The sequence below is a fragment of the Passer domesticus genome, chromosome 2 (assembly GCF_036417665.1).
Source record: "Passer domesticus isolate bPasDom1 chromosome 2, bPasDom1.hap1, whole genome shotgun sequence".
Taxonomy (NCBI): Eukaryota; Metazoa; Chordata; class Aves; order Passeriformes; family Passeridae; genus Passer; species Passer domesticus.
In genome coordinates this window covers 11,796,582-12,950,014 of record NC_087475.1, presented here as the reverse complement: position 1 = coordinate 12,950,014, position 1,153,433 = coordinate 11,796,582, and the positions used below count along the sequence as shown (strand labels likewise).

At 36.5% G+C, this 1,153,433-nt stretch overlaps 5 protein-coding genes and 13 long non-coding RNA genes across 37 annotated transcripts; 7 read left to right on the top strand and 11 right to left on the bottom strand.

The window, feature by feature from the left end:
* Nucleotides 1-42,548: 42,548 nt before the first annotated feature.
* Nucleotides 42,549-53,564, top strand: LOC135295197 (uncharacterized). The gene is made up of 3 exons (XR_010357222.1): nucleotides 42,549-42,638; nucleotides 50,832-50,871; nucleotides 53,257-53,564. It is a non-coding gene; the product is annotated as an uncharacterized LOC135295197 (long non-coding RNA).
* An 89,023-nt stretch (nucleotides 53,565-142,587) lies between these two features.
* On the bottom strand, nucleotides 142,588-154,542 carry LOC135295196 (uncharacterized). The gene is made up of 3 exons (XR_010357221.1): nucleotides 154,426-154,542; nucleotides 144,953-145,001; nucleotides 142,588-143,713 (listed from the first exon to the last, which is right to left on the bottom strand). It is a non-coding gene; the product is annotated as an uncharacterized LOC135295196 (long non-coding RNA).
* A 38,366-nt stretch (nucleotides 154,543-192,908) lies between these two features.
* IL1RAPL1 (interleukin 1 receptor accessory protein like 1) lies at nucleotides 192,909-857,170 on the top strand. Of its 4 annotated transcripts, none has more exons than XM_064407415.1 (11): nucleotides 192,912-194,005; nucleotides 277,460-277,565; nucleotides 550,773-551,052; nucleotides 598,076-598,262; nucleotides 599,360-599,513; nucleotides 699,282-699,356; nucleotides 830,260-830,392; nucleotides 832,397-832,542; nucleotides 844,029-844,172; nucleotides 854,199-854,369; nucleotides 855,668-857,170. In XM_064407415.1, the coding sequence occupies exons 2-11, from the start codon at nucleotides 277,484-277,486 to the stop codon at nucleotides 856,384-856,386; spliced, it is 2,091 nt and encodes a 696-aa protein (XP_064263485.1). In that variant the 5' UTR covers nucleotides 192,912-194,005; nucleotides 277,460-277,483; the 3' UTR covers nucleotides 856,387-857,170. The 4 variants fall into 4 exon arrangements, with proteins under 4 accessions (XP_064263488.1, XP_064263485.1, XP_064263486.1 ...); XM_064407416.1 differs by lacking the exon at nucleotides 192,912-194,005 and adding an exon at nucleotides 194,020-194,157; XM_064407419.1 differs by lacking the exon at nucleotides 192,912-194,005 and adding an exon at nucleotides 451,043-451,084.
* Nucleotides 210,033-214,755, bottom strand: LOC135293361 (uncharacterized). Its single transcript, XR_010355449.1, has 2 exons — nucleotides 213,822-214,755; nucleotides 210,033-212,932 (listed from the first exon to the last, which is right to left on the bottom strand). It is a non-coding gene; the product is annotated as an uncharacterized LOC135293361 (long non-coding RNA).
* Nucleotides 319,627-322,259, bottom strand: LOC135295195 (uncharacterized). Its single transcript, XR_010357220.1, has 3 exons — nucleotides 322,190-322,259; nucleotides 320,098-320,232; nucleotides 319,627-319,662 (listed from the first exon to the last, which is right to left on the bottom strand). It is a non-coding gene; the product is annotated as an uncharacterized LOC135295195 (long non-coding RNA).
* Nucleotides 558,266-564,692, top strand: LOC135295194 (uncharacterized). 2 transcript variants are annotated; one of them, XR_010357218.1, is made up of 3 exons: nucleotides 558,266-558,288; nucleotides 560,430-560,537; nucleotides 560,621-564,692. It is a non-coding gene; the product is annotated as an uncharacterized LOC135295194 (long non-coding RNA). The 2 variants fall into 2 exon arrangements; XR_010357219.1 differs by lacking the exon at nucleotides 558,266-558,288 and adding an exon at nucleotides 558,311-558,502.
* On the bottom strand, nucleotides 590,814-591,542 carry LOC135293359 (uncharacterized). The gene is made up of 2 exons (XR_010355447.1): nucleotides 591,280-591,542; nucleotides 590,814-591,151 (listed from the first exon to the last, which is right to left on the bottom strand). It is a non-coding gene; the product is annotated as an uncharacterized LOC135293359 (long non-coding RNA).
* On the bottom strand, nucleotides 666,268-685,628 carry LOC135293360 (uncharacterized). Its single transcript, XR_010355448.1, has 3 exons — nucleotides 685,510-685,628; nucleotides 669,806-669,874; nucleotides 666,268-668,902 (listed from the first exon to the last, which is right to left on the bottom strand). It is a non-coding gene; the product is annotated as an uncharacterized LOC135293360 (long non-coding RNA).
* Nucleotides 767,679-767,998, top strand: LOC135295193 (uncharacterized). Its single transcript, XR_010357217.1, has 2 exons — nucleotides 767,679-767,818; nucleotides 767,892-767,998. It is a non-coding gene; the product is annotated as an uncharacterized LOC135295193 (long non-coding RNA).
* On the top strand, nucleotides 775,828-780,604 carry LOC135293362 (uncharacterized). The gene is made up of 3 exons (XR_010355450.1): nucleotides 775,828-775,975; nucleotides 777,326-777,406; nucleotides 779,337-780,604. It is a non-coding gene; the product is annotated as an uncharacterized LOC135293362 (long non-coding RNA).
* Nucleotides 821,750-824,052, bottom strand: LOC135295192 (uncharacterized). 2 transcript variants are annotated; one of them, XR_010357216.1, is made up of 4 exons: nucleotides 823,896-824,052; nucleotides 823,671-823,794; nucleotides 823,468-823,570; nucleotides 821,750-822,563 (listed from the first exon to the last, which is right to left on the bottom strand). It is a non-coding gene; the product is annotated as an uncharacterized LOC135295192 (long non-coding RNA). The 2 variants fall into 2 exon arrangements; XR_010357215.1 differs by having other exon boundaries at nucleotides 823,468-823,590; nucleotides 823,896-824,050.
* An 85,666-nt stretch (nucleotides 857,171-942,836) lies between the features above and the next one.
* LOC135295191 (uncharacterized) lies at nucleotides 942,837-943,626 on the bottom strand. Of its 2 annotated transcripts, none has more exons than XR_010357213.1 (3): nucleotides 943,591-943,626; nucleotides 943,367-943,412; nucleotides 942,837-943,167 (listed from the first exon to the last, which is right to left on the bottom strand). It is a non-coding gene; the product is annotated as an uncharacterized LOC135295191 (long non-coding RNA). The 2 variants fall into 2 exon arrangements; XR_010357214.1 differs by having other exon boundaries at nucleotides 943,554-943,613.
* A 41,866-nt stretch (nucleotides 943,627-985,492) lies between these two features.
* NR0B1 (nuclear receptor subfamily 0 group B member 1) lies at nucleotides 985,493-988,282 on the bottom strand. Its single transcript, XM_064407414.1, has 2 exons — nucleotides 987,522-988,282; nucleotides 985,493-985,898 (listed from the first exon to the last, which is right to left on the bottom strand). Exons 1-2 carry the CDS (start codon nucleotides 988,087-988,089, stop codon nucleotides 985,654-985,656), a joined length of 813 nt encoding a protein of 270 aa, XP_064263484.1. The 5' UTR covers nucleotides 988,090-988,282; the 3' UTR covers nucleotides 985,493-985,653.
* A 33-nt stretch (nucleotides 988,283-988,315) lies between these two features.
* Nucleotides 988,316-1,020,052, top strand: LOC135293357 (uncharacterized). 8 transcript variants are annotated; one of them, XR_010355442.1, is made up of 7 exons: nucleotides 988,316-989,426; nucleotides 989,894-989,984; nucleotides 997,769-997,851; nucleotides 999,702-999,829; nucleotides 1,005,610-1,005,826; nucleotides 1,006,463-1,006,620; nucleotides 1,007,170-1,009,845. It is a non-coding gene; the product is annotated as an uncharacterized LOC135293357 (long non-coding RNA). The 8 variants fall into 8 exon arrangements; XR_010355446.1 differs by lacking the exons at nucleotides 988,316-989,426; nucleotides 989,894-989,984; nucleotides 1,007,170-1,009,845 and adding exons at nucleotides 995,036-995,286; nucleotides 1,012,924-1,013,146; nucleotides 1,014,057-1,020,052; XR_010355445.1 differs by having other exon boundaries at nucleotides 988,316-989,984; nucleotides 999,705-999,829.
* Nucleotides 1,020,053-1,071,888: 51,836 nt separating this feature from the next.
* Nucleotides 1,071,889-1,093,576, bottom strand: LOC135293355 (pre-mRNA-splicing factor ISY1 homolog). Of its 2 annotated transcripts, XM_064407411.1 has the most exons (3): nucleotides 1,075,607-1,075,953; nucleotides 1,075,066-1,075,157; nucleotides 1,071,889-1,073,942 (listed from the first exon to the last, which is right to left on the bottom strand). In XM_064407411.1, exon 3 carries the CDS (start codon nucleotides 1,073,382-1,073,384, stop codon nucleotides 1,072,539-1,072,541), a length of 846 nt encoding a protein of 281 aa, XP_064263481.1. In that variant the 5' UTR covers nucleotides 1,073,385-1,073,942; nucleotides 1,075,066-1,075,157; nucleotides 1,075,607-1,075,953; the 3' UTR covers nucleotides 1,071,889-1,072,538. The 2 variants fall into 2 exon arrangements, with proteins under 2 accessions (XP_064263481.1, XP_064263483.1); XM_064407413.1 differs by lacking the exons at nucleotides 1,075,066-1,075,157; nucleotides 1,075,607-1,075,953 and adding an exon at nucleotides 1,093,445-1,093,576.
* On the bottom strand, nucleotides 1,084,376-1,093,581 carry TASL (TLR adaptor interacting with endolysosomal SLC15A4). The gene is made up of 2 exons (XM_064407410.1): nucleotides 1,093,445-1,093,581; nucleotides 1,084,376-1,086,587 (listed from the first exon to the last, which is right to left on the bottom strand). Exon 2 carries the CDS (start codon nucleotides 1,086,584-1,086,586, stop codon nucleotides 1,085,711-1,085,713), a length of 876 nt encoding a protein of 291 aa, XP_064263480.1. The 5' UTR covers nucleotide 1,086,587; nucleotides 1,093,445-1,093,581; the 3' UTR covers nucleotides 1,084,376-1,085,710.
* Nucleotides 1,093,582-1,097,947: 4,366 nt separating this feature from the next.
* Nucleotides 1,097,948-1,113,289, bottom strand: LOC135293353 (uncharacterized). 4 transcript variants are annotated; one of them, XR_010355437.1, is made up of 3 exons: nucleotides 1,105,465-1,113,289; nucleotides 1,100,282-1,101,801; nucleotides 1,097,948-1,100,197 (listed from the first exon to the last, which is right to left on the bottom strand). It is a non-coding gene; the product is annotated as an uncharacterized LOC135293353 (long non-coding RNA). The 4 variants fall into 4 exon arrangements; XR_010355435.1 differs by having other exon boundaries at nucleotides 1,097,948-1,101,801; nucleotides 1,105,465-1,106,130; nucleotides 1,106,245-1,113,289; XR_010355436.1 differs by having other exon boundaries at nucleotides 1,097,948-1,101,801; nucleotides 1,105,465-1,105,680; nucleotides 1,106,245-1,113,289.
* Nucleotides 1,113,290-1,113,854: 565 nt separating this feature from the next.
* GK (glycerol kinase) lies at nucleotides 1,113,855-1,148,679 on the top strand. 3 transcript variants are annotated; one of them, XM_064407407.1, is made up of 21 exons: nucleotides 1,113,855-1,114,007; nucleotides 1,121,504-1,121,577; nucleotides 1,122,178-1,122,284; nucleotides 1,122,807-1,122,884; nucleotides 1,123,858-1,123,937; nucleotides 1,124,939-1,125,076; nucleotides 1,125,491-1,125,600; nucleotides 1,126,298-1,126,364; nucleotides 1,126,968-1,126,985; nucleotides 1,128,838-1,128,873; nucleotides 1,129,482-1,129,549; nucleotides 1,130,902-1,130,944; nucleotides 1,131,627-1,131,707; nucleotides 1,133,577-1,133,655; nucleotides 1,135,493-1,135,589; nucleotides 1,137,119-1,137,203; nucleotides 1,140,442-1,140,562; nucleotides 1,140,785-1,140,928; nucleotides 1,141,528-1,141,608; nucleotides 1,143,033-1,143,119; nucleotides 1,146,262-1,148,679. In XM_064407407.1, the coding sequence occupies exons 1-21, from the start codon at nucleotides 1,113,942-1,113,944 to the stop codon at nucleotides 1,146,267-1,146,269; spliced, it is 1,668 nt and encodes a 555-aa protein (XP_064263477.1). In that variant the 5' UTR covers nucleotides 1,113,855-1,113,941; the 3' UTR covers nucleotides 1,146,270-1,148,679. The 3 variants fall into 3 exon arrangements, with proteins under 3 accessions (XP_064263477.1, XP_064263478.1, XP_064263479.1); XM_064407408.1 differs by lacking the exon at nucleotides 1,126,968-1,126,985; XM_064407409.1 differs by lacking the exon at nucleotides 1,143,033-1,143,119.
* The last annotated feature ends 4,754 nt before the right edge of the window (nucleotides 1,148,680-1,153,433 follow it).

The window sequence follows — 1,153,433 nt, the reverse complement described above, 5'->3', positions numbered from 1 at the left end:
TTTCAACACTATTAATAGGTCCTGATCTAATTATTAACCTATTTCTAAGTGCTGTATTGCCAGTACCTGTTGCAGGTATCAGAATTACTTATGAATTCTGTTTTCAAGGGAAACACCTTATTGGTCAATATTACCTAAATGGCTTGCTATCTCTAGGTCTTAATCTCTTTTTTTTTTGGTAAGGGGCACTGTGTAAGTAAGAGGACCTTTAATATAAAGGCACCATTAGGTGGAGGTGCTGCTCACAGTGTGCTGAGGAAGTCTGTTAGTTGGAGTGCATCTTAGAAAGGAAACAAATAACTTGACCTGAATATTCTGACCAATTTCCTGCCTGACAGTCTTGACATCTGGGGAAGGTTTCTGTTTCTGAATAAGACTGCTAACAAAACACTACAAAACACAATCTGTCTGTTGGAAATATTCCAATCTCCTTGACTTTTGTCTGTCTACGTTGACCCAGAAACTCTTCAATCATTCTGATTTTCCTCAAAATAAACATCGAACATAAGTTAGAATGTAATTTGATCTACTGAGAAACTTTGATGTCAATGACTCTCTGGCACTGCTGATAATCTTTAGTGCTTTAGTATGAGTAACAGCTGTGTTACCAAGACTTTGTCTTTTCTTGGTCTCTTGAAGAGGCTGGGAAATAATCAGAACAGATTCTTTTCCACAAGGCAGAGCAGCTTCTTTAAAAAAAAAAAAATCAGCCTTTTTGTACAATGTTTTTAGGCAGAATAGCTCACAGGAATAGTGTTAAACATGAGTTTATTCTACAGTGCTACTGTTTCATCTATTGTTTCCTCTGACTTTAATGTCTAGGGATGGCACAGCTGTCAAAAAACGGCTGTGAAAGAAAAGCTATTAACAAGGAGATCAATAGGAAAAGTAATGGTGATCATTTCAACTAAATGGCAATTGTTGACAATTAGTTAACAAAGTCTACAGTGAAAGGATAATATTGTTTTAAAACGTATTAAATTAAAGGAGTTCAAAATGTTTCTTTTCATGTCTGCACTTTGTTTTCCTTGATGTTCTTTGCTCTCTATTATTATTTTTCCCTTAAGAAAATCTGAGCTGCCTTTTCACAGAAAGAATGGTAGGGATGGACATAGCAGATCCAGTTAATGAGGTAGGTGTTATAGTACATGACATAGTGAGTGTGTGAACACTGGAATGCTGTGAATTGTATTTGCTTTTTCTCATTTTCCACACAGATATCAAACTGAGAAACTTTGATGTCTCAAAGTTTATTCTTTTCCAGTCTGATATAATTAGAGATCCAATTGTTGGAGGTGTAGGGGGAGAAATCTTTCCAGGAGAGTCATCCTCTGCAATTTGCTTCCATATTTTTATTGTGATTTTGCTGATATTTGGGTTCCTGTCTATTTGGGAAGAGGAGTACTCAAGTGCAGGCACTTGAATTTTCCTGCACCAGGACATTTATAAGGCAGACAACTGTGGCACTCCATGACTTTGATTCCATTATCTGGGATATTACAATTCAAAAAGCTCATAATGTAGCAGTCCATTTTTAAGGTGTGCTGGTTCTTTGGATCCCATGGTGCTGCCTGAAATAGATGGACTCTCCTTTCACTGCAATTCCCATACAGACAGATCCCATCAAGTAGTCTGGCCCCTTTTACCTCCAGTTTATTCCCTCTTGTGCTAAATAAAACGGATGCTAGTAGACAAATCAATGTAGTTTTGAGGAAAACCTATTTATCAGGAGAACTTTCTTTTCCTTAGCTTTATTTGGTCAAAAGTTTTATTATATTTAAATATATCTCTCTATTGCCCAAAATCTGAGAAACAGCAGGACAATAAACTGAAAAAGTATGGTTCAGCAATTTACGAAAAAAAAGTACGAAGTAAAAAGCAAAGTTTTTTTCTATAAATCAAACATATTACAAAGAATTTAATTAGTTAATCTGGCATCTTTAAGCTTTCACATATTTCTCTATATTTATTATGACTTTTACATGCTTATTTTCTGCCAAATGATTCATACTAGGTTTAGAGAACAAGTTCTGTCATTTTAATATAAAATGTTTAGAGAGAAAGTACTGAAGAAATACTAAGGGAATATAAAGATACCTGCTTGTTTGGAGATTTATTTAACTAATGCATGAATCATGTTATAAATTGGTAGTTGAAAGAGGCACAAAACATATTGCAGATCTTCACTGTTCCCAGACATTTGTATTTCCAAGGTAAAACCTTTACATCTACTTTACTTCTTGCCCTACATTTGAAACCCACACAGACATATTAGTGGTGACCTCAAGAGACTCCAGTTATGCTGCAGGCCAGAAGATCCTTGCTAATGCCACATCATAAGGGTTTGGCACTGTCTGACAACTCAGCCAAGCAATATCTGCCTCCCAAGTGGGCAGCCACTATAAAGGATGACATCCTTACCTGGTTTACTGAAATCTGGGAGTTCATTTCTAATTAGAGCTGACAAAAGCTTGACACAATCAGCGGCACTGGGAACTGAAATACAGTTTTCTTGAGCATAACAAAGCCTCCAGTTCTTTCCTTTTAACATCATTAAGAGCCCTGAGGATAAAAACAGAATGTGAGGGAAGGATAATATGATCAAAAAGATAGAATCCTCTGCCATCTTTTTCTCTGGCATGAACCAGGTTTTAACAAAAATAAATTTCAGTCACTGATACAGTAACGGTAGAAATGAGTACACTTCCATAAAACTGAGAAAATTAACTAAACAGAATGTTCCAAATGCAAACTTCTATTTTAAATGGACTAATTTTTAAATATTTTAGAAACATAATGGGGAGAAATCAATGCATAGTTGCAGTTTGGATGAAGCAAATACATAATTTCTTTAGAATTATTCATAAAAACATGCAAAATATACAGTCATGTATTTATGGTAGGTGTAAATTTTCAGTCAACTTTTCCAAGATTTTGGCTTAGTGCTGCAAAACTAAATACTTTTTAATCAGTATTTTTTAAATGAAAACTACTGCGCTAACAACGTCCTTGTCAGTAGGCACTGGCTGACCCTGCTTGAGCAGAAGATTGCAGCAGATGATCTCAAAAGATGCCTTCCAGCCTCAGTAATTCTGCAAATAAATTAACAAGTGCAGTGAAATGAGATCAGGGAGTTAAAGAACTAATCCTTAAACTCAGCATTATGCCTCTGGATTTGATCTAAAATGAAGATGCATTTGATGTTCACGTACTTGTACTGCTGCCCGTGAAGTAAAACCAACAGACACAGCTGGATGCATAATGAGCATGTGGTATTTTCTTCTCCTGACAGGAGGAGATGCAGTCAATGGTTGAAGCTTTCTGGAGTGCTCTATGTGGATTGATAAGAAAGCTCAAGGAAAGGTCAGGACACGTCATGGGCTCGCTGCCATGAGTATGCAAATGGACGTGTTTGTTACTAGTGGTGTTTTAGTACTGGCGCCCAAAGATTTCAAGATATCAGTAATAATCTGAAAAAGCACTTCAGTCAAGTTTATTGTCAGTAAGGATATGATGGAGTAGAGAAGAAATGGCTGGAAGACATTGTCAAGCTCTACTCTCCAGTACTTGTGTCAAGGTACAGGTGATTGAACTTGGTTTTATCTCTAAGTGCACAGATAGAAGCTTAAGATAAACCTGTTTGATAAATGCTACAGGGCACTCTTGCTGAGTAAGAGTGAGAACATACCAAAATTAATGTGCATTGGTTTTGGAAAATTATGCAATTTAAGAAAGAAGTGTCATTAGTAATCTTAAAAATAAGCAGTTTTAATTTATATGGGTGTGACATGACCAAAAGTCAGATATGAGGCTTCTAATCACATTGTATATGTAGTTCAATACAGGATTAGAGAATCAAACACAGGCCAGAAGAAACTCTTAAACATTAAAGTTAAGCCTCTGTAATAGCAAGCATCTATAAAATATACATCAATTCAGAATGGTCCATGGTACTATATTACTTGTGGGGTTTTTTTCAGACATGTCTTCTGTATTATTCACAGACCAGAACAATTAGTTCAGTGTTTGGATTGATGCAGTGAGAAATAATGTTTTTGACATCTTCAGTGGAAGACTTTTACCTCTGGAGTCCTTTGCTGAAGGAAAACAGAAGCTATTCTCCAAGTACAACTCTAAATAATCTTTTCTTTCAGCAGGCAAAACTACAACCATTTAACAGATGGATATAGTAACCATAATAGGATTTACTCCATGGAGAAAGCAGAATGTCCTAGTCTGCGAGCCAATTAGTCTATCTTCACTTATTCTGTGTCTCAGAGGAAGACTGTTGATTCAGGAATCCAGTCCTCACTTGAGTTTATTTAACTTCAGGCAATTTTCTAAGGTCTGACCATTCCATCCTTTAAGACTAACTGATATCATAGGATTATATACCATTGTGGGAAATTTATTATTTCTCTCTGTGCACAACTGTTCTATTCCAATCGTAAATGTACTTCATGACAGTAAAAAAAAAAAACAAAAAAACCCCTTCAAAAAAACAACAATAAAAACGAAACCCAAAGCATTTTGCAATGCATGGAAAGTGAATATATTGTTTCACTAACCAGCTGGAGGAAAAAAAAACCCCTCACTTTGTTATGGTTTTGATTTTGTGAAAACGGAGGAAATACCTTGGGAGAGGGGGTGGGAACAGGAGGGAGTTTACAATAGTAGCATAAAGGCACTTCACCAAAATACTCCACCCCTCACCACCCTGCTTCACTTTCCAGCTTGGCATCTTAGCACTGGCTCTTGCTAAGTTTCTCTTTTCCTGCTAGATTTTAATCCTTTATCTGGAAGCTCTAGGCTTGCCTAGGATGTAACCTTGTTAATATCTTTGATACATGCATTTAGGGGGGACAAATCTTTGCAGAACCTTCATATTGACAACTTAGATTTTCAGATTGTGGCTTTTTTTCACAAGTAAATGGGATATTTTTTTCTCCCAGAAAATAAATTTGCAAGGTCAAAATATGAATGCAGAACTATATATATTCTAAAAAAAAAAAAACAACAAAATAAACAAACCACAAATGAAAAATATGTGGCAACTCTAAGGGTAGTGTTTTTATTAATAAGAAATAGTGTGACGCCATTCAAATGAGGGCGTGATATTTTTTTAATATCCTTTAATTGGAAAATATTTGGGACTTCTTCAGTACACTAAATATTTTGTCATTCCATAAAATTAAATTCTTCATCATAATAAGTTATTAATTATTTTTCCAACATACAAGCTGCTAAGAAATGTAGTCACTTAGAAGATAAAAGGAGAGATTAACTATTAATACAATATGTCATCAATATTTGACACTCTACTTAGCATGACTATTATCTACTACAATCTACAGAAAATATTCTCCATGCTCCCACTGCATTGCTCGAGTGCCATATGGCCATGCTTGTTTTTCTTCAAATAATTTTTACATAAACAGCTGGTGAGCTGTTTTCTTTGTAACATGGTACATATTTTTCAAGACAGTTAGGAAGGACTGATGTAACACCAGTGTCTGCAGTGCTTTTTGTGTCAGAGTTGTAAGGAGCCTCTTATTTATTATTCAGATATTCCTAGCTCATTCTGTGTTTTGGTTGTTTTGGGGGGAGCCTTTTTTTTAAGTGACTGCTGAGCAATAGGACTACATATTCCCAATTTCTGCTGATATAATCTTTGAAATAAGACTGAGTGTAAATGAATGCTTAATCGCACAACAGACAGTCAAATGATAAAGTCTTGTGGAAGCTCTTTAATATCCATTTAATTAAAAGTGGTGTTCATCTAGCCTAGATTTTAACCTCTGTCACCTTAGATAAAGGTAAATCTGAGCTGACTGGCAGCACTGGGATTATTTCATTTACATGGTACTCAATTTACTCAATTTACTCAATTTACTGTTTTATCCTATGCAATTCTGAGGGAACAGTACCATATAAACAATAATAAAAACTGAGTAAAAGATGCATTTTAAATCTTTTCCTTAGATATCAGTGATGAATTTTCAAGATTATGCACCAAAGTCTGTTTCATCCGGTGATATTATTTTGCAACAAGCTTTATGTGAAATTTAATTTTCCCAACGTATTCTCTTGAAAAGCTTTTCAGTAATCCTTCCTTTCACTTGTAAAGACAAAGTAAAAGAGTTTTTATTGTATAAGAACACATATATATAAAAGGAAAATCAAAACTTTTAGAGGCAGGACTAAAGGATAAGAAAACACCTTACAGATTTTCTTCTAGAGCCTTTCTGTTGTTTTCACAAATATGAGGAGTGATAAACATTTTATATGTTTCACTAGTGGCCAAAGCCACCATTTGTGAAGAAAATACCATGTGGTATTTGACAACTGTTGAAAATACTTTATTGAGATTTGTGGAGAATATAAAATTTCAGGTGAGTCAACTGCTGTCAGAAATGAACAGTTTTTTTCCCTGACTCCTGCCATAATGTCACAGTGGCTCACACATCACCAGAAAGATTTCTGGAGGATTACAGAGGGGTAAAACTATACTGAAATGGTTACTCGATAGCAGGGGAGCAAATTAGTTCCTGACAGCAAGAACCTGCAATAAATTCTTCAGTTTAAGAATCTGGTACTTGATTTAGCACTTGATGTAGGTTTTCCTGTATGTTTATGCAGGAAACATTATCTGTAGATTACCTGCAGATTAAAGCAGTAAACTGATGGATAAATTTGCATGCTCACAAATTTTACAGGGAATTGTAAATGCTCCGGAAAATAAAATAAAATGCTTACCAATAGCAAACAGTTAAAATTAAAAAAGGATACATTTTGTGAGATGCTCAGAAACTCCTGTTGGGTTTATCTTTGGGTTTTTTGGGGGTTTTTTTTGTTTGTTTTCTTTGCTGGTAGATTATTTGGGATTTTTTAGGTGGTTGGTTTGGCTGGGCTTGGTTTTGGTTTGGGTGGATTTTTTTCCCTATGGACTAGCTGCAGCTCTTACTTGAAGCAATTCGCCATTGTAAATTTATTTCAAGAATTAAAAGTTAACTAGTTAATTTTACCTAAATTTAATAATTTTTAGGTATCATCAGTGACAGATTAAGAATGTGTCAGACCTGTTTAGGCAGATATTCAATAGATATAAGTTATTATTAAGCAGAAGTTATTCAACAGATAGCTAAAATGAATGAAAGAGGGACGATTTATCAATTCCAGAGAGGAAAAATAAATGTCCCCACTGCTATTCTTTTTCATCCTGCTCCGAATCCAACATTCCCTGGTAAGTGCTGCTGCACTGAAACCTATATCACTTCTTGCTTATCAAAGAAACTGATTTTCTCTAGACTGGGGCCTGAAGCAGTCTACTATCTCTGCCACCAGATGCTGAACAGCTAGTAGACAAAAAGAAGAAAATCTCATGGATTTCTGTCAAAAAAAATCTACCAAATAAAAGGAGAAACTGAGTCTATAAATGGCTCATCTCTCCAACTGCACATATTCCCAAGCAAGTAGAGGAATACCAAAGAGAGGCATGAAGACCAGGAAAGACAGGGAATGTCACCATCAGGCTGTGACACAGACCCAAACAGACCTTCTGCTCAATGGGTTAGTGTTTGCAAGTTCAGAGCATAAGGGGGTCGAAGATGCCAACTGCATACACTACACACATGTTCCAATTTTCTGTGTTGGTGCAGAGCATTGTCATAACCACTCAATGTAATTATTTTGTCCCATAAAACCAAATATATTTGATAATCTGTTGGCCTATTTCCTTTTTTTCCTCCAAATTACTTATTACATATTTGCTATATTTTCTTATTGAAATTGTGTAGTAATACTGCCTTAGAGAAGTAATAATGTTTATATGGGAGACTACTTTGCATTGTTGAAATTGCTTTTTATGAGACTGTAACTGTTTTAATCTGGTATTTATATTCTGCTGTTTAACTTGTGTTTGTAAAACATAGCAGTTTATACCATACCAGTTATAAAAGACTTAGCACTCAAGGGATCAAGAGTCTGTCAAACTCTTTATTATAGCAGTAATAATAATAATAACAATAATGATAATAATAAACAAACTTACAATATTTCTTAAATAATGGAAAATTATGACAAGAAATGTTTGTTGAGGGAATTGGTGAATACAGGAACACTGAAGAAGTCTTTAAATGCTGATGTTTAGCTGGATGTGATTTACATCTCCACAAACAAATTTATTTTTGGAAAAGAAATTTATTTTGGAAAATAAGGATACTTGAACTTTGAATATCTGCTGCATCTATACATGGTATTATATTTTAACAGTTAAATATTTTGTTTCCTTGAGTATTTTAGTGAAAACCTAGTTACTCCTGTAAAAAGTAGAAAAAAAATGGGGAGGTGATCCTTTAGCTTCAGTTTTATTCAGGGAATATATATTTTAAATGAACCTTTAAATGTACTACTCTTACAAGCCTGTAAACATTCACCTTTTAAACAAGATGTATTCACTTGAATAAATATTTTGACACATCAGTCAGACATTGATTAAATTAGTTCTCTAAATCATCATCTAAATACTTCACTGAAACAGGGTAAAGTGATTACATCTTCCACACAGTAAATTCACATTTAGTTTCAATACTAAAGGGGAAAAAAAAGTCTTTGAGCTGCAGAATTTGAAGTTAAGGTAAAGATTAAAGGACTGATCACTGAGCTAATCTTCTCTAACCTCACACTGGGAGGCATTGGAATTGCCACTATTTAATATTTGTTTGAAAAGAGCCCTGACTTTGATAAGGAACAGCCTATGGTTGTGAGAAAAAAAACATATATTTTCAGAATCAAATAAAAAGGTTCCCTCAATATATCGAGACATTTATTTGAATTTTGTGTTGTGTGACAAAACTTCAGGACAAGTAGAAATGCATGTGGACACAAACAGACACAGAGGTATGTATACTTTCCTCTCTTATTATATGATTTAAATCATAATATTAAATCACATGACTCAAGACATCTCATCATTTTGTTTCTAAGAGTCTTTCATGAAGGTAATTTACAGTTTCCTTGATATTCATGGAACAGCTTTTTGTCACAGGCCCTTACACTTGGTCAAAGGTCAGAACAAGTCTCTGAAGGAACATGTCCCATGTCCCTAAGACATTTGAGGACATCTAAGACACATGATTCCATCTAAGATGGCTTTTTAGATCTGATCTTGATAGAAGAATTGTCCTGTCCAGTGGTTTTGAAAATTAATTAATAAATATATAAAATAAATGAATGTCTATTGTAAAGAAAACTGAAGTTAAAAATGGTCCAATGATCTTATTAAAAAAAGTTAAAATAATTTTTATTCTGAAAAATTATACTACATTTAATAATTTAAATCCAAATTTAAATTTGCTGATATTAAAATAATGAGTTAACGAATTTTGCCTCAGAAATGTTTCAATCTGTGCATGTTTTACTTACACCATATGTTTTTATAGCTGAGAGACATTCAAAATTTAATCAATGTTATAACAGAAAATGAAGTTCTACTAGCTTATTAGGCAGTAGGAAGTGGAATTTCTAAAATCTACTCAAAGAAAAGTTTCATATTAAAAAGGTCATATCATGCTATTTGGGTACATGAAATACAAAGTAACTTGTGTGATATAGGGAAAGTCATTGGGTATTCTAAACTTTGTACAAGTGGGAATTTGATAAAGTAATTGAAGTAATAGCACAGGAAGATTCTCTGATCTGTTGTGCAAGATATGATGCTCCTTTTTTCATACCCCTTGAGCAAAACATTTTTTTATCCACAATTTCTACTGCAGCAGAGGGTGTTTTGCTGTCTTTTGTGCAGACCACACTGAACAGGCCCAGGTGACACCTTCAGCACTGGTACCTGTGACTGCCACTTGGGCTCTCAGTGCTCTTCACACGAGCTGCCCAGTGAGCTGGAGGAGCACCTCTGAGTGCAAGGGCTCTGTGCACTCTGCAGCCTGCACCAGCAGTGAACATCCCCAGGCTTCCTGAAGGAAAAAAAAAAAAAGACAAAACACATATGGAAATGCTAGACTGTTCTTTTCTACAAATGTTTGACTCTTGCAAGGGGTTTATGAGCACACACATTTTTGACATAGGTGGCAGAAGTAGGCAGCTCTCTCTACCTCAAGATAAAGAGAGGATCTTTGAAAATTAAATTAAATAGGCGAGAAATATCTTGTGATAGGCTCATGAAAACCAAGAGAAGAGAGGCACTTACTTTTTCTGAATAGCAGTCCTCCTCAGTCACTTTGTGAGCAAGATATGTGGGAAGAAAGGCTTGATGGATCAGCTTAGGGTGCCATTATGTGGAGACAGGCAGAACTGGCCTATCTATCCTTCTATGGCTTTCACAGATTCCTGGAAAATCTTATTTTTAATTTACTCTGTTAGTACATGTGTATAAAACAGTTTAGGGAATCAGTCTCTGAATTTAGGGATTTTATGTTTGTAAGGTCATCTCGTCAGTGTTTTCAAGAGTCAAAACAGCTGGATAAGCTTTTCTTTATGAGTATTGATCCAACTGAATTAAACAGGTAAAGAAGATGGAAACCACTACAGCAGAAACCAGCAGAAATTATATGATTAGTGCCATTTTGGACACAAATTATTCCCTTTTCACAGACCTGCAATACTTCTAGATAGTGTTTTGGGACAATTCCATAGGGTTTACTGTAGAAAAAGCAACATCAAACTATATTTCATTTATTTGCACAGTTTTAAGTCTAGAGCAATATATCAATTGATTTAAGTCTATTTGAGAATCTAGAAAAATGCTGTGGTTTTATATTGGGCAAAGAAGCTATTTAATTTAAAAAATCATCTCAGAATTAGCATATCAAAACAACAACAACAACAAAAAAAGACCAGGAATTAAATTAATAAAAATTAAAATACAAGACAATATAAATTGTCTAAGAATAGAAATTACAGAATCAACTAGGTTGGAAAAGAGCTTTGAGATCACTGAGTACAACCTGTGAATTCATTTAGCTGTTTTAGAAGGAGAAATAAAGTTTTGAACTAAAATGTCAAATTTATTTTTATTGTTATTATCACTTTATATTTTGTAAGTAGTGGAATTTTTTATTTCTGTCTCCAAATATTTTGAGTTCATTCCTAGACAATAAAAATAACAAAAGTTAAGCACCAGGTTTTTACAAAAAAACAAGATGCCATATAGTAATATATTTTTAGGGGAATCCTTCTTATTCAGAATAAAACAGACCTCAATTGATTGTCATCTATTCTTTTTGAAGTAATCAGGAATTTGATGGCTTTTCTTCTGGCCAAAACCTTGCCAATAGCTGCTCTTCTTGTGCAGAAAGATGATTAGAGGGATGGACCACCTTTCTTATGAGGAAAGGCCAAGAGAGTTGAGGGGTTGTTCAACCTGGAACACAAAGGAGAGTCACTTCAAGGAGGCTTTAGCTTCTTCCTGTACCTAAAGGGGATCCACAAGTGAGCTGGAGAGGGATTTCTTACAAGGGCATTGGTGACGGGACAAAGGACAATGGCTTTAAACTGAAAGAAGGCAGGCTTAGATTAGATGTAAGGAAGAAGTTTTTACAGTGAGGGTGGTAAAACATTGTAAGAGGTTGTCCAGAGAGTTGAGGGATGCCATGTGCCATGAAACATACAAGGTCAGGCTGGATGGGGCTCCAAGCAATCTGACCTAGCTGAAGATGCAGTGATGTTCATTGTGGCGGTCAGTGACCCTTGAATATCCCTTCCAACCCAAACTATTCCATGAGTCTATGATTGATGGAAGCACTCTCAAGGGTAATAAGTTAAATATAGAAAAACTGTTTTTGTTGTGGCTGAAAGGGAAGCTTTATCTTCTTCCTCTTTTCTCTTTTTGAAATGTGACAGATGGAAATAATTAATCTAATTGTGAATGTCTACAGAGAGATGCTCAGTTTTGAACCAGACACCTCAGCTCTGTTATCCATCCTTTTAAAGTCAATGGAGAGACACGGTGCTTTTACAGCACAAAACACACAGAGTAATTTAAATACCTATTTTAGATTAAAATGGTCATTCATTATGTCTTTCCACTGCTTACAAAGGGAACCTGAGGAGATTCTTATAGGTCTTAGCCCCACTTATTCAAATTAGAACAATTTAATTATGTTCTTGGTGTGTGCACATGTAATAACATCTTCATGAAGAAGCTTTATGGGTAAAAATAAAACACCAAGTTATTTCCTTTGAAAAATTCAAACTACTCAGTGGTGTGTGTAAGTTATGACATCAAGAAAGAACTTTTATTAACTGGAATTGTCTTCACTCATGGATGAATATAAATCTTCTTAGACACTGAAGTTGAAATATCACTGTTACTTGCTGGGGCAGTAGGAAGAGATGGTGTAACATGAAATGGGATGTCCTATTGAGGTAACAGAAAAGAATGTGTTCCCTACTGATGTCACAGACAAGGATGGGTATGTCCATAACAGATACAAGGGGAACAGGAGAGACTCCAGCCAAGTGCTTCTTGTTTCTCTTTTAAAACAATATTTTTTCTATTTTCCCTATATCCTTTTCTTTTTTTTTTTTCATGAGTACATAAATAATTTTAGCTCAAGGTTAAAAGCAGCTGCCACGAAGCTGTTGGAGGGCTCTATAAAAAAATGAAGAGAACTGTAGTCATATGGCAAGAGTTCCTGCTGAAATAGGGGGATCATCATTTTGGGGTATGTGCTGAAACCCTCACAGAAACAAGACAAACATAAAAATATCTTCATTCTGACTTTAGCTTGTGGGTCATGGGCACAAACTACCTAACAACTGCTCTAGGGAAAAAGAATACTCTAACTGCAGCAGAATGTCATGCAATACATATGCAAATACTTAATGCTTCCAAAAAACATCATCATCTGTGCCAGTTTCTGTCACTATTCAATATTACATGCATTTATATTGCCAACACTGCCCCAGGCATCAATGAAAAAACCTTTATTTTGTATGGATGTATTAGGGCAAGCTTACCTAAATATAGCTAACTTATAATTGCAGAGAATGCATACATCAGTAATTCTAAGATTTAGATAGTTTTTAGGGTTTTTTAAAAAATCTGAGTAATTTCTTTCAAAATAAATAGTGTATATCTTTAACATAAACATATATACAGAGACTGACAGGTGCCCTTTAATTCAGGTTGTATTTTCCACCAGGGAGAAAGTTTAAAGTTCAGGATGGGTTTTGAACCACCACCCACTCAGAGTAGCAAAAAAACATGTAGACTTGTAGAAAACATGTAGAATAATAGGATCTACATAGAACAAATATTTTGCCATGAACCAGGGAGGTGGGACTGTATGATGAATAATTAACTTATTCATAGTTTTTTATCAAATATGAACACTTTATTATAATTAGAAGAGTAGAAGGCAAGAGAAAGAGTTTTCAGCACATTTTTCAAGTTGGATGGGAATTGAATGAGTAGAATTTGACAGCAAAGGGAACAGCAAAAAAGAAATATCAGAGTTATAACTAAAACTGTGTGAATTGTTTTCTTAAGACAATAAACAACTTCCCCTACAGGTGTGGGAAAGGAGAATATATCATATTGAGGCTTAACAATGACAGACTCCACAAAGCTCAAGGAAATCTTGACTGGGAGAAATGTGTCTGAAATAAAGGTTTTGGTGTTTCAGGAGGACAAAATTACTCTTTAGGGGAAAGAAATTTCAGGCAGGATTTCCTATAGAGTTGCTTCTTTGCCAAAGGTGGGATATTGGTTTTGTCGCTCAAATTGCAGGGTGACTTGTTGTTGCTTACAACATCCTTTAAAAATCCATCTTCTCCTTTCAAGTGTTGAATCTGGAAAAATCTGCAGAAGTAAGCCACAAGACATGTTGGATTTGGCTGAAGATACCATGGAGATGTCAGTGGTGATCTTTTCAGGTCCACTGCAGTTGGCACACAGGGCCCTTTACTATTAAGGGAATTAAGACAAATCAGTGCCTAGAAATGGTGCCAGTGAAATTGCAAAAGAAGAGGAAAAGCTTAGATCCAGAAAACCTTACAGAGAGGTGGAGTGTTATGTACCACACACAAATCTGGTAATGCTCCAGGAGAAAAGGCTAAGCCACCATTTAAAACTGACATTTGTAGTTAGTTTATATAGTCTGAAGGAAGAGAGGGGTGGCCAGCACTTTGCATAATTAGATGTATTTCAAATAGCCCATCTGCACTCTTTTAAAACTGTGAGAAATATTTGTGCACACAGTGAGATTCTGACGAATTTCAAATTGAAATATTTGTTCTTGGGAAAACCACTGTGCTCCTATCTTGGCAATTTATCTGATACAGGCTCTTTGCAATTCATCCATGTAATCACAGTATAACAGGTGAGAATTAGTGGATCAAAGTGAAACATTCAAAAGCACACAACCTATCTTTTGAGAGAAATAAAAACAAATTGCCTCTCAGCTTACCACTAGCAGAGATAGCTGTTCTTTATTTTCTGCCCAGTGAACCACATGCAGTATTTAGTAAAGAAAATAAGTTTTTAAAAAATCTCATTTTTTGAAGCATTAATTGACTATTGTTTGATTTTAATTTCCTGAAATAAATAGAAATTACAAATTGAAAAAAATCTTACCAGTGTCTGCTGATGTCTTTGTAGTGCTAGCTTAAAAAAAAAAAAAAAAAAAAAGCTTTCCTGGAGTGAATTTTGTGTCAAATTTACTATTGAGAGAAGGACTTTCTCTATGCAAAAAAAAAAAAACCCAAATACCAAACAAAGAGCAAAAGAAATCTACATACAAAAACCCAAACCAAACCAAAATAACCAACCCTCATTTTAATTAGAGACAGGAAAGGAAAGCAATCCTAAGGCATATGTCTGTTGATGAAAAGGGAGAAAGGGAGAAAAAATAATTCCAAATATAATTTAGAATTTCCAGTATATGTTCAGTATGTATTCAGTGCGTGATTTCTCATTTAAATGTTTAATGTGATATAGTAAGAGGTGAGAATAAGGTGTGACAACTTGCACATATTTTCGGAGTCTCTGCAGGTATATAAAATCGTATGCACATTCATGCAAAAATATTTTGCATTTTCTATTAATTACTTCGATAACTAAGTGTGGTATATATTCCTGGGAACAGAAGTTTTAAATCTCTGTCCTTTCAGCTTCAAACCAGCTCTTTATGTTAACAAATACTAGTGGCTTTTAAAAGTGTAAGCTGCAACACTGGATAGAAAATATGTATTTGAAAATTCTCTGGTAGAAAATACCCAGCTTGAAAACTGAAATATTTCAGAGAAAAGAAAAAAAAAATGTATCAATTTGGAATAAGAAGTATTTTGAGAATTATAACACTTCCTTTAAGTAGTATATTTTTTGGCCTATTAAATAATATAATAAAAGCATGTAACTGCACAAATGAAGCATAGAAATAATCCCTCTCCTGCCCACAGTCTTCCCCAGAAGCAGACCTCCTTTTCCTAATATTTGAAATTCAAATCAGAAAAAATAGATTTCTAAGTCCATCAAGAAGGTCTTTGCCAAACCACACTAAGTTAACCATCATAGACGTGATTTTTAATGTTACCGATATCCTTCTTTGCTTTTCTTTAATTCTTTTGTGCTGAAATTAAGAAAAGAATAATTCTTAATGCTATCTTGAAATAAAAGCCCAAACAGCAATATTTTTTTTTTTAAGTTACAAAATTATCTCAGTAACCCCCTTTTTTTTAATGGAGTCAGTAATTGTGTCAACTCATGTTCACATTTCCTATTCTTTCTCCTTCTCATCATTCCTCTTCCCTGCTGTGCAGCCTCACAGATACATTTCATCACCTGCTGTTTATACCCAAGGTTCTTTCAGAATGCTTCTTTGGATACATGTAAATCAGAAAGATGAGGAAAAATATATGCACAGGGCTTCATGGCATAAATGGTAATGCTGGAGCCATGCTCAATACCCAGCATAAGAAGGGGTCGGGGAATTCTCTTCTTCCTTCATAGCTGTCACTGGAGGTGAGGTTATCTCCTATAAAGATATTTCCTCTCTGATTTAAACACTTGAGAAAGTGAGGGTCTGTTCAACTAGCCAGCATTCCAATCTCACATTGCTAGATTTAAGGTTAAACTCAAGTTTTCCTGCACATCTCATCCTATACTCAATATACACAATCCTGTTATTTTTCTACTTGTATAAGATTGTGTCAAACCATCAGCCATAAGTGCAAAATACTGGAGAGGAGAATATAATTTTAAGAGGAGATTGATCTTTAGAGTCTTTTGGGTTTTTTTCTTCTATCAAAGTATCAGAAAGAGCCTGATGGCTTTGCCCTAGAAAGAAATAGTCTCATACCGGTATCATGGCTAGAAGACCATCACCGCCAAATTTTATATACATAAAATGTATTCAGGCTTTACTAACCTCACCCTGCATCTCCCCAGTACCTATTTTCTAAATTTCTTCTGAAATTGCCTGGTTTTGCCTCTCCACAGTACTGAGGGGTGGAGGAAGGAATACTTATTATTTCAATGGACTGCAACTATTATCATGTGCTATTGCAAGGTATACAATAAAATCCTATTTTGGTAGAGCCCATGGATGTTGTTATGATATAATGGAAGGGTGCCAAACGTCTATCTTTAATCCTGATAACTTCTATTCTTGGTAAAGAACTAAACACTTGTTAAGAGATATTAGAATTTTACATGAAAAGAAACAGAAGAACTAAAAAGGCTTGGTGTAACTTTGCATTAAGATTCAATGAAGAAGTAGATTATAAAAAAAATCAGAACAAATTAAGATTATTTAGTTACTTCCAAAATTTAAGAAATCTTTAGATATTGAGAAAAATTTTGCAGTATCTTCAGCTGGGACTTAAGAAACTACAGGACATCTAAAATCAATGAACTGTTTAAATTTTCTGTACATTCATGTGGAAATCATTACAGTGCTATTTTTGTAATGCAAGACAGTGGAAAATAAGGAAAAGAATTTAAATACAGAAAGACAATTCAACCAATGCAATTAAACATAAAAGAGAGTTAAAGAGAACATCCCACATTAGTGGAAAATCGAAGTATGTTTGCTAATTACTAGAAATATAAAGAAGGTGGGGTTTGTTTATATCTTGGTTTATATCTTGGTTTTATTTGTGCTTCTTACACTCTACACTGAGCTAGCAATTAGTACCAGAAGTCATACAAGTGCTTGAAAACCTACTCATGTTAACTAAAAATAGAAAATTCAACTTTACGTCTTTAGTGATATTTAGAAGTTTCTGGTAATAATGCTAGCAGCTGGGATAGATAATGAATATTCATAGGGGAAAAAGGTAACTTGAGAAGAAAATAGGAAGGACACAATTAATCTTCAAAGGATGCTGTAACGATGATGATGTGAAGTGTGAGTTTGTTTGTTTTCTTTTATTGCTTTTTCCATGCAAAAAAATCTAGACTTACCCCTTCTAAGTAACTGATATAAATCATCAGTCTCTGCTGTTAATTCAAATTAATTCTGAAGTCAAAACTTTGTCACTGCCTGTTATTAAAAATCTGGGTAGATTTTTGCTGAATTAGGGTTTTTCTAGTCCTTGCTACACCTACAAGAAGCTGAGTGCATGAAATCCGCAGTGCATCATCGCTTACTCATTCTGAATTGATGTTACTTTCTTTTTACTCAGGACGGATAGATAGATAGATAGATAGATAGATAGATAGATAGATAGATAGATAGATGGATGGATGTATATCTCAGGTATAAAAATTCCACAGGTTTCAGTTGTTTTCTGTCTTCTGAGATAGCCTAGCATCAGGAATTTCAGTGCCTGTATTTGACAAAACAGTTCAATGGCTATTTTAAATTAGGTTTTATATCTCATTAATCTTGGGAAAATGAGTTTCTGCCTTCCTCATTCCTAAAATCTGACCAAATCTCCATGCTTGTCTTCCGAGGTAGCATTCATAGTTTCCTAAGGAAGCTGAAGAGGTCTGTCAAAAAAAGGAGATTTCAAACAGAATATAAAGGAGTCTGACTATCCCAGCTCTCACCATAATTACTTATGCTGAGTTCTGCATCTATGCTAATAGGTAGATAGTTACATGTGGTTTAAATGTTTTTTTTTTCTTAAAGAAAAAAATCTCTTATCCTGTGTTTTAATTCAAATATGAGCAGAATTATGTAAGTCAGGTGAGTGGGGAGAAATATTTCCCAGGACAGAATGGGTTTTATGAGTGTAGTTTCCGATTTACGCAAATGTAGGATGCAAGAGTTTCCACCCCATAGATTTTAGTGAGTGATTTGAGCCTTACTATCTTTTTTTTTTAGCCTTATTGCCTAAAAATTAATAACCACTTTTCTAAAAAAAATTCATTATTTACAAATGTAAGGAATTAAAGAGCTTATCTTATGTTTTGCTGTTTCAGGTTATGTATATTTTATGTTGAAAAAAGGTGAGTTAAAAATGCTATTAAAAATATTTTTTCTATGATTTGTATCAATTTATTTCTGAAATGAAACAGTATTTTAATTAACATTGTGAAAAAAATCTAATATCTGATTGCTGATTTTTTTCAATAGAATTTAAAAATACTTTATATAAATGAAATGTAAAATACATGTTTTAAAAAAACCTGGAGTACTTAAAATATTAAGGAACTAATTTCTTTTTGAGGTAACTGGGTTATTTCCAGTTTTATCAACACATAATTCTACAAACATCATGTCTCAGCATTTCTAACATATTTTTTATTCATGGATCAGGAAAGGAAAGCAAGCTTTCAGATTTTGTCTCTTAACAAGATGGTTTAAAGCTAAAAAGAAGCAAAGATCACATCTTTATCTGAAGTGCAGTCTACAGCTTTCAAAGAATGTGTTGTGTACTCAATGATATTCTTGATTTACACAGTTTATTTTTTCAAAACTACATTGGCTTAAATGCATTTCTTGAATATTATTTTTGTTCAATTTAAAATTTTACCAAGGACATTAGAATAATTTTATACCAAAATACATTTGGCTTGTCATTTCCTTTTTATCTTGACATTTTTGGGGTTTTTTAAACAAGAAAGTGTGTGTTTAATCAAATTTATAAAAAAGAAATTCAGAGGGTTTACTTTGTATTTCTCTCCACCATGTATATTTCAAACTTTTAATTAGTAACATTTGCATTGATGAACATGCTACTTTTTATATTCTGTTTATACTCCACTTTTCTATTCTGAAACCATTCTTTGAACAATTTTCTATTGAATGGAAATTATAGGAAAAAATCCAGAGAAAAAACCATGAATTTAACTCCTTGTGTAATAAAGAAAATACCTTGAATTTGCAGAAATACTTTTCCTATTTTGTCACATTTTCTCCAGAAATATGGTGTCTGTATCAAAACAAATGAATGTAGGCTAAGAAAAAATAGTATAAAATTATAGTCACCATGTAAATCCATATTGCATCTGAGTGCCAGTCTGGCTATAAATGTGGAGATGGGTAACACTGGAGAACTTCAGGTTTGAGCCCTGCTGTTCACTACCAAGTCCTGCCATCTGCGCTGCAAATGTTGGAATGAAGTGTGTACGACTCCTCCTGGATGTGCAAAGATGCAGCTGACTGTGGGAGCAGCACACGGAGATGTGGCCCAACTCTGTGACATGATGTGTGCCAAAGCAATCCCCACACCACAGAAAAGCAAGCCACACATTTGAGGGCTGGAACAGCTTCAGAGCTACATGCAGGTTTTATCAACTCGGTTCTGCATGTTGGAGTTTTCTAACATTTTGAAATGCTTTTGACCACTTACATATCTTCAGCTTTTAGACAGAACACACATCATCACCAGCAGCTCCAGAAACAAATCTACTTCTACATGTTGTGAAACAGAAGAATCAGAAATGTACATTTCTGTTTCCCTTTGCATACCTTTGTGATATCACAGATGAATTATCAGCTAAGCCTGAGTCCTGTGTCTGACTAACATTAAAATGTCAGGGATTCATGGAAATGCCAGTGTTCTTTGCTCTGTTCTTCAGTGTCACTGTGGTTTAAACATCCTTCTTGCTTTCACACAAAGGATCATGTACCTTGAGAACAAGAAGATGTAGAAAGGTGGTGAGGTCCTGGAACAGGCATTCCAGAGTCCATCCAGGTCAGGGTACAGGACTAATAAAATCTTGGTGGTTTTGCTCTGTCATATCCATATGTAGGCCCCACAACTGTACTCATGAAAATACTGGTCGTGTTCAAGGAGAAAGACAGGACAGTGTAGACCCTCATGTAATTAGTCTTCAAAAGTAGAATGTTATATTTACAGAATGGTATAAAATCACTGCAATTTTTGCATCCTACTCTTTTTAATTTGCAGAACTGTCATTTAAATGAAGGTTGATTAGTCCTGGCAAATTAATTGCAGCAATGTCTTTGGCCAGATTAAAAATTAGGCAAATACTTACTCGTTTGGCTTTGTTTTTTACCTCCTGCAAATCCTGTAATGTCTTTAATGGGTGAAAATATAAAACACAGGTATGCAATGAATAGTTCTAATAAATCTCATCAGTGAGTAACAGGGATTTAATGTCTTATAGTGGAATTATTTTTTTCTACTATTATAATAAATCAATTGGAATTGTAATCATAGCTTCATTAGCATGACTATAGTTTAGATCTGTCAGTTTTTCCATTTAATAAATAAGTATATATTCATACACATACCCCTGTTTTTACCAGGGTCTACAATTAAGCCCATGAAAATAACTTCAGACAGAAATTTCAGCTGAGTTTTTTCCTCTGTCTTTTATTGTTGTTCTTGAAATTTCATCATTTTGACCTTACTTTCAGGCATTCTGGCCATTTCTATTATGAATAATATGACCTTTAAAACTAAATTAAATCCTTCACATTTTCATTCTTTTCAAGTGATTGTGTCATTCCAGAATAGTTTTTTAAGCTAATTAATAGCAAGTAATTTTTATTGAAAAACTATTTTCTCGTTCTATTAAAGACCTTGTAACAAAAAGTAAATTCACTCCAAGCAATCAACACATTACTTCATTTTGAAAAGTTTGGCATGATTATTAGTGAATCAGATGACTGACTGTTTGTGGGTAACACTGACATTGACAGGGTGTCATTACAGGACCATAAAGAATAGAAAAAAAGTCACTTATTTGGAAAAACTTCCAAAGAGACTTTGTGGTTTTTGCATCAGAAAGAAAAAGCCCAAATAATGAACCAAGATTTTAAAAAACATCCCAAATAAAAAACGTTATTAAGAGCATGCTTGGAATCATTGTTGTTCACTAGTAGTGTCAGTCAACACTGTCAGTGAATGTACAAGATGTTCTCAGATTATATCATCAGGCAAAATTATTTGCTAATTAGAAGTAAATATGATGGAGTCTGAAAGGGGATTCCTTCTTAAATCTAAGGTAAAAATAAATCTGATAACAAAAATGCCTTTTTTTTTAAATTAGGAAACTGGGAAGAGTCTTGAGAAAATGTTATATTCAGCACTTCTCTGATATATATTATGAAAGGTGACAACCTCAAAAGCTGTAGGTGGAATGTAATTAGGCTTTATTATCCCCATTTTACAGATGGCAATCTGAGACATATAGCAATCAAAAGCTACATAAAGAAGAGATTATAACACAGAACACTTTTTTTTTTTTTCTGGCATAAAAGAACTTCCAGTGATTTAATTAAGCATTATTTGTATCTCACAGGGAAAAAAAAACCAAAAACCCCAACAAACCGAAAAATAAAACAACAAAAACAAACAAAAAAAGAGAACTCTCAATTTCCCCAGTCTTCAATCCTACACTAAATCCTCCAGCAGTTTACACTGCCTTCAGGTAAGTCGCCTTGTTGCAACCAAACCAGTGTTAAAGACATTTTACATGAGTTTTATGTGTTACACCGTAAATGAGGTGATCAATGGGGGTTCCCTCTGGGGTCTGGGTGTCCCACAGAGCTGAATTCCTAAGGAGTGAGTAATTGCAAGCTCTTTTCTGTCTGGAGAATCTAGGTGTGAGAAAAGGCAGCTGAAGTGCTTTGTGCATCAGTCAGTGCAGGCAGATGTGTTCTGCAGCATTAATGAGCCGATTGAGGAGGTCTGAAAAGGACCAGGGGGTATTTCCAGCTGCATTTTTAAGGGAAGAGGGTGCTAGAGAACACATTGTACACGAAGTACTAAACGGCTATATATAGAAAGATTTTGGTTTGTACAGGGTCTACTTGTTTAAAAAATCCCAACAAATTAAAACACCTTTGAAATTCTGGAGGATGTATCTGTGATTATTAACACCTAAATCTGGCATTCTGAATGGGGAAGAAAGAACTCTAAAAACACTGCGATTATCTTTCTTAGAATGTCACTGGTTAAGACTTGTGTGGTCCACCCACAGTTTTTCTGGCTGTCCAAAATACATGTTTTTAGGGTCTTTACAGGAAGAAGGAGAAAAAAAAGGATAAACAAACGCTAAATCTGGTATACAGAAATTATGAATACTTCTGTGAAGCTGCAGGAGACATTAAGTGTTGCAGATGCTGCTCAAAAGTTTATTTCTATATTCTTCTGACATTCAATCTCTCTAGGTTTTGGATGTTTTTTGGTTTTATAAGGAAATGTTTCCCAGTTTATACAATATTTTGTGGGCAGACAGTTACTCTTCTTTGCTCTGTTTCACTCAGAAATATAAGTTTGTGCTTGAGCTGTTATCAGAAAGTGTTGCACCCATTGAAAAACTCACTTCAAACCCTGTAGTAAATATGTTTTTGCTTAGTTCTTTAGTTACAGTCCCCATAAATGTAATTTCTTATGTACATTAAGTATAATAACAAGATCTCTTCATTCACTGCTGAAATGCTTAGAAGGGAGGTGTGGTTCAGCAGTGCACAGCAGAACAGTTCCTGTCAGCTGGAATTCAAGGTGGGCTGTGTGTAATGATTTGCATCGAAATTTGGTAGACACTACAGACCTCCTACAACTCTTGTTTTGTAGGACCCACGTTATTAAGAGCACCTGAAAATGATATTAGCACTTTCTTCTTATTACTAAAAAATAACCCCAAACAAACAAAAACAAACAAACAAAAAAAAAAACAAACCAAACCAACCCAAACCCAAAAGGTACTAAACTCTTACTTATAGCATAAACTGCCCAATGCAAGACAAAGCATACTTCTGGCTGCAGCAGGTCCTATGTTCTGCTGAACTGCCACAGAAATTCTTGTATTAACACTGCTCAGTCATAACACTTACGGGAAGAAATAATTTGCTACCATTGGATTATTCTTGAGAAAGTTTTGAGAAGATGAGCAGCATTTAATGGCAGTTATCTAAAAATGCCTTTATTTGCGCAGACATACTCAAATCAGCCTGGATCAAGTAAAAAAAAAATAACAGAAGTTTTAAAGTCATATCAAAAAGTTTCCTTTCCTTCCAGATTTACTTGAACCTTCACTAGGTATTTAATTTAAATGACATTAATTCAGTCTTCTTACAGTTTGACTGGTGAGCCTACATGTATGAAAAGGATTGTTCAATTCCTAACTCAAAGATTTAGGAGTGCTCCTACATTTTGGGGGTGCTCAGACAGGAGGTCTAATCCACTATTCCAGGTTTTTTTCTCTTTTGCTCCCAAAGTGGTTTTCCCCTCTTTCTTCCTAATTCATCTTTATATATACCCTTTCTAACTTATCCAGCAGAACCTTTGGGCTGACATGGCCCTTACAGTTTTCTTTCAGGCTCAACATCCCACTAAATTATGGCAATCTGAATGTCAAATCTGAACATGTTTTGGCTATTTTGGGTCCTCCCATTAAAATTTTAGATGATGACAAGTATATGTCCACAGTCATCCACAGTGATTGTCCCTTAAACTGGTATTTGTTGTTTCGAAGACTATTGCCTTTTATGCTGAAGAAAAAATACTTCTCTCTTTTCCCCTGCCCAATTTATGCGTGAACATAATTTATTCTTCCATCCCAAAAAAAGAAAAAAACAAACAAACTTTGCTTAGATCAGTGTTTTTCTTGATTTCTTATAGTCATTTGTATGCACATTATATTGCACAGTATTAGCTGAAATTAAATTTTAGTATTGGTAGTAAATTCCCACAAAGAAAAATGTGTAGATACACATTTCTGCTTAGGGGTGTTTATAAATAAAGTTTATTATCTTTTTCTGTGTATGTGCATTATTGTAAAGTCATCAATGGCACCACAACTCAGAACCATCACTGCCAAAATCTGGTGCTATCCTGCACAGATGATCAGTCTTCTGTAAGAATTAAACATTTTATGGAAAATACAGGTAAGTAAAGAAATTTTAGAAAGTTCCAGCAGCTTTTGTGATTCATAATGGAAGTTTATATAATTTGAATTCTAATTTTCAATTTCAAAAGTTTGTCTTTTTTTGAGTTTTTGATTGGTTTGATATTTTGTTGGTTTTCTTTTATTGGTATTTTTAATGGATTAGTTTGAAACATATTTCAGTATGTGGATATAAAATTCAATTAACTTTTGGTAAACATCCATTTTCTACCAATGGTAATAAACTGTTTTTCATTCTTTTATATATTTGTTCAGTTTCTATTTTAAATTTGGTCTTCACAGTTTCCAGCTGGCTTAATCCAGGACCTTAAATAGATCACAGATTAAACTATGCAACTTCAAAAATTACCATTGTTTACTCCATGAATATCTCTGTGACTAATCAAACACTTGATTAAGCTTGATTCAAAACTAACTGTGTTCTGCAGTCCCTGGACAGGGAATGCTATATCTGTCTTGTACATTCCTTGCTTTCAGAATTGTCTTTTTTCCCATTTGAAACCCTACAGGTTTTATGTATTTAAGTTTCCTGTCACAGTTATTCTTCAAAAACAAATAGAAAGAAAATATATATGTAATTAGCACATGGTAATAATATTAATAAGTTCTTGTTTACCAATTTTAACAAATGTTGAGTTTCCAATATGAATTGTGGTTACATATATGATTTTGGGAAATAGAACAGACAATATCCCATTATTAGATTATGTTAATAGTGTCCAGAGGAATATGTTCTACCAAAATTTCTTTCTTTCAGTGGTTTTTTAGCTCAGTAGAATTAAAGATATTAGTCAATTATATCCAACAATTCCTTCAAAGCTTTTTTTCTTTTCCTAATGCATGTATAAACTGAGACTGTCAGGATATATAAATACTGAAATATAAGAAAGGTGCCCAAATATATCAGTTTGATGTTAAAAGTATGTAGCTTTTGTTTGGGTTTTGATGGGGTCAGGAAGTTTCTTCAAATATTCTTATGATAAGAAATTGATAAATAAAGTAATTGATGAACACTACAATGTCAATGATCATGGCAACAGTTATTTTTCGTGAAGTGTCTAAGTCCATAAATTATATGTTAGATACTTGAACTGGGGCTAAAGACGGAGAGAGAAACCTGCACAGTATTTTCCCTCCTTTGTAATACATTTTAGATCAAGAGCACAGCTGACTGGCATCAGATTTTGGAGAGCAGGGTAGTCCTCGAGGAGTGTCTGCAGCATTCATCACAGAGTCCTTGAGACACTCCTCCAAGTATTTTGTTACAATACTTTGCCTTGAACAGCTTATCTACTCTTTTTTTTTGGTGATGCCTCTTCCACACTGAATTCTTTTTTCTCTGGAAGTAATTTATAACATTCTGTCAATTTACTGTCAGGCATGATGAAAATGTATTTATTGAGCGTGAACCAAGCTCTACAGACACCACTCTTCAGCAGTCATGTTCATAGTGCTCTGAGGTCTTTGACTGGAATACAAATTGCAGCTATGAAATCCAAATAGATATATGGGAAAAAGCATACTACTGCAACACAGATATTTAGATTAATTTTTGTAGCATTTTAAAAATAAAAATCAGTTTGCTGATACAATATTGAGTAAAGATTTTTTAAACTTCTGGTTAATGGAGAATCATAAATAAAGAGGTGCTTACATTTTAATTTGAGATGAAGCAAAATTTCAAATTACATTATCATATTTCTGATATGCTTGCAAAATTAATATAGGGTAATTTGGCACAGAAGTAAACAGATTTAGAATAAAACTCTGATGAGTTTGAGAGGTTGTTGTATTGACTTGATTACCAGAGAATTTTTTTCAGATTCAACAACAATAAATCACAATCCATATATTAAAACAAACAAAGAAACAAAGAGACCAACAATCCAGTTGAAAAGGTAATAATTCCTCGATTCCTTTGTACAGGATACATAAAAATGAATGAAGCTGCATTCTGTGACTTCAGACATCTTACTTTTACTTCTTTAGACATTCTTCCTTTAATCTGTAGCCCAGTGTAACAAGACTGCAATGGAAAAAAAGGTGCTTTATGCCCATTATCATTTATGGATATAGAAAACTAAAGTGTGTGAATGTTAATGATTATGTATTGCTTAAATATGAAATAGCTATACTAAAAACTCACTGTATTGATGTATGCAATGCTTATATAAGCATTAAGGACTATTTACTCAAACTAATGGCAGATAACCTTTGTCATCAAGGACATACAGGAATTTTTAGCCATTGCAAAACTAAAAAGATCAAGTATGGAAACATTTTCAAGAGAGTTCCGGTAATCCTGTGTAAGAATTTCCAAAGAATGATTTTTATATTAATAGGAAAATTAATATTGAGTATTGAGAGACACTTTGTCCTTTCATTGGAGCAGTTAATTAGGCAATTAGAGCTGTTAAAAAACTACATAAGACTAACCTCAGAGTAACAACATCCCAAATCTCACATTAAAAAAATAGAAAACATAAGGTATTCTTAAGAACCAATTTTAGTTACCTCTTTGCATATCAGATTAGGTCTTGTGTCACCATAGTTCCTGCATTAACTGCTACTTAGTGAGCACATCAATAATTGAACCAACAGTTTAAAATTCTGAAATACTACATAAATGTTATCAATATGCTTTTATGATATATATTTTTTCTGGAGAAATACTTAATTTGCTTATCTTAGATTTCCAAAACACCATGAATACATGGATTTTCTCTTGGTTCCTTTTTCATTTTGTTGATTTTTTTGTACTGCAGAGAAATTTTTCTTCACTAGAACTAAAGGTCTTTATAATCATACCTGAAGTATAGACTACAGAAAAGAATGATGGACTATGTAGTATGTCTTACTCAGTACATTTGCACAATTTTTGGCTCTGATACTGGGATTACTGGCCCTGATGTTTAGGATTACATTTTAGCACCTTGTCTGGAACTGAATTTTTGTTTTGTTTTGGATTGGTTTGGTTTGGGTTTTTTTTTTTTTTTTTTTTTTTTTTGGTGTGTTTTTTTTGTTTTGGTTTGGTTTGGTTTTTGGGGTTTTTTTGTGTTTGTTTTGTTTTGGTTTGGTTTTTTTTTTGGGTGCTTTTTTGGTTTTTTTTTTTTTTTTGTTTGGTTTTGGTTTTGGTTATGTTTTTTTTTATTTGAAAAACATCTATAGTTAAGCATCTATTTACCCTGTCTCAACCCACATAGTCATTTTGTATTAGGACATTTCATCTTCTGGCCAGACGAGCATTATGGGGTTTTTTTCAGTGAAATCTGGGGTAAATGCTTCATGTTGGGAAGCATTGGAGGTTGTCCGCCCCACGTGACAAGGGGAGATGGGTACCAGGCAAGACGTCCAGCAGCAGCAGCAGGGGCTCAAGGTACCCCCATGAGGTGAGAGAACACGTTCATGATGGCAAACTCATGCAAGTTTGAGTCAGAACATTCAGGCAACTCCTGTATGATGACATCAGGCCAAGGACCATCTGAAAAGTCAGCCTGTGGCCTGGGTCCTATCACATTGTGTTTCAGGTACTGTATTTCCAACTCTGTGTGAGCCATCACAGTTGCTGACTTTTCTTTTGCAAGAGTTATACAGAGGGCATTTACCAGGCAAACCTGAAGGAAAATGTTTACTTAGCAATGAGTTGTGGAAAAAGGGTAGATACACACAGAAATAAATATTTTCTGTAAAAATAGTCAATATGCTGATTTCATGTTTAATATCTACTCTTCCTTTCATTATTAAAAAAAAATTCTTTGCTTTCAGGACTCTTTCATCCCATTCCAATTATTTTAGAATCTCTAAATGCAAGACTGATGACTTCCTACTCCTTATGGGTGAAGAGGATGCTCTCAAAGAGGATATTTCTAATGATTGTTGCTCCTACTAGTTTTTTAAGAATTGTGTCCCATATTCTGATGTTTCTGATCTGTCAAGGATTCTCAATGCAGATGAATAAATGCGATTAACTGCCTTTATTATTATTTTAAAATCAAGTTCATATTTGTGCTAACACCTCCAAGCATCCAATCAAAAGTGACATTCATAAGATATCATATCTAGAGCTACCTATTATATATTCTTACCTATTTTAAGACAGATCCACTTTAAAGTAAGCACCAAGTACTCACCTTACACTCACTTAGCAAAAATGAGTTCTTGCAGTGAGCATACTGTGTAGTTTGTAAAATTTTGGTGTAAAAAGTCCTAATTTGTGGTTTTGTTGTAGAAATTCAGTCATTTTCTCAGTTTGAGCATAGTAGATATGTAATGTATGTATCAGCTGTATAATGCTAACAAATGAACTAATAATCACTTTGGCTAGAACTTAAAACTGAATATAATATTTTTTATGTACATTTATTTTTCCTCCTAAATGTAGGCTATTACTGTAACAGTAATGACAATCTTTTTAGCATTCTGTTATCAATGTAAGCTAATTGATAAGTACAGATTTACTAATCATGATACATTAAATGGAGACTGTGACTTCATAGCTTCTAAGAATACACAAATAATTCAATGGAAAATCAAAATATGAACCTGATTTTTAAGCTCCTGGAAATTTGAGGTTTTTAATAAAATCCTAAATAAGGACAGCACACAAAAGGCAGAGAAAAGTGTTGGACAGGTGCCACTAAATATCCAGAGCTACTACACTACCTAATTAAAGAACAAGAGTTTACAACCAGAAGTTTAAACAAGGTCTAGTCTGCATACATTTGAGAAGGTGTACCCAGATGCTGCTTGGAGTACAGAGCACACTATTAACAGAGTGTGTTCCAGCTACAGAACTTAGAAGCATGCTTATCAGTTTGAAACAGACACTTTTGTAGAAAAGTGAATGCACAAACGTTTCTGGTGCCTAGCTTATTAGAATTATAATAAAACTACTCTGTCAGTATTTAGTAAGAAAGTGTTTATTTAAAATTCCCATCTTCAAATGCTACAAGTACAATCCAGTGAATCTTCATGAATCCTATGATACAGCTAGTTAAGCATGACTACTATCTTTTATGCCTCAAGTAATGCTGCTGGTGAAATTCAGTGTCTTGACAAGGGCTACCCCAAAAGAATCAGTATTGGAGCTGATGAGATTAAAAATGGTCTCTTGGCTTTGTTCATGCTTCAGAACAATTTTGTGCTTCCCTTGTCATTGTTTTTAAACATTTTTTTACCGGTGTCTAGCTGAAAGCATGACTTTCTGTATAGCTGCTGCTTGACTTGCAGTGTTCTATATCCAAATACCATGCTGAATGAAGAGAGAAAGGCAAAGTCTCTGCATGGGAGCACTATCACAAAAACACTATATTTTCCTTTTGTAGTGGTCTAGGACTGAGTTCTATAAACATGGCTTTTCTCTTTGTCATGAGAAACTATAAGTCTCTGAAAGATTTTTTATTCTTTAGTGGCTGAGGGTTGTTTCATGTATCACAGCCAAAGGGAAAGAGCTTGCACAATCCTTTATTAAACTGGGAATGCAAAATTTTCAAAAGTACACAGAAGCAAAATACAGTTTTCTTGCGTAAATTTTTATTTGGTTTGGAATAGATATCTTTCAGCATCCAATAAAGAAGCGCATTCTGGAAAATACAATAGTTTGCTTGTATTGATTTATTTCATTAAATGAGAGCAGACTTAAAAATGACTTGATGCTGTTGACTGAAATAAGTAAGTTGCAACTGGTATTACAAATACTAGTAGAACTCAGAAAAATAAAATCACACTGAGGAATCATAAATATGTCATTCAGCCAAGGATGGATATTTCTGGAATTGTGTTGAGTGGGGATTGCTTCATCGTAAAGCAAAATGGTTCCTTTTGGAACACTGCCCAGACTTACCTAACTCTATTAACTCCAAGCAGATATTGCTGCATAAATGTCAAGGCAAAATGAGCAATGGTAGACTAGACAGGCCTCTGAGACAACTGTTTTAAATATGAAGTGTTTCCACACCACCACCAAATCTGACTTAAGAGAGAAAATTAGATAGTAGGATATCACAAGAAAAAATTTTCATAAATAAAAGTTTGATCAGAAGCATTATCTTGTTGATTTATAAAAAGGAGCAAGATTGTTTTCCCAAAAATGGATGTTTCAATGGGTTTTCTAAAACCTGCAAATGCAATTTAAAATATTATAAATGTTTTGGAATTTGAATGACTTCTTTTAAAGTAACTTATGATATATTTTTGAAAGAGACCAGAAAGAATATAGAATAAATATGGTTTTCATTTGGGATTTTTTTTTTGTGTTAAATCTGTTGGAAAGTAACATTCAATTGCAAGGTACTGAGGATAGAACTCCCTGCAAAAATCTTTATTCTAACACATACCTTCTAATAATGGAAATCTTTCACACCAATTCCTTCTACAGGGTTTTCCTCAGGTGATGTTTAATGTAGTTTAAGTTATCATAAGAAAAACAGTTTTCTAGCTGGATTCATCTCTGTTCCACTCTATATCCAGGACTGATACAAATATACAATGTAAGTTACTCTTGCTTCAGATACTTCCATTGATGCAAAACTACACTTTGACAGGTACAGGAATACAAATCTAAGCTTTTCAAGACATTTTGGTTTAGTAAGGATTTTAACATAAGTTCTCATATTTATCATTTTTTGTCATGGTTTAACACCATCCAGCCACAAAATACCATACAGCCACTTGTTCACTCCCTCACCAGCAGTATCAGGGAAACAACTGAAAGAGTAAAAGCTGGAAAACTTGTGGGTTGAGATAAAGACAGCTCAATAAGCACAGAAATAGCTGCACACACAAGCAAAGCAAAACAAGAAATTCAGTCACTGCTTCCTGTGGGCAGGCAGGTGTTCAGGAAAGCCAGGGTCCAACTGTGTAACAGTGACTTGGAAAGAAAAAACACCACCCACTACTAAAGTGCTCCCTTTCCTCCTTCTTTCCCCACGTTATACACTGAGCATGATGGTGTGGAATATCCCTTTGCTCATTGGGGTCACCTGTCCCAGCTGTGTCTCCTCCCAGTTTCCCACCAGGTGGGCTGTAGGAAAATCAGGAAAGGCCTTGGCTCAGTATGAACCTTACTCGACAGCAACAAAACCATCTCAAATTATCAACCCTATGTATTGTGTGTATTAGCACAAACCCAAAACACACCCCCTTTTCTGAGAAGAAAATTGAGTCTACCCCAGCCAAAACCAGCACCCTTGTCACATAGAAAAAACAGTTCCATAAAAAGACTGAATAGTAAGAGTAAACAAACAAAAAATCTTGTTCAATTAATCTTAGCTATGTTTTATTTTCACTTTTCTTTTCCTAATTTCAAATGAAGGTTGAAATACACACAGGCAAAAAAAACCAACAAACCGCAAACCAAAAAAAAAAAAAAAAAAAAAAAAAAAAACCAAAAGCCAATAACAAACAAAATCAAATATTTCTATTTGTGTGCATGTATACCTAATTTATATCTTTTGTCAGTGAGATACATACTCTATTACTATGAGAGACAGAAACCTCCTTCAACCTTTATAAACTTTAGTAAAGTAGCAGATCTATATTTTTATATCACTCTACACCTATTGCAATATGAAAAATTAACCACTTAAATTTATTTAAATTATTTAAAATATTATTAAAAATAATATTCTGAAGTTTGGAGAATACTGAGATGGCTATTTTTAGGATTGATTTATTAAACATGTCATATGTTTCCATGATACATAGACTGAATCTTTAGCACCTTAATCTAAAATACAAAGGACACATCAAAAAGAAAGAACATAATATATAACTATTCATGTGTGTGAAGAAAAATTATTTGTGAAAATATTTCTTCATGTCACAGGAGACTGTTCTAAGAAAAAAAGCAAAAGGTTTATCAGAGCAGAAGCAAAGATCTTAATGTGAAAGTTGAAAACTACCATAAAACTTCTGAGAATTAGAAAAAAAATAAAAGATGTGGGAAAACATTGCACACAGGGGAAATAAATGCAAAAAGAATGGAGGGACAGTTTGATTTATGTGCCTGATGATCAAAAACCTTGCAAGGCAAGAGACCGATTTTATGAATGATGTAGGACTGACAAAGAGCAAATTCACATATAACAGTAACTAATGATAAAAACCTTCTGAAAGAGGAAAAGTTAGTATTCAAGTGGAAACTGAAGGCAACATTGTTTTCTTTTCAATTGGATCTTAAACTAAAGCCATTCTCCAGCAGCAATCCCTAACTTACGTTTCAGTTTAGCTATAAACTACAGCATTTCTGTCCAATTTGTTTGGTAATCAATAAATACAAACCACAAATAAGTAAATCCACTGAACTGCCAGACATTGTTGGTACTAACCACTACTTTCACACTGTGTTTTGCCGTATACCCACAGGTCATTGACTCAAATAGGAGCTTTCATCAAAACTTGGACACTCCAGTCATGCTGAAGAATTTCCAAGTATTTTACCATTGCTGAAACATTTCCCAAAACCCCACTTCAAATAGTCTTGCTTAAAACTACTTACAACTCATTCTCCAAAATATAGAAAGGAGTTTTGTGGATCTCTGGGAATAGAACTCTTCTGCAAGCATAGAAAACAAGGCCTTTTTTCCTGACTAGTAGCTCTGTCGGGTTTCACCAAGAGCTTTACATGACTAATTATCTCATCACCAGTCATTCCTGTGTCCAGGAACACAAACCAATGAAAAGAACTCTGTAATATTATGTTTTTTGTCAGATAGTGCATACCAGGGTGCATGCACTATGACAAAAAATTAGATACAGACAAATAATAAGATACTGACATAATATAATTATGATATTAGATACTGACAAATAATAAGATACAGTGAGAAGTTACACCACTTAGATAACAATTAAATCATATATCTGCAACTTAGGAAAAAAAGGAATATAAATTAAAATAAAATAAATAAGTAATGAAAGTAAGCAGTTTGTAACTACAATATACGACCTCAAAGCTGAGGAGGAGCCATATGTGGGTTCCAGTGAGGCATCTGGATCAAGTGACCCTAACTCGTGGTACTCCATCAGCAGTAAAAGGTGAGGGGTGATAGTGGGTGACTCCCTGCTGCAAGGCACAGAGGAACCTGTCTGCCAGCCTGACCTGTTGACTAAAGAAGTTTTGCTGCTTATGTGTGCCTGGATCCAAGATATTGCAGAGAGACTGCTCAAGTGTGTCCAACCCTCTGAATATTATCCCCAAAAGTTTTCTCTTGTGGGCAACAACCAAAAATCTGGAGAGTATCTGTACTGACTGCAGAGCATTAGGGGTGTTCTCAGTTCTGAGGCTAAAGGGGCAAAGCTGATACATGCCAACAACTGTTTGCGGAGCTGATGTCAGAAGCAGGGTTTAGTTTTTATGACTCCAGAAATTATTTATGAATGAGCATCTGCTTAAGATAAAAAAAATCACTTTTTGGTACATGAAGCACAGGAAGGTCATCAGAGTGGTCATCTCAGCATCATGGAGGGAAGTCATGACTGACCAGCCTGAGAAACTTCAGCAATGAAATGCCTTTGCAAATATCAGGAGAGCGGTGGATTTGTTTATCTTGATTTCAGAAGATAAACAAATTTGGTACTGTCTCCAAGAAGATCCTCATAGACAGCCTGTTGACATATGGACTGGCCAAGAAGACAGTGAGGTGGATTGGAAATCAATGGTAGGCCCTAGAGGGTGATGTTCAGTGGCATTGAGTACAGTAGGAGGCCAGAAATTACCAATATAGACCAGAGTTCATTCTGGTTCAACATCTTCCTGAATGATCTGGGTGAGGGCCAGAGTGCACCTGCAGTACATTTACTGCAGACACTAAAGTGGGAGGAGTAGCTGATATGTCAGAGGGTTGTGCTGCCATCCAGAGGGACCTTGACAGACTGGAGAAGTGAGCTGGGCTGTTGGGAGCCTCATGCCTTTCAACATGGGGAAGTGCAGAGTCCCAAACCTGGGAAGAAAAGAACCCATACACCAGTACATGCCAGAGGCCAACAAGCTCCAAAGCAATTTTGCACTCCTTTTAACTCTCCTGACTGCTGTATTTTGTATATCAGAAAAAAGATAATCTAGTAAATTTTAGATGTACCAAACCCAATACACATATTGAGTTCTAAATATCGTGTGTGGGTCTTTCAATGACAGCTATAGTGTCACAGTAGATCTGTGATTATTTGTAATGCAAAATATTATTATTGTTCAGTGTTTGAGAAACAAGATTGTAGGCTTGAGAAGTGACTTGCAGAATTTCTATAGAACTATACACAATACTTTATTCTATATTTGTCCTGTCAGCATTCAGTTGTCATGCTTGGATAACCCAAATCTAAATGAGAAGGTCCTTCAATGATCTTGAAAGTGTGTCCTGCCAGGCTCTCTTCTGCCTGTTCTACCTCTGTTAGTAAGAGAGGAGCATGAAGACAGACAGGAAATATTACTGTATCTCTGTTTCTTTGACCTAAGAAAGAGATCTGATACCCTTTGAACCTTGTTTCTATGTCTGAGTAAGTAAATCTTTATCACTGTGGGCTGTGTCTGCAGTACAGCACTTGCACATGTAGTATCTGACTGCCGAATTTCTCTGCAGAAATCTCATTCAGATCCTTCTCTATGATTCATTTCTGCATACTCACAGTTATAGACTTGCTGCAATTATTCAGGGTGGGCTCTGGGATTTCTGGGGACAGGTGTCACCGTTCAACTACCCTCATCCACTCTAGTGGTTACATTGTGAAGAACCGTGGGAAAAACGTGCCAGTTATTCCAGAGCTCGGCACAGACCCACAGACAAATCTTCACTGAAATGCTCTCACTGCCTCTGTGTGCAACCTCCCCCAAGTTTCCAGTTTTCAAAAGCTGAGTTTTTGATAACTGCTATTTCCAAGAAATTTTATCACAATCATCCTCTTCAGTTAAGCTTTGCACTTAACAACTTTCATGTAACTGAAATCTGAAAATTGTAACACATCTACTCTAATTCAATTTATGAATGTGTTTTCAATGCTTGGCATAACTTATGTCTTCCTTTTTTATTTTATTTTTTTTAAAATCTAAACTAGGATTTTTACCCTAGAACTAAGACATTTTACTACAAGAGAGAAAAAGCACTGTCTTTTTTCCTCCCTTTCCCCTCAGTCTAGCTATGGTGTCACTTGTGTCTGTCTAGAGTGACAACAAATTCACTTCATTATACAGCAAGGGTAGCTGCCTTTCTCTATATTGTGCTATCAGTTTGTTTCTGTTAGAGACATGGAATTAGATTGTTTCCTAACCAAAAGCACCAGGTGCCATTTTAGGTGTCCTATGACCCTCATTTACTGGTCTAGAAATATTATGCTATCTAGAAAATAGTATTTTGTGGGTGTTCTGTGTCACAAACAGCAGCTACATGCACATGTCCCAGGCATTTTGTAGTTTTCAAAATATCAATTCATATGTGTATTTAGGGAACAAGATATTGCCCAATGAGTCATACTCATGATCTGACTCATGGAATTTGCCTTTATGGGACTCCTTGAAATTCCCAATTTCTTTTCAGGTACAGTTACACACCACTTCATTCAGTAAGACAATATTTAAAATTACTAGCCTTGCTTTGCTGGTATTAGTGTGTAATTCTAAGAAATGTATACCTAATTCCACAGTTTTAATTAATTGTTTTAAAAAATGTAACTCATTGAATTGTATATGACAGTGACAAGTTGGTACATGTAACTTTTCTGTTATTTTCAGCTATTATCTTCTTCAGTATAGCACTTCTAGGAAAAAAAAAAAAAAAACCACCCAAAAACAAGCAATAATAGAAAACCCCAAATAAATGCACAATCTCCCCTGTTTTCTATGTACAGTATTATGTTTAGTACTAGTATCATTCAGTACAGATCTTTTTGGAAGGTGAAAATGAAATTGGAAAGTAGCATGCCTCCCTTGCAGTTAACAAAAACAAAACTACCCTATTCTGCTACAGGCTGACATCTTTGACTTGTTGCTCATTGACTGCATGTATACAATCTCATTCCAGTACCACTCAAAATATCTCTACCATTCACTTGATCTTTTTAATTGCTAAAATGACCTTCATTTTGCTGGTTTTATATACATTATCCACTTCAGCTTGTCTCCTCATTTGAGTTAGTTTTGAAGGTAGGAAACATGTTCTCTCTCTCATGCAGCTGGCTCCCACAGTGCTTAAGCAGGAGAAGTTTATTCTTGAAAATAGTATAAATATACACAATAATTTTTAAAATATTTTTCTTTACTGCATATTTTTTCACTGTTTTATGAGGTTGTTCAAAGTCACGCTGTCTTCCCTAAATTTTTATGACATTTGTCATATGAAACAAATATCTTGATATTCAGTAGATTAATGAAATCTAGTTTTCTATTAACTTTTCTTTGATTCTCTGCCTGCTCTTTCTGTGCACAGCCACGACACTCAGCACAAGACAACATGAGTCAAAGCTAATCCAGGCTGCAACTCTATGGCTGACAAACATTGAAAATGAACTGGTCTTTCACCTGTTGGTTTTCTTGTTTCACAGCTGAAGAGTTTTGCACTAATTCTTACTCACAGATGTCTGTCAGTCTAAAATATATATTAGCAGATTTTCAATCAGATTAGCAGAAATTTTAGGCTGAGCAAGACCTTTATTAGTCATGTCTTTCAAATCTTCCTTTGAGGGCTAAGAAATACCAATAATGTCAGCTTTCTCCAAACACCAGCAGATATTGATGCAAAGGCATTCACAGTATTTCTGAACCACCTCCTCCAACTTCATGTCACCTAAATATTGCAAGGTTCTTTTGTGACATAGGTGGTAAAAAAAGTCAATTCCCTTATTTCCATGATAAATCACAGTTATTTAAACAACAATTTCATCTAGCTTTAAAGACTGTAAAAGTTAACTTTTGGCATTTTTAAACAAGGCTTGGTCAATCAAGAACTGGCTTAGGTGAGAACTCTTACATGCAAAACAAATCTATAATAATAATAATCATCATCATCATCAAGCCAGCTGTTTAAATCTTTCCTGGATATCAGTCTTTTAACCATAACTATTCTTATCCGAGCTATCTGTCTATCTGCTCTAAGTGTCTAGTCCCTCAAGAACAAAGCATCCATAGTTCTTCCTTGATACGGGAGCTCTCCCACAGTTATCACCAGAGGGCAATACTGTCTTGGTTTGAAAAGACAGGAGCCTGTGAAGGAAGGCAAAAGCCTCCTGTGAAATGGAGAAGGTAAACCCCCTCCCTCCGAATTATCACAACTTCAGAATTAAAAAAGGCTCTCAGGCAAAGATATGGGAAACGGGAATAACAGTTCTTTACTGGAAGAAAAAAACAACAACTAAATAACAATGTAATTTAACACAAGCAAAACAACCACTGGCAGAGTGAGAAAAAACCTGGCACCCTGAGAAGTCAGGGTGCTGATAGCAGTCCAGCCAAATGGTGGCTGCTCCTCCTGGAGCGGCGATCTGCAGAAGGGTGTAGATCCCTTCCGAAAATGCAGCGAAGGAGCAGCTGGGCCTCGGTTCCTGATTCCTCTCGGAAATCCAGCGAAGAAGGCTGTCTGTGGTCTCAGAAGTGCTTGTTTTATGGTGGCAGGGATGCTTGGCTCCTCCCTCTGGGTGGAGCATCTCTCAATGGGATGATGTAACTAATCTTACCAGCCACAGTGAGTGATTCAATAGCCCATTAGCAGGACATTGTCTTCCTGGCAGTGTCATTGTTCTTGAAAGAGATAAGAAAAACTGCCTAACCCCCAACAGATGGCAAAAAAGAATACATGCCTATTTTACAAGCCAGGACATTATATAGCCCATTAGCAGGACATTGTCTTCCGGGCAGTGTCATTGTTCCTGAAAGAGATAAGAAAAAACTGCCTAACCCCCAACAGATGGCAAAATAGAATACATGCTTATTTTACAAGCCAGGACAAATACCCATCAAAGCTTTCACATATAGGCTGAATGAGGGACCCTTCTGTATGTTGCCTGTGATGTCTGAGTCCACCAGCATGTATATATATAAATATATATCTCTTCTTCCTCAGCTGTATGGCCCGGGACATTGAAGCCACACTGTGTCCTGTGAACTTACAGGAGGTAATTTCCAGGCTGTCTCAACAGGAGTTTGGTCAGTAGTTGGAAGTTCTAACTGAAAGGGATGACATACAGTGGCTGAAAACCTTTATGCTTGAATTGAACAAATGCAAATAACAGTGGATCGGGAAAGAGCCCTCACTAGTTTTGGAGCTCCATAGGACATCTGAGGGCAGTGCATGTGGGGTTTTTTATCCCTCCACTACAGAATTACCTTATAGCTTTTCTATATTTGCCCATGGAGGATGACAATGATGAAATCATACCACTGAGATGCTGGCCTGGAGCCAGTGAGACTTATAACTAAAATCCAGAAAATAATAGGAGCAGGAAGTACAAAGGGGAAATGTTTCGTAGAATATAAAAAGTAGATAATAGTGTTATTGTCAGTTGAGCACTAGATTGGCTCTCCCAGTTCTTAAGTAGGACAAAAACTGAACCTGCAGTATGTGGAAGCGGAATAGGCACCTTGTTTGAGTGTAAAGATGATTGGAGAAATTTGCAGATCTTTTTCTATAAAGATCTTTGTAAAGAGCTCTACCCAAGATATAAGGAAATTTTAATCAGAACACAATGTCCCAGACACCATGGTGGAGAAATTTCCATCAATATGATGGAGAGAAATCCCTCTATCTGCAAGAAGGCAGTGAGAGATGAAAAAATGTATTTTGAAAGGGAAAGGGGCCTTGTGGGCAGAGGTTCATGGAGAGCTGTGCGTGGAATGAAATGAAGACAAAAGTGTGAAAAAACCAAGTGGGATGGACTTCACAGTGTGTATGTGGACGGTGTCACTTCATAGAAGTCACAGTAACACTCCCAGCAACTTTATTTTGGGAGTGTTCAGGGGTCCTTTCTTGCATAGCTTCATGTAGTGATTCTGCACATTATGTACATTTATGTTGATAAGAAAACTGGTGCCTAGGTGCTAGGTTATGTGATAAAAGTCTGATCCCTGTGCACATTGGGACAAAATCCCAGTCACATGTGGGATTATGGATCCTCAGCAATCTCACCTCAGCTAGGTTACCAGATCTGGCAGTTCCTAACACTGAGAATCTGCATCTGACTCTTATATGTCCAATTATTAATTTAATTTCAGCAACTGATCTACTTCTAGGAATAGTAAGGATGATAGGATAAAGCATTATCACCAATACTGCAAGTAATTCGACACCTCCTAATCTCAGATTTTGATAAAAGTTTGTAGAATATTGACCTCAAACATTAACACTGTATCTTTGAAACCACTGTGAATCCAAAAGACATTTTAGCCAGCACCGGAAAGAACAAATGGATGCTACTGACTGACAAAATACTGAAGCTCAGTAGAGTACAGCCTATAAAGCCATTTAAAATAAAAGAATTGCTGTCCTGCTCCTGTATATAATGTATTGACGGTTTTAAAGTGGATTTACTGAGACTAAACCATTGTCTCACAAACCTGTAAATGTCTAATGAATCTGGCTTTCAGAAGGCACTAACTGCTCTTTCCAAGGCTACAATAAGGTATCAGAAAGAAGTGTACTGCCCTGCTTGAGCCAGTTCTACCTCTGACACCTGACTTCATCTGTCTTTCAGCACCCTGAAATTAGTTGTAAGCTGTTGCTCATCTCACCTTGGTCAAAAACAAGTAGAAGCTGTGATGCATGACCTGAACTGAAGGCATGTCAGTCCAAGCTGAGTATCAGAATCATCCCACATCTTGGCAAAGAACCTGCTAAAAAGTTGAGGATCTGCTTTTTATTATGGCAGTACTAATGACAATTGGTAGAAGAGCATGATGAGCAAGACAAAAAATTAATTAGAAGGTGCTATTTGCCAGATTTACTTTCTTCTCTAGAGTTCCCTTTTCCCATCTTCCTATTTTCTCAACCTTGAGAGCTTTTGCAAGGGCACTGACGTATGGGGCCCATTTTGAAGGACTGCATGTCAAAGCTAAAGGCATAAATGAAGTAAGGATTCTGTCAAGTAAATCTTCCAGCTCAGCTAAGGCAGTGAGAAAGCCTCTTGTGGACATCACTGAATGCTCCAGCATGAGGAAGCAGTTTTGTGGAGCACACAGATAAGATCATGAGATTTCTAATCCTATAGTCTGTGATATTAGGCAATTAAATTTGCTAAAAGCTGACAGTATCACAAGCTATGAATAAGAAATTCCACTTGCCCACACTGCCACAATATCTGAACAGCCTGTTCTATATATTTCTTGAGTCCTTTGCACTACCAGATGCCATACATATATTATTTTTGAAAAAAATGTATTCTTTTTATAGAGGTGTTTCCCATATTCTGAGTTAATTGCAACACAGCATTCATCATTTATTTAGAACTTGGTTTAATGTGTTTCCATGCTTTTTATGTATATTGGTTGCTGATTTTTTTAAGGCGTGATAAAGTCTGGGGATATTATCTTTCTTCATCATGTTAGTTTAAGTACTTTTATTTCTGTATGTATGCAATTAACATGAGATTTAACGTATTTTCTTATGCAATGGTTGTAACAGACAATGCATGTATCAGCAGAACTAAAATAAGTTTCTGTGAAAAGATCTCATAGAATAAGAGATTTCATAGCATGATATGGTAAAAAATATTCAAAGGTAGTAGAAATAGGATGTACTTACCAACATTTTATTTAAATGCTCCACAAAGGAGGATCCTGTAGCTTAAGAGATGATATATTTTTTAATATCTTCCCTTGACTAATTTAACCAGATTTTTTGCTCTTATTAAAAGGTTTAATTTTACTCTTCCTGTGTTGATGTAGATATACATTTTCCACCATGCCGCCTAAATTGAGTCAATAGAAATTTTATTAATCTCTTTTAAGTATAACACTTTTGCCTTTCAGCAGCTTTTCCTACAAAAGTATTTATTTTGCCATATAGCACAATTTCATAATTTGATATATGTTAATTGTAGCTTCTCCAATTAATTTCTTGGCAGGAATGTGATTTAAGCAAGCAGCATCCTTTTTCACTTCATATCTGTGCCATTAGTATAGAACTAACTCAAGAAAAAGCCGCAGACAATGCACAAGTATTTGTATAAAAACAATTACAATTTTCTAACATTCAAACTCACAGATCTATTTCGATGTAATTTTCCTGGAATACTAAAAATAATACTGATAACTTAAATAACATCATAAATTTAAGTTTTATAAGGACAGTAGTTTAATATAAAATATTAGTATATTATTTAGTATACTATTTATTAATTTGCAGTTAAAGATTTGATAAATCGTCAAATAGGAGACTTTTTTCCTTATTTATGTGATTATATATTTTTACATTTGAGAAACTAAAATTATAGTATTTATATAATTCTGTAACTTATTTATAAAGTTAAGGCCTTGAAAGCTTTTAATTTGACGTAGTCTTTTGCCTATTTTTTCCCATGGCTTTGACACACAGTCTGAGTTTCTAATAAGGCAATATTATCCAATCAGTAGAACAGAAATACTAAATACAAATATTGCTGAGGTCTGGTGACTGAACCAACCATTATTTTTGGAGAATGGAGCCAGGTTCAGTGTTGCTCAGTGACAGAATGAGAGGAAAGAGATTGAAACCAAAATAAATAAACTGAATATAAGTAAAATAAATAAACTGAAACACTGGAGGCTCTGCCTGAATGTCAGGAAACCCTTTTTGACTGTGGGGGTGATCAAGCCATGGCACAGGTTGCCCAAGGCTCTGAAAGTTGTAGATACCCAAAGATTTTGGGATATCAAAAGACATCTGGACATGACTGTGACTTGTGTTAGGTAGCCTTGCTTGGGCAGGGTGGTTGCACAACACAACCTCCAGGGATGCCTTCAAATTCAGCTGTTTTGTGAATCTGTTCAAAGGACATTTTCTTCAAGTGAGAGGCAGCATTAATTTGGAGATCAGTGCCCTCAGACCCTGCTTTTCTTTCTGTAAAACTGCCACAAATGTTTTTCTAAAGAAGACAAACTGAATAGAAGTAATTTGTAATGGACAAGTCTAATTTAAGTCATTGTCTGTAGGGGGATAGAATGCAAGAGGATAGAGATAGTGCAGAAGGTGCTCTCACCCCTGATGAGTTGCAGCTGTACTAATTACCAAAGATTAGGAACAGCCCTGCCCTTAGTGGGCCACAGCTGTGTCCAATGAGGATGAGTGCTGTAAAAGAGTGGGTTAGGTAGGTAAGAAGAGAGTTGGAGTTTTAGTTGTGCCGTGGAGAAGATGTCAGTGCTGTGAGGAGCTACCAATGAGCAATCACCAAGAAGGTATGGAACTTTTGTGATAAGATAATAACAATTGTTATCTGTTTTGAGAACAGAAAAGGGTAATGTAAGAACCAGGTGGCTTCTTCTACCTGCAGAGTGCTACATCTTGCTAAAACCTGCATTTTGAAAAGACTAAACCAGTATTGCTAAAAAAAACACTTAATACCAGTATTAAAGTGACAGATTTTGAGTAGCTTTGCTATCTTTTTTGTTTCTTCTTCTTTCTCCTATGGTAAAGCTCAAGGTTTTAATATTTTGTTGCATAGTCAAGGGAATTTGAGTTTGTTTTTTTTCTAAAGGTATAGAATGCTTCATAAATTCTTAGCTCAAAAATCTGTTCTATGTTTCTGTGAGCAACACAGTAAGGAGAGGGCTAGGATGAAGTGGTCACAGCCACTTATGTGACTTTCTGTCCTTCAGCACTTTGTAACTGAAGTAGGTCTTTAACCATCCATCAGCTGCCATATCCCAAATGTCTTAGTGTTTCCAGGTACTTATCCACTTGCCTTTGCTTTATTATTCATCATCCTAGCTTTACTTCTTCATCTTGCTCTCTTTCCATGTCAGAAATTTTCTGCTAAAAATGCAAATGTTTTGCTGTAGTATCTTGCCTTTCTCCAAAACATTTAATGATTATTTATATATTTGAAAGTTTTAAAGAATCATTTATAAAACCTTCTGTTTAGCTGAAATTAATTTCATTTGGTCTACTTTATTTATGTCAAACTCATAGCATTTACATTTGTTGTGCAAAAGTCATACTTTGGCTTTTTTTTTTTTTTTTTACATAGTCAAAAACCTTCAAAAGGAATGAAGTTTTCCTAAAAAGTTTTCAGGAAAAAGATGATGATGTGGGGTCCACCATGCCTGCCAGACAATGAATCTGGTGTCAGTCTGTAGAGGTTCAATTCTACACATTTGTGCACATCTTCAGCTTTTTCTTATACTAAGGACTGGGTGACCCAGTAAGCTGTTAAGTTGGCCTTTTCATTCTCATATGAGATGTGAAAAAAAATCTCTCTAAATAGCTGCAAGAAAAGCTAAGAAATTAAATAAAAGTTCCAGTGCATGACAGAGGACAACAAGCTTTTTTTGAGGCATTGAGGGGAGACAATGTTATTAACAGAATTCTGTGTAAATAAAAGGCATTGACAAAGATGGAGTCTCTATCAGTGGAAACAATGGGAAATCTCCACAAGGGGAGAAACTAATCAGAATTCCCTGCTAATCATAGATTCCATGAAAAAAAAAAGTAGCACAGACAACTATTTCAGATGATGTGCTGATGTTGAATAATATTAAAACCATAGATTTAAAGGAAGAAAGAGATATTGAATAAGCAGGTAGTGATCCTCTAGAGCTGAGTGAAATGACAGTGAGTGAAACCTCTGAATTGGGTTTTATCCAACTTGAAACTTAGACCACCCCACTTTCATTTACTCCCTTGGAGCCTTTATACCTTATAAGTCAGGCACATCACTGAAGACAAGAGCTGTAGCACTATTAGCTCCCTTTTTCCCTGCTTATAATGACAAGAATATGTGTTAATTGGTGTTAGAGTTTTATTTAAGCTTCACATATTTTAAAATGTCAGTAGAGCCAGTCGTTTTCAAACAAACCTATTATTTTAGAATAATTACCTTCTGTGGTCTCTTATTCGAGATAAAACAGAGGAGAGCACAGCGGGTTATTTTGGGTTTTCAGTGCTTATGCTAAACAATTAGCTGTTGTTGTTGGTTGCCCCCTTAGAAATAGTCAGGTACTGTTATCTTATGACACAATTCTACTGTTGTTTTCATGTAGAATATACCCCCATGGCTTTACACCTTGGATAGAGAACCTGTTTTTCTACCTGCTCAAATAGCATTCCTATTTCAGACAGTAATAGAGCTGCAATGTGTGCCAGTTCTTGATGTTGTGATGAGCTCTGGAGCACAGTTTGTGCATGCCTTCAGGAGCTGGAAGATGCAGACTTGTAGAGTCAAGAGCCAAAAAGTCTCTCCACGAAAGCTCCTGTATGACTGAGGCTTCTGGTGCCATAAGGTACCACGTACTTGAAATGGTGGAAATGCTTTCCAAGCCTCTTTTGTTACCACTGAAGAGCAGTAAATCTTCACTAAATCATCACAAAATCCTATGGCTCTGTCTAGAAGCTCTTAAATGGGAAAAAAGAAAAGCCATATATTCACTGAAATTGTGGTTATATATTCAAATAACAAGACAGATCAGAATGCCTTGCACATAAAACCAAGAATTATGTTTATTTGAGGTGGAAAAGGGGAATGTGAAGATTCCTTTGAAAATTTCGGTATGCTAAAGATTTTTCCTCCTTCTGTGATAAATTTGGGCTGCCTGTGAGGGCACCTGTCCCCCATAAAATAACAGACTGTATTGTCCTTAAATATATGGAGACACGATTGGATGTATAGTTACAGAATTACCAAATAATGAAATAATAGACTTTTACCTTAATCAGTTCCTGCCTCTAATGTGGCCACCGGAATTGTTTTTAATGCAGAAAGCTTTATGCTTTTGCATATAAATATATAAATATTTTTTCCTTACTGATTCATATCTCTACAGGAATCTCTGTGTCAGTAACTACCACAGTATCTAGCTCTATCACATTTAATAACAGATATACAATTTACTAATTTCAATAAAAATCCTGAAACTAAAGAAAATTTCCCATTAAAATTATTTTTTGTAAAATCTAAATATATTTTGAACAAAGTAATTGCTTATGAAAAACAACTGGTAAGTCTTATTTCCTGAAAATAAATGCTAAAAAAAGAAAATACTTTCAGACTCCTGATTCTTGACACATATCCTTAAAAAAAAAAATCAAATTAAAAAAATAAAATCTCAATTGGTTCTCCTTTCACTTTTGCTCATATTCACAGAACTAGGTCTGGCAATAGTTAAATTGATTTCCAGGTAAATCTGAATGTGGACTTTATTTTTCTACTGTTTTTAATTCTGAATGCTGACCTCAAAGTGAATAACAGTTACTCTTAGCAGCAGTTTCAAGTGGTACTTTCCAGAAGTGAAAGCTTTACACTCTTAACCAATGACATGTGACATACCTTATTGAAAGATGTTTCTTTTTTTGTTTGCTTTCAGCATTTTAACACTCCACATCTCTGACTGTTTATGTTGACTTTAGTCCTGCCATGTACTGTCAGAGGAAGACAAACTGTTAGAAGTAGAATATAGATTTCTTCCTCAGATAAGAAGCAAGTAAGAGAAGAAAGATGAAATGTAGAATTTGCATTTGAATGTTTAATATTTGACAAATCAAAACACCTTTTTCTTGACTTCTGCCATTTCCCTTCAGATAAGGTTGAAAGATTTCCTCTTATTCCCTGCCTCAGGTCACCTGTATACATTTTCTTTGAAATGATTGGTAGAATCATTTAATACTACTTAATTTATTTGCTCTGGGGGAAAAAAAACCAAACCAAATCAAAGAACCAAAAAGGAATAAAACTCATTATTTTACTAAGAAAGCAAGCCATTCCAATCTTATGTGACTTAATTATGTTTTTTTTTACTTTCCCAACATTTTAATCTGTTATGCTTTATGAAAACTAGCACATCTCCACATTTCCTTCTGAGTGACTGAGTAAATTGCAATCTCTGCTGACCTCACTTGTGAAAACTGTAATGTTCTTTCCCAGTGATCACCTTTATGGGATAAAGAACTTCAATTAAAAATTAAGAGCGGAGGGACAAAATAGCAAACACAAACTTTGATTACTAAAGAATTCATGCTGAAAGGTTTAGAATTTCACGGTCATTTAGAACAGTTTTGGTTCTGTCATAAAACAATTGCTCAGTAAATTTGAAACTATTTTTCTTAATATGGATCACATAATAGGTTAGTTGTGGTTTATTTCCTCTTTCTATTTCAAAATGACATTTAAAAAAATTTGCATATTTTGAAAACAAATGTCATGCTCCCTCTCTGTCACTTTCTCTATTTTTCTGTCACAATAAATATTTTATAATCACACCAGATATTATTGTATTTCCTGGTGTGTTACTGTCACTGCTGGAGTTATTCTCATTTGTCCTTATAAACTCTGTTTGCAAAGTCAAAGCAACTGAGAAAAACTCTTATTAAAACTGCATCATCTTTTCCAATTTTAGTATGAAACTAGTTTTAAAATTTGATTAAGAATCAATTTAATTACTCATGGTAGGATTGTTCACTTAAAGTGGTTACTTTTGAGCCAATGTGTGAAAGTTCTATTTTCTAGCCTAGGGCTGCCATATCTATCTGGCTGAAGCTAGGAAGCAGGTCACTTACATATGCCTTTAGTTATTCCAAGACTGATAATTCATCCATTTATGCAAAAACTAGAATGAAGAAAAATCTGTTTTCATTTTAGGTTGGTCTTACCAAGAAGTGACTTCTGAGAAATCAAAATGCCACCAAGTAACATAATGGTGTTACAGCTGACTAGTATGAATAATAGCATTTTCAAAACGTTATTTCCAGAATGCTAATATTTCACAAGTAATTTCCACAGGAGTTCATGTTGTCACATAGTGAACTCTAAAATCCATTATACAAGTGGAAACATACCAGTGATTTCCAGATGTGGTAGTCATCCACCAACCTTCATGAGAATTCTTTGATCAAGTAATGACTTGTGTACACATTCTTCTTGCACATAAAAACTAACAGTTTAAATTTCTAAACAACAGCAGGACTATCCTCTAGCCTTGTTCCATATTTCCATGTCAAGAAAATCTCTTTTTTTCCATATTCAAATTTAATTTGGGATACTATTGAGCATTAAAGTCCTCTCTGTACTGTGAAAATGTTATCCTTTTTTCTTTCTAACAGGCATACAAAAAACTGAAATGCGAGCATTATTGTTACTGTAGCCAACATGCACCTCATCTGTTTCCCTAAAATTTCTCTAGTTTGAGTAGTTGAAAGACTTAATTTTGTTTAATTGTTACCTTGGAATGGCTGCCTAGAACAGAGGCTAGATATAGAATAAAGTAGATCTTTATTAAAGGCCCTCACCTTGATCAGTACAAAAGCCTTGCCAGGGCTACACCCCAAGTGGGTGATGGTTGAGAGTTTTTCAGACAGATACAAGTGTGGTCTATTTGCATATCAGGGGTTAATTGTCCAATTACAGCTTCAGGTAACGAAGTGATATTCCCACAGTTTGCTCTTCACTCCCACACACTTTTGTTTATACTTTTTGGGGCCTGAGGCCAAGGATGTCCTTGGTTCTCAGGCTTAGATGGGTCGTTTAGTCTGACCAAACTGAAGAGAGCTTACTAACGCTCTGGAGTTCCGAGCTATACACTAATGCAGTACAGGAACTGAAAAATGCTCAAGACTTAAGGCATCATTTTCAAATTTTAAGTTTGTAGTAAAATCTCAGAACACCTGGATTCCACATTTGTGGTTTCTTGTCCCTCCAATTCTTTTAAACACAGGAAAATTGTAAAATAGCTTGTATGTGTTTGTCGTGAACTTTAGCAAGTGGGCTACCACAAAACCACCACTAACAAGTACTTCTGTAATTATATTGATCTATATCAAGGTGTTACAAATGAATATGGCAATCAATTATATAGTCTCAATCAATATTATCCAGTAATAACATCAAAGCCAAAGAGGTGTAGATATTTCTATGACAGCAAAACCCAGAAAGTATATTAGAGGCTACTAGGAACTTAACATTTGTGAATCAACCTTATCACCAATATAACAGCACATATCCTCATATGTGTGCAGCATGAGAAGTTCTCAGAGACAGAGGCTCAACTTGGGATAAAAATTTAGTCTTTTTCAAATCATTGATCTACAACATGACATAGGACATCACCACTTTGAACAGTCAATATATGCTGTTAAGTTTTATTTTACACCTGTCATGATGTCTTTTATTCTTTCAGGCCCATTTTATATTCCCAGATTATTTCAGCCTTTTCAGAAAACAAGTTGTCATTTCAATTCCTTGATTTTGCACTTTAGTCGTATCTGAGGGTATCTCTGGTTTCTAGGTTACCCAGCTGTACTTCAGAGAGGTCAGCTGTACTTTTCAAGTTTCTGGCTCTCAGGCCTAGTCCTGGGCTCACATCTTCCAGGTTGGGAAATTACTTCTCTGTCACCATTTCTCAGTTTACAGTTCCCTCTGTCCAGTATATTTGTCCTTCTAAAAGGCCAAATTTAAGGCTCTTTACATCAATCTTATTTTACACATATAGTGACACCTTCCTATAAGTACATCACTGACCTTCAGTTCAACATTTTAATTAGCATTTTTCACTTCCATGGGCTAACATGCAATCTCAGAAAGACTTGGTAAATAGTGCAAAAATCTATAATTTGAAGATGTAGACCCAAATTTGGTTTCTAAACACTACAGTTTGTCTTTTTTCATACTGAAATCTAATTTTTGAAATAGAGCATTTCAAAACATATTCTATGAGTTTATAATACCTTCTTGTGCAAAAGAGGAGTGTGATTTGTCATTCAGTGTATTCCTTCCTGGTTTTTGAAGGGTAGGAGGTTGATTACTTGTTTAATGGGTCTTCAATCATTCTGCATGGAAAACTTGAAGACCTGTTCAGTTTGTTGCTATATTAATGTCTTTCAAATGCATTTACTGCTTGTTCTGCATACACCTCCTCCCCATTCCTTTCAAAAAAATTCTGGGTAAACAACAATTGTGTTGAGTATATAAAGCCTGTAGCATATTAACAGTAAAATATCTTGCACTGGATGTGAATGAAAAGGTTCCTCAGAGTACCTGAATAAGTTTGCAATATTCTCTTATATGTGCATGACAGCTTATAACTTCAAATTTTGGTGGAACAATGACTCATGGCAATGATTGTTCTATATTCTCCTCTAACATGTGTTAATGATGAGAAATGTGATAAGTGCCAACACAAAATGTTACTCTTCTCTTTCTAATTTCATGACAGAAAAACTAGGTTTGGATTATAGTCAGAGCCAGAAAAATAATTGCATTTGGGACAGGGAGAAAAAGCTGTCTGGATTAGCAGCAGGGTTAGGATGAGGGAAAGCTTCTACTTTTAAATCTCAACACCTTTCAGCAGGTGAGGTTTTACAAGGACTGTTTGTACCAGTAAGTGGTAGCTTGTCTCCAAACAGCATGAATAGTTGAAATGTTTTTGTTATGAACAGAGCTCAGAGAAGTAGGCTTCCAGGGTATCCATGCTCGAGGGTTTTGAATTATCAAGTGAAGAAAGGTGCTGAAATGTCCACTGATATCTGCTGATACACCTGCACCAGGTTCACCTCAAAGACCATGAAGCTGGGAGAATGTAAAATCATACATGGACAGGAGGAAGAAGACACCACAATTAGTGACAATGAATCAATCCTGTGAATTAGAACAAGAACTTGAATTTAGCTCTCATAAGGGAGTGATCTTACCATTTTAAACTATTGCCCTGTAGAATTCCTATCCAGGTTTGAACAGAAATCCTATTTCTGTAAAGGAAACCTATTAGAAGTGTCAAGCAGACATACTTGTCAGTGGCTTCTCTTTTGAAAAGACAACACAATCTTAACAAGAGACATTTCTGTTTTCAAATACCAATAATCTCCCTGCACCTTTTCCCCAAACAAAAAGCAGAATGCAAAATTACAGGGAATGAATGCTCAAGATGGCAGTGTGGTTTTCTTTTCTGGAGAATTTTTCCCCTAGTAGTCACAGAGAATGATGTGGAACATATTTCTCACAAGGTCTACCTGATAATTATACTGCATCCATAACAGTACACACAAATGGTATTGCATTATTCATGTGAAAAGCACATTTCTTGTCTTGCAGAGTACTAGCATTTATTTAAAAATACTATTCTTTCAATTATTTATCTCCTGTTGTTATGCTTCATCCTTATTAGTCCACAGAAATAAATCCAAGGACTGTCAGTGACAGTAGCAACACAGCAGCTGAAGAACCAGGAGGTTCATTTTTGATTCAAAAGTATCATGTCAAACTACTGAATCAACGGGGGAAAAAAGGCCATGTTTTTATTAATGTTCCTGTTGAACAGAAGGTACCTTGGAACTGAAATTATCTGGCTAGAATTTGACATAAACTTGTGAGTAGACATTTCATTCAGGATTTAAGATCACTAACTAATCTTTTTCCTGCTGAGTCTGGCCCTAATCTTGTATTCTAGGGATGGAGAAGAAGACTGTTACTCTGCATGTCCTCTCTGGGTAAGTTTTCTTATACTTTGTAGTTGCCTAAAAAGTTAATAACATGATGTGCTCTGTCCCAGAGCTGATGTGAAATTTAACTCTTCAATTTAATTATTTAAGATTAATTATTAATTTAACCCTTAGTTGCTTGGATCAGAATCCTCTCTGCAGTAATTCAGCACATTTTAATTGCACTGAGGCAACATTTTATGAGCTATTGATCCAGCATGGTGTAACTAGGTGTCAAGAAAGTGTTCACACAGAATGAGCCTCTTTAAGGTACACGTTGGTGATCTGGGCTAAACAGATTTATTTATTCTTTTCTATAGTGCATTTTGCACTCTGACATTTTCACATGTGGACTTTACACTGAGAAACTTCAGCTAGCCCCCTGATGGAAAACATTGTGAACTTTGATTCCTGCCTGCTATGAACTAAATAAGAGACTGATTCTTATCAGTCTCTTTCTTTTCTTAAGAGATAAAAATCCCACACATTTCCTATCTCATTCATAAAAATATATATTGGAAATTTCCATAAAAATTATCAAAAATATTATTGCATTTGCAAAAAGAAAAATATAAAGAAAGCAAAAACTAGCAATGCAAGTACTACAAAATACCAATGAACACTTTCTCTGATATTTTGCCTTTTAGAGTTACCTGAGTAAAGGCTAAGCAAAACTTTAAAGTTTTATTTCTGTAGCTGATCCTTGTTTAATTAGAATATGAATTCCAAAATGGCTGAAGATGACAGCGAGACCATAAGATGTGTTATTTCATTATATTGTTAGGGATAATTACAAATTTTGTTTCCTTTAAGTTGATTCTACCCTGGAAGAAGACTGAGAATGGCATATTTGTTGCATCTGCCATGTAATTATGGCTGCAAGAAATTTCTTGTTTTATTGGTGATATTTTTAAAAGCTATTTCTACCTATTTAGACACCATTTCTGAAAACTAGATGTTTTTAATAAGAGCTGGAAATGCTCTAAATAAGAAAGGTTAATATACATTAGTATTTTTTCTTGTATCAGATCAATGTAAAGTAAATCACTTGGATTTTACACACATCTTATTTTAGTACATACCACAGAGTAGTCTCAGAATGCACTATTTGGAATTCATTGGGATGCAAGTAAATCAGATGTTTTCCAACAGCTCATATAGAGCAATTCCACTAGTCATATCTATCAAAAGAAGACTAGAAACAGCAGTAGTAAAACTCTCTGTAAATCTGGTAACATGAATGTCATGTCATTAACATTTTGTTCTCCAGACTGTTTTATTGGTTAGCACTAATTTTCCTCATTGCCAGTTCAGAAGTAAAGTAGACATGCAATTTCTTAATGGACCAGTCTAACTTCAAGGGAAAAATAATTGTCTTTTATATGAATACATGCAAGTTTAGCTCTGGCCATCTCCCAGTAACACAATGGGAAATGCTGGTCACTTTTCTTTCTCTTCATCAGAAATTTGTACATTTCAATAATAGAGTACTTTGAAATAACTCCCCAGGTTCACGCTAGTGAACTAACTGCCTTTCATATAATGAAGCAAAATTATTTCCCATAAAAACCCCTAAAAACCTAAAACAAAACCAACAAGAATAGCGGTGTTGCTATTGCTGGAAGAAATTATTCTTACTTCTGTATTCATTGTTCAAACATGTTTATGTACTGGCCAAATTCCTGGAATGTTCCATGATGATTATCTGTATAAACATTTCTCTTTATTATTCTTTTTTTTTTTTTTTTTTTGAGAAGGGAAAGGGTTGTATTGGGTTGAGTTGGTCTGGGTTTTGTTTGCCTTTCTCTTTTTTTGGTAATTTCTATTTTCCTGATTTTTATTCTGATTGCTCCATGAATATTCTTTTCGCTCTGTCATTATGAAAATATACTTGAAGTCACCAGTCACTGCCAAAAGCTGGCACGTCTTTATTTTTTAAAATACTATTGCTGTCTTTTATACTGCTGAGCACAAATGCATCCATCCTTTTGTGCAAACCTTTTATCACTTACACAGTTTCAGACAAAGCCTGGCTAATCCTATAATGTATCTTCTAGTGCTAAACCTAACCTTCTCAGGTTGCAAAAATAATAGTGTTTACTTCTTTTGTAGAATGACACTTGAAACAGTTTGTTATCCTTAAGAAATTAGGTTTTCCAAAATACCTATTTTGTTATTACTTACAAGAACTATAGGTCTATTTTTCAGTAATCAAATGCTATTTACACAGAACTAACTGACTTTGAAGTATTTGACAGAAAGATAATTGTAAGGGTTTGGCCCACTTGACACCTTGCAGTAATCTGGGCCTTTTTTGAGGCTGTACTTAATCCAGTCACAATCCTCTTTGTGTTTTTCAAAATCAAGAAAGATTTCCCCATGTTTTTTTCTCAGGTTTTTAGTCACTCAGAGAACGAGGTTTTTCTTCTCAGGAGAAAAGAAGCAATCGCAGATTACTAGCACAAATGGAAGAATGCTTGAAGAAATGCCTTTTCAGCAAAATATGCTGAGGATAAAATAGTGAGCTTTGAAAACATGATCCTCAACAGTGTATAAGAGAGAAAGTGTCTGAGGCACAAATCAAAACCCCTATGTCCCTTCTCGTGAGAACTCTGAGCGAAAACACTGGGTTTTCGTTGTTTTTTATTATCTTGAAGTGTACTCTTCAAATATATTCTGTTTTATGAAATGTAGCAAAGTTAGTTTGTGTTGGCTTGGTTTATTTTGGGGAGGGAGGTGTGGGGAGGGAACAAAACAAAATATAAAAAAGCTTCAAAACACAAAAGCTTCACCTTTTCTTGAAAGAGTGAAAGGAAACAGTTTTCATTCTTTTGCCAGTTCTAATATATGTAATTTATTTAGTGATGTTTTTGATCCACATTTGAAATTTTCATATAAGGATTAGACCATTGGATCAATTTAGATTGCTATCATTTGTTGCTCTGCTTCTTAAAAAAATAAGCCATCCTACAGGAAAAAAAAACCCACAAAGTTTTAGGAGAAAACCAGAGCCAACAGCTGTCCAAGAAAGTACAGCAGAAAAAAGCTGAATAATAGACTAAACACAAAGGATGGTTAGATTCCTCTCTTTCTTTCAGACTTTCAGAAATAAACAAGCATAGTACTAGAGACAATTGCACGGTGATGATTTCATCTGTGTAGCAGACATTTAAGGTTGATATTGCAACAGTAACTCATAAGATTTAACTCTAACATGATATTGCTGATATGTTATTGCTTTCTCTAAGAAAAGGAAAAATGGTATTGCTTGCTAATAAATATACTTAACAATCGCTGCAATAGAAATGGTCAGAGTAAATAAAAGTGTGATTATCTTTCAACAGATGTAACAACAGACAAACACATAAAACACAGTTCATTGGAGAAAATTACATTTTCATCATTGCCAAATCACCTGCAAAACAACAACACACATTATAAAACATGGGGGTTTTTTTCCCTGAGAAAATTATGACAGCTCCTTCTGCACCAGCTGTTTGTTACCTTCCCTTCTTGCAAATTGATTTAACTACTCATATGGCTGAAGCCTTCCCTTTCCCAAATTTACATATGTAAATGATGAACTTCCCACCCTCAAGTGGCATCTCTATTTACTTATTATTGTCATTATAGCATCTGGAGATTGACACAAAAGTGAAGGCTTCTGGATTTGGTTTTGTAGCAATAAAAAAGAAAATACTTTTTCTGCTTCAAAGAGCACAGCAACACATGTTGGAAGAACAGAAGAAAGTAATAAAATTAGAGCAGCTATGAACAGGGAATTGCATTGCCTGTGTAATCATGTGCATTTTGTTGGCTACTTATACATACGTATAGGTATATGTACATATTTCACTCTTTTTTTGTGGTAACTATAATTATATATAATTCATAAGGATTAAACATGAGCAGAATAACGAGTGGAGATCTCTCTGCAAACAGGATTTCATGCAAAATTCACTTTGGACTGAGGAGGTAAGATCGAGTGATTCAGGCTGACAACGTTCACCAGAACATCAATTGTAATAAACATATTTAGTTGACCACAAAAACTAGCGTTAAAAATAGAGTTATGATAGAGAATACTAGACAACAAAATAATAGAAGCCAAGTTTGTGTAATCCTGTATCTAAGTTTAGCAGGAAAGTGGAAGATATAAGATAAAGAGTACTGTGTCCAGTTCTGTGCACCTCCCTAGAAGAAAGGAATTGAGGGGCTGGAGTGTGTCCAGGGAAGGGTAACAGAGCTGGGGCAGGGTCTGGAGCACAGGTCTGATGAGGAGTAGCTGAGGGGGCTGGGGGTGTTCATCCTGGAGAAAAGGAGACTCAGGGGAAACCTCATTGCTTTCTACAGCTGCCTGAAAAGAGGCTGTCTGGAGATTGGCCTCTCCTTCCAGACAAACAGAGACAGAACAAGGGGAAACACCCTCATGGTAAGCCAGTGGAGATATAGGTTGGATAGATGGAAAAAATTCTACCCTGAAAGAGTGGTTAAGTTTTGGAACAGGCTGCCCATGGTGGTGGTGGAGCCACCATGGCTGGAAGTATTAAAAAATGAGTAGATGTGACACTTCATGATATGGTTTAATGAGTATAGTGGTATTCAATCCAAAGTTTGACTTGATGATCTTGGAGGTCTTTTCCAGCCTCAATGATTCTATGTGGACAGTTGTGAATTATTCACGTGGCTGTTATTCTTAATTCCAAATAAAAAAATTCAATCTGTAGAATTACTGTCTTCATAGTGTTCAGGACTTCTGAAGAGTGTGTGTGAACCAATGGAGCAGGAGCCAGAAAGATGGATTATCAGGGAAAATTATGGTGTCAATAAAGACAAAAGGTGCCCTACAGAAATATAAACTGGTAACTGTTTTTAATAAACACCATCAGTGGTTTCTTTTTTATAATGTTAAATTTAAATTCCTGAAGAAGTCTTCAGAAGTAGATATGAAAAGTGAGGAGATGGTTGGGAGGCTTCAAACAGCTGTAGAAACAATATTGGAAAAAAAGATCACAACAATATCAGCATTCTCCTAACATCAGAGAGAAAGACTGGAGGGAGGACTTATATCAGACATGCATATGAGCTATATATTAATTAATGAGGCCTTTGCTTTTATTTATGAAATAAATTTATGCTATATAGTTGCATTAAGGCAGAAACTACTTCTGATGCAGACTATGTGAGATTCTCTGTTGTAAAACCAAAGATTAAGGCTACCTTGTGTGTGTGTCCAAGAATGCACACAGGCATGTGTACCTCTTTAGTGATCCCATAAATGTTTTTCATCTCAAATTTAAGAGTTAGAAGACATGTATTAGCTTTTACAGCTGACTGATTGAAATTTACTGAGATAACTCTAATTTTATTTTGTTTGACACTTCAGACATGACCGAGGTGTAAAAAAATTAGTTTGATTGCTTTTACATCTGCATATCCTAATCCAAAACTGAACAAATGAAAAACCTGTAATTGGTAGTTTCCCATGCCAGTTGGCATAAAAATCTTCTGACAGTTGTATCAGTCAAAAATGCTTTGTGGAAGATGTCATTTATTGCCAGTTAAATAGTCTAGACTTTGTAAAATATTTAGAAGAGCACTGTAGATGCACTGCAGCATTCACCCACCAGGTCCCTTTTGTTCAGGCATGCAGAGAGAAACTTCACAAACAAAATATACTTAAAGTAAGAGCACACAAAAATGCACAGAGCTAACGAGACAGTAAGCGAGGGGTTAATATTGTGTCCTACTGCCAGTGAGATTGCCATGGAGCCTTTGAGAGCCAGGAAATCAGCTGGGAAAGAATTCCCCCTGAGTGCAGAGACTTGCTGATGCTACACTGCCAACTTTGTATTCTACCTATTTTTTTCACAATATATTTCAGGTCTGTATTTTTCCCCTTGAATCTGTAAGGATCTAAATACCCTCTCAGCAGCTTTATGTATTTATATTTCTGTGTTTTTCTGTTGTGCCAGGCTGCGCATCTCACACTGCAACTATAATTTTATTACCAAAACTGAGCTGCAGTCAAGGAGCTGTGTGGCACCAAACAAAACCTGTGATCTCCAGGACCTGAGTTATGAGGATAAAGACTGCATCAAGGTTTTTTAGACATCCAGAAAATAGATTTGTTGCTGAAAACAATATTTTCTTTAAAAAAGAAATCTCCTTTTCTGATACACTTTGTTGTTATTTAATTCAAACAAAAACTCACTAATTTTCTACTCTTCTCTCTAAGCAGAAGGTTCTCCATCTCTCAAAAGCCTAACATGTAAATTTGAAGCCCGTAAGCAAGAAACAAGTGAAAAAAGTCAATGTTTTTCTGTAGCTGCAAGTGCATTCTGCCTGATATAAAACTTTACAATTTCCAATCTTTTCCTCAATATTTAAATTTTGCTGCTGACGTATTTTCCTTAAATCCATCACATTCTGTATTATGAATAGATTTATGATCTCTTCTACTTTTAATTATGATTGATTAATTTCTAAGCAGCACATGATGAAAAACATTTTGACAAACCTGTTCACAGTCACAGTTTCCTATACAGGTCAAATTAACTTATGGAGTACTTCTTATTATTTAATCACTTATCTAGACACTTCTGGTCTCTTCTAGCAAAGTTGTTCTACTTCATTACAATTTACTTTGCTTTATTTCAAATGCTCTTCCCTGGAGTTTGGTGTTCTGCTCTTCAAAAAAACCTCACTCCCCCTAGAAAACCCCAACAAGCCAAAACCAAGAAAACAAAAAAAGACAAGGAAAAAAAAAAATCACTTCTATGTTACATGTTACCTAAATGAAAATACAAATTTATGTGCACTTCTGGGTAAATAAATAAACAAACAAACAGGAAAACCATTTTGATAAAGTAATTTTGGGATATCTAGGTGGAATTATGCCAAAGTAGAAATTGTTCTTCACTAAAAAAAGGAGAAAAAAGTATAAAAAGTAATAGAAAAAGTATATTTACTGCTTTATCAGTAGCAAGTGGTGAGATAAGAGTGTTAGCATTCAGGAACACAATCATAGAATGTAGGTGCTTTTATTGAAGAGCTCTGGGTGTCAGGGGTACAGACCCAAATCTGACTCCACCATGGGTTCGGGATGAAGATGTTTTTATATTCTATTGTTATATAACTTACATATTATTTATTAAACTTACATTAAACTTACATTTAACTTACATTTCATCCAAGCATGGGTTTCTTGTGATGCCCGCTCAAATCCTTGAACATAGTCTCTCATGATTCTTATGATTAAACAATAATTATATTTAATTACTAAACAATCATCACATCTAACAATTATATCATTTATCATATACTGGTTACACAGGTGCAATTTCACATCATCTGGCAAACACAAGGCCTAACATTTCCCAGGGCCTACTAAGCCTAGCTTTCTTTCTAACTCCCTGAATTTTCTATGATTTCAAAATCTTTTACTATCAAGAGAAACAGGGAAATAGTTACCATGTGGGCCTGTGCGTTGTTCCTTCCAGGTGATGTGAGTAAGTGATATGAAGGAGCAGTTTGATCTCTCCTCTTTCCCTCCTGCATAGAATGGCATTTCAGCAACAAGTGGACAGTCACAAAGACAAGTCATTGAAATATTCCAGGGGATTTTTAAAACTATGATTTCCACAATGACAGGGGTGAGAAGCAGTAGAGAAGGAAATGGGACTCCTGAAAGTTACAATAAAGCAACCAGATTTGATTTGTCAAAGTAAGGATGAATAATGAACTGCTCTCCATCACTTTTCTAGAAATGTTCTTTCAAATGCATAGAGTTTCATAGTAAAAGCATTTGTTCTTTGCTTTAGTAATTTATTTTAATACCAGTTGTTTGAGGGGTTTTTTTAACCAGCCATGAGATACCATCCTCTATCCCAAAAGGAGATTGAAAACAAACAGAACATTATATAATGCAAAGAGCTTCACTACCTATGCCAGCTGGAAATATACCACTTTCTCTTAAGAAGCTATTCTTCCATCAATTTCTGTTTCAAAACTAATCTACAGGATGCCTTGAGCTATGCTATTAAAATAGTATAAATTATGTCTTATATGAAGACATACACTTTAGGAGTAAAAATGAAATTATACAAATAGAGCACTTCAGAATATTCAAAATATTTCTAGACTGAGACTTTGAGGGATAATTAGGAATGCCTTCATACTGCTTTGTGACCACAAACAGGGATGGAGTGAATTATGACAGTTAAATCTCAGTGCCAAATGCCCCAGTGACTTCTGGCTATCTTACAGACAGGCATGAGCATGCATGAAAAGTGTTTTGCATATACCCTGCATGTCTGCTGCCTTATTTAAACTTAATTCAGTTCCATTAAATTGAATTAAACACAAATTTCTTGCATTATAGCTGCTAATTTATAAGTTGGCTTAAGGATGGGATGAGATGGAAGAGGATTAGCAGGAGAATAGAAACAGGAGGAAAATCAGAACATTCTACAGGTTTTTTGCTGTTCAAAAATTGGCTGTTGGAGACATAATTGTATTCTTTTTTGTATCCTACCTGCAAGAAGACAAGAAAATATGTTTTATTCAAAGTAATTTCCTCAATGATTTCTAAAAAAGTATTTTATCATGAGTGTATTTTACAGGTAGGTGTGAGTTAGAATGTATTTCATTCAGCAAAAATAAATCTCAAGGGAATATACTTACCCACTTTATTCTTGTTTAAAAGTTTTATTGTTTTTTTGGGTTGTATTTGTTGGTGGTGTGTTTGTTTGAGGGGTTTTTGTTTCTTTTTATATTATTTAGGCATGGTTTGTATTGTAAAAACAACAATTAATTAAAATTTATCTTATATTCCCTCAATTATTTTTCTTGCACAAAATGCATAATTAGCACTGTGTAAACTGAGTGCTTCCAGCTCTGTCAGTTATGTGAAGAATGCAGGTGCCTGTAAACAACTCCAAGCTCACTGAAGAGTCAGTGCCTCTCTTCACCTGTCTGTTGGACTGCAGGCTCAATAATGAATGTGCTGTGTTTTATTGCTGTTCCAAAAATGGAGTTTGTTAGAGAACTACAAAGGAATTCCAGAGACACCACATATCTTTGTTACAAGACTTACTAAGTCCATTGATTGCTTAAGTTTGATTGTATGTATGCTGCTTAAATTTTTAAATATATTGTTGAGCAGAACAGCAGTTCAGAGACATTACATATCATACATTTCAGTTTGAAAATGATTTAGTGCTTGCAGGTCTTGTAAGAGGCAGCCAATGCACTTGAACTCTGCTTGGAAGGGGAGAAAACAAAAGACCTTAATTCAATTTTGTTATATTTCGACATCAACTCAAGAAGAGTATCTCCCAAAAGACTCTCTTAATGTCTGTGTCCAGGTAGCCCTTGCAGAGAAAATTGCATTGAGAGAGATGTAGTCATTTGAACATTGTCTTAAAGGTTATTCCTGCTGTTTACAGAGTCTCATGGTACCTCTGAGTCTTCAAAAATGTTCCATTCCCTTATTAATGCAATTAAACAGCAAATGGTACATTTTACATTTAGGCACTAAATTTGGAGAAAAAGGTAAAATTGTTTTTCTGTATAGAAATGTGAGCAGGAGGAGCACAGGCTGTCATGGGTACCTGCCAGTTGCAGCTGTCCAACATCTGCTCACACCATCCAGCCTGCACTCCTAGTGGCACACTCACATACTGTCTTCTAAACACACATCTGCAGGTAATTCAAAGAAACAAGGTTCATTATGACAGATTTCTTGTTCTGGTTTGTCACTGGATCTCATGAAATCAGGTATTTCCATGTGTCAGAATTAATTTTCAGTACAGATAGAGAGTTTGAATATTGATATTTTCAAATGCTTATAAAAGATATTTGGGGGGGAAATTGTTTCATTTTCAGCAATATTTAGCTTTAGAAAAGCAAAATTGTATTGCTCATTTCAAAGCAATTCTCCAAGACCCAGCATAAGAACAGAATTTTCCTGTCTTTTCCTCTGCTTCATATAATTTATATCAACTAATATTTCATAGTAAAAATTGCTTAACTTAGTCACTTTTGATAGAGACAAAATTTGAAGACAGTTCTTACCACATGGAGCAAAATAAATCAGTATTAACCTATTGGCATATGACTTATTAATGATGGCAGAAAGATTTTGCAACAATTTATTACTTAGAAAGATTGAATCGTTAATAAGAAATAATTTTCCAATACAGATATGTGTATTTACATTCCTAAAAGCAGTCCTACTAGGGTATTTTCAAATTTTCACTACTTTAAATATGCCTTTTCTATGAGATGGCCAGTTTTTTAAAAGATAGCATAGATAATGAACACTATCTTTGTAAACCTGATTGAAAAGTTGAACAACATTCATAACTTGTTTCCAATATTTCACATTTATAGAAACAAAGCAATTTGCCAAACTTACTTCTTAACACCTGTCTTCTAAATTACTCCTGTAGTTGAGTCAGTCACATTTTGTCTTCTATGGGAAAGCATTATGGGAGAGAAAAAAATCATCAGGATTACATTGGAATAAGAGCAGGATAAGATAAAAGACTCCTTTTCAAATGCTGTGAGGCTTCCAGTAGCATACGTCATTAGATTAAAATATTTTTTAGAAGACAATAATTACTTCTGGAAACCTGATTACCTATTATGTGTTATGAGCTTTACATTTTTCTGCCCAGTGTCCAATCACTAAAATTTGGGGATATTTTCTGTGACTTGCTACTCCTGGCAGTATAAGGGACCATATAAACCTATAAAGGACCACATAAATCAAAAGGTGTTTTAACATCAGGCCATTAAATAATAAATTCCCTTTTTTCCTTGTGTATTCTTATGTAGCTTGTAAGAGAAATAATCAGCTGTTAGAGTATTACTTTGTTGAAGCTAGCTCTGAATTTTTTGCCTTATTTGTTTAATTAGAGCATGGTTAAAATAACATCATTTAAAAATTAGGATCCAGTATACACAGATTTATAGCTGTCTTCTAATAAATGCACAATTTGCATACAAGATTGTGTATTCTCTAAGCAACTGAGATTCATATTCACTCAGACAAGAACTAAAATACCAGCCTGTTTAAATATGCCACATTAAAAGAAAATGCTGTTGACAGCAATTCCTCCTGTAGCTCAATATATGAGATTGTGAAGAGTGACAAGGAAATATCTCTATAGTGCAAAAAAATTAAATAAAAATGAAATTACATTCAAAAAAAGAAATCCAAGGGAATATTTTCATGAAAATCCTATGAAAACACCAGATTTCTATTCCTTCAATTACATAAAAGGTTTATCTATTTATGTCTGAGCAATTCTGCAATCACTGAAAACAAATTATTTGGCTAATAAAACAGTCACCCTTTCCAGATGAGATTTATTCAGCAGTTGTCACTAAATCTACAAATAAAGCCCCTAGATAGTTATGACATGTTGTATGCAGTGATATTGAATTACTTCAATAATGATTTTTATCTCCTGATCCTTACAGATATTAAATCTCTTCTCTTTAAACCTTCTCTCCATTATTAGGGGAATAACACTGTGTCTGTGATAGTGCACTTTTCAAACTGGGAGCTAGCCATTCAACTACTATTTTTTTCAAAATTGTTCAACATTCTGGTTTAGATAGCAATAGATTTTTTTAAAGTGGCTCTTTTCTAAAGTGTAGTTTGGTGATGAGAATCCAACAAACTCATGGTCACACTATGACTTGGAACAAGGTAGTGAAGGACAGTTAATTTATTTTCAGATTATCTGCTTTGATGCTGGGACCAGGTGCATTTTATTGACATAAAGAGTCATATTTGGTGGATTTGGGGTTTTTTTTGTTTTTGGTTTGGTTTGGTTTTGGTTTTTGAGTTTTTGGGTTTTTTGAGGTTTTTTTGGGTTTTTTTCAGGAAGGAGGTTAATAAACATTGTACAGCCATGGTTGAGGGGGACTACAATTTTCTTCTCAATCAGTTTTACTGAGCTTCTGCACCCTGAGTTTAGGTTTCTGGGTGGAAATATTCTGCATATGTAGCCTCTCCTTACTCCTATTGGAGATTTAATCATGATTGTCAATAGACCCTAGAGGAAAATATTGATCTATATACAGGTGCATACCTGAAAAAGCACTTAACCAAATGCCTTTTGGATAAACTGAGTACCTCTTTCACTGGGTATCAGAGGCATAAAGAGTGTATCCACTTGTACCCAGACCCACAGTGATGGTACCTAAATCCAACTTTCCACATGTGAAGGTGAAAGTCAAAGATGAAAGAAGTCTGTAATCAGATAAAGCCTTCCTCATCAGAATACCTGAATATCCAGAATGTTTAATCCTCACTATTCTAGTGATGGTGCCAGTTAGGATAATACTTCAGTTTTCAGTGGCATTTACACCATTAAACCCTGTAGAAGCAATTTAAAACAAAATTTCATTTACTAAATGTGTCCAGAATGTATGATTATGCAATAAGTTATTATATTCAACACAAAGCAAATTATTTAAAACATTTAGCAGTGTGTCATTCACTGTTAAACAGACTAAAAGTATTTGAATATGTAAGCACTTATTATACGATCCATGTTTCATATTTGTCATAGTCAATGATCTTTTATTTCAGTTAAAAAAGATGTATTTCTTTTTTATGTTTTAATACATGGTAGTAATTACCTTTATAATCTAGGTAGTTAAATCCCATATATATTTTCATTCAAATGAATTATGTTGATTTACATTTAGATAATTTCTTTACTTTGGCTGCAATAAACTTTCAATCTAAATTTCAGCATTCTAAATTTTGTTTTGGCAAGTGATAATGATCTAGCATACAGTTTAGTCTGATATTTTTAATCAAGTAATTTAGGACTAAAACTGTACATATTTATAGATAAACTGCTAGTTAATATGTGTTCTTCACAGATATAACTTCAACAGATATTTAGTACTAAAGTTTTTTTCCAGCATTTCAGAGAAAATACTAGAGATTGTTTTTATTATGCAACTGCATCTATTGCTTTGATACAAGTGTAAGCATTTTAATGAAAATTGATATAGCTTTACCTAGAATATCTTTGTTATTCTTAATAAGAAATAGAAAAGATATTGGAAAGGCTGCAGTCAAAGAAAAAGTCATCGATTTTTTGATGCTGGTGTGGAATAAATAAACCTTTCTTTTAATTTCTTCAAAGAAAATCTTCAATGTGATGTCAAAATGAGGCCGTTATAAAATTTCTTGAGAATCTGTTTTAAGACTTGAAAACTTCTGTCTAGAAAAAAAAAATTTCTGTTCATATAAATTTTGTAGATCTGTATGTATAATCCTGGAATAGTAGAGGAGATCATACAAGTAATTTATGTTAACTTGACTCTGCATTTGATGTGTATATGAGAAAAGGAAAAAAATTCATTTTTAATAATTTCATAAAGCTATTATAGAGGATTTTCTTGACTATATTTATTAACAGTTTTGAATAACCAAGGTTTTTCTTAAAATACGGTTTCAAGAAGTTTTTAAAAGTAGATATTAAAATAGTCTGCTGGCTTCACTTTAAAATTTACATTAATGAATTCCTTTCAATATCTAATCAATTTAATTTTCATATGTCAGGATGCCCACCTCTGTAATTCTCTGAGAACCTCATTATTTTCAAATTAAGCACACAAAAGAAATGGAGGATTGCTAAGTTAGCAATTATTTGGGGAAAATCTTGCTTTGAGACCTTATATAGTCAATACATGAGTTACACTTTTTAGTAGCAATGCCTGTCTATCTTAAAAAATAAAGGAAATGTATTCTCACGTACATATGCCAATATTTACTTTTAAGCATTCAAAGTATAATCTTTGACCACATTCTGAAAATGCCATTTCTGATCAGCCTTCCTTAGCCATGAAGATGTGAAAATTTTGGCAATAATTTATAGCTGGTTTTGTCAGATATCTTATTTGTTTGTTTTTCACTTGTTTGTGCATTGCGAGAATCCATTGTTCAGACAAAGGTGCTTTAAGTCTGTTTTGCTTCATTTCACATTTGCCTTATGAAAACCATAAGCTTATGTCTCCATGTGCATGGGCCAGAAGAATATGTAATCTGTAGTCATGCAAATAATTTAATCTCATGACCAGTATTAGAAGAAAATGTAGTATTTACCTGAAAGTACTATGAATCTTGTGTGTGTGTGTATGTATGAGTGTGTGTGTGAGATTATTTTAATATCCTACTTAAAAACTAACAGTAAGTTTTAATAGACTTAAAATATGTTGGGATTTTCAATTAATTTTTGAGCTAGTACATGGTAGAAAGGGCTTCTGTTAATACTTAAAATGAAAAGACATCACCTTGAGATGTCTATCTTTTCAGTAAGTACCCAATTGCAGAAAATTATAAGTAATATACTTATATATTAGAAGAAATATACATTTCTATTTCTACTTTTATTAAACAGAATGCATGTCAGTTTTTGCTCTTGAATACCTCATATTTATGTATAAGTCTACTGGATTTTTGCAATTTCTCTATTACATATTCTTATTCTAATATGGCTTCAGATTGAGGACGATATGATACATTTCTTTTCCCTGATTACATACTCCACCCAGATGACCCAGCTCTTCAGGAAATATTTGGTTGCCTGACTGAAGTTAACACCTTTTCTTATTCACCACTGGAAGAGATTCAGATGCAATACAGACTGCTTTGGTTATACTTCATTGACTATATTGACTTTTTCTTCACCATCCTGAGCAAATGAGAGTTTAATTTCTAAAGAGGAATGTTAAATTTGCATTGTAAAATTCTCTTTTTAACAAAAAAATCACGTGTTTCCTTCTTAATCAACAGATTAATACCATAAATCTTCTTTATAAACTACTTCTTAACTATTTATGTTTCTGCTGGAGTTAACTGTTTTCATTTACCTGTCTCAATATTTTCTTAAACCTAAATTCCAAAGACATAGGTATAAAGTCAATATTTTAAATCCTAAATACCAATTGTATCTTGTTTAAACTACATGTTTTTCTCCTTTTTTAGCAAGCTGTTGCAGATTACCAAGCACTTTGAAAATAGCCTATTGCCCTTTGTACTGATCACAGATACGAAAGAAAAAAATAAAACCTAAACTCCCTCAGTTAGTTATGTAAATTCGGATCCCTAGACATGTCAAGTTGATTTAGATAATTATGAAAGTTGATCCCACTTGAGTCACTCAAATATGGTGTAACATTTCAAATTATAAAGCATATGTGAAATATAGTTTATTAAAACAAGAGCTATACTGTATCTTTCTTCCTAATTATGTTTTCCCTGAGATAAAAATATGACTGCAAGTTTAAATCAAGTATTTGCTCTTGGTTTTACAAAGCCATAAGATTCTGTTTCAAACTTACATCACTTTTCTGTACTTCCATCCAATTATACTTCTAAAATAAATGCATAAGGCAGTAGGTTACTTTTTCACACAGCTCGAGCTGTTCAGCTCTGAGAATAGGAATAGACTTGATGTTAGGAAGATTTTCTTACTGTGAGGTTGGTGAGGCTCTGGAACCATTTTCCCAGAGAAGCTGTGAACGCCCCATTCCTGGAAGTGTTTGAGGCCAGGTTGGATGGAGTTCTGAGCAAGCTTGACTAAAGGAAAGTTTCTCTGTCCATGTCAGGGCAGTTGAAATTAGATGATCTTGAAGGTCCCTTTCAACCCAAACCATTCTGTGATTCTAACCCAGTGGAATTTTTTATAGTCTTTGTTCAGCACTGAACTAATTTGAACAGAAAGCGATGCAAGGAGTGAGGGAGCTGAGGCTCTCTCAGCTGGGTGCATCCAGCTCTTACCACATCCAGCAGGTCTGAGTTGATTTGTCTCTGTTTTAAGCATCTTACACTGATGAGAAGCACTTTCATCTGTGAAACTTCCTTTCATCAGGATGCTCCTAGTCCCTTTCCTCCCAATGACCTCCTTCTGGGAAAGAGTCGGTATAATCATAGAACCATTAAGGTTTGAAAATCCCTCTAGGAACATCAAGTCCAGCCATCAATGTAATATCACTGACGTCTTCACCACTAAATCATGTTCCCAAGTGCCATACTCAAGCATCTTTTGAACACTTTCAGGAATGGTGACCCAACCACTTCTCTGGGGAGTCTGTTCCCATGGTTAACTACTCTTTTAGTGAAGAAATTGTCCCTGATATCAAACCTGAATCTCCTGTAGCACTCCTTGACAACCATTTGGCTTACTTACAGTTAAGAGATTTGCACATGGTTTAGTTATTGAATCTAAATTTTATAAGGCTCACCTTAATGACAAAACCATCCTCCTCTCCACAATAATAACCACATTTTCTTAGCTCTAATTTCTTCTCTATCAGCTTATGCAGGGGGCAAAAGGTGATGGTTTATCACACAATATCCAGCTGGCAAAAGTCAATTATGCTGTAGTCAAAACAAATGTGAGTGCTGCAATTGAGACTGAGAAGCACTGAATGGCAGTAAAATTGTTGAGTCCTGTTCTAAAAGGCTACCAACAGGAAAATCCTGTTAAACCTCACTGTAGCAGATAGTCCTTACTCTTCTGACTGTGGCAGTTATGGGACTCAGAAATCAGCATTCCACTGGGAACTCACAGATGACTGGTAGCCAGACTGCCTGTCTTTGTAAGGACAGTGGCAGGCTGTGTTCTGGACAGCTTGAACCTTCGTTCTGTGGATTAAATGTTGCTTCAAGACACTCAGAGAAAATTAGCCATACTTACTAGTGAAAATATTGCTGTGACAGTTACTGGTGGAGATATGAAATAAGGTAGGGCAAGGTACATAATCTGAATATTCCCAAAACTAGCATTTCAGCGTCTCTCTTCAGTCATTTTCCATATAACTCCTCAGAATATGTTTTCCTTTTTGCTTGCTCAGCATAGCATTTATTGCTCTCCTTCCTAACTTTCAGTCATATGCATATATCAACTAATTGATAGTTAGTAATTTTCAAAATGGCTTTATTTGGTAAATAATAGTCCTAGATTGGAAAAGAAATAAAATTATTCATTTTGTATAGAATAAGTTGGTGTCAATGGAGATGAGTAGTAAATGATATGTGGCTTGTTTGACTATTACAGCTCTTGAGCTTTAAGAATGAAAGGTTTCGTATTTTAATTTTATAAGACCTATCCCTCCATATAGAAATGTATTAATTTATGTATGTATTGCATTTCTGTAATATTCACTCAACACAATTTTTATCTATTTTCTACATCTCCCCTCTCTTTGCGCTAAAAAAATTCTATTAATTATTTGTTCATTATTTGTTATATATACTAAACAAGGTACTATTATTAGCATTACTAGTACTATAAACGACTGAAATATATAAACTTATTGAAAGATACTTTTTAACTATGGCATTAAATTTTATCTACTAAATAGATTATTTAGTTAAGTTCTATTATTTATTCTTATTTTTGATATATCTTCTTTGAGTTGTTGTATGCTTTTATAAATAGATTTTGAGTGATTAGATTGTTTAGTGATTAGTTGGCTGACTTCTTTCAGAAACCTAAACAAAATCAGGTCTAGAGGAAAGATTTTGTTGAAGTGAAAAGGGAGGTCAACTGAAAGAGGAACGGCAGATTGGTGAACTCAAGATAACCTTGATAGCATTTGTATGTCTCCTTTATCAAGTAACCGCATTGTAGCAGCTAAATGAAACACAATTTTTCAAAGTAATGCCAGCTGTAAGAAAGACCTCTCTAGGCAGTGTAAGTTTCCATACACACATCTCTCAAAACAGTGTTGTTGCTAAGCTCTTCACATATATTACAGATTTTTTGTTCTCGGTAAATATGCTTAAGGACACAGTGAAGTGTTTTCATTCCTTGATAATATATAATACAGAAAATCTGTTAAGAAAGAAAAAAGGAGAGGAGAGGAGAGGAGAGGAGAGGAGAGGAGAGGAGAGGAGAGGAGAGGAGAGGAGAGGAGAGGAGAGGAGAGGAGAGGAGAGGAGAGGAGAGGAGAGGAGAGGAGAGGAGAGGAGAGGAGAGGAGAGGAGAGGAGAGGAGAGGAGAGGAGAGGAGAGGAGAGGAGAGGAGAGGAGAGGAGAGGAGAGGAGAGACTTAAATTTAGATGTTGCAAGAAGTAGACAAAAAGTTTAAACTAAATGTCTTGAAAATGCCTTGGGTTCTATCTTCCACTTCAGGAGAGCCTGAAAGCCACATTTTTTCACCTTAATACTCTCCAAAAAAAAAAGAAAAAAATTTGGTTTTGTTTTTCAGTGAGGATAAAAGACTTCAGATTTGATAAATTATAGCTAACACACAGATCCTCAAGGATGTTTCGGGGTGCGTGATTAGAAATTGGTGGATTTCAATCTTTTTATACTTTCAATTAAATTCAAGCATCTTGACAGCCACATTCATCATCCTGCACTGTTAGTCTGAAAATGAAGTACATGGGAATGCTTTGTGCTAAAGTTCCAGTGGTAGATAGGCACACATTTTTGTAGGCCAGAAATCATATGCACACATTTGTGTGTGCTGCCAAATAATAATGCCCTGCTTTTTTCTACTGCAAAATTTTCAAACCAAATCCAGTTTGGATCCAGGCAGAGCAATCTCAGATATTTGCACCAGTTCTATATGGAAGAAACTAAGACAATGCTTATATACAAATGTCCCTAGTAGAACACATTCCCAACATAAAAGAGCCCTTACATTCCGTATTAAAGAAATACAAAACTCTGAGGAGCAAACCATGGCATCCCTCAATATTAAACTTGAAGCTGAAAGATGTGTATGTGAAACATTTCAGCTGTTCCCCAGATTGACTGTGAATTATGGGCTAATATTTTAGCCATTACACTGTTTTCAAAGGTTATCTCTGATTTCTTTTTCTTCCAGAAATATCTTAAATAGACTGAAATCTCAGGCTGCTGGAAAGAAACTGCGCAGGCGTTTTTCAAAGGATGCACCTTGAACTACACAAGCAAGAGTTGGCTGAGGAAGAATAAGATTTAGGTCTAAGTTTGCCCACTGTCTGTTATTCTGCTGCCTTTCAGTCTTGATGCTCTTTTGGACTGATTTAGCAATTGGGTAACTGAGTTTATGTTCCAGTTCTGTTATTCTGTCACCTGATTTTATGTTTGTCCTCTGTTTCTTGATCTTTTTTCCCTGTGTAATCATCTTTGCAAACTTGTGAGCAATCCTTTCCTGCACGACTCCAATATTTTGACAATATTTGTTTCCTCTGAGGATTTCTTGATGGTTTCAATATAGCAAGGAAAAAAAGCAGCCTATGTTACCACACCAGTAGTCTTGCAATCTGCACCATAAAGCTCCTGCAACAATTGCACAGTTAGAAAACTCAAATGTGAAGCCCTAAGTTTTTCTTCTAAATAATCAAAGTATATAGACACTAAGTGAAAGAATGATGACCAATTTATTTTTGGATGTAGCATTCTAGTTCTGGTCAGAATTCTGAAGTAGAAAGAAAAGAGGATAAAAAAAGATATAATAAATAGAGGAATCCTTTCTTGATTTGAACTTCCACTCACCATAAATATTTTCTGCAATAATTACTAGTTGATCTTTGTGAGGTTTTCTCCAAGGTCATTAAAACACTGACCAAAATAATTTACATGTGTGCTTATGTGCTCATTGCTCATACCATTATTAGATTAATGCTCTTTATCTCATATTAAACCCAAGAAACAGAAAAAGATTTTCCAGCTTACTAATTTTTTCATGTAAAGGAACTTATATTTGTGATTTTATGGGGAAATACATCAGCTGACCCCTACATGGCTCTTGTGGAAAGAGGGTATTACTTACCATCTATATGACTACTACTGTTAATGTCTGAGACTCTTCCAGCCTTAAAAATGCACAGTTCATTCTGCAGATGGTGATAGCTCTACTAACACTTCTATTGTTAGTTTGAAAGTCAAGTGATGATATGTGTAGGCGTATGTGTGGGAGCAGTGCAAAGAATTACAAGGATTTTCTCCCACACTGACGATCCACATGGAAAAGAGGGCCTTATGAAACAATGTTCTGTTCCCCTGGTATTTTTAATCAGTCTGATATTTTGTTAGAATAGCATTTTATTACACAGCTTGTCATTTTTCTATCTATGGACTATCTTTTTAAATTAAAAAAAAATCCTTTATGTTTTTTTCTTCACACTTTCATATGTCACGATTTTAAAAAAATAAGCTGTGTCAAAGCAGAAAAAATAGCTGCAAAATTAATGATTTATTCTGACACACATGTAATTTACTCTTCTAGTTTTTTTTTCATAATTATGCATTTGTTGTACCTGCTAGTAATTGGAATTTCCTTAAAAGACAGTGCCTGTCAGTTTTGCCATCTCTGCAAATTCAGTGGTGGCTGCAAAAGAGGAAATACATCAGTATTTGATTGTAAACACATCCTTCATGGTGCAGTCAGATGAGGATAAGGCAGTTGACCTGGATAACCCAGATACATACTTTAGCCCCCACAGCTTGATTCCTACAGCTCATCCAGGACATTTTAGTATCCTGTTTAGATTTTTATTGTTTCTGGTTACACACTCAAACTACCTGTTCACTCTTAGGAAAAATTATTTTCTTCTTAGTAGGGTATTAATTGCTTCTGCACCATTGTCTTTTTTGTTTTGGTTTTGGGTTTTGTTTTGTTTTGTTTTCTTTTGGTTTTTGTTTCTTTGTTTTGAGTTTTTGTTTGTTTTATACACATGCAGATAGACATATATGTATGAGTATGTATTTATATAGGCATAAACAAATATTTTGTACACAGACACCACATCTATGCACATTCATATATATGTCTAAATTTTGCATAGTTTTTGGCTCTTCAGATATTATATAAACTCAGGTAACAGAAAAAACTACTCCAGCCAAATATTTCCTTGTCCTCCTCCTCTACTTCCTTCTTCTACTTTTGTTCCTGGGTCAGGCCATTTTTCCCTCAATGCTCAGAACAAGAAACACCTTATCTGTGCATTTTGAATAATAAGAGTTCAGAAAATCAGCCTTGGCTTATCTGTAGTACTCTAATTATTTTGTTCTTTTGATGGCAACTGTGATTATACCTGCTGATAAATGTCCAACAAAAACTTATGCTCTATTAGAATTAGATAATCCAAATACATACCCCCATGTAACTATATCTGTTTTAGATTTATTGAGTCTTTGGTTGAAAGGTTTAATTCAAGTTCATTCAAAATAGTCTTGTCCATTCCCCTTAATCTGACATGAAATATGTGCTTTACTGTTTAATATGGGAATGTATTTTGGTTTTATTTTTTTCTGAAATTAGCATTCTGTCATTAAAAAAAATAAAAGATAGTTTTCTTTGCTGTTTCTTTTGGAAAACTTTCTTTAGCAAACATATTGTTCTTTTAACCACAAACTTTAAAAATGCAGACGACTTGCAAGTTATCTTTTGCTTGAATGGCCAGAACCTGAACAGGGTAGGGATCCTCTCCTGGTGCACACATTGTTAAGTGGCACAAAGTAACACAGTACTTAAAAATGATGATACACATCTGAATAATTGACTGTATATTGCATATCCACCCATTTTGTAGACTTGGCTGAATCAGGTTTCTGCTGGTGCATAGGGATTCTTGGGAATTTTGAATGTGATAAGGGAATTGCTTCTCATAAGGGAATTATTTCATTTATTCTATATACTTTTTATTCCTCTACTTGTCTCGTGCAGTAGAAATCAATGTCTTTGCATTTTCATAATTAATTAACTACACAATAAAATATATCTACAAGGTTCTATATCTTTTCTGACTGAAAGAATTAAACATAATTTTAATTTGATCTTACGAACTATAACTTCCAACTTTGCATTTAAATTCACAGTTTGAGTCTTATTTTACATCATTATTTTTTTGTACTGCTATTGACTTTGTACATGGATTTAGGAAGGGCTTAGGAAGAAAAGAAAAACTGATAGGAAAGCATTTTGGGTAGTAGGTTAATAATGTGTGATTAGGTAGTAGGTTAATAACAAAAATGAAGTGTAGGAGGTATGTGGAGTCAAGTTAATATAGTCCTATCTGACTACGAGATTTGAATTATATCTAGGCATATGGTTTGTGGCTTCAAGAGTTTTTTGTGTATGGTTTATTGGATTTTTAAAAATTATTATTGGGAAGGGGATTATTTGTGTTTGGGGGGGGTTGTTCATTTGTTTTTTGGTTTTTTTGTTAGTATTTCATTGTAAGGAAAGGAATGTAGTAGAAAAAAACCAGTAGAGTTAAATCTGAGTTAAATAATATTTATCAGTTAAATCTGTATTAAAAAGAGTTTCTAAGAGTCCTCATCCTGCAACAATATTCTTGTCAGCAATGTGAAATCAACCCAACCTGCATGCTTTGTCTCCTACTGCACAGTGCTGTATTTTTACAGAGGGTTACCAGTTACCAGAGAATAATAACTATTGTGTTTTCTAATCACTTATGAAGTTTTGATTGACTTTCTCTGTTTTCCCTTTTTGTTGATCTGAAAGTAAAGGCCTTCAGGGAAAGAGGATCAAAGGAGAATGGTATATGTTCTGAGACATAGACAAAATGAGAATAATTTTATAATTGTCTTCAATCTCCCAATAGTCCACAACTCAAGTGATGTAAATAAAACATTTTAATTTGTATTGGGTTATATTTTAGTGTTAAGTTTTAAGGAGAAATAAAACTAAGGAAATGAAAATCAAATAAGAAATAGTTTTAAGAAATGGAAAAGAGAAGTCATCTGACAAAAAAGATCAATTTCAGAAATATGATATCTTAATAGATCAGAATCCTCTTACAATTAGCATCTTGATTTCTTATTCATTATACATGTACTTCAGAGGTCCTACTGAGATTCTGTCTCCTGGCATTAAGTACTATGTAAATGCACAGTAATATTAAATTGATTTCTCAGTCTGAAGGTGAGAGTCTAGTCCTCTACATGTACCTGGCTAGAGAGGTGAGAGATGGAAAACATCATCCCCTTCTGCCCCTTGCCAGATGCATCCCAGACTGAAGTGGGAGAGAAACCAGTCACAGACAGTAAATAAAGAAAGGGAAGACCAGGCAATAACCCAGTGAAGGCTCAGAAACTTTGTTTGAAGGCCTAACCTACATCAGGTAATGCTCTCAGACAGATAATTCAGAATAACAGAGAGGAATGTGACTTAGTAAAACTGTTGTTTATTCCTCTGTCTGGCCTAGTACAAAAGCTAGAATAAGAACACTGAAAGATGATCCAGACAAAAATTGGGGAAATATAGCTGTCTTCTCCTATCTTCTCTGCAGTGGAACAAGGCTTCCTGAGTGTGGGGAATTGAGTAAAAGAAGCCTGTGACATGTCTGAAAAAGTTCAACTACCAGACATTCAATTATTTTTATTCCTGAACTTTGAAGTATTTTACATCTCCTCTGGTTTCAGATGTTTGTCACCTTGTCAAAAATCACAGAACCTTGCAGATAAGCAAAAAGTGTATAATGTTCATCACATTTTTCTTTATCCTATCTAAGTTTTTCTGAATTATTTCCACCTAATATCATACAATTTCTGCCAAAATTTTTATTGATATGTATTTTTGCAACTTATAAATGGTAGGAAATTACCTCAGAAAGAAATTACAGGATTCAGAAAAGTGGCTCAGAAATTCTCGCCAGAAGCATCTGGGCTATATGTTGTTTTGCCTTGGTTTGATATTGGCATGTTCTGCAGGTAAAGTAAAACCTAGTTTCATCTCCATTCTTGTGTTTTATGTTTCTTTGCATTGGTTACAATTGTTACTTGCTGCTCCTTTGTGAAATGAAAGGGAGTTCTAATACAACAACTCACAGATGTTAAACTGTAAAGGCTTAGAAAATCAGTTACAGAATACTGCCCTTGATCACAGTTCATTGAAGTTGTCTGATTTTTGATTCTTAGGAAAAAAATATTGAAGAAATTTCACTATTGAATTCTCGGTGAGTTTTATGATCTGAATAAGATGGAGTTCTGTTGCTGATCCCGTTTCCTTCATTTTTGCTCTGAAAATTAGAGTCTCATTACATCCTTCTACATTATTCAGTATGATAAGACAATTTTAATGCTTACACCACCCCATGACTCTGCATGTAACCTTTTGAAATCCTGCTCTTGGCTGCAATGCAGAGAAGTAAGCTGGGAGAAGTTTGCATGATTTAATAATTCTGCTACTGGCAAATGAGTTACACAGAGACTTGGTTATTCTGTGAGAGTTGTTTTGTTTCTACAGTTCTAAGAGGAGAGAGAAGATTAAAACACTTTTATTTATTCTGTCAGTTGTGAAAAAGTTGGATCTTTTGATAATAAAATAATGTGGTGTTTCCATGATTTAGTAAGAACTGCCTTTTGAGATTTAATGCAGAATGCATGTTGGAGAGAAACGTGCAGATGTTCCTATGCTTTTATTTGGTGTTTGTGTCAGGTTTAGGGATTACTTTGGTGAGAGAGGACCTTCAGCAACAAAAAAATTACAGCAAATTATTAAAATATGAACAATCTAGAAGTGCAGTGAACAGAGTGAGGGTGCAGATAATGAAGCTTGGATTCTTCCAGCATTTGATCTCCAGATGAATTCTGTTTTCTTTTCATAAGAGATACAGACAACTTTCATTTCTTCATAAATTTTAATAATTTTTGTACTGTATGTCCACATTATAATACTTTCAGGACTTAACAGGTAGATACTATGATACAGTTTGATTTTATTTAAATAACTTTAACCTGCTCAAGATAACCATCAGTCAAAGCAAAACTTTCATGAATGGTTCCATTTAGACATGCTGTGAATAGACTGAAAATATTAGGGTTGCAAATCATAGTCATGCATATGTATTTGATATCTTTGTGCCAATAGCTACATATTGAAATAATTATAGCAAGTCATAAAAGGTAAAAAAGATAACAAAGATCACTTTTTGGTCTTTTTCTTGAATAATAATTACATATTCCAACAAAGTTCTATATTTTCTTCCAACTTTCAGAACAAGTTAAATAAGAGAGTTACCCTGATAAAATACTGGAAAATTTTCTGTCTACTTGAATATCTAGACTACTACTTGCTACTGAAGGTACTACATGTTTTGTTTTTTTTTAATTTATACTTTTATATTGATTCAATTTATGTATTTAAAAAGTAAATATTTGACAATTATACACATATCCTGTTTACTACTAATATTCTCCAGAATCCACATCCAGAAAGTCAAGAAGTAAGGTTTGAGATTTTTTTCTAAGTTGAAATCTATACAGAAATTCCTTTTGTTAAGATCCAAAACTATAAATAATATTCAGGACATTCTAGGTAATAGGCACAGAGCCAACCTTATTCCCTGTGGCATATTAAATTGCAAATCTATTAAACTGCAAACTGCCTCCCAAATTCATAGCAAATTAACTCTCAATGATATGTCCAGTTGCCAACATGAAGGGCATATTTTGCAAGTGATATGATACTTTCAAAATATGTTTTTATTTTTTTGTGATATAGCTTATCTTATAGATAAGATTGGTGTAATTTAGCAAAAACATATTGCATAGTCAGTTCAGGAAAGAAAATAGGATGTTGAGATGTTAAGTGGGAATAGGTCAGCAGATTCTGTTAGAAATTAAACCAAAAAAAAAAATAGTACTTTTTACCACTACATATTTTGCAATTTCTTGTGATTTTTCCCATTTCCCTGAAGTTTCCATCAAAGCTTCAACCGGATAAGAAAAACAAAAAAAACCCCAAAACCAAACAAATTATAATTTTTAAAAAAACCCTGACCCTGAGTTTATTTTGAAATGAGAAAATAAAGTATAATTTTAAATTAGTTCTAATGCTTAAGAGAACACTACAATTGTTGACAAGATCAAAAGCCTATTTTCTGTCTTCCTTAGGCAAGGATAATTCCACAAGTGTTAACCAGCATGTGCATAGTGTGAGAGAAAAGCATGTCCCTAATCTCCTAAATGTTCCTGTGAGATTATGAATATAATTTTCTTTAGCCATTACATTTTGTCCCACCCACTAGCTGAGTTCTCTGTGGAACAGAGTATGAGGTCCATTTACTCCCCAGTGTATAATTTTAGATGATTAGTTACTCAGGAAAAATATTCACAAGAAATCTCAATTGATTTTAGGCAATCAAAGGGGGAAAAAAAAGACCAGACAGAATATGAGATATTAGCAGTTGATATAATCAGGTCATTTTCCCCAAGTTATGGAAATGTTTCTTGAAGCTAATTTTGATTGTAGACACCTTTTTTCCAGAACTCTGCTCTTACTGAAATTCAACAGGCCTTTTCCTTAGTGGCTGACATAAACATGGATTTCTGTCTGATTGGCACAAGCACTGTCTGCCCTTTGCTGCATTGAACACATGCATGTTCTTCCTAAGAATACATGCTGCACACAACATTTGCATACTGCCTTGCTTCACATGTCTTATAAATACTATTATTTTTGTACATTACTACTAATTTAATCTAACAGTGCATTTTAAAAATCTTGGTTGTTTATTTAAATTGTATGGCTACAGTTCTGGTGTTCATTAAAACACCCCTGTTCTCAAAAAAAGGCAGAGAATTGTAATTACATTTTTCATTGGAAAGCCTCATTTAAGCCTCACCAAACAAGCCTAGAAGGGAGATTATGCTGTGTTTTACATCCTTTTAACAAAAAAGGTGTAGAAGTATTTTGGCATTAGAAAAATGGGATTTTAATCATTCAAGTAGTGAAATAATATTTTAATTAAAATGGTAGGAGCAAGGCATTAAATACATTTTAAGATGTAACTTGGTGAATTCAGGGGGAACAGTGAGCATACTTTACTTTTAAAGAGATTGTCTGAAGGTGGAATATTTCTACTGTGTTGGTACCTGGACTGGTCCTTAAGTGGTCTCCATTGCATTCATAAACTATTCAATCTGCTCATCAGAGTTTTTATGTTTTTATTGGTTGCCTTCTGATAAAGAAGGAATCCTCCTATTCTTGATACATGGTGAGGTTTCTCTTTTTCTTATTTTTTTTTCTTTTTTTTAACTCTTCTTAGGCCTTCAGTATTGACTACATGTATATAAGCTGTGAACGGCTGCTTCTAAAGGGGGTAATTCTTACTAGATCACTTCCATTTAGCTCACAAATTTGAATTGGAAGCTAATAGAAGCTAATAGAGTTGAGGTGGACTTTTTTCCTCTTCTCATATTCTTGTCATAGATCAGGTTTTTTCTATCCTTTGGGCATTAAAAATTGCCCTTCTCCTAGAAAATATTCATGTGGAAATGTTTGGGTTTTCACTTTTCCACACTTGTGCCTTTTATAGGTGTGGGGTTTTTTGTCTTATATTGGCTATTTTACCAAACTGCTCGTTCTAGAATTTAGTTGTGCATGTTTTAGTTATTTTTACTGCCAAGAACGTTGTATCAAAATCATACTATGAGCTATACAATAAAAAGAAACAAAACATTCATTTTTGAACCTATCATCTTCCTTCATTTTTTCCTCCTAATTCCATACTTAAGAACAAAAGCTTTTTCTTTTCCAAGAAAGTTAGTAATATGGCTGAGAATGTAAACCTTCACAGAGTGCTGAGACCCTACCACATTAACGTCAATAGTTATTGTATAAAAGCTTTCAATTTAATTTGAAATTGCATTGCAAAGTGGCTCATATGCTGACATATCCAAATGAATAATTTATTTCTCAGTAAGAAAAAGTATTCAATGGTAGGATGACAACATTCTGGTATTCACCCAGGAGATCTTTAGCTTAAATGGTAGATATGTTTAGGCAGGTAAAAAATTATTAATGCAGTTCTAGGAGAAAGAATCCTAGAAATTCTTCTTACATTATGCATTTACTCCCAATGGAAGAAATATAAAGGTTTTTTCAGACCTCAGATAAAGACAGTGAACAAAGAGCATCAGAAATTCAATTGTATTCCTCTACAAAATCAATATTTCCTTCATAAAATCTTCTATGCTTTCTTCCATTTGCAGTGCCTTGAATGACACAACCAAACAGAATGATTTCAAAACATATCCAAAATTTAGAAAGCTTTTTTTCCATTGGTGTTAATTAGAAATATTATAGACACACCTGCATTTAGAATGGAGTGGAAAGGAATGGATTGGAATAGAATAGAATAGAATAGAATAGAATAGAATAGAATAGAATAGAATAGAATAGAATAGAATAGAATAGAATAGAATAGAATAGAATAGAATAGAATAGAATATCTCAGCTGGAAGGGGCCTGACAGGAACATCTATTCTAACTGTCCAACCACTCCAGGGCTGACCAAAAGTTAATGCATGTTGATGAAGGCATTGCCCAAATGTTTCTTAATCACTGAGAACCATGGAGCATCAAACAACTTCACTAGGAAGCCTGTCACTATTTGACCACTCTCTTCTTGGTAAAGAAATGCTTCCTAATGTCCTGTCTAAACAACCTGTGATGATACAGCTTTGAATTTTTCCCACAGATTCCATCTCTGGAACCCAAGGGGAAGAAATCAGCATCTCACTCTCCACTTCTCCTCCTCAGAAAACTGTAGAGAGCAATGAGGTTACCTCTCAGCCTCCTTTTTCCCAAACTAGGCAACCCCAAAGTCCTTAGACATGTCTTCTAAGTCCTTCGACAAGCCTTCTAAGTCTTCACCAGCTTCATTCTTTCTCTCCCTGGCAGGGGAGGACCTTTACATCCTTCTTAAGTGGTGGAGCCTGCACACAACACTCAAGGTGAGGCCACACCAATGCTGAATACAGCAGAATGATCCCCTCTTTTGAGCCAGCTATCAATCAGCACCCACAGATCCCTTTTGCAAACTGGAAAAAAAAAATTAGTTCTTCTTATCTTAATAGGTTTGTATCTTCTTGACCTGTATGTGATAAAAGTAAGCAAATAAGCTAATTCCAGTTATCTAACATCACTTTTGGTTAATAATTCAATCTGTTTGTTGTCAGGATAGAAAGTTCAGATGGGGTTTGCATTTAAAGTTCTGTTAGCTTTTTTCCCTTCATGTTGCTTAATAAGCTCCAAATTCAAAAAGAAGCCTTATCTGGAATTAGTGGCCTTTGTGGTTTAAAAATAATCCCACTGCACTGAGGGTAGTATATTGATTGCCTTAAGGGAAGATGGAGTGTATGTGCACAATATAGTCAGATCATTGTACCAAAAGGCATGGTTCTTCAGGTCAGGCATACTAGACTGGGAAAGCTTAGAAAGATATGGAATTAAAACCAGGAAATCCTTCAGAAACTATAAAGCAGTCTGAAATCAAACAGTACCTTCATCTTGTCAGATCCTCATATCTCAACACAAAAACTGCCATACTAAACTGGTCAGAAAGTTCATTTAAAACTACAAGCTGAAGCAGCTGTTTAGAAAAAAAAGATGGAAATGTTACTGTCCTTCTTGTGTACTACAGCATAATAAAGCCTGACTACATTTTCCCTGGTTTTCATGATTTTATATGCAGCTCTATCCTGTGATAGTCCTTTATTTTGTAAACTGGAGAGCTCTTATCTTTTTTGTTTCTTCTCAGGCAAAACCCATTTCACACTTGATTCTCTTGCCCGTACTGTGTCTAGCTGTACTATATCCTTCCTGATATAGAATAATAATAAATGCCTGGAGAAGAACTGCACAAGGAATGTGGTGAATAGATTTATACAGTGACACATATCATAGTGGCTATTTCTTTCTTTCCTATTAATTTTTGAGCATCTGTCTGTTATTTTGCAAATCTAAGCACAACTGTTCAAATCTTTCCCAATGCAAATAGCCAGTATAGAACCTCTGATTTCATATTACTTTGTTTTAATTACTTCAGGCATTTCATCCCTCACTCAATCACTATTACAATATCTTTCATAAACTTTCATACTGAATTATTGTTCCTGCTTCCTTGAAAAACACTGTGTCAATTAACTGGGCAACCATCATACTTTTTCCCAGATTGCTCAGGGATATGTTGAATAGCATCAACTCCCAAGAATCTCTCCATAATGGTAAAGGAACCATATTTTTCTTCTTTAACCACATATTAATGACTACAGGAAGACTTTATCCCTTCTACCAAAGCACCTTCTTTTACAGAGGTGCTTTTTCAAAATTATTTTTGAAAACCAAGTAGATATATCAACAGTTATCTCTATCTACTTTATCACTTTCTTTATCCAAATTTGCACTATATTTGTGCAGCATAATTACAGAATTTGTGTTGATTTTCTGCTACATTATATTTAGTAATTTATTCTCTATTATAAGTTCAACAGTTTGCTGAGCGCAGATATAGACTTTCCATTTTACAGTTCTCCAAAGCCCTTTTAAAAAATTTGTATCACATTTGCCATTTTCTACTCCTCCAGTACAAAGGACATTTTAAGTGATAAATTACACACTATAGTTAATAACTCAGCACTTTCATATTTCATTTTCCTTAGAACTTTATGTGAATACCATCTGTTTCTGGAAGTTTGCTGGTATTAATTGTATTAATTTTTTTGAAAAATTTTTTTATTAGCATTTCATATGAGAGTTCCTGAGCAGTGACTTCTGCTACAATAAACTTTAATGTGTGATGCTCCTAAACTTTTGTACAGTCAAGTGATTAATTCATTTGAGTTTTGTCCTACAGCTTCTTTTTACTCAAACATCCTTTACATCAATCTTTGGTCATACAAAATCTTGGAAGACTTCTTGGTTTTGGTATTAGAATTTCTTTGAATAAATATTTTCCTATCACAGAATGTTTCTCAAAGACTCATTTTCCCTGTTTTAATAAAAGGCAATTTAGAGTTAAGTTACAGTTGCAATATTTGTATCCAATTTCTTTTGTTTAAATAAGCCTTTGTATTTTGAAATGGTCTTTGTCAAATTTGTTTAGGCATGACATCTTTTTGATGTCATTCATAAAAGATTTTTTTTAAGAACAACAATTTTAGAATAAAATTCTTATAAAGGATTAGTATTTTCAATACAAGAATTTTACTTCACTAGAATTTCTTCTTTCTGGCTGCTTGTTCTATTTTCTTCAGCTTTATATGCCTATTGTTTTTAACATGTTCTTGCATTTCATTTTTTTGCCCCTACTTTTTACTTCTTTATTCACATATATATATATATATATATATATATATATACTGAAGACATGAAGGTATTGTCTCAGGTTAGCTTTTTGCTAATTATTAATTTCCAAGGCATATAAGTAAGTAAAAAAAAAGTAAAAATTGAATGTTGATTCAATACAAATAAAACAAATAAGGGAGAATAAAAGCTTACAGAAAGCAAAGAACAGACATGTTAGAAAAGACAAACACCCACAAGGATGAAAACAAAGCCAAAATAGAAAGAGATAAACTGCTCCCACACCATAGTGCCAGCCCACACAGGATGCTGTGTCTCATAAATTCTTCAATTTAGTGCTTGTTATGCCACATCTGGAATGCTGTGTTCAGTTTTGGTCCCCACTACACAAAAGAGTTGTGGACAGGCTGCAGAAGGTTCAGAGAAGAGCCACAAAGATTCTTGTAACAATATTATACATATTTTCTAATATCCACTTGTATACTGCCATTGTGAGAGCTTAATTTACATGTCAATTATGTTTTTTCAGGAAAAAATATTATATTTTTCATGTAAATATGGCAACGAATGATTCATCTGGGAAGCATCCTAGTCTTGCTTGTAATTCAATAAATCCAGAACAGTAACTGCAACATAGGCCAAGAACAAACAGCAATCAATAAACATTGTCACAAAAGTAATAAAATCAGTAAGCTGCTGCTTTTCCTAGACTTTTTCTGCAACTTTATTTATCACATTCCCTGAGAAGATCATAAGTAATAATATGTATTATGCACACAAAATTTGGAGACAATGTGAAATAATATTTTAATTTCAACAAAATTAACATAAAATAAAACACAACATAGCTGTAAGATTAAGCACTCACATATTCAGATCTGAAAGACTCCTAAACTGAGATTGATTTTTGTGCCTTAGCTCCTACTTATGTATACATAAAAAAAATATAGGAAGTGTAATGTATTTCAGGCCTCTGTGAATATGACACTTAGAGTGTCTTATCTTACAAGTAATTTGGCATTTTCAAAATTAGAAATGTGAAACATGAGTTTTACAGGATTTTATCATTGTTTGTATTGGTACTTATTTAAAAATCTTCAGCAATTTTATTAGACTGTGCTTTCAAGAGTTAGAAAAAGCATTAAATTAAAAGTCTTTCTTTCTGTATTCTTTACTTTTTCATTATATTCTTTGAATTATATTTATTTATTTCAATTACATTATTTTTGCTGGGGTACATGGTGCAGGATAAAATGTTTGACCATACTGTTTCATGTACTTGCATAGAAAAGTATTTGGATTGCTGATTAAAAAAAGTGACAAAGTCTGAATCACGAGTAGTTTATAGAGCAGCTGATGCTGGCCTGTCTTTATCTCATCAGTCTTTGTGACACTTGGTTAGCTTCTTCTCTTTCATACCAAGATATATTTAAATATCACAATGTAAATACTGCACTATTAGAACCTCCAGTCTCAAGCATTCAGTCTTCTGAGACTTCTTGCCATTCATGTTTCCAAGGCTGCATCTGTGTCAAAGTTTTCATCCTCTATGAGAAAAACAGGTATATCTTTTGCAATGTCATGGAGTTCAAGTGCCTTCAGAGACTGTTCATGAAGATCTACAGTTTAGTACATTACAATAGCATTCTTCTTCCCTTTCTTTCTAAACACCTACAAAAAGATCCATATGTTCCAAAATATACATTGCCAAGTATACATTTTCAAAAGAGAACTGCTGTACACATTGTTTCTGTAAGGTAAAGAAATACATTTTGTTTGCAAAATGTCATCCCTTTAGAGTATTGCAACTGTACTTGTAGGCAAAACAAATGTATCACTGTCCCTACAAGATTCTTGAATTTGAAAGAGGAAAAATATGCTATTTTTAGGGCAAAGAAATTACATTGCACCATGAAATGTACTATTCTGCTTGCTACCTAGTGGGGTGCCTTTGTAAATGCTGATAAAATGTATATATTCCAAACATTACTGTTAACAGCTCATTGCCTAACTGAAAATAGTTTTCCTCAATAGGTGTCTTTCTGCCTGAATTAAATTCAAGCAATCCATCTGATAAACTTGAAGATAGCACTCCAACCACCTAATGCTAAATTGTATATCAAAGCTATAAGTAGTCTGAATCCATAATGTGCAAGCTGTGAATACTTAATAAAATTATTAGAAGTGTTGAAAGCAACTGCCTTTAACTCATCACGTGATAACATATTTGCTATTTAAAAAAAACTTATTTACATAATTACAAGCTAATTCTTCTTAAATCTGAATGGCCATTGACACATCACAATAATATTTTGGTGGCAGCAGTAGGAATCCAAAATTGTGCACGTTGTTATACTGATTATATTATTATATGAAGGACTCTGTTCTGCAATCTAATTATTTTCAACTAAATTTATCTATTATGAATGAAATAGACAAAATCAACCTCATGATTTTTTCATCAGTACCACTAGGTTTTAAATTTTTATTCCTTTTTTAAATTTTTTTTTTTTAAAGAAAAAAAAAGTTATTTTATAAAGCCACAGACTAGTTTCTTCTACTAAAAACTTACAGTTCTATGGCATGTAAGGCAGTAGCTAAGTACATATTCCTTACTAGGCTATGTGATTGAAATATATTTAGTTTTCTTTTCTGTAAAATTTATCTGCCCAAAAAAATGCTGAATGAAATGTCACATGCTCCAAAGGATGAAGGGTGATAGATTTTCCTGGAAATATATATGGTATATGGAAGACATGTACAAGTCTTAAAAGATAAAAGTGAGTTACAGTTTTGACACTGTCATGTCTATGAGAGTGAATTCTTTGTTAGACTTCTGACAAGCAGAGATGTCCTTTCTTGAAAATACAGATTGAGAAGCAGTTACCACATCAAGTCCCATGGTGCTAATTTTTGTAAGTAGAAAATGTCTGGGAACATTTGATCTTTGGTGTTCTCTTTGATCTTTGGTCTTTTTTTTTTTTTTAATTGTCATTATTACTTATTAACTTTGTCACCATTTCACAAGTATATGAAGTTGGCAAAAAATATGAGACTTCATTTTAGAGTCATACATACCTTCACAGTTCTGATCTCTTGATAAAGTCGTGAAGAGCTACTTAATGAATTTATAGTCTGTAGCATATTTCAGCTCAAACTAAAGGACATATCTGGGTCTAGTATACAATAAAATAATCTGTTTATTGCATCAACAACATCTGCATTGAACTCTGTAGGACCTAGACCACTTGAAGACTCTCAGATTGCAAATTAGCTGCCTAGAGGAATTTAATGTTTTCTGAAAGATGTTTGGGAATCAAAGACCTTAAGTGACCCTGACTGGTATGACTCAGAATCTGAATGAATTGTACTCTGCTCTGGGGGTAGCTGAACTAAGAAAGGTGTGAAAAAGGGCACCAGGCACATGAAGTCCACACATGCATGGAAGCACATCAGACACCTTGATTTGAGATCTGCTAAACCTAAGCTGTGCCTTCCAGTACCACCCTAGATGCCTTAGATTCTCCCACCTTATTTTCACAGGTGTAGCCATGATATTTTATGAAAAATCCTCTGCTAGGATTTTTCCTGTCCTGAGGAGCTGAGAGTCTCCGGAAAGAAATGGAAACAATAACTATCTGCTGCTGTGGAATGCAACAGGTGCATCTTCCATTGGTCCATGTGGATTGTTTTCAATTAGTGACCAATCACAGCCACCTGTGCCAAGGCTGTGAGCAGTCACAGGATTTTTGTTATGCATTCCTATTCTATTCTTGTCTTTGTAGCCTTCTGATCTTCTTCTCTCTCTGTTCTTTTAGTATAGTTTTAATGTAGTATTTTAATATAATATATAACATAATAAATCAGCCTTCTGAGCAAAATGGAGTCAAGCCTCATGTCCTCACACTTGGGGTGTCAGCCAAGACAAGACACATGCAACTCCAAAACCAGGTGAAACACTCAGTGATCTGCTAGTGACTCTATTATCTCCATGAAAATGCCTTGCACACGCTGGACTGGGAGGATCAGATCATAGGTGTCCATGCCTGTGTGCACATACAGCGTGGGCTGATTCCCTCTCTACATTCTAGCACCAAGTTCTCTCTATTTTCTCCTTTCTGATAAAATGGTCAAGCAGCTTCTGAAAGTATAACTTGTTGGGGAATCTCCTTCACATTAAATATGTATACCAAAAAAAGAAAAAATCTTTGCTTTTTAATTCTTCCTGTTATCTAGCTCTGTTTTTCTTCAAAAATGACCAAAGTGACATTTAGAACTATTTTCTCAGTTTTTCAGAAGAAGTCAATAACTGCAGTGTGTAAACACCCTTCATGTATGCATTTACAGCAGAAGTCCCTTCAAGTACATAACCCTATACTTTTTCAAGTTTTTTTTAAACAAAATAGACTGGCTCATTCCCAAGCTGTTGATTTCTCTGTCCTGCAGGTTCCTGGCTGCATAATTGCAGCTGACAGCAGCTGACCTCTCTGCAGAGTCTGAGCTCTAGAGATAGAAACCTGAACACTTTTTTGAATCTCATCTTGGTTTCTATGCTGAACTGAAATGTTCATCTTCCATACATTTGCAGCCAAAATCGGTGCATTAACTAATAATAAACAACTTGAATGGTAAGACTCTCAGACATGTTTGAGAGACTTCCATGAAAGTGTAAAAGATTAAATTTTATATTTTCAATAATAGATTTATAGAATAATATTACGTTCTCCTTTTAGAAATCAAGTGAAAACATTTGTGTGATCCTTTCCTACAAGAAGAAGAGGATAAATGCTTTTGAGATAATCTGTGAGAGGGACAGTCCATTATACAGAAAATTCTGCTGTGAAACAGAAGGTCTCTGTACTACTCACTAAGTGGCAGACAGAATTCTACTGGTTTTGAGTTACATTTTTCCATTTAGCTACTTAAGAGAGAAACAAATAAGCACAAATCCAAAAGGCAACCAAAATAAAATACTGACTTCATTTCAATTCTCTAGCTAAGAAAAGAAAAATAAAGTGTTATCCAAATCCATGAAGCTGCACTGCATATATTTGGACATGTCTTGCATGATGTGCAGAAGTGGCTCTGCAACAGTGAAAACTCCTGGAGTCTTTCCTATTTATTCTGCCAACACTCCTCTAGGATTAATGAGGTAGGACACAGCAGAGCATGGAAGGCTAAGCAGTCTGAGGTATCCATTCATAAGAGAAATACTAAGACAAATACTTAGACTTTGCAGGCTACATAAACTAGCTCTGCTTCTAGATAATGTGTAAACTTCATAAATAATTGAGACTGCTCTGAAGAACTCTGTGCAATGCAGGACAGCAGCTACACATATATATATTTTTAAAAAAAAATAAGTCTCCTTGTCTCATGTATTTCATAGTCTTGGTAAAGATAATTGGGATGGGCAAGGGCGACATGAGCAATACACATATCTGGCAGGACATGAAGCACGGAGAATTAAAAAGACCAGGCCAAAATCCATTACATAGACCAAATGTACTACAAAGTAGCTAAATCCCATCCTAAAATTTTGTTTTCCCTCAATGACGAAAAATATTCTCCCTCACCCTTTTTCTCATCAGGACTTTTATTACCCTTAGAATTGCTATAAGGAAGCCTTTGATGCGGTATTTTAGGCATCTTTGTATTTTGGGGAAGGTTTGGGATTTGGTGATTTTGATAGTTTTGGGAGATTTTTTTTTAACTTCTCTTGAAGCCTGTCTTATATATTACCATTAACTAAATCAAAGAGTATCTGGCTTTCAATGTGAGCTTTGTTTTGGGTGGCCAGAGCAACAGGGAACACTGTGAGGCTAAATAAATACCTTTTAGGCCATACTACTTTCATTCATCTGTCTGTAAGTGCTGTGCATCCATTGTTAATGTAGGTGATCATGTTAAATGCAACAAGAGGCTTTTTCAGAGTATGAACTGATCTTCTGCATAAAAAAAATGCCATTCTTTTGATGGCCATTGCCACCAAAAATTTCCTTTTACATAATCCTCTAGAAAGAATAAAACCTCCTAGCATTTTATTTTACAGAATAAGTTTGACAACAGTTTTGCTGTGCAGTAACTTGCAGTGACCTTGGCTCTAATCAAGCTTAAAAATGTATAACAGAGTTGTGACAAACACTGAAACATTTTATAAATGCCCCATGCATGAGTTTGAGTGAATAGAATTATTCAAGACTCCTGCTTAGAAGCTTTCAATCTCTAATTACTTCCTAATTTACCCTATCACAGGAAAACAATATTTTACTATTCATTCCATTGAATAATTATTAATTAACCGCTCTAATATTTCAGCTAATCCACAAAACAGCTTATACTGTGTCTGTGCTTTTACCAGAGAAGAACTGGGAATGACAGTTAAGTTTAGAAAAACCTACAAAGCTGAATAAGCTGCAACAACTCCTTATTTTTCATATTTAATATAATGTAGGCAACATTCTTTTGGAAGATGTTCTCTACTCAAAGATTGACTACAGCCTAAGTGCAGCACTGTAAGAAATCTGCAGAGGATTGTCCATCTATGTTAAAACTCTGACACCATAAAGTAGAATGGCTGGAATCTACATTCTGTTCTAAGTGTATAGTTGAATACTATAGTATTCCTTTATTTTTAGTATCATTTTATAATGATATCTTTAGCAACATGTAATAGAAAAAGGAAATAAATTGTTCCTTATGAATGGTTCCAAACCAAATTACTCTGGGAATTCAATGGCACGCAAATATTCAGATCCAAGAGAACACATTTCTCTGGGTGTTTTACTGCTTTCATCTTCCTATCCCTTGAAAATATCAGACTCTTATCAGACAAGGATCTTACCTTCATCACCTTCTTCCTGAGAAGGTTATGGTTTTTCATCTCAAGAATAGAGGAACTGACCTCTTCTTTATGAAAAAAAAAAGAAAAAGAAAAAAGAAAAAGAAAAAAAGGAGTTGTGAGAATCCATCTCTTGAAAGACACATTTAAAGACTCATTTATTCTTACTAGGGCTAGTTATCTTGTCTCAGTCTGCAACTCTCCTTGAAACTTGAAACATTTTATTGCTGTAAGAGCTGTTAGCATAGGTCAGTGGAATTGAAAGGTTCCTTCCTGAAAACACAAATTAAGTTATTAATTAACTTCACACAGAACTGTGGAATCCTTGGAAAATACTTTTGAGAACATTGAATCCAGCCTATGACCAGACAGCAACCTGTCAACTAGACCATGGCTCTGAGTGCTGGATCCAACCTTTCCTTAAACACCTCCAGGGATGGTGACTCCATCACCTCCCTGGCAGCCCAATCTATAGTGTCTAAATCACCCTTTCTGTGAAGGAAATTTTTCTAACATCCAACCTAAACCTCCCCTGGTCCACTTGGGGGTTGTGTTCTGTTGCTGCTTGTGTGGGAGTACAAACCAACCCCCACCTGGCTAGAACCTCCTCTTAGGGAGCTGCAGAGAGTGATAAGGTCTCCCTGGAGATGTCTTTTTTCCTGGCTAAACAAACCCAGTCTCCACAGCCACTCCTCACAGGACTTGTGCTCAAGAGTCTTCACCAGCTTCATCATCTTTCTTTGGACTCACTCCAGCCCTTCAATATCCTTCCAGAATTCAGGGCCCAGAACTGAATACAGGACTCCAGGTGTGGCCTCAGCAGTACCAAGAACAGCGGGGTGAATAACTTCCCTGGTCCTGCTGGCAACACAATTACTGATACACAGCCCAGGATATCAAACATGCTACAATTAGAAGAATAGCATGTCTTAAAGGAGAAAAAAAAAAAATAGATTACTATAAGCATGATCAGATTTTTCTTTTAGCATTACTTAATTTTCTACTTTAGTTAAACAAGAATCACTATGTTGCAGACAATGATGAAAATTTCCACCCCAAATTACTGAAAAATTAAGAATTGAATTGTATGCTAAATATGCACACAGACTAAGAATAAAATTTAGAATAGAACACAATTCAGTTTTGTTCTATTTATTTTGTGATTCTCAGGTGATCCATTAACTTGTTTGCTCTCCTTCAGCAGTGTTTCTCCTAACATAAATTCCCAGCTAACAAAAGGTGATTGGAGTTGGCACCATGGCACAGAATCTTCTGGAAGATATGTGCTGTAAATCAAGATGGGTGTCACTGGCTCCCCACTGAACTTATTTTCAGTTGCAAAGATGGTCCCATTTCCTCTAATAAACCAGAAATATGCTAAAACTTGATTGAGGACACCTCATCTCAAGCTGCACACCACAGACATTGTCTGCAGTTATGCATCTGGACATTTGTCTCAATACTTACAGCCCCAGGGAAATGTAAATTTAAAATGCACTCTTGAAGGTGAAAATGTTAAATGTCCTGCGGGAAATTGTTACCAGTTCTACAGATATTGCAATGTATTTTGCAAGGGAAGACATGCCAGGTTAAATAAATGGGAAGGCAATATGGTAGAATATGATCAGAGAAATATGATGAAAGTATAATTGTCAAAATCCACAGGATTTGTTTTGGTTTTCTTTTCATTTATCTGAACGTTATGGTTGAACGCCATTTGCTTGCATGTTTGTTTCCTACCATCCTCCAACATTTGAGATGTGACTATCCGCAAATTATAAGTTCAAAACTGTTTCTTTATGCACAACTGTGTATTTTGGATACATTTCATTAAAGGTACTGTTCTTAGTTTATTGTATTCAAGTGTCATTTTTTATTACATTTCACTGTCTTTAGAATAGGTTTTATAGCATGACTTTATTCCAAATATGCCACAGATTCTACAATCATTTATGTTTGGCCAAATGCTCTTCTGCCATATGAATTTTGATGTTTTTGCTCAAGCATATTTGACACAAGAACATTTTTTACGTAGTAGAGGAAAATGGTTTAAGGCACCTTCTGAAGTAAGAGATAAATTAAACTATTCAAATGCTCCAGAATTAAAATAAGTATGGAAATTTAGTAACCCAGGGTCAACTGATCCATTGTTTTATCAGACAGAAAGAGGGTAAATCATTTGTTAGGAAGAAAAATTAAATGTACATACAGTTGACAAAAATGATAGTGAGATGGATTGTTATTAGAGTGATCCCTTTTAGCCCAATGACATCTTCTAAGGTATTAAATAGTTTAGAACTCCTTCTGAGATCGGGCTGATATAAAATATTCAACATCTGTCCACTTCATGCCAAAAATATTTCACTATAATTAGAGTCAGACATATTTAAAATAATTGGTAATATCAGCTTTGTACAGGAAGGCAAGAAGGCTGGGAGATTTAATAATACTTTCATTGATCTTTGCATATGAGAGTAATCCTCTTTGGAAATGAGGTTGCTAATGCAGGAATGAGCCTTCCTTTTTTCTGGCTGTACACAGATTAACGATCAAATGCTTCTTCACAAAGTACTTCTGGTAAAAAAGAAACTTATGCACTGTGTATGACTGAGGTAAAAAGAAGCTATCTAGTTAAAAAAAAAAAAAACAAAACAGGTATATCTGAATATTCATGGGAAAATGCCTATTCCATATGCTCTTATAATTTTTTTTTTATTTAATGGTACAGGAAAGTTCATTCTGACAATGTTAGAATTCAAGTAAGAGCTGAAAACTGTAATTTCTGAATGAACAAACTATTCTGAAAAACAACTGAAATTAAATCAAAACTTTATTTAAGATAAAATGCCATTGAAAATTTGATATGCTATTTATTCATTCATTTGATAAAGTTCTGGGTACTTCCTACATGAATCTTAAAACTGTCAGCGATTGACATTGGCTTTTTTAGACAATTAAAACTCATGAGATTCTAAGCAGTGTTTGAGAGATATCAGACATTCAGTATTTCTTCAAGAAGTATTTCTAAACCCTGCCAACATGGTGTCTGACTATTTAAAATATTATGTTTGTAAGAGTAAGTGTAATTTATGAACAAACAACACATCTTGATCTGAGAAATGACAGCACTTCATACACTCACACAAAGACTTGCAGAAAAGCAATTTCAGAATCCAAATGGTGCTGTTGAATAATCACAGACTTATTAAATGGTTTGGGCTGAATGGAGCCTTAAAGATCATTTATTCCAACCTCCTGCTATGGGCAGGGACACCTTTCAGTAGACCAGGTTGCTCAAACCCCTGTAACCTGGCCTTGAACAGTCCCAGGCACGAGGCATCGAACACTTCTCTGGGCAACCTGTGCCAGTGTCTCACCACCCTTATAAACTAAGATTTCCTTTCTAACCTCTCCCCTCTCAGTTCAGAGCCATTCCCCCTTGTCCTATCACTACATGCTCTTGGCAACAATCCCTCTCCAGTCTTTTTGGAAGATCCCTTGTTACTGGAAGGCTGCTAAGTCTCCTTGGAGCCTTCTCTTTTCCAGACTGAACAAGTCCAAGTGTCCCAGACTCAGCAGAGGTGCTCCAACCCCCAGATTGTCTTCAGGCCCTTCTCTGGACCTGCTGCAGGAAGTCCATATTGTTATGTTGGTAATTCCAGTCAAATTAGCCAAATATAGCAAGGGATCAAGAGGACAGAGTTTTCAGGAGTCCAACTAGATATGTGAACTCCCATGTATTTACTGCACTTTTTTTAATCTACTGGCAAACACAGTACAGCATAGCAACATATGTATTTTGGAATGGTGTCTAAATGATGTTTTAGTCTTAACTCCTTGAGAGCTGTAGTTTCCTATCTGTACTTAAACCAATAGTATTTCAGTAGGCTGAATAAAGGAAGAAGTGGTAATTTTGGTGCGAAACTTTTGGCTAGCAAAGTGAGAAATTGAAATTAAAAGAAAACCAACCAGCTAACCAAGACAAAAACAACAGCAACAACAACAACAACAAACAACCCAAAACTAAACAACTAAGAAAACCTTAAGTGCAGAGGTGAAAAGATAAAAATAGTCCTCATTTCAGAAGACACAGACTTCAGAAGAGATGTCAAGATGACCTGAAATTTGACTAAAATAATAAGACTTTGGAGCGGGAGAAGTATGAAAGAAGAGAAAAAGGAACTTCCCACAGTGGTGAATTCTTATACTGGCTACGGTTTAGTCATACTGACTTGGATCTAAAGTTCATTACACTCATTGAATATATATTTTCTGAACTTTAAACACTTTAATAGATTTTAAAGTAACTCTTGGCTTAAATAAATGGAATTTAAAGAAACAAGCAAGCGCTGACATATTCAAGCAATGTTCAGCAAACTCAAAAAAATCAATAAAAATAAGGTAAAAATTCCTAAGGCAGGGAAGGGGGGAAAAACAAAAGTGAAAGAAAACCAATGCCTAATGGAGTTAGGGAATGCCAAAATGCATTTTCAGAGGGAGTAGAACCAAATGGAGATTTGGTTCTGTTAGAGAACTAGAAAATTGTAGAACATAAAACTGAAAGAACTAAGACAAAAATCCCTCACTTGAATTTGAATGAAAATGTGAGTATTCATCCATTGTGGTTGACATTATGAGTTAAATAAGAAGCTCAGAGTACATATGATGGAAATCCCCTTAGGAAAATGTTAAACCTCCCTTCTCCATTCAGATTAAGAAATAGGCTCTGTCCCAAATGAGGCAGTATTGTTCCAAAATTCATTACAATAATTTTTAAAGATTTTATATTATAATTATTTTAAATATTTAGAATTAATATTAATTACTTCCAATTTAAACATAAGCAAAACAATAAAGTATTGTATTATCTAAACCAGTACAGGTATGTTGCACAGTTTGGGGGTTTTTACCTTTTGTAATTGCAGACCTGTACAACTATATGTCGGTTGTTTTAAAGGTATACGAAAAATTTTGTAAAACAATCAGAAAAGTTTGAAAATAATGGTTGAAAGCCTAAGAATATAAAGCTTGGGATGTCAGATTTAAGAAAATCAACTTATTCTGACGATTTGAGAGAATATTTGAAGGTGACTTCTTTGTGAAAATTATATCTACTTATGAGAAAAATATTCATCCTTTCTGACAAATGCATAGAAATATCTGGACACTGAAATTAGATTAATTCGTCTTGAAAATAAGGCTTATTATCTTCTTAGCATGGGAAATTTTCTTTACAACTGTGTTATTGGTGTATCTGCTATTTATGACAATTTAAGTTGGCAAGACTTTTTAAACTATATCTTTCTAGTATGTACATATATGGTGCAGCCCAGCAGTGAGATATTTATCTTTAGTTCACTATCAGCAATATCTTGATCTTTAGCACATGTACTAATTTTCTTAATTCTATATTTTTATATGCAATAAATTACTACAAATAAAGCTGCTCTGTCACTGCCTTCTTCAGCTGGACATGGATAAGAAAATATGTTGAAAGAATCATATGTCAAGATAAGGACAGGGAGAGATCACTCACCAGTTAGTCACAGGTAGAACAAGCCTGACTTAGAGAAATAAAATGAGTTTATTACCAACCTAAGTCAGAGCAAGACAATGAGAATTAAAACTGTAGGAATACAAAAAGGTAAAAGATATTAGAAAGTGCAAAAAAGCCTCAGAAAGTAGTCACAAAGCTAAGAAAGGCTGGGAAATTTCTAAACCTTCTCAAAGACAATTATTGTGTATTTTTTGAGGTTTGTAGAAGTCTTTTAGTTAATGTTAAACCCATGTGGGTCTTTTTCTTATTGGTTAGAGTAGAATGACTTTACAGCTTTTATGCTATTGGTTTAAAGAATATGTAGAAAAAGCCTTTGCATAAGCTGCCATCTTGTCTTTGATCTGGATTTGTGTGGACATTATTATTTTCCTGTGTCTCTTGCTTTTTGCTTGTATGATACAGACAGATAATAAATCCTAAGTCTGCAACCAGTCAGAGTCCCACCCCGTTTGTGAGGCATGGACCAGTCTGGCAATTTTATAACAATTTCCCCCCACCTCTCCCAGTTCTAACTCCTCCCCCAGCAGTACAGGGAGATGGGAATGGGGGTTATGGTTGGTTCATCACAGGTTGTTCCTGTTCAAGGACAGGGGTTCTTCTTCTTCCCCTGCGTGGGGTCCCTCCCACAGTTCTCCGTGAACTTCTCCAGCATGAATCCTTCCCATGGGCTACAGTTCCTCAAGAGCAGCTCCAGCTTGGGTGCTTTCCACAGGGTCACAAGTCCTACCAGGAAACCTGCTCCAGTGCAGCCTTCTCTCTCCACAGGTCTGCTGATCCCTCTCAGGAGCCTGCTCCAGCATGAATTTCCCTTGGATTCATAGCCCTCCTTCGAGCACTTGTGTGGTCCTGCATGGATCTCCTCCATGGGTTGCCTGTGGATATCTGCTTCCTTGTGGAACTCCATGGGCTACAGGGACAGCTGCTTCACCCTATCCTGCACCACAGCCTGCAGGGGAATCTCCCCCCTGGGCCTGGGCCCCTCCTTGGTGACTGACCTTGGTGTCTGCAGAGTTGATTCTCTCTTATATTCTCACTCCATTCTTCTCTGGATGCAATTATTTCTGGACAATTTTTTTCCCCCTTCTTAAATATATTACTTCAGAGGTGTTACCAGCATTTCTGATTGATCCAGCATTGGCAGCAGCAGGTTGGTCCATCCTGGATTCATCTGGCATTGGCTTTGTCCAACATAGAGGAAACTTTTGGCTGCTGCTTACAGAAGCCACCCCTGTAGTCCCCCTCCTGCTACCAAAAACCTGCCACACAAATCCAATGCCACAGAAATCCAAAACTGATGCTTGGATTAGAAGAAGATAATAGTTTTGTTGCTAGCTACCTTGGAAGGCTTTCTCTCCATGAGCAGCACAGATGTGATCTGTGCAGATCACCAACTGGAATAATCCGTGCACATTTTATCTCATTTCTTCCTTCTCTGCTCTGGTGCCTTTTAAGATTGCAACACTTTATTCGCCTCTGTGCTTCAGAAGATAATATTTTTATCTTCTCAAAAGCTTTGATTTACCCTAAATTATCATTGATAGCACAGAAGCATAGAAGAATCCATTGTCATACAAAGCAGGGCAGAGGTTTGAGGGTAACCTGTCTCAGCTACAGGAAGTTATCAGCCCCATGGCCAGGGGAGATACACTCATTACCATGGGGCCAGAGGAAGACTTGCAGGTACACTTGGGATTTAGAGTTGCTGGAGAAGGAACAAGGGAAATAGAAAGATAAGGGGGTGAAAGAGGTTAGCTTTGTAAGCAGGGCTGGTTACAGTGCTTGAATGGCTGTGCTCTGTGCCTGATCTGTCATTTCTTCCATTAAACATTAAAAAAGGTCTCCTTCTGACATTTCAGTCTGTCATTTCTTCTCATTAAACTTAATTTCTGACTATTTTTCTGGGTGCACACAGGCTCTCTAGCTGTGTGCACAAGCCCATGGGAATTTCTGAGTGAAAGCAGCCAGAGTAGTGCCCGAGCTCACAAGGGCTGTGTGTGGTGGGCCACCACTGCATTGTGTGAAGGTGCAAGATCTAGCTAGTCTCATTCCTAGATAGGAACATTTCCCCAAAGAAACTGAGGTAATTTGTCATCAGTCATTCAGTTTGATGAAGAATGGTTGATTGTTATAGGTTCTGTATTTTGCTGAATTAGGACCTGCAAGAGAAATGGCTCATGTTAAAAAAAATGCCCTTGATGGAAACAAGAGACAAGTATTTGTATTGCCTGCATAAGTTATCAGGCATGGTACAGATGGTGAGGGACTTTGCACTGCAGATGGGAATGATTCAGAAGATGATAAAAGTGCTAAATCCAAACCCTTACTCCATCACGGTCTAGGGATAGACATTGTTACAGGAAAGTTTACATATAAAGTTTACTTTCAGCAAATATGCATACTTGTGGGAGTGAAAGTTAGAGGACAAGAAAATGAAAGCTTTTCCAATGGTAATGGGAATCTTTCTGGTACTAAAATAATAAGTAAGTTATACATAGTATACAGTTCTTGAGATGCTGTGAAGATGATAATATCAGCAAATGAAACTGCTTTGGGGAACTGTAACCTCAGCAGTGAGTACTTTAAGGACATCAGGATGAAACTCTACTCAGATCACTAACATGTAAAATCTTCACAGCCTGTACTGAGCTGGACAAATCTGCAAGTTAAACACACAGGTTAAAGCACAGGCGTTTCTGTGGTAACAGTTATAGCATGTAAAATAATCCTCAAGACAACTAGCAAACTAACACCATCACTTACCTGCAGTTTATCAAGTGTTTGATTTCTATGGCAGTTTATATGAAGGAAAACAACCACGCATATTTCATGCCAGGGATGTCTTCTAAGAAGGCATACTATTGAAAAAAGCAATACAGCTAGCCAATGTATCTTTTCTTTTCTAAAATCATAATAAGATTCTTATACAGAAAAGGAAAATTTTGTTCTTTCTTAGGTATTTTTTTAGTCAAAATATACAGCTGCTCTAAGAGAAACTAGAAACTTGTAGTTACAAAAATTCTTTCCTAAATTTATTTCCTTTTCTAAACTTTTTTTCCCAGATGTATTGTATTACTAAATTTTGGAAAGTTGTGATGACCATTTTGAATAGTGAAGATGAAAAATAGGCCAAATATCTCATTCTGATAAATTTAGTTTTCTTTGGGATGCTCTAAAAAGTCAAGAAGTAAATATGGCAGATTTTTAATAGCAATATAGTCTGCATGGGGATAATGAGTATATTTTAACTATTTTTCTTGAATTTAGAATGGTGATGTATCAGATTTTCTGGTTTATGTACAATTTAAAATTTCCTTGTGTTCTAGTTGATATTTTATTTTGTGCACACATCGACAATCAGAAAAGGGGATGCATTTAATTTTCTGGAAATAAGCTTGCAGGTTTTTCTAAATGGTATTCATGTCTAGACCAGGATTTTTCCAAGTTTGTCATGGGGTTAAAGATTCAGCACTGCGCTGCTTTTGGCTGGTAAACTTAATTCTCTTTCCAGTGGCTGGTATGAGGCTGTGGATTGGATTTGTGTTGAACACAGGGTTGATAATATAGAAATGTTTTTGTTATTGCTGAGCAGAGCTTACACAGAGCCAAAGCTTTCTCTGCTTTTCATACAGCCGCGCTGGTGAGGAGACTGGGGGTGCCTGGGAGGCTGTGAGGAGAGAGAGCTGGGACAGGTGACCCCCAAGTGGTCACAGGGATATTCCACACCATGTGACATCATGCTCAATATTTAAAGTGGTGAGAAGAAGGAAGAAGGGAGTAATGTTTGGAGTGATGGTGCTTGCCTTCCCAGGTAACTGTCAGATGTGATGGGGCCCTCTCTCCCAGGATGACTGAACCCTTGCCTGCCCTTGGGAAGCAGTGAAGGAATTCCTTGTTTTGCTTTGCTGGTGAGCACAGGTGTTTCTTTCCCTATTAAACTGTCTTTATCTCAACTCACAAGTTTTCCAGCTTTTACCCTTCTGATTCTCTTCCTGATCCTGATGCAGGGGAATGAGTGAGCAGCTGCCTGGGACTTGGCTGCTGGCTGGGGTTAAACTACAACAAACACTACAAAGTGGTTCTTATAAAACCTCTCTGCTATTATGGATAAAAATGTTCTGCAGTCAAAATTATCAGTACTTACAGCAGAATGTCTCCTAGTTTTGATTTTTTTGGCAAGTAGTATTTTCTCTGTCAAGTTGTTTAGAACTTCTGGTGCACAAATGTCTACTTCCTTCTGGGGACAAGGAGCTATCTCTAAACTTTATTAGCTCCGGCTCATGTAATTCATCTCATTTTGAATTATTGAGAAGTGAAAACTAGATATGCAAGCAGACAATTAAGATAACGAGTAACATTCAACTACAGCATTCCAGGGACTTAAATAAAATGTTTTTTCTTAGAAGCAAATTGTTTTCTATTTATGGAGATACTTAGAAATCTCTTAAGACAGGAGTTTACATAATCAAAGTGGCTACTTACACAGGCTTAAAGTGTATTTACCACTTACTCATATTCAAAGTGCTTTGAAACATCAAGTAAAAAGCATAGAAAATAGTCCCATGAAATAAAGACACCATTTACAGTACAGAACTGTAAAAAAGTGGTATGTAAGGTCAGTTGATGGGCAGAAATTTAACAAAGTCTTTGAAACCTTTTGTTTGGGTATCCTGCCCATGCAGACTCTGTACAAAGCTTGACATAGTCAAGATACAGAGAGAAATTTGAGAATCACATTTTTTCAGAAAGAGTTCAAATACCTTTTAGTTTCATGCTCTTGAAACTTACAAGCTTCTTACAAGGGTATAGGTGAAAGCCAAAGATTTTGTTAGATTCTTACTCTGTTCTTGTAACCCCCTGGAAACCCATGACTGCATAATGCAGAACTGAGAATGGCTGTTTTGTGTTCCTACCCATAAACACCTTATGAGAAGGCACTGAGGAGCAGAATAAATGAGCTTGCACCGATTTGTGCCAGGCAGGTCTACAGGATTGCCTTGCTGGAGACATTCAATAACCATTGATAATTCATTGGTGGTTTAGCAGTTCTTAGAGCCTCTATAAGCCAAGGAGTTCTCCATGCCTCGTGCTCAGCCAGTGAGGGGTTGCATGAGCAGCTGGGGGGAAGGAGCACAGGCAGGGCAGCTGACCCAAACTGGCCAAAGGAATATTCCACACCACAGAACATGATGCCAAATCAATAGACAGGGGGAAGCTGGCTGGGAGGGGTTGATTGCTGCTGGGGAATTGTCTGAGCATCAGTCAGTGGGTGGTGAGCAATTGCATTGTTCACCACATGTTTTCCATGGGTTTTATATGGGGTTTATTCCTTTCTCTTTCTCCTTTCCATTACAATTATAACTTAACATAAAATAATAATTATAATTATTATATTTTAGTTCATTTCAACTATTAAACTGTTTTTAATTTAAGCCATGATTATTTACTTTTATTTCCACTCAGGACTGGGAATGACTAAGTGGTATCTTGTTGGGGATAAACAAACAATGAAGTTGGCCCTCCTTGGTGTGGGTTCACACTGCCAGGTCATGATCAGCTTTGATGTTTACCTGGTCTTTTTTTGTCAAAACTAATTCTTAGTCACTCTGCCTAGGCTTGTACTGGTGAATGAGGCTATTTGTCCTTTTGAGCTTTGCATTCCCCTTTGCTTGTACTTTTTTTTACGCCTTTTTATTTCTCTTTTTTTTTTTTTTTTTTTTTTTTTTTTTAATTTTGTTGAGGTCACTTCAGGTAGCAATGAGCCACCTCCCCCATTCTGATATGATCTGTGAGCTGGATGAGGGTGCACACCGTTCTATCACCTAGGTTGTAAACAGTATTTGGTGCAATACATACCCATGAATGGCTGCCATTTGGACATTGAACCAATGATGAAAATAAGCTTTCAACCTGAGAGTTTAGCCAGTTTTCACCCATTATTAGTCTATATTTTACTGAATTGGCTTTGCGAATGCTAGTGAAGACCATGTTGAAAGCCTAACTAAAGACCTTTTGGTACAGAGTTCTCAGGCAGTTTCTTTGGAGAAAAAGCTTATTGAGATAATAGTGACCCTGACAGTCTTTTACTGGAATTGATCTTTATAAAATTATGTATATATATTGTGGATGGACCATTTTCATTCTGGAAAATAAATAGGAAATGGTTATAAGGATGCTTGCAATGACAAAAATAAATATTTCCAGTATTGCAAACTGCACAAGAACCTCCTGTTCATAGCTATGCCAAATTACTATCTAAGAAACAATATACTTGACCGTACAAAGCAAAACTAGAAGTCTTATTATGCTACTTTTCTTCTAGTAGTGATGCAAAGCTAGAATATATGTTGATAATCTGCCATTAGAAATGTCAGTCAAAAATATTCTCAAAGGGTTAAAGACAAAAATTTGTAGCTATTCTGCAATGCTACAGTCCTAAAGAGGAGAGAAAGCAGAACAGAATATATATTTCCATAAAAAATGTTTAAGACATTAAGTGTTAAGTATGTAGCCCACATCTTTTCTCTGTAATCACACTGTATTTTATGTGCGCTACATGAAAAACACAGAGGCAAATGTACAAAATGTCTATATATTCCAAGTAGGTAAATGGTCTGCTGAGTGAAAATCAGTGTTCATGCTTCATTTACTACAAAATACTATGCCAGTAGAAAATGAAAGAGGAAACAAAAGAGTAAAGAAATAAAAAATACAGAGAAAAATCATAGAGCTTATGTTGATGAAATAGTCCTGCTAGTTCAAGTTAACACTATCTTTATCACAGGCAACTTAATAGAAGCAATCAACTTGTTAAATAGCATTTAATTGTGTATAACTCATTATCAATGAAACTTCCAATTTTCATTTAAAAAAAAATTGGGGCCCCTCCTTGGACGACTGCAAACACTACATTTTTATTTAAGTAGCACATATACATGGAAATAGGTCAGTTTATCTCAGTTAAAAATTTCTCTCACATATCTTTAGATTGTTTTGTTCTCCCCCCCAAAAAAAGACAAAATGGTTGGACCTGAGGTCAGAATAAATAGGAAACAAAATATGTTTTGTTTTTTTTCAAAAATTGAATTTTCCATGGTTTCATTAATTATAGAGAGTAAATATGAATAACAATTACAGGTAATCTTTGCATTATTTCTCATTGAAAAATAAATTAATACTTTGCAATAAAACACCTAGTGAGAATTTTGTCATAAATGACTCAAATAGCCTGACTCAAGACCAGAAAGATTACACTGGCATGAAAAGGTTGGGTAATGCCTGACATTTTCCCTAAAATGGGGTTTGTGACAGCCAAAGAAAGATAAACCACTAGAGCAAGCAAAAAGACCTCCACAACATCACATGAGAGCAAATAAATTCAGGACATATAAATAGAATTTTCTAAATTGTCTAATAAATAAATTGTCTAAATTGTCTAATAAATAGAATTTTTCTGATAAATCTGAAAAAGAATAAAAACAACAAACCAAGAAACTACAACCATCAGGTTATAGTCAGACTGAAATTTGATTATGGCATATATGAAGTAAGACTGCCCATAATAATCTGTATCTAGAACCCAAATTAAAAGCTTGCATGAAATCAAACTTAGAAAAAATATAGTATCTTTGTATCTTCTTATTTGAAAATATCTTCAGTATCTTCTTATCTGAAAGTCTCTTAAGGTTTTTCTTTTTTTAATATAAAGAGCAATCAATGAGATAGGAAACGAAGCAGCTGAAAGAGTAAAATGCATTTGTTTATGTTCCAGACTATCACTGAGAAAACAGAATCAACAAACTTTATCCCAGATCTATGTGTGTGTGACTCAAATAATATCACAAATTCTTCAGAAGAACTTTTCAGATCTTAAAATAGGATATATAGAATGGAGACAGATTAGAAACCTCGTAAAAGACAGCTGCTGCAAGGCATTAGACAAAAACTAATGGAAAACAATTTTTCTGCCTGCCAAGTGAACATTAAATAAGGCAAGTTTTGAAATGTCACTTTTGCAATGGACTGGAAACCATTTGCATTGATTCTGCTATAGACTGGGAGTATCTAAAAGCTTGCAGTGTTTTGATGATTGTCAGATGGTTTTATAGAAAAATGTTTTATCACGTGTTTGATCAATGGATAGGCCCCTCAAATTCACAATTGCAAGTAGCCATAATTGGCAAATTCAAAACAGAGTTTATAAAAACAACCAAGTTCAACTGAACTAAGGAAAATCAAAGCATTTTTGTCTTTGGGTCACTAGTCTAGGAGTGGAAAGAATTCCTGACTTGCTTGGCTTCCTTCTGTGACCTTACCAAATTCACTCAGACCAAATCCATGCAAGGCTATGGGTAGAACTCAAGCATCAAAAGTTTAAATTCCCAAAAATTCTGCTTATTTGATAGCCAAAGACACAAGAATTTAACATAAAACACACTTGAATATCAAAGGTGATACCACACTTGAATATCAAAGTTTATCCCTTTACCTGTGGATACACTCCAAAGTGTCTTAGCTTGGAGAACGTTTGGCCTATTTTAGGTATTTAATTTATTTCCTGCTGGAATTAAAAAAAAATAAAAATCTAAGGATGACAATACAAACAAAACACAGGGGGCTTATGAAGTGTTAGGAATAAGCAATACTGCAATATGACAGATAGAGAGACATGTTAAAAAAGGATTATGTTACATGAAATTCATGCTTGTGCAATGTAACCTTTCACTTATGTTACCCATTCAGCAGATAAACATCAGTATGCACAATAGCATTAAATAGTTAATATTTGTCTAGAAAAATAAATGAGGTACCCATGCTGTACCTCACCTCTCACCTCTGAAGACAATTAGGAAATTCACATACAGCACAGAAAAATGGTCTGGTGTTAGCGGGCTTTATGCCAACACATTACCAGAAATAACATCAAAAGTTAAAAGCATTTCCAAAGAGAAATTGTAGAGAAGTAGGAAGAAAGACTAAGTTATCCAGACTGCTTCTGTTTCAGAACCTTGAATTCCCCAACTTTGTTTTACCTTCAAAAGGCATCTGGTGCTGGTATGACACATTTATAATAGCAAGGACTTAGCATATCTATTAATCAGTGTCAGTTTTTACTGAGAAAACTTATCAATGTGTACCATGAATCATCGTGATCAGAAACTATTCTAAAAACCATCAGCTATTAAGCAAGATTTAAAGTTATATATATATGTGTGTGTGTATATATAAATATATATCTCTCATATATATATATATATATATCTTGCATATATATGCACATATATAGAGATAGGCATAGAATGTCAGGCAGATCAATGATAATTAATTTGTAGTCTAGGAAATTATATATATCTACCTCAGGCAATCAAAGATTTCTTTAATAATTGGACTGGAACCTGTTTTTCAAGCAATTAGAATTTAGTTGCCAGCAAACATCTTAGATTAAAAGAAATGGCATTTTAAAATTACATGAATAGAAATTAAATGGAAATTAAGACTACCGTACTCTAATAGGCAATCAGAAACACAGGAAGATACAAATTCCCAGGACTACTAGAATAAGTTTAGTTCTGTGTTTCCCAAGTTTTTCAGTAATTTGAACAGATATCATGGGAGTGATCTTGTATGTACTGATTACGAGGAATTCCAGTGCCTTCAGTAGGGATTCTGCATGTCCTGTACCTAGGGAGGTGAGTCTATGGGACAAAAAGTTTCCTGTCAATTCTTAGAAGTGTACAAACCAGAGAACAGACACAAAACATTTTTCATTCTGATGTTATTTGCTGCTGGGGACTTGCAATCCTAGTAGTCAGTGCTGGCAATCTATAATGTGCTGCAATATGTTATCAACGGGTAATTGATCTTGAATATAATTTATTGATATTAAACTTGACAGTCAAAAGGATAAGCCTCAGATATTATGTTTAATACATTGTCCCATAAGATGCCTTGAATATTTTTTTAATTTAATGTGCTGTTATTATCAATGCAGCAGACATAAAATTAATAAAAAATCCTAATGAGAATTGGGTTGGTTTAGATAATTCTCCAGTGCATTTATGATCTAAGAAAAGTGGTGGTCTAAGGCATTTTGATGACTCAAGGGATCATCAACAAAACAGAGTTTCTCTCGTATCTTGGTTTCCAAACCATTTCATGTTAGTGCCTGAAGTTAGCATACAATGACTATTTAAGGCACATAAGAATTGAGCAGTAGTATCCTTGACCCCATTTGAAAAAAAAAATCCTCTGAAAAAATGAGAGATATTAGAAATTTAAGAGTTAGTCTGAGCTCTAAATGAACTATAGTGTTCTGAGGAGAAATCTGACTGACAAAAAACAGTCAAGTGACAAGGCAGTTTGATTTTCCCAGGCTTTAGTTCCTCTAAATAGCAATTGTTCTGCCACAGAATTTTATTATGAATTAAATTAATTCTGATATTGGATGGACTGGTACTCATTAAGCTTTTATATTTCTATAATCCCCAGTTACAGATTAGAATCTGTATGGAAAAAAGGCAAAACACTACACATGTTGTAGAAACAAGAAAATTTTATTTCCTGCTTTTAGAAGAACTAAAGATTTTACATCATGCTGAACACTTATGCATGTGGCTAACTGCAAACACAAAAGAATTAGTCACACGCTTTAAAGTTAAGCTGTGAGAAAAAATTTCCATTGGTGTAAAGAGAAAAATAAGTAATTCACTACGATTTAAAGGAGAAAAAATTCAAAGTCCTTTGTAGATAAGATTGGGACTTTCTTACAGATATAGATATTATAAGCATTTTTATAATAAAGGTCAAGTAACAATCCATCAGTCCCAGCTACTGGTACTGCTCAGAGAGCTGGTTATAAAGCACTTAACATAGAATAAGGGTTACACATTGATTATAGCTGTGTATGATGAGTCAAAGTCTTCAGACTATTATAGATGTATTTCGTTTGTCAACTCAAAGTGTCTAACTGCATTTTTGGGGAACAAGACAGGAAGTGAAAGAAGGAAATGCAGGAGGATGCATTTGCAGGGATATGAATAGTAATAGAAGATAAATAATAATTTGTCAAATAAGGCCATATACAAAATGAAATTGTAGATCAGGTTAAGCCATTAGACATTAGGTCAGCAATATGAGAGAAACCACAGGGTTTCTTATAATGAGATTAAATGGAGTTTGTTTTGTGTACATTTCTAGGACATACTACTTCACATAAAGGTGTTACAGCTCAGGAAAAGCAAGAAATTAATTCAAAAGATTATAAATAACACTAATAAATATTTCATTATATCCATAGTTTTTCTGGTCAGTCATAAATTGTCAGAAAGCAAATTTTGTTTCTTCTCTATTAGCAGAATGATTAGTGTTGGATGCTCATGTCCCATCCCAGCTGATTCAGAATACCTTTTGCTATGAGTTTAATAAATAACACTGAGTTACTTAAAATTTTAATTGTGATTTATACAAACCACCACCAAATCCCTGATTTTTTTTTATTAAATTATTTCTGAGTATATCCTTTCTGATAATATGTAAAAAATGCAGATATAATCTGTAGATGATCTGTGTCTTGCACCTTAGAAAAAGAAGCTTTTTTTACTAACAGTTTAGAGGACAAACATTGACTTAGAAAGAGTTAATTACACAACATCCTTCCTGTTGGGCAAAAAAACCTTTCTTTCAAAATGCCAGTAAGACTTTTCTCAAACAGGTGCATCAACATAACTCTCTGAAAGCGACTGACAAATCTGATTTCAGGAAAAGATTTTGAGGCAGTTTTTGAGAACATAAAAACAATCCACAAGCAAACCAATCAACCAAAACCAACCCAGAAACTATAACTCACATGTTTATGAATCATCTGAAGCATTCTGTTCACCTGTTCAATTTATTTATTTAATTTTTTAACTCTCAGAAAACAAGTATGCCTCAACAGCTGCTAAAATGTTCTAGCAGCTTAGCATTGACACTGCTTGAGCACTGATGGAAGAGATTTGTGCCGTGATAAACTTAAATATCAAATAAAATTTAAAAGTCTGCCTCAGCATGGAAGGAAATAGACCAAGTGGCGGTTGTGATTAGATGGTTTGAGAGCAATAGTTAACTTGAAATCTGCTCAGGGATCAAAAGCAAAATCTAACTGCTTATGAATTTAGAATGCAACTTGAAGAGATAGGAGACTGTTGGTACTAGTCTTAAGCAACAAAGTTATAAAAGCTAGTGGAACGCATTTTTTCCAAAGGGTTCATTTTTGAGGACTTTTGTCACATGGTTTAATATTGGGAAAATGGAAGGTTTTAATATTCTACTTATCTTGATGGAGAATGGGGGCACTAACAAGGAATGGGAAAGTGTTCTAAGATGATCACTGCTCAAATATCATGCTATCAAATTTCATGGTGCTCTTCATTTGCTTCACATGTGATAAGCAGAAGAATTGACAAGAAAAAATGAAGACACCCACAAAACTGCTGCTCAGAGATACATTGTGGAATTGTTAATATAACACTAAAACCAGAGAGAAATCAAAGAGAAATCAGAAAGAAACATTTTCTCAGGAATATGTGCAATAAAATATTCAATATATTTACTGTGTCACCATAATACTTCCTCTAGGACTCTGAGTTGCTCCCTCAGAACAATTAATTTTTGTCAAAACTACAACACAAATAATGAGCTAAATCAAGGTTTTAAAACCCCTCTTTAATTTGGTGACGCACAACAGCAAATGCTGAATACATGTATTGATAATGTTCATGCTTTGCTTCTTTACAGCTACCTTAGATGTGTGAAAGATATTTATAACCATAAAAATGAAAACATTTATTGTAAGGGGTGAGGTCAAAGTGATTGCACAGGAGTCCAGAAAACACCCCAGGGGAGAGTTCCAGGGGAAACCAGGAGCGGGGACAGCATCACTTTCCTTGGTTTCACTTCCCTTGACTGACTGATGTCCCAACCATTCCTGGAATTGTCACAAGAGAAGACCCCTGAAGTCTGAGTCCTTCATCATGAAGTGCTAATTTCTTTATGTCCTCTCTTGCAACTCCAGTCAGAGTCAGGATTCCTCTCTTCATATTCTGCTGACTGGGATTTATGTGCCCTGGTAACCCTTGAAAGCTTTTTTTGCTTTCTTTGGTTTTGTTTTTTCAGGACAAATACATAAAAGCAGCTGTCTCAATAGCAAGATATTTTCAAAATACAGGCTAAATGAGAATATCTTTTTTAGGCTGTTGGTAACATTTTGTGATTTACTCTGCACCCAGCCTGCCAGTGCTCTCTTAGCTTTATTACAGAATGACAAGTGATTACACCATTACATTTCTGAAAACAATATCCCACTTTGTTTCTCTCTGAACAGCATAATGCCTTACCTGATGGGAAGGGAAAGTTTAAATTAAGGTACTGGTCCTAATTTGAAGGTTTAGAGAGTCTGGATTCATAACTGGTAATATATCCCCACACAGATAGGGCACACTGCCAACATCTCTTTTGACAGCCTTCAGACTTTGTTCAGTCCAGTGTAGACATTTATTTCCATCTTCTTATCTTCAAATACTGTCAAAACCATACATGTTTCTGGCTATAACAGGCAGTCTTATGAATCAGATTGACAAAATTCAGGCATGCACCTTCCTTATTAGTCATGAGATCATTGGCCCAGCTGTTTCCAGGTACCAGGTTCAATTCTTAGAGGCAGAATGAAAAATTCAGTATAAATTATTCAAGTTCTTTTTTTAAAAATATAAAGTACTGATTGATTACTGACAGATCGCAGACCCCTTTCACACCTGTATACTGACAATATCTCCAAACGAAGCTGAGGTAAGCTTTGCATTTCTAAGTAGCCATTTCTTTTTATGAATTATTGACATCCTGTCTTATATTTAATCATGCTTCAGGGTATCATTTTCACCTCTTACTGCTTTCTCTATTGTTCTATTTTTTCATGTCACTCTCTCTCTTGTTCTTCCATTTTCCTTCCATTTAGTTTTTTTGCTACACTGTATATTATTAGCTTGAAGAACTTTAACAAAATTTATTTCTCCCCCCTTCTCATATAGTCTCATTTCCTTGCATTGTTTCTTGTTTGCAATAGTCTAGATGGTGACAGACAAACAAATGTGATTAGCATTATATTAATGGCTGGCCAGAAGTGTGCTAATATAAAATTTGTGGTGTCCAGAGTATAGATTATTTCATTAGAAAGGACAGCATTTAAAGAAGGTATTTATTAGAAGATTTGTTTTTACTCTTCCTATTGTCAATAGCATGATACAGGAATTCAGGGCACATCATCTTACTGATGCCATGAACGACCAAGTACTTTTCATTAGCCAGAAATGGCCTGAATTCAAATCATAGTCCTGAAACATGAAATGATCCCACTTAGAAGTCCACTGTGCCTGCTGCCTTCATGGAAACAGTGCTGCTGGCTGATGCAAATGTTCAGCAAGATTCCTGGACTGGCTATTGAAAATCTGATATTGCACATTAGATCCTCTTTGCCCAAAGTGTTCCTACTGCAAACACAGAAAATATAGCTCTACAGGTTATTTATAGAAATGTCTCATATCCTGTTAAAGATACTGGTATAGACCATGCAGAACTCTTCAAAATTGTTCTTATTTTCTCATTTCTGTTTCTATTTATTTTCTTGTTTCTTGCCCTTTTCTGTTTCTCCAGCAAACCTTCTTTCTGGTTCTTCATTGTCCTATTGTTTCTTTCTCTCATTGTCTCCATGTCTGAACTCAAATTGTGGGGTTTTTTTTAACAATCATTGCACAGATTTTTAGAAGAATGAGATTTTACAGACATATCACTGTAAACGTAATATTAGTTTCTCTCATGTCATCATCTGTCTATGTCCTTTTTTTTCCAAAGTCAGCCAGAAAACAGCCTGATGAAAAGAGGGGGCAAGAAATAAATGAGATTTTTAAGCAAGAAGCACCATCATATTTAGAAAGAATTTGCCTAGCTCCTGGGATAAATACCAATGTTACTCTAAATACTTTTATTTTTCTCATGGGAAATAATTCTAAAATTACCAAATTAAACTTAATGTAATTCTGTTTTGCATTACAAAAAATTTCCCTCCCTCCCTTTCCCCTTTCCCTTTTCCCCTTCCCCCTTTCCTTTTTCCCCTTTCCCATTTCTCCTTTCCCCTACATTTTTCCCTATTTCTGCTTCTCTTCCCCTCCCTTCTCTTCTTTTCCACATTGTTCCAAATCCAGTTGGTTCCATTTTTATACTTTTACCCTTATGCAAAGTTTACAGTGTTGCTCTGTGAGCAGCAGAGCTAATATACTCACTTTTTATCTGGCATTTCCTTTAGCTCTGTGCTAACCTTCCAGTGGGCTAGTTGTGCATCTGATCTAGTAAGTGCTCCACACTATTGATGTCTTTCCTTTGTTGTCCTCATGCCCTGTTTGATATCATGGTTTCATGGGGAGTGCAGCTCTGCTTGAATCTTTGCATTTTTCTGCTGGTGATATTTTGTTAAATGTTGTTCAATGATTTTTAGAATTGCCTTGACTTTGATGATATTCTGAGTATATTCCTCTCCTTGACATAGCTGAAAGTTTAGCTGCTTTTTCACCTAAACTTATCACAAGGATCTGTTTTACTGTTCATCTTTCTTCCTAGTTTTTCCTTTTTCTACTTAGTACTGTTGTCAAACATTTTGTCTAAATTGTTGAGGTTTCTGCCAGTTGATCTGTGGCCCTCATATGCTCAGTGTTAGCTTGGACTCTGTGGCCTGCAGCATTTGTCAGTGGGTATATTTTTGGTTCTTTATTCTCTACCTTTTATTGTGTGATTGTGTGTTCACTTGGCAAGCTGAGATGCTTTTAGGCAAAGTCTGAGGAGAGGTTTTAGTCCCAGAGAATGCATCCCGGAAGCAGAAGAATGAATTAACAGATTCTGACTATTCTAAACAAATTAAGTGCAGGGAAATACTATGATGATGATGATGATGATGGTTGTGGTGGTGATAGGTAAATAGACACTAGGAAGTCAAGCAAAACCCTAGTCTGATAAAGTAATTGTGATAAATATATATGTCTAAGGAACAAGAAAAATATTTTATGAGGTTCCGAGGGTGGAGATGTGGGGTGGAATAAATATGGAATTAAAGTGTAATTCCTGCTACTTTTGGTATCATCTCTGCTGCAGCACCTGAATTAATCTTTTGTGGGTTACTGGGCAACAACTTGGCTTCTTCAGTACTAAGACACCCCAAAGCACCAATGTTGCAGTGTATTTTCTCATCAGACTAGATTCACTGGGCAAAAGATTTTGGACAGGTCCATTCTATTTTCTGCCCAGGAACAGATTCTACCATGAGTATTATAAATTTCTGACCTCACCAGGACCTTGTATAAAATTGACAGAACTCTGTCAATTTATTGAATTCCACCATGTGTTCAAAATATTTTCCCTTTTTACCCCCTTTAAAAATGTGGAAATATTCTACAGCCATCAGTTGCTGTGGAAATAGATTTTTTTCCCACAGAATTTGTACACACCAAAAAATATTGTCTTGATGATTTATCAGGAGCTGCTGGGTGACTACACAGGAGGTTTTAAGTTACACTTTACACTTTACACAGTTTACTGTTACACTTCACAGAACCACTGCACTTTTTATCATGGGTTGTATCTATTAGCCATTACATATTATTCAGTCTTTCAGTGATTATCTCTCAAGATATCAGAAAAATAATTTTTTCCAGGTGCCCACAACCACTACTTTTTAAAATAAAACAATCACAGTACCTGTATTTTGTAGCTTTCTTTTACTGCCTGTGCCATTAAATCACCTTTCAGTAGTTCCTTCTGTTTCACAATTCTGGTGAAGGTCTTATGCTCCTATCTTACTTTTTCATGCCCTTTGGAGAAAAAAAATTATGCTAATAGCCCTATTTAGGATGAGGCAGAGTGGAACTTAACCCATTAAAAACCTCACTGACCATCTCTCTCAGAACTTAGAGAACAAAACAGGAATCACAATTTCATAAAGAGAGGCTAAAAATGTCATCAATAGTCCATGAAAGTACGTATTTTCCAAAGTTACTGTGCTTTGATTTGAAAGAGGTGTTTAAAGCATTAGGTTACATATGTTATATAACTGCACTGTAGGCACAAATTCATAACATTCTTTTTTTAAAATCTGCTTACCAGAACAAAAAGAAAAACTATCAAATAGAAATGAACCAGTCATTGATGCACCTCATTATGATGGTGCTGGCAATTAGTGAACTTACAAGTAACCTTAGTGGTCACCATGTTCTACAGATAAACGCAAAGTAATCACATCCATTGGCTGCCAGTCAGGTGAGATGACAGAGAGTTTGTTAGGGGAAGAAATACTCTGGGAGCAGTATGGAAGTGAAAAGTCTTCAGCACCAAATGGGTCAGCAGTTCTCTCAAGATCACCCCTCTTTTGTATTCATCCCTCTACAAGACAAGGTGAACACTGTCAGTGCTCTGGAATCTTGACAGTTAACTAAGACTAGGCACTACAAGAAGGGTACAAATTGTTCAGAAATAGGCCAAGAATTCAACTAAATGTTGGTGGTTTATTATGTATATGAGTCTGAATCATCCGTACAGTGCAAGTAAATGAAACAATATGCCACACCCTTTAGTCTGAGTCTAAACTGTTATGCAGTTGATGGGTCACAAAGGCAAGAACCAGACAATATTTCTTGAAAAGCTAATGCTTAGAAAATGGGGAAATTTGCATCAATGATGCAAATGTAACTCCAGACATCAGAATATAATGGCACTATTAATAAGAAGATTTACGTGGAAAGAATATCTTTAAGAATCTGATTGGAGGGTGATTTATTTGATCTCACCTTTTTAAGAAATTCTATCTATTCATTAGTTTAGTTATTTTGTGTATTTATTTATTGGTTCTGTAGAGAGTGTTTTGGGACTTTTTTCATTGGTTTTGTATTATCTTGGGCTGCTGCTTGCAGATGTTTCAACATAAAGGCTGGATGGATTTTGCTTTATGGGTTGGGAGGAAATTGATGTTGGTTAGCTAAATCATGCTATAGTACTTGTTAGTGTGCAACATCACTCCATAGCCATTTCATTTTAAATTTCTAGATATAAAGTTACTGTATGAATGTTTAGTAAAGAGCTGTTATCACAAAGACAGCATTATAATGAAAGTCAGATACTATCATTCCTCTCATCTTTCACTGGCAGTGTAGTGTAACTACTACATTTTTTACTTTGGGAAGAAGTATGAAGACATTTAATCTTCCTCAATATGTAAAACTGACATGAGTTCAAATGCAACTGCAACTGAGAAAAACCACAGCAATGATAACAGGGTAATCTCTCTTCGCTTATTTTTTTTCTTTAAATTGTTTTCTTTTAGGTTTAGTTTTCATCTTTTTTTAAAGCTGATGCTAACAGGTCTTCCAAAAATGAGTTCACTGAACTTATTTTACATGCTTACTTTATTACTTACTTTAAGTATAGGCCCAAGTTTGTAAAATGTTTCAGCTTCTTAATAGCTATTTATTTAAAGCACTACAGAGAAGGTTCTCAATTTTAAAAAGAAATCATAGCTTTGCATATCACATTGGAAAGCTGAACCTGATTTTATTATTATTGAACAACCCATTAGGCATGCAGTATGCTAGCTAGCTAGTAATCCAAAAAGAAACTGAATATTTGTACATGCTTCATTAAGAAATTTTTATTGCAATTTTTTTTGATTTTTAAGGGAGAAAGGAATTTTAGGAAGCAATGTTTACTTAGAATGTATATAGTTATGTCATGTAAAATAGCACTGTGTAATGTTATTATGTTTTTAAATCAATAACATTTATTAATTGACTAATCATATTTGCTCAGCATTTTAGTCTGCAATTTATTATTTAAGGCCATGAAAAATGGCAAGCCTTATAAACTGTTTTTCAAGTGATAGGTGTAACAAGTATAATAATCAACCTTCTATTTTTTTCTTTTAACTTTTCCTTTTTCTTTCCCTTTCTTTTAGTTGAAATTGCATTCTATAGTTTACATAGCAGTAAAGTTATAAGACAGAAGACATTTTGAAACAAGAGAGAAATATTACACCTCTCATATTTAATGCTTAATCATTCCTCAATGGCAATTTGATGGACAGTAGTTTGAGTCTCCAAATTATTGCTGTCTTATTAATAACAGAGGATCAGTTTGTATTCTTTCTTTCACTGAATTTTGAAAATTCGATCTTTTTAATCAAACCTCTTTTTACAGTTGGTGGGAGAAGATAATGAATCAATGACTTTTCATTTTCTTTATTATTTTTAATTGCAAACAATGTTTCTATAATCTTTTTAAAATTACCTGATGAAAAGTGATACCCCATAGTACTTCCTTTTCTTCCTGCCTGTTTTTTTAACCAGGTTCCCACTGGTTAATAATAGATCTATGTACTAAATGCAGTAACCATTTCACTAATTTTGTAAATATTAAATTTTTATTAGGAAATGTCCCCAAATCTGACAGAAAAGACAAATCTTCCTTTGCTGGAGGAAAGTAACTTTTAGAGTTAAACATAAATTCAAGTTTCTTCCATAATGATTTTTGTATGTGCTTCTTGACAGCTTGCTTCTAATTTTGCTGGCAACATTATCATTGCTAGTTTTGATTGATGATCATGCTTTGGGAAGACATTTACAATTTATGTAATGTCCCGTAAGAGAGTACCTCACTGCCAGCACAAAATTGCTATAATTTAAGCCATATCACTTTCAGCAACTACATAAGGGTTAAGTACATATAATAAATACTTAGATACCACCTCAGTCACACTATTATAAATGCTTTAAACTGCGTTAATCTGACATTTACATTAAACATGCAAAAGCATGAATCCAGATTGGTACCTGACTACAGATTATGTCTAAAAGAAAGATTTTTCAATACACTTACAAGAAATGGTTGTGACTTCTGAATCTCGCTAATGGCATCTGAAAAGACAGAACTCTTAAGAGGTTAGGTTAGTCGAGCTTCTGTGAAAAGGTGGGAATTCAACTGAAGCCCTCCACAGAGTATAAAAAAGGGGAAAAAATAGTGGGATAGAATGTAGTCTTTTATGGAAATAAAATAAGGTTTTGAACCAGCAGTATTTGATAAATCACTCGAGAGTGCTCAGAAAAGGTGACAGTTCCGTTTTTTTTTTGACTTTGACTTTGACTTTGATATAGTGCAAAATAATATATTAAGGAAAATAAAATGCAATGCAGTACAATGTGGAGGTATAAGATGCAATTGTAGCAGAAAATAAAGAAAAAGAACCATTCTACCTGTGAGAAATGAAACATACCTCTTGATTCCATAGTAGTAAAACTGTTTGTCATATGTGAGTAATGTGCAAAAGTTAGTGACCACTGACACAATCAATGAAACAAAGGAAACATCAGGCTGGATGAGTAACCACTGTGGTTTAACACCAGCTGCCAACCAGCACACCCACAGGATGAAGGAGAGAACCAGAGCACTAAAAGTGAGGAAACATGTGGGTTGTGGTAAGGGCAGTTTAATGGGAAAAGCAAAAGCTGAGCACATGAACAAAGAAAAACATGGAGCTCATTCACCTCTTCCCAAGTGCAGGCAGGTGCCCAGCCATTGCCAGGAGAGCAGGGCCCTGCCTGGTAATGGTGATGGGAAGAAGAACACCAAAGTCTGAATATTTGCCCTCCCTCCTTCTTCTCTCCACAAACTGAGCATGGTGTCACATGTTCTGGGATATCCCCTTTGCCGCTTGGGGTCACTGGTCCTGTGTCCTCTCCCAGCTTTTTGGGCACCTCCAGCCTCCCCACCAGTGGTGTGGCAAAAGGAGCAGAAGAAGCCTTACTTCTGTGCTAGCAGTGCCCAGCAAGAACAAAAATACACCTGTCATCAACACTATTTTCAGAAAAAATCCAAACTGCTACCCCATACTGGACACTGTGAAAAAAACCCACTAATCCAAGTCACCACTACTCAAAGTCATAATCAGGACATATCTGAGTGGCCCACACAAATTACATGAATATCATCATGGCATGTAAAAGTGGCTTAGACATGCTAGATGATTCATATTGGAAAGAATACTTTACAGTAAACTGTCAGTTAACATAAGCTGGAGAAATACAAGAGTCTTCAGCATAATTCTACGTGTTGGTTTCAAATGAGTCTGCATATCTAGAAGCAAATATGACAGTGCTGTCATAATAGAAAAGACAGATGTGGAACAAAATATAAACTAATAGTAATAATAGTACAAGTTTTTTCTGCTATGAGACATCTGCATCTGAAATTGATTGCTTGGCTCTCATTCTGTTTATGGAAAAGTGGTAGATGAAATTAAAATGTTTTAGAATTGTGTGGCATGAATGAAGGCACAGAGGATCTCCAGAAAATGGGAAGATTGACATTTTTGCCACAAAGACAGAGAGGTGCTCATGCAGGTTACGTTTGAATTAGCTGTTCACTAAAATCTTTTCCTCCTGATTAAACAGGAGCAGAACAATAGGTAAAATAGACGGTTCTGTTTTTCCTTATATTTCTGTTGTATGTGGTTCATAGAGTTTACATTAGAAAAAGCTGGATACTTGGGCCAAATGTCCCTATAAATATACAGTTTCAAGTTCTCTGATGAAAACGTATTCAGTAAATCTTTTTTTCTTTGACTACACACACTTCCAGATATCTGCTTAGGAATCAGAGTTTCATTTCATCTATTTTATGTGGATAACTAGCACATTATTGCATTTGTATGTTCCTACCACATTTACCTTTGTAATCCATATAAGAATGAAATATAATTTATATTCATGATGTTGCTACTGCTAAACCATATTTCAAAATTGCTTTGTGTGGTGGCTGCTGCCCAACAAACTATCCTTTTTGTTTTCTCAATGTCCACAGAAAGCGTCAGAGTGGAGTGTTCATTCTTTGACTGCAGCAACTAATGCAGAACACTGGATTGCCAGTTCTGTTATGCTTCCAGTTTGAAAAGTAAAACAGTATTTTCTAGTTCTTCCCTTCTACTGACTTTTCTGAAGAACTGTCCCAGTTTATGCAGAAATGTTTGGTGGTGAGGGAACAGCTCACGTGCCCTGCCATGGGCTGGTTTTTGGCATCCTCCCTTCCAAATTTCAGAACCTTAATTCATCTTCTAATTGAGAGTAGGGGACAGCTCCTCGTCAGGTGAATTTTGCAGCCCATGACTTATCACTAAGTGGCAAACCAGATCGGAGTGGGCAAATCTATCTTAGTTCAAGTGATGACCAAGGTCTCTGAGATGGAAGAGCAGCTCCAGGCTTATGAGCAGAAGGCTAGAAGATGCTGAGTGCAGTGCTTGCCCCTTTTATGACACACAAGGACCACTTCAGGTGGTCAGAGTAGCTCAAGAGCCTTGTTATTGGCATGTGAACAGTCTGTGTCATGGTACTCAGTGGTTGTGTGACCATGACCCAGTTCAAGATTTGATGTCCCTATGGAACAGGAGAGAATATTTGGGTCTTGTGGTGAGATTCCTGTTTAGCTTCTTCACAAGGGAATATGTGTAAAAGAGAAAAGCTGCTCTGCAAATCAAGTGCAGAAAATGGGCATAAGGGCAGGATTCTTTTCAAAACCATAACATTGCCTCATTTTAAATTGTTAATGTAGAGATGTCTATAAAGCTATAGGGATTCAGAAATTGCAGGTAAATCTTAATCTAGTTCTTTTAACCTTTTTCATTATACAGTGAAAAAAATAGTGTAAATGGAAATGGATACATTAAAAACTCATTGTCTTGAGATATAATTGACGCCAAGAGCTTAGCAAGATTCAGTGAAGGATTAGACACATGTGGATAATAAGAATATTCACTGTTATTTCACATATATTAATTTTCTTTTTCTTTAGACAGGATTTATACTTTAGAAATTCTATTAATTGATAGGGATTATGAAACATAACCTCTAGGAAGATTATTACATTCCTGGGCACTACAGTTTATTTTTTCTCATTCCTTTTATGATTGACAGACAGAATTTGGGGTTTACCTGGTTACACATGCAGCGCAGTAAGAGAGTTGATATGCTAACATGCACTTTACTATGCCAAGGTAATTGTGTCAAGTTCATCAGTACTGAAAACTTTGATTGCAAATTGTAACTAAGTTTTGAGACATACAGAATAAGATGTGAACCTTGCTCTTAATGTTCTGAAACAATTTTTGTATTATTCCTCTTTCTTCCTCACCAGCTCACTAACATACAAATTACCTCTGTGGACAAACCAAAAAAGGATGAAAATGTTGCAGTTTCTAACCCTGCAGATATTGCATTACTTTTTTTATTTTTTTTAATTTTGGTGTGTATAGTTCTTTACCTGAGAATTCTAGATACTTTTAAATCATCTCCCTGAAAGCTATACTGCTGGTATATTTATATAAATATATTTTATATCCACAGATTGGTTTAATCTATGTAAAAAAATTGGAAACTTAACATTGTAATGAAATGGGTTCAAAGAACAGCAAATTAACGTAGTTAAATGGGTTTAAATTGGTCATAATTTGGGATTTTTTCTTTAAAATGATTGGTCAGGCATATTCTAATTAATTAAATGGTATTCTACAAGTGTGTAGTCTCTTGTGTATACCTTTTTCAGCTTTTTAGTTCTGAATGAAAGAGCATAACAGTATTAGCATGATGTTTCATCATGACTATCAAAGGAGTAAGCTATAAAGAAAGGTTAGAAGGGAAGAACTTGATACTCACTAAAAATTAAAGAGTGCAGGGAGAGAAAATCAGTCTATTTTTTCCTTCTTTTGTGGGGATATGAAACAATAAGCTAAGTTTTTTGGATTTCTTTTTTTTCTTTTTTTTGTTTGTTTTTTTGGTGTGGTTTTTTTGTTTGGCTTTTGGTTTAGTGGGTTTTTTTTTCCCTGAGTGGAAAAAAAAACCCAACCAAATACATCATGTTGTATTTTAGGTGGTAATCTGAAGGGATTTTTTTTCTCTCAGTTTTCATCACGAATGTTCTAGTTTTACCAATGCCTGCTTCAGGATAATGACTATCTGGAGAGTGGGAACATGTTTTATGAAAGTCAGGTTTTGGAGGTTGGAACATGAAGACAATTTCAAGGATTTACACACTAATATAATTCTATATATACTTCTTGGTGAATCTTGATTTTTGAGAACTTGGGAATAAAAACAATAAATAGATGTCTGGTGAGTTTCTTGTACTTTTCTTTGATGTTCACTCAGTCTTTTTTATGCTACATCATCACTGCAAAGCATTTTCATTCAAAGTGTATACTTTAGTGCAAATGAATATACATTTTTGGAAAGGACAATGCACAGATGAAAATTCTACTGTTTAATTTTTCCGTTAACCCAGGGATGTGAGAAGTTGGTTGCACAAAATGTCAGAAAACAAAAGCTTATTATGTGATGAAAAACTGGAACACACAGTGAACCTATTTTTATTAAACAATTATCTACAAATATATCAGCAACTTATACTAGGTTTTGTGTGTGAATTTGCTTGGGAACTACCTTAATTTAAAAACATGTGTGAAATCAATTGTAGAATGAAAGATTAAAATTCATAATTTTGGCTTAAGGAATGGGGAGAGCAGACAAGTTTTGGGGGTTGTTTGTGGTTTTCAAATTAAATGTTCAGATTTTATTACATAAACCTAAATAACCATTCACAGTTATGCTAAAAGTCACATCTGTCTGTAAACCTTTAAATCAGACAAGATGTTTTTGCCTATAACATTAAGATTGTAATGTTAAGGATCTCTAAAAAAATACTTTCATTTTCAGGTTAGATTAATAAATTGTGAACATTAACTCTGGAACTCAACTGTTGATTAATCCTGAATGCAAACTCGTTTAATCCAGCTTTTTAAAGGTTGTCCATCTGGTCTAAGTTTTTTAATCAGTGCAAAGAATTGTTCTCTCAAAGGCTAGTATTATCCTCCTAAACCAGTTTAAATGAAGTACTGACTGGGTTACCTAGGTAGGGTCTTAATCCTAAAGAACTTGCCTAGCATCACCCAATAAACTCATGACAAAGTAAGGATTTCAAGAGATTCACTAAATTTTAGACTGTTCTTATACATTTAATGTGAACTTTTCTTTTTTGCTTTTTAATTTTTTAAAATTCTGCTAGCTGTATAATTACATGCTTAGATACACATACATCTTTCTGAAATTGGACTTAAATTAGAAAGAATTTGTCACCTTTTTTCCCTCATCCAGTGTTATTGTGATTTTTTTAATGTATTTTAGTTGAGCAATTGGAATTTGGTGATATTTATGGGTGCTTTTATAGGAGTTGGAAGAATGTAAAGTAAATTTATGATTATTGTTATAGGTTTTGAGGTATTGTCCAACAATGCAGTGCATTTGTTTTGCCATAGATAGAAAGTAATTTAGAGTTTTTAGGTATTGCTTGGGGTTTATATTTGGGTCTTTTTTTTTTTTTTTTTTTTTACTTTTTTTAATGTTTATTTGCTTGCTTGCTATTTTTAATTATACCAAAAAATTGAAAAAATTTGAAAATTATACCAAATTTTTAGATTGGTTTGGTGCAGCTACTATGTTATCTATATCCATGTATACTATGTCCTTCAAGACTTCATCATTAAGAAAAAAATTCTTAATTAAAACCTATGTTTCTGGCATTTGTCTTACTTGACCTTGTGGGCCACAGCTTATCCATCTTTCACCAACCAAAAAAAAAAAAAAAAAAAAAAAAAAAATCAAGATTTTTGTAACAAAATTTCATTTAGTAGGCAAAACCATGTCTGATTTAGAAAATATGCATAGTCATAGATGCTTCTTTCATAAAGATTTCTCAAAATTGAATGAAACATATGCAATGAGATTTCCTGAAATTTTTCAATATTTTGTTACCACGTGTTTGGACTTTTACTTTAATTGCCCTTTTGCTACAGTACTTTTAAGATAATTATTTTCCTTGACACAGGGAAATATTGAATCTTAGACTACTCTCATTGTTTATTTACATACAAAACCATCAGTATATCTTATGCTTTAGAGAAGATATATAAAATCTAAATCCCTTCCCCTAAAGGTGTATAATCTATGGAACAATGTAAAGCTACAATTGATTTTTATGAGGATCTTTAGGTGCTTTTGAGAATATCATCCAATAGCTGCAGTTTCAAGGTACTGGATATTTAGTTGACTAAAAGCAAAGTTTTGTATCTCTGGTTTGTATCATTAATTTTATACTATCTTATTTTCAATCATCTATTCCTCTTTCTGCAGGAACTTTCATAATGATTAAATATCCCAAGTAAAACATGTCATATCTTATTATAGGAGAAGAATTTATGGTGAGGGAAATAAAATTAGAGTGTGTAAGAAAATAACATAAATTATGCCAGTGGACTTAAATAATCAAATTATTGAATACTTGGTGTTGCCTCTTGATCAAGACACTAATCTGTAACCAGTTTCCACCATCATCACTATCAAAAGGCACTAGAGTTTATTATTATTATTGCTATTTCTGTGTTATGATCACTGTAAAAAATGGAACTGATGCAATTGTTCCTCTGATGTAATTGTGGCCTACACTTGGGTAAAAAACCAGAGAAACTGCTAAACAGCATATCAATAAATGAATCCATCAACAAAAATAACAACCTTGCTAACTACAGATTTGTTTGGCCAAAAAAAGCACGCAAAATGAGATGGAAAAAAAAGAGTTTGTTGTACCCATCTGTGAATCTTTAATTTCTTGTTCCTATTTCATAAAAAACTTCTCAGAATGTAACTGCAAAACTGAAGACTTAAACTGCTTAAATGTTTGGGAAACTGCTTTCTATCATTCAGGGCTCCTTTATAGTTCTTTTTGTAGTATAATCCATATTTAATTGCAGCACTAAATGTGATGTAGGTATTTTAGAAGGAGTGCACAGCACAAAGAAACAGAGAAAATTAGTGAGGCAAAATGCATCAGTGTAAAGAGGGAAAAGCTCAGAGATGTCAGAATGTGATCATCAAAGGGCCTCTAGCTGAGAACTTATTTAAGAGAGAGGCCAATTTGTAAATGCAATCAACATTACTAATGACGATGATTATAATAATAATAGTAGCAATAAAAAGCGTTATCCCTGAATGCATAACTGCAATTTTTATTTATAGTCTATATAATACATTTAAAGGAAATAGAATACATGACAACATGAAAAAGACTTTTGGAAGCATATTACTGAAAAATATCCTTTAATTATAAATAAAACATAATTTCCTGAAGAATTGCATAATCATTAGCACCTCTTTTATGCTCAAAAACCCTGGGTAGTAATTTTGTATTTCTGCAGTTGCATTTGGAAAAAAGAAGATATTGGAAAACTTTTCAAAATGCAGTGAAAACATGGCTTTGATACACTCATGTAGGTCTGCATGCATTGAATGTACAGAATCTCTTGTTTTGCTCTTTGCTGCAATGTTGTGACTTACAGTTGCTAGGGAATAGAAAGCTCAAAATCAAAACAAGATTGGCACAGACTGCTTTGCAAACACATTATTCAGATCTTAGTTTCTGATTTGTCTCTCTTTAATGATTGACAAAGACTTCTTTCAAATGTGGAATGCACTAGCTGTCATGTGTACAAACCATTCATTATAGGAAATATAAAATAAAGAATGCATCCATGTATTGTTTACTCAATGCTATTTTACATGTTGGTTTGTTTTCCCCTGATTCAGTGGTCAAAGAAAACGAACATATTAAACTGTGCCAAAGAGCATCACGCAAAGAATAGTTGTCTTGTGTCAGCTTGATGAAAGTCCATCATAGTGATATCAAGTCAAGATATGGATTAGAGTAAAATCAAAAACCTAGCATGTTGCAGAATACCAGTAAGAAAAAAAACCCACAACGTTCTATAAAAATTGAATTAGAGTTGAAATATACATATCTGAATTCTAATATGGCTGTGCCTTTCTACATTGCTTTTGTTTAGGATATGCTACTGGAAAAGGGTCATGTAAATGAAAATAGTTGCAAAGCTGGGAATCCTAATCATTCAGTGTGGTCTCATTAGTGAAGGATCTAAAAAAAAAAAAAAAAAAAGAAAAAAAAAAATCTGTAAAGAAAGAAACTGTGTAGTTTAGTCTGGAGAAGAGGAATTACAACATGGATATGATAAAAACAGACGTAAAGACAAAAGAAAAAAACCACTGCCCATGAGCTCTTCTGAGCAATCAATAGCATATTTAAGTCAAGAAATGACAATAAAATTTTTGAATATAGCACAACAAAATGCTTTTAAGAGTAAGAAGTTAAGCACTTTAATATACTGGCCAAGGCAGTCCACAGAATTTCTTTCAGAAGCTCCAAACAGAAAATTAGTCAAGTGCCAGATCTGCCCATATGTCTCAATGATGCCTTGATACAGTTCTTAAACACAAATTTTGATTTTTATCTCATTATATTATGTATTATAAGCTTGAGTTATTTCACCATAGATGGGTGTTGGTATCAAATAAGTAGTTTCTAGCCATCTGCAATGTTGGTGACTGTTACTTGTGACCAGTTTAGGCAAAACCAGAAATGATTGGCTGTCATAAATGTAGTACAATGACACATTTTATTCTGCTCTAAATTTATCTTAGAATTCCATTTATCTGACATCCTTCTGTTTACTTAGGCTCAGTAGAAACTAGCTTTTTGGAATAAAATTGTACATGATTTCTATGACTAGTAAAGTGTGTGAATAAACAGCAGTACGAGTTCCACTGAAATTCTGTACAAATTCAGCAAATTGTTGGAACTGACCTTTTCTCCCCTTGCAAAAGTAAATTGTTCAACTAGATTAGAATCAGACTGGCAAATCCTCAAAGTCAAAGTATATATCTGGTGTGTGTCTTTGACAGATAAAATATCTCAGGCAAGGGAATCATAGACTCATAGAATATGCTGAGTGGGAGGGGCCCCAAGGGGTCATTGAGCCCAACTCCTGGCCCTGCACAGGACATCACAAGAGTCACACCATGTGCACAAGAGCACTGTCCAAACACTTCTTGAACTCAGACTTGGTGCTGTGACCGCTGCACTGGGGAGCCACTTCCAGTGCCTGATCCTTATTTGTGTGAAAAACTTTTCCTGATATTCAATCTAAACCTGCCCTGACACGACTTTAGGCCACTGCCTTGAGTCCTGTCACTGACCATGAGAGTGATTAGATCAGTACCTGCCCTTCTGCATCTCCTCATGAGGATGTTGAAGACCACAGTGAGGTCTCCCCTAAGTCTCCTCTTCTCCAGGCTGAAAAAGCCAAGTGACCTCAGATGCTCCTCATAAGAAGGACACAGTTGGCCTTCCTGGCTGCTGGGCATTGCTGACTCATGTTTAGCTTGCCATCAACCAGAATCCCTTGGTGCCTTTCCACTTCCTAGCCTCTCATTCCCCATCCTCATACACACATCCAGGGCTGCCTCATCCCAGGCACAAAATTCAGTGCTTGCCCCTGTTAAACTTCACACGGTTGCTGATTGCCCATCCCTCTTACTTGCCAAGGTCTCTCTGCAGGGCCTCCCTGCCCTCAAGGGCAGCTTCTCCCAGTTTAGTGTTGTTGGCAAATTATTTTTTCAAGTCATGTTTCCAGGTCATTAATGAAACTATTGAAGTGAAATGGGCCAAGTATAGAGCCCCACAAATGGCTGGACACCAGCCTGATGTCATTCACTGCCACTCTCTGTGCCTGGCCCATGATCCAGTTGCTCACCCATCACATAACACAGTTATCCAGCTGTGTGCTGGACATTTCGTCCAGAAGGATCCTGTGAGAGACATTACCAAAAGCTTTCCTGAAGTCAAAAAAGATCACATCTACTGGCCTTCCTAGATCAGCTAGGTGGGTTATGGTGCTGGAGAAGGAAATCAGGTTCAACAAGCAGGACTCCACTCTCAGGAAGTTGTTCTGGTTGTAATCAGTGACAGCTTTTTTTTTTAATTTTTTTTTTGTTTGTTTCTTTGTGGTTTTTTTTTTGTTTTTGTTTTTGTTTTGTTGTTGTTTTTTTTTGTAACATTTACCAGAGATAAACTAGCATGAAATGAATAAAAGATAATAAAGATAATTAATGAAATGCTTATTTCATAGAGGAGGGGAAGGACTTTTATGTTCTTTTTTGTATTTAGTGAAAACTCTCCCAAAATAACACTGAAATTCTAAATAACTCTGCTATTATAAATACATTTCTGTCTTCTTAGGTTAATTTTTAAGCCTTTTTTCAGGCAGTGTCCAGCTTTGAAAGGGAAACTAACTGTAGGTGAGTTTGGGATGCCAGCAATCATGTAAATAATCTGTCAATATTCTGAGTGAACTTTACTCAGTTGCCAGAACAACATTGTCTCCTGTCCCCTGTGGTGGGGACCTGGCAGGCAGAAGACATTTCAGCCTGTGCAGGCTGGTTGCCTTCTTGGGCAGCCCCCACAGGAGTGCTCTGTAGGTGGTGTCACTGACTGGGTCTAAGGGCTGGTCTGCATGGAGAAAGACACTCATAAAAATCATTCTGAATTAGTTATTTAAGTCATATGACTAATTTGTGTTGAACCCCTAATTGGACTGTCTCACAGAAAACTGTAATGACCTTAATTTGATTTGGCTTGATTTACTTTGGAAGCAATTTGAACTCATTGAATTAAACCCTAGTTAATTTTCATTATAGCTTTCACACAGGGATTTTATGCAGTTTAACTAAACCACCTGTTATTTACTCAGTATGTTAACTGGAAATAACTATCTTGAATTACCTTGTGTAGGAGATATGTAAGTGAAACCAGAAAAAAATTATTAGAATTATTTTATTCATTATTTCAGATACTGATTTTATATATGACCTTCCCACCTCCCCCTGTCAAATCATCACACATATTTACTTGCTTAGAGTTAACTAAAAACTGTTGGGTTGCTTTTGGATTGACAGCTTTATTAAAGGAATTCTTCAGAATTTTACAAAACATCTCAATTAGAAATATTTCCAAATATGGTGAAAATATTGTTTTTGTTTAAACTTAATTCACAAATTCCTGCTATTGAGAAAGTTTGATCTCATGTCTAAATGTGATATTGATTATGATACTCAGTTTTAATTGCTAGGCATGAAAGTAATGCAAGTTAATAATACATTCAGCATATGCATGTTTTTACTCAACCTTCTTTTTGACTCTCTCCTCTCCTCTCCTCTCCTCTCCTCTCCTCTCCTCTCCTCTCCTCTCCTCTCCTCTCCTCTCCTCTCCTCTCCTCTCCTCTCCTCTCCTCTCCTCTCCTCTCCTCTCCTCTCCTCTCCTCTCCTCTCCTCTCCTCTCCTCTCCTCTCCTCTCCTCTCCTCTCCTCTCCTCTCCTCTCCTCTCCTCTCCTCTCCTCTCCTCTCCTCTCCTCTCCTCTCCTCTCCTCTCCTCTCCTCTCCTCTCCTCTCCTCTCCTCTCCTCTCCTCTCCTCTTTCATACATCAATCTCATATCCTTCAGTTTTTATTTTTCTGGAAGCTCTCTTGTTGTTTTTCTTGTCATAGCCAAATTTTGTGTGTTTTTTCTCCTTCCAGAACAAGCCAGTGCCTGGAATCACACCATCCAGTATTGTCTCTGGATGGACAATAGGAAAGGAGCTTCCTGGCTCAAGCATCTCCAGATATTGAAGGATCCAGAGGAGTCAGGGTGATGCATGAACCAGGTTTCTGAGGATTTGGCACGTGGCTTTCCTGAAAACCTGGAGCTCTGAATCAGTGAAAACTGCCGAAAATGAGCTCTAACACAAAAGGCAGAGTGCTGGCTTTCTAAAACTATCCCTCAAAGGAAGATCTGGAATCTGGTCTTAGGTCTCAGATCACATTTGCAAGTTTGTGTGCATGCTTATGCATTACTAAATCTATAATATATAGGCCGGGCAGAGTTATTGCACTTTCTACTGGAATCTTATAGATCTATATAATGGATAAATATTTCTCAGAAATTCTGCTTTGTGCCCATGTCATTACTTGCATCATCAGATCATGCTTAAAAAGAAAGTGTTTTAAACCCATGTATTTGTTATAATCTGGGTTACTTTGTGAGCTTTGGGGATGTTTCTCCACTTAAATAAGGCTTTTGTTAAGTGGCAAAATTATTGATCCTGAAATCGTGCATGGCAGCGTCTGAAAAGACTTCATGAAATTGAGGTGTTCTGAGGTGTTGTTAACCACAGCAAAGCACTATTATTGTATGATTTGTGACCATCACTTTCACATGAAGTTCTGACTTTAATGTAGAACACATTCAAATCTACTATGCAAAGGATGACTTAAACACTGGTTTGTGGAAAAATGCAAGGAAGTCTGCCCAAGGTATCAATACTCTCTGCTGACTGTATTTTTACTCATAAGCGCGCACTTGATAATGACCATCCCTCACATCACTCAAGCACTGTTTACACAAAGATTTAACATTGAAAACCATTCCAGTAGTATCATAGCCAGCTAAAACTGCACAAGCAACACACATTTGGGCAGCTAATTTCTTTTTGGATTCGAAAATATTTTTGCCAGGACATCAGGTTTAGTCAAGCAGACAAGACTTCCTGATGCTTGCAGACCTACACCCTCACTGGTGAAGGGCTGATAAAGATTTTCTGTCACTTGCACTTCCACTCATGAAGAAAGAGAGGAACTTTCACACCCAGTCATTGTAGGAAGACTTCAACTCCCACAGTGGAAGAATCTATTTATGTAGCAAGAAACATAATGCTTATGGATATCCCTGCCAGATGATCCGTTCCAGGGGTTAGAAATAGACAAAGCAATTCAGGTTCCTACAGAAAATATAAGAATGTAGGAATATAGTATAGTATGTAGTTTATAGGAAGTTTCCATGGCATCAGGAAGAAGGTCCTAAGTAGAAAATACAGTATAATTGAATATTGAAATAAAAGAATATGTTGTTGCAACAGTTTTGCTCTTTTTTTTTTCTTTTTTTTTTTCAGTTAGGCAATTGAAATTAACTGACACAGGAAAACGTAAGCTATGTTCACCTCTGAAGTGTTAATTTGTTGAAGCACATCTGCCCCAGGATTCTGTGATTTTATTCAGCAGAATACAGAGGAACCAGACCTATCACACAGAAAAAACAGTACGACTAAGTTGAGGTTTATGATCCTTTATGGGTCAGGAATATAGTTTAGTTTTCTTGACCATTTGTGCTAGGTTGACCCTGGCCAGATGCAGCCAGGTGCCCACCAAAGCCACTCTGTCACTCTGTCTCTGTAGCTGGATGGGGAAGAGAAACCAGAACAACAGGTTTGGGGGTCAACATAAGAACAGGGAGAGATCACCCACCACATACCATCATAGGCAAAACAGACCCAGCTTGGGGAAATTAATTTAATTTATCCCAAATTAAATCAGAGTAGGATAATGAGAAGTAAACCCAAATCTTAAAAACACCTTCCTCCCATCCCTTCCCTCCCCCTTTCCCAGGTTTAACTTTATTCCCTACTTCTTTGGTCAGTTCATCATACATTGTCCCTGTCTCTTCTTCCTCCTCAGGGGGAGAGCTCCTCACACTCTCCCCCTGTTCCCACCCACAACCAAACTCCAAAGCCTTACCACATCAACATAATACATCACTTTCTATAAAATGTAGTTGTTTGGAAATGGAAGATACTTTGCTTCTGCATCAGTCTCTGAGCACATTATTGGTAGAGAGAGTCCTTCTAGCCTGGGGACCTCAGAGTTGCTCATCACACACTCAGCTATTTCGGTTCTCAAGATGGGAAATGGGTTTGTAAAAAGAGGTAGCTGCTTTTTGGGAATAAATCTTACCAGCGTTTCAACTTGAACTCTTTTAACAACCCTCTTTACCTAGAAAGATGATTTCATGTTTGGTTTTTTGACTACCTCATATTGCCTATTTAAAACAAAATGTGATCGTTTATTATATTATACTGTGTAATATTATGTAGGAAAGATAACAATATAACAGTTGAACTCATGGGAAAATGGAACATTACAATGAATTGTGATCTTGAACTGTATTATGATTTTATTTTTAAGAGTTGACGAATATCAAAATACCTAATTTATCTGAAATGAAGTATATGCTAATGTACCAAAACATTCATGAGAACATCTGTAACAACATCTCTGCTAGGTATATTGTTCTTGATGACTAGCAAATGAAGATTGTAAAGAGTTGAGATCAAAAAGAAAAGTTATTTCTGTGATATAACTTCCCCTTTCATTAAACCATTCCAAATGTAATGCTTCTAATTATATTTGCATATTATGACTAAAGAGCAAGATTCATAAATACAATGAGTCAGAGAAAGTTCCTGAAGTGAAGAAGTTATTTTGATTTACACCAGCTTAAGTTGGGCCAGAGGTGCAATTTACAAAAATCGTTGATTACTTTCATCCTACCATCCTAACTGTTGCATATTTTATTGTACTAATACTTCCTACTGTAACTAGAGTGTTAAATTAGAATTTCAACATTATGATCCATGAAATTTTGTGTATATAAATCAGGAAACTAAACTGAAAGTTTAATAGAAAAATTTATATACTCACATACTAAATCAGAACTCTAAAATTTAAGATTTTAAAATGAGTTTTATATGCAGCCTACATAAATGAGCACAATATACTTGATTCTGAAAGTAAATGTGCATAAATCAAAATTCTGACAGTATATATTAATGAATCATGGTAAATATGTTATACTTAGAAAACCAATTTACAACTTTATTTCACAGCAGATAACCTTGCTTGAAGCAGACCTTTCTCTTGTACATTTTTGATGCAACAAAAATACTAACTGTGCTCATCATTCAAGAAAAGATACTAGCAGCCAAAAAATTAAAACACCAGACTTGGATCTGTATTAAGTGTTTAATACACCTAGATTATCAACTAACATAAAATCAAGGATGTGTAGCAACTGGAGGTCAAATATCTAGTCCAGCTTAGCACAGTTTAAACTGTTTAAAGTGTTTAAACAGTTTAAACACTACTTTTGGTAGTGTTTCCTGTTAGCTATGTAATTTTAAAGGCTTGGAAACACCCAGTTAGAAAATTAGATGACTGAGTCTCAGTCAATATTCAGTTCTGTGTTTAGTGTTTTGTTTATTGTTGCCACTCCCAAGCTTTTCCCACAGCATGAGTCAAGGAGTAAAACTGTGATAATTTCCCTGTCCACTGAGAATCGATGTCAGTACAATCTGTTTTGGTGAAATAATGAACCTGCACCTAAGTTAGAAGACAGCTGAATATTTATTTCAAAGATAACATCCTTTAGGACAACATATTATTGCTTTTATTATAGATTTATACTAACAGACCAGACAGAAGAGAACCTGGCAATGATTAGCTATGCAGCCTTGTCACTGGGCTGGCTGCTGCTTCACCATCACCAAATCCAAGGACAATCTCCTTCCATGCATTGTTTTAACTTCTTTGCTCTGACATTCATATATGCATCCTTTCACTATCAATTTCCCCATCTCAATCCAGTCAAACAGTACAAGTTAGATAACTCTACAGTCCTGTTTCCTTTTATTATTTTTAAAATTATTATTGACACTCATGTATCACCAAAAATTGTTGAACCCAGTTTAGGATTTGAAACAGGAATTGTATATCATTCAAAAAGTCTATGAGGGAAATGAGGATCCTGCTCATTGTGATTTTTGGTAGAATTTTGTCCTCACTGGGAATGTAGCAAGCATCACAAAAAAGTTTTGCATTCACTCTACCCTGTGAGAACAAGGTCATAGAAAGTGTAACAAAGCTTCTTGTCAAGAAAATTCAGTCCCTATGGAAACTTTGCTCACCTTAACACTACTCAAGACAAATATAGAACCTGAGCCTTGTTTTGAAAATCATGGATTTACTTCAGAGCTACTTACACTCTGTGACCATCAACACATGGTAGTTGTCACGAGTGTCAGTTCTTATCAGATATGTTCTTTCACCCTTTCTGCATCCCTTCCTCTGTTTTCTTCTTTGGCATGGAGAAATACAAATCCTGCAATATTTACACAGCAGTGTCAGTAGAAATCTAAGTAGTGATCAAGTATAAACTGAAGAGATCTGGGGTAGTTATTTGTAACCCCAAAAATAGTTGATTACCGTGGGAATTAGATGCCCACATAACTTTGTAAATCTGGGCCTTTGGCCCATGGTGGAAAGCAGATACCACACAGTACTTTTTACAGATGGATCATATAAACTGTCCATCTGTGAATAAGTGTCACAGAGGTATTTCAGCTTTCTTTTGCCAGATGACAAATAGAAATCCAACGCAGATGTTTCAGCAGGAAGAGAGAAAGAGAGGGAGAGAAGTCAATTCTCAAGGAATACATGGAGCCAGCCTAACCCTCTGGTGCATGAGTTAGAAAAGCAGACATATGTGTAACTGGGGAATTATTCCAGACTCATTTAAAAAGACATGATGAGCTCAATATTGTCAGCAGGAAGTTGAATCCTTCTGTGTATAACATTGGAGCTTGCAGCATCGGAGGTGAATTCACAGAGCACTGTGAATATGAATAACATACACAAGAGATTTTTATCATACATAATTTCATATTTTCTCTAAACCTTCAAGGTAGTAGAGTATTGCTAAAAAGCAGGGGAAATTTGCAGCATTACATTACTTGTTTTAATTTGTTGCTCTTCAGTCTTTCCACTATATGAAATCAAATTGGAAAACAGCAAAAGAAAACCATTAAAGAGGAGGTTGAGTTCATGAAAGGGTGATTCACCTGTGTTAATGACTAGAGATAAACATGTCATGTTTGCATGAATATTCCTATATATGTAAAATCTTGGAAAAAACCACAGTAAAATGTGTTAAATAAATATATTCAACAGGGAGAGTCAAGAATTTTGGTATCTTTTTAAAGAAGAAACAGTGGAAGGTGTCTTCATATATTTTTGCCTCCGGCAAGAAAAATAGGAAGCATATTCTAGGTCATATAGTCCTTCATCTTACATGTGGGGAAATCATTCTTTTTACATTGCTGTTTCATATTCAGTGCAGCAATACAATTCCTTTTGAGAGTGAGCACAAAGAAAATGAGACAGACGGGGAGACAGAGGGGAAGGCCATAATTTCTTTACTGGGAGCACATGAGACTGCTGAACTGACTGATATTTCCTAGGACATCTTAAGTGCCTTCTTACAGCACAAAAATTATTTCTCCCTTACTAAGGGGAAAAGTAGGTACACACTCATGAAGGAGTGATAAAAATGTTAAAGCTATATCCTTTAATTTTTATGGCATCTTTGTGTTTGGATCTACTAAATTCCCAACCCTGTTGTACTGCCTTTCAGATCTCAGTGACTCAGAACAGGGTATGCCATGACTCTACTCTGACACTGCCTTTCCTTTGTTACCAAAAGCTGTGTGACTTCCACGCCAGATCTTGGGAATCCACGTGCACTGGTATATTGTAATCAAAGAGCCTTGACAAAGGCAGGAATGATGCATCTGACTCCATGTTCTCAGAAGGCTAATTTGTTACTTTATTATACTATATTATATTCAAGAATACCATACTATACTATACTATACTAAAGAATACAGAAAAGATACTTACTGAATGCTATAAAGATAATAATGAAAACTCATGACTCTTTCCAGAGTCCCGAGACAGCTTGGCCCCAGTTGGCTGATGAGTCAAAACAATTCACATTGGAGTCCAATCAAGCAATCACCTTGGGTAAACAATCTCCAAACAAATTCCACATGAGCACAAGACAGGAGAAGCAAATGAGATAAGGATTGTTTTCCTTTTCTCTGAGGCCTCTGTCGCTGCCTTTCAGCTTCCCAGGAGAAAAACCCTGGGCGAAGGAATCATGCTCAGAGAATGTGAATGCCACACTCGTACATTCCTTTTCCATACTTAGCCCTCTAACAGTAACTGTGGAACACTGAAGGGTGTTTGGGAAACCATCTCTACACTCCCATTCTGAGAAAAAATTGTCCTTGATTAAGTTGAAGGCATCTACTGCTGAAATCAAAGCACATCTGGGTTAATAAGATAAATTTCTAGCAACTTCTGGTCAAAAAGAACAGTTGATACATTTACCCTGTAAACCAAGTCATCATGACAAAAGTTACAATCTTGCAATGGAGAGATTAGTACATGAGACACATGTAATGCACACAAGGAAAAAAAAGGAAAAAAATAGCTACTGTGTTGTGGGAAATATGTACATGGGCCATACAAAAATCTGTCTCTTCAACTTTTGCCTGAATTTCCTGTAAAATTCTAATTGCTGTACAAATATGGAATGTCATATCTGCTATTAATTTCTCTTCTGAAAAAATGTATGTAAATTCTATTCTTTTCCCCAGCTATTTCCAAGGTAAGGCCAAGGCAAATGAATTAACCTGTATTATCACACAACTACTTGTATCATAACTTTCTTTGGCTTATTTGCTTTCTTTGATAATTCCAACAAAGTAGCTCTTACATTTTGATTAAATTAATGTGAATATGAGAGAAGCAATGTAAGAGCAGCATGTGCAACACAGTATTGCTTTACAAGAGGGTATTATGGACTAGGCCATAGCCCACTAATTTAGATCTTTGATATTTCTAAGCTAGTGTGATAATAAAGTTTGCTTCTTTGTTTGCATAAAATAAATTGAATGGGACTGACACAGCTGCATTTTCTTTTACATAGCAAAATAGTATTCATCGTGTTTTTTGTGGATATTAACCACAATGAAAATCAAAATGAATGGATGATAAAATATGTTCTGTATTACAATAAGCATAAGGTGTTTAAGTTTTATGCACAAGAATGTTCTTTTCTTGAACACAGCTGAGTGATCAAATGTTTGCTGCAACTTTTTATGCCTTTTATTAATTTTTAACCTTTTTTTTTGCTTGTATTCTACCCAAGAGATTTTGTAATTAAAAAAAAAAAAAAAAACAAACAAAACCAAACCAAACCAAACCAAACAAAAAAAAAAAAAAAAAAAAAACAAACCAAAAAAAAAACCAAAAAAAAATACAAAACCCCAATATTACCTCACACCAGTACGTCTCTCTCTTGTTCTGGAGAGCCCAGCACTGAATACAGATCTCCAGATTTGTCTCACCAGGGCTGATCTCAGGACAAGGACCACTCCCTCAGCCTGCTGATGATGCACTGCCTCCCTGGCCACAAGTTGAGCACAACAGCTCAGACACTCCCTGCAAGGCCACTGTGACACAGCTTCAGCCCCTGGATTCTGCCTCTACTGTCCCCATTTCCGAGGTTCAGACTAGTGGAGAAATTAAAGCAGCATGTCCAGAGCAGTTTGTGCGTTTGTAGAAATTTCAGAAATGCTGCATCAAATGGCAGTGTAATGCTAAGCAAAGCTTGATGGGGGACACAGTCTGTTGCAAGATCCAGCCGTGTTCACTAAAAATCTAGGAGCACCCTGATCCCTGCTGAGAATAAAGCCTGCTACTACAGATGAAACAGCACAGATTCAACAGTATGTATGGCAATTAGCAGGTGCAGCAAACATCAGCTGGTATTTCAACCAGTCCCCTGTGGCTTCAGATTTGGAAGCAACCAGACAAATCTTATTTGTACATTAGTGTTTTGCTCTTTGGGGCACTAAGTTTGATTTTATATTCTTGTGATGTTTGTACTGTGGAATCATTTGTTTTTTACTCTTGTGAAGAATGGTGGCTCTGATATTTTGTCAAATTTTAGTAATACTTTTATAAACATCAAAATATTATGAGATTTAAGCCTCGGGAAATTAAATTTGTTTTGAATCTGGCTACTGCAATGAAAATTAATGAAAAATATGATTCCAGAGAATAGTTATTTACTAAAAGAAAAACAAAGTAGCTGCATATCTTTCACTTTAATCAGCACATGTTATCTAATTAACATATTCCTTTGTTCTTTAGTCTCTGTAATTGTAAAAGCAGATTTAGATGTACAATCAAGCCCTGTAAAATGCACACCACTGTTTATGCCCTACTTTCTCAATGTGTTTCCTCCACTTCAACCCCAGTCTCCATACTGCAGTATGGCAACTAATGGCAATTAATATACAGAGTAAGACTCAAACCACCTTCTTGTATCTCAGTCAAACTCCCTTCTCCCCTGGAATAAATGAGAAAGTGGAAGTGTCAAAACAGATGACAGACTGTAACCTTTAGATCAAACCTTGAGAAGCTTGAGATGTGGGCCCATGAAGGTCAAACTCAAGGTCCTGCTTGTGGGTCAGGGCAGCCCCTGATATCAATACAGACTGGCGTAAAAATGGGTTTAGAGTAGCCCTGCAGAGAAGAACTTGGGGGATGCTGCTGGGTGAAAAACTGAATATGAACTAGCAGTATGTGCTGGCAGCCCATCCCAGGCTGCATAAAAAGAAGTGTGGCCAGCAGTCAAAAGAAATTATTTACCCTCTCTGCTTTCAAAACCCATATCTAGATTACTGAGTCCAGTCCAGGGGCTCCCAGTAAAAGAATATCACTAATCTGTAAGGGGGAGGCTAGAGGAGGGGCACAAAATTAATTTTGGAAATTGATTTTTGACTGGAATGTCTCTTTTGGAGATGGGTGGAGAGAGCTGTGTCTGTTCAGCATGGAGAAGGCTTTGGGGACATCTTATAATGGCCTTTCCTCATAAGAAAGGTGGAGAAAAGCTTTTTACCAAGGCCTGTAGTAACAGTACAGGGATTAATGGGATTAGACTAAGAAAGAGTAGCTAAAAAGGTATAAGACAGTGGATATAAGGAAGAAATTTTTTTCTGTGGGGAAGGTGAGATCCTGGCACAGGTTAGCAAGAGAAGTTGTAAGTGCCTCATCCCTGGAAATGTTCAAGGCTAGGTGGGGCTTTGAGCAACCTGGTCTAGTGGAATGTGTCCATGCCCATGGCAGGGAGATTGGAACTAAATGATTTTTAAGGTCCTTTTCAACCCAAACCATTCTATGATTCAGCGACACAAGGCTCTTGCTCTGATATAGAGGTGGATAGTTACCCATTACTATGAACAGGGAATTTTCTAGGATGAAACACAGATGACCTTGAGAAAAATAGATATAAAACACCATGATACATCTTAAACCAGAATAAGGAAAGCACTAGTTCACAACTGGTCCTGATTCTAGTTGAATTACAAAAGACAATGGGTAAATGTGTTAATACTCAAGGTTTACCTCTGGCATCTCTAAAAATCCAAAGAGGGAAGTGGACTACCATATTTTGGAATAAGTTAGATGGAGCAAATAGAACTAGGATTTAAAGGTAAAATACAGTGTCAAATTTAAGCTAAACATGAAGAAAATAATCTTCTTAACAATAAGAACTTTAAGACAGTGGAATGTTCTCTTGGGGAAAGCGATGGAAAGCCTCTAACTTTGGCAATGCATAAGGAAAGGGATTTTAAATGTTGTTTGATCTGTGATAGAAAGAAATTGGTGAGTCATTACAATGTACTTTGAAGTCCTACAGAAGAAGATTTTTAAAAAATCAATGCCTTCCAGTCAAGTGTTGTAGCTGCCTCACTGCTCAAGTTCTTGATATGGAGATAACCACAAGAATTTTAAGAACTTATTTTTATGTGATGCCAGTTACCACTAGGATCTGAAACAAAATGTTATGGACAGATGAACAGATTCATGTGGTTTTCCTACCAGCTACCTAAAGAGCCCATCAGGCAGTATAAATTACTCCATCCCACAGCTGCATTTGACCTCCTTTCTGCAATGAAATTGCCCTGGATGTGTCTGTTCTGAATGCAGGAAAAGAGCAGCAAGTCAGGTATATATCAAATACCCACACTGGTTATTTAAATAACCTGGCCTAGAACTGCTGGGGTGAGCACAAACCAACACAAGTTCTGATAGCAGCTGAGGCATTCAGACTCCACACAGTCTTTTCAGCCCCTTTAGGAGTCTCAGCTGCCCCTGTCCCCACCCTGTGGAACACATGCTGACCAGACTGCAACAAGGTATTACTGGTCTTCACGCAAGCTCTTGTTCTGGCTTCATGGTAAAATTGACTCCAGAGCCAGTCATGAAATTCTTTTCCCATACATTTTCTTGAAAATAAATTTAAAAAAATTATTACTTATTTTGCTGAAATTTGGGGTGATTTACTGAAAAGAAGAGAAACAGCCTTGGGTAAAAATATTCTTTTTATCCTGAGAAGAATAAGGGAAATTAAAATTCTGGTTTCAAAAGAAATATTTTAACTTATTCACAATTTTAGCTATTTTACTTATGGCCACAAGTAATGCCCATAAGTAATATGGTCCATGCTAGTAACCTCAGCACAGAGTGAGAAGTCACACCCTGTTCCTGTGGTGATTAATGCAGGGGTGCCTGCACGACCCACTTTTGGCAAATTGTCTATTTTGGTGAGAACATAAGAGTATGAGTACTGGGCATGTATGAGTATGTGTGTTTTTGTGTGTGTGTTGAATACAGAAACCTGGTATTTAGTATAACCCCAAACTGATCATTCTCAAATAGAAAATGATTGGCAGCTGGATTAAATAGTAATGGGGGAATTATAAAGAGGATTTGATACAAAGAAGCAGTCACTGGGAATAGTATAAAAGAAACCTGAAAATTCATAACCAGAGGGAAAGACTGCAGTGGAAGGACAGAAATGAAACCTGATTTGGCAGTGACAGAAGTTGCCCTGGGGCATCACAGCCCCTGTCCAGCCCAGAGGGATGTCCCTGTCCCTGTCCCTGTCCCTGTCCCTGTCCCTGTCCCTACCTGATGCTGGGAGGGTCCTGGCTTGGCAAGCAGCTGTTCTTTCATGTGGGACTCATTGCAGGTGTGTGCAAACAACCTCTTTGAGCCTTTTCCGTCAGTGTCAGGCTCCTGGCGCTTCCACCTCTCCACAGGAGGAGAATGCAGGCAGGGCAGCCCCCACGCCTGGGTGGGTGTGGGTTAGTGGTTACACCCCTGTCTTGGCAGGGGATGTGAACATAATTGCATGTGTGCATACGTGGTATGAAGATTTTGGGACTAGTTACAGAAGAATGTTTAGGATGTTTGTTTTATTATTATTATCATTATTGGCGTTATTGTCAGTATTTTTTTTTTTGTTATTTCTTTTGAAAGTGCATAATATTGCAGATTATCTACTCTATTAGATATGAGTCCTGGATGTATTGTGTGTCGATTGACAATTATTTACATGTTTTTCAGAAATTAACAAAATGCTTTGATTCTTTGATTTAATTTGGACTTTTTGAAATGAACACTATCAGAAAGCATTCAAAGAATTTCTACTGACCAAAGGAAAACCTGCAAAAAAAACCTTGCGAAACCTGCCAGAAGGAGGATCTAGAGAACATACGTGCCAGTCAGCCTGACCTCAGTGTCCAGCAAGTTTATGGATCAGATCATCTTGAGTGTGATCACGTGGCACATACAGGGCCACCAAGAGATCAGGCCCAGTCAGCATGGATTTAGGAAAGGCAAGTCCTGCCTGAACAGCCTGATCTCCTTTTATGACCAGATGACCTGCCTGGTGGATGAAAGGCTGTGGGTTTTGTCTACCTGGGCTTCAGCAAAGCCTTTGGTGCTGTCTCCCACAGCACTGTCCTGAAAAAGCTAGCAGCCCACAGCTTGGACAGGTGAACTCATCACTGGGATGAGAGCTGTCTGAATGACCAGATCCAGAGAGCAGTGGGAATTTGTGTTGCATCCAGTCAGTGGCCACTCACTAGTGGTGGTTCCCAGGGCTCAGTATGGGGTCCAGTGCTGCTCAGTCACCAATCATCATTTTATTGATGATCTGGATAAGGGGATTGGTTATACCCTCAGCTAAACTCACAGATGACACACAGATGGGTGGGAGCGGTGATTTGCTGAAGGCTCTGCAGAGGAACTTGGACAGGCTAAACAGAGGAAATGAGACCTCTATGGAGTTCAAGAGGTGCTGAGTCCTACACTTTGGCCAAAATAAACCCCAGTGCTATAGCCTGGGGGAAGAGTGGCTGGAAAACTGCAAAGAGGAAAAGGAGCTGGGGATGCTAGGTGACAGCTGAACATGATCCAGGTGTGACAAGGGGCCCAGGAAGGCCAAAGGCACCTGGCCTGGATCAGCAATAGTGTGACAGCAGGACCAGGGCAGGGATTGTCCCCTGTGCTCAGCACTGGTGAGGCCACACCTCAAATTCTGTGTCCAGTTTTGGGTCTCTCAGAACTAGAAAGCCATTGAGGGGTTGGAGTGAGTCCAGAGAAGGGCAGCAGAGCTGGGGAAGGGTCTGGAGCACTGAAGTTCCAGCCTGCTGATGAGGAACAGCTGAGGAGCTGGACGTGTTTGGCCTGGAGAAAAGGAGGCTCTGGAGGGACCTTTTTGCTCTCTACAACTGCCTCAAGCTATGCTAGGGGTGGTTCAGGCTGAACATCAGGAGGAATTGCTTCATGGAAATGCCTGTTAAACACTGGAATGGGCTTCTCAGGGAGGTGGGGGAGTCACTACCCCTGGAGGTATTCAAGAAATTGCTGGATGAGGTACTTGGTGTCATGGTCTGGTTGACAAGTCCAAAGGATGGACTTGATGATCTCAAAGGTGTTTTCCAATCTAAATGATTCTGTGATTCTATGAAAAACTGAAGATTTAAAAAATATTTTCTTAATGGCACAAATATTTGTTTATATATCTTTATTTCTTCTATCAATCTCAAAACATGGTGTTGGATGCATAAGATAATTTTACATTATCCTCAAAAATTTTACAATTACAAGATAATTTTACAAATCCTCAAAAACCTCTTTAAAGGTGTTTGAGGATTTTTCATAGGAAATACTGACTTTTGTGAAGGTAAAAACAATCCAACAGATTTTGGCAAAGATATATGTTTACAGTATCTTTGTAATACTGACAAAACATGAGGCATGTGGTGTTAAAAAACTTCAATATTCAATTTTATGCATTAAGATCAATTCCTCCCTAAATCAAATGCTAGAGCTGGAAAATTAATTTAAATTCTATCCTCACAAAAAAAAAATTCTTTCAAAATATAAATCAATACTTACAAAAGGATGCATGAATTTACAAGAAGTCTCTGGACAGTTTCAATAAGTCTAAATTGGCCTTTATTAAATGAAATCTAGTGTCAGTTCACATCATCCTGTGAAATTTTTATGCCAAGATTTTGTATGATAAATTGCAACAATATGAAATCATACATCTAAGTAATTCCACTGGGAAATTCACTTTTTCATTTTCTCTGGCTTTTGATTGTATATAGTGATTTTAGAAGATTCTTGTTTGCAAATGATATAGAATAGGATATATGTTTGGAAGACATTCTCATATGAAAGAAAAGAAGAAGGAGCTCAAATATCTATAGAAGTCTGTGTGAAATCCCTGCAGAAACTGGAAGCACTGTCACATCTTCAGGCAATTGTCTTAGGAGCACCACACTTCTGGTGTGGAAATTAGATATTTATTGCAAATGACTCAGTAAGGGAGGTTTCCATAAAAATCATGCTCTGTAAAAAAAACCCACCAAACCAACCCTCCCAAAAAACCTCAACAGACTTGAAATTTCTAAAAAACTTGTTAGAAGTAATCATCAAGATATCATTTGAATGCCTTCTAGCTTTCCAATACCTGATGCATGCCTGGTATGAATGGGCTCAGTGGAATGAGCTCAAGGTTTATCACCCAAAAACTGTGAGCATTTTCTACAACTTTTGTTCAATTTGATTTTTTTTTTTTTTTTTTGTTTTGCAGCTGCGACAAAGTCTATGAAATTTATCAAATAGTTTTAAATATTATCAATTTCTACTGGGCAGCTGAATGCTGTCACTCAAACAAACAAGTAAACAAAAAAGATTAAAAGAATAGCCACTTATCTTCATTCAAAGATTCAGTATGCTTATTTTGGAAAGCTGAGGCTTGTTCCACTTCACTAAGAATATTTGGTTCACTGAGATTTATGAATTCAGCTGCGTAAAAAAAAAAAAAAAAAAGAAAATTTCATTTTGTGTAAATGCATATGTTGCAGTATAAATTCTCAATGAAGCCACTTATATTTTTAGGGAAATAAGAACCTGGTAAACAGCCAGAATATGCAGAGGCACCAAATTGTAAGGGTCTGATCCTGTCTCTGGTTATTCATGATCAGCTCAGTGTGTATTAATCTAACTTCAAAACAATAATCCAATAAGATGTTCAGTGGTTTTAATAAGCACTCAGAAACTATAACTAAACAGAACCATTTTTTTCTCCAGGAATTGTTTTAATTTTAAAAAATTGCAAAATTTTGTTCCATCTTTTATTAGAATATGAAGCTTTGTTGAAGTTTTTTAAAAATTAAAGCAGAAATTAATTTATATTTCCTTTATGGGATGGGAACTTATGTACACATAAGTATGTTTTAAATTCACTTATCTTCCACTTTTTCACTTTTAATGTGGTCCCTTTTTAGTGCATATTTTAAAATTACATAATTAATCAAATGGGAAGAGGCTTCAAGAGCTTTCTGTTCAGACCCATGTTCACAGCACTGTTAGGCACGTGATCAGACCAGGCTTCTTGGGCATTTTCTTGAAAGACCTATAAGAATGGTGACTGCCCAAACTCCCTGGACCACATTTCACTTAACTACTTGGGCCAACCTGGACCTCCAGTGTTTCCTGCCCACTGCTCCTGATGAGAAATGCTGATGTCCTTGGCCTGGATAGAGGTAGGTGGCTCTTGGGACCCTGCAACAAGCCCAGCTTCCCTGGCACCTTCTCACACAGCCACTGCTCCCATCCTGACCCTCCTGAGGGTCCTCCTAGACTTGGCTTGGGTGATCAAAGTCTGGTTTTTACTGGCAGAGCCAACAGGATGCAGGACTGCAGGTGGAGGGATGGTCCCTTGCCTCAGTCAGAGGTGGCAGTGCTGCCAATGCAGCCCAGGGAGCTGCCAGGTCCTTCCCTGGCTCGTGTCCCACTGGTGCCAGCTGGAACCCCAGAGCCTTTCCCACAGAACAGCTCCCCAGCCTGCAGGTCTTTCACCCCTGGGCCAGGACTTGGCATTCCTGGTTGAATTGCATAAGGCCTTTGTGTACTCATCCCTCTGACTTGGAGTTTTCTCTGAACAGAAATCCTGCCCTTGAATTTATCCACTCTTCCTACTGCTCCCCCCTGTTTGATGCTATCTGCAAATCTGACGTTTGTCCTTTATGTCACCATCAAGGTTGTTGACAGAATTATTAAGCCAGACAGATCCATTCTTTTTCCCTCTTGTTCCACTTTTTTAAAAGAGTTTCTTTGAATATTAAGGTGAGGAAAAAAATATTAGTTTCCACTTTTATAACACTTACGGGATTTTAGCCTTTTTTGTTAATTCCTTTTTTTCCTTCTTTTTTTTTTTTTTCATTTGTAGTAAAAGGTGAAAAGTAGAATACATGTAAAATGGAAAAAAAAAACCCCTGAAAATAAAACCTTGACTTGAAAAATCAAGGCTCTTTTCCAAAATATTTACAATGTGAAATACAAGTTGATAGGAGAAGAACCTTGTAAAATAGAAGAGATTTTGCCTTTTTAAAATAATTTTTAATTACTATTTTTATTTCTTCCAAAATAACATCCCACTCTGAAAACTACATTTAAATTACACAATTCAAAGAATTCTAGGTTTACTCTTACACAGAGTTGATTAAATCGAGCAAGGAACCAGCCACATCCAGAAGAACTGAATACCATTACTCTGAATCAATGATTATGATAAAGACATAAAATCATAATCCAACTAATGAAACACCCTTGATATATTTGTTGGATGAAAATTGCTTTACATACTGTACAGATTGAAGATACGGTCCTGTTGTCATTGCCAAAGAATTAGCACAGAATCAAACAATTAGCCAGGCAAGAATGTTACTAAACCTTTTGCAACCAGGGAATGTGCAAGCAATTATTTTATCTCAGTGTGACAAGAGAAAATTACATTTAAACTGTGCTGCCAATAAACACAGCAACCTTTGCTTTTCCAGTATTGGTGCCTCAAGCAAGACCCGAGTGATTCAGACTGCAAAAGTTTCTAAGCATTTAAAAAATTCATTAATCCTGATTATCTGACATCTCTCCTGATAGATAAAAGCCTTAAAAGGATTCTTTAAACTTCTTCTCTGCCACAGCTTTACTTTGAGCTCTGGAATCACAGAACAGGACGGAGGGGATACCTGAAAAACACCTGGTCTGATCATTTAGTGTCTTAGATCAGATTACCTGTGACCCTGGCAAGACAAGTATTTCTGGTGAAGGAGACTACACCAGTTCTCTGTGTAATTTATTCCAATGCTTAATTGTTCCCACCATGAAGGTTTATTTCATGTACCTAGACAGAATTTGCCCCTGTGTCCACAGCATCTTGTCCCATGCTTCCTTGTGCAGGAAGTAGCTTCTCCTTCTTTGTTGCTACCTTTGAGGTATTGAAAGGCTGTGATTAGATCCCCCTCCTGAGTTTTCTCTTCCCTAGGCTGAATGGTCACAACCTTTTCAAATTTTTCTCATATGTGTGCTTCGCCCATCTTGGGGACCCTGGTTTTTGTCTCTTGAATGGAGGGTGGACCAAAACTGAGCACTCTATTTCATGTCTGGCCTAAGTAATGACACTTTATCACCTGCTGCATATATTCTTACTGATCCCTGTATCAAACACAGAGTTTGCTGCAAGAGTTCACAGCTGACCCAGGCTCATCTTGCTCCTCACAGCCCCCTAGGTCTTTTCCAAAATATCTACATCCCAGACATCCATCCCCCAGCTGTTACTGCTGCTTGGGATTATTTCAACCCAGGTTGGCATTTCTCTTTGTTTAACATCATGCATTGTATGGTTTGCAGATCTTTTCAGCCTGTTAATGTATCCCTGCATGCCAGCTCTTCCATCTGAAATATCTGCTTCCAATCCCAGTTTGCTACCAACTTACCCAGTAACTGAAGTCAAGCATTTCCCCTACCCAACACAGTTCAGATTAGAAAATCTAAAGAAAAAATACAATACATTTTTTCAATCAGAAAAATACAAATAAAAAGAATAAATAACAACTGTACAATTTGTTTGAAGACACAGCATGAAAGTATATGAAGACTATTTGGAAGGATCAGACAATTTTAGAGCTATGCAATCCATTCTTCTATGTAAACAATAATACAAAAAAATTAATAAACACACTGTTGACATATAAAATTCATATTTGTATTCAGCTATAACTGCTGTGGTAATTAGCCTACCTCAGAAAAATGTACTTACAGAAAACAGGTAATAAATAAATAGGTCATTAAATCAAAGGGAAGGAGAAATGGAGATGCCATGTTTCCTCCAGTTGGTGAAGAAATGGCTGTAAAAATGTCTCTGGCCTTGGGTATGACTGAAATGTTAATGAGAGTTGGTTGCATTAACTGTGCAAGGCTACCACGCATAACTTTGCTGAGGGAAGATGAAGGAATTCACACCAAAGCAAAGCTCTGAGCTCCTGCCTCTGAGCTGGAGAAGTTCATGGTGCCTGGATCAAATGGATGCTCAACAGATGCTGTAGCATATTCTGTTTGGAATCAGGGGCTTCAGCACTGCCCTTGGTATGCCCCACAGCCAAAACAGGGTGTTTTTAAAAATTATTTACAACTTTATCTTTCAATAAATTGGATTCTATGACCTTTATAAGCCAAGAGTATTGTCTCACTGAAATATGGCAGCTAAGAATATAGTCCAGCACACAGGAATTAGAAGTCTAAAATTTAGATCATCTGTTTCTGCTCAAAAAATCCTTCATTCCTTCATCTTTGAAAGTTTCTACCTTCTTTCTGAAATGGCTTTATGAGCTTCCTTTTTTTTTCCCCTCCAAAAAATTAGATAATAAGCTCAGAAATATATTTATATTATATAAAAGCTACAAATTTAAGCAAAAAAAATTGCTTCTCATGAAACATTCAGACATAAAAGTCATTCAATTTCTTAGACACTTGCATCTCTTCACTAAATTTCTGCAGGTGTGTCTGGATTTTTTTCTTTATTTGAACATTTTCTCTACACCTCTAGTACTGTTACAACTCTGCTGAGAAATGTATTTGGAATGACAAGTGTATACACAGCCAAATTTTTTATAAATTTTACTTCTTAATTCTCTTCATCATACATTTCCATTCACTTGGCATTTAATTTCCAGTCAGAGAAAACTTTAATAAGATTAATTAATTTCTCAGTCTGTCACTGCCTCACTTTGCCTGGCCTCTCAGACACATAAAAAATATTAACAAGAATTTGCTGATTATACAATAAAAGTATTGGTCAATTAATTTGCCAGTAGTAACCATACCAGAGTTTACTTCTCAAAATTGCAATTTTTCATTGGGACAGAGTTACTACTTCCAGGTTCCTTGTATACAGGTAACTGAATACCTAACAATTTTCTATGTCAATATAAAAAAATAGATGTACTTCTAAATGTTGTCTTTTTCAGAAAGGTGTATTACCAACTGGGAACTGCTTCGGCTGGGCATACAGCTGGTCAAACACAATTTCTAGTTTATTAACAGTACTTCATAATTCATCATGGTAGTGTAAGACAATCCAGAAAAAAAAAAAAAAAAGAATGCTTAGAATTACTCACCTTAATATCTTTTCTCTCTTTCCTGACAGATATTAAGAAAAAGGGAACTCTAGAACCAAGAAAACAATTTGATAAATATCCTGTACTAATTGATTTCAAGATTTCATGTTACTGCTGCTCTTCTTTTTAATCAGTAAAGAAAGAATGTTTTATGGATAATTATCTCTGGGGGAAATTTTGTTATATGATCCAATAAAGAAAGAAAACTACACCACTACAGAAAATATTGTTTGGTTGTCATCAGTAAACATTCTAAAAAACCTTTGCCATATCTTTATATTTTCTCATATCATATGGCTATAATTTTTATCTTCAGAGAAATACATAAGAGGGCTATGTTAGCACAGAATGACAGCTATCCTGGGACTTAGGAAACAAAGATTATGCTCAACTAAGCCAAAAATATTATTCACATGAAAAAATTCCCAAAGCAATGAAGACAAATCTTTGTCTGGGGACAGTGTGTATCTCAACAACAGCATACTTTGTGATGAAAAAAGACAAAGTGTTGATCCTCTAAAAATTCCTGCTCAGCAGTTGTAGAGTCAGAACTATGCTTAAGCTGTCTTTGGTGAAATGAAATTATGGAGAAACCTAAAAGTTCAAAATGTTCTACAATTTAGTAAATAAGCTTTTCTGAAAGTATGCACTTGCAGTTAAGCACTGATGACAATTCACCTAGAAAGAATGGTTTGGTGCAGGAAAAGGCTGCTCTCAAGGATGTGTCCCTGAGCACCTGAGAGGAGTCACATGCCAGTGGTGTCCGAGTTGCTGGTGTCAGAGGTGGGGAGGGTGCTCACTTGTTTGCAGCAAAAAAAATAATTATTTCAACAAATGTGAAAGAAATTGAAACATAGACGCAGGGATGGATTTAAAAGTGAGATGTTTTAGTATTTTAAAATTTCATTTTGTTAGAGAAAATCGGAGTGGTCCATCCTGCCAAGACTTATATAGAACCTTGTGGCATTTATAGTTAGACTAAGCACACAGAACAACCTGTGGATAGATAATTTTAATAACTTTTGAAACTTTAAGGCTTTTGATAACACACCTTTTAGCAACTTACAGAGACTTACTGATGTTATAGCTAATGCTGCAACTCAGAAGATCTCTGAGGATTTTCACACTTTGTGTCACAGGTGTGAATAGCAATAAATGAATAATGCAACATTGTTCAGTGGAAAGACTCTGAAGTAATGAGTCAGCTTAATCTAGGAGATGCTGTTCCCTGGTTTCTCTATAGGGAAAGGAAATGACACTAGAAAATGCAAAAGGGCAAAAAAAGGAAACAAATGTTCATGACAGGTCAGAGACCCAAGGGCCTGGCAGAGTAAGACAGGAAGCTTTGGGCAATGAAGGAGTCTGCACAAGTTTACAGTGATTAACTGCGACAGTGCCTTCACTTCTGGGCTTGGGTGTGTTTTTCTGCTGTTGGTTCTAGGGACATACCCTGTCTGTGTCTGCTCCCATGGCAGGGAAAAAGTCTAGCACCTTCACTCCTCTCTTCACACTGTTCTGCAAAAGGGAGCTCCACTCTTCCTCCAGGCATGCAGGGGCCACAATGTGCTGTCAGGGGCAGTGGGAAGCCCAGGATCCCAGGCTGAGCAGTGGCTCACACATTCAGATGCCTGAGGAGCTACCTGCCGTCAGAAGATGGTGCAGCACTGAGGCAGGTCACAGGCTCAGTGGTTACATTGGAAACAAAACCAAGCTGAATGCCATGGGCTGATCATCCCTACAGCCTAATTTCTAACACATTCACAAGGCACAATTGTGGCTGAAGCAAACTAGATTTCTGCTGGACAGTTCCTGGCCATGATCCACACAAGAGCATGCACCATTAGGGGCTAATGAACTCCACAGGCATAGGGGGAAAATGTGCACCAGCTTTGTTTCACTTTTCTGTATGAGGTCCTCTAATAGTATCTGGTATCTTAGTACATGACTAAATGCCCTCCTTTTGTTTCAACACTCTGCTAAGTTGTGACATTATGCTCACATTATTGCAGTCATTTTGGACTGAACAAACAACTCACAGAAATTACTTATATATTAGAGCCATGCAGCAGCATGTGGGGCACTGACTTACAGTTGAACACTATGTACTGTGGACATGTATTACTGTGTGCTATCATTCATCTCAGAAAAGAGCAGAATCCCTTAATTTAGGAGTACAACTCAAACCAATGATTCAGATGTAAAATCTCTTATAGCTCTCAGCAGAGTTTCTGCTGGGAAAATGATTATGATTGAGGATTTTTTTTAGGTTGGGAGTCTGCTCCTAAACCATAAATCAGAACATCCTCATGGATGGAATCTACATAAGCAACATTAACTACAGTGAGTTGAGGAAAGCAAGGCAGCATGCTCCACAAAAGCCTGAGGAGTCAGCCCTGGAGTCTCATTGTCATAAAGGGATCAGAAAAATAAAGTTCACATCTAGGAATGGAGCCAGAGGAACTGCTTACTGATATAGGCAAACACACTGAGAGATTCAGGGTTTAAGGACCTGATTCACCAGCTTGTTAAAAATCCAACAGCTTTTACCAGATTGCAAACTTTCAGTTCAATTCCTGCTGCTGAATAACTTGGCATAGGCTTTGAGGAGAGCAGAAAATACAAATAAATAATTAAATAAAATCACTGGAAATTTTATGCATACTGCTTTCATAGAATTCTTTCCTGAGTCTGGAATCTCAGTGTTGGCCAGTACTGTCACATACCAAAAATGTCACAGCATTTTCCAAAAGAAGGGCAGTAAGGCAGCTCCTTAGCTTAAGAGAGCTTCCTACTCAGAAAGGCAGATGTTTAAGGGTTGTACAGCTTTCTCCCAGCAGAACTAGTGGCAACAGAGAAAGGTAAAAAAATCTTTCCCCTCATCATCTGATATTCAAATATGTTCTTCAGTATTTTATATGGAATGGAGGCTGAGGTATAAGGAAAACTCTGAGAGGCCATTTCCTTTAACACACACAAAAGTCTCAAGTTCCTTTTTCTTACTGGCATATCTCTCCTGAAAATATAGCAATTGTGTTCATTTTCATGGTTAGACAAAAGCCTGGGAAAATAAACTAATTATTTTACTTTACTCTATATATCATATATATATATATATATATATATATATATATATGGCCAGTATACTGGATATACTTTCAAAATATAAAAATCTTTGCACAAGCTTGACATTACACCTATGTCAGCACACTCCATCTTTTAAATCCCAATACAGGAAAAAAGATCAGTTATTCATGCACTACCTTCAGCATTCAGAAGCTAAGAAATTTTTCTTGAAGTCAGCCATTATATGGCTCTTCTTTATTCAGTTCTCAAGAGGAAAAGAAAGGCCTGTGAGGACAGCAACAATATGTGTTATGCTGTGTTGAAATTTGGAATTCCTTTGTCATGCTGTATTAAGTGCAACCATGAGGAAAGATGAGGTCAAGGGGAAAAAAATCATGTAGGATTCCACAAGGCCACAGCTTCCACTGCAGTGCTGAAGCTCAAATTGTCATTGTGAAAAAGCTGTTAGACAAATACACAAAGGGCATTTTAAAATCATTTTAATAATAAAATATATGTCAGAACCATACTGAAAACTAGACTTCAGCTCAGTGAACTGTGTTTTCATGCCTTATACTATGCCAATTGCCATGCAAATAGCTATGAAATAGAGTTAAATATAATTTAGGAGTTCTATGTTTCACCAAGTAAGCATCAGAAAGCACTTGGTGCATTACATTAAAAAAAAAATCCTATGACAATTAAGGTGAACAAGTACAGAAAGTCTGGGGAACAGAAGAGATCACTGAAAGACCATTTTGAATTATGGGGCAGAGACTGCCTTCAACTCAAATATTGCTTTCAATTTCAAAAAATTCTCTGAGAATAAGGACACACTTGAATCTTTAAGAACTCCTTAAGAATCTAAGGAGTGAAACACACTAAAGATTTGAAGAATCTTAGCCATAACAACATAATATTGAAGCTTATGTTTTTAGGTACAAAGTACTTTCTTATCTGGTTAAATGCAATACAGATTTAGTCTTTCAGGATAAGAAGTATAGTATGACTTTTCTCCTCAAAGCATGGTTGTCATGGTTGTCCAGTCATGCACACTATCTGTCTGACATTGTGCTTGGCCTCTGCTTTAACTCACACTAGATACTTCTTGTGGTAGAGGAACCTACCTGGTGGAGGGACTAATTCACTACCCCTTTGGGTGGCATGACCCTGACTAAAGCAGGCCTGGCACCAGCTTTGCTGTGCCCAAGTTTTTCTAAAGACATTTCAGCACAACTTTGCCCTTAGATATGCCTCAAAGATCAACGTTTCTGCTCTACACCTCTGTGTCACTAAAAACACAAAAAGAGCAATGCACATGCATCTACTAAGTGTGAAGATGCTGGAAAGAAATTTCCTGTCAGATAGTTCCAGTGATATAAACCTGCCTAATGCCCTCTGTTAGCAAGAAAACCAGTTATTCCAGGTGCCAAGACTTCTTTCTCATTTGTTCCAAGAAGCAGAAACTTGTTGCAAGTATTTTATGAAATAGCAAAAGAATGCTGCCAGTGCAGTGCTCAGAGAGTGAGAGAACATGCTGAATTAGAAGGGAACCACCAGGATCATTGAGTCCAACTCTTGGCCCTGCACAGAACACCCCAAGAATCATACCATGTGGCCAAGAGTGTTCTCCAAATGCTTGCTGAACTCAGCCAGGCTTGGTGCTGTGACCACTTCCCTAGGGAGCCTGTTCCAGTGCCCAGCCACACTCTGGGTGATGAACCTTTTCCTGATATCCAGCCTGAACCTCCCTGACTCAGCTTCAGGCAATTCCCTTGGGTCCTGTCACTGTCACCACAGAGCAGAGATCAGTGCCTGCCCCTCATGAGGAAGTTGTACCTGCAGTGAGGTCTCCCCTCAGTCTCCTCCAGGCTGAACAGACCAAGTGTCCTCAGCCCCTCCTTGTACAGCTTCCTCTCCAGAGCTTCACCATCCTCGTTGCCCTCCTTTGGATGTTCTCTGACAGCTTAATGCATTTTTTATGTTGTCCTAACCAAAACTACACACGGGACTTGAGGTGAGCCACACCAGTGCAGAGTAGACTGGGACACGATGTGTTAATAAAATAATAACTGGGTGCATACACACTTGCAGTTCTTCCCCTCCTTCCTTGAAAGAGGTTTCTACAGCACTAACTTTATCTCTAAGGATAATTGCACAGTTTTTGCTGTTTGGTTTGAGGATTTGTTTGTTTGTTTGTTTTTGTTTGTTTGGGTTTTTTTTGTTTTGTTTTTTTGGGGGTTTTTTTGGTTTTGTTTTTTTTTTTTTTTTTGTTTTTTTTATTATATTATCCACAGAGTTTATCTAAAAGAAGAGAGACAGAACTAAAGGTCACAACTGAATAGGAAAAAACAAAAGCAATTATACAACTCCTCTCCTTCCTTAATCTCATGTGTCCTCGCAGTCATTAATGGAAAAAACACATTTTTGTCTTTTCAGATGCCTTTAGAGGCAAATCATTAGTCAGGATTGTAGCAAGGTAAAGTGAGTGACAGGGTGTGTCTCCTGGTACTTGACAAAGGCTGATGTGGCACATGTCAGCCCTGAAAAGAACTGCAGCTTTGGGCTGCTTTTTGGGGTACAATGGGCAAACAGTGTGTTAGGAAAGTTCCTGCTTGCCTGTAATTTAGGCAAAATTCAGTCTCAGCTGAATACTGAGTAAAGCCAGAAACATCTGCTAAAGCTGCCATGGGAACTCTAGTTTGAGAGCAATGTGTGCTGAGACAGGAGAGAAATGGATGTTCAACAGGTGCCTCATGGAGGCTTTTTCAACATCTTATTAAAAAAAACTTCCTAAAGACAAGTTAAGGACTGGAGATTGTGTGATCCCAGAAACACTTACTTAAAACAGTTCTAATAGAGCAAAAGTTATTACATAACGAAGAAATTCCATATGTTGGAAGTCTTAGGGGAAATGGATGAAAAATACTTAAGGATCACACAGATGTATTTCAAAGACAAAGTTCAGGTAAAAACAAAGTCAATTACAGGCTTGAATGACACAAAGGATGGTGTTAGAAACACCCAAAGTTTTCAGAGTTCAGATCATAAAGATGACAGAAATATTTTGACATACAGGAAGGCTAAGAACCATCAACATGTTGGTAAATGTTATAGAATAGGGTCAGTCAAATATCTCAATCAGATAACAAGCTATGCAAGAGCTATTGGAGCTTCTTGTGCCCAAGAAACAAAGAAATTAAATTCAACAGAACAAGATCTAAAATGGTATTAGAAAGATACATAGTGCTGAGTATAGCTTTATTTTTAAGAATAGAATATTGTAAAAATTCAGCTTTTTTAAGTTTAAAGGAACACAACTAAAATAAATAACCTGGGAATGTAATTAAATTGTTAAATGTGGAAACTGTCACAAGCAAAATGAGGAACTGGAACAAAAATCCCTGAAGTGTTGATGAGTGTTCATGTGGAGTTGTATTTGCAGAGACTAGATCTCCAAATTTAATTGAAAATTTTACAGTAAAGAAGTATATGTCTTGACCTAAATACAATCTGTAAATATACTTGGTTTTGACTTCCAACATCCTTTAAGATTTAATTTTAACTAAGCCATTAACTGGTGTGACAGTTTCTGTCAGACAAAATTGTTTCTTCGGTCTTCATTGCTACATAGCATCAGTACTACATAACAAAGAATAGTAATGTTACAGATTAATAACTATGAAATTATTTAAAGATAACAATTTTTAATGCCAGATATTACTACTGTAAGCAAAGGGTAGGAGATATCTAACAGAAAAGTGGGTTGGTAAGTCACAAACCCTGTGGTTTCACCCTCTGATAACAAGATAGCTGCACAGCCTGATTTAAAGAAAGCAAATTCCTTCTCACCTACTTTTTATGTGAAGAAAATTAAGAAAAAAAAAAGTTTGTGCTACTTCTTTCTCTATTCACACTCAAGTTGAAAATAAGCAGCATTTTTTATTTCTGTTCAGCAGATAAGCCATTCTGTGTGAAAGTTTCACTCTGGAAATTGTTATTGCATTCTGCATATGTTACTCTACAATTTCAGAGGAAAAGATAAACTTATCACCTTAGTTTTTGCTCAGTTTTTTCCTACATTAGGAAGTCTATATGTCTCCATCCTGCTTCTTCTCTGTAAACAGTTTCACTGCATTAAGTAAGACAGGACAGGGGAATAAATAAATTTTTCTCTGCCCTTGAAATCACATTGCTTTTAACCTAAAGTAATCTGGGTGTTTCCACTCTGCCCTGAACAGCTTTAAAAGTGACAGTGGAAGGTGACAACATAAACTGTTACAATAATTCTCCTAGGAGCTGCCTTGTTGCAGCTGGATTTGATAGTAATGTGTTTGTCAGGCTCTAGCACATCAGCTAAGGACAGTCCTGGGTGAGTGTCCTGAGTGCTGATCATAGCAATTGCACCAGTGAACTGTTTCTCATCTTACCAAATGGCTGTGAATAGGTTTTATTGCTTAATGAAGAGATTATGTTATTAAATACTCTGGCAAATTTTATTTTTTTTCTTTCTTTTCTTTTATGAAACACTATATTAGTGTGAATGGCAAGTATTCACTGTGTCTGAAAAAAGGAGGTAATTGCAAAAGGCCAAGGCCCTATCATAATCTCAAATTGAACAATTCTGTTACTACAGATTAGATGCCTTGAAATTATTTGATGTTGAGTAAGAAACAATATCTTTTTCCTCCTGCCCCCTAGTACAAAATATTGAATAAAAAACATTTAATTAAGGCTATCCTCCAGGCTACTGAATTGTTTCCATTAAATGTCCACCTCTCCTGACTTCTGCTCATTTTGGGAAATTAATTGAAAGCAATTATGTCTTAGAACTGTTTTGTCTTTTTGCTTTAATCAGTCGACTCCTATGCAGGTCTCCTACCTCTTAATGATGGTATTTTATCTTGTAATCAGTGTATGAGATGTGCTTTATATTGATATGTACTTCAAGCTGTGTCTATTTGTTAGCTTTTTGCAAAGTTAAGGAGCATCCTGTTTCAATCTGAACAGACTCTACATAAAATATAGAAATGTAATGTGAGCATTTTGCAGAAAATCTAGCAGAGATATTATTTTTCTTCATTTAAACATAGTCCAATTTTAGTTTGTGTGTGTGTGTGTGTACATATATACATACATATAAAAATATGTGTGCAGGTAGAGAGGAGTTGAGTGAAAACAACGTGGTTAACCTCTGTCATCCAGGAAAGGACACAACACACTGGTAGTATGTTATGTTTTGGAGAGGGGTAATACCTACACTTTAGATCTGTTAATTGAAAAATGACAGAGATCTTACTTCTAGTTTCAGATGGCAATTTTCCCCTCCAAACCGAATAACAACCACATCAGCACTGGATTTTAATAACTTTATATATTAACATATTGTATCTCAAAACCAAGATTCCTTTCACAGAAGGGTCCTTGGAGAAAAGGAATATTTCCCTTGGCAATGTATTAAGTGTCACATCTTTAAGAACATATAGTCTTAATGACTGCATTGGAATCTCTGAGTTGTACATTTAGATTCAAACTCAAAAATGCTCTGAAAATAAGTAATCTTATCAGCCTAGTTCTTGAAAGCCCCAGGTGCTCTACCAAGCCTTACATGTACTTATATTATAGTATCTTTTAGTTGTAAGAACTGCAAAAAATCCCTTTTAAAATATAAAATATCAGAAAAATTCTAAAGCACAGCAAGACAGGACAATAGACCTGACAGTTGAGAGCTGTCTCAGATGTTTTAACTGTAATGCCTAATAATCACTAAGGTGCAATACACTATTTTTTGTAATGAAAAGAGATAACTACACTGTGAAAAATAGCTCAGATTAAACACCCTAAAGAATTTAAGGATAGATAACACACCAGATGAAGGTTTACTGGAGGCAAGGTGAATGTCCATCCCAAGTACAAAAGTATGCATAAACCATTATAAGATTAATATTTCCTTTGTGATTCGATGCACATCCCAGCTTAACCTTTGCTTAATTTTTGCAGTGTATTTAAGTACATTGCTGAATCAGTGCCTCAAGTAGAATAATTACATTGATGGCATTGTATCAGCTGGAAGCCTGGAGGTTCAGTTTTCCCATATACTACCCTTTGAAGCAATTGTACAGGCTTGTTACTGCTAGAGGTGCTCAGACCCAGGGGATTTCAGGACATAGCAGGTATTTTCCCTGCCTGTCTGATTGTTCATATAAGATTCTCAAAAGAGTAGCTGAGAGAAAAAGCCCCTTCTAGCAGTTTTGATGGACGCGTAGCCTCTAAGAGTAAATTTGGCTGCTGGATCTGATACCAAATGACTGCATTTAACTGTTACTCTGAGAGGAACTGAAGTCTTTGAAGCCTTCTGCTTCATTTTAAATCAAGTGCACACTCACAAGGAGGACTCTGTGATCTCTCACCTGCACTATAGCCAGCTGGTCTCCCTGGAGTTGCACATCTGCAGCAGCAGGCCTGGCCCCCACAGTCCCTTCAGCCTCGTGCCTCTCTTGTAGACTGTCACTCGGCATAACCTCAGACCCCTCAGCCAAGCTGTCTGTGGTCTTGCACACAGATCACTAGAGTGCACACGCAGTTAAAACAATTAGAAATTGGATTCAGTGAGAGGATAGGATAAACTGTGCTGTCAGTAACCTGTTTGGGCATCACTAGCTCCTTTAATCTCCTTTTCCATTTATTTTTTCATATTTGTGCCTCTTGTACCTACTTAGCTCCTTCCCCCAAACAATCCTTAAAACCCTCCATAAAAGGTTTTACACGATGCCAAAATGCTCTTCCATCCTGGATCCCACAGGCAGAAGTCTACTTTAGTTTACATGGTGGTGCAAAGAGAGTTTCCGTCTCTGATTCATATTTTTAGGTTATAAACCAGGGTCAGCAGTCCTGTCCTTTTTCTTTGATAGTTTTAAGGACAGCTGATTCAGTGTTCTGCAATTTTCACTGGTTAGATTTTCACTGATGAGGCTACTACAAGTCCTCCAACTGTCACTGTTCCCCCGGTCATTGTGGGGTCTCTCTGATCTGCACAGTTTTCCCTTAGAAAACCTAGGAGTCATGCTCCTTCCCTTCAGTTTCCATTCTTTCAGTTTTGGGCCTGGTGGTGGAAGGACTCTTGTGCCACAGGCCAACTTTTGCACTTCCTATTTTTGCCCATGTGTTACAGTCAGGAACACAATTTCTAAAACATTTTATGGAGTCAGTGGAAGGAGTGATCTCAGAAGATACCTCCATGCTGCTTAAAGGTGAAGATACTACTTAGCTGATCTTTGTGTTCTGTCTTTTGTAGCTGGGGGCATGCTTTGCTCTGTCCACTGTATATAGGAGGTGTTTTAGGAACCTGTGTTAGGAAACAGTTAGAAGTGCACATGTACTTACTCCCAGTCTACACCAGTAAATTATCACCATAGAAGAGTTCAGCAAAACATACTAGAATCTGAGGAAAGCAAATAGTTGCACAATAACACCACTTTTTGGTCACTGGCCTTGCCTAATATCAGGTATGTTGCCATGTTGCCTTCTGTCTGACATCAGTTACATTTCCTAAATACCTTCATTCTGGGCACACATACTGTGAGCACCACTCGTGAACTTCAGGAAGGATTTAGGTCAGAGATTAATGTACTTTTGGGAGAAAAGTCATGTTAATCCTTGTGGTATTGTCTATTGATAATATGTTAATCCTTGCAGTATTGTCTGTGGATAATTTAAAGCAGCCAAGAAAAATGAATAAATGTTGCTCTAGGGAGAAAAGCAAATAACGACAGTTTCTTTTGTCAGCCACCAACCTACTGGGCTGATGCTGCAACTGTAGAAAATAAAAAATATTCTCACTGACCTAGAATGTGAAGACAAGTTTGCTAGTTAAGACAAAGAACCATAGGGAAAAAAAAAAGTCGAGCAAGATGTGGTTTAGTGATATGCTATTGGATGTGCATGCATGTGTTTAATGCTCTCCAGCAGAGGAGGGAAAGCATACATTCCATTTCACTTTTGAGATGGTAACAGCATCACAGTGCTACCAATGAACGAAATGCTCTAAGGGTATTTAAGGGGAATAATTCTATAGAGCTAATAATTCTAATTCTATGGAGAATTAAATTCAATTATTTTAGATTTTATTTTTTTAAGCAATAGAGAATGTGCTGCATAGACATGTAAGGGAAAAGCACTGGGTCTGCACTGTTTTGTTTTCCACATTTTCATGGGTAAGTCCTTAGAAACTGGGAGCTGTTGGACTGCAGTAGAAATCAGATCTACAAAAGAAAACCGTAGCTTTTTAAGCACTTTTTAAACACAGCCTGAAAGTCACAGACTACAATGCTAATGATATTCCAGTGCAATTCAAATGATAACTAATGCTGTGGTGGCTCTTATTGAGTACTCCTTTCCCCTGCAGTTACTAATATAACAGGAAGATATTTGAGAAACTAAGGCAACAGAATCACTGTGAGCTACTGTGATGCAGAGAGCAGCTGAAAGCCACCAAAAAACCATCAGCAATAACACCTTCAGCTTCTAGAGATGAGGGTTGACAGTACAGCATTAAGCAAGGTGATAGCTATTCTCTCATGTAATAGTCCTTTGAAGTTGCTAGCATTAGAACATCAAGTTTACCTTTATAAACTTAAATGTTCATCCGTACAAGGGCTAGGTTTTCAGCTTCAACCTGAAACTTCATAGACAGACTCAAAGAACCTGACTTGGGCTTACTGAGAACTACTGTAAGTTGTGGCAATCTATCCTAGAAGTAAACTCTTTTTTCTTGCAGCAGTTTGTTAGTTGAAAAAAAAAATACATGTTTTGAACATTTACCTGTACTGATAATTTATAATTTTTTCAATAGTCTGTGTGTGCACATGTACAAGTTTACCCCAGTAAACTTGTTTAAGCATTTTTATTATTAATAAATTCTATTAGCACAGTTTTTCCTGGTTTGCATACCTACATTGCATTGTTTTTAAAACTATACTTACCATTAAATGTAAACAATACTCTTTTAAAAAAATTTGAGCTTTAAAAAAGTGAGTGATTCCTCCATCTCATAAATCTCTACATTGTAACCCAAACAGATGTAGGGCTTAGATGTTTGCTTTAAGAATGAACACGGGATATCTATGATAATTTTTTATAGTTATAATCAACACTGATTCAATGTGAAGCAGAAATTTTCAGACGTCAGTTGCTCTCAGTGTAATAGTTAAATACAATTATTTTCCATTAGATGTAAGATAACAAGTTCACTCTTAAGAGGCTATGTACGTCCCAAATAAAAGCTGCTAAAAGGACCCTTTCCTCTGCTGCTGCCCTGTTCTGAGAGTCCTAAATGAACCAATACATGACAAAAGGTTGTTCAGTCAGTGTTAGCACATGTAGCCCAGTGCACCCAAAAGGCAGTAGATTCATTCTTAGAATTCCAGTCAGAAGTCAAAAACAGCTGAAGACTACTTTAACTTTGAAACTCATTATGTATGATCTTTCAAGCAGCTGTCTGTAGTGAGGAGGGTTTCCTAGTCTCAGCCACTACCACAGCTGATGGAAACAAAAGGAACAATATCTGACCTGAACTGCATTCTTTCACACAGAGCCGGCAGTGGAGCTGCTGCTCTGCCACCTCTTGTAAACGTAACTGTGAGCACCATCAAAAGTGATCAATGGCATGAATACAGAGTAATAAAAAGACAGAAAGAAGAAGCAGTACAAAACCTCATCCGTTTTATAACAATTTAACATTTCTGAGTGCCAGGGATTGATTCTTTGTTGTCACATTAACACAGGACAACATGTATTAGCTAACTCATTTCCAGTTTTCTGCTATTAAGACCCGGAATGCTTCCTTGGAATCTATTAGTAAATCTGGCTTCAGTGAGCCAAAAAGGCTCAGCTGAAGAATTTTACTGGAATTAGATTTTTGAAACTGTGGGTCATAAGGTATTCTCTTCCTCTTGAATTCCCAGTTTAATTACATTATACTAGGCATGCTGACAACAGAAAAAGCATCTTTTCAATAAACGCTTTAAATCTGTACAAAAAAGAGTAGCTGTGGAAAGCTCTGTGGGGCCATAGCCTTTTACATAGTCTTTTAAGGTTACTCCTGTTCATTAGAAAAAAAGCACACATGAATAATTAAGGAAAAATTGAAAGAAAATCTACCCTTCCTGTATCCTAGCTGAACATACTAATGCTTTTTGTTGGCGTGTAGTAACCACTGCCTACTGCAATGGATATTTTAGAAATCTGAGTATGTACTTCTGTCATTTGTTGAGTCAGACAGCCAGAATAGATTTTGGAGTTTAGTTTTGACAAAAACTAAACTAACTTCATCAGTTTGTCAGGCAACTATACTTATTCAGTCTTATTTAGGCTGATTTTCATCAGGAGAGCTCTCTGTGCTTTGCTAAAATGAGAAAGCAAATCATCAAGTGCCAAAATGAATATGGAAAATGGGATTTTTTTTCCTCTATATGCAGGGGCATTAGACATTAAGACTGGTGTAGGGAAAGTATAGATTATAACATCTCCTCTGTACTAAGTCATAGTTACTCCTGAGTGCAGGGGACAAGGACCCTTCCTCTCTTTAAGTAGCAAATTCACTTAATCAAAGCTCCACGGAGGCAGACCAGAGCAACACAATTTAGCAAATCTATCACTCAGAAGGTAGACTATATTGCCCCAAACTGTTTCTTTTGCTTGCAAAAGGACTACATTTGCTAGACTATGCTATCAGAAATCTGTGGTGTAGAAGCTGTTGCAGAACAGAGGAAATTGCTCATGCTAGTTAGGCTGAATTTACAGATCCTTTACATCTGGAGAACAGAAACGTGAATCTGTGGCACCAACAGGCATCAATCAGTGTGACGTGCAACACTTTGGTACCACAAGGGAGGAAGTGACTTTTGGCAGTCATCCTGATGCATTCAAGTTTTCTACAAAATTTCTAGATATATCAGTTTCTGCTTCTGCACGAGCCGGGAAATATGATTCAGCCTTTACAGATGATGACATGTCCCAGTCTAGTTCATTCTCAATTCATTTTGGGTTTGCTAAATTAAGTTTTCCCTCTGCAGCCCCTTCAGAGCTCAGTTCAGGAAGATTCTTCTACTTTCTCCTCTTACAAAAGCAGAAAAAGCAGAAAGTATGTCTATTTGCCTGGCTGTTAAGCTTCATTTGATCACCTCTCTGTTACAGAAAGCAAATTCTTGACATTACATACATATTAATGGCAGAACAGATAGTGATGTGAGATATATAGGAACTTTGTTCTGTTATTTTTTATTTTCCTTTTTTTCAATTTGAATAAATATTTTAGTCCTCAGTCAGAACCTTTTTGTGCTGACAGATGGACCTGATTTTTCCCCAGTTCACAGTAGGTTAAATGAGGTGATAAAATTATTATACCCTGAGTGAGAAGACTGCCGATTAGATGGAAAGGAGACTTAATCACATAATTTTTTGAAGAGGTAGTTCCCTTGATGTAGCACCTGTGGAGGGGGTCTCCTTTCCTCTTTTTCTCTCTTTATAGGCTTCAGATTTTTGCCTATTGGTTTAATATCAAGATTTTAAAATCAAGTAATTTGAGATTTTTTTCCTCTTCGCCTGAGCTCATATTTAATTAATGCCTGCTCAAAAACTAAGACTTTGCATGATTTACCCTCACTGAATGCTAGCTCAGACTTTCTTAAAGCAGCAGGCATTGCTTAAAAGTGTAATTTAGTTTTGCCCTTTTTTTGTCAGAAAGGAGTATAGAATACTTCCTTGACTTAGAGAGATGGATTAAAAAATAGGTGCATCTTACTGTGATTCTGAAACAAAAGTCTGCTTTGCTGCAGGATACTAGAATACATATGAGAGAGCACTTTCTCATAATAAAAGCTGGCAGCTGAGCTTTCATTACCTAGTCACAAAAAATAGAATCTAGACTGAAAAAAAGTCAGATGCATAGATGAAGAGAAGTTAAAAATTACTAGATCAGAGATAAAAATTGAGGCAAAACCATGACCAAGAGGTGACAAATGCCAAAGACAAGGAGAGTAAATTTCCCTGCCAGGGATATAACCCTGAATAACAAAGAATTCAGAATTCTAAGGCCTACAGATAATCTGTTTTCTGTATGAGACTAATCATAAATTTATCTGTGTCAAAAGGGATAAAAATATGTGCATCCAAGTCTCAGAGCTCCTACAGTTACACAATGGAGTTCTGCAGGACCCATGGGGAACTTTCAGGCCAATATTGCTCGAGGCTAAAATGAAATTAGCAGCATGGGCCTGATAGCTCTACTCCTAAAATAAAGTGGAAGCTTTCCATTCACATTTATGAGAGCTAGATTAGGTCTGATATTTATTTCTGAGATACAGCACACTGACCACCCTCAATATAGCCCTTTTGGTACAAATCCAATTCATACCTGAGCTTTTAATTTACAGATAGCATGACTCCCAAAACTACCATTTTCTATCCAGTCTCATGGGTCCTAGGTACAAATTGCTTGAAGTAATTCAGACATTAATATTCTGTGTCTTCTTTTTCTCTGTCAAATATTGTAGAAATTTATTTTGCAAAGAGGTGCATAATAATAAATTTAAACATTGCACCTTTTAAACTGAATCACACAGTGAGTAATGTGGTTTGAGATAAAATACAAAGGAGGTTGGCGATTAGAGAGAATGATTTTGGATTTTTAAGTACACATTTTAGCATGTAACTATAAGTATCAGACCACCCCACAGTTGTATTTATTGCTGGATTTTTTAATCTAAGTATGAAAACACATTAATATTGACACTTTATGGACAGAAGAGGCTCCTGTTCTTGCCAAATATTGCACAAATTATTAATGTTTGTGAGGGGTGGTATTGTACCAAGACCCTGTGTGTATTGCCTCTATTCACATGAATTAGCATTTTACATACAATAGTAGCCTCTTAACATCTGACCCAATGAATGCCGGAAAGAGAGCAGATTGCAGCTCTTGAGTTTAATGTTTTATTTTAAGGTCTAGTAAAACATTTCTAATGTATTTTTAAAACTCATTGGTATTCTCCTCCTCACAATCAGTGAAAGAGTCTGTTGCTAATGTGGAATGAAGTACTGTTTTACCTGCAAAAAAGATGTCATTGTTTTAAACAGGCTTGGCCAAATCAGCTTCTTAAATCTTAACTGTGCAAGGCAAAAGGCTGAAAGATAGTTTATCACTGTCTGCAACAGGTGTGCTACCAGCCAATTTCATTCGTGTTGAGCTGGCATTCACAAATTATCTGCAATAACAGAAAGAGAGTCTTACTTAATTTGTAGTCCAACTAATTGTTTCATGGTTTATGAGCTCAGCATTTCAACAAACAGGAACAAAGCCAAATTCTGTTCAGAAACTACCTGCCTGAAAATAGATATCGTAAGGGATTCAACATTCAGTTTTCTGTTTAATTAAAAACAGGACTATTATTTCTAACATCCCAATTAAACCTTTTTCTGCCTTAAAATCTTGGGGTGGAAAAAAGTTGCAAAAATAATGTTTTAAAAACATTAGCAAGTAACTGCAAATCTTAGTGTGAAAATGTCTGCTTTCTACAAAGAACTAAAGATGATGCTTTTCAGAGGATCAGAAAGGAGGTGTTCTTAAAATAAAATTGGGCCAGTTTCATTGACTTATTCACCCAAAGCCTTCAGTGATTGTTTCTAATATCATGTTGCAGTGTCTTTCATCTGCCAGTGAATGCTCTGCTGCATTCAATCACCATAATTCAGGTTGACTCAAATGCAGTTGCCAGGTTCAGAACCTGGAACATCCTCTTGAAAGGCAGGGGTTTATTTTTCTTCCATTTTTAAATGCCATCCAAAAATGGATCAAGGTAGCTATTTCTCTTAAATTCTTGTCCAGAAATGTAAGGATAAACACAGTAAGGGAGGGATCAGGAGGTACATGTGTGATCAGTATAGAATGATCCACTTTTGTTTGCTATAGAAAGAATGAACCTGAAAGAGGTTTACAAATGTCTCTGGAAATATTAGGATAACAAGAGGCCAAAGCACAGAAATAAGGAAGGGTGTGTGCAGTTATGATTGCCATTTGTGAAAGTCTTTAAGCAAAGCTAATGGCACAAGAAAAGAGTAACTGCAAGTGTAACTACAAGTGTAACTGCAATTTGTGATTCAGGGTTCACCTCCTGTGGAAAGAGAACATTCCTGACTCAGACTTTCTTTAAAACACAAGTAAATAAGACTATAAAATATATTAATGAGGATTACAACACAGGCTTGTGTCTCATACTTTCAACAAGTGAAAGTCTTTTAAAAGACAATAAATACAAGTTTATTAAGGAAAATCCTCTGGGGGAAAAAAGTTATTGTGGCTGTTTGAAAGCTAAACACAAAACCCATATTTCAATATTGCAAAGGTGATTAGGTTAATGACATTTAGAAGGAATATAGCTAATATTATTCCATAGCTTAGGAAATTGTGACACAGATGATTTGCTTATTTGCATATAAATTACATTAAAAATTGTTTAACCAAGACTTTTGGCCCCATAGAACATAAAATTGAATTAAAGGGGTTTTTTGTGGGTTTGGGGGTTTTTAAACATAGAGGAAAAAAATCTATGGGGGTTTTGTTGTTGTATTTGTTTCTAGATGACAATTTGGACTTCATTAGATGTCTGAAGGTTCAATATCAGTAAGACACAAAATGATGTGAATTATTAATTCAGGTCCTCTGTCTCTGAGTTATTCCCTTTGGATGTCTGTATCTTTCCACAAGTATTCTTTGCTGCTTAAGCCACACAAAGGTGGATGAGAGAAACTGTGAATTAAAGGCAGATTTCCCTATGAGAGGATGAGAACCCCTAAATGTGGAGGTGGTCCTTATTAAATAAGCTCAAATCAAACTCTAAAGGACTGAGTGTACAAAATGGAATAAATGGGGCTCTTAATTTGCCTTTCATCTGGGAGTTAGCCAATGGCAATGGTAAATGTCTACGCACATCTGTCTAGGGAGGGTGTAACATCTTTGCTTACCATTGCTGTATGCCTGTGTACCTGCTCAGCAGAGACACAGCAGCCTTGGACTCTGTGAACATATCTTGACTTAGTTTGAGTGGATATAACATTTCAATTAGATTATGATTTTATACTTTAAATTATTTGCTTCAATCAAACTATTTGCAATTTTGGTGTGTGGCTTTTGGAGCATTGATACACGGTGTCAATAATGGATTCAAAAAGAAATATTGATATTAGAAATAGCATCCTGTTACAGCTATGATGGCATGGATTTAAAAAAGCATTTAGCATCTTTGCCAACCATTATGAAAATTCAGCAAAACATTTTCAAGCATAAGACTGCTTTCTCAAAATTGTGTAGTTAGTGCTTTGTAATCTCTTATGTGAATATTTCTCTACACAGCTCTCTTCCTCTTAGTTTCACGTCATTTTCTAATCTATTCCCAGTGAATGTGCTTTCTTAGTCAAGTAATAGTCTGCATTATTGTATACCAGTGTGTACTAGAGATGCAGAATAGAGCCACAGAGAGCCACACAAAATTTCTTCCCAATGCAGTTCTGCATCCTTTACCCGCAGAATTACACATTGTTATAACAAAGACCTCCTGGGCAGTGAAGCAGAATTGCCCAAATCTGAACTCTGTTAAAAACCAAAAATAAATTTCTAGTAACTTTAATGATTGCCAACCTGGGGGGAAAAGTAATTTTGCTAGAGCATTCAAAAACTTGTATTTTTTTATTTTAATTTTACTTCTTTGTATTAGTCTCTGCAGTTCCATGGCACAGAATTTGAAGTGGTTCTTTGAAATGCATTTAAAACTATTTTGTATGCTGGCCCCTTGCTTGCATATTAGGTTTTAATCTAGAAAATATTTAAGTGTCCTCACCCCGATTAACTGTACCTAGTGTCAAGGGAACTCATTAAAATCAACACTGAAATGTTAGTAATGTTTTTTTATAAGTTTAGCTGAGACAATTGTAAAAGAAACCCCAAACCCCTCCTCTTGGAAAGAAAGCCCTATTTTCCATGTCTACTAAATATGTGTGCAAGGCTTTTTAGCATTATAATTATTTGTCATTTAGTCAATTCTCACTCTTTTGAAATTAGAATAGTTTTTTCTGTTTACAGTAATTAAGTCTCTCTCTGACTTAGCACTTCAGATTTTTTTGCTTATACCATCAAAACAGATATTTCAGATTGTTTGGAATATTGAGCACTAACAAGGGAAATTTCTTCATTTGCTCTTCATCTGTGTTCCCAAGGCTTTTTCTCTCTTTTAATTTTTGTTTGTTTGTTTCAGTATTGTTTCCCGGTCCTTGATATTTTCACAATTTTCCAATATGCTGCTTCCAAGGGAAATGCAATAGGTATGGTCCTAATATGCTGGAGTTTTTTTATTATTATTTTTTTCAAATATTAGCACTGTACCATTTCAACTATGCTAAATAGCCTACACAATACATCCCTCAAAAACTATATCACACACTAGAAGGATTAATTCCATGAAACATACTCAAATAGAACAAGTATTAGTTTTCTTCTCATCTGTAATAAAAAATAATTGTTTTATGTAGACCTACATACAAACATGACAAGTGGGTTTTTGGAGATATTTAGGTAGAAAATGACATCATTATTATTTCTAATTGGTTAAAAAATTGACAACACTTCATGTTCTTCCTCCCTTTAGAAAAACTTCAATCACCTTCAAATAACATGAAGAAAAATACTTTAAAGAAATGTTTTAAGTTTTGTATTCGCCTTCACTCTCAAGGACTTGTTTTCCCCAAAGACAAAAGGTTTATATAAAAGTAAGGTTGTTTGGATTCACTGGAAACAGATTTCTCATTCCGAATGAAGTCTTGAAAGAAGTAAGAAATGGCTAATAAAGAGGTGATTTTTTTTCATTTCTTTCTCTTTTGAGATACCCTGAAAACTTTTTGCAAGAACAATGTCTACTAAAAATCAAGTAAAGCAAAATTATGCAAACTACCCATTTATTGTATTTGCAGGGCTCCCAGAGGAGAGAAGGAATGATGGATGTTCTCAGAAGGCTAATTTATTATTTTATGATACTACATTATATTAAAGAATACTATACTAAACTATACTAAAGAATACACTAAAGAATACAGAAAGGATGCGTACAGAAGGCAAAAAGATAACAATGAAAACTCGTGACTGTTTCCAGAGTACCGACACAGCTCAGCACTGATTGGCCATTGAGTCAAAACTATTCACAGCACAGCAGAAACCAATGAAACAATCACCTGTTGGATAAACAATCTCCAACCACATTCCAAAGGAGCAAAACACAGGAGAAGCAAATGAGATAAGAATTGTTTTCCTTGTTCTCTGAAGCTTCTCAGCTTCCCAGGAGCAAAATCCTGGGCAAAGGGATTTTTCAGAAAATATGAATGTGACACCCATTCACTCATGTACTGGGGATGTTATTAGAACTAAAGAGAATGATTTTTTTTCCCATTCTCACATTTACAGCTTCCTGAAAATGTGCACATGCTACAGGCAAAATATTAACCTTAAGAAGGTATTGAGACAACAGGAGAGTTATAAAAGATGATTCTGCAGCTAGTCTGGTATGACCCTGATGCACCTTTCTTTCTCCCATGTAAAAACCAATGAGATTGGGAAGATGCCATGAAAACTCTGAATTTAACAAGAAGCCTCATTTCTTCTTCAATTTTTTCAAAACTCATTGTATTCACTGGTCAGCAAGAAACAGGGTTGTCATGGTTTGGCACTGGCACAATGCCAGTGCCCCCATGAAAATATACTTTCTTTAGTGGCTGCTGTGGGTTGTGATCAGGAACAGAGCAAAGCAGGCTCCAACTTAGGAACAAAGGAAAAAAACTTTATTAACTACAATATCTAAAAAGGAACAGACACAGAACTAAGAATGAAAACCCTCCAAGTACATTTCTCCTTCTCCCCTCCATTTCCTCCACAGCATGAAATAACACCTTAGATTTCTCACCAGTCATTATCTTTTAGATAATCGACTTTCAGTCCATCACTACCCCTCAAATAATCAACTCTCAAGTCCATCAGGGAGAGAGCAGTCCCTCCTTGCACCATAGGCTTCTCTTGGAAACACAATTAAAACCTCTTGTGTTTCCATGTCACTCGTGGCACTGCCTGGAGAACATCTGCCTTTGTGACTTCTTCCCTCCATGTCCAGTGCTCTCACCATGCACATGGATCAGAACTGTTTTTAGGGTCCTCCTTTTAAGGATGCTCCCCCCAGTTCTAAAAAAGCATCAGTCTCTCAACTTTGGGACACCAGTCACCCCCAAATTTACCCCCTGGGGCCGAGGGGCCTCGTGAACAGAGATCTTCTTCTTCACTGAAGACAGAGGGTATCTCACACCCTTCTCAGCCATCTCTGTTCACGCCACTGCTTCACCACACTCTCTTGGCTTCAAGGCATTGCTTCCTCCTAAATGCAGTCTCTGGGTCACAGGAAAAACATGGGTCTGTCCACGGCCAGAAAGAGTCCAGCCCAAGGCCACTTCATTATCTCCTCCCATCTAGGATTATTCTCACCTCTTTGGACATCTCTCACTTGCACTAACTTTCTTCACACTTGCCTATTTCTTCTTGCTTCATCTCTCTCTCTCCTCATTCAAATTCAGGAGGATCAGTATTTGTAAGGTTCCCATTGTTCCAGAAAGGGGATAAAATTTTTGCCCCTGTCTGCCCAGAACTCCTATGGCGGCCAGTTTTCCGTGCCGCATCTCCCACTTCTGGCCGGCCGTGCTGCCAGCATGATATCAAATTCCAAGGCAGCACAGGCACTGGCTCTCTCTCTCTCTCCATCTCTCCCGGGAGGTAGGAGGGGGGCCTGATGCTTCTCAGGGCTCCTCCACCCTTCCATCTTTCAGAGCTTTCACCCCCCTCCTCTGCCTGAGGCTCCGGCCTACCTCACCCGGCCGCATGGCTTCCCTCCCCCAGGCAGCCCTGGCTGGGCAGGGGAGCTCTGAGCTCCTTCACGGACCACAGCCAAGAGAGAGTTCTCCTGGGAGTTCTCTGATTTTACCCCTCTGTGTTCTCAGAGGCGGTCCATACCTTCAGTGGCCAAACCAGGTGCTAATACTCAAATCTAAGCACTGATTGGTTTGACCACAACCTCCCAAAAAAAAACCTCACCTCCTTCTCACTCTAAGACAAAGGTAAAAGGAGAGAATAAAACAGGCACATTGCAGCATCAAAGGGAAAGCATCTTCCTGATTCTGAGCATTACTGGGACTTCAGATGTGTTGCTTAAGTTGAGGCTGCACTGCATTTCCATAGGACCTCTTTTTCTTGTCTACAATAATCAATTAAATACAGAAATCCTGTATTTAATATTATTATATAATTATATATATATATAAATTTAATAGAGCAGATTTTAATATTTCAAGAAACAAATTTCTTTATATTTTGTAATAACAGAGAAGGTATATGAAGAACATTTGGAAGATTGTGTAATTCTGAAAAGAATGGTAGGATTTTAATTAGAAAATATTTCTTCTATTTTATAGTCTCAAAAAAGTGTTTTATGTGACTTATTCACACAAACAGTGAAGGTGTATAAATTTTCATGAGGTTCCAAACTGAGTTGCAATAAGAATACTTAAGGGCTATAGGTTTTCAGCTTCCTGCAGATAGTCCAAGACATTCTTCAGTGACATGTTCAAACTTGATATTTGCACATAAGTTTATTTCAATATGTTATGAGTTGAATTACAGCCTGCTAAACTTGTCAATGAGGTAGGCTTCCTGGACACATATACAAAGATATTGTGCTAATTTTATTATTTTTCCTTTCACTTTTTTTTTTTCTTAACTTATTCAATGTATTAGGGCAAATATGGTTACTTTTGCACAGTGCTATCTATGACATAAGCACTCAATGAGATCCCAGTGATGACTGATCTTGAATAAAGTTTAATTTCTTTAAGTATGTATTAGATTGGCTGCTCTATTATTATTATTATTATTGGTTTTGTTTTTGTTATTATTCCATTCTATGTGTCTTTATTAATTGATCACACTCTCCATACATTTTTAATAGGTAACATTTAAATCTTCAGCATTCTAAACATGTAGTAATCATCCTGTCACCCTGTGAGTGTGACTAGCCCCTGGAACAGGTTGCTCCAGAGAGTTTGTGGATTCTCTATCATTGGAGATCTTCAAAATTCTCTCTGCACTGTTCTGGACACCCAGATCTACGTGGCCCTGCTCGAGCAGGTGGATGACAAGGTAACATCCAGGAGCCCTTTCTGTACTTAGATTTGCTCAGGATTTAACAAATAAAGTTCTTAAACTGACTGTTTTTTTTTAAAGAGTTAAAGAATTTGAAGTTTACGTATTTGACCTGAGGGAATTATGAATGGATAATGCACAATGAAAGAAGTTCAAGTTAGTTAATGGATTTTCGTAGCAGTGCACTTCTTGCTCCCTTACAGGCAGAAACTCTGTTGTGGTGAAAAATGGGGAAAGATGAGCAGAGTAGATACAGCACATATTATAAAAGGGAGAAGAAAAATCATGAAGGCAAAGTAATTTACAGAAAGAATCTTCACTATCACAAAGCAGCAGAGATACTGTATACCCACAATAATGCTTTTGTAATAAATCTGGAACTCCTCAGACTAGACTGACAAATTTTACAGCTATTATGCAATGGTAGAGTCATAGAATGGTTTGGGTTGGAAGGAACTTTAAAGATCGTATACCTCCAACCTCCCTGCCATAAACAGGAAGAACTGTCACTAGACCAGGCTACTCTGAGTCCCATCTGACCTGGCCTTGAGCATTTCAATAGTATTACTTAATGTACTACTAATTCTTGGGTTTAGTGTTGGTCTGGCAAGAATTTCTAATGAAACAAAGAAGTGAAACATAACACAAGAAAAATGTAGAAATGAGTAAAAGGTTCTTAGGATCATGGAGGCAACATTGAGATTTTTTCAAGGAAAATCATTTAGAAGTGTTTTTTTCCTTTATCAGAGGGGGCAGAATGTCCAAAGAAACTGAATACCAAAGTCTAAACTAATGACCTTAGATTGCCTTTGGAGATACAGGGGAAATGCATGTCCAGGAAAGAAGCATTTATGAATTTCGGTGAATTTCTGTATTCAGAAATAAAATTTAAGTATATGAACAGATGGTTTAAAATTAAACAAATCACAGAATTTGCGGAGTTGGAATTGATCAAAGTCTAACTCCTGGCCCTGCACAGGACACCCCAAGAGTCACACCCTGTGTCCAAACACTTGAACTTTGTGCTGTGACCACTTTCTTGGGGAGCCTGTTCCAGTGCCCAAACACCCACCCAGGGGAAGAACCTTTTCCTGATACCCAACCTAAACCTCCCCTGACACAACTTCATTCTGTAAAAATCTACCAGTTAGACTAAAAACATGGTCTTAAAGCACACCTTCTTTGTCCAAGGTGGACTTCAAGTTATTTTGGATATTCAGTAAAATACTTGAGAATGAAAGGAACAGAAAAGAGCATTAATAAGCTCACACATCAAAAATATGTTTATGTACTGAGCAGAAATAATATTTTAAGCACATGGTCTGTTAAAAAAGTTTTAGTCATTATATTTTTTTCCCTTTTTTCCACAATTCCCCACATAAATCACAATGTTCCAATAGAAACACACGGAAAAGCAACAGAGCAATATTCTTGCTAGCATGTCACAATCCACTAACTGCAAGATTTTCTGCATTTTATCTGACAACAATATGCATTCTCTTTCTTTTATTTTCAGCTCTACTAAATCAAGAGTCTTTTTAGAATAAAGAACATGGAATGAGAATTATAAACAGAAGCTGATATTAGATTCTGGCCAGAGTTGGATGGTTATACAACATGACTTGCAGACTAACACACACCTAATATTTCACACTGAGGTGGAATGTAGAAGATGTTTCTTTTTTCCCGCTTTATTTCCTGTTATATTTCTGGGGGTTTTTTTGTTTTTTTGGTTTTTTTTTTTGTTAATTTGTTTGTTTTCCAGTAGAAATAGTTTCTAGAAACGTATTGTTGATGCATTAGGCCAGACTTTTTTTCCACTGGAATATACCCTCATCAGATAAATATTCATATGACTCAATTAAAGCTAATTTCAGTTTGCTCTATGCACAGCCCAAAATGAGCTTTCTTAAAAAAATTTAATTTAAAACCTAACAGTAGACATCCTAAAGTATCTATGTGTAGTTTTAATATTCTCCTCCATCTGTCACAATGGCATGAAAAAAACAATACCAAATATCCCCCTTTTTGCTTTTCTCATTTTTTCATTCAAGGATAGCTGAATAAGGAAATATGAAAAGTTGACTACAAATTTACAATTCTTTGGGCTACCATGTAAAGACTTACAGAATTTTCCATCTGTCCTAACAGCTGGAGACTTAGTCAGATCCCTGGCAGGAACTGTAATCTTTTCTTTCTAATTTTTTTTCCTCTGGTGGAAGATTGAAGAGGTCCATAATTTACCATGATTGCTTTAAGAAATGATGCTGTGTAATGAAACATTCTGGCATATTATTCTTTAAACATGGAAGAAATGGGAAGTATGGAGGGCTAACTTGACTTAATGAGAAATAGTATGTAATGACAGATCTGAAAATTGCTCAAAGAAATCTTTTGGAAAAACAGAATTATCATATTTTTATGCTAAACATATGTATATAAGGAAATAACTATATTTCTCTTTTCTCTTGTTCATTTATGCCTTGATATGAACAAAAAGCACAGGAATTTCATTAACTTTGAGCTGGAAGCAGAATGTTTTTTATGGGGTCAGGGGGTAGAAGATCAGGCCACAGCAAATATTGCATTTCTGAAAAATGAAAATATATCACAATTGCCTTTGATTTTTTACATTGTAAATGTATAATTAAGTAATCAAAACTTTCTTTCTATATTTCTATGGAATTATTTTATGTTTTCTCTCTTTAAAATTAAATAAGAGGAAAAAGGCCACTTGTGAACACTGTGATATTTTGTAGCTAAAGTTGCATATGCCTCTTGTGCAGTTTGAGTTTCTACAACCTCTATTCCCTGAAATAATTCTGGCCTTTATATCATTTCACCAAATTTACAAAAATGGTTTAGAGAGTAAATACTCAATCACATGAAGGCAGCCAAATCTTGCCTTTTGTAGCTTCCTTTCAGCACATATATTTGAGAGGCTACATTGAACATTAGCAATATAAATGTTTTATGGAAATTTTGAGAAATAGGGGTCCCAGGCATTCTCAAAGAAACAATCTGATGAATAAAGAACCAGAGATTAAATTTCTTTTCATAACCAGAGCAGCATTGTTTTCAAGTTGATAAAAGCACTGGAATGCCTAAATGATCTATTGCTAGGATACTTTGTAATATATACTTCTACTAAACATAGTTAAACATACCAATTAAAAATCTATGTTAGTGAGGGCAAAGTTTAATTACCTTTCTGCTACAAACTATTTATCTTATATTCATTAAATGATATATTTTATTTTTCTTCCTAAAAGCTTGAGAATGTTATTTATCATATTTAAAAATGTACAGAAAATACAGGAAGGATCATACTACTTTAGCTGGGAGAAAAGATGACATGACAGGCAAGCAACACTTCTCTTTCCCCCCCCCCCTTTTTTCTTTTCCTTTCCTTGCTTACAAAAGGAGGGGATACGAGGATTGTGCATATATACAAACATATATATACATATAACCTTAAAAAGACAATTTTTTAAAATCTTTAGTGCTTATGTAATAATATTTTTTGTAAAGAATATATTTTTGTGACTATTTCTGAAAACCTTCCAAAATGTTTTAAGAAATTTTCTTCCTCATGTGAATGAGGAAAAACCTTTGTATCCATGGATTAAATATCAGTGATTTAGTATCTCCAGTCAGATTGCAGCTTAATTTTATTTAGACTATAACTTCAAGTATCTTTATGAAAGATGGTGCAGAAATACAAAAATATATTTTACTATGTTCTTAAGAAAAAAACCAAACAAAACAGTTAAATATTTACCACATATGAACAAATTTAATGGTATTTCCCCAAACACAAACATTTTTCCCTCAATACTGTTTGCTTCTCTTATAAGCAAAAATAAACTTACATTTTTTGTAGAGGAAACCACTAAAACCACTGGTGTACACTGGATAGCCAGGGTCTCATGGTACTGAATTTAAAAGGACCACAGCCATGATTTGTAATCATGCATAATTCCCAACATTGCATTGTACAAGGTGTGTGTATATTGATGTAGTGCCAAACAGACATTTTAATTGGGCTAATTCTTGTTAATTTAACCAGTCAGAAAAAAAAGGTATTTCTTGCTTACTTGTTCATCTTGCTGGCAAGAAGCACAACTGACACTCATAAATTAAATGATATGTTGTTTTGAAAAACAGCTCAATGTCTAACAGTAGACAAATTTTTTTTAAAAAGTATCTATTATTTCATTCTATGCATTTTTTTTCACTCTTCAGACTTTATTTCAGCCCTTTAACATTAAGCCCATATACTTTCATTTCAAGAAGCATTAGAACCAGTTTTGCCCTTGGAAATTAGGTGTCCTGCAACTTCAAGGATTCAATATTTGATTTAAAAATCCCAACAAAACAACAAATACATATGTGAGAAAAAATTCCCCATAAAATCAAACCAAAACCCAAAGCAAGAAAACCTTTAAAAGAACAGCTAAGTCTGTATAGACTTGCTTTGAAGTTTCCTTTATCTTGAATACTTTTCTAAAACTGGGGGAAGACGTGTTATCATAGAAGAGCCCTGAGATAATGGGTAGAGAGTCCAGCATACCAAACTTCCATTGTTACATAAAAGTTTATTTACAGTACTTAAAAATTGTTAAAATTTCTCCATTAAAAAAAATTAAAATCATTAGATATTACAACAGAGTAATGAATTAAAACCCAAGCAAAGGTCTTTTCTGACAATTTCATATAGATTAAAGCACTGTATTCACATTTCTTAACATTTACTTAATACCTTACACTGAAGTAAAAATTTCAATTTTTCAGTCAAGATACGTTGTTACTTTCCCTATTTGCAGTCAGATGAATAATAACAATGGAAAAATAATTCAGCAAACAGATATTTTACTGAAGGTATAGAGCTGAGTAAAGCAATTACTTTGATTTGTGTACACCATGGACTACAGAATGTTGTTCTTCTATACCTTTGGCAGCATAAAAACTTTTGTTAGTAGTTCAGACAAAATCAAACAAAATAATCAAATTAGCTATTTAGTATAAAAATTTAGCTGGCTGGTTTCATGTAAATGAGGTTACAAACAGCTCCTGTGATCCTTCTCCCATCACAGCTGAGGATGATAGGCATATGGATGGTGTTAAAGACTTTAACTGAAGCAGCTGTTTGCAAAATGAGCACCTGTTAATGGCAAAAGGGTAGGTTCTCACCTTCATTATTTTGAAATGTAGAGAGACATGGCTAAACATTTTCAGTGCGCAATGAAAGCCATAAATCTTTAAGTTCTACATTTGCCTCAAACTTGGAAACAGTACCACAGCTTTTTGACTTCATGCACAGACTCGTGGTGGAATAAAAACATTTAAAAGTAAACCAAGTCATTAATTCTATCACAGGTTTTATGGTTCTTCATGTATTTGTATCACAAGTAACAATGTAGTATGAGGAAAGCCAAGTGCAAAAATGCCACTGGACTTGGGATGTCTTTCAGCTTCTTATTCACTCCAAGTACAGGGCCCAGTTAATTTTTGCTGTCCTATCCCATTTTCCTCTGAAGCTGAACTTGTAGCTTTCTCTGTGTGTTGAAAAGAGATGTTCCAGGTACTTTGTTTCAATCAGATGACAATGCTCAGTCCATGAACTCTCCAGTGTAATTGACAGCCCCACAAAGTTAAAAAGGCCAAAATGAACCCAAAGGAACATTAAAGTATGATGCTGTGTGCCATGCAATGTCCTAGATGCAAACAGACTGTGTTGCAGAGCAGGATAAGAGGTAATTATGGAAGACAAATTATTGAAAAACATTCTTCACACAGAAGCACAGCACTAGAATTTACCAGAAGACTCAGGATCTCCTGTCTTTTGCATTCACAGGTAAAGGTCCAAGATTTAGTCAAAAAGCCCCTCCACTTCTCCACTTCCACTGAATTTTGAACTTAAGACAGCTGTCAATTTCAGCATTTATAGCAAAAGACAGCAAGTGAGCTCTCCTTCTCAGTCTTGGATAAAACTGCTCAGTAGATACCTAGGGTCTCAAACATAGATTTAAAGTTCAAGTGATATCAAATTCTACTTAACATCTTAGAGAGGGCACTCCAGGCTTTCTTGTTATAAGGAATAACAGATAAGGAAAGAAGAGCCATGTAGACCTGGATCTGCCTTCATTCCTGGCCTTGCTACAAACTATCTGATTAACCACTGGTAAAATGCTTAAACATTCTGCAACATGGGGATAATCTGTTTTACCTCTTAAGGACTAGGAGAAGATAGGTTCTTGCATTCCTTATGCTTTAAAATATGCCATACTGAAAGAAAATTTTGACCCACAGTAATTGATTTGCTCAGTACATATATTTGTGTATAGAGAAAAATGCATGCACAAGGGTATTAAACGAACCTCTGAAATATATTCAACTTTTTGGTTTTCAAATATCTTTAAGCTTTTTTTTCTTTGTTTTTTTTTTTTTTTTTTTTTTTTTTTGTGGGAGGGTATTCTTGCTTGTTTATAACAAGAGAAATTGAACATGCAACGTCACAGTAGGCATACGTAACAATTGATACTTAGGCTTTAAGGTACAGCCATGCTTTTTTACACTCCCTATGTTATGTGTTTGTTACATGATGACCTGTGGCATCCCCAAGAGCTGAGGCCAGAACAATAAGTCTAAACATAGAGAACCTTTCTAATTGAATATGGTGAAGTTTTTGTGACAAACAACATTACTTTTTTCAAAATTTGTTTGCACATTTTTAATGACTACAGATCCCAATAATCTCAGTTTCTGTATCTTAGCAGTTTTAAAACAATGGCTGCTCCAAAACCAGCCTTTATTTTCTGCTCTTCTGGTTCCAGTGCTAAGCCAGAGGGAAGACTGCCATCTAATGATCTGCAGGTTACAGCTGGTACCTTTTGGTTCCAAGTTTTTGCATCCTCCACTGCTGGTAGGCTTAATAGACATCCAGGGGTGGACAGTCACTTTTATGGTTGGTTAAATTTACAAATGCAACTGTGGAGCTACTTGAATTAAAAAACTGAATGGGGAACAGTGAGCAGCTTTCCATTTGGCTTTCTAACAATAAAGAAGCTTGAAAGCATCTCAGCCTGCCTTTGAAAGGTTTTTGAGTGCAGCAGTGAGGCAAAGTCATCATGGGGAAAAAAATGAAAATCCTGAAGTATCCTAGTTTGCTTTGCTAAATTCATGAAGTTAGGCAAGAAAATTATGACAGAAAGGAAGAGCAAATGATCTAGGGAAATATTGCAATCTAATATTAGGTTTATAGAGAAAACTTCTTCTCCCATCACATACCTGAGAATTACTTGGTGGAATGAAAAGATAAATACTTTCATGGTACATTTGAAAAATTGCATGTAAATTGCAAAGTTGTATTCAGTAGGAGTCTTATTTCAATGTATTGAGACATTGCAGGGGGTGTCAGTCACATTAATACATGCCTCGGGTGGTTGAACGTTCAAGCATCCCTTGTCTCCCATTGCACCAGAGGAATGTGTTAATGAGTCCATAGAACATAATCCTGTCATATTTTAATGCTATGTTAATTTGAATGGCTGAGGAACAAATCCTGGGGCTAGGAAGATCCATAGCATGGAGCCAAATGAAGCCATGCATTTTGTCTTCATCCTCTGGTCACACAGACCTGGTTCTTGTGAGTGAGAAATTTCTAAAGACACATTGAGGGAGGGGGAGCTTCTGTGTAACTGCCTTACTCTCAGCTCCGTTGTCCTCAGGGATCAGTGATAATAAGACTTCTCTACTGAGGATTATTTGGGGGTGGATTGAGCATGAATTTTTGGAAACCCCGCTGCTTCACAGAAAAGTTGAAGGATTTTTATATCTCCTCTTTGTTGTGTGTTCTTAGCTAACAATTCCAAGGGAAAAATGAGGAAAAAAGTATTAAAAGGCCTTTGCTGCTCAGCAGTTCAAGTACAGCCTTTTAACAAATGTTACAACTCCTCTTTTCAAAATGTATTTTATTTTAAATATTGCAAGAATGAGAAGACCCATTCTGGCTTCAGCCTTCCCACAGATCTAGGGCAGGCATGGCTGCTTATCTGGGCCAAGAATATCCTAAGTTACCCTGTGCTGTCTGAAGAGTGATAAGGATTTGGCTGAATCCTTTTCTTGTAAGAAGAGATTGCCTACTCAGAGCTTACCTGACATGGGGAATACTTGGTTCTACATTGGTGGCATCAAATTCTTTCATTATTTTGGGTGTACAAACAAGGATACTGGTGTCATCCCCCAGCCCTCCTCCTATTCAGAAGCTCCCAAGGCAGTTGTAAGCAAATTCAGTGAACCACAAGAGGTCTCAACAAATTTCAGCTCCATTTTAAATACAGAGAGCCAAACATGGGAGTTTCTGAACAACACACAGTAATTATGAAAAAATACCAGAGCAGGAGAGGTGCAAATCATATGATATGTCCTTAAGGATATGAAAGAAAAGTTTCAGCATTTTCAGGACTCTCAAAGTCAGCTGGAAATATAGATATCATAGCAATTTGAAGGTTCAGCAGCCTGAGAAGGGAATGGACACATTCTAAATACAATTAATGGGGAAGAGCAAATTGCAAAATTGTTGTCTCTTTGTCTCAGTTATCATGTCACTTCTGCATTCAGTAAGTTGGAAGAAGACCTTACAAACCATTTTCTGAAATAGACCTTGTACTTTATTCAATATGATTCCTGTTAACTTTCTTTTTGAACAGCTGTTCTAAGAAATAATTGATAGACATTGCAAGCAGATGACTTGCACCCTCACCATACCTCTGTCTCATAGTCCTGTCTCACCTGTTATTTTCTATCAGCTTCTCCCACAAAAAAAAACAAAACCAAAACCAACCAACCAAACAAAAAACCCCAAAACAAACAAACAAACAAACAAAAACAATTGCAGGGCAGGTCCTCCTAAAAGTGTCCTCTCTACCACTAATTGGTGAAAATCAGATTAGATTAATATGGAGAAAGAATGTTTGTGTGTATATGTGTGTGTGTTTGTTTGTTCAGAGTCCCAACTATAAGGAGGAATTCCTAATTTATAAAAATTTAAATGTGAACTGGAAATTTCCTTAATTTCTTTTTCTCTTTCTAGACTCCTTCTCCTGATGATAAGCACACTTCTTTTCCAAAAAGTCATTGTTTCTCTTTTGATTCCTGTATAACTGAAGTTTCTCTCCATCTTAGGCTAAACTTGCTCCATTTACAGTCAAATTATAATTAACCAACCTTTAAAAAAAATCAATTAATGACCAAATAGTTGTAACCACAAGAAAAAAAAAAAATGAAGTGTATTTGCAAGAGGAAAGGGCATTGATTACAATTCAAAGATATCTTAAGCACTTTCAACCACTGCTTGACAAAACAAATGAGCTACAACCTTAGCTTTGATGTCTTTTTGCTTTGGTGTCCATTAAATTGGAATTTTATTGGCAGACTACAGCTTAGTTAAGAATTTATTCATGCTATGTCAGGCTGTCCTTTTGGCAAGGAGAGAAATTTGAGGAAAGATTTTTAATTAAGCTTGGGTTTTTTTCTTTTTGGCTTTAATGGACAAAGGTGACATTCCCCCTAAAAACTGTTCTTTTCTCTTATATTTACCTGTAAAAACATCTGAAAATATGGCTGCAGGGAAAAATTACAGGTACAGGTGTCAAAATTAATAACCTCAAGCAACAAAACTGCTCCAAAGATTGCTGCTTTCTTCACAATTAAACAATAGCCATAGATGTCTTTAGATGTCATCTTATGGAAGTATAATCTCCAATATCATTTCTTGTATATAGGGGTCAATTTTTATAAGCCAGTCACATCCGTATTGCCTGATACCATTAATCTTTGAAGCTAAATAAATGTTATAAGTGCAAACTAAAGTCCAGTCTGCAAGAGAGGGAAACGAAAATGTGACTTGATAATTATTCCTAATTGTTGAAACTTTCCAATTTTGTTGTTTTGAGCAATTGAAAACCGCTGCACCTTGCCAATTGGAAGACAGAAAGAAATTGAATATGGTTATGAGTGATTAAAAAAAAAAAAAACAACTATCTGAAGTGTCATAAACCTGGGGAAAAGTAATATTTGTTGGGTTTTTTTGGATTATATCCTGGGAAGCAAGAACAAGAAATGCATAAGTCTTTCTCCAGTTCTGGGTCTATTTTCTATCCTCTCTGTCTTAAAATCGCTCATAAAAGTTAAAACAACTTAAGTCACAAATTTAGAGGAAATGAGTTGAAGTCCCCAAGGAATAAACCCATGCAAAACCAGAAACATGTAATATTTAATACCTACTTTCTGATGTAAACCATCCATTATGCGCTTTATCATCCTTGGCCACAGGTAACTAGAAGAAACCAGTGAAACTATATCAAACAGCTTGTTCTTGAAAAGAGAGGGACTTCACTTGTTTCTCTCTGTTTGGAGACGCAGTATTCACTGAAAAAGAAAAGTGACATTGTTTACCTGAGTTTTACTGATGATCACTGACAGAACACAATAGATGCTGGAGCACATTTCAACAGTGACTTTCCTATAAACTTTATTATAATCTTCACTTTACTCTCATTTTAAAATAAATAAATAGGTTCTTTCTCTAAGACTTTGATCATCATATCAGATGCAAGCAGAACGTATAAGAAGGGATATATTTGTGGGTTACAAAGAAGTGCCTTTAGGTTTATTTTTAGAGGTGATGGCTATTAGTCACAATTCCATAATTGCTCTGAAGGTGTTTAGAGATTTCAGGAAATTAGTACTGAGTTCCTATTTTGAAAGAGTCATTGAGTGTGTACATAAGTATGCCATTATGAAGCATCACAAAAACCCAACAAAAATACGTTTTTTCTATTCTTTTACAATGTATGTAAAAAGCTATTCCTGCAAGTGAGCAGGACTTTCTAGCAACTCCTTGGAATCCTTCATGTTTGCATTCATGGCAACAAAGATAAGGCATTTTTTAATAATATGCATACATTTTTACTAAAATTTTACTTGCAAAGACTATTGTAACCATTGAATTTTTTTTTCTTGTGCAATGTTGTACTTTCTAAATTTAGAAAATCACTTCTGCTTATTATTTTATATCCTCTTTACATATTAATGACAGGAATAACCTCATGCAGACTTAGGCATCTGTCACATACCTTCTATTTCCAAGCTTTTAATCCACTTTCCTATCTAGTTTACAGAGTGAAATAGATCCTTCAAAGGTGAGATTAACTTAAGATGTCTGCACTAGAATGGGCTGAATCATTCTAATGCAGTTTCTGTTTGCCCCCCATGCCTATAAAGGTAGTCTGGAGCTCAGGATGATGATGATACTCTGATGATGATGATGAGAGTTATCGAAGTTATGGAAGATTAGTTCTGCCCTAATTACTAGAGTTACCATCACAAATTGCTGTGGCAGCAAATTTGTTTTAGTTTGTTAAAATACATTGCAAAATTGCCTTGGTATTGATTCAGACAAATCTTTGAAACCCAATATAAGTATTTAATTTGTGATCCTCTGACAAAGATCAATGTTTTCACAGTCATTAATGAGAGTCAGACCTCTATTTAAAATTAAAGACTAGCTTAAGAATGTTTTACTTTTTCTCTTAAGGGACTCTCTCATATATTACATACACACACACACACACACATATATATATATATATATATATATATGCCCTTGTGGAAACACCTGAAACTGTTTCAATCATTGCTAACAGGAGGTTTTATGGCTTTTTTTACAATCTTTTTCTGGGGATTTTACTATAACTATTTCCATTTTAAAAAATCATAAATATGCAGTCAGACATAAGCCATGGATCTAGAATAATCTGACAGTTACATATTGGTCATTTATTTCAGTTGGAGTTTTTAAATTTAATGTCAAGCCATACAAAATAAATATGTGAGAGATAGGCCATTGTAGAGAAGAACTGCAGGGAAATTAAACAGGAGAGAGGAAACAAATTACCTGAAAAAACCCTCTTAATCTATAATCCTTCAATTAACTTTAAATCATTCACTGTTGTATCTGTCTGTATCAGCATGAAGTTGCCCCTACTACAAAATGTGAAAATGTGTGTGATATAGTGTAAAACTAGTGACCAGTGATAGTAAAATTACTGGAAATTTACAGAGTGTTCATTGACCCATGAATTCCAAACCCCTGTCTCCTGAGAAAATACATTGCTTATGAACAGCTTGTAACACCAAACCCTAATAATACATGCAGTTATAAAAGAGATGTACATTTTTTCATATACAATTTATGCACTATTTTTTTTAACGGGGTATTGCTAGTAAGTGTTTTCAGCCTGGTTTGGAATTTTAATTTTCCATAAAATAACTTGATGTAGAAAATATAACAGCAAATAATTCAAAGACATTCTGCTTTTGAACACTAATATTTGAATTTGTCCTTCTATCTGTCAGGTATTCTGTTCAGAACTGAAGATGTGAATTTTCAAAGAAACTTGGTCTAACTTACGATTTTGCTTGTTTTTGCTCTGTATTTTCCCTATCTTCATAGAATGGTTGGCAACAAAGACTGGAATTTCCTAATTATCCTATTAGATTAGTGTTGAATTTCAAATACAGCTTCTTTTGCAACTTTTGCCTTTTGCTCAGCCTGAGTTTGATCACATTAAGATGTGGTAGCAGTGACAGTTCCGTGACATGCTGATCTTTGCACAGAAGCAGATGAAGGTGAGGTTGGGCAGTTATCATTTACTTCTAGAGCAAATTTGTGCTTCTCAGTGGAATACTTAGTTTTGAATTTTATTCCTCAGAAGATGAGGAGCCCAAAGTCAATGCATTTCCACAAATCCATGTTACCACATGGTCACTATCAGCAGCAAACCTGGATTTCTGAGGCTCTAACATGGCAAAGCAGGAAGCAATGCTACAGCCATTTTATAGTACCCACAAGTCTGATATTCCTGGCAACTGCCTACCAGCTAACAATTTCAGTTGAGATGTCCCAGCAATTTTGCATCCTCTGCAGTCATATTTATTTTCTGTAACTGCACATGGGCAAATTTAAACAACCTTTTCTTTTTAGTGGTGAAATAACAGTATACACACAGATATACATCAAGGTAACAAACCTGCTTTGATTCAAGCACCTCAGTAAATCACACTGGATTCAAGACCTGCTGAATTTCAAGGAAGCCTTCCAGGAGTACCTTAAAAATTCTAATAAAACTGTTCTGCATACTACTTGATGTTAAATATTCAACAATAATAAAATGTGCTTTACCTTTATGAAGAGCTACAGAAGTATTAACTAACTAAACCTCATGACTCCTATATATAATTCAGATAAATGTATAATTTATTTTACTCTTCTTAGTCAAATTAACTACAATAGTGAACAAGCCTTTTACTAAAGAGTGAACTATTTGAGAAAGGACATAGGCTTCCTTGATTTTCTTCAATGATCCTAGAAAAATCATAATTTTTATAGTACATCCCTCCAGATGTACTATAAAGAGGGAAAAACTAAAAAGCTTCTTATGCACTGGTTTTAAAAAGTCATTATACAGAAGGACAATAAAGCTAATACTACCTCAGATGCAACATAAAATTTAGGAACTTTTTTCTTTAATCTCAAGGTACAATTTTTTTGTCTTTATATTGCATACTTCACAATATGACAACACATTTAGGTCCATGTTATACACATACTGATATCTGCCACTATAGGCTGTTTTACACTGCGAAAAAGTATTTTCTGGGAGATTACACACTGTTCTGAACACCCTGCAAGAGCTGATTCTTTGAAAGGAACTGCCATCAAAACCAATGGCTTGAGGGCTGGAGAGTGATACTTTCCCAATGCACGTTTTGAAGCAAGAACTTAAGTTGACCTCAGTGTATCTATGTCTTAGGTTGGAAATGCAAGATTTGGTTGGCGGTGTGTATTCTATTGCCACCTGTTAGAGGTGGGGCAGTTTTCTTCTGTTAATTGAGCCACCTGTTAAAACCCGGTGGGGCAGTTTTCTTTATCTCTTCCACAAACCAATCCTCCCTCCAGGAAATATCTTCTGTTAATGGGCCATTGAGTCTCACTGCATGACTGATAAAATTCCATCATCCCATTGGGAGATGCTCCACCCTGTGGGAGGAGCCAAGCGTTCCTACCTGGATAGAATCTGAGAATTGAAACACCACAGCCAACCTTTTCCCACTGGATTCCCAGAGGACTACCAGGCCCATCTGCATCACCACTGGACCTTCAGAGGAAAACTGCCCCCTTCTACAGGAGCCCTGCTCCAACTGAACCACACCTGTCACTGCAAGAGGACGGCAGCCAGCATTTAATGGGACTGCTGCAAACCCCCTTACCAATAGGGTGTCAGGTCCTATTCTGACTCTGTCAGTGTTGTTTTATATTACTGCATTTTTATTTTTCCTAATAAAGAACTGTTATTCCTGCTCCCCTGTCTTTGCCTGAGAGGCCTTTATTTCAAATTTTGAAGTTATAAAAATTCAGAGGGAGGGATTTTACATTTTCCTGCCATCCTCAGCTGACACGTCTTTTCAAACCAAGACAGTCTACTACTAAAAGTGGGGTTTTTTTGATTTTTAAAGTTTGGCAAACTTCTATTTTCAAACATAATGTGTCTGCTTATTATTGTTGCTTTGCTTTGAAAAACAGGATTTCCTGTGAGTAGTTCTGACATCCAACACAGAACTATGTTACACTATGAATACACTTAAATTACATATAAGTAAAATACCTAAATATTTAACTATACTGTATGCCCTGGAGAGTGGGTGTGAATTGTGAGTACCTCAAGGACCTTCTGTATTTGTAATCAGCCTAAATTACTGAGAGAAGCATCCTCAAACCTTTTCATAGTCCAGTTATATGGACTGAAGGGTTGCAAAAAGTGGGGGAGAATGTTGAGCCCTTCCCTTAGCAACTATATTTTACAGGGGCTGTGTCACCACCACTGATTGTGAATCCTGTTTGTTCCAGTTTTGTGATATAAAGAGAGTGCAGAAGCGTGTCAACAGGACAGATTTTGCACACTGGAAATGAGAGAGCGAGAGCGCGACAGAGAGAGATCTTTCATCTTGTCAATGCCTCTTCATCAACATTCAGATCACATTGCCTTCATTTCAGACCTCGCCACTATCCTCTGCCTTCATTCTTTTTTCTTATTCGGATTCATCTCTCTTCATGGCTGAAAACAAAACTTTCTCCTTTGCTTTGACAGTTGTCTCTCTTCATTTATAAAATGCTACACCCTCACAGTTGATCTCAAAAGGAACAGCTTGTTGTCCCGTTAAAAGAATCCAAGCCTTAGGAAAAAAATGACATTTTAAGATCAAGAAAGGCAAAACTAAATACTGAAATGGAAGTTACAGTTTTTCCAGGTCCCTTGAAAAAAGTTATACAGGAGTGTTCTTTTAAATCTTAGTAATTGCTGATCCTTCATTTTTCATAGTCTGCAGCTTGCTTTCTGTGCTGTCACAGACCTTCTGTAACAATCATGCTAACACTGTAGCATTTATTTTTGCTGTTTATTTCAAGAGAATATTTAATGTAACAAATAAAGCCAGGTGATGAAAATGTTGGATGTGGGAAATTTGAATTTTACACTATGGATAACAAAAGTTAGACAGACTTGTTTACAGATCCACATCAGGAAAAGCTGGCACTCGTACTGAGCTGTGTGAGGCCTCAAATCTGTTTGTTTTCCTTAAAAAAAAAAAAAAAAGCTACACAGTGTTTCAGGAGAGTAAAATACTCTCTTACCAAGGCTCTCTTCTTCTTTTCTTCAAGCTTTCTTCAAGTCTATACTTGAAGAAAGATTCATAGAGAAACAGAACCCCCACAGCCATAATAAAGCTCATTTCCTTTAACCCCTTTGTTGCCAATAATACAAAGGTCCTGCCATGCTGTCATCACCCATAAACACATTTTTTAGTCACTCCAGATCTGAGGCGATGTTAGGAAGATTTCTGTCCTATGAACAGATTTTTTTAACCTTCCTCCAATACTAGAAGCTCTGTTAGTAAGGTTACAGGTTGTAGGTCATGAATAAATTGATTTTAAAAAAACCCAAACAAAATATGTAAAAGTGAGAGGGTTTGTACCATTTTGAAAGGAGTGATATGATAAATATGGCTCAATATCTTTATTAACTGTGCCTTACAGGCAAAAGTAAAATTGAGCCTGAATTTCCTGCTCTTTCAGGATCTCTCATCTTTTTTGCTACTGCATTCATAATGCCTGCTTACATTACCTGCAACATGAGCATTGAATAAATTTGGGAATTCTTACCTGGTAGCAGTTTTTTACTCCCTTTTTATGTAGAAGTAAACACCAATGGAAAATGACATTTCTGTACATTAACCCAGGCAAATGACATCCCTTTTCATTTGCTTCCAGATCTGTGTTGCATTAACCATGCATTGACTGTTTCAATAATGAAAACTTTCAAGTTCCATATACCATAAAAGAAAAAACAAAAAATGAAAAAACGTATCCATGGAGATTCAGCACAAAGACCCAGCTAGCCCAATGTGTCATCCCCAAGAATGACTGGTAGAAGAAACCTAAGCAAAGGGTGAAAGAAACAAATGAAGCAGACTATCTCTCTGGTGTGTCCTTCTGCCTTGGCTGCATACAGTTTAGGCATTTTCTGGCTGGGAAGTTGTAGTCAGATTATTGTTTAATAAAAAAGAGAGGCCTCTCCAACAAGAATGTACTTAATCTTTCATAAATGATTTATACTTTGGCCTTCAACATGTCCTGAGGCAATGAATGAATTATACAATTTACTTATTTGTTATGCATCTGTTTTGAAAATGTCATAGCATAATTTCACTGGCTCCCCCTTGTTCTGGTGTACTGAAAACAGTAGTCCTTACACTGTAAATTTACAGATCTCACATATTTCTCTTTGTATCATCTTTTGCAAACCAAATAGGCCTGCTCTGTTCAGCCATCCTCCACTTCTCTGAGCAAACATGTTCTATTTGACTACTCCCTTGCTAGTTACTTTGCTTAATACTAATGACCAATTAAGACTTTTTTTTTGAGACAGGGTGACCCAATCCTGCAGCATATTACAGAAAAAAGTTCACTATGGATTTATACTGTGGTATAATGTTTCTTTGCAGTTTTGTTTTAATTTCTTGTCCCAATCATTCTTGATGTTTTGATTGATTATTGGAAATTGTTTAATATTAATCTGACATTTTTGAGAAACTTTGATAGTGATATTGATAGTTTCCTTTGTGAGTACTACAAGATTTTTCTGAAACCAAAAATACTTTAAACTATGGTAGCAATAATCATTTTAACACCTTTAGATGCTAAAACATCTCATATATACTAGAACAATATCTACAAACTGACTATTTTTCAACTTGTTACTGCTCTATTGACTGGAGGTTTTTTCCTGTAATTCTCATCCTACTGAATCATCTGTTATTATCAATGATGGCAAACTTCATCTTCTAATGAGTTTGAAAATATTTTTTTCTATGTTATATGCTGTTAGTGGGTTGATTCTCAACATTTTTGTCAGGGCTGAGTTGCTATAGCTTTACATTTAATTTACTATATATAATTTCCAATTATTTGGCTGTGATTTTCATGTTGGAAAGAAGGGGTTTATTTTAATCTCTAAAAGACCTTTTACTATTTTTCAGGATCAAGCTAGCCCTTTTACAAGGATCTGATGGGCTGTTTCACCAAGCCTGTAACATGATGTCTTTGAACAGCATCCTTTGTACCAACTCATAATATTTTGCTGTTTGAAGTGTATTTTTTAAAGTTAATTTTAACTAACATCCATTATATTTACGTATGGTGTCTCTTTACAGTAAATCAATATTTCAGTAAGAGAAGATGACATTGTTTTGATATCTATTTGGAGGGATCTGGTGAGATTTGCTTCAGGAATGTGCATACCTCACAATGATTATTGTACAGTGGTACTTAAATAATTGGCTCTTCAACTGGGTCTTGTGCACTGTTAAAAAGTAAAGAGCTGCTTTTCTTGTGAGTTCTCTGCTTAGTTGTCCCAAAGATCAAGTGTCTATTATGTCCTAAATTTAATCACCATATTCCACCATAATACCCAAGGTAAGGTTTTGTATCACTATCATCTTGAATTTTTTTTTTTTCTTGCCTGCAAAATCTTTCTAATCTCCTTTACAGTCATTGTCCTCACCTTAGATGGGGTTCCATAGTACACCTGTATTAATACATCCTTCTCAGGCAGGTTTTGCAATCAAGACCTGTCAAACATGTAATAAAGATGTTGATTTTTCCCTCCCCCTTTCCCCTGCATGCCCCCACGTGCAGCCCAGGTCTATATGTAGAGGCCTTGATCTCCCCACGGCATCCAAACAGCAAAATGAAGCTACGAAACATTGACTGCAGATGACTCTAATCACTTATATTAATAACTGGGACAAACCTCTGCAGCTGCTAAATTGATGCATTGGTAAGCACAAAATCAAGTTCCTTGCTATGCACACGTGTGCATGTATAGTGGGGAGGCAGAAAATCAACAACACTGAATAATAAACATTTCTTAGGTTAATTCATTTTGACATGTATAGCTTTATATGTAATTGATTCACGAGCTCTGTGAGGTAGATAATTCACACATCTTTGATTTTAGCAATCTCTTATTCTGCTTCATAACTTACCAAAGGATATTTTTACTAAGGAACATTAAACCAGTTAAATTTTAGTCTGTTCCTGTCAAAGTGGTTTACATCTACACAGGCAATTTCTGGATTTCATTTTGTTTTTGTCAGTCACGCTCTTTGATATATGAAAGTTTAGCACTTAATGTACATCAGGATGAAAGTAGCCGTGGTTGTTTGGGAACTTGCTCATATGGAGCTGCATCTGCGTGAGCACCTTACTGCTCTTGGCAGTCCCACCACTTGCCTGGCCTGCTTGACTCCACATTTTGGTTGGTCAACCTGCACCATGGCTGCAGAAGTAATTTCAGCAGTGAGGGAGTGAATGAGTCAACAGATGACTCTGAAGTCAAAGGCACAAAATTTGTATTATGCACCCATTAATGACATGATGACCACATACACCCCATTTATGAAAACAGGACTGACATCACATCTCAGAGCAAGAATGGGCAGGTGCTGACAGACGTCCAGGAGTGCACAGAAATTATATTTATTAAATTGTGTATAATATCCATATGGATGGGTCGGACGGGGCTGCTGGAGAAGGTCCTTGACACCTGGTCCTGCCACTGCCAGCCATGGACATCCCACAGGGAGCCAGGAGGCCATGGAAATATCCCTGTGCTGCTGAGAAAAGCTTTCAGCAACAGAAGGGCTCAGTGGCCAGAGTGGGCTGGGAAGGAGGTGCTGGGCAGTGTGCTGGGCAGGGGGAGCAGCACAGCAGGGAGAGAGCAGCAGCCCAGGGAGCTGCTCATCTGGCACATTTTCCACCTTCTGGAAATTTTTGGAATGAGAAAAAAAATGTATATAAAGACTATTTTTTTAAATTTATTTATATATTTTTTTTTCACAAAGCAGCTGGATGACTTAAAGTTTTGCTTGTGGTCTTGCTTTTTCCTTTAGGATTTGGGTGTTGGGTTGTTTGGAGTTTTTTCCAGATCAATTTGTCTCTTAAATTCTAACACTTTTCACATTCGTGACTAGCATTTTCCCATGATGAAAAGTGAAAATCCCTGTACTCGAAGCTGTCAGAAGTTGGGAGGGGCAGTACATGAGAATTGCTTTTGGTTGTCACCAGCCCTGCCTTTTTCACCTGCAGCCATCCAGCCCTGGCCACTGCTGGGACACATCACTGGCTAAAGAAATACTCAGATAACTTGGGTCACTTGTTCTTGTGCAACTTTTTTCCAAATTATGTTTGTATTTAAAATCTCCAGTTTATGATTTTGGTTAGACAAACAGTAGTGCAAGGCTGCTGTAACACCTACTGAAGCAACAGGAGTCTTTCTATAGACTTTACAGGAATTGGATGAGATTTATATTACTGAATACTTTAAAACTAAACAGACCTGCAAAGGAAAATAATCCCTTATTGCTGCCTTCTCTGAGTTCTTTGGGGGAAAAAATAAAGCAACTCTGAACTGAAACATACAGAATTTTTTAAATGCATGAATGCACCCTATCATTTTACTTTTCTCATCTTGTGATAGAGTACTGTTTAATTAAATAGATGAGGTATATGTTCTAAGCAGCTTATGGATGGGTATTATCTTCATTTGAGATACTCTAATGAGAGACTAGGGGAACAACAAGTAACCATTTATTCTACAAAATTAAAAATGGGAAAGAGATGAACATTTAATTACCTTGACATTATCCTTTGCTATATTAGGTTAAAGCAATAAATTGAAGGACAACAAAGCTAATATATTTATATTTATATACATATATATATATATGACTTTTGTTTTGTTTAATAATTAAAAGTCAATGAAATGTATGTGTTAAAGTAGTAACAAGATATTTAGCTTTTATGTAACGCCACTTTTCTTCCATAGGTTCTGTAATGCTTTGCTCAGGCCACCTACAGCTGATGAGTACCTGACACAGAAGGTTTGTCTCAGCAGTGAGGCCCTGGCAGAGCCGGGTACCAGATAGCCTGGGCTGTCTGACACGCTCTGCACAAAGCTGCCAAATCAGTCACACTAAAATGGTACCAACAAGAAAAGCACAGTACAGCTGTAGCATTTGGGACAACACAGCTCAGCAATGAGCACAGCACGCTGGACTTGGGGAAAGGTGTATGTGGTTGGGTTGACACTGTCTGCATGCCACCTACTCACCAAAGCCTCTCTACTGCTCCCCTCCACTCACCTTGGTGTCGGCAGAGCTGTTCCTCTCACATGCTCTCACCCTCCTCTTTGGCTGTGATTACAACTGCATAGTAACTTGGTTTTTCTTCTTCTCAAATATGTTATCACAGAGGTGTTCCCACCATTCCTGATGGGATCAGCCTTGGCCAGCAGCGGGTCAATCCTGGAGCTAGCATTGGCTCTGCTGGACATAGAGGGAGCTTCCAGCAGCTTCTCACAGAAGTCACCCTCGTAGCTCTTTCCCCTGCTACCAAAATCTGGCCATGCAAACCCAACAGTGGGTCAGGAAAAGAAAAATATAATTGCAATTAAAACTATAAACAAGAATTTTTGTGATTAAATCTCTTCATTATTAGATGAGTATTATTCCCTGACTAGATATGTACTCATTAGAGTCAGGCTCCTCTGTAAGTGAAATTGCTTTTGAAATTTTCACATGACACAGAATTAGGGATTATTCTTTCTAAAATATCTTCTTTCTTGAACACTCTTGCCTAGACTTATGAAAAGGATATGTATGGTAATATGTAAGGTACAATATATAAAGTACTTAGCAAATAAAATACAATTATATATAACGTAAAATGTTTACAATTTAAAAATATAAAATATCCACAAGAACTGAAGAACTAGGAAGTTAATCACATAGCATATTTCAGGTTTTCCTTTGTTCTCTCAGAAGCATTCAAGTCTACATAGTCTGCCAGAAGTGGACAAAAAGGGAACCTGTTTCTAATAAGATCAATGCAATTGTATTTTGAAAAGGGGAAAAGAAAAAAACTAGACAAAATGCTGATCTTTTTTCTTTACTGGAACTGTTTAGTAATTAGATTGAGAATGCAGTTTTCATGATCAAAGGGTTTGGAAGTAGATTTTTACATGAGCAGGGGTTCTGTTTGGTGTTTTTAGTGGGGAAGTGAAGGCACAGTTTGGAAACTGTGATTTCATTACTTTTTAAATCTAAAAATCCATGCTTGTTTTCCATGCTGTCAGTTTCATATCATGTCATAGTTCTATTGTATATGCACACTCAGCAAGAGAATGTGCAAGTGCTGGTATTTTGTGTTACCCTGTTTCTCCCTGCATTTGCTAAGAAGTGGAAAATAAATGGAAACAATATTTACTACCTAAGATCCACAGGCAGGTAGCAAGAAATCAAGACCTGTCAGTCTTTGGACCCTCTGGACAGATTTGCTGGCAGGGTAGGCATGAGGCCATGAAGTTTTGTAGAACTCCCGGCATCTGGGGGCATTGTGGATATCAGCTCTTGGGCAGCACCCATTCAAGCAGATTGGATTTACTAACCAAGAGCATTCTGCATGAATTTAACGTTCTTCAGACCCATACACTCCATCAGCCCTTTCATTTTAAATATGTAATACTTTTAGAAAAGGAAGCTTACTTTGATTGCACTGTTTCACTTAATACACACTAAAAGTGATGATCCTTTTAAGGACACACACTGAGGTATATATGAGGATGTGGTTTGTGCCTCTTCCTTTTTTCAAGGGACACAAGGCATCAAGGTCACACACATGGCTCAGGTACAAGATACACTACTCATTCATATTAAACATTTCAGCATGCACTGAATGCCATGGAATTAAAACAGACAAGATTATGCCCTTCTCTTTGGTGAAATTTCTTGAAAACACAAGTCATGATGAGGACAAAGGAGATCCCCTTCTACATTATAAAAAACATGCTTATTAAGGGGAGGATGAAGCCAATTAGAGATTGTGTGGATGAGAAAAAAATTAAATTTAAAATCTCTTATGCTTGTGTCCATACAACTGCACTGCTATATATAGCAATTCAGTAACTGAGAAATGAATAGAATCTAGTTTCTTTAACCCTGGGATAAATTTAACTCAAGAACACAGGTGGTTTGTATTCTGCACATGTGAATGGTCTACGGCTTTTCTGTGTTATTAGTCTGGTTTCAGCCATTTTAGCAATTCCATTGTATTTTGTTCACAGCTTTTGGCTTCCACCCTTTTTCATTTTCCGTTTCTTCTGCCAGACAGTTAATCAGCCTCTCTGGGAACTTATATAGCTCCCATGACCACTGTGTAAGAACACCTAACAAACATTAATGCCTTTTTATCTTCACTGCATCCTTATGAGTAAGAACGGTGTTAATTCACATTATACAGAGAAGGAACAAAAGGACGGAGACATTAAATGACTTGGCTATCAGTGGAAGAGAAATCTGTAAAGCATCAGGAACTGAAGGCAAATGATTAGGGTTAGCCCAAGCACCTCCTTCCTACTCTCTGCCCTTTGCAGACTATGAGCAGCCTCAAGCATCTGTCGCTCTGTCAAGGCACAAGGAAGACTCTTGGAATTCCCGTAATGGAGGTTCCTGTGCTGGGAGTCTGTTGTCACATCTCCATGGTGAGAAAGCAGCTCTCCCAAAGGATAATGGTGAGAATCAAAGTTGGGAACCCCTCTGTCTTTCCCTCTCTCACTCTGTCAAACAGCTAGGATGCCCAGGCTTCTAAATCAAGCACCCAAACCTGCTCTCTAAAGTATATGGTATGAGTCACTTAGCTAACATAAAATGCCCTATACTGATCCACAAAGAGAATCCCATAAAGTTTTTCATGTCTCTTTTACCTGCCCACGCATATGGATCACTCATCATAGTAGTATCTGAATGCCTGGTTTAACCAGTCACATTCATTTTTTTGTTTTAACATTGGATTTTGACTGCTGGTTGCGGCACTAATTTCTAGTTTCTTCTATTTTTTTTGTCTGACATGAAGATCGCCATTCTGTTACAAGGCGAGGTGGGGCGGGGTGTGAGCAAGTTTCACAAATTCTGCAATAGCTCCCACCCCTCCTGCAACTCACTGACTCTGCATGGCACGTTATCCGCCTATCGATAATCCTTTATCATGTTCCGTAGTAAAGTCACATTCTACCATGGGCTGCTATTTCTTTTCTCCCTTCTCTTGTAAGATATTGGGGGTTTAATAACTGTAGCAGTTTGGATTCCTCTCTGTGGCCCTACAAGGAGCCAGGATGGACGAAGAGGCAAGTGAACGTCGCCTAGTCTCTTTGTCCTGGTTTTGGAGAGTGTTATTTACAAAGACATAAACACATACGTTAACTGTACACATTTACCTCACATTGCTCAGCTATTTCCTGCTCCTCCACACTTCCATCCCATACAATGGGTTGTAAGATTTCAAAATGCCTCCGATACAACCCTGTACCTATGCACAGGCAACTCTATCTCTTCCCGGTGTGCGTGCACCTGGAGGGTAAATGCAATGGAAGAAGGGGGGCCTACTCCTCTGCACCTTTGTGCAGGAATAGGAACAAATGTATTGAGGGGAGTGTCAGAAATTTGAGTTATGTTTTATAGAACATTTGTTTAGTATAATAAACATCCGCAAATGACTATTTATTTCATGAAGTAATTAACATTCCTAATTAGATGCACCTTGCAGCTGCTGTTAATCTTAATTGGCAATAATGCAGTTACATTTTGATACATATCTTCAGAAGAGTTGCAGAAGAGAAGGGAAAAAAAAAATAAAGACAAAAATCTGAAGGGAAGGAAATAAAACTGTTCCCACACAGTTCAGAGAGTTCGCACAAAGAAGATCCCATGGCAACAGCGAGGCCCACAGTTTGCCTTATAAAAATCCAAGAATAGATAATGTATCATCTCTCCTAAAACACTTCGCTTGGGAAACCGGAGGGGAAGGAGGGGAGAAAAATAAAATAAAGCACAAGAGGTGAAGCGAAGCAGGCTGACCCCCGCGCGTGTTGCGCGGTCCCCTCGCGGCCGTGCCCCGCCGCTGCCCCGGCGGAGCGGAGCGGAGCGGAGCGGAGCGGGCCCGGCGCTGCGGACCGAGGCGGCGGCGCGGGGAGGCGGGCGGCGCCGGGGCGGAGGGAGAGAAGGAGGGAGGCCCCGCTCGCTCCGCAGGAGTTTCTCCAGGATCCCTTCGGAAGGGCCCTCCCCGCGGCTCCCCCCGCAGAGCGGCGAGTGCGGCGGTGTCCATCGGGGGGCAGTGCCGGCCCCTTCCTGCCGGCCCGGCGGAGGGCGCGTTCAGCCGAGCGAGCGAGCGAGCGAGCGAGCCAGCCCGTCTCGTAGGAACACTGGGATCGTTTATGCACTGCAGTTTCTCTCGCCTCTCTCCCTCCCTCTCTTCCTCTGCTCCCGAGGATATTTTGGGTGGATTGTGGTTATCAATCAAGACCTCCTCTTCTTTGCTGATCACTTGTCATTTTCACCGGGGATTAGTATCGTTCGGGGCAAGCGGACAACTGATTTTTTTTTTCTTTCTTCTTTTCCATTTGGAGAATTTCCCCCCAAACCTCCCCCCTCCTTTTTTTTTTTTTTCTTTTTTTTTTTTTTTTTGGCGCTGCGGTGCGGGTGCTAGGACCCGTCAGGCACCCTCCCCCGGCCCCCCCCCCCCCCCACGGAGCGTTTTCCCCACATTCGCCCGGCACCAGGAAAGGAACCCCCTCCGGGCCGTCGCTCGCCGGATACTTGTGCGGGCAGCCGGGATCCGGCGCGCTGGGCGCGGAGCCGCCCGCGGGCGGCGCGGGGGCCCCAGGCCGGCCGCCCCCTTCCCCCCGCCCCCCCCCCCTCGCCGCACCTGGATGGTACCTCCCGCCGGCGACGCGGGCACTTTCTGAACTAGGAAGGAAGGGGCGACTCGGGGGGGTGGGGGGCGCCGAAGTCTGTATGGAATTACCTGCGCCCCCGGCGGAGCTGGCAGCGGTGGATGGATGGGCGCCGCGTCCGCGGCACTCGCGGCCAGCTGAGCCCCAGGAGTAAACACGGGGCTCCTCCGGCCGAGTGCGCAGTGTGGTGACCGGCACTCGCCTCGCTGACTGATCGCACCGGAGGAATATTTCGGGAGACTCCTGTGGGTAAGGTCATTTTATCCAGGCAAAAGCCCGGCATTGCTAAACTTGGTGGCGGGTGACTGAAATGGGCACTTTCGGGATTGCTGCATTACCCTGATGCGAGGGGCTCCAGCCGCTATTGGCAGTTGAGTGGAATAACTGCAGTAGGTCTTCTGGTGAGTGCTCTTTTGCGATAAATTAAAAAAAAAAAAAAATCTCCTCCCTTTGTATTTATGCATCCTCTGGATTTGGGAGAGTACTGTAAGAGCAAGGAGTCTTTAATTTTACCTCCTTTTATTTTTTATTTCCCTGGTTGTAATATATTTGACTGGAAAGGGTATGTGACAGCAAAGAAGCTCTCTGTGATGGAATCTAATTAATAGGAGATCGGATCCCATCCTCTGGTTAAATAGATGTTTCCAACTCTGTGCAGCGTTCTGCTGCATTTCATAGCTGCAATGGAGGCAGAGAAAATCTGCTTTTCAAGTTGTTAAACTTTAAGGTGGTGATCCTTATTGATCGTGGTACGGTACACTGGTGCTAAAGGGGTTAAATGCCATTGGTAATTTGGGATTACAACTGTTCCTGTAAATCCTGCAAGGAAATTGTGAACTGACGGGTGCTATGGACAAAATCCCCTCAGCTTCATAGTAGAGAGAGACCATAAATGTCACTAGCCTGAAAATATCTCATCCAGCTGCTCTTGCAAAATATCTTTTTTACCCAATAACTTACCTACTGAAACCTCGGACCACGTGTATGGGAGTTGGAAGATGTGCAAACAGAGATGCTATCTTCGGTATTTCATACATACATGCATCTGGCTGAGGGACTGTGTGGGAATTCATTCCTGTTACTTGTGGTGTGAAGCGAGACGAGAGAAAAAGGAAAGATCATCTTCTTAAGAACAGAAGCGAGTGAGGGAAGCACTTCAGCCTTTAAAGATTTAAAGGGATGCGAGCAATGCACATTGGTAATCTCTCTCTGCAAAATCAGTTCTGATAAGAGGGAATGGGGGAAGGTTGAGGGAATCGATAGTGATGACGTTGTGCAGTGCAATGCACTGCAATGCTAAAGTTACATAGTGTGTGCGAAAATATGTACCCTTATGTACTGCTGGTGAGTTCATGCATAATGGATGCAAGAAGATATGCAGATCTGTCTGTAGGAAGATGGATGTATTTGTGCAAAGACGGTGATTATGTAACTTGATTACATCAGTGGCATCACTCGCCGATAGTGGAATAATATTCTCCTATAGCGGATCGATCACTTGGCTTAACTTTGTAGCGCTCCCGGCAGCGAGGGATGGAGACCTGGGCAGAGGAGGGGAGATCCTTGCTCAGCTCCTGACGAGGGGTTTGCCTCTTGCAGGCTGCCTTTTGCATCAGCGTGCTGCTGGCGGAGTTTCCCCGGGACAGGGAGTTCACGGAGGACGAGGAGAGGAGGAGGAGGCTGCCGAGGCGCCGGTTCAGCCACACCCGGGGAGAGGCTCCCGAAGAGCCCCGGCAGGGCTGCACAGTGGTCCCGCTGAGCGGCCCCGGCTGCGCGCTCCTTCGCAAGGTCACACCGCAACCTGCGGCTTGGGTGCATGGCAACAGCTGAGCGGAGGAGGAACAAAACCGAAATTAAAATTGATCCTCCTCCTCTCCCCTCGCCGTCGCCTAGCTCCGAGCACGGCGTTCTGCTGACCTGTCTCTGTGCCCGGGCTCAAGGCGGAGCTGGTGCCGCGGCGCGCAGCGCACACCGCCCTGGGTGCTGTGACTCTCGGTGTGAGCAGCGACTGCTCACGGCTTCGGCAGGGTGCTGCTTCAGTGTGATACAATACTGACGTGAGGGGAAAAAAGTGCTGTCAGGTACAACAGCTTCGTACACCTGTTACATTTCCAGGAAGAGAAAGGGTGGTCTTTCAACGCGTTTCAAGCGTCTTAGAAGTGAGTGGGTGAAGAGCAAAGGTGTAACAGGAGTCCCATTGGTTTAACTCAGACTGTTTTAGCAAATTGTCCTCAAAGATAGCAGTATCAGGATATGCCTTAATGCCCCTTTTAGTATCCTGAATCACTTTTCCTATCTGTTCAGGGGGAGGAGGGGGAAGAGCACTCCTTGAAGATAGATAAGCTCACAAAGGCTCTGCTGAGGGCCCATACCTCTAACACATGCATTTTCTGAAAAATGTAAGCCTGATGAAATCTTAACTCAGCTGAAATGAGTGATCTTATCGTCACTGACCTGTGTCCTTCCCCACTTCAACTCTGAATCCATTCTAGCAAAATGTCACTAAAATACTTTTCTGTTAAGAAGAGGTGAGGGCAGAGTGGGTTTTACATCTCTTGATAAACATGATCTTCACACACCTACTAGATTTAATGCACTATCAAACTCACAGTAATTTTACCCTACAGCAGCCTGAAAAATAATTTTTCCTGCTTCCCTGAAAACATCAGTATTTGAAAGTTGATTCACCATTAGTTCATGACTATATTCTTATTTCTGGAGGATAGGTCTGGGCAAGCACTAAAATATCCTGCTAATGCAGTTTAGAGTTTGACATTCATAGAGTATACTGAGTAAATTGGGAAAAAAAGGATATGAAGTTAACTCTGTTTCCATCCTTCAGGGGTCAGAATAACACTATGGCAACTCCTATGCATTGCTACAGCTCTTATAATTTTCAGAAATGTCCATTGCATAGTCTCCCCACACAAAATTACAGGCATGCTCTTTCCATTGATTGCTTACAGGACCTCTTGTGACACACAGGCTACATACCTGTACCACCCATCTCAAAGGAGAGCACAATTGTCTCCAGAAGGTGTTATAAAACTGGTGCTGTAGGCACTGACAGTGTGGGAATGTATCACGTGATACGTGTAAAGTGGCATGCAGCATACAAGGATTTGCAAATTCAGGACAATAGAGAATGGTAAGCAACCAGGTTTTATTTATAGATTAGTTTTATTGTTGTAGTTAGCAATGCCCACTTGGTAAAAAAAGGAGGGTTTCAGCTCCAATGCAGTATCTCTTCAGTTTGCACCAAATGTAGCTTTTTTGAGAGGAAACTTTCCTTACTGAAGTAAAGCTGTAAATCACTCGGACAAATGAAGAGAAAATGTGAAGAGAAATATTTACATAAAACATTCCCAGGCTCCAAATCTCAGACCACTGAAAGAAGTGAGAGTTTGGCCACCCACTCCTCGCTATTGCTGGAGAGCTAGCTTTTAAAGAAAACAGCAGTGCATGAAGAAGAATCTCAGTGCCTTTCTCTGAAAGAGCAGGCTTCTGGCTGTCATTGTCATAGAAAACAGTAGACTTGTTTTAGTGCTGATAGGAAAATTTGAAACAGGGCAGATCTTAATGAAACTTTTTTACTGTTCAGTGATATTGTAATGCATTCAGAGTACTTTCTGTGGCCATTATGTTAAACCCATGTATTAGGAAAAAAACCCAAAAAAATGGATAATCAACTGAGGTTTTCCTTAGTGTATTTGCACTTACAGAAAAGTGTTTGAATATACTTCTGTGTTTCATAACAGCTGTGATATTTAGCGGCTGGGAATCTTTTTATTTTTATAGTTCACACTGCATGATAATATATGGCAATTGAAACATGAAGCTCTGATTAATATGATTAAAAAGTAGCAACTTATCTGGTGGTGCTGAAGTTGTAAAGTTTAATTATAGAAGCACCATTTGCACAGCTATAGGTAAGGTTGTGTCAGGATTTCCATTATAAACCTCTATCCTGTTTCCATTCGTTGTGTCAGGGGTCCATGAAATAAAAAGAATTCATAGTAGAGACCATGATGGCTATTTTAGATTACTGTCGTGGCCTGTCAGGTCAGTAATCCATGGGCTTCTTTAAGTCTTTATATAAGTATCTACAGCAGTACCAAAACAGCCATTATGCTTTATCAATTCAGGTATATTCTTTTATTTTAAAATGTAATTAAATATGCAGTGATGGACCACAGTGACTTAGTGACTCAGGAGGGATCATTTAACATACCATTTTTTAATGAACTTTCATATAGTTTTCATACTCCTAAAACAAAAACAGATTAAATGCAGCAATTAATTATTTTTTGTGACAGCATAAAATTAATTTGCATTTAGGTGAAAACTCTTTTGGAGGGGTGGGGAGGAAAGGGAGAATAATAAAAATGAAAATTTGTGAGTTTTGAATGTTAGTATTCAAGCTTTGCATATTCCCCTGAGATAGTCACATATGGAACTCCATCCTGCAGGAGGGGAAAGTACTGTGTCATTTGTCAAAGCTCTGTAAGACCAGGGCAAGGAAATCAGGTAGTGCTGGCTCTCTGATTTGCCATTGAGTACTCAGTTTTTCTAGGTCTCACTGTACCTGTGTATTATAGGTACTCCTGGGTCAGTTCATGGTGTTACACAGCACACTATTTATGCCTCAATAACTGGGTCTGAGCAAAGGAACCAAGGGCATCAGTCAGTCTTACTGCTTTATGTGCTTTAATGTTTCATGATTGGAGGAACAGCACACAGACATAATGATAATCCTTAAACAGTTGAAGCATCAACTGCAGCATTTACTCACAAAGATTTTCAAATTGGAAATGAAGTAAAAGAAAGGGAGAACATGAAAATGTTTAGATTTTTGCCAATGCTGTAGATATTGTTTCCATTTTATTTTTTACTTCTGTGTATAATTTAGGAAATGCTTACTGTAGCTTACGAAAAGAAATACAGAAAGTTAATCCATGTGTTGAGAAGACTAATACCATCTATAGAAATCTATACAATCAGCAGGCAGACAAGGGATAGTGGTGTCAGAAAGTTTTCTGTTCTCTGGTCCTTTACAGCTGACCATGGTGAATAGAGCATTGTGAAAGAGGAGGAAGATGGAGACTGCAGAATGGGCTAGAATGGGGGCAGAAAAGCTTGTAAATGTCCAGACAGTGATGAAGTATCTTCTCTGTCTTCTAAGATGGAATATATTTTTCTTGTATTTCTTCTTGTCTGTTCTTTACTAGGGATACCCAGATGCTTAAAGTTGTTTCAGTTCCCAGCTCCCACTGTTCTACTGTACAAACCTTTGAATTTCCAACTAGGATTTCACAATACTCTTGCAAGACTGACACCAAGGTGGTGCAACTGCTGTGCTTGGAGTGTCAGTAGCAATTTCTTCTCAATCCCAACCAAAAGTTTAGACTGTTTCAGGGAAAATGAAGTCATAGTAATGTGCATCCGTTGTCGTGTGCAGGGAAAGGCTTCTGCTGCTGGTTAGGAGTGGGCTTAACCACTCTGAGTTCCCAGTGGGCTTAACCCACTCTGACCTGTCTGAGTTCCCAGACCATTTGCATCTGACTGAGAATTGCTGTGTCTGAATGGTGTAAGGAACCTGCAAGTACATCTGTGCCCTGCCTACATCCATTTGACAGTGCACCTTTACTGGATTTGACTCTGAGCTCAGATCATATGCCTCAGGGATAATTCCTACACCAAGATCTGTTGGTATGATGGAAACCTTGGGATAGAGCCACAATGTCTGCACAGGAATGTGTTTGGCCAGGATGCTTTGTGTGGCACTGATCCCTGGCAGCAATTTTAGCCCTGTGTCTGTCAGGTTGCTGCTCAGTACACAGAATTTCAGGATGGCAGCAGAGCACAGCTGTTATCATACAGCACCTTGGCATTCTGCATCTTTGACTTTCCTTTAATGCTTTCTGTCTCTTCCCACATTAAAACTTTTTTCCCTCCCCCCCCAACTCTTTTGCTCATTTTAGAATAACATAGTTGGAAATGCATGGCATTTCCTTTTTAGCAAGCTGTGACTGTGATGGAGATATGTATGCTTGTGTACCTATTTGTCAATAAGATCTGCATGTTCAGTATACACAGAGTTTTTTTTTTAATTTAACATCTCTTACAGAACAAAGACAAGGCCTGTGAACTTTCTCCTAGACATTTCTTTGGGGGATCCCATAGCTGAAAGTGGTGTGTTTACACCAATGTTAAATCAGGCTGGCTGATTGCACTGTCTCTCTGCACATACATATATATTTATTTATCATAGAATCAATAGAACATGCTGAGTTGAAAGAGACCCATCAGGATCATTGAATCCAACTCATCAGGCCTGCACAGGACACCCCAAGAGTCATACCATGTGTCTGAGAACAATGTCCAAATCCTTTTTGGTCTCAGTCAGGCTTGGTGCTGTTACCACTTCCCTGAGGAGCCTGACCACCCTCTGGGTGAAAAATGTTTTCCTGATATCCAACCTAAACTTCCCTTTACACAACTTCAGCCATTTCCTTGAGTCTGTCACTGGTCATGAGAGTAAGCAGATCATCACTGTCACCTCCACTTCCCCTCAGGAGGAAGTTGTCACTGCAGTGAGATCTCCCCTCAGTCTCCTCCAGGAGAACAGACCCAGTGACCTCAGCCCCTCCTCATAAGGTTTCCCCTCCTGATTCTTCACCATCCTGATAGCCCTACTTTGGATGCTCTCTAATACCTTCATGTACAATTTCAGAGATCATTTCCATAGCTGGTCACTAGAGGAGAGTTGTGTACATGTACACATGCACAAATACAGGTACCTGTGGAGGCCTGTGCATACCTATGCCTTTACCTGTGCACTCACTCATATACCCAAAGGAAGACTGACAGCAAGCCACAAAGAGGAAATACTCTAGTTATTCTTTATGCTAAATGGAGGAAACCAAGCATCATTCAAAAAAGACAGTAGCTGTTTTAGGTTTGATTTAGTATTTACGTTTTAGTGATCTGTAAATGCAGCATATTTGAAGACAACACAAATGTATTTTGGAATATCAAAGCAGAAACATACTTTGAAAGGACCGTTGAAGGGCTGTATGGTATCAAAGGTAATTTTAGAAATCTACATGGTAAAACTTTGAAAGATACAATCTAAGTGTTTCCTCCATATCTCTCCTAACAGAACAAGATACTATCAAAAATCTTACCTGTTGTTGTGAAGAAGCTCAGCCAGGGTATTTTTTTCAGTTCATAGTAGAAGAAAGTTTTATATGTAATATAAAAGAAACGTAAGACTTTGTGTAGTATTTCTTGTATAACACTTAGAAACTCTTCACTGTCATACTCACTATGAATAATCCATCTGCCTTTGGTAACTTCTTATCCAGAAACCATTAAGAAAGAAGAAAAGACCAGAGAATGACAGCCAAAAAAAAAAAAAAAAAAGTCTTCCAAATGAAAAGATTCCCACATGAAGAAAGAGGTGAAGGTTTTATTTATTCAGAAAAAAGAAGATACAGTATGGAAGAACAGATGATGCAGGAAATTGAAGGCTATGGAAAGATACTTTGGCTTATCTTAGATATTGTTTTCTTGATGGCCGGTAAAATTTAATTGTGGAAAGTAAAATGAGTAAAGGAAAGCACTTCTTTATGTAGTTCATTCAAATCCTTTGTCTCTTATGGACAAGGATACAGTGAAGAGAAAGCTCTAGTAGAACAGAATAGCTTGATAAAGACAAAATTTTGAAATGTTGCATTGTAATATATACCTAGGTAAGAAGATTATCAGGCTGTGTAAGAGAGGGCGCTCACCTTGTGTACCCCAGTTGTTGTGTAATCAGTGGATATATGTGTCTGTGATACTGAAGTGTGAAAGGATGCTTCTTCCAAAGGATTTCTTACTGGCTTCCCTTGGAGGTCTCCTGTCTGACTAGATGGACTGTGTGCTCTTGAGACTACAGTTCTTCACTTTCTGTTCATTTTACAAAACCAGCAATTGTAGTACTGCTTAATAAAGTTTTATTAATGTTGAGTGAAAAGCCTATTTTTTCTGTTTAAGTCCTCATTACTAAAGTCCTGGTCCAAAACACAGTGATGCAAATGGAACGAGGCCTACTACACTGTGTAGGTATTGGATCAGTCCCCAGTTTTATCATCTAATTTCCTAATTTTGGTATTTTCTGTGGAAAAAAACCCGTCATACTGCTTATGTTTAATAGGTTAACATTGATTGCAAAAAAAAAAAAACTTGTAAACTTTAACAGAATCCAATAAAGCTTACTGTATTATTGACAGTATAAACATCTCAGTAATTTCCATCATTAAGGGATATGAAACCCCCATATTTTGCTAAGTTCATCAACGCTGAAAGGAATGTCTCATTTCTTAAAAGGTTGTTACACCATCCCTGGTCTCTGCTACTTTCAGTTGCTGTGATAGAAAACTCAGAAAGATCTTTAAAATCAATCACTAAAAATATATGCTGTGTTAGTGTACATCCTGAGCTGGTTCTTTCTAAAAAATTGTCAGGTTAATCAAAATACAGATAGGTTTGTCTTTAGTTAGTTTAAATTATCCTCCTTCATATTGCTTCTTCAGTACTTTATATGTATAATGATGTACAATACATTTCTTATATATAATATTGTATATTCTGTCAAAGGGCAGTCACATGGCTCAATGGACAGACACTCTACTTCTGGCTGTTCAATTACAAGGGAACTTCCTTAATTACTTTTTTTCTCTGGATTTTTCCATTTGTAGTATCACTTAATGCTTAAGACTTCCGTATTCAGTAATGCAATGTATGTCTTTTATTTCTTTGGTGTCTGAAATCAGGCCCTTTAATTAGTTACAAATATTGCTTCTCTGTAAATTTTTGGTAAATTTGTGCATACTTCAATTTCTTGTCTCTAAACGCTGAAAGACATAAACATATTCTGCCTTCATGTCTTTCTAAGTGCTTCATCTATTTATAATATAAACTCTTCGCTTAATATTTCTATTTTATTATCTATGAAGTAGGGCTAGAGAAAACGTTAATGTCAATTTCTTCTTCCTACCTCAGTGGAAATTAAATTTTTTGCCAGCCCTTGGAAATCATAGAAAGTATTTCCATTCTTCCGGCCTCCAGAAAAGAAGTGATTTCTATGTTGGTTGGAGGGTGGATTTTTTAATATTTTTTTATTTATTTAGCAATTAGATTTTGGGAGGATTGAATCAAAAGATGCCATTTTGGACATAACATTTTAATGAAAACATTTTTTGCTCAGTAGAAAATTAATCAGGGAAGACATTTTCAGAGTACTTAATGCAAGTTCTTAGCAGAACAGGACTCTCAGCTAAGGTCTTTACATGCTAAATAATACAAATATGAAAATAGTATTGTGAGTCATACTGCTGGGGGTGGCTGGGTCAGCTGCCTGTTTCCTAAATACTAATCAGTCTTTTTAATTTGAGATTACTTCACTATTCATCTTCTAATTTTTCCCTGTTTCCTGAATTAATTATATATAAAATATGGATGGTCACGAATCAAAGGTAGCTTGTGCTTTTCCTTTCTGCCGAGGTTCAGGTGTAACCCACCTGGTTAACAGAACAAAAATGTTAATAGTGATGGGGCTTTCTGGTTTTGATGCTGAACTTCAACTCTGTGTTGGCTCTTACTCATCAAGTCTTAATCCAGTGCCCGGGGTGTTGTGGGAAGGGCTGCTGTTGGTCTCAGTGAGGAGTGAATTAGATTTGGGAATTTTAAAATCTTAGCAGCGAGGTTCTCTTCTTCCCTGCAGTGCGTTTGCCTGTGGGCAGAGCCATCACCTGCTGCATGCTCGCAGGTACTGCCTGCCTTCCGGAGAGCAGCTTTCCCACCGGGAAAGCCGGGGCAGGGCAGCTCCTGTTTCTCTGGGAGATAATCCCAGAGGTGAAGGGATCTCGGGTTTCGTACATGAAACCTTTGCTGTTTTTTTCAGGTCTTGTTACTGGAATTGACAAGGCGTGCTCAGTGCCATCCTTTGGGCTAATTCCAGCTGACGGCTCTGGACCAGGGCTGGACCGCAGAGCTCCGCGGTGACGCCGGCGGCATTTCCCCATCACAGCAGGAATGCCCCAGCCAGCGGGCTCCGTGCCCGGCACAACCTGTCGCCTGGAGACTTGTGGTTTCCATAGCTTTGTTTAATAGAAGGCATTTTTGTCTGCTCTGAAGATACTCGTGCTCGCTGATTTGGAATAATATTAAGTGAAGCAAGGGTAAACCGATTTCACACAGAATCGCCTGTCAGAGCTCTGTTTTGTCAAGAATAATGTTAGAGTAACTCCAGTGAAGCTGTTTCATTCGGCTTGCCAGATTGAGTCCAATGTGAACCTTCAACATAGATATTATTGCATTAATTTTAATGAATAAAGATCACAGACTTATTTAATTAACATAGCAAAAACCATTGTCAACAAGCAAAGAAGTTATATTGCACAGCCACTCTAATGCAATCACAAGAGTGTACTTTATGGCTATGAGAATATAATTTTCTTGTTAAAAAGCTTTGATGTTTCTTTATATATATAAAAATACAGGAAATATATAAATAAGGCTTGCCAGCCATCTCAAATGTCTCGTGTTAAAATTAATCTTTTAGCTTTAATTTGTGTTCATTTAGATGAGTTTCAGATAATACTGATGTACATATACAAGCATTTATATAAATATAAGTAGAGGTATGCATGTATAGACATAACTTTTGTTAGAAAATCACAGGTGTTAATATTGAAAACACAACTATTATGTCAATTTTCATATGTTATTTTTACCATTATTTTTATCATTTTATTTGCATGGTTGAGGAGTGTTTAACTACTAGAGTTTTACTTTTATTGTGCTTTCCTGCCTGGTCCAATTACATAGAAAATGCTCCTTTAATTAATTGTTCTTAGGGAATTCAGGAGCACTCTCTTGGAGGTTTGCCTCCTCCACCAAGACCCACTGCACAGTCTCACCTGCATGTCTGGCTTAGACCTACACATTTTTCTGTCCAAGCTCCCTCATGCATTGCTACAGGAGCTGGTTCAATGTTTCTGGAAGTCAAGGAGCCACCAGTCACCTGAATGGCAGTATCTTGTCATGTGCAAGACAGGCTGCTGTCTCTGTGCTAGTCCTGAATTCATAACTCAGAGGGAGTCTGTGTTTCGTAATAGGGGAAGCTGTGGGCAGTACATCTGTAGTTTGGCAGGAGCTGCTTGCTGTGTAGATGGCTTTAGATTACTGTTGGTGTCAAGATTCCAGCATATACTTTGGTATGTTTAATCCCACACTGATACAGAGTATGAAAACCATTGCTTGAAAGCAATATATATGTGTATAAATATAAGCCAGTCTCTAGTTTATCTAATAAGGAAACCTGAATGCAGGAATGCAAATGTGTAGTGTAGCCCAAAGTGTATCAGGCTGTATAAGTGCCACCTGAAATATGTAAGTAAGAGACTTTATTGCTTATTTGGCAGGGACTGTGGTTCTGCAGTCCTTACTTTTACTGTTATTTTTATTGACCTCTCAGAATGCTCTCAAAAAAGCTTTCAACCTTGTGCTTTGTTTTGATGAATGAATTTTCAACTAGAGACAGTTTACTATAGAATTATCTTGTATTTTTTCTACCAAGATTGGCACAATATTCTTAGCATAAAAAAGGTTTTTTTCTTTATTATTCTTTTACTGGAAATTTATACTATAAAGGTTATTGTAGGATAGAGGGAAAATACAGTAAAAATATAATACAGTAAGACTGTGTTGATATAATAGCAATTTTTTGCACCCATAAACTTTATCGTTTGTTTTGAGGATTATCTATTAAGGCTCTAATTCAAAAGAAAAAAATAACTCACATAACTTCCTCCCCCAAAAAAGGGAAAGGACACACCAGAAAGAAAAGTAAATGTTTGTAATTAAATTTAGATATCCATTTATTTAAGTCCATAATTTGTTTTAAAGTACAGATTGTCTTTCTGCTTATCTTAGAGAACAGACAGACCCTCTTACTATTTAAAGCTTATTTTAAAAATGGCTTCATTATGAAGGGGCACAATTTTTGCTTAGTCCTTATCAAAGAATAAAATTAATCAAAATATGTTGTCAATCAACACTCACTTTCCTGTAGATGGTCAGAAATAAAGCAGAGAACCATCACTGAACTCAGTAGCAAAACAGTATATGCTTTGAGGGGTTTCCATAAAATTTAGTTAACAGAACTCGGAAGTTTTATAACAAGAGTTATGGAAATTTTACATATGGGCCATAACTGATTTTAGCAGGAGGTTGTGTTTTGTTGATGTCAGGATATCTAGCTTACTTTTTCTGTTACATGGTGTGTGTGTGGTGCATGGCTTTCATGGTGAATACACGCATGAAACAGGAACTAATTTATCAGTTCCCATGAGTAAATGGCTCTGCACACCTCTTTTATTAGTGAAAACTAAATTTTATTTGAAAACAAAGACATAGAGGAGAAAATATCCTTAAATGTTCCTTTATTTTATGTGCTGTGATACACAAAAAAATCCATGAATTACCTTCAGCAATGTGGAATTTATTTATCAGATGAGACGTTCTAGCTGTCACCAGTCACTGACAGTGATTGTGACACCCTGCTGCACACATTGCTTGCATTGTACAAAAATTCTCTATTTATGTAGCACGTTGTTCCTGAGATTTCATACCACAGGTGAACAATTAGCTGCATACCTGCCAGTTAAGATAACTGAGCTGTGCAATTAGATTGTGTGACAGGTTTTGATGAAATTCAGCCTCCTTCTAGAGGCAGATTGTGAGCTGGCAGGGAGCGTGTCGGGTGCCCCAGGTGGGTGGGCACAGGATGTGCAAGCAGAGCAGCAGGAAGGGTGCTTGGAAAGGCACAGGCAGTGGTCAGCAGAGCGCTGCCTTCCCATCTTGTGCAGCCCTGCAGTTGCCACATGTCCTATGCAGCAGCTGACAGGCATGGGGAAGGCTGCTTCTAGGCTGGGTATTAAAGAAAAGCTGTGAATAGTGAAGACAGAGAAATGCTTGGTGTTGGGCAGTGTCCTCTGGCATGACTTTGGTTTGATCACATCTTTTCTGTTGCATACATCATCCCTAAGGAGAGGTTCCTGCCTCCTTGGCCAGTGTCATGCCTTGGTTTAACATCAGCTCCCAAGTGAAGGAGAGCTTGGCTGGGAGGCTGTCACCTCACTGCTGTACTCTGGGGCCAGCTGGCTAGGTGGCAGGAAGGGGGACCAGCTTGTGCTGTTTTTGGCTGCAATACAGTTCATGTTCTGCAAGTGGTGGAGAGCAGTTCATAGCCATACTGCCTGATGTGGCCTGGGACTGCAGTATTTATCATTTGGCTTTGGGCTCCTTCTCAGCCACCTGTGATGGACTCTTAGTCGTAGTTATTGCTCTTACAGTTGTTGGCGTTTTTTTATGTAGGTTTATGGTGCTATTTTTAGTTTTGTTTGTGTGAAGTACTCCCCTGCATTGTAGTGTTTTCAGACACAGAACTGGTAGATGTGTGTCCTAAGTTACGTGCTAAGGACACATAAGCTTAGGGATAGGATGGTATCAGAGGACTGTTCAGCACAGACCAAAACAATTTGTTACCTTGGCGTTACAGGCAATCTGTGGAGTGAACTGCCTTCCCTCACCTGTTGACTCCAGAGACCAGCAGTGAACTCACACCGTGCAGTGTAGATGATCCCTGTGAGTAAACTCAAGGGCTGAGCTGCTTGGCAGTGCAGACGTGTTGCCTGACGTGGATTCCCAGGAGCAGGATGGGGTGATAGCATTTCTCACCTCCCTGGCACACTTAAGGGAACAGACACATTAGAGACTGTGAGATGTGAAGATATGGTAAGATGTGGTGTTCTGTGGTGTGATGAGAGTGCAAATGACAGACTCCTGTCTGAGAAGATGGATGAGTTCCCTTCAGTAAAGCATTGATATGTTCTGTATCCTTTGAAATGCGAGCTGGTTGTCACAGGCTCTGCAGTTGTTCCTGGGGATTTTGTTATGCAGATGGTACTTTCTGATTATCACATTTTAAGACTCACGAACACATGAAAGGGAGTAGTGAAGTGGAGAGGGGTAATCTTACTGAATAAGAAAAGCATATTTATAAACAGATTTATTTTTTCTCTGAGATAAATTAGCTCACTCTGGGCCTTACATATTGAAGCTTGGTCTGGCTGTATCTGAGTTTATGAGATAACTATGCATCTTTTTTTTAACTGCCCTTTGAAAAGCCCCGGAACATGACTGTCATCACTGACATGCTGTGGAGACAGGTCTATGTGGACCTGAGTTGTGGATGGAGAGAATGTAGGAAAATAGAGATAGTGATGAAGGTAATCTCACCCCTAAGGAGTTAACAGCTGAATTAGGAACAGGCCTGCCCTTAATAGGCCACAGCTAGATCCAGTTAGGATGGGTATTGTAAAAGAGTAGGTTAGCTGGTTCAGAAATTAGTTAGAGTTTGTTGGCTGTGCTGTGAGGAAGAAGGAGTCAGTACTACGAGGAGCTGCCCATGAGAAATCACCAAGAAGGTATGAAGCTTTTGCAATAAGGTGACAGCACTGAGTACCATTCCTCCTGCCTGTTTCTTTCCGTCAGCCTTGTCAGGTGTGTGCCTGCTGCTCTCTTGAGTCAGAACTGGGAAGGCAAATGGATCTCCAATGCAGGTCCCATTCAGGGCATTGCCCTGTAACACAGATACTCTTCAGAAGTAAGCTACAAAGCTTCTTGGTCTTGCACGCTCCTTTCCACAAATTGCTCTGCCAAAAAAGGGCTGGTGAAACAAAGGTTTGGTGAAATAATTCCATTTGACACAGCCATACTTTCCTTTTGTAGGAGAACTGCACGATCGTGTTTGTTCAGCAGATTTCAATTGAAGGTGTTACTGCTTTTAGAGGCCAAGGTGGACTTCTTCCAGATGAGATTTTTTAGTTTCCACTCCATACATAGCTCCATAAAATGTCTTTGTACAGACAAAATGTGCATCTGCCTATACCTTTAGAAAGCTTTTGTGATTAAATTGTGGAAGGAATTCTTTTACCTTGCCCTGTCTGAATTGGAAATAGTGTCTGCATGTGGGAGGAAGCAGACATTGTGGTTCAGGTTTGGATGGCAATAGGGATTTCAATGTTGGTGAAGGAATTACTGTGATTTCTTTCTATTAAATAATTGTCCATAATCAGCTAGTTTCCTTCTCTCTGTGTGTTGTGCATGCTCAGAACCCATGCCACAGGGCTTAAAAGGGAAAGAAATTGGATTGGGGCAGCTGGAGAGCACGAGGTAATAACAAAACCATATTGGCAACACTCTTGACAGTAGCCATCAGCTACCGCTTCCTTCTCAATTTTTCGTAGACATCACAGTGGAGAAGGGATTTGAAGGAACAGAGAATGGAGTTCATTGTCTTTTTAGTCTGCTCAAATGATTGAGGAAGGCTATAAAAAGCCACCTCAGGCCTAATTTTGTAGAAGCCAATTCTCACAAATTGTCTGTCTGTAGGAAGAGTACAAGGCTTCAGCAATGCCAGGCCACCTGCAGATTTCACTTAAGAAGAATACAGCCCCGTTTTCATTGGACTATCAAAACAATTAACTTGCTCAAAATCAAAATGGTTCTGTAAGTTGATTTTAGCTACGGAAGAATAAATTTCTGCCAAAATATCTATGAACCTTTCAGAATTCTGTATCATAAATTACACCCTCATTGGTGAAATCTCAGTTTAGAAAATAGAAAACTAAGCTATTACTAATGAGGAGTTAAAATTTTATATGTCACAGTATTGAGCGTATTTAAAATATTTGGGTTCTTAGTTTGAATTTGGACTTCTGACCTCATATTAATAAGCAAGATTTAATTTGAAGGGGTTTTAATTTTTAATGTAGTTTGTGTCATTTTACTTCCTTAATAATCAGAAGGTCACATGGTATCAAATGAAATACCTTATGACAATCTAAATTGAGTAGATCATCATTATTACCTTTATCAGTCAGAAATAATTAATTGAATAGTGTGTATTGCTCATAGATCATGATGTCTGCTTCTGAAAAATGCATTGACCTATAAATTGTCCTCCAGTAGCCATCCCTAGACTAGACAGGAGTTGCCAGAAGAAATTTGTAGAAAGATGTCTTCTGAATGATGGGTGTTTGCACAGTAAAGCTGAGTAAGAAGGCGGCTATTCAAAGCCTCTTTTTAAGGTTTCCTGTTAGATCCTTTTAAAAAAATACAGTTTTCTATTTCTAGCATGAATTAACATAAATCACATATGAGATATATTTAATTTCTTTATTTCTGTCTAGTTATTTCCATGTAAGACAGGACACTGTTGGAACATAATACTGAACACCATATAAATTTATAGTTACATGTTCCTGGTGCCACTTTAAGTTTTACCTAAATACAGTAAAATTTTTCAGCAGATAATTCCTGAAACAGCTTATCTTTGTATTTATTTTTAAAGGTTTGTTTTACAGTGATTCATAAACTTTAATTTCCAACTGTTTATCAACTGGATATACTCCAGTTTTTAATACATACACCCATTCTTAGGAATAGAGGACAGGGCCTTATTGTTATGCAGTGCCTACTCTCCCTTAAAACAGTTTCCTTTTAGGCTTGTCCTTCTAATCTGTGTTCTGCTTTCAAGGCCAAAATAGTTGCTGGACAGCTCAGATTCAGTGCCCTTTAATTGACATGACTTTGCCTCATGTCTGTTCTCTGATGGTATACAGAAAGAAACCATAACTTCTCTGATATTTATCACAATAAGCAAGCTAAAATATTCTATTCCAATTAGACTTCTGTTCCCCTGGTGTGCTTTAACAGCTGCTTTTACACTTATCATCTGAGTTCTTTCAGAGAATACTGACCAGAAGCCTCTACATTATGCTAGGCGAGGTCTTGCTGGTGCTGTTTGCAGTAGCTCTCCCACACACCTGCCTTCAAAGGCAGATGCTAAATTTGCAGCTTTTCAGTAATATGTCATTCTGATTTGTCACTTAGGATACTGTACTGACTGCATGCACGTTTCTTGTCAGCCGTGCTTTGCTCTCAGTCTGTGGCTACCCCAGCTTCTGATGCTTTACCACTCTAACTAGAGTGTGTATTTAGTTCTGAGAATCTTAACTAGAATCTGAACGGTAACAAAAAGTATTGCCCTCTCTGCTCTGGTAAGCATCCTTAAGGGTAGGCTTTCTTCTGGCAGTGTGGGGAATGGAATTAATTGTTCATAAGTTGGCTTAAAAATTCATTCTGGTACCAGAAGGATAGAATATTTCAGTGCTACTTCATAGCATATATTGTGCAGGATGTCATGGTAGCTACTAGCATATAGGTATGTAAGACTGAACAGGTCATTCTTGCTCATGGAATCTGAGTACATTCACTGGATCACCAGAAATAGTGGTATGTGTGAAGCTCAGACCTCACTGAATATATCTTATCTTCCCATAACATGACACTGTATTTCTCATTGGCTCCTATAGTTATCAGATACTATTTAAAAATCCCTTCCTCTCAGCTCTAAAATCATGCCAGAAAATCTGTCACTTTAATGCAAGTCACAAATTCAGCTAAGAAAAATGTTATTATTTTTTTTTTATTTCAGACCTACAGAAACTTCACATGGCATATGTTTAGCCATGCAATACTCCATTATTAAGAAGTCAAGAAAAGTAAGAACAATCCACTTGGCACAGGAGAAGTACTGGCCTCCAAAAAAAAAAAAAGGGGGGTTCTAGGAAAGTAAAGTGGTGGTAAATTGTAATATCAGCATAATTTTAGGTAATAAACCCCCAGGATTTGGCTAAGTTTAGCTAGGAGTAATGTAAATGAGTCTTTGTAGAGCAATTGCATGTTTAGAGCAAGTGTAGAACAAACCCTGTGTTTAATGTCCTAAATACTTTGTTTGTGGCTCCTCAGCCTTATGGCCTCATCATATACCAAATTTTTGTGAAAAACCACTTCAACTTACATGCAATTAAGCTTTACTGAGGATGTAAAATTACAGTATAGCCAGTGTGAAATAGGATCATCAATGATGGTGACATCTGTCAGACACAAGAATAAAACTACATTATGAACCCCCAGCCATGATTGTATTATCTCATTTGCATAACCAGTGTTAAAAAATCCAGTTATGTTAGGCACTTAGCATTTCAGAATGGCCTTTAAGCACAGGAGTGAGGCTAGGAGGGGGCACCAGATAATTTTAAATTGTAGGATTAAGATGCCAGATACCATCTGGATAAGCAGCCGTGCCTGCAGTGGTGAATACAGCAGACCCATGGACCACTTCAGTCCCCCCCCAAAACATAGCTATGCCAGGGAGAGTGCTAGCAGGGGAGCAGTGGGAATGGCTGCAGATCCAGCATTTGAGCTTTCTTCCTGGCTTTATTTCCTTTTGTACTGGTGTGGCCACGGAGTCTAGCTGACTGCAAAAATGTAATATATAGTTAGTTTAAAAAGGACTTCAGAGCACCAGCCTCACACCACTTACACACCAGAAGTTCCAAGCTAATAACTCCCAACATCCTATAATTAATTAGAATAAAAAAAAGCCCTAGAAATTATGATGTGCCACAGAAAGAGAGCAGGAGAAATCAAGGGCACTAAGGGTGTCCTAGTATATATATGGTGCAATGGTGACAGTACGGACATAAAATCCTTTAATAAAGTAAATTAAGAAGTTTAAAAGAAGAAATTACTAAAGCTATAATATAGGAACAAGTCCCATGTTGCATAAAAATGGTATAATTTTTCTTCATTACTGTGTAAGATGGGAAAGGACAGATAGGAAAAAGCAGCCCAGAAACAATATGTTATTAGCTGCATCAGACAAAGGAGAGCCAAATGAGACACATCTAGGTGAGGAGCAGCTTCACAGGCTCTTCTGTCTCACCACTGGGCATGTAGGGAAAAGTGGTTTTCTTACTAATCTCAGGCATATTTAGTCAGCTAGGCAAAGGTGTATTCATTCTGGCACAAGATGTAATAATTGCCCAAGGAGGCAGCAGGAGGAGGAAGGATTGCTTTAAGGCAGTTGCAGAAGTCTGGAAGAGCAAGGCCACTGATTGTTCAGGCTTATGTCTTCTCCCCATCACCTTAGGTAAAACTGCTTGGCAATTGCTAGTAGTAATACACCCACATCAAATGAGTCTCCTCAGATACCATCTGAAGAAAAATGAGAGGAAAGAAATAGATGCTTGTTAAATTTTATTTTGGTTTCATTTTACTTTGCATTGCAGAAATTAGTATTGTGCATTTAGTGAAGTTAATAAATATGAGGTTAATGTATTCAAAACATTTACACATAATTTTGAATATTTTCAAGGTAAACAGAATGCACATTTCTGTATCACTAGAGGAAACAAACTACACATAGAACACAGGAAATTTGTATGTTTCCCCAGGCAGTAATTTTACAATATTTCTTCTCCAGTTTCTAAAAAAGAGAGGATTTATATTGCTCCATGAAGTAAAGTTTAAACCACTCTTGTATACAAAAAAAAGTTAAATGTTATATTTTTCATGAAGTATGATGTTCTTTGTACACAAGATTCCAAAGAGAATTCATGCACTTTTCTCTCAAATAATTTCTCCAAAATTCATAAAACCAAAGAACAGAGGAACAACTGAAAAACATCTGAAGAATAGCCAAAAAAACCTGACAAAAAAACCCCAAACTCATTTAGTTTTGTGCTGGGTTGGCCCTGGCTTGATGCCAAAGCTGTTCTGTCACTGCCCTCCTGAGCTGGACAGGGAAGAGAAATTAAAATGAAAGGCACATGGCTTGAGAGATAAGGACAGGGAGAGATCACTCACATGTTACTGTCAGGGGCAAAACAGACTCAACTTGTGGAAATTAATTGGATTTATTACTAGGTGAATTGCAATAGGATGTTGAGCAATAAACCCAAATCCTAGAAACACTGTCCCCTCACCCCTCTCTTCTTCCAGGGCTCAACTTCATTCCTGACTTCTCTGCCTCCTTCCTGCCAGTGGCAGGAGGGGGTGAGTGGGAGCCGTGGTCTCTGTTGGTCCTTCCTCCTCAAACTCTTACCCTATTCCAGCGTGGAGTCCCTCCCACAAGAGGCAGTCCTCAATAAGTTTCTCCAATGTGAGTCCTTCCCATGGGCTGTAGTTCTTCACAAACCACTCCACTGTTGGTCTGTTCCAAGGGGTGCATTCCTTGAGGAAAAGCCTGCTCCAGTGTGGGCTTTTCTCTCCATGGGTCCACCAGTCCTGCCAGGAGCCTGCTGCAGTGTGGGCTTCCCACAGGGTCACAGTCTCCCGGGGCATCCACTTGCCCCAGTGTGGGGTCCCTCTGTGGGCTGCAGGTGGGTCTTGGCTCCATCCTGGACCTGCATGGGCTGCAGGGGCACAGCTGCCTCACAGCTGCCTTCTTTTCCCCACAGGCTGCAGGGAAATCACTGCTCCAGCACCTGGAGCACTTCCTCCCCCTTCTTCACTGACCTTGGTGCCTGCAGGGATATTGCTCTCACATATTCTCATTCCTCTCCTTGGCTGTTGCCCTGATTTTTTAAGATTTTCTAAGCCTTCTGATGTTTGCATTCTTGTAGCAAACTTTCTCACACACTTTCTGTAAGCAATTTATTGTTTTGCATTCTTTTATGGAGGAGGAGAAATTTGATAGACTGTTGGTTTGTCCAGTGTCATTGGAGAGGTGGCACTTTCACCCTCCAATCCACTGTCACCTTTGGAAGTCTGTAAATGTTGGAGTCAGAAAATAAACTTCCCTTTTCTACCTTGAGAGCAGCAGCGCGTCCATGTCGTGTTGTTTCGTGTCCTATATAGAGACACTTGGCTGTTGTTGCACAGCATATTTTTTCTTTTTCTTAAATATGTTATCCCAGAGGTCCTGCTGCTGTCACTGATTGGCTTGGCCGTCAGTCTGTCTGTCTTGTAGCTGGCTGGCCTTGTCTCTGTCATACAAGGGGGATGCTTCTGGCAGCTTGTCAGAGAAGCCACCCCTGTCTCCCCTCCACCACCAAAACCATGCCACGTAAACCCAATACATCTGTGTCAGAGTGAATGTTGCTCTGGGCTGGATGGTAATTCAGCTGAGTGTTGGAGAATGTTCTCAGTTACAGGGGTTGCAGTGGGCTCTGTCTGCCTTAGCACTTTGTTTTGAAGCAGTAGCAAAATCTTGAAGGAAATCCCTTGGTTGTTCCCACTTCCCACGTGTCAGTTCAGTTTCCAGGGCAGCTTTTGTATGATGTGAAACAGGTGCCCCTGTAGAACAGGGCACTGCTGGCAGCTCCCTTCCCCTCTGCAGCAGCAGAGTTCAGATTCCCATCAGGCATGTGTTGGTAGAAGCCCCAGACTGAACTTCCAGCCATCCTGGAGCTGGTTCCAAGGACAAGATAAAACCTATTCTGAAGTGCAGTCTACTACACAGTGCAGAAATCAGGGCATACATGCCACATGAACTGATATAATTGTTGTTTCACTCTCTTCGCCAGGAACTGAATTAGCAGATAATATGGAAGGCATTTGGTTTGTTTTTTTTGTTTTTGGGTTATTTTTAGTTGTTGCTGTTAAAAAGGAGGGGAAAGCCCAATGATATGAAACCAGAATAAGTGAAGAGAAGGTAATTTATGTGGATAGTGGTAAATGCATGAAGGGTATTACATGCAGACCGGTAAAATAAAGTGAACTGAGTTGAATAAGAAGCACCTTTACCTTTATGGAAGAAGTTAGCTTCCTAGTAAAAAATGAGGAAATCAGCAAATTTCAACAAGATACTGCCATGTAGGCTGATCTTTTTTAAGTTCTGAGCCCTTTTTTTTTTTTTTTTAGAGCTGCCATTGCTCCTGTTAAAACAGGAACATCATCTGTGGGTATGCAGGTTCCAGCCTCCCCATCCAGCCCTTCTAGGTTAAATGAGGTTTCTGCTTCCTCAGATGATTTGTAAATCTGACAACCAAATTTTCTTAAGCAGAATTTGATTAAGGAATTTGACCCAGTTTTGCAAATAGTTTTAAAAGAGCTGAAATGACACTTTGGCTGAAGAAGAAAAGAAAAAAAAAAAAAACCCTGAAAATAAGAAGAGGAGATTTACACTTTTCATAGCACTATTTTGTCAGGTTTTGTAAGAAATGCATTATATAATTCAGCCCTTTAATCCATAACAAGATTAAAAGTAATTGTTTTCCCATGTTCTGCTTTCCTCTGAGGCTGGTTCAGTACATATCCTATTGTTTGTGTAGTATTGCATTATTTAGTAAAATCCTCAGATATTGAACAGCTGTTTGTTGGATTTGACCTGCAACATTGGAGTTATGGCACTACAAAGACAACAGATTTTGGCACTGTAATTTCTGTATAACTGAACTATGATATTTACAATAGTATGTTGCTTGCAAAATTGTCTCTGCTTGTTTTTGTTTCTGGCTGTTTTTAAAATAGCACCATTTATTAGACCAAAGAAATTTTGGAGATGTGTACACCATTATTATAATGAATTCAGATTTATTGCATTATACATTTTATATCCAAATCTAAATTTGGAGTTCTAAATTGGTCTGTAGAATTTAAGAACTAGTTGGTAGTCAATGCTGTCTTAATAGCAAATGGTATCTTAATAGTAAAAAATATAATACAGATGTTAAATTTTACATTTTCTTCTGTAAATGTATATTACATTACTTTTTCAAGTGGCACTTGTCCCTGTTATTTTAATTGCAGTAATTGCAAAGTAGAGTCCAGATGGAGTTACTATAATTTAATGCTAAGAATTTATTGACATAAATTCTGTTCACTGCTTAACTCTAAACTGTTATTTGTCTTAATAAGGTTAGTTGATGGTCATTCCTTTCCTGAAGGGAGGAGATGTTAGATTAGGAGCTGGAAGATAGAGACTTGAGGAGACTTCACCAGCTGCACAGACAAACAAGGCTTACTTTATTTATTATTGCTTTAATAACAGTTATTGAGCCCTGAGTCCAGAGCAGCTCCTTGGCACCTCGTTCCCAGTGTGCAAGGCTCCTCTTAAGTTGTCTGCTCAGTTACCTTTCATTTCTCTGCCCTGTTTTCCAGTGCTTTCCAGCCATCCTCTACTCTCACTAAACAAGTTCCTAAGCAACTACTATAAAACTCTTCCGAAATATAAAAACCATCCCGGAGGAGGGTGCTGCTCCATTGGATTGGCTTCAGTGCAGCAGGAAAGGGGTGCACCCAGCCTGGTGAGGGAACTGGCAGGAGCTTGTGTGAGTAGGCCTGGCTTTAACACCCCGTGGCCTCTTGCTGAAAGTGAAATTTGCACCCCCATGGAATAACTCCAGGAGCTAAAACGTCTGCAAGATTAGTTCTCAGTGTCTTTCTGTTTCGTTTCTAAAGATTTTGCATTAGCCAAACTGTGTTTATGTTAGCCAAAAATAAGTAAATTTACCTGTATCATAAATGCTTGACCTTTTTTATATTGTCTTGATATACTGCTTAATACTGTCAGTCTTGACACCCTGGTATGATATATTTCCAAAGAGGAGTTTTAACCTTGACAAGCATTTTAATTACTTAAAGAATGCTAATTCATGGTAACAAAAAAGAAATATTTTTAAAAAACCATATTTTGTACGAAAGTAAGGAACAAAATTTAACTTAATTAAAGTCTTGTAGAATAAGAGTGAAAACATGTTTGAGTATTACACAGAATACACAAAATAGTTCTAATGAATAGGTTTTTTTGGTCTTGTTCACAAATAAAAAAGTATATAATCTATGCTTAATTATTTAATAGCCATTCAGAGAAATCTGTACTTGATCAATATTCTAGACAAAGGTTGATTAATATTCATTGTGCTTCACAATGAGCAATCTAGAAAGAGGTGATGAATCAGTTTGCAGTCCTGGAACAAAAGATAACACTGTAGTAGTCTGAATTTAGCCAGCCTGTCTCGGTTCATAATTCCTAGTTAACTCCTTTTGATTTTTAGCTGTAAGTGAGGTTGATTGTAACTGTTGAGTAGAACAAGGGATTTTGTTGTTGTTCTTACACATGAAAGAGTGATTCAACAGGTTGCCAAGTGCTCTGGCATTCGTGCAACAAAGCACATGCTCAAGTCCTTAAATGCCTTCATTCAAGCCTTCAGTTGTTCTTGCTGGTTTGAGTTAGGCAGATGAAAAGCATTTTTGCTGGAGATATAAATAAATCATCCTAGCATGTTTCTCTGTAAATTAGTATACTGGATTAAGCTTGTTTTATTTACTTTGCTGCCTTAGGGTGAGCCATTTGGCAGAATCACTGTAGCTTCTTTGATTTTGATTAATCAAGGATGGGGATATTTTTGGTGGTTCCTTATCAGAAAACAGAGCAAGTGACTTGCAATATCTGATCCTGAAGAACATTATTTTTTTTCGGCATTCAGATTGGAAAGATCTTGTAGAAGACTTTCTTAAGTAGTTCTTACTGAAGTTGCATTTTATGTTTAAGGTGGTCTGTTTATCCTCTCAAAAATTATTCAAATATATTATTTTACAAGTTGGGTTTTTTTAAATTTGTATAGCTAATAAGAAATGCAATACATCTTCCTTAATGATAGATATGAAAACTAGTGTACACTTAAGTTCTACAAAACTACAAAGTGTATTTTAAATTTTGTTTCCAGACCTCAAAAAGGTACCATTTTTCTGATTTAATCTGCTATGATTATTTTTTAATCTGTGTCTTGAAATAGCCCCCATTATCCTGTTATTAAAAATCTTGAATAACACCTGCAATTAGTTGTTCTTGCTGATTTTGTCATCTCTATGTTGTAATAGTTTGCCATACGTTTAAGTCTGACAGACATAAGTATCTATGTTTGCTATTGCTTTTTCAGTGTAGATCTATCTCTTTCCAGAGATAGGGAGGCAGTGAAACAAGGTAATGGAAAGCAAAACAGGAGGTGAAGAAGTAAGGACCGTGCTGTGTGTGCCTCCTTCACTCCACTTGACAGTGTGAGAGAGGAAGGGCTAAGGGCAAACAGGGCTGTGATCTGAGCTGGAAGGAGACCAGGCTCACTCCTCCTCCCACCCATGCAGGAGCATCCCCAAGAATCCCTGGAGCTTGCTTGTAGCATGACAGATGATGTAGGAAAAGACAGTTTTAATTAAAACAAAAGACAGTGTCTGTCAGATGCATCTATTTATAGATCAGGTAAATATGTTCATCTTTTCATTGATGTAGCTGAAGAACCATGAGGATCATTGCTATTAACATATGAATATCAGCTTGGCTTTCATGTGTTGGCTTGGAGCCAGTTCTGTGAGTTTTTAATGATGCTGCCAAGTTTATAAGGTTCTCTCATGTAACTGAGGTTATTCATGTGGATAAGTGGTTATAGGGCCAAGGCCTGGTATCTTTGTAAACACCCAAGGCCTTCAAAAGAGGTTTAATGACAGAACTCACAGACAGTGCCTCCAGCCTGACTGCTTTAAGTTATTGGTGTACTGATAGTATTTGATAATTAATGGCACTTAGTAAGTGAGAGATTCCTTTTTTCATGCAGAAAGTATATAACATACAATTTTTGTATTCAGTGAGTTTCTGTTTATCGTTCATCAAGAAAAACATGAGGACAAGAAACAAAAAAGATAGCTGTTCCTTCCTCCCAGTAATTTAACTGGGTTACAAGCATTAGTTGAACAGTATGGCAGAGAGTTTGTTTGTTTGTTTGTTTTTATTGTAGGCTAGGTTCACAAAACAGCTTAATTGAAATTCAGTGCAAGTTAGGATTCTTTTGTGTGAGCCTAAGTTGGTAATGTTCAGACTGAAAGATATCTGAGGATGAGGACAAACTCTTTGTAGAGAGCCTGTCATGACAGTGCAGCCTATGCACCAACAATGCAAATAATAATATTTGAAGAAAGAGGATGTTTTAATGTATATTTTTACTAATGTTTCATTATTGCTACTTTGGAAAATAGGAAAATATATTTTTAAAAAAATCAAACATTTAATTGAGATGCCCAAGCACTCAAATATGCTCATTTAAAATTTCAAACAAGAAGATGGAAGGGGTCTTCAAAATTTTCTCCACATTATTTTTATTCTACATCATATGTTTACAGTTTTTTAATGAAAAATTATAGCAAAAAAAAGGCAGAACAAGTCAAGATATCTATGCTGCACCTGAGAAATTCCAGTAACATGCACTAAAATAATAATAAACCATTATGCTTCGTTGGTTCCAAATTTATTGTAAAGCTGCTAAGTAGCTTTTGCTGTCTGGAATATGCATATTTATCCTACCTTATCTACAAGTTCCTGTAAAATTTGATCAATATTTAGCAACTGATTTAAAATATGTACAGGATTTCATGGACAACAAGGGGCTTCAGCTTTAAAAGGCATGCAATCATGTAGCTTCTACAAGGTACCATACAATTTTGAAGTAAGCGATCTCATAATATTTTTCTTGATGTTCACTGATGTTTAGATAAACCTCTATATTATTCCCATACTTCGATATTAATGCTTAAGTTTTCAAAGCATCCAGTGTAAAATTTAGGAAAGTTTATGAAAGGCAGGTCCTTCATGTCTAACAGGTCTCTTATGATATGGTGACACTTGGAGAACAAGGAAAAGGCTACAGATGTTGCCCAACTAGAATTCAGTAAAGCTTTTAAAAGTGTGTCCCACAGCATTCTCCTGGAGAATCTGGCTGTTCATGGCTTGGTTGTGATCACTGTTCACTGAGTAAGAAAATAGTTGGATGGCAGATCCCAGAGATTGGTGGAGAATGGAATTGCATTCAGCTGGGGTCGGTTTCCCAGGGCTCAGCACTGGGGCCACTCCTGTTTAACATCTTTTTGAATGATCAGGACAAGGGAATTGGGACCACCCTCAGTCAGTTTGCAGATAACCCCACACTGGGCAGGAGTGGGGATCTGTGGAGGGCAGGAAGGCTCTAAAGAGGGATCTGCACAGGCTGGACGGATGTTGTGTGAGGTTCAACACTTGGACCTGTGCTTGGATCACAAACCCATGAAATATTCCAGGCTTGGGGAAGAGTGGCTGACAAGCTGCCCAGTGGAAAATGGCCTGGGGAGGCTGGTCAGCACTGACTGATTATGAGTTGAAGGCTGCCCAGGGGGCCAAGAAGGCCAATGGCATCCTGGCCTGAAACAGTCTGGCCAGCAGCACCAGGGCAGAGTGCCTGAGGCTGCACATAAAATCCTGTGTTTAGTTTTGGGTCCTTCCCTACAAGGAAGATATGGAGGTGCTGGAGTGAGTCCAGACAAGGGCAGCAGAGCTGGGGAAGGGTCTGGAACATAGGTCTGATGAGGAGCAGCTGAAGGACTTGGAGGGGTTTAGCCAGGAGAAAAGGAGGCTCAGGGGGGACCTTGTCACTCTGTACAACTACCTGAAAGGAGGGTGTAGTGAGGCAGGGGTTGTCTCTTCTCCCACATAACAAGGGACAGAACAAGAGGAAATGGCCTCAAACTGCACCAGTGAATTTTAGATTGGGCTATAGGAAATCTTCTCTGAAAGGGTTGTCAAGCATTGGAACAGGAGTCCGCGGAAGTGGCTGAGATACTTCAAGAGTGTGTTCAAGAGGTATCTGCATGTGGCACTCAGGAACATCATTTAGTGATGGGTTTGGCAGTACTGAGTTAACAATTTGGCTTGACAGATCTTAAGTCTTTTCCAACCTAAATGATTCTGTGAAATATTACAGGCTAGAGTTTGTTTTGCTGTAAAGGAATTTTGTATACCAAGCCTAAGTATCATGAAATTGATGATGCAAATGTTTGGAAAGAGGGAGATGAGTCTCCTGTTAGTGACCTGGGCTCTAGAGTGGTACTTAGCTGGAACATATGGCATGTAATTTATCAGAATTTAGATATCTTCTGCTGTTCTTTTAACATGATGTACATTTTTGAACAGGCGTCAAAGAGTGTTTCCCACATCTTCCTAGAAAGTGCCAGAAAATTAAGCTGGCACTCCTAGGTACTGATTGATATTATATTTCTAGAAAATAGTATAAGTAATAGCAGGGATTTGTTCCCCACAGTAGCAATATAAGACTTTCTTCCAGGTTTGAGGAATTTTAGAAAGAAAAGTGGATTCTCAAAGTGCTATAGTTACACAGATCACATCAAATTCAAAATAACACAAAACACTGAGATGTTTTAACCTGTGCTGAGAGATGCTTAGGTAAGGTGGGAATTAACCTCTCCCAAATGCAAACATTTGTAGACTGTTTTTTTTAGGAGATAATGTAAATTTTATTATTTGCTTACACCTTTTGCATATAGGGGTGGATTTTTGATGTTTGATGTTTGTCTCCATCTCTCACCACTTTTTTAATCAGCTTGCTGTTTATTTTGGGCTTTCTAATTATTTTCCTTATGAAAAATATGCACTTTTCCATGCCAGAACATGACAATTGCAAATATTGAATTATCTTCTACCAGATAAAACATTTCAGCATATGTTAACATTTTCCTGTCTGCTGTACTCTATAGCTCATTTCTCATTTTGGTTTCAACATATTAAAATGCCCTACTTGATGTTTTACACAGGGCAAATACGATTTTTAATGTGTGCACATCAAGCTTTCAGTACAGTTTCTGTTGTTTGCTTTGAGGTCTAAGGCTTCATAGAAGTATCAGCCCTGACTTTGGGTGTGGAAGAGCCAGTGGACCACCCACTCCTGTGGGGAACAGCAGCTCTCCAAGGACAGGGTCCCCCGAGTTTGGTAAATATCTTAGAGTATCCTTACAGCTGTCATCCTCACAACCTTTAGGGCTTGAAATTATAAACATAAAAAAAAAAAAATTGTTACAACTGTAGGTAAAAACTCCACTTTGAGAGTTGGCAAGGAGAACATTTTTTTCTCTCTATTGGTCAAAGAAAGGCTTATTTCCACGTAGTCATCTAAAAGAGTTATGGCTAGGATCCAGAACAGTTTATGCTCAGCTTTCTTTGCATTCTGAATCAACATTGGCATATATGTGAAAGTAAATGTGGGTATAGATGTGAAAGTAAATGTGGATATAGTTTTAGGTAAAATTATATAGAAATCAGTATATGTACATTGTGTTTGCAGAGACAACATTTGGGAGATGGGTAAGATCCTTGCAAACCCCATTTTAGCACAGAATTGTAGAGTGGTTTGTGTTGTAAGAGAACTTCTGGGGTTGTCTAGGGCAACATCATAGGCAGGGGCGTCTTTAACCTGACTAGGTTGCTCAAAGCCCACCCAACCTCATTTCAAGTCATAGAGTATCCACAATTCCTCTGGGAAAACTGTCAGTGTCTCACTACTCTCATTGTAAAAAACCCAAAAATCATCCTTGCAATCTAAATGTGCTCACTTTTAGTTTAAATTTTTTGCCCTTTGTATCTTTTGTTCCAAGAAACACAGAATGGTTGCGGTTGGTAGGGAGTTCTGGAGGTCATCTGGTCCAAGCTCTTGCTAAAGCAGACCTGCTTCCTTACACACTACAGAAAAGTGAATCTTCTGCAACAGGCCTGACCTTTGTGTTTATGTATGTCACCTCTGATGAGTTTTCTGAGATAATATTGGCTACTTACCACTTCTGCTGGCACTAAAGATTCAATACAGTTCAGGAAAAGCCACATGGTTCCATTTTAAGCCCCTCAAATTAACTTCAGGATAAGGTACTGTTACTGCAAAAGATAGTAAGTAAGGGAAGGAAAACTATAGATTAAAGAGATGAGGAGGAGAGGAGCAGACTGACTTGCATATTCAGGAATGTATCTCCATACCTGGAAATTCAAAAACTCTTATTTCTAGTTTAAATCCAAGAGGTTTTGACCTGAAAATAATTGGTAAGAAAATTATAATAATGTCACAATATTTAAATTACTTCTCAGGCTAGAAGTTATCTTTTAAGTCGTGAATATCTTTTAAATCGTAAATACAAGCATCTAATACCTAGTTACACAAAATTAAAAAAAAGGTAAACTACATCTCAGCTGACAGGGATGTTCATCTATTCCCATGGCTACACCTTTATATACAGAGTACCAAGGTTTGGGTTAAAGGTGATTCATCTGACTTGTGCCCTTCATTATTTTACTTTTCCATGCATTAGTTGACTTGTCTCTAAAACATTCAAAGCTCAACTTCTCTGTTTTCTCTCAGTAGGAATAGTAGTGATGATATCAGTTATTCCCACTTGCAAAGTTTTTTAGAACCTGAGTTTTAGAGAAGTTTGCTCGCCAGGGTTCCAGTATTTTCTCATAACATTTACCTTTTATTGAATAAAATACAGATTTTGAGTGGAAAAATTGTCATTGCATCCCCAGGTACTTCCTGCAGTGATTTCCATTGACTGGAGTACATGAGCTTGTGAAAACAGAAATGATCGACTGCACTGTGTCAACAACATACTCATTATACTACCAGATGCTTTTATTTTCACATAGCAAGAGGAGCATTATGGACCTTTTTCTTTTTCTCCCAGAAGGATTTTTCACTGTACTTATAATTCTAGAAATGAATGCTCTATTGCATATTTAAAGAAATTCCTGTCAAGACCTTCAGAAACACAGGCTGTGCTACACCGACATGTTCTTTATGAAGGTACCAAACTCTCAGCATTTGTTTTAAGAGGTAATTCTGGGGAAAACCAACAACAGAAGCAACAAACAAACAACACCACCCGCTCCACACCCTCTTCTCTCATGACAATAATATATTACCTGATTACTGCTTTTTGTAATCCATCATCCCTCATGTTTCTCTGTAGGAACACAAATAACACTACCTGAACATCACCCCTGAGAGGTGATTTCTGTGCTTTCTCTGTGTTTACAAACAAAGTGTATTGTTTTCCCTCACACATATGTTATTATCCTTCTCTAAGTACCTGTTACAAATCAACTGTAATTTATCAAGTGCCTGTAATGGATGTTGTGTATTTGGGTATAGTTGGATTTCTAAAGGTCATGTTTATTACATCTTTGGGAAGCCTATTGTAAAAGTTTATCAAAGCCTCTCAGACCTGCTGATGGGTGTGGGAATATCACCAGATTACAAATTCATTCTGCTCCTGCTGGTCTAGTCAGCAAATGAGAAATATTAGAAACCTCTGGTACTTTGTACTTCAGCTTGAAGCTAAAGCAAGAAGCAGAGAACGAAAATGTTCTAAAAAAATAGTCTGTGTTCTGCTGAATGCTAAGAAGCAAACACATGGATTGAAAAGTTATTGTTTGAATAAGGATATAATATTTTCTTTTTTTTTTATTCAATCGAAATTTTTTTGTGTTGTCACACATAAACTTTTAAATGTTTACTCATTATTCTTACTATCCTGGATTAAATTCAGCTTTAGTACAAGAAGTGCCATCACATCATACTAAGGAAGACAGGGAGAAATATAGATTTCCACATCTGTTAGAGAATTTATAGAAGTCATTAGAGCTGTAATAACGTATAATTATATAGTTCTGACTGCAGTCAGAATCAAGACAAGTAAATGCTGGTATGCTAATAGCATTTCCAAAAAAAAAAAGAAAAAAGAATCCTAGTCTTTTATTCCTTCCTTCACGCTCATCAGACAGGTCAGACAGTCACGGATGGATGCAACAACAGATGAATGTGTGAAAGGTCCCTTTTTGCAGAGTTGCCAACCAACTTGTCTGTGTCACTGTTCAGTTGGAAGGGAGTGTGAATGTTTCTAGTATTTGCTAGGAATGGAACCAAATTCAAAACATGAGCATGAATAGTACTTTTTAAAATGTTAAACCAGAGAGAAAGAAGTGTCACTGCCTTCTTTACCTGTAGAAGGGTCTCAGATTTACGTACTTACTCCCACCAAACTGGAGACATTTTGGTCTTACACACTGCTGCGTTGCTTGGAGTGCTTCAGAATGGGCTCTGAGATTGGCTGCTTGTGATAGAGGATAAAATATTTACAGTTATGATCTTTCTGCTTGGATCTGAGCTTAATATTGAGATACGCACATGAAGTGGTGTGAGAACGAAGAGCACTAAGAGCAGAGCAGTGATTGCACAGAAGACAAGATATTTTAATCTCTTTTTCATGCATCATTTAGTGCTCAAGTCTTTCATTTTGCATATCTCTTAAGTAATCAAGGTGTAAGATAGAAGGGAAATAAGAAATAAGTAAAAGGAGGCAATGAAAGAAGGAATGAAAAGCAAGCATGAAGGAAAACATAAGTGAAGTACTAATTGGAATATTGTCACTCTCCTGCCCTCATGTCATGTATCCTTGAGTTTCAGACATAATTTGTGTATCTTGTAATGAGAAAGGAGCAGAAAACAACAGCAGGCAATTACATTCAATCCTTGGGAATTCCAGCTTCTGCCAGTTAACTTGTATGTGATAGGATTTCTAAGACTGAAAATCTAACTTGGGGCAAAGATCACCATCAGATCTGCAGCAGCCTTGCATGCCCCTGGGAGTGCCATGCCCTGTCATTGCCTGGGGAATGACCAGAACAATAGTGCCTTTATTCCTTACAGTAGTCTTGCTAAAAAAAACCCCTTGTCTTAAATCTCCATTGTAAATTTAAGGTACTGTTTAATACAGAAATGTAATACTCTAGTATGACATCATTAGCACTGGCTGTTGTCATCAAACACAAATCTCTTCTGGACTGAGCACATCAGAACAGAAAATAGATAAATGTAATAGGGACATCATGTCTCTGACCACTGCAATATGTTTAATAGTACTTTGTTTTGTGTTATGTCTCAGAAAGGATCTTTGAAGGTAAAATCCATTTTATGTCTCCATCAAAGTCTTTTACAAATTTTCTCATCTGTACTTCAATTGTGTAGACTGAGTTCTAATAAATATTTCTGATTTCTGTGTCATTCATTTTGGAATAAATGCACTAAAAAACATGTATGTAACTACCATATTAAACCTCTTATTGCAACATTGCATATTTCTAAGATTTTTCAAAACATTGACCTAGTGGTGAGAAATTGAAAATAGCACAATACTTTAGAAGAAACAAATGATCTTGAATCTTACGTTAGTGCCACAGAAGCCTGGTGTCAAAATTTACAAGATAGGCACTTCACCTCAGCTGTAGAGAAAGCAAATTTGATGGTAAGAAATCACAGAAGCACAGAATGCTGTTTGGGAGAGACTGGTGGATGTCAACTGCTGGAGCTTTCCTCCAGCACGGTGAGTTGGAGCCATGTCAAGATGGCTTTTTAGTACCTCCAAGGCTGAAGATACCACAGCCTCCCTGGGGACCCTGTGCCAGAGCTTAGTCACCCTCAGAGTGAAAGGGTTTGGGAGAACCACCTGTGTTTCATCTTGCTCCTGTTGCATGCCCCTTAAGGAGAACATGACTCACCCAGACAACAACATTCAGGAGGTGTATATGAGTTTCTTCATGCTGTGCTTCAGGCATTCATATAGAACTAACATTTCATGTCCCTTCTGCACAGATAAAGGAGCAGGTACTGTGAAGCAAGTGGCTGAACTTGATCACTCATGTCCTGAATGGTTTCCTGCATTGCAGGGTATTCCGAGTAATAGTTCCTTAGTGGTACCTCTTGAATTTAGTCTCCACTGGATAATACACTGAAGTATTGCTTGTAACAAAGCTGAAATTCTGGTAGATGTGCAGTAGATGTTAAAAGTATTATCCATCCTGCCCAGTGTGTTGAATATGGTATATTTTAAATGATATGAGAATATTGTAGGGGAAAATGGTCAAGAAACAGCACAGTTTGGTGATAAAACAAATCATCTAGCAGGACATGGATGTAAATTCAGTCTGTTCTCCAGCTTAAGCAGAGATGGGATCAAAGCCTAGTTCTTGCCAGTTTTTAACTGCAGCTTCCATATTTCAACTTTAAAATCTTATCTTAATTGTGGTCCCTAAATCCAAGAGCAGATTAAGAGTAATATCTTCCTCTTACCTTACGCTGCATGCAAGGCTTAAGATTAAGAAAGTATCTTCTTGCATTCAGGAGGAACTGGTTCATTTAAATCAGGCATGCAGACACTGCTAGGCCAGAGGTGGCCAGTTGAGAAACAATATAAAACTTAATTTGCAGTGACTGAATAGGCTTTTTTATCCTATTTGGTTCTGCATTTTGGTATGGCACCATCTACCTTCTCTCCAAATACACAGCGTTAAAAGCCTTTCCAGCTCTTAACACCTTCCAGGTCTTACCAGCCAGTCTCCAGATACCAGCTCCAACCTCCTGAACAAAGCATTTGCCAACAATACAGCGTGTACCTTGCTTAGTCCCCCTTTAGATGTAGAGTTTGATAAGACTGGGACAATGTTCATGAGCTGATCACATATATAGTACAGAGTTGCTTGTAGGATCTTGTTTCTACTTTATATTACCTTTATGGCCTTTTCTCAGGGTTGACACAGTTATTGGTGATATGTTGATGTAGCTATGTAGAAGTATGTACTAGATCTATCAATTTATAGAAACACATTCTTTTATCTACAAATCATCTACAGTATTGCAATGTAAAATTTTAGAGACACCTACATTTAAATTTATATTTTAGAGGTACAAGTCTTTTGGGTTTAAACAACTTGTATTATTATGGCAGGAAATATTTATTAATAGGCTAACTTTTTGAAAAGGTTCAAAAAAGTCTTGTGACCTTCATGGTGACAGGTATGTTGCTAGTCAGAGTCCTTCCCTTTCCCTCCTTACACCCCCCACATCAATATAAGACCTGTTAGAAGCAGCTAAAAAAAGGCAGTGGATATGGGATTCAACTCCAGACTTAGATTAGGTACTACATAAAAAGCTCTTCTCCAGTGAATGTCCCAGTAGAAATGCTGCTAGACCATTACTGAATCTAGAAACTATGTGGAGCATTGTCATCTCTGGTCTTCCATACTTCGTAATTCTTAAAACTTTCTTTGGGAACGCTGTCTACCCTTTCCTTGACACTATTTAACATTTGGAAGAGAACATTTTCCTAATGACAAAAATGAAAATTGTCTTACCATCTATTCAGGAGATGTAACTTCCATAGAAAATGATGGTATCTTTTTTCTGTATAGACATTGCCTCATGCAGCCTATACTTAAGTAAAGGAGCTATGCAATCATGAGAAATATAAGTACAAGGTGAAACAAAAAAGTAGGACTAGTTTTCATTATTCCTCGGCTATGAAGCTTACTCTGTGGTCTTCTCATTAATGTCAAGGCTGCAAACTGGAGAAAAGCCGAGTAACAAAAAAGCTATTTAATTTGTTTTGACTGAAAACAGTTCTTTAAATTATTTAATTTCATCCAAGCTGTTTAAGCACTAGTGGAAACAAGACATGCTAAGAAAAGCTTCATAATGTTTCAGTTCAGATTAGACAGTAAGGAAATATCTTCATCCTTTAAATATGGATATATCAGAGATAGAACAGAGGGGGTGGAAACAAAGATCCTGCATTAGAAATTTGTTGGGATTAATGATGCCTCTTCTGTGAAAATGTTTTAATATAGTTAAATGTGAACCAGTTTCAAGCAATTTTGTAGCTATGTGGTTTATGTTAGATAATAAATAAATGATTGTAATTAATGGAGGTCTGAACATTTCAGCACACCTGGGGGATAAGAGACTGAAATATAAAAATACTTCCCCAGTTTTGTAGGTCAAGGTGTATTCAACCAACACAGTAACAGCCCTGGGTATTTTTTATAAGTGTATAATCCTGAGAAATGATCAGTAATCTATAGGTTGAGAGCATTATCTAACATCTTACAAGCATATAATGCATTTATAATGTACTTTCAATTGCCTTTGATAAGCACTATTTATGTAGTGGCAAAAATAAATAGTGGCACTATTTATGTAGTGGCTTCTGATGATCTTGCTGTTGTCTTTACTGCTAAGGAGCCATAATGTAATAATTTCTATTGGAACTATGAGGGTTCTTTTAAGAATTTAAAGTGAAGACTATTCCAAGCCACTGTTGAAAAAATGTCCCTGGCCTAATTTTGGAAACCTGGAAAACAAAAAATACAGATTCTAAATGAGATTTTTTGTAAGGTAGTCTTTGAAGTTACTGTAGAATTGCTATGGTTTTGAAAGGCTTTTTTTAGCTTCAAATAACTAAGAGTACATATGGTTAGCACATAGTGTATCTACATCCTGAAGTAGTGTTTTTTTTAAAGAGAAGAAATCATGAAAGAGAAACTGATTGAAAACCAAGGTCACATGCCCAATATTTAAATTTGAGTACTATAGAAGTTTCATTACGATAAAATTTTTTTTTTTATTTTTCTGTTGTTATTATCTTACTGGGTGAATAAGTTTAGCAATGGAAAGATTGTACTTTCCAGTGCTTGAAGGATGGGTAAGGTTCTTGGGGCTTAGAGGAATAGGGACAGAAAGATTCAGTAGGTGGCACTCTTTCCTTTGAATATTTTCTGCACCAAAATCTCTTAAGTTGCTTTTTAAAGCTGATGCCGTTTAAAATGACCTTACGATAAGGAGGTGCCCTAAAATGGTTATTCTAGATTGGATGGGAGGCTTTAGACAAACCATGCTTGCCCTAACCAATTATTATATAAAGAATTATACTCTATTGACTTCCATTTCCTCAGTTGTGTCAGTTGGTTATCATTCCTTTTCCAAAATCTGGAGAATTCGTTGTTCTCCTTGAAACAATGGCATTATCTCAACAGTTATTGCAAGGAATTTAAGAAAATGCAGGTTGTTGTAACACTATAGTTATGATACCATGTATTGGTTGTTCTTTGGGAATCACTGAATGATGACTGGATTACAAAAGCTCAGTGGTATTTTTATCTGGATAGGACTTGTACAACCTAGATTCACCCTTTCTTATGACAAAAAAAAAAATCACATTTTCTTAGGAAAACAGTGTGTTTGCCTTAAAGTAATCAAAATGATCTGACATTTTAAGAGCTGGCAGACACTTCTCAAAACTAACAAAAAATCAGGCCTTTTTCACAGACCTGAACACTTGGTAGACAGCTGTATTCTTATTTAACTAGACAAGCTGTAAAAGACAGTATGGGTATAAACAGAGGATGCTTGGGACTGGTCAAATCAAAGCCACAAAACTTTAGTGCTGATGCATGTGTTCTCAGAAATTAATGCACATTTATTCACATAAAGCTTTGAAATACTGCCCATTACATTTTGTTTTCTCTTGTCTGTTCATCTCAATTATTTTACTTGTCATGTATTTACCAGTGCTAAAGAAGCAAGAAACATACAGCTTTCCTGCACTGGTGCACACTGGGATAAGGTGTGACCCAGTGGAGTGCTCCAGGAGGAGCCCAGAAAGAGGTCCCAAGGCACATGAAATGTCAGTACAAACCATTATCAAGTTCCCAGCGTGGCTCTTGTGTATCTCCCAGTCTAACTCTTCTGGTAGTTGGTAGCATTCACAGACTAAACGTGGCTGTTTGGCTTATTCATCCATGACAAATCTTTTGCAGATTTGCCATTTCATTCCCTTTTGGTGTTCTTGTGGCTTAACTGAATTACAACTCCAATACTAATAGTGCTGAAGTGAGAATGAGATTTATTATACAGACACTTCTCTTTTACTCCTCTAGGCATTGACATAATTTCTCTATTGAAGAGCACTTTTTCTTTAAAATTCATATTTGGAAGATGTCGTCTCATTACTATGATTTGCGGTCTTATAGTTTTATTTCAAGGACAAATGCACACTTTTGTTCAGGCTAATTTTCCAGAGACAATGTGCTTCAAAGTGAGATTTATTCCTTCTCTTATACAATTAGTCTTACTTAACTAAGTTTCCATTTTAAGACCTATTTTCTTCCCTTCATATGAACGTTTAAGAGAAGTGAAGGATTAATGAATTGAATAAATGTAGGAGCTGGGCTAGTCTGTTCTTCCTCCTAGCAGTTGTTTTACTAGCAGAAAATACCTACTATATGGTCTTTGAGGTACTGAAGGAAAATAGTTTCTTTCATGCTGGAAGAATTCAGTTCAATATACTTGTAGTGCCTTTCTCTCTTCTCTGTACAAAGTGATTAGATACCATCTTAGCACTGTCTGGGAAATAGAAAAAGTCAAGGATACAACTGGCCAGTTTCTAAGGTCTACTTCATACAATGCTGTGGAGCTTTCTCTGATGGATGATTACATTTTGGATAGAGGCTGGGGTGCTAACCTTGGCCTACAGAACCTGATATGATTTAGGGCCTGGATTGGAGGTACAATTGCAGCTGAAATTATTTCCCATTCTTAAGAAAGGGTAAATTGGTGTCAAGTTATCTTTATTGTTAATCATTCTTTTTGAGGGTAAGGAAGAAAAATTGGGCAAGTTGACGTGTTGATTATCACTCATCTGTTATGAGTTTTGAAATACAAAAAAGATGGGCAAAAATACAGATAGCACATTTATTTGTTTGGAAAAAAAATTTACTTCTGTGCTATGTTTGATACTGTCCAGTCACTGAATATTCAGACAGATGATTTACTCATATAGAAAGAAATGTTGAGTTCAAAATGGTTCAGTAAGAAATAAGAATCTCTATAAAGTTTTGCACCACAGGACACTTTGCTTTCTGTTCTCATAAATACTGCTTTTTCTGGCAGTCTCAACCTTCAAATCCATAAGCAGAAAAACATAAGGCTAAACAGTAATAGTACTAATTACTAAAGTAATAGTTATCTAGAATTCTAACAGATAGTATCACACTTCCCAAGTTAAAATATATTCCTATAAAATGTTTAGATTCCAATTTTCAATGTATTAAAAATATGATGGTGTTTCCTTTACCCCACCTTTTTTTAATATATGATTAAAATATTTCTTTTACCCAGGAGTTTCATAAATAGGACTTAACCAAAATCAAGCATCAGAACACTTGTCTGTGTTTGCTCTTAAAGGAGACTTCAAAACATTGCCTTCAAAACATTGGTCTTTTGAGTTTGTCATGAGGAATAGCTGGGTTTTTGTTAAATCCTTCTGTTTGTCACAATAAAAAGAAAGCTGGACTTACCTCAGTCTTTCTGTACATCTTTCAAAAGTTTAAAATTGTAGATTCCTTGGGAATGAAGTGGTGTTTGAAGCATTTCAAACTTCTTGAAACTGCCCCCAGTGGTACGGAGAAGCTGGTTATAGTCAAGTCTGCTTTCCTTGCATTCACTGTGCATTAATTTAACACTCAGTGTTTTTACAGTCTACCTGCACAGCACCACAGTGCCAGGATTGAATTGTTATCTTATGTTAGATTTGACAGAAACTTAACATGAATGTCTGCTTTACCCCTGGTGCCTAAAATGAGCACTGGCTTGAATCTGTTTGATCTGAACTGGTATTCAAGGGTGCATGTATTTGAACTCGGAGAAAATAGATAAATTATTATGAAATTAAGATCAATTAATGTGTGTGTCAAACATCTAACATATCATGCCACCAGCTGGAAAGAAAAAAAAAAACTTGGTCTGTGTCTGAGGTATTTTACTTCACAACAGTCAAACAGACACCAAAGAAAACAACCTTTCATTTGGAATCAGCAAAGTTCTGTGTCATCACTAAGATTTCCAGGCTCACTGAGGAGCTGATCAGCAGTGTAGCCAAGTCACTGAGAAGCCTTCTTGACTATCTGGCACTAGACCAAAAGAAACAGAGAGTTTGGGGAGTTCTAGTTTTTTTTTTAACTAGGAAAACAAAACAACAAAAAGGCCAAAGCTGAAAATCAGAATCCAGACTACTGCTTAAAGTGCACTAATCCATATTTTGTTCATGCTTCAAGTTATCCAGAGGAAAAAAATCTATATGAGAGCTAGTTAAGATATGCCTTTCTGCAGATACTTATTTCAGGAAGTAAATATTGTTGAAAACTTAAGAATATAACTTACTTTAAATTCAGAATTTTCAATATTCCTTCTTGAAAGAGTGAATTATTCTGGTTTATATGAATTGAGATATTGTGCAAGAAGTGCCAAACTATTCCAGGTGTGATACTTCATAGGAAGGGACACTTAGTATTCTTTTTATTTAACCCTTATAATATCTGAGTGTGGCATTTACATTCTCTGAAAAAATCCCGTTGCCCAGGATTTTTCTGCTCAGAAGCTGAGAAGCCTCCAAGAAAAGGAAAACAATTCTTATCTCATTTGCTTCTCCTGTGATGCGCTCATGTGTGGAATGTTCTTGGAGATTTTTTTACCCAAAAGTAATTGCCTTATTAGATTCTGGTGTGAGTTGTTTTGAGTCTTTGGCCAATCAGTGCCAAGCTGTGTTGGGACTCTGGAAAGAGTCACGCGTTTTCATGATTATTTTTTTAGCATTCAGTAAGTATCCTTTCTGTATTCTTTAGTATAGTATAGTATTCTTTAATATAATATAATATTGTAATGTAATAAATTAGCCTTCTGAGAACATGGAGTCAGATGCATAATTTCTCCCTGCCACGGGGGTCCTTGCAAATACAATATCTGAATATCCTTAGTCAATTGATTTTGAAGTTAAATGTAGAAATTAGCACACAGAGGTTCCATTTCAGAAAACACATTCAGCTTTTAATTTAGGTCACTTTATCTCTGCTTCCTTCCTGTGCACTCACTTTCAGAAGACTGGAACATAATGTGACTCAGCTTGACTCTCCTGGCAGTATCTCCTCAACAGAGGTTCAGTGTTAAGAGTGTTAAGACATTAGCAGGTCAGAGCTGATGAGCACTGATGGAGCATGGCAAGCATTAGTGTGTCTATCTGCTTAAAGTCAGAATTATTAGTGCTTTGCTTTTTATTAGGATAAGTTCATTCTTTTTCCTGTTTATCTGTTGTTCCAATAATTAACTCATAGTGACACTTCTATTTGCTTAATGGCCCTTTTTTGACCTAATTCTAAGTATTTCTGCAAACATTGCCCCTTAGCCTGTGTTCCAGATTAGCATGTACAAGACTTTTTGCAACTTTTTGCTTTAACACTTTACCAGTCAAATTATTATTTCTGCTTTTAACTGGATTTTTATCCTCAAAGTGGGTCAGTGTCATCCACCAACCCAAACTGATTATATGCAAACATGCATGCACAAATGCAGGTGCATTTCCATGCCTCTGACTTACCTGTGGAGCAAAGCATTTGGATAATAAAATTGATTCAGAGAGCATGCTCTTCAGTAGCAGGGATTTAAGCAAATATGCAGCATGTCACTTCTCACAGGCCTTCTCTTCTTCACTCTTCTGACATGTGCCTAAAGGAGTGATCAAGAGACAAGTGTCTCTTTGAGGAGAATAGTAGTAAAATGACATAAGTGAGAAGAGGAAAAAGAGACATCAGATAATTCTTCAAATAGAAGCTGAAAAGCTACACGGACTGCAGCAGCACGAAGCAACGTTAGTACATGGTCGCCCTATGCTGAAAAAAAGAAAGCTTCAATAGAACAGAGTCAGCATGAAGTAACAAAACAGAGTTTGCCCAGTAAAGATTTTTTGATTTCTTTTTGCCTGGTCTCAGGGACAGGAGAGACCACTCTCCAGCTTTTCAAAACTGAGGCTTTGCATCACAAAGAACACTTTTTTTTTTTTTTCTTCTATTAGTTAATTTTCTCATTCTGGAAGATAATGTCAACTAGATTTGTATTTTTTTAATCTTTATTGTCTTTTTCTGTTATATTTTTATTACATTTTTTAAAAAAACTTGATTGTAAAGCTGAAACTCATCTTGCCTAAAGGCCAAAACTTCCTCAATAAAAGCATGTTCATACCAGCACATGTAAAATAATTCAAATTTTTCTGAGTAAAGCTTAGAACATTACTTATCTGTTCTTAGTTTTAAAATCATCAAGTTATAGTACTTTGTTTTTCCCTTGGGATTGATTTTTTATATTTCCTGTGTTGTTACATATTATCAGATCTACCCAGTTACATATTGCATATTACATGGATTATCTGCATTTTCCTTTACATGTGGGCAGCAGGGACACAATGTAAAGAATAATACATGGCTTAAAATACCTTGCTGTATCAATTAATCAGATTTCTGTAAAGTACCTGTGGAGTTCTAACAGCTGAGAGACAGGGAACCTACTCACTGAAAGCTGGTGCCCTGGGCTCTTATAGCACTGCCTCTCTTCATTGACAATTCCCTTTTCTAGATCTCACTAGGTCCACACTGTTGCTCAATGTTATCACTAGGATGTCACTGTTACCTGAAAGCTATCCTTCCTATATTTATAAAGCAAATTATATTTTCTACAGGTTTTATTCTTGATTTAGTTATTCACTTTATAATTCTACATTATTAGGATTACTGTGTTTTTAGAATGCTATATAAACTGTTTTCATTAAGCCTCTTGTTTTGAAACCAAAATGGGCTATGGTTGACTCAAAATATATTTATTAGAGTGTGCTAATTAAAACAGTTGAAATGCAATGTTCTGAAGTCATAGAATAATAGAATAGTTTGGGTTGGAACGGACCTGTAAAGATCATCTGGTTCAACCCCCCTAACTTCCATACACTTTCACTAGACCAGGTTGCTCTAAGCCCATCCAGTCTGGCCTGGGCTGCAAGGGCACACTGCTGGCTCATGTTGAACTTCTTGTCTAGATCAGAAGAAACACATTACCAAAGATTCCCTGTGTAATATTTTAAGTTCATTTACTAACATCAATAAATTGAAGGTGTATTTTGACAACCTCCCCCCTTCAGACTGTGGGTACATCCATGTAACCACAGTGCTGCTAAAGGGTACTTCAAAAACTGCAGTACAAAACCAGCATCACACAAAGCATTTTGTTTCAAAGAGAAGAAAATTCTAAAACATACATGCAGCGTTATTTCAACTGCTTAAGCTTTATTGTGTACTTGCTTCCATGTTCAATCAATTTTATTCCAGCAGAGAGTCTGAGGTGAGAAAAGCACAGAGAGAAGCTTCTTCACAATCCCTCCTTTAGCAATAGTAGCCTGAAATCAGGCTGGAAAAAATGAAAAAAAGTTGTCCTTAATCCTTGAGCTATGAACATAAATTAAAGAGGAGCTAAGGAGGAAAAGGTATTTTTTTACATCCTTTCTTTCCTTTATACTTAGGAAACTCATTTTTGGAAATAGGCCTTCAAAGACTTTGTTTGCAAGAACAGTAACTGTACTTTTTAAGGATTTTTTAACTTTTTAAATAGGCAAGGTATATCTCGTTTCTTTTGTGCTCAAAGTACTGCTTGCAGAGGTCTTTGTGAAAACTTAGTCTCAATTTCTTCATGAACAATTTGCAGCTGTTAGTTTTCTGAAAGACTTAATTTGGCGAAGGTATTTCTCTATCACTTTGTGCTTGCAAGTGCTTAAACCTTGTTAATTTCAAGATGTTTAAAATGCTGGCATAGAAACAGCTGAACTTTTAAGTGTTTCACTGAAACTTACTCCACACCCCTTATTGCCTGGAGGATGTTGTTCAAGTTCAAATTCATTATACTTTAATGTTAAAATAGCTCCTACTCCTACTCTACTTTCCCCCAAGCTGACTTAAAGATAATTTGCATATGAAGATTTTATAGACAACATAGTAAGATTTTCATCCTGGTAAGAGGTTGTATTTATTGATGGTTGTGCTCAATATGTTTGGTATATTCTCTTCGGGATTTTTTTTACATATGTGATAGGTATATATTGGTGTTGGTTTTCCCGTGTTTTTTTTCTTGTGCAGCTGCAATGGAAGCCCATAATTTTCACACTGAATTTTAGCTTTTTAAGCAGAAGTAAAGATGAAGGATCTGATTGCTTCAGCACTGTAATTAAGTCTTTTTGGTAGGCATGGATACCTCTTAATAGTAATTCATTGTAAATACATGGATTTATGTTTGATTTTTTGTTTGTTTGTTTTTCCTGGTCAGTTAATATATGTAATAAAGAGGAACAGTTTCAAAATATTTAGTTTAGCCAGTCTGAAAGGACAAGCAAATAAAAATCTCATTAGAAGATTGAGGAAAATCCACATTTCTATATGACTAGCTTTAAGTCTTCACAGCCATTGACTCAGACAATCAAACATTGAATGACACATGCTAAGGTGTGACTCTCTTGCAGTCAGCAGCTTTATGTTCATGTAGCCAAGCAGTCATGTGTCTTGTGGAATGGCCATAAACAATTAATAGAGATGAAAAGAGGGGCCACGTGTCTCCTCAGATTTCTTTCCTCTCTCTACTTTCAGAAAAAAAAAAGTCCACTGCTCAATTTCTCAACATTTTATTCCATTGTGTCTCAGCTCATAAATCTGTCACTGGATCTGTTACTTGTGAGAGCTGAGCATTTGTTATTTATTTGAAATGTAGTGTATGCATAGACAGACATTATGCTTGAACAACATTAATTTTTTATTTCCTTGCATTCAGTAAGTTCAATTGTTCAATACACACTTGAAGAGTTGGTTTTCCTTTTTTTTTTTTTCTTAATCTATATCTGATAGATAAAGTCCATTCACTAAATTTACTCAGCCACAGTATTTTCCAACGCACGCTTCCAGACATATTTACAATCTATTCATTGAGTGTTTGGCACATTCTGATGATGAATCCTTGTCATGAAGCACAGTACCTACCTCCCTCAGCTGGATTGCTGACTAGGTTAGATGCTATGGCACCAATATAATCAATCCAGAGCAATGCAGAAACTTTCTTTTCTATTCCACTTAATTCCAAATTCTTCCCTGTGAGGGTGGGGAGGCCCTGGCACAGGCTGCCCAGAGAAGCTGTGGCTGCTCCAGCCCTGGAAGTGTCCAAGGCCAGGATGGATGGGGCTTGGAGCAACGTGGTCAAGTGAAAGGTGTCCCTGCCTGTGTCAGGGGGTGGATGATCTTTAAGATCCATTCCAACCCAAACCATCCTGGGATTTCATTACTCTATCAGATGGCAGACCCAGGGATGCCTCAAGGATGCCATCAGAGCCACATGTGTGCTTGAACTTCCAACCCCAGGGGACCCAGCCCTTGGGTGGGCTCCCTGTGGGAGAGAGCACCCAGCCCTGATCCCTGCCTCAGCCTCACCCCAATGCAGCTGGAAAAAGCAGACATTTAAATCTTGAAATTGTTATTGTTTCTGTCAAAGAATTTGGAATTCCAGTAAGCCCTGTGAAGTTTTCCTCAATCCATTGAATATCTGTGACAATTATAGGCAGCAAATACTGGTATTGGTCCTGTCATCCCATGAAGGATGATCCCACCAGCCACGTAGCCACATCACAACTTATGTTAATAGAAAAAGAGGGTGTGGGGATTGCTTGGTTTGCTTGTTTGTTTTCTGTTTTCAGTTCAGTTCTCCATACCAAGGTAACCCTTCTGTTAAATGGAGAAAAACATCTCTGATTCACTTTGCTTACTGTGTTGGCCTTTTATGAAGACATCATTGATTATTGGAAATTTAGTGCAGCATGACCTGAAATTCCACATTCTTAACTCAACTCTGACTTCTATTACACAAAATACTATTATTTTATGACAACACTACTATATTGGCTCATGTTTTCTTGTTATCATCATTCATAGCTCTGGTCACTCTGAGGTGACAGTGTATGTTTGTGCAAGAGCTGCATTCTGCAGGGACTGCCCTAATGAGGTGACACTATCAGCCACTAGTGTGGCTGGTGAAAAGTTTCCTAACTGCTTTCCACCTTGAAAATCAGGTTTTTAATTTGCATCATGGAGGAGGTGGAGTTTGTACACTGTGCAGTGTGAGTCTGTTCCTGCATTAGTGCTTCTGTGCTGGCTCCTCAAAGTTGCCTTCCTCTTTCTACTTTGCTTCTCCTCCTCCAGAATTACTCTGACTGCAGCAAGCCCAGCCTTTCCCCCAGGATGCTTACTGGAGATCTGAGATACAAACAGATTAGAGGATAGAACTGTGTTTGAGTTCTGTAGGAAGCAGAACAGAACATCAGTGCTCTGGGGTCACCAAAACCCAATTCCTGATTGTAACTGCAGCCAAGTCAGTGAAGATGAGCAATAGTCTAAAGCAGTTTTGAATCATTGCCATAATTTACTGAAGATCTATAGAAGTAAGAAGTGGATGTGGACTCCCCTGACAGTATTATTCTGCAAAACAGAGCCTTGTAACTTTAAAACATTGGCCAATTTCCTCTTCCTCTTCCAACTTTCCCCATTCTCTCTCTGTGACCTATTTATTTTTAGCCCTTCCGTTGACTGTAAATCTCTAACCATAATATGACGTCTGGTCTCTTCATGTTACACTATATAAGAATGTCTCAAAGCCTGCCAGTAGAGAGAAGATTCATGTGTCTGGTTTTATGGCAAATTTTAAATAGATTTCTGTCAACACTTCTTGCAACACATTGGTGTTTTTGTCTTTTATTCTTCTGGCTGTTTTCCTTTTCAAACCCTAAGCAACTGCCATTCACCCTGACTCTCCCACATGCTTGGCTAGTCACTTTTTTTTCTTCTTGGTGATTGTCATCCTGCCAGTGCCCAGGGAGAGCTCTGAACCAGATCCCTACCTGCATTTGCTCAGCACCTTATTCCCCATCTGGTGTTGTGAATTCCTGTTTATTTTCTGGCCTGCTGGTTGGGACAGAAAACTGTACCTTCACACCCTGAGGAGGCGTGATTTGACTGCTTGACAAATAGCCATCCCAGTACAGGTTTGGAAACATGGGTGAGGCAATTATGATGGGTTGTACATTATGTGATTTCACTGTGCTAAATTCCAACTGTTGTTAACAAAAATTGCAATGACAACTTCTAAATTGCCATTGAAAGAATATCCTTCTAGTATCCTGGTCAGCTGAATCTCAGTTACTGTGCTGACCAAGCCAGAGAGATTTGAAAGTCTTGCTCCCATGATCTTAACAGTGTCAAATGAAAATGGTCCTACTGATGGTCATGATCTCCATATTCCTCAAGGCACTGTTGTGTCAGCTGCTTTGACAGGGCTGACCCTGACATTAACCCCAGTGAAATACTGCTACATACCAGCAGTTTACTTATCCTCATACAATTATCACTACAGAGGATTACATCTGTAATGTCTCCTAAAGAAATAAAAGTAGCATTAGTAGCTGTGCTGCAAACATATGGTGCCTCAGAGCAGCTGGGAAAACACGGTGCTCCAGCTTTCTTGATGGAAAGCACTTTTCCTCTGCCAACTGCATTTTGTAAAACAGTTCAAAGCCTTTTACCAGCTTTCAGGGAGCTGCTTGCCACAGGGAAACGCTTGTGAAAGGAGTGGGCAGGCAGGCACCCAAACAGCAGAAGTCATGAGCTATCTTACTACCTCTCCCCATCTTCCAGTTTCTGCACAGAGTGCTGGGATTATCTGCTGAGAGGAAAAGTTACTAAAGGTGTATGGATACAAGTAAGCCCCCCACATTTACAGGATGGCCAATTCATATAATCAGATTAACTGAGCATTGGCCTTTTAAACATGCATTCTCTAGGAATGGTATTGCTAAATCAGTGTCTTCCTGCCTTACATTTCTTTTGCTGTGCCCCATTGAAATTCTGTGTCTTTTTGGCCCACCTTTCTTCTCTGTGGTCTCCTGATCCAGTATCTTGACCAATCTGTTTTCATACTGCTAACTTCAGATCTAACACTTAAGCAAATGCAACCCCATGGTAGGTCCTAAAGATCAGCTGATTGACTTTTCACCTTCTCCTCCAAGGGCATTTCTGTACTAGGTTCTATTGAATACTGCATCTGATTGTCAGGTAGTAGTACTGTCTGTTCAGCTTCTGTTCAGGTTATTCTACTTCTCCTTCAGGCCTAGAACCTCAAAACCATAGATCAGCCCAGGTTAGAAAGTCCTCAAAAGTTCATCTGTTCACCTTCTGTGGGAAAGAAAGTCTACAAAGAAAGGAAGGATATTATGAATATGAAGTCCATCTGTAGAAGACATCCTACAGTAGATATGGAAAACAGGAAAAATTGTAAAAATATTTTCTTATGTCTACTCAATATAAATACCTCTCATGGGACAGCCACAACACATTTTATTTTCCCAGCTCAGAACATTAGCATCATATGACAGCTGCTCCTCAAAGAGTAGAATAACCAGAGGAAATATAAGATTACCCATAGGAATGATATGTTCTTTGTGTGTCCTTAGTTACTATGTTCCCATTTAGGATGGAGATCCATATTACATATTCTGAATTCTTTCTGAACAGTTTTCCCTCAAATTAAATGAATATATCTCATGACAGTAAAGCATCATTCTAAAGCATTGCAGTGAGAACAGCATCTTTGATAAAAAATTTCTCTCTCAAAATGTTAAAAAAATAAAATAAAGGAAAAGGTACAGCAACAGGTTCTAAGAAATTAAAGGAAAGAAAGCTTTCTTTGTTAAAGCAACAAAAATCTGTGATGTAACCTAATGACTAATTTCCAAATAATTACATGAACCATTGGGTGTGCCTTCTACATCTCTCCTTTCAAGATATTAATAAATGTTTATTATATATTCTCCACATCCCATAGCTGAAGTTTAATTATCACAAAGTGTACTCAAGGTATTTGGTGCATATAATCTTTATAATATATGCCTTATAGACTTCTGTAAAACAGACATCCTCCCTGGATAGAAACGTTTAAAAAATTTCTTTAATGTGCTATTCAACTCAAGAATAAGTAAGAGTAATTGAAAGTAGACCTCTGTCAGTGTTTCAGAGCAGAAAATGTTAACAGATGAAGAATTTGAATAACAGTGAGGATCCTGTTAGTACCTGTGGACCTGGGGAGAAAGAAACTCATGCTGGAGCAGGTTTGCTAGCAGGGCTTGTGACCTGGCAGGAGACCCACATCCTCTGCCTGAAGGACTGTGTCCTGTGTTAGAGCAGTTTTTGAAGAACTGCAGCCTGTGGGATGGACCCACCTTGGGGCAGTGCCAGAAGATCTGCCCACAGTGGAACCCCTGCTGGAGCAGGGACGAGTGTGAGGAGGAGGGAGCAGCAGAGACAATGTATAATGGGCTGAGCTCAGCCTCCATTCCCTTTGCCCCAGCACTCTCCTTGGGCAAGGAGATAAAGACATTGGGAGTGAAACTGAGCCCTAGAAAAAAGGAGGTGGTTTTAGTTTTGGTCTTGATTCTCATTATCCTACTCCCTTATTAATCAGTAATTCATTCTATTAATTTCTTCCAGCTGAGTTTTGCCCATGATGGTGCTTGATAAGTAATACCCCAGTGTCTGTATCAAATCATAAGCTTACTCTTGAATTTTCTCCTTGTAGTTCAATTGGGTGTGGTGTGATGCTGTGGCTTGGAGGACCCTTGTGAGTTAGCCAAGGTTAACCTGCCATGCCAGGAAAGAGTGACTTCACCAGAAGTAGGCAAATGTAGGGAGTTTGGACCCCTGTTGTTGTCGATTTCAAGTAATTCATCTTTCAGAGTCAGTCGAAGTAAAGTGTATATAACTTATTACAGAGTATCAAACTTAACTTTTGCATGTCCAAAAAAAGATAGACCCTTACTTCAATTCCCATGACTGTCATGCAAGAGATGGAAGGGAAAATACTGTTTGAAACTGCAGTTCAAAGTAGTCAGTGTTTAACATGCATTAAAGCAAGTGAGTTAAGAAAAACATGTTCAACTATAATAATTTAGAGCTATTCAAATTCTAAAGCTTATATTACTGCAGTAAGTCAGTGGGATTCCCAACAGAAATAGTATTCATGGTTAATACAGCATAATGAGGAAAAGGTTATTTGACACAAACTAGTAGACATCTCCAGGCAGTTTTCAAAGAAGTTCCTAGTCACCCTGTTAATTACATTCAGCCTTGCTAAATTGTCTCCCCGTTTCAATCATTTAGTGTTTTTTCTCTTGATGAAGTTAATTCCTTTCGTATGTTCCTTAAAACACATATCAACTAAGTACCACTGATTGAGTTAAATTGCATTCTCACAAAAAAACAAGCCTGAAAAATGGTCTTCAGAATTCTGGTGAATTTCTGATATCATACATTGTAAAACTACTGGAAAATTTGAATTCAGGTTTTCAGTTTTCAAATTTTATCAGAAATATATGATCAGAATGATATCAGAATGACGATATTTCACCGAGCTGTTATACTTGTGAACTAAATGGTACTCATGTGGATCTTAATTCAGGTTTTTAAATTAAGCACATGGAGCAAGTATAGTAGATCTGGATGAAGCATAGAAAGGAAAAAAGAAAAAGCAAGTGTCTTAGGTAGATGCTTATAAAAATATTACTGTATAGGAATCATGTCGTAGAGTAAGGGTCATGACTATGCAGTGATCTTATGTTAAAGTAACTTATTTTTGCAATAAAAGTGAATCTTTGAGGAAAAGGAGAATGAACAGCAGATTAATAGTTTTCGCTGGATGTTTTGTCCACTGTGAAAAGAATTCTTGCCCATTTACAGACTTATGGTTTGTTTTATAGATTAGTTGCTTTGGGATTCTTTTCATGTAAACATAACAACTACTTTTTGAAATAAAAATAGAAAGTTATTTGCTGTGGTATTTGGAAGATTTGGTGATGAATGACATATACTGAAAGAGATAATACCTGACTTGAGAAAAGTATAGGGAAATAATTATAGCAGTCAGATTCATGGAAGAAAAATGGTGATCAAGAAATGTCTAATGATTGACAAAGATAGATGAGGCACATTCAGAATGCGAAAAAAGCTGCAGAAACTGCTTTGGGAGTTACCCATATATGCAGAATGTCACTGGAATTAAACATTTACAGGGTTACCTTTAAGTGCAGTAGAGTGGAAAGAATAACTATTCATGCACCACAGTGTTCCACTCCTCTCTGGAGCAGTTTTGTCATAGACTGTTCAAAAAAGCAATGTATGCAGAAGGAGAAGTAGGAGGGAAAGCGATAGGTATGTCACAGGGCAAGGAGGTGGTAAAAGAGGTGTATGAATCTTATATGATCAAGAATAATTAATATAATAAGTCTACATGGGGAGAGAAAGGGAGTGAACTGTTGTGAACAGCACATTTCAACAGCAAGATGAACTGCAGCATTTCTAACCATAGAGTTAGATTAAAATGAAAGCTACAGTGATTAGTTTGCTTTATGGTTTTTGTGTTTGTTTTTTTTTTTTTTTTTTTTGTTTGGTTCACTGAGGTTTTGTTTGTTTGTTTTACATAAGCAAAACATTAAAAAAATATTTGAAGGAATGAGTGAAGATTTATAGAAATGTACAGCTGTAGACAAGAAAAAAAATAAACCTAAAGTTCATAGATCTCCTGTTGGTAGAAATTTTAGACAAGAAATTTTTGCATAGGAAGAAAAAGCCCATTAATATCTACATGTGGCTCAAAAGTTGTTCTATGATAAAACCAAAGATGTCTACTGCTACAGCTGACTGGCTGTGAATAATTCCCTCATACTTTGGTTTCAGCTGATGGCTCCCTGGCAATTCCATGTTTATGAAATCAGATACATAATAATTATTAAAAGATTTTGACATTTGTATGCAAGCATAAAACACATCACTGATGAATGTGCTGTTTATTGTAGAAACAGCATAATAATGGTTTTGGACTGGCATGATGCTATTTGGAGAACACTTCTCAGCAAAAAAATTTTCCAGTCCTTAAGCTTTTGGGAGGTTCTGAGAATTCAATATTAACAGTAGCTCCAGTCAAGAGAGAGATGAGCTCAGTACCTGTCACGATTAAGCCTGGTCTGCCTTTCAAAATTCAAGGTTGGACAAGGTTACTTTTTGTTTTTCTTTTCTTTTCCCTATAACAATAGGGAATAACAATGTAGCACTTGCGAAAGTGTCTCCAAGAAATACGAATTAATCTGTTCTGCCTCTGTGAAGACTTTCTCTACATGTGTCGTATACTGATAACATTACTCAAGTAATTATCATTATCTCTGAGCAAGTGTTTTCAAACATTTGATATCTTTTAATAAGGAAAACACAGTGCATTTTGCAGAGAAGAGCTGGCAAGATCCAGGTGATATGGTTACCCAGAAAGAGAACTAGGGGAACAGGAGATGTATTGGGGATTAAAAGAAAAAAGAAAAAAGGGGAAAAAAAAAAGAAAAAAATGCAGAAATTGAATATATAAAAGAATACTGCTCCAGCACAGCATTATTGGTTAATAAACATCATCATGTCTCACAGGGGTGCTGAAGGGATTTAGCAGTGAGCTGTAGTTGCCCATTGGATGTAACTGTAAAACAGTTCACAGAACTGTAAACCACAGCTCACAGAGTGGAACACATCACTGAATTAACAAAATACCCAATTCACTGTATATATGCATAGCACCTTTTAAAACTTGTTTACTTCACAAAAGCACTGCAACTGTTGACTTTAATTACTTCATTTTCACTTTTGGCATAATTTAAGTTCAACACTCCAGCTGCAAGAATGATTAATGAACCTGCAATTAATTAACATAATGGTATAAAATAATAATGTATAAAATAGTGTGAAAGCACCACAGTGCTTTTTACCATGTCTCACTTTTCTGGGAAACATTTTGCATCATTGAGAGTTAAATTTGAATTAATTTGTTTTCCTTTGCCTTTTTCCGAAGCCACCTAAAAAGTTGGATGTGCAGTTACAGAACTGTGATTTAGACTTATATAAAGGAATGCAGCAGTCTTCTGATCTCTCTTTTTCTTCAAAACTATTAGCTGAAATAGCTGCAATTTAATTAGAAGGAGATAATAGTTTAGGTTTTTTACCTGTTTATAATCAGGACACAGTGAAAATTTTACTGTCATTAACAAAAAACAATGATCTTTTTTCACCACTATGAGTCATCCTGTCACTTTCATAATTAAATGATTTTTTTTTTTCAGTCTCTGGGAAGAAAAATACGGTATTGTTTCTATTTCTTCAATTCTTTGCATGGCCTGAACTTTAGAGTGAATCAGAAAAGGTTTTCTTCCAGCACTGTTGCTACCTAAATAGCAGTGGGGTGGATGGTACCCCAGCAATGCACATATTCCATTCACTTTAGCTTTAAAATTTTGGTTGAGCAATGAGTCCATTGAAGGATCTCTTTCTCCTTTTGTTGTGTATAATAATAGCAAGTTTGTAAACAAGTATGTCCCATGCCAGCTTTGTCATTGCAAGGAAAATCCATTCCTTCAGGCTGGGTGTCAGCCTGAAAACCTGCTGTGAATTTCTAGTTTCATCAAACGCTGGTGAAATCCATAAGGGTCCTGCAATCTTTCCATTGCCTCTGAAAATTTGCTGTGGACTTGCTCCCATCTGCAAGCAGTACTCTGTTTCCCTCAAAAGTGTCCCAGTTCCTTGCAGCAGCAGGGAAAGGGAAGCAGCAGTGCACACATGGTTTTGCTTTAGATCCCAAAGCACTTCAGTACTGTCTGAATCTTCAGTACAGGCCAACTGCTCATTGTACCTTCCAAGCAGATTTCTCCAAAGGGAGGAGGCAAAGTTGCTCTCAGTGAAGCACACTCTCCTCTCTGGTGCTGGAGCAGAGTAGAAGGAGCAAACCAACAGCCAGTCCTTGGCTGTGCTGCTATTTGCATCTTTCTGTGTAGAATTAAACATGCAGTAGAGGTACAATGAGCTGTGAGCAAGCAGGTTGTTGCAGCAGTTGCTATACCAGCTGATCTAGATTAAATGACCAGCTCCATAATGCTGGTTGATAAAAACTTCTGAATTTAACCTTCTCACTGCATCTTACAAGACCTGAAATGTCCATGACACTGTGCAGGTCTGACTTCACCTTTCTAAGAGTGGGCAGGTCTAGAAGCTGACAGCACTGCAGCATTTGTCAGGCTCCATTGTGAGCTCACCATGTTTCCCTGCATAATTGCTTGGAGAATGTGTGGAACTTAATTTTTTATATTCCTACTGGAGTGTGTGTCTTAAATTATGAGAAGGTACTTAAAAAATTAGTGTTTCAGTGGGAATTGTGTGCTCTGCTCATGTTCTATTATGTTGAATAATATGTTTAGAGACTTTCTGTGCTCCTGCTCTTCTTTCTAAACATCAGAACCAAGGAGGATTTCAAGACAGTGGAAGTAACTGGGAGACAAGGGGTAAAGGTTTAGAAGTGCAATGACTCAGGCCTTTCAGAGGCAGAGGGAGGAAAGAATGCATTTCCTCACCTTTATGAATATTTGTTGAATGAAAAAAACCTGACAGATAATAACAATCCCTCTCCTTGCTTGTCTTTAGCATATCTCTGCGTAAGCTCCCCCTCTCATAACCATTTTGTATTCAATCACAGGAATGACTTTAGTAATGAACAAAGGCTGCACCGCTCCTGTCACTGTCTACTGATCCTTGTCATCCTCCTGCAGTGTGTGCTGAGCTGCCACGGTTTAGATAAAGCTCTATTATTCTAAATCACTGAAATGAGAGTGACACTGTACAGCAAGAAAATGCACAGGAAGAAATTGTTTTAAACAAGCCTTATCTGTAAGAATTGAGGTTGCAAATCTGTCTGGTTGTGTGTTAATATCAGTGTGAGTTAGTGAACAGTGAAAAGGGCCTGACTTGAAGCCTTGTGGTTGGCCTTATCCCCGTGTGTTGTCAGTAAGGAGCAGGGCAGACTTTAATAACCTTCAGGCTTCGTTTAAAAAAAAAGGCATTGAAATAGCAGTAAAAATGAGGAGACAATATGCTCTCCTTCAGGGAATAAAGCTGTCTAGAAAACCATCGGTGAATTATGTGCTGATGACTGAGTAAAACTCATGATTCCTGACTGACCTGGACAAAAGGCGTTGCTTTTAAATTATCTGCTTTATTCCTTCTTCCTTCTTCTTCTCTTCTCTTCTTCTCCCCATCCAGCTCTTACACTCCCAGCCAAGTATGTGGAATTGGAAAGAAAGGTAAAATAGCCTAAATGTAATTTCAGATTTCACTGATTTAGCTTCAGTTGCGCCTCTGACTCGAAATGTTTTGAGGCTCTGAAGGGAGAAAAAAGTATGGAGAGAGCAGACATACTCAAAGGGACAGGATTTGTAAAGTCTAAATGGAAGTCAAACAATGTGTATGAAAATATGATAATAGCTCTTAAGCTGTAAGGAAAGAAACCTCATTTTCTTTTCAATAAACTTATTTTTAAAGTGTTGCCAGTCTGTGTGTGGATGGCTTCTTATATAGAAAACAGATTATATATACGTAAGAAATGTGTTTTGTGTATACATGAATTCAATTATTTCTGTTTCCATCAAACACTGCAGGTCAATGCTTTCAGATTCTATGATTCTATATTTTGAGCTGTGGCATGAAATATGCTAAAGAAAATGCTTAGAGCTCATGCGCCTCTACCTCTACAAAAGTTGGTTTTGCTTCCAGAAACTGAGTAAAATCATAATACTTTTTATTGCTTTGATCTCTCTGATGCTGCTCATTCTCATATTAAAGGAGAGGAAACTCTGTAGATTTACTATCTATTAAAAGACTGTGTTTGGAAATAGTGGACAATGTAAAACATTAAGGAATTGCTGATATTATTTGCATGTAGCTGCTTAATTGATTGCTTAATTAATTAGTGAAACTTTTATCTCCAATTTGTCCTAGAGAGTCATATCTGAGAGCCTGGATTCAAGTAGTTATAAAATTATTTAGATTATCTTGACAATGAACATCACCTTTAGTAAAGTTATGCAACAGTCAGTTAAAAGAAAAGAGCTAAGCATTGCCTATGTTTTTAAATTTTATAGTATCTCCATGCTTTGGAAGATGAATCTGTAGTTCAGTGAGTGTGCTTTTTCTTATATATAGCATATCCTATGTGAAAATGCATATTAGGTTTAATCAGTCTGCATATGCTGCAAAGCTGCTCATGTTTATAGAGGATTTTTATTCTGACCTCACATGGCTTATGACTGCAGGAATTGAACAGGAATTCCTTGCAGTTGTTCCCCTCAGGAGGTCCTGCATTGCTTGAAGATATAGGCAAAGACATTTATGGTCAGACAGAACTCCTTTAATTGTGTAGTGCTAGAGGGAAGGGAAGAGATATGAACAGTATGGTGGATGGAGAAGAAATAAGATCTGCAGCAAGTGGTTTTGGAAAGATGGTGAAAAGTAAAGAAGACTGAGGAGCACAGATGGCACAGACTAAGCAGGAACTATGGATGTCAGAAAAGGTTAGAGGAGAAGGAAACTATTCTATAAATAATAAAGCACTGATGCTTGCAAGTAATGGAAATGTGGAGTTGTGAATAGTTTCATTAAAGAGCTGTCATATATACTGGTAAAACTCATGTTGCCACTCCAGTAAATCTCTATTAGAGAAGTCAGCAACTCTGTACTGCTACCTACTATTGCCTTTTTGACATAAAGTCCACTGACCTGATTATTCAAGGTTAGGATGTTTCTGTGTTAACAAAGTCAACATTTCTTCTTCATTTCACCTAAAATGGAGAAAAAGGAATGTAAGTTCCATGTCCCTGAGTCTTTTTAAACAACATTAGGGTTTTTTTTTTACCATGAATAACTAAAATCTTACACTGCTCAAGAGTACAGCCAAATGTTGAATCTTCCCTTGTACCTAATACCTGTATTCATCATGAAAAAATAGTTCTATTACATGTTTCCAAATTATTTTTGGATAAGAGCTAGCATTGCAAGTTCCATTTACACGGATTTGGAGAGCCTCAGTGCTGAGGTAAGAAGGGCAGGTGTTGTGTGGAGTCACTAACCTGCCTTCCTGCTCGAGAGCTCCGCAGGGAGTAACTCGCAGGGAACTCTGGTGGGAGCTGGAAGGGAACTGTAGGGAGGCCAGAGAGCTGCAAATGGTGCTGCTGAAGATGTATCCTTAGGACACAGAAAATATAATTAGGCTTTTCTTGATTTGTCAGACACCCATAGATCATCTCTGGAAAATTTAGAGAGTGTTAAGTTTGAACTGAGGTCCACCCATCACACACACTCACCTGCAGGATTAAGGGACATCACAACACTGTGGGTGGTTTTGTTTCTCAGCTTCTCCAAGCTGTTACAGGAGGTGCTGTGGAGGCATGTTTTCCAAGGGGATATGAGAGTGGAGGAGGTCTTGGGAAATGATGGATCATACAGTCTGTATGAAGCATAGAATATGAATCTTAAACTCTTGTAGTTGTCTGGAGATAGATTTTCTCCAGTGTTTGTCAGAATTCATGCAGGAGATATTTTTTATTTACTTTTTGTGCCTGTCAGGGAGAATTGGGGTAAGTGCTTCTGTTCTTTGTGATATTCCTGGTCACAGGAAGAACAGTTGTCATGAATAAAAAAATATTTTTCTTCCTTTGCCTTTGTAGAATTGCTTCATGAAAAAATATTTACCTCTGAGGAAAGATGCAAATTTTTCATCATGAATCTTAAAAAGAAGCAAAGGCAAACTTTATTTCTCAACAAATCAGGAAGAAAAAGAATTTTGGGAAAACACTGGAAAATATGAGGGTTCTACCACAATGCATGCTACCTTTTAGTTCTCATTCTTCTGTCTCACTTTATTGATTCTTATTTTTCACCTTTCTGTATACTCACCTTGTATTGCTGCTTCAAGGTGAGGGATTCACTTTCTGTTGAATGCTATATAGCTTTTCCCAGTGAAGGCATTAATTTATTCCACACTAGGGAGACATTGTCTCTTTAGTTTAATTTTCATTGAAATCTTTCGCTGTGTTATCTACACTAATCTGAAAGCTGAGTAAAATCAATGTACACAGAAAATGAAATGATTCATTCTGTGCTTGTTAAATCTTATCAGTCATGTAAAGATTCTAACATACAAAGCAGATCTATATCTATTTCTTTCTCCTGTTTCCTTTCAAAAACTTTATTCCTGTCTCCTTGATACTATCATTTCATGCCTACAGAATGCAGAAAAACATGTTTTGTGCTGGTTTATATACTCTGCATTCTCACTGAAATAGGTGTAATTCTGGAGATATTAAATTTGTATCAATAATTTTTGTAATACTGAAGTGTTAGAGAATATTTATAACATGCTTGAAAATAATTCTCAGTGATAACAGTTTTTGATAACATGATAATTTAATATAATTTCATGATAATGTCATTTTGTCTGTAGCACACCCTCAGCTTTGCAAAATAAAAACCTATAGTCTACTTGTGTATGCAAGAGGCATATTCCCAGTTCTATTCTAGAAATGTGTACACTTCAAAGAATGCACATACTGGGACTGACTTTCTCATGCTTATCCACTTGTATAATCTTTACTTGCACAAACAGTCCTGTTGAAGCTAAAACTCCCAGATACAACACAATTACTCACATGCTTTAAGGTTGCGTGGATCTTGACAATTGTATTCTGCCCTCCAGCTAAAGGTTTGCCTTAGCTTCATCTGATAAAACCTTCTAGCTGAGTGCTCCCTGCTGTGAATATACATTTTGAAAGCTGACAACTGTATGGCTTAAGAAGTAGAGAGCCAATTATTAACTGCCCCACATTTTTTATGAAAAAACAAATCTATCTAGCTTTTAATATTATAACTCTTTTTTCAGTGCTATTGAGCTTTGCTGTTTACCTCACTTTACAGCATTTGTTCTCAAGGAAGAAATGTTTGATTATAGATTTCTTGCTGATGGCAGAAGAAAGAAGATGTGAACATTTTCAATAACAGTCTTAACAATGACTTTCGTTGTTGGGGCAAAAACTGAGGTCATATTTGGCACTCAGCCCCAGACTGTTCTGCAACAGTGCTCTGTCCCAGAGTAGACCTTACCAAAGAATTCTGCTCTCAAAACTGGAGGCAACTATTTGCAAAACAGCAGTGCCAAAGCTGAATTTTCTGGTCTCTCAAGGACAATAGGAGGCTGGCTGCATTCTAGGTTATATTGTGTCATGACTGCTGGGTGCCCACTGTACACATACAAACAGGCTGTACACAGAATTCATCTTCCCTATGATACTAATAATGATAAAACTTTCAAAGTGAATGGTGCACAATCTAGTGCATTATCTGGCTTGGCTTTGCTATGATAGCTATCATAAATTGATTTTACATGTCAATAGTGGCTATTAGCTAATTGCATAATCTGGCTTTTGGATGTGCTTCACATGCAGCCATACATTTAAACAAAGCTGCCTGTTGAAGAAGGAATGTAATTTCCTTTTTTAGTTCTCCTCCTTTGAATTACTTAACTACATAACCATATCCTTATCTTCCACTGAATGTAATTAAATCATTCTTAGAAAATTATTAAGTCAAGGATTCTTTGGAAAACAGTTGCACTTGTGAATGGGTAGTGCATGTGTGTGTGTAAAGCAAAAAGGGAGTGATGCTGGGAGTGGGGGTGTCTTCGTTGTTATTTGAACAAACTGAGTTAATGAGTGTTTTCCTGCAAATACCCAACTCTACAAAGCATTTCCCCTCAGAGTATTCTTGTAATAAGCATTGTCCTTCGGGAGCTCCAATTCTCCATGCTGAATTTCTCTCCACGGTACAGTGGGATTTTTGGCAGGAGCTACAAGGAGCATATGGGATCGCAGTATTAGACAGAGATCTACTGCTGATGGAGAAAACCATTGTGCCCTTACCTTGCAAAGATATGTTATCATGCATGGGAATTATGGTGGGGTATCTGAGCATCATTCTTGGTTTAGTCAATTCCAATAGAAGAATACAGAAGTACATCAGTCAAAATGTTGTGGAAGCAGAATAATTAGGTCTACTATCTATTTATATTCTGTAAAGTCAGCTTGTAAAACATTTGCATGGCCATTTGAATCAAATGTGCATTTCTTCACTGTAAAATGAGCATGTACCTCTGCTCACACTCTGCCACAGGAATTTCCAGAGCTCCATGGAAGTGAGCAAAATAGGGCAAATTTATAGCAGTAACACTATGACCCAAATACTAGCTAAGCTTGTACATATCACCTCATTAGATGCAAACTTGCTACTGCGGATTTTTAATATCAGCTGGCTGTAGCATATTTTCAGCTGTTTAGCCCATGTGTCTGTTTAGCAGGCTGTATAATTACTGCTGTATGTGTCAAGGCTATCCTAAGGTGATAAGATCTTGTTCCCCTACTCCATTTCCCATACAAGGAAAACAAAACAACTTGGTTTTACTTCTCTTACACCGGTGCACATTTGCAGCAGCCTTCCTAAGGTGAAATTGCCAGTTTACAAATAAGGACACTGGTGAAAAAATTGCACTCCTCTGCCCCATGTCACATGTAACACTACCAACCTTCTCTTCTCTTTTGCAGTTCTGCTACCCACAAAACTAACTTAGTTTTCTTGGTGTGATAGAGCCCATCTGAATTACTATACTTGCAATGTACTTTCCTCTGTAATTTAGACATCTTCTATTGCCTCAAACACTTTTTTTGAAAATAAATTGACAAATAAATGAAAACCTTCTAGCTGCTTATTTACTTCATTAAGAGTTTATTATAATAGTCAAAAAATTTATTATAACATGGGAAGAAATACTGTATGAGGGTAGTTCAACTACATTGTTTACACACATCAGGTCTCATTCACTTGGATTAATTTATTATTTGTTCAATATGAATCCTTTATATGCATTAAAACTAATTTGATACAGCTTTTTCTGTCTCATCTGCATTAGATAGCTTGTAAAATGTAATTTGCAGAGCACTGTGGCCAGCAGAAATTCTTAAGCAGTCTTAGCATATTTGTTTTAAAATAAAAGCCAGCCACAAACTTATCCTAAATAGTAGTGCTGTCTTAGTAGTGTTTATGAGATTGAGCTCTCCTTGCCTTTAAAACTTCAGTAAATGCCATAGGCCTACAAGAATAAATTGAGAAAGATAATTTACCTTTACCCTATTATTCTTTCTATATTTTTATTTTGTAAAATAAGATAGGTGTGGTACTAAATAGTTCTTCTCAGTGCTTTTAGAAGGAATGGACAGAAAATAAAGTAATGTAACTTTTAAAATAATGTAATTTTCCATATTTCTACTAAAAAAATAGCATCACATTATGTATCTCAGAATATCAGCCTAATTGATGAGAAGCAAAGGAAAGAAAATGTTACATTTTTCAGACTGGGCTTCTGTAGGGACAGAATGTCAACTTGTGAATATCTGACATGTTGGACAGAGAGACGTGGCACTGGGCAAAGGGCTGAAATAGCTTAATACTTGATTCTGTTCCTGATGAAGCTTTTCTCAACTAAATACCAGACAGTTAAATATAATTTATAAGCCTCCTACCTCTATGACAAGTATATCCCTTCTGAAGAGATGTTACTCTTTTGGTCCATCAGTATTTCATGGAGCAGCATGATTATTTTGCACTAGCCTATGGGACATGCACTACCAGGGATGTCAGTCTGGGAATGGAAATATTTGGGGAGTACAGGGACAACTGTATTTCATAGAAACAAGTTCTAAGTAAGATAGCCAGAAATCAAGAAGACAACTGCGAGCCCAGGAACTGGGAAGCATCTCTTCATTTGCAAAGATCCACTGGAAATGTGTGTGTTTTATTCCTCTAGGTTAGGAACCAACAAAGTTACTGGAGAATCTCATATTCTATTGACCTTCAAAAATACTCAACCCCCATCAAAAGGTTTTTTTAAAATGGGCAGGGAGGTCTAACTATTTCAATGTTATTTTAGTTTTCTTGTCTCCTTGGTACAATACACAGAGAGAGGAAAAAGCAAATCGTACTCATTGAATTCCTATGTAAATGAAGGAAATAGGAAAACACTCAAAAAATTTGCTCTATGGCGTTCTGTAGAGGAATATATTTGTATTTGTGCTTCACCTAGAAGAATGTATTATCCAGAGGCCACCAAAGAGGTGTCAATTGGTGAAACATCGCAACTGCTGTGCCACGCCAACCTCAGTATACTAAGGACATGGCTTTTTACTACTTTTAATCTGCTGCAGGGGTGTAAAGACATAATGATCTTCTGTGGGAAAGAAAAAAAGAAGAATTTAAAAAATCAGATTGCCTAGAAACTATTTGTTCTCTGAAATGAACAGCTATTGTTACTGCTGCCATAGAGATTATACTTTAAAAAGACTAGTGTTTCCTCTCTGCATTGCATTTATTTTATTTTCTTTTATAATCCTGTGAAAAGAAGCATTTTGAAAAAGTCTGTGGAATGTCATGATTCTGTCTGATCTCCTTTGTTTCTGTTATTAGATTAGATTTCTCCAGTCTCAACCTTCTGCAATAGCCCTTGAAAGAGTATGCAGCTGCTAGTATAAAAGTCAGCCATTTTCTGTGTTAGGAGATTATTCTCTGCTTTTATGAGAAGATGTGTATCTTTTAAACATTTGAAATCTGCTGCCAAGTACAGTTCATAGTGTGAAAATAAATAATGTCATTAAACTAAAAAAAACCAATCTTTAATGATTTGTGGCTATTCAGTGGGCTTAGCAATTTAACTAACACTTCCTTAGAAAAATCACCAAAGTTACTCAAAGTTCTAAGTCCAACAATCATTTCAAGGCAATGTGGCAGCATTCTTTTGTAAAGTGGGTCACTTGTGATTTCCTGAAAGCTTAGCCCAATAATTTTCATATTCTTTTCATTGCTATGTCGGAGAAGAAATACAAAATGTGATTTGGGTTGTTAAAACCCAAATGGCATAACATTATTTCAATTTAGCAGGGACTGTCTAAGAATAAGGCATACTTTGGAGGTCATTCTTAATTCCCTTGATTCCCAGTTGCTGTAAGCTGAGAGATTTATACTTTGCCAGCCCATCGTTTTGCCCTTTGTAATGGTGAAGGAAGAGATCAAGCAAATTCTGACTACAAAGTTCTTCTGTTCACTCCAGTTTTTATTGTTTACTGCATCTTTTACTGCTGAGTATCAGCAAATTAAAGAGACTAGCACTTAGCTCATGTACTTTTTTTATTTTACACATGCATAGTAAATATTTTCTTTCTAGAAATATCCAGAATATATATAATTCGTAATTTTTAATTGATGAGATATTCAATAAATCCTAAAGCACAGGAAAACAGGGAAACACTCAATGCTAAAATGAATAAGTGATGAGTGTATAGGAACAATTTTACCAATAATTAAAACTAAATCTTTCTGTCATCGTAAACATGAAACAATTCAGCATTTATTCATGTTCATTTTAATAAGCAGAAATAGGGAATAAAAGGTTAAGATGTTAAGAAATTAATAAGGTAATAAAAAGAAAATAAGCTTGCTTTTTTATTGTTATTATTCTAAATGTAAACATCTTTCCTAAATTCAGGTCAAAATTTGTCAATCAAACATGAATCTAAAAATCCTCTTCCATTTGTAGCAGAGAAGGTGTACTCAGAATTATGCCACACATTAAAGATAAGATCAGAGTGTATTCTTGCTGATTCCATAGCACAGCCTGCAAGGAATGATGTACTGTAATGGATATTCCCTGCAAGGCTCAGCATATCACTCTTGATATTTCTTTCCACACATACTTTCTGACTTCTAGGATCTTAAAACACATTAGTGTTTAATTACAATTTTGGGGAGTTTATTCTCTTGTCCACTCTGCTGCATCACTCAAAATTTATTAGGCTGGTATTAAACACCACAATTATGTTTACAGTAGCACTTCCTAAAAATATAGATGCAATTGTAAACAAAGCATTCACACTTTTATAACTAATTGATTTGTTTGAAAGGTCAGAGATTGTTCAAAACAGCATTTTAGCAGAATTTTTCAGGATTTTCCAAGTTTACCTTCCTAGAAGTCATATGCCCAAACACTGAAACTTGCGAGAGCTTGAAAAGATTTTATTACTGTGATCTTTTCTGGTTCAGATTCCTAAGTGACTCATTATTCTTTGCTTATATTAAGTGACTCATTATTCTTTGAAAATAAGTGATGCTGTTTGACAAATGTGTTTTTTCTATTAAAATGGAATCTCTAGACAGGTTCTCAGAGAGATCAGTACCTTCTTTTGATTTTTTGCCTAAACTGTAAAAATCTATAGACATGGTGTCACATTCCTTGTGAAGGTTAATTATTAAATTTCATGAACTCCTTTCAGAAAGCCCTGTTATTTCAGAATATATTCAAATAAGCCTTGATTATATTTTTCAACCTTTGAATAGGCATGACACTGGCAAATATTTTTGTTCAGGGTTTTTTGTTAGTGGGGTTTTTTTTAAATTTTTTTCGTTCTTTTTTGGTTTTAATTCACCTTTTTTTGTTTAGCTGTCAAAGAGTATTTCCACTCTCTTTCCAAGTCTGCCCTTCATGTTCTGGATAGGGTCTGCCCATATATAAATCAAAAAATTATTTTTTTTTATTTATTTGTTAAATAACAAACATTATGTTATATTTATCTAGAGCAGTACTCAGCAACAGACTTATGAGCTAATGGCTTGAGAGTACATCTTTGGATCTATATAAGCTGTAATGAGTGAAGGAAATAGATTTCCAGAAAAAAAAAAAAAGGCAAAAACTTTAATATGTACTGTTAATATGTTGAAAGTTTTGGTTCTTTATCAGATTCCTGATTTTAGTGAAGGGTAGCAAACCTGGAAAACAAATGCTTTTGAGGACAATTACTTCCAAAAGGTCATCATGACAAGAAAATAAATTATGAAGAAGTCCTTGAGTTTTTATGTCTATGCTCTCATCCAAAGTGAGAGTTTATTTTGGTGGAGTTTATACAGATGATTATCTGTATATTTCTCTTCAGAGACTTTGGTCAGTACTTCAGCTTCTAGGAACAAAACAGGAATTCTCATCTTCTTGTAAACAATTTGCCTTTTAAAAAAGGGCAAGGGAAAACAAGAGAGATCTATTAATCCCAAAACTGATTTCTTCTGAGAGTTCTTCTAAGATACTCGGATTTGGTTTCGGAGTGGTGGTGAGACAATAACTCTTTTCAGTAATCTGGCTCCTTGTCTTGCCTGTTTTGGTAATCAAACTGTGCTGAGAGTAGGATTACAAACTGAAGCCCTTTTGTTTCAGACAATATCACACAAGCATCATCTGTTGTTAGGGAGATAGTCATCCAGGGAACAGTCATCAAAGATAGCATGATGTCTCTACCAAATTCAAGCCCATAAAGACTGTTCTATTGAAAGCACAATGGTCCCTTCCCATTTTATTTTAAGCTACACTAGCAGCTGCTGTAATACATAAAACAGCTAAATTATTTCAAAACAGCATTAATGAATTTAAATGAGACCTGCAATCTGCTCTTCTTCAGTCCAAACTTCCAACTACTTGGGATGAACAGGGGCTACAATTTGAAGGATGTCATTCCTGTTATCTAAAAAAACTCCCATTGGGAATTACATATGTTCACGAATAGTGGAGAATTAGCCTTGTTAAGAAAACTGTAAACCAAATAATTCTAAACTAGCAACAGTCAGAAGAAGAACTTTCTTGGCTGTAATACTGATACTGTAATACTGATATTTTCCACAATGGGGAGACAAAATTATTAGCAAATTGGTGTGGATGATGAAGCAGAGAAGATAATATGTGGACATCATTGCAAAGCTGCCATTCAATGTACAGTTTAGATGAAAAGATGCATGAAACATTCTAGCTAAGGTAAACCCAACAAATAAAATCTTGTCTACTTAATTTTGACAATACATTTTTTAATAATAATTCAGTAGGGAACACATTGGAAAGGGATTACTTATTTATTACAGTAAAGTTTTTGTAGCTTATTTTCATTGTTAGTTTTGACATGTACCAATACTTCTTATAACAGCAACAGCTTTAGGTACGTCACAATCTCTGTTCCCTGTCTAAATACGTGTTTATATTGAGAGACATGGATTTGATGGATGGACCACTTGGTGAATAAGGACTTGACTGGATGGCCACACTCAAAGGGTTGTGGTTGGCAGCTTGATGTCCAAGTGTAAACCAGTAAAAGTGATGTCCTCAGGGGTCGGAACTGGGACTGACCGAGCTGTTCAACACCTTAGTCAGACACAGACAGTGGGATTGAAGGCACCCTCAGCAAGTTTGTCAGCCAATGACACCAAACTGTGTTGTGTGGTCCGAGTGCTGAAGGGCAGGGATGCCATCCAGAGAGACCCTGACAGGCTCCAGGGGTGGGTTTGTGCAAACCTACTGAAGTCCAACAAGGCCAAGCACAAAGTCCTGCCCCTGGGCCACAGCAGCACAAATACATCCCAAGCACAGATACAGGCTGGGCAGAGAATGAATGAAAAGCTTCCCTGAAGAGAAGGATTTGGGGTTGTTGCTTGTTGAGAAGCTCAACATGAGCTGTTGCTGTGTGCTTGCAGCCCAGAAAGCCAAGTGTCCTGGGCTGTATCAAGAAAAAGTGTGACCAGCAGGTCAGAGAAGGTGTTTCTATCTCTTTATTTTTACTTTTTAAAAGAAAAAAAACCCATGAATTTGACAGAATTCTGATTTGGTCAGGTTCATGCTACTACAAAATTTCTTTAGGCCATGTTTATTGAAAAATATTTTCCCTCATCTGCTTACAAAATGAAAATACTGTGGACTAATCAAACTAGGTTTTAGTTTATTTAGTAAAAGTCTTATTAAGCATATCCTTAAATTCAAGGTCTTTTCTCTATTGGTTCAAATGCAGTCTTTTAAATTCAGAAACTGCTTCACAAGTACTGGATATTTGAGGAGAGCTCTTTTAGTATGTATGGATTCAGGACCTCTCAGCAAGTTAAAAATGTAATTCTCTTCTGGGGTGACTGATTTATCTGAAGAGAAATACTTACAGACAGTTCGTTGTTGCCAGGATATTAATGCAGAATTAACAAATGCATTGCCCAGTCCCCTAACTTGCTTTGCTGATGCAAAGCTACACTCAGACCTTGTAGTAAGGCAGGTTAGTCAGCAGGAGGATGGCATCATGAACTTCGTAAGCAAGTTAAACCAAAGGTTCAGTGAGTCCTAGCAGACCTAAGTGATGATGTCTGTAGCTCTGCTACCTACTTTCATCTCTTCTTTCTCTCCCACATCATCTGATGCTTCCTTGAAGATTCCTCGTTTACAGCAAAAGCAAATAGCACGCCCACACAGTTCAGGGAAATAAATGTATGCTCAGTGCTGGCCCGAAGTCAGGTAGAGGCAAAAGTGGAAGTAGAACAACTCAGCAGATATTTTTCAACTGTAGAATCAAACCAAGAAAACATTAGGAGATAAAATCTAGGGAAGATTTATGTTCCTTCCATGTGTTTAAAAGACAAATATTTAATAAAGTAAGCATAAGGATGTACCTACATTATAATCTTCATGTTGGATCTGATTTGTTTTACTTTAACAAATCAATCTTTTTATCTACCTGTGACAACTGAAGTTAAATTTCTTTCAGTGGACACCTGTCAAACTGCTGTAGAGTTTGATTATTTTAAGTCTCTTTGTTTAAAACTTGAAGAGTCTGAATGGCGTCTTGCATTGACTTCTGCCATACCTTCTCTTTCATGCACTGCTAATTAGCCACTTCATTTATAGTGAGGTATTATAACCTGTCTTTCCTGCCTTTCACCCTCTCTTTAGAACTCTCTGCAAAGCTTCTAAATTACCACACCACATTGATCACAGCTGTCCTGTCTTGGGAGATGCAACAGCAAAGAAAGTACAACCTTTAGAATTTCTTAACTAGCCCAAATGCATATACAAGATGAAGGGAGCCATAGGCAGGGCATGATGGTGCAATATAATGTTTTAAGACTCCTGTTTGACTGTGCAGTGTCTGCAGCAGTGCCTCAAGCCTCCATCTGCTCCTCCTCTGATTCTCCCATATTTGTCCCTGTGCTGTTAGAGTTCTGTCAGCCTTTGCAGGTCCTATAGTTTGTGGGGTTTTGTGTGGAGGGTGTGTATTTGTCTTTTTCTTCAAACAAGTGGGTTTTTTAAACTCTGCTTTGGGAACTGCTGTCCTTGGAGCAGTTCCCTGTACTTCCAGACATAGGGTGGAAAAAATATGTTTTTTCTCGAATGTGATACTTTAGTTCCCCTAGCTCCTGAGCAGTGCTTCAGGTCTCCAGTGTATGAGAATATACTGGTATTTCTGTCAGGGTAGTCCTTCAGAAAGACCCTCAGTCTTGTCTCAGCTTATGAAGCATGATGGAGGACAGAGTAAAAACAGTGTTAGAAATAAAGACCCTCTTGATTCAGTAGACCAAACTGAAATTTGGAAATAGATTTTCCTCAGTACATACAATCATCTACCTTTTATATTGGATTTCTATCAGAAATAATGAAAAAATCATGTTTTTATGTGGTTTGAAAAGATTAAGCCTGTAGAAGAGTGTAGTGGATTGTAAACTTCCATGATATTTTGGTGTTGTTGTAAAGAGCCTTCATTAACTCATGTGCAGCTACTCTATACACAGGCCTGTGCAGCGCCATGTGTGCAGGTTGTGGAGGAATTGAGCCGTGGGTTCAGGTTCCACTGCCTGGCCCTGAGAGTGGCCCCATGGGAGGTGCCCAGTGCCTGGGGCTGGGGCTGCCCTGGTGCCACAGCTGCTCCTGGCTGGGACATGGGACATGGGGAGCCCTGCAACAGCCCCAGCCCATGGGAACCTGCAGCCCTCATGGTGTCCCCAGTGATTCTGCTCAGAGCAGAAGACACTGCTTCACACAATTTGTTTACTGTTTGTAAAGAAAGAAATAAATGCAGTGCAGTAAGACATTTAAAGATTATTTTGATATTCCTTAGCTCTATACTGTCATATATGTTCCTCTAGGCTTTGTGTCATAAAACTGAGAAGGAGGCAGTGAGGATTTCTGTCAATGCAAGCTGAGCTGTTCTGTTCATCATTGAAACCATAGTTTCACCCTACATTAGCTATATAATTAACAATTTCTCCTAAAAAAAAGTAAAATGAATCCTGTGGCAACAGCTCTCTGGACACAGAGAGCAAGGCACAACTTTCCTAGGCATTGTCCTGGGAAAGGCTGTGAGAAGATCAGAGAAAAGAATGATAAACAGTTCTTATCTTCACTTGCTGCTCCTGTTGCTGTGAACATGTGGAATGTGTTATGGAGATTTGTTTACCAAAGGGTGATTTCTTAATTAACCAATAATGATGGTGTTTAGACTGAAGGACCAGTTGGGTCCACCTGCCAGTAAGGACCATGAGTTTCTTAATAAGTGTAGTACAATAAAGTAATTGATCAGCCTTCTAGAATCATAGAGAATCATCATTACTACCCTTCTGGGGTCTACGATGACAGAATCCTGTTTTCAAAAAAAAATGGTGTGGTGTTGTTTTTGCAGGAAGCAGCCTTTTTACTAGTTGCCTGTCCTGCAATTGCGAACCCTTGATAGTTAATATCTCGTTAAATTGCTTTCATGAGTCTGTGTGGGCATAAGACTTAGTGGCAGTGCTAAGAATAAGCTTTCCTCTCTCTTGGTAAGTAGGAGTCATAAGCTCCTCATCTACCTCTGCACTCTCTGGACAAAGTAGTTAGCATTGACAAGCTCTCAGATCAGTAGTATTGAAGGGATGTGTTCTGCCCTGGTAAGGCTGAACATGCATAGACTTAACGATTGCTTAAAAGTAACCTTACCATTAGGGTCTTTTGTCAGGGTAGACAGCATCTCCATTTCTCTGGGAATCGACCTCTGCTTAACCTACTATATGTTTCATCAAAGTTTTTTGATATTCTGTTCTTTAAGTTTGCAAGAAAGACTAAAAATTGCATACATAGTTAAACTAAGGGAATTACCTTGCCTGTCATATCTAAAAAGAACCCCTATCCTTGTAACAAATTAGTTTTTAGATATTGTAGACTGAAATGTCTTGAAATACTGCATATGCTTGTAAGATTCCATAAAAAATAAAAAGTTTCAGTGACTATCTGACAGCAGATGCAAAACCCGGAGTACGCCAGAGAATGCTAAATACTTATCATGATTTCTACTTTAAAAGCTGGAAATTGATTGACATGGGACAAAAGTACATTTTAAAAAATATTTATATTACAAATTGAAGTTCATAGAGTCATTGAATGGTTTGTGTTGGAAAGGACCTTAAAGTTCATCCAGCCCTACTTGGGCAAGGACCAGGATGTTCCTGTCCAACCTGGCCTGCAACCAGTTCCAGGGATGGGCACTGACAGCTTCTCTGGGCAACCTGCTCCAGTGCCTCAGCACTCTTACAGTGAAGTTCAAGTCAGTTGATTGAGACAAGATAATAGTCAAAACTCAGTCAGTATCTAATGTCTTGTATATAATAGAGCTAAAAGCTTCTTGGTGAATAGCTAATACTTGTTCCATTAGAGCTGTGCTAAGATCCTCAATTGCTAAAACCTCACAATTTTCTTACTACACTTGTTTTCATTAACTGTTCATTTGCACATAATTACTGACAATGCATGCACATTAAACAGAAAATAAGCTTCTGTCCTAAATGGACAAACCACAGTAAAGAATGTCTTGTCTCCTTTAGCTGGGGCCCCATTGTATGCAATGATTGCAGCTATTAGGCATCACAAAACAGCAAAGTGTGCACAACTGTGAGCAGGATGTGTAAGGCAATGAATAATGGTCAATGGCTGGAGCAAGGATGTTATACCTGTATCTTCTGTTTAAATTGGATCTAACACAGATCTCTGAGGCACCTCCCTCTGAATTTTTACATTCTTACTATATTCTCTCCAGTGAGACTAAGAATGGTAGTTACTATGGGGGCATTTCAAGAATGACTGTCTCTTCTTGACACAATACCAGTAACTAAAAATCTTTAATTTAACAGATCATTTATTTCTGATTCTTTTTCACTCTCCTAAATCACATTTTATCATAAACCAATGACAACACTGATGTAATGAGTGTGTTTTCATCTCTAAACCCTTCCCTTCCCTTCCCTTCCCTTCCCTTCCCTTCCCTTCCCTTCCCTTCCCTTCCCTTCCCTTCCCTTCCCTTCCCTTCCCTTCCCTTCCCTTCCCTTCCCTTCCCTTCCCTTCCCTTCCCTTCCCTTCCCTTCCCTTCCCTTCCCTTCCCTTCCCTTCCCTTCCCTTCCCTTCCCTTCCCTTCCCTTCCCTTCCCTTCCCTTCCCTTCCCTTCCCTTCCCTTCCCTTCCTTTCCCTTCCCTTCCCTTCCTTTTTAAGCTCTACACACCATCATGAGCCACAATGCCATAGCAAATGAACCACGTGTCATTTAAATCCACCTCAGAATTTCTTATCCCAAAATGGTGGGCAAATGTCAGCAATGGCAGTATTTATTTTAAGAATGCTTATTGCCTCCAAATAATGTTGAACAGGTGAAACAAAATCAGTATTTTTACCCGTTATGACTGCACTGGCTGCTGAATGAATCCTCATAGTATCATCATTTGTTTCAAAATGACACATTCTGGGCAGTGGCTGCTGCCAGTACTGGTGAACTGATCCCTGTCTATGCTTTACACTCTTGCTCTCTCTCTTAAACAAATTTTCTATTCCTTGTTTGTTTGCTTATTTTGAAGAAGTGTTTTTCAGAATTGTGGACTTCATAGATCTCCAGCTCTTATTTTCAGAGGAAGTTTCATACAGTCAAAAGTATGGAATGAAACTATTTCACTGCCCAGTGTCAAGGTCAGCTGTACTCAGTAATTGTGTATAAATGTTAAATGTACTTTTAAAAAGATTTCTAGAGCCTAAAGATAAAGGTTTTACAATTACTCTGCTCTGTGCACATCTCAGGATGTCAACTTTATTTTAGGAAGTGTAGGCTGACTGGTATTCAGCTTCTAATCTACTCTAATTGATAGATCTTTTCCTAGAGAACCAATACCTAGCCAGCTGTTATTCATCCTCCCTGCATTTGGTTGATTAGATCTTCTTAATTTGACAATTTACATTTGTTGCTCTGGAGTTTTATTATTTTTTTTCATATGATTTCTGTAGTCTGTCAGCATAATTTTCAATGCTGTCACTAACCTCAAACAGTTATGCAATTCATCCCACCTTGTTTAATCTGGAAATGTGACAATCAAAATATTTTTCCCGTCATGTAAACAGTCAATAAATAATTCTGAGCTAACAACAGGAAGTGTAGAAGTCCATTTGGTATCTAGCCCCCTACTGGCCTTTGGTCATCCTGATGAAACAATAGGAGACTTTCATTACAGAATTGATTTTGGAAGCTCTAGTTCACCATTCTTCATAAGAATAATCTCCTTTAACTAAATGTAAAAAGAAAATAAAAAAAAAAAGATAAAATAATGCAACCCCATAAATTGTTTTACTTTGGTTTACTTAATACCTCTTATAGCTCTTATTAATCTCCTGGTGTTATAATCAATGAAGAATTAATAAGATTTGTGTGTGTGGTATGAAATTCACTGCCTGTGAAATAAATTTACCTTGCATCTGCATCCACTTCTAGTCCCCCAATCGATGTGTGAGCACAACAGCCCCAAACAACTGAGAGGCAGAAACAGACAGGTGACTGTCACTTCTTGTGGGTCAGAAGTAATCCAAAAAATACTGTGTTCCCAGTTCATTTACAGAGGCTGGGCTGGCTGCTGTTGGGGAGGGAGTGATCATGTTCTTTCTCAGTGTGCCGTTGGGGAGTATGTACTAGAATCCAAAACCCTGTGTAAATAATATAAGCACCAACTGTTGTTGCATGTGTTTTTAGAATGTACCAAAAATCTTTTATTTTAGACATCATTTCTCAAGGAAGTAAAACCTCAGCAGTGTTATTCTAATATAGATTTTGTATTTATGTTTTACTGGCATAATAGTAGTCATGTAGAGTCAGTAGAATAGATTCATGAGAAAATACACTTATGCTGAGTTTTGAATTCTGCGGAAACTAGATGCATTTCTGGTGAGCTTTTAAAGCTTCCTGGGGGCTTTCACAATAGGAGCTGATAAAATTTTATGGAATGCTCTACTTTTATGTTTAGAGTATGATGGGAATCATTCTACCCAGTACAACAGGGCAGAAATTAACTGAATAGTTTTGAATGAGCTACCCATAAACATTTGCTGCATTTATTTTACAAGTTAACATTTTGCTCATCACAAACTGTTCCTTTGAAAGCACACAATATCTGTATGTGTTATGGAAGTACACCACATGCCCAGGAAATAGAAGCATTATTTTGTAAGTCTTCTTGATTTGAAGGAGTTGAACCTACATGTCTCAAATGCCTTATCCAATTATTTTGATGACAGCAATCTCTATAATTTCTGGAGAAAACAAGGTGCTGTGCAGCTGTGCATGCTAAATCCAGGGGCCTGGAAAAAGAAGCAAAAGGAGAGAAGTTCTGGCTTAATAGTTTTAACACTTTCATAGGTCAGAAAGAGTCCCAGGTTAAAGTATTTTCTCCTGTTATTTCTGATGTGCGTTTCATCCATTTTAAAATAGAAGATTTTGAATTATCAGCTTGGAATCCCAAGCTTGATCTACCACAGGTAAGACCAGAGTGACTCTCAGTCCATGAGTATTTGAAATTCCAGTTTTGAAAGGCTACATAAATATTTGTCGTAGTGGAAGAAAATATTACTATTTTCCAGAGAAGTTATTTTTGAGAAGGTTTTTTATTTTTGATCATTATTTTCAAATCAAGATTTTGAAGAATGTCATTATATCTCCCAGCTATGAAAATTGCTAGTAGCATACTAAATATACTGCAATTTAGTTTGTGATTTGATAGTTGTGATACTTAGCTTGTGACCTGAATATATGTAAATCTTTACTTGATTAATATGTTCCACTGTTAGAGTTTGAAATTTTAATTTTGGAACAGCTATTGTTAATTATCAGGATGTTGCAGCATTAAGGTCAGATATTATGTATTTCATGAATTCTTATTAGTAATACATAATTGGTAAATTGGATGCTCTGCCTTTTCTATAACCATCTAAGAGCTTCCTCTTAGTGTCAAAATATAAAATGCAGCTTTTAATAAACAGTACTGTTCAACAGCTTAAAACTGTAAATGTCTGTTTGTGAGGAAGTTAAATGCAGTAGTTATTTAGGCTAGCCACACTGCTTTGTGACCTTGGATCTCAGTACAGGCTGAGATTACAGCTGGAGGTAAGCAATAGCCATAGATCTGCTGCTTTCCACTGAAGCAGTGAAAGTTTCTCCTGTGTTGGGATTATTAGGAAGCTGGTTGGTGCTAGGGCAGTGAAATTGCAAGCAGAGTTTGGCTGGAAATTAAAGGCATTAAGATATGCTTATCAAAAACTAGCTAAACAAAGCAACATGATCAAATGAGATGAAAATGAAGCAGGGCTAAGGAATGCCATCCTAGATGGAATGATAGGTCTGGTCAGTTTCAAAGTAATCTTGTTCAGTGCAGCTAAATGCTCTACAGTTTTAACAGGGATAAGTTTTAGTCTTATTTGCAATCCTTTCTTCTTTTTGCGCTTCTACTCTTCTTAATAATAATAGAACAGGACTTAGGAAATTGTGATGTGATTGTCAGTATTGCAGAAAAGCTGACTCACATTGATGGGGTGCAGAACAGATCAGAAAGAGCGGGTATAGTTGCATATCATCAATGCTTGAATTCTTTGCAAACCAATTAAATGGTGATAATATTGTAGAAGTTGCTCTGCTTTAAATTATGGTATGCAGGGTGGTGTATCAAAATGGTAAAGCTGCCTTATTCTTTGTATGTGTATTTCTTTTCAGGTCCTTGTTCATATTCAAAAGGCAGATTCATCATGTGAACTTGTCTTTGTCAGGCAGTAACTTTCCTGTGAAATCTCACTCACATACTGAATTGCTGCTACTCAAATGTTTTTATATGTGATCTTGCTTGTAGTCTGCTGACATCTTAAAAGAGTTATATCATAGATAATTGATAAAATACTGAACATCTAAAGTGTTTTATCATTATTTCTGTAAACACAAAACTGTTTTCAGTCTATGTATTTTCAAAGGGAAGCAGCAACTCTTCTCAGGTTATTTATAGTATTAAATTGGAGAAATTTTCTCCCATTTGAAATGAGCAGGTTTGAGACAGACATTGGTGAATAGTTGTTCTGGATTTCAGACTCTTTTGAGGAGCAAGGTGTCAGGGTGTGGTGAAGGTGGACTGTCCAGCCCCAAGAGTGACACTGGCGCAGCTGGTGCCCTCACCCATGGGGTGCAGTGTCCCAGTCTCTGAACGTGGTGGGTGGTAATGGGGTCTGTGAACAGCCTGTGGCATGGCAGTGGTGAGCCATGGCCAGGGACTCTAGCCAGGAGCAGAAGATGACATGAGAGAGGGTTGGAGATAGCATGTGTGCAAGGAATCCATGCTGGGATGGGCTGCCCGAGTGTCGGCAGCATCCAGGTGGGGCCAGAGGTGGAGCTGGAGCCCAGCAGTCCTGCAGTGTCACAGAGGCAGGGACTGACATCCCCAAATGAGCTTGTCCCTGGCCCAGTGGGGGAGGTCTCAGGATAGGCTGGGCAGGGACACTCAGGCCCACTCCTGATCTCAGGACCTGACAGCAGGTTGTCAAAATCTGGTTTGAAGAAGTGTAAAGGGCTTGTCAGTTAGTCTGAGAGAGAAGGGATAAATGAAACACTTGTTTCTCCCTTTTCACAGCTCTAAAGTGCAGAGGGAGCTCATATAGTATGAAGTGTAATGTAAAATTACAGAGAACTTCCTTAACATCTCAAATGGCAGTATAGGGCAAGCATTAAATTAGAAACAGGTCATGTGTAAGGCTCTCAGATTACCTTGTGTTAGCAAAATTGTGTTTCAAGTATCAGCTGTGGAAAACCATTGATGTTGGTGTGATGTAAACTGATAACCTGTGTGATGGTAAGGGGAGGTTATTACTTTGTGTATAAACATTCTGTCAGAATATCCACAGTGGAGCTTCATCCTCCACATCCTTCTGTCCTTCATCTTGAGTGAAAATATCTTCCTCATTAGTAACTCAGATGGATACTGATAGATACTGATGCCTGAAGTTGTAGCTTTCATATTTTCTAGATTCTGTACTGCATTAGTGTGCAACCTGGGGCTTCATATAAAGTTTAGCAAGTTCTCTTCACAGTTTAGTCAGACAAAAACAATCCTTTTCCAGCCTGAAAACCAAGGAAACCATTGTAGCTTTGAGCCCAAAAGGTAGAAACAACAGAGAATTGAAGAGAACAATCTGTAAGGATGGGACTTAATAACCTGAAGCTGTAATTGGACAATTGGCCCCAATATGTAAATGGACCAAAATTTATAAAAGTGTGAAAACTCATGACCTGGAGTCCATCTTGGGTCCATCTTGGGTGGAGCTGTGGCCAGGCTCTGCTACTGCCCCAGGTGTATCCTTTGAAGGCCTTTTAATCAATACCTACTTTAATCCTTTAACACTGTCTAGCCTCTGCTCTAGGTAACCTCTTTAGGCATCAATACTATTAAGGGAATTTTTGGAAATAAGTTATTCTTGTAATGTTTCTTGATAGGCAAAATACTTAAAAACTTATGTTATTGTCTGGAAAAGAACTTGCTTATTTTATCAAGTAACTATTCAGAAAACTTTATGAAGACTGACCATTTTCAAAAATGCTTTTATTGTAATATAAGCTCGAAATTAGAGTTAGTTTAAGTTACATCTTGCAAAATTATTTTTCAAACATATTACGTTGTTATATAACTGCTACTATTCATAAATTAGAAAATGCAAGTAAAGTACTGATATAGGAAACTAGAGAATCCAGCTGTTCTGCCATGGTTTTGCTACAAATGGCTAGTCTGAAAACTTGCCATAAGAAGGAGTTTGAATTCCACAAACCCATAAAGTGAATATACTTAGATTGGAATAAAAGTATACTTTTAAATATTTTTAAATATTTTTAATATTTATTATACAATATATAAATATTTTTATATATTTTAAATATTTTTAAAAAGGGAAATAGAGAAGACCTTAGAAACTATACGGTTTCTCACCCTGGTGCCTGGCAAGATCATGGAGTAGATCCATCTGGAATCTATGCTAAGGCACATGGAAAATAAGGAGGTGATTGCTGACAGCTAACATGGCTTCACTAAGGGAATATCATGCCTAAAAAATGTGAGGGTCTTCTGTGGCAGGTTTACAGTGGTGGTGGATGGGGGCAGAGCAGTTGGATGTCCTCTACCTGGACCTGTGCAAAGCATTTGACACTGTCCCACGTGACATCCTTGTCTCTAAAGTGGAGAGACATTAATTTGATGGGTGGACCAGTCAGTGGATAAAGAATTGTCTGCATGGTCTCACTGAAAGATCTGTGATCAATGGCTTGATGTCCAAGTGGGGACAGTGACAAGTGGCATTCCCTGGGGGGTTGGTACTGGGACCAGCATTGTTTAACATCTTCATCACTGACATGGACATGTCAGCGAGTTTTAGGTCCCTTTCAACCCAAACCATTCTGTAAGTTTATGTTTCTGTTATTCTACTGCTGTTGTAAATATTTCAGGAGCTCATTTAGTTGCCTGAAAACATAAACATAATTATCCAACAAAATTATACTTGCAGTATTAAAACCTTGTCAGTTTAGGCAGAGGTGGAATTTCATCTCTACTCAAGGAAAAGGCCACTAACCTTCAAAAAGCAAAGATACAGAGTGGTCAAGGAACCAACACAAGAGCTGATAAGTGGTGTTAGATATCTTGCATCCCAAAATCAGGCCATAAGTTGAGTGATGGTCACCAATGCACACAGATTTGAAAGGAAGGCCTTTTTCTTTATTTGGAAGGGAAACATTCCAAAATCACAGTAATATATTTGAATTTGTTTCCCTTTACCTGACTTTATGTGTTTAAGACTATAAAAAGGGATAACTGTTTTATTTATTATCTTCTACATCTCCCTTTAGAAGTTATATAACCCAGCAATCATCTTCCAACTATCTTTGCTTAAACGTTGCTGTTGAGCTAAACTTTCTGATTATTGCCTGTAAGTTTGCTGCCAGGTTGCTATAATGTTTTTTCTTTGCTGTCCAGAAAAAGAAATCATGTTTTCAAATTTTTCATTAATCCATTGACCTAATTTGCATCATGGGAACACATTTCTTATGTATCCTACTAGATATGTTAGAAACATCAAGTATGTTAGTCCAGTTTGGTTATATTTTTTGTTGAAAAAAACCTTTCCTTAGATTCAGATTCTTATTTCTTTATGATCATGAGTTGTGAACTATTATCTACTTCTAATAACAGTACAAGATTGTTTTAAACTTACACTGATGTATTTTTTATCTCAAGTAAAGGCTCCTAGTAATGAACAGAGGCTTCTCTCTATCCTTTGTTCCCTTACCCTGATTGTAAATTACTCAGTGCCTCACTATCCAAGGATTTTCTTTCCTGCTCTATTTGCATCAGTACTCCTGACTGGCTGAGCCACCTTGGTGAATTATCTGGGACTGTCAAGGGCACTTTGCTGACCTGGATCCCACAAGATCCTATGAGACCATTGGAAAGAGACCATCATCTCCCTTTTGTATGTCTTTGCTGAGTCAGTACTTTCGCTTTTTATCCCTTGCAGTTCTCCAAAATATGTGTTGTATAGTTTTCAGCTATGTTCAGATATTATTTCAGTCTGTGGTTCAGAAGGACAAGACATCCAACTGTCTCTTCAAAAGAAGTTCCTCAATTACAACAAGAAAATGGCATGTTAAATTCAGGTATCTGCAATCTGACACAATTTATTTGTCTCATAATAGAAAAAACACAATCCAGAAATCTTATTCATTACATAGTACAAAAAAAAATACACTTAGTGAAATATTTAGAAACACAATCTAAAGATCTAGCAATCTAAACAGTATGCAAACTATGAATGTTTCCTAGTCCATGTTCTGTTCAAATACTATTGTTGACATTACTTTTTTACATAAGACTAAGAAAATAAATATTCAGCCCATATCAGGATTTTTTTTTTCATTGTAGAATAATTTTAAATTCCTTTATATGTTTAAGTGATGTGTGTTTCTTAATGGAAACTTTTGGGAAAAGTAGATTATATTTTCATATACAGAGATACATGGAATAATCTTAAATTTTTCCAGATAGATTGCCTTGTTTACTATACCTTGTATGATGGATAGAGTCAATAAAAAGTATCTTTAAAGGAAGACCATAAAGAGTACCTGGTTTGATAGGGAAAGTCATAATGCAGTTGGAACCCTCTCCAAAGGCTCCATTGAGTTCCTATTCACAAGGACAAGTGGCATATTGGGTTTTTCTTATCTCAGTTTAAAATACTGTCACCATTCCTTCAACCTTAATCTTCTTGAACTTAGGAATGCTGCTTAGCGTGCAGGAACAGGGATGATTTGGAAGGAAAATGCAGTAGCTTATTGGCTTCCTGTTGCTTTTGGCTGGTTTTTTGCGAGTCCTTCATAATTTGATTGCTGAATCCTTTTGATTATTTGGTCTCTGGAAAGGACTAATTTTATGGAGTTTTGTGTTTGAAACAGGTACATTTCTTTTTGTTACCATTTTAGGAATTGCTAGGGTTGTCTTGATGTTCTAGGTCAGTCCATGACAATGAATTGACACATTTATGAAATCACATTGATTCTAATTTTAGTTTTTCCTTGCATTTTAGGAATTTAAAGCTTTTTTTCTTTTCCCCCAAGATGTTTGAATTGTGTTCTGGACATACCAACTGTCCTTTATGCCTTGTGAGATCTAATATCATTCTGTTCAGGGATTTGTAAAGAACTGCCACATAAAAGGAGAATATTACTGAACAGGCATTTTTGTCATTACTGCAGAACTCTCATGAAATATCTTGCAGATTATTGCAATATTCTTTTGCTTTTTTCTTTTTCTTTGAAGGGCATATGATGGAGAAAAATAATGCAGCAGTTTTTAACATGTGTTAAAAAAAATTCTTCAAAGCTAGAATAGCAGTATGAAAAGAAAAAATATTTTCCATTAATTAGTCTACAGATATCAGCTAGCAGTTCAAGGCTAACTGAGAATCATCCCCTTAAAGTTATTTTGAGGGACTGAGCCCATGAAAAATTCCTTACTTCAGTTAAGTTTGATTCAAGTATTGGGAAAGGCCCATAATAAGTACAATAGGAAATCAAAATTTTCTTTTCTATTTTCCTGTCTTATCAGGAACTACCTTACTGTAGTTAATTTAATGTCTGCTGAGCTGTTTTGGGAAGCATGTGCCTATGTGTATGCATTTTCCTCACAGTGAGTATTTATGACAATTGAAGAGAAAAAAGCAGTCTTGGCATTTCCCCAAAGAATGTTAGTCTTGATATACAGCTGTATTTCTATTTCTGTCTCAGCTGGAAAATTAGATACTTTCTGATGCAAATGCTATGCTATGGCATTTTTGTGTCAAGCAGTGACACCTTCTACAGAAAAGAATTTTTTAAAAAAATTATTCATATGCCCAATTAAAATTTGAGTGCAATATATTTCTGCAGAAATATTTAACATTTTTTCAGTGCTTTACTTCACACAAACAACCCACTACTGAAAATTTGAAGTTGTAAATACTGCTTAAAGATGAAAAAACATTTAATCTTTGGTATTGTATAAAGAAAAAGCTGCCAAAAATCCCTGGTTCTAAAAGACTTTCTTAGTCTAATGTTTAGCCTTGGAGTATAGCAGTCTTATACCCAAAGGGTATGTAAAACATGTTAAAATAGATTCAGCTTAAAAAACAGCAATTAAATTTATAACTACCATACATTGTCTGAGCTTTTTAGTGGAAGTAACTGAAAATCAGAAAAAAGAACAACCATAAAAATGACTTTTGTAGATGTATATGTAAACTGTCTATCTAACTATTGCTTAAAGAAACAGCAGACTTGTTCTGCTTGTTAAAATCAGAATTTCTTAATGTTATTTTAAAAAAGAAATAAATTCCAGCTAAGCGACTAGTAAAATAATGTCTTCCTTAAAAAATTCATTGCTGAAAGAAGGCTATTTCCAATGCATGAAATATCACACTCTACTTAGTGTTAAGAATTTGACTTCTCAGAATGATGCCTTTTATTTTGTTTTCTATTTAAAACTACCTGAATATGTTACAGTGTCTAGGCCTCGGGCATACTCATTGCAGTAGTGAAGGCATTTCCTGTTGACTTTGTTGGCTTGTTGTGAGATTCCCCTTGGGAAGTTCCTTTTATATTTTCTTCTGACTTGCTTATTTTGTTTTCACAACCAATTTCACAAGGGTGACATTTTCTAGAATAGTCAATTTCTGAAGCATTCACCCGGAACAAGGGACAAGAGATGTTAAATATCTGTTTTGAATCACTCATATGAATAACCTGAGGCAGATTTCCCAACCGCCCAGACAACTTCCAGAGCTGTGAGGCACCAGCTCCAGTAAACTGATCTTTACTTTTTTGCATTTTCTTTGGTTGAGTGTTCGGTTTTTAAAATGTAGAGAAGACCAGAAATAGTTCTCCTCCTTCAGGAAAGGGAGTGTAAACAGAAAAGAAGGGTTGGAAGGCTCTGGGGACAGCCTATGTAAGATCTGATTTGCTGCTTATATTGCTGTAAGGAGGCAGTGGCTGCTGTTGGGAGTCACCCCTCCCTTCTTTTTCCCTTTGGCAGTAAGTTCTTTCTGGTATTTCCAAAGACAGCAGCAGACTTTACTTTCTAGGGATTTATCACAAATCATCTAGGCAGCAGCCAGTTTAGCTTATGCCTTTAAATGAGACCTGAATCTCTGAGAATAAATGCACATGATAATGTCTTCCATGGTGATATGTTTAAAATACAATTCCTGCTATATTATTATAATAATTGTTCTCCTTGTTGACTTGACAACTTAAATTAGTGATATATGCATGGACCAAGAGAAGATTTTCATTTACTGTTTCTTATTGATATTATTGCATTTACTGAGGCTTGCTTTGATAGAATCAATCTTTACAGCTGCTCCACAGCTTCCCTACACAAACATCTATAAATACAAATAAATACATGCATACACATACGTATGCAAATATATGTATATATTTGCATTTATTCACAGTGATCAGCAATATTATCTTTTGATGTGTGGTCAAAAAGGATGTGTTTGGATATGCTTTCACAGTCAGAGCCTATTTACTGGATTTGTAATTGCGTAGTAAGATCCTGTGGTTCTTTGGGCAATATTTATTAGGCTCACACAGAGCGAGGAGCTGACTCTTGCTAGTTCCCTGGAGGCTGAAGATATCAGCTTCAGGATTTCCTGCGGCATCAGTTAGTGCAGTGACTGAGAAATGAGATTTTGATTTCAGAAAGCTTGACTAAGGTCTGCAGTAAAATGTGGCATAACACATTGTGGTATCTACTCACTGTGCTCCTGGAAAATTAACCTTTATTGCTAGCTTCTAAATTCCTTAAGACCTGTATTATTTATATCTGCCAGTGGTCATGCTACTTTGTTAAATTTTAAAGTTAACTAAAAATGTTAGTATTACACATAATTTACCTCTTAGGAATCTCATATTTAATATTTAATTTCTAAGTTGCCTAAATTTTCTGAAGTAGCACGTGAATGTAGGCAAGTGAGTCTTTCACTGTGATTCTAGAATGCTGAACCTTCTTAAAGACTATGAATGAACAAACATTTGTGTATTTCTCTGTGAGTACAAATATTGTTATAAAAAATAAGATATTCAAACTTGTCAAAATATATTATCTCACTTCCTCATCTTTATTAAATACATAGTAATGAATGTAGATGATTTTTGCTTAGTTGTGAAATGTCATGAAATGTAAAGCTTTAATACTTATTATACATGAAGTCATGATTTTTTAAGCAATTCTTCCCATAATGTTCTTTTTTAAACCCCTGATGTTTCTTATTTCTAACCTGTTCTCTTCTAAGATGAAGATATTTTAAGATGCCACTTTCAAAAATGTCTTGGGTACTCAGTAACCTGATTATCAATGAAAGTGCAAAAGATTCACGGTCACTTTAGAAATCAAAACTTGTACTACATGGCACCTTCTGAGAATTTTTAAGTTGCTGTCCAGTGCTATGATTAATGGAGATGAATACCAAAACTGCATTGGTTTAGTCTGGGTCTTAGTAATAACATTAAAGAACCATTGATCCCAGCCCTTTCTCGTCCCCATTAGACAAGAATATTTTTGTGTAAGCTACTCTAATGAATATAGATAGCATAGATAGGCTGCTGTCTAGCTTGAATAGGTAGATTTGTCCTCCTTTCCTCTTTCAATACACTGAAATATGAGATATTAGCCCTATCAACCTATCCTGAAGAAAGTTGATAATCATCATGCGTAGATGACATTAATTCTTCTTATTTAGATGAGGAATTAACAAAATGTTTAGTCACTGCTTTCACCAGCAGTTCATACCCAGCGCAAATAAATAGAAATGCAAATCTTTTATTCACATGTTGGAGGTGAAGGCTAAAGCACAGTCAGTGCTCTGCTTATCTCCATTCAAATTAACATTTGCTTCTGATTTAGTGCAGTGAATATGTTAGTTTGAACTTGCTTGGGAACTTGCTAGCCTAAAAGGAAGTCGCAAGTGTCTTATGCTGGTTACCTCAATGTTCTCTTATTTCTCCCCTTTCTCTGTTCCCAAGAAGATGATCAGACTTTTTTTTAATCAAATGGTCATTTTATTTTGAATCTTCTGCTCAATTTGTGGTATTAATAAATGAGAGCAAAACTAATGAAGAAGGGTATTATTTTCTTTTTCATGTTGGTGGGTGGAAAAGGTTGTATGATAAAAAGAAATAAATAGATGTTTCATGAGATCTGTTATAAAGTTTTAATAGGGACTCCTTTAATTTTCAATATGTGACAAAGTTGTAGCTTAAGTTCCAGGGTTAAATGTAGTTTGTGCATGTGTTTTTTTAATAATGATTTTGTTTTCCATACTATTTAAAAGAAAGAATAAAACATTTTTAGTGCTTTAAATTCCTCACAAAACCTGTATTTAGCTTTTCCACAATGTCAGTATTATGATTATTTACTTCGAGGTTGTTTCAGCACCAATATACAACCAGTGTTTCCTTCTATTTTTTTTTTTTTTTTTGGTACTCCAGGAAGCAGCCACGGAAAGACAGAAGATGAAAGCTCCTATTCCCAACTTGATTCTCTTGTATGCTACTCTGACTCAGAGCTTGAAGGTTGTAACCAAAAGGGGATCAGGTAAGTAAAACTTTATCTCTGTGGTTACAATGTGGCTTGGAAAGAAGTGCTTAATGTTTGCAAGCATAAACCAGGATGTTGTTATGGCGGTTTGGAATACAGTTAAGAGGATTTCAAATTCTGGAGCAAGAAGAGTTGGCAGCTTCTATACATTTTTTCACTATTGTTTTATGTGGACTTAATGAAAAAAATCAGACGTGTAATGTGAAATGAGTATAATGTTTCACCTGCTGAAGGGAAGTTATTCCCAGAACTTTTTAAGTTACTTAAAAGACTACATTGCAATCAGTGCTGTTGAGTTACTGGATTTATCTGTTTTACTATATACTTTCAAAAATTAAGATCATAGAGTTTGGGTTTAAGCAACAACAAATAGATCAAACACATAAAATTTAATAACCATGAAAAGTGAACAGCAAGATGTGTTTTTGAAAGGGATCCCTAATATGTGGTTGAAGAGTTTAATTCAGCAAAGAAAAATAGTCAGTATTCAGACAGTTTGGTAGTTTTGGATTAATTTTTTTCTCTTTCACCCTAAAATTTTAATTTTATTCTCTTTGGCTTTTTACTGGGTAATGAAAAAAATAGGATTCTATGTCTGCAACCTATCTTGCTATACTCCACTAAAGCAAGCTAAATCCTTAATGAAAACCTTAATTCCTTGTTCGTGGATTAATGAAAATTTTAATCCCGTGTTGATTAAATTAGTTAATCTGGTTTGTTGTTAGTTGTACATTTCCTTTTGGCATTGGAGTGTTTTAGGTAGCTTTTGTTCTGCTGTTCCAGAAGTCTGTCTCTGATTTATTTTTGTCTTTTGGTTGGTAGTAGTTGTAAACTGGTTTTTGGGGAGAACACAGCTCTTTATAAATTTTTGGCAACATCTTAAATTGTACCTTGCATTTTCGATGGATTATCTTTGTAACAACAGAATGAAACAGATTATGTCTCCAATATTTTAGTAGCTGGAAATGATGTAGGGAAGGCAAACAGGGAGTACTACTACAAAGTAAGGTATTCCTTAATGAAAATTTGAGATTAAAGTATATTTGGGGTTATTTCAACTCAAGAAAATTGAAATACACAGACTGTGTGCAGAGCAAAGGATCTGGAGATAGGTTGAAGTGTTTATAAACTGCTGTGGCTTTGATAGATAATGTAGATATCCTGTGATTATGTCTGGCTAAGATTGTCCTGTTTGATTAAGATTTAATACTTTTAAGCTTGAAGTCAAGGCCTCTTAATTCAAATATGGTAAAAACATTATTGATCTTAGAGTAAATTTTACAAAGACATCCATTTTTAAGGATCTAAAAAAAAGTCCAGCTATCACCTGTTACTTGAAAGTGACAATGATAACTTGGGTTGTTTTTGCATTTTATTTTATAACTTTTTGCCTGTATCACCTTCATCTGATTAACCAATGCAAGGAAAAAGTGGTAAATGCACAATGAAATTTATTTTTGGGAAAGTAATATAATTGCTGTCCAGCAAAAGAAAAAACATACAGAATTTTTCAATATATATAAAATTTGTTCTCATCCTGATGCTGTAATAAAAAGGAAGAACTATAATGGATATCTTTGTATCATGTTTTAGTGTAATATGGGGTCTTGAGGTTTTTGCATGCTCATTCTGTGTAAAGCTTCAATTAGATGCATCACCAAGGGGGCAGTTTGTCATATGATGTGTGCAAAGGAAAAAATCTCTGATTTACTGAATCTCAGATCCTTCTGCCTTTGGCCATGCTGGTTTGCGATTTAAGATTTGAAGAACTTCCTCAGTGCTAGGTGGAATGTAGTAGTGTGTGATGGGTCTTGGTTTGCTTTTGTTGTTTGGTTTGATTTGGTTTGGCTTGGTTTAGTTTTTTTACATCCCTTGGGTGCTCAGGAGGGTTATTTTTTGCAATCCGAATTGTTTCTACAAGGAAAACCTTATTTAAGAGAAGTTTTAACAAAATAACATTGACTTGTGTGTACTGTGAAAATATAAATGGTTTCACAACATTAATGAAAATCATAATTGTGAGTAGGAAAAAAATATTGAAAAACTATTGAAGTAGGAAAAAATATTGAAAAATATTATACTGTTGGAAAGTAGAACTTGGATTTTATGTGAACAGGTTAGCCAGAGGCAGAGTGTGGTGAGTGCATGGTTTAAATCTCTTCAGTCAGTTCCACTTGTGAGTGCATTTTGTTCTTGAAATGTCACCATGAAAGCTAAAAAAAAAATTAAAAAGTAGTATTTTATATTTACAAGTTGTTATAAATATGGAGTTGCAGCATCCACCCAGAATATCTTTTTGAGATGTACTGCTTTTCTTTTTTTCCTTCTCTATAATAAATTGCAGGAATGCAATAAAGTTAAAGAAGTTTACATTAGTATGCTAAATGGTTGCTCTAATTGGGATTTATTCCTTCTAATTGACTTGTTGAGCCTGTTTCTGATGACCAAACCTAAAACCACAGAACTTGTGCTATTTATGTATTTTTTATTTATTTATTCAGTGTATACATTTTCATATATATTAGATGTTTAAATATATTTATTAAATATATAATATAATTTATTTTATGTTCATTTTATATATTCAGTATTTAATATTAAAAATAGATCTGTCCTTGAAAATATGTCAATATGGTCGGAGTACTTGACCTCTCTTCTGTTTATTTATCAGCTCTGCTAAAAAGATAGCAATTAATAAAATAAAGAATTTGTCAGTCCGGTGGAGATAAATTTCCAACAACTTCTCTGATTGTTCAAGAACTTCAGAAAGTCATTTTCTAAAAATCCATAGCAATTCAGGCCACTTATTGGCTTTTAGGACTGAAGTTATATCAAGTAATTAGCTATATGTGGAAACAATTAAAATCAATATAGTATTCTTGCTTTTGTTTGTTTGAGAAGAGGGTTAAAAAGACTTTACAACAGAAGAAATCTTAGGTTGTGCTGCATTGGATTTGATCTCTCATCATAAGCATGGTCCTTATACAAAGCACTTAAACTACTTCAGGATGGTCTTTGAATCTTTCTACCACTGTATGCTATGAATCAAATTAATGTAATAATATAGGGCATAAAGGGAACAATGTTAACCAAATATTTATTACATTATCTGGAAAACGTACTTTAAATTTGTTTGGTCACAGCTTTTCAATTTACCCGTTTAACACTTTATCTTGTATGATTGTCTCTGTCTGACAGAAGAGACTTTCTTTTCCAGCTAATATTTTAAATAAGTTCAGAAGAGTTTCAGGTTACTCTTTAATATATGTCAGATTTCTTTTACGTTAAGAACATGTGATGACTGTGCTTGTTACAGGAGAATGGATGGGTGAGCAGTTGTAATAAAAATTCCATTACTAAATACGGATGATACAAGAAACTTCTTCCTAATCCATGTATGCAAAAGACTTATAAGCACACCTTAACTTTTCCTGCCAAGTAGAGTTGACCGTACAAAACCTACAGGTTGTAATGCCTTCTTAGGAAAGAAAAAAATGATTCTTTGCTGTAAGCCTTCCTGTTCCAACCACTAACTTCACAGTGGACATCATGGTTATTAATTGGGCATTTCAGGTACTCAGTGAAGTCTCCCTGAACTGTAAAGGCTTCAGAGCCTACAACAGTAACTGCAAAGAGGAACCTTCTTTTGTCAAATAATGGATCTCAGACAAGATTTGCTAAATGGGAAGCTGACTTTTCCACTACTTCTCTGCTCCTTTAAATATCTTAAAGCATCTTCCTTCATGAAACAGTTCCTGTCTGATCACAGTGATCTGCTTGGTGCAGAGGAAGAATAAATACTTAAAGCCTACATATTATGATTCAATAAGCACATAGTTTTACAGAAACTGAGTTTTAAAGGATTTGAATTAAACTTCAAAAATGTAGAAGATAATGCCTGTTTCTTAGCATGAAACCAAACTACATATAAATTTGTGATGTGCCTAAAATGTGTGTAGATTTACTTTTTGTGCAATTCAGTCCTTGATAGTATTTTGAGAATTACTTTATGGTAATGAATTTCTAAATGTTTTCCTTTCAGTGACTTTTCCTGAAATTATCCAGTTTCATAGTTTGAACTAAATTGTTGTGGGGGGTTTTTTGTGGGTTTTTTTTTTGTTGTTTTTTTGGGTTTTTTTTTGTTTTTTTTTTTTAAGTCATATGGTTTTACATTCATGGAACTTAGATTTCTAAAAGTCTCTTCTTTACAGGTTGAATGGTATTTGATCACTTACTTGTGCTGAACAGAGCTTTGGCTTATGAATTATTTAATATTCATCAAAGAGGAAGTAGGTTAGGAAAGAGAACCTCATGCTGATGCATATAGACTTTTTTCTCTGTAATATATATGTTAAATGGAATACTTGAACACTGCATTGCCATCTGGTGGTTTTTTCCAAGGATGCTGAATAGACAAAAGAAAGAAAGGTTTGGGAATTTTTTGCTTTAAAAAAAACCCAAAAACCCACAAATGTGGTAAAAGGGAAAATGTGGGATATGAGTATGAAAAGAGATCTCATTACATAAAATAATTATGAGCCGATCAGTATATTCAGACAGTATTATTGTATTCTCTTTTTCACGCTCAGATTGCCTAATAACAATCTGGCTGCCTTGTATTAAAGAGGTGAAAGTTGCTATTACTGCCTCTAGTTTTCTGCTTTTCTACAGATTATTCTGCATTATGGGTTAATTAATATTCTGTGTTCAGTTCTGCTATTGTGAATAGAAATTTTGTTTTCTAGATCAAATTTATTCTACGATGGAATGATTTAACTGGAAGGAAAATCTTTCCAGTGATGGGTTTTTGGGATTTGCATGCAATCCTTCACATCATTATGATGAGATTAATGTCTAGATATGTATTTTGTTGTGTAGCAGTAGATTGCTTCTCTTTTTAATGTCTAGTACTTTTTTGCCTTATCTATTATTACTCAATATGGGTGGTTCTTGTCGTACTTGGATGAAAGATAATATTATGAAAATAAGGTAGTAAAGACTTTGACACTGAGATGCTATTTTTGAATTTTATTTTTGTATGAGCAAAATATTAATTTTAATGAGGTAAAAATTATTCCAGCTTTTTATTTTTTCTAAAAATAGTGGAACTCTGAGGAACTGACTGGAAATGCGTAATAAAATTCAAGTCATTATGCTTTAAGAAATATAAGGTTATATTTTTCCCAAATTATTGCCATCCACGATTTTTTAGGATTTATTGCTCATGAAATAATAAGTATATTTTAGATAATTATAACAGTTATATATAAGAATATCTCTGAATAAAAAGACAGTTGCTGTTTTCTGACTTTTTTTTTGCTGGAAAAGGAAAATATCTGTGCAATACCATCCTTAACAGCAACAAAGCCAAGATTTCACACCTAATGAGGAATGTCATAATGAGAACTCAGCAATGTAGTTAAAAAAAAGTAAAGAATATAAGTAAGTCAAGACAGTATGAGAACACTTTGCATCTAGGAAGAGTTTTTGAATTGACTTTACTTATCTGTACTTAATAATTGAACTGTCAGTCTTTTATAGAACATATATATATATAATCCAGCATATAAAAACACTTTGAGAAATTAAGTGCTGAGCCTTAGCAGAGATCTGGTACCCAGTATTTGAGTATTTGTATTTTTAATTTATTTTTTGTAACCTTCCCAGGTGAGATTTGGTGTCCTAATTGCGTAGTACTACATGAATAGTCCTATTCTTCTTAGTATCTCCCTTTCAGTAATTCCATTCTGTTTTTAATTCTGCTTGTGTTTTGGCTGCCTAAGTATTTTCCTTTTGGCTTCTTGTCAAAAGGTAATTAGTTGATGGATGTCATATTGGATCTGGTATTCACTGAATAGTGATAAGAAGGTTAAAAATAAATTAATATACCCGTTGTTCTTTTTCTTACACAATTTATGAGCAGAACACTCACATATGCCGTACTCCAGGTACTATGAGATTGGAGCAAAGCAATATGTGTATAAATAAAGGATATGCTTCTTGTAAACCATAGGAGTTTATGTCAATTGATATTAATGGTTCCTAGCTGTTGTTTTCACTCCATTACAGAATGTTAATTTCCCATTATTAATTGATGAAACTTGTGGCTTGTTGTGTGGTTATGTAGAAAGTGAAATAATATTTAGAGTCTGTGTCTATATGATGTACAAGATTAACTTCCACAAGCAATGACTTTTGCAACTGGAACAATCAAGACTACTGTTATGACTAAGAAAATGTTTTTTCTATATCTCCGGAAGAAAAAGTATAGTGAATATCAGTCCTAAGCAAATATCTGTGTACCTTTCTTATTGCACTGGGGAACGGAATTATTTTTGCATCATGACCTGATTAAGAAGTGAACCTTGCTTCTTATGAGGATTGTTTCAAAAAACTCATTTTGAATCGGCATATAAATATGCAACCTAATTTATGATTGTAGCTGTGGGGCTGAGTGGGGAAAACTCTGTGAAATATTTTTCTTTTTGAGGGAGAAGAGACAAAAAGATGAGAGTGATTCTTTACAGTTAACATGGAGATAAACAGAAATCCTTGTTTCATTCTTAGGCAACTTTCTTATATTGTGATCTATTAATTAATTCCATATTGATTTTATTAACACTAATATTCTTCAGGCTTTCATCCTCAGAATAAAATATGTTTTAGTTTTCTTTTTGCAGCTGTTCTGTTTTATTTAAAGATGGTTATTCCTCCCTATTTAAATGTGTAGTAGAAATCACTGTGTAATTTTTAATGTTACAACTTCCTCTTCATAGTTGAAGAATTAATTAACTGAGTGTATCCACTTTCTTGGATTTTTTCTAATTACTCTGCAAGATATAGTTGTATGTCAGTGGAGGAGGGAGTTTCATGCTTTCATACTTGCACATTTCTTTTAATGATAAAAACCTTCAAAAGCAATACAATAATGGGGTCAGCTGAGATGAATGATTTCTTGTGCCTGCTGGGAGGGAAGCCTAGATCATCTAGAGAGGCAAAGACTGTGTAAATGCTCTGCTTCCTTCTTCAACACTTGCACTCTTTGTCCTGAACTTCTGCTATCTGTCTAATTCTGGAGGGAAATGTGAAGCCTTCCATAATTAATATAACCCACAGAAAATGTTTTCATCCTGCTATTACTACATGGTACCAGGATGCCAGAAGAGCAATTAATGTCCTTTAGCACCTTACTTAGACATCAAAAGTATCCATATCCCCATCCTGCAGCAATTCTGACAAAGCTATTTACACCAGTTTTGGTATGATCCTCAACTTCTTTCTTAGTTTATGAAGGTAATCCTCCATTTTATTATTGGTAGGTGAAGAGGCATGACTTGCTGTTTCTGAATCAAGAGATACTGGAAGAAAGTAGGAGTGAGGAATCAGCTTATTTAGTAAATTTCTGCGTCTTCAAGAAGTTAGAGGGTTCCTTTAGAATAAGGTTTTGAAACTGGGATTTGTTTTTTTTTTTTTTCTGTTTGCTTGTTTATGCCAACAGTATATGGGAAACATTAGATTTTTTAAAAGAATAATCTTTTACAGTACATATTTATTTAACTACGGAATCTTGTATCTGTTGCACTACTATGAAGTATTTTTCAATGTACAGTTTTAATTTGAAAAATGCTGAATAATAATGTTGGTAGAAAGAACACCAAGTTTTGCTAATTACCTATGCTTGGGGAAGGAGATGATTAGGCTCCAATGGTCTTTGCTTTTATAAGTGAAGGATGCTATTCAATATGTCAGATGAATGGCAGATGTGAGGATTGTATACCAAGGGGTGGCAAGTGACTGTGCTGTAAAGGGAGGGAGGGAGGGAGGGAGGGAGGGAGGGAGGGAGGGAAGGAAGGAAGGAAGGAAGGAAGGAAGGAAGGAAGGAAGGAAGGAAGGAAGGAAGGAAGGAAGGAAGGAAGGAAGGAAGGAAGGAAGGAAGGAAGGAAGGAAGGAAGGAAGGAAGGAAGGAAGGAAGGAAGGAAGGAAGGAAGGAAGGAAGGAAGGAAGGAAGGAAGGAAGGAAGGAAGGAAGGAAGGAAGGAAGGAAGGAAGGAAGGAAGGAAGGAAGGAAGGAAGGAAGGAAGGAAGGAAGGAAGGAAGGAAGGAAGGAAGGAAGGAATAATTCTGTTCCACTGGAGGATTTGGGCAGTAAGGAATGATTGCATCTCAAGCATAAATCCTTTGTGACACATTACTTATTTTGGAGACACTATAGTAACTGTTACTTGCCCTGTGAGCATTTATGAACAGGATGGCTGGCATTTTAAAAATAGTTCTATGACCTTTTGTTGGTTCTAGGATCCATCCTGATACTTTTCAGAGTCCTGGGAGATTGTGAATAATACCACAGCATGTGAAAGGACTGTCTGTGTTTTGGCAAAGAGTCAATGTTTTAGAGTGTGCAATATATATTAAGAAATGACTAATGATAGGAAAGGAGACAAAACAAAATTGGAAGCCAAAAGGACAGTAATAGATATTCTTACATAGCTTGGTCATTGAGTTTTAGTAGCTGTTTAGGATGACTTTTCTTCCAGTCCCTATGTTCCCCGGGGAGCCATCAGGGATTGTTTTACTGATTGGCATCTATTGGTAAACAGCCTAAAAGATTTAAAAGAGCCAGTGACCTTTGATCAGGAATCACTGTTGTAGAAGATTTATTTATTTGAATATTATCTTGTCAATTTTATGTAGAATAATGACTATGGAAAATAAGAAGAAAAAAGCCCCTCAAGGCCAAGTAATGGCCATCTGATATATTTCTCTTTTTTACTTAAGTGTAATCAGTAGTGAAAAATATTAAAATATAAAAATAATAGCCATGAAAATAAATCCTGCCCATCAAAATATAATTTGTTTTTATACTTAAAGGAAATTAAAATGGATTAAATCTGTCCTATTAAAATACTTCCTGACTTGCTCTTCCTGAAGGCTAGAGGGAGAAAGTGCTGTACGTGCTGTATACACAGATACATAAGAACCAACTTAGCATGAAGAGTTTGTCCTTGAAATTGCAACCCTGAATTCTTCAGACATTCTTGCTCAGACTTGTTTCAGCTGTTATGGTCTTTACTTCAAAAGCAGAATACACAAGGTCTTGTAAGACTTCTGTTTTTAATTTTTTCTTTTTCAAAGCATTTTTTTGCAATTATAAGGAGAATTATCAGAGTGCTGTAATGGTAAATTACAAGACAGTTATGTTAGTTGAGAGGTGAGTACTGTAATTTCATCACCTTGTTCTGAAGGCATAACTCATTTCAGGAAACTGTTGTACAGATGCAAAGTAGACAATTGTGCTGAAGTGATCTGAAAATTCATTTAGTGGATTAGCCCACTTCCACAAATGACTCTTTTTCATCCTTTACTAAAAGGAGCAGTTTTTACTCTCTTGAAAATAACAGCAATATACATGGCTTAGTCAGACCAAAAGAGAGCAGCCAGCAGTAAAGCTGTTGTTAATACTATTTATTTTTTTAAGTACAAGGTAGACTTGTCTTAAATTCTAAAATTTCTGCTGAATGCCATTGGTGGTATAACCCACAGTGAACTCTGAGGCAAAACCAGAGAAACAGGAGAAAATAATGCAAAATCCCTGTACATGTATGCAGAGATATCTGTGTGGTGAGGGAAGGCTCAGCTCCTTCCTGTGGATCATGGAGCTACAGAGATGCTGTTAAGCTCTCACAGACATCATTGCTGGGGAGCAGCACAGCAAAGGAGGAGGGAAAACATGGAACAATAGTGTTAACCTCTGAGCTCTTTCTAATCAAATAGTCTGAGCCAGGTATGAGAAGGAGTCAAGCTGCCTTTTCTAGAAGTGACTAATGCATAGCTCATGGGTTCACAAGGGTCAGGCCAGCATGGATGGTAGTCAGTTCATTGTTTGCCTTCTGATGATTGTACCAGGCACTTCACACACTCTGAAAAAAAATTACTTTTTTGTATCATACATTTACTTTTGCCATTGGCAGTGTTTTAAATGCTATTTTTTAAATGTTTTAAATGCTTATCTTTTTGTTATTTGAGAGAAAAAACAATATTTTAAACTTTGTATTTTTTCTAGGAAATTTAATGAGTCAGTAGCAAGGCATTCTAGTTCAGTTATAAACATTTTTTGAAATATTTATTCAGCAGAAATGCTAGCTGATATAAATTTACAAATATGCATGCTTTCATTTTTTTGTGTACTACTTGCTGTGAATTTTTAGCAAAATGGGACTATTAATGGATGAAGCAGGAAGCATAAGATTAGAGAAAATCTAAAAAAAGCCCATGGCAAACCATGTTTATCAGAAAATACATTTTTATTGTGAGAAGTAGCTCTCATGTCAAGGAGAGAAGGAACAAATCACTTCTGATGATTAGGAATGGTAAAATAGTTGGTTTAGTTTTTTGAAATTATAATATTTTTTCTCTATACATTTGAAATATATAGCATAAAACCCACTTAAAAGTAATATGTAAGATTTGAGATTAAGGAAAACACTACTTATTTTTTTTTTTGTCAAATCTTCAAAGTAAACATTTATGACAAACATATTAATAAAGTAATACATTTTATTGGTTTGCTTGAAATTACCACTGTTACTGTTATCTGAACTTTTTTGTTATAATTCATAGTTAAATTATTATGAGTGCAATGAAGTAATGAGATGGTGCAACAAAAAACCGTTTGGACAGGATGTTATTTAACAACCTAAAAATTTATCATTAAGAGTTTACACAACAGTATGCCAAAATGAAAGGTCATTGCCCACAAATTGGACCAAAAAAACCCCCCAAAAAATCCTACTGGACAATTTTCAGGATGTAAGTTACTGAATCTTAGTGTGATTACATTTTTACAATGCCTAGAGAAACTGATGACCCTCCTTCACAATAAGGCTCCATGAAAAAGCAGCTGTCCTTATCATCTGACTAGTATCGTGCTATCTGCAATTCAGGGAAACTGGAAAGAAATGAAATTTTATGCATATTTAAGTAGGTGGACTCTTTTATTCATTCATGACTGTGTTTCACTTTGTCACTGCAAAGTAATGCACATGTAATAAACCTTTGCATTTCAAAGTAGCTGATACTTAGCCATGTACAAAGCAAGAATATTTTGTGTGTGTCTGGTATTGAAGACAGTTATGTTAAAATGTGGCTGTTAATTCCACCTCTGCAGTAGGTGCTGCATGTAGCATTGCTCACCATTGCTATTGAGGATTTTGTGCCCAAGTTCTGAATTACTTTTCCTGATAGAGACAGATGCAAATGTTAGTAAACTGTAGGAACTCTTGGAAGTGAATTACTTCGACAAGCTGTGTCATGTGGCAGAGGAATCTGGATAGGTTGGATTCATGGGCTGAGGGCAGTTGGATGAGATTCAAAGTCAAAGTGCCAGCTCCTGCACTTGGGGAAGAGTAGCTGGAAAGGTGCCTGAGGGAAAAGGACCTGGGGATGCTGGTCAACAGCAGCTGGACATGAGCCAGGTGTGCCCAGGGGCCAGGGAGGCCAATGGCACCTGGCCTGGATCAGCAATAGTGTGACAGCAGGACCAGGACAGGGTTTGTCCCCCTGTACTCAGCACTGGTGAGGCCACACCTCAAATCCTGTGTCCAGTTTTGGGCCTCTCACTACAAGAAAGACATTGAGGGGCTGGAGTGAGTCCAGAGAAGGGGAACAGAGCTGGGGAAGGGTCTGGAGCACAGGAATAGTGAGGAGCAGCTGAGGGAGCTGGGGGTGTTTGGCCTGGAGAAAAGGAGGTTCAGTGGAGACCTTACTGTTCTCTACAACCACCTGAAAGCAGGTGTTGACATGTGGGGGTCAAGGTGCACCAGGGTTCAGGATGGACATAAGGAGCAATTTCTTCATTGAAAGGACGGTGGAGTATTGGGACGGGCTCCCCAGGAAAGTGATAGAATCACCAGCTCTGGAGGTGTTCAAGAAGTGACTGGAGGTGGCACTTAGTGTGAAGGTTTAGGGTGACATAATGTTCAGGCCAGGGTTGGACCCAGTGTTCTTAGGGTTTTTTTCCAACTTTAATGATTCTATGTAATTTTAAAAGTATCTTATTCTCTAATTATTTACTTGCACCAAAGATGCTTTGTTATACTCTGAGAACCTCCCAGTTCTTTTGCATTTCTACCTGCAGCTATTAAAAATAATTTAATTTAATTTAGTTTATGTTTTATTAGGTTGATTTAATTAATATGCTCAGTGAAAAAGCTCTTTATTTTCTCTCCCATTAGCCTGATCCTAATTTCCATGCCAAATTTAATGTGAAGGCCTTAAATCTTGTCTCTTGCTTAGGGAAAAGGTCAGGCATCAAGCTCCATCACACTCTAGAGAGAAGAATAATGTGTTATGTTATGCTCTGATCACAGTCCTTCACTGCTTTACGCAATTCGCAGTCATATATAAGACTAGTTTTTGTTTACATCTACAGTCAAAGAAAACTTCTTGCCTTTCTCCCCCCTTCTTGAAGACCTCTCTTGCTGAGTTTTATTGTGTTTGTTGATTGGTTTTGGATTTTTTACTGTAGTTAGTTTTGGTATAAGTAGTACAGTGCTGTATATTTTCTTAAATTTTTGGGGTGAAATTAGAATACCTGCTGAATAAGTCTCTGTTTGACTTGCAGGAGCATAATGACATAACCTGAATACGAATAATTAAAGTTGTCTGTATATATGAAATATAAACAAATACAGAGGCAAATTCCATTACCTGGAATCTACTATTCCAGTAAATGGTGTGGACTACCTTTGCTACAGTTGTTAGTAGAGTTATATTGAAGAGCTTTTTGACCACAACTGCAGAGGTTTTTTGTATTTATGTTGTTTTGTTGATACAAAGATTTAGAAATGAACTGAAGATGGCTGAGCCAAGTAGTAGTTTTGATTTTTTTTCAGCTTTCTTTTGTTGAATAATTCAGGTTGGAAGAGATCCTTGGATGTCTCAGGTTTAAAGTAGGGTCAGCTCTGACATCAGGCTGGATTGCTCAGGACTTTATCCATGTGAGTCTTTTAAAACCTCCAGGGACGGAACTTGCACAAATTCTCTGGGAAATTAACAGACTCTTGCCTTCTGCTAGGGGTCTCAAAATACTCTTACAGTTCAGAATGACCTAATGCATGAATTAAAAACCGAGTCTGGTAGACCCAATATCCTAAGACATTCCAAACAAGGAGAAGAAAAGACAAAATCAGCTAGTTGATAACAGGCTTGGTTAATAATAATAATTCATCTAAATAAAAATAAAATCCTTCAAAAATCTTAGAAAAAACTTTATCATGAAATAAAAAGAGATAATTTAATATTCAATTAATTCAACTTTCTGCATAACTTATTTCCATATGTATGCTTTTCTTTAATCTAAGGGGTTTTTTTTCTTTTTCCTTAAGGCAATTTACTGCTCCTTGTAAAGGCTAGTGGAGATTAAGTTTCTGATGTAAATAGAAATGTGATAGACCCATCCATTTTTTATTTTCTTTACATATAAAGTTATTTAAATTCATTGCAATAACTCCAGAATTTGTTATATGAAATGAAGGGGTTTTAAAATAAATTGCAACTCTGATTTCTGTTATGTATCAGTGGTTAGAGTAACATCTTTGAACAAACTGTCTAATTGGAAAGAATTCTACAAAGAGTAGCTAACCCTGTCAATAAAACTTCTACTATCAGAAAACTGTTCAATTGATATATATTGAGTCTACTGGAATACACCACTGAAACAATGAATGACACTAATTATTGAGCACGAAGCTTAGGTTTTCGTTAGCTAGCTTTTGACTTTCTGAAAGAGGGCAATAATACTTGTTATACTTTGCTCCTTAGGGAAAAAAAAAAAAAAAAAAAAAAAAACCTATTCAAAATAACCACAAAATCAAAACAACTTTTTGTATGGTTTTAATTCATATTACTTCTTTTAACTGGGATATAGGCACAACAATTCTAACTCACACAATTTTAAGCATTCAAGAACTTCCAGCATGGCTAATCACAATGTCTGTTTCCGGTTGCATCAATGGATAATGTTTTCATGATAAACACTAAAACATTTGCAGATGAATCTCCTTGACTACAACTGACTTTTCAATACTGTTTTAGTCTGTAGTTTAATTTTTTTTTTCCTAAGGTGAAAAGGACATTTTTTAAATCTTCTGAATTGGATATTACAGGATCTAGTACTTTCCTCAGGATCCTGCTGGGTATCTATCATCCTCAAGGATGAACCCTTCAAACAGTGGTCAGATTATGTAGGACTTTCTTTGTTTGCTTTCTTTTCCTTCTGATTTTGGCATCCAAATCCAAATCTGTTGGCATTAGATTATTGGATGCTAATGTGTCATATTGGATGCTAATCACAGGTAATTAAATGGATTCGTATGCCGTGGCCAGAGGTAGGAGAAGGGGCAATTTAATAACAAAAAATCCCAAACAAAATGAAAAAAAAAAAACAAACAAGAAGTTCTGAGGAAGTACTAATGTTTTATGTAACATTCTATTTTCTTCAGTTCTCAACACAATTATATAGCTGTGCCTGAAAGAATAATTAAAATAAAATGCAAATATAATTCTAAATCAGTGTGGTTCATGTTTAATACTGAGACTTCAAACTGGTTTTCAGCAGTGTTCAGTTACTGATTTTCTCTTAGTCTTGTCTGCCTGCTGCTAACATGGGATTTTGAAGAGGTGAAGCACTCTGAGATGAAGGGAGAGCTAATTTGTTTAAAACAAAATCTGGATGAGGAACTTCAAATTTACCTTGAAATGAATTGCAAGTCCTACCAAGCAGATTCATGCCTTCAAGTGGCATGAATCTGCTTCATGTATGTGAAAGACCTACACAATGAACTAGCTGCAACTGGAGAAATGAAAGTGCAGCAACAATCTGAAGAGATCTCAAAATGTGATAATTTGAATCTTCCAGTCAGTTGCATATAACAGTCAAATCCTCTTCTTTAAAGCCAACTATGTTAGTTTATTTCAAATGTTGGAAGAACTGGGAAACATATTTACCTTGTACAAGTAAAAGATATAACTTAAATATTGAATTTAATATAGTTAAGCATTGCAAATATATTCCCACATGAAATATTTTATAAGAAAAATGTTAACTTCCATGAGAACGGTGTTTTTATAAAACCATAAATAAAACTATAAAATTTTCAGTCTTTAGTCTAGCTAAAGATAATTTATAGTTTTTAACTAAATGCTACCTTGTGTTCTTTACGTTTTTGAGTGCATTATTTCCTCCTTTCTGGATACCCTCCCTTGTTTCTACCCAACAATCAAATTCTTTGGCAAGTTTCCATCTTCACTTTTGAGCTGTTATTGAGCTTCTCACATTAACAGCCTCTGTGATTAAACAGTTCTTCCTCTAGATGCATTTCAAGATCACTGCTCTTGACAATCAAACTCCTCAAAAATCTTCAGAATATGTTCAGAACAGATGTAAAACTTTTCAGCTTATAAAAACTCAGTGGGTTTCTGGTGAATTGTACATAACTTTGATCTTTAACACCAGCAGAAGAAATGAAATGGCAAATCACTCAATTATAGTTATTAGGGATCACAGAATCATAGAATGGAACAGGTTGGAAGGGACCATATCTGGCCATCTGGTCTACCTCCCTGCTCAAGCAGGGCCATCCCAGAGCACAGGATTGCATTCAGCTGGCTCTTGAATATCTCCAGTGAGGGAGACTCCACAACCTCTCTTCAGAGTGAGTGCCCAGTGAAGAACTTCTTCCTCATGTTCAGGTGGAACTTCCTGTGCATCAGTTTCTGCCTGCTGCCTCTTGTTCTGCGCTTGGCACCACTGAGAAGAGCTGTTTTCTTCAAAAGAATCTTTTTACCAAGGGTTTGCATTTTGCTGGCTGAGGCCTGATGGGCTTCAGTCAACACAAAGATTCCTAGACTCTGGAAGTTCAGCATTTACAGGTTGGGAATAGCCAGAAGATACAGAGAACATAAATGGATAATAGCAAACATTAAACCCTGGTGCAACTGGAGGCACCTGGTTGGAAACACAGATTTGTGTCAGTAGCAAACTCCCTGAAGGCACACTCTGCCCTACCACCCAGAATGGGCAGACCAGGGCCAGGAGAGTGCTGCCAAGGATGGGCAAAAAGGGGAACTTTCCGTAGGGAGATTGGAGCAGGAGAGGTGTTCTTCAGCCCACCAAAGACACCAGTGCCCAACTCAGAGGTTTTGTTGGTTTCAGAGGTTTTGTTGGTTTTCATAGAACAAAAGGTTTCCCCTTCTCTCAGTCTGACACAGTAGTGCTGTTTGTACCCCGAGCAGCAGCTGCAAAGAGTTATGTGAACAGCCCCATGTCTTTTCAAGTGATAAATAACCCTATTATTGTCACCTGTGGGCACTTGGCTTTGGTTACTGATGGGCCAGTATTTCTTCTCCAAGAATGAAAGATCATAGAATCTGTGTGTCCAGGAGGCCGAGGCCCACTCACCCGACTTGTGGTAGAATTGCCTTCAGATACTCACATTGATATGGTCCCCTATATATTTTAAAATAACCTGAGCTTTTTTATAGCTTCTCCCAATAACTGATTCTAGCATTGTATTGCCTTTATTAAGCATAGAAAGTGCAGCAGTTAAACGACATTATTTCATGAGATGCCCTAAAGCCATCAAAATTCAGACACCTGTCTGAGTCACGGTGTCATTTTTGCTCTGGGTAAGGAGGTAGCAATTTGCTGCTGGCCTAATTTTACTAGCTCAAAGTTTCCAGTTTCTCCCCTACCTTCTCTTCCTATCTGTGTAGCTTCACTTCTCTGGCCAGGAAAGGCTCACTGATCCAAGTTTATGACAGACTGAACTAGGAATGAAGGGAGATGTTACATTGCATTACTGGTGAGAAAGTGTCTTGTTCAGGAGGAGCTGAGCCCTTCAACTTTCAACTCTCCTGTAGGAGCTCTGTTGTGTTTTGACATTTATCAGTACATATTAGAAACCAACAAACAATAGACCAGTGATGTTAAATGAGTTTTGCTGGTAGTTCAACTTTTTATGTGTTTACTTAATGTTTTAAAGATAATTTCTAATCTTTTGGTGTCAGCCAGCTTTCCTTCAGTGTCTTCAAAACAACAACAACAAAAAAAAAAAAAAACAGTGACACTATGGACTGCTTTTAAAAAAAATAAAATTAAATATCAAATGCCAGAAGTCAGAATTTGACTTCCAGAATTCTCTTTTTGAGAATCAAAAATCCATCAAAGAGGATTTTTCTAATTGTTTGTTTCTCTATGCATGGCTATACACCTTGTAATTTATTTTATTGTGTTGTACTGCACATCCCTGATATGCTTACTGAGAACTTTTTGTAAAATAATATAACATTTCCTGAAATATTTTGGATCTAGGAGAGATTCTGTTATGCAACATCACATTTATTTCTGTTCTGTAGAGTGTATACTTGTGCAATCTAGTCTGAAATAGGTTAGTAGATCAAAAATAACACAATGGGATAACCTGTGTGATTGATGATGGAGGCAGCAGTCAGGCAGACTGCATGGTATATTTGGCATTTCTACAAAATCACTGTGTTAAATTAATGGCCACATTATTTTCAATCCCATAAAATTTGGCTCCACTTTTAAATTTATGTTATGATCACAGGGAGGACTAATTTTCTTTTCTGATGTTTGACTTTTATAAATGTATTATAATTCCAAAGCTGTGACAGTGTAGCATTATATTACTAAGGAATGAAGTTAAGCAAAGCACCCTCAGGTCCCTTTCTGCCTGGGCACATCCCCAGTCTGTAACATTGCAGCGGCTATTGTGGCCAAAATGCAGGACTGGGCACTTGGACTTATTAAACTTCATCTTACTGGACTCTGCCCATCCATCCAACTGTTCCAGGTCTCTCTGCAGAGCCCTCCAACCTCCCAGCAGATGGACACACACTCCCAGCTTAGAGTCATCTGCAAATTTACTGATGGAAGGCTCAATACCCCCATCCATGTCATCAGTAAAGACATTGAACAGATCTAGCCCCAGCATAAAGCCCTGAGGGACACCCCTGGTGCCTGGCCCCAGCTGGGTGCAGCACTGTTCACCAGCACTCTCTGGGCCCGGCCATCCAGCCAGTTCTGAACCCAGCATAGAGTGCTCCTGTCCCAGCCTGGGCTGCAGCTTTTCCAGGAGTGTGCTGTGGGAGACAGTGTCAAAGGCCTTGCTGAAGTCCAGCTACACAACCTCCACAGCCTTTCCTGCATCCACCAGGCAGGTCACTTGGTCATAAAAGGAGACCAGGTGGGTCAAACATGACCTACCCCTCCTAAACCCAAGCTGGCTGGGTCTGATACCCATCCTGTAAGTGCTGTGTGGTGACACTCAGTTTAAACTGTTCATTGCCTTACCACGTACTGAGGTCAAGCTAACTGGCCTATAATTACCAGGATCCTCCTTCCTACTCTTGTTGTTAATGGGTGTCACATTGGCCAGCTTCCAGTCATCTGGAACCTCACCAATGAGCCAGGACTGCTGGGAAATGATGGAGAGAGGCTTCCCAAGCTCATCTGCCAGCTCCTTCATCACTCTGGGATGGATCCCATCTGGCCCCATAAATTTATGGACATCCAGCAGCCCAGCTGTTCTCTGACTGCCTCCTCCTGGATAAAAGGGACTATTCTGCTCTCTGACACCATCTGCCAACCCAAAAGGACAGTTGTCCAGAGGACAAGCCATCTTCCCACTAAAGACTTGAGGCAAAGAAGACTTTAAGCACTTCCACCTTCTCCTCATCTTCAGACACTGAGTTCCCTCCTGCATCCAACAGAGAGCAAAATTTGGTCTTACCCTTCCTTTTGCTGTTAATATATTTATAAAAACATTTTTTATTATCCTTTACAAAAGTTGCCAAATTAAGTTTGAACTGAGCTTTGGCCTCTCTCATTTTTTCCCTACATGCCCTAGCAACCCCCTTAAATATTTCCTGGGAGACCTGACCCTCCTTCCAAAGATGATGCATCCTCCTTTTATTCCTAAGTTGCTTCATTACCCATTGCCCATCCAGACTTAATGTTTGCCTCATCGACTCATCTTTTGGCACGCAGGGACAGTCTGTTCCTGTGCCCTCCAGATCTCTGTTTTGAAGCACGTCCACCTTTCCTGGACTCCTTTGTTTTTAAGGGCTGCTTCCTGAGGAACTCTCTGAAAAAGTCTCCTGAATAGGCCAAAGTCTGCCCTCTGGAAGTCCAATATAAGAGTCTTATTGATGTTCCTCCTCATTTTACCAAATATTGAGAACTCTGTAATTTCATGATCACTATGCTCCAAAAGCAGCCTCCAATCACCACATCTCACACCAACCCACCTCTGTTTTCAAACAACAGCTCTAACATAGTCCCTCCCCTTTTGGGCTCACCCACCAGCTGCGACAAAAAGTTGTCCTTCACCTATTCTAAGAACTTCCTGGACTGCCTCTTTTCTGCTGTATTAAGTTGCCAGCAAATGTCTGTTAGGTTAAAGTCACAATTACAAGGGCTGGTGATCCTAAAACATTCTCCAGCTACTTATGGAATAAGTTGTCCACCTCTTCTCCCTGGTTGGGTGGACAATAACAGACTCCCAGTAGGATGTCAGCCTTGTTGGCTTTCCCCTTAATTCCTACCCATAGCATTCAACTTCGTTGTCATTAGTTTCAATACCCACGGCATCAAAAGCCTCCCTAATATAAAGGGCCACTCCTCCACCTCTTCTCCCTTTCCCATCTCTTCTGAAGAGCTTGTAGCCATCCAATGCATCACTACTGACCATGTGAGTCATCCCACCACGTTTCTGGGGTGGCAATTACATCATAGCTCTTCTGTTGGACCGTGGCCTCAAGCTCTTCGTGTTTGGTACCTATGCTGCATGCATAACCATACATGCACTTCACCTGGGCTAGTGATTTCACCCCTAACTCAGGCTTACCACCCTTGGCTATACTTCCAGAGCTCAGCTGCATCCTCTTCCCCCTTCAAACCTAGTTTAAAGCCCTCTAAATGAGTTCTGCCAGTTCATGAGCTAAAACTCTTCTGCTCTTAACAGAGAGATGGTACTCATCCAGTTCCAGGCCAGGTGCCAGAAAAGTTGCCCCATGACCAAAAAACCCAAAATTCTGCCCATGACAACAACCCTTGAGTCACTTGTAAAGTGGGGTCTCCTATTCCTTTCACCATTTTTCTCTGCCACCAAAGAGACTGAGCAGGACACTACATGCATTCCTGCCCTATCAACCACTTGACCCAGTGCCCTAAAGTCCCTTTTAATTGCCGTGACGCTCCTCTTTTCAATCTCAACCCCGCCAGCCTGGAGTATCAGCAGTGGGTAATAATTGGAGGGCTGAACCAGCCCAGGGAGTCTTTTGGAACATCTTTCTATCAATGTCAATTTTAAATTCCACGTATGAAATAGAAAACAAAACACCTACAAAAGGTATATTTTCTTTTTCTGAAAAATTGGTGCTTATAGTCCTTTGTCTACTTCCAAACACTGTCAGTAGCTTCTTAAAGTGCTACTGTAGATAAAATTCCAATAGGTATACAGTCCATCCATATTTCTGTCTCTTTTTCATCTTTAGTATTATATTGCCCGATCATGTATATTTTGGTGTATTCTGGGAGTAACTGCCCAGTCTTTTCTCCCTTCTTTGTGAAGAACAAGGATGCCTTTAGTTTAGCCCTGTCCTTTAGAAAGGGAAGCATGGGTTTATGTTTCCATCACGAGTCTTGATGGCATCTCAAGGTAATCAAATTCTGGAAAAAAAAAAGTTTTAGTTTTTATTTAACCATTCTAATTTAGGCATTTACGTTGAAGTTTCCAGAAGAATGTATCTGTCTGTGGTTGTATATTTACCCATATATATGAATGAAAGCAACAGGCTTATTTTCAATAGGATGATGCATATTTTACCTGCAAGAATGGAGCATACACTTGACTATTCACAGGCATTTTGTATCTTGCCCAAAGAATTTGGTGGAAGTTAGACCAAAGACAAAAATCAACATCTGAGCATTTATGTAAATAAAATATACAAATACTTGAAGACACATAGGGATTCATCAGAGAACCACTTGACACATTATTTTAGTTAGAACCTACAATTTATTCAATTTTGACACATTCTGTCACATCCTCTATAGAAAGCTATTTAGTGGTTGAATGCAGGACATTACCACTCTAGTTTCCATTAATTTATTGTGAATCTTATTTAATTCTTTAAAATTCTTTTTAGCCAATTTAGCTTCATCACAAGAGCAATGTTGATCTGAATCAGTCCTGTGGGGATGATTTTTTATGGTTAATTAGGCATTCATTAGCTGCTAGCCCATAGAAAGCAGGATGTTTCTTGGTTTAACTCTTAATCAATCAATTAACCCTGTTCTTCCTGTTTAATTTAGTAGACACTGAAAAAATCATGGAAATATCCTTTCAGTCTTCTTGGAAGAATAACTGTTCTAAAATAAATGCTGAAGAGGATATGATAAACATTTTTTCTCACTGATGTCAAAATAAGTATACAAAAAATCACAGAATTATGACATCTTTAGATTTTTTTCTCTTGACTATGCTGACATTATGGAAATTGAGTTTTACTTTATGTGATGTCTGAGTCTACAAGCTAAAGCATTTGATTCATATTCTGGAATGAGTCAGTATTAGCATACTCTTTCACATAGGTACATTTCCTTAAAATAATGGAACACGTTTTCAGCTACACAGAGTACTTATCCTTCTAAATACACTCAAGTAACTTGCAATAATTTCAGCTCTTTTTTTCTGGCAATTTTTGATTTCCAATATTTTCTTTTCATTCAACACATGGATATTTTTCATGTTTATTATGCTATGATGGAAACCAAACTTAGCCTTCTGATTTCTGCTTTCCTTGGAGCTTCAAAGAATTGAAAAGAAAAATAAATCAAGCTTGTTTTAAAGACCAGTCTAGTGTAGATTGATTCGTCTCATTTGAACAAATTTAACAAGGTCTTTCTGACTCTCAAAGAGTTATTATCTGATTACTTGTGAGTCAGACCCTCAGACAAAGGTCTGACATGGCAATGCTAATCGGAAACTAAATTGTTATATTATGTATTTTAATAAGTTCTAGAGACAAGTCAATGGAAATGACTGTGATAGAGTGATTCAGTAAAAAAAAAAAAATAGTCTCACCAGAACCCGTAGAGTTTTTAAATGAATTAGAATGGCTTGAAATCCAATGGTGTTCAAGCAGCTGTAATTTCAGCATTCCATAGGGCATTTCAGGGGTTTGTCTGGGATTCACAGGAACAAATGATGCATAACATAGAACAGTGAAATGGAATATGCATATTTTTCATTTTTCTTTTTCCTTTTAAAGTGCTTTTGATATGAGCATTGAGGTGTTCATAAACATTTACAAAAGCTACATTCCAGTGTCATTTTTGTCCACACATTAATGATAAAAGTAATCTGTGTATCCGTTAGAGTGGTTAGAAAAGAAAAAAAAAAAAAAGAAGGAAATTCTGTAAAGGATACTTTAATATAAATACTTCCTTAATCTTCAAGCAAAGAAGTCTTTCAGTGTGATGTTTGTTGTTTCTAACAGATTTAAGTAATGTAAGATCCCTGTATAGCTCTTTAGCTGTTCACATTGTAGTGAAATAAGAGAGTCTACAGGACGCACAAATAACTTTCTTTTTTAACAATAGAACTACTTATTTTTTAAAAGTCTTTCAAAGCCAATAGAAATTGGAAAACAGAATACTGTAGCACCTCTGCATGTTATTCATTAAGGCAAAGACTAATTCAAATTTACAGGAAGAAAAACAATCACATTTTGCTCTAATTTTTTCTTCATTTATTTTATTTTTCTGAGGTTAATATGTGTTAAGATTATTCATCTTATTTCAAATTCTTCTTCTAGAAATGCAGTTAGTCACACAACTGGAACTATGTAAGCTGTCCACTAATGTGTGCATCAGATTTAACTTTTTGTGACAATTAATTGTGATTTTGGTCTTCACAATTGAATCTTCATATACCTGTTAACATGAAAGGTGCAGGAATCACCTGAGAGAAGCAGAAGAGTTTGCATAATTTAAAGAATCTGAGGACAAATCAAGACTCTGTGTCTGGAGCGTTTGTAAATGCTTTTAGAGATCAATAAAGTTGAGCTTGTCACTCTTCTATTTGTCTAAATGAAGGATTGTTTCATAGGAGTGCTTCCTCTCAAGGATTAAATTTAAAAAAAATTAAGGGGAACAGGACAGTAAAGCAATTCCTAGTTTGTTTGGTTTTTTTTCAGCAATACTGTTTTCACAGGGAATTCCTAGAAACAAATAAAGCAATGCTGTACCTGTAAAAGAGCATATTAATGATTTTGTGTCAAAATAATAATTTGGTTTTTTTAGAATTAGAATTTTATATTTTCTTGCCTACAAATATAAAACTTTGCTATAGTAGTAGGGCAATTCAGGACTTGGCTGAATATGTTTGAATGGAAACATGTCTTTGGTTTTGTCAGCAAAGAGTGTTTCTATTTCAAAGACAAATTTGTCTTTTTGTCTCTGTGAAAATGAAAGCATTTGAAAAAAGGAAGGAAACTGAACATTACAGTAAATACAGTTTAATATGAGCCTTGTACCTGACCTGGAGGTGCCATTTAGCCAGCACAAAGCTAGGAGGACTTACAGATGCAGGTTTATCTTTTTAATGACTAAAATCAAGGGAAGGGAAGGGAAGGGAAGGGAAGGGAAGGGAAGGGAAGGGAAGGGAAGGGAAGGGAAGGGAAGGGAAGGGAAGGGAAGGGAAGGGAAGGGAAGGGAAGGGAAGGGAAGGGAAGGGAAGGGAAGGGAAGGGAAGGGAAGGGAAGGGAAGGGAAGGGAAGGGAAGGGAAGGGAAGGGAAGGGAAGGGAAGGGAAGGGAAGGGAAGGTGTGTTAGAAGCTGAAGGATTTCTATTAAGGTAGAGAAGATTTAGTGAGCCAGAAAAAACACATACATGAATACGGAGGATAAAACCCCCACAACAGATTGAATGAGTTGTATCAAAGTCATTAAAAGTAGTGACTAAATGAGGATGTATGAGTTATCAATGTTCTCCTGTCTTTCAGGCTGTGAAGCAAAACACCAGAGTGGGTTTACATGAGTATCTATCATAACTGTAAAACAAAATCAGATTATTTGGGATATGAATGCATAATTAAATTTTTGTTTCATTTAACTGATTTATTGTGTTTTTGAGATTAATTTTTGGTAGATGGCAGTGCTCTCTGGTTTAGGGTAAAATTAAATACCAGAAAGTAAGACTGGATTTTGGATTGTTCTGATTTCCAAATTCTATTCTAGCTGTTATAATTAAAAAACATGTCAATCTTTGCTTATTACAAAATTTATCGTAGTTTTCTTTATAAAATTTGTAAATAGATGCAGAATGCATTTTTTATAGGTCACAAAATTCCTCCTTTACTGTTCCATTGTTTTGATCAAGGGCACAGTGTGGTCACAAACTCAGTTCTCCTGGTTATATCATAATAGCGTACCTGCACTTTCCAAGAGCCTGGTAAGATAAATCTGTGGAAAATTAACTGGAGGATTTTTTTATTATTATTTTATTTTTTAATGTGCTATATCAATTTTCATCAGGTCACAGTAAAGCACAGTGAAAATGCAATTATAGCAAAGACAGATATTTCACAAAGTATCCTCAAACTCCTAAGGAGCCGCTGGAGGTGTTGCAATAAAAATATTTATACTCTGTGATCTTATTAGACCCTAGTTTTCTGAGATTTATGAACATCAGTAATCAGGAAATAATTTCTTGTAAAAAAGTGAGACTTGGGCTTTTTTTTTCAGCTTTAGGACAAGTAGAACAACAGTGTGAAGTCTGGTTACCAGGGAGTCTTTACGGATCTCAGCACTTCACATGAGAGAGGAAAAAGTGCAATACAAACAACTTGTGGCAGTACTGTTTGTTTTGTAGATTTTTGGGGGCAGTTAAGAAGCTTCTTTTCATTAGTGACCCCAGGACAAAATGATACAGAAGATTTTCAGATGGGTCATATGGTATTCTTTAGCTGATTCTCAAGAAAAAAGATTATTTTAACTTACAGTGTCGACTATATAGATGTTATCCATAGTGTTGTTGTATAAATTACTTGGTACACACTTTACTGAGAGTGGAAATATTTAAAACATTTCTAGTAATATTCAATGGAATTAAAAATGAAAAGTTCCTGGTTTATCATGTTTTAAAATATTTTATACTTTTATGCTTAATGAATAGTGTCAGAGTAATTCAAAATGTTGGGTAACTTGAAGGTAGAGGAAACAAAGAAAGTATTTATTGGAAAAATTGAAATTTGCATCCTCTTTAGCAGCATCTCAAATGATATGTAGCCAAATTGGTGTTGCTACATATTCCTCAGAATCTCTCCAGAGGTTTAAAGAATATATCTTAGGAGTTTTTCACTGCAAACCCTCACTAATGTAAAAGGCTCTTTGTTCTGCCAGGAAACAGACAATGCATTTTAGCTCAGTTGGAAAATTAATAGCTCAGCAAGATTTGCTTTAAGAAGGTCAAGTATTGTCTAAGATTATACCTCTCATTCTATGAATACATTTTGCCATGGACTGAAAATCATTCCTATGTACAGCCTGATACCCTGAGCTAGTTTATAAATAAAGTTACAGCCAATACTTGTTGAAATCCAGAGTTTTAAATGCAGTCAGTTCATTCAGGAGATAAACAAGTTTGTCCAGAAATACTTCAGGACTATATCACATAATGAAAATTATTCTAGTACAAACTGAATCTTATACATAATAACATAATGCAATTTTTAACATTTACTTTTGACTTTTTGTCAGGATCAGCATCAGAATCAGTTTTTAGACTGCTCATTAAGACTGAATTCAGAATTTGGCAGTCTCTAAGTACCTTGGATTGCGTGAGATCTGTGCAGTAATAAATTAGCCTTTCCTGTTCTTTCAGACCTTGCTACTACAATATAAAATTGACTGCCCACATGCAATTAATAAATAAAGAGTGTTTACTTATATTTTAAGAGCTCTGTTTCAGAATTTAATGTGTAGTAAGACCAGTCTCAATACAGCACGTAGAGAGCTCGAGTGACCTAATTAAATTATTCAAACATTTGTTAAAATCAAAGGATATGAAGATGTCTTCATCTTTTTTCATCACTTCCCTGAAATCTGGGGGAAAAAAATCCCATCACTTTACATTTACTGGCAAGGACTTTGAAAACATTTTATATTATGCCCTAGTAATACATACATTTAATTAAATATATCTGTCAGCAGTATTGAAAAGACTTACTTATTGATAAGTGCAGCTAGGATAAAGTTAGAAAAGTGAGTACAATGCAGACTCTGTCATCTCCTACTATGATTATTAAATCAAGTTAGCATTCTCTCTCTTTTTTCCTAGTTTAAATAAGAGCAACTTGCTTAATCACTGTTTGTCAGATGCAGTAATTAACATTTCATTAAGTATTAATAAATCGAGTAATGACCATGGGGTGGTTTCTTTTTTTAAATGTAAAAAAATTATTCTTATGTTGTCACCTTTTCCCATCTTTTCATTCTAATTAGGGTGCTGTCATCTTTCATGACAATCAAAATACTTTTACTGATTTTTTTTCATCTACTAGAGCAGAGGCAATAGGTTCAGACCAACCTAGAAGTCCTGAATTGATGCTTTTATTTTAATAATAAATTTCTAAATGGAATAATTTAAGAACAACCTGCTCTAGATAACTGTGTGAAATCCCAGTAATCACTGGGAGACCAGACAAAATTTTGTAGTAAAAGATTTGTTGTAATAAAATCTATTAAATTAAAGCTTGAAGGGGAATATTGAATTATCTGATCTTTTATGGTGCAAACTGCAAAATTCCATGTAGTCACTTTCTGCACTCGGTCGCGTACTTGCATAAAGAGAATAGATTTTTCAGAATTATAATTGCTGTTCTTTCATCTTCTGGTTCTGAAGTTTCAGATTTCGATGTTTAAGATTAGACAAGTAGATGTTCAGGTTGCTTTGTTTGCTTGCTTTTGTGGTTTCTTTTATTTTAAGGAAAGAAAAAAGACAAAAGTATTATATCTTAAAATTGCTGAGCTTTGAGGAAAAGAAAAAAGAATGAACTGATGAATCAAGGGACAAAGAAAGTATGGTTTTTATCTTCTAATGCTCCACTAACAAGTTAAAAAGGAGTAAAATAATTTAGAAAGTCACGGCACATGAAAACAAAAAGGGGTTTAAGTTTGGTTTATTTTCTTGAGAGGACACATCTGCAGATCTTGGTGCAGTACTGTATAAATAATAGCAGAAAGTTAAAGTACATTATGTTGCTTCTTTATGAATACTTTAGTCAGTAAGCTTTTCAACTAATAAGTTTTTCACATTTGAAAAACAAAAGCATTGTATTTTAAATTGGAATATGTCTATACATAGGTCAATAGGTGAGGATTTGATTTATTGTAGAGCTGTTAATGGGTCTATTTAGGCACTTCTATCATTTTGCCCTATTTTTCCTATAAGCAAAAAACCAAAACCACAACCTTTGTGTAAGTTCAGTAGGGTTTTCATACTTGTCACTTAAGAAATCTAAAAAAACACCCCTACTTGTTCGTTACCATCACATTGTAACCAGTGATACATCTGCAACTCCAAACCATTTCCTTTAATTATGAAATCAAATAGAGCAATATACTCAGCAGTTTCTCAAATCCAAAATTTTTAGCAGTAGCAGTTAATTTTTTTTTTTTTCAGACATAGAAAGGGTCAAAATATGTTCTAAACACACATGTAGGATTGCCTTTTAGTCTAATTATTTAAACTTAAAAAACCTCCAAAGCATGTAGCTGGGACCAAGACACTGCTTTAGTGGTCCAGGTTTAATTACTTAAAGGTAGAGTCTGCCTTTCTTTGTGTTTTCTGTTGGTGTGAACACCGCTTTATAGAACAGTGTACGATGCTATTATACACTGAAATAATTCTATCAATAGACTTTAACCAATTTAATTTAGCTAAGGAGCTGAAGTTTACTATTTTTAAATCTCCCAAATTCACTGGTTCACAAACCCTTACCACATGAGAGACAAAGAGAATTGTTTAACTTCTCTGCAATTACTCAAGACCATTCTGTAAATATGACAGTCCAGCTGATTTGGGTGCACTGTCAGAGGGTATCTGTGTTAGGATGTGACTTCTGGAGCCAAATCACATGCATACATGCTTGTACCACCAAAGAAGAAGGAGTTGTTACAGAAAACAAGTAACCTGAAACATTCCCCAAAATCTACTGAGCTTTCTGCAGCAGTCACCTTTGCATCATTCTCATTCTCTTCAGCAAGACTAAATGATTTCTCTCTCACTCCAATTAGACAACATTGTATTAGTATGTTTCATGTTTAATTCCAGATTGTGCTTTCCTCCAGGACTTGTATTTTGAAAGAACTGCTGAGAATAGATGAAGTATCCTTTACCTGGGTCTTTGCCCCCATGTGATTATACTTCTTGTAGTGCTTGGAAGCTGTGGGATATCCTCCATGCTCCCTTTCTGAGGCTCTCAAAACTTTTAAAATCTGCCATGTGATGATATTTCGAGTTGAGTTAAATCAGATAATGTTTGAACTTGTTTAATTTATGTACTCTTTTTCATGAAACGTGCGTTACTTCACTCACGAAGATTGTAATGAATTATTTTTATTATAGCTTCTTGAAGTAACAAGCTGTGAGTGTAACTGAGGTGCCATAAGAGGACAAAGTAAATAAACAGTAGTTTTTGTGAAAGAATACAGACTGAATTTTGTTCAGAACTGACTTCTACAAATAATTCTTATAGTTAAGAGCTGATATTTTTTTCTGTCCTTAGTATGTGCTGCAATTGCGGTCTTGGTTAGGTAATAATTATTTGTTTTTTGTGAAACAGAACAACTCAATTATGATAGTATTTGAATCAAGACAGAAAGCATAAAATATGCTGGCTAATTATGCTCTGGGTTTTTTTGTTTGTTTGTTTGTTTCGTTGTTTCTTTGTTTTTTTTTGTTTTTTAATGGAAAATGACAAAATTATAAGCCCTATGTTCAGCAGAAGTGGTCTTACTTAAAAGTTGCACAAGGTGAAAGCTTTTCTGTGAAGAAAAGATATTAAAGATAGTTTGATTAATTTTATGTCTACTGTGTCTGAGATTAAACTGCTCATTAAACTGTACATTTATTGTACTCTTAAAGGTATTTGAGGGCTGCCTGGGCCAAATGATTGTGCTGTTACTCAAAAATTTTTGGGCTCCTGTGGATGTTTTGCAGCATGTTTTGTGAAAATTTTCATCTAAAAGGTTGCCAGTGCCATAAGGAGGAATAAATTCTGAATGTTTGAAGAAGTTCTGGGAATTTAATAGCCTACCTAACTCAGTACCAAATGCATACATATTGACATTATTTGTGAATATATTGCTATAAGAATTTTTTTCTAATTTTTTTTCCAATTTTTCTTAGGGTCCTCAAAACTAAATTTGATTTCTTACTTTTTCTGCCATGAGGATTAGGTGGGTTAGGTCAATGAGATGTTGCCCTCTGTGAATATAACTCAATGACTGGAAGGATTAACAATATTAACAATCATTTTGAGGATATTTTAAATAATCTTTGTAAAATTGTAGAGCTGAATTAACCTCTGCCTTCAACAGATTTACCATAGCCAAAAAAGAATTGTTTATATCTTATAATTTTTTTTCCCCCAAAGCCTCAATATTACTTTTCACTAAGGAAGGATATTTTATGTATTTCTTAAAATAGAAATCAAAGATTTATTGTTTAATTTTTTATTTATGGTGGGTCTCGGTTAATAGAATTACACATTTATGAAGATAATATAATTTGATAATCAAATGACCTCATAAAAATTTCTTACTCTCCCATAGGTCCTATTAACAAACTCAGTGCTTAGTTCACTTACCAACTTGTCTCCCTTTCCTTTTCTTGTGCTAAATTAAGTGTCTATACTTGAAGTGCTGCTGTTTAATTTAAACTGAGGTGCAATTTATTTTTCCTTCATGCTGAAAGGGCCTCAATATGGAAAGATTTTCCTAAGTTAAATGTTGTTGTGTACCAGTGTAATTCCTGGTCCTACATGAAAATACTTGTGCTTCCATAAGGCACTATTTAATAAAATTAATTAATCCCACCCCTAGGAAGTGTAACTGGCAAAGGCAAAGCAATGAGAGATTTTAGTGTACAAAGCCATAGCAGAGATGGACACACACCTGTGTTTCTTTCAGCCTTCTCCTTGTGCTGAGCTGGTGAAAGAATGTTTTGCCAAAGGCCTGTGCTGCCTGATTTCCATCCTGCTGATTCTCCATGCTGCCTGAATCTCTTTTTTGCTCCCTCATTCACACAGTTAAATGGCAGAGCCAGAGCAGGGGGGCACTGGGATGACAGAACACCCCAGGCAGGAGCCAGAGGTGTTGGCCCTGGAGCTAACAAACAGAGCAGGGACCCTGTCATCTCAGACAGGGCACAAATAAGAGCTTCTGAAACACACAAACAAAACCCAAATAGAAGTCACTGGCAAATAAAATAAAAGGAAGTAATCAAAATTTTGCAGGCTGAAGAAAATAAATTATTCTGGTGATTACCTGTACATACTACCATCTGATTTTATATGTAACTTTTTCCCCCTTATGTTTAACTATTTGATCTTGATTCATGAAAAAACTTACTGTAGGTTGGCATACTGAAAATTCTAACTTTAAGGTATGTTGTACAAGAGTTTTGTAGAGAAACAAAAAGAGCTGCCATGCATATTAAATGCCTTGCAAGAATTCCAGGCTTAGGGTTTTTTTTGTTTTTTTTTTTTTTTTTTGTCTAAGTTGGCAGTGTATACATTTAAACATTATTTTGAGTAATAACAGCGAGCAAGAACAATCCTAAGTTTTAACAAAAGGCATGAATATGCTCCATATGGCCTATCTAGAAAAAAACCCAACACATTATAGGCAGGTATTTTATCATAAATATTGTCTTTACCCAGCAACCATTTTTTCAAAAAATATTTTTAACTTAGTGTTTGCATTGTAATTTTACAGCAAAAAACTCTCAGGTTACTAAAGTGGTTGTTTTAGACATGTTTTCATCTCCTATCAATAGTCATAGCAAATATAACTGTTGGATAATTTAATAGAAAAGGCTGTTTATGCAGATTCTGTCTTACATACATTTTTCTGCTTTTCAGTGTATTGTTCCTTAATAGCTCATTGCTACTATCATCTATTGAGGTCTTTTGTGTCATAGAGGAATCCCATGGGATTGGAGTCAGTTCAGGAGAACAATGACAAATGGTGCACTGGCTGTGAAAAGATCCTAGGTAAAATATGAGTTTCATGTCATCCAGTTTAATAACTCTTTAGTTAAACATGTCAAGTATTGTCTTGACCTTTCACAACCTAATTTTGAACATTATATAATGATGTAACAAGGTAAAAATTGGGAAAATACTATTAGCAGCAGAACTTTCAGATAAAGAAGTCTTTTAAGAAAACCCTGAAACAAATAGCTTTCTTCTAGAAATGTTACTGTGAAGACAACAAATACAAGCACACACATTATTTCAGATTGATTATAGGGAATCCAGGAATCTCAATGTATGCCTCACATGAGTGTGGGGAAGGCAATTCAGAATGATTATAGTCATTACTAGAGGCTGCCAGAAAGTATGCCAAAAGGGTAGAACTTTCTTCTGGTTCTCTAGTATTTAGCCCCTTCTCTTCCAGTGGAGATGGTATAGCACTTGTGGATGTTTCTTATTATTCAGTATTTCTATTAATGTGTGTGTACATTTTTAATTATTAGTATTAGTTGGAATTTAAGTACATAGGCTGAATAATTCACTGCTGTAAACACTGTATACAAATGCATATCTGAATTTATTAGCAGGGAAATGAATAATTTAAAAAATACAATATGGAAAAAAAAACTGGCAAACTTCTGAAGCTGTATGTGTAACTGGAGAAATACTAAGATAGGGAGAAGGATAAACTGAAATTTACCTAGTGTGGCATAGAAGTGACTCATAGTTCTGCACATACTATTTTTATACCTCCTGATATTAAAGGTGACAAGAATGTTCTCCTGAGGAAATTCTCTTCTTAAACAAAACAAACAACTTAATTGTCAGCCACTTGCCAAAAGAGAAGTTGTTAGGGATCGGTTTCCTTTTCTGACATTTTTGCTGTCACCCTTTGGTCACTGCTAGAGGAGGGCCAAGATGATTAGAGATGGAGAACCTCTCCTGTGAAAAAAGGCTGAGAGAATTGGAATTATTCAGATTGGAGAAGGCTTCAAGGGGACATAATTGTAGCATTCGAGTACCTGAAGGGAGACTAAAAGAGACATGGAGAGAGACTTTTTACAAGAGTGTGTAGTGACAGGACAAGGGGGAAGTGGCTTCAAACTGAAACAGAGTAGGTTTAGATGAGCTGTTGGGAAGAAATTCTTGACTGTGGCTATGCTGAGGCACTGGCACAGGTTGCCCAGAGAACTTGTGTCTGTCTCATCCCTGTTCAAGACCAGGCTGGGAGAGACTGAGCAGCCTTGTCTTGTCCACAGCAGGGGTTTGGAGCTAGGTGATCTCATGGGTCCTTTCCACCCAAGACACTCTTAAGATTCTATGATTCTCTGAACCAGCACTGCAGAGTTGAGAGTGACAATTTATTGCAATAATTGTTGGAATGGAATGAGGAAATCAGTATCTGAGAATCAGCCTGGGATATAAGGAGACTTGGAGCTGATTGCCTCCTCCTTTTGCTAGGCTGCTTTTGTGAATTATGGCATATCGGGCAATCTAAATGCCATTTTTCAAAGCTGTTTAAACACCTCAAGCTAGTTGTAATTAGTGGTGGTAAAATATCTTTTAGAAGAATGAGTTGTTAATTTCCATTTTTCCCATGGGTGTTATGATATTAGGGATAATAGTGCTCAAAAAAAAATCAGTTTCAGTGTTTAAACTGGTGAACCAAAAGGTGAGACCTTCCTTATTTGTATACAGGTAAGAGCTTATTTTCTTTTGGTGTTAGTGATGGAACAGTTTTTCAGGGCTGTACTCAGGTGCCTAAATATGAGTGTGTAAAGTGAGCAGTGTTTAAGATGCTGTGGGGATCCAGCTTGGCCTCTAGCTGCCCATGCAGAGCCTTCCTTCACTCCAGCATCACATCTGTCAGCCACATGTGAGTGGGAAATTTTGAGTCTCTGAATGTATGAGCTTCTGCCTGACCATCTGGCATGATGTACTAGAGAAAAAAAATGTTTGAAACGAGGATAAGTCTGATATTTTCTGTATTATATTGTATTAAAATTTTAACTAGCCTCCAATAATCAAATACATGTGGTAGGAAAGTTACCATTGTATTTGTATAAGGAGCTGGCAGCTGGCATACTTGTGTGTGTGTGTAACTTTACTTTTATATTTTTGTGTATATATAAACTTTTCAGAGTTTAGGATTATGCAATGATTTGTTTGCAATACAGTAGTTTATAAAAATATTTTTTTTGTGAATCATGCCTCTTTTTAATGCAGAAAATAGAACCTGTAGATTGATTCATTATTTTGTTGTGTAGCAAACACATTTTATAATGGCCATAAGTCATACTACCCTGAGGGAGATTTTACAAACGCCCTAGAGAATTCAATGTTTCTTCTGCCTTATGTTTTGCCCCTGATGCCACAGCTAAAGCTGGAGTGGCTCTGGTGATGTAAAACTTCTGGTGACAAAGGACATTCTGCCCCACCTGACAGCTCTGGTATCAGCCCTGGCAATTACATGTCCGTGCAGAGAGTCACGCAGGGTGACAAATCTGACAGAAGGGAAACGTCCAAAATGAGTTGAAGTTGAATAAATTGACCAGGACTGACAATAGGGAGAAGAAAGATTGCAGGTAGTTAATATCAAGCCATTTGTGAAACTTTGTCTCAAAATACACAGAAACAAAAATTATCTTCTTAGTACCTACCATACTTTAGTAAAACAGCATTTTTACATGTAACATCACAGACTAATATTGCTGTACTTTTCTGTTGTCTGAAAGCTTGCATCTTTGGTTAAATGATAGGAGACATAAGGTTAGAGCAAGGCACATCTCAAAAATGTGCTTCTACAAATCAGAATGAAGAGTATGTACTTTGTTCTAATTATTTCTATATCTTACAAGTGAAACTGGAAATTAATCTAAGTACAGATAGAATGTTTGAAACTCAGGCTGTATTTCCAATAGGACTTTTTTGTAGTTTTATAGCACAAAAATGAATACTTAAAAGATGTAACAATTCTGATATTTTCCATTCTATTAAAAAATCTTGATGCAAGTAATTAAAAAAGGAAAAATATTTGGCTTTTCATCTTACACACTATTCATGAGAAAGTCCAGATGAAGGCTACCAAGATGACTAGAAAAATGAAGCACCTCTCCTATGAGGAAAGGCTGAGAATGATTAGGATTTTTCAGTCATGGGAAAAGAAGGCTTTAGGGTGACCTCAGAGCACCTTCCAGTACCTGCAAGGAGCCTACAAGAAAGGCGGAGTGAGACTTTTTACAAGTGCAAGTAGTCACAAGACAGGAGATAATGGCTTGAATTGAAAGAGGGTAGGTTTAGATTAAATATTAGGAAGAAATTCTTTACTGCAAGGGTTTTGAGGCACTGGAAGATGTTGCCAGAGAATTTGTGGATGCTGCAGCCCTGGAAATATTCAAGGCCAAGTTGAATGAGCAACCTGATCTAATAAAAGGTGCCCCTGTCCATGGCAGGGTCATTGTATCTATAAGGTCTTTAAGGTCCCTTCCAACCCAAACTGTTCTATAATCCTGTGATTCTATGATTCTGAGTAACTGTGGTGGTTGACCCTGGCTGGATGGCAGACACTGACCAAAGCTGCTCTGTCCCTCTGCACCTCAGCTGGATGGGGGAGAGAAAATGTAGCAAAAGGCTTGTGAGTCGACATAAAGACGCTGAGATCACTCACCAGTTGCCATCGCAGGCAGAACAGACTCAGGGCTTGCAGTCAGTTCATCCTACGTTTGTCTGTGCCATTTCTGCCTCTGCAGGGGGAGGAATCCTCCCACTCTTGACCTGCTCAAGTGCCGGGTCTTTCCCACAGGAGTGAGTTCTCCATTTCTCCTACAGAGTTCTTGGCAGCCTCTCAGGGAAGCCACCATGCCTCCCCCACTACCAAACCTCACCATGCAAACCCAGTACAGCAGTCTCTGCAGAGAATGTGACTAAACCATTTAGTCGTTCTTGTGGTTGTACAATACTCTTAAATCAGAACATATTTCCCAATTAATTTACTTAATGATAATTTAAGTGTATTTCTGTTGAATAATTGTCACTAGAAGTCTACAGTCCTGTCATTTACTCTAATACTCATTTAGCCTTTTCATCCATAGGTATACTCACATCATCAAGACATTATCCAGCTACATTATTCTAAATTTGTGTATATTTTTGATTCCCTTAGTTAACTTTTCTTATATATGAAAAACAGGAAGGAAGACAATATTTTCACTGAAGAGCTATGATCTTTAAAAGAAATTATTCATAAAAGTATTTATTTATTACTTTTATGTATGGATTCAAAGTTCAAGTTCAACACCTTGAATTTAAAACAGAAATGCAGAACACACATTCTTAAAAGTAATGTTGTAGGAAGGATGAAAGATGTAAAGGTCTTTGAAAATATGAAGTGTTAGAGAAGAGTACTATTGTGAAGGAGAGCAAGTAGACATCAAAGAATAATCCATTGCCCTCTAATATTAGTATAATTTAATCCAGTTTATTAATAATTGGATTAACTTTTCCTAAACAAATGAGAAATATGTAAGTAAATATCTGCATAAGTCTAGGTCCATGTAACTTACTAGGGAAAGAAATGATATTAGGTACATGAAGTTCTGCATCCTCTGGTCTCTACTTGCAAATTCCATTGCAAAAAGCAATAATTTATATACACTAACGATGCATTTAAGACACAATAGTTACAAAATCTTGGGTATCCCTTTTTAAAAATTGGTAAATAGATAACCAAATTACATGTAATTGAACATGATATGCAAAATAACTTTCTCAGATAACATAATTATTAAAAAATTATTGAAAAAAAGAAAGAAGAAAACCACTTAAAATTAGCACTGTACTGTTCAGTTACAATACAGAAACAAATCCCCACTGGGTGTCCTTTATATCAGAAAGAGGCAATCAGAAGAAAAAAATCAAGCATTAAATTACCGTGAAACCTGCATCACCATAAGTATGATGCATATTAATACATTGTCTGATTTCAGATTAAGTTCGTTGAACAGAATCATGGAAGTCAGGAATACTTTGTCTCTTTATCTGGATGATTTTTAATTTTTTTTAGCTGAGTCTCTTATGTTTGATGTACAGGTTTGAGGTAGTTGGCAATAGTCATTCTACAGAAGGACATATCCATCTACAGAAGGATAAATTCAAATCAAAACCTTGTTTTCTCTTATTTACACTTCATAACAAATTATGAAGTTTTGATATTTGACAGAATTTTGATTCTATTTTTTTTAAATTTGCATATTCTTTGTAAAGCTTGTGAGATCTGTTTCTGCTGAACCGTGTATCTGTACATCTGCATAAATAGACATATTTGGTTTCAAATGTTCCTTCCCTAGAATATGACAGTCAAAGCATAAAAAAATTTCCTTGTTGATGTTTGCCAGTTTATAGGATCTGTGCTTCTATATTCATCATGCACACAGTCCCTGTACTTTACTCTGAATCCAATCATCTTCTTTCTTCAAAATGTCAAACTGTACATCTCCAGAATTCATGGAGTGATAAAATGTAGAATACCTGGAAAGCATACTGTATAAAACAGAACATAAGAGTGGAACAGCAAATATATGGCTGTCTGAAACTCTACAGCAAAGTATTAAACCAGAAACAAAATATCTTGGATATTTTTACCTTAACTAAATACTTTTCCCATTAAAGGAAATAATTAGAAAATTAGTGGGGAAGAGATTAGCCAATTATTTTATTTGTAATCATATCTGTTTAGAAGTCCCTATTCAGAGAATTTTTTACTTCCCAGGGTAGAAGAAGTAGCCAGAGGATTCTGGCTGGATAGGACACACATTATGTAAAATAACTGCACCATATTCTTTTACCATGAAAGGAAACTACTCTGTAACAAATGGATAAAATTTCAGTTCTACTAGAAATTGGCACAAAAACATTTAAAAATAGAAGGCATAAGTAGAATTTGTTGTTCTTCATTCCAATTAAAAAGATGAAATTAATTTTCTTACAGTAAAGAGCCCTTCATGCATGATTTATTCATAGCCACCACTTATCCAGCAATAATGCTGCCATTATTAAAAGGAATATTGATGAGTTAAATGAAACTGCCTACATGTGCAAACAAATGTGATTCATTCCCTTTTTTATTGAATGTTATTTATGCACTTTGTGTCAGAGGCTTGTGTATTTCAGGCATGTTTTCATGTTGCATATGCTGTCATATTGTTTGACCAAATGATCTTTTTCCATTGTGGTTTTTTTTTATGTTGTTTGTGACATATGAGAAACTAATTAGAAATATTTATGGAAAGGACAACTTTTCAGAAAAATAGTGTTAGGAGTCTTGTCTGAAATGTGATGATTTGAATATTTTTGGTGCTTCAAGCTTCTCAGTAGAAGGACCTTTATTTTTTCCCTATATTTTTTTTAACCCCCAAAGCCTCCTTTTTTTTCAGCATCTGTTTTATCTGATGCTTCATATTCCAGTAGACTACAAAGCCAACACATTTACTGTTACTCAAGTCACTCTTGGGCATTTTTTGAAATTGATGTCTGAGGAAGCTTTATTACTACTCTGCTGTACTGTAGGATTTAAGCACTAAGCATATTTTACCTTGAGAACAAATGCTTGATGCAGTTCCCGATTTCAGAAGCAAATTCTGACCCTGGATTTTACCAACCTCAGAGGAAGATTGGAGCTGCCCCGACCACTGGTTAATGGGGGAAGGAGGCTCCAGACTGGGAGTTCAAGAGAAGAATAAACAAGGATGGAGTAAATGAAGTAAAACAACTGTTTTCCTTCTGCATCACTTAGGATGGTTATGAGTTGCAGTGAACCATTCATCCATGCTTTGTCTTCTGAAGGATGTGTGGAGTTAAAATCAATTTTAACTTCGCTTCTGGGTGTGACCCTGCAGTGGTGTAGCATGTAATGCTTCCCTCAGTCCAGCACTATCCTATGGACATCTATCTGCTATTTCTTTTGCCAAAAATTATTGGGGATTTTTTATGTCAGTTCTTTACAGTAAGATCTAAAGTACAGGTATTCCATCCATATATATTTACAGAGCAGCCTCTGTAAAACCCAGTTAACTTTCTTAGAAGGCAAACTGAAAAAGTCACAGTTAGCTTGTAACAACGTTTAATGGGAGCTTGAGGAAATAATGAAAAATTTAATGTGAACATGAATCACTCCAGAGAATACCAATCTGCAATCAGTAATTTTACTGTCAGAACCTAGAGATTACACCAACAGGTACTGTGCAGGCATTAAAATTAGAAAAAAATATTATGCCATTTGAAAAGACACATCAGATCCATAGATTACTCATGGCTGTATTATACAAAATTTACTTGCAGTTTTCTTCAGGGTAATAGAACTGCTGACTCCATATGAAGGCAGTGATTTATTCTTACTCAGACATCCCTAATGTTGACTAAATATTATTTTAGTATTATTAATTATTTTTTAAATCCACAAACTAAAATAATGTAGAATGATTGAAATTCTAAGTTCAGGTAAATTATTGCTGCTGTACATAAAGATAAGCTGCAGAGCCAGTGACTAAGGCAAGGAATGAAATTGGGAAGCCTTGAAAGTCTTCATCAGGAACAGTTTGAATCTCTTTTGCATGATAATTCACTATTCATGATGCTGTATACTATTACTTTTTTTGGATTTGCAACCTTTAAAAAAGAAAAAAGATATAAAAATGAAGTATGCTTTCAACTTCTGTCATGTTTACACTTATTCATTGCATTTTGATGATTTAGCTATACTTTATTTTGAATATAATATAGATATTTAATACATTAATTATATACATTGAAAATATGATGACATTCATTCTCTCTGGATATTTTGTATGACATCAATGTTGCAACCTCTGTGTGACTTATATTAACTCACTTTATGCCTGAAAGCAAACTGGGTTTTTAAAGAAAATATCCATCTACCCAAACCATTGGGTTATTCCCTGTGGTGTCTCTGTGTTGGTGTAGGTCAGCAGAAATGAATATAAATGAAACAGTGGACAGTCATATGTTGAGTGATTAGGATCATGCTAAGTGACAGTTGATATTTATGTATATTTGTGGTTTATTTGTGATTTTAGAATTTTTTTTAGCAATTTTAGAAACAAACATTACAAGAAAACTTCCTATATTACAAAATTCTTGTAACAAAGTAAGTTATTTTATTTCAATCAATTTATTAATATTGAAACAAAGTGAAGATTCACTGATGTTATTAGGAGACCTGTTTGAAATTCTGTGTGAAAGACTGAGTTTTTAAATTTTATAAGTGATGTTCTATGAAAATTGTTGGTATTTGAGACAGACAATATGTTCTTACTCTTAGGACTGTGGAAATTAGAATTTATTTTTTTACAAGAAAATATTTAAACTTCTCTCCTTAATCTTGGTAACTCTTACTGACATAGATAGTTCCAGCAAATATTATGGAGTTTAGTTCTCACATTTTTCACTGGTTTCATTCAAAAGGACCTCCAAGGATAGTGAAAAGCTACATATATGCAGAATTCCAGTCTCAGTGGTTTGTATTTACTTTTTCCCATTACCCATTCTTGCATTAGGGGAACGAGGAGTTGAAGGGAGCAGTGAAAAAAAACCAAAACAAAACAAACTTAGTTGTGTTCTGAAATGTGTGATAAGAGAGATCTTGGGATTTGCTAATTTATGTCTAATTTACATAAAATATTTGAATCATAGGCATGCTATTCAAATAGAGAAGATTTTCAAAACTGTTGTAAATAAGGTCATGAGAGGAATTACTGCACCCTGAGTGTTTCCAAGTGGTTTTTCTATTGCTGTAGAGACTAAATAATGATTTATTTGTTTGACTTTTGTTTGAAAAAGACAGGAAATGCTGTATAGTTTCAGACAAAGCAGTGAAATAAAGAACCAATGATTATCAGAGAAATTCTAATAATTTAGCTGTGTGATATGAGTATGCCATCTTTGGTGGTGTCTGTGAATTACAAATCCCTTTTGTTTTGTCTTTGTGAAAGGTCTTGCTAGATTAAAAAGAAAAAAACAGGAAAAGGAAGGATGCTGAAGATATACACACTCTGAGAATATGCTGTTTTTATTTCTTTTCAGTGGAATAACTGTGCACATAGAAACTCCATGATTCTTTCAAGAGCAGTAGAGGGTGTAATTTAAAACAATTAGGTTTTTCCTTGAACATTTTTTTTTCCATTCCTTTAGGTCACAGGTCTCTAGAATGTTCACAAACCCTTCATTAATAGGCTGTCTTTTCCAAAAAATTGGTTTAAGGGGACACCTGTTTAACTTCTACTGGACTATCTTTCCTGAAAGGAAGTAAATGTTAATTGCTGAATATTTTCCTGCATGCATTGCTAAGTTCTAACTGGGAATCTGAAATGTGTGCCCACAATTTCTGACTGTTCAGCTACACTAGTGCTCTACCTAACAGATATGGCTGGCAAGCTCTCCCACAAAACAGGAAAGAGCACTTCAGTACAAGAACACAAAACCTACTTTCTGATACTATGTATTCTGAATTAACTTGAGCATATGTTGTACATCTGTGTGACAAGTAGTGAAATATCATGCTGATAATTCCATGCTTTGAAAAGATGATGATGATGATGACGATGATAATCATTATTATTGTTGTTGTCATTGTTATAATTTTTATCATTATTATCTAGGACACTTCAGTAGTCATTGACCCAAGAGGTTAAGATACTAAAAATAACGTACAAAAAGAACTTCCACTTCAATTAAACTCTCCTACTGATTACCTGAAGTCATTATACGTATTTTTAATATTTGGTTGAATCGATGAGTAACACTTTTGACTATAATGTAAGTTATATAAGCTACAATTTGGCTGTGAATTTTTTTAACTTTTCCAGTTTAAGTCTTTTCTTATGGCAAAAAAAGGTAGCAAAACCAATTTCCCATGAGAGTAAAGGATAAATTAATGAGCATATGGTGCCTTTTGTTTCCTCAAAGCAGCTGTAGTTTTACTTTCAGTTTTACAATTATCTTGACATCATTCTTGATTACTCATTTTACCTTTGCTGTGATCATGTTGGGAATAAAGAAAGCAAGGCCATGTTCATGATGTTTCAAGAGAGAAGAAAATATTGGTTGTTTTACATTAAAAAAGAGAACATTGTCAAACTTATGACTTGTGTAACAGCCTTGTAGATAGGAAAAAAACCCACCAATGTCTTCACACCAAAATCTTAAATAAGCATGCCCTCAGATGCTTATCCTTTCATTTTGGGAAGATTGCATAAAATGATTTAAATTAAAATTGTTACTCTTGCTGGCATATATTTTTGTTTCAGTAAAATTATCAACTTTTTTGGTCCTCCTTTCACCTGCACCAGAACGGTATAATCATTCCCAGAAACAGATATTAAGATTTTTAACTCAGAGAAGTGCTTTAAAATCCCATTTAACTTGTAGTTTACTAAGACCTAAGCTATTTAAATAGATGTTTTAGAATTTACATATCATTAATTGAAAACAAGTCTGTACATATTTGGGCCAAATGAATAGCGTTTGTATATTTAAAAAAAAAATTATGTTGATAATAGGACACTCAATAACTTGGCAATGGTTTGGTTTTCATGTTAAAAATGGGATTGCCAGAGCATTCTGTAAGAGCTCAGGAAATATCCCTGAAGAAATCAGTAACATGTGAAGTTCTCAAAAAAAGAAGATAAGAAGGATAATCTAATTACTTGCAACAGAGCTGGTGAGTCAGTATTTCCAGTCCTGAAAAATTTGTTGAATTGAAATCATGGATTGTTCACAAAGCAAACAAATCTGGATAAGTTTGAGGTTGTTGATGAACTCATCCAAAAGCAGGGGTTTTCTGCTAAAATCAAAATTGTAACCAGAATACCTGATAATGTGTTTGCCAACTTTGATTAACAAAAAGTGTGCAAATTAATTTTGTTTATTTTGCAAGTGTGGCAGGTTGTTAAATCTAGGCGTGTGTCTAATTATATTTAAAAAGAAAAGAAACTCAGCTATCCAAACACTGACCTCTAATGAAATACCAAACTAAAGATTAGGAAAACGTACTAAACATGATAATGTTATCTTAGCACATCTGATAAAGGCAAAACATTGAAGTGTTGATAGGCCTTTCATGTCCTGTTAAACTGTTAAGTTGTTAAACTGAAACTTATACCAAATTAAACTTACTTTTATTGACTTTCCTTTAAATTCTTTGTGAGGCAAGGATCCTTTGAACATCTCACTTGCTTTGTTGATTTCTTCTGTGTTGTCTGTCTGCTGTGGTTGTAGGTGTTGCTCCTAACAATTTAATGTCAAATTTGTCTAAAAATAGAACATAATTTCCTAAATATTCTTGTATATTTTTTCCCTTCTTCTTGATGAAAACTGAGACTTTATAATATTGTTGGGGAAGGGGTTGGGAATGTGTGGTTTTCCTGTCATCATAAGAATAAGCACAATCCAATGGGCAAAAAATGAGGTCTTTCAGTTAGATAAAAATGCAGCATTTGGACTATTGAAGTAATTTAAACATTGGGGGGGGGGGAATAGTGTGAAATAGCTACATATTCTGTTGGATAATTTTACAGTTTTGCATCATAGCAACATTCTCAAATTTCTAACATGTTGAAGTAAAAAGCATTCTGGAAATTTCCATTCCTTCATGTTCTTTTGAGTAAACGGTTTTGACACTACGTCAATTCCTCTTCTGGTCCATATATCAAATGGGCAAGCTCTCCAGGAAACCTTACTAAAATAACCATCTGATTTTATACACATTATGCACCTTAAAAACTTACTTATTGATTGATGTCTCTCACTTATTTAATACTCTTTCTTCAACTTCATTTAAATACCAAGATTTTTTTCCTCCCTTTCTACTTCTTGCCATAAGTTTCCTTCTCATTGCCTTGATTTTTGACTCTAATTTATCTTGCCTCTCTTTTCTTTGGTAGATTGTGTAATATGAATCCAGTAGAAAACATTCTCCTTCCTTTCTTAAAATACTACAAAGTATTTGTGAGTACCTCTATTATTTGCAACTCCATGTAACTGTGACCCTTGATGGAAACATTAATATTAAAAGCTCCTGCATTGTAATTTCACTGTGTATTCTCAGCAGAAATTAAATTAACATGTCACATTATCAAGAAATGGCTGAGAATGAAGGAATAAAATACAGTTCTGATATCAATAATATGTTTCCTGTGAGGAAGCAACACATTACATGTGGAATGCACGCTTGGTAATTCAGCTGTCAGGTAATGGTTTTGTTGAGTAACTAGGGAAGAACTGGGGAATGTGAGGCAGGGGCAAACTTCACGTGATACTGTCCTAAGATCCTAATCCAAGCAGTTAAAAAATCACTTATGGCCACTAGACTGAATCTGCTACATTCTGATTCTCTAGATAACTGTTTTGTAGGCAGAGTTGAGCTCTTCAAACTTGGTGTATGAGGAAAAATTACTCCAATAAAAATTCTATTAAAGCTACAGAAATTTATCTCTAAGATTCTGACACATTTGAGTGGAAGAGTGAATATATGTAATCTAGTAATTCCTACTTTAATGAACAACAATAGAAGTTTAGGAGCCTTCTTTTTGGTCCAGATGACTTAGGTGCAAAGAATTACATTTAAAAGAGCAATAAAATTGTTCACAGCTGCTAATACTTGCTGTCTTACATTAATTTAGGTTGCTGTATAAGCCTTTTCTTTAGAGCTAGGGGAAGATATTTCTTGTGCTGGTTTACCTTTATCCCTAAGCATAAGAAATTTCTGTCTTAAGTAGAATAATGTAGTGATTAAAATGTTATCTGATTAATGTAGATTAATTAATTAATATCACTAGATCACTCCCTTATGATCACTCCCATATGTTATTTCTCTCATTATAAAAAACAAATTCAGAATAGTTTTCCCCCACAAAACAAGGTTGCATTTAGTACATTACTACCTCCCTTTTCTTCCTTTGAGAAAGGGAACAGCAGTGCATGGCCCTGTGGTCAGCCCATAAATAACACACTGAAGTTTAGAAGCCTCAAGGTCTCCCCTTTGACCTGAAGTTCTGGCACCTAAATCTAAATAAGTCAATATAGGAAGGTAGACATGCCAGACTGGTAACATTTGGTGACTGGTGACATTTTCTTTCTGAAGAATGTCATACTTAGCTTTACTGTAGATCATAGCAGCAATATTTATATATATGAGAAGAAAATAAAAAACAACTCAACAAGAAAATATCAGCAAGTAAATGCAAGATTTATTTGCTGAAACAAGTACCTGAATACTGGCAATGCATTTTCCTGTGGCAGTATCCTTTAAAGATGACTGACTATTTAACTCTTTTAGGATGCCACCTGTTGGAAGCAAGTAAAGCAATGCATTTTTAAGGATAAGTGATAATTGTTAGCTTCTTATGTAAGACCTATGGTGCAAATTACATCAAATTAGTCAAATCCTGTTTCTTCTCTGTGACGCCATTTTAACAGCTCTGAGTATGTATTGCAAAAGTTAAGAGACTGATGAAAGTAAGGATATCATTTATATGAATGCTGGAGGAAAAAAAAAAATCTTAATTATATTTAGCCAACAAAAGATTTTGGGAGGAAAGTCTGTGAAGACTACTGAGAAAAACTAAGATGACTTAATTAGATATTAAGAAGTATAGTCCCAAAATCCCTATCATTCATGATAATTAGTTGATGATTGCTGTTCAGTTCTTGACCACTCTCAGATTGTGATCTTATTTTCATTTTTCAGAAGACTATTTAATGTTTCTGAATTTATTTTCATTACACCTTAACTTTTAGGTTTTTGTTAATTTTTTAATACTTGCTGGTATCCTATGTGCATACATGCTTTATAGATCAGTCATGATAGAATGAGCACAAGAAATTGTTCATAAGAGAACATTCAGAGTTGCCAGACTGTCTGGCAGTCCCTAGAGTGAATGTGGTCACAGCAGAATTTCCCATGAAGTCAGGAATTTAGGGATTTCTTTTATGTTGATCATTAAGGAGGCTGCTATAAATTCCATTGTCCAATGAAATAACTGCTGAAGAAATTATTAGGAGAAAAAAATCTAAATGAATTATATATAAGAGCATATAATGTATATAATAAAATATCCAATATCATGTTCATAATACTTTTATGTTTTAACACAGAATATTGCTATAATAGAATATTTTACAAGAAATAGAATTTAATCATTTAATAGACATATTTTCACTGAAGTATAGCAGTTTAATATATTTCTTGTTCAAGCCTAATAATTAAGATTTTCTAATTGTCTAATTTAGATTTTTTTCTAATTGAATACCCTGAATGATGATTAAAGAACTTCCTGATATTTACATGCCTTGAATTATTTAAGACAAATATTAAAATCTATCTATTGGAAATATTTCTTTCACTATTCTCTGGGGTCAATAAAAAGATGCTCCTGGACTTTATTGAGCTACCTATGGAACTGGATTACATAGGTTAACTCAATTTTTTAAACAACAAAGATCCTGAGTTTGGAAAGAATTCTATCATGATACTTTTACATCATTTTGTATCTGTTCCCGTGTCATGACATTCCTTCTGGTTTCAGCTATTCCTACAATTTGTCTCCTAAATTAGGATTGAGCTACCCCTGTACTACATTGTTTACTTCTCAGAGTTAAGGCATGTTCCAAGAGGTTTTACATTTGTCACCTGTTGCCTGCTCCACATTGGCCACTGACATCACAGGGCCACTATCTCCTGATTGCTTTTGGGCAACACAACAATGTTGGTGTGAACTTGTATGTTGAGAAGTGCAGCAGCCTCTAATGTAATTTCAACCATTCACTCATTTTTCTGAGTAAAAGCTGACAATTTTCTAAAGGCTAAATTCAAGTCCCTTGAACATCAGTGTAGTATATTTCAGTGGGTGCTTGTTCAAAGCCTTCAAAATCAGATGTGGTAAATATAAGCAGTAATTTTACTGGTGAAAAGATCTCAATGAAAATAAATTTCCTATCTTTATTCATCTTTATAGATATTTGTGAAAGAATTAACATTTTTTATTGATTTCAGTCATAATAACACCATCTAACCCATGAAAGAATCATTCAAGATCAATAAGAAAAAAAAGGAAAAAAATACCAGGCACTGATGGGTCTGCCGACAGTTAAAATATCCAGGCTTTGTGTCACTTCTTTTCCTTTGTAAGTTGTTTTCTGCATCCTGCTTTGATGTCGATATTGAAATTCACTGTAATTGAAACTAATATTGACATAGACTTGTACAAAATCAGTATGTCTAACATGACTATTTAATGGTAATTCAAGGTTCAGGATTACCAGCTAAATGATGTCCTGTGGAGTGTATTCATTAAACAAGTAGAGATTTTTTTTCCTACAGATTTGCTTGGGCGTTTTTTATTTTGTTTGATTGCAGGTTTTTTGTATTTTTAAAACCCAAGTATTTAAATTGTTATTTTTTTCTTAGTTGTATTGGTTTTCACCATCTGGGTATTGGCAGCTGGCAGTCACTGTTCCAGAAAGCATTTAGCTATGGATACAAAATATAATAAAGGCCTCTTGGAAGATTTCTAGACTTTAAAGAGCCTCCAAGATTTTGTAATACTTCTGAAGGCTGTATTTAGTGATGCCTGTCAAAATGTTTCCTCTAGTGTCTTTACCAATATTGATGAAAATACAGTATTTAACAAAATAATTGGATATTTCATGGAATTTTACCATCAGATGGTATCTGTTTCCATACATAAAGGTATCCCTGGTAAGCAGCTTCTTACTTTGTTATATTGATGAGTAAATACAACATTTTTGTCTTCTTTTATTAAGTTACAATGCAGCTTTGCAGCATGAAATTGGCAAGTATGGCTCCTTGTGCCAAAATGATTTTTAAGAGGAAACTTGTGTTGTACTTGTGAACATTTTACCATCTCAGGAAGATTGTGTAGATGGGCAATGAGGTGTGTGAAAATGTTGGAGGAAGAAAAATAACACTACTTCTATTTACCAAAGGGAGCTCTGTTAGCAACAATAGTGAATAAACATCTTGTGTTAGTCTCTTCAGCTTAAATTCCTAAGTGTAATTTAATTATTTTTATTTCTGACAGACCATTCATTTAATATCAATAACAGCTTTAAGAGTGTCTTGTGCAGCCTTTTATGACAAGTAAATACTGAGAGAACACATGTAAATAATATCTATTGTATTTATTTTTTATATGCTGGACATGATGCAAATGTCTCAGCAAACTTGCTGAGATCAAATATCTGCATGGCTGAAGAAAGAAAATAAAGCAAACTATTTAGTTTTTCAATAATGCACACTGCTTAGGTTGCTTATTTGTGGGATCTTATTGTTTCAGGGACTTTTTATTCATTATGTACTATGAAAGGTGCAAAGATGTGTATCTGTTGAAAAGGTAATGAGATAATAGTGCTTGAAGTGTTATCTTAATTCTCAGCATCTTTTTATATGTTATATTTTCTTCTTCATTCATCCATGACTCAATTCTCAAACAATCCTACTGAGGCAGTAATGTGTTGTCTTGGTTTGAAAATACAGGTTTCTGCTAAGGAAGACAGGAGCCTGTCTTGAAATGGAAAATAAAAACCCCTCCCTCTGAATTAGTATCATTTTGAAATTAAGGGGCTCTCAGGCAAAGACAGGGGAGTAGGAATAACAGTTCTTTATTAGGAAAAATAAAAATGCAGTAATACAAAACAACACTGGCAGGGTCAGAATAGGACCTGACACCCTGTGGATCAGGGTGTTGGTAGCAGTCCCATTAAATGGTGGTGGCTGCAGTCCTCCTGCAGTGACAGATGTGGTTCTGTTGGAGCAGTGATCCTGTAGAAGGGTGCAGTTTTCCTCTGAAGGTCCAGTGGTGATGTAGATGAGCCTGATCTTCTTCTGGGAATCCAGTGGAAAAGAAAGCTGCTCCTCTGGGAATCCAGTGGAGAAGGCTGCTTGTGGTGTTCCTAATGTCAGATTATATCCAGGTAGGAATACTTGGCTCCAGCCTCTGGGTGGAGCATCTCCCAATGGGATGATGGAATTTTATCAGTCATGCAGCGACACTCAATGGCCCATTAACAGAAGATATCTCCTGGAAGGAAGATTGGTTGTGGAAGAGTTAAAGAACATTGCCCCACCTGGTTTTAACAGGTGGCTCAATTAACAGAAGAAAACTGCCCCACCTCTAACAGGTGGCAATAGAATACACACCCCCAGCCACATCTTACAACCTAAGATCTGTACATATATTTTTTTCTCACTGTCTTGGCATAAAGAATATGTGGGAGTTAGCCATGAATATTTACTTCCCAATAGGTTTGTCTGTATCGGTTAGAAGCATGGTATAATGCTCAAATTATTTTTTTTTTCCTTCCACGTTGCCTAAAAATATTTAAAGTATTGTTGATTAACCTAAATATCATAATCATATACTGCATCTTTCACAGCAAAATTGAACTTCCTACATTGCTGGGTTATTGATGACTCAGAGCTGGCAGTTGTTTACTGTCATGCACAGATGAGAGCCCACTGCCCAGCAAAGAGGGACTCTAAAAATAGCCTTTAAAAGGTGCCAGGAATCTTCCACCCAGTGCACTGATGCACCCATCCCCTTCAGATACAGCTAATATAAATGAACTCTAAGGCCTATGAGTAAGGCAGAGAAACAATTTTTTTTAAATTTTTTTCTTTTTCAGGAAAAGTTTAGTAAGGGGAGACTTTGCTCAGGAAGGTTCTTTTGCAGACATCCCAGAATAGCCTGAAATGAAAATAAAAATGTAAAGGAAATATTCCAGTTACAGAGGCAACATGTCTAAAGCGTGCATTTGAAATTGTGTACATTTATTTGAAACCATACCTTAATCAGGATGTCTTATGACTGACTTGTTCTGTCCATGTAAATAGGTGTTTCTGAGTGGTGATACCCATCCCAGGAAATGTTCAAAATGTGATTGTGGGCTTGGAGATGTGGTTTGGTGGTAAATGCAAATGGTCCTGAGTTAATGGTTATACTGGATGATCTTGGAGGTCTTTTCCAACCTTAATGATCTATGATTCTGTGATTTGGTATTGATCTCTCCTGATTTTGGTTTCATCTAGTCCTTCCATGTTTGAAGTCTGGGGAGAGAGAATTCTATCCAGAGGTGGAAGCTCTCAGGATGAAGTGAGTCTTTCATTAGAGCCTTTTTCCTTATGCTACTTTCAGGTCACATTAGATACAGATGAATACATGGAAAATACAGACTAGAAAAAAAGGAGTCCCAACAAAAGTGGAAAGAGTCAAATCCTGTTAACACAGAAGTAGATTGCTGCTTGTAAGGCTTGCATGTGAACTACTATGCCCATATAATAAACTTCAGCCTGAGGCTTTTAGGTTGGATGCCAGGTTGAAGAATACAACCAGTGGTGATCATTTCTGTCAACTGTTTCTCTGTTCATGTTGTTAATTTCATGATCTTCCAGTACAGATCACAGTGTCTGCTAATATATTATGTGTCAGCTACAACATTGGTGTCTAAGAAGGTTCAAGATCTTGCCCATGTTTGGCTTCAGCTGATACATATTGCAGCATTGATGCTTCATGGATGTGAACATTTTTATAATGTGCAACACTTGTATGAAAAACTTAATACAGAACATTATTTTGTGAGAAAATTTAAACCCATTGAAAGAAATATGTTCTATAAATTAATCTATTTTCTTTATTGCAGAGAAGGTCAATGTGGTAGATTTGTGTGGTAGTACAAAGAGGTACCGACTTGCTGTTCCTCCCTGTTTGATGACAGTGTCTGGCTTTCTCATGACTGCTATGGACAAACAAATGTAATGATATAAAAGTGTGTCTGCCTCATGAGAACCTTTGACTTGTTCTCCATACAATTTTGAAATGGTAGAATCTCTATGGAAAGAATTACTTTTGGCTTTAGATTAGGAAAAAGTCAGCATTCCGTACTTGCATATGCAGAAGGTCTCTTACTGAGCAGTGTTTCAGGTTGTTTTCATATTGATATGGAATAGGACTTAGTTTAATAAAGTTACAGAGATGTTTAGTAAAAAGAGTTACATAAGTACTGTGTTGAAGCAAATAATAAGAGAGAGCCTTCACCAACTGCTGTATTCATAGAGGTTATTGCTTTCCCTAACTTTCCCTTCTCAATCAATTTTCTACTTTCCTTCTGTGAGTTCCCCGCTTTCAAACTGATTACCCTTTGACGTGGCACCCTGTAATTTTGACACATTTTCCTTATTGTCCTCAGCTTGACATCAAAACTCTCTGCAACTCCTTCATTACAAAGTAAAGTGTAAGGCATAAACTGATGTTATTTTTCATGGAAAAAAACCCAAAAACATTTAATTTTGTTTAACTAAGGAAATAAAAAATGAGGACAATAGAGGGAAAAATTCTGTTTTCGGAAGTACAGATTCTTCCACTTAATTTCTCACAGCCATTTTCTGGACAGGTTTCTTTTGCCAGCGTGAGCACCTGTTAACTGTTACCAAATTTTCCAGTTCGTTAAGAAAGTTCTTGTCCTACTAATATTAATGTGGATGGAATAGTGAATCACCAGTGAGAGGGAAGAGCCCCATCCAATAACACTCTGAAAGGAGCTAATGGCCAAAGGTACATCTACGTACCTATTCAACTTCTGAAGGCAATTTTGTCCATCAACAAATACTAGATAATCTGGATCTGGCAGATTAATACAAAATGTTTGAAAGTACATCTTCCCAGTCTGCTGTGTCCTGTCAGGATAGGTCCTCATTCCAGTAATATGGAATTCCAGCCATTTTCTCTGGCTCCTTGGTTTGCAAAAATTGTGTAGTCTACTCTGTATCTCTAAGAAAATTTTGCACTCTTGATATACTTTTGAAACTTCTCGCCTTCACTGTCAGCTGCACAGCTCTATTGATCCCATGGTTTTCTTATTCTGAGCTGTGCATTTGCACTCAGAGATTATTTCTGAGCACACACCATTACTCTCAAGATGAGAGCTATGCCCTTTTACTCCAGAGGCATCCCCATTTTACCCAAAGTGCAGCAGTCAGGATAAAGGAGTTGACTTTTCTTGGTATCCTGTCTCACACCTAAAAGTCATGCCAAATCAGCACTTATATGCATGCTAAATAAACAAACAAAGATCCATGTTTCAGCTCAATGACCTGGCAGTGAGATAAATTTCCACTCAAGAGTGTTTCACTAATGCAAAACGGTGGGTGATTCATCCATAATGTGGAAATTTTGCATTTTGTGTTTTAGAGTTTGATCTGTGTAAATTTGTTGACTTTTCAAAAAATCAAAATCATCAATGCCTGCTGTGGGTTTGACTTTTATATAATTTGATGGACTGAAGAAATGTTATTCTGGCTTTTCTATCCACCATTCCTTCCCTGCTGATCAGGGAGGCAAGATGACTTCTTTACATATTTTATTCTCACTATTTTATGCAGAAAGGCGGTGAACATTTCTCAGTCACTGCAGTTCTGAAGCTAAGAAGGCATCCTAGGATTTTATCATAAATATTACCTAGGGAAGGAAAGGGTGATTCTTGTTCTTTTCCTATCTTACTCAATATGTGCAAATGGTTTATAAAATACATTGAGAGATTGGTGGTGAGAAAAGCATTACTTTCCATTTCATTTGGTTCTGGAAAAGCAGAGGAATGTAAGCCAAGTTTTTTTCTACTGCCAAGAAAATTCAGTCTTATTAATAGTCTTTCCAAGTGTTTAGGGAATTCATCTTGGTGGCACTACTTATTAACTAAGGCCCAGTGCAGCATGAGCTGAAATAGAATAATTGGTAATTCATTGTAAACATGACTAGTTCTATGTCCATTTTTCATTTCTTCTTGACTGGTGTTTAGTATTTATACTCCAAAGCAATTGGCTTCCTTCCCATCTTTCAGCTGTGGGGCTTGAGGAATTTCTTTTCCAGGGTGAGGTCTATGTCCTGTATTTACAATGTTCACTTTGAGGTTTGTGGAAAACTCCTCTTTGTTTCAAAAAAAAAAAAAAAAAAAAAAAAAGGCAATTAAAACTCAGGGTACCAGAGACAGAATCAGACTTTTCAATGCTTTCTCAGAGATGATAGCTTGCATGGTAGTGATAAAGGAATGTGTGTTTAATGTGAAAAGCATCTCATAGCAACAGATAAAATAATTGAACACAGAACAGGAACATGGCAAAGATTAATATGGTGTTGTAGTGGTTTAACCTTGACTGGATGCCAGGTGCCCACTAAGCTGCTCTACCACTCCCCCTCCTCAACTGGACAGGATGAGAAAATATGACAAAAAAGCTCATGAATCAGGATAAAGGACTGAAAGAGATCACTTGTCAGTGACTGTCATAGGTAAAACAGACTCGAAGTTAGAAAATTAATGGAATTTATTGATAATTAGTAAGAGAATAGGATAATAAAAACCAATCTTCCTCTCTCCTTCCCTTCTTACCAGACTCAACTTCACTCTTGATTCCTCCACCTCCTCTGCCAGGCAGTGCAGGTGCACAGGGAATTGTAGTCAGTTCATCACACATTGCCACTCTTTCCTCCTCAAACTGCTCACTCCAGTGTAGTGTCCTTCCCATGGGACACAGTCCTTCACAAACTGCCCCAACAGGAATACTTTCCACAGGGTGAATTCCTTCAGGAAGAGGCTGCTTTAGACTGGCTCTCCCATGGGTCACAAGCCCTGTCAGCAAACCTGTTCCAGTGTGGGGCCCTCTCTACAGGGCCACAGGTACTCCCAGGAAAACTGCTCCAGTGTGGGCTCTCCATAGGGCCACAGCTTCCTGCAGGATACATCTCCCTGCTGTGTCATGGGAGTCTCCCTAGGCTGCGTGTGGATGACTCCTCCACTGAGTACTCCTGTGGGCTGCAGGAGAGCATCCTTCCTCACCATGGCTGCAGGGGAATCTCTGCTCCTGGGTGCCTGTGGCACCTCCTGCCCCTCCTTCTTCACTGGTCTCTGCAGGACTACTTCTCTCACGTGTTTTCACACCTCTTTCCCAGATGCATTTGTGTATCATTGTTTTCCCTTCTTAAATATGTTATCCCATGGGCACTATCAGGGTAGCCCATCAGCTTGGTCATGGCCAGTGATGGATCAGTCCTGGAGCTGTGTGGAATGGCTTTGTTGGACGTAGGGGAAGCTTCTGCCATCTTCTCACAGAATCCAGCCTTGTGGCTCTCCCACTCCCAAAAATTTGTGAAGTGCACCCCATACACATATGAAAAAATACCCTTCAGAGAAAACCCCCAGCCTAGGTTATGCATTCCCCCCTTTCCACCCTCCTGTGTGCCACAAAAGCTTTCTGTATGGTGAAGCAAATTATTTCTAGAGGTCAAAATTTCTGTTTCTTTCATATTTTTTTTTCTGCTTGAAAGCTAAGAAAAGGTCAGAGAAGGAGAAAGAGCTTGCAAGGTTTAATGGCTGGGTTAAGTATGAACATGATCAGAATGTTTGGTTTTTAAGGCTTCTCTATGGTAATGATCAAAGAAAACATGTTTTATTTAAATAATAATGCATACAATGTACTGTTGTAATGTCATTAAAAGCTAGTGTTAAAACCTTCTTCTTAATGCAGCAAAATGTTTCCCATAATTTAAACCTTTAAATAAAGGGTTTTTTAAATTAAACCAAGGTCTTATAGTATCCACTTTTCATATGCATAATATTTTCTCTTTTCTAAAGAAATTTATCAGTGCACAAGCTTTACAGAAACTTACTTAAAATATACCATTTCCTACATGGTAGTAGAGGATGTTTTTTTGAAATGAATATATTCAAGTTGATTGTTTCTCTTCATTTTGCAAAATAGAAAAAGAAAAGGCTTGCAGACAGTATCTAAGATACTAGCTCATCTACAATGTATTATTGAAGCAAGGAGAGCTTAGGAAACAAGAGTAACTGGTGAAAACTATGTTTCTTTGCCTTCATCTGTTTCAAAGGAAACTATTTACTAAAACCTTCTATTCCCAAAATGGTACCTGAGTTTCACTGTATTATGGTTCAGCTGATGAAGTGCATCACTAGTTGCATTTGTGTTTTCTGGTAATTTTCACTACTCTTCTCACAGAGGAGCCTAGTGTATTTTTAAAACATTAAACAAAGTTTACAACTAGCTTACCTTCATTCCTTTATGCATTACAAGTCACCCTTTAAAAAAGGTAGAATGCATCTTTAGTTGGTATAAATTCACTGTTTTTATTGACTGCAATGAACGTTTGCAATTTATATCACTAAATGTCTGAACAGTGAGCTTTCCTTCAGTTGTAAATATAGGAAATACACTGTAATAATAAAAGAGATTGTAAATACAATCAACACTTCCTTTTACTTGTTCAGAAAGAAATATAATCATGAGTTTAAGAGTACATGGTATAACTTACACTTGAAGAACTTAATGTCCAATGTGTTCCCATAGAAAGCTCAATGATTACAGTTTATTCACTGAAGTAATTGTGAACATGTAATTATTTCTTCCATTACTAATAATTACCTACCCATTTTACTTAGACATAAAAACCAAGACAAAAAAATTAAATTAAGGCAGACTGAAAAAGAGGAAAAATTTATGTTCTTTAGTTGTGAACTCTAAAATAAAATATACAGAGCCAATGGGCCAAAAAATTGCTTTTGCTAAGCAGTTACATAACCCTCATTTCTTATTTCGACTTTCTGTAGAACTCCAGTCAAACGGAAATCTGCATCTTTAGCTTTTTTTTTTTTTTTTTCTCCTGGTGATGACTTTTTGCCTAGTATCTCATTATGTTTTGCAAAAGAATGTGTGTCTGTATAGAGTGCTGGTTTTTGTATGAGTGATTTTCTCTTGTGAATATTGATACCATTATCCATGCATCAAATTGCAGCTGTGAAGATGGAACTTCTAAAGGTAGCTATATAAATGAAAAAACAATTCCTACTGAAAACCTTAGTCTTTGAAGAGAACTATTATAAGATTGTAACAAATGCCATTGTAGGGAAATATAAAACAGTGCTATAAAAAACACTGATTGGAGTGTAGGTTTTTTGGAAAATAGACTCTTCTTTGGACTACAAAGTTGGGAAGGAAGTTAGGATCCACAGCCTGTAGTTTCTCTAGATGAGAATTAATAACTCCTCTTACATAGGAACCATTTTCCCTTCCTGAATAGTGTTTGTTTTCAGACTTGATGCTGTGTATTGGGTGTCTAGGTACTCTCAGAAATAATAGGTAATTGACCCTCCCAAAAGACCATAAGGCATATTCATGCCACAATCCCTTCTCTTTATTTTGAGTTTAAAGGATTGAGGAATAGAGAAGTCTTCAGTACACTAAAATGTTTAGCCTCTAACTCTCACTGCTTTCTAACAAAGTTGTCTTCCAAATCCTTGTTGTAAGAGAACTGGCAGACTCTCTGGGTATATTTGCTGGATCAGGCCACAGAAGTGATTACTTTAATACAAACAGTAGTGGAGCAGAGACCCCTTCTAACCCTCCAACCCCCTCACCTCGTCCCATGGCAATAGGACATTGAACAGTTTTATTTGTTTTTCAAATAAGCATGAAAAAAAAAAAAAGAAATCACTATCCGCTCTAAAGCTTTCTTCACAGGAACACCTGAACTGAAAGCAAGATTGTGTGTTAGTTAGTCTGATTTTTGGATTACCTAGTTCCAAGCAATAGCTGCATAGAATTTATCTATGCAATGACTGTTTACAGTGAAGTATTCATCCTGAAAAGTTTAACAAATCATAGACAAATTTTTATCCTCTGAAATATACTGAAACCTGTAAAGTACAGGACTGATTCTGTAATTTGATAGCAGTATAGCTGTTCAGAGTAAATAAAAAACAATTATGGGAACCTTTTCAGAAGGTTCACAGAAACTTTTCGGCATGTTTGCTAACTTAATGAGTATTTCTCAGTATAACTCATGCTAAATGCCATGGGAGGAATCAATTGTGACAAGCAGGATAACTAGTTATTGAGATGTCATCAGACTGCTCATAATCACATATTTTCCCTGTGGATTTGCGCTTCAGTTCACACTCTTAAAGTCCATTCACATTTTAATGTAATTAAACCTTTTCTGTATCTGTTTGGTAGGTTGTATTTGATTATAACAACTATGCATAATTTTAAATAAATCTAGTGTGATAAACCATATCCAGATCTGTTTCTTTCATCCATTCTTCTCATTCTTCAAAGTAAGAATCCTTAAGACAGACTAGATACTTTTCCCAGGCCCCAGATTTCTCTCGTTTATTCTTGTTTACCTGTTAAAATCCCACAGCTTCTCCAGTTATTTGAGTAGTGCCAACAAACCTGGTGGTTAGGTCATGCCTTCCTCTTTTATTGGACTTCCTCTCCAAAGTTAAGGAGAAAATCCTAAATGGAACTACAGCTTTCTCCCTCCAACATACTCTTAGCTTGTTTAGGTTTGGTTTCTTTAATTCCTTTTATTGTCATCACTGAGGTGGTGAAAAGGCATTTTACAAAAAACACCTGATGAGAGACAGAACACCTTCAGCAGCAGTAAAAATTATAGAAGGAAAAATAGTAAAAATCCATTTTGAGGCATGTCACCTCACTGGAGACAGCATTTCTGTGGTTCATTTTTCACTAGAACGTGATAGTTCTCTATCAAATGTTAACTTCCATTGGAGGAGAAGCAGACAAAGAGAAAATGTGCTCAGATTCCAATTTTTTAACTTTTCCTTCAATATTTTTACGGATCACTATAAGGTCTTAGTTATGAAGCCAAATCATGCAGTATATCTGACAAATGCATCAAGGCTTGACACGTCTTCTGGTCAGGTTTCATTTGTGTGTGATGAAATTTCTTCACTTATTCAGGCAAACTGAAAAGATCACTGTTGATTAGGGATTTTTAAGCAGAAGGCTTTCATACTGAAACTGTGTGTATGTGAATTTAAGTGAGGCTTTTGTCACCTGTGAAAGACACCTTGGCTTACAAAAATTGAATGTGTCATGGAAATTAATTTTTATCAGATAAGAAACAAAATACAAGGATAAAGATAAATAAAAACTAGATAGATTTGTTGAAACTATCGTGTATTCAAATAATTATTTGTCACTTTATCTGTAATAAGTTCTAATAAGTTCTCCTTCAGTCCTTCATTCCTAAATAAAACTAGGCAAACATCAACACCTCCATTTGTCTTTAACACTAGAATTCCTTTCAAAAAAAGAGAAGGATATATAAATTTAAGGGGTTTTGGCTTAGTTTTCCTCGAGGGAGAGTTATGTATGGAATTTGATAGGTTTCTTTGCAGAAATTACAAGAGACAGTGATCAAAATGGACAGTTTATACAGTATATTCTGGCTTCTTTGTTCCTTGTTTGTCATGATACAACAGAAATTATGCTACTTAGAGTTCTACTGAAAATCTGAAATGCCTGTATATGTCAATTAGATTGTCTTCCCATAAAATTATATTGTGACCCAATAGCATTTATCTTCATCAAAGGTAATATATTTTATATTCTCTATGTACTTTTCATAATGACGTACAGAGTCCTAACAAATCTAAAACAGGAGTACCATAAATTTATTTACAATTTTTTATTGTTTAATGTCTTGCCTATTACTGCTACTAATGTAGTCTGGTTTCAGTATTTTGTGCTAAGCCAGTAGTATTTTAATTTGCTATTATTTTTCATTTTACAGAAACTCTGGCATCTGTCCTGTCCAAGTCCTTTTTCCTTGCACATCTTAGCAGTTTGGCATTAAATCTTACATACCATGAAGGAGAAAGTTTCTCTATGTCCAGGTGACTACTTATGGAAAGTAAAAACCACAAACAAACAAACAAAGAAAAACAAAACCAAAAAAACCACCAAAACCAAACAAACAAACAAAAAAAACAAACCCACAAACCATTTTATAAGATTCACCTCTAAAAATAGGTAATCAATTCAAAGTTGTGACTCAAAGTCTTGAGCTCTTGCAATAAGCATACCATGACTTTTAAAAAGATGTTTCTGAGGGGTGACAGTACTGCTGTGTGGTCTCTGGGACATGGAGGATGTCAGTATTCAGAACATCTTATCATTTGTCATGCCCTGGCAGAGAATAGAGTGCTGAGTGTGGGAATTCTGATGCTTTTACCTCTAACAGAAACACTAAACCATCAGAATGTCTGAGAAAAAACTATTTAGTCTGATCACTCAGTTCTAGATTTCAGCCTTTCAGCAGCTAATAGATTTCTTAGAAAACTATGGACTGGCAATGCACAGCTAAGACACTAGAACAGTGGACACTTAATATTAAAATTATGAAACCCAAATTTTAGACATTTAAGTTCATTTGCTATTAAAAACTTCAGGCACACAAGCAGTATTAAATCTGAATTTTGTAATTACACATGGTGTTCCTGAGACACAGTCAAGTTGCTTGGCTAGCAAAGTCTTTAGTTAACCCTGTATATTTCCATTAATTGAAAGGGGAAAAAATAAATCCTCAAAGATGCAGACGTTCAGTCAATCAAAAATATTCACAGAAAATTGGAGTAAAAGAAGGTTCCTGGAGGCTGTTGAATAAGTCTCTGCTTCCATCTTATTGTAGTAGATTTCCTGTTCAGTGGAGACAGCCTCATCTTTGGAAACATTCCAGGAAAGCAGATCCACAACCTCACCGTTGTAAAAATTCACTTCTACTCACATTGTGAATGTGAGAGTTTTTTGGTTGTTGCTCTATTCCTTCTCCTACCCCCAAGAGCTGATCTCCATGAGTGTTGGGGTCCCTGAGGTACATTAGGGTTTTTCTGCTGGGCTTGTTCTCGCATGGACATGCAGAACTGATCTGTCCTTTTGTGAAGTTAGTGCCACTTCCTGTCGGTCTTAATCATGCATAATGTTTATATATTTTTGTGTCCTAATGATCACTGTGGTAAAGAGACAACTTATCCTTCTAAAAGCTGTCATTCAGGTTCTACTGTTAGACTCTTCAGAGAGACTAATTAACCTGAGCAATCTGGCATGAAATTCCAGTTTACTCTGTTTTTTAAAACCTTTAATCAGTGAATCACCAAAACAGCTGTTGGAGGGCAGTTTTGTCCTCATTTATTTTGCAAACTGATTCCTCCTTCACTTATAGTGTGTTGGTGAAAGAGTTTGTTGAAACAAATATGACACTGACATTTAAATAATTCTGAAGAACTGATAATTATATATTAAAAAAAAAACACAACAAAAAACCAAGCCAACAAACAAAACCTTCTATTCTGCTGACATTTAGTCATTCCTAACTTTTTTTTTTAATGACAAAGTTTAAGAGTTTTAATGACAAAGTTGAAATACTGTGAGAAATTTCAAGATTGGAAAGTCTCCAAAAATGAATGTCAGAGATCTGTCAGCACATTTCTATTATATTTTAAAAAATCCTATACAACGAGAGGCATAGTTATCCTTACTCCTTCATTTTCAATAACTTTTTTCTTAAACAAATTTTATTTTAGTTTTCTACCTGATTGTTTTGTTGTGCTTTAAACAACATAAACAAAAACAAAAAGGGTTTTTTTGTGGCAAAAGAGTTCTTTTTCCATTGTAGAGGATAGGATTGCTGTGAGAAGGGATCCTTGGTGTTCATTACATCCTCAGAGGAAAGGGTGTCCTGCATTTTAGTATTTCAAAACTGACCAACTGATAATTCTATATGTAGTTAGAGATCTGTTAGACAGAAGCTGAACAGTCAGGGATGGATTTTTGAGTGCTGCAGTTTATTTATTTATTACAGGATATTATTACAGAATTTAATCAGTTAAATTCCTGATGGTGAGTTTTGGGATGATCTACACAGCCTTTATGGAGTCGTTTTTTAATGAATAATCAAGCAATTATTTGTTAAGCTTGTCTACATGTCTACAATACAAATCTTTAATGAATTGTCTGGTTGCACTTAATATTAATAGTAAACCAGTGTAGATTAGAACAAAGTTTTTTCAGAACCAGGTATGGCATCCGCATTACTACAAAACAATTTTTTTTCCAACTACTATTATTGCAGTGAATAGCAAATGAAATTATGCAGATGAATGTTTAAAGTCATCATTCTTTCTAATACCCGCTGACATTAATGCAAATATCCATGATGTAGGAGGAAAAATCATGAATACTGGAAGTTCCAACATGGCTGGAAGTGGGAGCTAGAAAAGTGGATTAGCTGTCAGGCAAACATTTTTATAGAGTGATTGTTTAACCTTTGGAAGAATGATTTTGGTGGGTTCTCTTTTCTAACAAAGATTGCTGCGTGGGTTTCAGGCAGCCAAGGTGAACCCACCACAAGGAGCTTTTTCCTCTTGAAAATATTTTCCAGTTTGAATAAAAATAATTTTAAAACTGTCTTCTAACTACTTTTACATATGTGTTGTGATATTAATGGACCTTTTTTTGTTTTGGGATTTTTGAACTGTTGATAAACACAGAACAAAAGTACACTGATAAATTTCGGTTCTTCTTAAAGCTGAAGAAAGTACTGCACAGTATTACAAAACTACATTTATGCATATCTTCCCATTGAATATTTTTAACACCATGTTAGTTTTTTAAAGATAAAATTAATATGATATTGTTTTGTCTGCTCTGTCTGAGATGCATAGAAGAGTTCCAGCTGATCTGACAAAACAGTTATTCTATTTCTGAATTTTCAGTGTGAATATTTTTCATTGTCAAAGAACATTTCTTATTTCTCAATTCAGTCTTTTAATCTTTTTAAAAAGCATACTTATATTTAAGATACATAAGAAATGTTACCCTGATAGTACTTTTTCAAAGCTCTGTGATTATCTTATGGACCTTTGGAAATTAAAGTTTTGATTAGAAATATTAGGCTTAAAAGAAATCTGCCTTATGCTATTTATTCTTTTGGATTTTTTATCTGGATTCATTTGATCTGTCTCTCCTTTTTTTTTTATTTTAATCCCTACATTCCTCTGTATTTCCAAATACAAGAGACTAAATGCATTGTTAGATTTGGGCTAAGAATTTATCCTCTTCCCTGTAACTCCCTTCTTTCTCTCTATCTCAGATTAAAGATCTGTCTTCAAAACATTTGACTTCAGGAATTCGGGGTCTGAGATTCATATAAAACCCTAATGGTTCAAGTTTTTGGTATTTTCCATTTTAGCTTTGCTACAGTGCTGCAAAGAACATTGGCAAAATGTTTCAGTGCTGAATATAGGACATGCAATCAATTTCTGTAAAACAAATAGATATTTTGGGGGAAAAACTGTGAGTAACTGGCTCAAATCTAGCCCTAAATTTAGGTAACATCTGCAAGCCTGAAACACACCCTTTCTTCTCTCCTACTCTTATTTATGATTATTTGCTTGGTGATTGTTCCAATGGATATGTAATCACAAGTTGTGTACCTTTTCTCTGAGTAGAGAATTTAAGTGTCTGAGGAATTGGACCTTATCTATATCATATATAAACAGCCATGTGTCTATTAAGCCAAAAGAATTTTACAAAGTGCTAATCCCAAAGGTGTCTTTCATGCGTGCAGGCAACTGTTTGTGGTTTTTATTTGATGGTTGTAAATAGAAGTCTATCCATTCAGTGCTCCTGATTATTTCTTTGTCTTTGGGCAAGGACAAAGAAAAATAATTCACTCTTATAATTCCTTTATGATAGGAAATATGAATTAATTTAAAAATTGAAGTATATTCAAATTTTTCATGGGTTACAATTACATGGGCATACAGTTAAAATATACCTCTAAGATCTTTGTATGAATGTAAAAACTTTCTGTTGGATATATTTTGCACATTGAAGTTTGCAGTTGATCTGAACAGTAAAAAAGCCCCTTTAATATAAGATTATAGCAGTATACCAGCAGTGCATGTTAATTGGTAATCTTTCAATCTCAATCACCTTTTATCACATACCTGACAGTTTATTTTTTTCTGTATGGGCACTGTTTACATAAACTAAAGATTCAGTTTTCTTTTAGTCCTCTGACATTTTGAGTTTATTGACTGGATTAACATTTCTAAAGATGAGGTGGCACTTCCTCAGATATCTAGGAAAATATATGCCTTTATCACTGTATGTTCTCACATAAAACCTAACATTTAAATGGAGAAAACAATAAGTGATATCTTTGGTGCACAGCACTGTATATAACCTCAGTTTATTTTTTATTGTGAAGTGGCAATATGGCTTATGAAGCACAGCTTGAGCATGGGAAAGAAGTGTGGCCATGTTTGTCTGATGTGCCAGCAGCCTGCTGAATCTCTCAGGAAAAAACACCAGACTGGTGGTATCTGTGAGTTTTTGTAGGATTAACACCCCATGTTAATTCCAGCTGTTGCTCAAGCCATTGTGTTCTGGGTAGCAAAATGAGTGCTTCCTATGCCCAGCTTGGGCCACTGTGTGTCAACCTGGCATTTGAAAAGTTCTTCCTGAATTATTCAGAAATATTCTCTCTCTGGGTATCAGAAGTCCCTTTCCTATGTAATTAAAAGAGTAGTACAAATAGTACAAATAGCTGATACATTATGGTTTGTGATAGCTGATATATTATGTTACATTAGTAGATATGTTGCTTACTGTGATTTAATTCTTCATGTTAAAAGTACTCCTGCTTTTCATTTGCTTGTCCAGGACATTTTCTGGCTTTTCCTGCCTAGGAGCATAGTGTGTGCAGTGAGACATGAGGAGGATTCTAGTACAAACACTTTTCATTCTTTCCATTTTGCATCAGTCTGGAGGACTGATCTCATCTGGACGGCAAAGAGTCGTGGCATCATCAGCACTGCTGATTTTTGAGTGCCAGAGGCATTCTGAGTGACTCAGAGCTGAGACAGTAGGGCTTTTGAGAGCTGCCTCTGGGGCAGAGCCACATGGAGTCTCACAATCACTGTGCTATCAAACACAACAATAAAGCTTCACAATGCCTGTGTGTGAAAATACCAAACTCTGAGGGGGCTGCTTTCTCATACTGATAAGAGTTGTGAATGGTGCAAAAGTTCAAACTCACATAGTTGGATTTATTTTCCTCATGACTGAAATCATAATAACAGATTTCAAATCTCTGATATAATTCCCAAACCTGGCTGTTTCAATGATTTCTTCCAGATCTCCCTGTCTTTATCACAGTTGCCTCCAGCAACAGAGGTGCACCTGCCAGCATGAGTCAGAAAAAGTTAGCAGTCCAATGCTAATAAGAAGCACTCAATTAATCACCATCTTGCTGACAAGCTTGTGTGTGATGCATATGTGTGGGCTGCCAGCAGATTAGTACCTTGTGTAAGTATATACATAACACACAAGCCTGGGATTTCATTAATATCTCTAAAATTTCTGTTACAGTAAGGAGTCTCTTCAGTGCAGCTTATTATACCAGACACAGATGTCCTAAACAAAAAACAAGCTAATGAACAAAAAATGCTCTGTTCATCCTTGTATTCTCTTGGTGTCAAGAGATTCTACGTTTTTTACAAACTCTTTTTTGTTTGCTTTTGAAAGCCTTTTTGCAGAGCAATTGTTAGTCCTCTAAACAGATAATTGAAAATTTCATGTGGTGTTTAGGCTTTTTTGTTAATTGAAATGTTTAATTCTATGTATTCTGCAAAGAATTTGGGGTAAGGAATACCTTTTCCTTTTTTTCCTCCATAATATTATAATTCGCTTAATAGTGGAAATCTAGAAGCTTCTTTTCCACATTTTTCCTGAGTGATCTGAAAATGTCCTTAGGTCCTGCACTTTTATTTCTTTTTATTCAGCCTCTCCTTTCTTCCTTGCCAGTAGGCCTTTTGGCTTTATCTCTTCTCTAATGACAGACATTTTTTATTTCTCTGGCTATCATCCTTTCCTGAAATTAAACTCTTACTCATTTTGTAGAAGGAAAAATATCAAAAAGAAAGTTCCAGAGATATAGGACAGGGCTAAAGAGCTGCTGAGATTCACTGAGTGCAGAATGCCTACCCTAGTATATCACCAAGAGGCCAAATGAATTGCCTTAATCTGGAAAATGAAATACAAAATTTCCAAAACTGGAATACCACAGTGCTGCATTCTGCTGTGTAGCAAAGCACCCCAACATGCAGAAGAAGGTAATTATTATTTATGCAAGATTCTCTGTGACAAGATTGTGTTTTTCTGTTGGTCCAGAATATTGGTTTAATTATCATGATTTGGGTTACTTCAGTTTCTTAAAATTCCTGTATTTAACGTGTGATTTTAAATTTTTTTAAATGAAATCCCAGGGTTCACCTTATGGTGTAGCTGAGGAAAACAATGAGGCAGATTCAGCTGCTTTTTAAATTTTTTTTCTGACATTTAATGTCAAGAATACAACAAAATATTCTCTTGTTTTTTGTGTATTTTGGACTACAAAGCTACATAATGGAACCATTCTTATACCTGTATCCAAGCATCTACAGTTGCTGATAAGGACCCTAGAAGTATATCAGATTACAATGTTATTAGTATTTTCCTACAGTAATTAAATATTATTCTAAGTATATTTTGAATTAAAGGAAATAACAAGAGAGAAAAACGTATGACATTCAAACAGACATGAAAGGAAAGGCTTTCATAGGAACAAATAAAATGCTTAAATTGTTAATGGATTTTACAAATTTACTTTGATTTTGCAGTTCTCTGATGGAATAATATATATTAGGGAAATTACATTATTGTAGTGCTCTCAAGTGTATGAACTTCATTTTGCTAAGGTATACATATATATATATGTATAAAGAAACAAATAATCTTATGTGCAACTATGCTAGTAGAAATTATCTGCAGGAAAAAATTCTATTTCAGGTTTATATTGGGGAAAAAAGCTATTGAGAGGACTACATTGTGAAGAGAATGGGATGTACAGTAGTCCCTTGATGTGGGGAAATGATTTCTATAGTCAGTTACACCTGCACAGAAGAACTGATGGCTTGACTTTTGATACAGGAATCAGAGCTCTGGGGATCCATCACTGCTGTTGATATTCCACCTGAAGTGATTTCTATTCAGGCACTTATGGGCTGAGATACACTGACAAAAGAACATCTGATGTGAATTCTATTTTAGGGAGCAGGCTTATCAAACACCAATAATTTCTTACCCTGTAGTAAATCACAGCAAGATAATCTTCCATTGTGGCCACCTTTGCTGCTTTGTGCAGGTTAGATGATATGTCTGACATTGTGGTATATGAATTCACAATGTTAGGACGAAACAAATAGCTTAGGAACAGGTTTAGAATGAATTTTATATTCCTCCAAGATATTGGTAGATGGTTTTCTCCTCTTCTAAGTTGTCTATTATCAGCCAGGAAAGCAAACAAACAAAATCTCAGTTTTCAGTGATCAGTAAACTTTAGTTGCCCCTTGTCATTTTGCTTCTATTCATTTTTTTTCATGCACAATCAACAAAATCCTTTCCAGGAATGTTATTGAGGATGTTCTATGGCAGTCTCCTGCAATGGCAGCAGCAGTTCAGCAAAATGTTTGGTGGGCTGCCTCTGCGGAAGACGCTTCAAATCAGCTTTATTACTTATGATAAGCATGTTTTATTCCAAATAGTTTAGGACAACAAAGAATATCTCCCTGAACATTTGTGAAGATAAAATTGGCTTTCGGATCTTTGCTAATACTTATTTTTTTATATAAGTTAGTAATTCCAATTGTTCGAGGTAAAAAGGACAGATTAATTCAGAACTTTGGTGTGCTCATATGTCAAAGTCATGTCATAATGTTATTCCACAATATTTTAAAGAAAAACAAAATAAAAAACCAACCAACAACAAAAAACACAACAACAACAACAACAACAACAACAACAACAACAACAACAACAACAAAAAGTTTGGAAGTTTTCCTCACTGGAAATTAATAAAATAAAATAAAATAAAATAAAATAAAATAAAATAAAATAAAATAAAATAAAATAAAATAAAATAAAATAAAATAAATTTTGTTTTTAAATAAAATAAATGTCCTTTTTAAAAAGAATAAAGGAATGTGATACACTTTCATTTGTCCACACCTTTTCCATTTCAATCATATGTAGCACAGGTACATATTCTTTCTGAATCTATGAAAATCAGACTATTGGTCTTTTTGTTTATGTGCTGTTATTCCATATTTTCACTAAATCTACCATTTCTGCCATCTCATTTCTCTATTATGTTCCCATCCTTCCTCAAATAATCACTTTACAGTGAAAAAATTCTTCTTCATAGAAATACTGGCTACTCTTTGGCCTGTGTTTAGCATACTCAATGTCCATTGTCCAATAGAGAAATTATTACTGAATTTTATAAATGTTCTGAAGAGAAATAGACACAAATTTATAAGAAAGTGTTTGGTTATTAGATTTGCCTTCTAAAAATTAGAAGTTTATTTGTTACATGACAATGAGTAATTGCATTCTGAAAGACACATATTATGAAATGTTTTAACTCAAAATCACATTTATTAGTCTACTATTTATTGCTTATAGAATATGGTAAGATTGAGGGGTTTTTTCCCTCCATCTTTTATTGCAGAATCCCCTTTTAATGGGCTGTGTTAATCTTCACATATAGTATAAAAGGACACAGGTGCAGTGGTTTGCTCTGACTATCCAAAAAAATGTACCAGATAAAATACTTTTTGTATTGTAGTGCACCTATGCCTGATATCTCTTATTATTATTTAGTTTCAGTAACTGATGTAGAATGTTGCTTTATTGACCAGCTTCTGTAGGGAAGTTTTGCTTTTCCTGATAATTCATATAGGAATGCACACATTTTGAACAAATACTTAACAGTGGTTGGAAGCTGAAGGCTAAACAAATAAAAGCACAGGCTGAAATGAAACAAAATAAACACATAGTCCATTAAAACTATAGTTTTAAACATAGTCCAATGATTATAAGTTTCACCTGCAATGGCAGGATTTCAGATAGAAATCCACTTTTATCTTGCTTTATACACGCCTAAAACTCAGCCTATGACATCGTGTTTTGAGTTTTTCTTCTCCCCACAGGCGCAGCAGTGTTTTGCTGACATGAGTGTTTATGTTGTTAGTATGTAATAGGATACACACATACTGAAGTTTGAAAGACCTTAAGTCTTAAGTGTTATGCCAGTGTTCATCTACAGTTGGCGCAAGTCGAGGCAGCTGACTTGTGGCACAGCTGGGACCTGGCTGTGCAGAGCCAGGCAGGCACTCCTCTGGCTGTGCTCTGAGCAAGACATTCCTTCCGAAGATAAAGCTCCTTCCTTTTTCCTGCCTACTTTTCTATTGAATTTACTTTACCTTTTTACATTGTAGGCTTCCTTTTAAAAAAATGCATCCCACAGATTCTTCCTAGCTCCTGTGGAAGCAATTCAGTGAAGGAAAATACCTCAAAGAAAGCAGAATTTTTCCAATCACACATGCCCAAGGCTGTTAAGTAAATCTATTATATAACTAGAAGTACAAAGTCCTCTAATTCTTTTAGGGGTGCCTTTGAAAACTACCTCTGGCATTTACTTTCTGTCATTTAACTGATATTCTCCTGGACCAGAGGAAATCCTTTAATAACCTGCATAGCGCTAAAGGCCTCTCTCTGTGTGGAGTGCTAACTAATGTATCAAAGAGATTACTTATCTTGCTTGAACTGAAATTGTATGTCAGAGCATAGTTATTAAGAAAAAGAAAATAAAATTATTTTATTTCTGATTTTAATATTATATAAATCCAGTTGGTAATTTCAGATGGTCCCTGGAGAAAACAGGGGCAAACAGAAAAACTTAAGATTCAGGGCTCTACTTTATATTCAGTCAAGTAAAATGTATGTTATTTAAATGATTACTCACCCATGCTTTTCCCACTTTCATAATCTCCAAATGCAGGTGATTATAAATCAGGGAAATCTATCTTTCATATGCAATTAAATTTGTTATGAATTTTGGTTTTCAAAAAAAATTCCTCACTATACATGCAAAGTTATATTTGTTTTCTCTTATTCTATAAAGGGAGCAGCATTCTCCTTCCTCCAGTTGTCTTAAAGGAAAATATGTATGTATACTTATAAGTATACAGTACTTATATATATATATGTATATATATGTATGCATATTTGTATTTGTTTTCTGTTAGTCTGTTAGTGTCATTATAATTTCTGCATTGTTTCACGTAATAACATTATCAGAGCTTGAATATGTAGACAGTTCTTACTGATTGGTTCTTTGGAGATCCAAAGCAAAGTTGTGCTTTTATGCATTCATACTTTTATCCTCCATTTCCTGGTTTTAGCCGATATTTTCCTGACTTGGATACTTTAAATTTTTATCAAGTACCATCCTACCAGTCTTTCACTTTCTGTTGACAGCATTCATTGTCATCACATTTTCAAACTTGTAAAATTTCAATTTCGTTTCTGTTCATAGACCTTGAAAAGAATAATTAATTAATTAAGGGAACATATGGAGAGAGATTTTTTTTTTATGCTGTGGTAGAATTTCAACCATCATTTTCCAATTGAATAGTCTGTTAGTATAAAAGAAATCTTAGCAATCTTTTGCACACAAAGACAAAAAGTGACAAATTGCAATTCAGACTTGGGTCTCTGCTAGTATATCTATTTTTGTGTCAATCTAATATACAAAGCTCTGTGGGTGTGGTAAGTATTTCACATCTTCATATACATCAAGATCACTTATGATACTTTAAGCAGTCTTTTTGTTGGTGGAATAGACTTTGGAGCTGAATCAGAGTTCAGAATAAAAGACATCTTTTGAAAATATCTTATATATGGTAATGAACCATGATATAGCAATTTATTTGACTTATTTATACGTGAAATTGCTGGGACTGGAATTCTCTTAAATTACAACCTCTGTTCTGTTAAGGTGTCAGGGTGTCTTGGAACATGTGGTTTCATTGTTTCTCTTGAGAATTTCTGAGTATAAGAGGAAGTACCTGAAATAAACCACTTTTGTCACTATATGATTTAAAACTTCAGATAACTCAGGGATTTTTCTTTTTTAAGCCTATGAGTACAACCTCCTTTCCTAACTGGAAAACATGAATAAAACCACAGATCCCTGTTATCCATGCATTTTAGAGGGTATAGAAAATAATTAATCTTACAGATTTCTTTCTGTTACAAATTGACATGAAATAGAACCACTATAAATTCCAGACTGGTACAGCTTTCAGAAACAAATTTAGCAGCATGTAGCACCTTTTAGGTGATTGATAGGTGTTTCTTTTTTAATTTCCCTCTTATGGAAGTTATGTAATAAATTATATTTCATAACTCAGGATGACTGAAAGATAATTTTAGCTCTAAAGTGTTTTTACATCTAAATTGATCAATAAATTAGATGAATTAATTAATTTCTGCTATCAGAGCCAAGGACTATCAGTGCATGTAACCTTGTGGATGTATAATTTATTAATTTTTCAAACAATAACTTGCCTAACTCTCTGAATATCCCTTGCATTTTTATGTCTGTGAAAAGGCTATTGCAAAGAATAAAATTTCATCTTATTAGTAAAATGTGGAAGTTCTGTCAGTAATACAGAGCAGCACTAACCTGCAAAAAGATAAAAAAAACTCAGCCTAAATGCAATTTTTTTTGCCAGCTGCATAAATTAGAAAGAAGTTTCCTGAAAAAAAAACATAATTACATTTTTTTCCATATAGTCAAGGTTTTATCTGATCAGAATGAAATGTTGTGGGTGAAAATAGTAGAATTATTGACTCATGAACAAATATACAGGAATTCCCATTCACTGAATGAGAAATCTTTTATGTTTGGTGAAGCTTTTTGAAAATATTTAGCTTAAAAGAAGGTGTCATTCTCCTGTTCAGAATATTCATAAGTCAGAATTAATTCTGAATTTAAAAAACCCAACAAACCATTACCTAAGGAGCACCTGAGCTCTTTCCACACATATCAAATCCTGGAATATGCTAAACCATCAGAACTCTTAGGAATCATACCAAGGATTGTACTACAAGTTCTAGGATTCTGTCTCTGAGGAATAATTCCTTTAAAGAACAAACATATCTTCTAAAATGTCATGTTCTAATGACAAATATATACAAGAGAAATTAGCCATAGATTACTTGGTAAAAGTCTGAAACAATTCTAGAAAAATCCTCCAGAAATAAAGTATAGTTCTTCCAATTTCTTCTCTATACCTCCTCATCTTCAGTTATGTTTCTTTTAAATTCCTCTACATTTGAAATTTAATTAAGTAAATGAAAAAAAATGCATGAGAAACCATGTAAAAATTACTTACTATATATACATTCCAGACTGTAGTTTGAGAAATAAAATGAACGCTTTAGCAAGAAAGCAGAATAAAATGCATTATACAGATTTTTTTTTATTTTAAAACAAAAACTAAACTCATATAAGAGTAATACCCAATGTCTATTTTCTATATAATGTACCATTTCAGAGTAGTCTTTTATATAATATTTGTGTCATATTTATGCTTCTTCATTTTGCCCCAATGTTTCCATCACTGACTGTTGAATAAGCAAATTGCAATGTTTCTGAATAAATTACTTTGATTTGGGATTATTACTGAAAACAGCCCAACTTCACCTGAATCTTCAGTATTTGTTTCTATTAAGCAAACCCATGTATCTTGAGTTGATAACCCTTCATTCTGCTGATCTGTAAAACCTTTTAGTTAAGTTGATTTATGATTAGTAGTCAGTCTGTAAGATAAAAGCCCTGGTTTGTGTGTTTGCATATCTGTTTTTTCACAGCTGATACAGGGCTTGTATTTCCATCAGGACAGTTTGGAGTATTGAAAACTGACCTCTTCTTACATACCCAATCTTGTCTTTCTCACAAATAAGACATTAAAATGTGAATAACCTTTATTTCTTTCAATTTACTCTTATAAAAGCTCCAACTTGAAATTGCTACAAGATTTATGGGGTTCTGGTTATGATTTCTGTAAAGTGTAACTGGTGTCAGTAGAGATAGGTAGATTTTTTTTTTCTTTTTAAGGGATGTGTTTTGGTCAGCTTAATCAAATGGACACATACAGAATTTAAAAAAAAATAAAAATGAACCGGCTGTTAACAAAATATGATTCTTACCAATTTCCTCTTTTCATTATTCTTTCTTTTATCCTACCCTCACTTACTGTGCTTTATTATTATTAGTGAATTTTTGCTCTTCAATCTCTGGTTAAGAAACCATTTGAAGGATATCAGTATAAAATTAATTCACTAAATATTTGCAAAATACTTCATTTTTATTCTTAATTTTAAGACTGTAGGAAGTAGAAAATATATGCATGATGACAGATCTTCCTTTGGCCAAATCTTAGTGAGCAGTTGTGAACTTCTAGGAATCAGTGAATGTCAGTAGACTCCATTACACCCCATTCAACCAAAAACCTTGCCCCACCTGAGGATTTTTTCACCATATTTTGTTTCATTTGTTCTTTAGTTATGACAATAGGGTGTCCAGATCATCAATTTCAGTGCAATTATCTATTTACATCTCAGAGAAACTTCTACTATCTACATGTAGCTATGGGCAGTTTCTCTTGTGTTCTATCAGCATTTCTTTTCGTTTCTGTCAACTTCTTCAACTTTCTTGTAAAAAGTTTGTGTTTGGGTTAGACCTTCATATTCAGGTAATATCTGGCTCAAGCTTATGATGCCTCTACAACAAGAGTTAGCAAGGGATGAGCTGCATCATGAAATACCTAAATGTCTTTAATGATCTTGTTCTTGTTATTACAGAATTTATCTAGTGAAATAAATAGCTGTAATGAAAAGACTCAAGAAATATGTATCTGTAATGTGTTCAAAAATCATATAAAGGTGCATATATTTACTATAGGGATGCATGACCCCTCTGTTAGTTTAAGGATAAAAACATTATGGCATGTAATGTGAAGCTTCCAAAACTTTGGAAACACTTGTACGGTCTTCTGTTAGAAGACCTTCATTAGTGCTTTTTGTGGGTACATAACTAACTTTAGAAAATATTACACTTTGACAAATTTAGTTTTCTTATTATGATAAGATAATGAGATTCTCTTTCAACTGGCTAAATTAACACCAAATATTACAATGGCATGATAAAAACATTAATTTAGTCTTAAGTATTTAAAATATATTTCTCAGAAGTAAAAATAAATATAAAAGTAAATATCATAGCAAGATGAACAGAGCATTTTAAAAGCCTATTGCATATTCTTATATTTTGGAGTCTGCATGTACTCTGTAATCATACCCCTAAACTGTGCTGCCAGATTTGCATGCAAAAATCTGTTATGGACTTTTTTGTTCCAGTGAAAAAAAAAAAAAAAGAATGAGAACACATCAATTTACTGGTGACCTTTTTTCCCCTTCCCTTTTCTGCCAGTAGTCACAAAGTAGAGACAATTCAGTCCAGGAAATAAAAAATCCTTCTGTAGGTGGCTTTTATTTTTCTCCAAGGAGTTAACTCCATATTTCTGCAATATTTAAAGTACAGATCATGTAGCTCAGCCCTATCAAGCCTCATGAATTTGGAACACTTCTTTTCCTGTTCTGTCCTTGCAGTGCCTGCAATTTAGGCTTTCTCAGCATTGCACAGGGGTGTCTCAATGGATGGAATGTGTAAGTCAAGGCATCATTTGTGTCTTTGTTTTTCTTGCTAGGTCATAGTAAGGAAAGAGGATCTTTCTGTAACACAGATTTTTGTTGTTGATTTTTGAAATTAATGAGGATCTGGCCAAACCGCCTTTGATTAAAATTATTTTGGGAAAGAAATAGGTAAAAATTGAAGAAAATAAACGTGCATTTCTTTTCTTATTTTTGCAACATTATTAATATGCACTTATTTTCCTTCTATGAACTAGCTGCAAAGTGCACTGTGTACCCAACATTCACATTTCTACTTAATGTGTGGAATTCTTTTTGTGTTTGAAAATGTGTTTGTTTTTGTAGTAGAGACCTCTGGACAGAGTTGAAAAATTAACTAAACTGCAACTGCTTTGCCAATTAAGTTTCAAGAAATTGTGTGTGGTTCTGCTTTCTAAAATTTTTCAACATAATACTATTGCAACAGTATAAAGTTTATTCTCCAATTTCTGGTGTCACAATCACCAATTTCTTTAACTGGAGGAACTCTTCGCACTTGATTTGTTGATAAGTTTGCAGTACTACTTTACTCCTCATGGCTTCCAGGTGTTCTGTAGAAAATAAGGAGATGTTTGAGTTGCATTATGAAAGAAAAACCACAGCCCAGAGGTCCTGAACTCTGAAAAGAACTTCCCTTACTGGTTCAGGGAGAAAACTACTCCCCTCTGCTAGCACCCAACCTGACCATTCTGCTTTGGGATGAGCAGTCTTCCCTAGACTTGGCTGTTGAATTATCTGAAAATCTCCACTGGTAATTTAGATGTGTGGAAAAAAAATAATTCAAGATCAAATATTTTATTTAATTCTGAGCACTGAAATGTTTGTATGCAGATTGTGAAAAATTCTTTTCTGAAAACGGAAACATTGCATCCTTATAGCTTAAAGTGTATTTTCCTGTCAAAGTTTAAATGTAAGAGTTTGGGTTGTTTTATTTAGGTAAAGTTGATATGCACATTCAGGTTAAGAGAGTTTTAAACTGGAAATTAAGAAGATAAGTAGAGGAGCATGGCATTGCTCCTTGGAAGACTACAGAATCAAATCCTAAACAAATAAATACAAATTTTTAGGGCACATTGACAAGTTTCCTGGAATAATCAATGACTGTGATGATGTAGAATTCTTAACTGCTATCTACATTTTTTTCCGTGTTTATTACTGTGATATATTTGCTCATTTTAGCGGTGAGTATTGCTTGAAATAATCTTTTCCAAGTCACAGATTATAGAACTGATGTATCTGGTCTGTTCTCTACCATTTGGACATGCTTAAAGCGATATATTATACCAGAATGCTTTATCTCCAGTGCTTTCAGTGCTACTTGCTCTGTGATTTCTTGAAGTATTCATTAATTACAGAAGCATAATGCAAATTACTGAATTTCAGACTAAGACCGAAGTAAATGAATGTACCTTTAAAAGGAGAAAAAATGTTATTATTAGAAGACTTCTAACTTAGTTTATTTAAATTATTTGCATAGCTGTAATTAAGCTATAGTGCACTTCATTTCTGCATTAAAATTAAGTAGAATAAAATGATCACTTTTTAATAACATCCAATTATATGTCATTAATGAGAATTTAATCACCATGTTTCATATTAGATATAATTAGCTAATGATCTGTAAATCTGTATGAAATACACCTTAACAATATAACACTTTGCATAATAAAATAACCTATCTAAGCCCAAGAAGTAATTAGAAGATGTCATATCTGCCATATTTCACTGTCCATGAGAGAAGACAACTGAAGCTCTGATAAAGTATGCAATATTTAATTTGACTTGCCCAAAGCCCTCTCTACCATTATGTATGCTTTTATTTGGTACTTTCTATTTGAATTATCTTAATTGTCTTGTATTTCTTTGCATTTGTGTTTTGATAATTTGTGGCAGGTGAGGAAATAGCATCTTGGGGGTTACTCCATTAAACTATTGCATAGACTATGCTGGTGGAGTTGGCTTTAGTTTTCTTGGTTTGTTCTTTACATTAATTTTCACCAGAGAATTTATTTTATTAAAATAAAAATTTTCTAAGAGAGAATTTTGTGATTTTTGGTTTGAATTTTCTCAGATTCTCTGGGTACAATTTCTGCTCAAAATCCGTGAGAAAAAACCCTTTCTATTTAGTTCACTGCATCAGTGCTACCAAAGGATTTCAACTTTGATGACACTATGAGCTAAACTACCCTGCAAGTCTGCTGAAGTCCTGTCATACTTTAGGTTTTTCCAGTCATCAAAGAAAAAAAAGCCATGCAAACCCTAAGAAACCAAATGCCCACACTTTATTACTATTTCATTTTGAAATAAAAAACTATTGATTAAAAAAAATGCTGTTGAAATATATTTTTTAACTTGCCCTCTCATGTTCTCTCTTAGTTTATTGAATTTTGTCATCTCAGTAACTCAGATATTTAAAAGCTGTCTGGACATGGTCCTGGGCAGTGAGCTCTACGTGGTGCTGCTTGATCTGCTGAGACACGTTCTGACCTCAGACATTCTGTGATTGCTTTGGCACCACCTTGTTATGAATATCTCGTGCACTCTCAGAATTTCAACATGAGATAAGCACGTTCTGTCAGCCAGCTCTGATTAGATGCTGTGAAGTACCAAGTTAAAACTGAGAATCTTGTTTGCTTTTAATAAGACGCACCTGTCCTTGAAGCTGTCCCATCAAAAGACAGAAGAGCCCTTTAGTAAATATATTGCTATTCAGGGCAGGCTTTGCACTGGTATTTAATTTTTAACTTCATCTTTACCTTTTATTCATTGATTTATCTGTCTTTGGAGGCTGAAACAGAAATTTAATCTTTCCTTTGCACATGTTTTGGTATGTCATAAAGTTATATACTGCATTACTTACTTAATAAAGATTTAGAGAAGTAAAATTCATTCATTGATCCAGACATGTTAGACAGTTTTTAAAATGTGTATTGTTAAGTCATATCACTCATATCAAACCTTGCTTAGAAAGTCTTAGTAATCAAAATCATCAACATTAGTCTTAAAGAAGGAGAGCAGTGATTTTCTGGTACTATAAATGATAGCTAAAAATCCCTGTCATATTTTAAATAATGCAAAATTATATTTCTGTTAAAAATTCTTAAGATTGCTTCTAAATACTGACTGGTACAGCATTAAACTACATTTATGCAGAAAAGAATAATCAAATTACTGTTTAATTTTTTGTCTCAGAATAAAGCATGGAGTTTCTCCATTAATGTATTGAAAGAAAAATATTTTTTAATTCATGTAATAGTTTCTCTCATTATAAATATTTTCTCTCTAACTCCCACATCACAGAAAGTGCAGCTATATAAAACTGAAAATGTACTCTTAAAATTTCACAACTTCATAGTAAATGAATGGGATGTCTGAATGTTCTTTGGGTTTCCGTTCTTTTCATACTGCATCCCTAACCTAACATATTTCAATATTATGCTTTTATAATGTTATGTTTGGATTCTCAATTTAAAAATGTTATATTCTTTGATTACTCTAAGATCCTTCTTCACCATCCTCAGAAATCTTTTATTACAGAACAAAGGTACAGTAACAATTCATTAGAGATCATTGCTAAAGTGGGTGCAAGATGATTAGCACATGAAGGAGTGCTAATTAGGGGTCCATTAAGGGATATTGAAGCCAGAGTTTATAACTCCTGTACTGGGGAGTCCTTGAGCCACCAGAGGCTGGAGGGGCTGACTGGAGATGTGCTGGGGTGGGATCGTTCCTGCAGTGGGATGCTCCACCAGCTCAGCCTTGCTGTCAAGATCTCACCCATGGGGGGAGAAGCCCAGCTCTGAGCCCCCTACTGATCCTGTGCCTGGCTCTTGGGACTCTTGATTTGTGACAGGTGAGAATCTTCATTCTGTGAGGCCAGGGAACATCCCGTCCTCAGAACATGGCTGTAATCAGCAATCACTCGGTTGAGAGTGTGATGATAATCATTCACTTTCATCATGGATTTGCAACACGAGGTCAGACTTTTTTCTCCTCGAGGCCTTTGAAGCGTGCAATTGTGTGCATTGATTAGGGTAAAACTAGCTTATGTACTGCAAAATGTTTGAGAACATCTGTTAAAGGAAGCATTTCTCTGGTCTGCAATACATATTTTGCCTTCTAAAAATTAAAATGGGGAGTATAGACACCATAATTATTACAAATGATATAAATGGAGAAGACTGATTTTATATAGCTTTTTATACTCATTTTGAGAAAAGAAAATGAGAGATGTTTAGCTCCTAGTAAAGTTTAGCCAGGGGAAAAGAAGTCAGACATTCATAATTACATGTGTGAGGAAAACCAGCACAAGATGGCAAATTATACAACTTTTGTCCTTACGTTTTGCATTCCATTTGCATGGATGTACTTTTGCCCTTTCATATGTCTTTCTGGGGCCTGAACTTCTAGTTCCTCATGGGAGATGGAGGATAGGATGTGAGGCGTGGTGCTGGATTTTTCCAAGCCAGAGGGACACTCAGGGGTTTTGGTGTGAGGTGTTTGATTTCCAGTATGAAGTAGCATATGAGAAGAAAGGTGTGAGAATACACCATAGCATGCGTGGCAATACATAAGCACTGCTGGTTAAGTAAAAAAGTGGAAGGATATTTGGCAGTATCATATTTTCTGCATAACAATGTGTGTAAATTTGTTAGACCTTCAGTGAAAGTTAAGCTATTTCCAGGACATCCAGAATTATCACCCATATTCTCTGCAATTCAATGTTCTACGTCCTTCAGAGATGCCTGTTATTTGTTGATTTTTAGCTGCACAGTTAAACTAGCAACATGACTGGGCATCAGGTTTCACTTCTTCACCAAGCAATTTTGAGAAAATCCTAAAAACTAAAAGATGACCAAATGTTTAAAAACCAAATACTTTAGACTAATTAAAATAGGTGTTTTGGTTGCAGATACCATAACATCCCAGCTACTCACCAGATGAGGCATATCTCTTGACATAGTGGTACTGAGGGGATAATTTCCAACTTTAGTAACTGGTAGCTGCTGGTAAGCACTTCCTTTTGAAATTGGAGTTTTTCAGGTCCTAGCTTGATTCTTGTCATTTCAGCAAAATAGTCTTAAATTTTGCCTAAAGCAAGACTTTCCAAAAAATATATATTTCTTCCTTATTCTCATTCCCCTATTCTGGAAGTTTCAACAGAGATTATTCAGAACTATAAATCACAGGGAGGAATTAATAGGAAAATAATTTCACTGTGTAGCCGAAACAGTCTCTCAAGGAGGCAGTGTACCAGAGTCAGGTGGAGAAGCAGACTTGTTTTTTCAGTATTCACAGTTTGTGAATATTTCGTCTGGGCTTTCTTCATCATTATTCTGAGGGTCACAGCCCCTCCAGTTCATTAATAGCCAGGTGTCTTCACCAACCTGGTCATTAAATGTAATATTTAGATGAGTTAACATAGCAGTCCTAAAAAAAAACCCCAAAAAACCAAACCAGAACAAGAAACTTAATGTTGATTTATGTGGAAACCATAAAGTTTAGGTATTTTGTTGTCAATTTCATTAGGTCCTGCAATGCATTTATTACCTGGCAGGTAATAGTTTTTTTTTTCACTAAATTCAACTGTAGGCTCGGACTTCTGCCTTTTCTCCATGCGATATCTATTAAGCATATTTGTTTATTGCACATTACCAATTTAGAGTCCTGCAGTGTTCATTAGCAGATATGAATCTATCTGGGAAAAAGACTGTCATTTTAGCATTCTTATATGAGTTACTCTCTAGGAAGCAGTTTCTGATGTTGGAAATTAAGTACTGCTATAGCATGCATTTTAAGTGGTCAGATCCATTCAAAACTCTATCTAGAGGATGTTTCTGAGTCATAAAATGCTGATGGCTGACTTTCATTGAAGGTTTCAGCTCAAGTACTCTTAGTTTAATTTTGAAACCTCAACTTATATTTAACAGTATTTAAAAAATAGGAAACTTTGATTTGAAGACTAAAAACTCTACTAATTTTTAAGAATCATATGTACAATAGAGTTTTCAGATTGTCTATTAACTGGGTGGCAGCTCTATAATACAGATTAAGACCAGAAATGAAAAAGGACACAAATCTTCAGCACTTGCCCTGTGTCAGCTGGGAAGGAGCAGTCTTATATAACCTCGATTGCTGCATGCCAGGAGCATGGCATTAATGTAGTTTGAGGTCTGCTTACACCAAACAAGTAATTTTCTTCAAAACATTACTTTTTTCTGAGGCCAGTGTGAAATTTTATCTCAGTATGTTATTTGTCCCTATTCAAGTAAATTCCATAGATTTTTTAACTTTTTTTTTTCCTACAGCATTTTAAGACAATAACATAGTGCCTTTAAGTAAAAATCTATGTTTTATTTTGTTGTGTGTCTGTTAAATTGATGAAAGGGTTGCAAGCACAGTGTCTGGGGCATTCTTTATTGCTACCCCTACTTATTTTCTTTAGTGTTCCATCATAACTGGTATTACAGGCAATAACAGTCAAAGCAAAGAGATTTTATTGTTTCCTTTGTGTTGCAAGTGTCTGAAGCTTAGCTCTCAAATTCTGTAGTTCGAAAGAAATATTTGTCTCTAGCCTGGGAGGAGGCTTACTGCTCTGCTTTCTAGTAATAGTGCTAAGTGGTTCATAGTCACTTAAACATAGCACCTATTTAACACTAGAAAGAGACACCTTTTAGTATTAGAAGGAAAGCTACGTTTGACTTCAGGTAGGTGGACCTTTCCATTTCTGCATAATAGTGAAATTTCCTGGTTTTCCAGGTGATATCTGGAAATGTCTCCTCCTGTCTCATGAATTTTGTAACACGTTTCAAAAAGAAACCATTCTTTTGGTGAAACAAAGTATGACATAATGTTACCTCAATAATCCGTACTTGCTATGTATTATTGCAAACTCCCAGTGTATTTTTCCTAACTGACATCTCTGTAGTGTTCAACCCAGTTACCTTTCACCAGGGCTTTGTTTTGTTTGGTTGTTTTTTTCTTGGAATTAATATCACTATATTATTAGCTACATAGAGAATTACTCTGTACAGTACCTGTGACCTTTTCCACAATGGGATAGGTGTGGTTGGTTTCTACAAAGTTGCTGTCCTTTCCCAAAGCTTTGTCCATTCTCTGTGTGGAGAGATCTTTAACGCAGAAACACATTCTACCAGCAATACACAGAATTTGCTGAAGCTTGAAATCTTTTGCAAATCAGTTTAATGCTGGTGAGCCTTAGAATGCTTTTTGAGATGCGAGAATATTTGTTCATGCTGCTTGCCACGTCACAGGTTGTATCCACGAGCTACGCTCTTGTGGAATCTAGCTGAAAACTGGGCATATTTCAATTGCAGAAGGCTTTTACTAAGTTTTGAATCCTAACAAGTTTACAAATATGTCAAAGCTCAAGACAGACATCCCATGAACTTTGTTGTAGAAGTGGTGACTTATTTTTATCAGCAAATTTACACATAAAACTTTAAAGTATTATCTACAGTTCATGCATTGCTTTTTTCTGATATATTTTTTCCAGATTCAGTGATGATGCTAATTCTTCCTCAAAAAATTTGTTGAAAACTGAGAAATTGTCTCTCTAACTTGTATGTGTTGAAGCCCATTCCTTGTCCTGCTTGTATTTTTGTAAATTGTCTGTTTCAGAATCCCTTGTTTAATTTGTATGTGTGTTAAAATTTAGTTGTTAAATTTTGCAGTGTTTTAAGTTTTTCAGTGAATTATTGCGAGAAACACATATATTTCATTAACATGTTTATCCCTCTGCCTTTCCTGGATTGGTCTTTCTAGGATCTCTTTAAATTGAACTGTTTATACAGGAATGGGCAGATGGGAAAGAATACTTTTGACCATAAATGTTGCTGCTCTTTGTATGCAGATTATTGATTGCATATGGATGTTTTGTTATTTCTGAGGCAGAATGATTTTTCAGACTTCATATCCTTGATATATTATTCTTTTCAATTAGTTTAGGATAAACTAGAAACAAAAGCAGAAGAAATCCCTTGAAGGAAAATGAATTAACAAGCAAGGCATGAGGTCAAACAGAAAGTAAATGTACATCTGGGCACTTCAGAAACATTCTGGAGAAACAAATATAAGCACGCATGGGTGCTCCCATATATTACATAGGCAAAAAACAATTAAAAGGAATCAACCTTAAGCCAACAAGGTTGAAATTAAATGGAAGAGAGGGAAGTAAAAAGAAAAACATATGTTGTATTTTTCATAGGTTATTAGTGTATTTGTTCATCATTAGGGAAATAGAAGTGTGTTTTGAAAAAGGTTTTCATAAAGAAACTTTCCTTTAAGACTTTGTTCTCATTTCAAAGCCTCTAAAAAACCCTTATTTTTATCTTCCTTTGTAAGTGTACTCATTGCTCAAAATATATGCAGTGGATGTTAAAATGACATTTAAAAGCACTAAGTTTTCTTACTTCTAGTCATCGCATAGTGTGTTTAAATTTCAAATTATGTTTAATCAATATTGTACAGTTGTAAAGTTTTTAATGAATTGTAAGCTTCTGGAAATTTAATTTTAAGAAGGGAGCTGGAGTTTGAGTCATTAAAAAAAAATCCAAACCCCTTAAAAAATCCACAAAGCCAACTAACCAAACGAAAAGAAAAAACCCAAAAAAACCAAAGCAAAACAAAAAAAAATCCACTGCCCAATGAACAAGAACCTTAAATAAGAAGTTAGGAATTGAAGTTAAGAGCATTTTGATATTGCATGCACACTGAACTGAAAAACCAATTGATACTTAGTTACTTGAGAATCTCAGATTCAATTTAAATCCCCAATATTTGAACCTTCTCACATTTTGGAAAAAAACAAAACAACAAAAACAAATAACAAACAAAAAACTCCAATCTAACAAAAAACAAACCCGTTTGGAAAATACTGAGTTAAGGAAAGTAATTTCCTGTGGAACTCTAAAGTGGGCATGTTCTTCCTTCCTCTAGGGATTTGTCTGTAATTTATCTGCTGGTTTTACACAGATCTTCATTGCCCTGGTGAAACAAAGAAGAATCAGCAATGTTTAGACTCTTATATGTCAAGTATACTGTCAGAACTTGGTGCTGGCAACCTCTGCTCATATGTTGCAGAGCCATATTTTATGAGTGATTTTTTTATAGTGTGCAGATGTCTTGGCGCTAGTAAGGAACATTCAAATGCATAAATATAAAAACCTCCCTGTTAACATCAATAGTAGAACATACAGTGAACTGCAGCTATTTGTAATCCTAGACTGAAAACAGAATATGAACTCTTATAGTGAAAACAGAAAATTAATTTTGAATCATGCTGATGCTTTTAATTCTCTGAATTTTTAAAAAATTGTTTTCCAAGGATAAAAGATTTAGAAAGCAGAGCGAAATTCAGAAATTCTAGCACTAGGCTCTCCCTCTTACACTGATTCTGCCCTGGGTCTGTATTCTCTTCAAGTTTTGCTGTGATTACCATGTAGGTGGCTGCAGATCCCTTCAGTCTGGAGGGACCAGAGGATCACTTATGAATGACTGTGCATCCTTTGTTTCCATATTGGTCTAGCTTGAAAAATGAAAATATCAAAGACCAATAACTTTGTAGTAAATCTTCTGTGCTGAAAACAAGACTGTAGTAAGTTTCTTTCTCTGTCTTTAATTAAAAAGAAGAACAAAACCCCAGACAATCTATTTTTGAAAGGTCCAGAAAGACTCTTTTCTCTGAAAAGAGGATTAGAGCTATTTTTCTGTTAGAGCATTATGTGAACTGTAAAATAAAAGATCTGTAGAAAATAGATGCAGTAATTGATCTCTGATATTTAAAACAGCAGAAAAATCTAAAGAAAAACAAAAAAAAATCGAACAAAATAAAAAAACCTGATTGCTTTCACTCTAGTTTATGTGTGGGAAGTTACAAAGTAGACAAGTTTTAGATGCCCAAAGCCAAAGAATGGATTGGTGACACAACTAAGACTAGCTAATAAAGATTCCCTCAAAACTTACTCTTTTAGAATATGTCTTCTCTGAGACATGGAGTAGACTATTTTTGCAACACTATATAAGTTAAAAGACCTTTTAACATATGTTTGGGAATTGAACCAACATAAGTCAAAGCCTGGTTTTTAAAAAAGCCAGTATGAAAATAGAAAATTATACATTTTTTGCTTCCCAGGGGGTAAGTTTCCATAATGAAATTATGACCAAATACACTCTTTTAAAAAGTTTTTTCTTTAGCTTTGCATCGTTTTGGCTGAAGTATTAAAATACTGTGGTTATAATCACAGAAAATAATTTCACAGTAGTAGGAAACTCCTTGTAAATTCAGAAAGCTCAAATACTTGAAATACTGGAATTATGGTAGACAGAGTACACAATTTCCTGTAATTATAGACTTATTCTGAAGAGTAAGATCAAGGACTAGATTTGCAATGAATTCAAACCTTAGCACAAATCCCTAGCAATATTTTGTTACCTGGTGTTTAATTGAAAAATGAATTTTTCTTTCTTGTTGCTGATGGTGGGCTACTGGGTAAATTATAAGGAAGGAGAAACATATGAAAGGATGTATTTTGCACAGCTAAATGAGCTGCAGTGTTGGTGTTACAGAATTAGTATATCTATCCTTGATGCAATATGTACACTCTGCTACATAAAAAATGCCTCACAGATTAAAATATTGATATTTAGTAAGTGGATCAAAATGCCAGCAAAGAATATGCAACAACATATTTTATGTTTAAATTTATGGTAAACAAAAGGTCAGTTGGCATAATTTTTGTGCCAGATTTATTGCTAACATGCTGTGCCTCTTACAAAATAAATATAATGTTCCTATCTTTGAGTCCAATTTTGTTTGCAAATCCTTTAAAAATACTTTATTTCAATGGGCCTTGCAAATCTCAATATAGGAATTTTGACATTTCATCTATTTACTCACAAGGACTTTAGAGCTACCTTATGATTCCTACACAAAACGAAAATTCAAAAGGGAATGATCCATAATACCTGTATGGTTAACAAACTGCCAAGCTCAAGCTCTCCCTTCTTTCATTCAGATGTTTAGACATTAATAATTGGAAATCTGGTACTGAAAGTTGTGGAGATCCATGGACTACCCATTGATCTGCATTTTTCTCTGTGAAGTAGAAGGACAGAATCACTGATAAATTGTTCATTTATTAGTCAGAGTTCCTAATCTTCATTTCTCACATACTGTTCTTTGTGGATTTGGTGAAAACTCATTGAACCCTCCATAAGAAAGCAGATACAAATCAGAAGTCATATATAAATCATTAAACTGTAAAATTTTTAAGAGAAAAACCATCAATTTATTTATCATTTATTTAAACCTCACTAAGTGGTTTTGATAATGTTATTTGAGATTGGAAGCCAAATAGTGAAGCTAAGAATTAAGCAAGGAATTCAGACAGGAATTATAAACTTCCATTTTACCAAACAACTTGCTTTACATAAATGTATTCCTGGATATTCTGGGATCATTTCTTGGGTCCAAGATGGAATTTTGTAACCTACGATTATAAAATATATAGGAGCTGATTGAGAATAAGTCATAATATTCCATAATCCTTCACTGTGGTGGTTGCAAGATGGGTTTGGGAGATGGTTTACTCTTCCTTTGTTTTACCCCCTTCTGCCGAGGTTGGGATATTAGTGTATTTCAAACCGTCATAGCCTTCATATAATTGAGTGATATTCCACTAACCAGTAAAATGGGCTTTTTTGAGATGTTACTTCAGGGACATCCTTATTCTTTCAACAGAAAATACAGTGGGAACATCTACACTGAGCTGTTTTTATGCCATGTCTTGAAATACCCACCTGGAAGTTTATATTATCAGAGGCATTCTTAAGCCTAAACAGTTGACACAGGGAGAAGATTTCTTATGTTTTGTGTTATTTTCAAAATAAATTGTAAGTACAAAATGATAGAAAGTTATATTAGTTTAATCTCAAGCAAATAGATTTTCTCTTTTCCTCAATGTAGCTGGTGAATATAGTAATTGCAACTTGAACAAGTAATAATTAGCAATTCATTCAAAAAGCTGGGAAGAAAATCTCTTTTCTGAATAGCAAGATTTTTGAGGCATAAAAAAAAAATGCATGCTTGCTTGATCTTTTCCTTTTAATTACACTCTTTTCTTACTATAAATATATTTCTATTGATGCTGGTTTAAATTGTGTGTCATGATACTTCTTCAGATCCAGTCTTCCACATTTGCTCTATAATTCATCACCTATGAGGCTAATTATAGGATTCACTGTTTTAGCCCTTATTCTCTTGTGAGGAGAATAAATGTTAACACACATTGCTGCTTGGTCTTACTAAGACCAAGATTCAGACAAATCAGACGGATCACCTTCACAGGTAAAATCTGATTGAAATTATTTTAAATGCTCAATATGAAATAAACATACATAAATTTAAGCATATTTAAACATATGCAGATTATCTCATGCAGAATTAAAATTACTTTAGAAAGAGTCTAATTCATTATTCAACAGAATGAACTGCAACTGGGCAGTTACTTTAAATAATAAATATATCATATTTATGAGTAGAGATTGTGGTGCTGATGTGGATGTGGAGGGAGCTGAAGGAAGCAGGGCAGAACTTTCAGGATGCTTCACACTTTATTCTCCAGTATCCTGTCTGCACAGCTTAGCAGTGTGGTGAGGCTGAAACCGAGTTATTTCTGCATCTTGACAGGTAACTATCAACCAGCTCTAAGTTAACCTGAGAATATTTCTTAATATTCATAAGATTTTCCCTTACAACTGATTTTTGTGCCTTAGTCATTAATACTCCTTTCAGATGTTGTAAAAGATTGTCCAGGTGAAATGGATAGAATAAGATTGTATACGTGAGGGGCATGATTTAATTTAAAACTATTTTTTGTAGAAAGTAGTATTGCTGTTCTTTTCTGCTTACCATATTATTTAAATGCCTGAAAAGCTCAATATCTTTTCCACAGGTAAAATTCAGTATGAAGTTGAAGAGAAAATATAAGCAGATAAATCTACACTGTCAGGGATTTTCAGAATCACATGGCTTTTTTATAACTGAGCTGCTTTTGATGTATCACTTTGAGGAAATTTAATTCCAGAAAAGATAGGCATGCAAAATTTTGAGTTGTTTGGGGTTTTTCTTTCTTCCTTGTAACCTTCATAATAGAAATACAGACATCATGATAAGTGAGCATGCAGTCCGAAATATCAGATTTTGTGTGTCAGATTTGTTAAAACAGTGTTATAAACATCTTGTGATGAAATAAGAGAGGGGTGTATTTAAATGTTCAGTTTTTAAAGCATCTTTAGAAGACTTATTCTTCTAGAATTATTAAACTATGAAATGGAAATCAGTTTTTTTCTAGTCTTCAACAGTGCTGGCTGAATTTGGTTCAATCACATTAAAGTGCTTTCAGATGATATTCTGAGAAAGGTTATGAACTGTCATTACATTTTGAGATTTCATATTTTCTGTTTCAACTGATTCAAGTAACAGGCAAGTATTTGTGACTCAGCTGTAGACTCCTGTTCCCTAGAGATGCTGTTGTTCCCAGTGGGAGCTGTCATAGTTTGAAGGTTGTTGCTCCTACAGAGAATTAATCTGGAACATAAAAGATAATGTGATTTGTCTGTGGTCCTGGCCACTGCAGGACCACCAACATTATCAGTTAAGTAACTACATCCATATTGCTTGCAAATATTTCTGTATGATGCTTCTCATCCACTCTCATTTATGATGTTTTTATTTTTTAGTTTATCCCAATCCCCACTTTTTCTTCCATGGGTGATTGCTCTTCATTTCACTGTTTCAGAAAAATGGCAATTTCATTTCTGTTCTTACCTTGAAGATATGATCCATTCCCTGGAGTTTTCAGGTTTTGTAGAGACTACTCTGTTCCTTTATCTCTCTGTTTTCCTCACACATTTTATCCTTTTTATCCTCTTTATCCTTTTTGGTTTATGTTCTTTGAATTTTGTCTAACTCTTCTGTAGTTTTTATAAACTATGCAACCAGGCATCACAAAGTAAAACTTACACTTAATAAAATTCAGAAAAGAAGCTCCAAACACCAAATATCTACAGTCAAGCTTAAGGATACTTAACCTCCCTGGGAATACTAGTCCTCAGTACAAATTGATGTGTGTCCATGGCATTTTCAACTCCTGACTTTTAAGCAAATGTATCAAAATGCACTGAAGACCTCAGAAGCAAAGTGCAATGTTTTTTCAAGTGCCTATGCTACTCTGAGACAACAGCTTAAGTGAAAACTAATGTGAGAAGGGTAGAAGAGTGCTGGTAACTACGCTATGAGATGAAACCAGTGAGGTACCTTCCCGAGGAGAAATTTTGTTCATTATCACTGGATTTACATGCAAACTACTCTGATGAGATAAGCAGAACACACTCATACACTTCTGACTTTTTACCCTCCTAATTTAAATGTAGATGTGTGGAATCATTTGCCAGTAAAAACAGAATAAAAAAAGAGCACCAGTATTTCAGGGTATGTAAATGCTGGCTAAATATTTATCTTGCATGAATATGTTTGGTTAGTGTTTCAGTGAAATATACTTACAGCCAAAAAATTATATATCTTAAAAATTATTCAGGGGGGTTTTGTATCTTTTTGTGCTGCTTTAGGATTTAATGGAAATATAAAAACTTTATGAAAATATTTTGAGAACCAGCCAAAGGTGTCACTGGATATAAACAAAGTACCAGAAAATTCCACAAAACATTGACATTTTTCCTGAAATATAGGCAATATTATGTACAATTTTCCTTTTAATAATTATTAAACTAACTGTAAGACTCATTTATAATTATTAAATATTTCCGTGGGATTTCTGAGATTTTATGTAAGAAAATAGTTCCTGTCATAGGCAAAGCACTGACTGATATAAATTGGGCCTACTTTGCTGACCTCACTGGAGATTTTAATGTTTGTTAACAATAACAAGATTAAAAAGTGACAGTTGAGTTTTTAAACTTATACTAATTTTCACTTTAGTGACAATTTTTAATTTTTTTTTAGTATTCGTAGCTGCATATATACGTATATATAATTATGTACATTTTGTTTATAATTATTTTGAAACATTGGATGAAGCACTTTTAAAACTGAAAATTTTGCAGCTCGGTTTGCTGATCCTAAATTGTACCAACTTCCCTGAAATTATGCTCAAATACTGAAAGAAAAATTTTTGCTTAATTCATCTTAACATATCAATAGCCTGAGCCAGACAAGCGGCAGAGTAAAAATTAGTGTAATGCAGTAGAAAAATTCACAAAGTCCACAGGACTTCATCATCCATAAGCTCAAACACACACACACTGTGTGAATCCCTGCTTTTTGGTCACTGTATTCACTAATATCTTACAAAGACAGTAATTAAAAAAAAAATTAAAATTCTGGATTCATAGTGAAACATTGATATTTGACAAACAGAAAACACATGCTGAAAAAACTTATTTTTTAAAAGTGTTATTTGATTGTCAGTACATGTGTTTTCATTACATATTAGTGTGTTTTGAATTTCATTTTAAAGCCACAATTACTTTTTCTTTTTGACTAATCTCAACAGATTCCACTGATAGCGGAAATAATATTAAGGACCTGAGAAAATAAACCAGTATCAAATTATATGAAGGTCCCAAAGTTTCTTTCTTGTTCTGACAAGATAAGCAAAAATATAGAAAGTCTGAAATTAGAAAATTGATCATTTACATTCCAGACAGAGATATATAAATTATGGCACCTTGATGGCATGAATGTGTAGCCACCTTTTCATTCCTCCTAAGCCCAAAATAACATGAGAATAAGGAGTACAGATTTTCCTTCCACTTCATAATCTGAAATGTATTCCGAGGAGAATATAGTGCTATATTATTGGAATTGTCAGTGCGATTTGCAGAATATTAATTACTGCTTTTTAAATTGTTAACTATTATTGAGTCATAGGACATGTCTACTTGAAATTATTCAACCTGCAGATATTAAATTTAAAAATATAGACTATTAAAATAATGGTGGAGGTAGAGAGAAACATAATTCCTTTTCTATGGCAACTTAGAATTTACTGACAATAATGGAAATATCTGGAAATTTCTAATTTTTTCATGAGCCTTTAGGTAACTCGAAATGCCTGTGGCAGGGTGGTTATGGGATTTAGGTCAGTTTTTGTAATTAATGTTAATGCTGTGAGGATGAACAATCTGCTAGACTTGAGGAGAATATGCTTTATGTTTCATAATTTTTACTTTAGCCAAGGACATAAAACCATGGAATTTCTCTTACTCTGATGAGTTCTCCAAATATATAAATAAACAAAACCCTTTATTTCAGGTCTCTGTACCTTCCTGTTTCTGAAATTGAGTGATTTAGGTGAAAACAAAGAAATGAAGCTTAACATTTTGTCTCTGTAAAGCTGATGTGAAGCAAACCTCTTGAGACCCTTCAGATCAGCAGTTATTGATCCAGTATGCAGCCACGACTGTTCAGATGGGTGCACAGGTTTGACAGGTGTGCAGGGGTAATGTACAGATTAAATACCTAAGGAAAATTAAATTTGTTCTGTAATTAAGCAGGGCATTCTCACCTTCTTACTTCTCAGTCTCTGGCACAGAGATTAGTGCTTAACTGCTGATTCACCTCAAGGCAGTTTTCATTCATTTGGGGCCCAACTGGTGAGCAGATTTCAAGAAAAATAACAGGAAAAAGATGCAGATTTACCCCTCTTAAAAGTAATCATTCAGGCAGCTGTTTGTTGGAAAGATCTGGCACGTGTTACAGGCACTTGAGCCTTGGCAGGGATTTTGTACAGGGTGTGGCTTTTGCCTTTCCCAGGGTGTCACAGCCCACTGACAAAGGTGTGACAGAGGTGCTGGTGCAGTGGGAGCTCTGGATGGCTGGAGTGTGACCTTGTGGGGCAGGAAAAGGCTTTCCTTGGGGCAGACTAAGTCTAGATTCAAACACCTGAACCAAAAGCAAGTGAAAGGAGGAAACAGATTCTTCTGTGCTGTAAGTAAGAGCCTCCTACCCTAAGTAAAGGGTAGCATCATGTTGCCAATGTGTTCATATCCTCACCTTGTATGTACATAATACTAATGACAATCTGCATTAGATATCAACACTATTAATAATGAAATATTATTAATTGCAGTCATCTTGCTCTGTTGCTGTACTTTCCCAGACCTGATTTCAGCAATTCTATATTTTTGCTGCATTCTCTCCCTGTTATCCAAAGCAAAACCCAGCCCATCTCTGTAGGGTTACCATGGAGCTCCTTTCCCACAGGAGGGTAAGGTTATATGAGAGTCCTGACTTCTTTCCTGTCTCTTGCATCCACTAATACATCCCTCTGAAATGTGACTGGGAGGGAAGGTCTGTGGGTCTTAGGATGGAGGCTCCAGGGAGGGGTGGAGTGTTGTGAGGGAATGAACAATGGTTAAGGGAATGAAAAGCTCAGGAGTAACCTTGGCCCTTTTCATGGGAAGTGAATTGGAGCAGATAGATAGGGGAGGCATCCCTCAAATCCCACTGGAAGGCTGAGAGAGAAACTTGAGCAAAAGGAGGAAAAAGGATTGAGATGGCAAACAGGACGGTGGGTCTGAGGGGGAAACCCAAGCAGACAATGGGACTGAAAGGACTGGGGCTGGTGTCAGTGGATGGGCACAGAGTAGTGCCTGGAAGGGGAGATGTGAACAGAAGCACAGCTATTGGGGCTGGTTTTGGGAAACCAGACGCAGAAATGGGGCATCTGGTCACTGAACGTGGGTCAAGGAATCTGCGACAAAACCAGGGCAATGGCTGTAAAATAAAAGGAGAGAAACTGTGGAACAGTTTATCTAGAAGGGTGGTGTTTGGATGAAGCTTGTAAAACAAAATGCCTGAGTCTGAGGAAAGGAGTGGACACTTGAGTGAAAAGTCAGAATAGATAGGAAAAAACTATTTATATTTGAAGGCAAGTCCACATTTAATCATTCCTCTGATATTAGAAATTATATATATTTTTCATGCAATGTAGTTTGGAGGCAGTAAATTGCTACTCTTGTCATTTTCTCTGTTTCACATATCTATCAATAATAATTTGTATCGTTAGTCAGGATTATTTTGACATATTTGTCCAACTATTTGTTATTAAAATAATAGAAATTAAATTTATAAAATGTACTAAAATAAACAGCTGGTTTAGTTAATATTGTAGAAATACAAGAAGTCATTAGGAAGTTCACAGCTTTGGTTCTGCTGCATTTGCATACTTACTATAAATATTTAATAAATCCACTAAATCTGTACAGATCTGAGTGGTCAGTATGGTCTAATTTCAGCTCCTGCATGGAAGAAGAAATATATTAGGAGGACGCATTTATATAGTACCTGACTTGAATTATTGTTGGAGTAGGAGCATGTCAGTAAACAATTCCTAAAATAAGAAGTCCTTCTTCATCTAGGAGAAAAAAAATATTAGTTACAGGTTTTGGGTTTACATTGGTGGATGATACTGAAAAAGTTGTACCAAAAAAAAAAAAAATGGAGGTGGTTGAACCAAATACTGCCCTGCAGAGCTAGATTTTTTTCTCCCTGCCAGAGTTGCTATGTGAATAGCCTCTCAGAACCACCTTTTTTGTGTGTAATAATGAATAAGTTCTTATTGTCAAATTTTAAGCTTCAGATTTGAAGTCTGATTATTAACCAGTGGGAACATATCACTGAAAAAATTGGGTGCTTGTTGTAAATTTAGACACCTGAAATTAGAAGACACTTCTAATTTTCTTTCTGTGGTTCTATTTCTCTTCTGTAGAATGGGATAGTAATGAACTCTTGTCTCATAATGGTGCAGAAATTAATTTATTGACAGCTATGTAGAGTCAAAAACTCTGATGAGATATTGCAATTTGTTTGCGGAAAATGATTTGAAGCATCTAATAATGAAGAAGAAAGAGGATATTGAGTGATTTGTCATTAAAAAAGTACCAGCCATTATAAGATTGAATACAGTAGGTTTCTAGGGGAAAAAAAATTATATATTACCATGTCACTAAAACATGCAAAGGGGTAAGAATATTCAGGACTGAGTTAGTTTAGCAGTCCTCTGGGGTTATTTTTAGAATAGTTGGTTAGTATGTAATAAGTGAATCTTTACTCATAGTTTGAGTTCAATGGAGAAAAACGTAATTTCTTCTTTATGCGGGCACAACTAAAGGCGCAGGTAAGCAAATAGAGGGAATTGCTAATACCTCACTTATACATCATGAGTCCATTGACAACCATGGAAACTTGAAGCAAATTAGTAGTAAAAGGATTTCACTCCCAAGAGATTTTTATTTATTTTTCTTTATTGACTTTAGACACAGGAATTAAGCATTTTATGTTTTAAATAAATAAACAAGATTGCATCTTGGATGCTGCTCAGGTTAAAAAAAAAAATCTTCATTTTTATGCTTTAAGTTTTTCCATTTTTAAAAATTTCTAATTCCAGTAAGAAAAATAGCTACCTTTATATATACATATGTACATATACAAACATATATATATATATATAAAATATATCTATAATATATATGTATTTCTTTAAAATACAGATAGATGGTTATTTTTTTCCTTGGTTATCTACACTGTAGAAAGTACAGGTAGTTAAAATCATTGGAGTATACTGTGTATATTTAAACTGTATGTGCATTAAAAAAAAAAGAAAATAGAATAATCAATATTTCAAGCCTGATTCTGAAAATTCTAGGGAGGTTTTTTGGTCTTTTTTTTCTCTAAATACTGAAGTATTATAATTTTCTTTTATTGTTTCAAAGATGTCTGAAAGTGATATTTCACTATTTCTTCTTTTTAAAAAGTACAGACAGTGCTATTGTTTTTCCAGCAAAATGATTTGAATTTGTTGAAATAAGACAAAACAGTTACCTACGTAACTTAAAACATGAAATGTCACTTAAAACATAAATAAATCACATTAATTTATAGGGAGACACTTTTCTATCACTGTTTATAACACATGAAATTGATCAGAGCATGTCAGAAACAGTACTGATTTTCGGAATTAGATGTATTCAGCTCTTCAATGTTCTGGTTATTTATTTAACAGAGAAAAAGAGGAAGAATAAATGGAGCTAAGAGAATGCCAATTTCTTCACTGCCTTGAGTACAAAATAGTAATCAGTAATCTAACACTATAAAATTCTATTACAAAATATGCAATTGGTTTGAATCTTCTTTTTCTTGTCCTTACCTCATCCATTCATTTCCTTTCACCTAGAAACCAAAGACCTGAAATAAACTCTTCCTTCCATTTACATAGTCTGACAGCTTTCAACAATGAGATGACAGGTTTGGTGGATGAGGGTAGAAGAGTGAGTAATATTTGTCTTGACTTTAGCAAGACTTTTGAGGCTGCCTCTTAGCACCATCATAGACAGGCTGATGAAGTATGGCTTAAATGAGTGGACAGTGAGGTGGACTGAAATCCAGCTGAACAGCTGTGCCCAGAGTTTTGTGAATAGTGGTATGATATTCAGAAAAAGGAAGTGCCAAGTCCTGCCCGTGGAACAGTTCCAGCCACCACTGCAGACCAGGGGTGGCTAGAAGGCAGCTCAGCAAATATTTGATGGGAAGGAATCCAGAGGGAACCAGACTCTTCTCAGTGGTGCCCTCTGACAGGGCAGATGTCAGGGGGCACAACACAAAACTCCTGAGATTCCTTGTGAACATGAGAGGTGATTTATACTGTGAGGATAAACAGTGGGACAAGTGTCCCGGAGAGGCTGGGTGAAGTTTCCATCCCTGGAGATATTTAAAACCCAGCCCTGGACACAGCCTGGATGCTGCTCTGGGCATGAGATAGGGCTAAAATACCCATGGATTTGCCTCATTGTCTCTGTGCCATGGACTTCAGATAAGGCTTGTGTTGTGTCTGTGAAAAACTGATCAGAACTGAGGCAGATTTTGCCCCTGTTAAAAATGTCTTTCTCTTCTTACCCATGATGCTTAATTTTCTGTACTTTGGGAAGATTACACCTCTGTGTTCTTTGTTTTTTCGTTTTTCTTGTCATATTCTTGTTGCTTGTCAGAGAAAAAAGTGGTCATAAATTTTCAAATGAAAGAAAGACTAATGAAATTATTGTGTTTGGAGACCAAATGTTGTTTCAGTGCCAGTTAGTTCATCTCTCTATTGGGGCCTATGTGGTGAAGATAATGGATTAAAGTTTTATTTGCCTTTGAGTTGGTATATGTACCATGTATGTACCATGCATACAAGTCATGCACCATGACTTTTTTGAAATGTAAAGTAAGGTATGCTATGAATTTTCTTTACTTTCATTATCAAATCAGAAACTTCAAGGACAGAAAGAAATAGTGGAGGAAGAAAAAGCCAATTGCTCTGTGCATTCAGTCCTGTGTTGAGTGTGCATTTACACAAGCATTGGGACAGAAACTGAATGTGCAGGCAATTATGCTACTGTGCATCACTTCTTCATTTTTAAGCTGTTTTCCTGAGAGATTTTCTAGGAATGTTTTGTATTTAAAGAAGGAACAATCAAAAGGTTTTCAGACCAGGTACTAAACAGTTAATGGAATATATTCATGATGTCTTATTTTTAGAAAAACAAATTCAAGGAAAATTTTTTCCCAATTATCTGTCATGAATAATTTGAAAAACAATCATTATTCTAACCTGCAGTTAAAAACTAACTACATTCAACTCACTTTGTATTCATAAAAGGATATGAGAATATTCTAGCTTTAGGTGTTTTTGACAGCATTGTTTTGTGTGAATTTTGCTTTTTTTTTTTTTTTTTTTTCTATTTTCACTTTCCCCTTACTTGTCAAGCACAGTGAAGAGGAAAGCTATTAAATTTACTCATAAATCTTAGAAATACCATTTATTCTTGGGCTTCAGGAATAGTAGGGCATCCATTCTGGCCTTAATATCACATGTTTTTGTAGCTGCTATTAAAATGTCAACTTTTACTATCAATTACCCCAGAATCATACTTGCAGTATTTCTCAGTAGCTAAAATAAGAAATAGCAGTAGTATTTCAAATAATATAGTGCTTAAATTGTTAGAAAAATCCACCATAATTGATACATTCAGGATTCTTGAAAATCATAAAAGGCTAAGGAGCAGTAATCAGAAAAGATCAGATGAAATACACATATGGTGAAAATTCAAGTTATTAACATCTTGCTAAATTATTTGTTTAAAAAAAAAAAAAAAAAAAAGAAAAGGATATTAGGAGATTTAGTTTTACTTTCTGCTATGTTGTGTAAGATTTTGAATTATAGGACATTGCCACTTTTGCAAAATTCTTTTCTAACTTGCTAAGCGTTAGCAGTAATATTTACCTGAAAATTATTCTTTTTGAAGTCATTAAAAAAAATCCTTAGTAATATTTTACTGTAACTTAATATTTATTCCAAGGAGATAAAGAGGACACAAGAGAGATAAAAAAGAAGGTATGTCTTTTTGAAGTCAATCAACATTATTCTTACAATTTACTCACAACCACAATTTCTTTGTGATTTATTTTATGTTTAATTTAAACTGTTATAACTAGAAGTGAATCTCAAATAGAAATGAGGAAGCCTATTGTGATACACAATTATTCTGAGACACCCCAAAACTATTTCTCTGAGGAATTCATGCTGTTCATATTAAAGTCAGGTATAATATTTAATCTGATTTCAGTGGAAATAGAATGGAACCCTTAATTTGAAAAATGTCAAAGACCTGGTTTTCCACTCTGACTATAACCAGGCAATAATTATTAGAGTCAGAAAAAAAAAGTGTTTCTGCATAGGCATTTAAATAGTACACTAGGATTTGTTTGCTTGTTTCTCAAGCTCATAACAAGCATCAGTGTTTACTACAGATTTTCCAACATGGTAGAATTGTTTCATGCTCTCCACTTTTATCTCTGCAAAGATAACATGAGCAAACCTATGCCGTACAATGTGTGAACATTACCCATTGACTAACATCGGTTTCTGTCATTCAGATTGGAAATGCTTGGTTTCTTGAAATATGTTCTTCAAGGAATGAGTTTGTCTTGTCCATGACACTTTACTAAAACCACCTGGATGTGCTGTAACTGTTCTGAATGACAAATTGGGGGTTCATGTTTTGTAAATAATTGTCTTTCTCATTTGGGAATTACCTTCTTTTTGCATGTTTGTCAGAGTTCCCTACTCTCCGACCAGGTTCTTTTAGATATTTCACATGTGGAGGGATATCTAATTTACCTGTATGAAAACAGTTGGGGTTCCATGGGATTTATATCTGGCAGGACAGTACCAAATGTACCATATAAAACAATACAAATCTAAATTACCTTAGAGAAATACAGCAATCTCTACAGTCCAGTCACAAGTCCATCATACTCTCACCATCACCATGCTGAGCATCCCCCCTCGTCAGGAAGGCGTATGGCTAGGTTAAGTCAACTCAAGCCTGTGGAGCTCTTCAAAATTATTTTGTTAATTTTTTGAATTTTATACTCTTTGCTGGGCTAATCCACAACTTCTCTTCCTCAGGTATTCAATCTCACCTGTGTTAAATTGGCCGACTCAGGGAGACATTCCCGCTCTTCTAATGAACTCAAGGAGAAACTTTTACAATGCCTGTTGATCCACCCAACTGTTGATACACAAAGGCCACCCTATGGTCCCCTTGGGGCTGAGTCAGCTTCTGTAGAGCAGCTTTGGTCAGTCAAACCCTGCATTTTTCTCTGAGCCTCATGGAATGTCCCCTGTCCATCTCCTCTAGGTCTCCTTCCATTGTAGGGTTTATTGGTCAGTCATAATGCTTTTAAAAAAAGGTCTTGGCTATGAAGATGACAAGGAATTCACATAACATTTTGCAGTGGACTTAAATATCATTTCAAGAACACATTATTTGGTTTATAACGTCCAAAACCAAGCATCCTCATTAAATAAAGTTAGATTCCTCAGCTTATTTCTGTAGTACTCATGTATTTGCCAGATCAACAAGACATTTGAGTTTAAGAGTTAAAGGACTTGATATAACAAAAACTCCTGTTTTTCTTGAAAATTAAGCTATAAGTTTTCTTGCTTCGTTGTGTAAACTTTCTAAATGTCAGTGTACTTCCTTGGTATTTTCAAGAAAACCCCAATAATCCAGAGAAAAGTAGACTAGCTTCTATTAATGTCAGACCTGTGGACATAATTTGTAGATCCAGAGCAGTTCTTACATGGCTGTTGCAATTTAAGTGATAATTTCCCACATGTCTCCTCAGAACAAGCTTCTGCTGCAATGTAACCTTTCTCTTTTTCTCTCTCTGTGCACAAAGACATGCACACCCATGCAAGTACATGTATAAAAATAGATGACCCAAAAATCTCTCTACTCTAATTTTTGCTTCAGCTGGACTTGTGTTTGTTGTATGTACTTCAGCTTGATTTATGAATATTTCATTAGTGAAGAGTTATTTTAATTAGGTAAAAACCACTTATAAATATTTGTAAGTGTATTTTATTTACAAGTGACTTTATAAGAAGAGTGATTTGATAGAAATGTTAATTTCATAGCTTTAAGTCTTCCCTTTTTGGATAAACAGTAGATAATGTACTGTCCATGAAGATGTGTGTTCATTACTTGTGAAAACAAATGTTCTGTTAATACAGTTTCTAACTACAGAACATCACTGTCTGCATCTGTGTGTGCATGTGTACGTGAGCTTTTCCCTCCTTAAAGTTTCTTGCTATTCTGAAATAATGCAAATTCTCTTTGCTTGTTTGCCAGTAAGTTTGGTGGTATCGACGTATATAAGAATGTCAGTGGCTGCTTCTCTTCTCATTAATATAATTGGAAGTGGGTTACAACAGATACTCCCAAAGACACAAACTGGACATGCTAAAAAATTCACACGCTATTTTCAAAACTTGTCTCCAGTGGTGGGAATGTAGAATATTTCTGAATTAAGAGATGAAATGGCTAGCTTATTTCCACCATTTTTAATTATTTCTGCCATTTTTTCCCTTCCCTTTTCATTCATTTCCCCATCCAATGTTTTTTATCCAAGCTTCAGAGTTGAGCAGACAAAAGACAAGAATTAAATAATCAACCTTCACTCCTACTTTTATGCTTTATCTTCCTAGTATTTTGCTATGAGTAACTGGAACTTTTAGCATATGCATTATATGTTAGATATATCACTTTTAACTTATAACCAGACAAGTGAAGACAAAGTCTTTGACAAATGATGCCACAATCAAATAATTTGTCTTTACCAAATCACAGCTCTAACATAGGGATGTCCCAAGTTGAAGTGTCAGCTGTTAGAGTTTGTTTGTTGGACCTGTGGCATGGTGATTCTGCTGAAAATGGGAAGAGTTCTGCAATATTTCTTTATCAATAGATTCTCTGTGATAAATGCAAAAGAAATGATGACCAGAAAATCTATCATCCATGCAGAAACCTTATTAATTTTATTATCAGAGTAATAAAAACATTTTCTATTTTCATCCTAAATCTCTTTTTTTGTATCAGTACTCTTAATGTTTTGAATAAAAATCAATTTTGATGCCTTGTTACCCATTGGAAAGTAGAACATCACATCACACTTTTGAATTATTTATGCTTGTGGTAGCAGAATTTTTATGTTGGTTTCTCTAATTTTGTGATCCTTGAGTAGTCCCAGCAATTGCTTGGGGTTTGAAACTACAACATTTATTTCCCTTGACAAAGGTGGTCTTCAAACCTTTGTCTGTGAACGAGGGCTGTAAGCCTGAATCTCTCAACCTCAGCATTACCAGGTTCACTCACTGGAGATCACAGCCCTGGATCATGAGAGCCACAGACTTTACAACACTTTAATTATTCATTTTTTTTCCCCCTAGGGTTTAGGGAAAATTTCAGCACTTTCTTTTCATTGGGCTTTCCCCCAATCTTGCCACAAGGCAAGATTGTCTAAAAGTCTTAGATTGAAAGTGCAGTTGTGAAAGAAACAAGATTAGAGAGCTGTGCGTGGAAAAAAGTGTAGAACCTGAGATGTTTCCATGCAGCACTTTCTGTCAACCTAAGTGACTGAGCAAAAATTATTATTAAATTGCTGGAGAGCCTGAGGGCTCATAGGTCAAGTGGACCTCCAGGTACCATTTCTGTGAAACAGATACAGATGGAGGGTATCTCTTTTGGAAAGCTGCCAAAATCATAATGATAGTGATGGGCAGGAAACTGCTGAGAACAAGCACTTTGATAGCTGCCTAGGTTTCACAGAATTGCCATTAACAATGCTCTTTCAGGATAAAAAAAAATAAAAAAGACAACTATTTAGATTTTGAAGTAGAACCTACAAAATATCTTCCAAATATGTTTATTTGTACTTTCAGAAAAACAAATGATAAATTCTTACTGTTGGTAGAGGAAGCTGTAATTTTATCAAATTAAACCCATCGATACTTTTATTTTTTTATTAATGCTTCAAGCCCATGATGTTCTTCTAGTCACAGACCCAAAATGCTAGTAATTTTCAGATAATTTTCAAAAAAATACCTCCATAAGGTTAAACAATTATTATATGTTTAAATGTTATTTCTTCTCTTTTTTACTTATTTTGTGACCTTGATCTGTCTACTGGGCAATATAATGCAATATTGATCTTAATTCTGGAGATTTTTTAAAATAAAAAAATACATATCTCTTTGGCAATGAGATATAGGATGAAAATTGAAATAATAAGTTGCCTTAAGCTCAATAACCCTTATATATCCTGATTAAAAAAACCCCTCTAATAGTGGGATTTGCTTTATAAATATGGATTGCAATGGGTGAAGCTAGGCAGTTCTTCAGGAAAGAATTTGCATAACAAAGGTATAGCAGTGAAAGGGAAATTCCTGTAAACAGCATCATAAAGTCAGATTTTGAAATATCCTAATTATTTTCTACACTTCATCAGTTCTTTGAAAAATTAACACTTCATCCTAAATAAGACACCACCTAGGGGATATGACTGACCCTTGTAAAAGTGACAATGTGAAAATGCTGTGGATAGCAGCAGTGACCATGGTGATGGCAGTGCATGTAAGTGTTCTTTTCCCCTTTTATGTGTCAATAACACTCCAGAAAAGAAGTTTAATTATTTCTCCCCGAAGCAAAATTGTTGTGGTAACTAATATTTCTGAAATTTTCTGTATACTGCACATGATTTTTTGCTTTATAACTTTTCTCTGTAGTTAGATTAAGTATGAAATAAACAGGCTTTGTGTTATTTGGTTTGGTTTTATTTGTTATTTGGGTTTAAATTTTTTTTAATTTTTTTTTGTTATTTGATGTTGTTTTTATACAATTGCTTATTAAAAGTAAATCCTTTTCTTAGACATACAAATATCCCAATTAATAAGAAAATACTAAGGATAACATAGGGGGTTGTCTTGTTAACTTCATTAATAACAAAAAGTAATTCCAAGAGACTGAGGGAAGGGTATAATCAACAACATTTTTTAAAACAGTATGTTGAATTAGTCTGTTCTTGTCTTTTGCCTGTAGACAGAGACAAAGTCCTCTAAGACAATTTTTTATCCCAAGTACTTCTGTATTTTTGCTACCCTCAGCCTAGAATTCGTCCACCAAACCTATGAAAATTGCTGTTTTGCAGTGAAATCAAATATTAGCACCATCTTTCCCACCCTTTGCTTTTGTGTATTAGTTGTACTGAAGGACACTAAATCACAAATTTGCTACCCTTCTTTTAACTGTACATATTTTTTCTGTTTTCACACAGTACATCTTCCCCATTTCTGTTTTCCACACCTTTTCACTCAGAGGGTAGACAGCTCTTTGGTCTCTGCAATTCAGTCTTTAAATATTGTGGTGTGTGGTAATTTATTTACTATTCTCGCTTCTGCTGCAAGTCACTCTTGTTTACTCTGGGATTTTTTGATCACTGAAATTCAGTCACTGTATAAGGAATTTTTGTCTTTGTAGTTAAAATTTTGTTGACTTACTGGCTTGATACTAATCAACTTGAAGTGAGTGCAAAGTCTGTTAATTTTGTTGAACTTTTCATATCTTTTCATGACAAAAAAAAATTAAGTTACATTTAAAGAATATCAATGGTTTTGTTCACCTTGTTTGCCCTTTTTTTAGTACTATTCCTTTACTGTAGGAATAAGAGGTTGGTTGACATGGCAGGTATTATACATTTCTTTGTTACATATTACAAGCTCTGTTTTCCCCTGAATCTCTGTTGATATGTAAGAGAAAACAGCAAAATCAGCACTCCTAAGCATAAGGAGTGCACAGGAGTGTACTAAGGACATTGCTACTAAGTCAAAATCCCCTTGACTATTAAACTTCTAAAAAGTGAAACTGCCACTCTCACAGAGAAGAGAGATAAAGAATATTTGGGTTTGCAATTCATAGTCACGCTTCACAGAAAAGATTGAAGATATAGGATATATGTATATACCTGCATATAGAGAGAGAGAGTATAGTCTAACATTGTTAGCTGGAGAGAGGTCCCAGTATCTTTTCTATGAAAAAGCAAAAAGACATCTGTGAAAAGGCATCCACTTACATACATATTTAATGTTACCTTGCAGAGACCATGGAAACTTCTCTTCACTGGGCTGTGATTTTATGGGAGAATACTTTAGTGGAACAAAATGCGTATCTTGGTGATTTAATCTTCATGAATATGAATACTGAATTACTCTTCGGTACTTCATTATTACAATACCAAGAAATCTTTTCTAACCATGTTGAATACATGACATAAGTCTGCCAATGAAAAGAGGTGATGACATTCTTGTTTTTTTACATTTAACTATTTTACAAGAATCTATTAATTGCCTCCGTCAGTTGTTAAAATAAGTAAGCAAGATGCCCTCTGCACGTCTATCAGGATGACTGGCCTAATCAGGCTCAGCAAATTCAATGAGTATTTTGCTAAGCTTAATTAAAATTCAGCCCTGCATTTGAGTAAGCCGCAGTGGTTTGGCAGACCTTCAAAGGGCTACACTGCAGCACAACAATAAAAGTGATAAAGGCACACAAGAACAATAAATACAATGCAAATGTTCCCATTATTCACAAATCAGGTATGATATTGCTCTTTAACTAGTTTCTGTTTTCTGCGGTGATAAAATTCAAATTTTTGCATTTTTTGTCTTCAATCTCTGTGACTGTTATTTTTATCCACATAGCATTTTATGGTTCTAACTGAAGTGAAATAATTTTAATAATTTAATAACAATATATAAACTATTGCCAGTACTGAGAGAATTGCATGGTTTTCTTTGGTAAAAATTTCAACAGGACTTTTGCTTTGCAGTGGCAAAACTTCAGACCCTTGAGGAGTAACACCTCAGCTCGACCAGTTACTCCTTCAGGTATATTCTTCTTTTACATTTCTTGACTGTACGACCTCAGGTCTAGATATCTCCTAGCATTATGTTAATTGCAGTTCTTCAACACTAGACATGAAATGGAGCCTTCCCTGCAGGTACTTCAGTTTTGATTTATAAATTAGGTTTGTATACCATCACAGATACTTGTTTTCTTTTGTTACAACATTTTTACCATTCCCCACGTGTTAAATATCTTTGGAATGCTTATTTTTCACCCTTCATGAAAAAAATGTTAGCTAGACCATATTATTTATTCAGAATTAGAATTTCTTTTCGAAGAAAAAATTGTTATGCTTCTTTTGAATGGTGAGGGCTCTGCATCACAAATAATTTATAGTTTACTCCTACACCTTGTGCATCATGATGGTTCCCTTACCCTTGTCCCATTAGCTTTGTATCCTGGTATGGGCCACTGATATTTCAATATTTTGTTTACATTTTTAGCAAACACAACGGAACAGTCAATCTTGTCTGAAGATTTTTTTTTCCTTGAGAAAGTCATTACTTGGAAGAGTTATGTCATTCTCTATCTTCTGCAATAAAGTAAACTAACAATGATGGTAACTGATTTTATAATTGAAAATAAACACATTTTTCAACAACTAGAGAAGCAAAAGAGGAGCCATCAGCAAAAACTGAAACAAATAGCTATTACTATTGAACACTGTGACTAAAATCAGATTTTAGTCATAGGAAATAAACTTTAGGATCACACAGTGAAGTGACATTCCTAGCTAATGACATATTGTGTACTTTGATTTTTAGTATTTGCTAAAATTCATTATCTCTGTAGTGGCTTTTACAGTCAGAATCACAATTGTTTTTCATGATAAATAAAAAAAAACATTTAAATATATATAAACCATAGGAAAATATACCCAACCATAAGAAAAATTCTTTGTATGAGATTAACAATATTCTTCTTTAAAATAATTTAACATTTTGCTAATTATACTACACTACTTTCACAACTGAACAGAGGATAAAGTGGAGTCCTTATTCACATGAACTCCATAAACGTTGACAAAGCAGTACAAGTATAAAGCTTCTTCCCATGTCAATAGAAGCAGATGATCTCTCTGTCATTTTTTCATTTCTCTTTTTCTACAAATCTAATCTGGACTTTGTTAAATGAAAACTTTTGCTTTCTTTCAGCAGATTTGGAGACAGCAGATCCTTTACTAGGTAGCTGTTTACCTGTCAGTCATTGGCCATTTGTTCGACCTTCCTGTTGTACAGTGATAGAAATGCTTCCATATCTATCAAATTTAGGATATTTACAGGTAATGGCAAGAGGAAGAAAAGAAAATTGCAGAACTTATCCTTTTTTAAAATTATTTTTTTTATTTTACTTTATTATTTTGTTTTGAAGTATATGAAAATATCTTGTTAAATGAGGAAGATTGCTAAGCATCCAAGGTGCTGAAAGATTGTAAGTACTGCCTACAAATTATGACTAAACATTTAATTCATATTAAAAGCCATTCTTTACAATTCAATGTTTTTCCACGCATCGTGACTAAGGACACAAAGTTATACAAATCTTTATAAATGAGGATTCTTTCTAACTGTTTGCCCCTAATATCTTCTAATAGCATGTACAATTAATCACTGTCAGTAAAAGATCACTTAAAGACAAGATTTTTTTTTGTAAAAGTAAAGACTCAGAAACAATAAGATTCTTTTCTAAATACTAATCTCAGTTCTCTTTGTGCTTTGAGAGAGAAAGTGTGACTAACACTATAAATGCTAAAAACTTACATTTACATAATAAATTAGAATATTATTACAGATCCATTGAAATATTTTTATACATTTATTTCAGCAAAGTTTGTTATGGAGTTAGCATAGGTCTAAAATAACTTGTAATTTCCTTTATCTCTGAGCATTAAAATAATATTTAGTTTGATCATCTGCTTGAACTGTAACAAAATTACTTTCAATAAACTAGCATTAAATATGCTATGAGAAATATTTAAAACAATAGGGTTCAAAGAAGTTGGAAGATTGTTCAAGTAGCTTGGTAGAGAGTTGGCTTTCTCATGTCAGAATATGGGATGTGAAATTCCGCAGCAAAAATTCTTTGTTCATATGTTGGGGACGGCTGTTACTTGTCTCTGCCCCAGCACGAGAAAAGGTGGTTCTGGGCAGGCCATGCTTTGAAGAAGGAGTCTGGACTCTTGCTTTTCTGTCTTCAGTTGAGTTTATTGTTCCTTATCTACAAAGTTTTTCTGTCTGTCCAGCCGAGGTCTGATCAGCAAGACAGCCAAGGGCACTCTCTCCCGCCCACGGGGCGGTTGTCTCTTTTACAGTAAAAACTACGTATAAGATATTTACCTTCTATTTCCAATACTTTTCGCCCTTGTTGGCAAGTGCACTTCCCCTATGAACCAATCCACACATGCCAACATCATCCTGAACATGGATGCCAAGGAGAAGAAAGAAGAAGGACAGGGCACGCCCAAATTCCTCCATCTTGGGACTCCCGACCCATGCACAGAATTCTAACCCCCCCCTGTACAACATATAAAACCCCCCTGTACAGTGCATTATAATTCAAGTTTTATCAAGTGAATATAATCCCCTCACCATTCAGGCCTGAAATTCTCTCATTTCCTCACATTCAGGTGTCTTTGGTTTCCTGCCAGGGTCTCCGAGCCCCTGCCAGGGCTTTGAGACATCCAGGGCATCCAGAGAGATGCTCTGGGTTCCGACATTCATACAAATATCTGTCTTTGTAAGTATGAAATTCTCGAGGCTACCTCAAAGTAGGATTTTTATTAAGTAATTTTAACATCAAGACCCTGACTTTTACAAGCCACCAATGAGACATTAGTGGAATTGAGGAACTAAGTTAGATCTAACCTTTAATACAGATGTGGTAAAACAGTCAGGTATGTACCTGTATATAATATTTAGACTGAGAGGCAGTTGCATTTAATCAGACTTTCCTTGCACAAGTCTGTAGCAGCATCTAAAGAGCAATGCCACTGAACAACTTTCTGGATGATCTTTCTGTATTGATCCATTCCTTTCTCGAAGCCAGAAAGGCTTTCCAGGTGCTGGCAGTATTCATCAAAACTAACCACAGAAATCACTCTTTTGTTTCCTATTCCAGTGCTCACAGGTGCTTTCTCCTCTTCCCTTCAGTGCTTGCAACAGTTTTCAGCTTGTAAAGGTTTTGGGGTTTTTTACCAATCAGATGTTCAGAGTTTCCACAGAAATTATATAATACAACCTATGCCAAAGCACTTTACCAGTTTGTGAAACTTTTTCATTGTCTTTGTCTGCTTTCATAAAAACATTAGTAGTGATCCTCTCTAACTCTTTGGGGTGCAGTTTTGTCTGGTATTAACACATATAACATTTTGCAAATTAGGAAGGAAAACCAGCATAGAAGTTAGGCTGGATTTTTTGTTATTCAGAGGTATCATTTTAACTTTAATTAGTCTGAAGAGACCTTATTAGAAAAATGAAATTGGAAACTAAATAAGAAATGGAACGGAACTGAAGATTTGTTTGATACCATGTCAAGTCTCTAATCTGACTCAGTGGAATGGTGTGCAAGTGCCCGTGCCAGGGAATAAGTGAAATTTTACCTTACTCAGAGCTGTAGGGGTAGATGAACTGCAAAGAACAGGGCAGCCACTCATCAGTAAGTGGTCAGATCTGACTGCAAGCAAAGTGTCACTCACAGTTGAAGATAGTATAAATCAAGCATGAGATTTATAATTACAGATATTACAATACTTGGCATTATTAAAACTCACAACAGCTAACAGCTCAACATTCCAGCCTCCACAGCAGTGCTGGGAGATGATCAACAGAAAACTGTTAATATAGTTGTTTAATAATAGTTAATATTAGTTGAAGGTTAAAGGAAAAGGTGACAGCTGAAGCACAGAAGCTGAAATATGCTCCTGTTTTTTTCCACTAGCATTTACTGTTACAACTGCAGTTTTTACTTTGTATTTTGTTGTGTTTCTGAAATTGCAAGGTTAATAACAATCTAAACTCAGAGCTGGACAAAAAAAAAAAGGAAAAAAGAAATGCTGTTCCCAGAGCCCTCACACATGGTGTAGAAAAAGAAGAAGGAGAAGTGCATAGTGAAAAGTTCTGGCAGTCAGGACCATGTATATCTGTTGTTTGTAAGGACACTACTGCTACTACTATGTTCATTAATGTATTTTAGAAACAAAATATGTGATCATTTTTTGTAGTTGGTATGCAGTTTGTTGGCTTGGTTTTGGGTTTTGGAGGTTTGGTTTATTTGTTTGTTTGGGGTTTTTTTGGGAGTTTTTTGGTGGTTTTTGTTTCTTTGGTTTTTTGTTCTTTTTTTTTTTCAAGATAAGTGTTTACATATGGTTAAAGCAGAAAAGTATTCATGGCATCTAAAAGCACAGCAATAGAAACAACATCAGGCAAAGATCATGAGTAAAGCAGTAAATAAGTGCTTCAAACACTGAGTATTTCAAGTTCTACAGTTTAATAATATCCACACCAAGGCTTGAGAGTATCTTTATGCACTTTAGTAAAATCTATATCCCCTCCTGGAATTCTGCTTTATGTGCAGTACATCATAACTGCAACAAAGGTAAAATAACAGTAAGAATAAACATGAACCCTGTGTTCTGCCCCAATGCTCTGCCACATTCACCTCTGTGAATCAGTTTAGCAGGATTTAGGGGCAATTTAAAAAACTGTACAGGCTGCCTGAGCTACTCCTGCATGTTTGTTTATCATACACACAAACATCTCATGGTGCACCTGGGTGTTCATGGATGAACACCATGTTCACATCCATCTCATGCATGTTTAATGTGTATAATCTGCCTTCAGACACATGATAATTTCCTATTTACTTATTAGAAAGTATTTGTCTGCAAGGTGCAATTTGACTAAAGTGTATTTCAGTTTTTAAGCGTTCAACAGTGTTATACCTAAAAATCAGTGTCATTTTAGGAAACGTCATTTTATTTTACCCCAATATTTATAGATTGAATAATTTAATAATGCTGAATTTATATTGATAATTTTCATTCCAGTCCAGACTATTTCAGTATTTAAGAGTTGAGAAGATTTAGCAGGGAAAGATTTTTATTTTGCTTTCTTATTCTTCATCCGGTAGTGTGGAAAGAAGGATAACAGCATTGTGATTGAAGTAGTTTGTACTGACAAAAATAGATCTTTTAATATTTATTTTTTAAAATTAAAACTTTGGCAGTGACCTCTGTATAGCTCATTCCACTTTGTGATTTTTTTCTGTTATTTTGGGCATTACAATTTTCAGAGCACAAAAGGGATGAGAAATGTTTTGCACTTAGTTCAGCATGCATTTATTTCACACCTTTTCTGAAACACATGGGTGTACGCAAAAACTAAAGTTGTTTTATAATCTTTGAACCCAATGATATGTCAAACTCTTTGCATTAATTTATTTGCTCTTCTACCTTTTATTTAGTGCTATCATCTCATGTCTGTATGCGTGAAAAAATGGTTGAACTGCTAGGATCTAATCCTATAAATTTCTCTTGGTTCAATTATTTAGGCAAAAAATGTGTTCCTAGGAGTTTCAGGGTGGCATGAAGTCTGTGGTCCTGTGGGATAAGCAGCTAGAGAGGCATAGAAAAATTACTTTGTCTTTTTACTTTGTTGATTATGAAATTTATGATAAATTATTGTTTTGGAAAATGTGGCTGGTTGAGGTGGATTTTGATACATGATATTAAAATGATGCTAAGAGTGATATCTGAAAACAGTATTTGAACATTTATTTTCAAATAGTTTCAAAAAGTGATAAGGTGGCATTCCTATGCTGCTGTTTCTGAAGCTATTATATTCTTTTACAGAAGTAAATTAAAAAAGTTCTTTCTGAGTTATAGGCATGAGGAAAACTGTGCAAGTATTGTTTTCCTGCCCCACACAGTAAAAAAACAATGTGGCTATAAGACTATATGATAAGATCATCAATGGATTTCTTTTTTCAGAAGTATTAGTATTGCTATAAAGTGCAAATCCTGACTATCAGGTGTAATAGCATCACAAGTCCTTATCTGGAATTAGTCAAGGATTAATGTACACATAAATGTACAAGGCACTCTGTAAGTGGATCTCACTGTTTTAGGCCACTAAGTAACCCTTGCACATAAATGTGATGACCCAATCCTCCCAGTCAGTGTTGATCTAATCCTAAATATTCTTCTTGGTTGGAAAATGCAAAACTCTGTCTTATGGGTGTGGGAAAATGAGAGAAAATGACTGTTAGTGATTTCCAAAAGGCTACATAGTAAATGAGACAAGGCTGGAGCTTCTGAATCTCTTATTATGAAATCATAATAAATTTTATTAAATTATTGATATTTTAAGTATTATTCTGTTTATATATTTATAAAATTGCTTCTTAAATTTTTAGTCACACAAGTTCTTTAGTTGCAGCCTCCTGATATAACTAGCTTGTGTGCAATAAAAAAATGCCAGGCATAAATGTATGATTAACTGTATCAAATTAACAACTGTCAAGAAGTGATTACCAGAAATTAATTTAATATTGTATCTTTACTGTAGACTTAAAAATGCACATAAGCAAACGTTGATTTATAGGTTGAACTTCAGATTTTGCTGAGGAAAGTTTTAGGGAAAGGTCTTTCATCCCCTTTTGCCTTCAAATCTTCACTTAGTATTCTGTTCATACTCAATTTTAATTGCCATGTTATAGTTTGCAAAGATGGTATGCAGCTGTAAAATGCTGCACTTTATTGCAGCAAGAGGAATATTTATCTGAACAGATACATTACTGTTACTGTAAAGAATGGGCCTATTTTACTTTATCAGCAGCTGAGGGGAAGGTTAATGGCTGTGATGTATCTTTTACGTTCTCTGTGAAACATGGAGTGCTCTGCACTGTTAAGATTTACAGTGTGGAAGACAAAACCTGTGCTATTCCAGGCACTCTCTAACAGCAGACTGTAAACTTGGGAATTAACTTCAAAACCCCTAAATATCTTAAAAAAAAACCCCAAAACATTAAGACTGGAAAAGAAAATAATTTCTTCACATAAATTCATACTTTTAAGCCTAAGTGCATGGAAAGACCTTTTAAATTTTACAGATGTCCTAAGCAAGCAAAGAATGCAAATGACCAGGGTGTTTTCAATATTAGTTGTAATTCCATTTGTAGTGCAGCAGGACGCAGGAAGAAAATCATACAAAAATGGTTTAATTTTTATTGGAGAAAGAGTCAGTACCTTCAGAGAGCACACAATCCTCCTTTAGCCTGCTATTGGGAGGTCCAATCTATTCTTCAAGAAGGGCCAGGTGGCAGCTTAGGTCTGCATGAATACGGTGATAAATATCAAGGATAAGGAAGATACTCAGCTCTTGAGGTTTTCCTTTTTTTTTTTTTTTTTTTTTCTTTTTTTTTTTTTTTTCTGTAGCTGAATAACAACAGAATGGTGACACACCATCCCACTGGGATGAGGTGTCCTGTCACAGCTAGCTGGACTGCTGTAGGGTCAGTGCACTTCTGGCAGGACAGACTCTAATGCCATTCAGTACAGAAATAGTTAGGACTATGTCCATTAAAGATTATGTATTCTGTACTTGTGAAAGCTAGAGATAGCACAAGTAGAGTCTGATCACTTAAACACAATTGAGATCTCTCTTTTAGACCACTGAGTCGTACTTCGCACAGGAATGCCTGAGCATGTTTTAGTTGAGGCATTAGGGTATGGGTTGTACTCCATGATCTTTAAGGTCTCTTCCAACCTTGTTATTCTGTGAATGTTGGAGTAGCATCATAAACCACCAAAAAGCCTACTGAGAACTGAGTCCCAAATGAGTGTGTTTGTTAGAACTATCTAGTAAGACAGAAATGTGACATTTGTTTTATAATTACTTTGTTCTAGAGTCTAGATAACTCCTTTGGATGGCTTGAGCTTTCATTTATGTGTCTGAATTTTTGGGAGGACTTTTATCCCATACCTGTGCAAAAAAAGCTCTGCACTTCCTCTGTGCAGCTCTCCTTTACTGGAGAAAAACAGAAGTTTCATTAGGTATGGAAAAGAACATGAAAGGCAATAATTTTCCCAGTAGACAATTCAAATGTTTGGAGTTGTCAGTTTTACGCCTTGCTTCCACAGGCATCAGTATATTTGTACAAATTTAGTAATTTAATTTGAAACTGGCCCAAGAGGCCAGGAATCAGATCACACATCTCCATCCTCCCAGATAAACAGATATACCACTGAGAAACAATGTCAAGTTCCTGTTTCTCTGTTGTTTGTAAACCTGATACTGAGTTCCCTTCAGCAAGCTGACCCACTTTTAATTTCAAGCAAAGGAGTAATACTGACTTCCTCTATAGGACAATCATAATTAGTGGTTACAAACATTTCCCACAACTTTGATTTAAAATACTATTATTTTGGGTACTGAAACTGTAATAGTACCCAACTGTGTTCTCTTAGGATTAAAAATTCAGATTCCTGGGTCTTGTTATATTTTCTTCCTGATCTAGGATCATAGTATTTCTGAACAAGTTCAAATGTAGAAAGAGCATCAGAACAAGAAGCCACTTTGAAGTTCCTCAGGTAATAGTAATGATATTAATTACTACATACAAAGTTTCAGGGTTAGACAGAAGTTAAAAATCTCAGAATCATACCTGTTAAGGTGTGACTTTAGAAGAACACCTGAGACTGTTCTCATGATGTAGAAATCATTTTTGCCATGTAGTTAGTTACCATACAATGGACTGCCTTTGTTACCTGCAGGGGAGAGTCTGTCCATGGACTTTCAGCTGTGTTAGCAGACAGTTCATGTGCATTGTAGAGAGAGTTGGAACCACCATAATATCTCAGTAAATAATTTGATACATTTTCATGTTTTGAAATGTAAAAGTTTGTTCTGAGAAGTGGAAGGAAGGATATCAACAGGGTCATATTGATATTATTTATTAGAGTTTGTACACTGGACTCTCTGACCTGTTTCATATAAGAGAATAATGTTCAACAGATTAACATTATTAACTTTTCTCTATTTTATTTATGCATCCATCTTTTACACTGAAAGACATCTATTTAAAGCAAGGCTTATCTTGATAAAACCTTCCAATGATTATTAATTTTATTTCCTGAAATATACTGGGTGTTTATTTTCTTTTAAGCCATTTTGGTCTGGTTAGATTTCTGAGATTCTTTTAATATATTGTACTTTTCAAAATGCAATCCATTATTATAGCTTCAGAGCTTCCGTTTGAGTATTTTTGGGATGGTATATAGTTCCATGGAAGAAATAAGTGTTTACCTTGTAAAAAAAATTATTGTTTTGTTTTTGTTTAGTACTACATCAACCAGAGAAAAATAATTGTAGTTCTAAGTATTAAAATTATCTTTCCACAAAATGATAAAGGGAAAGATAACTTTCTCCCTTTAGTGAAGCTTTCTCAGTCCACAGGGAAGATATCATTAATTGCCTGCTTCTCTTTCTTCTCATTTGATTATTTCAGATAACCTTCACAGACTTTTCAAACTTTTCAATTGAGAACATCCTTCTTTTCTTTATAATCAAGTGTTAAGAACATTAACAACCTTCCATCTGCAATATTTCAGAGTCTGTCAGACTTAACAGAGAACTAAAAAAAAAAAAAAAAAAAAAAGATAATAGTTTTGGGATAATTCTGTAATACTTTTCATTTGACGTTAAATGTCTTTGTGGGAAAGACCTGTAATAGCCAATGTTGCTACAAAAGCATCTATTTATGTGTTAAAAGTAAGGGTGTGAAATATAAGGCTTTTGTTAATCAAGTAACTAAACACTGGTTTGTTTATTAAGTATATGTTTATTTGGATTTTTTTTGATCGTACACAGTGCTGAAAGGAGGAGGTCAGTGTGGGAAGCAGCTGGGAAATTTGGTTGTAGGTGCAAGTCTGAGATCCTAACTTATCTGCTCTTCAGCTTTAGGAAAACTTCACACTTCTTGGGTCTCATTTAATAAAAAAACCCCAAAACTGTGTGCTATGCAATTAATACTATGTTCGTAGAAAAAACCCATAATGTTTTGGATTGGAAGGGGCCTTTAAAAGTCATCTAGTCCAACCTCCCTGCAATGAACAGGGACATCTTCAACTAGGTCTGGTTGCTCAGTGCCCCTCCAGCCTGACCTGGAATATTTCCAGAGATGGGACACTTACCATCTACCTCTCAGGGTTATCTGAACAATCTGTTCCATTGTTTCACTCACTTCATTGGAAGAGATTTCATCCTTATATCTAGTCTGGATCTGCCCTCTTAGTTTAAAACCATTACCCCTTTTTAAACAGGTCTGGCTAAATTCTACATTTACAATTTGATTTCGTGGTTCTTCCCATTGTTTTTCTTATTTTGTGCTAGAAAATGTCCTTTTTTAGCAGAAGGAAATGCATTATTTTAAGGTTCTTTTGTCCATCTTTGTTACTTCTGGTGACATAAAGGCTTCCTTGTCCCCAGGATCAGCTCAGCTGGTCAGAGCATGGTGCTAACAATGCCAAGTTTGTGGATTTACTCCCTGTACAGGCCATTCATTTAAGAGCTGGACTTGATGATCCTTGTGGGTCACTTCAAACTCAGAATATTCTGTGATTCTGTGACATATTCTAATTTATTTACTGCCTCTCTTTCAGGGATCATGTTATTATGATTCTTGCTTGAGAGGAAACTTCTTAGAAACTCTTTGGGGGTTTGTTTGAATGTTTTGTATCATTTGTTTTGTGTGTTTTATTGCTAAATTCAGTCTCAGTTTGTTGAACTACTCTCTGATTTTGCTAGGTTTAGTATCCATATAGCTCAAAGTGATGGCAGGTTTCCCAAGCCTTCTTTGTAGAAACTGTCTTCCAACATATTCCAAGGCGTACAGTGTCTATGCATTTCTCTCATTCTTGCAGCCAAACTCAGAACATGCCTTTCCAAGATGAGTGATGATACAAGTAAATCATTTGTGACCCCTGTAGCAATGCCAAAGCTGAAAAAAATCCTGTTGAAGGCCACTAATGGCCACAACATCCTGGATTCATAAATCATCTGGTTCAGTTTTTAGCTGTTTGTTTTGTTTTTCTTTTACTCCAGCCCTTAAGGAAAGAAGCTGCCACAAAGCAGAACTGTATAAGGGTTAGGTGTAAATGCCCTAAATTCATTCCATGGTTCCCTGTTCCTGCATCTGTTCCACTTGGTACGGCTATCTGCCAGCCTCCAGGTGAGAAAACAGAATGATGTAAGTGAAAAGACACATTTGTGTACTGCCAGCATCATGAAAAGACCAGCTTTTTAAAAAAAAAACAAAAACCACAAAACAAAACAAAACAAAACAAACCCCAAAACCAACAACAACAAAAAACGACCGGAGATTTCAGTTTAAATTATAACTTCTAAAGGACAATACAGAATAGAATTCAAATAATGAAAGTTTCTACTAGAATAGCTACAGATTTAAGCAGTACACTTAGTTTCTGTATGCTACATAATTCCCTTCAAACTAAAGTTATCATAAGCAAGTAGATCTGGAATGAAAATATTAATAATTAGACCAGTTTAGCCAAACCAGAACTCCTCACTCTTGGTTCCCACCACTGAATTTTGCAATCAAATTAAAGGAATCAAGTTAGATGCAAGTTTTGCCTCACACTTCAGTGTTTTCAAAATTTAGGAGCAACAAGATGTTCCTTTCTAACACTGCGGGTTTTTCCACACCTTGGTGTCCTTCTAAAGGCCTCATTGTATTCAGGTTCTATTTCCATTTTTCCTTTAAAGAAAGCTTTTTCAGTGTAATGCTATCAGTGAGAAGCAATATATACCATAAACCTGGGATAAATAATGAGAATTGACATTCCCCTGTCAGGTTGATTCTTTTGTTTGTTTCTGGTTTTGGTTTGCTGCTTTGTTTTTTGTTTTTTTTTTTCTTTAGAACATATATTCTGCAAATTCACATTCTAGCTGCTGTATTTAAATGAAATATACTAGTGGTTATTAATGGTTGGAGATATACGTGCCACTGAGGCACAGAGCAAGTATTACAGATCTGAAAGATCCCTAGTTCAAAATGTATGGTTACTTATGCTGGAAAATATTTCTAAAATTTCTTACTTTCCAAAGTGTATTGACCAAAATCATAAGATTGTTTTTTCTCAACTGTTAAAATTTTTAATAATGTCACCAGTCTCATTATTTGAACTGTAGTTGTGATCACTATGGAAACTCAGATTTGTGACTCAGTTTTTCAGATTCAAAGGGCCTATTTAATCTAATTTAGGTAAATAAGATGAGATTAACATATCTCCTGAATTAAAAAAAAACCAAAAAACTTTGTGTTTTTTCTTTGTTATCACAGAAATATCTAGTGTTTTTTATTTTTCTGTTTCAGCTTTTTCAGTAACCTAATACTAAAAAGACAGCAAAAAGCTGCCTAAAACAATACAGGTGGTTCTGTTGAAAAAGAGAAAAGCAAAGTCACAATATATTGGTATGCAGACCTTTTTAAAAACATTGAATAAAGGTCAAATAATTTTGAGAGATAGATTACTGAGGTAAAAAGAAATTTTCCATATACTGAGCTTTGTTTCTTCTGTTCTTCTTGCCTTTCCTTCTTCCCTTTCCTCTTCCTTATTCCTATTTGGTCAATAAGAACCAAAGAAGATTGTTATACTACTGCTATTGTTATCACTATGGCAATCCATATCACTATTACTTCAATTTTTCTTTATTCACAAGTCTGAGGACCTAGAAAGTGGTGTAAAACATCATACATAGATTTTTCTGTTTTTAAAAAAAGTGGGTTGTAATATTATTTAGCTCTGTCTTGTTACAATCCCATAATATTATCCATATAGTCTTGTCAAGCTAATTTCACTAATTTCTTCTTTGAGATATTTTTATTCTAGGAGTTATTCATTATGTAATCCAAAAGTGCTGTCTAATTTAAACTTTCCCAACTGTTGTAAGGGTGAGATACATTTTGATATAAGTGATGCAGAAAAACTATCTGCTTAATAGCAGAACTTACCTCACCCTAAAAGTGCACATCTATACAGCTTCACTTAAAAAAATAGAGATTGCATTTAAAACTCAATCTCTATACTTAAGTTTGAATTAAGTAAATGAGAATTCAGAAGTGTCGATTTTGTGTACTGGAGACATGGGGAAGCTGTTTTAAAGAGAAGTTAACAGAAACATGCAGGGTATGTTCCCAGCAATGGACAAGCAAATTAGGGAAAGAAATGACAAAGATGACTCGGCTTTTGCTTTCCTTCATGTGTGCTTTGCTTGGGAGCTTGGGGGAAATGTAAGCGTGCACGTGCCTCTCTTTCCTCCTTCAACCTTAAGGTGCTGCCCCTTCTTCCCCTGTCATTGCATGGCTGTTGAACCAAATAGAAAATCCTACAACCCCAATAAGACAATATTTCATTAGGTCTAGATCAGAGAATTGGCAGATTTTAAGGATTTTCTTTTCTGACATTTCTTGATGTCACCCTGAATCTCTAGTGCATTTTTTCAATAATACTTTTAACTAACCCTTTGAAGGAGAAGTATATGAGGACAAAAAATCGGAAATTAATATAAAACTTCTCTCAAAGGCATACTCAAGTTCAGTTTGCTACAACTGCATGTATTTTCTCCTAAACCTACCATACTTCATTGGAAATCTGATTTAATTTTTATGCCAATACTTAGAATATGTATAGTAGGCTACTATTTATCTTGCATTTTTACTAGGCTTAAATAATTGTGATTATGTAAGAACAAAGATAAAGTGATAATAAATCTATTAAATATTGTATTTTTAATAAAACATTATCTGAGTGTTTCAGATTTCAAAAATAGAAAACTGAAAGGAGAAAAATTTAATTGATTAAAGTGGCAAGGCATTGGTTAGTGTGGATAGTCTCCAAAATTAGAGAATTATTTTGATGTTTTAGTTAACAGAGGCAATTACTCAACTTCCTTACAGAAAGAAGGTCTGTTGATAGAAATGGAGAAGTGACACAAAGTGTTCCCATTGGCAGTCAAGCATTCCTTCCATAGGTTTACAAAAATTGTTCATATTTTTAAGATGCAGTTTCAATAGAGAAATGTGAAAAATAGCAGGAAAGCATGCCTGAGAAATTTTATTTACATGGTCAAAATCCTGTACTGCAGAAAGATGGATTTTGCTCTTGTTGCCATAGATTACAAAAAAAAAAAAAGCCCCTTAGGTGAACTTCTTGCTCAGGAAGAAGGCTTACTTAACTTACTCATGGACCTAGAACTGCATAATTACCTTTCTTACCCTCAATATTACATATGAGGAAAAATGAAAATGTTTGTTTCATAGGCTATGTTCTCTGACAGAAAAAAAAAAAAAATTAAAAAGTTCTCTTCAAGCTGAAGTAGTTAATTTATTTGTTTTTTCATATTGTTTTTAAAGCTATGACTTCTTCAGATAAAGAGATACAGATTTTTCCTCTACTATCATGTACAGAATCTAGAATATAATTTTCCTTAATTTTCATGTAAAGTACATTAATAATTTAACTATATTTTCTGATTCCTATAAGAAAATAATCAGATCTGTAAATGAATCATCAATGTTAAAATGAATATACAGAGACTGTTCTCATACTGAGCGCCAATTTTTTCTGTGGCTGTCATTTTTTTAGCAATAAGAGATTTGAACCTTCTAAGATCTGATTTCTCCATCAGATTCTAGAGCTGAGGGTTTTTATGAAGAAATTAAGGGGAAGATTTCAAAACTGCTTTGAGTGCTTGGGGCATAAAGAAAGAAATATAATTTTAGCTAGGGCTTGAGTCCAAGATGCTCACAGCAACTTAGTATAGCAAAAGGGGATTTATAGTAATGTGAGTTTATAATTGTATGGTCTGAAACACACAGGCAGCAGTCAGAAAACTTTGAAGTTCAAGCCAATTCCATGCTCAACATTTGCCGAGCTTTTTATCTCCATGAAACAATGATCTTTTTACTAATACCTGCTTTTAATCCAACCAGTGGCATTGTTTTCAAGTGTCATGGCTGCCTCATGAGCTTATTTAAACATGTATTTGGGCAGGGTGAACATTCCAGTGGGCAAAAAATAGCTAAAATACAAGGTTTTTCAGCAGTCACTGAATTAAGAATTAAGAAATGAAGATTAAAATATCTAGTTAAAGATTATCTAGTTCCAACACTCCTGCCATGGGCAGGGACTACTTCTATTAGACCAGGCTGCTCAAAGCTCTGTCCAACCTGGATTTAAACACTGACAGGGATAGGGCTTCTCTGGGGAACCTGTGCCAGTGTCTCACCACCCTGACAGTGAAGAATTTCCTCCTAATATTTGATGTATACCTACCCTCTTTCAATTTGAAGCCATTTCCCCTTGTCCTGTCACTACATGTCCCTGTAAAAAGCATCTATGGGTGCCTTGTAACCCCTTTTTGGCACTGGAGGTGCTATAAGGTCACCCCAAAGCCTTCAATTCTCTCAGCCTTTCCTCACAGCAGAGGTGCTCAATCCCTCTGATCATCTTTGTGCCTCCTCTGGGTTCACTCCAACAGGGCCCTGTCCCTCCTGTGCTGATAATCCAAGACCTAAATGCATCACTCTGGCTGGGGCTTCAGAACATTGAGATTAAAAACGTTTAGACTACAAACATTCTTCATGTTCCAAGGCTGGAAGAAAAGTCATTGTTTTGCAGTTCAGCCTGGCATCTTGAATTGATTCAGCTTAATCAATTCATTGAGATAATTTTCCAGCACTGCAGTGTAGAACTATGAAAGGTATTTCCGAGGCTGATGTAAGCTTGTAGTTGTTTTATCTGAGATCAAGAGACAATTGACAGTACACTATCTGGATATTTGATGGTTTTCTCAAAATTAATTACTTCCTTTTTAAAATAAAAAGGTAAACATGGTCATGAATCTGCTATGAAAGAAACAATTCTGTGTTCAGGTTCTCAGCTACTAAATGAAAAGTGCATTATACCTTAATTTATTTTATGATGCTTTTATTATGCAAATATTACACTAATATATTTCTATAAAATATGCTCACATTTAAAGCAAGGATTTTACTTTTCTTCCTTAGCTGTTAAAAAACTTGTTAAGGTTCCTTTTTTGGTAGGCTCTCTGTAAAGACAGCATGTTACGCTGAGCCAGCAGAGATTAGACTAAATGAGAACACACTTGCTATAAATTTAACAGGGTTCATTTTCTAAAGCAACTGCTTTATGCATCTGAAAATGGAAAGAAATAGAGCAGCAAACTCCTAATTTTTCATACACATATAAAGACTGAAATAATGAATGTCTTGATTTAAAACTTCAAAGAAATATTGTTTTTATTAGTTATAGAACAGAGTACAATGCTCAAAAAAGGGGAGATGATGGAGGATTTTTGGGTTTTGTACCTTCATAAAAAAAAAAGAAATGTCTGGCTTTTTACTTCTCCACAACATTTTTGTAAATATTGAAGTGCAAATCACTGGATTGTACCATTCTGTAAACTTCTCCATTCCATAAGTTTCAGTAGTGCATGTAAAATCTGTTTCTACAGCATGTTTATTCCAGATTCAATCCATTTCCACTTCAAGTCACTAATAATAATTCTACTGACTGGAATGCAACAGGATCACTAGGTTGCATATCAATTGCTGTTAGCCCATAAGGTGATTGAGTTTAAAGGCAGGAATATCCTTTCTAGCAATTGACTTTTAAAACTATCCAAGATAGTATGTACTTGAAAGATAAGTACAAAAAAATTGTCTTTCTGCACATTTCCTGCTTATAAGTCGGCTTTTGTGGATATCCAACAGAGTAATGAAAATATAGTGTGTGGTCATGAATACTTAAGGCAGACTTAACTCCTCAGAATTCTTTTTGTCAGAAAGTATTATATGCCATGAGTTTGGAGCTTTTAAGTTATATTATAGAAACTCAGAGAAACTATTCTTTTCACATAGTAACATATAGAAAAAGAAAATCAGGCTACTCAAAATTTGCATGTCTAGATATGTCTTGGACAAAATGGAAAGGAAACAGCAGGAGAATAAAGAAGCTATTAATGCATCCAAAAGATATGTAAGATAACTCTTTCACAAGGAAGTTAAATACTCATGCAAAAGAGATGTCAAAGAGTAATGACATTTTAAAAAAGATAAAATAATATCTGATTGTAAAGATTACAATTAATGCATTTTCAGGCTAGATAAAATAACTTTTTAGTTATTTTTCCAGAAGTAATGATTAAATACTCGGATAGTTAACCTTGATATGGCACTAGACTTTTTTTCATTTATTTCATGGAAACTTTCTGCATGGTATGTTGGATTTTTCATAGAATTTTTCATAAAATTTTTCAACATAAAATCAGAAAATATTTTCATAATTGTATCTGCATAGCATCTTTCCAATCTGTACATTGCTCTTCATGATAAAATTCCATGTCTTTTTTTCCTTTTTTGAAATGCAATCTAATGTAGGGGTAGAATATCTTGTATAGAATACAGATAATAACCAGCAAAAAGAGTGATTCAGCATTGTACAAAAATTAAATTTTGGGCTGGTAATTTGTTACATTTTATTCTGACATTAATATATGTTAATTTCACCCTAGCTATAATCTGACTATCACATTGAGTAACATGTAGTACTTTTTTACCCATTAACTATGACTCACATATAGAAGTCTTCTGCCAGGAAAATTGGCTGAATAAAAAGAAACCAATGTTATTAAAGGATGTATGTGTGATGTGAATGATGTATTTATATTCTAGAAGAAATTGGTGTCACAGATTTGTATTACTAGAAACCAGAATGTGTAACTTTCAAGGAAAATGTTCTTTATGTATGTTTTACTATGTGCACTAACTTCATAGTGGCATTGTATATTTATTGCATCTTATCTGTTTATAGTATTAGCATATTCACCTGGAAAATATAAGTGAACAAAACAGGTGCTTAATATTACAGTCTTAATATATTGTACTCCAAAGCTACAGAAAGCAATATGAATGCAATCTATTTCTTTTAGAAAATATCTACTATTTTATAAGAAAAAAATCTGGAATTTTTACATTAATTGTGCAGAAATAGTTTCATGCTACCTTTTCTGCTTTGCTTGACTATTTGGACTGTCATAGCTCTGAAAGGGAAAACTGGTAATGAAAATACCTGATTGTAGTTTTTTGCCACAACTGAAGATGAGAGAGGAAGTATAGAGCAGGGAATCAGGTGTAAGGCTAAAAGCCAAGAGGACATGCATGTCAGGGTTTTCCAAGATCAGTGGGCACTAGAAATGCATTCAGATCTCTCAGTGGTTTGGTTTCAGTGTCAGCTTCTTGGGCTGAGAGGAAAATCTTCCAGCTCAGAGCATGGGGTGTGGAAATCCACACAGCTGCACTACAGGGTCTATCAAAATAAAAAGGCAAATTTGTCTATGTCTAGAATTTTAATTTTAGAGGCTTGTCTGGGCATGACTTCATTGCAGAGGTTCTAAATATCCTATGTCAAGGCTTTTAAGTCACTGAGGCCTCTGCAGCTTGCAGCTTCTGGAGTTTTTTAATTAGAAAGTCTCCTATCTCTGTGAGTTGCACAATTTTGTGGCATCATTAAAGTGATTATAGTCAATCACTTCTTTTCTCTGGATGAGTTGCCCCAAATGATATACTGACCTGTAAGCATTGAAATGTTCATGGTCAAAAAAAAAAAAACCTGATATCAATTCTTTATCTTTGTAACTGACATTGAATTACATGTCCTTCCAAGTTTCCTGGACATGGAGTAGAATCAGAAGCCTACTATTTCCTGGGAGAAGACTTGTCTCTCTCAGTGCTGCCAACAGGTTCTGTCTGTTCAGCAGAGTGTTATTAAATAGGAAGTTCTGGTATTTCCCTTTACGCAAATAAACTTACACAAGTTAAAATTGCTTAAATTATCATATCCTAATGTCTGTAGAAATAGTAAAATGAAAGTGTAAACATTTTCCTCAGTCTTTGATATGATTTTTGATGCAGATAATAATGACTCATTTCACTAAATTTTTGGACTTTCTTTTTCTTCTGTCTTACTAAAGCAGACATTTATGTGATTTTGTTCAGCCTAAGTAGACCTTTCATTTAAAAGAATATTGAGAGTTGGATCCTTATTGGCAATGAAATATATCAAATTACTCTTTCCAATTATAAGAGCATGTGCATACCATTTCAGGCCCCAAGGCTTAACTGACAGCAGGGGTGCACCTTGGGGAGGCAGGCATGTCTTGGGAATGTGCTCTGGGAACTGAGGCACATGCCTGACTAGAAGAAACTATTTCAGAAAATTTAGTGGTCTTTTCAGGGGAAGATGAATATATCTTTTTTTTGTATGTAGATTTGAAAATAGGCAAATAGTTTCAGTAATTGTTGTAAGAAATTTAAAACCTTTCTTAATCTGTGAAAGAAAGATCTTAGTCTTTTAATATGCTGTCTTCCTTTACTTTCATGTTTAGATAATTGATTTCAATTACAAATAAAATTCAACATTTTTTTTCAAAATGCTTCTAATGTTTTTCTTTTCAAATTTTCAACTCTTCAGGCATCACACATTTATAGCATGATGATATATTCTTGACGTAGATGATGCTTACTTTGGTATTGTGGCTTTGAGAATTTGCCCTAATAATGTAGCATTCAAAGAGGTGAAAATAGCCAAGAGCTCTTTAACCAATGCTGTGTACTTTAATTGAATTAACAGAATATTTCCCTTTCATTATGGATACCAAAACTAAATTAAATAACTCAGTGAGGACATCTCATTTTACAGTAGTGCTAGGGCAGCAATAAATGTTACATCATTAAGTCAATGGTATTACTTTCCCCACTCACTGTACTTTGATTTGTGTCTTTGGACATTCTTGGAATGAATAGTTTGGCTTCTTTTGCATGAAACTAAATCCAAATCTCTAGTAATGATTTTTTGTTCAGTCTGTGAAGCTAGAAGAAAACAGTCTAAAGTAAAACCTGGAAAAACTTATATCAGAGCGATAAGGTACTCTTTTGCTGTCCACATCAATTTCAGTGGTATATATAGACATGTACTAAATACTGTATTTATTTATTATAGCATTTAGAAAGCAGGAATTTGTGATGTCAAGAGGGCTTGGCTTACGCTGTATTTTTTGTATTCATTGCTGAATGAAACTAGCAATTTGCTAAAATCGGTATACTTTTATAATTAACTCTGTTCTTGTCCACACAAGCAGTAAAGGAGTAAATGCAACTATTGCATTAATTAGATATTATTAAGGCAAGTCTCTAATGCATTATTGACACTCTACAAGGTCTTCAGAACTTATGAATCTTAAATTAGCTTTATTAGACAAGTTGATGAAGCAAACATTCCATAATATACTTACAGTCTTTGGAGAGCAGATTCAGCGTAAAAGCTTGGATTGAAAACAGAAATTACTATTTCATTGAATAATTTTTGGGGGGTATGCTTGAACATAAATATCACATAGATTTCTATACATCTGCAGTCAAATCTTCTTACATATATAAGTAAATTTACAGCCCTGAGTCATACCTTCCATTTTAAACTACTGCAGACACTAAATCTCTCCTTCCTATTTTTTATGGCTCTCATCTTCTGTAAACATGCATATGCACAATTGAACAAGACTGCTGGGTGCCCAGAAACTGTAATGGGCTGTAAGATGTATGGAACTTTAATGAGTCTCTTTGTCATCCTCAGGGTTGTTTAAGCAGGTTTCAGTGTTACATATTCCCACTGCCCAACTCTTGGTAATGGAACTATGAGTCTAATGTAATTTCAGTCTCTCTATAGAAAATGGAAAATCAGAATCACTTCCCTCATCAAAATGGAAACACTTCCTCATTCAGGCACCTAGTTCAGGGTGATAAGGTGTGTCCCCTCCCTCCCCCAAATTGAAACATCCTTCTAGAACCTGAAAGAAAGACCAACAAGTTTGCAGACGATACATAGACAGGAGCAGTTAGAGAGCTGATAAAGCTGTTTTCATTATCGATTTCACTTGCTGTTGCAATTCACCAATCATTGCCATTTTAAATTTTTAAACAACTCTGTTGTGAAGAAAATAGAGGTGCATGTCAAGGTGAATTCTTGCCTCTAATGATTTTCACTCTGAATAAAGAGACAAGGGTAAGTAAAAGCAGCAGCTGATTTTCTATCCAAAATACAGGTCTTAATGTGCCTAAAGGTTTCATCTCCTTTTCATAGCAGCAGCAATTTTAACAAAAATAAGGAAAGAAACCCAATGTTAACACTAATAGGAGAATCAACAGAACAGGATTTTTTGATCTGACAAAACTTTTAATATAGTGTAACTGAACACGTATTTGTGAAGTTGTAAAGTTTTCAGAAAATGGCTTTGCTCTATGCATGACAATAAATCAGTACTTTAAAATAACAGTTATGTAGCTGAAAAGACTGTATAAGATTAGCTTTACCTTTTAGAGTTTACTGGAATACCAGAAGGGGGGATTAATATTCTAACTATGTGCCACAGTTCTCACTGATTTGATTTTAGTTTGTTTTAAACCATATTAGCAGTAGTACTGTGGTACATTAAAAGTTCACCTGAATGAAAATGCAGTGCCTAGAAAGGCACAGATTTCATGTTTTGTACACCCACCAGCGCCAGTTCTCTTCCCTTTGGCGTTGTGGCTTCTCACTCTGATTTCTTCCAGGTAAATAAAAACCTGTGCACGTGAATCTGCTGCAGTATAACAAGTCTAAACACATCCGTCTTTTTCCAAATCTGTTTTCCTTCCACTTTACAATAAACAATGTTGTTCTTATGACCTATTGATGTTCAATTCCATCTTAGAGTTAGTTAAAGGAGGACAGTAATTGCTTTTTGGCAATGAATACTTAAATGGTTTAATATAGTTATATAGCCATTTCTTCTTGTCTCATAAAACCTGAACCAAAAATTTCTTTGTAGAATAGCAGAGCTGGAGACAGAGACAGTGCTGCACAAACCATGCTGGGATGCTGCTTTTCTTATTTAGTCATCTCCTACTGGCCACTCTGGGAATAAAACTGGGTCTGACGAGATTCCGATCTGACAGAAGCCATTTCTGTGTTGTTTTATACCTTCAGAATACAGTATGTGCCAAATACAGTATGAACAGCTCTTACATGAAATAAAAGTCCAGAAATACTTAATAAAATTCTGCAGCAAAAATATCAGTAATTTCTTCCCACTTTCTGCTTGTTCATGAACCTTATGCCTATTCAAAATGCAAAATGCTTAACCACTCTGAAGCTCAATGATATCTGCAGCACACTGCCTGTTAGTGGCAATATGTGCATTGCATCTGCTCTTTGTTGGAAGTGTCCATTTGATTAGTATTACTGAAAAGAGGAAAGAGTTAAACCTCTATAAATTGTATTGCATTGTTAATTGCAAACTTAAAACAATAAATAGTTCAGCGTCTTAAAATGATACCTGTTACTTCCTTTGACGAGTCACTGCAAATTTTCAAATATTTTCACTGCAGAGATATTAAAAGATATAAAATTGTTCTTTTAAACACAAATATGTGTTTTGAAGTGTAGATTTTAATTACTGTAGGTCTATAGGTTTTTGTCCCATCTAAATGCTAGAAAATTCTAATCATTAAAGTGACATACATTTCATAATACTCATCTCCTGAGAGAAAATCCTGAGGTTTCTCTCAGGAAACTTATTTTTCTCGATTTGTTGGGCTTTACAAATCCCACACAGAGTCCAATAGAAGCCTTGCAATGCCAAGTTGGCAGAGGCTGCAGTATTAGCTACAAGAAGGCTTAAGAAAGAGACTGTCAACATTTCCTCCTACAGACCCTAAATAGCTATGGGACATGAACAGAGCTTTGTATAAAAATGTGCTCTTGTCCAGCAAGTAAAGAAAATCAATTCTGAATTCATGCTATGGCCTGTCATGACAGTGCCTCTGCTCTTCTTCACTAGGTTTTTTCTCTGTGGAATTGCAGCAGAATATAGGCTTGGCCTGCCCTTTTTTAATGTTGATAATTTTTGACTTAAGTGATTTCTAGTAGAAAGAAGACAAGGATTAGCTTTTGAAAGAATAATGTCTCTCTTTCTCTCTCCTTTCCTCTATCATAAATAAAGAGACAGACTGAAAAAAAGGCAGGTAGTTAGGAACAGTGAAGTACATTAAGCTTAGAAAGCCTTGGATCATGATTCCACTTCATCATTTGATTTTAGGAATAACTCAAATTCAAAGTCTGTGACATGAGCAAAAATGCTGCTGCTTCTGGCCCGACAGACATAAATCCATGTAGCTGTGCTGCTTTCCTTTTTCTCTTTAAGCAGTCAGATCTCTTTGTGATGAATGCCTTTGTTTTCTTCCACCTGTCCAGTAGACTGGTTGTTATATATTGCCATGAAACATCATCTCATTTTAAATAGAATTCAAGATTTTCATCTTTGAAAACAAGCCAGTATAATGTCACTATGCAAGATTAGACATTCAGTCTTTCCAATGACAACTCCCAGTGAAGCAGATGTTCACAAGGCATTATTTTGTTAATTTCTTACATTCTACAAAACAAAACTACAAAATAAAACAGCCACCTGAGAGTAAACAGTTTTTTATGAAATGAAACCTCAAATATTACTTTGGTAGTTGCTGAACTGTTAAACAAAACATAGAGAACAATTAAACTGACTGATTTTTTTTTTTTTTGGCTATGTGTAAGAACATATTTTTGAACAATATAAGTCTCCTGCTGTGGTATTTCAACTACCATGTAAATATACATATTTAATTTCTAGCAGAATTTTTTTTTCCTTTGCACTACAGAGAAAGACCTCTTACAAGTTCTAGCTCAATATGGATGTGCCTGGTTTAGGTGCTGATTGGTCTCACCAAATTATCTAAATTTTGTGTCAGAATGACATTTATCCATCATTTGGATTTTAGGCATGGTTTATATACTTCTACTCATTAGAATAAAGCTTTTTTAAAACAATTTTTGAAAGCATTTTTTTGTGAAATAATAGTGATACATTGCAGCAAGATGACTTTTCTGAAATCAAGCTTCTCTTATGAACTTCTGATGTGATATTTCAAAATTAAGTTTTTCTTTAGACTTTAGACTTAAAATGGTAAATCAAATCTCTGTCTTCTTCATGAGGAAAAAATGGCCTTGGGGAGTCTACTTTTGACCTTTAAAACTCTAAATGCTTACATTTTTTAGGACTTCTGAAGATAAATAGAAGAAAATAACATTTCTTGCCCCTCAAAAGAATACATTTTCCCAGCTTCTTCACAACTCAGCTATTATATCGGTAATAATTGGTAATAATAATTGGTGGGTTTCAGCAGGTTTTCCTCCATACTCAGGAAATAATTTATTCTTGCCTCTTTTTACTTTGCAAAAATTTCACTTAGGCTTTCATAGTCGTACTTGATTTTAATAGAGATTACAATCTGTATGATTTCACTTTTCTTTTTGACACCTCTTTGTAAATATAGTTCATGAGTCTTTACTGCATGTAAGATCGATTGGCTGGCACTAGTATTTATTTTGGGGACTCTGTGACACTGAATGTCTGAGGCAGGGATACCTTTCTGGAATAAGTTATCTGTCTTCAGGTGTCTACATGAATAACCACAGCTCTGCCCTGTGCTCAGAATTTCATTATCATAAATGGGCACCTGCTAGATTGAATATTTAAAGAGCAATTGCTCTCCTTCTGAAGTGGTCACATTGAGCAGTGAAATGAATTTCTTGCCTCAGGCCGGGGTAGGATTTTCAGGTTGGCATTTGGGGTGTGCTGGGGTGGCTGAGACACCCTGATACTGCAGTGTGGCACAGCTGGCAGAGGCTTGCAGCTCTCTGGGTGATGTGAGGGAGGGGCACCTCTCACCTGCCAATTTATGTATCTGCTCAGGCTGCTGAACCAGGCTTCTGTGCGGGGTTTGCTGGCTACCAGTGCAGTGCTGGACACACTGCTTAATATTGCTGCCTGATACACCTGTTTAAAGGCATTTTACTACTCTGAGGTGGAAGCTTCTCTTGTTAGACAAGTTTATTCTTCTCCAAGTGAAAGATGTTTGTGACTTGAGATTTGTATGAGTACTTAAGAGAAACACATGCTGAAGCATCTGTAAATGTTGGTTTCTTATGTTTGCATAGGTTTATATTCCCAACTTCATGTTCAAACCAAGAGACTGACTTTTCTGCCTATTTATTTTTCTTTTAGCACAAACATTGAGATACTTGACTAGATCTAGAATACTTTGTACTTTATTTTGCTCTTTGTCTATTTCTAAAGGTAAGATGATAAATTACTAACAAAGCCAAGTAAATTAAACAGCTGCAAACTTTTCTAATGGATACAGAAAGAAAGAAAGATCTGATTTTATTAGAGTTAGAATGAAGTCAGGCTATGATGTTTGAGTTTATGTAAAGATAATAAGACCTTCTGTAAATGCTACTTCAAAAGAAATATAAGACTTATAATGTTATCAGTTAAATTTACTTTGTGGTTTTTTGTTTTTTTTCCAGGATGTGCATTGTTTTGAATTACTGGATTGCCAGTTTGTATTTTGTGTTATCAGAAATTGCAAAAATATCATTTTATCAGCAGAGATTGTTTCAGTTGCATTTGCTTTCAGTTAATAAGACCATATTATGTGTGGGTTTTTCTGTGTGGGTTTGTCCCCACATCAGATTGTAAATGAAGAATGACAGAGGATAAAAGCCATTTAGTTTTATAATTTTTAAACCAAAATAAAGCTGTCTGATGAATGACAATAAAATATCACACAACTGCCAATGTTCCTAATTAGTAGGATTTGCAGGGTTTGGTATATTCAGCAGTATGACTTGTGTTTGTGGCTAAAAATGAATGCTAATTATCTGAGCAGTGTTAAAATACAGATACTGCATTGTCAAAAACTGTTATAAATGTAAAGACTCTTTTGTGAAAAATCTTGAAGGAGAAATAAATACAGCTGTAATTGCCAGAAAAAGTTATCTTCTCAGTTATGTGTGCAGAAAACTTGTTCCAAATCAAAGTGTGGCTATTTTCATATGTTTATTTTCACATGAGTTTCTTGATCAGGTTTAAAAAAAAATTGTACTGATTTTGCTTTCTGTTTCAAGAGAGGAGGAGTGTCAAGTGAAATCAAGTAAAGAAAATAGATGGAAACACGTGGACATTCAATTTCAATGTTCTTTGACAATTCTCTATCTGATTATATCCTGTAGTTACTTGTTTATCAAACTTAGGTCCAGCTCTTTTCCCACTGAAATTAAGATAAATATCTTCATTCATTGTGCTGGTTATGAGTTTCACATTCCATTTTTCTGGCACTAACTCACTTGAAAATTAACCAATAGCTTTTGTTTTCTATGAAAGGAAACTGGCCAAGGTATAATTACATTTTTTCTTTTTTAAACAGTGAACATAAGCATATTTTTAAATGCACATAATAATTGTACATAAAGTATATCCATAAAACCATGTATGATAATATATTCTTTCCTTTGAGAGAAATAATGCATTTCAATACTTGATATAGTTCTTTAATTTTCTAATTTTCTGGAATACAAGTGAGTCATGGGAGACAAGAAAATGTTAATTCAAAGATACAATTATGTATCTGATATTTAATCACTCAAAACAAAAATTCCACTTAAGAGGAAAATATAAAGTTTTAGGAGAAAGTGATTGAATAGGAAGCTCTTCTAGATATAGAGAGGAGAAGGAGTCTCTTCAAGTTTAGTCTTTCCTCAGAATTTACATCACTCCAGTGAAAGAATAAAGGAGAATTGCATGCCAGCTGTATTCACCTTTTCTCAAACAGTCATTATTGGCAAATTTTCAATATATCCATTTTAGCACCAAAATATTCTTGAGTTTTGGGATATTGATAAATGTCCAAGAATTTTATTTGTATTATGGCAGTGCTTAAGAAAGGATAGCAGTATTCTAAACTTCTCTGAGTCTAGGTTTGTCTGTCTTTTGAGGCTAATAATCCCAAGACCACTCAAGATGTTGAGAGGAAGAGTTGACAAAGATCTTATTGCAGTGTTCAGCGCCATGTTGATTTGGGAGAGTAAATGATATTTGAGAGACAAGGATTGATAAAAATTGAAGAAACTAAAAATCCAACTGAAGCTGGGAACTACGGAATATGATGAATGACATTTAGAGGGCTATGAGGACAAGTCAAGATGGCAAGCCTAAACAAAATTTGGGGGAAAAAAAGCTATATTGCAAAACTGGAAGACCTTGTATGTAGAAAATCAATCCAATGCAAGCTACAGGAGCATGCATAAGAAACTGAAAGATAAGAGAGGGAAGAGAAGGAACTGACTCAGCAAAGGATTAGGCTTTAGATAGGGTCACAACTGTAATTTCTACCCGTCACTGAATTTGATGCAGCTCCCTAAAAGCTCATTTGTTTATGATAACTTATTACAGACATATTACTCTGACAAGAATAAGAACTTCTAACTGTAAAGTTAAATGTCTGAGAGTTAGATTATTCTTCCTTATTCTTGAAGAATTCTCTTGATTTATTGAGACCTATCACTAAATCAGTAATACAGTAGTTTTATTTGCTAGAATTAAATGAAACAAATTTAAAAAAACTGTATCCTATAGAAGATGAAGGAAACAACTTTCTTTAACATAATTAGACAGCAGCAATGGCACCTTGAGTTAGGGGACTTGTAAGAGTAAAAAGATATGATCAGATAGTGGAAAGACAAAACTGAGAAATGGAGTTTAGTAGCAACTGTTGCCTCTATGAGAAAGACAGAAAAGAAAGAAAGATTTTCCTCATCTTTCCTTTTTCCTTTGGAAAAAAAAAAGTTTTAACAAGACTTGGTTACTTTATCAACTGTGAATATTTCTCTTTTATGGGAGGAATACCAACCACCTACTATGCTAATACCAGTACTCCTTCCAGTACATACTTGGTACTTAGTTATTGCACATGCTGCACTTAGTTCTCTAAAACCTGAACTGTATAGTTTCAAAGCTGTGTTTTTAAGCGTAATTTTGATTAAACAAAATTTTTTGATCTCTTTTTCTTGGATAAGCAAGGATGAATCTTTCATTTCAGAGTTATGTGCACCACCTTCTTAGTTTTCTGATGACAAATTCTCATTTTGGTGGTCATGTCTAAATAAGCTCAGAATATAGTGAAGTATTTTGTCATATGTAATTTTAAAATGCATGTCCTTTTTTAAAAGGTATATTTCTGTACTGTTATGTTTTCACTGTAAAGTTAATTAATGTTCTTAAGGACAATCAAGGTATATCAATCTGTGAGTGTCCTACTGAATCTATTAAGTATTGGTTGATTGTCTTTTTAAAGTTCAGTTTGAACCTAGGCATGGAGATTTTGTAGAACACATTTTGCAAAACATTGGAAAAACATATACTATATGTTGGCAGAGGAAATGGACATTTTTTACTGAAATTTAAGCAAGTATTTTCATTCCTCACAGTCTAACTCTCGTGACCCGTGTCACTTCTTTTATACTCTCTATTTATTCTAAAGTTAGTGGCTTATAACTGAGTTTGTTAAAGTCTCTAGTGATTTGCAAAGGATGTTGTGTTTTTGATGCTGGTAGGTACTGTATCCATTCATAGAATCTAGTAATTTTTAATTTTTTTCCTGAGGTTCTTGTGATATTTTCTGCATTCTTTGTTGCCTCAAGGGCTGAAGGAAGTGGAACACATAGTACACAAAGAAAGTTTTGAATTACGAGTTTCCCTCATATTACTAAATTACAGTATTGCATCCCCTCTGGTAGGCCTGTTACCTGGCTTAGGAAGTTATTCTCCATGCATCCCAGAAATCTTCTGGAATGCCTACAGCTCGCTGGGCTGCTTGTCCAGCAGATGTTGAGGTGGGTGATATTCCCCAGCAGGACAAGACCCAAAGAAGACTTTGGCAAGAGACTCCCCTTGACTGAGCAACCTGCAGCAAACTCCAAACACTGGTTTCCCTTTGTTGCCTTGGTCTCTGACTCTTACCCATGAGTTTCCAGCCTGCTCATGACTGTTCCTCAGAATGTACTTCTATCTTGATGTAGAGTGAAACTTCAGTATTTCAAGAGTTCTAATATACCTAAAGTCTAAAGTGTATCTAGAATAAATGTATGGAAGACAAACTTTTAACACAACATTCATCTTCTAGACTCTTCACAGTTTTTGAAAATGAGAAACTGCATGTAGGAGAAAATAAATATTTAGAGAACTACCCTTGAGTGTAATAGGGTTTTTCTTTTTAAATATATATAATATTACTTACAATACTACAATGTACTAGGGTGCATGGGTCAGTTTCAGTTGTTATGTGCATGCTGCATTTGCTGTCAGTATGTGAAGGGAGGAGCTGGATGTTAGCTGGTCTCCCTGCTCTCTGCTCAGGTGAGGACAGTGTGTGACTGTGAGCAGAGAGGGCACCAGCAACTGCATTTACCTAACTAAATGAATCATTCTTTCTAGAGCAATTGAGTGGAGGAAAATTACAATATAAACCTTTTTGTAGTCTTGTCTCTAAGTACATGGTTGGACAAATACAGGATTATTTCCACTGTCATGGATATTTTTCATCAGATTTTAAAGGTTAGGATGATAGGCAAGCTATTGACTTTCCTTTCAAAATGTAATATGTGTTAAATTATATGTAATTGCTTGGAGTATACAGTAAAGTTATTGCAAGGAAAAATTTGAGTGTTTGGTGATTGCCGAAAAAGCCTTTGCTGCTTTTCATGGCAAAGAAGCCTTGGTATCAAACAGATTGCCGTGCAATTAAAATATTTCTGAAAGAAAATTCATTTCATCTATTGCAAAACCTGCTTATACAATAAAGGACTTGACTGAAATAATTTTATAGTCCTGTAGTTACTGATCTTGGCTGTATTGATCCAGAGAATTGTTGGCTTTCAATTACTTCAGTGGGAGGTAAATGCACTCATGACTTTAAGAGCAGGACATTTGCCAAATGTCATAAATATATAAAAGAGATCTACTGTATATGGAAGCACAAGTTTTTATTGCCAGTCACTTTACCACCTGGACTATTCTAACAGAAAACATGTTCATCCATATAGAAAATTGTCTGCAGGCAGTTGAAAACTCTGATATAGTGACTGGGAAAAATCTCCTGTGAATTGAAATATTTATAAGTTAGTTGTCCTTTCTAAGGTATTTCCCTCATTTTAGTTACCCCAAAGTTTTTATGTGTAGTTTTTTCTTCATACGTTACTGCTAGCAGAGCAATGGATATATTGTCTAGATGTCATTTTCTAGAGTCTGAGGATGCACAGAACATTGTTAGCTTGGATCCAGACCCATCCATCAATCTCAAACATGTAGAATGCTTCTGTTGTCCTTGAGATTTTATTTCCTTATTTACTTGAACTAATATAATTTTCTTTATTGTTAGATTAAGGTCCACCACTTACAGTTTGGAAGTTTTCTAAATAATATTGGAAACTAAAATAAACATGTTACTTGAATATGGCTTTCCCAAATACTGTTTTAAGTGTCATTCTACCCACTCAAATGAGTATCTAATAAGAATGATTTACCATTTTCTTGCATATGAGAATAAATTAAAGATGCTGGGAAAGAAAAGTATCATGAAAGGCAATCACAACTCTTTTTAAAAACAAGCCTGTGCCATTTTCATCCCCAAAATTACTATTTTCAATTTGCATGTTTGGAACAAGGGTGTACCAGCTCTTCATGAAAATAGTGAGTTAGAAATAACTTTTCTCAGCTTTTCTCTTAGACTCAAAAGAATTTCGGAAACTGCAACCACTATTGCTCATACCACTGTCTTGTAGCAAAGATGAAAATAGCATGACTCCTCATACTTGTATATTGTTGATTCATTAGCAAGAAATTATGTCTGTCTTCAGAATATCCTGTGTTAATTACTCAAAAAGAAAAAGATAGTTCCCTCAATAACAATGGCAATGATCCAATGACTTAAAAATACTTACTCGTTGATGTTAATGTTCATTGCAAGCAAGTTTAACAGAAACTAGCCTTTGACAAGAGATTCATTGGCTATACCCTACTTTTGTATCCTATTAAAAAACACTGTGTGAAAAGTCAGATATGTCAGGGTTAATATTGGACCAGTGATCCATTTTTATTCTTTGCCTTCTATGGGAAATGACTCATTGCTAATAGAAGTCTAAGTGATTTTAACATCGATCCTAGAGGTATTACAGGTGTTTCAGCCTGTTTCATTTATTAGAGCATTTTGTATTTATCTCTCAAGTATCTTCCTTCAAAAGGGATATCTGCTGCATTTCTGCATCATACCCAGCATCAATCACTTTGATTAGGGTCTCACTCCACAAAGCAAACAGCTTTTCTTCCATGGCAGCTCCATATGTTTGCTGCAGCTGTTGCAGTTTCCAAGCAGAATGTGACGGTACTCTGTTCAGAGTTTGTGTCCCTGTCAAAGAGGCAGAAAATTATTCCTCTCTGCTTTGATTTGCCTTGAAGTCGAGTGACTTGAAATCTGCCCTACAGCTAGACTAGGGTTGCCTACAAAAACATACACGGAATTGCATCTGAGTTACTTTTTTCTTAGCTATGAGTCCAAAGAGTGCACACTGCCAAGGCTTGTTCCCACAGCACTGATTGAATACCAGGTCAAAGGAGTTTCATTGCTGGAGAGGTTCCTCCATGGAGCTTTTAGCCCAGATCCAATGATGGAGGAATGCTATCACAGCTATGAGTATGAAATGTACTGAGATTTATTAATGATTATATGATTTCTAACTCAGAAAAACATTTGTCTTTTGTTATTATTTTTTATCTTGCTCTAGGACAATTTGTAAACTACGTAAAGCCCTGTACACAGCACTACAGCACAGGATTAGTACTAACACAGTACACTGAACACAGTACACACTGCAAAAGTGTACCAATTAGGAGATCCTTCTCTATTTGAAGAAATACTACATATTTCTGTGAAGGACACCTTAAAGATCCCCAGCTTACTATGATTTAATTTCATCTAAGATAAAACAGAGAACCCAGGTTATTAAAACACATATGTATGATTGCAACTAATATTCCCCACCAGTAAGGAGAGATGATTTTTTTAAAAATTCTGATCACTGGCTAAGTCTGACAGTAGTCAGCATTGTAAGAACTTTATTCATTCTGAAAAAAATATGTACTTGTTCAGCAGCTAAGCATTGATGTGTCACTTTTCTTTGCATTTCATTAGCTGGCTGCATAAATAAATATGCAATGGATCATTACTTTTTGGTGACGAAAAACACAGTTTGGCATGCCTTAAATATGCTTTTAATGAAATTTGTAATAGTGCACATTTCCTGATGACAAGTATTTTTAAAACCCTGTGAGTCCATAAACTCAGTTTGACAATTAAGATTCAACACAGATGAATGAATGTAATGTATTCACTTTACTAGAGGTGTGAAAAATTACTTCAATATCACAATATCTTACTGTTCACTGATCCTCTGTCTCTGTGATTGCACATTACTACTCTGGTTTTAGCAACTCAGTAGTTGGAGAGAAAAGTTGTTCCTGATGGTACCTGGACACTGTGTGTGTGACACCAGGGTGACTGTGAATAGTTGAGCTGTCACAACACAGAATTTTCCTGTTTCGCACCAAGAAAGAAAAGCAGGAAGCACATGCAGAATATCAAACACATGCACCATGGCAGCAATGCAGCAACTCTTACAGCAGTTAACCCTGTTTTAATAAGGAAACTAGCTCAATGAAAAAATCCTTCTTACAAAACAAAGCAGTATCTAGAATTTTAAATTGATCTTTGTCAGACCATTTTGTTCACTCCCTCTCAGGAAATTTAAATTTTGGCTGAATATATTAAAAAAATGTCTTTAAACACTTTTTTTCTTCTGATGTACAGAAAACAGGCATCTAAAAGCAACAGAAGCAAAAGTGTCTGGGTTTTGGTTTTCAATTTCCTAACAAAATGCTTAGCCTTTTCACTGGAGGAAGAAATTTTCTATCCTATTTCAAAGTCAAAATAACTTTTTGTTGTTACAGTAAAAATGCTTTCTAAAATTTTTTCTTAGGTATTGTAAAAAGAATGTTCTTGAACTCCTGGATGGGAATAGGAAAAGTACATTTATTATCTGTATGAATACCCTTGCCCAACAAAGCACTTAACTTTAAAGTGTGAATAAAGCCACAGATTTTAGAGAACCTTAAGTGCTGCTCTGAACAAAGTTGTAGAGGGAAAATTTTTAATTATTAAATTTTCAGAGGGACATATTTAACTTTCGTTTTGTTCTCTGCTCCTCACATGCCGATTTGCCTAGTTATTAAGTGCTAAAATGAGGGTTCTTGTTTAAGTGTGGAATAGGAAATGAGAGGATTGAAAGCATGCTAAAAACACCAGGGAGGAGGAAAAAGCCTATCTGGGGAGTGCCAAAGCAATGGTGCCCAATGGTGCCCTTGGCTTTCAAGGGGCTCAAGTCCTGTGTTGAGCCCTTCAGCAGTAATTGCAGTCTGGCAATATTATATTGTGTGAACAGCTAATATAATTTCTGGTCCCTCAGGAAGATTAAATGCTTGCAGATTTGTGCTGGCTATAAACCAGTTTGTGTTCCAGATCCAAATGCTGGGATTCTAGCTAAAATTATCTTGCCTCTGTAACTGTGACACAGATGACATGAGGAAATCAGTTGTGGTTACTGGCTCAGACCTCAAATGCCAACACTTTACAGAGCAGGCCCCTTCCCTCACTCAGATTGCAAAGCATTTTTAAAGGAGTAGACAGTGTATATTACTTGTTAGCAGAGAATCAAAGTAGCTGTATAGTAAATGTTTTCAGAATGTAATTAATGGTTATTTTGTGTAGGAATCACGAATGGTGAGAAGCATACCGCAGTGTGTATGAATAATTCAGACAGCATCAAAAAAATCTATATGTTTTCTGGTAATTTTTGCTAATTAAAAGTCAAATTTACCTGTGTTTTACTCTACGTGCTGTTACTTAGGTATGTTTTAATTGTGGTGAGTCAAAATCTAGTCACAGAATCACACTAGAGAAGAAAGATTTTCTGCTAGATTTTCTAGAATGTCAGTAGTCAATGGATGTATATTGAACTCCTATAATTGTATTTCATTAAATAAAAAAGCAAAGTTAATTTAAAGGTAAACTTATGCTCATCTTATGTGTGCACAAAGACAATCAATCAATATATCTATTTTGTCTATTCAATATCTATTCAACAAAGCTTTAGTTGTACTCATTTAAAGAAGTAGGCAGTCATTTTGTAGTTGGTAAGGCTCTTTTGAAGCTTTTCAGACCAGAAACAGGGCATGGTACTGCCCCTCACAAAACTGCTGACTGAGGTGGTTCTTCATTAGGAGAAAATATAAATTTTTTTGATTTCTTGTTTTATTGTATATGTAAATCTTTGTACAAAGCATTGTACATTGTAGCATAATATTTGAATGAAACCAACAACAATCTAAATTAAGATGGGAATAATGGAGCAGACTGCTTCCAGATCAGACATCATATGTCCTAGATTCAAGGGTGGTGATTACCATGGAAAATCCATAGGTCTCAAGCATTTGGATCCTGTATCACTTAATACTTGGCAATATTTTATTTCATCTGTTCAAATGAATTCTCAGTAGCTGTAATGAATCCTTTCCTTTCTGGCAGGGAATTATATGATTCCCTAATATTGACTCAGTTCCCTTGAATATTCAATTCAAAATCATTGGGCATTTGTTAATGGAAGAATTAACATGTACCAAAAAGGAATTGCATCAGGGAGATTATATTTGCTAATAGATTTTTTTTCTGCTATGCTAAATTATATTCTTTCTTTATAAATCTTTATTAAACACTGCCAATTCAGCATCTTTAACCTGATTGTTTCATTTGCATGCTTTGCCTTTGTGATTGGATTACAGTTTGTTGTACTTTACTCTTCATTATCAACTCTCTGGATGTGTAATTATGCATTATTACTTAATATTCAATTTGCTTTGTCCAGTATTTGAGTATAAGGTATTGAGGCAATAATATGCAAAAATATTTTTGTGCTTCTTCAAGCCCTTCTGCAACCCTTCACCTCAGCCTCTACAACTGTGGAAAAAATTAACTGGCATTAACTTTGGTGCCCAAATTTCAAACATCTTTTAATATATTCTCAAGGACACCAAATTAGGACAGGGAAACAAATAGTGATAAAATATACAAGATTATATCAAAATTTTTTATTTTAAATAATTTATTATTATTATTAATTATTTAAATATGCTTTATAGCAAATAAACTTCAAACTTAAAAACCAAACATCTGTGTTTTCTGACTTTCCTAGATTTAAATCAATAATTTACTCAATTGCTACAGTAGAGTGACTTAAGGTGTACCTCAGAGGAATAAAGGGAAGAGCTGTAAGAAAGATAAAGAACTGGCTAACCAAGAGAATGCAAAGTGTGTATGTTAAGAGTTCTCTAAATAGGGATTAGTAATGAAATTCTTCAAGGATAATTTTTCATATTTATCCTCATTAGTATGTTGATTAATGACATTACAGGAAGAATGACAAATGTGCCAAAGGGGGCTTTGGTGATATTGAAGAGAACTGGGGCAGTTTGTAGCTAATAATGGTACAACCCAAAAGCGCATCAGTTAGAGATGGTAATTCAGGAAACATCTTTCCTTGAATCAGTCTCTTCTGGATGACCAAACTGTAAATATTATGTACCTCTGGAAAAAGTCTGTCCTGATTTTAGTCACTGATAGGGCCTCACTTATAGAAACATTTATATTCTGGTTTCTTAAGTTAGAAAAGAGCACAATCTCTTCACAAGTTGTCACATGAACACGGTAAGGGCAGCAGGTACAAGTTGCACTGGGACAGGCTAGCTCAACATAAGAAAGAAATTTTTTACAGCAGGAATAATCAATCACTGCAACAACTTTTCAAGAGACATAGAATCATAGAATGGTTTGGGTTGGAAGTAGGCATTGGAGGTCACCGGGTTCTAAACCCTCTGCCATGGGCAGGGGCACGTTCCACTAGACCAGACAGCTGAAACCCCAATCCAGCCTGGCCTTGAACACTTCCAGGGATGGGACATCCACAGCTTCTCTGTTCCAGTGCATACCTTCATATATCTAATCTACAACCAATCTCGTTCAGTTTGAAGCCATTCTACATTGTCCTGTCACTACATGTCCTGGTAAATTCTCTTGCTCCATCTTTCCTGTAAGCTCCTTTCAGTACTGGAAAGCTGCAGTTACATCACCCCAAAGCCTTCTTTTTGCTAGGCATGGTAAAGTCTCTACTACTGCTTTCCACATATGTTACTAATTGCCTTCTAATTATGTACTCTTCTGTCAAGACAAAACCCATGGGACATGGCAGAAAAAATAACTCTATTTCTAGACAATTCTTTAAGTCTTTGTGTTCTAGTTTCACCTGAAAGGCATTTTGGTAGAAGAACTGGGCACTGAAAAATGTTTGGACAAACTGGAAGGATAGATCTGATTATCTAGTTGAATCTCAAATTTCTGAGCCTCATGAGAGAGTCATGTGTCATTAAGACCGTAGCCTGCTTCTTTGTATTTTAAAGGGTCTTCAGTATCTGCTTTAAGATCATTTACTCATGGCTCTGGAAGAAAAAGCACTCATTGCAGGTCAGTTTTAGTGGAAGTACTTGGAAATCCTTTGCAGACTTGATCTCAAATTTATGCCTGAAAATCAGCTCTGGATTTAAATAACAAAGCTGTAAAGTCTGTTATCTTCAGATATGACTACAGCAAGCTAGTAAACATTTAACAGTTTGCAATAAAACCTGTGAGATTAAGCAACATCATTATGTCTAGCCTTCTGTATTGACTCCTAATGAGTGGCTGTCTGAAAGAAATAAGAAAATACAAATTTGAATATGAATGCTGACTAGGCAAAGCCATTTTGTTAAATGAGAAACAAAATAATTTAATCTGAGGATCCTAACCTTAGTTATAATTTCTGTTCTGAAATATTAAAATTTAGGGAAGATTTTATGGAAGTGCTTGTCTTTAACTTTTTCCAGTACAAAGCAATAAACTGCCTTAGAGAAAAAATTAAATAAATGTCCTCAATTTTTCCAGCCTATCACTAAAAATATGGATTTGTACAATTACTGATTGGAAAAGCCATCTGTGTTATCTATAACTTTGTAACATTCAATATTGATAGATCTCCTTGTGACAGACAAGTAAGTATCTTCCCTGAGGTTGTTGTGGCTGATAAAACCCATCACCCTAGTGTTTCAGTTTGACTTTTCTTTCTTTGTAAACCTACTGTGCTTCCTGTCATAGTCTATAGCATTGCTGAAGATGAACATTCTAAATTACTTTTCTTAAAACTACTTTAAATCATGTCTGAACTAAGATTGTTTGTTTCTTTTTTTTTCCTTCTTCTCTTTAAAAATGAGAAACACAATTAATCAGGGCATATATATGTGTTTGTGTGTGTATATATTTATATATGAATGGATGTATGAATGGATGCACCTGCAGAAATACATATGAATCCCTGCATATGTTTACAGGACCAGGCACTTTTCCTTCCAAGTTACTATTGCTAAGCAACCAGTTCCTCCTGCCTGCTGCTCTAATAAAAAGTGTTCTTAACAGAGCTGCATGAAATTGTATTTCTCCTGAAAAACCCTTGTGGTCAATGTTGGAGGGCTTCAGTGATCGGCTTTTTTTAGAACCATTAATGGAACACGGCTAGATTTCGCACTTTAACAATACTGTTGAGGTATCCCAGGTAATATTTCAACAAGCTCGCTTCTGCTGTATCTTGGTAATTTAAAACAATTTTAAAAACACCTTCAGTGGCTCTAACTTTTATCAGCAGAGTTATATATGTTTCTTTGATACTTTGAATGGGTTGATTGTCTATATTGTATATAGATATGTCTGAGTTTGTAATACAAACTCAACATCCTATTCAAAGAGTCACTACAATTATATGATTGTTATAGAAACATATTTCCCTATTTAGCTTGCACTTTAAAGAATTTTTCACTTTGTTAACTGCTCCAGCTGTTCACAGTCCTTCTCCAAAAAAGACTAATCAATCGCCACACAATGCCTGAAGATGCCTCAGAGCATGGAAACTTCAGACTGACAAAACCAGAAGTATTTAGCAGAACCTCCTTGTAAATCTTTCAAACGCTACAGGAAGAGGTAAACAAGTAGTAGAGTGACAAGAATATGAAAAAGTCCCCCAGTTATTTTTTAAAATACAGGATCAATATCATCCACCTCAGGAATTTATACTCAAAATATCAGCTCTTGTCATGTGTCTTGGCTTTTTAATTTAGACCCTACACCTGAAATGATTCTTTTGTAAATTCATAATCCTTCAAGTGGTCCAATTACAAATCCTCAGTTATCCCTGCACTATGTTCTTGGACTCCTCCTGATCTCTCATAAGGGACTTGTTCAGTTGTTCTGCACAGGATTTTCAGGTCCTTAGCAGACCTCACCTGCTCAGTGCTATTATTTGTAATCTCTCTGAGCTTCTGCTGATAGAGCAGTTTCCACACTACAGTTTTTCAGCTGAATAATGTTTACATCCTGAGCTTTTCAGATTGGAAGAGTTTTCCTGGTAGCAACTCTTTGTGACAGGTAGATGATAACTTATACATGGAAATGAACATTCTTGGTGTTTGAACCAATGTGCCCCATTCTACCACCATCACTGAGCCCTGCTGTGATGGAGAATAAGCCATTCAGTGACCGTGGGTGAAATGTTCAATGTCTCCATGCAGCAGTTGTTCTGTATTTAAAAAGAGAATACAGATTACTTACACATTTTTTTGTACATTGTATTCAGGACAGTGGACCAAAATGTGCTGTACAAGTAGGAGCCTTGCATCTGCTCTCAGTGCACGTGTAATGGATTCACCAGCACTGCATGTAGAGAGGAAAGACATTCTGAGTAGTAATTTCAAAGGAAGGTAGTGCATTTATTATGCTTTTAGGGTTTCCATTTGCCTGCTTCCCAACTGATTCTCTAAATGCCACCATACTGTGATGTCCATGTCATCATCTATTATGGAGGAAAAAGAAAAAAAAAAGCTGTGCTTAACATTATTCATACTTTTAGCTGCAATTCAAAAACTACCTGACTGCTTCTTGGATGAAAATTAGAAAAGCTACTCTAGTGGCAGTAAGTAAATACTTAGGAGGAAAGAAAAGAGAAAAATCACCAGAAATGTGATTTCATAGGCAACACACAAAAGTTTTTTGCAAGTATGAACTCAAAACATGCCTCTTATCAAAACTATTTTTAAAGTATGCTTTTTACCTTTTTTTGATTAAAACAAAAATATATATTAAATTTGTTGTGCATTAAGTTGTCTGTCAACTTAGAAACTTATGCATTTCCAAATTTACACTACACTGTAGGACAGTACACTGCAATTGCACTATATTTCAAATGAGAAAGCAGATTTCCTACTGTTTTGAGTGGGTTCTTTTAAATAACAAAGCCAAAACTCTGTATGTGTGTATGGGGTGGGGGGAAGGGAAGGGTGTCATCCTGAGTCTCTGAGGATATGTACAGTAATTTACTTTTTAAATCACACTTTCAGTAAATATAGGTAATTTTTAAACAATTTTGTCCAGTCATTTAGCCATTATACTTAGTTATATAGCATCATATTTCTGTTATCAATGGAAATGGTTAGCTGCCAATTTGTGGTGCCCTACAGTTCAGGGAAAATAACAAATGCAAGGAAAAACATACTGAGTATAAACAATTATATAATTTAATTTTTCTTAGGATTCTGAGGTTGTTAACCATTGCAGGTTATACATGCAGATCCACCACTGAAGTGCAAAGTGGCAGCTGCTCAGGAGCACAGAGCAGAATTCCCTTTCTTACACTGCCAAGCAGGGAATACCGCAGCCAACTTAAATGGCAAGTGGAGCTAGAAAGACAGGATGTAATTACTCAGGATGTCTTGGGAATAACACTTTTAATCCTGTGAAAAGTGTTGTGGGACAGTTAGTGACCCACATGCTTAAAGTGTCTGTCACCTATCTTTCATCTAGAAGCATTTGCCTCCATCCAGTTTCTTGAACAGGTTTGGGTTTTTTGTGGGCTCAAAAGAAAAGCTGTGTCTTCTGTGAATTTAGATTGCATCATGGCTTTTCTAGCTGCACAAACCCATGAAATTCATCCAGGAAGTAATGAAATTTATCTTGACTGTGGATGTAGAGTCACAACATAAAAACTGGTTAGTGTAATACTGCTTTATGTTTGGAATTGCATTAGGACTTGTCTACATTAATGCAATTGTGAAAGTTACCCAAATTGACTAAAGTCGTGAATTCAGAGCATCATTAATTAAAGTAGATTAGTGGATTCACATCCTGAATAAATTAAATTAAACCAAATGCAAGCCCTCCTTAATTCTGAATGAGAGTGTCCAGGCAGGAGTTTAATATAGTTTAACTAATCCATTTTTAAAGATAATTCTGATTGATCTTAATGGGTGTCCATGAAAATGAGGCATATGAAGGTGGATATCTGTATGTGTGGGTGAACTCATACAGAAACTCAAAGAAATATAATCAAATTAACAAAATACAAGTTTGTTCATTTACATTTTCCATTTCAAGAAGTATGCTGATTAAAAAATAAAAATCGTAGGTGTGGCCAAGATGAAAGAGTTCCATATTTCTAGTGATATTAAGTTTGTAAAAATAATGAACTTTAAGGTCAAACTCTATGTAGGAAAACTTTATTCACTTTTGTGTGTGGATCAATCTCATTAAGCCACCTGCTCCCTTTAATAAATAAATCAGTCTACAGAGGCAACATGAATAATTTTCCATACAGAAAACCTTAAACAAGGTAGTGTTGCAGACAATAAAACAAACCAGACAAACTTGAACATCATACACACACTATTCCCTTCACAAGGCACAGCCTGTCCTCAGTACTGCAGCAACACAAGCTGGAGAAAATAGAAGGAGATAAGGACTTGAGGTTTAAGGACAAAATATATTGCAAGGCTCTTCACAGCTTGTTTATTTTTAATTTCCCATTTAATTTGCAATATATATTCTCCTTCCGTCTTCTATTGCTGAAAAATTTTCCTCATTGTGCAAACTGTAAGTCATGTTTCCAGCCCAGTTGGAAGGACTCTTGCATTTCATTGCTATAAATGGTCCTTCATACTAATGTGGTGACATACACCAAATTTGTTATTGCAGTTTCTACTTTCTGAATAATATTAATTTTTATTAATGATAATTATTACCTGTTTGTTCAGAAAACTTATTCAGCTGAAAAGAAATTACTGGGGAAACAAACTTTATATGCTGCACCGTTAAACTATCATGATGTGTGGGGTTTAGAGTAGAATGAATGATTTCTATTTTTATAATATTTTCTGCTAATCTTCAATTCATTATTCTTCTCTGAATCAATACCTTGCAGCAAGAAAACAATGCATACAAGAAATTTATTCTAAATGATTGCAAATTTGAGCCAAAAATATGTGCCATTTCATGTAAAAATGGAATATTGTCATATGCAAATTGATAAACTACTGAAAATAGGGTGTGTGAAAGAAGGAACACTGATTCTTAGGCAGAATGTTAATATGCTGAACATCTAGATCACTTAATCATTAAAAATAACAGTAATATGTAATGTCACTTAATCATTAAAAAATAACAGCTATATGTATGTAATATGGAAAGTTTAACTCTCGGTAGTGTGAACAATGGAAAAGGTCAGATATCTAATTACTGAGTTTATCATTGCCTGGAAGGATTTGTAGGAACTGTAATGGTAAAATCTGTTTTCATATTGATTTTATGACTGGTCCCAGTTTTTCTTTCTGTATTTGCCAAGTTCCTCACTGGGTATTAGATCATACTTAGACTTCTTAAGAGAACTATAATCTCACATTTCAGGGCTAAAATGCCAGTTAGATAAAAGTGAGAAATTTGTTAATACTTTCATTTTTAACAGAATCTGATAGCATACAAATCAATTTCTAGCTTTTAGCCCCGGCAGTACATTTGGTTTAGAATTATATTATATAAACTTTATAAGAGAAGTATCAAGCTAAAATGAAATTCTGATGTTTCACCTGTCAGTTTAGAATACTGAAATTTTAGCCATAGTAGCCTAACAATGTCGTATTTCTATAACATTTCTTGAAAATTCGTCTCTCTAAGATTATGTTTTAACTCTGTATATTGGAACAATTTTCATCTTCTATCTCTTGAGATAATGTCTGGGTTGCATCCTGTCCCCATGCAGGCGAGACTGGATAACATGCAGTCTTTCCTCTTTGCCCTGATTTTTGTGGAAAGGACATGCAGCCATGTAGTCCAAAGTGGTCCACAGCTCGTGGAAGAGTTCAAAACTTTGGGACAACAGATCTTTTTTTGCTGTACAAGTTCAAGAAACTCTTCCTACTTTCAGAAGATGACTTTTAGTATTTTTTTGGTCAGACTGTTTCAAAAGCACTGGGAAACTGGGCTCTGTACCTATGAACTAGTTAGGCTAACTATGGTCTGGGGAGTGTTATTTCAGGGAGAATATCATAATAAGTTGCATGCTGAGTTTTCAGTCAATAGGAAATACTAATTACAGAGTGCCTTTTGCTTAGTGCCTTTTGCTCTTTGAGGGTATTCAGTATAAAACTTGTGAGTGGGGAAATACCCTGTGTTGTTGGGTTGTCTCTCTTTAGGCACTTTAGTAATGTATTTTAAAAATGGAACAGAGATTATAACTACATTCTAAACCCCACTGGGAATTTTGTACTGCTTTTCTGTAGACCCCTGTGCCCCTGCTATCATCTGAAATCTCCTTGGTGCATTGCAGTAACTCACACTGTGGGACCCCTGTGCTCTGCCCTCTGCACTACAAGAGGCTGATGCCCATGCCTGCCCCTCTTTGTTCTGAGCTGGGGGCTCTAATTCAGCTCTGATGGGGGATTGGGTTTCAAAAGGCAAGAATGTAAATTATGGTGTGCCAAAGGCAAGACGCACAAAGAAATGTGACATCCAAGTTTTAGAGTTATCACATTAGAAATCAGTTTTGGAGACTGCTAATGGATTTTATCCAAAAGGTTTAGTACAATCTGGGTTTAAATATGTGCTCTAAATGTTCTATGAGTTGAACTTTTTGGCAAATTCTTCACTTTAGGAAAAAATAAATATCTTTAAAATGTATGCAGTATTCTGGAGAGTCATTTAATGTGATGTCATCTCATATAAAATATAGGTTTGTGTACAGTGTTCTATCTCATTAAAGAACGGCTAAAATAAGGACAGCAGCTATTTATTTTTTTATGCTTTAAGCATATTAGGAAAGGTTAAGCACTTAAAATTATATTGTTCAGTATGACACAGAAGAATTAGTTTTCTTTTTTGCCCAAATTCCGTTTTCACAAAGAGAAATGAAATGAAAGTTTATAAAAGAGATTATGTCAAATAGGCCAAAATTATATCAAATCTTGATGGCATATGAAGCCAGAAATTTTCCTAAACAGGAAAACAAAGGATTCGTCAGAGGTCATAGAGTACTAGGCTAAAATGAAGGCATTGCAGCTAATATCCAATGTGCTTTGATAGGTGAGGACAATGTAATGGCCCCTGTGAGACAGTCATTAGGCAAAACCATTTGAAGCAGTTTTGTGGTTGCTCTGTCTTACAAAACAAATTAGACTGCAGCTGCCGAAGGGATTTAGGCAATACAAATATCATCACATTTTTCCCTATTTTTCTCTTTCAGTTCTGACAAAAAAATCGGCAGATGTACTCAGAAATCTGTCCAGTAGTAATTAGATTAACATGGTAATTGGACTGTAACTTCATTTATTCATGCAAATTAGGACTAATCCATATTTTCACCCATTTTTTGTTGTTTGTTTTAACAAACAGAGTAACTTATTTAGTATCACATTTAGTTGACTTTTTTTTTTCAGGTGTCAGATTTTTCAATAGGTGAGAAAGTTTCTTGAGGCTTAAAGGTCATATCATTGTATATGAACACAAGGTCTTGTCCCTTCAGTGAAATAGCATCTTTAAGAAATATATAATAAGCAAGCCCAAATATGAGGGTTAATTGAATTGAATAAAAATTGGAATGGCCTTAAGGTACTATTTCCTTTTTGCATTTAATATTATTTATCAAGTAAGAAAAAGCAAAAAAGTAGAGAAGATAGTGACCTATTTAAATCTTAATATCAAGATTAGATGTATATTTTGCTCAATTTCAATTTTGTGTATTTGGCCTAACCTTACAGGTCATGGGTGTCTGAACTGACTTCCTTCTCAATATTTTTAGTGTCAAATTAGCTGTAATCTTCTATGAGGGTTAATGTTTGGGTTTTTTTTTCTCAACTGACATGTGTATCTATTCACATGTATGCATAAATGCACATGTACACACACACACAGACACACACACAGACACACACAGACACACACAGACACACACACACACACACACACACACACACACACGCACACACACGTATTTCAACTCCAGTTGAATAATAACAGTTTTCAAATTCTACATTGTCACCATCAACACCTGAAAGACAAAAAAGAAAGCTCACCTGATCTGAGAACATTTTAGGGGTTGTTCGACTGAAGGGTTGTTTTTCACTAAAGTTTGTACTTTGATACACACGTACGCTGTAAAATTCAAATGCCTTCAAACTGCAAATACAAAAGTCTTACACATGCAATGCAAAACTTGCAAAAATGCCAGAACCAACAGAAAGAACTGCAGGGTAAAATGTATTTTATGAAGTTGAAGAGATTCATGTGATGTGGAAGAATGTAATTTGTGCTAAGCATGTTCTGTGGTTGGAGGAGCAAAGACTGACTTCACCTCAACACTGTAACACTGTGATTGCCAGCTGGAAGAACAGGGTGATAAAATTTGTAGAATATTTATGTCTAGCAATGTTGAAACAGAGGTGGACATTTAGTCTGAAGTCTGTGATTATCTGTAGTATAAACAAAGATATAGCCTTGCCCTTTTGAAAAGGTCAGGTGCAACATTTCCTAAGACGCTGGGCAAACCTGCAGAGCAAGAAAGGGCAAAGAAGAAAGTATTCAGAGGGAATGTGGGATGCATAATCAGAAATGCCATGTCAGCATGGCTCTGTGACCAGGTTTAAGTAGGCATAAACACAGTAATCTGTTTAATTTGATGAAATTAGAGGAAACCAAGTGACTTGTGCTAATAATAACGTAATCTCTTTATTTTAAAACTGATCAATCTTGGCTAATAAGGGTAGGTACTAGGATAATTCAGTCAGTTATTCAGAGAGATGCATAGCATGCTGGCATGCTGAGTAAGAGAGGGATGCTCGAGAAGGGTCAGGAGGTGACCAGGTGACAGATTTGTTTCCCAGGTGTTGTTGCTGGCCCTGCACCACTGTGTCTACCTTGTTCTTTGGAGGCTGTGGCACCAGGTGCACTCTGCAAGGCACAGGGCAGGAGTGATCAAGAGCTTATATGAATCAAAGGGATTGAAAGAGAAAGGAAGGTTAAATCTGAGCTTAGAGAATCTGTTTTACTCCATTTCAGTGTCTGCTGAGAACACCAACTGCCTAAAGCCATACTCTGTTAGGTTAGCTGAGTCTTTTCAGTGATGCCATGTTCCCAAAAAAACTGTCAGCAGGGCCTGGCTAAATGCTATCTGTGACCATATTAAAATCATATTAAAATCTAGAGTTTTTGTCTTTTTTTTCCCCCTACTGGGAAGTAAAGACAATGAGGATGTTGGGACTACTTCACTCTACCATGACCTCTAGAACCATAAGCTTTGTAATAAAAATGTCTTTTCAAAAGCCTTATATCTAAAAATTTTGTGTTGCTATGCTAGAAAAACCCAGTGACAACATATAGAATTTAGGGTTACATTTTTAAAAAAATTCAGTGTTTTTAAGTATATCAGAGACATAAAAGTTTTGTTTTAACTGAATGTGTTTTAAAATATGTCAGACAAGTCAAAATATTTCATTGGATCTTGATTAATAATTAAATGGAGCCCAGCATTTTTCTGTTACCAATGGGGTTTATTTTTTTGCTTTTATTCACTATCTTGCAATTCAATCTTTCTTTTTTTTCCCCTGTTTCATAAATGTCCAGATAAGATTCTAAATACCTTTGTATTTTTCAATATTTTTAAAAAAAGATAGGTGTCTTCAGTAGTCTTTCCTTATAGGTAGTTCTTGAAAAGTTTCAGAAAGACAAAAATGTTAAACTTCAGTGTTAGGTCCAGGCCTACACACAATTCTGGGATGTTCTTTGTGACAATCCCACATGTCTTATGACCATTAGTAATCACACAATCAATCATTATGGCCCATCAGACTAGAGAAAAAAAAATAATGCATCCAAAGATATATTAGAGCAAAGGAAAAAATTAAAGAAAAAAACCCAAATCCTTTTTGACTCACAGAGAAGAACACAAAATGTCAAATGGAAAAGGTTATAATATAAACCCTCACATGCTGAAATTCCCTTCAAGGCCAACTATTCTATTTACTGAATAAATTGATCATTATTTCCATTCTGCACTCACCATGAAACACAAGTAGCATGGCATTAATTTGCTTTTTGGGATGATTTGTATTTTTCTGTCAGGTACCCTAGATTTAGGAATTCACTGTTTTGCTGTGACAGACTCTGATCTAATGACTTTGAGGTACTAACATAACATTCTTCATTTCTCCCATGGTGAGTTGAAAGGATGTATTAAGGAAAATAGAAAAAAATCCAGTTAGTGTCTGTAGGAAATAGCCTTATATGAAACATGGTGGGGGTACATGCAGTGGAAGGTGGCTGGTAAGTTCATATGCTGTCATTTTTTATTCTGTATTTCATAAAAGCTTCTACATCTTGGAGTAAAGACTAAAAGTAATCACACCCAAACACAAGTGAGTGCAGGCCTTTCGTGTACGTGAAATCCCTGCTATTTTTAATATACATTATTTCCTCCTGAGCTGTATTTTATGCCAAAATATTCTCAAAGAGTCTGCTGTTTAAGGAACAGCTGAGAGTCAAAAGTGGTGCAAACCAGTACCAAGAGAAAAAAAAGCTGACAAGAAACTGGGTATTTTGGAGTTCTAAAGTGGTGTCTTGGGTCTTGCTTGAATTTTGAAAAATACCTCAGCTGCAAAAAGGTGATTTTTGAAGACAGTGAAGATATTAGACTCCCAGTAAGAATTCTAAAAAATCACAGGGCATCAGTGGGAGTTCATGGGCTGAAAATAAGTTAGAAACCATTGTTTAGAAAAGAATTCTCATGAATAGTAAAACCATAAATATCTTTTGGCCCTTTCCAATGAAATCCAATGAATTTTAAGAGAAAAATGCATTCGTCTTTCATGAGTGCTTCTAGTATATTTGAAATACCTCTCAGAAAGAACCTCTAGTGAAGACTGATTGCATTTATGTCATTTGTAAAGTGCTTCTGCAAAAAAAAGAAAAAAGACAAGAGAGAAAACGACAAGAACTGTTAAAATTAGCAGCTTATACTTTTCTATTGCTTCATATTTCTGTTTTCCATTTATGTGAGATTAAATACGATACTTAACTGCAACATAGATAAATACCCTGGAAGTAGAATATTTTTTCAATATCAATGGAGTAAAGTCTAGGAATTCATGATGGAAAGTTGCATGCTTCCTCTTTGAACCATGCCTCCTTCTTTCAGCATTCTGAGTATATTTCTGCCATTTTTCCTCCTCTATAATCTGAAAGCCCATCACCATTTCATAGAAGTTTAATATAGTGGGGAACACAGTGTTACAAATTAGGAGGGCAAGGAAGAGATCTTTGGATGACAGATATGTAGAAATTTTTCAAGTAAATTTTTAATTGGATTAAGAGATAGTAGTCATTCAAACAGCCATTTTTAATTTAACTTACTCAATTCAAATCACAATTTTTAAGTCCTAAAGTTATGAAAATTAGAACTTTTCCAGAACAAAAAGTTCATTTTCCTCCACATCACATTTAACTTGGCAGCATAGTTACTGCATGCTGGAACAAAGAGAAATAAAAGCATCATATATATGAAATATTTTTGAACTCAAGTATCATGCAATCATAAATTGATTTTTTTTTTTTTTTTCAGTTTGCAGTTTGCCATAGCTGATTTCATACACTTTTGGGACAGACAATTTTCCCAGTCTTTTTTGTTTAGGGCACTATGAATCTGAGGGACAAAAGAAAAGCTAATAAGAGAAAATAATTTATCTAATTTTTATGAGCAATCTCTGTAGTCAGAACATTATAAGATAACTAAGTTAATGAAATATTTTTTGTCTGCATAAATTTCTATGAAACTTTATAGAGTTTGCCAAAAAAATTTGAAAAATTGCATTTGTCAGAAAAGTTTGGATGAAATTCTATATGTTTTTTCTTATGTTAATATAAGAAAAATGCTGTGTTTAAGCAAGTTTGTCACAATGAATTATTCTGAAACAGGGTTCATGTGTTCTGAGAATGTTGTTCCTGGTATATTAAGCCCTAGGAATCTAAAAATCTCCACAAGGTTTTGTCTCATCAAGCAGCCTTTGGCTTCTCATGGAATGCTCACAACTCATTTGTTAGAGGAAAAAAAGCCTGCCAGGAGAAAGCAGAAGACATATACAGTCAACTCACATTTGAGTAGAATACATTCCCTACCCTGTATATTTGCTTTTGGTGTGTTCTATTTTTGCTTTACCTGCCAAGTCTGAAATACCTGTTGGCTCCCCTGCAAGACTGCAGTGGTCTCAGATAAATGACTCCACTTAAGTGCTTCTTTGACAAGGTCATGAAAGGATTCAAAAGTGCTTGCAGGTATTTGGAAAATATATTTTTAAGGAAAAAAAATAGAACTTTTCAATCTATAACTATATTTATATGATTGATATCTATAAGTGCATCCTATATATGTCACTCCCTGAAGTTATCCTTCATTAGTTGTTTGACAGTGACATTCTACAAATTTGAACCATTAGGAGATTACAAAAGAGAGCAAATTAAAATGGAGAATCACATTTTCAAAAAACTTGAGTTGAACTGTTCAAAATCATACCAAAGCATGAAAATAATAATGTTCAAGGATCACCTAGAAACAGAAGTGCCTGGTTATTATCCCTGATACATTAGTTCTCTTCTCTGCTCCCCATTAACCCCCTTCTAGCTGCTCTTCTGCATCATAGCTGGTCCTTCATTCAACTCTACAGGTGTTTGCCAGTGTCTGAAATTGTTCCCATTCACATATATATGACAAGATCACTTTTTACCTTCAAAGAAAAAAAGCAGTGCCTGCTTCTTACCATCATGTTAGCAAGGAACTTGGAGCTATTTTTGTCCTTTTCCTTGATGATGAGCATTTTGAGCTACTGTTATTTCCCACTTACTCTCATTCCATATATCACAGTGCAAAATTGCATTTTCTCAGGTGCATCTGAGGACTCAGTTCAGTAGCTTGCTTGGTTATAAGGGAGGGTATCACAACCATTAACTTTGATCATGTAATCTCATTTTCTGCAGTACCTTTCAAAAATATGACTCTCTTACCATATGAAGAAATAGTAATACCAGCTTCATAACATTCCTCTTTAATCAATTTTGCTGGACATTGTGAATTAAAAACCTTATAAAAGTCTGTAATTTTAGTAATTACTATAAAATGCTCTGTAAAATGCTGTTGACACAACTGAAGTTTTAGAGCAAGAAGTCATTAAATTTAAACTTATAAAACCTGAATATGGTATATTAAGTCAAAACACAGATTTATGAGACTTGATATATGGATTGACATCTTTCCCCACTATAAGTATTGCTGTTACTTACGCTCTTTCCTGCACACTATAGAAATACCTTCGTGGCTACACAGCTTCACTATTCTCTCCTTCCCTGGGTACCATTGGTACGTCAGTTTAGACAAGAGATCTCTCGAGAAGATGGGGTGAGAGAAAACACTGTTCCTTCCTTTGTGTCCTCTGGAAGTAATACTGGGAGCAAGAAGATGTTCAAAGGCTTACAAGCTTCCAGTTGATGGCAACTTCTTCATCTTTTTTGGGAATCCAGGCTGTCAGAAAGTAGCAAATTTACCACATAAAAGCAGTAATAATTTAATAGCCTTTGCTAAGGGATGGTATAAACTAGTTGTGTTTTATGGCTAGAGAAACTTATGAAGAAATGTGGAAAAATATACAAGGAAATACAAGAAAAAGGTGGTTTTGTTTAAACTGATAGTAACATGTATTATAAATGTTAGTACTCAGATATGCAACCACATTGATTGATGGGCTTGGTAGAGACAGAATTCAAGACCTTTTGATGCATTTGGAATAAACATATATGAGGGAACTGTAAGTGGCCTATTTTGCTTCTGGCTACTATAGATATAAGGGTTTTGCCTTGTAGATTGATATTTTCCATCATTTAGTGAGCACTAAAAAAAAATATAAATGTGTTTATGCGTGTGTTTAGGAGACAAAAACCCAGAAGCAGCTTTCAGTACACCACTGGAAGAGTATTAACATTAGGCTTCAATAAGCCAAATGCAGTGAGGAACAAGCCTGAATTTTAGAACTTTGTCCTAAAATGGTCATGAATTTTGTACTGGACTTACCCATCAGTCTGCCAGATGAGTGTTGAGATTTAAGTAAGTAGGGGTGTTCTCCACAGAGTACTACTGAAGAAATATTAGGCAAATTAAACAGAAATTTCATTTTGCCTTGCTATAAACTTTTCATTTCAGAAAGAGTTTGTAAAGAAGGGGTCAGTGGATAACCTCATGTTTATGTCAGTTTTTGACTGAATTGGAGTGTAATAATTATATTTTCATTTGATTGTTATTATTGTTACATCATTATACAAGGTCTTAGAAAAGGGTTAAGTAAAATCTGGTCGTTTTTATTATGCTTCAATATCTACAATTTTTATACTATCTTTTAGAAAATCTTCACCACATAGAAATGCTTTAGGATTATATACATTTTGGATATCAGAATATTTGAAAGGATCAGATCACTGCCAGTGCATGCTGTATTTTAAAATAGTTACTTAATATCTTTTTTGGAGAGAGGGCCAAATATAAGTACTGACATTTCTTCAGCACAAAATTGTGTTTGGTTGTCATTAACATATATGAGCTGCCACAAAATTTCGTTGCTTATTTGCCAATTTTGGCAACAGGGCTGCAGAGTAATCTTTGTCCAAGACCATCTTAAGGTGGAAAATTTCTCATTTGTCAAAATATGTCTTCTCTCAGTTCCACTCTATCTGTCAGCTTGCAGCTGTAGTTCTATACTTGAGTTCTGCCCTACAGTTCTGTGCACTTTCCCTCACTTTCATTCTTGTGAGTAATGTACAACAACTATTTTGGTGAAGACTGCTTTTTGCTTGTCACAACACAAACTAGAGTGAGGTCTTTTAGAAGGATACTGATTTTTATAAACACAGTTCACAAAATTCTCTTTCATCTTTGTGACTAAAATCAGGGACACTGACACTTCTTCATCCCTATTCTTAGTAAATCTGAAAAAAACTTCCCAGCTGTTACACAGAACACTATAATTTTATACAAGAAAAAACACCAGTACTCCTGCTGTAAGTGAACTAAGAGAAGTTGTGGAAGAATAGACCAAGGATCTTTTATCTCAGGAATCTAAAAATTAAAATACCGCTTTGCAATAGTGGCTTTTGCACACACTTTTTTTGTGTCTGAGACCATGTATAAAAATTTCTCCACAAAGTTATCTAGAAAAGAAGAAAATAAACAGTATCATCACCATTCTGTTAAAGAGTAGCATTTAAGTTGCTATCCTTAGTCCTAGAATTAATTTTTTTTTTTGAATGAACAAACAACTCTCCATATTTCGAGTGTCATAGTCTTTAATCCTGTGCTAAAAGACTTCACATTTCTTCTCTAGTGTATTTGCAGGCTTTCTCTTTTCTATTTTTTTGTTGTTGTTGATTATCACCCCACTGGAACTCTCTTATACCAGCTGAGAAAAAAGCAAGATATTTTTCTGTCACAGAAGTAGCTCTAGATCAAGTTATAAAGAGGTACCACAGGAATGGAGAGCACAGTGAGTTGGTTTAGGATGAGTGAAAAAAAGTTAAGATAATATAGTTGCAAAGAGAAATAAAAAGTAAAGCATTTCTTGAGACCCTTTATTTCTGCAATAGCTGAATTATAATGTAATCTTTAATTACATGATCGTGTACTTTTTCCATATGTAAAAGTGAAAAATAGTACAACTTCATCAAATCTTAGTGAGTTTACCTGAAACTAAGAAATTATGTTTCTTAGATGTGTGATCCAGACCTTGCAGAATGCAAAAGTCTGCCTTCATCTAAGAAATTCCTTCCATAGGGATTTTATTGAGGATTCTTTTTCTTTAGAGTATCTAAACAAATTACGTTTCCTGCGGCTTGTAGGAAATACAAGGCTTATGAGCAGGAATGCATAGAAATTCTGATATCAGGAAGAGAATCCTAGATGTTAATTTTCCCATAAGCTTTACCGAAAGGCTTCAATGGGATAAATCCTCTTGGTTTTCACAGAGTACAGAATTTATTTGCCATGGTGTAAGAGAAAGAAGCAACAGGAGCAGTTCCTGTCAGACGGGTTTTCAGATACTTTTTTGATCATCTGCTGTCATTTCCCTCCCTTGTATCTAGCTCTTTCCCACTAGTCTGTATCACTTTTCTCTTTTATTTGTGTCCATCTCCTCTCCCAGGTTTTCCACCACTGTAGCAGAAAATGTATGCATTGCAAGGAGCTCCTACATTCCAACCTTCACCTCTATCTCAAGTCTTAATATTCTGTGGCTGGTGTGTTCTGTGGGGAAATCTGCCTGGTTTGGGTTCACAGTCCCCCTCAGCCTCCAGTCCTCCTATATACTCTAGGCAGGCACACGCAAAGAACCTAAAAATCCTCTGCTAAGCCCTCATGATCTTCTGTTTGATTTTGCAGGAAGTGTGTTTTCATTATTCTGTTGTCTTTTCTTTTCTCTCCAAGTTAATTAAAGTTAATTGATTAATTGGTACTCTGCTATAGTAACTACCCAGCTGGAAAAGCACCAATCTGCAGTGATCATATGTGCAGAGCATGTCTAATTTGTTATCCTATGTGGAAAGGCCAGAACTCCTGGCAAATTAGCTTCGACAATGTGTGTTTTCCAGGAGAAGCAGTAAGATAGAGTACAGCATAAGTACTCACAGGTTCTACCCAGCTTTCTGCAGCAGAAGCACTTGAAATCAGGTGCACAGATGTAGCTCTGTTTCCAGCCAGGCAACTTCAGGAATCCCTCTTCTGTTAAAATGGTTTTTCTGTCTTCTCGCATTTCATATTGCCACAAGTACACCTGGCAGACTCTCTGGTGCATAAGCAATCTGCACATTTAGGGGGAAAAAAAATTGCCCCCTAAATATTTCCCAATTTTCTTTAATAATATTGTGTCAGTGGAAGCTGGGTACTGTAAGTCAATGGTGGCAATTGAAATTACAGGTTTAGAGTTGTACTTTCAGTCCTATTTGCATGCTACAATCAAACCTATTCCTCTTTGAAGAGGAATTTGGCGAGTGAATTTGTAAAAATTGGGGCATTTGTTTCAGTTCATGGTATTTGCAAGTATGTACAGAGTCCACTGCTCCAGTGACTCATTCTGGAATGTGCATATTACCAGCCATCCTTATGTACTATATAAAAAAACCTTTAAATTTTTCAAAATAAATCTTTAAAATTATGAATATACTGAAAGTGTTGGCTTGATTTGAAATGTCTCCTTATAATTTAATTTTATAGACAGTTCCAAAGTTTTCCATTCTCCTGATTCAAAAATTTGAAAATACAAATTCCCAGTTATATTTTGGCTAGACAAAAAATTTTCTTTTCATTTGGTTTATGTGAACAATTGAATAAAGAAAAAAAAACAAAACCCAAAATATCTTCTGCTCATTGAAGTTTTTGTAGAAAGAAGGATTTGCTGTTGTTCAGACTATATTCACACATATATTCACCTCTGGAAAGTTCTTCCAGTATCTGTCAGAGCTTAGGGTAAAACTGAGTTTGATGGTTTTCTCTGAATCTGCACACTAATGCATTTGCTTTCTGTAGAATATCTTGGTTTTTTGCCAAGGGTGAGCTAGAAAATTAATTTCTGAAAGCATGTTTTCCTTATTTTCCCAGAAAATGGGGTGGAGTATGTGGTGTGTCGCTGTTACTTATAGGAATGAGAAATTATGAAAATTGAGGGAACATGTCAATTTATGAATTATTTATTTTAATAAACTATAGATTCACTTACAGTCGCTTTCTAAAATCACAGATTTGTTCCTAAATAGTTTCATATGTATTCAAAAGTGTAGTGTTGTACCTAACTTTATCCAATAATATCTAATTTATTAGGTAGATTGAGTTGTGAGAAGATTACTTCTCTATTAAACACAGAAATTTCACTTCACCTTATGTTAATGCAATGATTTTGTGGTTAAAATTGTTTACTAATGCATTTTCCCTCATTTTGTTTTAGGATTTTCTGTAAAGCTTAAAAAGACTATTCATATTCAAAGGCGGATGTCACATTTGGGCAAATAATTATTAGTACTTTTATCAGATAAGTCAATCACTGGAAAAAAAAAATTGACCTTATCCTTTTGAGCAGTGAAATTGACATTAAGGATTTTATATTCTTCTAAGCCACTTTCTTTTTTAGAAATACTTAGGAACTTACAAAACTTTTCAGGGAAATGCAATTTTTTCAGCCGAAAGAACTAAAGGTTCTTCCTCAATGTTAACATAAATAAAGCTTCTGGCATCTAAGCAAATTATAAGACAGATTTACATTCGGATTACATTTAAAATGATTGTGGTTTATTTGTTAAAAGGAAAGTGATAGCAATTAAAATACAATACAAAAAGACACCACTGGAAAGAAAAATCAATATTGCTCCTATTTGCAGCATCTAATGTGAAAATCATCATTTAGAAAAAAAAAGCATGTTAATTTGGTAGGAAAGAAATCACTATCACTTATGCACACCACCACCAAAATAAGGTAAATCACATAATTTAAAAAAATTATATTTATTTTAAAAATAATTAAAATGTTAAAACTCAATATAAATAATGAAACATCTGCTTAAGCAATATCTTCTTAAGTTGTTGGGGTTATATAATTTCATATTTGGATGGATATAGTTACATTACATTTTTTAAGCCTGTATAATTTAATTCAGGTATATTTTTCATTGGAGACAGAAGAAATCTACTTTCCCTTAACAGCTTTATTAATTGGTGGCAGTTCCTGGAATAAGAAACACAAAAGGGACTTTGAAAAATGTCTATTATTGTAATTAATTGTTTTGCTAGGTTTTGTAGAGAACCGCAGCATGTGGAATAATAAACTAAGATGTTTCAGATTTGTTATAAATAAGAGCATCAAGATTAATTGATTTGGGAAGATAACTCTTAGTTGAAAGTGCTCAAGTAATAACTTTAGCAGACGTTGTTGACTTAACATGACCCATTCTGACATGGATCCATCATTGTCTGTAAACATGAATATCAAAGAAACATACACACCTCAATAATGAGTGTGTAAGGAATGTGGACCCTGCATGAAACTGGCTGGATGATTTTTTTTTTTTTGAGTCATTGTTCGTCATCAGTTGAATGAATGTGAAGTGAGTAATCTGTAGTGTAGTCCAGTTGTGTCAACAGTTGAAGGTAGGGAGATGAAGAAACAAAGGACAGCAGAGTCACTGGCTCTTTCTCTCCACCTCTTATCAACTCAGACCTGGATGGTTTTCTTGCAGGGGAGATGAACCACACTCAGTGCCTCTGCTTGCTTTATAAGGAGGTAACACCTCATGCAATTCGCTGTTCTGTGGGCTGGACCCACATCATTGTGTGACATCAAACTCCCATGGGAGGCTGCCAATTAGCTGCTGCTCATTATGGTACAAGCCCATAAAGCATGGAAGGAATAATTAACGAAATATTGCTGAATATTAATGAAACTTTGCTGCACTGTGGCATTCACATTCTCTGAAAAAATTCCTTCACCCAGGATTTTTCTCCTGGGAAGCTGAGAGGCCTCAGAGAAAAGGAAAATAATTCTTCTCTCAGTTGCTTCTCCTATGTTGTGCTCATGTGGAATGTGTTTGGAGATTGCTTACCCAAGGTGATTGCCTGATTGGATTCTGGTGTGAGTTGTTTTGTCTCATTGGCCAATTAGAGCCAAAGAACAAAATCTTCTGGTATGACTGACAGAATTAAATATAAAAGTTCCTTGGAGCAATTGTGGACTGCAATGTAATTCTGTATAACTACAGGAATTTTAGAATAAATGTCATCCTTAAGGGACCAGGTCTAATCAATCCCTTACAAACTCACCAGAGTAAGAGTAACAAAGATGCCTATAAGGGAGAATATATTATATATATATATATATATATATATATATATATTCTATATATAGAGAGAATATATTTTATATATATATCTATAAAATAGAATATATTCCATATATGGAATATGTAGCATTAGTTGAAAAGTCACTGAATAACTTCTTTCTAGAGTGTCATTATTTTGTATTTAATATGTAAATGATGATGTAAACCAATGATAAATATTTTATTAGGGTACATTACTTGTAGTGAATGTACATAGATGGTATAAAAGGTTAGTTCTTTTTTTACTATAATTTAAAAAATGAGTTGTGAAGACACAAAGTCTGTCAGCTAACATTCTACTATTTAGTGAGTTAATCTTGCATAAGAGCTACTAGGAAGCAATTCTGTAATGTAAATATTTAGCATTACATTAGACACTCTACAGTGCTTTTTCTGGTCTCCAGTTGCCTGCCCATGAGGTGAAATTCTCCTTCTATGATCCATGCCTACCAAACACCTCAGCAAATTGAAAAGCATCAAACATGCCTAATCTGTGTGTGGACAGCTGAATCCCCTCCATCAGATTCAGCCTTTTGTCTGTATTAACAAGCTATTTACTGTGGCTGGCTTATAGGACCATGTTTTGCTTATTGTAGGACAATAAAATGCAGGTAAATCATGATCTTTGGTCACTTGTGTTTCAGGTAAGCCTAATTTAGGTCAAGATAATTACTATTTTCTTTAAAAGGTAAGTAGTATTTTGATCAGTCATATTAAACAGTGAATGCAATACAGAAGAAAGGCTACATTTTACAGCAGCAGACTAAAATATATATATATTCTGAAAAGGATTTTAGACTGAGTAATGAAAAAAAATTAGGCCTTCAATTCAAAGACTAGTCAATTTAAGGCTAATTTGAAATGCATATGCATTCACTAAAATTAAGGTAAGTGGATAGCTGCATTTTTCACATGAAGTGAAATAGGGTGAGCAAATTATTCTCATTAAAGCTTAGTAACTGGGCACTTTGGAAAACAGCCCAGTATCTAACTATGCTGTAGTCATCTAAGTCTATGCAGAAACATGACCTTCAGATCTCAGGAATCTTTCCAACTGATTTTAAATCATTACAAAGATCACAATGAGTACCTAATGCATTTCTGTTTGCTTTTTATTTTGAAGTGTGCTTTTTTTTTGAAATATTTAAAAAAATGAGTATCAATTTTATGAATATTAGCAAGTCATGTGCAAATAACTGTCTGGTCCAGAGAGTACACATCCTTAAAATCATACTGACTTTACAGGTGGAGGAAAGCTGTGTTTCATGCAACCCAAACACAGCAGCTCACCCCTGATGCCGTGCTGAACTGTGGACTAAATTCCAAATCATGACATGAACCATGATCTGAGCAATTTGCTGCACTGACAAGCTTTAGGGTTACTCAGGAGAGAAGAGACCACAGAAGTTTCTAACACAACCTTTGCTCAGCCAGGAGCTCCATACAATACCGAATTCAAGTCAGGTCACTTAGGGTTTGTTGTGTCAGGTCTTGGAAAACCTCCAAGAATGAATATTCCACATATCCTTTGGATGACCCGAATCATCGCTTAATTATCTTCAGAAGGAAATTTTTAAACTTAAATGTGGTTGAAATTTCCCATTTCAGTTTATCACATTTATATGTGATGTAAAATAACAAGACTTCATTTCCTTGATAGCTTTATGACTATAAATAATATTTGAAGAAGTAGGAGTTTGTTTGTGGGTTTTTTTTTTTTTTTTTTTTTTTTAACTGTCTGTGCATTATCTTTTAAGTAAAATGCATCTGTTCTCCCATCTTTGAATGACAGGAAAATGAGGTTTAGGAGGAATGAATGTCATTTATTGATCATTTCCATCACTGGACTTTTTCAGCATTGCCTTACTACAAAAAATATACCCGGTACAAAATTGTGATAGAAACTGAGCTTTCCCTGAGATATCTGGGTATATAAAAAATTGGTGTGTTTTTGTGAGATATTATATTACATCTTTTTCATGAGAAGGAAACTTTAATCAATGTATTGTTAAATCTACTGAATTTCTATCTGCTTGTCAGAAGGGTAGGCTGGTATGGTTTATTCTCCAAACTACACAGATGACATTTTGTCTACTAAAGCACACTTTCAGGGTTATTATAATTCAAGTAAAAAAGTGCTGAAAACTTCATGATAACAATTTTGATAGAGGAATGTCAACTAGATCTGTATGTACTTGAAAAATCTAGTGCATAAATAAGGAAAAAAATTATTGTTATCTGGATTCAGAAAGTTGTTAGATTGTAGTTCTTATAAGGAAGTGATATTTTTCCCTCTAGAAAAAAAACCAAAACAATCAATGCAGAAGGACATTATTTTAGAAATCAGGCATAACGTAGCAGGGGGTGACATCACAGGAGAGTGTGTCTCATATGAAGGCAGGACTAAAGTTTAGAAGGAGAATTTCCTGAGTGTAGAGTGACTGGAGAATAATGTCTTATTTGCAGATCTGTTCTTTCCTGTGCTCAGGAGGAGACATTGCCTATATTATTAAACTTGATCCTGATGATAGATATTGATGTGAAATGCAGTGTACATGAAATTCTGCAGTAGAATTGTTAAGCATTGCAATTCCTGGTGTCCAAAGCAGAAAGGAATCATGATTTCACATTTTACTCTGCAGTATTATTGACAGCTACTAACATAATAACTAAAAAAAAAAAAAAGAAAAAGAGAGCCCAGGCTTCACACCTTGTGTTAGGATATAATTATGATTTCCCCAATACCTAGAGAAAGAAGCAATAATCACAATCCTCAAAATCTCACAAATTTTTCTAGTGCATAGTGCATTATATATTAAAATAAACCATCAGATATATATGGGAATATACAACAAAACAATTACTTGGCCAAGCATAGGAGAGTTCTGTTCAAAGAAATGGAATCATCAGCAAGATAATCCCTGATTTAGTCTTGACACATTATTCCAGATTCTCTACTCTTTGAACTATTATGTGCTGACTTCAGCATGGAAATGGTCAACCTGGGGCATGTTTACACATTTCCTTACAGAAAGTGAGGAAGCAATCCAGAAGTCAGAAAGTGTATAATTCATGTGGCATGGTGAATACAGGGAGAGAGGGAAAGAATATGTAAATAAATGTTGAAAGGTAGGAAATTTGGTAAATGAAAGAAGCATCTATTTTTTGTTTATTTTGCTGGTCAGTATTATTTTCTTTCTCTTCCTTCACTTCTAAAACTGCTGAGCTCTCACGTGAATAACAGAGTGATAGCAGTAACCCTTCAAATATTGGACTTTTACATGGTTGACAGTGTGTTTATTAAAAGACAGGAACTTCTGCTGGGATACTGGTGTAAAAATTTTAAAGATGGGATCCTTAAATAAAATATAATGCATTTTTAGATGTTATGATATTAAACAATACCAGAATCTTAAATACAAGTATGACTATTTGTATCCATGTTATGACTTCTACAGGATTGTGTCAGGCAGAGATGTTGTGTTTTGCGAGTACCTAGTTAGACTCTAGGGAATCCTAAAGAAAAATATGCACCAAGAAGGAAAACATTGATGTGTAATAACTCCAGAATCTGAAAATCAAGACAGCAAAAAGGGAATTTTATATTCTCTCTTTCAAGCTTTCTTGCTTTCTTGCCCCAGCTGCAAGTTGAAGTCCTTCTCAGGACTGTGACACTTTGGCCTTTACAATTTGACCATATTAGCAATAAAGTGGTAAAGATGAAGGAAGAAATTTCTGGCACTGCCCTCAGTCCCAAAAGCTCTTGTGCAAAATGGGTAATGTATTAGTGGGTGCTTGCTGTGGATATTTTCTTTGGTTTGTGTTTCATGCAGAGCTTAGCTGGTATCTCCAGTATCATGACAAACTTACTATGCAACATATGGAATTTTTGTTGTATTCCTATTTGTTGTGCTTCTTTTCTTCAAATTTTATTTGTATATTTTGACAGTAAGCAGAATATCTATTGTGGACCATTTACCCATGGTCTTAAAGATCTGGACAATTAATGTTAGAAAATGAAATATTTTCTTCTAAACATAGACTCTATTTGTCTGGGAGGGGGTTTGGTTGACTGAATAGTCCTGAACATACCTGAACCATAAACTAAATATAATAGCAGTATATATCCCAAAAGTTCTAGAAAGAAGATTTAAGATTGTCTGAGGTCAATTAATTTCCTGTCTCTGCTAGAGCAATAAAAATATGAATAGCTAACTAAGTAAAAAAGTCTTTTTCAACTTTCAGAACATACAAAGACTTTCTTGCAAAAAGCCACAAAAGGAAACTTAATAGAAAAAAGTTAAGACTTCCTGTTACAGTAGTAAATTTGTGGAAAATTAATGCCTGGCTATTTAATATCAAAATATTGTGATGTTAATTCTATCAGATTTGTCTATAACTGCTTTATTATCACAAGTCACTAAAGCATTATGAAGCACATGTTCATGAAAAGAAATAACATTTCCCAAAACAAAGTTTTTTTTAAATGCAAGAATAAATTAAAGTGTTTTTAATAAGTAGCTCGGAAATACAATGTGATCTGGTAATATGTCCTTTAAAATATAAGATGATGAAAAAAGTTATCTGCAGGAGTGATAATTTGCCATGTTACAATATTTCTCAATGTCTAGAGAATGTTTCTGTGTTAAAATTAAGAAATACATAAATGTTAATATATTTTAGTATCATTAGAATTTCACCAATTTCTCCTTCAAAAGTTGGATTATTAGTGTTTGCTTTAATATAGTTAATCAACATAAATAGATATGGCAACACTTAGCTCAGCTAAGATGAAAACATTAGTATTGGGAAAAAAGATATTTTCAGATATACCTGTTATTTTGAGGATATTTTAACTAATTTTTTGAATGTTTGTAAAAAAGTTCTTTATCTTTCTCTTAAGACAGTTCATAGAATTCAAATGATTTATTAATTTATATAAATAAATGCAACATTTTTTATAATAAAGCATCCTGTTAGTGGCCTAGAACTTGCTTCTGCTTCCGCAGGCCCTTTTTAACACTATTCATAATCCTGAAGGGTCTTCCAGAAGGTCAAGTAATGCACTTTTCTGATTAGTTCTCATCTCATTATCATTAACTATCACTATCCTGTATGCAGGCTATGTGTATATCCATGATCTGTCCTGTGACTGGAGAGTGACAAAGTTCCATTTTCCTGTATCCCAGCAATATCAGTGCCTGTCCCCAGCAGGCTGACAGAGATGAGGGTGCATCATTTGAAGGACAAACCATAGATTGTTTGTTGTGTTTTTTGAGTGTGATGAGAATATAGGAGTTTATGTTTTTATTTGCAGATTTCTCTTTGTTGAAGGTGGGTTTTAAATTAAGCAATACCACATAGACCAGAGTGCAAAAAATAGTGACCATTTCCAACATGGAAATCCTATCCTGCTCTTTGAGTATCTGTTTCAAATGGAAAAATTTGCAGATCGAATTATGAAACTAAGGATTATAATTTTTTGACATGGGTTGCTCATACTCATTTCCCAGAAGTCTTTTACTATAAGTGCATACTTAAGTGATTGTCTCTTCTTTGGTACATTTTTGAGAGGTTTTGGGTAAGCTTCCCAGGTGTTGCTAAAATACACCATCACCTGCAGTTTCTTCTTTGTTTGTGCTAAGGTACCAAACTCTGCACATATTCTTTCACCTTCCACTACTACTAATAATAATAGAGTAATTTAGTGACTATTAAGGTTTAAAGGGCCGAATTATAGCATGGCAGACTACCAGTTATTTTCATATAGACAGTAGATACAGATGCATTCACCATGACTTTCATTCTGAGGCATAAGTTAAATTTTAGAAAGGAACCAATGTTGTAATCTAAATGCTGAAATTATGTTAGAAGTGAGAAATCAAAGAAATGGTGTCTAATCTTTTCCTTCATGACATGCTAATCAGTGACTTTTATTAGACACTTAACAGCAAATACTTACAAGTATTAAATATCAGAAATTCTTGTGCTAGAAACTGCTGTGCTGACAGAACAGAGATGGCTCCAACCTAACCTTCACATTTAATCAGTCCATTTCTCTGCTTAATAGTGCTTTTTCTCCTACTGTTAGCTTTGTGATGATGAAAAACACATTTTGGTTTTGTGTCAGTACTGGAAATAGGACTTGCAATCATAAAATCTTTTGCCACTCTGTGCTGTGCAAGTGATTGAACAAAAAATTCACTCTGTCAAGCAACAGTCAATAGCCATCGTGGCAGCTGATTTTGTGCTGATCAAGGCTTCTGGAGTGAAAGCTTGTATTGTCCTGGGAATGCTGATGTCCTCAACTGTCCAGCAAAGTTAGAGACGAATAGAGTTAAATGTAAGGTAAAATTTGTTATACAAAGATGTTTGTTTTATGATGAGAATATTTATATAACTTTACCTATTTATTAATGTAAATCATGAGGGGTATGGAATATAACAGTCAATGTTGAGGTATATCTGCTACATTCTGTATGGATGGGGGAAGAGGAAGGGATTACATTTTCTTAACCCTTTACCTTCTTACTTTACCATCGTTAAATCCCTTACACTGGGTTTCTAGACACAATTTTTTGACCTTAATCATTCACTAAGTTAGGGTATTATTGGTTTCTGGGAGTTACCTTGTGAGACAGCAATGCTCTGGTATTGGAAATGCTGTTGGTATAAGTTACTGCACAGTAAAACAACTGCTTTATTAACAGCTTCAAATATAAGCTATTTAATTCTAAGGGATAATTCCAGTTTTCAGCTGAAGAAAAACTTGTAAAATTATGTTAGGGAAGATGAGTTCTGGTATTATCAAACCTAGCACTGCTGAAATGCTTATCTTTTATTCTGTATTCATTTGAAATGTAAAGCCTCCAAATTGGCAAAGCAACATACAACCATTTAAAAAAATCTTTAGAGCTAGAAAATAAGCATTGGGTTTTTTCTTCTCTACTGTGTTGCTTTAAGCACTTTCACCTATCCAGCATAAACCAACTCAAAACCCATGGTAGCTGGCTATAACATCTAGTCTAGGATGTCCTTTGTGAGACTGTGTCCACCAGTCTGTGACCGATATTTCTTAGAGAAAAAGAGCTCAATTGATTTGGAAGGAGTTTCTACAGATCCATTTATGATGTGCAGCTTGAGCAGCCTCAGTGATAAGTTGGAACTGGTAAATAGAACTGGAAAGCTACAGGACACCTGGCAAAGAAACAATGGTCATTTCTTTTGCTGCTGCAAGCACTTAGATGTCATGTTTGGTTGTCGGGGCTGAGGAAAAAACATCATTCAATCTTTACTGAGGATAAAATTTAATACAGATTTCCTTGGAAAATGATCCTTAGCTGAATCAAAACCAGGAAGGGACAATCCAGGTAACTAAGCAGATGGAGTTCTCCGTTCTATTTTTGAAAGTAATCAAAACAGAACAGCAGTAATGGAGCCATTCTATAAATATAACCATGTTGAAAAAACAAACTTCTTTAGGATGGTTCTGGGTGTCTTCTTGCCTTGCTATTTATTTTGTACTTTTGTTTGTTGTTTACTTTTGGCAATGTTTCATGTATATAGCTACAGGGAAGAAAACTCCTGCTGTGGACTCTTCATATGTTCTTGCATATTCTCAGTGAGAACAGGGGAAGTAACTTTTTATAAATTTGCCCAGATTTACGCTTCCAGTTTCATTAAGACTGGGAAAAAAATAATAAACCAAACAAACCAAAACATTTCTGCTGTGGCACAGAAAATGGTTACAAGGAATCAGTACATTCAAGGACAAAATCAAGGCAAGGAGAACGTGTGAGAAATGTCACACAAGCCCTTCTGGATGTGCTCACCCACACACAGGTGGCAGAGGTCTGGGGCTGCAGTGTCGTTCTGGGGCTGGGCTGTGACAGGAGGGACATTTGAAGGGACTGGGTCACCACTGGTCCGCTCGTGCTCTGCTCCTGAATTAAGGACAAGAATTTAACAGGCTTTAGATTGAAATTAATTGAGGATGAACACTCTGAGGATGTAAGGGGAAGAGATGGAAAGAGGAGAGTAAGGAAGGAATCCTTACACTGAATTGTAGACCCTGCTTGGCTGGCTTTTTATGATCTACCTGGGTTTGTTCCTAGAGTTGGGTGTTCCTGATAGGAGTGGTGGGATAGAGCTGAGCTCAGACTAGTTGCCCATGCATATAATAAACATATTACATAATTGAATTATTGGAATGGAAATTTGTTTTGTTTAATGTAGAAATTCTACATTTCAGTTTAAACTATAAATTTTGAAAAACATAGTTATTTTACTTATATCTTGTTACATTCCAGTATGAACAAAATGGAATTCAAGTAATGTTCTTACCTTTTATTCTTTTTGTTTATCATAATTTTCTATATTTGTGTTTGGCTCAAAACTAAAGTCTTGATTGAAAACGTCATTTTAATGTATAATTTGCCACTTACGGATAAGTGTATGTTTTGCTCACCTAAATAGAAGTTGTGCTTCAGTATGCTTGAGAATGGCATCTTGAGAATGCCAAATGGTTTGTTTCCATAAAACTTTAAGTGAATTCATATTGCCAGGCATCATTATCATTTAACAGTGACTAAGACACTATATTTCTATTTTTATGTAAATGAAACAAGCAGCACTATCCTGCATATGTGGGGTTCTCTAGAGGTTCTCTAAGGATCATAATTTCACTGCCTATAATGAAAAGTTTGCATTGATGGCTTTTTAAATAGATATTGTTCCTTCTTCAAAGCATTAAGACAGTAAGGAACAGTATGTCTTACCTTACCATAAATAGGATAAGAGCACATTGAAATTGTGTCTTCAGACACTACCTCCAGAGTAATGTATTTGGAACTTTTGTAAGTTCCACAGTCATCTAAAAACATAAACCAGAGAAGCAAGAAGGAAAATTAGACATTTGTATAATATGATTATATCTATGTGTTTTTTCTATTTAAAAATGGGCACTTATTCCAAGAGAACAGTGGAAAAAGCTGGGGCCTCCAATGGAAAAGGGGAAAGTTCACAATAATTTTTTTGTTTGTCTTGAAGTCCAGTCATAAGAATAAGTATATTGCCTTTCATCCTACTTACTGATTATATTAAAACACTTAGAGACGTAAAAATAAGTGTGTATATTTTAAAATACGGGCCTAGAATATCAATCACAGATATGAGTATATAATAAAAAAGGAAAGCCATAAATCAGTTCTGTCGCATGTCTTGTCAGAATTTAGGACAAAATCTGTTGTAGGAAGCTGGAAGGCATTCACTGTTGTTATTTTGGAGCAGTAATATTTTGCCAGAAGGGAAAATGCTTTGCCTCAAATCAGTGTCAAATTTTGCAGCTGAATCCAAAACTTTCTTATGACTAAAGTTTTTGTTTTTCTCAGTTAGTTACTTGTTACTTACTCAAGTAACTACTCAGTTAGTTACTTGGAATTCAGTAAGAAATATCCAAAGGATACACATTCCTCATTAAAGTTCAGAATTTAATTTAATTCTTGAACCATATCACCCACTATCATGAAATTACCTAGTAGTTCCTAATATCCCATGAGCCAAGCAGAAAAGTACTAAGAATAATGATATTAAAGTTTTACAAAAAATTTTGTGTGTATATATCATATATATATATGTGATGTGTATATTAATGTTATATATATAAAAATATAAAAATATGCTATACATAAATACATATATATACAGAAACACAACATATATATTGTTAAATGTATAGGAACATATGAAAATGAGACATGGCTAAGGTGGAATTAAATGCAGTCCCTTAATAAGAAGCAAATAAAGCAAGGATGATGGTATAATAGTAGATGGCAAGATACAGGAAGCAACTGTGGAGAGATTGGGAAGACACTGTAACAGTTTGAATTTTCTGTTGGATTGTATGAAATTGGCAATATCAAGTCAAAAAACAGTTACATCTATTTCAGTACCTCAGTTTTGTTGCTTCTCTGTCTGTGGCAGACAGAGAAGCAACAAGGGGCAACCATCTTATTATATTTTTCAGGTGTACTCATATGCTCTATTAGTCAGCTATTACTGTCTTGACTCATTCCTGAAAGTTTTTTTCTCCCACAAATTAGGAGAAATGTTTTCAGCCTATGCAATCTGAGGCAATCATTTACTTGCATGGACAGAGTTCAACTATGAGGAATGTGATAGCATACCAAATTCCTGTTTTGGAATTCTAGTCTGATGATTTCAGTCCTTTGATTCCATTTCTGTTTTATGACAAGAACTAAACACTCATTCCTTATTCACCTTCTTCTTAGCATCCATGATTTCACAGACTTCTGTTGCATGCCTGGGCTTAAAGGTCAGATCTCATTCAGAAGCGTTTGTATCTCTCTGAAAATTCTTTCTGCCCTTCTCTCCTTTTCAAATCTTATTATCCTTTTGGGATATGCAGACAATAAGTATTTTATACTATCTTCATTTCTTTATCATTTTTATATGTTTTGATTTTATTTTTCACTCTTTAGCCTTTTTACTCTTTCCTCTTTAGATAATACTTTCATAGAACTTTTCATTATAATTGCAAATCTTTGACTAAGTAGTAAGGCTAAAAATTGATGTTATCTGACTGCCAGTGGTAACTCCTTTTCACTGTTTCCATGAAAAAAATCAAGATTGCTTTCTTGAGTGTGCACAATTTCAATGTGTTTAGTTTTGGTTTATCAATTGTATTAGCAGGTACTATCTTGTTATTCTTCACCTCTTGACACTTTTCCCAACACTCTGTTCATTTAATAGAAAAAATGTTCATTTGAGATTGGGACATGTGAAAATATTCAGTTTTAACTCTGACACAGACACATTTGTACCACTGAATATGGTATATATTATACCCCTTCCTAGAACACAGTCATTTATAAAATATTAATCCTCACCATTGGCTACCCTTATAGGTATAAAATTGTATAGTAAAATAGCTGAAGGATAGTAAGAAATTCCCCTTATTGTAAAGGAAATAGAAAGCAGATACAACCAATCTGGCAGCCCATCTAATCTAGTATTTTCTTTCTGGTGCTGTTGCAGATATCATGTTTTGAAGAGTGCTGTAGCAGACATATTTGCAACAACCCCTTTGGAGAGTGTATTTCTTTTTGTGTTTATCTGACTTTACAGCTTGAAACAAGAAGCTTCAATCCTTCATCCTTTAGGTAATTTCCATCTCTCTTCAGGGTAGAAGGTAATCTTTAGCTGACAAGGGCACAAAGCCACATTTTAGGGAGGCAGGTTGCTCCATCATTTTCCACAGGAGTACATTGCATCTTTCTCCGATGTTTGTGGCCCTGGCCCGTGTGAGAGGCAGAGTGCTGAGCTAATCACAGGTCTGCTCCAGCACAGCAGATCCTGTGAGACAACAGATGATCCACAATGAGGACAGAATTTCCTGTCAATAGTACATAATTCCATCTGAAAACACATAGTAATGCATGTCAAAAAAGCTAAGTGACTGTACTTGTAGGTCATTTTATAATTTATCTCTCTGTAAATATATGTGCTGGTATAAAATCCAGTATTATATATACTGGATTTTATAACCTTGATTCAAATTGTGCAAGTATTCATGACTTTTTTTTCCTGGAAGGAAAGGTTATAATTTTTTTAATTTTTCAAAAAGCTTTTTTTTATGACGTAAGCAATTTAAATAGTTTTTATAAATATTTTTGTTGTCTCTGTGGAATGGAGAAGACAACTCCAGCAGACTGGAATTGCAGACTGCTGTTATCTTTAATTTAAAAGTAAGGACTGATAAGTGAAAATAATAACTGTTCTTTGTCTACAAAATACTTTCAAAAACCAAAAAAAGATTGGGACAGCTCGATTTCCTGCTCCATGGTGAGTAAATCTCCATTCTGTGGCCAGTAAATCATTTGGCACTTTCTTGACAACTGAAAATGGGAACAAAAATATCTTTGTAACTCAAAGAGGTGGTGTGATGGACTAAAGCTACTAATCACACTAAGTCATTATCTGATTAAAGATCTGAGACCAGTGATAAGCCTAATCTAGCAGTCTTCTCAATCAAAATCCTCAACTGTCCCTTAGTTAAGCTGCTTCACAAAAAGAGACATTGATTCACCAGAAAAATCAAATATGTATTGATAGTACTCATATTTTTAGGGGCTCTATTTTGAATAAGATGTAGAGTGTTTGAAGTGTTCTTGAGTCATCTGTTTACTGTTATAATTGCTTTATAGTTTCCATTCTTTTACAGAGTTAAAACCATTAGGTCAGTTCTTGTAAATGTCTAGAAGCCATATATCAAGATACTCCTTCAGGAAATACTTTATATTTTGAGGATTGGCTAGCACACATTTTTCAAAGAGAATCTAGTTTGGAATTTAAGCCATATGATGATGATATGCTATTTTCCGTGGAATGTGTGTCAATTACAGGAATTGAGGGAAGATTTGAAGATTTTTTTTATATACATTTTTTCCCCTACACAATATAGAATAACACATCAAACGGACAAACTGAAAATTTTGCAGGAGGAAAAGGTGACTCACATGGATACCATCTAGTTTCATAAAGTTTCCAGTATGGCCAATGAATAAGAGGGAATATCATGTAGAATACAGTCTCAGCCTTAGATGGCAACATGTCTACGTTAAAAACAGCATGAGAAATTTAGGCTTATATTTTTAGGGATTTTTTTAAATGGATTCAGTCTATCAGTTCAGTTTGTCTTACTCTAGAAATAAATATAACTCATAATTTCCAAATCTGAATACCCTCCATTTGACTGAAAAAATTCAGGTAGCATGTAGCTGAAGAAGTTATTTTGTTCCTATTTCATTCAACAATTCAGATGTTTATTGTTCCATATATATATATTTCATAATACACTATTCCTTAACTCCAAAAAATATCTTCATGTGTCTTGTAGATTAATTTTTATATGATTATGAACGTTGAAAATAATTTAGAAGACATTTAAGGAAGGATGGAGCAGTCCAGTTCTGCACTGAATTTTTGAGACTATTGACCCCTTTTTAATGCAATGTGGACTCACAGAAATGATCAACCTTTTTTCAACAGAAAAAAGCATATTCAACTCAAATAAATTCTCACTGTCTTGCACCAAAATGTATCCTATCAGACTTACTCCATTCTTTTTAACCAACAGTGTGCACAGAATATAAAATATTATATAAACTCCTTTACAGGTGAAGACATACAACCAAATTTTGCTTTCACCTGCATGTGTTTAAGGACAAAATATGTGTGTGTATATGATATTTCTGTAAAAAAAGAGGTCCCTGATGCGATGTTTTTCATTGCATAAAGCAGAATAAGCAGCACAGCTTGACTAAGAAATACATGTCAGATAAAAAAGAAAAACACTGATGGGTAAGGAAATAAAAATTAAATTTTGTCATGCCTCTTCAGTCCTTTTTCAGAAGTCCTCACCAGAATTGTGGTGGCTCTTAGCAAGTATTGCATCAAAGCCCACAGTCAGAAGTGCAGGAATGTTTTTTCATGACAGTATGCTGTTAAAGACACAAACTGTAATTCATTATTTTCTAAATTTTCTGACCATCTAGCAAATATAATTTTTCAGTTTCATCCACAGTGAGACATTTTCAGCATTAGCACGTCAAATGCTTGTTTGTTCTGAAGTCAGTGCTCTTGTGACATAAATTTATTTCTCATCATCTAAATTTCTCAAAAAATTCAGTTCATAGGCCTGTGTAGAAAAATACTGAAATACTTTCTGTCTTTGATTGCCATTAGTGTAAGAAATTACTGGCTTTTAAACAGCTTTATTGACCTTTTATGCTCTGGATTAATTTCTCTCAACCTCTTCCACAGATATTTGTAGATTTGTTAATTTTGTATTTGCATGATAGTTATGGGAAACTATGCAGAATGCACACATCCTCCTAATTCTTCCTTCTTTTATCAGGGCATAACAAATTTTCAAAAATTGATGCTATTTTCTTCTTTTTATATTTGCTACTGGAACTCTTAATGTGCTTGGAGACTCTGAGAGGCTTCACATTATTGTACTCATCTCTTTTGGGGGTTCCTATATTTTTTGTACATATTTTAGTTCTTTTGCAAGGATTTTGTAGGAACTATGAGCTCTTCTCTTATGATTCTTCATGATCAATCATTGTGCTTTCCAGTTTCCATCTTGGATGAATATGTACTGCAATTACACACATTTGTGTGTGGATATACAAATGTGTGTTTGTATATGCACATGTATATATGCATATGCATAAATATGTATACACACTCATATGGGTATGCATAACATATATAGAGTATGCATATGTGGATATTCATACTGGCAAATTTAGGCATATAGGAGGCACACAGGCCCTAGCTGCCAGTGTCTATCTCTATAAAACTGTCACAAGACATGATTTTCCTTGGTGCTGTTTCTAAGGTCCCCAGGTCTTTATGACACTTTCAGAAGTCTAGTATACAGTAGTATCTGTGCATCACTGTGACAAAGCACTTGTTGTCTTCTGCAAATTGAAGTTCATTACATTAGTGCTGATGTTCTCTCAGCAGGTGGTCGATGTCAATTATTTTTTGCTTCTGTGTAATGAAAGCTGCTACATATTCATTTCAATTCTGTTACAGACCTCTGAAGTTCTGACAAGCTGTGAGCAGCTCTTCTATCAGGTAAACTTATGAACAGCTTCCTAATAGTTGGAATCATCTTGTCCTGACTAACCTGGATTTCTCACAACTTGTCTCTATGTTTGCCTCGTACACAGTTGAGGTTGTCCTTTTCCTTTCTCAATTTTTAGAGCTTGTTGCAGAATACAGGCATTCAAACCTCACTTGCTTCCTTGCAACAGCTGTTTCCAAGTGTTGGACAAGGTGATTTTATTTTAACAGGTGCATGCACAAGATAATTTACATTGATCTGAGACTTGGACTATGTCCACATGAGAAACTTACCTTGCCCTTGTCCAAGCCAGCACAAAGTCTCTAGACAGATCAAGCTGAGTTCTGTTCCTCTGGAAATAACAGCCTCAAGACAATGTGCCAGTATCAGTCACATGGACACAAAACAACCTAATACTGAATCTTGAATAAAGTGCTTCTTGACTATACACTATTCAGATAAAAACAAAACATAACAAAACAAAAAAAAACCCTAAACCAGAATATGGTATTACATTAAAAATCTCTTCCTAGTCTTCAAACTGCTGCAGTACTGAAATTTCCAGTTTCACTTCCAGGATTTTGCCATAACTTTTATATATTTTACACACACACACACACACACACACACACACACAAATATATATAACCCCTAAATCTGAATCTATAGGAACTTTTTAAAAAAAATTCTAGGTATTCAAAAAACTCTCTGAAACAATGGATCTTTTTCAAAGCCTTTGTTTATCTTATGACTCATTAGAGGGACAGTAACTCATTGGGCACTCATATTACTCTGGCAACTAAATCTGTTGAGAAACATCCAAGTTATGCTCATATAAATCTCCCTAACAGCCAACTAGAGCACTCCCTCTACTATGTGAACATACACTGCCAGGCATAAAGATGGTTGAAAAGTTTTACTTTGTGTCCCTCTAGGCAATAAGTCATCAGAATTCATTTTTATGACTGAAGACATAAAGTGTTTAGTGGCTGTGGAGCTGCCTCTGTTTACCAGAACTGGCTTTCCAGACTTGCACAATGCAGTGTGCAGTAGGCAGGTAGAAATTTGTTATCAGCAGTATAAAAACATCTGTCATGCTGTCAAGTTTAATGAGAGGGAGGCATGGAAGAAAAGACTGCAATCTAGAGATAAAATTAGATCTCTGGAAAAAAAGTTTGAGCCGTGTAACTTGTTTCAAACATTCAAACACGGAATGACCAACTCACTGGCTGGGGCAGGAAGGCACCTCTGGAGATCACCTTGTCCAAGCCTCTACTCAGAGCAGGGTCAGCAAGAGCAGTGTAGCCAGGAGTGTATCCAGCTGGGTTTTTGATTTCTCCAAGTATAGAGACTCCACAACTTCTCTAGACAAGCTTTCTGGGTGTGACCTTCTTCATCTCAAAGAAGATTTTACTTATGTTTGAATCTCACTTTGTACCCTTTGCCTGAGAAAATTAGTCTCCTTTATTCCCCCATGAAGGAGAATGATCCCTCTGAGCTTTCTCTTTTCCAGACTGACAAGTCACAGTTCTTTCAGCCTCTTCTTTTATGCCAGATGCTCCAGTCCTTGAGCCCCTTCATTGGACTCAGAGTTTACATCTCTCTCATACTAGGAACCCCAGTACTGGACCCAGCACTTCAGATTTGTCTTGTCAGAGAAAGAGGATCACTTCCCTTGAGCTTCTTTCAACACTTTGGCATAATGCAGCCCAGGGTACCTTTAGCCTTCTTGGCTGCAAAGGCAAACTGCAGACTCGTGTCCAGACTTTGTGTCCACCAGGACACCCAGGACATTCCCTGCAAACTGCTTTCCAGATGGGGCATACACTGGTACTTGGGTTATTCCTCTCCATGATCAGGACGTGGCTTTTACCATTGTTGATCTCCAAAACTTTTGGCCTGTTTCTCTAGCCTCTGGAGGTCTTCCTGAATATTAGGACACTACTCCATCTAATCTGGTGCATCAGCCACTCTTTCAAGTATTGTATCATCTGTAAAATCACTGATGGTGTGCTGCATCCCATCATCTGGATCATTAATTATAATGCTGAACAGTATTGGCATTATTACAATTACCCAAGGGAGAATCTATGTGATGTTATAGAACTGACATTCATTGCTTGTGAAAAAGGTTATATTCAGACATTTCAGACATTCAACAGCTTTCCTGCCATTTTGACTATCAGATCAAAATGTTTCCATTAGTTTTTTGAATTGTCTTTTTCAACTTATCTATTTTTAAGAAAACTCTTCTTCTTTATTGATGAAAAAAGTAATGTTTAAAAAACAAAAGCTAACAATTTTTAAACTATCATGAGATTGATCTTAAACTATGAAAATTTTTAATAATATTGTTTGTCTGTTTGTGTTGGACTATGTTTTGATAAACCTAATTTCAGTTTTCAGTACTGAAGTTTTAGATGGTCATCTAAAAGGCACATCATTGTCAAATGTTAAAGAGATAAGTTATTATAGTTAATGTTAGTTTTCCTTTTCAGACCTCAGTGGTCACTCTATTTTTTAGTTCAGAAGACTTTTGTGTTTACTTTTCTCACTTCTTCAGGAAGTTCAATGTTTCAGTAATTAAACTTCATTATGCTACCTGCTAGAGCTCTTGCACGAAACTAAAATTCAACTGCTCTCTTCTTAAATTACTTTTATTACTCTTGTTCATGTTGTGCCCTTGGAAATCGAACATTAGCAAAGATTTCTCCATCAGGGGTGACAATGTGTTAGACCATAAGGTGATAAAAAGGAAAGGGATGGCAGACATAAAAGGAAGTGTTTGTACTTCTGTAAATACTGCTAATACTACATCAGAAAATGCTTCAAGTAAGCCCTGCTCCTTTGATGTCCACATGAACCATTTATTCCCCAGAAACTGTTATTTCATAGGCATGCATTATCCACTGCATTGCTGTTTTCTTGTATTCATGACTTATGGCCAGATAGGATCCAACTGCTAAAGGCAGAAAAACATATTAGGAAATTGCCACTGTAATGCTTCACATATACTTGATAAGTATAGATCTGCAAACATACTTAATCAACATATAGATCATAAAATAATAGAATCAGAATTATTAAGTCTGGAAAATATCTCAAAGGTCATCAAGTTCAACCATTAACCAGATAATATTTATGTTTTGGTTGGCATCTGAAAGAAGAGACACTCTGATAATCATGTTTCTTCAGAACAAGAGGACATTCAGGGTAATCAAGTCTAATTCTTTTGACCTCTGGGGTATCACACCTTCAGCAATTGGCAAAAGTTCAGCTTAGTTTTGCTGTCCACCTACCCTGTAAAATCACACTTTTGTCTTCCTGGCTACTTGCATCCATTTATTTTTGTGTCAGTCTGGTCCTTTAGTTTAAAGAGGAGTTTTCACTTTCTGTTCTTTCTTCTTCCCTTTCTCTGAATCCCTGTCCTTCCCACTCCCTGCCTGAAGGAAATATTACAAGCCATCTTTCCTCATTGGTTTTGTAGCCTTGTTATGCCACATATTAGTCTTCCAGCCATAGTATCATCCTTCTTCCATTTGATAACTGTTTCTGTTTCATTAATCAAACTACAAGTCCACCCCTGGAGTGCTCCAGTGGCTCTGCACATAGGAAATGTGCAGACAGAGAAGTACAGGCACTGTAGTATCATTGCTAATATAATTTTCTGTATATTTAAATTGTTAAAAATACTTGTAGACTGTTATCTTCCTGATCTAAGAAGAAAATGATAAAAGGGAAAGAGGACAGAGGAAAAAGTTCAAGCTTGTAAATTTCACTAGTATCTTTGCTCAGAGTAACTGCAGTTTTTAAAAATTTGTAATTAAATGAAGTATCAGTTATTAACAGCACAGTCTACTGTAGTAATGTAGCTCTATTTTCATTGTACCTACATGTCTTGCTTTTTCCTGTAAATTAAGTGGCAGTCACTCAGCATTTTTTCTGCAAAGTTTAAAAGAAATTTTCAAAAGAAAAAATATTCAAAATTCCACTTTACCTCTAATCTCTTGTTCAGTTCCTTTCCCTCCCTTCCGCCTAAGAAATTGGTCTTTGTCGTGGTCTGTGCAATGAGAAAAGCCTGCAAGGCTTGCACAATAATTGTGTTTCCAAGTAGTTTTGGGTGAAACCTCAGGAATACCATTCAGCAATGTCAACTGAAAGATCTGTCACAGTTCTAAGGGATGTACACAAATAGTGCAGTGTACTGGCTTCATATAGGAAAAATAATGAGCTACTTCCATGACACTGTACAGCAATGTTTATAAGGCTGTGATTTCTGGATCAATGGATGTTCTTAGGTATTCAGAAAGAGTGCAGCAAAATGTCTTTTTTTTTTTATATGGAAGAAATACAGGAACATTGAAAATGTAACCTACATTCTGTGCAGCAGTAATTGAATTTTGTTTTGGCATTATTTCATATTACAGATGGATTTTTTTTGTGTTTGTTTGCATGTGTGTGCTTGTGCATGCATATAATATATTTCTGTATTTGTATGTTTCTATATTTTGACAAGGTATCCTGCAAATTTGAAAAGTGTGGAAATAAAAGCAGTTGTTCCTAATTATTCCTTCTATCTCTATCACAGCATGCAAGTGCAGTAATGAAGAAAGTCAAGAACTGTGCATGCCACCAGCAATATCAATGCTGAGGAAGTCATGCAGCTTGTCTGAGCCCTCATCATTTCTTTCCAGCAGGTCAAGAACTAGTTCAAAAGTAATGATTCTCTTGAATGGCTGTGAATGTGAGAGGATGCCCTTCCAGGCGCTGTGCTCATTCTTGATTTTTCATTTTAGAAAGTTAGAACTAGAGGTATTCTTGCATTCCCAATTTTTTGTGCCAGATTTGAATCACACTGACAGCCATTATGACCAATATTTTTTTCCTCATTCATAGGTAGGTCACAAACAAACTTTACCCCAAAAATATATTTTTTTCAACTTTAAGAAAGGAGTCTATCTTTACATTTCTGATTGGATTGTGAGTTTTTAAAAATAAAAATTGCAAATATTTATGAGACAACATTACATCTATATGACATTAATAAGTATTCTGCCTGACTCCTTCCCTTTACCCTCAATCTCAAATTACTAAAATACATTCTCTTGGACTTCTTCACTCTACTCATGTATTTATATGAAGGATTGTATTGAATTATACAAAGGAAAATCATTCAAGTTCTTAGGGGAAAACTCCACATAATAATGATAGCATTCATTTTAATTCTAAGTGTCTTCTTTTATACTTTTATGTGTAATATCTATTTTCTTCTGTAGATTGCAGTTTGATAATGGTAATCCTTCACAATAACTTTGAAGAGATAAAAGGATAAGCCCTTATAATGTACTCCCTACATTGCTTCACTCATATATATTGAAGTAGTCAAATCAACATTTAGCTTTTCCTTTAGCACTGAATTTCTGTTTTAAAATTTGCAAAATGGAGTACTTGACAATACTGCTATCAAAAATTAAAGCTAACATGGATTCTGGCAAGGTTCATCTCTTTCTCAAATGGGGAAGAATGGGTAGAGGAAACATTCCTGCTTCTGAGGTATCCTCTAGATCGGTTCAGCCAAGTCATGCCTCATGCAATGCTATCAAGATCAATAAGACTTGTTATAGAGTGACTTACTGAAGTCACTTTGGATAAATTATTCACCAAGAACTTCACAGTTTTTATGGTATTTTAAGACAATGATTTAACAAATCTCAAAGGCATGTCAATTAAAGTATTGATCCAAAGCTTGGAGTTTCAGCTAATTATACCCAAAGATCACAGGTTGATAAAGTTTTCAAAACTAGGCTAAAAAGTTAGGTGGATTAATTCAAGTGATATATAACATCAGGGTCAAACTTAGAACACTGTGGAAATGTCTTTACAGCAATGGCAGCACTTTTGCCTCCTGCCAAAAGTGGAAGTGTATAAAGCCTGAAGAGAAAAGACATGCATATTAGGAGAATTCAGCAAATTTCCTGGAACTTCAGTCCCCTCTTATGTGTTCAGAAATTTAATTTATTATCATATTGCCCTAAAGATATAATTTAATTTGAAATAATTCTGCTGTAATTTCAACCTTTTTACATATTTAACTCTTTTTACTTTGGGACTGTATCCTTTTGTGAGTGCCAAATACAAGCATTTAGAAAAATCTACATAGGCTGGTTATAGTTAATGAAAGAAGCATATAACTTTGCATTTCAAATGCAAAAATAAAACCTAGTTTTGGCACAGTTAAGAGAAGGACAACATAGTATAGAACACTTAGAAAAGGCTTCACATAAACTGAAAACTATTTTACAACCTTCCTTTTTTTACTTAATCTCAGAGAAAATAGCTTTATTCACCTTTATTAGTATTTTCAAGGGTCCTATATCCTTTGAAAATATATTTTTAATGGTCAAAGGTAAAATATATTGCATTCTGCTGTACAGCTATACTGAAATACCCTTGTTAAAGAGAGCCTTCAATAAATAATATGAAATTGAGCCTGAAAAGTGACAAATCTAAAAACTACTAAAAACAAGAAGTGATCAGCTGTTCCACCACTGTCCACTCTTGCTTGAAAACCCTTTTGGGGAAAAGCATAAAAAATTAGTGGAGGATAAAATAATTTTTGAATAAAATTAGCTTTTTGGTTAAAGCAAACCGAAAGAGAATAAATATGATTTGTGTTTCTGTTTTGTTCCATATGCACCAATTACAAACAAATTTAGCTGCTGGTGGCCAGAAACCCCAAGGATCTTGTGATGTGTATTCTTGTTTGTCTCTAATCCTATATTAAATATTGTACTGAGGCCTGTTAAACATTGATAAGCTTTTTTTGCACTGTAAGGTCTCCTGAGATCATTGTGCCTAAATACCATAAAGACCTGGATTAGGTTTATGCATTGTTATGGTGGTTTAGATACATCTTAGCCCTCAAACTTGTCTCTCCAAGGGAGAAAGTCAGCCTGACTGTATATTAATATTAGTATCATTGTAGTGATTAGCTGTTCAAATCTAAAAAAAAAAAAAAAAGTAATTCAGTGTAGTTTTCTGATGCTCATTCTTCACTAGCAAAAGAATGTTGTCAATCTTTTATGGGAAATTTACAAAAAAACTGCAGAATTGCATATTCATCTTTTTTTTCTTTTTTTTTCTTTTTTTTTTTTTATATGTGTACAAACTTGCAAAGAACTCTACTTTTTTAATCTCCTACAATGCATTGGTTTGCAAACACTGTTTCTCTATTTGCTTTGTTTTTGCTCAGAGTAGAAACCTTCTGTTTTGGTTAAATATTTGTTTCCTCACTGCCATACCTTTCTGACTTTTTAATGTATAGAACAGAACTTAGTACAGGGCTGGTTTTAGATAGTTTTTTTCCTAAGAGATTATTTTAAGGGCAGGAAAAAACCCTAAGAATATGAAACTACACTCAGATTTGAATTTTAGTGCCGTTTTTTGAGGTTTTGCATTTTGATTGAGATTGGTCCTTACAACCTTTATATATACATAAATAGTATATGATTTTATGACTTGATACAAGTCATCACAGGATAGACACAGAGACCAGTTTCTGGGTGCAAATGGGAGAAGTACAGAATGGCACCACATATTTCTGTGTCTGCAGCTTAGAGCAGTTTAGTTTATATCTCCAAAACCAGCAGCTGCTGTTTATTCTTCAGTATCTTTTTAATAAAGCCATACTGCTAAATACACAAGAAGTGTGTCCAATATGTCTTTACTCACTCTTCACTTAGAAATGCTGGTGTGTAGATGATTCCAGGATTTCTAAAAGCAGCTGAGTCCAGGGATATTGTTCTCTGTATCTCAGGATCACTGCTGTTCAAGGCAATTTCCCTAACAAGATAAATATATTTACTGGCATCTATAAGTGGCTTACTACCAAGTGGGATGTTAGCCTGATTATTCTCTACTGTTTAATAGAATGACACAGCTCTCTTCAGATTAAGATTTCTGACACAAATTTTCTGTTCTTAACCCTTAATAGCACAACGCCCCCCATATTAGCTACCATGAATATTTAATAATACCTGTTTGCTCTTTTCCATAGCCTTATCATATTAGGATCAGAGAAATAAATATTTTTTTCCAAGGGACACTCATCTTGATATATATCTGTTCAGTTTTCTAAACAAGGGACTATAATGTAATTTTGGAGCTTTAGATTTTGAGTTTTACAAATACATACAGGAATCTTCTGTGTGTGTGTTTCAGATCACACCAATAGCATCTGATTTTATAAAATCTAAATATTTTTTATTGTAAGTTTATTAATGTCAATGCTTTAAAGAATTAGAAGTATATAAAAGACCATATTTTAGCTTTGAAATTATTTGCTACAGGAAGGTATGGCAAGCTAAAAAAAACAAACAAAACTTAAACAACAAGAAACCTGAGTTTTGGTTTTTTTGGTTTTTTTTTTCCTTTTTTTTACTTTTAGCTATCTCAGAAGAGTAAGAGGACAAACTAATATTAAGGAGAATTTCAGAAGCAGCCCACTGACTTTATTCTGGGTAGAAAATATCCCTTTGCTTTTTAAAAATCCCATTTCTGTTTTCAGTCAAAATAGTAAGTTTTCTCAATCATTATATAATTTTAAAGTTCTCTACATAGTACAGCAAACATTCCCATCAGCCTAATGAAACAGGTCATGGAAGAATAATGCTATTTTTTTGGCACAGCATAGTAAAACCCAGAACAAATTAATTGTTTTCAAAATGCTGTGCCAGTAGAGAGCTGTGCAGCTCCCAAATTCTGAGGTTATATACACATTTGTGTGCTTTGAACAGGGGTGATAGTAAAGCCTGGAACTTAGTTGGAGTCTAATGTCTGCTCTTTTTTTTTCTTTTTTTTCTTCTTCTTTTTTTTCTTTTTTTTTTTTTTTTCCTTTCTCCTTCTGATAATGATTTGATTTTTTTCTCTGGGTATCTGGGTATAGCTCGCCACAGAATTTTTTTTCATTTCCTCCAAAATAGGATAAATCATCCTTAAATCTAGATAGCTGAAACAGAAAGAAAAATAACAAACCACCAAATCTCCAAATTTCGACTTTCTTACTTAAAGTATGTAATGACTTGAAAAACTGCCAAGAGACTCACTGAAACTGGAACTTTTGGTTTTGGGATTGTCTATTGGCAAGCTTGAAAATATTTAGGTGTTCCTGAGTGAAAACATGTCTGAAAACACAGAGGAAGCAGAGACAAGGAAAAGCATCACTGGGTGTCAGTGGAGTGACCTGTCCTTGGTTATGCGCTGTCTTGAACCCAAGTGCTGCAGGTCAAGGCATTCCCATAGAAACAACATTTTCATAACAACATGGCAAACGTCTTTTGACTGTTCTTTTTTATCCCCTTTCACTGTGGCATTCCTTTAATTTATTTTCTATTTTCCTTTTCCTTTTCTTTTTTTCCTTTTCCTTTCCTTTTTTTTCCTTTTCTTATGGGGCGTAAAGCAAATAGTCCTGGAATGAGCTATGTCAGTCAGCTTGACAACTACTCACAGGGTTTTTTTTTTTTATTTCCATCAAATTTTATGTCAACCCAGGCATGTTGCTGACTAAGAACCTGGCTGCACAAACTGAGCTGCTGCAATAACTCACTGCTGCTATTGAAATCCTGTTGCTCCTTCTGTCTTCACTGATATCAGTTCCGAAGTCCGGCTTCATTTCTACCAATTTGACACCACTGTTAAATTTCCGCTCAGAAAGACAGGAGGTAAAAATAACTTGAGATTGCAGCAAAGAGCCAGGCAAAGAGCAGAAAACACTTCTGTATTCACTTCTGTCATAGTCCTATGAAACTGAAGGGAGAGGGCAGCAGCCTGTTTTCATGTGACAATGCTGCACTTTTCTACACTGACAATACAGAGAGGTCCTTCTCATTCTCATGACCACCTTAAAAACAAATTAAAAATATACATCTATTTTTTTAATGATGAGCACAAAAAATTACTAGACACTTAATATTTACTACACAGGAAAAGTATAAGGACATGTGTTCACCTGAACCTCACACTCTACCTTCCCACATTTACCTTCTCAATATTATTGGAATATTTACAGGAATTTTGGGGGCCCAAAAGTGCATGTAAAAGAAGAGTAGATATATTTTAGAAAGGTAATAAAGCACGAATTGTACTCGACAACTCTTAAAATATATAATTCATCTGTGGGCAACTTCATGGTCACTGACTGAAATAAATTGCTGTTTTGCCTAAAGCTTGTATAATCAGGAAAATCTTGATGGTGTTTTCTAAAATGCTTAGATTCAAATTATTTAGGTGGTGATCCATGAAGTTTTAAATACTTTCTGTATTTAAAAAATGAGTATTTGATGAGTTTTTTTTATTAAAATGCTTTTACTACAATGCATTTCAATAATACCTACAAATAGGTGTTCTTGTGCTGCTGACATTGTGGGTTAACCTACAAGGAAATAGAGACATAGGCTGCACATTAGAGTGTGTCTGTTTCAATCAAATTGCATGAGTGGATGAACTTTTCAGGTGCAATTTGAAAAGTTCAGAGTTTTGGAACATATGAAGGAGAAAGGAAGCAGATCTTGAAAGAAAGGAACATAATGTGGTATTATTTAGACTTCAGAAATGCAAGTCACAGAAGTTCACGTGGATTTAATTGAAAGATCTTTTGAGTTATTTGTGCTATTGTCATTTTGGTAATCTGAGTTTCTGATGAATAGTTTTTGAATAGAAATCTCACATAAGTGTTGGCAATTTTTCATAATGAGGGTGGCAAAGTGATTTTGTTTCAAGTTTGAAATTCTTTAAATTGATGGGAGTGCAACCTGAATCTAAAATAATAGAACATGCATTTATAAAAATAATATCATTCTTAAAAAGAGTTTCAGAAAGGAGTTCTCCTAAAGCATTCTGCTTTTTCTGCAGAATATTTTATCTTGAATTTTGGGAAATGTTTATATTTAAGATTTTTTTTCTTTCTCTTATTTATGTTGAATACTTCCTACTTTATAGGATATAATTCTACTGAAACAATAAGCTTGTTTATCAGATTGGCACGTAGGTTACTACTCCACAGAAGTGATAGAATCTGTTCCAATAGATTTTTAGCTCTATCAAGAAATTTCTTTTTTTATATATATGAAAAATGTGAGGTTCCAGAGCCCTATTGTTTCCTGAAAGCAAATAATAATACAGTTTTCATGCCTATTCATAAAGAGATCCTTTACACAGATACACCACCATAGCTACAATAGGCATCAGTAGTAGCTGTGCATATGTAACTTGGGCAAAGCTTAGCCCTTAATCAAAATCATCTTCTGTGGAAAAAATATCCATTTATGATTACTCAGTTTATATTTCAGATGAGCCATTCACTCTCTTCCTTCAGTCTTATCATAAATTTTAAACCTCCAATACCTTTGTTGTGTGTTATTCCATTGCATTGTCAAATTAATTAAAATATATATATATATTATTCTGCAAAAATTCATCATATGTTCTGGGCAAGTCTTGATATTCTGCATGTTTTTGAGACAATCCAAGCATCAAGCCCTGTAACCCAATAAATACATTATTGACCTTGCTAATGACAGATTTCAGGCTTCTCAGTAGCTCTGCAAATCCTCAGGACTTTTTAGGCTTTGTCAGGACTTTTCTTGGCCTGCTCAGAGCTATGTTTCACAATGTTCAGCTGTAAAAGCAATATTCTAATGACCTATTTTCTAATGGCTATTTTGTAATTTGTTTTACTTTTGCTGAGCTTTTTGCAACCAAATAGTATAATTTTTGTATCGACAGTACTACTAAGTAATTTTTTTGTGTAGAATGAGCTATTTATGGTAATGATGAAGAGTGTAATGGAATAAAAGACTGGGAGTGAAGCAGAGCCCTTAAATGTGGGGGAAGATCATGCAGTGTAGATGGCATACATGGATGGGATGATGACAGAGGTGGCAGCTGGTGATATGAGGACACCCAGGGCTATAAAATCTCATGAGTGGTCAATTACATATTAATAAAGAAATATTGCCTTCACACCTGTGTAAAACCAGTGTTTTAGAAGTAACAGGAGAGCAGAGAGCAAGTATGCAAGCTAGGAAAGATGTTTATTTGACATATGGGAAATTAAGATATATTAGGGACAAATAAAACACCATAAAAACCCAAAAAAATAAAACCCAAACAAAAAAACAACCAACCAAACAAACAAAAAAAAAAACCAAACCCAAATCTCCCCCAAAATAAAACAAATCTAAAACCAACAACAACAACAAAAACTGACAAAAAATAAACCATAAGCAAAAAAAACCCCTAACCAAACAAGAGAGAGAAGCTATGTTAGAAATATACCTTTGACCTGAAATGTGGAGCAAGAAGCTGTTAACTTCAACATGATGCACCTGAGAGAAGGACATGGATTGCTGATGCCTGGCTGCAGTGTTCCACTCCTGCTATGATGCTGCAGACTCTAAGACTTCTAGAAGCAGTGGAGGGGGAAGAATAGCCCCACAGAAAAGAGTACAAAATCCAAGAAGATCCTGCATAACTATTATAACAGTACTATTTTTGAGATTTGCCTATAAAATAGTTTTCTCCTTTTTTTTCTTTTAATTTCTAACACAAAGGTAAATAAATTCATGATACTCTATGAAAGGCAGGGTTTTTTTTTCTTTTTGTGGAAATAAATATTTTGAACGTAACAAATACACCTTAATGTTTTCCAACAGAGCATTCAGCCCTTGTGCCATCTGCTCGTGCACTGGGGGAATTTCTGAGTCTCAGAGGTACTCCCCATGTGGAACATTTATTTATTCTATTCATATGTGAATTCTCAACAAGTCACTTTAAACAGCATGTATTTTTTCAATGTCTTAAGTAGGAACTTTTTTCTAAGGCATATAAGAAGAGCAACCATTTAAGTGCTTGCTCCAAAGGAACGAATACTAGATGACCTGTAACAATGAAAGCAAGATGGGTTTGTGAAGGGTTAGGTTCTATATTCATTAAATTTAGTTTTATGGAAGATCATGGAATATTTTTCCCAGTCAACTTCTCTGATTTGAGTAGAAACATCCCAGAACTTTTAAATTTTACAGAGGATCAGAACAATGAGATGACTGACTAAAAATATTTTCCTAGACATTTTCTAAAAGAAATAATACCTAAAAGGCTGTCAGCCTTTATCTACCCTCAGCAAGAATTTAATCTTCACTGTAATGTCCTTAAACCCCATTACTTCCTTTTATCTATAGTAACTCAGAAAGTGATCTGTGTTATTCTCCAGTAATGCTGGAAACATCATAAGATGGCTTCTAATATGAGACTTGGAATATAAACCAACAAAACAAATACATATTTGGATCCTAGTTCTCATTCTTGGAGAAAGATGCCAGTCATACGTCTTAGTGCACAGTGGGAGGGGGATAAGAGTGGGGATAACAAAAATAAAGGTATTGGAAGTGCGTCCAGCACCTTCAGCAAGCAGGACTGCAAGCTGCAGTGTTTGAGAGGATGTACAGATGTGTGCTTGTGGGAAGCTCTCTTTCCACTGGGGGAAAGGTGGTTCAGGAGCAATGGGCATTGTTCAGGGTGTAATCCAAGGAACAAAGTAAGCACCAATGTCTTGACACAGGAGCAGTGAGCAAAACCATGGTAACAATGCTTGGAAGTCACTTTCTGTGATATTTCTTCCTGAATTCATCTTCATTTCTGGAGCCATGTTTTTGACAATTGAAAGTTATTTACTGGTAATGTATGGCAGCATAACATTTATGCTGGAGGCAACATTTTGCATCTCCAGGAACCTGCATATGTGAGATCATACATCTACTTTTTCTAAACCAAGCTAATACCTATAACCCTGCCTTTATTTTCTCCCTTATTTTTACAAAAAATAGCTACTAGAATTTTAGTTGTTACAAAACAAAAGTTAGTAAAATTTATTGTGAAAAATATTTGACAATTCCATGCTTGCGTGGAAGTGTCTAGTTTATTACAAATTTGTTTCTTGCTGCCATAGTATCTTTAAAGGAAAGCCCTCTCAAGTGTCATGAAAATAATTTCTCTACCTCTTCATAATATTTTAATCATTATGAATTAAGAAACTTTATTAACTGTCATTAGAATTTCTTGTTATAAATAAAAAATATGCATGCCAATTAGGGCAACAGTGTTTCATTTTTTAAAAATATATTGATAGATCATTGTTCTGATCTAAAACTTTACTACTCTTGGTAGAAAATGTTGGACTGAGTCCAAGACAGTGAAGATAAATAAGTAGAAATGGAAATGAAACTCATAGGAAATATAAAATATTATCATAATCTATTTCCTATTTGCATTTCTGTCCATCCTCCTTCAGTATTTCTAATGAAAGAAAACACATTGAATATCAAGAGCTGAACAAGAACTGAAATTCACTTTAAGGATAAGGAAAGTGACATGAAATTGAACAGAACTTTTGCCATCAACATTATTCATAAGGAGCATTTGTTGATTAAACTATCTGTTGTACTCTCAGCATGTCATATCACATCAATCACATATGAATTTAAATTAGAGCCATATTCCAAAAAATAATAATTGCCAAGTTGCCACGTGTGCCATCTGAGTGCTAAATTTAAGCTTTTGCAGTACTTCAGCAGCTGCATGAATCTATGAATAATTCATCAACTGTGTGAAATAGTAGATTAGAATTAACTAACTAGTTGCAAATTTTAGCTAATGTTTGGAATTGAAGAAACATAACTAGCCAATTCACCAAATACTTCCTAATGAAAAGCAATTATTTTTTGCAACATTTTGGATGATCTACTTAATCCTTAATATAAGCTTTAGGCAAACAGAGAGGAATTGAGCTAAAATTCAAAATTAAATAAGAAAAAGAATGTAAGAAATTATATGCAGAGGAGGAAAAGGTATTCAGCTAGACAGTATACAAGTGGCTTGTACATAGCTCTGGGAATATTTGTTCTTGTATTCTTCAGAAAACAGGTGATTTTTTAGGCTTGCTTATGTTAATAATTTGTGTATATTTTTAGATTGAAGGGATAATCATAAACTTTCTATACACATAATTGTCTTTTTTCCTTGATTAACTGGCATTAAAATCCGTATTCCCAATTGTCAGAGATATGCTGGTGCTAGGCTTGCCTGCTTTATGTGGTTGGTAAGCAACAGCAAATATCTGATGGAAGGAAACTGAAAATTTTCTTTGCAGACATTAGACATTCCTGTTCTCAAACAAACTCCAACACATAAACAGCTCATTTTATATCTATGGGCTCAAAAGTAATGCATTTTTTGAGCCAGGAAAAGGGGCGTATTTTCACACTACGGTGTGACAAATCACATTATTTCATAGAATCTTAGACTATCTAAAGGTAAAAGGAACCCATGAGGATCAAGTAGTCATTGAAGGTCTGCTTAAAACTAAGCCATATGACAAAGTGCACTGTCTAGACATTCCTTGAACTGTAACAGGCTTGGTGCCACGACCACTTCCCTGGGGAGTCTGTTCCAGTGAAAAACCTTTTCCTAATGTTCATTTTGAACTTCCCCTGACACAGCAAAAATCAAACTGTCTGGGGAAAGGTTTTCCCCTTTCAGGAAACTGCTGGCTTAGGAAGATGCCAGGGTATTTAGAAAAATACCAGGGGCAAGTGTGACTCTTGAATGTTTTATTGCATTTTATGTTGACTTCAGGCCTCTGGGTTGGTCCTCTGTGAACTGGGAGCTTAAAGAATTAGACTGTGGGGCTCATGGACATATGTGATTGCTACTTTTTTTTTTTTTTTGCTTGTTTTCTTATTTTTTTCTTTTTTTCTTTTTTAATAGTTTTCATAATGGTATTCCTTTTTTGATCTGTGAGAGCAGGTACCATTATGCAAATTTGTGAGCAAGACTGCATCATGGCTCTTAAAGGGGAAATAAGAATTAATAACACCATGTCCTGTGTTTGGAAGGAGAAGCCCTGAGCAGCAGTATGAAGCCTCTTTCCTAGATGATCCTTTGCCTGCTTTCTTTGATACACATCCTTCCGTGTGTAAAGCAGGATGGGAAGGAGTTTGTGATACTGTGTGTAACTTGCGTTGTGTAACTTGGTACCTAGTGGGTTTTAACGTGCCTTTTTTTTTTCTTTTTTTTTGTTAACACATGCTTATTCATTCTCAGTGAAATTTAATTTTTGTCTAAGTATAATTTTTGAATTATTTAGAGCAGTCATATCCAGGCCTTCACTTCTGGATTATACTGCTGTCTGCAAGTCTGCAACTAGTAGAGGATCACTTATCCAACCTGCTATGAAAGGGTCAGGTCATGCCTGACCAAGTAGAATTTAGGAAATTGTCTAATTTAGGGTATGACACACATATGTGTTTCCTTGCATTAAAATTGCTGTCTGTATTAGTAGTAGTAATGAGGATATTATTATTATTATTAGTAGTAGTAGTAGTAATAGTAGTAGTAATGAAGGGAGGAAGTGGGGAGGGAGAGATGAGAGAGTCATGGGGAATGCTGCCAGTATAGTAGAAGCAAGATGGTAATAATACAAAATAGTATTACTTTTATTTAGAGTAATATCTGAGTCCTTTGGTATAAAATAATTACAGTGATGCAATACTCTGATAAAGGGAATTATTTAGAAGAGATTAAGGTACTCCAGCATTGTTTTTATTTGTGTTGCAACTGCTTATATGTAATATACCAGGGGTTTGCAATGGCCAGTACTTAAAAGATATCTAAATGAGAAAACTCCTAGTCCAGGCAAAACACTCTGGAGAAATAAGTGAAAGTGAAGAGGCAAAATGAAGTAACAGTACAGTGGGTATTTTAATTAAAAGCAGTAGATGAAGGTGGTGTTTGGTCTGATTAAATGGCAGAACAGTTGGCCTGGCAAAATTTAATTCATTTAGGTTAACAGGAACAACTTTCTACACAGATACCCTACTTTGTTGGCCTCTTGTTTTACTTCAGCTTTTTCCCACCCTGTGAAGAAGATAATTTAATAAAATATTTAGGGTTTCATAATACATTACTGTTTCTAACTTCATTTTCTGATGTGATTTTTTTATAGTGTTATCAAGCATGTACATAGGGAGAGATTTGTTCTATCACATAAGCCTGTTTCTACAGTAATTTAAAAAATCCTGCAGTGTGATGTATTTCTCAAGATCTCAAATAATTAGGACAATTGGTCAAATGGCACATTCCTGATTCCACAGGGGTATATTGCAATTAAGAAAATTCTGCTCTATTAAGATAATTTTATAGAGACAAAAAGATATATAAGTATGTGTAATTATAATTATGTTTAGCATTTACAATATGCCTTCCACATTAGGATCTCAAAAAGTTGTTCAGAAGAATTTGCTTTACGTTCAGACTGTGATACATCTGCTGCTACTTCTGTGCTACAGATAAGAAAAATAAATTACAGAAAGTTAAAATATGTGCAAAAGCCTAATACACAAAATATGTGTATTAAGCCACTGAAAGAGGCTGATTGAAAGAACTAGAAGCAAAGTTTTTTCTCTACTTTGGTTCACTATTTCTGATGCATTCAAAGAGCTAGATTGTAAGCTGAGCTGTGTATCTCAGGCATGTGCCCTCAGAGGTCCCCTCTAGAGTTTACACACAGAGTGGTAGGCTTTAACTAACTTTATACGTGTTTCAAACAGATGAATCCAAATTTACACATCCTAATTTAAATCTAGGAGAAAATGGAGAAATTGTGGCCTACAGACTTGTCTAAGAGGGGTAACAGCTCAGAACTTCTCTTGGAGCAGCAGCTTCCTTTATACCTCCTCCTCAGGTCTTGTCTGAGTCACACTTGTGTCCACACCCTTCACAATATATCTTTAATGCACAGATCTTCTAATGTAGGGACTTGGAATTATGAAATCATTGGCAATGCTGAAGGAAAATGCCACTTCTTGCAGATGAAAAGTGTAGAGGAACAAAGACATTACACAATTTTGTATTAGAATGTAAAGATTTCTGTTTTCAAGTTCAAAAATAGCAACAAACAAAAATAATAGATTTCAAATATTTCAGTTAAAACTTTTATTTCTATCTCCAATACTTCTCTCTATATCATCAACTTTTATGTAGCTCCAAAGCCCTATGGTGCCTTTCAGATATGATGTTTCAGTGCAAATCTACTCCTTTGTTACTGTGGTATCATTTCAGTTTCCTCCTAGTAAACATATACTTAAAATGTTTCTCTTCCATGTTAATAATAATTTTTGAAAATGTGCATTCTGTGAACCAAACACAGAAAATTCCCCTGTAATATAGGATCTATCTACGTGATTGACAAAGAAACTCCATGAGGCTAAAATAAATTAATTAACATTACAGTCATCCCCTAGATACACTTCATGAGTGACATAAAGATCATCTGGGGTTGTGAAGGTAATAAACTATAAATCAATAGTCCTCATAATCCACACTTCAAATATTTTGCAGCTATTAGATCTTTAGATATGTGTAGAAGGATAAGAGAATCAGAATAAAATTATTTGGAGGAAAAAAACCCAAAGTTTAAGAAGGTACTATTTTTCATTAGAAAGAAGAAAGGCAAAATAGAAGGATAAAGAATAAATTTCCCACAGTACCAGCAGGAAGTCAAGCAGTAATGGCCATGAACTAAACCAAAAGAAGTTCCACCTCAAGATGAGGAAGAACTTCTTTACATTTGGGATGGCAGAGCACTGGAACAGCTGCCCAGGGAGGTCATGGTGTCTCTCTCTCTGTAGACATTCAAAACCCACCTGGATGTTCCTGTGTCACCTGCTCCAGGTGCCCCTGCCTTGGGTGACTGGGGTTGGACTGGGTGACCTCCAGAGTTCCCCTCCAGCCATAATGATTCTGTGATTCTGTGATCATAGCAAGTGAAAAAAGAAACTCTTTCTAAAGCATTGTCATCACAAAATGTGCATTCTTGATCACTGTGTCTTATCAGGGATTAAGAAAATATAATAATCATTGATATAAAAAGCAAAACTTTTAGGTATTAAAACTTATACTGTTGATACTGAAATGGGTAAAACAAGCTATAAGGCAAAAGTCAGACTTTCTCTGATTTTGCAGATTTAAGCTGAATCTTTCCTCACAGCTACCCTATGTATGTCTAAAACATAAAACCTTCCTGCAAATCCAGCTTGGAGGTGGGATGGGAAACAATATGTTGTATTGAGCCACTGCCAAGCACTGTGAGCTTTCTGCTACACAGCTCTGGGATGGGCAGGAGTGGGGAGAATTTTTGCTATGGGATCAAAGTAAGTATTTGGGTCATGTTTTTCCTCTCATTCAAGGACTCAGGGTATATTATTTGTCACTCTGAACTAGCCCTTTGTCCATAAAATATATATTTATGCAGGATACTTGCAGATAACTATGGTGCAGAAAAATGCTGCTTAGATTGCTCCTTCTGTTACTGTCATTTCAGACCTGAGTCCCTTATTCAAATCTCTTGTTTCTTTCCAACTGAACTGTAAAAACATGCCAATGTTGTGATGTGAACAAACAAGGACAAGGAAAATCTTTCTAACATAATTTTACTTGACACCTAAATTACAGTCATGTTGGGTTCAGAAAGTAAAGAATGCAGCAGAAACTGAATGGGTTTTGTTTTTTGGGGTTTTTTTGTGGGTTTTTTTGTTTGTTTTTTGTTTTTTGGGTTTTTTTGGGTTTTTTTTGTTTGTTTGTTTGTTTTTGTTTGTTTTTTTTTTTTTTTAATTTAGTACCAGTACATTCTCTGTTGTCATTTTCTGCATAACAAAAAAAGAAAGGTCTTCTGAGCTAATCAAAGCTCATTAAAATTTTAGGTCAAAAATATTTCTCACTAGAACTACTTTGATCTTACAACTACCTTATTAGATTGAAAAAATAGTCAGTTCTAGTTTATCCTACTAATCTTAATGTTACTATGTTAGATTGTCACTACATCTGCTTTCGTTTATTTTTCATATTAGCTGGAAAGCTCACACAATTTTTGGTTAGTACAAATAGTCTTCAAAACTAAAACAAATTAGTACCTTTTAATTCTATACAATGAAAACTTTCATTAAATCCAATGCAAAATTGGATTTAATGTTTTATGCAACGTTTTTGCCTTCTTTTAAAAAAGAAATATAACTTTGCATAATATTCCACTATTGTAATGATCACTGACCTATCAAAATGCATGCCATCATTTTAATGCATATCTAACCTTGCAAAGAATACAGACCTACGTGTGATGTAAAAAACAGATAAGGAAGATCTGCATTGCTTTCAAACTCTTCTATGAGTCAAATGAATGTAATTTCTAGAGATATTAGGTTTTGGGTTTTTTTTATTCTGAGGAGCTCAGCTGTTCCAAATTCTGTTTCAAGAACATTGTCCTTGACCATTGAGGCTAAGGCTGACCACTGCTGGCACACAGGTAGATTAGAGGGAGTGTTGCTGCTTACATGAATGAAGAACAAGGCATTGCCCCAAGAACCCCAACAGAAAACCCAATTTATCTGCCTCCTTGTATTTTTTGCTAACATAATCTCCATGGACTTGTCTCAAAAAAAAATCTGACTGACTTACTTTTCTAATTGCTCCAAACTTTCTCTATTTCATCAATTTTTCCTGCCTGAAAAGTGCTGATAAAAGGCCCTCATTCTCACTGACTGGGAAATGAACAAAAATACATCACTTCTACTTTTCTTTCCAATATTAATATTAAAGTTTGAGGGATTTTGAAGAAAATTAAATTTTGAGATGATTAGCTAAACCTGCAGGTTTAATTAATCACAGCCTTAATCCATCATAAAGCTTATGCGTACATCAAGATTTTAACCATGTGGACATGAGTTCACACAAGTGGTTTTTTTTAGAAAAGAAAAATGTCTGAGTAAAGTTTCAAGTGAGCTTTATGAATTTTCCTGTACTTATATAAAATTTTAAAAAGTTGGCTCTTCCACAAAATATAGAAAAATATTCATTTTATTCTGACTTACAGTTGCTGGAAACATCCAAATATTATAAAAGTAGATAAAAAAACAAAACAAAACAGAACCAAAACTATTCTGTTTCAAAGAAGTAGAAATGTGAAAGGAAAATGGCAAATTCTGCTCTGATTATAATTTATTGCCTTACAGTGTACTCACAAAAGGGCATCGATTTAGTGTCTGATACTTATTCTTCAGGCTTGTTCTGGAATTCTCATCAAGGCTAGGGTGATATCACCAGGCTGACCACAGACATGATGAAATTCCTATTTACAAAAAAAAGGGTTGTCCCTTGTCTACTGAGAAAAAAAATGCCTTGACTGATACATCACTGTCAACATCTTCTGTCATTATTTATTCCTTTCTGTTTTCTGTGGAAGCCCTTCAGACTCTCTCAGTCCATAAATCTTTGGTTATTCTACTGCTTTAAGATACTGGGGCAGCATAACACAGTCAAAGTCTTTTTATGCAAGGTCTGTAGAATATTTCCTCAGAAACCAGGTAGATCCACATTAATGAATATCTGTGTTACAGGAAAGATGTGTGGAAAATGCATTAAGTGCATTGATACCTATTTCAGAGGGTTTTTGATTTGATTGGTGAGCTAAAATACAAGCCATGTGAACCTTTGGATGCTGAATTTCTGACAGCCTAATTTTTAGTGGTTTTTGTTGTTTTTTTTTTTAGTATGCAGACAAGTGGCTGAAAAGCTTTATTAAGTTTTGGAAAGCTGTAATATTTCCTGGTCAATGTAGAGGAGGATGAAGCAGATTGTAAAAGAAGCAGTTAAAGGAAGAAAATATGGCCCACAGGGCTCACTGACACTGCCCCAACAGGGTGGATTAGGTGACATGTTTAAATCCTTTACAACTGTTTGAGCCAATGAAAGAAAAAAAAAAAAAAAGAAAAGAAAAAGAAAAGAAGCTTGTGTGGTAAATAAAAGTCAGGGAAAAGGGAAAGGTGATAGAGAGGCCACAATATTTAACAGTGAGTGATTGATTTTACAAGTCAAAGAGTAACGGTATCTTGTTTTCAGAATGTTTAAGTCTCAATCCTTTGTAAGCAGTCTTTTTGAAGAGGGCTTTGTAGGCAGCTGGCACGGCCCAGAAGGCCTCTGTGTCAAGAGGATAAAGGTTTCCATTATCTTAGAGCAATTTTTTGCTCTGAGATGAAAAAGCCTTTTTCTTTTTTTTTTTTTATTGTTGCAATTATGAAATTCATAAAAGTTATCTGGTTTTGGGTTTTATCACAAAACATCTTGTAAACAGAATAAATTGTATATGTATTCACTAGTTGAATAGATGCCTATTAGATTATTAAAAACAGATCTTCCTACCTCACTTCAAAATCATGTGCAATCTTAGAGGTGCATTCTTGTCCTCAGAGCCTTAAACTGTGATCTGCTGCTGCACCCTTTGACAGTGCCACTGGAGATTACTCTCCTTGCCCTTTTGTAAGAGCACTCCAGTAAAGCAGATCAGGACACTTGACACTTAAGACAGTGTTCCAATACTTCTGAAATATGTAGGGTGGCACAAAAAGTGCTTAAAAGAAACTTATTTGGGGTTTGCTTTTGTTTCTTCGTTTGATTGTAATTTTTTTAATGAACACTACCTATATCAGGGTGTCCTACATTTCTTAAAAAATGTGAGGTTCTAAATACTTTTAGAAAATAAGTGCAACTCTCTTCAGAACCCTGTACGGTACTCTCGGTTCAGGCTTTTGTGTTGCAGACCCAGCAGCATTCCATGCACATGGGTTTGTCTCTTTCTCAGCATAAAAGCCCTTCTGTACCACTTACATACCCAGACCCTAATGTGCTGGATCCTACAGCATGGTCTGTTTACTCCTCTTCTCTGCACTTTGTCTGTTGCTTAAGTCACAACAACATTAGAGATCTGCCTTATGTTTTCTTGTCTTCCCCTTTTTTAACCCCAAATATATCCTTCTATTCTATAATCACAATAACTTTAGTAACAGTGAAAGATTTTTTTATTTGTTTGTTTGCTTGTTTCAAAACTGGATCAACAAGGAGGGTAATGCTGGTACCAGGCACTGAAAGGATGTGCTTGGCTGTGAGGCCATGTCTAGTCTGTGCAATGTTTACTATGTTACTATGGGGAAATTGTTTATATACATAAAACACCATACTTTCACATATGCTGAAAGCCAAACTCCCACTGCAAGGTTCATAATAGCAATCAAGCTGTTCAAAAAAGGTTTCTTTAACAAGACTCAGACACTATTTGCCTGGTGTGGATTGGCTTAGAGAGAGCGCGGCTTACTAGTGCTTTTTGGAGTGAAACCTTCTTTTGTGGGAACTTCTCACCTCATTTTTTCTTTATGAATTAGACAAATCTGTTACTTTCTCTGAAGTGCTAGTGTCACTTTCTGGAGGTCACTTTCTAGGTTGTTGGGGTGCCAGACTGTTTCGGGATGGATCCAGTCAGGGTCATGCAGATCTCTGCTTGCCTTGTGGAGCCTCTGGGAGTTACTGCTTTTGGAAGATTAGAACATCACCCTGAGCTGCTCAGGGCACACAAGGAGAATGCAGTGTGCCCTGTCAGTGTGTCTGGCACCTCTGCTAGTCAAGGGAGAGATGGGACAGCAGAGAAAGGTGCCGACTCCTATTCCACCTTTTAAGTTTACTGCTTGAAAACAGGGAGCAGTGCAGGGTCTTTTGGAGAAGAAACAAAATTTATTCCATGCACAGCGCCACTCTGCTCACACCTGTGTTACCTAGTCCTGAGTTTGGCTCTCTTTGCATGGAGATTGTCCTGCCCCATGGCTGCTGGGCACTCTGTGCCAGGGGAATTTAATTTAAAAAAGCAATAGTTGACAGATAGGCACTGATGCAGTGTCATTGCGTGGTTCTTGAAAAGAAAAAAAGCTCAAGTTTTCTAGCCCCTTTTTGTGGTTTCAAAACTCATTGAATATAATAGAGGCTTACCTTTATTGCTACAGGATTACATTTTTGTACTGAAACACAGGTGCGCTCTGGGGTTTCTTTGCTTTCTGACAAATGAATGGGGTTGTTCACACTAATGGTTAGCTACTGGCCATGCAACGCCCTGAACAGATTTCCTTACAGTAATTATAATGCTCAGACAAAAAAACTAGACTTTTAAATTACTGAATTGACTTGTTGAAGTGCTGAAGGTAAGACATTGTAGCTATCTGAGAAAACTTTAAGTATGTGCTTGCATTTCTATTTGTAGACTGTTATATTTTTAATTATATATTTATGGCTTGAAGTGAGTAATGTTTTATATACAGGAGAAATAGTTAATTTGCTTAGATGACTCATGCATTAAACCTAACGTCATTGAATTTTACTTCTGCCTCCATTTCCTGGGAAACAAAATTCTCTCCTGTTAAAAAAAAAAATAAAATTGTACTGAAATAACATCTTACTGAAGTCTGCAACACAGGTGACACTTTGTTACTTCCTTCATCCTCTTAGGAGAAGTGCATGGGAAATATTAAGATACAGCAATGTAAACACTTTACATTGACTTCTTTAAAGGAACAAAATCCGTTTACTGCAGGAAAAAACAGTGCACAAAAATGTATTTCTATTGAGTCATTTATGAGTCCCCTGTAAGTGTTAGACCAGATTGCAGTTTCGTTTGCACAGCTATCTAGAGAAAATATGGCACATGGTTTTTTCAGGTAAAGAAGGCCAAATTTGTTGATCCTACTGCATCATATCTTTGGACTTCCTATTGATTTTCCCATAGAACAACTTCACATGAGAAACTAAGGATACTAAAATGGATAAAGCCTGGGGCCAGACTGAGAGTAATTCTGAGAGTAATTTTTTTTTTTTTTTTTCTTATAAGAGCTCCTGAGAACCACAGTCACTGAGAGAGTGGCTGCGTGGGAATCATGATACTCACAAGGCTGTGCTAAGGCATTACCAGGGACATGTCCCATCAAAACAATTTTTTTTTGAGCAATATCTCAGTCATCTGGTTTTCATGATGTATTATATAAATGTTCTGTCAGATTCTGGGGCATTTTGTGGGAGACTGTGGCATTTTGGAATGGCTGCTAATATTATACAGGAATTTATCCTCTGTAAGGATACTTCAGTTAACAGGTGCTTTGTCAATGTATTAACAAGACACAAAGCTTTGACCTGTTGAAACTAAAGACTTTTGGACTCTATAGCTCAGCCACATATTGCAAGAAGTCTGAATCCTATATTGTTGTCACTTATTATGCTCAATATCCATTAGGTGAACATTTTATAATGTAATACATCAATGTTACAGGCAATAAAATCTTTGCTATTTTTCTGTTACCTGATACTTCCCCCCACTCTTTTCTTAATTATTTGATAAATTCCATAATATTAAGTCTAAATTTTAAAAGTCTCTGTTTCCTAGTGTTAAACATATGCCCTTGTAAATGTAGTTTTTGGAGACACTGTCCAAAAGCATTACACAAAGGATGCATTATTTAATAGACCAAAGGCCAAAATGTTCATGATTCAATATGCCATAGGTCACTACATTTCGAAACGACTGCATATTTCCAAAATGATGCCTAGTTCTGTAATATATTTAAGGAACTGACAACACATCTTCTACTTTGCAAAAACACAAAGACTTCAGAAATTCTTTGAATGATGAGTTGTGGGGTTTAGGGAGTATATATTTCTTTTGTCATATCCTTGGTGGGAAACCAGATTTTCAGATTCTCTATCACTGTTTAGCATTATTTTTGCATTTAATATGGTCCATGAGGAATTCTTCTGCAAGACTTTTAGGCCATATTTTTTATTTGTATTGCAACTCCAAATGACATTTTGATAGGTCCATAATGAGTCAGATTTTTTTTTTGTTATGCCCTATGTATTTTCTTCTTTCAACAGCATAAATGTGGTTGTCTGCCTGCTCTAACATGATATATTTTAGAAATAACCGGTCCTAATATCCCAGTGAGTTACAGTCCCTTCTCTTCCTTCCCTTTGCCCGTACAGTCTCATGCTTTTGTTGTTGTGTGTGGTTGGTTGCTTGCTTGCTTTCAGTATCGGCTACTTGTCATATTAATTTGAGGTTTCAGGACTTAAGAGTAGAAGGTATTTATGTCAGTTTTGGATGAGTGTTTACACAAAGATTATGACTTGTGTTATCATTAAATGACTGATAACCAGTGCTGGTTTTTTCTGCCTTTATTTTTTCCAAATACCGTAGTTTTTGAAACTCTTCATAGACTATGTCAGGGTCCTGAGGGAAACTGAAAAGAAAAGTTTAATGTAAGATTTTTGTATGCAAAAGAAAATTATGTCTTTTTCAAGATACATCAAAAATATATTCAATCTTTCAGTCACAGTAAATGCTGCCACATATAGCCATTTGTTATTTATTTTCATCTGCCTTGTGTATCCTGAAGGATTATTATGAGTTACATTAAAAAAAATTACTGATTTATCAATCTAAAGATACTTGATGAAATCTAAATTTACAGGAAAAAACCCCTCTAAACTTTGCTAGTTTATATTTTTAAGAATACTGTCAATACAATGTTATTGCATTGACAATCATAATAGGTGTACAAACATATTGCAAAACAAGGTGTACAAAACCACCTTGTTTTCAGGACATTGTAATAGAAGGTTGGATGCAGAAATTCATATTTTCCATTAGAAATTATTTGCACAAATAATAAAATTTTTAGTTTTCATAATGTCCAGGAGATGTATCGATTCATGGTTATCAAAGTCAGGTGATCCTTCAACTTGCTCTGCCTCTTGGGACTAATAATGAATTTGCAATTTTCCACATGACAAGAAAAATTACAATACTGTGTTTAAAAGTTATTTCCATTGTAGCTCCATTCCTGCCAGTCCCACCAGGAAGTCTGATTAGTGGACTGGGTAAGCAATTCTGCTTTTCTCCAGTGCCTGTGCAAGAGATTGGTGTAAACAGCTCCTGACCTTTAGCTATGAGCAACCTGAGCTGCTAAATCCACCCAGCACAGCATTCTTAGTGCATCTTACTTACCTGCTGGTTAGATGAAAAAATATGCAAGTGAACTAAAAGGTGCAGCACAAATTGTCTTTAAATTACTTTAATAACACTTGATAATTTTCATTATATAGGTTTTATCAGTCACTGTCATCACACAAGAGCATGAAAGTTCCTGTCCATCATACTCAAGGTTGATGTTGTTTCATCTTGTCACACTTAAGTAATGTAGGTTGACAAGCCCCTGTATGATGAAGAATCCACATGAAAACCACTGAAAAGGCCAAATAGTGCACCTAGGCTGTGCCTGCAGATTGCAGTGTCAAAGGCCCAGTCCTCTTCTACAGTGAGGTGAACTCAGCTTGTAGCATCCTACAGAAAGATTGCTGTGGATAAGGCTTCTAGCTGTCAGAGATGATTAATGAGACAGATAAGAGAACATCCTCCTTTCTACACTAAGGGGAAGATAGAAGAGAATGAAAGAGTGAAGGAAAGCAAAACATTTATATCTGAAAAATAACGAGGGTCAGCAAAGCTCTGGTCTCAAATTAGAGTTGTGTGTTGGTCCATTTGTCCTTGTAACTTGACCCCTTCCATCTGATAAAGAACTTTTAAGGGGAGATGGCAACAAAATGTCCCCTATAGAGAAACGAAAAGGATGAATAGCTTTAATGGAAAGAAACTCAGTAAGATGAAAGCAGAATGCAAGCAAAAACCCAGAACTAGGTGTTTCTCAGAATGAGCTATTTTTTTTTCTTCGCCTCTGTGATACCTTTGTGGAGACAGGAAAAGATTAAGGCAAGTATCTTCAGCAAGGCTTAATTGAAAAAAAAAAACAAACATAAAAGACTAGTAAGAGAAACAAGTATTGCTGAAAATAGTTTATAAAATACATAGCAAGTTCTAACAGTACAGGAGAGTTCATGACCCACTCCCTCAGCTTCTTGGAGGAGGTGGATCAAAAGAACACAGTCAATATGAGTGCCAAAAGTCATGAAGGAGCTTCCTGTTAATGCAGATGTACCGTTCATGCTGCAAAAGAAAAAGATCATTCCTCATTCACTGAACTTATTCAAATGAATACTTTTGTTATTAGCAGACAATTTGTAGGCAGAAAATTACTTTTTTAGATGCAAGAGTTTGTCATAATCAGAATCATTGACTAATTTGCCATCTGTGTAAAATATATCAGACCTCACAAGAAACTTGAATGGCAGAGTAAATTAGATGAATTCCCTCGATCTGGGAGTGTGTGGCAATACATTATTAAACAGCAAAATTAGTCCTTGAGATGCTGGAATATTTGTACTACAATGAAGAGGGCACTCATATTTTAAGAAAAACAAAATTTTAAAAGGACTTATGTCTCTAAAATATTATAATTTTTATTTATGAAAAAGAGCAAGAAATTAATAGAGTAAGAAAAAATTATTTGAAAACATAAAAATGAAAACCTTACTATTGGTAACTTATGAGTTGGTTAAAACTTGCATTTATCTGTATTATAGTTCATTTGAGACCTTGGAGAATGTGCAATACTGTCAAAACAACTTAAAATGAAGATTCTTTCAGAACAGTTTCTTTTTAACATATGACAAATAGCTACTGATACTATAACTGAATCACATTTGTTTAGCAAGCTGGTTTTCTGAGTGTTTTTTGAGCATGAGTTCTTTCTGTTCATTAAGCAGCAATGTTATATAAGGTTAGTGCAGCAGATAAATAACTCATATGAAATAGACGCAAAAGCTTAGTACATTTTAAAATAAAATGGTGAACTTCAAACCTGAGATGTCATTTACAAGACGGAAAATGTGAATGTACTGTTTTCACAGCTATAATGATACAGCCTATCAGTGCAAACTGGTTTATATAAATATACTTCTTAAATAGCTTTCATTTTGGTTTCGTTTATCAAATGGATCAGTGTGAAAATACTTTTTGTTAGAGACATAGATAACAGAAAACACTTTCCAGGAGAAAAGAAATGAAACAGTGCTGTTCTTAGTTCCATCTAGCTGTTCCAATTAATCTCAAGAAAAGGATAGTTAAAGATTTCTTCAGACTGGCCTCATCTCAGCACATGGAGCCCTCCCACCAAACTCTACCTTTTGAGGAGGGAAGGAGAAATCATAGAAGAAATAGATAATTTTACCTGAAACATAAAAAGCATAAAAATATGCATGATTTGTCTTAAACATGTTTGGAAAAGGGAAGTATGTTGAAACTCAAGTAGGTCTACACTTAAGCAGAAAGATTTAATGGATAAAAAGCAAATGACATTCATATGCTTTATCTTACATGATAAACTCTAATCTTTGAGTCGGGTTATGTAAGGTAGCCCAAAGGTCTTCATTTGGCACTATATAGAATTGTTTCAATAACAAAAAGGAAAGCATAATACTGAATGAATACTTATTCTGCAGCACTCTTTGCATTAATCCAGAATTTTGTTTCAGAAATTGGATCATTAATATCTAAATATCAAAATTAATATCACAGGTTCTTCCATGTGTCAGAGACAGAAGCCTCACCTCTTTTCAATGATTTTTTTTCAACAGATTGCACTATTCTCTTCCTCTTTATAATGGAATCATCCCCAAACTTTACAGCAGTAGAAATATCCTCAGTTTTGCCATTATTTTTAGAAACTTCCCATTTGCTTCATCTTCCCATTTATCTTGGTTTAGGAAAGACGATTTCTTGAAACTTTTATTTTAAAATTCCAATTTAATGAAATGCAAATTCTCTAGGCCTAAAAGATAATTTTCAATAAGATATGTAGGAAATGAACTTTTATTTTACAATTGTGAGTGCAAAGCAGGTTACAAATTCTTGAAACCTGCATGAGAGAAGGCCTCTGAGGGCTCAGTACAAGAGTCCATATCACAAATTGTGTTTTATCTGTCACTTTTGCAACAGCCTGGTATAATATTTTCGTTTCAGAAAGACTTATCAGTTGAGAAAACATGAGATAGAAGGGTGATAGGCAGATGGTAATCAAATTCTGCATATTAGGATCTTCCTTTCCATAGTGAAGTCATGGTGTATCACCCTTATTTCCACCAGTCTGAAAGAAATCCAAAGAAATCATTGTTATGAGCTTCTAAGGGGGAGAGGTGAGGACCAGAAGCATCTGGAGGAAGTCCATGCAAGAATGGAGTGACACACATGAAATGCAAGAGTTTGGCTACTGGAATTGGATATGAAATTGTTCTGGCATATCAACACCTTTAGAGAGAAGCAGAAGAATCACTAAATATCATATTGTGAATATACCTATGTTAATGTGGATTATTTTCTGGACCATTGAAAACTATTTTTTCACTTCTTATTTCCCACAGCACATTTTTATTTAATTGAAAGATAAAAGAGACACAATATTTATTAAATAAAATTTATAGAAAAACTGAAACAAACCCACCTAACAGGTCAGCAAACCTGGTGAAAAGGCCAGGTTTTCTTCTCATCCAGCTTTTTGTTTTTAAAGAAATAAATGAAGACCTTATTTCACCAACAGCCTTTTATGGAGAAAAGTAATATAGAAAAAAAATGTAAGGGAGAGAGGTATAGAAAGAGTCAACACTTACAAGCTGGTCCCAAATTCAAACAGTAAATAAAGCCTGTATTTTTTAATACTGAGTGTATTTATCTACTCAAGAAGCTTCCTAAAAGTTATTACATTTAGGAGATAAATAAATTATTGAAGTGAGATTTGACCAGATATGCAAAGTTCTTTCTTCACTTAAAATGAAAGCTATATTAATAGTTTTGGCCAATCACTACAGAGAACAAAGAAAGACTAATTGTACTCTCACACATTTTTCGTTCCGGAGAAATTCCACTTACTTGCTTCAAGTTGCTCTTCATCCATACTGAAGAATATACTTTGAACTTGGTTTAGATTATACCAATTTCCAGTATCTCCAGACGCTTATGATTTTTTTATTTAGCATCTTTAACTGGGTCTGCATGTACGTGCTGAGATTTCTATCCAAGGCACACATTTGCATTTCCCTTCCATCAAAACCACAGTTCAGCTGAGAGGTTGATGAACTTGTGCACGTATGGGGTTAGTCTGAAATGAAAACAGAATATGGCTGCCAAGTTCCAAATCCTGTAGCTCAGATGCTATCTCTATAACCTCTTATAGTCTTTGTAAAAGAGAAAAATATTCTTGTGTGCTCACTGCATGAATAATAGATCAAAGGTTTGGGACACAAACACATCACAAAAATATTGTTGTGATCATTACCAGTATTTGCTTTACTTATTTTTATGGGCACATTAGAATTCAAAAATTTGTCTTACTCTACTAAAATAACCCATATTAGAATTTCCCATACTGAGTATGAAGATACCATAGACTAAGACTACCTATCAAGAATTTATACCAAGACTATCTAACCTCTGTTTTGGTTCATGTTAATGGTTTGTTACTGGAGTGATGTATTTCACAAGATAAGGAGAAAAAGGATGTGATCTAATTGTGCTCATTCCTGCTTTTGTTGTATTCACTTCTTAGAGGAAAGGTCTTGAACCAATCTGACCATTTATGGCCTCGAGGAATATGTGTGCATCTTATTTTCCTGATTGTTGCTTGTGTTATAGTGACTGTTGCTTATTTTGTACTGACTCAGCGCTCTGGATCTTCTCAGGCATTCTGGAGAGATTCTCATTCAAATTAGACGCACAACTTCATTTAAATCTGTAGGTTTCAAGTTGAGAACTGAAGTCTTGGTTAGAATAATTGTGGTGGGAAAATGGGAAGCTATGCATTCAAATATATTCAAGGTCATTTTTTTAAAAAAAAGTATGAGAAGAAATTGCAGCAACAGAGCATGACAAGATGTAAAAACTTTAAAATTTAACTGACTCCCTTCTTTCTCGCATTTCAGAAAATGTGCCCATACTCTTCCTTACACTGTCTTTCCCTACTGATATGTTGAGTCAAAGCATTTTAAAGCTTTGAAATAAAGACATGGTCTACTGTGATGCCGTGAGGTACTCAGTTTTTCACTTAAATAAAAACCCATGTATTCTCAGGCTTCAGGATGCATATAACTGAATCAATGCTTAAAAGCCAATAGGTTCTTGGATGCTTTGAATTAAATTTAGCACATGAAAATAGCTTTTTTTCTGGCCAATGCTCATATGTACTCTTAACACAGCTTCAGTAATCTTCTTATATGTGTATGTATAAATCAGGAGTGACTCTAATAGTCTTAAGGGCCATGTACTGGAGAAACCCCAGAATGAGACCAGAATCAGGATTCAAAATTCTTTCACGACCGTGACCTAATCAATAATGAATTTGCATTAGTTTTGGAAATGTTAAAGTCAGGAAATGCTATCAGACTAATTTATTTTAGCAGATGCATGTGAGTTAGTCACAGGGTCCAGAAATCAAAGTAATGTACACCTGGGAGCTCTGCTACCAAATGAGCTCATCTAAGTGTGGGATGCAAATGGAGCAAACCTGGTGAACAACTTGTCAGCGTGCAGTCTACAGCCCTGGAGCCTGCTCTTCACATGGGCCCAAATTTTCTCAAACCAGATTTTTATGAAAGCATATTCTGTATGCAATAAGCAGAGTTAGCCTTGGTATTGATTCAAAACTAGTTTATAGAAGCCAGGAGCTATTCCATTTTAGCCTCTTGAATATGACTCAAGATTTTGTCCACAGGAATTGGATTTAATGATCTTTATAGCTACTGACACATCAGTCTTTTCAGAATCCTTTCTGTCTGTATAATTAAATTGAAAGCTGGCACCAGGGAATCTCAGGCTCTGTCAGGTAGTATATGTTTTTCCTGGCCTAGAATGTGCAGGAAAGACTGTACAGGCAATGAGGTATTATTCTGCTTCAGTGGATTGGAGGAAAAGAGAGAGAGATTGGTAGTAATCTCTTTGTCCATGGGCTGATTCAGTGTTCTATTCACTAGGCTATTGTTATTGAGGGCTCCTGTCTGAGGACTTTCTCTGACGTACTTTATTTGCATGTGATTGTTTTAAACAACATGCTATGTTTTTATGTAAATTGAAATCAAAGAAGAAAGTCTGCCTTTTTGTTCTGCAGTGAAATTCCCTCCATTTTCCTCTCTTTGTAGCTGTTGGCAGGTCTAATTTGTCAACTGTGTGACCATACACCATTTACAGTCCAGCTGCCGTGTAGATTTATGACAAGGTTGGCACATTAGAAGACACACAGACTTTTGCTCCTAGAATGCTATTTCTCCATCCTAACTTATCTGTTTTCTTTAATCATTATTTCTCATTCCATGCATACAAATATGTAGGTATATAATCAAGAAATTATCATTTAGAAATGTGGTAACTGCTTGGATAGATGTTAATAAAATAATGCTTGCCTCCAAATATCTTCAAAACAGAGACAAAGAAAACTAAGTGATGGCAATGCAGTTGCTTTTTAAAATAATTTTAATGAAAAATTTAACTGAAGGAGGAAAATGTTTTTTACTCTGATAGAAGAAAATAATTTTTTTCTGATTTATACAAAGTCTGAGTGAAAGTATTTTCCAAAGACATAGACTAGTAGAGCTGGTGGATAATAATAGAACCACATTTTTAAGCATTCTTTGCTGTCAAAAAGTTGAAAAGATGGAAGAGAAGAAAAATAATCTATATTTTGGGAAAACAAATGTTATAGCTTCCCTCCAGATTTACAGTCAGGTCATTTCAGGATGTCTATGGAAGCATAGAAATCAAGTCACTAAATATTTATAAGATGTTAACAAGCAATAATTACATATAAACATCACGTAGATATTTGTGATGACAGATCTTACATCCCTAGAATTCGATTTGTAGGCTGTTTTTTGAGAATTTACCATGCAATAATTTTCTCTTTTGTACATAAAAATGTGTTCAGGAAATTCTGTCATCTGGAAAAGCAGTAAAACCGGACTGTACTCTTTTGAGCAGAAAACTATTTCTAAAATTATGTATATTATGATGCAGACATGTGCCATCTGCAGTGCCTGTTCAGTTATTAATTCAACTTTTTTTGAATCCTACAGTGTATTTTTGTGTATTTTGACTGTATTAAGGACCTTAACTACTGATAACAAAATGGGGCCTATAAGGTCAAAGGCAGAGCATTCATTCTGCTCCCTCACAGAGGAGTTAGTGTGACATGATAAGAAGGTTATGGACAGCAGCCAAGGTTTAAACTCCACTTGGGAAAATTGCTCCCTCTACTCATGCATTTGAGAATTTTTAGACAACTGAAGACTGACTGGAATTTATTGTCTTTCTCTTCCATAGCTGTGCTTAATCTGCAAGTGGAAATGTCTGGTGGGTCCTTCTAAACCATGGTAGATCTTGAAAGCGACACCACACAGACTGGTAATCTAGAAATGTGCATCCTCTTAAGCATTTCTGAGTTAGTATTGCTGGAGGAACATACTAGAAATTAAGTAACTATTTTATGGGCAGGGAAGGAAAGGTAAAAATTCTTCTCTATTAGAATGACTAAAGTGAAACACATTGGAAATTGTGCCTCATAAAACTGGTGAAACACTGTGATTGTTCTTACTGTTATTTCTTTTATATATTATTTCTTGATTTAAATAGTAATTCAGATAAAAACTTATGTCAGACAAGTAATTGTTTCTGCTTCCCTGGAGATGGTCTGAGCTACTACATCTAGTCAGTTGTTCACCAACCACTGCTGTTTCGGGCTTCACACTGAGAACTGGCTCTGGTGTGATAAAGCAAAAACCCACACATTCTCTTTTCAATGCTCTCTTAATTTTTCCCTTTAGAGTAGTCTGAATCTCTTATTGGCTTTCATTAAGTAGGTCCTTCTTAAACTAAGTAAATAACAATATTTCTTGCTTTGTGGTTACTAGATCATCCCTTTGTGACCATCAAGAACTTAAATGTATGGAAAGGCCTGCAAAAATGCTCAAATTTTATAGAAGCAAGATTATTTAATTTTTTATAAAGATATAGAGTTTTATTCATCTTAAACACAATCTGGAGACTCTGTTGTATAGTGAAAATGATTACTTAAAGTAGCCTTGTTGTAGCATGACATATGGAAAAAGAGTAAAAGTTCAGGACAGGTGGTGCACAGTGTTTGTTCAAGACAAACACAGTTAAAATATTGAAGATTTCAAGAGATATGCCAAACTCCACTTTAAATTGGTGTCATATATGTAATTTTATTTAAAAGGGGTTTGTGATTTGAGATTTGAGTTTGTGATTTACAGTACAGTATATGTAATTGTTTTAATAACAGAAGTCAAAAATATGCTGAACATTCGCCAAGTTCCTTTATTTTCTTTGCCCTTTGGAAGGAATTTTCAGTAAAATGAGCTTCACTTTTAAACTCATTTTGTTGCAGAGGCAGGCATTTATTACATTTACACTTATATTTCAGCAGACAGAATTTCTGTTTATCATCTATGCATATTTAGATGTTCCATTGTCAGGCTATTCCATTATGAATATCTTCAATCCCATAATTTTCCCATGACAAAGGAAAGAATAAATACTGGAAAATATCTAATTCACATGTAAAAGCCATTTGGAATGGTGGGTAAGGAGGAAAATTATTTTGTGCAGTTACAAATAATGAACAAGAGAGCTGTCCAGAAGAGGAAGAGAGCTGCCCTGCTCCTGTCAGTTTTGGTCTAAAAAGGCCTTTAGAGGCCTGGAGATACTGGACAAAAAGAAAGGCCTTTTTTCAAGGTCCAGTGCATGCTTACCTTTTTATTTGTCAACAGTACAGCAACGTTTTAAAGACAGTGCTGCCTTCTTGTTATTTGAAACCTTTGTTCATGTCCCTCAGAGGTTCTCAGTCTCATCAGATCATTTCCCTCCTCCCCAGCACAAGAACTTTTAATAGGGGACTCACTGACCACCACCTGTAAAGCAGTTCAAATGTTCTATTCCAGCTGAGAGGTATTTCATATTGTTTTGGTTTCATGATCTGAGATTCAATGCCTTTTTAATGAATACATTTTGTAGATGCATGTAACAAATTGATGTGAACAAACAGAAGATAAAAAGGTAATGTCAGGTAATTAATAAAACAAAATATATTCTGCCTATTTGCTCTAAAGTTTTCTAACCAGAGGTAGAGATGTAAACCCTGATTTTGTAGATCTAAATATGTATATTTATCCCTTAGTAGATTTATAAGTCTTTTTTTCCCCATATTTTGCCTACTGTCTTATTCTGTGTGTGTGCATGTGTATACATATAAGTATGCATGTATGTGTGTACATAAATTAAACTTTATCCTTATTAGCCTTTTGCAACTCTCTGAAGCAGTCTAATAATCCCAGTGTGCTTCAAAGTGTTGCCAAGGGATCAAAAAACCTCAAAAATCTCTTATGGCAGCTAAAGTGAAGGCTCTATTGTGTCTTGGTTCTTATCTGTAAAAAGGACTCTTAAACCCCCTTTAACCTCCCTGAAGATGTTTTAACCATCCCAGAATATGGGATAAGACTTTAAGGTGAGACTGTTTTCAGAGCTTTACTTCTTGGAGCTATTAAAAATAACACCTAAAGCTCAGCATGTTATGATAAAAGAACTGAGGGCTGACATTTAGTGTGATTTTAGGTCTTTCTCCTCAGAAGAGTAGTCATTTTACTATTGGGCTTAGTGTACTCACACAAGTTACATACTCAGTCCAACTATATGAAACACAAACATCTTATTTGACTCTTTTGTCATGTAAAGTTGGTGGTTAAAATACCAGGTAAAAGTCACAAATCTGTACAATCCATAAGAATTCCACTAATTTCTTATAGGTTTTAAAAATACCATAATACTCATTCTCCACTCTCATTTTTCAAGGAACACGATATTAGTATGATAAAGATATATCTCTGTCTGGAATTTGTTATTACATTGAGAAAACATGGGAGTTTTATGTATAAGGAATTTGTCAACATGGTGATGTTACTAATTACTAAAGCAAACTAATGAAGCATTCTGAATGCTGATAAAGTCCTGAGGATATTTTTTTCTCTCCCGTGATCCTCCTACAAAGTAAAGAGATTTTACAAACAAAAAAAAAAAATAAAAATTCTTTTTAATGGACTCTTCTAATGAAATCTTTCATCTTTCCTTCTATTTCAGCTTCTGGAAAAATATCCTTCTAAAATCATTAATTTCCCTCAGAGCACATGGTATGCAGCTATACAGCTTATTCAGTAAGATTTTTTTTCACAATTGAACAAGTCTTATAAATTTGGAACTTGCTGTAGGTGGGTATATTTTGTAAGACATTAGGTACACTCAGTGTCGTGTTCTAACTCAAAATGACAAGAAAAATTTATTTAAAGCTCAAGAACCTGTCTAAGTTCTGTGACTTAAAATTGTCACCACTGTAAGTCTTAATTAAAACATGCTTTACTTGTTCATACTGCAAACCCTCAGCTCATAGCATCATAGAATATCCTGGGACCCTCAAAAATCACTGAATCCACATCCTAGCCCTGCACAGGATGGCCCCAAAAATAACACCATGTGCTGAAATTGTTTTCCGAGAATTTCTTGAAGTCTGTCAAGTGTGGTCATGAACACTCCCCTGGGAGCCTGTTCAGTGCCCAGCCACAGTCTGTCTGATATTTTTAGCCTTAGCTCAGAAAATTAGTGAAACTTTCTAGTTTGAAACTAAATTGTGCCAATGGATGGTTCAGAAACCTTGCTATTGTTTCCTACAGAGCTGTGCTAATTGTGATGTTTGCAGGAAAGCCTTATAGCTTCATGAGCCTGATGAACATGGCAGGTTGGATGTGACTGGTCCTTAGTGCTGCAGTTCCAGAGAAACAGTCCTGTTAGAGACTTGGCTGCTGTATTTCTTCAGCTATGAATGGAGCTGATGTGAGCTGTGGTAGTCACAGAAATTTCTTAACAGGACCAGAAGAATTGTGTGTGTCCCTTCACTTCACTTCCTGGTGCTTTCTCTCCACAGCTGGGTCAAAAGTTCTCAGTAGGCTAAGAAGATAGCAGGAGAGGAAGACAGAGAGAGACAGCAGAAATTATTATTTAATGAGTGTAAGCTTCATAGTCTTCTCCAGGTATTAACAAGTGAGTAACACACGAGATACACCTCAGGTCTGTAAGTGATAAAATTTGAAAGAAAAACATAAACCAGAAAATCTGAGTTATTACTGGGCAAAAAAAAAAAAAAAAATAGAAGGCTGAAGAAATTGTTTTCAGTTTGTGCATGGGTATTTTGAATTATATCTTTCAGTCCTGTGGTCTCAAATTTTATTAGGTCCTCAGAAGAAGCTAATAATTTTCAATACCAGCTGTACTATTTTTTAGCTCCTAAGACAGCATTTCCTGTTCACAAGTGACTCTTATCCAAAAGTGTTTCCTAATTCAGTATTTTTTGGGTTTGCATATTTGCTGCATATCATTGACTTTCAGCTCAAAACTGTTTGAATTAGCACTTGATATTATGAAGTTTTTTAACTGTTTTTCCTGCAGAAAAACCAAGACAAAGTCCTGCTCTGTTCTGACTTGTTTTGCAATGCAGTTAGTTGTACTAACCTAGAACAACTGGTATCATGTTTAATGACTACCTATACAAGCACACACACACTTTTTGTTCAAAGTAGTTTGTGTTCCCTTCCAAGAGTTTGGCTTTTCTTCTGGGTTTTCTCTTGGTGAAGGGAAGCATGATTCAAAATAAATTGTAGTATTCCTCCTTTTGCATGGAAAACTGCAAAACCTTGTGACAGAAATAGATAAAAAGCCAAATAAACCATTCTGTTTCAAATTCAGAACATTTTTTCTTTAAATTATGTTCCCACTTTTCTTGTTGCTGTCAGTAATCCTGCACAGTTTAAACTGAGGTCAGAGTTTTGCTTTACCATTCATAAAACATGAGAGGTTCCAGCTGTCTTTCACATCAGCAAATTGGCTATGCAGGGCCATTAGAAATCAACAGGGGAAAAAAAAAAAGTAAAACTAGCTTAGTCATTAAACTGACTGGATAAATTATAATTCTATATTTGTAACACTCATTCAGAGGAACAATGTCAAATGTCAATAGACACATTTTAGAAGTTGAACCACTGCTTTACATCTCATTTAACTTTTAAAGCAAATTGTATACTGTTTTAAGGACATCAACTGGTTCAAGGGCTTGTCTGAGTTAAAGCAGCTTAATTGAGTTTCACCATGTTAAACTAAGCAGATACACAGTGCAGGACCTAATTAAGAATGTCCTACATAAGCAGTATCAGATCTTCTCCTTGTATAGTGTCTATCACATCTCATTTCTTTGGGAAAGACATAAAATGTTGTTATTAGTTGTCAGTTTAACAACTCTATAGAGCTACCTCAGCTCAGGGATGCTCAGAAGAATTTTCTTTTAGCTTATGAATCACCCAGTTCCTGTTAGCATTGTTAAAGGTTCTTTATTTGCATGTTGTTCCCATATGGTGTTGCTGAAATGTTTTTCTAAGGTTCCATAGGTGTAGAGGGCACTGTTCAACATTAACAAGCTGTGTCTTTGTGGGTAAAGATCAGGTTAATAGTAGGAAGAGGCAGGGTGAATTTATTTTCCTTCTATTTGACACTGATAGAACTTGAGGTGTAAGTAACCTGACCTATATATCAAACCTTTTCTGTAATTTATAATAACTGTTATTTAAAGAGACTCGAGTTTGGAATTCCCAGAAGCAGAAAAATAACAGATAAACTACTTTAAATACTCAGGATCTCATTTAATTTAAATCAAAACAAATTCCTTAAAACCCTAAACTGAAACAATGTTAGCTAAAGGGCTTTCATAAAAGGATTAATTCTGTGAGAATTAACTAGCTTGAGCCTAGGTGTTAAGCTGCTAAAACTTCCTGAATGGTTAGGGAGAGCTTAAATACCTGAATTCTTCCGTAATACCTTAGTTAAATACCAGCTCCATGCTGAAGTGCCTTAAAGACACTTCAAAAAGAGAAGTATTTTCTCTTGAATTTTTTCTCATAATTAGGTCAGCTTAATTAGAAGAATATCAAATTCTCTGAAAAATTATAAATTTGAGTGATTTTCATAGGCTGTCAAATTGAAAGTTGTTTCTTTTGAAATTTTGGGTTAAAAGCTTTGAAACATAAAATGTAGAAATGTGGTAAGTAAGAACCATTAGATAAGACTGAGAAGACATGTGAAATGAGAAAGTCAGATACTCAAGGCTATATTTTTAAGATATCTTTCAGTGGGTTTCAAGGGTTATGGAGACTGGAAAGAGATCTTTTAAACAAAAGTTTGGTACTGCAAGCATCCAATAAGAAGATGAAAAATCCTGCAAAGTTATTGTAGATAAGGAAAAAAGAAGCAGAAACAGTGTGTTAGAAGTAGAACAAGTATTCCAAATAAAAAAAAAATTAAAACTATGTAAAACTTGGAAAACTGTACTTTATTAAATTGCAGAGAAAATGATCAGTCAAAACAAACATACAAACAAACCTAAAATTTGTCTGAAACTGAATAGAATGAAGTTTTTCTTTTTATTAGGAAAAGGTTTTTCACACAGGGGTGGCTGGGCACTGAAATGGGCTCCCCAGGGATGTGGTCACAGCACCAACTCTGACAGAGCTCAGGAAGCATTTGGATGCTCCCAGGTACATGGGATTACTCATGGAGTTGTCTTGTGCAAAACCAGAAGTTGGAGTTGATGATCTTGTGTGTCCCTTCCAGCTCAGGACATTCTGTGATGCTGTGTCATGCACTGACTTCATTTGCTGCAATGCCAAGAGCTGTGAATTCTAAATTTCTAGTATGAATTCTGAAGCATTTATGAAAAGAAAATCTTCCTCAGACTGTAATTATTAATTTAATTTCATGAGATCTGGTTGTAATATTCTTACTTAAACCATTGCATAAATTCACCAAAATACTCAAACCAACAAGTTCAATACTGTCAATCAATTTCTTTCAAAGTTTTGTGTTCAACAAATTATTATCAAGCTCATTTATGTCATCAAGCTGGAAGAAGAAAGGTTCCATAAGACCTTAGTAGAAGGGTGAAACTTGTATACCCATGCAGCATTCTTTTTTTCATTTTCTTGCTGTCTCTTCTGAAGCAGTGTTTCATCTGCTTGAATGTGTGTTTGTGTGTATATTTATTGAAGGTGTTACATGTTTGGTAGTGGAATTATGGAACACTGCTTCTCTGTTGTACATTAAAAGCCATGATCTTACAAACTGGAGTACAATTGATGCGCCAATGAGAGATCCATTTGGAAAGAGAGAGGAGACAGCGTGCAGGGCTTTTCTTGTTCTCTCTGTCGAAAATTATTGCAAGAAAGGATATGAATTACCAGTTCCTAGTCATGATTATCAGACTTGGCTGCACCTTTAGTTATGCAAACAAGTGAAATCATGGGATCACCACTTTTTTTGACTCTCTCAATAGAACTGAAATAGAGGAAGCTTGTCAAAATCAATACATAGAGGCAAGGTACCTTATTTTTATCAAGTCACTCTACTATACCATCTGTGTTTTCTCACACTTATGAAAACTATTGCTGTAGTCAAGCTTGGTGACAAAAAATAATTTTCATGGAAAAATGACTGTAAAGCTATTATCTGTGACTTCACTGAAATAATTTAATAGAAACTTTGCCTTTACTATAAGCTCACCTTCTCAGGATTAATATTAATTCCATTCTTATAGGTATGGAATGATCTGAGGTGAAACTAAGAACTTAGGTGTTAAGAGCTTTCAAGGACCATACTTAAACCATGAAAACAAAAGCAATATAAAGGTATTGTAACTTAAGTGCAGATGAAAATTAGTCAGTTCCAGCTTATTGAAAAATTTGTCTTAAGGTTCCTATAACTACCATTTAAATCAGATGTCACTTAAAAATATGACTAGAGAAAACAAGCAAAATACTCTCATCTCAAGCTGTAAGACAAAATATTTCAGTGTTATTTTTGACAACTTAAACATATTTGATTTATAAAAACAAACTTAAGTTGATTAGAATTTTACCATTCATGAGTACCATCATAATTTGATGTGAAATTATTACATGTATGAAAACTAAATTGGTTTTGTATATTTATCCCGTTAACTTCAATTTATGATGCAGATATGAATCACAAGAAGCAGTAATAGCAAATAAAAGGTTTAAATTTAGTGACATTAATGTGATGCAATACATTTTTTCTGTCACTGTTTGGAGTGCCAAAGTAACTTGGGTTCCTTTATTTGTATTTGTTAGCAAATGAAAGCTTAGCCTTGAAAAATCCAGATAAATTTCATTGTACCTTGTATGGTGAATACATTCTAATGTCCTTTGTTGTATTCTTGGGTATTACAGTTGGACAGTAAACTAATATTTTTAGCATTATTCCTTAGATCTGATCTCTAAGTTGAATCTTTCTCAATTAAATAATATTCTTGTTTGTTACAATAATTTGTTCCCTGATTATTTTGACAGGCAAAAAAGATCTGGGTAACTTCAGGCTGGATCTTATAATTAAAACATTTTTAGCAGTATGATATCTATTAAGGAGTCAGATTAAATCCAGTGGATTAGTTTTTATGCAGAAAACTTCATACTCCCAGTTTCAAGCTGGGAGAAATAATATAATCTCACACAATTATAAATATGCACTTGATTTTGCAAATAGTCATTTAGAGATAGTTTTATCGTCTCTCAGAAGCTAAATGCTTCTATTTTGGCATATAAATTAGCAGTCTAATTTTCTGGAATGCTGGCAGCTGCCAATTTTCAATAGAAATCATTGCATAATTTAAAATAAAATTGAATATTTCCTTTATTGTTTATATCACCAAACTGAAAGCATGACCAGTCATTAAATACCTGGTTCTAAAGCCCAATCAAACTGAAATCAATTAGGAAATTTACAGTGAATTCAGTTGGATGGGAACCTGTTTTTAAGAATTTCCAGAATACTTTGTACAGGATGTACAGTCATCTTTCATTTACATCTCTGCTTTACAGATTTAGTACAATTTTTGGATCTGGCTTTCACAGTCTAACTGGTCTGTGTAGTTAAAAGTTATGATACATCCTACTCCAGTATTAATGGGGAGATGAACAGCACCCCATTGAGAATTTAGATCTTCAGTAAGAGGGTAGTTAATTAGTTTTTGCATGACATCAAACTGTATTTTAATCCATATCAATGATTTGACGTAAAAGTAAATTAACAAACATACCCAGAATTCTGTTCACCTCTTTATAAATAAGTGTAAGACTTTATTATGTAAAAAAAGTTAATCTACACTCTGCATCTACAGAAATTTACCATGATCATCTCCTTTCATAACCCTTTGTTACCACTGACAGCTCCCTGAGATCACTTTTACTCTTTGTGGGTCAATCCAGGTGGGGGTGCCAGTACTTCTGCCATCTGGGTTGATAAATTTAAGTTAGATAACAAAAGCCACAGGGGAAAAAAATAATAGAGCCCTGGCCAATACCCTGAGCAATGGAAATCTGTCAGAACTGTTTGAGGGACATTTGAACAGTCAGAATTCAAATTGAAAGTGCAAAACTTTTTTTTTTTCTTTTTTTTTTTTTTCCAAATGTGCGTGTGCAGTAATCACATGCATGTGAAGATGTACAGTAGGAAGCTCCTTTTTACTTTTAGCCTACCTCCCATTTGCACTTTCTTGTCAAAAATACCAATAGGCCTCACCCTGTGTGTAAGAGTAAATATTTCATTTCATCCCATATTCTATTTATTTCTTTTGCTCATTCTGAAAAGAACTGTGTCATGACAAAGGTTTATTTTTCATGTTTTTTTCAAGGGTATAATTGAATAATCTTTGAGAGTAGTGTTGATCTTGAGTTTTGTGTATCTGGCTAGAGCTAAAAAGGTAAGGATTTTCTCACAGACAACTGAAGAAATAAAGGAGAGCTTTGTTCCTAAAATTGTATAAAGAGAATCTCTCAGATCTTTAAGCTGAATTCCACAGGAGGTGCACCAGTTTTGATGTGATACCTAATAATGGATATTGGTCATTTTATGTCTCATTTATATAAGTTCTCTTCATGTTTTTCCTTAAAACTCTGCTTCTCACAAAAATGGGACTGAGAAATTTGCATTTCAAAGCTAGTTATCAAATTAAGAAATGGTTCTTGTTTCATTTTTAGAGTTATGAAATAATGGCACTGTTTATGATGCTTAGTTAAAAACACTATTCTGTATTTTTTTAATATCTGAAATTATCAAGACTATGAAAACAGGTGAAACAGTGAGTTATATTAAACTTCATGGCAAGACTCCTGTCAGGAGAGAGCTTTAGTCCAGATTTTTCAGCAGAACAAGTACAAAGATTTATTCAGCTATTTGTTTATGTGGATCATTTGTGTTAGTATAGTTTTTGTAATAAAGGTCTTGAATGTGTAGCACCACTGAAGCGCCTTGAGGTGCTGAGAAGATACAGTTCTTTCATTCTATGTATGAGGAGTATTTTCTTTGATAAAGCTTTAATTAAGAAAGAAAAAGGGAAAAAGAAAAACAACAATCAAATAAAAAAATTAAAACAAAAAAAACATAATGCAAGAAGGTTTTAAATTTCAGTAATAATTGCCTTTTGTTATAACTGGTGGAGGATAATTTTTTTAATTGTTCAGTTCAGTTAATTGGCATCTACATAATAAATAATATGCTAATATTTTACAATAATGGTAAATCAACTAATTCCAAATAAAACAGAAAATTTCATTTATTTTCATGTGCAATACTAAAAAATATGTTTACTGTTGTTTTGGTCAATTAAAAAATATGAGCCTCTGTGGAAAACTACAAACAGTGCATAATTATTTTTAATATATAAACATTGATAAACTTTTTATTAAAATATTCAAGAAAATATTTTAATTAATTAAACAGTAGCAATTGAAAAAATTATATTTTAACACTAGTGACACAAAATATGCGAACTTTATCTGCATTTGGGTTTCAGATTTTGACAGAAACTGGAGTAAATGCGATAGTCTCAGCATGATTTCTCTTGGTGTATTTATTCTCAATAGATATTAATCACAAAACTCAGATCAATCTGCATTGAAGACATAAATTTAAACAATTAGGCTTAAGCTAGAAAGTATGAACCAAAACATTTTGATTCAAAGAGCCTAATATTACCCTACAGGCTGTGTACTTGGTTTCTTGTTTTTTTTTTTTTGGTTTTTTTTTTTTTTTTTTTTTTTGGTTGGTTGCTTGGTTTTCCTTATAATTATTATCAACCACTTATTTTTATGGAAGGAAAAGCTCTACTTATATACAATATGTCCTGGCTATTGTCAGGGAAACTAAAATGTTTCTCTGAATGTTTTAAGACCTTCGAAGTCACAAATCCTACAAAGCAGAGATCCATTGAGTGTTAACTGTAAGTGGCATGCTAACCTGCTCGGGATCCTGATGCAGAGCAAATATTTGGCAGGGTTGTTTAATAATGATAACACATATTTTTGAATTAGTAGCTTAGGAATTGTAATAGTGATTCTAATGGAGACTGACTACTCCTTTGCATCAAAAGTTTGCTCAGAGCTGTCAGAAAGGCAGAGTTTTTAACTGGTGTTTGTCAGTGGTTACTCACTGAAGCCCCAGCTTCAGCAAGACTCAGTGGTGAAGCACATCAAGTGAAGTGTTATTGATTATATAGATCTCTTGAACACCTTGTTCCAATATTTGGTGAATGACATACTGAAGAAAGTGTCTGTATTGGCTTAATGAGACACCTGTGGCAGGGTAAATTTAACCTAGTAATTTTGAAAGGAGTCTACAGGACTTCTGAATAAAATTTAATAAAAAATATTGTATGATGGTTGATAAATTCAACATTTTTGAAATGTTGCTTTTAGCCTCCACTAAAGCTGTGTTTAGAAGCAAGTTTCTGAATACTGGATTTTGGATGAATAATTATATAGATCTAAGAGTTTAATTTCTGTAATATTCTAGTCTTTATAGATTTAGGTGCTGCTTTGTTTTAAAGTCTTATTCTGGAAAACTGATAGTATCTGTGACATCCTAGGGAATTAGTGCCAGCTACAACTTCATATCTAGAGATGATTACATAATTTAAAAAAAAAAAGCCTTAGAGGGAGAGGGTGGTAAAGTTTTGGTGAACTTAGACCTAATTTTATGATAAACCAACTCATTAGCAATAATACATATTTCACATGATAAATGTGAATTGAAAATATTATTTAGAAGAACACTGAAAAATTTTAATTATGCTTGTACTTAAAGATTATATAAATCTTGAATTGTTTCATCAATTTATGTTAGGATTTTTAAATATCCTTTTAAATGTATTATTCTACTGTGAACTTCAGGTTTACTTCTGAAACACATTGTGCTCAACCTACATTTATATCTGCCTTCTAGATAAATGTCATCTCAGTATATTTGGGCAGTGACAAAGAGGAAATTACTTAAAATTTAATAGTAAATTTATATTCCTAGGTCTTAGCATTTCCTCAGTTATGAAGGCAGGGAGGGGTAGAAATTTTTGTTCTCTGTTTTAAAAGACTATTACTGGAGATTCCCTTAAATGATATTAAATTAAGCAAGCAAAGCCTCTGTATCATAGAATCATAGTGAATATAGAATAAAGTGAATCAGAACGGACCCATCAGGGTCATCAAGTCCAACTCCTGGCCCTGTGCAGGACACCCCAAGAGGCCACACAATGTCCCTGACCACATTTCTTGAACTCTGTCAGGCTGGTGCTGTGACCACTTCCCTGGGCAGCCTGTTCCGGTGCCCAACCACCCTCAGGGTGAAAAACCTTTTCAAAGACAGTAGGTAAAACTAGAGTGATGAAGTTATTGGTATTCAATATTAGAAAACCTATTGAAAATTCAATAGAATTAAACTTTTCGTCAGCATCTCAACCTATTCAAAAGCAGCAGGATAGTGTGTCTGTCCTAACGTTAGGAGTAGGTTAGGGACTGATTTCATCACCCCTGCAAGCTTTTGCATCAGGTATCTCTACAAAATGCTCTGATTTGGACAGTATCTAAATAATTGATATTTGGCTTACAGAGGCTTCATTTCAGAGAATGATTAATTGTGCAAGTTCTCTTATCTGTGTTTGGAATATGAAATATTGCCTTGTGAAACAGCTCACCAACAAGCACCCACTACTATTAAGCAGAATATAGAACTGAGTTTAAAGAGCAATTCTTACAAAAATATTGTTTTTCTTCCAGATTTGGGGTGGGAATTTTTTTGGTGTTTTTGTTCAGTTTTGTTTTGGTTCATTTTTTTCTGAGTGGTCTTGTTTTAGCAATAAAGACATGGTAGAGAAGAAAACATAAATGGGAAAAAAAAAGGAAAAGTGAGAAATATGAAAAGTTGAGAAAATTGTGAAAGACATTGCTTGGATAGTCAAGCTGTTATAAAATATTCATAAAAGAGGAACTTGTCTGTTTCATTTGCCATGCCTTATGTTTCATAGTGATTTCCATTCCTGTGCGATCAAATTGTTTTCTTGAGATGACACAGAGCATCTGATTGAAGCAAAGAAAATGAAAAAAAAGTAGATTTTAGGCTGTAATAGGAAAGAACCAGGATTATCTGCTTCACTCAGATAACTACCAGCTGACACTGCTTGTAATTGCACAGGGCTCTGAATCTTGGAGCATTGGCTAGAATATTACAAGCAAGATCTGATGCAGGGAAGGAAAGAATATAGCATAGACAATTTAATAACTTTGTTTTCTTTCTGTCCTAAAGAGCTATATGTAACTTTTTCCCTTCCCTATAAGAATAATTTAAAAATATATTGCAATCTTGCACTATAGCTAGTCCTTCTTTTTTAGGTAGTTAGTGATTCTTGTTTAATGAAAATATTACTTTAATAAAATAATATATAACATTACTTGTAAGGATGTATTTCATAATTATATTTCTAATATTAGACTGGTTTAATTACTAATTTTCATATACTCTTTTCTGGCATATTTCAATTAAGAGAATTTTATGTGTCCACACATAAACATATAAATATACATACACTTTTAATTAAAAAAAAAAGCCCTCTACTTTTAGTTAATTAAGTGTGCTTGGGAATTGAATAATGTATATGCAGATTATTTGCAACTACTGCGAAGGTTGCAGTTTTAATTGTAATTCTTAATCAGACTGATTTATTGTAGGTTCAGTTTGCATTTAAAATATTTTAATCTGCTGACATGGACTCTAGTTAGATTCTATTATAGATTATATTTCCATAAAGTTTCTGCTATTAAACATAAGAGTTTAGGGTTTGGATTGTGGTTTTTTGCTTGGCTTTGGAACATTTAACTCCTGTTGTAAACGTCTAAAACCTGGATTGAGTCCCCTTGTTTCAAACATTATTTGAAAACATTTCTGTTCGTTTCCCAAGGTTTTTTAACATGTAAAAATGTGTGTCAAAAATAATACCTTTTATAATATAAGCATACTACTTTCAATAAGTGAGAGGATTTGTTGTTAAATTGAAAACTTGGCCATCAATAACTAAGATGTGGGATGAACTTACACGTGTGTGCAGGTAGGAGTTGTGCCTGTTTCAGTTTTCTGAACAGGGTTGCCTGTTCAGTTTTCTTAAGCAGTCACTGAGGCAGTAAAGTTCTCCAGTCTTCTTTACATTTTTCCTCTTTTTTCTTTGTTAATCAATGCATGTGCCTTTTAAAGGAAAATTGCAAGAAAATTGAAAATCAAGGCAGTTTAATTTTCTGTTATACTGGTAATGATAAAATGAACAACTTGTCTGAACCTTCTGTGTCTCAGTCAAGTTATTTTTTTCATGTCAATAGCATGGTCTGTATGTCATCTTTCTGGTATCCTGGGGAGGAAAGTCCTGAACCCTTGAAAAGTAACAAAGTTGTGACCAATGGGTTACTGGTAAGCAGACAGATTTCATGTAGGCAGCAATGTCTAGAAGTGAAAAATTATGCTATATTTTTCTGAATTTTTTTCATGTTGTAGACTTCTAATACTATTTTGGAAATTATGACCAGAGAAAATATTAAAGTTGTTACTAAAACAAGCATTTTAGTTTTTATTGTCAGTGGTACCGATGCCTCCAGTTTTAGCCTTTATATTTTTCAAATTCTGTTCTCCTTTATTGTGAAAGTCTAGGCTCCATATTAGAGGATGGTGAGCTCTCTTCACAGAGCAGTGAGACAAAAATATTCCTTCTCTAGCTGGGGACCCAAGGACAATCAATCCAGATCCCAGGCCCAAGAGCATAAACAACGTGGACCAAAGAGAGAAAACAAAAAGGATGGGACTTCATGTGCTAAAGCTGCAATTGGACAATTATCTCCAATATGCAAATGGACCAGAATTTATAAAAGTGATAGACCCCATGACTGGTCATCCATTTTGTGACCATTTTGTTTCATCTCGGGTGTAGCGCTGGCTGGGCTCTTGTGCTGCCCAAGGTGGATCCATTGAGGCCTTTTAATAAATACCTTCTTTATTCTTTAGCACCTTCTAGTATCTGTTCTAGGTCAGCCTACACAAGGCATCAGAACTAATAGCGCATTTAAGAAGGAGGCTCAGGAATTAGAGAGCTGAAAAAACAAACATAAGTGATTACCTTATTACTCAAATTTATTAAAAAATAAGCTACAATTTTTAATACACTAATGTTAACCTTCAAATATAGCTTTTCTCTCTTTTAAAAGGTTAATAAAGTTCTTAATTTAACATTAACACATTTGCTACTCTTCTTGCCTTAGAATATATTAAAAGGATGAATTTTGTAATTTCTGTAACTTCAGCTGTATTAAAGGTGTAGTTCTAGCTCTAAAATTAGAACTGTAGCAATGTAGTCTTGTACTTTCATTTGTTTGAAATTGCTCTGAGAGACAAGATACAATATGGGCTTTCATTTTACATTCAGCCTTTTCTCTGCTACAGAATTTGTAAAAATATGTAAGGAAAGTTTGCATACTTCTCACTGCAAGCAAATTCATTTATCAGGACAAATGATGAATCCCATTAACTTCATAATAAGACATTGTAAATATGGAGAATTTCCATTAAAAAATCCATGAAAATAAAGACTATTTTTGAGGAATGAAGTACACCATTTTTCCCCATTTATCATGACTGCCATTATTTTCTGAATTTGATACTGAGTCAGTTATTCATACTAAAATCATAGTAGGATAGTGTGGTCGTATCGAAGCAACAGTCTTAAACAGCAACAGTCTTTTAAAAATGTTTTTTTACAGTAAACTGGATATTCTGAGTTTTCAGTTGGGCTTATTCAACTCTCTCCTTTGATCTGCCGGTTTTATTCCTTTTCCTAGCTCAAAGAATCTCATTCAAGGTATCCTTCTGGTATTCAGAACATAAGATTTTCCCAGCTGCCCATTGAAAATGTTACCTACACATATATCAGAGCTTACAGCACTCAATCTATCTATTTGTACAGTCTTGTGAAATTCATGTTTACAGTTTGGATTTTGACTTTCAAGTTTCATAATATGTCACCTTTGCACAACGTGGCAAGGGAAGAAATTAATACATAAACTAAGCATGTGGCATGAGGTACATTGTATGATTTAATGGGGGCTATGCAGTCATAGCTAGAGAAGATCTTGGATTGCTATAGGTGGTACCAACCCAGCAGTGACTGTGTCAGTTGCTGGAGTTAAAGCAGAAGGTATGATCACTTGTGAAATATTGAGTGTCTGGATTTACTCAACAAAGAAGTAATCAGAATACCAGGAGAAAGAGAAGATCATCCCAACAGAAAAGTCACTAACATCACCAAGTCTTCTGGCAGAAACCTCCACCCAGGTTTGTGCAGTATTCATAGGTCTGATTCCAGCCCAATCCTCTTGATCTTGGGCAGGGAAACACACAGCCCAAACCTAACATCTCCCCAGAGATATTTCCACAGGAAACACCAAGTTCAGCTCAGGAAACAAATCTCTGACCTGTCTCTGCCCCCAGCCTTGCAGGGGCTGAGGGTCCCCAGGCACACACAGCTGCAGCCAGCTCAAAGCACCTCAGGCACCTGGGTTGTTGAGCAGGAGCTCCCTGAAGGACTGTGTGACTCCAAAGCTAGCTGGCTCCATCAGGTTGCAGGCTTGTAGCACTCACCGAGTTCTCTGAGCTAATTATTTCAGGAAAAATCAGTGAAATATCTGTTTTGGTGGGGGTTTGGTGTGACAATAAAATGTAAAGTAATATTTACATTTTGAACACATATTTTTCCAGTAAAACTTGCAGAAAGCTGCTAGCAAAAACCAGTTCAGTGAAGCTTTTTACCAAAAACCTTTATTGCTGCCTGCAAAGATTCACTCCTGATTATAAACTAACTACTACTTATAAGCCCCTTAATAATGAAATTATTTTTAGGATTTCTTTGATGAATTCGTTATGATTTTAGAAAAATAAAACTATATTTCTTTAATATGGGGTTTATTCCCACTATTACTTCCTTAGAATTTCATTTTGAGTGTGTGATCAGTCTATACTCATCCTGGAGAAAATATAGAAGGTAGTTCAATTGATAATGCAGAAAAAAAATGTTTTTGGTGTTTACTAAAATTTTCTATGAGCTTTTTAAATAACAGTCTTCTGCAAATTCTTAAACATAAAACTAATCAACATGAAGTTTTTGGAGCAGTAAGGCTCTGGGTGTATTTTCTCGTGGTGATATTTTGATCCATTATTTTTTTGGCCATAAAATATTGATAACCTATCTGTCATGTCCTCAGAAATAATTATTTGATTTTTTGAAGAGAAGTTTGTGCTTTCCTCAAAATGGTAGTTATCACTGTACTGAATTCAGATGTTCTGCTCTGTAAGGGAAAATCCTGTATATCATCAAGCACATGCATCAAGCTTATTGAAAAGCTTGTACATCTTTGGCCATAAATTTTGCTACAATGCTCAAGGTCTTAATTTATTCTACAGTTTAAACTACAAGTCAGACAAAAATATATTAAATATCTATCTGAATATCTCTGAAGTTTTGTACTCATCTCCTCAGTTTCCTTTGAAGGATTATCCTGAAAGGAACTTTCTAAGAAGTTATTCACACCCTGTAATTAATTTTATTATTTGCCTGTACCTTTAAGTGAAACAATTAAAGCAGAAAGAGGTCTGCTGCCACTTTCATTGTTGTTTTATTCATGTAACAACAGGGGTTTAGAGATTGGTTATTTTGCTTTATGGAAGTGTTTAATGATCCTTTTTAAAATAAGATATGTGCCAATGTTTTTTTTTATGTTCAAAACAAACTCAAAATAATTATAACATTAAAAAGTATAATATTTGCATTCTCCTTTTTCTAAAAGTTATATAAAATTGGGGTTTGAAAACAATCAATTGATTTAAAAGCCCAATTTGATTTCACTATGACTTTCCTAATAAAAAGCTAAATTGTAAGGAACATTAAAAACGCTATAGTTGAGAGCTAAGAAGTCAAACAAGCAATCAAGAATTTTTTCACGAAAGACATTTCTAAAACTTTCCTAACCTGTTTTCATCATTCTTATATTCCCCAAAACCTCTTTTCTCCAAACTCAGTGATTGATCAATCATGGGTTTTAATTTTGAATTTTAAGGAATATTTTTCTTTCCAAGCTGAACACTCCTACTATGACCATTCCTGGCACAACAGAATACAATATAAAACTTCTCCACAGAAAGAGACAAAAGTGTTATTAAAACTATCTGAAGGATAAACTAAAGGACCCCAGGAAAGATTAAACAATCATGCCAAGTTTGAAACTCAGATCTTCAGAGAAGGTTGTTCAAGGTATTTTTCTTTTTCAACACCAGAATTACATGGTGTTTAGGTACAAAAATATTGTAGTGAAAAAAATGTCATGGCACAGTAATTTTAGAATGTATATTTGATTTCTTTCCTCTCATACTTTACTAACAACAGTGATTTCAGGTTGAGATTTCAAAGAACATTTTGTTAATACTCAGTTTTGGTACCAGAAAGTAAAAGCATTTAATTTTAGTTCCTGCAACAGTTTTGGACTAGGATGTTACCAACACAGTACGATGTGAGCAAAGCTTTCAAACCATTGCTCTTTAATCTGCTGACACATTTTTTGTGAAGATTTGTTTCAAGAAAAATTGGTGTGATTTCTACCAGTACTTTAATAAAATGAGGATTTTTTTTTCCTTGAAATTTTTGAAGAATTGTACTGGTAAAAGCTCTGGACTTGCAGTTAGCTGAGGATGCATACCATCTGGTATTCTTTCTGAAAATTTCTGAGAGGCAAGGGAGCTCTAAGCAAGTGGGGGATAGACTTACACCTGTAAACAGTAGACTTAAACCTGTAAACCTGTAAACAGAATTAAAATGGCATGCATGACAGAAACTTCTTTTAAAACCTACCCACAGAATTTAGCAGAACACATAGAAGCTGCAATTTTAAAAATAATTCTGCAAGTGTCCTGGGTGTCATGGCATTATGTAGGATGGGGTGGGGGGGGAATGGGGCTTGGCTCTTTGTTTTAATTCTGTGTTAGCATGCTTTAATGCTTTGAAAATAAAACAAAGAAATTTGAACTCAAGTAAGCTATAATTAGGAAAAGATTTCCACAATAAGAAAACATGGAGGAAATCACTGTGGCTGCAGAGGCTTAGACTGGAAAAAACTATAAAAGAATAGAGTGATATAAGAGTACAAAATAAATAAAAGGGAAAAGAATGAATTGTTTTCTTCCATTGAAGTTTTCATAAAAATAAAATGTATGGTGGATAAAAAACATGTAAACTCCATGTTTGTCACATTCTAGTAGGAGATGACATAGAGATTGGAAAGTGAGGTCTTTCCTTGCTGAGGAAACTGAGTACTTCGGATGTGCATCCTGAATTCAGAGAATTTTTTTGGCTGAGTTAGAACAGAAAACCACATGACACTCCATTAGGTAATTTCTGGCTGTCTTCATCAGTAGAAAGTTGCTATTCATATTTCTTGCCCATTTTAAAAATTCCCCTGAAAGCCATGTACCAGTTTTGTGTCCTCCAACATATATGTTAAGTTTAGTGCAGCCCTATATAACTCTTCTGCAGATCTCTAACATCATAGCACACACATCCAGACATCTTTCCCTGACATTAACATAGAAATTTCAGTTTCTATAATACAGGGTATTTACTCATGACTCTATGTATCTGCTCATTTGAAGTCCTCCCAGTAGGGATATTTTTGTTGAATATATTAGAAACAAAAAACAACAACAACAACAACAAAGCTCTAAGAACTTCAATCAATGCATTTGGCAATTAATTGAAGCATGCATGTAAAAATAGTGCATGCTGCAAACTTTGTAGTCCTTGGACAACTGTTTTTTAATTTTCATCACAAAATGTTAGGATTTTGATTTCCTTGGAGTGCAGATATCTTATCCAGACAACATTTTGAAGCACTGATTAGCTGAGAGCAGAAAGAATTACAAACCCTTTTGTAATAGAAGTACTTTCTATGATGGTGGGAGAAAGAAATATTTTGTATTAGAGCCTTTAGTGCTAAAGGTGGCAACCAAGAAAGCTAATACAAAAATATCTCAGGATTTACAGTCCAAGGAGACTTAACATTTCAAGACTTTTAAAAATGTTGGGCTTTTATGTCAAGGTCCCTCTGGGTGGCATCTCTTCCCTCTAGAGCATTAGCCACACTACTCAGCTTGGCATCATCTGCAGCCTTCCTGAGTGTGCACTTAATCCCACTGAAAGGTGTTAAATAATATTGATTCCAGAATGGAATCTGAGGCACATCACTTTTTGCTATTCTCCACCTAGACATCAAGCCACTGACTGAAATCTTTGAGTATGACCATCCAGACAATTTCTTATCCACTGAGAGCTCCACCCACCAAATCCATGTCTCTGTAGTTTGGAGACAAGGATGTCGTGTGGCACAGTCAGAAAGGCTTTGCACAAGTCCAGGTAGATGACACCAGTTAGTTGGTCTCCCCTATCCACCAATACTGTAAACCCACCAGAGAAAACCACCAGATTTGAGAGGCACAATTTGCCCTCAGTGAAGCCATGAGAGCTGTCACAGGTTCCCTCTCTGTTTTCCATGTGTCTTAGCATAGTTTCCAGGAGGATCTTTTGCAGGGCTCCAAAGTAAGACAGACTGGTCTGCAGTTCTCTTTTTTGTCTTTTTCAATTTTATAAGACTATAACAAGTCTCACCAAAGCAGTCTATGAGACTAAAAATCTTTTCCACTCTGGATATAATTCTTCATTTCAGAGGAATAAAAACAAACCCAATAAATCTTTAGTTAAATTTATCATTGTGAAATTGCATCCAAACAATTTCAAATTACATCCAAGAAATTTCAAATTTGAATCAAAAAATCAAAGCAATGCAAGAAGTAAATATTTGTCTGAAGTACCTTAAAATGTGTGATGATAGCAGAAAATCATGGAATTGTTTAGGTTAAAAAAGACCTTTAAGATAATTGAGTCTGACCATTAATGTAACACTAAACCACATCCTTAAGTGCCACATCTACGCAACTTTCAGATAACTCCAGGGGTGGTGACTCCACCACTTCCCAAGGCATCATGTTCAAATGCTCAATCACCCTTTCAAAGAAGAATTTAATTGATAATTAACTTTTACCTCCCCTGGTACAACTTGAGGCCATTCCCTCTCATCTTGTCACTTGTAACCTGGCAGAAGAGACCAATGCTTTCCTTGCTACCACCTCCTTTCAAGCACTTGTAGAGTGCTAAGGTCTCCCTTGAGCTTATTTTTCTCCAGGTTAAACAACCCCAGTTCCCACAAGACTCGTGCTCCAGAACTTTCACCTGAATGTAACAGAAGAAGAGGAACAGATGAGCTGGTAACTGATGCAGATTAATGCTATTTAAAACTAAGCCCCTGGGACCACAGCAATTAAAAAATTGGGAAACTATTATCGGTAGTCAATGAATACAAAAAAGAAGTGGTCAGAAATAATGGAATAAAGATTAAAAGCGGTGTAGAAAACCACATTGGCTTTGGCAGTCTAACTGCAGTGTAGAGTTGTCACTTAATATCTAATCCAGTAAAACTGATGCCAGTGGGAGTTTGCTGTAAAGTTCAATGAATATAAAATAAAGTTCTAACTAAATTTGTTTAAAATTATAACCTCATTTTCTCTTTACTTTCTTTAATGTTCTTTAAATATTTTGTGTTCTGAAAGCTGAACTATGGTTCCTTAGCAGAAGCACCATATTCTTGTGTTTCAAGAGGTCACCTTTGCAATTCATTAGTATTCAAAAAAGTTGTGTGAAACATTGTACTTAATTTATATGGATGGATGCCCAGTATATTCTAAAAACAAAAGGCTTTCTACAAAGAATCATGAATTCAGCAGGTTTCCATAGTTTAAGAAAACCCATTCAAATGAGACAAAAGATACAAAAGATACAAATCAAATGCTGCATAAAGTAGATTAAAAATATGCATCAATTTAGACCCAAGAACTTGCATTATTTAATAATATTAAGCTTTACCAGAACATACTCCACTCTAACTTGTGTGATTAACTGACAGCTTATTCCCATCTCATATTAGCAAAACACAGGGTGGTTAAGATTTAAGTGTTTATTGATGCTTTGCAGTTGCAGCTGTAGCATGCAGTAAAAATTATATATGACGCTCTCTTTTAAAACATTCTGTCTTGGCAAAAAGCAGCAATCCCCTCCATATTTATATTTTATCCATGATATGAAGACAGTAATCCTTTCTGGGCATGAGAAAGCATATAATTGAGCATGCTTAGGACTCCAAACGAGTGATGTTTAGGAATTAGTTCTTAAGGTTCAGTTCATTATGAAGCCATAAAGAGCAAAGACCAACTGTTACTCCAAATATGTGGTAATTCAAAACAGATGTTATAGTACCAGGGAGGACTGTACTTCAAATTTGTTTTAATTACTCTTGAGTGCACCTTCTAATGACAAATCTTGTTTTCTGCTCCTCATTCTGAGTAGAAGCCATACCACCTAGTCACTTTTAAATGCATCATTAGACTGAAATCTTGCTGGTTCTAAAATCCGTTAGCCTGAGGCCAAATCAAAGGCCCATGAGCCTTCAAAAAATAAATGTGTGATGAAACAACTTTTTCATCAGAGAAACAACCTTAAGATTTTCCCATATAAAGTATATGGGAAAATATATTTTCATCCATCCCAAGTTATATAACCTAGAGAAGATTAAAACCAAAAAATACAGATTAGTTTCATCTCATGCCTAAACCTCATTGTTTGCTTTTGACAATTCCTTTAAGACCAATTTATCCCATCTTCCTTGATTAGATTTACTTTGCCTTTCAATGGACTGCTTGCAACTCAGCCTTGAGCAGGTGTCAGGCTGCGGTTTACTTCATGCCCCTCATGAAACAGCACAGCAATGTCATCCTTGACATGTTTTTGGGGTTTTTTTTAAGAAATAGGTTTTGCCTTTTTCTTGCCTTCCTCATTTGATTCAGTTATTTATATTGAAGCAGAGTGGTAACATTTAAGTAAATACATGTATGCAGCATTAATAATCATCATGTGCTCAAAGCTGTCAATCTCTACAGAAGCATTTTAGTCTTTTCCTAGATATTTGAGCTATTTAGATTAAAAATAAAAGGAAACTAGGTCAAGAATGTCTAAATTTAAATAACTGAAATTATATATGCAGCTAATAATGAAAAATGACTGTTGACATCAGTGGAACTGCTATTACTGCTACTGGTAGGGATATTTCTTCCCCTGTCAAGATTAAGATTACTGTTTCATGGGAGAAAAAATTTTAAAATAGTAAATTTTCCTAAAAGCTGTAAATATATTGATTGGAACTAAACGAATTTAAATGAATTTAGACTCCATGACAAATGGAGTTCATATTTTATGAACCAGAAATTATTTGATGTGATATGCTGAGTTTTTCACACTGAAGTCACTGACGTGTCATAAGCATCATAATTAAATCATCAAATTGCTGTGACTCCCTGACACTGGTATTGGGATCAATAGTGTTTAATATCTTCAGCAATGATATAGACAGTGGGATCACCAGTCTTCAGCTGACACTGAGCTGAGTGGTGTGGATGAGAGGTCTGAGGGACACCACGCCATCCAAAGAGACCTGGACAAGATCGAGAAGTGGCCCATGGGAACTTCATGAGGTTCAACAAGACCTGAGTCAGGGCAACCCCTGGTATCCATCCAGGCTGGGGATGAACAGAGTGAGGGCAGCCCTGCTGAGAAGGATTTGGGGATGTTGGTGGGTGAGAGGCTGGACATGAGCCAGCAATGTGCCATTGCAGCCCAGAAAAACAAATGTGTCCTGAGCTGCATCCAAAGCAGCGTGGGCAGCAGGGGACGGAGAGATTCTGCTCCTCTGGTCTGCTCTGCTCTGCTCTGCTCTGCTCTGCTCTGCTCTGCTCTGCTCTGGGAGACCCCTCCTGCAAGGCTGCCCCCAGCTCTGGGCTCCCAGCACAGGAAGGACAGGGGCCTGCTGGAGTGAATCCAGAGGAGGACACAAAGATGATCAGAGGGCTGGAACGTCTCTGCTATGGAGACAGCGTGATACAGCTGGGATTGTTCACCCTGGAGAAGGCTGCAGAGAAACCATATTGCAGTTTTTAGTACTTAAAGGAGGCTTAAGAGGGGAGCAACTTTTTAACAGGGGTAGTGCTAAAGGAGAAGAGATAACAGTTTTAAACCAAAAGAGGTTAGGTTTAAACTAGATATAAAGAAGAAGGGGATATTTTGCTATGCAGCTGGTAAAACTCTGGAACAAGTTGTCAAAAAAAAGTAGTAAATGCTCCAAGGTGAGTTTGGACTGGGCTCTTAGCAACCTGATCTGTCTGTGGATGTCCCTGCTCATTGCAGAGGGGTTGGACTAGAGATGACCTCTAAAGTTCCGTTTTAACATAAAGTATTATGTGTTCTTATATATGTATAAGTATTATATGTTATTTCTATAATATTCTTTTATAGAAATGCATGGATTAATAAAAAGTCTTAAATTATTCTAAAGTATTTTAAAGTAGAGCTGATATTTTATTTTATTAATTTACAGCAATATTTTACAAAGTAGATTCAGAGCTAAATTTTTTTAAAGGGAAACATGAGCATGAAAAGAAACCCAAATTATCAATACAAATCCTCAGAGTTTCACAATATCAAAGGCAAATTTTGCTGATTGTGGAAAAATAATGTTTATATATACATAAGCAAATGTAATGTATGCATTTTTGCTGATCTTCATGCCATCTTATACAACAATTTCAGTTTTATTCTGATATTGGAATCCTGTGTATCTCCCAAAACTCATTGTAAATCAAGAGATGTTTGTTCACCTGGGAAACAGCTGTTCACAGCTCGGTGGCTGTTTTCTGAACTGCAGTTCCCACGAACCATAGCAATAACATCACATACCCAGTGCTTCTGGTTTCCCTTCATTCACAGAAAAGAATACATTTTCTCTGGAGTAGATAAAAAAGAAGTGGAATTATCCTTTGACAAGCAGTAATAAATGACTTATTTCATCATATTGTAAAGAAAGGAGACAGGGATTCCAGTCATGAAGGTTGTATTGTGTTTCATTCCTCTGGCTTTCTCAGGTATGGATTGATTTCTGGAGAAGCCATGCTGAATGCATTTGTAACAGAGGACTGAAACATGAGACAGCAGATATTAATTCAAGGAATACACTATTGAAACATATATTCTAACAGCTAATATATCAATAGTATATTGCAAGACCGCAGTTGTCTTGGGTGGGAGGACAGCAGTCAGTTTTGCTATTTCCAGATCACAATTGTTCCCATTTATGTAAGTTTAGAACAGCATCCTAGGAGACACCTTGACAGACTGACTTGACAAACTGCTCCATGGTGTGGCCTGTCAAAATCAGCACAGACCCCGTGGGGCATGAAGAGACAAAGCTGAGGATTTCCAGATGCCTTCACTCAGCTGCTTCATGTCCTGTGTTAGAATTAGGTTCCCTTGCGTAACCCCAGCATCTACAAAGAAAGCACTTGAGTCCCACTACCTCTTAGCAGCATTTCTACATTCCCACACTTGGGAACTTTCCTAAGGATGACTTAAGAATCAGTTTTGTCCCTGCAGGGGTACCAGGGGACGCAAAATGTAAGAGGAAAAATGTGAAATGCAAAGATACTCTTGATATCCCTCTCTCCTTCAAATTCTTGAAGGGAAGGTCAGAAATGTGTGGGAATTTATCTTTTTTCAACTTAAATATGCCATTTGCCACTTAGCAAGGGAAGTATTTCAGTGATAATTGGTAGTAAATGAGGAAGTCTATAAATCATAAACATTCAAGAATATGAATAAAAATTATTTGGAAATATGCTAATTCGCTTTAATACCAAATCAGGGATGTTCTGTCACTAAATATAAAATTAAGTGCTTGTGTTGTACATAAAAGTAACACTGATTTAACCCTTTCTATTTTTAAGTGTGATAATTTTACATATACCCTCCAGCAAGGAGGACTGTATGAGGTTTCAACCTAAGGGAGGACATTAGCTCCTAGTTTCAGGTCCAGTCAGGAGGAGAAAGAGGAAAAGGATGACGAAGAGGAGCAGGAAGAGGAAGAGGGTGATGGTGTCCCTAGAGAAGCCCTGGCATGACTGGAACAAGGCTGTATTTCCAGGAGAGAACCACGCTCTCAAATCCCTGTGGCAGCAGCCTTCTGGTGCCCAGGCACAGGCAGTGACTGTGCAGATGATGGATACCAGCAGGGGGAGGCTGCTTTCACCAGTCGTGCCAGAGCCTGTGTCAGTGAAGAGAAATTATATTGGAATGAAGGCTTAAAATGAAACGAGATACATAATTAAAAAGTTGAGACTCCTTATCATCATGTCATTTTAACCTTGTTCCATTAGCAAAAATAAAATAAGTCACTCAAGACCAACTGTATTTGAAAGCATCTATTTTAAACTTGTTCCAAATTGCCTCTGAGCTTATAATAAGCTGTACTGGTTTTTACTGACAGTAATTTCTTTTTACCGTTCTTTCTGTGCTGACATATTGTGATAAACCCTTGTACATTGAGGTAGAGAACTACACTTAGAATGAGTTCCAATTGACAATAATGAAAATATATTAAATGAGATAATAAATATCCTATTTCCCCATTTTGGCTGTTACTCTTATATTCCAAATCATCACAGGCATTTAAAGAGATTGCTGCCCTGCAGACACACCAGAGGCAAGCAAAAGAATTGAATAGTTTCTTGGAGCAGTTTGAACATTTTTGCTGCTTTCGCACATGGTCCTCAGTATGGAAAGACATACAGCTTATTAGCAAAGAGACAGAGTTACTGCTCTTTGTGGTTTGGCCCTGGGAGCTCATTGCAGGTCTATGAAACAGTAAATGTCAGATCTTGGTTTAGATGTGGCTGTTAGAAATCTTTATAAATATTTTCAGGGTGGAGATTCTAATGGATCTTTTTTGTAGACTATGTTTAAAGGCTCTCAAAATTGTGCCATAACTGAGAGGTAAAATGGTGCCTTATATCATGACCTGAGCATTATCTAACAGCTCCTCTGATGAAAACAACTGCATGTTACTTTTCAGAAACAAGCTGAATACACAGAATTTTTCTCTTAATTTTGACATGGTCCTCAGTGTAGATAAAAATTATAATGTACTTTGTTCTAAGGTACTTGTACAGTAACTTATAATTCAACAAATAAAAGGGCTACAGGATTTGAGATTTAAAGTAAACAGGAGACTTATGCCCTCAGCCTTGGGAGAGGGGGCAGGGTAGTTTGATGTTGGAGTCCACACAAGTAGTTAATCTTGAAGAAATATATGACAATCATTTTATTCAACTTCTTGAAACACTTGTTTTCAGGTGTTCATCTTTAAAACAGGGAATTTCACACAGCCCATTGAAAATACCACATAAAACCCCCAAAAAACAAAGCAGTCAAGAAAGAAAAAAAAAAAAACAAACAAAAAAAAAAATCAGAAGGAAAAGAGAAGACCAACTGTTCATTCTACATCTTAAAATGACAGAGGATAAGAAGACCCATTGCTCTGTCATTGGATTAAAACAGACTGTTGGATTTCATTCAAACCACTTTGTAATTTCATTAAAGTAAATTGTATGCTTTATATTGATGATGCAGTCAGCATTATTAGAGTAGTATAATATAAATTCTCCAAGCCATTGATGGCATTTTTCTGGTTCCATCTTAAAATTGGTTTCCTTAATCACCTTTAACTTCTATAAGTATGGAAGGTGGGCTTTATTTGTAAAAATGAAGGAAGTGAAAGTGACTAAGAAAATTCAGTGAAAGTTATCCTCTTCTATAACTTTGATGAAGGTTCCCTGAAGTTGTCTGCTATAAATTCATTAATCTTTCATGAGCCATTTTTAGAATCTTTCCTCTAGTTTTTCCAAAATTGAAATTCTCAGACTTTACATTAAAAAAAATCTTTTTTGGATAAGGTCTGATTCATGGGACTTCTAAAAATAGTTTCAGGAAGGCAAAATTTGCTATCAGAAGCAACATAACAAGCAGAAATTATCAAGTCTTCCTAACTGTCAGAGAGAAGGATAAATAGCTCTTCCTTATTGCTTTTAAAAGGTACAAAGTTATTATTCATCTTACAGCTGGCTTCGGTGCTTTGGATGAAACTAAATTTTTAACAACTTATCTTTCTTGAAACAGATAAAACCATATTATTGCATAATTCAAATCACATATAAGCTATTCCTCCTGGTACATTTGATCAAAAATCTTGGGGCTGGTAGCAGCTATTAAAAAAATCTTCATATTAACAACAAAATTATTTGTCTTTGAAGAGAAAATATTTTTACTTGTCAAATATTTTGCTCAAAGAACAAAAAACTTTGAACAAGATTTTATTCAGCTTCTTGGCTAGACAGAGATATTAGAAACTGTTTGATAATATTAATAGGAATGAACAATTAGCTGATAAAATATTGTGGAGTTCAGGTGTAGTGTAGCAATGATGTCAACATCTCATTGCATGCACAGGTTTTCCACCTTGTTTCAGAGTCAAGAAAAAGTTTCAGGTATTTATGGTGCCATCATGTGGAGACTTCTGAGCATTGAAGAGCTTGAAGTAGAAGAGCTCTATTACAGGAAAAAGGAAGGAGGACCCCGAAATAGTGCAGGTACACTTGAACTATAAACCGGTGCTTGAAATTAAGAAATCCTTACTCATTTCTAAGTCAAACTTCTGACCTGCCTGCCCTCCTTAGGTATCTCCTCATGACAGTCACACAGTCTACCAGAACTTATGTATTTTACTGTAAAGAAAAAAATGCCTATAATTTTCTCCCAACAGGAAAGAATAAAATTTTGTCTCAGACTAGTGTAGATGAGGAAAAACAATGATATAGTTAAATAAACATAAATACAAATTGCATATTTTCTTCAAAGCATTTATGCTTTTTTCTGGATAGGACAGGGTAGTCAGGTTAAAGTTATGGAAAAACAATGCAGGCTGAAAGATTATCCGTCAGTATATTGAAAATAATAAGTTGCAAGTATCCAGCTTACATAGATGGAGGGAAACAAGTATGCTTCTTTGTACATAGTCTTAAACCAGAAAATATATCTATTAGTAATTTTAATGTCTTTTTTTTCCCCATTTTTTCAAGGACAAAACTATTTAATCTATCTAGGATGAGACTGACCTAGGTCACTTCCTTTTATTTCCCTAGATTCAAGAGGGAACATAATAATAGCTCCTTTTAATTCTATGTAGATTCGCCTGCACAAATACTGTGATTCATCATGTGAGCCTATTTATGCTCTTTTATTTTGCTGTGTAGGACAAGTTGTTCTTGATCAGTTCTTTCATGACCATCCCATTGAATACCTCTATGCATGCTGAATGGTGCATTGTTTCCTAGACCTTTATTTTTTTCTTTCTCGAGAGAAAAGGGAAAATAATGAGCCCCCTAAATCTGCAGTAGATATTTTCCCACTTTTCTGCTCAAAGCATTTCATTTCCTAGTCTCTCATAACATTCAGTCCTCTGCTATTTGCAATGAAGAAACCTCTTGGTTGCTACAACTGAGGTCTCAACAGCTGGTTATGAGCTTTTTAGATCTCTGTATTAATTTTTTTCTTTTAAAGATAAAAAGTTGTCCTCCCATTTGCAGTCTAGGTTTGAGAATAAGGACCTTTTTTAAGTGTGCCTGCAAGAAATTTATACAAGGAGTCTGTATGTGGTGGAGGTGCTTTCCTGTAACACACACTAATGATAAAAAGTAACCTCTTACATAGTCTAATCTGCCTAAGAGGTTAATCTGGATAATTTATAGACAAGTATTGTATGATTTTACACAAATGTGGAAAAGAAAGCCATGTTTTTTCATCAAGTATTTAATTTACACATTTTGATTTTTAAAGAGTGAACAGGTATTTAGTTTGTGTATATAGTTTGAAAAGTTCAATTATTGAGGTTTAGACCATGTGAAAAGTCTTGGTAACTAAAATATGTTATCAGGAAATGAAGATTTATGTAAGAGGATGAGGATGACAGACAATAATTTTATCTTTCTGAATTTTTAATAAAATTTTGATGGAGTGATAGATGGGCCTTAAGTGGACTCTGCAGGTATTTCTGTGTCTTATTGGAAATATGTTTTGCATCAATCTCCAGTCTCTTTTTCTCCAGGGTGTTAATTTTGAAATGTGTAGCCAAAATGCTGAGGTAGTATAGTATACGGCTTTAGAAAATTATTGTTGCCTGTGAAGGCAGCTTAGAAAAGGGAGGAATTGCATACAAACAAAAATAAATGCAGTAGATAAATTGTGAAGTAAGCTGGCTAAGAAAGTACAGTTGATCGGGAAGAAAAAGGACAGCATGAGAAATGAATAAACCCAACAAGACTGTTGGCTTGGGAAGGATCCTTTGCAAGCAGGTAACAAGTTCTAGTTGGGCCACATCTCAAAAGCCTGAACTTGCCAATTTTTTTTCCCCAGTATATATTATTCTTACATAGAAAGAGAAATGAGCATTGAATCTAATGTGTCTCTGAGAAGTTACATAGAAAAATTATTGTAAAATTACTGCTTAGCCTCTGGTAACAGGGAGAATTGGGAATCTGGGTAAATGTAGTACTTCAGAACTGTAGTACAGACACTTACTGGCCTGTGTGACTTTATGTTTTGCAAGGTTAGCGTCCTGGTAAAAATATGGGATTTGTAATGGTTTGCAGTCAGCTGGAGAAGGCACTATAAACATTATGTTTTCTGGCAGTCTGAGACTTGAGGAAGGATGGCAGTTTCCTTTTGACCTTAATTTATGTGCTGATAAAATTAACTTTGGACAGACAAATGTTTTGCCTTTCAAATTAGATTTGCATACTCAGATTTGCATCAGCAACCCAGTTACAAATGCAATGATGAGACACTTCCAAACTCGCCTTAAAATACCCAGTCAAATTTCAGCCCAAGTCAATGTATCTTTCAAGCTTAGGAGAAAGATTTAGTAGGTTTTTGACACTATATGGAAACTGGGAATGTTCTTGAAAAAATATAGGAAGAAGCAGGGAAGATTCCCTTTTTTCAGGAAATTAAAATTATTTCCTAAAAGGTTGTTAATATGAAATTACATTTATTTTATCAATGCTTTGATTGTACTTGTGAACAACTGGTAGTGATAAAGCCCATAGCGTAAATGGTTTATAAACCATCAGCTTTACTGAATTTGGATAGAATACCAGAAAAACAAATAGGGAGGCTAAGGTATTAAAAGCAGTTTAAATATTGCTGTTACATTTTGATATTTATATTGTGTTAGTATATGCACAGTTGCAGGTGACAGTGGCATGAACATGTACACAGAGAGATGGTCATACTCACAGAGTTGAAAGTCCAAAATATGAATGTAAGACATTATTGAAAAAAAAACAAACAGGATATAAGGAAAGCCAAGAAAAAGTTAACAAGTTTGGTTAATATGACATATGACAGTGAAGGTAAATTCATAGTGTTATATATCTGTCAATAAGGTTGACAGACTTTACAGTTAACATATTCCAGACTGTCTCTGTTTTGGAGGGGAGGGAAAAAGAAAACAAACAATCAAGCAAACCAACCAAACCCCAACAATTTGTTGAGTACATAAGCTAAACAAATACCTTTTTAAAGAAAGATTAATTGTTCAAGTAAAAATTGTGAGCAGTTTGTGAGAGGCTACCAGAAAGGTTCACCCCAGTCATACCTAGTGAAAGTAAATTCAGAATTACTGCTGAAGGTTATGGGACAATTCTGGCCTCAGAGCACAAAGAGGTCAGAGATTATAGAAATATATATTGTGATATGCAGAATTTTTACAGCACTGACGCTCTTGATAATAGGAAAATAACAGCAAATCATAATAAAATCACAGTAAAAACCAAGAACTGATGTGGGGTTTTTTCACTTCCTTTAAGGCAAATCTAGGGAGAAACTGAAATACTAATAAGTAGGAGTGTTTCCAGGATTGTTATTATAATTAATCTTCCTTTCTTATGTAGCATAGTGTGAGTACAAGTGTCTTTTTTCTGACAGTGCACAAATTATGTACAGGTTGACTTGCAGAAATAGATCATATTTGTGGGTAATAAGAGAGCACTAAGGAGGCCCTTAACCAACATTATTTTTCAGTTGCAAACCAGTCCTTGATAAAATTTTCCAATCCTATTGTGAGCTGTAGACTGATTTCTTACATTACTGGAACTAAGGAGTGTGAAAATAAAATCAATTTTTAAAAAATTTTGCATGTTACACAACATTTCTCAGTACTATTTTTTAGCCTAGGCTTTCTTTTCACAGAAATATCATTTAATAGGCATTTCATCCTTGGTTTAGTAATAGTTCTCATCTCTATTCCCTAAATAATTATTAAAAAATTCTCACAGGTTTGACAAAGATATAAAAGGAGTATTCTTCATAATTCTCCACCTGTGTTCTTATCATAAAGCAGCATTTAATTGTGCCTTTTGAGGTTTTAGCTCTTTTTTAAATCTCAAGAGAGTGTTACCGAATTAAAAGTGTCTTCATATTTGTCATAATAAAAAAATATGTATCAAAAGCAATACCAATTTGAAGTTATTTTGTAAGACTGTTCATGGATGAAAGTGTGATAAGTCATAATCATAGAATCACAATGGTGTCTGCTACAGGCCAGAATCTGGCAGTGGTCAGCACTGTGTATACATGTCCATAAAGGCACTATCCCAGCCTTAAATACCTTGAAAATTCCATGGAACAAATTGAAAGAAAAATGTGAGAGAACAATTTTCAATATGAAGAACTGATGAAGGGCAGAATTTGCTAAGGGCTGCAATGTAAGTTTGTAATAGTTGGACTATACTGAGTGACACCAGTGACATCCTTCTGAAGGTAATAAGATCAAAACCAGCTCTGCTATTCATTATACTTTCCATCTAACATAAAATGTTATTTTTTGTTCTCTGCCCATACCTTGAGCTTCCTGATTTAATTTATTATTGTCTCACAGCAAGGCACTAATGGTGAATTTTTCTTATGTGAATGTAGTTAATTACAAATATATCTTCCGATAATCTTAAAAAGATTTTTTTCACCTTTGAGTTTCTTTCTTTACATGCCAATAACATTATATAATCAAAATTAGCAAACTAGTATACCTGTTATGAAATAACTCCTCTACTTTGTGTTTACCTCCTGTAGTGAATTCTATTATGTAGCTGTCATTTACTGCCTTCCTGTGGCATAAAGAAACCCTTTCTGACTCAGCAGTATCCAAAGATCCTCTGTTTTTTTCAGGCTTAGGACTGAGTAGTGCCTGTCCTAGATCTCACAATAATGTAAATTGGTGGGGGGGAAGAATCAGCTTTTGGAGGAGAAAAAGCCAAAGAATTTGGTAATAGCATGCTTCTGAACACATGCAGAAGTTGGTGTTATTAAAACAATTGAGAGAGGGGAAGATATTAATGACTGAAATGCAGATGAGAAGTTCAAAAGTGCAGAATAAATGTTGCTTGTGCAGATGTTTGCAGCCTATCCATGGGATTCATGCATCATGGTTCTAGCAACCCAGCTAGACATTCACTGCCTGATAGCTCAGTCTTAATGTTTAACGATGTAATTTGTGTGAAGTGGGGAACAACATCTGGAAAGATGTTAAAAATCTCTTCTTGTCTTTAAACACATATGAAAAGGACTGTCCTATATAGAGCATTTTGTGGTTTTCCCATATATGTGCAGACAATGGAATGCAGATTAAATCTTTATGACGTTTTGTTTTGCTGTCTAATTTTTATGGCTGTGAAGATGCATGATAATGTTTGCCTAAAAATAAATGTTTGCTCTCATAGACAGGATTTTTTTGTATTAAAAAAATATCAATGAACTGGTATCAAGTTCTGTTACACAAGCTGGTCCTTAATTTGCATTGTATTTTCAAGGAGTCACTTAAAGCAAAACATTGCCAGCTGGAAGTACATTTTAATGTAACTTACTATTCACTCTTGCAGTCATTCTTTTTATTCCAGATTGTACCTCATAATGTTATACCAACATTATAATTGAAAAATCTATTGGAAACAATTAGCATCTGAAATGCTTCATGTGTAATATGTGCTTGCATTGGTACAGATTGTGGCATAATTTCTTAAAGGGGAACAGAAATATTTTTAACTCTGCCCAAATGTGGGCTTTCAACAAAGAGGTATGGCAATGCTTTGGAAAAAAATTAATTTTGAGTAATCAATCCATCCTATTCTCTTATCCTCATTTCCATCTCCTTCTTTACTAAAATCATAATACTTGTACTTATTTCCATTCTTCAAAAATTTATTTACATCTGGAGGCTGACAAGTGAAGCAAGTAAGCAAAGGTTAAGGTCAGATCAAAAGATCTGACCTGAGCTTGACTATGTGTCCCCAGCCTAACTAACATTTCTGGTTTAACTATGCATCCCAGTATCAGAGTCACCTTATGATTTCATCACTGTAAAGTTCAATCCTAGTCACAAGAGTCATTGAATGATAGAATGAATCATAAAATGCTTTGGCACCAAAGGAACCTTCAAACACCACCTAGTTCCAGCCCCCTGCTGTGGGCAGTGACGTCTTCCACTCCACCAAATTGCTCAGGGCTCCACTCAACCTGCCTTGAGCACTTTCAGGGATGATGCATTAACTTCTCTGGGCAACCTGTTCCAGTTTCTCACCACCTTCTGAGTAAAGAGTTTCCTCCTAACATCTAAGTCAAACCTTTTCCCTTTCAGTTTAAAGCTGTTCCCACTTGTTCTATCACCACATGCCCATGTACAAAGTCTCTCTCCAGTTCTTTTTTAGGCCCCAGCTGCAAGGTTTTTATGAGATCTGCCTGAAGCCTTCTCTTCTCCAGGCTGAACAACCCCAACTCTGTCAACCTGTCTTCCTAGGAGAGGTCCTCCAGTGCTCTGATCGCCTTTGTGGTCTACCTTTGAATTGTTCCAAAAGGACCATGCCTTTCTTAAGATGAGGACCCCAGAGCTGGACACAGTGCTCCTGGTAGGGTCTCATCAGAGCAGAGTAGAGGGACAACCCCCCTCCCTGGATCTGCTGCCCAAGTGTTTTTGGATGCAGCCCAGGACACAATTGTCTGTCTTGGTGTGGTCATTTACTGTTGGCTCATGTCCAGCTCCTTGTCCACCTGAACCCCCAGGTCCACCTGCACAGGGTGCTCTCAGTGAGTTGCTCTCTCTGTACTCATATCTAGGATTTCCCTGACTCAGGTGCAGCACTTGGCCTTGTTGAACCTCATGAAGACAACCTGGGCCCATTTATTGAGATTGTTCAGGTGCCTCTGGATGGCATCCTGTCCTTCTGTTGTGCCAGTTGCACTGCTTAGCTTTGTGTCATGTGCAAACCTGCTGAGGGTGCACTCCATCCCCGTTCTCTGTGTTGTTGACAAAGATATTAAAGAGAATCCATTCCAAGACAGAGCCCTTAGAAAGCCCTGGTCTCTGGCCTCTACCTGGACAAAGAAAGATTGATCACAAGCCTCTGGCTGCACCCATCCAGCCAATTCCTTATGCACCAAATAGTCCATCATTCAAATCTATTCCTGTGCAATTTAGAGATGTGGATGTCATGTGGGACCATGTCAAAGGCCTTGAAGTGGTCTGGGTAGATGACATCAGTCAGTCTTTCCTCATCAACTCTTCCAGTCATTCCATCATAGAATGACTGAAATACCATTTACCATTATCTGTGGATAAATCATCCCTATAAGGATTCCATCACCTGTCTTAGCTTGAATTATTCCATGGTTTTCAACTTTTCCAAAAGACCTAACCAATAATCAGTTCTTCTGCCTTAAGTGGAACACATTAGTACTGAAAGCAATAATGAGGAACAATTGCTCTGGACTTGCTTAATCTGGTTGAGACCTCTGTGCTTCTGCTTAGAATAACTGCAAAGCACTTTAAGTCAGCATGCTATAGCAGATATCCTGTCCAGAATAGTGAAAACAAAATTCAAGTGATCAGTGCTGAGAAGAACAGGTCCAGAAAACAAGAAACAGGCCTGCAAAACTCCTTGTTAGCAGCCTTTTACAGTGAACTTCATTTTCCAGCAAGAGCATTTTGCTGAAGATTGAATGGTGTATTGATATTAGTATAAAATAGGTTAGCGAGAAGCTTTATCCATAATTTAAGTTACTCTCTTAGAGAAAATGCAAGTAAACTGATGGAGCCAGAGAAAAATATCACTACAGGGTGGCAAAGAAATATCTACTGTAGCTACTTACCTGAAATATCTTTTCCCAGTGGCCCAATTAACTTTATAGTGTGGTACTGACTCAATTTTTTCACCATCAGAAAAGGTTTTTGTGCTCTGAATTATACAGTGACCTTGTTTATATCACAAACTCCAAAATAAGGTGACAATTCTGTCATGTATTTCATGTAAAACATTTCAAAAAAGAAACTCAAAGCTGTAAAATAAAGTAGAGGCTTTTAGATAATATGAATTGTGCATTTGGTGTCTTTAAAAAGTGACTAATAGTGTGTTCCTTTTCTTGAATTCATATATTTTGAGGGAAAGTGAAGAGCCTGTAAAATGCAAATGTAAAATTAATTTGTTTTGCAGTTATCTATTTTTAGAAAGCAGAGCAGCCTCCACAATTACTTCTCTCTAAATGAAATGGGAAAAAAAAAAAAGAAAGAAAAGCCTGCCATCTCTATGGAGCATTATGATTTCCAGCTGTGTCATTTGATTTTTGGCAGCAGGATTTCCTGAAAACAGCAAAATAAACCAAAACCTTTTTTTTTTTCTTTTTGTGGTGGCTAAGAGCTTTAGTAATCATGTGTGTCTAATTCCTGATCATATTTCAGAGTGGAGTTTTTTCGCTATACTCAAAATCAGTGGCACTTGAATGGGTTGGGAGGAAGACTGGGACAACTGGAAAGTTTCATGGGTGCCTCATCAGAGAACTGTCTGGCTTCCCTGTTGTGGAAGAGCAAGAGGAATACACTGAGGAAATACACATAGAGTACTGTTTGAGTAAAGTACATCCTTATTTGCCTTGATGTTAGGTTCATTGCCACTAGACTTTGTAGGTACCTGGGAGTAATGCAAAGCTTCAGAAGACCTAAAACAAGGTGCAAAATTCAAAAACCCTTGAAAAGAATGGCATGGCAATATTTCAAATTAAGTTATACTCAGAGAACTTTATCTCAGAGAAAGAGATGATCCAAGTACCTCTGCAGGTCACAAATCAAATGCAAATTAAATAAAGTGAATAAAATTAACTGTCTCTCAGCTTACACTATTTTACTTCAGAACAATTGTTTTGGGGGAGCCATGAATGATACCACTGCAGTCTAAAGCTGAATTTGTGACTTCCCATGCAAGCAAAAAGCTGGATCTGACAACAATCAGGTATCTACCAATTAGCTTTTCAGTCCTTTTGATGGGCTTGTCCAGCAGGGCCATCAGACATTTAATGACTTTTAAATAACTGGAGACCTTAGAGATTCAGAACCCAAGATTCAGAACCTACAATGGCTCTTTTCAGCTGTCTTTCCCACCATTTTTCTCTTTAACCTGCTGCATACACTGGTCTTGCAAATATTTAGGTTAAGCTCTTTTGCTTTCTACTTGTAATTTTCACAAGATTGTCTAAGCTAAATAATTTTTATTTTATGACAAAAGAACAGTGGAAAAGTCATAGAGATTTTATTTGCTTTAATGCTTGCATGAAAGACAATGCATACTGGAAAAAAATACTGCTTTCTGTGATAAAAATTCACGTTAGACATAAAGGTACTGTTGTGAAGATTTTGTTATGCAATCTTGCACAACACCTATTTGAGGTTTCAACAAATAATATAGGCATGGTAAGTTGTTAAAAGAAATTAAGCTGTTTAAAATAACAGTTTGTACAGATAACTGAACTTAGGATTTATATTCAAGGAGCTGTTGGTAACTCAACTACATAACGTTCTGCAAGAATATATTACTTTGATATAATTTTTTCATATTTTTGGCAAACACCATAAGGCTTCAACATAAAGGACCGTACAAATCCAATACCACATTTGTGTAATTTGAATGATTTTGATATCCATAAATTAAAACAATAATCATATTAAAATGTGCTTCACAGTAAGCTGATAAAACTAATAAGGTCCTTCTGAGGGAAAAAGCACTTCTGCCATAGGACACAAAAGTATTTTAGAAAATACCTTGTGTTATTTGTAGCTATTTTACCAGCACTTCACAGATTTGCTGAAGTTATTCACAAAGATCTATTCAATGCCTCTAATTTGCGTGAATGTTGTTAATGTAAGAACTTGTCTTTTATCCATCCAGTGTTTCTTCATTCTTTACATGGACACAATACCATCATCTGAAAAACTCTGTAACAAGCTAAAAGTTTTAAATATTATTATGAAGTACTGCATTAGTTTGTTTCTTTAAATGTGTCAGAACTGATTTTCAAGATATAGTGATAGCTTTTTCCTGGGAAATATATGACCTGCTGGCTGAGGTGAACTGCAATTGCTCTGGTTTCTTTTGGCTGCCTGCAGCTGCCCTTGGGCTATCACAGCCCTTCTGTACTCACATGTAACCATCTCAGAACATCCCTCACCTAAGAGAGGGAGAGGTACATGGCGAATGCAATATAAATGCATTACTATTATTATTTTTAATTGAAAGCATTTTATTATAAATTTTTTTTCTGAGTTAAAGAATTGCACAAACTCTGTTTTCCAGTAAAAAAATAAATTGTTGGGAGCACCTAAGGAGTTCTCAGTATTCACATGATTTTTTTTTATTTTTATAATCAATCTGAAGAAATATTACAATAAAAATAATAGACCTAGCTGAGCAGGCACTAGTGCAAAGAAAACACAGAAGTGCTTACATGTACCTTGCTGAAAGGTACAACACATGATCTTGTTTGACTTACAAGAAAAAAGAGAAACGAGGCTAATAACAATGTTTAAATGCTTATCTAAAAGCATTTTGAATATGAAAGTATCTAAGGGTAGGGTAAATTTCTGAAACATTTCTAATGTTCTGATATTAAGGTGATGCCAGCAGACTAAGGCTCTTGGGGAAAATGTTTAATAAGGCATTATTTTCAAATGTTCATCTGTAATTTGCCTGGTATGTACTTATCTTTTGAAGAGTTGATACATCATTTGGAGTCTAATTTTAATCACTGAAGGATGAAATGGGAGAATTTTAATCCTGCTTTAAGTGCTCATTTCAATACAGCATTAACTGTAGTGTTGCTACTGATACCTCTGTAATATATCTGACAAAAGCAGCTTGGACAAGTTGGCTCAATCAATTACTTCAAACTCAAGGAAATTTTTTTCTTCCAAACATCTTTTCTTATACTTCATGAGAATCCTGTGGATTTTTCATGACTTAGGTTAAAATGAATAGCAGAAAATGGGTCATGGTGTAAATATATTAAGAGGATGAAAAAGTAATTAACCCAACATATGGGTGTGAAACAGCACCAAGAAAGTAAAAGGTTATGTACGACTTGGTATTTTCCATTTAATGATCTTGTGCTGTTTTTCATGGGTTTTTTTGGTTTTTTGGGGTTTTTTTTGGGAGGGAGGTGTTGGGTGGTTGATTGGTTGGTTATTTTCATAAGGCTTTTTTAAATTATTATTATTTTTGTTGTTGTTTTTGTTTTGTTTTATTTTGTTTTGTGGTTTGTCCTTGTTTGTTTTTTCTTAAGTCTCAGACCAGGGTTTGATTTTTTAAACAATTTCTGTTTTGGACTTTTTTTTTTTTTGTCTGTGTATGGATGTGTTTGTTTTTTTGGCAAGTGTTTTTTCTTGTTCCTTTTAGAACAAGGGGGAAAGGAGGCATTCTTTGAAATGAGGAAGTAAATAGAAGAAAATAGAAAAGTCTGCTAGCTTTAATGTTTGTTGTTACCAGATTAGAAGCATCCATAACACTCAGTCATGCATATACTTACACTTATGCTTATATAGACACAATGAGTTATATGCCAGAGAAAAATGCAAAATTCTAACTTTCACCTGCAAATTTAATATGTTTGAAGGCATAACATGAATTGGTTTTCTTACACAATTCCTTTTTTCCCCTAATGAGGCCTGTAAGACATGTGATAGGTAAATCTGAAGTCTGCTGCACTGAATTTTTTCTGAATATGTAATTACATGAAGCTTAGAGGGAAGAAAAAGAGCTCTATTATGAAAGTATGGACGACTCATGCTGATATAAGGGGTTTTATTGCCGCAACAACAAATGGTTCTCAGGTAGGGATTAATTCCTCTGTATGCTTCCTGACTAAATAATTACTGATGTCTAAGGCATTGAAAGATTTTGAGAGCCTCTATGCTGCAAGATGCTGGCTCATTTCTACCTACTCTGACAAAAGCTTTATAAAATGGGACTTCTCACTGGCACTTGGGAAGGCACACTAATCCCACTGTGGGTTTCTGTAAGCCAAGGATACAACAGAGGAAGATTAGCTTCTGCCTAGCCCATTAAAACTGCAAATACAATTCAAAAACCTGTCCCTGCCTTCATGTGCTTTGCCATATAAAATCTGCTTCACAGCTTCTTACCTGCTTGAAATGGTTGAAGGGAAGGTGAAAAAGCAGAAAAGAAATAGAAGTTGAAAAGAGACTGTTTGGTCTCATTTTTACTGACATTTGACATCTGAAAAACCTTCAGCATGTGGGAGGTCTTATTAATTTTAGTCATCAAATTCTTTAATATAAATTATGTGTATGTATTTTAGAATCAAGGTTGTAATACACCATGACTATGAAAGTCAGCATAAAGTGCACTTGCTGGTAGCTGGGCATCCTTCTCTTCCTCTTCTTGATCCAGCATGTGTCCAGGGGCCCAGGGAGGCCAATGGCCCCTGGCCTGGATCAGCAATGGTGTGACAGCAGGACCAGGACAGGGATTGTCCCCTGTACTCAGCACTGGTGAGGCCACACCTCAAATCCTGTGTCCAGTTTTGGGCCTTTCACTACAAGAAAGGCATTGAGGGGCGGGAGTGAGTCCAGAGAAGGGGAACAGAGCTGGGGAAGGGGCTGGAGAGTCAGTCCAGGAGGAGCACCTGAGGGAGCTGGGGGTGTTTAATCTAGAGAAAGGCTCAGGGCAGACCTCATTGCCCTCTGCCTGAAAGGAGGTTATAGCAAAGACAGGAATCAGCCTTTTGTCTCATGGAACTGGAAACAGGACAAGACAAAATGGCCTCAAGCTGCACCAGGAGAGGTTCAGGCTGGACATGAGGAAGAATTCCTTCGTGGAAAGGGTAGTTGAGCATTGGAATAGAGTGCACAGGAAAGTAATGGAGTCACTGCCATTGGAGGTGTTCAAGAAATGACTGGATGTGGCACTTACTGCTGTGGCCTAATTTACAAGGTTTACAGAGCCTTGTTGATTGGTCAAGGTTTGGGCTCCATTGTCAGGTTCGGTTCTTCCTGGAGGAGGCCTTAGCAAACTTCCAAAGTTGCAAAGCTAGACTATAAACATTAATAAAAATGTATATAACTAAGAACATAACTCAGTAAGGAAAAGTACACTTTCAAGTGAATAAAAGAAATTTGGAAAGGAAAATAAAAGTGAAAACCAAGTTTTTTGGGGTTTTTTTGTCTCCTGAAGTTTAACTACCAGCTTAGTACAGTGGAAGTGATGTCAATGAATATATTCAGGGCAGGTAGCTCAGAGTGCAGCTGCAGAGCAAGCAGCAGGCTGAGCTTTGGGGGTCAGAAGCATGAGGAAAGGGGCTGTGAAGGGATATAACAATAACATTTGCATAACAAATGGCCCAGGACCTGTGGCCCAGCCGGGTGAGCAGCACCCAGAGACACAGAGACACGCCAGGGACCACGGAGCACCAGACTTTCCAGCATTTAGACTGTGAGGGTGCTAGAACCTCGGGGTTTCCTCTGGTCAAGGGCCCTCCTCAGAGGCAGCAGGCCTGAGTTGTCATTTTTTTTCCTGCACCATGACTGAATTATTTTAAGAATTGAGGTGTCTAAGACTCTGGTCTGGGAAAACTGGGGTCGAGCTAGTAAGGAAACATTGTTAGGCTGGGAGTGTGGTCTGTGTAGCTGGGAAGAGTCCTTGGTCCCAGGTCAGGTGGTGACAGAATGGCTGTCAGAGTGGCACCTGGACAGACAGACAGGGAAGTAGTGGGAGTAGACTGTTTTGGGTTTTTTTCCTTACTTGAATATATTAATGGCACAGTGCCTCATCCAATATCTAAAATGTCTTTTTAGTATGCAGAGGAAAAAAGCATGATCTGAATTATTTCAAGAAAAAATAATTCACTGATTTCTTTAACTGGATTTATAAATTAATGCTTGGGGGTTTTAAACATTAATTGATGTTGTGTCTATAGATATTCTCTTACTGCCCTTTGAGAATCATGACATATATATCTGGAATACTTCATCTGATGTGTGAGAGAAGTGGTACTTTTAATGAATTCCTATAATACATATACATCATGCACAGCTTTGTCTTGCACAACTGCATCTTTTCTGTTTTCTTTTCTTTTTTTTTTTTTAAGAGCACTAAATATTCTGGTAAGAGATTTTGAATAATTTAGCAGGAGAGAGATAGTGTTTTTTCAAGACAGATCAGGAAGGGAAAAAGCATATTTTTGACAACTTGTCATCTGAAATTATGAAAATTGAGCTAATCATTCCTGTTTAAAAGTGAAACTGAATACAGATAAAAGCTTGTTTACCTGCACTGTTAATTTTTTTGTTTAATAACCAAGTAAGTACCCCAATATATAAGAGGTCACTTTAAGCAAAAAATTTGTTGAAACTGAAGAGTGAGGAATGTCACTTTAGGGACTTCTGAAAACTCAGAAGCCAAAAGTAATTGTGTGCTAAGTGTAGGTAAAGTTATAAGGAAGGTATAAGATATAAAGTTATAAGGAAAAGTTATGAGGTTTTGAGTTTTTTTATTAGCTCACTTAGAACACCATATCTGTAAAATTCAAGCCCTCTGTCAAAGGAGAGGAAATATGGTTTGGTATTATCACTCCTTTGTAATGTTTAATCTGCCATACATTTAATATAATACAGGTTTTAATATTTAATTATTAATATTGATTATTAATATTGCAATAATCACATACGTTGGAGTCTTGTTGCTTTGTAAATACTAATACAAATTTTGTTTTCTTAGTGAACAGTAAATCTGATTTCCCCTGAACTGCATGCTTGCAGGACCAACAGGAAAAGTTAATTTTATACCAAAATATGTATGGACATAGCTATGTCTTCTGTGCAAACCAGTAAACATCAATGGTCATAAAGATTTTATTTATTTCTGGTTATGCCTTTGTTGCAAACCAATATAACTGTTATTATGAACAGTTATAAACTAATAAAACTAATTATAAACTAATGATGCTGCAGTGACTTCTCTTTAAAAACATATGTAACAACTTTGCTCTTTGAGAGGAGAGTTAGCACACATTTGAAACACTTCTTTTCAACAATAGAAGCACTGCATCACATTTATAAGAAGGATGAAAAAAGTGCTGAACAAGTCTAGTTATCAAAGTGAATATCCAGCTGGAAATTGTAATGGCCTTTAAAACACTTGATCATAGTGGTGAAATTCCATTTCTGATTTTCACAATGGATAACAGGAAACTGTCTATAACACTTCACTCACTTTAATCAGAATTTAGATTCTGAACCCATTTGACCAAATAACCCCTGGAAAATGGTTAGTGAGAGACAGTGAAGTAGTTTCTGTGTCTGTCAAACTGATTCTTTTGCTTTTGCCATCCTGTAGGTTGCCTTCTCAAAAAAAAAATTATTGTTATTATTATTACTACTACTACTGTCAATCTTTACTACTACCATTACTGTTAATCAAAATTAGCAGCTGACACCATCAGTCTCTATTTATATTACATTGATATACAGGTGGGTGAAAGATAAACTCTTCCTGCAAGGGAAAGGGGCAAGGTATTGGAATTATCTTGCAGAAACATACAAACTTAATAGAAAACACACATATGTTGTGTTGCAGTTTTTATGCCACTTAGAGTATGTTTGGTGGTTTTTTGGTTTTTTTTGGAGTTCTACTCTTTTCTTAGTTTTTTCCAAAAACAAAATACAAAAAACCATTATCTTTGTAAGCTTCAGACTCTATCATCTGAAAGGTCAGGTGAACTGAAGAACCATACAATTATTTAAAGTAGCATCTCCTTCCTTTATTTGAGACACATCTGTTTAGGTGTTTCTTGTTTAGCAGTGATAACGTGGCTATTGCCCAGCAATTTAATTAGCACTTGCCTACCTAATCTCTTATAGCAGATATTATTACTGAATTCAGGGACTCTGAAATTCTCATATCTGAGAAAGCAGGCTTAATAATGAAAATCACTGGTTTTAGATTTTATTTATCTTGGCAAGAACACCTACTAGAACACATACATTTTTCACTAGCTAGGAAACATGCAGTTCAGAGTTGCAATCCCCGAGTTGTTCACTCTTCAAAAAAACAGAACTGAGCAGGAATTAAAATTGAATGAAAACTGGAGGGGGTGTTGCAGAGAAAGACAAAGTGTACAACAGAGCATCATTTTCTAGACAGATGTTAATTTGTTTCTCACTGGGTGAAACCGATCTGCTGTAATGCATCTGTGTGTATGTTTTGAAATGTTTTTGAGTAGAATATCTGTGAAGCACTGGGGGTTGATTTCAGCCCATGGGTTTGTTCAGTTGTCTGATTTCTTCACATAGGCTAGCTTGCTTGGCCCCAGCTTTACAGCTGCTGAGAACTGATTTTCGGTAACTTACACTCTCTGGAGGTGGGAAAACTCTGTTTTGCTTTTCTTTTTTGTTTTGCTGAAAGTAGAGGAAATAAGCTTAGCCAGTGGTGTTCAGACGCAATGCCACCTTGGTTTTATCTCTTTCTCTCAAGCCCTGCTCTTGTCAGGGGTGTGGGGAAAGGGAGGTTGAAGGATATTTTTCATGACTATGTATGGACTACAAAACCAAGGTATGGAAATATGATTTACTTCCACTGGCAATCTGGGGGTTACTGTGTCCTTATAGCAAAAACTCTTTTAGCAAACATGGGTTTGAGCTCTGCTGTACAATTAGTGACTCTCTGTCTTAGAAATTGTAGGGGTTCTTATCCGTGGCTACGTAGCAAAACATTCCTTTGTGTTTTCCCACCCAAGTTACATGACCCACCACAATTCATGCTCTCATATCATTGGATAAACTGGAAACAATCTTGGTTTCAGTTCATCTCTTGTGCTGTGACTTGTCTTTGTTCACTGGCTTTCTACAGGCAGATGACCTGTCCCTGTCCCATCAGCAGAGATCCAGAGGACAGGAAGGGCAGGTGCTGCTGTTGCAACCCTGTGGTGAGGTCTCTCCTCCCACGATTCAGTGCTCAAGGTCTCCATCTGCAAACATGGACAATTTAGTCATCACTTAATTTTAACTGTTTAATTTTCACATTCCATGTTGCTTCCTTGCTAACCTTTCTCTATTGAGTAGTCAGGAAACCAAGTTTGTGTTGGACACTCAGATACCTAAAGTAGACATTCTGAGTAGTCAGCACCCAAAATCTCAATTTTCCATATGTTTTACAATATATTAATTAAATAATTCTTAATGATCACCTTGTGGTAAAATGAAGAAAATAGAATGCCTATATTTTTGTTTCTTTCTTACAAGAGCATCTCTCCAATTTTTGATATTGTTGTATGGTGATTTACTACTTTTGTGTGTACTTTAGCAACAGATGTAAAATATCAAGACTAAATCATAATGAGGAAATGGATAATGAAAATTGAATGTAATGGTTCTCTTGGAATGATCTCAAATTCTGCCAGGCAGCATATACTTGTTTTAATTAAACTGGAGAAAATCTGAAGGAAATAACTGACTATAGTCTGATGTGATCATATTGAATATTGATAAAGATATTGATAAAGTTTTCTTGAAGCTTTTATTGAAATGAATCAATTTGTGTTTTTCTTTTGACAATGCTAGATCCATCTGGCAGCAACTTGTAGTATCAGTGGCTGAAGTGATTATTTTCAGTGTTGCTGTTTTTTAATTCTGCCTTTGAATTGTGCTGGTTCCAATATTTTTAATCTATCTTCAAAAAATTTTTTTTTTGTTCGTATAATTTGATGCTACAAAGAGACTTCTTGTTACTACTAGTAATATTCCACATTTTCAAAGGGGAGTGTTCCTTGTACTACAGTGATCAAGATACACATTGATGAGTCAAGCAGGTTTTTTCTCTCCTCTTCCTTTCAGATGAGCATAAGAGATGACCACAAGGTGGTTGTAAGGCTTTCCCAAATTGCTCGTCACAAATACGAGATAGTAAATTAAGTACTCTCACACAAAGAAGAGTAGATATAAACTGACCACAGAAAAATGTAAGATATAAATTAAATATGGGCTGTGAAATACAAGATAGTTTCTAAACAATCAAAGATGGAGACTGCAGAAATTTCCAGTAGAAGTTAAAAAAAAAAAGAAAAAGGAAAAGTGGTCTTAACATAAGAATTTCTGTAAGAATCTCTCTTTCCTCCTTAGATAGATCCATTGACTCAAAAGGCCTGGCCCTGCTTTTCCATTAAAAATATTGGATTACTTTATAATGGAAGAGAAAAAAATGAGCATTTTGAAATTCTTTCAAAGTCTGTACCCAGGTGCACTGTACAATAGTGTTTAGGAGTAGTTTTATTGCGATAAAACTTGATTAATTTCATTTTTGGTTGTGCATAATTAATTTTATTTAATAGTCAAGTATAAAGCACATATTTTCCTATGAAAGGTTATTTTCATTAACCTCCAGTATCTCTACATGTTCATTTTAGTGAAAAAGTGCTTATGATTTTTCTAATAAAAGATAGAATAATGCATTTATATGCAGATAGATCGAAATACTAACTTATGAAATCTTCAATTCCTTATTTACTTTTGGATGGTTTTTCATTACCTTATGTTTACTATGCAACTTTTTTGATTCTAACATTCAGAATTTAATTTCAATGTCTTTTATTCACAGCGGTTAATTCTTTTACTATTACATTATGTAGCCACCTTTTCAATAGTGCTTGATTCACAAAGAAGTTAATAATTCTACATCACTGAATGCCTTGATGTGATCTGATATTCTAATGGTCTTTAAAACAAGCTTTTCACAATAGATCTGCAGGATATTTCACACTGGAAACAAAATATCTGTCACATAACACCATGAGTTATTTCTGAAAACTTTTTTTCTATTTCCTTGTCAAGAGGTTTATTTGTATCATAATAGGAATAATTTTATATTATACTGAAAGTTTTCCATAGCAGACTATTTATTAACTCCATGGTGTGATGTTGGAAATATGCGGCACAATTTAAAAAAAAAAAAACCAAACCAAAAAACCACAACCAACAACAAAACCAAAAACAAACAAAGGAAAAATAAAAAAGGAAAAAGAAAAAAGAAACAAGAAAAAAGAAACAAGAAAAAAGAAAAAACCTACCAACCAACCAAAAAAATTAAAAAAAAAAGCAGACAAAAAAATCCAGACAAAATAATATCTTAAATAGAAAACAGCCAAATCAAAGATGAATTAAAAACCTTACAAATTAAATCATTTTCTTGTCAGGCTGAAATTTTCCAATATGCCTGGAAATCAGAGAACAGCAAAAAATTACTATTTTTCTAAAATCTTTTTGCCAGAGTGAAACACCCACTCTCTCATGAGTGTTTTGGGCACCTGCTAATTTGATCCTTTCTGACAGTTTTACTATACTTGCGTGCATTGGAGTGAATTCTGCTCTTTTTTAGACAAATACATCTTTTAATACCTTTATCAGTTAGCTGGGCTGTAATTAATCTGTTGTGCTGGCCCCCTCCAGCAACATCAGAACAGAAAAATATTAAGATAACTGAGAAGAGATGTATACGTGACACTTCTGTAATGGACTAGACACAAAATTTGAATGCTCTTTTTCCCACTAATGAGAAAACACACTCCAATACAGACAGGAAAGTGATGAGAGGGAAGGAAAAATACATTTCTTCAGAAACCAACTGGTGTCTTGCTCATGAAGAGCTTTTTTCCAAGGGACTCATGTTGTAGAAGTTTGTGGAGGATTGTCTCCTGTGGGAGGGACCCCATGGTGGAGCAGGGCCAGGACTCCTTTCCCTGAGGAGGAAGTAGCAGGAGATGGGATCAACATGTGATGAACTGACCACAACTCACACTGCCCATCTCCCTGTGCCACTGTGGGCATGGAGGTAGTAAAGAACTGGAAGTAAAGTAAAGCTCGAGAAGGACAAAGAGGTGGGAGGAAGGTATTTCTAAAATTTGGTTTGCATCTCATTATCCTACTCTGATTTTGATTGGTAATAAATTATTTTCCCACACTGAGTCTGTTTTGCCTGTGGCAGTATTTGTTGAGTGCTCTCTCCCTGTCCTTACCTCAGCTCACAAGCCTTTTGTTATATTTTCTTTTCCCTGTCCAGCTGAGGAGGGAGTTATAGAGCAGCTTTGGTGGGTACCTGGCATCTGGCTGGGGTTAACCCATCACAGCAGTCCAGATGCAGGGAATTGACTGAGCATCAAGTCAGGGAACTTCTGTGTAGAAGGGGAGCTTTCCAATAAAAAGAAAACAGGGATTTTTCCTAGGTAAGGCAAGTCCAGAGACTGGTAATACAATTTTGTTGAGGAGTGTTCATTTTATGAATAGCAATGTTTGACCATTTTGTCATAAACAAAAGATAAAAAATCAAGTCCAGTAAATGTTTTATTTCAAGTAATGATATTCTGCATTAAGAGCTGTGTTGTTGTGTAGTAATATGAACATAAAATATAATTATTTGACAGGAAAAAGTGAATGTATTTTTGAGTTTAATGTTGTCCACTTCTTCTCTTTTCCAACTTCCATTCAAAAAATATTTTTTTATTAAGACTGACCCAATTTTGAAGGCACCCTGATTTCAGTGAGTTGAACAGATAATCTTGCTGGTTTTTGTAGTTATCTCTTCTTCAAAAAAACTGGGTAAAAGGTAGTGATAGAGATAGGGTGAGATGCTGAATTGTGGAAAAGTGAAAAGAAAGTTAAGGTTTCTAATTCAACTTTTATGAGGGGGATATAATGCATAAATGGAATAAAATGTGTTTTGACATGTAACTTGTCTAAAATGTGGTTACATACAAAGCTATATAATGTAAGTTTGAACTGTGTGATTCTTGTGATTTTGAGAAAGAACATAGGAGCCATTTAGAAGATAAAAGAAAAATCCAGAAGGAATCGATTTAATGTCAGGGGTTTTTTTCTCTGAGAGATAAAATTTTTGAAAAAAGGAAAATCAGTTCTGCTATGAGGGTGCTGTGTTAACTCTAAACCAGAGATTAAACCAATGAAGTGTGAAACGGAAGAATTTTAATCACTTTCAGCAAAAAAGTCGGTGTGTCCTTAACTAAGGAGTTACTAATAATATTTTTATAATAACAAAAATGTAATATCACCTACAGTTCATAAATAATCATCTAAAGCAGGCCAAGTTAAATAGGAGACCTGGATTTTAATTTTGATCACTCAATTCCTACAACTAAAAATAATCTTTCAATTTCTCTTTCTTTCTTTCTCTTTCTTTCTTCCTTTCTTCCTTTCTTTCTTTCATCACTTTAAAAATCTCTTCTGAGGAAACAGAAAACCAGCTTCCTGAGGTTGAAGTCTGTGAGAATTTTGGGATTAATATTTATATACCTTATACTGTTTATTTCCTTTATTATATGTTAAATAATACAGCATGTGCCATACAATGAGGTTTAATCATGTCACATTTCACACATACTCTACAGTGGCTATGTTTTAGTTTTGATTTTATTTCCTTATCTGCTCCTTTGGGTTAGTGGCACATTAAAGAACGGATTTGCAATTGCCATTTAAGGAGATATATAATCTTACCTTAATTTTTTTTCTGTCTTGCTGATAGTAGATCTGTGTATCATGATATGATTTTTTTTTCTAAATAAAAACAATCCTCTAGAAAAGTGTTGGCCTGAATTTCAAAGGTTAGCTGAAAGAAAAAGAGATTTATTTCAAAATCCTACATATCAGGGTCATTTGTATTAATCAGCCTTTTTTCTAAAGCTATAAACTTTTTATTTATGTTGATTGTTTGCTATGGCTAAACAAAAATAATTAAACCTTTTCCTTGGGTATAGTTTTAGTCAGTAAAGATCAAGCCTTATTAGAGGACAGTGGTAATTAAGCTGCTGATGACCGGTGTAAGAATTAAGTTTACTTACACTGTGCAACATAGCAGTGCAGAAAACATTTCTCAACTGGAGACAATTTTATTCTCAAAGACAATTTTCCCTTGACATTAAGAAGACTGTGTTGAGGAGAAGCTTCATAAATGCTATTTCTTACTCTGTTGGCAAACCCAAGTGTGAAATGAGACTCAAGTGTCAAATGAGAGACACGTGTGGCTTCTCCTACTGTTTGGCTAATGTGCTGAGAAATGCCATGTGATCAGCCAGCCTGAGCTGCTGGAGTGGCACTAATTTATTGCTATAAAATGGGACAATGAATGGCAGCACTCACAAACCCCCGGGAAAGTGTGTGAAAAAATGAATGAGGGGTTGCTGTAACTGCTCTGACTGCTTTGAGAGGCTGAGCTCACCTGGAAGGGGGAAGTAGAAGTTCTGTGTTACTTGGAGATGCCTACACTGACAGTTGTGAGCTTTGCAGCTTTCTAGGCTGGAAGCTGTGCGGTCTCATTAGCACAGAGCTGCTCCCAACCTGAAGTACAAAGCTTAACAGCTTGTGCACTACTGTGCTAATATTGGGCTGTTTCATGCCCAGTCAATGCAGGCCAGGTAAAGTGAGCCAACATTATCCTGCCTTATAAATATATGTAAGCTGTCTCAAGGCAGGAAAAAAAAACCCAAGGCAAACCAAAACCAAAAATATGTAAAACAAACAAAAACCCCAAAAAGACCCCCCCCCCCAAAAAAGAAAAAAAAGCATATGTGTATATTTGTGTATGTTGTTTTGGTTTTCTCTCCTGGCTTCTTAGAGGGCCCTGGTATGCTATTGTTCTCCTGCTATATCCTTATTTCAGGCATTTAACCTAGTGTTTAAACACAGGGTGAAGACACTAAAATGAACCAAGAATTTTTACCCAGAGGCATAAGGGCTGCAGGAAGTCCAAGCAAAATAAATAACTTGTTTATCACAATGGAACTTTTATTCAGGCTAAATTTCCTCCCCACTGTTTCAATTGCTTAGAAATTTAGAAGTCAGTGTTGCAATTTTAAGCTTTTCTGTATCTTCTTCTATCTGTCTACCAGAAATTGCAGTCCTCTCCAGAAAGAAACAGACCTTAAGTTTAACACATCCTAAAACAGTCAAGCATGTTCATGCACAAACTTCGTGATGGAAAATTTTCTAAATTGATATGTATTATTTACCCCAGAAGGAAAGTACGGAGGATAATATGAACTATTACAGGAATTTGTAATAACTTGTTTGCTGTTGTATTCACATGAAAAAAATTTGAATGCTGAGGAGGAACATGACAAAACAAGACTAAACAAGGAGTTATATAAGCATTTCTGTTAATGAAAAGCATATGAAACTTTATCAAATATGTTGGTTTTCATATGTTTTCTCAGTCTTTCAGGATTATCCAGTCTTGGTTCTTTCTCATATTTTTGATACACTTTTTTTTCTATTTCATTACCCTTAATTTTATTTCTTTTAGTTCAGAAGAGGAAAAGATGGAAGTAGTTTCTTTTTTTTTTTCCTAGTAGAAAAAGTCCCTGGTCTTTTTTTTTTCTCTGCTCCATCTGGACTTAAACCCAGAAATTCATGTTTGGTTGTACAAATGATGATATCTATATCTATTTGTCTACTTCAGTCACATCTCCTTTCTTCTGATATAAATCTGATTCCATATTTGTACATTCCACATGTTGCCTTCCCACAGTACTAGCAGAGGGCTGTGACACCAGTGACCCTCAAATTGCACAGCTCCAGATTGTACTCAGATATTATTCTCACTGGCATTTCTTATACTGTGCAAGAAAATTCATCATTAATAATTGAATTGTATATTTAAGTGTGCCTATATATGTAGAGGAGGACAGTGAAGATACATAGAATGTGAATCAGTTCTAAAATTGAAAAATCCCTGAAGAAGTTTTAAATAATCACAGATCAAAATCTATTTCAGCTCTGTGACCTTATCTTGAAAAATATAGTAGCGTTTTCTTTACCTCGGTGCATTAGAGGTAGCAAAAAGACTACAGAGATCAAACAGAGTGAAGCATCACTCAATAAAAGTGAGTCTCAGAGGAATATTTGGGTTATAAGGTGCTCTTACAACCATTTCTAATTTCATTGAATTCCTTTGTACAAATGTTCATTTCTTCAGTGGCTGGAAAGGTTCAGTGTGAGTTTGCAGGCTGGGGTCTTTCAGAAAGGTGTGTGTGCAGAGCAGGACTGTGAGCACAAGTGGGGTGTGCAAGCAGGGCACCCTGGGAGTGTGCAAAGAGGCCCCACTGAGCGTGAGTGTGAGTGTGCACAGCTCACAGCTCATCGATGCCCTGCTGCAGTGTGCTGTGGAGGGCACAGTGGCAGCAGAGGAGTGTGCAAGGACTTGTGAGTGTCTGGGACAGCTCTGCAGGGTGTGAGTGTGCAGGGCACTGCTGCAGTGTGTGAGTGTGCAAGGACTGCTGCAGGGTGTGAGTGTGCAGTGTGTGAGAGTGCAGGGCACTACTGCAGCATGTGAGTGTGCAGGGAACTGCTGCAGTGTGTGAGTGTGCAGGGCACTGTTGTGAGTGTTGGATGTAATGGAGGGGCTGCAATGTCCAAGCCTCTGTGTAAGGACTGAGGGAAAAACAAATGATGTGACTGTCATCATGGGAGGCTGCTCTTGGCCACCCAGCCAAGGCAGAGGCACCAAAAATTTCTTGTTTATGGAACTAAGGGATGCCTCTGAATCAACTGCCCTTGTTCTGATGGGGAATTAAACTTGTGGGTGTTAATTGGGAACACCCACGGCTGGTAGAAACAGGTCCAAGAGATTCCTAAAAAACCTGGATGACAGCATTTTTGGTACAGGACTCAGGGAACTGACTCAGAGAGGTGACCTCTGTGATTTGTCACTTGTTCCCAGAGAGGCTCTTGTGGGTGAAGTGGTGAATGGTGAGCATCTTGGCCACAGCAACTGTGCAGCAATTAAATTTGAAATCTCAGTTATCTTGCCTGCACCTGTCTTGCTCCCAAGATGGACTAGGCACAGGCTAGCACAGTTGGAAAACCATCACGTTTTATTAATGTGTCCATGGCAAATCTGTTATTCCAAAATTTGATCTTTCCCACGGTGTACAGGAAGCCAATCCCCCAGAGAGTGGAAGTATTTGATTTATTTTCAGTTCTGCACAGAAAGGGGTGCTGGATGGCAAATCCACAAAGCCAGCATCAGGAGTATCAATGCTGTTCATTATTTACATATATTAACAAACCAATTATGTGCTTCTCTAAGTATTTAGTATTGTATCTTCTATTGTTCAAAAGATTCCCTCAAATTTTGTGCAAATTACTCTGCTTGCTGAGTCTTCCTCTTCCCTAGAATTGATGGGTTTCTTGGATTGGTGAGCCAGGAGCCAGTGGCCATGAACAACTCCTGGCAGAAGTTATCCAGTCAGGAAGTTGAGTTTATGAATTTCTTTCTGTCATTGTCTACCTTTGGGACAGCTCTTGGTGTCTCTCATCTTTGCACTTGGACAGCTCCTGGTATCTCATCTTCCCATTGGTACGGCTTTTGGGTACTCTATTTCCCACTGGGACAGCTCTAGCTAGGTAAAATTTGAGCCATCTAACCTGATCATGAGTCCCAATGTAACTGTAGGAAAAAGCAGTTCCACAATCAAATACATATTCTTATGTCTGTTCATTTAACCAAAATGAAAAATTTGTTTTATATAATATCAAAAAATTGTCTTTCAATTGAAGATGACATATTTTTCTCATTTAATGCTTTCAGAATTCCAGTAAAAAAAAAATCTATAGTATTCATAGAATCAGGACGCAAAAATGTATTTCAGTATAATAATTCTTTTGTTTGCTTTATCTAATGAGTTTTAATTTTGAATGTATTCTAGAATATAGCATAAGTAGAGAAAAGGAAGTGCTCTGATGTTTTGATTTTGTCTTTGAAATTCAATGCAGCTAAGCACATCACTGTGCTTACCTGATCCACAAAGGTACCTGAGGAAGCTTTTTATCTGAGTCTTGTGGGATTTGGATTCCTAACTCAATTAAATCCTTTCTATTTCTTTAGATTTTCTTCAACCAAAACATTCACACTAAGCCTTAAAGTAAACTTTGGTGAAAGATGTAAAGTTTTCTTCTCAAACTCAAATATTAGTGATTTAAATTTCCTTTGTCTAATGAGATTAAGGTAGTAAACTACTGTATTACTCTGGTGACCTCTTTCTCTTTGGTAAGCTGTCTCAAATGTGGCAAATATGTGGTATGTGGATGTGGGAACAGAGGAGATGTCAAAGATAGGAGCAAAGATTTACAAAATTTAATAACTTTCATAAGCTTTAGCTTCTTGACTTAATATAGAAGCAAAAACGGAAGGGAAATGCCAGATGCTATAATAATATGGGTTCTTCTACAACAGAGAAAAAGTGTACAAACAGATTAATAATGACTTTTTGTAATCCTGGAGTGCAGATTTGCTATAGTTAATATTTTCTCTTTAAAGTTCAGTTAATATTGTTGTTTCTTGCTAAGTCTTTCATGAAGTTCCTTTTGGCTTAAACTACCATGCTTGTACTTAGTAACATCTGCAGGGAAAGAGAATACATCATAAAAACATCTTAAATTAAAAATTATTTTCTGCTTCATAAGAAAATGTGTCCTTTCTTTAGGTATTTGATGATAAATTATTCCAGTGTTATACATTAATAGAAGTTTTTCTTGTGGTTTTGGAAAATGAGAATACTTTTATTTTGTTCCCAGAGTCTGTTAGTAGTCCCAGAGTCTTTGGTAGCCATTAAATAGCAGGGGGTTTTTTTGTATAAAAAAGGATCTACAAACTGACAATGACTACATTTCTTATATTTGGTTAATATATATTCCCTATTCATTATGGTAGCTGGTGCTGTGTTGTGTGCTGGTAGTGAGGTTCAGGGTAATGTCAAGAATTTATTTTTCCTTTCATTCATACAGAAAATGTTAAAGGGCTCTCGGCACTAAAAAGAAATGCAAAAGAAAAGGAAAATGTGTCCTTCCCAGAAGCTGGATGCTTGTCCACATGTACACAAACCAGAGTACCAGTATCTATTACCAGTGTAATAGATATTGCATTACCAGATTTTTTAAAACTCATTAATATATGTAATGACATAACAGAATAGACTGTTACAAGGGCAGTAATTTTTTTTAATGCCACCTGCTGAAGATACAGCCTCATGAAGGGGGCAGTTTGTGGGGATTTCCCCCCATTTTCAGTCATTATTTGCCCCTGTCTGGTGGCAGCACAATGCTGACCTGTGCTGTGGAGAATCCCTCTGGTCTCCCAGAGCCATGCTGGTCATTCCCAGGCCACCAGGGTGCCCTGACAGCTGCAACCAGGCCAGAGAGCCACTGCCCTTCCAGACTTCTCTGTCCTGGGCCTCCTTCCCTTCTCCCAGACTCAGCCTTTTGGTCCAGCTCTGCCCCACTGACCTGCCCCAAAACAGCTGTGGGAAGAAGACAGCATTCTGTCTTCAAGTGTTTAAATGTGTTTGAGCTGTCTCAAAACTGCTGATGATTACTAAAGCCTTGATTAGCAGATTCCTAATGGCACCATACATTTGAATTAATATATTGATATAAATATTGACATCATATCCCTGTTCAAGAACACTGCAATTACTAAGTCAATTATTTTCACATGCACACACATAGTAAATAAAATTAAAGCAGTGATATACACTAAAGATTATTTTAAAAATTCTTCCCATCTTTGGGAAAAATAAATTACTTTGTTATATTGAGTAAAGAAAAATAAAAACTTTCTAGAACTTCTTTGTGCTCTCTAATGCTATAGTGCATTCTAGCTTCTATTTAATTGAAGTTCTAAACACAAATAGCTGTCTGAGACATATATAGCTTTAAATAAATCCATATCTGCAGTTTCAGTCTAGCAGGACTACTTGCAGGCAAGAAACAGCTATCAAAACCACTATCAGTTTTATGTAGTTAACATATTCTTTCACAAAGAATATTGATATTTTGAATCCTAGATCCCAGCTTCCATATACTGAATTTCTCCCAGTATTTTAGGAGTTAATGTAGAACAGAATAATTAACAGAAATATGTAATTTTAGAAAATATGTATATCCCTAGTAACATCATGGCCTATTTATGCTTAATGATTATATGGTTAGGACTCTTAATCTTTGAAATTTTAAAGTAACAATGATACTTTGATTCAAAGTCTGTTTGAAATTATTTCTTTGGGTTTCTGAGAGAGCTCCTTCTGAAGCTCTCACTGCAATCCTTTGCATTTCTGCACAGTATTAGTCATATAGTTATGATAATGCAGTTTAAGAAATTTCCATTAGATAAGTCACAGAAACAAGGTAATTGTACTCTCCTATGCCCATGTTGTCATTTGATTAATTTTAATCCTCTTGTGTTATGAACGAATCTGCTGATTTTTCTTATATTTACTGCAAATGGACAGTTCTCACATATTTAGTTATTGCAGTTCAGCTGATAATCAGCAACTTTATGATATTAAGTGGTTGAGTTCTTTGTGGAAATAGTTTAGAGGTATACAGTGCAGCTGTTACTTGAGTGCTACTGAAATTCCAACATGAAAAAATCCTTGATCTTCCTCATAATCTCCAAAATGAAGCTACTAGTGAACAGAATGTATTTTCAGAAGCTTTCAATAATTCAGAGATTATGGAAGAGTTGAAATAATTTGCCATCTTCTGTGCAACATGATACCCCAGTATGGCCCAGAGATTCTCTTCTTTGGGAAATCTCCTATCTAAAGGAAAAAAAGCCCTACCCTTACATGTGCTTGTTCAATTTTTAGAAATTAGTTCAACCTCTCCCCAGTTCTCTTCAGGCTGAGTTACTATTTTGTTTCAGTGACTTTGTTTAGTCATTCCAGAGGGAGTTTTAAGACCAGCATGTACCAGACTTCTTGACTTCCTCACATACTCATGTTGACATCCCATATCTAAACGTATACATTATATATATATATATATAAGATTACATAAAAAGTTATACATTATATAGAAATGGTGTGCTAGTGAGACTGGGTGGGAGTTGTCTTTCAAAATAAATCACAGTATGTTTGGGGAGCAGGGAGGAAAGAAGCTTGAGCCCTTAAGGTTCGAAAAGGATTGCAGATAATCTGGTACAGCCACATAAGGATTTGCTGCTAGCACCAAAATTGTGTGTTTGATCCCAATACGGGCCATTTACTTTAGAGCTGAATTCAATGATCCTTGTGGGTTGCTTCCATCTCAGACTATTCTGTGATTCTGTGAAAGAAACAGAGGATGTAGAACCACCCTCAAAGTTTTATAGTAAATATAACAAGAACCAATTCATTTCAGATGGGCACAGAAATTAATGCATTTTAATATCAGGCTTTGGAAATTAATCTAGTAAACAAACTCTCGTGTTTTGTGGCTGTTGATTAAATTATGCCTCCATCTCTATGCTATAACTGTAAATGTACGGACAGTCCCTGAGCTGGAAATGAATAATTGAAAGAAGGTAGCAGACAGAAGCACACAGAAGATTAGGGAATCTGTGTATCAGGTCTGGCCAAGATGGACTTTTGTTTATTCACAGCAGCCTTTATGACACTGTTTTGGATTGGTGACTAAAGAAGTGTTGGGAACACACCATTGCTGAGCAGTGCTTGCACCACAAGAATTCTCCTGTTCCCATTCTACTCCCCAAGGGATTGAAAGGGGACACTGCTGGAACAACTCACCCAAATTGGCCAAAGGGATATTCCATGCCAAATAATATCATGATCAGAAATAAATTTGTGAGGTTTTGGCTTTTGAGGTAGCCATTGTTCAGACACCAGCTGAACATTTGTCTGCTTGTGGGAGATAATGAGGGAGTGGTTATGCATCACTTTTGGGTTTTTTCTCTTCACTTATTAAACTAATTTTATCTTGACCAATTAATTTTCTTTTCCTTTTCCTATTCTTTCCCCTGTTCTGTTGCATGTGTAGCTTAGTGATTGAGAAGCTGTGTGGGTGCTTGCTGCTGGCCTGGGGTCAATCCAGCAGAACCTGATCAGTCAGTCCTGCCAGGATACCTTTCAAGTATATGACATATACTTTCCTAATTTATATGACATGATAAAACAGAATAGCAGGGTTTGAAATATGCAAAAGGGACTGAATAAGCAACTGGGAAAAACTCTTTGTTTAGAGTAGGTACTTAGGAAGTGCAGCATTTACTCCTGCATTGGTCTGTCTTGAACAACTTTTGTTCCCCCCTTCGAATAGCCTTTGTAGTTTAATATTTTCTACAAAATACTTGTGGTAATTAAAGGAATAGTAATAATTCACACAAAAATTCTATTTAATTTGGCTTGGATTAGGTAAAAGAGAGAATGACATGAAAAACTTCCCACCAGATTGACATAATACTATTTTCATTCTTATTATGCCTCTAAGTAGCCCAATACCTAGCCATATATACCCTGTTTCTTGTTAGTGCAGTATTCTGAAGCTGAGAAACAGTATTTTTAATTAATTTATGGCAAGACGTAGATTTTTTTTTTTCATTATTCCTCTTTTTACAGGCTAATGTATCTGCCAAAATTCCTCCACTACCACATCTACCCCTTTCACAACTTATCTGGTGTTGGGAAAAGTGCAATTTTTAGGAACTAACTTATTTCATAGATGATGATCTCCAAAATAATTTTCCTGTTTCCCTGAAATGTCATTCAAAATCCTTTTCCATTACTGGCACCCTCTCCTGACAGCCACTACACAGTTTTAGACTGAGAAAAAAAAAAAAAAAACATGTTTTCAGCCTAAACCATAATTTTGCATGAGTTTTCAAGAGAATGAAAAATGCCTTTTCAAAATGAAAATGCTGTACCTAACAGAAGTGCAGTATAGCAATATGCAAAGCTGTAATAGCAGTCAGTGCAAAAAGACATTTAATTGCGTATAAAATACCTGATGTGGTAATTTGATAATATTAATACTAATATTAATTCTTTTTTTTTCTTTTTTTCAATTTCATACTGGTAGTACTTTGAAAAAACAAAATCTAAGCAGTCTAAGAATAGAACTGACCATGTTCTCTCTCATCTCCATAATGTGTTTTCTCTAAGCTCTGCTTCTTCATTTCTGTCAGTTTATTTTTGTATCAAATAAAAGCATACGCAAACCAAAAATAGACAATCTTTGCATGTCTTCATAATGAGAACCCACACTAGAATACCATGTGTTATGTTGGATAGAGTTAATTGGCTCAGGCACTGTAATGAGTGTTCTATAAACTATAAAATCTTAATTTTTATTTTTAATTTTAATGCTATCTAGTCTAAGCAAAAAACAGAAAGAAACAAGGATGGCAAAGAGTAAGGTAATCCAGAACAGACTGATTTTGATGGCAGAATATTGTTGTGGAAATTGTTTTAAAGAAAGTAATCCTGAATCTTGTGCTCATTGAACTTTTGAAATGCTGTTTTATGAGAAGCCAATTAAGGAAAGCCTGTTTTCTTGACCTTGCTATTTGTCAGCTTACCAAAAAATCTTACAGCACATATAAAACATCCTTTGTTTGATTTTTCAACCCATCATATTTACTATCCCTACACATTGCCATCCTATTTCTGCTTCCCTTAGTGCTCTCCTTGACAATTTTCCAGCTTTAGGAGCAAGACCTGGTGCTTTCTCCTTTACATGTCCACTTTTCAGAATTTTTTGTGATTTATGATTTCACTTTGTCAGGCTTACAAATGCCTTATTAAAAAACCCCAAACTAGCTGACAAATAAACAGAAGACACAGTGACATTGCATAATCTTCTGTATATAAAATTCAGAATGGAATTACAAACACAGGTGAGCAGGAAGTAAATTTATTGTTAATTTTTATTTTATTAAATATCATTACATTAAAAACAATTAGAATAATTTGCTATTTCTTTTACAAATGTTTTAGAAGAACTGTTTTTAACTGTCAGACCTATTTTTGTAGATGTCTGGAAATCAGGTTTTAACCAATATGTTGAAAAAGTGAAGACCTTTTCTAATCCTGAAACCTATATATTGAATTGAAGCTTTTGAATGAGATCAGGCTGTAGCAGCAGACTCAGGAGTTATTAACTTTATATTTTTTTCCTTTTCAGCACTGTCTTTTGCCTTGAAAATGATACCTATGATACCAAAAATTAAAGGGAAGGTCTTCTTAGTAATGTTGAATATTCTGTGTGTTGGGTCCTATCCAGCAGATGCAGCCTGCAAGACACTTGTGTATTGAGCAGAACGATCTCATTATTAGGAGAGTGATGCAGTGTGGTTTATTTCATACCCTGAAATCACTCAAGGAAATAACTGAGTGGATTATATTTATCCTGGACTCTGCATTGTGCTATTATGTGTAGCAATAACAGGCAGCATATTAAAATAGAGATTAGGGACTACAACCATTCTTTTGAAGGCAGTTCTGAAATTTCAAAGCTGTTGAATTATTCAAGTATATTTCACTTTATAAACCATGATTGACTGCTTGATAATGCGATGGTATAAATAAAAACATTGAAAAGTATGGAGTCTATTTTTTTCCCCATAGTTGTTTTGAACCACCATAATTGAATGTGTTGATTTTGTGTCAGTAGCAGCCATAATTAAGAGAAGTAACATTAGAAAAATTATTTGGACAATGCCCTACTTTTGCATAAACAAAAAAAATCTAGTCAAGGTAGAAATGGACACAGTTACAATATGAAACTGACTAGAAATATTCAATTTATTTAATCTTAAAAAATCTGAATGAATATTAAACCTTTGTTGTTTTCTGTCCCTATTTACAAAGCCAGTAGCACACATTTAACATGTAAATATGTTACATTTTTAAGGTAGTAATGTAAATATAAAAATCAAATATATGAATATGAAATATGAAATATATGTTTGGGTCTTTTAAAATGTATCTTTATGTTCTTCAAGGAATCTACAAATTGGGCTTTTAATTAGTTTTTGATACATCCAAGTTTTTCTAGACTGAAAAAGCATGCATGCTCTACACACCACATACAGCATGTATATAGAAAGTGCTGGTTATGGTGCATGCATGCTCTCTCACCATCTGAATGTTAACAGTATTATTTTTAAGGACCTGACAGTCTGTTTTCCTTTTTGTTATGTGGTTTTAAGCTTCTGTTTATGTTTCTCAGTTACTGTGGAATTGGGAGCATTTTATGCAGAGATGGACAGTTATCTCCTGAAATATCAGCTATCAGAAAATATCACAGTGTGCCTTATGATGGGAATGATGATTTTCTATTATATCTGACAAAATTGAATTAGCACCTTCACATAGATTAGCACATTGGCTGAGTGTGAGGAATTTCTTGGAAGATTTTTAAGTATTAAGCCTTCCAGCTGTAATAAGGTTAATACAGTTCTAAGTGACTTGAATGTCAGTGTTGGCGGTTTAAGTGGTATAATATTTCTGAAAACAGGAAGAGAAACAGTCTCATGTTCATTTCATTCAACGACCACTTTGAGAAGAGGACATATGTTTCCTTAAGGTTATCACTGAGTGTAACTGTAATAGAGTACAGAATTACAGAATGATTGAGGTTGGAAGACACCTCTGTAGGTCATGCAGTCCACCTAGAAATGGTTTTTCAGCACCATGTCTCTCTGGCTTCTAAATATCTACCAGAATGGAGAGTTCACAACCTCCTGTGTGAATTTGCAGTAACCCTTACAGAAAAAAAAAAAAAAAAAAAAGTTTTCTGGTGTTCAGAAAGAGCCTGCTGTGTTTCAATATGTGCCCATTGGCTCTTTTCCTATTACTGGGCACCAGTGGAAAGAGCCTGGCTCTTTGCACCTTCCCTTCAGGTATTTGTATTCATTACTAAGGTCCCCCCTAGGCCTTCTCCAAGCGGAACAGTCTCAGCTCTCAGTCTGTGATCATAGCAGGGATGCTCCAGTCCCTTAATCAGCTTTGTGAGCCTTTGTTGGACACTTCAGTCTGCACATATCATTTGTATTCAGGAGCCCAGAGCTGGACACAGCGCTCCAGGTGTGAGCTCATTAGTTCTGAATCCAAAACACAGCACTTGTAACAGCTGCTATAAAGAAATTACATCTCTCCCAGCTGAATGCAGGACAAGTAGATATTCTCTTAAAATATCTGGTGGGACATTTTGATGTGGTTTGTGACAAAAAATGAATAAATACTTCAGTAAATACATAGATAAATCAGATGATTGTTAGCAGGCTTTTCTAGAATCATAGAATATGCTGAGTTAGAAGGCACATATCAGATCATAGAGTCCAACTCCTGTCCCTGCACAGGACACCCCAAGAGTCACATCATGTGCCTGAGAGCATTGTCCAAACATTTCTTGAACTCTGTCAGGCTTGGTGCTGTGACCACTTTCCTGGGGAGCCTGTTCAGGTGCCCAACCACTGTCTGAAAAGCAGTTTCCCGATATCCAACCTAAACCTCCACTGACACAGCTTCATGCCATTTCTTCAAGTCCTGTCACGGGTAACAAGAGTGAAGAAACTGGGACCTGCCCTTCTTTTTCCCCTCATGAGAATGTTGAAGACCCCAATGGGGTCTCCCTTTGGTCTTCTCCAGGCTAAGCAAGACAGGTGACCTCATACAGTTTCCCCTCCAGACTCATCACCATCCTCACTGCCCTCCTTTGGATGTTCTTTAACAGCTGAATGTCTTTTCTGTATTGTGGCACCCCAAACTGCCCCCAGCACTCGAGGTGAGGCTGCCCCAGTGCAGAGCAGAGCAGGACAATCCCCTCCCTTGCCCAGCCAGCAATGCTGTCCCTCATGCCCCAGGACAGGGATGTCCCTCCTGGCTGCCAGGGCACTGCTGGCTCAGGCTCAACTTGCCATCAACCAGGACCCCAAGGTCCCTTATGAAAAATATCACGCTGAAACAAAGCCACTGGCATCTACCCTGCATAGTTAATCCTTCATCCAATACAAAGAGCTTGAATTTGTATTATTCAGCAATGTATTCTCATGGATTCTGCAAGTAAAAGGAATTGGGAACCATTAGACTGAATATCCTGAGAGAGAAGACATAACTTACAAACTAATAATGTAAACCATCGTGTACTAGCTAAATTAAGCAGTGAAAAGCAAGATTACAATCTGATGATAAAGCATGATGAAGAAGTTATTACCTGGTAACTTATATAATGAAATTAACATTGCTTAGAGCTGACTGTTAATTAATTTTTGGCATTGGGATTTAGAAGCAGAGAGAAATAAAGTCAGGTGAGAGAGAATGCTTTTTCAGAGAGGTAAAAATGAAATGATAAAAGATGCAATTGAATTTTGGAATACATGAAAGTTAGTTTCTTTGGTCCTAAGGGGAATTGAAGAGTGAGCTTTGTTTCCATTCACTTCAATTTATGGATGAGTACAACTAAGTCTTATTAGGGCCTTGTAAAAATACTTACTAATTTTTAGGAACTGTTGTGTAGGAAAATTGGAACAGGGACATATTATTTTCCCTTCGTGGCCATAAAAGTAAATGCAGGAGGACACAGTCCAAAGATATATGAAATATCTTTCTGTGTGAATTCTATTCACAATGCAAATTCACTCTAAATTTTCACTCACTCTAATTCATTCACTTTTGCCCCATCTTTCTATGTTGGATCAACTTAGGGTATTGCTTACACAGGGATGTGTGAAAATGTCTGATTCTTTCTTATTTTGAAATGTATAATAAGTACTGTGGCAAATACAGGATTCAATAAATCACAACCTAGTATATTTTTCTCCCACGTAACAGATAAAAATATTGTCTAAGTTTAAAGTGCAAATACTGCATTACCTTGCACAGTAGATGGAATTCTCTGTTAAAGTCAGTACAATTCTAGGATGAAAATAGAGCTTCTCAAAAGTTGATTTTCTAAGATAGCTATCTAGCTATCTGCGCTCTTTTGAAGTTAATAAAGTGTCAAATTCAAAGACAAAATATTTATGTGAGACATAGTATTAAGAAGAAATAAGTTGTCATTGGGATGTACTGATTGCTTTCTACTGACTGGATTGGGGCCTAGTTAAATAGCTGAGACTGGACACTGAGTTTTTTAGTGTATGAACCTAAAGGTGAATTTTCATGGTTGAAATTGCTTTAAAAAATATAAACTTTTGTTAAGGAAGGCATTGTAGAAAATAGGTCTTTTACTTTTGTTGTTTTGATATTAAGTAAAAATACAGGGGAAGAGGGTGTCAGTTTGGTGGTTTTTTGGCCTTGGGGTTTAGTTATTTTCCTGGGGTTCAGCATGTCAAATAAATTTAGTTTTGCTTTCTGATGAGTAGTTATTGTGGGACAGTATTGGTAAGGGCTGATGTTATTCAACAGGAAAAAAAAAGAAAACATTAATAATCATAATTTGTAATGGAAATTACAAATGGCGGAAAGTCAGGAATTCCAACTAAGATCTGTTTAACATGTTCTTGAATAATCCATTTATATTATTGATAGTAATTTTCCTAGAAGTAACTTTTTGTGCATCTGGTCTTATTGTAAAGACAGTTTATTCTCCTTCAAATCTATGCCAGACTTTCCTACTATATGATTCAGACCACAGCTCCTTGTACTAATATCTTCTGAGACTTTCACTTACATGGTAACACTGAAAATATCTGATTGATGCAATTTAGATGGTGACACCCTGTGAACCACATGCCCTCTGTGTTGCACTAATTTCACTTCAGCATTTTATAACTGGTCATGCTGGAGTTGCACAAAAGATAAAAGATAAAAGAGCAATTGCTCAGTTACTGCTCAGAGATTACCAACATTTAGCAATATATGTCCTAATAGCTCTGTCCACTATAGACAAGACATAAACATCATGAAAATGCAGTTAATTTTTCAGGGATAAAAAGCATACTGCTAGTGCCTCAATGGACTTTTTTTTCAAATACAATACTTTCCCACGATAAAGACTGCTTTGTGAATAATGCTTTCCAAAGCCTTTGACAATCTCTTGTCATTTTCTCTTCTCTTGTAGCTGATGGATGCACTGACTGGTCTGTGGATTACAAGAAATATCAAGTTCTTGTGGGAGAACCTGTTCGTATAAAATGTGCACTCTTTTATGGATATATTAGAGCTAATTACTCCCTAGCCCAAAGTGCTGGACTTAGTTTGATGTGGTACAAAAGCTCTGGACCTGGAGATTTTGAGGAACCTATAGCTTTTGATGGAACCAGAATGAGCAAAGAAGAAGACTCCATTTGGTTCAGACCAACACTGGTACAAGACAGCGGGCTCTATGCATGTGTTATAAGGTACTATATTTTAATATACTGCATTTTAATTTACCAAACATGAAACAAGGCTCTTAATAGTGAGACTTTCATGCCAAAGAAAATTTTTCTGACTGTGTCCTTTTTTTTTCTGCTCCTGGCATTCCCTTCCCTGAAGGTTTTTTAAGCCTGACTAGAAATTGCTATTAAATGTCTTGAACATATTAAATTTGCTTTTATATAAATTTAGTCATTTATAACAAAATCTAAAATTTATAAGGTGGTTGGGACTGGATGAATAAATATCTGTTCCTTTCTCTGATTCTGGTTTCACTCTTGGAATCACTATCCTAGAGTAAAAGTTATTATTTTTTTTACATTCAGATTTAATTTTATGTGGATTTCATTAAGTTATTTAACTGAATCAACTTTTCTTTTGTAAAAAAAATATTATTTGATGTAAAGTAGTTGCATCAAGGAAAACAGAAGGTGAAATTTCAGCATGCTTACATGCATCCTTTAGAATTACATCTGGCTTAACCTGATAATAGAAGCTGTGTGCCAGATATCTTCCAAAAACTTGAACTTCTGATTCATCAAGTTTTATCACCAGAAACTGGACTGGATTCTGCTTCTGCTTTCTTCAACAGGTTTCAGCTTCTTTTTGCATCTTTAATATGGTTTACACAGAGATATTTTTCCAGCCCTTTACACTTTTTCTCTCTGTCTGGATAACTGTAAATGTGGTCTTGCTGTTAATACACAACACAAAGACTCAAAAGGAAAGTGTAGAGCAATTGAGTAGTTAGAAAAGGAATGCACAATGCAGCTAGTACAGTGATACAAGAAAAATGTGGAAATTTTTTTATCAGCAACTGGAAAGGTTTACTGTCGCCCACCTTTTTTTCTTTTTTCTTTTTATTTTTAATTGGGTCTTTTTTTGGTTGTTCGGTTTTTGTTTTTTTGTCTTGGATAGAGGGAGGGGGAACACAGACTGCTGTCTGGCTTGTGTGTGCTAAAGGAGATTTTTACTAAATAATATGTTTATAAAAATATTATTCTATGAACTCTTTATATAAGCTGTGAGACATTTCATATCACATTGTTTGTCCAGTAGCAGATTCAACATAGTTTTTCTGATTATGACAGTTCTCTTAAAAAAAAAAAACACAAAAACCTACAAATTAAGCTCCTTCAAGACAATGTTTAGTTATATTTGGATTAATGTTTTCTGATAAGTGTGTAAAAGTAGCCATGAAAATGAAAACAGTTTTGTCAATTATGCCATAATGCTATTTAAAATGCCGTAATTAATCACCTCTGTTTATATAAAGAAAAACTTAATTACATTATGTTGCAATTTCCAGATAAATGCTGAATTTAGCTACTCAGACATACTTTATATTTATCATCTCAACCTGTATTCATGACTTTTAATACATGGATTTTTTTTTAATCCAGAAGTAGGTAGGACCATGTTCTAATCTGCTTTAAACTACTGCAGTGGTTTGCTGCCAGTCAGAAATTAGACCTACAAATAAACTGCTCCTCTTCCCACCACCCCTTTTGGCAAGGGAGAGGCGAAGGCAGAGGCTATGGGTTGAGATAACCGTTTACTGAAAGCTAACAGCAGTGGAGTAAGAAATGCACAGTATTAGCAGCAATATTAATAACAAATAAAAAGGTACTTGTCTTGGTTTGAAAAGACTGGTGCCTTCCAAAGATGGCAGGAGCCTCCTTTGGAAATAAAAAATGTAAACCCCCTCCCTCCTAATGACTATAATTTTGAAATTAAGGGGCTCTCAGGCAAAAATATGGGAGTAGGAATAACAGTTCTTTACTAGGGAAAAAAAAAACCAGTAATACAAAACACTGACAGAGTCAGAATATGACTTGACATCCTGTTGGTCAGGATGTTGGTAGCAGTCTAATCGAGATGGTGGCTGCAGTCCTCCTGGAGTGACAGATGTGGTTCTTTTGAAGCAGTGATCCTCTACAAAAATGTAGTTTTCCTCTGAAGGTCCAGTGGTGGTAGTGTACATGGACCTGGTCTTCCTCTGAGAATCTAGTGGAGAAGGCTGCTTGTAGCGTTCCAAATGCCAGATTATATCCAGGTAGGAAGACTTGGCTCCTCCCACAGGGTGGAGCATCTCCCAAGGGGATGATGTAATTTTATCAGTAATGCAGTGAGATTCAATGGCCCATTAACAGGAGATATCTCCTGGAGGGAGGATTGGTTGTGGAAGTAACAAAGAAAACTACCCCACCTTGTTTTAACATATGGCCCAATTAACAGACGAAAACTGCCCCACTTTTAACAGATGGCAAAAGAATACACACCCCCAACCAAATCTTGCAACATAAGACAGTGTTTACACTCAAAGGGTGTTTAACACCTTGACCTGGTTCTGAGTGGCCACCAGGACAAAGACAAGAAGGTGCCACTCCCCTTAGGTTGCACCCTGTGGCTTTCCCCACACAAAGATAAGATGGCAGCTGTTCCTGTGCCCAGTACCATGTGTGCTCTCCCACACAAAGACAAGTTGGTGGGAGCTTCCCACAGATGGTTTTCCCTGCCCCTATTCCAAGACAATGGAAAACAATGATGGACAAACCACTAAGAGATAAATTTTTCATGTCGCACTGTGCTGCCACTCTATTGCTCTGGGCTCAGCTCCTTTCGGCTCAGTTTTGTTCCCTGCAGCTCCTTCCCACACCAACACTGTCACTTTAGACCACTCTGCTCCACTGGGGTGCAGGCTGCATTGCTGCTGGTCAGAACCACATCCCAGAGCCACACCTGAGGAATGGGAAAAGGATGGTTATGGTGGTAGAAGATAGGGTCACTCCTAGACATCCCCCGTGATGAAGAGAGGGATGTCACATCACAGGGTGCCTTGTTATTTATCATATATCAGTGAATATAGCTGGATAAGCTGCACTAAGAGTTAATGTATATATTCAAGTACAGTTCCCAGAAATTATGTATATGTTACATGCACCTGGTATAATAGTAAATAATAAGTAGTTTCTGTCAAAAATTCTGCCTTTAAAGTTTCAAAAATAGCTGAAATATTGTTCCTAACAAGAGAACACTTCTTTCAAGTATTCTTTTCCTTCCCTGCCTGAAAACAACTATTATAATTTCTCTAATAGTTGCCCAACAAAATATCAGCACAGATCAGTGGAACTGGAGTTCTGTAGTTGGGTCTTAGTGAAGACTGTGGCTGATGTGATTTAGAATCATAGAATCATAGTATCATTTGGGTTGGATCTCCGAGATCACAGAGCCCAACATTTCAACAAGGAGCACCCCATCAACTAAAACATTGCATTAAGAACCACATCCAGTTTTTTCTTGAATGTTTCCAGGGATGGTGACTCCACTTCCCTGGGCACTCCATTCCAGTGCTTAACTACTCTTTCAGTGAAGAAATTATTCCTGATGTCGAACCTGAACTTCCTCTGATGCAGCTTGAGGCCATTTCCTCTTGTCCTGTCATTGGTTGCCTGGGAGAAAAGGCCAGCCCCCCACCTGGCTACAACCACCTTTAGGATAGTTTTAGAGCGATAAGATCTCTCCTGAAACTCCTCTTCTTTTGACTAAACAATCCCAGATCATTCTGCAATTCACTCTCTAGATCTTTCACCAGATCCACAACCCTTCCCTGGACATGCTCCAGCTGCTTAATGTTTTTCTTGCAGTGAGAGGCTCAAAACTGGACATAAAATTTGAGGTATGGCCTCACCTTCACTGAGTACAGGGGGACAATCACTGTCCTGCTCCTGCTGGCCACTCTATTGCTGATCCAGGCCAGGCGCCATTTGCCTTCTTGGTCACCTGGGCTGTTGACCAAGAACTCCATGATTCTTTCCTGCTGGGCTGCTTTTGAGCCACTCTTTCCCCATCCTGTACCACTGCATGGGGCTGTTGTGACCAAAGTGCAGGACCCATCATTTCACCTTTTTTAACCTCATGCAGTTGGCCTCAGCCCATCAATCCAGTCTGTCCCAAACTCTCCGCAGGGCTTTTGTACCATTTAGCAGACCAGCATTTCTGCCCAACTCACTGTCATCTGCAGAATTACTGAGGGTGCACTCGTTGTCCTCTTCTAAACCATCCATAACAATAGGAACAAAACTGGCCCCAGTAGTGAACCATGGGAACCCCGCTAGTGATGGCCAACAACTGGATGTAGCACCATTCACCATGACCGTCGAGATCCAGCCATCCAGCCATGATTTATATTTATGAATATGCTTAATATTTATGAACATTAATTTCTTTGTTAAGCTGTAACATTTAGTACAGAACAATACATATGAACAAGTCTTGTTCAGAAACATTAGAGTGGCTATAAAGAATGCTTAGGATACAGATAGATAGAGATAACAATAGAAGTTTAAATAAAGCATTACAAATTACATTATAGGTAAAAAACCTTCTCAATTTTTAACATCTTTAGGTACTTATTAGCCATAAAAATACTGCCTATAATTAATTTAGTGATATTAAGCTTTGAAGATTCAAATTCAGATGACAGCAAGGTTCAAACTGGGAATAACAGCATCTATGGAGATTGTTCAAATCTATTTTTGTCCCCAGTTGGTAAAAAAACCTGAACACCTGCTTCACTATGCTTAACTGTTTCTATTAGTAACACACAGTACAAGAACTTAGACAAAGAGCTAAAGTCTGACATAGTGTACAGGAAAGAAGGAAGGAAGGAAGGAAGGAAGGAAGGAAGGAAGGAAGGAAGGAAGGAAGGAAGGAAGGAAGGAAGGAAGGAAGGAAGGAAGGAAGGAAGGAAGGAAGGAAGGAAGGAAGGAAGGAAGGAAGGAAGGAAGGAAGGAAGGAAGGAAGGAAGGAAGGAAGGAAGGAAGGAAGGAAGGAAGGAAGGAAGGAAGGAAATCAAATTATTATTTATTCTTGCATTTAGCTTCATTTCCCTTGCTATAGTCTTGCATGTGTGAAGGTAGAGGCTTCAAATGTACCAGTATTTCTAACTACTTTTTACGATCAGCTGTTATTTTTGCTGTTTAGCCATGTTTAAAATATCACTATTCAAATTCATAGCAGTTGTATTTTCTGGTTTTATATTTACACATAGATATGTACATGCATCCACAAATACAGGTATTATATTGTTGAATCACATAACTTCCCTGCTATATAGTTGCTAGTACATATTTTTTTATATTTGACAAATAAAATATAATACAATAGACATGTTTTAAATAACAGAATATTAATATTCTCAAAAAAAGGTCACTTAAAACTACTTCCAAACTATCTTTGAAAACCATCACCATAACAATACAGAATAGTTTTGGTTTTTTTCCCCTGAGAAATGTGAGATTGTTGAATATATGAAAAAAGTAGTTCTTTATCTTCATCATTTGAAAATTAATTTTAGGTTTAGGTAGCATAAATTTATCTTTTTTGATAGGATGTGTCATCTTCAAATATGAAGCATTGGTTTTCTGTAATTTTAAAGATATAATTTTGTCAAATCATGTCAATTATGGCTCAATTAATATAACTATTTAACTGTTAATTTCTGTACAGATAGTTAAAATAATCACAATTATATGAATGTGCATTGTTACCAACACATAGATATTATTTGAACAAATCTGGAATAATAAATGGGAATTTTAAAATAACGTGTAATTATTTTTAGTAAAAACTCCCCTCCCTCCCTCTTTTTCTCTTGCTTTCTCATTTTCTCTTTCTTTCTTGCTTTCTTTTCTATGAAGGCTAACCATCCACAGTAGGAATGTGTTAAATTACCTATTCAATTTAAACAGAATATATATTTTTACATATTTCATGTATTCACAATTGTTTAATTAATTGTCAGAAATTTTGAATGCACAGTGTATAAGGAAATCTTTGCTTTGTTGAAGGAAATGGTGAGCAAAGAAAAGAAATAGAATCAATTTTTCATAAACCTGGTGGAAGCATCATTTCTTCATCATCTTGAATAATGTAAAACATGTTTACAAATGGGAATTGCTATTTCTGGGTTCCAACCATTTTTGAAATCTGTCTTACCCAACAAAGGCCTTTTATCTGGGCTATATAAGCTTATAAATATCTTCATTTCTATATAGAGATTTTAAAAATTATTATCTTAAGAAAAGAGTAAGCATTCATATAACAACTACATATCAAATGTCAATTAAAACCCCCCCCAAAAAAACAACAAAACAACCCCACCCCCCCCCCCCCAAAAAAAAAAAGAAAAAGGGAGAAAGTATCTGAAAATGAAGTCTTAAAACGATTTGTCGTTAGACTTTGTAATCATGGTGTTCCCTAGATCTGCATGAGATCTTTGGTTAGGCTTATGTGTATTACTGACAAAGGAATCTGACAATGGATAAGAGAAATAAACTTTCTTAAGAGAATAAGATTTCAAAGAAATACCAAGTGAGCTAGCAACACTCAGGAAGAAAGAAGTCTCAGAAGAGCCTGTTATTCTATTAATTCCTTTAAGACAGTATCACCACTCATTATCCTGGGTAACAAGTGATAGGACAACAGGACACAGCTGCACAGTGGTGGCTCTGGAAGTGCTACATTAAGAGTTGGACTCGAGCATCTTGGAGGTCTTTTCCTTAGCAATCCTATGGTTCTAAGAAAACAACAACTCTGACAGCCTCTTGAAATGGTGTGCACGTTTAGGAGAACCTTGTCAACACATGAGATGGACTTTCCTTAGTCCCTGCTTTTGTGTCATTTGGTTTGTAGAGAGCATAGGCGGCAATTAACTGTGCCTTCATTATTTTTACATGTCATTTGTAACCTTGTAAGTTTTGTAAGCTTTTTCCAAGGTCTTTTATTTTTGTGAAAATAGTAACCATCACAAGGAATCTGACTCTTATTTTCCTGTGTTTGCTCCATCTCCTTTTCAAATGCAAGCTTGGTAGGCTAGTCAGATATCTATGTAATTTTTGACTGTGATTTAGAGAGGCTTGGTGAGTTGAAAAAGCCTTCAGGCTAACATTAGGAATTTATACAGGTTGGGTAGCTGGAGCTTACATTAAGTGCTCTGTACAGATGGCAAAAACAGTTGCTCCTAGTAATAAATGTGGGATTTACTTGAAGTTAATGCTTGTTGAAAGTCAGGAGATTGAAATCTACTCATTCTCCATTCCCCTGTCCTGACGCTGCAGCAGGTCAGCTGTCTGACATTAGCATCTTCATTGTGCATGATAAATACCTTCCACATGTGTTAGGACAAAACAAATACATAATGCTGAGGAGATAAACAGGTGAGTGCTAGGTACATCTCATTGGGGAGTTGGTATAATTTATGCATAAATCTAAATTCCAGCGTGTGTTTGCTATTTGCTTGGCTGAGTGAGAACTCAACAATGAAAAACAAGCAAACAAGCATGATGATGATTAGAAAAAGGAGCAATATCACCCTTATAGAAGGTGGAGTCATGAATAAATGAGGAGTCTTGATGGGCTAGAACTGAACAGGTTAGTCCAGATAATTCTTTTATGTAAGACTTAAAGGCTTTTATAAAGACTCATACTCATTTTTACTGAGGGGAAAATAGTAAATGCCTATACTTTCACAGAATAGGGGAAGAATTTTGATACTGGAAAAGAAGGAATTAGTGTATTTGACTGAGCAGAAGGTATTGTTATTATTTCATTTTAACAGCTCTGAACTTATAGGAGTGGCGTAAATACTGCTTGAATAAATATTTAAAAAAAAGCCTTCTATGTTATATCCAGTTTCTTTTACTGCTAATTCTTTTGTTGTTGAGATGTTTGTCTAAATACATCACTGTAACAAATAACAGTTTGACTATTGCTTCCACTGTTTATTAGAGGTTGTTAGTTTCTCCTTAAGAGCACTTTCAGCAAACTAGATTTGTACTTTGGTTGTCAAGGTGCTTCTGATCACAATTAAGTTAATAATTCTGACTAAAAAAGTAACATTTCAGATCTCATTTCAACAAAATAGTAAAATATGAATTATGATGTTTGATTTTATTTATGTAATTTAGGAGAAGAAAGTCCTAACAGATAGTCAGGTTATATTACTCTGCCTTGTTCATAGTAAAAATCATAGTTTCTATTTTGTTAAAGAGTAGGCAGTATTTAATTTGTGTTACACTCTTCATCTGACTTCATCCATCTTAGAAAAAGTAAAAAAAAACTTGCAACAGAATGGAAGAAATGGCTGTACAGCTGACTCTTTAGCAAATGCAGGAGAAAGAGAAAATACAAATAAAGATATTTCCATATGATAGATATTTAAGTCAAGGATCTGTTTTCTTCACAATGCTACAAAAAATAGAAGAAAAAGGCAAAGAACTAAAATTATTTTCATTCATTTTCAAAACAGTGGTTTTTAATTTTTTTCAAATTTTAATAGATCTTTTTTTTTCCTCTCTCAGAATTCAAAACAATCAAGTTGTATTGCAAGTAGTAATATGGGCCACCTATTTGGTCATTTAAGTTTGCTCTTAGTATCTAATATTGTATTTTGAATCTGCCCTGCAAGTGTTTACCTCTTTGTATATAAGCTATCTGTGAACATCAAGTTCAGTTTAAGCATGTAGGTTCTAAAAAGCTGCATGTCAGTTGTTTCCTTTTTTAATTCTCCTTGCTCTCAGGACAGAAGGCAATTTAACTGTTGTTAAAATAGAGCTAAGATTTGATTCCATTATACAGGGATAGGTGTCTAATGCTGTTTTAGAGGCTCTAGGAGCATTTCCAGGACACTTCCAAGGGAATGACATATTGACACTAGATCTGGAGGAGGCTGAATGTGGGATACATTTGGGTAAGCCACATGCCACTACTCACCCACTCCAAGGTAAATAAAATGAGCTTTTGTAAACCATTTTCTAGGCTCCATCAGGCAGACTGACAGCTACAGTAGGAGTTTAGATTTAGCACACAGGTGTATGAATGTAAGTGGATGACAGAACTGAAATGTCTTAAACTGCATTCTAAAATAAATTAACTTTGTGTGTTTCCATCACATACACTGAAATGCAGTGGCTGATATAAAAGTCAAGGGATATATGTCTGTACTTAGTGCTTTGGCATGAAGCTGGTATTTTAAAATATTAAACTTACTGGATGAGTATATAATACAAGAAAATAATGGAATTAATTTATTATGAGATATTTTTTGTGAAATGCAAATCTAAAATAGTGATTAATGCTTACAAAATTTATCAGACTGACCTAAAAGCCATCAGTACAACAAATAAGTCTTTTAGTAATTAGTTTAGTATTTCCAAGATTTCTGACAAAAAATATTACAATTCATCCTTTAGAAAATGGAAAGAAAAGCAGCAGTTGTGAGTATTAATCAGGGTCCCAGAAGTATCAAATATTAGATGATCTCTGGTGAAGAGAGATGATGATTTCATGACTTTTCCAGAAGGACTCATTCTGAAAAGGGGGTGTGTGTCATGACCCAGAGGGGCTACTAATACATCAGAGACACTGTAGAGAATTTGCCTACTGACTACTTTCTGCTCCCACTACGGTAAGAGTAAATAAAGTTGGGAAGAAGGTGCTGTGTTTTCAGTATGTCTTTGGAACAATTCCATTAACATCTACTTTCCACAGCAAATGGACTATTTCCCCCAGGCCAGCACTGAGTTAAAGCAGTGCTAGAAGCACTGAGAAGTTCTTCCATGGTCCTTGTTCTGACCCTTGCTTCTCTTCCTTCACAATGCCGAAACAGGCAGCCAATATTCCCAGAAATGAAGAAGAGGTTGTGTAGTTCCCAGCATAAAGAAGAGTGAAAAGGTGAAGGCCTCCATCCCTCTTTCCCTTCTCTTCAATCTTCTCCTCTATTTAAAAAAAAATGCTGGGATATCATCTTTATCTGATATAGAAAGAAAGAAGAAACATCTTCATCACAAGTCTTCAATCTGAGGCTTAATTATCTGTCTAGCGGTTTGTTTGTGTGTGCTTTGGAAAACTGAGTAAATGTAAAAGCATGTGATGGTGAGGAATTTTTTTTTAAAAAATCGTTGGAGGGTTTTTTATTTCATGCCTGTGAGGAGAACTGTTCAGGAAAATTCAGATACAAATCAGGTGGACATTTGGAAACTTGTTGTAGTCATAACAAAGTCAATGAAAGAGAAAAGAGTGGTAATGTTAGCAGGGAAAAATAAGTAAGCTGCAATTAAAAATTTAATTAATTAATGAAATAATTTCATTGAAGTTTTTCAATATGTCTAAGAGATTCTTTTTATTTTTGGCCTTCTAGTAAATAATTTTATAGGAATTCTGGCTCCTAGTCAAAAGCACAAGTAAGAGAGAGTATGGAGGGAACTGGAGGAAAAAAATACTGGTACTGATGATAATGAAATATTGCTTTGGAAATGTAGGGCATGAAAAAAGCAAGTTACTTGCTGAGTCTGGCAATGTCAAAATAGCTGGTTTTTCAAAGAATTGCTGATGTACTTAATTCAATAGATCATTGTGAAGAGAGAAGAGTACTTGGAGAAGTCATATGAGATCTCAAAGTGACTCCAGATTTTATATGCAAGAAGTAATAAAATGACATCTTGTAACACATAAATAATTTGGATTAAAATATTTCACTTCCTTGTTCTATTATCATAAAATCAGAGTTCACACATAAGCAAGAGGTAAATAATGACCCATGCTTGCAAAGACTCCATTTCATAATTGTTTATTCAGTTCCAATGGTGTATATAGAATAATTAAAGAGTAATTTTTTTAGTAAATATATCCTGAATTGATGGTAGTATGAAAAAAATAAATTTGCTTTGGTTTTTTAAAGCTTACAGGCAGACTTAACATACAGAACTTATTTGTAACACTGAATATAATACTGGTCAGATATTTCCACTATAGAGAGAAACTAATTACATTTGCATATTTGATGCATGTTTAGTGTTACCATCTGTCAAAGTAGTATAGCCTGGTGGTGCTAATTTCAAAGGTGATGAGAGTGACCAAATAAATTTTATGGTATTTAATTGCAAAAGCTGAGAAGATTATCAAAGGTCAAGGATGTCTGTAATCTTCATTCAGCCTTTTAATGTAGTAAGCATTATGATACAGCATTTGAGTGCTAAATTTGGTCTTCATTTAGAAAATTAATCAAAATTAGACAGTGAGAAGGGCTCCTTTTTTCACTTATTGCAAGAGCTAGTTTGTGCACGTAAATACACACTCTAATACACACACACACACACACATCCATAGTTGCTCAACTATGCTCATCATACGTATACATTTGAATATGCATATATGTGCAATATTTGAAGATATATCTCTTTGTATATAATAATAGAATCTTGGAGACTGGAAGGAATCTTAAAGATTATCTATTTCCAGCCCTTTTCCATGGGTAGGGACACCTTCCACGAGACCAGGTTGCTCAGAGCCCCATCCAGCCTGGTCTTGAACACTTCCAGAAATGGGGAATCCACAGCTTCTTTGGGCAGCCTGTGCCAGTGCCTCACTACCCCCTGGATAAAGAATTTCTTTCTAACACCTAAACTAGACCTACTCTCTTTCAGCTTAAAACCATTCCTCCTTGTCATATCACTCTCTGCCCATGGAAGAAGTCACTCCCCATCTTTTTTGAAGCTCCATTCAAGGAGACTGGAAAGTTCCCTCAGAGTCTTCTCATTTTCAAGCTGAACTAACAAAGCTCTCTCAGCCTGTCCGTAGCATTGGTGCCACAGATCACCTTCATGGCCTTTCTCTGGACCCTCTCCTATCCTCTCTAACCTCTCACATCTCTCTTGTGCTGGAGGCCCCAGTCACACGTATAGCTGTAGATGTAGGATATAATAGGATTAATAACTTTCAGGTTCAGAGGTATTCTCAATCTAGATTCCATGAATGTAATTCTTAAGTGTTTCAAATAGCAGTCAGTAACTTCCAGATGTGGTATGTTATTAAATAAAGAGCACATAGTCAAATACACCCTGGTGGTGCTTGATAAAGACTAATGACACTCACAGGCAGTTTCTCTATGTGTGACATTATATCTACTGAAATAGATATTGTTCATGTTATCATCAGTGCTGTTTAAAGTATGACTGTTAATATGGTACTTTACAGGCAAAAGTTTAATCAAAAGGCATTCAAATTTGTGTGCTCATTATCAGTGTTACATACTAAAATTAGCTTTGCTAATAACATACTTGCTTTTGGCTATAGTTTTCATGTACTATTTCTCTGTTTGTGGATCATTGTAAAAAGGCAAGGCTTAATAAAAACTGAATTTATTTCAGCATAACATTTTATATTGCGGCAAATGAAAAATAAAAGCCTTGATCTCATCTTTTAATGAAAGTATGTTTCCAGAATCCCTTTCTTCTCAATGCTGAGGAAAGAAGGATAAGGTGCATAGACCTTCAGGCCTTGTGTCTCTTTAGCGGCAGAACAGAGAAGAGCCTCAGCCTCAGAAACCCCCAGATCTTTCTACCAGAATACAGGCAATGCATATGTGTAATGTACTGTCCTGAAGTATGATTCTGCATAATACTAATAGCAAGGTGTAAAAAAAAAAAAAAAGATGAGGCTTCTAAACCAGCATCTTTGTTTAATTTGCTTCAGGACCCCTGGATATGCAATATTCCAGGACTGACAGGCATTGGATTTATTGCTATTCTCAGCTGAGCTGGAAAAGACTATCTGGAGAATGAGCACTTAAACTAATACTGAAAAAAAAAAAAAAGAAAAAAAGCTTTAACTGAGCCACTGTTCTGGCTTCAAGGCATCTGAATCTCATTTACTTTAGGAGCAGTTCTTTCCCCAGCAAGAAAGAGCTTACACTGCCATCAAAGTGCAGAAAATACAAGTACTTTTCAATATAAAACTCTTCCTTCTCAAAGTGTCTGAGTTTTTGACTGAGATTCTGACTGCTTAGTCACTGGAAAAAGGCTGATAACTCCAGTGGGACCTGGATTTGCAGTTATCCATTTGTATTAAAAGCTTCAGAGCTGTTAGAAACTACAAACACTTTCTTTCCTTCTATCACACTAATGTGTTTTCAGTTGAGGTAAAACCAAAGAGTTTCTGGAAATGTCCTTCATAACCATTTAAAGTCTAAACATGAATGTGAGAATCCTCACAGCACTCAGTGAGAACACAGTTAAGCAGCTGGAACTCAGGAATTGAGTCTGCATTACTGACATTACAGTCTACATTACATGGAGTAAGCTTTTTCAGCTGCTCATGCAGTCATTCCAAGTACATGCCATTTAATAGTAATTTTCATTCATCGAGGCTTATTTGAGAGGAGTTAATCTAAGGATCAAAAATTTCAGTTAACTTTGCAGAGAAAAAAGCTACCTCTTTAAGAATTGTTTGGCCTAAGTTTTCAGGTTGGGCAGAAAAAGGAAAAATATTTTCCCTGTGAGATTGCAGCCAAATATTCTAGTTTGAGAGGTGAAAGTTTAATGAAAAACCTGGATAGTGAAGTGATAAAACTATATACGAGTTTATAAGGAAATGAAATCCTTTGTATTCAGTTCAGGATATGCAGTAAGTCAAACCAGGACCTGCATACTGAGCAGTCAGATAGGAAGAAAGATGAGATCAGAGAACATTTACTGGGGCTTGCACATCCAGAGTACCAAATCTGAAAAGAAAGTGGCTGAGTAGAGGAAATACTGGGGAAAAAGAAATTCTCATGCTATTTAAAGATAACATTGTAATATAGGCACACGGGGTGGCAGGATTAAGGAACCTTTAATTACTGCATTCCTTTACATCTAGGTTCTTTACTTCACATTTTTTGTTCAGGTATTTAAAATATACAAATTACATGGCAGCAGAGTTATATGATTTTAATTTCAATGGGTGTGCATACCTTGCTAAAATTAATATATTATCTCCCACTCTTCTGTCCTATGAATTTTACCCCAGGCTCTGTAGCATTATAGATAGAAAAGTTATTAATAAATTTTATGGCTTTACTGCTATAAAAATTATATTGAATCCTTGCCTGTGTTAAAAACATCTCTAAGATGGCAGTGAGACTTAGTAGGGACACACATTTTTTTAGGGTGCACCATTCTTAGTCTCCCAGGTCAGGAATGAGAGGGCCAAGTGCCCCCAGGCAGGCGGAGCTGATGCTGGAGGGGACACTGAGTGTGTGTCCCATCTCCCTGCTGCAGAACACTTGCTGCTACAGGCCAAAATACGCTCTCCCCAAAAGGTTTCCTTCACAGCAGCATTGCTTATATGCTTGGTAAGTGACAGTTCCTTTTTCTGCAACGGCAATGTTGTATTGATCCATTCATCACTTGAAATGAGAAGAAGAATGGCCTCAAACAATGTGAGATCTACTTGAGACTGACAGTAAATACTCCATTTGTGCTTATTGAAATTGTTAATTTTTCCATTTGGCTCTCAAGTGCTGAAGCCAAAACAGCATGCAGACTCTTTATGTGCCTCAGGAACCCTCTCTCAGACTCAAGCTTGTTCAGTATTCCAGAGGTGTTATATTAGAACGGTTGTCTGCCCTCGAATATTTTCTACTGCTTTAAAAAAAAAGTTCAGTTTTCCCACTACAAATAGTTTTCCTTATCAAAGATTTTTTTTTTTGTGGGAACTTTATTTAGGGAATCATTCTAAAATCATATAGGTCCCAGAATTAAACCTGTTGCCTGCAGGAAGTGTTAAATAGGGAATGAATAAAAACAAGGACTCTGTTAACCTCTCATATTGCTCACCAGAGAAAAAATACCCAATTGTTAATTAGGGCAATAAACTGACAGTGTATACAATAATGTACAATTTGTTAGAGTGGTATACTTTTAAGCTCTGCTTTCCTATTATTTATGAGAAAAATACAGCCACACATTCAAATCTTGTGGGTGTTTAGCACATGTAGAAAATCAGAAAAGGCCAAATGAAATTAAATCAACTAAAATAGAAGAGTTTGGATTAATGTGTTTTTAGTCAAAATAATGTGATCGACAAGATTAATCAGTAAATGCCATTTCTGTGGACATGATATGGTCTGAAAATATCATTTTTGCCAGGTTTAATGACAGTTACATTGTATCAGTGAAAGAGATAAGATGCAATTGCATATGAGGAAGATATGTTATGACCCAGATTTTTTGGAATGTGTGCTTCAAGCACTGAAAATCAGTCCCTCAGTCCCATCAGGGCAGAACAGGCATGGCTTGCTGACAGATGAGATAAGCTGGCCTGGATAGTGGGTTCCTACTGTATCTCATGGAAAAGACTTGACATACAGTAATGTACACAGGACAGTGGGTGGTGTCTTATGTGGGATGTGGAATATGTGTATGATGTGTTATGTGGGATGTCTTCCCTCTACAATGAGGGGACGGGGAATAAATATGTGGATGAGGCTCTGTAGCAGTCTGCAGTGTAATGTTTGTGTATGGCACAGAACAGCAGATACTGCATTAAAACCTCAGCTCTGGGAAACTACAGCAAATCCTACTGCCAGTCTCGCCTCTCAAAGTCTCATTTAAATGGTGGCTTTAAATGAGCAATCTGCTTGTGTTTCAGTCCTTTGCTGCCACTGAGAATCTCATTGGCATGCAGTACTTACCTTGACCATCATGTTTGCTCTTTGGTGTTTGGAAAATGCACCAAAGAAATTTAATTTGAGTGACAGAATAACTATTATAGACTCTCAACAGTGAAGAGTGCTAAAGGGGAAGTAATGTTTTTGACTGAACAGCTACATGATTAATAGAGTTTTGAGCATTTTTCATGAACCAGTATCAGATTCTTCAATAGTTCTATTTGGAAGACGTGAGAGTCAAAGTTATGTTTCCTGAAGCATATCAAATTTGCAGATTTTGCAAGTTATAATGCAGAAATTATATATTTTTGTATAAATCTGAATCATATAGTGAATGATATTTTTTTAAGTGTACAAATAGTCACTGGGAATTGTATGATGAGTTTGATTTTTTGTCACCAAAAAAAAGAAAAAAAGATAAAATATTTAGTGCAAGGCACTCAATAATTGTTAGATAAAAATTGGCAATGAAGTAATTTTTATGTATTTGGAATAAATTTAGAGTCATAATATAGATAACAATCACAATCAAATGTGGATGATTTTCTTATTGTGTACTATATTCAGAATTGCTGCAGCTTTTTCATCTATACTCTTCTTAAGTGCATAAAGGGTGTATTTATTTCAGTCATTTCAGCTTCATTAATTGGCAAATTACCACTTCAGTTAAAAGTTAGAGGTTGACATGCAGAGCATGTGAAAAAGCTTTATGATCCTAACGAGGTCATGAACTTTATATGAATTAGTGCATTTAGAAAAGAAATGGAACTGGAAATTATGCAAAAAAAAAATCTCCATCTTGTTTAAAATGAGTCAAACATACAAAGATCACTAATAAACAGGATATCATGATTCAAATTATTTATATTTACTTAAAATTTCTGTGTTTACCACTGTATCCCTACATGATTTACTTTTAGGTACCCCTGTGAGGAACAGAGAGTTGGGCTCAATCATTATATGTCCACTCCAATTTGAGATAATCCATGATTCTATGATCACCATGGAATTTTGATCTTATAGTCTTGAAGGTATATATTTCTCTACAGAGACAATGAAAATGATGCCTCCCCAATTTAAACTTTTACAGCTTAGAGAGCAGGCAGTATGGACAGGCATGGTTATCTTCTGTCAAGCTGACAGGTGAGCTGCTTGATAGAGATAAATGGCTTCACCTGGAGAACTGCCCAACATTTTCAAAAACTAATGTGTTTCCAGTTCTCTGTGGTATGTATAAGAAAGGAGGAAGAGAGGGAGATACGTGTTTAGGACTTCCTCTAGAAAATATACATTCTTAACACACAGTGAAATAGAGGTAATTGAAGGTATTCTCTTCTACTTCATAGCCCATTAGTTCTATTATGCAGTACCCTCAGTGAAGAAAATTTAGGTGGATTGATACAGTTAGAGATCACTGCTTTATCTAATTGTAGGAATTTTGAGCTTTAGAAAACCTAAAAACATATTTTAACTAACTTAATCATGCTTTCAAAACATTTTTAATTTCAGTAAAGAAAGCAAAACAAAAATATCTGGCTAAACGTAGTAAAATATTATGAAAAACAGTCTGATTAATACAATGCTGTCTTGAATCCAAGTAAAATCAAGAATGCAATATATTAAGTGTAAAAAAGTGTAGTATAAACCAACTATTTAACCAAACCATACTGTGATCCATGTTTTTCTGTTTTCTTTTATTGCGCAAACACTATTGTAACTGCTACTGTTATAAACACAAAACACTAGCAGACAAGCATTTTGCCATTACCTGAAAATTTTGTTTTAGCTTGAAAAGTTTAAGTGTGCAATGAAGTCTATAAATACATAGCAACTTGATTATTATTATTATATATGCATTTTTTTTAATGAGGAAATATTAGGAATTAGTTGAAATATGTACACCACTGCATCAGTTCTGCCATGTCCAGCAGAGGTAACTAATGAGATGAATTGCATCCAGGATCATATGAGATAAGGCTGAGAGCCTTGATAGAGAACAGCCAGAGGCAGCCCTACTGTGTTAGCACTGTATATTTGTTTAAACATTTCAATCCTTTCTCTGGCCATTACAGGTCTCCTTTTTCTGGAGAAAATATACAACTACTCCTGGCAGCAGATTTATACAAGTGAGACATTTGGCAGATGATAAATTAGATTAGTGTAAACACTGATTTTAATTTTCATAATGGAAGCCTATTCCAAAATGTGACCATTTAATCCCATCGTATATACATTAAAATTTCTAGAGCAGGGAATGCTTCACATGCACAGGATGAGGAACTCTGCTCAGAAATGAAGTGACTGAGAAAAGGTCTATGTAGTCGTTGTAAATAATGCTCACACTTGAACTCGTGTTTGATTTCTGCATCTATTATCCTAAATATGTGACAGAGGACAGGAGCATCAAGTGGGATGGCTCCGTGAAAAGCAGGAGGAGGTTTTGTGGCAAGCAAGTTAAGCAACAATCACTCAGGCTAGAATTAATTATTGACTTATGGCTAGTATAGTCAGAGCCTTTTACGTATTGGTTTGGTGAATTGTTCATTTACTGGAACATTTAAACTGAATAAAATTGTCTTTGTAAAATACATGCTACACCTCAGACAGAAGTTGCATTCCAGTACTAAAATAATGCATTTCATAGTGTGTTCAGATAGGTGGTTAGTCTACAGGGTTATAGTATGACTTTAGATGTAAGGACAAAAAAGAATTGGCAATAGAACCACAGCTTTTATTCCTCAGGAAGCACCTTAATATTATTATTTGGAAATAGATCCTTCCCTGAGAAGGAGCCTAAAATAGTTATCCAGGAATCTTAACAAGAGGCCTTGATCTACCTGAAGAAAATTATGAGCTTAATGCTGTGAAGTAGGTGGGGTTTGTATTGTGCTAAATAAGTGTTTGCATCTGACCCATAGCCTTACTATTCATTCATGCTTATTCATTCTTCCCTGTTCTTTCATTCAATTTTTTTAATACTGTAGTGAAAGAGGACATGATGTGTGTATGTTAACATGTAAATGTCCAGTCATTCAAGATGAAAAAGTAAAAAGAATTTATGAACAGCAAAAAAAAAGGTTCCAAAGAATTCCAGGACATAGGATATACTTCTTTATGTACTTTGAATGACTACAGGAATTCTAAGACAGATTATTGTAAATATTTATCAGATTTTGAATTTATAATCATTTGTCTGGTCTTGTATGTTATTTGATGGTTACATAATTCACAGTATATATGAAAAGACTGCATGGGTGATTTTGACAAGATGCTTCACTGAAGTTAGTAGGCAGCCAAGGTGACCTGTGAATTTTTGAAATGGAACAAATAATGTAAATAAGATTAATTTTGTTGATTAATTGTGATTTTATCTGAAAATGAACTTTATTTCTTTCTTCTGCATGAGAGTATGTCTGAGGAACAAAAATAATGTGAAACCAATTAAATCTTATGTATGTATGTAGATAAGATTGGATTGTGAAGAATGTTGCAGATTACATTGCATAATTGTGTAACTGCCACCACATATTTATATCTTGGGAAATAAGAAAAGGAAAGTATGAATAGGGAGTGTTTATAAGATCATACTATCCATAAGTATTTTATTTTTGTCAGGGTATCACTAGCATCCATGACAGTGAAATGTTAAGACAGCATTTAAGGTTTTTATACATTGATTGCATATGATTAAGTTTATTTGCTTTGGTCTAGTATTTAATGAACTGCCAGAAAAATTTATTGTTTAGCATATGCAAGCAACATGAATATTATCTGTTCATCTTGCTAATATAGACAAAGCAAAATCTAATGTTCTTGGAGTCAGCAAACTAAAATATATATATATAATATATATATATTTGATCTATACATACAGTGCTTGTGTGTTCATGTATATGCACATAAGAGTCAAGATAAGATTAGGCTATCATGATGCATTAATAAAGACAACTACTCTCCTTGAGGAATTGTCTCCTACTGTTAACATATTTCTCATTATAAAAGCTCAAAAATTGTAGTTGAAAATTTAAATTCAAATATAAATAATACAATTTAAAAAATCACGGTATGCACTATTGTAATAACACAGTACTTGTAGATCCCTTTAGACATTATTTTAATGATTCCCTTGCAAGGTCAGAATGATAAGTTTTCCACACCATTTCCTATTACATTTTTTAAAATTGTGATCAATTTTATCTCCTTGTTGAAACTGGATTCTTCTGACACAGGAATTAATGACTTAATTTCGATGACAAAAGAAGGGGCACCCATCCAAGCCTTGAGGCATCAGCCCCGTGAGTTAGAAGGACAAAACCTAAATGAAATAGCATCTTATCCTTTCTTATCCAGAAGAGCTGAACTTCTTCCTTGATACCAGAATGCCCCTAAAAATATATAAAGTATGTATCATGGAAATTAGTGCATATGATATTCTAAGAACATGCAGTTAATGTCTGGTTTCATTTTCCTTGCATTTACAAACTGCTGACATGGAGCTGCTTGCAAGAAAGATCCTAATCCACTATAACTAATCCTTGTGGCAGCTGTGTTACTCCAACACTTGTCTCATAATGGCAGCCTTGATCTCAAGAGCATAGGACATAAAAAGGAAATAGATAAAGGTGCTTCCTGACATTCAGACAGAAGTTTCACAGTAAAAAAGCCAGGCTCCATCTTGTTCACACCCTCCATTCAGGCATTTATCACATCAGTGAGATCCCCCTGAGGCTTTTTTTCTGGCTAGAAAGTCCCAGCTCCCTTTGCCTTTCCTTACACTAGGAGGTGCTCCAGTCTCCTGATCAATTCAGTGTCCCTTCCACAGTGTCCCTGTATCTCTAGAGCTGGGGAAGGCAGAGCTGGACACTGCTCCAGGCGTGGCACCACCTCCATCTGCTGGCAGTGCTCCATCTCATGCACTCAAGGATATCATGGGCCTGTTTCTTTGCAGGGGCACATTGTTGGTTCCTGTTCAAATTGATGTTCCCCAGGACCCTCTAGTCCTTTGCCCCAAAGCTGCTGGGTGTCTCCCAGCACAATTTTGTACCCAGCGTTGTTCCTTCCCAGATACAGGGCTTATCCTTGTTGAGCTAGATAATAGACCTGATATGAATAATAATATTATTATATGAGCCAGATAATAGACTGATATGAATAATAAGGTATTCCTGCAGATTGCCCATTTGTTAAACAAAAAAAACCCCTAAAAACTTATCATTGGTCTTCTATCAACTGACTGTTATTTTAGTCTGCGGTTTCCTAATCTTTTCTGTAGAGACCACTTCACTGAGAGGGGCTCAATTCTTTCCATTCCTCTTCTTTCTCTCTGTCATGAAATCTGAACTCTGTGCCAAAGAATGTAATAAATAGCAGCCTATCAATCAATAAGGCCTTTCTGTGCAAATACTTTAATTTTTTTTCCTGTGTTTATTTAACAACAAAGTTTCAAGCTCTCCTCTGTCAGTAACTAAAATCACTACAGAATCACAGAAGGTTTTGGAAAAATAAAACAGGGCCAAACAATATTTGAAAGCTTGATTATCTGTCTTACAATTGTAAAGTCCTGGTGAAATAATGATTACACTAATAAATCTGCTGGTGCCTCATCAGTCTCTGATCTGAAGTCTATAACATCTCTGATCTGTCTCCCTCTCTAATTTTTGGTGTGTGTTTCCCAACAGGAACCTTCAGTCCCTTGCCATAAATATTTTTGAATGGTGTTTTAAAAGTAGAAAACATGAAAAAGAGAAAATTTGTGTTTAAATGAACACTAAGGAATTTAGGATTAGTTTAGATAACTTCCATTTCAGTGGTTCAAGAAAAATAATTTCTAAATTACTAAAACTAATACTAACCAAAGGAAATGCAAGTAGAGAAAAGAAAGAGTGTTTGAAAGTTCCTCCACATTATATACAGTTGTGATATTCTTGGTCTACGTGATATTTCAAACCTCTGGTATAGTAGCATCTCTTCCTGTGACAGAAGTGTTTTAGAATTTACTTATTCAGAAGTTTATAATTGCTAAAATTCTAGAAAATGTTGAGAAGGTGAATTAGTTAAAAGCATATTTCAAAAAACAACTTTCAACACACATGGTGTTTTTTTGACAATTAGGAAGTAGTTGAACTTGGTTTTGTCAGTTGTGAGTTCCAAATCCACCCCAAAAAATCATTGTAATAACTCCTAAAGTATCTTCTAAAATAAGGCAGAAAAGACAGGAAAATATAATGATTTCTTAATTGTTTCTCTTTATTATTCATGATTGCCAGTAGATGCTAAAAATCTGGTTATGAATATTTCAACTGAGAAAACATTCTAGACAAAAAAAATAAAGAGAAACATTTCTTTTATTAATGAAGTTTTGTGTTAGATTAATAAATTTTTAGCCTTATATTACCCCTTTGACTTTAATGCTACCAGAATGAATTGCTTATTTTCTAGGTGTCATTTATCTGTCCTCTTGTCATCATTTTTCTTTGTCAAAATCTAAATGGTGAACAATGTGTTGCATTAAATGGAGATTTTCAGCACAACTACAAGATGGTATTTATCAAATTTCCATATAACAAATAAATATGAAGATGAAATGTCAATTTTCAAACTGTATTTGGAAATCAGAGGATTGTGTCTCTGGCTCAAAATAACTCCAGAGAAGAAAGTTGTGGATCAGCTGAAATACCAGCTGTAGAGAGAGACCATCTTTTAATTGGAGAGAACAACTTCTAAAATATGTTCGCCTCACAACAACATGGCCCAAAACTAAACTAGTGGTAATTTTTTTTCTTTTAGTCACACCCAAAAGCTCTATTGTTTTTTTACCTAGTCCTGTATGGTGTATATTTTATTTCCCTACATCACCTTTGAGACAGTGTTTACAAAGGATTCTAAAGGCAGATTTGTGCTCTAGTAATTCCTACTGTAACTTGCAGCTTTGTCATGGATATATAAGTTCCAAACCAGGATTACGTAATAGTTTGAAATACGGTTTTGAGAGAGGAATGGGATATTCAAAGTAAAAATACACTAATTTTTAATTATTTATGTGTGCCCCTGGACAGTTACAATTTTTAAATTATTTATTGATGCAGTTGAGATCCCAGATATGCTAGGGCCATTTTCCGTGACACCTTTTCCCAGAATGGTTTCAGCTGAGCTGAATCCATTAATGGTTTGAGAACACAAACTATTCTTTGGGCAAATATTTTTTATATTGCCTACAATTCTGGCTTTCAGACAGAGAAGCAGTCAGTTGATGTAATGAGTTCAGTAAGAAATTATTTTGTCCTGTGGTAAAAGAAAGAGGTTTTATTTAAACTTTACTGCTTGTCTTATTATTCAATTTTAGCATGTTGGTATTTTTAACATAAGTCAGTTTGTTAAGATGAGATCAATTCTAAAATATTTTCTCTTCTGTTATTTGCATTTTCATGTTAATGTATTTTCTGCCATTTTACTTAATGGTTATTCTTCAGTAACACAAGTAACCCAAGTAATCTGCTGCTGTGGCTTCTGACATAATTTCCTACTGGGAGTGTTTCATTGATTAGTTTATTTCTGTTTGTATTTTTGCCCTTTTGGGGGAAACAGAGGTTTATAGATGTGATAGTCCTGAGCTGTAATTCTCAGTGAGCCTACATCTGGGTGATTGCAGACAAGCCACTTGACCTCAATATGACTCAATTAACCCAGCAGCAAAATTGGGTAAACATCAAAATCTCGTTGAAAAGCAGCTGCTGCAGCATCTAAATTAAATTGTCTAAAATTGTATTGTGACAGCATTGCCATTGGGTCTCTAAAGATCTGAATTTTAATTGTTTTTCAGTCATAGCACTACATGAAAATGGCTCTAAAAAGCATGCAAATAATGATGTCTCCATGGTTTTGCAATGACATTGCCTGTGTGGTCAACAGAGGAATTTAGATCAATTGTATAAAGTGGGTTTTTTTTGCAGTTTTCAGATTTTTTCACAACCATTTACATGTATATCTACTTGAAAAGGATGTGTATTTTTATAATTTTAGATTAGATAGCAGAAATTTAATCTTTAATTCATCATACAACAACCTTAAGAATTTATTGATCTTGAGGGAAACTTAGAAAAAATGAAGATTAAAAGAAACTTTATGAGGTTTTGGAAAATGAATGGCTCAAATTTGGGAAATAGTCCATGACAGTCTTTTTTTTCTAGTAATGGTGGAGTCCACTCTTAGGATGCCATGCATGGCCTAGCTGCTGTCTCTCCTGGCACAAGCAGTAATAATGTTCTGACAGGATTTGACTTAACATCTTAAGGAAAATTTTTTCATCATAATGAATTTAAATTATGATTTTTTTTTATTTATCTATCTATCTTCAAGCTTATCTTTCTCATGCAGTCCTTTTATAGGATTATAGTTTAAGATTTTGGCTGCTATTTTACTCATCATAGTGAAGAATTGTGCTATTCTGGGGTGTTTCATGATCAGCCACTTGAAAAATATTGACTATTAGTACTAATCACTCCAGTATTCTTCTCTGTCACTAAAAAATAAAAGGATCTTTAGCTTACTTGGTAAACCCTAAATACAGGTTTAAATCTGAGCTTGTACTTCAGGACACCTTATTCAAATGCAATGGCTAATAGCAAACAAAAATACTATTTTTTTCTCATGCTGAAATTTTTAGTGTTCAGTGAAGTCAAATTACTGAATGGCTGAGATGCAAACCTGGAGTCCTGTTTTCTATTATTTTTATACTATTCCTTAGGTGCCACATCAAGATTTTTATCTCCTAATTATATTTTATTGTGAATTTTTCATCGCAATGAATGCACTCATTATTTTTTATCCACATGCAATACACACCTAAAGTGCCAATCAGTACAGTAGTGGTTCTATGGACAATACACATTTAATACCCTACTTGGTTGTTTTTCAATCTATATGTTGTCTTTCTTTTATGACCAGGAACACCATGGAAGAGACAATTTTGTGAGTCACTTAATAACCTACAGAAAATTTTGTTTCATATAAACAAAAAGAGCTTCTGAGTTTGTAAGTTAATTATTCTCACTCAATAAATTTCCTAAACACAATCACATGAGGGAAATCTGTTCTTTATTTCAGTATAGAAGCAGCTTTACAGAGTGGAATTGCCTCTGTGTGTAAAACAATTTTATCATTGTTTACTATCAATGATCTGCTTACCTATATAGCAGCAGAGATCAAATTCCTCTTAGTGTTTTAATAATTAAATAAAAATTCTCATTTTGAAAATCAAAGAAACAACATACATTTCTTAGTGTATGTGTTCAATTATTCAATGCCATATTTTTTTCTACTGCATTTGCTATCACTAGGGTAGCCATAGCCAGATGATATTAACAAAATAAAAAGTATACTCCTGATAGGTATTACTAATGAGTCTTTCTATTAAATTTTAAAAAGTTAAATATTTGGCATTTGGTCTCATGCAAAAAAACCCCAGCGTGATTGGAAAAAATACCTTCAATATAATGGGTAAGTAGAAATCTCAGTGGGAATCTTGAAGATGACTTTAGTAATGTAAAAATACCACAAAATGTACTAAATATAGAATCAATTAACACATATCACAAATTGGACAAGAGCGCAACACTAATTTCAAGAATATATGTCCTTTGTCTGGCAATGCAGACAAAGCTTTAGGTAGTCTGATTAAATAAGAATATTTGCTTAACTAATGGTCAGGAAAAAAAAGCCTTATTTTTGGCCTGATTTATTTTCTTATATAAGGCGTCTTATGTAGAGCCAAAACACACAGCAGCTTCAAAGGGACACACAATAGAGAAAACCAGCTCAGCTGGGAATCCAGGCTTTCTATGGACAGAGCCTTTCACCTTTGATTCTTTTCTGCTCCTGTGTGACTGAAATTATTGTAAGGAGCCAAAAAATTATCCAGAATGTGACTCTCCTAAACTGAGAAGTGTGTGCAGGGGTGGTTGGGGATGGATGTTTCAGTGGATGGTTGTATAAAAGATGGAGTGGGAAACAGTTCATTTCCCACCAGTAATAATAGAGCACTTCTTTATACAGCCTGGTTCCTATCCCTTTCTGAGAAAATCAATAGAGTTACAGCCACAAGTGTATGCTCAGAGAAGAATAATAACAGAAGAAACAGTTTTCATGGAGCACAATACACAAGCATACGAATTGATATATATAGTAAATTTGATATATGTATTGATGACTTCTGCAAAGGTAGACAGCAGCTCAGTCAGCACAAGCTTTTCTAAGGCAGATGACATTCTGCTACTTTGCAGGATATCTTCCAGGGTTTATTTGATTCTAACTATTACTTTCTTCTGTTTCAATGGAAAGAACCATCATGTAGTCCTCAGGATCTTGTAATGCTTATTATTTATGAAAAAGAAACAAATAAAATAAAAATAATTATATAGTGGACCAAAATGATTCAGATTTTGTTGTGTATTTTCTAGGACATCTGACACACTATATTTCCAAAGTTTTATTAATACAAATACATATCCTCTCCATGTAAGACATCTTTGAGACCTACACTGTACATATATCCCTGTGGATTAGACAGTTGAATCCCTGGTCTGGGGAGGGCAGGACTATCCAAACAAAATGTAAAATTCAGACTGTACTAGTGGAGTACATGTACCATCATCCATGCACCAAATTTTTCTTGGAAGGAATTCACAAGCCAATGAGGAACACTAGTAGTTAGGAAAAGAATGTGCTTCAATTATCTTTGAGATTTCCTAATGTACCATTCCCCCTGAAATGTTTCCATCTAATAATAGCAACACTCAAAAAGCTTCTAAAGAGGGTATCAAATCCCCAGTATAGACTTTAGAAGACTGAGGAATTTGCTTTATAGGCAATCTTTTGATTTAGTTGCTTTTTGGGAGTAGAATATGGATTTCATGGTACAAAATTGTATTCATAGCTCAGCTGCTGCAGTTGTAACACTGAAAAATGCACACTCATGGAAATACTCAGGAAGGGAGAAATAAACCTTACTTTTAACTCATCTTGGTTAAACTTATTCAAGTCCCTCACCTCTCAGATGTTTGCTCACTGTTTTACTAAATTTAATATATTCAGTATAAATTATCTATGGACATTAATGTCATTTTTATGCTTATAAAATGTCAGTTTCCTTCTTTATGTAAAATATCAAATTAAATTTTGAAAGGTTTCAGAGTGAGTTTTTAATATTGCTCTTCTGACAATGTCAGTCTTATCTCTTTAATGATTTTTAAAGTCCCCTAGCCATGGAATTTATTCTTACTATTCTCTGACCAGTTAATAATTGCACATTGTCATATGAAAACATGCTGAATTTGAAGCCTGAATTAGAAGACAACATTGCATCTACAGGTATAAATTGCTGTTCATTAACTTAAAGAGCAGGAAACTTAATATAGAAATGTACAGATCTAGTATCTGATCATGTGAAAACTAATCATGAAGCATAAATAACATTACTACAATACTGTAAAGGAATGCTGAATATTTGATGAAAATTTTATTTGAAAAGATATTACCAACACTGAAACTTTGTAAAGTGGAGTAGTAGAAAAAGGCTAAGTTTTCCAAATCCAAGGAAGGGATAGAGTGAAATAATGTACATTAAATTCCCACATCCAGATATTATTGGTGTTAAACAGGACCAGACCCAAAACAGCCCTGGGAGCAACCCTGGTGACTGGCTGGTTGAGACTGTTGTGCTACCTGAACCTTGTCTACTTGGTCACAACTTTTAATTTTTGTTTCATAATCTGCATTCATATCTGATTAGTTCCATAGCTGAGATTCATGTTCCTGTAATCCTAGGTCACTGAAATTATCCACCATCCCTAGAAAGGATACCTTCTGTGGCAAATCATAGGAAAGGTCTTTACACAGATAAATAAGCTGCACTTGAGTGGACTACTGGCTAATTAGTCTGGGATGTTTTTTGTTTGTTTGATTTTTTTTTTTTTTTACTAATGTAAATATTTCATTTTCCTCAAAGTAATTGCAGATTTATTTTTTTTTTACATGGAAAAGATTTTTCTTTTCAATTCTTGATTTTCTTTGAAAGAGTGTCTGATTTCAGTCACTAGAGATTGTTTATTATAGTACTTCATGTGTGATTTTGTTTCTGTGTACACAACTGTTACTTTTTTGGGTGGGTTTTATATTGACATATGGGTTTTTACTCTGTTAGCTTTGACTCTTCTAAGTAACTTTAAGTTCTACTGAGTCTTAGTAGCTGTATTCTTCTGAACAGAATTCAAGAAATAAATATCAGACTATCAAAATTACACAGTGTACTGTACTATATCTGAAGAAGCATATTTTTTCTTGGCTCCATATGTAAGAAATTTCTGTATCAGCTGCTGACAAAGGCAATAATTCTTAAAGTGAGGAGTTTTTTCTCTCCGCTCTCAAGGCTATTTTGTTTCATTTCTCTGGAAACAAGAAATTGTACCATCACATAATTTTCTCCAATGTGATAAGGAAGGTATTTAAAAATGCATTCCACAGAGGTGGGCTGGTTTAGGATTTCTTTGCCACATCTTCTCTGTACTCTTTCCCATTTCATAAATATACTATCTGGAAGTGCAAATCTCTTTTTAACCAATATCTCATGAGATGCTGACTTAATTGTAACTTAAAGACCCAGACAAATACATATTTTACTGATTGTTTCTGAAGAACAGTGTCCACTTCATGTTGTAACTTACCCCATTCCTATCCACTTAAAAGATGTAAGTGCCATATGGGTCTTTATGGTCAGCAGCAGCTCTGCATGGATTTATTGTGTACACTAATATTATTTTAAGGGGTTTCTTTGTCTGTCCTCAGCTCTTCAGACAAAAATGCTGTTGGAAATTAAGATATTATGCACCAACTTCTGACTACTTGCAATAGGTTCCTTAAGAATGTAATTCCCTAACCCTGTATCAATTGTAACAAGATTTTCTTTTTCACTTTGGGGTATTGAAGGCTTCAGAAAAGCAGTCTGAGCAGTGGCCTTGAGAGAGGATAACCCTGCTTGTGGAGCAGCTCCTACTCACCAAAGCCATGGCATTCCCAGTGTAGCACAGAGATCACTCTGTAAAAATCACTCAGGAGAATTTATACTCCTGTTTCCAGTATCAGTGGTTGTGGGGTGAGCAGAGGAGACCTGGAGTCTAATTAAGCCCTTGTGAAGCCACATCGTACGAAGCTGATGGATTTCTTAAAGAATTTACTCCACCTTTTCTTCCTCCTCAGACAGAAAAGAAACAAACCAACCAACCAACCAACCAACCAAACAAACAACCAATAACAAACAAACAAAAAAAGCCCCAGCCCTGCTACTCTCTTATGCAGTTAAGTGTAAAAAATCCTGTTCACTGTAACTGTTTTTAGATCAGGAACTTTTCTGTGACACTTCAGAGATCACTCATCTCAGAGCTGGCCTTCCTCTGCGTCTCTCCTCCTGTCAGGCTTTCTGCCCTCTCTGCCTACATTCTGCTTCTACTTAAGATACAAATGCTTTCAAAAACTTCCTTAAAAGTCCAGGTTTTTCTTTTTATCAGTGATCTGCCTGTCACCGGTTACAGTCTAAGCACACTCATCTTACTTTTTCAATTTTAAAATAAAAATTTTCTGAAACAAGAAGTAAAACAAACCATGTAACTTTTTGTCCTAACCACTCTTCTTTCTCTTTATGAAAGGTCTATTCTTCTTTTATACAAGACCTTCAGTCATGTGCTTTCTTCTTGAGTGTTTATACACAACACCTAAAATAGGGAGGCATTCATTTTGACTGGTGAATTTGACGCTACTAGAATACAAATAATACATTACAATTCTAAGACTTGAACTATGGGGAAAACGTATGGGATTTCTCTTAATTTTCAGTATAAAGGAATTTTTAAGAGTGTGTTTAAAACTGATGTGTAGAGAGAGAGAGACAGATTTTGTAAAATCTGTGCTCTGTTACATTTATGTCGTTACTGTTGGGTACCTCTGACCCATTAAAGTGATCACAGAGGCCAGCCTGCTCAGTAAATAGCAGCTGCATCCAAGTTGCTTCAGCTGGCTAGGAAATTAAAGCATCCAAACTCCTGATTCAACCTTTTAGAAATACAGAATGCTGTGTCCCATTCAGTCCTCTCCCCTAGGGAGCAGGCCAGGTTGTTTTCATGCAGTGTAACACCGCTGCCTCTTGGGACCTAGAGCAGTAACTGTGCTAGTTCTGCTGTGCACTAATGCTGCTTGGCCTCCTTTTCTGTTACTCCTATGTGCTAATTAGAATATAAGATTAAATGAAATAGAAGTTTCACAGAGAGATGCAATGTGTTTGAATAACAACATCAAAGTATGGCTAAAAACGCTTGCTCCATGTCTTTTGGAGTAATTTATTTTGAATGATCCATGAATTAAAATTATTTTTGTCCCTTTTAGTTGTTTATTGTTGTTCTCATTGTTATCATTATTAATACTATATTGACAGCAATGATGGTTGAAAATAATTTTGAAAAACACCAAGTATTCTATTAAAAAAATTCATATTCTAACTATATACTGTTACATACTGGAGAGGTGGCTCTGTACTGTACCTGCAGCTATTCCTCTATCTCAAGACACATCACCTTTGAGCCATTACTGCAAGTGTTTTGGAAACCATTTGAGAATTACTATTGAAAACTTGTAATTCTGCATTTATTTGTTTGTACATCACTTTATGTGACATTAAGATAACATTCAACATGTCTTTTCTATTGCTGCAGTCTAGATTAAAAAAAAAAAAACCAAACAGGAAGACAAAGTTAAAATGTCAGTAATAGTTAGATAAAGAGAAAGCAGGAAACAAATCTGTAAAAATTAATAGACAAGATAAATTACTCCAAATTTAGAAAACATCTCTGGCTTCACCCAGTAGATATAGTCCTTTTACAATCCTTCCCATGTGACCCCCCAGGTTTGTTCAGACCATTTCTTTTGCAATGCAGTTTTATTCTGGTCTTCCTAAAGACACCTTTTCAGTCATGCTACATTTTATGGTATTTTTCCGCTTTTATTATTAAAAAAAAAAATTGGTATTGTACATCAAAGTGTTGTTCTTGTCTAGTCTCCAAAAGTGATGCTGAAACAAGTAATGCTCTTGCTTACCATGTCATCTTTGTGCTCATTCTGTAACCCTGCAGAAAATCATGCAACTCATGCCTAATTTTTCAAGCTTGCAATATATAATAGCCTATCTAAAACAAAGTCATTTTTTAATATATGAGGGTATTGCTGAGGAGGATGGTATAACTAATAAAACATCATGAGAGAATTAAACGGCAGTAAAAATTAAACTCAAATATTTTATCATAGCTTTGGGATTCAAAATTACTTTCAGTGCCATTAAGAAGTTAATGATTTGCCCTTGTGGTGTGTTAAACTTGGCTGGCTGCCATATGCCCACCCAACTGCTCTCACACTCCCCTCTCTCAACAGGATAGGGGGAAAAATAAGATGAAAAAGCTTGTGGGTCAAGTTAAAAAGAGGAAAATATTTTACCATTTATCTTCATGGGAAAAACAGACTTGACTAGGAGAAAATTAACTGTAGGATTTTGAGAAAAAAAAAGTCAAAACTAAGAACATATCTATATTATTCTATTCTATCCATCTATGTTATTTATACATATATTCTTTCTAGCTTTTTCATCCTGTAGTGTGTTCGTAGTTTCTAAATACTACTTCATCCTGTAGTATTTAGAAATAGGGTTGATTTTGGAGGGTAAGTGTTTAGACCTGGATTTAAATTATTTTTTGTGATATTTGGTCATATTACTGTTTGTAAGGAGTGAGGAAGTAATCTTTCTGTTTCAGTTCTTCCTTTGCACAATAGCACTTTTACACTTCACATATGATGAGGTAAATGTATTACAGAGTGTGCAACACTTGGCTGCCTTGGCTGAGGTCACAGGCAAATACCTGAGCAGAAGATGGATGGCATTCTGTGTCAGAAAACTTCTAGTGGCAAAGTGTACCCCACTTAGTTGGAGGGAAATTTTTTCTACTGGTGGTAGTGATCAGATTTTGTCATTGTGACAGCATTTTGTTCATTAACATGGATGATTACAGAATTAATTAGTGTGCAATACTCTCTGTGTCTCCATTGGATTGCTGGATTGGTTTCAGAGACAAACAAAGAAAAATAAATCTGAATTTATTTTTTTTCCTTTTGTGAGATTTCCCTTTAAAGAGGGAAAATGGCTCTCTGAAAACATATCTGGAGTAGAGTGGTTATCAGATATTTGTGTGAACACAATATCGTTTTACTGGATGTTTTTATTTAGTGAATAAAAAAGTTGGTAATTTTTATAATGGTCAAATACAGCAGCTGTTTTGAAATCCAAACTGAATATTCATAAACTCTCTCCCTGCATGATTTAACTGATTTGAGCTTTCAAAATCTAATATTTCCTCAGAAGTTGTGCTGGAATTGTAACCAATAATCTTCCCATGTTCATAAAACATGCAAACACACATATTGTACATATAGCTAGATTTTGTTGACAAAAAGAAGATAGATCATTCAACAGATATATAATTTGCTGTCTTCATTGCAGTTTTAGAAGAGACACTGTTATAAAAATGGGTATGACATTTGCATTTCTGTTTAATTGCTCTGGAGTGAACATAAAAAGATAAGAGAGCCAAGAGAGCTTATTAAAACTGAAATGAGGGCAAGTGATAAAAGAATAATATTTTAGTGGTGCTGCAGTCAGATCTGACAATTTCCCCACAAAAACAATCTTATTCAGGGATCTTTTGGTGAGGAGAGAGGATATGGGGATTATATACCAACTCTTTTCTCTTCTAAACTCGTCTTGATATACAGGATCTCTTCATGCCTGTATTTTAACTTGAGGGCCTCAGTAGCCTTGGGGACATTGAGGAAAATAATGTGACTTTTTTCTGCCCTGAAGTAGCTTCCTCTTTTTCTTGTTTTCTTTTCTTTTTTTCTTTTTTTTTTCCCCCTTTTTCTTTCCTTGTCAGATTACACCATGCTGCATGTAGGGGCTCTCTATGGCATGCCTCATAGCAACATCTCTGAATTTCAACCCATCCAATGAGATTTAGTAATTGAGAGTAATGTTTGAAAGTATTGAAGCCATGTTTCATAGTCTGAAATGTCAAGCACTGGGAAACATTAGTCTGTACTGGACATGTAAATGAGTTAAATTCGCAATGAAAAGTAAAGTATAATGATATATCTAATAACTTACTTATAATGTAAGTACACAGAAAGATAAAGCTAGAGGCATATGGTAATCATTAAAGTCAGGGACTTGCTACTTTTTATTTAAATTATATAATCAAGGCAAAAAAATAATTTCTTTATAAAGAAATTTTTAAAAATTCTCCTAGTTTTAGAACATTAACTATCTATACATAAACGTGCATATGCTGCATGCTGCTGTAGGGACTTCCCTCTGCTTTTGAATATCAAAAACCATCTTGCTGGCTGAAACCACCACTGATATTTTTACTTGAGACTTGAGTCTAGCTGTGCAGAGAGCTACACCAGGGAAGTGTCTTGGAGGAGTCTGTGTGCTGGAACAGGCAGCTATCCCTCCTCTGGTTGGGCATTACTGAAGATTGTGGCAAAATTCTTCTTTGTCAACAGAATAAGCCCAGTTCTGCCAAGTGTTCAGCACAGCCTTCAGTCACAAAGTAATGATGAGCTGTCACTGAGCTGATACAGGAACAGAACTCCATTGCACAGCTTTTTCCCACCAAAAAAAAAAAATTCAGTTCTGTTCTCTGCAGGGAGATTCATAACTCCTGACATGAAGCTGTATTAGCTTGCACAAAAAATTGAGAAAATCTCCTCAAATAAGTAAAATCTTCCCAAACCAGACTTGCATTTATGTGTCTAATCTTGCTTCTCTGGAAATGATGGCTTACAACAAACCTAAAAAAGAGGGACATTCCCCTGTAATTAAAAAGCTTTCTGGGACTATCTTATAGATAGTGACATAGCCTCAATTATTTCTAAACCAGAATAACCACTGGGTATTGTTTTCCTTCAAGTACATATCTTGTTTGGATAATGGTCTATGCTAGTGCCCTGAAGGAAGAATAGACACAAACCTGACAATTTGTGGAATTAAGTCATCCTACTAGTTTGGTTTAGCTCTGAGCAGGAATAAGGAACAACCAAATAAAGGTTCTACTGAACCTTTATCTTGCTGTCACAGATAAGATTCATGTGCTAGTAGTACTTTTTGGTGCATGTTTGGTTTTGATTTGTTATGGTTTTTTGAAGTTCCTGTGTTTACTGTGAAAGAGTAATGTCATTAGTATGCATTGTGAAATAGCTGAAAAACTACCAAAAAACCCACATATGAATCCAGTAAAGCTGTTTTCCTATGAGAGTCTTTTACTGTGTGAAAACAACTGGTTTTATAATTATTTTATTTTTAAAACTAATAGGCTGGGTTGTTTTCGTGGTAAAGGGATCCTGGAGTAACCCTGATGCTTATCAGTGCTATCATACATCAAAATTGATGCTTACCTTTATGTTGCAATATATTTGGACATATTTTTGAGTTCTGGCCTTCTACATAAAACTCCCATGTTTCAGATATTTTGACTCTAGAAGAAATGAGCTAATTCATTTCTTGATTCAAACATACATAAAACGTAGAAAACTTCTACTTATTGTTCCATTTTTGATAGCATAGCTTTCATTTGTGACGCAATTTACATTTCAATATGCAGATATGTAGGCATTTGATTAAAAACTGTACTAGAGTCATTGGTATTTTGTGACATGTTAAAAAACTTTATATTTAGAAAATCATTTAATAAAATAACAGAAAACTTGGTAACTTAATGCAAAACCTTAAAAAAGGTATAAATAAATTCTTAAGGGCCAAATATTCTGTTGCCAACACATTTTATAGTAACAATAATGATATTGTCACTAACATCAATGAGTAGGAAATTGTAACATGTTAAATGGAAAAATCTGCTTCTGTATATTGAAGACTTTAGAGCTTCTGCTATTTTCCTTAATAGCATCAAGATTTTATCTCATGCATTTCAACCTGCACATGAAGGAAGCAGCATATAATATGAGGGCTTCAATGTCATGTTCCTCAAAACATTTATGTCACTTGAGTGTCTTGCACAGTTTAAAAAACCACTTTCCTTGGATAGTGTCTTTGGTGTATTATAGTTTGTACACTTAAAGACCTCAGCATTTCACTGTTACTCTTTGTCTTTCAGAAACTGGAAATTGAAATATTTATGAGTTATTTTTATCCTCAAAATAAAAGAGGAAAGGGAAAAATTATATAGAAAGCATCAGTATTATGGAGTAGCAGTTGCTGATGCATAATTACAATGGAAGATTTCCTATAACAAGCTTGTTAAAAAACAAACAACTCCTAAGTGGCTCAGAAAGAAAAAGACTTTTCTTATTTTTGTGTGCCATCAGTCCCTCCTCAGAATACAGTTTTTTAATAAAACTGTATTTATAATTACTCTGTCCTGAAATTTTATCTGGCATTTTTGATATATTTTATATTTCTTTTGTTTGTAGTTGCTCCAAAATGGGTTAGCTAAGGAGATAAATATTTCTGTTTTTTTCTTGAACACACACACACACACACACACACAAAATGTTGAGAATATATAGGATTTGAGGAAGTTATATTGGCACATTTTCTATATGTTTATAATTATATACTGATGTAAACATAATGCTTACATAGTGTAGACAAAACCATGGCTGAAATATATTAGAATTGGGTTAAAAGTGGTGGGTAAAAGGAAATTAAAACTTCAGAGAAAATCTGTTACAAGGAATACTGCTGTAAAACTGAAGCTTAAGGACACAGAAGTTGTATTTAAATTTTTTTTTTAGGAAGATGCAGAAAGTGATTACATATTTTGTGTGCATTTTCTTTGGACTATAGAAAGTTTTAGAAAATCCTTAGAAAACAATATTACCAGAATATGAAGCATTCAAAAGTAGTTATGATTACACTCACAAACTTACTACTTTTGCCACAGCATGCTGTGATTTTGAAGTCTTTAGATTAAATAGCAAAAAAAGGACAGTGAACACTTTATTAAAAATTAGTCTTAGAAACCTGATGGGGTCTTTGTCAGGAAAGTGACTAAGTGAAAGGAGAGCATTTATATAGAGAGGCAAGGAAAGACCCAGCTAGGAAAACAAGGGATACTGGGAAGACATCAGTGACTTGTGAAGAATGTTACCCTGTATGGTCTTTGAGAACTGGCTGATGGTCTTTGTTTTAAAATGAAAACACTGATACCTTGTCTGCTATCACACATGTAGTGCCAAGTTATTCACACTCTAGTGCCTAAAGATGGTTGTGGAAAATACAAAAGCTCAGTGAGGGGTTAGAGAAGCAGAGATGGGTAATAAATCCCCATGACCTGTAAGCAGAAAACCAAGCAATCACTTGGAGGTGTTCCCTCCTGGAAAGGCCTTTGGGCTGAAGAGTGTGTGGGGCTTCCTATGGGCTGCAGGGAGGAAAAGCATTTTTTGTTTATGCAAAAAATATTGCTGAATAATCTTTTGAAGTGATTCTGAGGATGCATGAATCTTATTTAGGGGAAGGACCAGAGGTACAAAGAGACTAATGTGCAGGAAAGAAATGGAGCAGAATATAAAAGGCAAAAGGATAGTAAGGAAAGGAGATAAAATGCTGTTCAGTGTAAATATTATGATGGTGGGTGCTCTAGTTTGAGCTATATAATTTGTCCCATCTTCTCATTAAATGGAAGTTCAGTTCAGTTCTCCCTGTGGATGTGTTGCCTCCATTAAACAGGGGTTGGTGGTGCATGTTAGTGAGCTTTGAGCTGGCCTGGCTGGGGAGCAGGGTAAGTTGTCTGAGGACCAGCAGCTGAAGAGAACTGCAAACCTCATGTTCCAGTGCCAGCAGCTGGGGCAAGCCATGGTCCTGGGCCAGCTCCTGGGATAAGAGGCTAAAGCCAGTGGCTGGAAGCACTCACACTGTGTTTGTGTATGTGTGTGCTCCACTAGCCAACTTCAACTTGATCAGCTGGAGGCGAGGCACTGGGCTGGGACAGCTCTGAAGTTCATTATCTCAGCAAGCACAGGGCATCTGAGTAGGTGTGTGTGTGTGTGTGAGCAGTTCTGTGAGCTCGTGTGTGTGTGTGTGTGTGAGCAGCCCTGAGAGTGTGTGTGTGTGTGTGTGTGTGTATGTGTGTGCCCATCTGTGGGTACCTGTGCTTACCCTGGCTGCTGGATGAACCTTCAGCCTCTCCTCATCCCTCTGGTTACGGGGCTCACCTGACTCTAACAAAGACATCAAGAGCATAAGCAGAAGTCATGTTTCTGAACAAATGTCAAGAAAATAGCTATTTAATTCAACTTGCTCTGAATATTAAATACTTGCAAAATAATTCATCCACATAATGAAAAACGTGACAAAGTGTTTGATCAATACAGGAATTCAAAGGTTCTCTTTGTTCTTTCCCAATATGAAGGAAAAAAAATGTGACTGAAATAGATTGCAGAAACAAAAATAGAAACCAGAAAATGTGGTACATAAATGACAGTATAGGTTTTTTCAACTCATAAATAGTTTATATATTCATTCATTCTCTACCTATTGTAAAACTGGTGGCAGGGTTTTGAGCCAAAGTGTATTTATAAATGGAATTGAACTTTTTATATAGCTATTCCTATATTTAGATAGTGGGGAATTTGTAGGTGAAGCTAGGTGATAAAGAACAGCAGATGATTAAGGTGCCAGCACCAGCCCAGCTGGAAACTGTGTCCTACTATAGGAGGAAGCAGCCAGACAAGCCAAAGTGGAGATTCTGCGTTTCTGACAAATGAAGTGGATTTTTCTGTGAGTCCACCACCAAGGAAAAATATGTCTGAGAGAGAGGTGTCTGCTACTGTCCCTCCTGCTGAAGGGTGCTGTATAAAGACTCTGGCACATGAATGTTACATCACAGTCCAACTGAAAAATAAGTGACTTTCAATTATCTGAAATGTATTTAAACTTGTTCAGCTTACCTTTTGTGTTTGAGGTATGAATTAAAATGTGTAAATCAAACCTCATTTTTATGAAATGAAAATAGCTTACACAAGCACACTTGATTTAGGTGAAATTATTCAAAGCTTCTGTGTAGAAGGCTCTCATACATTCATTTTGCTGCTGTTCATATGACTTTGGATTTTCATGTCTGGATGTTCCGGGTGATTCATGCTTCTGAGGATGACACGTTGCAGCAAGCTTGAAAGCTAAATCAAGAAATGAAAATATATAGCAATAGTGTCTGGCACCTGCCTGTGCCTTATCCTCCCACTCTGTTTGTTTAGGCAGCCAATGCCTCTGAAACCTTTTCATTTGTCACATCAGAGTTGTTTACTTTGGTGGTAGATAATAACATGGAACAAATAATAGTATAATTTCATATACCTGCTGAATGTACACTGACTTCTGTCTCTGCTGAATTCTCAAATGTGTTGTGTTCTACCTAGGCTCAGTCACTGGAGATGGAAATGTGACATTAGGAGTGAAAGTCCACAGGTATTGGTTTTATGCTTAGGAAAAGAAGAATTAATTTATTTGGGAATTCTGTAGAGGAAAGGAATTAATAATTCTTTAGCATGGAGTCTCAACTCATGCTTTGAAAGCCTTACAACAAAGAGTGCATTCTTCTGGCTCTCCTAGCCTCTTCAATTAAATATTTCCAAAGATTTTCAAATAATGTTAACCTGAAATGGTTCCCTGAGTTACCTTCTCTGTAAAGATGATTATTTTTCTACAATTTCCCTTCACTGTATGGTCATAAAGATGGTGTTTAGTATATTTAAGGGCAGAAATGTAAACTGGATAGAAGCTCTGGAGGCTGAACTGAGAACATTTTCAATGCTGGGCAGAGTTGGTAGTTTGGGAGGGTGAAGTCATTGCTTACCCATATTTATGTTCAGGGATGCTGTTAGTATTAACATAGTGCAAATACTGGTTTATATTGCCTGAGCTTCCATAAATCTCATCTTCGGCTACTGCCTGAAGGGTATCAGGAACACATTTTAGAGCTTAAAATTAGAGTGAAATAAAAATATTTATTATGTCGTTACTGATCATACTGAGACAATTTTGAAAACTGTTTTGAGGTAAAGCTGTTCCTACGAACACAGTCAAATATGGTTAAAAGCTGTTTCCTGTGTTCTTTATGGTCAACAAATGAAGGACAAATCTAAATTGTGTATATCCCTTTGTTTATTGATTTGTTCCTTCAAATCCTGCTGCTTTTGGAAATTCAGGACTTGCTCTGAGGTCTTCAGTCACATAAATTTCATAAAAATTCTTGCACATTTCTAAATTTTGGCTCTAGTAGCAGCAGTAGCAACTTTTCCAAAGACTGAATTTTCTGCAGAAAGTTGCTGCCTTCTTTTGAGTTCTGGCTCAATCTGCACACAACAATGCTCTTACTGAGATGTCATGCTACCGTCTTCCTTTAAATCCTGTGACTATTGAGGAAGACTGACTGATATCTGAATTGTTTCTTCTTAGGAAAGTAGGTGTAAACCAAGTATAACTAAAACTGTAGGAGTTGGGGTTTTTTTGGGAGAGGGTTGTTTCAGTTTTTTGGGGGGAGGGGTTTGAGTTTTTTTTCTTTGTTTATTTTAACAAATGTAGGAATCATAATTCTAGGACCTTTTTTTTTTAAATTCAGAATTGTCATTAAATCTTATTAGAGAATTTTGAGGAGTCGGGAAAAGTGTCATCAGTGTGCTAGGAAACAGCCCTGAACCTACTAAATGTGATGATTTTTTTATGTGTTCCCATTTTTACTGGGTAGATATGAGAGTTATGGAGAGATTTTCAAGGGAATCTTATTCATGTGCAAATGTCATTCTTCTAATATCTATAATAAATGTTGTAATTGTTGGATATCTCAGTCCATATCTACTGTTAATGAGTAACTTTTCTATTCAGAAAATAACAGACTCATGCAGAGTTAGCTACAGATAAATATCTAATCATTTGGAAACAAGACAGATACCTTCATGGGATATTCTTTATGCATGTGCTTGACAGCTGAACAGAAAACTAACTTAGCATTTGAGACTGAATGACAGGATCTGTCTTTATCTGAGAACTGTGTGAGTTCATCAAGCAAAGAGAAAGAACAAGGGAGAAGCCTTTTAGCAGCACTGCATTTTCAATGTTTTCAGTTTTAGTACCATAAAAGAAGGCATTTGCAAAAGGGATGATTTGGTGATAAAGACATTCCAGTATTTATTGACCTTCTGAGTCATCAGGATGTAGTAACTCAATTGTTCCTGAACACAGAAGCACAGCTGCTGGAGCAGGCTCCAAAATGTCTGCATTTTTTCTAGTCATTCTCATACCAGCCCTATTTTTTTTTTTTGTCCTTTTTACTTGGGAAAATTATTATTTTTTTGTTTAACCGTTACCCTCCATCCCCTGTGGGTGAAAAACCACCTGACAAAACAGATGTTCCATGAACAAAAATATATACAACTTTGAAGAAAGGACTTGAGGGTTCTGGTGAAAAGCAAGCTGAACATGAACAAGCCATGTACCCCTGCAACAAAAAAGGTGAATGATGAGCTGTGTTATGTTAGTATTTTCAGCACACCAAGGGAGGTGGCCCTTCCTCTTTACGTAGCACTGGTGAGATCACTGGAGTTCAGTGTCCAGTTCCAGACTCACTGGTGCAAGAGAAACATGGAGAGAGTCCAATGAAGAAGTGTGAAGATGATAAAGGAACAGGAGCATCTCTGCTGTGAGCACAGGCTGAGAGAGCCGGGACTCTTTACCCTGGAGTAGGCACAGGAGAATCTCGCTGACAGATATAGATTCCTGAAGGGAGGGTGCCAGCAGCATGGAGCCAGGCTGTTTTCAGTGTTGCCTGGTTACAGGACCAGAGACAATGGGCACAAACTGGAACACAGAATATTCCATTTGAACATCAGGAAAGACTTTTCACTATGAAGGAAACTGAACCCTGGAACTGGTTGCCCAGGAAGGTTGTGGAGTCTCCGTCCTTGGCAACATTCAAATGCGGTCTGAACACACTCCTGGGCAAGCAGAGCTAAGTGGCTCTCCTGGATCAAGGGGGTTGGACAAGATGACATCCAGAGTTCCCTTCTGATCTCAAACATTTTGTGATTCTATAAATGAAAGAAATGGGAGGAATAATATTACTCTATTAGCTTGCAATTTTCAAAAGAAGCATTTCTGCCATTCTGGCATATGGTGCTAAGTAAGGGTATAAAAATTACTCTTCCTCAGGATCCTTGGTTCCCAAGGAAAAGCAAGTGCCATTGCCTCCTGTATTGAGGACATAGCATACCTAGAGGCATTTCATGCTGTGGTATTATCTCCCTGCTGCAGTCTGTTGAAAGCTAAAGGGATTTTCATCTGTAAGGGTACACTTTTGCACAGCTCTTCGTACTTCTGTCTCCTCTGGGAATATACATTGATCTGCTGCAGTGAAAATGTTTAGTATCATTCTGACACATCTCCATCGTAGCACTTCATGACTCACTGGCCCAAAATTTCTTCACTAATGATCCTGGGAAGCCTTACTGAAATGAGGAGCTAATTTAGCACTAAATTTGTAACTAGCACTAAAATATCAAATGTGCAATTAAATTCGGACTAGTGGCAATCCATATTTTACTCACCCTATATGCTCTGTGCAGTACAATGCTTCTTTGATTTACTACTATCCTTTTTAACTACCTCTAACATTTTTACCTGCAATCCATAAGTGCTATTCTCTGAATTTCTGATACTAAATATTTTAATAGAAAGTTATTTTTAAAATCAAAATTTTCTTATACTAAATAACATATAGGTATACTATTAATATGCTTTTAAAATTTTTATAGTGACTTCCTTGAATCACATTCATCTGGTGTTATTTTTACTAATATTGGAATCCCCAGCATACCTATATGACTAACCAGTCACATATGTAGACACATATGTAGAGACATATAGACACATTTTCTCTGTAAGAAATCTTTAACTTCAAATAAATTTTATTTAGATTCATATTCATATACTGTAGGAGTGCAGACAGAGTTACATTATTTTGTATATTTTTGTATACCTATAGAGTAAGTACATAGATTTTTTTTTACAGTAAGTATGGATTTTTTTCTTTTAATGTGTCTGAAAGAAAGCTTTAATGTGAAAGAAATGTTTGATGGGGAAATTAGGGAAATGAGTTAATTTTATGTAATTTTGCCTTCCATGAAATTGCCAGTACAAGTTCATAATTAAGGCTGTTGTCATAATTTTTTTTTAGTATTTTGTACTAAGAAAGTGACATTTTATTAAAATGTAGAAATCAATGTCAGGTTGATTCCAGTTCTTATAAAGAAGTGTTTCTCTTTGACTTTAAAAAAGGCAGAGATCATACAAAAAAATCAGTAACATAAATATTTACACCTTTTTTTCCTAGTTTATCCAAAAAAAGAAGCCTTAGGCTATTACAAGAATGAGAAAATTAAATTCCCTTTGTAAAGGCTAATTTAATTTATTTTTTATTTTTCAGAACATCAATAAAAGGTCTTTCACATCAGTCACTAGCTCCCTCTTACACAAGGAAAGCATTATTCTAATGCATTTAGGTTTTGAATTTTGACATTCTCTTTTGACAGGTTTGGAGTGAAAGGGAAACTCAGGATGGCAGTGTGTACTACTTGTGTCAGAAAAAGATAAAATGTGAAGGTTTGGCTTCCAAGGATGGAAGTGGGCATTAAAACTAAACAATATTTCCTGGTGTGTCTAATCCAAACCCATTGAAACAAGTATCTTGTAGAGTATTGATATTCAAATAGTCCTGGAGGCTGGTGTGCACTGGGTTATTTCATAGTATCATGCGCATAATTAGGTGACCCTTGAGGGAAGAAATCAGTGCTTATGTAATTCAATTGAGGTCAAAAGCAGTTTCCAAACTGGGTTGGCCCCCCAGGGTGTGGAAGCAGGAGATAATTTCTAAGGCACAGAGGAAAATTCCAGCTGGCTTCCGTCCATCTCCCTGCACTTTTCATCTCTTTTCCCCATGCCTGAAGCACTGCCCCAGCACTTGCAGCATTGTTGGCTCTGGAAGCTTTGTGGAAAAGGCAATCTGTGATTCCAGATATCAGAATCAGTGAGTGTGGGAGTTAGCCATGCCACAGCTTGGGGAAAAAAACCCAAACCCAAATAGCAAACGAAACCCAAATCCAATAAAAGGGAATCCTGCACATAAAATTTGTGAACTGCTGTCCTGAACGAATGCTCCAGAAGCCACTTGGGGGGCAGTGACCTGCTGGGGCCAGTGGATCCTGCCACCAAGGGGACCTCAGAGCACGAGAGCAATCCTGGCTGCCCCAGGGTATCCTAGCCTTCCTCCTTCACCACGAGCCCAAGGCCTCAGGCATGTCCTCAAAAAACCCTGCTGCTATGTAGAGGCTTTAAAAATTTTTGTGTGAAAGTTTAAAAGCTCACAAAGAGCCTTTGGAGCAACAGGCCAAGAGCACGAGTAGATTATCAATAACGTGTTTTTGTTTCTGTCTTGAATGAATTCTCTTCTCTCCAGCTTTCAGGCGTCCAAATAACTGTAATAGAAGTTACTTGGACTGAAAAAGGACAAAATTGTCTCTGCAAAATCAAGAAAAAACTAATTAATGATATCAACAAAAGCTTTCCCAAGAAATGTGGTGAACCATTTATATAAAGTGAATATGGACATCACTGGCTAAGTTCTCTAATTAAAAATTTAAAATAAAACTGCAAAGAAAAGATTTTTCTCAGACTTTCTTTTAAATATCCAGTTCTGAAGGAGTTGGAAATAACCAACTCAGTTGGAAATAAAGTTACTTTTCAACTTTGTATGATGAAAAGAAACATAAGAGAGATTTTCTGGCTTCCTGTTTGCTCTCCAGTTTGTTTACTCTGTCAATAGTATAATGGCAAAGCACTGGAGTGGACAAGCAACAGGAAGAGTCCCACTTTCCCTTCTGTCATTGATAGGGATGATGAGGGATGCTGCCTGGACAGTACTGAGCTGTATAAATCCATCACTGAACTCTCTCTGGTGAGGTTGGAGACTGACAATTACCAGAGATCTTTTTCTGAGGAGAAAAAAAGCAGTTTTGCAAGCATAAATCCATCTAGCCCATTTTAGAGATATATTTCTAAAGAAACTATGCTTTAAATGCTTAATTCTGAAAAAAACTCCTTTAAATGTAGATGGGAATATCATAAAAGCTGAAGCTTAAGAAGATTGTGTGTGTTCTCTTGTCAGTTTTCCCCCTTGTGTCTCCTCTTTCCCTTTTCTCTCTAACAAGTTACCTGTTCATTTAACCTTGTTTTAAGATAAATTTGATTTAAATGGTTTTGGTGTGTTAAATAAAAACCACCAAACAGCTTTTTTCTTATTATTATTGTATTTTGTACTTTAAGATCTCATTATTTTAACACCTGAGAATCTATTGAATAACAGATGAAAATTAAAACCTTCACTTATATATACAAAAAGGTTCTTGCTAACTTTATACTTGTGAACTTTTGGGACTGTTCAGATTAGGCAAAAAACTGATTTGATAATTTGTCACCTCTTCTTATCACCATATTCGGGGGGGGGAAAAAAAGCAAACAAAGAAAAGAAATGCCCAAAAAGTATCATATGATAAGTGAGTTAAAGCACAGTTAGAGGAAATAATTTTTGGGGAAAAGAATCTCCAAATAACAATCAAAACCCAAATCCAGTAAAAGGGAATCCTGCATATGAAGTTTGTGAACTGCTATTGTGAACAAATGCTCCAGAAGCCACTGGGGGGGGGGGCAGTGACCTGCTGGGGCTAAATGGCTAACAGCAATTTTTTAAATTCCTTAAACTTATGCCGTAGGACTTTTCATTTGTTTTATTTGTAATTATCTGGTCCCTCAAGTAATAGACATAGGGAAAGCTGTTTTACTTATAACATGTGAGCATTTTTTACCCTCTGCAGTATGTGCATTCTCCAGAGGGCTCTGCTGCCTGCTACTTTTTCTGTGCTTGAGATGTTTGACATCTACTGTGTTCTTCATGCTCTAGCTGTAACAGCAAACTCAGCCCTTATTTCTTCTTCTCCTCCTCCTCCTCCTCCTTCTCATTCTTTCTTCCCCTTCCCCTTCCCCTTCCCCTTCCCCTTCCCCTTCCCCTTCCCCTTCCCCTTCCCCTTCCCCTTCCCCTTCCCCTTCCCCTTCCCCTTCCCCTTCCCCTTCCTCTTCCTCTTCCCCTTCTTCTTCTTCTTCTTCTTCTTCTTCTTCTTCTTCTTCTTCTTCTTCTTCTTCTTCTTCATTCCCACACGGGGACCTTTTAATTTTCTTTCTTTCTGTACTGTGAGCCCATGTTTTTCTCACCCCATACTGTTTGTGTTGCTCTCCCTTCTGTACCTGCCTCTTTGAGTTTTATTTTATCCCAACAGTCTTGGTTTGTGACACAGAGCATGAGATGACTCAGACTGACAGTGCAGTTAGTATTTAGAATTGAAATAAGGAAGTCTGTGTCACTAGTGGGCATCTGGAATTGTAGGGGTTTTCTTTTTTTTATAGTACTTGTAGGTTTTTTTTGATAATACTTTGAGTTTTGAAAGAAAATTCTGTTGGGGAGCTCAGCTGATAACAATCCACCCAAAGTTTTTCAGTACCTTGTATCTGACAGTTTAGAAATATCCACTTCAAACAATGAATTTAAACATTCTGAAATATTTCCAAAATTCTTCTCTTATGGAGCAGGAAGCCTTAGCTGCATCTGCTAAAGGATCTGCTGTTGCGATGGAAACTTGGATGTGCCTCAGACAGAATTCTGTCTCTGGCAATTGACATTGCCACTGTTGCAGAACAGAGTTCTTTAGTGGATCAAAACATTTAATCATAATTTTTGCAAAATTCACTCCAAATACTGGTGGATGCCTATGTAAAAATTTTACTAACCTTGCTTCTTCAGAGACTGGGAAGATGGTGAAGTGTCGTCCCATTTTTTCCCCCCCTGCCATGTCCTCCTAGAAATATTTAAATAATGAGATTCAATAACAGGAACTAAACATGATGCTTAAACATACAGGAAGGAATTAAAGAGAATATTTAAATGTGAAAATTGTATAACCAAACAGCTCCCTATATACTGCTCCCTGTCATTCAATAACAGGACACTCTCATCTAGTTAGTTTACTCTTAAACCTCAGAGTCTGATGAATTGTTCAGAACCTGTTTCTAAGGGATGAGGATTTCAAGAACAAAGAAAAAGCATTTTACCAGTTTGGAAAAACAGAATTAAGTGACTTTTTATGATATTTTCAAGACACGTGATGAAAAACCAAATAAATAAAATATCCAAATAACAATTTAATGGAGAAATTATATAATTTACATAATTAATGAAAAAATATTCTTTAAAAAGGGAGTGATTTTCAATTGCAGGTGCAGGTAAGAATGGGAATTGGCTCTTTCAGTGTATCCTATCTTTGACTTGCATAAGATATTTATTTGCCTTTTTTTTAACCTTATTTATTTTAAACAGATTCTCAAACATGGTAACAAATTTTACTTATTCTTCGTTATAAGGAAATAATTTTGTGTTTGTTTTCCTTACAAGCCAATGAATTAGATCAGCAGCTAAGGGTAATTCAAAAACTTACATTTCTAAGACTATTCTCTAATTTGATAGTTACTTACAAGGTTACATTATCTGTAGAAAATTAGACTCCAGAATTTTTTCAATTAAGTTTTCTTATTCTTTATCCCAGAGTCTTTATTTCCCCTCTTATTGCAGAGAAAAAGCAAACAGATATCAAGAAATTGATCTTTTCAGCTCTGCATGTCTGATACACACAAGTCCATTATAAATAAGCAATCAGCTCATAGAGGATGAGAATGGTGATAAGGAGGTGAATGTTTCCTCAGTGCTCTCTGCAGGATCTTCTGTCAGCAGGCCAGGGGTAAAATGCATTTACAGGACAGTAGGAGATAAATCTTACACCATCACAGTGTGCTCCCGGGGAGTATTCAACTTTAGTCACTCATTTGCTCCCCACCTGGAAACTCAAATGAAAAAAAAAAAAAAATTTCAAGCAGTTTTGTATTTTTGCCTGATTGAATCACATAGTGGAATGTGGGAAGGCAGAAAAAGTTCCCTAGTCTCTGCCTGCCTTGCTTATCAACATCCAGAAACAGATGTGGCAACAAGTTTCAGGAAAGAACACAAGCTCATGAAGTCTGTAGGTAATGCAGAACGTTTTGTCCTGGGAGTACGGGCATTGAAGGCTATGGTCAACAAACAGGCAGTGCCTTAGACTGAAACATCCTTCATTCTATAATTAATCACAAGATTAGTTTTAATTAACGTCTGTAAAATGCTGCCACTTCCGTTTTAAGGCATACTCAGCACTGATGAATATGTGGCTCTTGGTGTGTTGCTCAAGTTCCAATTTATTAGACTTTTATTTCTATTTTTATTGCATTACAGAAACTCAACTTACTGTATGAAAGTGTCCATTTCGCTGACGGTGGGTGAAAATGACACTGGACTCTGCTACAATTCGAAGATGAAATATTTTGAAAAAGCTGAACTTAGCAAAAGCAAGGAAATATCATGTCCTGAAATTGAGGATTTTTTGTTTCCATTTAGGGAGCCTGAAATTCTGTGGTATAAGGTAAGGAATGCAAGAGATTTATACCTTCAAATGTATATTATGCAATGTTCTTATGATTCTCTTGATTTAAATGTGTTATGAAACTTGGGTTGTTTTTAATTTTGTCAAGAAAAGACAACAGAAACAATGGTAGACAAGAATTAACTAATTGAGAAATTCAAATGCTTCCTTTAGTAAACTGTATGAGAAATCTATGTATGCTTTACCTGAATAAACAGCTTAATTTTGCAGCATAAAATTCAGCAAATACTACCAAAAGGTCCATTTCTACATATATACTTAAAGTTATATTTGTAAATATAATTTCATTGCTTTTATCAATAACTTTGTTTCAATATTGTGTTATGTTTTCTAAGATCATTACTTAAGGGCTAAGTTCTTGCAAATAGTGTTGCCTGTGGGCTGTGCAGTAGAATTAATTATGGTATACAAGACTGTGCTACCTAAAAATTAAAATTTTGTGGCCTGGAAAGAAAATGTCCAAATTAACTGATAGCGTATCTAAGATAAAAGAAGTGTAGCCAACTATTTTCATATTCTTGTCTTGGATTTTGTGTTTTCTAATAAAATACATTTTAAGATTAAGAATGCATCTTTTCTAGGTACAGAGAGCTTTGATTCTAAGATTGTTTTTGAAAGAGATATATAGCATCCTTATTTTTTCTCATTCTCACCTTCTGTTTCTCTACATTTCTTAATTATAATGTTTTTTTAAAAAATTGAATTTAAAAAAAATTATTCCCTGCAGCCTGAGATGCTGGTAATATAAAAGTCATAGATTGCAGACATATGTGTAATGCTAAATAAGTAAATTAAATACAAGAAACTCAATAAACCAATGTCAAAAAAAACCCCAAAAACAAAATACCAAAGGAATCAACCCTATTTCTAGCCAGAGGCATAAATATCAAATTTGGTGATAAAATTAATTTTAACCAACATCTAAATAGGTTGGATTTTTACAAATTTAGTTTATATACATTTATATGTAGCCTGGTCTCTTGCCTAGACTCCTTTACTTTGGGCAGCATTGTCCACAGTGGTCCATTTTAAGTATAAGAACACAATCCCTTAAGTTTTATATTCTCTTTAAACAGGAATGCAAGTCAAAGACATGGAGATCAAGTATTGTTTTTAAAAAGGACACTCTTGTCATTCGGGAGGTTAGAGAGGATGACATTGGAAATTACACATGTGAGCTAAAATATGGATTCTTTGTTGTCAGAAGAACGACGGAGTTGACAGTTACAGGTAATTACAGTCTCTTTCTACCTCTTATATTTAGGAATAAAAACCCCACTGAATATTGTGGTTCAAGCTTTGTGACTTTGACTGATACCGTTGGCACACATCTTTGCTGTGTGCCTGGTATGAATGGTTGATACATTAAAACTGTCCTGAATACTTCACAGTGGTATCTGTAATACCTTGGCAAGTCTGAATTTTGTTCTGTTCCAAGAGCCTGTGGGTGGATTTTTTTATTTTTTTTTTAAGTGGAAAATGTGGTCCAGGTGAAGAAGCAGGTGAATTCAGAAAGCATGTCCTCTAACAGAAAAAAAAAGTCTATCATATTTTGTCATGATTAAATTACTTGGAACATAAAAATACCTGTAGCAATAACTCCTTGTTACAAGCTCTAATTGTCTTTGGACATGAGATCAGCTGTGGCCACAACCCAAGAGTAGCAGCTCTGTCCCAGTGAGTCCATTTCAAGTGTTGAGCAGTACATGATGAGGGACAGGTGCATTTTTCCTCTGTTATTCTCTCCCCATTTTCTCTAGTTTATAGTTCAAGAACTTCCTGATCTCAATCATCATGCGCTGTGGTTACAAATTTATCTATTTTTCATTAGTCTGATTATTTTTTTTAATCCATTTAGTCTTGGCTTCAAAAACATTTTGAAGTATTATGTTCCACATAGTAATTATGTGACATGAATAAACTCTATAATTCAACAAACAGCAATTGCATAAGACATATTTAATATAACCTGCTTTTAAAACTACCACATCAATATTTAAAATCCATTAATAATGAAAACAAAATATATATTGTAATAGTAGCATCCACAGCAGCAGTACAATGTGAAGAATGGTTCACTGAATTTTCAATTCCTCACCAGACCTCTAACCTCCATTTTACAATTATGTAAAACATATAGCTGAACATACGTGTAAGGTAAAAAATGGGCTTTTACAATTATAGGATTACAATGGTAGGCAGGGTGCATCATCATCTACATAATGCTGTGTTATTTCACAATGTGTTTCCTAAAAGAAGGCAAAATGAGGATTTTCCTGGCAAATTAGAGATGAACTAGATACATATGGTTGACAAAGACGCTTTTATGCATAACTTCTTGCACCTTCAAAATATCTAGTAAACCAAGAAAAATTTTCCATAATAATTATGTGGGTTGTTCTTGATCTTTTTTTTTTTTGTATCCAGTATATAAATCTGAGGCACAGCAGCAACTAGTAACACACTTATGTTAAGCATTAGGTTGAATTGCAACAGTTTTCTTTAATGGTGAAAAGTTTCTTTTCTCATTCACTCTATCCCACTTTCCCTCTACATTAACAGAAGTTATGGTCAATTAGGGAATGCAATTTTCTACTGTTGGATGTGTCTGGAAATCATATTGTTTATGTTGTTTTGGGAGATTCAAGTAATCAATCATATTTATTTAAACTCAATAACCAGGATCTCTTTGTTGTTGTACAACATTGATTTATTTGGTCAGTACAGATAGGCAATTACTGTCAAGTGATTAACCTCACAATAAACATCCATATTCTCTGGTTTGATTGACTCTGATATAAAGAAAGCAGAGTAAGATTCTTCAAGTGTATGATTTATACCAGAATAATGTCAATTATCTTTTGAAATATTTGATACCTGGATTTCAAAAATACGTATTTACTGCATCTTTAAGTGATCCCTTCTGTCTTTTTGATTGGTGCTCCACTGCACAGCAGTATTTCAACAAGCTCAGACTGACAGAAAAGAAAAAGAAAAAAAAACATTGGAACCAGATTCATGTTACTATTTGTAGAAATGGTTTAAAAAAATGTAATTCATCACTTGTAGTGTAGGTAGGAGTTTAGTATTTAATGTTTAACTAGACAAAGACAGAAAGAGACTTGGCTGATTTTGATGTGCTAAAAATGAATGAATTCACAGGGAGGGAAATATTCAATTTCCACCTCTGCAAACCCCAGCAGATTTAAGGACAACCTCCAAATTAGTAAATTCCTTTAGTAGTAAAGTAGGTCTTCATATAATCTTTATGATATTATGTGAAGAAACAGAATAAGCAGATAGATTTGCTCATAGTATTAATTTTTTTACACCTATTCCTCACCACCTCTTCTTTCCCAGCAACTGTGGACAGTCACCACTCAAGGATTCCCTTCCTTTACCCACACAATGAGTTTTTTCAGAATTGCTGTCTCCTTTAGGGAAACCTGATGCTCTTACAGACCATTAACTATGGATGCAATTATAAACATGTTCTTTTCAATATTGGTGTTGTATATTCTTGTTATAACCTCCATGCTTTACACCTTAAATAACTGTGTGCTTCATAGTGACACGTGGAATGGCTCGTATTCTGATTTATCACAAAAGTTGAAAAATAAGAAGGGAATCCACACATTTAGAAAAAGATCAAACTCATTTAATAACCTGTATCTATCTCATCTAAGTATAGCAGTTAAAAACCCCTAAGCCATGGAAAAAGATATTTCTCTTTCTGTTTAAAAAATGAGAAAAGAAATTCCCCCTTCTTAGCTTAAATTCTAAGCACTCAATGTCACCTTGGGTACACCTTTAAAGTACACCTTTAGAGTAATAACTATTTCATGGCATACTTTTTTGTTTGTTGTTTTGGGGTTTTTTGTGTTTTTTTTTTCTTTGATCTTAATGGAAACTTTTTGAAATTTTTGAAGATCTGTATCTCACACGGAAAAAATATAAGTGATTTGAATCAATTTCTTTGTTGTTCTGAGATGGGACCTAGAAATTCCCTGTTTTGCAAAACATAACTACATGCTGATTATTTTAGCTTGTAAGTAATAAAAATATTCCCATAAAAACATAACTGATAGGTTTTTTTAGATTTTGGTTATGCAATTACACATTCTGCAATGTCCTGCAATGTACAAAGTCATTTGTAGGCTTTTATAGTTCAGATTAGCAGGTTTTCTTTTATGTGTGGAATTTTAATTAAGGCATTCCTGCTGTCTCTAACGTAATTAATTAAGAATGTTTTTTAGTCTTGGGAAAGAATCCTATTAGAAAAGTACATTGTTAATTTAGTCATAGTGCACAACATGGGTCAAAAATACTTTCCTTCAGTGTTTTATTTTATTTAAATATTAACTTTTTTATTATTATTATTTGTAGTATTAAGACATTTGCAAACTCTTTCTGCTTTTGAAGGGTTTCCTTCAGGTCTAATGAAGTCCAGCCTGTGTCAGAGAGAATATACCCATCCCCACTGCAATAACATATACAGTGAACATCTTGAACATCATAAAGCAAACAAACCCCATCAGCCTTGCAGATGGAACTTTACATATTCTGCTTTAGTTTTAAATATTAGAATACTTTTTTCCCATTCTGTCAGAAGTAAGAAAATGTTATTCCTTGCAGATAGAATCAGAGCTAATCAGTAGGTTCTTAATCCTGAAGCCTTTCCTCAGAGATACCCTTTGTTTTCTTTATTCAATGATTAGACCCTGAGCATTTCCCTTAGAAACAGCTCCACCTGGAATGAGCATAGTTTTAGATTTTCAGATGTTTACAATCAAGCTATAGGAATAATAAATTGTCAGAGTAATTTTTTTATTATTTAATTTCAGCCTGCTTGGTTTAACAAATTAATCTTTTCTGTCTTCAACCCATGACTTTTTTCATCTTTAGGTTTTTTTTAGACAATAAAAAAAGGAACGCATTTTTTTCATTCAGTTATGCTGTAGTCAACTCTTAGTGCTGTTTAAAGTTTGGTTATATCAAATAAGCTTTATCTCTTTTGCTTTCTGACAGATTTAGTCCTCATTAGCATAATGGGAAATCTTAAATGACCACATGTATGTATGTATTTTTAGAGCTGAAAAGATTTTATATACAGCTAGCCACCATATATTGTGAACAAAAAAAACAAAAAAACCTCCTGAAAGAGGACACATGTACACACATATTTTGATGGTTATAGCCTTCTTTAAGTGGTCTGTATTTTAACTGTGTAAGAGAAACTGTTCTCCATTTTTTCCCCAAAATGTTGGCTTCAATTTCTTCCAGGTGTGCTGCTCTTTCACATTCAGTACATCAGAATGCAGAGAGGTGCTGCCATAAGTATGTTCCTCTTTATTTTTAGCAGCTGCTAGGTGAGAAAAGTATTAAAGAACAAAGAGAGTTGTTTTCCAAGCATTTAGAGATTTAGTACAGACTCTACTTGGTTTCTGAAGTTAATGACTGGTATGAACCATATTGAATGTACCCAGTGACTACTTGATTCAGCTGATCCTAATAATTATCAGAGCTGATGTTCATTCTTTTGTTCATCATTAATTTAATTCAATGCCAGCACATACTCAGATAGAGGTTCTATTTACCATTATTCTGTGCAAAGACTAATAAAATATAAAGCAAACAATATACTCATTATGAAAGCAGCATGTTCAAAATACTAACCTAGCATTTTAAAATGCATAAAATCCTGTAGGTTTAACACAATTATGGCTGAAGAGTGGGATGATTTTTTGTTTTGTAAAATAGAAATGAGTGATTTTCTTTTATAGTGCAATCATTTTAATGCACCTGAAAACAAGGGTCTAAATTAATTTCCTGTGTGTATTTGAGTAATAATAATCAAAACATTATGTCGATGTTTGATAAAATATTCTCTATAAATGCTCATTTAACGTATTTATTGTAAATGGGTTTAGAGGGTCATTCAAAACCAGCCTTATATGGAGACAGCAATGAGCAAAGCTGTATGTATTTTACTTCAAAGGAAGTGAAGATGATGTAATGTACTCTATAAATTGAAATGTTGAATTAGAAAACCAGCTTCAGCACTTTGACAAAGAGATGCAAAAACTAAAGGTAGAAAAAAGTCCAGATTTTCAACCTTGCTGCTGGTGACCTTTTGACATTTCTTCCTTTGTCATATGCTGCACACAAAGACCAGTTTTAATTATTAGAGATTGTTCTTATCATAGTTGGGGTAGAGAGAAGATCCTCTAGAAAGTAATTCAAAGAAGTAGGCAAAGCAGGGTGGTCGGATGAATAAAGACCTGATGAATAATTTCTTCCCTTTGGGTGATGTGTTTGTGTGCTCATCATTCTGGACAATGTCCTATTTCCTGCACAGGATGCTGCTCTCTTTCTGTTACTTATCAAAAATCCTCCAAAATGTGACCGCTAGTAGTTGATGATGCAGTCATGACTTCTGCTGGAGTCCTGTACTCCCTGTGGAAAATACAGTGACAGTAAAAGTTAGGGGGATGTTTCAATAATTGGTAAGAAATAGAAGAAATCTTAGTCCATAATCACAATCAATTTCCTGAAGATTTTTTTTTTCCATTTTGGCTTTGTGTGTAAGGTTAAAGACTAGTGTAAAATAATAAGTCAAAACAAATTTTGTTTTATACATCAGATGAGGGAAAAAAAATAGGGAAATGTCATTTCCAAAATGGAAGTTTGTTTGTGTGAGTCAATTTCCTTTTCTTCATGAGCCATAGGAGAACACTAAAATAAAAACAATGTGAATGGATGTTGTTACCAGGATCATTGTTTCAGTTTAGTGTAGTGAGGTTGTTAAGATGAACTAAATTCTACAGAGAGAAAGAATTTGCGGACAAAAGTTTATCACAAAAATGTGCTAGTGACTACTAAAGATATAAAAGACTTATAAACGTGTAGTTCAATAATATCTCATGAAATTAAATAAATCTGTTGTTAAGGCACCCAAGATGCTTGTTAAACAACCTTTTAAAAACTACATAAATTACACTGAGTGTTAACATTTCACGTTATTGCTATGGAATCAGAAGACTTCATTTTACTTTTACATTCCCCTAGAGTATGTTAAATCCACCAATACTGTCCTAACTGAGCCTTTGTCATTTCCAAAGCTGTTCTTATACTGCTTTTGATAATTTATATGTACAGTGGTTCATAGTTTAATAAACCAGAGTATAAAATGTACCAGTATAATAGCATAAGGACCCTGTGTTGCTCCCATCCCAAAAACAATCTGTACACATTCTTAAAAACAGTCTACACACAATAATGACTGAATATTTAGGATTAAAATGGGGACGATTTTTCCAATACTTTCAGTGTCTTTCAAACAGCTTAGGCAAGTTCTAAACTCAGAGCCACTAAGCAAAATTATTTTGGTAATACATATGTTCAGAGAGAAATTCCAGACAATACATGTACCTGAAATCATTACAATTGTTTTTAGTAGAAGAAAATTTTTGTTTACAGAAGAAAATGAAAGAAGCCACATTTTAACTGCAGCAATATCAGATGGGGAAGTGCATGTTAACAAAATAGTAGCCTCAATGTATTAGAATTAGAATGTATCTTTTATCAATTACAATGTATCTGTGTTCCTCTATATTAAAAGAGTAATATCTCTTAAAGAGTATTGACATCCTCAGAAATATTGTCATCTCCCATTGACCAACCTGCCAAGGAAAAAAGGGTGCTTTTTTCATGCTATTGTCTCATAGTATTAATAAATTACCCAAAATATTATAGTATATAAACAATAGAAAAACAGTGCATATCAAATTTAAGAAACAAGTTTTACTTAGAGTTCTATTATTACAAGTGTGAATCAAGAATGAAATCTTAGTTTCTCTGAGATTGGTGTCCATTTGCCCATTGACTTAAACAGTCAATATTTCATCTTTTGACTTTCTGGTTATGAAAGATCAAAACTGATGTTAATTTTAAAAATTGAAGTAAATTTTTAAAAAATCCAGCTCTGCAAATCTCTGATGTTTTATTGCTTATTCTGTCATGCAATTTCTTTCAATTCATGAAGCAAACAATTTTATAAAGGTAATTTAAATATTCATTCACCATGCTTTAGTAACAGGCAAAATGCATGGTAGCTGCATAGTGACCCTCCAAAACAGGCTGAACAAGAGATTATTTTTTTTACCATAATAAAAAGGAAAACCCTGCCTATCTATTTCTACATGACTATAAAGTGCAGATTTTAATTCTGAATGTCTGAAACTATAGTTCCTCCCAGTGTACTCACTTTGGTAATCAGTTTGTTTCAGTCCTTAATGGAATAAATTTTAGTGAAACACCTACTGACTTACTGGAAAAAATAGAACTAAAATTCAGCAGACCAAAAAAACTACCTCTAGGGTACTTGATCAAAAAAGTTTAAAAATGAAATATATGTTAAAGGGAATATAAATTACTACATAAAAATTGTGTAATAATTTAACTTCTGATGCTTTACTTATCTATGTGAGAGCTTAATATAGCTCTCACATAGATTGAAACAACTTCACCAGCTTGTTGTTTTGGGTTTTTTTGTGTGTGAACGTGGTAACACACAATAATTGTTTGAATATGGAAAAGAAATTTGAAACAGCAATGACATTTTTCCATTTCTATAATGCACTTTTCCCTCTTGCTTTGGAGTATTATATTCATACCCAGAACTGTATTAATTTAAAAATATTAGATATAACTTCATAGAAATATGACTGAGGAGTGATATAAATCAGTGAATTTCCTCCACATTCTTTAAACAAAGTGAAGATGGAAGAACTAGAGTAGAAAGATGCCTGTGAGTTTTCTCCCTTTCTAAATCATTCTGTTTCACCTCACTGCATTCTTCCCATGTTCAACAAAAGGATTATATTTCTCCAGACACTCAATATGACAACGAACATTTCCAGCCCTTAACAAGCCCTTTGTGGAGCTACTAGTCCCACAGCATAATTTTACTCAAGTTGTGGAAGGTTTATTTATGGTGGATACGTGACCTGTTGTGTGCTTTTTTTTCCCCAGAGGTAAGACTCCTCTCACCTAAGTTTAATATTTATACCCACTGGCGTACAAGCTGGCTGCTCCTCCTGGCAATTCCATGGTGTGACTGATATCCTCTTTATGCCAATGCGTGGAACATCAGATGAGCTGAGCTTTACAGAATTCCACTTCCATTCTTAACTGTCCAAGGGCTTTAGTTGACAAACTTAAATGTAGATTTATAATATAGACATCTAAATCAATGAATCCTACTTTAAGGTTTCATGGTTGTTATGGTTATAACCTTTGTAAATGGCAAGCTGGCTCTACATTATATTTTCTTGTTATAAAATAGGTGTAAAATTTCATGTCAGCTTTTAAAAGCAGAGAAGTACAAATCTGTAGTGTAAATATTATGTTTTTTAAGGAAGATGTACACCTGGGGGAAAAAAAATGCAAGCTTCTGGATGTACAAGGCTGTCTTTAAATCTCAGGGGCTTAATATAGCAGTTGGTCCAATAAAATATATTGCTTGTACCTTGATATGTCTAAAGCAACATTACTGTTATTATTTTTCATGGTATTTAAGTTTTCTTAGGATGGAATCACAGCATGCATTTCTTTAAGCTAGCTGCAGTGTGCAAAATAAGTATAGGGTTTTTTATTAAAATATTTCTGTTTTCATTAATTTTGGCAGTTAGAATAAACTGTTCTGCATGGTGTTACTCACGTAACACTGAGTTTCCCTTTTTTATTTTGTGCTTTATTTGAAAGTGATGATTGTGACTACAAGACAACTGGAAGCTTTCCTTTTATATTCCTTTTATATTTCACTATTCTCAATTCAACACAAACTAAATATAAAGAAAAACGAGTCCTCATTGAAAACAAAGGTTTTGGTTTGAGAGCTGCAGTAAACAGAATAAATGTTTTATTATAAGGTAGGTGGGTTACGATGCTTCAGTGTAGAGATGGTAAATTTATTTTAAGCTCCTATTTCTGTTCAGTACTTACACATATCTTCTAACAGGACATTTTTAGTGTTGCTATCAATAGTCTCTAATGCCCAGCTGAGTAAAGAACTGAGAAGAGAGGTGATTTTTGTTTTCTTGTCGTATAGCTCTGCCAGGAAACCTTGTCTCTTCCATGCACATCCAAGTGAGAAGTGCAACTTGCCATGAACATCTGGTTCCTCCAGAGCTTTGAGCCTGGCACTAGAGCTCAAGCACCATCTGCCTCATGGCTGGACCTGTTCTAGCATGAACTGGTTAGACCCTCTGACTCTTGGCATTTTCACTGAAAGGTTCCTATCTTTGTAAGTTGCAGCTGGTAATTGCCTCTCAGTTTGTGATTTTGGTGGCCCAAACCATTCTCTCTCAAATCCTCTTTGCCCAGCCTGCCCCATGAACGCACAAACCAGCGACGCGTTTTGTGTCTTGGTGTCACATCTAAGAGGTGCAGCAGCAGAAGGTACCTTTGAGGGGCCACACTGCCTCCCCACAAAAACTGCTCTGGTTGTTCCTGCCCTCCCGCAATCCACCCATCTGCCCATCCCACCCTGGGCAGAACTTGGGTAGCGGCAGTGGAAGAGCCAAATCTTGGGAAGAAAGGCTGCACAAAAATAATCCCCTGAGAGGGAGGGAGCAAGGGCACTGCTCCTGTGGGGCCAAAGTGAGCACCTTCCCACCTGGCCACATCCTCCAGCCCTGCAGCCACCTCTTAATGCAGCAGCAGAGCCTTGGTGACATTTTGTTTTGAATTTTTAGGTGTTTTGTTCCTTCAAAACAATTCCATTGGTTTTTCAGAATTTTTGACATAGCATTCCGAATTCAAAAAGTCACTCATGAATAACGAGGCAAAGGGCAGAAAATGCATTGTGATAAGCTCATTTAAATAGAAATAGGCTCATTCCTTTGTGTGGGTTGCATAAGCTTTTTTATTCTTTTAATTTAATATCTAGATTTTTATGATTAAATTCAGTTTTCTGAGGAGCTACTCTGACACCACCAGGAAAAACAAAAAATTAAGGCTAGGTGAACTGTTTGTCATTTTTGTACAGCTCACCTATCTAGACTTTTTGCTTACGTTTGAGCAGTGACAGTTTATTAGGATGAATGGGAGGGCAGGAATAGAGATTTAGGAAGTGAAACACTTACAAAATGTGGATAATGTGACATTTAGTAGAGATTATGTGATCACAAGAGGAAAAGTATTTATTATTTTTCCTATTCTCATCCACAAATAAAAAACTGTACACTTAATAGTAAATAGTCCTATGCAGCTATTTCTCTTAATAAGAGAAGCTCCAAAAACTGAATAAAAATGCTTGAAAGATCTAGTCTGGCTTTTGAAAAGTTAAGGACATTTCAAAATGCTTTTGCATGTATTCTGTAATGTCTTATTCTAATATATTATAAATGGTATTTGGCAGGTTACATCCCATATTTTCAAAAGCTAATGTCTGTACTGTTCTGCTCTAGATGTCTTCTTGTCTATGTGGTTCAAAAACATCTTTGTGATCTGTCAGAGTAGTTTTGATATGCACATAAAACTGAGAGAACAAGGATTTATAAACTCCACTCGAAAGACATACTGGTAGAAGTGCCTGCTAGGGGGTGGGCAGTAAGCATAAAGCACTGAAGGTGTCTTACTTTAGACTATAGTATAAATAAATTGGAATAAAATATTACAAAGGCAAGTTCAAGGCCCTGTTTTTACTTAATAGTTCCATAAGACACATGATAACTGTCAGCATTGTTTTTTTATAATCTGTCCTTTGAAAACAGCAGTTCTTAAAAATTCTACTTTATCAAAAAAGAAAACTAATCCGAACAAGATAAATTATGGGAGGGTTGGGCCTTACAGACCAAATTAAAAGACTTTCATGACTTGAAAATTTTCTTTCCATTTTTGAATGTATGGCAAAGTCACTCTTCCAAGAAAACATGAGCTGATCTGGTTCCCTTATTAAACTGAGTGCTTCAGTGTATCAAAGGGCAGAAAACTTGCATTAACTTGATTAAAGATACTATACAGAGTCAACAGAAAAATGACAAATTTATTTTTGGAGTTTTAAAACGATTTTGTGGGCAGAAAGAAGAGGTTTTTTTAATAAGTTAATTGTTTCAGAATGAATAACTACATGCGTGGAAGGTCCTTGTAAGTCCTGCTCATGTATATGGAAGAGGAAATAAAATTAGTAGAGTAAGAAATGCAATTCTGATTCAAAAACTGAATTAGAAATGGTCTTAATTCTTGTTTGTTTGTGGCAATTGATAACATCTAGTTCAATTAGCTGACCTGCTGTTAAATTTTCAGGATGTGAATTGTACCTTCAACATGCATAGAAAAAGAGTATTTATTTTTTAGAGGTCTTTTAGCATTGTCAACAAGTTAGGATGGAAAAAAAAAATTATTTTCTGCCATTTCAGCCATTAAAAGAGGAGCTAACCCAGTGCTAAACCTGTAGTCTGTAAGGGATTTTGAGAAAACAAAAAAATCATTTCTGCTGGATTGGTGGGCTGTTATGTTAAAAATTTGAAAGAGGGTGAAAAGTGTACTAATCCACAGCTAAGAGACATTTGGTGATTTTTTACGTATTTTAATAAAAACAATAGTCACAACTCTTGTGCTTTCAATTATAAATATTTAAATGTTTTAATTAAACACATACACATAACCATTCATTAAATTTGAATGGAGTTTGCTGACTACCAGTCAACAGAAAGAAATCTCGAGAGGAGAGGAGAGGAGAGGAGAGGAGAGGAGAGGAGAGGAGAGGAGAGGAGAGGAGAGGAGAGGAGAGGAGAGGAGAGGAGAGGAGAGGAGAGGAGAGGAGAGGAGAGGAGAGGAGAGGAACACAAAAGTTGTTTTTGTGGTTTTTTGTTTGTTGGTTTTGTGAGGAGAAAAAAAAAACAAAAAAACAAACCTGTTTTAAAACTGCTTAGCTGCATGTGACCTTTACCAAATTTTGAGTAACACATTGTTTAAGAAATATATGGAACTTTCTGCCCTGGAAGGAAAATGCACTTTTAACAAGAGAAAGATGATTTAAAATCCTGCTAGTTTTTTAGGAAGTTCTTCTATAAAATGAGAGGCAGACTTTTAATTTCTATAGTAATACACCAACTCCTTTTCCTAAATTAGCTGTGAATTCAAGGCAGGAGAATAGCTGTGGATAGAGCATTTATTTAAGACAAAAATATATTTCTTTCTACTGTGCAATGGGAGCCTGGAAAGACTGTAATACATTTGTGGTGTATGGGAGAAAATAAATATGCAAATATAGGAGTAAGGGGCTTCCACCAGTAGAGATAGGAAAAATACATATAGAAAAGACAGTGATTTCTTTTTTTCTACAGGAAGCCCAATATAAATGCAACTATGATTTTCCCTACTGTGGGATTCTGTACCATTTTTCACAAGATAGTATTGACACTAAAGACTGGTGAGGTAGTCAGAAGTTCTGAATACATTTAAATGAATACAGTTGTATCTGTCATCATGAATGGCTGCTATAATCACAGCTTTTAAAATCCACTGTTGGCTTCAACAGTCCATGGTACAATGGAGCTCTTCAGAACTAGAATAGTTGTTGACATTCCATTAAAGAAAACAATAGGAGTGGAATGAATATGCTTAGATTTCTTTTTACTCTGTACAACTGATTTATAAAAAGAAATAGCAGAGGGAGAGAAAAACAAGACAAACTACTGTGAAAAGTAATTAAAGATATGAATAATTGGGAAGGGTAAAATACTGCTACAGCTAAAGAATATCACTATTTAAACTATTTAATGGATTTTTTAACATTGAATATCATTATATCATTAGGATTGTCATTGCTATCACACAAAATTTTGTTTCTAATTTCTGTTAAAAAGTAAGGTTATGTAAGGTTTTAAATTTATCATTTGTGTACCAGCAGGCTGTATAACAACTGTTATACAAGATTTGTTCAGTTTAAGCTATAAGTATTCAAACTCTAACTGCTGAGAAGTTCAAAGGTGGTAGATTTTTAGTTAAATTTTTGCATTATATATTTCTATTTAATTTAGCTGGTGATGAATGTACTGTACCTGAATCTCATTGAAATGATGCTTTCATGAAAGTTTGCTGCCCAAGTTTGTATAGAATATAGTGAAAATATCAGTCAAAAACAAATCTAGACATCCTTTACTTGTTTAAAAAATCATGATTTCCCTCTCTCCCTCCAAAGGGTAGCTCTCAAAATCATTTTAGAATGTATACGAAATACGTTGAAGAGCTTTGCCTTTACCTGTCAGCTTTGCCTTTACCTGTCATCATGAAATACTTCAGCGGCAGCATGCAGCCTTTTCCTGTTTGAAAACCTTTATAACTGTTGTGCTCATTCTAAGGAATATAGAAAGTGAGAGGCTCTAAATTGCCTTTGAAGCTATTACTACATAATCCACTGCATGGTGTTCCTTTACTTGCTTTGTTGCTTTTATTCTAGAAATGGCATTATAGCAAAGTAAACAACACTATCAAATATATAAACCTATTTTTCTCCTTCCCTAAAGTTATGTTAGCTACCTATACAGACATTTGAGAGATATCTTTGCATTGTACACACAAATGGTAAACAATATTGAAATATAAATGCATGAAGAATATTAGAATAGATTTGTAAAAAACTGAATTAATGTTTAATGACACAACCTGTAAATGCTCCTCCTTCTGCTGCACTGAGTTAAAGCAGACCGCCTTAGCTAGGAAAAATCAGAAACAGCTTTAATTTTGTCTGCTAAATTTAAGGTGGGACTTTTGGATCCACATACCAAATTGTTTTAAATAACCTTGATTGTCCTTTGAGACTTGATCCACATGCTTGGAACTTCACCAAGCATTGTTAAACAGGTTAGAGTGCAAGCTGTAAATATTGAAATTGGGAGTCTGAGGCAGCTTGACAAGTAGACAAGCATTAAGAATTATTCTAATCTTTTTTTCATATGTCATCTGTAAGGAAGTGAATGGTTACATTAGAAATCAAGCCTATAAAAATTGCTTGCTATCCCCTTGTTTTCTTTCTGGAAAAATTATCTCTGCCTAATACACCAGGAAAAAATAACTAAAATTATTCAAAATCTCTTTTTTCTTTTTTTTTTTTTTTTCAGTCATGATCAAAGTCTTAATGGTCAATGAAGTACGAATGCATAAGTAAATGAAAAAAAATGTAATTGAGAACTACATTGTGTGGAAATGAAGAAATGTAGGAGGAGGAAATGTTAGAGAAGGCAGATATTGCAGCAAATGAGGCTCAAAAACTCTTAGTAGTCCTAGTGGGAATTAACTATTAGGATGTGCTGCCTGAAAGATCACAATGTTCACAAAGTCTTCTTTCTGAATGACATAATTTTGTTACTTGCATAGTAGTTCCATCAAATGATGATTTTTGTGACACTTGGAGTCGGTGAAATGTCACCCCTGTCTGGCAGTGATTCTTGAAACGCAGGCTACCAAAAAAAGAAATAAAAACACATTCTAAACAGCTACTGCAATTCTGCATTACTAGGTGTGTTCAGACAGTTCCAGGTTCAGAGATATTTAAAAAACCAAAACTATAGTTTCACTGCTGACGAATTCAGTCTCAGAACTCAAATCCTCTCTTAATCTCTCAGTCATCTGTACTAGATTCATGAGAAGAGGGACAAAAAGACACTAAATTCCTGTTTATAAATTAACAGGCATATCTCACTGTGATTCCTGTCTGACAATGTCTACATCACAGAAAATGCCATTACAGTCACCAATAATTGGCACCATCTTGGGTCATCTCAAGAGAAGATGAGACTTGAATGGTTTTGGAGGATGCACTACCAGCCTCACTGTTAGGCAGAGTCCCAAAAGTACATCAGATATAGGGAGGATGAAGAAACCTCTCTGCTCTGGTTTGTGGATAAAGAACTTGGTTCATGACATCGTGATTCTATGCTACTTGGGATAAATAACTTCGTTTGAAACTAAATGGTCTCTGTCTGGTTTCTAGGCATCTTTCAATAGTTTGCCTGCGGCTGATATAGAAATTGAAAAAATAACTCTTGAATGGCAAATCAAGATGTTTACTGAAGTGTTGTCTAGATTCAAATTGGGTTTGTTTGTTTGTTTGTTTCTCACACTGACAAGAAGAACATTGGATTACCTGAATTAGAATTTAATTTAAATGTATTGATTCCCTACTTAAGGAGGTACCCAAATTACTCCTAGATGGTGGTCTGCCAGGGGATCAGCCAGAATTAGGCTAAACTGCAAGCATTTATGTTGAAGGACTGTAATGAATTCTGCTCAGCTTGTGCACTGTGTCAGCTTTAGTATTTGTTTAACAGCATTTTTAGCTGTTGGACTTGATGAACTGAAGGATCTTTTCAAACCTAAACAATTCTGTGCTATTATGATTCTATGAAAATAGCTGAGGTATTCTCTTATGTCACTACAAGATCCCTTCAGCCCAGCCATATTTTGCAGCCACATAGTTCAGCAGCTGAGGGTAGGTATCAGTATTAGTGTGCGCACTAACCCTTGACAATGTCCTGAATAGAAGGTGATTCTTTGCTCTGTGCATTTGAAATTCATCATTGCTCTGTCAGGGTCCCAGGCTTCACTTAGTATTCTCTGAGTATTTTTCTAACTTCAAATAATATTTTGGAGGTTTAAAATTAAGTTGGAGACAGTTATCATGAAACCAAGTACGTTTTGTTTAAATCATAGATAATTGTTTTCAAATAGAAATTCATAGGGTAAAAACCAGTATTTGCCCTAAGAAAGGCAGCATTACTTCAAAATAAAGAAACAGAACCCCACCAGCTAACAGCAGAAGTTAGTGATAGCCTGCTCTACTTATCCCAAAATGTGAAAGAAAAGCAGAACACTTGCACTCTGCTGTCAATATCCTGCCCAAATTTCAAACCATTGCTTTTAAGTTCATGGCAGCATTGCACTTCTAAAGCTCCTATCTCATCAAAACTGCTGCAAAATTTAACACTGAAATTTGCTCTGAGAGCCAAGGCAGACATTGGAATTTTCCATAATGGTCAGCTGAAATTTTCCCGTGCAGTTACCAGTCTCTCTCCCTGCAGGATCTCAGGCTGTCCACAGCCCTGCTCCTTGAAGGGGAGCTGTGCAAAGTTCTTTGCAGCAGCACCCACTTGGTAATTGTCTTTCTGTCTAAAGTTTCCAGTGCTCCTAAATCAGGCAACATATCAAACTGGCAGTGAAAACTGCACAATACATGGTTGCCTGTGACTGTCAAACCTCCTGGAGTGGTGCTGGCAGGTAAGAGCTGCTCATTTCTAGCTAATCTAGATTTTTCTAGTAAGTTGAGGACAGGTCAGATGTGGCACTGCTGGGGCCAATCTTTAGTTTCATACTCAGTAAAATGTTTTCAAACACATTTTCCAATTTCTTTTTTACAAATAGAGGCATGAAACCGTTTGTGTTCTTGCCTTCCCAGTCACAAACTCTTCTGATCACATTCTGAGGGACAGAAATGTCTTCAGATATTCACTTCAGATTCTGTAATTCCAGCTTGGTTCATAATTTTATTATGTGCTAAACAGCATTTGGACATCAGAGGAATGCATAAGTCACCCTGAATGATTTATAGAAAGACTTTTTTTTTAAACTAGCTATTTAAAAAATAAAATATTTTGAATTAATACTGCTGTGAGTTTCATAATTGCAGACATAGAAAAGCATACCTATGAAACATGTAGAGTTACACGACAGGTAGATGCAACTTTATTTACCCAATAGGTATTGTCTGAATAATAATGCAGGCTAAAATTCTTTCCTGGATTATCATCTTTCATGGAAAACTTTCGTTAGCCCTTCACTGACCCTCAGACCATTTTAAGAATTACATTCCCTTCCCCTCACATGGCAGTGAAAGGTGGGTCAGATGGGACTGTCATTCTGCTTCCCCAGGAGGTCAAGACTTAGTGTTAGAATCTACCATTAGTGCTGATTCATAACAAAAAAAAAAAAAATTACCCATGGAGCAGGACTAAGCTGTCAAGAAACTCTGACTTTTCTCCATGTAAACCCTTCCTCTCTGAATCTTGCTTAAGAAGGAACCAGATAATTTATGAAGCGAAAAATAGGCATGACATCCATAGAACCGTATGTGTATACATAGGTATGCACATGATAGGAGGAAGTAAAAATAAGAATAGATTGTTCAGACCTGAAATATAATTCCTATTAACACAATTTTTCCCCTAATTTTGACCAAAAGTGAAGACTACGTCTTTCCTGGTCATCTCTGGTGCTAGTCATGGTACATTGGGCTCTTGGTTACCATTTTTAATTGCCAACCATTCTCACCTTCAGCATATAAACTATAAATATCCAGTTTGTTCCAGTGATTCCCCTCACTACAGCACTGCTTCCTTGTTTAGTGACCTCCCAGAACAATAAGAATTATGAAAATAAAATTGTTTTTCTCTGTTCTCTTATGATTTCACTGAAATAAATTTGCATGAGTCAGATTAGAACTGTTCACCTGAAGGACCAGAATATAATGAAACTGGAGTAGCACTCCATTGCCTTGAAAAAGAGACTAATCTTTCTAAATTTGTTTCTCAATACCTACTTAAATAAATAAGCTTTTTAAAACATGGTATGAGCTGATTAATAAAAAAAAATTTACTTTAGAAAGAGACTGTGCAGCAAAATGGCCTTAGAATAAGAGTCTTATTCTTTCGAAACATCTTATATTTTTAGCCATTTTCAAGCTTCCCATTCTTTGCCAAAAAAAATTTTAAAAAGCAAAAATATAGAATGACAGAGAAAAAAAAAAGATATTAAATTAGAGTAAATACTGTTGAAGTAAATTTTCTTCAACACTTCTGTCCCTTAAAGGAAAAATATTTCAATTACTGGTCCCTATGCAAATATTGTAATAAATGTCATTAACTGTGGAAATACGAAGCAGAACTTCTTGGAGGTAGGAGGGATATTTCCTCTGCATTTGGCATTTAAAACAGGTCTCAGATTGGCAAAAGCTTTTTTAGTCTGATAGGCTGCAGCTGATATAGTGATATTATCTATTGCTGAAATTCTTTCTAAAAATAATTATTATCACAGAAATTCCAAGAAACTGTTGGGTTTTTTGTTTGGGGATTTTTTGTTTGGTTGTTTTTTGGGTTGTTCTTTTTTAAAAAAATCTATTTGAATTTGAGCTAATACTTTTATTGGAAAACTATGCAGCGTGTTTTCCAAGCAGTCCCTTTTTTATTTCTTTCTTTGAGAGACTTTTGATACAGATTCTTTGATATATATTAAGTAATATTGACAGAGACCAAGAACGGGGGGAAAAAGGAGCATGAATTTGTGTATAATCTTAGCTGTATTCTCAAAGAAGAGAAATGTACATTGACAAATATAGGATGGCATGAAAGGCCCCTTTGACAGCAGCCTCCTCTGTATTACTGTTTCACAGGTCCTGAGAAATGATGGTTCTTTCTCCACAGTGAGAGATGGAGGTCAGTAGAGTGTGTTTCCTCTCTGAAAATAATTGAAGGATACTGCCTCAGATGAATGTACATTGGTGTTAGTATCATAGTTTATGGCAGAAAAGCCAGTTTTAGGCAGTAGTGCTGTGGTTTGGCAAGTCAAACCTCACTGACATGACTAATTGTCTCCTTATAAGCACTGACATTACTGCCCAGTATGTGTCAGAATTATGGTCCAAAGCATAATGAGTCCTAGGCTTAATTGTGATTTTTAATCAGGTTTAGCTGTAAGAAGGGATAAAAAATTCTCATAAATTGATTTTCTATTTTGATATCCATGCTACAATTTCCAGCATCCTTCCTCATGATGGATTTCTGTCCATCAGAAAGTCCACTCTCTGATGAACTTCCCCAAGATAAAAGGTATTATTCATGCAAAAGGGTCTTTAAAGGTTTGTATTGATGTGAGACTGGTTTGGTTGGCACTGCAACTGCCTTATGTTTGCATCTATCCGGTACTTACAGCATATCTTGATCCTCTCTAGGGAAATACATCTGTAATCCAGCTGACTGGAAGTCCCTGTTATCACAGAGTCTGCTGCCAATAGCTGACATCACTTTGGGCTGCTACTGAATTTTAGTTCTTGAGTAACTTTTAATGGGGCATGATATTTCTATTTATTATGTGCTTTCTATATTCATCGTTTTTTTACATTCCTCATTTTTCTTGTTGTCATCCAGTCTCATCTCTTAGTTAAATCAGAATCAATGGGTACATTTAGATTTATTGTAATGAGAATGTGGATATATGTTCTGCTTATGAAATGGTAGGGGAGCATTAAATAGTGAAAGAAGAAATACAACAAAACTAGCCCACCTCTTGCTTTTAAATAATTAATTTATAGGATAAAAAAGGAGGTATCTGAATACTGAATATCTTTATTAAATTAGTAGTTTCCAGAAGAGTAGGTGTGACGTGACTTACAGACCCAATATATTATTTTACAAACCCAAATATATAATTATTACTGAGATACTAATTTAGTAATGTAAAAAAAATTCTTGAAGATTTTGTTTTATCTTTGTAAAGTTTTCCTGGCATATTTATAACTTAAGAATGTTTCAACAAATATAATTTAATTTTTTAACCTTTTATGAGCGCATTTATTACGTTTTTAATAGACAGATATCCTGCTTGCTATGTTTTTAGCATAGATAAGAGTATTTGAGGAATTCTGAATATTTTGAAATAAAATAAGAAAAAAGAAAAAAAGAAAAAAAGAAAAAAGAAAAAAGAAAAAAGAAAAAAGAAAAAAGAAAAAAGAAAAAAGAAAAAAGAAAAAAGAAAAAAGAAGAAAAGAAAAAAAGAAAAAAGAAAAGCCTTGTGTTGCAGTAGTAGCTTAATAAGGAGTGGTTTCATCTTATAACTGATACTGTTGACCAGGGGTTCTGCTCTTAGAGCTATAAACAAATAGCATATACAAGTAGTTTTGGATTAAATGTATGTAAAACAAGATGAATAATCAGCTTTCCTTCATGTTCTCTCTCTCTCTCCCTGAACACTCAAATAATTTCAAAAAGCAGAATTGCAACACTGATTTCCCAATAGATAGCAAACCTAGTGAACAAAACATAGATTTGTAGCCTAAGACATGAATTTTTCATTGAAGTAATAAGAGAGAAGTTACTGTGTGTATTTATGTTTTCTCTAAGACAAATGAAGGAGCTACTGAATTCTGCATTGAAGGCAAATACTGAGAAATTTAAATAGGACACATATTCATAAAGAATATGTTTATTATTGGCTGCATATATCATTTAATATTTAAAAGCCCTTTTATCATGTACTGTAGCTGATGGAAATAAGCTTTCCTCTTATTTTTAGTCTTGGGAAATGGTTTTCAGAGGATTCTGGGATTTAATTACAGAACTTTTCAGAATCTCTTGTTAAAGGTACTAATTCTACCCTGAAAGAGTCCATATATCCACATTTGGTCTATAGCAGTTACATAAGGAGGAATGAAAGAACTCAATGTCATGACCATGACATTTCCCAACAATACCTTTCAGTCTTCTCTTACTTGGTGTTCAGGGAATTTTTCCACTGTTGTCTACAATAATAGTTTTTTTTTTCCAAACTCCATTTCACACTTTTTTACAGTTCTATGTACCTTTAAAGCCTCCACAAGACCTTGCAGCAAGGAACTTGCAATGCAAGCATTGTGTGAAAAAAAGATATTTTTTGCTTGGTTTGAAACTTTCTTCTGTTAGTAGTTAGTGACTGATTGTATTCTAAGTTACATTGCTGAAAACCAAGAGCAAAGCTGCTTTAACAGTTTTAACGGAGAGAGTTCAAAGACATGCAGGTCCTATGCTATTGAATATTCTCGTTCTCAATTCTACAAGTATATTATTTCAAATCTTCCAGCTAAATGGTAATGAAAAGGGAATGCATTGATAACTCAAACTGATGAAAATACTTCATAATTCTCAGAGTTACCAACCAGCTCTCAAAAATTCTGCACCCTGGGATTTGAAGTTCCTCAAGAAGGATGTAAAGTCAGACTTTAGCTGCTTTGGCATTTTTCAACCTGTCAGTATTTATTCCCAGCTTTACTTAGAGTGGTTCTTTATTTTACAGCCCCAGAATTTCAAGCATACAGATAAAATAGTGATCAAATTAAAATACCAATTGTATAAGGCACTCGACTAGATATACTCCCCAAGTGTGCAGTTATCTTGAAGACCCTCTGAAGAAATAAATTTCACAAAAGCACAGACAAACACGTATAATGTATGTGACAGTGGTCAGTACATAGCTTTGTCTCACCTGTTTATAGCCATTGGGCCAGAAAAACACCACTGATTAATCTGAGCTGCTCATCTGGGCTCTTGCCACAATCACTGATGGGCTGATTCACACAGATACTTCTGTTTCTTGCTTGCTTCACTAGGCAGACTGTATTGGTGAGATTACATCCATTCAGGGTCAGCAGAGACCACCAGTCTCTAACAACTGATGGCAGCTGAGCAGTTATGGATGAGACAAAGAGCAGACTCGTGGCTGATATGCTCAGGTGCTCTCAGCTTTCCAATACTGTTTTTCATTCTGACATTTACCTTATGTGTATCTTAGTTTTCCTTTGAAAAGAGGACACAATTGTACTTTCCTTTTATTGCTTTTCAAACAATATATCTCTTTAGATTGTCCTTTTTTACTGTGAGCTGAAGTCTCTTGCAAGTGACAATATTCTCTATCAGATATGCCAGATTTAAGATACAAAATATTTTTTAAAAAATCATCACCTTTTCATCTAAACCTTTTTCCTTGTTGCTCCTAATCCAGAAATTAGTAGGACAGCAAACTAAATACCTAGTTACTTATAGCAAATTATTCAGGTACCTAAATATCCAAATCCACAAAATAAGCATTCAATTGCTCACATATTATTCATCATCAAATGAAGAAAAATATACAATTAAAAAAAAAAAAAATTAGTAAAAATGGCCAATGCATAATTGTTAAGCAAGGCAAAAGAGGTCCAGCATCTGGACCTCTAGAACAAGTTTTTCTCTTTGATCAGATTCTTCCACTCTACCCTTACTGTCATACTTGAATGAGTGAAATAATTATAGTGGCACCCTGGAGAGATGTAGGCCATGCAATTCTCATGTAGAGGTGCCACAGCACACAAGAATTAAAACCTGATCACATAATTACAAAGATGTTATCATATAAAATGTCTGCTCAGAAAGAATATGTCAGGCCAGGATTTGAAACTGATCAACAATTTCCTGTGCCTCTGTTGTACAGCACAACTAGGATGAGGGGAATGCTAATAATAAATACTCCCATCTGGTAATATGTATTTTAACCTCTTAAACACTCAGAATAGAGTTAGGCTTATGTCTGAAAATTAAACACTGATGCCTATAAAATATGCTTCTTGATGCAGCTGATATTGGAGTATTTCTGTAACGGAAACATTAAATCTGTTCTAAATAAATTTTGAGGCAATAGTAAAATTTTCAAGGATTAAAAAGCTGACATATTTTACTTTTTGACACTACTTATAAACTTCTTATATTAGTTTTGCTGCTGAATTAATATGCCTGGGATGAGAGAATTGATATTTTTTCACCAGTTTAAATTTATCATATTTTTGGACTGTAACACCATATCACTCAGTGTTTTCTGCCTACAAAATTGTAAACAGTATCAAAGCATACAGAGTTTTCAGAGGCTCAGAAGGTTTAAAAATCAAAGGTGGTGTTGAGAATTATTGTGGTCAAATTCATCTCTCTCTTCACTATTTTCCTTTGCTGTACTCATTTGCATGGGATGGAATATTTGATCCATAAAGGTGGTGATGGAGGAGTGGCTTTGATGACTTGATGGGAGCAGAAAATCAAGTATATGTGAAGGTTTCAAAGTATCTTCCTTGTGAACCTTTACATTTACCTTTATGAGTCTTAAAGATGTTTAGAGTTTACCCTATATGCTATCTTTTATTTCAATGTAGTTCATCCTCTTTTATAACAGCTGGTTGATATTAAAAACTTTGATTTTTCAGTAGAATGAAAGAAAAGAATTTAATAGACTAAAGATAGCTGACAAAGAGGGTGAATTATGGTCATTACTCCTTAACAGTCATCTGGAGAAAATGGTATGAGCACAAAAAACTTAAGATTATCAGTTTATCTTTGGCTTCTGTGGTTAACCACTGAACTCCTACTTCATTTTTCCATCTGCTGTCTACTGTAAATCTACCCCCTGAAACACTAAACAGTGAAAGTCTTTTAGTGGGTTCAGTAAAATTGCAAAGAGTGAGTTTGGATGAGTATTTAAGAGTGTCGTCCTTATATGGAAAACACTGTTTTACAGGTTTTTAGCAACAGTTAATCCTTTGCTGAATTCTATTGAACTCTTATGTGCTGTACACATATTTTACTTTTACCCAATAAAGCATAAAACATTGCCAGGAAAACAATATTTGGAGGTCTCTTCTTTGGTGTTTCCAAGTAATTCTATTTCAAAACAAAGTGGATATCATCAGCTGACACAAAATGTTTAGCTTAAGTGCTCCTGACTTGTAAAGCAATAACACACCAGCAGCAGAATTCCTCATAACTCCTCACTGGTTCCCCACACAGGATTCCTTCTGTGTTTCTATGCAGCATCCTCTGAAACTCACTGTGCCCATTAACATGCAACAGCCTTCAGCTCCTTTCAATCCAACATAAGCAGCCCAGATTTCCAAACTCTCCTCTCTGCTTGTATAGGTCCTTGTGTGAGATTAATAAGGTTTCTTGAGGATCCAGCTCCACATTAAAAGGAACAGAAAAGATCTCTTCCCAGTGATTTTACTGTTTAATTGGTAGGCGGAGCATCTTCTGGCTGAGCTGCAAAGTACTGAGCAAAGAGTAAGTTATCAGAATGTAAAAGACCTGTTTGGGGTTTGATTGATGTCAAGATGGCCCTCTTTCTCCCATAATTTTATAGAAGTGCAGAAGTAGTTTGGGGTTGAAATTCATTCCCCGGTATGAAATACAATAAAATGACATGTGAGGCATAGTATTATTCTGTTCAGTGTACAATATATTTAGTATTCTTAAGCTCCTGTGCTACAATTCTCATTGATTATTCAAATGAAATTGTTATATTATTTAAAGTAGATGTCAAATGAATTACAAAGTATTTCCATTATAATAATGATATCTTAAATATAATTTAAATATTTTTCCTAAGAGTTGATTTATCATTATGATTACAGTTTAGGTCCTTTTTAAGCTCTACAAGAAAGCTGAAATTTTCAGGCAACTGAAAATAGGATCAAATTAGTAGTGTCAAATGGAACTGTATGTGAATTTTGGAGATATTCAGTGAATCCAATATATTATGTAGCAACAAATTTACATGGATCCATTGTTGGATCCATGCAACATGAGGTGTATTATCATTTGGAGATGGGAGTTGTGACTCTTTTTTGATGACACCATCTACAGAAAATTAGTTATTTTTTTATAGAAGCCAATATATCTATTCCTGTTCTCACTGAGCATGCAGTATCCAGTAAGGGTCTGTAATAGGTCTGTGATGGCTTGGGAAATAACAGCAATTGGTCCCAGAGAGTCATAAAACACTAAGCTCTCCTGCTTATTTCTAAACTGTTTCCATGCCCTCCTGAAACATTACATTAAGTCATCAGTAGTCATGCTTGAATTTGCCAAGTGAAATAATTTTTACTGCAGCAAAGACATTTTCCATAAACATTATAGAAATGTTTAGCAGCAAATTTTCTACTGATAGTTTTCAAATGGTTCATCAATTTTTCCACTGTGTGTTCATTTCCCGTACTCTTAATTTCTTCTTCCTCTTTCTTACTTAACTCTCCCACACAGAGGGAGTCCAGTCTGCAGTCCAGTCTGCACCTGAGGCTGATGATTGCTCCAAATCCTTCAGTGGAACTTTCTTTCTTTATGTTTTTTTCATACTGATGATAACACTCAGAAGGGCGTGAAATGGACACTGTTGCTGAACTTCTGCGACTCTACATCTTCACATAAAGAGTTGAAGGGGTTCAGAAAGGCAGCACCCTTTCACCTACTGTGTCTTCCAAAATATTCTTTGCTGGATCCACCCTGAACCAGAAAGAAAACTTCACATAGTTGATTCAATTAACCACCTAATTTCCTAAATGCATTTACAATACTTCTTAATGGTTTTATGGTAGTTAACCCCGACAATATTTTTTGGACAAACGTGATGAAAGAGGCATGACTATAAGGCATGACTATAATATTGTTCTTAGATACTTTAGAATACATCAGTACTATTACTTTATAAGAAGCATTTTCATCCCTTTATCATACATCTGCAAATCAATGTCTTTTTTTCTGGAAATGCTGAAACTTCTGGAATTAAATGCAAACCAACTTTGGATTTAGATGAGAAAATTATTTAAGTATTTTCATTATTTTATGTATTAACTAGTAAATACAAGCATTAAATAAACCCTAAGGAATGATATTATCCATATTTTTTTACAGGGACAAACCCATTCATCATTCATTACAAATATTCTTTTACCTCAGCAACAAGTTGGAGAAAAACACGTAAACAGTTTAATACATCCTGAGACTCAATACCCGTTAAGCCTTTTATTTTGTAAAGTTGTTTTTTTTACTTGCAAAAAATGAATAAGTTTGAATAACTTATTACATACAAAATAACACATACAAATTAGCAGGATCTAAAGGACTTCTTCCATTGAGAAGCAAACTGAAATTAAGCTACAAAATTATGGGAGATTCACAGTGAAATGAGTAATTATGGGTAGCAAAAATAGAAACTGAATTAAAGAACTTAGGTACGTACAAAATATGTCGATACATTTATTTGGAAAACTCCTTAGGAAATATTGTGGTGTTTTTACTGACAATAATAATAAATTTCACGACCAGTATTTCAGGTGTGTTGCTGCTGTTTTTGGACCATACAATTAAATTGTAGCTACTTATCAATTGGATGTGACAGCACAGCTGTACTTCTTTACTTAGATAATAAATCTCAGAAAATTAGCTAAAAAAATGGGCTTACCAGTTAACGTGAGACATGACTTAGTAGAGCAAGCCCAGGGAAGGGATTTAATTAAGGATCCAAATTAAGGATCCTAACTATTAAACCGGGATCTTTAAATTGAGGATCCAAATTAAGGATCTTTAGCATCTGACAAATGAGGCGTGGCTGAGAGAATTGGGACTGCTCAGCCTGGAGAAGAGAAGGCTCATGGGAAACTTTTACATGCCTATAAACATGTGATTGAGCAGTAAAAACAACAGAGATAAATTCTCCTCGGTGGGGCCCAGAGACAGATGGGAGGCAATAGACACAAATGGAAACACAAGAAATTCCACTTCAATATTAAAAAAAATAAAAGTTCACTATGAGGGTGGTCCCACACAAGAACAGGTTGCCCAGAGATGTTGTGGAGTCTCCATCCTTGGAGATGTTCAAATCTCACCTTGAGCAACCTGCTGTCATGGATTCTGCTCTAAGCAGAGTCTTGGGCCAGGCAATCTCCAGAGATGCCTTCCAGGCTCATCCAGTCTCTGTATCTTTGAGAATATATCAGTGAACCAAACATGGTAAGTGAATAGATGTGGGTAAGAACATTGTTGAACATTGTTCTGTCCCATGCTTCTTGCCTTGTCCATTTCATTTATTTACTGGGAGGTTACTGAGGTCATTGCAAGTAAGTACAAAAGGAGGTAGAAAAAGCACAAGAGTTCTGAGTTTAGGTTGTACCTTAAAGTTTTATATTCCTTTTTTACTTGGTGAATTCTTTATCAGCATAAGTAGCCATATACAGGACAAATAGGATTTCAATGTCATAAAAAAATACGTGTCTGACAGGCTCATTCAGAAAATGTCAAGTTACCTTGACTGTCAATATAATAGCTTCCGGAATTTTGGTGATGCCAGTTGGAAAAAGATAAAGTTATGTCAGTGGTGGCTTTTTGAAGCTTCATTGAAATTGCCAATCAGCTGAAATATCTATGGACTGAAGCACCTTTAATTGTGACAATTATTTAGTCAGCTGATACACAGAAAGGAAGTGCATGCCTGAAAAAAAAGTACAGAGATGAGGTTTAATTATTGCCTGGTAGATGCTGACAATCTCTTTTTGCTGCACCATTCTTGTGACTGCTTCGTTGGCCAGCTCATGAGTAAGCAGCTGCTTGTGTGGAAGCCAATATTCCGCACACTTGCTCTTTGGAACCAGCTTCCAGACTAACTGAGCTGCTGGTCTGGACCTGTGTTCTGGACAGATTCCAGCAAGGGTTTGCAGTCTGCCAAATGTAATTATCCTCTGCACTTTTAATTGGCTATAATAATCACTTCCGGTTTTATGCAGTTCTGTGAACTGTTGTTAATTGCTTCATTTCATGCCAGAGAATGCTGTATTTCAGTAGAAAATGAAATTATTCTTCCCCCTCTTCCTCCCTTTTCCTCCTCCTCTCTGTATATACGTGTGTGTATTTATTAACACAATTGCCTCCTCTTATTACAAGCTCCTGCTAAATAAAAATTGTAATATAGCTTATCAGTTATTTATGATATGTAGTTTAATAATTTTCAGTTTCGTTGCTTTCCCAAGTATTTCAAAGAGAATGAGAGAGCACAAAGCAGAATAGCTGATGTCTCAGCTCTCCAGCACAGGAAGGCATGGAGTTCTTCCCTTACACTCAGTGGTAGAAGTACACCATAGCTGTGCCACTGTTACAGCTTTTTTGTGGAATATGCAAATTGTGTGTTGTCATTTCTCTGTCTCACCAGACACTTCAAAGGCTTCTAAGCCTCTGCTGATGAAACTGATGTTTAAAGGGCACTACCTTAGCAATACTGCAGTGATCTAGGAAACCTATGTACATCTATAGAACAATTTCCAACAGATTATATTTTTAATACAAGATAAAATTAAATCAAAATAGCAGAGAGGACATACATATTGACCAGTGATATGCAGGGGTAAAGAGAAGGCTGGTAGAGAAAAGTAATGTCATTTTAAATGAGATTGAAGCCTCCAACACAGATGAATATAAAGAAAATTTACTGTATAGCTTGAGCCTGCAGGTCTGTTCTGAAATTTGTCTCTCTTCTTCCTCCCAGAGATATAATTCACTCACTGAAACCACGTCTTGGCTTGAGCTTCTGCAAAGCACTCACAATAGAGTCTCTAAAGTAAGAATACTGATTTTACTAGGAAAAAAAAAAAAACCAGAATATGTCAAAATTCACAGTCTTGAGTTGTTTTTTCCTAGTCCTCTGAAATAACATTGACATCAGGAACCTCATTTAGTTTGCTTTTTCATTGTTTATCGTGAATCAAATCCCAGATGATATTGAGATACCTGAATTTCAATTCAATCTATATTTACTGAGACATTTGCTTAGACTGAGTTTAATATTAGATACCTATTACATTTGAGTATGTGAGCATAAATGGTTGTGAAAAAAACCTTATAAATCATTATTTTATTTTAAAGAAAGGGCATATTTTCCAGTAATCTAATATACATTTGACAATAACCAAAAGTAGGGGCAAATTATTTTTCTGCCTCTTTGGAAACCTAATCTCATTTATGATTTTGGTCATAGATGTACAGCTAAGGACATCAGAACACTTTAATTCTTCATGAACACAGACATTTGCAGATCTTCTGTATTTTGTAAGCATTTTTAATCTGAGTGAAATATAGAAATAGATGCATCATTTTTCACATTCCTGAAGGTTAAATTTAGATTTTTAGCATCACCCTATTTCAGCAATAGTTATAAATGTTCCTTACTTTCATATGCAGCATAAGTATGCAAGAGAGCTGAACGCTATCTCATTTATGGTGCTAAAAAGAAAATGCCTGGAGCACATTTTGCAATATCAACTAGGCTGAAGGGATTACTTGATTTGAAGAGAGATGTTGCAGTTTGCAGTGTCCTAGTCATGTCAATGAGAAATAACTTTTAGAGCTGAGCTTCAAAGGTAATAAAAAATATACAAGTTGCCATGCAGTATTAGATATCAATAAATAGTGTCCAAAATAACCATGAAGAAGCTGCTAAATTTTTTTAACTTTAAATTCATGTTAAAAATTGTGCCCTAAATTTTGACTTCTGAACATAAGACAATTGTTTTCATTCTATTTTCTACTATTGAATACTCACCTGCAAGTCTTCTCAAATGATGTTTTAATGTTCTTTATCATTGCCCTTCTTGTGGCATGTATAGAAAGTGATGCCATCCGACGTTGCACAAGTGCTGAGTATAGCATTAATAAGCTAATGACCTTTATGTATCTTGCTGATGACATTTGGTGTCAGATTGTTTCCACTTATCTTGGTTAATGGGTAATTCAGATACAGCATGGAGGAAAATGTCATGCTTTCAATATAGTTTGAAGGCTCACTGTCTGATTGGATCTATTCCTCTCTGTCACTGGAATTTATCAAATTTCTGGGTACATGACTTCTCATGACAACTATTTAAAAAGCTCATTACCACTTAATATAGTTGATACGTAGGAGAAACTCCTCATCCTACAGTTCAGCATCTGTTTATGAATTAACATATGGAGATATGAATAATTGTTTTAATGAAAATTTTACCTCAGAACCACTTTCCTCTGAGTTCATTGTGAATATAATTAGGTCTGCCATAGTCTTCTCCCTCTGAGACTGAAGATAAGACACAGAAAAAAATATTTCTTTGCTATAATCCTTCTGCTTAAAGATGATAGGGAGGCAGTGATGAATTTAGTGCCATTCATGTTCTCTGAACTAGAACTCTTTAAATAATAAAATATCATATAATGTCTTTTTAAAGAAGAATTTGGTTTTTTGAACAAAGAAGGAATAAATCTTTTGAACAAAGTCATTATAAGGCACTCACTATAAAAAAAGAGAAATGCATCTCATATTTTTCAGTCCCATGCAAACAAGGACTTGGTCATGCATTTCATTTAAGCTTTCTGTAGTAATGAATAAAATAATGTCTTCCCCTCTCTGTATGCCAGCTTATATTGGTGCTTTGTAAAATGCGTTAATGTGACCATAATCATAAAGAGAATCTTTGTCTTCAAGTGAGAAGTTGCTGAAAGATTTTAACTTTGGACTTAATTCTACATATATGAGAGATATAGTCATGGATATATTCCATATATATGAGGCTTTGCTTCTCAAAAATTCTCTCATGTCTTGGAAAGCAATAACAAATTTTTAGCACAACTTAGTTAATTAATTCTAGCAATGCTGAGTTTTGACTGAACTCTGTAAATGTTCAACAATTTGTAAAGATGCCTTATATGGGAATGAGATTTTCTCAGTATTTTTATCGCCATATATTAATGATGTAGATAACATCAATTGAAATGGAAATTCCAATATTAAAATACTGGAGACATTATCCAAGATGCAAGAAATTCTGAAAGGCAAATATTGTGTTAATGTAGACATCCTTTTTTATTGGAGGGAATGTTCAACTCTTGTGAACTTTTTCTAATTCTGGAAGAAATAATGAAACACAGACTAGAAAAAGAAAATGCAAACCAAGAGGAGAGTTTATACTTTTTGGTTGTTTTTTTCTTTTGTAATTGTTTGATATGCACTACATAAGTGCTTGGTTTTGGTAAAGCAGAGACAGAGCAAAGGATACCTAGATGTACCACAGCTGACATCCAGAGCTTTGGTGAAACCACAACATGTACTGAGTATTAATGGGCTTTGAGAGACGGATAAAAATCACTTTTTTAATTTAATTTGAGGAGTTTATATGGAATAATAATTTCATGGGAGAGAGTTAACAGATTTTTCAAATTAAATTCTTGCTGAAAGCAAAGGACTACCCAAGTACCCATTTCTCATTTAAGTTGTCTCATGCTGCCAATGAAACCTCTGGAATACCTGAGGGTAGAATTTTATACAGTCACCACCAAAAAAAACCACTTGAAATTTTATGGTTTTGTAAATGTGACAATTCATTACAAAGTCTGTTTATGAGAGCAAATGAAAAAATTGGTTTATAGGAAAATGCTGGTGGGCATCAAGTCTTATTATGCATGAAGTCTGCGTAGGAAAAGAAAGACGCCCAAGCGTCTTGGTTAAAGTTGGATCAGGGCTTTTAACAGGCAACAAAATCTATCACAGTCTGTCGGGTAAAGCGAAACAAGAAGCAAAGCCATGAGGAATTAAATTACATGAAAGTAAAGGCCTGATGTTTTTTAGCTGAAGTTTCTATTAAATATTTGTAACAGGACAACCTATGTTTTTGAAGGATACAACACTATTTGTTATCTGTACTTTTTAAGTTGCTGCTTGAATTGTGTAGAAAATAATGTTTTACTTGTTAATCAATGCACTATAGTGATACAGAAACAAATAACTGAGAAGAAATTAGTAAATATTTCTAAATACAAATTGATAGATATAACTTCTTATGCCTTGCATGTGTATGTTTTAATTTCAGATTCATCTAGAATTCTTATTTGTTTGTGCAAATATTCCTGAAGAATGCTTCTTTGTTTGTTTACAATCAATTACAAACAATCTTTTGGTTGTTTGTTTAGATGTGAGCTACCTGATCAGAGATGACTGGTCAGCTGGCAGCATCAATTTTTCACTCAGAAACCAGACTAAGTCATTTGGAAGTTGAATGTTCTCTGGAGTCTGAAAAAGCCAATTTCTGCCCATTTTAGTCAATTAAATAAATTGGATGTAGGAACATAATAACTGGCATTACAGAATGGTTGTTCATGCTGAAGTAAAACAATTCAATATAATCAGACAAATGATTGGTGAAAAAAAGGAGGGGGGACAGCAGAACTGCTATTTTGACTTCTGGAATCTATTTAAAAGACTGTTTGACAAAGTCCCTTTGGAGGTAGTACTGAAGGCTAGATGAGTCCAGGAAGGCTGGACATTCTTCAAAATAGAAAATTTCAAGGGGCAGGAGTGTCTATGAGCTGACAGGGAAGAAGACTGGCTTGGCTGAACAGAAAGATTTGACTGGAAACCAGCTTGAATTCAGGATGCAAAAGGAAGCGAATTTACCACCATCGAAAGAAGGGGGAGGCCACTCAGGAGTATTACAGGGATGTCAAGAGGTTATGGAAGCATAAAATCAGAAAGGCTGAGCCCAACTAGAAATTAATTTGGCTATTGTCTTAAAAGGCAGTAAAAATATTTCTATAAATACATTAACAACCAAAGGAGGGCTAAGGAAAATCTTCATCCTTTATGTGTGGAGAGAAACATAATGACAAAGAGGTAGGAAAAGGCTGAGGTGTTTAATGCAAGTCCCACTTGGCTCACCTGATCTCTTTCTATGACATTATCTACTTAGTGAGTAAAGTAGAGGCTGTGGATATTGCTTCCCTGGCTGTAGAAAACCCTTTGACATCATTTCCAACAGCATTCTTCTGGAGAAATTGGCTGTTCATGGCTTGCACAGGTGCCTGGTTTCCTAGATAAACACTGACTGGATGGCTGAGCTCAGAAATTGTTGGGAGATGGAGTTACATCCAGCTGGAGACGGACATTGTAGTGCTCCCCAGGACTCAGCATAGGGCCAGTCCTGTTGAATCTTTCTTGATGATCTGGATGAGGAGATCCAGGGCACGTGCCGTCAGTTTGCAGATGACCACAAGTTGGGCAGGAGTGTGGGAAGGCTCTGTAGAGGGATGTGAACAGGCTGGATTGACGGACTGAAGCAAATTGCATGAGTTTCAACAAGGTCACATTCTGGATCCTGCACTTGGATCTCAACAATCTCAGACAATGCTCCAGGTTTGGACGTAGAATGGCTGGAAAGCTGCCCAAAGGAAAAGAACCTGGAGCTACTGGCCAACAGCAGCTGAACATAATCCAGATGTGTCCAGGGGCCCAGGAAGGCCAAAGGCACCTGGCCTGTGGCAGCAATAGTGTGGCAGCAGGACCAGGGCAGGAATTGCCCCCTGTACTCGGCACTGGTGAGGCCACATCTCAAATCCTGTGTCCAGTTTTGGGTCTCTCATTATAGAAAAGGCATTGAGGGGCTGGAGAGGGCCCAGAGCTAGGGAAGGGTCTGAAGCACAAATGTTAGGAAGATCACCTGAGGGAGCTGGGCTTGTTTAGTCTGGAGAAAAGAGGGTTCAGGGGAGACGTTATCACTCTCTACAAGCACCGGAAAGATGATTGTAGCAAGGCAGGGGTTGGTCTCTACTCCCAAGCCGAAAGTAATAGGACAAGAAGAAAATGTCTCAAGTTGAACCAGGGGAAGTTTATATTAGACATTAGGAAAAAATTTCTTCATGAAAAAAGGAGCATCAAACACTGGGACAGGTTCCCAAGAAACTGGTGGAATTATCATCCCTGGAGACATTTAAAAGATTTGTAGGTGTGGTACGTAGGTTCAATGGTGAAGACGGTGTTTCTGGGTTAACAGCTGGACTCAATAATCTTAGTAGCCATTTTCAAACTTAACAATTCTGTGAGTTTACGAAAAGATAAAAACAGAGATAAAAAAACAGAGGAGACAGCAATCCTCCATGAATCTATTTTAAAACTACCAGAAGTCTATATATATTAGTCTGGAATGTTAGTCCATCAAAATGTATCTCCTTCAGACTGTATGCACTGTATTAATTTTTTTTAAATTGTTTTCTTTAAGTTTTTAAGGTGATAGAAGTTTCTGCATATCTCAGAGATAGAATTGGAATTAGAATTTAGCTATTGCACTTATCATCGCTTGCCAGCTTCATAACTTACAAGGCCAGATATCTAATAGTTCTCTGACATGGCCATTTAGCAATTTCTTAATCTCTTTATAAAGAGTTGCTGAAAATAAATGTATTTTCATAAATGTTTTAGTATATATTGTCTGATCCATGTTTTTGCCATGCAAAGATCACTATGCTTTTATCCATTTCAAAAAAGTAATTCCAAATGCCAAATTGCTGTCTTCAAGAAGTCATAGGGGGATATATGATCTGTCATGTTCAGGTCATGAGTTTAAATTCACACAGGTCAATTGCATCTGAAGATCATTATTATTTGATATCTTGCTGAGATAAGAAACTTGTACTACAGTAGTTTTGGTAAATAAATAAAGTTTCCATTACTGTTATTCCACACTTTTCATCTTCTTTGAAGTTATTGCATCCATGTCAGAACCTAAAACTCCTTTAGTTTTGCAGTTCTTTATGCAATCTGTCTTCCTGACCCTTGAGTTCCAGACATCTGTGAATAATGTATGGTTTTCCTCGCTAGACCTCAAACTGAGTTAAATATCCCTACAGTGCTTTTGATCGATTAGGGGCTGGCATGATCAATGTCACAAGGTAAAGCACAGCCCCTTCATGATTAATGAGTTTCAGGTCTTATACTTCCTTTGTAGGAGCAAGGCACAAAGCTGTAGATTTATGTTTATTCAATAGCTACACTTAAAAAACCTCCAACAAACCAAAAGAAAGAAAAAAACCCAAACAACCCAAACAAATGGACAAGCAAAAAAACCCCCCCAAAATAAAGCAAGCAAGCAAAACGTCAACAAACTAAACAAAACTGAAAAATAATTATTAAAGAACATATAATTAAAATCCCCTACATTATATAATTTTTTAAGTTGGTCAGATGTTGAAGCTAAAAAATAGGCAATCATTCTTGAATTCCCAGTTTGTGGCTCAAACAAAATGCAAATTCAAACTGAATCATTAAAGTAGCTGGTTTTGAGCTCATTAAAGAAAAAAAAAACTGTCAAAATAAGTAAGGGTAATATTTGATTCTTCTGGATCTCTCTTCATAATCTGAAAGAAGTTGTCAAGTTACATACTTAACATATTTCATATAGAGCAAAGTAACACAATGCATTTCTATTATTACTCTAGTTTGACAACTGCTGATGGAAAGGAAGAACTAACAAATTGAAACAAGACAGAACTGATGTTCATGTATCCTACCAAAATTGATTATTATAAGAGCTCATTAGTGTAAGAATGCAGTAGCTTGCATCTATATATGTATTTGTATATTCTATATAAGTAAAAATGTGATTTGATAAGGTTCATGTATTGTTATTTCTCACGATTCTCTGCTTGCCACTAACAAAGAATATAATTTTTTTTTTTAATTTTTATTTTGAAATCATAAATTTTCAGGTCCTTTGTCTTACAATACCACAACAGGTTTTTATGGAGTGGTAATTATTAGGGATTAATCATTCTTTGTTTTATGAACTTTGGGTATGACTGTTGTTGAGTATATTTTATGAAGTCTCATTACTATGCTCATGTTAATTCATCTTGAGAGACATAGACACTCTTTATATAAATTAAATACTAAAAAAGAACACCTTTTCTTTTATATGTGTTCTTAGACTATTACCCTTGACAAATATTTCTGAAAACTGAGGAGGAAAAGGTTGTGAAAATATTTTTGTGTGCAAATCCAGAACTTATGGAAAGATGTAAGATTGTTCAGGGTTTTCTTACTGGTCTCCTAGCACTTAAAAATTGAACAGAAGGCTTTTAATGAACAATTAAAGTGCACTTATTTATGTTTTCCTGTTCAAAAGTTGGTTTCTGACAGGCATTACAAAGGGGATTGAATATTAAATAAAAGACCTGAAGTGTGGATTCTGTTCAGGAGCCAAATTGAGGATTAGAACTTAAAATACCAGCTGTGAAAACTGTCATGGAGATAAAAGTTAATTTATATGTACCAAAAAAAAAAAAAAAACATTTTAAAGAAAGTAATAATTTTCTTAATTTCAGCCTTATAATTATAATAAGTGTAAGTTTTAAGGAATGTCCTCATTGTTTTACTACACTAAAATGTTTCAGCCTGGAAATTGCAAGAATTTGTCTGTAATCAGTCATTGGTTTTATATTCAGTTTTCCTGAAAACTCAGAGAATTGTAGGATAGGTTTCACATACGTCTTCTCTGCATGCTCTATCCCCAGAGACAGTTTCATACGCTATGCAAACTACTAAAAAATTGTAGGGGCAAAATATCAATTGATTCACTAATTATATGTCCCACATAAACTCGGTTTAGAAATTGATCTGATTTGCACAGGTGGACTCTTCCTTAGCTCTTAGCAGCTGACTAGAATTTAGAAAATAGAAAGATCCATGAAGATGTCCTTCAACAATGATACCTGGGATTCTTAGTTAAAATTTCTTTTCCTGCTCTGTTGCTGTGAAACATGGATGTGCCTCCTGCATATGTGCCTCATGCACCAGCTGTGTGAAATCAGCCCTTTGTGAGTGGTTCCTCTGCTATATTCATGTCTAGGCTGATAATCTTGTGGATATTTTCTCATTGGCTGCATTAGGTGCCTTGACACTAGGTACAGTTGTGAATTGCAATCTAGTTACAAGAAATACAAGTCCTTTCTGAACATGAATAGTTGACCTGCATTTGACAGCTCATTCATGCCAATCCCCAGTGGGGTGAATTTAGTCAGAGGTGAGATAAGTGTACACTCACTTGCCCTTTCTGTGGTTTTGCATGGAAATCTCATGTATTGCATCATACCATGGTAGAGCAGTAGATTAACTTCTGATACAAATATTTCAGATAATCTTCCCATGCAACACTCAAATTTTCCATTATTTCAGCCTATTGATATCACACCTTTATGGTACCCTCTGATGACATTAAAATCCCATCGATGATAACAGCTTTCATCACGCTGAAGTTGTTTTGTTGCTTCTGGACTGTTTCCTTTGATTTCATTAAATGCATCAAGTAATAATGTGTTTTTTCTTAATTTTACTATTTGCATTATTGTTCAAAACTACATCACAACTATTAATAAAAAAACTGAAAAAGCACTTAAATTTCACTTTATTGTCAGAATATTGTAATTATTTAATTCCATGTGAATGAGAAGAACCCTAGAAAGTAAAAATTCTGCATTCATATTAGAAAATAGTTGTACTTTTCATTACTATATTAATAGCTAATATTTATATCAAAGTAATTGTCATAATATGACAGTGCAGCTCACAAAATACCTATGGACTTTCACAAGTAAAGTCATTTTTAGATAGCAATTGAGAATTTAATGATAAAGTTTCAGAGACATAAATTTATTGAACTAATTCATTTAATTGGGGGCAAAGAAGATCCATTGAGGAAGAGATCTAATCTCTCCCCATGTCTTGTCATGACATTTTGGTATGAAACTTTCCTGTTATACAAAGCGTGCACCCAAAAATTATGTATAAAAATATAATTTTCATTTTATAATTCTATTTGTGCAATAGAAGAAGGTCTTGTCCAGACCTCACTTGACAGGGGTTTGTACAATGAAGCAAAGCTCTTCTTTCCCTAAATAGCTTGAAAAATAAGTGTGAAAAAAAGAACCCATAATAGCATTATGGTTAATAATATTAATTATTATTAATATATAAACAATCACAAGAAAACAGTAATTCATTGTTAATTTTAAATAGGTAACTGCCCTTGAAGACATGGAGGGGGAATTACTTTTTTTTTACTAAGTGACCACTTTGTGAGTGGCAAGTGCAAGGTGAATCCTTGATATTGAAGGATAAATGAAAAGACTATTCACACACTGTGACGCCTTTTTTTTCTCTACTTTCATTTATTATGTGATAAAGAGGGGAATCCAACAGAGAAATAAAAAGGGGAAATTTGTATCATCAAAGTAATAGGAGTGAATTATTAATTTGTCACGTGCATCTCAAATAGCTTTTCATTTGAGATGGAAGAAAAAAGGACTGAGATAATAAAGGTTAAAATTATAGATATTCATTGTCTCAGTTGTAAAAATAAAACTTGTCAAGATATAGATAACCTAGCTATGCTGACTTGAGTAAGAAGTATGATTTGAGGTTGACATCCAAGAAAAAGTCTGGATGGATAGAGATGGATAGAGATTATTGGTGACAAGAGCAAGGCAGCAAGAAGGAACAGTTTGAAAATACATGGTTTAGGCTACTGAAATTAAATTTACAGTTGGGCATCCAGTAAAATATTAATCAAAAGTGAAATGGAGATCTTAGCTTTGATATCCTGAGTGGCGATACCTGACTCTAATAGGTAACCACCCAAACTCTTTCATAGCTGAAATAAGACACAACTAGGAAGCCATTCTTTCTGAAATAGTCATCTGAAATGCTGATGTAAAGATTAATAGATCAGTGTAAATGCTGGATTTGTTTGGGCTTTTTTTTCGGCAATAAATATTAGGAGAGATGTGGTTTTCTACTACAGGTATAAGGTCCTGAAGTTGCATGGGGCAAATCTTTGGGTAAAAGTACAGTTCTGGGATGTGTTGCCATGTAACAACGGAACATAAATTTGTTTTCTGTGGAGAGATTTCATGAAATAAATAATTTGAAAGGAAAATGCACTAGACAAAGGGGACTCTGGTAACCATGGAGAAAATTACGACAGAACTTGAGATCATATTCTTATGTTTAGAATGGACTGAAATAGTTATTCAGGTGAGATAAAAAGAAATTTGGGAAAGGATAAAATAGCAGAAGAAAGACAAAGATGGGGGAAATTTGGCTTAAGGAAGCTATTAAATCAAAGCATAAATAAATAAAATGGGATACTTCTTTTCATGTAATCTACAGATTGTACTAAGAACTTTCTTTGAGTGGTTTCTGGAAAATGTATGAAAACTCAGCTATCTATTACAATAGATAACTATTGTAATATTCTCTGCCCATAGTAATTGAAGAGAAAGGACAAAAAATGTTGCTGGAGAGGAACAATTAATATCTTTTTTTCTGGAGAATAGAGGTGACTTGACCACATTTGTACAAAATGAAGGGGACAAAGGGTGAGCAACTCTCTGGGAGAATGGTTTGCAGAAAGTGACAAGTCTCTTAGTAACATTTCCCATTGATGTTGCTCAGCTAGATGAAACCAGATTTCTGAGGTAGAAGCAATATTTTCCAACATAGTTGGATATTTATTATGCTCTTAGAGTAAAATGCAATTGAGAAGAGTTAAAACTAAAAGAGAAATTCAGGGAGTAATTTAGATTTGGTGTGATAAGCTGCAGTGGAAAAATTATATCTCTTTTCATGTCAGGAAAGGCTTCTGACCATATCTGGAGGAATGGCAGGTGCTGAGGTGAGGAGGGTCTGGAAACAAATTGTCAACCCAGTACAAACTTAGAATTGCTTGTGGCAAGGCAGAATCCAGCCATTGTTTGTTGAATTACTGAATGATGATAGATACCAATTCATTGGGTTAAACATTAATAGCATGACACCATCGTGACTAAAACAGCCTCAGAACTCAATGTCTATGGATCACTCCTGGAGCTGCAACCTCCAGATGAAGAACTGCAGCCAAGGACTGGGAGATCAATTTGGTTTGGATCACAGTAAGAGGTATCTCACTGTCTCACTGGGAGCATTGAACCATCTGCCAGGAGAAGCTGGCGAAGGACTTGAAGCTGCAGGTCCCAGAAAGAGAAGGGAGCTGGCAAGGCCCCTCAAGAACTGCAGTGGAGAAGGGGAGAGCAGGGGAGAGCAGGGGACAATGAGCCTTGCAGAGCCAGCCTGTGAGCATCAGCTGGCACCAGGGAGGTGAACACCAGGAGAACCTGGCTCTGCACACCAGCAGGACACATGTGGGCTTGCAGGGCTGACCAAGAGATCTTGCAGTCCTTTGCAGGTTGAGGTGAGCTCAGGAAACTGGGACTGCTCCTCCTGAAGGATCTGGTTGTGCCTACAGTGACTATAACACTACAATTATAATACTCATCATGATTGTGTGCCACTGAGTTTATTAGAGTTTTCTTCTGTCAAGTCAGAGTTATTTCAATCACAGATTGTAAAATTTAAGGAAAAGTAGTTGATATAACTTTTAACCATTATAGCTCTGCTTGCATGTTGCATTCTCTGCAAGCTGTCGGAATTAACTGTGTATATTCTTCATATATAAACATTTCTTGTTCCTTAAACAGCTATAAACTTTTCTCCCCCAACATCAGCATTAAGAGGTTTAATATTATTTATTATTTAATATAATTTATTTTTATTGAAATACAAACAGTGATTGAGGTAAGCATGACATAAACAGATAATTCTGTGTCTTAATGAGAAGAGAGTTGAAGAAAGCAAAAATGGTAATGTTATGTACTCTTTTATTTTTAACTACAAAACAGTGATCCAGTTTATAAGAAAAAGTAATGGTAATACTACAAAAAATGATAGCACCTTATAAACAGAATTGGATGTGGCAGCTGTTAAAAGGCATAAGCGAATGGATTTAAGCTTGAAAAAATTTAATGCATTGCTAGGAAATTGTGTGAATTGAATGTAAAGGAATCAAACTCTTCAAAGAGAAAATGTTGTGAGAATAGGAGAAAGGATGGACAAAGCTGAGACTTGGAAAAATCCACCTTTGCCATGGAGAAGTGGTGAAAATAAAAAAGATTTTTTGCTAGAGTGAGGTCTTAGATTCTCTCTATAGAAAAATTAGTGGTAAAATCAAGTTTCATTGAGGTTCTGGTGGCAGATAAGGGGATAACTAAAACAAATATTGAGGACAAAGAAATATGCAGTAAATATGAATCAGAAGTAATGATGAAAAGTGGGAAAGGGAAAAAAGTTCAGAGATTCTAGCAGAATCATAGGAAAGGAGAGATTCTAATGGACATGACTGGCAACCATAATGACAGCTGATGCACACAAGATGCAGAGTGTAGCTGTATGCATGCAATAATCTTGAAATGGTTTGGCTGCTTTGCCTGCTCCTTGACCAGGGTGCACTGCACTGGTCTGCCTTGGTCTCGTGGATCTGGCAGGGGCATGGTAAGCACCAAGCTATTAGCTTGTCTTTACTGCCTTCTGATTGAATTTAAATGTATAACAATAATAATTTTAAAATCACCTAAAAAATATCCTTATGTAATTGATCATCAAAATTGGAAGAATGAGAATTAGTACTTTACTCATGAGCCTTATTCTCCTGAAAAGCAATTTGATATAGTTGATGGCCCAGAAATTCTTCCTGACTTGGTTTGGCTGTATTGGAGTCTAGTCTATAGTACTCAGTTTCTACAAACACATATTTTTGAAAAGTTTGAGTGGAAAGAACATATTTGAATAATTTATAGAATGCACATTTAAGTGTAGAAAATATGTGACTATCTTCACCGTACAGATATGTTGAGATTAAAGTGTGTGCTTATCTTATTTTCCAGTCAAGTTTCTAGAAAGGACATGAGATTCTGACAAGCAAACACATTTAGTCAAGCTTGCTTTATTCCCTGTCACTCCACTCCAGTCCACTGATCTTCCAACAGATTCTTAATTCAACAGAGCACATTTATTCTGGAAATCACCCCAGAGAACATATGATTACTAAAATGTTTTTTTTCCTGATAGGAAATTTAGACAAAAAGATCAGTGAATCAGCGTGGTAGCTGTTAATAAGAGATGATGGCAAAATGCGTTTTGTATAACAAATTTTCCTCATAAACAGTATGTAATATCAGCATTTTACCAATCCTGGCATAATGTTTTATTATAGGCTTTGCAACTCCAATTGATAAAAATAGTAGGTACAAATTTGTTTAAACAGAGATATTTTACAGTCTTTTCCATGGCCATTTTTTACTGATTTAGCTCTTAGCAATTATTAAAAAATATAGCAAAGTTGCTACATTTTCTTTTGTCAGAGTGGAAGAAAGAAGAAGTATGTGTTGGGGAAAGGGATTGAGTGCTTAATCTCCGCACAGAGAGAGGAAAGGTTAATGGGAACCAGAAAAACTTTCTTAGGAGCACAAGAATATGGACAGATAATGAAAGTATTACTGTCTGTTTCCTTTGAGTCCTTTTAAAAGTACAAGAAAAAAGGACAGACAGATTCTAGGAGTCTATGTTTCAAGATAAACTGGAAACTTGGAATATATCCAACATATATGGAGAGGATTAGAAAATTACACTTGGGGAAGGCTGAAAATGTTCAGTCCCTGGAAAGGAGCTATGCTAGTGGACCCCAAGGGCAGGACAAGATTTACTGAAAGAAAATGACTAAAAGTTGTGTTAGAAATTCAATCAGGGACTTCAGCTTCCTCCATAAACACAAGGGACTGGCTGTTCTGGAATAGGTATATTTCATTCCTTCTTAAATGCTAATATATATATATATATATATATATATATATATATATATATATGGCAAAATAAGGCAATCAGCTGATATTTTGTCTTCTTTAATGAGGCATCTTAGCTAACAAAACAGGACTCTCTCTTTTCATTTTCAGTGACCACTAAACTTATTGACACAAACAGTTCTTAAAAACTAAGAAAAACCACATAATCTCCAAAATCTGATAGAATCATATAAATCCTGAGGAAGGGACTCACAAAGATCTCACAAGGATCATGTCCTACTCCTGGCCCTTCACAACATAACCCCAAGAATGACACCATATCCAAGAGTATTGTTGAAATGTTTCTTGAACACTTCAGTGCTGTGACCACTTCCCTGGAGAGCCTGTTCCAGTACCCAGCCACTCCCTGGATGTAGAACCTTTTTCTAATATCCAAAATGTGGCACCAGAGAGGGAAACCATGGGTGTTCCTCAAAATCCAGCAATGAACCATGTGGAAAACAGCAAGGATTTTTGCTCTGGCAGACCCAAGTAGAGTAACATAATGTGGGAATTAAAGTCCTCTGTGCTTCATCTGTGGTTGTTTGTTGGAGGTTTTCTTCCCCCCCACCACAGGAAAACCAAACTCAAATCAGCTTCTTTTTCTTTCCAATATTTTTTTGTAATTCTTTTTCTTTCTGGCTCTCACCAGAAGCACCAAAATGGAAAGGTGAATTCTCCCTGGAAAGCCTCATAGAATTTGACACATTATGCTTTTGATGTGAGCCTTTGCTGGGATCTCCCAGATTCTCTCCCATACGCACACACCCACACCACACAGGGCAGCACTAAAGCACCCTGCCAGCTCAGGCTTCATCCAGGCTATATTTATTGTGGTCTTTTAGAGTATCCTGCTACTGAATAATTCATATTCAGTGGTGGCACACAGTGAATGTTTTCTTTCAAGATGCTTTCAGTTATTTCCAAGTTATTTCCAAGTCCCCTTTAAAAATACATCTCCTAAATAGAGCATGAACCCATATAAATTTCATTTGGGTTTCAGTCTTCAGCACCAAAGCACTCTGTATTCTTTAACTCTCTCTAGCAGTTGTATTTGGAGTATAAGCATCCTGTCAAAGGGAAAACATCTGCTGGTCGATGAACTATTGTAACCCTGAATGGAGGCTTTAAAGTTGCACTTTTCATGTTCTTAAGGCATACTTAAGGCAAAGATGCTATTTTTTTTTCTCGAACAATTTCTGTGCAATGTTTTGGTAAGCTGCTTATTAAGAATAAAATTTGCAAAACATGCAGGTTTTTTGTGACTTTTTAATGAGGATGGCTGTATCTCTGGAAACCTATTTCTAAGTGTACACAAAAAAGCAAATTTTTATGAAATCACAATGGAACCAATGTTACTTCGAAATTTCTCTATCTGGTAAAATATTTAGTTTCTTCCATCCTTGGGTTTTGAATGTATTGTGCAGCCTAATGTCTGAATTACTTATTAAATCATTTGTTAAATAATGAGCCTTGAAAATTCTGAAAGAGTCATGAGTACTGCAGTCAATGAAAGACTTTATTCTTCAGACTATGAACGAGAAAACAAACTCAATAATGTTACTTCTCAGTTCCCCTGCCCCCTCTTCCATTGCAGAATTACACATCTGCTCTTGGCTGAGTGCTTTATATAACTCAGTCAAGAAACTGTGAGAAAAACTTATCCAGGTTCATAAAGTTTGAAGGATAATTTTGATAGTCTTAAAGACGACTCTTGAATTTTCATTCCATTTTTACGAAGCTAAGCGTGTAGTTTTCCATACCTTATGAGTACAATTACAGTTAAATAGCTGAAGTTAACACTGAGTATAAACATTAATTAATTTTTAAAAATACGTATTTTTAAAGGAAAGTTATCATTGCTTTTGTGATTATCCTATGAACTGATGCACAACACTTGTCAAGAATCCAGGTTAAAGTATCTGGCTGCATCAATCTTCAGAAGTTGCAGCAAGAAAAGTTTTTGTTGCATGCCTCTAACATATTGTGATTCAATGTCAGAAATTATAATTTGCTGAATAGATTCAACTTGAAACTAGTTGGAAGCAATCACTTCTGTAATGATACAGCTTGTAATAAGATCAAGACATCCATGCATTTTGGCATAAATTTTTTATTATATATAGTCAATATGACAAAAAATCTTGTCCACACTATTCCCTAAATGACAAGTTTTGATTTATTTTAAATTTGATTTATTTTAAATAAGCTTTCTGAAACAATAACATTTTAGTGATATTTAATAGCTAATAATGGTGCTAATAAAGGCCAGATCTAATAAAAACAAGAATATAGAGTGTTAAGCCAGTGCAAAAAAAAAAAAAAAAACTTGAAGTCTAAAAACATATTGGAAGAAAGAACATTGTGTCAAACACCTTCTCTCCATAGCTTTTGGAAACATTTCACTATTTTGAAATAATGTTTTCAAATACCTGTTTCTTGTTTAATGTTTTTATTCCTGCTCATATTTTCAATGGAACACTAGAGTGCATGGGATGCAAACACACATTATTCATCAAAAGTATATACAATTAATTTAAAGCAGAATAATTTAAACTGCTAAAATCACTGACAGTCTGATGGGAGCTGTGGCCACTCACTGCCACTTGGAATAGGAGTGTGGTGAAAGCCAAAGACAGGGCTGCTGGGAAAATGATCTGGAGATGAGGGGAGAAATCCTTCTTGTCAGCAGAATATTGTACACTGGGGTTATTTCAGATGTTTTCTCTTAAAAGTTAGAGGTTCTGCCCTTTTTTCTCATATATGTCTTGCCTTAAACCTGTCTGCATCAGTCCAGTAGTTCAATTTATGTATTCAGAAAACTATTTTCTTTTGGAAGCTGATGTTATGTGAGAGTTATAACAGGCATGCCTTTAGTGCAGTGCTTATTGCACAAGCAAGCAGTTCCATCTCAAAATATCACACTTGATAAATCTCTCTTTTTTCTTCCTATTCAACACAATGGACTATTCAAGACCTGTAAACCTGGAGCAGAATACTCTATCAGCTCCAAAATAACTGCTAGATTAACCTCAGGGGTTTAGATGAGATGGAAGTAAGATTTAGACACTACAGTAAAGTACTCTCTCTGGAAATGAGGGAAAGTGGTTTTGAGTATCATATGCTGGCTTTTAGATGGTATTACTTATTATTTTGCTGTATGCCTATATAATCCAGTATGCACAAAAAGCTTTAATGAATACAGGTATAGTGAAAATTTTTCAAAATTAAACATTAAAGATTTTCCCATTTTTTTCTTAGTTTACAAAAATGTTATGTTTGCAATGAACTGTGAACATTAATTAACATGTTCTGCAGTTCAAGTATATTACAATTAAAGGAGTGGGTTCAGGGGAAATTTTCTCTTAACCTATGTTTCACATGTTAATGAGGGATATTTCTGCTACATGTTTTAGCTATCAATCATCTCACATTTACATAGCTGCTGTTTATAAATAACTTGTTCTTTTCTCTTTATTCTCTTCTTTCATTGTGTAACAATTTGTGTGTATTATTGTCTGCTCTTTTTTCTCAAATTAGCCTTTAAATTTTATTTTTTTAAACAAACATATCACTGCAACATTATTACACAACAAACATAAAGTAAATTTATTTAATGTTATTTATTTTTAAAATTATATTTATAAAATTTATTGATTTAGGTTTATTTTGATGAAATGTAAAGTTACGTAAAATTGTATCATAATGAAATTATTTTCTTGTTTTCTGAATATAAAATAGAAAATTATACATTGATAATTCACTAAGCATGAACTGCACTAAATGTGCCATGTAAATACAAATTTCACAGTAGATTTCTGTATTTACACTACAGTACCATAAAGGTTTTCATAATTCCTTATGGTTTGTAGAGGTGTAAAGAAGAAGAGACCCTGATATGCTCCACTGTAAAATAAATTGCTATCAGTGTTTTTATGCTGAGGTTATTGAACTGTGTCTGATCAAGCAGTAACCTAGATGTCTACAGAATTATGCTAAAACTTCTAAAGCATTTTAGTCCAAAGAAAACCAACAAAATTACTTCTGAATGCCGCTTACCTCATTTAAATGCTACACTGATGAGAAAAGGCTTAAAACAAACCTTGAGGAGCTGTGATCTTAAGTAGTCTTCCAACCCATAAACATCAGTTCTCACATTACATTGCACATGTTAATGCACACCAGCTCTAAAAGCTGTAAATGGTCACTGATAGATCAATGGGATCAAAATAGGACTAATTGTAATTACTGCTCCTGTTATTTTTGTTCAGCTGCATTCATATATAAACTACACTGATTATTTTAATGATAAGGTAAATGCAACAAGAAAAATGCATGTAAATACAGGTAGGAGGAGAGCCACCAAGATAATTAGAAATATGGAGCACCTCTCCCATGAGGAAAAGCTGGTAGAATTTGGATTCTTTAGCCTGGGAAAGAGAAGACTTAGGGATGACCTACCTGGCCTTCCAGCATCTGAAAGGGGTCTGCCAGAAAGATGGAGAAAGACTTTTGCGTGGCAGAACAAGGGGAATGGCTTCAAGGTGAAACAGAGTGGGTTTAGATGAGATACTAGGAAAAAATTCTTTACTGTGAAGGAGACACTGGCACTGTTTGCCCAGAGAAGTTGTGGATGCTCCATCCCTAGGAGTGCTCAAGACCAAGTTGGATGGGGTTCTCAGTAACATGGTTTAGTGCAGGGTGTACCTGCCCACAGAAGCAGGGTTGGAAGGAAATTATCTTTAAGGTTCCTTCCAACCCAAAACATTCTGTGATTCGATGAAAATTCTGTAGTCTTTAAGATTTTGTTTGGTGTTATTAATCTACTAAAATTTAGACAATCTGATGCAGACTGAAAATGGTTATGGAGTATTTGGTTATATCTCAGATTTCCTGTCCAGATCAATGTAGATTTTTCTATTAAAAAAAAAAAAAAGTTTAAACTAGTCCATGATTTACAGAAACACCTTCATTTACTATTTAAATTAATCTGTTATAAATGAACCCACTCTAGCACCAATTCTATGCCAAACATAATTATTATACATAACACTTTATTTTGCTGGTTTTTTGGGGTTTTTTGGTGAAGGTACTTTAACGAGAAACACTTGAAAAGGCACTTAAGTAATCTCTCATAGTATCATTTATTCCCTTTTCTGAATTCCAGGCACATCATCAGTCTGGAAGTACAACACACTTTCTCCCAAGTCATCCCCTGCATACAAAACATTTTTCCTAAGCTAATTTAGATGAGTGTGCTTCTATTTAACACACATTTCTTCAAGGCTGCATTAATTGCAAGTACTTCCTTACATTTAAAAATGGCTTTAGTTATTGCTGAATCTCTCTCTGGTCTTATCTCTTACTGCAAATTTTCCCCCAAGCCTATATTTCACTTAGGTCTCTGCCTAAATTCCTACGAGGACTCATCTCTCATATTTTTACATCATGGTATGCCTGCCAAATTCTTGGTTTTTACACAAATGAATGACTTACAGGAATTACATGAAGAATTAATTACAAAATCACAAGGATTTTTTAATGTATCTCCAAAAAATTTTGCAAGGACCCTCAAATACTTATATACGGTACTAATCAGAGAGTTGGCTATTTAGAAATAACACACTTTTAGAAGTGTATCCCTCTGATCATATTTTAGCTAATTTAATTATTTTTCCTTTTCATATTTGAAATATATATCTTATTTAGGAACCAAAATGCTGTCATCTGATATTCATATATCAGTATCAATATTTTCAATTACACTTATTTCCAGAATTTTTAATAAAAGAAATAACTACTACCATACAACAATTTTATCTCTGTATTTTGCCATGTGTCTTTGTGCTTGCCTCTTTTCTCCCAAAATTTTGTATTTTGTATATAAAGTTATTAGATGTTGTACTTATCTCAAATGAAACAAGTGACAGTTGATTGCAAAAAAAGAATTGCTTAACCAACACCCTTGGTATTACATTAATCTAAACAGTTTGCATTTGCAGTCTTTATTACATCCCATTTGATAGTACTTAAATTGAATCATACTGCATGGCTTAATTGCCTAAGGAATTAAATAAGAATATTCTAAGATTTGAACTATATTTCTGAATTTGTGTAAAAACTGCATCCTTATTACTTATAATTTGACTACATTTTAGTATACCACAGATTTTAAATGGGGTAACAATCAGAACAGCGTCCTCTGTCGATATGGATGAAATGCACAGGAAAAATATAAAACTCAGCATAGAAATAAAATCAATTTTTAATGAGAAGTCAACATTTATAGTGAGTTTTCTGCTGTTGTTTTTATGATTAATAAAACTAAATGTCTTTTAAATTATTTCCTTTTACTTGACGTTCTATTGTATATGCACTGTTGGATGATTTAATGACTCCTGAAACTCTTAAAAATGGAAGCAGTTATATTATAACAAAAAACATCTTTAGTAAATCAGTAAAACATGGCTCATTTGTGTTTATGGTTAAACTGTTTGTACAAAAAGAACACAGTATCAATTTAAATAAAGATACTAAGGTTATAAGGCTTCTTTTCTTGAACAAATGTTTCCAAAGTTTTAAATCCTCACAATGAAAATCTGGAAAGTTTAATCTACAGAAAAATAGAAAAGATAAAAGATTTTTTCAATTGTCAGTAACATAACATTTTTTTAAAAATCAGGCTAAAAGGCCAATGTGAAATATAAGCTCAGACTTTTCATTTATCAGGTAAGTGACAGTGCATGGGTGTGTATTTTCAGTTTTTGCATGAAAAAATCTAGAGAGCTGTTAGTGGCTTTGCTGAGGTCCTTGCTGCAGCCTGGGCAGAGGAAGGAGCCCCCAGCACAGCCTGGGACCATGGGAAGCAGAACATCCCCTCACTGGAGGAATTTTCTTGGACTGAGAGAGGGAAATACTGAGCTTTCTGCCATGCAGAAAGGCACAGAGGGATGAAAACTGCCACTGCTATTGCAGCTCTGTCTTCTATAATGACTTTGTTTATTGAAAAAATCTAAAGCTTCTAGTGTTAATCTAATAAAGCAAAGCACTTTTCAGTCTAAAAATGGGGGAGCAGGAGAGGAACGGGTGGATGTGGTTTTTGGGAGCTTAATGTATTTGGGTCTAGACATTTACTACAACATTTTGTTTATAATTTAAATGTTTTAGTTAATACAGACATAATTCTCACCATTATGCTTTTTAATTAAAATGTTTTTGAATTTGCTGGTTGTACCTCATTATAAATGGCTGCATCATTACATTTGTACTGGCACATATAATTAAAAATTATGTTCTCTGTCTGATAAAGAAGTAAACTTCTGTTGCCACTAATTTACTATTGTTTCCACATAATTTCTGAACTGCCATTTCAAAATGAATGTAGATTAGAAGTCTAGCATATACAAAATTGATTTTACAAAGTAATAATTTTTCAATACTTCTTTTAATTGGCAGAGAATATTTTATGTAAGTGTAGTGTTGTGGGGAATGAAGTGAATCTAAGCTCTATCAAAGCATTGAATTCCTGGAAATGTAGGAATTTTTGGCCTGAAATAGTTAAAAATATTTTTGTGTATTTGTTTGTTTGTTTTTAATAACATTTAAATGAGGTTTTGCCTTTTTTAATATGTGGAGAAGACAATTTTATTTCAAGTGTAAACAAACACAATGAAATCTTCTGCTCTGTATTGTGCAAGCGGTCAGATTATATTATGCAAAGTTCTGCTGTCTGTATCTTTAGCCTATGAAATTAGCTTTATTAGTTCATTGTTTGATCATTTATATCAGGGAAGATGAGCAAGGGTTTTATTCTATATAAAGTTCTTGAAAGGACTGTTGCATTTTGGAAATGACAACTTTTCAGTTCTGGAGGTTGTGTTAATCAGTGCCCTTGTAGCTCAGAAACAGAAATGTCTTTCTCCACTCTCTCTCTGAAATGCAGAGGTTGCCCCCTGCACTCAGGGGGCTTCGTGGGGGTCAGCAGCTGGATTCCAGGGGAGAATGCAGCAGAAAATTACCAGGGGAGAGATGATACCTGCCAGGAAGGCAACTGCTACAGAGATCAGAGCAGAGAGATTGAGCTGATCTCTCAATTCATCTGGGCCAAAGCAGGCCCAAGGAGGGGTAATGTGTTCCATGGTGGCTCAGCAGATGGCCTTTTGCATTTTGTGCTGATTATGGCTGTTCCTCTAGATGGGTGCTTTTGTACCTGAGCTGGGGTAATCAAGTCTCATCCTATAAAATACCTGGCCTGCCCAAGACTTTCGTATGAGAAGGTGTGAAGTCTTGACCAGGCCTGGACTGCTGGTACCTGAGTAGCCTTCACTAGTGCAGAATCAAAAAGGAAACCCTTCAACTGATCCTTAAGATGTCAGCAGGCAGATGGAGCCATAACCATCCTAGGCCATCACCATAGTCAGAGAAAACATTTCCTGATCTTTCCCAAAATGTCAATGCAATCACAGCTTGATTGACTTACAAAAAGTTTTTTCAGATCATTAATTTCCTACGGCCTCCTTAGAAGCTGAGAGGAAGCCAAAAGTATAATTTTTTGTAAGATTCTAAGTCAATAAAACTCTATGGGATCTCATACACAACATGTCAGCTTGTTTGTCTGACCCCCTTTCTGAACTCTGAGTTGAGCTAGACATTTTTTAAAGCCAGGAGATACTTATTTAAAGGAATACAAGATTCAAACCACCTATAGAAAGGGTTACTTTTGTTGGGGCATTAAGTATTATGCCTTCTGCAGTTGTTAAATATGGCAGGGGTGAACTTTTCATTTTTCATGCAGGGATTTCTTTTTCCACAGCACTTTTTTTCTCATCAGCTTCAATTTGCCCAGGGGAAGGGCAAGCTACAAGAGAAAATTACCTTGTTGGGGTATGTAAAATCTGTACATACGTGAACAAACCACCTTCCCTCATCATAGGAATAGTTCTTAAATTAATCCACAGAAGAATATCCTCTGGAGATATACATAAGTCAACTCTGTTAGTTATTTTATGGGGAGTAGTTCAGGTTTTTTAGAATTGATTTCAGATGGGTAATGAATAATTTATGCTTTCAGCAATTTGTTTGGACTGGATCAAATACATGACATATTTCTTTGAAATACACATTTTAGAGTAAATTAAAATTATAGCAGCGATTTTGCATCCCAAAACCAAACAGAAAATAAAATAGAAAATCACTGTACTTAGTGTTTGTACTCTTGTCCACATCTAAACCTTTTATAAGCAACTTTGCACCAATTTATACATTTTTCTATTTGTAAATAAGGAAAAGTGAGAGAAGTGAAACTTCTGTTTTAATGTTGCAACTATAATGTCTACTAGTTTACTTGGAAGGTAACAATTCCTCTCCTTGCCTCAACACATAAGATAGAGGGAGGCTGTTTGTGTAACTGGGCTTGTCAGCTTTCCTGTCACAACTATTGGTTCTGTTTCAGCAAAATGTTTTCCAGCATTTCCTGCCACATCAGCAAAACTTTAGTCTGCTCTTGCTGTGGAGTTTCTTCTTATGAGGAAGTGAGAACTCTGATGAAATCTTTATACCTTTTAAGTTCTGAAGTCTCAATCAAAACTTGCTTTATTCTTTATCCAGTTCCCTTCCAGTTCCCCCTCCCATTACATCAATGAGTATGTGTGGTTTAACCAAGAGAGTTTGGATCAGGTGATCCTTAAGGGCTTTTTCCAATCTTGTTTGAATATGCTTGAGGAGTCATGAACTATATTTGGTGATGTCAATCAAACAAAAATCTGATGGCTAAGTCCTGCAATATTTATGAAAGGCAGATAAGAATCTCTACAATGACTTCATCACACCTAACTGCTGTACCAGTGCTAGGATGATAGGATATTATGATAGGAGCTCCAGAAGAAAATCAGCTGGTTACACTAATTATCTGCTTAACTTTTACATCTCGGAAGATGAATGGCACAAACACTCCATTAATTTTGGAGCTTTTTGCTACAGCCTTAAAGTTCTGTGTCAATGTTGTGTTTCATGAGGTCAATAACAATTTTATTTCGCCTGGAGAATGTCTTTCTTTCTTTCTTATTTACATGTATATTGAGAACAGCTTTACCTATTCATATATATGTTTAAAAAACTAAACCAGGATAATATATTTCTGTTAACAAATTTCAAGCACTAAGGGTAATCGAATTTCTCTCTGAATCACATGTGTAGGAGTGTAGGAGTGCCCCCTAATGACAGAGTGGCAAAGCTAGCCCTTGTCCCCCCAAAAAGGAAAGAAGCCCAGAAGTTTCTGTCAATGATTAGGTGAAAAGCCACCTCATAGGACCTCAGAGACTTCACCAAAAACTCGGGGTCATCTAATTGGATAGAAGCCAAAAAGTCCTGCCTGGCCCATCAGGTAGAAAAGAAGAGAACAAAAGAACTAAGGGGCTTTTGTGAGGTGTTTATACCAGGGGCAGACCTCTGTACCTGGCTCGAGTTTTTCTGTTTGTTATTTTGCCTTTTATTAAACCTTTTTGTTTCTAACACTGCAGCAGAAGCCATCCTGCTTATTATTTGCCTCCAAAGGTAATAACTAAGCTATCCTTGAGTGTGTTAGGCTCCCTTTTGAGGGTTTATAAGACCTGGCCCGAGAAAAATAACCTAGCACACATGTATATGGAATATATATGGAAAAAAAGGGTTTTAATTTCTTTATCCAGACTAGCTAGCGTACATATGAAATCACAAATAAATAGAAAATATTAAAAACTCCTACCTTGTTAACACAGTTTTGTGTGGTATAACTTTGATGGTGAGAGGTATTAGGGCAAGGATGACACTAAAAACCTGAACAAATTTGTTTTGGTTTAGGTTTTCTCATTTGAAATTCTTAGAGTGGTTTTTAATGCCTGTGATTACTTTTCACCTAAAAATCTTCTCTACAGACCAGCCATTTTCAGAGTCATTCTGGATCTACTGCTGTAAGACTGTAAGAATTTAACAGGAGAAAATGCTCTCGTCATGCAGTTCTACAGGCCCATGGAGCATTGTTAAAACAAGCAAATGTTAAGTGCTAATCTTTATTGGTCTGTGAACTTACTCATGCATAACCAGGAAGAGTTCATTTTTTTAATTAAATCACCACCCATTCATTACTTATGTTATCCTCAAAGGAGTATCAGTGAAAGGGTCAAAGTCTGCTGGACCTCTTGCTGTTCATTTAAATTAACACATCTTCTGATCACAGGTGTACATGTTGTTCTAATATTGAAGATTTCTACACATTAGAAAAGTGGGAATTTTTTTCTGAATGACAGAATGAGATCAGGATTTCTGGAGAAACTGTTTTTCTGCAGCGTGTGTTTGTGAGTAATGCGCCCATTATTTTATAGTAGCTGACATCTATGAAAATTCTGCAGCAATAAAATATCTGTTGCAAATTGCTTTTAAAAAATTATACAGGCTACTTTAATAGTGTCTGAAGAAAAATATATCTTCTTTTATTAGATTGTCTATGGCAGAACTAAATAATTTTGATAAGATTGAAAACAATCTTGTAGAGGGAAATAAAAGGGAGGACTTTACCTCTGTTCATATACTTCTTATATTTATAAAAATCACTCTCTGAGAAAATAAAAATTTTTCTTCATTCACATTGCATTTACTTATCCTAGTGGCTTGCCAAACTGCATATCAGAACAAGGATTATTCACTTGCATATGTTCTTCTCAGAAAGTATTGAATTTTGTGTTGACTGTTTCCTTTTTGAAAGGCATTTTTCAGTGGCTTGTAACTTCCTAATATGTGCCAACCAGAGTTTTTAAGTTCTGCTGATTTATTAGGGCTTCTTTGTTGAGGCTGAGGAAAGAATTCCACAAAAACCTCACCAGTTTGTGGGTTTCGTACCACAAAACCGATTACCACAAGGAAAATTTCATCAGTTTGTAGTTTGTTTTTAGAGAGCAGAGTCAAGGATACATAAGGGTTTTGTCTTGAATATCTAAAAAATAATTGATTGTCACTTTGCATTATTTCACATTTCATTGACACTGTCAACTAACTCAATGATTGCAGGATGTTAAGGATTTTAATAAAATCATTGCACTCCTTAGTCCCCAGCCTAAAAATGATCAATTAATATACAGCTTCTTTTACATCTTTAAAGATTCTCTAGAAAAAAAGACTATGTCATATCAGTGCTCTTGTACCTATTTTGAATGCATATAAGTAAAACAAGGAACCATATACATTAAGTTTCCATGCAACAGTGGTTTTGCAGTGATTATCTACTGTGTTTGATACGTTGTTAGCATTGCAAAATGTCCTTCCTATTGCTGTTTCTTATTGCTTCAAATGTGTCTGCATGGAGTCTCAGGGCTGAGACCCCCAGGTGAAATGGGCAGCTGTAATGCAGCAGCATCCCAAGCAGGACATCCTGGAGCCAGGGTGGATCCCACAGGCTTTTTCTCCTGGAGGGCCCTGGGGGATTGAGGGACACCTGGCAGGTCCATGTAAGCTTGGTCTGTGCACAGCTTGGTGCAGTTTGGCATCTACATCAAAACAAGTTGCCTTTGTGGCCATGTTTGCCCTTCTATTAGCAAAATATTGTCAACTGAGTGGTGCAGAAGAGTTAAGGCAACCCTGGCTGAGCAAGCTAATTCTGCCCCTCTTAATTATTCAAAAATTTCAATACTTTCCCCAATGAATAATTTATAATTTCTTTTTCTGAGAATGCAGTGTGTGTCTTTACTGACACATCCCCAGATGCGTCCTTACTTCCAGCTTTATTCTATCTAGAATGGAGTGTGTTTTCACTGTGCACCACATGGCCAGGGAGAGACATCTGTACTTGTCCCATAGGTATTTTAACCAATAAATATATAGCCAGGGTTGACATCTGCTCTGTTCCATTGAACTAGTTGAGATTATATAACATATTCATGCAAAGGAATAAGCAACATAGAATTTTCTGCTTGCTACATATTCATAAATTCTCATTAAAATTTTATAAAGGGTTATCATCTTCCTTAAAAGTGATGAAAGACAACATTGTCCAGCCAAAATTCACATTAACATTTTTGGCCATGCTAGTACATTTGCTGATGGAAAACCAGACAAAGTTCTTCAAAACTTCCCTTCAATCAGTTCTGGTGTTTGGCAGTCTCAATTATGCCTGTAGCCTGAGGCAGCCAATAGATAAATACCAACAATTTTAGATAAGCTTCCAGTTAATAAATTGCAGGTTATGGCAGAGAAGTTATTAACTAATCCTTTTTAACGGGAATAAAAATAAAAATATAATTGGAAGAATTTGTAGCTGGTCTGATTTAAAAAGCCCTCCTGTCAGGTACACGTTACAGAAACATCTGTTACTTGCCCCAGTAGTTCATTTACACTCCTTTGCTTAAAAGTTGTAATCTTGCCAAATATTTACTTTTGCATTTTACTTGCTAATTAACTGTCATTGCTGTGAATAGTGTATTTAGTATAAAGAGAATTACATATTCTGTTCCTTATTAGTGTGCTTTAAAGCCACACCAAAAATACACTGATAGTTGGCTGCTGCTTTGTACTCTTTCAGAAGTAAGTTTGCAGTTTGATTGATTAGTTTCCACCAGCAAAGAGAAGCAGCTGCAGCTCTGAATAAAATTGTGCTAATGAAGATTTCAAAGTGGTGATCAAAAGCAGACTTTGCTCTTTCAATTGTACACTTTTCTGAAGATAAATAATTGTGCTGTTTCAGCAAAATGTGCATATCAAAGCAGCTGAATCATACATTTCAGTGGGAACTTTAAAGCATGTTTAACACATTATGACGACTAATCTTTGTCACATTTGGTCTGTCAGTTGCAGAAGAGTAGAAAGTGATTATTTTTAGCACTGATTCATATAGTCAATCAAGAGTCTGAATATGTAGAATTTTCTATATTTGTTCATAGACAACTATATTTATGACTGTGAAGACCCACGTGTCTAGATGGCTGTTACCATCTTCAACAGTTTTGGCAAAATGCACAAATCCCATAACTTCATGAAGAATTTTGCCTGTTACCTCTGCTGGACAGAAGTAACAAAGCTCTGTCAGGTGTTTGGGCACAATGCCATGGTCTGCCACAAGTTTTCTGACAGATTTCATGAAATAGTCTGACAGAATTTAATTTTTAATGCATTTAGGCATCTAAAGACAAAGCCATGAACCTTCAGGAATTTCTATTTGTATGTTCAAACAAAGGTGAACTGTTCTCAGCTCAGTTAAAAATCTTTGTATTTCTACACTTAATTCAGAAGGCAAATTTTAATGGCCTTACTCAGTTCTCCAAAGCCATTTTCAGAGTGCTCAATCACTGAAGCCACCAACCTCATACAAATTCCTCCACTTTCTGAAACACACTTCTAACATCCCTTCTTCACTGTGGGAAGACAAAAAATACCTGGGGCATGCTTTGTCATGCTAAAATTATCAACAATAAAAATACATTTTTTAAAAAATCAAATAAAACACATAAAAATAATAAAACCAACTAATTAAAGTATTTTTTAAGTCCTACGTGGAGTGAAGAGTTAAAATTAATTACTTGCAATAATATTTTCTATAATTTTTGAGCTTATTTTGTAAATTTAAATGAGGCCAGTGCACTTCTCAGAACATAGAGCAAAGAACTTCTGTTGGAGCTGCTCAGCTCTCTTGACAAAAGATTTTTTCCGTTCAGTGGCTGTGAATTACTTTTAGTTAAGGGTTTTGTCCATTTAATAAAAAAAAATCTTGATTTCAGCCTTGAAGTTTTTCTTGATATTAAAATTTTAGTAATAATTTCATATCCATAGTGCACTATCCCTTTCTTGGTCACTTCTGCACTCGACTTTAAAAATGTGAGTCTCTGTGAAGATCCCCTAGGATTCCTTAGACAAAAATGTCAACAAAACAACATGCCAAATAATATTTTCATGGTTTGTATCAGTAGAGGGTAATTTGGATGGTATATAGAAAAATCCTGACCTTTCTAAATGCTTGTCAGGCTAGTAATAGGAATTATTAGTGCAGCAAATCCTTACTTTTTTGTATTTATTATAATGTTCTACATGGCCTTACCAAAAAAGATTAATTTGTTCTTTCATTCTGTCTTCCTTCTGTTTCTCTGTGTTATATATCTTTTTTAACTGAGTTATCATTCAGAAAAATTACATGATTAATCCTTGTTGCACAAAAGTAATCTTCCTGAACTTCAGTGAATTATTTTACTCACAAGGATAATACCATGAAGACAGACAAGAGAAAGGTCAAACTAAGACAAAACTTCAAATTCTTTTACTATCTGTTAAATTTGATTCATCTATTCCAAATCATTATCTTTATTTCCATTCCTTATCAAGACAGAAATTAAGTGGGAAACTTTCCTTCCATTAGCACTGTTATAAATGCTTGGCCAACTCTGCTTTCCATTCCTTGTTATTCAGTATAAAACAATACTTTCCAATAATTCATACTATTTTGTGAATTTTCAACAGCAATATAAAATATTTTTAGATGAAGTATTTCCAGAAAATGCTGATGGTGTTTTTTGGCCCATAAATTTAGGAGACCAGCCTAAAGGTTACCAAAGTGTCCAGACTTGCGAAATATATTATTAGTATCTGAATACTCCAGAAGTTGTAAAATGAAGACAGGGCAAGTAATAAACAATAATATGTGCTAATTAAAAATAAAGTGGCAAAGAAAATTCAATTTCATCTACACCTTCTGCAATTTTCATGTAAAGCATGTCCAGTTAAAGCACCTTTGTTATTCTCTCATTTTCTATACTCAAATGCCATTATTTATTGCCGTTTTCGAAAATCTTAATATTAAGATCTGTTTAGCTCTTTTAAGGATGTGAGCATAGAAGCATAAACTAAAGCAGTGACATCTTAAATGGAATGCCTTTGATTAATTTATTTGAGGTACATGCTTAATATGTCAGATTCCAATAATATAAGATGATTTATGATGAAATTAAAATCAGAAAAATAAAATATCAGGGTGACTCTGCATGTCAAAATTGAGCTCATAGTTGTTTATTTAATTATGTATAGATATAGTTATGTATCAATTACACATAAATATATACATAAATATTTGCTTCTATTTCATGCTTTACATTACAGCTGTCAACTGAAATAATGCATTGCTCTAAAACATAACTCTTCATTTAACGACACAGTCATTCGTTACAGCAATTTTAGAGGGTTTTTTGTCTTGTAATTCTTACCAGCTTTTCCTGGATTACCTCATTATTTCACTTGCTCTTTGCACTCTCTTCACTGTTGGTATGATCTTTTTCAATGAAGGTTATTAAAAATGGACAATTACATGTTCTATGTGAGAGCTGTTTAAACACAACCTTTGTTGAAATCCAGGTTGCTGGCAAGTATATTTGCAATCAAAATGCCCACACACCAATTAGTTTGAGGAACATTTGCAGAGATGTATTAGCAACACAGGTAGCAAGGTCAGTGGTTTCCCCAGGGTTCCCAGAGAGCACATGGTTTACTGATGCCATTTATTGTTTTTTCTTCATATTCTCTTCTGGTACACTAGAGATTTTTTTCTAAGCACATGCATATTCTTATACTTAGAGATGATCCGTCAACAACAACTCTTAGACCCCTGGGGGTAATGTGGGAATCCCTTCTGCTATTGCCCAAACTCAAAGCTGTAAAAAATGTATGAGCACAAGGAGTTGTTCCCTCAAATAATCTTCAGAAGTTATCTATTTAACCTAATTTTCCTCATTGAAAACTTGCTTCAAATTATTGCTTATAAGGTTTTTGTATGATGGCTTAGCATGGTAAAAGTGAGCTGGGTCTTGTGAAACAGATGTGAATTCAGGCAATATTCTGATTTAAAAATAATCTTAGATGACCAAGTATGATGCTCATTTGACTTTAAAAGCATTCTCTAGATATGAGAAAGTAAAAAGTATATTCAGTGATATGCCTTCTTTCCGTCCTTATATTTTCTCCATCCAATTATAGATTTTCCCCAGAAAAATCTTAAAAAAACCCCCACCTGAGTGTTGAATTCAGGGAATATTTTTAGTCTACCTCCTTGTTAAGTTAAAAATAGAAAACCTATCTCTGTCACTGGTTTAGAATTCACTTATTTTCTTCTACTATTGTCTAAAAAGTAGAGTTTATCGCTGTTTTCATGTACATGCACTATAAAGTTTCTTTTTATCTTTCAAAATACACTGTTAACCTCCATTTATTTGCTAAGATAGAAGTTTTAAAAATGGGTTGTATAAGTATCTTGGTGAGAAAATGTTATAATTTCTGCTGCTCATAGGAAAAAATGTTCTTTTCCTGAAGTTTCTTTCTGTTCATAGGAAAAATTTATTAATACACAGATGAAGTCACTCTGCATGTCCAGTGAGAATTAAATGTTATATATACTGAATGCCATAATATTTTTTCCTTATTTATTATGGTGAGGACCAAAAATGCCATTACAAAGTCTTCTATAGTGAATAATTCACTTCAGAAATGAAAATAATATTTTAAAATAAATGGTATATAACAGATCTGGAAAAAAAACCCCATCATCTGCTGTAATTCCTATAAAAGAAATAGAAAAATTACACTGAACATCAGAAAGATTTTTCTTTTCAAGTTCTCCTACCCAAGGCCCTATTATCGTCCCTCCATTTCCTGTCCCTGAGACACAGGTGTTGTTTCCTTGATTTCACCCTAATCTTGAAGCAATTCCTTGAGTCATCCCAATTCAGGGAATAAAGGAGAAGGCTCAGTAGAACCCTTTTCTGTTATTTATGGCCTGTTCACTACTGCCTTGAGGGTCCACGCTTTTGTGTCTGTCTTTCTGTGAAGCTTAGTGCTAATGACCTGCAAAAAATCTACATGGGAAAAAAATGATTGCGGGGCAGAAAATATGAACTATATAGCGCTGCTATATAAAATCTTAGGCCCTTGTGCACCAAAGTGCTTTGCTCGTTGCGTGATCAGAATAAGAGTAGGAGCTAGAGAGTGTTACCATCAGCCAGACACTTGACATGGTGCTGGGAACTGCTTTTTTTTCCTCTCAGAAAATGCGTCATTAGTTAATTCCAGGGTACAAGAGAACCTTCATTATTATTTATAGTTTCAGATTTCAGACTCTGTAGAGATTTCTTTAATTTCCATAGCTTATGATTGCAGTTAGAGGAAAGCACCCCATTATCTTCATTATTCCTGGGCAGACAAAGCTGTAGGAATGCTAATGATCAAAACCAGAAATCTCACCACATGTCACGTAGTACTAATTATATTCTCATTGTCTACATTTCTTCATTTCTTTTATCTTCAGACATTTTACATTACTAAGATGTTTTTTCTCTTTTTAAATAAATTGCTTTGTGAATGTGAATCTTGTCCATGCTGTGTTAAACACTTGCTGAAACAGAGCAGCACATGGGCCATAGGAAATAAGCTTGCTAGAAAGTTAGTGTCACTAAAATGACTGGAGCTACTTCTTAAAGGAATGTCCATAACTACTGAAGTGAGCATGAAAGTAGAGCTGCAGTTAAGCAGAAGACAGATAGAGGAACCAGGCTTTCCAGTGAAATTTTGCCTTAATTCACTTCTCATCTCATTTGCTCTTTCCTGCCTTAGTCTGAGATCCACTCTGCCAGCCACTTCTTGAAAGCTGGAGTTCAACCATCCAGCTGTGCCTCATTTCTAGTCTCAGGTGAAGTGATGCTCTGCCTGGAAAAGCTGTGTTCGTATGGACACTCCCCTGGGGAAAACAAAGCAAAAGATGACTTTTTTCCTTCCCCTTTACAAGGTCTAACGAGGTGGAGTATCTAGGAGATAGTAAAATACTTCTGAGTAGAAACAAAAAAGAAATAGACATCTTTTTTTGAAAGAGTTCTTTAGACTTTTCTTAAAAGTGATTTTAAAAGTATATTCTAATATTACTACTTCCGTTAGTTACTATTTTCCAAATCAGTTCTCTTCCCTGATACAGAGCAGGGACTAATGACTAAACTGACTCTTTCCACTTCTGTATCCAGGGTCCATGCCAAAAGGGTATCTCTTGTGCAGTTACCATATGCCACAGTTTAATCCTGATTCAATGTGACAGCAAGATCCTTTTCCTTCTGTCATGGTATTCTGCCTGCTGATGTCACCTTGTATCACCATTTCACCTTTCCTTCCTAGCAGTTCCCTGAGCTGTGTAGGTACAGAGCACTGCTTGCACCCAGCCCTGCAGCTGGAGGAAGGTACAGGTCTTTACTGCACGTTTCTGTGACAGAAGGACATGGTAATGAATTCTGCAGACCATCAGAATTTTTTCAGTTATTTTGTAATGCTGTCTTTTTTCATATTTTGTTTTGGCTTTTTTTTTTATTTTTTTTCAAATCATCTGCTGACAAAATCTACTGGGCATCCAAACAGCATGCCTGATATCTTTGGTTGGTGCCAAATTTGTGCTTGTTTCTGGCTGCAGAGCTCATTACCAGACATTTGATAGGAAAAGTGTTTTCCAACAAGGGCTTCATTATAAAATATGTTGTCAGAAAATTCCTAGTTACTGATTTTTTCTGGCATAAAAACAATAAGGTCAGCATAAGTGCAAGCATAAGAGTATATATTCTTTTTTTCTTTTTCTTTTCTTACCTCAAATTTTTCTTGACAAATTTCTATTTAAGATTGGCATTTATGCATACTTTACATGGCATTATAATTTAAATACAGTGTATACCTCTACATCATGGAGAGAAAACCTCAAGTGTATAAGTGAGCACTTAACCAAATTTGTGGTGCATTTGTTCTGAGGGTTTGCTAGGAAATGAGCCTAGGCATGTGACATATCTTGCTTTCCAGTATTACCAAAGGCATACTGTATCACCTTGGGTGCATGAATTAAAGTTTCTGTTCTTTACCTACAAAGCAATAATTTCGTACCTCATGTGTGAGATAAGGAAATATTGATTTGTGAAGTTCCCTGGTCACAGCGTAACAATATCTGATTCTGTTTTAAATATGAGCTATTAATCCATTTTCTGATTCTGGTGGGCTCAAAGTGTTGTAGTGACATCTCAAGACTGAGATCCACATGGAGAAAATACTGGTGACTGCCCAGTGCTGTCACTGTGTAACCATCTATAGCTGTGGTTGTGCAAACAGGCAGCCCTAAACCTGTCTACAGACCAGAACTGTCATTTTTAAACTTATCTCTGCCTCATCATTTTCCATTTCTCAGGTTGCCTGTTCTCTCCTTTCAGCCCCACATCCCCCTGAACACCTCTTTCACAGCATCTCACAGTGGTTTTGATCCCCTGTGAGTACCCTACTCTCCACCTCTGCCTTCCCAGTCCCACCTGCCCCAGCTCTGGGTGCTCTGGGAGTGCCCCACAAAAGGTGCTTTATTTCCCTCTTCCCAGCCCTGCAGACATACATGGTGGTGAGCTGCTGCCCTCCTGCCAACTCCGTATGCTTTCACAGATGTCTCGTGCCCTTCTTTTTATCCTCTTTAATGTCAGGGAACATAAACAAATGCAGCCTTCTCACTGCTCTGTGCTTGGAGAGTGGACCCTGGGAGCCTTTCCTGGGCTCGCAGCACCATAAAGAGCTGCTTTTGCTTTTTATGGTTTGGGGCTGATATGAAATTTCATTTTCCTCTCAGTTCACCTCTTGTTATTCTCACACTGTCAATTATCTAGGAAAGATTATTCCATTCCATTCAATCTAAGTATACAAATCTCTGCTAAACAGTGAAACTTCACGGATCTTTGGATGATTGGACAAGGTCTGAAATTTTTCAGTCAACTGTAAGTGTGTGAATGTATACAGAATTTTGAGATTTATTTTTCTAATTAGAGTTGTAGATTTTTTATACTTAGGAGAGGATTGGTACCTTTGTAGATCATTCTTTTCATGGAATAATTCTGTGTTGTTTGATTGTTGCTTTTAATTAATTGGGAAAAAATGTGAACAGAACTCTGTATATCCCTCTGAGTAGGATTAATCTCCTGGTTATGAACCTGCTCGAAATAGAAATATTCTTAAAAATCACAAAAAAAAGAAAAAAAAGGACCTTTGTGGTTTGCTGGTTTTGTGTTGGTATTTTTTTATCCTTTAAGACATGAAAGAGCAACATGTAACTTTTACAAAGTATTAACAGAGATGTTTGGGTTGTGTGAAAGCAGTGATTGCAGTTTATCCTTAATAATTCTTTGTTAACCTTTCTCCATTTTAAATTAATTATATATGAGCGAAGAACACTTCAGGAAGGAAATAATGAGCCAGTGCTACCACAGCTCTCCCCCCATCACCCTTCTCTCTTTCAACAGCCTGCAGCATATTTATATGAAATTTGTATCTTATTTTCATTCTTTTCCCAGTTTCTTCCAAGTATGCACAGGGATAAGAATATATTCCAGTGTCTTCTTTTGTCTATGTCAGTGGGAAGTTGGGATAGTCTCTCTGTTCAGTGTATCAGATCCTGTAGGTCAGCAGCGTTCTGTAGTAAAAAGTGGTGATGCTTTCCTTCTTTGCCTTTATCTACTGTATCTTTAATACCTGTATGGTTAAGGTTACAGTGTGAAAATTATTTTTGTACATCTTGTGTGGTTTGAGGGTGGGATTTATGTCTTGGTTTTCTTGGTTAATTTTTTAAATTTAGTTTTGTTGTTGTTGATGTGTTTACTAAAAGAGGAACTTGCCCAAGAAAAGCCAAAAAAAAAAAAAAAAGGCAAAAAAAAAAGAAGTTTAGATTGTACAGACAAGAGACCAGGGGAAATACTTTCTGAACTTAGGAACCCATTGTAGCAATTATGTAAATTTTTTACAGTATGGTCATGTTTTATGTAAGTACAGTAATAAGGAAATTACTTGAGCAAACCAGCATCTATTCTATTAGTGTCCTTCTACTACATAAAATGCTGTTTGTATCCTTGTAAATTAGTCTTTAACTGCTACTGTTTCACAACCATTCGCGTTTAATGCTAATGAATTGATAAGAAATGTGAAGGATAGACGAGCCATTCATTCCACTGTGTTTGCTGAAAGGAAACTGGGAGACTGAGGAGCAGAAACACTGGCAGTCTTTTAAAGTTTATTTCTGAAAGCTCTGAACTGTAAATATAACATTGTGTATTTCCTTCTGTTTTGTGTTTTAGATTTACTTCATATAAAAACAACATTAGAGAGTTTGCAATTATTTTTTAACACCCTATACAATTACTTTTTTTGGGTATTTTTATCTTTTGAATGCACATTCATATGTTGTTCTCATTTCAATACAAACATTTTCCTAATTAGTTTATTCCTTGGTGTTATAAAACACCAAGCTGGTGGTTTAAGGGTAAAATTTTCTCTTCTGAAGACAGTTTTCTAACTTTGAACCTGTTAGCTAGATAAACATATTCATTGTTGCCATGGTTATCTACAGGGATATAACTAACTTTTCAGCAAAATCCATAAATTCAAAGTGTCTGAAAGTATTGTGAGATTCTGCTGAGGATATAGCAATGTCACTGCTTTAAAGAATTTCATGGTTGTTATTTACCAAGAGCAATGTATAATTATCATAAGATAAATCAAACTAGAACTTGAAAAAATGCAGTTCTTGTAAAAAAAATCTGATATTTATGAATTGGGAAAAAATCATTGTTACATAGTGCAAAAATCTTTCAGTAACATTTCTGTTATCTTTAATTAGTCAGAAATCTTTGTTTGGAGCATTTTGTATAAATCCCATAAAATCCTAATTCCTTTTAATATGTTTCCAAATAAATTATTATTTAAGAGACAGTCATCCTGCAATTAAATTGAAAAATATCAATTGTAGTATTTGTGCACAGCAGATACTTGATAAATATAACATTTGAAGTGAAGAAATTAAATCTATATAAGATATATGCTCTTATTCCTGTCTTTCCTGTATTAAATCTTGTCTTTCATTTACAACTTTCCTTTACATTTATGTCACACAAATGCTTTGGTTTTGTTTTCCATTACTTTTTCATTATGTACAAACAATTTTATTTTCAGAGACTAAAGCATGAAATTGGCAAAAATAATCTGTTTCTATTTATTTTGTTCTGATTACTTAGGGGTGAGCACCTTTAAATTTTGTGTCCTGTAATCACAGACCTGAGGAAGAGAAGCAGACATGTTCCAGCTGTTATTGAATGACAATCCTATTTTCATGCCACTTTAGACTTGTCTCTACTGAGACAAGATACTTCAAAAATATAGAGAATTAAAACATGTTTAAATGTAGTGGCTTAGGGTTCTGCACATGAAAAACAGTGCCGAGGGAATTCTCAGAAGAATTCTTATGTCCAGGGCATGTCTAATCTGCATTGCTCCAGCTGCAATAAGTGAGATAGGTTTAAAAAGTTATACATTAAGATAACTCCAAGTGATGAGTCCAAAATCCAGCTATTAAACTGCAGAAATAAATCTAATTATACAAACACTCTGAGACTGTTTATCAATAGTTATAAAATTAAAGGAAGGAAAAAGCCCAAACCAACAAACAAGTAACCAAAACTTTTATTAAAGGAGAGGTATTTAAACAATATGAATTTATGAGTGCTCTAGTAATTCCACTTAAAATATATCACTTGGGTTTTGTTTTAATTTCTATTTTTAATTTGTATTTTGTTATCAGTTTTCTTTGGTAATATAGCTTCCCAAGATGCACAGCTGCAAAGTAGAAAAGATTAAAACTTCTAAAAGAATGTAAAATTGGCTCCTCCACATGAATTAGCAGAGTCCTGTAGCTCACACTGTTCTTACTGCTCTGCTAAGGCAGAAATTTGGTCTTGCTGGACACACTCTGTGGGGGTGTGAGCACCTCATATTATTCATGTGAGGCATTTTTGTCTTACAATTATGTTCATGAGGATATCAGACAATATGGTGTTTAAGCTCTACAAATTATATGTATGTGATGGTATCCATATCTTTCTAATTCCAATGCCAGTCTAAGGAAATAATAAATCACCTTTCTAATATATCGTCAATACATGTGTGAAAAAAACATTTCCATGTGAGAAATCTAAAATATTGCAATGTTATTACTCCTATAGGTTAAGGGAGAGTTACTGAATAAACAAGCTGCATTTAAATACAATGTACAGACTGTTTTTATCCTGGGAAAACTTAATTACAAAAATCTGAGAATTTTCATATTGCTTCTTTCCTTAGAAAACATTATATGTTCCCTGTTAAAACCTGTATTTGGTATCAAATATCAACTTGTATTTGGTATCAAATTTCATATAAGTGGTATGTGATGCTATTAAGCTACTGCCTATTTGAATCTGGCTCTAAGTGTGAAGGAAATATTCTTGATTTTGTTCTTACTCTTGATTTTCCTGTTATATTTTAGAAAACTTTTTATGCAATTTGAGCTCTATTTGGGTTGATCCTGGATATTGTTCTTGCAATTATTTTTCAACTTGAGAGGGTAAAAGAAGAATTATTTTCATAGTTTTAATTTTGTAATAGTTTTGTGTGAGCAAAACTGTGTCTCTCCATTATTCTTTACCTCTTTAGGCTGGCTTTGTGGGGTTTTTTTTTCATACAGGAGCATGTATGCCATCACTTTTTAATTTTCTTGCAGGCTGTCATATTATAAATGTGTAAATGCAATCTCCAACTTTTGTGGTAACTCAGAGTTTTCATCCTGGTTATCTTATAGGAAAAAGGTGTGTAATAAAATATAGGAATATTTAGTATTACTGAGTTCTGATAGTAATGTTTGTAAGCTGAAAGACATTTTGTGTTCTGTGCAAAATATATCTTCCCAGATTATGAAACTGTGGCAGAATATCCACATATTGTATACAGGACAGGACAAAACCCAGTCATGTCTGGTGAATACTCAGATCTGGTAAACACTGAGATAAACATTCTAAAAAATATAGGTTGGTCCAAATGTCAATGCTTTCTTGTTGTTAGTTATTTCCATGCTGTTTTGGTGTACTGCAGTGTAGGACAATACAACAGAGGAATATTTGGTTGTAAAAAACAAATCAGAAATGTATGCAGATGAGCTCTCCAACCTCTTAATCATTGTAAAATTGTGACAGTGTAATAGGGACAGTTGAGTGTGTGTGTGTGAATTTATAACAGTATAATCTTTTTTGAAGTGCAGAGCAATCTATCCTCTAAGACTAATTTAAGAAAATTTTGTGCAAATGCACGTAACAGCTTCCAAGCACTTCCATCATGACTAAAATGAAACAAACACTTGTACTCTGAGTCCAATGAATTAGTCAAGCTTTTGTCAGTAAACCTATATTAGGATTAAAATATTGTTTTAGCAAAGGCAAAAATCATTTATTTTGTATATAGATTTTATTTTTTCTTTTAACTTTACTTTGTGTAGCTTTCTCTTCTTTTTATTGTTCCACTAGATTTGCTTTGGTCAGGTCCCCAAAAGGGCTCCTTGATTAAAGCAGAAAATTGTGATTTGGCTTAATCCATTGGGTCAGAATGTTCATAAAGAATTAAGTATTTTCTGTTCTTTCTAATTTAGTTTTTTCTAACTAGGCTGCATCAAGGCATTTGTTCACACACAAATTAAAAAGCTGAAAGGATCTTATAGCTGATAATATGTAATATATTAGCTTCATTCTTCAGCTTTCTTGTCACATTGACTTGCCAGTCTTTGTGTTCAACTTTTCTACGTATTGTTAAGTGAACTACAGCACTTTCATGAAAAAATGATGTGTTCTAAACTAGGTGTACCAATCTATGAATAATTTTTGCTCAAATTTTTATCCATAATCATCTTCAAAACATTGGCATTTTGGGTTTGTTTGTTTGTTTTTTATTTGTTTTGGTTTGGGTTTGGTTTTTGGGTTTTTTGTGGGCTTTTATTGCTTACATAACCTTTTATTTGATATCTTATTTCCCTTGTGTCAGAGAATCTGACTGGCAAGTGTTTTTCCCAATTCCTATAGAGATTGATTTGCTGTGAATACTGCAGGAAAAGAGGAGTTTGTCAGTTTTATTTGTTAATATTTAGAGATTAAAACACACATGATGAGTTTTTCATCAATTAGTCTAACAAAGGAAACTTTCTCATTTAACTACATAACTACAAAGATTTTACAATTTATCTCTGGCTCTGAATGTGCAATCATTTTATTGGCCTTTTTCCAGGCCTTCTCAAAACACATAAAGCTGTATTGTCAAAGAGAAGATGGTAGTGTCAGTCCCTCAATGGGAATTTCCATTAGCTCATCCAAACAAATGTAAATCAATGTTATTATTTGCTGCAGCTGAGTGTATTCCATACCTGCAGTTCATACAGAAAGAGAAATATTCTTTTATCCTGCCGTATCCGTCAATCAATTACTCTCATCTGTTATGATTTCCCTGTCATTCTTAGTATTGATTAAGTCTCCTGGAAGGATTTGCTCTTTTCTAAAACATCAACATGAAGCTTTTGGTTCAATTTTCACACTTCTGTTCAACCTGAGGTTCATGCCCTGATGTGTCTGTTTCAATGAATATTTTAAGCAGGAAACAGGTGAGAATGGTGAAGTACTACAATGGAAACTGGTTATAAACAGACTAAAACAACTGATGCCTCATCACTTTCATATTGCAGAACTGCAGAACTACAGTACTCTTCCACATGGCAATTTTCTCAGAAAAGTCATGGTTATTGAATAATAAAGTATAACTCTACATTTAGACAGAAGATATAAATCCATCAGTTCAGAAAACTAGAAATAGGTCTCTAAAATAAAGAAATTAGGAAACTTTGATGAGTAACTTAAAAATAATTGACTAATGCCCATATGGTTCATAAAAACCCATTCAATGCATGATGGATTCTGAGGGGAGTTAACAAATAAAGTGATAACAAATGTTATCTAACATTTGTTTTCACTTCACATGGATTGCAAATATACTCAGTAGTTTTGCATCATATTTAAAGAAAAACAAAGATACTAAGACAGAATTTGTTTGAAAATCACATATCAGTAGTTTCAGACCTTTTTAAACTAAACATTTAAAAGAAATCTGTGTGAGAAAAATTCTGCCTGGTAGAATCTTTGTTTAGCTCCTCATTCATGTATAAATATTGATTGTTAAAAAAAATCAATAAAATAGCAAAAATAGCAAAGAACAATGGTCTCCCAATTGCTTTTAAGCTATTAAATGTCATTTAGGTATTCCTAAAATACTATATTTTATTATCAAACAAGACCTTTTTTGCTATTTGTCAATAGCAATTTCCCCAGGATGGAGGGACAAAACTTCCTTCACTTTAAGCTAAAATTATTCTCACTGTCTCTCAGATGTAGAGTCACTGCTAAACTGATGTCCAGTAATTAACATGACAGGGTTTGGGATCCTGTTATGCTCCAGCCCACATCAGATGTTCCAGTCACAGTGCCTGGAATCCTTCTCATACTCCCACTTTCTTCATGACTAATATGAATATTGGGCTGCACACATCCTCATCTCCTTCATTTCATGGATGGAACTGCTCTGGAGCTAAAAGGGAAAGCCATAAAGCACTTACTAGTAGAATTCTAATTGAAAATTGAGAAAAGACATGGCTTCGATTTAGCCGGGAAAAGACCTAAGGTGTGTGAAGGAATGGAGACATATTTAAATTCTGGCTGCATTGATGCCATCAAAAAAGAAAATTAGGAAAGTTTCCGATAAAAATAAATTAAGTGATTCTGGGGCATTTGTTTATACACTCATCATGATTGTGTATTTAGTCCATGTTGCTATTACAAAAAGGAGGTGATGCGGCTGTCAACGTCATGTGCTGTATCTTAGGATACACTCTGGTTGTTTTACATGTTTGTTTATTTATGGAATCAGAGCCTCAAATATACATGGAATGAATTCTCATCTAAGTGGAAATTGAGAGTCACTCATGTTGTCCATAATGTCATGGATTATGCTAAGATACTTTGCAAATTACAACAAATAATTTTTAGTGAAGGCAGAGGTGATTTTTGTTGTTGTTGTTCTTGTTGTTGTTTTGGGGTTTTTTTAACTGAAGTACTTGCAAAATGCAGAATTCAGGGCATCTCATGTTCTTTTAAAAAGCCCTACCTAATCATATAAAACTGTATTTTTTGTTCTTTGTTTCCTGAGAGGAAAATAGTGGTTTTTGTCTGTATTTTCATTTCACTGGAGTTTATATAAATCCTGATACTGTACTTGATTATTTCAATTATATCAGACAGTTTGTACCAGTATAATGTATATCTCATCTAAAAATTAATTAATATCTTATTGTCATTACAAAGAGAAGGTACAGCACTTTATTTGGATTCATTTTTCTTCACAGAATGTTAATACAGAAGCTAGAATGAGGGTAGGCCTTGATATTGCTGTGGGGGTTGCATACTCATTATCTCAACATATTTCTATCAATACCTTAATGAAGGACCCTGCAGGATACACCACTGGTTTTGGCACAGACTCTCTGCTTCTTCTCGTTTGAAACTGCAATACAGAATGAAATCAAAGTGCTACTTCATCTCTAGGTACCAGTGAATAATATGGGTTAACATAACTTTAAATTTTGCCTACTTTTAGGAGCTAATAAATAGTGGAGAACCACCCATCTGGTGCTGTCAGTCCCATAGTGTATGCCTACATTCTGAAAATAAACCTAGTTTAAACTAGATTATTTTGGAAATATGTAGATGGAGATTTCCTTGAACTTCCAGCATCTGCAGAAACAGAAAACATGAGTTCTTGTGATTTCAGTCAGTCCATTGGAACAGAAAATTTCCACTAAAGTTTATTATTTCACAGATAAAAAAACTGTGCTGAGGTGGAGATCCAGCAGATGAGTGCCATAATCTGTCACCAGCAGGTGAATTTTGCACTGTGAAATAATTTTGTTTGAAAACAAACCTTTCTTTTACATTTTCATAGCACTCTGTGTTCCCAGGACATCATGAACATTATTTTTCTAAATGAGTTAATACTGGCTAAATAAATATTACACTGATTAGAAATTAAGTACATCTTCTTTACAGTGTAGGAGATCTTTGTCTCTCCCCACCTGACATTTTTTCCTTGTATGTCCTCAGCTGTACTCCAATAAGGTTTAGCAGGTTCTACAGACTGAGGAGGAGACCACTCAGGCTTTGAATTTTTCTCTCCACACTTTTTTCAGCTTCTTCTGCTCCTCTCTGTACTGCAGTAGGTTCTTTAAATTTGAAGTAAAGTTATTTTGAAGCACCCCAGAAAATGATACCCACCAAGATATACCTGTTATATATGTGTGCAGTATGACCCTTCTTGGTAACAACTTCATTAGCTGTAGCCAAGAAACACTATTAAACTATGAGGGCTTTTTCCAACATATTTCCATTCTGGTCACACTCAGATCTTGCAGCTCCTTTCACCTGACTGGAGATCTGTGATGAACTGTGAGCTGCACTTAAGTATCCTGATGGTGTAGTTGACATCAGGGATGAGGCAAAGAAAGAGGGCAATACTGGCTTTGTTTAATAGCAGCACATCACAGTAAAGTTGATTACGGTTCATCATGGCTGTGGGATTTTATAAATGAAGTGGTAATACAACTTGGAATGGATGGGGGCTTTTATTCATCCTCCAGAAAAGATTTCCCAGAGATTATATCCTGCAACCCTTGCTGAAGGTTGTTTTATGGTAAACGAGCTGAGGAGCTTTACAACATAGTTTTAATATAGATAAACTACAATTAAAAATTTTACTATGAAAATAGCTCATTATGTGGTAAACTTTTGCCATACTACCACCATCAATTACTAGCATAAAATTTTATTGTCTAGCTGCAGCAAGAGAAGAGAGCTGTATGAGCATGATGTCCTTAGTTTATCACTTCCACTTTTGAAATTAGTCACTCTTTTCCTCTGAATTCCTCAGCAAGACTTCAGCAGGAGAGGATCATAGGAACAAACTACATATGCAAAAAAGTCTGGAGAGAACTAAAGGAGAGAACTAATAGCATTTATAAAATTCTATTACATAGTTTCTGTAATAATGTGTTACACTGCAGTGAATTTTGAAATTAAAATTAGAGTTCGGTTTCGGTTTGCAAAATGAAATGTAAGTCCATGGGGCAACATAACATGCATAAATATATAGACATGCACACACAGTGGTTACTTCTTGCTGAATTTCCAATGTACCATCATATGAGAGATATTTCTGTAGCTATCATAAAAGTTGTTCTAGGCAGACTCATTCTTTTACTCATTGGCAGAGAGATGATAAAAAAAAAAAAAGAAAAAAAGTAAGATGGTACAAAATTCAGTGGGATCATCCTGGGCAAAAATTTTAAAAATGTGTCATAGTAGCTGAATAAAGTCATGACTTGCACCTTCCCTGGTTCCTCTCCTGTACTGTAGATATGTTGTGGGTCTGCATACAGATTTTAACAAAGTCCAAGTATGATAGGGTCATGAATAAAGTAAAATTGGATGCCTAAACTCAGCCCACATTTGCAAGGATTATTTGAATTTTTATAATCATGGCATGAATGAATATCCTTTACATGCGTGTCAGAAAGAGTCTTCAGTTGTAGGAGTCCTTCAAAAATGAAGACATTTTCTGCAGTCTCACCATGTTTTCTGCTTGCTTATTGTTCATCTTTAATTTTTCCACCACTCACTTTAAAGTCATGCAGCTTATTCAGTCTTAGGTTTTGTGGTGATGGGGAAAGTCTCTTATGTTTCTGACTTTACCATTTCCCTTGTCTTCATTGATTAATGCGGATTAAAATGGTAAAATTAATAATATAATTGGCTAGAACAATATTAGTGAGACTTTTATTAATAAATTTGTCCATATTGGAATTAACTCTATCTGCTAAAGGGGCATAAGCAAAACAAAAAACAGCATTCAACAAGTTCCTGAATTAAAAAAAATATATATCTATATATATATGAGCCACAAATGTCAGAAAAAAGTAATATTGCCATTTTACCTGTCTCTCAGGAAGACATCATTCTTTCTATCAGTAAAACTGCTGCATATATTTTCTTCTGCTACTTTTCTAATGATCTTTCAAGAGTTACATTTACGAAAGAACAGCTGTCACTGACGAACAGCCAAGGGGACACTGGTACTGCTGAAATACCTGTCTTGTGATGAACGTCACAAGTAACTATCCTGTGTCTCCAGACTCTATAATTTCACATTTGGAATCAATAGCTCCAATTCAAGTGTAGCAGCAAAAGCGCCAGACAGGTAGAAATACAATTTAGAAATTACTGGGTTGTTTTTTACAAAAATTCAACAAGACAAATACAGCAATTTAAAAAAACTTAATCTGATTTATAGAGAATTTGGTATGGGAGGCAGTTGCCTCTATGAGACACAAACTGATAATTTATAGGCTTTTAGCCAACAGAATACATGGTTCATGACACAGGCTCCTGTCACTGTAAGCAATAAGAAACAAAATATTAATTTGTCTTAGTAGTAAATGTGGATTGATAACCTTTATGATAGTCTAAAAATAGGATTGAAGTTTCTAATACTGATGCTGTTCAGTCAAACTCTGAGGGCAATGCTCATGAGTAGAACTAATTTCAAAATTGGGTTAAAATTTAAAAACAATACAGTAAAAGTAAGTTTTGGCTTGGTGGGGCAATATGGGAGATTTATGTATCTTGATCTCTACACAGAAAGTCCTACAGTGGCACGAACTTTATTGACTGCAACTCTTTGGTGCATGTGATGATAGTAAAAAAATAACCTGTTTTGTTTGGGCGGGACAAAAGCTTGCATACAGACACATCTTTGTACACTCTGTCTAGTCACACTCAGTCCTGTGCCTTCACCTGGGTTAGACAGCTTTGACACCAGCATCCAATACATGCAAAACATTGCTTTTTCAAATACTTCAGTACATGTGCCTTACCTCAGTTCAGATAACACAAATCATGTGGTCAAAGATGGTTTCACACTTTCAGGAGTGTGATACAGCAGTGATATTTTGCTAAGAGGAAAGATGCCAGTGAATTGACATTGATTGCATTGAGAATTATAGCAAAAATAATTAATAACTCATGGTTTTATGATGATTGGAGCATGTGTGAAACCTGCTTCTAGCAGGACTTGAATTTAGAATCAGGATATCCTCTTTAATCTCTATAATCACTTGTTAGACATGATATGACTTACTGAATGTATTACTTTGCAAATAGGTCTAACTATCTATCTTTGTTATCATAAGCATTATTATAAAATAAAATTTCAAATGTAGTAGTAATTTCAGCCCTACTGAGCACAGAGTACAGAAGGATATCACTCCCCTTCAAATATGTCTGTTACAGCAAACTGATTAAACAAATATCCTGGGAAAAGCAACATTAGGTTTGTGAGCAGAGCTGGTTTCACTGGTTTTAAGAGGGACGACAACTTTCTGTCGTTCTTCTATTGCAAATCAGAAAATAAACCCACTAAGTAATTTTAAAGACAGGAAAACATGTATAGATGTGTATTTTAAGTGTCCCATAACATAATAGCACAACTATGGTAGTAATTGTCTCTTTTATAGCACTTAAAATTACTTCAGAATCATTAGGTAATTAGTTTAGTACTTAAAAAGAGCAATAGTACATGAACACATTGAGAGTGTGTTGGGCCACTCAGGGTTATTTGCTTTTCAGCACAAGTATATGCCTACTTCAGAATGTATACTCTGATAATTCCTCTCATTCTCAAAATGTACTTTATTTAGTTTAGTACTTTATTGGGGTCCAGCCGTTTCTGAAAATAAGTTATCTTTTGTTTGTGCATTTGTAACACTTCCCCAAATTAAAGAGAAGTGTTTTTGTTAACCTTTATCTTTCATGTGTACCTTTGTTAGTCAGCCTGTATGGATTGTGGACCCATAATTTGAATGACCTGAGAAAAAAGGACTCTTAGGGGCCAAGTTTCATTTCTATTAGCAGAGGTGTTGAGAAGAAGGCACCATCCTAACTTTGGGCTTTGCACTGACAGTTCTGTTCAGACTATAGCTGATTTGAGCAGATGGTTAAGGTGCTCCTACACCTAAAAATAGGCCCTAAGCACTGACATCATGATTGAGTGTCCATGCTAAGCACTGACCCTTCTTGCACAGATGCATAAAAGACAAATGGATGGGGCAAGTTTAGAAGAAAAAAATGTTCTATAAGTCTTGTCCAAAGTGAAAACAGCCCCTGGAAATTTGTATTCTGAGGTGTACCAGGGTTTCTTTGGCAATCATGATTTGGTAGCTGGGAGGCTTTTACTGAGGGGTCAGGAGGCCACAAACTGGTTAATCCTCAGTGACTGCTATGGAGAGAAATCTCTTTGGGTTTCTAACAGAAAATGATAGATGGTCATGCTTTTAAAAGCTTTTCATTTCTACTTCCATATATGATAGTTAATGAATACACAAGGAGCCTATTTATATTAGATGCCTGATATTATGCAGCAATAGATATTTATAAGCAAAATGCAGGAAATCTCTAGATATAATTGCCACATACGATAATGTGACTTCAGCCTATTACTCTTTAAATTACTCATAATTTCTTAATACTTCAGGATAGCATCGTGCTTTTCACCATATCATTCTAGAGCCTGAGTGTTCAACTGCTTATCTAAAAAGTCATCAAACCCACATCAATGAAACAGCTCTCATTTTTAACCTGTATGAACATCTTGAAGTACAGGAACAGAGTTGTTAAATGGTTTTTCCCTTTATCAACACTTTTAATACTGTTGACTTTGGAAAAAAAAAAGAAAGTAAAGTGTCTGTACTCATCTGCATTCTATGTCATCGTGTATACAAGTCACCATTATGGTGGTTTTCACAAAGTTCAGATATCATTCTGATGCAATAGAAATCTAAATATTTGTTGGATGTTGAATGTTTATTGGATGTTATTCTAAACCACCACTTTTGCATTGTAGCTGTGGAAATACTTCGATTTTCCCCTAACTTTTTACTACACGGGAACAAGAAGTGCAACGGGGAAAACCTGAAAATAGAAAGAATTATTTTCTAATTCTATTCAAGTATTTGGAACAATGGGTGGTCATTCAAGGGAACTTCCACAAGTTTTTCAATTCCACTTGCTTACCTAAGCATAGTAACAAGGCATTTAATAGTTATTTGACAAGATAATCTATAACCACGGCATGACACTGAAATTTTTATTGGATGTATTCATTTGTACTTTAACATAAATTATTATGCTTTGATGCTTACAATATTGAAACTGAATATATCACATTTAAGAATATATACTTGTAAGTATAGATAATGCTATATGCCATACAAGTACAATGCATGGAATACATTCCAGATACATTACAGGAGGTGTATTATTACATCTGTAAGTATGATAGATAACAAATACAGGGTTAGTTTTAGCAAAAATTCTCAGGTTTATAAATAATATGTGTTCCTTTGCTGATTTTATAAAAAGATTACTATCGTGGATTGCAGAATATATATTATAACAGCCTATGGAGGAGAAAAGAATTTTTGAAAAAGAATTTATGGCTTCTACATTGTCTGAAGTTAAATAGAGGCTGGAACCTGTCTATTCCTTTATTTATCATAACTGATAGTCTGAAGTTGATTCAAGAGGAAATGTTAAATAATTAATTTCATGATTTATAAAGCTAACTAACTTTACATCAAATTACTGAAATTTTCTTCTTCGCAACTGGTGTCACATTAGCAGTGAAGTGATGGGAGTTCAAGTGTTTGCAGCAAAGACATACATCTTCATCCAGTTTGGTTTGGTACTGAGTGCCTAAATTATTTGTGATTAAAAAACAAAAAATCCCCAAAACAAAAAACAAACAAACAAAAAACCCAAAAAACCCACAAAAACAACCTGCTGATATAACTGCTGACAAACAGTACAATCATTTAAGTCATATATAATGTATCGACTACTTGAGACCAGTGGTGGGAGATGGTTTTGAGTTAATTATAAATACCTTTCTATTGGAAGAGAGAATATTTTTTTTTATTTTATTTTAAAATATAGATTCCTTTCACAGAAGAATTTACCTAGCTACCTCCTTTTTAGTATTACATATATGGATATAATTAATTTTGTAAGATATTTTCATGTTTTTTCTATATTTATAAATATATGTACGGATATAAAATAATTATATGCTTAGAGCTGATTGACTTTTTGGAATAAAAAGGAAAGTATAGAGTTGTTATTTTTAAATTCTCACATGAAAACTTATAAGATCTCTGAATCTCTTTGGTTACCATGGCAATGGTTATCAGTTTGTCTTCAATATAGGTCATAGTAGTGTTACAAGTGCGTAAATTCGGTCTCCACGGTAAACTTAATAAAAACATAATACTCTTCTTTTAGATATTCTGAATCACTCCAAAAAGCAGATTTCAAGATAGATTTCATTAACAAATGTAATTTTAATCTTTAGCAAAGATCAGAGGTTGCTTGCAACTAATTAGCTGATTAAATGAATGTGATCTCCATGTAGTGTATGGCAGCAAATTTGAAATCAGCAAAGTTAAAATCAATATATTTGCTATTGTTTTTATCCCAACATGTTGATGAGTGAATGACAATATAATTTTTCTGGCTTTTTGATGAGGATATAATGATCTGAAGAACAACTCATGAAGTTAAAAGTACTCAATCTCATCTGTGTAACCTTCAAAAAGTTTGATACGGTGTGAATGTGGTAAGAAATTAGTCTTCTATCTAAGACAGGAACTGACAATGCAGCCTGATCAACAGGGTACTTCAGGATGTGTGGCTGGCACCTTCAGGCAGGTGCTGGAAGCTGGAAAGGAGCTGATGCTTTCACACACCCGTATGCTGCCCCCGGCCTGAAAAGGCAGTGGGACTCAGGTTGAACACCAGGGTACAGCTCCTGCCCCCAGACATGTATTGTCAGTTATGAATATGATAATCCTATAAAACTTGGAACGAGCTCCCTTAGCCCAGAACATGCTTAATTCCTCTTTATACAGGGTGACTGGGGGCAGTTTGTGGGGAGCAAACCCTGTAAGAGATTGCTGCTTTAGAGGCTTTGCTCTCCTGGCCTTGGGGGAGGAAGGTGCACCTCAGTCTAAATGTTACTACTTCTCAATTGATTTTAACTCCCCACATTTAAATGTCTAAGGTATTCCTGTCAGGTTTCTTAACCACTGACATTCTCATAACAGTTAGTTGTAGTTCAGGCAGTAGAGAAAAAAACTCTGTCATCATCTTACCATTAGTTAAGCTGCAACTGAACACATCAGGGGCACTTGGCAACTGAGATGCCATTTTAGGATTATAGCACAGAGCTGCAGTGTGCTTTTAGCTGAGTGAAACAGTGGGTTGTTTAATATTTGAATGACCTTTTTCAGATTCCTGGCGAAGTTCATTGTGATGAGTCAGAACACATAATACTTTCAGCATTTGTGATTTTAGGCTGGTAGAGGCGTGACTCCATTTGTTGTTTTGCTTACTTCTGATTCATTTCATATATTATTTGAGAATTACAAGAGAGAGAATGTTCTTTCTTTTCTTCTAAAAGAACTCTTACTCTTTATGAGCATATTTATTTCATGGTCTGGTGACTCACAGAGAAAAATTTGTAAAGAAACATGTTGAAGCAGCCTTGTAGCCCAACCTTAATTCTGTAATCTTCTTTGGAAAAAAAAATTATATTTTAAAAATTCGCTTTGTGTCTTTCAAAAGGTTAGAAGGTTAGCATAGCCCTTGTTTGGCTATCCAGAGTGGTTATAGTACTCCAAAATCACTCTGATCCTCAGTTCTTCAGAAAATGGGTTAGGTGAGTTGCAGCAAACTGCCTTTGCAAATGTGTTTTTGAATATACATATATACACGTACACATGATCATATATACTGCGCAGTGGAAAAATCTTTATAGATTCCTGTTAAGCCTTTTGACAGGGAGTTCCTGTCTATAGTGACTGCATTTCAAGATCTGTGGCCAAAGGTAGAAAACTATGTATTACAATTTGTATTTGACCACCTTTCAGAACTAGCCAGTAGCATATTTGTGAAAACCCCTCCTTAAAATTAAGTGTCTGTGCCTGCGCACCTCTTTACTATGATTTCTGGTCTGTGCTTCCCCACCACTCCAGTGAAAGTATGTTACCAGAACAGGTACTAAAAGTAGTGGATTCGTTTGGTTTGGTTTGGTTTGGTTTGGTTTGGTTTGGTTTGGTTTGGTTTGGTTTGGTCTGAAGTATCATTCACACTCTAACCTCAGATAGGGTCTCTTTAAAGAAAAAAATTTGGATTTAAACCAATTTATACCAAAATATATTAGGTAGACTTCAAGAGATCTTCAACAGATCTCTTGAAGTCTACTTAATATATTTTGGTTTAAAATATATTTTTCTGGTTTTTTATAATCTATAGAATTTTTAAAAACCTGAAAACACCTGTTCCCATCACTCACTGCACACCGGGTAGGGATAGTTGCTGATGTCAACAATTCACAAGTCCTTTCCCTTATATAACCACTTAGTTATTAGTAAGCAGATGAAAGTATCTACAGCTGAGTGCCCCAAGAAATTTTTGTGGATGTGCTGGTGACATTTTCCATCACTGCCATTGCTGTGAATATCAATGTTAACATGGAATTGGGTTTTATGTTGAACAGGAAGTGCATTAGCATTTTGATCTACTTTGTTTGTTGTTCTGTTCTTTACTTGCTCTGGCTTACTTTTACATTTGCATTTGACATTTCTATCCATAGTACCTATGAAATGAAGTTCAAAGTTTTAATATCGACAAGCAGCACACTGACAAGCTTTTGCATTTCAGTGAAAGAGACAACATTATTAGAAGGGAGGTTTTGCCTTGCCCCCTCCGCCCTCCAAGAAGAAAAGACAAAAGTCATAAATGGCAACTTTGTCTCTCTTCTCTGAGCAACAGAAGAAAGGAAACCTCATGCTCAAGGCTGTATCCTGTCTACTTAGAAAGACAGGTTAATCTGATAATATTAGTTGTACCAAAAATTTGTTTGGAGAGGATTTCTTTTTGCTTAGATTAATTGCCTCATGAAGTTAGAGAAATCACATCTTCAATTGATGCTTAACTTGAAATACTAAAGAAACATGCAAGCTTAAGGTACATTCTTGTGAATGTTGAGATCAATAAAGCATATATTACTAAGGAAAGGTTGTAAATATAGACAGACTGCAACTGGCTTTAATTCAAATAAATAAGATTTTGACTAGTTCCCCATACAGCAGAGATATGAGACTAGATCCAGATGAGACTAGATCTTTGGTTGTCACATGAAGAATTTGAATAAATAATTTACTTGTTAAACTTAGTAGTTTTATTCTGATGTTCCTGTATTGCTCATGAACTTATTCTTGTTTACACAGCCCAGGCATATTTGCTGCACATATTTATGAATGAGAAACTCACTGATACCAATCATTGTTTGTTCCAGGTGTCTAAGCAAGATAAATAATTTCAAAATACAAATAAGATTTCATAAATCTGCATGAACTGAGTATATTTTTTTACATAAAACAGATTATAGATTCATATGCAGAACATATATTGTGAAAAAAGATTTTTTTTTTTTGTGGAAGTAATAACACATTCAGATATCATTGCCAATTTTTATAAGAAGATTGAATAATTTTCCTGATTATAATTTTATTTGGAGGAAAGTATAGAGGGAGGTAGAAGGCTATTATTAGTTGCAATGTGTCTGCCAGTGAATCAATAAATTCTTCAATCATAAAGAAAACTAGATACTTATATTAGTTTAATGGCAATTTAGTCCTCTTTCAGAAAATATAAGTGTAAACAAAAAGTTTAATTTTGCTGCTGAAAAAGCCTATACCTTTTTTATGAAAATTCCTATGGTGCATATTTAGTCAATAGCTGGGAAAGTTTAAATTGTTGGGTTTAATATATTTTGCTGTTTGTCTGGTTCACAAGATAAATAATTTTATGTATTAAATGCTAAATAGATTTAGGTTTCAAGTGAGAGAGGTCTTTCAGATAGTAATGAATTATTTTTCCAAAGGAAAATGAAGCTTGTGTGTTTTTATAAAAATAAAGGATACAGGATTTCCTAGGAAAGCAGGTGGTGTTCAATATATTCATTTTATGTCTGGAAAGAAAGATGAAGTAGGAGGTGAAAGAGATGAAACAATGACACAGGTCACTGTCTGAGACAGGTTATTCAAGGCAACAGAATTATAATTCAGTAAATTGTGGATTTTCCAATTTGATTTGTAAATTGTCTAATTGTATTAACTTTCTTCTCTTCTGCTTATTTGCTAGGATACTTTGGCATTCTGAATATCCATACTTGGTACTTGTGCTTTGGTACAGAATACCTAGTTTAAAGACAGCACTTTTTATTATATTTCACCTCTGCATGTAGTCAACAAGAGAGAAACATATTTGTTTCAATACAAACCTACATCACAACATTTTTTGTCTAGCAGCTTATAATGACATCTTTACATTATATGTATTATTTGGCTTTTTATTAATAATTCAAAACTAAAGAAAAACAAGAAATGTAACCATCTCCTAAGAAATTTGATGGTTACTACAGAGTTGGAAAAATCTGTCACAAATAGCCATTCTTTAGTATGGATGCGTTATTAATTCCATAGTACTTTCTTCTTTTAATCTTCTTTTTTCCCCCACAAGAAGATATTTCCTAGGTTTGGTAGGTTTTTTGTCGTTAATTCATTATGTAAACCAAGAACATTTTGCATTTTCATTTTCCACATGCCTTTCAAACAAGAGCTGGCTTCATTGTCATTCCATTTCCTTCTTGAGACACACGATGTTCAAAAAATATTCATTTTCCTAAAAATCTATTCTAAATTTTCTCTTCATTTCTATACTATTCCCCTCCCTCTCCCCAAAATACTACTTGATGAATTGCCAACAGCAAAAGTTAAAGTGACTAATTACATTGCATTCTCTGCAGCTGTAATGTGTTGCACTGCAGGTAAGAAAAAGGGTAAGAAAAATAGTAAGAAAAAGGGTTTCTGGAAAAGAGTTGTGGCTTCAGGAACCAGGTCATTGACACAAAGTGGCTGGACAGAGGAAAGCACTTGTCCTTGATTGATGTGATGTGAACTTTACCAAAAGCATCCTCCCCAGCCATCCAGCTGAAGGCAATGCATGCTGCCTCCAGCAAAATGCAAGTGAATTAACCAGGAGACAGTGGGAAGAAACTTGAGGATTAATGTAATTTGGAAAGGGTCATTAAAAAGGTTCTCAGTGATTCACAAAGCATTAAGGAATTATTATGGTGTTTCATAAAACTGGCATACTTTATTCAGCAGTATGCCTATAGGTAAATGTATAAACTGCTTGAATAATAATAAAAAAAGCAGTTTAAAGGTTTAATCTATCACTTCTGTCAAGAATATATATTTTAAATTTTTGTTATTAAAATATTCAGAAGAACATGAAATCAGTTCTAAAGTCAAATTAATAAATCATGGTTGTTGAAAATATGATTTCACTTTTAGAATTTGTGGAGTGACAAGGCTATTTCAGACAAATGCAAGACATCAGATTGTGACCTTTTACTAAACAAGCAGTTCTTGTAATTGTAATTGCCTTGGGCTAGTGACTGCTATTATGACATTCATTTTCACAATAAGTGTACACGTATTTGAAAAGATGTGTTATATGTCTTGAATGCCCAACTTATAATAGTTTGGTATGATTACAGCTAATTAAATCAGATGGGAAAACTGTACTTAATCATGTTAATTACTTGAATGAAAATATGCAGAAATTTGTGGATAAAACCTATATTTCCTATATTTTCACTTTCCACAGTGTGAGCTTTTTCTTTTTTAAGTTTTATATTCTGCATTGTTCACAGTTTGGGGAAACAAGGATCATTTGATGGTTTTTCTTAATTCTAATATAGAATCATGTATTTATTTTGCATTTGCTACGCAAGGATTTTTTTTTTCAAAATATCTAAGCCAGTGGTGCCTACCAAATAAAATTTTTAAAAAACCCAACTTCCATTCCTAGTGAAACAACCAATTTTAGAGAAGCTCCATGATGATGAATTAGTTTGCTCAGTGGACCTGTTCACTACAGATAAAACAGAAGAACAGACTACTGGGTTTGCACCAGCTGGCATGAGACCGGTCTCAGATTGGACCAACTGGCCCAGAGGCAGAGCTTGCTCTCTAAACCTGTGGGGAAGTGTAAGCACTGCTCATGATTTTAGTGCAAGTCTTCTCCATCTCTAAAGAGCTGTGGGTCCTGAATACAGATACAATTTAAAAATCTGTGGAAATTATTTCTGCTGAGAAGTTCAATGACTGAATGTAAAATAGGGACAAAAGTGCTGAGCAGCAGGAAAATCTTTAAGAAAGATGAATATTTTGAGGCATTATTTTATTGACATAATTAGTTTAATACTTTATTTAGAACCAAATAATTAGCAGCTGAGGAAGGACAGTGTGGGTTTTTATTATATTTTTTTCTTCCCAAAACCAGTGCTTTTTCTGCTTATAGACAAAAGATAATAGACAGCCTATTACATTTCCATGAATGTCCTACTTTCTTTAGAGGACATGTTATATGTCCACTTATTGTTTCAACTTTTATCCATCCCAGAGTTATGGAAATGTGACATAATTGTTGTTAACCCCATCTGACCATCAAAAATTTCATACTTATTTTGAAGTATATAGCCATCCATTTACGTTTTCCATATTTACTTCTTGACTTTTTCCATTTGCATATGTCCGAAACACAACAAGAAATGTGCATTAAACCTACTTAAATATCTGGGACGGATGGGAAATGCAGAAGGTAAAACATATCTGCAGACTATACAGACAACAGCTTATATAGAAGAGTTGCTCTTGTAAGAGTACAAGAGTACAATGCTTATTAAAGAGGTAAAATAATTTTACTAAGTGCATCTTAAGGTGCATTTACAATAATAAAAATACTAGCATGCATAGAAATTATTTCAGACTATCTGATTGTTCTTAACATCAAAGTAACATTTTCTGAGGCTGATTAATTAAATAAAATCTATAGTATGAAATAATTATTGAGATTAAAAGCGTATTTTTGAATGTTTCTAACTCTGCTGCTAATGCTCAGCTATTAATAACTTGGCTATCACTTGCAGGCAGCTTTTAGTAAGTCAGTTTTTTCAAAAAATGACAACACTTGGCAGAGAAATTGGCCCTTATTTCCTTTGCAAAAAGTTTACCAGTGAAAAACCTGTTTCAGAAGACTTTGGAAGAGTTTCACACTCTTGTGAGCTCCTATGTCAGAACTTCAGCATGAGGCTGTTCTCTCATGGACAGAGCAGAAGTGGATTGGAACTAAGCACCCTCCTTTCTTCATCCAAAATATCTTTATCAAAGAAAATAAGCAGGATGAAAAGGAAGATTAAAATTTATTAATATAACAAAGATGTTTGATGGTTCTTAGAACAGGAGCTGGTAATTTTGCCCCGTTTTAAGAAGGGGTTTTGGACTAGATGACCTCCAGGTTGCAGTTCTTTGCGGCCTCACCTAGCTTTGATTCTGATATATCACACAATAAGTGCACACTTAGAAACTCTGAAATACCCGCATGTTGGTGAGATATTCTAATGAATATTTGAATAGGGCTCCTGGTATTGAAAAATTTACAATTTTTCAATGACTCTTTTCAAAAATATTTGTTTCATGCAGCCTGCTTTTAATATCTTTACAATATTTGTTTATGAAATATGCTTTTCTTTTTTTTTTGCTTTTCCTTGCATTGCTTTTTTTTTGTTCTCTGGTGAGTATGGTTTGGTTTGATTTTAAATATGTACCAAGGGTAAATCTTCTCATTTCCTGCCTTTCCCTTTAAAAAATAAGAAAGTAGGAGCAAAAAAGATGTGAATATATCGAGGAACATGCATTCACTGAGACTCCTTTTGTCTTCCACATTTACTTCCTAGTATGAGGTCTTCCTCTGGAATTTGACTATGTCATGGCTCCAGAGTTCTTCCACACCAAAAATTCTTTCAATTTCTTGTTTGTTGATTTCTGATTGTTTGAATCTACCTAGTAATTTAAAGTCAAGTCTACTCTCAGAAATAAATCCCAGAAAAATGGATCTGGCACAGCATAATTTTATTATTTTAATTATTTTAATTATTTATATTTCTGTTGCTGTCATAAGTTAAATATATTAAGTTCAAATTTATCATGAGTCTGGATGAAGAATACTCAATCTGTAGCGTATTGATAATACTTTTGAAATATGCATGAAGGATAAAGATATGCATATGGAATTGGTTTGGGACCCCACCAATACTTTATAAATTCATTTCTATCAGAATAAGTAGCGAAGCAATAATAGAGGGAAAAGCTCCAAGCGCTGCAAGTTGCACTTATACATCAAGCAGATAATTTCACTAGAAATGTGTGATGTTGTCATGTTTTCCTCCACTCTTCCTAATGCAAAGCAAATTTGGGAATGATTTTCTTTCTCTTAATGTTTAGCTCTGAATAACACAGAAAGTACTCTTGAGTTTCCTTTTTTGGAGTGCTTTTTCATTCTTTTAAACCTCCATTGTCGTGGGCTTTGCATTAACAATCTGTGATTATTTCACTCAATGACTAATTTAAGTTAGTGCCCTAGAGCCTACGAAGCTTGCCACCATCCTAGCTGAGGTACCATTCGCTGTTACATCATCTTTTACTGCATGTTCACCAGTAATCAGCTCTGAACAACTACAGTGAGATTTACCTGAATTTATTTGACAAAAAGGAAAACTGAACAGAAGGGAAGAAAACAGAGAACACCATAAACATGGCATTTCTCAAACTGCATTTAAAAAAGGGAATAATACTTACCTTTTCTAGGTGGTTTTGGGGTTTTTTTTTGTTTTGGTTTGGGTTTTTTGTGTGTGTTTTTTTTTTGTTTTTTTTTTGGGGGGGGGTTGTTTTTTGTTTATTTGTTTTTTGAAAAATAATGTCACAATTTATTTTTCTGCACTGATCTGCTACTTTCAGTGTTTCTACCCAGGATGATATATTATGAGTCAGGCATGAAAAGGGCCTGTGGTAGCTTTTGAAGTCCTGGTGAAACCCATTTGCAATGGTAAAACCTATGGCATCTTACCTGTATTGTGTATGATACAATACCAGAGACATATTCCATGTGTGCCACTAACAAATGTTACAGGTAAATTAAACCTCTGACAGAGGCAATAATTTCTGGATCCTCTCTGGAAGAAGTTGCATGGAAGAAAACAGCAAATATTGTAATTATATATAGCAGATATGTAACTCAGTCAGAAAGAAAATGTTAGAACTTTTGTTATGGTTGAGAAGAATTTGACAAGTTTTTTGACTCTTTACACATAAGACAAGTCTGTCTATTTTTCCTAGATGCCAGGTATCTGTGGGGCACAATGGTAATGTGATATCCAGAGACTCTGAAGGTCCATCTAATCATGAAAATCCATCTGCATATTTTAGTAATTAAAATATAGACCTCGTTATGTTTGCTGTGGGGGTGGTAAGACACTGGAGCAGGTTGCCCAGAGAACTTGTGGATGCCCTGTTCCCAGAAGTGCTCCAAGTTGGATGCAGCTCTGAGCACCCTGGTCTAGTGGGAGGTGTCCCTGCTGCATTGAAGGGAGGGGTGGTAGAAATAGATGATCTTAGAGATTCCTTCCAACCCAGCCTTGTTCTGTGAATGTAATGTAGGAGCAAAAGGTATCATCTGTTGCTCGTTGGACTTAGGAGATCTTTTTTCCTTCCTCTGATACAGTAGCTTGCTGTCCTGTCTGTGGAGGCCTTGGGTACTAATCTTTTATTGCCTAAATATTAATAGGACTGGTTTTGTTACTAAGAATTTCAAAGTATTAAATAGAGATGCCAGATTTTTGGATAGACTATTCCCGGTCAGTGCACTACATAGAAAAGATATGGCTGTTACTGTTGGGTAATAACTTCTTCTTGCCTTTTTCTCTCCTTGAAAGACCCAGAGCCATGTAACATAATAGCTACTACACACAACTGTTTGTGGAAAGAAAATTTGTTCTTTGCTATCAAAATGGAACACAAGGATGAAATATTTCTGAGGAACAATCCCTCAGTCAATATAAGAATGAGTATTTTCTCATGGAAACAAATTTTTCCTATTCTCTCTGTAATTTTTGTCATTTGCAAAAACTGATGTACTTCTGATTTGATCTTTTTCTTTCTCTAGTTCCTTGTAAAAACAACTTAATTTCTTGTAGGAGTGTTACAGATCTACATTTTAAGGTTCCATACAGGTTTGGGGGGTTTTGTTATCTTGTATTTGAGGTGACAGCTAATTTTCTCCTTTCACTTGCATGGCATGTAATGTACTTTGAACATTCAGAGAAAAGTCAGCTATATAAACAGAAGACAAGAGTATTTGTATGCAAAATGGGTTGTGGTGCTACTTTCTACACAGACTCTGCATTGCAGATTTCTTATCCATTTGGAAAGAGTGTAACTTGCTAGAAAATTGCATTTAAAGAAAAAAAAAAAACAAAACCACTTTACAGGCAAGGCACTTGTTTTATGGGGATTTAGATTCCTGATCCTAGACTTGCACAAGGATTATGGCACAAAATAGGATTTACAAAAGCACAGGAATTAAACAAAGGGGATCCATAACAAGTTTTTGAGGACTGACATGACAGTTGGGCTCCTAAGTATCTACACCATTTTTGGAAACTGGATGGAGGCTCCTGAATCCCTGGTGACATGCTGTAGCAAGTACTGTGCAGTGGCATGGAGCTCAAATGCTAGAAACAACATGGATTTTTTAGCAGTGCACCCTTCCCTTGCTCAACAGCACAATTACTGAACTTCTGAAATAGAGTATTTGAGCACAGACGGTGTCCTTATATGTCCTTTCTAATGGGAATCCTCTGTATGACACTGAATAGTGCCTTGTGGACAAACTTTGGAAGAGATTAGAAAATTCTAACTTGTTTAACTAGGCCCCTTTGCTGAAAAAGTTTGGAGTTTGCTTTACACACAGTATATACACAACTAAGGTGGATATTTTTATGCACCAAACATTAAATATGGTTGTGTAATCACCAGCTCTGGTAACATTTCTTCAGACCAAATGTTTATGATGTCTAATCCCTGTTTGTTGCCAAGTAACCGTATGATATGTGCTAATAGAACATCTGCCATACTGGGTTTGTAGACAGAGTTTTATTTAAAGCTTGGCACATTAAATAGACAATATGTGTCAAATGTTATTGTTCTCAGGCATGTTCTTCTGCCTCTCTTTACATGGACTGGGCAACTTTTTTTGGTTTTCATGTCCTATGGTAGACTTTGATTTCCTACCATGTTCAGAACCAGAAAAGGTAGGGAAACAAAAACTGCACAGCTGAGACTTCAGACAAGATTTGTATAGAAGTGATGCAAACCTGAAGTCCTCTGTGCCAGGGTGTCTGCTGTTACCATGGAAGGATCTGTACACACAGCATAGAACCCAGCACCACATCTGTGTGATCAACTTTGGAACTCTACAGAGCAATTTGCATGGCACATACCCCATCCCACAGATGTCTGCTGCACAGACACTGAGTACTCAGGATACCCAGGGAATTCTCCAGGATTTCTAAACTTGATTGCACAATACAAGTATTTGCTAAAAATTATATAACAAGTGGAGACTTGCTAGAGATATTTTGGTCCAATCACCTGCTCAGAATAGGGCAGGCTGCTGAGGGTTATGTCTGGTTGGTTTTAAATCTCCAATAATGGAGACAATAAAGTATCTCTGGGTAACCTGTTCCTGTGGGTCACCACCTATGAAGTGAATAATATTTTTCTTATGATTAAGTGGAATTTCCTGTGGGTTTTTTTTTCCATTGCCCCTTATCCTGTCCCTTACCCTGCGAAGAGCATGATTCTGTTATCTTGACTTCAGCCATCTGGGTTTTTTAGACATGGACAAGATCCCTTTGAGGGATCTCTTCTTCAGGCTGAGCAGTCTCAGCTCTCTTGGTCTCTCCTTGTCTGAAATCCTCCAGTCCCTTAGTGATCACTGTGCCCCTTCACTGCCCTGATCCCTGTATGTTGATATCTCTTTCGTGTGGGAGAGTTCAGAGCTGGGCCCAGCTCAGGGTGTCTCATCCTCAACTCCAGATGTGTCTCATCACAGCTGAGAAAAGGGGAAGGATCACCATCAATCTGCTGGCCATGCTCTGCCTCATGCAGCCCAGGGTGCTGCTGGTCTTCACTGCTGCAAGAGCTCAGTGCTGGTTCACAGCTAACTCGTGTCCTATGAGTGCAAGGTCCTTCATGACAATCTGATTTTCAGCTGCTTGGCGCCAGGCCTGTATTGAAATTTGGGATTATTGCTCCCCTGGGACATGACAATTCACCTTGTTGATTTTCATGAGTCAGACCATTTCTCCAGCCTGTCAAGTCCCCCTGAGTGGCAGCAGCCCTGCTGGTCATCGACCATCTTCCTACTTTTGTGTTCCATTATCCAGATCACTAAAGAAGTGCTGAACCAGTGCTGATCCTAGTGGTACAGGCTGCCCCAAAAGCTTTCTGCTGCTCATTGCAGCCCTCTTAGTCCAGCAGTTCACTCAGTTGTCAACCCATCTCCCTCTCCACATACAAAATCCATCGGGTTTGTCAGTGAGACAAAAGCCTTTCAAGCCTTCCTTAAGTCAAGATAAACAGCTTCAGCTGCTGTCTGCAGGTCCCCTGAGCCCATCATCTCATCACTGAAGGCTACCAGGTGGGTTAAGCACAATTTTACTTTTGTAAATCCATGCTGACTATTCTCAACCATCATCTTGTTCTTAATAGTCTTGGTAAGGTAATGGTTTTCAGGACTGTTTGCTCCATCATCTTCTTGGGGATTAAGGAAAGGCTGGCCAGCCTATGCTGTCAAGATGCTCCTTCTAGCCTTTCTTGAAGATTAGGAGTGATATTTGCTTTCTTACAGTCCAAAATCTCCCAACTTAGGAGCAAAACCCTTGTCTCAAGGGAGTAGATGAAAAAAAGCTGCCTGAGAGGTCAGAAAAAAAACATGTGCACTCAATGAGAAGTACAAAAAGAAAATAAAAGTCTTCTTATTGTTCATGAAAGTGGATTTTTTTTTTTCAGTTTTTAGGTTACAAGAAATGACACTATGTCCAAATTCCTAGCAGAGCAAAGACAGATTCAGAAGACTAAATCACTACAATTACTTGGAGAACAAAATAATTGTTCCAGTCTTACAGGTCTAAGACAGAAACTGAACAGAGAGAATGAGAGCAGGTCACCTCTTAAATCAGATGATTTTTAAATAGAGCAACAAAATTAAAAGGTTGAATACAAATCCTGAAAGAGAAAACTCTATGAAATATGTAAAATCTTTAATTGCAAGGCCTTTAAATGTCAGCTCACTGGAAGACTTGAAGTGGTCAGGGTGCATAGGGTCCCCTTCTCTTTAAAGGCCTCCTCAGAGGCTGAGAAATCTTATTTTGAAATGTCAGCATTATCAGCAGATTTATATCAGATTTAATTATTTTAAAAAACAGAGTATCTAGAATTTGTCTACAAAGTGTATATCCAAGAACTATCTGCCCTACTCCAAAAAAGGAAGAAATAATAAAATCAAGGAAATAACAAGTTTCTCAAAATTACTATTCATTTCCTAAAATCATCATTCTTCCTACCTTCAATAGGGTACTTTGAATTGTGGCTGAAAAATCTTCTGGGCTGAAAAAGACCTGGAGATGCTGGTCAGCAGCAGCTGGACATGAGCCAGGTGTGCCCAGGGGCCCAGGAAGGCCAAAGGCACCTGGCCTGGATCAGCAATGGTGTGGTGGCAGGACCAGGGCAGGGATTGTCCCCTGTGCTCAGTACTGGTGAGGGCACACCTCAAATCCTGTGTCCAGTTTTGGGCCTCTCACTACAAGAAAGGCATTGAGGGGTTGGAGTCCAGAGAACAGGCATTGGAAGTGGAGGTACCTAAAAGACCTGTAGATGTGGCACCTGGGGACGTGGTTTATTGGATTGCACAGTGCTGGATTAGCAGTTGGACTTGATGATCTTAAAGGTCTTTTCCAGGTTTCTTTATGATTCAAATTATTCTAAAACACACTCCATTCTTTGGGTTTAAACCCTAAATCTGGTACAGGGTACACAAATAATAGGCAAAAAAAAAAAAAAAAAAAGGAAACTATTGCTTAATTTCAGCGGGAAATTTCAATGATTGTGAACATATTGAGGGCAAGAAATAATAGTAAATATATATATATATATGTTCTATGACAAGTGTGAAGGTAGGGCTGAACAAGAAAATGTAGGTATCACTGAATAATCGGATTGTATAAATGAGAGATATTTGGGGTCATCTGGAAATAATTGTGGAGTAATTGTTAAAAATATGTATTTTTTCTAGTCACAGAAACTATAACCTTATGATAGTTCTATCCCCATGTTTTCTGTGATTAAACCTAGAGATAAAAGGAAGGAGAAGAGGTTAAAACAATGATATGAGAAGGATGAATCCTTCATTCATCCTGGAATGAATCATCCTAGATTCTAGGATGATATGCAGAGAAATTTTAATAGTGTAATGCAGAATGCTTGCTTGATGACAATTTTTTAGTCTGGCTTTTCTAATAAGTTTGCCTAAATCATCATTATTTATATAAATCTGTTTTGCTCCATCAATATGACATCTTTTCAGGTAACCTCATTGTTAAGAAAACCTGTATGTGTTTCTATTTGTTACACAAGCCTTATACAAGACTTATAAACACACCACTTCCCTAAAGACGCTTCTAAACAAAGGCATGAGCTAACATGTAGGTACAGGAGCAGATTCCCTTGCCGGCTCTAACTGCATTGCTGCTGGATGACATGCTGGTGAGATGCTTCATTAAGCTGAAACATCAGAGGATTTGCTGGTGGAAATGCTCCTTGATACATCATTTAATTATTTTTCTAACAAGAGATTTTATTTTCAAAAAATTCACTGATAATATATAATCTGATCTTTTGTAGCAATAATTTTTTTTTTCCCAGATGATCTTATACCTTTAAGACCCAAATGAAGGGAAAAAATTAACGGAACATGCAGGTAGACCAGGCTTTAGCATGACATCCTTTTCATAAACCTACATAGGAATTCTCATTTCCATTATCTCGCTTTAGGAATCAGTTTTGTACAAAAACAGTGGTGTAGTGTAGAGAAACTACAGGCAAAAGAGACAAAATATTTTTTGATATTTTAGATACTTTAATATTTATATTTGGCTTTCTGTACTATGGGTCTCTTTTTTGTTTGGGGTTTTTTGTGGGAGATGAGGAATCCTGTCACTATAATTGAAAAAAAATCTTTTAGAATTAAAGCTTTGCTTTATTCCTTCCCTTTTTCTTCATAAGATCAATATATCAATCCCAAATCTGCCACACAGAAAGAGACCAAGAGCATCTCAAGATATTAGGCTGATATTTCACTCAATTGTTTAACTACATATATTCTTTTGTTATTTTGAATTTCAAGATTGCATTAACATCTGCCATGGCAACCTTTTGATTATTTGTACCTTTTCCATGGAGATGATCTCTGGGAAATGTCACTGTGTGTTCAAGAAAACTAACATCTCCTCTGAAGTCATAGGGATAGCACAAGTTTCACATCAGGTTCAATTAGAGATGAGCAGATAATGAAAACCCCAACATCTGGCTGCATTTCCTCTTCTCCAGTATTTAATGTGTTGTTAATCTTAGGGGACTCAAAGGCTTAAAGCATTTTAAAAGGTTTCTTGGAAATATTCTTCCCATCTTTTATATTTGATTTTAGTGATGTCTCTTCTCAATATGCATCATGAAAACTTTTGCAACCTCTTTAATGAATACAAGTTTAGCTGTTTCTGCACTTGCTTTTAGGAAGGGCTCTACTCAAAGGACTATAAAGGTTTTTATTTTTGAAAAAATCTGCTTATTGAAAAAATTAACGATTATGGCCAGTTTGCGAAAAATATCAGAAGAAATCACTAGATGTAAAAAAATAAAAATAATTTTAATTTATATGCCCAAAGCAGTAGGGGTGGGGAATTGCTGTTTTGATGTTTTTGGGGGGTTTTTAATATGTGGTAAGGAGAAGACAATGAGAAAGACATAAACTGAAAGGAGAGATGTTTTTGTCTTGCAGTGCAAGATTTATGGGAACATTTCAGAAGATAAAAGCTGATCTTGAGTCAGTCATAGTGGAAATGAAGTCACATTAGACAGCTCATTTACAGTCATATGCCTATGGCTTTGCACACATAACTTCAGTGTCCTTATATGTGTCTGCCCTCAGTTTGAACTGCTTGATTCAGCATGCATGCAGCAAGGCAGAATATTCTTACAGGGCTACTGTGCAATTCATGGCATATGTGACTTTAAATGATGCCCTTGTGAATGGAAACTAATCTGAATGTAACAGAGCAGAGATTTAAGGTTGTTAAGTCTCAAGCAAGAGTAAAGATTTCCCTTCTTTTGAAAGACCTTGCCATATATTTAGTTTTTAAAAGGCATTGATGTCTCTATTGATAAGTCTGAATACATAGGACTATATCTATGTATGGAGAAATAAGGAAAAAAACCCAGCATCCTTGCATTCCATTACTTTATTTTGCTCGGCTCACATTTACTCTCAGGAATCTCAAAGTTCTCAGTATCAACACTCATCTGGACAATGACTGTGTAGATTAATGTTTCAAGACTGTAGCTTTAGGCTGGACATAATTAATTTTATTGCAATCTGCTGTAGACTACTGCTACTGCATTACTGCATTTTCTTTTTCAGACATTTCTATTAAAACAAAGAAAACAAATATAAAAGTATACATCAGAGTTTTTCAAGGCACTGCAATTATCAACTGGAATGCTATAGTTTTTCCATCTATTATTATAATTACTTATGATTCCTGAATATGGCCATTGATGTCAACTTTTCGTAACTGAGGGCTTTCCAATGACAGTGCATTATTTTCAGATCCCTCTCATGACACTTTAACATAGCAATCTGAACCCAGATCTTTGTTTTACTCAAGATTCAAACTTTCTCCACAGATGCTGGCATAAGATAATCATGCTTGACAATGCTTGAATAAACGTTCAGATGAGGTAGTTGGAAGGGTGAGTGCACCCCATGCACTTCACAGCCAGGCCCAGGACAGCTCTGAGAGTGTGGAGCAGGCAGCAGTGCTGCAGAATTATAGAATAGTTTGGGTTGGAAGGGACTTCAGACATTATCTGATTTCAGTCCTTCTGCCATGGACAGGGTCACCTGCCACTAGACCAGGTTGCTCAGGGCCCCATCCAGCCTGTTCTTGAACATTTCCAGCAGTGGGGCAGCCATGGATTCCGTGGGCAACTTGCTCAGCTTTACAGTCTGTCAGACCTCCTCTATATCCTCGTTAGACATTACTCCCCTGACAGAAGTACCTTGTCTTCACAGTTATCTGTCTGTGACAAAACTGGCACAACAAATATAGGAGATAAAGAAACACAAGCTCAGAATATTAGCAAGAAAGTAAATGGAAATGAGGAATTCTCTTAAGTTTCTAAACACAAACCAAGAGATGTAGTCTTTTTGAACTGTGGGTTGAATTCAAAGAAACAGCGCAGACTTCATGAAAAGAACTCCATGTCTCTGATGTCCTTTGATTTCAAAGTGTAGGAATATTTTCCCTTTGCATAGCAATGAATTCTTCCCCCTATTTAATCCTTGTTATGGTTACAGTATCTTCCAGGGACATGTCAGTCATTTTTTCTAAAATAGTCTAAGTTCATAAACATAAGAGGTTTAATCTCATTGCATTATCTCAAATCTCAGAAAGATCAGAAGGATTTTCATCCTCAAAATGTAATTTTTACTTCAATAAAACATTTGAACCAGAAAAGTTCTAAAATATATATAACTCAGACTGGACAAGCTAAGCAACTATTCCTGTGAATTTTTGCCTGGAATGAAATGTCCAGACAATAAATTGGCTTTCTGAATTTCAGACAATTCCACAAAACCCTGTCTTCCTCTAAGAAATTAAAACCTTTTGTAGTTATTTTCAAGGGAGAATCTGAGAGCACTTCATAAAACAAACATAAATCAAGATCTTTGGAATTATAATTTTTCTATTATTAAGTTTGTGCATTTTGAGGGAGCTCCATTTTGATGTCCAGATTAGTGCTATTTTGATATACAGGTTGAATTAAGACTTCTTCATTGCATGTGTTAAAATCTAACAGTTGGCTGGTCTCTCCAAATGATGGTGTTTTGCACAGAGCAAGTGTGTGTACCTATCATGTGACCACATTCATCTAAAGCTAAAGCAGCAGCGTAGGAAGAGGAGCATGGAAGTCAGTGTCTGATGTAAAAATATTATCTTCTGGCTGGTTTCCAGCACGGTGACTGATTGTGGTGGCTCTCACTTTCATCACTGCAAGAAAAATTGTTCAATATATTTTAAATGTACATCCAATCTTATAGACACGGAATGTGAATTTAGTCACTTTTTCTCTGAGCAGGATCAATATGTCTGCAGCTGACTGGTATTTTTGAAGTTGTATATTAATTTTTAATAAATCTTCAGAATTGGTTACTTCACCTTTTTATTTTTTTAGCTTTAGTTTACTTCAAGTTTGACACATATTTGTTTTTAAACCATTCATCAATGATGGTTCAGAAGTCAAACATAAGATGAGCTGTAAACTTGATTTATGATCAAACAGCTTTCCCTTAAAAGGCACTGACCTATCAATCCCCATTGTTTTTAAAGAGGAATATAGCAATTTTGATTAAAATGATTTCTTGACTCTAAAGCAGTGGGGGTGGACAGTGGGTGGCGGGAGGGATGGTGCGAAGGTGGTGAAAAACAAAAGCAAAAAACAAGAAAAAGTGAGAAGGAAAAAAAAGAAAAAAACAAGAGGAAGGAAGGGAGAAGTGACTCCATATATGAGTAGATAATAATATCCAGGAACTAAGATTCTTGCCAAGAGACTTGAGAATTCCCTCATACAAGAATAGGAACCCGAGCACTCTGTTCCTCCTGTGTGACAGCCATGCTGATAAGTACTACCTGGTGGGAAGAGCATCTTCTCTTTATATTTTTAAACATATTCAAAGGACTTTTGTTCTTTGCATACAGTGAAGAACAGGAAGTGCTTTCAAATTGTGGATATTTTTGTAGGACACGAAAATTATTGCCTTCATGCATCTATTTCTAAAAAAAAAGAATAAAAAGTATTTAACTTATTTAAAAGACCAGACATAGTTGTGAGTTTCATAAATTTTGTTAGGTTCTTGCTATTTAGTAAAATTTTAGAAAGACAGTATTAAATTATGCTTTTTCTGTTCAATTTAGTAGATAACCCTGGCTCAATATATCTGTCTGAAAATAATATTGATTTTGAACAGACTCTCACATGGCTTGGTTAGAAGTCATTCCCCATGATTTTAAGGATATGAAAAAGTGTACAGGAGATATATAGGTCTACTCCAGAGTTTCTAAACTAAATGAAGATTGTAGTAACTCTGTGTTGTCCATTGATGTTGACTGTCCACAATGTAGAGTGTACACTTGGGAGGTGTAGAGGCAGCTAGAGAAATTCTCACCTCTGCATCAGTCCACTGGAATTAATATGCCAGAAGTACTTACATACATTTTCAGGCTAAGAAATGGATCAAATAACAGATACTAGAAGCTCTGTTTGACTGAGGAAAAGTTTCAGATCACCTTGGAAAATTTGATATTTAAGCACATATAGTTATTAAAATTCTTTTCTTTGCCTATATAACTCCTATCCACAGTAGTTCCCTACAGTCTAAAGTTCTGGAATGCCATGTATCCAAAGATATGTTTACTTTTCTGGACAGGTGAAGTAGTTGGCCCTGGGAAATATGACTGCTTATAGGACAGACATGCAACAGTGTGAGGTTGGTAGACATCTAAAGGAATGCAATGCTGGGGTACCCCCCCCCCAGTTTAGAATTTTTAGAATTGCATTGTCTCACTAAATATAAATTGTTACTGTCAACAAACATTGGTAACCCACCCATCAAAATAAGCATATGACAAAATTGACTTCTATTCAATCTTTGTTTTACTATTGATTAAGGAGGTTTTGTACTCCTGGGGGATGAGGCAGAATGCACTCTAAACAAAATGGGAGGAACAGGTGACAAAGTAGAGAACAGAGATGTTCCTTCAGGAAGCCTTGAAAAGTTGGAGAAAATCATGGAGTCCAATAAAGGCAAAGGCAACATCTTGGTCTAGAAGTGGAATAATCCTGTGCAGCAGAGCAGAATCTGGGACTGACTCAGCAGGAAAAAGCTTTGCATGAATGGTCCTGTCAGCCCAGGTGAACAATAAATTGAGCATGAGTTGATGAATCCCAACTGCACAGCTCTTGGCAAGAATTTAGCCAGCATGTCCAGGAGTGTCCATGTCCATGTTCCCAGTCCTGCAGTGTCTGTGAGGCCACACCTGGGACACTGAGAAATTTTCAGCCTTTTGCTGTTCAAAAAGACAGATGCACTGACCCAAGTCTAGTGTAGGGCCACTGGGTGGTTGGCAGCTGGAACACCCAAAGTGGTGAAATCTGCGCCCACAGAGGTGTTCAAGATGTGACTGGATGAGGTCCTGACAACCTGCTTTACTGGACCTGTTTCCAAGAGGAGGTTGGGACACTCGGCTTCCATCCTGTGATGCTGATACATCATTTATGTGCCTAATTTATTGTTTTCAGTAGCATTTTATTTCTTAAATTATGTATTAGATCTCATAAATTAAACTGGGCAAAAATTTTATAGCAACTTCATATTTCTGTTGAAGGATGATTTATTTCCATACATCCTGGGCCTTTTCATTTAAAAGTAGAAAGCTTCATAGAGACCTGAGATACAGGATCATAAAAGTAATGTTGGTCTTTGCTTAAACTGATAATAATGCTGGTTTCTAATCTACTTATTCATTGCATTCAGATTAACTCCACAAGTTACTATATCTTTACTTACAATGAGGGAACTTTGCTCACAGTTTCAAAACAGATTTAGAAAAACAGTGACTCAGAAGACATTATCTAATGAATAGCAATTGAGTTGATAATGACAGAAATAAAAAATTAAATCTAAATTCATAGTGGATGTTTAAAAAATGGCAATGGGCTGATGAATTATGAGCCTTTACAGAGAAGTTAAGAAATGGGAATGACTAATTTTACAGTTTAAGAAGAAAATATATTTTGAATCCTTTTCCCTTCCACCCACTTTAGCCTTTAAGAAAAAAAAAATAAAAAGAGAGAGAGAAAAACAGATAAAAAGAATTAACATTGGTGTAAAGAAAAGTAGCAAGCCAGAGATGATGCCAAAAATCTTTCAGCTCTCTCCAAAGCCTGTAGTGCAGAATGATTTCCCATAGAGACTAGGAGCTGGAAGAAGAATGAACTGAGAGAAAGTTTTTGGACCAAGTACACGTGTTTTACCACTCCACTGAATTTTGATTCATTGCTAGATCTGATGGGTTAACATCTCTGATACCAACTGAGGGGTTTATGCTTTTATCATATAAAGTATAATCTGTGTAAAGCAGAAACATGAGTTGATAATGGTTCCATTCTGTAATTGTTGCAAAGTTGAAATTAATGCTGTACCTTTTAAAGAACATTGATAATTTACTAAAAGACCAGAGGAAACATAATGAAGAGAATGCAAATAAACTTCTCCTGCTATTCCACTGACAGGAGACAAGTGTGTTTTGTAGAATAAGCCCATACACATATGGGTATGTGTGTGTGTCAGTAAGAACAGGAGCATTGATTTTGACAAGTTGAAGGGAACAAATATTCTAGAGCTGTATCAAAATGTCAAATGTATTTTAAATCTGCGACAGCCCATAATCTGTGTTAAAAACTGAAGTATGAATTGATGTTGAAAAGCAGAATATCAAAATGTTGCAGGTGACTAGAAAAATTGGAAATTTCCCATTAATATTTACTACCAGTATTAAAGGGAAAAAAAAAATCATTCTTTTTGGTTCATATGGCATGCACGCATCTCTCAGACATAGTAAAAAGTACACTTGCCAACAAAAACAAAAGTAGTAATAATCAATGTCACTTCTATGAACCAAGTAGGCAGATGTTATATTTAGTAGAATAACATGATTAATATACATGCATACTTTGAACACATTTCAACAACCGTCAGAAAGTTTTTAACCACTACAAAATTCTTTCTATTCCGTTACTGCATAAGTCTACTAATATTATTTCAGGGTAGACCAAAAGGGAAAAGAGAAGCCATCGTATTAGGAATCTTGACATTATTTCATTGTATCCATTCCTTGGATTTTGAAAACAGCCTTTTTTGTAGTACCCTGCTCTACGAAGTTTCAATATTGGGGATGTCTTTTCAAATAAAATTTTCATCAAATATTCAAAATTGTTTTAGAATAACTTATGTTATCTATCATTTAATGGCTATACCTTATAGAAAAGTAATTAAATATCACAGCAAATTATGAAATCCTGAATAAAATTTACAAAAAGAGAAAATTGTAATGTCAGTGCATTTTTGGTTTGGTTTTTTTTCTTGATTCGTTGGTTTGGAGGTTTTTGTTGTTTTTCTTTTATTGCTTGGTTGCTTTTTTTTGTGGGTTTGTTTATTCATTTGTTTTTGTAGGGGTTTAAAGTGTTCACATTTTTAATACAAGGGCTTTTAGTTTTGGAGCTATATTTACTGTCTAAGCAAAAACATTTACATATACTGAAGGCATGAACATTATTAAAACAAAAGAAAGCCAAAGCCTTCTTGAAATAATAGGTATAAAACTAAGTCTTAGTCTACCCAATAATAATCAGAACACTACATATGTGAATTTCTTTCTTTTCTAGCGCCACTAACAGATAAACCACCAAAGCTTTTACACCCCTTGGAGAGTAAGCTAACAATTCAGGAGACCCAGTTAGGTAAGTAGCAAACATAAATAACCTCTATTCAAATTGTATGAAGGAATTTCATGTGTTAATGTATGATGGTAATGTAATGGCATGTTGACATTAATAATTTAATTGAAAAGACATTAGACATATCTTGATTCCATGCAGAGATATATGATATATCATTGACAAGACTGTTCTTGACAAAAAAACCCCTAATAATTAGTATTGAATGCTAAGCTTTTGGTTACTGATGCTAGGTTTTATCTTGCTGAAAGTCATCAGTGACCAGAGTATCTGAACATAACTTTCCCTTCTCTGTATATTTATACATACTTGCTCTGGGATTCATTGGGATTTTGTGGTTTAAGTTCTGCTCGGAAGACTTCTGTGCTTTGTTGGCAGCAAAGATATTCCCTAATTACAAAGATTGTGCTAGGCAAATCATCCAGAAAACAGTAGTGTTATCATAATAGCATCTGATAATTCTGAATATATGGATATTTATGCATAGATGAATGAAGATAAATTGATGCATGTAAAAAGCATTTTATGTCACTTTTTCTAGTCTAGTGGGTGGTGGGTATGATTGGTCACTTTCACGTCCTACTGCCGCAGAGCTAATGAAGGCTCCAAAACTGAGTGCATGAGTTAATAGATTTTGCAAGATATAGCAATTTATCTCCTTTTGGATTGGCAATGAGAGCAACTTGTAAGAAACAAACAGTGGGTTACACTGGAATTAAGCTTTGGTGTCAGAACAGTAACCTATTGATAGATTTTCTAACATGTTGGCTGCAGGAGAAAATGGAAACCAATCTGGTGGAAACAAATCTCGTAGGAAAAAATATATATAAATCTCATAGAAAAAATACTGCAAGTAAAGCTCAGTACGTTCTGGAACACAACATCAGAAAAAGCAGAAGGCTTGCAAATTAATTCTGACACTCATTGGCAGAGCATTTTATGGTGATTACCAGCTTATGGTTAATAGCGGCCAGAGAATAACTCATCTTTTCTTTAATATTAGTAAACTATTACTTTGAATGATTCAGGCTACCCAGGTAAATTCTGATATGTTGATACACAGGTTTTTTTTAGAAACTATTATATAGAAAAGGAGTCTTGTAGCATGTTTCCTTCTAGAGCTTTCTATTTTTCTGAAGGTATTGTTTCTGATATACTGACTCAGAAAATCTTTCCTATATGCCAGTCCTAAATGATTTTAGCTTGTTTGAACACAAGACTAGGGAACAGAGAACAAAGTGACTGCACATTTGTTTTTTTAACTAATGTTGCTTACTGAGATATTTTGGATGAAAAAAAGAGAAAACAAAACCAAAAGGCAGAACCTTTCTGGGCTTTGATGTCCTGCTAAATATACTGTATGGTGAGACTATTTCAAGAAGAGTGTAATTATTAATGGCTAGCTAGAAGTTTTAGTCTATGATTTTTAGAACTAATCTCAGTTTTGATTTCTTATAGTTCTAAGAAACATATCAAATCATTTGAAAAAAGCTGGGTTTGAAAAAGACACTTCAGAAAACTAAGTAGCTGTTGGTGAATATAAAAGAGTTAACTTGAAAACATCACTTTCAGACACAGATGGGAAAGTCTGACCGTAAATTAATTTATGGTGAAGTTACAGTACTTAGCCTTATATCAAGAAGCTACAAGAATATATTAATTTGTTGTTTAAAAGCCCATGAAAAACCTGTGAGAACTGGAACAAGTAAAATAAATTGATAGTTCCCTAACATGAAAACTGTATTTTTCTGCTCTTGGATTTAATGCCTTAGTCCTGCTGGATATCCTTTGAAAGGTCTATGTTTCCCTGAGGAAAGCCAGTATTCATTTCTGGGGGTCAGTTCATACCTTACAGAGATGCAGAATATTTTAATGTTGGAATAATGCCAAGGTTCACTTAGATAGCTGTCGAAGCTAGAAGAATCCTACTCAACTGAGACTTGGTGTGGCCACATTTTGTGGCCAGTCTAGACACTGCCAGAAAATGTTAGTCCTTCAGAATGTATTTGGGATGGTGTGTTCGTCCCTTACTTGGAAAATAAAAGTGTTGTTGGAAGCTGGAGAAGTAGAATGGGTGATATTCCCATTCCCAAAGAGAAGACAGAGCAAGGAATTAGGAGCTTGGGGCAGTCCAGGATTTCTTTAGCAGGTAAGCAATTGCTGGGGAGTTGGGGCAATCCCTGCTCTCCTGCCACATTTCTGTGCTCACCTTGCAGTCTTCCAGCTGGAGTTGAAAATGAAAGAGGTTATGTGTGTGTGTGTGTGTCAGGGAATGTTCTGGGAGGTCATACCTACTTTACAGGGATGTGTGTTAGCTCCAGGTGCACATGATGTACTGAAAAGTCAATGATGATTTTTCACCTCCAAATCTTCCCCCGTGGAGCAGTGCTGGGCACACTTCTGAGGAAGACCTCAGTAGTACCAATGCATTTATGTTGAAAGAGCTACTGGAATTCAGTTCTTAAACAGAACACCTCCATGCAGTATCTAATGAGAGGTGTATCTAACTCCCAAGACATATCCAAGACACATCTTATTCATTTGGCTCCAGCACTGCTGGGTGAAAGACAGGAGGCATAGGGGGTGTCTTCTATACACAGCAATTAAAACTAATGCCATGGGACCACAAACCTGTTGTGTCATTATCTTGCTTGGCTTCCACAAAACAACATCAGACCAGGATGTGACTGCAGGGAGGAGTTTCTCTAAGGGGTGACTGATATGGCTTAAGTCAGACTTGCCAAGGCAAAAGGTGAGAAACCAGAGCTGGAGAATCTGCACACCTCAGTCCTAGGAACCCACAGGCTCCCATGGTGCTCAAGTCATCCTGAATTGTTTGAGGAAGAGGTGTCAGGCTATTCTGCTGGTATTTGGGAGTGTGTCAAGGATGGCTGTGCTGCAACTGGCAACTTCAGAGAGTCACAGGTGTCTTGATATATAGTCAGAAATATCTGTTTATTTCACTGAAATAACCAGAAATGCACAAGATAGAAGCACAGGATAAAAATTGAAGAAGAATTTAATTTCTCAAATGTTTTTCATGTAAAATAGCATGGGAGAGCTAAGGAATGAAGTACAAAAACCTAGATGAGGAAAGAAAGATTAGTTTTTGGTCTTTATGTTTTCTGTTTGTTACTTCACTTCCAAATTCACAATCAATTACTTAATCCTGTTGCAAGGATAAAAAATGCTAATTATATTTAAGCTTTTCTCCTGTTAAAAAGGCTATTAAGTAGATATGTGACCCCTCCACAAACTACTTCTCTGGAAACAACATCTCCAGATAAAATATTATGTTAAATACACTCTTCAAAAGATTGTGTCCTGCAAAGCTTGGTGCTGTAAGAAGATGAAGAGTGTTTTTAGATCTGAGGCACTCTGTGGTCTGGCAGCAGCGTGGGCCAGGGAGAGAAAAGCTGGCAATGAGCAGGAGGCCAGGGGAGGCAAGGCATGAGAATGAGGAACATAATGACCACGGAACTGCGCTCCACAATATTCTTCTTCTTACCTTCAACATGCTAACTAAATGAAGTGTACCAATCCTGATAATATAAGACCCCCTTGGAATAATAATGAAAACACAAGGCTGAAAACACTAATGCAGACTCGTTCAGGGAGGAATTAATTAACATTGTTCCTTATATGTCAGAAATCCTAAAACTTAGGGGAACTACATTTTTAGTTATAGTCATGCAGATGTTATGTATTTATGATAGAAATAGATCATATCCATTATATGTAAATTTATTTTTAAAATTATATTCTGGAATTTTTTTAATTGGTAACTTCTGAGTCTTTCGAGTTTCATCTTTCAGGTTACAGTGTTTTTTCACACCAACACTGTCCAATATCTGCCCCCCTCAAGGAAACAAAGAATACCATTAGCCTAACACAAAAAACCTCTGATTTTAGTAACCAGTTGGTTTATGCTGTGTAACTAAAGTAGAAAAAAGTGATTCCACAACAGACAATAATGGATATGGATTAAAAATTTACAAAATATGAAATAATTATTTTAAAAACCTCACAAGATAGTTAGCCTCTGTCCCCACTTTTTCCGTGTGTCTCCTGGTTCTGCACAAGGCTGTAATCTGACATGCCAAAATTCACCCAGAAAAATAAAGCTAGTGTTAAAGTTATTTTTAGCTAAGTAGACTTGATGTTAGAAAAGAGAAACAAACAAACAAAAACCCCAAAGAAACCACAAACAACAACAACAACAAAAAAAAAAAGGAATAAAGTATTCCTAGCAGAATATGAATGGACCTAAAAGGTAAGTCTGTACAGGAACCAAGAGACTTTCCCTGCCCTCTGAATAAAGTGAATTTTCCTAAATTGTATCCAACCCAAAACATTACTTGTGACCAAGCAATGTTTTTATGTAGGACATTACTTTGATAAAATTAAATTAGCTATCATATAGTGAATTGGGAATTTCTTCTTTCTTACCCTTTCCTATACACATAGAAGAAAAAATTTCATTGAACTACTTTTAGTATATTATTTCTAAGGTAGTAATAGAATGCAGCTCCTCCATCGGGGACAGAAGAATGCTGATGCATTTATAGCACTCTATTGTCATAAAAATTTTCCACAGCAATTGACCTTGTTAATGACAAAAGCCATACATAACTAGATTAATAAGTAGATGTATAAATAAATTGACTAAAGTGATAGGCAATAACTAGCAATCAGCGACTCCTTTCAGGACATAAATTGAATTGAAAAAAATATTGAGAATTTTTGTTTCTACAGAGTACATGTAAATGCTCTATTCACTCTGCAACACAAACATATTTTTTTCATTATATGAAGAATTTCAAGTTTATATGATTACATCAACTGTCTTTAAACAAAATTGTACCTTTTTTTTTATAATGTGTTTCAATTGGACACTTGCTCTTTAATATATTCTATTATTATATAAATGTAATATGGGCAACAGTTTCACATAGGAATAATTAAAATTGTAAATTCAAAATTTGGTTCCCCAATGCCAGCTATTTTTTTTTATATTTATCTGAGAGCTTGGATTGTCCTTTCAAAAAACAACTTGTGGTGTTTGAAAAAAAAAATCTTTTTTCTCTTTGAACTATTTATTGCAAAAATTTAAATTTAAACAAACCAATGTTTTAAGGAATTTTTTAAATTAAGAATTTTATACCCTTACTGTTCTGAAACATTTTGGTTTAATATTATATCAATTCCTGGGCTATACTCACCTAGTGTAACTTTAGGAAAAAGATTTGCTGAAAAACTCACAGAGTTAATGACTTAACTGCAGACTAGTTCATCAAAAGTGAAATATTTAAAATCTAGTATAAATGTGTAAAGAATATACATGCTATCAGCATATGGAAAAAACAACAAGCAAAACCCCAACAAAACCTCAAGCAAACAAACCAAAACAAAGAAACAAAACTAAAAGTGTTTTTGACAATTTTTACTACCAATATATAAATGAAAATATAAACCAAGCATTCAGGAAAATCTTACACAGAGAAATATTTATCTGATTGGGGCATTTTGCTGTTAATTTTGCTGTCTTTTTGTTAATGATAATAGCTAGATATGCCAAACAGCTCAAGCTCTGTTGTTGTAGGCTCTGAGGACCATTATGGGAGAGACACATTGAAAAATGAAGACCCTGTGAAGTGTCAGAAGCAGCAATAATAACACCAATGAGGGGTTTTTAGTCAGAATAAGCTGATTTATTAACTGTATTATCATCTGCTTTGTTATAAACGTGTTCAAACAGGATCATTTGGTTGGAAGGGAAGAAATTATTTTAAAAAGTTCTCTATTTCTCTGAATCTGTGCTATTAGGAAATTCAGAACATCAAAATACCTACTTTACCATGTATGTATGTTTTTTTTTTTTCCAGTCAAACCAGATGCAACCTGACCACAACTGCATACGGACACCTTTTCATGCTCTACTTTAAACAAGGAAATTAACTTTTAATTTTATTCTTGACATTTTCAGCTCTGCTTTCAAATTTCAAAGGCAGAAGCATGGCATTAAAGTGGGCTCCTAACAAGGGTCTTCACTTAGGAAAAATACAAAAAAATCCAGTAAAGGGGGTGATAAGGGAAGTTTAAATCTCTAAAATCTGACTATCTGGGGGAAAAAAAGCGTTTGCAAGGTACCCTCCACTCCCTTCTTAAAACTTTTAACCTTCAGATTGCATTAATCGAACTATTCTGTAGCTGAGACTGTCCATGAAGGACCTCATACAGTTTACTGAAGGGACAATAAGTGAGTCAGAAACATTCAACTACACTAAGGAAAAGTTTGTGGTTACAGCTCAGTGACAACATGTCAACTGATTTTCTTTCCACTCTTTTTCCTAATTTAATCAAATCCTAAAAGGTCATGGTTAAGATATCAAAAATAGCATACATATTTTAAAGCCTTCTTTTTCTCTCTTTTTGCATTTGTGTGTCTAAGAATAAATATATATACATGTACGCCTAATCTCTCCCTATATATATATTTATTTATTTACATATGGACAAAATTTGACAATACAATTGTTCAAATTTTATCCCTCTTTCTCAATGCTTTCTCTGGGACACATTTGTCTGTTTTAATGGTGGAAGACTAAAACTTTTTTATTTGTGCTAGGTTATAATCCATTGAGAAATGTCTGCTCTAGAGTGCTATATAGCATACTTATCTGTGTTAAACATCTAAACAGGATTTATTGAAATCAAAAGTGTCTGTTCAGTATCTATGCAACTATGTCAATCTGATTCTTTATGTACTGATATATGAGAATATTGTATTTCAGATTGCTTGGGCAATACAACCCTCTATTTTGATAATATGAGAGAAGACTATGAAACCTGAGAAAACTTTGCATATCAGGTGGATAATTTATGACTTAAACAATCAAAAATTATATGTTCCTTACTCTTGGAATGAAATTTACTCAGATACAGCAAAACCTTTGGAGGAATACTCTATGGCAGACAGCAGGATATAAATTATTGTAATCAAGATCGTATTAAGTACACACAGCAATAAGTGCAATTTAGGCACATAAAGTACATAATTTCATGTGAAATTATAGTCCTAGTAAGACTTTAATTTTATACATTTAAAATATCAGGAATCATATTGTTCTGTGATAATTTTTTGCCACATTTTTTGCTTCAAGCTCTACTTAGCATTTCTGAATTATATGTAGGGACTTCATCATATATGATGCTAAAAAACAAATGAGTGTTTATTTGCATTAAAAACACCCCAAACCATCATACAGTGGTGCTATGCACAAACATTAAAATGTTAAACAGCAAAATTCAAACTCAAAAGTTTAATATTGTGTACCATCATTTATAACTGTATTTAAATTAACTAACTCCTGCAGAATACCTTGCTATAGGGATACAGTTCTCTTGCAATCAGCAAAGTTAATCATACAGAAATCTCATCTCAAGAACAATATATTGGTGAAATGACAAATATTAGTACATTTTTTACTCAGGAATTTAGAGTTTTTACAGGAATTAGAATAAATGCTTTCCAGCCTTATAGGTAAAGTCAGCATGTGCTCATGCTGTTCAAAGAGTAGTTTTACATGAAGCTGCACTGAACACTGTTTTTGTCTTAGACATACTGTGCATTTGTATTCAGATTTAGTGCTGCACACAGGTTTCATTCTGAAAAATCCATCTAAATCTGCATGCATTCTTAATAGCAAAAAATTACTGGGGATTTGAGAGCTTGTCAGGTCACCAGAAAGGAGAAGGTTGTTTGAAGGAACACTAAGGGTCTGGAGGGCTTGAATGCTTTTGATAAACTCTTACAGTTTAGAACATAGTATTGTGAATATTTTGAAGCAATCAGATGAACAGGATCTTTTTTTATATTTGTTAACATATGACTAACACTGAGACTCCAGATTGTGCATTCTGAAGTGCTATTCTTGTCTGTTTTCATAGGATAATATGGATATAATACACAGGCTATATAATCTCAAGACATAATCAACACATATATTTACTTATATAATTTTACATATTTAATATCTGAGGCACTTGAAAATAAATTAAAAAATACAGAAATTCAACTTGATGCCACACAGAATAATTGATATTAAAAAATGGAAACAATTCCAATAGTTTACATATGGCATGTATTATAAAGCTTTATGTAGAATTTTTTAGTAATGAATGCATGATGAACTATAGGTCTGTGCAGTCCTTTGTTTTGGGATAGGCTTGAGAATATTAGGATAAACATGGTTATTAGTCTAAATTTCATATTGACAAATAAGACTCGCAGTTTGTTCAGTGTTCACATGCCAACCATAACTGGTGTCCTGTATCTGTCTGAGAGTGCTTTAAAGAGTTATTAAAAAAAGGTAACACAGAAGTATTTTCCACAATCTGTCCTCTTTTAATTTTCTATTCTTTTGCCTGAGGTAAAATTCTGACAATGGACTACTTAGGTACTTTTGTTCTTTTCCACATAAGAAAGTAAAATATCACCTGAAACAAGAGGTTAATTGAGTACTTAGTTTTCAGGCCAGTCAAAGTATACACAAATAAAAGACCAAATGCAAATCAACGCAGGTGTTAAACACTTGTTTCACTGCTCAGAGGTAGTTCTTGAGAACCATGGAGCTAGGAAGTTAAAGGAGAGAGAAGGCATTCAGTTCAGTAAACCCCAAATTTAAATTTACAGGATAGGTGTTTATGAGACCTGAGTGTTTACCTGGAGCTCTGCAGCAAACGTCACCTTCTAATGAATCATTTAATCTGCTTAGTGTCCTTCACCTAGTTATGTGTTATCTTACCAGTAAGATGGTGTCATTCCAACAGCTAGTTTACAACAACTGAAAATATTGGAAAAGAAATATTAGACAAATTTTATACTTACCATGAAATAAAATGTATCAAGTAACTATTCATGTTCACTCCAGAAATAAATGAAGCACATACTTCAGTTAACCACATTAGGCTTATTTAGAAAAAATTATAACAACCATTGCAAAATTACTTCTCTGTACACTAATGTAATGAATAGATTGGAGATGTGAGGCTGTAGGGTTATAAGTTTAGTTTCTTTCACAGCTTTCAAAGCAATTAATTTGAAGTAATAAATGCTTGTAATTTTTAATCATTCATTCACGGTCAGATTTTCATGAGATATCTAAGAGCATGCATGGTACATTTCTCCTCATTAAAAATCAAAGGAGGACTAGCTTCTTGGTGCTGACTTTATGTTTAGAGATTGATACAAAGACGCCTATAGGTTTATAGTAGAGATTTTTTGTGGGTTTCTTGTGTGTGGTTTTAATCTCCCATAAGATTATATTAAACAGAGAATTCATCCCACTTAAGTCAAAATTACAAGATTTCTGTTTGGAAGATATTTTCAACTCTTAATAAGGATACTCAATACTCACATAAACCAAGACAACTTAAAAATACAGCAAGCAATTTTATTTTTTTTTAACCTTGGTCAAGTGGCAGCTAGCACAGCTGATGTCTTATCAGAGCAACATTATCCAAAGTCCCATTTACAGTCTCCCAATGGTTTGGAAAGTTCAGGCACTTTAAAAAGCTTATAAATGCAAATATTTTCCATTATGCGATACTCAAATCAGTAAGATTATTCTTCTTAGCAAAAACAAACAAACAGAAGTTACATTTAGAAAAGCAAAATCCAAGACAATATATTTTGGAACTGCTGTTAGGGAATAAATTATCTTTAGGGTTTTTTAAGAATGTTTAGAATAGAATGTTTACTTATTATAGTAGACACACGTGCAAATGTGTTACCAACAATAATAGTTCAACATAGTTTAAATCAAAAACTAAAATGAGGACTAAAAGGTTATTGTAGTAGTTACTGGAGGGGCACATACAAGGCATAACTCAGTATATTTGAAAGACTTTTCTGAGAGTGTTGATACCCATTACAATTCATTGCCTGCATTTTAGTTTTATGAATACTCATTTTTTTCAGAGTAGTTTTATTTGGGGAGTTCCTTATATCAGTCTGTCCCTGAGGAAAGGAGGAAAATGGAGGTAGAAAATGGAGTGTGGTTTCCAGGGCAGACTGAGCCAGCAGTTCAAGAGGTTCCTACTTTTACAGCAGCAAGAGGACAGGGGAGGAGAAAAAAATTGCTACTATTTCCTGCAATTTCTGGACATGCAAACCCATTGGTCTTGTTTTCTGTTTAAAATTATTCTGACACAGTCACCTTTAAAGAAAAAATTACAAAAAAAAAAAAAAACAAACAAACAAAAAAAAAAACTACATAAACCCCCTTTTAAAGTAAATGTACAAAACCCATTAAGATGCCTAGCTTCTGCTGCTGTCAATACCTTTTTATTCCTGCTATTTATATATTGTGAAGAGTGTTCATTTTTTTTTAAGTTGAAGCCTCTGGCTCAAATAGGCTCCTGAATTAGCCAGAAGAGCCTCTTGAGAGGACACACAGTTTCACCTGGCAGCTATGCCAGCCATTAATGGTGTGATGTTTCATGACTGCTTTAAAGAAGTGTAAATCTGTGCTGCTCTGACACCTGCCTCCCCTCACACTCCTCTTATTTCATCCAGCACTCTTCCTTATTGGGCTGAAAAGCTATTTAAAGGAAAGGGAACCAATTTAAGCTGGATAACTTTCTTTGCTGATGGTGACATGAGTGCAACAAACCCTTGTGCCAATACATGGTGATAGTGGGAATTACAGCCAGAGAGAAAAGGTGCAAGAAGGTGTTTTGGCTCAAACTGGTTATGAAACATCATTCTAAAGCTACACTTGGTCACAGTAAGTTCCCAAAAAATGTGAATATAGATCAAGAGGCACTTGCATGACATAAATCATATCACACCAGAGCGGAACTGCTTTGCAGCTACCTTCATCTTCCCATAAAGGTGGCTTTGCTTGGACTTTGCCAAACTGAGAACTTGTTCCATTCCCTGTATCAGATTTTAGAGTAATTTTTTCAGACATCTGGGATGACATACCTGAACTTGGAGTGTGTGAATACTTCTTTCATGACACCTCTACATAACAGGTGAATGAATGCCAAATTCCAAAACTATATTAAAATATGGCTTTCAGAAACATTTTATGTTGAGCCATTTAACAAGAAGTATTTTATAAGAGGAAATAGAAAAGGTGTGGTACATCACAGAAATGTATAGCTCAGGTCTTCTAATATGTTTACATTTTTGACTGCTAAATTTGTTGAAATGTAGCTCCATTAATTAAGATGTGTTAGTGATTTGCCATGACCATGACAGGGACATCATTATCTTGATATTATTTAAAGCTGTATTGAATCACACTGCTACTTAATTGACTGTGATATCCAGTTAAAGAATCTTGAGAGCAAAGCAGACATTCAACTGTGATAAAAGGAAAAAGGGTATTACTCATACCAACTTCTTAATTAGATGTTAAGTTAACTTTGTTTATCCATTGTTCTTGCTCCATCTCCTTTTTACTCATCAATATGAGTAACAAGCACATTGGATGACGGTCCTTGTTTTTTTGCAGAAGTGCATATGATAGATTAGTGATACTGAGAACAACAGCAAATACTTTTTGATGGTCATACAGCAAAATTGAAAGATAATTTTAATTTGGGAAGATGATATTTTATTTGTTACATTTTCAGTCTCTTAATGCTGTCATATCAGAAGACTTTCAGGCATTTTTAGTTGTTCCTGTAAGTGGCATGAAAAAAATTAAATTGTTTCTGCATTTGAAACATTGCTTTGTTATAAAAAATGCACTGATTTTAATACAACAGCAGTAAAGTTGTTGACTCAACCTTATCTGTACAATAAATTGAAAAAGTACGACACATACAATTGTATGGTTAATGTAAGGATTGAGTGATATCTTATTTTTACTTTTGTCTGACTTTATGTTGCAGGAAATTATCACTGGAAACAGTTCTAAGTTAGTAATTTTAAGAGTAAATCACTTTTGTTTTGAAATTCTTTCCCTTTCAGTCGAAACTAGATTTTTCTTCAGGAAAATTGAGCTGCTATGTCCTCACTGCTCATGCCAAACTAGCAAAGCCTCACCCCCACTGTGTTCAGTGAGTCTTTGCACACATCCTTTTTCTCAACTCCATCTTCACGTAATTAGAAAATAGTTCCAGCCTGAAGTAGAACAAAAGAGAAGACTGTACCAAGTCAGTATCTCTCTGAGTTTGAGGATCCCCTCTGCTGAACTTTGTTTGTCATTTAGAAGTGTTATCTTTATTATGGCAAGATGGTGTCACTGCCTGATCCATCGCCCACCCCTCTGCAGTACCCCTGCCCCTAGCTCTGGTTTTGCCTTCTGGCAATCTGTTAACAAGTGTGGGTGTGGACCAACTCCTCTGAGCTGTCATAATATCCCAAGGCATGAAATGTAATTCATGAGGATTTGTGTCCTAAATTCAGTATGATTCATTCTGAATTAACCTAATAGATGAGGAGATACAAAGTGTTGAAATGCCAGCAGCAATTTACCAGCAGCCCACTGATGGAAAAATAAGGACTTCAGTAGTTTGAGATGTCCAAAGCTGGTGCAGGTATTGCTGGTTACTTCAAAGCCACTTAATTTGGGTCTCAAGTGGGACTGACTTGTAGATGAGCTGAGTCTTAGTACTTGACCCCAGCAGCATTTCCTGTGTTATGGAAGGTAAATCATTGCTGAAGTTAAAGGCTGTGAGGTTTTCTTTGCTTTCTAAAAGGCTCACAGTACGTGTTGTCACTTGCTGTGGCATAAATGTTTTGCAATTCCTTGAACCCTGGTATCACATTTATGATTTAAAGGACAATACAGAATCCTTACTAAATCATCTACTAGCACATTTGTCTACAATATAACATATTTTTCACAGTTAGTAATGGTTAGTTTACTTATTTATGATCAGTAGTTTACCTACCCCCAAAACACACTATCTATCATATAGGTTAATGTGTAGATGAATTTGCCTTGCTTATGAAAATATATTATATTTTAATTAAAAGTCTGGAGTTATTTGAAAATTAATTAGGAAACCCAACACAGACAATCATTTAAAAATTATTACCAGCTGTTCCTGCAGTTCATCTTTTGTAGCACAGAAATACATGCAAATAGGTTAAAAGACAAAAGTATTAATATCTGAGCAAAAGTAAAGCTATTTTTTATAAATTTTTTGCATTCTCAACTAGACAAAAACGTAGGACTAGAGAGTCTGTAGAATGAAAAGCCAATTATATGTATCATCAATTTTATTCCCTAGTAAATTAGATACAAATATTTTTTTATTAAGTATGTAGAAGGATAAGTTATTTTAAAGCCAGCAGTCTACCTTTAAAAGTAGCTTTTTTAAAGGGAAAATGTTTGATTGGCATCCACATATAAATTATGCATATTATAGACATAAATGGGAACAGATTACTGTAGCTGTAGAGTTTACAGGTGCTATGGAATAACAATAAACTAAAAATCCAAACATCTCATGCAGAAATGAAAACCCATATCCTGCATCATTTCCCCTATGATAGTAAGCCATAAATGTGTTTTAAAAGACAAGGAGAAGTTGGCTTTTACCAGTTGAGAGTTTTCTAATAGATAAGAAAAAATATTTTTAAACAATTGTTAAATTTTGTGTTTAAACTTAAACAGGGGAAAGACAATAAAAAGACAGGGTTTTTTTAATAGGTTTCATCCTTCCTCATGTGTCTGTGCTACTCAGTTCTGTCTACTTAAAAAATTGATCTAAAGAATATTTATTTTGCTCTAAGATTTTGGAAGGAAAAAATAAAAATAATCAGGCAATTAATAAAGGTCAAGACTTGTAAAGATGTATGCTGCCTCCTTAAAAACTTAAGATGATAACAGAAATTGGTGGCTTGAGAGAACATCTCTAATGTGTAGCTAAAGGAAATAACTTACGTTGCGTTAATGTTAGGATTTTTTTTTCCTTTAGTGACGAATCCTGGGAAAAAGTGACTGTCAGAATCTATACATTAATTTTGATTTAAGTAGAAAATACTGTTAAGAATGTCTAAATTATACATGCTTTTCTTAAAATTTCACTTTTAAAAACAAACTGCCTGGAGTCAGAAGTTAAAAATATCATGAAGTAGAAGTCTGGCATATGTAAGTAATGATAAACTTATTTCAGAAGCATAGTATTGAAAGGAATTGTAAGAGTTTCTCCTGTCTCAAACTTTTTCTGATTCTCTAAAGTCAATCATCTTCAGCTGTCTTTGCAATCCAAACCCTTTCCAGTACATGAGATTCAAGATTGTGATCTCTGTATGGAGATAAATGTTTCAGAAGCCTGAGGACAATTGAAACAATTCTGTATTAGAAAAACAAGAAAATTTATTCTTTAAAGTCTTAAAAGCACTCTCAATATTTTCTGCTAACTGCATGTAAAATGTACCTTCTCTCTTTCCCAGGTTTCACTGTCTAGAGGGCTGTACACTTTTCCCTTTAGTGATCTTCCTTGCCTGCTGGAGATAGAGTTTCACACAATACTGCAGCACCTATTTCCTTCCTATAAAAGGCATAGCCATCAAATGCTTTGTGGATTCCAGTTCTGTTTCCTACTATTCGACCGTAGCTAGCTTTCTCTTTTTAGACAGTCTCTACCACCCTTATGATAAATATTTGTCTCATGTCCTGAATAATTATGGCTTTCTAGTCTGGGTTCTGCCTTCTTTTACTGTCACTATTCTCAAGAGTTATTCTAATATAACTAATGGAATGGATTACCTGGAATTCAAACACTGTGCCTTTTGCAGAGCTATAATACCTGCCAGCAATGGACTGTTCTCCACTTTTCTATCTGAGAGGCATTTTAAAGAATTCAGTTTCCAATTAGTCTTTGGTTATACTGCTAGCAGGGATGGGACAGACTCTTCCTGTATCAGTAAAGCAAGAAAGATTTCTGTGAAAGGGCATATTCTGGAACAGCAGAGTCTTCACAAGTGGTATTTCTTGTAATGAAAGGGACTTCCTCTCCTGCTGAAGTTTCACCCAAATACCCTGAGGGTAGAAGAGACTTTCTCCTTCCCCGGTATCTTCCATAAAAGTGACAGTCATTGAACAAAAGAAAGTCATTATCTCTGAAACATCTTTATCCTCCCACATCCTTACCTCAACTCATCAGAAATTCAAGAACTCTGAACTTCAAGAATGTACCTCTGAACATCAAGAATCCTCTAACACTCACTTGTGCATTTCATACATGGCAGATATAGCTAAGTATCATCCTCTTTCAGACCACATATTTAATTAAATACATTTATTGATGATAGCCAGACAGGATGAAATGTAACTGAAATTATGAACACTCACTTGATTCACACTCTCCACATGGATTTCTATATGTTTGCTTACCACAAAGACTGTAAATTTCTTGAGGAAATACTTCTATTCCACTATGTGTGGACTCTGTAGAGCCACCCCCAACTAGTCATATCTAGTCATGGCAGCTGCTACCACAACAGCAATTGTTTTGCTCTTTCTGTTGAAAGAGCTTTAGATTGCAGTTATTGCCCCTTAGTGCTCCTTCAGTGCTCACCATGAACCCTGTATAGGTCTAAACCCTGTAAAGGACATTGCCTTCTTCCTCATTCCCTTACCACGCTCTTCCCAGACAAGAAGAGAAAGACAAAGAGCAAACTTATTCCATACAGTAAAAGTGTCACTAAAAATTAAACTGGATAAATAAAAAGTTCTATACAATCTATTCAATGTCCAATCCTTCTTATTAGAGGACATTTTACAACTGCCAGGCATCGCACAGGACTCTACAAAGATGGAAGCTACCAGTGAGCCTTTGTAATTTTCATTTGACTGGCATCTCTGGATACTTAAAACTCTCTCAGGTTATGGTGTAATCTCAGAATGTGTCCTTGCACTAAGATCCAAATACATACTGCTTAGCATAGCTTTCATTTGGTATTTCAGCATCTCTTCAAAGAAACAGACCATGTGTTTGGGTGCATCCACTAGCTACCACACTGCCAATTTTAATGGGAAACAAACCAGAGAAAATCTTTCACATGCAAATGTGCAGTAGAATCTGTAATCTCTGTGTAGGGATTACAAATTTCAAAGCAGTATTTATTAGTACTCTTCCCTACACTGATTCCAAATGATCCCATTATTTCAGGCTGAAGCCTCCTTATGTTTTAGCAGCACAGAGAACACTACCTTTCTTCTGGAAGGGATTAGATGATAAATAGTCAGTCTGATATAACTGATACTAAAACACATACTACAGAGTTTAGTCACCCTGATTTTTAATGGTCATTGTGATATTTAGAAATTGTCCAAAATGTCAGGTCTGATGTTCTGGTCAAATTTCAGTGAACAACCTAAACTTTAGAAATAACTTCAGAGGAATTTGAAGTATCCTTGAAAGACCTTTAGTCAGACAACATGCTCTGAGAAAGCCAAAAAATACATTTGTCAATTAGTGCAATAAATAAAAATTATATTAGGTGTAGGTGTAACAGGCATAAAATGAGAGCCTCCAGCAAAATGAAAAATCTATCCTGTTCAAAACCAGAAATTCAGGCATCAGGCAGTTGGAATGCAGGAATCCCACAAAATCTCTGCAGGGATTGAGTCAAAACAAGTAAATACTGGCAAACAGCAGAAAAGGAGGAGGGAATCTTGGGGTGAAACATATCCACTTCAGTCCTTTACAGAGAATATAATTAGGACAACAAATGGTGCCCTCACTGTGGCAGAGGAAAGGGAAATCCACAGACTCTCTCTTTGCAGTACTGGACCATGCTACAAGCAGCAGCTAAATGCAGAAAGGAAGGAGAGTGTATACGGTATGGTTGGGTTATGGCTCTAATGAAAGGGCTGAAAAAATCTGTCTTGATCATGAAGCCAGGATTGCAATACACATTTAGTGAGACTTTCCTTAGTAACATTCTAATTATGTTAATGTCAGCCTGCAAAGTTAATATTGATTTCTTCTGTTTCTTAGATAGAAACTGAAAGAAATACAAACAAATTCTGTTGCAGAAATATATTAATGTGTGAATTACATTAGACCATGATGAATATATAGTTATCTAGTTGTGTTTCTGTTTAATACTTATACATAAAAGCAGATTTTAATTAGGATCAAAAAATAGGATGCATGTATAAGAAAATAGGAGAAAAACAAAGAAAATATAGATAAGATGAATAAAAAAGGTGGTTAGCTATTGTAAATGCAGTGCAATCCTGACGAAGGGAAGAATGATGAGGAGAGCTCCATTGATATCAGAAGGCTAATTAATTACTTTATTATACTATATTATTCAATACTGTATTACACTGCATCTAAACTGACCCTGCACAAGCACCCAACCCCACTGAACAGAATCTCATGCCTGTCTCCTGACCGAGAGTCTGGACACACTTGGCCCTGATAGGCCAAGGAAACAAAACACCATCACTCTGGGTAAACAATCTCCACATTTCATCCTACTTTTGCACAAACACAGGTGCAGCAAATGAGATAAGAATTGTTTCTTCTTTCTCTGAGGTTCCCCACTGCAATTCCCAGAAAATGTCATTGGGAAGTTGTGCCTTGCCATTTCTGTGAAGAGAAATGCTGCCACAGTCAGCAAGTGCTCTGCCACTTGAGAATCATTGACAGGGCACTCTTCACTTGGCCTTTGAACCTTTAGCATTTCTATATCCATTTATCTTCACTATTGTTTTTCAGTTTTAAGCTTATTACTGTCATATAAGATTTGTGAGAATGACTGCTCATGACTAAAATCAGCTGTGGAGGATGATGTAGATCCTGCCTGGGAGAGCTCTGCACTAGCTTTGACAAGGGTGTGCTTGCTTTCTTGTTTCTCTGTACCTCTCTGGACCATGTTGACCATGGGAAATTGCATTTTTTTCTGTATTGGTCTGTGATAGTCTGTGCCAAATTCTCTCTGTTGCTCACAATTTTTTTCTGTGCTTGCTAGTAAAATCTGTGCAACCATCAAATCCAACTAGAACAGGAATGCCTTTAGAGGCCAGAAGTAGTTTTGAAATTATCATCAGCTAGAGATGATCAGACGTTCCTGAGGTTTCAGTGTCCACCCCTGCCCCTTTACATATATTCATTCACCCACTGATATACACAAACAGCTCCTAGATAAAGAGAGATTTTGTCAGGCAATTTGTCATGTTGACAAAGCTTTGATAACCTGAGTCCTGGAACTTCCAGGAGCTAATTCCTCATTAAAGTTTTGGCTCAGTTGATCGGAACAGCTGAGAAGTATATATCTTTTTTTTCTCCAGGAGTCATTTGTGTGAATCCAACTCATTAACTCACCAGGCAAGGCTTTTCCATGGGGTCTAACTGTAGGCCACCAATATTCATTTTGTAGTCCTCACAGAGAGGCAAAGCCTTGGGTTAGTTGGAGAAGAGGAATTACTGTCACCTCCCAAGATGGGCCAGAAGCTGTGGGCACTGCCACAGTGATCCTGATGGTCTGCTGCAGTCAGGGTGACTTTCCCTTCCCTGCCACACTTCCACTTTCATTCTACACATTCAGGCTATTCCTCGTCAGAAAAGAGCAGGAAGAGCCATTGCAGAGTTACCAATAACGAGCCAGTTCCTTGCATAGTGCTGTCTCTTTCAGGTTAATGGCCTCATTAGTCAGAAGGCGTTTCTTCAGTGTCCCTGTAACAACTTTGAAAAATGCTGATGAAAAAGTGCCCCACAGCTTGAGGTGTGGTTGCAGCAGTGCACCCATGAGGCACAATGTTAAAGACATGTCAGAATGAGAAACATGGATGCTGCTTATGTCTAAATGCCTAAATATAATGGGACAACCATGATAAAATAATATTTTTAAAATCAAAATACATATCTTTAAAGGGGAGAAAACAAGATAATCCTGGTTAAGTAGTCATTTCCTCTTATGCCTGCAAGGTTTGAAAAATGGGAAATATTTTTCCATTAAAAGCTGTGGGAGTTAGTGTTAAGAATATTATATTTACTGGTAACACTCTTCCTGCTTCAGACATAATGGAGTACATAATAATGGGTTCTTAGCTTTCCTGACATTTTCACAGTATATAAAACCACTGGAGTTTTTTTTTTTTCCCATTTTTAATATCTGAAAGGGCTTATAAAATCATTTAATAAGTGCAACATTTCAAAGGATTTCTGCATATGTGTGACTCTTACAGATCTCTGTCAAGAGAATACAAGACATGAAAGCTGAATATTTAACAACTCACCTCTTTTCCATTAATTACTGAGTTGTCAGGAAAGCACCTTTACAGGGATAAAGGGCTAACATTAAAGCAGTACAGTGCAAAAACAAGTAGGAATCCTCAGTTATTTCAGTGTGGCTATTTATTGTGGAATGTTCTCCTACAGTAAAAAGTTATTTTAAAAACGCAGTTAGAAAATGTTTTAATTAAATATTCATAAATTATTTTCATTTTGAACACATACCTTTTATGGTTTCTCGTGCACGTCTATAGGTAGAACAGATATAATTTATCCATAAACTATATTTTCCATGATATTTCATTATTTTCATAGCATGAGCAATGGGTACTTAAAATATGATCTAAGAACAAAAAAAAAAATGCAGGGAGGACAACAACTTTCTATTGAATCACAGTATGTGAAATATGTGTTCTTCTTTAGGCAGAATAAAAATCTGAGTCAAAGGAAGATAGCTCATTAATCATGGCAGTGATGGGAAAACTTGGGATATGAAGCTCTGTTGGTCATGCAGCAAAGAAAGACATTAGAGATGCTGTGGGCATCCGGCCTCCCCATGGAAAAATAATTTACTATTCACTTTTGTCCCCAGCATTTGAAATAAGGCTTCTTCAGAAGCACAAAATTCCTTCCCTTATATAAGAAAAGCTTAGGGATTTTCTAATTCCTATGTCCTGAATCGTGGGGATATAAATTACTTCTTTGTACCTATTTGAGCAGCAAAGGTAACTCTTTTATATGAGACTCTAGGTTGTAATGTTAAGTAAAACCTTAACGTCTTCCATATTTTGAAAAATTTTCTCTTCATAACCCAAATAAAAGAGTTTAATTTGAAGCACCAATTCCATGTGATATATGCACAAGGATTTACTTTAAACCCATAAACACTTTTGGGCTGTGTAATGGAAATATTTTCATAAAAAGCATATCTAATTCATGATGAAAGAGTAAAAGAAACTAGGTGGAATACACGGGGAAAGGAATTCCTTGTAGGTTTACCTTAATCTGCTTGTTTCTCTTGCATATCCTCAGTTGTCATCCCCATGGGTAAACGGGGCTGAGCCTCTTTAGTGTCCCCTCATCTCAATCACCACACACAGGATGATAACACCTCCATCTGTGCCCATGGGGGTAATGGAGGCATTTTGTTAAAACATTCCTACTCCACCCAGGAGAGTCTACCTGCCAGTACTCTCACAGAACCTCATGCCAAAATTTCTCTTTTAATAGCAAATACATCCACTTCTTTGTAAAGGCCAGATCTTCGTAAAGATCTGTCTGTAGTGTTATCTCTTAGAGTGTCCTGGGGAAGAGAGGTCCAACATGGCCATTCAGGAATAAAAGCTACAGGAATTGCCTGTCACTCCAAAAGAGTCAACAAATCATAACTCAGTAGTTAACACTGTAATACTGTATTTCAGTTTTTATAGAGGAGCTATGCTTTCAAAGTATTCAACAATTTCATATTGTAAACTATCAGAATCAACAATTGCACTATGATCCATTTTTCCTTCGAAAGTATTTAAGTTTTTTGCCCCACCTCCTTTTCATCTATCAATATTTGTGTAAGATGTTTCCTGTTTCCTGTGAAGTCTTTCCTTCCATGAAGTTTGCTGTGTATATGAGCTGCTCAGTAGCAGTGAGGGGTGGATGCTTTCATGTTCACAGTGTGTTTTTTCAACATCTTGAAGAGATTTCTTTTCTTATCCTATTTCCACTTCTATTTCTTTCTTTGCCTACATGGCTGTTTCTGAAACTGTTCTTTTATTATTTGTTTTATAGTTTGTCTCAGGAAGCTGTTAAACTAGTGACAAGCAATCTATCAACAGGGCACTAGCACAGTGATTTTAAATTTGCATTAGCTGAAAGATACCAGACTTGCTCATTGCTGAAGCAATTTTGTTACCCAGCTGTCTTGCATATCATACTCTACCTGCAGGATGGCCTTCTCCTGTGCCTCTTCACTTCCCCTATATCTGGAGTAACAATCCCACCCCACCCAGAGCTGGGATCATGAAAGCTAAATTTGTTCTTTCCTTATTGCTGCAATAAAGTTGTTCATCAGCAACACAAAGGGTGAGATGCTGGGTCCTTAGATGGTTTGGGTAGAGTGCAGTAACCTGAACAGAGAGAAGGGATGGAGAGAAACCCAGTGCTGTCATAGGTTATGACAGAATTTTACCTCTGGAGAATCTTCTGCTCTTAAGGACATTAAGGATGAGAGAGCCGTGGCCTTGGTCACACAATCATTTTCTGACTTACCTTAGTCCTTTGTGTAGGAAGTTTGATAATAATTAATGCTGAAGCATTGGTATTGGTGGGTGGACATGCAAGTCATGAAACATCTCATTGGTAGCATTCTACCACTACCCTGAGCACACCTAGAATAGAGACATGTGCTTGTGCCTTAGTGAATGTATTTGTGTACCTCAGACTGTCCATAAAAACTAAAACAGGATTTAAAATTACCTAATGGCTGATGAGGCTTTTGTGCTTTTTGCTCTATCCTGTGCTGTCCACTCTGCACTAAAGCCCCGGTTTGGAGGCTCTTGCACTTGGCACTGGACAGCTCTGTCAGACAGCTAGAACTTTGTGATTTACAGCCAACTCACCAAAATTCTAAAAATCAGGTCTCATATTTCTAGGCTATACTTTGGCTATTTTTATTTTCCCCCAGGGTCCTGAATTCCATCTCAAGAAAAGCTGATTTAAAGGTATCTCTCTTGTGAAATCTGTCTAAAAGCCATGCATTTTGCAGAGCCAGAAGGCAAAATCAAACCTCCTCAGCTTGCCCAGTGCAGAGGCAGGGTGCTCAGCCTTATCTTGAGAAAGATTCACAAAGGTGCTTCCAGGGACTGTATCCTCAGTAATCCATGGTATTGGTCACTGAAAAGACATTGCAATTACTGGCCTGTTTATTCATGGGCTGAGCAGGGAACAGGAACGCCAAGTGACACCACTGTGGTGGTGTTAAATGTCAAATGGGATGAGATGAGAGCCAGCACCAAGCATGGGAAGGAACATCTTCATCCACCTGTTGGCAGTGACTGTTATGAACTTTCCCTGTTTGGAATAACTCAAAGAAAATCAAAAGCTAAATAAAAGTATTGGCAGGTTGACAAAAACAGAGAGCTGTGTATTTTTGAACATACTAATTCCTGAATTAAAAAAAAAATATATAACTACACACTTGAAAATTTATTTATGTAAGGGAACAGTCAGGTTTCAGGTTTCTCACGGAATATTTGGGCTCTTTTTCCTATGTGTTCTGTTATGAAGAGATAAAATACACCCCCCAACACCACTACCCTCAAAAAAAAAACCAAAACAGATAATTATAATTGTTGATTTCCTTTTTCAAGACTAACTTCCAGTGGCTTGAAATTAAACTCAGATGGGATTCTTTTCAGAAGTTCTGTCATGTCCTTGAAACCAGTACTGATCTGTATTTTGAAGAGTCCCATTTGTGAGTGAAGTTAACTGTCCTCTTGTTATTTGCCTTTTTTTTTGTTTATGTGTATACTGAAATACACCAAAGCAATTAATTTTCAGCACTTCTCAGGCCACACCTGATTTTTTTTTTAATTTCACCTAATACGTTTATGTAAAAGAGGTAAATATTTAAATTATATCTTTATATTACTGCTTACTGATATGTATTAGATTTAGAAGATGTGCCATGTTTTTGCAGTTGTTATTCACAACAGCTGAAAAAAAGAACATATTTCAAAACAGGTTCTCTGTGTTCCCATTTGCATAACTTTTTGTGTGTCTCTTTCTTATGCTGTAATAGCTTGTCTTTGAAGAGCAGTACAAGCATGGCTCCTGTGTCTATGTGTTAGCTTACAGTTCACTCACAATTCACTCACAGTTCACTTCAGTTGCAGTACTGGCTGATATTTGACAGGTGCCACCAAGTTTTTCTTGTGAACATTCACAGAGGTAAAATTATGGTATTTATAAGAAACAAAATGGTGGCTAGAAGAAAATCCCATAGACATTCTAAAGGAGTTATTCAATTATTGACTTTAAATTATGAACAACTGTGCTCCACATTTTCCCATTGTAGTTACATTTCTGGAAATTCACTATAGGCCCACACCAAGGTTTGAAGATCAATAAAATAGATATCCAATGTATTGTGACTACACACCATTACTTTATATGAGAGTGATTTCATGTTTCATTACATTCTATAAAGTATGAATTTTAAAATGTAAACAACAACACAACATCCATCATTGAACAAATATCCAGTACTTTGTACTTCTAAAAATCCATTTGATTTTAAACCTGGTTAAAACAAAGAAAAAAATGGATACTATCATAACAATAAGTTTTACTTCAAATATAAGATGTCACAAAATACATTGTTTAAGTGAATAACAAGAAAATACAGTTTCTTCTAGATAACTGCTTTCCTATTTCTCTGTGTTAAATAATCTCTTACAACAGCACAGAAGGCTCCTATGTGCACACAATCCTTACATATTTGCTAGCAATACCAGTGCAACTAAAATCAAAGGGAAGAAAAGAACATGTCAAAATTATTAATTGTTCAGTGAATTAATTTTTCAACAGAAATACTAGAACAGATTAAATAAAAAAAAAGAAACCCATTAAAACAGAATCTACCTAAAGCTGACAGAAACCCACCATTGGCCAAACAGGTTAAATTTTCTACTGTCTCTGTATAACTGCAATTAAAGATTAATTAGACTTTAACTGCTGCCTAAGCAGATGTAATAACACATATCACAACATTCAAGCATGAATTCAAAGCATAGCTGTTAGATACATTTGCTAAATTTGTAAGTTGTAAGGTTTATTTTCCTGAGGGGTCTTCTCTTGTAAGCTCATCCCATGATCTGGATGTATGGAGATAACTGAAAAATTAGTATAAAATCTATGTAGTTAGAATGCATTATTAATGAATCTTTCCCTGCTTGAGTCAGTAGATTTGAAAGCTAAGGTAACAATACCTAAGTCTATTTTGCAGAATAATTGAAAGTGGTTTCTTTAAACTTTTTGAAAGATCATATTTCTTTGATTTATTATTATTTACTTAAACATGCAACCATGAGATAGGCACAGTTATATTACCTGAATAGCATTAATAGAAAGGATAAGTTTCAGGTTTCCAGGGTGTAGACATAGACAAAATGCTTTTGTGTAACCTCCTTTTGTGGCCAATTGCATCCACATGCAGTCTTATTTTAGCCCTGTTTTTGAGACTGAAGTACTGTCTCTTGGCTAATAGGAACAGGATTTTCAAAGTTCAGATGTTCTCTTGTTGAGTAAAAGGTTATACTGTTATTTCAGTATTAATACATTAATTTTATAAATGAAACTAGCAGAAAATGTGCTAATTACAATTGTAGTTCAAGTGCAGGCAGACGTGTGAAAGCCTGAGCAGATTATCTGATCTATTAATTCCATTTAAGTCTTTCAGCGCAATCAGTAATAGACAGGGCAATCTTTGAAACACGTATATACATGTGTTCACATTGTAGCTGTACCCTTTCTAGTATTTGTGACTTTATCTTCACTGACAAAAGCAAACCTTTCACCATGTACCCAAACAAATATCCCAGGACAATTGATGTTCTCCCTCAGCAGCAGAGCTGCAGACCAGAGTCACTCAGCAGATGACAATCCCTTTAAGTAGCAAAGCTTGAAACAATTCATAGGCACAAATCCACTGTTCTTCACACAGTGCTGTGGATTTCAGTCTACAGATTCTGGCCTCATATGAATACCGTACTCCTGAATTTGAGAGGTGGAGGATACAAATGGAAGCATCTGTTAAAATAATCCCTGTGTTTATTCCAGTCCAGGGTTATTGGAGCTGCGTAGCAATGAAACAAGATCAATATCTGCTTGAATCTCGGTACTGTGCTGCCTCTGCATTTCATAAAACATCTGATCAATGAATAGGTCTCCCTGAACACCTGGGAATGCTTAAGACTTTTTTTCTCTTAAAAGAACAAAAACGGTTTGGATCACCCATTCTCTGTTTCATGCAAGGGGATTGGAAAGAGTTCATAAAATGTAGTATTAAAGTCTGGCAAGAAGGCCCACAAAACTGAAATAGATTTTATGAGAGTATATTTGTTATACTATCAAGAAATTAGATGTTAACTCTCAAAGAGGAAGAATAAGCATGGCTTGTACTCTGGAAACAAATAATGAAGCTTGAAGAGACATGAAGAGAACAAGTTTGAAACAAAACACAGTTCCTTGTTTTGTTGTTCTTTTCTCAGCTCTAGGCCAGCTTCCTTAGAATCATGGAATCATTTAGGATGGAAAAAACTCCTTCAAGATCACTGAGTCCAACCATTACCCCAGCACTGCCAAATCCACCATTAAAACACATCCCCGAGTGCCACATCTATACATCACCTGGTCCTGCATGTACCATGTGATGACACTCAAGATTAGCTGCTCCATGATCTTGCTGGCATTGATGTGTGTCTAAGTGGTGCTGCCCTGCAACAAAACACAGGATGAGAAAAGAAAAATCTCTGCTTGTTACTCTAATAACACAGTTTAGCTTTCATATTTCATGTCAATTAGGGCCTGAAATTTTCTTTTCACAGGATTTTGGTTTACAAATTTCAGTAATCAATGGAAGTATTTATTCTTCACTTACATTGACTAAATAATAACATTGTTTTACCACGGAGAATGTGCAGTTTCTTGACATCTCATAAATAATGCACTTTAAAGCATTTTTTTCCAAATTTGAGGTCAAACTCAATTTTTGTTTAGCATTTAAATGATTATTCATGGTTAATGCTCAAGCACATAAGGTTTTTGTAATGAGTTTTATGGGACATGCTGTCACTGCAAGGAGGATTGTCTCTTTTTTCACAGTTCAGAAAAAAAGCCAGAAACGTTAGCAGAACAGAGGAGCCCTGGCTATCTGCCTTCTTCTCATGATGTACAGATTAATGTCACAGAGTAGTGTGTGGGCCTCAGGGAAGATGACAAAGCACTGTTTACTCTTGGTCAGTAGCTCATTGCGTTATTGTAAGAAAGACTCAAAGCTCTTTCACCCACTACTTTGCGCATGACCTTTTCACCCATCCCTCTTACCAGTGGATGTGCTGTGGGCTGTTTCTTCAAAGCTCAGAAGGATTTTGGATATCTCTTCATTCCTCCTTTGTGCAGTTGTTTAGGTGCCTACTCTCCTTTGTGAGTCAAAAACTGTCCAGAGGCAGCACAGAGCATTTTGAGTAATTTCTTACTCTCCATCTGTCTCTGAAAATACCTGTTTCTCTTCGCTCCTTATTTAGGTAATTTGCCCTTAAATTGCAGATATATTTATCTATCTTATGTTAATAATCTGAAAAACTACTCCTTTCCAGGGTACCTATCTATTCTGGAAAAGCCCCTTGGTGATGCAGAATGAAGTATAACCTGAGTTTATCACTCCTGCACAGAACTCACAGATATGTCTCCTCCTTCAGCTGGCCTCCTGAAGGAACAGTTAAGCAAGGTGTCTGTGGGAAAGGAAACCTAGGACTGAAATTTGGCCCTGTACAGTGGGCTGTAGCTGCCCAAAAGAAAGCCTTAGAGAAAGGCTTACCACCCCTTTATAGCAAAAGAGACTAACTCAAGGTAAATTCACTTCTCTTAAAAGAGCGCACACCAGCCTCATACTGTGAAAGAAGTAGCATAGGGTGGAAAAGGGTGGAAAATGAGGCATGTGTAAGAATCCAGCAAAGCCTCTTTTGCCAATGTGAGCTTTGAAATGCTAGAAAAGGAAATGAATGAAGTGTGATGTATAGGAATAGAGACTAAAGCTTAAATTGATCCACCTTTCTTATAAGGAGTCCATTAGAGTGGTTGACAAACTCTCATTTTAGTATCAAAACCAAGCTGTTCTCATAAATTCCACCTCTGAACTCATTTGATTTCTGCAGCTTCGCCCTCAAACTTCAATTTATACCTTTTGTACATTTTTCCTATTAGTATTGATGCAGGATGGTAGATGGTATATTCAATTTGCTTAACCACTCCAAACATAAGAAGAATCTGTTCCCACCATGAAAAATGCACAACCCAAGCTCATGTTTACAGCACTTTCATTTGCAGAGCAAGGTAGCAATAAACTCCATCAGGCTCTTAAATATTCAAATTTGCCACTTTAAAGAAAAATTCAGGGATCCCCTGGTATAGTATCCAAAGAACAATAAAGTAACAAAGCATGGGCTTTTCCTTTCAGAAGTGAAATTTTCATAGCTAAAACTGTAATATCTTCACTTCTTTAAAAGCTTTCTGACTAAAAGTTTCAATAAAGAAAAAAACAAGAAAGCATTTTTAGCATCCATGACCCTCTGGAGTACAATAATTCCACAGTTTTAAGATACAAGTGAAACTAGATGCAAAAATCATGGACAATTTTTATGTTCTCTTAATTAGTCAGAGTACCATAGTGTGAGTTAATGGATTATGCTTTTGTATTCAATAACATCTAATAGAGTTTCCATTAAAAGCAATCAAAATTGGAAGTTAGTAACATTTTGGTTGGTGAGGCCTTTTAAATATTAGCAGTATCATGAATGCTTAGCGTTACATATATATATCCTGAGTGTTATATTAGAAATCATTCAAGTAAAATGATAAATGTCTATTTAAATAAGAATTTCAGTGGCAGTGATGATCATAAATTATAAATTTCTTTAAACTTTACTTTCATGTTTTCTGTTATAAGTCAATTATATTGATATTTCTACCAAATATGTACTTGGTAATTAAATTAAATTATATTATCAATATTTGAAAAATTACACACATAAACTTTGTGCTGCTGACCAGGCATCTTTATTCCCACACACATGGATATATCAAGTAGTCAGCCAACAAGTATTGTGAAAGCCCTGTACCTTTATGAACTGTGCACCCTTACATGCTGTCTCTATGTGTTTCTGTGTGCATATATGTTTAAATCTGAAATTTGTGTTGCTTCATAGAGTTTGCTTGGTTTTGGGTATTTTTTTAAGAACAGAATCCTAAGAAATCTAATTAATTGTAGGTCATCTTTATGAGTAAATGTGATTGCTTCCTTTACAGCTCTGCACTTATTTGTCTAATTCTGTGGTATTCACATGCCCTCTGAACAGAGAGAGGCAGAGAAAAGAATGTTCAAAACAATTATTATCTCATTTCCTGCTGCTGTGTTTTTGAACATGTGGAATGTGTTGGAAGATTATTTACCTGAAGGGATTGCTTGATTGGATTCTGGTGATGATGTTTTGGTTCATTGACTAATTGGATCCACGTGTGTGTGTGTGCTGGGACTGTCAGCTGACAGTTACGAGTTTTTCAGTAGTTAGTTAGAAGCATCATGTAGTATAGTATGTATCCCCTTAATGTAGTTATAGTATAATATGGTATAATAAAGTAATTAATTAGCCCTCTGATATCATGGAGTTCTGCTCGTCATTTTTCCCAGACATTGGGGTTGCCTGAGAATCTGATATTCATCCTCTCTCCATAAGCCTTTACATCTTCATCTGGTCTGGTATTCCCTTGTGGGTGGCTTCACGGCAACACCTACTCTTGTAGCACAGTGCTTAGGACTCAAGGCAACTTCTGCTCTGCTTCCAACACAAGGGTGGTCTTTCTTTTGGTAATATTCTCAGGTTGCCCAAATGTTCTTCCATTCCCCTTAGAGGGACCTCAGAGAACACCAAATGAAATTTTCTAGTTTGTCAAACTAAGTATCAAGAGAAACAGTAACAAAGTGTATTTATTAGTGTTGTGAAAAGCAAAGCTAAATTCTTTGTCAGCTGTCAAGTAGGACATATACCTATTGCCTTTTGGCAGATAGTTTCTCCTGTATTTATACCAAACTAATAAGTCCATAGGGAGTCAAAGAAACTCCTTGCTACCTGCTAAGAAGTAGAAATTACTCAGCTGCAGTGATCCATCTGTCTCTAAGTCAAGTCAAACCCTTCTTCTCTGACAAGTGGTGAGAATAGCGTTTTTTAATACCTGCCACTTGAGGTGTGGGGGAAATAATACAAAGTCTTTTGATGGAGTGCTTGATAGTACTAGCCAACTATTTTGCAAACAAATACCAAGCTGGATATTAGACATTCTAGACTTTTATGGCATTTCTTGAAAATCTTTTCAGAACAAGCATAATACCACTTCCTCCCCCCTCTAAATGGATTCCAGCATTGGTTACTTGGATGTCAGCTCATGTCAGTCAGAAATGCAGCCACATGTGGCAGTGTAAGTGAGAAGTCAAATATCTTGCCTTTCAATCCGAAGAAGATTTTCATCTGGCTGGTGAAGACTGAGCAAAGCAAGTCTCCATCTGCCTGAAAATTCAAGACATTTAAAATTTGGAAATGGTGAGACTGATCTGAGATGGAATCGTAATTTTTAGACTGGCACAAGATTCTCTGTTTTCTCATTTGGAATCTGATCCTTTTGTGCTGCCCTTTAAATCCATATTATTACTTGTTTCCTTTGATTCCTTTTGCAGGTCTTATACCCTATTCTCATCTATGGATAGCTGACCCCATCTAGATTTATAGGCTAATCCACATTTGGCCTATTTCAGACCTTTTCTTCTTCTGTCAGATGAATGCTTCACTTAAAAGGTGCAAGTTATCAATAAAAAATTTTCAGCTTTCTTTTGTGGTGTACTTGCTGCTAGAAAGAACTTCTACAAAGCTATGCCAACATTCTCCTTCAAAATCCAAAATCCTTTGCTGTGATAATGGGATAAAATTTGGAAAATAGATAACTTCTGTGAGAATACTGTTCTTTTTCATTCCATAATCTCATTTTCTCTTGCATTTTTGCATCTGCCTATAACAATCTGTTGCCTCTCATCTTAAGTGTATATTATAGATTTAGGAACATCATGATAAAGGTCAACTGTGAGTGTTGTAGTTTGCAAGGATAATGGTCTGTTAAATGCCTGAAATTCTTACACATAATAATGTCAATTATCATAATTTGTCAGAGCCCAGAGATTATGATTTCTTTCCTCTGTACTTACAGCGAAAAGCTAGAAAGTATAAAATTGTAATTCTATTTGATAGAATATTTTTCATCAATTAAAGAGGAAAGCTGTTTATAACATTATTGCAAAGACATCAACAAGGAAAGCTCATGTCAACTCATAATTGTTTCATTCTGAAAAATCTTTTGTGACAGGGGGTCCCATTGCTGCTTTTAAAAAATCCAACAATATATCTATTTTTATTCATAGACAGTAAAATGTCTTTAAAAGAGACATGAGTAAGGAGAATGAATCAAACAGAATCATGAAGCTCTGTTTATGCTAGTTCTGCATGCAAACCTGGAGTATCCAGAGTGGCCAAAATGACACCCTCCCAGGTGAAGGGAAAACAAAAATTTTTTTTAAATTATGATGAAGAAATCTTTAATCAAAAAGTAATGCAATAGTTCTGTCATCTAATAGATATCTTTTTTACAGTGTTTGCTCTGTGACAAAATTTGGAAAAGAATTTACTCTCTCTCTGCAGTCTTGTGAGGCAGAAATAATGTCCCAAAAACACTTCCAGAGTCTCAGGCAGAATATATCAAAATCACCTGCACTCAACCTTTTTAAAACACATATCCTTAGCAATGCATTATTTTGAGAATTGGAAAATAATTGAGATTTTTATTATTTTATCATCATTTTCATAGCTATGCGAATTTATTATAAGTACATATAGAGAATGAATGAATGAATGAATGAATGAATGAATGAATGAATGAATGAATGAATGAATGAATGAATTTTGCAAGCCAACAATAAGGAAATATTTCAGTGTGTTTTGAAAAGTTCACAATTTAAAATTATCTAGAGAAGACCCTGCAGCTACCTGCTTTTACAGGGAGCACAGAATTCTAAGTGATGTATACAAAATCTTGGGAGGTGTGAATTGCGTAGAGGAATTGGTTTTGTTTCTGTTTACATTTATTTAAGATTTTCTAAAGCTTGCCAGCAGAGTTTAATGAATATTTAGTTTAAAAAAAAAACAAGGCATGAACTCATGTTAAAATGCATTAAATATTTGAACAGGTATTTTTCTTGTTATCTGCAATCTTCTCTTTATAGAGTATGCAGGTTTTCTTTCAAGTAATTATTTTAAAATAGACTCGCTAATGGCTATGCACAGATAACAGAGTGTTTAGAAAATATTTGTCAAATCTATTAAATTGTCTATATTTTGCTATCAGTTCATGTTTATAAAGGTTTGCAATCAAATCAGCAATTCTGGCTTTTCACTGTGAATTCTTAACCAGCTAGATGTTACCAGCTGCTAAAAGACAAGAGACAGGATAGTTTAGAAAGTCCTAACAGTGTTGGTGATGCTCCCCCTGTGCCTGGGAGGTGCTTGGCCCTCCAAGGAGCAAAGGTTGGGATCTATAAGTGTTCTGAAGGGCACCAGTGAACAAGCTCTGCCCAACTTCAGGATACCCCTTACACTCATACTCCACTCATGGTGCTTGACACATTTCCCTCAGTGAAGAACCCTCCACTTCCAGATAAATACAATGACCAGTTTTTTCTGTTGCTTAAATCCTTACATTTTTTGGCGGTAATAGTTGAATATCAATGTATATTTACATATACATTGTATATGTAAATATACATTGTATATATAGTTGTATAGCAACTAGCAGCTCTGATCAGGAAGAGGAATATAAAGATACTGATTCAGATAACCAGCAAGATCTGAAGCAAGTGAAATAAGCAGTAAGAGAATTAGATATTTGAGAAAACTCACAAAATGAAGTACAAGTTAATAAAAATGTGTGGGTTAGAATAATGGCCATATCTGCAAAAGTTAATGCTGTACAACTTAAAAGCAATGGGAAATGTTTATGAAAAAAAAATATCCATAGTTGCTGTAGTTAAATGATAATTGGTATTTTAAAGAAATTGGATTTTAGAAAATGCCTTCCTCTTTAGTCAACAAGCCAGTCATTCAAAGAAAAGATACAAAATAGATATACAGCAGATGATCTCTGATGTAACTAACATTTCAGGATCGTCTTTCCTTGAAGCACTTGGAGCAGGTTAATATTTACTGGTCAGTCATGAAATTTTTTTTATTTTTTTTTTTCCAAAAAATAATGATGTATTTCTGAAATATGTCAAAAAGATTGTCCAAACTTTTCTCTTTTTTGAAAGATATGTCAGTCTCATAATAACAACAGTATCCATGTTTACGTTCCTGTTGGATCCATCACCCAGGATTCAAGGCCTCCTTGCATTGCTGCTCCATAAGAAAAGGTATTAAGGATATATCACAACATTATAACATCTCTGAAGAAGAAGATTCAGTATTAGGATTAGGCAAGAAAACAAGTTATATCTCCTCTAAGTCATAGAGTCCTCTAATTTCACTTGCTTCTCAGAGGAATAACCCTTTTCACCTTTGTCATGGAGTATCATCTGAGATACTTCTGATTCTCTAAGATTCAGAATGCATTTATTAGTGTTTGTGATTATTCTTAAATCTGAAGTCATATCCTTAAGGAAGTTAAGTCTGAAGCATATAAAACCTCCACCTCAGCATCCCCAGACCAAGTGCTCAGCTGTATAATGTGAATTATAGGCTTTGTCCTGGGTTAAAATAAGGAATATCTGTATGTAGTTCAGACCTCAGGCACGTAATCTCTCCAGAAGTGGCTATTATTGTATGTGAAGGTAAATTTTATTTATTGACTTCTGTCCAGTACTCTTCTGAAATGAAAATTACTAACTCTGAACAGTAGAGAACTACATGTTGCAAGACTTTCTCCCTCAATTTGTAAACTCTGCGCTTCTTCAGAGAACAAAAATAGTCCTTTAAAACTAGAAGCCATTACTTAAAGTTTGTCAGACTGGAAGAAAACAGCTTATCAATTATGCAAGACCAAGAGATTTGCCCAAGCCAAAAGCACCTCTCTGGTAACTTTGTTTGAAGTCCTGACAAACCTCTTTCCGTTTCCCCTTTGTCACGCAACCCCTGAGATGATACTGCAGATTGCAGCCCCACAGCCTGTAACAAAGTGTTCTGATAGTAACATCAAGCATTTTCTGTTCAGCATATGACTGCTATCAGACACTGATGACATATTTTCCACCTTGCTCACTACTGACAGGTCCTCAGTCCCCCAGAGACAGGATGGAGTCCAGGATTAGCTCTTTACTCAGGTGTCCTGTTTTTCAAGACAGCAAGTGATGCTCCTTTAGCAGCAGTTTCCCACAAAGGAGATCTGGCTTGTTAGGAGGAAAAGAAACCAGTGGAAAATTGAGGAAACCTCAGGACAGTTATTCAACTTAGCAACGTTTATGTTTAACAACTTGTGGAATAACCAGGATAGCAATCAAGCTTTCTTTGTGTCCCCAAAGATCAGAGATTTTTCTTTATTTCCTTAAGGATGTGCACTAGGATGTGCCTTTCCCATCTATGGAAACAGAGCTGATGTCATTGATTGTCTGGTATGAGCCAAACAAGTCCTGTCACACCATGAACAGGTCACGAGACTGATTAACCTCTTTACTGCCAGTGCTACATGGCAGTTCTCTGGTCTTAATAGAGTTTATGAAGTGGTGGGAAAAGACATCTCCTTTGGAATTGAACGTGAGGAAATTGTGTTTGCAGATGTATCCCTTTCTCTTTCTATTGTGTTTTTTTGGTTTTTTTTTTATTTTTCACTGTGGTATAGCTTCCATCTTCTTGGACATGAAAATCAATTTATGAAGAAACAGTACAGAGTATCTAATTTATTCTTATTCTTTAAGGAACATTTCAAATAAAGATTTATATAATATTTTAATTTGGCTGTTTTTCACTATAGAGCTATCTGGTTTTGTAATATTTCAATTAGTAGTTAGAAAATATTTTTTAAATTAAAGTCTCAAATAAACTCGTATGTGCAAATGATATAGGCAGAACATTTACTCAAACCAGTGTTTATTATCATACATTCATTTTCAGTTAATAACACATTTTTATTTCTATAAAAAATTGTTTTCATAAATCACATTAAAGTACAATGTAAAATTGCTCACTTACATCAAATTGAAAGGCTCTCTGATGGCAAATTTTATCTATAATATGTATTTTTTTCCAAGAGGGTTTACACTGTGTGCTAGTTTTATGATTATTTTGAAATTTACTACTTTTTTATGGCATTAGTAATTTAGAAATGAAAATGGAAGAAAATGAAGCATCTTATTGTTAGAAATAACTGTTTTCTGTAAAAGTCAGCAGGTTATCTTCCAGTGTTCACTTTTTTACAGAAATTACATATCCTTACACCTAAATACTATGAACACACGAAATAAAAAGGATGATATTTTTCCTCTGAGAGTCCCAGAAAGCTGTGATCTGTCACATCACAGATGAATGTAATATCAACTTGCTCACCATGCATTGGGTATAATTTAGGCTGCCACAGGAATGATGTCTGTTGTTACACACTTTCTGAGATTAAGCACTTTGAGAACCCTAATATCTGTCTGTATGTACATGGTTGTATTATAGTTGTTTTTCTAGACATACATTTATACGTGCACATATATATACCTATAAAAACACACATATTCTTTATATAAAAACACACAAAAATACATATGTTTACATGCACTTCTATACATATATCTATTTACATATAAGTTTATGTATATATAGACACATATTTAAAAATGTGCACTAATGGTTGTTCAAATCAATAATAATAGTAATAATGAGCCTACAGCTACTAGTACTAGTACTACTACTACTAATACTACTAACGCCATATGATGACTAAATATAAATATAAAAATAAATATCCTATTGGGAAGAATTCACATAATGTTTCACCCATTCAAAAGTCTTTAAAAGAAAAATCAGTTAAGGAGTAGTTTAAGCAAATGGTTTTAAGGCCCATATTCAAGCCTAAAAGAGGCATACTGGAAACTCTAATATTGCCAGCCTAAAAAGCTGGTAGAAATTCCCATCTGGTAGAACTTTGTGCACCACAGGGACTGCAGTTTACATCGTCTGCAGCCTGGGTTCTAGCAGGAAACAAAATTGTTTGGCTCCAGTGTCAAAAACTGGTTATTGATAGCCTAGTTAGATTTCACTGTGTCCCTATTGGCATTAGGTTGGCAACAGAAAAATCCAAATCTCCTCCCTGAAATTATGTCTCTTTCTGCTCTGCTCATTCCAAAGCTTATATATGAGAGATTAGTAGAGGCAAATTCTTTCAATGTGTTCCATTCTCACAAGGAATACTGTGTCTTTTTTTAATGTAGATAAAGCAAAACTACTCAGAAAAGCTGTTTCAGCTGTTGAAATGTCCATAATTTTCATTTATTTCTAAATAAAATCTTACAGAGAATGACTTCTGGGATCACACAGAGAGGATATTTCTTGTAGTTCTTACTCTCAATCTATCAGCAGAGAAGATTAACTGCAATATAGCCTGTGTAGTAAAGAGAAGGAAAGCTACTCTCATTACAAAACAAAAACATACATTAGGAAAACCCTTAAGCAGCATTATAGGCTGTCAGTCTTGTTTTTCTCTAAGTTTGGGATGAATACCCCATCTGTTGGCTACAGTAGGAGAAGGCTGATTTGGTAATTTTCTTGAACTACTGTGATGTCTTAGCTGAAATCAGGATGCAGCTCCTAAAATTGGAGGACAGACTTTGTGCTTTTGCCAATTAGAACAAAAAGCCATCAAATCCTTCAGCTCTTCTTTGTCAGCTCTTGGGTAAAATATATAGTGCATTCCAACCATAAGCTTACTTTTTGGCATGTATATATATTTTAAGTTTAGAAGCTTTTATAGTTAGTGGCCCAAAGATCACTGCTGAACATAACGTGTTACCAGAAAATCAGTGCAAAGCAACCAATAACTAAGCTTTTGAAATCAGTGTTAGAATATTTATTCTTAGACACATTCTGCAGCAAACCAAAACTCTTCTTTCTTTTGCTGTGAACAGGCTTCACTGGGAAAAGAACTGATAAGGAAACTTAAGAAACAGAGATATTTTGACATTTTGAGGTTAAACTGAAAAGACACTTCCTGGCAGGGAGCACATTTCATGTTCGACAAAGTGTTGCATAAGTACTGACAATTGTCGCCTTTTCCCTTCCTACAAAGTCAGAATGAGTAAAGCTGCTATCATACACACTGAAGGAACTGTGCTCTATTCTGTAATTCAGCCAGGTTCAGACTTGTTTACTTTTTTACACCTATTTAGGAATCCATGAATGATATAAAATACTTCAATAAAATACATGAATGATATAAAAACTTTAGGCATGAAAATGTCTAGCGTGCTCACCATCTTTCATTCAAAACCACTTAGGGGTCCTACAATTTCTTATATTCTGATACCTAGTTTCCTGATTTTCTGTTGAAGCGTGACTAGCAAAATTTACTGCCTAATTCACTGGGGCAGCAATGGAAGTGCATTCACAGATGCAGCCCATACGCTTTTCTAAATGCAACTTTGACAATCATTGTAAAGTAATGGTGCTGTACTTTGTATTCCATTATGGATCATTATATTTTATCACATTCCCAGGCTGCTGACATAAAAAAAAATAGTGTGCAAAAGCATGGAGGAACACAGAGGGTTTGGCAAATGTGGTTGCCAAAATGGTGACATCTATTTAGTGTGCAGCTAAGTAACTGGCTTCCATATAGTATGGTTTTCCTCTAACCGCAGCCTATGAAGTCAGCTCTATGGCAGAGCTTGGCTTCAGGATATATGCTGAAATAATTTTAAAGGGCAGTGAGGGCAGAGGAAAACTTTTTGTTTGTGCACTGTTAACCAAGTGCAATGTGACTGTTCCCAGTGATCTCTCATAGAGCACCTTTACATGAGCAAAATCAGCGAAAAACTTGAGTTAATTTGGCCATGCTGTGGTGAGAAATTTTGAACTGCACTTAAAGCAAAATAGGCTGTAACATGGTGAAAAACAAGAGCACTGAATACGAATCATCTTACTGCTAACTTCAACAAGAAGGAAAAAAAAAAAAGAAGAAGCAGCAGAGAACATTCTGTACTTGTCATGATCCCTGATTTGTAAATGTCTCATAGCAGAGTTCTGGCAGATGCTTTGTGTAAGAGTGATTGACTCCAGTGAAGTAGTTAGCCCAGCCCAGCCCTCCCTAGTGATCTGAAACTGCTTCTCCTTTGCTGCAGGCTGGGTTCAGGCTCTTGTAATAAATCATGCTGATGCCTATCCCTGAGATATACAGGTTGGACAATAGGGTGTCTCTTCACCTCCTGTTGCAGTTCACTGAGGCTGTTAAAATACTCTAAAGAGTAGCTCATTTGTCACATTGGCCTGGTTAGAAAATATTCTTTACACAGCTGTCTTACTACTTACCCAAGAAACTCAATATTTTCTCAGCACTGAAGGCTTCTAGGACTCCTGTGGATTAAAAAAAGGGTTACTATACATATTCCAAAAGTAAGCAATTTGTAGAAAAAAAATGTAGACATCATTTGGATCAGCTCATAAAGTGGAGTCTCATTTTCAATAACCGGACTGATCTTTCCCAGAAATTCCTCAGCTAATTAAAACATTTCATATTTCTATGGGTCTAAGTTGTTTTAACACATTTTTGTATGCTAACCTATGACCAGTGTTTGAGATGTCTGAGATGTAGAATCATGGAATCACCAAATGGTTTGGGTTGGAAAGGATCTTAACAATCGTCTAGTTCCAACTTTCCTGCAATGGACAGGGACTTCTTTAACTGCACCAGGTAATGTTGCTCAAAGACCTGTCCCACTTGGCCTTCAACACTTCCAGAGATGGGGATAATATTGCTTTATCACAAATTGTGTGAATATCCTTAATTGCTGGTGAATGCTAAGATTTTATACCAATTAGTGTATTTAATAAAAGAGGGAATAACCACTGAGACATATGTGCAATCCAGAAAATCATGCAATAAGCCCTATCTTATAAATTAATATGAAAATAAATATATGAAGAAAAAGTAAAATAAAAATAAATATAAACATAAAAATAATAGTGACAAATGCTGAAGTTTTCAGAAATTCCAGGCAGAAGACATTATTTTAGGTGCCAATTCACCTAAGAATAATGTTTAGTTAGTAGTTTAGTTTTAATTGGGAGTCTTACTGCTTGCATCCTGACTGATTTGGAATAAATATATTTGTTCATGTGCCATCCACTTAATATTTCACCTAGACTGCCTCTGGTTGAGCTGCATCTTTCATTGGAAGAAAATTAATAGTCACTGAAATACTAATTGCTTTCTTTTTTAGGGGTTTAGATGCAATTGTGACTGTTAAATCTGAGGAGTTAAGGAGCGAGCCCAGCAATTTAAAGATGGTCTTTGTTTGCATATAATTTTTTTTTCTACAAACTGGACAAAAATAAAAACGTCCATAATATCTTTCTGAAGTCCACTGTTGAAAATAGAGTTGACTGGCAAAACTTATCCACTTTGTCAAATATAATTATCAAATAGCCATTAAAATTCTAAATTTTATTCAGGTTTTCCAGGTAGGGAAAAGTGAAGAACATGAGAAAGATTGGAGCTCACATGGGATAGATAACCTTTTTGGGAATTGCACTATAGCTGATTCTCAGACAGGAGCTGACATTGGGGATGTGCTGACCCTTGAGAATGGTATCTTCAAGGACAGCAGAAGCAGTGGGCTAAAAATTTCAGGACAGAGAGGATTGATTTTCATTTTAATGGTTTCTGAACACTTTTTCTGGGAGCCTGAAGAGCCTTGAGTATTTTCTCACACACATAATTTTTAAGTGTTTAAGTGGTTTTTGTTACCTTTCACACTCATTATAAAACATCATTTGTGTATTTGCATAGAAGAGGAATGTTAATTTTAGATATTATATTAACCTCTTTATGGAAAATTGGAAAGGGGCTGCATCATGGAAAAAAAAAAAGATAGGTAAAATGTCACCTTTAAAAAACAACAGCACAAAACCAAACACACCAAAAAACCCTCTGCAATGGAATTCTTGCCTTGTATAGCTTGTATTTTTTCCTGGGCACTTGAGAATTGATAGTCTGTGAAATAAAAGATTTGTGATTTACTAGACCATTTATATTTTGTCTGTAACTTTTGCAGGCTCTCAAAGACCGTGTAACACTTTTGGAACAAGTGTGTAAAATATTACAGAAACAGTAAAGATTGTATTTTTTTTCTACTTTTCCCATTGTATCTTATGTTAGAGACTGTGGGCTATTCTCCAGAGCTGGTAGTGACAACAGTACATATAAATTAAACCATAATTTGTTAATTTTTTGTGTGCATCTATTACTGAATATTCCCTCTCCCCACCAACAAGGAGCAAAAAATTAAAATAAAAATGTTGAGGTTATAATTAAAAGCGTAATAATATGAATTATATCTCATTTAAGAAAAAAAAATCTCTTGGTTCTATGCTATTATGTATTTTTATGTTTGCATCTCTGTGGTGTCACTATCATCTAGAAAAAATTCAGCTCTAATTTGTAAAAAATGCTGTTACCTCCTTTTTAATGCACTTTTATTAGCTATAATTGCAGTGATGAATTATTCATTTTCTTCAACAGCAAAAAATTACTAGAAAAGTGATCCAGGTTAATTATCAAGGAGTATTTTATTATTGTTGTAATGAAAACCAGAAGAAAGCTTGCCCATACCTGTTTTTCCTGTTGGAACACCTAATTCAGGTTAGCAAGACACAGACTTAGAGCAGGGAAGGCTGGAAAGGGAGCCTGCAGGGCTCCTGCCTCACAGCTCTCAGAGACAGGTACTCTGAGGAGGGTGGGAAAGGCTGATGGCTTTGGTGTGAGGGCCAGAATCCTCTCAGTGTTTATTCCTGTGAGCATTTCCATGCTATCCCAACTTAAGAAAGGAGTTTGGAGTCATGTTGAAGTTGTTCACAGTAAAGGAGTGGTCACTGAAGTAATATTTATAAACTATTGATAGTTGCTGCTGACCATTGTTCAGTGCCACCCCATGCTAGATTGTCTAGAATAATTTAAATTATTTTTACCACCAATTGGCACTTCTATGGTCTTGAATATGAAAGAGTAAAAGGGTTTAATGCAGTGAAAATGAAATATCTCCTAAGCCTTAGGACAGAACAGTATGTCCTAGGTATGTTCTTGAACCACGCTCTTCACCAGGCAGGCGTGAGTATGTTTTACTTACATGGATGAAAATTTCGTCATTTTCTGCCTTCTTGTCTTTAATCACTAATGATTATAGCATATAAGGCTGTCAGAGCAGGTGATTTTATTTACCAGACATGCTTGTATTCTGTGTAAGTCAATTCTTATTCTGACAATAGTGCAGCACCCTGATTAATGGCAATAAATGTGCTGGAGAGTTTGAAGTGAAGGTATCTGTTAAGAACCATCAAAGTTCTTATTTGTCATGTATTTATTTATTCAACCTAAGTAAAATTAGTTAATTGTTTTTTAGAAATGTTAACTGAATATTTAGAATATTATGTCTTGTGTGATAAACCTAAAATAATTCCCCCCCACACACACACCCAGTCCCCCGTTTTTATAACAATTTGTTTTGTGCAGTTTCTTAATTCAGCTTGTTTGAAGTAAATTCACTTCATAGGAAAGACTGGTCTCCATTTTGCAAGTGTTGGAGAACCACTTTCAAGTGGCAGAAAGTTGTGCCCAAAATTTATTTTACAGTTGAAAATGTCCAACAGTCCTCTGGTTTTGTATGTATGTTTATTGATCATGGTTTTGGTTCCATTTTATTGGTGGTGTTTTGGTTTTATTTTCTCTTTGGAGAAGAAACATTCCAGTCAGTAGCAGCAAATAAACCCTAATCAGTGATGAACCCATAATCAGTAATGGACCTCATTTTTCTATACCTACCTGAAAGGAGGTCATATTGAGGTGGGGGCAGATCTCCTGTACCATGCCTGCAGTGAGGGCACCAGAGGAAATGGCCTTAACCTGAGACAGGGGAGATTCAGGTTAGATATTTGAAACAAATTTTCCATTTTAGGGCGGTCAGGCATTGGAATGAGCTGCCTAGTGAGGTCACTATCCCTGGAGGTGTTCAACAGGTGTCTTGATCTGGTGCTGGGTGATGTGGTTTAAGGGTACAGTAGGTAGTGCTGGGTTGACAGTGGGACAGGATGATCTTAAAGGTCCCTTTCAGCCTTCATGTTTCTATTATTCTATGATTCTATGAACTGTGACTACATTAGTCAGATTTGCTAAATGTAATACTTTTGAGCATTGTTTCAAGTTAGTTCTTCAGTTAATGATATTCAGGTTTTCTTTCTGACACTGAATTTTGGCACCTAGACAAGTACATCAATACCTGAAGAGCAGTAAGTACCTAAAGTGGATAATTTATCCCTTCCTGACACTGCTGTAAGGCAATTGGCTGAATTCCCTAAGGAAATATATTATACCCTTCAGTGACTAGTGAGGTGTCCTTGATTGGCCAGCTTTGGCACTTAAAAGTCAGGTGCTGTTAGCACTGCATTTCCCATCTAAACACACCAGTGTAATTCCTGCAAATTTCAGGAATTACATAATACAGCTTCTGTATCAAGTCAGGCATTTGTATAGCAGGATTTAAGAGAGATCTACCCAACCAATGCTGTAATCATCCAAACACCTCCCATGTGGAGAAGAATTTCCTTCAAGTGACATCTCCTTTTGGAGCCATAGAACCTTCAGGGTTTGTCCAATAAACTCCTGGAACCTGCCCAGGGACTAGACAGGGCTTAGTTTGGCCCTTTTACAAATCTTGTTGTATTAAAAAGTATAAGTAACCTAATTAAGGACATAAATTTTTTTGGCTAATCTTGTTCCTAATTTTGCAAATAAATGGTCAAGTATCTTCTGTAGCAAGTTGTACTTGCTGTGGCTGGGATGGAGTTAACGTTCCTCATAGCAACCCATATGTTTTTATGTTTGGATTTGTGTGTAAAACAGTGTTGGTTGGTAATATTTTGGGTTTCACTGAACTGTGCTTGCACAGCATTGAGGCTTTCTCTTTGTCCCACTCTGTCTCCTTACCTCCAAGCAAGCAGGCAGGCTGGGAGTGAGTAAGAAGGTGGGAAGGGACACAGTTTGAGCAGCTGATCCAGACTGGTCAATGGGATATTCAATGCTGTGTTAATATCATGTTCAGCAACAAAAAACTGAAGTAGAAGAAAAGAAAGAGATTTTCATTTTGGTTTCCAAGGTGGCCTTTGCTCAGAACTTGAAAAGTTGCATTTACTTGACCCAAAATTTTTCTTAATGTTTTTTCTTCTTATTCTCAGCCCTGTCCCTCTAGAGCAGGGACTGAGTGAGCACTGGTATAGATGTTTGGCTGCTGGTAGTGTCAACCCAACACAGATCTATCTGGTTCTAGGGATTCCAGATAACGATAGGCCTGATCAAAATGTTCTAAACTGATATTAAGGCTGTTATTGGAATTTTGCTCTGACTTGGAGGGCTTCTGCTCTCTCTTGCTGGTCACAGTGTTGATTTATTTGCTCCTTCACCTGACCTGTTGCTGTTATGATCCAATTTACTGAAAGATGCCTCTGCCTGAATAAAGGTGTAAATGAGATCATATGTCAAAGTACAGGGTCTTTTTAACAGTAAATGTGAAGTAGAGAGATAGAAATAAACGGAGGCAGGGGTGGGGGGAAGGGGAGAGAGAGAGGAGACAAACAGAGATGAAGCAGAATATAATCACCACCTCATAGATCCTGGAGCATTGCTTCCTTTCCTGCAATCTGCCAGAGCGGGAATTTTTGTCTGGATGCATTAACTTGGGTGTGCTCAGAACTCTGCCAGGCCTGGAATTGGGTTCTTCCTGTTACATGCTCCTCTCTTCTCTGCAGATCTCAAGTTGCTGCTGGTGGCTTATGGCAAGTTTCTTCTGTGGCCTTGGCAGTGTTTAATGCAGTTGTGATCCTTAAGTCTCTTTAAGTTGCTCACTCCCTTTCTTACTGTACATTCAATTCCAGGGAATGTTTGTCACTGCTTTCTGCTTTTGGTGTTTACATTGCTTTTAGGTTTTTCTCTTCACTTATAAAACTCTTTCTCAACTCACAACTTTTTTTCTTTTTGCCTTCCCATTTTCTCCCCCAGCCCACCGTAGAGAAGGAGTGAGCAGTTATACAAATGATGATTAGCTGCTGGCTGTCACCAACCCACTGCACAAGCCAAACCTTTAAATTCAACTGTTATCCAACAAATAGAACTACAAATTGACATTGCATTCCTTATTTTACACCATATTGATATCAATTAAACCAGTAGGACTCCACAGTTTTATATCAGAATGTTCTTTGAGTTTCTCCAGTACCAGTATCAACGAACAAGATGCAAACATTTATGGCAGTGAGACCACGAGTTGGACCTGTACCACATGGAGCTGGTAGTGTGGCACTGCACAGGGGCAGCCTGCAGTGGCCAGAATCAATTCTCAGATTAGTTCAGAAGACAAACACATATTTTCTATATTTTCTATATTTTCTACATTTATTTTCTATATGTTTACATTTTTTTCTATTCTTGCTGGCTTATACTTTCTCTGCTTTCACTGCACACTACGCTACAGCTTCGGTTTTTACTACTTTTGTTTCTGAAAACCTAAAAATACATATTTACTGCTGCTTTTGCAGATGTTTTGAAATACAAGCAAATATTTGTATTTGTAAATTTGTGTATTTATATTTAGTCTAGAGATGCTTTAATTTATTCTGCAATTTTCTGAAAAAAAAATCATCTTAGTTTTCCCTAAGTATTGAAAGTAATTTAATTATCTTAAGTTCCTATTCCAAATAACTGAGATGGAAATTGATTGTTCAATCAAAAAGAATTGTTAAGAGTGGATTTTATTTGGTTGTTGTTTTGTTGGGTTTTTTCCCCCTGGTTAATTAAAATTAGATTGTAGTTTAAATTGCTTTGGAACCATGCTAAAGCCATTTGTTATCTACTATATAAGAAAAAGTAAAAGTGTCATGTAAGGTCAGCATGTGCTGTCAGAAACATTTGATGTTTGTGCCAAAAATCAGTGGAGGATTATACTAACTGGCTTTTCTATAAAAAAAAAAAAACTTTGAAATAAGAGCAAGTGTCATAGTTTAAGCATAGAAAAGGTGCATGAACATGAAATGTACACAGACTGAGTTTTCTCTTCTTCTTTTTGTTAGACAATTAAGCACACTGAACTGCAACACACTTGTCAGTCCTGACTAGGGGAGACTCCTGATTTGACATATGTTTCCCAAATTACAAAGATATTCAGGAATTTCTAAAAGAAAGTTGGGAAAAAATATTCCTTTATTAAGTTTTTATGTGGTTGTGTTTAGTTTCTTCTCAAGTAGAAGTATCTTTTTCTCAACATGTATTTTGAAATCATACTTTTTCATAACACAATTGCAAATACTATTTTTATTTTATAAATTAAGCCTTAGAAAATGCCACTAGGGAATAAAGCTACCATCATAATTTATTCTATGGCGTGTGGCTGCCTGTATAGATATAGCTGTTATTTTAATTACAAATGGGAATGACTATAGGAACATGATATCTGGCCTCTAAATGGATCTGGCAGGGCAGCAAATAATAGATCTCTTGATTATGGACAGATCAAGAAAGCTATTGGGATCTGTAGTTTTGGGATTAGCAGGTGGAATTAAATGCCAGAGTAAACAGGAATCCCTGTTCCTTCTGCTTCTCTCCTGTCATGTTCCCTTCAATGCGTTTGCACCATCCCACATCTGCTTCATTTCTGCACACCCACATTTCCAGATTATTGAAGTCAATAGTCTATGCAGGCTTTTCCATCACAAGCAGACTGAGGAATTATTTTGCACAGCTGTGACATTGTATTTCCCATATTTCAGAGATAGGAAAATGAGTGAAAGAATGCACAGCCTTGTTCTCATAACACACTAGGGAAAGAGCAATATCAGAAGCAGGGAATGAATGCTGTTCTAGATGCCTGATGCCTGCAGCCTTCATAAAACCTCCTTTCTAAACAAGGAAACATATTAAAATGTGGATGAATTATCTTCCCTGGAAATAAACACCTTCTCTGATCTAAATAGAGATGAAATATTATTTTTAGAAGTAATTAGGACATTATAATCAGGTAAAAAAATGTAATTCACCAATGCCTCAGAATCCTGAATCCCCGAATTTCTTTAGACCACAATTTTCTATGTGATTCTTGTCCTAAATATTTTTTTAAGAAATTATTACACTGGAGAGTCCAGAAGTGCTGAGTTCCTTGAAGTCAGAGATAGAGAGAAGAGCAACACTTTGGCACATGTAGGAAACTAAAAGTGAACTTCTGTCATGGCAAATACCATGACTGACATTGTATGCCTATCAGTAGGTTAGTTCATCGTCCTTTGCCTCATTTTCCTATTAAGAAAACAGCAATAATAACTACCCTGTTTTTGAAAGTTTAAAGATCCATGTTTAAAGACTGAAAATATAATGAAAACAGAATTAAAATATGTGTGATATTCTGAAAAGCATGATGAGCACCATAATAAACTGAGAACATCAAAAGAACTGAAAGAACTCAAGAATTGTTTTTAGGTTCTTGTCTTTGTCATTTCAGGGATTTGTGTAAATGCACACCTGCATACACAAAATAAGCAATTTGCTGTGTAGTTTTAATTCAAAGTCATATTTTATAACAACAAGAAAACAAAAGCAGAAAACCCAACAAAAATAACAATAGCAAAATGCTATAAAGGTTTATTTTCTGCAACTGTGCATATACATCATGAAAATAGCAGATTTTCCATGGCTGTTTGTATTGTATAAGTAATAGTTTATTAAGTATGTATTGGAACATATATATTTATATGATGCAAATATAGTGTGGATTTGGTATGAGCTAGTGCTTTGCTAGAGTCAGATATTTGTAGACTACATGATTTCCTGACAGCTCCAGCTTGTCACCATATTTTCAGTGAGCAATGCAGTGAAGAAGTTGGCAGTAGTAAGATCAGCAAGTGTTCTTACACGATAAGAAGTGGCAGTTGCTCACACTGATCCTTTGAAAAAGAAATGCACGGGAAGGATACTGTCAGAATTGGTAGGCTTGAAGTGTGACCTGCCTCGATAGCATTTCCCAATGGCAAATCTTACTGTAAAGGTTGTAAACATTTAAGGCAATGGGATTTGAAAGAATACAGGGTTGCAATTTAAGAAATTTTGATTTCTGGTCACTGTGCCCCTGACAGTATGTGCCCTGACACAGGGAAAGTCACTGGAGTAAGTTATACTTCTAAGACATATCTTTATTTTGGTGGACATTCACTTTACTCAGGGCAAGCATCTGCCAGACTTCCATAGCACGAATTCCTGCAGCAGCAGGGCAGGTACCCCTTCAGGAAATGGTGTCTTTTTCAGCTCCAGTTCTTAGCCAGACTCCATGAGAAGTTAGGCTTTTCCCCTGCTTTTCTCAGGACCTTGGCTGTACAAATGTACTGGCTAGATTTTATGATTTCATCTTTCTTGCTCTGCGAAATGTGTGCAGTAAAACAGGGCATGCACTAATGTCAGAACTGCTAGATGTGTACACAGAACAACATATGATTACACTTTTAAATACCCAATTTCTCTGAAAAACTTGATTTCTGATAGGCTTAATGTGGCTTTTCTTTTTAACTGGAGAAGAATTTTATCTTTTACTCATCCTTAAACCTTTTATTTCTGAGTTTAAATAATTCAAGGTCAAGAATATCCTACTTTCTCAAATCTTTATAAATGACAGGTGTTTTTTGAATAGATAAATTATATTATCCCTACTTAGATCAAAGTTTCTGTCTTAACTTTTGAGAACCTTTGAATAAAATATGATAACTGTGGGAACAACAGAGTTTTAATAACTTTAGCTGCTTAGGTTGACATATCTTTTTATCCAGTTCAGAACATCTTTCCTGTTATGTGTCTGTAAATTTACAACAAATATAAATCAGAAATATGAGCCATGGCACAAGAATTTCTCACCAATTATCATCTTCAAAAATTAATAAATAAAAAAGAAAGTGCAGTATTTTTGAATGGTGTCTTAAATTATATGTCCACAGATACCCGTTTTTACAGTGAAGGTAATGACACTAATTCTTTTCTCCAGCACACTTCCAAATTAATAGTACACACAATTACTGGGGTAGGATAGCCTCAAGTTTTATAACAAAATTTATCAATTAAAATTTATTTTGAAAAACATCTTTACATAAAAATGTCAGAGCAGTTATTGGAGAACTGCAGATTTCAGCTTCCCTTGTTGAAATCTTCCTGTTTTACCATTTCTAAATCATTTCAATGATTTAATACGTCTATAAGATTATAGACTTCTTATGGGAGGGGTGAATCCCAGAGAAGTGATAATCTTACCCCAGAAATAGTTAATCGTGGATAATTTGCACATACTGTTATTATCTATATTTATTGCTGTGCTGATGCATGGAAACAAACAAGAATAGCGCCTGATTGTACCAGACAGAAACAAAGCAAAAAAAACCCCAAATACCAAGAAGGATATGTGTTTTGCATCCAGCAAATTTCAGTCTGGATGAAATACATGCATGGGAAATGAATATTTCACAGACTGTTGTGTAAGCAGAGCTAGAAGAAAATTGACATTAATTCCATGGCTGTAACCAGGGGAAGGAGGAAAAGGGAGAAGGCAAGAACAGGATTAGAGGGAAAGGAGTCAGAGAGGTGGCAGTGGAGCTGGGGCTGAAGGGAGCACCCTGGTACCTGACTGGCACAGTCAAGCAGGTTCTGTCCCCCAGGCTCCCTGCCACCATGTGAGAGCAATAGGGGTTTCTTGGATGGCAGGCATCACCCCAGAAAAGCTGCCTTCAAAGATCATGGTGCTGCCAGCACTATACTCATCTTTGTTTCTTTCAGGAGATGGAAACAGGGCAGGAAAGGATGCAGAAATAAAATATTTTGTGTAGCTTTCTCAGCAATCACCTGAGCAAATGTGGATTTCTCAAACTTATCCTCAGCTCAGTCTTTGCATGGTGTTCTGTTCCCTCGCCCTGCTTAAGGGATTCACATCAAATAAATCCATTTCTTCTGTTGTATTTACTGTTTCCTGGCAACCACCCACCTTGGAAAAATAAAACCCTGTGCAATGAGAAAGAATGCAAGGTCATCTCCTACCCCCTCTACCCACCTCTGGCAAGGCTTTCTATGCTTAATTCTACGCACAGTCAGACAGTCTGTATCTAAGTTACTTTCCTGAGACAATGGTTATGCAAGTTAGGGGCACGTCAAGTCAGTTTGTTATTTAAACTCTACAAAGCTTAATCATATGAATAATTCTGATTTATAAAATTAAAGATGTGAAGTTTTTCTTTCATTTGTTCAGCGTGTTCATGCAGATGGTCTTTTTCAGAAAGGAAAATTAAATGAATTTTTAAAAAGATGATTTTGTACAAATAGCTTTCTCATACAGTGTGAGAAAATATGGCAGAAAATTAATTGAAGCACAAAATTAGTGATGACAGAATATGAAACAATAAACAGATTTTGTGAGTTACTTAAATTCACATAATGTTTTGGGTTATTTTATTATATTCCAGCAAAGTGCATAGGGAAAACATATGCAGACATTCATCCAGGAAGCTATCCTGCAGAGTTCATGGGGAGTTCACTTGCAAGGGGAAACCAAGTTTTTCACTGCAGTTTGTGTATGTTTGTGCTCAGGTGTGTGAAAGGGTGGGCTTCTCAATCTGTTGTTTCTTTTCCTTTTGTTGTAGTTAAATGTTGTGTATTTCTTGTCTTTTATTATACAGTTAATTTGTTCTTGGGTGTAGCTAAGAAGCACATTGGAAGAATGCTTCAAGGTAAAAAAAATAAAAATAAGAAAAAGCATGCCAGCAGTGAACCACACCAAAACAAAGATGTTTAGTTCTTTGCTCTGGTTTAAAGACAGACTGTAACAAAAGCATGGAGGACAGCAATGTATGTTCTAAACTTCATTATCTTGCACATCAGGGACTGAGTCCTCAAGTTTAACTTTTTCAGGGAATAAAAAGAGACTGATGCAGCTACACAAAACTAGTATAAATTACAGTAAATTGTGAAGAGTAAGAATCAGATAACTTCCTGAAACTAGGTGAGGTTCACCAAAGGCTTAATGACCCACCTGAAAGAAGAAAAAAATTGCATTGAATCCCAGAATCACTTAGGTTGGAAAAGACCTCTAAGATCATCTGGTCCAACCATTAACCCAGCATTGCCAACCCTAAACCATGTTCCCAGGTGCCACATCTATTTGCTTTTTTGAACACTTCCTGGGATTCTGACTCCACCCTGCCCTGGGCAGCTTTTTGTGATGCCTGACTACCACTTCAGTGAAGAAATTTTCCCCAATATCTACTCAAAACCTCCACTGGCATGGCTTGGGACATTTTACTTCACCCTATCTGTTGGCCCTTGGTGAAGAGACCAATGCCCCCCGCTGTCTACAGGTAAAGTTACCTTACCTTGTAGGCAACTTTAGAGAGCAATAAAGTCTCCCCTCAGCTTCCTTCTCCCCAGGCTAAACACCCCCAGCTCCCTCAGCTTCTTCCTTAACGGGCACCAGCCTCAGTGCTTCGTCCTTTGTGCAGAGATAGGTTGGAAAACCATCTGAGATCAAGTACAACAATAAACATTATGCCACACCATGGAAACAGCATCTACATGGGTATGTTTGGATACACGAGTGTTCTGCAGATCCTGAGGCCAACAGTCCAGTATGGCACAGCACAGAGAGACCTGAGATGCAGATGAGAGTGCAAAGAGCCACTGTCTTCTAGAAGGACGGAAAGAAAGCTTAAGGAAAAGGAAGGGAGAAATCCTTCTTCCCAGTTTTAATAAATATCTTAAATTTTCTTTCCTTTTAAAAGAGGTAGACTAATAGTAAGAAGACAGTTTAAACTAGCATGCTATTGGTGCAATTAAGTTTATGGCAAAAGATGCTGGATTGTATTCATTTTGCAAGGAAAGGAAGAGGTGAGGTGGAAGCTTTGATAACAGCTGTTCTCAGTGATTTGCAATGGGATATAGACATATAAGTCTATTTTAGCTAATATCACAAATATAGCTAATATCACAAATATATTGAATTAAAAATTCAGTAAAGTACTGCAAAACTGTTTTGAGACAGGAACAGAAGAAGCTTTTATTTTAGGAGACTGTGTTGACTAATCCTATTTACTGTGAGAAGAAAAGCAAAACTTTACATCACGTGATATATAAAATCATCAATCATAGACTAAAATCTATAGCCCTTTTGAATACCAGATGAAGAAGAGGTCATTTAAAATGAAAATGCAACAGATTCAAAACAAAAGGTCCTACCTTATATAACATGTAAATAGTCTGTGGAACTCTGTACTGTATAGAATAGTGCTCAAGCAAATAAAATTCTAGCCATATTTATGTAAGACTACTAATAATTTATGAGATTAAATGTAATAGACTGTTAAGCAAAATATTTCAGTTTACTAAGAGAGCAAGAAATTTTATCTCCAAGTTTTTTTCTTTTAATCTCTAAAACAAAGGCTCCAGATTTACATTTAAGATTTACTTAAAATTTTTATATTCTAGTTAGCTACTGGGTTTTTTTTTGTGTGTGCCTGTGTCAAAAAAACCCCACCAGAAGTAACACTGATTTCTCATTTTCTTAGAGCAATGGAAGAAAGATGTGTGTTTATGGTAAAATGGAGAACCACATAAAGGAATCTTACAGACAAAGATGAGATTTCCTATTGATTAAAGAAATCCGTGATTTGTTGTAAGAGGGAACTTGATGTACTCAGGCAGCCATCAGATGAAGGATGCAGCAAAGCACAAACTGTCTGACACTGGTTGAAGTTGTTTTTGTTGTTGTTTTGTTTTTTTTTCCTTGCAAAAGGGAGGACAAATACACCTTTTCAGTTTGATTCTGATCACTGTAATGAATTAGTTGATTCTGACTCATGAGGCCCCATGATTCTCATGAAAACGAGGAGAAAGGACATCACAACAGAGACAGAAGCCTAAAGAAAAAAATTTAAAATTTCAAGGACTGGTATGTTAGACTATTAGAGGAATACTAAATTTTGAAAAAAAAAGGAAGCTTGGGAGAGTTCTGAATTCCTTAATGACACTATATTGAGGATGTATTAATGTTTTGCAATGTAGAATGTTGGATCAGAGTTTTTAAAAGGAACCATCATAACTGAATCACAAACTGTTCAACTACATGAAGCTCAAGCTTAAAGTAGAAAAAAGTTTAGTTCATTAGAGATGAATACAGTGGGATGCTCACATGTGTGGACAGAAAATCAGAAAAACACGAAGCTTTTCACAGCTACCAAGAGACATAAATGATATTATGGAAACATTTTCTTTAATTCTAGAAGGACCAAAGCTCTGTTTCTATCACAAATAAGTTTTATTATTGCAATAGACAACCTTCTTTTCCATGTGAAGATATGCAGCTTTTTTCACTTAAGCTTTGGATGATCTTGGATTTCCATCTTTGAGCCAGGCTAGGACTAAAACTGAGGCATTTTTCTGTCAAAAGAAAATTCAAATTATGCTTCTAGTAGTTGTCCTTTTTTTTCAACTTGAATTGAAAAATAGTCCTCTTTTATTTTTACTCCAGGTCATGCATAGTGGGAATAATCTGAAAAGCTTGAAATTTCTACCTTATGCTGCATAGAAAAATGTATTCCTCTAGAAAAAAAAAAGATATCAAGGCCTGGATTAAGGAGATCAAATTTTAATGGAGTCAAAATTAATTCTTTTTCCAACACACAGCAGTAGTGTAATTGACAGATGATTATATATCAGCCTTTGCCAAGAATATTGCTAAGCACTTTAAGTCTGGCAAACTCTGTGTTACTTTGTGATTGGTAGAAAAATCTATAATTTTCTCTTGGGGAAAGGCCAATCTTATATCAACTCAAATGTTACATGCTCTTTCCTTCACAAAATTCCAGCTGCACACACTGGATGTGCTCCTAAAATGATGGATTTAATTTATTTTTAATAGAATTGAAAATTTATTTATGGAAACAAGCTGACCAAACTTGACTTACCAACTCTTAACACTTGAAGATGTCAAGATGCTCTTGGCTTCTCCTCTGGATTTCAACTCACAACTGACTTATTAAATTAATGGTAGCAATTCATTATCAAGGATTATAACAAGTCTTTGAGCCTCTGGAGCCCTTTCCTCTCACTGAGTCTGAGTCTGAGTAAGTTTCTTCATGTGCAGCCCAAATACTTATACTCTGAAAAGCTTTTTGTCATATGCTCTTGTGATTATTTTGTTTGGTCTAATGGGATATTTGGGATTATGAAATCTTTTTAAGAAATGTGAACCACTGTAGATAGCAATTGCTTGAACAGTATCGCACACTGCCATATCATATTTTTAATGTAAAATTATCTATATACATATATGCACAAAAGAAACTGGTGAAATCAATTCTATGAGGACTTAGTATATTTAAGTAGTCAGTTTTACTGTGTCATTCAAATAGTAAGTTTGCAGCCTCCTTTCCAGAAGAAGGCATTGACCATCTCAGGCTATAAGGCACATACAGTTTATCAGTGGCTTCCTTCATTGACCAAATAATTTTGCAGCAATTTGCATTTAAGAAAGAATAAATATCATATCTCATGAATTTGTTATTTAATGCAAATTTAAATAAGTAAATTCCTAACTTTACTGAGTACTCATGCCTTTTTTTTTTGTCATTGATCTTTTCACATTTCCCTCTCTTTTTTGGGTTCGGTTCAATGAACCGGGCAGAAACATGCATGAAGTGAAGTGGTCTCATTGGCTTGGGCATGGCTCGAGGGGTTTATAAGGGGTAAATATTGTTCACCCTCATGTGTACAGGCAGATTGGTGGAGCTTTGATTTTCTTTTTATTCAAACCATAGAAAGATATCATTTAAGTCAAGTAATAACTGTGGGCCTTGACCAACTTGACACTGCATGCCTAGAGGGAGTTGCATCTAATCTGCTCTTGAAGAGCTGGGTGCCATCTCATCCTCTGATATCTGAGCTGAAAATGCACTGCTGGACCAGTGGGCCAATTGCTTCTACTTGAATGAGAAACTATCTAACTGATGCTAGTTACAAGGGTACTTTGTGGTTATAGAACCAAGAAGAGAGAATCATAAGAGAGTTAATTACAAAGACAAATTAACTGACTGATTATGGCCTACATTTCTTACTAACCTGCCTGAGTTAGTTATTTTTCACTGATCAAATTAATTAAATTTCAGTTATGCATATATTCAAACACAAGTCATTTACTGTCTCAATAAAAAGGGAGACCAGCTATGTGTTAATCCTTTTCTTTAAATTAAATTAAAGTCTCTTTGTTGTCAGTTGCAATCCTTTAGGACAAATAATCCATGTACTTCATGCAGAAAAATAATCAAAATGCCTGCATAATTCTCCCTTGAAAAAGTACATCTGGAATAGTAGTGCAAAAACTCTTCTGAGACAAAATTGGTAAAGTAGTTCATTTTAAACCAAGACAGCTTTTCCCAAAGTACACCCACATTCTGATTATGATCAGAAGGTGTGTTCAACTGCAGAGAGTCCAGATCCATATGTCATTAAAAGAACAAGCATAAGTAACCTTTTCTTTTCTAGAAATGCTGCAAATGCTTAATTAGGATTGAAGTTGTCTCTGGGGTGACTGTACCTTTGCACATACCCTAAATGACATTTATTACCAGAACCTCATGCATTCAAATGCAAGAAAAGCTGGGGAGCAACCTTAGCTGTGAGCACTGCAGAAGCTCAGTAATGAATCCTGGCAATGAGGCTCTAATCATTGCTTTCATGGCAATTATGCAGTGTACTGAGCAGGACTTCAACTCGCAGAGAAAGATGGACAATGAATACTGAATTTTAACCTGCCTTTTAAGACATTCTAAACTAATTTAATTGGGATCACATAATTACTCAAAAGGCAATCTCAAGTGCATTATCATCCTCCTGTGTCATCCTTCCATGCCTTGTTATCCTGTTAGAGTGTGTCAAAAAATTGTCACAGGAGACTGAATCTTACAGAGGATAATAACCCTACTGCTGCTTCTTCAAGCCTTAAACCTGAGATTTGAAATAATGAGAGGGCTCTGCTGCTGGGAAGAAACCTTTTTTATTTTGGGGGGATTTTTTTCTTTTTAAGCTAGACCACCCATCATAGGGCTTTAAAAACAAAATTTTGAACAGTGGAATCTTCATGGCTTTTGTTCACTGATTTATTATGCATTATTTGCAGAGATATCCAACAGTCCCTTGCTTGCTGGGCTATATATATTCCTAATGATCCCTTTCCATCTCTGTAGAAAAGAAAGAACATGGAAATTATAGTTCTTTGGATAGCATCTCATCTATTTTTTACAGAAAGTTTACAAGTAGAATATATTCTGATTTTCTTTTCTATTTCATTTGAATCCACAGTGAAATTTGATAGCATACTGCAGGAATATATGTCTTGGTGTACTGTTTGTACCATTTGTTACCTAAGATAGAAAAAGGCAAATGAGCATTACCAACTAAATTCCTTATTTACTTGTTATTCATGCCCACTCCCAAAAGCTTTGAATTCTACCAAAATGAAGGAATTTGATGGAACAGCTAAGATTAATAATTTTCAGACAAAATCTTCTATCAAACTTGGCTTTTATGTCAAAAAGCAAGATAATAAAATTCTTCTGCCACTGCCATCAGTATTCAGATTGGGAGCTTAATGATGCACAGGGACACTGTCATTGCCACTCTGTCCTCAGAAGTGAATATTAGACTGTCTTTCCTGCATTTATTTTTACTTGGTAATCATTCATTTAACCAGCAGCAACTGCAGCCCTTCCTGAACTGCTCCCTCCCCCATTTCCAGAGGCCATAGGTAAGCATCTTTTATCTCCACAAACACTTTAAATTTTAACAGTACTCCCCAGCTGGAAGTCATTGTGGATTCTTAAATTTTACCTGCGAGTTCATTGCTTTGCATTCTTTTGCCAGACCATACAAAGTTCTGTACATGCATGGTGTGGGATTCAGAAAGGAGAAGCATCCCTTTTCATTTTGCTAATTTTCTGGGTGATGCTTTCAAAATCAGCTGAAAGAGAGACAAGCTATTGCTGACAGCAGGCTTGGCTTGAACAAAAGAGATCAATCTATAGCCAGATCAGTCACTGCTGCAAGTGCTCCCAGCAGCATTCATATCTTTTTACTTGAAGTGCTTCCATTTGGAACTGCTATGCACAGATTTTCTTCCTCTCCACTTTTATCAGCAATGGTGATTTGATGTCAGGTTTTAAGGACAAGTAAATCAGCATAGAGCAATTTGAAAATGACTGAATTACTCTGTTTCTAAATTTTTTTCAGACAGAACACCCTAGGTGATCGGGAACAGTTATAGATCAGGTTTAATGTGGTGACTGGGCATAGCTTTATGACCCATAAGTGAGAGTGGATGCACACTAACAAAGTTGGTTCAGCATATAATAATAGGCTCAGAGATGAGTGAAGGGCATTATTGGCACACAGTGCTCCATGTTCAACCCAGCTGAATCTATCCTTGCTGCACATCCAGAGAAATACCTCAGTGTATTTTTGTGACCTGATGTGATGGTGAAAATTGGCAGAATTTAGGGGCAGAAGTGTTGAAGTATAAATAACCTGTGAGTCATGATGGTGTTTCCGGCGTGGTGAGAAGCAATTAGGACCTCCCTAATGCATAAGGACTTGGAGCACTTTGGAAAGGACAATGGCTGCATGCTATTTTGACTTCTTAGGAGAGGGAAAGGAGAGAAAAATCAGGAGAAAACATGTGCCTACCATGGACACCCTACATAAACGACCAGAGGAGGCCACTGTAGCCAGAACCTGGTACCATTTTATATCTATTTATTTTATCTATTTAATTTACACTCCTGAGCAAATAGGGTTAATTCATCCCATTGTCTAGAAAAAAATAACTTGTCAGTAATATGACCAATGAAAATTAGCTTATGTTACACTTGAAAAAAAAAAAAAAAAAAAAGGAAAAACGAAATAACCAAACTAAAACTGGTTGACAGCATTTCTGGTAATTGTTTCCTGGGCAGTACATGAAGAAAATAATTATTTAATACTTTATAACTTTGTCAATATGGCACCAACACATGTGATGATGTTTTAATACATATTCATTGTATGACAGTAACACAGGCAGTCCCATGTCTTTACGTAAGCAGCAGTAAAAGTTTGGAGCCTTTAATATACAAATAAGTATGTATAACATCCTTCAATTTGCTGACAACATCCTTCAATTGGCTGAAAACTGAAAACTACTACTTTAGGATCAAATTAACCATAAAACAAGATAGGTGTATGACAAATACTATTTCAATAAATTCTGATTACATTTATTTAAATAAGATTGGAAGAAACGGCAAACCAATCCAAATTATACTAGTTTAAAATGTTTTAAAATATTTTTACTTTTTAAGCATATGCATTTTTAAATCAAAGCAGCATTCCACTGCAAAATTAATTAAGAAATTATTTCATATTTACAGAATTTTTCTTCATATTTACTCACAAACTCCAACAATTACCAAATGAAATACGTCAACAAAAAAGCAAAACTTAAATAAAAAGCTGTTGCCTCTCATCCTCATCTTTCACCAAACACAGACTAATTAAAATTTGTATCACTATAAGTTAGAGTTCATTGCATGTAATCATCAGAAAATGGAATATATTTTTCTTTATTATTGCTTTGTTTTCCATACTGTTCTGTGTTGTGCATTCATTAAACATATAGTAATCCAGATTGATATGAGCATGTGAAAAAATACTTTGGGGTTTTTCTGCAAAGCAGCTTTCTATTTTAACAGGTATAACTCATTCCTCAATTGTTTTTTAAGTGTAATGCTAATAGCAGTAATTATATACTCCTTTATCAACATATTCTTAATTGTCACTCACAATTATTTACATGTGAATTCTGAAATGGCATTTTACTTACTGCTAGGCAGCTGAGCAGTGTCACTTGTATAATTTATAACAGGACTAATTAAAATGAATGAGTTTTTTATAATGTTCTTTTCAGTGTTTACTGCATGAAGTTTATTAAAATATTCAATGCAATAACAATAAAATCTGTATTCAAATTAATAATAGGCATGTATATTTAATTCAATGTTAACTTGCTTTCTGGTAAACTGAAAGTAGACTGAAAACTCTTTAATGGCACCATGGTGTTTTTGTTTATCTTCTTAATGTTTTCAAGTACTTCTCTGGAGGAATGTCCTCATAGAATCATAGAATGTTTTGAGTTAGAATGAGGCCTTGAAGATGATTCAGTTCCAACCCCCCTGGCAGGGATGATTTCAACTGCAGCATGTAGCCCAGAGCCCCATCCAACCTGGCCTTGAATTTACCAGCTCTGCTTCACCCTCCTGGTTACTCATTCCTGCAACCAAAGCTTTCAAAAGACTTTTTTGTAACCCAACTTACTGTGTTTCTTTATTTTTCCTTAGCTACTAGGGGAAAACAAGGATATTATTGATATGAATTTCAATAGACTGTAGCTGTCATAGTTTTTAATATTTTTTTGCTAAATGTCATTTTCACAAAGTGCTATTGGTTATTTTTCCCTAACTACATAAATGGCTCTTGTCACCTCTTTGCATCCATCTCTAAGGACAATCCATTTCCTTCCTGTATCATAGTCATGAAAAGGCAGTAACAGCATTCAGTATTCACCAAGGTCACCAGCTCTTCCACCATAATGTAGAAGACTATACTTTAATAAATTACTTGTTACAAATACTCCAAAGATACATTCTTGCTGTGGGACTGTTCTATTAACACAAAGCATCAAACTAATTAGGAACAGCACACATGCAAATGAAGTTGTTCATCTTAAAGAACTTTGAATAATGCCCCTATGATTAGCAAAGCAATTAAAATAGCAATTCCATGTCATTATTAATCTTTTTAATAAATTCTGTACACTAGATTTAGTTCATTTTTTTAAGTTCTAAATCAAAATATTTATTTGCATTATATTCAAGTATATGCTTTGTTTCTTGGTTATATTATTAGTTTGTGTATTTTAAATTAATAACTCCAGCCACTTAATTTAAAGTTTTCTATTGCTTCTCATACTTAAAAACAAACATTTATAAGACTACTCTCCTAATATGAAAAAGTGGCTATAGAATGGCTGTATCTTTATGACTCATTTATTCTACCAAGAGAGAGAATTTGCATTATGAATTTCTATCCAGTGTCTTTTTATGAGAGACAGAAATAGTTCTGAGCTTAAACAGGAAGGAATGAAATTTTTTTTTATTCTCATTCTCTCACCTACTCACAGTTTCATACACAGATAGCAGTGCAGTGAATTCAGACCCTTGTTTACTGCTCACTGACCCCAGGGATAAAAAGTTTGGGCCTATGGCTGTGGAGACAAGTACACCTCTGTGCTGTAGGATCTGTTTTTCAGGACAAAACATTTTCACAGTCATGTAGAAAGATATAATGTGAGAAGTACCAGCAGTCAGTCTTTCATCTCTAAATCCCCTCTCTGCTATGTGTATTAATGAGACCTTATGCCTAACACACTGATCTCTTTAATTTATCAGTGTTTAAAAAAGAAAAATCAATTCTACCTTCAGAAAGGGCTGATGTAACATTCCTTCCTGCTTTGTCTCATATCCTCTCTTCACCTGACCTGTGGGCCTTTCTCAAGATGAGAAGGAAAAGCTGAAGGTGTTGCACTGAAAGATGCTCTGCGTGGGCAAAGGGTGAATCCTTTTGCTTTGGAATGGCCTGAAGTCACCCAAGGTGGGGGAGAACTGCTGGGAAAAGCTCTGCAGGAAAGGTCCAGAGAACCCAGTTTAACACGAGCCAGCAGTGGGCCCTGAGGCAAAGGCAGCCCCAGCACCCTGGGCTATAGCCACGATATTTTATGAAAAAATCCTTTGCTAGGATTTTTTTCCTTTTCTAGCTGAGAAGCCTCAGAAAAGAAATGTAAACAATTAACTCTCTGATGGCTGCGGAATGTGGTCTGGACATCGTTTACCAACAGGTGCATCTGTGATTGCTCCATGTGGATTGTTTCTACTTAATAACCAATCAAAGATGCAGCTGGATTGGACTCTCTGGGAGTCATGAGCTTTTGTTATCGTTCCTCACTCCTCTCCTCATCTTTCTAGCCTTCTGGTGAATCTTTTCTCTCTATTCTTTTTTGTATAGTTTTAGTACAGCATTTTTTATATAGTATCTATCATAATATAATAAATCAGCCTTCTGAAACTGGAGTCAAGATTCTTTTCTCTTCACTTGTCCCGGGAGCCCCTGTTGGATCAACCATACTGGGCTGTGTCAGCAGTGGTAGAGCCAGCATGTCTGTGGAAATGATCCTTTCCCTTCACTGGACATCAGTGGAGTAGTATCCAACTGCTAAGGCAAAGAGGGACAGGGCGAGTGCTCTGGAGCTCCAGGCAGGACCTCCCAAATTGGTCTATGGACAGAGACTGTGTCCCATTCCATTTCATGTCTCCATCACTGTGATGGCCAATTCACACTGGTACAGATCATCTGGTATGAAAAGGGAGTTTCCTTGTGATCTCCTTGTAGCTGTCCTAGTTCCCACTCTGCCGACTGTCACTCAGGATGCCATCTAGGGGATTTCTACAATCAGTGCTGTTTCATTCTCTTAATTACTGTCAAAAAGGGTGGCAAGTCAACTTTACACCAAATAGTCAAAACCCAAATGCTGAAAGATTATCTCTATTTTAACTAAACACTAGAAACTACCTTGAATTCCCCCTGAAAAACAGTATTTTAAAAAATGCACAGGGTAATCCACATTCTGCTCTGATCATTGAGAGCCATGTACAAGTTCTTTAGCCTTTTCTCTGATCAGTAAGTTCCTTTCTTTGCCTTCCAAATCAATATGACTAAAAGCTTTTCCTGAAAGCTTTTTCAAAATGCTTTCTGTCTCAGAGATTAGTGCACTGTATTGCTCTCCTTTATCCCACATCCTTAAAGCCAAATTTTCATTTAAAAATGGCACTATCATCTGAGAGCAGTGGAAGAAATGAGCACTGGAAATTTTAGACTCCAAAATGCTTCTTCCTTTGATGACCAAGTTGAAAACTCATATAATAACAAATATTTCCTAGCACAGCACATCTTTACATTGAATCAATATGGATGTGTTGGATACTGAAGTGTGCTTTGATCTTATTTTCTTTCCCCCAAAGAAAATTTATATACAGAGTATGATAAATATGTAGCTCTTTCCCAGCTTGTTCTTTAGCTCAGATGGCATGATATACTTTGATAAGGAATAGTGCTCAAGAAATGTGGGATGGAAAAGGACACGGAAAGGGAAAGAGAAGAGCTAATATGAAGGTGTTGGGGCTTTCAGTTTTGTTGTTTTTTTTCTTTTGAAATTTTTTTTTGGAAGGCAACAAAACCCCTAAATGTTTTTGAATATCAGGATTATGCTGGCTGAGTATTTTGGGTGAGAATGTGGGTATCTTTATGCCTGTACCCTAAATTCTTTCACTCTCTCTCTCTCTTCACACACTTCTTATTTTAAAAAGTTCATCTTTGTCTAAACTGACATATGTCTGGGCAGTTTTTCATCTTTGCAAAAACCATTTTGATATTTACCTAGCTCTGCTTTAAAGCAACTTATTCTCCTCTTGCAAATGATCTGGTCTGTGTAAGGCTCCCAAGGATCCATTTGAATAACCCATGACAGATAAAACCTTACGGGAGTGTAGAAGGTATTTTGGGTGTGGTGCAGGGCACAGGGAAGGTAAGGGGTGGGAGGACATGGAGACAGTGCCTGTCCCAGAATGTCTCTGCTGCTCATTTGTGAGGATGACAGGTGAGCTCTGCTTGCTGAGGACAGAACTGCCTGACCTCAAGCAGGAGCTGAAAGAAGCTGTGTGCAGCATGACCCTCTTCTTTCACAGGAAGGTCGGTCATATAACATTTGTTTGGAAAGAGAAAGTTTTAGATTTTTACTTCTACTGGCTGCTCCAAATGTTTTCACTGGGGAATCCATGCCTAAGGTGTTTCTGAGTTCAGACCAAATGTTTCTGTTTCATCTAGACACCTTCCAGTGTTACCATCCATATTCAACTTTCCATTACATCTTCCAATTCCCAAATTGCTTAGAGAAGAAAAAAGAATCTTTTACAATGTCAATTATTTCCAAAGTCAAAGGTCTTGGCAGAAAAATAAAAACTGGAAGTTTACAACAACTGCTCACATTTTTCAGTAAGAATGAAGGAGGTATACTGCTGTTTATAGAAATTTATTGCCAGCATAGTTTTTGTTTGCTCCAATCTCTCACCAGATGAGCTACATAACTAAAGGTAAACACTTCAGATTACCTATTCTTTTCACTGTCTCAGACTTTATGAGCAGAGAACTGCAAAAAGACATTTACCCTTCTCAGAGATGTCATTACTGTTTTCCAGATTGGTTCCTATTGCAAAATCAACAATAACGCACAAAGTGCTACAATTCAAGCTTTTCAGAGGGTGGCAAAATACCACCAGAGAAATGAAACTGTAGAAGATGTCAGCCATCTGTTGTTTAACCCAACCAAAATGTATTTACTGCAATTCTTTCATGAGGACTGTGTCTTTAGAAGCCAACACAAGTGCATTTGTTGGCAGCAGAAAGCATCCTTTAATTGTAATAGGAAGAGGAAACTTTCCTCTTTTCCTGATGATACAGAATTTGGAAAAATAGTATCAACAAACACAAAAACATCCTAAATGAAGAATCCAGCTAACAAACACATTGTACTCTCTTGTGTGGCTGACAAGATGTTCTAATATGAATCAGTCAGATGTTAGGTTATAAACAGAAGTCTGCAACACATTCTTTCTTACTGACTCACTGCATTTCATCCAACATGATATTGTCAGAAATAGTGAAAGATGGCAGCAAAATGAAAATCAAAGTGAAAAAGACCTGAAAGAGATGCTAAAAATACATCTATCTTTATTAAATTTCAAGGCCTCAAAGACTTTTAAGTGTCTGTTTCAGTTCAGACAAAAAAAAAAATCTGTTATTAAGTGATTTATTTATCAAGATATTAACAACACTCCCAAAGCAAGTTAATCATCAAAATGATAGACATATTTTTCAAGAATGGATTTAGTTGACTGATGACAACAATTAGCAACATAATAACATATTTGTTTCAAGTCCAAATTAAAATTACAGATTTGAGAAGCTGTTGTTCTTTGAAAACCTAAGTACATCACAAGGATTTTTTGATACTTCTAAAGTGAGAAAATTCAGCACTTCTGATTGTACTGAAAATGAAGCCAATCTTTTCAAATATAGAAGAGCAGGACACATAGAAATATGTCACAGATTAAAACATTATTTAAAAATAGCCTTAAACAACATCATACTTCTGAAATACCATTACAAAAAAATCAGGTGGATTAGTGTGTAGCATTTGTAGTACAAAATTATACTTACTTTATTCTTTAAATTATTTTTTCCCCTTTTGTTTGAATCACCATATGAAATTAATTTATTTTTTTTTTACTTTCATTGTCCTTTTTTTCTTCTGGATAATGAGGACACTTTACTTATAGGAAAGTGTGAAAATTTGTTCATTATTATGTTATTAAAAGCATCGGGAAACAAGACAAATTCTGCCTCTGGAAGCTGCATTTCCTACAGTAATAACTTTAAAAATAATTTGAGCTTGTGTTATGAAATTCTGTCTCCACAGAAATATTGCAATTGATGTAAATTGAACCAGGATGTCATCCATAAAGTAATTTCCTTCTTAACAGAAAAGCTGATTTAAATATGGAACTTACAACAAGCCCAGTAGAGGAACTAAAGTCAAGAGCTGGGTGAAGAAAAAGCAATCTAAGTTTTGATGTTTCAATCAGCATGAAGGGATGCAAGGGAAACAGGATGCTCTCCAAAGTGTCACCAGTAAAAGTTGATTATCCCATACTACAGTAATGTGTGCACTTTATATGCTGTCAAAATATTCTTAAAACTCTGATTGCTGTCTTAGTACCTGTGAATCCCTTGCCATTAGAAAAGTTAGGTGCTGCCATCGTTGTAATTCTCTTTCCATGTCTGAAATGGATCTTTGACCTTGTGATTAATTGAAACACAGTTCAGGTTTTAGTCAGAATCTTTCTGGTTGTGAAAGCAAGTTGGACTCTAGTAACCAAGAGATTTGTTTTTTTCTTGCCATAAAGCTACCATTACAATTACAACTTGTGGTCTCTGTATGTGGGGACATCAGGTTTCATCCATAGCTTTCACTTTCCATTGGAGTGCTTTATTCCTGTGAGCTTTTGTGGAAGGAGCATTGAAGCACTGGGGTGGCAGCAGCCTTCTGGTTCTGTTAGCAGTATGAAAACGAAGTTCATCCCACCCCAAGAAAGGGAGAAAAGATAAAATCAGGAGACACTCACAGAATGAGTCTCAGGAAAGCAGGCTGATAGATAGCTTGTGTATGAGACAGCAAAGTTCCTGGGTGCCCACGAGCAGTAGCAACAGTCAGAGTAGCAAACCCATGGGATACATCTGAACCTGTGCTGAATGCCAGGGACAGGTGTCCTGTACCTGCCTGGACATGAAATGCAGTAGCCCGATCATAATGTATTTTTTGCATTTGAATACACTTAAATTGAGATTGTTTCCAAATTAGCTAAGATATTTTTAATTAGTTGCATCTAAAGGCTGTGTAAAACACCACAAACATAATAAATTGTTCCATACATTTTTTAATGTTTCCTAAATGTCATTAATGTCTCTTCCCTTTGACCCACTGGTTGTTTCATCTTTAGCTTTTTGGAAAGATTGGGTATGTAATCCTAGACATAAGCCCATATTTTCACCTGTACTATAACTAAAAGTTAAAGCATGAAGTTTGGTGGCTTTTTGCAGCAAAGAACATCTGACAAAAAGTGGCAACATTTTCTGTTCTATATCCTACTTTGAAAATTGTTCTTTTAGACAAGCAAAACTTCCTATATTGCACATTGTTTATGCTTATAGGTTAGTAAAATTTAAGCCTTCCAATGTCTTCACTTATTGTCATCAAATAGGGTACACCTGAATGTGAAATCCATAGCATCAAATTTTATTATTATTTGAAAGAAAATGCTATTTAAAGCAAGAGTGTTGTTCAATAGCCTATCAAATGAACAAAAGTATAATCACACAAGCTCTGATGCTCGTTTGATTCTGCTTTGTTTCCATAGTGACTATAAATAGCTAATTGTTGTGCTCTTACAAATATTTTTGCCTTTTTCTTTCCTAACTATGGATGCTGGTTGTTTTATGGAGGGCAAAAGTCTGTGCAGGAAATATTAACAAATTGCTTGACGTTATTCAGAAGTCCAAGCTGATTTATTTATATAATTAACCTTTATTATAGCTTAATTTATCCTAAGTTAATAATGATAATAAATAGCATTTTGTTGACTACAAGTATCTAGTGGCTTTCCACAGGACATGACTTTATTATCCATCTTGATTAATATCTTAATTTTTTGCTGTGGAAGCTGGAATTATTCTCACATGAATGGTTTTTACTGATGATACATAAAACAGAAGAGAGAATTAATATGCAGTAATATTGCTGCAAAGAAATAATAAAATTTATAATGAGATATAGTATTTATGGGAAGATTAGAAATTTAGCCTGAAAATATCAGCTTGAAAAAAAAAAGTGAACAAATACACTTCCAGTGTAACACATTTTCTGTTCAAGACATGAAGCAAGATCTAGCAACATCCTAAAATGTATTCCAGGGACCGTAATGATGGACAGCAGGTGAAGCCAACCTTCCATGTAATACAGGTGCTCAGAAGGCTTACAAAACTTTATTCTGAGCCTGACAGGAATTATTTATATCTCAGCATGGAGCAATGCAGAACTTGCATTCAGTCTAGGGTACCTCTCTGGGAAAATGAAACAGATGAGCATCCTGTGATGTTTGGATAAGAAATCCTTACAAATAGCAGCAAATATTTATACTTGGAATTCATTGTGTGATTTCCTAGCAGAAATGTTTGGTTTTCTAAGACTAAACCCAAGATAAAAGATACCTAACTACAGCAATGCTTATAAGTATGATTTACATAATTTACTGCAATCAATACTTCCAAAATAGACCCCACATGGAGCACCATAAAACTCTACAGGGCTGCAAATTCACCTTTGTCTAACAAAATGGTTATGTGTTAGCACCATGCAAAACTTTAAACCCAGTGTAAGAGAACAGGGGAGCTGGAGGGCTGCACAGCCCCTGGGAATGCATCCAGATTTGACTCTGCTCTAAAAATCCTGTGGGTCGTGTACTAAGATGCTATTTGTAATTCTGTAAGGAGTTTGTGGCTTTGCGTAGTTTCATATGTAAAGTGAACCAAAATTTGCCAATCTGTCATAATCTGGCTCTCATAGAAGTTCTTCAGCATGCACAAGCAGAACACCAATGAGAAAAAGTCAAAGAAACAAGAACTGAATGCACACTTTCCAGCAAGTGAGGATTTCATTTTCACACTGCTTTACTAATGAGAAAGCAGATAATTATTTTTTATAAATAATGTCAAAAATCATGAGGAAAGTAAGGAAATGTCCCCAGTTTTGTGTCACTGAAGCAATTTCTAGTAATTTCTTTAGAAGCAGAATATGAAACATACAGTCCACCTACCAAATGTCACTAGTCCATAGATGTGCAGCAGCTTCTCTCACCTGTGTGAAAATTAAAGGTTATTTCAGAATATCAAAAAGGCAGCAGTTATATTAAAGAAATAACAGCTGCTGAACAGACACTTCTTTCTAAGGAGCATCTGAACATGTGGAGGCTGGATCAGGACAAGACTGTGCATCCTCCTATATATGTCTAATATAAGAGAAAAAGCAGAAATAAGAAAGTGATAATGTTCATTCCTGGAGGCTCTTTTGTGTGGCTGTGTGTTCATAAGGAATCTGAAGGAAGGGAGATGGCTCTCTGTCCAAGGTCTTTACAAGTTTAAAGTCCCACAGAAGCAGAATATGTAGACTACAAACCTGTGGCAGGAACCAACTACTGTCCTTTGTCCATTGCACAAAACACAAAGTGCAACAAAGTGAGAAGGAGGTAGGGAGAAGTATGGTAAAAAGGAAAATATGCTCCCCAGGTTCCTCATTCACAAGAAGGAAACCTTTATTATGCTGAGAGGATCAGACTAGTCCTCAGGAAAATGGACAATCATTACAGCAGATGCCAAAAACAATGCTTCATTATTACTAGACTATAAATTGTAAAATCATGGTTAAAATTGATTTGAAACAAAACCAGTTCAGGACTGATTCAGACTTTATTTCACATTTAAGCAGTTGTCATGTAGCATAATTCATCAAAGTTCTGTGAAGACAGAAATGATGCTCTAAAAAAACCCTGACAGGAGTAACCACCATAACTACTATCTCTCTGCTCCTTGGGTACCAAAACATGGGTGGTAAAAATGTTATAAGAAAAAAATCTGAAAGTATCTATTTTGCTTTTAGCTTGCCTACCTACTTGGAGGAGAAGTAATGCTTTCTTTTCAGTTTGACTGTAAACAGAAAGGTTTTAGATACAGAAAAGATATTTAATACTTCAAACTGATTTCTTGGACTGGCATCTTTAGTTTAAAAACTCTTTTCGTCAGAGCTATTCAGCATATCCTTCAATGTCCAGCTTAGTAAGCATAGAGTTGTTTATGCATTTAATGGCTGATAGCTAAACCCCTGATTTACCCAAGGGGAAATTGGTTTTTAAGCAATTAATCAGTTATTTATAATAATTTATCTTTTTCTGATTAATTAATTAAATTTTTATAATCAATAAAAATATTAATTCTACCTAGGACTAAATTATTGTCTATTCAGCTAATGAATTGTTCTATTCCCAGAATAATACATGCATAATGGCAGATGGCTTTTTGGTTTTTTCCATATATACAAGAATTTCTTAACATGGTTCTGCTTGAAAGTTATTTAGAAGTATAGCTTAAAGGAATCTCTAGCTAAAGTAAAAGATTTCAAAAGAATCTTTACCAGTTCCCATAGAGCACTGGAGGTCACAGGGCACACCCATCTGAACTTGAGGTTATAAAGTGATTTTGTGGCTCTGAAGCCAGGCATGAACTTTGTTTTAATAAAGGTGAGACTAACAAGGAGGTGGTTAGTGCTATCCTTGATAGCAAGAATTTACTGAAATTCTTTGTACAATTTTCATTTAAAGAGTATAAAAAGAATGTCAGCAGTTTGGAAATGATTTATAAAAGAACTCAAAGAATAATGTAAGGTTGAAAAACCTGTCTCAACTGTAAAAGACTAAGAAAAAGTTAATCTATTTAACTAAACAAAAAGAAGGTTAAGAGGTGAATTGTTTGTAGTCTGCAGCTGCCCACATGAGAAAAGTATTCTGCTGCTAGAAGGCTCTTTAATCTTGCAGATGAATGGACAATGAGACCCAGTGGCTAGAATCAGAAGCTTAATAAATTCAAAGTCAAAATGAGGCAGACTTTTCAGCAATAAAATTTAATTAAACTGTGCAAAACATGCTGGAGTTTGTAGTGCATCTTCCAGCACTTAAACTCAGTAAATTAAGATTAGCTGTCATTTTAAAAGATGTGCTCAAACAGCAGCATGGTGGGCAAAGTGAAGAGATCAATAGTTGAAGTTTTTGGAGCTGTTTTGCAGGAAATCAGACTTGGGTGATCATAATAGTCCCTCCTGTATAAAATCCTATGAAAATTCTGAGGCTATATTCTGTTGTCCTTCCTCATTGTGGACATTATTTTCCTTTGCAGTTAACCTGTTTTGAAGCCACTGGCACTTCATATCCACTACGTGTAACAGAATCTGGCTCTCAGGAATACTGCTCTGCAACTTCATTCTGTTGTAGTACCAGTAAGAAAAATAACATTTGAATTTGTAAAACATATTTGTAAAACAATCACAATGCATAGGAGGACGTGCGTTGTGATTGTGACAGAAATCATTGTGCAGTGTCAGTTCGTTATTTGCCCACCTCCATTCCACCCTGGCACGTCTTTGAGCAGGGTCATGAGTGACCTCTGCTCACAGAGAAGAAAGCCCTAGGAGAATTTTTAAGCCTGATTACCCAGGATTACTCAATCCATGGAAGCACCCTGGGTTCTACAAAGTGAAGACACTGGAACCTCCTTTTTACAGGGTAACCTTTTCTACAGTCTGGACTTCAGTGCCACAAGAACAGGCTAGTGACACTTTTTCTGGCCCATTTACAGGGGACTTCCTGAATATGACTTCCAGAGCAGAAATTCATCTTCTCCAGATAGTAATGCCACGTTTCTGCCTTGAGCATATATATATAAATAGAATTGTACAAATATAATGAGCTTGTTTTGCTGGGACACAAAAGACCTACTTCTTGCATATAAAACATGCATAAAATAAAGAGGGCTCCATGGTGAAGAGGGCACTAACATACCTGGTGTGATTTATAGCATGCTCAAAGAAAGTGATTTTAACATGGTCATGAAGTTTTTCTTGGTAAATATATTACATTTACTGCAACTGAAAAATTATTCACAATAATTGATCAGTGTTATATAAGCACAGTAGGCCCAATAGATCTTAGAGACTTCTTAGAGAAGTGAATACTCAAAAGTACACTAACTGAAGGAATGGACACATGGAACACTGGTTCATCCCCCACCCAGGTAAAATAACCCAAACTAGGTGGAAGATGAGTTGGGTCAGAGGACAATATTTATCCTTTACGATACATTTTTTTTATGCTCTGGTATGTCCTCTTTTAACTGGCTAAAATAAATCCAGTTGATATTGCAGTGTACAAAAATTCCCTTGCAGTACATAACTTTACATGTGCAATAATGGTAATTCTACAGACAGGTCTTTTTCATCAACTAAACTGCAGCATATTCTGTAGTTAAGTATTTAAAACAGACTCCTAAAAAAGGTTAAATTGAATCCACAATGTCACTTAACTGATTAAAATTTTCCATTGAGCAAATGTGGTGTTCTCTATTTGTGATAAACAAGATGGTATTCCAAATGCTTACCTTCCACTAAAATAAGAAAATTGCATTGTAATTTAGAGGGCAGCTTGCACTCATTTTATGGGACTATTTTCTGAAGGCATAACTAGCAAACTGACAACATGCTTTTGAAATAGCTCATATACTTTCTTGTAAAAAAATGTACCGCACAAATGTTATTAGCTTGCCTCTCTGTTTTATACTTGCATTATAATGCTGCTCCATCTAAAGCATGCTATGCAAAAAACAGCACACAGCCCAAGTCATATACATAGAATATATTCAGGTATTTAGATTATATATTTTATTCTTAATTCAAGTAATTATTTTAAATTTTATGTTTACTTAATATTTCCTTATTTTACTTTCTAAATGCAAAAAGCATAACAATTGCATAAAGATCCAATCCATTTATTGTGCAATTCAACAATAATACCATCAGATGTGGCTACTATTACATAATTATTTGAAATTATATGAACTCATGTTAAAATGTTTCACACACAAGTGTCTGCAGAAATCTATCCATCAAAATCTTGAATGTACCTTCACAGTACAAATTGCCCTCCGTAAGGGTTGTTTGGATGTAAAATTTCTGCCTTTGTAAAGGTGGTCCTGAGATGGTCAATAGTGTTGTGGTTAAACCCTTTTGGGCAGACAGCACCTCACTCACTCCTTCTGCAGTGAGGTGGAAGGATAGAAGTGAGAGATCTCATGGACTGAGGTAAAGACAGTTTGACAGGTAAAGCAAAGGCCTCACACACGGGCAAAGCAAAACAAGGAATTCATTCACCACTTCCAATGGGCAGGCAGGTGTTCAGCCATCTGCAGGAAACCTGGGCTCCATCAATGCAGTGGTGGCTCAGAGAGACCAATACCATATCTCTGAATGCCCCCCTTCCTTGCTGACTGCCCAGATTTTATTGCTGAGCATGAGCCCCAAATGGTCTGGGATATCCCTGCGGTCATTTGGGTTGTGTCTCAGCTGTGTTTCCTCCCAATTTCTTGTGCACTTTCAGCCTGCTCACAGGAGAATGGTGCAAAAGACAGAGGAGGTCCTGACACTGTGAGCTCAGCTCGGCAACTAAAGAGCTAAAACAACCCTTTGTTATCAACTCTGATTTCAGAACCATTCAAAACCACAGCAACTTATGGGCTGCTAAAAAGAAAGTCAACTTTATCCCAACAAAAGCAATGAGAAAACATAGCTGTGCCTAAGTTTACAATAATGGAATAATTAAGTTTATTAATGACAATTCTGCAAATACAGTGTCAAATCTGCCTTTTATAGACACTAGCCCTTTGGTGACAAAATTTTTTTTTTTTTAAGTTATTATGCCATCAAGCAATGAAAGCTATATCCTTTGAGTCCATTAATAAAGGATAGCATGTCTGGCATTTACCATTTTCACCTACCTGGAAAACCATCTGGATCTAAAAGCAGATGTTTACTAATAATACCAAAGAGAAGGTAGAATGGTTTTGAACCAGATACGTTGCTTTCAAATGTCTGCCAGGCACTATGAGGAGCACATAGAAAGTCCTGTGCTACAAACAGTCCTACAAATACCATCTGTATTTGTCCATAGTGCCCCAAGGTGAAATAAGCAGAAGAGAAAGCTCACCACAACTTCAGCACTGGAATATCAGATGTTTGCATCTGAACGAAATTCCTCCCAGCTCAGTAGAGCTCTTGTGGGAGCTGGCCATGTTTCTTACTACAGCTGCCTCAGATTAGATCCTGCTGCTGTGTCCATCCCTGTGATCTTTCCCCTGACTGTTGCCGGAATGCTGTGCTCTTTGTAGTCCCACCTCAGTGTGAACTCCCCATCCTACCCCCCCTGCTTTTTTAGCGAGCTGTTGTACATTTGGGTTCACTACTACAAGTGCAGCAAGAGACTCTTTGTCCTTACTCAGATGCCAGTGCAGGTAGCAGTGTGTTATAAGGATCTGCAGCAAAATTATATCATAACAATGGACAAAAATTTCAATTTGAATTTAGGAAAAAGAAAGTTCAGAAATTTAGACATGTCTGTTCTGTTTAGAAAATTATATCTTATACTGGAATTGAAATAATTAAAGGGAGTGCTTTTTCAGCTTAGAGGCTTTCTCATTCTCTTAGATTTTAAGTATGATTGTGGGATTTCCAGCAGAGAGAAGCAGTTGTGAAAAACATTTTGCTACAGTTAGTTAATTCTTCTCAATATGTGTTATATTCAATGTATCCATTTTAAAACCAAATGAGTCAGCTCTGTCTTCTTTAGAATCTACAGAAAACCCTAGATGTGCCAATTTTAGAGTATGCTAATTTCTGTGGGAATATGATTTCCTAATCTTTGTTACATATTAAAATTAAAATAATAAAAAATGAAATTTTTCATAGTAGCAGGAAATACACAGGTGGCTGAAGGATTTTTATAGTTCTTCTCCAGCTCAGCTCTTCAAAGTAAAAAATATAATTTTTAGAAGTGTGTTAAGTAACAAAAATCATGTTTGTAGAATGGAAGACAGTTTGGGATGGTCAACTCCTTAACCTCTGAGTATTTTGCCTGCAGTATATTGACACATTGCCAAACATAATTCTCTCCAGCAGTGGCCATTAATGATACCAGATTGAAAATAAGGTGCCATAAACCAAACCAAAACCAAAGCAAAAATAATTTTAAGAATCCTCTTAAACACCTAGTTCTACCTCCCAAACTAGGGTTTGTTACAAGAAGTTAGGCACTGAAGGGTATAGGAGATCTTCAGGCCTTCTACAGGAAGAATTGTAATATTTGAAGTAGCACTTCATTGCTACCTCTAGCAGGAAGCCTCAGCTTTATTTGTGAGCAGTTATTTGCTTTTGTTACCAGACACATCTGTGACTACACATCAGTGTAGTCACATCAGCCCAGGATTCTCCGCCATACAGTGAAGTCAAGTCCTACAGAATCCAAAGAAAGGAGTGAAAGTCATGTTCACAAATTAAGTAATCTCCAATGTAGGTATTTTCTTCTGATCTATTGACCTGGATATCCTTTGGAATAAACACAAGTGGTGTCCAAAACAAGACAGATATATTGCACCTTACAAGTGCTAATTTAAATCCATTGACCAGGGGTCAGTTAGCTTCGAGGTAAACTGTGCAAATGTAGAATTTGCAAAAGTTAAAGTAAGATCCAGTCCTAGTTATTCCTTTTCTATGAAAGGAATTTTAATTCGCTGGCTCTTTTCATGTTTCTCATTAAGGAATCACAAGCATGATTAATGCTGGGCTCCATCAATGATCTTGTCATGAAGAAATGTTCTAGGCCACTTAAAGAATCATTGTCAAAGGTACTGGTCAAAGCAGATTTTACCATAAATTTGTGACTTTAAAAGAGTCAATAGCAAGGTTCACTCTGTTACTTACCACATAGTGAAACATGCAAAGGAAAATCAAGTTAGAAGCAATTTAGAATTACTTACATGGGAACCAGGGTTGCAAAGGGGTAAAGGTGCAAACAGCACTCAATCATTGACTAATTCAACACTTACAAAGTGATTTGATAGAGTTTACTACAATTGCAACAGTGATTTAATTATAGATCTCAGCAGCAATGCTCATACTGTACTAGCTAGAGGGTATTTAAATCAATATATACACACCCATGGACATAGAGCTGTATACATTGAAATGCATAAAGGCATACCTGCTAAAAACTTCCCAATCCATCTTGCTCCACAGAGTGGCAGTGTGGTTGCCTCTGTGCTTTTAAACAGATTAATGCCCTGTTTCATTGTAATTTGAGTTTTTTTTGGTTGTTTTTTTTTTTTTTGTTAGATTACCTAATTTTCAAAGTTTTGTTAAACATGAGTCTAAATGTGAATAAGTAGTATTATATATGCAAGGTGCTCTTTGGAACAGTGTCACCCACCTAGCTTTTCTCCATACTCTAACATACAAAATAGTATTCAATTACATGTCTAATGCAATGGAAATTAGCAAAGTGATTATGAGGTGCAGCATCTGATTTGGAGTTTCTGTTACTGTTGGTAACCATATGAGTAAGGTGTTCCACCAGCACTGATTTCATTCTTCGCTCTTTCCAGGGCATAGTATATCTTCTCTGTGTCATGATGAACATAGATTAGAGCTTTCTGTCCATTGTTTCAAGCATGTTCTAGCAGTTGACACATGCCATAGTGTTGCAGTACTTTCTTTACCAATGTAAGATTCATTCCAGTGGGGGTAGGCAGTAAATCTTTATATGATGTACAGTGAGATTACAACAGTTGGTAGGTTGTGACATGAGCTGAATAACTAAAGTCAGTTCCCACAGTTCTGGTAATATTACAGATATTTGAGAGATTGCTCATCTCTGCAGTGGTGTTGTCTGTAAGGACAGTGCCACAAATAGTTCTCATACAGACACATCTATTTCCAACATATACAAGTACAGTTTCAGGAGTTTCTTTGGGATGTATTTCAAAAAGGCTTTTTTTTTTCAGTGTCAAAGACAAATGTCTTAAGCCCTGATGGGATTGCTTTCACAAATAAATCCTTGTTTTTCCCATATAACAAATGCATCAACATTGACAATTTAACATTTGTTCCTGTTTTCTTGGAGTTGTACTCCCTGTTCTATTGGTTAGAGTACAGTTCCATTGTGATTTAACCCCAGCGCAATGATCTCCATACAACCTTCTCTTCTCCACGCTGAACAGGCCCAAATTTCTCCACCAGCTTCATAAAGGAGGTGATTCCATCCTCTTATCAGTGTCATGGATTCATATTCTGAATTTATCCAACAGTTCCATGTCTTTCTTACACTGGGAAGACCAAAGCTGTACACACTACTCCAGGGGGGGGGTCTCACAAGAGGAGAATAAAGGGGCAGAATCCCTTCCTTTGACATGCTGCCTGTGCTACTTGTGATGCAGCCCTGGATTTGATTTGCTTTCTGAGGTGGGAGTGCTCAGATGGAATTACTGTTGGATATGGTTCATTTTGATGTAGCATCAGCTAACCTCAGGACACCAGCCTGGAAGGCCTCCTGTCACTAGTATTTTTGCAGGACATTTGCTACTGTCATTGTTCCAAATTCATCTACATTAGAGTCTGATTCTGCTGGGAAACCTGTGGCAAATAATAGTGCTTATTTCTGTTGGTTGAGCTGTTGATCCTTACATACAGTGTAAGTTTTTGCTTGAGGATTCGCACAATTTTTTCTCCCTATCCTCATATATTCTCATTCTTTTGTGGTCACTTCTTCCAGTAGCAGTTTTGCTGAGACTGAGAGCAACAGAATACAATGGGAAGCTACTACTAATTTAGCATTATTGCTTTTTTAAAAAAATATTTTGTTACATGAAATTTTGACTGTGTTCATCCCTGCCCATTGGGATTAGATGTGACCTATTATTTTCCATTGTCTCTCCCAGTGAAAGACTGGCAGTTCATGAGGAAAAAAAAAAAAAGAAAGAAAAGGAAATGTGATTTTATAGAATCAGATTGGTAAATTTAGAGCTATCATCCCTATTCACTCCATGCTTCAGTGTTCATATAAATTATGACCTGGATAATAAAAATCATCTCCTTATGTGTTCTTTGTCTATACTGAGGGGTTACAAAGGTACCTTAAGGGAATGGTAGGGCTGCTTATAGAAAATCTTGACAAGGTGCACTTTAGGAAAAGTGATAGCAAGTTGAAAGTGCAAATGTGTAGGCACTCATACTATTTAGTGCTTTCAAATATCAGTTTTTCTGATAATAGATCTGCCTCATCCCATATACATTCAGTACTTCCCTTTGTATCAAAGAGCAAAAGCCTAAAAATATCTAGGGAGACAATGCACAGGTCTTCCTAACTAAAAGTGATTTAATCCTTAGTCATTTTTCTGAAAACAATTGTTATAAACCCACTCACATTCCATGCACTAGACCATCTGACACAGAGCTGAAATGCACTCTAATTTATATATTCTGAATGCCAAAACTGTACTTTGCCCATATTTAGCTCATATGAAATATTAAAAAGTGAGATAACTTTTGTCTCTAATAATTTTCCCCAGAACTGTAAGTTTTACTATGTCATCTTTAACACCACGATTCAAAAAAAAAAAAAAAAAGCGCCATAAAATCTTTGCAGAAGAAAACACTCTTATTAAGATTGTAGATTCATTATTTTATGTAGCTGAAAAGTAGCTGGTATGTCCTCTCTAGCAATTCAGAATCATGACATCTTTGTCCTCTGACAGCTGGAGAATAACCAACACATTTGAAATATATAATCTTTATGATATTCATTCATCTAAGTTTCTTTTTTGTATGCTTCTATCATAAACTACATAAGACCTATCAAGATTTAAGTGTAACTTCCTTGAGAAAAGCAAAATTTCTCACCTGAGAACAGTTGCCAGTTCATGTCTGACCCATTTAGACATCACAGTAGTGTCTCTCAAACTCGTCTGTGCAGAAGCATGCTGTGGATTATCTGCTGAAATTCTGTGTGCTGTAAGAATATCTTGGAAGTATATCCTTGAAGGGTGTGTGATCCATATATCTTTAAAACATTCTAAATAAATGCCATGCCATTATGAAAACAAATTAATTTACCAGACAAAAAAAAAATGAACAGCTAAAGCTATAAAGAACAAAGTGTCAGAAAAATAAAATATTTGGATTATTTAAAAACCAAATCCCTCTAAAGCTGGATGAAGAGCTCTCTAGAAATTGTACCAAACTGACACATACTTACTCTGAATTTCAGGAACTTGTATCTCCTGCCAGCTATACATCTTCAGATTATGTTCATGATGTTTTGGACAGAATGCTAACTTGCATGTTTATGCCAATTTTATTTAACTTCCAAAATATTTTCTTGTCATTAAAATAATGACAGCTTACCTGGAAGAAGTTTCTTTCCTGGATCATCAGTGGCTCTTACTTCTCTTTAGTTGATGCTGTAGTTTGGACAGGATCAGTGCAGACATCTTCACTTCCTCAAACCATTAACCTCTGAATAAAATCTTCTTTCTTACCTAGTACAACAATACAGACATTTTAATTTGAATTTATTTCCATTTATCAAAGGTTATAGTTTATCAAATTATATAAAACAACTGTTATGATCATTGCAAACTTCATTTATACAAATAAAGGAGTTTAGTACTTTTTCCATTATGACCTTATAACTGAGACCAGATGTGATTGTAGATTAGTGTCTCTGATGATGGCCACGTTTATGACAACTGACTCCAACTTTTGCTTTTGAAGAACCTTATAACATTCTCTTTTTTCCAAATACAGTATAAGACCTGGCCTAAAGCATAAAACAAAAGGAAAGGTAGAGAAAAAAAAATAATGAGTTCTTCTGAGAAAAAAAATGCCTGAAAAATGTTTCTAAGCTTTAATGTGTTCAAGATATAGATAACTATTTTATCACTGGTTACATTACACAATTAATATCAATTTCAAAATTTTCACGGGAGAATAAGCTGCTTGTACAAAGCACAAAAAAAATAAGCTGAGAGCTTTGCTTTGATACCATTTTAGTCAGTTGGAATGATGCCAAGAAAACTGCTGTTCATTTTTTCAGGTTTACTAGCATTCTCTTTTTCTCTGTTACTGGTGGAATTTGAGTCTGAGGACTGCAAAAGCCTGTTTTTCTCTCCTATTTTTGATTCAAAAGCTATTGTATAACTGCCACTACTTGGTGACCTTTTCCTCCTGGTGTGCAAAGTTTCTCTTGCAATGTCCCTTGTTTTATTGCCCTGTGAAGTAACACCAGCCAAAATAGTGGGAATGCAAACTTCTTCATGCTATCAGAGAGTACCCACAGGATACTGACAGTCTATTTTGAACAGTTTATAATTGTTCACAAATGCAGTTCCTCCAGCATCTGCATGGATTTGTTTCAGAAGGATACTATGTGTCTTTTCCTGAATTAAAGTTTAAGTTTAAGAAGTCTTAATTAATTTTATGAAAGAGAATATGCTATAACCATTACTGGAATACACCATGCCACTAGTCAAGCTGGCAACCAATGTATCCATAACTGTCCATAACTTCCATTCTCCTTGTAAGAATTAGAAAATTTTAGAAAGCAAAGAATAATAACCTCCTGTAATCCACCATTCTTGCCAATATTTTTTGGATGTTTTCTAAAGATCTGAAATCTGTAATACTTTTAAATGACTTCATTTTCCATCCTTTCCCCAAAAGAATATTGCCCATCACAGAAGAAATGCTAATTTCTTTTTTTCTTTCAACACTCATGTGTTCTTGTGTAGCCTTTTAAATTGATGGCTTTCTTGCTTTTGTGAAGTGCCCTTGTGTCTCCATTGTATCAACTTCACCTTTAACTGGTTTCCATAAGAGAGGTTATATCTGCAGTTAATGTTCTGTTGAAGTACAAATTTACCAGCCTCCATACAATTATACTGTGTTTTTTGCTCAAATCAAAGCTGAATAATGGAGAGCAAATTCAATAATCAGAAAGAGGATTGGGAAGGACTTCAACTCATAAACATCTTTTGGTTTCCTATTAGCATACAACTTGCTGTCAGGAGTCCCACTTATCTGCTTTGGCTTTTGATCTAAAATGAAAAGCTGTATTTGTGCCCCTGAATGGTTTAATAATACTGACAGTTGAAAGATAGATACAACATACACAATCCTAATGTTTTCCTTCCAGTGTGGGGAATTCTGAGATTTAAGAAGCCGAAAATCACTTTCATACTGGAGTTTATAAACTGAAATCAGAAGCTTGGAGGCAGTGAGTATCTCTACCTTAACAAATAATTTGGTGCAATATCAGCAGTCAAATGGACTGAGCTGCTTTGTGTCAAGACTTGAATTTTGCATCTTTTTACATTTTGGAGTTGTACTTCAGAATAGATTCAGGCCCATCCCTGTGACTGCATGCCACCTCCATGTGTGTGGCTCAAAGCCGCCCACAGGGAGCAGATTTGGAGCACACATGGGGTTCTCTTTGAAACGAGTGTAGTTCAAGCCTTCTCTGTAAAATTTGTCCGTACATGGTAAATAGAGAAAATAGCCTGTAGAACCACCTCTGAACAGCTTGATGAAATGCACGGGAAGAACTTCTTAATGGGCTCTAGATTAATTGTTTCTTACTACAGTCCCGATTGTATTTATTCACTCTACAGAAAATAACTGAGAACAAGCAGATCTAAATGCCAGGGGAAGAGGGGGCTTTCACAAGCTTTGTGACCACGGTCATGAAAGAATCTACATGCCCTAAGATACACTGCAATATTTTCTTAATTGCAGAACAAGCATGGTTTCTGATTCAGTTTTGACCTCTGTAGCCCTGTATTTGTCCACCATGAGATCTGGGTACTGGGCTAGAGAGAACTTTGAACTGACCTAGTATGAGCAGCCTCAGCCCCTGTCAATCATGGTAACCTTTGAAACAAGTTTTTAAAATGTATGTGGAGAGTGCCAGTTACCACTGAAAGACTCACTATTATAGCAGTTTTTTGTCAGTCGGTGACTTAGTAGAAGTGCCAAAATTTGCAAGAGTACGTATATATATGTATATTTATATTTATATTTTTATATATATATATTTGGCATCCTGAACTCTGTACTGAGTACCCCTTTACTGTGAAGACAGTAAACTATTTTCTCAGTGCTTGTTTTTTGACTAAAGTTCCAGAACTGACTGCTTTATTTTCCAGGACATTTTAGTTCATGTGTCACAGAAAAAAACAAACAAACAAACAAACAAAAAAAAACCCAAAAAACCTTTCTAGTTAATTGTGCAGAACCTGCTCCATGGAGAGATACCTGATGGTGAGTTTTGTAGTCTCACTAAAAGACAATGTAAGCAGCAGTCATATTTTTATAAGGGAGAAAGTATGACTGCAATATAAACAGAAGAATCAGCTTCCAGTTCCAACTCTTGACTAAGAGGAAATTTTGGATTTTGAAGTGAACCTGTAAGATAGGTAGGGAAGGATTCACTAGCCTTTATGACCATTCTTTCTGCAATTGCAAGACCACAGGTCGCCCAAACCCATCCCACAGAGCACCCTGTGGAACTGGAATGGCACTTGATGCATATGCTATGCTCTCTGGACTCAGCCACAGGCACCATCTCCTGCCACTGTGGAGTGGTCAAATGCAGAAAAGAGCAAAGTACAAATTGTTGTGCACAGGTACTTTCATCAGCCCGTAATACCCAGATCCTTCTCTCTTTGATTTAACACTCCTCTGCAGTCAGACAGCAAATGAACTAAGGTCAAGTGCTGATCATGCAGCAGAAATGTAAGACATGAATGTGAAAAAGAGCAAAGTGTCACTTAAGTCATGGAAGTGGTTTAGCTAGTGATTCAAGAAAGATAATTTCATTTAAGCAGGCACAATATTATGTTAGGGCTCTCAACTGTTTCTAAGCATGAACTATGTGAACACAATAACAGAAAAACTGCTGCAATAATCCCTTATATTAAGATATATTTTAGCTTAAATGTTTTTTCCTAAAAATTTTGTATGTAATAATAGCTACAGTGAAAATCTTTGCTGATATAGTCATAGAGAACTGAAAAAGACAACTGGTTTTTTTTAAATCTCAAATGGAAAACAAAAGCCACTTTGGCCTAGATCTACAGTACTTCACTCCAATTCCTGTTAATTTATCCCAATTAACAGGATTTGCATTTTGTGATTTGTTTGTATAGAAACCTTTGTGACTGATCTTGGATGGAAACAACAGAACCACAGGTCTGAAATTGAAATGCAACAAATAAAATGGATCATCCTAAGACTGATGGGATCTCTGATCTTAGGAAAGAAGAATCTCAAATAAATAGAAAGCCTGCACTAAATCCAGGAAAAGCATTCTCATTTGTGATGCAGGGGAACAATAGTAAAGCTGGCCTTTGAGCAGTAGGAGATAAATAGAAGAAAAATCTCAAATAAATGCTCCAAAATATTTCCTCTATCTAAAATGTAACAATAAAATCTTAATAAAAGAAGACAAAAAAGCAGGGCAATATGAAGAATTGTAATTATTATGATTTCAAATGTAATAAAAAAGTTAAAATAGTAAGTTGCTTGATAAAAACTGGCAGTTGCATTGGACATCATCATCAATTTCTCTGCATTCTTTCTGGGTACTGAAGAATTCAGGGGAGGATGGAGAAAAAAAAGAAACATTTTGCTTTTTTGATGCTACCTTGCTTTTGGAAATACATTTTGCCACTACCTTTCTTTAAAATCTGGGAGTTTCTAGGTACCTTCATAAGGAAAATGTCCAAACACATCCTCTGAAAAGCAGATTTGTTTTAAAAGTTCACTGGATACATGCAATTATTAGACAAAATATGAGTTAGATATTGCTATTTTTTTTTTCAATGCTTAAGTTGTGATAAGCATGCAGTGCTTCTCAATAGGCTTCTCAAAATGCTGCACACTGGGATTTCGTCCATAAGTTTCTTCAGATTATCCTGGTCATGTGCCTAGTTTGTCTTCCTGGGAAAGTCAATCAATATATTCCACATGGAGTTTGTTTAGGTAAAAGCAGGTAAAAAAGGAGGATGTACAAGTATTGTATTTCCCTGATTTTTGTGACAAGGTACCTGGTATGTAAGAGGTTCAGAAATTAATATTCTGCTCAAGTTCTGATGCTGTACCAACTATCTCATTTTCTCAATACTTACACAGCTTGATAATTTTTTATCAGTATCTCTTCATAAATTGTAAAATCTCTCCTTATATTTCCTCAGATATTGCAATTTTGCTACTGATATTGAATCTACATATTAAGATATCTACCTGTGCATGTCTAGACATGAGCCAGGCTACTTGCTATTGTTGTCAATGCAGGTGCAGACAACACAGTTGACTCCAACACATTATTAATTTCATTGTTAATTAGACACCAGGACAAACTAGTCACACTTACTGCCTTTTTTATGACTCAGAAAAAAAATTAGATGATCAGTGTTCCTTTTTATCTGAAAGGTGAAGTGTGCCATGGAAGGACATTTATTCTGCACTGCCATTTTGGGGGCTCACTAGAAGCTTACCCACAATGGCACATTTCATACTAAGCATTTTTAGTCATTTTTTCCATCAATACATTCTTCTGGGATATTCAATGAGGCCATTGGTAATTACACTCAGATGTGGAAAAAAAAAAAAAAAAACTAACAAAAAAATCGTGTTTCACAGCTGAATGGTTGGAGAAAAATCTTTAAAAAATTACTTAGATATGGGATCTCTCCTAGTAGTTATGCTAACAAGACTAAATCTCGTATGAGAATGCCAGTGTACATCTGGTTCAGTGTTCCCTTTCAGATACCCAAAATACACAAAAAGTCTTGTTGGGCCATCTGAGTCATGATGACCTGTATGGTTTCTTCACACTGCAAAACATGTATTTTACCCACCTAAAAGCACCTTTGGAAAAATCACTTGCAGACTGAAGTACATTCCCTGCTAGCAGCAAAATTGTACCCAGGGAGGAGAGGTTGTGCACCCTCTCCCCTCTTTTAAGGACAGATGAAGATACAACTTTCCTGCTCTTCTGTGTATTGATCTTTATGAAAGAAGGCATAGATATAAGGGATGCATTCCAATTATTTGAGCATGTTCATGTTGGTTTAGCTGTTTTTCATCTAAGGCTTACTTATTTTGAGAGAGAGAGAGAGAGAGACATTACCAAGGAAAAGATCCATCTGAGCATCACAAGACAGTATATTGATGAAAAAAATTCTATTTCACTAGTGCTTATCATGACATCAATAATGTTCTGAGGTAATGACAGGCAAAAAGCAACCAGTAAACAGGAATCTAATCCACAGAAATGTAACTTAACAGAACTGAAGAAGTATGCGTAATATGAAACATAAATGACAACCTTTCCTTTTCTTCTTCATTGGTGGAACTGTGACAGTAACTCATGCAGTGAATTTAGTTATTTTGTTTCTTGGAGAAAACTAGTTAGAATGATTAAAGAACATTGTTCTAATAAGGTTAAAAAGGACAACAACATATTCAAGAGAATTATTTTAAACTCCTGGATTTTCTTTTCTCTTGTATTATACCATTTCTCATGGATTTAAATACAGGGGGAATGGGTCACTTTGTTACTAGTACTTCACATGTAGTATGTTTTCAATAGTGATACTTTTGGTTTTTATCTGATAATGACAAGCACTTTGGTTACAATATTGAACTGTGTTCTCTTGTGTTTATGCAGAGATCTAAAAATAGATATCTGAATAAATGTATTAACTTTAAATTCAGCTTCATAAAGCAGTGAGTTATTGATTCAGTATCTGCAGCTAGCTCTCCTTTACAGGTAGCATAAACATCTCATTTGTCTTTAATACACAGTCTTTTGTTATGGAAATAAGTCACAGGTGTTCTCAAATTATACTCATTATAATAAATTTTGCTCATTTGACCCTCAATTTTTTGCAAAATATCATCTATGAGAAAAAGTTAATGAATCTCTTATTGACCTATTTCTTATTTCTTGTAAGCAAGTACACACATTTTATACTCTCATATAAAGGAGATTTTGAGATTTCCATGTGCTTTTTTATATACTTTATTCTTAAATTGATTAAAAACTTTTTTTATTAGGTAACTCAGTGAATTTAAGCATTGGATTTAAATACACTGTGCATGGAAGAAGTGTACTTTTATTTTTGTCCCTCTGTAACTTCATCCATACCAAAACAGGAGGCCATGCAAAAGTGTAGACATTTTTTCATACCAGTTTCTTTTCATGGTATCATAGAGTCACAGAATACTTTGGGTTTGAAGGGACCTTTAAAGGTCATCTAGTCAAGCCCCCCTGCAATGAGCAAAGACATCCCTGGCTGGATCAGGCTGCTCAGAGCTCTGCACAACCTGGCTTTTAGTGCTTCCAGGGCTGGAGCATCTTTCACCTCTCTGGGCAGTCTGCCCCTGTGTTTCACCACCCTCATTGTAAAAAATTTCCTCCTTATACCTTGGGAGCTTGTTCTCTGCTGTTCTAATAGCTGGTTTGATCGAAATATTGATTTTCTCTGTGAAGGAACACTAACTTGCTACAGGATCACCACAGTTATTCCTTTACACTGTATTCAGCTACTGACAGAGAAGCATAGGCAGAACAACATATTGTATTTTCCTGTCCTTTTCTGAACAGATATTTTTTGTTCTGTTCTATTTAGCAAACTGGGAAGAAGAGTACAGAGCAACAGCCCTGAACTTTGACCAAGACCATTATAACAGCTCTTCAGCTGTGATTTGGTTACAATGAAATGTATAGAAATATGCACATAATGGGCAAATAAATAACCCAAATGGACCCATTTTTTCCATTCCAATACACTTATGTAAATTAAAATGGATTTAACAGAAGTAAACAGCGTATACCCATATGAAACCCTAGTAAATGGGAGCAGAAACAGCCCAAATTTTCTATTGTTAAATGTCAGCAGTTCCCCATAATTTGTTGCAATGCTTAGGAGATTTTCAAGACACAAAAGTTCAAACTTAAATATCCCCAGATATATGACCCTTTTTTACAAAATCTGTCCAGAGAGACCTTTCGACTCCTTTTTTACAAGAACATCTTTCCTCACTGAATCTGTACTTCAGTAAAATAGAAATAATAGCAAAATATTTAAGGAATAGTGAATACCACTAAATTATTAAGTAGGTTCAAAAAGATTTTCATTTCATTCTCTCTTTTTTTTAAATAAATATTTTCCGTACTTAAAACTCACTGAGAGAAAATGCCTTTTCCTTATGAGAATTCACAAAACTATGTGGAGTCCTAAGAGACTAAAGAGAGATGCTCAATTTTTTTTTTTTTTTTTAAATCTGAGGACACTAAGAAAATGAAGATCTAAAGTAAAGCTTCATTATGAAAAATGTCTAAGTGAACAATTAAATTATATTTGAACACCCATTTTAAAAAGAAGTTACATGTTCTGGGGTGTGGCACAGCTTAGTTATCACCCAGCACTTTTGATATTCTTCCTCATATTGTTCACTACAGAGGTGCTCTCATTGGTTTCATTAATTGGGAAATTAATGGCACTGACTATAAATTACTCAACAAACACTGATAAAATGGAAAAAATTTGAGTCACTGTGCACTCCAGCAAAAATGTAGAACTAAAAATCTGTAACAGGACTTTAAATTCTCTTCTTCATATTTCATTCTGTCACCTTCATTATCTTGAGGTGATAAAGAATGAGCTTTTGAGACTAATGTAAATAATTTTATATGCAGGCTGAAGTGAAATTTTCAGTTCTCTTAGGACACTTTTTTTGCACAATACACTGATATGAGAAGAGAAAAAAAATGCCAACAAATTGATTAAATTCAATTTTTCCCCAACATCTTTCTTTTATCTTTCAACAAAAAAGAAAAAAGGGCTCACTAAGTTCCATCTCATGTTCCATTACAAGGACATCAGAGATAGTGTTTTAACTGCTCAGCGTCATGCTGAGGTTAAAATCTAACTTCCAATGTGCTCATCATTAACATTTTGACATTCACTTAGCCTGTCTGTTCAGAGAAAGATGAATTCATTAGAAATAGGTAAATAGTAAAAAAAAAAAAAAAGTTATTTTCTCTCTAAATTAATATAATGACACACTTTCATGATGAATTTTCTAAATCATTTTCAGCTTATACTTTCCTCTCTATGGGTTCAATTATCTCTGTCATAAAAAAGAGCTTTTTCATAGACAACCTTTAGCCATTTTTCATGGCCTAATTTAACTATAAAGCTGTTAACATCACATTTCAAAGGTGGTGATAGATTGCCTTTTAACCTATTAGAAATTTTCAGATTAGATATTATAATATTCATAGATATGACCTTAAAAATTAGGAAGAAAAACTGAAAACATAAATGTGGCTTTAACCTTGAAACCTGACTAGGTTTCAAATATGAAGATGTCATGTCCTATGAGTGCTTTGTCACTGCAAGTTCTGTGATGTCTCAAATTGTCTTAGACATGTGAAGGCCAGGTTCTTCTGAGACTTTGGTTTTGTTTAGCTGATTTTATGGCCAGTTCCCCCAGGTATTTAAGATAGGGTTTTTTCCCACTATTTACTTTTCCACTAAAAGTACTGCTTTCATTTGTTTTGAAAAGGGGATGGAATTTGGTTGCTTTATTCCCTTGCTGTTTTTGCTTTGCCAATTTTGCTCTCAAAAGTTAGAGAGTGTGTTTTAACAAAATAAATAATAACATACTTACACAATTCTTTTGAATTTCTTTTTGAGTACTTGAATAGAAACATTCATCATAGGGGAACTGAGATGTTTCTGTGATGGAAAAGATTCTCTGAATTAAAAAAAAATATTGTAGACACCTAAAGAGAAAGATCTGTACACCAGTTCTAACAGCCAAGTCTTTTTCCAGGTGACTCATGCTCGTGAAAGGACAATCCTCCTTTCACCTGTGGATTGTTTTCTCAGAGCACAGGAAAGACAGTTTTATAAAGTGATAAAAAGAAAAGAAGGAACTTTTTATCTATGCCTGTGAAGGTTTCTATTGAGCTAAGACTTTTGTTAGTTAAAAATAAATTTTACTATTTATCAAGGAAAGCAAATTAATTTTACCTGCCTGATGTGGTCAATGTGTCAAAGTCCATCCTACTTGCCTCATTAGATTGGCTTTAATTATGGCACTTGCTTCAGTGTTTATGGACAGAATTCTTTGCCTAATTAACCTCTCTGATGCCTTTTTCCTTTTTGGAAAGTCTCATTGTGGTATCAATGCAAAGCTGCAGGTTGGGCAGCCTTGGTCTTTATATGTGGGCTGTAAAGACCAGTAGCAGTTACCTGGAACTCACTCATCTGGCAAACAGGAACACAAAGCAGCAGCAGCAGCAGCACCTCTTGCAGATAAGAGCTGCAACTCTTGCAGACCTTTCCTAATTCAGTTGTAATTAACAGATAGAAAAATGAGGTACCAGGCCACCAAAAAGAGTGTAGCTTCCTTGTGACCATCCTTGCTGAAAATCAGGACTTATGGCAGGTGGCCCTGTCTCCCTGACCTCATGGCAAAGAAACTCAGCACCCGCCAAAGCAGCTTTTTGTCACCAGTGGTTCTGTGAGCAGGCTGCCAACTACCTTTCTCCTTCTATGACTGAAGAATATCATTGCAGCAATGGACAATATTATATGTGACCAAGGGTCTAAGTTAAATCCATTAAGGTAATGAGGGCTAGAGTTCAAGATGACAACCTGAAGTATGTCCTTGATTCAGGATTCTTGGAAGAAATTTCGTTTTATTCTGTGAATGTGTCTTCCAGTGAGGTACAGACACACTTGTGGTATGTTTTTACTGTGTTTTTAAAATTAAAATATACTGAGACAGAATATGCAATTTTTCCCCATTTAATGTTTTTGGGAGTCACTGGTTTCAGAGTACTATTTTGCTGAAATCCAAGTATGTTTATGAGTTAAGCATATCTTGATTTGATTTCCTGAAATTATGCACCCCCACTGCCTACGACTCTTTTCATTTTGAGTGCCCTTACGAAAGAAAACTTCCTCTCCTATCTCTTTCTCTGATCACATCACTCATTCTCAATCCCTTTATTGACTGTTTTCCTCCTTTCTGTCATGGTAAAACTATTAATTATTGATGGAAAACCCCTGTGCAATCGCACTGGTACCTCTATTTCTAGTTTCTTTTCATCTGCACACATTTTACTTCTTCTTTTCCCTTTATTTCTTCTTCTCTTGACTTAACTTCCTATCACATTTTCATCCTCCATCTAAATCAGTCTTTCTTTTTCTGCTGTTCTTTTCCAGCATTCACAGACTACTCCCAAGCTTCCTTCAGCCAGTCATTTCTTGCTGTCAGGAATAACCATCCCATGCAGTACTGCCCAGTGTCTGAAGCTGTCTGTCACTGGCAGCTCTGTAACAAAATGCCTTGAAATATATTTGTACAACATTGTGTAACCAACCAAGCACAGTACAGAGCTATTTCAGAATAAGTGCATATAAACAGCTTGGTCTGGTGTGAATATTGAGTCAAGACTTAAGATCATAAGGTAAACCAGAGAAACAAATTGCAGTCATTCTCCATTATGCTTCTATCACCTGTTTTCATCTTGATTACACTCCCAGAATTCACATCTGAAAATTTTTAACAGGGCTTTTTAGCAGACCACAGCATCTGACATTCAAATCTGGATAAAGCCAGTGTTTAGCCTACAAATCCCTGTAAAGCAGTTTTAGTAAAATCTATTTCAGCACCTATACACGTAGCCTGAATACCCAAAGCACCCATATATAAGAACTCCTAAAGCTGGACACAGACACCACTACCTTGTCCTGAGCTGCAGAGTGCTCAGCACTTTAGAAAATCAATGCTCTAAGTGGTTCACAGCTCGAATTTAGAAATCTTCTTTAAGGTACCATTTTTATATTCTTAAAGCAGACCTTTAATGGAAAGTTGCACCTATTTTTCTCAGCTCAACAGTCTGAAAGCTGACAAGGTGAGACATGCTTGTATCCCTGAATAAATTGCAACATGTTTACTTTTAGGAAGCTTTAGTTGTCAACATCATTCTCTCCTGAAGTGTTGTGTCATTTAGGAGGAGTTCCCTATGAGGGTAAGGGAGGTTTGTGTCCCGCTTAAATACGGATTTAAGAAACATTAAAAAAAATTAAAATCTAAATCTTTAACAATGGTCTTTTATGCCTGCTTCAGCAATTGCTGAAACAGAACCAAAGTATGTTTACAGATCCCTGCATTGAACCCTCACACCACCACTGTCACAAATCACATTGCTTTTCAACAATGGGTCATTTCTAGCACTCAAGAATGGAGAGTTGTTTGAAATGAAATATTGCTGTGAATTCACAACAATTTATTTTTTGCCTTTAATATGCTCTTAGGCGACACCTCTCTTTTTTGGCATTTTGCAATGTCTTGCTTATTTTTCTTTGCAGTATTACAGTAAAAGGGAAGCAGAGTTTTTTTCCCAAAGATTTATTTTACAAGTATAGAGAGTTTACTAAAAATTCAGCTGGTATGCCAGTTTTTGGAGTACCTATACATTATACATTTGGCATCTGCATAACTTATTTATTTTATGCAAAATGTGTGATGAGATTGTTACTGTTTCTCGTGGAAACTTACAAAGATAGAGGAAGGGAAGCTCAAGAGCTCAGCCCTTGATGTAGAACATTTCTTGTCCCCAGATTCAGCCAACCCAGGATAGTGCCTGTCTGATTTGACTGTCATATGCTTAAATATACACAATATGTTGCTAAAAGGAATAAGAACTCATTCCAAAAAAAAACCAGTAGATTTTTTTCTCAATTGGTCATAGTAGGTATAAATCCAAGACTTTGTTTTTCAAATTAAATCAAATAATTTCAGCTGGCTAAGAATTTTTTTATTTATTCTCTCCTAAAATATAGAGGGCTTTACATATCACTGAAACAAAGATCCCTGTCCTGCCCAAATTTTAAAAACATGCAATGCTTTCTTGTTCCTGCTGCCAGATTTTTATCTGAGATGATATTTTCTTATTACAATATTGTTTTATACCCCATGGGTTATGAAACAAACACCTTGAGCATGATGGAGGAAATATCACAAACCTTCACTGTATCATTATAAGAGTTCCTGAATTAGTTCAGAAAAAGAAATTCTCATCTATAGAATTTAGATATAAAGATGTGGGTTTGTTGTCCATGCTAGGAATTGAAAGCAATCTAAGAAGAATAAAGGTTACAGACAAAGTATAAAAAGTTTTGATTGATCAAGTACTAATGGCTAAAATGAACCAGCATTTCTCAGTGTTATTGGCTTACTAACAAAGACTAAAAACTAATAACTATTATGAAATTTGTCGACTCCTTTACCAAAAGCAAAGTTGAAATACCCACTTGGAGAATGTGGCCAAATCCCAAATCCTAATTTTTTCAGAATTTAGGCTTTTTCAGCTCCAGGGTCTTTGTTCAGAGTTATTTCTATTTGAAGATTTGCTACAAAAGATGCGTCATGGACTTAACATCCTACACCTTGTAGGACCAGATGTCTTGTTAAGCAAATTCTAATTTGAGATGTATACTCACAGAAATAATGCATCTGTTTGTACTTAAACATAATGCTGCTGTAAAATGTTAAAAGGTTGGACACCACCAGCTGATCAGGAGTAAAGAACAAATCTTCTGGTTTTCTTTGCTTCCACATATGTCTTTTGCTTTTTTAGCTGCCTTGACACACAAGCATTTACCCTCTTATTTTCTTCCCCTGCTGTCTGGCTGATGGGGAAAAGAAGGGCTTGGTGGCACCTGATGTTCAGCCAAGGTCAACCCACCACAGTGCCTTTTGATGGGACATGAGGAATTTGAGATAAGGATAGTAACAGGGAGAGGTAACAGGCAACACATGTACTGAACGATGCTAGAGAGCAGAATGAGGAGTGAGGAATCCTTCCCTGAGGAGGAAAGAGTGGCAGAAACATGTAATGAACTGACCATAGTTGCCTTTTGCAGTCCCCCTCCACTGCTGCAAGGACAAGGCAGAGAAATGTGGAGTGAAGTTGAGCCTGGGAAGAAGGAGGGAATGTGTTATATAGTTTGGCTTTACTTCTACTTACTCTGCTCTGATTTTATTGTTGATGAGTTAATTTCTCCAAGCCAAGCCTGTTTTGCCTGTGATGGTAACTGGTGAGTGATCTCCCCACCCTTATCTCAACCCATGAACCTTTTTTTATATTTTCTCTTTCCTGTCCAACTGAGTTGGGGAGTGACAGAGTGGCTTTGGTGGGCACCTGGAGCCCAGCCAGGCTCAGCCTACCACAATCACTAAAAAGTTCAGACAGGTTGCTTGTGGTATCATCACTTCCAGTCAGGCAATAGCCTTGGCTGGGAGGAAGGGCATTTCTCAGAGCAAAAGTGCATGTGTTAGATCATGTATTACAAGATCTGCATGAACTGACCTGGACCAGCCCAAGGACTGGAGTCAGCATTAGTAACTGCATTCAGGGTTGAAGATCTCCAATGCAGACTGCTAACATGCCCATGACATGTTCAGGACAAGAGCTGCCATCCCTACACAGCTGTGTCACACTGATACCTCCTCCTGTTGGGAAGTGACACTAAATTCCTGGATTGCATGGTGCAGGCATACCTATTGCTTTGGGGGCAGGGGAAGGCTTCTCCTAGTCAGCCTGCTCTCCTCAGTTAATGTAACAAAAGTGTGTAAAATGCATTATTTTGTCTTCTATTAAGGATCTTTTATTAGGCCTCATCAGTAAATATCTTGAAAAATTAAAATATGTTAAGTTTCTATAACAGATCAAAATCAATAATGAAATGATACATAAATATTTTGCAGGAAAAAATATATATTAAATATGTATTGCAAGTAACAGAAGTCTCTGATGGACAGAGAAAGAAGAAAGAAATAATTTCATATCAGGATGGTCTCAACACAACCATATTTTTATCAGGGATCAAGTTGAAAGAGACCAAGTATCTCAAAGGGGAAAAGCAGCTTTGTTTGAAGCATAAACAGGATTTCTGACCCTCTATAAGTTAATTAAAGTTCAATGAAAACTCGCCATAAATGGAATAAATTACTTTTTTTTTGTTCTTAAATGATAGGCATATCTGCTCATAGAAATGGTGTGATGAAACTGGGAAAATTTTGTCAGGGCTTTTGATCTTCAAAAGGAGGTCATGCCCTTGCCTGTGTGCTGCTTGCAGTGCCAGTTCTGCAGTAAAGAGAAGCTGATGGTCATTTCATGAAAGTAAATTTCCATTTCTCCAATACGTAAAATTTTAACAGAATCTGAGAGCATGCATTTCATAAATAAGAACGCATGAATTAATTCACTTACTCACTTATCTGTCTGCTGCCCTTCTAAAATATTTATTGCTTGAATGAGGTGTCTGGGTGAGCTGCATATCAAAGTTATGGGGCATTACAGGTCTCGTAACATCTTCCTGCCTTTGATGGCTCAATAGCTGCCTCTGCAGGGCAGGATCTGAGCTGGAGAAAGGACAGAAAGCCGCTGACTCACTGTCATGGTGTAACCTAAGCCAGCAGCTAAGCCCTAGGCAGCTGCTGGCTCACTCCCCACCAGAGAGACTGGGAAAGAATCAGAAGCGTAAAAGCCGGAAAACTCATGGGCTGAGATAAAGACAGTTTAATAGGGAAAGCAAAAGCTGCACGTGCAAGCAAAGCAAAACAAGGAATTAATTCAGTGCTTCCCATGGCTGGGCAGGTGTTCAGCCATCCCAGGGGAGCAGGACCCCATCACAAGTAATGGTGACTTGGGAAGACAAACTCCATCACTTCAAACATCCTCTCCTTGCTCCCTCTTCCCTCAGATTTATATGCTGAGCACCATGTGATGTGGGACATGCCTGTGGTCCGCTGGGGTCACCTCTCCCAGCTGTCTCCTCACAGCTTCCCCTGCACTCCCAGCCCCCCACCAATGTGGCTGTAGGAAAAGCAGAAAAGGTCTTGACTCTGTGTAAGCCCTGCTCAGCAATAACAAAAACATCTCTGTATTATCAACCCTGTGTTCAGCACTAATCCAAAACACAGCCCTTTACCAGCCACTGGGAAGAAAATTAAATCTACCCAAGTCAAAACCAGCACACTCATTCTACTTCATTAATAATTAATGACAATGGCATATTATCACATCAACAGCACATTCAAATGAAGTAGGTTGTGATAAAGAAAATGCATCTCCCTGTGACCCATGCAGGAAATGAGTTAGGTCAGAAATACATTGGAGCAGGTGAGAGTTTTCCTTCCTAAAGCAGGAGGCAAAGAAAATCTTTTTAGGTCTAAGCTTTGCCAAAGAATCTCTTACCTCACATTTGAAATTCTGGTGATATGGGAAGCTGCTGGATTTGATTCCCACTTAGAGACTTGTGACTTTGATGTTGAAGGGTAGAGAATACACTGTCCCAGTGCTTATGCACTGCCAACACAAATGTGGCCATCATCCTGCCTAGCTAACACAGTAAAAATAATGATGATAAAATTGGTGCTCTTCTGTTTTCCCTTGTTACGTTGGAAAAATAAGAAAAAACTTTTTTTTTTAATATATAAATGGCTGAATTCCTATATGGCGTATTTTATGACTAAGAAAGATAACACAGAGTTTTAAGCAAACTCTGGAAAATGCCTGAGGCAGATCAAAATCCTCACAATTTGTTTAATGTGAACATTATCTAATTCTAGCTTGCCTAACAGTTGATATTGTTGCATCTTAATACAAAAATGGATGACAAATTTCCCAACTTTCTGTATCCACAATGACTAGAACTGTTTTTGGGTTTTTAAAAAATTTTTAACCTATTCTTAATATTAGTACCAATTCACTGTAGGTGAAATGGAAGTGGGAAAAGGGGAGAAGCTGCTTTGGAAATTTTGCTTTCTAACTGTTGTATAGAAATCTTGCCTTCTGAAGGAGGAACATGCCACTTTGCAAGGATCAGTAACGATCTATTGAGAAAACCAGTTTTCTGGTATGACTGGAAACACATAGAAAACACATTTCCAGTTCTTTCATTTCCATCTCTTAGTTAAAAGTTACTGTGAATCCTTGAGTCTCTGTTTTTCAGTGAAACTTTTAATCTTAACCTGAAGGCACAGGTGTTGCACATCCTAAGGAAAAGGTGTTGCATTATGGCTGTTTATTTGCTAACAATGTGAGAGAATTAAAACTGATGACCTAAGACATTTCTTTTTTTCTCTTCATGAATTACTCCTGATAAGAATCTTCAGCAGTCATCTCTCCAGTGCTTTCACTCCTAAAGTCCTCACTGTTGCATTTGAAATCTATAAAGATCTTGAAGATAGACACATAATCCATTCCCTGTGCAAAATATTTTATAAGATGTATGCTATGACCTTATGTTTCAGAGGATTCTGTTTAATTCAATACATTCACATATAATGTGCTTTTTCTTGTCATCTTAATTTAAAACCCTGTATTTTAAAGATTTTATTATCCGTTTTGATGACTAGGATAATGTTATCTCTTCCATCTTCTAAAAATAAAATTGTATAAATGCTAATGAAAAAGTTACTTTTGCCTTCAAAAATATTAGCAGTCAGGATATATAAAACTCCAGAAATTTGAAAGCAAAAGGTAATAAACACCAAAAGGAAGACCAGGGAGGCAGGAAGGAATGAGAACAAAACTACCCAGAACATCCCTGATTCATCATAATAAATTTCCTCTTCTGAACGTTTGTTCACTGGAAACACCTGTGTCCAGTCTCAAATCTAGAAAATCAAATAAATAAGTACAAGAAACCAAATTTTATATGTGAACAACTTTAAAAAATATCTTGTGTATGAGACACACAAACAAAACAAAAAAAACCACCTAAAGCCAAAACAAACAAAATTGAAAGAACCCTCTGGTAATCTCCATAAAAAAAAAAAAAAAAAAAAAGGAATAAGCACCCCAGAAACACAGAGACAGAAGATACAAGTGTGTGTATTTGTTACTTTTCCCTTGGCTCATCTTTAAAGCTGATTTCAGCAAATTCTTTTTTTCCTTTTTTGGGTTGTCATTTTGTGGAATTTTTTCCTACTGGTCCAAAACCAACAAAAGTAAAACCCAAGAGATAGCTGAGACAATTTTTGCTTATGTGGTTTTTTGTGGCCACATATATTAACCAGAAGTAGGAAATAAGAAAAGTGCAATAATTTATAGACAGTACATGGAGAGACCTTTTTGCCTTTGGTGGATTTGTGTTAGTGATTTTTTTAGTAGATGAGACAGAGTATTCTAAGTGAATCAAAGCATAGAAAATTTTCTTGTTGGAGACAAGAGTAAAGTGATATGGTCAGTGACACATAAGCAAACAGCTGAGCATCAGATTTATCTTATTACAGTAATTTGAAATGAGCGTTGTTTATAGTCAGATGAACAGAAACAGTACTGAAGATCTTTGGTTCTAAATTATGCATGCATTTGTTAGAACTCAGTAAAATGTGCATAATCAAATGGCTTGTAAACATCATAAGAATTGACCTGATACTTGTCTAGTCTTACATCTTCTCTCTGTCACTCTTACTAGCCAACACATAACGCAAATGGAAATACAACATGCTTTTAAATCATAGTATTTGTCTCATTGATTCACATCTGCAATTAATAAGAATAAATTTTGTCCATTCTGAAAAAAGAAAATATTGATCATCTTTAAAGATATGCAGTTATTAGCTTTATGGCACCCCAATTCCATTAACAGCTTGCTTAGCTCCAGTAATTGCAATTCATTACTACAAAAAATAAAATTGCTGGTAAAGGCTCCTGACTCCTTTAGATACATATGAGAATTAATGATGATTTATAAGGTATAGATCATAAAAATAAACATTTTCCCACATGAATAGACTAAATATTGCATTTTGAGCTGGACTTGTGATGTAGTCAATTCCTAAATTTGATTTTCACCTTTTCATTTACACTAAATTCATCTCTCCCATCTCCTAGGAGAAAGAATAATGCTGCAAAGATCAAACCAGAAAATATGAGAGTAGAAACATAGAAGATGGAGGTCAAGTATGAAGAATTATTAGTTCAGCTAATTAACCAGATGCAACTCCATTTAATTATGCAGAATAAGCAATGTAAAGAATAAAATATCTGTAAATAAGTGGGCAAGCCTATGAGGAAAAAGCAAGTTATTATTTTTCAGGAACAGAATCTGGTTTTATAAACCCGGTTGTTATTAAAATATTACTTCTTGGTATTTTTAGTTTTTTTGAGGCTGACAGTCTTGATATGTGTTTTGTTATAAATGGCCCTACCTTGAAGATGCTCACACTGGAGCAGAGCTCGGGTCCTTGAGGGCATGGTCTCTCCACTGGGAATCTGCCTTCAAGTTCTACTTTCAGCAGTCATGGCAGTGTAACACTGACATTAATAATGTAGTTTATCTCCTTTGTCTCTCTTGCATTATACTTTATAAACTTATGCTTGAAAATACCTAAATGTTTTAATGTCAATGTATTATTTTTAAGCAATTTCCTTTTTTCCTTTCTGCACTGGTCATGGGAAAAAAAGTAAGCATCTGTGAGAGATTAAACTGTGCTGTTTAGTGCACTCTAAAGCCACCCTTAAGTCATCTTACAATCATCTTCTTTTTGGCTTGAAAGCAGTAGTAAGATGTTAACAATGTGAAAAGCAGCAGATATAACTATATATTATATCATAAGAAGAGACAATTACAAAAAGGGTATGAGATGAAGTACCTGCTTAGAAAGCTGTAATTTTGACTGGTAATTAAACTCAAGTGTTTCATTTTCCCAGTCAGCTCATCAGTGACTCTAGAAAATAAATGACCTGAAATTGAAATCTGTTAGCTGAAACAATAGTAATTAATTACATTTTTTAAGGGACAATATATTCTCAAAGCCTGTTTCTGGATAACCTCTTGAGCAATATATGCTACAATGTACAGGTGGCAAACTAGAAAGAGTAAGGAAAAAAGACAACTTAATCTCAATATTCATGAAGCTTCCAGCCTAGCTTACAGTCTAACACATTTTTCTCAGAAAACACAAGTTAGGAATTTTTTTCCTGTAGTATGACATGGTTAATAGTTAACATCTTTGCTCATGTGAATGTAAGACAGTATTCTAAGGATTTGCTGCAGTGTTGTTGCTGTTAATTACATATACAGAGAAATTGGTGATAAAAAGGACCTAGTAGGTCAGAAAGTAATATTTCTTTGCAATGAGGGAATTCTCCCAAGAGAACACCCTCTTATGTTTTTCTTGTATATTGGATTTACGGCTTGAAGTGTTGGGAATTTCCCTTTTGTTCTGGGAAATTAATAGATTCTACTTTTCCTATCTTTTTTTCAGACTAATTTTTCTTCTGATTAATTTCCTTCAGTTGCCTCAAGTTATTGTGTTTACTCCCTGCATGACTATCAAACCCTTCTCAGTTTTTGTTTAGCTACTCTACACATATTAAAATTTTAATCTATTCTTGTATGTCAATCCCTTCAGACCTCTTATATGTTACAGTATTTTTCTCCATAATCCTTCTGTTCTGCATACTCATTCCATTTATCAATCATCCACAGTGAGTGTTGAATTTAAAGCCTTTATTATCAACCCTGAGATTGCATAAAGTAAAGATATCTTCCAAAAGAGAACTAACAGTTTTGAAATTGTTGAGGTAAAATACCAACCTGTTCTTTCCTCCCTGCAGAAAAGGGGCAAAACTGCACCTTTAATAAGTACCTCAAGTTGTTTGTGTGTTACGATAATGGCCTTAAAAGATGAACTCAAATGAAGATTTTCATGGTGAGACAGTTGAAAAGCAGACAAGAGATGGAAAATAAGCATGGAAAATAAACAAGCATGCTGCCAACAGCACCTCCCAGGATAGGCTATAGAGATAGCTGTGATAAGAATTGCAGATTTTTACCTTCAACAAAGTTCCACAATATTTTGGATTAATTTGTTCTGGGACGTGGATGACTTTCTTGCCTGCAGCAGCATTAGCTTTACTTAGCTATATCAAGTTGGTTACCACAGCTCCCCAGCTGTCCAGGAAAAGCCAGGCAGAAGATTTCTGCTTAGGCAAGAAGAGTTCAGTATCATCCTTCTACACTAGCCTACCACTCAGGCTCCAAAGTAGGTTTTTTGCTATTTTCAGTAAGCCAGAATACAGGACCCCATGTGAGAGTGTTCACAATGCCCTGATCAAGCACTACACAAGGTTGGGAGTGAGAAAAAATATCTCTTATTAAATTACCAAAACTATCTATGAAACAAACAAACAAGCAAACAAACCCATAATAAAAGATAGAGAATCTTAAGCATTATTCATGGAACACTAACATTTTATACCTTATTAACATAATTTTTTTCTATCTTTGCCATTGGAGATTGCTCAATCTTGTCCTATCTTCACCAAATGGGCCCTCCTGTAAAGATCAGACAGCTTGCATCACTTGAGAATCCATCTACAGCTTTATGTATCAGAATTATAAACAATTATCAAAGAAATGTCTGTATTACTACCTTATACCTTCTTAAAAACTTCTTGGTTTGCTATAGACAAAAGCACACCCATCACTCCCATATCAAGAATAGTATGGTTTCAAATTTTCAATTCCCTGAAATTTAAAACTTTAGCAGCATAAAAGAATAATAGAATAATTTAGGTAGGAAAATGAAAGAAACCAAGATGATATCAAGCTGTTCCTAAGCATTAGAGAATATCCTTTTACTTTAAATTACCTCCTAAAATTTAAAGTATTAAGTGAGAAAATTCATACGTCTGTTAATTAGGCTGCTTTTATAGCTAAAAACCAGTGCTAGAACATCACTCATACTTAATGTAGACAAAGTTATGGAATAGCTTGTACAGAAAAGTCTCTAGTGTTTCATGCAAATAAGTGTCATAAAAAGATGAAGGATGAAAAAGCATAGAATTTTTCTGACACCTGTTTTAAATCAGTGGCCTGTGGATAGAATCCAGCTGTTATGAGACAGATTTTCAACACAGGATTCCTAAATATTTGGTGAGTCCAATGCACCAAGATGACACAATTTGTGTGGCACTCAGTGACTGGCAATAATCATAGTGACACATGCAGAAGCAGTGTTCCCATCCTTGCAAGCTGTCTGAAGAGCATAGACAGGATGGCATAAGCAACAAGACTCAAACCCAAGAATTATAAATCATATTTATAAATAATTCAGTGGACAAGACTATTTCTCTGAATTTCTAAACCAAAACATTAGTAACAAATTATTAACCCACATTTCCTACAAGATTTCAAAAAATGAGGCATATTAAAACAACTGAACAGACTTGCAGTGTTGGTTTTCCTGTTTATTTATTTATGTATTTCCTTGTATCTTGTTAGTGCCCTGGAATAATTGCACTAGGCAATAGGCAAGTACATTATAAAGATATTGCCACTTGCCAGGAAAGCTTGGTTTGTAGTATAAGACAAGAAGCACGCACAGGGAGTTTTGTCACTGAGCTGTCTTTCCAACTGTACTTCTCATGGTATGTCACAGAGTAAAAACAGAACAGAAAAAGGCACAAAAGAAGGACAGAAGGTACAAGGTTGTGTGATTGTAACAGTATATAAAGAGCTCTGATTAAGAAAACACTTAAACACTTAAATGTGTTCTTAGCCATTGGTTTATGACATTAATATTGTCTGAAAATTGGATACAAAAAATACAAAAGTATAAGATTCTAAAGTAAAATTTAATAAAATTTCCCAAAGCAGTTATTAATCTAGTAAAGTCATTGAACTTTTATTTTAGCCAACTATTGCTTAGTCATATATTATCTGTATTTACATTAATTACCGTATCTATATTTACATGAAAATAATACTTTAAATATTCTAATGACCTGAAATGTCACTGTACAAATTCAGTGTTTCATTCCTCCTTCATTCTTGTTTGAAAGTTTGAAACTGTGTAAAGACAAAATATTTGCCACTATTCTTTAGCTACCCCTTTACATATGTTAATACCACGCTACTATAGCCAGAGGAATTTTAGATACCATTTAGCAGAGCATCTCAATTAAGAATTCACATAACCTACAGCATTCTTTCACACCTCACAAAATACAAAATCTTGTATCCCTCATAAGCAAGGCACTTCTTGCTCAAAAGGACTTCCCTTGACATTTAAGAAGAAATTAATCACATTAAGCATATAATTATTTTGAAAAAAATTATGGAATAATATCACTCAAATGACAGAAAAGGAACAAGCTATGAACAAACTATGTAACTACACAGCCACAACAATATATAGAAATTTCCTCTTAATAAATTATTAATAATTTGGACATTAAAACTGACAGCTTCACTTAAGATCTTCATTCAAAATAATTTATAACTTTTCTATGGGATGTTAATTTGTAAAGTAATATAAATTCCTGTTTTTAAATTGCCATATGATCAAAAACCCATAGAAAACTGCCATAAGAACATATTAGTATTGAATCCCAATGATTTACTATGGTCATTTGAAAGTTTTTTAACTGTATGTTTTTTGCAGACTTTGTTAGCCTCCAGTGACACATAGAAGAAAAATCAGACTTTGATGTTTTAGGTGAATAATTTATTTTCTGCTTTTAGTGTCTTCAAACTATTACCTAGGAAAATCGGATTAAAAAATCAAATGGGATTAGAGGACAGTCTTTGGCAAACACTGAAGTTGAGAAAGTTCATGTTGTGATGAGAGGAAAGAAGATAATATTTCTTTTTCTGCCTGATGAAGAGAAGATATTTAGTTTCTCCTATGATTTCTTTTAGGCATTTAGGCACTACATTAGAACAAATTCACTTGGAAACTGGAACAGGATTAAAGCTTTTTTTAAACTGGGAAACTGTTTGGATTTTCTGAGCCGAACAGTTATCACTGAAAGTAAAATAAAAATAACTGGAAACTAAGCCTTCACCTTTATTTTCATCATTTTGGGAGTTTTTAAAAAGTATTGTCCATGTGTTTGTTGAAAAGAAAAAATCCTTAGGTTACCAATCTAGCTGCACAGAAGGGCTGAGAGGAAGGAATTTTCTTGAACCTTAGTGTCTTACAAACAGACTGCTTACTGAGGAACAGAGTCCTGCCAAAATGAAACAGATTCATTATGCCAATTTTGTACAGACATTAATGGCCTCAGAAAACAAGGAACCAAGACCAGAGTAAGATCATGTGTATGGAACAAATTTTGTTTGCTAAAATTGGTATTTGTTCATGTATGTAACAGACATACATGAGAGAAGAGAAAAAAAAAATCCCATTTCTGATGTATGGAAAAGGAATCAGACAGAAATTTATCTGACCACATAAAATCATTCAAAATTTGCTGCAATTCATTTTGAGCTACCTGCCTGGCCACATCCAAAGTCAATAGCAGCAAACAAAAACAGTGGTTCACTTTGAATACTGGTTTAGCCAAAATTAATATGCAAAATTTGCAAGTTGTTTTTTGCACAATTATAAGACTGGATGAGAAAAATAAAAATTAGTCATAATGATAAATTTGCACAAAAGCAAATAAGAGATTTACTGCTTCAAATCAGAGAAGTGTTTTAAAGGGAAATTTATATTCATTGATTAAATTTTTTTCTAAAAAAGTTTTGGAGCTCATATAAAATAAAACAGAAAATCTTGTACAGATCACCTCAAAATTCACTATGACTTTAATAAAGAATTTTTGCAGTATTAATTTTGCCATTATTTTTCCTGTTGGAATATTTTTAATTCTATTAAGGTTAAACAGCTGGCTTTTTTTTCTAAGAAATTTTTCACATTTTTAAATTTTGATTATTTAATTAGCTTTTTGAAGCCTTCTATGTCGAGCAAGTATTTCTCAACATACTACAGATTTTTATTTTAAAGGATTTGCCTTTCCTAAATGTTACACCTTATGATCTATTCTCTCTTCAGCAATTCAGTGGCCTATGTTGTAGAAGTGTAATCACATCCTCCAGGTCTTGCAGTTTCTTTTGAAATGTTCTAAAGTTTTTGTGTTCCCAGCTCAAGAACTGCTTAGGACTCTGACCACTGTTTGTCATTTATTGTGATGTTCCATCTTTGGGTAGCACTCACATCCAGCTTCTCATGCCAGAGAATATAAAAGAAGGCACAGGTCTTGCTCAAAAATTTAAAGACAAAGTAGATGAGCAATGACTGAACAGACACAAAAAATATAATGATTTTTCTTTTCTGATGCTCTTAAGAGATTTCATATCCAGATGCTATCTATGCTAGTCTACTATTTTTAAGTTCCTGTCATTTCCTTTGTAATAACATTAATCCATCTGGTTAGAGCTTGTGGATGTTCTTTAAGGAGGGATGTCAAAGAGGAATCTGAAAGGAAAGGGAAGAGATGGGGCACATGTTGCATTAACATCTGTGTGAAAAATAAAATTAACTGAAAGAGAAAGTTGTACAGGCAAAGTGAAAGATTAAATTTGAGATGTAATTGGAAAAATGCCAAACATAAATCCTCAATGGAATATTAGGGTGGTGCAAGGAGTTGTGGTTTTCTCCTTTTCCTGCAGTATGTTTTTGAAAAACTTCTTGGATGGTACATAGAAGAGGCTGGAGAAAGTCAGCCACTCTTGGGATGCAGATATTACTCTGGTAGAAAGAACAAGGAGTCTTGATTTAGCACCTAAATAAAGCAGCTAGTGGCAGCAGAGTGTAAGGAAAATAACGATCTGACCTTTGGGGTTGCCATGACTTTTCAGCCCAGGAAGAACAGAGAAGGGATTGTCACAACTGCTGCTCCTCCTAAGCTGTTGACTCAGTCAAAAGGCTCAAACTAGCTATTAGGATGAAATTGGCAGGAAAATGCATGAATACAGTGGTGATATATTGTTGGAGTTTGCATCTGTTTTTTCTTAGTTTTGAACTTTACACATACTAAAAATTCTAATAAACCTTTAAAGGAAAATGGCATACTATCACAAACTTCTTTTAAATTATTTTCTCCCTTGCTTTACAACAAAGATTGAAAAAGCTATTCCTGTAATTTTCTCTTTTTATTTTTTTCACTATTACACATTTGTTCTGACTCTTTATTATTTGTTGACTTACAGCATATGCTTCATGCACACAAATACCCTTTTTCAATATATCAAAACATAAAACCTAATATGACACAAACCATAATTGATAAATTGCAAAAATGAAATTACTGAAGAGGTAGCACTGTGGGTAGAACCTTTAAGGGGCTTAAAAATCTGAAAAATGTTAGATTCTGCACTCCAAAGAATATTTCCATCCTGCTTTACAAGTTCATATTATTTAACTCAGAAATTCTGTGAAATAGTCCAGCTTGCATACTGAAGGCATGTTGTGAAATCAGTAGAATTTAGCCTCAGCAGCAGCTGTAAGATTTGGCCTCTGGACAGTGTAAAAGAACAAGAAAAAAATTATTCAGGAAGAGCATATATTTTATGAGTAGAAACAGCAATGCTAATTGAATTCTACAAAGAGACGATCATTGAAATGTGAAGAGCCTTTGAGCAAATTTATGGCCACATTATGCCTTCTTTTTGCATCCCATTGTGCTCATCTGGCTCATAACTTGGCTTCAAGAGCCAGATCCTCAGCTGCTATAAATTGGTGTCATTCCACTGAAGACAGAGAAGCTGCACTGATTTATACCAGCTGTGGACCAGGCATGTTTATTCCTTCTATTTTTTCCCACTATTTGAATGAAGGTGTAGCCAGAAAAGCTACTATGGTCTAAACAGCAGATGACTAAACATAGCTGGAAGCATATCCAGCATGGCTATAACATTTCCATTGTTTGAATAAAAAGAGAAGACCCAAACTACAACTGGAAGTCAGTTAATTGGACATTCAGAGACCTCCCTCATTCAGAGACCTCCCTCCCTTGCTAATTACCTACCATACATACAGGCACAAGCATTTAAAACTTCATTTTATTTGTAGAAAACCAAATAAAAATGTAAATTTGTTCTGAGCACATTTAGTTCTTGTGTGTTTGGTTTTGTGGTTTTGGTTTGGTTTTTTTTGTTTTGTTGGGGTTTTTTTCCTAAATCAATGAGTCATCATATAGCTTTCTGAATTTCTGTGTTGATTTTTGAAACTCAAGGTCATAGTTTTATAATTAGACATATTAAAATGTGAACGGCGTGCATTTATGAACACAGTCTAACCTTGGGTAATACATATTGGCTTCTGAAATCAGAGTTCCCAGGTTTACTATATCTACTCTTCTTTTGTTTTTATCCTGTTCATATGAATTTAGTGAAAAAGAGTGTCTTAAACTAAAAAATGGAAATGAATATCGCTATTATTTTTCCTCAGTAAAGTCTTTATGATGAAAACTCCTGGACTAATGAATGCACTTTACAGCCTGAATGTTCAGTGTGACTCACACAAATTTAAGATTTGTGTGTTATGCCCAGGGAAAATAAGATAGCATTTCCTTTCTCTGCACTCTGACACATACCTTCAAAGCTGTAGATATATTTAGAACAGCAACTCTATTCTTGGCTTCTCCACAAATTAATCTGTGAGATCTGTTATGCATCAGACTGCCTCTGCCTGGATAGACCCTTATCATGCTGAAAAGGGGCTCCGAATTTCTGGGTGACACATCCCATTCTTAGGTACTCAAAATTAAGAAAGCTAAAATTGTACATCAGAACATTGAAAAAAGAAGGTTTCTGAAAGGCTTTGATTGAAGGTGTCTTGAAATTTCCTGAAGTGACACTCAGTTCTTTGGAACAGCCAAAAGCTGTATTCAAATACTGAAGTACCAATTCAGTGACTGGCCTTTTCTTTTTTTAACCTTTAATTTTTACTTCTTTTAAATGCATCTTTTTCCATCGGAACAAGTTAATTAGCCAAGACAAATTAAAGATAAGGAGCTAATTTGTGGCAGGCTGGTACTGGCCCAAATGAATGGCTCTAAGGACATATCATTGGGAGCAGGGGTTCCTTCTTTAAAAGTATGAGGAAGAAAATAAATATGAAAGAAGTTTTGAAAAATATGAAAAGCATCCCTTTGTGAGATTTATTGCCTTTAGGCAATTAATAATAATAGGTTATAAACTATTAGTTGATTAAAACTGATCAGTTAATGAATAATTAATATTTAGGTGGATGTGATTAGTTAATAAATAATTTTTAACTGAATAAAGATTAATGGTGATCGTTATTATTGATTATAATTATAAATTTCACTTCTTGTGTTTCTACAGTAAAATTATTCATCCCTTTCCCTAAGTATCCATCCCACAGCATCTAAAGTGGAGATCAATCACATTACAAGGAAATGAGCTCCTTGTTCTCTGTAAGAATGTGTCTAAGTGACTTTACAACTGTTGGGTAAATGGACAGAGGAGCCTTTGGTTTGTCTGTAATATCCATTTGGATACACTCTCTATAGTTCCTGTTGGATTTTTTTTTTTACCAACCCTGTGCCAACAGGACATGATTTGGCTGTTGAGGTAATGTGCTTGTAATAATCTAAAATGCTACTTTATAACAGACATGTGGAAATGTCCTTTATGTTATGCATTTAGTTTGCTATTCAAAGGAAAAAAAAAAGGCAATTCAACACAGTATGAAATGACAGCTATTAACAGGGTAACAGATGAGACAGTAAAATGAAGCTTGTAGAATTTTTTCTAGAAAATTCTACAGATTGAGTGGTTCGTCATAAAACTCAGAGTTGGAGTAATAAGGTGTATCCTCAGAGTTTTGAACTCAGCTGCTGTTATGCAAGGACAATGTGAAATTTGAGAAGGTAAAAGAATCCATTTTAGGAATTTGGATTAGATCCTTTTGAAGTAAGCCCCTGAACTAGATGGTTTAGAGTCAATATGGCTGGATCCCAGGAAAATATGTATATGGCAAGAGAGCCTTCAACAGCAAGTGGTGAAGCTAAATTACAAGTACTACATAGTGACATCAAATTTGGACCTGGTTCAACATTGGCTTCACTGAAACTTTTGAATTTTTGCTATTACCACTCCATCAGCCTCCAGAAACCCAGACCTCTCAACTCCTCTGTGACCATGATCTGTTCAGTACCCCCAGAGGAATAAAGAGGTGCCAGCCTGGATCACAGATCTGAATTTTATCCCTTTTTAAATTTGGTCATTTCAGTATTACCTCCTTAGGGACTTAAATGCCAAAACCAGATATTTTGCTATCTCCAGCTACACATACTTTACTTCTAGGGAGAGACTTTGGCTCACATTTGAGTTCTGCCCAGGGAATCAGAAGCTTAAACATGGCAAAATGATGGTGTGTCATGCAAACCAGGTCCAGGCATGTTTGCTCAGTGTTCCATGACCATCGGTGTCTGGCACCTCTGGGTGAAGTTTCACCTTATTTCTTGTGTGCAGTCAATGAAGAGCAGAAATGTTCATGTCACTGTAAGCAACATGATGGCAGAAAGCACTAGAGCTCTGAACTCCATCCTGTGGGCAAGGGCTCTGCCCTGGATCTCTGTCCTCTCAAGTGAGGTCAAAGGCTGATGGCTGAAACTCACGGGTGCTTCTTCCTGTAATGCTGAAAACACTGCATCAAGCTGCACACACAGAACTAAGTGTGTATAGAGTGGGCTCACCCATTGCCATTCTGAAGATGTGCCAGTTCTTTGGTGTATGAAATGGAAAGTGACAGTAGGTTATAAAATTGTGATGGATGATTTAGGTGGCTGTGTTCAGCTGTAAGCAATAAATGCTGAGCTAGGCAGAAACTACTAAAGGCAAAACTGCAAGTGATTTACTAGCAATTTAAAGCACACAAGATTTGTAATGCATGAGGCCCTCAGGCCCAACACTTCTCTTCAGTAATAGGTAACAATATTTTGGTGGAAAATGGCATGTTTAGTTTCAACTTTGTGCTGCAAAATATATGGGTAGCCTAGTTTTCTTCATTTCTAAGGGTGGTAGCTATTTGCATCTTATTCAAACTGCACCTTTATGTTCAAAAAAAGTTTGAAATATTAATATTCTTTGAATGAGTTTTGATACTAAGGAAAATCAATACTTCAGGATAACTAAAGCAGTCCAGTTTTAAAACTTCTGGTCTGTGATTCACATTTCATCTTATGTTTGATAAACTTGTGTGAGATTAACTCCATAGTGAGCCAATGCAGCTATCCTTTGAAGGAAAAAATGAAAATGTCATCTATTTCTGCACATGTACCAATACAGTTAAGTAGTTCAAATACTAATTCTCATTTAAGAGGGCAGTGGTGAGTGAAGAGTTGCTGGCATGAAGCTGGATACTGAGATATCATATATTTGGTGTGACAGAGATAAACACCATCCAGCTGGGGGCTTATGCTGAAGTTTTCCTAACATATCAGTTTTTAAGTTCATGAGACAGCCTTCAAAATACTGTTCCATTTTGAACAGTGAACATTTGAAAATGGTGCAGTGAATGTCACCATGGGTTTGGAGGACCAGGAGCTCAGGTAAAATCCATGTCTTTGTTTTCCAAGTATGTGTGACTGCCATGTTACAAGAGCACAGTCTGAGACAAAAGGCACTCGACTCATCAGAGCTAACCAGGTTATGACACTTTCCCTTGGATTGTTTTCAACATGGTCCTCTTATCTCAACTCAAGGGTTATGACCTCTTCTCTATCAAAGGCTTAGATGGTAGGTGAGTTCTGCAAACAACCACATGGTGACTTAGTGACTACAAATCCCTCCCTAGTTAGCAAGGATTTGGTGTCTGGTTTCTCCTATGGTACCAACAGCTGAGCAACATTCTACTGATAACCCAAGATGGAAATTAATGGTTTGTCTTGGCTGGCTCTGGGTGCTGCCCCAAATATCCCACCTTCTGTCTGTTCCTGTGTCAGCTCTGCCTACCACACATCTCCTTGTGCTCACCTTTGCAGAAAAAATTGTGTTAGCTATAGAAGAGCTGTTGCAAACATCCCAAATTCCAAAGCTAGTACAAAGGTCCTGAAATACTTCTTCTGGATAGGTAAATGAAGAGGTGAAAACTGTATCCAGTCATCTGTTTGCTAATGAAGATTAAAGCCTGGTAGTAGGCAATGGAATTATGCTTCTATTTTTTTTAATTTTTTTTTCAAACCTCTGGTTAAGAATTTCCTTTACTGAAAACTTGAACCTTTTTAACTTTATTTATCACAACTAAACTTTAAAAAATTTTCTATCCAGAAATACAAATTACTTGACACTACAAATCCTTAGATTGGCAGCATGAGGCAGAAGGGAGGAAGTTAAAGCTATGAAGCAGGTATTTATGCTTTTATCCTGAATCTATTGAAACCATGGCAATACATCAATCATTTCTGTTCTGCCAGTGAAACCCCTCCTAACTTGGTCAATAGAAAGGATTAAGATGAAAGGAAAGTTGCAAAAGCACTTTCTGTCTAGTGGCAATGTACATGCCCACTTAGAATCAAATATCTATACAAGGAGCTGTAAGTTCTGAGAGGCAGTTTTCATGTCCTACAATGACTTTTCCCCCATATTATTCAATTGGAATTAAAAAAATATCAAAATCACAAAAACTTTCAAGAACTAAAACTTGTAAGTAAATCAGATCAATCAAAAATTTTCACCATAGTTTCTGAATGGATCTTTTTGAAGTTTTGTTTCCATTTTTAAAGAAAACTTCCATTTATTTTTCCAGTAAAAGGTTCACCTTTTAAAATCGTGTGTTGGACTTTTTTATTTGGAGTTATTTAGAAGTGGCAAAATGTTTAGATAACTAAACAAACAAAGAAACAAGACTGAATACTGAGAGAATAAAATTATTTTTGATAGTCTTGAAGGTAGGGACATGAAGGATTTTTGATAGTCCAAACTGCTTTAAAAGAAGCAGATCATAGTAATCAGGTTTTATGGCAATGGATGAGAAAATTTTACAGGACTGATAGAGAGAAGGCTGATGTAGAAATTAGATGACATGTGATTCTACAGATGTTAGGGATGTCCAGAAATGGCAGATATCACAAATGCTATAGAAGAAAATAACAATATTTAGACACATTCATGGCATGAGGAAGAACAAGATCTCGATATGTTCACAGTTGCTTTCCTTCTTTCACAAACGATTATCATCAAAGTGGTTTTTCCCATGTGTGGGTGCAGAAAACAAGTAGTATTTTCATCCATTTCTTCTATTTCTGATTTTCTCATTTTTAGAAATGTCTAAACAGCCAAATCATTGAAGACATAAAGCAATTTTCTTTTGATTTTTTTAATGTAATTTCCCCTTTTACTCTCCCCCTCATCAAAATTCTGTGGAGCCTTTTTTTCTCTTTTTTTATGAGAAATGTGTTTACAACATTTTAAATCAAAGGGATTGGATCCTGGGATACTAGAGATCACCATTCTTCTGAATTCATACTTCAAAGGAAGTTCAGAAATAGGAAAGGATTTGCAATTTATGTTTAATAATTGGAGTGGAGCACCTGCTAAGGCAGAATATTAGATTGTTTCATATAGTGACAAATGATGAGACACTGATGTCCAATGACTCTTGTAATGTAAATTGATTTCAGATTACTGTGGAGTCTCTCTTCAGTTGACAGTGATTGTGCAGACAGCTATGAAAAAGAGTTAGTGTGCTCTAAATCCATGGGTTTTTACTCTGTGTTTAGAGGTTTCAGTAGCATGGTTTTAATGAAGACTGTTGAAGCTGTCACCATATAGAGTTTACTTTGAATAAAAACCTTTTCCATACCAGGAGATTTCATTTTTGTTTCTCCTCACGAGCGATATGGCCACAGTAGTTAGTTACTGTCATTTCACACTCCAGAGCCTGCTGAGAGATAGCAGTCACATTTTTCTTTCCTCTTTCTCTGGACTTCTGCCTGAAGTCTTTCTTCCATGGAACATTCTATTACAAGTTGCTCAGAAACAGCAGGGAAGGAGCCAAGAGATGCAGTGCCCAAAGAGGAGGGACCCGTGAGTGTGTGCCTGCTTAAAATGTACCTGGTGTTCAGATGAAATTGTGGCATGTACAGGAACATTTCTGCAAGTGCTCAGACCCAGAGAGATTGTGGCAGCTATTTATTATATTATGTTATTCTATTTCAAACTTCCTGCTATAATAATATAAAACCAAAGGAAGATCCAGATTATGCTTATAAAGAATTCTTTTTTTAAAAGGACAACAACAAAGATATGAACTTCCAAGGAACAGAATTTTTTTAGATCTATCTCAAATCCCCTTTTTGTAGCATAGATATCACATTCTGCTTTGAATTTTATTAATGACTAATGGTGCCTGTTTTCAGAAACGTTGTCATATGTGAATAGTATTTGAATAGACTTATCTTTCAGGGTGGGATGTGAAGATAGAGGAGGATTAATAAGGTTTTTATAGCATTTTTGCCAGTCATTTGAAATGTTTCACACTTTAATAAAGGGCACATTAAATACAGACATAATCTAAAAATTAGAAGTAGTCACTGAAAGCCAGAACTGTACAAATTAAATATTTCAGAGCAAACTACATGTATGCAGATTGTGTCTTTCTCTTTGCATGTGTGCACATCTAAGCCTTATATTTTTAAAGAAGACTTACTGTATTATGTAATTTATTCTTTTGCTGATAATTACTCTGCAATCAAGAAAAAAGAAAATTAATAACTTATAGGTTTGGAAGGACTTTGTGATTGGCAAGGACAGTCCCTTTTTATTATGAAAATCTGTATTAAGTAAACCTGTGCTTAAAATATGAAACTGTATTTCTCACTATTTTCTTGACTTGTACAACTTAAATAGGGTTAATGAAAAAACATTATGATCTACTTTAGATTATATATTTAATTCTATATATTTATTACCTGAAATTCTTTTAATTAATCTTATCATCATAAAAATTAACTTCTACCAAATATTTATCATTCATCCTTTTTGGAAAAATTGTGCTATTTTTCAATACTCAGATATATGGTATGTCTAACATGGTAAATGATTATTAAAAATTGGTTTTCATTATTATGTTCTCACTATATTAATTCCAACTATAATTGAAATTATGAAAATGCTCATGAATAAAAGCTTTTGAGTTAAATTTAAAAATAGGTTTGTTTTTTGTTGGTTTTTTGTTGTTGTTTTTTTTTTTTTCCTCACAGTGCTGGAAATAGCCTGTAATTTTTTTGCCAAGTATACTATTCTATTGGATTAACTCTTTTTGGTTTTGTGTATAAAGTTCAACTGTTCTTAAGTAGGCAGTGGTACTGGTCATGAGTGAGATTGAGACCTCTCTTGGAAAAAATTTCAGAAACAAATACAATTATTTTCCAGAAGTTAAAAATTATTAAATTTGAAAACACTGATGAAGTCTTAATTACAGAGAATCTCTACTGGGAAAATTCAAAACTGTGAGATACTTGTACAAGAATAACAAAAAAAAACCAAAACAATAGCAACAACAAAAAAAACCAAACCAAACCAAAACTTTGTTCAACCTAAAGAATCTGAATAAGACAGTAAGAGCAGCTTAAATTTAAGCAAACACATACACCTGTGTACATCTTTAATCTATTTCTATAATTTATATCTAACCTTTTGATGAATGAGTTTAATGCCTATAATAAGGACCATTACAAGAAAGGATAAAAAATGTGATATGGGTTTTCAGTAATTCTGTGCTATTGTTACAATATTTATTACACCATCACTGAGATGTGGATGGAAATTATCTTTTCCCCCTAGACAGTTTGATACTAGTTCAATTTAGCCCTTAATTATTCCCTTTCTATTATAACCTGTGATTGTTTCCTAATTTATTTTGTGTGAGTGCCGCAGAGAGAGGAGTGGAATGTTTTAAAGGTAATCCATGTTCTCCACCAGAGTGCTGAATCAAAACCACAGATATAAAACAAAAGCTCATCTCCAGAGTATTTAGACTTGGCCAATGTGAAAGAGTGTTGTCCTGTCTGTGGTTAATTGTGGCTCTTTGACAGTGTCACCAGACCCCGGGGTTATCCTCACAGCAACTTGGAATGGAGAAATATCAGCTGCACATTTGTTTCAGTAAATTACCTCTGTTTATGTGAGAATATTATGTGAAAGTTCTGATATGTCCTTGGTTACTTGTATGGTTACACTGACAGCTTCTTTGTAACTTTGCTTTCTGGTTAAGACTTTTCTGATGAATTACAGGGCAAAATTCCCAGCATGGCCCTCCAAGTGCCTGGAAAATTTCTTCAACCCAGCTTCTATAATATGACTCCAAAGTGCTCTGCACAGTAAAAAAAAAAAAAAAAAAACAAAAAACAAAAAAAAAAAACCCAAAAAAAGCCACCTTACCAACCATAAAACAGACCACAAAAGAAAAAAACCTCAAACACACAAAAAATCAACCAGCCAACCAAAAACCCAACAAAAAAGTCACAAACAAACAAAGCAACAAGCAACAGACCAAAACAAAACACAAAACACCAATAAAACCAAAACCACTAGCTCATCTAGTGGGGGTACAGCAGGCATTAATCATTCATGAGAATTAGTACCCTCTTTGAGATGATTACATCTGAATGCCACAGGTGCATGGAATATGGCAGAAAATAATTTTTTATTTGGAATTAAAGTCAAACTCTAAACAAATCATTTCTCAATGCCTTAGGAGATTTTGACACCTTTTGTCTATTCTTGTGACACTTGCAAGCAATTCTTCTGGCTTTATATAGCATAGAAGTACTAAAACAAAGGTAAAAATTACCTTAACTTAAGATACTGAAAGCTCAGTAACCTGGATATAAAATGTCTGGTATGGTATATTTTATTCCAGGCCTAAGGATTCATATTCCATTCTGGTTTTGATACACTATAAAAAAAAAATTTATGGAGTATTTTGTGTTATAAATTGTAACAGATGAACTTCTGTTTATCTGTTAAATTTTTTTTACAGTAAACTCCTGTTTACTGTAAAAATTGCTTCCTCTAGGGAGATATTTTTTGAAAAAAAATCAGGAAGGATCTACAGAAAATTTCTTGACATGTGGTCTTTCCCAAGACTTGGGTTCAGTCTGCTGGTTTTAGAATACCGAGAAGTCAAGTAAAATCCATGCAGGCTCCTCCATGCTTTCAGGCTCTGTGTAATTCAATGTCCACTCTGCTTTTCATTGACACAAGATGACAGTGACCATACACATATGCAAACTGTCACTGTCACTCCGATGGCATAGTTCAAAGGAAATTTGAACTCACAGGAGATAGCTTAATCTGAGTCCAAGGGACTTGAAGGAATATAAAGTGTTAAGTGGTCCTTACAAATCTCACCTCCTGACAGAACTCATCTCATCTGGAGATGCAATACTCCTCCCTTCCTCCTTGCTAAAAAACGCCATTTGCATGAGGGTAGGAAAGGACAATTTAGACATGGGAACTTAAAGCATTCAAGAAGTCTGTTCTTAAAATAATTAGCACAGTTCAACCCTTGTGATTTGAATCTGCCAAGGATCAATACTTGGCTAAGACACTTTTTAGGGTTGAAATTAGATAACCTTTTCAGGAATATTTGATGTAACAATGATGTCATGCAGCGTCTCATTTTGGAGAAGGCAACTATGTCTTTCAGCACAAAATAATACGAGGCATTTCCTTTCAAGTTTTTCAATCCCCTTTGAAAAATCCTTCCTTTGTCAGGGTAGGTCATTTCCCAAATTCTAACACATTAGAGTAAGAAATATTGAAATACTTCTTTTGAAAATGTAAGAAATACCTCTCTTGATATTTTCTACCCTTCTTTAGCCAAAATTCATCTTAATACACAAATAATTTTGCATCTTTCTTCCTTTCTATAACTAGACATTCACTGAAAAAGAAAATCTCTGTCAAGGCAAAGTGCATTGTGTAAAAGCTTTATGCACATCTGAGGTAGTAGGCAGAGTCATGGTCTATAATTTTAGTGGGAATTCTGTTCCTTGCCATCTCCTGAGTAACTGAGACTATCACAATTCTAAATGAGAGCAAATGAACCCTGTTTAGGCTGGGTCTGTTTGCAAATGAGTCTACAGTGGGTATTTCTGTATTTTACCCATTTCAGTTTCTTCCATTTGTAAAGTTCCCCTCTTTACCAACAGGATTACAAATTTCACTATATTTTTATCATCATCCTTGAACAGCTCCAAGCAATTTATATGCATGAACCTTTTAATTGACTTAACATGCCTTTCTTAGGAGGATAAGAATTAGTTATGAAGCATTACTAAATGGGTCAATTCCCACGACGTTATAGTCTCTGGTTAGTCCTCCATTTTATGCATAAAAAAGCAAAGGATTTTCTCACCATATCTTTAATGTGTAGAAACCTTATGTTTTCCGTGAAATCAGAAGAGGAAGACAGAATTATTACTTAAACTGAGTTATTACCCATACACCCACAAGAAGATATAGATTATATCCAAGCAAGCCACAGAGATTACTGGCAGAGCTGGCAAAGGAACCACTGCCCCAACTGTTTTATCAGGCAGCTGGGAAGAGAACGGGAATACATATTTACTTCATGAGGGCAAATATTCCTATTAAAATTCTCCCAAAGGGAGTATATTTCAATCTACCAATAAAGGGGATAAATTCTAGAGAATTTTATAGTGAATTAAAACTAATTATATAGTATTTAATGGAAAAGCATTTGTCTTGGCTTCTTTCCAGATTACACAATTCTTGCTGGTCTTTTGGCTAGGCTCCAGTAAAACATACTGCATATGTTAGAAGTATGAAAACTATATCCTGCATGAAGGATATGGACTCAGTGATCTGAAAGGTCTTTGCTGCAGCCAAGACTGACTTCCTTTCCAATTAGCAGGAAATATTCATCCCCTAACACCAGAAATAAAATCTTCTCTTGCAAGGTGTAAATTGATTTTATTTCTCTCTCTTCACAATTAAGCTAAGACTTGACTCCCAAAGGAGCTACTGTCATATTTCTTTTCCCGGTTCACCATGCTCTTCTTTTGTCTGTGGTCATCACAACGGCATTTGGTGGGGAAGACAGGCAGCACTGGACAGGACTCTTCTTGGTAACAGGAGCCAGAAATACAAGAAGCACTTCAGTAATTATTGTGAGCGGTGAAAATTATTCAGAGACCCATGGAGGAGTGATTGACTAAACCCCCTTGTTCTTAGCCCACATAAACACCCAGATTGCATTTCTCTGCTGTTCACCCATCGTTTGTTGACTCCTATGTGATGCATCTTTGCATAGAACGAGTTATGTGGATTGAACTCCTGCATTTATCTCACAGCAATAGGAGCCTTAAATGGTTTTATATTTCATTACACTATTACAGCTGCTGAGCTGGGCAGTGCTAATGATGAGGGTTATTTTGCCAGCCATAAACAGATGGAGCATTACTGTGGTGCTGTGAGGACAGTGGGTGAAATCCCAGACTAGGATGGGAGTTCTGCTGGCAGCCCAGATAGCTCTTCTGCAGTTGGTTTCTCACAGTATTAGTCACCAGAGAAGTGTATTAATTGTGTTCAACTGAACAGAAAATACAGACCCAGCCATTTGTATCAGAAAAGATGTGCTATTTAACAACACTGCAGAATACTTTAGGTGGTCTATATAAAGGCACTCCAGAAATACAAAATGCTATCCATAGAAGGTGTGAAACTAATCATTTTGAAAACATAAAAAGACATATTTTTATGTAATTTGGGGACCCAAATTTTCCCAGTGGATTGCAGAAATGGGAAAAAACAGGAAAAAAAATAGGACCCCCCCCTTCATCATTGTAGGCAGGTTGAACTTGATGGTTTTGGGTGGGCCCTTCCAACACAAAATGCCCTATGATTCTATGAATTAATAAAATATGGAAGACACACCAGTTTTATAGCATGGAAGTCAGAATGATTTTAATTAGAGGTGAACAGGACGAGTGTTTGTCCTAACTTTGAGATTAATGTTTTCAGTCCTTCACATCATCATCTTCCAGCAAATATTGTCTCTAACCAATAAAACCCCATCAGATTATAGTGTTAGGGTCCAAATTTATCACTATCACAATACTACTCACAAGAGTAATTATGCTTACAGGTTGTATTTAAAAGATGTACTCTTTTAAATACAAAATGCTTTCCCTGATTTGCATTTTTACTACTTTGCCTTTTTTTTCATTTTACCTCTGCCTTTCTGGTACAAAAGAATCCCAAAGGCACTATGTTTACTGCAAGTCAGTAGTGAAAAGAAAAAAAATCTAAGATGATACCTGGGATGTTTTAGCTTAAACTGCAAAGATATTCCTACCAGAATCAGGAAGATTTCTAGAAAAATAATTAAATTTTTGGTGTGTAATGAGCATGGGAGAGATTATTTTCTTCCCCCATGGAGGTTATGATGCAATGCCCTCAGCCTATAAACAGTTATGTAAATGCTTAATTTGAAGCATATGAGTCATCTCAGAGCTTACAGAGTGTTAAGCACTTTCCACCTTGCAGAAGTGTAGCCTAGACAAGAGTGATAACAAGGGTGCTTTGCTAAGGTTTCACTATCAATTTGTTTAGAGCCCTTTCCAGTGCCTAGCCATTCTGATTTTATTTATTCTTTTCCTAATAAGTTGAAAGTAATATTGCCCTACAGATTATACTGAATTTAACTTGACACCCTTTATGTAAATGCATTAATAAATATTCTCCTTTCTTCACACTTCTTCAAGTAGCCTGCCAAAAACAAATGACCTCTTTGAGGAACAGATGAAGAAATAGTGAAAGAAAAAATGAGCAATCACAAATGTAACTAGCAGTGCTTGTTATCACAGTGACATTTACTGGCCTCCACCAGAAGGAGGTTCCATTGCAATTTAAATCCAATTTGCACAGAAGAAACAGTGTTCATAGACCTTCAGCAAGCAAGGCATGCTATGCTTGTAACACCAGTGGGGTCCAGAATAAATAAGCTCTTGTACAGAAGCAGTGCAGACGATCTAAGAGAGCGTTTTACAGCTATATTTCTTTCAGGATTTTAGCTTTTATTTTCTGAATATTGGTTTACTGTGGGACATACTCAGGCCTACCATTCATTCAGCTGATCCTGGCGGTCTCTGTTGTGGAATTTCATTGACTTGCTGCCCTTGTAGTTGAATTAAACTAAACAGAAGATTAGAGGACAAATTTCTCAGAGCCCTGGTGGCAGGTAAATTGGAACAGCAAGTGACAGTAAGTATCCCAAAGTCCTACAGAACACATGTAGTAGAGCTGAAACTACACCTAAATGTCAAGGTCAGTAATTTTTGGGAAAAGATCGTCTCAGACAGAACAAATGGGCTTCACAGCATTTTGGTGCAAAGCAAACACAGATTCATGGCAAGTCAGTGATGATCACCAAGATTGCAAAGCTCTGGTCTTGAATAGTGATAGTTGTGAGGGATGTTTCCTACCTGACCAATAGAGCTGGAAGTCTGAATTTCCTGTGGGCTATAGTTGTCACTTTGGAAGATGCCTTCCTGTCCAACACGACCACTGTGCCAGTGGTCTTGGTGCATCCTGGGTCTTGAGGTGGTCAACAGGAAGGCAATCTGCAAGCCACAGCTTCAAGAAGCTCAAGCTGGACTTTCAAGAACTGTGTTTCCAGGCAGAAAGACAACTAAGACTTTCAAGGATCATTGATATGAAGCTTGCTAGCAGGAAAACCTTGGGATCCCTAGCCCTGAGTAATTTACTTTCCTTAAAAGAATTTTAAAACTCTGGGAAAATCGGTGGTCACGGTCCAACTGGGTTTCCAAACTTCTTCCTGCAACACTTGAATTCATATTCTACAAGTCCTGGGAGAGATCCCAGAATCTTCTTTAGCAGGCCAGCATTGCTTTTGTGACTATCCTGGTCTAACAGCTCTTAGGTGCTGATCTATTCAAATTAAATAAACTAGCAGACAGGGAAAAAAAAATCAATAAAATAAAATGGCAAATCTTTTTTATCAGAAATCCTGTCTCCTGGAAATCTCATCTTTTCATAACACTGTCTAAGCAACAGAAAATTAATTCTGTTGAACCCAGTGTGTCCAGTCTATGAATTATTCATTTGTGAGCAGTTGATAAATAAAACTGTAAAAAAATCCTATCAAAGATTATTTTATTCCTGTCTAACCTATTTAACAATTTGCCTTTGTAATTTTAAATATTCTATTGGAGCTTTTCATGTTCTCACTTAGTGAAATGGTGAGCTAGTAGGTCTGCATTTTTTGTCTTAGTGAAAATCTATGAGTTTTCAGTTCTTTACATAAACAAGAACTCATCTACAATATCTCCTATGGCACCAAGATAAGTTTTTATTCATAAAAGTGACATTTGAGTAACTAATAGCTTTTTAACAGAAATACCTCTACAATGAACATAGAAAGCAGAGGGGTTTTTTTCTTTGTAAGTCTTCATTTATGAAGAAAATGTCATGTCAACCTTTTTCTTCTGCCTTTTCAACAAATGCTCTTTTCAAACTTAAATTTCATATTCATTCTAATATGTAACATGTGCTAATCATATTAGGAATGATTCATTTTATTCAGAATGGCAAACTGCTACTCTTAGCTAGTTCTTATTAGTAATGCCATTCCTAAAGTTACAGCAGAAGAATCTTTCTCAAGGATGAAGCAAAGTGGCTGTTCTCAGCCAGTTCTCCTACACGTCTTCTGCAATATCTTATTTTGTTGGTTTTGTTATCTTTTATGATCACACCTCAAAGTCATTTCATAATATGTAATGATCTCTTATGTTGGAGATCTGGCAGGTTCCAGACTTCCTCACTTTATGTGTGAAGACAGAGCTGTAAGGTGAATTTACATGCTAGCAGGGTTCAGGCTGCCTCTTGCCTGTCCTGGGTGCTGGAGATCAAGGCCTGGAGTTGTCTCCAGGCAGGGAGGTACTGGAGCTTGTAGGACACCTTTTAGGATGGGGAGGAGGGATGGGATGAGACAGGTTGGCTGTGGGAACAGGACAACAGGAGTGTTGAGGGCTTTTGTTTTGAGGAGAAACAGCAATATCCTCCTCTTTCAGCTCAGCCTTTTTTGGAATCTTGTTTTGGGCTATTTCACTGTCACTGGATAGGTGCCAGTAGCCCATCTCTGACGTACCTTATTCCCACCATCCAGATTTTCATGTACATGCCCCTGAAGAGCTCAGGTCCTAACCTCTAAAGCAATCTTTTTCTGCTTCTCAGCTATTCCTTCCTCACAATACTGACCTAAACATTCAAGATGAAAATAGCTTTTAGAAGAATTCCTTATTGCAGTATAAAGGGGAAAAATGAGCAGGACATTGAAAAGTTATTGCTGTTCCTATTGAATTATCTTTTCCCTCACACTCATCAGGACAGGTATTTGTTTTACAGACTGGCTGAAATAAAATAGAAAACAGGACCCAACACCCTTTGTCATCCTGTTACCTGCCTTTGACACCAAGGAACTGGTGTCTGCCTGCCATCTCAGTCTTGAAAAAAAATCCTCACTTCATCTGTAAATGATTACCTAGAACAGGAGCAATTTTGCCTTTTTTCCCTCTCCCTTTTATTATTTTCCTCTGTTTTTTTCATGCTTCTTAAATGTGCTCATTATTTATCAGTTGAACTTTAGCCTCTCACACTACAAAATGTTTTAGGACAACAATTTATGTAAAGTATAGTTTAGCATACTTGCTTTCCAAAATCGAGTGCATTAAAAAAAAAAAATCCTTAACAGTTCTCTCTAAACTTGAGTTTTAGCTATCTTTGATTATACTGAGACATGGAGAAAATAAATGATAACAAGTTGGATACAAAGCACTCAACTGGATAAAATCACTTAGCTTCTTTTTATACCAATAAATTTACATTTTTTAAATTCTCATATAAATGCATGCTTTCTTTAAAAAGCACATTGCTGAACTTCCATCAGAAAGTCTATTTCTTTTTCTTTTTCTTTTTGTATTCCAGTGCTAATGAAGCTTATTTCTGGTGCTATTTTATATGCACATCCTGTTAGAACAAACAGACTAACTGCTTACAAAGGACAGATATACGACCTTGCTTTCTATTATTTGCATTGCAGTAGTTAAATTCTGTCAAAATTTTCATCATAAAACTTGGGTTGCTTTCAGGGACTGTGACACTCATACCTAGATATTTGCCTCTCATGCTATTGAAAGGTACAGGTAGAGGATGCTGGGGTAGTTGATCTTTGCTCTAATTCAGTATGGGTAACTGTTTTCTTTCCCACTTCTTGTGTTTGCAGATCAATGATCCTAAATTACCTTGCAGTGTTTTAAAGTGGGTTTTTTTTGCCTCACTATTCCCACCTCAGATGATCCATATGACTTGCTTAAAGTATGGATTTTAACTCCATTGAGAGTGCACACTGTACATATACAGGAAACTTGTTGGATATGTGATCATGCAACACTTAATGCTTAAGACCATCCATTTTGGACTGTTTTATAAATAATACTCATTTCCATGTCTCCATTTATGACACATTTTAAAGGGATGGATGTCATTTAGATGGCAAAAGACTGAAAGTAAACACTGCACTAAGCACTTTCTAAAAATCCATCCGTGTTTTACTATCCAGTAGTTTGTAACAGCATTTGCAAATAATTGCATTGATAAAAATCAAAGCCTGTAGCTGCAATGATACTCTTTAGAGCTGGTGATGGGCTATGCAATGCAAGGGTTAACACACCCTCTTCTTCTTCCCCAGACTTGGACTAAATTTCTAGCTCCGAGCCACAAGTGCAAATGGGTTTTGCAGAGTTACTCTGGTCCCCTGTGGACAGGTGTCCCCATTAAAAAGCCATCATGCAGCTTGGGGTGACTGGCAGCCTCAGCTCTGGGGAACAGGGGACGGGGTGAGTGGTGGCACACACATTTCAGCAGAGACCTGTGTTGGTACAGACACCAGCCTGCCACCTCTCTCCTTGGACATTTTGTATCATAAATATTGCATCATGAATATTTGTCTCTGTTCCTGTAACCAGCAGCTGTCGTACCTCATATTTCTATTGTCACTCAAACCCTGCTTTCAGTCCTTGCTTTGAGACCTCCAGAAACTGTTAAAAGCACAAACAGCATTGTAGACAGAGTTCTGTATTCCCAGAGCTTGAATGGAACAAGGTGAATTTTTCCTTCATTTTCCTCCACTTTTTAGAAATGCCGTAACTCCAAAGCCTCTCAGAGCACATAGAAAATATAATAGAAAGAAAATATGAATATAAAATATAAAAAGAAAAACAAAACAAAAACAAACAAAAAACCCAAAACACAAACATCAACAACAAAACCAAACACAACCAAAAAAAACACACAAAACCCCCAAACAAACAAAAATAAAAAAGGAAAAACAAACAAAATAAAAAACCCAAACCAAGAAAACGCAACAAGGAGAAATTGGTGGGCATGAAGCATGAGGAGGGTGGGTTGTGCAGATTGTTCAGGAAATTCAAAATTATATAAGTAAAGAGGATTAATATCCTGCTTGCTGACCTCAAACATTTGGCTTCAGACACTGGAGCCCTAAACGTCTCAGAAGTTTTTCTGGCAGGACTCTGTGCTGTGCAACCATGGAAATTACAACTAAAGGAGAATGAACTAGAGAAATGGGGTCCACAAGGCTGCTGCAAGAGGATAAATCATTTCAGCCTTGCTGCTGTTCAGCCTTCCCAGTATTGAAGAGCATCTGCCCTTGACAAAAATATGCAAGAAACCAAAATAATTTAATGATTAATTGTTCTTTTGATGGAAGTTGTTTTGGGAGAATCATGTTTTATGATGCCCAGGACTGCACCTACTTCAAATACAGATGGGGACATGAGGCTCTGCTTCCTCCTACAGTGCCTCCAGTCTGGCCAGGTCATTTTCTGTTAAAGAGCAACAGCCAACATGAAGCCAGCCCTTGATCAGGTGCTATTTAGGAGTACAAAAAACTCTCCCTCTGTCCTGAGAGATACAGGAATAGCTACTCTTTACAGAGGGCAATGAATTTCACTGGTCTTCACTCACATCAAAACCAGAGTGAGATAAGGGGTTGGGAGCAGTGGCAGGCTCTGCCATAGAAAAGAATTTTTCAAACAGAGTGAGGACCTGGAGGGAGAGCTGCATGGCCCAGGAATGTGTGCCACGAATCCTTCCTTTGGCCAGACACATATTTTTCAGTGTGGGAATTCTTCTTGTAACTCAGGTCCTCTGCTCCACAGGTCAGAAAACAGGGTACAGCATCAAAAATTCACACTTGCTCCCATTTATAAACTTCTTTTCTTTAAAGTCAGGTACCACATATGCGGTGCTAGCTGGATTTTTTTATTCCATTTGTGGTATTTGTGCACCTGCCTTCACCAAACATTGTCTATCTATCTGCAATTTATTGAGGCATAATCAAAAATTGCCTGGGTGCCTTTCATGTGGAAAAGAAGCCAATCAATAGCAGAGGATTATTCCAGCACGTGTATGGTCTGAGAGTATAGCACATTTGTCACTGAAAAGCAAATGAGTTTCCCCATCTGCATCTTTGTGAACCACAGGGTTTTGTTCTAATGGATTTTGTTTCAGTGTTTTCTTAGGAAAGCACTTATTAACTAAAGGTTAATTTCTTAACACATGTAAGAGAAAGAGAAAGACTACATAATGCAATGAGTAGTGTGTAAAAGCAGAAAGCCTTAGGAACAAAGGAAGGAACTAAGGAAACTTTAGTTTCCTTAGGAACTAAGAAAAGCCTTAGTGCTCTTAGGAACAGCATGCATTTCCATTTTTATGCAATAGATATCCTTGATGTACTAGGATTTTCAAATTATATGAACAGACATTAGTCCATATGATATTTAATTAAATGGCAAATTGTTTCTAAGGTTATGCTAAGAATTAGTATTTTCTCTGTCCATTGCATTACACCTTTTTGATTTAAAGCAGAAGCACATTTAAACTATATATATATGCATATCTCACTCTTTTCATTCTTTTCTTCAAGTAGAAAAACCCAGTATGAATAAACATAAAATCCCTTTCTACCATCAGAGGCTTTACTGCAGTAAACTGAAAGTTGGTGCCGATTTTATTTATCTGTTTTATTAGTAATCAGTAGGTTCATTTCGTCAGGGCTCCAATTTTCAGTGGTTCTTAATGGCTTTCCTGGTGAAAATTTGAAGAGACTAGTGGTGCCACATATTTTAGAACCAAATTGAAGCATTTTGATTTACATAATAGATGTGGTTTGTTTCAATTATATTTATCCTGCTGTGCCACATTGCTTCATGGGAGCAGTAGTTTTCCCCATTCAGATGTTTGCCAAACTAGTCTAGGTCTTTTCCAAATGACATTTTCTGTCATATGATCTGATCTGACAGATTAATTCTTTAAAATCCTAGAACTAGTGATGTTCCCAGTGTGCGCTGAAGAGAATGATCACCAGAGGAAGACAGTGTTTAATTACTTATTTGTAAGCTGGAGTCCCAGTTTCCTTAATAATAACACAGGTGTAGGTGACACTGCACATTACTTTCAAAGGCTCTAATTTTTTAATTTTTTTTTTTATATCTTCAATATATATCTGCAGCACTTTTTCAGAATACCTCCTCACCCAAATAATTCCCTGCAGCCTACTCAGCCCTCTCAGCGGTAGACTTGCTTATGAAGAAAGAGCAAAGAGAGGAAAAGAATAGTCAGGCTGACCAACGAAAAATAAACCCACTGTTTATTATTTACTATATATGCATGACTCCAAAGTCGAGAATTCAATGTGTGCATTAAAATTACCTAATGATGATACAAACACTGCAGTCCCTCTCTCCAAAGCAATTAAAGAACAGCTATTATATGACATTTCAGTAAAACATATTTTCTAATGCTGTTTCTTAAATTCTATGTCCAAAGATACCAACTGAATGAACAGTTAGAAGCTGAAAGAGCCACAAGGATTTGAATTTGTATTTAGCCGGAATTGATAAGGCTGTTCCTTAAGATTGTTGATATTTACATTTAAGTGTGATCTGACATTAAGTTGCTTACAAATTTTGGGAAAATAAGTATGTAATTTATCACTATCTAGAATCCAGAACATCACCTGCTATTCTTTGTACAGAACATATTGTGCAGTGCACCTGAGAGGGAGGCTGGGAGAAGGTACTGCTTGTGATGATTTATGGGCAGAGTTTTTTGACATGGACTAGCATCCACCAGAGGCCAAAGCAAACCCACTAAAGTTTGTTCAGAAAGAAGAGGAAACGGGATTTATAAAAAAAAAAACCTCCACAGCAAGACATTTGAACGCTCTTATCTGCTGGAACAACACTGCTCAGGTTAAAAAAAAAAAAATAAAAAGGCAATTGTAGCTACAGTTTTCACAAGCAAAATAAAGCAGAAAGGAGCTGTGCTACTGTGTGTTATTCAAGTAGTTCCTCAGCAAAACAAGTCTAGCAACAGCTGTGCTCTCACCACCACTGAAGTCCCTCTTTGAGCCTGCTGCTGCTTTACCTCTGGATTCTGTTTGGGATGGAGAAATATGTAGTGAGACCTGTAATGGCTTGAAACTGTCTTTCCTAACAGTAGAGAACTTATGGTAGCTTTGTAGTTTCTTGAGGCCCAGAGTCACTTACAGAACTGCAGGAGCTTATAGGTCCTATTGCATTTCTTACCACAAATATTCTTTACCAGAGGGACATACATTGATATTTTTGTTTCTTTTTTTTTTTTTTTTTTTTTTTAATCTCCAAAATATGAAACCTCTCGAGTAGCTTTTGTAGGAGTTTTCCAAGATATGACTCAGAGCAAGACTTCACAAACTGAAGATAAAAGGCCTTTCTGGAGGTCAGTGATTGCTGAGGGGCAGTGGCAGTCCTGGGTGTGGAACCTGGGGACTCACTCCAGGCACATGGAGAGACCTGACAGTCCCTTATGGAAGCCCTTTTGGACTCCTTTGTGCAATGGGAACGTTGGGCTGTCAGCACAAAAGTTGTTTTTTTACCATGTAACATCATTAAAATGAAAATACCACAACATCCTAATGAAAGGCAATGTGGTTTAAAGAGAATCCAGAAACAAAACACTGAACAATATTAAGCTGTGGATGGTATGAACAGATTTAAAGCTCCCAAGACACAAGTCTGTAAGTGCTAACAAACATGTGAAGTTTGACATTTAGAGCTACCTCTTTCTTTTTTCTTTTTTTTTTCAATTAGAGATATTTTGTTACCTAGGATATTTTCTTGTGACTTATGTCTAAAAACAGCTAAGTTTTTAAAAAACAAATTATCTTTAGATCTCACAGAGAGGGTAGAGTAAAAACATGCATTTATGAATGCATTTTCAAAAAAAATTTCTAGAGTAAAAGTTAAGTCAAGCTTGTAAAACAATTGCAGTGGCCTTCCTTTTATTTAGCAATACTTACTTTGTGCTTGTGATAGTTGTCTTCCATTCCAGTCTCTACTTCTGAAGAGGAAGGAGTGAAAAATACTTGCTGCACAGCTAATTTATCAGCCTGACATTACCATCTATCAAGAGGAGAGGCCCGCTGTTAGGAAAATCAAGATTATCGGTTCAGGGGTTTTGTTACCTCTTGTGAAATGAGGGCAAGTGTGACAATCTACACACCTGAGAGATGTTCTGGACATTTTGAGCCCCAAGTCACGTAGATCACTTCATTTTCTGCAGTCTGCTCTGGTGGTTGCTGTCTTCATTGACTCTCTCTCTGACGGTCCTGCTGCTATAGAGCCCACTATATTCAAAGCAGAAAGGTTTTGGGTTTGTTTTCCTTCACAAGCTATGAAGAAACCCACTACAAAATTTGTATACTCATAGGTTAATCTTAGATCTCACCATATATGTTTGAGTTCAGCACCTTACAAAGTGTTGCAGACTGCAGTGTCTCAGGGCTGATCAGCAGGAACCTGCAGACATCTCCTTCAGGGCTCCTGCTGCTGAGTTGTAATTCAGCAGATGGAAACCCTGGAAGGCAAAGGGCTTTTCATGTGGTAATAGGTAACTGTGAACAGGTGACTGACTTCAGCTCTATGGTGAACCAGGACTATCTGCTTAGGAAAAAAAAAAAAAACAACGAAGAAAAATCTAATGAACAAGAATTAGGGTTTTGGTTTTTTTTCTTTCTAATTAAAAAAAAAAACCCAAAACCCAGAAAAACCAAACAGAAATTGAAAGAAGGGATTTGTTTAGCCTCTCTCCTAAACAGTGGTATTTACAAATTCTGTAAAAGTTCAAAAACTACAGTCTCTGGTCTTGTTGAGAACCTTCTGCTGATGTTTTTTTATTGTGGAGGAATGTAGTGTGTACTCTAAATTTACACCATTGTGGCCTGAAGGACATATTAAAAATGTGATTTAGATTTCAATGCAATCAAAAATCCACTCTGCAGCACAGCAAAATATGGACAGGCCTATTAATGAAGAGATATAGCTGTGTAATCACATTCAGCACTTCATATGATGCTTGCATGATAACACTTAGTGAATTATTATGTCCAGCCTTCTCAAACTTACATATACTGAATTCAAAATAGATGGTATTTGCACATTGTATCTTCATAATGGTATGGAGGCAAGACCTGATGACTTGCCAAAAACATGAAAAAACTACTACTCAGTGATGAGATTAGAATTTTGGAATTCCCAGTTGTGTTTCAGAAAATAATATTTGGTTTTGCTTGGTTTTTTTTTGGTTGTGTGGTTGTTTGTTTAATTTTTCCTAACTCACTATGTGAAACATCAGCAGGACTTTTACATTATGTTAAGGGAGTACAAGATATCAAGATGCAAGAATGTGTATGGAAACTGGAGGGCAGATAGCAGAAGGTGGTGCTTTGTGCATGCAAGGAATGAATCCAGAGGAATCTCTGCAGTTCACCCTCTTCTAAGAGGATCCTTACAGATTAAGGGTAGATGATCATATGATCAAGTCACACAGCTGAAAACTATATGGTACCTTATATTTTTCTTTGTTTTTTGTTTTTTTTTTTTCTCAATCACATTTTCATGAAGGCTTTCAAACACTGTTGAATTGTTTTAGGACACAAAACTTCTCTAAAAATTAGAGCAGCTTCTACTTACCTGCCCACTGGCCTTGTCAGATGACATTGGAAAAACAAGTGGGTCATTGACTTGTTTCTGTCAGTGCTGATCTGTCACACCTAGGAAGTTACCAGCTTTCACAGCCCTCCACTTGGAAGACTTATATTTTGGCAGTATTTTTGCTCAAATGTGAATGGAAAGAATAGTATTCAATTCTTGTGTGTGAGATTTTGATTGCATCTGTCTTGACCTTTTATAATTTCATTTTGAGATGCTAACAATACAAATAAATTGCATACTTGTAAGTATGTAGGTATTGCCTAGGTATTTCCTGTACATAAGTTGTATAAATTGCTCACATTGCACAGTGAAAGAAAGTCCCACATTTCAGTGCACTTAACATTTTCAGACTTTTGGCCCTCAATATTACTAGATGTTGAACATGGCTCTCAAATACTTCCATAATAGGTATTTTAGAGATCTTCTAAAAAGAGGTTGCAGAGTATTTTTTATTATTACAGTTGCTGCCAACAAAAAATGGTTGCCCTTCACTGAAGAGTCTGTCAAATCAAAGGTGGGGAAGGTGCTCTTGTGCTCTATGGTAACTTGTACGAGGAGCACTGTGAGTGGAATCTCAACTGACCACACAAGATGGCATTTCAGCAACCACAAAGCATTCACTATTTTCTAATTACAGCCAGCACGCTCTTAGCAGACTGATGTTTTTAATGAGAAGCTATTCACTAGGAATTTCCTTTTTTTTTTTTTTTTTTTTTTTTTTTTTTTTTTTTTTACATAATGTTTGGAAGTTAGACAGTGCCCTCTTCTGGGCATAGGCTCCCCTAGCAGTAGTTTGCAAAGCGCCCCAAATGTTGACAATTCGTGAAAATGAACACAAAATCTGCATTGTTCTGCTCGAGATATCTGCTGGTTTCAAGGAAGAACACTTTGTTGTGGTGTCTTATTGCATTCTGCTCTACTTGGAAGCATACTGTGCAACAAAAACGGGTCTGAGTTTGGATGGCAAAGAGCTTTTTACTAATTAAATCTGAACCCAGCTGGCTTGAGCTGAGTGTGACTTCATCACAGGGAGCAGCAGGAGCACGTAGTGCTATGCATTTCAATTTTTACAAAAAACAAACAATACTGTAAAAGCATATTCATCAGAAAAAAAATGTGATGAAGAAAAATGCAGATGAATTTGCTTCTTATGTGTTCTCTTGGATGTCTTTGTTGCATTATTTCACGGTTTAAAAAGTTATAATTATACTGAGAAGTCATAAGTGTTGTTTTTCTCTTTATGTTTAAGTTGTTTTGATTTTTCTGTTTTCTGTGTTGAGGGGATGTCAATAAAAATAGCAACACTGTAAATTTCACTTAATAATTCCATTCTGATGCCTTTGGATTTTTCCAGAGTCTATTAAAAAATACAAAGCAAATAAAAAAAAAACCCAAAAGCCATAAACAAAACAAAACAAAACAAAACAAAAAACTGAACACAAACAAACAAAAAAACCGCCCAAACCCAAAACAAAGCAGTTTACCCAGGTTGTAATTTGAATTTACATCCTACAGCAAAGAGGACAGAAAGAGATTAATTTCCCTAGTAATTTAATTAAAAACATTTAGTAAATTTAAAACATGAAATTAAAATCCTTCAAAACCAGACTGTAAAACTGTAGTAATCCAGCATTTACAGAAAAATTTAGGCTGATGGCATAGAAAGCATTATATATCCTTTCATGAAACTTGTATGACTTTCAGATCTCTCCTCCAGTTTTTCTCAGTACAGAAAACACATGGAGAGAAACATTTGCCTAAGGTTAACTCTGAGGGATTTCTATTAATTGATTGACAGATTGTTTATACCTTAGCTTAAAGATGAAGCAAAGCAGCTCTTGTATTTATTATATGTTTCATGTTTTCTACAAATCTGCAGAATTTTAAAAGCAGATTGTCCATGCAGAGCAGCTGCCAGGTGCCACATTAGAGAGTGTCATTTTGCTCCCTTCAAAGCTGAACTTACAGGGAAAACACAGCCCCTCCTACAGCACCAGCCCCTCCTACAGCACTCACTCTCTCACTCTCATGATGGCAGCTCTGGAGTAGAGATCAAGATGTGCTCCCAAAATACTCTGTCCATTCCTAGTGTGGCCCTGCAGACAGGTTTTATTTACATGTGCCTGCAGCTGGAAGCCTCTTTGCTTCACCAAGGGAGCTCCGTGCCCTCTGCACAGAGCTGTGAGCATGGAGTAACAGAGCCCCTTATTAATGGTCACAGTTGGTCATTAGCTGGTCACTGAATCTTCCTTGATGGCCAGCTAATGAACATCCCACTGGCTGATTGTGAAGATTGGTCAAGATAGACAGTACAGGTAATTTATAGCTGAAGCCCCAGCATGCTAATGGCCTTCCCTGAGTAACTGCAATCAACACAGTACTACTGAGTGGCATTACATCCTTCCTAATTTATTTCTCACTTGCAGCTATTTCATGTTAAATGGAGGCTTCAGATTCTATACTTAAAGATGTGTTTGCGTGTTTTATTTTAGGGGAAAACTTCTTTAAGAATTTAATAAAGAAAACAACTTAATCTTAAAACTCTCTGGTTTTGATAAGTTTTGCCCTTATCAGAAGATGTTTATTTTTTAAAAAAACAAATCTATGCTCATAACATTCATCTAAAACAGGCTCAGAAGCCCAGCCAGAGCAAAAATCATCTCTCAGGGAAACCTGTTAGCTGCAGGAGCCTGGAGAGCTTTGATGGTTCAGCACCTGTGGTGTCTAATCTCTGTGAATCATGGATAAATTGGCCAGAAGTTACAGTCTCTCTAGCTGTGATCTTGCCAACTCTTAAAAGCTATAAAGTTTCAAGCAAGCCTTGTCTTGGTAGGAAAGCCCTGGAAAAAGCCCAAGAAGTGGCAGTGATGCATTAGGTAGCCCTCTGAGTCTGGTGGATAATGCCATTGGGGTTGTCCAATTATCACAGAAGCCTGATTTGACTTTACATGTGCAGGTACCTACTTCCATTTCAAGACTGCACAGATTCCACTGGCCAAGACATTCATAATCCTTTAAGGTTTTATATTTTCATTTTCACAAGTTCAAGCATCATGATTATGATGCAAAACCAAAACAAAAAAACAAACCCCAAAACCAAAACAAAACAACCCCACCCACCCCCCACCCTCCACTTGGTATATATCTGCAATGCAACTGCTATAAGAAACCAGGTTTGCATGGCAAGGAACCAAGAAATTGATCATGTTCCACTACAGGTTTTCATGGACTTGACCCACATTAAGTGATGTCCTCATGTCCATGTTATTCCCTTCAAATGGCTTCAAGATTGAAAAATCTTTCCCCCAGTGATTTCAAATTGCGCTTCCTGAGCCATGAAGAGATTGAGAAATTGCCTTTCCTGGGAGGTGTCCTGACCATCGCTCCCTGGGGTGTGAAAACAGGAGCTGTGCTTGTCTTTACAAAGAGAGGTTTTGCCCTGTCACTCAAGAGACTCATATTTGTCAACCTTGTCCTAGAATATATGAGATTATTGAACTCTCTCATTATTCAGAGATTCCATTTCATACTTTTTTATTATGAAGGAGACCTTTCTCTCCATCCTAGTTTCAAGAACTGGAATACTCCTGTCTCCATAGCAAGCGTTGCTTGCAAAAGTTATGGTAACAACCAAACCTTCCTGAAATGACAAAAAGAAAATGAGATCCTAAAGTTCCAAAACAGATTGTGAAAGTAGCCGAAATGGTATTTGCCTTGATGCTGCACATTTGGAACAAAAACATTTGATTCTCTGTCTTTCATGGCATGGATGTGAGAGTTCAAGCCAGTTATTTGTAAGACATTTATAAGACATTTATTGTCTTAGAAATGTTTATTTGTCATTTATAAGACATTTATTTAATAATTACTTCTTTTTACACAGCATCCTGCATTTGTTTTCATGCCAAAAAGTAAATATGAAATTCAAATATTAATGTTGTGTGTTTGAGAAGGACCAGGTCCTGACCCAAAACATTGTATTTTTGAGGAAATTAATTGAACCCAGATAGGCTTATGGCATCTTGGTACAGGTGAAGTAGTGCTAAAAATGCTTTTCTCTTATTTTCTGTCCAGGAGCTGTGATCAGTCAGCTTTAAAGTCCAAAAATTAAAAACTGAAAGTGTCAATAAAAGATGAACTTGGTCTCAGCAGTAACATAAACTCCAAGGAAACATTCTCTTCAGGGGGGAAAAGACCACTTCTTAAATCCCAACACTTCCTTAAGTTACTGTGTAATTATCCCCTAAAGGAATGCACGTGGCAGTTTAGGAGAGTTGGTGCATTGTTGATACAGATCTCTTTACTGCAGCGAATGGGAGATCTTCAGCTGTGTCTGTCCTCTTGCTTTATCCAGCCTTGCCAACACACAAAAATTGTGCAAGTTGCCATTTTGACCCCTGCATGTGCTCAAGATAAAGCCCAAAGTAAAGTGGTACAAACACAATGTAAGGTTCTGTATGAAAATAAACAAAGTGAAGGCTTATTAGTTTTATTAAATCCTCATTACAATGATTAAATGAGTAATGCTGTGCATATATATGAAATTTCTGCTCCTTGCTGCATGCTCTCTTAATGATTCTTCCCATTCTAATGGCTTATAATGTTCAGAATTAGTTCACATGAGCTTTTTTCAAGTGTCAATACTTCAAATTTTCCTGCTAAAATATAACAAGGAGCACACATCTTTCTACCAGCTATCTCTTGGGAATGGAACTCTAGAGGAATATACCAGCCTCTTTGCAGAAACCACTGCAAGGCTGAGTAACACAGATGTAATTGCACATCTATGTTACCCAGCTTTTATCTTTTTCAGAGAAAAAAAAAATTGTTAAGTTAGCTGCTTTTGAAAAGGCGTAATCTCTGGTATCCTTACCAAACAGAAAATGTATTGAAATAAAAAATACTGATTTCACACATAATTTAATTTCATTTTTATTATATTTATTTTCAGAAAATGAATTGTGTCAAGACAAGCAGATATTCTTGGAAACTTTCAAGAGCAGCTGGAAATTGAGGATCTCTCTGAATATTTTGGTTTTTAAAAAGCAGCTGATTTTATATTTTGAAATAAACATATGTTCTTACATTCTTTGCAACAGGTGGTTCTGCTAATCTAACCTGCAGAGCTTTCTTTGGATACAGTGGAGACGTCAGTCCTTTAATCTACTGGATGAAAGGGGAGAAGTTTATTGAAGATTTGGATGATAATCGAGTCTGGGAAAGTGACATTAGGTAAAATAAAAAGGTTTTTTCTTTTTTCTTTTTTTTTGTAGTTAATGTTATACTTTTTATCACAGACTAACTAAGGTGCATATTGGGTCTGATTTATTTTTTTTTTTTGCATCATCATCCATTTACTTTTTGACTCCACCAGTCGAGAACAGAAAAATGCCCTCCTCGGCCAAATCTGATGTTAGAGACTTGAAAAAGCAGAATAGCTACCCCAAAAGACCTGTGCTGACCAGCAGGAATTTACCTAGTGACTTTTTCAAAATGTGGCAATCTACAAAAACAATCACGAGGACACTTAGTAAGATAAAACAAAGAAAAATAAATATCTTCAGAAAATCAGCTCAAAAAAATATTCTCAAACATGAAAACTTAAATAAATGGTGAAGTTTGACTTCCCTTTTGGAATGTTTTGATTTCTTCATAAAAACCTGAGTTTCCTGGGATGTTATCTGGCTTATGAGAGCCAAGCATCCTGTTATGTGGGCTGCTTATATCTGCTGAAATACTTGTTTTGGAGAGGATCTGGCAATTCATGCCATATACTTCTACTGCTCCTAAAAGTGCTGCCTCATTTAGAAATTAAGGACAAATGTGGATTCTTATTGAGAATTACATGCTTGACATAGCATACTAAATCCTATCCAATATGAAATATCTGTTTGGATCTGAAGAGATTCCATTTTCATTTATAACTCTGTATGTGTGAATACCACTGTTTCTATGTATCACAGAAATTAAAGCTCAGAAATTCAGGCAGATCTTAATGTGCATGTCATGGTTTAACCTCTGCCAGCAAATAAGTTCCACACATCCACTCAGTCACTCCCTTGTTATTCCCCCTCAGGTGGGGAGAAGTATCAGAATAAAACTTGTGGGTTGAGATAAGAACAGTTTAACAATTGAGACAAAATAAAGGATTATAAAGGGATTATAATAACAGCAATAATACTGATTATAATAGTAAACATATATTATTAATAATAATTGTAATGAAAATGAGACATAGAGGAATAAAACCCAAGAAAAAGAAATTATGCACAATACAATCACAATTAGCAAAATCAAGTAGACAGCAGAGACTTTCAAGGTCATCATCCCCAGATATAGGCAAAAAGGAAGTCTGTTTAATCCCAGTGTACTTCAAGTTTATTCTACAAAAGTCAAGATCAATACACTAAATGGCATGTGACAATAGGACCAGATATATTTTGTGTTTAAAACTGTCCCAGATCCTTCAGCCAGTGACTTAGCTATTTGATGACTGACAAAAAAAGTGACAAGAAACTTGTTACAACTTTCTTGTTTTGTGGAGGGAGGAGCAGAAAAGCTCATTTTCACTTCTTTTGTCAGGCCTGGAATAATTTGTCATTTGCTTTCCTGAGTTTCTAAAACCTCTGATGGTCTTGTTAAGAGGGCAAGAAAGTAATGGGAAGACAGGTGGAGTCTTACACAGGAAGCCTTTTATTTATAATCTCTGTTAGCTAGCGGCACCTGGTGTACCAGTTCTTCATACTGCTTGATAAAACGTTATCAAATTTTATAATGCATTCCAGAAATCATCTCTCCTACCATGGCATGAACACATTGTTCCTGAGTGGCATGTCGAAGAGCCTCAGAAAAAGGACAAATACTGTGTTTGGCCCAGACTCCTGGTGTGAGTCTAAAATCCCAGAATAACTGTTCTCAGTTTTCTCTCTTCTACCATTCCAAGACTTCATGGATCAGAGTCTCCATCAAAGTGTGCAATTATATACTATCCATGAGCATGTCATTCTTCTTTAAAAAGACAATGAACTGCAGCTCTCATTAACATTTACAAAGCCCAACCTCCTCATTAGAAGTGAGGAAGAAAAGGCCATGATATAATTTAATTAAGATTGCATCAAACCATAACCAAATTTGACGCCAGAGAGTTGTGAGTTGTAAGTAGCACTGTTATGTCAGGATTATCTAAAGCTTTGCTGTGGCACAAGCAGAACAGCAGCAATTGTTGTTTTTTCTCAGGGTTCTCAAGGAACATCTTGGGGAACAGGAGGTTTCAATCTCACTGATTCTTGACTCAGTCGAAGAGGCAGACCTAGGAAATTATTCCTGCTACGTCGAGAATGGGAACGGACGCCGGCATGCCAGTATTCTTCTGCACAAAAGGGGTAAATATGCAGCTTTTCTCCATGAAAGGGTAAAGTGTAGGGGTGGTCAGTTTGTAGAGATTCCCTATGATGCAAGCATGAATTTTAGCTTCCTAAGAATTAATAGTCAATGGTTATTTTCCCCCAGGAATTTGTATGACTTGCAAAATTAAAGAGAAAGGATGTTGCTAATAATGGCTGTCGCTGGAAAAAATACAGTAACACCTTTTAACTAGATCTCTATAAAAAATGCTTTTAATAATTCATTAGCTTTAAAATTAATGAAGACTCAATAGAGAAAGAATAGTAGCAAACCACAGGTGATACAACTGTAATAATTTTCTGTAAGAAAAAGAAATCAAATTTTAGGAAAACCAAAACCAAAAGCCTTCCACTTCTCTCAGAAGTGTCACCTAAACCCCATGCCAGGGGGGTTCCTCATAGCCGGACCTGGACATTTTCCTTCCAACACTTTTGTTTAACATCAACACTTCTGAAGTGAATCATCATGGCAGAGGGTTCTGAGGACCTTCCTGTTTCTCCTCGCCACTCACATCCCATGACCCCAGCCTGCCTAATGGCCACAGCCATCTCCCACCAAGGTGATTACAGGGAGATGCAGAATCTCCTGCAAATCAAAGCTCCCAGACCGACTTTGTCCACTTTACCTCCCAGAGGGGGCTCCACATCCCTGGGATTGACACTCCCCACCCTCATGTTGACTTCAGGAAGCAAAGAATAAGCAGGAGCAGTGTCTGCATTTTTTTTAGATTGTTTGTAAAAGTGAGCAAACCAGGATCTTACTGTGGTGCTGAAGTACTTGTGGCATCTCAATTTATATCAAAGCAGTGATATCTTCTCTAAATTTAGTTTTGTAGCATGCAAAGTCTGTCTAAGCTTAGAAGGAAACCATAAATCAAGATAGTGTGACAAATTTATTTAAACATATTGTTGGGTACCTCAATTACTTGAATAGAACTTCATTTGTAGCCATTTTTCTAAACTCTTGTTGCTGCTTAAAAGATGCAAATGTAAATTACCAGATGTTCTGCTTAGCCTGGCATTTGTCATATTTTCTGGAATTTTTTGAGATGAGAAATTAACTTATTAAGCAGTTGAACTTCAACAATATACCAGTTAGTAAACCACTCTGGTTCAGAGAACCCAGAGTGGGAGCTTAACCCAAAAAAACCTCTGAAATCCAATAGCTTGCTCTAAATAATCAAATTACTTGATGGAATACTGAAAATAAAATTTTTTAAAGCTCAAATTACTTTCAAACCAATACTTATTTGACTGACACCTGTTAAGTCACATGCTGATGGTTAGTCCTTATTTTTTTCCCATACAAGCAGTAGCTCCAGGACTGAAAACATGTAAGTCTTCTCTGTTCTGTGACCACAAGATCTCTAATTTAACTTTGTGCATGCATGAATTTTGCAAGAATCTATTTTCCTTGCTCCCTTTCTTAGAGAACTCAGTAAGTCAAACATACCACAGTATGTGGTCTCATGATAACATACTTAAGAGGGAGTAATCTCAATATTTAATTGCCCTTATAAATAGTAAAAGGACAAAAGTAGCAGAAAAACTCTCAAAAATATTTTTTTCCTCTTTAAATAAGGCTGAATATTAAATAGATCTGGAAGCAAAATCTATTGTGCCCTCAAAAGACAAAAGGTACCAGATACAATCCTTCTACACATTTTGCATGTTGACAACTGTTTCAGTGAAATGATAAATTAAGCATGGCAGATAAAAATTTGAGCTAGTCTCTCAGGTCTCCTAGGAAGAGGAGTTTTGCACTGCTTGCTTAGTCTCCTGTATTGCTTAGTCTCCTTAGTCTCCTTGTCACCATGACAACCTTTCGGTTTAGGTTTCCTTGTTTAGATCCATATTTAGCCTCTGCTAGGAAGGAGTTAGCTGTTTGTTAATTTCTGATTATTTGGCTGACTTAGACCAATTGGGACCTAACAATTAGGTAAATTTGCTTCCTGAACACCAAGATATTTGCAGATGTAGTAGTTTTGGCTGGTTTTCTAGCTAGTGATCCTTTTTCCAGGAGTATGAGTACAAAAAATGATGAATCTGGAATGTTCACTGCATATCTGAAAAAGAAATTATAATCCTTCCTCAACTTCCTGTATGGAACATTATCACTAAGATCAGAAGGGACAGCAAAGCAGAAAACTCTGCTGCTGAACAAAGAGAGTTCCTGGGAAAAAGAGTATTTAGGGCTAAATGCTGCAGTGGGTATTCAGGTACAAAGTTTAAGCCTTTCTAACACCCTTGAAACTCTTGCTTCACTCAGGTCAGTAGAGTCTCTGTACACCTAAAAGTCCAGGAGGAGATTTTAGACATACCTACGCTTATACAGGCCCTGAAAGCTTAAGAAATCAATAGTCTAAATCACCACAAAAAGCCTGGATGCATCTTCCTTAATATTCCCACTGGTCAGCCCGACAGAGACACACCTTCACCTCAGAGAATCCCAGCCTCACAGCAGGCTCCATCAGAGGGTGGTCCTGGCCCAAAGCAGAGCCTGGCACGTTCACCAGGGAGAAGGGGCTTCTGCTCTTCCCCTGACACGGCATGGAATGGGAAGCCAGAGCCTCTCTTTTCCTGGCATGATCTGATTTCAGGAGGGGAGCAGAGCACAGTGCCCCTGGATTCCACCACCACTCGTGCAGGAAAAGTGAACCAAATTTCAGCATCCAGCACTAGGAAAAGCTGGGGGCCCTGGTTCCTCCCTCTAGTGCAAACACCAGTGCTCTGTATCTTGCGAGCCCAGCTCTCATTTTCTCCTGAACTTCTACTCTTTGACACTGGTGGAGAAATCCTATGATCTATGTTTTTCTGCTGCCAGCTAACCATTTTTAGAGTCCGAAATTTCCTCAAATGCTGTACATAGGGAGCATTTAACTCAAAGCTAAAGGCGATAGAGTATTTTAACCATGACAATGACAATGCTGTTTCCTTTTCTCATTCATTGCAACAAAATTTGTAAAAAAAAAGATAGGAAAAAGAGAGCAACCAGAACCCAAAAGATTTAACTTTCATCCCTTCCTCCACCTTTTGACCAAATCCCTGTCACCCTTACAATAATCAAGTTATTTTCTCTTTTGTGTGGGAAAAAAGAAAATCCACTTGTCATAATCTAAGGCTGATTTTGTTACTTACGGGTGATAGGTACCATTGATCATCCAGAGCAGTTACAGGTTAATCCTCAGCCAGGTAGGGGAACCTTCTAGAAATTAATTTTGAGAGTGGTACTGACAGCAGCTAAGCAGATTTATTAATGAAAGACCACAGATTATGCAGATGATATAACACCTGGATCACAGATTACAATTCCCTTTTTTTCCTAAGTTTTTTAATTAAAGAAGACAAACCTGTAGTCTGTCAATGTAGTAGATAAAAATTCAATGCATAAGGAAAAAGAATACTTTTCTGCAATGTTAGGTATTGACAAGTATGAGTTTCATGCAGGATCAAAGTCTTCATAATCTTATTTTATCATAGACTGTGTTGTAAATTCAGGTTATTATCTAATTATGTGATCTGTTTTTGGAAGTCGTCTCTGTATGTCTGCAAGTAGAACTCAACAGCAAAAATAATCTCAAAGTCTATCTTGGTATTATTCTTTAAGTGGTATGAATATTATTTTAAAAACTTAATAATATTACTAGTATTTTTCCTGGGACAGACACCAGAACTAAGGTAACATGCTTTCATGCATTTTTTCAAAGTATCTACTTCCCTTTCTTCCCATTGTCATCTACACAGTATTATCATCTAGTTTCCTACCCTTAGCCTCTTTTATGGTTTCAGTTTGTTTTTCTCTGTCATAGGTGTTCTCAGTGGGCATATATGAATCTTGTTGACTGTAAGTTAATGAGGGCTAGTTAAAACAAGTTTGGGGTTTTTTCCCTGTAAGAAAAAAAATATTTTCACTGAAACAAGTGGTTTAGAGAAAGAGTATGTTTAAAATTGCCCATGAAAATACATGTTTGAAAAATATGCAAGGTAATATTTCCTAGATGGAATGCATCTTGATGAAAACTACCTTATTTTAAACTCATAATTTCTTAATACATAAACATTATATTAATATTTCCTGTACAATGTAATAGAACATTCTGAATTATAAGTAATTACAAATTATCTTCATATGATTATTAATAATAATAGAATGGCTGACAAGCATCTTAAATTGCAGCGCCATTCACATAATAGTGTAAATCTGGTTTATTACTTTCAGTCTTGAATGTGTTATATGCAATTTCAGTCAGTTGGACACAATTTCACACAGTGGTAGTGATGAGTGACAATTAAGACTTAAAAGAGAAAAGAAACTAGTTCTTTTCTAACCTCTGCAAGGAAACCCCAGGTGTTATCTCTCCTTTCACCAAAAAGCTTCACAATGTTTCTGAAATTTCTGAAAGGAAACTCATCATATGAAATATGAGAACAATGAGTTATATTTCAGCTTCTGATAGCTGGACCTGAGTACTTGTTCACTCCAATGAATCTCTGAGTCTCAGTGGAAGCTAAACTGTTGAAGAACTCCAATCCACTTGGTCAGTTCCAACCTTACACGCGTCTATCTTCCACTGTATAAGGCATTCCATTGTTATTCTGCACTGCAGGAAGGGCTTTTCCAAGACCCTCATCAGGTTTTAGAATTGGAATCAAAATTGGATTGGATTTGATGGAAATTGATTTTTCATTCACCCATTGCCATTGAAGAAGCCTTCAAGTTGTCACTGTGCTCGGCAGTGCAAATGTCCATTCTCCCAAGAGGTTCATGACACAGGGCCAAAGGTCAAATATCACCTCCCTTCTTGTCCCAAACCTAACTAAACGTGACTGTCCTTTCACACTCAACCTCATCTAAAATCAGTGAAGGAACAGAATACTAAAGACCTCTGCCTGAAAGAAACTCTTCATAAGACCACTCTTTTAATTAGTCAGGTTTTTCTCATCCTCTAGAAAATTGGTCTAAGATAAGTCCAGTAAAAAAGTTTGTGAGATTACTCAGCATGTGCCTAAATCTAACTTTCTTCTCACAATTCTTTGTGCTGAAAATGTGTCAAACAAGTTGATTGGTTTAAGAGATTACTTTTTAAAAAACTTTTATACCACTTTTATCATAGTACTTCCTTTTATATAATGTCTAAGTGCAAGTCTAACCTTGATTGGCAAGGATGAAAATATTTTAAAATAAAATGTCACAAATTGTTCCCATAATCCATGCATGGCTAAATTAGTCTTTAATGCTATCCTCAGAAAAAGAAAAAAAAAAAAAGCAAACAGTATGCTTTATGATCTTACATCCTTGGAACTCAGTACTCAATTTTTTGCCCACTTTTTAGCACCCCTCAGTGCCTCTTACATTAATTTCTTTCAGAAATTCTAAATGAAGGAATATTGTGGGTTGGTCTGATTTCTGTAGTACAATTAACAAATAGAAGTGTCTTGGTTTAGGGTAAACTTGGGAGAAAATTTTCAAAGGGGTTCTTTTAGAAAGCAAATTTAAGCTTCCCCTCCCTCAACTGGTTTGGGAAAAGATTTCTTTGAAGAAAAGTGGAAAAAATTGTTTATTCAACAGGCAAAATATTCACTAGCACAGAAAATTAGCAATATTAAACAATAAAACTTCTTGTCACTTGGAAGAGATGACAAACTCAGAAAGTCCCCGTTGTGGGCTGCAGCTGGGCTCTCAGGCTCTTCTCAGTCCCTCCTGCACTGGAAATGCCGTGGCCCAGGCCCTGGTGGCCACAGGTGAGAGCTCCTGGAGGTCTTCTGGGTTATTAGTTTAGAGCAGGTTTGGACAATTCCAAGAAAAAGAAAAATCATAGTCTAGGGTAGTTCTCTGCCTTAGCTAGTTAAAAACTAACTAAAAGCAAAGGAGAGCTCTGTCCTGCCGTCTGTCCATGTGGCAGAAAACACAGTCCACTTGTGGGGCAGCAATTGCAGCTTCTGGTAACAAACTCTGCACTTCTCTCCCTTCCTTTGCTCTTGGAACCAGTCTTAAATGTCCAACACTTATTTTTGGGCTAAACAAACGAATGGGGATACAAGCACCATAAAGAACAAGAAGCTCTCCTAATGAGGAAGATTTCAGGCCATACACAAGTCTGTAATTTGGGGAAGATAACCAATTACTGCAGTTCCACACCATGACACTTTTTCTCTTCAATCTATATGATAAACTGCCTTTAAAATGCATTGTTATATATTTAAATGTAGTAAGCCTCAGTAAAATTGCAGCATCTATATTTTCCCAACCTTATCCTCTTTTGAGCTAACATACTGTTGGATATAGTCAGGGTAATTACTCTGCTACTGGGAACAGGTATCCTGCACTTCTCAGCAGAAATAAAAATGCCATCAATAAGAATATACATCTATTATAATAATGTACTATCTCTCTTCTAATAACACCAGAAATCCAACAGCACCAAGGCTCAGATATGTTTTCTGCCATACATATGAATAGATTACAAGATCCCTGTGCTGCATTTGTACACATACATGCTTATTCCAAACATGAGTAGTAGTTCTTTTCCATAAGGGAATCAGGGATATATATTATTTTTTGCTATAAAAAATAAAGAAAGAAAACCAGGCCCCAATAGTTCTAATAAATAAAATTAAATTACTGCACTGAAAACCACAACTAAATTCAGCCAGCTTCCGTCAGTTCTGCAGACATCCACAGGCATGGGTGGCCCATGCTGGCAGAAAACATATACTTTGTGCTAAGAAATGATCTCATAATCAAGCTAATGAGTAGCCCAAATCTGCTTCTCCTGCTATCACAAGTACTATTGTCCTACAGAATCAATCAGTAATTATTCCTAACAGTATCCATATAGGATATCCATATAGGATTTTCACATATATCCATCTAGGTACCTTTAGCACATGCAGATTTTGTTTTGCAATTTGCAACAAGCAAACAAAAGCCCTAAAAAATAGATAATAGATTTTATACATACATGTATAGGATATGTGTCTGCTGTATAAAGCTGTGGTTTCATATACTTTGGGAAAGTAACTTGTTTTACATCTATGCCATAACACATACTGTACTAAGCGGGGGGGGGGGGGGGGGGGGGGGGGGGAAGAGAAAACAAAAAAAAGAGGAAAAAATGCAAAATTCTTCATTTTAAAACTGAGTATGGGTTTCTTTGTTGCTGGCTTGAACTCTGCCTGCTGTTTATGGCTGATCTCTGAAATGAGACTCAGACAAGTGTTCCTGTGTTAGGCAGCTTTCGTCTTCCTTTAGAGGAAACACACTCGTTCATAACCAAACCTGCATGTTATAACACTTCAGCCCCTGCTCCCCTTCCAAATTATATTTATTATCTTTATAGTTCCTTTAATAATTGAAGTCTGTGAAAATATACCTAAACAAACTGAGAACTGTGTCTAACCAAACCCTATCTCTTTGTGAGTTAAATTATCCAAGGCAAGCAGAGAATGGAAATCATTTTAGCCCACAAAGTTGCAAAGATTTATTTATGTGCTAACCTGAAGCTCTGTGAATAGTCCTGTTGACTTCAGAGGGATTACTTATAGTCCATGAAGTTGAGCAATCTGCGTAAGTGATTGCAAAATTGAAACCTTAGATAGACTGTAATTGGATTTTGAAAAAGGCTCAGAAACTGAATACACGGCTATAAATCACATGCGCTCAAAGTGTTATAAATCACAATAAAAAAAAAGAATGTTTGAAATATAATTCTTTTTCTTAGCTGTTCAGCTCTATGAGGGCTAATTAGTGAATAAAATTAATTTTCAATTTTTACAGATCATTAAATGTAAAGCTCCTGAAGCATGTCATATAAGTCAAAAGACATGAATCTTTGACAGAACACTTTTATTTACTTTCTTTTTACAACTTCAGTTATGATAAATGAATTACCTGTATGACACAGTGAAAGGAAGTTTATCAAATATTAGATCCAGATGAAGAGCAAATATATAACCTACAAATGTGTCCAATAATTAGGAAAGAAACAGTATAAAATAAGTGTATTTATTACAAGTCATATATGCTTGATATATGGAGAGGACATGTGCTATGTTTTAATTAGCTGTCTCTTTCACTGAGTTGCTTGGCCAAAGCCTCCTGATAAGGAAAAAAATTGTAGCCATTGGTCAAAATGCTTGTAACAAATCTTGTTTTAAATTGAAGCTATTTATTCAGAAACCAATCTACTACTGCTGAAGCAATCAATGTGTTTTCCTTGGAGTAGAACTACTCCTGAGCTACTGGAAGACTTTGTTAATTGCCTGTAACTAAATGATTGCTGTGCTTCTGGATGTAACTCTCTGGCACTTGCTCGTTTGTTGTGTTTAACAGAATGCCTGTCGCCCTAAGGGTTGGCCGAGTAATTTTCCTTTACTTTTTTCTACATTCAGCCTCAGCTCCTTAAGGAGGGCCAGGTCTGTAATTTGAGCAACACAACACTGGGGCTAACTAGATTTTAAAAGGTTTGCACTTCTCATATCTTGCTTCTGATGTGGAATTGTGATGAAATTGAATCTTTTTAGTATGTAGCTTCTAAAGGAAACTTGAAATTTCAGCAGGAAAAACAAATCACACTTCAAAATTAGTGTAATGCCTGCTGCAGCAGCTGTGCTCAAATCATGCTGTAAAAGGCAGAATACAGCAGCAGCAAAAAAGGTTATTGTGAAGGTAGCCATGAGCTGCAACCTTGCTGCTGCTCTTTAACAGTCACTGCATCATTGTTGAAACTGCTGGCAGACACATCACCAACAGCCTTGGCACCCGCTGAGCATTTTTCAGGAGAAAGCTCTGCTAGGGAGGAGCCAGAGCACCTTCCTCAGTTCATGTTGGGAAAACCGAGGCACAGAAATATGAAATGGCTTCAGTCACTTGAGGGGCCAACAGCAGAGGCAGGACTGAGCCTTCTGCTTCTTCCACCTTCAGTTCAGCTCAACACTGAGTAACACTGTTCCTAAAACCCCTGAGACATCTCAGAGCCATCCAGTGGCCTTTCAGGGCACAGTTCAGCATCCTGCAGAAAGACAAACCCAAGGCCTGAAAACAATCAAACTGGTGTGACACTGAGCCCAGGCCAATCCCCCTGCCTTCCACAGTGCTGCATGGATGTGGCTGTTCCATTTCCAGAACTTCACATTTCCTGCTCTTCCAGTTTCCAGAACTTTGGGGCCAGCTCAGGCACCTCATGGGCTGGGTGTAAGGATGCAGCAATCTGCTGGGCTAATCACTGCCCCTCTCTGAGAAACTGCACCCAAAACACAGAGTGAACATGTGCTGATAGATGCTGTCCAGCACAGAGGAAAGTACAAGGTGGCTCTTTTAGATCAATAGACCACAAAACTTTGCAAACAAATCTGTTTAAGAAGCACTTTATCTCTGTACCATCACGATGGCAAAGCACCAACACATGAAAAGGTAATTGCTAATATGTTTCAGGCTGACTAGAGAATTCTGTTGTTTGCTTTGATGGCCTAATTAAGGACACTTTCATGTGCTTTCATATAGATTTTACTGAAGCAAATATAAAGGCATAATCTTACTTTATGAGGAAACATATAACTAAGAGGGACTCTGATGGCAAAAGTGATGCAGTGTATTAGTCAGATTTCATGCACGATGACAGAAAACAGATGAATACCTGCAGTTATTTCTTTTCATTTAGTATAAAAATCATTCATTGAGAAAAAACTTCTGTTCTCCCGTTGTAAAGTTTTTCTTTGCCTTTAGTGAGTCATAACAGCAGGCACATAAATAGAGTATTTTGCACCTAGCAACACGAAATATTAAAGCCTTTCTTCTAGTTACCATTGAACAGCTGCATCACCTGTATTACAGAATGATAAACAGGGTATAGTAAGCCAGTGCAGAGTAATTTCCATTTCCATTTATATTCTAAAATACTGCATTACTTGTCTATGCAAACCATATTTTATCAAATGTTTTTAATAACATTTCCCTCTCTGGACCAGAAAAGTATTGGGAGTTTGAAATAACCATGCCAGTCTTAAAAATATCTAACACAAAAGATTTTCCAGCACAGTTTTGGAAAGAATGACATGGAATATAAATGCCTTTTTATTTTATTTTATTACACTTTTAGTGTATTCTAGAGAGCAATGAAATCTTCTTACATTTGCCTCATAATAATAAAAAAAAGGTGTATGATTCTGAGTAGATGCTGTCAAATAAATGCAATTTTCAATTTTTCCTCTAACCTTTTATTTCTCTAATTGAATTGTACTGTGCTGGATTATTAAATCTGCACAACTACACACAAAAAAGGCTACTCCAGGTCTGCACTACTTCACTCAGACAGAAGCTGCCCATCTGAAGAGGACACTGCGAAAATAACGCTTGTTCCCGCACAGATCTTTTATGAAGCAAACTCTGTATCTTAGATTTCCAAGATCTGGTGTTCCTCAAAACTGAGTGTTTTGGAAAAGCATGGAAGGTCTTCAGATTTGCCATCTACTGATTTCAAATTACAAAATTGTTAGCAATTCTCTTCCTACCCCCATTTTCTGACACTACCAGTTTTCAGTCAATGAGCAAATGACAAGTAACTAAGTTCTGTGAGCTTCCTTCAACTGGGGGAGGCAAAAGTCCATGGTGGCATATTTCTTTTGGCCTGAAAAGTGGCTGCACTGCTGGTGCTGGGCACTTGTGGTGGCCACAACTGACCACTCCCTGTCCTCAGGAACGGAGCTCCATGGTGATGATCCCAACCCATCCTGTGAGCAAATACAGCAGAGACACCAGGGAGTCTGAATGGGAATGTAACAACAGATAAACAGGACTGTTTGCTAGGTCTACACATTAGCTAAGCCCAGCGGGGGAAAAGTGAGAGTAAAATGCAGACCTCTTGGAAAATGTTAAAAATATTAGCATAACTGAGATGTGAGGTCGTATGGTTCCTTGGATAATGTGTCTTCACATCTCTCAAGTGTTTTGTGAGGTTTTAAAATTGTTTTTATTTTGGAAAAAATAATAAAATCCTTAATCTTGTCCAGTTTGCCCACATGCTCTTTGTATATGGAATAAGGGAAGAGCTGATTTTGCATTATAGTCCTCAAGAAGGAAACATTCGCCTTTGCTTTCACTCTAAGTCAAATGGCAACATTTATCTAGGTGAAGCAAACTGATCTATCTACAGAAAGAAAAAAGGAAGAGAGTTACAAAATACATCTATGTATGCATTCATAGACAAACACACACACACACATATCCCCAGCAAAACTGATTTTTTAAATGAGTAATTCATATGGTGTATCAGAGGGAAAAAATAGCTTATTGAAGAATAAAAAACCCATCAGTTAGGTATTCATTCAAGGGCTTTATAATGAAATAAATACATAAATAACCTATCATTCATTATTTTATTTTAATGTTTAACAGAAATGCAAGGTCTGCTGCTAATCTTTCTGTGCTTTGGAATGTGGTTGTTACTGCATTTTGTAATTCTTTGCAGAGCTGATGTACACAGTTGAGCTTGCTGGTGGGCTTGGTGCTATTCTGCTGCTGCTTGTTTGTTTAGTGACTATCTACAAGTGTTACAAGATAGAGATTATGCTCTTCTACAGAAATCATTTTGGAGCTGAAGAACTAGATGGAGGTAAGGCAGATTCTTAGCACATTTCCTACTTTCTAAGAATATCTGTCTTTTATTCCTCTCCACCAAGCCCCAAATTTCATTTCAGTTCAAGATCTGTTAACAACTGCAATTTTAGGTGCTGACTTGAATATACATTCTTCATACAGCACATAAGCACAGTCACTGCTGAGCTGATGTGTGTGCTGCTCTCTGGAGCTCCAGAGGACACCCGTGTCTTTTAGATTTTTATTCCCAACACTGAATGTAAATTGCCAACATCTGTGCATTAAGGATTTTCACTTCCTGTCAGTACTGAAAGCCAGCTTTACTTCTCTGTGATCAAGGGGGTATTTTCCCTAATTGTATTCAACAAATAGGTAGAGGTTGAAGTGTATCTCAATTTACTGCTTGTTTAAACTGATCAGTTTCAATAAACTGTACTGAGTGTTTGGGAATGTACTAGTAGTTCATTTGCTTGAGTTCTTTTACTTAATCACTGAGCAGGCTGCAAATGGTCATTCAAGTTGTTCTGTGATTCAAAGACATACAGCCTAAATAAAAGTAATCCACAGTATATGCACTAGCTCTGTCAAACATATGCATGAATTTTCATCTTAACCTTTTTATGGACTGAAGGAAAAGGTCGTCTTTGTCTCTAGCCTTACTAATCAAAATTGTTGTTGAAGAGCAAACTGGGTTGAGCTGCAGGCTTTGATTAATTAGATTTGGTTTCTTGGGTCAGAGTTCCTGATGTTTTGGGCTACCACTTTGGATGTTTTAGGCTATGTCTTTGGTGATAGAACCTTTTTTTCTACAGAAATACTAATAAAAGTTTTTTTTACAGGTCAAGATAATAACCTGTAGTCAGAAGCCAGTGTGATATATTAAAATACATTTGGACTGATAAACAAGTGATGACTAAATCTGTCACTGATAAGGAAAAGAGTAGTTGCGGAATTAAAGGTTCTTATGTAAGACTTCCATAATAAAATCACTAGGGAATGACCCATTTCTACTTCCCATCTAAAAATGCACAAGGATTCAAAATAGAAAATGCTCAGAACAACAAGCCAAAGAACATCAGAACATTTTGTAACCTTCTACGGGGTTTACAAAGAGGCGCCTTAATGTAGCAGCTCAGTGAGGAAAAAAGTCAGGTTATTCTATTTATTTTACCGAGAAGGAAACTGAGGCCCAGAGGGACTGTGAGTCATGGAGGATTTTGACAGACACCTTTTTTTACAGAAGCTGAGATCCTCTGCTATCGACAAAGCAGCTGCCAGTTTAAAAGTGTATGTTTACATTCATAAATTATGTGAATTTAGTAACAGTCATATTAGAATATGCAGAAACAGACACTTAAAATAATAACTGTTTAGATAGATGTAATTTAATTTTTTCTCTCTTTGTATCAGTAATTCTTGCTTTTTTAGTTGTCATTTATCATTTTCCCAAATAATCCCAATTCATTTGAGGACTTACTCTGCCAGGTGTTATACTCTTGTCTCTCTCTCGTCCCATCCCAAACATTGGTCACTTGGGAACAGCAATACTTGAATCATGAATTTTAAACATCAAAAAAGTTACCTCTAAAGGATACTGTTCTGTGATTTAAAAGGAGGAAACCAATATTCATTTTATTCTTCTGAGCAAAGGTCATTGTTAAAGAAGGTCAAGCATGGATTTTCCTTAGAAGATCAGGGTAAACACTGATAGCTTGGGTGCTTAACCACAGTAATATAAAAAGAAAAATGCTACTTACAAATTCCTAATGAAAACATGTAGCTTCTACCATGTTCAGTATGCTGGCAACAAAGATAAAACCCATTGTGCTAATGAAGTGACTGCAGCTGCATATTTCACTCTGTCTCTTTCACTTACACTTGTGCAAAAGAAGGAAGATGGAGAGAAAATATTCCACAGAAGCCCAGAACGTGGCTTGTGCGGTAATAAATTGCAGTTATACACCGAGATCCCTTCCTTTGGCTTAGTTTGTTACTGACAGACACAAAATGCTGAACTCTAAAATCCCATTCTAACCACATCTCCTGCAGTGCAGCAGCAGAGCGCCCACGTTCTATTCATAATTTACACCATGTTCTGTCATACTTCAGGACAGCATGAAGATAAGCAAACATCAAAATATCACAGCCTTTTTTTTATGTGCACTGTATTGTACCCAGAGAGGATTTGAAACACTTTAAAGGTGAGGTCCAATTAAAATTTTCAGTTGAAAATCTCTTTTAAAATTCAATGCTTCATTTCTTCCCTGATCAGAGAACAAGCCCTTTAGGATGTCAAATCTCATCACAATTCCTTTTTCCTTTCCAAGCCTTAGACGCATCAGTTTTTCTGAGGCTAACTAACATGCGCATTTCTGTGGGAGGCATGAGTAAATTGTGAGAAGTATTTGAAAACAAAGTATTTAACCTTTACAGCTAATGCAACTCAATTTATTACTTTCTGTAGGGATACTGCAGATTAAAGAAGTGGTCGCAGCTGTCGATTCCTCATTTCTCTAACTAACACTATTGAATTTCCCAGTGTTTTTTCTCAGCCTAAGGACAAGACTCTCCTTCTGTTTTTCTCTTTCCTGCAGACACTGCAGCTCAGTCCTGGGAATGGGAATTGAAGCCCCCTTTTATGTTTTCATGGTTGACTCCCTGCCTTTCTTGCTAATTTAGAATACAGTAATATTGCTGCTTCTCCTCTCACTCCATGCCTGTGTTTTCCAGCTGTGTGGGAGCTGGCTCCACAGCAGGGGATGGGGTGATAGACACCACAATGTGTCCTTCAGTGCAGAGGAGCACAGGGTGCTCCTGTCCAGTCAGGGACCTCACTGTGAATGTCTGACAGCTCCCCCAGTCACTGGACCACAAGGGCAAGAGAAACACTCTGACCCTTGGCAAAGCAGAAGCTTTTTTACCTGCAGGTGTTTGGCATGACCTTGCATCTCTGAGCCATAACTCACCACTACCGGTTTGGTGGCCAGAACCTCCCAAATCTGTTTAAGAGGAAAAACCCAGTTCAAGATTTTTCCACACACACAGTAAAGATGATAGCTTGAAGTATAATATAAACAAAGAAATGTCCTGACTCTTCTGAAAACAACAACATTTTCAGAAATAGATACTTCACTGGGAACTTCTAAGGGCTAATCTTTGTCAAATGTCAGGTAACCTTTTTAGCTTTGCAGCTTTAAACTTAAAAGCTGATTTTAAAAAGCCTTCTCTATAAAGCACACTTTAAGGACTAAAATTGTATTAGTGAAAGCCACTTTTAGAAGTGATGATTTCTTCTGTTTTGTTGTACATTGAGCTCTAACAAAAGAGATTTTATACCATGTTCATTCTCTGTGTTGCTTTTTAGCAGTGGTTTTTCATGTATTTTTACTTTCCAAGGACTTTCTCTTGCTGCTGTTTCCAGTTCTTAAATTACTTTATGAAAATAAGTATTGTACTTTAACTGAGAGAGTGAAAATATAAATAGCCATTTACAAGTACCTGCAATCAACACATGCCCTGACTTCTTTCTAGCTTGCACTCTGTGACCTTAAAAGCTAATTGTATCAGAAGAGATATAGTTACTATATAGAAATCTGTTTTTTATCTAAATATAAACTGACTTCCAGGCACCCTAAAGTCAGTGGAAATTTTCCCATTATTTTACCTGGGACAGCTTTCTCCTTTTACTTTTCCTGCTCATCAAACTGTGCAAGGAGCAGTCCCCAGGCATGACAGCCACATCAGCCACAGTGAGGGTGGAGAGGAGACTCACTTCTCTCACGGGTGCAGTTATGATCCTACCTCAGAGTGCATAGGAGGCTCAAAGTGACCAAGACATCTGGTTTTGACTTTTTTTGTTTGCCATTTGACGATCTCAGAAGATTCAGTGCATATGTGAATGACTGCATGCCAGTTTTAATTTACGTTATGGATAAATCCAGAAGTCTTTTTGTGACAGGCTAAAAACCATTGGACATGGTCAGATAGGAAAACATACTCAAAACATGTGTTTGTGGTTTAGAGTCTAGTTTCAGAGGCAAGACCATGTAGTACAACTAATAGTAGAAATAATTTGCAGGGATCTGCTGCTACCATTAACTGGGTAGTTTTTCAACATTTTAAATTGGTGGAAGTTTTTTATCAAGGAATTAATAAGCAAAGGTGAATACAATCTTAAAAAAAAACCCAAACAAAACAACTGTTTCTTTTAACTCTTCATCTTTATATTATTTGTTTACATCTGAAATGCTATTCAAACAATAAAAACTCAGTTTATGTCTCCACTGAATATGGGAGTACATTCTACGTTCTGTAAATTAAATGTCCTAATTCAAAGGAAAATTTATTCTTTCTCTCTTCCTGTTTCACAGCATCTGAAGTGCATGTGTAATTTATGTTATATACATATATCTTTAAAAATTAAATATTACCAAGATCATCTTTGGATCTCAAAGTAATTGTTAAAGGTTAAAAAGTTCAGAAGTAAAATAGAAAAAAAGGAGACTCCCATACACTAGGAGGCTGGCAAAAACAAGTACTAATTGAAGACAAAACCTGACTAAATACATTATAAAGAGATAAGTCAACCTTTAGGCTCAAGAAAATAATAAGACTGTAGGCACCTGATAGCTAGAAAGAGAGAGTTTTGTTTAAGAGCTGAAGTGATGACATTCACAATGACCCTTGGTGCCTTTAGATTCCATCATGTGTTTCTAAAATATTGGTCAGGAGCTCATTGTGGTGTCCTCAGTCTTCTTCTCAGCTCTCTTTGCCATGGAAACCTTGCTAAATTGAAGGAAGCCACGGCCTCTGTGCAGCTCTGCTACAGGGAAGGCACTGGGCTCAGGCCTGGGGAGTTTCTGGAAGAGGGAAAGAGCCTGCTTGTTTGTTTGTTTGTTTGTTTTCTACCACATTGCTGAAATAAAGAAATAAAGCAAAGTGCTCGTAATAAGATTAAAATGTGACACTGCTGATCTCTCTCAGTTCCGGAAATCTTGTTTGGATTTGGTACATGACATCTATAATGTTTCTTGCCTGGGCTGTTTCCCTTTCATGAGAGATGAATTTCTGCTTCTTGCTGAGGGAAAGCAAATCAATGCTCAGATTAAGAGATTGATGAAACTGGTTCTTCCTTGTAGTTCCTGTTGCACCTGGGAGTCCTTATGTAATCATGATTTTGTCCTTGCTATTATTTAGCTGCAAAAGACTAGTAGGGTTCATGGATGAACCTATGGGAATGCCCAGATAATGTCTTATTAACTGTCCAGGACAAGAGCAGGTAAGAAATTCTTCTTGGTGGTTTCCTGGGTTTCATCCCAGTGAAACTCTTAAGCAGCAAGGAATGGGAGTGCTTTAAGATTCTTCAGGTTTCTGTGTGACTAAGTTATTAACTTTCAAATATAACTTTTACCATTGGTTTAAGCACCACCAAAGCACTTGTGTTAATGATTATGCTATGTAGGTATAGCTAGACTGAAATTACTGCTGAAGTTAGTGACTTTGCAATTACTGAACCTTCCCTGGGGATGCACAAAATAAGTTTGCAATAGCAGTCTCACCACTCGTTTATATATTCTTATTGGCTATTGGCAAATTGTGACGATAAGAAATCCTGCTCTATGAATATCAATTTAAAATTCTATTAAAATCACCTTAGAAAAATGCAGCTCTCTTCTTTCTAAGCATAGTGGTTGCAAAAAGGGATTTTTCTCTTATTTAATTACAATTTTGTTGCTGGAAAACTGTTTCTTTTAACTCTTCTTGTTTATGCTATTTATTTACATCTGAAATGCAGTTCAAACAATAAAAACTCAATTTATGTCTCCACTGAATATGGGACTTTCTAGATTCTAGTACATGAAATGTCCTAATTCAAAGGAAAATTCCTTCTTTTTTGTCTCTTCCTAATTCACAGCATCTAAAGTGCCTGTGTAATTTATGTTATATATATATATATATTTAAAAATTAAATATTACCAGGATCATCTTTGGATTTCAAACTAAGAGATTGTTATAGGTTAAAAAGTTTGGATGCAAAGTAGAAAAAAAGAGACTCCCATACAATTCAACATTGCTCAATTGCACAAGAATGTGAACTATCACGAGGAATGCTACATTTAAAATATACTATGCCATGGAAAAATTTATGTGCATAGTTCTTAATTTTTATTAACACTAAAAGGGTTTGACATTTAAAAATGATAGAAAATGTTACATCAGCAACAGTAAATAGTGTGAGGAAAAGTATAAGTATTTTGAAAGACCTAGGATTTAAGTGTTTTATTCAACTCAGCACTATATGACATTTTTTTCATTATATTAAGGATAACCACTATCCCAATGTATATATTAAATGTAGCCCCTAAGATAGTGAAGCAAATACAGATTAAGAAATGCCATAATTTTGAAGAAACTACAGTCTCTGAGAAATTTTGAAAGGTTCTTTGTAACCTTTCCTGAATACAGCATGCTTTTTTAAGACAAAAGTTTCCTGTATCAGTTTGACTCCAGCTCCCTGCAGCATTTGGAAGGATCCAATCTCCAGTTTCCCCCTGAAATTGTGAAACACTGAGCTCAATCAGTGCTTTGGTCTTGACTCCTTCCTGTATGAGTATCTGAGTATTTGAGAGGCAAGCATGTGCTCTGCTGAAGGAGAGGGGTCAGCTCTGCAGTTCCCTGCTGATCTGGAAATGGAAGATCTGCCCAGCCTTGGTGGCTACACCGAGCTGTGGAGCACCCTGTGCATGGTCAGCTGCCTCCACTGCACTGAACGTGTCTGAGGTCACTGCAAACTCCTCTGAGGATTTCAGGATGCACAGACACATGAGCTGACTCTTCCATCTTGGTCTTAGAGCTTCATTGAAATAAGATTCATTATGAAATGCAACATTGTGGGATTTCTCCTTCTTTTGATCTCTTAATCTGTCACGTGCTAAAATGTATAATGCCAGCTAAAAGTCAGAATTTGCCACTGGCTTGAACATGGCTGATAAGAAAAAAAAATTACTCTAGAAATATTTTTGGGGTTTTTTTTTAATTTTTCATGATGATTTTTCTGTCTCCCATTAGCAGGGATATCTTCAATGTTTAAGTTTAATAAACCCTCAAAGGCCCAAACTGCTGACTTCTTGCAGTGTAACATGGAAATCATTAGAAAACACATACATCTATAATGCAAATTTGATGTTAAATGTGTTTGGTGGTCCCTGTAGAAGAGGAAGTTTTATCTTTCTTTCTGTAGGCACCAGCTTATCATTTCTTCATGTGTAGCTGTTAAGAGAGCATGCATACAGATGAGTTCTTAGATGTCTGATAGCAATTTACTTACCCAAAGATCCCATTTGCATGTGAAAAAGTAGATGTATATAGAGTCTGGGTTTCATTTTATGCTTACACTGAGCCTTTAAGTGACTGCTGCTGAGCACACCCTTGGAATAACAAGAAGCATTTACAGCTTCATCCCCTAAAAATTTATATCATTTCTGCTGGATTAACATTGTAGGGAGTTACAGGGAGTATGACAGCATGCTCTGCATTTAGATGAGTACCAAAAGGAATGGGCAAAATTAAAGAATGCATGTTCCAATGATGCAACGGGTGCTTTGCCTAGAAACCTGGGCCACTAAGTGAAGTAATCTTTCTATATGTTATTAATGAACATGAGATTTGACCCTCAGTGTTTACTCCTAAGGTCTATCTAAACCTGTGGCTGAATGTAGCTCCATGACCATTGCTCACTTACATACTTCTTTTCAGCTCCCTAGAATGGTTGAATTGATAGGACAGTTTGTAACTCGCAGTCTATTTTGTCTGGAGTCTTGCAGTATTAGTGGTTTGGGGCTGGCTGAAACATTTGTGGACTGAATGCATATCACGCCTTGAGCACAAGCTGCATTTGACCTCATTGTGATGAACTAATCCAGAGCTTCCCCATGCCTGATGCCCAAACACATCTCTGCAGATATACCCTAGACCCCCACCATTCTTTGCCCTACAAATACGAATAAAACTAGGAAGGAAATATATTTTCCCTGCAATACAGGATGATGCAGCTGTAGTTAGGGAGATGCTGAAGCCTCCATAATATGAAAAATGTGTACTTTGACTAAATGCATAAGTGTGATATTTGCATATACAATAAAACAATGTCATAGCACAAATAATCCCCTCCAAGTAAGAATGTGTGTTTGTATCTTAGCAGGCAATACTCAGACTTTAAACAGTTTGAATTCTGCATTATTTCTTATTATTTATCTCTTTGAAAAATGATGCATTCTCATCTTTACTCAAAGACTTTGAACAGAGCAGCACCCATCTCAAGCCTGTACCATGGTAATGACCATTAATGAAGTGACAATAGAATATGTCATTGCAGCATCAGCATTTTGTCAGTTGTAATAATTTTCCCGTATTTGTTGATCTCACTGTGTGCTAACTCTTTTGCTGGGTTAACGCTGGTATACTGCAGAAATAAAAACCTGCAGTGTATATTCTTCTATATCATACTTGATCAAATCAGCCTTATTTTAAGGCATTATCAAAGGCAGGAGGTGCTTGTCTGTTATTAAAAGACATGTTTTCATAAATACTCCCAAAAAATCCTGGAAGGTTTGACCCATAAAAGGCAGTGTTTCTCTTTTTCTTAGTTTCCTTTTTTTACTGTTGTTTTTGGGGTTTTTTTGGTTTTTTTTTTTTTTTTTTTGGTATTTGTTTTGTTTGGGTTTTTTCTGTGGCTATAACAATGCAATAATAATACCGCACAAAAGATGTGCAGGGCACAGAATGAGCACATGGCCATTTTATGGGTTTAGAAAGTTTAAAAGTAGTAACAGTGCAACCACATTTGTTCTGTCATCTGCAAATGTTACTTAGCATAGTGCCCATGGTTCCTCAGAAGGGAGAGAGGACTGCTCAAGATTAGCACCGCTCCATTAATTTCATTTACACTCTTTCCATCCACCCTACAGCTGGCAGGTTTTTCAAAATAATGCTACCAGACTACAAAAAGGTGTAAAATGAAGAAAGGAGATGCTCAATAAATAAATGAAGTCAGCATTGACTGAATATAACATTACTTATGACACACAGTATTTAGAATATTCAGTCAGATCTCTTTTATAAGCAATTGATATTCTGGATAGTCTGTTCATAATGTTGTCAAGAGAGTTAGAAGGATGTTAACATTTCATTACTCTTGTCATTGATTTTCCTCTGCTTTCTTCACAACAGAAGTCAAAACGTGACCTCTTATTCCACTGAATTAGTTCCAGAACACTTGGCATTATTGACCTCCTAATGAAAATTAATGGCGGCTCTTTTGATTCAGTCTTTCAAGTAGGCACACCAAGCACATTTAAAACACAGGCATGGTTATTTCTCATACTGAAGTAACACACTGTTAAGTAATGAAATGTACATTAATGCAACATTAAATTTGCAAATTTAAGTGCACGAAATTCAAGAAATTTAAACTGCATTATCAGGATATGATGCTGGAAAGATTTAAGCTTGGCAATAATTTCAGACCTGCAGAGTTAAGGAGTTTTACAAGGAATGCTATATACATACACTTAGAGCATTTCAGCCTCAGGTCCTAAATTTATAGTAAAATTCTGGTAAGACTGAAATGCTTTTACTATGCAGCAGAGACATTTACACATTAGCCTAGTTATTTCCACGCTCTTCATTCTCCTTTTATGCTAGAGAAGAATGCAAATTCTTCTCAGCGATTTTTGACTTTTGTGCTTATGAGCTGTCACCCTGCAGTTGAATAGATTTCCTTCATCCAAATTCTTACATAAACTAACTTCTGTCTATGGATATGGAGCCCTTCTTCCTTGCATCTGTGTAATTCAGGATTATCCCTACCAGGTGAAACAGGAAAGCTGAATGGATGCATATCTGGAGACTGGGTGAAAGCTTGCCATTTTATCAAAACCATTTCCTCTTCCTGGAAAATTCTCCCAGAAATAATACCTGGGGAAACATCTGGGAAAACTGCTAGAATAAGGAATAAACTAACTTAATTTCCCTCTTTTCTTAGACAACAAAGATTATGATGCATATCTATCTTATACCAAAGTGGATCCTGACCAGTGGAATCAAGAAACTGGAGAAGAAGAAAGATTTGCTCTTGAGATTCTACCAGATATGCTGGAAAAGCATTATGGATACAAGTTGTTCATACCAGACAGAGATTTGATTCCCACAGGAAGTAAGTCATGTCTTCATTCTCATGTGATATTGAAGGAGAAAATGAGTGATTGCAGTGATTGTTTTAGTCTTGTTTCTATACCTACTCCTTCAGAATGTCATCTTTTCTCCCATGTCTTAGAGAATGGTGAGAATAAGCCATCAAACATTAATGTGCATTTCCCAGATAAGAGGATTATTATTTAGTAATTGTATTGTTTTAAATGAAGGTAAAACAGTGCAGAAAGGGGATGCATAAGTAAAGGAAATGAAAAAGACTGACATTTTTCAGATTTTTTGAGAAATTGTATATCTAGGAATGAATACCAACTTCTTTCTTTTCAGTTTCTTAGATTTTGTTTGGAAAGATATCCATGATTCCAAGTATTACAGAAATTCATACAGGAAGGAAAAAGCTGTGTTTGGACTAAGGCAATGCTTGAGTAATAATTTCTACACCAGAAAAAAGTAGTGAATCCTGTCAGTGTCCACTGTAGACAATTGTGTAGTGGATGTACTTGATCATTCTCTGAGACTGAATACTTAAATTGATTCCAGCTGGTACAAGTAGATATTTTTCATGTTCCTCTCACATATTCCAATATAACTGCAGTAATATTTTGTCAGTTGCTGTAATATTCTCCATTACTTCAGTGTGACCATATAGACAGTGACTAAGTTCAATACCTTTAGTGAAAGATGAAAGAAAGGATACTTGGTATAGACAAACAACATAGAACATCAAACAATCTAATGGATATTTTTTAAATCTACAGCAAACTAAACTCTAATTTACAGGAGATAACAATTTTTATGAATGTGTGTGGCAGGGGCGTGATGGAAAAACAGAACCTAAGCCTACCAAAAAACTTAGAGTATCATTTGGATTTGAGACTGAGGTCCTGAAGCACATGGCTGCTTCTCTGTTGTCTGACTGGGTGACATTGGCTTTTTAAAATTGTGGTGGACATATTTGTTCCAATAGCAATATAGATGATACAAAGCCACAGGTCATGAAGAAACATTCACAATCCATAGCACGTGTGGGAATAGATGTTTTGCAGGATCACAGGATGGTTGAGGCTGGAAGGGGCCTGTGGAGGTCATCTGCTCCAACCTCCCTGTTCGAGCAGGTCCACATAGAGCAGGTTGCTCAAGATCATGCTCTGCCAGGCCAGCCTGGCACATTTATAAATGATGTTTTTGCATATTTCAGTGAGATCTCCTGGGAGCAGGGATTTGCCTCTGTTGTTTCTCACCAGTTTATGAGAGCAAACTGTTTTCTTACACTGTTTTTTGAGCAATTGTTTTATTTTGTAGCCTACATTGAAGATGTGGCAAGATGTGTAGACCAAAGCAAGCGACTGATCATCGTCATGACTCCAAGTTACGTGGTAAGAAGAGGTTGGAGCATCTTTGAACTGGAAACAAGGCTTCGAAATATGTTAGTCACGGGAGAAATCAAAGTGATACTGATTGAATGCAGTGAACTACGAGGAGTTATGAACTACCAGGAGGTTGAGGCCCTCAAACATACCATCAAGCTCCTCACTGTCATTAAATGGCATGGACCAAAATGCAACAAGTTGAATTCCAAGTTCTGGAAACGTTTACAGTACGAAATGCCTTTTAAGAGGATTGAACCCATGACAAACGAGCAGGTTTTAGATGTCAGTGAGCAGGGGCCCTTTGGGGAACTGCAGACAGTCTCCGCAATTTCCATGGCTGCTGCCACCTCCACTGCTCTTGCCACTGCCCATCCAGACCTGCGCTCCACCTTTCATAACACATATCATTCACAGATGCGCCAGAAACACTATTACCGGAGCTATGAATACGATGTACCTCCTGCCGGCACCCTGCCTCTTACCTCAATAGGTAACCAGCACACCTACTGCAACATCCCCATGACACTTATAAACGGGCAGCGGCCGCAGACAAAAACTAACAGGGAGCAGAACCCCGAAGAGGCTCACACAAACAGTGCCATACTGCCCCTCTTGCCACGGGAGACCAGTATATCAAGTGTCATTTGGTGACCGACATGCAAGGGGCTGTCAACCCCCTTGAGTAGGAGCAGAGTCTGCAGTCTGGTGCCTGGAACTACATCCTCGACTGCTGCTGTTAAACATGCATTACAATCGATAACAAACGAGGAAAAACAGGGTCTTGTACATATGTTTTTTGCAATTTCTTTGTAGCATCAGTCTTCCTGTTTTACCCATGTCTCTTCCCATTCACATTTTTGACTTTGTTTTATATGTCATTGGAATTTGTATATTTACATTTTTTTTAAATGAAGAGACTGCTGTATAGATAGGAAACTTTTTTGCTTCATTAGTATAGTTTTAGACTTTTTGTTTGTTTATAACCTCTCTTGGGAATGCTTGGACAAAGCTATGTTGATATCAGAAGCACCATCCATTTTGTTGGCCTGCCTAGCCATGCCTGCTGCAGCTTACCTCTTTTGGAGAGTTTTTGTTCTTAGAAGGACCCCACTGCTCACTGAGAGCTCCAGTTTCATTTCTACTCCCGTAATGTGCACTGCTCCTTCCCTGCCCTTACAAAGGCCCCCATTTGGGGTAACACTACAGTCTGACCATCTAACATGTAACTTGGTAGATACCTGTCAAACAAGAGAAAATACCCAATCTGTATTGGTTGCTTCACAGTAGTCACTAGAGTGTGTAGAAACTATAGCTGGTTTGGTTTTTGCTTTCTTGGGTTTGTTTTTTTTCCTAATTCTTATTTTAAGAATGAGTTGGTTGTATCCCTTTTATAAATATAAAAGCAACCCTATTTTTAACACGTCCTGGAAAATTATTAATGTGGTTGTGGATTTTATTTTTTAAGCACTCATTTTTTTTCTTTCTCAACTTTCAAAATCTTGCAAATAACATTTGCAAATGTCAGGCGAGTAAGACAAGTGAGGCAATAGACACTGAAATGCAGAGTCCTGCTGATATGTACAGTGATGACTTCCAAACCAAAGGGGAATAAAAAAGACAGTATTGTAGATGGTTTGTCACTTTGTATTATAGAAAGTGTTATTTTCAAAACAAAAAAGTAAGAGCAAAACATTATTTTCCTGTGGATTTCAGAGTCCCTTGTATTTTAATGTTCCAAAAACTGTATTTGCTTTAAAATTATATATTCAAGATTAAGAAATCTTATTTCATTTGGTTTTAGCTTGTAACAATAAATAAAACTTTATTAATTTCAACATGATTTCAGTAAGAACTCAGGCAGAACAAAATGACATGATTACCAGAAATATAACTGTTTTCAGAATATACTTTATTTATACAAAATTAATATTTAAATCAGACCTGGAAGTATTAAAAACAGTTTATTCACTTTAATGAATAAATAAATTAGTTTTATTTTTATGTATGATTCCATCTTTGAGGAGTTGCAAATAATGCATGTACCATGACTGACAGGGAAGAATAAAAGCCCACCACTGTGTTTACATCCAGACATCTTTGAGACAAATTAAATAAGCACCTTGTTCGTACTTATGTTTTAAATAACAAAAAGTCCTTTCTGGTTTTAGAATGAGAGAGTAGAGGTGCAACTCTGCAACAAATTCAGGCCAAGCTCTCTGCTAGTCCCTGCTGGCAGAAGCAGAGGAGCTGGAGTAGAGTTACTGGTTGCAGCACACTGTCACAGAGCCATGGGTTTGATTTACCCTGGCAGAATCATAACTGGTGTCCTGGCAAACAGGTCTTAGAGTCTATTTATGTAATTAATTAGCTTTAGGTGTCTTTATGGCAGCTGAATGACATTGGCCAATATAATGGATGTCGTGTGGTTTGCTCATCATGATTGTCACAACAAGAAAAGTAGAGCTTATAATATTTTGGTCTTAATGAGAAGTGAGTGGAGAAGCTGCAGTTTTGGGGATATTTGTGGGAGCAATCCAGAACCGACAGTGTGGGAGGAAATGACTGTGCTTCTGTTGTGAAAGTCAAGAAACCTCGGTATCTGCATAAGCAGCTAATAGACCTTTGAGGTGTACACTTTTATTTTGCTTTAAATGTTTATTTCTTTGAGATTAAGCTCAAGTCCTTTTCTACAACCTGTTCTTTATTATAGTGTCTCTGGACATGTGCCAAACATCCACAAAATGGAAATTAGGCTGACAGGTCACATAAAATTTTAAGGGAACTTTGCACGTTTGCTTTAAGAAAGCTATCATTTATTTGCTCTTACAGACACCTGTCAGGCACTGATGGCATTTTCCTTCATTCATTTGGATGCCTGTCCTGGTTTTGACTGGACTGAGGGGGGGAGAAGGGGAGGGGTTGAGTGAGTGGCAGTGTGGTACTTAATTTCCATCTGGGCTTAAACCACAACAGTCCCAAATACCCCGAGATGCTCTGAAAGCAATGCATTATTCTTTTCCACTTTACATGCCCTGATGTAAAGACTGGGATGTGGAATAAATGGAGGATGTAATTATTTGTCAATGGGTAGGTCTTTCCTTAGGCACATGGGAAGTACTTTTCTGTTCTTCTATTTTTATGCACTTTGAATAGCATGATTCAGGGATTGACAAATACTATTTGATATTCTCACTACTTAAAGGAAGTTTTTCTTATAATGTTTTGTCATAATATTAAATATAAGAAAAACAAGCAAACAAACAAAAAAAGAGAAACAAACCACAAAACCTGAAGTGGAGAAGTTGTCTGTGGCTTTAGACGCATTCCTCCTTACTGTTCCTCTCCTGTGAACAGCTCTGTGTGGGGAACTGTGAAGGAAACTGTTGTGTGCTCACATGCTCTATGTTTGACAAAAATTCTGTTGGAATGCAAGATAAAATGGAAACAAACAAACAAGGAAACAAACCAAAACCAACAAAAATTGTCATTGCCCTAGTGCTTAGGCTACATCATTTTTGTTGAAGGTGTTTTGATTTTTGACAATGCAGCCTGAAATGTGCATGCAATAGCCACATATAAGGTTTAGCCATAAGCAAATAGCACTTTATTTTAAAAAAGGCACAGTGTGATGATCAGAAAAACTTACTCTGCCTGGTCAATAACTTTGGGTCTGTATGTGGATTCTATGCACGTGAATTATCCAAGTGTGGTGCTCTGTCTTTATAAGGCTCTCTCTAATCGTGGTAGTCCATGTTATAAAAGGACTCTTGTCACACAGCTTGTGTAAATTCAGTATATAGTTTCTCCAGAGAGCATATATAGCTGGAAAGAAATAGGAGACTGTATAGAATGCAGCTAATGATTTTGAAGGCAAAATGCATTGCTGGGTCTGATTCTGTTCTCAGTTTCAGCACTATGCTTTCAGAGTAAATCTAATAAATCTGAATGAGTGCAAGATTGATTTGTGTGGAAGAAAATTGGAAAAACAAAGAGAAAAGGAATTCATATTTGCAGTCTGTGACAAGCTGAAATATTGACTGCAAGGAAAGAAACAGCAAAATGCCTTCTGGATTTTAGCGGGGACCCAGTTCTCACCTGGCAGCCAACATCGAACACTTTCAATATTATCTGTTTCAGAGTTCAATATTGTTAGGCTTAGATGCAAAGTAATATTTTTCTATTTTTGCACAGCTATGAAAACCATGTGTATTTTATATAATGAATGATAATCAGTTCCATAATAGTCAGAAAGCTTGTTATACTGGCCTGATCAAAATTCACGAAGATTTATTTGGATATTGTACATTAATGACTCATTTAAATTATAGATAGAGCAGTGAGATTTGGGAAAAATGGCCTAGTAAAACGGATTCTTTCATTTTTACACTAAAAAAAGAAGAAGGAAAAAAAAAAAAGAAAATGTCAAGCTAGTAAGCCTAAGGAGAATTTAATTAAAATCCAAACAAGGAAGAAAAACTACAGTAGTAAAGTAAGCTCAAAAATAGAGCAGTGGCCAATGGAGAATAAAGGGCAAAATACCCACTTGCTTTTTGACTGTGTTGTGGTTTCTTTTGTCATGCAAAGCTCTGTACTCTGGCTGACCTATATCAAGCAACTGGCTTTTTTGGAAGCCATCCAGACCGATCAGCAACACAAATATGTCCCTGTATGTCTAATACACTTCTGAATGATTTTGTACTTGTTGATAGTCTAGCACAGAGAGATTTTTGTTTGTCTTCTATTGTTGTTATAAAGAGGATGGCAAAAATCTGTCAGCACTAAAAAAATGTTTGTAACAGACCTGGTTTATAAACTAGAATAACTATATTCCTTCACTCCCACCCCCTGTCTGGTCTGCTGTTATTAAGACACATTTTCTAACCCGGTTGAGAAATAGGTTAAAGTGGCTGGCAACAGAAAAAATGTCAGAAAATGTAAGCAACCTCATAAGAATGAGTTTCCTTGTATTATGAGGGTTGCAAGTTCCCTTGCCTTTCCTTTTTTTTTTTTTTTTTTTCTTGTGTGTAAGCACATCTCTTCACCCCCTAAATAGCCCACTGAGTGGAGGCTGAAGAACACCATTGTGTCTTTAATTTCAGATTCACTGAATTTAGCATGGATGTTTGTGATGTAATTCTGCAGGGCCATTTTCCTTTGACTCTGTCCCTATCCTCCAAGAACACGTTGGCAGCATCACACTTCACCAAACAGCCTTGACTTGATGTTCCAAAACTCAGTTTTTTGCCCTGGGGAGTGAAAATGATAAAAATGTTTCAGCTTTTAAGAGTTTTCCTATGCCTTTTTTTTTTATTTCTGATTATAACAAAGTTTGACTTTTGCTCTGGACTAATAAGCTGTGGTGTACATTTAAGAGTCCACAGGGTCATGAAGTAGTTAGAGAAGAAATTACAAAGGCAGGTCTGATACCTTATGTAGAAAACATGTCAATTCTGAAGCCATTCAGGCTACTAAAAAAGGAGTATATTTTTATTGGGCTTTTTAAAGGGAAGTATTCAACTTGTAATTACAGCCAGATTAATCCCAAAAGCTTATCAGCATTCTTAACATTAAATAGCCAATACCTTAAATAACATAATTTCAGAAACATTCAATAGTCAATTCAAATATTGTTATTTGGGGGACTAAGAGCTACATGATTCTCTAGGATCTAAATGTTAAACAACATAGATCATCTCAGTACTAACTGAGTTTATAGAGGGTACAAACATTTTTCTTGATCACTAGTATTAAGAAAATAATTTGAAGCAAAATGCGAGAGCTAAGAATTTGAAGGAGGTATTATTGATATCTTTTATAAATACATCTCAACTACCAGAACATGTCAAAAGGAACAGCCAATTTATGAAAAAATAAATAGATCTGGGTTTTTACCTTCTCTTTCTCTGTTAATCAAATACTAGCTCTTCCTCTGCCCTCCTCAAAAATACAAAGTCATCCAGGAGCAATTAATACCTACTGAGCCCATACTCTCAAATTCATTTTGTGACAGAAAAAGAAGTGCAAGCCAGGGCAGGCAGCTGCACCACATGTCTATGACTGAGAAGCTCCACAGAGGGGAAAGTGTGTTCCTGTGCATGGAGGAGGAGAGCAGGGGCCCCTCTGGCCTCAAGTTTAGTTATTCCTGTGTCAGGTGGGCGCAGAAGGAACCTCAAGGTATCACCACTGTCCTAACTGCTGTAGGCAACACACAGGGAAGGTGGGCAGTAAGTTGCTACTGATGTTAGTGAAAATAAACATGAGAACTATCAGATGTAGAGGGACAGATACCCTGTTGCAAAGCAGCTGGAAGAGCAGGAACAGCTGGCAGTATTTCCCATTTGCTCCATGTTCAGAGTAAACGCCAGCACCAAGCACAGGAAGAGGTCAGCTTGCTTGGTTAGTGCGCAGTCCACTAAACAGCTACAGGAAATTGCCATCTCAGTCAGGTAATGCTGCCGCTGAGCACCCTTGCAGGAATTTCTATCCCATCCCATCCCATCCCATCCCATCCCATCCCATCCCATCCCATCCCATCCCATCCCATCCCACCCCATCCCATCCCATCCCATCCCATCCCATCCCATCCCATCCCATCCCATCCCATCCCATCCCATCCCATCCCATCCCATCCCATCCCATCCCATCCCATCCTGTCCCATCCCCTCTTCTCACATCTGTTTACCTTGCAGACTGAATTAGAAGTACAAGCACTCAAAGCTTGCTATAAGGCTTCAGGTTGGGGTCCACACAAAAACTCTTTGCAGAGGTGTTTAGGGTGAGTAGATGTCTTGTTTCCTGAGACTTGCAGGTGTAAAGCTTTGAGCAGAAAAAAGGCTGTATTTTTTGTTCTCAGTACACCATTTTTCACCTCCACATAGACTGCTCGTATGAAAATACACCCTGATACTATCCTAATCTTCTCTGAGACAAAAAGAAAGTCTTAAAAATGTCAGCTACAGGCTCATATTCTATTCTAGAATATCTATTCTCTGGATATTCTATTAAGCTGCAGGCTGCACACACACACTTGAAAAACAAACATAAAGAAAGAAAAGCAAATTAGAAATGCAATTACTTAATCTTTTTAAACCTGGGTTTAGACAATTCCTTTTCAAGAGAAGCTTGTTTTCTCCTGATGTTTTGCAGGAAGTTAAGTAAGAGTCTTTTCCAAATTTTCTCTCTATTCTTTGCATGACAGGTAAATCATAGAGGCATTTGTTTAGGAAATCCCATTATTCATTGTAAATTTAAAACACAAGTGGCAATGAATTTACAGACATACAAGAAGTTGTTTGCCAGAGTTAATATTCTCTGGTGAACAGCTCACTGCAGCCCTAATTGAGTTCTTAGGAATGTTTCACTACAAAATTTAAACAATTAGTATTATACTTTTACCTTCAGCATCACATTAGAATGCTGTATATTTGTCATGTTAACACCCAAGCAACTTCAAATGGAACAATTATGTAAATATAAAGCAGTGAGGAGAACAGTGACACAACTGTCTCTCCATCTAAGCAAAATAGTTTAATGACACCAGACTCCTTCTTTGAGACCACTAACCTATGCCTACCTCAGCAAAACACATGAATCTGCAAACTGTGCAGATATCTGGGACAAAATTGTTGCAATAATCATTCTCAAATCTTACTTATATCACAAAAAGCACTTTATGCAATTTTATTTCTGTACATAGGTATTTTAACTTGTAACCATTTAATCACAGCACTGTACAACAAAATAAAATAAGTAGCACTCAAAAAAGGCAAGGAAGTCCCAAAAAATCTGGGTTTTTCATAGCAAGGCATTTTCCATGTGCTGCAAGGAGATTACAAACTTGTAACCAAGCCATTGCTAGGGTTATTGTGACACAGACACATTGCTGGGGTGACACGGAGTGGGAGAGGTACAGGGAACATTTTTATTGGTCATGTCATGACCAGGTAGGTTAACAAAACCAGCATTCATCTAGTCCTGCTGCCACAGGAAATTAAAGATCTTTTTTGCCTAGAAACCCAAATTTAGCAGATACTTCCTTCACCAACTGTTTGCTATCTGAAGCCATTTATATAACCTTGTTAGAGGTAGGTTGTTTGGTTTTTTTTTTTTCTAGTTAATAGGACCTACCTGAATATCTGCCAAATTTCCCATTGTAAATAATGCTGTCAGTACAGTTCATCTCTTATTTTCTCCGATTACCTCTTCACTCTTCTAAACAAAAGAGCTTGTGAATAGCTTTCAGTACCACATAGCAAATACTATTCCTACATTTTTTAAATATTTTTATTTGTTTGAAGAGTGAGAAGCAGCAGCAAAGATGCTATCTGCTTGAAATGACACTTGCCAAGATGTTCTTTGGGAATGTTGAAGAAAAATTCCCTTTTTCATCTTGGGCACCTTACCAGATATACAACTTTCAAGATCCCCTCAGGCAGCAATCTAGAGCATAAGGAGTTGGACAGAGACTGAGATGCACATGCATATAATTTTCAAGGATGTTTTCATTCCTTGTAGCTCCTTGTATTGTGTTTTTGTTTGCTTGGACTTGCTTTGCTTTGTTATGATTTGTTTTCATAAGGAAACATCAGGACTGAGATACCATAGCACTACATGAGTTTATTAGAAAGAATGGAGTGGAAGTCAGAGAACTGGAGTAAAATAGTCATAAACAAGTCTGAAAGTCAGGAGACTTTCAGCACAAATGTGCACATGGCAGCTGTTCAAAGAGCTGTTGGATTTCCTTAGCTCCCACTTCAGTCAGTTCTCCACTTCATAGCCAATCCAAAAAATAGATTTTTTTAAGGGAAAATTCTACTTTCAGGTGCTATTATACATGAAGTCTCAGGCACAGTGAGTCCGATTCCCCCTGCCCACTGAGAAAGGAGGTTCCTTTAAAAAGCTGAGGTTTTTCCAGTCTTCAGACTGGAAAAACCTCTTGGCTTTCTAAGGCTCTCCAAAATCTTGAAAAATAAAATAAAATAAAATAAAATAAAATAAAATAAAATAAAATAAAATAAAATAAAATAAAATAAAATAAAATAAAATAAAATAAAATAAAATAAAATATTTTAAAGTCAAGGTGAATCTATGGGAACTTACAAAGTTATCATTGGTAATTTCAAATACTTTTCTAGAACACAGATATCTGCTCCTTCTTCCTGTAACTCTTATGGTTCTTCTGCTCTAGGTAGTAATTTGCTATAATTTATTTTACATGTCCTGTAAAAATATGACCTAAGATATTTTTATATTATTCAGAAAACTCATAAATAATTTGTAACATCTTCATTATAAAGGCTTGAAGATTTGTTAATGATACATGTTCAGCATGCTAATAAAGTTAAAGAAGGCAGCTGCCCAGTGCTGGGCAGTGGTGAAGCAGCAACAAGTAGTGAGTGGAGTATGCTAAAAGAGAGAATACTAATCTTAGCTTTTACAGTAAAAGGGATTATCTCCCAACAATGCATCTAAATATCCCCTGCTGTCACTCACAGCAGTTTTGAGCCACCTATGAATTTTGCAAGAAAAGCCCATTATCAAATTCTGTGCAGTTACTAGTGTCATGAGACCTTTGATAATATATAAAATTAAGCATATGCACCATTTCATAAGTAAATATTTAATTAGCATATTGTGCATTCTGCACCTTCTTCAGATGACAAGTAAACAAAATGACAAAAAAGATCTTTAAGAGAAAGAACATATGTATATTTGAAATACTAGAAGAAAAATTTCATCACCTGCTCTTTCATAAAAAAAGCTGCAAAGGTAATACAAATAAAGCAATTTGTCTAGGGGATTTAGTTTCTTTAATTTTATTTAGTTCCTTTACTCATCTCAGAAGGAGCTGACTGTCCACAAGCAGAATGCACAACACAACTCAAGCAGTAATATTCCCTTCTTGGGAGCCCACTGTTGAAAGTTATCACCTGGATAAGCATCTTGATAAAGCACTTTGTTAATAAAGCTCTCAGCTGGTCTTCCATAATCTGGGGAAGCAGCAGAGTGGAATTGCTTTGTAGCTCCTATTGAATACATGCACATACATTGAAGATATAAATGTCTACTTAGCATCTTTAACTTTGCATTGATGGAATGAAGCAAGGAAGTGCCATGCTAGCTTTGGCAGCTTTTACCTTAATTTTCTTAATAGGCAATTAAAGTTAAAAAAAAAAATCTACTGGACTGAACAGAATTAAATGTAGGTCTGTATAACTGGTGCAAAAATAAAGAGCAGAATCAGGCCCAGAATTTGTAAGCATGAATTTCTGTCTATTCTACTATTTAATTGCAGTTTTAGCATCATTGCCTTTTCTAAATGTCCATAACTATTGCCATACAAACCATAAATTAACATATGCATTCTCTTCAAGGTTTTCTTTAAGGCTGCAGGTATAATTATAAACTGGAAAATATGTCTCTTCCTTTATTCATTTTGTTCAAAATCATTAAAGTTAAAATAGAAGCACTAAAGTTAAGTAGAAGTATGTCAATATTTATGCCTACTGTATATTAAAGATTTTACCTAAAGATATTTACTTATATTTATTTTTTAAAAAATTAGATGGGTCATAGCTAAAAGGAACTGCATTTTTGTAGTAATACTATACTTATTGCTGAGAAGCAACAGAGTCATGATCAAGATGTTACCTAGTTTCAGTGTGTGTTACTTTAAAAAGAATATGGTTTATGTTATCCTAACTTTTGGAAAATTCACCAAGCCTGGTATAAGAAAAATTAAGACCTTATTGTAATAGCTATAACACATTAAACATTTTGTATTTTCATCAGTTTTTTTCTTACAGGAGAAAAGACATCACTCACTAAATATGAATGCTGCACATGTTAGCAATAGAAACATTGATATTTGTAACTTTGATTGCACTTGCCTTAACTTTTCCACACATATATACAAACAAAAATAACACATAGAGGGGAGAAAAAGAAGATTAAGAGAAATAAAACCCACAAAAGTAGGCAAGTTTTACATTATTTAATGAATAACAACACATGAGCTTTTTCAATACAATCCTTGTAAAGAGCACATAATGCCATAAGTTTGTTAAAGCACAAGGTGTACTTTGTCTAGATGAAAAAAACAACAAAAGAACACAAAACCAAACAAAAAAAAAACCCTTTTGGTGTGACTATGATTTAGGTTTAAAAAAGTTGGATGTTTAAAAAAAAAATCTTTATTACTTGCATATGAATATTTTTGTATGATAATATACAAAGAAAGTTTTAAAACAAAACAAAAAAACCCACTTGCTTTATAGTGTGCAAATTTTAGAGGAAAGTAAACAGGGTATGTGTCCAATTTGTAAAACAGTGTTCTCCTTTCAAGATTACTCTTTCACTGACTAAATGCAAGGTTATGACAACTTGAAATACTTTTTTTGTGAACTGACAAAGAAAAAATAAAGCAATGTGAATAATTTGCGTATGCAAAATTTTTTTTTGAAAGAAATTTTTGCTGGTAGCAACACAAATTTAACAGCATGATAGGGAAAGCTTTGAAGGTACCAGTTCAGTGATTTGACGAGAAGGGCATACTGGGCCAGAGCATATGTATTGGATAAGCTGGCACAGCGCCCCAGAGGCAATGAAGCTGCTCCAGTTTCCACCAGCTGAGAACCTGACCTCTAATACTTTCTTTCTTGTTGTTTCCTCTTGTTCTGCTGTTTTATTCCTTAAGGATATTTTCTTTAGGATATGTTTTTGGTTTTTTCAGTGTACTCTTTCTTCTTAAAAAATCTAAGGGTTATGATTATAACCATTGTAAAGCAAGAAATGCAGTCTCACAACTCTCTGGGGCAAAGACTTTGTGTGTGGGTGGCGCAAACTTGTTTGATTTGTCACAGCATTGCTCAAGTTTTGTGACAGTTTAGGTCCACTGGAACCACAGGGTGACAAGGGAATAGAATAACATGGTGGGGAATAGAGTAACATGGTAGGGAGTAATTTTTAGCACTTCGTGTTTGTGTATGGTGTGTTTGTGTGAGCATCATGGAAGACCCTGACTGATACAGAAACTGTAGGGGAGCATAAGGAGCTCAAATCACAGCAGTGTTGTCATTGATGAAAATAATAAGAAAATGTCAAAAAAGGCATTACTAAAAACCTGGATGAATGCTTTTCTTTTTTGAAGTTTGTTGAATATGACATCACACCTGAGTCAGGACAAATTCCGTCCTTGGTCTTCTGAACAGATTGTGAGCTTTGTGGTTCTCTTCTAAAGGGCAGTGGCACAAATCGTTATCCAAGGCAATGGGTTTATACCCACGTTACACCACACAAATGAATTTCAATCAGCTTCTTTTTGGCCCTCCTATCAAGACCCTCACCTTCTGAAGTCCTGAAAGATGCAAGAAACACTGAACTTGCTTCCACTCTTCTATTGTTTTTAAAAGCTGTGATTCTCCTCAGATGCTGGGGAATTGCTCCAAATTTGAACCTCTGTAACACAAGAGTTTGGGGCCTTGCAATAAGAGACAGGCACCAGTGCACAGCAGCTCTTACAAAGATCTATTGTATGTCATAGCTAGAGCTAACGTTGTCAAAAGGGCTGGTGATCTCCTGGCTCCAGAAGCCCAGGCCATAGACCTGTGTCTCTGTAGCTCATGAGTATCAGAAGACTTTTAAGATGTGGCAACTGAATTGGTTTACCTGCAGAAACTCATATTTAAATACATTTTTAATATTACTGTATTTTGCACCTGAAGTCTGAAGTCAAGGTGAACTATATAAAAAATATTGTTTCTACAGGCAGTCACCCTTTTGAACTTTATCTGCTTCAGCTACTTCTCATGAGATTTTTATCTTTGCTATACAAATTATTAGTAAGATCATTTGAATAAATGATCATGGTTTCACCAGTAGTAACACAATTCATTGGCCTGGTATGGTGGCAGGAAATGCATTTAGCATTTAATTAGACATCATAAGAGTTATGATTACTCAATTACCAGCATGTGACATGCACAGAAATATGGTATCCACTGTAAATTCAAAAAATATTTATGTATATTTAGTTACATTTTTTAAATATTGCTATTTAACAGACATTAATAAAAAAAATGAAGAACATAATTCTCTATTCTTTACTGCATTACCCTGCATTCCTTGCAATTTTTAGACACATGACTGAGACAAGAACAAGTGCAAAAATTTTATTAATTGCTGGTATTGTCGCCCAAAATCATGTATGTGTGAATAGGCTGGGAAGCCACGTAGGGCTGTGTCATGGTTTGACCCTGGCACAATGCCAGGGCCATCATGAAAGGTATATTTCTAAACTGGTTACTGTGAGATGTGACTTGGAAACAGAACAAAGCAGGCTCTAACTTGGGAATGGAGGGAAAAACACAACACTTTATTAATCTACAACATAAGAGACAAAAAGGAAAGAAAAACAAACACACACAACAATCTACAATGGAATACTTCTAAAACACTCTTTTTCCTTCTATTCCTCTAACAGTCAATCTTTTTTAACACTGAATTCTTAATTTAATACCATCCTTGACACAACTTCCTTTTAGTTTATCAGGAAAGAGAGAAGTCTCTTTCTTACATCATGGGCCTCCCCAGGAAACACAGTTGGAACTTCCTGTGTTTCTAAGTTACACGTGGCAGCCGCCCGGAGAGAATTTGCCGTGGTGACGATCTTCTTTCTGTGTCTAGTACTCTCACCACTGCCCATGGATCCAAACTGCTTCTTAGGTCTTTTTAAGAATGCCTCGCTCAGTTCCAAGAAGTGGCTGCCTTTCACCATTTGGGACACCTGTCCCCCCCATATTTCACCCCCTGGGGCCTGGGGGTCTCAGGAACAGAGATCCTTCGCTGAAGGCAGAGGGCTCCACCACACCCTCCCCATCAGTCTCTGTTCCCTCTACTTCTCACAACATCTTTGTCACTCTTGGCTTCTGGCCAACCGCCTCTCCCAAGGTGCAGTCTCTACATTACAGGAATATTTGGTTCCGTCCTGTGGCCATGTAAGAGGAAAGTCTAGCCAAAAGGCCACTCCAAATCATCTCCTCCACCTAGGGCGCTTCTCATCTGCTGGTATTTCTTCACTCACTCAAGCCTTCTTCTCATTTGCCCATCCTCCGTCCCCTCTAAACTCTCAGCTGGGGAGGATTAGTGTTTGTTATAGCTTCCACTGTCCCAGCACCAAAAGGGTTAAAACTTTCAGCCAAGGTCTGCCCATGGCTGGGCACCTTGCCACCCCCTGCCCTCCCTTCTCCTCCTGGCCATGGTGCCTGCACAAGATATCAAATTTCAAGCCAGCACAGTCTCTATCATTCTCTCCCAGGGAGGCTGCCCAAACATCCCAGATCTCCTCCACTCCTGCACCTTGCAGGGTTCCGGCCTCCCTCCCCACAGGCCGCATGGCCTTCCCTGCCCCACCCAGACGCAGCTGGGCAGGGGAGGAGGCCAGATTCGACTCACCGCCGGACTCCAAAAGAGGAAGTCTCTCTGGGAATCCTCTGCTTTTAACATACGCCTGTGTGTTCTCAGAGGCGTATCCGGGTCCCCAGTGGCCACACCAGGTGCCAGTTTCAAATCTGGCCACTGATTGGTTTGACCACAACTTTTCCAGAAACTCACTTCCTATTCACGTGGTCAAACCACGACAGGCTGCATGCTTGAAGAGGGACAACCACAGGAAAAAAGTAAATAAACAAGACTTTTGCTTGAAGAGTGATGGAGTCTTGGTTTCAAAAAATAAATAAATAAAGAGAAAGACAGAGAAAAACAGAAAGAATAAAAGCACCAACAAGCACTAATAATGATTGAAACATTTAGAGTACCTCTGGACATCTTTCTTGGAGTCTCCTGACATGTACCACTTATTCTTATAATCAATTGCATTGATTGATTAAATTCAACTTTCCCTCTCTTTATGAGTACTTATTTCCACTTTTTTATTTTTCCCAATGTCCTGGGGTGACTTTAGGATGTTGTACCCTGCTATCCCCATCATTGTCTTCTATATTTGTCCCAAACCAGGACACCAAACCTATGGGTTTTTTTTTTATTTGGGAACAGGTTTTCTTCATATTTATTTTATTTTTCATAGATAATTGCATTTTGTATGTGATAGAAAAATAAGTATCATTTAAGTACTAAGTTTGTGCTGTTAGGAATTTAGTGTTGTATCTGTAATTGAAACAGGTTTATGAACAGACCTGTGAAATGCAACTATTCACATGCTGAGAGCCTACATGTCAACTACTGGATCAGGGAGATAGGAATGTCATTTGAAGTAATACATACATAACGGAACATTAAATGCTCAGGTATTTACAGTATCCACTGAAGTGCAAATAAAACTCTTGTTTGCAAGTAAAAACCTGTTTTATTTCAACTGGAGAATTTTAAAAGAAGGTCTTCTGTTAAGCAGGAAACATAAAAGACACCCCGATAGTCATATACTCTAAAAAGTGATGCTGAGATAAAGAGACATTATGATGCAAGATAGATCTGTAATTGTAGTTTAAGTTTTCAAAATTGCTCCGAAAGGTCTGGGAAATACACCCTCACTTCAAAAAGATTCACAGATTGTACACAGGTTAGTTTCAAACCTCAGTGAAAACAAATGTCAAAAGTAAAATGAACAGTAAACATATTTTTCTGCCGAACAGGAACTGCAGTATTGAGAATAATGTGAACAGAGGAGATAAAACAGTAATGTAGAAGTGATGTCCAAATGCATTGTCTAGAGATTGAAAAATAGGCTCCAGAAAATTAGTCAGAGATCTTTAAAGTGTTTTACTTTCCAGTTGCATGCAGAATGGGTTCATTCTTTTAAATCAATATGCAAAGCACAGAATCAAATAGCTATTCTTCTCTGAATGCTGATGAACCTTACCCAGGTCAGCATGTTCTCCCTGCTTATACTGCAGGGAAATAAGCATTGAGCAAGGTAAAGCTAGGACAAAGCCTGGGTCCCTTATGATTACTTCATATAGCACTCTCATTTCTGTCTTGAGAAATTAGGCATTGACTATCTTCAGATTTAGTACTGGCTGTGGTGGAGACAGCTGTCAGAAGCAACACAACCCAAATATTTGATGTGGGAATATACTGTGGCTTTTCTGTCAGCAGCAGTGGGTACACTGCCAACAACAAGCACAAGATTTTTGTTCTCCAGTGAGCATCATCTTGCACCCAATAGTAGCACCACATCTACTGGAGAGAATGGAAAGTATACAAAAAAGCATTAAAGGAAGAATATGCTTTGAAAGAAGATGCAAGAAAAAGGATTATTGCTCCTGTGCTGCTTGACTTCTCATCCCACATGATAGATGAATTCCTTGTTGCCTCCTCCAGGCCTTTCTCAGTCATGGTTTCTGGCCCCAAATGAATGAGACCCATAGGCAATGCTGAGCCACAGCATTTGAACACCTCCAGGCAGTACCAGCCCAGCCACCTTTACAGTCCCCACTGCAAGAGGTGACTTCCTCCAAGTTAATTTCTAAAACTCCCCTAACTGTAACTAATTATTGTATGTTTTGCTTAGCCACAGAATTTTGTGTGCTATCAATACCCTACATTTGTGTCTTTGGTTTTTGGTTTTGATGTTCTGCTTTTTTAATACATCTAAGAGGGCATTTTTCTTTTGAAGAATTGGTTGTAAAGCTAAAGAGTACAAATTTTTTTGAATGTACATAAAAGAGAATCTAGTTATGTGGTTTGACCTTGATTGGAAAACTGATGCCCACCCCAGACACTGTCACTGCCCTCCTCATCTGGATGGAGAAGGGAAAATATAACAAAAGGCTCATGCGTTGAGATGAGGACAGGGAGAAATCACTCATCATTCCTCCTCCTCCCATGCAGGGGCACAGGGAATGGGGATTGTAGTCATTTCATCACACATCGTCTCTGCTACTCCTTCCTTCTCAGGGGGAGGACTCCATACTCCTGTTCCAGAGTGGGTTGCCTTCTATAGGACATAGTCCTCCATGAACTTCTTCAGCATGAGTACTTCCCATAGGATACAGCCCTTCACAAGCTTCAGCAGGGATCCCTTCTGTGGGGTGCAGCCCTTCAGGAACAGACTGCTTCAGCATGAGTCCCCCATGGGTCCACAGATCCTGCCAGGAACTTGCTCTAGCACAGGCTTCCTGTGGTGTTGCAGCCTCCTTTGAACATCCACCTGCTCTGGAACTGGGTCCTCCGTGGGCTTCAGGTGGATACCTGATACCGGGAGCTCCATGGGCAGCAGGGGCACAGCTGCCACACCGTGGTCTTCATCATGGGCTGCAGGGGAATCTCTGCTCAGACACCTGGAGCACCTCTTTCCACTGCTGCTTCATTGACCCTGGCTGCCTGCATGTCTGTTGCTCAAATGTTCTCACTCCTCTCCTCTCTGGCTGCTGTTGTTTGTTGCACATTTTGGATTTTTTCCTTCTTTGCTGTCCCGGTGGCACAGCCACTGTCACTGGTGGGCTCAGCCTTGGCTGGTGGCAGGTCGCTCTTGTAGGCAGCTTCCTCCGTCTCTGTCAGACATGGGAGAAGCTTCTGGCAGCTTCTCAGAGAAGTTACCTCTGTAGGTCCCAAAAGTTATCCCTATGGCTCCCTTGCTACCAAAACCTTGTCATGCAAACCCAATGCAAGTGATGTGAGTTTGAAATTGTAGTAATGTAAGAAGATGTCATGGTTTTAAGGCTGAAACCAGGATATTAGTGCAGCATTTATTCTAATGACTGAAATGACAGAACATACTCTTCCAAGCAAATAGTTAATTAGCAATTAATGTAATCAATAGATGCCTGGGGAAAAAAAATCTCCTTAGGTTATATATAAGTGAAACACAAAAGATACCAACCTAAACAATCATTTACCAAAAAAGATTTGAGTATCTTCTAAAAAAACTGTTTCAAGCTATTAAGTTTTTTTTTAAAGCCTCAAAAAATATGTTTTTATCCATAATAACTTTGTAGAAGTTGACTCAGTCTCTCTGGTAAATAATTATCATTTTTAAATTGATTAAATAAATATTTATATTAGAGATTAGAAGGGGTTTCAAGGACTTATTACAGACTCTCTTTGTTGTAAATAGGATGAAATGGCTCTGATCTAATCTCCTGGGTAAATAACAGATTTTATAACTTTTAATTAAAATGGGAGTAGTGAGATCATTTTAAACAAATACTAAATACCATCAAGGATTTGATTCAAAAGTGACAAAAGACATTAGATTTTAAAAAACAGAAGAATCTTCTATCCTAGATTTCTGTTTTCTCAATAAAATAAAATGCCAGCTGCTGACAGTTGCCTTCAAACCTTGTAATGTGGGACTGAAAAATGAGGTCTGGTCTTCAAACTTGTATGGACCACATTACAAAAACTACTGTGGTTTGAAGCCTTAACTGAAGGCTTAACTTTAAGCAAACAATTTTTAAGATTTGATGTCCAATGTGTTTTGTACATCAGCAGAGTCTGGAGGACAAGGCATAGAGTTACAAAGATTTCATTTCGGTATGGAAAGAGACAGCTTTGTTCCTGAAGAGATTACTCTCACAGGTCAGAAATTTTTGTTACTGTTCATCCCTATATTAGTCTTGGTCAAAAAAAATCTACTCAGAAACAGCAGGAAACAAGTTGATTTTCCTTCTAACTACTACTTGTAGGTCACTTAATCACATGAGGGAAAGACTTTTACCTGCTTTCCAGAATTATGAATGAATAATTGGTGGTGAATAAGTGGTTGTGAATTAATTTCCCCACCCATTATTCAATTGTGAAATTATTTCTGGGAAAACTTTTCTTCTTTAGAATCTTGTTGTCTTAAAATAATTTGTAGGATGTAGCACTTTGGAAAATAAATTGTGAAGGTATGAAGTAAAAATGGAAATCTCCCCTAAAAAAGTTATAAAAAAGACATGACACAAAGGAAGTCCAAAGAATGTCTTAGTACCTACTTCAGATAGCTCTTGAAGGTGCCACAGAGAAGGAATAAAGGACAGGCCTACAAATATTGTGTTAGGATAAATGCTGCTAGCTGTCAAGTCCAGTCCTTACTGTAAGTACCCTAAGTACCCAATATGGTACATTTCTTAAACTTAAATCCAAGTAGTTTTTTATTATTACTCTCTTGTATTTATTGTTCCAGGCCATACATTTCTACCATTCTCAAGTCACTATATATTTACCCTGAATATATTTTTTTCTGGGCCAGTTTTGTTTCTATGCACAATTAATTGTCTCATCCTTTGCATTTACTCAGAATATATTAGGTAATATGTATCATCCGTGCATCTTGGCCTTTTTTAAATTATGATAAACAAGACAAGATAGTCTGGTCTTCCCATAATTCTCTTCCCCCTGAGCATCTAAAAGGTTTCTGTGTGATGGTTTTGGTGTGGTATGCTGTTGAGGATCTACAAGAAATATTCCACCAAGGCTTTGTAAAGTGTCACTGATATGACTATCTCTATTTTACATGTAGTTTTCCTGATTAAAATAGTCTTTTTTTTAATAAATGTTTTGAACAATGACTCAGAATTGCCTAATGATGAGCTACATGCTCTATACATAGTGTTCTATACATAAGGTTTTGGGCTTGGTCATTATTTTTAGTGGTTGTTTTTTTGAATGCAATTGTTACAATCCCTCATCAGCTTCCAAGCTTTAGTTAATTCTTAAAGTCCTCTGTTGTTTGTTTGTGGTATTCTTAGACTTATTCATTGACAGTGCATCCCAAAGCTGTGAAGCAGAACTTTTCCAAATTTAAGCAAGGTCAGGATGCAAAGACTGTCCTCAATACTCATCTAAGAGCTTCATTACCAGCCTCTCCTGACTAAAAGATTTGCTTTCAATATAGCCCAACATAATCCTCTTTTCTATTATTTTATCAGTTTAGCTCTATTTTCTAATAATGTCCCATGTGTGTTTTACTGAAATTTGGATTGACAAGTGTCACGACCCAGTGGTGGTGTTTGGTAAATTCTCATTAGGCTGAAGAAAGACACCAGACCTCATTGTCAGGGAGCTCTTAGGCTTTATTGTACAGCCACCATAACTTTGGCAGCCAGCCCATTGTTTAGAATGGAAGGACACAAGTTAACAAGCCCTTAAATTTGTACAACAGATTTCCCCAAGAGTGGGGGCAAATAAGGCCTTAATTTTGTACAGTACACTTCAGTATTCACCTGCTCTGGCTCTCAAGTCTCCATAATCCCCCAGACCCCACAACAGTGTTCAGTATGGAGTAAGGGGTATAATAAGATAGACATGTTTTCCTCAGAAGACACAGAATGTCAGCAGCCTTTAGATCCCATGAGGAGAGGAGAGGAGAGGAGAGGAGAGGAGAGGAGAGGAGAGGAGAGGAGAGGAGAGGAGAGGAGAGGAGAGGAGAGGAGAGGAGAGGAGAGGAGAGGAGAGGAGAGGAGAGGAGAGGAGAGGAGAGGAGAGGAGAGGAGAGGAGAGGAGAGGAGAGGAGAGGAGAGGAGAGGAGAGGAGAGGAGAGGAGAGGAGAGGAGAGGAGAGGAGAGGAGAGGAGAGGAGAGGAGAGGAGAGGAGAGGAGAGGAGAGGAGAGGAGAGGAGAGGAGAGAGGAGAGACAGCCCAATCCACTCCCTTATTTAGTTCACCAGGTACACACCTCTTATGAAAATTAGCCTTTCCATGCATTTGGTTCATGTGTGCCCAGCCAACCCTTTTGCAGGAGGTGATTTGGGGGTGGTAGGAGCTGAGCATGAGACTCAAGGTGAAGCAGGAAGACAGCTGAGATCAGCACTGTCTCACCCCCACAGGACCCTCTGCTGCAATCACATTTTTCCTGTCATAACAATCAGAATTTGAGAAAAACATGCTTAGGTGTGGTTCTCTACAATTAGTTATATTTTATTTTCATTTTCTAAGAGACCTTACCCAGATGGCATTGCACAATGCACAGATAGACCCACATTACTCATTATTTTTATTTGCTTCTGTACCTTTCAGTATTTTTTTCTAAATAATCCAAAGCCCTGCCTACTGTTTAAGTCAGATAAGGGACTGAGTTCAGCTGTTGCTCTTTTTCCATTTATTAAATGTAGATGCTACAGCTCCAATTGTTTAGCCAAGAGGTACAGTTATCAGCCTTATAAATGTATTAACAAGTCCTGGTATTTGACTTAGATTAAATGTGTAATTTTTTTAGTCCTCTGGAATGGATATTTCCAAACTGAGTTTTACTTCAGTCTTAGATTTAGTAATTCTGCTTGCCTACTGTGTCTCCCATTATTTTGGGGGATAGTTGACTCACTTTTTTCATCAATCATATCAGAAAAAAGACAAAGCGTTAATTTACATTTGGGTACATGCCAACACTACCTTTAATTTGTGCTCAATCCTTACCACATAGCAGGAGTCAGGGTAGAGATGGGATACCTTTTTTGGTCTTGATTATTTATATGACAATTTTTATGGTATAAGTTAATTTGCAAGTTCTAAATCAGCTTGACTTTTGGTGTTGTTGATATTATCTGACCATAGACTTCTAAGTTTGCTTTACAAATATGTATCTCATCTATTATATTTCTTTGTTAGCTTTTTGTTTATTCTTTACATGGAGGGAATTCTCCCAGTGACCCTACTGGTTTTCTCTACACATTTTCCAAATGTATTTTCACAAGGCTTCCTCACTTTGGTCACCTTGAAAGTAGCAAAGGAAATGGTGACTGCCCATTCTTTGGCCCTGGGGCCAGCATGTGCATCAATACAATTAAAACTCTCTGGCATCCAAAAGAGGTGTCTTATCCAAATTGTCTATTAGGAGCAATCATGCAGACTTGCTTAGGCACTGACTAGGAAAGCCCTTGGTGGCCCAGAGTAAAACCGTGCCAGAGACCCTTTTAACAGCATGAGAGTGAGATAATAGAGCACCACAGGCAATGTTTAATTAACTCATGTAGATGAGTCACTGTGTGCCCCAGCTCTTCCTGCACATTTCCTGCAAACCAGGACAGAAAGTTGTTAATTCTCATGATCTTATCATGAGTTTCACATATTTTGGAGTATATCTTAAAGCATAAATACTCTAAAAGAAGTATTTTGGGATAGTTTTACTGTGTGTTCTAGAAAAAAAATAAATGTCCAATTTTCTTTTTTTTTGTTTGGTTGGTTGGTTTGTGTTTTTGCTTGTTTTTTTGGTGGTTTTGTTCTGTTGTTTCAGTTTGTTTGTTAGTTTGTTCATTTGTTTGCTTTAATTCATCAGTGGAGAAAGAAAAAATATCACTACTTAAACACAAAACCTTCTATAAAAGTTATTCTGAACCCTGATTCTTATTTTTTCCTCATTTCTATACCATAAATAAAAAAGGTGTTTTGAGTCATTTCTTCTGCATTTTCAATCAAACTACTGACCTAATTTAACTGTAATCTTGAGTGTTTTTCTGGAGAAAACAGAGCTGGAACGTGAATCAGCACATATGCTTCTCAAAGGCTGCAGCAACTTCTCATGTGAAATATCAAACCATGACAGGTTGTGGATCAACTGAAAGCGCAAAATAACAACAAAGTAATGCTTGAATCATGCCTTTCATGGGTTTGGGAAAGGAAAGGAAAGGAAAGGAAAGGAAAGGAAAGGAAAGGAAAGGAAAGGAAAGGAAAGGAAAGGAAAGGAAAGGAAAGGAAAGGAAAGGAAAGGAAAGGAAAGGAAAGGAAAGGAAAGGAAAGGAAAGGAAAGGAAAGGAAAGGAAAGGAAAGGAAAGGAAAGGAAAGGAAAGGAAAGGAAAGGAAAGGAAAGGAAAGGAAAGGAAAAAGGAAAAAACCCACATAAACAAAAAATCCTATTAGAAAGCAAAGCATGAGATTTATTGTGTGCCATCTGAAAATGAGACTCAGCTAATTCACAAATTGAAAGAAAAATACATTATTAGTAGTGCAATATGAGAAGAAAGAAAGAGAGGGGAAAAGCTGATACATGTCAGTAAATCTTTCACTTTGCATTTGAAATGTCAGTCATTAGCTTTTTTTGAGGATTTTGTTGTTTTGGAGGTGGTTTTTTGTTTTATTGAACAAGCTTTTGCAAGACATGATTTAGGCCTCAAAAATACCATGGTTTTATGGTAATTTTATTTTAATCTGTTGAAAAGAAGTTTGAGTATCCTAGGTTCCTGATCTGGTTCAACACACTAAAAATTAAGTTAAAAAAAAAAAAGTGAAGCTATCACTTTGTTTTCTTTTCCCATGAGGCATTTCTCTGTAGTGGAACTATTGACATGCTATCTTGTGCAACTATTCCTAATACTAGCAGCTTTCAAGATAAGATTTAAAGATAGACCACTAAAGATATTCTGTTTTGATTTTAACTGAATTTTCTGGATTGTTGAATGATTCTCTTATTTCACATATCTCAATCCATACTGCTATGGTGGGGTTTTTTTTGGTTTGTTTTTTTTTTTTTTTTTGTTTTGTTTTGTTTTGTTTTGTTTTAGTTTTTTGTGAAACTATTCCTGTAGAATCTCAGATTTTCTCTGTATTCTCATTTGCTGAACTGACCTTGGCTGACTCCTGGGTACCCCCAAGCTGAACTTTCTCTCCCCCTCCTGTACACAAGACGGAGAGAAAATTTAATGGAAGGCTTCTTTGTTGAGATAAGGACAGGGAGAGATCACTCCCCAGTTACTGCCATGAACAAAAAATATTTAAGTTGGGGAAATCAGTTGAATTTATTAGTTATCAAACCAGAGTAGAATAATGAGAAATACAAAAATCTATAAACACATCTCTATTCCTCACAGGCTCAGCTTCACTCTCGACTTCTGTACCTCCTCTTTCAGTAGCCCAGGGGGCCATTTCCTTCTCCACATATTTTTCCTCTGCTCCAGGATGGAGTCCCTCCCATGGGAGTTCTCCCAAAGCCTCTCCAGCGTGAGTCCTTCCCATGGGCTGCAGTTTTCATGAGCTGCTCCAGCGTGGGTCTCCTGTGGGGTCACAGCCCTGCTGCAGTGTGGGCTCCCTGGGGTCACAGCATCCTGCCACCAGAGCCTGGCGAGGTGCACCCACGACATTGAACCATGGGGATCTGCAATGGGTTCATCCCATCATTCTCTGGAAAGCTTTCCTGTTTCTCCTTTAAGTTGTCATTGTGTGTATTGCCAAGAAAATAATGCCAGTTTGCAGAGGTTCGGTGCTTATATAAGCCAGCATTATGTTGAAAGATGGTTGCTGTTCTCTAGAAAGCACTGGTTATCTAGGTTTAATATCAACCAAATAATCACAGCCAAAGAAATACCAATTAAGGTACTGTTAACTGAATTTTGAGCCTTCAGTATTTCCCTTGTAAAATCTGTGCACAGATGATTCAATATTATTTTGGTTTGCTTCACCCAGAGGAAACATCTTTCATTTATCTTAGTTCCCACATAGCTTAACCCCATCTCACAGTTTAGAATTCCTTTTTTGGTTCTTTGTGTCTGTGTGTACTGTCCACACAGGAGTACCTTTCTAGTTGTGGAATGTACCAATGAAATGTAAATTACTAGTAGTCTAAGAGAATCCAGAACTCTAAGATGAAGGCACCTGACATGTCCTTGCTACTTGCCACTGTATTAAACTAAATTGAAAGAGGGCAAGAAGATGGCACCACCATGGTAAGGATTATGGATGACGTGTCAGGCATTATTTTAAATCTTTTTGTTTTCTGTCAGTTTAAATCAGATTCTTGAAAAGGTGCTGGGGGCAGAGAACAGGACTGCAATAGTACCTAAATTAAAAATTTTTCATTTTTACCTATGAAACAGGATCATTTCTGTTACTTATGCAGAGTATTATCTGTTAAATGTGGTTAAAAATGTAAGATTTTATTTCTCCTGCTGTTATAGGCAGCTACAGCTGTATTCAAATGAAGGTTTCTCCCCAGAAATAAACAAAATAACACCGAGTGCAATCTGAGGCAATGATCCAATTTACTGATGCCCTCAGGTTGCCTAGGTGCCACAACTGACTCCAAATGAAGGTAATGTGACTATACAGCTGTCACCAAGGGAATGGGGAAATAGGTGGGGTTCCAAAAATATACACAGGGGTAAGATTTGACCTGGAGAACAAAGAATGAAGAAGGAGGTTGGAAAAGACTGATTTTGGTGCCTCAAGTTGGATGGAGAAGGAAAAACAAAGTATCATTTTGTTGGCATGCTCTGCCCATCGTTGGGTATTTTGGTGTCAGCGTCACTGCCACCTGTCAAAACACAGGTGGATGCTGTGTCCTTATAGGGGAATTTGACACAGCTCAGGAGAAGTTAATCTCAAAATGCAGACTGACAGTTCAGTGCCCAAGTTTACAGTGCACAGTTACCTGGCAACATTCACAGCCCTTCCTAAGGGTTTATGTTCTTTGCACTGTACAGTAATAAAACCTCATGTTTAAGAAGGCAAATCACAGAAAATAGCACACAGAGTAATGAGCATTTATGCCAGAGGATACAAAACTGTGAGAGCAAACATATCTAATAAAGTGTGCCTTTCTCTCGGAGTTAGACATTTCCCTCAGGTCAATATAGATTGTCTGTCCCCAGCAGAAATTCAGCCCCTGAGCTCAGTGTCTATGAAAACTCCTTCTCAAACTCAGACTGGTGCAAGGGTTGTGATGGCTTTGCTTTTTCCTCCTCTGTTCTTGCCAAGGGCAATGGGACTGATTTAAGCATTCTCAGGTAAAGATTTTTGAGGCTGGGTAGATTCCTTCCATTGAAGCCATTTTACTTCGTATACAGTAATTAAATATTCAGTAGTCCAAAGGAAAAATTACTGTAGCCTGTGGGTAATCAGCTTGTTTATGAAGAAGATGGCCAAAATCATATAGCTCCTCTCTTCATTCCTTTCATATGTTGCCTAAAGTTTGCAGCTTCAACCTCTCCAACAAATTAACTGTTAGATTTTCCCAACAAACCTGAGAGAGCCAAAGGCATTGGGTTTCAGAATGTGCTGGGGTTTTTTCAGTGGATGTAGCCTCCCTTTTGTTTTGTAGGTGGATATTTTTTTTGCAATGCTCTTTGTTTTGGTCACATATTGCTTCATACACTTTTCCAAAGCAATTAAGTAAAGTACTAACAGCAAATTTTATTTTTCTGAGAGAAGATCAAAATACTACTGGGGATTTTTTACAGTTTTTTTCTACTTGGAGATTGAGAAAAAAACTGAACACAATTTCTTTAAGGATTTGACACCAGATTATTGCAGAGTTTTCAGAAGTCCCTCATGACTTCATTGTAAATCCATAAAACATATGCGTGGATGGGACAGAATATGAGATTAATACCTGAGAAGAGATATTTAACCATGCAAAGATTTCAGTGGGAGGTAAGTATGCAGAAAATCCCTTAGGTAGGATTTTTTTGCTATCAAGAAGCATATCTGAAAACATGTCTCAAATAGAAGGGATTTCTTACAGCCTTGATTAAAGGTTAGAAAGTCCCTAGAGTCCTTCTCTTGTCCTTATACTACTTTATTTTACTTTCTTCAATTTAATTTATTAGTTGTTGTGAAGTTTGAAGGTTTTTAGAAAAACCTGGAAAACATACCTATTCATTAATTTACTGGCCCTTAAATTGAGAAAAAATTTGTAGTTTCTTAGGCTTGAAAAGAAAACTGTATTGAGACTACCTACCTTTAAGGACGATTCACATCTATTAATAAAAACTTTTTCCTGTTCTTTCCTTGACTGCCTTTAATGTATCAGAATCTCTTGCTAGCCCTTTTCTTTGGAATTAAATGGACCAGTTTTAATGTTGTTGGTTCTTTCCCTTTCTGAATTTCCTGAAGGATTAAAGGAGAAAAAGGAACAAGAGGAACAAGTAATTTATAAATATATGACAGGAGTAGTTATGCAGACAAACAAAATATCTGATAAAGTGGGTGAAGTGACTTCATAAAATTTGCAATGTATTGTGAGTCAGATACATATTTTAATGGGTTTTCATTGTTATTGGGTTCAGCTACATGGAAAAAATACAGCAATTTAAATTTATTGAAGTCTTACCATGATACAGGTGGCAGGTGCACTAAAGAAGACAGTGCTACAGACTGTGAAAACAGGGCAAAAATTCTTGCTTCTGACTTAACATCTTCAGAAAACCCTTATTTTTACCATTCTTATCTTCTTGTTTTCTTGATAGTGCTGTACTGATGCTGATGGCAACTACTGCACTAATCCCACACAGACCTGAAAATTGAGTAAAGTCTGTATTTAGGCTCAGATTTCTCATGTTAGGCTTTGCATATCTTTTGTACACAATCTGACAAGGCTCTGTTCTATCAAGCAAGTCCAGGTCCAACAGATACCTAGCTTGGAAAAGGCACAGTGTTTTCTACACCAAGCATAGAATCTTTCAGCTGGAGCTCTCTGGCATCTATTGGGGGCAGAATACATGACGTACCTCTCAAACATATTGCAGCACTGTCATGGCTTACTCCAGCAAGCAACCAAGCCCCCTGCAGTCACTCATTTGCTTGCTTGTGGTCAAAAGAGGGAGAAACAAAAGAGCAAAAGTAAGAAAAAACTTGTGGGCTGAGATAAAGAGGAGATAATGAGTAAACAAAAGATAATGAGTAAACAAAAGCTGTGCACACAAGCAAAGCTGAGAAAAGCAAGGAATTAATTCAGTGCTTCCCATGGGCAGGCAGGTGTTCAGCCATCCCAGGAAAGCTGGGCTCCACCATGCAGTGACAAACACATCACTCTGCACATCCTGCCTTTCCCTCTTGTATGCTGAGCCATACATACCAGATGCTCTGGGTTGTCCCTGTGGTCAGCTGGGGTCAGCTGTCCCTGCTGTGGCCACACAACATCCTGTGCACCCCAACCTCCTCACTGGTGGGGTGGGTGAGAAACAGAGGAGGCCTTGACATGTGCAAGTTCTGCTCAGCAATAACCAAAACACCTTTGTGTAACCGGCACTGTTTCCAGCATGCAACCAGAACACAGTCCCATACCAGCTACTATGGAGAAAAATAGCTCCACCAAAGCCAAAATTAGCTCTGTCCAAGCCAAAACCAGCACAAGCAGGCACGTGAAAAGTTCACCAAAAAGAAATAACCCTAAGGGAATATAAGAATAAACGCTGATTTGAGCAAATGCAGCACTAACCTAAAGTATTTTAGGCATGAAACAGTCATTTTGTAACAGTCTGAATGTTATAAAAATCTCTAAGGCAGTTCTCAGTAACATTATGTATGGGTACATAATTTCTTGTTAGATTAAGTCATCAGCAAAACTACATTAAAAAAAATCTATGCATACATGCATTTATTTTTTTTTTCTAATCTTCATAGTCCACATTCAGGCTGAGCATCCAGATTTCCTCTTCTGTCTGATGGTTCTTACTCCAGCAGTAAGGAATATTGATGCATATTCTGGGGACAGGCTTGACATCGGAGTCTGCCATCTAGGACAGAGTGAAATTTCACAACGAAGCAGTTTGAAGGTAATTCATAGGAGATTATTGTCAAGAATTGTGTTTATTCATTTTTCAGATGGATGATTTTTTCATACAATGTTGATCTGTCCCTTGTTTTGCCTTCCCTATTCTGTATCTTCCAATATCATCATCTTGCTGGTAAGAAAAAATCTGTTTTGGTAACAGAGGGAGAGTGATTCTCCAGCTACCTTAAAGCATAACCTAAATAATCACCTTCATAAGAAATAAAAACAAAGTCATAAGTTCCTTCTGTGTTCATTCCAGTGATCACATGAATGAGCAGTACATGGTGTTTCTGTGGCATCTTTAAGAGAGTGTCTCAAACTAATTTTCCAGCAATTACCAAATTATAACACATATGAGACCTAAGATTTTCAAGAGTCCCATTTGTTTTAACATCAAAATTCCCATTCTTAGAGTTTAGAAAATTAATTTTAAAATATACTTTAATTACTTTTATCAAATTAAGAAAAAATAATTGCTTTTAGAATTTGAAACTTTAATATTAATAGAATTTTAAATGTATAATTATAAAGTTTTAAGAAGTTGTTATGGTTTTTTAAAACCTGAACCTTCTAAAATTCTGAAACATGAAGTTACCCTAGACAAATAATTTAATCCTTTTCTATCAGTGTTTATATCTGTTTTCAATAATAATAAAGAATCCAAACTTCAGTTGAGCAATGTAGAAAAGGGAAACTAAAGCCAGAGTGACGTTAAATATTACTCACACAGCATGCATCTCAAAATTATTACATGGAGTACTAGATATTAACAATTTATGTTCATTTGTTCCTTTGAAAAACAGCAACAAACTAAACTCTCCTTTTCAGTTGTCACTTAGGTTTGTATCCAGAGAGAGGCAACAAGGTAGGCATTCACACCCCTTTTAGTCACTGTCATACTCCAGACATGAGCCTTGCTAGGAAGGTGATATAGATTCACTAAAATAGAATGGGGCTCCACTTTAATGAGAGCCTAAACTCAGAAAAGCAATGAGTATCATGGTAGACTGTTCCCACAAACCATGTCACCATCTAGTTTAGAACACTACAGCCCCAGTTTGGGAGAATAGAACGAGGGCTCTGAGCAGCCGTGGCAGAAGCACTCAAAGGATCTGGAACAGAAAGTCATCTTCAGTATGAAGCTCTATCCACTGCCAAGTTTTGTCAACTTCTGCTTTTAATTTGCTTGATTGGTCTTTAAAAGAGCTGTACAAAAAGTGGCTGACAGTTTTAACAGAGTAACTCTTTCTCTGTCAAGAATTAGATGCACCTGTTGTTCACATTTACAACAATAAAAATGATGCTAAGTGCAAAACACAGTGGGTCTCATTCTTAACCACATTATTGCTTATTTATGCAGCCTTTCAGGGTCCAACACAACAGGCAGGTAACAGGAAATGAGGTTCAGGTGGAACGTGTACATAATACCATGGACTAAATTTTTATGGTGTCTGCTTATGTTTTTCAGGAGGCATTGCTATTGGATTAGTTGAAATGGAGTATTATGGTCTCTAAAACAGAGCACACTCTTGTGTGTGTAGGGGGGAGTTGATTGTCATTATTACTTTCATGGTCATATTTTGGAAAAGCTGTGAATTTTCTTGCAGACAGGATACCTATCAGGTTTACTTAATTCTGTATTCTTCAAATATGCTTTGGTCCATGTTCTGGAATAATCCATACTAGTGTCTGCTTAAGAAAACTGCTAGCATATTGCATCACTTGAGATCTTTTCCAGCACATGCTTATTGAATGCATTTTCCTGGCACTCTGTAAAAACTCCAGATGCCCTTGCAGAGATGGCACCTGATGCAGAAGACTGCCACAGCCTTTCCTAGAAACCCCCTGATATTGGCTGCAGCAACATCGGGCCTGGCAGCAGCTGGAGCTCCACTGAACTCAGGCTGTGTGCCATGAATGAGTGATGGAATGTGACAGGGCTTTTTGGGAACACACCCAACAGTGGGCACACTTCAGTACTTTCTTTAATATCTCTGCATCTCAGGCTGTATATATGGCTGGTTAATATACATGATATGCATTATATTATCGATATAATTGGATTTAACTTTTTTTAATAAAACATAACTCAGCTTGAATGACAGTAGCCTTCCATTTATATGGTATGGGGACCTCAAAGAGAGAATTCTCCCTCAGGAACACCTAATGGTAATGACACAGCTGAGACAAAGGTAGCATTTTTGGGTTTACCAAGAATAACAAGAACATTTACATTAGCAACAGAAGAAGTGGCTAAAAATAAGCTGAGCCACAAATACATATTGCAAAGTATGGAAAATCCAGCTCCACACCAATCTCTTTTTTTCCCCTTCAGTTTGCTTCCTCTGGATTTTTGTCTCCAGGACTATCTTCTCTTTAATATTTGGGGGGAAAAAATCTTTCCAAATTTTTGGAGGAATTTAGACACAAATAAAGGATAAATCTTTTATTTATTTCAAATTGTTGGCTAAAGATTTGCTTTCACTTTAGAGAACTTACAGTGAGGTTGTGTTTAACCCAGTGCCTTCACCCATATGAATTAGATTGGAAGCATCCACGTTTGAAAGCTCAGAAATCTGCATGGATTGCCTTGTGGCCTTTGAAGAAGGTATTTCCCTGCATGCCAAGGCAGTGCTCATCTGCCTAAGGGTTTTGGGGAGGCAGAGACCTGTTTCTGCCACTCCCTGATGTGGGCAGATGCTGGGAATAGTGGCAGAAACAGTGCAGTTTTCCCCCTCCTTCCTCTCCTCTTTTTCACAGCCCTCTTCAACTTAGATTTGCATTCACTATAAGTACAGATATTCTCTAAAAACATGAATAACCTGGCCATCATGAAAATGTGCAATCATGTGAATGCTTACTCATTTTCACAACTTTATTCTTCCTCCTGAAGATAAAACTGATGGGAATAATTATACAACTTTTGCACGTAAGCACATATAGTTTACATATAACATTTTGAAAAAATTAAATATGTTCTCATTTCTAAATTTTGCATACCTAGCTCTTTGGGACATATATGGGAAGTTGGAAAGCGATCTGCTTTATTTTCTAGGAATACAGTGAATTTCAGAGGCTCTTTTTTTCTAGCCTTTGGGTATCATATAAAAGCTGAGGACCCTGAAGAAAGCCTTAAATGCATCCCAACAAGACTGGCAGTCATGGCCTGGGCTGTCCCACCTGTCCTGCTCTAGACCCTTCCCCACCTGAGAGGCAACTTCCAGTGGAATTTGTTATTTATGACTATTCACATTTCAAAGGACACCCACAGCATCCAATGAAACACATGACTGAGAACATACCCTGGTACCATGACACTGATCAGCTTTTTCTTAGCAGGAACCTAATTTGAAACATTCCAATGGAAGACCTGTAAAGAAAAATTAATGTTTCTGTTGAGGAGAAAGTAAATCAGAATGCTCTTAATTTCAGTGTTTGATTAAGTTCCCTGAGATTTTATTCTTCTAAAATTTAAATCTAAAATAACACAAAGGTTCACATCTATCCCTAAACACAGTGGCACTTTACATTTTTCTTCTGTCTTAGAGACAAAAACCTGTTTTTCTGGACACTCTGTAGCATATAAAGTTTGATTTTATTGACTTACACTTTTAAAACTAAAACAAACACTTCTAACTTATATTTACAATGGCAATCCAGTACCAATACATTATCACATTTGATTTATTTTGATAGCTAACCAAGCTCATAGCAAATCAAAAGTGAATGCAGTAGGTTGTGGAAGAGAAAATGGAAGTTTAAATGGAAGAAGCAGCAAGTATGACTCAATAGTTGGAAAACAGTAATACTATTTGCTATTTTATTTGAGGTTATGGTCTGATCAGCATGTTTTACCACAGAAGGGGAGGGAAAAAAAACCAAACACAAAACCCAGTGTGTTCATTATAAACCCCATGATTCTGTCTCCAGTATTAACTGGTAAATATGCTAATACTTCACATTTCATGATGGACTGAGACTGGCTACGTGACTTGTAAGTCATATGAAATCCTTAAAAATTAATGCCCTTGAGAGCTGTAAATTTTATGAACCAAAATGGGGCATTTAAAACATCCTTCCAGTGGCTTTTATGAGACTTTTCTATACCTCATTAAAAACCTGGTTTGTGCTTTGACTAACACAAATTTCCTTTTATTTTTTTTCCCTATTGCAGCACTTTAAAAATTCCCTCCAAGCTGAAATTATGTACTTGTAGTGATTGCAGTGATATTTTCATGTCTTTCATTCTTTTAACAGTTTGCAGTTCTATGAAACTGAAACTTGCCCTTCTCACAAATTAGAATATGGCTTTTACTCTTCATTTTATCCAAGTCATTAATTCTCAAAATTAAACAACATTAACTATCACAAACAGTAAACAATTGCTTCTGTGTATTGATTAAACTATAATATGTTACTGTGACCTAAATGAGAGCATTTAAACTCATATCCCCAGTGTAATTTTGGAATAAACTGCTGAATACCAGCATTTCAAAATCTATTTGAGTGTTAAGGCCCAAGTGATAGATCAGAGATGTCTTACCTATTAAGAAAGTGCAACAACACTAAATTAAAACCAAGTCTCTTGCTAAATACACTTGCAGTTTTGCAGTTTTCATGCTCCGAAAATATTTCTTTTTTCTTTTCATATATAACTGTCTCTTGTGACAGAATGATAACTCACTTGCCATCAATCAGTTCTAGGACATCCAGGAAATTGTGAATACACAACAGAGCTTCCTCAGCATTTGACTGAAGTGGAACATTTTGAAATTCAATTAAATTTTAACTCAGTAAAAGGCCTTTTCACAGTGACATTTTTTCCATGGTCTGTATTTATTCTTTTTAAGTCATTTTTAATTCATTTTCTTATATTTTAATTTTTTTTTCAGGCCATATATTCTATAGCAAACTCATGGATGATCTGCTTATTATATCACACATTTCTTTGGTTGCTATCTGTTGGGTGATTTCAACAAAGATTTGTTACAATAGATAGAACAGGTAGCATTAGCTTTTCAACAGTTCACAAAGGAAAAACTTTTGCTTGGGTGCCTGGTAATTTTTTCCCAGAGTGCCTTGCTGCCCTTAACGCTTCTGCTGCTAATGAAAAAAGAGGATATCCTGACTCTCTGAATCAGCAATTCGTTCAATAAGAAAGGGATTATTTCCACAGCTGTTCACTTAATAAGGAATTTATTTCCACACCTGGATATGTTTTGGTATCATGTCTGCAATTAGCAGTGTTTGCATAAGTCTCAAAATTTCCTGTTGTAGTGCCAGCAAGCAGAATTTAAGATAATTCAATTCTGATAAGCAAACAGAAAAGGAATGTCTTTGCTCCGTCTCCATTGCCAGCTGGTGATGGTGAAGGGTATATTGGCTCTTGTGCCTTCAAAGCTCAAAGCGGGTGAAAACTACATTTGTTTTATTTTCATTAACATTTTCCTGACGCCTATTCACACATTACTGTTTTACTTGGATCAGGAATACTATTTCAAAATGTTTCTCCAATGCCCCCTCCTTATGATGCTTTGGTGCACACCACGGATTTGGCTCAGCATGCTTGATCTGAAGTTCCTTTGGATGGAACTGAACTTCAGTGAGCTCTCCAGGTATTCACTGAGTTGGAGCTCAGGCCATGGAACCAGACAAGACTTGGCCTGAAACCTCCTTTTCCTCCCCATGCTTGAAATGTGTGTACCATGGACACGGTGTGCTCAGCACTGCCTGCTTTGCTGGCCAGGGCTGTTCACATTGCTAAACTTGACTGAGGAACAGAAACATAATCCCTCTCTGCTTACAAAATAAAGTTGTTATGAAATGTAAATGCCTGAGAACATGACCCCTGGAAAAACTTGATGCCAATCACTCTATGCTAATATATATATAATGAAATGCAAATGTCTGTTTACAAAATTAGTTTCACAAGGAATTGCTTAATGTCTGTTGGCCTGATATTTCTCAAAGATCAAGATTAAAGCAGATATATGCACATTACTTTTCACTTAAGTGGACAAGATTACACAAAGTTGGTTGTAGAACAGCCATCCTTACCATAGGCTACATTTCGGCAGTTAAGATTGTTTTACAATTGGCATTTTTTAGAAAATCATTTCATATTCAGAAAAATTAGTAGGTTTACCTGACAGGAGCAGGAACATACTGACCTCATCTAAATGGGTAAAAGCTCATGGGAGCATTTCTGGTGAAGGTTTTATAAAAATGTCAGACAGAATGATTTTACAGACAGCAGACCCCATGAACCCTCATATGGTATTTTCAAAAGTACTTGCATGCACTTGTAAGATGATGAATGCACTAATAATGTGAGAGAGGAGTAAAGTAGGGTGCAGAGGATCTAACTGGGTCTCTAAGTTAAAGATCAAAAAAATATTTCCTGTTGCTCAGATTTTTTTTTTTTAATTTTAAAACTATCCAAATGTCAGAGACAGGATTATGACCTCTTTGAACTTGCTACCATTCTAATATTGGAGTGCTTGCAACTGAAATATTATGGTTCAATTTCAACAGACAAACAGGTAATTCCAGATAAAACCACATACTTTCTTCCCTATTCTGTTATTACTTTAAACAAACTTGGAAGGCTAGGGTGTCTCCAGAGAGTAATCCATCCAAAGACTATTCAAGAGCTAAAACAGGAGGAATCATTCCCATTCTGAAGATGCCTATCTCTAGTTCAAAAGGGAGCATAATGTGTAGTATATGCTGACTATTTAGGTAACCATAGTTCAGTATGAAAATTCCCATTCTCAGGGTCCATTTAAAATTTTTGTGGTAGATGAGAAAATTCCCTTAAAATCTTTCTATCAGTGCTAGCTTCTGTTCTCAAGTCCTAATTCTTTCCTCTTTTTAACTTATTAGGATTACAGGTATGATATCACTCCATTGACACAAATGGATGTTTGTTCAGATTTCTGAGCTCAGGTCAATGCTGTTCACCATTAACCATCAGCTTTTCTTCCTTTCCAGCATTGTGCTTGTCTAGAATGAGCCCAGACCCATTAATTAAACATAATTGTCAATGTTGTTTCATAATCTGACTGCTCAGAAATGCTCAGATCAGCTGCTCTCTGATACTCAGATGGGACCAGAGACAAAGAAACAGGGTTTTGGGTAGCAATGGCTTTGCAGTATTGTAACCACAGGGCATTTCCTCACCTTCATTGCTTTACCAACCTCTTTGTAACACTGTGGGTGCCAGTGAGAAAGTGAAAAGGTAAAATCAGTGTAACCACTGCTGGCTCAGGCACCACACTAAATCCTAGTGCCTCATCTGGAATGTTTAACCTGTGGTTACCCTGTGTTTCCATGGGTAGGAATGGAGGTTTCTGTGCTGCTTTAGTACAAGTGTGCATTCTCACTCATCACAGAACCAAAGGCAAAGAAATCCTCACGGTCAGCCAGTTGAATTCTCCTGGTTTTGAAATAGGGCTTCACCTAGTCAGTGTATGTAAAAGGTGGTACATCCTTCCCAAACTTACACTACATGACTTCCAAACAGAGAGTAATTCCTTTTTTTTAATGGAGAAAATTAGTAAATTTAGTAAATTAATTTGAATTCAGTCTACCCCTCTATAAAGCAAGTGTTGAAAACCATTTTACAAAGTTTTTTATGAGTTTACACATTAATTTAGATCGTTTCAACTGCTATATGGCTACATATTGAATATTTACTTCATAATAAAAATTTAAATTTCTGGGATTTTAGAAAAACTTTTTTTTTATTTTCTTCAACTGATAGTTCAATTTGAAACAAAGGTAGATAATTATATTTTATTAATATTTCCAGTAATGGAATTATGAGTATAATTTCTTCTAATCATTTTTTACTTTAAAAAAAATTAGGAAAGGAAAACCTATATATGTTGAAAATTCTGAACTCCACATATTTCATTTGCAATACTCACACCATGGTTGCAAAGGAGCATATTCTTAACTTTATTTCCAGATCACAGAATATTCTGAGTTAGAAAAGAAACACAAGGATCATCAATTCCAAATTTTCTTGCAATTATGTTCTCAACTTTTGTATCATCAGATTTGCATGTTTTGGTTGGACTTCTTTAATTTTTTTGAGGGCAATGTTTGATTTGTGTTGTTTTGCGTTTTACTGAGATCTGCTTTAAAACAGTGAAGTGTTTCGGGGCAATCTCGTCTCTATCTGAAATAAAAAGTCCTGATGTGCCTCAGGTGCAGAATTAGTCTGTGCCCAGCCAGAGCTGTCCAGTGCTCTAAATTCCAGAATGCCTATTAGCTAAAATCCACTGCTGTACCTGAGCAGGATAAATCTGTTCTTGGTACATTTATTTGAGCTATGCAACATTTCCAGCTTCAAAATGAAAGGGACTCGTGGTAGCCTGATCTTTATAAATTGTAATAAAAGTAAGGTTATGCAATGAGTTTGAAGGCATGGGTATTATGAGAATTCTTCATAACTTGGACTATCCCACTCCCGCTTGTTTTTTCCTTTAATCTACATAGTTATCTTATCAGGTATGTCACAGCCCAGAGATAATTACATCCAAAACAAACAACAAGCCTACCTTCTCAGTTTGATTCCTCTCCAGCCTGCTGGCCTCAGCTCTTTAGTTCTTGACACAGCAAATTCCAATCACAAGCTTAACTCAGAAGAGCAGCAATTCTTGTTAGTCCCTGCACTTAGTATGACCTATTTAAGATACCATCCTAGCCCTGCTAATCTCGGAAATTCAATCGATAAACCTGGCTCTGCTCTTTCAGGTGCCTGCCCTAACACAACCATTAAATGCAAGTGCAGTGACCTTCCCCGGTCCTGATATCAATCAAATGCCAAATGCCACTGCTGGCATTGACCTTCATCTTATCTCTGCAGGGTTTATAGGATCTCTCAGTGAAACACAGTGGTTGGACTTGATTCTTATTCTAAACCACATTCTGTCATTGGTATAAAAACAAGATACTGTAATGTCCTTGATTGACTTAAGCAATAATCACAAACATATAGCTCATTTGATTGGTTATTTTCTGGGCATACCTTCCTTCCAGTGGCAGTATCTGAATCTAAAGAAAAAACATGCTTTTTACCTCATGCTAGTTTATTCTCATATAGTCAAGCAATTAAGCTAACCCCAGATAAACTCAGCCAGTTTTCCCAAAGACTGACACTAAGTCTGACTCAAATGTAACACTACCTTTAACAAAGTCAATCAGCAACCCTCTGTTGCCAGTCACTCCTACTTAGTACAATAACATACAATAATTCTTTCTAAAGCCTAATGCCAAACCTCTGTTTAGCATAGGAGTTTATTAGCTCCATCTAAGCAGGACCAGAACAAAATATATCTAAAAGCCCCACTCTATGTGCCAGGCAGAATTCATACTTGACACTAATTCTCATACTTCAACTGTCCCAAACCCCACTACAGGCCTAAAAATAGCCTTAACACAACAAAGCACTCACCCCTCACAGTCTCAGAATAAATTATAGGCTGAATGTGGCAGAATTAATCCAGGAGTTAGTCCTTCAACCTCTGCTATCCTGAGATCTAATTCTGGGCTAAAATAATCCCTCTGCGGAACCTTGAAGGGTCAAACCAGCCTCTCTTCCTCTCCCAGGGATGATCTGGAATTCCTCAACACCCTGTGATTCACCTTCCCTGTTCCAAGACTGCTCATCACCTTTAGACATGCAGCATTTTCAGGCAGAAAGATGGGATTGTTCCACACCTAACCATAGCCATAATGAAAACTGTTCTAATTCATTTTCCTCCTGAATTCTGTGTAAGATATTTGCCCATGTCAGCAACAAACTTTATTGATCTTAGCAGTACTGAGATATACAGCTGTCTCCACTGTTCTAAATTTTCCTGCTGCTCTAGCAATGGTAGCAGGGATCCCCTGACAGCTCCTGGTCTGACAAAGTGTCCCGGCTGGGCGTTTTCAGGGAAGTCAGTCACAGCACTAACGTGCAGTTTAATGTTAATTCTTGAGCCAGTGACAGATTTGGCTGTATACTGTCAAGAAGAGATTAAGACTAGAGTTAGAGGACTGGAGAGCAAGAAGGCACTGGGAGATTTATTACTCACTCCTGTGAGGCTGGGGTAGGAGTTTTTCACAAGTGAATGTTTTAAGACTGTTAGGAATTGATGAGTGGTGGCACTGTAATTTCATTAAGGTTAAGACTAGAAGTAACAAGATTTAAAGAACAAAATGTATCAATATCATGACAGAGTCACAGAGTTAGGATGTAACTTTTATGTGCTTATAATAATATCAGTCTTTCCCCCTTGCTCTGACGGCCTTCAGAAGGAAAACCAGCTTCCCCCCTCATAGGGGCAGCAGTCATGAACTCCAGTCTTGATCACAAATTCTAATACAAATCCTGCTGGATAAAATCCTACTGTTAGCATCAATCTCTCCAGTTCTCTATCAGCCCTCTGACTTCATGTTGGTCACAGGCCACAGATAACCTCGAGGCAGTCATACTGGCATTACAAACCAGCAGGTCATTAGATCAGAAACTTGTGCTTTCAGATTTTCAGTTTCTGAAGAGACCCAGGTAGCATTCATAAAGGCAGAAACCAAGCATATTTAAGAGAAATAGTAGTCAGATTTATTTAATTAATGAACAGTAATGTTTGGATTGCCAAATCACAGTCTCACAAATAATCAATGAACCATTCCTTCCATCAAACACCTAGCTCCTCCTTGGTTTCTGCAGAGGTCAAAAAAAATGTTCAACTCTGTTATTTTATATATAGAAGAATTATTCTTATTCTTTAGCAAGCCACAGGTATTTCTAGTTAGATTCCACATTGGTTTTTCACTTATGGAAATTTATATAAATAGCTATAAGAAGAGCAATATAACCATAGTACATACACACACACACAAAAAGGAAAACTCTAATTCTCTAATTTTTCTTTTTGATGCATAATCAAGACCATGTACCTACACAATTTTCCAGTTCACACATGACTATGTGTTTATACCTGTTCATCTTCTAAGCCATCATTAAGATAGCCTCTAATGCTGCTTAACTTGAAGGTTAGGGCCTTCATATATTAAAGTTCATTCCTCCCAGCCCCTGCTGTCTTAAATGGTAAAGCAAAATCTAGTTCTAACTCAAATCTTAGCAGTCCCAACTACAACACCTTGTTCATTCTTACCCTGTGCTCATCTGCTTGCCAAAGCAGGAGGGAAGAGCATTCATAGATTAGAAAGACAATTACTGGTCTAACATGTGCAATTGTTTCAGAGTGAGGACTAGCCTAAGTTATGTTTTAGGAGGACTTAGTTCACGGGTCTGCTTAAAATATTGCAGTAAAGTTCATGTTTTGGATACAATTCGGAGCAAAAGAAGAATAATGAATAAACTGTGTCACCATGATATTTTATGAAAATCCCTTTGCCAGGATTTTTTCTCCTGAGAAGCTGAAATGCCTCAGAGGAAAAGAAAAACAATGATTATCTGCTGGTGTGGAATGCAACAGGTGCATCTTTGATTGGTCAGTGTGAGTTGTTTCTACTTAATGACCAATCATGGTCCAGCTGTATTGGAATCTCTGAGACTCACAGGTTTTTATTTTCCTTCCCTTGCCTTGCCTTGCCTTCTGATGAAATCCTTTCTCTCTATTCTTTTAGTATAGCTTTAGTATGGCATTTTTAATATGATATAATATCATAATATTAAAAATCAGCCTTCTGAAACATGGAGTCAAGATTCTCTTCTCTTCCCTCCTCCTGGGGACCCTTGAACAAAACTGAGTCACACAAGGCTGGTGAGAATGCTCTGGGGGAGAGAAATAAGTATCATACTTTAGTCTGGACCAGGATGGATTCACTTGTCAGCAAAATATATTGAAGTTTAAATCAGTAATGTCTAAATAAGTAGTTTTACTGCTTAAATTATCTTATATCCTTGTGGCTAAGATGATGAAAATTTATAAAAAATCTTAATATTTTGTAGTAAATTCTGGATGAAGAAGATGTGGCTCAGCTTCAATTCAGGGGTCAGGGCAGGAAAGAATGAATAGCTAAGATTATTGCTATGGTCAGGAAAAGTTTTACATTTAGTAACAGGGAATATGATCATCTCTGGGCTAAGGGCAGACTTTTTGATTTTTGAGGAAAGGAAGATACAAGGCTTGTAGGATTGAGCTGAGCTGCAGTGGTGTAGTTTTAACTTGAGGGACAGTCCTGAACAGGAAAAGGAAGGCTGTTAGAGTTCAGAAAAGCAGAGAAAGTTACTTGGTGTTCAGAAACAGACTACAGTTTGAAAATTAGGTCTCTGTCTGTAGCCTTCCAAATATATAGAGTCAAGATCCTGTGTCAGCAGGAAGTGAGATTATGATTTATGGTCCTAATGTGTATTGGTGTAACTAGGCCATGATTTTGGTACAGCCTGGATCAGTTCTCGAGCTGAAAGCAGCAGTTGATCAGGTATATTAACTTCTGTATCCTCTTAAGCAGTTAGAACTGGGATCAGAGGCATCAGCAGAAACAAATAATTCAAATCTGATTTTCAGGGATATTCTAGTTACCCACGGAGTTTTGTAGACTAATTATGTTTAAAGTTGCATTATGGGTTTGGCTGAGGTTAAAAGCAAGAGACCTCAATCATCTGTTGGGAAGCTCAAGGAAGGAGGACCCACACGAGGCCTCTTTAAAAGTGCAAAATGTTGCAGCACCATTCTGACAGCAGGTAGGACTTACTGCACCTCTGGAAGTTTCATGTTGATGTCGGTGTTAGATTTGGATTAGGACTCAGCAGAGCCTGAAATGCCAAGTTTGTTTCTCAGATACCAAAGGACAAAAGTAAGGGTTTGTAATGATGTATTGCCATCAGCAAGGGGATAATGAGGTACTCTGCTGTACCAGTAATTTGCTCCAGTGTAGATTGCAGACACAAGTGCCTACATAGGAAATATCCTAAATTTGAATACTAAACTGAGGATAAGTGAAAATAAGAATGTTTAAGGGGGACACATGGGAGACACAAGGTTATGACAGTTAATTCAGAGTCAGGAATTCATTTTAGGGGAGCAGGGACTAATGATTGATTTGAATTTGTGGAAACCCAGAGCACCAGGAATATTTCTCTTTCTGCTCTGGGGTGCCCTAACCCCCAGGGGAGCCCTGACTTTGACCCTCATTCATGGAGAAAGTTTCCTAGACTTCAAGATAGACTGGAATCCACTGAAGTGTGAAATAGATCATAGAGAGTAGTGTAGGTGTATCACTGGGTGAGAAATTTAGGTTTGGGGATTTTTAGTATGTTGTGGATGGAAGCAAGATGGAGGGCATGGGGTGTTGTCCTGGGTTTCTTCTTCATGCTTCTTCCTTCTTCTTCTTGGGTTTGGGTGGCATTTTGTGATTGGGCAGACAAGTCCACATTGCAGGCTTTTGGGGATCAGTTATTGGGTTAAAAGGGAAAATAATCTATGTGTCAGTTCTTAATTGGAGAGTTTAGTCTTAAAAGACCTTATCAAGAGATTGTTAGCCATTTTGTGCCTTCTAATGAACAGCTGCTGAACTCACAGTAGTGAGACTTTTTTACTGATAAGAAATAATAAACCCTTGAGTCCAAACACAAACTACTGTCCCAAGTGCCTTCAATCCAGACCCAGAGAAACCCACAACTGGGACCCCCACAACAATTCATTGCTGGCCCTGGCTGGGCAAAGGCAGTTGTCGGTAAGTTGAATACTTTGTTGTCATTCTGGGGTAATAGCAGTCTCTGTGGTGCATGAGTGGCTATGATTCCACGTGTGTATATGTAAAGATCTATACATGTATAGAATATATTTGTATAAAATATATGTATCTATACATATATGTAGGTATTCGCAGAGTTAAATTTTGATTTAGGACTGAATCTAAGTTAGTTTTCAGTAACAGCTCCAAGCTGAATGACCTGAATAATTGACTATGGTGCTTAATTCCTTACATTCTTGAACAAAGAAATAATTTTGAGGCAATCTATGTTATTAAGCATGGAAATAGAATTCAAGCCACCGGACTTCCCAGAACACTGACTTGTAGCTGAATTCAGAAAGCCCTACTGTGCCCCTGAGACACAAACAAATTCTACACACCTCCGAAGTCAAACAGGGCTCACCTGGCTCTGACATTGACACGTATGTGCAGCTGTGAAGGCAATAAAATTCAGTACTGCCTTTAGCCACAGCTAAAGAGAGCAGCAAGAGTGTTGCCTTTAGACCACAGTTAAGCTGTGTTAGTAAAGGCATTGAAATTTATTTCCTTTCAGCCTAGGGTAGATCATCCAAGCAGGAAAGAGTAGAAGGATTTCAATTTCTGCAGTAGTCTGTTCATTGACCTATTTGTTGATGCCTCTCTTTACACCCATTACATGAATACATGCAGAAGAGAAGAGCATTTAGCTTAATTATTCTACTGAAAACATCAATTTGGGGCTCCAGAATATAAAAAGTAAGTAAAAGGAGAATTTTTAAATAATTAGTTCAGGGTTTAACTTTGTTTCTTACAAAAATAGGGATCAGATAGAAGCAAGTAATTACTTCATTGGTTACATCATTCTCTCTTGTTAACATATAAAACCAATTATGAAAAATGTAGATATTTTAATATAATTACTACATTGATTCATTTTTTTCTTGTTCTTTTTATTTCAAAAGAGCATGACAGATAAGTTGCTACTATAATCAGTTTGAAGTGAATTCTGTGCTGGTAAATGAGGTCAGACTAATGGTCTTCATAAATGAAGTTTTCAGAAGTAGTGCTAGTTAAAAATATTTTTATTACTTCCTCTACAGAAAATTTTGATTTTTTTAAAAAATATAAATTGAAATGCTTCATTTAGTTGCATTTTTTTAGAAACGTGATAATGATTCCCTAGAAGATTGAGACTATAAATGCAATTTTACTACATTCTCCTATCAATTGGGTCTAGCATCCAGCTGTGGCTATATATTTAAATGTATACGCTGGCTATTTTCTTATCATTTTCACAGTTGTTAAAGAAAACGTTGCATCATTTAAACCATTTAAACCAAATTTTTCATCATTTGGTGAAATACGTGATATTTAATAAGGCAGGGTTTGTTCAAATAGGGCACATAACACGTGTAATTTGTTAGTCTCTGATTGAAATGGAAACCAAAATATTCATAGGATGACAGAAACTGAATAGAAAAAAGCTTTCAAAGTGAGTTTCTATTATTGCATTTGACATTTCCCATGGTAAACTACATTCCAATCTCATAAATGTATTTGTGAAAAAAGTTCCCTAGATGTGACTGAAAACCCATTTCCATTAAAATCAGCTCATAACTTCTTGTAGGCTATGGAGGGTCTGAGACTTCAGTTATTCTTATACATATTTTTATACCAAGTCAGGCACAGGGACACAGGCAGAGCATCCCTGCCTGAGCAAAGTGGACCATGGTGGTGTGGGTTTCTAAAACCCTCATTCCTCTGCCCATCCCTACTTATCTCTCTCCTTGGAAAGCTACAGGTATTTCTGTGTAAGACAGGATCAATATGAGCTCATCACCTCAAATCAGGCTCAAGAGAAAGAACCACAGCCAGAATGAGGTACCTGCTCTTCTCTTTTTAGCTGCCTTGGACAGCCCTTCTCAGCCCTTTGCTCTTTGTGGCAAGGGACCCTCAGATGAGGCACTTTACCCATGGCTTTAGCTCCTAAAAGATTGGAAACCTCATTTCTTGTGCCTTGTATCAACTGAACTTAAGAAATTAATTTTTTAGTATTTTAGGCAAAGCATTTAATTATTTTAGGAGAAAAAGAAAGATTTAAAGTGCTGTAAATCTTATTTTCTGTCATAATTTTGGAGCTGTTAAATAAAATTCATTACGTTTGGTTCGTTTTGTGGGAAGTGTTAATCAGAAAAGCAGGGAAACTATAGAAGCCTTTTCATCACATATAAGCACTTTCATCATTAAATGTGGACTCCAATCCTATTTAAGTAAAAGACATTTTGGCAGCAGTACCCATGTGTTGTTTAAAAAGAGTCCATCCTCCCCTACAGTTCTTTATGGCATAAGGAAGTATTTCATAGATAAAATTGATCAGCTGAAACTGACTGTTCTACAGTGGAAAAGTTCAGGGTTATAACAAAACATTGCCAGTCTCAGAGCAAGTTCCTGTTTTACATTTCTCAGTAGGAGCACAGTTTTTGTCTAATAATTACAAGTTCTTTTGTGGATACATGATATCATTTGAGTACATGGATACAGTTGAATAAATGCTGTTAAGAAATGGACAGAAGTTGGATAAAGACTGACATGGTCCCATTCCAAACCCTTACAAGCATTTGCCTTGTTGCAAACTCAAGGTTTTAATAGGTTCTAGACAAAAAGAGATATCAACTACACTTACCTAAATAGTAATTTTTTTTCTAAAGTTGTCTATTTTTCTTGTGCTGAAGAAAAGTGACAGAAAAATCTGTCCTAAACATCCAAAAAAAAAAAAAAAAAAAGAAAACAAAATTAGAATTAACACAGTCTAACACATTAACAAATTACACTTTGGGAAAATAAAAGCCCTAGGTTCCTCCTGCAAACATTTGTACTGCATGGAATCTTCACAAAGGTTTTGAAGTGTTGCCTCTCACAAAACTGACTCTGCTCTTCTGTCAGTGGAAATTTTATGGTGAATCCTGAAGAGTTACACAGTTACTTTTAAAACTATAACATGGTAGATATTTACATTTTAAAATTTCAGGGAAAAAATATGCATCGCCACTATGAGGTGGTTCTTGATTTCATGTAATGCATATGAATATATGTGTGTACACAAATTTCAGTTAAAGCTCTGTAAGATCGTGGCAATGTGCAAATGGGGAGTCTGTGAAATTAGAATTATTAATAATGAATATGGCTGTCACATTTGGAGAGATTTGAAAAAAAATGGTAATTCAAAATCACAATATAGGAACCACTTTGTTCAATGCACACTTCTGGGTATTTGAATGAATAAAAGCAAATTGAAATGCCTTCATTACAGAGAAAAGGAAAAAAAGAAGAAAAAGTATCACACATGCATATATTCTTTGCAGAGGGAAACTCTATTTTCTGTGTCTCTGGTCTTGACTCTAAGGTTCAGCAAACAAGAAGAAGAAAATAAGAAAAATACAGATGAGCTTAGATGGAGATGCTTAGATTATAACAGTTATTGTTGCTTTCCTAGCACCAGTAGTATTTTCAGTTCTGTCATTCTGTCTAAAGAAAGTAATTAAGAGAATTTTTTTAAAAACTTATAACCTAATTATTTGTGATGGACTTCAATGGCAAGTCTTTTTAATGTGCTTACAAGACAAAAGCTATATGATAGAAATACATACAAAGTAAATATACTGAAAGGGATATATGAAATAACAGGTGCCATTACAAATATTCCTGTTTCATAAAACAAAATGTGAAGAGTTTCTTTCTTTCTGGAGGAAAATGCAGTTGGGATCCAAGACATGCAAGAAACTTTTATCTTTATGTGGATAATAATAACATCCATACTGTGTCAGTCAGGAAAAGGGATCAAGCATTAAATTTCTATCTTAATGTCTTAAACTAAAGAGGAAAATAATCCATAATAATTGCTAAGGGAGAATGTATCCAACTGGATCCCAGAACAGAAAATAGCTGAGGTTTTGCAGTGAAAAATACTGCCCCATGAGAGGAGGCTCTGTAGGGTCAGCTGGCTGGTGCTGGGGGCACCCATCTGGGGAGCAGCAAGGGCAGCAAATCCCATCTGCTTTTTCCTGAAGTATAGGAAAGTCCTTGAGAGTGGAATTTTGTTTTTACTGTCATTTTTCTTGCTTACTTCTTCTGAACTTATGCCTGACCAGACTGCAGCACAAGCCCAGGACTCACCATCAGGGCCATGAGTGCCCTGCTGTTTTACTTCATTAGGCAAGAGCAAAGAAAACAATGCATTCTGCCATTTATAGCACTCAAAAACATTATTATTGACCATACTGAAACATATATGAGCTGTCTTGAAAGGAAAAATTTGAATTTCCCACTATGAGTAAAGCATCTGTTCTGATGCTTTTAGAGGATTTAATGAAACCCCTGAATCTCAGAGCAGTTTCCTGATAGACTTAATGAATAGCTGTCAGCACAGCTGGCACTAATTGGCATGCTTCTGGGTACCCTGAAGGAGAAGGAGCCAAGTGGATAATAATCTCATACTTCTTTGATTTATAAATGTTCAGAGGCAGACTGACACTTAATTTCTGGGGCAGTACATTGATACTTGTATTTTTGTTTGTGTGCTGATCCTTGTTCTGCGCACATGCAGGGATGATAATGTCTCCAAAATGTCAGTTTTGTGTTTTTCCAGAAACACAAATTCTTCCTGTGAAAGAATTTTAACAAAAATTGTTGTATGGGCAGGAAGGAAAAGGAAAAACCTTCAGGTTGTGAAAGGAAAAAAATATCTAACGTGTGTGATGTTTACAACCTCAATTTTGTCAATTACCTATCTGTTGTGCTAGTTTAAGTAAATCTAGATATCATTGATTCTGCCCAGACTAACTCTCATGAGGTCTCTGGCTTTCAAAGCTTTGCCACAGTCACAAGTTTCTCACGAGTGAGATTTAAGTGCAGGTTGCATGCTTGACAGGTTATACCTGTCTCAAAGAGAGAAAAGGGTCTTTGCACAGGAGTAGTTAGGGGTTAGTGAAAGAACTTTAAATGGATTTGGAGGGGAAAAGGAATAAAACCAAACTCACTCAAGTTAAGCCTGGGGACACCACACCAATATTTGAGGAATGGTTGCTGGTGATGTCCTTTGGTCTGTTGTCTCAGTGGGGCTGGAGATGTATGAAACAGTAAAGACACAAGGGTTATTGATGTGTTAGGAATTGTGGAAGTGCCTGAGACAGATTCACACAGGAATTAGGACAATTAGGCAATCAAAAGGGTGCTGGGATCAACAGCCCAGCTGAAATCCCCCTGCACTAATGCACAGGGAAACAAACAGAAGAAACTGGAAACTATTGTACAACTGGAAAATGATCATATAGTTGTCATCACAAGATGTGGTGGGATGACTCACACAACGGTTACACACCTCCCACCCAGGAGGAAGAGGAAGATGAAGTATTCTGTAACCAGCTGTGAGAAGACTCTCTAGTCCTTGTTCTCATGGAAGACTTCAGCTTACCAGATACACATCTGGTAAGAAACCTGGAAATACACTTCAGAAAATTTCACAGCAGAAAGGAAACAGTGTAGAAGTTTCCTGGAGTGTGTGGAAGATAACTTCCTGATACAGCTGGTGAGGGACCCACCTAAGGAAGGTACTCTGCTGGACTTGTTTTTTGGGATAAGAGAGGAATTGGTGGGTGACATGATGTTTGGCAGCCATTTTGTGATGAGAAGTTCTCTATTCTCAGAGAAGTAAGGATGGTCAACACAACTGCCACCTTGGACTTCTGTAGGGCAGACTTTGGCTTGTTTTGGAGACGGTTTGAGAGTCCTCCAAGGGACAGTCTTTTAGATCTCTTTTGGCTTCAGAGGATACTGAGGGAGCTGGAAGAAGAACCCACTGAGCCACTTTCTGTCATTTACCAGCAGTCATGGATAACCAGGAAGGTTCCAGTTGACCAGAGCTCAGCAAAAGTGACGCCAATCTACAAGAAGGTCTAGAAGCAGAATGCCTGTCACTCTGACCTCTGTGCCAGGGAAGGACATGGAACAGAACATCCTGAGTGCCATCATGGGTAGGACAACCTGGGGATCAGGCCAAGCCAGTATTTATGGAGGATAGGTCCTACTTGACCAACCTAATCTCCTTCTGTGGCAAATTTGCCTGTTCACTGGAGGTGGGAAATTTCATGGATGTTTTCTACCTGGACTTCAGTAAAGCCTTTGACACTATTTCCCACACCATACTCCTGCAGGAAATTGGCTGCTGGATTGGATGGGTGCTCTGTTTCCTGGGTAAAAGCTGGCTGTGGGGCCAGGCCCAGAGAGTGGTGGGGAATGGAGTTACACCCAGCTGGGGCCCGTCAGTGGTGTTCCCCAGGGCTCAGTAGTGGCCCCAGTCCTGTTTCACCCCTTTACTGATGATCTGGAGGAGGGGAGCAGAAGTGCCCTGAGAATCTTTGCAGATGATGCCAAGGTTGATCTGCTGGAGGGTAGGAATGCTCTATAGAGAGATCTGACCTGGCTGTGTGGATGGTCCAAAGCCAATTGTATGAGGTTGAGAAGACAAAGTGCCGGGTCCTGTCCTTGAATTACAAATAACGCCAGGCAATACTCCAGGCTGGAAATTTGCCTGGAGGAAAAGGGTGTGGGGGTGTTGAACAACAGCAGCTGGCCATGAGCCAGATGTGCCCAGAGGGTCAGGAACGCCAGTGGCACCTGGCCTGGATCAGCAATAGTGTGGCAGCAGGACCAGGGCAGGGATTATCCCCTGTGCTTGGCACTGGTGAGGCCACATGTAAAATCCTGTATCAAATTTTGGGCCTCTCACTACAAGAATGAATTTGAGAAGCTCGAGCATCTCCAGAGAAGAGCAGCAGAGCTGAGGAAGCATCTGGAGCACAGGTGTGATGTGGAGCAGCTGAGGGAGCTGGGAGTGTTTAGCCTGAAGAAAAGGAAACTCAGTGGGGATCTCATTGCTCTCTCCAAATGCCTAAAAGGAGGTTGGGGTGAGGTGGGGTCCATCTCTTCTTCCATGTAACAAGTGACAAGAGCAGAGGAAATTGCCTCAAGTTGCACCAGGGGAGGGGTAGATTGAAAATGTCAGGAAAATTTTCATCAGGGAAAGGGTTGTATGCCCAGGGAACTAGTTGAACCATCATCCCCAGAGGTATTTAAAAGACATGCAGTTGTGGCACTTGGGAACATGTTTTATGGTAGACTTAGCAGTGCTAGTGTTGCCTTCAATGACAGAGTTATTTTCCAACCTAAATTATTCTGTGATTGCATGGGAAGTTATTTATGTTTCGGATTTTCCCAAAATAACGTTTGTGTATGCCTTTTGAGCACCATTCTTGCCTGACAGTGGTAGCCATGGTTAGAAGATATCAGCTGAAGAAGAGACATCATGCTTGGTAAATTTTTCACTCTGCTCACATTAAAATATTAATTTTTGTTCTTATATTTAACAGAAATTGATCCAAGTGATTATTTAGATCAGCTCTGTTCACTGTAGCTACAGTGAAGGTTGCCATATCCTCAGACAGGTTCTCTCAGAAAGCTCAGTATTAGTTGCTATGTAGCAGAAAGTGATTCATTTTTAAAATTGATTCAGCATTTTATTTCCACTTGTGGATTTTTGGCTGAAGTCCAGAATTAGAAAAAAAATTGGTAATAGTATCGGTAACAGCAGCTTCTTCTATTTGGAGATGTGTGTTTTCTCTTGATTGTCTAATTTTTGAGACCAATAACAAACTTTAAAAACATTCAAAATGGCAAAGCAACCAAACTTTGCTGCAATAATGTAACACTTTAAAAATGGAAATTTGAAATGTAAGGGTAATATACTAATCTAATTGAATCAAAAGAAAAGGAAGTGCAATTTTCTTCTTGGAACAAGGGCTTTTTAATTATAATGGTGGCTGCATTAATCAGATGTCATATTAATACCTGTAATAAAATGCCTTATAGAGCTCTCTCAGTCTACAGAAAATGTACAGAAGAGTGATGAAATCAAATGGTAAAAGAATAAAATTATCTTGAACTCTGGATGGATTAAAAAAGATAGATAAAGTCATGTGAATTCAGGGGGATGATTTTTATTTTTTTAAATTCCTTAGACAATGAAAAGAGAAAAAATGTGTATTTTAAAGCACTGTTAAAATCAAAGGGTGTCCTTAGACTTCTAAAAGGAATTGTAAGAATTGGTCAGTCATATCCAGAGCTGCTAATCTACACAGGCATCCTATCAATTGCACCTTATCAGAGGCATGCTGAAGGAGACACCAAATAGCTGCAACTGGAAATTCTCTCCAGCTGACTAGATGCAGTAACAGTTTAAGGCTGTCTGGATAATGAGAGTGAAAGCCACTGAGTTTTGTTCCCTTGTGGATGTAAAATGATTATACTCCAGGCATGGCCATCCACTTATTGCCACAGAGTCACTGGCTGTGTGTGAATCCCCTGGATGCTGCCTCTTCAGTGCACTCCCCAGAGGATGGGCACTGATGCCTTCCTCCTCCTCCTCCTTCTCCTCGGCAGACAGGAAGCACAGCCTGCTCCTGGGTACCCCCAGCCCAGCCCATGCCTCTCCCACCAGCAGCACAAAATGCACACTTTTTCAAATACTTCAGGGGATTTAAGTTGGTGAAATTCAGGCATGTTCTGCAGCCTAATTTTCACTGAGTCTTGTTTCATTTTCGCTCCTGAATAATGCATGAAATGGCACATAAGAAAGCAAGACATAATGAAAGCAGCAGCTATAAATAAACATGAAAACTTACCCACATGTTTTCTTAAAGGAAATCAGATAATGGAATCAGACTCTCTTACAGAAGATGGATTCTTGTCTTTTCAAGCAGTAGTCTTATGAATATTTTCATGACAATACTTTGAATGTTTCAGTACCTACAGCTACCATGTTTGGAGTACTGAAGAGATATTCTTCAGCTAAGAGATATTTTCAGTAGAAATCCAATGCCCTCAATGCTACTTCTAACTGCAGCATTACCTGCTGGAAGACAAAGAAAGACCTTAAAGATTTCAATTCACTTTCATTTTCAATTCTATTTAATTCTGTTCCACTGGATCAAGCCCTATCATTTCATAAGACCATTTCTTGCTTTCTGCTTGAACAAAGCAATGAGCTCAAAAGTGCTTTTAATTATAATGGTCACTGAATTAGGTTAGGTTCCCTATTAAATTTTTGCATATTGGCAACAGATAATTATATGTCAATTTAAAATATTTCTGAAAATGTTCTTGACTGATCCATTAAATATATATATATATACACATAACAAAAAAAAAGTTACATGATTTTAGAAAAGTTTGGTCTGACAACGTTTGCTTAATTACAGCAGCTGTAAAATTCTAAGATGCTTGGGCTTATTTTAGTTGAGCAGCTCCTGTGCTATGGTGAATAATGCTTCATTAAAGAAGAGCCTCCTAGGAGAGAAGTTGTCTAAAGCATAATGATTCAGATTAGCTTTTCAAAGGAATTTGGAATAGTCAGAGCCATCTTTGATCTTGTTTAGTACACCAAAATGAGGATTTTGTATATCAAGTCTGCAAACTAAATCCATGGCAAAGGAAATAGAATAAAATGGATTATTTCCTGTGTGAGGTCATTTGATAGATTTAGTTCTAAATGCGCTCTCTCTGGAACTGCATGAGATCCTGAAAGCTGGAGAACACACAAGCTGGAAGATGTGAATAAGGCTGCCTGGTTAAATCCATCAGCAGCTGACAGACTCTGAGACAAAATTGAGTGGATTTTTCAAAACAGCATAATAAGGCAAGTAAGGAAGTTGCTAATATTTCTTAAAAGGTACATTTTGATATAGCTTCAATTAAAAAGCATAATACAGAACTCATGCTAACCCAACCCCCTGCAGTGCTTTTCCCAGGTTGTTGGAGACTAAAAGAAGGGATCTGTGTTTCTACCAAACCTTTCTTATGTGGTCAAGGCCCAGATAAATCTGTAAAGGTTTTAATGAGGTAGTGATTCAGATACATGATCTCAGGTTGTTCTTATCTTCAATCTCCTTGTTTTCTACCTCCGGTCACATTCTCACCCGCACTGGAAGCATTTTTACATTTTCTTTTATAGGACATATATTACTTCTGCCAAATACTTTTGTACTTGTGTTTCATTTGTCTTATTTCTTTGGCAAAATCACAGAATGATTTTTCATTCTTTCACTGTGCTGCAAATTTGGCATTTGATCATAAAATCGAGTGACTGGGCATCAAATCTGATGATTGAACATGCCTGAAAATTTGAAAATTAGCTGAGGATTTACCATGCTGCAGAATTATTTTAAAGTCCATGTACATAAATTCTTTAACATGCACTAATTTCTTAAGAGAAAGGGGAAATTATGTTATAGAAATATTCTTTTAACAACATATCTGCTCAAAGACATTTAGTCTGGATGTGCTATATTAAAAATATTTGTACATTCAAGAATACAAGATTCATCTTAAACTTTATACCATCACTATGATTTCTTGAAATCCTGAATATATAAATTCAGATTCAATATATTTGACAATATAATTCTGGCAAATTCTGAAAAGTTAAAAGAGGCTTTTAATAAGATAATGTAAACCACTGTCATTGAAAACTAAGGTTTGGTTTTTTTTCTTTAAACCCAAACCAGTTTGGGATAAATATACAACTGTCTCTAGCAACAAAAAAATAGGTTTGTAGTTTTTATTCAAAATTTAATATAGCTTTCCCACAAACAAAAGTCATACATATCTAACCACCACAAAACAGTGTTTCCTGGCCCTCAGAACAGCCCATAACTTGTGGCTTTCTTTTGATTCAATAGTTTTCTTTTGATTACCATAGTTCTGTGTTTACTCACCATGTTATCAACTTTACAGATTTGTTTGCTAGTTATTTCAAGAGACCTCCACATTTTCATTCTAATATCCTTTTTCTCATCACCATGGGAACCACTGCTTTTTTATCCTTCAAGAATACTATGTTTTAGAAAAGCTCTCATCCTTGTAATGGAAATTTGCAGGTGAGAACAGCTTCACTCTATATTCTTAACTTCCAGACAATTTTGCTGCTTGCAGTGATTTATCATCTCTGTCGGTTCTGCCTCCACTGTAGCCAAAGGTACCATTGCACCTCCTGGAAATGCAGTCACAGTGTCCAGCTGAACACTCACTGCAGTTTTAGCACTGGACAAGGGCGAGCCTGCAGTGGCACCAAAGGGCTCTGCAGCGGTTATAAAAGCTGCTCCATAAGTCTTAGCTTCATCCAAATGTGCAAATTTTAGAGCTACTTTGGGTATTCCTATGTAATCTGCAGCTATTACAGGTTCTCCACTGCAGATGTTATTTTGGGAGACATCTCTGTATTTTTCTTATTTAATAGTCTGCATTGATAAATACTAGGAAAGCCAGGGGGAAAAATCTAGGAGAAGAATTGGAGTATTAAAAGATCTCATTACAGAATTAACATCGAAAAGAAAAGAAACAGTGGAGGGTACATGAATATAATTTTCAAGGCTTAAAAGAAATTTTAAATTGCCCTAAAGGATAAATAGAGGAAAGACAAGTGTATTCCCAGAACAAATTGTTCTGTGCTGGGTTTCCCTCTCTTTCACCCACTCTGGTTTTAGGACCTTGGGGGCAGCAATGTCTCAGAGGCCATGATAGTAAGGAAACTACAGTAGATTTGGGAAAGATAGCTTAATACTTGTTTCCTTTAGGGTCACCTAGACTTTCACATCCATGAACTACAACTGTCAGATGACACGGTGTTATCATCTCATGGTAAACCACGTTAATTCCTCATGGATTTGTTAAATGTTTGGGGTTTTAGCCACAGTTTTTCTGACGTGAGAGAAGGGGATGAAGAAAGAAGGTAACTGTTTCCTAATCAGATCAATTTGTCACCCACGTTTCTGGTGATGCTCAGCTCCCACCTGAACCCAGCAAAGAAAATAGCTCCCACTTCTGTGCCAGGGAAGAAGGCAATGATGGGTTTGGTTCCAAATCTGAGGTGGCTGAAACATTCCTCAAGACACCTCTTTTCTATGTGCAGGCACACAGTGAAATACAACTTGGCCTCTAACTGGACCCTCCAAGCACTACCGTGATGTAAATATCAGCAGTTTATCTCATGGCAGTCAGGCACAGCCTGCCCACAGCACTAATCATATTTCCCATTCTGTTTCTTCAAATCTCCTGTCAAAGCCTTTCAGTCATGAGTATCTGTGGATATAAGCCTTAGAGAACTGTGCTTCATCTCCCTTCTTTAGTGTCCATGCTGTTTTCATCCCCTTCCCACCACCATTCATCAGGCACACAGACCGAGGTCTCCTACTTTAAAAACAGAGAAGTAACTTAGACATTTAAGTGGGATACTTTTTTTATATTTTTTTTAAGAGATAAGCAATTTGGTGCATTAATGGCTATCAGAATAAAATCCTCAGACTCCATGTAATTAGTCAGTCCTTGTCATTCCTGCAGAAGGCAAAGTGTTTCTTTAGGTAAGCAAAATACTCAGTTTATGATTTACTGGCATAACTCAAAGTTACTTTTAACTACTAATTCCCTTTTTGTTTCCTGGACCTTGCATATTGAGAGAGCAGTTTGAATCTGTGATTCATCAGATTTTCAAAAACTTCTGAAAAAGTACACTATGAGACGCTAGTACAGAACATAAGTTTTCATGATATGAAAGATAAAGTGCTGTTAGGAAGTAAGAAAAGCCAAAGACAGAAAACCAAGTAGGAAAAGAAAAATCCTTTTTCAGCAGGGAGAAAGTGTAATGGTGGGGTTTGATCGCAGACTTGCAGCACTGCTCTGGTTATCCAAACTGAACAGAATGTTACGTAAGTTGTGACTGTTCCATGAAAAGTAATAAGAATCATTACGAAAGTGAAAAAAGTTGCAAAGAGATTAATTAGAAGATTAACTTGCTTTTGTGTAAATGTACTGAAGGAGATAAAAACTTATGCAGTTGGTAAATAAAGCAAATAATTTTAAAACTCCTCTCTATTGTCACACAAATACAAAGTGTTAGATTCTAAACTGATGAAATGCTTATTTTAGGCAATTTACAGCTAATTTGTAAAATTCATGTGGTGATTCAAACTAAGTAATACAGACTTCAGTAGAATAAGAACATTTTATAGCTTTTCTATCAATCACTATTTTGCTGAAAAACAACACTTCAAACATATTAAAAATTTTACTTTTTGTACTGACTTTCCCTTTAAATAGAAAGATTTTATATGTGTTTTCTAAGAGAAATCAAACAAACTAAAAATAATCTTCCACACTGTTTAATTCAAACTTTTCCATCTCATTATTATGTGATTTTTTTTTCTTATTTTCTTATTTATTTCTGCATAAATTTATTTCATTGGTTTTCCTTTCATTTGAAAAGTTGAAGAATTGAAAGAAGATTTATGACAGAGAAAAAAGACATTTTTGGCTAAGTGTTTTGATCCAAAATGTATCACCATGCAAGAATCATAAAATCATAAAATATGCCAAGCTGGGAGGAACCCATCAGGATCATCAGGTCCAGTTCCTGACCCTGCACAGGACATGCCAAGAATCACCTCGTGTGCCTGAGAGTCCAAACTATTCTTTTAAGACCTTTTTACTTTCACTTTGAAAAGTATTATTAGAAAATGTTTTAACACACTTTCAGTTATTCAGGATAATTCCAAAGTTAAAGGATCCCGTTACATGAGGATACAAGCTGTATCCTTACAGTAGAATCTATATGATTATTGGTTTATATTATGAAAAAAGATGTCCTGTGAGTGGGTCACACGGGGTTTTTGTGCAAAGCAGTGGTGCCAGTTCATCAGGAAGCAGGCACACACTCACTGCAAGGTTTGGAGGTGCTTACAGAGCTATAACTCTTTTTTCCCTCCCCAGGGAACTGTCACACATTGCACAGTGACTGACTGTGTCTAATGTTCCCCACTACCCCTCCTCTCCCTCCTGTCCCTCCCCTCCATCTTGTTGCATTGGACTCTGGCACCAAAGTCTGAAAATGCAGACTAATATCATTCATGACCGAAAGTTTTCAAAAGCATAAGAGAAAATCTAAAGTCATGACACTGACCAGATTAAAACAGATATATCTGCAGCCTCTCAGTGTCAGTGGGAGCAGAGCACACATCCTGTGCTCCCCAGACTGTGCCTGGGTGTCTGGGTGTGTGTGTTGTTATAAAACACCCAAAACCACCCATCCACCTCATTTTGTGTAGCACAGAGGTCTGAGGCAGGCCAGCAGGTACAGAGGGGGCTCCGCAGAGGGTGACAGTGTCACAGAATATGCAAGGGGTTTTGGGAGGAGGGCAGAGTGGGGTGTGTGGGGTGATCTGTGATGGTGTGAACAAACTCAGGCAATTCAGGCAGCTTCTGGTGGGGAACAGGTGCTGGTCTGGAGAGTTCGGAGAGGATTAAGGATTAAGGATTTATGAGACAGTAGCAGGAGATAGGCTAGAGGTAGGAACAGAGTTCAAGTGGGGTAAGAATTCAACAGGAAGAAGAAGACAAAAGTTTGATATACATATAAGAGCATACACAAATATAAATATATAAATTAAAAATAAATATGCATACACAAATACATTCATTAGTAAGTGGGAGGGTAATTTTCAACCCTGTGTTTGGATTCCTGAGACCTGGAGTACCCAGACAATGGCACAGGCTCCTGACAGTAAGAAAATGCCTCTCCCTCATCCCCTCCACATGCCACCCTGCCCCACAGCAGAGTCATCATTAAAGGACTTTCAGCCCCACAGCCATGCCAGGGACTGATCTTCTGCCCAGATTTGCTTCACAGAAGCAGAGAGGCAAACATTTCTCCTGTGCCCTCTGAGCACATGTTAGGAGCATGAAAATGTCACATATCCTGTTGCTCAAGGTGCCAGGGGAATTCCATACAGTGAGGCCCATTTGAGGTGCATTTTGCTGGGGATGGCAGCAGGAAAGGAGAGACAAAAGGCCAAACTTTTACAAGAGGCAGAACTGTAAGCTGTGATTCTTTGATTTCAGCACTTCTACAAGGACCCTTTTCTACAACAAAAATAAAACCCAGTGTAAGTTGTTAAGAGGCTGATAAATTCTCTTTTCCAATTTCTTGAGTTTTATAGTTCCCAATAATAATTTGCACGATGTTTGGAGTACATTTCATCTTCAAAATGTTGAATTAATTCTTATTATTTTTCTCTAGGAATACATTCTTGTCATTCCTTCATCTTCAATAAATCTTTCCATTTCTCTGCTTTTCATTCAGAGTTTCATCCTGAATTCACAGAAATAAAGTGATATGGTATACAAATATGAGTACAAAATACTAAAACATTAATATAGTCTTCAGAATTACTAAAAATAATGCTATAAATATCTTCCTTTCTATTTCAATAATCATTAGATGCAACAAACGTTCATTCCTCAAATCGAAGATAAAATCTGACATTTTATTTTCTTTTCCACATGACATTCTTCCCAGTGATACTTCCTGTCCAATGTAAGACATTCATTTCTTACATTGAATTGTCATCCATAGACCAAAAAACATAGTACTAAAGGAATCTATTGTAAAATTTTCCTGCACTATTTTTTTTTAATTGTGTTTTTGTTCTAAATCCATCGTGCAATCTCCAGTAGGTTTTTGACAGAATCTCATCAGAGTTGTCAAAGACTATTCAGTTTGCCAGTCTATTCCTGTCCTGTGCAGAGTTGTTCCCTGTCTTACAACCTTTTCCAGTATTTTCCTGATAACATCTGGCATGGGAAAAGCCCTGGGGATTCCACAAATTCTCCCAGGAATAAAGGCCTTCACATTTAATGAGGTTGTTTGTAAAGTCTACTGAATTTGCAGGACAGGAGGATTTCTTTTGGATTTATCATTCAAATTCCTGTGCTACTAAAAAATATTTGCTGGCACATACCAGGGTCTTATATTTACAGATTCTATTAACAAATCTGGCAGCTTTATGGAGCATGAGTTGAGCTGCAGTCTCTTTCATGAAACAAGACACAAATCACAGCTCGGATCAAGTAGTATAATTTTCATAAATGTTTAATCTACAAGCAAAACTGAAAGGATAAAAAGAAGTTTTTTATTTCATAATATATGGTGATGCACATATACACAGTTGGCACTTATTCCAGTTACAGTTTCCCTTAGGCAAGTAAAGGTCAGGAAAACCTCAAAATTACCAAAGAACTTTCCCAGACTAAGACATTTAACTTCTTAGATTCAATTTTAAAACTGATTTTCTGCATGGCAGAAGCGCTTTCCCTCTGCAAAGTCTCTTTTCACAGTTATGGGAGGTGTCATTTGAACAGGAATTACAGTTCCCTGTAGAACATCCTGTTGACTGACATCCTCTCCTTCATTCTATCTTGTAAATGCTTTTAAATCCCATCTCTGTAAAGTTTTTCTCCCTTCTATATCATTATTTAAATTAACTCTGACATTTCCAAGTACAAATCAATGGGAGGCTTAGCTACCTTATGGAGGAGAGGGTGGAACAAAATGCCTACCTAATGTCCTAAGTGCAGTAAGATGTTCTCAGATTGGCAAATTTACTTTTTCCCTTGTTCCAGTTTATCAGGTTATCCCTCTGTTCATGTTATTTATGGTTAAATTGTCTCACTGGTCATAAAGTTGGTTTACTTGTACCACCACAACTGACAGGGAGGATGTGAGGATGCCTGAGGATGCACACGTGTGAATGTGTGAGCAAATAAATATGTATGTACATAAAAGGCTACACAGAGATGTGTGCAAATTTAAACATATATGTATACAAAAATATATAAATACATAAATATAATTTATTCTTTTTTTAGTAGTCAGGATTGTGCCAACTTAGGACATTTGCATACCAACAAAGCCTTTTTGGAACTCAAGCAGAGACAGTAGCTGGTATCAGAGGAGGAGCATAACCATGAGATAAAAATCCCTGTCCCAGTGAGCATGCCTTCCTCGCCCCACTGCAGCACCTTTTTGACACAGCTGTGGCATTTCCACTCCTAAAGCTAATTTTCTTTTGGATATGGTGCAAAGGACCCTGCACCAATGATGAGAGTAGACTCAGGATTTTGTCTGAGGCAGTCCCACAGCCCTGTGTGTTTACTTTATCATCCTTGGGATTTTTGTGTCATTCAGGTACTAAATATGATCCAGAGTGAAAGCAAATGGAGGAAAGTAGAAGAGACAAAGAGACAGATCATTTGTCTTCAGGTTTATGTGAAATAATTGGCTAGAGAGAGAGAAAGAAGGCAGTGAGAAGGCTGTTCTATCCACTTTTTCCTCCCAGCAGGGAAGAGTAATGGGGAATGTTTTGGAATGAGAAATCTTTTCTGATGCAGAGCAAAGGCACATCTCCATGAATTCAAACAAGCCTTTAGATTGATTATGTGCTGAGAGTAACAAATTATATTGCAAAGAGAAAAAGAACAATGTTTATTTCAATGTCTAAAGTAATTTATATCTCCTCAAACACTTTGAGGAGTATCTGATGCTGTCAGAACTATTTTTCAGTATTATCTGTCTTGAACTGAACCTTTCTGCGATTTCAGGCAGCACTTTCAACACAGTACATGCTGCACACATCTTCATGGTATGCCCTGGTCTTTTTTAATCGCTTAAATAATAGAGTAATTTGTGATTATTTTGGGAAGAAAATACTACTACACCTGAGCAAAATAGCACTGAATACAATTATAATTGTTATTACCAGACTTCATTTGTCATTTCTGATTACATCAGAATCAGAGTGTTCCCAGCTGGACTTCCCTGGGAACAGTGCATCAAGTCCAATGATCTCGCCACCCTCCTTCCCTGCTCCTTAGATGGCTTCTGTGGGTTTGGCTGAGGGGGAGCAGATGTCCTGTTTACTAAACCTTTCCTCCAGAAAACTAAGGAAGAGTGGGTCCAAGTGTCATAGAGAGGGAGAGAATGAACTTAAATCTGATTATGCCAGCAGTGCAGAGCAGGGACCAATGAGAGAGGACTTCAGTAGTTTGCTCACCATCAATCCATCTCATAAAATATGTGCAGAGAGAACATATAGTATGTGGGAGAACATATACATGTTATCAGCATTTAGGAGAAAAAGCCAATGGGAGGTGAAAGGCTCTCACAGTTGTACTTTCACAGCTCTGAGACCTGTGTGCTGAGAGAAATGCTTTCCAGTCCCCAGACAAAAACTGGTATGGACAGACAAAAGACATGTAGGAAAGGCATAGGGATGTGCTCACCTGGAAATGATGAAACTGAAAAAAAAATAAGACTCTCTTGGATGTAGAACTGGAACATATTCTCACAGCTGGAGTGGCAAAATGGGGACCTGACAACAGCAGAATGGGGCTGCAGCAGAAACCATGCTGATGACAGGCTGGTGACTGGGAGACAGGACAAGATGTAGTGTAAAGTCTTGGTTTCCTGACTTCTCTGGAAGACACCTACACTTCTGGGAAAAAATTGTTGAGGTGAGGTACAATCTCAGTCACAAATATATTTTAACATTGCCTTGCTCTTTACTCTGTTATCTAAAAAAACATATCTGCTTTTCATTTTCACCTGCAGCTATTAATAACTTGGTTTTTAGTGAAAGTCTCTCATTACAGCCCCTGTGCTCTGCAAGGAGCTGCACATACAGACACAACCACATCCCACTGCATGTACCAGCTCTGCCTCAGTGGCCAGCAGGACTTCTCCTGAAACATCCAGTTGAAATAAATTATGATTCAGTGTATGTAAGACTCGGATGAACCAGCTCATCAAAAGCACTGTAAGTGTTCTTGTTTGAGGTATTCACCATGGCTATTTTTCAGCTATTGCCAGCAGGGCTAAATGGATAGGATTGCTGATCTGTGGCACTTAGAGCTTTCAGCCATAGCAGTTGCATTGAAAAAGACTCTGCTAAGATGCAGCTCATTATGTCACCTTTGTGGCTCTCCTGTTTTGGCAGCAAGAGGTTGAGATTCTTCAGTCTTTATTTAATGTTTGTTTTGGGGTTTTTTTTCCAGCAAAAAATCACAAGTGAAATCTGAAATCAGAAATGTATACTCCAAAATCATTGTAACAATTGCTACTAATTGTTTAATTTTGTAATGTGTGTCTACCCTGTCTTTAGTGATTTTGAAGTTGCCCTAAAATCTGGTTTTTGTCAGAGAATATTTTTCTTTGTTCTTGATTACCATAGAACTTGTTATGAGAAAGAACATATTTTCAAATATCTTCCAAAATTAATCTATTTGGTGTCTTAAATAAATACCATGTGATAGTAGGAAATGTCCTGTTTGTCTTAGTTTTGAACTGTAATTGCACACATTTAATTTTTAGGATAGTAATTAACACTAATGATCTTAACAATCTCCTAATATTACACCGTAAGTCCCAACTATCTAGCAATTAGAAAATATCGTATAAATATTTAAGCAGAAAATGCTGATATGAAAAGCTGGTTTCAAAATATTGACAATATTTCTAATTTGGTGTTTGATTTCCTGGAACTCCCCTCCACACAGCCACCCACCAGTAGACACTTCTGTTGCAGTTAGTAACTTAGTGGTAAGAGAGGAAATCTACAGTTTGATATTCTCAATTAATTCAGTCATTCAAACCAGGGTCTTGAATCTTGGTGTCCTGCGTCCATTACTGTTTAATCCAGCTGAGTCCAGAAGCAGCCTTTAGTTCTTGAATTTATATGATGAAATGTCTTGTGTCCCCAGTGTTGTCAGGGGCAAGGCACACAACAGAAGCACAGGATGGTTGATGTTGAAAGGAACTTTTGGACACCATCTGGTCCAACCTCTCTGTTCAGTACCATGTCTAGATCAATTTTAACTGGATTACAAAACAGAAAGACTTGCATAACTAACATATAATTGATTTTTAGTCCTTCAAAAAATGCCCATTTTTAATCCACTTGTCCCTGTCATAACATTTACTGTGTATTGCAAAAGAATATTTTCAATAATTTTTTTGCATATCAGAAGATAAATCCAAAGATAAATGCTATTCAAACTAATCTGAGCTATTGAGGCCAAATTTTGACTTTTAAAACTAGAGTAAACAGATTTGGGACAAAAACATTATGATTGCATAGTGAGCTTACCACTCAAAGCTGTGAATATTGGATGTTTATGAGTGAGAAAATATCAAATCTGAGCAGAAAGATAGTCTTTGATACTTGGCATCCAGCTTTAGGAATGGCAGAATGAGAACTTTGCATTGGCTCAGGAAGAAATGGAGCTGCAGTGGAGCACGGGATTGAAGGTGATGAGCTTAAATGGGGAATTGTCAATGTCATTTGTGATGTGATCATTGCAAACATTGCAGATATTCTTAACACACACAGCCCATGTGGTGTATTGTCACTTGCCAGTTAGTTTGACAATTCTTTTAGGATTGACCAGGATTTAGGTTGTGAAGACAATTGAAATTTATATATATGTGTGTGTGTGTGTGTGTGCATGTGTGTGTATAGTTTTTGTTTCATTGTGGGGTTTTTTGTTGTTGTTTTTTGTTTTTTTCTTTGCTAAATTTATTTTAAGCTTTCAGAGATACAGAAGAGCAAGGTTCCTCTCTGCAGATGTGCTTGTTTTGGCTGGGGTAGAATCAATTTTCTTTACAGTGACTAGTACAAGGCTAGGCTTTGGATTTGTGCTGAACACAGTGATGATAATTTAGGGATATTTTTGGTATTGCTGAGCAGGGCTTACACAGAGCCAAGGCCTTTTCTGCTTCTTGTGCTGCCATGCTTGTGAGGAGGCTGTGGGTGCCTGCGAGGTTGGGAGGAGACACAGCTGGACCACAAGGACATTCCAGACCATGTGACATCACCCTCAATGTATAAAATGGGGGGAAGAAGGAGGAAAGTGGAGGTGTTTGGACTGATGGAGTTTGTCTTCCCAAGTCACCATTATGCATAACAGATCCTGGTTTTCCTGGAGATGGATGAGCATCTTCCTGTGCAGGGGAAGCAGTGAATTCATTTTTTGTTTTTCTTTGCCTATGTGCATGGCTTTTGCTTTTCCAATTAAACTGTCTTTATCTTAACCCATGAGTCTTCCAACTTTCACTGTTCCAGTTCTCTTGCTGATCATTCTGCTGGGGGAGTGGGTGTCAAAAGAAGTGCAGAGCATAAAGATTTTGAGCTCTACATAAAAGGGAAATATGGCATTGAAACAGAAAATGAAAATGACTGGAGCTGGAAGTTATTTCAATTGTCCTTGTCCCTCTACTGGACCACACCTCTGCAGTTGACCTAGAGATGACTGGTGGGAGGGAAAACAATATTCTTCTTTGCTGAAATTGCTGTCATTTAGCACACACAGGTTATACAAAGCTGAAATAAAGCTTTTAATTAAACTAGAGAGACCAGCTTCAGGGCAGACTGTTTCTCTTACTGTTTTAGTTAGAAAAGATGTCAAAAATGCAAGGTGAGAGAGAGCACAGACCTGAAAAAGTGACAAAGTGCACTCTTTCTTCTAAAGCTTTGAACTATTCATAGTGCCTTTCTCATTCAATCCACCTGTGGGAAGATTAAGAGAATGTCTTCTGGCCTGATTGCCAAAGGTGCTGGGTACTTGCCACTGCCACTGACTTTTTGCTCTGTTTGCCTGGCTTCTTGTAGTAAAGCATCTCAGACTCCTCACAAGAGCAGCCCCTTCTCAGTTTATCTGTGGGAGGCTGGAGATCAGCTCCACCTGGGGCAGGAAAGTGAGAACTCTAGAGTTATTCAGCATGGCTGTAAATGCTCAAGCCTCTACACCAGGAGCAGCACTCCAAGGCACTTCATTTTACCCTTGACATATCTTTATATAATAAATATTTTTAGCTAGTATTGGAAGAAACTTATCCTCTTCTTGGTATATAGCAGGCTCTAGGAAAATGTAAAAGTACTGGGTTTTTTTTACATTTTGGAGCTCTTTGCATTTTTTGTGGTGCCCGAAAACATCATTCTCCAGTTGAGAGCATTGTGCTAGACTGGCAAAACACCAGGGCTGAAATCAGGACTATGTCTACCACTAAACTGATGGTACTTGTAGTATGTAAAGTGAAATTGTTTGTTTCCCTTTCAAATAATCTGAAAGGAACCAGTTCATTAGTCCCGCTTCAACCAATAAAGAAAACTATTTATTTTGCATTCTTTTGCTTTTCAGTGAGAAAAAGTGACTGGCTTATTAGATGTTTGTTCATTTACTGTCATAGAGTATGCATCAATTTTAAAGAAATTACTTTGTATTTAATCAACAAAAAAATTTGGTACATTCAAAATACAAGCAGTCAATTCCATCAAGGTGACAGGGTGCAAATTAACTTTAATCCATTTTTATTTTAGTAATCATGGGGCCCCTCAAAAGCCAAATGGTGGTGGTTTTGCTTGAAGAAGTGATCTGTTCTGCACAGTACTCTATCATTTTAAGCAGAGGAGTGGCAGTTTTCTGTTGTGCATTAGCATATATATTAGATCCAATCTATGCACAATTTTTACATTAGTTTGCACTGATTGCAACATGAAAGGGTCTGGTAACATAATGCTGCATCCCAGGCAGTTATACCAGTGCTTCCTGCTGGTACAACTTGCCCACTGTAGCATACAAACTTTCCCAGTATAATCAACTTGCATTGCTAAGAGAGATGAAGATGTGGAGATTCATTTGTAGTCAGGCTTTAGTGTATGAATTGTGGTGAACGGCCCACCACAAAGCCAGAGAGTGAATTTACAGAGCCAGGTCATTTGCACAATTATTCATTGGAAAATGCAAATTCATGTTAAGTTGCTTGCCTTTGAGCAAAAACAACATTTGCTACCCCACAGTACATTGTGGGAGAGGAGTCTGCCCAGGGCAGTTCGTACAGATTAATTGCTTGTCTGTGACTTCATAGACTGTAGCATGTTTGTCACACACCCATATCTCTGCATTTCTTATATTATATAATTTCTTATATTAATATAACAAAACCTAACATGGAGAAGAGAATCATTACCTGGCTGATATAGGTGGATTTACCAGTATCTGAATTGCCTTTTGTCACATCGAGCCCATATTTGTCATTCATGGTACACTGGAAAAATTATTAATGAGGTCTGCCATCTAAAGTCTGTCCCAAAATAAAACATAGTTCAGAAACAGGGTTAGTGGATATTCAATTTCCCCAGAAAAATAGGGAAATGGAGTTGGCATCCCACACATGAGAGAGTCTGTTCTTGCTAATTTTGCTCTTTAAAAAGCTGAATGAAACACAATTTATTTGCTAAGGAAGTCAGCACTTTATTTTATCAAACTTTCACCAGTTTTCCCCATATGATTTCTTATTTGAAAGAATTTGTTACCCCACAACAGTCATAACTAGAGAGTAATTAACTTTTTTTTTTTTCTATTCCTGTGTTGAGCCGGATGGATTTGGGATAATAGATATAATGAGAGTAATCACAGGGCTGTATTTCAGTCTTGAGAGATCTGCTGACAGCAGAAACTGCCAGGATGGCAACACTGCCAAGCTGCCATGAACTGCCACCAAGCCCAGGGCATAAACAAGGTTTGGGCAATTCCTCCCCTGGGGACAATGCTGCTCCCAGAGATTTTCTTCAAGCCAGACACTTCCCCGAGCTGCAGGGGTGAGCTCTGGTGTGAGAAAATGTAACTGCACCTTCTCTTTTTGCTGCACTTTAACTTCCCCGAGGAACAGCAGAGAAAGAATATTTCCTGGAAACCAAGACAACCAATAATATAAATGTCATATCTCAAAAACCAGATAATTTACTTAGAATTTGATATACAATAGTAGCACCAAAAAAATAAATAAAATTATGTAGAAAATAAACTGATAAATAAGCAAACAGTTGCTTGTTAAAAACATGCTTTTCCTTTACATTTCCCCACTTTCCTTCCTGTCCATTAGCCAGAGAAGACATTTTTGAAACTATTTGTTTCAGGTAACAGTGAGTATCACAACAGAGCATAATAAAATGATACCTACATTTGTACATGTAGACCTACAATCAGAATTTTGATTTAAATTTGGTATGATTGCATTTTTGTGTTAGATATTATTTTCTTCTTTCTCTAATTATTTTCTTTCTACACCTGTACTGGTGTATAGGAAAAAACCCAAACTCCAGTTATAAAGTTTCTAAGGTTTCAGCAGAAAATTGATGCCTTGAATGACCACCTTCAGGCATTTCCATTTTTTGGGGTTTTTTTTCAGCATTATATAAAGTGTGACTATTTCCAGAACAGGGTTTTCCCATTTTTCTCTGAAATAACAGTGCTCAGACTTCAACTAGGATCATTGAAAACATTTCAGAACATCTCAGAAGTATGTTTGAAATATGGATAATATGTCTTCTTTTTATATTCTTGTTCTATACAATTAGGGAGATAATGATTTCAATGAGGGAGATTTTGGTTATTTTTAGAAAAGCGACAACTCATTTTGAACTATCACAGTCTTTATTTCTACCAAAAAAATCAGATGAAGATAATACATATTTTTTAGTTCTGGACTAGCATTTTCAAAGCAGTTCTGGACTGGAAATCCCTGCTTTGTGTTTAATTTAATTATGTTAGTCAATTAGACAATATGAAAGAAAAATGTGAATGTCACCAGTCAGGAAAAAAGGGATGTTAGAAAAAAAGGAGATGGTAAGGTCATCAGCTCCTGAGAGACAAAAAGAGAAATTGGTAATTATCAACTATGGAACACTGAGTTGTCAGGAAACAGCTTGGGAAAAACTGCAGTATGCCATAACGCTAATATCTCAATTGACTCAATAGCTTTTAGTATCTTTGGAGGTCATTCAACTTTGAAAGGTATATTTTGTGAATTCCTGCTGCTACAGTGACATCAAGAGTTCCACACAAAATTTTATACAAAGTTCCAGTCAAGAAGGTTATGTCTAGATGAGTTGGTCTTATATCTAGCATCCATTGAAATAAATGGGAAAATTGTCAGTCACCAAAACCAGAGTTAATAATTATTAATGACATTATTTATTGCTACTATTATTGCCGTCACTACTACTATTACTTTTGTTATTCTGTAGATTGTAAGCCATCATTTAGAGAAAAAGAGTCTTTCACTTAGATGGAGTCAAATATTTGGTCTGGAGACATTACTAAGGTGCTTGAAACCACTGAAGGTGCTACAAATGTTCTCAGTGTGAATTTATTAAACAAAAGATGCCTTACAATTATGCATTCAAGTCCATGGTTATGATTGTGCTCTCATTTTAGCTAAACAACACTGTTTAAAAATTATAAAGGAGAATGATTTGCAAACCTTAAGTATGTTACCTCCCACAGTATCTCTAAAATGCAGGTAAATTAGCATTCTCTTTTTTTTTTTTTAATGGAAAACTGAAGCAGAAGAAGTCATTAAAGCTCCTGATTTCACAGAGCTAATGACTGTTTCCACACTTTTTGCTCTAGAGAACTCTTCCCAGGAAGGATTGCAATATTTCACACTGCTCTCATACCTCTCCAGAACTGCAGACTATGGAAGGAACCAGAGCCCAAAGCACCAATCACATCCAATGCCTTTTCATTACATTAGATTTAGTTACCCAAACCTTGCACAAATTCCCTCTCATGCATGCATCTGGAATAGAAGCAAATGCCATGTTGAGGCATTCCACATAACTGCTTTCCTCTCCTGTCACAAGGCAGTGGTTCATACAGGAATAATGGCAGCTGGAAGCCAGCAAGGAGAACTTGAAACACAGACAAACTGAGTCACTAAGGAGGGGTGACTGTTAGCCAACCTCTACATTAGATTAAAATGTACTGAAAACAGTGAGGGTTCTTTTAAAGTGATTGCTTTCAATACCAGACTAAGCTTTCTCAAGTTCAAGCTTAGGTGATGTTGTTTTTCTTTCATCAATTTAGTCAGCTCCCAGGAACTCAACCAGATAAAACCAAAACAACTCAAGTTACAGTTTTTTTGATTACTCTGGGAATAATACAAAACAAAGGTCTGTAGAGTGTCCAAACTATTTTGAAACTGAGGACTTCAAGTTAGTTACTACAACATTTAGAAGATACCCTACAAGATGAATAATCCAATACAGATCTCCTTTCCCAGATTTTGCTGATACTTTAAATTTTCCTGGAGGCTAACATACACCTTTTTCACATAAATCCTCTGCTTTGTTTGTCACCACTGGCAACTCTCTCATCTCCTGTAGTCATCAGTGTCACAAAGTTGGTGCTTTTTTTTTTAACTTCTCCCTTCCTTTCTTTTCCCCTCAGTATTGTCATTAAATCCTGCTGCTATTTCTAATATATCTGAGAAATCCAGTGATTCCTCTCTGTCCCTACAAGCAAAACATGTGTTCCCACTACATTTTGCTTCTTTGCTGCAGCAGAAACATTTCACTTAATAGTGTTGTTGTTAAGCCCAGCTCATATTCATTCCTCTCAGCAAAGGAGCTTGATCCAAACTCATCTTTGTTTTCTCTGCCTCATTCTGCAACTCAGGCTCTGCTGCTTTCTGTGAATTTGACTTTTCAGATGATGTCCATTGTTTTCCACCACACAAGGGAATCCTGCAGGACTTCTTAAACTGTTGATGTCATATTTTCCCTGGTGTGCTTAGTTCTCTGTGTCTTCCATTACTTTGGTGGTCTCTCACCCTTTATGAGAGAAATAAACTAGTTACAAGAGGAAAAAAAGAGGAAGCTGTGATTATGGAGAGACAAAGTCACTGGAAAGAAGAAAAGTTTGATATACATATAAGAGGACACAAATAATAAATATATAAAATAAACAAATTAATAAACAGACAGAAATGCATCCATGAGTAAGTGGGAGAGTCATGCTGGGGTGCATTTTAATTTGGATTCCTGAAACCTGGAGTACCCAGACAATGGCACAGGCTCCTGACAGTAAGAAAATGCCTCTCCCTCATCCCCTCCACATGCCACCCTGCCCCACAGCAGAGTCATCATTAAAGGACCTCCAGCCCCACAGCCATGCCAGGGACTGATCTTCTGCCCAGATTTGCTTCACAGAAGCAGAGAGGCAAACATTTCTCCTGTGCCCTCTGAGCACATTTTAGGAACATGAAAATGTCACATATCCTGTTGCTCAAGGTGCCAGGGGAATTCCATACAGTGAGGCCCATTTGAGGTGCATTTTGCTGGGGATGGCAGCAGGAAAGGAGAGACAAAAGGCCAAACTTTTACAAGAGGCAGAACTGTAAGCTGTGATTCTTTGATTTCAGCACTTCTACAAGGACCCTTTTCTACAACAAAAATAAAACCCAGTGTAAGTTGTTAAGAGGCTGATAAATTCTCTTTTCCAATTTCTTGAGTTTTATAGTTCCCAATAATAATTTGCACGATGTTTGGAGTACATTTCATCTTCAAAATGTTGAATTAATTCTTATTATTTTTCTCTAGGAATACATTCTTTTCATTCCCTCATCTTCAATAAAGCTTTCCATTTCTCTGCTTTTCATTAAGAGTCTTATCTGATTCCTATCGAAGTAAATGGAAAAATAGTGATTATATAAATAAAAAAATAAAGGAATAGTGCTTATATAAATAAAGTACCAATAAAGGAAGATGTACTTGGATTTCTCCTTCTCCTCTGGGATATTTTACATAATTCTTTCCTTTTTCTTTTGATTTTTGTCATCTGTGGTCCCTTAGAAGATTTTTTAATCCTTTGTTTATCTTGTGTCAGTACATAATTTGTTCTACACTCTATACTGTTAATCTCATTCTCCTTTATTTACTTTAGGTATTTTATTACTGTTACTTGTCTGAATATGTCCTGTTTCCTCTCTCTTTTTATATTTCTTCCATTATAGGAGATATTGTGGAAATTGGTCATGTAGGAAAAGCATGATGGTTTTGAGCTCTTTGGGTCAATAAGGTTGGAAAAAAACAAAGTATGCAGGCATGTGAATAAATCTGCTATGCTTCCAAACTATTTAGGAGTAATTTTAAAACTGTTTTTCTGAAAACATGTACCTTTGTGAAACTCAGTGGTGCCAAAAATAAACAACAAGGTAAAAAATTCTAACCAGCATCTCTGAAAAAGGCTGGGGAGAAAAATCAGTACAGTGCCAGTGGTTTTTAGGGGTAATGTGTTGTGTGGGCACTGTTCATTTGCATCGTTGGGTTTTTTCTTTACAAAGTCTATTCTTACATTTCAGCTGTGGTGTCATTGCTCTGTGTTGGCAGTGTAAATGAAAACCCAGCACTGGATTTCTTACATAACAGAAAAAGGTAAAGTCACTTGCAGCAATTTCTGAATAAAAAAAGTCACCTTTTGTGCTAATATGCACAGCCAAACGAGTTTTCCTGATTTGCCTCCCACGTTTTGAGGCCATATGGAATCAGAAGCCGCTTTTAAACAGCTGGAAGTAATGCTCTACTGGTGTACCAAGGGGCAGGATCAAGCCCTTGATATTTGTCTCACATTTATCATATTGCTATTCTGAATCCCACAGGTCATTAAATAGGATAACTCTGTGCCATGATTTCAAAAGACACCAAAAATTCCTTGCATTTCAGTTTTAGAGAGAGGGCTTTTAGAAGTTGATGTACTAAAATACATTTTTTCTTTTTCTTCTGAACATCTAAATGCGTCTGGGATTTTTCCTTTTTCTAGAATTGCAGTTGTGCTTCTTTCTCTCTCAGTAGGTTTGGGTTTTGAGTTTTGATTTGATTTTTTTTTCCTAAGGTAAATGAGCTATTGCCTTAGAGCCTGAGCCAGGTGAGAAGTGAGCAAGGCACCTTTCTATAGGTTCCTCCTACACTGTGATCTGTCAGAATGCTGGACAGAAGCAAGAAAGAATAAGCCAAGAATATGGGGTAAGAGCCACTCTGATATAACAAGCTTCTTCTCAAAAGAAATGTGTAGACAATTTCAAGCAGGCTCTGCACAGGCACCAAATGAAGAGGATGCAAATTAACACCATTCAGACACACAGGTGTGGGGCTGTGCTCCCACTCACCCAGTGGGCTCTGAAAATGGGGCTGGCTCACTGCCCACGCTTTGGGCTGCAGCTAACCTGGGTCCTTGCTGTTGGCACTGAACTCTATAAATAAACTCTATGTGTTCATTAGGTTCTATAGCTGCAGGAAGTTTGGAAATTATAATATTATATATATTATATATATTTTTATATATAAGAGAGATTAGTGATTTTGACTGCATGTGGGAAATTGGAGGGTGGTAGGCCTGTCTGGTCATTAGATGTGAAAATAACAGAAACTCTCAACCGTGACTCAGCATCTCTTAAACACTATGGAAAGCAAAATCCATGTGCACAAACAAAGCAAAATAAGGATTTCATTCAGTGTTTCCTATGGCTGGGCAGGTGTTCAGCCATTCCAGGAGAGCCATCCCATTGCCACACATAATGGTGACTGGGGAAGACAAACTCCATCACTCCAAACATCCCCCCTCCCTCCTTCTTCCCCCCACTTCGTATAATGAACATGATGTCAAATTGTCTGGAATATCTTTTTGGTCACTTGGGGTCACCTGTCCTGGCTGATGATATATTCATAAGAAACCACCTAGCTCACATGTAGCTTACTCTCAATAAATTGTCCCTCTCCAAGATGGGAGGTATCAGAGGAACGGGGTCAAACATGCTGAAACATAAGGGATGGCTCTCACAAGTCAGTTTCTGAATTATTAATATTTTCAGCATGTATTTATTTATTTTAGAGTGCACACCCAAAATATGGCAAGTTCTATGTTTCTTTCCAGAAAGATGTCAGCTTTGTAATTTAGCTATCTAAGGGTACAACAGGAATGGGTGAGAGTTGTATCATCCATCTTGCAGGGCTGCACCAGGGCTGTATTGCCAGGTCAGGAGAATTGTAATTTTTCCCCTGCTTTCCCTCACCTTTGACTGAGAGTTAACATCTCTTCTTCCCTTTAGATAATTGTTACAGTATTAGTAATTATTTCAGCTACTCTGATCGCTAATGAAGACAGCAGAGAGTACTGTAAATTCCATTTAAGTATCCAAGTCATGCCAACTACTCTCTAGCACAGCTCTCATCAAGAGGCACAGGGAAAGTTTCTACAGCACACTTCTACTCCATTAGCACTGAGGGGAGACTAAGTTCAAGGGCAGCTCTTTGTATTCCTTATGCTATTCTGTGAATGTTTTTGTAAAAGCTGCTGAGCTTGTTTGGTCTCTAAAGCCTATTTGCCTTTTTGCTCTGTTTTGGCAACTTGAGGGAATATAAAGAAGCTCAAAGCATATGTGTGCCAAAATATCTAGCAGTCATTTCTGTGAGAAAAGAGCTGAAAGTAAAATTTACACTGATGGTGAGTTGCAGCAACACCACTTACAGTACCTGAGGTGTTCATCTCATTTCATTTGCTGCAGAATTGCAGATCAGAGAGGCTGAAGTAGATACAGTGTGAAATTAATGTCATTTATCTTTAAATGTCGGGATAATGTTACACTTGATGTCTCCATTTTTATATATTGTGCTATACCACCTACATTTTTAACATTTCTTTAACCCGGGTTATTAGATTGTTTAGAGAAAGTGAACAAGGATATGGAAAGAGAAGATCTCTTCAGGAATACAGACACAATCAAAATTATGGAGGCAGTACTATAATCTCCCCACTCACTCCTATGGACACTTCTGCTACAGCAGATTATGTCCAAACTTTTTTATTCTATTTCTTCCTTCTTCCTTCTTTTCCCCTTTTGCTCAGAACAGCATGCTAACAGCAAACCTGTACCATGAGCAACTTCTTCCTTCCCTGCTTTCTTTTTTTAATGCCATTTGATTTGATAATTCCATATTGGCTTCCTTTAGTACTTTACACTCTTCTATAATGAGCTAATTAAAGATATACGAGATCTCTTTATTGAGGCATATGCAGGCTGTTCTTTTTGCGTTACTTTTTTGTTTCTGCTGTGAGTCAGACCTTTCTTTCCTCCCACAGTCTCCTCTTACTGGGTGGGAAGGTGTTTTTTTTTGAGATGGAGGTCAGAGAAGGTTATTCCGAAGCTCATTCCCCCACTTGTCTTCTGGCACTGTTCTAAAAGGTTCCCCATGTTCCCTGGGATTTTTTTTTTTTTTTTTTTGCTTTGTCAAATAAAGTACACCAACAGCACTTCATTGCTTAGTTCAGCTGCCTTGCTTACCAAAAATGAGAAACCCTCAGCTGAGCATGAGTCTGCTGTATTTGCTTTCCGGAGGAGCAGAAATGGGATCTCTACCTCCTTTCCCACAATTAACACCAGTACTAGTTATTTGTTCCTCCTGCAAAGATGTACCATGTGTGTTGTAGCTTTCCCCAGGTGTTATCTCCCATTCATATAAAAAAAATCTCACTGGTAAACTCTGTTGGTATGGAGTGGCAGATGCTTGAGGCCAGACTTTTAACTTGAAAGCAGAGGTTTTGTGGTGTACTGCTACATGAACTAATTTTTTTCCCTGTGTTGACTAGTATATTCTCTTAAAGTGAACTGGAAACCTTGGGAATCCAGGTTTTTGAAGCTTCCTGGTGAGATGCAAGGAAAGCTCAGATCTTTTCTGGGATATGAACAGTATGCTGGTGGGTGTCCTTCTCAAGTTTCAGTCTGAAGGGAAGATCCAAGCTTTGTGAAGTGCAACATTTCAATCCACAGTCAGCAGGAGACCAAGCTGTGATCTCCATTTGGGCCTTTAATTTTTCTGTATCTTTTCTGGGTCTGGAGACATTAGAGTAGACCATGCAGCTCCATTGTGCTAGGGTAGTTTGAAAATTATGCTGAACTCTGCCTAAGCAGACAAAATTGGTCAGCGTGCTCTTGGGATCCAGCTGTAAGCTGTCAGTTCCTGGTGGCACAGTAACTATTAATGGCAAGTAGAAGGACAGTACGCTGGCCAGCACATAAAAATGGAGATGCAGTGTCTTCCAGGGATGTCTCCTTGTGGGACACACAACATCTTTTTTGCACACATCCTGTCACTAAGACAGGACAAGTCAGGGAATGTCGAGCTACCTATTCCCTTCTTGAACAACACATTTGTGAGGATTAAGGGAACATTTAGATTTGTCCATTTCCCTTCCCTCCACCTTCTCTTAAAGCAAAAGGTCCCTCACTCAAACTTCCATATTCTTTCTTTGATTGAAGCCACTTGGCAGAGTTATTTAGAAAAGAAAAGCAGTGTTTGAACAAATATTCTGCTCATCCCTTTGTCTCATGCACCACAGAATGTTGTCTTTATCATCAACAGGAAGGTACTGTCACCCGTACACTAGTGTGTGATGAGCAAACTAATCAGCCTATACCTATTCTCTTCCAGTAAAACAAAATAAAGCCATTCTCTGTTCCCTACTTTCAGTATTTTACTTGTAGCTGGAACTGTCAATGATTGCAGCTATCCTAAAAACATCTTCCTTATTCATTCCTGAGGCAGCCATAGAGATGTGTGTTCTGAATCCCCAGTACACTTTATATCTTCTCTGCACACCTGCAGAAGGACCTTTTTGCCCCAGTAGCCTGAGTACTATAATGTCTTTATATATATTGGTAGAATAGCAAGAGTTTTATTATGTACCATATCAGCAGTTCTGAGATAAGAGAAGAAATGAGAAAATATGAAAAATAGTAGACCTTTACATCTGTTAATACTGGTTTCCTAGGTTACCTTAATCCCCTATTACATATGGACAGCCAGCATGGTAGTCAGAGGAGAATTGCCGAAAACAAGTAATTTCACTGGGGAAATAATTTTTTCTGTCACAAATCAAAACTAGGGAATTTTTAAATCTCAGTGTCAGTAAAAATGGCATTGCAAGCCACTGCACTGATTATCCTACCATGATTTCCACATTTCATTTTATTATTTCACTAACCAAAACAATTAAACACAGTATTTACTTGTACAAGGCAGTACAGGAAATTCTATGAAAATTTCATAAGCATGTTTGCTAGATTTGAGAGGTAAATTAATTCAAGAGGAGATGTAAAAATTATAGAAGTTTTAAACTAGTGTAACATAATTAAATCCGACACTTTGTGCAAGAGATTATGCTGAGAGGTAATATAGCAATTTGTGATCAAGTGACTTGTACATTCCTAGTGTTGATTTTTATGCTGTCACTTAATTTAATCCCCATTTAGTTCCCAGACTGCGACAAAATACAGTACTCTTCTAGTTATGTTTATACACATTATTATGCCTCTGGCATTACACATTATTATGTCTCTGACATTATGTATAAATCATGTACAGGACTACCAACCTGTTAAAATTTTCCTGCCGTAAAAATGGGGCTGAATTAGTGATAAAGATGAGAAATCTCCAGTTCCATTTTGCAGCAGCTTCAAGGATTCTGTTGTCGTGCTGTGGCAACTGGGACAGGGTACCCATTAAGTTTTCTTTTCCTAGGGTTAATGCATTAAAGCAAGCATATAAAAGGATATAAAAGGATGGAGCTGCCTATGCCTTACCTCACCCAGAGACAGCTGAGCTAGCTATAAACACAAGAGTATGGGCTGTAAAAATAGGGTACCTTCAGCAACACACACCTTAAGGAAATCCCAAATTGTGGCAATGAGGTTGTTTCTGGTACTTGAGCTAGGCTAATATAAAGCTGATGACACTGAAGAATAGACATAGGCTTTTGGGGCTTCTTGCTGTAATCATGTTTCCAGAGCTTCACAGGTGGTTTCTGAATGTTCTTCTGTTATGCTGGAGATTATTTAGTGGCCTTTTTTTTTTTTTTGCCCCTAAACTTGGAATTTTCATTTGTATAAAATATCTAACTCAAAAAAGCTGATTCTATTCTCACTTATATTTTTTCCCGTTTATATATAAATATACATATATATATATAAAAAAATGTTGATATATTTAATTGCTGATAGATATTGACATACCTGTTTATGTATATATAAAGTCTTTAAAAGGAATCAAGTTACACATCACCATCTGTTCAGGTCAGATCTTTTGTAGAAAATGTATCCTTTCCCTGACCCTTATTTGTCAAAGAGAGTATGCCCAATGTGCTTATTGAAATGTTTGCTTCTGACATACACTGATAACATAGCTGTTCTGAGAAATGGGGGTTTACAGGTCTGATCTGAAATACATAAAATAATATAGCTCTAGATATGCTGACTGTAAAAGGCTATTTCAAGGAGTGACAGCTCTTTAAATTCTGCCCCATCTCTGAAGTTCTCTAGAGAACTGGCTGTTACTAAGAACATCATATAATATCTCCAGTAAGCAAAAAAATCTGGGCTTTGCTGACCAGCAGGCTGAGTTACAGAGTATACATGACTAACATGCACACAACCAAAAAGTAACTCTCAGTTAATCCTTAGATTTACTTTTCAAAAAGAAAATAAATAATGATGATTTAAACTGTTTTTCTGAGGCAAAAGCATTGGTACAACCCATCAAGTAGAAACCTTAAATTTCACCTTAAAGATCTTTGTGAAATTCAGCTTTTTGCCCTGAAGCTATGAAGACATCAAGTTGGATTCATCTTTACATTAAGTTATGCTAGTATAATTGCATCTCTTCCAGTGGATTTGCATAAATGCAAATCAGGCCCTATTTTACATGAAAGTAAAGAGATTTTTCAAGTTCTTTAAGGCATTATCTCTTCCCCTTCAATGAGTTAATTCTCCTCTTACCATTTTAGCCATAAATTGTGGGAATAAAGCAAGGTGAAATGTGATAAGTTATCATTTAGAGTCTCATGTTTCATTTTTCCATCTATATTTATAACTCCTGAGAGTCATCTTAAGGATTAGAGAATACAAAAAGAAGCTCAAGCAAGTTTTACGGTCTCTCACATGACAATGCCAAACACTAGCATTTTTTCAATGCTTTTGCTATAAATACCAATTTTTCTCTTCTTGACAAAGATCCACTCCATTCTCATTCAAAAGCTTTTTTGTGAATCCCAACAAAGCTACAGAAATTATTTCATTTGCAATGAAAAGTAAGAAACAAGCGTAATTCACACCATTTATAGTACTACTAGGGACATTCTCTTCACCTTTACCTCAGCAAAGCAAGTAATTATCAACAGAAGGACTTGACTGTAGCATTCATGAGATGGTGCTAGCACCAGAATCCTTTCAGAGATTGGTTTTCCTGAATCTTTCATCTTGTTTTATTTTGCTTTTGATAGTAATGTGATGACTGAACTCACTCTTTATTAAAACCCAATAATACAATTTCTATAGGCACAAACTATCCTAGAAAGATTTGAGATAAGTCTGTAGAATTTCATCCTACATATTACCCACAAGTTCAGGATCCCTGCTATGTAGAGCTGATATTCCTCTTTTTCCCAGGAAGTTGGGTCCCTGAGCCTGGGGCTCTCTTCAGCTGCTGCCATGTGCTGGCAGCAATATCACCTTCTTTCATACTGTGTCCTGAAATGAAAACTCAAAATCTCTTATTCACTTTCTCTTGCAATCATGTAAGCCACACTATGCATTTAATAACAAATGTGTGTATTTAAAGTGGATATAACTTATGATTTTTAGGTAGACTTTTCACAATCCACTGCTAGAGAAGCTCAAGCCTTCATGTGCTACAGCTGAGTTTAAGGAGTGGATAATCTTATGAGCAATGTTTGCAGTTACACATAGTAAGCTGGATAATCAAAATTCATGTGACGGAGGATAAAGTAAATCACATTGGGTTCAAACAAGAATTTATAAGCCATGGAACATATTGCAAAACATGACCAGGTGCATTATATAATTTTAAATATCGCGTTTTGCTTAAATATCAGTCAGTGATCATTGGCAAAGCATGAAACAGTATTCATCTGACCAAGCTCAACATTCTGCTCTGAGAATTGAGCTCTCAGCCAGCTTTAATTATACCCTACTTTGGATAAAATCCAGTGACAGGGTGTAAGAGCAACAATAAAAGGTATTTAGGAAAAGACACATAAGAGCAAATTGTTGCAATGCACATGACTCCTCTAATTCATAGGCATTGTTAGTGTGGGCAACATCATTAAATAGCTTATCACAATCTAAAACATTCTCTGAAGGCAGATGGTCTAAAATTGCGTGATTTTATTTAGGTTTTGATTTACATACTGATCTGAAAGGACTTTATTTTATTTCATTTTGCATGAAAATGAAAAAGTTAGTTACATTCTTGTACAGATACGTTCATATGCTTAATTATCTCAGTAGGATATGTTTTATTAATGCACATGTTTGTCTTTGAACATATTTTAGTTTGCATTTGCGACAAGAAGTTTCAGTCTTTCTTCTGCACTACTTCCTGTCCCACCAACATCACTTTGGTTGGAAACAAAAGGATATTTTGTTTCTTCTTGACTTTAACGAGTGTTTCCGAACCAAGTTTACTGTCAGGGTCCTGTGTGCACTAATGCTTCTTGATGGCCCTGACCAGCATCACGAGAGTCCTCCTCTCACAAACCCTCATCCTCCTTGCCCAGGACTCCCCAGTTCAGACCTCTCCTGGTGCTGTCCTGAGCAGAGTTCCTGCCAGCCCAGGCCCTTGTCAGACCCTGACTCACCTGTCCTGGTCACCATTCCCAGCACCTCTGGTGAGATGGGCCACTACAGAAGGTCCCTGTCCCACTCCCCTGCCACTGCCTGTCCCACCAATTCTGCATCCTGATAGTCACTAAGACATGGACATTTTTAACAGTTAAATTGTTCATTAAGGAAGTTACACGTGTGATGATCATTTCCCAAAAAAGTCTTTGGGCAGCTCCAGCACTCAATGACAATTGTCTGACCATGAGCTCATTTGTGTTGAAGACTGGGGCTGGGATTTACACCCTGATTTTTTCTGTAATGCAAATTTGAACCCATCTAAATTGAGAGGTTATTTTTGTATCAGGATGCAGAGTAACTAAATGACAGCTCCTCTCAAACTCAAGAAATACTTCAGTGTTTAGGCAGAAAGGGCCAAAGGGACCCTAAAGCCTCCCTGTGAAGGTGGATCTTTCATCTGTCCTTCCTTCAGTGACAAGGAATCTGGATGAGCACAAAATCCCAGACATCCTGGTCCAACCCTAGAAAGAGAACCAGGGCAATGTCTCAGTGAGACATTGTCTGATAGTGCCACAGAGTGTCCCTCTGGCCAGGAGAATGTTAGAGACTTCATCTCAGCTTGGGATGGTGACTTCCAAGCCAGAGGAGATGCCCTCATTTTGAGAGCTTACACTTGGCCTTTCTTGTAGAATCACACACCCTCTGCCTCCACACAGCCACAAGCTCACTATGTCCTGAAGCAGTGCCTAAAGGTGACATCAAGAAATATTTCTCCTCTAAAATTTGGACAAAGCCATCCCATTTCCAAAGATAAAGAGAAGGCATTCCTGGCCTCTACAGGATAATGCTGAGGATGGGAAGCACATCTGCAATTCAAATGTTAGAGGAAGATGTCCAGCTGTCCTGTTTGATGAGATGATCTCTTTTTTGTAGTCAGGTGTCCTGATGTTTTGATGAGTTTTTTACAGGCTGCCATTTGCCTTGCCTGGTGGCTTTAGGATAAATATTTTAAATTGTCCATTTCATAATGCAGATGTGAGGTGTTCCTGATTACCCTGAAGAAGCTTGCTGAGCAATTTTATTTTAACGTTGGAAAAAATGAGCTGGAAATTATCTTGGCATCATACCAAAATCTATAGAATTAAAAAGCAGGTTGATTGGGTTTTATGTGTGTACTCAGACTGGGAGTGTTTCAATGACAGTTTTGCTTTGTTTCACCTGCTCTTTCTTCTGCACTTCTTTGCAAGTGGTTTTGAAGAAATGAGCCTTATTTGGTCTCCTGGTCATGTGCTTGTCAGTTTATTATCACTTTTCAGTACAACACAGATAAACCCTAATGTGATAATTTAATGAAATTTTAATTGCTTAACTTTTGTTTTGGTAGCTTTAGACTTAAATAGAATATAAATAGTTTTGGGAAGTCACTTGGATATCAGGAAACACAAATAAACTCAGCAGTCACAATATAATTAATTTTACTTGAAAAAATGTGTTTGGGGTGAACAGAGTTGGAATTGTTTCCTATTGCTTCCCTTAAAGAAAAAAGAAATCAGCAGCTGTTATACCCTGGAGGGTAAGTGAACTTGCTCAGGAAACAAATGGTTCTAGATGCTGCCAAGTGTGGCAGAAAAATAAAATTCTCAGCAAGGAGTAAATCAAGCAGGTCTCAAGGTCAAATTCTTCTGGTATAAGGCCAAGCTTTTGTACAGAGAGCCTTTTGACCATCAGCAAGACAAAACTGATATAGAGGTAGAACCATGTTTAGGATACTTCTCACTGCTTTTCCAATTACCTTACAAGTTAGTATTAGTTTTCTCTGCTCAGAAACCTCATCATTCCAGTTTAAGCATAAAAGAAAATGTCTTGCTGGAACTTAAAGTAGCTCTCTGTATGGGAAAGATTTGCATGAACTGATCTCAAAGTGCTAGGTCCTAGAACAAGACAAAGATTTCCCTGCATCAGGAGGATGGTGAAAGACCTCAGTCTAAAACTGAAAGTGCAGACCTAAGCATACTAATTCTGTATGCTGTGCAAGAATTTGGGGTGATTCGGTTTTTGAAACTCACTTCTCTCCTAAATGTTGCTTCAACTGTCATTTAGCTATTTTTGCATCAACTATACCCCTGGGAGAGAAGTATATTGAGACATTTTAACTTTTCAGATTTAAACTGTGAGAATGCAGAAGATATGCCACAGAAATCTGGAAAAAAGAAAAAAAAACAAAACTATTTAGAATATATTTTCCTGCCTTTTAAGATGACAATCTCAACCTACTTTTCCATAGGTCAGGAAGAACAAACACAACAGGCACATGGAGAAGCTAAATAAAATTTTGAAAAGTAGCATCCTGGTATAGATCATTTTGTCAGAACTGCTGGGAGAACTAGGATAACTTCTCTGTTCAGTCCAACAGATTTGCACTTGGATTTTTCAGCTCTGGACTTGGTCAGTATACTGCTGAAGATGCTCCTCCCTGACTGGGAAATGCTAGAGGCAGGTTTTCCTGCCAATCACCTGCAGCCTCAATTGCTGCTCATCCAGCAATATTAGAACCTGTAACATGGATTTATGTGGCTTGTCTCACAAAAACTCAGATTCTCAGTCCAGAGGCAGTTATAAGATTAAGTTTTTAAAGGAAAAATTACTATAAGAGGCGTGCTGGTTTGCCTGCCCTGCCTGCTATAAGATCATAAATCAGTGTACTGAGTTGTAATTCTGTCATTCACATCCTTTGGGAAATCCAGCCGCCAACATCATGCAAAATCTGAGATCATCATGAATGTGTCAACTGGGAGATGGTGCAACTAGTCTTGCTGTCAATTAGAAATAACTTCTGACTCAATTGTAACATAGCAATTATATTTCAGTCCACTCCCTGGCATTACACCACACCTGTTTCCACCTCCAAGATACCCACAGGGGAATAATAATTTTGAAACCCATCATTTATAACAAACTACAGGAGGAGGTATGCCTTAGGATCTCAGCATGCAAGCTGTTTTCACTGTAGTCAAACCCTGCAGGAGATCTGTCCTGGAGCTTGCTTTGAGCAGGGTGCTGGGATTAGATGATCTGCTGAGGTCCCTTCCAACTTGGATGCACTCTGTGATTTTGTGAGGCATGGACTGGTGTCATGGACATTCAGTCAGGGCTGAGCTGTGCTGCACTGCCCTGGCATCAGTCATCCCTGATGGATCCCTGCCACTCACCAGCTGACTCCTCAGCCACCACCATGTTCTGCTCCACCTTCATTTCTCTTCAAAAATACTTCTGGGAGCCCACTGACCTTCTGAAGGTCTTCACAGATTGGTTAACTTGTTTTTGCTTTGACACTGGGACAAAGAAGCATTCCCTGACAAGATCAGTAAAGCTGTGTGGCAGTGGCTGCTGGTATCAAAGCTTGCTCAATCTGTTTCATGAACTGCAGCTCTCGCTGGCTTTCCTGAGCAGCATGAGTCTGCAGGGCTGGGGAATATAAACCAGAGGAATTTCTGTTGTGTTCTGTCCTTTAGGTCTATTTCATTTTTCCCACATTTACAAACAAATAGGATAATTTGCTAGGCTTTAATTGTTTTTCTTGTGCAAGTACCCCACAGTGCTGTGTGCAGGGCACACAGAGGTTGGAGCTGGTCCTCTGGATCACTACAATCAGCTGCAAGGAAAGGCAACCAGGGCACCTCTTCCCCAAACTCCACAGCTCAAATCATCAGTACAAACCAGGTCACCCTACAGCTTGACAAATATTAGAAGGGTTGGTTACCTCTGCAACTTCATTCTAATCTAAATCAATAAATATAAATGATATTTTCTTCCTCCCAGGGGGAAATGTGACTTGTTCAACAATTCTGCTGTGGCTATATTTCATGTTTTTGAGGTGTCTAGAAAATGCTTCTCACAATAACCACAGAATAGAAGATAATAATATATTGGCTTGTGAAATGGGAGAGGAGTTAGATTTTTCTAATTTAAAAGATTTAAAGATTTAAAAACAAGGACAAAGAAAAATTTTAGACAACAATGATCAACTTTTTGCAAACAAACTTGAATTTTCTGCAGCATTGCTCAAAGAAAAACAATTTCTCTTCCATGAATACTTCTGAATTAATTTAAAAAAATTAACTTCTAGGCAAAAAGCTAAAGATTTTATGACTTTCATTAATGAAGTTAACAACAATACATGTAGAAGAAGTTAACTTTTTTTATCAGTTTAAAACAAAAGAAATGAAGTTCCAAGCGAAGGTTGAAAATAAATTTCAAGATAATATTGATGCAGATAAAGGATAAATAGATGTATTAAAATATTTGGATACACTGCATGAGGCTCATAAAAACATGAAAGCACAAACTGAATTTTCATTGGCAGGGATAAGAACTACTGCATAATTAAAAATGTTGCTTTCACCTATGAATTCTTTATGAAGAGATGAAAAGTTCTGGTTTAGCATTAGAATTATTAATATTGTTATCATAAACCAATATTTTTCGATATTTTTCCTAATAAATATTTTATTCTGCTTTTTCAAAATCTCTGATTTTAAGAAGAGATACACTCTTCAAAGGAACACCAGAACTGAGAAGGCTCAGTCCTACAGCTGGAGAGTATTTATATAATTGTAACATTCTGTAAGCAATTCAGTAGTGTTACCTAAAAAAGTTGTTGAAAGTGCTTTCCAAGACTCCTATTTCATTACTCCTATTGTTTCCAGTACTTACCACTTCAGATAGTTGGACAGATATTTAGATAGATATAAATATAGATGTAGTTATGGATATAGATATAGGTAGATATAGATTATATAGATAGATATAGATATAGATTATATAGATATAGATTATATAGATATAGATAGATATAGATATACATAGATATAAATATAGATATAGTTATGGATACAGATATGGGTAGATATATATATATAGTTGATATATAGATAGAAAGCTGTCTTGACTCTGATAAAGCAAAGGTAATTCATTCATTTAGCCTAAAATATTTAGTATATTAAACCTGTGTACTCCCTATATGTCATCAAGTGTAAAGATGTGGAAGGCTGAGCATTTAGGAAGTCATGGTATGAACCAGCTACAAGCACTGGTTATGTTCTGCAGAAGACAATGTGATCTAATGTTGAATATTTAGAATTATTAGACATGTAATTTTTTTGGCTCATAAAGAATTTGGAATAAGCGCAAGGCAAGCACAATTCATTTTTTGATTGGCATGGTTCCTTGTGTCTTCTATCTGATCCAAGAATAATTTTCACTCCAAGGCTTTCTATTTTATTCCTTTTTTCCTCAAAGTGACACAGTCCCATGTCTTCATCATCCCGAGCTATGAGAATACTTTTTTTTTAGTTGTTTTGTTGTATGTGTTAAAATTATTTGTATCATTAATTTATCTTTTAAAAAATTGAAAGTAAAACTTCTATAAAGTATCTGCATGTTAAACTTACCTGTTGTAAGCTAAAAACCATGCTGATAATACAAACACGCAGACACATCGACAAGATACAGCTTTTACTGTATTAACATTGAATTTAACTTTATTAATGTCAAAGAAAACCTTTATTAACAAGTAAAGATCAACACTTACCAATCAATAAAAGCCAAGTAACCACCACTGCACAATAACAGAGAAACACCACAAATTGATGGGAACCTACCAATTATTGTCAGAGAAAAAAAGTCCGTGGGAAATAGTTAAGTAATTAGAAGCAACTTAAAGAAGATAAGCATTTTATGGTGCAGTTTCTTTTCAGCCAGGGAATTCAACATTAAGTATTTACTGAACCCCTCACAAGCTGAGGAAATGCTGAAACTGGGCTGAGTATTTGGGGCCTGGCACTGTGGGGACCTAAAGTGGAGGTGGATCTTAGGGGCTGCTGGAGGCAAGTGCTGCTCAATTTTCATCTGAAAGAGTTACTGACCATTTCCTATGGAGACCCCTGTACACAGGGATACCAAAACATTTCCAGAGCTCCATGAAAAGTCCATCATCACAGTATTGATTCCTGACTATGTCTGAGGTGTGCCAGAGCAGAGAGAAACCAATAATGAGCTGCAGCCAGCAGAGAAATCCACATGAGCTGCTGCAAGACTCCCTCTGTCTGGGAACTGCAGGGAAGACCCAGAATAATGGTTTTGGCAATGACAGAGGCAGCTCCTTCCTAGATTTTATCTTTCCCAAGGTCATTTATTCTTTTCTCATTTATGACTTCCTGTCTGGGCATGTTGTACAATCAAGAGCAATCACTGGGCTCCCAGGAAAAATTAAAAATAGAATGAGATGTCACTGCCAGCAGAGCAGTTTGTCAAGCCTGCAGATGGGTTTTGAGGAGCTCTTGGGAAAGATACTCAAGCAGGGAAAGAAGGTTATTAGCTGTATGAACCAAGCAGCAAAATCCACTCTAAAATGCCATTCTTTTGCCATAAATATCCACCAGAATCCATGCCCTCAATGCTTTTCTATTATTTCTGTCTGGTATTTATGATCTCCAGCCTGCATAGATCATCATTTCACCATGAGAAGCAATTCTGAAAGGAAGGGTAAAACAAAGGAAATCCACGTGACTCTCACAGAGTATTCTTCACAGTAAGCAGAGCTTCATGTCTGCGAGGACCACAGAGCTGCCTGTGTCCATTCTGGATGTTTGCCTGCAATCCATGAGTCTCCTGTCAGGGGCAGCATGGCCAGAGCAGGTAGCAAAGTGTCCCAAGGGACAGACTGGGACCTTCCCCAGCAGCCTTGTCCCTCTGTGAGGATCAGAGCTGAGCCAGGTGTGGTGAGGGGGCACACCAAGAACCTCCCACATACCAGCACACACAGGAGTTCAAAACCACTTTGGGAGCCAACACAAATGACCATGTGCTACCCAGAGAGTAGAAATGTGTTTGGAAGGGAAAAATGAAGCAGGAAGAAAGACATTCTCAGTATCTCTGAGTGTTCTGCTCACTGCCCTGTCCCTGAGGCAATGTCCTTGCAGCACCAAGAGGACAGTGGGTCAGAAGCTGCTGGGGAGGAGGCTCTCGCACTAAACTGTGCACTGCAGCAGCTGAGCCAAGAGAGCCCTGGCAGAGCAGGACTGCCCAAAAGCACTGCTGGGTGCTGGGAGCAGATGTCTGACACAGCTTGTACAGGGTGATTTATAAAGGGAAGAGAGGAGCCCTGTGACAAAGAGCCTATTGCAAAGGGAGAAACACGTGGAGATGCTGCTGTCAGTACTATGGTAGAGCAGTGATTCACCTGGCAGTTTTTCAGATATACTGCTGCTACTTTCATGTTCAGAGAAAGTTTTCTGTATTTCCTATTAGAACTGAGAGCTTATGAATAGAAATGTGCTGTCTATGAATGCAAGGCACACAGTAAACAAAGTTTAGTGAATTCAGAAACACCACGTAGAAGGATCAAGAAAGTTATACAGTTATGTTTATATTTTTAATAAGTATCTCAGCTATTTAAGCCCACCCCATTGCTGTCTGCCATATCTCACTGCAGGCTCCTTTAACTTGCTAAAAAAAATGGTTTTGCTGAAGTCTTCCACAATATCTAGAGGAGAAGTGATGCCATGGCCCACTGAGCTGTATATACACTATGTGTGGAAGGTAGAGGACTACAGCTGACTGGACTTTGTCAACACAGGGATCAGAAAGTTCAGTCAGACCACACATGTACCACTAGCACACAGCTTCACAACAGAAGAAAGTTCAGTAAATGCCACTGGTCAAGTTGTGTCTCTGGGTCTCATCCCTCTTGCCTAAAATACTGAATGGATGCAGAAGTTACAGCCACTGAAATAAGGGCAGAGATTTAACTTTGGCACAGAATAGGCTCATTAAGTATATTTCACCCATGTTTCTAACATTGTTAATCTTTTTTAAAGTGCTGTGAAATTTGAAGGCACACATAAAAAAATTCTGCTGAAAACATATCCATTAACATAGACCACAATGGCATCTCTAAAGCTTTTGCATCGTTTCAGCAGTACTGTTTATCACATGTATATGCTAGGCAATTTATTTTTCAACCATAGGTAGTTAAGGGATAATAAAACAGGAGTCATCTTTACAAGGTAACAATCCAGTTGCAGATCCCAAATGCAGCACCCACAAAAACTTGGCTGATTTCTATCAGTATTGTATTAGATAACTGTGAAATGGCATTAATTTCACCTTTCCTTGCTTCTCCCACTGCTCATGGCACTTCCTCATGCTGAGTTCAGATGCAGAGCTGAGTAATTCGGAAAATACCCAAGGGTCGAGTACTGTGTCAGCTTGAGAACAGAAGGGGTAATATTGCTAATGCTTGATATTTTCTAAATTGTCAACACTGAACAATGAAAAGGGGAATAAAATAATTGATTGCATTTTGGCAGAATAACAATAAACTTAAAGGTGCAGGAAACTTAGGAAATTATTTTGAGGATCTGAACACAGCTGGTGACCAGACTGAGATGTGTCAAAGAAAGGCTGTGAAGAAAGCCACACTGCCAGCCTCTGTACAGCAGGACTGGGAATACTTTCTCACTTTCTTTTTCTATTGCTGTGAAGTAGTACATTTGGTAGGCTAGATTAAGTAATAGCAACCCAAGAGTTGTAATTAACATCTGTTGATGATGCTCCCTGGAGACAGTAACCATTTAAGTGTTTAACTAAGGAGTAGAGGCTTTAAGGTGCTTCAGAATACCTGTTGGAAAGAAGAGAAATGCTGCATGAGCAACCTCTGTGATTGCCTGATCTTCCTTATTGCTCTGCTTCCCACATGTCCTGCTGATGTTCCCAGGGTGTTTTCTTATCCAGACCTGAGCCTTTCAAGTAGACAAGCATGCTACATCTCAGGACTAAGTGGATCACAGAACCTTCTGGCAGGATGGATTCAGAAAAAACACAATTTTATTAATCCCATTTAATACATTTATTACTGCCATTTAATAATGGGAGTATTTATGGTAGTAAATGTTGCACATATTCATAACCTTTAGAATGAAAACCCAGATTCAGAGACAGCTATTCCAAGGCAATTGCAGAAAATTTACAGCTTGTCTGCTGTACTCAGCTTACCTCTGTAGGTTGCAAAAGCTGTCACCTTAAAGTACAGAAGATACCACTGTTAAGAGAGTAAGAGGGCAGAATGTTTTGTTACTGTTATGAATGAAGTCATCAATCCTTTAGTTGAACTAAAAATAAAGGGATGGTTTAGAAAATTCCCTCCAGAGCGATTATTGTGTCATCAGTTAGAGCAACACACATTGTTCAGAGCCAAAGGCAGAGGACAAGAAGCTCACCAGCTTCAGGAGATGAGTAGAGGCCATGGACTGATGATGCAACAATTCAGCATTCAGCAAAGACAACCCAACAATGGGACTCCAGACACCTTGAGTTTCATTAACATCAGTGCAGGTTCTGAAATCTCAGAGGCAGACTCTCAGATGTGCTAGTCCCACGTAACTCCCTTCTGTGTCTCAAAATCTCACATTGTCACTTCACTATTTTTATGTTATATTTATGTTATTTGTTCTTTGCATAGCTTTACTCATCAGTTTTCCTTTGGTAGTGAAATTACTACAGCTTTCCATCTGATTTTCCCTTTGCTGTCTGCAGTGGGTTTTTGGTTTAAAAAATAATGCATCTGTTGCCCTGGTAAAAGTTACGTAATTCTCCATTTACCCGTACAGTTTTGTTCACTCTTTTATGTTTTCCTGCTCATCAGTATGCACACCATCTGTGCCTCTACTACAATGTTCTAACATGGCCTCCAGACTTAATGGTTTTAAAGTTTTATTACTTTGCCCTTCAGTCTCGTGTGGATAATTTTGCTCACTGTTTTAAAAATCTGCCCTTTCAAACATTGTTCTTAGCATGTCACCCATTGAGAAATTCAGCCCCCTCACCTCTACAGGATATCAAACTTCATTGTATGGTATGGCTGGCAACCAGTGGAAATACTGAATAACAAGAACTAAACATAGCAGTTATGTTCTACAGGACACAAATTTATTAATTACAGAAGAAAAGGATAGCATGCAAAGAACACAGCTATTACCAATGAGTATAAATGAATTAATGCCTTTAAAATAAACTTGGTCACTTTTTTTAATGTAATGATTGAGAGATCTCCGACAGCACCTACAGCTAATGTATGTGATGTGAGCTGGAAATACATTGTCACAGTTGTGCTAAATCTCCTCAGTCTCTAATAATGTACATTGTGAATCCTGCTAATTGACCCTCAAATTTAAATTCTGCCCAGTTTAGCTAGGGAGATTTTGGAGACTGGGAACTCTTGCAGGCAGATTTCATGGAACACTTGGACTCAGAAGGGCTGGACAATATTATTTCTTCAGACCCAGGAATGTTTTGCAGCAAAGCTGGTCATTTTCAGACTGCAAGAGGAATAAAGGTTTTCTGATTAAGGCACTGAGCAGCAAAATGAAAGCGTAAATCCCAGCTCTGCCAGAGGTTGCATGTACATCCCTGGGCAAGTCACATCACCTTTCTGTGATTTGTGTCTGCAGCTACAAAAAGTGAATCATTATTTTTCCATCCTCAAGCATTTCTGAGTGATACCTCCTTTGGAGTTGGACTTTTTCCAACACTATGTTTGTAAGGATCTAACACCAAAGTATTTTATCTAACTGAGACTTCTAAACATTCTGTGGAATAGACCATTAAGTCTTCTACTTAATGCACAGTATGAAAAAGAAAAACTGCAAATGATCTTTCAATTTTTCTTTGTAATGTAAGCTAGGGATAAAGTACACTGGGATATTTGGATTTATATATGTTGTTATAAAGGCGCAAATGAGAGCACAATCATGACTTCATCATTCTGAAAGGCTTTACTATCTAAATCTGATTTTGTTTATTGGTGTTTTCAAGTTTGTGGAACATGAAAAAGAAAACATGAGATGCTTCAATTTGAAACTGATGAACACATTAACATTTATTGTAGAAATAGCAAAAAACTTTTCAAGAATACAGACTGCTTCTTTTGTACCCTATCAGTCTTCTTGAAAGAGAGCACAGTGGAAGACTTCCCTTCAAAGTTATTCTCAATGACAACTGAGTTACTTTACAATGCTTTATTTCATATTAAATATGGTTATATTTTATTATCTTCTACAAAATCCTCTTCATTGTTTTCACTTAAACAACTAAACACTTTCCATGTTAAAAAAAAGATATAATTTTTAAAATTTATGCCATTTTTATCCAATTCCATCTGTTCAATTTTCATTATCACAGTTCCAGTGTATTAGTACTTCTTTTCTATCAGAAATAATGAAAACCTAAATAGAAACACTTATTATTTGTAAGAAAATAATTTGCTAACTCAAGGCCCTCAGCAAAGATTATTTTAAATTCAAATTTAGTTACTTATCAGAACTACAGCAGTTGACTACAAGGTAAATAAATATATGCATAAAAATTTGGAAGAAACCAATTCCAGTGCAGCTTTATAGCACTGAAAAGATATCACAATCCTAAATTTTCAAATATCTAAATAAAATTGAGGTTGTATTTCCCAACAGGATGAATGTTGGAAAAATTGTGACACAAGAAACAGTAATTTTAAAATCATTACTAATTATAACAGTTTGGAATTATATATTCTAAGTTTGAAACACACATGGGCCAATGTCCAGAAATGAAAAAATGAAATACTGTTAAAAATTATCCAGATCACAATGACAGAAGAAATTAACAGTAACAACTAAAGAAGTTTTAGATCATTATTCAGCAAAACCTTTTCCTTTCTTTCTCTTAATCCAGAAATTACTGTCTGTTCTCGTATGTAAAACTGTTTACCTAAATTATGAATCTAGAGGAAACTTTATAAAAAAATGTCCTTGTTTAATTCGTTTATAAAGCAGTTTTCCAAATGAGTTATTTTTAACCTAGGGGAGGCCAGTATTTTCATCATTTATTGGTGAAACACACAAAATGTTCTGTTCCTTTCCAGTATGGATTTTTCCTTCAGGCTCTTCCATGAGGTTTGCCACTTTAGACTTACATATAAAGGCACATGTAGAGATTTTTATTCTAAACAGTGTGATGATATATTGATTTTGTTCTAGCCATTTCAGCAGCTCATTAAAATTTCACTTTTGCTGTTTGCTGAACATTGGAATTCTTGCTCATCTCTTTAAGCCTTTCTCTTTCAAACTAATTGAGAATGCTCACTCTGACTGTCAGCAAAATGGCATGCTCTTAGGGCATTTTTGGAACCTAAATATCTGAGACAATCAGATGATTTTCCAAAGGGCGTGATGAAAAACATTATTTTGTTAACAGTGCAAGCAAGTACCAGGCTGATGCCTATAGACAGAATTATCTGTTCTTGAAAGTGAATCTGGATCTGGTCAGGTGAGGAACACATCAGCCATTGTGGAATAACAGCCTCTATAGCTCAGCCCTGCACTGCAATCAGCTCTCCTCAGATCCTAAATAACAACAATCCATTTGCTGAGCTCTGCCTGAATTACAGCTGCTTTCAAATGGACAGTAATATTTGTTGGTTTTTCATTTCTCTCAACTGTGTTTTCCAAAATGACTGCAAGCTGCCAGCATGGTACTCTGCCACTAAATTAAATAAAATGCTCTCCTTGCTTTTTTTAAGGGCCTGAATCTTGGAAAATATCAGTCTGGTCTTCCACCCACATGCTCTCATCCTGTTTCCCTCATCCACAGAGCATATGCTTCAGATCAGGTTGGCTCTAGTGAGCAGCCAAACAGGAATGTGTCTCTGGAATAAATGGAATTAATGTCTCCATCAGCAGTGGAATGGTCAGTATATCACAATGCCATGCACAACAGTCACAAATACTGCAGTCTAGATTTCAGTGAAGAAATCACACATTGTCACATCCAGCTGGGCCTTTCTAAGGGCTGGGCAATGTAACCAAAGGACTATTAAATGGTCCTGAGATTAAAGCTACAATTCATTCCCTAATGAGGATATACAAATTCTTTGGCCTGCAGGACTGACCATACAATTGCACCTTTTTGTAAGGGGCTTAAGTGATGTCATTTAGAGAATGACTCCGATGAAAGATACACAATGTGGAAGTCTCCATGATCATTATGTCTCAAAAATAATTAAAAGAAATAAACAAATAGACAAAAAAACCAAACTCAAAAGTGAAAGTACCCAAAACATGTAAGAAGGCAAAAATTTTTACAAAAACATTTTAATTTATTTTTATGAAAATGCAAATTCATAACTTTTAGCCAGACTTCAGTATGTCTTACTGGTTTTGTTTCTTTAAAATATAAAACACAGTCACTCTTCTGATCAGAGACATGCAATGAAGCTTCCTGGAGCCTGTCACTAGAACCAACAGTTTTGGGGGTAAAGCTGTGATTCATCCTTCTTACCAAACTTGCTCTTGGAAGGCAAGAAAAATCAATCCCTCAAGTCCCTTTCAATAACTTGGCTGCAAAGGCCATTTCCTCTGCACTGGCACAGTGACATTTCTGGACTCTGCCAGGTGACAGGTTAGACCTCCCTCTCTGGCTCTGTCACACTCCAACACCAGGATGCTGTAAATGAACCATGGTTCCCCTCTAGAAGCACAAACCAAGACTACAAGTGGAAGAGATGTGCAGCTGCCTGTCTTTCTTATCCTACAGAGACATAATTTTTAGCTGTAACCATCAGTTTGTCCAAGTGTCCTCTTATGTTTATGTTACAAACTTTTTGGTGAAGGGCGTGTCCTGATGTTGGTGTCCAACAATAACACCAGGCTTCTAATTACTGCAACTTTCCTCATCAAGTCTTCCCAAATTCTTGTGAATTATAGGAAATTCCTTAAGAAACGTTAGAAACAATCCCCTGGTCTTCAGAACATTTTTGCTGTGGGCCCTGTAAGTGCTGATGGTCAGACACCTTGTTGTTTCTTGTGGTTCTAAAACACAACTACCAGTTTTGAAATATATTGCAGCTTTCTGAAAGTGCCTGCCCAAGGACAAAATAAGGTCATACAAAATCAGATTAACAAAGCTTTACTTTTATATAGCATTTATTTTTCAATAAGAACCTCTCTGACACGTTACTGTTTTCTCAGATTGAAGCACCTTGAAAGATAATTTCAACATAAATGAGAGCTTCTCCCCCACTGCCAGAGGTGCAGTTCTCCCTACTAGCATCAACTAGCTTTTGTTACCTATGAACTTGCTCTCTTCCCCTTGAATGTAATCTGCAGCCTTCCTAGTACAGAAATTTTGTTTCTTTCCAAGACCATTTGTGTAACTCAGAATAATTACAAATTCAGCAGTATTCATGAGATTAAACTAGTTTTTGACTCATCCTGTCAGGACACCAAACAAAATTTTTCTCTGAAATTATATATTTACTTTCAAGAAGTTTGACTGTTGAGACTATTTATTAGACTCATTAACATAACTTAATTATGCTGACACAGAACACAGTGTTTCTGTACTTGTAAATGTGACTAATTAGGTATGTAATACCTTGATAAACCTTCTAAACACTCTTAAAGTGGCTATTAAAAAATGAGGTTCCATTTTCATGTTTCCTTTATATTACAGGATGTGTGTGGTGGGCTTCCTGACTAAATAAAACCCAGGAATGAATTAGAGAAAATAGTAAAAATAATAAATAGTTCAGCAAGCATAATCTTGTTTCAGGAAAGTAGTGTGACCTGTACAGCTATGAGAAAAGTGGCAAAGAGCAGTGAAGAGCATTGTCTACTTCAGGAGAAGTAACATAAAATATGGGGAGAAAGTATTTCAAGTTATAAGAGCAATATAATTAGAAGCAGTGGCTGAAACTTGAAGAAAGAAAATTAATTTAGGTTATGCACAAGGAATAAAAATGCTAGAAACAAGGACAATTAGACATTGGAAAGTTCCAATCAAGAGGGGTAATTGCAGGACTACCATTAGGAATACTCCAGAGTAGACTAGATAAAAACAGGCACAGATTTTTACACTGAGAGTAAATCTTGCCCTAGTTCAGAGTAATGGTAACCTTTCCTAAGCTATTATCTAACTGATTGTCACCAAAAAAAAATTGAGGCACAGATGAAGGCGTTTTAGCTGAGCTCTGATTTAGCAAGTTTCAGAGAGTGATTTCCCGATCTGAATTCCTCCCAAAGAGCCTGAAGAGGGAAATGAAGACTGACAAAGCTAAGCATGGAAACCTGACAGAGGATGTCAGACAGAAATGAGAAGAAATATTCTGAAGAAGCAAATACATCTTCCATAGCCATATGCTGCAGTCGTAGTGGCTGCCTCGCTCCTCCTGCAGCCGCAGCCCCGTGCGCAGGCGCCCGTCCGGATCCTGGGCAGCGCAGACGGACACACGGATCTGTGCCCCACTGCACAGGCCTCCAGAGCTGCAGCCCAGCAGCCTCACAACTGCAACACAGCCCTCAGCAACACTTCCAAATGTGCATTAATTACTGGATGTGTACTTAGCTAAGGCAAGCTGTAATTCCATTTAATTTCTATTTTTTTAGCCAAAATCGCCTGGCACTGAGCAGAGGGTATTAAATGCTTTTCTCGGGTGTGGAGTATACAGTAGCTCTATTATGAGCCCATGATAATTCACAAGCAGTTTTACTCCTCATCTTAATCTGTGATCTAATTTGGGATCTAATTTTCTCCCATCCTTATCCCATCTCCCCCTACATTATCCTCCAAATAATATACGTTCTCAGAATACCAGAATAGAAATAGAAGTCTATAAATCTTTCAGAAGCATTTATAGAGCTGCTCTGCACTGTGGCATGCATTCAACTGACAGCTGCTGCATGCCTTTGTGTTCTCATTCATTAGACATTGCTGTCTGGATTGCATCGGCATAGCAGAATTCTCTATATCCTAATTATCCTTCTGCTCTTTCACTTGCTTCATAAGGTAGATGCTTTGTAGGTGTATAAGGAAGAATGTCTGAAGTATTGCTCTGGTTAACCAGTAAAACATTGAATGTTCTGCTGTACCTTCTCACAATTAAAAAAATCTGAGCAGTAGGTTGGGGTGGGTCAGTTTGTTTAGGGAAGGAATTAATAATAGACATCCAGAGGCACAATTAAAGTAAGTGAAATAATGGCCTTCCTTTGACCTCATTATTTAAAGAATTTCAGGTATTTTCTTAAAAAGAAAAAAAAAAGAAGCAAGGTCAATCGGGTAGCATAAAAGGGCTGTGGTCCTAAGCTCAGAGAGAAAATAGCTTTGTTAGGTTAACAACACTTATCTGTCAGCTGTGCCACAAGTTTCAAAAGTATTGATGAAAATGTAGCTTTGAGAAGAACACCTCAATATAAACTTAAGTGCTTTGCCTTTATCTAAATACCAAGGGGATCACTATGTCATATATGGTAGCAAATGAGAGATATAAGCCATCCAAAAAAAAGGATCAGAGATGTATTGAACAGGAATAGCTGGTGCGCTGCATTTTTAATTTCTCCAATTTACTAATTAAAAATCCCCCTTAGACAAAATGCCAGTTAATGATATTAAAATAACACATCATTTCTCAAGTGATGGTTTATTATAACATCCACATGCCATTTGATTTTTATAGTTACAGCTCTACTTAGGTCTTATTAGCAACATATATGTTGTGTTTATTAGCAAATGATACAATAATTATGTTTTCAGCCTTAAACAGTGGTGACTTCTGCAGCAAAGTGAAAGGGCTGTTTCTTTTTTCTGCATGCTTATGGGTACCATTTCCTGCATTGCATATTTTTCAGGGCCTGCTGGCCTGGAGGCTGACTGTGAATATGTCCCAGGGGATGATAAAACAATGACACAGGGTGTACAGCTCTGGCAGTGGGCTCTCAAATGGAAGAATGACAGCCATCTACTCCCCCATTACACTGAGCAAAGATTAAAGCTGATGCCTGATACAGTTTTTAAGTAAAAATGCCACGTCTTCTCTCAAAGTCTGCCTTTTGCCTCATTAAGGTGCTTAGATTAGCTTGTATTTTCACAAGAAAGTGGTTTCTAAGCTGTGGCAGGGAAGGATGAGGCTGAGCTGCACTTTGTAAGTCAGCCATTCCTAGGAAATGAGTGTAACTCTTGAAATTTGTGTATGTCCCTATATACACATTTATGTTCATGCTTTCCTGGACCATCTTTGTATACAAGGAGGTGCTGGAGTGCTGAGAGTGGCCACCTTTTTCTCACAGCCCAAATCTAAGCTAGATGCACTTTTCTCTCACTTGTCCCAAGTGGCACCATTTCCCCATCTTTAAATGTTTGCAGATTAGGATGTCTCTCCATTACACCACACAGGCAAAAAGGCAGAGGCCAGCAGCAATAGAAACCAAGACTTTTATTAAAATACAGTGGTGAAAAATGCAGATTCCCAGCAGCTCAGGACACTTCATACTCACAACTGTGATTTAACAGAGAATTGGCACAAAGGAGATGAGACATTGAGTGGAAAAGGATTTAGTCATGCATGTGGCTAACTGCTGAGTGACGAAGGCACTCACCACAGCAACAGCTGGGTCTGTACCAACCCTGTAGGGACACCTTCAGGGTTTTTTCAGCCACTGAAACAGTAGGGTTCAAAGAGGGACATGCAGACCAGGGAATGGCCACAGTTAGACCAACGCAGCATTTCCATGACCTGATGACAGTTGGACTGCATGCTCAGCAAATTACACTGTAAAAAATTTTACTAAGAAAAACATGACCAGTACAAAAAAGTCTAGGTGTTTTTGGGTTTTTTTTTTTGTTTTTTTTTTTTAACTGTAGAAACAGAGAACATATTATTAAAAGCTAAGGCACCAGTCCCTCTATCTTTTATTTCAGAATACTGAATCCAACAGGCTTTGTAACAACAGAAATGGCTTCTTTTAAGACCTGTGGTTTCTGCAGTGAAAATAGACCATCTTCAGAATGTTAATTTATTAGTTGTAGATTATTTTAGCATTCCCCTCATGCAGTTGCCAAGCCCTCTAGCCAAAAACACTGAGACATCAAAGGTCATTTGGGCCAATGATTACTTTTGTCAGCTGGGTAGTTTCTTTCACTTGGTTAATTAATCATGCTCTGCATATTTCTCAGCCTCAGCCTGTCTCAGGGAAACAGTATGTGTCATTATTGGTACTGAGTTTATTAAAGGCACAGCAAAGAAACTCATTTGCAGATAATACAAAATTACAGCTACAAAGGATACTATCACAATATTGGACATTGTATAATTGACTGAAGGGAAGATTGAAATATTTTGCTGTTCTTGCAAGTCAGATGTTACCTAGTGGGGCATACAGAAGGACAGGTAAATAAATCTGGGAGTCAAATAGTTTAAATCCTCAAACCTTGTCAGATTGTAATTTGATTTATAATAATTTTGCAAAGTTGTCCTCTTACTATGATGTACAGTTGACTTTCATACCATAACTTAAGATAAGAAAGAAAGATATTTTGAAACATTGAAAGAGTAAAAATCCTGAGATATTGAGGGCTACAGGCAGAATTATAAAAATTATGGCAGTATTTTTGAGATAAACATATTCCTGTGAGAAAATACACATTTTGGGGCAGATTTCATGTAGCATACTGTAAAATTTACGATTGAAGTTACAATTTGTCTATTGCTTATTTCACATTAGGATTTAGCCTAAGCTTGGCATTTCTCTACTACTATGAATGCAAAAAGCTGGGGACAATAAAACCAAATAAATAAACACAAGTAAATACTGAAAGTAACTCCTCTTAAAAGCTTGCAAGTTAGAACTACAAATTGAAAAAGCACATAAAGGAAAGATGTACCTAACATCTAACTGTGGATCATAAGCTCAGTTTTTAATGACTTGTCTTTCCTTCCTTTAACAAGGGGGTGTTTATTTTGGAAGACTGACATAATCTATATACAGCAAAATGTTTGTATTTTGGCAAAGATTGAAAAGATTAAAGGACTTCCTTAAGTTTATATTTGGGGGAGCTCTAAAAACTTAATTTCCTATTTTCCTTTCTAGTTCCTTACCTACAAAGCTATGTTCTTCTTTTCATGGGACAGCACCAGTGGCTTTAGAGTTGTGTTTAGAAATGTGTCATCCAAAACCAAAGAAAATATTAAAAGATGTGTAGGCAAAATTAATCAATATATGAGAATTTAATTAATAGACAGGGGAGGTGGAAATTTCTACTGTTAAACTTGTTCAGTGTTTCCTGTAAGGAGGTAATTTTCAGGTGCTTGCAGTACTTTTTCTAAATTTTATTTATTCCACCTAAGGCAAACACATTATTTAGGAAATGTTAAAAAAATATGCAGATATTTTATTTGAAATGTTGTGGCTGTATTGTGGTTTCACACTTGGCAATATCAGGAGTGGTCTTCTCATGAAAATACTGTGACATCTGGACTAAAATCAGCTTTTGAAAATAAGAATTACTTATGTTGTTCAACTGGAAATAACTTCTTCTCCTCTCAACCCATACAGCTGAGAAGACAGTAAGTGCACAATCTCTGCAGGAAGAGAAGTAGCTTGCAACAAAGGGCTATGAGGATTTGGGAACATCTTTCCTGCAGGGAAATCCTGCAGTACCTCCAGCATCCTCCAAGTTCCCAGGGATGCTGGAGGTACAGCAGATAATAAAATTGAATGTGGAAAGTTTATCCTCTTGTCTGTCTCTCAGTCCTTGTGAGAATGATTCTAAAACCTGCACTTTGTGCCCTAGAAACATTCCCTTTCCTGATGAGTGCTGTGGCAAAGTCAAATGCAGAGTGGCCTCATGCAGGAAGGGGGGAGAAGTCCAACACAGGACCAAGGAAGGATCCTGTGGGATGTGAGACTCTGGGGAGCCCTGCCTGGAGAAGGAGGCTGAGGCATCTCAGGAGACAGGACTGGGGGAGGGAAATTTTGAAGGCAGAGAAGAGGTGATGATACCAGAGAGAAACAAGCAGAAGAAGACATACCCAGCAGAACATATGCCCAGAGCCTGGAACAGAAAACATGACTCCAGTTTTAGGTTTCTCTGCTATCAGCTGATAACTGTGAAACTCGCTGTGGAAGATCTTGCCCCTAGCTGAGTGCTGCTCTGCCAAGGAGGGGGAAACTATTCTATCCAAAATTCCGTCAGCTCAGAGGGCCTATGTCTGTGGAACAGAGGCACAGACAGCAGTAGCTGGATGATTGTTTTTCTGTTTTGCTTCTTTCTATAAATTGACAATTTCAACTGAAGAAGATTAAAAATGCAAAAGATCATTGTTAATGATTGGGTGAGAATTAGGTATCAGGTATTAGGTAGTATTTTTCTACTGCTAGCTGTGGATGTTGCAGATATGATTAACTTTATTTACATGTTGCACACAAGTTTACATTTCATTTTTTTCCAAAGGACCCCAACTGCACTAACACCAACAGATAATTCTTTAACTGAATCAAGGATTTATAGATATATTTATGTATTTATTTATGTGTGTTCTTTGTGCATTTTTTATATATTTATATTTTCTGTTTAACAGTGGCCTTGCGTCTTTTTTTACTGCTCATTATTAATTGCCTGCTATGAAAACAAAGTATTATTAACTTCCTCAGAGGGTTTACTATAGCTATCTGCATTAATGCATCTCATTGCTTGAGTTATTTTGGTCACATCATCACAGTGGTGGCTGAAATGAGAAGGAACCAAATCCCATTCCACAGAAAGCTCTGAAATTATTTATGTCCAAAAGTGTCAGTAATTTTCATTATGTCTTTGACTCAAATGTTTTGGAAATCTATTTCTATACAGTGTGCAATACATTCACAGAGGTTGCAAAGATATATACCCATAGTCAAGCTGGTGGTTTGCTTCCGCAAAGCAGCACAGCCAAGATGAGTCTACTTTGCCACAGGGACAGAAGAAGCCAGAGCTGAGGCAAAACTATGGGGGTGGCATCTGAGGAGGGCTGAGAGGAAAAAAAAAAAAAAAAACATTTTCCTCCCTGAAACTGTCAGAATCAAGTAGATTCTGGAGAACCAGGTTTGCTGCTCCTGCTGTAACCAGAGGTAGGGCAAGAGATACAGAAATAACTGATTCTTCTAAGATGAGTATTATATATTGTATTGTATTATATATAACAGACACATTTACTGCCCTACATCCACAAAGTTTCTCACAGTCACAGCAAATGTCAGCTTGTCTTTGCAGGACCTTGACCAGGGCAAAGCAGTTGAGGGGCACAGCCACTTTGCAGTTTTCTTTTTCCCTACTTTTACTCTGCTGATGTGCTCTACTGCCCTTTTTCTCATGCTTGGAGCCAACCCTAGATACAGCACTTACTAAACAATATTCTGTATGTGTCATAGTTTGTCAAGTTCTCTGACAACTTTATTTTGCTCAGTATTAAAACCTATTCATTTTCAAAAGGAATTAGCACATACCTTTGCTAGTGAATCAACAATTCAAGCTTTTCTCTTGTAATATTAGCTCATACCACAGGTGTTCCAAATACCTCAGTCCAATTGTTTCATTTAAAAGACAGCAGTAATTGTCAATCAGCTTTCATTACCTGAAGTGCTTACTTTTAAGCTCTGATAAATATTTTCCTTCTCTTTCTTGCTTAAAAAACTCAGTTTGGAACATCATACGAATTGGGTTGGGTTTTTTTCTGTTTTTAAATAATCCAGTTAAAAGCCTTTTTACACGGAGATAAATGCTGTTCAAACCCACAGGGGTGGCTATAACGAAAAAGCTGTCAGAGGTACAAAGAAAACTGCTCATCTACCTTGTACAAAGACATGAAATGGAAAAGTCAAGAAAGAGTAGTAAGGAAAGGTCAAGGAAACTTCAGAAGAGTCAGATTAGAATGAGTCAGAGGGAAACAAGGTGGGGTGGGTGAGACTAGGGCAGGTTTTCAAAGGAGAATGCTTATAGAGTGTCTTCATATGTCCAACAGACATCTTTTTATTCAGATAAGTATCTCTTCCTTATGTCTATGGGCCACTGGCTTTTTCCAAGAATGCTTCAAGCACAGGATATTAATTTTTTTTTCTTCTCAAAGTAACACGTTTGGAACAGTGAATTCTGTAGAGACAATAGAACAAAGAATCCTCATCTAAAACTCATTTTAGCATATTTGAGTTTAAATCAGCAAGAGTCGCAGCTGGGGTAGATAGCAAAATAACACTTCTATCATTCTGGTGAATTTACAGAGATAATTCAAATAGGAGCATTAAAGAAAATGGTGAGCTTGTTTGTTCATGGGGAGGGGAAATGGCAGCCATCATTAAGCAAACACAAAGAAAAAAGAGAATCAAGCTGCGAGCAGAAAAAGCATAGCAGGAGTGTGAGAAAAGGCAAAGGATGGAATTATTCAGCAGCTCCTCAGGAATATGTCAGATCCAATCTGCTTTGAGCTTTAGTCTGCTCATTGACTTCAGCGATAGGTGTATCTAGCTAAACTCTGGGAAAATTAACCATTAGAGTGTCTGTCTTTAACAGAAGACATGCCCTCCAATTAGCTAACAGATTATAATTTACTGGACTTGAACAAGTGACAAGTCAAGAATTTGGGCTTCCCCTTCTTCTGTGTACCTGAAGGAACAGAAGCAACACTGGATTTGCCCAGACATGGCAAACTTCTCGTAATATGCAACAAGGAAATGTGGCTCACTACAACCATACTACTTAGTACTGGCATGTGGGGAGCAAAAAGTGTTATCATCTTTCCAGTTATTTCCTCCCTATCAAATAGGTTTCCTGTCATTGCCTTGTTAGGAGCCCTTAAATGCTGCTATTCATATTAACCCCTTGAGATCTGCTGTGGTGCTGAAATCCCTTGCTTACATCCTGTCTCATGCATGTTCATTCAGGGAGGTTTTGCAGTTCAGTCTGTGCAGTGTTAGGAGCTGTACCTGCAGCAGCAAGATTCAGTCTATTTTTTAAGCTTTGCTCAAGACAGATACCTGCAGAGCCTTCTGTAGAGTTGAGTGCATGCCTAGCACAAATTGAACGCTGCAAGATTTTTACAGCCAGTCTCTAAAGAGTTCTGCTAAGCATGTAAGAACACGGTTTTTGAAAGGCTTTATAGGCTGGGCAAATCAGTGTAAACAATCAAGCAGAAGCAATGGCCACCTTCATGTCCTTGAGATTAGTCCCCTGTGAAAACTGAAATCCATTGCCAAAAAAACAAAGAAAACAGTGTTCTTCAAAGAAACAACTGGCGATGCTGTAACTTAGGCAAACCATTTCTTTTTCTAACTTTAGTCTGGAAAACACTATGAAACGTTAACTGCAAACATTACTGCTCTCTCTGCAGATAGATAAAAGGAGAGCATGCAGTCACCAAATTACTACAACATGCTGCTTCCCTTGCCACAGTCTGGTGTTAAATTCTACCCAGCATTGTTTACTGAGGTGCCACTGCAGAGAACAGAGAGGAGAACTCTTCCTTGTCCAATTTACTTGCTAGCTTTGTATCTTCATTGAAAGCCTGATCAAACATAAGCTGCTGCCCGAAGTAGGACACATTTGTTTATTTTCTCTTTGTGTGTGTGTGTTTAAATGTACTACTTTAATCAATTCACCTGTTTGCTTATCAATTGACAGATATTTTTGTTTTTCTTAAAGAAATATCCAGGTTTTCATGCCACTGCAAGGTCTGTAAATTTTTAGTGGTTTTCTTTTTTTTCTAGAAACAAAGGAATTCCATACTAAATTGGACAGAAGGCAAGGGCTTTAGCCCACTGAACCAGGAAGAGCAATTTTATTTAACTGTATGAGCAGTCTGGTGCAAAAGGCAAGTGAAACATGGCCCATCCCGATCTTTAAAGGTTTAACAGGATTTTCATTGCTAATATTGCATTGAAGAAGAGCTCATTTTTCTGTTTGCTGCTCAGGATGCACAAAGTAAACATGTCCCTAGGAGAAAAAATAATATCTTCAGTACAAACTGTGAGTCACGGCTCGCTTGAGAAGAGAACTAGTGAGGGAGCAGTGCCATCTGCGGGCTGCATCCCTGTATCCCTCAGCAGGGCTGCTTATCATGGTCCTCTCCTTCAAGCACTGACATGAATAAATAAAGCAGAGTCTCTCAGTAATCTGCCATATGTATTTGACTACCTGTTGGGAATGCACAGAATAAATTTCTTTCTCCATTTTTCCCTCTGCTTGTGATCTCTTTCCATCATGCCCAAAAGTCTGGCAGCCTTTCTGAAGAAGGGAGAGTACTTTATTTTGGAATTGAAATCTGCAGGACTTCAATGTGCTCTGAGAGCAAGAGGTTTCAGTGTTGAAAGGAAAATACTTGTTTCCATAATACAAATTTATACAGAAAAATCCTCAGTGTTGAGGAGATTTCAAATGAGCAATGTGTATCCATGATGTCCTACCAGAAGATTAAATGTCCCTGGTAGGTACCAAAGCAAAGAGTATGAAGAATATTAAATAAACAAAAAGCACATTGATTTGTTAAATTTACTGCCAGATGTTACCATGGAACCAGGATTTATATGTGTTCAGAAAGGAGTTAGACCTCTGCACAGATGAGAACAGCTGGTCCTTATGTGCTAGGAAAAGGAGTAGTCTGGGGGTCATTTTTGCAAGGAAGTCTCTAAATTTCTGAGCTCCTCTGAGTGAGTTCTTGTGCACTGTTTCTTGTATTTGTTCTCTGTACAGCTGTATTTGCTACCAACAGGGAGAAGATAACCAAGTACAGTGGAATTTCACCTCACTCAGTGCATCCATTTCAGTTCTATTTATAGAAATACCTGAGTGTGCTTGTAGGAACTAATCCTAATAAAACACTAAAACCTCAAACACAGAGGAATTTTTTAAAAGGCTAATAAAGGTCTAAACCATAATTCATGTTAAGCAACATAATGGGCTATGCATGGAACTTTCTTCACCGTAACATATCAGAAAAAATCATGATACCTTGCTAGATTGTTTCCAAAAACAAACTGCCCAAAATTTAGGAAGGCAAGCTGGGAGAGAAGCCTGCAACAGAGGATATGAGAGAATGAGTAAATGAACCTTGTCACTCTGGACTTATATTACATAACAATAAAAGGAATGTATAAAAGTGATTATGTAAATAGGCCTATTGGCCTTTTTTAGGAGAACCCAAATAAGCATTTTCCTACATTTGCCCCAACACTTTAAACTCGTGAGGAGTCTGTAATGGGCAAAAATGTCAACCTCATCAAAAGTTGTTGGCTAAGAAATATGTGTTTTCTTTCATTTCCTTTTACGCCTAAAAGCAAATCCTCATTGTTACTCATGATATGGATCAGTACAACTAATCCTAAAAGTGATTCCAATTTTTCTCTTATTCAGTTCATGATTTTTCCCTGTTATGAGCAGACACAGGTATGCTGTCCATCACCAGTGCTTTGCACTATCTTTTCCTTCTTACTATTGCATTTTCCTTTGGCCTTTGGAATGGCAGCAGTCCTGAAGTGGTTAGTGAATATCAGATAAATTGCATGATATTCACATGGTACCAGTTTGAAGCTATTCTTTTTTCTGCCTTCAAAGGAGTGAGAGACCTGATACCCTCCATTTAAATTGTCTTCATTTAAAGGCTGTCACATTCCCCCTGGAGTTCTCATACAACTTGCCATCTTCTCAGATATAATCAGAGGAGACTTGCAATGTTAATCTCAGTTCTCTAATCAAAAGAATGCAAATTTTACTGCCCTATCTCAGTTTGACATCAGTAGGACTACTGATTACTACTAAGGGACAAGGGTTATGCAAAGCTTGCTCTTCCAGGATAGAAATATTTTATGGCTTTATGCTGTGGGTAAGATGCCACCCTATTTTCCTTCCTCATCATCATCATCACTGGTAATCATACAATAGAATTATGGAATAATTTTGATTGGAAAAGGTATTTAAGTCCATTGAGTCTAACCGTTACCCCAGCATTGCCAATTCCATCAATAGAAGAGGTCCCCAAGTGTCACATCTACAGATCTCTTGAATACCTTCTGTGATGGTGATTCAACCACTTTCCTGGGAAGCCTGTTCCAATGTTTGACAGCCCTTTCCTTGAAGAAATTTTCCTAATGTCTAAAATAAATCTTGCCTGGTACAACTTGAGGCCATTTCCTCTACTCCTGCCATTTTTACTTGGGAGAAGAGACCAACCCCCACCTCACCACAACTTCTTGTCAGGGAGTTGTAGAGTGATGAAGTCTCCCCCAGGCTTCCTTTTCTTCAGGCTAAACATTCCCTGCCCCATCAGCTTCTCTTTATCAGACTCCAGACTCTTTCCCAGCTCTGCTGCCCTTCTCTGGACTCACTCCAGCCCCTCCATGCCTTTCCTGTAGTGAGAGGCCCAAAACTGGACACAGGATTTGAGGTGTGGCCTCACCAGTGCTGAGTACAGGGGACAATCCCTGCCCTGGTCCTGCTGCCACACCATTGCTGATCCAGGCCAGGTGCCTTTGGCCTCCCTGGGCCCCTGGACACACCTGGCTCATGTCCAGCTGCTGCTGACCAGCAGCCCCAGGTCCTTTTCCTCCAGGCCTTTCCAGCCACTCTTCCCCAAGCCTGCAATGCTGCCCAGGGTTGTGACTCAAGTGCAGAATGTAGCACTTGGTCTTGTTGAGCCTCATGCAATTGGCTTTGGACCATCAACCCCAGATGCCTCTTTAGAGCCTTCTTGCCCTCCAGCAGATCAACACCCCTTCCCAAGATGTCACTTTCTGCAAACAGTGCAGCTTTTCAAGCCACATGCAGACAGTTTCTCCAGGATAATTCTGTAGGAAATGGTATTAAAGGCTTTACTGAAGTCCAGGTAGACAACAGTCACAGCCTCTTTCTCACCAAGTGGGACACCTTGCCATAGAAACAGATCAGGTTTGTTGAGTAGAACCTGCCATTCCTAAACCCATGCAGGCTGGGCCTGATCCCCTGGCTGTCCCATTTGTGCCACATGATGGGACTCAGGATGATCTGCTCCATGTCCTTCCCTGGCACTGAGGTCAGGCTTACAGGTCTGTAGTTCACTGGATCCTCCTTACAGTCCTTGTAGATGGACATTAGGTCCCTTCCAGTCATCTGGGATCTCTCTGGTTAGCCAGGGCTGCTGGTAAATCATGGAAAGTGCTTTGGTGAGCACTTCCACCAGGTCCCTCAGTACCTTTGGGTGGTTCCCACCTGGCCTCATAGACTTTTGGGTGTCTAAGGGGTGCAGCAGGCCACTGAACATTTACTCTTGGACCACAGGGACTTCATTCTGCTCCTCTTCCCTCTCTTCCAGCTCAGGGAGCTCAGTGCCCAAAGAACTGGGACTTACTACCACAGACCAAGGTAAACAAGGCATGAAGTACCTCAGTCTTTCCCTCGGCCTTTGTCACTGTGTTACCCAATAAAAGATGGAGACTCTCCTTAGCCCTCCTTTGGTTTCTAATATATTAATAGAACAGGTTTTGTCATCTTTTACAGAAGTAGTCAGACAATATCTGATCAAGGTTTGGCTTTTCTGATTTTCTCCCTGTATAACCTCAAAACATCCTTGTAGTCCTTTTCTGTAGCCTGGTCCTTCAAAAAGTCATCAACTCTCCTTTTAGTCCTGAGTTTCAGCCAAATATCTCTGCTTAACCAGGTCAGTTTTGTTCTCCTGTTCACGTCTGAGTCAACATTATCATTAGATCACACAGTAGGGGTACAGAATGGCCATTTTTATTGCAAAGACTATATATGCCCTTTTCCCTAACTGTTTTATCCCTGCTAGGGATTTAGAACAAACTGAAATTTAATGCAGGGTATTTTCTATTGTGAACTGCATATATCTGCTCTGGAAGTGGTAATCAATAAAGATGATGTGCCACATTGCTTGCTGCATATGGACTTGTTAAATTCTTGCTGCACGTTTCTGGTTGCTTAAAAAAGTAATTCTGCTTTTCCTGCCTATATGCTGCTTAGGATCATTTCTGCATTTCCTGCTGCTGTTTTCACTACTGTTCACATATTCCCTGGATGCTATGAATGGAAACATAGCAACCATTCTGGATGGGATTGCCAACTCAAAACAGCTAAAACAGGGAGATATCCTAGAGATTCAACTATTCAGAAATCAAACTGGGGTAGAAATAGATGAATAGTAGACCTATTGCATTTGACTTAAGTAAAGCTCAGTGCTGTACTTTGGCCCTTTCAAGATCATAGTATCACTTGTACCACCATAAGTATTCAATATTATGCAAAGGTAAATCTCTAATACTAGAACTGACAGAAAATAAGTCAAGTCTAAGCTTGACTTTTCATTGATGAATTGCAGATGTGCTTCAGTGTAGTGCAGGAATAAAAATCTGACATATAAGCAGGAGCTGTAAATGGATCTTCCATTATCTTCAAGTTGATAAATATGCAGCCAATTTCAGATATGATAAAACCTGCTCTTTGGAAGAGGTTTTTATTTATCTAATCATCTCATCCATACTGGGACACAGTGACTCTTATCAAACTGTTCTTTGGATATACACAATCCACAGACTCATTTTAAAGTAAGGTTATTAGCAGAGAAGTGCCCTCCCACTTAGTCCACTTCAAAATATGCATGTATTGAAAAGTCTGATTTCAGAACAGTGGATGAGTGAACAATGGAGCTGAACAAATAGTAGTCCTTTTTTCCATTTTATTTTTGGCTTAAGCCAGAACAAAAAGCAAATCCTATGTCAAAGTTCTGAGAGGTTGTACTAAAACTGAAACTGAACCATTTGGAACTGAACTCAAAATGGTCTAGGGAAAATGTGTTTGTTATGTGGGACCCAGAGGTCAGATGCTGAAGAATAAGCATGTGGTCTCATTACGATTTAATAAACTCAGTGATGTTCTGATGATTTTGCTCTGGTCATTCTCATATGTCTAATACCTTTCCTTTGGCCCACTTTTCTATCATTTTAATGTAATGCCCTTTGGTTTATGCAAAATTTTCACATGTGAACTGTATAATAAATATTTTTAAAGAGTAGAAAATTTACAGGAGTTACCTTCCTCCTGCTGCACTTTCCAGGGAAGCTAACACTAGCCAAATTTACCCTACTCATAAAGATTTTGTTTGATTTTATACTCTCTATCAGCTAGAGATAACATTATGGAATCTGACTCAGAAAACAAGAACATTTAGAAGTTGATTCTGCCCCTTTTGAGTCTTTGTAGCACAAGGTAACATTCAGGGAAGGTTGGATTGAAAGAAAACCAAATGTATGGAAGCCAGCCTACAGTCAGTTGAAAAAGCCCTGCACAGACTTCCCTTGAACCTCCCTGGGAAGGAGTGGAAAAGTGGGGGAAGAGTGAGAAGAATCACACTGAGTGTTCCAGGACAATTTAAGCTGGTTTGAGGCCTGATTTCTATCCTGGAATATTTGCTTCATGCTGTAATTTAGCCAGATACTTTGTCAGAACAAGAAGCAGAACCTGAAATCCAAAAATTCTATATAGTCTTTTATTCTGGCAGATCCAATATTGCATTTTCCCAATAAAATATTTAGTAAAATGAAATTTTTCATTGTCAAAAAGCTTTCTTTTTAGTCTTTCTGTCACTCCTCTTAATATGGGCTTGTTTATCAGCATCATTCCTCCTGGACTGTCCCTGTAGGGATGTAATGTATTCTGATTGCATAGTGCCTATTCATCTCTAATGCTGTTGAGTCAGTTGCAGACATATTTGAGCACTTGGTAGTTTAACCTTGAAATAAATGGTAGAGGGATGTCTTTTCACCACACCCAAATTTGTTCCTGACTAATCATAATTTTTTTTTACTTCCATTCCCTTGCCATTATTACAATTCCATTTTTGGAATGGAAAATCGTCTTCATCAGCAGAAAGTAATCTTTAAAACATTTTCCATTATCCATAAATAAATGACCCCACCATCATGCTTAATATGCAGACATTTTGTGGGGGTGTTGGCAGGGTTTGTGGGTGTGGGTGTGAATGCATGTTCTTTCTGAAATTTCATCTCAAAGTTCAGCTGAAAATCTGTGCTTTGGTTCCAGGCAGGAATGCAGGTGCCTATTTCCTCAGGAAAATAGGAATCCTAACAGCTAGCCATGCTGGAGGAAAAGCAAAACTGATATTTGGCTTCAATAGCATCAGGACTTTGCCCTCCTTATGCTGGAGAAGTTATGAAGAACTGAGCAAACAGCATTTCACAAAGCACACTGTGCACGCTGGGTTGCACAAGTCTGTGTTGCTCATCAGCAATTACCTACACCTGCCAGAAACCAGGTGCCATCTTTAGGAAAGCATCCAGTATGAACTACTGGGAACTGCAACTAGCACAAACATTTTTTAAAACATTCAGGAACACGTAATAATTATCTTTTAACATCCCTTCTCACCTGGATGCAGTGGTACCTCAGGTAACATGACTCTGTACTGACAGAACTCAGGAAAGAAAGCTCTTCAAAAAGTAATTTTTAGGCGCCACCTGAGCAATGGGTAAATATTCCCTGGCACATGCCTGTGTAACCCTTGAAAGCTGAAATCTGCGGGGGTTAAAGAATGCAGCTTCATAAAGCCATTGTGGCTGGAAGCTGGGTCACTCTGCAGCAGAAAGTGTGAACCCTTGTCAGCCATGGAGAGGTTTCAAATGCCCTAAGGAGATGTGCATAAAGAGATGACTGAACATGAAATTAAAAAGAGACAGGGTCAGCAAGACAGCACTCCTTATTATAACATATTCTTATTGTTACATGTCTTTATTGTCAATTTATATATTCCTACACAGAAATCTTTCTGGACTTAGCTTAGTAGACTATAATTTAAAACTTTTTCTAGCTTGCATATCAGGTCAACTGGCAAAAAGAAGTCTTGTTATGATAATGATATATACCATGCAGACTGTTTACATTTTTGTCTGGAAGATTAGGTATTTGTCAGTTATTCAATGAAGTATAGTAGACCTATAAAACTGAAAAGTTAAAGTGTCTATGGTTGATAAAAATGGAAACTCATTAAATGTACATAATAACCGTAATAAAAGTTTTTATGTAGTACAGTCTATAAAAATAAGACAGTCATAATTAACCAATAAAAAAATATTCAAGAAAAAAGAGTTCAATCAAATGATAGAAGAAATGTTAGTTTTCTTTATAATTCTATTGTTACTGAAAAATAATTAAGCTTGTTCTGACAAGATTGGTTTAATTGACATTCCTTGTTTATCATAATATTTCTTCAAATGTACTCCAAAATTTTTAGAATTATTAGTGTTGATCATAAGGATCATGACTAAAATTGATTAAATTAGGTTTTTAATTCACCTAATTATAGTAAATTATATATTTTTTTATTTTTTAAAGATTCATTAATTATAATGGAATAAATTATGCTGCAAAGTGACATCATCATGTCAAATATTCCAGTTTCTCAAACTCAGTTTGTCTCTGCTCCAGTATCATCTCTTTTATTAGTGTTCCCTGCAGGTGTCACTGACTGTTTCAGTATAGCTTTGTATTCTGACACTGATTTTCCCAGAGTGCTTTTCTCATTGGTGTCTGGTAAATTTAGCAGCCAGCAAGGTGATTGCCTTGTAGGTTGGGTTGATTGCTCTCCTTCTAAATGATAAACTGTATTTAGGTTTCTGATAGTTTTTGACACTTCACATTGTTCTGAAATGATTGCTTACTGAGTTCTCAAAATTTTCCAAATACAAATTTTAGACTTAAAAAGTAGATATGGAACAGCACTATCTCAGGGGAAGGAGAGTTTACTAGTGTAAGCAGGAGGGCTTTGAGGTAAAGTAATAAAATTATGCACTACCCTAAATAATTTATAAAGAAGACAATAATATAAGACAATAAAATATCTTGTAATAATTTGCAATAACTCTTCCTTAGAAAGTCTGTAAAAAATTATGGGAAAAAAAATCTGAGTATTTAGGAAGGTAATACAAAGCACAAATTGTCCTGCCTACCTTACAAAATAGATCAAAGGCAGTAATGAGCATAAAATCTGGACAGTTGCCTGTGAGGAGTCAAATATTTTAATGATGCTTGACAAACAATAGGACCTGAATATTACTGTATTTAATTTAAAATTAAAAAAAAAAAAAAAAAAACCAACATTCTTAAGACTAGGAAGAAAAAGAGATGCTTTTAATCCTTCTGAGCATACAGAAATGATATTTATTGCTGTAGTAAGCCATTTAAAAACATCAAGGAAGATAAACAGGAGATCAGATTAGATGATGGGTAAACAATTTTCTACCAATACCATGTACTACTTCTGGTTTTGTTCCCAGGTATCTATGAAATTCTCATTAGCATATTAATTTTTTAATCAGCTAATGAGCATTTCTTGTCAGTTCTCAGTAAATGTTATGGTTTAGGATATATTTGTTTATTTGTTTGTTTACCTCAAAATTGCTCTTACAGAGCCTTCAAATACAGTCAAATTTGATACTGCAAATCCTCCTGCTTCTTGCTCCCTGTACCAATATTTTAGCTTGGTTCCAGTGACTCTTTCACCTGTATTTACTGTATTTCAGTTTTCCAAGGTCTGCCTAGGCTACAAAACCGGTTTTTCACCAGTTTCACATCTGCCACGGAATTCTGTTTAACTGTGCTTCCCAAAAGCAGTGATCCATTCTCTCCTCTGCCACCTTCTTAATGCGTTTTTATTTTCTTTATTACAAGAGCAGCAAGGATTGCTGTACTTTCTCAGTAGGCTAGAGACAACTTACAAGAAAATTAGTGTTTTAAAGGTGATTTCTTAGCATCTGAAAACTGGCAAGAGGGCAAGACAGCAGAATAGATATCTGGGACACGGGAGCACAATATGTCATATGCAGAGAGGCTTTGATATGGGTAATAAATGGATGCTTAACAAGAATCCTCAGAGGAATCCTCAGACAATTCAGGCAGAGATTTCAAAGGCATCCCTCAACCACCTCCTCTAATGCTTGAACACAAAGTGAAGCATCTTCCTGTTCCTCAGCAGCTCTTCTGCAGACAGGTGTCATGGACAGAACCTTACCAGAACTAAGCAGTAAAATTGTGTTATAAGGGTACGTTATTCTACCCTTCAGATAAACAGCAAATGTGTACAGTCAGCTCATTTCTACATTTTTGAGGGACCCAGCTGGCTGTGTAACGTAGTCCCATCATTCAGAGCAAGACAAGAATCAAAATTTCAGATGTAGGTGTATAAAGTGCTTGGCTGAAAGTTCCCAAAGCACGAGGTAAGTTCTGTCCTAGTTTTGATTAGAGAGTTTAGTGATCATCCTGCATCCCTGTTTCACAGAGGTAAAATGCATATGGTGCTCCAACAGGAAAACAAAGCCAAATTTGCTCTGCCACTAAAATAGAGTTCTCAGACCTTGAGAGGGTGAAGAGGATAAGACCCCTCAGCATATTGCTGAGGCACATCCTCAGCAATTAAAAGAGGAGCAGGGGATGTGCTGCAGCTCTGCTCCTGCGAGGTACCAGACCTCCTCATGTCAGTGCAGCAACATGTGTTCTGGGCTGCAAAGGCCAAAATAAGAAGCTCAGCTATTTAATTATTCCTGCCACTTACTATTTATACACTGTATAAACATATATTTATATAAATGTAATACCATCCAAATTAAATCCAGAATAAAAAGTTACTACAAGAGCAACTAATTAATGTAAATCTATGCAAAAGAATGACTTTATAGAAATTCTATATAGTTATAGTTACATAAATGCATTAAATACTTGTATTTTAAAAATGTAGATGTAACTATACAAATATATTTATGCTCATCTTGACGTGACTGAAATTTCAGAACTTTTTTTCTACATAATTTAAAAACAATATTCCATAGGACACTCGATGAATGGTATTTGAGGCATTTCTCTGTATTAGAAGTAGGCATGACAGAACTATTTCATGTCAGGTTTGTTCATTTGAGGATACAGAATTAAAACTAAAATATTCCCTGTTCAGGTATGCAGTTTGATTTGCTATGTCTTTCATGCCTTTTGTGCTTACCATTGGTATTAACATTACTAGAGTTAAAAGGAATATTTCAAGAAGATTATTTTTTCACAACAGACAATTCAGACACTACTTCTTTACAATTTAAACATAAAATTTTATTTCAAAATTGGGAATGACAATATTTAAAAATAAATACTATAAAATAAAAATAATAGCACTTTGGTTTATTAATTTTTCTGAAGGACTACACAGCCTGTTTCCTAATATTTCAAGTGGAAGGGAAATGCATACTTTCATGAAATTTAGTGTTCCACTGAAGTACAGGAAACAGCAGTCACAAAATACTGCCTGGTAAAAAAAATTAAATTCCCTTGTGACAAATTGCACTGCTTGAGAAGAAACCCTGTATTGGTTTAAAACCTGACAGAAAAATACCACAAATTTCCTCCAAGGAGAGTGATTGTATTTAACAACTTGCCCTTCACATCTTTTCTATCTCTGATGGCATCCTCTTTTACTTACTGGAATATGCCCAACGTTATATGAGAAGGATATGCAATACAGGGAATTGCTGGCTTTATGCATAACAATCAAAACAAAACGATTTTCAAAAGGCTTTTTATGTGTTGGGTTTTTTTTACTTCTCCTAGGATCTTTAGCATCAATGTGTCACAGAAAAGGCACTTGCTGTTTATCTGGGAGCCTGTGTGACCTTCAGTGGACTTCCTAGGGAGGGAACCACTGTGACCTGGCCACTGTGGCCAGCATGGGTGACCTGTAGGTGACCATTGATCAGGTCCACATCTGCACCTGCCCGGTAACCCTGTAACCTGTAACCCCCAGAACTGGAAGTGCTCAACTACAGAAAGTTTCATTCCCTTCCCTCCTCTCCCAAGTTAACTCAGATTTCCAGATTACATACCTTGTTTATGTATTTCCTGTGGCTAAAAGTCCTCTCTTCTAATTACTTATGGAAATCATGCAAATGTAGATGTCATCTTATTATGTAGATGTTGTAATTATGTTTCCCTGTGGATATGTAAGTTTTTCAGTTGGAAGCATCAGCTTCCCCATCATACTAAGGAGATAACCAATCATACCCACAATAAAGGAGAAGACTCACAAGTGCTTTGGCCCAGCCTGAGCAGTAAGTCAGATGGACCATAATGTTATAGGGATTATAGAAAATATCAACTGCAAGGAGAGTTCTGTGCATGCACTCTGAGAAGGCAATAGGAAAATAGAGAGGCTGTAGTAGGTTGACCCTGCCTGGATTTCAGTCACCCACCAAAGCCTCTGAATCACTCCCCTTCACAGATGGAGAGGGGAGAGAAAATATAAAGGGTTCATGGGTTGAGATAAAGACCAGGAGAAATCACTCATCAAATGCCATCACCGGTAAAAACAGGCCAGAATTAGATATGTTAATTGAATTTGTTACTAACAAAAGCAGAGCAGGATAATGAGAAGTAAAATAAGACTTTAAAAATCCCTTCCTCCCACCCCTCCCTTCTTCCCAGCTCTAACTCCTCCCCCAACAGTGCAAGGAGACAGGGAATGGGGGTTATGGTCAGTTCATCACAAGTTGTTCCTGCCGCTGCTCAAGGAGAGGAGTCCTTTCCTTGATCAGCCTGGCGTCCCTTCTCCAGGAACAGTTCTCCACAGGCTGCTGCAATGTGGGTCACTCTTCCACAAGGTTCAGTCGTCCAAGGCCAGGTTGCTCCAGTGTGGGTCCCCCATAGGGTCACAAATCCTACCAGGAAACCTGCCAGGAGCCTGTTCCAGCATGGGACTCCCACAAGTTCACAGACTCCCCTCTGGCATCCACCTGCTCTAGTCTGGGTCTCCTCCGTGGGCTGTGGGTGGATCTCTGCATCCCCCTGCCCTCCATGGGCTGCAGGGGCACAGCTGCCTCACTGTGGGCTGCAGAGGAATCTCAGCTCTGGCACCTGGAGCACCTCCTGCCCCTCCTTCTCCACTGACCTTGGTGTCTGCACAGCTGCTTCTCTCACACATCCTCACTCTTTTCTTCCCTGGCTGCAATTATATCTGCAAAATAACTTTTTTTTTTTTTTTCTTTTTCTTAAATAAGTTATCACAGAGGTGTTCCCACCATTCCTGATGGGCTCAGCCTTGGCCAGCAGTGGGTCCATCCTGGAGCTGGCATTGGCCCTGCTGGACATGGAGGAAGCTTCCAGAAGCTTCTCACAGAAGCCACCCCTGTAGCCCCCCATTACCAAATCTGGCCATGCAAACACAATACAGGGGCATAGACTGTCTTCCCTTTCTCATGAAACAAGCATTCCAAATACCAAAGGAACTTAAATTTTCCTTTTCTTTTGTATTGCCTCAAAATCAGAACCGAGAGAGGGAAATAGTCTCTGGGATCAATGAGTATGTGACATGTTGGCTTTTCCAAAACAGATTTAGTAAAGCATTAATCTAACTAACTAAGAGCAGGTTTGGTTCTGTTCGGTTTTCCCCACCAGTGTCAGGAGAGATGCCAGGCTCCAGGGCTAGCTCATGCCTAGTCACATGAAGTGCACATCCAAGAGCAGCTGAGCTCACCCCCCAGCTGGGTTTCGTCTGAAGGGAATCCACTCCTGCTCTTCAAGACCTTTCCATGGTCTGAGCCAAGGCATTGGTAAATGGGGGTGACTGGAAAACCCCCTTTCAAAGGTAAGATCCCAATCCAAGTGATGCTGCCAAGGATGGCGACTCTTATGCTGTATGAAGGCACAGAAACATGCAGATAAAGCCTTTTTTTGAAAATAGGACTGCACATGCAGTACCATATTGAGAGAAATAGGATCTTTTCAGGTGCAAAGCAAAATTACTTGTTTCTTGAAATATCACTTCAAAAATTGCAGATATTTTGCAGTCTGAGGATGGGTTGGGGGTGGACTTTGTTTGGGTAGGATATATATATATATATATATGAATTCCACATATCTAATTTAATTCTCCTTCAGGCCTAAAAAATACAGGAGCTCTGAGTGAAATAATTATGTCTATGTGTTCCCTGACTCAAGTCAATTCCGTTGGTTCCAATTTTGCTATTACCACACATTTTTCAAAAATAATATTCAGAACAAAACCTGAATTTTTTCCATTTTTGATTTTTAAATTAAAAAACTTGGAAGAAAATAAAGCAATATATCTACAAAATGACAGAAGTTACAACACTATAGTCATTATCTTCTTGTATTTAATTTTGAAGGAAATGAATTTTACACAAGTTACAATGCTGAAGGGAAAAGAATATGAGCTTGTAAGAACTTTTATTTTTGTTGTGAATTAATATACCTTAAACATCAGTAAACATTCAAATGAAATAGGAGCTGAAGCAGTAGTGCATAAAATTAATATGCATCAAATGACAAACAGGAGATGATCTGTTGATAGGCTGATCCATAAAATTTGTATGCATAATACAAATTATGTTTAGCAATTCATATATCTCAGTTATAGCCCCTTTTTATTGCCAAGTCACAGATTGTATTTGTTCAAGTATTAATATCACTTTTTTCATGGCAAAGTTTAAACAATTCAGATGTCAAGTATTTGATCTGCCCATGAGTGCTTTAGAAATGGGGGGCAAGGCTGGGAGTACATAAACGTAGCAAAGATTTTACTGAATACAAAGACAACAGAGCAACTTGTCACTGGGGGTTTTGAGTTGTTTTTTTTTTTTTTTTGGCAATATAACATCAGCATAACTTCAGCTCCTGGAGAGAGGCTTGTACTAAAACTGAGAAGTATTTCAGTTTTCAAGTTGATTACTTGAGCATTACTGAGACATAAATGCCTGCAATTTAAGCTGTGAATAACGAGACTACTGCCTATGGAAAAAGATTTGAAAAGGGCTGAGATACAGAAAGTTTGTATGTGGCGTAGAAATAATTTATATTTAGTAATTGAGAAGGAGTCTGACATATTCTGCTGACATATTTGCATTTGATATCCAGATAGGGGCAAATTGTTTTTCTTAATGCAAAAAATCTTGAGCTTTAGTCCTTTCAGCCCAAGATTTATAACGTGGGCACAAAGTGACTCTGGTATTTGAGTCTTCAAGAACAGTCAGCAGCAAAAATGGCACAACAGTGTAACAGTGACAGATATCACAGAATGATATGTTCCCATTTTATATCTGAGAACATGGATGGATTCATGAACAAGGGGGGTGAAAGTAGAAAAGGAAGAGGCATACATCAGATTATTACACAATCATGCAGTTCTCTGCTAGTAGGTGTAAGAAGTGCACTGAAGTTAGAATTCTATAGAATTTAGATTTCACTAACAATTTTATTTTTGTTTTTAGAAATCAACTGGGTAGTTAAATAGGAAAGAGTACAGTCAGATGGACATTGAAGAGTCAGTATAAAGGTGGTTATTATTGTTTAAGTGTTGATGTGCCCTCTTATCACCACAGATTTTAATCTAAACAATTTTTCTTACTCTGAGACTTTGAGGAGTCTCTTCCAAGTTAAGAATTCCTGGGAGAGGCAAAATTAAGGTAATATATTGGCTAACTGAAAAGTTATTAACCAAAAGAGAATATCCAATGGAAAATAATTTCCAAGTGTCCAAATATTTAACCTGCCATTAGAGAAAGAAAAGTCCAATGGTAAAACTGTACAAAATATGGAAATTCTGTTCCACAGAGAATTTAAAATTTGTCTTTGTTTTGATTGTAAATCAAACACAATTTTTTTTACACAATCTGCAGAGGAGCTCAGTTAGGGGAGGAGAGGAAGAATTCTGTCTGTCAACCAAATCTACATCTCGCTACTTTATACTGATGCTCATCAAAGCCAAATGTAAAATTAAAAACAAAGTGAGACAAGCAATTTGAAAAAAATGCATCTCATTTCAGTGCCTTTAAGAAGGATATTTGACTATTAAAAAAAAAAAAGAATATATTTCCTTTCAAATACAAATGCTATCAAATGCACACAATTCCTGAAGCTTTAATATTGATAGAATCACACATTCTCAGAGGGTTTAGCTCTTCTGACTGAGAAGCTGCATCTAAAGAAAGGTAACCACTAGGGCCCATATATTAGAAAAAAACCCAAAAATCTCAGATGAGCCACATGCCTGTGCTGTCTATTGAAATAGAAGATTCAGGCAGCTGGATTGCTGAATAGGCCCCATGGAGACATTGGACTGTGTAGCCCTGAAAAATACAGTTGATATACATCATATTTTTTAATATATTCTCCCTCTCTAGAGGCATGGTATGATTTACATAGTGGTCCAAATTAGTTGTTTAAAAAAAACGAAAAAAGTATTAAGCTTGTTTGGAATTCTTTTTGGACACTTTTAGTTGCTTGGAATGAAATCTTATTTAGGCTGATTTTGCAGGGAGGCTCGATGATGATTTTTAAGTACTCATGATTTCTTTCACCCCTTAGTGTCTATTTCAGCATTGCAAACTTGCATTTAGCCTTCCTAGTTGTTCAGATTCTCCCCTACTGACAAGAAGAGAATGACTTAATATTGTGAGGATAAGAGTAGAGATCCCAGTGCGTTACATGTTTTTTTTCCTTTGATTATGTGCTCTCATTTTCTTGTGATTTTATCCCTTTGTCCTCTTCTATTTGATTTTCTTGCTGAGCCTCCATTGTAATAAAGTGCCATGTTCAATGAAGTTGCAGTGAGCAATTTGAATAATAGCAGGTGTAGATGTGTAGGAATTTTGATTGTAATGCACTGCTGTGAAGAGCTCATGCATTTATAGTGCAGTACATTTCTGAAACCATTATGGCAATAAGCCAATCAACTCAAATGTGCCAGGGGCAGTGCTGCAAATGTATAGAGCTGATGGAATTCATTTCAGTCACTTATTCTTGAGGTAGGATTAGAGGAAATTTTGATCAGTTCATGCATCTCCAATTTGGCCTGCAGCTTTGAGCTCTGGCTGCAGCAGAGCTCTCAAGCTGAGCACAGATGGGGCTGGATAGTATCTGGGTGAGAAGCTTTCAAAAAAATCAAAATGCTGCAGTGTGTAGGTGTTGGTAACTCACTAGGCAGCACGCTTCCCTTGGGTCTGCTCCTTAAATTACTGCCTTTCACCATGTTGGAAAATGCCAGCTTGTTAGAGGTATTTCCTTTGAAGATAAGAGTTAAGATCAAGTTCCTTATCAGCTGAAAATCCTATTGTATGTTCTCCACTACTAGCCTTGATATTATGTCTAACTTCCAACTCTGGCAATTTCATTACATTCTGTCTGCTTTTTCCAATTTCATTTTCAAAAGGGGCAAGGTTAGGACTGCTGTCAATATAAAACAGCTATGACTACATTTTGCAGAGAATTAGTAGAAGATATTTGTGTTAGAAGAAAAGGGGGTTTTTTTTGGGTACTAGTCAAAACCTACTGCAAAAGCTCCCTTTCATACATACCTGTTGAGAAAATTTAGGACAGTTACTTTGATAGCATAATCTGTTCAAGTTATCCCTTATCTTGCAGTTCAAGTCAAGCCTTAGTTTTCAAACTGCACCTTCAGTTGTGCTAGAGGAATTTGGTTAAAAGTTCAAGCACTGCAGCTGGGAACACTTTCAGCATGTTATGCAGGTAAACATAACATGTCTTACAACTTCTGTACTCCATTAAGCACTTGCTCACCCACTGAGCACATTGTTGAGCAAGAATTTATAGCAAATAGTCTGGGGCAAAGTAGAAAAGACCATTTTTTTCAGGTGCTTAACAGCATTTCTTGCCCATTGGTTTTAACACTACTTTGCAGTCCTGGGGTAGGTGTCTCTCAGATCCACTTCCAACACATTTGCCACTTAGGAAGCTCTGTTAAGCTCTTCCAACATGAAGGAGGTTTTTACTGATTTCTCTCACACCACAACTGTGCGAGGAAGCTGGGGAGTGAGTTTGGTGCTCAGAAGCTCTGCTGAAATACCGCTGGGGACAGGGGTGGGCGAAGTGCCACCACGGCTGTGTGAAATGTCAGTCATGCCATGGGCCAAGTTCTGCTCAAGTTGCTTCTCCAGCCTGCAGAATAGTCAGTGAAGTTGCATGAATGTGTGTATAGCAACTGAGAGCCTCATCTTAGACTGAATTTGCTAAGCTAATGACCTTGCTTTGTAATTATACAACAGATTGTTGACTTTTTTCTGCTTCACATTGTTTGCAGGTTCAATGTGTCGGTCAAGATATAGTGGAGGAAGTATAAGTGGCACTGTGAAGTTACATGCAGGAACATTACTTTTATAAAGTGCTTAGGAATCAAAATGCACCCATTGACACGCCATCATCACATCTCAGTAACCCGCCCCCAAAACTAACAAATGTAGACAAGATGATAACTGATGTAATTTTGGTGAAAATATCTGTGATCTACCAAAATTTAATCAAGACGTTATCCTGAACTTCTTCAAAGAAATACAGAAAAAAATATTTTCTCTATTGGTGGAAGAGCATTTTGAAAGATGGAAGATAAAGCAGCCTAACATGCAAATAATATCTGTAGTAGAATGGCCCTAGCTATCATATGTTACTAAAAAAATAGCACATGGGATATCTCAGGAGGCAGAAGCTTAAGATCTCTCTTATTCTCTTACAGCTGAGAGATTTTCCCAGTCTTAATGAATTTTTGGTCCCTGCAGTTACAAGACAAAATGAATGTGTTAGGTTATCTGAGAAAATCTCACCTGCACACCCATGAAAGGGCCCAGAGAGACAATGGAGCAGAGACATCCCAAATAACACCCTGTCCAGCCAATTCCAGGCCCACCCCTGCAGCCATAAACCAGAGGAGCACAGAGGGACAACATCAGGCAGGGGGGAACTCCCAGTTCAAGACTCAGAGGGAAGGGAATCCTGTCTGGGCTGGTCCAGAGCTGCCCCAACAGAGCCTCAGTCCCAGTGTCCAGGTGTGAAAACTGTCACCAATTTTTTGTGACAGACACACAGGGTGTCTGTCACTGACCTGCACTGCCAGACATCTCTACACGTGCCCTGTGCCTGCTGGCAGTAATTTTTCTTCTTGTTATCAATTGCATCTGGGGACACAGAGTGGCAGCAGCCCTGTCTTCCTCAAGCTGTCAGGTCCAGCATGATACAATTTATATATTTGGAATTTCCAATTCCAAACACCTCCAAGAAAATGACCAGCAGTTTTAACAAGTCTGAGCAGGTCTGCTGCTTAGCTTCCTGAAGGCATCTCTTTCCTTTGACAGGACAGATTTATTTCACGTGTCAGAAGAAATGCCTGCCCTGAGAGTCCACTGGTCACCATGATAGCCATGAGATTCTCATTTGGTGCTGGCGGCCACACTGTGCAGGTTTAAAAGTCCCTGTAAAACTATTCAAACACATGAACACATCTTAATGTACCCTGCCACTTAAGTGTTAGGTCATGAAATGTCAGGCAGCTGAGTTACAAATGGAAGAAGGTTCTTCAAGTTACAAAGTATCATTTTCAAAACTCCATGTCTAAGAAGTGATTGTTCTTCTAAATTAATAACTAGGCATGTTAATGAGGACTTGCTTAGGTACACAAAATTTATGTGAATGCATGTGCCTGTGATAGTACTGGAAAGTGTTCAGCAGGAATCATACTAATATTTGCATGCAAAATGCTTTTAGGGAGAAAACTATTAAAACTAAGACCAAAATAATAAATAGAGATTTTAAAAAATCAGATTTTAAGGAAAACCACAGGATGTTACAGAGTAAAATAGATAAAAATATTGACTTTTCATGAAGCAGCACGGTAAGTTACAGATGATTTATATTCATTCTGCAGATTACTGAAAAAAAAAACATAGATGTTTAAAAACCTTAATTGGCTATTCCAGTCTCGAGAGAGAGAGAGGAAATAAGCCTGTTATTGAAAAGTACATGAGCAAAAAAGAAAGCTTTTGATAATGTCAGCATGGATCCCAATCATTCTTCCACAGGCTTAAGGTGAATATTGATTAGTGTAATTTCCTTGCCTTTTGGACTGTGCTTTTTCTCACATTTCTCTAAGGAAGTTTCAAAACAGTTTTCATTTGAGGTTTTTTCTTCTCATTTCTTAGCATGCATATGAACAGCATCTGCTTTCTTCCCCAGCAATAGCAATGATACGTTTCTACTGCCTCAGATCTAACCAGTTTAATGTGCTGAAAGCACAGTGTTGCACGATAACAGCAATTCTGCAGAGCAAAATGTTGATGGAAATGGCAGGCTGCTGTTAGAGGCAATGATGGGAAGCCCAGATTTTCTGTGAAAGGAGTCAGTGAGGGTCTCTGGGAAAATATGGAGCAGCAACATCTGTGTTTCACTAAGCTTTCATGAGGGAAGATGTTCTGGATGTATTTTATTACAGGTTTTTGATGAAACTGAGATGGCACCATTGAATACATCCAAGATTAGAAACGTTAACATTTCCTTCCCCACACTTGGGAGCTGCTTTTGACAGAGTATGGCATAGCAGACACAGGGAGACCTGCTGTGTAGCAGATTTTGCCAGGCTCCATAGCAGCCATCATATGCTCCTTTAATCTTCCTGCCTTCTTTTTATTTTATTTCATTTTTCCTCTTCTCCAGCAAAATTCCTGATGTAGAAGAGCCTGTGTTTTTTATGAAGTAAAAGGTCTGCAGAAATGATAGTGTTTCACTTTTGATGTAAGGCATTCTTCTTGTTGCAAACAAAATTAGCTGTTTTCCTTTCATATTTTCTGCACACTAATTCCAGAGGAACTGCTATATTACACATGGACTTGTTTTCTTTTCTTTTCTTTGTTTAAGACAATTTAAATCAGTAAATTAAAATCCCCCCTAAAGTGCAACCTATTTGTCTCAAGGAAACAAAATAATGGTGATTGAGACAATGACATATGCTCATAATGCAATGAACTGCATTTCATAGATTCAGGGCAATTAGGCACTGAAAAATATCCATCCACCAGGCTCATCCACCCACACTGACAGTTTAAGAACAGTCCCACTAGGGAATTTCTAAGTGTTTTGAACAGTCTTATTTTTAAATTTCACAAGTGTCAAGACCACCTTAAAAAAAGAAAGTCCAAGAGATATTTCAAATATAACTGCATATAACTTCAAATACTACTACCATGAGCTAAGAAAAGTATAAATGCAATCTATGCAGAATGTTTAGAACTGAAGCTGGAAAATATGTTTTAACTGTGATTATTGACTCTCAGAAAGTCCTAGAGTGATATAAAAGAAGTATTTATAAAAATGTTTAGAAAGAGTTCATTGTGATGTTTAAAAACTGATGACAAGATAGTGTAAATGGATCATAGAAGACTATAATTCTTAATTTGTACTTTTTTTCTATTCCCATAGAAAATCTGTGAGTTGCAATTCACAAAAGATGCTGACCAAATGGAAGTGTAGAGGAGGTTCTAGGGAGCAGAAGGGATTGAAAGAATCCTGGTAAGAAGCTTTCCACAAAATGTAAATTTAACAATCTTCAAATTTGCAAGGGTCTTCTGTCACAAAGTTTGTCCATGTGGCTGGGGAATAAGTTAAGAAAAGGGACATTATGCTACAATATAGAAGGGCCAGCTCAGATGCCTGGAAAACTGGAATTTTAAGGGTAGTGACACAAAAATAGACTGAATGGAGGTGTCATAGAGTCCCCATCACTAAAATGTTTAAAGACAGATTAGACAAGCTCTTGCCATGTATGACATGGTGTACCATTCATCCTGTCAGGACAGGAGGATGGATTAGATGATGCCATGTAATCCCTTCCAGCCATATGACTATGTAGAAGAATAGAATATACACCCACTGTAATTTATAGCCTGTTTCAACTTTACTGCTTCTCTTCATATTTTTTTTCTTGTCACCTTTACTGTTTTGTGATAAAATAACTGATGGAAAAAGGGGTTCTTTGCTGAATTATTTCTATGGTTTCCATTAAGGAAACATTGAGACCATAGCAACTCCAAAAACACTGGACTCTTCAGGAGTCAGGCAAAACTAAGTAAGCTGTGCCTCCTTCATGATATCAGTAGTTGCTTTACACTTACAAGGGCTCTATGTTTGTCCCATAAACAAGGTAGAAAATACTTTCAAATATTTGTCCCAACATGCAAGATAGTGACAAGGAGAGAAAGACATGGATAACAGAAACATTAATTGCTCAGTACTGAGAAAAGGAGTGGCCTACAACTTCCCCAATGCATCTGGAGAAAGCAGGGCAAGCTGCTGTGTGTGGGGTTGTCCAAAGCAACAACATAACTGGAAGGAGCCACAAATTCCTTTCAGCCCACATATCTGATGTACTTCCCATAAAAACCAAAGCACTACGAGGGAGGGAGGGAGGGAGGGAACTGCAGGCATCACACTGTGGTTTCACCCCAGAGCATAGCTGGGCTGTAGCTTGGGTGTGCCTCTGGTTAGAGGAGGGCACTCTTCTAACTGAGCTGGAATCTTTCTGAGCAGGGTTTCTAGACAGAATAACTAGCTCCAGATGATGGCCATAAAATGTCTTCAAGTTCAGCTGTATGATTCCTGCCTTAATTGAAAGTGTTAACTAGGCTGTGATAATTTGGCCACAGCAAATGTCAGTGAAAGTTTTCTGTTCACAACTCAAAAAACTCAGAAATTATAGAAAGGACATGTTGAAAATCAGTTTAAAGGTGGTATCTTCTTGAGTTTTGGGACTTCTTTATCAGAACCCATTCGAGCATCATTCTTACCTCCCTCAATTTCTGCACAGATTAGTGTGTCTGGAAATCAGCTAGAAATAACTTATAAATTACAGGTCATAAATGCTATCTCAGCCATTTGATCTTGTTTGGGAACAGCTGAAGTTCCCAGCTCAGACGAGCTCAGACTCCCCCCTGCAATAGGATTTTGTTCTCTTTACCTTGTTTGAGGGTCAGTTGATGGAGAAGCTGGATTTCCACCTAATTATTCTAGAATTAGAAATGCAGCACTGCTCCTCAGCTTTGTGGAAAATCTTCTTAAAGATCTCCTCCAGCTCTGGTTCTTCAGGACACCAAAGTGTACTCAACAAGAAGTAGTATAGTGAATAGCTGCTGCTGGCTAAGTTGCAACATTTTGAAGACAGAGTCACATCTATTCCTATATCTCCCTGATCTGGTAAAGATAGCATGGGAAAAGGAAAAAAAAAATTAAAGCCCCTATAATAATAATAATAACAATAAAACCCCTTTGTTCCAGTACTGATTTTTTTTTGGTCATTTGATCACTCAACCCTATCTGCTGATTCCAGTTTCAAAGAGACAAAATAAACTAGATTGTCTCTTTCTTTGAAAAACAGATTTATTTTCTTCAGCTACTTCTTACTTAGAGATGGCAGATATTAGTTGTGTGCTTAAAACTTGGAACTGCAGGCCTGCTCCTAGGGTAAATGTAGTTACATGTACAAAAGGTTTTTTCTCTACATTTGGAGGCTTTACTGACATCTTTGTTATTTCTATTAACTCAGCCCCACTAGAAGAACAGGATATGAATTGTCCTTCTACATTTTGCTATGTGTGTGTATGGGTATGTGCATATGTGAGAAGCTTTATTATGGTCTCAGATGGGAGAAGATGGCTGATGGTTTCCCAGAAATTTCACTTTACCAAACTGTAGTGATTGACATTTCAATGTATAACTTGAATCAAGCCTTATTCTGCAAAGTACAAACCCATGATGCCACCCTACAGTAGAGATGCTGGGGTCAAAAGGAATCTGGAGATCTTTGTGTCTCTCCATCCTCTCCAGTTACAGCCCAGACGCCCCAACAAGACTGGATGTTAAATTTTCAGACAGCTCAGTTTCAGCAAGGTGAAATTCACCCCATGTGATTAAACAGTGAGTGCTTCTACACAATTAACAGGTTCTTTTTTTCTGAGCCTGAAATTAGTATAATTTCCTTTATACAAAAAAGGTAAGTAACATAACTACACACAGAAGAAAAAGGGTCTGTGTATCACATATGTTTGCATAACACTTATGTGGTTATTTACTATGTCTAGGCATGTTGTGAATATGTAAATGAAGCTGGAACCAACTTCATACTGACACAAGCTGTGAAATGACTACCCATTCCTATCAACAATGCAATTTATAGCAACAACATGCATGATGCATGGATTTGCATAGAGCTAATAAGTTATAGCCCTGTAACCTCACAGAGCTTGTAGATTTAGGAATATTTTTGTCAAAGTTCCTCTGAAGTCTCTGTTTATCTCAACTATGGAATTTTACTCACATACTTTCAGATTGAAAATACTACACTTCCATAATTTAAAATAAATATTAGGAGTCCTAAGACAATCTGTGTGTTCAAATCTCAAGCTGCATCTCAAAATTTCAAATTTTTTTTAATATAATATTTGCTTAAACTGTTCAGGAATTTTTTTTTTCAGTGAATTAAGAACTGGTAAATTGCAATGCCCAGGAGGTCCACTAGAAGAATAAGTTCTGTCTGAAAAGAGATGAAAGTGACTATCATAATTTCAAGCCAGTATAGGAGGCCAATTCAAAACAAGAAAATTTAAGATGCAGAATCCCACCTTTGGTAGGAAAGTTACTACTCATTAGGCATTAACAACATTCACAATATACCCACGACAGCAAAATGCTGCAAAGTTTAAAGCAAACTATCAGAAAGGTTACCAAAACAAAGGTTCCACATTAAACTTGGAAAAGTAAGATTATAAATAAATGCTATGCTTTTCCTTATCTAAAAGAAGCACTCATACAACTGAAAATGCAACTTGATTTTTAAATTATCCTTTCTCAGATCTCTTCAGAGAAAAGGACATGGCAAGGCTACTCTGGCACATGGTGCTTTGTGATTAGAAGCCAGTGTCTGGACTGCTGGAGTGGCAGGCCTGGCCAGGAGCAATGGGAATCTCTGCTGAAGTGGGTGGGAATGGCTCTTTGTACAGCACTGCCTCTGCCTGAGGCACTCGCTGTGGGGATTGCAGGATTAAATTGCTTGGGACCAGTTAAAATGTCTCTAACATCCTGGAGGGCTGAAAAAAACCGTGCCTGAAATGACTGGGATAGAGAGCAAACAGAGAAAATGCTAAAATATCCTCAGAAGCCATGTGAATTTCTGATCTGAAAAGCAGTATTTGCTGGTGCATTTAGGAACATGACAAGAAGTTCTGTGCTGCATGTGACAGTGCAGATCTCCCAGCACGGGGCAGAGTTCCCAGCACAGCACTGCCCAGCAGCAGGCAGGGCTGGAGGCTTTTATCTCCACAGGAGTCCCAGGCAGCTGGCAAACAGAGCTCTCACTCACTACCTGAGGCTGTGGGAGGGTCTTGACCTGCCCCACTTCTAGTAAAGGCTACACTACCAAGAAACATCCTTGAATGGCCACTTTCCTTTCTACCCTGCCTCCCTGAGGCCTCCAGTGCTTTTTCCTGTCCTGCTGCCCAGGATAACAGGAAGAACACCCCTTGTGTCACAGCAGTGGCCATGGCCATCTGAGGCTATCTGAGCCGGAGTTCACCCGCTCTGCACAGGACAGAAAAGAATCTAGCTCAGCACTTCTACCCAGCTGAAAATCTGTTGTAGAGAACCCTGGGCCAAAGATCCGAGCAGTTTTCCTTAATTCTGTGGGCACTGTACACTGCTGAAGGCTGAGGAGCTCACTCTTCAGCCCTGCACAGCTGCCATCAGGGGCCCTTGTGCAGCAGCAGCAGAGAGAGCAGAGAGAAAAAAGGCCACTTGTCCCAGCAGGTCCGTGGGGATGCCTGTGTCCTCTTCAGGGTCAGCTTCTGGGGTGGGCTCTTCCCTGCTCTGCAAATCTTCTGGACTTGACAGATGAATCCTCCCACAGGGATCTTTTTGCCCAGCCTCTGGCTTGTTCTGTGAGTTACAATCTCTCTCCAACTCCTTCTACTCAGCTGTCTACTACATTGTCCCCACACTAAAATCAGACCTATCCCCACAGCATTCCAGAACCACACCCAGCTCTTCATTCTTGCATAGTTCTCCCAAGTCTTCAGCTTGGTTCCTCCTATAAATCCCTTTTAAATATCTTGCTTTGTCATTCCTCTTACTCTGGACTACAAAAAGACACTTTTTTTTTTTTTGCCAGTTCTCTGCAAAAAACTTGATAAAGTTGTTTTCCTATTCAGATTTCCAACTTACCATTCCCAGGTGCTTCCATTAGAATAGGCAACAGCTGAATGACTAACAGTATTGCTAGTCCAAGAGAAATATGATAGAGTACACTTCAAGGTGGATTTACAGCGCACATTTTTCATGACAACTTCAGAATATTGCAGAATATAGAATTTGTTGAGACACCAAACCTGGGGATGTAGGCAGGTACCCCTGAGTCATGAAAACTACAGTATTTAGTGGGCACAATAGACCCAAGATGTCTCAAGGTTCAGCTGAAAATGCTAGCCTGTGACCAAGGCTCAGCTATTAAAATTAATTGTTAGGACTTGTTACTGCAAACAAGTCTCTTCTGCCACTTAGCAGAGAACTATGAACACTAGTGTGAGCATTAATGAATTCCGTGTGGCGAAGTTGTTTCAGTCTGAGGCTGTTGGAGTTCTCTTTAGTCCTTACCCAAGATGCACCATCTGCCACGAACCACTACTTAAATATTTCAGCATCATGATTTCTGCTTTTGTGGAAAGAGGTTTCTTTATCAGGCATCCTTGAAAGATAACTATTGTGAGCTCATATGCTGCCTACAAAGAGGGAAACATCTACATATTTATGTTACAGAGATACCAGGTAAGTTCAAAAGCTATTGTAAACTCACAGAACATTTACACATGCACAATAAATATTATCCACATGTAGATGTTTGTTATAGGCGTGCATGTATGTGTGTATACATATAAAAGGAACAACCTAATATAAAAACTAAGCCTGCTCTATTGTGGTCTGAACTGATCTGAAGTCTGGATTGGTAGTAAAGATCACTTTACTTACATATTTTTTTCTTCTTTTGAATTTTTGGGAAGTTCCTCATGGTACACAAACCTACACAGAGTTATGTGAGCACCAGAACACTGCTCATTTATGGACCACCATTGTTTTTTGGGATGGGGTTGTGTTTCTTGCTCAGTTATTTTTCCTCAGTGATGGTGTCAAAGCCCATGAGGAGACCCTAAGTGCCATGACAATACAAATCTCAGTGATGTTGATAAATGAACTTGTACACCTAGGAATGTTTGGCTACTTCTCAAACAATTTCTGCTTTCCATAAGTTTTATCTGTGTAGGTACAAAACAACAAGAGTGCCCCTGCTCCTTACCTTAGTAGGAGCGGTGATTGTCCTTTGCGCAAGGTGGCAGCAAAAGAAAGCTCTTCCAGCTCCTTCCTCCCTCCCCTGCACACCTCCTGTTAAGGACAGCAACTCCTTCAACTTTGTTAATTGTGTTTTAAAAATCAACTGTTGCTAGCGGTTAATACACGTCTGAACAATACATGGAGTTACTGATATCTTTTACTTTGGGAATGCTGTCACACTTCACTCTCCATTTCTTTGCCAGTATTCCCCTGGGGGAAAGCTAGAAAACTGAATGCAAAGAAAGGAAAACCATGGGACAAATCCCCCTTAAATCACTGTTTTTCCCTTTCTGATTTTATTTTTAAAGCAGGGTGTTTTTCCAATGAAGACACAATGGCTTTGGGAGAAAAGATCAAGTCCAAGAAAAATAAAATAAAATTAAATTAAAATAAAGAGTAAAATAAAATAAAATAAAATAAAAATAAAATAGTGTTAAGCTCTATGCTTAATTAAGACATTATCACATGTAGAATTGTGACAAATTGTGATGGAAGTCCCTGTGGTACACCACATTTCAGCATAATAATTTGGTTTTTCAATAGAAATAATAGCCTGGAGAATCTGACTACTGAAGTCCCAGTTAGCAGTTATCTAGATGAAATAAAAGTGTGGAGTCCACCCTGCTAGTTCTCCTGACCCTAATCAGCATTTTCTGTTTGCATATTTTTGGAGGGCATTTTTAATTGCTTGTTGGTCTGAGGAAAAGATTTATTTTATTTTCCTGGAGCCCAAAATGTGTTGAAAGGAATGTTTTACTGCAAATATTAGAGTTGATGAAGCTACTTTAAGGTTCACTAAGCCTCAAAATACTCCTAACACATATCCCCCATATGGAACAAAACCTGGGGTGAATATTTAATAACCTTCACAGATTTGGCTCTGTTAACATCAATAGAAGTAGTAAGAATAGCAGTAAGACTGTGCTTATTTTGAAAAATCAGGGATTACTCACCTTGGAAGAACAATATAGTTCTTTATTCTAGAGGCATGGTAAAAGAATAGCCAGTCAGCTTTGGATATGAACATTCTCTGCAGCCTTAAAGCTTGTTTTGATGACCACAACCTTATTCCAAAACCACCATGGTTAATAAAAATTACTTCCAGAACTTGAAGAATATTTTATTATGGAATACAAAAATACTATCTATGTAAAAACAATAAGTTAGTTTATTTACAATACTTTACACTATCCTGCTCTGGGGCTTCCTTTGCACTGGACTTCTTGTCATTATTTTACACACCTTTATAATTTTAATTATAATTTTGCACAAAGCATTTCCAAAAGCATGTCATCCATGTTCACTGCTCCAATGATGGGCCTGAAGAATAATTCAGCAACCACATTAGCATTAATAGATCTTAACAAGGAGAGAACAACATTCAGCTTGGCAAATCTGGCTTCATCACCTCTGTGAATGAGTCTGACATGTTCATTTAGAGCTTGTTGTGCTTCCCTCTGCAATCCTTCAATGTACTGTGTACACTGCAGTCCAGGTAGATCTGAAAAGAAAAATAAATTATTTTATTTGCATATTTTTGCTTATAAAACAACATCATTCTTACAGAACAACTCCTAACAGCTCACAGACTGTAGTTATCACTCAAGGAAAGAAGCAAATTAAATTGCTAGAGAATTTCTTGTATGCAAGTCAACATGCCAAATTTTATTGGGCAGGTCACATTCTTATCATACTGGTGTTCTGGATATTTAATACTCTTCTTCACAAACCTAAAACATCATGTTTGTCAACATTCACTTAGGTGTTAAACAAATTAGTTGATAAAAACTTTGATTGAAGAATGCTCTCTAAGACACCATTACAGTGGGGAAGAAAACAAAAATAACTTTTTCAACTTTTCACTTCTACAAAAATGCACTGTTTACATTTAAGGCTTATTTTGACTACTAGTGTTTCTACTCCAGTTTATAAGTGGTAAGAAGTACTGACTCCAACATGAGACAGGAAGATTCCCAATGAACCACAGTAAGGATACTGAAAGATGGAAGGTGCAGAATTAAGGCTATGTGTGACCATAGAATCGTTTTGGGTGGAAAAACCTCCAAGATCAGTGAGCCCAATCATTAACCTAACAGTGCCAAGCCCACCACTAAACCATGGTCCTGAGCAACATATCTACACATTTTTAACACTTTCCGGGATGGTGATTCAACCACTTCCCTGGACAGCCTGTTCCAATGCTTGACCACCCTTTCAGAGAATAAATGTTTCCTTCCAGAACGATTCCTCTAATTCTTTGCATTAGACCAGCTTCCAAATTTGACTTGTGTAACATGAGCTTCACCTTAACTATTGTAACTTTTTCTCTCTTATCTGTATAGAAAGCAAAGCTACAAAAGCAGGATGATAAATGTAAAGTACCACTACAGGAACCTAACCTAACAGTTTGGCAGTGGGAGCGCCAGCAGAGCCCTGTCCCGTTTTCACAGGGTACTGCCATGCTTGGGAAGTGCCATACCCAGCCTGTCCCAGTTTCACAGGGTACTGCCTTGCTTGGGAAGTGCCATACCCAGCCTGTCCCAGTTTCACAGGGTACTGCCATGCTTGGGAAGTGCCATACCCAGCCTGCCAGCTACCTTTCAGGTCAGTCACCGACGTGATAAAAGTCACTTGGTAGAGCTGCATCTATGGGAGTCACCACAAAGCGAGATGACAAAAAACCCACCCCGATCATAAATGCTATACCGAAAGCCACAAGAGCACTTTGTTGCTGTTAGCCCTGAGCGTTCCCTCGCTCTGCGGGGCGCTCAGATCCCCGGGCCGGGCACGGCCACAGCCGCCACCCTCGGGCCGTGGAGCGGAGGGAAACGAGCAAGGAGCCGCTGCTGTCTCCCAGCCTTGTCTAACCGACTGCCAGGCGCCTGGAATTCGCTTTGTTCGTGGAAAGCGTCTGTGGGAAGCGCCAGCCCTCAAGACCCCAGACCGAGCTGCCTGCGGCCGGGGTCTCGAGGAAGGGGCAGCAGGAGAAACCTTGCTCCGCGTCCCTCTCCTCCAGCACCTTTTTCAAGCCGGGGAAAGCCGCGGGTCTCCCCGCTCCCCGGGGGATGCAGGCGGGCTCTCCCGCCCTCCCCGCTGCCCTGTGGCAGAGACCCCGGTCACTCACCCGGGTTGAAGAGCACCGTCCCCTTGAGGTAAGCGTACTCTTTGGTGCTGATGTCCAGGCTCCAGCACTTGGCCAGGAAGCCCTTGATAGCCTGGATCTCGCCGGCCGAGGGCAGGTGCGGGCCGTGGTGCGGCCGGCCCGGTGCCGGTGCCGGTGCCGGTGCCCGCGGCTGCTCGCCGTGCTGCCGGGCGGTGAGGATGCGCTGCAGCATGCTGGGCTCCGCGCTCTCCACCGTCTCCAGGTGCACCCGGTCCTGCGCCAGCCCCAGCAGCAGCAGGGGCGCCCAGCAGCTGCGGACCAGCAGCAGCTGCTCCTCCAGCGGCAGCTCCTGGAAGCAGGGCACGTTCTGGACGAAGCGCAGCGTCTTCACCAGCACGGCCGAGGCCGCCTTGCAAGCCACCTGCGGGCTCCGCAGGGCCACCCGCCGCCGCGACCCGCACGGGCAGCCCCGGGGCGCGGGCCCGGCCGGCGGCACGGCCCGCTCCTCGCTGCGGAGGATGCTGTAGAGGATGCTGCTGTGCCGCCGGCCCTCGGCGCAGCAGCGGCAGCCGCGCTCCGCGCACGCCATGGCGGCCGCGGCTCCGGGGGCCGGGCTGGGCCGCGGGGAGGCTCGGCGGGGCGGGCCCTGCCTCCGGTCCCGCTCCGCTCGCCCTCTGCCCGGCTCCTTAACTTATTTATAGCCGGCGGGGGTGAGTGCGTGTCTGTGTGTGCGTGTGTGTGCAGCCGCAGGCGCTGTGCCGGCCGTGCAGAGGGGCAGACACTCGTTAGTGGCTGGAAAAGAGGCGGGGGGGGGGGGGGGGGGGGAGGAGGGGAGATGAAAAATATAACCAAACCCTCCTCCTCCTTCCCTGAGGCTGCGATAGCCGGGGGGAGCCTCTGCCCGCAGGCTGCGGCGTGATCAGCGCAAATTGCAGCCTCCTCGCCCAGCGCGGGGCCGCGGGATGTCCCTTCCCGGCCCCTCTTCCCGAGCCCCATCCCGGCTGATGTTATGCCAGGATGCTTCGAACAGAGCAGGGCAGGGCAGGGCAGCTCCGTAGGGAGCAGATCCCGATCCCGTGGGAACCCACCGAGAAATGAGAAGCGGCCCCGCTGCCTTCACAAGCATCCGAGAGGTCTGGGGGAGGAGAGAGAAAGGATGTATTGGTGAAGAAAGGAGCGCCGAATTGGTCCAAATAATTAAATTCCCTCCGGAGGGGAAAAAGGTGACACCACTAATGACATCGAGGACTTCTGTGTATGCCTGCCCTAAGGAGTGATGCCTTGTGTGCCAAATGAACTCCACAGTGCTGGGGAGGGAGAATCGGACATGTCCCTGCCCGAATGGGTGCTCTGTGAGGGTTGCAAACAAGGCTCTGTCAGGGTGCCCTGGGGCTGGTGCCGCTGCACCCCACTCTGGGATTCCCCATGGAAACACTCTTATTAAAAATTCCCTTGCTCTGCCTTTCAACGTTGCTCCATCCATTTACATTATCCCTTCAGGCTCTGCTTCTCCATGAATCTTTCCTTTTAGATACTTCTCTGTGACCCATGTCCTCCAAGTGGCATGTGGACTCCGAAGCAAGGAAGCCTCCCATCCCTCCAGGCCTTGATGTTTACACAGGAGGGGAATCATGATTGTCAAACATGGATTCTTGAATGAAAAATAAGCACCTTCTCAGCTGGGTTGAATAAAAGTGGGTGCAGTGCAGCAGAGTAAATAAACAATACAGAAAATAAAGTTGCTTCTATCTGCTGCATGTGGGCTGAAACAGAAACATTTTCTGGTTCCTGTGATCTGGAAGAACCTTGACAGAGAGTTAGAGAAAGTAGCCAGTTTTAAGCAAAATTCTGTACCTTCTCCAACAGTATCTGCTACCAAGAGAAGACTAAATCACCCTTGGAAAGCTGTATTATCTTTCCATAAAGGTGTTTTTTTCTTTGTTGTTGTTGTGTTTTGGGGTTTGGGGGTTTTTTGTTTGTTTTGGGTTTTTTTTGTTTGTTTTGGTTTTTTGGTTTTTTTTTTTTTTTGTTGGTTGGTTAGGTTTTTCTAAGCAAATACCATTGACTGCTTTGGATTTTGTAGAAACAAAACAATTTTGGGTTAGATCTTGGCATTTTCTTTTCCCTGTGAAGTCAGTCCTACCCTATCAGCTTACACAGGTATAGAGTCATATAGTCTTTTCCCTCTAAGTCTTGAACTCAGAGGGGATATTCTTTACAAATGGTTTTTACAAATGACTTGTGCTTTTTGTAAGGCATTTTTCTATAAAGTTATATAAAACACTGATTGGCTAGCTGTCTCAAGTAAACCTTCTTTTCCAAATGCAAGCTGTCCAAAACCTAGATTATCATAGTTTTGGTTTTACCCATGAAATGCATTTTCTTTTTCACAGGCCCAAACATGATAAAGCCCTTTATTGGCTTTGCAGTAGAAGAGAACTGCTAGAGTGCACCAATTAAGTGATGCCTAAAGTTTGCTGACAGGTCAGTGGTTTCACCAAACATCCTTTAAGAAAAACTGCTAGATTTACAAAACAAATGCACTAATATTAAACATTACCAAATGTTTCATTTGGATAATATCACTGGTAATGGGAAAACAGACATTTATTTTTCTAGAATATTTCTGTGCCATTCTAGGTTGTTTCCTGTTATAGCCATCAGTGTTTCCTTAGTATTAGGATTTTAGATGGTTTCTTTCAGCCTTCTTAGTCTTTTACCTTTTTAGTATTTTTTGGGGAGGGGTTGTTCAGTAACTTCAGAGGTAAGTCTTGCCAATTTTTAGAAAAAGAGCATCACTAAGCTTTTAGTTGTCTTCAGTAGCATTTCTCCTATGAGGTACAGATTAGTAGTCTGACCATGGAATTTAGATGTGTTTTTTATGAGTTTGTAACTTGGAAATTATCTATGGGAAAGCACAGTGCAGCTGAGACCAGAATCATTGCCTTTGCAGCTTTGACCTTGGACTCCAACTGTGGGAATGTTCTGCTTATTATGGGAGGATGCTGCTTACACAGGGCTATAGACAAATAAAATATTTGTAAATATAACTTTTATACCAAGTCTACAATAGATGTTTGTTTTTTTTTCCTGTGTAGCAATATTGGTTGCAGGTGTTTAATTTTTCAAGGTATTTCTTTTTCAAACAAGTCTCAAACGTAGATGCAATTCATCTGTTATATAATGATTTTGCTGACTCTTCATTTTCTAAACAAACTTATACAAAAAGACTTTGTCTTTGATAATTATAACAAAATGTGTACACCACACTGGAACCAAAACTTGGTTTACTATTCAGTGCCAGAAATCATATTGCTGCAATTATAAGTGTACTTTCTTCTCTGACAAATGCATGTAAACACCCATTTCTCTCATTCTAATTCTTAATGTACTTTGATACACATGGAAGTTTATTTTATTCGTGGTAGATCATCTATTTCCCAGCTAAAACATTAAGAATATCCTGTACATATTTGTGTTTTTTCATGTTGGTATTTAGCAATTTGTACAGTTTTTATTTAAAAATCTGGGTTCTGCCTGTCCATAGCATTCAAGCTATGGACAAAGTATTTTATTCCCTACCAAAACCAAAATCCCTAACAGAAACCAAACTGTTTGATGGAAAATGCATCAAAACCCTTTTAGAATAAAGCGAAAGTGCCTGGTTTCTGCTGGAGGAGCTGATGTTACATGGGTATTACCAAGTTCCTTGCGGTACAGCCATTAATAGGTTTACAAGCTTCCAGACAAAGGATTACTTGTTTGTATTGTTTGGGGCTTTTTTGGATTGTTTTTGTTTTGGGTTGGTTTTGTTGTTTGTGTGTGTGTGTGGTTACAGGGGTTTTTTTTTTAACTCAGACAAAGCCTTGGATATGGAGGTGATACAGTGCAGTCTTGGCAGCCTCCCTCTCTCATGTTGTTGCTCAGTATATCTGTATCACTCATCTGGTAGCACATTTGGTTCTTGGCCAGAGGGCAAGACTTCAGTTTCAGAACAAGACCAAACAAGCATTTGTTTTTATGCCATCAGTGCTTCAATGTACCATTAGCTTGAGAAAAGATTTTTTCCAGCGTAGAATTTGATCCTGATGTCCTATAAATGCACACTATTCCTTTTAGTGTAAGTGGTGAAAAATAAAATTTTATTTTAAGATCAGAAAAAGCCGAATCAATTTGAGCATAAGAGGAGTTAATTTTTCTCTACAGAAAAACAAAGTTTAATGTGGAATATTGTTATAAGGATATGATAAGCAATATGTCTTTTGTAAAAATAAGTGCTTTATTAAAACAAGATTTTGGAATTTAAGTATAGTGCTGCTTTTCATTCTTTTCTCATTGTGACTATCCATTAGTTAGACTGTTCACCATTCACATTTCCCCTGTTTTTTCTGGGCTGTTTTTTGAAATAAGTGGGAAAAGTAGTTCTACCTATGTGCTGCACCACACACTCCTGATGGCACCATTGGACCCTTCCTGCATGGGCAATGGATTCCTGAGGAGAATACTGGGAGCCTGAGCCAAAGATAGTTGAGGTGGACCCAGGTGAGAGATGATGACCAGAAGTTCCAGAGCTTTTTCAGCTTCCCTAAGACTGTGATTTGACAGTGTTTCTGTATCCCACCACCAGCTCACCTGGTGCTTGATCTGGAGCAGGATGAGAATACGGTGACATTTTTATGGAATTAGCCAGAGTATATAAAAAGGAGTTTATTCCAGGTTTAGACCTTCCTGCCAGCTGCTTGAAAGCAGATGATGTCTAATCTGGTATAAATTGTAATTGTGCCAAATCAGCCTTTTAACATTTCTTAAAGGAACCAGAACATGCAAAAGGAAATACATTGTTATTGTTGTTGTTGTTGTCAGATCAGTTCTTTGTAAAATGTGGCCATGGCAGTTTGGATGCAGAAATAACAGTTCTGAATTTCAATTTACTCTTATTGTACCATGTACTCCACTGTCATATTTCCACTGGCAGATAGAAAATTTAAGGAGGCCTCACCCAGATCTGGCCTTTTCTCCTTGTACCCATATGTCAATTTATCTTACCTAATGCTAGGTTATTATGTTAGAGTCAACTAGGTTTTGGAGTAGGGAAAATTAGGGAAAGAAGCAAACAAACTTTTTAAAGTGAAAGGCACTCAGTTGTTTCCCATTAAAAAAATCTTAATTGATCTTTAGGGTCTGTAAAAAGCTGTGAGCCCCATCAATCCAAAACTTACATTTAGACATGCTACTGGGGTTTCAGTGTCTAGATATAAGTAATAAGTTATATTTTGGCCCAAAGTGGGTTCATGGGGCTCCCAAACATCTGTCAGTGTGCAGTGCTTCAGGGTGCAGTGCCCTAATCCCTCCTGAGCCAATCTGTCAGCTCACTGGAGCTGAGAGGTGCCTCCCACAGAAGTGTTGCTGTTGCTGCTTTCCTTGCCCCAGCTCTGGCACACAGCCAATCCTTTGGTGAACCAAATCTTCTTTCTAACCAGGTAGCATTTTTGTGACAGCCATTACAAGAAAAGTAGCAGTGATTTCCATGCTTTATTTTACCCAGTGACAGTTTTGAAGTTTCTGCCCCACCTGAGAAGTTGGAACACTCATGATACAGCAGAATTGTGCCTGGTTAGTCAACACAAAACTAGCACATCAAGGACAAAATCATGTAGTATTCTGCTAATTGAACTGAACTGAATTCAGGTAGGGCTAAAAAGGAAGCCAGAACAGGTAGAAAGGTGTGGTCTTACCACCTTTCCAGGAGAATGGGGAAAGAGCAGGAAATATTTCTGCAAACCAGTATTCCACTCAGCCACCGAGTGGAACTGCTCCCTCAGGAAGGTAAAGCCCTAAATCTTGAGAGCAGAAAATAATAGGTGTTATGGGAGAGGGCTTGTAACAAGCTTTGGGTTTAAATTATTCTTTTAAATATCATGCAAAATTGATCTGTACCCTTGCTAATGGCACTTGAATAAGGGAATTGTGTTATAAAATACTAGCGTAGAAAATAGCTTTCAGTTACTTACCTTGAAGAAGGCATTGCTGATACAGAACAACAGATGGGTAACAGGCAAAAAGCTCAGTTAAGTTAGATACTGTTCAAGGTTGTGGCTTAAAGAATAAAACACATTCTAGCTCTACAATGGCAGGAGGATACTGTGTATCCATTGCACCAATTTTTAGGTTCAAAGTTCTGTATGTTACTGCAGCTAATTGTCTGAGGCTGGTGAGTTCACAGATACATTTTCATTTGTGACTAATATCATAGGATATTCTGCTAATAAAATTTATATTCAAATAGACCTATAATTTGGCATTTATTATCTGAATATCAGTGTCCAGGTTTTTAAAATCTTTCTATAGGTTTTAATTCAGACATATTTCATCTGAGTTGGGTATTTTGAAATGCTGTCCTCTGGTGAATCAGTGATATAATTTCTCATCAGATCAAATTTGTGTTATGGTATTATAGCTGTATTTCTTTCTTTTTTACTATTCTTCAAACATGAGTTTGAAAGGTGCATATTTAATTTAAAGCTTCATCTATAATCTGTATCACCAATACTTGTGATCTTCAAATATCTTCAGCAGGTCCTTGCATTCTTTGCTTCAATCATCATTCACCAGGTTTCTAAATTTTCATTCTGTAGCTAACAGGGAAATCATTTGGCATTCTGTTCTGCTGGCAGACAAGGCAGACTGTATCTTCAGTTTTGTCAAAATAATCCCGTTAGCTTACTCTCTTTAAAGAAAGGATTTTTCTAACCTAGATCTTTCCAATGCAAGCGGATTAGGGAGTGACCCAGCAGTCCTGTTGGTACACTCAGTGTACTTGCAGTCATTGATAGCCCAAAGTACAGGGGGAAGTGCTAACATCTTAATCTATCTGAGCTGCAGCCAGACAGCATCCTTGGCTGGGCTGCAGCTCAGACTTTGAGGCTGAGGGACCATGAACTCCCCTTCCTGGCTCCCTGAGGGCACTGCTGTACTCGGACCTGGCTGAGTGCAACTTCTGCTCAGCTCTGTGCCTCGGCAGGACACCTTTCCTCTCAGTTTGCAAACTCAGTTCAAGACATTAAAGCCCCCAGTCCACTGCTGGTTTATCCAGGTCGTTGCAACTCTTACTGTATAAAATTAGCACTGAATTGCTACTTTCCAAATTCATTTTATAACTGCTAGGCTCTGGATGCACATTTCCCTATTAATTTAAAGTCACAGGACTAATCCCTGTCCATACTCACCTTTTTTTAATGAATAAATCATATTTTGTCTTATGAACAACCTTCAAGCTAAAACTTTAAAGGTCTTTTTTCTCTTTAGACCTGTTTCTTAGATATCCTTTGTGCCCATTTGCCACTTTCTAAAAGCCTTTGAAGTGGACATCAGAACATTACAGAGGATATCTCTTGTGCTGTTCTCACCAGCACCAGAGAGAGAGACATAGAAACTCCCCAAATCGCATTCATTATTCTAGTCTCCTACATTAAAGAATTATTAGTCTTTTGGGGTCATAATTGCATATTGCACTGGGAACTCATGTCAGACTGCTCCTCCTCTGTGACATCCTACATAGCTTTCTGATCTTCTTTCAAGAACAGAGCTGTTTATTAGCAGAGATGGGGTGTCTTTCTTGTTTCAATTCTTCATGTGGCTGCATTATTATGTGTTCCATAAGAACAAGTCCAGCAATCCAAGGGGAGAGCTTTTCTGGCCTTCAATTACTTCTCATCACACTTGATCCCTATTTTCATCTATGAATGCCTACATATCTCTTGCGTTGGAGAAGGAAATATTGTCTTCAGTAAGTGTGTTTTGTTCATTGTAATTTTGTGAATTTCTTAAGTCACTTTTTGCTATTGTGTAGTGCTGATGTTTTAAGTGATATGTCATGTCACTCAGAAAAATGCCTTACTAGAATTCTAAAGAATGTTGTATCTGAGTAGTTTCTTTTGGCTTGACCTAGACAGAGCTGAATATTATAGGCACTACTATAAAAATTTATTTAGGCTCCTCATAACTGAAAATTTTCATGTGATGTCTTATGTTAGAGCAATGAACACAGTACTTTATGATAAAAATTTAAAAAAAAGAAAATAAAAGGTTGTGAGCTTGAATCTTCTGGTACTTCTCATGTCTAAAGACTTGAGTGGTAAGAGTTGCATTTTTTTAGATCCACTTCTTGACACATTCTGAAACCTCTGTATACTGGGATACTGGTGTATACCTCTATATACTACTATTTCAGTAGCAACACTGAAATCAATAGCACAAATGTAACTAAAAAACTCAGACAAATCAAGAATCATATACTATTTCAGAGTTAATTGTTCAATAAGGATGTAACAGACAATTGATTTAATAATGTTTAGCTTGTTCTGCCTTGAATACTAATCAAGTAATAAAGGAAGTACATTGGATGGTGATAGAGTGGCCATAACATGTAACATAGAAGATAAGCATGGAGAAGAAAACATTAGCTTTGAAAACTAGAAGAAGAAATTTTGAAATTATGAGAAATAAAGAAAGGAAAATTAAAAAGAACTGAAAATACAGAAAGGCCTGCAGGAGATAGACCTTTTAAGAATAGACAGAATTAAGATAGATGGTCCCACAGAAAAAGAAATTATTGACAAATACTTTTCCCTTTATTCTCATGCAAATCATACTTCAAATAGATCTCTCTTTTTTATTAAATTTCACCAAAATGTGATTATTTTGCTATTTCTTTACTACTTCTATGATATCAAAGCATTTCTTTCTAGGTTTTGTCTCTGAAAATTTGGGTTCCTTAGAAGAGGCAGATTGTGAATTCCTTCTTTCACAATTTTGTCATTTATTTTGCTTACTTGTATGCACTATACAGAGGGTCCACCTCAGAAAAAAAACCCACAATGTCATCACTGACACTTCTTTATCTCTCTCATACATCCAGGAACATACTCAGTTTAAATCTTCCACTTTTTTCACAGTCAAGTTTTCTCTGTACACCTGTAGCACAGTAAATCACTTCATTACCTTGTCCTTTTTGTGTCAGAACTGCAGTAGCTCTGCTAACAGAAGCTGTTGCTGGTTGTAGATATCAATATTTAAAACTTTCACCAATTACATGAGGGTTAGTTTGAGTAAAACTGTCATATTTGCTTTTGATTTGAAATATTACTTTTTAATTTTTATTAACTATGTTCTATCCTTGCAATAAAAGTTTCTGCATAAGGCATAAAAAACTTAATCTGATATTTTGTAGCTTCTTTTTACTTCTTCTGCAGCAAAATTGAGTGTTTTCCTTTACCAAACTTATTAAGGGTTAGAGCTTTACACACACAAATCCCAGGAGTTCCCTGGAGATGTTTTTCTCCCATCAGCTTCCTTCCCCTCCACCTCCAAAACCTTTATCAGTTCAGGTCTTCTAAAAATTTCAGTCATGGCCAGCCTAAGTCTTTGACACACTTTCCTGGTAAGGAAAGAGTGCTTGACTTGGAAGCAGGTCAGGCTACAATTAAAAATGTGTAAAGGAGAGAGAGAAATTACCTTACTGCAAGAGAAACTGGCTGAGTGAGATTTTTTTTTTTCCAAGGTCCTGCTTACTTATGAAGAGTCTGAGCCACTGCCACAGTAGATGTTGAATTCCACCCTGACTCCTGGCATTCTTCTCTGATCACTGGAATTACACCAGTGTTAGGGCCTATGTAAAATTGTGGCATCTTGGACTGCACAAAGAAGTTCCTCTAAGGTTTTTTCCGTCCCATAAAATTAAACAAGGGTAGTTTTATTAAGTCTAGGAGGAGTAGCAATGACACGGAAGTGACAGTCCCTGTCCAAGTTCTCTAGGCTGTCAGCTGTATCACCTTCATTCTAATGGTTAAATTAAACCTGGAGTGGCTTCACATCTTCATTTTGATGAGTAGAGATATCTTAATAACTTTGATTTGTTCCCAGTGATAACTATGACTCCTGAAGTTATGAAGTAACAGAAAAAGGAAACCTAATGTGTTCCCAGTGTATGGAGACTGTGCTGTTCTCTGAGACTGTAATTTGGGAAGGATGATATACTACTAAAAGAAAATCAACAGTGTTTTCCCAAAACATTTAAAAGCTGAGGTGATGTTGCTGAAGCACCATCATTTAATGTCTCTGTTGCTGACACAGCTTGTGTAGAAACTGTTTTAATAAAGTCATTACAGGGTCAATGGAAAATCTCTGTACATATCAGAAGTCTTTTGAGTGATTTATGTAAGTCCATGGATATTCATTATGATGATGTTCTTTCATGTTTCCATTGACAGGCAGAGCAATGTCACCGGTAATGTCCAAAATAAATTATATCACCATAAAGCTGGACCTTAAATGCAACAGGATTAAATTTAAGGTAACTGTTAAAGTCTGACAATTAAGGAAAGTTAAAGGACATATTTCAAGCAGTAAATTGCCCTGCTCTGTGTAAGTGTTGTCATTCAGCAGGCTTTGTGACACAGGAACAGACACATCATCTGTAATCCATGCTACAAGTGCAAGGAGGGGAATGTAGTGAGAGAGCCATTCTAAATTCTCTCACCTTGCCTGGTTTATGGGTATTTATTGTATCAATACACTGTTTTCAATGCCCTGTGTCTCTGAGCACTTCAGTTTTCTGTATTAGGTGTTCACTGTTGTCTGTAAGCATCAAAAGATTCTTCAGTGAGGGTTCATGTGTAAGTACTCATGATTATCCCTAGCAATTGTGCAACTGGCCCCAGTGAAAATAAGGAGTGCTCATGGATTTCCTGATACAGCCTGCTTTTATATTGCCATTTATGTGGAACGATGGTAACTAAAGACTGAGATGTGTGTCATTGTGCTTAGGATCTCTGACTAGTAATAAGAGACTGTGAACAGTTTGGCACAGGGATTATCACAATTGGCTAAAGAGGATCAAAACCTCAAGGACAAGCAGCAAAGATATTAAATTATTTGCCTGAGATTATTTGTAATCAAAAACAGAATTGTGAAGCAAATCAGCTGGTTTGTCTAAGCCAGCAGTAAATTTTCCCCTGAGTTCAATGAGGCCAAGGTTCATCCTACATATTATGGATTTCCCAGTTTATCCTCCCTTCCACACCAGGCCTAGCATACACCTTAATTTTAAAATACTGAAGGCCATGTTCAATGCAGTGTGTTCATTTTGCTGAGGAAACGAAACCAAACTGGAAACTTGGTTCTCTGATCAGCTGAAACAGAGGTCAGCCAATTTCCACACCATGAAGCACTGAAAAATGTGGGCAGTATTCACAAAGGTCTGGATCATGCTGGCTATTAAATGTTCTGGGTCAAACTGCCACTCTCAGAGAAATAGTGGAAACTAACATAAAAGGGAGCAGTCAGCATTTCTGGCTACTGTACCAACACTGGGAACATTTACCTTTATATCCATCACTGGAGATGTGCCAGAGCCCTTTCCACCCAATAAATACTCCAGAGCAGAATAATGTCTCCAAAATTTCCCATTTCACTTTCATTAATCCTGAATTTTTTCTCTGAAAGTGCTTTACAGGCATTACAGGGCCCCTAACTTCAGGATCCAGTCATATCTGTAGTAGTTTTTTCCAAAACATAGAAGATTCTGATACACATTTGTGTCACATTTCTTGAAAGCATTCACTGCTCCTGGGGAATGGGGCCTGAGGAGAAGAAAAAATGCTTAGAAAACCTGGGTAGGAGGGCCTGCTCTTTCATAATCATCTAAAGCCATCAGAGTGGTGTTTTAGTTCTTTGTGATAAATGAGAACAAGCAGGAAGATCAAGTGAAAGAGAAGATAATTTTCCTATGTTGAAACCTATCATTATGATGAAATTAAGAATATGATTAATATCCTCAAGGACACAATCTGGAAAAAAAAGCCAACGTTTTGAGACTCCAACTTAATGCACACACAATTTGCATGCTGTTATCCTAGATTTGACTGCTAAAGAGGAGTGAAAGCTTCAGTATTTTAATCCAGTGATAAATAGTGAGTTAATTGAAAGGAAGAGGCTTTAATTTCCCCATTCAAAGTTGTTCCTTCATGAAAGCCTTGCTGTATATCCCATATCTACTGTCAGGGCATGTAAATGCTCAGCCCAGTGATTTTCAGCAGTGAAACACTACAACTTAAGGGTCTTATAGTAAACTGATGAAAAAAAAGGTATAAAAATAATGAATCTTGGAGTTATGTATAAAGAAACCATTGCTCTTTGCTTTAGCAGCTTTACAGTTGTTCAGCTGCTCCATTGCAGACCAAGAGCCATGAAGAAAGGAATGGAAACAAGATGAGTAGAAACAGGCAGAGTAAAATTTGTAGAGCCAAAACATGTCTGCAGTTTCCCACTAGGTAAGGATGTTTGCTAATATCAAAAGCTTTATTTGATACTTAATTGTATGCAAGAGTAATGTGATTTTTTTAAATTAAAATGTAAATAATAAGAAAGAAGTGTGATTTTTTTATTTCCATTAAATTCACCCTTGAATGAGTGATTCAGACTGAATACTTCTGTTGACTTTTTTCAGTAAAATTGTTCAGTTGTACTCTAATTCAAATAATTTTATGGTCGTATAATCTTACACTCCTAGCCCTTTATTCTGGAGCTGAGAATTCAGTGTTTAACACAGGGTAATGAAAAAATCCATTTCAAAAAACAAACCAGCTTTTCTATTTTTCTTTGTTTGTATCAAAAGAAAATAAGCTATTTCCATAAATTTATGTGCTAGTACATTTATAGCAATTTTTATACCAGGGATGATATTAAATTTGCTTAAAAAATATTTATTCATGCATATTCCTATATAGATGTGCTTTACTCATTCTGAAACAATGCAGCTGCTTCTGAAGAAGACTGTGGCTGGATTAATGAAATGAAAGTTTCAAGATTTTATGACTGCTGAAAAGTTGATTGCTTCCTTAAAACATTCTAATCAGCTGGAAAGACTATCACAGAGCAATACAGATTCATTTGATTTACAATCAGATACACATATTTTAATGTAGCCTTCTCTGACAGCTTTAGTTTTCACTTTCATTTATATCATACAAGTGTATAATAGGAATAAAATCAATTTTCCAGTATTTTTGAAAATGAGCAAGTAAAATGCTTGAACCTGTAGTTCAATGTTCAATTTACCAGTCTGAGGATGCTTTAATCTTTCGGTTAAAAATCTGAGATCACTTAAGTAAACCCACTGTTTTGAAAATTAATTAGATAAGGGGAAAAAAAAAAAACAACAATCAAAAAACAAAATCAAATCCAAGAAAATGTGTTCTTTTGAGAGATGGAAAAAAGCATCAGGATACCATGAGTGACTGAAAAACAATTCATGACCCATGGTGTGATTGAGACAAATAGTTTATCACAAAGTTGTTCCAGAGGTTGTGAACCCCTTGATTTGCCCTCTAGCTCATTTTATTTTGACTCTGAGAGCCATTCATCATCCATCCATCCATCCATCCATCCATCCATCCATCCATCCGTCCGTCCTTTTCCCTCTATAACTACTAGTTTCTTCTATGACTAATATATTTTATGTTTTTGAGTTAGTTTCTACTAAATCCTCTAGTTATGGTGGTTTTTTATTCTCTTATTCAGATTCTGTACAGTATAAAGAGGTCACAGGTGATCCAAGTCTTTGTGCTCAGCCAGTAATGAGGGGGAGAAGAAGATTGACCAGTGTTCATATAAATTGCATCCTACCTTTCCAGGGTTGAGTCAATCCCTAGTTTTCCATTTCACATCCTGTGTTTTGCCATGGTTTTTAATAGCCTCACTAAAAGACCTAAACCTATGGAGAGTTCTCTCGGTGCTTAACTTTCAACTCAGTGCTTTAACTTTAAAAAATCTGATTATTTACATGAATTCAAGAAATCCACCCTGCGTATAATATTTGAGCTCTTGGAATGTTGGAGAATGTGCCTTTTTGACTCCTGATAAATTAAATTAAACCTCTCCCTGTCAGTCCACCTCTTTATCATAACCTTACAATTTAGTCCTGTAATACCTAAATTTAAATTACTTAAAGAGATTTGGATACTTGGCTTAGTTTATTCCTGCCTTCTTGGCTGCACTTCTGCTTCAGTCCTTTTCAGTGAAATAAAGAAAATCTGCCTTATTTGTGTCTTTCTGTCCTATCTTTATGTAGTGAGAAATGGATGGGAATGGCATAAAGAGGCTCAGAGCAAAAGGAGCTCTAACAGAAGAATGCAGCAGAAGCATTCTGCAATAATTTACATAATCATTACAATATTGGACCACTCTGTGACTTAGACTATAGAAACACTACAGCATGTTCTGTATGAAAAAATCCAAGAGCACTGATAAACTAGAGACCTAATCAATCTTGGTTTCTTTCCCCCTCCCTGTACTTGTGTGACACTAGACTGTGTCCAGCCAGGCCTAACACAAACTATCTCAAAGCAATTTGTCTTAGGACAATATAGGGAAGTTTGGGGGTTTTTTATTCCATAAATAAAATTTCATCAGCAAACAAAAACGTCTGGGCCATTTTTCAGGTAAGAGGCAGTAATATGTTCCTGTCACTACTGGATAAACAGAAATACAGACTCCATCATGCACCACTGGTGAAGCAGGACTACAGTGTTTGTTTCTCCTACTGTCTCAAACACCTCAAGTGTTGTCATGGGTAGAAAAACAGTGAATAACCAGAGGTTATTTCAGCAAAGCTTCTACTGCCCATTTTCCACTGACTATTTTTATTTTTATTATTATCCCCATACTAAATAACAAGCAGGAGAAGCCTTTTGTCCAGAAAATGTGTGATAAGGCAGTGCAGATGTGGTTCAACTGTGTCATTTTAAAATAAACAGGAGGCAATTTTTCCTGATATACAACAGCTGTCTGATATCAGTTCTATTTGTTATCATTTCTATTGGAAGAATGATCTATTAGGACTTCTCTTTCCCCTAGAGAAGCTTAAGTTAAAACTCCAAGGACATTCCCAAATAGACTGTAATAGTTCAGACATTCTTATCAGCAGCACATGATGAAACTGTGCTGGCTTTCTCTTGCTTTTCCTACAAGCCTATGAGACTTTTCTCAAAATATCAGCAAAGAAAGGGCAAGATCTATGCACATGAGTGCAAAAACAACACTACCAACCTGCAGGGTGCTAACAGCTGTAGGTGACTTTGCACATTTCTGAGCACCCAGTCATCCACACCTACTGTCTGTAAGTTATCTGTTGAAATTCCATTTGTAAAGGAATTGTCCAAACCCCAAAGAAAGCTGCAGCAGAATCACAGGAGGATTATATGCTTTGTGAAATGCAATGAGCAGCTTGTGGTCTTAGTGATGAGGCTAGCACTATTCAGAAAAAATATTCAGCATGGCCCTCCACATGCTCACAAATACTATTTCAGACTAGATCATTAAAGTATGCCTAAGCATGCTAAATCCTGCATTGCTGCACTATGGCCTCTTTTGACTTTGCAAAATAATATCTGATATTTAAAAATGTATCTGCTTTATAATGACATTAAAACCAAATTTATCCACCAGATTACGATCAGAATCTGGTGGATAAATTTAAGCAACAGAGTAGGCAAGTAAATTCTTATTATATGTTAGAGCCACTTCTTCTATTTTTTTGTCCAGTGAGACTGCATGACTGTGCATAAAATTACCTTTTTTTTCTGATTGCCTTTCACAACGTCCTTATTGACTCATGTCCACTACACCACATGCATTGTTTTTATGACACAGTTTTTTGAGAGAATTTTTCCATTCTGCTTTCTTGAAATTCACCTTTCTCTATGCTCTCTTTTGTGATGTCCATTGGGCAATGGAAGTGCAGTGCTTGAGAACTGCATCAACGAGAACTGAACTCAACTTCACAGGTGAGGTGAAGGGAAATGTGTTATAGCTCTAAATTACCTCAACAAGACAGCATTTGAGCACATTGTCAATGCTGTTTTCAGGCTGCTGTTTATGGCATGTAGCTGTCAGTGTAATGGTTTCAAGCACACCACACAGGCACACTCTGTCACGTGCACTCACACTGTCTTGTGCTATGAAGAGAAAAGAGCAAAGGCCCAGGAATTTAAAGTGCACAATAGTCTGATACATTTTCTTTAATGAAAAGCAATCATTCAGAGCAGAGACATTTTATATTTGACATATGATACTGATAATTTCTAATATGTTATGAATTTATATGGTAATTCACAGAATTGTAGAAGTGCAGGCTGCTGTCCAGAGGAGTTTATTGCATCTGTTCAAGGTGTCCTGGGTTATCCTGAGCTCCATTAGCAGGAATGAAGCTTTCCTAGGATATTGTGCACAGCAGTTCCTGTGACTGTCTTTAGCTACATCACCATAACCTCTAGTGACAGCAGAGACTAGAACTTGGTTTGTAATATTGTGATTTGCCTTTTCCCCCATAACTCAGTAATGAAAAAAAGCATCCTGTATTCACTTATTTATTGTTGAATTTCCTTGCTTTTATTGACTTATGGATTATATAGAAATTTCTTCATTCTCCTGAGCTTTAAAGAGGTTATGGGCAGTACAAAAATGTAAGCAGAACTGCCCTGCTTCTATCTCAGTGCCTGTGCTTTGATTGTCAGGTAAACAAAAATGAAAACCAAAAATGTTTATGACTTGGTACACCTAAGTAAGGGGAAAAAGAAAAGCTTGTTTACTAAAAGTTCCATCTATGACCTTTAAAAACATGATTACATTATTCAGAAAGTAAAGAACAGTGACAAGCCAAGTGTTCTTTTCACTAGAAACACTCTTCTGAAATTATTTCATAATTACAAAATTTTATGAGATACCAAGGACAATAGAAATATAATGTTCCTCAGAGAGGAAAAAAAAGGCATTGTTTAACAAAAGTGCTGGCAGTGCAGTGAAGCAATTCAAGAAACTCACAATAATATGTTAATTTAATTTGTCTCTTGTGCTCTCTTAACAGAACCCTTTATGTGTTTCTGTTTGCCACCTGTTTCATCCTTCTGCTTGCCATTAGATGCTCAATTATTTCTTCCACATGTTAATGGTTCTCTAGCTAATCACTATGCTAAAGTGTGGTGTAAGAGGTTTTGGCTATTTTGGTTTCTGATTATTTTTTCAGGCAAAGAAAATGAAAATTCTGGATATACAAGCTGAAAGTGTTGTAACAGTTACCTTGATTTTAAAGGTCTACATAATTGGCTTAATAATATAAATATGACAGTATTTATTTCAAGTGTTAGATCTAACATATTTTACCATGCTATAAGAAAAAAAGGACCCTGTGATATTGTGGGCTTTAGCTGCAATGGAAGCAGTTAGAGAGCTTATGTTAGAATAGTGAAGAATTGAAAAGAAATTCTATTTCCATATTAGCACTATATTTAAAAATGTAGTCTGGAACATAACAAAATAGGATTATTCTCCTGGTGAATTAAATATTAACTTTGATTAACTTTGTGTTGCTGTACCATTTAATCCTTGGTATTGACCCACTTTTCTCATTAATCATTTGAAAAGTTATTGCATTGAGACTTATGTCCTTGTTGTTTGGAGAAAAAAAATGTCATGCTGTTGTAGGCTGTAATTAAAATAAATTGTATTTACTGGAAGTTTTAGCCTGGCTGTGTTAACTCCTTACAAGCTTGCAAGGAGGCTTGCAGGCAGCAGCTTATTTTAAGGTGATAGCAAGTCTAAATTAAGGTCATATTCAATGCAAACACAATGACAGAATTAGATGGAATGCTGGCAGAGCGCTGGTGCAGGGCGGGCAGGTCTCTGCTCATTTCCAGCTCAGACAGCAGATACTGCGCCTGACCTTGGATAAAACAGTCTGTCTCAGGCTTCAATTTCCCGCCTGTGAAGGGGACTAAATATCTTCCTGCTGCAGAGGTCTGTTTCGAAAGGGGTGTTTATTCATGACAGAGAAGCAGTTACTCAGGGAGGAGTATACAGACCCTTGATAGCTGCACCAGCCCCAACACGAGGAGGTGGTGCAGGTTATGAGCAGAGTGCCTGGGAAGGGGGGTTCTACCTGCCAGAACTGGTTACTCCTGTGCAGCATCTCAGAGCATGGCTGAAATCCAGCTTTATCATCTTTATGGTCATACTATTCTTTTATTTTCTTTCTATTCTGTTTTATATTTTTCAGTTGTATTTGAGTGTACTCTCCCTCGTGATTTTCTAAGTCTGTAAATTAAGTTTAAATGAGACTGACCAGTAAAGCCCAACAAAGAAGAAGGTGCAGAGGAGATGGGCAAGGAAATAATCCCATGAAGCTTGGGAAAAATGCAGGGTTTGCCTGACCAAAGCTGTTATATAGAAGCTGAGTGAGCCCCAAGGGGACCAGAGGGTGGCCTTTGTTTCAGGTAAGCAGCTATCAACAGCTGAGTGGATCAACAGGCATGGTAAAAGTTTCTCCCTGAGTTCATTAGAGGAGTGGGAATGTCTCCCTCAGTTAGCCAGACCAGGAGAATACCTGACTTACCCAGCAAAGAGTACAAAAATTGAAAAAATAGCAACAGAATTTCAAGGAGAACAAAAGGCTTGTGGTGGCTCTACAATTTTCTGGTGACTGGGGAATTTCCTGGTTTTCATGGTGGTGAGCATTTTCTAAAGGCCAGCAATGGGAACCACGTTGATATTGTGATTGAACTCCATATTGCAGTACCTATATGTGCATTTGCCTAACGTAACTTGCATTTGTATTGTGCTGTGCACTATATTTTGTATCACTCTGACAAATCAGAAATCCCATGTAGAATAACCTTTAAATAAGTACATTTGATAAAACATTACACCTCCCATGAATATCTAAAAGAACATCACCAGACAGAATTGGGCTTTGGTGCTACTTCACATCCAGAGAGTGGTGGCCAATGAAAGTGTCTAAAAATAAACTTAGAAGTAAGAATTCCTCTGCCTTTTAATAGGTATTAGTCAACAGTTTTGATATTTGAACACAATGGCTTTTTTAACAGATATGTTTTCCCTTTTGTTTTCAGCATGCTGAAGTTTTTAGCTGCTGCGCAGAGTCCATCTTCTGGCAGCTCTGCTTGTCTGTCCTCATATTTGGCAAGGACAGCATCTTTTAAAAAAACAGCTGCAGGAAGATCAGAGATGCTGGTTTTGGCAATAAGAAACTTGTGGTGGTGTATAAAAGGTAAGGGGTTGTAATAATATAACAATTACAATAATAATATTAAAAGGGCTCTGCTGCTACCACAACATGTTTAGCAGGTGTTGCAATTATAAAAATGTATTTAAACCTAAATAATGCTACACTGCAGAGATGGATAGTATTTCAAAATTTATTTCAGGCTGTGTTGCTATCTCCTGGTCATCAAAATAATCCCAAATAGGATAAGGATTTGCATAGGAGAGCAAAAAAGAGCATAGAAGGGCAACTATGTGCAGCTTCTTGTGATAACAGTTCATGTATGGACTTCGAAACATAGAAGTTTGTCTTTGTAGAGTAGTTCCAAACAGGAACGACAGGGTTTATACTTTGTTCTTGATTAAGGATTCTCAAAGAGTGTTGAAGAATCATCTCTTAATACTAATGCAAAGTACATGCTGGTCTGTCAGGATGGGTCAGAAATTACCCCCAGTAGAAAGAAATGCAACTTTTGCAAGATGCTTCCACTTCACTGACATTAGATGTGAACGTCTTTTTTGTCAAAGGTTTCAGACTAATACAGTTTATTTGCAGCTGGGACTTTGTCTGAATACTGAAGTTCATGAGCTTCATAGTGGGCTTCTAAATGGAATCGTGATCCCAAACTATGCACTAATGGCTGAAGAAGACACATTAATTACAGAAAATTCAGTTACTGATCTTTACAAACTTTTGGTTTTCATTAACCTTTCTTTTTAAGCACCACAAGCAAATCTAGGTGGAGTTTATATTTTGAAATATATACAAATAAAACATAATGTGCCCAGATGCTTCAGATAGCTCTAAATGTAGCTGGCAATGGAGACCCCACCAGATCCCTTTCTTCACTGCATTTTTAGTATTGTAAATCTTTCTCCTACCTGTATGCCAATTCTCTTACCCCAGTAGTTTGGCAAAAGATACCATGGGGCACTGTGATATCCATGGTTTGCATTGGCCATGAGCTGTCAGTGGGACATAGGAAGAGGTTGGACTGAATATTTTAAGTGGCTATGTTGAGAATTTCTGCTGTTTAATGTTGGCATACCATCACTGGATGGAACTTAGGGGTATTTTCCCCTTAGACTGTGTGCTTATAGTGTAAACATTGTTCAGTAGAGTTTCTGGAGGGAGCATTGTTCAAATTCCAAGTCTGCTCTGAGGAAAGACTGCATTAAAAATAAATGCTCTCACCAGCTCAGTGCTGGGTACATTTGGGCTGAGCACTACACTTAATCTCACACTGCCTTTAGCTCATAATAGTGATTTCAGATTTTTATATCTGTACATAGACCTTAATTCTCCTGTGCTCAAGAATTTTTGAGGAGTATGACCACTTTTTTCCTCAGATAGTGACATATGGTTTAAGGTCTGCACTAATGAAAATGTGTATAAACTGATGAGGGAAATTATTTTTTATTACTACTTTATAACTTTCTAGTTGATTAAATTAGTAAATGCACCATCTTTTGCAGATTAGGAATATGTTTTCTAATTTTTTTCTTGGATGTGGTTAGTTTAATTTGCTCCATTTCAAAGTAATTAGAAATTAGGAATAAGAAATCTTAATTTCTTTCAGGGTTTACAGTACAAATTCTTATACATAAAAAGAACTTGGTATTATTTGGGCTAAATGGAGTTGTAAAATTTTTTGGCTTTAACTGTGAAATTGTATGGAGACAAAAAAAGTAATTCTGAGAAGGCATAGGTCTTGAAATTACACAGGCAATTTCCTAGCATTCAGTATTTTTTTCTTCAGGGGTTAGTCTATTTTTGCTATGTTTTCTTCACAAGGATACTATAACAGCATGCCTGACCAACCTTAAGTTGGCTGCAGATGAGTGAAAACTCCAAGTTAATTGCTTCTTTCTGTCAAGGTCAGGAAAATCTTAATTTGGATCCACTGAGGGAGAGAGTTTTTCAACCAACAAGTTCAACCTATTAGAGCGTCCTCAGCTTTGTATGACTGAGAGCTTCCAACAGCACACAAGGGCAAGCTGACCTCATCCTTCTTGTGAAAACTTATTGCCAATTTATACTTTTTATCATTTGAGAAGTGCATGTGCTCTGCTGCACTGTGAATCTGATCTTGCCTTTTTCCAAAGCCTGTGTTTTGAATCCCTTTCCTTCTTCAGCACAGCCTGTCGTGGGTGTGCTGATCTCAGCTGTGTATGCACACAAGAAAGGTGCAGCAGCAAACACATGTGGGGTTTTAATGAGGATTTTGGAAGTTTGAAATATGAAGTGTCTTTTACATGATCAAACCATGATACTGTGTAATTTTTATATTCTAAATTTTTTGTTGGAAACCATGAAATTTAAATAAGAAAGGTGAGGCAGAGCAGAAAAATCATAAGGAAAGTACCAAATCTCCTGATCTCTTAAGAGATACTGGCTTCATACAGGTTTATCCTGCATGCATTCAATAATGGGTCTCTGCTGACAACTTCTATATCATCATGCAAGGAGGCCTTGCACTGGAGGGAGCAAGAGGCAAATTTGATACCCAGAACAAAGCACTTTACTGCAGTGCAGCCTCATGATGTGTTATTTTTTCTTACTGCTTCAACTCAGATATTTTTTCTACAAAGCTGTTTACAAATAAATTGCATTATCAGCAAGAAAAAATTGTGGCATTGTAATAATGTGGTATTTATGAGAGAATAAAGTAATCACATTCATTTCTAATTGATTGGTGTGTTCACAATTTCTTGCAGTGATTTGAGATGAAAATGGCCACTTTATTTCTAGTGTTTCCTGAAATTTTCTTTTGTCATTCTCCCTGCTGGGTTCATCAGTGTTTGATTGCAGGTGAAGTGAAAAGTAAAAGCAGTAGTTTCAGTAAGAGCAAACCCATTCAGGGGACAGCTTCAAGGCCCCTCTCTGAAGCTACAGATCAGTCTTTTTTTAAAGGGAATATGTTTTCCTACATGTCTTCAGACTGTTACATTAAAAGTCACCTTTGTCCATATATTAATTGATGTACTTATTTTCTGGAACTAGTAAGTGACAATTTTCAACTTGCACTCTGACTTTCCTATTTTCTTCATACCATGTACATCAGCTAAAATGCAAATTTTGATTAATTTGCCTTGTCCAGGATGCTATGACTAAATATTTATTATATTTGGCTGGTTATCTTCTTTTAATGTCTTGTTTCATTTAATAGTTGCTGCTATTTCTTCCCTTCCTAACTTGTTTTGGTGACTGTTATGCATTCACTAGTCTTCTTCCTTTTTAACTTAGACAGCTCTGCCAGTTCAATTTATTGATCACATTTCTTAAGAAACAGCTTGTTCTCTGATATCAATGAACAACCCACCTGTAATAGCTCAGAAAACCCAAAATAGTATATAGGTATAATAAAAGTCAAATTTAAAGATGGTATTTTAAATATATTTTCCTTTCCTACATGCATTCTTCCACAATGATCTGGCTGTTTTCTTGTAGTCTTGTGATGTGTGTCTTTGCATGACACTTTTTTGAAAAATATTCAAGACAGTACTTGACTGTCTGCTTCTGCAAATATTAAACAGAAAATCAAGAGAAGGAAAGTGCAACAGACCTGAAAATATTACCTCAGCTGTGGCATCCACCATCACAGGTGCTATTGCTAGTGGGAATACTCTATTTATTTATTTATCTCAGAGAGTTTGCTTCACATCCAATTCAGGTGAATGAAGAAACATGGGGAAGAAGGAAACTTAATACAGCAGTCTAGTCAGTATTTTAGTTCAGCTCAACATCCCTGCAGACTGTTTGCATTGCAGAATGATTTTGGATTGTGCAAACCCAATTCTTCTGGGTAAATGTACCTGATGCTCTCCAGCTGCCAGTGGGGTTGTTTCAGCTGACCAGAGTGGAGCCAACCCAAAGGAAAGCCCCTGGAATACAGAGAGCACCACTGCTGCATCCTCAACACTGTTTATTCCACACCCTGGCTCCCACTGTGCTGCACTGCAGTGCTTGCTAACGTGTCTCCAACGTGATTCAGTTCCCACTCCATACAGAGTTGTCCACCTACCCCTGTGGAAGCCCAGGGTACCAGGAATATTTCTCTGTCTGCTCTGGGGTGCCCTGAGCCCAGGGGAGCACTGGCTTTGACCCCCCTTCATGGAGAAAATTTCCTAGCCTTCAAGATAAACTAGAATCCACTAAAGTGTGAAATAGATTATAGAGAGTAGTGTGAGTGTATCACTTGGTGAGAAATTTAGGTTTGGGGATTTCTAGTGTGTTCTGGATGGAAGCAAGATGGAGGGCACAGGGTGTTGTCCTGGGTTTCTTCTTCATGCTTCATCTTCCTTCTTCTTCTTGGGTTTGCGTGGCATTTTGTAATTGGGAAGAAAAGTCTTCATTGGGGCTCTTTGGGATCAGTTATTGGGTTAAAAGGGAAAATAATCTAGGTGTCAGTTCTTAGTTGGATAGTTTAGTCTTAAACACCTTGTAACAAGAGATTGTTTGTGTCTTCTAATGAAAAGTTGCCAAACACACAGCAGTGAAACTTTTTTTACTGATAAGAAATAATAAACCCCTGAGTCTGAACATGAACTACCATCCCAAGTGCCTTCAATCCAGACCCAGAGAAACCAACAACGGGGACCCCCACATACCCCTGACAAAATTGTTGTAGCAAATGCCAGCAAGGGGCAAATCAGAGACAAAATTCCTCCAAGGGAAGGAAGGGTAAGGCTGTATTTCAATAACTAGAATTGCTCTTTGTGGAAGATGCTCTTGGAGCTCTATTACATAGAGAACACTTAGAGCGAAGCAGGATAAACTGGATTCCTGCAAGAGATTAATCAGCAGCAGGAGACAACACTTCAGAAAAGGAGCATTTTATGTGACCAGGCCATGGTGCAGAAACAGAATGAACAGAAAAAGCATAGATTCAGGTAGAAACTAGGTATATCTTTTCTTTCTCTGATATTTTGGTTTTAGAAAGATTAAAGTTTTTAGAGAAAAGAGACAGTCATAGAAGGGCATTGCTTCTTCCCCTGCATGTAGTTTTTCCTCAGCAGCATCAATCATCATGCACAGTTTCTTACAAATTTCCTCAATGTGCATTTAAAATAACTTGCTGTCGAGCAAGATTTTTGAATCAAAGGCTGGGACGAAAGTATCACTTTTGCAGACACAAGTCAGGCTGTGTGGTGACCTCCCAAGTCACAGACACCACATATTCCTGTACAAGCATCAGTCCCAGAGTACCTGTACTATTCTTTAAAGCCTCTTGACAAAACTAAACCTGGAAAAGTTCTCCAGGAAAGCCAACCTGCATCTTACCACAGGGAAAAATACCTCAATGTTTAATGATAGAAAATCCTGCAAAGGTGTAAAATCCTCCCTCTTTCCTGAAAGGACATGATATGGAGGGAGTTTGCTATCGCTTTTATGAGAGGGTCTTTCTAAAATAAATTTACACCTATAGAATTTTCTTTATACCTAATAACCAATTTCATCTAGTCATCAGCTTATGTCTCAGAGCCTTTTTCCTGTAATATTGAGGATGTCTGTTACATAAAAATTACTTTTAAATGTTCTTTTCTGCTGGCAGATTCATCTATATACAGTAGGTATATAAAAGTAAAACTTGATGTTAGTGAAAAAAAAATGGCATTCTAGTTTGGATTATCATAAACAAAACACATCTTCTGCAAGTAAAATTCTTTTCCCTAGCATGAGAATTCATCTTTTTCAGGTGCCATTTATTTTTGAGATCTTGTAGCCCATCTTAAAACTTGCTTTATTTTTCTTAAACTTCATCCTTCCTTTCTCCTTTACTTTGGTAGCATGCAGGCTTAGGTTCAGCTCTGAAGAGGAAAGCAGTTGCAGCTGCAGCTATATTCAAAATTCAAAAATTTGCCTTAAAAGTCTGAGGCACACATTTTTAATGTCAGTATTTCCTATAAATGGATTATTGCCCTAAATTATGTTATTCCTCCAATGATTGATCAACAGACAGTAACAGCTTCTTCATACAGGCTTCCTACATTAAATAAATCACAGAACAGTAATTTTTTATCACAACACTTTAAAGTAATTTAGTTAAACTTGAGTCATTAAAAATTTTTCCATGATTCACTTTATCAGGGTTTAATTTTAAAAGTTAATAAGAAAGTTAACTCTCAAAGTCACCCTTACACTACCCACACTGTTACCTCTTTGAAGTTTCTGGTTTCCAATACTGTACATGTCCTCATGCATTCCCAGCTGTCTTATTAATATTTTTCTATTTCTGATTGATGATGTAAAAATATCTGTGGATGCAAAACCAACATCTGATTTCTATTTATTTTTTTTTTCTCTTAGCTGTTATTCTTTATTGCATTATGAACAGATACATGATGTTCCAAAAGCCCTTCAATATGTGGAAGTACTTTCTTGAATTATCCAGGAACTCATCATTGAAGAGATAATGCAAGGAAATGAAGGAATACAACTATTGGATTTACAATAAACTCTGAAATTTGATATAACAATGTTTATAATCTACTGTTTATAAGACTTTTGCCTTTGTGATGGCACTTAATGGGTGAGTTTTTAATTTTCATACAATTTATCCAAAAGCTGGGCTTCTACTGACTCTTTTTACTTTCTATGTAACCAAACTTAATGTTGCTCCCTTTCAAAAGTTTTTAAAAAGAGAATAGTGAAATATTATAATGAATCTTCATCTTTTTACTAAAGGTAATAAATATTTTAATTATGGACAAGGATTTAAACAACAATTCTGTAGTGAAGACAGGTTTGAAATCCATGCACAGCACTTGTGTAGGTGCTGTACAGTACAAATGTGTCCCAGGGATCTGTGAAGATGTTCACAAAGTGCTACTCCAATAACCTTATACTTCTGGGGATGAAGTTAGTGTCATCTCTTAGCTTTTCTAGTACTGTGAATATAGTCCTGAAACTTCTGTTATGGGGAATTGCTAAATTACTGCATTAAGAAATGTGTTCAGTATCATACTGAGTCTGTCTTGCAAAATGAAATTCTGGATGACTTCTTCCAAGGCTGCCTGAAAAGTTTCTTGGACAACATCCAGATACTGCAAAAGCATTTCCAGGATTATCAGAGTGAGGAATTTCTCAAATGTTCAGAAGGCAAAAGCCCCAGGAATGTTTAAATGCTCCCTGTTTGTGGCACACACACACTTCCCACACAGTGTTCTCAGTGCCACCTAAAAATAAAACAAGGTCTGTCTTTGGGTCTCGAAGTAGGTACCAGTACAGATTTTTTAGATGTCTGAGAAGACAGAAACATGTAAATTAGCCTTTTTTTGAGGTAGAACCATTAAGAGTTCCTTCCCACTGCATGAAGTTACTTCACATATTACAGAGATGTAGTGCTTTTGTGACTTAAAAGATACTGAGATGGAGAACAGCTACACAGATTGCTGAGCAAATTTAGGGTGATTGCCTAATTATTATTCTTTCCCTTACAGATACAAGTTAAAATGCAGGTGGAGCAACAGTTCATAAATGACTAGCAAATACTTCATACATCTCTGTCCCCATTACATCTCTGTATGGATTATAGTAAAAATTTATCTACTTTAAAGTATTTTTCTGCATAAGCTCAGAGACCTATCTTGTAGTGTCCAAGTCCTACATAACTTATGAAATTTATGTGCTGCAAGCAGGTTTGGATCATCCACTCCAGAAATTCTTATGTGGAAATGCTGTTTATTTCAGCATGCATCCAGTAAAAATGCCCTCTGCTGCTGCTTTCTGTACTACATACTAGTGATACAAACTAAATATTCCCTTTAGGAGGAACCAGAGCTCAGAGTCCTTTGGTTACAGCTTGGAGTGCTCTTGAAGGGTAACAGAGATGAATCAGAATTCCTTTCATTCTCATGAAATAATTGAAATAAATACTTGTTAACCTGGTGGGTGTTTGGCATAAGAGGGTGACAGTGTAAATGGTAAAACCAAAATGACTAGTTTGTATTTTTCAATGACTGAATGCTTATTTATTTTAGTGCTGTAAGTGTTTATGTTGTTGATAGGCCTTGCATTCATGCAGGTTTTGTCAATAGGATTATGTTGCAGCAATTTATTTTCTTTCAATGAGTAAATAACAAAATAATCTTGCTTTGCCTAGGCCTTAATCAAATATAGGTCTTATATTTTTTTGTGGGAGGCTGCATGGTCTCATCTTTCAATTGGTTATGTGTGCACTGATGAGCTATTTCTGCAAGTAGCACAGTCCTTCAAAAGTCACCTGTTCTACTCATGTTTCCCCCATATACAATAGCAACAAACACTATTTTTCCAGGGAGGTACTACCTTCATGATGCCAGACTAATTATCTTGTGGTATATCAGGGACTGCTCATTCTTAAAGGTCTTAAAAATAGGTATTTCTCTCCTGTGGTACGTTAAAAAAGCAGATTACTTTTCATCTTAAGGATAGGCAATGCTATTTATTTGAAATAAATAACACCTAATTATTTCTTTGCAATGTGTATACTTTACAAAAATCTTTACAATTAACAGGAAACTAACATAATTTCATTATTTCAGTGGAAGTGCATCAGTTCACAAACAAGATCTTTTCCTTATACTGCATATTACAACACTAAAGTGCTTGTATTCTCAACATGGTATATATGTGATAGGGGAAGTAAAATGTAAATAACAGCGTAGTGATTTCTGAAAGGGTTTTTCATTTGGTGGGGTTTTTTGTTGTTTTTTTTTTTTTAGAAATACTAGAAACAAAATGAAAAATCATTAACAGATTGAGAATATGTTTGGTCTTTGAAAATTAATGCTGAAGACTGTTTCAGTAATCAGTGTAAAACAAAAAATACAAAAAATAGTGTCTGAGTTTTAGTTTAAAAAAAAATGTTTTCTTAAATTTCTTTGTGTAACTTCCTCTGTAACTGAGCCACTGCTGGACCAAACTTCTGCAGAGGGTGGAAAAAAGAGGTGATAATGTGTGTCATACTATTTAAAATAAAGGGATTGAGTGGGTGTCCTTCAATATGCTGAGGAGGATGTCTGGCAAAGATATGGAGATGTCAAAAGGTTCTGTGATGCTACAGCTAGAGTTGCATTTCAGAATAGACTTTCTGTGAAATACAAATCTGGTTCTTGAAAAGCCTTTATTGTAAATTTTCATACAGAATTATGGCATTGGATAAAATTAGCAGAACAGCAATGTACATACTTTACAGAGACATTGTATGAAATTCTTGTTGTGTCTCCAGATCACTACTGCTCTTTTTTTCCAAGCTGCTCACAAAATCTTTATCCATCCTCATCAGTAGGTCTGAAAGCTTTTATCAAATATTAAAAATTTATAATAATATATATATATGAAAAACTGTACTTTGGAGCTTTCAAAATTACTCACAGAACCGACGTGCAAAGAGCAGTAATGCCATAACAGCATGTTTCCTTTAAAGACACCAGAACAGTCTCAGTAAGACCACTGAACTTTTTGATTTCCTCTCTCATTGTCTTCTGTCAGATCAGCATGCTTCTGGGCCAGGTTCCTCAGCAGCTGATAAGAATATCTTGATCAGGATATAAGGATGAAAAGGCTGAGTAAGGAGAAATAAAACTCCATTAATTCCCTATTTTCTAACATGTTATGATAAGAATGGATATGTTTTCACTTAATTTCTTTGTTTTTGCAAGACTGATTAAATTGTATCAACTACGAATTTCCTAATAATTTGCAAGTTAATAGAATTCTTTCATATAGAAACCTCTCTTATGATTTTTAATACTAGCCTTGCCATAAGGAAAGATCACTGACCTAGTGCTTTGATCAAAGTAAAAGTAGAAGTAGAGCTTCAGAAAGACTTCATTTTGCAATTCCCTCAGAGTAGTAAAGATCAAAATCAGCTTTATTTGCCTTCTCCTCCTGCAGCTGAGATCCTGGGAGCAACATGGAAGTTTTTATTAGACATTTTAAAGGTGAGTGAAATCACAGTTTGAGCAAGCAGCAGGGCAGCTGCAGAAAGAGCTGGCATCCTATGGAGGGATATTATTGAGCAACCCTCTGTTCTGAAAGGCAGCAAGAGAAAACTGAGGCTAGACCAAAGAATATATAGATTTTTGGAGGGTGAAGACATAGAGAAGTTACAGTACACAAGACAGACAAATAGCCAGTTGCAAAAAAAAGTTTATATTTGCAACCTACACCTTTTGTCCATTATTTGTTCTCCTATGAATTAAAGATTATATTCTAAGTGTAGCTGACAGCTGTTGTGAGATGTTATTATCTGAAGTACATAAACTGACAAAATCCAACATTCATTTGCCCTTAATAATCACACATTAAATGCATGGAAAGTTCATTAAATTAATCTGTTTCCTATCAAACCTACAGTGGAAAATCCCTGAGTGAGATGAACTAAATAAATATGTTTGTGTAAGTCAAACCAAGGTTTTCTGTGATTTTCCTATTGTGTTTATTCAGCAAACAAGCCCAGAATCTTTTCTGCATTATCAGTGGCTGAGATGCATCCAGTCTGTGAAGTTCACTTTTAAATCTTTCATCAGTGCGCAGTGTTCCAAGTTTCTTTGACAAATCAAAGGTGACTTTGGACATACTTTTATATCTACTTTTTATTCCTTTGTTTGTGTGACAGCTTATTTTTATATTGATGGCTGCTGATTTACTCTTTTGGGTTTTCAGCATTTTTTTCTTTATTTAATCCATGAGGTCATTGGATTCCAAGTCCGTGTGAGAAATGAAGATCCTCAGATAGACCCAGTGGTAATGGACTTGGATTAAAGGAATTGAATTATAGGTTGCCTCATTGGGTGGCAGTAAAAAAGAATATGAACAGAATTACAATAGTCAGGAAACTGGAATAACTGCTGACTTGGGCCTCCTCAGAACTCTCCTTAGGTGTTTCCCTCTTTAGGCAAGGGATATCGAGTACAGCTGTGAAAATCTAGAACACAGTCAGTACCTAAGTGGGAGAAAAAAAATACTTAATATTTTATTTCTTAATGTCTTATTTGAATTTCATTTTTTTCCATTCAAAATATTCATATTTTGAACTTCGTTATTAAAACTAGAGAACATAAATGACAAAGAATTTTCTCCTTTCTTTTATCAAAAAATTCCGGGGAATGAAGATATGTATATTTTAATGATCCATGCTAACAATAGCATGATTTATTATGTAAATAGTATCCTCTCCTTTCTCTCTGTAATAAAAGTCAAATAACTAAGCCCCAAACAACACTGGGCTCGGGTCCATGTCAACTCTTCATTTTCTTAATAAAATTTTAATGCACTATCAGTCTAAGAAATATGAAAATCAAAACTAGAAACTTCATTTTGACATATAATCATATCTATTTTCTTTTAATGAAATACCAAATGGCTTTGTGAGGGTGTAACAAACTTGGAAGGCATCATATTTACATTACCCCATATTACATTACCCTATTTACATATTATCCCATTTTCAGAAGTTTGTATTACATCTTCACTCAGAAAACAGGCATGAAAAGCTTCTACTGCTTATAAAAATTAATGTAAAAACAATATAAATTCATTTTATTTGCTAATGACACAGTTAACTATGATTTTGGAAAAAGTCCCAGAGTTTTGACCAGAAAAGATGTTTTGTGGTAGAATGAAATACAACAGAAAACTCCTTAACTCTTCACGTGATCTGCTGCATAGCTCACAAGTCAATCTCATTGCTCACAAATATTTTAAATAAATTGTGTTCACTTTCTGGAACACTAGAAATAAGAAGTTCAAGTTCAAGCCTGGCAGAGCTCAAGTAGTGTTTGGACAACACTCCCAGGCACATGCTGTGACTCTTGGTGTGTCTGTGCAGTTGAACTGGATGATTCTTGTGGGTCCCTTCCAGAATGGATATTCTGTGATACTATTTCTGTATTTATGGCAGATACAAAGAGAATAAAATACATAAGGTAGAGTCTGAAGGAATGAACAAAAAAATAGTTGAAGCCTGTTTCTGTTTTCAGTTAACTTGTCAAAAACCCTAAGCAAAACTGTCAAAAGATGTTGGAGGTATTTGATTAAAAATCATAAAGGTACTGAAATGGAAAATTATATCATTCCTTTTTTATGTATACAACTTATTGTTCTTTCCCAGTCAAGGAAAAGAATGGGAAAAAGACAAGAAAATCATGGGGAAAGAATTACCTGTGATAAAGCAAACTTTCCAGGGAGATTTTAGTCTCCTCTGAAATTCCCTGAGTGATTTGACTGTGGGATCCAAGCTGGGTCAAACTCTTTTCATAGTTGTGGGATTTTCTGGATCTTTCCAAAGATATTTCATACCTGTGCCAAGAAAAGGATAAAAGATGTTGTTATTAAAGCATCTTTCTGTGTTTATATCACAAATATAGTTCTGAATGCCTTCATTAGCTATTTTGCTAGTACAGTGTTCGAATGAATTATGGCTGAAAGTGCTATCTATAAAGAATTTCTGCTCTCAAAGCAAAGATGACATAACAGAAGAAGATCCAATTTATTCTCAAAGGGTTGTAAGAGCTCAGAACTCCATTTTGTAAAGATCTGACTGTCAGATTGTGCCTTCCTATTATATTACTGCTCATCACCTGTGTCAGTGTTGCTGCGTGATGCCCTTCCTTTATTCAGGGCAAACCTTTGATACTTGGGCTGAGCAGTACAACAGGGATGAGCTCACACCTCAGGAGGTGAAATTCATCTCAAACCAAAGGCAGACCTAATCAAAGTAATTTAGGCTCCCTTCAGAGGGTCAGTGCAGGGACAGAGGCATCTTTTGCTGTCATTCATCTCATCCTAGACTGCTGTCCTGGTGTAAGAATGATGAACTCAGTCTGGAAAGTTTCCTGATGGGCTACTGTAAGTCATTCATGGGCCTGAGCCCTGACGCAGTTCTTCAAACTGGTCTGCAGCCTGCAGGATGGATAAATTCCCCCAGAGGAACTGTCAAACAACTGGTCTAATGTTCTGGTCTTCACCTGTCCCTTCAGTATTATATTGAAGTGGACAGAGGTGGCTTAATGCATTATTTCTGGCATATGAAGTTATTTCCTTATGTCTTCTACCCTGTTCTGTGTCCAAAATGCCTTCATTTCTGTCATATGGCAGATGCAGCCAAACATTTGAGAGGGGGTCTGCCCAATAAACATGTGCTATCTCATCATGTATTGAAATTCTGTCTCTGGACTCATCTGTTCTCCTTTGTCTTTGTCCAGTTACAATAAGAAAAACAATGTTTTGCCTCTCCACCTTATGTAAGTATTTAATCTTTGCCTGTGGTCATTCTTTTTTCCTAATATATTAGCAGGACCATTCTGTAAATGTCACAGGGCAAGTTCTGACATTTATCTAATTCCCTTTTAAAGATAAGGTTCACACAAGAGGAAGAGCTGACATATTAGAAAAGCTAACTAGAGGAAAAACTCTTCACTCTATAGCACATCACTACAGTGAGAGATTTAAAACTTGATGGAGATGCTGCAATCAGTAGAAAATATTTTACATTGCAGCAGGTCAAACCATGCAATCATGTTCCACTCAGGTCTCAAAATCCATATCTTTAGTCTGCTTATTCTTCCCTATTGGAATTGTGTTTCTCTAGAAGTGATTAAGATGCCAGACTAATTGAAGTTTAGGATAATAAAGGAGTTTTAGTTGTTATGGGAATAAGAGTAGTTCATATTGGACAAAAGTGATTGTAGCAGCTTGAAGGAATTTACTCTCAGAAAGAAAGAGAAGTGAAAAACAGTGAGCCACCAGGAATGTAAGAGAGCAGATACTTAATTGTGCTGCAGACCTTTCTATGTCACTCACACAATCATGGCTGCACAAGCCTGCAGGAAATTAATGCTGCAAATCCTGGATTATTATTTTGTTTGTAATTGCTACTTATTATTTCTATAATTATTACAGTCCTGATCTTTATGGAAGGAAGGAAGACTTTTTAAAATATGGAAATATTAGAGACTTTTATCTTCATATATTTTGTTTAAGTTTCTGAAGATCTGCAAGGCAACTGGTAAGAAAAGCAATTAATCTAATCTCTGAATTGAGCTCAGATTCCCTGTGAAGAAGGTCAGAAATATCTGATAATCTTTACTAAGACTCTAGTGTGTGTTTAATTTCTTTCTGCCAAGAGATAACTTGGCCTCAAGAAGCAGATTTGTGTGTCTTTAAGTCAGTAATTGCCTAATGATTGTCTAAGCACTGATACTGAGGTGCACAGGAGTGCCAAAAACTGTGATCCCATTTTCAAAGGGATCACACCCCTACACTTCTGCAAAGACAGGGCAGTCATCTGCTCATGGGCTAGCACCCTATCTGGTGAGGTTCTAAGCAATTTCCAGCTTCAGCTTCAGAACAGAGGCACCTAGAAACTATTCTTCCTCAAGCCTTTTATGCCCTTGCCCATGTGTCTCTGAAGTATATTCTCTCCTATCTGTCTTTCCTCCCTTTATTTCATCCCAATAAGCTTATAGGAAATGATTTTCTACTGTGCACTGAACCAACAAAAATAAAAGACCTATCCAGTCTCTTATCATTTTTTCATAGCTGGGATCTCGGAGCAGCACAGAATTTACGAGTATGTCTGAAAGGTGGACTTCAGCTTCTACCATCTTTTCTAACCAAAGAACTGAAATACTGATGAAGAGTATTTAAGGTTAAAATATGTACTGTAAATCAGACACCAAGAGATGACCCCAAACTGGATCTATAGCTGAATTAATTTTGGTTTCATGTGACGTCAGGGGCCCATAGAGTGAGTTACAGCCTTGCATTCAGTCTGGGACTATCTATTATCTAACATGTCTTGCTTGATCTTCAGTTTCAGGCAGGCAAATTGACCATGTATACTTGCTTGTGTCAGTAGCTAATTTTAGGTAGCTAGTCTAATTGAAGATGTTATGCTCCTTTAGCTTGTCAAATGGAAATTCACATTTTCTGATTAATGTGATTCACTTAGATTTGGCTTGACAGGATTGACAATGTGTAATATAGCACACAAGGATGACAGGGCTCTCCATCTCCTCCTCTGTCACATTTCATTATGAATTTTGTAGTCAAGGCTGTGGCTTCAGTTTCTTACCTGAGATATGATAAGATTTGAGAAGAGCTGCAGCCACATATGGCTAACACAATCTGTTCCCACAGCTGGGGATGTGTTTTCAGAAGGGTGACAAGCTAAACTGCTTTCTTACATTTGTAACAATTATACACAACTGCCTTTGTGACATTTGGGTATGACTGAAAAATTACTGAGAAAATGTGAAGAAAAAGACAAAATCTTTGAAATAAAGCGTAAAAAAATTTCGAATTTTACAAAATAGCAAAAATATTTTGGAGGGGGAAGTATACAAGGAAAGTCATTGCTGACTAACACATCAGCTGGTGGAGAATGTGTTACATGGAACAGTATCTAGAACTTGAAAAGCATGTCAAGAAATAAAAGCATGGCCGCAATAAAAGAATACCAGTAGTTGAAGCACAGAGAAAAAAGAGGAAAAAAAACGTAGAAAATAGAAAAGTGGTCCACATCTGTGTCCATGGTGAAGGAATACACATTAGCCCATCTGCAACAAGGAGCTGTGATACAGAGATGCAGAGGGTGGTCTGTCAGCCCCGAGCCTCTCACACTCAGGGACACAGGAAGCAAAGGACAGAATCTCACCAAGACTACAGATTATATAAAATATGTGGGATTAAGTGGAAAATTGTGTATCCTGCTGCCTCTGTAGGTTAAATGCCTTGCATACATCGAGTGCATCTTGAATACTCAATTTCCTGTGCCAAAAGAGTGTCCTTTCTGACAGTGTTGGTAATCTCACTGCCTTCCTGATAATTATGGCAAGGGAAGGTCTCCATCTGCTGGAACAGATCAATCTGCAGAGCCAATCCTGCCTCTCCTGTCCCACTGGTGCTACCAAACTCCCACTAGGGCTGCACACGCACAGCTGCCACTGACTCATAGAGCCACTCAGTTTGGATGAACCCTTGAAACACATCTGGTTCAATCTCCTGCTCAAATTAGGTCCAACACTGAGTTTGGGGTTTTAGGGGCTTTGCCCAACTGGATCTTTGAAGGAAGAACTGTCCCCAAGGACAGAGATCCACAGCCTCTGAAATGTCCAGGTAAAAACCCTCATCTTCCTTCCATTGTGAGAATTCACTTCCCTACTCCCTGCAAAACTGGGTGTGCTTCCCCATGCTTACTCAGCCCTCCTCATACTACAGCACAATAAGAGAGTGAGAACAGAGAAATCAGGAATTAAATGGAGCTCAGTCAAGGTGAAGGCTATATTCAAAAAGTAGTAGCACTGCTACAGCTGCAATGGAGAAAAGCAAGGCATAGTGCTAAAGAAAAATATTTTACTACAACCATCTGGGATGTCAGGGAAAATAAATAAACATTGGTATTTCCTGCCAACCAGTATATAATAAATATAAAATATTTCAAATATCAGATACTTGTTTGAGATTCTTTGTTCTTTATGCATATTCTTGTACTTCTATCTTTGCAATTTTGCAGTTGCAATGTTGTTGTAGCTTAATGATCTAGGGAAATATTCTGCAGGTATTTTACATTAAATAACTCTATTTTTGAAACACGGGAAAGAATCTTGGTGTTTTGTGGCCAGGCGAACACAGATAATAACTGAAAAAAAAATTTTGAAGTACACTTAAAATAGATCAATTCTTGAAAGTGAGGGACACCTACACCACCTGCTCCATGTAACGTGGAGATTGCAGAAGATGTAAGAAGCAGCTGGTGGAGATTTCAAAAGTAATAAAATTTTATTTTCAAATAAATTTTATTTTTTGAAAATAAATTTTAAAAAATTTGTCTTACCTTTTTTCCAAGTAGTAAAACTTACCACCCATTCTCCCTGTCCTTACTTATTAAACATAAGCTAAAAAAGAGATGAAAAATATGTGGCTGTGTTTAAAAATAATTATTTTATATTGTATGAATGTCATTTTTCAATGAAAAAATGTTCATATCCCACACAGATATTTCAGTTAGCATATTAATGCTCATATATGTGAATGGTAATAAAGATCTATAGTTGACATAAATGAAATTGGCAGCAAACTTGAGCTGTGCTTCTATTTCTTCATAAATATAGCAAAAGGTTGCCTCTGTTTTTTGTGAGTAATATATGTGACAGTACACATAGAACTACAAATATGAATACAAGAATAATGCAAGTTGTGTGGAAAAACTCAAAGCTGTGTTTAAATGGGTCAAGTATAAGTGGAATCCACTGTTCAGGAATCCACAGAGGACGACCAGGGTAGGCCTGACATTGTGTTCCACTGTTGCCACACAAAAAATGCTCCCCTTTTATAAACCCTTGTTAAAAGGGCTTCTTCCAAAGAGCTATGATTCAGTCTGATCTTAAGAGCACTTCTCCTGTTACCTGCTCTCAGCTCGTCTAATCAGAGTCCTTGTAGCTTGAGTGACAAGGCCAGTCCAATTTTATTCCTCCATAAAAATATAGCACAGATAGAATTATCCCAATGTCATCACTGGTGTTACCCTTTCATCAATTTCTGCTTATTGTTTTTGTTTTTGTTTGTTTTTTTTTTATATCATTAAATAAAGTATGGTGTCTCAGTATATACTGTAACTTTTGCGCAGATTGTATTTATTTCAGAATTCCTGAGAGAAACATGTGTGCAATGACCATATTCCTTCCACAGGTACCTCTGTGGTAATTGATACAGGTTTGGAGTGAAGACAATGGAAGCAGAAAGTTTATGATAATAATAGATTTCCTTCTCTTCATTACATGAGGCATTCCAATTCATGTAATGTTCTTTCTCCAGTGGAGGACTGCAGCAGATTACCCATTTTTGAGCTCAGTATTAATTATGCTTACTAGTGATTCTGTAGTTGAAGGTCCCATGATAAACTCCTATTTTATTTTTAGGGGTTCATAATTCATCTTTAAAAGCCCACTTTGGACTGAAATATGTCACCACCATCTAACACCAACTTATCTGACCCAGCAGTAATATATGATAGATATGGAAGGAGGAAGCTGCACTTTGAATAATTCAAGGTGATTATCTCATGTGCAAAATCATTCTTTTCATGTGCATGTCATCAGAATGGCCATATAACTTTGCACCTAGCATTGACAGGCTGTATCTCATCCCAGCACTCTGTCAATAAACACAGGCTGGGTCCTCTAACCTACTTTTTCTTCCCAATACAATTTGCATAACAAAAACTGAATTAGGTATTTTTTAAAAGTCAACAGAAAATGAGGAAAAAGCTAAATTTGTCAGCCTTTGGACATTCCCAGTGCTAGGATACATGGTAGCAAGATTTTTAATAGGAACTTTAAATTGTATGTCACCAAAGGAAAAATCATCTCCTTTGTTACTCGTATAGTGTTTTGTGAATTATTCAGTTATTTGATTTCAGAGCAAAGTTACAGCTTTAGAGGACAGGTGTGTGCATCACAAGGCCTGACACTAATGAATCTTGATCTCAACAAAATAATTAGACTTAGTACTCTTTTTCCAGTCTATAGACTCAGCTCAAAATTGAGTATCAACTTCTTTCTGCTGAAGAATACAGTAAATTATAAATCAATGGAGCCTGTAGCTGTCAAAGCAGAGTCATCAGAATAATGATTAAGCTGCCCTTTGTAAAAAGGAAATTAAGCTGCTATTTAATCAATCTCCATCCCAAAGGATTATGAAATAATGCCCTCTGCATTTTTTCCCCCAATCCTGGTGGTGATGGGGAGCAGACCAGGAGCTCACTGAAAGCTGGGAGCCCTTAACCCAACATTAATCTACTGAATATAAGATATAACAGATTCTCCTCATTTTGTTTGTATACTCCTTTATGCTTATCTGCTAGCCTTCCCAAAAATTTATATTGTACACCAGGAAAAGCCCTCCAAAAATGCAAGGATGGAAATATGGACGCAGTTATAACCATGGAAATAACCATGCTACAGAGAAGTAGAGATCTTTTCTCTTCTAGAAACTATTGCAGCATAGTTTTGGTTCTTCATTTACTAGCTTTTGCTTCACTGAAAATGAGGTAATGTTTTAGAATAATTTAAAATCAGAACTAAAGTAGTTGCAACACTGCTGCTGTACCCATCTCTTTCTCATATTTTCCTATTATAATCTTCACTTCCATTATTTTTTTTTAGTATTAGTGGACAGAAATACTCCAGTGGAAAATGGCAGTTTATATATTTGCTGACCATTTGACATTGATCCCCCATTTTAAAGTGCACCATGTACTTTGCTCATTCCAGGGCACAGCTGTTTGCACCTTCCCTCAATCTGTACACACTGCATACCCTTCCTGGGTAATTTGTTTTTCAGACATTCTTTACTCTGATGAACTAGACCATCAATAATTCTGGATTTTTCATTTGGGTGTAGACTTACCAGATATCTCCATAACTGAGATATGGCACAGTATGCTTCACTTCCAAAGCTCTCTGCACCACAACTATTGGGACTAGAGCACTAACATTTTAAATGTGTTCCTGTAGTATCAGCCTTCAAATAGATGTATTATGAGGACGACCTCCCAAAGAAAAAATAATGGTAGAAATTTTGCTAACTATTAATAAACACCGGGGAAGGCAGTAAATATCTCAGTCAGGTGCTGTATTTTTAAAATATATGGACAAAAACAATCTTAAAATAAGATTATTCATGATTCTGCAGTGTGTTGCAGTCATATGCAATGCTTATTATTACATGCCTTCTACTTGAGCCAGTATGATCCTCACAATTTTTTTTTTTTAGAATTTAACTTGAAATGGTTAAAGAGTATTGAGGAACATTTTAAAAAAAATTTAGCATGTGTGGAACTGAGGATGAAGTATTCTCCTTTATAATGAGATAATTATGTATTGTCAGTAAAATGTGTTTGATTTTTCATAAATGTGTTAATTTAATAAATAATTCCTAACTGGTGTTCAAAATTTAAGTTTAAAAGCATACAGATTAGTACACTCTAATAGCATCTTTCTGAAATTATTCCATTGTCTCTTTTTGTAAAGTCCAGATTTAAATACCTTGTTTATTCCCTACTGTTATCGAATGATGTATAGAATACAGTTTCATAAGCTGACAACAAGATGTACTTAATAGTTTGAAATGGTACATTTTCTCCTCAATAAAAATAGTAGATATTCCTCATCAATCAAAATAGTAAAAATAATTACTGTCATATTCAAAATTATCAGTGTAAATTATAGTCAAAACATATTTTTTTAATATTTGAAATTATTCCAGGATCCTGTGTAAACTTAAGAATCACAAATTAATTAACATTTTAGGCTTCTCTTCACCCCCAAAAGCTGAAAACTGTGCACCATTTACTCATTCTCAAAAGGGTGAATTTAAATTTCTGAAAAAAAAAAATTATCTGAAACACTGAACAGGATTTAAAAATTTCCCTTTAAGAGAGTTCACCATCTCTGTCGGAGACAGCAGCTGCAAACCTGTGTGTACTTTGAAATAGATCTGTGCTTTTCAAAGATGAACTAAATATATGAAAAGTCACTGCTAAAATACAGCTAGAAGTAAAATGAACAGGTGTACTGTGAATTTTGTAGGTCACAGCTGATTGCTACAATACACCTCTGATGCTTTCCCTTTTCTGTTACATGTGTGAAAAAACAGCAATAGCAAGGAAACCAACCCTGCTGCCATAAGACAGCTCCTGTTCCCTCAGGAATTCTGTGCACAGAATGAAGAGTCACTGCTTGGGTGCAGTGGATATTCTGGCTTAATGAAGCTGATAAGGGGAAAGCAAGAAGCTTCCTTTAGCTGTGCACGTGTTCTAGCTCTCTGTGTCTCTCACATGTTTTGCTTTTAGGGAAATTGTCCTCGTCTGATGATGTTCAATGTCATTTTATCAAAGCTCTTATTTGAGGAACTCGTTGAGAAAATTAGAAGTGATGAAGTAGCCCAAGGAGGTAATGCCAGAGTGCACAGGAGATTCTGATGTGAAGCCCTGGCTTCCTAATTGTTATTATGTTTACAAGGACGCCCTTAAAAGAAAAATGAATGCCTTGTTGCACACCTGCTGTAAAAGGTGCTACAAGTCTGGAGCTTGCTTAAATCATTCTTCCTGCAGCAAACTACAGAATGAAACTCAGGCCATTTAATTTCCAAATACCAGTAATTAAAATGAGTCACATCATCAGAGTTTGGCAGGGCTACAGCTTTCTTTTATTTTTTCATTTTCACATAAATTTCAGCGAAGGTCAGATTTGTTGGGGGAGGAAAAGAACCTGCCTGCTTTTGTGCTCAGAGGAGGTTAAAATATGACTTGTTCACCGTGTCCCTCATAGTTCAGGACTTAATGGTCCTTGACGGGGATAACCTAGAAGTTAATTTTACTTTGTGTCCCAAAAGCAGTCATTGTCACTGTAATCCTTCTTGCAGGCTGAAGGGTATCTTCACCACCTGATCAGACTTTCAATAGCAATTGATGAGCAATATCATCAGCCAAGAAGAACTTTTCTGGTGTTTTCTGGCAAAAGACAAAAAGAAAAAGAAAGAATTGTGCTAGTACGCCTTTTCATAAATGTAATTAATCCTTTTCAATGCTCCTTATTTTAAATGTGAGATTTTACTATTTGTAAAAATCAAAGTCAGGTACTACAACATGAGAAATTGCTTCCTCTTTGTTTCCTTTGTATTGTTTGAGGCCTGCCAGGGAGAAGGATGAGTGCATAATGGAGGTACACACCCTCTTTCCAGATTTTTTTACCCAAAGAAATGGAATACTTGAAGCCAAAGACCAGCACTATCAGGAAGACCTCTTCTCTAACCTCCTGACAGCAAAGTGTCTCATTGTACAAAGAAAGCTTAAAATAAATTGATTTCCTGACTGATAATCTCTAAGCCAGTTTGGATAACACACCTTTGAAACACATACACATGTGATTTCTTCTTTGCTTAAACTTTTCCAGATTCAGGAGTGCCATATGTGGTAGGCAGAGCTCTGGCAGAAGAGCTGCCCTCCAGCCCTGTTTAAAGTCCCTCTTCTAAGACCCAAGCAATAAATCTTCCCAAATCAAAAGTTGTAAAAAAATTTTAACATAGGCATAATGGAATGGGTTTTTTTCTTCCCAGACTTCTGTACTAAAACTGAAAAAGTTAATATTTAATTCAGAATTCTATGCTATAAAGGATTTCCTCAGCTGGTCTCAACTACAAAAGCACTGGCTTTAGGACAGCTCTGACATTGCAGCAGCAGGGCACTTGTCTCTACAAAACTGCACTAAATGATGTCAAGTTATGGAAACAGAAAACTTTGCTGTGTGGTGGATTTTGTATGTGATTCTATTAAATTCTGTCAAGATTGGACAGAATCATTTAAATTGTTTGAGTTATAGAAAAGAACATCCACATTCAAATTTCTCTAATTGTGAAAGTATTGCTTCAATAGCAACTATGATCCTAATCTTGTTTTTCAAAGAAAATGCTTTTGTTTTGTTTTGTTTTGTTTTGTTTTGTTTTGTTTTGTTTTGTTTTGTTTTGTTTTGTTTTGTTTTGTTTTTTACCCCAGTGAAGATGCTAACATGGTAATTATATTTATTCCTGTGAATGCTACTTTCTGTTGGGAAGATTTACAGGGTACTTTGATGGGTTTAGTCAATGGTTTTTCAAGGGCATGTGGCTCCAGAAGAATCTATGTAAGCAAGGTAAGATATTTATTGGAATTCTCAAAATAAAAAATCACAATGAAAATTGTTTCAATGCTATTGCTAGAGAAGTCAATCTGAATTCTTTTTCCTAGAAGGGCCAGTGTTGCCTAGTTAAACAGGCTGGTAAGATTGACTTTGGGATTTCAGCAGCATCCCTGAAAACAGCAGATCACCTGCACAAAGGGTCAGTTGGTGCTGTGGCTGAAAGCTCTGCCCCACCCATGTGTAGGGGCTGCCAGACCAATCCTAAACATCCTTTGGCATTTGAGGAGGGGCCCACTGGCAAATTTTGCACTACAGGAATTTAATGAACATGAGAATTATGTGTTTTGAAAAGATGTTTAATGTTAAATAAAAGATGTTTAATATTAAATATACCTAAAAATGGGTGGAGTAGTTTTAAATGCACTGCATGTTAAAAGTTTTTATCACAGCTGATGTCATTAGAATTAAAGCTGTATTGTTTGCCTAACTAATAGTAAACATTCCAAACACAGTTCAGATTGTTTTCTGTTACAGCAGAAAGTTTAGGTTCATGTAATATTGTCTCCTAACTATGATAAAACCTTCTGGCCTTGAAAGATAAGAAAATACGTTTTTTGATCCCTGTTACCCTTGGTAACTGATAACATCACTTTATGAGTATTAGTGACTGGAAAGGTGAAAGCAGTTTGTGTGTTCAAGGGGAAATAGGTAACTTTTTTCCCAATTATATGAAAATGGAATCTTCTTTGCTCTGATCAGCCTCTCCCAATAAGCATCAAGTTACTTATCAACCAGGCTATGCAGTTAGAACTGGTTTTAAGTAGGAAGAAGAAAAAGCAAACAAAATAATTTCTTTTTATACAAAGCAAATAAAACTTGAGTAGTCAGCTGTGAGGAAAATTTGCTCACATGAGTGAGGATTATTCAGTTTCACAGGCCCTGTCCTTGAATTATCTTTCACTGGAGTCATCTCTTGTAGGAGATTAACACAAAAGAAGCATTTAGCAGTACTAGGAATGATCAAGCATATTCCCTAAGCTGAAATTTCGTAGTAGTGAATATAACAGACTACAGGTGACAAGAAAAAGAAAAAGAAAAAGAAAAAGAAAAAGAAAAAGAAAAAGAAAAAGAAAAAGAAAAAGAAAAAGAAAAAGAAAAAGAAAAAGAAAAAGAAAAAGAAAAAGAGAAAAATATTTTCTAAGGATGTATATAAGCAAAATATTAAGCAGAATATTCCCTAAGGATGCATATAAATAACACAGAGACCATTCGCATCATCTTTGACTTCCCCTACTATTTCCAGTTTGGCTGTAGTTGAGCAATATAAATTTCCAATTCAAACACTATTTGCCCTTCTGAACGCACAAAACTGAATTAATATCATTATTACAGGATTAACAAAGTAGAATATATTGAGTGTGAAAATTAAATGTGACCCAGTTTGATCTAAAATAAATATGTGCTTGTGAGGTAGTGCTCGTTTCTGGGGTTCGACACCTCCCAGCACACAGCAAACACACCCTGATCTCCCAGCTGAGTGCTCCTGCTCACTGACACAGCCCCCTGCAGCTGGGAGCAGGTTGGTGTTTCCAGCACTGACACAGAGCAGCACCAACAGCCGGGGTGGCTGCAGAGCTGAGCTCCCCGCAGCTCCATCACTCCTGAGCCAGGCTGCAGAGCCCCCTGTGCCCCCAGAGCTGCCCTGGGCTCACTGGCTGCTCCTCACAGGGAGGCTGGGGCTCCTACTGCTGGATCCTCCTGCAAGATGGAAGGGACCCACGAGGAACAGGATGATAGATGGCTGTAGCCCCTTTCTGCACAAAATTTCAAAAGCTATTTAAAGTGAAGAGGGAAAATGCAAGTATTTTTCCAGCACATGCTGGAAGCTCCTCAATTTCTCCTCTTTTCTCCATTAGTCCCCTGATTAAAACAGGTGTTTCTGGGATGTCCTGGTGGCTGTCTGCCAGTGGGCATCAGAGCTCCTCTGAAGGAGACTTGGCCCAGGAGCACCCTCAGGCCCTGGCAGGTGTGAATTCTCTGCTGTCTGATAAAGTGAGGTCACATTGCTCTCTTCTCTTAACACTTCTTCAGAAGTTATTTATAGGAAACTAATTGTCTTTGAGATGTCTGTCCCCTGACAAATTTAGATAAAATTGGTCAATGAACTGAACATCATTATTAATTGACATATGAGGGTACAGAGGCATCTACAAAGAAGGTGAGTTCACGTGCAAGCATTAGGAAACCAAGCCAAAAAAAAGAAATCAAAAAGTGAGATTGTGGAATGATGAACAGAAATGAAGGGGGCATGTTTCTCCTTATAAAAAAGACTTATAAGACTGTTTAAAAAAACATAAAAGGTAGGGGCCAGTTATACAATAGAATGAGGAAAACAGAGGGGGCCAGCTAAGCCTTCCTGTTTTGAAGGACAAGAGGGCCCTTTATGAAAACACAAGGTAATAAACCCAAAATAGAATGTACTTGAAGTAAATTACTTAGATTTTTAAATGGCTCCAACACACAAAGGACAGCATTTGCCATTGCCATAGCTGAGATGACAATTACAGTAATTATTCATCTTAACAATTTGGAGAATAAAATAAGTACCATGATCCAAAAAGTCAATCTTTTCACCAGGATATATTATAAGCTTATATTAGTCATGTTACAGAACAAAGCACTGGAGCTTCAGCTGAAGCTCACTGTGGGCTGAGCACCCTGGTGGGGATGGGGAGAGCTGTGCCCTGCCTTGCTTTGCAGCTCCTCTCCCTCAGCTGCCACCCTAAGAGACAGCAACACTCAATAGTGAATTTTAGGGAACAAAATCTCCTCTCTTATTTTCCTTATTTGTCACAGTAGGCACATCCTACTACTTTTTCAGCTGCATTGCTTGGTAAAGAATTCAAAGGGTTTGAAAAAACCAGCACTTTTCCTTTGCAAGAGAGAACAGATAGGTTTGGCTGCTGAAACCATAAATATTGATTATTCTTGGAACTACAACGTCTTCATTGTATTATGGATCATTTTGGGGATTTATTATGGATAACACATACTCCTGAAGACAACAGAGAAATACACTCAGACCTCCTCTAGGAGAGGTGCATTTTGGAAAAGTCATCATAGTATTTTGACTGGCCTCTACAGTGTTCTCATATTTACACTAGGATTGGTATTATCTTATTTCATGCTTCATTTTGACCTTGTTCACCTAGATACCATGAAAGCAAGCTTATTATTATTTTCCCCCTGATAAATATGCTGAGGCCATTACTGAATCAATCACAAGTACTAACAGGACTCCTTCAAATGAAATTGTCTCTAAAACTAATTGTGATTCTTCAGTATATTGTGGCATTTGTTTTATGCTTCTGCACTGAACTCTCAGTTTTCTGCAATCTGCTGTTTGTTAGTCTCCTGTGATCTTCCAAACTTTGCTGTTTAGTGCTTGAAGGAACAAATAAACTGACCTTTGTATTCCAATTTTCAAATTCATACAACCTAGGGTGTACCTGGACACAAGTCTAGATATATTTTAAATTACTTGTGGTGTTACAGAAAAACTTGCTTAAGGAATCTGAAATTGTATTAAGCATCTCAACAATCTCAATAATTATTTTTACGTTACAATAAAGCCCTCTTTCATATTTTATATAAAAAAAAGGGAGGGAGGTAATTTTTCCACAGGTTTGAAAACTTATAATTGTGTTTTTATGTAATTTTTGCTCCAAATTTCTTTACAAGAACTTAAAACTGTAAAATTGAGGGTTCCTGAAATAATGCCCTGAATGATTTTAAAAGAGTTAATTTACTCCTCAGAAAAAATATAAATTCCCCTGCTGGTTTACGTTTATTACCCATCAAATCCCTATCCATTTGAAACATCTCAAAATATTTATGTATTCATTCCCACAACACTCTGTGAGCTACAGAGTGCTATTATTTCCATTTTACAAGAGCCTCAGGTCATAGAAGTGTGTTTCAAAGCAAGCAAATCACAGGCTAGCTCAGTGCCTTAAATATTTGTATCTCTATGAATTTTTGTCCTCTCTAAAAGTGAATAAAAATTGTGAAGAAGAGCAAACAAAAAATCAGTGGATTAACACTGTTATCTATTCAGCTTTGGTATTTCTATCAATTTTTTTCTGGTTAATCTTGTAAGAAGCAGGAGATAGTGAAAACTGAAAATCTTAGCATAACTGGTAGAACAGGCTAACAATGCATTAACTTTTTGTATTTTGCTCCCAGTTTAAACAAATGCAAATGTTATTCTGAAGGAATTTCTACGTAAATAAATAAATAAATAAATAAATTTAAAATTTAAAAAATAAGGATAGGAAAGACAATAAAGGACAATCTAACTTCAATGTCATTTCTCTTCCAGTACTAAGACAGTCAGAAGATGCCATTAACCCACCATAAGATGTGTAACTATTGGCATGAAGAATACCAACAGTCTGTGTGTGCTTCTGTTCAGCTTCTTTCAGGATGGAATTGTAAGGCTAGGATTTCTTTACAGTTTACAAAATCAGTGCTGGAGTTCAGTTTAATGACAGACAAGAAACTAAAGAAACTTGTGGTGTAGATAGTCAAGTAATATCTTACTGTTTAAACCTCCTCTCATGGAAAATGGAAGACAAATGCCAGCAACCAAATTGAATCTGGACTTCAAGTCATAATCAGATGGATTTCAGCAGGGATCAAGGTACCATAAGGCAGCTTTTCTCACTCCAGCTCCAACATTTCCAACATCAGTAGTGTGTACAGTTCCAGCTTAAGGATTTTTTTTTTCTGTAAAACTTTATTTATTTTATTATTTGGACAATTTGAATTGTTTTCATTCTTAGGCTTTGATTTTAATCATGCACAGAATTCAGGAGCTTTGGACCTTGGAAAAAGGGAAGCTGTTTCAGTTCTGCCTTTGACTATTCCTCTCAAAAAGACATAGCTAGACAAGCAAAAGAAAACAAACAAAAAACCAAATAAACAAAAAAACCCAATAAACAAAAAACCCCAACAACAATAAACCAAACACAACAAAACCAAAAACTTTAATTCATCACCATATTTTCCTCACCAGAGAAAAACTGGGCACACTAAAAAATTAGCAAGTACATCTTGTTGCTCCCTAACTCTGCACTTAGCCTCCCACCTGCCTGTCCTGGCCAGAATGGCAATGAGGTGAGAAAGGACAAGACAGGACACACAGAGTGCATCACAGAGGGGACAGCACATCTGGGAGGGGATAACACAGGGTGTTATCTCAGAAAAATGCACCCCTCTGGCTCAGTGACATCATGGGCACGGCCAGCGCCTTTTGGAATGTGCAAGGATCCTCCACCCTCTGCCTTGGTGTGCTGCCAGGAAGGAGACAGATATGAAAATGTGCCTCTTGCTGGGTGCTGGGTTCTTTCTTCTTGCTTGTTTCTGTTGTGTGTGCCTTGAAATCAGGGAGTCACTTCACAGACTTTTCCAGAAGGCTGCAGGAAAGACCTTCGAAAGCAGGACTACACTGAGCATGTTACAGATTTACAGGGGAGGCAAAAGGGATGAAGTTAAACAACTTTAGGTTGGTTCACCTTGAGAAATTCCAAAAAAAAGGGCCAGTGTCAGGAGGTGTACTAGATGTACTACATGTACTACATGGGTACTACACCTAACTCATCATAACTGCCAAAGATTTCTTAATACCTTACACAAAGTTAGAGAAGAAATATAACACACTTGAGAGAACGAAAGAACACAGGTTTTTCATTACATAACTTCTGTATGTAATGTTGTGGATGTTCACCTGCATATTCCACTTCCAAGGTCTGGTCCCAAAAAACTGAGATGACGAAATCATATTGCCCTGTTCCTTTATATCTGTGATGGGAAAAAGAAGTCATTCCCAAAGCCCAGCAGTCAAGCTTGCTGCCAAATGCCTTCAAGAAACCTTTCCCAGGCAAATGACTCACAAGAAAACCAGAAAAAAAAATTAATAATGAAATGCCAAAAATGCTTCAAATCAGCACTGGTAAGGAATATGTTTCTGGGACAGGATGACCCAACAACCACCCTTATTTATAACTGCATAAATTTGGCTAAATTATGATTATTTGTGCTGCCTATTGCTAGGCTGTGCAAACACTGGACTCCAAGAGAGCTCTTATCCAAAGAGTTTGCTGGCTAAGAGCAATTTATTTCTAAAAACCAGCTAAAACAACAACAAAAAAAATCCAAGACAATTGGGTCAAACCTATGACATTGCTATAATTAAATTAATAATTCTACAAAAGGCACACCTTTTTTATAGGTAATTACCAAGGAGTTTTAAAATATTCATTAAAACCCTTTGATTTCTAAGGAAAAATACCCATTCAATTATTTTCTCCTTCATTTTCTTCTTTTCTACATTTTTTATATTATGTAATAGCGTGAAGCAAAACAATCTGGACCATTATTTTGTTTTCTTAAGGACTTGAGTTGTAATAAAATTGGAGAGCAATGGGTGGAATATGAACTTTTTTTTCCCCTGAAATTTAAATTAAGATTTCTGTTTTGTTCACTTTGCAGAAGTCTGTTTATGTTTAGTAGAGTAAACATATTAGCCAAGAGAGTTGGGTACACATGAGCTAGAGCAGTGAATCTACTGCCCTAACAGAACATTAATCCTACACATATAAGGGATTTGTGTTTTTCCCACATTAATGTCTGAAAAAATATTACTACTGGAGTTTTTTCATTATTATTTTCATGCCCAAAGGACAAAGCTGGCAAGGGTTTTACAAAAATGTATTTTGAGAAAGTTCCTATCTTGTAAAAATTACAATTTAGGTAGAAAAGAGAGAAATTAGAAAGAGAGGTCTGAGACATTACCCAGAGTTTTACAGAATTTTTTATGGTGTTTAATTATCGTGTTTATTGGTATCTAATCCCAACAGCAGCTCTGTTCTAAAACCAGGAACAGCAATGACTAAGTCTTGTATTTGAGATTTCACAGAACACTGAAAAACTAAAATTTTTGTTTGTGTGTGTGTGCATGAAATATATTAAAACAGGCTGAGTGTTACAGAATAGCGTGTGGGACTTGCTGGGGGTGTTTTTTAAATGTCATTTCTCATGGAACTGCTGCTCTTGCATTTCTCAGCCCAGGGAGCACATCCTGCATGAGCACAATCAGAAATAATAGCTTGGAATTATAACATACGTGGGCCATAGTCATAAACACAATGTCTCTGAGGCCATGACATGTCTTTCACTGCTATTGGAATTTTAAAAATGTTTAAGGAGGAATAACAGACAGATGGTAAACTCACAAAATCTATGTTTGGCTAGGAATCTCTGCTGAAAATCATTAAAAATGTACCAAACTCTAGTATCTTGAAGGATGGTGGTTTTTCCCTTTGGTTTGAGTTTTGAATTAAGACGTGTCAGGAGCTGAGATCTCACCTGAATCTGTTAGATTAGTCCTAATCAGTTTATAAATCCAGCATGTGTTGAGTCCTAGAGGTTTGGATATCCCAGCTGAGATGCTGGGCTGTATAGTGTGTACATAAGGTGTTACCTTCTCTGATCAGGCTGTGGCATGATAGCTATGTCCAGACACAAAGGACTTAGCTGTAACCCTTCAAAAACTTTAAAAAAATACATTATTTTAAAATCCTTTTTACATTCAGAGTCATATCCCTTCTGCCTGATAGACATGAACTTCAAATAAAGCACCAGCTCGTCTTAACAATATGGCATCATATGGAATTGTCCATTGAATTTTTAGCAGTAGACTTGAAATGCCTAAAAGGTATTCTACAGATAATCTCAATAGGCCAGTAATACTGTAGAGCTTGGACTGACAAGTGATTCACTCTCAGATACCCACACCATACTACACTCTGCTGATAAATCAGGAACAAAAGAATTTGTGATTCAAATTAAAACTTCTTTCAAGCACAAGATTCACTTTATCTCTGATGAATCCTGAAGAAAGGTAGTTTAGCTGTGACAAGTCTGCCAGATTTTTTTGTGAAACATATGTAATAGTATTAAATAAATTATAGACTCATACATTCCTGGTTCCATAATGGAAGGAAAGCAGGGAGAGGCTCACATTCAGCAGGCTTATACTGCCTCCTGCAAAACAGGATGCACACCAACATGCTCCCAGGATAGAAAAGGATAAGAAATTCAAGCAGACCTGATCAAACATCAAAGGAAAACACCTACTGTCAGAGATCTTTTCTCTCTTCTCACACCTCCCAGGCAAACAGCTAGGGAGCAGATAGGAGGGTGAGCTGCCAGTGAGATTGATGTGCCACCAGGGTTTAGTGTGGATTCCCTGCTCACTGACACTACAAGACCACAGTCTTGACACTGGAAAACATCTCAATTCCCAACAGCTTGGCCACTTAGTTTTCATTTAAATTCAGTTTTCATTCAAATAGAAGGATTACATTGCTATAACTCTCCTTTACTCATCCTGATCTACAAAACAACCCTCTGTGTTCAGCACACTGTCTGAGGAAACTCCAGTCCAGGGTTTGCAGAGGGCCCTGCAGGTTGGAAGGGACCACCAGAGGCCCAACCTTCTGCTTGAAGGTCTGGTTACAGCAGGTGGCTCTGGGCTGTGTCCTGTTGCACTTCCAAATCTCTCCAAGGATGGAGATTATGAACCTCAAGGTCCACAGCTACCACTCTGCTGCTAGCTGGACTCTGCACTGCTGATCATCCCAGTTTTAGCCCAACAGCCCAGACAATTTGCAACTCACCATGCAACCCATGACTCACCAGTTAAAGGATATTATAGGAGACCCTGACAAAGGTCTTGCTAAAGGCAAGGTGAACAGCCACTACTCATCCACACTGTCAGCCCCTCAGAGAAATCAGGTTAGTCAGGAATAATCTGCCATAGCAAATCCACCTTCGTGTTTCATGTGGCTTAAAGTGACTTCCAAAAATATTGGTACCCCAGAGACTGAGGACAGGCTGAGCAGCCTGTAGTTCTCTGATCATCCTTCTTTCCCATCATCTTTCCAAGAAAGTCTTTCCTCCAAAGGATGCAGGGAAACCAAAATCCTGCTAAATAACAGCATCCAAAGTTCATACCTGCAACATTCCTGCTTGCTTTCAACTCACCTCTGAGAGCACCTGAACCTAGGAGCTTTCATGGATACTTATTCACAGGAACACAGATGCTACTTGAGGGCATGCTCAAAAAAACCCCTATGTTGGACAGTGTCTAGCTGAAAACTGAAAACTCACTCCAGTAAAGTCCCAGCCACTTCCCTTTCCAACTCAGCTGAACATGTGAAGCAGACTTCACAAATCATGATTTGTTCCCTTTCACCTGGAAGTTTGTTGAGTAAAACTTATTCAAAATGGGAATTACACAGGAAACCAAAGCTGTACATATATGTCTACCAGAGCTATCTTGCTCTTAAAATGCTACATGGATATAATACCCTCGACTTGTCAAAACAATTTGCTTTATTGGTACACAGTTCTCCATCCTTTTTTTTTTTTTTACAAAAATTTAAGACAGTGACTTCATGTTTCCAGAATGGAGAATACTATACACACTTGCTACCAGGAATGTAAGAACCACTTTGATCATCCTGTTACCCCTCTGTGCACACTCTCTACTTTGAGCACAATGTCCAGAATTTGATATAACCAAGCCTCCACCATGCTGAGCAAAGGTGGAACAGTCTTTGACAAGCCTTAGAAATAATAGCATTGTTTATGCATCCTAATTTGTAGTATGCCTTTTTCACAGCATGGCATTCCTGACTCACACTGAACTGTCCCTCATTGTTGTCCCCAGAACATTTTTGATGGTCTGGTGTTAGCCAGGAGTTCTCCATGTGAAACATTAATTCTCCCTCTCTTTCCCTCTGTTTCAGATAATTTGGGTTTGGGGTTTTTTTGTCCTTTGGGGTTTTGAGTTGGCTTTTTGGTTGGGTTTTTTTGGGGGAGGTGGGGAGAGATGGTGTGGGGACATGTCTCAGGGGTTGTAGGGGATGCCACAGTGTTTGATTTGAAAGGTTATAAGTGCAGCTATTCAAGAGGGATTTCAGCCTGTGGAACTCAGAAGAATGAGGTGTCTCTGTACTGCACAGTGGTGAAACCTGTGTCTCTGTTACTGAAATGTTTCTCTCACAACAGCATTTTGAAAATAAAATCATCAAAGGATCTGGAGACTCAAAGGCTCTGCTGAGGCATCTGGTGCCCTTTGTGTAGATCACTGTTGCCTGAACCACAAAGACTGGACCTGGTTACCTGCTCCTACAGGGATTAGACATTTTAGTGAAGTCCCCATGCGATTGTTTTCAGCTCTATTCACTGAAACTTCACTGGCACAAAGAAAACTGCCAAGAGTGAAGTTCTGATGAAAATCATTATTTAGAAGAAAAAATACAGACAAAAAACCTTCTGGATCCTCTGACATTTCACTTTGAAAGAGTCACATTTGACTCTCTATGAATCTAGTAACATATGCTTGTTGTAAGGAACAATGCATGCCCTGTTTGTATTTAACCTGAAAGTTAAACTCATTTTGAAGTACTAGGAAGCAAGCAACATCAAATATCCTCAGTTAAATACCTTATTGCAGTGGCCTGAAATGAATGTGACCCAGCAAGGCTTTGTCTGGAGCCAAGGATTTTTGAAATTATGAATCTGTTCTTGTCCATGGTACACACACACTATTTTTGCTACCCAAAAAAGCAGTCTGGAAGTGCCCTCATTAGCATTTTATAGTAGGCTTTTTGTTAAATACTAACTGACCAGCTTTTTGCCTAACAAGGGGCATGGAGAGGACATGAAGTGTTTCAGAGCAGCTGCCTCGTTCTCAGGTGTGGGGAGAGAAGGGGATAGACAGGAATCCACCATCCTTTCTCTTGGCTTCTCTCTACTTTTGGCCTCCAGCATTGGCTCCACACAACAGAGGAGCATAAAGGGTGTTGATTACTCCAGTCTGCCCCTAGATTTGAAGGCAATTGAGTGTTTCATTTTGGTAAATCACTGGTGGTTGTGAGTTTGGACACTGTGACAGCAGCTCTGAGGTGCAGTGGCACATGCAGAGAGCTGCAGGAAGCAATGCTGTTCCACACTCCCTGTCCCTCCCAGGTTACATCCTTCTGAAGGCACCCCACTGAAATAAAACATCAGGGTGTTTTTGTTGTGTTGGTTTGGAATTTTCTCCTAAGTGAAGCCAGGAGCTACAGTGACATGAGAGGCTGAGTGGGATCTGATTGAGTTAAAATGGTTAGGAACCATGTGCATGCAAAGAATTCAGAACCACAGGCTGAAACTGAGGCAGCATCCCTTGGATTTTTCCATTTACAAAAAGCATAGAGATCATTTAGAAAATGAGGACAGGACAACCAGCAGATGTATAAGCACATGTATAAGAGGAGCTGAGGAACACAGAGGGCTGGGCAGGCACTTCAAGGGTGAGGGGCAGTCACAGGAGGAGAAGAAATAGGGGATGTAGGTGGAGGGTGCAGTGCTGGAGACATGGCTGGAGGCACACACCTTTATGGGAGAAGATTCTGGGGCCTGGCACCATGCTCACACCTGCTAAAACACTGCTGGATGTGATGGCTTCACACACAGTTTGAGTTATGGTGCTGTTAACCCTGGCCAGCACAATGTTTTCACACAGGCAGCAGTAATTTGGGTATGTTATAGCCGAGATCATGTATGAATACAATTTTTGAACCATGCTGGCCAGAACAACTTAATTATCAGTGGAGAACTGAACAGTGAGTTTTCCTATCATTCAGTCATTAAATTTCAAATAAATACCTCAAATTTTATTCTTTACTGGTGTTGAATAAAACCTCTAAAATTTTTCAAGGCATCCACTGATGTCTTCAACCAATCACTAGTTATTGGCAGGAGTATAAACAGTAACACTGGAAGTTGCTGGGAGCAGGAAGGAGAAAGGAAAAGAGTGTCAAAGTTTTCCATGACGTCTTATGTACTTTCCATATACCATTCCAGAAAAAAACTGAATATTGAACTATGCTGTAAATCCTGCAGTACCCACATGAGGTACTCCTGTTACTTCCATTTGAACAACTGATTCTGTAGAAGGAGCTAATATTTTTGCTGCTTCTCAAAGTATCATGACAGTACAAAAGTGATTAGAATTGCCAGCCAACTGGCATGATGCTAATGTGAGCTCTCCAACTGTGCAGCTGCTGCCCTGGCACCCTCTGTTCTTTAGATAGCAACAGTTGCATATATTAATTATGCCAGCAGGGAGACAGCAAATTTATGACAGTGCTTAGGGGAAAGCTGAATGCACCTGGCATTTACACAGAAGAGCAGAACAGGGAGCAAGCAATGATCTTGCCTTTTTACTGGTAATTTAAACAGTTATTCTTAAGTTGAGGTGAGTGGAAATGTATTTTTAAGCTGAATGCATAGACTTAACCCCTTAAAATGCTTTTAATTACCTCTCTTCCAAGGTCTTGAGCTTGGATAACTCGCGCCTGCAGTGTCCTGCTGGCTTGTGTGTCGGTGTGAGGATGCTTTGCGGATTCCCAGAGGTGAGTCCCAGGCTGTCACAGACCCCGGGGCCAGAGGCTGAGGAATGCTGGCCGCAGGCGGAGCTGCCGCAGGGCCTTGGCAGCCCCTGACCCCTCCCTGCTGCCTCCATCCTGCTGCTCGAACAAAGCATCACTCCTGCATTGTTTGCTGCAGCAACTCAGCCGAGGAAGCCATGGCGAGACAATAGACGTATAACTGATAACCTTGTTAACTTGGTCAAATCCGAGCTCCTAACAAGCAGAAGAGTTTAGTAAAGTGGAATAAAAATATTACAAATATTTGTTGTCAATGGCTTTTCAGCTGTGCCTTTGAAAACACAGCATTTCTTGGGCTTTTATTTAAGATTAAAGCTAAGCTCAAGGACACTAAACAACAGTAACAAGGACAAAAATTACTTTAAAAAACCTCTACAACAAATGCTAACTGTAGCAGACAGGCAGACTTCCTCATTGTGTTCAAATATCAGCAAGTAAAATGACATAAAAAGATAAGGATGTGCCATACAAAAAATCCCTGTGAAGTAACAATCTACAGTGCGCTGTTCCATATTTTATTAGGACTAGGCTGTGACAGTGCCTAATCCTAAATGAAGGGCAACGTGTATTAGCACTGTCACATTAGCAAGCGAAGAGCAAATTTGTGATCCCAACCACATCCATCACCCATTGCTCCTCTCAGAAAAGAGTCTGAGCTTCCCTTCCCACAGCAGCTGCCCTGACCTGACTGATGCCCACGTCAAGAGAGAAGGCAGAAGGCAGCACATCCCGTACCACTGCTCCTCCTGGGCTGTGCTTCCCAAGACAGACTGTGCACACGTGTGTGTTCTGGTTAATTAACAACAGCAATCCATAAATCCCACTTTTCTTCTTCTGTAATTGTTAGGTTTTTCTCCATTACCTAACCATAGTAATGGTATCTTTCATTTCAGAGCATTCTGCCTTAAAAGTCATTAAAGACATTTATAAATACTTGAACAAAAAGTTGTATGCAGTGCTAAATAATGTCTACAAAAACTAGAAACAGAAGATGTGTTATCTGAAGTCTCCACTTTCTTCCCTTGGAGGAATCATGTATCACATAGGATAGGAATGTCATTTTGCTTGTACCATTTCCCAGAGGCTAGTGAAGAGTCATAATGTGAGATGCTGTTTAGGCAAGGGATTTTATTTTTTTTTAATTCAGGGAATTAAAATTAATTAAATTGGTAGCATTTGTTCCATTTTTAGTCAAGATGAGCAGGAAAAAACCCCACAATATATAAATAGTTGGAGGAAACCCTTCAACCCAGATTTGTCTGTCTTTCTAAAAGTGGCATTAGTTACTGAAAAGTAAACTGTTTTCTGGGAATCTGCCTAGTGCTGAGCACTCATGAAAATCAGATCGTTTGTCTACATGCCAGAAAATAGATTGAGAGATCTAAATTCAGGCAGCCAGACTTGAAAGGGAAGAATCAATCCTGAGGAATCTTACTGCTCCATCTGTACAGTTACATCAGTGTAATTCTTGGTGTAGACATTATTTTTGTAGAAGAAATTGTCTTGTTTATCTTAGAGAAGCTATTTTAGGTTCTGCTTTCCCTGGCAGAAGGCAGTTGCAGTTATATTGGTAGGCTCAGAAAAGCAGCACAGTAAAGCCACAAATTTTGAGGAAAGTAGCTATATTTTTAAAATGTATTTTTTGCAGCAGAAGTGTAACTCCCTGGGATGTCCTACTGACACAACTGCCTTGAAAATTCCAATTTTTGCCTCTCAAACTGTGCTACCTGTGCTTGCAAGAATGTGTCTGTGTGTGATGGCAGGACAGGGTCTCGCTGGACTGGATGGGAAGAGGAGGGGGAGCTCCAAATCTGTTTCGCAGGACCAGAGAGGCAGGGGAAATATCCCATATGGAGCTGTTAGGGAGAGAGCAGTGGGCTCAGATTTCCCTGATCCTTTGGGGCAAGGGAGCCTGAGACAGGAGGTCTCCAGAGGTCCCCTGCTTACTTACATCGTAGTTTATTTTAGGATTGTGCAGTGAGACAGTTCCAGAGAAAGGAAGGAATCAGCTGGTTCCCTCTCCTTCCTCTCTCCTCTGTCATGAGCAGGGTGATGTGCAAGAAATTATTTAAGAGTCAGGAGATTATTCCAACTATCAAAAGATAGTTACATAGGAAGCATTTTCCCTCACAAGTTTCTCCTCAGCTTCATAAACTGAGCTTGAATGCTCTTTGCATCTTTAAAAATCTCATTGTTTAACAAGAATCTTTAAATTATTTTATCAATTTCCAGTGGAATACTCAGAATTTTCTGTGCTGAGTACATTATTGAAGCCCTGCTTCAAATCACAGAACTTGGGGCTACTGAGAAAAATGCTTTTGGGGGAAGTTTCTTGATCTTATTTTTCAAAGATGACAAAATAATTTAGCAGCATTCATTTTAAATAAATACAGCTGCTACAAAGTCAATACTATTTCACTGAAATCCCATGTGCCTCTGAAAAATAATCTTTTGCTGGAAATCAAGAACCCCAGTGACAGTCTTGATCCAGCAAACAATGTAAGTATGGGTTTAAAGTGAGTGTTATCCATTTCAACAGAAAGGATAAAATTTCTGTTCCAGCAAGCAACCTTATGAATAATAGAGAGATGGGATCTATCTGAAACCATACAACCAGCTGCTTCATTTCTGCTACTGTGCTCCAAAACCTTGTAGAATATGAGAAATTTTAGTTCTGCTAATGATGCATCACATGAAAGATTAATATTTGGATAGCTTTAAATCCCCTGAAACTTCTATTAAGAAAGAATAACTCTTCACTGAATTGTATTAAACAGTATCAAAATACTTCCACTTTTTAGAAAAATTCCACAGAATTAAAAGTTTATGTTTCCAAATAATTCTTTATTAGAGCTACAGTGTCTGATGATATTGTAGTGGATATTTTTAAGATTACAGAGAGTATTGTTTCTTTTCCAGTCCAAAATTATTTGTCATCTGTTTTTGTTTAACACTAGAAGAGGAAAAAAGGCTCTTAATTTCTACATCCTTTTTTTTTTAATAGGAGAACATGTGGTGAAACAGTATATCTGCATGATTTTTACAAGTTCTCTCTTATTATATTTTCCAATATTTGCAAGTCCTGTGTGATTTGAGGAGATTGTTGCTTTTCTTCAAGGTGAAACTTTAAATAAAATCATATTTAGTATATCCTCATTTCATGTTTAGTGTTTGGTTTACTATTTTTCATCTTAATGAATGTCAGATTTAAAAAAAAAACCAACAAAACAAACAAACAAACAAAAAAACCCCAACAACAACAACAAGAAAACAAACAAACAAAAAAAGCTCTTTGCAGCCTTGAATATTAAGCCTGCAAAAGCAGATTTTGGAAAGAATTTTAGAGTTACTTTACATATTAGTAAAGTAGATAGAACTCTGCTAAACATTGATATATCCCCTCTGGATTTCAGAAGGTGCTGAGCATTCACATCTTGTGGGTCTAAAGAGGAACTGGACCTGCTTTGTGCAATCTCCTCCTTGATGGCTCAAGAAATGCAAGCTGACTTTGTTGCCACCTTCTCAGCATGCATGTAAATAAAATTCTTGCACAGAGTAGCCATTTGCCTTGTTAAACATACTCAGAGGAAGCTGATATTTTATAATTTCTGCTGTAAATTTGTTTACATTATTTAGATTGAATATAAAATAAAAGTAAAAATTTTTAAAAGGCAGCCCAGAATTAGCTCAGATTTCACAAAGGGTCTTTCAAAGTTAGTAAGGAAATAGAAGCTACTCTTGGCACTACCAGTGACCTTTTGGTGGTGCCTACGTGCAGTCTTTGGACACAGCTGGAAAACAGCACAGGTCCTTCTGTCCCACTGGTAGCAATGCTCCTGGTTCCAAACGTGGAAAGCAAAGCAGATTTGCTTTCCCTGTGCAGGAATCTTGACCTATCCCTTTGGTTTGGAATTTTCTTTGTGCTACTAAAGTCTGCCTTTGCTCGAAGCAGCTCCAGCCTGAGGATTTATAACATATACATAACCATCTATGATATATACATAAGCAGAGCTAAGCAGCTCTCTTGCAGCATCAGCAGGAGCTGCTTGGTCTGTCTGAGCTTTGAGCAATTCTCAGTTGTTGTACCTGTTTACAGCCACAGTGCAGGTCAGAAAGAGCAACAGAAAGCAGTCCCTAGAGGGAAGCCATTCCAGCTGGAGACCTGGAACTCACCCTCTGAGTGCAGAGTTTCAAGAGTTTGTCACTGTCATATTTTCTGAAAAATCCCGTTGCCAGGATTTCTTCTCCTAGGAAGATAAGAAGCCTCAGAGAAGAATGAAAACAATAATTATCTGATTGCTTCTCCTGTTTTGCTGCTTGAGAAGGTAGTCTAGAGATTGTTTACCAACTGGCCATTGTTTGATTGGTTTCATGTGAATTGTTTTTACTTAATGGCCAGTCACTATCCAGCTGTGTTGGACTCTCTAAGGAGAGTCACGAGTTTTCATTATCATTCTTGTTAAACCTTCTCTCTGTATCCTTTCTCTATTCTGTAGTACAGTTTTAGTATAGCATTCTTTAATATAATATAATAATATAATAAATTAACCTTCTAAAAACATAGAGTCAAATTCAATCATTCCTCCTTCGTCCTGAGGACCCAGAAACTACTACAAGAGTTTACTCCAGAATCCAAATTAGAGCGTTAATTTAAATACATCTAGTAGACTGGATGAAACGTGATAGCCTTTTACTCTTTCCCAGAAATAAGAGTTGCTAAATTAAAATTTAGACTCTATCACTGGAGGACATGCATTTTCTGCACTGTGAACCTGATACTTTCCCACCTCTGAAAGTATTTATCTTGCCACTTGCTGGCAATTCATCAAAGTGGCAGAAAAAGGATGAAAGCAAGCAGATTAAAGCTTAGAAAGCTATTTGCAAATTTTCTAGTTAATTGAAGGGCTGCTAAGGAGGTTATAAGGAACTCAGTTTGGGCACATGTGGTGGTGCAGTAGCCCATGTTAAGAGGGAAGGAGCAATGTCTCTCAGCCACTGGAGTTTCACTCTAATGGCTGGGGACTGCATTAAGCTGCAATGCAACTGGAATGACTTGGCAGGAAATAAATTCCTCATGTCCACCACTCCTTTCCTCCAAATCCCCTAATTTGGAGTTGCAGGAAGCAGCAGTGCAAATAAATGCAGGTAAGGGAGCTGTCTTTGCCTGGTGACCCAAGGGGAATCAGTGTGGTCTGTGCCCCCACAGCACAGCCCACTTCCCCAGAGGTTTGGCCAGGCTCCCATTCCTGCTTATTGTGGTGTGAAAATAGGGCCATAGTAACTATGTAATAGTAACTATCAATGAAGCAAAAGCTAGAGAACTTAATGATGCTTTTCATTGGTCACAGTCACAGAGATCAGTCTGTTTGCTAGTATGCCACTCAGTGTCTCACTGTCCCTCACTAGGATATGAGTAAAGCTTATCACCTCTTCACTTCCATACACTTCTCCTTAAAGGATGTTTTCCAACTAGTTTCCCTAAATCCTTACAAGCAGGTTCTGAAATCTGAGTGGAATTATGGTTGAGGTGAACACTGAGCAAAAGATGAAAACAACTGAAAGACAAATTTTTTTTAATTGCCTCTAACGACTATATCAGGTAAAATCTCATTACCTTTTTATTAATGTCATGTCTGAGTGGTAAGGATTATCAACTCCATATCATATTTCTCAATAACTTCTCTTTTTTGAAAAATCCCAGGACCTTTTGTTTGCCATAGACTGTAGATTTGTAAATACATATGGTTTTTAAAGTTATTGCCACATCTGAAATACCAACCGAATTTCAGACCTCCTTTACCTCTCCCAAGAAACTGTTATTTCATTAAGTTCCAAATAAAATACACAAAGGTAAGGAAGGTGTCTTTGAAAATAAAGAGATTCAAGTAATTCCTGACATATCCCCAAATCTATTGTGCTTTATAGCTCAATTGACAAAAAAAAAAAAAAATCAGTCTAATGAGATGAAACCCAGTGAACCAACATGGTTTTATAACATGGCAAAAAAATATCCTGTTTTACCCTTTTGTATACAGACAGTATTGTTGCTATTGTTATTGAGCAAGTATGTCAAGGGCATGAATGCAACATTCGTATCAAAGGGGAACATTCATATTAAGCATTCAAATTAAAAGGAACTCCTATTAAAAAGCCAAGTGAAGTTGTTTTTCATGCAGAAATCACTGGGGTTTATCTGGTGCTGTGATGTTGCTGTGCTCAACAGCATGTATTAAGCAATAAAATGTGACAGAGAATGCAATGCTGAAGGTTAAAATATGACTAAAGGTGCATTATGAGTCACAAGGCTGAGAGAATAGAGATTTCAGTCTGGAGAGCAAGGCAGTCACCTTCTGAAAATGGACTGCCCAAAGTGACTTATGATTATTGTATAAATGTAGAATACCTGTAATGCTATGGTTAACTATGGATTCCCAGATCCAGGTCATTCTATCACCTGGTTGGAGGTGAGCACTGACAAGTGCTCACTATATCTGCACTGTATGGCAAGTCCAGACATACATCTTGACCAGGAAGTGTAGATTTGAGTTGTTCCTTTCTTAAAAATTTCTAAGTGCTTGAAGTCTAACTTACTGAACGGCTTAACTCAGCTGATAACCAGGAAACCTCATGCTTTGCTCCGTATTTTCAGATATTACATAAATCACATTATTCTGGAAGGAAAGATAGTTTTAATGTCTAAACAGTAGCTTGGATATATTAATTTCAAGATAAAGCATCAAAAAATTCAATTTCTGACCTAAGATCTTGAACAAAGCCAAAGTTAAAACCTTATTTATTTCAGTGCAATGTAGGACTTATTATAGAATCTCATTTAAAACAGGGAAAAAAACCCACCTTGTTGCCAAATTACAATCCAGAAATGGCAGTAAAATTAAACTGTCAGCTGTTGCTTAGAAAATCAAGGTATTGGTTTTTTTTTCCTTTTGAATAAAGCCTTTTGATGTTCTTCTAAGCTCTAAATTGATACAGAAATCTAATTAAGACAGTGTCTCCTATGTATTTCAATATTCTGAAGTCCATTTCTTATTTCTCAGTGATCAGTATACATTTCAGAGTATATGAATAATTGTCCTCTCTTTATTTATAAAGTTCTCTTTATTCATAGAACTGTCAGTGCCTTGCATTTGCCTACAAGAACTCTAGGTTAATTTAAACCTGATCCAGACTCCTTGAGATACACCACTTCAAAAGATAAGAAAATGACACCTGGCCCATTCATGAATAGTTCTGCAAAAAGAACAGAAGCTTCCAATGGGAAATTTCTACTTGTGAGTAAGCAGCTTAAAGAATCATTCTAAAACTAAAACATAAAGCAAAGGTTTTGCCAAGTGCATAAACCTATGAAGGTCAGTTCATGTAAAAAAACCCCAAAACATTATCTCTAACTGGTTTCGTTGTTTTGAAGAGTGAAATGCATCCCTTGTTACCTAATTAATGGTGGTTTAGCACAGTAGGAAGCAGTGACACATCCTACCCAGTGTGACAGCTGAGGAAACTGGTCCCCAGCCTCTGTGTCAGCAGCCTAAGGGTGAAAACTGGTCAGAGGATCAGCAATGCATTCCCCAGGAGATATTTGTTCTTGCATTATAAAGTCTCTTGCTTTAACCTTTCCCTAAAGCTGTGAATCCCACACAATAATTTAGAAGTCTAATTGACAAAAAAACTGTTGATATTTGTCCTTCTCTTCCTGTGATCAATTGACTTTCCCTTTAATTGCACTATCTCAGCTGAGGTCTGCAATGCACCATTTCTTAGGCTGCTTTGATAAAAATACCTCAGGCTCCTCTTACTCATCTCTCAGGTTAGGAGATTATTTTGCCTTCCAAAACATGCTATAGGGAATTTTTTGATTTTATAGATTAAATGGTCTTAACTAAACATTAATTTAAATTGTTTAATAATAAAAAGAAATAAGAAGAAAGAAATGCAAGCATGAAAATTCAGTGAAGTATTTTCTGTCTCTGCCAGCATTCACTCTTGTAATGAGGTGCAATTGATAAAATTACATAAATAAAGTTTATGGTTCAGATTCAACAATATGCTCCCAGGCCTGTGTGCAAGTTTCCAGGATTTTTTTCTGCCTTTCTTTCAGTGTCTCCATTCTTCTATCCATCTTGCTTCTCTTCTCATTTCTCTTGTAATTATCAGACATTTTATGCTTAGAGCTCTCATTGTTACCAGCACATTTTCCTACTGAAGGGTTCAATTTCATAAAGAAGAAAATAGAAAAGGAAAAAAAAAAAAAAAGCTGTGTGTAGTCATACAGCAGAGTCTCCTATTTAACTATACATAATTGTATTCCCAGAATAAATAAAGCACTTTCTTTCCTATATTTTATTTAGCTTTACAATCAAACATTTTGGAGCTTCTGATGTACCCAGGTATGGGTATGAATGTATTGAATATGTGTGCACTCAGAAATGGAAGCAAAGGTAAAAAAGAGCATGACAAAGACTCTCTAGCTTTACCTGAGGGCAGTGATCCTTAAAGAAATGAATCTCCTATTAAAAGTGAAAAGGAGAAGTTTGTTCTGTGCTGAACTGTGAGGCCAGCCACGACATGGTGATGCCTGAAAACAGCAGAAGGAAGCTTGAAACATCAGGCAATTCCTGCCTTTGCAGGGCCTAATTACAGGATTTGAGAGCATCATCAGACTAGAACTAAATTGGATAAATAGAAACATTGGAAAAGGGCTTGGGAAGAGGCCACCCTGGTGATTTGAGGTCCATAAAGATGCCCATTACAGAAAAGAGGATGATGTGATACTTAACTTGTGATGAAGAAACCTCTGGATGCCTGCTTGCTGCTTTTATGTAATTTACAGAATGGAACCATTACAGAAATTCTCTAACAATCTTTAACCTTCTACATGAAACTATTAAATGTCTGTGCATGTGCACTGGAAAACAGTTCTATTTTCACAAATTGAGGAAGTCTGAGTCATGTGTTACCAGATTTTATAATACTCATGAAAAAGAAAGGAATACTCCTTTCTGTTGCAGAAATGTCTTGTGGCATGACAAAAAGATTCAATTCTCACAACAATTCATTCCTCCCACTTTTCCAATTTGTTAGCCATCTTTTGCTTTGTCAAAGTTGGCTCAAGAGTGGTTCTTATATTGGCTCTTCAAGCATTTGTGAAATGTAAATAATTTTCATGTGCTTCCAAAGTTCAGACATTCACACTGTGATTCTTTAAATTACACACATCACTAGAAAGGTCTTCAAGACCTTCCTGTCTTTACAAACCATACCCACATGCTGTGATGCAGAATGGACTCTGGATATGCACACTGTCTGCCAGTGTTCCCACAACAATTATAAGTATCTTTTTCTGTTCTTTTAGAATGCCCCCACTTTTTCCACTCAAATACAATGCCAGTCCCTTTCAGCATTAGTCTAAGTTAATTCTTTTAAGTATGGCTGCTTTCCTTATGAAACACTGTCCTATATTCTTTTTCCCTATCCTTTAGCAGTATTAAAACATTCCTTCTTTGGTCACCAAAGCTTGAGCAATCCAGTACACACGATCTGCCACTTTTCATTATTTAAGCACCCCTTCTTTTTTTTTTTTTCTTTTTTTTTTCTTTTTTTTTTTTTGCCAAAAACAGCAGCAAAGGTTTACCTTTTCTTCCTAAAAAAAAAAAAAAAAGCACCAAATTAACAACCAATATCAGCAAAGGTTTATATTTTCTTGTCTACAAAAGCACCAAACAATGCAGTTGCAAGCAGTCATTCTAGTGGGAAGACTTCAGCAGACTTCTCTTCAGCCATCATTTCCCATGGACAAGTGCAGCTGGAGAGCAGGCACAGGTTTGTCCATTCCATGGACCTACACCAGTGACACGTGGCATGATCTCAAACACTGTTCCCCACTTTGTAAAGATAATTGTTTTCATTCCCTTTCAGAAAACAAGAAGCCTATTAAGCCCTACCTAAGATTAGGTGGCTTGAGACAGAACATAAAATTGAAAAGTAATGTAAGACAAAATCAGTATCCTTAAGGTCACATCGCTGTGTGTCATCTATCTATATTGCAGTCTTGTAACCTTCCTGTCCAAATATTATGAAATAAAATGTCTCTTATTGTACTTCCATGAAGTCAGGAATCTTCCATTAAGGAGGGTCATCTTAAGCCCTTTGTTATGTTACTTCCACATTGTTCTCCTGCTACCGTGCCCAAAAGGAGAAATAATGTAGGCATTGCTAGTGACTGCACTTACAATGTTATCCAATCAAAACTTGATTGGAGTATTAAATGTATGATACTTGTGTGAAGGACAGTCTGTACCTTGGGATTTTTTTAAGAACTGATAATAGTCAGGATGTTAAAAAAAAAAAAAAAGAAGGATTAAAATTAAATGTGTATTTTTCTCCATTGTGCTGCATCTGTTTTCTGTCAGAATGAATCCTGCTGATCTTGGTTTCAAGGTTTCCATTCTGTGTGCTTTTAAACCAAGGTCAAGCAGTAGGCAGCAGAGGAACCTTGAAGGTGTCATTGGCTAGAAATACATAAGCTTTATAGCTACACCACTAATTATTTATCATTCATAGAAAGAAATATGGATGGGCAAAAGGATATAGATACTGATACTTCTATAGCTGCACACAAACCAGAATAGCAAAAGACAGAAGCTTAATATTATTTGGCTGTGCGTGTGAGTAGGCATGTACCTTTATTAGTGAGTGCAAATGTCTATATGGTGATATGTGTTCCAACCTCTGTCCAGAATGAAATTTTTTCCTGTATGTGCTGTATTGCTCACACATATGGTCTAAGATGCCTGAGAAATCGATGAAGGGAAAAATCATTTAACAAAGCTGTCTGCCTAGTATGGTTATATACTACTGTGCATTTTTTTCAAGGTGGTTTCTTCTCATTAAAAATAAAGCTCTTGGAATGAGGCCTTACACCTGAGAAAGCAGACATTTTTTTAGTGAAAATAAAGAAAATATTACTTTAATAAATCGGGCCCTTCTCTGTATTCCTTGCTCTGTTTTTCCTTAATTTTGTGTTTGCCTTGAAGAAGGTACACCATCCTTGTACACATTACCAGTAACTTATGGCTTCTCATGCATTATCTGTTTAACCTGAATTTAAAGCAGAGTTTATAGGAATGGTTAATGTATATTCAGGGAAGACATCCTATTTTTCTAAGGCAGATGTGACTTCTAAATAGCAGCAGAAGCAGGGCTTTCTATTTGTCAGACAGGCACCATGCAGACTGACACACTGGGCTCTCAGGAGACATAAAAAACAAACCCCAAGTAACTCATCCTCTGAGTGTCCAAGCATAGGGGCAGTTTTTCCTCTCCAGCTGTGTCTGCACTCCTGGACAAGCAGCCTCTACCAGGATAACACAGAAAGTAGATAATAGACCCAACGATCCTGAAATAGACCCAACCATCCTGACCCCAAGATGTCCAGGCCAGGGAGCTCTGGAGCTGCACCTTAGCTCAGCCCCTGGCTGTGGGTCCAGATGTCAAACAGGACAGGCTGGGCATCCAGAGCCAGGCCTGGGAAATGCACTTTAGCCCCCGTGGGCTGGCCAGGCCTGGAGCACTGAGTGCTGGCACTCTTGAGCTGTTTCCATTACCAAGACTGCAGATGCAGATCTGCTGATTGCAGCAGTGGATGCTGAGCACAGGTCAAACACTCCGTAGGAACCTGGGGGGGCTGTGCCAGAGGAGCTTTACTCTGGCTTTGTGCATTAATTGCTCATTAGCAGCTGAAGTGCCTTACACAGCCACCAGGGCAGTGTCTGCCAGCTCACTTTCATCAAGGAATCTCTTTGCATCCTCCGTGACAAATCTCTGATGTGAGATGCAGTAAATCCTGGTTCAAACGAAAATTCCACACATGGTCATTTCAAGGATGTGGCATATTGATTTACTGCACCACTATGACTTCCTGCATTTTCTGTAGGCAAAGTATGCAAAAATATTCAGGCTTCACAAATACAGATATTTTTCATAAGAAAAACCCCAAGTGTTTGAAAGAGGGCATGAGTTTGATTCACACAGTCTATGGCTTTTTTATTCAAACTGCCAAAAACTGCTGAATTTATGCTGACCTAATAAAAAAGTTGGAAGAAAAATTCCTTTAATAAACTTCCTTTTCTTTAATGTATGACTCAAAATGTTTCAGTCTATCTATCAAAATTATCACTGATATTAACAAACTCATACTTCACAGATTTGCCAGGGAACCATGACATTCCCTTATTAGGAAATAAGAATTCAAAAATACTCTTTCTTAATTCAAGGGGAAAAAAATATATACTCAATTTATGCCACAGCACAGCACACTGCTTTTCCTTCCTTTATTGTCTTGTCCTTTCTAAACAATTCTGTAAGATAAAGATTAGCTCCCAAATTTTCTCCTTTTATAGAATAAGCACCAACTCCTACATTTGCTGGCCATTAGAACTCTGTCATACTTTAACATCTTTCTGAGTTTCAAATTCTTCCTCTCAAATTAGGATGATATTTTCTTCCTCTCTTCCACTCCCTCAATCCCTCGATATATTTTCATTATTATTTCCAATTTTGTCTGCCTTGTCTGCTGCTTGCTTTCTTCTCACTCATCCAGAGTTGTGAGACACTGGAGTAACATTTCTATCACTGATTAGAACAAAAAGTTATTTTTAAGACTGATAATTATTTCCTGCATGAAGGGGACAAAGATTCACAAGAAGCTCAACTTGACCCAGCAATGTGCACTCACAGCCCAGAAAGGCAAACATATCCTGGACTGTGTCACATCAGCAGTGCGTCAAGGGAGGTGATGCAGCCCCTCTGCCCTGGTGAGACCCTTCTGGAGTCACCCATGGAGCCCTGGGATCCCAGCACAGGGAGAACATGGACCTCTTGAAGTGGGTCCTGAGTAATGCCATGAAAATGATCAGAGGACCAGAGCACCTCTCCTGTGAAGATGGGCTGAGAGAGTTGAGGTTGATAATCTGGAAGAAGAGAAGGCTCCAGAGAGACCTTAGAGCTCCTTCCAGTACCTGAAGGGAGCCTACAAGAGAGACAGAGAGACAGGAGTTTTTTACAAGGGCATGGGGGAACCGTCTTAAGCAGAAGGAGGGTGGCTTTAGATTAGATATTAGGAAGAAATTCTTTACTGAGAGGGTGGTGGGGCACTGACAGAGGTTGTCCAGAGAAGCTGTGGATGCCCCATCTCTAGAGGTGTTTCAGGCCAGGTTAATGGAGCCTTGGAAGTGAAAGTCTGGAGTCTAGAGTCTAGTGAAAGGTTTCCCTGCGCATGGCAGGAGTGTTGGAAGCAGATGATCTTCAAGGTCCCTCTAACCCAAAACATTCTGTGACTCTCCCATCACTTGACATAGAAGTCAGGAAGTTTTGTTTAGATTCTACTGTTGTGAGAATGGGAAATAATGAATTGTGGCTTCCACAGGATTAATCGCTTATAAGTTTTGTTGAGTTTCTGATGACTAAGGTGATGAGGCATGAACTGTCCCTGAAATGTTTCTCTGGGACAGGCATTCACTTTTCTCTGTGTATGGAGCCTCCGGTACTTCACATGAACTGGATATTTACTTCAGCCTTTTTTCTAAGTGGGCCTGGAAAGTGTTTTCCTCATCTATCCAGCTCCCTCATATGTGAAAATATAACAGATGAGATTTCCACAGGTTGGTCAATCTGAAATCTGCAAACAGACACAGGGTTATGGTGGAAAAACTAGGTAGAACTAGGTCTAAAAATATTTTCATTTTTACTTGGGAAAAAGGGAAGGAGTGGAAGACTCAAACTCAGCATATATTGACAAATTATTCTGATTTCTCTGCAGATACATTTCAAGAAAGTAATATATTAAATTTGAAAAATTTCACATAGCTGTATTTGTGATTTGCAGTGTCCTGACTGGACCCCATACCTTTACCCAGCGCTGCTGCAGCTTCAATTCATACACCAAGTCTTGGGAACCCCAGACTTTGCACGCTACGGCCCAACTGCAGCAGTTTTGCATGAGATTCTTTACAACTGGAAAATAGCTCAAATAGCATGTTTTATCAGAAATGGGTTTTGATAAAAAATGCACTCCACAGGGAGCACATCTAAAACGGAGTTTTCTCCACAGGCACTCTCCTTTTATGCACATACAGCATCTGTAATGGAAATGAGCCTCCCAAACTGCTGCTTTTAGGTGGAGAAAATGGGAGGGCAAAATGAACCCACAAGGCAGTTTCGTTATTCAGAAGGCAAATGGATGTATACAGGATTTATTAAAAAAATTTTAATTGACCACTGAGCTTGCTAATGTCTTGTACTGCTAACTGGGAGTAGACATATGACATCTGTGTTGCTTTAAATGTGTTGGGAGTTTCTGAGTTTCAGTTCTTCCATTGTTAATACTGCCAACAAATTGTTGCTCATGCGAGGTCATCATAATCCTGGATATAAACATCAAGACTTCAGATTAATTTGATTTGCTGGGACAACTCTGAAAGTGAGCCTGCACCCTAACAAGATTTAGTTCCCAACAATATCTTTGCTTCTTCATTATTTTTCCCCTGCCAATTAGAGTGAACATATCCCTTTCTTTTATTGTCTTTCGCATCATGCCACAGAGTAGCAGCATGTCAAGGTTGCTGCACCCTGCAGAGAGAGTGAGAAGTTGATATATTTCTTCTCAGGAGAAGTGTGATAGATGGGAGGGATCCCAGCAGGCACCAGCAGTGGCATGCTCTTCCAGCTAGACTTCCCTCCTTCCTTTTCCATTCTGGTGACTCCTCTCCTCATGAGGTCCCTTCCCCCCATGTGGTAAGCACCTCCTTGTTCACTCTTTTTCTCTACCATCAAATTAAATTATGCTTGTTGATCAAGTGTAAAATTAAATACAATCTGTACTAAATAATTCCTGTGTCATAAGCCCATTTATGTGGGTTTTTTCAAAGACATATTAAAATAAGCAGCAGTCTGGTCAGTGAAACTGATGAGGCCCCCCAACATCTAATTTTTGTTTTCATTTCTATTGTGAGAATTGTAATTCCTGAAAAATTTCACTTTATAAAACTAATTTCTGGATTTTTCCCATACAAGAACACTAAAGAATGATTGAACTATTAAGCACAAACTAATCCAGGCTGATATCTGACTGCTACAGATGTGTGCTGGAAAATTATTGCATCTGAGTTGAACCAGGCAAAGATTCATATATTTTAATCCATGTTGATTAAATGAATATTTTTCCAGTGACATTTTACATTGCACAGGCAATCTGGCCTCTTCAAAGTTCCAAGAAACATTAATCGCAAAGGGGCTCTAAGAGTATTTATTAACAATTTAATTTCTCTAGGGTATTTAATTCAGAGCCCTTTAATACTGTGTTTGACCTTTCCTTTCCTACAAACTTATTTAATACTGCTCCTAAAAGTGATTTTTGGGATACTGTATTTTTAACCTTTTTTTTTTTGACTGTGAAATGCAGCTTATTCTCATTATTTGTTTCCAAAAGCCACCTTGGAGTCCACAGACAAGGGCTTAGATTCTTCAGAAGTAATTCTCTTCAGTTTCCTAATGTACATTCTTAAGCTTCAGTCTCCCTGGAAAAATACAGTCCTAATGAGCCAAAACACACAAATGAAATTACCTGCCATTTGGCATTACCTGTGCCTGGTGTTTAAATGAGGTCACGTGAAATTTTAGCTGTAGTAAAATGCCTATTTATATATCAAATAGACAAAAAATTACATTTCCTTTATTTTGTTTCAAATTAAGGTTTTTTCGATACGTTGCAAAAATTGTAGTTAAGCAAAGAAACCATATTATACCACCTTGTGCTGGTCTTAGCAAAAAAAATTTTGCTTAGCAAATGTGCCTCTGTTTCTTCTTGTACTGTAATATAGTATGGGGATTGAAAAAAATAGATAATGAAATGTTACAAAGATCTGTCCATTTTCCTGCATTAATATGTGCTGTGACTATTTTATCCCACCTGGATTTTAGCACAAGTTCTGCCCCCTGGCTCATCCCCAGGATATCCAACAAGCTGGACAGGACCCCAAGCCCAGGACCAGGTCCCAAACCAAGAGCCAGGTCAGGACCTACATCCACCAACACATCCAAGTGTTGAGGCATCCCCTCCTTCCTCCTGCTCCTTCTTATCCCTCCCCACCTCCAGTTAAAGTGAGATCCCCTTGTTTTCACTTGAAGGGAAACCCAGGGAGCCCCAGCCTGTTCCCCAGGGCAATTCCCAGTCCCGGTTTGTATTTGCTCTCAGCTGCTCTGCTGTATCACATTCTGCAGGGCCTGGGTCCTTGGGATACAATTATTACTTCTTAACCCTTCAAGCAGAAAATTTCTGAAATGATAATTTGTTCCAAATGCAGACAAGCATCTTTACTTATCTCCTTCCTTTCACACAGTGAAATGTATCCCTTTTATTACAAATAAATGCAAATATTTATTAGCAATGTGTGCAGCCATTATTATTGTTGTCCTGGTTAATGCTGTCTCTGAGGCAATGGCATATGAAATACTGCTTATGGTATCCCCAAGTGGAAGCAAAACTGTTCTTAAAATGTTCTTTGCAGAGTTTAATACAAAGAGTGAAAATAAATAATGTCAGGTCCTTGCCATGATCTGCCCATTTTAAACTTTTCAATGGCACAAATCATCATTAATGAAGCACTTAACATTACACTCCCGACAGCACAGCATAAAAATTACTGCAGTCATCCAAAGGATAAGAAGAAACATGGCAGATAACTTCTGGAGGGGAAAGATTTACACTCTTTTGATGAAACTTTATGGGTTCAAGTTTACATTAGAATAAAGCAGAGGAAAAATGCTTATCTCTTGAAAGCTTTTAGGGGAGATATTTGGAAGGAAATTGTGGGCTTTTTCCTCAAATGAATGAAGAAATGTCAGAGAGCAAGGTCTTCAGCAGTAGTGAAATCTGGTTTGCATCATCAGCTATTTTGGCATAAAATACTGTAGCTGGAGATTTGCATTATAATGAAGAATAAAGTAAATTCTACTATGCAAGTCTCCTTTGTTACATAGATTTAGTCACAGTTTGCTCCAAAATAGCCGACAGTAAGCTCAACAGCTGGTATCTAATGCTTAATTTCCTTCCTGTTTATTTGTAAAAGCAGAATATCCTGCTCTTTGTATAAAATTATGCATAGAGAACAATCTCAAATTCATATGCCTGAAAGACACGGATCAGCACGAAGTTTTTGATAAAGGACATGATAGTCCAGGTGAGAGTCTGTGATAAGCAAGAGGTTTCACTCACCTGCACTCAGAGGCATGTCAGGGTTTCTGTGGAGGCTGAGCAGGACCCAGTGATGGAGGGGGACACGTCTGGTGGCACAAGGTGATCAGTGCCATAAGGGAAGACCACTCAGTCCAGACTGCTCCCTGGTGGGAAACAGTTTTTAAGCCAGGACCTGGTGAAAGGGGAAGAGGAATAACTCTGTAGAGAGTAATTATCATTTGTGATCAGAGGACAGAAAAGTATAAGGATGGAGATATCATTTAGCAAAACCAAAATGTACAAATTAAAAATGTCAATGCCAGATTTTATTGTGTAGCGATTTTGAACAGAACCAGAAGAAGAAAGAGGTAACCTTTAGCTTGGTTCCACAATGCATGTAACTAGAAATAGAAGACTTGGGTGCTATGTTGCCTTCCATGTGAAAAAAAAAAAAAAAAAAACAAACCAAAACCAAAACCAAAATAAAACAAAAAAACCCAAACAAACAAAAAAAAAAAAAAAAAAACACAACTCCAACCAACCACCCAAAACCCCTACCATTCATCAACATTTCACACTACTCAGTCCAGTGAACACAGAATTCTGTTCTCCCATAGAAAGTGTTTTGAGAAAAACTAAGCAATATATTATATTCAGAGAAATGGTTTGCTCTCCCAAGGTTACAAAGAAGGCATCTAGATTCTGAAATTCAATTTGTCTGCTTATCAAGAGGAACATTTACTTTCCTCATTGCAATCAATTCCTACTCAAAATAAGGTGATGATGTTAAACGCATATATTTTCTCAAACTTGATCCACTTGATTGAAAATTTGGGATTTTCCCTCTATTTATTAACTACAGTGTTTCTAAATTCAATCCTACTTTATTTTCTGTGCAAGCATGTGATCTATTTAAACCCTGTTTGCATTGCTTCACACTTTCTCAGAGATTCACCTCATTTGCTAACATATTTCGTTTATCCTTTGTGAAGAACAGATTGTGGAAGGATCATAACCATCTTAAAGTCTTCTCTGTTCTCTGTGTTCTATACAGTAATTCTCTAGAGTATCACAGACTCTCCCAAATGCTTCTGGGATGAAATAACAAATACCAGCACAAAAAGCAATACCAAATTGTGACGTATTCACATTACTAACCAAGGAAACTGTAAAAGAAAGGTAACCAAAATTAAATTCCTGTTGATCCAAGATCAATATTTTGTTGTTATCTGCACTATAGATTGTTGTAGCTGTCAAATTTATAATCATTATAACAATATCCCAAACAGGAAATACAGAATTAACCCTATTCATAAGTTTCTAGAAAATGTATCACTAAAATGCCACACAAAGGTGAAAGTGTTGCTTTTCTTTCACCCATTAATTTTGCTCTCTATCAAAATGGTCAAACATTCCTACAGCATTTTTTTTTTCAGAATTAGAATAATTTAGAGAAATTGGTGTGTAATGCACATCATTTTAACAACAGTGCAACCAGCTTTCAGATACAACACTATGACAACTCTGCCTCTGATTTTGTCATGAAATAATGTTTTCATTTGACCTATTTTCTTCCCGTATTCCTGATGGTTGCTGTGGGAAACCAAGACAATCCTGAGCTTCTGCTAAGTTGAAATGTGTCCCTGTGGTTATTAATTTTTTTGAAATATAGGGCTAATGTTTTTCAGCACAGAAGCTGGAGAAATAGGGATTACTGGGTAGGTGATAAATGCTGAATATGACAGACTGCTGGAAATATGTTTGGTACCATGAGGGGAGAATTTCAAAGGCAAAAATAGGAATGAAGTGCCTTTGAACATTAATTGGAAGATGAGCACCCGTATCCTTGATTAACATAATGAGAGTGGGAAAGAATAGAAAATAATTTGGTCACTAGAAACCTGTTTCTTACACAGTCTTCAGTACCTCTTGATACTGAGACAAGATGTTCTAAGGGATCACATCATTTTTCTCTTAATATTTCCACAGAGGAAAATCATGCACTTGACTCACCTGTCCAGTTAATCACTACAGTCTGGTTTGCAGCTGAAAATTCAGGTTAACCTTGTGAGTGCAAAACTTGGCTAAGGAAAGTCCCCTCTAATCTCACTGATTTTCTCTTCCCTATGTTGAAGATAATTCTGATTTTACCTGCTTCTGCATTCAGCATCCATACAGCTCTATTTTAATGTCTGGCATGATATGACAAAGGGAGTGCCAGAATTGGGCAGTCTGACACTTCTGTCATCATGACACCATGACTCCTTCACTATGGCCAGTGGTTATTCTACATGAATACATATTTCAGGAGCAATATCTGACCAAGCATTGAGTGTTTTTGCTAAGGGGTTGCAGGGGGGGTAGCCTGTTTAGCCTGGAGGGATTCTGAAAAGACAAATACTTTGATTTTTGTCTTTTTCTTTGATTCATGACGGCTTGAGTGTTCTCAGTGAATCCACCACACACCCCACTGTGCACCCAGCAGGACACACAAACAGGACACACGGTAACCCCCTGCCTGAAGGTGTTCAAGGACCAAGGTGTGCCTTCATAGGCAGCTCCTGATCAGCTGCTGGAAATCTGGCAAACGCAAAAAGCTGTTATGAAATGAGTCTTGTCAAGCCCTGAAAAGAGTCAGGGCATTTCTTTGCCTTGCTGCTCTGGAGGCCAGAGAAATGTTTTCAGTGAAGCTGAAGCAGCACTGGGGCCCTTGAGCTGTTTCTCCCAGGGCAGCAGAGGAAGAAGGGCCATGCTGAGACCCTTGGCCAGCAGCAGACTGAGGCTCAGCTCCAGAAATCCCCAAATGCCACCACAGCCACAGCTGTGAGCAGTGACCAGAGCCTCCACTGCTGCATCTGCACCGGCACACAGGGAGGCAAAAGAGAAGGCTGAAGCCTCACCTCTTCCTTGGACCAACAAATAAAGTGCACAGTAAAAGCTCCTGGTTTGATGGGAGTTACATGACATTTTGAGCTCTTCTGTGGAAAGACTTTTCTGTCAGAAATGTTATTACTATTTATTATATTCCATTTGGTTTGAGGTGCAGTTTATACACAAGTTATTTCTCTCAAGAGAAACAAACATCCATGGCTTACAGTTTGAGATGCAAAGAGATCATTAACATGGTGACATTTGTGGAATCATTAGCAAAGGTGATAGGCACCCTTGGCAGCCTGGGGAAAGATTTTATACAGTGCATAAAGATCCTAAAGGCATTCCTCAGGAAGATCATAAAGACCTTCTGTCCCAGTGACACAAGTCATGCTCTGACTGACAGCACAAGATTTAACACTGGTTCTGTGAAGACTGATTTTCAGTTTAGATACTTAAAAGCATGCAGATGTTGGCTAGGGAAGCCTAATGAAAGCAGAAATAAAAGCAGGGTGAAATAGCTAAGCACAGAGAAACCTATCAGAGAAGATGTGCAGCAGTGTGAGCTGGAAGCAGGGGGAGGTGAGAGAGCAGCACACAGTGCAGAGGATGCCACGCTGCTCACCTCTGCTGCCAACACCTGCGGGAACTTCTGGTGAGAGATATTGCACAAAAAGTGGGACTTTTTAGTATTAAATCATTGCACAAAAAGTGGGATTTGTTTTGTGTATTAAATAAAAAATATATGTTTGGTACATTCGTTGGTAAGAAAAGAAAATCAGAAAGCCCAGAGAAAATAATCTGTGTGCTTTTTTACTACTCTTTTAGTATCAATACTGAATGACAGTTCTCTGGCTGCTCAAAAAATGTATCTCTAACTAACCAGTGATAAAATTCAGAAGAAAAGTTGATGCAACAAAGCCATAATTTCCTCTCCCTACAGCAAACTGACTGAGGCAATTACACAGCCTAATGTCTTTCTGACATCCAGCAAACTCCTGTGGATAAATCCTCTCTTTTCCACACTTCAACACTCTTCAGAGTGTCACTCTTTGTGCACAGAAAAGGTAATGATTTAGACAGCAATTTCCAGAAAACTTTTCACATGCCATTCTGTCAGTAATCTTCATTCCAGGATGAAGAAACATTTCCAATGGTTTTGAAGTTTTGGAAGGTCCACTGAGATTTCCAAGACCAATTACAAAATTAAATACCTACTCACTACTATAAACCTCCATTTTCAGCTCAGCATGATATGATTTAATGCCTAGGATATCCAGGTTTATTTTATTTTATATTTTATTTATATTTTATTTTATTTTATTTAAGCAATATGTTGCTAGACTTATAACTTATGGATACACATAAGATGGCTGTATCTGGACTTCCTAACTCACAGTCTGTCTCAACATTGAATGTCTGTGTAATACACCAACAGGTTCCTATCGACACATCAACATTTCCTATTAAACCATTCCATGGTGGGAACCTCAAATGTCCTCACCAAGGTCACAAGTGCCTGGGGGAAAAAAATTCCATGTAACAACTCCTCATTCACTGCAGAAGAATTCCTTTACAACTCTCTTGGTACATCCTCTTTCCCAGCACTTCCTCCAGTCTTGCAATTGGATGTTGGATCTCTGCTGCTGTATTTGTGAGCCAGCTCATCTCACTCCCTCCTTTTCCCTCTCTCTCACCACCAATCTTTTCTCAAGGTTTTTGCATCGTGACCTCTTTGGAGATAGTGTTTCTGGCTGCCCTGAGCACAGAGCAAACAGCTCAGGGGCTGAGCAGCTCCCTGCGTGGTTCCCATTCAGAACAGAGAGATCCTGGCTGAGCAGCCAACTCCCAGCAGTACCCCAGGCAAGCCCTGTAAAAGTGATGGATACCTGCTTCCCCCCAGGCTTTCCCTGAGAAATTTAGCCGTGTTTTGGCAACTAGGCATCTATCTGGAAAAATCTCCTGAATGCATAAATGCTCCTGGGGTTTACTAGTGCTAATGCTCGAGTCCACTCTCTTCCTGTATGTGCTTGACAGTGGGATTTCTTCTTGGCAGTGCTGCCTGCTGTCTGTGTGGCAGGCTCAGCTCACGCAGAGCTCTGCTTTGCTAACACCAGCACAGCTCACAGGCTGAGAGCTGGGGCTGTGCAGCCTGCAGAGGACAAGGCTCCTGAGAGACCTCAGAGCCCCTCTCAGTACCTTAAAGGGGTACAAGGCAGACAAAGAGGAGCTTTCTACAAGGCCTGCAGTGACAGGACCAGGAGGGATGGCTTTAAATGGAAAGAGGTTGAGATTAGATGTTAGGAAGAAATTTTTTACTGTGAGGGTAATGAGGCACTGGAATGGGTTGCCCCAAAAAGTAATGGAAGCTCCATCCCTGGAAACATTCAAGGCCCATTTAGGTGGAGCTAAGTTTATTTAGAAAATTAGATAGATAGATAGATAGATAGATAGATAGATAGATAGATAGATAGAATATAAAAAATATAAATTTATAATCTAAACCCCATTTGGGTGGAGCTGTGAGCAGCCTGGCCTGGTGGAAGGTGTCCCAGCCCGTGGCAGAGGGGTTGGACTAGATGACCCTTAAAGGTCCCTTCCAACCCAAATCATTCCACAATCAAACAAGCCGTGGGGCAGCCTGCCCAGGGCCAGCAGTGGGCAGGGCTGCAGCAGAGGGAACCTGCCCTTCACCTGGGGACACAGAAACCTGGCTTTGCCAAATGGCACAGCCATCCTCCGAGCCTTCCCAACACAACGAGAGCTCCTTAACTCCTACCGAGGTAAGGGGATCAAACGGCCACACAAAATCCTTCTATATTAGGAAGGGGAAAACCAACAAGCCTGAAGACCTTGAAGCCCTGCTGGTACATTAGTAGGTGTCAAAAAGATCTTTCTGATTTCGTCTTTGACAGGTTGCTATTTTCTACATTTCTCAAGCAACTAAAACCTAGATAATTATCTGTGTCTCTTTCCAAGTCCTTAAAATGCCAGACGAAGGAAATTTTTTGCAGATTTTCCTATAGTGTGGCGTTTTTAAAGCTGATAATGGTAAAACAATGACACCTTGTGGCACAGAAGAGAATCAAACCCACAGCCACAGGTTTAGATAAAGCATTGCCAAGAAATAGATTACATTTCCCAGAACTACTTTGAATTATTGATGATCTAAGTTTTCAGCTACAAGTTTTTGCTTAGATCTTTAATCTAAAATTGTTCTTGATGTTTGCAACGTTTGAAAGCATCTGTCTAATGATAGGAATATTGAGACACTTGTTATTCAGGAATATAGCAAATTTCCAAGAAGGTTCTGTAACTATTCTTGAGTGAGTAATATTTTCTCATTTATTTTCATGTTGTTATTTTCATGTTCATTTATTTTCATGTTGTTAAAAAACACTCAGAGTAATTGCTCATCTTTTAAATGTCCCTGACCTTACTTCAGGCAACCGGGTGATTTAAATTGCACTGGCTGGCAAGAGAAAAGTTGTACAGAATTGCTAACAAGAAGATGTGATGCCTGTTAGTTTCATGTAGGTTAAAGGGAAGACTCCAGCTGTCCAGAGTTTTCTCAGCAATGAGGATTTTCTGTTGTAATTATTTTAAATGGGCGTAACTGAATGGAACAGATGTGGTGTAATGTAATTTTAGAGTTCTTATCAGATTTTAGAAGGTTTGATAATGGTGATTTTATATCAACCCCATTAACTCCAAAAGACTGGAAAGTTAATGATTTGAAGGCAGTTCTTCCTTTAATTTGTGGACCTGTTCAAATCAGAAAGCATTAATGACTGTAAGTGGATGAGAATTCCTACAAGCTGAAAAAGAGCCCAGGATTGCTGCAGCCTCACAAGTAAAACATTTCAAACTTTATACAGCTCACAATTATTTTCCTATCTACCAAGTACCAGCTTTCAGTACCAGCACTGATTATTGACCTTACCAGCATCTTCTCCAACCTCCATTTAGACAAGGTGTACTGCAAATTATCAAGATTTTGAGTGAATTATGACCTGATTAAGATGACTAGTGAGCTATTCCTGGTATTACATTATGCAACTAAACATTATGCCTGCATTCATATATTTTATAACTGTCTGAAAATTAAAATCTTTTTGTCAGCATAATAACATTGCTGGGACAGCACTACTCAGTTCCAAGGGTATTCTGGGGACAGGAAAGAAACCCACATTGTTATATAAAAAGCACATCATCATCAAAGAAGTGATATACAGGAACAAGGTATATTTGGTGCCTCTGTCATTTGTCACTGAGGAGTTTCAAATCTTGACACCCTTTTTGCATCAAGAGGTAGGGTTTTTTTTCCAGCTTGATGGCAACAAACTATATGTTTTGCATTGGTATAGTGGAAATTACACAATAAATCTTAAATAGTATTCACCTCAAACATTAGACAACAAATAAGTCAAATATATCAGCAATGGCAGATGACTAATAGTGCACTTAGATAAAATGTGGAAATCACTTTTCTCTTGTAAGGGAGCCTGTACTCACCAATCACTGCAAGATCTAAAGCTGCATTGAGCGATTGCTGCTGCAGGCAGTGCACACCCAAAAAATCCCAGAGCCTCTCTATCACACATTAAACCAAAAATTAAACCAAAACTCCCACCCTGGTGCTGCCTCAGGACTGCAGTGCAGGCCTTGGCATGTGCTCAGCTGCATCTCCCACCTTGCAAAGGTCACAAGAGCATCCTGTGGGATGCTGCACATCCCACAGGAGCATCCTGCACCTCCTCATCCACTGGGGCTGGCCGGTGAAGTGCTGCCAGGACAGCTCTTGTCTGATGGGAGTGGTGCTGCTGGTCAGTGGGGACAAAGGTGATAATTCACACCTCCCATTTTCAGTCTCTGCAGGCAGAGACTAAACCAGCCCTCAGTTACACCTGGGCTTTGCCAGCTCTCCTGCAGCTGCAGAAGAGCCAAGGGCAAGTTCATGGCAGCCAATTCTCTTCTCACTCATTTATTTATGCCTCTCAGTCCACCTGAATCCCAGCTCACCCAGATGCTGGAATATTTCTTGCACTCAGTTGTGCTACAAAGCTGACAGGTGAGAGAGTTTTTCCATGACCATTGTATACATGTTTTATTGTCCTCATGTAGCATCCTCTTACATGTTCTGTATTCACTCAGTTTTCATCAGTCACTGACTCCAGGGACTATTTCTGGGTCTTCACTTTCAGTAGAGATGAGGGAGCACAACCACCTGTTTTTAAGAACATGAAAATGCTGGGAAATGACAGAAAATAACAGTTATTATGCTTATGTACAGTAAAATACCAGACAACTCAAAAAAAGGGATGTGATTTTTACTCCCTGTTACTCCTTGTTATGGTGTGATGGAGATAGGATATCTATGTCCTGATGTGCAGAGCAAATGAGATGCTTTTACTTGCTTGTTGCCTCAGTGACTCAGTAAAGTGAGTTGAGGAACATTAATTTTTAAATCAGAAAAAAAAAAAAACAAATGAGTCTTCCTTTCTTCCATTGTTCTCACCTTCTGTTTGTAAAGTACAAGGAATTAATAAAGACTGTTACTTTCACACTCACAAATGAGAATTAACCACCCTTATTGTGAGTTTGAAGATTGTCTTAATCTCCTTTGGCCCTGTTGTGAACTACACCTGTGGCATTTTTCATGTTTTACCACCTTAAACAGAAAAGTAGATAATGAAATCCTAAATCTTCTAAAATCCCTTAAATATATTTTTATTTCCTGTTTCTGAAAAGTACCCAAATGCCTCTGTTTCTTCTGACCTTTTGCTTCCTTGGGTTACCAATCTTCTGATTTGCAGCCACTTCAATCCTCAGGGTAACATTGCTCCACCAGCTGAACCAGAGGTTCAGGGAGGTCTGATTTTGGGAATACCTGGAGGCTGAAACCTTCAGGCATCAGTAAGACTGTGTGTCATCCCCTCAGAAAGCCTCTAAAATCTGTCTGCCAGGTAAAATTCCTTTGAGGAGCAATGGCATTTTAATATAAGCCACATGAACTGCATGTCAGGGTGGTGATGCAGCCTCCTACAGTTCATTGGCTACAGCCAATGTGGAACCCTGTCAAAAAAATAGTGAGGTCTTTCCTCACCATGGGCTGCCTGGCACTGATATTTGGACTAGAATTAAGAGCTGCTAGAGCTCAGAATTCCTCCCCTTAAAATACAACTACAGGAAAAGCTCCAGAAAATTATCCGGGGTTGGGCCAGTATCTGGCAGGTAATCAGATGGCACAGGCTCAGTTTTCCCATCTTAAAGTGGAACAGAAGTATTGTCCAAAACGAAATGAACATCCTTTTTTTGCCTTCATTTTCCCACCCTTGCATTCAACCAGTCATTCTTGTTCACACCTTGCCTGCCCCTCCAGCCCAAACACTGAGCTCCTGCTGCTCCAACACTCCTCTGCTGGTGGTGAAATACCAACCACAGTGACTCACTCTGCCCTTGCTGGGGGAAATGAAAGTGGGTACAAGGATGAAGACATTTAAATGTGGGCTAGGGCAGCTGAGGGAGGTGCCATCTGAACCCCCACAGAGCATCTGCAGCCCTGAAGCAGGGCTGGATTCCCCAAGTTTGGAACAGCAGAAGAGCAGCAGAGCAATTTTGCTGGTCATTTTCTTCCTCTTCTTCTCTGTTCTTCACGTAAAAACTTTTGAAAATGGCTTATGCTTGGCTTCTTTGCTCAGAGCACTTGTTTCAGCCTCTCAGCAGACTAGAGAGATAAGAAAATTCTGAGTATGATCACATCCACTTTCAAACTCTCCTTCAGAATTTTTAATACAAAAACCAAAAAAAAATTACTTTTTTCAAATAGTTGGCTGCAATTCATGAATGACCACACCAGAGGGTAAGACGTGTTCCCATGGCTCCAGCCCTGTGTTCATTTCAACCATTCACTGCACATTTTCAAACTCTTTTTTTAGCCTTAGTCAAACTTGCACTTTAGTTGATAAATAAATCATAGCAGCAAGCCCACCACTCTACTTTATGATCTTGTACATAAGAAAAAGGGGTGTTAAATTCATGCAGCTTTTGGGGAGGACAAGAGACTTGTTTCAAAACTGAGATTAAAGCTCCAGAAGGAAAGTGCTCTGAGTTGGATCTTACAATCAGGACATGTCTAAGCCAAAAAAAATATTCCTTCTTTAAAACCCTGTTGTGCAATTACAAGCCCTGTGTTTCAATTACAGGAGCTCTGGACTAACATCGCCACTGCACATGTCAATTTAGCTAACATGCTCCCAAATGTATTATGGCCTAAACCTTATATAAAGGATTTAAAACCAAATTGTTTGAATCATGCACTCATACATTTTTAGCTATGCATAGACATTGAATCTCACTACCCTAAATATAACCACAATATTAAATCAGACTGTTTATGTGAGGAAGATTATTTACATATTTCCTCAGAATTAGTCATTTGGTTCTTAAACTCAATTGTGGCTGTTGCATGTATTAATGCTAAAATCCTTTAAATATATTTTTACATTTCTGAGAAGCAGACAAAAACCTCTGCCTCTTCTTAATATTAATTCCCTTTGTCTAATGTCTTCTCCAGGCCCAAAAGTGAAAATATTAAGTACAGAAATCCCCCAAAACTGAATAAAACCAAACTGTTATAAATACTCTGATGAAAACACTTCTCATTTTTCTTTGCTCAACCTTAAATCTTCCATAGACCAAATGCTCACTAGTTCTTCAGTCATTCATAAAAAGGAAAAAATAAATAACTTTGTCTGGTTTATTTTTGCATGTTTTTTTGTGATTGTTACTTAGATTTAGCTCAGTCAGAACTCAGTCACTTTGTCTTGGTGTGCAATGATACATCTCCCATTGCAACAGTGTGATACTGAATTAATACTTGACTCAAAGCTAGCTTTGTGATGCAAATTTAGGATTTTTTTTACTCACAGGTGAAGCAGGTGAAGATTTACTCTGTAGTGATACCAAATGCAATGAAAAGGAAGCAGAAGAGGTTAAAATCCTGAAACTGGTCACCAGAGAGAAGAGATCAGTGCTTAGGACAGCTTTGTGACCCCCAGACACTGATAATTCAATCCCTTTCATTTATCCCAGACTTGCATGCCTGTATCACAGAAAGTGATGAGTGGGCTCACTTAGTTTAAGGTGCTGTTGAAGCTGGAGAGCCCCAAGGGGGAGCATCTGCTCCTGGAACAGCCCAGACACTGCTAGGGGAATTCCTTAGCTTTGCATGGAAGGATCAGGGGGAAATTTAAACCTAAACTATGCATCCAACCTATAAATTTTGACTCTAATTTGTTTATTTCTAGGAAAGATGCTGCACAAAAGGCTTGTGTGGCCAGGAGAGATTTCAGATCTTCTAAACTTGCCTAATCCAATCCAGCATCTTTCTGAGTGATCTGATGTCCTTCTAACTTATGGAAAGCTTCCAATTAGGACGAGAAGTCAATGCTCCCTGACTCCATTGATATGGTAAATCAGCAGACACAGGTTGAATTTCAGCTGACAACTCAACTGAGCTGGTCAGAGTCCATTCTTCTAAGTGCAACTACCAAGCAATTTTCAAGTTCCCACGTGAAGCTGTTTTGAGAATGAGAAGTTTGTTTAACACAACAATCTATTCTTATGAATACCTGATTCATACCTGAGTCCTGGGTGAAGGGTCCCAGATTCCTTGCCTCACCACCATCCAACTGGACACCTGTACCCATAAGATCCCAGACCCAGAGTAGCCAGGTTGTACAAACCTCACATCCCTGTGGTACAATGTCTTTGTGCAGATTATGGAGAGTTTCATACGTCAGGAACTCAGTCATGGCTGCAACCTCTGGCTCCCCTCTGGGTTGTGAGGGCCCTCCTTATCTGGGTACTCTGATTTCATTTTAGACCTCCTTGTTTCTACAGGGGTGACTGCTGCTGGCTGTGCCTGCCTTTGCAGTTCAGCTGGAACCTGGACAGTTGTAACATCTGTGGGTTCTACTGCTGCACCATCAGACTCTCCCTCTCCAAGGCAGAGGGAGGGTTTCCCACCAGCTGGGGAGATGTACTCCTTCAGCTTCTGGCTCATTTTGCACCTCTCCTTCACCAGAACCCTCACCCAGTCTGGGTGGTTCATGTCTGAGGTGGGCTGTGGGGCAGGGTCAGCTGTGGGGCAGCATCTCTCATCTCTGGGGCAGTGTCAGGCTCTGGGGCAGCATCCCTAGATTCTGGTGCCATGTCAGGCTCTGGAACGGCATCCCTAGTCTCTGGGTGAGAGAGATGATAACCATATCAGGGTGGTTATCCAGGTCAATCTCCCCTTCCCTCTGAATGCTGAACAGAATAGGCCTATCAGCAACACCAACCATTAGCATTTAGAGAAGGTTTGAATCCTTCAAAAACTGGTGGGGGAGATCCAAAGAGCTGGGTAAAGCTTTAGCAGAAAATTTCCCCTGGTGTCATTTCCTCACAGTGGGTTCCATTATTAAAGTTACTCCAAAAACAGAGTTAGTGCGTGACAGCTCTGAAACCATGTGCCTGCCTTCCAGAGGAAATTAAAAATCCATTAAATCCTTACCTTATTAACCCTTAAAGCAAACTGGATAACAGCCACATTATCCTTAGTTATAGGACCCATGTTAGAAATGGGCCTGTAAATGGGAGAAATGTAGCCACAACCACCTGCCCACAGGGTAAGCTAGACCACATGGTGACACCTAAAGAAGTTTCTATCTGCAGCACACAAAAAGTAGATTACTCAAGAGCTGTTACTCTTTTTTCACCCTTTTTCTCTCAATGCCCTCAGGCTCCACCATTGGGTGCCAAAATCTGTCCTGATTTACAATACAGGTGTCTGCTAGGGAAGGTAGGAGCCTCCCTTTGAATGCAGAATTCCCGCTTCCTCCAAATTATTAGAAGTTTGAAATTAAGGGGCTCTCAGGCAAAGATATCAGAGTAGGAAAAACAGTTCTTTATTAGTGTGTATAACAAGGTAAACAGAAACAATTAACACAGCTTTATAATTATTTACTAGTAACAAACAGAACCCAGAACAGGTCCCAGCTTTCAGCCGCGGTGATTCCCCTGGGATGGAGGAGAGGAGAGAGGCTTTGCTTCACAAACCCTGAGGCAGCCGATCCCAGTGCCCCAGCAGGACTCTCAGAAGCAGGAGGCTGGAACAGCAGGGATGAGCAGAAATCCTGGAGCAGTGGATGAGAATGTATCAAAACTCCCTGGCAATAGCTGGAACCTGCGGGATGTTCTGGCAGGGTAGGAGGATGCAGGGCCCAGCAGCAGAAGAAAGGTGCCCCGCTGGGTTATGGTGGTGGCAGCCAACTCCTTTCCCCAAGCTGCAGGTCTGACCGTCCTCCTCCAAAGCCCTGCAGCGAGAGAGAGAGGCCACCCACAAACCTGTCTCTTCTACCTGGCCCCCATTCTCACGGTATCCCTGCCCTCCACCCACCCAAGAGAAAACTCCCAAAATCCAAAGGAGTTCCCCCTCCCCGCTGTCTCAAGTACCCAGCCATCAGTGCAACTCAATGGGGAAAAATTCCACACTAACAAGGAAAAACAGAAAAAACCCGACCCCCAACATTAATGTTACAATCCTAAAAGTGTCTTTGCCTCCTCGCTCTGTGCCAGAAGGGTTTCACTGGCATACTTCTGGAGCAGCTCCATCTTCTTTCTTCGTACAAGAGCTTTCTCAATCTCCTGTTTAGTTGGCACTGGAACATGTGCAACAAATTTCTGTTGGCCAGCTTCACCTTCTCTCTCCTTGCCACCTTCCTCATCAGACTCTTCCTCATGGACAGCATATATGTTTTCTTCCTCCTCCTCTTCCTCCTCACCTCTTGCAAGTCGTGCTTCTCTCTCCATCTTCCATTTTTCCACTGCTTCTGCTATAACTTTCTTCTCATGCTCCTGCTCCAGGGGCTCCAGAATCCCATCATCTTCATCCCTGTAGCCATAGTACTCAGCATCTATGTCCTTCATCAGCTCAGCCCGAGTCTTCCGTGGGGGTGGCAGGGGTTCCTTTTCAAAAAGCTCTCTAACTCCTGGCAAGTCCTTTGCAGCCCCAAAGTATTTGTAGCCTCTGTTTCCTGGAACTTCTTTCCCTTCATGATCTAACATTCTTGGGCCAATCCTAGCATAATCAGGACCTCCCAACTCCTTTATTCTGTATTCCCAGTGTCCTTTCTCCCTCAGAAGTTTGTTGATTTCATCATTCAGGTCCCGAATTCTGAATTCACCCAATCCAGCATTTTGGATCTGTGCCACTTTCTTAGAAATCTCCCCAGTGATCTGTCTCCTCCATTTCTCAGCTTTGGGCAGCTCATTACACTCTGATGCGAGGAAAGGCCTTCGCTCCTTCACTTTTCCTTCCTCAAGCTGGGCTCGCCGAAATCTTGCCAAGGCTGTCATGGCCTTCTCCGCATTGCGAGCCATGGTCCTGCCGTGCACGCAGCAGCCCCAAGCCCCAGATCTGAACCCCACCTCACTCCCCTGTGGGCCTGTAGCTCTCTCTTCTCCCTCTTAACTCTTCTCCCAAGATTATTTGCAGCAATTAATTTTAAGTTCTTAAGTCCTATAACCCTGAATTTTATCGGCAGCGGTTTAGAAACAATTAGCTCACAAAAAAAATTTTATTGCTGAAACAAAGTCAGAATACAACCTGACACCCTGTTGGTCAGGGTGTTGGTAGCAGTCTGAATAAATGGTGGCTTCTGTCCTCCTGGACTGACAGATGTGGTTCTGTTGAAGTAGTGATCCTGTAGAAGTACCACTGTGGAAGTTTTCCTCTGAAGGTCCACTGGTGGCGTAGAAGGATCTGGTCTTCCTCTGGGAATCCAGGAGAAAATGCTACCTGTAGTGTTCTGAATCTGAGTTTATATCCAGGTAGGAATGCTTGGCTCCTCCCTCTGGGTGGAGCATCTCACAATGGGATGATGTCATCTTATCAGTCATTAAGTGACCACTCAATGGCCCATTAACAGAAGATATCTCCTGGAGGGAGAGATAAAGAACACTGCCCCACCTGGTTTTAACAGATGGTGATGGAATACATCTGGTTACATCTTGCATTGCAATCTAAGACAGCTAATATTACTTTTCTACATTGTAATATATATAGTTGTTTTCTTTTAAAAGATAAAATAACTCTGACTATAACGGCTGTGATGAAGCACTGATAAACACCTGTTTGTGGATAAAGAAGATACAGTGTGTTCACCCTTGATTTTGTCAAAGATTCTATTGTTCATTACAATCTCTGCTGTTTTATCTTCCATAGAAAACACAGAAGAGTCAGTTATGATTCTACATTATGGCTGTTATTGATTGTAAGCTGTTTTAGTGTTTTTCTTTGTTTCATTTTACTGTCATAGGTACATGACTGTTTAGAAAGGTGTTATCTCAAATTCCTAAGATGGTCACCGCTCATATATCGATTGCATGATGTGAGTTTACTGATTTTATTACAGGCATTATTCATAAGATATTATTACTCTATTTATACCTATCTTCTTATATGCTTTAACATCTCTTTGTGTAGTTATCTAAGAGACACATGTCATTTCAGGATCCTTTTGAAAGTCTCCTCTGAACTGCTAGTCAAGGGATTTTCCCCAGTTATTATTACAGAAGCACTCCAGCAGTTTGCTGTGTTTGAAGCATCTCTGTCCTGAAGGAAACTTCAGAGGGATCCTACTAGATGGTTTGATTAGTCTTTAACCCCAAGGCCTTTATACATAACTGCTAATCTTAAGAGTCTTGTTTTAAAATGTGTTTAGGGAATTCCCCCCCAGGTGGAGTTTGGGCAGTGGCCAGGCCCTGGCTCTACCTGGATGGAGAATCTGCCAATAACCCCAGACATTCTCTGCATCAAAACTAGATCCCAAACGCTTTGACTTGGCAATTTGACCCTTTATATATGACAGCTGGACCTATTTTAAAGTGAGCTTGAGCATTTTTATCTTGAAATAATTATCCAAGCCCTCACTAAATTGATGTTTGTCAGCTGTTTGCAGACTCTGAGATGATGGTACAGTATTTCAGAGATTCCTAATTACCTAATTTCACATGTGTTATTAATTATGTGTATTATCTGAAATATTCTTAATTGTTGTACCTGACTTATTCTTGATTACTGTCAGTTTCTTCTTCATTGCATGTATTCTTTTGCCTTGATATTTCTTCATGCTCATAACCAAATTCATGCATCTCATTTTAAGAAAATGAAAAGAAGGGGAATTTAGTGCCTTAAGAACATCCAAATAATGTAATATGTGCATTAGAAAGTTAGACAACAAATCATTTTAAATAATGCAATATTTGCATTACTAGAAATTTGGAAGAAAGATCATCAAATCTAAATCCCAAGTGAGTGTGCCACAGCAAAGCCTAATTGATTCATTGGCTTGAAGAGAGGGCGTGCTTGAGGTTTATCATCAGCAGGTTCACAGCAGTCACCTGTTCATTCAATCAGACACCGACTGCCTCCAAGAAAATGAGACCCAGTGGAAAGAGAAATAATCTAATCACCCTGCAGCCTTCATGGCCAGAACAGGAACAGAAGTAGGACTGCCAAGACACAACTGTGTCTGGAAACTACAGAGGCAATTTGCCAACAAAAGCCTTATGATATCATCATGATAAGTGTTCCTACTAACCTTCTTCATGGAAGGTTCCTTATTCCCTGTTCCAGGATCCAGGAGGGCATTCAGTGATGTCACAGATCAACATTTCAAGCTAATGAACTTTCTCCTGAGTCTCAATTATTTGGACTTTAAAACAATGGTCATTTGTTTCCGTTACCCTAAGAGAGATTGGACATTATTCTTTTGTTTTCTCATGCTCTGAAAGCTTGTGCCAATGGCACGATAGAATTTGATATGTATTGTTGATTGTAATCAGTCTTTTATGCATCTTATCCCATATCTAATAGATAACCAGTGATAACCTTAATGAGATAATAGCTCACAAGGCGAGACATTTAAATATCAGAACATTTGATCCTTTTTTAAATTAATGAAAAGGGTGAGATATTATAGACAGGTAGAAGAATTATGAAAGAAAGGCCATATGAAATCAGGCCTCATTCTGCTAAAATTGCCAAAGCTGGCCTGTCATTTCTTCTAACTGCAGCTTACAAGAAAGTTGCAAGTTCCCATGTGAAGCTATTTTGAGAATGAGAAGTTGTTTAACACAACAATCTATTCTGAGGGTAAAAAACAAATGCACCTGTGTAAACAATAATATTTGTCCCATGAGAACCCACAAAGGAAAAATGTAAACATATTCAAAGACAGAAAATTTGATAGACATATACAATATCCCTTTCTGACCAATGAACTGAGTTTCACTGTATTGCTGACCAATTAGGTTTAACACAGTGCCTTCTGATATTTCCTACAAATATGAGCTTTGTGAATAAAGAATTGGCTTTCTGCATGAAGAAAATGGAGTCTTGGTTGATTTATTCCAACACTCAAGTAACTGTCTTTCCTTGCAAATTGTCATTGTGCATCCTGGATCAAAGCACTTCCTGGGAGTCTCAGGTTTCTCTCTTATTCATCACTTCTATTCTCTCCCTTTTTGCTCTCTTTCTTCTCATCTAAGTACAATTTTTTAAGGTCTTCTCATACTTCCTAAATCCTCTGATCTGAATCCATGAGTATTTTTCCCCAATTTCATTTTACTTTCACATTTTTTCTCTCTGGTCTCTCCCTCCAGTTCCTGTGGCCGGTGTTGACACAAGCCCTGTGCTGTACATCTCACCACACACTGGGCAGCCCCACTCAGCTCTCCAGGGCAGTTTTCACTGAACACTGTCCTCTTCTGATCTCTTTACTGTTTGTGTTTTACCAATCTTGTCATTTCCTCTGCTTCTTTCCCTCTTGTCCCTAGTCAACAGTACTGCAAACTTTTATATGGCCAGTCAGTCCTTCCAGTTCAATGACATTTTTTCATCCTAAGATATCTCCTTTCTATTCCCTTTCCTTTCTTCTATGAGCATAATTGTTGATTTTCCCTGTTTCAGACTTCTAAGTCTTCCTAGACAAATGACTTCTGCAACTCTGTTGACCACAGCTCTAGATCCTTTCACATCTTTTGCCTGACATCACACTTTTTCCTCTTTCCTCATTCATTATTCTTCTTGATAAAATAATTGTTGAGCATGCCAAATTAAAATTACATTTTAATCTTTTGATTCCATTACACTTTACCTTTTCATGCCCTCATTTTTCTTGTACAATTTTGGCCTCCTTTTTAAATTTTATCTCCTCTGTTTGTCTCCATGTCTTCATGTCCCCAGTATAGTTTCTTTTACATTTCTCCTGAATTCTTTTTTTTTTTCTTTACCTTCTGTCACTGTGATATTTTCTGAAAAATACCTTTGCCTGGATTTCTTCTCCTGGGAAGCTAAGAGGCCTCAGAGAAAAATGTAAAAAAAAATTACCTGATTTGCTTCTCCTGTTTTGCTGCTTTGGAATGTGGTAGGTGATTGTTTCATTGGTTTAATGTGAATTGGTTTTACTTAATGACCAATCACTGTCCAGCTGTGTCAAGGCCCTGAAGAGGGTCATGAGTTTTCATTATCATTCTTGCTAGCCTTCTGATGTATCCTTTCTCTATAGTTTAGTATAGTATTCTTTAATATAACACAGTATAATAAAATAATAAATCAGCCTTCTGAGAACATGGAGTCAGATTTACTCACCTCTCACCTCATCCTGGGGACCCCTGCAAACTCAACAACCTTCAGACTACAAAGATGTTTTATTCTATTGTGCCTAAACAACACTTTAAAAAACTCTTTCATTCTATTTGGCTTCACAATAGCTGCATCTTCAGTTGTCTTTTTACCTTAAGTTTATTTCACATAACAAATACAAATCTGTTGCTGTGTCCATCAGCAGACCCAGATGGCTCTTGTCCAAGTTCTCAGCTTCTGCATTCTCAAGCACTACAACATCCTTGACTAATTCACTCCTGCCCTCCCCACCCTTCTACAAAAATTGTTTAATTAGTTCCTTGTTTTGAGCACATCATTCTTCTCTCTTAATTCCTCCACTGTTATTCTGCCATCATATGATCAAACATTAATAAAAATGAAGTATTATATCTCCTTATAGCCTTATCTTATTCTATCTATCAAAAGCAAGAAAAATAAATAAATAATGACAGCAATAATAAAATCATGCATGGAAACACACTACCTCCAAGATTATGAGATTGGAATGTCTCATTGTGAAAACATCAATCTCCCTTGGTAAATCTAACAGGAAGCTTCTCTCCCACTCACATCACTGAAGTTACTGTTCATATATTTTGGATAAATTTTCCTTCCTTGTATTAAAGGTTTGCACCTGGTACCTTACTTAAACTGACCAATACTTTGTTTAATGACTTAGTCCACTGAGGTCATGACTTACAAAGAAAAGTGCTATTTAATTGGAGCCAAGATGATACAACTTGCCTATAACAAAACTTGGCATTTAAATATTATTTTTACATTTGTATTTGAAAGATGATACTTTTTCCTCTTATTTTGCTTTACTTTTTTAAAAATATGTTAATCACATCTAACAGTCAAGGATCAGAGGCTGTGTGACTTCATTAAATAAAAATACAATTAATGGAATTTTCCCATATGCTGTTGTTCATGTGAGCAGAATAAGGAAACAGGTCACTGGTGAACTTCATTTCACAGTACATGACAACTGGCATACAAACAAAATGCAATCTCAAACTGGTTTGTCTTCTTACTACTGTCTTTGATCTTCAATTGCATATTTCTATACATCAATGGTTCAATAACTTTCACAGTGTATGCAATGACAGCTGACATCAGATTAATTGATCATTACATAAGTGCCTTAGAAATATGATGAAATAATTAGTAAGTAATCATGTTCTTGACTGAAAGGCAATATATTATTTTACAAAGGGATGAATCTATCATTTCAATAATTTCAAACTGATTTAATGAATGTGATTCTATCAGACACCATTCTGCTTTGCTCCAGTCTTCAAAAGTTCACTTATTAATAGACCTTCTGTTTTCCACAGGAGTGCTCTGGACTCTGTGTTCAGTCTAGAATTTTTTTTTTTTTTTTTTTTTTTGCAATAGGTCTTAGGCTAACAGAAAGACGAAACTTTACTATACTCGTTTTAAAAAGCTTATGTTGTAATTGATTCATTTTAATAGTTTTTCCAATGACTAAACCTCTAGCTTCTTATCTAAGTTTAGCTGGTCAAGGCCTGAACTAAAAGTAGGATGAAGGGGAAAAAAGGCTACCTTAGATCTGCTCAGTACATCACCATTGATTCAGTTGTGTAACATACTTGTGACATTCTTATGCCAAAGTTGCCTGGACAGAAGGGATACATCCAAAGGACAAAGCAAGACCAGAGGAAAGGAAATTAAATTAAGTGCTCACAGATCAAAGTTGTTAAGATAAGATGAAAAAGCAAATTGTATACAAAGAGCTGGTAGCCTGATTGGAGTTAAAACTGTAAATTCCACGCTATGGGTTTGAAGAACATAATTTGAAGCAAAAACTAGTTCTGTGAATTAAAAATAATTAATTCTTTTTTCTACTAATAGATTTCTTTCTACCATTGCAACCAATCCAAATGTCATATCTGTCTATAATGAACTGTGAAGCTTTATATAAAATTGAATGTCTTAAGAGCAATTTGAGTTGAATGCTTTTATGGCTTTGAATGTACTTTAGTCAGGCATAGGCTTCTGAAGTGACACTTTGGCCAGCTTTTGCTAAATAGGTCACCTAAACCTTGAGATCAATTGGTTTAAAATGCTGTAACTGAAAACCTCTAACCTCTCTTTCTTAAAATTGGTGAGCCTACCTTTGTTAAGATCTTTCTTTTTTTCTTTTGATATGGTTTCTATGTAGAAATGCATAGGAATATGTCACTTGTGTTAAAATGGTACTGATCAAATTATTACTGGTTGGTTTCTATCCTGTTCCACCTCTACCCTCCAAACAGGATCCATTTTCAGGCAAGGGAATTTATGTGTAAAGATGAACATTAGACAACTGCTTCAATGAAAATACTAAATCAGCTCTGCCAGCTATGATTTTATTCTTATAGTCTAGCTCTGGTTACAGAAAAATTAATTTGTACAAAAAGACACTGCATGTCCTGACTCTTTAATTCCTGCCTTTCCCATTCACATTGCTTGTTCTTAAGAAAGGTTTCTTATCCCACTTTGTGTTTAGCAAGCAAAGTTCAGTAAAGGAGGAAAATAGGTCAGAGCTGAGACAGCCAGTGTGGGGTCTGGAGGAAGGGTGTGGAGCTGCTGGTGCTCCAGCAGCAGCATCACAGGCCCCACTGTCATCCCCCAGGAGCAGGAGTGGAGGCTGGAACACGTCTGTCCAGCAGAGCTGGTGGGCACTGCTGTGGCCAGAGGGCCCTGGTGGGTCCTGCCCACGTGTGGCTGCAGAGGGAAGGAAGGAAACCCCAAGTGGGATCCTACAACTCTCTGTGCTTGAAAAACGCCATGGGTGGAGCTGGGGAGATTGCTGTCTTTAAAGTACAGAGACACTCCTTCCATCCAGGGAGTGGCTGGAAATGCTGCCATCCTTCAGGCTTGTCTTCACTGGGAAGATTGTGAAACCTCTTTCCTCAGCTGCCCACCATCTCCCAGTGTGTTTCACAAACTCAGCTCTGCAAGGGCTTCCTCCACCTGCACAGGAGCCCCTCGCTTCTCCCACAGGAGCTCGGGCCATCACCAGCTTTTGTCTCTCCATCTCCCTTTGCCAGTGGTTCCCTCCCGATGTTCAGTATCTGACTCTGCCATCAGACTGGTTGTTCTGGTTGTTAGGTGAGCCAGGATCATCTTCTGTGAGGGGGGATTATAGAGGCAAGGGAGGTTAGAGAGCACAGGAGCCCAGCTTGCAGAGCCACCAAAGGCAGGGTTGCATGGCAGGAGGCTGGAGGGAAATGCTGGGGCAGTCCTGGAGATTTTGACATGGCAGAAATTCAGGAGCCCTCAGTGACCAGCTTTGTGGAAAGCTAAAGCCAGAGCGTCACACTGTGAAGGACAGCAGCACAGAGGTCAGTAATAACCAGATGTCAACAAAATGAGGCACTGTTAATACTCCTAGAGGGGATTTCCCCTTCAAGCAAGGTAGTGCATTCAACATTTGCCCTGAAAGAGATGTAAGAAGGTCTGAGAATGAGCCTCAGGAACATTGTTCCCTTCAGCCCTTAGAAAACCTGCCTAATGTTCCAAAAAGCCATCCTAATCCTGTCAGCAGAAATGCCTGAGAGGCAGCAAACCAGCTCTTCCCAGCGCAGCAGAAGCAGAAGTAACACTGCAATGCACAGAATAATTCTGGTTGGACCTAAACTTCTGTTCTTTTACATGTTAGTCATATTCTGCTCCATATTTCTAAACTGCGAATGCTCTTCAAAGACAGTGATGGTTTTACCCAGCACAACACAGACTGGTGAGCAGGTCTCAGTCCATGTCAGCTGGCATGGCTCCACCAGCTAGACACCAGCCCTGTCAATCTGGATGCCAATACATCGATTTAAGCTGCTGTCATGCTTACAGTCTATGTAATTAATGCAGATGGAGAAATTAATGTCTCTTCTGAGCACTGACCATAGCCATTGTATGAGTCTGTCAGAGAGGGGGTTGCTGTGAACAGAGAGGTGCCAAGCAGACACACACCAGCTGTCCTGGACATACAGGTTGCATTTAATGAAGTGTGTGGAAAGTTAGTAACTTCACCAGTTACCAAAAGGGTAGCAGTCCTTTCTATGTCAGTATTGGTTTAAAAAATGCAGTGAGATGTCACTGCAACATGGTAATTGATCTCCCTAAATTGACAATTATCGCTCCTGAATCTGGGAGAACCAGGGATGTCTCCCAGCCCATACTGTCCATACCAGCAAGATATGTTACAGCAATTCTGATAATCAAGGTAACAAAACCTTCAGTCCCTTTTACCCTCTCCTGCCCAAGCCATTTATACTAGCAGCTGGTTACATCCCCTCAGAGAGAAACCTGTGGTAGGGAAAAGCTCAGGGAAGGGATAGTCCTAAATAAATCCCCACTGCTTCAGTCTTTGAAAGGACAGTAGAAGGAGAGTGAGATGAACCTTGGGGGGCTGGGAGGTCCCAGCTTCCCCAAGGTGAAATACCAGTAATATGCCTGGCTGGAGTCAGCACTGCAGAGCTTCATTTATTTCAGTTTTAGATGCTTGGCTTTTTGCCTTCATCTGAACCTAACAACCAGAGCATGAAATGCTCACTTTCACATTCAGCACAAAGCCCAGTCTTCACTTTATATCCATTTTTCTTCCCTCCAGTATTTCTTGATACAGACAAGAAATCAGGGCCAGCAAAGGGGTTAAAATCAAAGGCAGGACCTACAGATTCCAACAAATTTGACAAACTCCTTTTCCCTCTCTTTTCTCCCTCTGCCAAGGGTTTTTCTTGTCACAATACACATCCAGCCTTCCTGGAGTCCACGAGTAGTGTTCATCTGCCACAGTGATGGGCTCAGACTCTTGGAGGCACAGTCACAACATCTATAAACAATAAAATTCCTAGCTGCTATAATCATGTTGTCAGCAATGAGTAATATGTTCTGCAAAAAATGCCTGAGGAAGCTGCTGGAGTGTGCTGAAGGTGGCTATAAACTATCCTGCTAAGAACAGTTTCTTGACAGTTGGTCAAAATTTCAACCAAAGAGTTACTGAAATATTAATTACAATTTTCTTTGCCTTCTTAAATTATGTTAGTCATGCTAAAATAGCCATACTGTTAGGATGTATTGTGAGGGCAGAATTCAAGCTCTCCTCTCCAACACACACTCCCCGCACACCAGGGTTCCTGTCAGCATTTTGACAAGCTCATGTCAAGAAATTATGTGCCCCGACTAAAAATTAGTTATTTAAGAGAGCTACTAAAAAATTGGGGTCTCTCTCTTTAAATGTTTGACCCTGAGGCAGAAGAGGAGGTGGGGAGAGAGAGAGAAGGAGAGAGAAAACGATAATCGCTTTAGATAACAACCTGAGTCATGGTAATAGCAGCCTAATTGCTATCCAAGTGCTTTCAGCAGGAAACAGGCACACCTAGAGAGGCACCTGTGCAGAGCAAGATTGGGTTTAAATGGAAGGACAGAGATATAAATGCACTTTCATCTGAGTGTAGTGGAAAGGAAGAAATAGTTGTTTATGTAGAAACTTCCTGAAATCTAAGATCTGCTTCAGACAATGGCACGTGGCTGGTATGTAATTCATGTGAGAAACAGGCACACTACAGGGCTCAAAGTGAAATGGGTATTTATATTTAGGCAGAGAAAAGAAAATAACCGTATGTGGGGAAGAAGTGGATGATGCTGTCTTTCCAGAATAAATCAGCTTCTGCAATGATTATGACCTTTTTATAAAATAAAGTTAGTAATGTCAGTCTGACAATACAAAATAAGATCTTTCCTTGAAAGTCAGTATCTGCAATAAAGAATTTGCTTGGAAGAAAGCTGCCTGAGAATGGAATAGTTTGTAGTTGATTGATAAATATCAAACATGCCCTTCATATCCATGGTTCTGCTTTTGTACATTGAAGAGTTGTTCTTCTCCACTGCTGTTCTCTGAGCACTGCCCCTGGCTCTGGCTGCAGCCTCTGCAGCAGCTGTGGGAGGTTTCCACTCGGGTTTGGGCAGAGCCCTTGGCCCCCGTTCTCCAGCTGCCCTCCCTCTTTGGTAATTCGGTTCTGAGAAAGAGGACATGGTCACCAGGTGCTGCCCACGTGTCTGGGGGGAAATGAAGGCTGGGATTTCTGAGTAAGAGGCAATAAAATGTTGTTCTGTTTGTTCAGGATGAGGTCTGTGGTGTGAGCTGAGTGCAAGAATTGATTGTGTGTCCTCTGATGAAGGAGTCAGATCTTTCAGCAAGGGTATTGATTTACACATTCAACTCTGCAAGTCGCTTTCCACTACATCTTTTGCAACTAAAACTCAGTGATGAGAATGTCAATAGGCATGAACAAAAGCCTTGTGTTTTGAAAAGCCTGAATCTGTATCTGTAGGATATAAAAGCTGTTACATTTCTGTGCTTTTGCTCTCCTCTGGAAGTCATTTTTCCAGGTTGTTGGTATGGATGTTGCATGCAGAAGGTATGCGTGTGCCTACGCATTACCATGGTTGTTATTTTCCTCTAAAAATAGCCTTTTTTATTATTATTTGTAAATAGCATTTGATCACAGTCTAGAAATATTGCATGACAGAAATTATCTGTCTTGAATTGCTGAATAATAGTATTTGGGTAGGCTGTTATGGCAACAGAGGTATACCCTCTGGATTTAAGTATCACAGGTTCTCATGGCAACTTTTTTTTTTTTTTTTAATACCTGCACATGCAGGAAAATATGCTGGGCTATCCCAATAATCTCTGGAAAACAGCAGCAACAAAATAAACTGACATGTTTATCACCTTACATTTGTTTTTGAAATATACATAAAAAACTGCCTTAAATAAAATACATAAATAAATCAGAGGAAAAAAGCACACAAAGGCCAAAACAACACTGTGGAATCAATAACATGAAATAATTTTATGAATATCTAGTATAAATTAGTATTTATGTTATACTGATATTCAGAACTTTGACCAGTGATGGATTGGCATTGTCAATATACATTATGAACACTCAGGGCAGGTAACAACCCTTGCCATGAGGCAGCTCTGGTTATTGTTTATTTCTTCTTTGTTAAGACTTGCTGAAATTTTACAAAAGAGGACCTTTGATTAAAAATACATCAAGTTCAAATGACCTTGACCTGTGATACAACAATCCTAACAAAAGAAGTGTTCAGTCACGGTGTCAAATGCTCCATTTCAGCTTTTCTTCTGCATGCCAGGGCACTGTTCACATTAATCCAATGGGCTTTGGACTAGCCCTTTTCCTTCAACGTGCAATTCTCATAACAAAGATAAATTTTCCTTCCTCTTCTCCCTTTATTACTACTGCTGTCCCCACATGACCCCTCCACAGTGTCAGGTGTGTAAGTACCTGGCAAAGGTGGTGTCTGTCTGTGATCACAGTCCCCAGTGCTCATTGTGAGGGTTCAAGTCAGTGCAAAGCACACAGGTTTACACACAGACTCCGGAGGATCCTGTCTGTTTGGAAACAGACCTTGGCTTCACAAAAAGGGGTGGTAGCTCTTGAACAGGAAGACACCAATTAAATAATTAGGGTTAGCATAGAAAGAGCTGTTAAGTGTCTTTAAGAACAAGTTATAAAACCTTCTGTGAGGGATGTCCTCAAGTAAAGCCCTTAAGGGCGGGGAGGTGAACTGGATGGCATCCTAAATTCTTTATTTCTGTGGCTGTGCCATCACTGTGCTTGCTTGTCCTCACATGAGTGTGAGCCTGCACAAGCACAGACCCAGAGTAGGATGGCAGATGGCACAGAGAGGAAATTTGAAATGATGCAAGTATGTGGGGCAGAAAACGAATACCTGAGCACCTGGGAGAGTTTCATATGCTCTTAGTCATTTTTTCTGTGAAACTTTTTTAATGTCTGAGGTTCATTAAAAAAACTTAAAAAAAAAATATAACTTACTGGTCCACAATAGGAGCTGTGCAGCACAGAAGTACAGATAGTTTTACTTAATATGTACTGGAAGTTTTATTTAAGTGGTGGGTGGTAAGGGCATTTTTATTAAGCACAAAGTATCTTAAAATAAAAACCGACTTTGAAGAACTTAAACACTTTCTAACATTCAAACACTAAGCATTAATGTGACTATATTGGGAAATATGCAGAGTAGGTGTGCTCATTTCTGAGGAAATTTTCCCACTGGCTATTTGTAAGAAGCGGCTAATGACAATGTCTTTGGCCTTGACAGTCTCCATGTTCCTCTCCCGTGATATCTGCATGCTGATTTGATCCACATTGGTCATGATTAGCTCCGAGGCCAGGATCTGGGTGGGGGATGCCCTGTTTGCTGTGCTGTCCATGATGTACTGCTTGTACAGCTCCAGCAGCTTCTGCTCCAGGTAGTCGTTGAGGGCAGAGTCGGAGAGGGGCTGCTGGTGGGGCCCGAGGCTGGCCAGCCGCCAGCAGGACGAGTGGCCCTGGCCCGGCCTGCGCGTGGTGTCACTCGTGGGGGGAGCCTTCACAGACTCCATGGCGGGAGGGATCTCTGAGGACTCCAAGAAGGGGCCTATGCCGCTGTCACAAGCGAAATCTGTGGTGACCGAGCTAATCGGCACCACGTAGTCCCCAGCTATATGCAGGTCGTTGTAGTTCTTGCAAATGCTCTTGCAGGAAGGTGGAACCAGGTAGGTGACCTTTTTTGTCAGCTCCTCACAGACATGCGTAGCTGGAGGTGGCTGCCCTGTGGGTGTTGGGTGCTGGACAGGTTGTGGGAGATTATCCTTCTGCCTTCTGCTGTGCTTGCTGCCTCGGGAGCAGACTGAAGAAATGCACTTGCCAGCAGATCTGCATCTCTGAAGGAGGCTTTTTCCTTGTGCTTCTCCTGTGGAAGAATAATTAATGGAGCTCATTTCATACACCCCTTCATCAGGCAAACTCTCGTAGAGCGCAGGGTTCAGGTCTTCCCAAAGGTAGGTGATTCTATGCAGGTAACCTTCCGACAGCATCCTTCTCCAAGGGACAGGAACCACCAGCAGACACAAAAGTAATAAAAAGAAGTTAATAACAAAAAGTTCATTTTAAACTCCCTGAGCTGTGATTTCACTCTCCAGTCTCTTGCTAGCTGCAGAGATGTCTCCAATTTGGACGTGGACAGGAGTGTCTCTGCCTTACTGGGCACTTGAGCCAGTGAGTGAAGTGATCAGCCAGTGTCCCTGTTGTGCTGAACCTCACCAAAGCATATCCTGTATAACACAATGAATTGCACATCCAATGCATCCAAGTGAGTTGTGGAGAGAGGGACAAGAAGTCTTTTGTTGTGGAATAGCTGCTGTAATAGCTTTCACTAAAATGCATCTAATTTTGCCCTGGAGTTCATTAAGAAGACAGTATTTCCCCCTTTTTCTTACATGCTTTTAAGAAGACAGGGGTTTCCCCCCTTTCTCTCATATGAGTTGAAGCATCTTTTGTTGTGTGTGGTGTGTCAGCTGCCTCTGAACTTTGATGATTTGAGATTCATACTGAGAGTATCACCCCTTCTGTTCCAGACTAATCAACAGCTGCTGGTGTGGTTCCTTTTTCATTAAAAAATCTCAGACCATTAAATTTGCACTTTGCACTTCTGCATTGCAATCAGGATGGAATTAATTGTCTCTACCTTTTATACATGAAAATGTCAGTGGAAAAAGCAAAATGTTTTGGAGGCATGATTCATCTGGCCTGGTTTAGACACCTAAATCAAAATGAAATTAATTGTGTCCTAGATTTGCTTATCACTCTCCAGTTGCTATAAAAGGAAGTTAAACTAGATCCTAGACATAGATATCTGCAGGGTACTTTTGAGGAGACAGATTTCAGTGCAATGCACAGGAGAGTGCACATTTCAGAAGCACTCCAGCTCACTCTTTCACTGTGGGATTAGCCATACCACAGCTCTGGAATCAGTCTTCATTGCATTTCTGCAAAGGCACAGTCAGGTTCCAGCAGTCACTAACTATCTCCACTCTCTGAGCAGGCAGCTCAGACCCATAAGCTCCACAGAAATGTTAGTAATTAAAGAACAGGATTTGCCAGCAAGCACACACATGCTGCACATCAGTAAATGTTCTGCCCAAGCTTTGGCAGCTCCACTACAAAAAAAAAATGTTTTAAATCCACCTCTGTCTTTTTTTTTCTTTTTTTAACAGATGTCAATGATACAAGCAATGGGAAAGATGTTCTAAAGAAATTGTTTGGTCCAGCAAAGAGAAAGTAGATTTAAAGAAAAAATAAATTAAAATGAAAATTATTGAAATAATTTCTTTCTTTATATACTACAAATGGTCTCTTCCAAGAGTGAAGAGACTCTCATTTCTTAGTAGTAAAGTTTTCTTGTGTCACAGTTGCTAATGCAAAATACTGCACTAATAATTGTTGGCTAAATCCTGCCTAAGCATGGAGATAGACTTTGCATAATAAACATTTCCCTATAAATGATAGACATAGACTCCTTATAAATGTTATGGAGGAGACAGTGTGAGAAAATACTTTCCTTGGGGGGAGGGAATCACTTCCACACCATGCAGAAGGTTGAAGAAGAAGGTGAAGAGAAAATAAGTTTCCTTCAGGCAGAAATATTAATGGGAATTAGATGTGTACAAACACTTGCTTTGGTGACCCTGGATTCTCTCTGTTGCTGCTAGTTGTGTGAGATTTCCCACAGGCAGTAACACTTAATTAAAAGTAACCTATTTACCTAGAAGGGGAGGGGGGGAAATGATGTGTGGGTCTTAGCAGTTCTTGTAGTGTGCTGCTGTTGTCTTGCTTTGGCTTTTAGCTGTAATTAAGGTGCCCCCATAGAAATCTTAGCCAAATGTTAGATCTGCTCAGGTTATCAACTCTCTCTTCTACTTCTGTTCCCCCCTTTTGCAAAGGCTGTTCCCTTCCCTCTGCCATCCATGGCCCAGATGTCTTTATTGCAAAGTCACCACTAACCGTGGCTAGCTTGAATCTGGAACTGTTATACATGCATTTGTATGTTATTTTTAAGGTGGATTTGGAGAAATGAGTGGAAATGTAACATATGGCCTGTCCACTGCTCAACCAGCATAGGCAAAGGCAGTTCTGCTCAGGCAGCATGTGACACTTTGGTCTTTCCTGCTCCCCAGATGTGAGTTGTTTCTGCCATAAGGTGCTACATGAGGGAAATGAAACCATTGGTTTCATTTCTTTGCACTGCATTCTGCTAGGCTTATTTTAAGAGTGTTGGAGCACACTGAGACAGGAGTGGAATCAAAAGAATTGGCAAATTCAAAAATTTTAGGGTCTCGTGCTCAGAGTCGTGTGTTCTGCTGAATGAGTTACAAGAATACCCTCTGAAGCTGGCAAAGGCTGCCACACTAATCTGGCTCTTCCCAGCTCTGCAAGGAAATCTGACTGAAGTTTTGATAGGCAGTGCTGAGAGAATGAATGCAAAAGGGAGGTGTATGTATCATCTCTGGTGTTTCTTGTCCTAGTACTTAATATAATATATACCTCTGGCAAGTTATTATCCTATCACTCCAATTGTCATACAACTGTGCCACCTTTAATTTTTGCATTTTAAATCTGATAAGAATTGCAGTTTTCATTAATTCTGCTTTCTTGCGCCTCTTCTCTTAATCCCCTCTCTATGCCACAATCACATACACCAGGATTCCAAGGGCACAGAGATTATATCTGATGTCTTTCAATATTTGGGTTTCATGCTCCTTAAATCCAGATTTCACTTACATCTGTCTGAAAATAATTGCATAACTTTTTGTTGCACAAGGAAAACCATTCCCTTTTACAATTCTCATCTGACACATTTTTTGTGTAAGGTGAACAAAAAGAATTTTCCTTGTGTTGCTACTGCCCTGGCAATGGGCACTGACTACATTCTGTCTAATCCTAGTGGAGATAGAGGGAGAAGACTGCCTGGTTTACACTGTCTTTTCTATCTGACGTAGTCTTTATTACAGTCAGATGATCTTAAAAACTCCTACATCTTGCTCGAGGTTTTTGTTCAGTTCAGCGGAAGAAAAGCCTGAAGGCAGGATGAATGTTTAAGGTCACATGGAGAATCCAGGGGTATTACCAGTGTGTGGCAGCAAATTTGCTAGGTTGTAATGCTTGTAGACAGTGCCAATGTTTGCATAAAGACCTCAAATTACAGTCTGAGAGCAGGAAAACAGAATGGGAGTTCTTGGCTCAGGATAAGCAAAGCACTTACAGAAAGCTTGAGAAGTGTGCACAGAGATATGATAAATTGTGTCCTGTTCAAAAACCTCAGCGAGATGAAAAGTTGCTAGAGAGAATGGAAAGAACATCATGCCCACTGGGATTACAGCTCAGTGGGGAAAGGGACATTCTTCTGCATTGCAAAAGGAGGGGATGGAAACTCATAGAAGAGACAAGCTTGCGTTAGATATGTCTGGCTTTCAGATCCCTGAGCAGGAATCTGAATGGCATTAAAGTTGTGCTGCTGGGGACCGGAACTCAGCTCCTATCACAGAGTATACCTTGAGTTCTAGCTGATTTACTAGGTGGGATCCCAGATGACAGTGTCCCTGTCTTGAAGGAACTCAAATCCTATTGCATCTATCTGTAGTATTTTTCCCCTATTTTAAGAGACATTTTCCAGTTTGTAGAGATAGAGACAAATACCCTCAGTGAGGTGTGGGATCCACCTCAGATTGCCAGACACACATGCAAGAGTCCTGGCAAGCAGAATAGTCTGTAGAGCAAGCTTACAAGTATTGCAGGACCCATATCTCACCTTCCCCTGGGGCTAGTGTGGAACAGCTCCCAGGAAGCCTCAGCGCAGCCAACATGGGGAAACCAGGACAGTGAAGAAGGCAGCATAATGAGCTGTGCACATGGGTAAGTAGAGCCTCTCCTTAATGCCTGAAACCTACAGATCTTTGGTATCTGAACCTCATTTGGCTTGGGTAAAGGTAATGCTAATGACACCAAATTGTGTGGTGGGATGGACACATTTTACAGAGGGACCTGCACAGGCTGGAAGGTGGGCCAGCAATAACAGTAGCAGGATAACAAAGGCAAGTGGCAGCTCCTGCACTGGATGATACAGCCAAAGAGCCCAGCACAGGACCTGTGTGCCTGGAGAGCCTTGCTGAGAGGGACCTGGGAGCTCTGGTGCACAACAAGGGGACCCTCAGCCATCAGAGCAGGGCTGCAGCAATGAGGAAAATCAGATCCTGGGCTGCACCCACGGAGGCACAGCTGGCTGAGATAGAGACAGGATCTTCCCACTCAGCATTTGTCAGGCTGCCCCTGGAGTATCCAGTTCTGGTCCCAAAAAATTCAAACAAGATGTGGACAGACTGGAGACAGTCTAATGGAGGGCCAAGAAGATGATCAAAGGGCTGGAAAAGCTGCCTTGTGAGGAAAGTTTGAAGGAGTTAGGACTCTTCTCCCTGAAGAAAAGAAGACAGGGAGACGTGCACAGCTCATCATAGTATTCCAGTGCCTACAGCTGCAAAGAAGACAGAGACTGACTCTTCACAAGCAGCCACATGGAGAAGACAAGTGGCAATGAGCACAAGTTGCATTGGAATAGAATCACAGCATCACATAAGTTGGAAAAGGCCTCTAAGATCATTAAGTCAAACCATTAAACCAGCACCATCATGTTCACTGCTAAACCATGTCCCCAGTGCTCCCAGGGATAAGAGGGAAGGGAAGGAAATTTTTTACAGTGAGAACAATCAGTGACTGGAACAACCTCACCAGAGACACGGTGGAGTCCCTTTTGCTGGATGTTTTCAAGGTGGGATTGGACAAGGTAATAATCTTGTATTATTATCATAATCTCATCTAGGCTTCCTCTCCCATGACACGCTGGACCAGATTATATTTTGAGGTCCCTTCCAATTTATGCTTCTCTCTGACTACAATTCTACAATAGCAGTGGCTGCTGTTTGATGTAGGAGTGGCTCACTTTGCTCACAGCAGAGGAGAAGATGAATACCCAGAGGGTGGTTTAGCACAAGCATGCGAATGTTGCCCACTACATTTGTCACTTCCTGTCCCTGCTGCTGCTCTGGAAGATCTGGGGCCCAGGAGATGCACCAAGAGGCTCTTTAAGCAGTCACTGTGAGCCAAACCACTCTTGTCCCCTCCCCACGTCTCTCTTAACTCTGATCTTTTGTTCTTCCCACAGGAGAAAACATAAACCCTGTTCATCTTTATTCACATGTCAACAGTTGAAGAGATGCAGAAAAGCTGGAGTACCTCACCCATGGGGGAGTGTGGGCTGGTTCGAGGGGAACAAGTAGGTTTGAAAGAATAATAAACCTGCATATCAAGAGTACAAGGGAAACTGCTGGAAGGACAGGCTAAATGAAACAAGAGGGGAGACATCTTCCCCAAGAAACCTACTATACTATTGAATGCTCTTGTTTGCTATTGAATGCAAACACTTACCAATTTTTGATCATGCAAAATGGATAGAAATGAGTTTCAGGAGCATTCAGCTTCTTTAAGTTAGAAACAAATACATTCTCAGTGTGTTTTTGAGTGCTGCTGTATCTTTAAGTTGAGCTGGGGGGCAGACATACTTCCATAAAAATACAATTAAAACTGTATGTTGGTAAATATAGCTTCTTGAGCTCTAAAAGTTTTCCACCCAAGTTTGTTTTCCACCTAGTTCAAGCTCCTTGAAACATCATACAGACCAAGCCTGGTTCACCATTTTCCATACTTTTCTTCATCATCTATGCCTATACAAAGTTGGTTTAGGACCCCATCAATCTGGTTGGATAGCATTTTACATCTCATACCCACAGCTGTAAACAGCAGCATGAAATCTGAGGCAGGAAAGAATCAGACTCCACATTCATAAGGAAGACTTGACTATATAATATTTCTACCCTATGCTTTTTTATAATTCTTCCTGGGGTGGAAATCATTTTGTGTTCATTTTAAGGAGCTGTTAGCTGTTATGACTGAACTACGTGTGCTGCAGCATATTGAATCCAAGCATTTGAAGTAAAGAGGCAATAAATCGATGAGAACTCTTACAGAAGAGAATACACTTTCTAGAAATGAAAAGAATAAATAATAAATGAAGAAAGGCAGAAAAGACTGAAGGTGTTTCCCAGAAGGAGCGAAGGAAATAGTCCACAAAAAGACATTGAAATGTTAGTCACATTTGTTGTAGAGCATAAAAAAGAGGGAGGAGGAGGCATGTTGTGCATGTATACCCTTGTTGAGCTTGAATTTGCAGCAAATCGGGAAACTCGCTAAGAATAGGAAAAATGCATTTCTTTGTTTATAATTTGTAACATCATCGTGTTCTCAGAGAAGTATCATCTTTCTTCTTACAAACTTTTTTTAAAATATGTTGCCCATATTAATCTATTTTGGTGCCTATTTTTATTTATAATCTACAAATAGAGTACTCAAGTTGGAGCACATTACTTAGGCAGTACAGTAACACAGAAATTTCAATAACAACATCTTAATTATGATAAAAGTAATACAGCTAGTAAGGCTCACTTTAAAAATATTCTGAAAAACCTGTTTAGTCTGATTTTATGAAAATCTTTAGAAGTATCAGAGGAAAAATTTTGTTTTAATTTTGAAGTCTCATTGCAGCCATAGTTGGTCACGGTTGTAAAGACAGCACCTTAGAAATGTTCTCATCACTTCTTAAGGCAGCAGAAAGTGTCTGTGGACAGAAGCTGAGAGTGCAAACACATGTGCCTTCAAAACAGAAAAAGTGCATTCTCATTCTACCAGCTATCAGCTGTGGTGCCACACAAATAGAGCCAAGCAACTTTGATAAGGAAGAGCAACATTTTCATACATTTATATAATGTGCAGTATATTTTAGTTCTTACCTCCAAAGATACAGCAACTGACGAGGTACAGAAAAAATGATGTCTTCTAACTAGTTTGAAGCTTCCTGTGGGTCTGTCCTACCCCAAAATGCAATGTTCTGTTTTTATTTCCTTTTTAATCACACTTCTAAGATAACATCTGTTTTACTTCTAATCCTCTATAGCAAAGAAGTATAGAAAGAAAGTCCCTTAGGAGATGAAGGGGTTTTATAACTGACTGAACTGCAACACGGTGAACTTGCTTCCTCTTTTATGTCCAAATGAAACTTCATTGTGAAACTGTGTACTGTTAAAATAGCTGATTGCAACACTCACAGTCCAGGCAGATGGACTGTTGTAAGACAAAAAAGCCCTGGTGAGTCAAACACTCAGAACAACCTTAGAGAAACTGTTCATGTGTTGGCAGCTTCCAGTGCACCCCATTTCAGCCACCACTCTCCTTTTAGCTGATATCGTGAGACAGGTCAAGATTGTCAGGACAAATAGGCTGGAAGAGTGAGGTACCAAAGCAGAAATGCATTTCACAGCAGGCCTGCTTTGTTGTCTGCAGACCCTTCCTTGTACATATAATTTTGCACCAAGCACCACAGCACAGCTGCTTTCTCAGGTTTTGCTTTGGCAAACTTGACACTTGTCAGGACAAAAGTTAGATCTGAAAGTTAGGCCTTGTCTGTTTTAGCACTCAGTACCATACCCAGGAAGCTTGTCTTGGGAGGGGCAGTGGATGAAAATACCTGGGGCAAGCAGGAATTCATCCAGCAAGTGTGAGGTGTGAGAACAGTGAATATGGCTTTGAGATTGATGTTGGAGTATTCCTTATGGGCAGAAGACAAATACTGTTTGAAACACATAACTGGACTGTTTGAATTAATCCCAACAGGATATACCGAATTTGCTTTTAAAGGCATCATTATATATATATACATTGCAATAATAAGAGAAATATATTAGAAATATATTTTAATTCTCAGTGAATTTTAACTTCCTCATTCAGTACCATGTGTTCTTTGCAGAAGCCTCCAACTCTGCCAGCCAGAAACAATACTTCTGTTAATGTAATTTTCCTAAATATTCACTATCATGCAACATGTGATTGGGGCTAATATCAAAGAATTCTTCCAAAGTCTTCTTAGACATAGGCATGAAAAAAAGTACAAGTGTCATTCTGTCCCTACCTACACATTTGTAGCTAATTTATGCAGCAATTTCACAAGTGATATTGTACCCAGTAATATGCCATGCTAGGATCAACAGCATCTAAACAGCACAAAAACTGGACAATACTGTCAGTTTAATGCAAGTCTCATCAGATGTCTTTGCCGTAAAAGTTCTCCCTGTGTGTCCTAGATTGCCAGGCAATATGTATTCTATTTGCTATCTGTTAGAAGTGGCAGTTATCTTCTGTTAATTGGGAAGTTTTCTTTATCTCTTCCACAAACCAATCCTCCCTCTGGGGAGACATCGGCTGTTAATGGGCCATTGAGCCTCATGGATGACTGAAAAAATTCCATCATCCCATTGGGAGATGCTCTGCCCAGAGGGAGGAACCAAGCATTCCTACCTGGATAGAATCTGAGAGTTTGGGAACAGCCTTTCCACTGGATTCCCAGAGGAACAGCTGCCTTTTCCACTGGATCTTCAGAGGAAAACTACACCCTTCTACAGGATCACTGCTCTAACAGAACCACACCTGACACTCCAGGACGACTGCAGCCACCATTTAATGGGACTGCTGCCAACACCCTGACCCACAGGGTGTCAGGTTTTATTCTGTCAGTTTGTTTTGTATTACTGCATTGTTTATTTATTTTTTATTTAATTTTCTTCCCTCATAAAGAACTGTTATTCGTGCTCCCATATCTTTGCTTGAGAGCCCCCCTTAATTTCAAATTTATAACAATTTGGAGGGAGGGGATTTACATTTTCAGTTCAGGAGAGGCTCCTGCCTTCCTTAGCAGACACCTGTCTTTTCAAACCAAGACACTGTGGAAACAAAGCTATTGTTGTAACAGACCAACTTTTTAAGCTTAACATTAACATTAATATTATTGTAATTTTTTCTCTGATCTCTCATTTGTACTATGGACCAGTCTCAGACCTTGTCACATTTATACTGGCCCAACACCTTTCTTCCATGTTTCCTTACCTGGATGAAATGCATCAAGGAAAGCAAGAAATAAATCTCTGTGAGGTTTTACCTCTTCTGTAGATCCAGAGAGCTCTATATTCACCAAAGCTCAATATTTCTAGTTAGACTGTTGGGAAAAAAAAAAAACTTTGATAGTATAAAAAAGCATTTCTGTAAAGGACCTCAGAGAGTTTTCAAAATATTTTTTTAATAATATAAATCCATGCAAAACCAGGAAGATATAAATGGACAGATATTCTAAAGTGCTTCTACTGCCAGAATAGCACAGCTATCCAGAAGCACTGTAAAATCAATCTACTATTATGGATTTATCTAAGCATGGATTTAAGACTTATCTTCAGACACCTAGATTTGCATTAAATAAGTGACCTTTTATTGTCATGCATGTGGAATGTTTTCAGTTCTCTATTGTCTCAAATATTGTCTGCATTTCTGCACAGTAGCTTTGTGTATCTATGGAAGGGAGATATAAAACTGTAATTTCTTGTCACTGAAATTGCACATTAACATCCTGACAGTCTAGGCTCTCAGGACACCCACTTATTCTAATGACTTTTTCCACATTCACTCCTGACCTTTGAAGTGCTGTCCTCAGCTAACAAGCACTGTCCCATACGAATTTTTGCCATGTGGCTTATAAACTGCTCTGAGTGCAGCACTCTGAGGGCCAGATCCAGATCTGAATGAGTTTGGTACAACATACCAGCAGCTGACCCCTTTTGCAAAGATCCCCACATGGGCTGTGCCTCCCATGCCCAGTGAAACAGATGTGAGAGAGAAGAAAGCTTCAGCACCTTAGGGAATCTTTCAGTCAGTCTCTTCATCTGTAAATGTAGCTCAGATTGTAAGGCCATGCCAAATTATTTTTGTCAGTGTAATTCACTACAGCAAATCCAATATATCAAGACTGTGTATGCCTATCCACTCCCCCCTCTGCCCTACCCCCCCAAAAAAAAAACCCAAAAAAAACCATTTAAAGTAAATTATCATGTTTCCTTCTCTATCACATTATTCTCCTCATAAGGAATTTCCTTGCGGAAATTGCTTTAATTTTGATCCTAAGTAGTTCTGATCCTTAGCTTTTTATTTCAGTTCAAGAGTTTATCTTCAAGACAAATGTGCCAGTTGTTTGCCCTCACTCTGCTTTGGTTGGCCTCTGCTTAGGTTGTGCCTGGTCAGAGAGTGCAAAGGCAGCTGCCTGTCATCTGCAGGTGAAATGTTTATATTCTAGAAATAATAAAATTTGATCTTTTGATAAGACAATATTCCACAGCATTTTGTTAAATTTAATAGTAGGAATAAGTGCATAAAATAAATCAATTTGCCTGTACATATACTCAAGCAGGTATGTACACAGTAAGCTCTCTCTGGTTATCAAACTATTTTAGCTCTATTCTTATTTGCTATGTCTGTACCTTTACCCACAAATTTTGAAATTTAAAAGTTAAAGATACCACCTTAAGATTATGACCTAGTTTATAATTAGATTCTATTTGTGCAAGAGGACAAAGGGGATATATTCAAACCTTTTGATCTTTGGAAGGAAAGATTTTATGGGAGGGAGATAAGAATGTTATCCAGTACTCTATCATAAAAACAATAATGAATGGTTTATATTCCTTACAGCAGCAAAATCAGATCTATTTCAAGCTTTCCAGTGTATATGGAAGTTTAACTTGATTTGAACTGAAAACCCAGTTTTCGATGCATTCATTGTATAATCAATTATTTGAGTAAATTAGCAGTCTCTAAACAGGGAAGAACCTTCATACACAGTTAGTTTTCTCTTCCTTCATTGCTGGTAGTAGAAAATAGATCCGAAGAATTTTCTAGGTAAAATGTGAGGATTCCCATCTTACAAATGAGTGCCAAGTCTGGCTTTGAGATATCTCAGGCCAAAGGGAGTCTTCTGGATTAATTACTCCAACCCTTTACTTGCTGTGTGGAAAAAAAAGTGGTTGCGACATGGTTCTCATGGCCATGTATTTCCAAGGAGGAAAAAAAGACCATGGATACAGAGAGAGCCCTCCCATTTTAGAAAAGATGAAGAAGTTTTGGTGCCCACCCATATTTTCTGTTTCCAGCTGTCCATGGCCAGTGATTGCCCATGCAGCAATGAGAAGTCTGGCTGTCCTTGGGGCCCCGAGCCTTAACTCAGGAACTCAAGGAGCACTGCACCTTCCATGTCGTTATATCCATCAAGGTCTGCACCCAGAGTATGATACTTCAAAATGAAGCAATTGTTTCATCACACAAAAGTGACCACTAAATCTTTTCATTAATTACAGAGGCATTTGTAATTCAAGTACAAATAAGGTAATAACAGGGAACATTTCCTGCTTTTCTTACTCCTTCTAGTCCATTAAATATACAATTTATTCCTGTGTTAAATTCCTTTTCTCTTCTTTGGATCACATAAATATTTTGTTATATGCAGACATTGCCACAGGTACGATCTATGCATAAACCAAGGAAACAAAAGCAAGGCCTTTGATATGACAAAATTATAAGCAAGAACATTGCACCCTCTGATAAAATCTCCAAGGCCAAGGGGAGTTTCCTTTGGGAAGAGATAACAGTATTGAAGAGATTTGGGAAGAGATAACAGTATACTGAAGCTGATCTACATTACCAGTTCCCAGCACTGGTCTTTTGTAGTAATAAGTAGCCAATGAGTGAAGTGTTTTCAGTTCATGTTCTTTTCTTCTCTCACTTATTTACACTAACTAGGAGACTGATCTTGACACGGTTCAGAAATCTTTCCCTTCAGTCTCAACCTCTCTTCATTCATAGCCCCTTATTTATCTTTAGTAGTCAAACTGTTCTGCCCATATCCCTTTGTTTTAATGGTCACAAATGGTCACTGATGTATCCTGAACAAAGTACATTATTGTACAAGTGATCCCACTGATGGCAGAGACCATCCTGAGGTTTCCATGCATAACCACACATGGGCACATAAGCCTTTAAGCCCTGCAGAGCGTGAATCATCCTGTAAAGCATCAGAAGGCAGCAAGCTGAGCGAGCTGCTCTCTTTCCATTGTCTGTGTCTGTCGAGAAGCCAAAAATGTCTCTTTTTTATTCTCTTATCTTTTTTTTTTTGTCTCCTAACTACTACCATGATAACTTAGAAATGGATGGTTTTAAACCAACCAAGAATATCTACATCTAAATGCCACCTACTTTTTAGCATCCTCAAATAACAACACGCATAAAAGGTGGTCTACAGTGTGCAGATACATAGAGCTAGATTTACTGAAATCCTGATGTACACCACAGATACTGTGCATGGCTTGCTCTGTGCTGCTGACTGAAATACCCCAGGGTCTGATGCATTTCAGTCAGCAGCAGAGAGGAGCCTGACTCTCAGCACACTGCAGAGAGTGCAAACCACAACTACTCCTCAAGCAATGAAGCATAATATTCCCCAGCTCACCACCCAGCTCACCAAAAGGCTTTATCAGCACCTATAACTCTCACGTTTGCACCTTCCAGATCTTGTTAGACAGTCTTCTGGGGTCATTTTTTAAGCTTCCCAGGATGCACACATTAGTTCTGATCCTTTCACAGAACTTGTGTTATGGTAGGCCTCATCATTCCTTTGAAAGTTGATTTTTAGAGAGGAAGTTTAGCAATTAATTTTTATTTTAGGGAGAAGGTGATTTTTTGCTCAAGATGTATCATTCCTATGTAAGTATTTAAATTTTCAAAATATACACTGAAGGTTTGGTGGTTTCTCTCAGTTTTAGATTTATTTAATGGTTTTCATACATTGAAATCTTTAAATGATTGAAATTCAAGCATCTTTAAATGCTTGAAATTCACATAAATCATTTCAGCAATGTAAAATAAAAATTTTATAAATCTGAGTGTGCATAGCAAATAGAAATGATGAAAATTAGTGTTTCAGGTATCACAAATAAAGCAGCTACCCCAAATCCCTGAACCCAAGGCATCTCCTGCAGAATAAAAAAGGGCTTCAGTTCCTGGCTATGTCAGATCACTTCCTACCATAGGAAATCCCCAGTGATGTTACACTGCATTCTTGGCTTCACAAGTCTGAAATGATTACTCACACATGCTCAATTAATTAAGTAGAAGCTAATTGCATCCTACCTATTAGATAGAAAGGTGTTAAACCTTTGGAAACCATTGGACTACTGATAAAACTAACTTGTAGGTTGGGAAGGAAATTTTGCTGCCTCCACCTTTTATTGAAGGAGTCTTTTTACAGATGCAGTGTGTGAAGCAGAGATTCCAGTAGCCCACACCATCCTAGAGAGAGGGCAGCAGAGCTGCATTTTTTTTACCAATTTTGACAGAGCTTGACTTTCTTTTCACAAGAAACTTTTTCTGCTTTCTTGCCTCTGGGTGAGCTCATGATTCCCTTCTCAGCAGGTCTCTAGAGCTAATAAACTCTAAGCCTCAGCAAATCCCAGCTGATGAGAGGAGGAGATTGTTCTTTCACCTGGCTGCACCTTGAGGACAAGGAAGACTTCATCTCTGCAGGACAAGTGCATTACAGTACTTGAAGCTTTCTTCCTGGCTTTCTGCCAGATTCCTACTGAGGTTACACACACCCTCTAGGATAAAACAGGATATTCCTAAGGAAGAACAGGTTAATTATATTATAAAAGTTTCAAATGTCATTTCCAAGAACAATAAAGATTGTCTGAAAGACTGCCTACCTTTACAGAATCCTGTCATATGATACGTATCCTAAGTCCAATGCTTACATTGGGTCTTTGTTAAAAATAAATCATGCATCCAGCTGCTAATATACTTCTTGGTTCAGTGACAACTACTCACTAGTGGTCAGGCTTTACAGTCTTTCAAAGAGCTTTTATCTGTAAAACAGTACTGAGCAATAGATAAGGGCTTTCTTTTTTAGGTTTTTTTGTTCTTTTACTACACATCTGTGTAACAATAAAATTGAAGGCAATCAGGTTACTAAGAAGGGATTTTTTTTTTTGTTAGTGTATCAAAATACAATTAAAAATTGCAGAAATCCAAGAAGTGTTACAGTGATCTGGTTTCTTTAGGTGCATTGGCAACGTCTGTAATTTCTAGGTAGAGCCATCCCATGATAATTGGGTGTTTTTCATGGGGTTTTTTCCCTCAAGTACTGGCTCTTAATTTGACTCTGATTTCTACATTCCTCACTTCCTTACTCTTCCATCTTTCCAGCAGTCAGCTTTTACAGCTATTCTAAATTCCGTGTCAGTAACATTCATTTGAAAATTTTGTCAGAAAGTAGCAACAGAATAAGCAATAGATCTGCTGAGTACTTTTAAGAAAATAATGACAGACAACCCTCCTGCACTTTGGTCCATGAAAACCAGAAGCCATCACTGCCCACGGGGGGTTTTTTTGAGTTAGGCAATTCTGGCTAACCATGCCATGAGTGAAGAAAAACGGGAAAAACAGAAAATGTGAGGGTCTGGATCAAGTGTGGACAAATCACTAGTTCCATCTGCTAAGAAATGATGTTCAGCACAGTTTGCTGCTGTTGAGCATTATCCAGGGGCATAAGACCTGCCAAAGGAAGAGAGGAGGAATGTTGTAATGGAAAGCTTTCTGAAAAGCAGATTGAAAGCAAAGGGTCACTGAGTTGATTTTTTTGAAAGAGATAGTTACAGGAAAGGGACAGAAAAACATTAAATTGAGCAATTAAACAGGCATGGAGAACCAGGGAAGCTCTTTCAGTTAGAGGCTGCAACCCAGATTTTGCCAGGGAGACTGGTAGGGAAATGTTATTTAGTTACATGAATAAGAGGAAAACAATTTCAGAAAAATTGATTCGGTGTGGTTTCTGAAGAAAACAAACATATTTACTTCAAGATGGAACTCAGGGAGTTAATCAAAAGTATATATTTGGTGTGGTATTTAGGGGATTTATGGAAGATATATATACATATTCAGAAAGACTGGGACATAGACAATAGAAATAAGAGCATATAAAAATATAAATTATGAGTCAGCAATGTGTCATTGTAGAAAGAAGGCCAATGTTATCTTGTGCTGCATTAGCCAGAGCATTGTCTACACTTTGAGAGAGCTGATCCTTCCACTCTGCTCCAGCCTTGAAGATACTCAAAACCAAATGGACACCGTCCTGAGCAACCTGCTCTCACAGACTTGTCTTTGAGCAGAAATTTGGACCAGATGATATTCACAGGTGCCTTCTTGCCTCAGCTGGTCTGTGATCCTAAACAGAAAGGAGGCAGAAAATACAGCATTTGGTAAAACAATCAACAAATATTTGTCTGCAAATGTTTGCTGCTACTGCAGCATAAAAGAGCATTGATGTGTGAATACAATACAGTGAAATACACAAATATGTGTGACAGTAAGCACAATGACACAATAGACAAAAGCTGGAATAAAACTAGAAAAAGAGGTAGCAGAATAACCACAAAGGAAGAAAATGGAAACTAAATGTAAATAGTTTTTTTCCTCAAAGCAACATTTGATATTTGAGAATTGGGGCTGTATTGGCAACACTGCCAAAATCCTCTGTTTCTGAATGAGATCTATAAATATTACATGACTAATTTTCTCAACTGGTAAAATCACTTCATAGCAAGCATAGGTTTACATAACACTTCCAGGGAAACAAGACAATCTCTTGGATTTGACTACACAAAACATGAAAAAATTCAAGTGATTTCTGTAACCCCTAAGCAAAACACCAAAGACTGTGGTCACAGGCCAAATAATTACATTTCTGTAGTGAAAGGTATGAATGCTGGCATCAAGAATCCCCAAAGAGCAGAGAAATTTCTGGAAACCAGTAAGAGACAGGAAACTTATAGATCAGGACAATGTGGATTACTCCTAAATCAGTATTAAGGAATGTTTGTATCCTTCTGGGCATTACAGAAATGTTGAAAAAAAAGTGTAAGGCTGTAATGTCAATTAAAATTGGTTATTTCCTTTTTTTTTTTCCATTAAATTGTTTATCTTTTATATTGTCTTAGGTAGTTGGCATCTTTAATGACTTGGTAAAGCTACTGGTAAAGAGAAGAATGAGATAAATCATCAGAAATTAGAGATGTTTAGTATTTGTGCGATTTCTTCTTTTTTTTAACCTCACTTTACATCAAGCTGCACAAACATCATTATTTACAACACAGAAATTGTAACCTAAAATTATAGTGACCTATCATATATCTGTATCATCATCAAACTCAAGAGCCATTCATGCTAAGTCAGGGCAAAGTAATATAATAGAAGAGGTCTATAAAATAATTATACATACCAGATACCATGATAAGGAGCACTTACAGAGCATAATTCACATTTTGCTGTGGATTTACTATTACCAGTAAATGGGAAATATTTCACAATATCCTTGACTCACCCATGTGTGATACATGATGCAATCAATTTCCATGGAAATTTGTATCTAGCCTTTCACTACAACAGTACTTTGAACCTCATATTATTATGCTTTGGCAAAATTCAGAATTAGGCTGCTTGTTGTCAAAGCAGGCTGTTTAGCACCCACAGACTGGAGAGAAAGGGCATATAGTGACAATGTTCTCTGGTAGCCCTGAGGAACTCTAATAAAAGACAGCTGCTAATGCCAGTGGTCCTGGTCTCTGATGACACCCTGAAGGGTTGTGCCTTTTTTTTTATGAAGTGTTTGAATCACTTAAGTCATTGTAAAGAGAAGACTGGACTCTGGATAGCATACCTGCACACCTCCCCAATTACACCCCACAGCTTCTTTGCAGACACAGTTGTACCTCCAGCGTGAAGCACAAGCTCTCCTAAAGAGCAGAGGCTGCTTGGTCCCTGCCTTGCTGCCTTTCACTTGTAGTTAAGGAGAGATCAGAGAGGAGACAATTTTAGCCATTCAGTTGTTGGCTGTGCTGCCAAGCAGTGTGACCTCTGGGATGAACTGAGCAGGTCTGACCAGCTCTGCACAGCAGTGGATGGGCACTTCCCATTAACTCTGCGGGTTCCCAGAGCAGCCCAGGGAAAAGGACAAACCACCAGCACCTTGACTCAAGCCCAGGCAGCTATGGAGGGCAGGGGAGGGGAGAAGGAACAAAGACATCCCTTTTCCTGTTTTAAATGTTTAATTCAATTAGTTATGATTAGGACATACTTCTTACACAGTGGAATGTTTCTCAATGCAATAAACATCAACCTGACATGAGGAACAGCGGGTATCTTTGTAGAGCAGGAGGGAAGGAGCTTTGTCCTGTCCTCTAAAAAATATCTTCTTATGAAACCACTTGAGAATTGAGAACTTGTTTTACTTGACGACTGGAAAGAATCAACCTTTTACTTTTTTTTCTTTTTTAAAATTCCTTAATTCTCCAGCCCTCAGGCCCAAAACCACAGAATATTATTGGACTGACCTGCTCCAGGTGACATTGTTTATGTTTAAAGGCACAAAGGTCAGAAGCAGCATTTGAGCCTGTTAAGATTTTAATTAATGAGATAAGACTTAATTTATAAGATTTGGTAAGAAATGGACATTCTACCTTCAAACTGCTTTTATTGCAGAACACAGCCCAGTTCCTCATTCTCTGCCTTCTGAGGTAAATGAACTCAGCATTGCTCATGAAAGTGCAGAATGAACTTTCTACAGCTGGTGAAATTCCCTATAATCAAGACAGCCTGGGAACTTGAACCAACAAATGAGGGGCGGAGCAACTGTGGAAAAGGTACAGCATCCATTCACCTGCTGCTCTGTGTGCAGAAGGCCACACACACCACATTCCAGGAAAGCACTTTCTCACCTTTCTTCCACAACAGCCTCTTCCTTAGTGTATGATTAGTATCAGATTTCCTTGGGAGGCTGATTGTTTAAAGGTTGCCTGACGAGGGCTTTTCGCACAGCAAAAAGATAGTGTGCCATTCTTAAATCCTCCCTCTCCTGCCCACAAAGCTCCCAGGATAAATGTGCTTTGCTAGCTGGGACCAGTTGTTTTACATACACTGTCTCAGTTGTCAAAATTAAAAAAAAGTTAAACCTTCTGCTGATGTGTATAAGGAAAACAGCATTTCAGCCACAGAAGAGCTCTGTGTTTATATCACGCTTCTAATTATTACAAAATTTTTAAAAGGAAGAGGCAAAAAGAAAATAGGAATCAGTCTTTTTGGAGAATATATGGGAAAAAACCCTTTTATTTGGACATTGTGTCATCTGATAACTTAAGGCATAGCATAACTGAATGTCTAGGCAAAAAACAGATGGTGTTTTCAACCTTAGAAGAGGGTGATGGGGGGACATTGTAAGGACTCCCAACCTAAATTATTGTATGAAAATAATGGCATTGAACTGTTAGAAAGCCACTTACTACTTTATGCTATTTGATATATATTATGATGTTATTTTAATGTAATATCTGGAATTATGAAATTATAAAAAACTTTATATCTGTTTTTATTACATATATATATGAGGACAATAATATATATTATATCTATGTATATATATATCTATATCTATTTGTATTAACTATAATTATTTAGTGTACATACTATTTATTTGTAAAGTTCACATCATGCATTTATTGTGAATAAATAGAACTGTATTTCCCTATGTTTTGTATGCCTCCAAGATTTCTAATACCTTCAGCTCTCCTTTGTTTTAGCAGACTTACGTGCTCCATCATCTGAGAAGTCTGTAGAAAATACACCATGGATGTAGGTCTTTTCTGTTCACTCACTGTTTTCATGTTGCTTACAAAAGTACAGCAAACAAAGTACAGTAAACAAAGATAACAGAAAGAAACTCATTTTTATGTAAAAATTTTAAATCTTGTTTCTTTCTTAAGTAAGCAGTGCTAAAACAAAGCAAACACACATCAAGCCCATTTTAGGGCATCCACAGGAGACAGGCACATTTTACCTTCTTAAATTCACTGCAAAAGCTTCCTTTGACTGCAGGGGGAGCAAGAATTTTCCTAAAGTATTTTTGAAGCATTTAGCTGTGGTGCATTCACTGTGCAGTGTCTTGCTCATTAGCTAGATAATTATTTCTCCATAGAACAGAAAGAATGAACTACATACATAGCATATGAAACACTGAGCATATGAAACACTGATGTTGCCTCAGGCTGAGTCTCTGTAGAAACAAATGTATAAAAGAGGCTAAAGTTAGTACTTTAATTTCTTTGTATTATTATACCAAAAATATAATTTCATACAGAACGAACAGCCAGATATAAATTTATCTTGGAATAACAGGAAACTTATGTTATTAGAAAGGTAATTTTTCTACTTCTGCAATAAATACATTAATTTTACCAGTACTATACTGACATTCTTCACCTTATGATTCTATCTATGCCCCTATTACATTTTGTCCTAATATCCTCAATAACGAGTATATATGGACAAATCATTCTTTTGTATTCATTAGAATCTTGTTAAACTGCATAGAAGAATCAATGTAGCTTCTAGAACTTAATGTCCTCACAGGGATGACTCAGAAATAAGGCAGCAGGAACAGTTTCCACCCCAGCTCTAACTCTGCCCCTAAGAAGCTTCTGTTCCTGCAGAAGAGCACTGTAACCTGGAAAGAGTTATGAGTAAGCTCTTCTGATAATGGACCAAGAGCATTACTGCAATTAGAAGTTGATAACACGGAGTTGCAATACGAAGATTGACATACATTCTGTTAACAAACCTCTGATAGGCAGATTGAAATGTCAAAGGCCCTGTGCCGCAGTTATCAGGAGCTCACCTCAGGAAACCCGGGCAGGAAACTGTTTTGAGGTACATTGAAGACAAACAGGAACCTGCTGTTGGGAAACCATTCAGACAATGTATAAATTCAAAATAATTTGACCATGTATAGAACTCCACAATAACTATTGAAATAGCCATAAGTGATAGCAGAGGTGGAGCCATCTGCAAATACAAGCCTGTAAGAAATACCTCCTGCTGCACAAGTGTCTGTGCTTTAGAATCCAGAATGCAAACCTGACCACTCAGCTTGCCTCCAATGCTCCCACTGAAGTGTTACCTTATGGCCATCCCAGGGAAAGACACCTTATCTTCACCTCTGCTCCAGCATCCTGCCCAGCAGGTTTGGCTGTAAACCAGCTGGGTCAGACAGAGGCAGCGTTAACCCCAGCGTTATCCTGGGTTTCCAGGACTGACACAGGCCTGGTGTCTGTGCTGGATGAGGACAGCATGGTCAGAGTTCATCCTCACTTTCCAGGACTGGAGCAAGAAGAGCTGAACTGGTCACTGTTTCAGAAAAGCATCTTCTTTTTGTGTGTCATGCTCCTCCACCAGTGCACCAGGAAAGTGCATTCTTACATCAGCTTTCCTAAGTATTGCTTAAAATATGTAGTCTCAGCAGATGCTCAGAAAGCAAACAATAAATCATCAAAATGTCAAATCCAGTCATTGAAAGTCAGTCCACATAGCCACTTTCCCTTTGGGTGACAGGGCTTTCTGCCTTAATGATATCTACTAGATATGTCACAGCTTTCCCATACTTTCCCCAGAATACTTTTGAGTTTACCTCACAAACTCAGTTATCCTCTACTACTAAAGAGCCTTTTTCTCTTGGGCAGTTTCATTGATAGCTTCATTATCTTCCTCTATGTGTTTTGTTGGGAGTTTATTTTAGTAGATTACATCTGAGAGTTTCTTCTTTCTAGAGCAGGGTTGTTACTTTCTTTCTCCATTAGCACAGCTTTGAGGTTCTGCTTTGGCAACCACAGAAAGAAATATATGCAATATCTCCCAGATTCATTTCAAATGCAATTCAATTCTCAATAAAACACAGCAAAGCATCTTCTATGAAGCTCAGCAAGACTGGTGTTCATTTCAGTGTTCTTGGTGAGGTGTATTTTCCAGCTGTCATGGGTTAGGAATACTATTCCTCAATTTAGTATTCCCACTGTAAAGAAAACCACAAGACACTCCCCTCCCCAACTCCACCAAGAGAGACAAAAGGCAGAGATTACAGGTTAAGATTTACTGGGAACAGCAATGAGATAAGAAAATGAACTGTAAACCAGCATTAATAACAAAAGCATACAAAAACTGGGTGCTTTACATACAACAAGATGCTCACTGATATTCCAAGAGATTCATCTCCTCTATACTCTACAACTAGGTAAAGTTATAGGCAGCAGTGAGATGTCCACTAGATTTTCTCTTCCCAGGGCCAAGCAAACACTCTCAGCAGCTGTCTGTACATTACTGAGAGTCCCCCAGAACTCCACCTGCAGGTAACTAACACCATTTTGCCTTCTGGTATAAGTGGAGCATAAAGAATCTCCAGAAGACCTCAATGTAGCTGAGTTCTCCTGTCGGTTTTATGAGAAATACACTTGTTTTGTGATGTAAAATTGAAAACATCAATGTATTAAAGTTGTTCTCAAAAGCAGACAGTACAGTCTAGTCTTCATTATAATAATGCAGCCATTATATTGCATTATATTGCATCTGCAATAATGCAGAAGGCTAACATTTGATTTGATGATATGGGAGCTGAAGGTTTGTCAGCAGCTGAGGCAATCTAAGAGGTTGCAGCTGCTGAATATTTCATGCTGTCCCCAGTCTCCTCCACATCATCTCCTACTTATTCTTAACCTTTCCCATGCTCCTTGCTGTGGTAAGCTCTGCTTTTCCACCAGCTCTGGCACTCATTACAGCAAGTGAGTCAATTCAGCTTCTTGGCAGAGAACAATCCACTTTTATTTTGTCTGGGTATGTTTTCTGCCATATTAATGAGCTCAGAGGACTCAAGAAAGGATCCAGTAAAAACCAGACCCTTTGCAGAACAAGCAGAAAGTGCATGGCCAGGATCATGATGGTAGCGGTAAAAACATCATCCTTTAGAATCTGTGTGAGGCTAGATCTACTTACCCTGTGGGATCCTGCCTCTGCCAGTTATTACCAGCTTACTCAGTCCTGTCCTCTCTGAGGGTAACAGGAATGCAGTTACTGATTCCTGAGAAAGGCAGTGGCCAAGGAAAACAATGCCTTTCGACCTCAGAGAAAGCTGTGCTTTACCTCTGCTCTGCTAAGCACTTCCTACATTACCATTGGCCTGTAATTTAGCTGCTCTAGGCCCACCTCCATATCTGTGAACAAAATGCCATAGGCATTACATTTTCACAAGAAGTTTCATAGAGATAATACATAAAAACCCTTTGATGTTCATAGACAAATGTACAGTTCCTGAGGGCATCCAATTAGCTAGAGTAAATTACTAGAGTGCTTTATAATAATGGGTACTGAATTCTCAATTCCTATCTGAGGGTGTTGCACAGTAATTCAGTATGCCATCACCAATGAAAACAGAACACCAAAAAGATGGGATACATTTTTTTACTAAGTATGTATTTTCTTAGTAGAACATATATTTGACAGTATGCTTTAATAAAAACTGTCCTTCTGTACTCCCTATAGATATATGGCATCCTCCACTTGAAACTTTATATTCCATTCCTTTGCTTCAGTTCTTCTGCACGATGCAAGAGCTCAGGTTTGTGCAGGATTAACAGAATTTAAATCCATTGTAGCAACAGTTTCAGGGTCTTCATGTAGCTCCACTGCTGCTTTTTGGTTTCAATATCTTCACTACATATGGAAACCAGAGCCTGGAATGTACATCACTAAATTTTCAACTTCCAACTAGGATGTAGAGGCAAAAAACTATCAAGTATCAGTATTTAGAGCAATATACAATCCTATTACTGTATGCAGCAATTTCACAAAAGCCTATTTTTGGAAATATCCACTGTGCAGTGCAAAAAAAAAAAGTGAAAAGATGTCCTTTATGACCGGCAGTTACCTTGCCTCTGCTAACTTAAGGTTAAAGTACAGAATGAGCCTATGAGAATTGGCCCTATCATCATCTTATGGAGCACTAATTAGATTAGCTCATTTGATTTAAAAAAAAAAAAAAGCTAGCGAAATACAGTTGTTATGAAAACAGTAGAAAGCTAACTCTTTTTTAATGTGTGCCTTCAATGCAGTGTATAGTTTCAGGAGTATATTTTGCAGTAAGTTGCCATAATTTTTTATGGAAGCTTGAAGACCAAGTATCTCAGTTAAGGATTTTGAAGCATGGAGTACCTACTATACTACTAATGAATATTTATAGTCTCTGAATTATTTATTTTAATTCCCAAGAATATTTACTTTTATCTACACAAAACTCTTGTAGGGTGTTTTTTTCTGATTTCCCCATTTTGATTTGAATAATAGGGCTTTGAGCAACCTGGTCTAGTGAAAAGTGTACCTGGTCATTGGCAGGGGGATTATCATGAGATGATCTTCGACATCCCTTCCAACCTAAGCCATTGTGTGCTTCTATGACTCTTGTAAAGATTTACTGGCTTGATAACTGCTTTTCAAAGCACTTAGTATTAGCTGTCTTCAAAACATGAATTTATTTTTATTATTTATTTATTGTCCACCAGAAAGACAGCAACTGCAACAATGATTACTCAGTGTTTGAACACTGAGAGAGTGATTCTAAATATAAAATCATTCAGGGAAAACGATTGTCTAATACCAGGTCAGAAGTAAAACATATCCTGTGAAACATTCATTGCATCACTGCAGTCATGGCTTCACAATAAAATGGTTCTTGCCAAAGGGTGACAGGGTACTGTCATGTGACAGGGTACTCTTTGGCATGTGCCAAAACAAACGTAGGAGACAGAACACAGAATGGGTCACTGCAATCCTGCCCTCCTCGGGAATCTACAGAAAGATCTCCAGAAAGGTTTCCAGCCCACAAAGGGTGCTGCAGATGACCTATAGAAATGTGAGGGCACTGGCAGCCAAGGTCACAATCTGTTTGTGCTGGCTCCCTGCACCAGAGCAACGGAGTTTATCCACTTGTGCGGACACAGGCACAGAGCACATACCACTCATCTTCCCAGTAGGCAAAAGGGTGCAAGTGGCAGCGTGACTCGTTACCCTGGTGCCCTGGACACTTCACAACTCCACCTGTTCCAGCCTAGCTCCAAATACGTGCCTTCTGTCCCTCCTGGGGGAGCCCAAGGATCCCACATCTGTAAGGAAGTGCAGGATTGGATGGCCGAGCCCTCTAGACTGTCACTAAGAGGCAGAAGGGAAAGACACGGACCTCTGGCATACACTCTTTAGTTCACACTGTATCACATGCTCGGAGTAGCCTGACACAGTCACATTTTGTCCCTAGCTTGAGGTCAGTAAAGAAGAACCAGCCAAGAAGAGCAGAATGTAATTGCCAACGTAACTCTGCTGAGATTAAAGACAAAAATCAAACTGAAACTAAAAAAACCCAAACCAAAAGCAAACAATTGAGTTTGTATGCTATTGAAATTAGTTGTTTAGTAACAAAATTATGTTGGCTCTGAAAAATGCACCGCAAATATTTATGTGCTTAATTAATGTCTTCTAATGTGTCCACCACCTTAAATATATATTACCAAAAAAAAGCAGTGGGGCTCTATTCAAAGATGGAAAAACCTGCCTTTTGAGTTCAGTTTACAGAACAAGAGGTCAAAAAGCTGCATGTGGAACAAGAGCAGCATTTACAGGAATCTGCATTGTGTGGGCAGTTGACAATAATCAGCAACTTTGTAAATGTTACATTTTGAGGAACTGAATTCAACTTTCTTATAATTAAGTCCTCCAAAACCAGTGAGATCCTCCATTATTTCTACCAGACTGGAAATTCTTATAGCAAGTATATCTAAATTCTAAAATCACTCCTTCTGTCGAGAATAATATATATACAAGGGTCTCAACTAGCACTTGAGTTTTATTTTCTTTTTTTTTTTTTTTTTCATTTTGCAAGTTCTTCAGCAGGAGAACAGAACAGCAAACAACTTGATCTGCATTGTGTAGACTTGCCTCAGTGAGATCTGAGCCAGAAGCAGAAGAAATTAGTCTGCATGGATATCCACACTCCTTCCTTTAAGGGAAGCTAATTCCTTTGGAAGTGTCTCAGCCGAACGTGGCCTCACACCATCTTACTGTAAAGGTACGGCCAGAGCTCCACCCTTCCTTTCCCTGCAGGCTTCCCTGGGATAGCACCCTCTATCCCTACTCTGCAAATAGTATTGCATAATAAATACTACAAGAAAAAAATGTTCTATTCAAACAGTGAATAGGAATGTGAAGGAAGCGAGAGCACACTGTTGCATGAGCTAGAAGAATAAGCTATTCTCCCTGAGTCAATATTTTCTACTTTTGGACTAAATTATTTCCCCCTTCGGGCTGTCTTGCATGTCTGTTGAGGGTTAAGGAAATTTCACAGGTTATTTCTGTCACACCTCCTGTTCCTGGTCTATAAACATTCACAGGCATTGCTAAAGAACACCTGAGGAAATGGCACCTCCTAATTTCTGTAACTCAGTAATCCTTACCAGTACAGTGGTATTTCATGTTTTGCATATATGTCTGTCATGATATTGCTTCCTCCCTTCTTGGATCTAGAGAGACCACAACCTTTGCTGAAAATTGTCACATCCTCTCTTGAGTTAAAATACACTCAGAACACAATACTGCAGCTCTTAAAAGAGAGAAAAGAAATAACACAAACCCCACACTTTTCCTAGGAATTATACTAATTAATTCAGATTTAACTAAGATTGCATGGGATTAATTCCTTGAATTCCTATTCCACATGGAGAAGCCGTAGCCTTGGATAAGTTTTCCTAATGAACTGCAATTCTTGGTAGTTGGTTTAGAATAGAAGCTCCCTGTGACAAGTGAGGGCAGTAGAGGGGGGATCTCTGGCAAAGCCAGGAGGGATCTTTATGACCTTCTAGGACAAACTCTGTGGATCCTTCTCTAAGGGCTGCAGCAAGCTCTTGAGCAACATGATGTCTAAACTATAGCTACGTTCCAAGAAAAAAAAATACAAGTCTTGGTGATAAGATTTGAGAATAATAGAAAATCTTTGATAATATTTGGCAAGTGGTACACATGCTACTTTACTGTCAGTCTTGAAAATGGGGGTGTGGATCTCACCACAAGACTGTATTTGTCTCATTTCAGATGTTGTAGTTAAGGGCTGCAATGAAATCCCCTGCTATTACACATGAGCACTAAGTGCTGTTCACGCCCCGTCCAAGGCTCCTCGATGCCAGCTGAAGCACTAACAAACAAAAAAATGAAAAGAGCTGGGTAAGGTATCTCGCAAAGCTTTCCCAAGCGGCAGCAATCAGATTTTGCTCATCACTGAGCAATTGTAGCAAAACACCCCAAGTTTGGACAGCTACTAGTAACGTGAACTAATGGCAAAGGCAAATCTTTTTAATGGTGTCTGTGGGGGCTGGTTTACTGGCACCGTGTGTCACTTTTTCAGGCCCTTCAGTCAGTATTGTTGGCTTTTGCAATTCCGTCCCAACTCTTACAACACCAGCGGTTTTTCTGGAACCACAAGTTACCAACAAGCAGTAAGGAAGAAAGACCTAGATTCCATTGTTTAAAAACCAATGAGTATCTCTGCAAGACGCAGGGTAAAGCTTTAAAATAGAAAAGAAGCTGCTTTGGGGATGTATCATAAATGCGCAGAACATATCTCGGTCATCCATGATCACTCAGCTTTGCACAGTTCCTCGGCAGCATCCGCTCTGAACAAAAGATTTCCAGGGATACCCAGGCTTGGCACTCCGCAACGGGGTCCCGCCTCAGAAAGCGTGGGGTTTCATTCCCCTCTCCCCGAAAACGAGCGAGACACGTTTCGCTCCGTGGAACGCCGCCTCAAGGCACAAGTGACCCGAAAAGGGTTCCCGCTGCTCTCCCGGAGCGACCCGAGCTGCCCTGGGCACCCCCGGGCTCTCCCGGAGCAACCTGTCCTGTCCTCGGCACCGCGGGCTGTCCCGGAGCGATCTGTCCTGTCCTGCCCTCGGCACCCCCGGGGCTCTCCCGGAGCGACCTGTGCTGTCCTGCCCTCAGCACCCCGGGGCTCTCCCGGAGCGACCTGTGCTGTCCTGCCCTCGGCACCCCCGGGGCTCTCCCGGAGCGACCTGTGCTGTCCCTGCCCTCAGCACCCCGGGGCTCTCCCGGAGCAACCCGCGCTGCCCTCAGCACCCCCGGGGCTCTCCCGCCTCCCCTCCGCCGCCGCCGCCCGCCCGCGCGCCGCCGCCTCAGGGGCTCAGGGGCGGGGCGAGGAAGGGGGCGTGCCGCGCGCCGCTCGTCACGTGACACGCCCCCCTCGCGCCCCTCCGCGGGCCCCGCCCCCGCCGCGCCCCGGGCTCTGATTGGCCGCGGGCTGACAATGCGCGAGGCAGCGCCCCCCGCCCCGCCCCCCCCGCCGGCTTCACCCCGGCTGCCACGCGCCGCCGGCCGCGAGCTGCCCGCGCGGCGCCGGCGCGGCCGTTACGGGAGCGGAGCGGGCGCTGAGGGGGCCCCATGGCCGCGTCCCTGGGGCCGCTGGTGGGAGCCATCGATCAGGGCACCAGCTCCACCCGCTTCCTGGTGAGCACAGCGCGGCGGTCGGGGCGGCACCGGGGGGCAGGCGGCGCCCCCGCGGCCTGAGGGGAGCGGCGGCTTCCGCGCCTTCGCTGCCCTCCATCCCGGCGGGGGCCTCTGCCGTGCCCTTGGGGAAGGGCAGGGGGACGGGCCCGCAGGGCCGGGCTGCGCTGCCCGGCTGCAGCCTCCTGCCTCCCGGAGAGGCGGCGCTGCCCGGCCCGGGGGTGCCGGAGCCGCCGCCGTCCCTCCGTGGCGTTCCCGCCGCGGCGCGGGGGCAGCGCCCGTCCCGCGGGGAGCGGCGCCGGGCGAGCCCGACAGCGGCGGCTCTTGCTGCTGCTGCTGCTGCTCCGGGGCACGGCGAGGTCCCGCTGCTCCGGGCAGGCTGCGCTTGCAATCTGTCAGGCTTGCAGTCTGCCGGGCGTCTCGCCCCGAATGGAATCAAATGGACAAGGTCCTGAGGCACTGGGGAAATAGATCCGTGCGAGTTCGGTGGCTGTGATTAGCTGGTGTTCAAACAATGCCGTGACTGCTCTGTTCCCCGCTAAAACCTGCCCGGGGCCTGCTGGAGTGACTGCTGCAGCTCCAGCCCTAATGTCAGGGCATCTGTAGGTATTCAGGTGTCTGACCCTGCACACCTTGTGAAGCACTGATTTGTTTAAACACTAGAGGAAGATAGGTTTAAGGATAGGAGAATTAATGTATTGGTCATATATTTGACCCTTTAGCTGAAGGATCTAGTTATTTCTGTATTATGCAATAGGCTGTAACTAATGTTGTTATGTGTGAAACTTACTATAGATTCTTGTAGTTTGCAAATCTCTACAAATGTACTGTCCCCATGTCAGTTAAGTCATGGTAGTTTGACTTAATTAAAGCCCTATGACAATTTCCTCCATGGAAGTGGAATAGAGATATTTACTAGATATAAAACGTTGTCAAATGTGCAAAGTATGAATTGGGAAGATGAATGTTTTGGTTTGCCCTTGCTTTTTTTTTCTTCTTTTTTTAATACTTCCCCCATGAAGCAGGAGACTATAATATCTTCTTGACCTATGTTACCATTATTACTCAATATCACGACCTTCATGCGATTGTCAAATGAGAAAACACAGCTCTGGGGGTGGAGAGAAACTCCAAACTGACAAATGACACCAGTGGGCTGTCTCGGATGCCAGTCAGGAGTCCTTTTTGGGAACAAACTTGAAGAAGGTCTCTGTAATGCATTAAGATAAATTCTGTCTGCTTTTATGTATATGCCAAGTTAACTTTTTCTTATCCTAAAAGGATGACACTAGTAGAAGTAAAACTTAAGCTCTTTTTACAAGTGTTTTTCCAAGTTCCTTTTAGGAGGAATTTCTTACACTACACACATTCATCAATGGCTTTTATGCAGTTGGGGAGATTTTGCTTGCCTACAAGAGGATTCAGGTGCTTCCTAATTTTATCAAGAAGTATATTGTGTCTGCCACTTTTAAATTCTTGTATCCATCTCAGTGTCTCTCAGTTCATGTCAACATATGGCATTGTCTTAAACTTGGCAGTGTGATCATGTCATTATGATAATAAAGTTACATGGGCTTGAGTAAATAAGATGCATGATCACTGAGTTAAATCAGACCACAGGGGAGAGGGAGAGAAGTGGGCAAAATGTGCAGAGATGTGCTACAACTCACCTCAGCCATTCAGATAACATCACCTGTATCTGGAGAATTCTGAGGTGGAAAGGGATTGTGCAGTTGGAAGAGAGATTTTGCCTTGAAATGTTTTAAGCCAGAATGTAATGTATTGTTGTCTGTGCCTAAATTATTTCCTTGTCTCTGTTGTTCTTTTGCTTTTAGTTGTTTTTGTTACATTTCCCAGTGATCTCTCTACATTTTTTTAACATAGTGTTTCTAACAGTTTTTGTCTTCACCAAGTCACAAGTCAAAATCAACTTGTTGCTTACTTTGCACCTGTGTATTCAGTAATTCAGTGCAACTGTCATCTAACATTTCAAGTGGAACACCTATGATTTTGAGCAGGTTAAAGAGTTCTCCTGGTTGAAAAACTGTCTGGTCCAATGGGGCCAAAGAGTAGTGTCAGCTGTTCAGAGTGTGAATTTATAATTACAGGTGGCAGATTGAGCAGTGGTGTCCACAGCAGTCAGTAGTGGGGGCTCATACCCCACAGTATTTTCATGGACAGCCATGGGGATGGGTTGGGATGTTCTCTCAGATGGGGTGACCAGTTGACTGAAATTCCAGTTGGAGAAGGGACTGCCAGAACATTCATACAGTTAAACAAAGTTGAGCACTCAAGACAGAATGCTAAGAGGCTGCTTAGTGAAAAAAGACTCACTCCTGCTGGACATCAAGTTGGATATATGTGAGCAGTGCATCCTCGTGGAGGTGCACATTAAGACAAGTTCAGAAAGTAATTGTTGCCATCTGTGTAGCACTTAAGAGGCAGCATCTGGAGCCCTGTGTCTGATGTTGGACCCTGCAGAGGATGAGACTTGGAAGGACTGGATTTCATCCAGCCAAAGGAATCCCTGTGCTGCAGCACAAGGCCATGGAAGAAGGGTTGGGAGGTCAGGGATTCTTTCTTCACAAGAGAGGCTTAAGGGGTGTCCTCAGCTGTCTAACCACAGTTTGTGAAGAACACAGAACAGCCTTTTCTCAGACATGCACAGGGAAAGACAGTGGGCAGAGAACTCAAGCTGCAGCAAGTGGAATGTCCAATAGATGTAAAGAAACAGTGTTTCACTATGAGGGCTCTGGATCAGGGGCTGAGAAAGGTGTGTAGAATCTCCATCTTTGCAGATATCAGTGCCTGATTCAAAAAGGCCCTGAACAGCCTGGTTTTAAATTCAGGCTTACCTGAGCAGCGAGTTAGGCTAGGTGACCTCCTGAGAGTCAGAGTAAATTATACTGTGTGCAGACACAAGTTTTGTTTGTCCTGCTTGTGAATGAGGAGGCTGTGTGAGCACAGAGGCTAAAGAAGCACCAGGACTCAGGAGCATTTCTGTTATTGTCACTCCTTCTTTAGCCTTGCCTCTCACGCAGTGGTAGTTTTATGCTGTAGCTTTATCCTCCACACTCCCTATTTTGGATCTTTACCTTTATTAGCTACTTTTGCAAAACAACTTGTAATTGTTTTTGAGATTGTAACTTTTTTGTTAAGTTGGGTTGAAGCTGGGTGACAGATTCAGAGTACCAGGGAGAGCTCAGTGCTTACAAGACAATTGTTTAAAGCTCATTTTCTTTAAAATACCAAGCAGGAACATAAAGTAGGTAGCCAAAATAAGTGTACCCAGATAACTGAATTCTGGCCAAGATGTTTCACTGAATATTTTCATCAAATACTTTAATCTCTCATGTTCCATTTCATATTATTCAAGAATCATAAAAATATGCTATAGCTTTTTTTGTGAAAAGTCTTAGGATCAGGAGCTAATGGCCAGCTGAACCATTGCTTGATCTCTTGAAAGGTATTTGCTGGATAATGTTTCTGTCATTTTATCCAGGAACAGAAAAAATTGAAAGACACAGTGAAGTACCTACACTTCACTGTAAGTAATTTAAGTTATAAGTTTGTCAGTCAGATGCAGAACATATTTTTCCACCTCTGTGAAATATTTTTTTTCCTTTACTTTGTCTTCAGAAGCAACAATCTAAAAAAGCTCTATCACACTGCAAACATTCTTTTCAATAAACAAAAATTGATTTTAGGTAAAGAAGACATTCACACCCACTGAGTTTTCTCTTCAGAGGGGAATTCATTTTAATCCCCTTCTGAAGTAACATGACCTTTTGGGAAAAACTTGATTGCATACCTAGCACGAAAGTTTTAAAATATTGTAAATACAGTTTTCCCCCTAGCTCTTATCGCTTAAAATACAGTGTAGTTTTAATTTTAAGTCCCATAACTGTAAGCATCTCCTAGATGGTGAGGGAGATGTGTCCATCATGAGCCTTCCAAGAAAGGTAATTTCCAGGAGACTTGTTAAACTTGTACTTATTCATAAATTCTGACTGTGCTACTCCTAGTTAAATACTGGAGAGGGAATTATTGTTTGTCTCTTATCCTTGCCCCAGCTGAGTTGATTTCAGTGCAATTTCAGAACTCCAGCTCTAGTTTGTTTGCCTGCAAAGCCATGGCTGTTCCTGCTTGTCAGAAACTCGTGAAGATACAGCATAGAATAACAGAAATAGCTTTTCTGCAGGCAGAGTTACGTGACAAAGCTTGAGAGATATAAAAAGTTACTTCTAAAATCTGTTTTCATTATTGTATTTTCAGCTGTGCAACTTCTTTCATCACTTCCATGAACCTCATATTTCTGTTCATTCCTTGAAAATTGTTACAGCTGATTGATATGAATTATTTTCCAAGATAACAAAACATAAACGTAATACACAAAAATAAGTAATAATATGTAACTGGACCCCTTTATGTGATGTGATGTGATGTATTATATTAAAGGCCCCTATAAAAAGCATTAATTAAGTGATCAGCCCTGTGCCTCTGCTTGTTCACATACAAGACACCTGTGTGGCCTTTCTTCTCTGCAGTCCTGAGACTCAAGGCTCCAGCTCTGATTCTCTGTTGGGAGTAGAGGGAGGATGTTATTCCTTTTCTTTAATCTCTCACTAGAGAATTCAGTACACATCTGGTGGCTTTCACTTTCATCTCTGTTCAAGACAGCTGTACAAGTCCAAATAGCCTAGACAATTCTTCATTACTACTGCTGATAAAATTAGGTCAAAACTGACTTTAGCTTTCCCCCACACACAACTGAGAGATCAGTAGCATAAACTTGAATCCATTCTTAAGGAGTTGAAAGCCTCTAGTCCTAACAAATTACAGAAATACACTTCAAACCTGTTTTGACAGGGATGTATTGACCTTATCTGAATTATTCGTACTTACTCTCACTTATTTTTCTAACTCTCCACTGTCAAATAGGGACTGTATAGGGATTTTTTTTTATATAACAATAGTGGTTTTTTGAAGGGAGTGGGAAAGGAAAGCTTTGAGGTCCCATATGTTCTATTTATTCCCTATGTTATTTATCATTTTGTAGGTTTAAATTTAGTAACTCATTCATCTTTCCACATATCAGAATTCTGTCTATCAGTGTAGAAGTCATAAAATCATAGAATAATTTGGGTCAGAAGGGACCTTAAAGATTACCTGGTTCCACCCTCCCCACCATGGGCAGGAACAGCTTCCACTAGACCAGGGTGCACAGGGCCCTGTCCAACCTGGCCTCACACAGGGATTGCTCCCAGTGAAACTTTTTAATCCCTTGCCCTGAATAACAGGGAGTGTCTGTTGCTTTTGTTGAGAATGTCAGAAGCTTGCAGGTTCATTTATGATGGATTAGCAAAGTGTTTGCTTAGTTCTTGTCTATGGATATGAAAAAATCTATGCAGTCATAATGTTATTGCTTCCATTGAAAATGTATTCCTGTCACAGTTTATTGCTGTGTCTTCAAGCCACACACCCCACATTCACTTGATGACTTTGTCTAATTGAATCTGTGCTTCCTGCTACCAGGAGGAATCCTTTGCATTACTTTCTGTTTCAAGGAATACTGACTGATTAGTGGTGAGTGATTACCACATGATATTTAGCATTGCTAGTATGTCAGATACATATTAACAAACAGGTTAAATAAAAAGTCTTCTATCTTTCAGTCTTTTTTCTAAAAACCTAGAAAATTTGAATATGCTTTTGGCAGAACGGCAGTTTCAAGTCAAGAAATCTTACTGCATACATACAAAACAACCTGTCCATTAAGTATGTTGTGTAGCATTTTGAGATCCATATCCCATTATGCAAGTTGCTTCCAAATGTGTAGTACTGACAGACCTTTCTTTTTTAATAGGATAGATCCCTGTCAAGCCTGAGCTGGTAGATGAAACACAGATAAGTAAATAAAGTGAAAATAATTAAGTGGTGCTCTTTCTATGTAATCTTTTGAGCTGATAGCAGAAAAGAATGATCATGTCTCTTTTTATGACTTCTTTTCTGGGCAGTGGAGCTTTTGATATGTAAGAAATCAGTGTTTTCCAGAGTTTGTGCTGTTTTGTGAGGTTTTCAAGACTTACCTAGAAAAGTTCTTGAGCTACCTGACCTAATCTCATTGCTGATCCTGCTTTGAGCAGGATGTTGTACTAGAGATCTCTCAAGGTCCCTTCTGATTGATTCTGCAGTTCTAACGTATAAGTAGAATGTTTCAAAGTTTCACTCTAAAGTCTTTAAGGTTCCAAAGAAACTGGAGAATCAGAACTTCATCTCCTTTTTGTCGGAGTTGTTCTAATAGTTTCAGGTAAAGTGTACTGTGTAGATGATACCAAGAGTTTATGGATTAAAAACTTTAAGAGAAACTCCTAAAATTTGTGGAATGAGAAGAGAACATTAACAAGTATAGAATAGATTCAGTTGTATCCTAGAGGGGGGGGCGGATATAACTGAATTTTGTTTCTTTAGCATGCGAGTGGTTTCTAAATCTGGCTCAGCTCTGCTTGCCATGAAAAGGTAGGATGGTGTCCTACTGACAAGTTCTGCAGTTCACCTGAACCTGCTGCTAGATTTTACTTTCTGGATCCCAGAATGTTCTTCACACAAAAGATTCTGCATGGTGCTGTGGAGAAAGAGCCCTTCCCCCAGGATCACCACCAGTGCCCAGCCAGGCACTCCGGCTCACTCACTGCTCACTTCACTCGAATGTGTCACCGGCTGTCCCTCAGCTTGGCCTCGGCAGAGATTCCTTTCGGGAACGGGCCACTCCTGGTTAATGAGGGTTGTTGTGCATTCTCCATGGGCTTCTACTGCAAGGCAGAACTCTTAACTTGTGATTCCTTGAGAACAGCCATTGATAGAGTCCTCGTGATTCTCTACTCTGATGGTTTTTATTGTAGAGTATCCAAATTTAAGTTATTTTCTGCATGTTCTTCTCTTTTTTTGCTGGGTTGTGTTGCTGCAGTGGCATTCTTTTCTTGTCAGATTGTTAATGAGCTCTGTATTGTAGTTTTGAAACAAAATGGGTTTTGCTTAGGTACTTTCTTGTTCTTTAGTTTGATCCCTTCTATGTTTAGTCACAGAATTTCACTCTTCCTAAAAATGAGCTAACCCAAGAAAACACACAGATAACTCTGGCAATAGAGTAACACAGCAAGAGTAAAAGAAATGCTATTATCAACCACAGTGGGTATTTTACTGAGAGATATTCCAATATGTATAAGGAGTTTAACTTCTATAACCACTACAAGAAAAAATCTGGTTCTTTTCCAAGCCATCAGCAAAAAAAGCCATTAAAATTGACAGTGACAACAAAGTTTGCCAAAATAATCTTTGCCTACATTAATTTTAAAAGTGTATATATCTGAATCCTTGTTATATAGATATTGGGGATGATGATAGAAAATTGCTATCTGTTGTCACAGCATTGCATTTGTTCAAAATAATAAATGTTAATTATTGTTTGTAGAAAATTCAATTGTGTAATTTATTTGCAGGTTTTTAATGCATTAACAGCAGAGCTTTTGAGTCACCATCAAGTGGAAATAAAGCAAGAATTCCCTAGAGAAGGGTATGATTTTTTTTTTTTATTTTTTCATTTGTGTAGAGTTTGGTAGAGCTTATGAATTTTTATCTATGAGTCATCAAAACTGAAGCTGATTAATAATTCTGAGTAGCACAGTAACTGCTATAAAAGACTGGGCAGAAAAAATGGCATGAAACAGCTCCCACCGGGTGTCCGGAATGTGCCTGAGTTACGGAAATTAAAAGTACTTGGTGTTCAGCTGTGGTCACTCATTTACATATTTAACATCTCAACTGTAGCGTCTAAACATGTAAGCTTAAAGCTAAAGTTTAAATGAGACTTAACATCTCATTTAAGGTAATAAACCTGCTAATTTTTACATTTGAATTACAGTCTTCAGCTTGGTCCATATAAATATCTTCCTTTGTTCTTTGAGGTTTCATTTGTTTGTTTGTTTGTTCCTAACTGACCTGCCATTTGCTGCCAATGCCCTCTGTATAAAACAAAACAAAACTCTTTGTTTGTAGATATGCAAAAAATGTTTTGTAGCTATATTTGTATTAAAATGCTCAGCTTGATTTTCAGACTAATTTTTTTTTTTTTTAATGTACATTTTAATTAACTGGTGTTTACTGTTTGTTAAAGATGGGTAGAACAAGATCCAAAGGAAATATTAAACTCTGTCTATGAATGTGTGGAAAGGACCTGTGAGAAAATGAGAGAACTGAACATGGACATCGCTAACATAAGAGGTGCGTATGGGTAGAGGGCTTTAACAGCTATGGTTGAGCAATTCAGACACCACAGTTTTTAAGTTAATAAATAGAAAGTTGGCAGCATGTTAAATTGTATTTGAAAGCAGTTTTTTGGGGAGGAATGATGAGAAAATAAGTGTGTGATTAACAATGCAGAATCTACAAGGTAGACTTAAACTAATCTTGTAAAATCACAGAGACAAGTGATGAAGAAATTCTGAAATTTTTAGGACTTTAATTTAGGAAAGCTGTTTTCCCCTGTCAGTGTTGTTGCTGTCTCAGTTTGTGGCTGAAAGAGAAAGAGGTTTAGAGCATATAGGTTAATCAGCAAAAATGAGTTCTTAGAGGTAATATTTCTAGATTATACCTTGAAAAAATTGAAAGCTTTTTATTTCCCATTTACTTTCCTCTTCTCCTTACCTGTTCCTCCCTCCTCTCCACCTCTCCGTTCCCTCCCTCACCCCCCCAAAAGGGGAAAACAAACCTTTTGAAAAGGATACTTTCTGTTTTGTCCTGAAGCCATTGGAGTCACCAATCAGAGAGAAACAACAGTGGTTTGGGACAAGACAACTGGAGAACCTCTTTATAATGCTATTGGTAACTATACATATAACTAACTTTCTAAATATGTAATATCATAATATGATCATGTTGTGGAAAAAATGCTTTTGTATTTTCCTGTGCATATCTGGTTGTGACTTAGCCTAGTAATTTCTTGGATTTTTTGATATCTGTGTTGTAAGATGTGTGTTTGCATACAGAAGTTTAAAAAAGTCCATTCCATAAAAATTGTTACTTAATAAATCACTTTATTGGTTTTCAAAAAACCCCACTATGTTCCTGAGTGGCTCCTGGCACAAAATGCTCTGACTTGCACCCAATCACTTTCTTTGAAATTTTCAGGATGCTGGTGGTTTAACTTTAAAGGAAAATAATGTTAAGTAGGTTTAATTATTGATGACTTAATGAATACTTATTAATACTCAGAGTTTTATTTTTACCTTACCTTAGCTTTTCAGATATTGTCAGCTGAAAAATGGTAATTGTCTAGAATTGGTTTTTTAGGTCAAGTGCCAGATATAGTTTGACATAGTATGACTGTAAAACCAGGACTCTTCTATAGTCCAATAAATGTAGTTAACAGCTTTATCTTAAACCCAGCTTTACCTTGATAACTACAACACAGTCTTTTAGTAGAAAGTTTACATAGAAATAGTAAATAATCAACCTGCTATTTGTTTTAACCTCTTAGTTTAATCACAGTCATCTGCTAAAAGTAGCATTAGTCACTTGCTTATATTCTGATAAAGTAAATATCCTACTTGTGGAAAATCCTGCTTCTTTCTCAAATCATTTGTTCTTCTAAATCAAATTAATTTATCTAACCATTTTAATTTTTACAACAGTGCCCTTAAAATACAATGGCAATGCAATATTCTTTCAACTACACAAAAAGATAAAAATAGATAGGAATTCACTGGCAAGAGCTCTGGGTTCATAGAAGCAGGCTGAAAATGTCACTTTTTGTGTATCAAATCACATGATCAATTAATTTTATTCATGGTTTTAGTGTGGCTTGACCTGAGAACCCAGTCAACAGTTGAATATCTTCTTAACAGAATTCCTGGAAAAAACAAAACTTTTTCAAAGGTAGGAGACATTCTGGAACATTTAAATGGTACCTGCTGCAATGTATAATGTTTTGGATATATGTGTTTAAAATTCTCCTAAACAAAGTCACTTGTAGTTTCTAGTCCCTTCTTAGCTTGTCAAATCATAAAAAATGAACACAAGACACCAATCTGAGACTAGAAAATTTTTAATTTCCTTAAAATAAATGTTTAACATTTCTTTAATTTCTCACTGTGGAAGTGAGACCTAATCCTGTGCTAGCTAGCCAATATAAAATAGACATTACACACAAAAGTTAAAATCAAGTAGAAAAAAAGAAAGGGAAATAATTTACTGGTATGAAATGTGTTATCCATTCTTGTGCCTTAATATTGAAATTAATTGCATCCAATCTGAGAACAAGGAAGATCATTCATAAAGAGCAAGTTCATTCTTTTTTGTGAGCATATATATAACAAATTGGAAACTAAATGCTTGTAAAAAGGTGTCACAATTGTTTGATTAATTGATTAATGTTGTCCTTTACTAATAGAATAAATATGTATTTTTTATATTATATTATTACCTACGGGCAGGAAATGGATTCAAAAAGTGCATAAACTTACTTGATTTCCAAGTTCTAGTAGAATGCAATTTTCATCTTTCCTGTGTTGTCCTGCCCATTTTTGTTGTTGTTACTTATTGTCTAGTCATATGGAGATATCCTAGATAAGACAGGCCTTCTGCAAACAACTTTTTCCACGTAGATGATCTTTGAACTACATGTAGATCAGCTTTGATCTTTATCTATTATTGCACTGGTCATTTGATTTTGATGTTTTTAGACTTGTGTGTTGTATGCTTAGCATTTATTTAAATAATTACTTAGTGCTTATTTAAATAATTACAGAAGTTAGTGGAATTTTTCTGAGTTTTGCGTATTTTCTTTTTCCCTTACTATCACCATTTTTACATATAACTACAGTATTTATGTAAAAGATACTTGCATGGTGTTTACATTATTTTTTTTAATTTTACAGTTTAAGACCGGTCTTCCACTTAGCACTTATTTTAGTGCAGTGAAACTTCGGTGGCTTTTGGATAATGTGGAAGAGATTAAGCGAGCAGTTGAGGATGGAAGAGCTATGTTTGGGACTATTGATTCATGGCTTATATGGGTATGTATTTGTGAGTTTATTAGCACTCTTCTTACAATGAATTTCCATCTCATGTAAATCTCTGTGCATGTGATACTCAATGCCCATTGATGACATGATGATGTCAATAAAAGCTACTAAAGAAATTCCAATGAGGTTCCTTGCAAGACAAACTTTTACTGTTCCTGTACCATTATATTTTTTTCTTGATTCTTAGGTGGAGTTTACCATTATAGTTTGCTGTAAAACTTTGCTTACACTTTCTGAAAAATCTTGGACTTTAGAAAGGTGTATTAGGTCTGCCTGTTTAGTTGTTGCAGAAATACCAGAGCTCCTAATCTCAAGGTGAAAACTTTTTGATTTTGAAATTTTTTTGGAATTTGTTGAAGTAAACCTATATTTCTCCTTGACAAATGCTGTGATTTTTTTGTTCAGAGTTTGACAGGTGGGACGAATGGAGGCATTCACTGTACAGATGTCACCAATGCCAGTAGAACTATGTTGTTCAACATTCATTCCTTGGAATGGGATCCTGACCTCTGCAAGTAAGCTTTCTTACTGTTTTTCAGTAATACTATCATTTAAATAGTTTCTAACTCATTTAAAGGTAAAAATCTCTTATCTAAACTAAGATCAGCAGGTACTGTTCTATTTGCTGTTGACATTAATAACTAAGATTCATTGTTCTCCAGATGTCCAGTTTACAATGGTCTGGATTAAAAAAAAAGTAGCAGAATCTTTCTGTAGGTGGAGGCCTGGTTCATCGAAACAACTTAGCTCCGTTGCTTAGAGCATGATGCTAATAATGCCCAGGTTGTGGTTTCAATCCCTGTGTGGGCCAATCACTTCAGATCCTTGTGGGTCCCTTCCAACTCAGAATATTGTGATTTAATAGTGTCTTTATTACTTAATCAAATTTGTACAGCAGCTGGAATGACAGTGTCTCTATTTGATATTTGAATTTACTAACAAATGTATTATTAAGATATTGTTGGAAGAGGCATGAATTTCTATGTAAAAGAGTTGGATAGGTCCTCAAAGATTGAAATATATGCTGTTTTCCTCCAAAATTCAGTGTCCACTGTAACAAGTGGAAAAACATATAGATTAAAACCTAGAAACAAAAGTTGCTTTTGTAGTTTTTCTTTTCTTTACGCTTAAACTTATTTTAAAAAAGATATGCAAAATGCTTTCTGATTTAGCACTGACTATATAATATACATTATTTTTTGTTGTATTCAGATTCTTTGAAATTCCTATGGAAATACTTCCAAATGTACGAAGCTCCTCTGAGATTTACGGCCTAATGGTATGTTTTCCAATATTTATGTGAAATTTGTCTTGTAAAAATATAACTATATCCATTTGAATTTGCCAGATTCCATAGATTAGAATTAATGGCTTTTTTTTGACCAGTATTGTTTGGTTTATGATTAGCAAGCTGTTACCTACTGTTATATAATATTATAGGAAGTTGAGTATTTGGTTACTTTAATGCAGCACCAATTCTTCTGACACAGTGGCATCTAATTAATGAACTTCAAGATTGGATAAACTGGATGTTGGGATTTTGCATTCTTTTTCCTGGTAATTTGAGCTTAATTGACACGTAAGAAAATACGTGTATTTGGTAGTGAAGACAAGTTACAAGATGGATTTTTGTAAATAGAACTCTAACTTCTCTGAAATATTTTTGCTAATGTTTTAATGGAAATGCCACTAGAAGTCATTGCTGATATTTATTTATGTGGAGGTTGTATAAGAGTGAGTTGTATTAAGCTGAAGGAGCGAGGTAAATGGAAAAAGATACTGCCTGACCACCAGAACAGAATTGCTCATCACTTTAAATGTGAACTTCTGTTTCTCTTCCCCTTTCCATTTTTTTTCTTTTTCTTCCTTTTGCTGGCTGTAGAAAATCTGTCCTAGCCGGGTGAGTAGAGGCTTCCATTAGGCTGACCACCTATATCTTACTCATTCTGCTCAGATGCTGTGCATTTTCATTGGTTTAAGGATTAGAAAAAGTGCACTTCTCGGCCAATAAATTTGCTGTGTGTTTCCAAATCTGAGATAATACAATTAGAGTTCATGCCAAAATTATTTCTGAAACGTGATCTCAATATATGTGTTTGTCTTAATTTCCGCACTGTTGAATATTTATTTTTATAGTGAGTTAAAAAATACAGCTACTGGCTAATAAGTGTTAGCTATAGCATTTTATAAATGATAAAAACTGTCTATTGTGTCTAAAAATATTAATTCTATGGTAGCTAAACATCAGATTTATGTAGAGCTTTTAAGTGCATTTATAAACAGTTATCTTAAATACAGTTAATTAAAATGTGAATTAATTCAGATTGGAAATACACTTGCATGGCTTTACTGAAAATTCATTTTCACAATTGCACAAAAACAATTTAAAGAAGCAAGCAGAAATTGTCAGGAAATAGTTAAATAATTAAATAAAATTTTCAGGATACACTCACTAAGTTTGCACATGACACTGAGATGGGCAGAAATGTTGATCTGCTGGGAGGGCAGGAAGGGTCTGCCAAGGGATCTGGACTGATGGGCTGAGACCAATTCCATGAGGTTCCACAAGGCCAAGTGCCAGGTCCCGCCCTCGGGTCACAACAACCCCAGGCAGAGCTACAGGCTGGGGGAAGAGTGACTGGAAAGGTGCCTGGAGGAAAAGTACCTGGGGATGTTGATCAACAGCAGCTGGACATGAGCCAGGTGTGTCCAGGGGCCCGGGAAGGCCAAAGGCACCTGGCCTGGATCAGCAATAGTGTGGCAGCAGGACCAGGGCAGGGATTGTCCCCCTGTACTCAGCACTGGTGAGGGCACACCTCAAATCCTGTGTCCAGTTTTGGGCCTCTCACTACAAGAAAGGCACTGAGGGGTTGGAGCAAGTCCAGAGAAGAGGAACAGAGCTGGGGAAGGGTCTGGAGCACAGGAATGGTGAGGAGCAGCTGAGGGAGCTGGGGGTGTTTGGCCTGGAGAAAGGAAGGCTCAGAAGGGGACCTTACCACTCTATAACCGCCTGAAAGGAGGTTGTAGCCAGGTGGGGGTTGGTCTCTTCTCCCAGGTGATAAATGATAATAAGTGATAAAACAAGAGCCTTCACAGCCTATCAAATATTGGAACAGGCTGCCAAGAGAGGTGGTGGAGTCACCATCCCTGGAGGTACTTGAAAGACGTATAGATGTGGCACTTACAGACATGGATTAATGATGGACTTGGCAGTGCTGGGTTAACAGTTGGACGTGATAATCTAAGAGGGCTTTTCCAATTTAAATGATTTTGTGATTCTGTAACAGGAATGTAATGGAAAAATTCTGGTAATGTTTAGAAGAAAGCCTACTTGAGACTTAAAATACTGTATTTTAAAACCAGGCATCTGCCTTTGCTTAGGATGTCACCACAGCCACATTTTTTCCTGATCACTTTACCATTTTGCACTTTTGCATTTTACACTTGGCATTTACTGCACAGATTACACTGAACTGGATTTTCTGTATAGTATTATTTCAAGAAAATTTATGCTAGGAACTTTTGAGGTCACATAAACTATATTTGTAAAACTTCCTGCTCTCCATTTCTTAGTGGTTTAGACATGAGCTGCATTAAGCTGAAACAAAGTGTACGCCTGAACTGAGCCATATTGCTTTCATGACCCTTCTTTGTTTTCCTTTGAGCATTAGAAGTTTAGCTTATTTTTCATTGCCTTCAATTCTAGTCATGGAAAGCTAACTCTGTGTTTTTCTTTCTCTTTTTGTAAACAGGAATCTGGAGCTTTGACAGGTGTACCAATTTCTGGGGTAAGTCCTACTTCAACTTAGATTTTGGCATGACAATCTGGAAGATGAACATAGCTTCACAGGAAAAAGCTTTAAGGATGAGTGAATCCTGCTATGAATTAAGTTTTTGGGTTTTTACTTCAGATTAAACAGGAGATAAACTAGTAGATGAATCACTATTTGGCTTGATCCGTTATTATTAAGGTCTGGCTGTGGAAGTAAAAATGAGAGCTTTAATGCATATGTGTAGTGCTGTTGGAAACTTGGTATCTCTAAGTAAATGAGTAACATTACAAAATGGAAGCAAGCCCTGCTTCATATATATAAAAGAAGTATATACATAATCTAAATGTATATATGAAATGCTGGACAAATTCTCAGCTTTTTCCAATAACATGTATAAAGATAGTACATTTTAGTTTTTATTTCTTTAAATTGCTCACCATAAGTAGCACAACACATTTCATTTGCAGTTCTTACAGAGGGAAGAGTAATGAAAAGCATAGCTTTTCTCTGTTGGTTTTTTCCTTGCTTTCAATTATCCATGTGCTACTAATAAATTAGAGTTATAGTCAAATATGTAATTCATGTGAGGACACTTGCTAAAGGAAAAAATCTCTTACTTTCAGTGCTTGGGTGACCAGCATGCTGCTCTTGTTGGACAAATGTGTTTTCAAGATGGACAAGCAAAAAACACGTAAGTTATTAGGAAAGTAATAAGATAAACTCCCTGCTCTGTTTTGAATTTAGTATTATGTTTTCTTTCAAGCAACTGCCAAACTCTTCTGCAATTAATGTGTAATTACAGATCTACCTTTTGAGTGTGTTGACTCACAAAGTAAACCATGTCTTGACTTTTATATAAAGTGATAAAGATATTAAAGTTACATGACTTGTGAGGTATATTTTGGAACACAGTCACTGTGAGGAAAATCTCTATGTGACAGTGGGGTTTTCATTTTTAACATTCTTCAAAACACAGATTAAAACAGTTGCAATGTCATTTAAATGGTGGCCTAAAGTTAAGCAAATACCGTACGGTGAGTTAGATTGCATAGACTTGAATGGCACAGCTTTGCTGGATGGGAAAGATCCATTTCAATGACAGCACTTAGGTTTGCTTTTGTGTCTAGCTCAGAGTGGAGAATTTTACGTTTGCTTTTTCCTGTTTCTCAGCCTCTTAGTGTCCTTTGTTTAAAATAGCTGATCAGGCAACTGGTATAATCAAAAAATCATTGGAGGAGAAGCTGTCTGCTGAAATGACTTACTGTTCCATTTACAACCAAGTGCTTAACTAAGCTTGTAGGGATATACACACAAGTATGGGAGTTTCACAGGTATGATTACATATTAGTCTATCTTGTTTTAATTCATTTCTGTTATTGCTTTACTATTTCTTTTTCTAAATATAACTGAAGGCTATCTCAGGACTGGTTTAAGGTATTAGTTTTGAGGGGTTTAAAAAGGTAAGGAATATTTTTCTTGATAATAACTTCTTAGAGTAAGTTGGAGTGGTTTATAGTATTTTGTACTCCTTATATTAAACTGTATTCTTGTATGGGTGTGTATGCACACACATATATAGTTGGTCTTCAAATGGGAAATACAACATTTTTAGAAATTTTTGAATGGGATATGTCTAAAGAAAACCCTCTTTGTGACAGGAACAAAGTTTCTTAAAATTTCCCATTTCATATTGTGAAATATTTATTTTATAAAGTTGATCTCATAATCAGCTTAAATTGAAGTAGGTAAACACTGCCACCAAAGAGGAATTTACACTTAGTTTTCAGCCATACCTCTCTTTGATCAAGTGTTAGACAAAAAATAGAGAGAGAGAGAGAGAGAGAAAGACATGTGACTAGAATTTTCAGCTTCATGCTGCATTCAAATCAACTTTTTGAGGATAGTTATATCATCAGTTAATGGTAGCAAAACCTTCAAGGGTCAAAAAGTGGTGTCCTGACTCTTCGCAGGGGACTCATGGATTGCAGTTGCAGGTTATTCTTTAAACATTCTGGTTTTAACTTTGCTTTGCTTTCATGCTAGGTACGGAACAGGTTGTTTCTTGCTGTGCAATACAGGTCAGAAGGTCAGTTGCATTTTTGAGTTGTTTGCTTTTTTGTTTTTCACAATCTATTTAAGTTCTGAAACACAACTGTATGTTAGCCATTCTTAGACTTATTAACAACAATTATATTGCCAGACAAAGGGAAAAGCACGTAGTGAAATCTGACAGAATAAAAGTAGTAATTTTTTTCAAGGTGTTTCTGTAAGACTCTGTTTTCTACCTCCTTAAGTTTCCAAACAGAACTTTTCTTAACAAGTTTCTCGCTTTTCCCTTGTATATGTTTCTTCTTGTCACCCAGATAGGATTAAGGGATATGTTATTTAACCACGTGCTTTTTCCTTCTCTTGGCTATTTCATTTCTTCTCTTCATTTTCTGTCATCATTTCTTTGTAGTTGGAGTCGAATAAATAGCACAAAACTGTGACTTCCTTCTCATTTACATCTCCCCCTAAAGACCCCCAGTTCTTTTCTATAAGGAAGATGGAAAGATCTGCAGCAGCTTGTGGAAACAAGAATTAGCACCAGCAATTTGAGTATTCTACCTTAGGTTTTTGTTTAGAGTTACTGACAATTTACTTTGTTTAAAGTGTGCATATTTCATTTGAAGGTTTGGTCCCTTGTTTATTATAATTTGAATGTTTTTATTTAAATATTTTCTGCCTCTGTTCATGCTTTGCCTTTTCTTTCACCTTTCCCCATTTAGTCTGTGTTTTCTGAGCATGGTCTTATAACCACAATAGCTTACAAAATGGGCAAAGACAAACCCGCTTTTTATGCACTAGAGGTAAGTTCAGTACTTTCTTCCTTTTTGTAATGATACATGTTCTTATTTACTTCTGTTATCTGGTATTTTTATGGTGTCTTCAGCTGTGCAGAAATGAAACTAGCTCTGTGTTGTGCTTGTTTGCCTGAAGACTTCTGTATGGTTTTGGCTATTCCTGTCTCCAGTCTATATCATGAAATCTAATACAAAATATTTCTTCATTGCATCATTTATACTTTCAGAGCTAGATGTCTAAAACATTTTTTCTGTTACTCAGTCTCTCAAATCTTTAATAAATACTATAGATAAAAACCCATAAATTTTGTAACATTAAGTAAAGTTTAAAAAATGGGGGAGAAAGTACTAATGTTTCAGTTATTAGCGCATAATAAAGTCATAGCTAATTTTTTTTTTTTTGTTCTAATGGATTTTACTTCTAACTTCTGAAAATGTGAATCAAATTTCTGGGGAAAAAATCCTCTAATAATTTAGCTTTTTTATCTCTTTCATTTAAGAGCATACTTACAGAATTTAGTTTCTCAGTTCTCCAAACAAGTCTAAGGGCATCCAAATTATATAGAAAATTGTATTTATGCTTAAACTTTGGAGTTCATTGTTCTAAGGCTCTGCTTCTGAAACACAGATCAACTGAGCACCTATTTGGCACCAAAGCTTTGTTTAGAACAACAAAGTTATTATTCTTCCATCTGTGTGCTTAATGTGCTAAGTATTGTAATATAATAATTATTCTCAAAACACATACACTGAATGCTGATGTTGAGCTTTTGTAGACAGACTGTGTTTTCCATGTGAAAGACAGCACAGGATTTTCTTCACTGCAAGAATAGTTTGTGGCTTATGGTACTTTATTAGGATGTGGGAGGCTGCATTTATTTCCTTTTCCTTCCCTGAGGAATGTGTATCTTGCATTTGCCATGACCTGGCAAACTCTGTGAATTTTATTTTGTGTGGGTGTGTGAGAGGTTTGTTTTATTTTTAACCCATGTTCAAAAGCAAGAACTGAAACTGTCTTGAGTGTGATTTGAATTCCTCCATGCTGAAACACCTGCAATTTGCTTCTTCTTCACCTCCAAGTCTTTAATGATATTGTCTGAAAACATGGCTTCAACAGAAGCTATAAAGTGTGATTTATCCTATATCCATTCTAGAATCACCTGCAGTCTGCTGGTTGAGGCACTGCAGAGAGACAGAAAATGTGGATTCAGCCTTTTCCTTTAATCAAGCTGGTATCTTGTAATAGCCAGCTGCTTACAAAACACCCCTGCCCCTTCTAGCAGTGGCTTAGAATGAAAATATAATGCTGCTACTGTTTTACTTGAAACTTAGGCTACTGGACTTGGCTTTGGGGTTAGATGGGAGCCATGCCATCCATCTGTGATGTGATGAAGCTGTTCAGGGCCATTTTGCTGAGGTGACAGAGAAATTTTGCTGGCAAATGCACAAGTGCCTAATTTTTCTGTCTTTCTGGATCTTTGTATTTAAACTGGACATGATTAGTATTGTTTTTTAAAATCAAAACATAAAAATATTAATGTGTCAGGAAAAGAAGTCTGAGGCTACTGAACCTCATAACTATATATATTCAGAAGACATAAATTAGAAAGACAGGAAGACTAGTTAGGAAATGTCACTGTAACTTCCTCTTATGGAAAAAAGCATTCAATATACACCTTTTCTACCTGGAGTCTGTGTAACAGGCTGCCCTTTTTACATGGCAGTCCCTAGATGCCAAGAAACTCTGGTTTGGTTGTGAGCTGTGACTGTAAGCCTGCAGGTGGGGGCCACAGTGGCCTCTTCTCCCCAGGCTTTTAAAAGCAGCACAGAGCTACCAGTTGCTGTGTCCTAAAGGAGTGACTTTGTTTCCTTCAGGGATCTGTTGCAATAGCTGGGGCTGTTGTTCGCTGGCTGAGGGACAATCTGGGTATTGTTAACAGTTCACAGGAAGTTGGTGAGTATGGAGCTGGTTTTTAAGTTTTCCTATGTCATCATGTCTCTATCGGTGAATGAAAGCTCAAAATATTTAAGTAAAAAGCTGAAGATGCATATATTTTGCTGTGTTTAAACACAACAAAAATTTACTTTGCATCCATGATCTCACTGTTGTTGATACATGTGTTTCGTAGAGCCTGTGAACACAAAGTCTTGTAAGGGCTTTGTCAGCTTTGTTTTGTTGCAAGCTGTACTTTTTAGTAGTTTCCCTGGTAAGCAGATATTCAGGAAGATACTCTAATTACAGAGTATCTCCTGGTTTTATACAGTGTTGAAGTTTCCAGAGCCAAGAGTATTTAAGTCTGTATTACAGATAGCTGCATATATTTGATCCTAAACCTACATATTCTTGTCATAAACATGAGAACCTGAGGCCCTGCAAGTGTATGTAATATTTATGTAGTAGGCTTCATATCCATTGAGTTAGGGATCTGAGTTTGCAAAGTTGCCTCTTGAACAGATATGGAGGAGGGAAATATGTTTCAGCTGAGAATGCAGTAATCCTTTAGCATTTATGTAGCTGATGTTTTCTAATTCAGATGAACTGAAACAAACTGGATTGTAATATAAAAACAGGAACATATCAAAATTTGGAAAATAAAAATGTCAGAGGCATGCAAAGGCAAAAATTTGAAAGTGACTGATTTAATGAGATTTAGGATTGTAAATAAATGAATTACATATTTTTGGTAAATTGATATCTTATTCAAATTTAGAAATTAAAATTTAATATAAAACTTCAAAGATTCAGCAAAAATTTAGAGTATCAGTCTGTTTTTCTAAAAGAAAGCTTAGAAGATCATACAGAAGAATATAAACTGCTACCACATAAATGAGCCATTTGTCAAGACTACAGTACCTCTTCACAAATTTGTCAAGACCTTTGGGAGATTTGAATTTCAGGACCTCTAACTTTGTCAGTGTTGTGAAAGTCATGTAGGGATTCATCATCTCTTCCTGTGTCACAGAACTTGTCTTTCCTTCTGCCTTCACTCCTTTTTTAAGTGAAGTCTGTATGAAAGAATCAATTTAGAAGGATTTCTTGAAGATGTTTTACTACTTCTTTCTTATACTGCTATGCTTCTCTGATCAATGCAAACAAGAAATTTGCAAAAAGCGGAAGGAAAATGCTCCTTTCTTGTTATAGGAAAGAGCCATTCATTAGCAATTATCTCTTTTGTCATTCTAAATGTCTTAATATATTTTTTTAAGTTGCAAGTATTTTGGTATTGAGGAGTTCATATATCCACAGTCATTATTCTTATATCAAGAAACTTCAGATTTCCTTCTAGCTGATTAAATACATAAGCTGACAATTTGGAGCTCTAAATCCATTTGAAATTAATGGGAATTTAGTTCTTAACTCCCTTTGGTCTTGATCCAGTTTCACTTGGCTTGCCTTGACTTAAATGCAAGAAAAGTGTGACCTTTTGGACTGCTTTGAAGGTTGCATTCTTTATCCACGTGATAGATAACATTTGAAATCCTCACAAAATCTAGGTCAGAATATTGAGTACACAGTTTTGGGTTTAAGTTTGGATTTTTCGTTTTGCTTTTCCCACAACTCCTTATGCTCCATCTTCTGTTCATATTGTTGCAAAAGGAAAACTGATTAACAAGGAGCAGAGTGCCAGCATTAGTTGTATTTCCTAGTTATATACATGGCTGGATTAAACTTGTAGCTACCCAAGATATCCTAAATATTTTTCTTAATTAAGTAATAACACTTTTAAGTGCTGTATTTAAGTGTTGATATAGTTATGAAAAGCTAAGTAAGTGTTTTGTGTGTGCATTAGAAAAACTGGCTGCAGATGCGGGGACTTCCTATGGCTGCTACTTTGTGCCAGCATTTTCAGGACTGTATGCACCATACTGGGAACCCAGTGCAAGGGGGTAAGGATCTGACTGAACACTGCACTTGCAGGGGGGTTTAATAATTTTACAAATATTCCTTCCAGGTATGTGACATTTTCCTTTTTGTTGCCTTGATGTGTCCGGATACATCATTCTCTGTGGTATTTTTGTGAGCTACTGTTTTAATCTGCTCAAAACAGCAACTGCTACTGGGAGGGAAGGAAGGATTAGCTAGCCCAGCTATTGATCCTCGTCTCCTCTCCTTGTCCCCCTCCTCAAAAAAAAAAAGAAAAAACCAAACCAAAAAAAAACCAAAAAAGCAGTGTGGGGCAGCAGGGCAGGGAAAACAATTTATAGTTTTGAAAGGTAGTTTTACCACTACAGGAAAAGAGGTCTTCACTCCTGTAAACAGTCAGGCAACAGAAGTAGTAAAGGAAGAATTTTGTGCTGATTATTGTTTTTGAGTTCAGTTTCAGGCCATGTAATTCCTTCTCACTTTTCCTCCTTCACCTTGTATACTGCTTTCTTTCCAGTCTATTGAAAATTCTTTTCTACTCGTTTTTATACAGCCCCTTTCCTGGTAGTTCAGCCTCAACCACCTGGTAACAGTTCAAACAATAGCTTTTCATTTGTCTTTTCTGCTGTTGTGAGCTTGCCTAATGTTGTTGGAATCACAACATGCCATAGCAGTCATGGAAGCATAACAAATATAATTAAAAAATAACTTTCCTAGAGTGTGAAAAGAAGTCTTAAAGGCTAACTTGTTCCCAAGGTTTCAAGTAGTTGCATCTTTAGAATTCAGATGCTTCTTGTATGTATTTAAGGAAAAAGAAAAATCTCTGAATTAGATGTTTTTACAGTTTTTCATATCAGAATACTTAACTTTTAATGGTTAAAAACTGATATTTGGAATGGTAACAGTGAAAACTGTCCTTTAATATCTTTGAACTTGCATGTATCCAGCAGCATTTCTTTGTAGTACTGTGCTGTTCCTCAGCTGTTGAAATAGAATAAAAGGTGGTTATTTGCTCTGCCAGCCAGAGCATATTGGCACAATTCAGCTTACTCATGGTTAGATGTAGCATAATTCCCATACCCAAAAATCTCTTTGAAGGTTCTGAAGCAACTAATTATCAGACTAGATCTGAAAACCATTTCAAACATTTAGAGAACAGCAATGACCCATATAGGCTTTTCCTTAAGAACTGTAAACATTAGAGAACTCATTAAGATTTTAGTGATAACTGTAATAGGTTTTAAAGAGAAATCAACCTCAATCAAGCCTTTTTTTTTTTTCCCCTTAAAGACAGACTAGAATTTGTGGGGATGTTTGTGTGTGTGTAGAGATGATTTATGGCAGCTGTATTGATTGGAAAGGACCTTGAAAGAACCTTGTCAGGAAAATTAGAGAGTTTAGATTTAAAAAAAAAAACCAAGCTTTTTAATATTAAAAAAGTAGTCTTCATACAATAGAACTGAATGAGATTTGAAGAGGATCTATGTGTGAAGTATAGGTTTATGTCTGATAAAGAAGAGTGTCCTAATTGGATTGTTTCTCTCTTCAACAGTATCATCTGTGGCCTTACTCAGTTTACAAATAAAAACCACATCGCCTTCGCTGCACTAGAAGCAGTCTGCTTTCAAACACGAGAGGTAAAGGCAAATTGGGTCCTAAATTCATTGTAAATTAATGTGATAACAGAAGCTGTAGCTCTTCAGGAAAAGATATTTAAAAGATTTAATGAAGATTAGTCATATGCTTTATATTGTACTTGGATGCTATTCTTGTCTTTACTTGTTGCTAATGTTGAAAAATTGTTCCTGAAGACTTAGCTAAAATTGAGTGGTACATTTTTTGGAGTGATAATGCTGCTTTTTACCAGCATGTAAAATAAAGTGAACATATTTTGTGAATATTTTGAGGGGTAGAACATAGAATGTTTAGAATGGCAGGGCCAGTGACATAACTACAAAGTTTCATTGGTGTAGGAAACTACACTTTATGGTCTGCTGTGACAGAGATGGCTTATGTCACTTTCGGTACACAAGAACAAAAGGAGTTAAGGCAAGACAGCAGCAAACATACCAAGGGAAAACTGGCTTCACTTCCTGCCTGTTCCATCCTTCACTGTCTCAGCTGGCATTCAGTAACAGCCAACCAAAATTCTCACAGAGGAAATTAATCCCCCAGCCAAATCAAAGCAGTTGATATCAGTATGAGCATTGAATCTTTATATCACAATCTACTCCTCCCGGTGTTTGCAGTCCCTGGGTTCTGTGCAAATACAGGAGGAAATGAATTCCCTAGACCTTGCAAGATAACAGTCAATCCTTAATTTGATTACATGAATTAAACTGCTGTTATTTAAACATACTGATTTTTAAAATAGCATCCTGCTCAAACCTTGTAAGATGAGGGAAGCAGTGTGCTGTTTCTGTAGTCATATAAAGTACTTCTTGAAAAAGGCTGACAGAAATGTCACCCAGGCTTCTGCTTTTGAAGCTGTGCTGACAGCTCTGAGTCCTCAGAAGGTTGTGAAGGAAATTGGAAGTAGCATTCTAATTTTCTAATTCTTGTACTAGAAGTCAGGGTAAAGTTACAGGCAGCTGAACTGATTTGTTGTCTGCTCCTCTTTCCTTGTCCATCCTCCCATCCATTCCCTCTCATGTGACAGCTCAGTGAACTTTCCAGCAGAAAATTATCCCTTTTTTTGCTGGGCTATTTTTCTGCTGGATTAACGACCTCAGCTGCCTCACAGAGGCATTCAGCAAATGTCAGAATGCAAGGCAGGGCATGTGGCTGGAAGTAGGAGAGAAGGGAATAAAGCTGTCAGACTGAGTGAGGGTGAAGTTCACTGTTTGAACAGACCTAAGGCTTCCCCCTATGTTAGTCACTCTGATTTTATCACAGTGACAGAAGTGCCTGATCAGGCACTGGACACTCGTAAATGAACAGATTAAATCCTAGCAACACAGGTAAAATATATGTTTTTCTAAAGATACATCATTAATTCTGCCTTGTCAGAAACAATGTTCTTTCAATTCTAGTGAAAATGGAAGTCTTCAGGAAAATTCCTTCATTGTAGGTCACCTTCACTGGAGTTCTTGCTTGTGACATTCACTCCTTCTGAGTACCTTGGTATCCAAAAAGCTTCTTCCTTATGAAGATAGATGAGACTTGTTACATTTTTTCTTCCAGAAGGAATTTTGGAAAAAATAAGCAAATTTTCAGTTCTAAGAACTGTACATGAGGCAAAATCCGCATACTTGGATCCTTGCTCTTCATCCCACCTCTGTACAATAGAGATAGCAGCAGCATGACCATGATTTGTTTTGTTCCTTCATCTCTTCCTGGCTTCTAGCATTCATTTTATTATTTTAATCTCTGCTGAGTGCATGCTGATCCAATATGCTCTTACACAGTGGTACACAAACCCAGAGCCTCCAATGATGCTGAAGTTCTGAATGGTAAAAAAGGCAGATGATATCACCTTAGACAAATGTGAAATGATGTATGGGGAGAAAATAAGTAGTATAGTACTGCCAGCAAAATTTGTGCAAGAATCCTGGTTTCCAATTTATTTCTAGTGCATTGAGCAGTGCAGGCCCATAGGCAAATGCTGCCACCATGAAGACTGGCCTTACTCTTCCTACCTTGTAATTTTTAGCCTTTATTTATCCTGGGCAGTTCCTTTAGTTCCTTTAAAGATTTTTCTGGTAAGGGACCTTGCTGGCTTACTTTCTGGAAACTGGGAGAATCTCCTGGATAGTTCATCTCCATGTAGTTTTCACTGTCTTGCAAGTCTACTTTTTTTTTGTTCTTTTTTTAAGTATTATGTTGACTATTCCTGCTAAATATTGTATTACTGGGTACTTTGTGAGCTACAGAACAGGGCAGAGTGCACTGTAGGTTTAGTCTTTTTTTGTGATCTGTGCTGCTTTGTCATTTACAGCTGAGAAAAACATACCTCTTTGTTATTTAAATACACTGAAAAATTACAGAGAGAAAATCATACTGTACTTGTTAAAGTACTGGGCACTGTTAATTTACTTGTAATGCACCATACTTACGCACTAGTCTTATAAACTGTAAATGAGACATTTAACTGACTGCTTTTACAAAACCCTACAAAAACCACTATTCTGTATTTATTGGTGCTTATGGGGTAATGCCATGGTGTTACCAGTAACTTAGGTTTGAGGCAAGCCCTCTAAAAAGCATATTGAGAGGTATCAGTGAATTAAATACTACATCTTAGTTAATTATCCCTTGCAAACACTTCAGCACTTTTCATCTAGAGACTATACCCGAATTAAGGAAATATAATTCTATTAAAAATCACACTAACAGTTTATTTTTGCTCTCTATTTTGTTTAATATAAAATTCTCAGTTTTCAACAACTAATTGAAAATATTTGAAGAGGCTGCTCTTTCAAAACATTTCAACATACCTCAGTTCTTATTGAAGGTCTTCCAGATTGCCAAATGTTTTAATTCTTCAATTATTTAATCAATTGAATTAGAGAAAGTATCTAGACAAAGGATGATCAACTGAATAATTTATTATTGCTGCTTCCTTTGTTAGCTTTGATAAATGCTCTCATCAGCTTTTCTTAAAATTCCTCTCCATGTAAGCAGCACATAGGATTCATCAGAGCACCTGAGGAGAAAGGTATCCTGCACTAGGATGTCTGTAATGAAGAGAATGCACATGCTGTGTGTTAAACAAAATGGTGCTGTCATTTTGTCTGTTTTGGCTTGTAATGTATAGGAGAGAGGATTTATCTGCATAACCCTCTTCAGCAAATGCTGTAGTATCAGTGCTTTACACTTAGAAGGTATCAGAGAATTTCTGTGCAATTAAATTGTAACGTATTATTCTTATTTAAGATTCTAGATGCTATGAACAAGGACTGTGGGATTCCACTAAGTCAGTTACAAGTAGATGGAGGAATGACCAATAACAAAATCCTCATGCAACTCCAATCAGACATTCTCTGTATTCCAGTAGGTAAGATGAATTTACAGCTCTTGCTTGCTTTTTAATGCTGAAAACATTAGTTTTTAATGGCTGTTGAGAGCAAATTGGGTAGCATGTTGTTGTATCTTGATAGATACAACAATCTATCAAGACACAACAATCTTGTTGTATCTTGATACAATCTTTAGTTCTGATGTCATCAAGGTGACTACCATTAAAAATCATTATGGTCTTCTCTGTGCTTTGCTTCAGTAAAGCCATCAATGACTGAAACAACAGCCTTAGGAGCTGCTATGGCAGCAGGAGCTGCAGAAGGTGTTGAAGTTTGGAGTCTGAATCCTGGAGATTTGACAGCAGTGACATGTGAACGATTTGAACCACAGATAAACCCAGAGGGTAAAACCTTTTTGTGTTACCTGAGTTGCAAACTTATTTTTTTCACAGATGTTGACAGGAATGGTTTTGGGTACTCTTCTTTTGTCTTTAAAAAGCCTACATTAATTACTGTTTTTTAGCTAGCTATCTTTCTCATCAGTTCTAAAGTGCTTTTAGAGATGGAAAGTGTGCACTTGACATAATTAATCCCTGTGGCAAGATAAATGCTTTTTTGTCTTTTCAATTATTTCTTAATTTTTGGTACATAATTTTGGCTTACCATTTTGATTATAATTACTTCTAAAATCCCTACTTCAAGACAGCATTTGAAGGGTTTCTACATAAATATCAATTGCTTAATTTTTGTCCTACTTGTAAGTCTTCTTATTGGTGAACATGAAGAAAATGTCTTTTATTTCTTCTTACTGTGCATAACTGTGGGGTTTGGGGTGGAGTTTTTTTGTATTCAGAAAAGGATTTTATATTACTTTCTGTGTGCAAACAAATGATACTGTGCAAAAGAGTGAAAAACTCATATTGCCATGTCTGGTTCTTAAATATTTGTGGTTGCATTCCTATGCATTGAGAGGCTTTTCTGTTTTCTGATTTTTTAATTTCAGAAAGTGAATATCGCTATGCCAGGTGGAAGAAAGCTGTGATGAAGTCTATGGGATGGGAGACATCTGGCAGTCCTTCAAATGGTAAACCAAAAATTAATGCAGGTCAAGTATTATTAATGAGCCAGTTAACCTAGGGAGCTCATCTTGCTTTTGTTGACCTTTTCTGTTCATACCATCTCTGGACTGTTATAGTGATTTAAAGGTCATTACTTAAATCCACTGTGGAAACAAAGCAGGAAAATAGATAAGCCAGGTCTTCCTCCTGAATAGCTGCAGGTTTTGCACCATGGCTCTGGTTTGCAAAAGAAAAAATCTCACTTGCAAGACAAGATACAGCACAATGCTTAGATCACAGGGACTTTGTAAACTTTCTTATACCATAACCTCACGCTGCAAAGGAGAAAAGTTCCATCCTGAGGTTTTGCTTGCTGTATCTGCCTTCATTATTTGCTGTGTAGGAAGGAGGGATTGATATCCATGTTGAAATCTATTTGACCCATAGGGGGTAAGAGCAAGGAGTTATCATAAAGTAAAGAATTACACAGACCTATTGTTTACATACAGAAAATATGAAAAAAAACTTTTGAGGGACTGAACAAGAATTTTCTTCTGAAGTAGAGGGCTTTCTCATCTGTCACAATTGAATTAAATTAAATCTGCAGTCTTCCTGTGATCTATAATTTGAATGTTTATTTTAGTACTATTTTGGGATAAGTTTTTAGTCCTGAGTAATAATATAACACATCATGTATGGGCTTTATCCTCATTTAATTTCACTTTTATTGGAAAAACTATTAACATGAAAAGTATTAAGTAAAGAATCCTCAAAATTTAAACTCCCTCCACAACCCAAAATCCACAGTTGGAGCCCTCAAGCTGCATGTGGCCACTTTCTTCTTGAAAGCTAAAATTTTCCTTTTGCCATCCTATATGTTGGCTTAAATATTTTATTTAACACTGTGGTTTACAAACAATTCTGCCAAGGCTACTGGGAAGGGAAATAGGTGAATTAACAGGAGCAATATGATTCCCTTCAGTATTGACCTTTATGATTTGGTACCCTTACATCTAACCTGATGCTTATCTTACTAGAATAAAAAATTCTGCCTTGCAGTAAATAAATCTAGATGTTTTTTCTTCAGTTTATGTGAGGAGATATGTTTATCAAAACTTACTTTAGTGATTTTCTGGTCTAACACCTGGGGGGAAAATGTTATTTTCCTTAGTTCTTTGATACTTTAGGGGTAGGTTGGGATTGGAGAATACTGGAAATGGGCTCAACCTGGATAGTACTGACAGTGGAATTTGGACTTGAACTCTTACAGAGAGAACCTCTTTGAATTATTATGGAGTTTATGCATAATATTTTTTTCGTTTTTCTGCAAATGTCACTACATTTGTTACTTTTTGCTTTTCATATATATTTAACACATATACTGCAATTTATATATATATTTCTCTTTTGATTTGCTTGACTGGAAACACCAACCCCTGGATGCCATCAGGTGACAGTAGTATCTTCTCTAGTCTGCCTTTCAGTGTTTTTATTATGAGTAGCATGCTAATGTTAATCGGAGCAAAGTACATCTCAGGTTAGTTATTATTTGAATTAGATCACTTTAAAAACTATCTGCACTATTTTAAGTTTTGGGGTTTTTTGTATTCCATCTGTCTGTTTCTAGCAAAAATGACTGATGCTTTTTGTTGTTCATGCACACAAACATTTGAGGGTGTGAATCAGGCATAATATGCTTAAGGGAACCAAGGGAATGCCATCTCAAATCCATCCTCATGTGCCATTTAATTTGTAGTTGTTGGATGCACATGAAACTTTGGACTCTCCTTTGTCTGTGCAGATTGCACACAGTTTACAAGAGGGATACAGGTTGGAGCAGCCTAGCAGAGTTATGCATTGCCTGCTTTACAGTGTGCATGGCAGATAGAATAAGGTTCCATCCTTTATCCTGTATTTCTTCTTGCACTGTTTTTAATGATTTTGAGGACCTTGTTTAAATTAAGTGAAAACTATTTCTTCTGTCCCTGAAAGGCTTCATGCACCCATTTGATTTTTCTGGACCCCTTGAACCTATTGTATTGTTAGAAATCTTCTAAAATCTACTAAATCTATAAAAAACATTCTTCTTGTACTTTGCTCTTGATGGATAAGTGAATTAATTTAGTCTAAAAAGAAGAGGACCTAAAAGGCTTAACTGCAAAACTGGGAAGGGACTGTGTGCATATGCAATGAAGATGCATCTTCAACCTGTTAATATACAATTTATTTTAAAAGAAAACTGTTAATGTAGATGACAGTTACTTATGCCAGAAGTAAGACATGTCATTAAGCTATTCTTACAGTAAGAACAGGAAATTTGATGATATCATTTATTCCTTGTCACAGAATTTCATTGCAGAGAAACTATTTTACAGTATAGGCATTGTTGCTGCTTAGTAAGCTATTTGGGGGTTGTTTAGTTTTCTTTTTTTGTTTTGGTTTTGGAGAGATAGGCAAGGAGGTGTTAATTAAATAGACAGTTGAGGACTCTAGCATGCTCCTGTGATGATGTGTTTGTATTTTATTTCTACTCATTCAGTCTGAATTAACTATTCAACTGTAATTTTCCTTGCATGGAAGAGATGGTTGCAGCTTATAGGAGAGCTAAAATCAAGCTAAAAAAGTGCTAGGCAAAAAATCAAAATGAACAAATGGATTTTCAGTTATTTACTAACTCTGGAATGTATCTGTGAGTGAGAAAGATCTATATTATGAAGAACAAAATAAAACCAGCTGTGAATAAGTGGGTAAATTTTTAACAAGCTGAACAAAGTAACATGAATATAAATTCCAAGTCAGGTGCTTCACCACGTAGAGGGTACTTAAAATAATATGGAAAATCAATGATAAATGAGCAAATAAGCAACTTAAATTGTGGGATTGCTTTTTAAAAACAACTAATTAGTAACCTGCATATTAAACTTGCACTGCTGGAACTCATAACAAAAAATTTATTTTTCTCTCTTCTTTAATTTTGTCCGTGCCTTTCTGACCCACAATTGAGAAACATATTAATCTCAACTCACTGTGACCTTTATGACCTTGTTTTCAGATAACAGTAACTATTGATATGGTTACTGTTACTATGTGTATATAGTTGTTATACATACCCGTTAAATTACTTTATATGTTAATATATTGCTTCACTATTTACATTATAAGCTTGGGAAGAGGAGAAGTTTCCTGTTCTTTGTTTTAAAAATGATGAGGTCTAAAAAGGAGCAGCAATGGTGATGTTACGTACAGGTTGTAGTTTTGCCCAGCTGTGCGTTAGTGTAGAACATGAGACACAGAATTTGCATTATCAATTGGAGCACTCTGCTTCCCCCTTAGACAGTTGCTCTGGTAAATATCCTTTGCTTTTTAAAGTTAGAACTTGCTGACCAGGCTTTCCTCCCAGTTCAGTGCAGAAACTCCTTTTAATTAATTTGTTACATTTTATATTTTAGTGAAAAACTGTAACTCCAGTGCAGTCATCAAAGTAGTAGGACTGAGGATTGAATTTGGGGGGGATTGAATTCATCCTTCATGTGCTGAAACAGCAGCAAATCTCACATAGCAACAGTGCTGATGTTGAACATGTCTCTCTAGGGCAGGGCCATGATTTTACAGCTACTGAAATGTGAAGGAAAAATCTGCTGTGCCAGAATAGAGAACACTAGCACAGTAAAACCCCATTTACAGACCTGCTAAGCTGCTCTATTATGTGGCATCTGATGACTAAACAATACTCTATTAATTATATAATTTCACCAAAATCAGGCCAGTTACTTGTATCTTATGATCTTCATTCTTCTCTCCTGGAGAGAAATGGGCGGTATTTTTCACCATTGAAGCAAGGTGCATATAACAACTGGAGTTCTTATGCTAAGATTTTTTTCAGTTTTTCACACTCATTTTGGAAGTGGACATCAGAGAGATTTCAATATATTCCATAGCTGTAGTTTTTTTGTTTATTTTGGGTTTTAGGAAGTTTTTTTGCAGGGGGTGGGTAGGAGTTAACTGAAGATGATCCTATTTTTTATTAGGCTCAAATTTAAATAAATGCTTTTGTGGGATTAAATTGGCATCTCTCAAGTCAGGTGTAGTTGGGATTGGCTATATATGGGGTCTTATGTGCATCTGGGGTGTAAAGTTATTTGGCTTTATTCTCACTGAATGAGACATCAGTGCTGATCAGCAAAACTATATTGTCCCTGCTTAAATACCCTGTGGGGGTTTTTTTGGTTGGTTTTTTTGGTTTGTTTTTTTTTTTGGTAATATTCTGGTTTTCCTTTTTAGTTTCTTTTGTTGTGGTTGTTACTGCCAAATTGCGTACTAATTTATATATAGGGATCACTGCAGTTCTGCAAGATAGTTGCAGTAATATTTTCCAAATTTCTGAAAGTTGAACTCATATTTAGAAGAAAATAAGCTTAAGTTACCTTCTTTCATTCCTTCTACTTGTTAAAAATTTACCCATCTTAGTAGTGTGGTCTCTGCTCCCCCTACTGTGCACATCCCACACACTTAAGAGCAGGCTTATCTGGTGTCACATGACATATCTAATTTTTAATTGCAGTAGTTGAAAACAAAAGATGGTTTTACTGAATTCCTCTTATAGCTCAGCTGTGTTATAGAGTGTTACTAATGTTTTAGAATAAGTTCTGTATTCCTAATGCACACATTTTTTATTTAAGGTAAATGAGGCTACTTAGTGGACTCACTGGATGCAGCTGATTTTTTTGTTTCGGTTTTTTTTTGTTGTCTGAAGAGATTCCACCACCAACGTGATTATGCTACTTTTGTGGTTCAATCTATTCACGAATCCATCTGTCACCAGTCCCTGCATAACTTCCCAGTGGTGCACTGAAAATTCAGTCTTCAGCCCTTCATTACTCTGTTCCCTTACCCAAATCAACTCCAAATGCACTGGAAGCCTTTGTGTGGACAATCTCACATCATCCTCTAAAATTTCACAAGCCCTAGCTTTGTCTGAAAAAGTGGTATGAAAAAAAACTGCAGTCTCTGAGGTAATGATGGCAGATGTTTAGCTGTCCTTTTCAGTTTGGTACTTCATGCAACACACTTCAGAAAGTTAATGATGCACTATGGAACTTTATAAACATCTTACAATTCTTCCAGCTGCTGCAAATTACTTTTCATATGCCCGTGGTTGCCAAAGATGTTTTATTGTAGTTGCCACCGGTGTGAAACACCTTCCATGGTACAAACTTTTTAAACACTAGCCCAAGATGTATTGCCATAGCACACATTGCCTCTGGTTTGGCAATGAGGAGTTTGCTGCTGTGGTCCCCAGAGTATTGCTGAAACATTCAGTTGCAAGGTTAAAAAGTTGGGTTTGGCTCTGGCACATGTAGTCGCTTGGCCCATCATAGGTATTTATGACACCAAGTCCTGTAGTTGTACCTTTAAATAGATGAGAGAAAGTGGAGTTTTGGTTAAGGCCATGTTTCATCCTGTGGTTTTGTGCTGTCTTGGAAAGACAAGTTTGATGCAGCATGCTATTGACAGGACAGCTGCTTGATATCAGCAACTGATAACTTTTCAAACTACTCTGTACAGCGCACTTTTCTTGACCAATACTGCATATATCCTGTCATCCTGCTTAAGTGACTATTTGTTAAACTGTAGAAAGTTGAAGCTAACTTAGTTTTCATTAAAGAGGGTCCACTCCAAATTAAATATCAGTGCTTTAGTTCTTGATTTCATTTAGTATATCTCAGGGACCAAAATCTCCCTTTCAGTTTCCATGTCCGTAGTTTTAACTGCAAGATGTTGCAAAATATGCTGGGACAATCCAAAACCCTGGCTCGGTAAAGTAAGTACTGGCACCTGAAATGGGCCACTGGCATTTACAGACAATGGTGACAGCTGAATCCCATCCACTTTGAAATCTTTTGTTTTCCACATGAAAGGAGTGAGGTAATAATCTTATCTTCAGCTTTCCTGTTTGTACCAACAGCATCCCAAATGCCAGCCTTATTGGTTAGGTCAAAGAGGAGGTGTTCTTTTGTAGTGATGTTAGACCAGTATGGAATGGCAGCAAGGTTAAATGTGGGAACACAGAGAATTTCAAAGATGTGTTTAAATGCACTAGGAGTTAAAGGGAGAAGTTTTTTGTGTGCATTTGTTCTTAAAGATTTTTGTCTTTAACGAAGTTTTTCTTTGATTAGAGGCTTAGTTTTTAAAAGGATGTTATATGTCTGAAGCAATGAATTGCACAGAAGTTCAGGTCTGTACAATATATTTAATATCAAATGCATATTAATTGCCTTTTTATTGTAAAGTGCAATGACTTTTGAAAATGTGACTTTTAACTTAGAAGATAGAGAAGGAACATTTTTTGTCCTGTGGTTGCGTGTATAACTTCAGCAGAGAGAAGGGATTTTGTATACAAGTGAAAATATAACAGCATCATTCAAATCCTCTCTCTCCTGTAAATACTCACATGTGAAGTGTGACAGCCAAAATTTCTGGTGTTTCCAGTTTGTATTGGAGAGGTGAAGAGTGAAAAAATATGATCCCATAGAAAAAAATCTCATACTCCTTACCTTTACTCTGAGCTGTTTCTGATCCCACTGTACCCCGAGGAAGAGGAGTGGAGCGGCCTGTGGAGCACAGGGAGCAGGGGCAGCACACACCTCAAACTCTGGATTTCTGAATATGACCTCTGAGTCTTGCCAAAACCACTGAAGTGCTGGACCTGGGAACGAATAATGCTGAAGTGTTGCCTTTGCCCATGATAAATGTGGCAGGGGGAGAGCTTGTACCTAACAAGTAGGAGAGGGAACTTTTGCTGCTTTTCTGACTTATCTTTTACAGGGAAACACAATTCCTATTAATTTTTCACTGAGTAAGAATCATTATTTTATTTTCAATTGCTGTTGCAAATGTTTTTTAAGAGTTTCACATCACTGTTAACTTTCTACCAACATAGTTGAAATATATTGTAAACTGCTTGTTGGCGGGGAGGGGACAAACTGTTAAAGTTAGCTTTTTCTGAAGCTGTGATTTTTTTTTTATGAATTACCAGTTTATAAATTCTTAATTGAGAAATGTATTAACTTGGTATTAAAGTACCATAAATGAATTGATGGAAGGTGTCAGTTTATTCTTGCACATCATCTTTCAGACACATTGTTGCTAATATTTTTACATGAGGCACAAGTATACACTGATGTATATAAAGCAGAAAAGCAGCCAGTCTGAGACATGCTTTAAGTTGCTCTGATGTACAGGTGAAATACATGCAATTCTGCATTCTGCTTCAGTGATTCAAGGACTGGGTTAGAAATCACATTTCCTCACGTCCCTCCATGTTCAGGAAAAAGCAGGAAAACACAAGTGAAATAACAGGAAGGAACCGTAGTCGTAGTACAGGTTTGATGTAGAGGTGGGGTGGGGCCAATATGCCAAACAGGTTTTGGTCTTATACCATAATGTGGCAATTGCTACAGGTTCAAAAGCCTTTGTGAGCTGTGGGGAGAAGTGTTCATGAAATAGCAAACATTGCTGGGGGTGGTAGCTGGGAGCAGAAGGTGCTTCTGTTATTTTACAAAAGAAACATGGGGTATATCTGATGGGTACATTTAAGGAGTGCACCTGCTGGATTCTTATTCTGTCTCTTTGTGGCTTCCAGCTGCCTTCTACACATCCAGTGGTCCAGGAGTATCCAAGGATATGGCCTTCACCCATAGCCTTTACAAATCCATAGTCTCCTCTATGGAAATCAGTTGTGTGTGTCAGAAACAAAACACACACACCAACACACACCCTGGAAACAAAAATACATTTAAATAGCACATCAGCACACAAACACTTATCACTCAATATCAGACTTCTCCCTCTGCCTGAGACTCCAGTGTCTTCTTTTCACACAGCAGAATTGTAACCTTGCCCTTAGCTGCCCTGCACAAGAGTGTACTCATATTTCATGACTCATCAAGCTGCAATATTAGAAGATTGGAATTTTATTGATTTTATTAATTTCAGAAGCTTATAAATTTTTTTTTCCAGCAAAAGCTAATACAATGTCTGTTACTGGAACTCTGTGCAATATAAGCAAGCTTCTTAATATCCATGTCAGCATCCAAGCTCTAATCTTTCCATCTAAAGAGCCCTAGATCTGTATCAGCTATTGGAATGCTGTCCCATTATCAGCTGTAGCTGGGCCCAGTATGACTGCTGCATGTACATGTATGCTTTTCTAATTACTATATATATTATATGTAAATTACTGGAATTTATGGAAGAAGTATTCATCAATCATGGAGATAAAGATGGGCAAATGAGTGGCAGCTCTTTAAAGCTGGGAAGTGGCACAGGAGCACTGCTGGAATGATTTGTCCTGAGGGATCTCTACAGGCTGGAGAAGTGGTCTGACAGGGACCTGATGGAGCTCTGCGTGGGGAAGTGCCAGCTCCCACCCCAGGAGGGGCAAACCCTGCTCTGGGACAGGCCAGGGACCAACCTGCTGGGAAGCAGCTCTGCAGGACAGGCCCTGGGGGCTCCTGGTGGACTCCAAGTTGAGCCCTTGTTTCCAGCAACTGGACAAAGAAGGCAAAAGCACCTCGGGCTGGGTCAGGCAGAGCGTCAGCAGCAGGCAGGGGAGGGATCCCTCACTCAGCCCTGCTCAGACACACCTGTTGCCCACAGAAGCCATGGATGCCCTACCCCTGGAAATGTTCAATGCCAGGTTGGAAGGGGCTTTGAGTAACCTGGTCTAGTGGAAAATGTCCCAGGCCATGTCAGAGCAGATGGAACTACATTATCTTTAAGGTCTCTTCCAGCCCAAAGCATTCCATGATTCTGAATTCCATGGTACCTGCAGTGCTGCATCCTGCTCTGGGATTTCCAGGATGAGAGAGACACAGACATAACAGAGGGAGACCTGTGGCAGGCCACAAAGACGGATGAGGTGTCAGAGCATTTGTCATGGGTGAGAAGTGGAGACACCTGGGCGTATTCAACTTGGAGAGAGCTCAGATATAAATTCCTGACACAAGCACTGAAAGCCAGACCCTTCTCAGTGGCGCCAGGTGACAGAACAAGAGACAAAGGACACAAGTGAGCACAGGAAATCTCATTCAAACAAAAGAAAACAATGTTTTACTCTGAGGTGAGTCACACAAGGGAGCAGGCTGCTCAGAAAAGTAGGATCTCATCCAAGATATTCAAAACCTGATGGGACACAGCCCTGATCTCCCTGACACTGCTCTGAGCAGAGGGTTGGCCCAGACACAGGTGCCCTCCTGCCTTGGTCCATCTGTGGGGCTGGTTACATCAGCCACAGCTCAACCCCAGCACAGGCTGAAGCCTTGAGCCAGCTCAGAACAAAAGCTAGGGGAAAGTCCATGCTGGTTTATTTGGACAAAACCAGTTCAGTTTGTATGAACCAGCTGTCACCCGCTGTTGTATTTCAACATTCTTCAGCTGGCACTCTTACTGTGTTCCCTGTGTGTGTTTATTTGCTTTGCAACAGTCAGCCTGACTGTGTGGGCTGGTTATCCTGATTGGTTTACTCCTGAGAGACATCCTCTTAAGCAGTGGCAGTGGGAGTTTAAGTAAAATTATTCTTTTTCAGATTTCTGATTGCTTTAATATAACACCCTATTTTTCATAGGGAAATACACCACCAGGTGGTTCAGAGGAGCCCTGAAGGCAAGCATGGGATAATGTGTTTCCAAAGACATCACAGTTAAATTGCAGTTAGCAAAACCTAAAAGTATGGGTTCCTTAAGTTTTTGTAATGGGAAGACATCAGTATGGGAGTAATTAATTCTTTTTCTGTAGTGTTTTTTTCTTCAGATCTATGGGCTGTTGGTCTAGGAGTTCCTTCTCTGACTATCCTTCAAAGTACCTCCACTTCATCTGGAGCTATCTCCCACACTGTTCCTTTTCAGTTCTTCAGGAGCATGCTGAGAACTGAGGCTCCAGCAGCTCTAGCTTCCTGATCTCCTGACACACTCCCTACATCTTGTGCAACTAGAAAACAGACAGGATGGCCCTGTTGTCACTATCCAGAACAAGCATTTTCCCTTCCACCACTACAGCCAGTTGCAGTTGTTTGTTTTGGCAAGAGGATGAGTTAGTGTGCTCAACAGTTCCTTTGCTACTTCATAAACAGCTTCAGGAGTGGAGGGTATATCACTTCAGCTACTTATTTTTGCTAAGCTTTCAGTCCTATCCCTCCTTCTTGCATAGGTTGTCTTGCAGGTGGAGCCACTGCTAAAAAAATTTGCCACAGAGCTTATTGTTTGATACAGATTCATGAACTCTTTGCCTTTAGCTTTTATGAGCACAGAAATCCCTTTGTTATTACTACTCACTCTGCAACACCAGGAGGCAGTTGAGAGGATACATAACACAAATATTAATATCCTTCCTTACATGATGTTTCAGTATTAAAATCACTTTCTTCCATATGAAGGAAGGTTACTTGAAAAACTACGTAAACTGCTTCAAACTATCAGCTTATAACTAGACTCTAAGTCCAAGTCTTCTATGGACAGCATTTTTGGGAAATGAAAGTACCATTGCAGCTTGTCAACCTTGATTTCTCAAGGACAATTGATTCTTCAGTTGTCCAGTTCTGAAGAACTGATTCTTCAGCAGAAGAAAGTGCTTTAACAAAATAAAATGCTTTTAGAGATCTCACAGTAGAAGTACTGGAGGCATCAGATATTTTCCATTTTTGGGGGTTTTTCTAAGGAAAAAGAAAAGGGGGGAATCTGGAACGTGCAAGAAACATGTCACTGGGAAGCAAAATACAACATGATAACTACAATATTGTTCTCAGCTACACTTCAAGACATGTATTTTTAAGTCTATCCACCAGGAAATGGGTATGTATCACCAACACAAACTATTTTTATGTGGACTCTAGTCCTTTAAAAGGTGTAGACACTTAAAGTGCAACATGGTGCCTCTATCCTGTGACTAATACATAAACCTTAAAGAAAAAAAGTTTCACCTTGTCTTGCTTTGGATTTCAGCTCACTGATGAATTTCCAGCTCAAGTCAGGGGCTGCCATTCCCAGTGACACATTTTGGACCATGCCATCATTACTTTGACTCTTACCAGACTTTTTGTTTGACTTCTGGTATCAACAAAGAAGTGCACACAAGGCAGGGTTTGTCAAACTTCAAAATGTTAAGCAATGTTCAGCAATGCTAAGCACAATTCATGTTAATATAATTAATGATTAAATTAAATGAAACATAACTGTGCTGAAAGATTTTATTTACTAATCTTGAAATAGGTTATTTGCTTATTCATGAGGATGTGAAATACTGAGTCACAACTGATGTGCAGATGAGCTATACCTACATTGGAATATGCAGGTAGGGTTTTATTATTCAGTGTGTGAGGTAAGCACTTAGGAAAGGTAGAAAAAACATACCTGAATTTTAGCAGTTCAGAACACAATGTAACACAATAGTAGATCAATATAACAAGCAACAGGATGGTTAAAGGTCATTATAGTACTTTGACACTGGTTTACAGAGTATCCTTGATAAATCTGAAATTGTTGGAAGCGTTCATTACAGCTTTGTTAAAGAAAGCCAATCAGTTATTCCCACTTGCTTTTCAAAATCTGTTGAAACTATCACAGCAGCATTTGGCACAGTATTGTCAAAATGAAAATGTTGAAATCATGATTTAAATATTTATGCAGAAACATGAGTCACAGCTGTACTACCTTACAATAGAAACAAAGATAACATCAGCATGCGGGCAGCTCACTTACACACTATAGATCAGCACTGCCAAACTAGTTTGCACTAAACATGTGGTACTAAACACTTATGAGGAAAGACTTTGAAGTCTTTCATAATAAAAATTACA

Excerpts from the sequence above, each read along its gene's own strand:
- IL1RAPL1 (XM_064407415.1), top strand. The coding sequence starts at position 277,484 with ATGAAAGCTCCTATTCCCAACTTGATTCTCTTGTATGCTACTCTGACT. Across the intron at positions 599,514-699,281 it reads GACGGAGTTGACAGTTACAG|CGCCACTAACAGATAAACCA; the intron begins GTAATTACAGTC and ends TTTCTTTTCTAG. Across the intron at positions 832,543-844,028 it reads TATTCTTCTGCACAAAAGGG|AGCTGATGTACACAGTTGAG; the intron begins GTAAATATGCAG and ends AATTCTTTGCAG.
- NR0B1 (XM_064407414.1), bottom strand. The coding sequence starts at position 988,089 with ATGGCGTGCGCGGAGCGCGGCTGCCGCTGCTGCGCCGAGGGCCGGCGG. Across the intron at positions 985,899-987,521 it reads GACGGTGCTCTTCAACCCGG|ATCTACCTGGACTGCAGTGT; the intron begins GTGAGTGACCGG and ends TTTTCTTTTCAG.
- LOC135293355 (XM_064407413.1), bottom strand. The coding sequence starts at position 1,073,384 with ATGGCTCGCAATGCGGAGAAGGCCATGACAGCCTTGGCAAGATTTCGG.
- TASL (XM_064407410.1), bottom strand. The coding sequence starts at position 1,086,586 with ATGCTGTCGGAAGGTTACCTGCATAGAATCACCTACCTTTGGGAAGAC.
- GK (XM_064407407.1), top strand. The coding sequence starts at position 1,113,942 with ATGGCCGCGTCCCTGGGGCCGCTGGTGGGAGCCATCGATCAGGGCACC. Across the intron at positions 1,123,938-1,124,938 it reads AAAACAAAACTTTTTCAAAG|TTTAAGACCGGTCTTCCACT; the intron begins GTAGGAGACATT and ends TTAATTTTACAG. Across the intron at positions 1,133,656-1,135,492 it reads TAACAGTTCACAGGAAGTTG|AAAAACTGGCTGCAGATGCG; the intron begins GTGAGTATGGAG and ends TGTGTGCATTAG.